The following is a 1,153,433-nucleotide window of genomic DNA, read 5'->3' on the forward strand; positions in this document are numbered from 1 at the left end:
ACCATCTCAGAGGGCTATTCGCTCAACTTCTCCAGGCAGCCTCCGGACATGCCTTCCGGGGCTTGCCCGCCCAATCGGAGCCAGTTGGCCCTTCTCCAGGAGGAAGCCAGGTCCTTGTTGAGCCTCCGAGCAGTCGAACTGGTTCCTTGCGACCAGAGGGGTCGGGGGTTTTACTCCCGTTACTTTTTGGTCCCAAAAAAGACCGGGGACTTGCGCCCCATTTTGGACCTTCGGAAGCTCAACAAGTTCCTGGTCCGGGAGAAGTTCCGTATGTTATCGCTTCCGATTCTGTATCCCCTCCTGGAGGAGGGGGATTGGATGTGCTCCCTGGACTTGAAGGAAGCGTATACCCATGTTCCGGTGCATCCCGACTTTCGCAAATTCTTGAGATTTCAAGTGGGGGAGTGGCACCTTCAGTACCGGGTCCTCCCTTTCGGCCTGGCTTCGTCCCCTCGGGTGTTCACGAAGTGCATGGTGGTGGCCGCGGCTGCCCTGCGCTCCCGGGGGTTGCAGGTCTTTCCCTATCTGGACGATTGGCTCATCAAAGCCCCGACCAGGGAGGGAGTTATTTCAGCGACCCAACAGACTATTTCACTTCTTCAGGGTCTAGGGTTCGAAGTGAACTTTCCCAAGTCTCAATTGTGCCCGACTCAGTCGCTGCAGTTTATAGGAGCCGTGCTGGACACGGTTCTCCTCCGAGCGTTCCTCCCAACTCCTCGGTTGGAGGCTCTGCTGCGCTTGGGTCGGCGGATCTCGCTGAGGCCTGTCGTGTCGGCTCAGCGCATGATGGTGCTTCTGGGTCACATGGCTTCGACGGTCCAGGTGACTCCGTTCGCCCGCTTGCATCTGAGGCTCCCTCAGTGGACGTTGGCCTCGCAGTGGCGCCAGGATCGCGACCCGGTGTCTCGCCTTATAACGGTGACTCCTTCTTTGAGACGCTCGCTCCGTTGGTGGACCAACTCTTCCAATCTTTCCGGGGGTTTGCTCTTTCGCGTTCCTCCGCATCGCACAGTCCTGACCACGGACTCTTCGGAGTATGCGTGGGGGGCACATGTCGACGGTCTTCGCACACAGGGCCTATGGTCGGCCGCGGACCGTCGGTGTCACATCAATGTGTTGGAGCTGCGTGCTATTTACCTGGCTGCTCGAGCTTTCGGGCATCTCCTGCGCAATCAAATAGTGCTCGTCAGGACGGACAACCAAGTGGCCATGTATTATGTAAACAAACAAGGGGGCACGGGCTCTTGGCCTCTGTGCCAGGAAGCCCTGCGCCTGTGGACTTGGGCAGTCTCTCAGAACATTTTCTTGCGTGCGGTTTACATTCAGGGAGAGATGAATTGTCTGGCAGACAAGCTCAGTCGTCTTCTCCAGCCGCACGAGTGGTCGCTGAACTCCCGGGTTCTACGCGAGGTCTTCGACCGTTGGGGGACTCCTCAGGTGGATCTGTTTGCCTCACCCGAGACTCACAAACTACCGCTCTACTGTTCTCGGATGTTTTCCCGGGAACGCCTCGAGGCCGATGCATTTCTTCTCGACTGGGAAGGGAGGTTCCTTTATGCGTTCCCTCCGTTTCCCCTGATCTTGAGAACGCTGGTGCATCTCAAATTAACCGGAGCCACTATGATTCTCATTGCGCCTCGTTGGCCCAGACAGCACTGGTTTTCCCTGCTGCTTCAACTCAGTGTCCGGGAACCTCTGCTTCTGCCTGTCTTTCCCTCTCTGCTGTCTCAGAGTCAGGGTTCGCTGTTGCATCCCAATCTTCAGTCTTTACATCTGACGGCTTGGTTCCTTTCCCCTTGACTTCGGTTCCTGTTTCTCAGTCAGTACGGGAAATTCTGGAGGCCTCGCGGAAGGTCTCGACTAGACTTTGTTATTCCCAGAAGTGGACCAGATTTTCATCCTGGTGCTTCTCGAACCACCTGGACCCGAGTTCGGTGCCCGTGTCTTCGGTGCTGGAATATCTGTTGCATCTGTCGAATTCTGGTCTGAAGACGACTTCCATTCGAGTACATCTTAGCGCTATCGCAGCATTCCATCAACATCTCGAGGGTCGTCCCCTCTCTTTACATCCTCTGGTTTCTCGTTTCATGAGGGGTCTTGTGAATGTCCATCCTCCTCTGAAACCTCCTCCTGTAGTGTGGGATCTTAATGTGGTCTTGGCTCAACTGATGAAGCCGCCTTTTGAGCCCATAGACAAATCTCTCCTTAAGTTTCTCACTTGGAAAGTGGTCTTTTTGATTGCGCTTACCTCCGCTCGTCGGATAAGCGAGCTGCAGGCTTTGGTTGCGGATCCCCCTTTCACGGTGTTCCATCATGACAAGGTGGTTCTCCGCACCCATCCTAAATTTTTGCCTAAGGTTGTGTCTGATTTCCACCTCAATCAGTCCATTGTTCTTCCGGTATTTTTCCCGAAGCCCCACTCTCATCCTGGTGAGGCGGCGCTTCACACGCTTGACTGTAAGAGGGCGTTGGCTTTTTATCTCCAACGTACTAAGTCTCATCGGAAGGTTCCTCAATTGTTTTTGTCCTTTGATCCTAATCGGGTGGGACATCCTGTTTCCAAGCGCACCTTGTCCAACTGGTTAGCTGCTTGTATTTCCTTTTGCTACGCTCAGGCTGGTCTCCCGCTCTCGGGTCGAGTCACGGGGCATAAGGTCCGAGCGATGGCAGCTTCGGTTGCTTTCCTCCGATCCACTCCTATGGAGGACATATGTAAAGCTGCCACTTGGTCTTCGGTTCATACGTTCACCTCCCACTACTGTCTGGACACTTTGTCCAGAAGCGACGGCCGGTTTGGCCAGTCGGTGTTACGTAACCTGTTTTCATGAATTGCCATCCTCCCACCGGCCCTTTTTTGGTTGGCTTGGAGGTCACCCATGTGTGAGAATATCATGCCTGCTTGTCCTGGGATAAAGCACAGTTACTTACCGTAACAGGTGTTATCCAGGGACAGCAGGCATATATTCTCACAACCCGCCCACCTCCCCGGGGATGGCTTCTTTGCTTGCTATGGAACTGAGGACCACGAGGTGGGGATGCGCCCTCTAGTGGGCAAGAAGGCTAGCACATGCGTGGTGCAGTGTGCAAACTTGAAACTTCAATCAAGTTTGCTTGAAAAGCTGTCCGCGCTGGGGCTCCGTAGATGACGTCACCCATGTGTGAGAATATATGCCTGCTGTCCCTGGATAACACCTGTTACGGTAAGTAACTGTGCTTTTTGAACCATCACAACTGACCAACTTCGTGGCTATGTCTCGTCTGAATGTTAACAATCCTTGAGCCCTATAATTTGGATATTGTGACCCCATCTCAATGCTATAGCTCTCAGTTTCTTGTTATTATTACTGTTTTTCAATATAATTTCGCCAAGCTTCTTTAATTCTTGGATCTTAATTTGTGGACTTAAGCATAAATAGTATATTTGTTAACTTAGGAATTATATTACTATTGTATTTGATATCTATTCTATTCTTGCTTTCTGTACAAGTGTAATACTTGAAATTTAAGTTGAAAATAATAATTAAAAAAAAAAAAGCTAAGAAAGAATATAAAGAGAAACTTAGCAGAGAGGCAAAAACTCATATCAATTTTTTTAGGTATATCAGAAGCAGAAAACCTTTGAGGGAATCCATGGAACCTTTGAGGGAATCCTTGGATGATCAAGGAGCAAAAGGGGCACTCAAGGAGGATAAGGCCATAGCGGAGAGACAGAATTAATTTTTTGCTTTGGTCTTTATGGAAGAAGATGTAAAAGATCTACCCGAACCAGAAATGGATTTCAACAGTGATGATGTAGAGAAACTGAAAGAAAACTTGGTGAATCTGGAAGATGTACTAAGCCAAATCAACAAGTTAAAGAGATAAATTACCTGGACTGGATAGTATACATAGAAACATAGAACATGACGGCAGAAAAGGCCACGGCCCATCTAGTCTACCCACACTAATGGCCCACCCCAGGGTATTGAAAGAACTCAAACAAACTAGTTGACCTGCTGTTAGTAATCTGTAGCCTATCGCTAAAATCATCTGTAGTACCTGAAGATTGGAGGGTAGCCAATGTTATGCTGATTTTTTTTTTTAACAGCATTCCATAGGAGATCCAGAAAATTACAGATCAGTAAGCCTGACTTTAGTGCCAGACAAAACGGTGGAAATAATTATAAAAGATAAAATTGTAGAACATGTAAACATGTAGACAAATATGATTTAATGAGACAGAGCCAGCATGGGTTCAGCCTCACCAAAAAGCTTGACTTCTTTGAAGGTATGAATAAACATGTGGATAAAGATGAGCCAGTTGATGTAGTGTATCTAGATTTTCAGAAAGCTTTTGACAAAGTTCCTCATGAGAGGCTCCTGAGAAAATTAAAAATCATGGGATAGGTGGCAAATTCAGTTGTGGATTAGAAATTGGTTATTGGATAGAAAACAGAGGGTAGGTTTAAATGCTCATTTTTCTCAATGGAGGAGAGTACGGTAAACAGTAGAGTGCCGCAGGGATCTGTATTTAACTTATTTATAAACGATCTAGAAGTTGGAATAACGAGTCAGGTGATTAAATTTGCAGATGATACTATAAACTGTTCAAAGTTGTTAAAACACATGCAGATTGTGAAACATTGCAGGCAGATCTTAGGAAATTGGAAGACTGGGCGTCCAAGTGGCAGATGAAATTTAATGTGGACAAATGCAAAGTGATGCACATTGGGAAAAATAACCCAATAAGTTCCACAAAAAAGCAAACCAATGAAGGTCTCAACTAAGTGTGGAGGATTGTGTCTCAGAATACCACCAAAGGGATCATAATGGCTTTCACCCCTTAATTCATGTGGCAATGGTTTTCATTCATTGACACTCCCCACACTTCTTATTACTTTATAAATAAATAACTTTGTTACTCGTATATTATTATTAAATAATTTAATTTCAGAGGGTTGTGTTTGTGAGGAGCTAGCTAAAATGATGGAGACAAAGCGATGGAGCCAGTTGGTGTACATCTAAGGGGGCTGAAGAAAATTAGGGAAGTTCGGGTGGCTCCTCTGACTGACCTTTTCAATGAGTCTCTAGAGTTGGGAGTGGTACCGGAGGACTGGAGAAGGGCAGATGTGGTCCCTTCTCCACATAAATGGAAGTAAGGAAGAAGTAGGGAATTACAGGCCGGTAAGTCTGACTTCGGTGGTAAGCAAAATTAATAGAAATGCTTTTAAAACAGAGAATGGTAAAGTTTCTGGAATTCTGTGGATTACAGGACCCAAGGCAACAGGGGTAGGTTTTGTCAGACAAATCTGATCAATTTTTTTGACTTGGTGACCAGAGAATTGGATAGCGAGTGGGCATGCGCTAGATGTGGTGTACTTAGATTTTAGCAAAGCCTTTGACAGTGTTTCACACAGATGTTTAATAAATAAACCGAGTGCCCTCGGGATGGGTCCCAAAGTGACAGGCTAATGCCAACCCTGCACCCCACTCAGGCAGAGGGAAAGCCTAAAATCAGTGAGTCTGATTTTTTTCCTAAAAAAACTGAATCGATTCAGCCAAACTGAATCTGTGAATTGATTTGAATCATGAACTGGGCAGCACTAGTCAGAAACCCTCAAATTCAGTTTTTATGGACCCCCCTTGATTTTCTCCATAGGCTTCAATAGCTTTACTCACTGTGCCATATGGTGCCTGCCTGATTCAGCACAGAATTTCAACTGGAATCAAAGGGAGAAGAAATTTGCCTCACAGATTCACTGGACAAACCTGGTCTTCTGGCCTCAGTCCGACCAAGGCTGGACTAAACTTCAATCCCCCAAAACCTGCACTGCGAAAGGGAAGACGACCGACCACACAGCCGATCTACTGTTAATCCCAGTCCAACTGGGAAGGAGCACACACAGCCTACACTCAAGCTCCTAACTAAATCAGGAAAGCAAGCAGCTACCTATGGGATGGCCCCTGAGCTAAAAAATTTTAAAAAAAAAATTCCAGCAAACTGGCAAACTAGTTGTCCCCAAAGGGCAGATCCTGCTAGCAGCAAGCTTTTGCTGTGCGAGTCTTCTCTCAGGCAGATGATGACTCACGGAAAGCCTCCAAAGAACACCGAGCAAAAATACCCAACAATAATAAAACTGGAGAGCAGCTCAAAAACATCTCTGCACAACTTGCTTGCAAAAGAAACAAACTGAGGAGGTAGCTCCCTGGGAAGGAAGTGGAGTTAGAAAACTTGACCGTCAGTTTTCTGCACTCACCTTGGAGCGTCTGGTAGCGCTATAAAAATAGTTAATAGTAGTAATAGGTTCAGATACAGGACCCAGCGTTCAGGCCCACTAGACACATTACACTAGAACCTACATTAAAGTTGTGCCCGATATAAGCACACCCTTACGCTGGCAGTGCTTCTTTCTAGTCAGATACTTGCACCGGTTGTACTTACACTAGCACCAGTTGTTCCTTTCTCTCAATACCTCTCCTTCCGCTGCAGCTCGTCTACCTCTAACTACACACACCACAACACATTTAAAAGTTTAACCAACACATCGACAGAGACCTGTGTAGTAAAAACGGAGTCACAACCAGCTCCACTTTACCTTTCACCACATGCATGCTACAACACGCCTGCTTTTCATCAACCAAGCTTACGCGCCGCTAGCATTCAAGTCGACCTACGTCATACGTACGGTACATAGATTAAAACCAGATGTAACGTCACCAACCATCGTGCGCCTCCTCAAAAGCTTTTATTGGCTGCCAGGGTTGTTCGTCGCGCGCGGTTGGCTGCTTCTCTTTTTCCACGCTCCTACTCCTCCTATGCCGAATGCCGGTTTGCGTTGCCAGCATGGCGCCTGCGCACACGCACTTTGGCTACGCCCTTTCGTAACCTAAAGTATCACGTTTAAGCATCCAGTCTCCTCACCGTGCGCGTAGTAACGCCGGTGACACTGTTGTCACGCGGTGTAGAACTTCGCGTGAACGTTATAACGTGTTAAAGTATTTCAGCTGCGTACCGAGTTCTTGGAGAGAGAGCGCGCGCGCTTGTGGCAGGCTGTACCAATCGCGGGCACGCGCCCAGGAGAAGAGAGAAAAAGCAAGGAATATATATATATTTTTTAAAAAAGAAGGTAGCACGCACAGTATTCTCATTTCTTCGGGCAGCGTGAACTATTCTTCCTCCCTCTGTGCCCGGTTCTGTCGTAGTGTGGGGGTTGGCCCAGTGAGAGGCACGTGCCGGTGGGTCTTAGTTCATCGGGCGGAAGACGGAGAGCGCGAAGTGCTTCGGGGGAGTTATGGCCGAGCCCGAGGAGAGGAGCCTGGACGACTTCTTTGCCAAGAGGGACAAGAAGAAAAAAAAGGAGAAAGGGGTCGGTGGTGGAGCCGGCCGCAGCCCAGCTGGGAGTCGGCCGCCCGAAGGCCCAGTCCCTCTCGGAAAGCAGAGCAGCAAAGTGGCCCGGAAGGAGAAGTCGGTCAAGAATGACAACCCGGACACGCAGCAGGAGAAGGTGAGGAGGGGGTGCGCGTGGTGGTCACTGTGGGGAGCTGACCCCAACCCCCTAGTGCCATACCTGCCACTAAAAGTGGACTAGCTCCAGCTCAGTGGCTAGGCCTCAGAACCCGGTGGGGGAGGGGGGAGGGAGGGCGGCGGGCAGTCGGTACCACCCTCAAGTGCCAGAGTTATCTTTCTTGATGGTGGTAGAGCGTGCCGGACATGTCCTATGCTTGCAGTTACACTGAACAACTTGGTAGTTTGCCTATTAGATATTTAATACTTCTTTATTATGTGAGGCACTAGAAGGATGAAGGAGTCATAGTCTGTGGGTGTATCTTATTTTGAGAGAATTTTGAGAGAATTTCCCTGGCGGTATTTTACATATGCACCAACTTACCGCAACTCTGCGAGCTTCTTTTCTGGCCTTGGTTTGAAGGCAAGTTTAGGGACCATGCTCATGTCTAATTGCTTTACGTTTGAGTCCTGTGATCTCAAACCCTTTCCAGGGCCACATTTTGGATTTGTAGGTACTTGGAGGGCCGCAGAAAAAAAATCGTTAATGTCTTATTAAAGAAATGACAATTTTGCTTGAGGTAAAACTCTTTCTTTATAGTTCATAAATCTTTCCTTTTGGCTAAGTCTTAATAATTGTAATTTATAGCTAAAGAGACATATGATCAAGAAACTATTTTATTTTACTTTTGTGATTATGATAAACATATCGAGGGCCTCAAAATAGTACCTGGCGGGGCGCATGTGGCCCCTGGGCCACGAGTTTGAGACCACTGCCTTAGTCGGTTCCCACATATATGTAAATACACGATCTTTGGCACCTTCACATCGCAAACTATAATGCTTTTCATTAGGGAGGAAAAAAAAAAGTTTCAGTAGGTGGTATTGAATACACTGCTACTCTGGTGCAAAAACATTTTTCTACATGCATAGGAAACAATAATAAAAGCTGGATCTAATATACTCTACCTTGAGAGCTGCCAGATAAGATTATTTTGGATCTGGCTTTTAACCTATCTTAGGGAAGTTGTCAATGTAAGCAGCTTCAAAGCTCGATTTTCCAAGTCTTAGCCTACCAGCTTTAGAGCTACCTGACCTGCAGCTTTTAATAAATTTAAAATTTGAGAGATCTGTACTTACCTTTGGTTTGCATTTTTAATAAACAACAATTTCTGGCTAATAGTGAGACAAAAATAATGTTGTATAAATATTGGTCTTTGTTATTAGAACACATGATCCTGGGGCTGATATTCAGACCATGGGAAGCAGTCCAGCTAATTTCTGTGGTTGACAGTGAGTATGGATATTCATGCTGGGCTGTTTCAAGTGACCGACATTGAATATCTTTTGGGTGCTAAACTTAACTGTCTTAAGTTAAAGATAAACATGACAGTAGATAAAGGCCTGCTATTTATGTGGCCTGATTTGACCACTAAACTTAGCTGGCCAACACTTGTGACTACCTGGCCAAGTCAAGTAGCATGAAGATTCAGTAGAGATAACCTGCTGTCTCCTGCTGAATATTAGCAGTTAGCTAGCCAAATGCTATCTAACTCAGTGTTTCTCAACTCAGTCCTGGGGTACCCCCTTGCCAGTCAGGTTTTTAAGACATCCACAATGAATATGCATAAACATGATTTGCACACATTGCCTCCATTATATGCAAATTTCTTTCATGCATATTTATTGTGGATATCCAGAAAACCTGCCTGGCAAGGGGGTACTCCAGGACCAAGTTGAGAAACATTGATCTAACTCAGTGTTCTTCAACCACCGGTCCATGGACCAGTGCCGGTCCACAGAAATTTCCTGCTGGTCCACAGGGCCAGCAAGTGCATCAGGCCGAAAGCAGTGTTCTTCAACCGCCGGTCCACGGTGCGATCAGTGCGGCGTTATCTTCGAGCCAGCTCCCTCTTCCTAACTGATTCAGTGCACAAAGCCACGGGTAGTGGCTCCTACAGGCATCTTGCGCCTGAACCGGAAGCCTTCTCTCTCTTGTAATGTCAGAGGGAAGGCTTCCAGATGAAGCATGGGTAAGGTGACCATACGACCCGTTTTCGGGCCGACTGTCCCGTTGTCCCGACCCACCACTTTGGGACACCAAAATGTCCTGTTTTCAGGGACAGTGTCCCTAAGATGGGCGCGGGGACACCAGGACGGCCGATCACTTTCCCTCCCTGCGGCACTGATTGAAATGCTGGGCCGCCGCCGCTTCTTTTTGGCTTCTTCCCGATGTCAATTTTGACATCAGAGAGGAAGTTCGGGGCCAGCCAATCGCTGCCTGACTGGCCCGAACTTCCTCTCCGATGTCAAAATTGGCGTCGGGAAGAAGCCAAGAAGCAGCGGCGGCGGCCCAGCGTTTCATTCAGCGCGGCAGGGAGGCATACAGGCGGGTAGTGGCGGTACACGGATGGGCGGGTAGGGGTTTGAATCTGCGGGTGGGGGTGTTGAATCAGGCACTGGAGAGAGGGAAGGAAGTAGGCAGGCAGGCTGGCTTCAGGGGAGGGACAAAGGCAAGAGAAGACATAGGAAGGAGGCACTGGGGGCACTAGGGACACAGGACAGGCACTGGGTGCACTATGGACATGGAAAGGAGGCATTGGGGGCACTATGGACATGAGAAGGAGGCACTAGGGACACAGGACAGGCACTGGGGGCACTATGGACATGGAAAGGAGGCATTGGGGGCACTATGGACACAGGACAGGCACTGGGGCACTATGGACATGGGAAGTAGGCATTGGGGCACTATGGACATGGGAAGGAGGCATTGGGGCACTAGGGGCACAGGACAGGCACTGGGGCACTAGGGACATGGGAAGGAGGCACTGGGGGCACTAGGGACACAGGGCAGGCACTGGTTCACTATGGACATGGAAAGGAGGCATTGGGGGCACTAGGGACACAGGACAGGCACTGGGGGCACTATGGACATGGAAAGGAGGCATTGGCACTATGGACATGAGAAGGATTCACTAGGGACACAGGACAGGCACTGGGGCACTATGGACATGGGAAGTAGGCATTGGGGCACTATGGACATGGGAAGGAGGCATTGGGGCAATAGGGGCACAGGACAGGCACTGGGGCACTATGGACATGGGAAGGAGGCACTGGGGGCACTAGGGACACAGGACAGGCACTGGGGGCACTATGGACATGGGAAGGAGGCACTGGGGGCACTAGGGACACAGGGCAGGCACTGGGGGCACTAGGGACACAGGGCAGACACTGGGGGCACTATGGACATGGAAAGGAGGCATTGGGGGCACTATGGACATGAGAAGGAGGCACTGGGTGCACTAGGGACACAGGACAGGCACTGGGGGCACTATGGACATGGAAAGGAGGCATTGGGGGCACTATGGATATGAGAAGGAGGCACTAGGGACACAGGACAGGCACTGGGGCACTATGGACATGGGAAGTAGGCATTGGGGCACTATGGACATGGGAAGGAGGCATTGGGGCAATAGGGGCACAGGACAGGCACTGGGGCACTATGGACATGGGAAGGAGGCACTGGGGGCACTAGGGACACAGGACAGGCACTGGGGGCACTATGGACATGGGAAGGAGGCAATGGGGGCACTAGGGACACAGCAGGCACTGGGGGCACTAGGGACACAGGGCAGGCACTGGGGGCACTATGGACATGGAAAGGAGGCATTGGGGGCACTATGGACATGGAAAGGAGGCATTGGGGGCACTATGGACATGAGAAGGAGGCATTGGGTGCACTAGGGACACAGGACAGGCACTGGGGGCACTATGGACATGGAAAGGAGGCATTGGGGGCACTATGGATATGAGAAGGAGGCACTAGGGACACAGGACAGGCACTGGGGCACTAGGGACACAGGACAGGCACTGGGGCACTATGGACATGGGAAGTAGGCATTGGGGCACTATGGACATGGGAAGGAGGCATTGGGGGCAATAGGGGCACAGGACAGGCACTGGGGGCACTATGGACATGGGAAGGAGGCACTGGGGGCACTAGGGACACAGGGCAGGCACTGGGGCACTATGGACATGGAAAGGAGGCATTGGGGGCACTATGGACATGAGAAGGGGGCACTAGGGACACAGGACAGGCACTGGGGGCACTATGGACATGGAAAGGAGGCATTGGCACTATGGACATGAGAAGGATTCACTAGGGACACAGGACAGGCACTGGGGCACTATGGACATGGGAAGTAGGCATTGGGGCACTATGGACATGGGAAGGAGGCATTGGGGCAATAGGGGCACAGGACAGGCACTGGGGGCACTATGGACATGGGAAGGAGGCACTGGGGGCACTAGGGACACAGGACAGGCACTGGGGGCACTATGGACATGGGAAGGAGGCACTGGGGGCACTAGGGACACAGGGCAGGCACTGGGGGCACTATGGACATGGAAAGGAGGCATTGGGGGCACTATGGACATGGAAAGGAGGCATTGGGGGCACTATGGACATGAGAAGGAGGCACTGGGTGCACTAGGGACACAGGACAGGCACTGGGGGCACTATGGACATGGAAAGGAGGCATTGGGGGCACTATGGATATGAGAAGGAGGCACTAGGGACACAGGACAGGCACTGGGGCACTATGGACATGGGAAGTAGGCATTGGGGTACTATGGACATGGGAAGGAGGCATTGGGGGCAATAGGGGCACAGGACAGGCACTGGGGGCACTATGGACATGGGAAGGAGGCACTGGGGGCACTAGGGACACAGGACAGGTACTGGGGGCACTATGGACATGGAAAAGAGGCATTGGGGGCACTATGGACATGAGAAGGAGGCACTGTGGGCACTAGGGACACAGGACAGGCACTGGGGGCACTATGGACATGGAAAGGAGGCATTGGGGGCACTATGGACATGAGAAGGAGGCATTGGGTGCACTAGGGACACAGGACAGGCACTGGGGGCACTATGGACATGGAAAGGAGGCATTGGGGGCACTATGGATATGAGAAGGAGGCACTAGGGACACAGGACAGGCACTGGGGCACTAGGGACACAGGACAGGCACTGGGGCACTATGGACATGGGAAGTAGGCATTGGGGCACTATGGACATGGGAAGGAGGCATTGGGGGCAATAGGGGCACAGGACAGGCACTGGGGGCACTATGGACATGGGAAGGAGGCACTGGGGGCACTAGGGACACAGGGCAGGCACTGGGGCACTATGGACATGGAAAGGAGGCATTGGGGGCACTATGGACATGAGAAGGGGGCACTAGGGACACAGGACAGGCACTGGGGGCACTATGGACATGGAAAGGAGGCATTGGCACTATGGACATGAGAAGGATTCACTAGGGACACAGGACAGGCACTGGGGCACTATGGACATGGGAAGTAGGCATTGGAGCACTATGGACATGGGAAGGAGGCATTGGGGCAATAGGGGCACAGGACAGGCACTGGGGCACTATGGACATGGGAAGGAGGCACTGGGGGCACTAGGGACACAGGACAGGCACTGGGGGCACTATGGACATGGGAAGGAGGCACTGGGGGCACTAGGGACACAGGGCAGGCACTGGGGGCACTATGGACATGGAAAGGAGGCATTGGGGGCACTATGGACATGGAAAGGAGGCATTGGGGGCACTATGGACATGAGAAGGAGGCACTGGGTGCACTAGGGACACAGGACAGGCACTGGGGGCACTATGGACATGGAAAGGAGGCATTGGGGGCACTATGGATATGAGAAGGAGGCACTAGGGACACAGGACAGGCACTGGGGCACTATGGACATGGGAAGTAGGCATTGGGGTACTATGGACATGGGAAGGAGGCATTGGGGGCAATAGGGGCACAGGACAGGCACTGGGGGCACTATGGACATGGGAAGGAGGCACTGGGGGCACTAGGGACACAGGACAGGTACTGGGGGCACTATGGACATGGAAAAGAGGCATTGGGGGCACTATGGACATGAGAAGGAGGCACTGTGGGCACTAGGGACACAGGACAGGCACTGGGGGCACTATGGACATGGAAAGGAGGCATTGGGGGCACTATGGACATGGGAAGGAGGCACTAGGGACACAGAACAGGCATTGGGGGCACTATGGACATGGAAAGGAGGCATTGGGGGCACTATGGACACAGGACAGGCATTGGGGCACTATGGACATGGGAAGTAGGCATTGGGGCACTATGGACATGGGAAGGAGGCATTGGGGGCACTAGGGGCACAGGACAGGCACTGGGGGCACTATGGACATGGGAAGGAGGCACTAGGGACACAGGACAGGCACTGGGGGCACTATGGACCTGGGAAGGAGGCACTAGGGACACAGGACAGGCACTGGGGGCACTATGGACATGGGAAGGAGGCACTGGGGGCACTAGGGACACAGGACAGGCACTGGGGTCACTATGGACATGGGAATGAGGCACTGGGGGCACTAAGGACACAGGACAGGCATTGGGGGCACTAGGGACATGGGAAGGAGGCACTGGGGCACTAAGGACACAGGACAGAGGCACTGGGGGGCACTAAGGACATAGGAAGGAAGGAGGTAGGGAATAGAAAGGGACAATTGTTGGGCCTTAGTGCAGAAAGAAAGAAATGAAAGAAAGGATACACAGTCAGAAGGAAACAACCAGAGACTCATGAAATCACCAGACAGCAAAGGTAGGAAAAATGATTTTATTTTCTATTTAGTGATCAAAACCTGTCAGTTTTGAGAATTTATATCTGCTGTCTATATTTTGCACTATATTTGTCTATTTTTCTATAGTTACTGAGGTGACATTGCATATTTTAAAGTCATTTGCCTTGACATCTTTGAAAACCCCAAATGATAATTAACATTTTCTCTGTTATAGTGTGCTTTGTAGTTTTTTTTATTTTAAGGTTACCATTATGAATTAATATGAAGATATTATGTGTACATGAAAAATGAATGGAAGGGATTGGGGGCGGGGCTAGGGTAGGGTTGAGACGGGGCTAGGGCGGGATTGGGGCGGTACTAGGGCAGGAGTGGGGGGCGGGACTGAGAATTAATAGTTGTCCCCTTTTGATGAAAAAATAAATGGTCACGTTAGGCATGGGACGTGCAAGATGCAATTAGTACTATTCTGGGGGCGGGGTCTGGGGTGGAGATTGGGTAGAGATGGGCGGGGTCTGGGCCACGACTTAGCCCAGTGTTTTTCAATCACTGGTCCATGGACCGATGCCGGACCACAGAATAATTATTTTATTTCTTCCGGTCCATAGGTGTAAAAAGGTCGAAAAACACTGATCTAACTGATCAGGAGCTGTTCCTGATCAATTAAATAGTGCTGAATACCGGACGGGATGGGGCATGGTTGTCACTAGATATCAGAAAGTGTCCAATGACATCTGATACAACCTCTTTAGGCAGAATGTGGCTGTTAGATATTGTGTATCATGGTCAAGAGTACATATTTAGAGAATAAACTTTTTTGAATTACTTTTGGGGTCTTTTGTATTTTTGTTACTTGCTCTCCATATAGCACCTTCCTCTTCTGAGTACACTTCCCCCTCCATATTCAAAAGGGTTAGGATCACAGCTCCCTTATGAATAAACTAAAACTTAATTTTATTGACCAGGTCTTCAACCACCCCTGCTTCCCAGGCCTCTCCACACCTTGCTTTTTAATCCTGGTGATCTAGCAATGAAGCGGGGCTGGAGCAATCTTCTATTCTCCTGCCCCGTGCTGAACCATGATCTAAAATGGCTGCTACGAGTTCCTGCTGCAGTTTTGAGACTGCAGTGGGTACTAAGGGCAGCCATTTTTGATCATGGTTTTGCATGGGGCAGGAGTGTAGGAACATTGCACCTGCCCTGCTTCACTGCTAGACCACCAGGATTGAAAAATAAGGTGTGGAGAGGTCTAGGAGGAGACTCTCAAATAACCGAAGTTGTGCGTAATGAACCTATGAATATGGAGGTGGGAGTGTACTTTAAAGTATAAGCAAATAGAACACTCAATTCTGTACTTATGGTTTTCCAGGCTTCATCTATATTGAAGTACAGTAACTAATTAAAAGTTGCCCCCATGAAAATTATAGAGCCTACCTTCAGTAATGGTTTCTAAACTGGACTATCTAAATATAAAAAAACCCAACCCTGAAATTTTCAGGTAACTGAATAGATTCATAATTCCTTTTTTTTTTTTTTTTTTTAATAATTAAAAATCAGAATCTTATACACATAAGGAACAGTTAAGAATACCGTGGACGGGCAGAATTGTCAAATACCATAATAGAACTAGACCTATTTAGAGCAGGGTAAATAATGCAAGTAAGCTCAGGCTTTTCTGCTTTGGAAGAAGTGTTTGAGAGATGCAAGGTCCAGAAGCCCTCAAGTTGAATTTTAGGGCTCCTTTTTACAAAGCTGCACTAGGGCCTTAACGCGTGGAATAGCGTGCGCTAAATTGCCGCACGTGCTAGCCGCTACCGCCTCCTTTTGAGCAGGAGGTAGATTTCTAGCTAGCGCGCACTATAGCGTGCGCTAATCCGGTGCATGCGTTAAAACCGCTAGCATGGCTTTGTAAAAGGAACCCTTAGAGTCAACAAGGAGGAGCTAGAGAATTAACAACCTTTTTCTTTATCTTTGCACCTTGTTCTCTGCCTCTCTTGGGCTTCTTCTCTTTGTAAAGGAATACTTGTATTTTTGAGAGAAACTGGGGAGGAAATATATTTTGGCTAAAAAGTAGTATTATGTGGTACTAGAGTTTAAGCCCGTTACATTAACGGGTGCTAGAGTAGATGTCTGTTTTTTTCTCTTTGTCTCTCTCTCTCCTTGGATGCTGTCTGTCTGTCTGTCTGTCTCATTCTTTATGTCTGTATCTCTCCCTAGCCCCCTGTCTGTTTGTCTTTCTGTCTGTCATTCTTTCCTTCTCTTTCTCTTCTTGGCCGCTGTTCGTCTGGATTTTTATTTTCTTTCTCTCTCTCTCCTTGGACGCTGTCTGTCTGTCTGTATTTCTTTCTGTCTTCCATTCTTTCTTTCTTTCTCTCTCTCTCTCCTTGGCTGCTATCTGGTTTTTTGTGTTTTTTTTTTTTCTTTTTCTCTCTCTCCTTGGACGCTGGCTGTCTGTATGTCTTTTTTTTTTCTTTGCCCCTCTCTCCTTGGCTGCTATCTGTCTCTTTCTTTCTGTCTCTCTCCCTGGCCCCCTGTCTGCCTGCCTGCCTGCCTGCTTGTCTCTCCGTGGCCCCCTTCTGTATTCCCCCCTACCAAAGCAAAGCTGTCTGCCCCCCCCAGCACACCCCTCCCCCACATAGCAGCCCCCTTTCCCTCTCTCTGACCGTCTCTCCGTGGTCCCCTTCTGTATGCCTCCCCAACCACCCATCCTCCAAAGCAGCCCTCTTTCCCTCTCCCTGACTGTCTCTCCGTGGCCCTCTTCTGTCTTCATCTCCCCAGAGCAAAGTTATCTGTCCCCCAGCACACCCCTCCCCTCAAAGCAGCCCCCTTTCCCTGACTGTCTCTCTGTGGCCCCCTTCTGTCTTCCCCCCAGAACAAAGCTGTCTGCCCCCAACCACATCCCTCCCCCAAAGCAGCCCCTTTACCTCTCTCTGTCTCTCTGTGGCCCCCTTCTGTCTCCCCCCCCCCCGAGCAAAGCTGTCTATCCCCCAAGCACACCCCTCTGCCCAAACAGCCCCCTTTCACCTGCAGTACCGGCACAACAGCCTCCAGCCATTCCTAAACCGCCATTCAAATTCCTCCAGTGCCAAAAGCCGTCCAAGCCAGTGCAGGCGCCTCAAGCCACTACGTTTCACCACCATTGTAAGCCGCCCCGCAAGCCTCAAGTTGCCCCACGCACCTCATCAAGCTGCGCATTGCACCTCATCAAGCCGCCAAATACGGCCATGGAGGGACACAGCATCTGATGTCAGCTGAGAACGTGCGCACACGCTCCCAACGTGCGCACTCGCCGAATACACCACACTCTCCAACATTTCTCTGCTGGCCACGGAGCTACAGACGCATGGAGCCATGAAGATTGAAGTGCGCATGAGCGCTAAGGGTATTATTATAAAGGATAGTTCCTATTCTCCCTTAGTTTACATTTTTTTTTTTGGTATAGTTTCAAGCTTGAAATGGGAATATATTTAAATTATATCCACATTTTCTGGGGGTTTTCTTTTCTTTAGCACCATCTCCAGATATTCATGCTTTGATGTAGGTAAGAATCTAGTTCACTAGGTTAATTGAAAATAAAAAATAAAAATAAATTATATTTAAGGTTTGAATTTGTTTCCAAAAGCTTTAAATACTTAGAATTTGTCATTCTTAAATCAGTTGGCAACTATTTCTTAAAGGGAATATCTCATTTTCATTTTTATACTCTTTGTAAGATTGATTTTCTAACTTTTTATGTTTTAGGAAGATGATGAATGGAAGGAATTTGAACAAAAAGAGGTTGACTATAGTGGTCTTAGAATTCAGTCTTTGCAGATAAGGTAAGACTTTGGTTATCTACCTCCACCAACAAGTGGGTACTGTGTGTGTGTGTATATATGACATGACATGATTTGACTCCTGAATTGATTTTAAAACTTTTGTATTGAGAGAAACAACTAGATACAGCACCTTGTGTTTTATTGGTAGAAAAGCCTAGTACGGTACTCTTCAACTAAAAGGGCTTTGCTTCCCTGCTAGATGGCTTATTCTTCTGTTAGTGTGTAAATTATGCCTCAAAGTACTATTTATTTTCTAGCCTTGTGGGTCCATTTCTAAAACAGATAAAAGGCAGTTTGATTGGGTGGTATTTTGACTTTCACCACCAGGGCTATAATTGTCCAGTTTTTGCTACCTTATACATATGCAGACCAACACTACCTGAATGTACAAACTGACTTTAGTCAGTTCTTCAGGCTGAATTTATGTGAGAATGCACATAAGTGGAAAGAGGAAGGGGTCTAATGCACCTTTTTTCTGTGGTTACAAAGTGGTTTACATATTTATATACAGACTTATTTTGTACCTGGGGCAGTGGAGGATTTAGTGACTTGCCCAAAATCACGAGAATCCTTAGTGTAAGCAATGTGGCAGGATTTGCATTTTAGTGTGTTTGGTTTCAGGATAATTAGTTTTTTGTTTTTTATATCACAGTACTTTTGAAATATTTACATATAACAGGTGTGGTTATTAGATTTTGGTGCATTATAATAACCTTTTTCAAGAAGAAAGAGGTATAGTAAGATTATGGTATGGCCAAACTTCCACTATCATGTGTGCAAGCAGGGTTTGAATTTTGCAGTTTTTAAATTTTCTTAGTTAAGTCTAAGGGATCCTTTTATCAAGCCGCGCTAGCGGGGTTAGCACGTTGGACATTTCATCACGCGCTAACCTCCGTGGCCGGCAGAAAAACTAACGCCTGCTCAATGCAGGCGTTAGCAGCTAGCATGGCAGGCAGTTTAACGCGCGGTATTATCTAACCGTTCTTCGTACGGGAGATCCTTGAGTCCCGAGACCATCCGGGTGGCCATTCTCTTGACCGACTCCAGTCTCAGCACATCCTTGCAATAATGCGGCCTCCAGAATTGCACACAGTATTCCAGGTGGGGCCTCACCATGGCTCTATACAATGGCATAATGACCTCAGGCTTACGGCTGACGAAACCCCTGCGTATGCAACCTATGATTTGTCTTGCCTTGGATGAAGCTTGCTCCATTGATTGGCAGCCTTCATGTCCTCACTGACGATCACCCCTAAGTCTCGTTCTGCTACCATCCTTGTTAGGATCTCGCCATTAAGGGTATAAGTCCTGCATGGATTTTGGCTACCCAGGTGCATAACTTTGCACCTGGGTAGCCAATCGTTACAATATTTTATATGCCCGCTAATAAAAGATGACTTCTATGAATTCCTCCTTACAAACTCCGTAGCTGGCACCCATAATCTTTTAGCCGGTGATGTTAACCTACACCTCGAACAGGAAGAGAATTCCAATGTAGCTGATGTACTTTCCTTCCTAACTTCACTAGGTTTCTCCAAGCTTCCCTCGACTACAACCCACAGGAAAGGTCACCACCTCGACTTGATTACTTTTCTCTCCAATGTTCCTATCATCCCCAGTATATGTCTCATAGGTGAAACCTGGGCTAATACTCCCTGGTCGGACCACCTTCTTTGTAATTTTGAATTAGCTTGGATCAAAAAACAACCTGAAAGGAAAACTAGGACCAATCATAAAATTTTGGTCTAGAGGACAATTAAACCCAACAGAATTCTGGTTGCACTACAGCCTAATTTCCAACCCCGGCTTAGAACCTAATTTCGTCTTTGATTGGAATAACTTCAGCGATCAGGTTCTAAACAAAATTGCACCACTGAAACTTCACAAGAAGACACTTCGTCCCTAAAATAGCTAGTTTGACGCTGACCTTTTAACATTAAAATGAGAAGTATGTAAACTGGAAAGAACATGGCATAAATCCGAGACAGACAACGATAGACTCAATTGGCGACTAAAAGTTAAAGAATATAAAAAAATAATCAAAGAAAAGTGTTGTAAACATTATTCCCAAATAATCAATTCTCCCCCGCTGAATAGTAAAGAACTTTTCAGGATAGTTAACTCTCTGTTCGATATTGATTTTCTCAAGCGCTCCAACTCAGAACTCCCACCCTCCGCCACTATCCTAGCTGACTATTTTGCCAGCAAAATTCACAATCTGAAATCATCTCTTGTAGTTTCCAGCACAGAACCAATAATCAACCAACCTACCAGACAACGTGCCAGACTTTAAGAATAAATGGGATACCCATGTGGGATCCCTACAAGGGTCAAGATAAGGAAATTGGGTCATTAGGGCATAGACAGGGGGTGAGTAAGCAGAGTGGGCAGACTTGATGGGCTGTAGCCCTTTTCTGCCATCATCTTCTATGTTTCTCTGTTTCTACCATAGGAAAAGAAAGTTCAATAGCAGACATGACCTGGAATCACTTTGAAAGCCCAGACTGGAACCTATTCCTCAAGCTCTTCTTTAAATATGCAAAATCCAACTGCCTACTAGACAACTGTCTCCCCTCTATCATGAAATCTGCCCCCCCCCCCATTTAAAGCTGAACTCTTCAACTGAGTTTCCCTATGCCTGACCACCGGCCACTTTCCGACAGAACTCGGCCACATCCTTGTATCTCCAATTATTAAAAACCCCAAGGAACCTACCTCTTCGGCTACCAACTATAGACCCATTGCCAATATACCTCTCTTCCAAAAAATAATGGAAGGTCTAAACTCATGACCTCATGAATTACCTAGAGAAGTTCAACATTCTTCATGATTCCCAGTCTGGCTTCCGCACAAATCATAGCACAGAAACAGTCTTAGCCTCTCTGACTAATTACCTCCTCCATTTATTTTCACTGGGGAAAAAGCGCCCTGATACTCCAGCTCGACCTGAGCAGTGCCTTTAACCTGGTAGACCATGACATTTTACTCAGATGCCTCGACTCCATTGGCATCTCCGGACAGGTACTAAACTGGTTCACAGGCTTCCTAAAAAACCGCACTTACCAAGTTCACTTTAACGGAACCTTCTCCCAGTCCTGGCATAATTCCTGCAGAGTACCTCAGGGCTCCCCTCTGTCCCCCTTCTCTATTCAATGTCTACATGGCTCCGTTGGGTCATATGTTATCTGACCTAAAACTGAAATCATATATATATGCAAATGACATCACTATTATCATTCCCATATCCTCTCTTACTCAAGAGACTGAACAATTCACCTCCTCCGTCCTTACCAAGATAGAACAATGGACCACACTATTCAAATTGAAACTGAACCCAGAAAAACCCAAAATTTTCCTGGCTAGTCCCACCAACAAGCTAACAAATACCTCCTTGAAATTAAACGGGTTAGACTACCCAATTAACCCCACTATCAAAATCCTTGGAGTCAACCTAGACCACTGCCTGACTTTCGAAGTCCATACCAATGCTCAGGTTAAAAAATGTTTTGGTACCCTCTGGAAACTTCGCACGACTTCCTCTCCTTCCGACTTCTGGTCCAATCACTAATCTTAAGCATCCTGGACTACTGCAATATTATATACCTAGGATCCTTTAAAAAAAATCATCAAACGCCTAAGAATCGTTCAGAATGCTGCTGTGCCTCATCTACAACCTCAAAAAAATCAGATCATGTAAGCCCTTTTTACAGAAAACTACACTGGCTGCCAATGGAGGCAAGGCTCATCTTCAAATTTGCTTGCCTCTGCTTCAAAACCTTAACAGACTCGTCTCCAATCTACCTATTGGACCACTTTGAACGTTCAGGCCTCACCCGCACTTGTAATACACACCTGTTTACCTTCCTGTCCCTAAAGGGCTGTGTCTACAAGAGATTCCTCGATAGATCCCTGGCATTCCAAGCAGGCAAATGGAATAAATGTCTTACCACCTTCATCTCTAGCTCACCCTCCTACCAAACTTTCAGGAAATCAATCAAATCCTATCTCTTTGACAAATTTCTCTGACACCCCCCCCAACCTTGTAACCCTGACTTGTATCTCCAACATACCTCCGGATTTCCTGACCACTCCCGACTTGCTAAACTAAGCTGATTGACTTATTTGTAACAACACTGTTTATGTACAGTCTCTTCTAATAGAGGGATTGTAGCCCTGATGAAACCCTTCCAGGGTGAAACATGTCGGTGATATATCCCTTAGAATGGACCACTTAAAAGCTAAGTATTAGCGTTATATTTATGGAAGATTTGAGAAATTTGTTACATTCTAATTTTAATTATTTCAAGTATAAGTGACCCGGTGAGGATTGAATGTATAAATCCAACCACTATGAAACATATTTGAGAGGCTGGTGGCATTTCTGAGGGTCTGAAGAACAGTATTATCAGAGCGGATAATTAAGAGGTGGCCATTAACAGACCAGCCTCTCAAGATCTAGTTGATATTTATCCTCTCATTTAACAGATATCCTGAAGCATTAGTCATCAATTAAGCTCTGTTCTAGAACATCTTCAGCTCTATGTAGAGGTTCAGGATATTTTGAACTCTTCATGCTGTTAGTGGAAAATAAGTTCTTAACCAATACTACAATTACTGTGTTTCCCTGAAAATAAGACAGTGTCTTATATTAATTTTGGGTCCAAAACAATGCACTATGGCTTATTTTCGGGAGATGTCTTATTTTTTTTTTTTCATATACAGTGATCATCTCTCCCTTCCTCTCCTCCACCCCAATTCTTCCTCTTTCCTTTCTCTCCCCCACATGTGCAGCATCTTTCCTCCCCTCTCACCCATCCCCTTGTGCCCTCCCTCCCTCCCATTCCCCCGTGCAGCAGAACCCTTGAGTAGCATCTTTCTATCCCTCTCTCCCAGCTCCCTGTGCAGCAGCAGAACCCTTGAGCAGCTGTGCAGGGGGATGGGTAGGAGAGTCAGTGGGGGCCGACGAATCCAGGGATGGAGTCAGGGACTCGGGAGGGGTTTCTAGGATGATCTAAGTAGGGCTTATTTTTGGGTAGGGCTTATATTAAGACCTACCCCGAAAATCATCTAGGGCTTATTTTCGGGATAGGTCTTATTTTCGGGGAAACAAGGTAATACTACTATTTATCACTTCTAAAGCTCTGAAAGGCATAAGCAACACTAAACATTCAACATGTAATAGATTGTCCTTGCTCAGAAGAGTTTACATTCTAATTAGGACAGAATGGCAGAACAAATGGTACAGATATAGATTGGGGAGTTTGTTGCAGAGAGAATGATAGGATGGATATAGGTATCATGCGGTGAGTGGGAGTTAGGATTGAAAGCAGCCTCAAATAAGTGGACTTTTAGCTCCGATTTGAATACTGATAGAGACGGAGCTTTACATATTGACGCAGGCATATGATGCTGCAAGATAGAAGGGACGGAGTCTGAAGCTGGCAGTGGAAGAGAAGGATATAGATAAGAGGGATTTGCCTGATGAATGGAATTCATGGGGAGGGAAGTTGAGCATAGGGAATATAAGTGAGGAGAGAGATTGAAGGGCGGAAGAGTGCAAAGTTTTCAGACTTGGTTGTTTGATGTCTTATAAGGTGGACTTGGCATATGTTTGTGTAAGATTTAACTGGCACATTTTGATTACTGTATATACTCGAATAGAAGTCAATCTGAATAGAAGTCAAGATCCCCATTTTCCCCCCTAAAGGAGGAAAAAGGGTTGACCTGACTATGTCGGGCGACTTAATATTCAAGTCCCCTCCCCTGTCGGGCCCTGCATCCTGTCCCCCCTCCCTGTCCTGTCTGTCGTACCTCTGCTGATCCCTGGTGGTTAAGAGGTACAGCGGGCAGGAGTGAGCTTTCCGCACTCCTGCCCCACTGCTAACACGGTCGGTCGGTGGCTGCTGCGAGTTCTGGTTTCTTCCGTCGCTGAGCTGCCCTGAGCAGGAGCAGCTTCCTGACTGGCTCCTGTTTATTTTCTGTCCGATAACCAATTCTTACTCCACAATTGAACATTGTCTCCTATCCCACAACTAATTTTGTTAGGAGCCTCTCAGAAACTATGTTGAATGCTTTCTTGAAATCTAGATACTGTATTCTACATCAGCCGGCTTGCCTTTATCCACCTGGAAGGTGTAAACAAATTGGTGAGGCAAGATCTTCCTTGGCTGAATCCATGCTGGCTGTGTCTCATTAAATCAAGTCTGTCTACATGTTCCACAATTTTATTTTTTAGAATTGTTTCCACTATTTTGCCTGGCACTGGGTCAGAATTACCAGTCTGTAATTCCCTGGATCTCCCCTGGAATCCTTTTAAAAATCAAAATGGCCACCCTCCAATCTTCAGATACTACAGACTATTTTAGGGGCAAGTTACAAATCACTAACAGATCAGCAATTTTATGTTTTGATTCTTTCAATACCCTGAAATGTCTTAGTCACCAATTTCCTGTTTTATTTGAGTAATTTCTTTTTCCTGTTCTTTTATTTTCCCATCCATCTACACAAGTTGATAATTCAGTTTTTACTAAATTAGCAACCAGATCCCACAAAGCGTCCAGTGTAACTTCTTGGGGTTTTATAATAATAGGACATTGCAAGTCTGTTTTTGTAATATTCTGCTCATCCACTCCTGGGCAGGTCCAGTCCCTGATGTTGCTGTATCCTCCTCTATACTTGGGCCTCCTTGCAAAACCTGGGAGCTTGAATCGGCACTCGCCACACCGTTCCCCATAGCCTCCTGGGGAGATTGCAGTTTGACTTCCGGTAGCTCCTCAACCCCTGGGAGCTGTGGCTCAAGGATGTCGGGGAGGTGATCTCACGTCGGGACTCAATGTGGTCTCAAAGTCCTGTAGAGACGCCTCCACCCTGTCTCCCTGGAGCGTCTGGTGGGGGTGTCACTGACGAAACTGAGACGCCCTGCATTCGCCTCAGCAATTCCTCGATGTTGCTGAAGGTTGCTGTTCCAGAGTGCCGCAAGGCTCCAGCGTCACTCTTATCCCTTCTCTTCGGCATTTACAGGTATTTATTCGAAGAGTAGCTCCAAAAAAGGCTAAGTCGAAGAAAAACTTTCACTGGCGACTTGCTCAGTTAAGCGTGTCAGCGGCTATCTTGGATCTCTTCAAAAATGAGGGCTACTGAATGTAATAGATGCCTATATCAGTTAATTTTGCATCAGGATTCCTATGTTAATTTTCTTTAATTGTTACTCCATTTAAATTACATTTTGGATTTTATTGTGGACTTGAGCTGATTTAAGCAAACATTTACTTTTTGAATTATTTCTTTTATTTTTTTATTATTTTCTATGCTTTAAATGGCTTTCTGTACAAGTTTAGTCTTGATTTGTATATTTGAAAATTTATAAATTAAAAAAAAAAAAAAAAAAATGGTCTCCCTCCAATCTTCAGGTACTACAGACTATTTTAGCGACAGACTATTTTAGCGACAGATCAGCAATTTTATGTTTTGATTCTTTCAGTACCCAGAGATGTATACCATCTGGTCCAGGTGATTTATCACTCTTTAACTTGTCGATTTGGCTTAGTATGTCTTCCAGGTTCACAGAGGTTTCTTTCAATTCCTCCACCTCATGACCCTTGAAAACCATTTCCAGTTCAGGAAGATTTTTACATCTTCTTCCAAAAAGAACAAAGCAAATAATTCATTTAGGGCTCCTTTTATCAAGCCGCGCTAGTGGGGTCAGCATGCGCTAACCCCTGCGCTGGCCAAAAAATTACCCCCTGCTCAAGGGAGACGTTAGCGGCTAGTGCGGCTGGCGGTTTAACGCGCGTTAAACCGCTAGCGTGGCTTGATAAAAGGAGCCCTTAGTCTCTCCCCTATGGCCTTATCCTCCCTGAATGCACCTTTTATTCCTTGATCATCTGACGGTCCCACGGATTCCCTCACAGATTTTCTGCTTTTGATGTACCTAAAAAAATGAATTGTTGCCTCTTTTTGGCAAGTTGTTCTTCATATTCCTGTTTAGCTTTCTTTCAGTGCCAGTGCTTATGTGTCTCCTTATTTTCTTCATTGGGATCCTTTTTCCATTCATTAAAGGATGTTTTCTTGGCTGTAATAGCCTCTTTCACTTCGCCTTTTAACCACACTGGCTTTTGTTTTCACCTTTCTACCTTTTTTAATACGTGGAATACATCTGGTTTGGGCTTCTACGATGGTAGTTTTAAGCAAACTCCATGCCTGGTTTTCACTTCTGACCTTGGTCACAGACCCTTTTAGCATCTTTTTAACAATTTTTCTCATTTTATCGTGGTTGCCCTTGCGAAAATTAAATGCCACTATAGTAGATTTCTTTAGCGATGTCACTCCAGTTATCAGCTTTAAATGAAATAAGTTTACAAAACTGTCTATCCAGGTTCCCTATTTCTAATCTTGAACAAAGTGTAATATTAGATATTATTCATTTTCAAAATTCATTGTGACATACATAGAGTAATAGGGAAAATCATGAGAGTGAGAAACTTTTTTTCAAATAGGATTTATTGCTTTTCTGAAGGAATTCATTTAAGGCAGTGTACAGTAGTGCTGCCCGATTCACGATTCGAATCGATTCACCGATTCACTTCGGTTGAATCGATTCGATTTAAAAACAAAAAAAAATTGGCCTCCCGATTTGGTGACTGACCCTCGCCCCCTAAAGCAGGAGCGGCAGCGCTGCCTCTTGCTGGCCAGCTGCTGCCGCTCCTGCTTTAGAGAGGGTCAGTCGGGAAGTGCTGGTGTCTGGCTTCCCGCTGGTGTCAGGCTTCCCCAATGGCCTCCCGCGCATCCATTTACCTAATATCAGCAGCCTGCAGAGAAGATCACTGGTGCTAGTGATCTTTGTAAGCTAACATAGGTCTTCGGAGCTTTTTCCTCTGCCGCGATCCTGCCTCTGACATCAGAGGAGAGGGCGGGACCACAGCAGAGGAAACAGCTCTGAAGACCTATGTTAGCTTGCAAAGATCACTAGCACTGGCGATCTTCTCTGTGCTGCTGCTATTAGGTAAATGGATGCACGGGAGGCCGGGGTGGGGGTGGGGTGCACAGTCCTTCGGGGGGGGGGGGGTGCAGGCCCTCAGGGGGGACAGGTCTTCAGGAATGGTGGTACAGGCCTTCAGGGGTGGGGTGCAGGCTTTCGGGGGGGGGGGAAGATCTTCAGGGGATGGTGGCACTGGTGTAGAAGTACACAAAGGGGGGTTCAAAGAGACATACATATGCCGGAATTTGGGGGGGGAAGAAATAATAGGTCTGAAAACAGAGAAGAGGGAGAGAGATGGTGGACAATGGGATTTAGGGAGGGAAGGAACAGAAAGGGAGAGAAGTTGGACACAAGGGATGGTGTGTGTGTGTGGGGGGGGGGATAGAGATACTGGATAGGAGGGTAGTTGGGAAAAGAAAGAGAGAGATGGTGGACCCTGGGGTGGTGGGGAAGGAGTTAGAGATGCTGGATGAAAGGGTAGTTGAGAAAAGGTGGATCTGTGGATGGAGACGAAAACAAGGAAAGATGCCAGACCTCCGGAGGAGGGAAGGGAAACGGAAGGAGAGGATAGATAGAAGATGTATGGTTAACACGGAGAAAGAAGGAGACCATGGCAAGCAAGTTATCAGAAGACAACCAGAGCTGGGGACCAACAAGATTTGAATAATGACCAGACAACAAAAGGTAGAAAAAATAATTTTATTTTCTGTTTTGTGATCACAGATTTGAAATGTGTATCCTGCTAGATCTGGTGTTAGACCGCAAACGTGAGCTAGGATTTAACAGAGAGAGGAAAAGTCTCTTTTGTTTGTTTATTTTGTTTACACCATAGTACCATTGTGGGTAGGAGAGGGCAAAGGGGGTGAAGAGGCTATAAAAGGAGTGGAGGCTATAAAATAAACCCACCAGGATGGTTGAAAAAAAACTCCCAGTTGAGCAGGAAAATCAAATCTAAAAATCGATTCAGTAGGTTGAATCGAATTGAATCTAAATTTTTTTCCTGAATCGAGCAGCTCTAGTGTACATTAAGAAGTCAAATTATGGCATAGTATGCTACATTACTATGTCAATAAAACGTCACTGTACTTATTTCTGTCCAAAGGTAGTACAGAAAATTCCCCCTTTTTCCAATATTCTATTTGAGGAAAAGTTGGTCTTCACACTTTTTGTAGTTTACAGATCTCAATTATGGTTTAAATTATGAAATCACATTCACATCAGTTATCCAGCTTCTTGATTTTTATCATCAAAATACAAATATCAAATTTGTCACCTCTGGAACAAACATATTTGTCACAGGCACACTTTGTATTTTATGTTAGCTCTGGCATTCATAATATTGGGTGGGTATTCCAGAACCTGTGGCAGTGAACATTGCTTATTTTTAGTGGTGGGGCACTTTGAGTTGGATTTTTTTGCCAAAATGAGCATCATGAATGGGCAAAATTTACAGCTTATTGGACATAGGAAGATTTCCACTTAAAACATAGAGTTGCCATACTTGGACAGACAGACAGACAGACGATACATCAAACCCTTTATCCGGTTTCCAACAGCAACCAACCCAGGTCACAAGTACTTGGCAAAATCACTGTCAATGACACGCTGGCCTGGTCATTTTTTTCCTCTTCATATGGTCAGCTTGGCCACTTACATATGTTTAGCGTGACTTGTGTAACTTAAGTCTTTTTCCCAACACTTTCTTTCCTACTCCATATGTTCTTTGCCAGCTCTTCTTCATTACACTGGACTAGTAGAAATGGGAACAGACAGGTTGGTATGTGTGTCGCAAACTGTGCCGTGAGACACTGGGGAGGAGAAGAAATGCTGGCTGGCTGTCTACAGGATGTGCCTCGTGGCTAGAGGCAGGTCCTATAGGCAGTCAGCCGGTGCCTCTCCTGTCCGCTTCTTTTCCAGACCTCCTCCACTGGCTGCTCAGGGCCCCATCTGGAGAGCCTTTGCACATATGCGGACATTTCTGGATGCCCTCGAGCTGCAGCCCTTAGTTTAGTGTGCCACAGCTTCGGAAAGTTTGTGAGACATCGCACTAGTCAGTTTTCACCTTCCTGTTAAAAAAAAAATCAAATCTGTATTGCAGAGCCTTGTTGTTTCTAGGATAGGCATTCTGTTTTCTTGTATCTCCAGTGACTTTTAAGTGAGTTTGAGCTAGTGCTGCCTGATTCAGGAATAAAAAATTTCGATTCGATTCAACCTATTGAATTGATTTTTCGATTCAATAAGATTTTCCTGGCCAATTGGGTGGTTGGTTTTTTGGGGTTTTTTTTTTTTTCAAACTACCTAGTGGGTTTATTTTATAGCCTCTTCACCTCCTTTGCCTTCTCCTAACCACAATGGTGCTGTGGTGTAAACAAAACAAACAAAAAAGACTTTTCCTCTCTCTTTTAAATCCTAGCTCACGTTTGCAGTCTAACACCAGCTCTGGCAGGATACACATTTCAAATCTGACATATTGTAATTACAAAACAGAAAATAAAATTATTTTTCTACCCTTTGTTGTCTGGTCATTATTCAAATCTTGTTGGTCCCAGGCTCTAGTTGTCTTCCGATAATTTGCTTGCCATGGTCTCCTTCTTTCTCCGTGCTAACTATCCATCTAACTCTGTCCTCCCCTTCTGTTTCCCTTCCCTCCCCCGGAGGTCTGGCATGTTTCCTTTTTTTGGTCTCCATCCACAGATCCACTTTTTCTCAACTACCCTTTCATCCAGCATCTCTCCCTCCTTCCCTACCACCCCAGGGTCTACCATATCTCCCTTTCTCTTCCCAACTACCCTCCAATCCAGTATCTCTATCCCCCCCCACACCATCCCTTGTGTCCAATTTCTCTCCCTTTCTGTCCCTTCCCTCCCTAAATCCCATTGTCCACCATCTCTCTCCCTCTCCTCTGTTTTTAGACCCATTATTTATTCCCAAAGTCCGGCATATGCACAACGCTTTAAACCCCCCTTCCTTCCCTCCCTCCCTCCATGTACTTCTATACCAGGGGCCCCCCCGAAGCACTGCACGCACCCCCCTCCCCCGGAAGGCCTGCATGTTTCCCCCCTGGCCTCCTGCGCACGATTTACCTACTAGCAGCAGCCTGCAGAGAAGGCTGCAATCCTGCCTCCGACGTCGGAGAAGGGGCGGGACCGCAGCAGAGGAAATAGCTCCGAAGACCTATAGCAGCTTGCAGAGATCACTAGCCCCAGCGATCTTCTCTTCAGGCTGCTGCTAGTAGGTAAATCGTGCACGGGAGGCCGGGGGGAAGCTGGACACCAGCACTTCCCGACTTACCCTCACCCTCTAAAGCAGGTGCTGCAGCGGCTGGCCAGCAAGAGGCAGCGCTGCCGCTCCTGCTTTAGGGGGCGAGGGGAGAGGGTCAGTTACCGAATTAGGAGGCCGATTTTTTTGTTTGCTTGCTTGTTTTGTTTTAAATCAATTCGAATTGATTCACCCGAAGTGAATTGGTGAACCGATTCGAATCGGGCAACACTAGTTTGAACTGCATGGTGCCTGATTTTTCTTTCTCTGCTTTTTAATATCTGTGTGGGAGTTTGGCTAGTTCACAGTTCAAACTTAAAGCTGCACAGTGCAGGTAGAAAACAGAACTGCTATAGATGTATTGCCAAAAAGTAAACTGACCTCACTTAAAACCTGTCTATGGAGATTGATCAAAAATTTTTAGAAGTTGCTCAGAGACATGAAACTCTTCACGGGAGGTTTATACCCCCCTAGTATTGGTACAGAGTTTACCTTCCAGTCATTGCAGCTTTTTCAATAGTGATCATGCTCCAAGCCAGGAAAAATAAAGAATATATCACAGACAGTCCTTTAAAACCACTTCAAAACATGATGGCATTCTTTGTATGTTTCATAAAAGCAAACATCACTTGAGATAGGTGAATTGTAATGTTACTTAGCTTTATAAAAGGTTTGGGGTTCCAACGTGGCCCCGTTTCGTTTGTCTTCTTCAGGAGATCCAATTGTGATTAATGAGAGTCCTTTGAAGCTTTAAATGACTATTTTAAATTAGTGATGTAAACGCACCACTGCTGGATACAGCTACCAGAAAAAGAGGTTTCAACTGCCAGCACTTTTGACTTCCTTCTGTTTTCAATCAGAAGTTTCCCTGTAATTTCTAAAAGAAATAGATGTATTGCCTGCAGCAAGATTCAGGGCAGGGATGGAAACATCTACATTGGTTTCAGATATTAGATTATCTTGAGCAGAAGATATTCAGTTCTTATGCAATTAAACTTGTCCTCTGTGTCTGATTTTTAGTGGACCACTTTTCTACTATTATTGAAGTTAAGCAAAACTTAGGGGTCCTTTTACTGGGCTGGATTAGGCAACTAGCATCACCATTGCTCAAAGAGCTGAAGAAGTGACTGGGCTAGCTGGGTTGAGGACATTTTGCTCTTCATACCTTCAACAGTGGGTGCACCCAAAACAGCACTATGCTGTGCAAACTAACAAATTCCCATTGGACAGAGGGAGCAGGATGCAAATTGAAGGGAGCCCATAAATTCCCCTTTTGTTTTGGCATAGGAAACAAAGGTATAGGGGAAATTTGTCTTGCTGGATAATTTTTTTTCTTTAATTGGGGACACTGTTCTGCACAAATGAACTCTCTGTAACAATCCTATATGTGCCTGCCCAAGCAGCAGAAGTTCCCTTTAATGCATCCATACCCAATCAACCACTGCAACTGCAGTGATGTCAAGCAAGCAGAACACCAGAGTAGCACTTGCTACCCTGTATATTTTATTTATTTTTAGGTATTTTGTTTTATTTACCGCCTATCAAAATTAAGCAGTTTTACTATCAGGTACTCAAACATTTCCCCTATCTGTCCTGTTGGGCTCACAATCTATCTAACATACCTGGGGACTGAGTGACTTGCCCAGGGTCACAAGGAGCAGCGCAGGATTTAAACCCACAACCTCAGGGTGCTAAGGCAGATCAAAGTTCATAATTTTTTAAAGCGCTGAATAGGATGCACAGAATACCCAGAACACCGGCCTGAGGTCTTCCAAGGGCAGAATGATGGTGTTGACTAAAAGGAAAATTATCCAGTAAAACATAGTTTCTTCTTGCTTAGCATCAGCTCCGCATTGTGCATAGATAGAGTGTATTGAAGCAGTCTTTTGTGCTTAGCAAAGGGGTGGAGCAAGGTCCAACTTACTGCCTTGCATTTGTCTTCAAGGGGTCTCTGCCTAGTCTTCTTCCCGGACCACAACCTGAGCCCTAGTAGAGTGGGCCTTTAGCTCTTGAGACATCAGACAATTATTTCTGATGTAAGCTTGACTGACTCAATAGCTGCCTTGATCCACCTTGCAATGGAGGCCTAGAGGCTGCCCGCCCCTTCAATGACAATGGAAAGCGCAGAGGTGAATGCAAGTAGATCTCATGCACATTCATTGGGAAATTCTGAAAACACAACCTGGCAAGAGCTGAGGTTGTACACCCTTGGCTTAATATTTTAAAAGGATCTTGTCCAATTATTAATTTTTATGGGGGGAGACAACTATTCTTACATTAACTCTCAAATAAGTAGAAACTACAGTTATTCAGCATCCACCATTTCCCATGGGTAACGGATAACTGAGATTCTACTGTTGTAAGGATGTCCAGTAATCAGATGCATCCTTAAATAAGTTTTTAATCTTGATTGAAATCTTTAAGCAAGATTCAGACCTTAACTGGATTGGAAGAGTATTTCATAGTGTAGCATTCCATTTTTGTTTTATTTGTCTTGAAAGTAGGTATTTCAGTTGAAACAACTTTTGACTGGATCTTAGAATTCTACTCAGGAGTATGGTATTAAATATTGCAATAAACGAAATAGCCAATGTGCTGTACTTTTTGGCCAATAAATTTTATATGTAGTACAATGTGATAGCAGTAAACAGTTCTCTTGCCTAAGGAAGGGTGTCATATGATCAATCTTTTTTTGCTCCAGTGATGAGCTTAGTTTCAGTACTGTATTCTGAATGTTTTGAAGACACTTAGTAGCTGAGAATTCGAATCCTTGCTATAAAGCATTACAGTAAACAAAAGTGCTGATGACCAAAGCATGTACCAAAATTTAGTGTGCCTTATCCAGTCACTTGGTTTATCATCTTGGGTATACACAGATCATATCCATAAGTTAAAGGTGAACCGTGTGTGTGGTCAAGACATTATCTTGAGGACAAGTTTTATATCTTTGCAGACTGACTCAAGGACAGTAGGATGAAACTCAATCCTGATAAATCTAAATCTCTGTTGTTAACCGTGAATGAGTCATCAGCACAGATTCTACCTATTTAAGCTAGTTTACTGTTTCCAAGTGTCATATTAGATGGTAAACTGGATTTTCAGACTCTCATTTCTTCAGCAGTTAAGACGTTTTTCCAAACTACAGATGATCTGCTCAGGTATCTTTCACCAGGATTCATTACAAGTTTTTGTTATTGGTCAGTTGGACTACTGTAATGCATTGCTTCAAGGCCTGAGACTATCGGACATTTCAACATTTTTGTATCAATTGTAATTGTGGGAAAAGAAAATATGATTGTTATACCACTACATAAGAATGCTTATTGGTTACCCATATCTTATTGGATGATATGTCAAACTTTGGTACTACTAGTCCATAAAATTCTTTATCCCAGGACAAGCAGGCAGCATATTCTCACACATTGGTGCCATCACCGACTGAGCCCCGGCATGGACTACTTCAAAAGTGCATCGCAATTTTAAGTCTTTTGGAAAGTTTGCGATAGCCCTCATCGCGCATGCACGAATGCCTTCCCTCCCGACATAGGCACGCAGTGCCTCAGTTTCTTAGTTTCCGCAGAGCTAAGAAGATGCATATCAATGGTCGTTGAAAACTTACCTTCCCGTTCTCACGTCAGTGACTTTTCAGTCATTTTCGTGTTATTTTTCTTTTCATTTAGTTTGCCTTTTGTTAAAAAAAACAAAATTCTTTTTTTGCTCTCTCACGGGTTCAGCCCGGCGGGGCCTATTGTACCACCTTGGCCTCCAACTTCGATTTTGCCAAGGCAGTCTTCCCATCGATGTTGCTCCCGCAGACAGGATTTTAAGAAGTACGGTAGCTGTTCTTGGCCCATCTCTGTGACTGACCCACATCACTGGTGTCTCCAGTGTTTGGGACCGGAGCACTGACTGGAAACCTGTACCCAGTGTTCTTCTCTTCGGAAGAGGACTTTGGAAAACCGCATTCGTGAACAGAAGTTATTGTTTGGTGTCGCTATGGAGGGGGAGTTGACATCCATACCAACACCAGCAGCACCAGCCAAGACGACACCTAGCAGAAACATCTCCAGTGTCGCAACCTCCTGTGGGTAAGCCAGCAAAGAAGCCTTCCCCTACCTCATCTGGGACTTGGGTCAAAGTGGCATTGAGTCGAGTCATGCCGACCTCAAAAAAGTCTCATAAGTGACTGGTCCCGATTTTGGTGCGTGCCTCGACATCTGCTTCCTCCTCACTGGACCGGAGTGCTGCACCAGTGGTACTGGCGAAAAAGCCAGTGGTACCGGTGCTCTCCCTTAAGCAGAGAAGTGATCATTTGCTTAGGGGAGAATTGGGTGAGCATTTTCAAATGCTGGTACCAACCCAATTTATGGCCACGTTGACACCAGCTGTCCAAGCTAGGTCGACACAGGCTCTCCAGGTGACGGTTCAGTCTGAGCAGATAGCGACGCCAATCGCACCTCAAGTTGATGCTCCACCTGTGCTGGGACCTTTAGCATGGGAGTCGATTAATCTCACTCCACGGCACCAGTCATCCTAGACGCAAACATCTAGAGAGGCGACGCCGATACGATCCCGGAAGGCCTCTCATAAGATGAAACTTATTGAGCCTTCGGCACCGAGTCTCCAACACTGTCCTCATTCCATTCAGGACTCAGACTTATTGGGAGACTCGGAGCACTCTTGTCTGATGATGAGATTCACATTAGCAGAATTGTTCAACCTTGCGAATGGGGTCTCAGCTCTACAGCTCTCCATCCCATCTTTGTTCAAAGGGGCACTCCTAAGGTGGACTTGTTTGCGACCCATCTCAATCACAAGTTGCCCCAGTTTTACTCCAGACTTTATTCTCCTCATTGTCTAGAAGCTGATGCATTTCTTCTGGATTGGACGGGCCTGTTTCTATATGTGTTCCCTCCAACTCTTCTCCTGTTAAAGACTCTGTTCAAATAGAATCAGCCACCATGATTCTCATTGCTCCACGGTGGCCCAGACAACATTGGTTCTCCCTTGTACTTCAACTCGGCATCAGGGAGCCAATTCCTCTACCAATCTTTCCTACTCTGCTTACTCAGAATCAAGGATTGCTTCTAGATTCCAATCTGCAGTTGTTGCACCTGACAGCTTGGTTTCTCTTGGGCTGATTCCATCTGAATTACATCTCTCTCAGCATGTATGTAATATTATTGACGCCTCCAGGAAGCCAGCCACTCTACAATGTTATCAACAAAAGTGGACTAGGTTTTCTTCCTGGTGTCTCCTTCATCATCACGATCCAACTTCCTTGTCAGTGGAATTGGTGTTGGATTATCTACTTCATCTGTCTGACTCTGGACTTAAATCTACATCTATCAGAGTCCATCTCAGTGCTATTACAGCTTTTCACATACCAGTTGAGGGAAAACCTCTTATTGCTCATCCTTTGGTCTCCAGATTCATGAAAGGTCTTTTCCCTAGCAACCGCAGCAGATGAATCCAGAGACCAATGGGATAGCCCACATCTACCAGCAAGCGGAGATATAGAAACTGATTAACAGGTGGTCCTATTGGCCGGCACTCCTCCTGTTTATCCAGTATTCTCTATCTCCCAGCAGGAAAAGGTCGCTATTCAACTAGCTCCTGGATTCTGGCTGTGACTGGATAGTTATTTTCTCCTGTTGAGGTTTCTCTTCAGTGAGACTGCCATTTTGTTTCTCCTGTTGAGGTTTCTCTTCAGTGAGACTGCCATTCTGTTTCTCCTGTTGAGATTTTCTCTTCAGTGAGTCAGGGGTGTCCGGCTGAACGGTGCCGGCTTTAGGGGATACACCTGGGCCCCCCCCCAGGTCCCTGCCTCACCCTCCCTCCATTGCTAGAGGGTCTGACTGGGTCTCAATTTTTTCTTCTTTCCCTTCTCTGTTTAAAAAAAAACCCAAAAAAAAGAGACCACAGTTGCTACATTCTGCCCTGTTATTGATGGCTCTAACTGGCTTCAACCGGCCCCAACAACAAGCTTGTGAGTATTTCTGGTTTTACTGTTGTTTGAACTTCAGGTTCTGTTTGGGAGTCTTAGTACTGTGGGTTCGGTCATCGTACATTTAAGGAATGGATATTTTATTGAGGCTAAGTTTTATGACTAGAAATCCGATTGAGGGAGCCAGGACTTTTTCGTCCTTTGCATGCACGCGCTTGGTTTCCTTGTTGGTTACAGTGCGGCAGTAGCGGTGCGATTTCATGCTCGCACTTGTTCTCCTTATTGGGTTTCAGTGCAGCAGTACTGGTCCTGTTTATTCTGAGGCTCTCTTTCATCAGTGTTTGTCACGGCCATGTACAGCTGATTGTGCAGGTGCCGGTTTATAGCAGCGCGCATGAGATGGGACATGTTGTTTTCTGGCACTGTGGGCCGTTCTTCTGGTTATTCCCCGAGTCTGATTTTCTTTCTATGCAAGCCGCGGCAGGGTAAATTTTGCGGGGCTTGAATCCGTCTATGTTTCTAGGAACGTTGATGCAGCAGCCACATGTCAGTGAGAATCAGGCGTGCGCTTGGGTCTCCGGCAATGGCGGGAGAGCTGCAGCATTCCGATAGTTTGTTTCCAGCTGACTTTGGTCAGGGTATGCCGGGGCTTCTCTCCTTTCCGGTTCAGACAAGTTGTATGTTTCACCAGCTTTGGGACAAGCTTGGGCAGATTTATGTGTCTATGTCTGTGTTACTGCTGTACTCCCTTGAAGGAAGCTGCTTGTTTAATCGGACTCTGGGGTTAGCACTCAAGGGGTTTACCAGAAAGACTCTGACCTGTGCTAGGTCACCCAGTCTCGGTTTGTCTTCGGCCTGGAGCGACATATGGCAACTCACGGCACGGTGAGATCAGCAGTAAGATAGTGCCCTGTATTTCACACAAGTATCTCATTGTCTCTCTTGGGGTCCCTGCAGATTGAGCCTTTGTCTGTTGGTAACTGTCCTTATTTGGGCCTCTGTGCTGAGCTGCATGTGTCTAATAATGGCACAGGATATATATGCCTAAAGGTAGTACAAGCAGTTTCCAAGTTCGGGCAGACTCTATGGGCATAATGACACTGCGCATCTTCCTGCGGCCAGGACTCTCTTTCTCTATTTCTGAGGAGGCCTGGACTTCAGATTTCCATGCTTATCACGCTGGTTTCTCCTGTCGCCATTTTCTCATGGCACATGCTAGACGGGCCCCCTGGCCAGGCAGGAAGGGCTATACAGCTCCTTTTAACCTGGAGCCAGTACCTATTCTATCAAACCTGCGGAGGATCACGCGCTTATGTGGCTGTTAGCCTCATCCCTGAAGCTCTCATTAGCGATGTAAGCTTTGTCTGATACCTGTAAGGATGCTGTTGTTTTCCACGGGGCGGTAGATGCAGCATCTTGATTGAGTCTAGTACGTATTCACTTTAAAGGACATACGTATTTCGCTGATGTTGCATGGAGTTATTACTGTTTTCATTGTTCCAGTATATTCCTCTTTACATTGTGAAACTTGATTTTTCCTAGGAGAATCTTCTTGCAGATCCTACAGTTCTCATCCTGCAATTCCCTGACCTTCTGCACTTCATTCTGAGGGGATCTTGACTTCTTCCAATGACTCTTCAGGCTTTCTCATGAGGGAGAAGACGCTATAATGTCAGGTCAGGGGGCTGTGAAGATTTTTCAGGATGCTTGCGACTTTGCATCCTCCTCAGGTTTCCAGTTCGTTCTTGGAGTCTCTATGTTTTGTGTTTCCCTTTTCAGTATTACTGGTCCACAGGGCAGTTCTTGTAGTTCTTCGGGAACTAAGGGACGTTGTTCCACTTACTGCATGGTGCCCAAGACGGGAGCATTCTGCTGAATTTGTTTCTCAGGGTTACACATTTCTGCAGAAAAACTGGGAGAATATTTACATTTTCCCTATGGACTCCAAATCGGCACTAGGTTTGCTTGCCTCTCTTTGAGCAGCACTTTCGATTTTGGCACATGCCATTTCACCTACCCAAGGCTTCAAGAACATTTTAGAAAATGTGGGCAGTGGTACCGTTTTGGCGCTACCAGGTGATTCACCTATTTCTTCTTGACTGACTTCTTGATTCGGACGTCTTCCAGTCGGGCCATTTGACTGACAAGAAAAGGGTGGTTTCTTTTCCTCAGTTCTTTGGACGTGAATCTTCGATTTGCACAGTGCTCTTTTCTCCTGTACTATTTATAGGTATATCGGGGAGATGTTTTTATTCATATAGGAGAGAAATGTGTTTCTTCCCAAGACTAGGGCGATGGGTCACAGTCTCAGGTTTGCATCCTTCTTTGGTCACCATGACCCAGAGTATGGGATTCTGTACAGGTTATAGGATCCATGTTGCTGACTCCACTGGGAACTTCAGCTTACTTTCCCATTATGCCGCTATAGCAGTCGCTTTTGTTCCGGTGGTTCCCGGTATCTCAGGGCTCCAATTATTTGGTAGGCACCTCATGTATCGCTCTGTATGATTTGGTGGCTCAGCGAGATTTCTCTTTTCAAAGGCATGCCTCGGTCTTTGCTGGACTAGCTCATGGCCACCAAACATCCCGGGCTGTTGGGTTGGGGGGCTCGGCGCCTTCCATCCTCAGCTCCAGGAGTCTGGTCTTAAGAGGCGACTCAGTACTTGTTCATTCTTCTACTCTTGAGCGTTGTCAGGCTACCTTTCTGGAGCTTCAGACCATTCTTCTGCACTGCCGCTGAGGGTCCTTTCAGTCAGTATTATGATGAGGGTATTTCTCTACAGCTTGGGCAGTAGGTGATGTACTCAGTTGCCAGGTACAGTTGTTGTTCTACTTCAGTGGGTGGACCCTCATCTTCCTCTTCTGTTGGCAGATCATTTTAAGGGTCAGGAAAAGAGTTTGGATAGACTTTCTCTCCGCGAAATCTGAGCATGGCCCATTTATTGTATGTTACAGTGTACAGCACTCTGTACGCTCTAGAAAGTGTAAACGTTAGTAATAGTGAAATCTTCTACATCCTGGATATTGGGAATTTTGGCTCAGGCGTTCCAGCTCTTTTTATGGACGCGAGATCTCCTGGAACTAGACCTCATGGCCTCGTCTCACAATTCAATGCTTCCTAGCTTCTTCGGCGGGCACAGGGAGTGGGAGTTAGAGGGGGTAACAGCATGGCTTCTTTCTCATCTCTGGTTTCTCTTTTTCAGTGTTTTCCCCTGGCTGATGATGGCTTGGATTTGCCATCTCAAGCTCGCTTTCCGGGCACAGTATTTGTAGAATCTCTGGCTTGGCTGCGCCATCCTTGCTATGTGGATCTGATGAGTCTTTCGACAGCCGGACTAAGAAGTTTCCTGGTATCTCTGGATTTGCTCACCTAGGGTCCGATCAACATGGATATTCGTGCTACTTTGGTATTATGACCTAGCTTTTGAGTAGTCATGACTGACAAGTTATGCGCAGCAGGTTGTTTCTTCTCTTATCCAGGCGCTACAGACATCTTCACCTGTGGCTTCTGCTTCCTTTTGGAGGTTTTTCCTTTCTTGGATACTTCTCAACATTTGCACCCTTCCGGAGTTCCTTTTTGGCACAGGTGTATTGCCGAGGGCTTAGCATTCAATTCCCTTCAGCTTCAAGTGCCATTCTTAGCTTGTTACAAGGGCTAGGTATATTGCTCTTCGATTACTTCTCAGCTTCATGTAGTTCAGTTCCTAAACGGAGTATGGTATATTTGTACACCTCTTAGCCATGTCCGGAGTACAATCTTCAGGTACTTCTTCGCAGTTTACCGAAGGCTTCATTTCTCCTTGTACCGTTGAACACGGGGTGTCTTGTGGCCATGGCTTCGGCTCTGCAGTTTTCCGAATTGCAGGTCTTGTTCAGCGGGGATTCCTATTTCTGATTTCCGAAATCTGGGGTATCAGTTCGGACGGTACCACAATTCTTTCTTTTATGACACGCTCACTTTTCCTTCCTTCTTCCTGGGAGGAGAAATGGGGAGACGTGCTTTTATTTACTGCTTTTTTTTTTTTTTTTTTTTTTAAAGTGCGTAGCGTTCTCCGTGAGCAAGGTGTCTAATGACTTTTAGTTGTTTAGATCACCTTTTTGTATTCTTCAAGGGACGCCTCAAACATATGGCGGCGTCCAAAGCCTCCATTGCTCGATGGGTCCAGGAGGACATTCTTTATGCTTGCTTGCTGGCAGGAAAGCGGTTGGCGAAAGAACTTCATGACCATTCCGCCGGAGGTAGAAACGTATTTGGACATCGATTGGCCCGCCTACTCCATAGGGCTTTAAACTAGGTAAGTTGGGGGAGGGTACATACTTATATCCTAGAGCAGTAAGAAACCACCCTGAGGAGGCAAGTCACACTCACACTACCAAGTCTAAGGTGATATGATATCCACAATATTTCAGGGAGAAATATCACTGATAATTTAGGAGCCACACTAGCTCGTAAAGGAATCTCTTCACAGATATGGAGGGCTATGTATGTTAATGCACACAGCTTGGGCAATAAAATTCTAGCATTAGAGACTGAGATAACAAACACCGATCTTGACGTGATAGCGATATCTGAAACCTGGTTCACGGAATCGCATGGGTGGGATATGGTTATACCAGGGTACAACCTACTTCGTTGCGACCGAGAGGGTAAATTGGGAGGAGGAGTAGCGCTATACACTAAGGAAAGCATCAAAACCACCAGAATCACAGATGTTAGATACACCGGGGAATCCCTCTGGGTGAACCTGGCCAGAGGGAATGAAAAATGCCTATACCTTGGGGTGATATATAGACCTCCCAGGCAACAGGAGGACAAAGACATGAAATTAATCGAGGACATAGAGAACATCACACTGCGCAGGGACACAGTAATGCTAGGAGACTTCAACATGCCAGATGCAGATTGGAACACACTCTCCGCGACTACAGGTAGCGGCAAAAGAATATTAACCTCCATAAAGGGTGCATGTCTCAAGCAATTGGTATTGGAGCCCACCAGGGACCAGGCGTTACTAGACCTAGTTCTCACCAACGGAGATAGCGTCACGGAAGTCTCAGTAGGAGACACACTGGCCTCCAGCGACCATAATATGGTATGGCTCAACCTCAAGAAAGGTTTCCCTAAGACAAACACAGCAACAAGGGTTCTCAATTTTAGAGGCACAGACTTCAACCGCATGGGAGATTTTGTCCATCAGGAGCTACATAAACAAGCAATATCTGACAATGTGGAGGATATGTGGTCGTCTCTGAAGTCCATCCTACACGAAGCAACAGACCGATACATAAAGACGGTAAGTAAACGCAGGAGAAACAAAAGACCCCAATGGTTCAGTAAAGAAATTTCAGACCTAGTTAAACAGAAAAAAGACGCATTTATCCCGCAGAGAGGGGGCGAAAGAGGACTATCTAGACAGATCTAAAGCTGTCAAAACAGCAGTCAGAGAAGCCAAACTCCGAATGGAGGAAGAGCTAGCACGGAAAATTAATAAAGGGGATAAATCTTTCTTCAGGTATATTAGTGACAGGAAAAGAAACAAAGATGGGATAGTACGCCTGAAGCAATCGGACGGTAACTTTGCGGAATCAGATTCTGAAAAGGCAGAACTACTAAACAAATACTTCTGTTCAGTGTTCACCCGCGAAGTGCCGGGAGCTGGTCCACAGCTGCAGACGGGAGATAACCAGAAAGACCCGTTTCAAGATTTCGAATTTACGCCCAGTAGCGTCTATGACGAACTATCAAGACTCAAAGTAAACAAAGCCATGGGACCGGATAACCTACACCCCAGAATGCTCAGGGAGTAAAGGGAAGTCCTGGCAGAACCATTATCTGTTCTTTTCAATCTTTCCCTAAGCACAGGAAGGGTCCCCTTGGACTGGAAAATCGCCAACGTAATCCCACTCCACAAAAAGGGCTGTAGGACAGAGACAGCAAACTACAGACCAGTGAGTCTCACATCTATAGTGTGTAAACTCATGGAAACACTGATCAAACAGAATCTTGACACAATCCTAGACGAAGAAAAACTGCGTGATCCACACCAACACAGGTTCACCCAGGGTAGATCCTGCCAATCTAATCTGATTAGCTTTTTTGACTGGGTTACTAGACAACTGGACGCCGGAGAGTCACTGGACGTGGTATATTTGGACTTCAGTAAAGCATTTGATAGCGTCCCTCATCGAAGATTACTGAACAAGCTGAAATCGATAGGATTAGGAGACACTCTAACTACATGGGTTGGGGATTGGCTGAGCGGTAGACTTCAGAAAGTGGTGGTGAACGGTACCCCATCCGAAGCATCGGACGTGATCAGTGGAGTGCCGCAGGGCTCGGTCCTGGGCCCGATTCTATTTAACTTATTCATAAGAGATATGACGCAAGGACTTAGAGGAAGGGTATCACTGTTCGCTGACGCCGCCAAACTTTGCAACATAGTAGGCAAAAGCTTATTACCTGATAATATGACACACGACCTACTGTTGCTAGAACAATGGTCAACTACTTGGCAGCTAGGCTTCAATGCTAAAAAATGCAAGATAATGCACCTGGGTAAGAGAAACCCGTGTAGAACTTATGTACTAAATGGTGAGACCTTGGTTAGGACCACGGCGGAATGCGACCTAGGGGTGATCATTAGTGAGGACATGAAGGTTGCCAATCAAGTGGAGAAGGCTTCCTCCAGGGCAAGACAAATGATGGGGTGTATCCGCAGAGGTTTCGTCAGCAGGAGACCTGAAGTTATGATGCCGTTGTACAGAGCCATGGTGAGGCCTCACTTGGAGTACTGTGTTCAGTTTTGGAGACCACACTACCGAAAGGACGTGCTGAGGATCGAGTCGGTTCAGCGAACGGCCACCAGGATGGTCTTGGGGCTCAAGGATCTCACATATGAAGAAAGATTAAAAAAAATTGCGGCTGTACTCACTTGAGGAAAGAGAACGGGGAGATATGATTGAAACATATAAGTACATCACGGGACGCATCGAGTCAGAAGATGATATCTTCTGGCTCATGGGACCCTCGACCACCAGAGGGCATCCGCTGAAGATCAGGGGAGGGAAGTTTCATGGCGACTCCAGGAAGTACTTCTTCACCGAAAGAGTAGTGGATCATTGGAACAGACTCCCACTCCAGGTGATAAAGGCCAGCAGCGTGACGGATTTTAAGAGAAAATGGGATACTCACGTGAGATCTTTAAGGGAGTAAATTCAGGGGAGGGTATACTTGGAATGGGCAGACTTGGTGGGCTATAGCCCTTTTCTGCTGCTTTTTTCTATGTTTCTATGTTTCTTGGGCTCAGCCCAGAGGTTTTTCCTTGGAGGAGATTTGTCTTGTGGCTACTTGGTCTTCCGAGAGTGCTTTCTCTCCGCATTTCTGCTTGGATGTGGGGGCGCATGCGGTAGGGGCGTTTTGTGCTTCGGTTGTTGCGGAGGCAGCGTTTGCTTCCCACCCAGATTGAGGATTGCTTTGCTACATCCCATTGGTCTCTGGATTCATCTGCTGCTGTTGCTAGGGAAGGAAAAATTATGTTCTTACCTGTTAATTTTCTTTCCCTTTTTTACCTGGAAAGTTGTTTTTCTTATCTCGCTCACTTCTGCCAGGAAGGTCAGTGAGTTACAAGCGTTGGTGGTAGTGTTTCACCATGATAAAGTGGTTCTACACACGCATCCAAAGTTTCTTCCGAAAGTTGTGATGGAGTTTCATCTCAATCAGTCGATTGCTCTCCCAGTTTTTTTTTCCCTAAGCCTCATTCTCATGCAGGAGAAAAGACATTACACACTCTGGATTGTAAACGTGCTTTGGCCTATTACATCGACAGGACAAAGCCACATAGAAGATCTCTCCAACTTTTCATCTCATTTGATCCTAATAAGTTGGAGCATCCTGTTTTCCAAGAGAACGATTTGCAACTGGGTATCTGCTTGTATATTCATTCTGCTATGCTCAGACTGGACTGCACCTGGAGAGTTGTGTCACAGGTCACAAAGTCTGAGCTATGGAAGCTTCTGTAGCTTTCCTCAGATCTACGCTTATTGAGGAAATCTGTAAATCTGCCACCTGGTCCTCAGTTCATAACTTCATTTCTCATTGTCTGGAGTCTTTCTCCAGACAGGATGGGCACTTCGGCCAGTCAATATTACAAAATTTATTTTCTTAAAGGCCAGCACTCCCACCATCCCATTCTAGTTTGCTTGGAAGTGTGTGAGGAGAATATGCTGCCTGCTTGTCCTGGGATAAAGCACAGTTACTTACCGTAACGGGTGTTATCCAGGGACAGCAGGCAGATATTCTCACAACTCACCTACCTCCCCTGGTTGGCTTCTTAGCTGGCTTATCTTAACTGAGGGACCGCATGCCTACATTATGGTAAGTAACTGCTTTTTCTTCTTAGGCTAGTAATACACTATGTACCTTCTCAAATGTTACATTCTTCATGACACAATTGGTTGGAAGTGCAGACTTTTCATCAGCTTCATTTAGATATAATTTGAAGTAATGTGTTATATACACTGTACTCCGGGTGGAATTCTGCGAGTGCCAGATAAAAGTTCACATAAACAGAGACTAAGCCAGCAATAGGAGGAGGAAATGGCCCCCTGTGCAGCAGGGTCACTTCCTCCTCTGCTGCCTGTGTCTGCATTAAATTCTGCAAAGCATTTGCAGAATTCTATGCATCCTGAGAAGGTGAGGAATTCTGTACAAATTCTATATTTGCAGAATTCCGCCAGGAGTAACATTGGAGGAATGCCTTACCATTTTATATTTAGAACTTCACTTGATAAATTCAAGGTGGAGCTTAAGATCTCTTTTTTCCCCGCTATGCTTTCAATTTAATTTGCCCTATTACTGTATATGGAATTTTTTAGGAAATCGCTAGATATAGCAATTGCTTTTCTTCTCTTACCTATCATGATTCTACTTCATTTTCTAATTTAGTTGATACAATGTGTATTTTATTACCTACTACTGTATATACTCTAATATAAACTGAGATTTTTGGGCCCAAAAATGGAGGTCTTGGTTTATATTTGGGCCAGCGTCCCCCTCCCAGAATTATTACAGGCTGTCACCAGGCTCTCCACTTTGCACCCTGCCCCCCTCCCTGCCCTTACCGTTGTGCCGCCTCTGCTGATCCCTTGTGGTCCAGAGGTGCAGTGGGCAGAAGTGAGCTTTCCCTGCTCCTGCCCCGCTGCTAACCCGGTTGGTGGTTGCTGCAGCCACTGAGCAGTACCGAGCAGGAGTGTGCTTTGGTGCTCCTGCTCGGTGCTGAGTGGCTTCTTGACTGGTTCCTGTGAATTCTCATGAGAATTCGCGGGAGCCAGTTAGGAAAACCCGCTCCTACCTGCTGTACCTCTGGACCACCAGGGATCGGCAGAGGAGATACAAGGGCAGGGAGGGAGGCTGGGTGTAGTGCCTGGCAGGGAGGGTATTGGGTGCAGAGTCTGGCAGGGCACTTGAATATTAAACCGCCCACCTTATTATTTGAGTCAACCATTTTTCCTCCTTTTTTGGGGGGGGAAATGGGGGTCTCGACGTATATACGGTATAAGCCGCCTAGATGGTCTCTAGTGGATGGAATGTCAAGTACTTGAAACCTAAGTTTTGATATTATCACACTTAAAACTGTTCTTATTAAATGGTCATAAAATGTAAACAAGTATTTAAATATGATTTCTTTGACTGATTTAGTAACGAAAAGGAGGAGGATGAAAATGAAAAGAGAGAACAAGAAGGAGGTGAATGGGAAGAGACTGGGAGTGGTAGCACTGAGAAATCATCTGGCCCATGGAACAAGGCAGCTCCTGCTCCTGCACCTGCAGCTGTTGGTAATAATTAAATTTATCACACTTTCAAAGTAGAATTGAGAACTTGCTCCCCTTATGTACTTAGCTTTCAGTTCAAGTCCTGGAGGGATGGTAATGGGTCAGGTTTTTAGGGGATTTTTAATGAATTTCTTGTACAAGCCCACTTTATTCTTGGACAAGTTGGTTATTTTCCTATGGTTGCCAGACAACTCGTAGGGAGCCTCAAGAAAACAATGTTTTCAGCCCCTCCCCTCTTACCTCAGGACTGCCCCTCAGGAATCCACTTTTCCTACAAGCCAGACTGTAAAAGCTTGTCTTTTCTACTCGTGTTTATTCTTATTTAACGCGGCCTTTTTGTCCATGAATTCTACCCTTGCGCTACAGAGGTTCCCCGTGCGGATGGGCCTGGCTGCGGGAGAACACAGACGTTATGTAAAGTCTGTTTCCAGGGAGTTGGCTGCCTGTCGGTGTACCCTCTGGACAGCCTGCACTTCGGTTCAGGGCTCAGGGACCATTCCCTTGGGAGCTGGCTCACCCAGGATTCATCCACTTGTGGGTCTAAGTGCAGGCTGTGTGGCTCTGTGGAGGTGTGCCTAATTTTGGAGCCAACTGTGTTCTTCCACCAAGTCGCATCTGCGGCGGAGATCTCTGGCCATTTGTATCGGGCCGGTGGGTCAGTCTGAAGACCAGCAGTCCAATTTTCATGCTTGCAGAAGATCTCCCTTTTGCTGTTTCTGTTTCCATTGCAGCAATACACAGTATCTCATGGCACAGTTAGTATGAAGCTGACAGCCTGGATAGGTGATTTGGGGGGAGGGTGTGTGTGTCTAAAAGTGGATTTTAGCAAGTTTCAGTGTGTGCCCTATCCCCTCCCCCAATCCCTAAAATCCAAAATTTTCCCAGGCTGTTTTTATTCTTCTTTTGCATGCCCCTCTACCCTGGAAGAGGTGGCTGAGTCATCTTTCTCTGTTCAAGGGTCTCCCCCTTTGGATCACTGAGTGAGTGATCTTGACAATGGATGCCAGTCTCAAGGACTGGGGTGCTGTTTGCATGGACGCTCCAGTTCAGGGCCAGTGGACCCTTTCTGAGTGGAAGTGGTCGATCAATTGCCTGGCGCTTCGGACAATTCGTCTAGCTCTCTTCCACTTCGAGGGTAGTGTCTGGTATCGAGCTGTCCGTATCTTCTCGTACAATACCACGGTGGCCTACATCAATTGCCAATGAGGCACCAAAAGTGCCTCACTGAGCTTGAAGCCTAACTTCTTTTCCTGTGAGCGGAAAGACACCTCGTAATGCTTTTCAATTGCACATGTGGCTGGAGTGGACAACATTCAGACTGATTATCTCAGACTCCGGATCAGGATCTCTGTTACAAAGGGCTTTCAACTGCATTGTGAAACACTGGGGTCGCCCCACATTTGACCTCATGGTGTCAGAAGCCAACAAGAAATGGAGCAATTTTTCAGCTGTCGTGAGGCTGGCAGTGAGGGCCTGGACGCTCTGGTTCAACCCTTGCCACTGGAGGGTCTTCTGTATGTCTTCCCTCTGTGGCCCATGAGAAGAATAACAACCACCGAGGTCGGGTGATTCTCATTGCACCTGAATGGCCAATGTGCCCATGTTACACCAATCTGGTCCAGTTGCAGTTGGACCAAGGACTCGGGACTCCCTTGTCATCCTCTTCTTCTCGTGCAGAATCCGATTTGCGTTTCAAGATCCGGACCGCTTTGGTCTTAATACCTGAATATTGAGCACGTGGCCTTTGTTTGCAGGGGCTATTCCTTGGCCGTGATTCTCACCCTTCTCCATAGCAAGAAGTCCATGGTGGCGGCCTACAAAAAAGCTTGGTGATGTTTATGAAGCATGGTTCATCCAGAAATGTGAGGATCTGTCTGTCCCATTGGTCCCCTGGATACTGGAGTATCTCCAGGACAGCCTGACTAAAGGCCTGACTGTGGCTTCTCTCAAGGTACAGCTTGCTGGTCGTTCCTCTCTTGGCCTTAAGCCTCTGAGAGGTTCTTTGGTCTGTCATCCGGATGTTATCCGTTTTCTGAGGGACACACTGTGGCTTCAGCCCACTCTGCAGCTACCCTGTCCATTTTGGAATCTCAACCTGGTCCTTCGCTCTTTGGCTCACCTGCCTTTTGAGCTTCTGGAGCAAGCATCCTTAATGGTTATCATGGTCATGGCTGTCTTTCTTTTGTCCTTTACTTCTGCCCACATAGTTTGAGCTTCAGGCTCTTTTCTGCTGTGATCCCTTTTTGCATATCACGGATTCTGGTGTGATTCTGCACATGGTTCCTTCCTTTCTTCCCAAAGTGGTGTCTGCCTTCCACATTAGTCAGGAGGTTCAGCTTCTTACCTTCACTTCTTCCAGTTCAAGGGAGCAGAACCGAGTGTTATGGTCCTTGGATGCGCACAGGATACTGTTGCGGTACTTGGTCATGAATGAGTTTCGAGTCTCTGACCATTTGTTTGTACTGGGGCAGGCAGGCTTTTAAAGCCAACATTTTCATATGACTATTTCTTCTGCTTACATAGTGGCTGGTAAGAAACACCCCCCCCCTCCCTGCCATTTTGGTGCGGGCTCAGTCTACCAGAGGCATCTCTTCCTCTTGGGCAGAGTCGTCAGCTGAGAAGGTAAGGAATAAGAGGTTAGCTTTCATAAACTACAAAAAATAGCAGAAAGAGGAAGACAGGCAAACATATCTGGAAAAGTTAAGAGAGGCTGGTCGTGTAGCCAGGAAAGCAAAGATGCAAATGGAAGAAAAAAATAGCTGACGTGGTAAAATGGGGAGATAAGACATTTTTTAGATATATTAGTGAAAAAGTGGCATTGTGAGACTCAAAGGTGAAGGGGAGGAATATGTAGACACTGATAAGGAAAATGCTGAATTGCTTAACAAATATTTCTGTTCATGGCTGAAGTGCCGGGAGCGGGACTGCAGAAGACAAATGTGAATAGGGATGGAGGAGCAATAGACCCTGATCGATTTTCAGAAGGTTGTGTTCATGAGGAGCTAGCTAAAATAAAGGTAGACAAAGTGATGGGGCCGGATGGTGTATATCCAAGGGTGCTGAATGAACTTAAGGTAGCTCTGCTGACTTACCTTTTCAATGAGTCTCTAGAGTCAGGAATGATACTTGAGGACTGGAGAAGGGTGGCTGTGGTCCCTTTTCACAAAAGTGGAATTATTTATCTATTTAGATTGTTATTGCTAGTATTGTTTCTAGTAGAGACGTTTAAATACCTACGTAATATAAATGTGCATGAGTTGAGTCTCTTTCATTTGAAAGGAAACTCTGCAATGAGAGGGCATAGGATAAAGTTAAGAGGTGTTAGGCTCCAGAGTAATCTGAGGAAATACTTTTTTATGGAAAGGGTGGTAGATGCATGGAACAGTCTCCCGGAAGAGGTGGTAGAAATGGAGATTGTGGCTGAATTCAAGAGGGCCTGGGATAGGCAAGTGGGATCTCTCGGAGAGAGAGCGAAAGAGATAATGGTTACTGCGGATAGGAAGGCCATTTGGCCTTTATCTGCCGGTCATGTTTCTGTGTTTCTCTTTGGAGGTCTGCAGGACTGCTACCTGCTCCTCATACTTTCACTAAGTTTTATAGGATCAATGTGGCAGCCAAGCAGGATGCTGTTTTTGGCTCCTCTATTTTGGCAATGGACTAGTCAGTCTCACCCTGACTCTTTAGGACTGTTGTGATTCTCCCACTTGCCCAGGAATAGAGTGGGACTGTACAAGAACAAAAGATTAGGTTCTTACCTTTGCTAATCTTCTTTCTTGTAAATCCACACACTATTCCTAGAACCCGTCCTGTGAGTTGCTGATTCGTCAATTGTCTGCCTTTAAAAATACTGATAAGCTGGGTTTCTGATTTACTGACAAACCTTTCTAAGAGTTACATCCGTATGTGTTTAGCACTTTGCCTTGTTATCCCTAGTCCCAGCGCCCCCTTCCGTCAGTGCAGGGTGTCTCTCCTGAAAGCACTTTTTTTTGTTGTTGTTCAGGTACCTAATGTTTTAATGAGCTGTTTTCAATTGTTTTTGATTGTTCTGAATTGCATGTTATGAGCAGATTAAACTTATAGGTCAGGGAGTATCCCCATACCCCTTTCTTTTGCTTTTGTCCTCTACAGTTATTTCTGGCTTCTTTGTCAAAAACTGGATTCCTGGGGGACAGTCCTGAGGTAAGAAGGGAGGGGCTGAAAACATTTTGAGGCTCCCTAGAAGCTGTCTAGTGACCATAGGAAAATAACCCACTTGTACAGGAATAGAGCGTGCATTTACAAGAAAGAAGATTAGCAAAGGTAAGAACCTAATCTTTCGATACATGACAGATGTACATTCACATTTGGTCAAATTTATCTTTGGGATCTAATCTGTTGGTGCCCCTTGGTGTGAGTGAAGACCAAAGCTTTTCAAAGTCTGCTTTAGTAAATTCTGGAGTGTTTCTGGTATCTATGCCGATGATATCTTTATCTTTCTTGAGGTAGACCCCAGTTTAAACAATTTAGAATCTAATACTCGTAGATTCCTGTATTTCTAGATAACAAACCTGAGCAATTTCCATCCAGATGAAGCTTAATGCTGCTAAGACCAAACTGTTCGGTCCTATTTGAAGTCCAGTGAAACTTTGAAAATTGAATTTTCATCCAAGATATTAGGAATTCTATTAGTCTCTTCCCTCTCATTTAAAGATCAATTAATCACTTAGTGTAGAAATACTACTTTCACCTACGTATGTTGAGGAAAGTCAGACATTTATTCCATCAGTAACATTTTACAGTATTAGTGCAGGCCATCATTTTAGCACAATTGGATTACTGTAACTCAGTTTGTGTAACTTTGAGTAAGGGTAGTTTAAATCGACTTCAACTGATCTAGAATATGGCAAAATTGATATTTGGAAAGAGAAAGTTTGACTGTGTCTCCTCTGTTGAGTCAACTTCGTTGGCTTCCTGTTTACCTGAGAATACAGTATACCGTATTTTTCGCTCCTTAAGACGCACCTGACCATAAGACGCATCCTAGATTTAGAGGAGGAAACAAGAAAAAAAACATTCTGAACCAAATTCTTCCTGCCAGGCTCTGTCCCCTGTCTCCCCCCCCTCTCGTGGTCTAGTGATAGACAGGGACAGGGCACAGAACAGGCAGGCCTAGTGGCCAGCAGGAAGGCAGGCCCCATAACCCCCACGTGCCCCCCAGTACCTTAAATCATCCCCCCATGTACCCCCAGTACCTTTTTTAATCATCCCCCATACCTTTAATCATACCCCCTTGTACCTTTTTAGTCATAGCCCCCTTGTACCTTTAATCATAGCCCCCCTTGTACCTTTTTAAATCATATTCCTCGCCTTGTATCTTTAATCATAGCCCCTCTTGTACCTTTTTAATCATATTCCTCGCCTTGTACCTTTTTAATCATATTCCTCGCCTTGTACCTTTTTATTCATAGCCCCCCTTGTACTTTTTTAATCATAGGAGGCTAGAGGGGCAGGGAGAGAGACAGAAAGAAAGAAAGACAGACAGGCAAGGGGGCAGGAAGAGAGACAGAAAGAAAGAAAGAAAGACAGACAGGCAAGGGGGCAGGAAGAGAGACAGAAACTGCGAACCTGGAAGCCTTTTCACAGGCGAACAGACAACCCGGAAAGGTCTGCTTCAGCTCCCTCCTTCCACCCAACTCGCACTCAGTCCTTCCTCTCCCCAACCTTAACAGCACAAAGGTGCATTTACCCGCCTGAGAAAGAGAGCACAAAAATAAGGCGGTTTCTACCAGTGTTCCCCCTTCCTCCCAAGGTCTTGAGGCCCACTCCAGGGCTACGGTGTCTCGCAATCCCTCTTCCACTCCCCCAGAGGTAGCCTGTGATGAGCTGCACCCGGTTATCTGCTTACCTATCTGCTGTCAGGCCTGGAAGAGTCCGCACAGCAGCAGAAGCCGCCCTGCACCTCTAACACAGCACATCTATCCCTTCCCCGGCTGCCTTCACCACGCGTTCACCAAACATAAGTGTCTCAGCGCATGATAATGACGTCAGTGGCTAGAGGGTCAAGGAGAGAGAAAGAAAGACAAGGGGTCAAGGAGAGAGACAGAAAGAAAGAAAAAAGCAGGGGGAGAGAGACAGACAGAAAGAAAGGCCTCAGCGCCCTATTATGCTAAAAGTCTACACATCTATTCTAGCACCTGTTAATGTAACAGCACCCCATTATGCTAAAAGTCTACACATCTATTCTAGCACCTGTTAATGTAACGGGCTTAAATACTAGTGTGTGTATGTATGTGTGTATACACATATACACACACATACATACATACATATACATACACTAGTGGTTTGCAAGACAAGCAAAACATTTTATTAAATTTTAACTTGATATACAAGCAATGTCTTGCAATACAAGTACATATAGTGTGCACACATCACAACTGAACTGATGGTTCTTCTCTCTCCGACGCTGCAGGAATGTAGTGACTGTTCTAATCAATCAAAGTCTTGCAATACGAGTACATACAGTATACACGCGTGACATCATCACAATTGAGCCGATGGTTCTCTCTGACGCTGCAGGAGTATAGTGACAGTTCTAAATGAGTGAGGTCTTACAATACAAGTACGTATAGTATGTTGTATTAAAGTTTTTGGGTTGTGGAACGAATCGTGTGAGTTTCCATTGTTTCTTATGGGGAAATTCACTTTGATATGAGTGCTTTGGATTACAAGCATGCTTCTGGAATGAATTATGCACATATATACACACACTAGTGTTTAAGCTTGTTACATTAACAGGTGCTAGAATAGATGTGTAGACTTTAAGCATAATGGGGCGCTGAGGCCTTTCTTTCTGTCTCTCTCCCCCTGCTTTTCTTTCTTTCTGTCACTTCCCTGACCCCCTGCCTTTCTTTCTCTTTCCGTGTGTGTGTGTATGTGTGTGTGTATGTATGTATATATATATATATATATATCTTTTTTTTTTTTTTTTTTTTTTTTTCAAGAACCAAGACTCAGAACATTTACAATTCAAACTGAAAATTTGTCAGAGGAGGGGGTGGGACCACGGCAGAGGAACTGTTCTGCGGAGGCCAACTGCAGCTTGCTAGGTTCGCTCTGCAGGCTGTCATAATTAGCTTAGTGGCGGTCTGGGTGCTGCGGAAGTAAAGGCCTGGTGGGATGCTGGATCTGGACGGGGGTGGGGGGGAGATTTACGGCAGCTTGCTAGGTTAGCTCTGCAGGCTGCCCTAATTAGTGGTCTAGGTACAGGAAGCTGCAGAGGTAAGGCCCCAGTGGGCTAGATCTGGACAGCGGGGGGAGGGTACTGATAGCAGCTTGCTAGGTTCGTTCTGTAGGCTGCTATAATTAGCTTTAAAGGGGGGAATCCGGAGGACGCTGAGGAAGACAGCCGATAGGGAGAGCCGTATCAGGCTGAAGTGAGAGCCGTTTTGGGCTGCATGTGGGGGCTGTATGTTGTGCAGGACTGCATTTTATAGTATGTTTGGGTTCCATTGCTACCCTGAAGAGTTTGGAAGCAGAAGAACGAAATTCTTTTGCAATGTGACAACTCTTGGCCTCACATAGCACGAAAGATAAACCTGGGTCTCATAGTTAATGGACCAAGAAATGCTGTCCGAGCCCAAGAAAATGGGAAATGTGTTTGATTTTTCTGCCACATCATTTTGGGTAAGCAAAACAGGGAGAAAAATCTCCACAACTACAAATACGAACAAACCAACAGTAGAGATATTCAAAATTCCTGGTGTGCAACTTTATTTCAAAACTTTGCCTAAGAGTACGATGGCTTGACATGCACGTGTTTCGGCCTCAACGGCCTGCCTCAGGAGCCTACAATTTTATTGACACACAAAAGACAAAACAATATTATACAAAGCACAGTGTTCTCCCCAGAAATTTTTTCCAGCCGGGTGGCATGAAAAAGTAGCCGGGTGGGGCGGGATGAGGAAATTTGGTGGAGGGAAAATTAACCCCCTCTTTTACTAAGGTGCACTAGCATTTTTAGCGCACGCAAACCCCTGCGCTATGTGGGAAAACTAACACCAGCTCAATGCTGGCGTTAGCATCTAGCGTGCGTGGCAATTCCTACGCGCGCTAAGCGCATGCTAAAACCACTATTGTAACTTAGTAAAAGGAGCCCTAAATGTGTACTATTTTTATTAGCTAATTATTATTATTATTTTCCAATGCTCAATATGACTTCCTTTTTTAAGGTTTGACACTTGTCCCAGAATATTTTTACTAAATTTAAGAAGTATTTGCCCTTTTTCAAATGGTATAGAGGTTAAAAAAAGGGACAGGCGTTAAGTCATTAGGTTCAATCTAGCCATTTATTTCTGCATGAATTTAAACAACAACAAAAAAAGATAAATATAGCTCATCCAGTCATACAAGAAATGGCTCTACAGCAGGGATGCTCATATTTTTTGGGCTTGCGAGCTATTTTTAAAATGACCAAGTCAAAATGATCTACCAACAATAAAATTTTTAAAAAAGTACACTGTACGCAGAGAAAATGTTATTTATCATTTATATTACGCGGGTTTTCAAAGAGGTCAAGGCAGACGATTCTATGCAATGTCACCTCAGGAACAACTATACAAAAATAGACAAATATACCCCCTCCCTTTTTACTAAATCGCAATAGCGGTTTTTAGAGCAGGGAGATGCACTGAATGCCCTGCGCTGCTCTCGATGCTCATAGGCTCCCTGCGCTAAAAACCGCTATTGCGGTTTAGTAAAAGGGGGCCATAGTGCAAAATATAGACAGCAGATATAAATTCTCTAAACAGACACATTTTGATCACTAAACTGAAAATAAAATAATTTTTCCTACCTTTTTGTCTGGTGATTTCATGAGTCTCTGTTTGCACTTCCTTCTTCTGACTATAAATCCAATATTTTTTTCTTTCTGCCCCTCCCCTTTTCTTTCTGTCTCTCTTTCTTTCTCTCTCCCCCTGCCCCCCCCAAGCCATCGCGCCAATTTCTCGAGGTTCCCCGATTCTTTCCCTACCCCCTAAGCCACCATGCCGATTTCTCCCTGCTTCCACGAGCCAGGCCAGGAATGTACAAGCGCCGGACTCACAAGACTTCACCTCTGATGTCAATTCTAACGTCGGAGAGGAAGTTCCAGGCCAGCCAGGCAGCGATTGGCTGGCCCAGAACTTCCTCTCTGACGTCAGAATTGACGTCGGAAGTGAAGTGTTATGAGTCCGGCGCGTCTACGTGCCTGGCCTGGCTCAGGGAGGAAGGAAGAAAAAGATTGCCAAGGCAACGCGATCGACTCACATTGCCTTTGCGATCTACTGGTCGATCGCGCTCGACCATTTGGCCACCCCTGCTGTTATAGTATCCTGTCCTGACCTGAGGAAAGGGGTTTAGTCCCCAAAAAACTGCCTTATTTCCATTTCCTATTTATAAACTTTAATCAATAGATACAATACTACTTGATTCTACGTAAAGCAACAAAAAATTTTTTTTCTACCTTTTGTCGTTCCTGCTTTAATCATCTTGTCTTCACTCTTCTTTCTAGCCAGCACCTGTCCGCTCTGTCTTCCATGCAGCATCAGCCCCTTCCATCCACTGTCCGCCCTCTCCCCGTTCCATATGGCATCTTCCCTCTTTTTATGCTCCTTCAATAAACTGTCTATCCTGTGCCCCTTCTCTTCTCCTTTGTACATGATTGATTTCAGCTCTGCCACCTCTCCATTTTTCTCTCTGTCACCACCCTGTCCTCTATGCTCTGGCATCTCTCTCTTCTCCTTTCTTTCCTTCATACCCCACAGTCTGGTATCTTCCCTTCCCTGATTCTCTGGCATCTCACTCCTTTCCTTTTCTTCCATCTTTCCCTCCCCCTCCATGCTCTGACAGCTCCTCCTTCTTTCCCCCTTCCTTTTCCCTTGGTCTGGCATACTTTCCTCCTTCCCTCCATGCCCTGGCATCTCTTCCTCCCTCCCTTCCCTCCAATCCCTGGCATCTCGTTTCATTCCCTCCCTCCAGTTGGGTGCAGCAAGTCTCTCCCCCTCTGCTCTCTTTCCTCCTTCTGTCAACTAAGACCTGGAGTCATGAACTAGCATTCACAATTCGCTGCTGTTGCCAGCTTCGGGCCTTTTTCTCTGTCGGGTCCTGCCTTCATGGAAACAGAAGTAGGCAGGACCTGGCAGAGAGAAAGGCCTGAAGCTGGCAACAGCAGTGAATTGTAAATGCTGTTGCTAGCCGAAGAAGTTCATGACGCCAGACCGAGCACCCGGGGCAGACTGCTACTCTCCCCCCCCACGACCCTCCTATCTCTCCCTCCCTCCCATCACGAGACTCTAAACAGCACTGCTCTACTCTAAGCAGGCTGCTTCAGGGCTTTCTCCTGCCGTGATTCCTTCTAGCACGTCACTGATGAGGGAAGGAGGGAGAGATAGGAGGGTCGGATCGGGTTGGGGGGCGCCCGGGATGATGATGAGACTGCTGCTGCTGCCAGCGAATCCAGCAAGAGTGAGGCCCCGAAGCACAGCACTGGCGGGCCCCCCTGACCATTTCGGGCCCTAGGCCTGTGCCTACTGGGCCTATCCTTTAATCTGGCCCTGCTTCCCCCCCATATGCCCTGACATCTCTCTCTTCCACTCCATGGTATGGTATCTCCTTTCCCTCCCTCCCATGGTCTTTGCATCTCTTTCCTCTTTTTCCTGATCTTCCTTCTCCCTCCTTCCCTCTCTCTCCCCAATTGGGTGCAGCAGTATTTCTCTTCCCCCTCCCCCCATTGGGTACAGCAGTATCATCAGCATTTCTCTTTCTCCCCCCCAATTGGGTACAGCAGAAGAAGCATTTCTCTTCCCTCTCCCCCCTAATTGGGTGCAGCAGCATGACTCTTCCCCCCTCCTCCTATTGGGTACAGCAGCAGCAGCATCATCAGCATTTCTCTTAACCCCCCAATTGGGTACAGCACAAGCACCAGCATTTCTCTTCCCCCTCCCCCTCTAATTGGGTACAGCAGCATTTCTCCTCCCATCCCCCCCCCCTCCGTCTCACACATCCGACAGATTCGCTACAGACAAAGGCAAGTTGCAAGTTTCCCTTGGTCGCTGACCTATCTCCCAAAGGGCAGCGACAGAGGGAAGCTTACAACTTGCTGCTTTTGCTTACTTCGGGCCTTTCTCGTTGCCGGGTCCTGCCTTCGCGGAAACAGAAATTAGGTAGGACCCGGCAGCGAGAAAGGCCTGAAGTGAGTAAGTAAGCTTCCCTCCGTGGCTGGCCTATTTCCCGCATGCTCCGGGGCTCTAATGGTCCATGCCGGCTTCTCTTCTCTACCCCCCCCTCCCCCCCCGACGTAACTTCCGGTTTCGGAGGGAAGCCGGGTTCGAGTCGCTTGCCGGGAATTTTTTGTTTAAAGTCCGGCGGGTCTTTTGGCGGCTCTTCAGGCTGCGCGTTAAGCAGTGGTGGCAGCAGGATTCGGCAGATGACAGCCGGGCGGGCATCTAAATTTGCTGGGCGTTGCACCCGGCTGAAAAGCACTGGGGAGAACACTGAAGCATGAATATAGCATACACAAATGTGAACAACAATATCATGCAAATATCGTGATAATATCTATGAATAAATAAACATATAAAATTAAAACTAGAAATAAAAATGTAAAAGTGTGATTAAAGGGGAGGACTAACAATATATTAAGTATATATTCCTATATTGGCAGTGAAGGTCTCATATTATTGGATATTGGGGTTTAGACATACCTTATTGTAAACTTTCACAACTACGTAGAACAAAACATGTCATGCGAGAAGGCATTACACTGTAAATATTAAAAGGAATATATATCAAAATACATGATGTTTCCAAATGCTTTGTATAATATTATTTTATATTTTGTGTGTCAATAAAATTGTAGGCTCCTGAGGCAGGCTGTTGAGGCCGAAACACGTGCGTGTCAAGCCATCATACTCTTAGGCAGAATTTTGAAATAAAGTTGCTCACCAGGAGTTTTGAATATCTCCACTGTCGGTTTGTTCACAGCATTTTGGGTGCCACAGGCTTGATCAAAAAATTTCCATTAGCACCTGGATAAGTTGCCTATACATGTTACATTTTATGAACTCCAGAAAAGCAGCTGTTTAGCACAGTGCAAGTATGATGAGTGTTGGCAGTAAATTTGAGAGACTAAGATCGTACTCCACATACTCAGGCTTAGGAATGAGGTTCATTACTGTCATGATATTCACAAAAATGCTACTTATTTCTATAGCGCTGCTAAGACATACGCAGCACTTTACATTAAATAACCCATTTGGAAAAATTGCCCACAAAACACCATGGAGGCAGTTGCCAAAATGGGTCTTGGTCTTATCCCATTCACCATATATTCCAAACTTGGTACCTTTGGAGGTATGTTTGACTCGTATGACAAGGTGGAAAGGACTGTGACAATTAGCTGAGGCAAGATGTGCAGTTCTTTTGTAACAGCTTTCAAAAACTTGTCAATTGTTGACAGAAATGTGTGAAAAATGCTTGAATGTGTAGAAAAGTAAATGCATATGTAATAAGAGCAAGTTTCTGGCATGTTTAGTGTTTAAATGAAGATATTATAAGGAATAACCAAATTATGAAGATGGAGGAATTACTTTTTCATTTCATCCTCATACAGTCAGCTGTGGGTGTATCTGTGCTGAATGTGGTACAGAGTGAAATTGCACTGCTGTGTCTCGGATCTGCATTTAATTTTATTAGCTTGAATTGGTGGTCCATTTTTAGACTTGACCCACGACCTTGTTTGACGACCATTAGTGTAGTATGTGTTGAATGATGAAATTGCATTTTTGTTCTTACCATAGTCATAGATACCCCAGAGCCAGTGCAGCCAAGTGGTGTGTATAGGCCTCCTGGAGCCAGAGTAAGCACAACACGGAAACCGCAGGGACCACCTGAAATCTATAGTGATACACAATTTCCATCACTGCAAGCCACTGCCAAGCATATAGAATCCCGGAAGTAAGTATGAGCCTTTTCTGTATATGGTATTTAAATTTCTTGTGTAAGCTTAAGTGACTTTGTTTTATTTTGAGTTAAAAAAAGAAAAAAAAAAATAGTATTAAAACTCAACTTTTGAGCAAATGGATTTTTATGAAGAGAACATTTGGTAAGAATGAACTATAGATAAGGATTATGTATTTCAACTAATAATCAACTGAGTATAAGTTTAAAAAGTTACATTTATACAAAGCCAACTGCCATAAAAACAATTCCAGTGCAATAGGGATGGCATTGTTTATTGAAAACTTCTATACTGCTAGTAATGACTGGGGAGTTTATTCAGAGTGGTTTACATGAGCTGCTGTGAAGGTGGCTTTTAATAGAGACACATTTATACCATAATCATCCTACATATACACACATAATAGCATTGTATACTATATATTCATCTTAGATTTACATACATCCTGATAGTTCTAGTTATCTATACTTTGTTTATCATAACCTCTGTGTTTCTGGATATCTCTTCTGTGTTCACCCTATCTTGTTCCTAGTGGGGACTAGCCAACTATTTTCTCTATGTTGCATTATTAGTTAAAGTAGTATGTGAAGCAAAAAGGATCCAAGATGGCAGCAACATAGTGGAGCGTTTCTGAGCTAGAGACCAGAGCTCCTCCTGTCACCTAAAAAAATGCCTCATTCAAAAAGAAAGGGGAATGTGCAGCCTGAACCCTTGGTGGCAACCACTTCCTTACCTGCTCAGCGATCTATGCGAAGTTTTGTCTTCACTTCATCTCCACAAATGCCCGGAGTGCAGTCTGCTGTATCCTCGGCGGGAGGAGCCGTCAAGGAGCTGGACTTCGACATTTCACTCTCTCTTACGGGCTCTGTTCCTTTGCCGCCTCCGGCTCCCACCGCAGCACAGCTTGTGGTTCCCGGTGAGGAGTGCTTGTCCGGGGAAACCCCAATCCAAGGAGCAACTGTCGCGGGAATTGGAGAGGAGCATGGAGAGCTGGGACGAGTAGTTCAGGCTACTCCCCAGCTAGTGAAACCGGCGGAAATTACTTTGGAGAGCATTTGGCAATCTCTCCATACACTAAACACCTCGATATCAAGGACTTCAAATGATGTTTCAGCTTTAGTAAGTATAGTTGATACTCTGGGAAAGGAATAGATGGGACTAAAGTAGAACTTTCTCAAGAATTAAAAAAGGTCTCTGACAAGACACAGAAACTTAAAGATTTAATGTCCAGATTGGTAAAAGAAAGAGTTGCTCTAAATAGGAAGATTGAATAAATAGAAAATTTTAATCGCAAATTAAACTCTGGTGATGACTCCCATTGATTTATTGAAAAAATACCTTTCTGAAATTCAGAGTTTTTTCGTATTTACTATTTGCCAAAGAAATGGGACCGGATCCAGAAAATTTACAATTAAGCCAGCTAATGCTTCTTTAAATGTTATGAATTTATTGGAATCTACTATCATTGAAAATACTGAAAGAACAACTTTGTTGGTGTCTCTTGTATTTGAACAGGACGTTAATGCTGTCTTTAAAATGTTCTTCAGAAATTCTCAAGTGCCATTTTGTGGTAAAAAAAAGTCTGGATATTTCCAGACGTTACCAGAGAAACTCAAGAACGGAGGAAATTATTCCTTGTCATGAGACCTGAAGTGATTTCTTTGGGTGCTTCATTTCTGCTCTCCTATCCTTGTAAATGCATGATAAAATATTTAGGGATAAAATATGTTTTCTCTTTTCCAGAACAACTAAGGGCATTTATTGATATGAAGAAATTGGTTACTGGGAATGTTTAGTGTTACTGAACAGTTTAATTTGAATTGTGGGATAACTGTTAAGCAATGCCTTAATTGTTTTCTAAGATAGGAATCTCCTCATTAATTGCACTTGAATTTCTTAAATATTGCTCTGATTGTAGTCTAAGAAAGAATTATATAGAATACTAGCTGATGGCCCGGCATTGCACGGGTATTTAATTATAGCAATAACACTGTAAATGGATTCAAATAAAGATACTTTATAGTGGTGAATGAAATTATTTTTTTACAGCTTTATAAAAAGTACAATATTCAAATTATAATGTGAAATATTTGACAAAATGAATACAATACAACTAACACAAAACTTGATTATAAACAACATTTTTAGTTTCACCTCCAGGAGCAAGAACATATAAATTCTTGGGTGAACCCACCCTTGAGCAAGCAACATAGAGTTGTTCATGGGAAAAACAGGGGGATCTTATATCCACTCCACAGTATGTAATAGTCTGTCCCTGTGATTTGTTGATTGTGATAGAGAATGCAAGTCTCACTGGAATTTGCAATCTCTTAAACTGAAAAGGAAGATGTGTTGGAATAAGTGGTATCTGCAGGATAAATACGGTTTCACCTTGTCCCTGTCCCGAACAAAAGTTTCAGTATTGATTTAAACAACTAAATATGTGGAAACTCAGGTTGAAAAGAAACTCCATGCAGGTTTTTCCCGGTTCAGAATGGAACCTGTGTTCCTAGTTCAGCATATGTGAGTACTCATGTAATGTAATAACATTATGAACTGGGGTGCATGAAGGAAACAGTTACAAACACAGTTAGAACATACAAACTCTATATGTATGGTGTCCGTGGTAGAATAGTAACGATGTCCCTAGTGGTTATAGTGTCATAAAAAGTGTTTTATAGTTGGAATTACTGTGAGAATGGCAGCTTTTTACATTTTTTCCATTGACATGAATGGGTGAAATCTGATTTTCTGTTTGTAGCTCCGCCCACGTGTGCAGGTGGGCCGCGAGACCCCCCAGAACATATCACCCCAGGTAGTGAGGGATCTGCATACCAAGTTTCGTTCAAATCGGGCAAGCCGTTTTTGCGTTGGCAGCTTTTTACATTTTTTCCATTGACATGAATGGGTGAAATCTGATTTTCTGTTTGTAGCTCCGCCCACGTGTGCAGGTGGGCCGCGAGACCCCCAGAACATATCACCCCAGGTAGTGAGGGATCTGCATACCAAGTTTCGTTCAAATCGGGCAAGCCGTTTTTGCGTTGGCAGCTTTTTACATTTTTTCCATTGACATGAATGGGTGAAATCTGATTTTCTGTTTGTAGCTCCGCCCACGTGTGCAGGTGGGCCGCGAGACCCCCAGAACATATCACCCCAGGTAGTGAGGGATCTGCATACCAAGTTTCGTTCAAATCGGTCAAGCCGTTTTTACGTTGGCAGCTTTTTACATTTTTTCCATTGACATGAATGGGTGAAATCTGATTTTCTGTTTGTAGCTCCGCCCACGTGTGCAGGTGGGCCGCGAGACCCCCAGAACATATCACCCCAGGTAGTGAGGGATCTGCATACCAAGTTTCGTTCAAATCGGTCAAGCCGTTTTTGCGTGATCGCGGCACATACACACATACCTCCGATTTTATATATATATATATATATATATATATATATATATATATATATATATATATATATATATATATATATATATATATATATATATATATATATATATATATATATATATATAGATGTATTTTTGTTTAAATTTCCTGCTTACACAATTCTTTCTGTATTTCCTAACAAGTATATTCTTGGATATAATTTTCAAAGTCTTTAATAAAAATAAAAAAAAAATAAAAAAAAGTAGTATGTGAAGCAGATAGTCTTTATCCCTTTCTTGAACTTTGTGGTGTCTCTTTCTAGTTTTAATTCCTTTGGAATGGAGTTCCACCACCTTGGAGCCATTACTGAGAACATTCTTGTCTTGACGCTTTTGTATTTGATGTCTCTGAACGACTATTTCCAGCAAGTTTTCTTGGCTCGAGCGCAAGTCGTGTGCTGATGTATGTTAATGTAGTCTGGCAGCTAGATATTGTGGTTCTGAGAGATGAATGATTTTGTGTGTCAATAACAAGATCTTGAATTTTGCCCTGCTTTCAGTCGGGAGTCTGTGTAACGTAGTGGTGGGGTTGCACTCGTCTGCCTGGAGTTTCCTATCTTGCTGCTGTGTTTTGTACCATTTGAATCTGCTTGATCATGTACTTTGGAATGCCCAGCAGGATTGTGTTGCAATAGTAAAAGATTGAGAGTACCAAGGTTGTTGTTACGTTGGACCTTACCTGATTCTTCAGTGGGATGATCAGTTGGGCGTCGTCTGCATAGATGTAGTGTTCCCAACCCAGTTTTCTGATGAATTTCCCCAGTGGTTGGAGGAAGATGTTGAACAGCATGGGTGACATAGCGAAACACTGCTGTACCCCTAGGTCTATTTCTTTCTAGTTATTTGTGTTCCCCTGCCATTCTACTCTCGTTAAGTCTTTTAGACAGAAAGGACACTATCCGTGCCTTAACTTTTCCTTCGAGGCCCAATTCTCTGGATCTTGATTTTAGCAGTTTGTTTTGGACTAGGCAAAAGGCTGCTGAGAGGTCCAGAACTTCAGCAGTATGCCTTCTCCTTTTGCATGGAGTTTGTGAATCGAGCCCTGTACTGCTACTAGCATGCTCCAGGTGTCTTCTGAACCTTGATTGGGCCTGGTCTAGCTTTGAGTTTTCTAGGAAGTCTATTGTTGGCAGGCTAGTTTGTCTATTAGTTTAGATATCCACAGTTGGTTGGCTACCAGTCTGTAGTTGGAGGGATCTTCTAGGTCTTTTTCTTTACTTTTCAGGATGGGCTTGATGACTGAGAGTTTCCATTTAAGTGGAACATTTCCAGACTGTAAGGATTCATTGATAAGGTACATGAGGTAGGAGAGTCCTGGACCTTCAAGCTCTCCCATCTGGTGTATCGGACATGTGTTGAGGGATGGTGGGCCCGGTTTTGCTCTTCTCAGAAGTTTCTTCACCTGGATCTCTGTGGCGGATTCAAACTTTGTATGTCCTTTGTATGTTTGTCTATTAATATGTTGTTTAAGCTGTCTTTCTGTAGCTGCATTATTTTCTCTGTGAAGAAGTTGCTGAATTTTATTGGTTAAGGAGCATTCGTTGGTAATTTCTTTCTGTTTTTTTCCCCTACAAACCATACACTACCTGGTGTAGGGTTTTTGTGGAGATTATGTCTGGCTTCAAGGATCTTTTTTGAGAGGAAATTGTTCTTTTCTTATCTTGATTTCAAGTTTTCATTAAAATTTGATAAATCACCTGTCCAAATTTTAAGCAATGTACAAAGCATAAAAGGGCTTTAACAAGCTACATAAAAAACTCACAAACACATTACAATGTACATGATCCGAGAGGAAAGGGGGAAGAAATACATTTTATGATAGGACAGGAAGACAGTGACTCTAAAACAGGTTTTTCTGGCTTCTTCATCTTCGTCTGATTTCCTCCCATTTCTTTTCGAGTTTTCTTTTCTCTCTTTTTAGCTTCATGATTTCATCTGAGGGTGTGAACTCATCTTTTGTATTTTTTATTTTAATGGGGTTACCTCCTCAATGCCTTATCCCAGGAAAGAAGAGAACGGGGAGATATGATTGAAACGTATAAGTACATCACGGGACGCATCGAGTCAGAAGATGATATCTTCTGGCTCATGGGACCCTCAACCACCAGAGGGCATCCGCTGAAAATCAGGGGAGGAAAGTTTCATGGCGACTCCAGGAAGTACTTCTTCACCGAAAGAGTGGTGGATCATTGGAACAGACTCCCACTCCAGGTGATAACAGCCAGCAGCGTGACGGATTTTAAGAAAAAATGGGATACTCACGTGGGATCTTTAAGGGAGTAAATTCAGGGGGGGATACTTGGAATGGGCAGACTTGGTGGGCTATAGCCCTTTTCTGCCGCTTTTTTTCTATGTTTCTATGAGAACAGAACTGTAAGGTCTCTGATCTCCGGGTTTTACTTCTCTGAGGTGTCTCTCCAGTCTGGTTTTGAATTTGGTGTTATCAGTGAATCCTCTCCCCATTTTCGGTCTCGTTCTGGAGGTATTTGATTGCTTCTTACTTTCAAGTTGTCTTATCCTGAAGCGTACTAAGTGGTGGTCTATCCATAACACTTTCATAGAGGTGGGGTTGCAGTCCCCTGTATCGTCTTCTCTGCCAAACAGTACATCTAATGTGTGTCCTTTAGTATGGGGGTTTTCCACACTACCGTGTTTCCCCCATTATAGGACCTCCTCCTTTAGTAAGACACCCCCCTTTTTTTCCCCACCTGGGAAATATAAGGCCCCCCCCCCGAAAATAAGGCACTATTTGGCAAGCACCCCCACAGCCTCCCGACCACCCCCATCATGTAGAAGCTCCTACCGGTGTCCTGCTGCTTCCTCTTGGCGGTCCCGACACGATCGGGGCAAGAGGGAGCTCAAGCCCTCTTGCCCCAGCCAACCGCGGCACCCCCGACACGATCGGGGCAAGAGGGAGCCCAAGCCCTCTTGCCCCCCCGACTCCCCGACACTATCGGGGCAAAAGGGAGCCCAAGCCCTCTTGCCCCGCCGACTCCCCAACTCCCCGACAATATCGGGCCAGGAGGGAGCCCAAGTCCTCCTGGCCCTGGCGACCCCTCCCCCCCCCCCGCTAGTTGTTCGGGCCAGGAGGGAGACCAAACCCTCCTGGCCACGGCGACCCCCTACCCCCATCCCGCACTACATTACGGGCAGGAGGGATCCCAGGCCCTCCTGCCTTCGACGCAAACCCCCCTCCCTCCAACGACCGCCCTCCCCCCAAGAACCTCCGACCGCCCCCCCAGCCGACCCGCGACCCCCCTGGCCGACCCCCATGACACCCCCACCCCCCTTCCTTGTACCTTTCTGTAGTTGGCCGGACAGATGGGAACCAAACCCGCCTGTCCGGCAGGCAGCCAACGACGGAATGAGGCCGGATTGGCCCATCCATCCCAAAGCTCCGCCTACTGGTGGGGCCTAAGGCGCCTGGGCCAATCAGAATAGGCCCGGGAGCCTTAGGTCCCACCTGGGGGCGGGGCCTGAGGCACATGGGCCCAACCCAACCATGTGCCCAAGGCCCCGCCCCCAGGTGGGACCTAAGGCTCCCGGGCCTATTCTGATTGGCCCAGGCGCCTTAGGCCCCACCAGTAGGCGAGCTTTGGGATGATGGGCCAATCCGGCCTCATTCCGTCGTTGGCTGCCTGCCGGACAGGCGGGTTTGGCTCCCGTCTGTCCGGCCAACTACAGAAAGGTACGGGGAAGGGGGGTGTGGGTGTCGTGGGGGTCGGCCAGGGGGGTTGCGGGTTGGCTGGGGGGGGCGGTCGGAGGTTCTTTGGGGGGGCGGTCGTTGGGGGGAGGGGGGTTTGCGTCGAGGGCAGGAGGGCCTGGGATCCCTCCTGCCCGTAATGTAGTGCGGGGTGGGGGTAGGGGGTCGCCGTGGCCAGGAGGGTTTGGGCTCCCTCCTGGCCCGAACAACTAGCGGGGGGGGGGGGGTCGCAAGGGCCAGGAGGACTTGGGCTCCCTCCTGGCCCGATATTGTCGGGGAGTTGGGGAGTCGGCGGGGCAAGAGGGCTTGGGCTCCCTTTTGCCCCGATCGTGTCGGGGAGTCGGGGGGCAAGAGGGCTTGAGCTGCCTCTTGCCCCGATCGTGTCGGGGGTGCCGCGGTTGGCTGGGGCAAGAGGGCTTGAGCTCCCTCTTGCCCCGATTGTGTCGGGGAGTCGGGGGGTAAGTGGGCTTGAGCTCCCTCTTGCCCCGATCGTGTCGGGGAGTCGGGACCGCCAAGAGGTAGCAGCAGGACACCGGTATAAGCTTGTACATGATGGGGGGGGGGTGTCGGGAAGCTGTGGGGGTGCGAGCGGTCCTTCAGGGTGGGGGTGCGGGTGGGAGTACGTGCGAGCGGTCCTTCGGGGTGGGGGTGCGAGCGGTCCTGCGGGGGGGGGGGTGAATCGGACGTCGGAGGGGGGATCAGGCTTTCAGGGTGGGGACAGGACTTCAAGGGGGAGAGGAGAGTCAGGGCGGGCGAAAGGAGTGTCGGACGGCGACGTGAGAGTCGGGCAGCATGCGCGGTATACGGGTGTGCGCGGTATATAAAAATTTCTGTACATAAATTTGTGTTTTTCGCGCGCTATACCCGTGTGCGCGTTATCTACGTGCAAATACGGTACTTGTAGTGATACCGTACATAGTGATGCTGCCATCTAGTGTTTTAAAAGCAAACTGCAAATCTGTATCTGATCTGTACGGTATGTGGAGGATGCTGTTTTCTAACAGATTTGAAAGCTGATTTCAAGTTCAAACTTTACAAGTGTACATTTACCGTGTTACAGACACATTTCCAAAAACGTTAGCTTGCCATGTAAAAGGTAAATAAAAATTGGCATGCAAATCCTTTAAACCAGATTGTTAACTGTAAAATCAAAAATCTGGTTTAAAGGATTTGCATGCCAATTTTTATTTACCTTTTACATGGCAAGCTAACATTTTTCTCTCCGTACTGTTAAGATGGTAACCGCCCATCCCCCTGATTCTCTTGTGCCATTTTGAGTCCCCCCTCTGATGCCCTCTGTATCATTTTAAAAGATCACCCCCCCCCTCCCACTCAGGATACCCTAGTGCCATTTTTTATTCTTTTACCCTTAGGCATGGCCACAAAAAGAAAAAGCTACTCTGTGGAGTACAAGAGGAGAATCGTGGAAGATTCTTGGGGCCAAAATCTTGCTGCTTTCTGTAAAGAAAAAATGTTGAATATACGATTGCTCCGCAAGTGGCGAGCAGAGTATGGTAAACTAGTTGAACAAGTGGAAAAGGGAAATTCTAACAAACGCAAGTGTGGATCAGGTCGGAAACCAATATTTTCTGAGCTGGAAGATCTGATCTGTGAATGGGTTGTTGACAGGAGAACAAAGGCTTTGGTTGTGAATAGGGCTCATATTCAAGAATTCGCCCTTGCAATGGCGCCACAGTTTAACATAGCCTCTGAAAATTTCAAAGCATCACAACACTGGCTGGATAATTTCCTTCAGAGAAGTGAATTGTCTTTAAGAAGATCCACGACATTGTTTAGGCTGGAAGATGCTCAAGTGATTAAGCGAGCACTTGCATTCAAGTCCTTTATTGATGAGATTGACTTCTCTAAATACAAGCTTTCCAACATGATTGCTATGGATGAAACTGCAGTGTTTATGGGCCAATCATCTCAAACAACAATTGAACAGCGGGGTGCCTCCTCAGTGTACATTCCCTCCACTGCTTATGAAAGTGCACGTGTGACCTGTATTTTGGCAATTCGTCTGGATGGCACTAAAGTCCTACCTCTAATAATTTCTAAGGGCAAGAAGGAAAAGATTGAACGTGTTTCAGGAATTTTTGTCCTTGAAACTGAAAAAGCCTGGGCCACACAAGCTGTTATAAGAAAGTGGGTAGATTTAATGCTGCCACTTGTTATGCGAGGAGGTCAAAGAGGTCTGCTAGTCTGGGATGCAGCTAGCACTCACCGTGCTAAAGATATAAAGTCATTTCTTCATGAAAGAAAAATAGATCAAATAATGATTCCTGCGGGAATGACGGCCTATCTCCAGACCCTTGATATTGCAATCAACAAGCCATTCAAGGACAATCTGCGCATGGAAATTAATGACTACATTGAAAATAGAATGGAGAGAAATCAGCGTGGAAACTTTGTGAAACCTAAACTGCAAGAGATTGACTTGGGTGAAGAATTCATGGGATAAAATCACTGACAGTTGCATTGAACATGCATTACGAGCAGGCTACCTTGATAAGAAGTACTCATTTGAGGACACTGCTATTGCTAAACATGAGAGATTTGGTCCACTGATTGTGAAAGAAATGGAGTCCCAAGTAATTGACCTGGAACCTCAGGGTGTGAGTTATTATGATGATGTTCCAGAAGATGATGACTTGATTGTCATTGATTAAATGTGTAAATGTATCATACTGTAAACTGTTATACAGTAAATGTTTTTCTGGTTTGTGATACAGTTTTTTCTGGTTTGTGATACAGCTTTTCTGGTTTGTGATGACCTGTACCATATACAGGTAATAAATGTCTTTTTTTCAGCAATAAATGTGTACTGTATTCTTCTTCATGGAAAAATAAGACATCCCCCTGAAAATAAGACCTTGTGCATATTTTGGAGTTTTTAAAAATATAAGACAGTGTCATATATTCGGGGAAACAGGGTATTTGGTGTAGTCCTAGACCTTCCAGTTTTTGGACTGTTGGCTGGGCATATCTCATTTGTTGGAATCCCAGGTTGGATTTGTGTATTACTGCTACCTCCCCCTCACCTATTCTATTTTGGAACATGATGTGGTAGTCTGGTGGGCACACTTTGCTTATGATGACCCCACTGTTGTCTGCAAGCCAGGATTCTGTTACCACTAGGAAGCTCGTGTGTTCCTCTGTAAGTCTGCGATCAGAGTTCCTTTCTCATTCATGGATCTTGTATTTAGTAGGCCTCCTTTCCATGGTGTATTTTGTTTTTGTGCTTTCTGATTAGTGTGTGTTGTTTGTCTGTTTAATTTTCTTTTTGTGTAATGCTTTGTCGCCAGCCTTCTCCCTGTCAGTGTTGATCTTATTGTGCCCTTTCCAAAGCACATTATTTGATTGAGGAGTGATCCTATGTACCCTTCTTATGCTTATAAGCAGTAGATGTTGCCCTAGTCACTGAGTTATGCACCTTTGTTGTAGTGTGTGGTGAATATAGGTTAAATTAGCATGCAGTCTTCCAAATAGTTATCATTTAGGTTGAAATACAGTCAGCAAGCAGTTCAATCAGTAATCTCAATATACCAGCAAGCAGCTCATTTAAGTTATTCAAGCATACACTCTGCAAAGGTAACATTAAGTTGGTGGCATACAAGCAGCAAGCGGTTCATTTAGTAATCCTAACATACCAGCAAGCGGTTCAAATAAGTTTTAGCAGTCCATGAAATTATTCTAACATACATGCTGCAAAAGTGATTTTGAACTGATGGTATGCAAGCAGTTCATTTAGTGATCCTAATATATCATTAAACCTTATGTTAATCTGCAGTATTTATTAAGCTGTTAGCAGTTGGCAAGCAGTAGCAGTTTGGAGAACTAGCGTACAGACCAGTTACCTTGTGATATCCTCTCTGCTGCATGGTTTGCTGAGCTGGAGTATGGTGCTGCTCAAATGGAAAGAGGTCTACAGGAAGGGGCCACACAAAGGGCTTTTGGTGGTACAGGCCCGCCTGTCATGCAACCCTTTGAGAAATGAAGATAGACTCTCCGCAAACCCCATCTGCTCAGTGTTCTTTTCAGAGCGGGGTTTGAGCTCAACCCACCTCTTTTCCTTGGCACCCAGACACGAGGATCCTAGTCTCAGAGCGCTGGGAGACCCCTGAAGGTTTTATAATCAAAACCAAAGCCCTATACTAGCTAGAAATTGTATCACTCAAAATATAAGCTGGATCAGTGCATTAGAATCAACAGAAGCTACACAGAAACACTTGTTAAAGGAGGAAAAGCCTCAGACCCTTGTGTGGAAAACCTCTTAACTTAAGAGGATTGGTTAGCATCACTGGCAAAAAACCTCCTGTCCACCTGTGTTACAGCTGCTGAATTTTAAATTTAAAAGTGCTGCATTTGTTACTGCAGTCAAAATTACATTAAAAAATACATTGCTGAATGCTTCTTAAAGTGCTGACATTTTTAAGTGCTTTCAAAATGCTTCTCAAAGTTCTGGTCATATGTTCACATAACCAAATGTAAATGCTGCTTTCAAACAGTTCTTAAATGCTGATATGGAACATTGAATCAACAAAAACTTATCTGTGGCTCTTACGGCTGTGTGTCACAATCTTATCTCTGGCTCTATGCAAGCTTCTTTTCCTGCCCCATCCAATTTTGGCCAAATAGCGTTTCGCCCAAAGGCTGCTTCAGGGATTAGGAGGGATAGTTTGAAAAATGGTACCAGTAGTGCTCAATGCCCATGCCACAAAGTTCAGGTGCCATTTTTCAAACTATCCCTCCTAATCCCTGAAGCAGCCTTTGGACAAAATGCTATTTGGCCAACGTCGGATGGGGTAGGAAAAGAAGCATAGAGCCAGAGATTTTCTGTGTTTCTTCTGTTGATTCTGATGCACTGATCCAGCTTATATTTTAAGAGAGACCCCTGAAGGCAGCTAAAACCATGGCTAAACTATGGGCTAGATCAGGGGTAGGCAATTCCAGTCCTCGAGAGCCGGAGCCAGGTCAGGTTTTCAGGATATCCACAATGAATATGTATGAGATGGATTTGCATGCACTGCCTCCTTGAGATGCAAATCTATCTCATGAATATTTATTGTGGATATCCTGAAAACCTGACCTGGCTGCGGCTCTCGAGGACTGAAATTGCCTACCCCTGGGCTAGATTCACGAACCTGCCCAATCGGGCCCGATCTGGGCAGGTCCGATGAATTCAGGAAACTTCAATATGCAGATGGGGGCGATGAGAGGAACACCCCCATCTGCCTGCCCGGATCACTCTATAACAATCCCAGCGCATGTGCAGACCATCTGTAGATGGTCTGTGCATGCGCTGGACCTCCAGGCCCAGCAGGGGTTCTCCCCCCCCTTTTTTTTTACTTTTGGAGCCTGTGATTTTAACCCGCTTAAGCCCGTGTGTTAAAACCACGATCTTCCACTGCGGGGAAGGGTGGGAGAATCGGGGCAGGCAGGTGTGTTTGGGTTCGGAGTAGCAGGAGATCGGGGCTGAAGGGTCAGAGAGAAGGGCGGCAGAAGGCAGGGCAGCCAGAAAGGGCTTGAGCGACTGGTCCTCAGCAGTCGCTTGGGAGTGATCGGCCAGCCCAGTCAGTGTTGCAGGGTTTTGGTTTGTGAATCGGGTCCCTGCCTACTTTACATGCTATTGCCCTCATTTGCATGCGCAGATCGGAGGATGGTCGGCAGAGAGTTAAGTGAATTGGGCCGGGGTCGCAAACTGATCGGTACACGATCGGTTTGCTTTGTGAATCTAGCCCTATATCCCATGAATCAGGAATTCCAGCAAACGTCTGCTATGCCAAAAGTGGACTCCTTGGTAGCCCAGATGACCAAACACACTTCAATACCAAGCGGAGAAGGAGTGGTTTTAAAGGATCCATAGGACCACAGAGTGAATACAGTTCTCCGGAAGCAGTTTGAGGCTTTAGCCTTAGGGGTTAAGGCTGCAGCCGTGGCACATGCCTGCCATTCTAGTCTCCAGAATTCAGAGCCTGCTGGACTCTAACCCATGCCTCAGCTTGTGCTGGTGGGCATAGACTATGTAGCGGATGCACTCTGACAGTATTAGAATCATGGGGAAAGCCTCAGCCTTTTTGATAGCCGTCCATCATATGTTTTGGATCTGGCAATGGGCAGGTGATTCAATTTCTAAAGCGATGCTGAGCAGGCTTTCTTTCAAGGGACAAATATTGTTTGGCAAGGGCTTGGATGATCTATCTTCAGCCAAGATCTTTGCCAGACAGCAGACCTTGAGCAGCTAGAGGCCAGAGCCAGAGGTCCTTTTGTGACTCCTGGCACTCTTGCCAGTATTCCACAGGAGTCTCTACCAGAAGAACCTTTCAGGGGTCCAAAAAGAAATTCTCTGCGAACTGCAGGAACCAAGGTTCAGGTTCCCGCTCTGCTGTGTTGGCCACAATGATGCCAGCCCTCAAGTTGATCCTGTGAAGATTGAGGTTGGCTCTTGGAATATCCAGAGGCCTGGGAATGGATAATGTCCAACCGCTGGGTGTTATCAAAGAAGGTTACAAGATAAGGGTTTGCCAACTGGTTCATGGATTCACCGGCAGGGCAGTCGGAGAAAGCAAAACAAATCCGAACAATTTTGCGGAAGTTACTAGCTATCCAATCCATAGAACCACTTCCTCCAGATGACTCGGGCTCTGGCAGATACTCCATATACCTTGTACTAAAGAAAGTCTTGGAGGAGGGGAACCTATCTTTGAACTCAAACAAGTTAACCTCGGTTTCAAATTGAGACTGTTTGGTCCTTTATCGCAGCAGTGGACCCAGGAAAGTTTTTGGCCACCTTTAGATTTGACAGAAGCTTACCTTTACATCCCCATCTTCCCAAACGCAGGAAGTTCCTCAGATTCCATGTGATGGAAAATTACTACCAATTCTCACTGCTTCCTTTTTGGGCTAGCAACAGCGCCCCAAACTTTCACCAAGGTTATAGTAGTGGTGGTGGCAACAGCTCATCTCTGCAGAGTGGGTTGGCAGGTGCACCCGTACTTGGATGATCAGCTCATCAGAGCGCTGTCCCGACCAGAAAGAGAAAAGAGGGTAGCTTCAGTTGTGGAAGCGCTGCAGAATCTGGAATGGATTGTGAACTTCTGAAAGAACCACCTGGTTCCGACACAATACCTGGAATATCTGAGAGTCTTATTCAGTATTGCAGAAGGCTGAGTGTTTCTTCTAGAAGAATTCAAATAGAAGTTTTGTGGTTGGAGCCAAGAGCCTAATGCACGGCATTACATTCAAGTCCTTGAGTCAATGGCAGCCACGATTAGAGGTGGTGCCCTGGGCAAAGGCATATATGCGCCCTCTCCAGGATGCCTTGCTGTCTTGCTGTTCGCCTCTGAGAGACTGCCTGCAAACTCTGCTCCCTTGGAAAGTGGCAGCTAAGTGCAGCATGAGCGGGTGGTCTATCCACAGTGTCTGGTAAAGGGGATCCTATTTTGGATTGATTTTTCTGGGTTACCTTTACAACATTGCAATTGTCACCCAGTATAAGGCCATTGGACTCTGTCTTGAACAATCAACAGATTGGAACTCCGAGCAGTTCAGATGGTGCTGCTTCAACTGCAGTCTTTGTGGAGGTCAAAGCAGTCAGAGTCTTCTCTGACAGTGCCACAGCAGTGGCTTATGTTAGCAGGAAGGGGAGCAGCAGGAATGCTCTGCTCTGGCAGGAGGTAAAGGCATTGTTCTGCTGGGATGAAATATACCTTCAGATGATCTCTCTCTGCGGTGCATGTAGCCAGAGTGTACAATGTTCAAGTAGATAATCTCAGTAGACAAGACAGTGGACCCAGGAGAGTGGATGTGGTCTCTGAAAGCTTTCCAGGCCATTGTGAGAAGATAGGTCTTCCAATGTTTGACCAAATGGCAACTGCAAAGAACGAGAAGGCAGATCAGTTCTTCAGTCGCAGATAGGAACCCAGAAGCACAGGGCTAAATGCCCTGATTCAACCGTGGCCAGAGACTAGGCTGCTGTATGTGTTTTCCCCTTGACCCATGATAGGCTGAGTGATCCACGAGCTCATCACCCGGTGCCTGTAGAATGCGGACCTTCTCCGACTACAAAAGGAGTTATGTCTAAAGCTCCAAATGCATCCAGACTTACTCTCGCAGGGGCCAATTGCCCTAGAAGATCCGGGACACTTTGGTCTTCATGACTCTTGACTCATTGCTATTCTAGAGGCAAAAAGCCAACAACTGTTTCAGCGTTTGCTAAGGCATGGGAGACGTTTCAGTGCTGATACAGCAAAGAAAAGTTAGAGCTGGGCAGTGCCCCCATCTTGTCCATACTGGCGTTCCTACAGGAAGGCCTTGACTAGGGAATGGCAGTGGTGTCCCTTAGAGTTCAAGTAGCGGGACTCTTCTGTTTACGGAGATGAGAGAAGAGGGCTTTGCTAGTGGCCCACCCAGATACAGGTTCCTGAAGGGTGCTCCGAGCCTACGGCCTCCAATTCAACAATAGTTTTCATCTTGGAACCTTAATATAGTCTTACAGGAAGGAACTCAGCAGAACACCATATGAGCTCTTAAGGATTCTTCACTCATGAATCTCATGGTTAAAACAGGTGGCAATTCCTTCTGCCAAGAGAATTTCAGAATTGCAGGCCCTGTCAAGCAGAGAGCCATTTATCTGGATCATGGAATTGGAAGTGATCTTGCAGATGGTTCCTTCTTTTCTGGCAAAAGTCGTTTAGGCATTTTCATATCAACCAAGAAGTTAGACTACCAACATTTCACCCCACAGGGTCCAAGAAAAAAGACAAGGTCTTAAAGGTTTTGGATGTCAGAAGAATCCTTGTGTTACTTGGAGGTGACTAATGAGTTTAGTCTCTCGGATCATCTTTTTGTGTTAACCAGTCAGGTGAGATGAGGCAGACCCACTTCCAAAGCTACCATCTTCAGATGGTTTTGTAGAGTGATATCCTCTGCATACATTGGTTGTGGCAAACAGTCACCTATCTCTTTGAAAGCACATTAGATGAGGAGTGGCCGCCTCTTGGGTGGAAGCAAGAGCGATTCCTCCTCAGGAAATTTGTGAGTCAGTTACCTGGTCTTCCCTTCATACTTTCACCAAGTTCTACAGGGTGGACATAGCAGCACAGGAGGATGCTGTTTTTGGGTCCTCAGTACTGCATGCAGGCTCATTTTTCCCACCCTTTGAGACTTCTTAGTGGAAAAATATTAGGTTCTTACCTTGATAATATCTTTTCCAGTAGATACGGATGGTATGCTAACCCCCTGCCCAGTAATTATCTGATGTGCCTGCTTTCCGACTCAAGCTTTAGTGGTCAGCTACACAGCTAAGCTTTTTCCTCTAAGTTGGATTATGGGATTAAGAAGCATGTGAGAATATACTTAAAGGAGGAATGCTTGAACTTCAAAAATGTTCAGACTTGTTATATTCTTGTTTAACTTGTATTTTTCTTACATCCATTGTTCCTCTGAGGCTGGTTAATGTTTTAACTACACTACTGTTCGTTCAGTGATTTTGTTTTTAAAATTCTGAGCAGATCAAACACTGTCAGAGGATTCCATGTACCCCTCCTTCTCATGTCATCTTCTGTAGGGCTGTTGCCGACTTTGGTGTGAACTGAAGGGGGCAGCAGAGACTGGGGAGAAGGAGTAGCTGAAAAGCTGTGATTGACATTGTCTGCAGAATGCTTACAAGTAGGCATGGACAACTCTATGGTTCATCATACCATCCTTATCTACTGGAAAAGATATTATCAAAGTAAGAACCTAATCTCTTTTTAGGAATAGTAACAGAGGAGCCCACAATAGAGAGTTGGTTAAAAAAATAGTAGGTGGATACAAAAATAGTAACATGGTTCCCCAGCACACTTGGGCCCTTATGCAAATGCTAGCCTCAAAATAACTAAGGAAAATAACTATTAGTGATGGATAAAAATTGTCCCTATACTGAACCATAAACAAGGGAACAGAAGATTAAAGGTCCACCAGTGGTAATTGCCTGAGCTGGGTGGTCCAAGATATCTCATATTAAGGCTTAGCATGTTCTTGTAGGACCAGTACCTTGATGGGTTAGTTTTTGGACAAACCGTGACAATTTAAAAAAAACAACAAAAAACCACTCCTTCCTAAGCCATGATATGTAGTATGAGCTGTTTCTCATACTGTGTTGCTCCTAGTAATGGCAGATTCTTTTATAGAATGTCTAGTTTTTAACAGTGTACTTAGATCATTTCTTCAGCTACTTAAATTCCTAATGATCAAACCTGCACAGTTAGCAAAGAGCGAATAGAAGACTCATATTCTATAAGTAGACAATGACAGACATGACATTTCTATTTTATTTTCTGGTGGCCAGCATGCTGGAAAATGTACTACATAAAACACTGAAGAATACACCTGCTTGCCATTATAATATAGTTTGTATTGGACAATGCATGTAAACTTGGAACTTTCTACTTGGAAATAGGGCTCTGATATGCAGATAGCAACAAAAAGAAATCCAACCAAATCTGCAGGAAAACCACCAAAACAGGAAAATCAAACAAAAACTGCAGACAATATACTCTTGGTTGGTAATATTACTGCATTTTAATTTTGGAATAATAAACTCTTGCCTGCATCGTGTAAATTGTCTGCAGTTTTTGTTGGTTTTTCTGATATGCAGATACCAGAATTTAACTTGAGAACAAAATTTGCTGTATAGTTGAAGAAAGTTAATGCATAGTGAAAGTTAATGCCCCCCCCCAAAAAAAAAATTAAAACACTCCAATACAAAACACACACACTATACCTGTATCCAGACATGGTAATGCTGCATCAAGACATGGTAGTCTATAGCTGTTTCTGCACCCAACACATTATATATGGAATGCATTTACACAGATTATTTTTGTTTAGGAACTGCTCTCAATGGAGTGGTTTCATATCGCATTTTATTGAGACACTTGTTTAAAGCTACCAGGTTATCAAACACTTGGCCTAAGGCTCAAGAAATGCATTATTTTATATGAAGTATTGAATTGTTGTAGTGTTGAAAAGATCCCGTAATCATAAAGCAGTTGAAATTTTAGCTTTTTCCCTTAAAATTTTCAACATACGAGGAGAAGGACTGATTCTTTTGAAAGTTTTGCTCTAATTTCATTTTTTTCCCCTGTAGAGACAAAGAAATGGAGAAGACATTTGAAGTAGTAAGGCACAAAAATAGAGGCAGGGATGAAGCTTCCAAAAACCCGTCACTTCAACTTCAGCTAGACAACCAGTATGCCGTGCTAGGGGAACAATAAAGCCACAAACACTATCATTAAGGAATGCTATCTTGATGACCCTTCTAAGGTAACTAAACTACAGCTATTGGCCATGAACATAGCATTTTCTGAACTCCGTGTCTTACAGCAAGTGTACAGATTGACCCAGTAACTGGATCTCCTGTATCATGGAAACATAAGTAACTTTTTTTTCATCTGCATTGGATATGGGGTAGAAGATGTGGCAGAAAATGCTTGAACAAGATTCACCAGTGTTAATTGTACTGTGTTAAAAGCAACAAAACAACACAAACTGCAGCTAGTGGTCATTTGAAGTCTCTTATGTTCAGATTACTGAGCCTTTCTATGGGTTGACTACCTCCTGATTTGCTGCACTCATGGTGGACACTTGCAAATCCACAACTTTTCTGGAAACAGAACATGACGGGTGTATCTACATGGTAATGTATGTGATCAGTGAAACCTTAAAACCAGCACTCCTGGATGTCTGTAAGAAAATCCTGCTGAAACAGTCAGTGGCTTAGGTTCTGATCTGCTTTAAATGACAGATTTTAAGTGACCTTACTAAAAATGCTCTCCTGTGACCTGTCCTTGAGTGAGGTTTCTTTTTTTTTTGTGTGTGTATTTTTTTCCTTAGCAAACCTGACTGTCTGAAGCATACCCTTTTTTCAAAATGTGGTGTTCCATCTTGTGTTCAAGCAAATAGTGCAGAGCTGTAGTTTTGTTTACCTTTTGGACAGCTGTATTCAGAGAAAAATAAATCCATTTCCTATACAAAATAGGTCAAACGTTCACATTGGTTTGCTTAATTTTTTATATTTTAAACATTTCCTGTGTTCTTAATAAATCTGTCCTCTTTTTGATTTTTGGAAGAGTTAAGAGTATTTAGTTGACATAATGTGAAACCTCTGTTCAGCATAATTGTAAGATACAGGTTACCATAATGATGCAATTTTTAATCTGATCTGTCCATTCCCAAGGGGCTGGAAATAACTTCCCTGTATGCTTCAGAGAACAGGTGCCAGTGCCATGGGAGAGAAACAGCTTGCCAATACGGAGTTAATACATAAAGACTGTAAAACTGTTTCATAGACAAGCATTGTTCAAAGAATACTATGAAGTACAAAAATGTCTTTTCTTGTTCCCTTCTATTTTTTCCTAGCTGAGTTTTTCAGGGTGGCTGGTAGCAGCTGCAGACTTAAAGAAAGCCTGCCATATTTTTCCTGTTGGTCTTTGCACTTTGGTTAGAGCAGGAAGGTAATAAGGATTTTTTTATGGGAAAGTGGATATTCATTATGACAATAGAAAATACCAGCTAGTAACCACAAATGTGTATATGTGTGTCCAGCCAAGCCCCACATGGATATTTTATGAAGAACAGTTTATACTCTTATTTCAGTTTATTCTTAACCATTTAAAAACTGTCCACAATAATGCTGTATCAGGACTTTAGACCTTGGCAAGAAGTGAAATAATATTGTGTAGATACTCAAAGAGCCATACTACCAGAGTTAGATATGTTCTAAAATTTGGCATAGTTGGAAGTGTGAGCATGGTTTTGGGGGGCAGAGTTGTCTCACATCTCTGATCATTTGACAATGCAATATACATGAAACAGCACTGGCACTTTTATGATATAGAAGTGATTGCATGGCTTAAAATATCTGATGGAAAAGTAATTATAAAGATATAGACAGAGACTTACACTAGAGGGACAGGAAAATGTTTAATATGTTTAGTTCCCAAAAATGAAACTGGGTTCCAAACTGCTTTCCTGAAAGTGTAAATCTCTGCCAACACAAACTGTTTTGTGAGAACTGAAATTAAAGAATGGTTTCAAATGGCTGTAAAAAATGTGGTTAAGCTATAGAAGCTTAATTTTTAATGACATAGCTGGAACTTTAAAGACCTTGAACACATTTTAAACTCCAGTTCTTGTTAAAACATTTTTAAAAGGTTATCAAATTCAAACACCTGATCAAGAATTTTTAATGCCCTATATAATGGGTTGAGGAGACTATTCATTATATTTTTGTGTGTATGGGGGGGTAGGGGGATTGGGGTAAGGGTGTTACTGGCATGAGTTTGAGCAGAAAAGCCCTCTGTAACCTTAAGTTCAATAAAATGCAAATGTATATCAGTACTGACTCTGCTCATTTTTGAGGTATGAAGTTGCTAGTGCTTAAGTCATGACATTTTTCAGATACTTGGCAATGCAGTGTAATAATAAGATATATACACTGATGTATTAATTTTTATTTAGCTCATGCAGTTTCTAGTGATAGTTTGTGAGTTACATTCAGGTACAATTAGTTCCCTGTAGTCGGTTTGAATCTGAGACAATGGAGAGTTAGTGATTTGCCCAAGATCACATAAGGTGTCTGTGATCTATTGGTTGCTTCATAATTAGAAAAATACACAAAATATATCTGAGCCGTTGAGTTCATCTAATGTATTGTCATCTTGGATAATTCTGGCTTTTCTATTTGATAAACCTGTTGTTAGCCCCTTGGACCATACTTGCTTCTAAAGCAGCAAAGTTCAGACACTAAGCTTTCAACTTTTAAGTCCTTTAATGCCATAGGCTACTGGTTTTCAGCTCAGTCCATATGATATATATTCAGCCATTTGGGTTTTCAAGAGATCTACAGTGAATTATGTATGAGATCAGCATGCTTTGCGTCGTCTCATATGTAATCATTTTGGATTTCCTGAAAACCCAGAGCACAGGTTCCTAGTGTATGTGTGCACTGTGATTTTTCACTCCTTGTTTGATGAGACTGAGGTGGGACACCTTGGGGATTAGCATCCAAGAAAAGGATCTGGGTGTCATCGTAGACAGTACGATGAAACCTTCCGCCCAATGTGCGGCGGTGGTGGCCAAAAAAACAACAGGATGCTAGGAATTATTAAAAAAAGGATGGTTACAAGACTAATAATGTTATAATGCCCTTGTTTCGCTCCATGATGTGACTTCATCTGGAGTATTGTGTTCATTTCTGATCTCTTTATCTCAAGAAAGATATAGTGGCGCTATAGAGAAGAGAAGAGCGACTAAAATGGTAAAGGGAATGGAACTCCTCTCGTATGAGGGAAGAGAGACGGTTGAGGAGAGATATGATTGAAGTCTACAAGTGGATTGATTTTTCACTCTGTCAAAAATTACAAAGACTAGGGGACACTCGATGAAGTTACAGGGAAATACTTTTAAAACCAATTAGAGGAAAAACATTTTCACTCAGAGAATAGTTAAGCTCTGGAATGCGTTGCCAGAGGATGTGGTAAGAGTGGATAGCGTAGCTCAGGTGTGCCCACACTTTTTTGGCTTGCGAGCTACTTTTTAAAATGACCAAGTCAAAATGATCTACCAACAATAAAAATACTAAACATATACCCCCCTCTTTTACTATGGTGTGCTAGCCGATTTAGCGTGCGCTAAATCAGCTAGCACGCCTTAGTAAAAGACCCCTATATCGGCTAGCACACCATAGTAAAAAAAAAAAAAAAAAAATATATATATATATATATATATATACACACACACACCGAATGCACCTCTTCTGTCCTCCAGACCTCGCTCCATTCCCCAACCAACATCTCTCTCTGTCCCTCCAGGAGTCCAGCTTTTCTTCCTCTCTCCACCCCTATTGGCAACATGTCTCCCTCCCTCTCCCTCCTCTGTTATTATCTTGCATCTCTCTTCTTCCTTAGGATCTCTCTCCCTCTATTTCTTCTGTCTGCACCTCCCATAGTCCAACATCTGCCCCCTCTCTTCTGCCTCCCCTTTGTTTTCAGGTTTCTCCCTCTCTCTATCTTCCGTCTGCTAACATTTTGAGTCCTCCCACCTTTGGTCCAGGTCTTTGTCTCTCTCATTCTCTTTGTCTTCCCCCTCCCCAGGGCCTGGCATCTCTTTCTCCTTGGTTCAGGGTGTTTATCCTCTCTAACCGCTCTAATAGTCCAGGATCTGCCCTGTCTTCCCCCTCCCTGTTGGTTCAAGGCTACTGTCCCGTCCCTCCTCAAGGTCCTTTTGTCTCTTCCCCCCCATCCCACCGGGGCCCTACCTCCGCTGCTTCCCGCACAGTGACTGTCAGGACTTCAAACTGGATCATCAAGAAGGATTGCAACTCAGTTTTTGCCACTGTTCTTCCCTCTGGGCCTAACTACCACATTTCAAAGTAATTATGGCAGCCTGCAGAGCAAACGTAGCAGTTTGCCGTCAGCCTCTGTAGCACGTTCCCTCTGCCGTGGTCCCGCACCTCCTATGACGTTGGGGGTGGGACCGCGGCAGAGGGAACATGCTACAGAGGATGACGGCAGCCTGCTACATTTGCTCTGCAGGCTGCCGTAATTACTTTAAAGGTGATACAGTGACCATGGGGGAATGCTAAAGACGCTGGCGAGAACACTGGCTCTGTGATCACCGGCGTTGCCTGTGCGATCGACGTTTTGGATACCCCTGGCGTAGTTGGTTTTAAGAAAGGTTTGGACAATTTCCTGTAGGAAAAGTCCATAGTCTGTTATTGAGAGAGACGTGGGGGAAGACACTGCTTGCCCTGTATCGGTAACATGGAATATTGCTGCTCCTTGGGTTTTGGCCAGGTACTAGCAACCTGGATTGGCCTCTGAGAATGGGCTTCTGGGCTTGATGGACCATTGGTCTGACCCAGTAAGGCTATTCTTATGTTATGTTCCCCCCCCCCCCTTATACTATGGGTCCCCAACCTCCTTCATAGGAAGGACCACATAGGCCATTTCACCCTAGAGGGCTAAATAGGGGTGAGGTACACCCTCCTAAGAAATTTTTGGGTGGGGAAAGAAGAGGTAAAACAGTTAAATCTATTCCTTGTTTCTTCTTCATTCTCATCTGCCCCCTCCCTCTGGGATAATGTGAAATGTTGATAATTGGGTAGAATGGCATTTGTGCACTTCATTCTCCAGTTTCTCCTTCCCTCCTATATTGTCTCTCATGCAGGCAGACACATGCACTGGTGCACCCTTTTGGTCCTCTGGGCCCAGAAGCCCAAGTGCACCTGCAAACATCCTATATCCTTTCCAAGTCCTGTGCCATTTGCAATACAGCACCTTAGTAAGATTGTACACGTGACAGAACTAGCTGAATGAGTTCACCTTTGGAAGGAACGGCATTTACCACCATCTGTGGGTAAGGAGGGAGGTCTGAGGTAGAGGTCTGCACGGGAACGGGGATCGCGGGGATCCCGCGGGTCCCGCGGGGATCCCGCGGGTTCCCCCCCTGGCCCACGGGACTCCCACGGGGACGCCCCCTGGCCCACGGGACTCCCACGGGGATGCCCCCCTGACCCACGGGACTCCCACGGGGACGCCCCCTTGCCCACGGGACTCCCACGGGGATGAAAACAACCTACCTAAATTCTGGCGATGCAAGCATGCAGCTTACAAGTCTGGCCGGCGTCGCGTCGGGAAATAGCCATGTTGAGCAGTGAGCTCAGCACGTACACAGATGAAAGCCTTGCTTGCTGATTGGTCCGGTGGCCCCGCCCCACCGTGCCGCCGGACCAATCAGCAAGCAAGGCTTTCATCTGTGTACGTGCTGAGCTCACTGCTCAGCATGGCTATTTCCCGACGCGGGCATTAGGCTGTTTTTTGTCATTTCGGGTGGGGGATGGCAGCGGCAACAGCAGCCTGAAAAAGAAATCATCCTGGCCGGGTTCGGTGTCATGCTCCGGAGCTTCTACAGCCTTCCTATCTCCCTCTCCCTTCTACCTGCGGCTCTCTTCGGCAACTCAGCAGCAGCTTCTGACGTCGGGGCCTACCCTCTGCGAGTCCCGCTTGTTTCAACTTCCTTTTTCCACAAAGGTGGGACTCGTAGAGGGAAGGCCTCGATGTCGGCAGCTTGTCTTGATCACCGCTGCTGACGAGTTGCTGAAGAGAGCCGCGGAGCAGGGGGGTGTTGCCAGGTGCAGGTAGAAGGGAGAGGGCCAGATGCAGGACTCGTGGGTGAGGGAGGAGAAGAGAGAGGGGAGAGAAACAAAAGGAAATATTTCATACTGGGCTGGGCCGGAGTGGAGAGAGGGTGGAAAGATTCTGGCTACAGGGTGCATTAACAAAGGAAAAGGGGGGAAAGCTGAAAATGGAGATAGTGACACAAAGAAGAGAAAGGGTAAGCAGGACCTTCTGAATAAGGATAGAGATACAGAGGGGACATGAAGAGGAGGTGAAATAGAGACATAGAAGTAATGCTGAAAAAGTGTGTGTGTGGGGGGGGGGGGAGATAAAGACATTGAAAGGGCAAATGGTGAATATGGGGTAAAGACAAGGACAGAGACAAATGAAGATTCTGAAAAAGTGGTGAGATACGGATATAGGTGAGATGGACACAAAGAAGGGTGATGCTGGAAAATAGGTGGAATGGTAATTCTGACAGACACAGAAGGGAAATGCTGGATCAAGGAGAGATGGGGCTCAGGCTGGATGGAATGAGGAGAAATGCCTTGTTGGCCCGGAACTTCCTCTCCTATGTCAGAATTGACGTCAGGGAGCGGAATGCTGGTCAGCGCGACGCTTCTGCAGGGAAAGCTTGGGACGGCGGTGGCTTAGGGGCTATTCTCCGATGGCTGTGGCAGCAAACCGAGTGGCTTGGGGGAGGGCACGGAGAAAGAAAGAAAGGGGGCAGACAGAGAGACAGAAAGAAGGGGGAACAGGGAGACAGAAAGAAAAAGTTGGGGGAGAGAATGAGGTCTGGAGGAGAGGAAACATACAGGAGGCTGAAAGAAAGGAAGAAAGATTGGATGCACAGTCAGAAGAAGAAAGTGCAACCAGAGACTCATGAAATCACCAAACAGCAAAGGTAGGAAAAATGATTTTATTTTCAATTTAGTGATCAAAATGTGTCTGTTTTGAGAATTTATATCTGCTGTCTATATTTTGCACTATGGCTCCCTTTTACTAAACCGCAATATTGTTTTTTAGCGCAGGGAGCCTATGAGCATTGAGAGCAGCGCGAGGCATTCAGCGTAACTCCCTGTGCTAAAACCTACTATTGTGGTTTAGTAAAAAGGGAGGGGGTGTATTTGTCTATTTTTGTATTTTGTTACCGAGGTGACATTGCATAGAGTCATCTGCCTTGGGAAATGTATATGGCAGATATCTTTATTTTGTGTTCAAAAGAAAAGGAAATGCATTTCTGGTTTTATTTCTACAGTGTTGAAGTACTTGTTGGCCCTTGCTGTGACTGGTGGGGATCCCCAAGCACCGCCAGCAGAGGACCTCCTCTAGAGATGGTCAGAACTCCCCTCCACCAAGCGCAGCAGTCGCTGGCAGCATCCATGAGCCACTGAGGTGCCAGCATCTGTGACTCAGGGACGCTACTGCTGCCTGCCAAGCTTGGCAAAAGGGACCCCAGGCCAACTGCAAAGGAAGTCCTCAGCTGACAGTTTGTGGGTTCTCATCAGCTGAGTATTTATATTTTATATTTACATTAGAGGTTCTGGTAGAAACCCATTTACAAAGTATGTATTCTTCCCAATTAATATTTCCAAATTAATAGTCTCTTTGCTTATTTGTAAATGGGTCTCTACCAGAGCCTTTAATTCAGTAGCATAATTAAATAAAATAACTATTTCTGAAGTTTATAGGGAAGGATGGTGACGGAGGGGATTCCTCGCGGGGACGGGTGGGGACGGAGGGGATTCCTCGCGGGGACGGGTGGGGACGGAGGGATTCCTCACGGGGACGGGTGGGGATGGGTGGGATTTTGGCGGGGACGGGTGGGATTTCTGTCCCCGCGCAACTCTCTAGTCTGAGGGCAAAAGACACATCTCTGGATAAGGGCATTTAGTTCTCTGAGGGCAAGCACACTGTATTCTGATGTAACACCATCCATGGAACCTGATATGGGCACTTTGAAGTGCACTGTCACTTAATTTTTTTTAAGACAGTGCCTATACTATGCATGTGCCAGTGCCTTCCCACTTGACGGCTCATAGGACCTACATATCTTAATTTTCCACAGAGCTGAGAAGCTGTGTCTTCAGTTTTCTCTTCAGCGTGACAAACATTTTTGGCATGTTTTTGTGCCTTTTCATCTATTTTTGTCATAATTCTTTGTTTTTTAAATCATGTTCTATATTTCTCCCAACTTTGATTTAATTTTTATAACTTTTGGGGTTTTAGCCTTAGGGTCATTTCAAGCCTTTTTTCCGTGCCTCAGAGCATCAGTTGTGTTTTGGGTTTCTTTTCATTCAAGTGCCCTGGGTTGTTAAGCCCTTGATTCAGCATCGGCCGTTTTCATCTCCATGTCAAAAGCAGTACTGAGTGGCTTTAAAAAAAAAAAAAAAAAGCTTTTGTAATCTGACCATCTCAGGCTCTGACCGCATAATTGGTGCATCCGGTTTCTGGGTCCTAAACATCGGGATGTTGACTTTATCCTCTGTATTCATATGCAAAAGAAGTCACTTAAAGCCTGGAAACTTTCAATTTGATAAAACATTTCATTACTACATCGATATCCAGCATAGTGAGGAATTCTGAACACGACACCCAGCCTCCTATGACTCCAGTATCAACAATACATCCAGAGTATTGGACATCGGGATACTTAGAGAGGCAGGACTCTACATCATCTTCATTGATGCCTTGATTCTCAGAGGACATATCATGTAAGAAAGCTAAGAACCCAAAAACATTCTTCCCTTTGTATGCATGAAACTGCATTCTCCTAGGCATCGATTTGACGCACAAGTAAGCCTTAATGTGAGGATAGTGGTTCTCCTTCCATACAGATGTTTCCCTCTGTAGGCAAGCCTTGACAAGAAGGTCTCCCACACCACACAAAAACCAGTACAGCAGACTATTTCCAGGAGGTGATCGGGGCTACTACAAATGTAGTCTTCACAGGCATTAAAGGCTTCCACACTGAGCTCAGCCTGCAGATACATTGGAGTGTTGATCGAGAACAAGGTCGCACACTCAATATTGAGCATTGGCCTCGATGTGGACCCACATAACACATGCATATACCCCGATTCTCCTAAAAGGGAGTATTTTGATGAATCTGCCAGATGACCTGCCAGAGTACTCTGCAGAAGAATCCTACAGTGTACTTTCTGATCCTTCCCCTCCTCAACAATGCACATCTCCACCAGAAAATATCTTTTACTGACTTTATAAGGCAGATGGGCCAAGCTCTACCCATCAACATGGAGACTAAGGAGGAACTTCGTTCTGAACTTTTTGAACTCCTTGATTTTGAAGTAACACCAAATGAATGCATTAAGGTACCCTTAAATAGTCATGAAAAACACTTTGTTTAAAAACTGGGTTTTCAGAAAGATTTTGACAAAGTTCCTCACAAGAGGCTCCTGAGAAAATTGAGATAGGTGGCAATATTCAGTTGTGGATTAGGAATTGATTATCGAATAGAAAACAGAGGGTAAAATTAAATGGCCATTTTTCTCGTTGGAGGAGGATACCTAGTGGAGTGCCCTAGGGATCTGTTCTCCTTTTCTCCTCTCAGATCTGGTTTCTGTCTCCTTTCTCTCTTCCTCCTCCCAGGTTTGGCATCTGTCTCCTCCCCTTCACCCCTGCTCAGGCATCTCTCTCTCTGCTCCCTTCCTCCTGTTATTCCCTGTTCTTCCTTCTCAATTTATTTTCTGCCTCTGTCTAAATTATTTCTTACTATTCAGTCCTCAATTTCCCTCTTTCATTGTGTCTACATATAGCTTGCCACCTCTTTCCCTCACCCTTTCCAGTATCTAACTCTATCCTCTTCCCTCAATCCAGCATGTGCCCTTTTTTCTTTCTCCTCCCCACTTCCTTCCATCGTCTACTCCCCCTCTCCCTCCACTTCCATTCAGCATCTGTCCCCCTCTCTACCCCTTCCATCTACTGTTCATCCTCTGTCTTGCCCCTTCCATGCTCTGCCTTTTCTAGCCAGTGTCCCTGCCCTCTCTCTTCCATATGGTATCGTCCCTCTTTCTAAGCTCTTTCCATAAATGTCTCCTTTGTACATGATTCATTTCAGCTTCACTCCCTCTCCATTTTCTGTCTCCCTATGCTCTGGAATCTCTCTTCTCCTTTCCGTCCTTCCCTTGTCTATGCCCTGGCATCTCTTTCCCTCCATACTCTGGCACCTCCTCTCCCTCTGGTCTGGCATTTGTTTCCTGTTTCTTCCCCATACCCTGGCATATTTCTCCTCTCCTTCCAACTCCCCCCCTCCCCCTCCACTATCTGACATCTCTTCTCCTTCCTTTCTCTCCCTCCCCCTCCATGGGCTGGTATCTATTTTCCTTTCTGCCCATGGACTTGGCATCTCTTGTTCTTCTCCCTTTTCCTTCTCCCTCCTGTGTCAGCATGCCCCCTATTACTGCAATATCCAGAACCTCCTTTTTCTTCTTATTGCTCCACCCCATGTCCAGCATCTCCCACCTGTCTTTCTACTCACGTCTGTTTTTTTCCCCCTTTACCTTACAATCGCCATGTCCAGCATCTTCCTGTGTTCCTTTTCTGATTTAGCAGCTTTCTTCCCTTTCCTGAGCCAGCCAACCCACCATCTTCCCACATCCCATTCCAGTACCTCTCCTCTTTTCCCCAAGTTAATAGACCTGAATGGTATAGAAGTCCCTCAGAGTGTTCCTGTGCTGCTGCAAGACTGGAGACGATTCTTAGCTGCCATCAGCCCTGCCGGTAATGCTACGGTAAAACCAAAGAGAGACACCGAAGGACTTTTCCACTTGCCTGCATTGCTCTAAGTTCTGCTGCTCTTGATCCCGTCCCTCAAAAACAGGAAGTCACTTCAGAGGAGAGGGGGAGAGGGGGGGGGAGGGATCGAGAGCGGCAGAACTTAGAGCAATGCAGGCAAGTGGAAAAGTCCCGCGGCGTGTCTCTTTGGTTTTACTGTCCAGTTTAGCATTACCGGTGCAGCTGATGGCAGCTAAGAGCTGCCTGGATTGTGTAGCCCCCTTGCCATCCCCGAGAATAGGGAGGGTGATTCTGGACCTGGTGAGCCTTCCTGACCATTTCAGCGCTGTACAGAGGGAGAGAGGCAGGCAGGCTTTAGACGGGAGGGGAAGCGATTGCCAGTCCTTTGTCCCCTCGAACAGCTTTGGGACGCTGTCCCTGAAAACAGGACATTTTGGCGTCCCGAAGTGGTGGGTCGGGACAACGGGTCCCATTGAAAACGGGATGTATGGTCACCTTAACTATGAGTAAAAAATGCATGTGAAGTGTGGCAATTGCTAAGACAATTGAAAGAAGTGAATGGAAACCTCTGGGTTGGGAAATCCTTATAAAATCAAGAACACATTCTACATGTAAATCTCATAATGTGGTTTATACTATCATATGCCTATGTGGATTGGTTCATATGGGAAGAACTGGTTGACCAGTATGTATTAGACTCAATAAACACAAATCCAGACTTTTAAATGGCATTATACAAGCACCTCTAGTCCAACATTGGCAAGATCGTGAACATACAGTGGATGACATCCAATGGAGAGTTACTGACCAGATAAAATAAGGTTGGGAGGGAGGTCAGTATGAACAAAGATTAAATTTCTGTGAACAGAGATGGATCTTTACACTTAATATAGTGGCACCATTTGGCTTAAATCAAGAAATTGAATGGATATCATTGGGTTAAGCTCCTGATTCGCTGCTGTCAGCAATAAAGTAAGCATAAAGGAAGATTTAACTGGTGAACAAAAACGCTGCAGCCATCTTGGTGAGAAGTAATTTGATCAGGATAGTGTAGAAAATAATAAAATATGAAGTCAATAATTACCCCTTCTAAGAGTAGAGTTTGATTTTTTTAAGATAAGAATATAGGAATAACATTTATTTGCTTTATGTTATAGGGGATTTTTCTTGAAAAAGCCGTGAGGCGAAATATGTTGAATTGACAGGTCCTTTCCTGCCACCGAAAATATACTTGTATAAAGAGCAAAGATAACTTTTTAATTATAAGTATTTAATAAGAACACAGAGCACAAAGTAAAAGACAACAATTAAAAATAAAGCAGGTCTGATGACGAGGCCAGTGCCAGCACTGTTGTTTAGCCACTGGAAACACTTGGTTAACAACTGGCACTTCTGAAGACTTTGCAAAATGACACTTAAACATATTGAATATGGTCAGTGTGAGTTTTTTGAGGAAGATCAGCAGGGTATGCAGCATAGGTTCCTACTGTTTCACCTTACAGATTAAATTTGATCTCTTGCTGCCCTCCCCCAACCACCTAGCATCCCAGGTGATTGCCTAAGTTTCCCAGTGGTAGTCTGCCCCTCTTACTACATGGTAAGGAAAAAACACTAATACAATTAAACTGCTATTTTAAAGTTAGCTGCTTGTAAAGATAAAAATTCATTTTCTTTCCCACTCTTCTATAACCTGCAATAAAACACCCTTTTTAAGAGCACTTTAACATTTAGACTTGTTCTGCATTCAACACACCACTGGGGTTCTAAGGTTGGAACTCCATCATATCCTGAATAAGAGACTGGCAGAAAGTTTGCTACAGGTACTAGTTTTGATTACTGAACAAGTTATGCTTTTAACAAGAACTGCTTTTTTTAATGCTATAAATCCAGAAATGAAAATTAACACATGCAATCGTTTGGTCAATAACAAATTAGCAAATTATATTTACTATAATCATCTTAGACATATGAGCAATAAAATGTAAACAAGGGAAATATTACAAATTACTTTTTCTTTAATTTATAAAAAATAATATATAATAGGAACAACTTAGAATCTGCTGCAATTCCTCTGAGGAACAAGTCACAGTTTTGCAGAATCTAGATTATGTTCGTAAAGCAGCATCCATACAGCCTCTTGGGCAGAAGAGGCAAGGAAAAGCAACAGCTGTGAGTATCATATGTACTTGGTCCTAAGGGTCAAGGACAGCACTCTAATAGCTGGGTTATGATGGCTCAGAGGGCGCATTTTCCGAGCAGTAGTTTTAGCATCACAATCCAAGAAGAGAGAACAAAACTGTCAGGTTAAAACCCTTCACAGGATCCTGAATACCACAAAACAATTCCTTTTAGTGACTGTAAGGCAAATTTGGCACACTTAAAAAATATTGTTTAAATGAGATTTTCAGAACTTTCTCACAAATGGCCTGAACCACTTGCAAATTAGGAATGCAAGCTGTCCAGTTGCACCTCCTACCCACCACTGAAACCATACTTCAGTGGGGTATTGTAACATTTTTTGTTCAAGTGTTGGTGGAATTCTAGCCTTTTAGTAAGTGGTTGTCTGTGGCTCTTCCTAAACAAAGTTTGGATATATCTGAAATTCTGATCTTTTTCACTGCATTCTGGGCCGTTTCGGTTCTTGTATATCTCCAGAGGTTTTTCTCTTGCATATTACTATTGGTCCCAAGTTTCTCCTGTTTTGAAGATACGGAACTGCTTCTCGTAGACAGAAACTATCCATGGGTGGTGGCGGCTCCTTATGAGAAAGCAAAATATCACTTTAGAATGTCTTCTTTTGATTGTAACAATAAGTATGACACTTCAGAAGAGAGAAAAAAAAAAGAATGCAGATCATTCTAAAGCTCAGTCTTTCTGAGTTTTAGCATGGTCCTCAGTTTACAGTAGTGCTTAGGTGTTGATGCTGTAGCAATTACATGACATATTTACATTGCTTGGCTTTGTTAGACATATTAAATAATGCAAATGTAAAATAAAGCAGTTTTCTACCCTTGTTTGTGTTTCTTTATTCTTTATAATGCCAATCTTAGATTTGCAAAACTATAGACAGGAGGGAGAGATTGTGATCGGAGTGAAGACAGTACCTTCTGAAAATGGGGAGGGAGGCAGGCTGAGTATGGGAAGAATGTAAAAAGAGGCTCAGAAATAATGGAGGAAGGTGTTGTTCAAATAATGGACAAGCTCTGGGAAAAAGGGAGAGCCTCTTCTGGGTCTGGTACTGCTCTTCCTCATGCCACTATTCCCATCTCAGCACCCCATTTGGTGTAAGCCTTAGTATCAACAGTAACCCACTGTCCTTGTGAAGGGTGGCTGTGCTTTCAAATATTGCAAGACATGACAAAAGCTCTGTTCAAGCAGTCCTTTTAGGTATCTGTCTAGGCTAACAGAGAATGTAGAGAATATATGGTCACAGCCTACCAAGAGAGTTTGACAGAGCAGGTGCTATGAAGGAGACAGCTCTTCTGGTTATAGGCTCTCCCATTTTTGACAGATGCTCTATGCAGTTTGATCAAAGAATAATTTAAAAATATAGCTACAGCAGTGATGATCTGATAACTGTGCCTTTGCAACTGAAGGGCTTATTTCCAATGCAATTACTATGGACTTAGGTTTTGGAAATAAGCCCTTCAACTGATCAGCAGATTTGGGCCTAAGACATACTTAAATAAATTGTGAGGCAAGTTTTTGGAAGACTTGCAAAAAAATGTAAGGTGTGAATTTAAGGTACCAAATAGGCTCCCAGTGGCCTCATTAGTAACTTCTGGGAAGCCTTTAGATCTTCAAAAGGTTGTTTCCTTGACAAAAGTCAGCCATTTCAAGTGGAAAGAGGGCAGAATCCATCTTATAGGGGCTACCCATGGGCCTCAACTATCTGATGCAGTGTAGAGAATGACACAGAGACAAATTTCTCCCCGTCCCCATGAGTTTTGTCGCTGTCCCTGCCCCATTCCTGTAAGCTCTGCTTTAACCATACAAGCCTCGAACACTCATGATTTTAAAGTGTTTGAGGCTTGTGCAGATGAAGATGCAGATTGCAGGAATGGGGCAGGAGCAGGAAAATGAGTTCCCACAGGGATGGGGAAAAATTTGTCCCCGTGCCATTCTGTAGTCTGTGCTCTCCTGCAGCCAGAGATGTCCCAAACATGGGATCCTTTGCAGCACCGAAAAGCCTCACAAACAAACAAATTTAATAGAAAAATAAAAACAATAAGAAAAGACATGCTCCTACCATCTTGCTTATAGAGCGACAACTGAGGAATTGGAGGACAGCCCAGAGAAATAGGAGGCAGAGCAAAAGAATGCTAATGAGGCTCTCTACAAGAATTCTCAAAGGAAAAGGTTCAAGAATAATGTATCTTGCATTAGAATGACTGACTGTTTTAAGCTCTTCCCACACTATACATGGACTTATCTCAGACGTATCATTAGACTAAATATTCCTGAATGTCATTACCTATTTGTTCTATATGTTTGGGTTCTAATAATATAGTATAATTAAACCTCTACCCTTGATCTTCCTATGCAACTTCACAATTAACTCTAATGGTGCATGATCTGCCAGTATTTGTTTATGTATAGTACAACCTTCCATAATATGTCTGACTAGGCCTTCCCTCAGCCACATATCAATGCGGGAGTGGGAATCATGGGCTTGAGAAAAATAGGTATAATCCCCCACTCCTTGGGAAGAACCTGCCTCTAAAAGGGCTGATAGGCCCCAGTAATTTAAAAATGATATCTTTTCCCAATCCCCCTCTGCATAATGTATGCTATGATTTATATCTAAAGAAGGGTCGTATAAGATTAAAATTGCCTCCTAATAAAATCCTTCATGTTTTTACAATAAACCATCTAATTCTCCAAAAAAGGATCCTTGACCCATGTTATATGTACAGACATTCAACAGAGCACATACCAGTTGACCAAAATGTACTTTAAGCATTAAGTATTTCCCTTCTTTAACAGATACCAACAATGACAATATGCCAGCAAACAGAATCCCCATACCCTTTATCTTTCTTTGCAATTTATTTGAGGCCAGATAACTAAAGAAAATTTTTTATGTTGAAGCAAATATTCATGCCTAGGGAAAAGATGAGTTTCTTAAATAAACACAACAGAGGCCTTAAAGAACCACTGCCTCTTAATCTGTTTATTCAAACCAAAAACACTGAAAGAAACAAATCTAATAGCCATAGAGAGAGTAAGACTAAAGTTCCACCAGGTGCCTCCCTGCCATTTGCCTATGAGATCCCTTCTCAATCCAGAGATCATCACATTTACAGCTTAATAGATGAATATTTTCAATTCTTATGCAAATGTAGCAAGAAAAAGAATTATATGAAGTGTCCACAGTTTAATGGAGCCTATGCAGGTGGTCCCATAATTTGGATGAGAAAGCATAAATTAAAAATAAATACAGCCTATTAAGTAGTCTTCCTGGTTTGCAGGTTTGACTGTGAACATTGTCGTTGAAGACATCCCTTGCCAGTAGATGGCTGTTGCCATCGAGGCCTCTGTGAGAGCACCGAGGAACCTTTTTTGAGAGAGAGCAATTTAGCCTCATCTTTAGATCTAATTAGCTAAAATTGCCCTTCCTTATAAAATGTTAGAGCTGTCACTTGTAGCAGATCCCAGTGTCTCGCAACAACATAAATAAGGGGCCTAAGCTCTGAACGCCATTGCAATGTTATAGACTCCAAGTCCTGGTAAACCTACATAGTGTAGGTATCCCATTGAATTTTCTCAAGGCTATAGGCTTTGGTTAAAACTGTCTCCAACTTATCATCACAAAACATACCACAATATCTTTAGGCAAATTAGCTTGGGGTATATCCAGAGCCTAATGAGCTCACTCCAACTGAATAATGCAGGCTACTCCATTCATGTAGGCCCAAAACATGGGATAATTTTCAATTCCTGGTATCTGACTGTCCTTAGATTTGATTGAGGCCAAGATGGTATCAGGCAAGGATGTTCTGTATGCTCCAGTAGTTTTCTTATCTTCATTACTATTGTGCCATCACCCTAATGAGGAAGGGGAAATCCAGGGTGAATCCTGGAGAAAACCAGATGAAGCATCTTAACCTGAATGCTCTCTGCGCATGGACAGATTCAGCAAGTGCAACTGCTACTTCTGGCAGATCTGCAGCATTTTATGTGGCTCACAGTGTTAATACAGTATCACTGAGCCCAGTATACAGAATGGCTATTTGGCAACCTGCTGGCATGAATACTTTTTGATTCTTCCCTTACCTTTAAGGATCAAATAAACTCTTGGGCTAAGAAATGTTTTTTCAGTTTACGAATGCTGAGAAAGGTCAGATCTCTTTTCCATCAACGTCATTTTTCTGTCTTGGTCCAATCAATTATACTATCTTGGCTAGATTATTGTAATGCCATTTATCTCGGCATCACAAAGAACTGCCTTCAAAGACTACAACTGATTCAGAATACCGCTGCAAAGTTGATTTACGGAAAAAGTAAATTCGATCACGTGACTCCTTTGCTTTTGAGTCTCCATTGGCTCCTGGTTTATCTCAGAATCCAGTTTAAATGTATTATTTAAAAAATTTTATATGTTATTTTTGTTCCGCTTTTTCCTCTTCTATGGAATGTTTATAGATTTTCATATGTGAAAGGTACTCATCGATTTAAACTTTCTCTCCCTTCTAGGAAAAGAACTCAAGGAGTTAAGAATTTTAGCATTTCTTTGGTGTTTAAATTTCCCCAATTATGCAATGAACTTCCTGTCATTTTGAAGGGTCCTAGCTCCTTCTAATCTTTTCGTAAATCTTTAAAAACTTTTTTATTCGCTAAACATTTTGAAAACTAATTATTTTGTACTTTTGTACCTTTTAACTTATTGTTAACTGCGTCGAGCTTCCTTTGGTTGAAGACCCATTATATAAAGTTCAGTTTTAGTTTAGTTTAATTACAGAGTCCCAGCACTGCTGGATCAGATGTTGAGTTTCTTATTGGAAGGTGGGTCCATGATAGTATCTTCCCCTACCGACAGTGGACCTTTTGAGGCCCCAGTTTGTACTGAGTCAGTGGGTTGAATACAATAGAGAACTTGCAACCCAGATTAACTGAGATGAAGAAACAAGCCATAATGATTATTACATCATTCTGGGAGACTCTTTATGGAGTTAATTCTAACCTTTCTACAGTGATTTCTAAACTAGTGAGTGAGATTTCTGCTACAATCTAGATGTTGGGTGATCAGGCCCATACTTTGGAACAGAATGCCCTGAGTATGGAATGGCTGAGATTCGAAGGGGAAGGAAAAATTATGTTCTTACCTGTTAATTTTCTTTCCCTTAGACGCAGCAGATGAATCCAGAGACCAATGGGATAGCTCACATCTACCAGCAGGCGGAGATAGAGAAACTGATTAACAGGTGGTCCTATTGACTGGCACTCCTCCTGTCTCATCAGTATAGCTCCTTGCCCAAGCACATTTAACCATCAATAGGCATAGCATGTAAAAAACTTCTTTCCCAGAACAAATCGCAAAAGGCAACGATACAGAATACAACCATCAACAACAACCAATCACGAAAGTCGCACACGAAAAAAACGACAACCAAATACCAGAAAGGGTGGGGCTCTGGATTCATCTGCTGCGTCTAAGGGAAAGAAAATTAACAGGTAAGAACATCATTTTTCCTTCCCTAGCAACAGCAGCAGATGAATCCAGAGACCAATGGGATGTAGCAAAGCAATCCTCAATCTGGGTGGGAAGCAAACGCCGCCTCCGCAACAACCGAAGCACCAAAACGCCCCTATCGCATGTGCCCGCACATCCATGCAGAAACGCGGAGAGAAGGCACTCTCGGAAGACCAATTAGCCGCGAGACAAATCTCCTCCAAGGAAAAAACCTCTGGGCCGAGCCCAAGAAGTAGCCATCACTCCAGCGGAATGGTCATGAAGTTCAATCGCCACCCGCTTCCCTGCCAGCAGGCAAGCATAAAGAATGTCCTCCTGGACCCATTGAGCGAGGTAGGCATCGGACGCCGCCATACACATGAGGCGTCCCTTGAAGAATACAAAAAGGAGATATAAACAACTAAAAGTTGTTAGAAACCGAGCTCGCGGAGAACGCTACATACATATCAAAAAATGCAGTGAATAAAAGCACTGCTCCCAATCTCTCCTCCCAGGAAGAAGGAAGGAAAAGCGAGCATGACGTAAAAGAAAGGATGACACCCCCCTAGAAAGAAATAGTGGTACCATCCGAACTGATACCCCATATGACGGAAATCAGAAATAGGAATCCCCGTTGAATAAGGCCTGCAACATAGCAACTGCAGAGCTGAAGCCATGGCCACAAGGAACCCCATGTTCAACGGCACAGCTCTTTAGAGTCCCAAAAGACAAGGCTAAAATGAAGCCTTCGGTAAACTTAGAAGAAGTACGTGAAGATTGTACTCCAAACCGGGCTTTCTAAGAGGCGCATGAATATACCGCACTCTGGTTAGGAACTGAACTACAGGAAGCTGAGAAGTCAGCGAAGAGCCATATACCTAGCCCTTGTAACAAGCCAAGAATGGCACCAGAAGCTGAAGGGCATTGAACGCTAAGCCCTCGGCAATACACTTGTGCCAAAAAGGAACTCTGGAGTGGTTCAAACGTGAAGAAGCACCCAAGAAAGAAAAACCCTCCAAAAGGAAGCAGAAGCCACAGGAGAAGATGTCTGTAGCACCTGGATAAGAGAAGAAACAACCTTCTTCGTATAACCCGTACACGTCAGCCAAGATTATAAAAAAAAAAAAAAACAACTAACATGCACACTTTCAAGAGCGTACACAGCGCTGTACACAGTCACATCCAAGAAATGGGCCATGCTCAGATTCCGCGGAGAGAAAGTCTATCCACACTCCTGATCCAAAAAAAGGATCTGCCAACAGAAGACGAAGACGAGAGTCCACCCAATGAAGCAGACCAACTTCACCTGCCAACTGAGTACAACACCTACTGCCCAAGCTGTAGAGAAAGACCCCCATCCTAATACTGACCAAAAGGACCCTCAGCGGCAATCCGGAAGAATGATCTGAAGCTCCAGAAAGGTAGCCTGACCCTGCTCAAGAGTAGAAGAATGAACAGGTACTGAGTCGCCTCCGAAGCCCAGACTCCTGGAGCTGAGGATGGAAGCCACCAAGCCCCCCAACCCGACAGCCCTGGATGGTCGTTGGTCATGAGCTAGACCAGCAAAGACCGAGGCATACCGTGAAAAGAGAACCGCGCTGAGCCACCAAATCATACAGAGCGATGCATGAGGAGCATACCAAATAATTGGAGTCCTGAGATACCGGGAACCACCGGAACAAAAGTGACTGCTGAAGCATAAGAAGGGGAAAGCAAGCCGAAGGTCCCAGTGGAGTCAGCAATATGGATCCCAGAAACCGTACAGAATCCTATACTCTTGGTCATGGTAAGCGAAGAAGAATACCAATCTGAGACCGAGACCCCATGCCCAAGTCTCCGGAAAGAAACACATGTCTCTCCTATATGAAGAAAAACATTACCCCAATATACCAATAAACAGTACAGGAGAAAAGAGCGCTGTGCAAATTCGAAGATGCACGTGTAAAGAACCGAGGAAAAGATACCACCCTTTTCTCGTCAGTCAAATGGCCCGACTGGAAGTCGTCCGAATCAAGCATGCAGTCAAGAAGAAATTAGATGAATCGCCCGGTAGCGCCAAAACGGTACCACCGCCCACATCACCTAAAACATTTGTGAAGCCTTGGGTAGGCGAAATGGCATGTGCCAAAACCGGAAGCGCCGCTCCAAGAGAGGCAGGCAAACCAAGTGCCGATGCGGAGTCCCTAGAGAAAATGTAAATATACTCCCAGGTTGTCTGCAGAAATGTGCAACCCCGAGAAACTAATTCAGCAGAATGGGATCCAGCCTGCCCAATGCCCCCGTCTCGGGCACCATGCAGGAAGTGGAACAACGTCCCTTAGTTCCCAAAGAACTACAAGAACTGTCCTGAGGACCAGTAACACTGAAAAGGGAAACACAAAACATAGAGACTCCAAGAACGAACTGGAAACCGGAGGAGGATGCAAAGATGCAAGCATCCGGAAAAATCCTTACTGACCTGACATTAGAGTCTTCCTCCTCATGAGAAAGCCTGAAGAGTCATTGGAAGAAGTCAAGATCCCCTCAGAATGAAGTGCAGAAGGTCAGGGAATGGCAGGAGGAGACGGTAGGATCTGCAAGAAGATTCTCCTAGGAAAAATCAAGTTTCCCAATGTAAAGAGGAATATACTGTAACCATGAAAACAGTACCAACTCCATGCCACGGGGGCGAAATACGTAAGGCTTAGAAAGGGAATACGCACTAGCTGCAAGCAAGAAGCTATACTTACCGCCCTTTGACAACCACAGCAACTTAACAGGTATAAGACAACAGCATCGTGACTTGCCCATATGACTGCTCCCTGTGCATGAGAAAGCCGAAAGAGCTGACAGCGTGTGTGCAGTTCCATGTGGCCCAGGGAAGGCAAATGATGGGACACCCCGGCCTTAGACTCTGGAACGCTATACAGAAAAGATTGTTACGCCCGATGGAACTCGGAAATAGCCAATATGTCCCTAAACAGCTTGAAAGGGTAGGAAGCAGTACAACAGTGCCACCAGACACCGTCCGCGCAGCAACAATGGCACCAATAATAAGGAACTGCCAAACGTACATAGTGTCACCCAGGTGAGACCTCGAGAGGGATGAAGAGATCCCCAAAAGAAAAAAAAAAACAAAAACTGGGAACTCTCCTGCGACTGGCTCAAGTTGTACCATGAGACACGGCTTCTACCAACCCAGGATGGAGGGAAGCCGAAACTGGGTGGTGAAGAACAGAGCCAAACCGCACTCTAATAGGCCTGCAGCGAACCCACAGGAGATAACGCCAGCGTGGCAAATTAATGAACTCGGGAGACCTCCACATACCGGGCCCCAATATCTCATGAAAGCAGGAGAAAACTGCAAGCAACTTCCTTCGCATTTGACCAAGAGGCTTAGAAGCCACGGAAGAGCCCATAGAAGCCAGCTACTAGGGAAACCGCTGAACGCCCCCCCCCCCCCCAGTGCAGGAGCGCTTTTTTTTTTTTTTTAGACCGTTGTTCACTGAAAGACCGCGGCTCTCAGCCGGGGAAGCAAACACAGCCGCGGCAAGCAGGAAACTCAAGCCACACTGTGACGCGCTCAGCCGAGCAAGAGAACAAGTCTGAGCCTGTTTCGCCGGCTCTATGCAACTGGGAGGGCAAAACAGGGAGACCGGAAGGCGCAGAGAGAAGGAAGCCGCTGAAACAGACCACAAGAACGCCGCAGCACGTCTGTCAGCGTCGGAGCACCAGTGCAATCCACCAGCCCGCGGAAAGGCACGGGCTCCATAAACAGCGTACACCCAGTAGCGTCCGACCACAGCCGCGGTACAAGCCGAGCGAAGGGCAGCCTCAGCGAAACCCGCTGTAAATGCAAGTACTCACCCCTGCCCCCACAGTAAAACACCATGCGTCTCCCGCGCGCGGGAAAGCAGCGGCTCCTCATAATCGAGCCCAAACTATAATGCAGGGGCTCTCTTCACGCAAACATATGCAAAAAAGAAAATGAGCCTCCACTAACTGTAAAATATGTACCGCTCACCAAAACTTAGCCGATGAGAAACAAAGTAAACATCAGGCAAACCACTCGACCGCACAGCCACCGTGTCCCCCGAAGAACCGAACACAACACTAACCACCAGAAAATAGAACTTGCAACTGCAAGGCAAAAAAGGCATACTCACAACCCGGCTCACAGGGCTGTTAGACGCCGGCAGGAACAAGTTGAGCACCACTGAGAGTACCCAATCAGGGAAAGCAGATGCAGTCTCTCTCTCTTTTTTTTTTTTTCCAGGGAAAGAAGAAAAAATAGAGACCTAAATAGACCCTCTATCATAGGAGGGAGGGTGAGGCAGGGACCTGGGGGGGCACAGGTGTAACCCCTAAAGCCGGCACCGTTCAGCCGGACACCCCTGTCTCACTGAAGAGAAAAATCTCAACAGGAGAAATAGAATTAATTGTAAGCTCACTGAAGAGAAAATCTCAACAGGAGGGATAGAATCGTAAGCTCACTGAAGAGAAAATCTCAACAGGAGAAATTAAGTTTCCAGCCACAGCCAGAATCCAGAAGCTAGGTGAATAGCGACCTTGTCCTGCTGGGAGATAGAGAATACTGATGAGACAGGAGGAGTACCAGCCAATAGGACCACCTGTTAATCAGTTTCTCTATCTCCGCCTGCTGGTAGATGTGAGCTATCCCATTAGTCTCTGGATTCATCTGCTGCTGTTGCTAGGGAAATTTGGTTATAATGAAGGACTACTTTATTATATTGAAAAGTGGATTATTATTTTTTTTTTCCAATTCTTTATTCATTTTAAAATCAAACAAGTGCGCATAAATATATCATAAATTGATTCCAATATAGCACTTTTAAAATCCAACACATGAAATCTAATAGACCATTAATTATAAAACCCTACCCACCCACCCTTCATCAGTAATTCTATATAAAATATATTATACTATTATTATAAACATAATTATAAAATTTCCTCCCTAAATCCTCCCTCCCTCCTGAGTGTGCATATAATAGATCTAAAAAAAAAAAAAAGGAAGAAAAATGATGCCTATTCATTACAATACTTTTCCAATGGCCCCCAAATCTTTACGAAGTTATTATAATTCCCTTTTTGCAACCCTATTGCTCTTTCCATCTTAAAAATATGACAACGAATTCCACCAGAATATGTAATTGAGATTATTGTAATTTTTCCAGTTATTGGTAATATGTTGAATGGCAGCCCCTGTCATAATTAATAAAAGTTTATTGTTGTGTGATGATAATTGACTCTTTGGATTATCTTGAAAACTCGTTTTGAACCAATTTAAAAGATTTCTGAAGTTTCCTAAGACCTCTTATTTCAGCTGTTAATATGGTATGGAAATGTTTTATGGAGGTATTGTGAATGTCATCTTCACTTTTACTTCCACTTGTTAGAGCTATATATGTACTTGTCTCAGGAAGAACTGTAACTGGTATTTTCCCAGGACAAGCAGGCAGACATATATTTGGCAACACTAGGGAAAAGATTTTGATCGATGGGTGTTGAGTATAGGATTTATGCAGAGAATATTTTATTCTTCTTCCCCATGAAGAGATAATAGAGAATCTGAAAAAGATTTGAATGTATTTATACCTATGATTAACAACTGGATGGGAGAGCATGGTCTGAAGTTGAATGTAGGGAAAACAGGTGGTGAGCAATGAATATGATGGCATGCTACCTGCTTTATTAGGATGTTATACTCTCACCTAGAGGTCAAGAAAGAGCTGACGGTTTGGGGTATCTGCTTAGACTCCGCCCTCTCAATGGGGAAGATTGTCAAGGTGATACATTCAAGGAATTCTCAATTACACATCTTGAATAGATTGAAACCAATATTTTCACAATTTGATTTTCACTCTGCAATGCATGGATTTATATTAACCTGACTTGACTATTGTAATGTGTTGTATCTTGGGCTTTCTAAGATTTTGATGGGCAGCATATCAAAGAAATAATAAACTTGGAAACTTGCATTAAATTAAGGTTGCTTCATATGCTAATAACTGATACTTCCAGGTTTGAACATATTACACCAATTTAAAAAAAAACTTCACTGGCTTCCATTTCCTCAGAGAATATACCACAAAGTGCTTTCATATACGCAACAGATGATATACTCTACTGTTACGGCATGGTTTCAAAATCTTTGGCATATCTACCATCCTAACTGTAGTTTGCGATCTGAGGGATGTATGAGACTTGTCAATGACAAGGAACTTAGGATTCTTCATAAGAGAATTTGAAATATGATGTTTTCAGTAGTAGGTATTCAGCTCTGGAACTTCCTTCCTGGGATCATGAGATTGTGTAAAGATAGAGTATGCTTCAGGAAACAACAGAAAACTCAATTGTTCATTTGTGTATTTATGTAACATGGATTGACTATGTTGTTTTAAGTTAGCATCATATTGCCTCAATGGGTTAATGAAGGGATTTTGAGAGATGAGTAAGTTTCAGTTTCACTGTCCTGCTAAGTAGATGTTATTTTGTTTGATCTACTTAATGTTCATCATTACATTATTTTACTTTGTACATCGCTTCGATTGTAAGCGGTTTATAAATCTTTTAAATAAATTAATAAATATTCTCCCATGTGGATGATGTCATCCATGGAGCCCCGGTACAGAGAGCTTTAAAGGTGCATTGCCACTTTAAGTTTTTAGAAACTTCGCAACTGCCTGCTCTGCGTATGCACAAGTGCCCTCCCACTCGACATAGGCTCGCACTTCCTCAGTTCTTCTTTTTCTGTGGAATGAAGTCGTTTTTGACTGAACTCTGTTCAGTTTGCTTTGCTTTCCCTCTTCATGTCTTTTTTTCCCTAAATTGTTTAGTCTACTTTTCTAGTATATTAATTTTTTACTTTCTTCAGTAAAAAAAAAAAATCAAGAGTTTAACTCTTTTTATTTTCTCGTCAGCTTCAGCCTTCGGGGGGGGAGAGGGGGGGGTCCTTGGGCAAAATTGAGTTTAATTTTGCAGAAACCATATTCCTGTCCATGTCGAAACCATTAATGGGCTTTACATTAATGGTAAGGTCTCTGACACCTACAGCATGTAGGTGTCAGAGGCCTATTTCCCTCACCGACCCTCATAGTTGGTGTCTACAGTGTCTAGATCCTGAATACTGGGTGGAGCTTTGCACCTGGTGTTCCACCCTACAGAAGCGCTCAATTAAAGCCCGACAACTGCAGCAGGAGAAGTTTTTGGTGCTGCCATGGACATCCAAAAGACCTTACAACCATCAAAGACTCCTGCATTGACATTAGTATCAGGTGATCTTGCACCATCAGGGAAGCCAACAGCTTTCCAAACAGCGTCAAGTCTCTTGATGCAGACCAAGCAGTGGCGCCCACATTCTCCACTATTGCGGCTTGTCTCTTCTTCGAGATGTGCATCCTTGTCAAGATCACCCTCTCCAAGGGAAGCCGCTGCACCAATGGTACTGGCAGAGAAGCCAATGGTACCGGTGCTTTCATTTTGGAAGAAGCTCGATGAGTTCTTCCAGAGGGAGCTTGGTGATATTCTCAAACTCCATGCACATCAACTCCCTTGGTACTGGCCCAGTCTGAGCATACTGCAATGAGGCCCCAAGGTACCACAGTCAGCTATCCTTCGGAATGTTGACATGGATCTTTGAGTCATCATCGATCCTCGACTCAACATTCTATTCCCCAACATCGATCATTGCATCGATCCACTACTTTGAGACATCAACCTTCTTCTTCTACTTCAAAGGAAGCATCAATCTTCATCACATACATCAAAGCACAAAAAAGCTTCTCACCGATCCTCATCATCATATTCCTCGGATTGGTACCGAAATCGTCACAAGCATTGATCCCCTTGATGCACAGCTTCTCCAAACTTCTCTATGATTCTGATTTACAGTCTGAACTAGTGGTGCACGATTCGAATCGATTTACCACGCCAAAAAATCAGCCTCCCGATTCGTTGACTGACCCTCGCCCCTAAAGCAGGAGTGGCAGCGCTGCCTCTTGCTGGCCTGCCGCTCCTGCTTTAGAGGGCGAGTGGGGAGGGTCAGTCGGGAAGTGGCTTCCCCGCTAGTGTCTATCCAGCTTCCCCACATCAGTTTACCTAAATTCAGCAGCCTGCCCTGCAGAAGATAGCTGGCTCTAGCGATCTTTGCAAGCTGCCATACGACGTCCGAGTTGTCTTCTCTCTGCCGCAGTCCTGCCCCTTCTCTGACGTCAGACCAGCGATCTTATTCTGCAGGGCAGGCTGCTGAATTTACTTAAATTGAATGCGCAGGCCTTCCGGGGGGAGTGCAGACCTTCGGGGGGACATGCAGGCCTTCGGGGGTGGGGTGTAGGCCTTCGTGGGGGTGCAGATGTTCAGAGGAGGGGGCCCTGGTGTAGAAGTACACGGTGGGAGGGAGGGAAGGGGGGGTTCAAAGAGAAGTGCATATGCCGGACTTTGGGGGGGAAGAAATAATGGGTCTAAAAACAGAAGAGAGGGAGAGAGATGGTGGACAATGGGATTTAGGGATGAAAGGAACAGAAAGGGAGAGATGGTGGACCCTGGGGTGGTGGGGAAGGAGGGAGAAATGCTGGATGAAAGGGTAGTTGAAAAAAAGGTGGATCTGTGGATGGAGATGAAACAAGGAAAGATGCCAGACCTCTGGGAGAGGGAAGGGAAACGGACGGGGAGGACAGAGATGGATGGTTAGCACGGAGAAAGAAGGAGACCCTGGCAAGCAAGTTATCAGAAGACAACCAGAGCCTGGGACCAACAAGATTTGAATAATGACCAGACAACAAAAGATAGAAAAACTAATTTTATTTTCTGTTTTGTGATTACAATATATCAGATTTGAAACATGTATTCTGCCAGAGCTGATATTAGACCGCAAACGTGAGCTAGGATTTAACAGAGAGAAGAAAAGTCTTTTTTGTTTGTTTACACCACGGCGCCAGTGTTGTTAGGAGAGGGCAAAGGGGGTGAAGAGGCTATAAAATAAACCCACCAAGATGTTTTTAAAAAACACCCAATTGGGCAGGAAAATTGTACTGAAAAATCGATTCAATAGGCTGAATCAAATCAAAATTTTTTTCCTGAATCGGGCAGCACTAGTCTGAACCAGAACCTCTCTGGTTCTGCAACTGAGACTTATGATACCCCCTTGGAACCGTCTCCTCAGAAATCTCCTCCAAAGACATGATCTCCTACAGAAAGACTGTTTACTAATTCCAGTCCTCGAGATCTACTGGCAGGCCAGGTTTTCAGGATATCCACAATGCATGAGAGAGATTTGCATACCAAGAAGGCAGTGCAGGCAAATCTCTCTCATGCATATTCATTGTGGATATCCTGAAAACCTGGCCTGCCAGTAGATCTCGAGGACTGGAATTGGGCAGCCCTGTATTAGGCAGCCTGTTAAACTGAAAGCTGACTCTGGCTTCATTGCTGAATACTTGGAAGCCTTGAACTACGATGAGCCTCCCAAACAGCTCCTCAAATTACCACACTGCATGGTATTCTGAAAGAGACTCTTCATAAGAACTGGGAAACATCCTTGACTGTCACAGTAAGTCCAAGAAACCTTGATTCTATTTATAGAATAATTTCTTCTCCAGGGTTTGATAAACCACAACTTCAACATCAGTCATTACTTGTGGAATCAATCTTGCAAAAGTCTTTTGCTTCAAGGATCTATGCATCGGCGCCACCAGAGCAAGAAGGCCAGACTATGGACAAATTTGGACGTCACCTTTACCAAAATTCTATGTTGGCAGAGTCCTTAATTACAATTTCTACATGTCCTGTTATCTTAAAAATCTAGTACGAAAATTACCTTCCTTTGAAAAATATATTCCTGCACAACATCTTCAGGAATTTCACATCTTTCAAACACTCTCCCAAACCAGAAAGTATTTGGCAAGATCTGCTTATGATGCCTTTGAGTTGTCATCTAGAGCATCTTCTATGTCAGTGGCCGAGACGCCTAGCGTGGTTGAGGGTCTCTGATATGGACATCAAGCTCCAAGACAGATTACCCAATATTTCCTGTTTGGGAGAACTTTTTGGTGACTCAACTGAAGTGGCCACACAAAAGTTAACTCAACATGAAAAGAATTGGAATGCTTTAATCAGAACAAAGTCTAAGCCTCCCTCAGCTTCACAGTCATCTAAACCTCCCTCTTCATATCAGAGGCGATTTTCTGCCAAACCTTCTGTCTCCTGTCCACCTCAGTTGAAGAAGCAAAAGCAACAGCAGCCTCATAAATCTCAACCAGCACTCCTCAAAAACCTTCTCAGTCTTTTTGACGTGCTCATAGAGAGCATAGCCACTGTTTCTCTCAGCCTCTTCCTCAGCCAATTGGAAGTTAGCTCCAACTATACCATCCATGCTGGATGCTGACAACATCCAACCTGTTCTCAAAGTCATTCAAGAGGGTTACTCTCTTCATTTAATCACACTATGTCCAAATCATCCTCCAAGAGTCTTCTTTAAACCCTCAGTAGACGTCCCTTCTTCAGGAGATAGAATCTCTACTCCATTCAAATGCCATAAAGCAATGTTACTTACCGTAACAGTTGTTATCCAGGGACAGCAGGCAGCTATTCTCACTAGTGGGTGATGTCATCAGACAGAGCCCCGGTACGGACGTCTCACAAGCACGTGTTGCTTGTAGAAACTTAAAAGTTTCTAGATGCCCGCACCGCGCATGCGCCGGTGCCTTCCCGCCCGGAGAGCCGGGCGTGTCTCCTCAGTTCAGGTAGCTAGCCTGAGAAGCCAACCCAGGGGAGGTGGGTGGGACGTGAGAATAGCTGCCTGCTGTCCCTGGATAACAACTGTTACGGTAAGTAACATTGCTTTATCCCAGGACAAGCAGGCAGGTATTCTCACTAGTGGGTGACCTCCAAGCTAACCTCAGTGGGATGGAGGGGGAGTTGGCGACTTAAGAGAATAAATTTTTCAATACTGTTTGGCCAAACTGTCCATCCCGTCTGGAGAGAGTATCTAGACAATAATGTGAGGTGAATGTGTGAACCGAGGACCAGGTGGCGGCCTTACAAATTTCCTCGATTGGTGTTGATCTGAGGAATGCTACTGAGGCTGCCATTGCTCTGACCTTATGGGCTGTGACCTTACAAGGAAGTGATAATCCAGCCTGGGCATAGCAGAAAGAGATGCAAGCCGCCATCCAATTAGAGATGGTGCGCTTTGATACGGGTCTTCCCAACTTATTAGGATCGAAGGAGACAAAAAGTTGAGGAGTGGTTCTGTGTGGCTTGGTGCGATCCAGGTAGAAAGCCAAAGCACGTTTACAGTCTAGAGTGTGAAGGGCCGATTCTCCGTGGTGAGAATGGGGCTTAGGGAAGAATACTGGAAGTACAATGGATTGGTTGAGATGAAATTCGGAGACCACCTTAGGCAGGAATTTCGGGTGAGTGCGGAGGACCACCTTGTCATGATGGAATACTGTGAATGGTGGATCCGCCATCAATGCCTGGAGTTCGCTGACTCTGCGAGCGGACGTAAGGGCTACAAGAAAAGGCACTTTCCAGGTGAGATACTTAAGAGGGGCCCTGTTGAGTGGTTCAAACGGGGGCTTCATGAGACGAGAAAGGACTACATTGAGGTCCCAAACTACTGGGGGTGGTTTGAGAGGAGGGTTAACATGGAAGAGTCCTTTCATAAATCTGGCGACCACCGGATGGGCCGAGAGGGGTTTCCCTTGTAGGGGCTGGTGGAACGCCGCAATAGCGCTCAGGTGGACTCGTATGGATGTAGACTTGAGCCCAGATTGAGATAGGTGTAGGAGATAGTCCAGCACGGAGGATAAGGAAGCTCGCTGAGGTTCCTTTGATTTAGAAACACACCATGAGGAGAATCTAGTCCATTTCTGGGAGTAGCATTGTCGAGTGGCGGGCTTCCTGGAAGCTTCCAAGACCTCCCTCACTTCTTGTGAGAATTGGTGAGGGGTTACGTTGAGAGGAACCAAGCTGTCAGATGGAGAGACTGCAGGTTGGGATGAAGCAGTGATCCTTGATGTTGAGTAAGTAGTGAACGAAACACTGGAAGTGGTACTGGTTCCCTGCTGCTGAGTTGAAGTAGGAGGGAGAACCAAGGTTGTCTGGGCCACCGAGGAGCTATTAGAATCATGGTGGCCTGTTCGAGTTTCAGCTTGACCAGAGTCTTCTGGATCAGCGGGAATGGTGGGAACGCATATAGAAATCGTTTCCCCCAGTTCAGTAGAAAAGCATCTGCCTCGAGGCGATGAGGAGTGTAGATCCTGGAGCAAAACTGAGGCAGTTTGGAGTTGTGGGGAGCCGCAAAGAGGTCTATCTGAGGCGTCCCCCACTGTGTGAAGATTTGGTGAAGGGGGCTGGAATGGAGAGTCCATTCGTGCGGTTGTAGCAGACGACTTAGTTTGTCTGCTAAGACGTTGTTCTCCCCCTGAATATAGACAGCTCTGAGGAAGGCGTTGTGGCGCACCGCCCAGTCCCAGACTCGTAGAGCTTCCTGGCAAAGGAGGGCCGAGCCCGTGCCTCCTTGCTTGTTGATATAATACATGGCGGCCTGATTGTCTGTGCGAATGAGGATCACCATGTCGTGAAGTAGGTGTTGGAAAGCTTGGAGCGCATTGAAGATGGCTCTGAGCTCCAGTAGATTGATTTGATGTAGTCTTTCCGCACTGGTCCAGAATCCTTGGGTGCGGAGACCATCCAGGTGGGCCCCCCATGCATAGTTCGACGAATCGGTTGTGAGAACTTTCTGATGGGGGGGAGAGTGCAACAGCAAACCTCTGGATAGATTCGAAGAGGTCATCCACCAAAGTAGAGACTGCCGAAGAGCAGGTGTGACTAAGATGTGTTTGGTTAGTGGATCGGACGTCTGATTCCACTGTGATGCCAGGGTCCACTGGGGGATCCTGAGATGGAGTCTGGCAAAGGGTGTCACATGTACTGTGGAGGCCATATGGCCCAGGAGCACCATCAGTTGTCTCGCCGGTAGGGTTTGGCGAGTAGACACCGACTGGCAGAGATGAAGAAGAGACTCCATGCGTTGCAGAGGCAGGAATGCTCGGAGTCGAGTGGTGTCCAGGACCGCTCCGATGAAGGGGAGGGACTGGGTGGGTTGTAGATGAGACTTGGAAAAGTTGATCTCGAAGCCCAAATTCTGGAGGAAGTAGGTTGTAGCCAAGACCGCCGAAGTGACCTCTGGGGCTGACGGGGCCTTGATGAGCCAGTCGTCGAGGTATGGGAACACCTGTAGACCCCTGTCTCGGAGTGCCGCGGCCACTACCACCAGGCACTTTGTGAAGACTCTGGGGGACGAAGAGAGGCCGAATGGTAGCACTCGATACTGTAGGTGCAGATTTCCCACCCGAAATCTGAGGAACTTTCGGGAGGCCGGGTGAATGGGGATGTGAGTGTAGGCCTCCTTGAGATCCAGGGAGCATAACCAGTCGTTCTGCTCGAGGAGGGGGTATAGAGAAGCCAAAGTCAACATGCGAAACTTCTCTTTGACCAGAAACTTGTTGAGGGCCCGAAGGTCTAAAATGGGTCGCAGGTCGCCCGTTTTCTTCGGGACGAGGAAGTACCGGGAGTAAAACCCTCGGTTCAATTGGTCTGACGGGACCGGCTCGACAGCCCGAAGCTGAAGTAAGGTTTGGACTTCCTGAAGAAGAAGGGCGGTCTGTGTCGAGCTTGAAGGATACTCTCTTGGAGGATGGTCCGGGGGGACCCGATGGAAGTGAAGAGAGTATCCTTCTCTTATGATGGTAAGGACCCATAGGTCCGTGGTTATGGCCTCCCATCGATGGTAAAAAAGATGGAGGCGGCCCCCTATGGGAGAGGCTGAGTCGGTTATGCTCCCAGGAGGGGAGTCAAAAGGGCTGGGGAGCCTTAGGTGCAGCCGGTGGCTGAGGTTTTTGCTGAGACTTCTGGGGAGGTTGTCTCTTCGCAGGTTGTCTCGCAGCAGGCGTTTGTCTGGGCATGTAACGCCGCTGGTAAATCAGGGGTGGCCTGGAAGGTCGAGACTGTTGAGGTTTGGGTTTGGGCCGCAGGATGGATTGAAAAGATTTTTCGTGATCCGACAGCTTCTTGGTAACAGTTTCGATAGACTCATCGAACAGGTCAGCTCCCGCACATGGTACGTTGGCGAGTCTGTCTTGGAGGTTGGGATCCATATCGATTGTACGGAGCCATGCCAGGCGACGCATGGCTACCGCGCTTGCGGCAGCACGTGCCGAGAGTTCGAATGCATCGAAGGAGGATTGCATCAGCTGGAGGCGTAATTGGGAGAGGGAGGCTACCACTTCCTCGAACTCGAATCGAGCTTGGGTGTCTATGAACGGAGTGAACTTGCGGAGCACCGGCAAGAAGAACTCCAGATAGGAAGAGAAAAAGAAATTGTAGTTCAGCACCCGTGAAGCCATCATAGAGTTTTGATAGAATTTTCTACCAAATTTGTCCATCGTTCTCCCCTCTCGGCCCGGCGGTACAGAGGCGTAGACCTGAGAGGGATGAGAGCGTTTAAGAGAGGACTCGACCAGTAGGGATTGGTGGGAGAGTTGAGGGCCCTCAAACCCTTTATGGTGCACGATGCGGTATCGAGCATCGAGTTTGCTGGGAATCGCCGGTATGGAGTACGGTGTTTCGAAACACTGCATGAAGGTCTGATCCAGCAATTTATGCAGGGGGAGCCGAAGCGACTCCGTTGGAGGGTTAGGTAAATGCATGGTGTCCAGATACTCTTTGGAGTATCAGGAGCCCGTGTCAAGGGTCACATCCAGATCATCCGCCATTTGTCGGAGGAATGATGAGAAAGACAATTGATCCGCCAGCGTCGGTCTGTGGGACGGGCTGGAGGAGGAAGAGGCCTCCGGATCCATGGACATCGGGGAGTGGCAAGGAGAATCGGGTACGGGTGTCTCCTCGTACTCCGGTCCCTCCGGAGGGGACACCTCTGATGAGGAGTATCCCATACGTTGCAGTTTTTTCTGCGGTGACACCTCCGAATGGCGTGAAGAGTGCCAGGATGAGTGTCTTGATCGGTGCCCGTCTCGGTGGCGGGACGGGGATCGGGATCGTCTGTGCATCGCATGGTCTCCCGAGGCCCCCAAGTGGTGGATAGGGCTGGAAGCGGTGGATCGCAACTGGGGTTGCGATGCGGATTCTTGCGATGCTACCCAAGTCTGGTAAGGAGTACGGAAGAACTCTTCCTGACTATGCCCAGGGCTTTGAGTATCGATCGGAGGTCTGGTCCCATGTTGGCGCGGAGGCGTAATGGGCTCTAATGGCGGCATATCGGTAAGCGAGGCTTGCCGCATGGGCATCGCCGCCCTCCCCCGTTCGTCCTCGTCGGTTTTCGAGGTCGAACGGCGTGGAGGAGGGGGAGGGGGCGGACCGCCCCTTTGGACCGGTACCGGGAGGTCACCCTGTATGGCAGCGATGAGCCCGGGTCCGATGGTCTGCATGAGCTCAACGAATTGAGCTTCCAGCATGGACCGTAGCGAAGCCGATAAGGAGGGATCCGCACCGAAAGGGGGTCCTCCTGCACGGTCATCGCGCTCCTTCGAGGTCGAGTGCTTCTGCTTAGTAGCTTTCGGCACTTTGATGACCACTGGTGGTACTGTGGAAGGAAGAGGTACCTGAACCGAGGAGACCGGGGCAGGCACCGACGTCGAGCTCGTGGATGTTGTCGGGATGAACGATGCCGGTTTCACCACACTCGATGCAGGAGGGGTCGATACCGGTTTCGCCCGAACCGGGGAGGTATCAGATGAAGTGGAGGCTGAAGGATCCTTAGCTGCGTCCATCTTGAACATCGATTCCCACAATAGGCAACGCCGTTTGAATGAGCGTGCCGTAAGGGTAGAGCAAGGCCTGCACGATTTCGGAATGTGGTCAGGACCCAAACACTGCAAACAGCGCCGGTGAGGGTCCGTGAGTGAAATCGCGCGTTGGCACTTGCTGCACTTTTTAAACCCGGTGATTGGCCGGGACATAGGCCGGAAAATCTCCGCCGCGAGGTCGAAGATGTCAGCCTAGAGGCCTATGGGAGATTATATCAATCTGACCCTGGCATGGGAAGGCAGATAGACCCTTAAGGCAGGGAGACTGTGTTACGTTTCCCTGATTGAATCATGACTAGCTAAAAGGTGTTAATGTCTGATTAAGAGGGTGCTTAGGACAATGGCCTGCTTGAATGGGACAAAGAAGCCAGAGACTTAATCCCATCACCATGCTTACAGGTATCTCACCCTCCTTAGCAATTAAATTAACCATTGTCTCAAACAGTTTACAAATTCTAAACAGAAAGATACTGGGGCATACAGGTTTCTATATTGAGTCAAGGTATAAAAGCCTGCTCTCTGCAACACACATGGCTCTCTCTCTCTCTCTCTCTCTTTTCTATGCAGCTATCAATATCGCTCTCTTTTTCTATACTTCCCTTTATTTATCTAACACGAAGCTTCCTAGAACTACAAGCTTCTATGTCCCTCTCTGCCTCTGACCTCTGTAAGGCAGTGAGACTGCTTGCTCTCTGCTTTAGTGTAATGCTCTCTGCTTAATTGTAATGCTTATAAATATTACTTTTCTGTAAGACTATTTCTATAATATATTCTTTATGCAATCACCTCTGGTCGTGTCTATTATTCTACTTCCTGGTGAGTCATCTGTGAGGGAACTGAACCTGGGACCTGGCGTTTGTCAGTACGCCTTTCACTTAACCCCTACCACCTAATATTGTGGGGGCCACTTTCAAACTGACATTTTGGGGGCTCTGTCTCGGTCCTTCCTGATTATTTCATCTGGGTAAGTAGAATTTAAGTTTTTTTTTATGCACTGTGCAATAGGATTACAGAGTGAGATAGAAATCAAAAGTCCTTGGAAAACCCTTAGATTGATTGTACGTTAGACTGGATGACACACTGTTGAAAAGTTCCAGTAATATTGTGGGGTTTTATACTTGGTGAGATTTTATTTCAATTTTTGATTGATAGACAGAGTGAGATAGAAATCAAAAGTCCTTTTGGAACCCTTAAATTGTTTTAAGACTGGATGACACAATTGTGAAAAGTTTCAGTAATATTTTGGGTTTTATATTTGGTGAGATTTTACTATCAAAAGTCTTTGTAGTTTACCTGTGCCAGTTTGCATTGTATGATTTGATATGCTTGCTAGGGTGTTGCATGTATGAATATTTGAGCTGCTCTGAACAAAAGCAGGGTTCAAAGTGAAAACAGTCACTCAATTAAGACACGCCACATCTGTTATAACTTTAACTTTTTTTACCTTGTGCTTTTAATTCTATTTCTTGTCAGTCTCTGCCCTGGTGAAAGGCCCAGTGCACACTGGACTGGAACTGGCAGCTGACACCTCTGCTCTTCTATATTTTATCCTGCTAAACTTCTGCCTGTAAATTTCAGGTAGTAACCAGTGTGGGCAAGTGTGGGCATAAGTGTATTATTTATGCCAATGACTCTTGCCTAACACGCTTTACCTTGCTTTTCTACCTATTAACTAAAGTCTCCCTCCTTCATAAGTGGGAGCATTTCAATCTCAAAGGCTACACACAGACAGGGACATTTAGAAGCCCATTCTCTTTCATGAAATATATGAGCAAGGCCCACGAACCAAGGCAGACTTCTGCAGCCTCAAATATGAACCCTTTTGATTTTCAAGAACTCACAGATATTGTACACAAATATTTTGACAAGAAAGGGGGTCCATATGAGGGTAATTTTCCAGAAAACACATGGCACGATATTCAGAAACAAATGGTTTCTCATTCTCAGGAGTTTAGAAAGAAAACAGATAAACGCAAATGCCTTTTCATTCAAGGCCTCTGTAGAGGACTTATTAGCCTAAGACAAGATAATACTGACTTGAACACTCAGTGCCATCAGCTGTCCAAAGACTTAGATGAGGCACAAATTAATATATCCATGCTAAGAACCCAAATTGTTCAGGCCACAAATACCTTTTTAACTGTAAATGAACAATTAGAAGAGGCCAAGGCAGAATTAAAGTATTTAAAGTCAAAATGTGCCTCACCGGGACAGGTTAATGCTGTCTCCTCACAGATTCTGCCGTCTGCACCAGTGCAACATTCACCCTATCATTCACCCTATAATCCATGTAGTCAGTTTATTGAAAAACAAAACACTGTTTTTGTAGCAGGCCAGCGAAAAGGTAAACTAGCTACAGATGTAGAACAGGAAGAAGAACCGACAAACGAAAGTGAGGAAAATTCATTACCAGGCCAGAGCAATACCAATAGTACCCCTATAAGTGACACAGCTCCAGTAACTGTAGTGCTGCAGGGACATATGAAAGATAGTGACATTGAAAGAATAGTGGAGAAAGTGGGCCCTATGCCTTTTAACATAAATGAATGGTGCAAATGGGCTACTGACATACTGATTCACTGGGGTCTAGGGAAATACAAAAGGAACAATGCAGATTTTGATAAGCTTATGCACCTAGCCCTGGGTCCACATTATTATAAATTTGGATCTCTTGTTCATCCATACCAATTTGTAAAGATGGGCATCGAACAACTATTTCGCTGCACCTCTTTGCAAGTACTTAGAACTCTTTCACCCCTGCCAAAAGATACACCAGAGCAGTTTGCATATAGAGTGTGGGTAATCAACGCGGTACTTAACGAACATGAACATTGGCCCATTTCCTCAGATTACGGTCAGAGAGAACATAAAGAATTCCTATTAGAATTATTATCTCCCGAGATTACTAAACACCTTCTGTTGTTCTCGGAGGACCCTAAAACTACACCTTTTGACACTTTACTGCTCAGGATTGGGTCTGTGTGGAAGACCCAGCCAGCTCAAATTATTTCAGTCTCAGAAGCTAGAAGGTGGCGTGCTGAGGGAGCACCCCAATACAAGAACACACCACACACAGGAAATAGAGGGCATGGCAGAGGTAGTTACAGAAATTCCTCCACTTACATTCCCTTCCATGAACTCAGAGACCAAAAGGAAAAATTAGAGAAAGAGAAAATGAAATGGGAACAGGATCGTCACACAATGCAGATAGAATTGGACAGGGTAAAAAGTGATTTGACAGCTAGGAAAAACAGTGCTAGTGCATAGGGATGTCCTGACTCTCTGTGTCCGAATGCCAAGGTGACTCAGGCCTTCACAGCCCAGCCAGACTCCTTTCACTTACCTGTGGACTCACTTTTGGAGACGCAGGATAAGGGAAAGAAGTCAGACCCAGAATTCAGCTTGAGGTATGTGGCTCCTTTGTTTTTGGACACGTGTGGCCGCCCTAATGTTAATACTACCATAGAGGGTCAGGATAATTTAACTTTAATTGATACAGGGGCTGGAATCAGTTTTACAAGCAGAGCACCTCCTACTGGAGATCAGAAAAATGTAGAAATGTATGAGATTCAGGGTATAAATGACACAGCTTCTAAATGTGTTGCTATCCCTGTGAAATGGGGCATCCCGGTTCAAAATGAACAGAACCAGGACATTTTACAAATTACTGCCCCCACTATAGTGAGTACAGACAAAGAAATACTGGGAATTGACGTCCTCAACCAGTTAGACCTGGTTGTCGATATGGCTAACCTTACATTGTGGCAAGGTACAGGAAGCCCAAATGCATCTAAAACTTTAGTTCATGAGGTCATTCCCATGCAATTAGCTACTCAGTGCACTAAGGCAGCTCAGCTACATGACCTTAGTGGAATTCCCTCAGAGGTGGCAGATATTCCAGTTTGGGCACAAGACAAACTAGATTGTGGGAGAATGCACACTGAAATTCTGTTAGAGGGTGATGACCCCCCACCACAAAAGCAATATCCAGTACCTCATCAAGCCATAGAACAAGTAACTCAGATTGTACAGGTACTAGAGGAGAGGGGTCTGATCAGACCTATCTCTTCCACCTGCAATTCTCCAGCATGGCCAGTGGTTAAACCAGGGGGCTCATTCAGGCTTACTATTGACTTCCGGGCCCTAAATCAGGTCTCCAAATCTGTAGCACCGGTGGTTGCCTCTTACCCTGAAATGATTTCTAAATTGAACCCCAAATGCAAATTTTTCTCTGTCTTGGACATTTCTAATGGCTTTTGGAGTCTGCCCTTAGCCACTGAATGCCAGTACAAAACAGCATTTCAATGGCTGAATAAACAATATGCATGGACAGTTCTACCCCAGGGATATAAAAATTCACCAGCTATTTTTCATAAATATATGTACAATGTCCTGGCACGCATATCATGCCGAGAAAATGTGATACAATATGTTGATGACATTTTGATTCAGTCTGAGAATGAGTCTGCACACTGGGCACATGTAAGGGAGGTTCTAACAGCTCTCTTAGAAGCTGGCCTTAAAGTTAATCCTACCAAGGCTCAGCTATGCAAACCACAAGTCTCCTTTCTGGGAGTATCCATTGGCCAGGATGGTAAGTCTATAGATTCTCAGAGGGTAGAACTGATACAGAACTTGCCACTTCCTACAGATCAGAAATCACTCCAGTCATTTCTAGGGCTCACAGGGTTCTGCCGTGAATTCATGCATAATTATGCTGAGGTAGCAGCCCCACTCTACTCCCTGCTGAAAAGTAAAGACTATGTGTGGGAAGAGGAGCATAGAGATGCTGTCACCAAGCTTAAGCACATTTTAACCTCAGCTCCTGTCCTTGCCAACCCAGATCACACACAAAATTTTTTTCTTTATCCTGTTGTTGGGGAGAATAGTGTAGGTGCAGCATTAACACAGCGCTTAGGTGCAATGGATCGTCCAATTGCTTTCTTTTCCAGAATTCTCACTTCTCCAGAACTCAAAATGGGTCTCTGTGAAAAGCATACACTGGCTGCATATGCTGCCATGCAGAAATTTACCTACATCATTGGGGCTCAAACTACATACATATGTAGCCACCATAACCCACTTAAATTCATTGTGGAAGGGAAGTTAGCATGCAGCAAGATTAGGACAGAGAGAATAGTCCAGTGGACCCTGATGTTGCAGGCACAGAATGTAAAGTTTGAACTTCTGAAACAGCCTAATGTACAGGTTGCAGGAATCCTACTGGAGGGGCAACCACATGAGTGTCAGTCCTCCCCCAGTGCCCCTAATCACATGATCTTTAAAGAACTAGTAGTGGACAAAATATCTCCTTTTCTTCCTACTGTATATATTGATGGCAGTAGCCAGTGTGAGGGAGGCAGGCGATTGGCAGGTTTTGCAATGTTACAACTAGACCCTGCTAACCAAGTGATTCTGCAGAGACAGTATTCATGTGGTTCTGCTTCGGCACAGTACTGTGAACTGGCTGCTTTTGTAGCATGTCTGCAGCAATACCATGAATCCCACTCAGAAATGCAGATCATTTTAGACTCTGATTATGTTTTTAGAAGTGCTGTTGCATTGTTGCCGTGGTGGCTAGCTAATAACTTTAAATCAACTGACGGTTCACCTGTAAAACATTCGTCATTGTGGGCTATGGCACAGGAATTGAGTGAAAAGTTTCAGAGAGTACACTTAATTAAAGTGAAAGCTCACAGAAAGAAAGGTCCTTTGGTAAAGGGCAACACACTAGCTGACTCGCTAGCCAAAGAAGCATGTCATGTAGGCCCTGTATGGCCCTGGTATGAACAGACTCGTATGGTAGCCATTGCTACCCGTTCCACAGATTACGATCAGGTGGTACCTCCGGACTATTTCATAGCCCTGCAGAAAAATGACCCTGAACTCTCCAATCTGAGGAAGTTAATACAAGATACCTCTGATAACATATACCAGCACACACCCTTTATCACACTCACTATACAGAAAGACATACTATGTGTCAAAAGAGAGGCAGGCTTAGTTATAGCTATCCCCAGAGCTCAAGGTAAAGACTGGATGCATTGGGTTCATGGTGCAGGTCCCATGGGACACCCCAAAGAGGATGAAATGCTGTCTATCTTGGATATGTTGGTATGGTGGCCAGAAATGAAACATGACATACAGGATCATGTTTCCTCCTGTCTCATCTGTGCCTCCTTTGGGAGACAGCCCAAAAAGAAAAGGGGACAGTTGATGAGAGCACCGCCACGTGGTCCATTTGAGAGAGTGCAGATAGATCATGTGGGTCCTCTTCCCTTAACTGCTAGGAAAAACAGATTTTTACTGACTGTGGTTGATTCATTTTCACATTGGGTAGAAGCATTCCCAGTACCAGATCAGACAGCCAGGACCACAGCGGAAATTCTAACTATGCAATTTTTTGCAAGATGGGGAATCCCAAAAACCATTGACTCCGACAATGGCCCTGCTTTTGTTTCCCAGCTTATCAAAGAATTGTTTGAGTTCCTAGGCATTGAACAGCAATTACACATCCCATACCACCCCCAGGCAGCAGGGCAGGTAGAAAGAATGAATCAGACCATCAAGGCTCATCTCAGCCCTATGCTGAATCTGACTGGAAAAAACTGGGATCAGGTACTCCCTTTGGTCCTTATGCGTATCAGAGCTAATGTTTGTAAGTCCACAGGTTTTGCACCTTATGAAGCCTTAATGGGAAGGCCAATGCCACGGTGGGAAAATCTGTTGTGTCCTTTCCTTCCGGAGGACCAGACAGTAATTCTGGCTAATGAGTGGATGAAATCCCTGCAAGAACATCTGAAAGAAATACAGACTACTGTGCTGGCTAACACAGAAAAGTCTAGGGATTATTTGCAGGAAATATATGCAAAAGGTTCTGACTTAAGGCCCCTCAAGGTCGGGAGCAAAGTCATGCTCCTGAACCCCAGACCTAATCTTCCCTTTGGGACAGCAAAATGGGATGGACCATATTTAATAACAGATACCCTAGGCCCAAGCCTTTACCAAATTCTCAGGCCTGACAACCAGCAATGCTGGAAACACATCACTCAGTTGAAACCATATGGGTAACGTGTTTTATCAGTCTCTGTTTTCAGATTTCACCTGAAGACAGCACGGACAGCTGCTTTGAAGACAGCACGGACAGCTGTATTGCAGGAAGAAAAATCACAAGAGCTTGGTAACTATATTATTCACTCCTGCTGCATAGTTGATGAGCCCTATCTATAGAACAGGAGTACAATATTTATGTAAATACGTAGTAGAAATTATTTTGCTTCTTGCATTTTACCAATAGTGAGTACTAGTTAATTTGTTTAAGTTTTGAGTTAGTTTTAGGATGGCACGGTTCCCTTTTACTCTTGTATATGCTCTCCTTTACCCAAGTATCATTACAGGAACTATCATTCGAATATGCACAATCGGTTGGGCAAAATCCACAGATGGGGTATATCGCTATCAAGAAATACCCCCACCTTTTCTTGAAGGAACCGAACTTGTCATATTAAGTTTTTGTTCTGTACAGGACAAGCCAGTGTTCTACTCAGTAAACATCACCCAAGTAAAGTGGGCACCTCCTGTCCCCACTTCTTTAGATAGAACACAGGAACTAAAAGCACCCCCAGAGAAGTACTTTCTAGGGCCCCCTGCCTTGATTCTGTATAATATCTCCTGTCAGGATAGCGGTAACTGGAAGATTTCGTATACATGGGTCCAGAGTAACCAACAACACATTACTGAGACGTCTTTCTATTTTGATGTATCTTGCTTTCCTACTATCCCCCCTCCTCCCACCTCAGCCCCTCCTGTACTCTACCTTTCTGATATCAATATGTTTCAGGAAGGAAAGCCCTTTCAGGTTAAATATGATGCACCACATGATGTTTTATATGATGTAGAATACCATTTTCTTACTTGGCATTTATTTCCAAAATTGTTTTTAGTCAATCATAGATACCCAAATTGCTCGCAATTTGTTACTAACCACATACATATGCTGAATACTTGGTTTGACATGCAGTCAGGTACCGCCCAAACCACGCAACGTAGAAATAAACGTGAATTATTGGACACTATTCTAGGTGGCACAGGAACTGCACTAGGTGCTCTTAATACAATTGATATAGAGGTACTACGCAATAAGATGGGATCCACCTCTCAACATGCTTCTGATGGATTCACCTCACAGCACATTATTAATGAAGCTTCCTCTAAATTATCCAATGTAATGGTAGACACATTTGCTCTTATTTCACCCATTATAGAACATAAAATTGTGACTTTAGCACATGAGGAATATAGGTTGGGAAAAAATATTTCCTGGGCTATGGCATGTGATCAAGTACAGATCGAGCTTATTACTATCCTAAAAGAAATTCTAATCACAGCTAAGTTAGGCCACTGGCCACTGTCTCTGGTCCAGATGGCTAGTACCAAAGTACCTGATTTTGCTATAGCACACCTTGATTGGTGGACAGTGAGTGTTCCAATCTGTACACCACAAGGATGCTCTATCTGTACTTTGATCCCATGGTCAGGACACCACACAGTTATTTACCCTGTAGTTAATATTGGTGTGCAGCTTGATAATATGCTTTTATATCCTTTGGATCACATCACATGGGTACTACCGCTAGATGATACCTGGACTTCGTTTAAGCCAATGGATCCCTCCCTCTGTGTGCAGACACCATTTCATTTCAAGTGTCAACCTCATCAGTTTAAAGAGACTGCCGGTTCCTGCTGGACTGATTCAGCTTCCTGCTCCCTATCCGCAAAGATCTCCTACTCCTCTACTTCTTCACACACTTTGTACTACCTTGGAGCTGGACATTTTTGTTTTCACCTATTCTTTCCACAAAACGTTTCCTGTTCCTTGGATCCCCGGAATCATGACAGCCACCTTCCTAAGAACGCTTTGCTGTACAGTTCAACTTATTTACTGAACAATACCTGGTGTAGTCATTCACCTCTGTCCTCCATCACCCTTAATGGGACAACCTACTCCACACCTCTGGTTACTAATGATTCTATGGACATTCCAGACTTTATTTCTTATGCTGTACATCCACTACCTCTTGGAATGGGGAATGAGACATTCCACAAGCTGCTGAACTTTACTGAACTCCATACTTACATTGAACAACTTAAGAAAACCTCCAAAGAAGTGAATCATACTATCACTTTTGAAAATGGACAGATTGCACAAACTGTAGAAAATTTGCTAAGAGACGCTCATGTCTCAGTTTGGGAACTTTTCTTTGGGTATTCGCCCACTGCAAACCACGTATTTAATGTTTTAATTCACCCTATCATTATCTTAATTATTGTACAAATTTTGTTATGTATTATTATGATTTTTCTTTGCTGTAAAGTGAAACACATGTACATTTCTTTACAACGCTTATCATACAAGCTTCCCTCTAACTTTTAAGGCAGTTATACATGTATTTCCAGTATCTTTTCTGACACTTGCTAATTTGGTCCTAATTTGGTTTTAATTTGGCATGGCCTATTGCATTACCATTACCAGGGTCAGATATAATATTATCCCATATCCCATACTTAGATACTCTCTCTTATGACATCTTGGTACCTTTATACCTGAACCTCCTGAAAAAGCTTCCTGCATCCCTTATGTACCGTTCACTCGCTCAACGACAGGTAAGATATAGGCATACTGGGATCCCCGCCCAGTTGATGGCCTATACAACCTAAGACAGAGGTTTGAACTCATAATGGGAACAACCTATCTTCATAGCTTGGAGATTCTGCAGCAAAGGGGACGTGCGACTATAATGTTGGAGGTAAAAGAAGCATCTGCTAATTGCAGATTGACTGTTTAAAGAAGGGTACCACAAGCTTGCCTTCATTTAAAAAAAAAAAAAAAAAAAAAAGTATGGGAGATGTCAGCCTAGAGGCCTATGGGAGATTATATCAATCTGACCCTGGCATGGGAAGGCAGATAGACCCTTAAGGCAGGGAGACTGTGTTACGTTTCCCTGATTGAATCATGACTAGCTAAAAGGTGTTAATGTCTGATTAAGAGGGTGCTTAGGACAATGGCCTGCTTGAATGGGACAAAGAAGCCAGAGACTTAATCCCATCACCATGCTTACAGGTATCTCACCCTCCTTAGCAATTAAATTAACCATTGTCTCAAACAGTTTACAAATTCTAAACAGAAAGATACTGGGGCATACAGGTTTCTATATTGAGTCAAGGTATAAAAGCCTGCTCTCTGCAACACACATGGCTCTCTCTCTCTCTCTCTCTCTTTTCTATGCAGCTATCAATATCGCTCTCTTTTTCTATACTTCCCTTTATTTATCTAACACGAAGCTTCCTAGAACTACAAGCTTCTATGTCCCTCTCTGCCTCTGACCTCTGTAAGGCAGTGAGACTGCTTGCTCTCTGCTTTAGTGTAATGCTCTCTGCTTAATTGTAATGCTTATAAATATTACTTTTCTGTAAGACTATTTCTATAATATATTCTTTATGCAATCACCTCTGGTCGTGTCTATTATTCTACTTCCTGGTGAGTCATCTGTGAGGGAACTGAACCTGGGACCTGGCGTTTGTCAGTACGCCTTTCACTTAACCCCTACCACCTAATATTGTGGGGGCCACTTTCAAACTGACAGAAGCCTGTGGGCCTGAGCCACGTGGCCGGCCCGTTCGACCCGCCGGAGGAAATAATCTTCTTTTTTTTTTTTTTTTTTTTTAACTGAAAAAGAAATGTACTGTTAACTGTAATTAAAAGAAAGCGAAAACGCGGACAAGGAAGGCAAATTTAACTGAATTCAGCTAGCGCATGATGAAGTTGAACTTCTCAGCTCCGCGGAAAGAAAAGAACTGAGGAGACACGCCCGGATCTCCGGGCGGGAAGGCACCGGCGCATTCGCGGTGCGGGCATCTAGAAACTTTTAAGTTTCTACAAGCAACACGTGCTTGTGAGACGTCCGTACCGGGGCTCTGTCTGATGACATCACCCACTAGTGAGAATACCTGCCTGCTTGTCCTGGGATAAAGATAGTACTTCCTGCTCAAAAAAATCATGGCTTCTACTCCTGGTATTTTCCCATCCCAAAGAAGATTGGAGGTCTACATCCAATTTTAGACCTTAGGGACTTGAACAAGAAAAGTATTGAATGTTGTCCTTGGTGACTCTATATCCCCTCTTAGATCAAAACAATAGGCTATGCTCTCTGGATCTAAAAGAAGCTTAAACCCACATACCAATTCATCCTGCCAATAGGAAATTTCTGAGATTTCAATTAGCCCATCAACACTTTCAGTACAAGGTTCTGCCCTTTGGCCTGGCATCCACGCCCAGAGTATTCACCAAGTACCTGGTAGTAGTAGCAGCAGCTTTAAGGGCTCAAGGACTCCAAGTTTTCCCTTATTTCGATGATCGGTTAATAAAAGATGCCTCTCCACAAGGGGTGCTCTCAGCAACACAGTCAACAATTCTGTTTCTTCAGCAGTTGGGGTTCGAAGTCAACTTTCCAAAATTTCAACTTCAACCCCCTCAAACTACAATTCATAGGGGCCCTGCTCAACACCATTCAACTCAGAGCATTCCTACCTCAGCAAAGGGGCATCCACGCCCAGAGTATTCTCCACAAGGGGTGCTCTCGGCAACACAGTCAACAATCCTGTTTCTTCAGCAGTTGGGGCTCGAAGTCAACTTTCCAAAATTTCAACTTCAACCCTCTCAAACTCTACAATTCATAGGGGCCCTGCAAGACACCATTCAACTCAGGGCATTCCTACCTCAGCAAAGACAAGACAATCTGATTCAACTTTGCAACCAGGCTTCTCACCTTCCGTCCACCTTCTGTATATGAACACAAGGAGCCTAAGAAATAAGATGGGGGAATTGGAAGCTATGGCACAAAAAGAAAACCTTGACATCATTGGCATCACAGAAACATGGTGGGAATGAGGAAAACGTCCAGGACACTGTGCTACAAGCTATACTGCAGAGACAGAGTAGGTCAAAAAGGTGGGGGTATTGAACATCAAAGAGCGAATTGGGTCTACTGGAGAGAACATGCCGGAAATGAAAAATAAGGTAGAGTCTATGGGCCAAAATTCTGGGAACAAATGGAACGGAAACAAAGATCGGCATCTACTACCGACCCCCAAGGCAATCCAAAGAAATTGATGGAGAAATGACGGACGAGATTAAATGCAACTGCAAGGGAGGCAACACAGTTATCATGGTTGACTTCAATTATCCAGGGATAGACTGGAACCAAGGCACCTCCGGCTGCAGTAGGGAGACCAAGTTCCTGGATGCTGTAGGCGATTGCTTCCTGGAACAACTTGTCAAGGAAAATACGAGAGGGAATGCAATTCTGGATTTAATTCTAAATGGACTACGAGGACCGGCGCAAGGTGTAAAAGTAGAAGGGATGCTGGGAAGCAGTGATTACAATATGATCTACTTCAACCTCAATCCAGAACAACGGCCACGGCACTGAACTTCCAAAAACGGAATTATGAAGGGATGAGACTCGTGGGGAAGAAGATTAAGAAGAGGATAAGCACTGTAAAAATACTAGAGCAAGCATGGTCCCTTTTTAAGGACATAGTCACTGAGGTGCAAAATCTATATATACCGTGTATCAACAAGGGATCCAAGAGGAAAAAGAACAAGGAACCGGCATGGCTTACTGTCGCGGTGAAGGAAGCGATCAGAGACGAGAAAACTTCATTTTAAGGAATGGAAAAGGTCAAAAACGGATGAAAACTGGAAAAAACACAAACATCAAAGCAGTTGCCATAAGGCGGTAAGTGGGGCCAAAAGAGACTACGAGGAAAAAATAGCCAAGGAGGCGAAAAACTTCAAGCCGTTCTTTCAATATATTAAGGGGAAACGACCCACAAAGGAAGTGGTAGGGCCGTTGGATGACCATGGAATAAAGGGAGTGCTAAAGGAGGACAAAGCTATCGCCGACAAACAACACATTTTTGCATCTATATTTACCGAAGAGGATATAAACAACATACTAGAAGCCAACAGGCTATACGCAGGAAACGAAGATGGGAAACTGACAGGGTTGATGGTCAGTCTAGAAGAGGTATGCAGGCAGATTGATAGGCTTAAAATCCGAGGGTAATCAAGAAACTGAAAGGGGCTACAGCTGAACTGCTTCAACTAATAGCCAATCTATTAATCAAATCAGGAAGGATTCCGTAAGACTGGAAAGTGGCAAATGTTACGCCGATCTTCAAGAAAGGTTTGAGGGGAGATCCGGGAAACTACAGACCAGTGAGTCTGACCTCGGTACCGGGAAAGATGGTAGAGGCGCTGATAAAGGACTGCATCATTGATCACCTTGATGGACACAATCTGATGAAGACCAGCCAGTAAGGCTTCAGTAAAGGAAGATCTTGATTGACGAACTAGCCACTAAACAAGCAAATAGACAAGGGTGACCCGGTAGACATTGTATATCTGGATTTTCAGAAGGCTTTCAATAAGGTTCCGCATGAACTACTTCAAAAAATTGTGAGCCATGGAATCGAGGGTGAAATACTCACGTGGATTAAAAACTGGCTGGCGGATAGGAAGCAGAGAGTGGGGGTAAATGGACAATACTCGGACTGGAAAAGTGTCACGAGTAGAGTGCCGCAGGGTTCGGTGCTTGGACCTGTGCTGTTCAACATATTTATAAATGACCTGGAAATTGGTACGACGAGCGAAGTGATTATATTTTCAGACGATACAAAGTTATTCAGAGTAGTGAAGACACAGAAGGATTGTGAAGACCTGCAACGTGACATAAACAGGCTCTAGAAATGGGCTCGAGGTTTAACGTGGATAAGTGTAAGGTGATGCATGTCAGTAACAAAAATCGTATACACGAATACAGGATGTCCAGTGCAGTACTCGGAGAGACCCCCCAGGAAAGAGACTTGGGAGTACTGATCGACAAGTCAATGAAGCCGTCTGCGCAATGTGCGGCGGTGGAGAAAAGGGCGAACAGAATGCTAGGAATGATTAAGAAGAGGATCACAAACAGATCGGAGAAGGTTGTCATGCCGATGTACCAGACCATGGTACGCCTCCACCTGGAATACTGCATCCAACACTGGTCACCATACATGAAGGACACAGTACTACTTGAAAGGGTCCAGAGAAGAGCGACTAAAATGGTTAAGGGGCTGGAGGAGTTGCCATACATTGAGAGATTAGAGAAACTGAGCCTCTTCTTCCTTGAAAAGAGGAGACTGAGAGGAGACATAATCAAAAATTCAAGATAATGAAGGGAATAGACTTAGTAGATAAAGACAGGTTGTTCACCCTCTCTAAGGTAGAGAGAACAAGAGGGTACTCTCTAAAGTTAAAAGGGGATTGATTCCACACAAACGTAAGGAAGTTCTACCCAGAGAGTGGTAGAAAACTGAAACGCTCTTCCGGAGGCTGTTACAGGGGAAAACACCCTCCAGGGATTCAAGACAAAGTTAAACAAGTCCCTGCTGAACCAGAACGTACGCAGACCTTAGCAAGAACTGCAGCAGAACGAGACTTGGGAGTGATCATTAGTGAATACATGAAGACTGCCAATCAAGTGGAGAAAGCTTCATCAAAGGCTAGACAAATGATGGGTTGTATCCGAAGAAGTTTTGTCAGCCGGAAGCCGGAAGTTATAATGCCGTTGTACAGATCCACGGTGAGACCTCATCTGGAATATTGTGTATAATTCTGGAGGCCGCATTATGAAAAAGATGTACTGAGAGTTGAGTCGGTTCAGCGAATGGCCACTAGGATGGTCTCAGGACTCAAGGATCTCCCGTATGGAGAACGGCTGGGTAAATTGCAGCTATACTCACTTGAGGAACGCAGGGAGAGGGGAGACATGATTGAGACGTTCAAATGTGTCACGGGCCATATTGAGGTAGAAGAAAATATCTTTTTTCTTAAAGGACCTATGACAGCAAGAGGGCATCCGATGAAAATCAGGGGTGGGAGATTTCATAGCGACACCAGGAAGTATTTCTTCACAGAAAGAGTCGTTGATCATTGGAATGATCTTCTACTGCAGGTAATTAAAGCCAGCACCGTGCTAGATTGTAAGAAAAAATGGGATAAGCATGTGGGATCACTTCAAGGAAGAAATTAGAGGGGTGGGTCATTAGAGTGGGCAGACTTGTTGGGCCGTGGCCCTTTTCTGCCGTCATTTTCTATGTTTCTATGTTAGGTAAGGCTAGTCTCAGTTAGGGCACTGGTCTTTGACCTAAGGGCCACCGCGGGAGCGGACTGCTGGACACGATGGACCACTGGTCTGACCCAGCAGCGGCAATTCTTACGTTCTTATCTCAGCCAGGTGGATGATGATACTATTGGGTCACATGATGTCCACAGTTCATGTTACCCCCTTTGCGAGACTTATCTCAGGACACCTCTGGTCACTAGAATGCCAATGGTCTCAAGCTCTCAATCCACTCTCACAAGAGATTACAGTCGCATCTTCACTTCGTCAATCTCTGCAGTGGTAGATGATTCCTCAAATCTTTCCAAGGGCTGTTGTTTCAAATCCCTCCACATCAGAAAGTTCTGACCACAGACTCATCCAAATATGCTTGGGGAGCTCAACTAGATGGTCTTCATACACAGAGTCACTGGTCCACCCAAGAGCAGCAATGCCACATCAATCTTTTGGAACTCAGGGCCATTATATCCAATACATAGTAACATAGTAGATGACGGCAGATAAAGACCCGAATGGTCCATCCAGTCTGCCCAACCTGATTCAATTTAAATTTTTTATTTTATTTTATTTTTTTTCTTCTTAGCTATTTCTGGGCGAGAATCCAAAGCTTTACCCGGTACTATGCTTGGGTTCCAACTGCCGAAATCTCTGTTAAGACTTACTCCAGCCCATCTACACCCTCCCAGCCATTGAAGCCCTCCCCTGCCCATCCTCCACCAAACGGCCATACACAGACACAGACCGTACAAGTCTGCCCAGTAACTGGCCTAGTTCAATATTTAATATTATTTTCTGATTCTAAATCTTCTGTGTTCATCCCACGCTTCTTTGAACTCAGTCACAGTTTTACTCTCCACCACCTCTCTCGGGAGCGCATTCCAGGCATCCACCACCCTCTCCGTAAAGTAGAATTTCCTAACATTGCCCCTGAATCTACCACCCCTCAACCTCAAATTATGTCCTCTGGTTTTACCATTTTCCTTTCTCTGGAAAAGATTGTTCTACATTAATACCCTTTAAGTATTTGAATGTCTGAATCATATCTCCCCTGTCTCTCCTTTCCTCTAGGGTATACATATTCAGGGCTTCCAGTCTCTCCTCATACGTCTTCTGGCGCAAGCCTCCTATCATTTTCGTCGCCCTCCTCTGGACCGCCTCAAGTCTTCTTACGTCTTTCGCCAGATACGGTCTCCAAAACTGAACACAATACTCCAAGTGGGGCCTCACCAATGACCTGTACAGGGGCATCAACACCTTCTTCCTTCTACTGACTATGCCTCTCTTTATACAGCCCAGAATCCTTCTGGCATCAGCCACTGCCTTGTCACACTGTTTTTTCGCCTTTAGATCTTCGGACACTATCACCCCAAGGTCCCTCTCCCCGTCCGTGCATATCAGCTTCTCTCCTCCCAGCATATACGGTTCCTTCCTATTATTAAATCCCCAAATGCATTACTCTGCATTTCTTTGCATTGAATTTTAGTTGCCAGGCATTAGACCATTCCTCTAACTTTTGCAGATCCTTTTTCATATTTTCCACTCCCTCTTCGGTGTCTACTCTGTTACAAATCTTGGTATCATCTGCAAAAAGGCACACTTTTCCTTCTAACCCTTCAGCAATGTCACTCACATACATATTGAACAGGATTGGCCCCAGCACCGAACCCTGAGGGACTCCACTAGTCACCTTTCCTTCCTTCGAGCGACTTCCATTAACCACCACCCTCTGGCGTCTGTCCGACAGCCAGTTTCTGACCCAGTTCACCACTTTGGGTCCTAACTTCAGCCCTTCAAGTTTGTTCAACAGCCTCCTATGAGGAACTGTATCAAAGGCTTTGCTGAAATCCAAGTAAATTACATCTAGCATATGTCCTCGATCCAGCTCTCTGGTCACCCAATCAAAAAATTCAATCAGGTTCGTTTGGCACGATTTACCTTTTGTAAAGCCATGTTGCCTCGGATCCTGTAACCCATTAGATTCAAGGAAATACACTATCCTTTCTTTCAGCAACACTTCCATTATTTTTCCAACAACTGAAGTGAGGCTCTCCGGCCTGTAGTTTCCTGTTTCATCCCTGTGACCACTTTTATGAATAGGGACCACATCCGCTCTCCTCCAATCCCCAGGAATCACTCCCGTCTCCAGAGATTTGTTGAACAAGTCTTTAATAGGACTCGCCAGAACCTCTCTGAGCTCCCTTAGTATCCTGGGATGGATCCCGTCTGGTCCCATCGCTTTGTCCACCTTCAGTTTTTCAAGTTGCTCATAAACACCCTCCTCCGTGAACGGCGCAGAATCTACTCCATTTTCTTGTGTAACTTTGCCAGACAATCTCGGTCCTTCTCCAGGATTTTCTTCTGTGAACACAGAACAGAAGTATTTGTTTAGCACATTTGCTTTCTCCTCATCACTCTCCACATATTTGTTCCCAGCATCTTTTAGCCTAGCAATTCCATTTTTTATCTTCCTCCGTTCACTAATATATCTGAAAAAATTTTTATCTCCCTTTTTTACATTTTTAGCCATTTGTTCTTCCGCCTGTGCCTTCGCCAAACGTATCTCTCTCTTGGCTTCTTTCAGTTTCGCCCTGTAGTCCTTTCTGCTCTCCTCTTCTTGGGTTTTTTTATATTTCATATACGCCAACTCTTTCGCCTTTATTTTCTCAGCCACTAGGTTGGAGAACCATATCGGCTTCCTTTTTCTCTTGTTTTTATTGATTTTCTTCACATATTACCAAGTTTCCAAGTTTATTAGGTATTTTGATTAATCGCCAATTCAAAATTCAAGGCGATAAAGGTCCGTAGCCATTTTTATCGCTCCTTTCAGCTTAGACCACTGTCTTTCCACTTCTCTTATGTCCTCCCATCCTAACAGCTCTTTCTTCAGGTACTTTCCCATTGCATTAAAGTCCGTACGTTTGAAATCTAGGACTTTAAGTATCGTGCGGCCGCTCTCCACTTTAGCCGTTATATCAAACCAAACCGTTTGATGATCGCTGCTACCCAGGTGAGCACCCACTCGAACATTAGAGATACTCTCTCCATTTGTGAGGACCAGATCCAATATCGCTTTTTCCCTTGTGGGTTCCGTCACCATTTGTCTGAGCAGAGCCTCTTGAAAGGCATCCACAATCTCCCTACTTCTTTCCGATTCCGCAGACGGAACATTCCAGTCCGCATCCGGCAGATTGAAATCTCCCAACAGCAGAACCTCCTCTTTCCTTCCAAACTTTTGGATATCCACAATCAGATCCTTATCAATTTGCTGCGATTGAGTCGGAGGTCTGTAGACTACACCCACGTAGATAGAAGTTCCATCTTCTCTTTTCAGAGCAATCCATATCGCTTCTTCCTCTCCCCAGGTCCCTTGCATTTCGGTCGCTTGGATATTGATCTTTACATAGAGAGCTACTCCTCCACCTTTATGACCATCTCTGTCCTTCCTAAAAAGATTATATCCCGGTATGTTTGCATCCCATCCATGTGATTCACTGAACCATGTCTCTGTGATAGCAACAATATCTAGATCTGCCTCTAATATCAGGGCTTGCAGATCATGAACTTTGTTGCTTAGACTGCGAGCATTTGTGGTCATCGCTTTCCAGCTATTTTTCAGCGATAATCTCCTTTTTCGTATGGATTTTTGTGTCGTTTCACTTTCCGTTGCAATACTAAGAAATGAGTTGCTGATATTGCTTATGTTGCAGCCTTTACTACTATCACATCTTTTCTTTTGCCGGGGGTGGTCTCTATAATTGTCCTTCGTACATACACCACCCCCACCTTCTAGTTTAAATGCCTAGAAAAATATTGTCTAAATTTCTCTGCAAGGTTTCTTTTTCCTGCTGTAGTAATATGTAGCCCATCAGTGCAATATAGCTTCTTGTCCTTCCATGTATTTCCCCATCCTCCTATGTACCTGAAGCCTTCTTGATGACACCAGGCTCTGAGCCATCTATTAAAGTCCTCTGTGTTTTTCACTCTTTGCTCTCCTTTTCCATATGCAGGCAGTATTTCAGAAAAAGCTAAAGTCTTTACAAAAGGTTTCACGCCCTCACCAAGCTCCCGAAAAGCTTTCTGTGCTGCAAGTGTGGAGTTGTTGGCCAGGTCATTTGTTCCCAGATGGATAACAACATCAGTGTTAAAATCCTTAGTTTCTTCCTTAATTATAGTCAGTATTTGCCTGGAACTCCTGGTAGCTGAGGATCCTGGAAAACATTTCACTATTTTGGTCTCCTCGCCCTGTGTTCCAAGGTTAATGCCTCTGATGATGGAATCCCCCAACAGTAATAGTTTTCTGTTTTTGGCTTTTTTATTTGTACTTAGGGTGCGCTTGTTCTCTTGGGTTACCTTCATTGGTTCTAGTCCCACCTCCCTTCTGTTTTCCTGAGTATCGCAGTGCACTAGTGGAGCGAAGGAATTCTGTAGAGGGAATATTAGTGAAGGTGGATGTTTCTGTGTTACATGTCGCAGTCTTCCTGAGCCTACTGTGACCCATTTATTCCTGGGCTGTTTTATTCTTTGAGGTAGAGGTGGTAAGTTGGTATGATTTTGTGGAGTGATGGAAGCTACTTTAATTGTATTCAATTCCTGTTTAAGTTTGCAGAGCTCCTCCTTAATACTAGCAAGTTGAAGACAGATGGGGCAAGCCTTAAGCCTCCAAATAGTATGTCTTGGAATTAAAGCACCACAGTGATTGCATAGAATAAAGGCCATCTTGATTGGTTGTGAAGTGACTTGATTTGAGTAGTCCTGATTATATGGGTCTCTATATATGAATAGTGGCCCCTGGGGTTGGTGGGACTATAAGTAAGACTACTAGTAAGGCAGAAATATAGGCTCTATACTACCTAAAACACAGTATTTTAAACAAAACTGCAGGTTCTACCAGTGCTACCCTAAAACACAGGATTTATAACAGGATTTTCCCTACTTTAGTCACCCTGAGCCACAGGCACCAGAAATATAGGCTCTATACCACCTAAAACACAGTATTTTAAACAAAAAGAGGAAATAAGATTTAACAGAGGAAAGAGAAGGATTTATTTTTTTGTGCTTTTTTATATTTTTTTTGGTAAGAAACAGGGAGGAGAAGAGAAATTAAGCAGATATAATGTTGAAAACCAGTCAAAAGAGCAGAATATGAAATGCTGAGTAACTTAGCTTTTAGATGTTCACAGGGCAGCCTTGTTTCAGCAATGTCCCAAAGATAATGCCAATCAATCCCTACTAATACGCACGGAGTCAAGGATCTCTTTTACATCCCAATCTACAATCCTTGCACCTAACAGCTTGGTACCTCTCGGGATGACATCAGCTGACACTGATCTTTCTGATCCTGTCCAGGTCATTTTGGATGCATCCAAAAAATCCTTCTACACAGCAGTGCTACCAACAGAAGTGGACATGGTTTTCTACGTGGTGTACTCTTCATCATCATGATGCTTCATCCAACTCTATATCATCATTATTAGATTACCTTCTACATTTATGCACCTCAGGTCTTAAAACCACTTCACCGAGAGTTCATCTTAGTGCTATCAATGCTTTTCATGGACCAGTCAACGGTAAACCTTTGACTGCTCATCCTCTGGTTTATAGATTCATGAAAGGACTTTTCAATATGAAACCGCCACCAGTGGTTTGGGATCTTAATGTTCTCTCTAGACTGATGAAGCCTCCTTTTGAACCAATGTCTTTGGCTCATCTTAAACATCTCACTTGGAAAATGGCATTTCTAGTCTCCATTACTTCTGCTCATTGAATAAGCGAGCTTGAAGTGCTGGTGGCGGACCCACCTTTTACAGTGTTCCACCATGATAAAGTAGTGCTTCGTACCCATCCAAAATTCCTCCCAAAAGTAGTCATGGAATTTCATTTACCGTATTTGCCGGCGTATAGGACGACTGGGCATATAAGACGACCCCCCAACTTTCAGTTAAAAAATAGAGTTTTGTGTTATACTCGCCGTATAAGACGACCCCTTCTTCCGCACACCTTCTCTACCGCCCCGGGTGCAGCACAGCCGGCCAGGTTCCCTTACTTTTGTGGCACTTCCCCGACCGACCGACAACAGCCCCGGTCCGACAAACCTCCCTGCCCTTAACCGCGAATCTAAATTACCTTCTTACAGCTGCTGTAAGAAGGTATTTAGATTCGCGGCTACAGGGCAGGGAGGATTGTCGGACCCGGGCTGTTATCATTCGGTCTGGGAAGTGCCACAAAAGTAAGGGAACCTGGCCGGCTGTGCTGCAACCGGGGCGGGGCGGCCGCCCCTCGAACCGCGAGGCTACTCTCCTTCTCCTTACCTGCCATGCCTGCAGCACAGAGCCGAACGGAAGTCTTCCCGACGTCAGCGCTGACGTCGGAGGGAGGGAGGGCTTTGTTTAAGCTTTGTTTTAAGCCCTCCCTCCCCTCCGACGTCAGCGCTGACGTCGGGAAGACTTCCGTTCGGCTCTGTGCTGCAAGCAGAGAAGGTAGGGAGAAGAAGAGCCGCGCGACTGAGTACATCCAGCCCCGCAAGTAAGGGCATGTAAACTGTACCCGGCGTATAAGACGACCCCCGACTTTGGGGAGGATTTTAAGGTACTAAAAAGTCGTCTTATACGCCGGCAAATACGGTAAATCAATCCATTGTGCTTCCAGTGTTTTTTTCTCAAGCCTCATTCTCACCCTGGAAAAACGGCTCTTCATACTTTGGACCGCAAATGAGCTTTGGCTTATTACTTACAGTAGACTAAGCCACATAGAACATCTTCTCAACTATTCATCTCCTTTGATCCTAACAGGATGGGTCGGCCTGTATCCAAGAGAACTATCTCCATGGTTGGCAGCCTGTATTGTCTTCTGTTATGCTCAGGCTGGGCTGCAACTCGGGGGCCTTGTGACAGCACACAAAGTCCGAGCTATGGCAGCTTCAGTTACATTCTACTCCTATTGATGAGATCTGTAAAGCTACTTGGTCTACAGTTCATACATTCATGTCTCACTACTGTTTGTAATCTTATTCCAGACGGGATAGCCACTTTGGCCAAGCAGTATTGCAAAATTTATTTTCTTAATGGCCAACACTCCCTCCATCCCGCTGTAGTAAGCTAGGGTGTCCCACATGTGAGAATATGCTGCCTGCTTGTTCTGGGATAAAGCACAGGTGTTATCCGAGGACAGCACACAGATATTTTAACAACCCACCCTCCTCCCCTGGTTGGCTTCTTAGCTTGGCTATGGAACTGAGGAACCGCGAGCCTACACTGGACATGCACAGTGGCGATACACTTTTAAAGCTGTCCGTAACTGGGCTGCGTGGATGACGTCACCCACATATAAGAATATCTGCCTGCTGTCCCCGGATAATGCCTGTTACAGCAACTGTTCTGTATGGAGAGTCAAAGTAGTTCAGACCTTACTGGCTTTTTTAAACCCTCTCTCACCTGGTTTTAAGCCTATACTTCAGGCACATGGATGATCTGTTTTTGAGGACTAAAATATGTATATTTTCTGATCTACCATGAATAACACAGAAGAGGTGACAGGATATTTTGGTGATTAAACTTAGGGTCCTGGTCCTTGGAGCTAGGTTTATGTTAAATTGAACAAACACAAGAAAACTTTATCCATGAGGGTAATTCATGTTTGCTTTTAGACCCCATGCAATCCAAAAAACAAGACAAACCACCCCATAACAAATACACAACAGAGAAAAAGTTGAGAAGGAACCATACACATCAACCTGAGATAAAGCAGAGTTTATTGAGTACAATCAGCTATTAAAATACAAGACATATACAATGACCAATCTATCTTGCATGTCCTTTCAGACCTGACACGGTCCCTGTTTCGATTTTGAAAAGGAAGCCTGTTTCAGGGGTACAGTTGATAATTCGATAGATTGACACTCGAGCACTTAAACATCTGAGGTTAAAAGTGCTATATGTCAAAATGTGAAAAAGCTGGTGAAGACTCTGGTAAAAAAAAAAAATAACATATTGCTCGAAAGCCGAAACATGGACCGTGTCGAGTCTGGAAGGACATATATGTCTTGTATTTTAATAGCTGATTGTACTCAATAAACTCTACGTTATCTCAGATTGATGTGCATGGTTCCTTCCCCACTTTTTCTCTGCTGCTTTTAGACCCCACATCTTTTAACTTTATTGAATACCAACCAGGGAAGTTGTTACTTTGTAGGTTTCAGCCTCCCTGGGGTTACGACATATTAGTAAGCCTGGAAGTAGTTGCCTTGCTATAGTCCTGTCCTTATTTGTTTATTTTTACTTATTTTCCCTTCTTTTCCTGTGGACTAAATATTATGATTCTTGTGTAATAATTTATTAGATTTAATTTTTTGTTTCCTTGATTTTTTTTAAGTCATTTGTCGTGCAATGATAAAATGTGAATGCATAAATAAAAAAATCTTAAAATAATGTTGCCTCCTTGCCTAAAGCACTTATGATGCCACTGCAAAAGGTCTATCCTTCCCCAGTGATTGGCACAATCTAAGGATTTCTCCCCAAAGCTTCCACCCAGGTGAGGGGGGAGCAAGGTTGAATCTAGTCTGGATTGTTGGCTGATACAAACTGAGAGACTATGGATTCTCCTTTGTGAAGCACAGTTGTGACAGATTCAGCCTTAGTGGCTAAGGAACAATGGCTCACAATGGCAATAAGATGGTCAATAAATTGACTAAAGACAAGGGTGATGCTCCGAGTCTTTCTCTCAGTTGTTCCCAATCTGCCGGTCCAGATTCTGTTGGAAAATACAATAACAGTGCTATATGTTAACCAGCAAAGGAGAGAACAAGGGTCCTCAGATTACCAAGGAAGTGAAGCTCCTGCTAGCTTGAGTAGAAAAGCAGTTATCAGTCCTATAGTGGGGGGTAGAGAACATTTAGGCACACTTTCTCAGCAGACATATCCCAAAGATGAGGGAATGGGGATTGAACTCACGACACATTGATTAGAGCAGAGCCTCAGATGAATTTGATGGTGACCCAGAACATCCAGGCATTCAGTTCAAGTTACAGACAATCCTATAATGCAACAGTGGTCTCAGGATAGTCTACTCTAAATATTCCCATCATTGCTACTCATACTTATGGTCCTACAAAGAATAGAGAACCAGTCCAGACTCATGATTCTTGTAGCTCCAAATTCATTCAGGCAGCCATAAAACACAAACCACATAATAAACCCAACAACTGATGAAGCCACTGCAGCCGACAGACACTGGTCCAACTTTAAAAAGGTGCAATGGTGGGACTTTAACCAACTCTACAATAAATATAGTCGAGCCTCATGCGACCTGAATAATTGCCCCTCATATTTACTAACAAATGCCTCCCCCAAATTTAGAGCTTGCCTATTGCAATGGATCCAAACAACGCTCACGGAAGGCCAATTCCCACAAGACCTAGGAGAAATCATAGTCACTCCAATACTGAAAGACCACAAAGGACCAATAGACACCCCTTCCAACTACCGACCCATAGCCTCTATTCCATTTTATGTTAAACTAATAGAAGGTCTGGTTGCCCAATACCTCACCAACTACCTTGAAGACCACAACCTACTCCACCCAACTCAATCAGGGTTCAGATCCAACCACAGCACTGAGACACTGCTAGCCTCCCTTCTAGATACAGCCCGACAACACCTTAGCAAAGGAAGAAGGATGCTGATAATTCAACTAGACCTCTCAGCCGCATTTGACCTGGTTGACCACAGTATACTTCTTCAGATATTAGAAGCAATAGGGATCTCAGGCGGAGTATACAATTGGTTCCAAGGATTCCTCAAAACAAGAACATACAGAGTAAAAACAAAAGATCTAATATCGGAAACCTGGACCAATCCCTGCGGAGTACCTCAAGGTTCACCACTCTCACCCATGCTCTTCAATGTCTTCATCGCCTCCCTTGGTACCCTATTAGACAAACTCGAAGTAACCTCATTCAGCTATGCAGACGATATAACCATACTCCTTCCCTTTGACTCACAAGACCCCACTACAACAGATAACCTGGTAAAAACCCTAGAAATAGTGGAAAACTGGATGACAGAACACAAACTGAAGCTCAATCCAGACAAAACTAAATTTCTACTGCTTGAAAAAGACAAAACCCCTTCGATAACAGAACTAGAAATAAAAACCACCAAATATCCTATACAGACCACTCTCAAACTCCTTGGAGTAACAGTAGATAGATGTTGCACTCTTCAGGTGCAAATCAACAAAATCACACAAAAAGCATTCTTTACCATGCGCAACCTTCGCAAAATTAGAAAATTCTTCGGCAAAGAACAATACAGACTCATAGTTCAATCCCTAGTCCTAAGTCTACTGGACTATTGCAATATCCTCTACCTTCCTTGTCCCACCTACCTAATAAAACAACTACAGACTGTCCAGAACACTGCCCTCAGACTGATCTATTCCCTTCGAAAATTTGACCACATCACCAACGCCTTCCTAGATTCACACTGGCTTCCAATACAAGCCCGCATCCAATTTAAGCTATATTGCATAATATTCAAAACATTAAACGGAACGGCACCCTCCCACTTAAACAACCGCCTAAATAGGAACCTCTATTCCAGACAAAGGAGAACCCAGTCCCCTTTCTCCTACCCCCCTTATAAAGGAACTAAGCGCAAAAAGATGTACGACAACCTACTAGCAACACATGCAGCTAAATTGGACCCCTCCATCACCAACCTACTGACAGCTTCAACTGACCTCAAAGCTTTTCGAAAAGAAATCAAAACCATACTATTCAAGAAATACATTCTAATTTCCTAACCCCACTCCTCTCCCCTCTCTCCCCTTCTTAGGATCCTCCCTTCAACATGTGATTTAGACCTAACGCCTTTAACTGTATTCCTCTTCCTGAAAACGTCCAGCTATCGTTTAGATGTATTAGGCCCAACGTCGTTAATTGTATTCCTATTCCTGGAAATGTCCAGTTATCTTTTTGTTGTAATCCGCTTAGAACTGCAAGGTACAGGCGGAATAGAAGTCATTAATGTAATGTAATGTAATGTCTGGGCATGAGAACTACTGAAGCTGTTAAGTGCTGGAAACCTTGTAACAAGGGTTCAGTTTGGATAGCAGACCTGTGCCCTTGTTGTCTTAAAGCCTGGCTCATGAAAGGTCATAGAAACATAGAAAGATGATGGCAGAAAAGGGCTATAGCCCATCAAGTCTGCCCACTCTACTGACTCACCCCATTAAGTCTGAGTGCAAATGACCCAGTTCCTTTAACCCGACCTTCGTAGGGATCCCATGTAGGTGTCCCATTTATTCTTAAAGTCGAGCACGCTGGTGGCCTCGACCACCTGCACTGGAAGCCCGTTCCAGTGATCCACCACTCTTTCCGAGAAGAAATACTTCCTGGTGTCCTCACCAAATTTCCCTCCTCTGAGTTTGAGTGGATGCCCTCTTGTGGCAGAGGGTCCTTTGAGAAAGAAGATGTCATCCTCCACCTCGATACGTCCCGTGATGTACTTAAATGTCTCAATCATGTCCCCCCTCTCCCTGCGCTCCTCTAGGGTGTAGAGCTGCAATTTGTTCAGTCTCTCTCCGTATGAGAGACCCTTGAGTCCCGAGATCATCCTAGTGGCCATCCGCTGAACCGACTCGACTCTAAGCACGTCTTTACGATAATGTGGCCTCAAGAATTGCACACAGGATTCCAGGTGAGGTCTCACCATGGTTCTGTACAGTGGCATTATGACTTCAGGTTTCCGGCTGACAAAACTTCTATTGATACATCCTATCATTTGCCTTGCCTTGGATGAGGCCTTCTCTACTTGTTTGGCAACCTTCATGTCTGCACTGATAATTACTCCCAAATCTCATTCCACTGAAGTCCTAGCTAATGTTTCTCCATTTAAGGTGTAAGTTCTGCAAGGATTTCTGCTACCGAGGTGCATGACCTTACATTTCTTAGTGTTGAATCCCAGCTGCCATGTCGAGGACCAGCTTTCCAACATAAGTAGGTCCTGCGTCATACTATCCTGCAAATTGCTTTCACTTACTATATTACATAGCTTGGCGTCATCGGCGAATAAAGTTACTTTACCCTGAAGCCCTCGGGTCAAGTCCCTTATGAATATGTTAAAAAGTAGTGGACCCAGGACAGAGCCCTGTGGCACTCCGCTGGTCACCTCCTCAGAGAGGGTGCCGTTGACCACCACCCCTAAACTGTAACCTTCCACCCAGAACAAGAAGAACACTGACACCATTCTCATACCCACCACTCAATGGCACTCATCGTAAAAAGCTTTATGATAACCTCATAGCAACGCATGCAGCAAAACTCGAACCCTCCATCACCAGACTATTAACCTCAACATCTGACTTCAAAGCATTCCGTAAAGAAATCAAAATGCTGCTATTCAAAAAGTATATACAATCTACCTAATCTCCCTCTCCTCTTCCCCTAGAAATCAAAACACTACTGTTCAATACCATTACAATCTTCCTAATCTCCCTCTCCTCCTCCCTTACACCGACCAGGTTCTGCGCACTCCCTGGCACCATACCCTCAATCGACCAATAAAAAAAAAAAATATATATATATATATAAAGACAACAAAGCTACCTGGAACCTAAATCATCCTACCGAAACCGATTACCTACCATCATATGGAAACAGACAATTTACTAAGTAATGTAATGTAACCTGATTTATCTTCCAATGTTATTATGTCTATACACTCATTCTGTTATTAAGTCTATACCCTCAACCTGTATTCTCCAAAGTCATGTACCCTCCTGGAAATGTCCAGTTCTCTTCTTATGTAATCCGCTTTGAACCGCAAGGTACAAGCGGAATAAAAATCACTAATGTAATGTAATGTAATGTAATGAAGTTTCCCACTCAGCCAGTCAGTGACCCATGCAGTTAGTGTCTCACCTAACCCCATCGATTTCATCTTGCTTATTAGCCTGCGGTGTGGTACGCTGTCAAAAGCCTTGCTGAAATCCAAGTACACTATGTCCAGAGACTCTCCCAAGTCCAGCTTTCCTGTTACCCAATCAAAAAAGCTGATGAGATTGGATTGGCATGACCTACCCTTAGTGAATCCATGTTGGCTGGGATCCCTTAGATTCCCCTCATCCAAGATTGTGTCCCTACTGGGCTTTTACCTGAACATCAGATCAATGAGGAATAAATCCACACTGATCAAAGACTGGCTGACCGAAACTAACCCCGACTTTGTCCTTCTCACAGAAACCTGGCTGCTTTCAGACAATGACATCATCATTAAAGATAGTCTACCACCACGATTTAAGATACTCTCCCTAGCCAGAACATGGGGAAGAGGAGGAGGACTAGCAATAATCTTCCGAGACCACCTCAATGCTTCCATTCTCAACACAACCTCTTCGCCCAATTCTGAAATTCTAACCATCGCCCTAGCATCAACATCTCTGCCCTCCTCACTAACCATCACTTTATTTTACATACCCCCCAAAAAATGGCCCACGACCAAAGACGACTTTGCTGAATCACTACTTACCAATTCTCTAACAAGCCCATACAACCTACTGTGCAGGGACATCAACATACACCTCGAGCAAACTGACCAACCTGAAATCTAGGATTTCTGGTCATTGCTCTCCCAACTAGGCTTTGACAAACACCCCCCGATCAAAACCCACCAAAGAGGACATCAGTTAGACCTGGTAACTCTATCCTCCAAGGAACAGGCCAATCCCACTTTTTATTGGAAACAAGGCAGCTGGTCAGACTCCCTTTGGTCCGACCACCGCCTATGTACCTTCACCATTGGATGCCAACTCAAACCTCCTAAAAGCGGCAAAACAAGAATCATCAAAACCCACACTACCAGAGGAAAGATTGACCCAACGGAATTCTGGTCCCATTTCGAAATCAACATCAATCCAATAGAAGATACGGAACAAATCATGACCTCCTGGATACAAGATAGTACCAACATACTAAACGAGATTGCCCCCACAAAAACCCGCAGAATAAGAACCCCTAACCAAGAGGGCTGGTTCGATCCTGAACTGCTGCTATGCAAGAAGGATCTCAGAAAAGCTGAAAGATTATGACAAAAATCCGGAACCTTAGAACACAGATTGGCCTGGAGACAAAAATTAAAACAATACAAAACCCTCACTAGTGAAAAAAGAAACAATTTCTACTCCCACAAAATCGGTAATCCTAAAACCAATAGCAGTAACCTCTTCAGACTGGTCAACGATCTATACAACATAAAAACCTGCACAAACCTACACGAAGAATCCACCTTAACCGCCAACACCCTTGCCGACTTCTTCAATACCAAGATCCAAAAATTAAGAACAACACTACCCGCCAGTCCCAACCCCCTCGAGCTCTTCCCGATCCTCACAGACATGAATCTATCAAACCCAGATCCTGGAGCCAGAGTGGACCTTAGCTGGAAACAATTTGCATTAACCGATTGGCAAACCTTCAATACTTACTACAACAAGTATACACACTCCTACTGCCATCTGGACACATGCCCACCAAATATCATGAAAACTGCCCCCTCCCCCCCACACTTTAAAGCAAAAATGATGACGTGGGTTAATTACCTACTATCCACAGGAAAGTAGGAAAGTAGGTAATTCCCGTCGGAGCAAGGTCATATAATGATTACCCCAATTTTAAAAAACGCGAAAGAACCACCTAACTCCCCATCTAACTACAGGCCGATCGCCAGCATCCCCCTATTTACCAAAATAGCGGAAGGGATGGTAAAGGCGGAACTTTCCGCATACCTTGAAAAATTCAACATTCTATGTGACAACCAATCAGGATTTTGCGCGGACCACAGCACTGAAACCATCATAGCCTCCCTTCTTGACCACCTCCACACGGTCTTCAGTCACATTGGCATCTCAGACCAGGTCCTCAACTGGTTTCAGGGGTTCCTACAAAATAGATTATACAAGGTATTCAAGAATAACTCTTTCTCTTACTGCTGGGACAACACCTGTGGGGTCCCGCAGGGCTCCCCCCTATCCCCCATCCTATTCAACATATACCTAGCCTCCCTAGGTAAACTCTTACACAATCTAAATCTCAAATTCTTCATTTATGCAGACGATATCACAATAGCCATCCCACTAACCAACTTTTCACAAGAACTACTCGACCACATCACAAACATTCTCAACCAGATAGAACTCTGGATGCTTTCATTCAGACTGAAATTAAACCCCGACAAATCAAAATTTTTCCTAGCCTCCCCCAAAGATAAAATCAAGGAAACCACAATTCAACTAAAAGGAATGACCTTCCCCCTCGATCCGACCATAAAAATTCTGGGAGTCACGCTGGACAAAAACCTATCCCTAGAAAACCATACCGACCTCATCGTTAGGAAAAGCTTCTCGGTCCTTTGGAAACTTCGCACCATAAAAAAATACTTCAATGACACTGCATTCCGCCTACTTGTACAATCCTCCATCCTCAGCATTCTCGACTACTGCAATATCATCTTCCTTAACGCCACAAAGAAAACTACCAGGAGACTAAAAATAATCCAAAATACCGCAGTGCGCCTCATCTTTGGCCTAAAGAAATGGGAACATGTCACCCCTTTCTACCACCAACTACACTGGCTACCACTTGAATCTAGAGTTCTTTTTAAATTCGCATGCTTCTGCTACAAATTGGTTAATGGTTCTTCTCCAAGTTACATAAATACCCACTTTAACCTTTATTGCAACAACAGGACATCACGCAGAATTCAACTGTTCGCCTTCCCTTCGCCAAAACACTGTCCTCTCAAAAGATTCCTCGATAGAACTTTCGCCTTCCAAGCAGCCAAGTCGAACCCATGGCTAGCCCAGATGATACTCGAGGCCCCCACTTACCTTGCCTTCAGAAAACTACTAAAAACTTACCTATTCAGCAAACACAACCCTTAATATTCCCTTCACCTCACATAACACTTGCCCCACCCCTGCCCCCTTCCTCCTTCACCAGACCCTCCCTTTTTTCCCACTCTCTACTTCCCTTGTCTAGTTCGATCAAAGCTGCAATTTCTGTTAAATTGTTGTAAATCTTCCCCTCATTGCAGACTGTTGTAAATCGCTGTAATTCCATTGCTGACTGCTGTAAATCGTTGTAATTTATCGTAAATCTGCTTGTAATTTCGTTGTAAATCTGCTTGTCAATGCAGGTCATTTGCTAATTGATGTAAACTGCCTAGAACTCGCTGGGTATGGCGGTATATAAGAATAAAGAATAATAATAATAATATTTTACGTTTAAGTAGTGTTTCCATGAGTTTACACACTATCGATGTGAGGCTCACTGGTCTGTAATTCGCAGCCTCTGCTCTGCAACCCTTTTTGTGCAGAGGAACGACGTTAGCTGTTTTCCATGGCTAACATAAGAACATAAGAAGTTGCCTCCGCTGGGTCAGACCCTAAGTCCATCGTGCCCAGCAGTCCGCACCCGCGGCGGCCCATGACATTTTATCCTTCTATCCATACTCTGTCTAAAACCTATCTCTACCTCTATCTGTATCCTTCAATCCCCCTACCGTTTAGGAATTTATCCAATCCTTCCTTGAACCCCCGTAGTGTACTCTGTCCTATCACAACCTCCGGAAGCGCATTCCAGGTGTCCACTACCCTCTGTGTAAAAAAGAACTTCCTAGCATTGGTTCTAAAATTGTCCCCTTTCAGCTTCTCTGAGTGCCCACTTGTGCTTGTGGTTCCCAATAATCTGAAGAATCTGTCCCTTTCCACCCTCTCTATGCCCTTCATGATCTTGAAAGTCTATCATGTCTCCTCTGAGTCTCCTCTTTTCAAGGGAGAAGAGCACCAGCCTTCCCAACTTGTCTGCGTATGAAAGGTTTTCCATACCTTTTATCATTTTCGTCGCTCTTCTCTGGACCCTTTCAAGTATCGCCATGTCCTTCTTGAGGTACGGTGACCAATACTGGACACAGTACTCCAGATGCGGGCGCACCATCGCACGATACAGCGGCATGATGACTTCCTTCGTCCTGGTTGTAATGCCCTTCTTAATAATACCCAACATTCTGTTTGCTTTCTTGGAGGCTGCTGCACATTGTGCCGTTGGTTTCATTGTAGTATCTACCAGCACACCCAAGTCTTTTTCAAGGTTACTATCCCCTAGCACTGATTCCCCCATTTTGTAGCTGAACATCGGTTTTTTTTTCCCTGTGGTATGTTCATGGGACTTTAAGACTGAATTGGAACGTTATTAACTCATTCTGCAGACTCAATCGTATTTTTGCCCTGTCCTGAAAATGAGGGGCAACAAGGCTTTGGGTGGTTCATGGGATCAAAGTGATCACTAGATTGGCTTATATCTCCAAGAACCTCAATTCCTAAAGGTCTTAAGTCACATTAAACTAGGGTAGTGCTGCTCAATCTTTTTCCATCTGTGACCCCAGGTTTGTAGCTGCAGCATTGCTTGCAACCCTGCCAAAGCACATCATATTGATGTGCCTATGTAATGCATATCCAGGTCACGACTCCAAATGCAGCATGTATGACCTCATTATAATCATAACTTAGGAAACGCTTTACTAGGACATAGCCTGCTTCTTGGACAGAACACAGATTAATTCATCAAAAGCTCTGAAGAATAATCTGATCCTTTCTGCATAATTTCATGAGTTTGGTTGTCCAGCCTGTAATGCTTCAGATAGACATTGCCTTTGGGGCAAAACCACTGTGAGCAGGTTTGTCAACATCCCACTCTCCGTAAGGTATATCCCATACTGCTGGGCTTGTCTCATATGATAAGAAAGGAGAAATTAGATCTTATTGCTAAATTTCTTTTCTCGAGTCTCTCCAGAACCAGTCCAGAATCTTTAGCCTCTGAACTTATCTATATGTTGTGAGGGCATTCTGGCTCAATTCCCTACTTCTGTATTGTTTTCTGTTAAGAGCTCAGCACCCAGATTCTGTTGCTGGTTAAATTACCAAGATGTTCAAAGTTTGTGAGGTGTGAAGTTTTGGGGATTGTTGTTTGGTACAAGAATACCGGCACAGTGCAGACAGCATGAGACCTTTTATAAGATGATGATATCAGGCCATTTGTTTGTCTCCATTTGCTGGTAGGGGAGCATAAGCCCACTGGTCTGATGAACCCAAGATAAGAAAATTAGCAAGTAAGACCTAATTTCTCCTTTCCTGCAGACGTTCCTTGCCAACCAAAAAGGTACCTACGACCCTAAAGACCTTATGATAACAATGTTATGAATACTTTAGGGAATTTGGGGATTACCATTGTTTACACCCTCCACACAGTGCTTTTATCAAGAAACCAATACAAATAAATACATTCATTATGTTGACTTTGATTAGCAATAATGTTTAGATTATATCTAGAAGTACCTGCATAAGGTATTCAGCAATATACTCTGGTTTTAGGCAGTTTACCCCTTGTTCAGCCGCCTCTGCCACATTAACTCTGGCATTATTTGGTTTCAATTTACTGAAGTCAGCAAAAAGGTGGGTGGTTTCTTTAAAGAGTGATGTGTGATGGCCTAGAAGCACCTATAAAAGGAAATAAACAATAACCTTAAAGCTTTCAATATTAGTCTAAAATCCTTAGTACCTTAACAAGTTTTTTTTTATTAAACAACTCAATAATACTAAGTTGCAGGCAGCAGTCCAGCAGCGAGAAGAGTGCTTATCCAGTCTTTTGCATTGTATGATTTATCTCCTAGTTGGCAAGATATATATGATTGATGCAAAGAGGACCTAGCTCTCAGAGAATGTGTCTGTTCTCCTGAGACTAAATTAGCAGACTTAAAGGAGCTGTGAGAGACAGGGAGTTACATAGCGGAGGACCTAGGGATGTTGTTGAGAAGCCGCACCTACAGTCTGATAGCCCCTGTGCTGCTTTGGAGAAGGGAGGTCTCCTGAAAGGAAAGTATCACCCTATTAAAGTAGGAAATAATCCAGTAGCCATGACCTGCCCACCAGGGGATGCAATATCCTCTCAAACTGAGGATATGTCTCCAGGGGCTTCTTTCTAGGAAGAAGGGTTAGGACAACTGTTGTAGTTGGTGATTCAATCATTAGGCATGTAGATAGCTGGTTACATGCCTGTCTTGTGTAAAGCTGACGGACATCATGCATCACCTACAAAAGATTTTAGATAGTTCTGGGGAAGAGCAAGCTGTCGTGGTACATGTGGGTACCAATTACATTAGAAAATGTGGGAGGGAGGTTCTGGAAGCAAATTTAAATTTTAGGTAGAAAGTGAAATTCAGATCCTCCAGGGTAGCATTTGCAGAAACGCTCCCCATTCCATGTACAGGACCCAAGAGGCAGGAAGAGCTCCAAACTTTCAATGTACAGTTGAGACGATGGTACAGGGATGAGGGATTTTCGCTTATGATCATAAGTTTACATATCCTTGGCAGATATGTACCATTTGAGGAAAATATGAGTGATCCTTCAAAAACACCATTCTTTAAATTTAGGAATATTGGTCAGGTGAAGCTATTTATCATCACAGAATTGTGCATGTTCTTAACTGAACTCACACAAATTGCCCTGATCAAAAGTATAAATCCCCTTGAATGTTTGGGCTGATAATATACACTCAAGATGACACACAAAGATTGAGATTAATTTCTGTGTATAGTCAATAAGACCAGGATTCTCTAAATAGTGCCGATATCGGCAGCCACCTAAAAAGTGGCCGCCGATCACGTGTCAGTCACACAACGGTGCCATGTAGAGAAATGCACCTCTGGGAAAGATAGGCGCTGGAAATGCAGGCCAGAGTTTTCAAGGCCTACATTTCTGGCACATATCTTTGCCATTAATCATACCTATGTAGGTGCTTTACTGCACCTAATGCCACTTCCAGCATTAGCCACAATTATAGCGGCATTAGGTGCGATTCTGGTACCTTTTGTTTAGGTGCTAGTAGGCACTTTAAATTTAATGTTGCTTGCTGTTTCAAACGGCATTTCCCAGTTAACTTAGGGTGTCTACTGATGCCTAAGCTTAGGAACCATCTATAGAATTTCCCTTTAAGTTTCTTAGCTCTGAAGAAACTCTTATTCATTTTATCCAAGGCTGCACTGATTTTGCTGGTTATTGAAGCAGGGGAAAAGTGAAAGAACAGTAAAAAGATCTGCGAGCAGTAGTAGTTCAACTTTATAAATCAGGAGAAGGATAATAAAAACATATCCAAAGATTTGAAAATGCCAATCAGTGGACAAGAAGAAATTAAGTTCTTACCTGCTAATTTTCTTTCTTTTAGTCCCTCCAGACCGGCACAGAACGAATGCATTTACGTTTGTTTGCCAGCAGGTGGAGACTGAGACACATTGACTTTTGGCAGTAGTACAAGTGGGCTAAGCAGGTCCATCTACAATCAGTCTGACGAATAGCCAAGTAGAAACTAACTAGGCTGTTCAAGAAAACATACCCACTTCACTTTCAAGGTGCATTCGCGAAGGGGAACCCTGCATGCTGGCACCCAAAGCCAATGTGGATTCCCCCTCAGAGTGGCTGGAGCACTTCGCACATATGCCAGCCGCATCCACTGCTTGGCAAACACACAAAACACACTTCTGCTTTTTAAAAGTGCTGAGACCAACGCACAGAACTGCCAGTTAGAAAAAAGGAAAGCAATTAAACCAATTCAAAGCTTCCTTTAGACCGACTGCTTCAGGCCTTTTTTTTTAATTCCCACAGCAAACAGCTGTAAAGGATAAGCGAGCAGATCCCACAGGTTCTCAAAGCTGTAGTTTGTGCCTGAAGGGTGGCCAAACGTATAGTTGAGGCTCCTCTAAAGAAATACAATTTGGGGAGGTGGGGGAAATAGGGAGGGTCTTGACCCTTCAAATGTGGCATCCCCAAGGTCAGACAGACCTCCGAAAGGATCCCCCAAGCTCTGTCCGGACAGCAAAAAGGGTCAAGAAAAAAGGTCACTAATCAGATCCAACAGGCCCTAACTATCAAAGGGAAAGTCTACACAGGCTTACCACCTCCACCTGCTGGCCTGCTGGAGACTGAGAACAGACCAATTGTAGATGGGACTGCACTGCCAAAAGTCAATGTGTCTCAGTCTCCACCTGCTGGCAGAGGAGCATAAACCCATCCTTTCTGTACAGTCTGGAAGGACACTAAAGAATTACGGGTTCTGTTAATACCAAGCCATGGTCAGGTGAACCAGAAAATATTTCAGACACAACTTCCAGGAAACTTTGTAGGGATGCAAATCTCCTCCCTCCTTCCCAAGCAACTTCTACTGAAATATTGGCTTCTCTGAAACAAGGTGGCGTGGCCGTTTCAGCATGCCCAATAAGGAGATATTTGAATAAAAATGGGCTTCATGGTAGAGTTGCTAGAAAAAAATGCTATGAAACAGCCCGCTTACCATATGCCAAACAATACCTAGAGAAGACTCAAAACTTCTGGAAAAAATAATTTGGAGTGATGAGATCAAAATTGAACTTTATATTCATGCTATGTTTGGAAAGGAGTCAACAAGTCGTATGAAGAGAAGCACACCATCCCTACTATGGAGAATGAAGGTCAATCTCTGCTCTTTTTTTTAGGGGGGGTTACAAGCTTATACAGCGGCACAAGGAATTTAGTTAAAATTGATTGCAGGATGAATGCATCTTATCAGAAAATACTAGAGAAGAATTTGCATTCATCAGCCAGGAAGCAGTACATGGGGCGGACATGGACTTTGCAACATGATAATGATCTGAAACATAAGGCCAAGTTGACCCTTCAGTGACTGCAGCAAGAAAAAAAGTGAAGGTTCTAGAGAGGCCAACACAGTCTCCTGACTTCAACATCATTGAGCCACTTTGGGGAGGACTCAAACATGCAGATCTGGAGGCTTTTTGCTAAGAAAAATGGGCAGCTTTTTCCACATCAGAAAAGACTGTAAGCCTTCACTGATGCAAAAGAGAGCAATAAATTATATTACGAACTAAGTGGTCCTTTTATTAAGCTGCGCTAGCGGGATTAGCGTGTCGGACATTTCATCATGTGCTAACTCCCGCGGCCAGCTAAAAAACTAATGCCTGCTCAATGCAGGTGTTAGCGGCTAGCGCGGCAGGTGGTTTAATGCACGGTATTATGCGTTAAACACCTACCGCAGCTTGATAAAAGGATCCCTAAGGGTATGCAAACTTTTGAACAGCACAATTTTATTATTTCCTTTATTATCATTTAATTTGAAACATTAAAAATAAAATAAATGTGTTTTGTCTGATCACAACTGTAGATTTGTTAGGAACTGAGCAATATTACATTACATTACTGATTTATATTCCGCCTCAACCTTGCAGTTCTTGAAAAGAGAGAGCCTATTTGAAAGGATGGACTCCACCTTAACTGGGATAAAACTAGGCTACTGGCGCTAATGTTTAAAAAGGAGATAGAGGAGCTTTTAAACCAAAATAGAGGGAAAGCTGACAGTCACCTAGGAGCTCATGGTTCAGTGTGGAATATACTTGAATTATACTGTTGAAACAGGACATTTAGTGAATCCCAATAGAGGTTTCAATAATGGTAAAAGACATTAAGGAGTGTTTAAGAGCAGAGCAGATAAAAGGATGCAAATTATCCCTATCAACTTCTAAGCAGCTTGAATATGAAAGGAAAAGGCACAATTTGAAGTAACTGGATGACGTAACCCACATGTGAAAATATTATGCTTGCTTGTCCTTGGAGAACATAAAACTATGTTTGACTTAAGGATTTCTCAATGGATCCCTATCTGCTCTAGTTGTTAAAACACATGTGGACTGTGAAAAATTGTAGGAAGATCTTAGGAAACTGGAATACTGAGCATGTAAATGGAGAATGAAATTTAATATGGACAAATGCAAAGTAATGCATATAGAGAAAAATAATCCAAATCAGTTACCAGATGCTAGGGTCCAACTTAAGAGTCTGTACTCATAAAAAAGATCTAGGTGTTATTGTAGACCATATGCTGAAATCTTCTACTCAAGTGTGCAGCAATAGGAATTATTAGGAAAGGGATGGTAAATAAGACCTCTGTTTCGCTCCATGGTGCAATCTCACTTTTAAGTATTGCGTTCAGTTCTGGTTGCCATATCTCAAAAAAAGATACAGTGGAATTAGAAAACGCTGAAAGAAGAGTGATCAAAATAATAAAGGGGATGAGACGCCTCTCGTTTGAGGAATGGCTGAAGAGTGATCAAAATAATAAAGGGGATGAGACGCCTCTCGTTTGAGGAATGGCTAAAGAGGTTAGATCTCTTCAGCTTGGGAAGATACAATTAAGGCCTACAGAATCCTAAGTGGTGCAGAACAGGTAAAAGTTAATCTTTTTTTTCTCTTTCAAGAAGTACAAAGGCTAGGGAACACTCAATGAGACTCTTGAATAAACTTGACGGGCTGAAGTTACGACCCAAAGTGGTGAACTGGATTAGAAACTGGTTGACAGACAGAAGCCAGAGGGTGGTAGATAATGGAATTTACTCAGAGGAAGGAATGGTGAGCAGTGGAATGCCTCAAGGACTGGTGCTGGGGCTTTGGTGCTGTTCAATATATTTGTAAGCAACACTGCCAAAGGGTTAGAAGGTAAAGATTGCCTTTTTATGGATGATACCAAGATTTGTAACAGAGTAGACACCAAAGAGGGAGTGAAAAGCATGATATAGGATCTGCAAAAGTTAGAGGAATGGTCTAATATCCGGCAACAAAAATTCAGTGCAAAAAAGTACAGAGTAATGCATTTGGGGATTAGAAATCAGAAGGAACCATAGGTGCTGGGAGGTGAGAAGCTGATATGCATGGATGGGAACAGGGATCTTGGGGTGATAGTGTCCAAAGATCTAAAGGCAAAGAAACAGTGTGACAAGGCGATGGCTTTTGCCAGAAGGATGCAAGGCTGTATAGAGAGACATAACCAGCAGACGAAAGGAAGTGTTGATCCTCTGTACAAGTTGTTGGTGAGGCCCCACATAGTATTGTGTTCAGTTTTGGAGCCTGTATCTGGCTAAGCTTTCTTGAGCCGGGGCACAGCTCGAGGCACCCTTCTGCCAGGTCCAGCAGCACCTCTTTTCCCTTTCCTTTCCCTGCCCCCTGTCCAGCAGCACCTCTTCCTCTCCCCATGTCCAGCAGTACCCCATCTCCCTTCATCCTCCCCCTTCCCAGCAGTACCCGTTCTCCCTTCCCTCCTCCCCTACCAAGCAGTACTTCTCCTGTCTAGCGGCAGTTTAGTGTGCTTTTAACTTGGCCACAGAGCTGCCGCAAGGATTAATTTAGACACAGTTTTCATCAACATCCTCGTTGCCTTTGCTAGGCCGGCCCATTAAAGATCTCGATGCCAGAGGATGTGGTAACAGCAGTTAGTGTACCTGGTTTAAAAAAATGTTTGGACTAGTTCTTGGAGAAGTCCACAGTCTGCTATTGAGACAGACATGGAGGAAACCACTGCTTGGCCCTGGGTTCAATAGCATGGAATGTTGTTACTATTTGGGTTCCTGCCAGGTTACTTGGACCTGGATTAGCTACTGTTGAATGCAGGATACTGGGCTAGATGGACCATTGGTCTGGCCCAGTATGGTTATTCTTATATTCTTATATACATTTGCAAATCTACCTTGCTTTCCTCAGATATGATGTACTGAAAAAAAGAGACAATTTTGACACATATCAAAAAGAATGAAATGCAAGACATGTTTTACTGGTTTGTGACATATGCATAAAGATTTATTTTCATATGATGTAAAACTAGAATACCTGTGCTCCACCTGACTGCAGGAGGCGTTTGAATCCTGCTTCTTTGGTTTGGTCAACATTTAAAACCACTTTCCAGCCACTAAATGCTCCCTGCAAAGAAACCAAACACACAAAAACTATTCAGCTGAAAACAAAAATCATAACAGAGAAAGAGAAAAATGAAGGCAGAGAAAAGACCATATGGCATATCTAGTCTGCCTATCTCTTCCTCTCCCTTAGAGATCCAGTGTACTTATCCCAAGCTTTCTTGAATTCAGATACATTTTTTGTTTTCACCGGCTCCACTAGGACTCCCTTCAATTCATTCACTACCTTTTCTGTGAAAAAGTATTTTCTTTTTTATTTAAAAATTTATATACCACCTATACTCTAAGTGGTTTCCAATAATAATGTATCAAACAGCTCATTATGAACTTCAACAGGCACTACAGAAGATACTGGTATCTTAGGGTTGTGATTGCCTCTACATATAGGCATAAGAACATAACATAAGAACATAAGCATTGCCTCTGCCGGGTCAGACCAGGGGTCCATCGTGCCCGGCAGTCCGCTCCCGTGGCGGCCCTCCAGGTCCATGACCTGAAAATGTTCCCTACCTAACCTAAAAAGTCCATACCCTATTTGTTCAGTGTCCTGTGAGGTAAACCTCTATCTGTACCCCTTTATTCCCTTCGCTTCCAGGAAGTCATCCAGTCCCTTTTTGAACCCCAGAATTGTACTCTGGCTTATCACCTCTCCAGGAAGCGCGTTCCAGGTGTCTACCACCCGTTGAGTGAAGAAGAACTTTCTTGCATTCGTTTTGAATCTGTCTCCTCTCAGTCTTTCTGAGTGACCTCTTGTTTTAGTTGCCCCTGCTAGTCTAAAGAATCTTCCCCTCTCCACCTTCTCTATGCCTTTCATGATTTTATAAGTCTGTATCATGTCCCCTCTCAGTCTCCGCTTTTCCAGGGTAAAGAGCCCCAGCCTGTCTAACCGTTTGGCATATGAGAGGTTCTCCATACCCTTTATCATCTAAGGGATCCCTGCCAACATGGATTCACTAGGGGCAGGTCATGCCAATCCAATCTTATCAGCTTCTTTGATTGGGTGACAGGAAAGCTAGACTCGGGAGAGTCTCTGGACATAGTGTACTTGGATTTCAGTAAAGCTTTTGACAGTGTCCCACACCGTAGACTATTAAACAAGATGAAATCGATGGGGTTAGGTGAGAAACTAACTGCATGGGTCAATGATTGGCTGAGTGGAAGACTTCAGAGGGTGATGGTCAACGCCACCCTCTCTGAGACTTCGGAGGTGACCAGCGGAGTGCCACAGGGCTCAGTCCTGGGACCATCCCTTTTCAACATATTCATAAGGGACTTGACCCGAGGGCTTCAGGGTAAAGTAGCACTGTTTGCCGACGATGCCAAACTGTGTAATACAGTAAGCGAAAGCAATCTCAAGGATAGCATGACGCATGATCTGATCACGTTGGAAAACTGGTCCTTGATATGGCAGCTGGGCTTCAATGCTAAGAAGTGTAAGGTCATGCATCTCGGCAGCAGAAATCCATGCAGAACATACACCTTGAATGGAGAAACACTAGCTAGGACTTCAGAAGAACGGGACTTGGGAGTAATCATCAGTGCAGACATGAAGGCTGCCAAACAAGTAGAGAAGGCCTCATCCAAGGCAAGGCAAATGATGGGATGTATCAATAGAAGCTTCGTTAGCCGCAAACCTGAAGTCATAATGCCACTTTACAGAACCATGGTGAGACCTCATCTGGAATACTGTGTGCAATTCTGGAGGCCACATTACCGTAAAGATGTGCTTCGAACTGAGTCGGTCCAGCGGATGGCCACTAGGATGGTCTCCGGACTCAAGGGTCTCTCATACGAAGAAAGACTGGGCAAATTGCAGCTCTATACTCTAGAGGAGCGCAGGGAAAGGGGTGACATGATAGAGACATTTAAGTACGTCACAGGTCGTGTCGAGGTGGAAAATGACATATTCTTTCCCAAGGGACCCTCGGTCACAAGGGGGCACCCGCTCAAACTCAGAGGAGGGAAATTTAGTGGTGACACCAGGAAGTATTTCTTCACAGAAAGGGTGGTGGATCAGTGGAACAAACTTCCGGAGCAGGTGATCAGAGCCACCAGCGTGCTCGACTTTAAGAATAAATGGGACATCCACGTGGGATCCCTGCGAGGGTCGAGTTAAGGAGCTGGGTCATTAGCACTCGGACTTAATGGGGTGGGTCAGTAGAGTGGGCAGACTTGGTGGGCTGTAGCCCTTTTCTGCCGTCATCTTTCTATGTTTCTATGTTGCTCTCCTCTGGACCCTCTCGAGTATTGCCATGTCCTTCTTGAGGTTTGGCGACCAGTATTGGACGCAGTATTCCAGATGTGGGCGCACCATTGCTCGATACAGTGGCAGGATAACTTCCTTCGTTCTGGTAGTGATACCCTTTTTGATAATGCCCAGCATTCTGCTCGCTTTTTTTGAGGTCGCTGCACATTGTGCCTCCGGCTTCATTGTGTTATCTACCAATATCCCCAAATCTTTTTCTTGGTTGCCTTCCCCGAGTACCCTCCCTCCCATCATATAGCTGTACCTGGAGTTCCCCTTCCCTATGTGCAAGACCTTACATTTCTCCACATTGAAGCTCATCTGCCATTTTTTTGCCCACTCACTCAGTTTGTTCAGGTCGCTCTGCAGGTCTTTGCATTCCTCAACAGTTCTGACCGTTCTGGAGAGTTTTGTGTCATCCGCGAACTTGATAACTTCACACTTCGTTCCCGTTTCTAGATCATTAATAAATATATTGAACAGCAGTGGTCCCAGCACTGACCCCTGCGGAACACCACTTGTGACCCCCTATCCAGTCAGAGTAGTGCCCCTTTACTCCTACCCTCTGCTTCCTGTCCGCCAGCCAATTTTTGATCCATCTGTGCACGTCCCCTTCCACCCCGTGACTCCACAGTTTCTTCAGTAGGCGTTCAAGGGGCACCTTGTTGAAGGCTTTTTGGAAATCTAGATATACAATGTCTACGGGGTCACCTTGGTCCAATTGTTTACTTATCCCCTCAAAGAAATGCAGTAGATTCGTCTGGCATGATCGGCCTTTACAGAAACCATGCTGGCTTGATCTCATCAGATTATTTTTTTCTATATGCTCATTGATACCTTCCCTGATCAGTGATTCGGCCATCTTCCCCGGAACAGAGGTTAAGCTCACCGGTCTGTAGTTTCCCGGGTCGCCTCTCGATCCTTTCTTGAAGATCAGTGTAACATTCGCTATCTTCCAGTCCTCCGGGATTACCCCTGTTCTCAAGGACAGGTTGCAAATATGCCGCAGTAACTCTGCTGTTTCATCTCTGAGCTCTATCAGTATTCTCGGGTGGATCCCGTCTGGGCCCGGAGCTTTGTCAGTTTTTAATCTATCTATCTGCCTGAGAACGTCTTCGAGGCTTACCTCCATGCATGATAATTTCCCCTCTTGATCTCCCCTGAAGATTTTTTCCGGTTCTGGCACACTGGATGTGTCTTCTATTGTAAAGACCGACGAGAAGAACTCGTTTAGCCTACCAGCTACCTCTTTTTCCTCTTTCACCTCTCCCTTCCGGTCACCCTCATCCAGGGGTCCCACCTCCTCCCTCGCTGGCTGTTTCCCTTTCACAAATCGGAAAAATGGTTTGAAATTTCTTGCTTCGTTGGCCAGTCTCTCCTCATACTCTTTCTTGGCTTTCCTGACTACTCGGTGACATTGTTTTTGATACTGCCTGTGCTCTCTCCAATTTCCTTCGGTTTTGTCTTTTTTCCACTTCCGAAATGATTTTTTCTTGTCTCCTATCACTTTCTTTACTTCACTGGTTATCCATGCAGGGTCCTTCGTCTGATTCTTTTTGGATCCTTTCCTAAATCTTGGTATATATAGGTTTTGCGTCTTGTTTACTGTGTCCTTGAATAGGGACCAGGCTTGCTCCACAGTCCAAGTTTCCTTGGAGCTGTTTCTGAGCTTCTTTCTCACCATTTGTCTCATGGCATCATAGTTCCCTTTCTTGAAGTTAAACGTTGTTGCCTTGGTTCTCTTTCCCTTAGATAATCCTATTTGCACTTTGAACTGAATCATGTTGTGGTCACTGGTTCCTAGTGGTCCCATGACCTCCACTCCCTTTGCGGGTCCTTTCAGCCCATTGAGGATCAGATCCAGAATCGCTGATCCTCTCGTTGGTGCCTCGACAAGTTGTTCCATGAAGCAGTCCTGAACAGCTTCCAGGAACTCCGTTTCCCTTGCACATTTTGAATTTCCAAGACACCAGTCTATCCCAGGGTAGTTGAAATCTCCCATAACTATGGTGTTTGGGTTTTTGCATTCCCTTCTCAGCTCGGCTACCATTTCTGTATCCTCGGCTTCGGTTTGCCCAGGTGGACGGTAGAACAGTCCCATCTTTATCTCGGATCTGTTGTTTCCTGGTACTTTGACCCACAATGACTCCAGTTGGGCATTTGTCGCTGCTGTGTCCAGAGTGGATGAGTGAATGGTGTCCCTTATGTATAGTGCTATTCCTCCTCCTTTCTGGTAAGTCCTGTCTTTTCGGTAGAGTTTGTATCCTGGCAGTACTATGTCCCATTTGTTTTCCTCGTTCCACCATGTTTCCGTGATCCCTATGATGTCTAGTCTCTCCTTATTGGCCATGACTTCTAGTTCCCCCATTTTGTTCTTCAGGCTCCTTGCATTAGTATACATGCAGTTCAAGTCCTGGCATTTTCCCTTCCTCGCTATTTTCCCTTGCATTCCATTCTTCATTCTGTCCCCTTCCTGACCTGTCAACTCCTGAGTATTGTCTCTTTTGTCTTCTCTTTGTGGTAGATTCCTATTGCCTTCCCCTTGTGTCGTGTTCCTATTGTCCTCCTCTTGTTCCTTCTCATCATCCAGTCCCATTTTGACTTCCCCTTGTAGTATGTTTATCCTGTCCCCCTCTCGCTTCGTCTGACTCCCTTGATTGTTCATAGTCTGTTGCTTGCCACTTGTGTCTTCCCCGCAATCTTCCCCCTCAGTACCCTCACTGGATACTGTTTCCCGAACCGTCGATACCAGGTCGACTGTCGGCTTTCCCCTTCTACTTAGTTTAAAGCTTGCTCTATCGCTCTTCTGACGTTATTTGCTAGTTGTCTAGTTCCCGCCTTGCTCAGGTGTAGACCATCCTTCTTGAAAAGCTTGTTCTTTCCAATGTTGTCCAGTTCCTTATGAAGAGAAAACCATCTTCCTCACACCATCTTCTCATCCATGCATTAATTGATTGTAGCTCCATCTGCCTCTTCGTTTCTGCCCTCGGCACTGGCAGGATCTCTGAGAAGGCTATCCTCTGGGTCCTCATCTTCAGTTTCCTTCCTAAGATCTTGAGTCAGTGCATTCTTGATGTAGTCTTTCCTGGTGACATCATTCGTTCCGACGTGGACTATCACTGCTGTCTCTTCCGTCTCTGCTCCCACCAGGATTCTTTCAATCTTGTCAACTTGGTTTTTAACAGTTTTTTGAAATTAAAACAATCAGAGCATAGTCTCAGGTGTCCTGACAACTTATTTCAAAGGGACATCCTTGCAATGAAAAACATTCTTGATTTTGTGGTCACGTACTTCGATGGCAAATCAAATGTGTGCAAGACAAAAGCGCGCGGACAAATGCGCAAAGACAAGTGAGCGCAACGACACTGCAGGCATAGGAACCCATTTGTCTGCCGCTTATGTCTTGCGCACATCTGACTATGAACCCGTACTTCACTCCCTCTTCCATTCTTGCTATTAGTTTCATTCCACCTTCTGATTTCAAGGCTCTGTTTGATCTATAAACTTCCCACAGAGATTCAAACCAGAAAGGGGCTGATTGATACAATATCTGGTATACCAATGATAACATCTTATAGTGTACTTGTTGTTGCATAGGTAACCAATGGAGTTGTTTCAGAATAGGAGTGATGTGCACCATTCTTGGAAAGCCACTAATCAATCTAGCTGCTGAGTTCATTAGAACCTGTAAGGCCTTAAGCTTTGATTTTGTCAAGCCCAAATAGAGAGAATTGCAATAATCCAATATGGGTAGAATTAATCCTTGCACTGTTCTAAAATCATATGTTGTTAACAACAGTTTTAACCTAAATAAGGTACATAATTGTGCATATTCCCCCTGGATAGTATTCAGAATCTGTTTTCCCATGGTAAGTGCTGAATCTAAATAGATCCCCAAGATGTTCATCTATCCGAGACTCCAACATGTCTAAACTGTTCACAGCATATTTTCCCAAGTAATCTCAGTCTTGTTGACATTCAATTGCAATCCATGTTCCAATAACCATTCACACATTTTTTGCATGCATAGATTCAATCTAACCTCACTATCGTTTTTGTTCATCAATGGGGAAAAAAATAGGATATCATCGGCATATATTCTATATTGAATCCCCAAATTTTGGAAAACCTGTCCCAAGGTCGCCATATAGATATTGAACAACTGCGTGGATAAAGCTGAGCCCCATGGCAATCCTTTCTTATTAATCATCCTTTGTGAAACATTTTGTCCACCTCTCACATAAAATATCTCCCTGTCAGGTATGAGGCAAACCAGTCGAGGACCACTCCCAGAATATCCAAGCTCTCCAATTTCGACATCAACACAGTCAAATTGACTGTATCGAAGGCCCGAGAAACAGCTAGGGAAATCATGCAATATGAATGATGTCCATTCAAACCCTCCATTAGTGTGTTGAGCACCAATATTAACAATAACTCGACACTGTGAGCCTTATGAAAGCCAAATTGAAATGAGTCTAGGCTTGAGTAGCAAACTTGAAGGAGCTGAGGGAGACAGAGAGGTACATAGAGGAGATCTACAGGGATGTTGTAGAGAAGTCCAATCTCCAGTCTGGTAGCCCCTGTGCTGCCTTGGAGGAGAGAGTTCTCCAAGAAGGAGAGCATCACCCTGGTGAAGTAGAAAATAATCCTGTAGCTAGGACCTGCCCACCAGGGGATGCAATATCCTCTTGTACCGAAGATTTATCTCCAGGGGCTTCTGTTCAGGAGGGAAGTTAGTGATTCAATCATTAGGCATGTAGATAGCTGGGTGGCTGTTGGGCATGAGGATCGCCTGGTCACTTGCCTGCTTGGTGCTAAGGTGGCGGACCTCATGTGTCACATAGATAGGATTTTAGATAGTGCTGGGGAGGAGCCAGCTGTCTTGGTACATGTAGGTACCAATGAAATAGGAAAATATGGGAGTCAAATTTACACAAGTAGAAAGCTGAAATCCAGATCCTCCAGGGTAGCATTTTTGCTCCCAGTTCCATGTGCAGGACCCAAGAGGAAGGCAGAGCCCCAAAATCTCAATGCGTCGTTGAGATGATGGTGCAGGTATGAATGATTTAGATTTGTTAGGAACTGGGCAACCTTCTGGGAAAGGGGGAGCTTGTTCCAAAAGGATGTACTCCACCTTAACCGGGATGGAACCACTAACATTTAAAAAGGAGAAAGATTAGCTTTTAAACTAAGATGTGGGGAAAAGCCGACAGTCGCCCAGATGGTATGGTGTGAGGTATCCTTGGAGTCCAAGTAAAGAGGTTCCAATAATGGTGAAAGAAAGCCAGGAGGGTTTAAGAGGAAGGCAGAGTAAAAGACTCAAATTTTCCCCGTTTTCTCAGCAGCCCATAGTTGCAAGGAAAAAATACAATTTGAAGTGTCTGTATACAAATGCTAGAAGCCTAAAAAATAAAATAGTAGAGTTAAGAGTATATAGCACTGAATGATGAGATAGATATAATAGGCATCTTGGAGACCTGGTGGAAGGAGGACAATCAATGGGACATTGTGTTTCCCGAGTACAAATTATATCACAAGGATAGAGTAGATATAATTGGAGGGGGAGGGGTTACACTATACAGTATGTTAAAGAGGGAATTGATTCAAATCAAATAAACATTTTGTATGACATAGATAGCAGTGTGGAATCCTTATGGACAGAAATTCCATGTGGGAAGGGAAGGAATATAAAAGATAGGGTTATACCACTGTCCTCCGGGACAAAATGAAAAGACAGATGAAGAAATGTTTTCAGAGATTAGGAAAGCTGGAGAATTGGGCAACAGTATAATAATGGGTGTTTTCAATTGCAAAAATAAAACAAAGTTAAAGTGTGCTAGCACTAGTATGAGGAAGCTAGCTACTATAGCGTTGTGCCAAATCTACATTCAAACCTGATTACATCTCACAAAGGTGGAAGGACAAAATTAAATGTGGAGAAAAAATGTGCTGGGAGGTAAAATTCCTAGATATCATAAATGACTGCTTCTTGGAGCAACTGGTCCGGGAACCGACAAGAGGGGGATTAGGAATTGGTTATTGGATAGAAAACAGAGGGTAGGATTAAATGGTCATTTTTCTCAATGGAGGAGAGTAAACAGTGGAGTGCCGCAGAGGTCTGTACTGGGACCGGTGCTATTTAATTTATTTATAAATGATCTGGAAATTGGGACGACGAGTGAGGTGATTAAATCTGCAGATGACACTGAACTGTTCAAAGTTGTTAAAACGCATGTGGATTATGAACAATTGCAGGCAGACCTTAGAAAATTGGAAGACTGGGCGTCCAAATGGCAGATGAAATTTAATGTGGACAAATGCAAAGTGATGCACATTGGGAAGAATAACCCGAATCACAGTTACCGGATGCTAGCGTCCACCTTGGGGGTTAGCGCCCAAAAAAAGGATCAGGGTGACGTCGTAGACAATACGATGAAACCTCCTGCCCAATGTGTGGCGGCAGCCAAAAAAGCAAACAGGATGCTAGGAATTATTAAAAAAAGAATGGTTAACAAGACTAAATGTCTCTTTTACAAAGCCACAATAGCGGCTGCCGCGCGGCAACGGCCCCGAAGCACTTTAAATCTCTGTGGGCTTTGGGGCTGCTAGCGCAGTTTTGTAAAAGAATCCGTAAGAATGTTATAATGCCCCTGTATCGCTCTATGGTGCGACCTCATCTGGAGTATTGTGTTCAATTCCAGTACCCTTATCTCAAGAAAGATATAGCGGCACTAGAAAAGGTTTCAAGAAGAACGACCAAGATGGTAAAGGGGGTGGAACTCCTCTCGTATGAGGAAAGACTAAAAAGGTTAGGGCTCTTCAGCTTGGAAAAGAAATGGCTGAGGGGTGATTTCTTCTGGAATATAGTGTCAAAATCACTCCCTCCCCCCACGGATAACACCTCCTCAATGATAACCAACTGGAATAAAATCATAGCTGAAACCCTAGACAAAATATCCCCCTCCACTCACGCATAATAAAATCAAACCAAACTTCGCCCTGGTTTACTGAATCCCTAAGACTAGATAAACAACCATGCAGAGGAAATGGAGGAAAAACAAGACACCAGAACACAATGGAGAGCAGCCATAGATAAATATAAGGACAATATATCCGAAACAAAGAGAAAATACTACACCAGTAAAATAGGAGGCGACAAAACCGACAGCAAAAAACTGTTTTGCCTAGTACGACAACTGACATCCCCCCCAAACCAAGAATCTGCAACCTTCTCTAATAAAATCTCAGCCCAAGAACTAGCAGATTTCTTCCTCAACAAAGTCAAGTTGGTCCAATTGGAAATTGCTAAGACACTTCCCAACATAACTATACGGAATACACCGAACCCATAAAAGCAGACCAGATCTGGTCTTCATTCACTAACCTTTCCATCCCCGATACCAATAAACTAATATCAAAGCTAGCCTTACGAAGTAGCCCCCTAGACAACTGTCCTCCATACCTTATTTCAGCAGCTCTGATTCATATCATTAACTGGCTCACCAATCTACTAAATAGTTCCCTGAACCAAGGGCATCTACCCAAAGAAATGGGTAAAATAGCCTTAACCCCTATACCGAAAACAGCCCAAGCAGACCTCTCCATAGCATCTAACTACAGACCGATTGCGGACATTCCAATCCTCACTAAAATCCTTGAGTCCCATGTCAGCAAGCAGCTAGCCTCATACATAGAACAACACTCCTGTCTTCATACATCCCAATACGTCTTCCGAAAAAAGCACAGCACCGAGCTCCTTCTCATCACTCTTAATCACTAAAATCAAACTGTTGCCAAGCTCGGGTCATCAGGCAATATTACTCCAATTTGATATCTCTGCAGCCTTCGACTCAGTGGACCACCAATTAGTCCTAACCAAACTCTCGAAAATCGGAATAACAGGGACTGTACTGAATTGGTTTGCCGATTTCCTACAAAATCGCGAATACTTGGTCAAAAGGCAAGAATCATACTCTAACCCTTGGAAGGCATTTTCTGGTATCCCAAAAGACTCCCCATTATCCCCAGTCCTATTCAATTTATTCATGAAAAAGAAGCAGTTGCAGCTGACAGAACTTGGTCTCACTTCCCACCTATACAATGGTCAGACTTCAACAAACTGTATAATAAGTACAACCACGCAGCCTGTGACCTTAACCATTGCCCCCCATACCTACTGAAAACCTCCAGTACACTATTCCGCACCCTACAATCCTACAATGGATACAAACTTTACTCACAAATGGCCTTTTTCTACAAGACCTCAGCGAAATCATCATAACTCCGATCCTAAAAGACCCCAAAGGAACAACGGACCAACCTTCTAACTACAGATGCTGATCTCCTGGGTCCTTTGCACATAAGAGTGAAGAACCTGACAGACATCCAATTTGTGGAACCGTTTCTGCTCAGAAGAACCCTCTGAACTACCCAGCACCAGGAGGACCACTGACTGATTGGCATGAAAAGGAGAAACTACCTTTGGCAGCAAGGAAGGAACAGGCCGCAACACAACCTGCTCCCTAGAGAACTCCAGGAAGGGAGACCTACAAGAGAAAGCCTGCAGCTCAGGAACACGCCTAGCAGATGCAATGACCACTAAGAAGACTGCTTTAAGCATGATGTCCTTCAACATGCAGGCCCTCCAAAGGCTTGAAAGGTGGGTGCACCAGCACGGACAAGATCAGATTCAGATCCCAAGATGGAACAGACAGTCGCACGGGAGGCTTGAGCAATTTGGACACCCGAAAGAAGTGAACGACATCAGAAATGGCAGTCAGCCACTGACCTTGTAACAACCCACAAAAGGCTGACAAGGCCGCAAGTTGAACCCAGAGAGAAGACCAAGCCAGGCCCCTATCCAGGCCATCCTGCAAGAACTCTAAGATAGTAACATTCCTCTACTACCCTACCAACATGGCTTCAGACCCAACTTTAGCACCGAATCCCTTTTGGCCTCTAATTTCAAAAGTCCAACATCTTCACTCTTGCAACAAGTTCGCTGTCCTTCTTCAATTTGATCTTTCTGCAGCCTTCGACATCGTCCATCATGACATACTAATCCTCCAACTTTCTGAAATTGGCATAAACTCCACAGTCTTAGATTGGTTCTCAAAATTCTTACGTTCTCGCTCCTACTTCGTTAACATGAACGGTACCTCATCCTCCCCTTGGAAACCGATTTGCGGAGTTCCTCAGGGTTCACCTCTATCCCCGATTCTTTTCAATGTTTATATGTCCTCCCTGAAACTCCTCCAACTATCCCCCTTTGAGACACTTTACACCTACGCCGACGACATCCTTGTCCTCCTCGAGACCGACTCCAACCTCACCAACCTCTCTGATAACATCTCTTCTTGTATAACGAATCTCCAATCCTGGGCTCTCACTGTTCAAATGAAACTTAATGAGACCAAAACAAAACTACTTTGGCTAGGCCCAAAATTAGATCAGCTGCCCACCCTCATCCCACTATCCTCTGGCACCAAACTGCAGCTTGAGCACTCAAGCAAAGTTCTGGGAATCATCATCGACTCTACACTGTCCTTCAACGATCACCTCAACTCCTTAGTAAAAAAATGCTTTTTCAAACTTCACATGCTAAGGAAAGTCAGATCCTGCTTCCACCAACAACACTTCGCTGTCCTCGTTCAATCCATTATTCTATCTAGACTGGATTACTGCAACTCCATCTACTTAAGCCTAACAAAGAAAAGTCTTCTCAGACTTCAGCGGATTCAGAACACCGCGGCTAAATTAATTTTCGCAAAAAGCAAATTCGACCACGTCTCCCCGCTTCTGTCTAAGCTTCACTGGCTCCCAGTTCTCCTCAGGGTTCACTACAAATTTGCCTGCCTAGCCTTCAAGTCTCTACACGGCATCCTTCCTCCCCTGTTTCCACTATCTTGGCTCTCCTCGAATCCTAACTCCACCAGATCCACTCAAAAATTCATACTATCATTCCCCTCTTTAAAAGGCATATCCCATACAGGAAAACTTGGAACATCCCTCCTCTTCAAGATCACCGAGCTGTGGAACAGCTTATCTGCCCCTCTTCAGAGTTCGACCTCCCTCCAACGCTTCAGAAAGCATTTGAAAACTTGGCTTTTCTCTAAAATGTAACCACTCCCTCCCTCTCCACTTTACTTAGTCCCCTCTTTCTTTCCTTTTTACCAAGCCCTTCTTCTTCCCATTGGAGTTCCTTTCTTTAGTAATTCCTGTAAACCGTGTCGAGCTCTACTTCTGTGGAGATGATTCGGTATATAAACTTAACGTTTAGTTTAGTTGGCAGGGAAGCGTGAAAAGAGACCAAACCCGCACATAAATGAGAAGTGGAATGTCTCCGGGACCCCAAAAGGGTTGAGATCACTTTATCTGAATACCCCTTCTTACCTAGGCATTCCCTTTCAAGAGCCAGCTTGGCAAATGGGGTCCAGATCAAACATTGGAATGGGGCCCTGAGACAGAATGTCTGACGAGAGAGGAAGAGGATCCACCACCAGATGCCTCACCCGGTCCGCGTACCACGGACGCCTGGGCTAATCTGGAGCCACCAGCACTAGGCCTGGATGTTGAACAATGCGGAGAAGAGCTCTGCCACTAATAGCCACAGAAGGAAAAAATACAACAGCCCATGTTGAACCAGAGCATCCAGCCCCTCGGCCTGACTATCTCTGCAACGATTGAAGACACGGGATGTTTTGGCATTAACACTCGTGGCCATCAGGTCAATGAGGGGCTGACCCCAAGACTGCACTATTAGCTGAAAGGCTGCTTGGCTTAGACACCACTCACCGGGATCTAGGGCGTGACAACTCAGAAAGTCCGCCTGCACATTCTCCATGCCTGCTATGTGGGAGGCTGAGATGTCCTGAAGATGAGACTCTGTCCAGAACATGAGCAGACCCGCCTCCTGCGCCACCAAAGTGCTCTTGGTGCCCCCCTGACGATTGACATAGGCTACCGCCATGGAATTGTCCAAACGAACCCTGACTGACTTGCCCATCAGAAAAGACCAGAAAGTTAACAGCGCTACACGTATGGCTCTGGTCTCTAAAACACTGAACAACCAGGACGCCACCTCCATGGAACAGGTGCCCTGAACTGAGTGACCTAGACACTGTGCTCCCCAACCGAGGAGACTGGCATCTGTGAACAGCATTGTCCACTGCAGCTGATCCAGACTCACCCCTTGCACTAGATGTGAGGTCCGGAGCCACCAACAAAGACTGCAGCAAGCCAAGCCCCGCAGAGGGACAGGATAATCCAAACTCTGTCTCTGAGGCGACCACCTCTGAAGAACATAATAAAGAGGACGCATATGGGCACAAGCCCACCTCACTACGTCTAGGGAAGCCGCCATCGACCCCAAGACTTGGAGGAAATTCTGCATCCGAGGACACCAGGATGCCATAAGCAAGCAAAATTGAGATTGCAATTTGCTTATCCGAGCCTCTGGAAGGAAGACCTTCTCCAAGGAGGTGTTGAACAGAACTCCTAGATACTCCCAGTGACTGCAAAAACTCCACCACCTGAGCCGTGACCTGCTCTCCTGCAACGACTTTGCTTGAATCAACCAGTTGTCTAGGTAGTGATGAACCAGAATGCCCTCTTAGAGCAACACCACCGTAACGACCACCATAACCAAAGGGAAGCACACAGAACTGAAAGTGCTGCCTCAAGATCGCAAAGCACAGGAAGCAATGATGGGAGGCCTGAATTGGAAAATGCAAGTAAGCCTCCGTCAGATCGAGAGAAGCCAGATACTCCCCTGGCTGAACCACCAGAATCACAGACCACAGAGTTTCCATGTGGAAGGACGGAACTTGGAGAGCCCTGTTGACCCCTTTCAAATCTAAGATGGGCCAAAAAGTCCCTTTTTACCTTGGCACCACAAGTAAACCACGTACCTGCCTGTGCACCACTCCTGAGGAGGTACAGGGACCACAGCTTTGAGATCTAGCAATCTTTGAAAAAGCCTACTTCTTCAACGCTGCCTGACAGGGAGGAGCAAGAAAATGATCTGGCAATGAATGGGCAAACTCCAGACCGTAGCCGTCCCGAAACACTTCCAGTACCCACAGATCGGACATGATCTCTGTCCACTTTGGATAAAAATCGCACAGCCGGGCGCCTACTAGAATTGCAGCAGGCACCGGCAAGGAGTCATTGAGCAGGACGGGCTGCAGGGGAACCAGCAGGGGGGCACTACCAGCACCCTGGCGGGCCCCTCAAAAGGACTGCATGTGCTGGAAATATTGGCCTCTAGAAAGCCCAGGGGTCTGAACAGAAGAGGCCCCTCACCTAGGGCGGAGATGGCGGAAATCACGCCCATGCCCGCGAGCAGTACCATCTTGTGCCAGCGGCCTAGCTCTATCTTCAGGCAAACGAGGCACTTATCCGTTAAGGTGTGACCCAACATGTCCAGATCTTCAGCAAACAAGAAAGACCCCCTAAAGGGAAATTACGTCAGTTTAGCTTGGAACGCCACATCTACTGACCATGCTCGAAGCCACAAGGTACGGCATGCACCCACTCCAAAAGCCATAGTCTTGGCAGAAGCTCGCAAGAGGTCATACATGGCATCTGAGAACTCCTTATCTTTCCCCCTAAATCCTCCTCCTTGTCTCATCTGCTCGCAACCTTGGGGTGATCATTGACTCCTCTCCTTCTCTGCTCAAATCCAACAGACTGCCAAATCCTGTCGCTTCCTCCTCTATAACATTACCAAAATTCGTCCTCTTCTCTCTGAACACACGACCAAAATCCTTGTCCATGCTCTCATCACCTCGCACTTAGACTAAACATAGAAACAGAGTATGAGGGCAGAATAGGGCTGGCGGCCCAACAAGTCTGCCCACTCAAGATCCCTCCCTCCCTGGAGTACCCATCTTTTATGCATAACTCTGTAGCACCCCCACCTGTAAAGTACTTCTCTTAGGCCTCTCGCGCACCCGTCTCTCGCCTCTTCAATCCGTTTAAAATGCTGCTGCGTGACTCATATTCCGTGAGAGCCGCTATTCTAACATTACTCCTCTCTTCAAGTCGTTTCATTGGTTCCCCATCCATTTCCGAATATAGTTTAAACTCCTCTTGCTGATTTACAAGTGCATCGCTCTGAAGCCCCCCCGATATCTCTCCTCACTCATCACCCCCTATGCTCCCTCTGTGATTTTCGCTCATTGGACAAGCCCCTCTTATAAGTTTAAGTTTATTCAAGTTTCTGATTAAACGCTTATCCATAGGTACAAAGTATTGTACAGAAAAAAATTTAAAAATAACAAGGAGGCAAACCTTTAGACCAATTAGACGTACATGACTGATAATAGGACATTCTTGGGTTGAATGACATATTTAAGCCTCAGAAAACAATGGGAATGGGGGAGAACTACAATATTTAATGAAAAGGTACACACCCTGCACCCTTCTCTTCCACTGCCAACGCCAGACTCTGTCCCTTCTTTCTTGCGACGCTGTATGCCTGGAACAGGTTGCCTGAATCAATACGTCGTGCTCCGTCCCTGGCAGTGTTCAAATCCAAGCTAAAGGCCCACTTTTTTGAAACTGCTTTCAACTCTTAACTCCCCCTCACTGATGTCAGATACCTATACTCACTATAACCTCCCCAACCCTGCTGCTGTCAGATACCTATACCCACAATAATCTCCCCAACCCTGAAATGTCCTGTCTAAATTAGATTGTAAGCTCTATTGTATGTTAAAATGTACAGTGCTGCTATATAGATAATACATAGTAGTAGAAGTAGTAATAAGAAGCACCCATCACAATTTGGCAACTTCCCGCTCTATTAAGTCCCAAATAGACTCACGGTCAAGGACACGCTCGGCCCAGAAAACACGCCCGAGTAACCAGCCCGCCACACATCACCGCCTGGATCACAAGAGCTGTCTCATCAAAACTCTGTTTAAGAAGAGACTCCAACTTATGCTCCTCAGGATCCCTCAAGGCAGAATCGCCCTCCACAGGCACGGTATGCCGCTTCAAGATGGCTGAGACCACTGCGTCCCCCACTGGCAACTTCAGAGTGTCCTGATCTCCTTCTGGGATGGGAGATGTGGGCCACTGAATGCATAAAGCGAAAAATGCGCCTCCAGCACCTGCCACTGTGCGAGCATAATATCCTGAATCATAAGGAAAGAGCAGGAACCAGAGCAGATCCCCATGGGCAAGGGATCTACTGTACGCGGGGGCTCTGACACGGTGTCCTCGGACAGGAATGCAAGAGGAGACCGGCAAAAGTATCTCACGGAGCTTGTCCCGTAAGAAAGCACACCCCATGGACACGTCAGCGCTAACAGATGGTGCGCAAGCCGTCACTAGCAGGAAAACCGTATCCCCCAATGGATCCTGGAGAGCTCCCCAAAGAGTCCAGGTCCTGAAAACCAAAAGACTGCTCCTGCCAAATTAGCAGAGCCCCATGAGATCCAAGGGCGGTAGGACGCGAGAGGCGCAGTGGGGAACAGCACTGTCACTGAATGGGGCCAACCCGTAGAGGATGTCGAGAGCAAAAAAACCCTGATACCCCTGGGGCAGAAGCAGGACCTCCGGCTGCAGCAATAAGTCAAACAAGAAATTAGGGGGAAAAAAACCCCTCAGCGGCCCTATGGGACTCCCTGCCAGAGCAGGGGACCCAGCAATCAACCTGCCGCCTGTGTCACTAAACAGGGGCGAGGTCACCTGAGGCTAAACAAAATGGAGGTACTTCCCGCCAAAAATGGAGCTGAACTGCCCCTCCAAAAAAAGAAGCTCCATTGACCTGCAGCGGCAAAGAGGCCTACATTGCCCCAGCCGCTAAGCAGGAAAAACTGGCATCAGCTGTTAAGGGAGACCCAGCCGCTTCGCCGTATAGGAATCCTTTCTGCCCTGACCACCCATGCAGCTGGGGAACCTTCCGTGTGAGCAGCGGGGGAAGACCAGGCTTCCCTGCGAACAGTTGCTGGCTGCGAGGCACTCGCGAAGGGGATCCCTGGCCCCCAGCACCTGGCGCAGATGAGGATTTCCCTTCACCGCAGCCTGCCTCACTCGAACAGACCGGCCGTGAGTGCCTCAAGGCTGGATTACAATGAGCACTTTTCCCCTTGCAAAAGTGCTCATTGCTCCAGATGCAGCCTAGTTAGAATAAAAGTGCCGGTTACTAGAAAAAGACAGTAAAATACAGTAATTTTAAAGGGACTGGCACAGCCTCAGGATTTCTTTTTTTTTTTCAGAACAGACTCCACGGCTCTCAAAGCTGGAAGCCTGACCAACCACAGGGGTCAGGCTGCCTGCTAAGGCTCCTCTACAAAAATGTGGGGAGGTGGAGGAAGGGAGGGGGGGACCCAGCACAAGACCCGCTGGGATTGACTCCCCCCAGGTCAGAAGAATCCCCAAACAGGACCCGTCCAAGCTCCGTCTGGCATTAAAAGGGGAACCAGGAGTCCTAAAACAAATTCCAAAAGGCCTTACAGAGGGAGCCAGATTTTTCCTATGTCTATCTGCTGGAGACTGAGAAAGACTGGGTTGGCAAGAAGGAGCCTCAGCTAATATACTACAACCACGTTTTGGTCTCAATCTCCACCTGCTGGTCACAGTGAGATTTAGCCCATCTGTGAAGAGCTATACCGGTCTACAGATGCTGCAGAACCAGTATTTGGGGGGAAAACTCTGAATGTGGCTATCAGCAGGAACTGATGGCTGTAACCTAACAGCACAAAAAATTGTTTTTATATGAAAGACATGTGATTGCAAATAGATACTTTAGCAGTACTAAGTTCTCAAATTTTACATAAAAGTTCACTAGGAAAAATAAAATCTGAAAGACTGGAATTCCTTTATAATAAACTATCCATCTTGCCTTTCAGTTAAAAGTATGGTGAAATCATCTTTGAATTTAAAAGTATTTAAAAGTGCTACAAGTTAACACTGCATTATTCTTTTTTCTATGTAACATATAATCAGCAATATTTTGCTCATAAAACTATTTAAAATTTATGGTGTCCTTCAAAAATTACATAGAGTTGTTAATGATTTCTTGTTCATATTGTTTCTTTTCAATTTTAAGCAATTATTGAGAGACTCTGGAAAGTTAAAATTGGAAATTTATTTCTATATATTCCTTTCTACTTTTGTACAGCTCTGATACATATATTGCTTTGTCTCATATACTATTAATAACTATTAATAATTATGGGCAGACTAGATGGGCCATTTGGCCTTTATATGCCATCATGTTTCTAATAAGTACTTAATTATGTTTCAAATTCATCTTGTATAAATGCCTTATAAACATATCTCTTATTAATATAATTACATTCAGAGTATCTATACATATGTTGCATGTTTTGATAATTATTAAAATCTATTACAACAAAATTCCTAAACATTAAACTAGCTCAGTAAAGAAAGTATATTATTCAGCTTTTCTATTTATGAAAGATAGACTTCCATCTAGTGCTCGACCTTAATTTATCAACAAGGACATGGTTGGGAATACAGTGCACATCACTTCAGGGGACAGTAGACCTTGTACTGACCAGTACCTCCCATGGAGTTTTATGTTTCAGCTGAACTCCTAATCTAATCTAATCCTTAGGTTTGTATACCGCATCATCTCCACGTTCGTAGAGCTCGACGCGGTTTACAGTAGGAGAAATAGGAAGGAACTACAACAGAGGGTTAGAGGTAGAAGTGTGAAGAAAATTTAGAGGACTTGGGATGCCAAGATATAAGAGTTTCCTTGATTCCTAAGTTGGAGGGAGACTTACATTTTTTGAGAAAAGCCAGGTTTTCAGATGTTTGCGGAAAACTTGGAGAGAGCTCAAGTTCCGAAGAGGGGAGGTAAGGTTGTTCCAGAGCTCAGTGATTTTGAAGTGGAGGGAGGTCCCTATCTTTCCTGTGTGGGAAATGCCTTTTAGCGAGGGGAAGGATAGTTTTAATTTGTGGGAGGATCTGGTGGTATTAGGGTTTGAGGAATTCCAAGAAAGAGGGATAAAGGGAGGGAGGATACCAAATAGGATTTTGAAAGTTAAACAGGCGCATTTATAGTGGACCCTGGCGATTATTGGAAGCCAGTGGAGCTTGGCCAGGAGTGGGGAGACATGGTCAAATTTACTTTTAGCGAAGATGAGCTTGGCTGCGGCATTCTGAATCTGTTGGAGTCTGTGGAGGTTTTTCTTAGTTAGGCTTAAGTAGATAGAGTTGCAATAGTCCAATCTGGAGAGGATGATGGATTGGACAAGGAGGGTAAAATGTTTTTGATGGAAGCAGGATCTAACTTTCCTCAGCATGTGAAGGCTGAAAAAGCATTTTTTTTACCAAGGATTGGAGGTGGTCATTGAAGGACAATGTGGAATCAATGATGATGCCCAAGACCTTGCTCGAGAACTCAAGCTGCAGAGAGGAGCCAGAGGGTAGTGGGATGGAGGTGGGTAGGTGATCTAGTTTTGGACTGAGCCAAAGAAGTCTTGTTTTGGACTCATTCAATTTCATTTGCACAGTGTGGGCCCAGTATTGTCATTAAATCATGGTCAAGGATAGGTTATAAGATAATTAAGCCAAGAAGGATAGGTTCTAACAAGAAGAAAACTTAAGTCTGAGATGATTCTTTTCAATGCCTTTCCAGCATTAGGCATCTTGGGGGATGAAGCAGTTGTCAAAAGGCTGTGAACTGATGTACAGAATAAATAAAATAGATTTTTACACAGTGAGTGCATGAGATGTGCACTAGTACACAGAGTGGGATTTCAGGGGTGGTCAACCTTGATTCTTGAGGACTGCAATCCAGTCAGTTTTTGAGGATTTCCCAAATGAACATTCATGAGATCTATTTGCATGCACTGCCTCCACTGTATGCAAATAGATCTCATACATATTGTGACAGGGAAGCTCCTGTCAAGGCTAAAAGAACTGCTAGCCCAGTCAAAAATACAGCCCTCAAACCTGCAATCCCTAAAAAATAAGCCTGTACAGCCTACCAAAAGCCCAGCTGTTGTACAGCCAGGGAATAAGGAGAGAAGGCAGGTGATGTCACAGCCAGGTATTCAGGTAGGGAGGGCACAGAAAACACAGTCTATCCCCTATTATTCCTTTCCCAGAGCTATAGAGAAACACAAGATCAACCCAGAGGGGGGTGGAGTTAACCCCAAAGCTCGGCAGGCACGTCAGCTACAATCTGGACTGCAGGCAAATAAATTAACTCCAGCTGACTATCAGGAGAAGCAGGACATAGCACACGAGGAGTAGCCCAGAAAACTTCCCTTATCAACAATGCAGGAGTTTGGTTTCAGGTCAGGAAGGAAGGGCAGGAATATTCCCTTCAGAGAGGTATGGTAATACCCCATATAAGCCTTGGGAGGTAGGGCTAGAAGTTAGCTCAAGCCAGGAAGAATCCTGCTTTGAATCTGTCCCAAACACCCAGGTAGGGAAATGGAAGGTGGATAGTGAAACAGGAGACCTAATGGACTATAGCCCCACTGATACATGGTGGGGGAGGGACAGTGAGGATGAACCAGAGTTCTGTGTGCTTGAGGAAGGTATGGAGATGTGATTTGAATGTAACAAGTTACTACCTTCCTCCAAGAAAAGTCAATCCTCTGCCCAGAGATGTCTGAGCCTAATTGAAGCTGCAGGAAATAGCAAGGCAGCAGTGCCTGAAGGAGATAACGTTTGTAGCCTTACTAGCAAGGTCCTCAAAGCATAAAAAGATATTGAACTTTGGAGGCATTTGGGAGGGTCTGAACAGCTGAGAGTGAAGGGAGGCTTGCTTCCACACAGCCTGCAGTGCAGAGCTGTGAAAGTCCATTCAGGGACAGAAGTGCTAGTAAAACAAAAGCAGTGGCAAAGAGGATGTTTTTTTCTCTTCTCTGAAGATTGACTGAAGAAGGGCTGGCACCTGTAGTGTTCAGCCAGAGCTGGCAAGAATTATAGCTAATAGCTGCCAGAAGCCCTAAGGCGGGAAACTTGGGGAATCCGAGAGACTGAAAAGCCTGTTTTAATTTTGGTTTACATTCTTGAGGACAAGGACTGTCCAGTCCATTAACTAAAGCAAAGACATCCTGCACTGGAGCTAAGTGGTAGGAACTGTAGAACTGGTGACTGTGAGAAACCACTTTATATTTTGGAGTAATTTTTCTTTTACCTGATAATAAATCCGGTGAAGTTATTTACATTAAATCCGATGTCCGGGTTTTTCCTTACACCAGCCATACAAAAGGCACACTGAAAATCTTACCTGTGGTCCGAGCCAGGTTTTCTCAACTCACCTGGGGCCAGGTCCGGCCACAATATTCATTGTATAAATACCTCAAAACTCAAAAAGCTAATATAACAATATAGCATAGCACTTATTATTAGTATAAAGACTCAACAATTAATTATATAACTTATCACATTTCATCACATTACAAACAAGCATCAATCAAACAACTGGAGTCCACCAGTTCATTCAAATCAATTAAAATGTATCCTGATACAGTTTTGTGAAATGTTCACCCATATTTCCATATATTAGCAACAAAAATTGCACTTAATGTTTCTTATTTCAGATGTTCCTCAACTGATCCAATTTTCTTCTCACAAATCGTTGTTTATCATTCCATAGTGCCACAAATGTTTTCAACTCATGAACAATGATAACGCTCGACATGCTTCTGTGTTTCGCCACAAAGGCGCCCTTAGGTGCTTCACTGGTTACGGCTCCACTCCTTATTGTTCATTATACCAACATATCTAAAGGCAGCTTATGTGGATGAGATCTCCAAATCATGATCCAAAAGCAGTTGCCCACTGAAGAGTTGATTTCCGTTCAGTATGCAACTGCTGTTGGATCATAATTTGGAACATAAGAACATAAGAGTTGCAGCTGCTGGGTCAGACCAGTGGTCCATCATGCCCAGCAATCCGCTCACATGGCAACTCTTTTGGTCAAAGACCACCAACCTAACTGAGACTAGCCCTACCAGCGTAGGTCCTTGTTCAGTAGGAACTTGTCTAACTTAGTCTTTGAATCCCTGGAGGGTGTTTTCATCTATGACAGACTCTGGAAGAGCGTTCCAGTTTTCTACCACTCTCTGAGTAAAGAACTTTCTTACATTCATACAGAATCTATCCCCTTTCAATTTTAGAGAGTGTCCTCTCGTTCTCCCTACCTTGGAGAGGGTGAACAACCTGTCCTTATCTTCTAAGTCTATTCCCTTTAGTACCTTGAATGTTTCGATCATGTCTCCTCTCAATCTCCTCTGTTTGAGGGAGAATAGGCCCAGTTTCTCTAACCCCCTTTAGTAATTTCGAGTTTACGCCCAGCAGTGTCTACTGCAAGCTGTCAAAGCACAAGGTTAACAAGGCAATGGGGCCTGACAACCTACACCCCAGGGTGCTCAAGCAGTTGAGTGATGTCTTGGGAGAACCACTATCCGCGCTCTTCAATCTCTCCCTTAGTACAGGCAGCGTCCCATTGGACTGGAAGATGGTTAACATCATTCCACTCCACAAGAAAGGCTCAAGGATGGAGGCAGCAAACTACAGACGAGTGAGTCTCACATCAATAGTGAGCAAACTAATGGAAACTCTAATCAAACGCCCATTGGATACGATCCTGAACGAGGAGAATCTAGGGGATCCCCGTCAACATGGATTTACTAAGGGGAGATCCTGCCAATCCAACCTGATCAGCTTCTTTGACTGGGTGACGGGGAAGCTGGATGTTAGGGAGTCTCTGGACATCATATACCTGGACTTTAGCAAAGCATTCGATAGCGTACCACACCGCAGGTTGCTGAGCAAGATGGGTTCTATAGGATTGGGTGACACATTGACGAAATGGGTTGGGAACTGGCTTAGAGGTAGGCTTCAGAGGGTAGTGGGGAACGGCACCCCCTCCAAAATGACGGAGGTGATCAGTGGAGTGCCGCAGGGCTCGATCTTGGGCCTGATCCTATTCAACATCTTTATAAGAGACTTGGCAGAAGGGCTCCGAGGTAAAATAACATTATTCGCCGATGACGCCAAACTAAGCAATGTAGTGGGCAAAAGCACAACGGACAAAAATTCAATGCCCTACAACATGATGCACGTCCTACTGAAGCGCTGGTCTAGGACCTGGCAACTAAGCTTCAATGCCAAAAAATGCAAAGTCATGCACCTGGGCAGCCAAAATCCATGCAAGACTTATACCCTTAATGGCGAGATTCTAACAAGAACTGTAGCAGAACGAGACTTAGGGGTGATCGTCAGTGAGGACATGAAGGCTGCCAATCAAGTGGAGCAAGCTTCATCCAAGGCAAGACAAATCATAGGTTGCATACGCAGGGGTTTTGTCAGCCCTAAGCCTGAAGTCATTATGCCATTGTATAGATCCATGGTGAGGCCCCACCTGGAATATTGTGTGCAATTCTGGAGGCCGCAATATCACAAGGATGTGCTGAGACTGGAGTCGGTCCAGAGAATGGCCACCCGGATGGTCTCGGGACTCAAGGATCTCCCGTACGAGGAACGGCTAGATAAATTACAGCTATACTCACTCGAGGAACGCAGAGAGAGGGGGAGGAGACATGATCGAGACGTTCAAGTATCTCACGGGCCGCATTGAGGCGGAAGAAGATATCTTCTTTTTCAAGGGTCCCATGGCAACAAGAGGGCATCCGTGGAAAATCAGGGGCGGGAAACTGCACGGTGACACCAGGATCACTGGAATAGTCTTCCACTTCAGGTGATTGAGGCCAGCAGCGTGCCTGATTTTAAGGCCAAATGGAATTTGCATGTAGGATGTATTCACAGAGTAAAGGTAGGGGAGGGTCATTAGGGTGGGCAGACTATATGGGCCGTGGCCCTTATCTGCCATCTATTTCTATGTTTCTATGTTACGGCAGCTCCTCCAACCCCTTAACCATCTTAGTCGCTCTTCTCTGTACCCTCTTGAGTAGTACCATGTCTTTCTTCATGTACGGTGACCAGTGCTGTACACAGTACTCCAGGTGAGGACGCACCCGGTACAGCGGCATGATAACCTTCTCCGATCTGTTCGTGATCCCCTTCTTTATCATTCCTAGCATTCTGTCCGCCCTTTTCGCCGCCGCCGCACATTCTGTAGACGGCTTCATCGACTTGTCTATCAGAACTTCCAAGTCCCTTTCCTGGGAGGTCTCTCCAAGTATCACCCCGGACATCCTGTACTTGTGCTTGAGATTTTTGATACCGACATGCATCACTTTACACTTATCCACATTGAACCTCATCTGCCATATCGATGCCCATTCCTCGAGCCTGATTATGTCACGTTGTAGATCTTTGCAATCCCCCTGCATCTTCACTACTCTGAATAACTTCGTGTCGTCCACAAACTTAATCACCTCGCTTGTCGTACCTATGTCCAGATAATTTATAAAGATGTTGAAGAGTACAGGTCCAAGCATCGAGCCCTGCGGCACCCCACTGGTGACGCTCTTCCAGTCCGAGTATTGCCCATTTACTTCCACTCTGTTTCTTATGCTCCAGCCAGTTTTTAATCCACGTGAGTATTTCTCCCTCGATTCCATGGCTTGTAATTTTCCGAAGTAGTCGTTCATGCAGAACCTTGTCGAACGCCTTCTGAAAGTCCAGATATACCATGTCAACGGGTCGCCCTTGTCTATTTGCTTGTTTACTCCCTCGAAGAAGTGCAGCAAGTTTGTCAAACAAGATTTGCCTTTACTGAAACTGTGCTGGCTGGTCCTCATCAGACCGTATCCATCAAGGTGATCAATGATGCGTTCCTTTATCAGCGCCTCTATCATCTTTCCTGGTACCGAAGTCAGACTCACCGGTCTATAGTTTCCCGGGTCTCCCCTCGAACCTTTTTTGAAGATCAATGTAACATTCGCCACCTTCCAGTCCTCCGGAATCTTTCCTGTTTTGATAGACAGATTGGCTATTAATTGAAGTAGTTTAGCTATGGTCCCTTTCAGTTCCTTGATGACCCTCGGATGGATGCCATCCGGTCCCGGGGATTTATTGCTCTTAAGCCTATCGATCAGCCTGTATACCTCTTCTAGACTGACCGTAGACCGTCAGTTTCCCGTTTTCGCTTCCAGCATATAGCTGCCTTTAGATATGTTGGTATAATGAACAATAAGGAGTGGAGCCGTAACCAGTGAAGCACCTGAGGGTGACTTTGTGGTGAAATACAGAAGCATGTCGAGTGTTATCATTGTTCATGAGTTGAAAATATTTGTGGCTTTATGGAATGATAAACAACGATTTGTGAGAAGGAAATTGGATCAATTAAGGAACATCTGAAATAAGAAACATTAAGTGCAATTTTTGTTGCTAATATATGGAAATATGGGTGAACATTTCACAAAACTGTATCAGGATACATTTTGTGATATCAGGTCGATTTTTAACTAAAATGATTACTCCATTTTTAATACCAATTTCAGGAAAGAAAAAAGGCTGATGAGCCCATTTGACTTTTACTTTAGCAGCCTCAAAAGCATTGAGATGAGTTTCTTGTAACAGAATTATGTCTGGATGTTTGGAATTTAAGTATGACAATATTTTTTTCTGTTTTATGACATTATTTAGGCCCTTGACAGTCAGTGAAATTAATTCAAGAGACATGTGAACAATAATATATGAGAGTCGTCATCAGTATTGTAAGTAAAAAACAGACAAAAAAAAAATTGATGCTCATTGGGAAAATGGTTACACATGAGAGGTACAAATAAGAAGTAACCTTGTATGTACTGGAAGTGAAGACACCTGTGGTGCTAAACAAGTGATGCCACATTTTAAGAGAGAAAGAAGAAGGGAGTGAGCAAGCCACAAAATATAGGCTCCCTCACAGCATATTACAGACAGGAGGTTAGAAAGATTGTAGCAAAAGAGAAGACACCAAAGACTGAAGCACAGGGAAAAGAAATGAAGACGACAAAATGCCAGGATCTAAACTGCATATATACTAATGCAAGGAGTTTAAGAAACAAAATGGGGGAGCTAGAAGCCATGGCCAATGCAGAGGACATAGACATCATTGGAATCTCTGAAACGTGGTGGAATGAGGAAAACAAATGGGATACAGCACTGCCGGGGTACAAGCTCTATCGCCGGGATAGGTCAGGTCAGAAAGGAGGAGGAATAGCCCTATACGTAAAAGAAAGCATACAATCGACAAGAATGGACACAGCGGAGATGATCAACAAACTGGAATCGCTATGGGTTAAAATACCGGGTAGGAAAGGGCATGAAATAAAGATGGGCCTATACTATCGTCCACCCGGGCAAACCGGAGATAGCGATAAAGAAATGGATGCCGAGATGAAGCGAGAATGCAAAAGTGGTTACACAGTTGTTATGGGAGACTTCAACTATCCTGGGATAGACTGGAGTCTTGGAAGCTCAAGATGCGCTAGGGAGACAGAATTCCTGGAGGCTATACAAGATTGCTTCATGGAGCAGCTTGTTAGAGAACCGACGAGAGGAAATGCCACTCTGGATTTAATCCTAAATGGACTAAGGGGACCTGCAAAGGAAGTGGAAGTAGTGGGACCGTTGGGAAACAGTGATCATAATATGATCAAGTTCAAGGTTGAAGTAGGCATACCGAACGGAAAGAGAACCATAGTGACATCTTTCAACTTCAGGAAAGGAAACTATGAAGCAATGAGGGAAATGGTAAGGAAGAAACTTAGGAACACTTCCAAAAAATGGCAAACAGTAGAACATGCCTGGTCTTTTTTCAAAGACACAGTGAGCGAGGCACAAAATCTGCACATCCCCAGATTCAGAAAGGGGTGCAAAAAGGGTCGAACAAAAGACCCAGTATGGATGACTAAAATAGTGAAGGAAGCGATAGGCAATAAGAAAAATTCATTCAGGGAATGGAAAAAGGACAAAACTGAAGGGAACCAGAAGGAGCACAGGAAGTATCAAAAAGAATGTCACCGTGTGGTTCGAAAAGCCAAAAGAGAGTATGAAGAGAGGCTAGCCAGGGAGGCACGAAATTTCAAACCGTTCTTCAGATATGTTAAAGGGAAACAGCCAGCTAGGGAGGAGGTAGGACCGCTGGACGAAGGAGACAGGAAGGGAGCGGTGAAGGAGGAGAAAGAAGTCGCAGAAAGACTCAACATGTTCTTCTCGTCTGTATTTACAAACGAAGACACAACCAACATACCGGAACCTGAACAAATATTCAATGGAAATCAAGCAGAAAAATTAACATCCATGGAAGTGAGCCTTGATGATGTACACAGGCAGATAGAAAAACTTAAAACTGACAAATCCCCGGGTCCGGACGGAATCCATCCCAGGGTTCTGAAGGAATTAAAGGAGGAGATAGCGGAACTACTGCAGCAAATTTGCAACCTATCCTTGAAAACAGGCATGATCCCGGAGGATTGGAAGATAGCCAATGTCACGCCCATCTTTAAAAAGGGATCAAGAGGTGACCCGGGAAACTACAGACCAGTGAGTTTGACTTCGGTTCCGGGGAAACTGACGGAAGCACTGATTAAAGAACACATCGATGAACATCTGGAAAGAAACGAACTTTTGAAAACAACCCAACATGGTTTCTGCAGGGGGAGATCGTGCCTAACGAACTTATTGCACTTCTTCGAAGGAATTAACAAACGGATGGACAGAGGAGACCCCATAGACATCATATACCTTGATTTCCAAAAAGCCTTTGACAAGGTGCCTCACGAACGTCTACTCCGGAAACTGAAGAACCATGGAGTGGACGGAGACGTACATAGATGGATCAGAAACTGGTTGGCGGGTAGGAAACAGAGGGTAGGGGTGAAGGGCCACTACTCGGACTGGATGGGGGTCACGAGTGGTGTTCCGCAGGGCTCAGTGCTCGGGCCGCTGCTATTTAATATATTCATAAATGATCTAGAAACAGGCACGAAGTGTGAGATAATAAAATTTGCGGACGATACAAAACTATTTAGTGGAGCTGGGACTAAAGAGGAATGCGAAGAATTGCAAAGGGACTTGAACAAATTGGGGGAATGGGCGGCGAGATGGCAGATGAAGTTCAACGTTGAGAAATGTAAAGTATTGCATGTTGGAAACAGAAACCCGAGGTACAACTATACGATGGGAGGGATATTATTGAATGAGAGCAACCAAGAAAGGGACTTGGGGGTAATGGTGGACATGACAATGAAGCCGACGGCACAGTGCGCAACAGCCGCTAAGAAAGCAAATAGAATGCTAGGCATAATCAAGAAGGGTATTACAACAAGGACAAAAGAAGTTATCCTGCCATTGTATCGGGCGATGGTGCGCCCGCATCTGGAATACTGCGTCCAATATTGGTCTCCGTACCTTAGGAAGGATATGGCGTTACTCGAGAGGGTTCAGAGGAGAGCGACACGCTTGATAAAAGGGATGGAAAACCTCTCATACGCTGAGAGATTGGAGAAACTGGGTCTCTTTTCCCTGGAGAAGAGGAGACTTAGAGGGGATATGATAGAGACTTATAAGATCATGAAGGGCATAGAGAGAGTAGAGAAGGACAGATTCTTCAAACTTTCGAAAAATAAAAGAACAAGAGGACACTTGGAAAAGTTGAAAGGGGACAGATTTAAAACGAATGCTAGGAAGTTCTTCTTTACCCAACGAGTGGTGGACACCTGGAATGCGCTTCCAGAGGGAGTAATAGGGCAGAGTACAGTACAGGGGTTTAAGAAAGGATTGGACAATTTCCTGCTGGAAAAGGGGATAGAGGGGTATAAATAGAGGATTACTGCACAGGTCCTGGACCTGTTGGGCCGCCGCGTGAGCGGACTGCTGGGCATGATGGACCTCAGGTCTGACCCAGCAGAGGCATTGCTTATGTTCTTATGTTTTGTAGTAATAGAGAAATAAGTATATTAAATAAAGATCCTTATAATATTGACATGTAAGAAATTTCGAAGGGATCAAAATTCACAAACTGAGTCAAATATACCTAAACTAATAAATCATGCTATAAAGACTCATTAACATTACATCAGTTCACTTGTCCTAAATACTTTTGAATGTATATCTAATATAATAAAATGCTAGGCCGCGCATGCGCACTTGCCTCGCGTGTTCCCTGATCCCTTTTCTGTCGGGATGTGGCAAGACAAGTGCGCATGCGCGCTTATTACCTCACTGACGGAGAGCAGCAAATGCAGGAAGAAGTGGCCAGGTAAAAAAAAAAAAAAAAACAACCGAGCGAGCCGGGCCGCTGAGAAAGCGCGGGAGGCCTAGCCCGGGCTGCGGACGGGTAAGGAGCTGGGGCAGTGAGCCTTCCCTGCGGCTGAAATGGAGTCGGGCCACCCTCCGCGACAGACCACAGGAGTCCGAGTCCTTTTCCGCTCACCATCCTTCCCGCGGACCCGACTACCTTGGCGATTCAAGCAGCGTGTGCACCAGTCTTCACACGCTGCTTCGGGCCTTCTACTTCCCTGATTTGCTCTGCCGCGTCTCTGATGGTGTCATCAGGGACGTGCCAGAGTAAATCAGGGCAGTAGAAGGACCCGAAGCAGCGTGTGAAGACTGCTGCACAGCTGCTTGAATCGCCGGGTAGGTAGTCAGGTCCGTGGGAAGGGAGGGGGGGGGAAGGGGCGCAAGAACTCTGGGGAGAATGGCAGACACCGGCCCTGTACTAACTCCCGTGGACAGGGGGAGCAGGAAGGGGTGCTGATGGACAGGGGGGGAGAAATGAAGGGAGGCCTATTGCTGGACAGAGGGACCAGGAAGAGGTGATGATGGACAGGGGGGGGGGGAAAGGAAGGGAGGCTTATTGCTTGACAGGGGGAACAGGAAGAGGTGCTGATGGACAGGGGGGAAAAATGAAGGGAGGCCTACTGCTGGACAGGGAGAGCAGGAAGAGGTGCTGATGGACAGGGGGGAAAATGAAGGGAGGCCTACTGCTGGACAGGGGGAGCAGGAAGAGGTGCTGATGGACAGGGGGGAAAATGAAGGGAGGCCTACTGCTGGACAGGGGGAGCAGGAAGAGGTGCTGATGGACAGGGGGGGAAATGAAGGGAGGCCTACTGCTGGACAGAGGGAGCAGGAAGAGGTGATGATGGACATGGGGGAAAAATGAAGGGAGGCCTACTGCTGGACAGGGGGAGCAGGAAGAGGTGCTGATGGACAGGGGGGAGGTAAAACAAAGGGAGAAGGGCTGCTGCTGGATAAGGAGAGCAGTGAAGGGGTGGTGGTGGACACAGGGGAGGTAAAAATAAGGGAGAATGGACAGGAAAAAGCAGCTAAGGAGACAGAGAGAGAAAGAAATAAAGACAGACACACATATATTCTAGCACCCGTTAATGTAACGGGCTATAAAGCTAGTATATATATATATATGTATATATGAAACCTTAAAGTAATTTAGATGGTTAATTATCAAATTCATGTTGTTAATTATGTATTGTTATATAAAGTATACATTATGGGTTCCTCTTACCAAGCCGCGCCAGGGCATTAACTCGCAGAATAGTACGTGCTAAATTGCCACGCATGCTAGACGCCAACACCAGCATTGAGCTGGCGTTGGTTCCAGCCGCTTAGCGCGGGTTCATCGAGCGCTAAAATGCTGCATGCGCCAAAAACGCTAACACAGCTTAGCAAAAGGAGCCCTATGTATTATAAATTATGTATTGTAATAGTTAAATCAATTAAGTATTTATAATAATAACTTTATTTTTCTATACTGCCACAATCTTGCGACTTCTAGGCAGTTCACAAAGAAGAAGAGCTGTACAATCAGCGAATTACAATAGATGAATACAAGGTGGTTGAAAGGAAAATTATACATAGGTTGAATTATAAGAAATTAACTATTTTACATCTTACAATTGAAAATAGTCGGACACCAGCGAATATCAGGATACAATTATGAAGAGGGAATTTTAGCAGACAGGGAATGTGGATACCCAGTGTGAGGAAGAAATTCAGGATAAGGTGTGGAAGTTATGTTCGCGGGAGAGTGTCTGGCTAGGACAAGAATTTCTTAAACAAAGTGGTCTTTAGTTCTTTCCGGAAGATGCTGTAGGTCAACCTAGCAGTATCGATGAGATAGCTTAGCCATGATTGCTGTATACCAGCTTGAAACTTGAAAGTTCTGTCCAGGAAGGTTCGATATCTGCAGCCAGCGATTTTCAGGTATGCAAACAGGTTGTGGTTTCTGGTAGATCTAATGGGGGAATAGAATTCGAAGTGAGGTAGAAGGTAATTGGGGGCCATTCCCCAGATTAATTTATAGCAAAAGCAGGAGAACTTGAATATAATTCTTTCTTCGATTGGTAACCAGTGCAGCCATTTGTAGAAGGGACTAACGTGATCACTTTTCTTTAGTCCGAATATTATATATTATATTATATATTGCAAAATTTGGCTTAGTAATAAAGTTTCTTATTAAGTTTAAGCAAAGAACTTAGAACTGCTTAAATAAAAACAAAAAACAAAACCCCACCCTACAGTAAAATAGGTAGTTGCAGTCTCTAAAAGCACTTAAATCCACAAGACAGAAGAAACAACTTAAGCCAAGATGCATACGTAAGATTTCAGCATAAGTCAAATGAGAAGAACTCTTCAGTGATACTATTCGGGTGTTTGCTTACTTCATATTATAAGAGTTATTTCTCAATGTGCAATGACAGTTACTTGTATTGTAAAGTCCAGTGTTTTGATCCAGCAGTTACTCATTCTGTCGAGGTCTTTTCGGGAGTGGGTAATAGTTCTCAAAGAATTCAATTTCTGCGCAATCAACACTTAACACTTCCCCTCCATGACGCCTCCCCTCCGGTGACTTCAGAAAACTTCCAGGGACAGGCACAATTCCCCTGTGATAAACTGACAGGCTGCAGTGTCATTGTTCAGAGGGGGGTCTTTTACTTTTCTGTGCTTCTGTTTTTGCATACTGTGTCTCGTCAGTGTCTGAGCTGCAGATTTTATCCTGGTTTTGATTCTCAGGTGCTGTCCACTCCAGATTGATCTTCTGGTATCTCCCATCAACAGCTTGCAGTCTCTGTGCAGATCTGACCCTCCATATATAAGCAAAGTGCCCTCCTCTTCAATCGACAGATAATGTTCAGTTGCTAGTAGAGTGCACCCATGGTATCAGGATACATTTTAATTGATTTGAATGAATTGGTAGGTTCCAGTTGTTTGCAATGTGATAAGTTATACAATTCTAATAATAAATGCTATACTATATTGTTATATTAGCTTTTTGAGTTTTGAGGAATTTATACAGTACTCCCCCGATATTCACGGGGGTTCTGTTCCAGGAACCCCCTGCAAATCTTGAAAAACCGCGAATACGGTTTTTCATGGGGGAGACGCGGTGATAGGCAACAACAGTGGCAGCCAGTGCCTGGCCCCTCAGCGAGTCTGAAGAACGCTGAACAGAAAAGCATGCGATTTGGGCACCTCACAGGAGGTACGTGCTCCAGCGATGATTCTCCCAGACCAGCTGTGTGTGCATGAGGCAAGAAATCCCGCGACTGGTCTATGGAAAGCATTGATAACACTGAGATGAACTCTAATAGAAGTGGTCTTAAGGCCTGAGTTGGATAAATGTAGAAGGTAATCCCAATACTGAAGGTATAGAGGTGGAAGCAGCATCATGATGATGAAGAGTACACCAAGAGGAAAACCATGTCCATTTCTGTTGGCAGCACTTCTGTGTAGAGGGTTTTCTTGATCTTTCTAAGATAAGTATGATCGGAAAGTACCAAGCTGTCAGGTGCAAAGACTGAAGATTGGGATGGAGAAGAGATCCTTGACTCTGTGTGAGAAGAGAAGGAAAAATTTACAGGAGTACTGGATCCTTGAAAGTGAGCTGAAGTAGAAGGGAGAACCAGGGTTGTTTGGGCCACAGAGGAGCTATGAGAATCATGGTGGCCGACTCCCGTTTGAGCTTGACTAGCATCTTGAGGATGAGAGGAATTGGTGGAAACACATATAGGAACTTGTGCATCCAATCAGGAGGAAAGCATCTGCTTCCAGATGCCGGGGGGAGTAGTGTCTGGAGCAAAATTGAGGCAGTTTGTGATTGAGAGGAGATGCAAACAGGTCTATCTGAGGCATCCCCCAGAGAGAGAATATCTGATGCAAGACTATTGAGTTGAGTGTCCATTCATGTGGCTGGAGAAACCTGCTGAGCTTGTCTGTGAGATAATTCTTTTCTCCTTGAATGTAAATCACTTTGAGAACTAGGTTGCGAGTAATTGCCCAGTGCCAAATCCGTTGAGCTTCTTAACAAAGAAGGAGAGAACCTGTTCCTCCTTGTTTGTTTATATAATACATTGCCACCTGATTGTCCGTACGAACTAGAAATTCTTCCTGCTGTTTTACTGAAGTCAGGTATCTCATTACAACTAGATTTCTCCTCCAGAGTTTTTGGGCATTATATTGGATTCCTCCCTTACTCTTAACGCTCAGATAAATTCCTTGGCAAAGAAATATTTTTTTCAGTTTACGTATGTTGAGGAAAGTTAGGTCATTATTCTATCAGGAACACTATACATTATTGGTACAGTCTACTGTGCTTGCTCAGCTGGATTACTGTAATTCTGTATACCGTATTTTTACGCATATAACGTGCGCGCTATACAAGATTTTACAAACACGGAATAAGCATGTGCGTTATATCCGTGAGCACGTTATATATATATTTTTTACATTCTGAGAGACCCATACTGCAGAGACGGCATTTGCCGCCCCGAAAATGGCGCCCCTTGCCGTATGGGTAATTTCGGCCCTTCCCAGTCCCCGCCGGTGGAGCTAAGGCACTTCCTGGACCCCTCTACGCCATGTTGGAACAAAGAATATGTATACTAAAGAGCTCTTGAGTTAGTGAGTATGAATTCAGCAACAAGAACACAAATCACACGTTCATTCTCATTAACTATAAAATTTAATCAAGATCAAACGAAGTATCGAGGACAAAATAATCTAAATTGTTAATTAGTTGTACATAAAAAAAGTTTTACTGTTTTATTCAGTCATCATCATCACAGTCATCTGATTCTTTGAATCAATGAAAATCGGAATATTCATCTTCGTCATTAAATAAAGTCAGCACGGCCTGCAGACAATCCTCGTTTATTTAAGAAGTGATATAGTCATCATCGTCATCATCATCGCTGATATCCGTGTCGTTACCTCCTTCCGCTGCATGATTAGTGTCATAAAGAATGCCCGCTTTTCTAAATCCGTTTCGAATAGTATCAGGTGTTATTTGATCCCATGCTGAAGCCACCCACTTGCAGACTTCTGTGAAAGTTGCCCGCTTCAGCTGCCCCGCGGGTGTATACTCGTGCGTGCCGCTCTGCATCCACTCCTCAAGTTTCAAGTTTCAAGTTTATTCAATTTTTGATGAATCGCCTATAACAGATTCTAGGCGATGTACATATTACAATTTAGATAGAAGAAACTTACAAAATAAATACAAATTACAAATTTAAAACTATACATACATGAGTTTGAGGAAAAGGGATAAAAGTTACAATATTTGGGTATAGTTAAAAAGGAAAAAACAATAGGAAAGGTATTTTAAAACCAAAGCACCATGTAAGAAATAAATTTTAAAATATTTGAAAAAAAACTAGTTTTAAAAATCATAGGCATCTTTAAATAAATAAGTCTTTAAAAGTGTTTTAAATTTTACAAGATCTAGTTCCGATCGAATAAACTGAGGCAGAGTGTTCCACCATTGAGGGCCCATAACTGTAAAAATATCTAATCTTCTGGTCCCAATAATCTTTAATGACGGTACCGAAAGGAGGTTTTGTTCAGATGATCGCAGAGAGCGTTTTGGTTTATAAGGAATTAATAATTTGGAAATGAACTGTGGTTCATTAGATGCTAATGTCTTAAAAATAAGAAACATTATTTTAAACATGATCCTATGACCGATAGGTAACCAGTGCGCATCTTTCAAGAGAGGGGAAACATGGTCAAACTTTTTTGCATTATAAATTAATTTTACGGCTGTATTCTGGATTATCTGTAATCTCCTTTTTTCCTTATTAGTAATATTTAAAAATAAAGCGTTACAATAATCGATTTTTGATATAATAAAAGAATGGATTAATATTTTCAAAGATGATGTGGTAAGAAATTTGGAAATTGCCCTAATTTGACGAAGTTTATAAAAACAGTTTTTAACTATAAGGGAAATATGGTCATGGTATGAAAGTTTTTCGTCAATCAATATCCCAAGGATTTTAACCGAGGGAACCAAATTAATTTGAATGTTATTAAGATGAAAAGGATTTATAAGTGTTATTTCTTTCTTCCAAGTAAACAGAATGGATTTAGTTTTGTTAATGTTTAGTGCCAGTTTATTTATATCCAGCCAATTTTGAATTTGTTCCAATTTTTGGTTTATAGCTAGAATTTCTGAGTGATTTTCAGGATCCAAGGGATGTATAAGTTGTATATCGTCTGCATAGGAAAATGGTATAAAACCTAAGGCCTGACTAATTTCTAATAACGGAGATAAAAAGATGTTGAATAATAAAGGGGAAAAGATGGAACCTTGAGGTATACCAAATGATGTGGTAAATGAATTAGAATTTTCATTATTAAATCTCCTACTCCCTTCTAACAAAAGTCTTGAATGGATGATTCACTGCGATGTCTAGTGGCTGCAGCTTACACGTCAGGCCTCCAGGTATCACAGCGATGTGGGCAGCATTAGAATTAATGTAGGCCTGAACATTTTTTTTCTTTTTGGGCAGCCATGGCATCAAAAATTAACTTATTTTTTGAAAAAAATCCAGCCTGTCTTGCCCTAAAGCATTTATCAACCCACAATCTCATTACGTCGCAGTCCATCCATCCCTTCTTGTTGCAGTGCACAATCACACAGGTGGGCAGTTTTTCACGGGGCATAGTGACCCTTTTGAAAATGACCGTGGGCTTTAACTTAACCCCGCTAGCTGAGCAACCAAGAACGACTGTAAAACACATTCTTTCATGCCCAGTTGTGGGCGATGGCAACAGATTTAGTACCTGTGAGGGCTACGGTTCTTGTCTCTGGAATATCGAATGCCATTGGAATTTTATCCATGTTGATGACGTCCTTTGCATTGATGCCAAGTTCAGAAGTTTCTTTGGTGACAAAGCCACGGAAATCGATCAATTTTTGCTGCCAATCATCCGGAAGTCGCTGGCCAACAGTTGTTCTCATTCGAACCAATAGTCCGTTCCTTTTCATAAATTTCGAGATCCATGTGAAGCCTGCTTTGAAGCAGGGTATTCCTCTTCCATTGGCAAGTAGTTTTGCCTTCGTCTGAATTGCAACGGTAGAGACTGATTGATTATGCTCCCTTCTCTCCAGAATCCACTGCTTCAAGTCTTCCTCCAGCTGAGGCCATTTTGGTTTGGCCCCATGACGTGCCCGTTTTAGGGGATTGCATCTCTCCAGTTCCTTCTTATCTTTTCTCCATTCACGCACCGATGTTTCTCCAACATTGAACTCTCTTGCTGCTGCCCGGTGCCTATTTCCTCAGCTTTCGACACGACTTTAAGCTTAAAGTCCGCTGTATATGACTTTCGTCTCATTCCTGGCATTATGGCGGTTTAGAAAGAACATGCAGCACTAATGATCTTTTATAGGCTAACTCTCCTGGGGATGGTCAATTTAAGTTCGACCAGGTGAATCGGGGTCTTACATTCATGGAGTCGGACGACCGAACAAACCAATAGAGGAATTAAAGACCCGGGATGAATAGAAAGACCCGTCAACTATAGCCCACAGAGGTAAAAGGTGTAGGGAATAATTATAATAGGGAGTCTTTTATTCTTTTAGCCCTTAGTTCTGTAGGCCGAAGTCGACCGGTCTTTCCATTCATCATCTCGGGCCTTTGTTAATCCCTCTACTGGTTAGGTCTGTGGGCCGACTTTATGAATGTAAGCGCCCCTATTCACCCGGTCGAACGCAAATTGCCCAGCTACGAAAGAGTTAATCTGCGGTCCAAATGGAGTGGTGGGAAGAGCATGTGTGGTATACGCATGGGCACGCTATACCGAAATTATTTTACATAAATGCTTGGTTTCCGCGCATGTTTTACACGTATGCGCGTTATTTGCGTAAAAATACAGTACTTGGGTATTAAACAGGGCAGCCTAGATTGACTGCAGCTAATACAGAATACAGCTGCCAAACTTATCTTTGGAAAGAGAAAGTATGATCATGTGTCCCCGTTGTTGAGAAAGCTTCATTGGCTCCCAGTTTGTTACAGGATACAATTTAAATGTGCATGTGTCGTTTTTAAATTCCTTTATGGAATATTTGATCCTTTAATTCCTCTATGCTGGAATACTATTAGATCCTGTCATTCAAGGATTACAACAATTTATAAATTATCATTTCCATCTTCTAGAGGACTTAAATGTTCCAGGAAACTTAGCAAAATTTATCAAAAAGATGGGCCACCAGGATGGTCTCAGGACTCAAGGATCTCCTGTATGAGGAAAGGCTGAGTAAATTGCAGCTATACTCACTCGAGGAACGTAGAGAGAAGGGAGACATGATTGAGACGTTCAAATATATCACGGGCCATATTGAGGTGGAAGATGATATCTTTTTTCTTAAAGGATCCACGGCCACAAGAGGGCATCTGCTGAAAATCAGGGGCGGGAAATTTCATGGCGACACCAGGAAGTAGTTCTTCACCAAAAGGGTGGTTGATCATTGGAATGAACTTTCCCTGCAGGTAATTGAGGCCAGCAACATGTCAGATTTTAAGAAAAAATGGGATAGGCATATGGAATCTCTTAGGGGAAGAAGTTAGGGGGGTGGGTCATTAGAGTGGGCAGACTTGATGGGCCTTGGCCCTTTTCTGCCGTCATTTTCTATGTTTCTAACTTTGTCATTTAAATTGGTGGAAAATTGGAATAAACTGCCAGACTCTTTAAGACTGTTAGGTCAGTTAAAGCAATTTCGGAAAGATCTAAAAACTTGGTTGTTTACGCAATAGTTATTCAGACCAGTTCCTCCAACTATTTAAATATCTTTCTAATCCTAACTAATAGTACTCTTTCCATTTGATTTTTTTAATTAATTGAAAACCAAATCAAGTTCCTTCGGGAAAGGATTCGGTATATAAATTGAAGACTAGATTAGATTAGATTAGGAGGACTTGATTGGTTTTAATGTGTTGAAAAGTCTTGAGAGCATTGCGTATAGCCCTGAGCTCCAAAAGATTGATGTGAAGCGTCTGCTCCTGAGCTGACCAGTGACCTTGTGTGCGAAGACCATCTAGATGAGCTCTCTAAGCATAGGAGAAAGAGGTAATAAGGGTCAATGATTGAGACTCTAAAACCACTGTCTTGGTATTGGATATTATACTCTTAACTAAGCGGTTTCTGAGACCTTTTATCCTCCAATTCTCACTTTAATATATCCTGTTGTGGGATCTATTTGTATTTGTGGATTTTCCATTTAATCCCACAAACTATCTTCCCTGGTTTTTCAGTAGTTTACTTTGATTTCTGTCCCCATGCAGCACTCTAATTTAAGATAGAGGGGGTCCAAGTGGTGGGTGCCACTAGATACCACTGAGTTCCCCCCCTCATGTTAAATCAAGCCATGCCAGGTCAGGATGGATGGGTGTCAGCCACTAGGCACCATGGCGAGAAGGCCACTATATATCCACTCCTTTTGACTCTTCTATATAGCCCCAGATGCATACAGTTCAAGGGTAAGATCTTTGTACTGCATTGCTGTGGAATCTACAATGACCACATTACCAAGCATTTTCATGCAGTCTGCAGTAAGGGGTTTCATGAAAATTAACACCCTTCCTGCATTGCTTAGCCAGTAAAACCCACAGTTTAACCATGTGAAACCCACAATAAAGCCTTCTGCATCAGCCTCAGGTAAAATCCTTTGAAAACTGTCTATCCATACAGTTTTTAGAGACAGGAACAAGAGAAACACAAGAAATGTCAGGAAAGAGACCTGTTTTAGGTGTTTTCTGAAACAAAGAAAAGTGATATTGTTCTTTTAAAACACCAATAAGACCTACCTCTACACTGTCAGCTTCTTGTTTTCTCTTCTGGAGCTTTTTTCTCCATCTCATTGCTGCAATTGCTAACTTTTTCTGCTGTACATTGATTCCAGTCAAGACATTGAGTATGGAATTACTTCCCCATTCATAGTCTTCCTCCTGGAGCAAATAGGTTTATACATGTTATTTGCAAGCTGGCTAGAAGTACATCTATAAAGGTAATTATTAACCAAAAATAGACCTTTTTATCTGGTTTGAGATGATTTTGAAGCTGGTATCTTGGATACATTTAGTTTCTATTAGAGAATGACAAGGGGACACATTTTCCCCCCCGTCCTGTTCCCTTGAGTTTTGTCGCTGTTCCTTTAAGCTCTGCCTTAACCACACAAGCCTCCAACAAGTATGATTTTAAAGTATTTGAGGTTTTTGCAGATGAAGACAGAGCTTGCAGGAATGGGACAGGGACAGGAAAAAACTCTCCAGGATGGGAAAATGAGTTTCCATGGGGTCGGGGAGGGGGGGGGGTTGTCCCCGTGTCATTCTCTAGTTTCTATCTTCAAAGATTAGCATGGGTTCTGTATTAGGGCAACATTAAAACCAACTTAATAAAGACAGTGTCTATTTGTGTGGCATTATCATGATCCTATTATTAATAACTACAAATTAAAATAAGAAACCATACCCACAATTAAAGCAGCATACTTGCTAAGATGCTGCAAACATCTGTTGATCTACATAAATACCTTTGAAGTGTAGGGGTAAGGGTAGTGGGATTTGATATACCACTTTTCTGTGGTACAATCAAAGCAGTTTACAATTATGTGCAGGTACTTTCTGTCATGCCATAGAAAAATTTGCTGTGGATAGGACACAATCACAAAAGTTATTATGGATACCCATGCCCAAAGTGATCTCACAATCTATCTTTCCTTTGAAAAGGCAAATGAAATCAACATAAAAGCATCGGATACTGTTTTACAAATCATACATAACAGAAAAAAAACCCACACAAAAAAATAATAAAGGGAAGGAGAAAAGGGGATGGATTTGATATACCACCTTTCTGTGGTTACAGTCAAAACAGTTTATATATTATATACAGGTACTTATTTTGTACCTGGGGCAATGAAGGGTTAAGTGACTTGCTCAAAGTCACACAGAGCTACAATCGGAATTGAACCTGGTTCTCAGACCACTGTACTAACAAATCAGGCTACTTCACTTAATACTCTAGAGTAGGGGTCTCAAAGTCCCTCCTTCAGGGCCGCAATCCAGTCGGGTTTTCCACAATGAATATGCATGAGATCTATGTGCTATTTAATATATTCATAAATGATCTAGAAACAGGAACAAAGAGTGAGATAATAAAATTTGCGGACGACACCAAACTATTTAGTGGAGCTCGGACAAAGGAGGACTGTGAAAAATTGCAAAGGGACTTGGACAAATTGGGAGAATGGGCAGAGAGATGGCAGATGAAGTTCAATGTTGAGAAGTGTAAAGTATTGCATGTGGGAATCAGAAACCCGAGGCACAGCTATACGATGGGAGGGATGTTATTGAATGAGAGTACCCAAGAAAGGGACTTGGGGGTAATGGTGGACATGACAATGAAGCCGACGGCATAGTGCGCAGCGGCCGCTAAGAGAGCGAATAGAATGCTGGGGATAATCAAGAAGGGTATTACAACAAGAACGAAAGAAGTTATCCTGCCGATGTACCGGGCAATGGTGTGTCCGCACCTTGAGTACTGCGTCCAGTATTGGTCACCATACCTTAAGAAGGATATGGTGTTACTCGAGAGAGTTCAGAGGAGAGCGACACGACTGATTAAGGGGATGGAAAGCCTTTCATACGCTGAGAGATTGGAGAAACTGGGTCTCTTTTCCCTGGAGAAGAGAAGACTTAGAGGGGATATGATAGAGACTTACAAGATCATGAAGGGCATAGAGAGAGTAGAGAGGGACAGATTCTTCAAACTTTCAGAAAATAAAAAAACAAGAGGGCATTCAGAAAAGTTGAAAGGGGACAGATTCAAAACAAATGCTAGGAAGTTCTTCTTTACCCAACGTGTGGTGGACACCTGGAATGCGCTTCCAGAGGACGTTATAGGGCAGCGAACGGTACTGGGGTTTAAGAAAGGATTGGACAATTTCCTGCTGGAAAAGGGGATAGAGGGGTATAGATAAAAGATTACTGCACAGGTCCTGGACCTGATGGGCTGCCGCGTGAGCGGACTGCTGGGCGCGATGGACCTCAGGTCTGACCCAGCGGAGGCATTTATTATGTTCTTATGTGCATGCACTGCTTTCAATGCATATTCATTGGAGAAATCCTGAAAACCCGACTGGATTGCGGCCCTGAAGGAGGGACTTTGAGACCCCTACTCTAGAGTATCAAGTGAAGTACCCTGATTTGTGATCCCTGCTCTAGAGAAAGCAAAACATAAACAGTAATAAAGAAAGACCTTCCAGGTATTCCAAATAGACTCTTCATTGGTAAAAAAGAAATGGAATCATGCTCAATGTGGCAACAACATTATACACTGTGCAAATACTCTGCCCTTAACAGGATATAGGCTAGTACAGAAGAACTCGGTACAGTCTATTATCAGATAAGATTCTTGACATAGTACTTTAGATCATACAATGTACCTAAAGTCCTATATTCTATAAAAGATGCCTAAAGATAGGCACCTAGATTGGCACGCTTAGCCGATCTAGACACCTAACTTAATTATTTAGTAGTAGTAGTAGATAACAAGTTTAATTGGCCTCAAACTTTCAGGTAGGTGCCAGTTAAAGGCGCCTACCAGAAAGTGGGCTTGTTATGGGCAGATCGTGGATGAATCTTGGGCATGTTTTGCATGTAAGTGCCTAAAGTGGATTTGGGCGCAGTATTTAGAACTTTATGACTTTATGCCGATGAGGCTACCCCACCACTCCAGCCTGCACAATGCTTGCACATGCCAGCTGCAAGTACCTCGCATCTGGAGCACAATGAGCACTTTTTCCCTCTAAAAGTGCTCATTATACCAAAAAGCGCCCTAGCTGCAAAGAAAAGTGCTGGTTAGTTGAGAAAACATAGAAAAAGGCAGTTTTAAAGGGCAGTTCAGGATTTTTTTTTTTTTAAACTTAAACAGAACAGACTCCACAGCTCTCAAAGGTGGAGGGCTGACCAACCAGGGGGTGACGGCTGAGGCACCACTATATAAATATGGGGAGGTGGAGGGAGGGACCCAGCACGAGACCCGCCAGGTTTAACATCCCCGAGGTTGGACGGATCCCCAAACAGGACCCATCCAAGCTCTATCCAGCACAAAAGGGGAACCCAGGAGTCCAAAAAAAAGTTCCAACAGCTGATCTAGTCTTACCACCTGCTATGGAGACTGAGACAGACTGGATTGCTAGGGGGGAATCTAGCCTGATATACATATTTGTGCTCAGTCTCCACCTGCTGGTAGCAGTGAGGCATATAACCCATTCGTAAAGACTATACCAGTCTACCAGGTGATACAAAAGATATGTTTATTTTCTACAGAACTCGGTTCTGAACTTTTTTCTCTGGGTCCATCCATTACAGGGGACTGGTTTGGCATGGACAATAAGGAAAAAATTGATGATAAAAATAGAAGTGAGAAACTGACTAGTGATCAGGTTCACTCAAATGTGAATGAAATGAGAATAAATATCACAATCCCCTGCATGCGTTTTACTGCCACTTGTAGCTTCATAGAATAGTTCAGTTTGTTTCAAAATTTACAAGAATATTTTTAGGGTATTTTGTTTTGATGAAATGTGAAGATTCTGAGACTTTGAAGATCTAATAATAATAATAGTTCTTCATACCTGTACAAAGTGTCCAACTGCTCTGCAGGACTCTAGATAGGAGCGATGGAGCACCCACTTTCCAGCAGCCATTGAGGCCAAATACTTTTCATTTCGGAGAGGATGCCCTACGATGATGTGTGTACAGCTTGCATCAAAGCATTGCTTTTCCAGCACCACTCCACCTTAAAACGTAGAATGTTAAATATTTAGTTTAAATGTTGTTCTAGGTCTATTCTTCAATGAAATAATTACTTCCGAAATAAATAAAGGGTGTATTTTATTTACTGATTGGCCTAATAGTTTCCTTCTGCTCTTTTGTGGTTGGAGAGCACATCATGATAGGCAAGAATATTTTGCATGGAAATAGTATGTGGTGATTATTGCTTACCTATAGAAGTAAGGAAAGAGAGACTTATGGAAATGATTGTTACAGTTTCTAGTTTTGAATATTTGTGTTTACATTCTAACCTGCTTGGAGCCTGTAATCAACTGAAATAAATAAAACCAACCAACCTTCACTGACAGCTACACTGCCATTCTAATCCCCCCCAAAACTGACCCCTCTTTCATCTACCCAGATGCACAAAGCTCTGACAACATGGTAAAAAAATATCGTGGTGGGAGTAATTTTTCTTTTATTTGTGATGCTTAGCGCAATAGCATGCAAATTATATGCATGCTATTCATGCAGAGAATCACCAAAGGAGAAAGGAACTGTACCTGGTGCTTGTTCAGAAGAGAAATCACTAGCACAGCTCCCCTCTCCTGCCTGCCCTGTTAGAAAAAAGCAGCTCTGGTCTCCCTGATTGCCGGCTCAACTGATCAGGGATTCCCCTGCCCCGATCAGATGAACAGACAAGCAGGAAGACCAGGGTCTGCTTTTTTTTTTTTTTTTTTAATGAGCACAGCTGTTGTGCATGTGTTAAACACACAACTGCGCCCATTAAAAAAAATCACGCCCCCCCTCCCCGACCTCTGTACTTTAAAAAGAAAAACAAAGCAGCAGGAGGGAGGGATGCCCACTCCCTCCTGCCAGGGGGTTAAGTCCCTCACTATGCCGGAAGCACCCCTGACCCCCCCACACCTTAAAATTGAATACCTTGGTATCTATTCCATTCTCTGACACCTCCCCACCCTGGTACTTTAAAATTGAAGACCGGCAAGAAGGATAACCACTTCCACCTGTCAGCAAGCTTTTCTCTTCAAAATGATGAGCCTTCCCCTTCCCAGTGCACCTAAAGCCCCTCCTAGGCAGTGGCATAGTAAGGGAGCGATATCTTTGAGGGAGGCACCGGCACCTCTCTGCCCTCTCATGTACTTCTTTAAATGTTTGCTGGCGCAAACAGCATCTTCCACTTGCTGCTTGTGCCACCCTCGGCTTCCTTCTGATGCCACTTTGCGGTTGCGGAACCAGGATATGACATCAGAAAGGAGCCGGTGCAGGTGCGAGATGCCGCTTGTGCTGGCAAACATTTCAATAGGTATGCAGGAGCTAGGGGGCGCTCAAGTGGTGGGGAAGTGTGGGGGGCACACAGCGCTCTGATGACGAGTGCCATCGCTCCTCACTATGCCACTGCTCCCAGGGGAGGGAACTTAGGATCCTCCCAGTGCATTCAATCAGGGCCTTAGGCTCCTTCCAGAACGCACTGGGAAAGGGAAGGCCCGCCATTTTGAAGAGACTGGCCTGCCAGTAGGAGGGAGTGGGCATCCCTCTTGCTGAACTTAAAAAAAAAAAAAAAAAAGTACGGGTTGAGGATGTGTTGGGGGAATATTCCAGCCTTCTGGCAGAAGGGAGTGGGCATCCCTCCTGCAGATTTCTTTTATTTTTTAAGTGCGGGGCTCAGGGTGGGAGCAAGGGGTGGGAGGGAGGTCAGGGTCTTTTTTTTTTCATTGGAGGGGGGGCTCAGCTTTCAAGCCTTGCTTTCCTGTCCGTGCCTGAGCCAATCAATGCTCAGACACTGACAGGAAAGTAAGGCTACGACAGCTCAGACCCTGCTGGAAAATTTTGCCCATAAAAAGCAGGCAAAAAGTTTAGAGCATTACACAGAGTGCTCATTATAATGCTAATGAGCTCCTTGTAATGCATTTGCATAGGGTTCTTGGTGATTGCCACGGTAATCGGTAGCAACCACAGAGAACCCTTTTGAGCATCAGGAGGAACGTTTCCTTGCAAGTAAGACTGGTTATTAAAATCAGTCTCTCTTGCAAGGAAACCTTTTGTGTATTGGGGCCTGAGTCTGGCCACTGTGTGATAGTGCTGTGGAATGACAAACCCTCCCCATCCTTTAAGGCAGTGTTTCTCAACCTGCGGTACATATGTGGGCCGCCTGTTGGGGGTATGCGGGCTGGCTGCCACCTGGGATCTCTCCCTGCCTGCCCCCACGCTGAAGCCACCGCAGATTCCTCCCTGCCCCACCCCTGAAGCTGACCCTGCCACCTGACATACTCTATTCCAACTCCTCCCCCACCCTCGCCACAGCAGCAACAGGGATGGGCCAGATGCATGCAGCGACTGCACGTGGCCAGCCCACAAGCCTTCCCCATGATGTCAGAGAGAAGGTTCTGGGCCAGGGGGGAAGGCTTGTGGGCTGACCGCGTGCAGTTGCTACATGTGCCTGGCCCGTCCCTGTTGCTGTAGTGGCAGTGGGGGAATGGAGAGTGGCAGGGGGTATGGCAGGGAGAAATCGGCGGCAGTGGCTTCAGTGGGGGAAGGGGAAGGCAGGGAGAGAAGAAGAAAAAGTTGGACTCGTGGAGGGACAGAGAGATCTGGAGAAGAGGAAGCATGCAGGAGGCAAAAAGAAAGAATGAACTATTGGATGCACAGTCAGAATGAAGTGCAACCAGAGACTCATGAAATCACCAAACAACAAAGGTAGGAAAAATTATTTTATTTTCAATTTAGTGATCAAAAAATGTGTCAGTTTTGAGAATTTATATCTGCTGTCTATATTTTACACTATATTTGTCTATTTTTCTATAGTTGTTACTGAAGTGACATTGCATATTTTAAAATCATCTGCCTTGACCTCTTTGAAAAAAACCTGAATATAAATGATAATTAACATTTTCTCTGCATACAGTGTGCTTTGTGTTTTTTTTAAATTTTGTGGCTACTATTATGTATTAATAAGATTATATTGTGTGTATATGAAAAATGAATGGAAGAAATTGCATTACAATTAGTACTATTATTATGGGGGTGGAGTCAGGGGCGGAGTTTTGGCGGGTCTGAGGGAGTTTGGGTGGGTCTGGGGCAGAGTTTGGGGGGAGTACTCGGTTGGTATTTGTTAGGCTTGGGGGTACTTGGCTTCAAAAGGTTGAGAAGCACTGCTTTAAGGCATGAGAAACAAACTCAGGATTCTTGTGTAGCAGTGCAAAATAAGCTGGCTGACACTTAAGAGCACATATTGAAACTGATAGTCTATTTAGGTTACCAAACAGCACTGGATACAGTGAATCATGAGTATAAATTCTAAAATTTGATCTAAGCACATAATCTATGGCTAACACAATGAGGATTGGCAACATGAAATAATAGTCTACTCCTCAATTTATAACTCCCATTCCAATGCATTCTGTTTATTGCATATGTCCATGCCCTGGTTTTCTATTTGACATCTGAGTGCAGTACAGTCTTTTCTTTTAGGATATAGTGGGAATGGGAGTTTTAAATGAATATTAGAAAGCAGAGGTAGAAAACAAAAAAAGCCAAAAACTCATATGAAAACCTATTCTCTCACAGACTCATTCTAGTAAGTACTGGTTTGTTTATGTTTTCTACCAATCTGCTCATATAGACATGAGTAATGGGGAAAAAATACAAAATCTTACGCATGATCATCAAAAGCAAGTAACGCTATCCTTTCCTATCCCCCAAAAGATGAACCCTGCACTGCAAAATATAAGCATTTAGCATAGACATTTTGCAAGTCTAGGCACCTAGTTCTTCAATCAGATGGCAGTAGTCAATTCTCTCCTGTGGGTTCAGAGATGACAGCTGGAACCTGTATTCTTTTTCTAGTTCTTTATCTTCCTCTGTTTCAATAACCTAAAATTAAAAAAATATATTTTTAAGCACTTCTTGTGTTTCACATGCTTATCTGCTTTACATGTATCATTCTGACATCTGGTCTGCAATAGATAGATATGGATCTGAAAGAAGGCACTTCAGCAGATTCGCTTATATTCCTCAACAAAATGCCAACATTTTGATCCTGGCATGAATATTCATAGTGCTGCAGCGGTGAACTTAGGCCCGAGGAGAGAAGGCAACTGCTGCTGCTACTACAGCAACTCTTGCCGGCAAACAGAGAGATCTTCACTGGTAAGATTTTGCTGGAAATTGCTTACAAACTTGGGAAAAGGGGAACCTAAAGCTAAACAGATAAGCTCAGGGACTTATTTTATTTAAAGTACAGTGGTACCTTGGATTACAAGTATAATCCGTTCCAGGAGCATGCTTGTAATCCAAAATGCTCGTTTATCAAAGCGAGTTTCCCCATAGGAAATAATGGAAACTCGCTTTGATACGTTCCCATCCCCATCCCCCCCCCCCCCCCGAGAATCGGCATTGCTCCCCCCGAAGGCCCCCTTTGCGATCGGGCACCCTCCCCCCGCGATTGGGCATCCCCCGCCGCTTCTTATTGTCATCTAGGCACCAGCATGTCCTGTGCGTTGGTGCCGGTGTCCAAAGATCGGCCTCCTCTTCTTGCTGGGCCTTGAGCATCTGCGCATGCTCAAGGCCTGCGAGTTCACGTTCTCTCCGAGATCTCCGCAGGGGGGTGCCCAATCGCGGTTGGGGGGTGTGTGTGTGTGTGCCAAATCACGGCGGGGAGGGTACCGGATTGCGGGGGGGCCGCCGCTCGCAAATCGAGGCACTCTTGGTTTCCGAGGCGCCGATTTTGTGAATGTTTTGCTTGTCTTGCAAAACACTTGCAAACCGGTGCACTCGTAAACCGAGGTACCACTGTACTCTGCTCACTTACATAGTTTTAGGGACAGTTTGTTTTTCTGGTTTTTTTTTTTTTGTTCTTTTCTTAGCATAGGAAGGCTCTGTTAGAGTACCTAGGTTAGCATTCCAAGGGGCTATTTTTAAATTGCTTTAGTATGAGGGGGGCGTGGCCGTGCGGAGAGCAGGAGAGACGCACTTTCACTGAGCTCCGCGGTTTCCCTCCTGTCCAACCTCCTTGCACTAAAATCTGCGTCTACATTTTCACCCGATCACACCCTTTGAGTCGGTACCGGCGTATGGACAGGTTTGTCCAGAAGGGCAGCGTGGAGATGGCCTCTAAATCGGGGAAGAAGGAGCGAGGCACCCTAAAATCGGGGCCTGGTGGTGAGGGAAAGATGGCGGGTGCGGCTGAGGCGGCGGACTCAGTGAGTGAGGAGACGCTCGCGCGGCTGACTGAGGCGGTGGTGGCTGCTTTGGGCACCCGCTTGGACAAGGTGCACAACACCCTGGCAACGCTTACCACGACAGTTGCTGAATTCAATGGCCGAGTGCAGGAGGTGGAACATCGAGTCAGCTCCGCGGAGGATACTCTGGTTTCGGTTCAGGTGGAGCTTCAACGTTTGCAGAGCAAAGTGACTCATTGTGAGGAAAAGCTGGATGACCTGGAGAATCGCTCCAGGCAGAACAACATCCGTCTGGTGGGCATCCCAGAATCGGTGCTGGATGCGGATTTACTGGCTACCTTGGAAAAATGGCTGGCGGCGGAGCTGCTTGTGGCACATGGTCTGGGCCCCTTGCGTATTGAGCATGCATACCGTCTGGGCAAGAAGCAGGATGGCTCGGCCAGGCCACGTGTGGTGATCATCCGGATTCTTAATTTTGCTCTGAAAGATCTGCTGCTGAAAAACTATAGATCTTCAGTTCCAAAATCAGCGTGTCTTGTTGTTCAAGGACTATTCTGCTCCAGTGGCTTCCCTTCGTAGAAGCTTTTCCTCCGTCTGCAAGCTTCTCTCGGAGAAAAAGATGCGATTCACGCTTCAGTTTCCAGCTAAGCTTCGGGTGCTGTATTATGGCCAACCATTCTTGTTCGATAACTGTGAGGTGGCACGGGCGCAAGTATGCCTTTGGTTTCCTGATATGGCGCCCAGCACTTGAAGAGTGAAGACATATCTTGGTGGTTTTCACTTTGCTTGCGTGAGGGTCTCTGCGGCGGGAGGATTACCTGCATGAAGAGACACCTCGGATTGCTCTTTTCTTATTTTCTTTATTGTGCTGGAGCAGGTCCCTGTTTGGGGGCCTCGATAGCCTTGAGTGCATTCAGATTTTTTGCTCTGTGCCATGTGTTGAGTGTGCCCTCCTGTTGGAGGGTGCCGGGTTTGCTGATTGTGGCTCTGTTATATGATAATATCTTTGTTGGGGGTTGTAGTTTTTCTGGCCCCTGTTTCTGTTTATTCATAGTATTCTTAGCACTATTGCTCATATTACTATTAGTATTTCACTTATTGATATTGAGGTCTTCCCTTCTTTTATGTTCTCTCTTATTTTACTAATGGGTGCGGGCTTGCTATGTGGGAGGTTGGGGAGGGGGGGGGGGGCTTGAGTCTTTTGAGTCCCTTCTCTGGAGAGGTGGTATTCGGAGTGTGGGGGGGTCAGGGAGGGGGGAAGTGGGGATGGGGTGGGGAGGGTAGGGGGTGGGGTGGAGGGGTGGGATCCGTGTGGTGGTGGAATGGATGTGGATGTTAGATGGCTGGTTGTTTGGTTGCTGGGGGGAGGGCTGGGACTCCTAGCAACGGTTTACTCCTTTTCTGCTATGTGGGTATACTTGGTCCTTGTGTGGGATGTCACCTAAACGGGGAGTGCGATGTGTGACTTGGAATGTGTCGGGCATTAATTCCCCTATTAAGAGAACTAAGATTCTACAACACTTAACCCGACACCATGCGGTTATTGTGGGATTGCAGAAGACCAAGCTTAATGAAAGGGAACATAGCAAATTGAGACGGTCCTGGGTGGGCCAGTGTTACTCTGCCTCTTCCCCTAAGGCGAAGGCCGGGGTGGCCTTGTTGATTCATAAATCGGTGCCCTTTGTACAGTCGGGAGTCATTTCCGACCCGGAGGGTTATTACGTAATAGTTCAGGGTATGTTGTCTCAGCGTTCAGTTATTTTGATGTCAGTGTATGCTCCTAATAGTGCTCAAAGGGCTTTTTATAAGAAGCTTTTGGGGGTTATAATGTCTTTGTCACAGATGCCTGGGGTCCCCATAATCTTTCTGGGGGACTTTAATTCTATTTTGGATCCTGTCCTGGATTCTACTAGGGGGGCCCTACGTTCATCGGGGAGGTCAGATAATGGGCTACATGCTTGGATGAATGCTTTAGATTTGGTGGATGTCTGGAGAACATTGCATCCTGGTGAAAAGGATTTTACGCATACATCTAGAGCACATGATTCCTCTTCTAGAATTGATTTTATTTTTCTTTCCCGTTCCTATTTTTATGCGGTCCATAAATCTGAGATAGGTGCGCTGGTCATTTCTGATCACACTCCGGTGTGGATGGATGTGAGTCTGGCGGGGGGCACCCAGGGTGGAGGGGGGCGATGGCGGTTTCCGGTGGCCTTGTACTCTGACCCTGATTTTAAATTGTACCTCGAGCAGCAGTGGCAGGAGTACGTAGAGTTTAATGGTGGGCATGTGGATGAGGGGGGTCTTTTTTGGGAGGCCGCAAAGGCGGTGCTTCGTGGTGCTGTGTTGGCCTACTGCGCTCGCAGGAAGAAACTAATGGCAGCCAAGATCTTGGCCCTTGAGCGTAGGGTTCGGGAGAGCAGGCTTTTGGCCCTTCATTCCCCCACGGGGTCTCATAAGCGGGATTTTCAGGTGGCACAGTCAGCGGTCCATGCCCTTTTACATGAACGTGCCCAAAAATCTCTTTTTTATTACAAGTATAGATTGCACCGTTTTGGCAACAGGCCGGGCAGAATGTTGGCTCAGTTGACTAGGGCGCGGAGGGGTTCCTCCTCCATTACCTCTCTTAAGGACTCTGGGGGGCGGTTGGTTACAGCTCAATCTCATCTGGAACAGCTTTTTGTCTCCTTTTATAGTTCCCTTTATTCAGCGGAGGTGGTGGATAGGAATGTTCCGATTCAGGTTTATCTAGACTCTCTCCCTTTGCCTCGACTCTCAGAGACGGACAGCGCGAGCCTGGCCTCCCCTATCACTCGGGAGGAGGTCTTAGGGGTTGTTAAGAATCTCCCTCTTTGTAAATCTCCGGGTCCGGACGGCTTTAGTGGGGAGTTCTATCGTCTTTTGCAGGGTTATGTGGCTGATCCGTTGAGAAGATACTATCAGCATTCTGTGGAAGGGGGACATTTTCCTGCTGGATCCAATCGGGCGCTGATTACGGTCCTGCCTAAACCAGGTAAGGACCCTCTTCTGGTGGAGTCTTATCGCCCTATTTCGCTCATTAATGTTGACTTGAAAATATTGGCCCAGATTTTGGCTAATCGGTTGGTTCACTGGTAGGGGTGGATCAGGTGGGCTTTGTGCAGGGTCGTCAGGCGGGTCACAACGTTCGTAAGCTCTTGATAGCCTTGGCTCATTGTGATTTTAGGCGGCAGCCGGCCCTGGCTATTAGTTTTGATTTCGAAAAGGCCTTTGATCGGGTTGAGTGGGCCTTTCTTTTCCCGTTGTTACACCGCTATGGGGTGGATGGGTTCTTTATGGGGGCTCTCCGTGCCCTGTATTCTAGTCCTGAGGCTGCTGTGCTGGTCAATGGGAAGGCCTCTCCGGTTTTTTCTCTACAACGGGGCACTCGGCAGGGTTGCCCCTTGTCCCCTTTGCTTTACATTTTATTTTTGGAACCTCTATTACTGTGTATCCGTACCCATCCCCTGCTTGCGGGTGTGGAGGTCGGAGGTTCCTCCCTACGTTGCATGGCTTTCGCGGATGATATTATGGTTCTGCTTACGGATCCAGTCTCGCACCTCTCTCTCTTGTTGGACTTGTTTAGTCAATTTGGGGAGCTTTCGGGCCTTAAACTTAATGTGTCCAAATCTGAGGTGCTGCCTCTCCACTTACACATTTCTCACCTCTGGTCTGACTTCCCCTTGAAAGAGGCCTCTCTACAGGTGAAATATCTGGGTGTCTTAATCCCTTCCTCTTTATCGCGCCTTTATGAGATTAATGTCAGGCCCATGCTTAGGCGGTCTATTGAGAGCCTCCGCCTGTGGGGTGCTCTGCCGGTTTCTATGGCAGGCCGCATCTTTTTATATAATATGATGGTGGTACCTCGGTGGCTATATTTGTTGCAGACTTTACCAATCTGGCTGCGCCGTGCGGACCTGGAGGAATTATATCGTGCCCTGAGGCTTTTTCTGTGGCGGGGATGGAGACCTCGTCTGCCCTTGCGTGTCTTGATGTTACCGGAGGCGCAGGGGGGTTTCGGTCTGTTAGACCTTCGAGCATACAATTTGGCGTGTGGTATGAGATTAGTTCGAGATTGGTGTTTGGAGAGTTCCTCCTTTTTGACTTTTTCGGTGGAAAGGGATTTTCTGTCTCCGGTTTCGTGATTGTTTATGTTGCATGCACCCTCGGCCCAGTTAGACCCTTCTCAGCGAGGGCATGTGGTCTGGGCTTATATGAGACTTATCTGGAAATTGCTTTGTAAACATCTGGGGGTTAATTATGGGGTCTCCCCTATGTTGCCCTTTGTGGGGAATCTGCAGTTTAGTCCGGGCAGTGATAATCGAGTTTTTCGGCTTTGGCATGCACGGGGGATCCGTAGGGTGGGGGATGTTCTTGATGATCGCGGGGTTCCTCTCTCTACTACTGGGTTGGCGTCATTATATGGGTTAGATCGAGTGGATGCCTTTAGCTATATGCAACTTCGCCATTATGTGCTTAGTCTTGGAGGGACCTTTCTGCGTGCTTCGGTGGCGAAGAGCCTGGGACAGAGTCTGGCATTGTGGGAGGATCCGGCTCCGCGCCTACGTTATTGTTACTGCGCTGCAGATGCCGTTGTCGACTGAGCGGGCTGATTTGCTGGCTGGGGCATGGAGCGCTGACTTAGGTTGCAATATCACGTCCTCATTACTTTCACATTGTTTTGTTTTCTTGCGTACTCTTTCCTGTAATATGCTCCACAGGGAAGAGGATTATAAATTCCTTTAGAGAATGTTTATCTCTCCTCAGAGGGCTTATCGTGCTGGCTTTGCGGAGCATGCGCGCTGTCCTAAATGCCCTGCGAGTCCAGCTACCCTGGGACATATGTTCTGGACTTGCCCTCTGATACAGGCTTTTTGGAGGCGAGTGTGGGCTTTCCTGTCCTCCCTATCTCTCTCATTGCCTGCGTGTACCCCTGATATTGCTCTTTTTTATGCTGGAGAGGCTCTTTCAAGCTGTTCTGGTGGGCAGAGATTATTGGTGTTCAAGGCTCTCCTCCTGGCTAAGAAGGCCATTCTGGTCTCCTGGCGGGTTCCACATGCACCCTCCTTTTCCCAGTGGCAATTGTCCCTTTATGATTTAGCGCTTGAGGAGCGTGGGATGGTGGGGACCCGTGATGAGGGCAGGTGGACTAAATTTCAAGATGTATGGGAGGGGTATTGGTTGTCCCTTTCGCATAGGGAGAGGAGTCTGCTGCTGAATTGCTAATCTTTTGGGATGTCATGTTCCTGTGTGGGGGATCGTATGCTGCTTCCCCTGGCGCACTGTATGATCTGAATTTTACCACGGTATCTTTTCTTCTTTATCTTTCTTCTTTTCTTTGTCTTTTTCTTCTTTCTCCTTTAGAATGCTTGTCCACCATGCGGGTTTGGGTTGGGGAGGGGGGGGATTGGGGGGGATGGGTTGTTGGGGGTTATTGTAAAACACTGTATTGGGCTTGTGTGGACTTATGCTCACCTGCATTTGTGGGTTTTCCAGATGTGTCTTTATTTTGGTATTGCAGATGTGTATTTGTTTTGCGTTGTAATGTGTTTTGTTGTCTTTGCCCAATAAAGAAATATTATATTAAAAAAAAAAAAAATTGCTTTAGTATCAATATAAAGAACAGCTAATAGGCACAGGCAGATTCAGTTTAGACTTTAATTCCCTCCCTCCTACCTCAAATCTCACCTACCCCTGGCCTGATTTATAGGAACCAATTAGATAGCTCAAAATTTAATTAGCTTATCTTTATTAGACTATTCCAATTGATTCCGTTAGTTCAGTCCAAATCCTGGGTGTAATTATAGACAGTAAATTATGTTATTGTCCCCAAATTAGTACAGTACTCAAAAATTGTTTCTATAAACTCAAAATGATTCTTAACCCTCAGTCTCTAAACATTCTGATTCACTCTCTCATCTTATCTAAAATAGACTACTGCAATTCATTATACAAAGGTATATTACATTACATTAGGGATTTCTATTCAGCCATTACCTTGCAGTTCAAGGCGGATATGTCAAAGGAGGATTAAAATGCTTCCTTTTTAAAGATGCTTATGAAAATTGATCCAGTCCTTTTAATTCTTATGATCCAACAATAAACTGATCTTGTCTTTCCCATTTGTTTTTCCCTTCATTGTTTGCTTTTCTTTTCTTTTAAATATTGTAGTTCTCACCCCTTACCTCCTATTCTATCGTATGCCAATTATGTCCTGTTTTATTAGTTTCTCATTTGTATTTCCATTTAAAAAAAAAAAAATCCCAAAAACAACTGTAAAAAGCTTAGAATTCATGATTGGCGTTTTATCAAAATTTTAATAAACTTGGAACTTGGAAACTTAGCTAGTTACTAGCTAAGAAATCCTTAGAAAGTAACTTACTAATTACAACATTACAAAATATTAAAAACTAAACATTACCATAGCCTAACATATAACTAGCAATCTTAGAGGACCTTAGTGTACATATTCCCTTAGCAACTTAACAAAGAAATCACCAATATTAAAATGGAGGCAGCAGTCCAGTGGGCTATCCATTCTTTTGCACAGATTAACACATGTTGGATTATCTCCTAGTTGGTGAGAGGTCTTATGTGTGTGCTCAGTGCAAATAGCTCCTAGAGCTCAGGGAATGGGTAGAGTAGCAGATTTGGAGGAGCTGAGGGAGACAGAGAGGTATATAGATGAGACCTACAGGGATGTTGTAGAGAAGTCCCACCCAGTCTGGCAACCTCTGTGCTGCCTCAGAGGAGGGAGGTCTTCTTAAAGGACAGCATCACCCTGTTGAAGTAGCCAGTATCCAGGACCTACACACCAGGGGATGCAATATCCTCTCATACCGAGGATGTCATATCGAGGGCTTCTGCTCAGGAAGGTTAGGATGGTCGTTTTTAGTAGGAGATTCAATCATTAGGCATGTAAATGGCTGGTGGATGTGAGGATCACTTGGTTATTTACCTGCTTGGTGTGAGGTTTGTGGACCTCACGTGCCACCTAGATAAGATTTTAGACAGTGGAGCCTACTATTTCGGAACATGTAAGTACCAATGACATAGGGGAATGTGATAAGGAGGTTCTAGAAACCAAATTTAAGCTTTTAGGTAGGAAGTTAAAATCCAGAACCTCCAGGTTAGCATTTTCAGAAGTGCTTTCTTTTCCATGCAATGGACCCAAGAGACAGGCAGAGCTCAATGTGTGGGATGAGGCAATAGTTCAGGGAGGAAAGTTTTCGATTTGTTAGGAACTGAGCAACATTCTAGGAAAAGATGAGCCTATTCCGCAAAGATGGGCTCCACCTTAACCAAGGTGGAACCAAGCTGCTGGCGTCAACATTTAAAAAGGAAATAGAGCAGCTTTTAAACTAGAAACAGGGGGAAGGCTGACAGTCATTCAAAAGAGAATGGTTCAGAACAAGGTATCTTTAAAAGATATCATCATAAAAGGGAAGACAGAGCATCCTGACAGTGAGGTTGCAATACAAGCCAAAATAGACCAGGTTTCCTTAAATACAGAGCAGACTGATTTTAAAGACTGCAAATTATCCATGCCAACTTCTGAGCAAATTGTAAATAGGTATGACAAACATTGTTTGAAATGTCTGTATGCAAATGCCAGAAGCTTAAGAAACAAGATGGGAGAGTTAGAATTTATTACACTAAACCAAAAGACAGATATAATAATAATTATATTCTTATATACCGCCATACCGAAAAAGTTCTAGGCGTTCACAACAAGGTGAGCTAATACATGGGATACAGATAAAATACAAATTAGAATAATGGACTTAAAAACAGATAAAGACAGAAAGCATTTACAATATAATGCAGAAAATACTGGCATGGCAGGGAAAGAAGTAATACATAGAACAGATAAAATACGTCAAATGGAATATAAGGAACTTGATTGAAAAAAATGAAGCAGAATGCGTTAAGATACCAGCCTATCAAAGAGTTGAGTCTTTAACAATTTTCTAAAATCAAGATAGGAAGAGACCTCTAACATAATTTTTCCAAGCCATACATTCAATTTAGCAGCTTGAAATGAGAGGGTTCTCTCAAGGAACTTATTATAATGACAGGATTTTAATGAGGGATATGAAAACAAGTGCACTCTACGTGTGGTCTTTTTGGCATGACTCAAAGAAAAATGAGACACAAGATAACCTAGTAACAAACCTGAAACTGATTTATAACAAATACAGGAAAATTTGAACAGAATTCTTGACTCTATCAGCAACCAATGGAGTTTCAAATAAAAAGGAGTGATATGCTCCCATTTTTAAAAAGCAAATAATAGGCATCTCTGAAACCTGGTGGAAGGAAGATAACCAATGGGACACTGGCATACCAGGGTACAAGGAGAAATTAGGTTCTTACCTGCTAATTTACTTTCTTTTAGCTTCTCCAGACCAGTAGAGGTTAATCTTTACGAATGGGTATATATCCAATCATGACCAGCAGGTGGAGACTGAAAACAAAACTGTGAGATAGTACATAAGATATCCCCTTCTCTATTCTCATCAGTCTGCCGAATAGCTAAGCAGAATCAAGAACTGAAAACAGAAATAAACAATACTCCGAACAGGAGTAACAACTAACATACCTAAAATGCTGTTGGAAAATGCAGAGGAGAAATACCAGAATGAAAAATGTCCCCACAGCTTGCCAGTTAAGCCAGCCGAGCCACAGTCGCTGTTCTTTAATACTCCCCGGCCCTAGAAAAATACTAGAACTGCAGCAAAAAACAAAACTGCCCGCGCAACAGCCCTAACAATACAACAATAGATAGGGTGGGGACCTCTACTGATCTGGAGAAGCTAAAAGAAAGTAAATTAGCAGGTAAGAACCTAATTTCTCCTTCTTTAGCACTCTCCAGACCAGTAGAGGTTAATCTTTATGAATGGGACGTATCAAAGCAGTTCCCATCACGGGCGGGACCCCAAAGGGCTGACACCAGAACATGCTCCCCGAACACCGTGTCCTGACGCGCTTGAACATCTACCTGGTAGTGTCTGACAAAGGAATGCAAGGAAGACCAAAATACAGCCTTACAAATGTCCACTGGAGGCATGAGCGAAGACTCAGCCCAAGAAGCCACCTGACCCCGAGTGGAATGAGCCTTGAGAAACTCCGGAACAGGCTCCTGTCTCAGAAGATAAGCGGAAGCAATAGTCTCCTTGATCCAGCACACAATAGTCGCCTTAGACGCGCCAGCCCCCCTACGAGGACCCGCCAGAAGGACAAAGATCTGATTTCCTGATCTCCTGGGTCCACTGCACATAAGAGCGAAGAACCCAACCGACATCTAACTTGCGCAGCTGTCTTTGCTCAGAAGAGCCCTCCCGACTACCTAACACCGGGAGGACTACAGATTGATTGACATGAAAGGGAGAAAATACTTTTGGTAGAAATGAAGGAACAGGCCGCAAGACAACCCGCTCCCTAGAAAACTCCAAGAAGGGAGCCCTACAAGAGAAAGCCTGCAGCTCAGAAACACGCCTGGCGGAAGAAATGGCCACCAAAAAAAAACCGCCTTCAGAGTAAGGTCCTTCAAGGAGCAGCCACCCAACGGTTCAAAAGGCGGGTGCACCAGAACAGAAAGAACCAGACTGAGATCCCAAGATGGAACAAAGGGCCGCATGGGAGGCCTGAGCAATGTGGCCGCCCGCAAAAAAACCCGAATCACATCAAGAATGGCCGTCAAACGCTGACCTGTCACTAATCCACGAAAGGCTGACAAGGCTGCAAGCTGAACCCGGAGAAAAGACCAAGCCAGATCTCTATCCAGGCCATCTTGCAAGAACTCTATGATGTTAGGCAGGGAAGCGCAAAAAGAGACCCCTCCCCACGCATGGCACCACCCCTCAAAGAGACACCAAACCCGCACATAAGCCCGAGAGATAGAAAGCCTCCGGGACCCCAAGAGAGTAGAGATCACCTTATCCGAATACCCCTTCTTACCTAGGCGACCCCTTTCAAGAGCCAAGCCGTAAGACAGAAGGGAGACGGGTCAAACATCGGAATGGGACCCTGCGCCAGAAGATCATCCAAGAGAGGTAGAGGAAGAGGATCCGCTACCAGATGCCTCACCAGATCCAAATACCACGGAAGTCGAGGCCAATCCGGAGCTACCAGAACCACAAGACCCGGATGGCAAACAATGCGGAGAACTCTGTCCACTAATAGCCACGGAGGGAATACATACAACAGCCTCTCCATTGGCCATGGTTGAACCAGAGCATCCAGACCCTCGGCCAGACCATCCCTGCGATAACTGAAGAAGTGGGGCACTCTGGCGTTGGCACTCGTGGCCATCAGGTCCAACAAGGGATGACCCCAAGCCTGCACTATCAACTTAAAGTTCCACAGGGCTGAGGCACCACTCCCCGGGATCTAAGATGTAATGACTGAGGAAGTCCGCCTGAACATTCTCCACCCCGGCTACATGAGAGGCCGAGAGGTCCTGAAGATGCAACTCTGCCCAAAGCATGAGCAGAGCCGCCTCCTGCGCCACCTGAGTGCCCTTGGTGTCTCCCTGCCGATTGACGTAAGCCACTGCTATGGCAATGTCCGACAGAACTCTGACCGACTTGCCCAACAAAAGAGAGCAGAAGGCTAACAGCGCCAGATGGACAGCTCTGGTCTCCAACACATTGATCGACCAGGACGCCTCCTCTGTGGGCCAAGTGCCCTGAGCTGAGTGACCCAGACACTGAGCCCCCCAACCGAGGAAACTGGCACCCGTGAGAAGCACCGTCCACTGCGAGAGATCCAGACTTACCCCCTGAACCAGATGAGAGGTCTGGATCCACCACCGAAGACTGCAGCGCACCAAGCCTCACAGAAGGACAGGGACATCCAAACTGTGCCTCTGGGGCGACCACCTACGGAGCAGAGCGTACTGAAGAGAATGCATGCAGGCCCGTGCCCACCTCACTACGTCCAAGGATGCCGCCAGGACCCCAAGACTTGGAGGAAATCCTGCGCCCGAGGACACCGGGACGCTAAAAGGAGGCAAATCTGAGATTGCGATTTGCTTACCCGGGCCTCTGGAAGGAAGAACTTTCTCAAGGAGATGTTGAACAGAACCCCAAGGTACTCCAGATGCTGAGCCGGGACCAACCGACTCTTTGCAAGGTTGACCACCCAGCCCAGCGACTGGAGAAACTCCACCACCCGAGCCGTAACCCGGGTGCTCTCCTGTAACGACTTTGCCCAAATCAACCAGTCATCTAGGTAGGGATGTACCAGAATGACCACAAGGCCGCTGTGATGACCAACATCACCTTGGTGAACGTCCAGGGAGCCGTGGCCAGACCAAAGGGAAGCACACAGAACTGATAGTGCAGACCCAAGTTCGCAAAGCAAGGAAGTTCTGGTGAGAGGACTAAAAGGAAACATGCAAGTAGGCCTCCGTTGGAGCAAGAGAAGTCAGGAACTGCGAAAAGAGGGAATTCTGAGAGCTCTGTTGACCCCTGTTTAAATTGCGGAGAGGCCGAAAAGTCCCCTCCTTCTAGGGCACCACAAAGGAAATGGCGTACCAGCCAGTGCCGCACTCCTGAGGGGGACACCTGAACATCCGCTTTGAGATCTAGCAAGCACTGAAGGGTCTGGTGAAAGGCTAGCGCCCCCCATGCTGCCTGACACGGAGAGGCTAGATATGATCTGGCAGAGAGCGGCAAACTCCAGAGCATAACCGTCCCGCACCACCCCCAGGACCCACTGATTGGCCTACTTGGGAAACAAGTTGTGCAGCCGGGCACCCACCGGAACCAAAGGGGCGCCAGCAAAGAGCCATCGTGCAGGACGGGCAGCAGGAGATCCGGCGGGGGGACTCCCAGCCCCCCGACGGGCCCCCTGAAAGGACTGCATGCGCCGAGCCAACTGACCCCGGGGAAAAACTGGAAGCCTTGAAAGAAGCAGCCCAACGCCCATGGCGAAACTTGCAAAATTCCCGCAGACGCTCCCGGGCAGTGCCACCCCGAAACTCCGGGCGGGCACGGTCCTCAGGCAGACGGGGCACTTTAGAGTCCGTCAGAGTCTGTACCAACTTATCTAAGTCCTCTCCAAACAAAAACGACCCCCGAAAGGGAAATTTTTGGAAATTAAGTTTTGGACGCGGCAACCGCCGACCACGCGCGAAGCTACAAAAAGCCCCAGACAGCCGCAAGCCGCACTAAGTCATAAAGAGCATCCGATAGGTACGAGGCAGCCATCTGAATCTTCTGAATCTCCTGATCCACTAAGGACCAGTCATCAGACTCATGATCCCGGACACGCTCAGACCAATGAAACACGGTGCGAGCCATCAGCCCCACACAAATAGCCGCCTGGACCCCCAAGGCAGAGACATCAAAATTCTGCTTAAGAAGTGTCTCTAACATACACTCATAAGAACATAAGAACTGCCATCTCCGGATCAGATCCCCAAATGTCTTCCCAAAAAAAGAAATTAAACCAGGGGAAAAGAAAACCCCGGGTGTCCCCAGAGACTCCCTGCCCTAACAGGGGTCCCTGCTGAAACCTGCCCCTGTGTTTGCAAAACAGGGGGAAGATCACCTGAGGTTGCAGACAAAATGGAGGGAACTGTCTGTCAAAATGGCGAAGATTCCGCCAAAAATAACCCCTCCAGGGCCTTTAGCTGCTGAGAAACCTAAACTGTCCCAGACGCTAAAGCACCGGCATCAGCTGTTGAAAAATCAGCTGAGAGGGAATCCTTTTTCCCCTACTGTCGGCGATTGGGGAATCCCTCCGGAGGTAGTGAGAGCAGACCAGGCTGCCTCACTGCCTTCAGCCAGCTCACGAGGCACTAAGGCCGGGGAGCTCTGGATGCCTGCAGCTGCTGCCGAAAGAGCTCCATGACCACACCGGCCCAAACTACCGAGTTCAGACCGGCCGCGAGTGCCTCACGGCTGGACCAAATTGTGTCACACTCCCCCGGAGAAGGGAACAATTGCTCCATACACAACCTAGCTAGAAGAAAAGTGCCGGTTAGTGCAAAAATACAGTAAACTCCACAGGCTCTCGAAGCAGTAGGCCTTGCTTGATTTAGGGGGCAAGGCTGACTGCTGCTGAGGCTCCTCTAAAAAAATGTGGGAAGGTGGAGGAAGTGGGGGGAGGGATCCCGCTCGAGACCCGCCAGGTTTGACACCCCCGAAGTCGGACGGACCCCCAAACAGGCTCGCCCAAGCTCTGTCCGGCCAAAAACAGGGACTAGAAACCCCCTAAACAAATTCCAACAGCCCTACCAAGGGAGATGGGTACAGATCACTCAACACCTGCTGGAGACTGAAGTAGGCTGATGAGAACAGAGAAGGGGATATCTTATGTACTATCTCAAAGTTTTGTTTTCAGTCTCCAACTGCTGGTCATGATTGGATATATACCCATTCGTGAAGATTAACCTCTACTGGTCTGGAGAGTGCTAAAGAATATATATATAGCAGTGATAGGGTGGATCGAATTGGTGGCGGCGTAGAGTTATATGTTAAGGAGGACTACCTTAAGATCATCACATACTATCACACCCAAGTCAAGCTCTTCTATCATGCACAAAAGTTTTTCATCCCCTAAACTGTACTGTTTCCTCGGGTTTTTGCAGCCCAAAGACATGATATTGCATTTCTTAGCATTAAATCTTTCAAATTTCAGACCATTGTTGAAGCTTTGCTAAATCCTTCCTCGTGTTATTCATACCATCAGGAGTCTCTATTCCATTGACTCACAATTAACTTGTGTTTATATTGACGTTATACAAAGATTATCACAAAAGATTTAGAAGTGAGTAGTTTTTCGAGATTATATTGTAAGTCACTTTCACGAATCAGCCCCCAGATGTAGTTTCCCATCATGTTCTCATTATATTGTCCTTGGTAGCAATGTTCAGTATATCCTGGTGGAAATGCTCAACTTGCTCCTCTGAGTATGCTCCCTTGTTCTCCTTGAATGTCTCAAGAGGAGCATCAAGGACATGGACTTTGACAGACATCCTATAGCCCATTTTATAGTCATTTTTCACCAGATTCTCGACCAACTCCATGTAGTTTTTGGCCTTGTGATTCCAGGAAGCCCAGAACCACTGTAACAAAGCTTTTCTAAGACGCTTTCCACAACAGAAGCTGCCTAGTCAAAACTGAATTGCAATGATTTTGCTGCATATTTTGTCAATAAAATTAAGTCTCCACCAGGATTACAGACAGTCCTTCCCAGTCTCCAATCAGCTAACCAGAAGCGCACAAACCTGCCCCCTCCTAACACAGACATATGGGATTCTTAACCCAATAGCAGAGGAGGACCTTGACAAAATCCTAAGAGACCTTCAACAACGATTACCTGCTCTCTCGACCCCTTCCCATCAAAGCACACAAGTCGGGGCCTCATAGACAACGTGACAAAAAAATGTTAACTTCCCACTTTCTAATGTGTAACTATCAACAGCATTAAAGAGGGCAGTGGCGCATCCTTTGCTAAAAAAGCAACCACCTTGACCAGGACAAACTTGAAAGATACTGGCCAGTATCTAACATCCTATTTCTAGGAAAACTTATAGAACAAATAGCACTACACAACAATTTTTTGGTTAAGTCTTGATTCCTGAAAAGTTTTTGGTGATTATGACAGGTACCAACTTGGTATGCTCAAATATGGTTTTGGTTTTACTGCATCACGTAAGAACTATGAGAAATAGACATTTTTATGTTTACTGACAATAAAATATATAGTCAAGTTTACATTTCGCACAAGCGACTAAATGAAACAGAATTAAAAGTGTTTTGCTCCCGAGTTTCTTTTATATTCAGTGTCTGGTGCATCACGTTGTAGCATCCAACAATAGTCGGCAAGCATTGACGGATTCCAATTGCCCTGGTATCGTTTCTCCATCGTAGCTATGTCTTGATGAAACCTTTCACCGTGCTCGTCACTCACAGCACCGAGATTTGCGGGGAAGAAGTCCAAGTGTGAATGGAGGAAATGAATCTTGAGTGACATATTGCACTTCATTCTCTTGTATGCTTTGAGAAGTTTGTCTACCAGCTGAATGTAGTTTGGGGCTCTGTAATTGCCCAGAAAATTGTCAACAACGTCTTTCAAGGCTTTCCAGCCAATTTTTTCCGGCCCAACTAACAGATCTTCAAATCGCTTGTCACTCATAACATGTCTGATCTGGGGGCCAACAAAAATACCCTCTTTGATCTTGGCATCAGTTATTCTTGGGAACATCTGTCTTAAATAACGAAAACCTTCCCCTTCCTTGTTCATTGCTTTCACAAAATTCTTCATGAGTCCCAGTTTAATGTGAAGAGGAGGCAAAAATATCTTTGTCGGGTCAACAAGCGATTCATGTGCTACATTTTTCTGTCCTGGAACTAACTTTTTACGGAGTGGCCAGTTCTTTCTAGAATAGTGCGACTCTCTGTCTCGGCTGTCCCATTCGCAGATGAAACAGCAGTACTTTGTATAGCCAAGCTGCAGTCCTAGTAACAGAGCAACGACTTTGAGGTCTCCACAGATATTCCAGTTATACCTGGTATACTGGACATACTTTAGTAACATTTCCATATTCTCATATGTTTCTTTCATATGTGCTGCATAGCCAACAGGTACTGAAGGATAAACGTTGCCATTGTGCAACAGAACAGCTTTCAGGCTTAACATTGACGAATCAATGAAAAGACGCCACTCTTCCGGGTTGTGATCACAACCAAAGACCGAGAACAATCCTTCAATGTCACAACAGAAACAGAGACTGTCGACTTGTGCAAAAAATTTGGTTATATCATGATGCCGGTCTCGAAACACAGAAATTTTCGTACCTGGTGATAGCAAACACCATTCCTGAAGTCTCGAACCTAGCAGCTCAGCTTTTGCTTTTGACAGACCCAAATCTCTGACCAAATCGTTCAATTCGGACTGTGTTATCAGATGTGGATCGCCTGATGAGGATGGTTCAAAATCCGGGTCAATGTCACTGTTAGAACCCTGCACTGCAGTTTCTTCATCTGGTTCGTCTAAGGTCCAATCCTCTGGTGGTTTCGGAACTGGAAGACTGTCATCATGTGGCATGGGTCTCATTGCTGAAGGCAGATTAGGATATTCAATTGACTTCTTGTTTTTGGCAGAGAAACCAGACACATTAGTCAAACAGAAATAACAGTCCGTCACATGGTCTTTCTGTTCTCGCCATATCATCGGAACAGCAAATGGCATCGTCTTTCGAGTACCTCTGAGCCAGGCTCTCAGACTAACAGCACATGTCGCACAGCAAATGTGAGGCGCCCATTGCTTGTCTTGATCACCTATTTTGCAGCCAAAATACAGATGATAGGCTTTCTTTACAAGGGCAGTCATCGAACGTCTCTGAGGCGTAAGTGTATATTCCCCACAGATATAGCAGAATGTGTCGCGGCTGTTACGACACCGACGAGACATATTGCCCGACACCAAAACGTCTATAGCATCAAGCTTACTTACTGTTATATTGCTACAGCTACTATACTACTATACTTTACTATACTGATACTATATACACACACGGACTATCTATATTAACCAAATGAGCAGGATCGGTGTATGGAAGCCACCATTATAGCATGGTGAGACAGCGCAAGCTCGTTCAGACCTGCCCAGACATGCCCAGGATGTCATCTTCCATAAAACAGCTTCCAACCTGGCTAGATTTTATGCATGGACATACCCAGGCGGCACAAACCGTTGTTGATAAGACACTTATGGGAGAAAAAATTGTTTGCATCCAAATATAAGAAAAAATCACGACAAAATTGAAGATTTCTCTGAAATGGTACGTGATGGGTAATTTTTGATGTAATATTCATGATCAGCACCCAAAATTCTATAAGAAACACCCAGCAGTGTTCAGGAAGCAAAAACTTTGTTGTGCAGTGTAGTCTGAGTTCAACACAGTAATTGGCTAGAAGAGAGAAATTGGCTATATCCATGTCATTCTAGATGGCCTTAAACTGTGGAACTTCATACCTCCAGATTTGTAGGTGTAAACTAAGAAATTTTAAGAAGGTTTTAAAAACAATTTTTTACCCAATATTTTGGAGCTCTATGAATCTTTCTGATGTTAGTTATCAGTTGTTTATGGATCCGATTTGTAAGGGTATAAGAACATAAGAAATGGCTTCGCCGGATCAGACTCTAGGTCCATCCAGTCCGGCGACCCGAACCCGCGGAGGCCAAGCCAGGTGTTCCCTGATGAGAAACCTTGTTTATTCGTATCCCCCAATGTGATTTGCAAGAAGGTGTGCATCCAACTTGCTCTTGAAACCCAGAATGCTGGTCTCCATCACGACCTCCTCAGGGAGAGCGTTCCAAGCGTCCACCACTCGTTGTGGAGTTTGTGCATTGTATGCATATTAATTATTTTTGCTATGTTGTAATTTGTTTAAAATGTTGAGATAATACAGAATATAAATATTTTAAATAAATAAACAAACAGTCCTTCAGTGTTCTCCCAAGAAATTTTTTCCAGCCGGGTGACATGAAAAAGTAGCCGGGTGGGGCGGGACGGCAACACCACAGAAACAGCGATGCATCTCCCCTAAAGCAAAAAAATAAATAAATAGAATTTTTTTTCTACATTGTCTTCTCTGGTTTCTGCTTTCCTCATAGTCTTGTCACTCTCTTCCTTTCATCCACTGTCTATCCTCTCTCTGCCCCTTCTATATGGCATCTTCTCTCCTTGTATTCCACTTCCATCTCTCCCTTCACCCCTATTATTCTGGCATCCATCTTCTTCCCTTCCCTCCTCCAATGGTCTGGTATCTCTCTCCTCTTCTTACCTTCCCTCTCCCACACCCCCATGGTCTGGCATTTCACTCTCTCCTCTCCCTTCCCCCCACTTCCATCAGTATCTTCCCCCTTTCTTTCCCTCCAACCCAATTCCATCCAGTATCCTTCTCCCTTATGTCTCTCTCTCCTTTCCCTGCACACTAATTCCATCACATCTGCCCCCTTTTTCTCCCTCCACCACCCTTCCATACCACCCTGACCCCCTTTTTCTCCATCCACCACCCTTCTATGCTCCTTTATCCCTCCAAACCAGCAAGGTCCCATGATGACTGCCTCTGGAAGATGTAAGTGTCGTTGGAAGGGGTGGGCCGGCAGACGCAGGGAGATGCGGCAAGGTTCCGCAATGACTGCAGCTGCTGGTCCACCCCTTCTGATGTTACTTACGTCTTCCGGAGGCAGAGGCGGCAAATGCAGTCATCGTGGGACCTTCCTGCACTTCAGTGCGGCTGCCGACTCTGCTTCGGAATAAGTACGGCAGCCGCGCTGAGGTGCAGATGCCATTTAGAGCAGCTCGGAAAGTTCTGGATCCAGCCGGCTGTGTAACCCCCTAGGGCTGGCACCCGGGGTGGTCTGCCACTGCATAAGGGGACAAAAAATAATAAAAAGAATGGATAACTTGACCGATTTAGACATGTCATACAATTATAATCACAAAAATATGTCATAAAATGTAATTCTAAACTCAAAAGACTCCAGACGAAAAGCAGACTATAGAAAGGAAACCAGAAAAGACTAAACCCATAGTACTAAGATCCAAATGCTAAAATCGGACATGTCCATTATGAAGAGACGTGTGGATCACCGCTAATTATAACGAGTAAGTCTTTAAAATATGAGACGGTAATGGATAGCCAGACCTTGTGGACGGAAGTGACAAATACTGGAGCCAAAACCAGAGCACCGTGATGAAACTTGAATGGAAATATGGAGACCTATTTATATTTTTAAGTAAAATTGCGATGTGAACATGTCATAGAAAAGAATAAATAATGTGTAAACTAAAAACCAAGAACAATATATTGTAACACCGAACTCAGAATTAATGAAATAACATGCTAAAAGAACTTAACCCCCCCCCACTAAAATAGGGCATATACATACTTAAAATGATGGCTGGTTACAAACAATATGTCTAGACTATATAGACCTAAACAGGGCAAAAAGTAAACGTATGGGAAATGAACAGCTGATAATACAGTGTATCTTGAAAACATAAGCCGATAGTAGCTCAAAAACAAGCTGACCGGGTAGATGAAAAGTGAAACCTGGGAAAGATCTAAATTATTGTTCAAATGAGCTTCTATTAAAACCAAAGAATAAAACCACAAAGGGAGAGTAAAATGAACTTACCAAAAAGGTCTCTGCACTGATGAGATAAACTCGTACACAGAATAAATGTGAACACGCGACAGTGGGGCTATGATATTTGATCCATTGAAAAAGGCGCCAAAAAAGTGTCGGCAGTGGATTGGATGCACACTGATAGGGGAGGGGCATCGGGCTGTTAAAAAAGGCTGCTTTAATAAATAAATGAAAATACTGGTGAAAAACTAAATAAAAAAACCAAAACCATGATAAAATGCCAAACCTGACTGCAAATGGTAGTGAAAGTAGCATAAGGCACCCTTGGTACTGTTAGTGACAGAGCTGCTTAGAATAAAGAACCGTGCTGTACATGAGGAGATAAGATGTAAAGTGCTGGCCCCTCACTGCACCACTTGATAAAACTGAGGAGCGATGTTCTAGAGCAGGGGTGCCCACACTTTTTGGGCTTGCGAGCTACTTTTAAAATGACCAAGTCAAAATGATCTACCAACAATAAAATTTAAAAAAAAAACCCCCAAAAAAGCACACTGTACGCATAGGAAATATTAATTATCATTCCTATTCCGGGGTATTTTCAAAGAGGTCAAAGCAGATGGCTCTATGCACTGTCACCTCAGTAACAACCATACAAAAAGCACAGTTGCTTACCGTAACAGGTGTTATCCAGGGACAGCAGGCAGATATTCTTGACTGATGGGTGACGGCACCGACGGAGCCCCGGTACGGACAATTTTAGAGTGATTGCACTCTAAGAACTTGGAAAGTTCTAGCAGGCCGCACCGCGCACGCGCGAGTGCCTTCACGCCCGACGGAGGCACGCGGTCCCCAGTTAGGATAAGCCAGCTAAGAAGCCAACCCGGGGAGGTGGGTGGGACGCAAGAATATCTGCCTGCTGTCCCTGGATAACACCTGTTACGGTAAGTAATTGTGCTTTATCCCAGGACAAGCAGGCAGCATATTCTTGACTGATGGGTGACCTCCAAGCTAACAAAAAGAGGGATGGTGGGAAGGTTGGCCATTAGGAAAACAAATTTTGCAAAACAGATTGGCCGAAGTGTCCATCCCGTCTGGAGAAAGCATCCAGACAATAATGAGATGTAAAAGTATGAACTGAGGACCAAGTAGCAGCCTTGCAGATTTTCTCAATAGGCGTGGAGCGGAGGAAAGCCACAGATGCTGCCATAGCTCGAACTCTATGGGCCGTGACAGAACCTTCCAGTGTCAGTCCGGTCTGAGCATAACAGAAAGAAATGCACGCTGCCAGCCAATTAGACAACGTACGTTTAGACACAGGACGTCCCAATTTATTCGGATCAAAGGACAGAAAGAGTTGGGGAGCTGATTTGTGGGGCTTAGTACGCTCTAAATAGTAAGCCAGAGCCCGCTTACAGTTCAAAGTATGCAGAGCTTGTTCTCCAGAATGAGAGTGAGGTTTCGGAAAGAAGACAGGCAGAACAATGGATTGGTTGAGATGGAATTCCGAGACAACCTTAGGGAGAAACTTTGGATGTGTACGCAGAACCACCTTGTCATGATGAAAGACTGTAAAAGGTGGATCAGCAACTAGTGCATGTAGCTCACTGACCCTCCTGGCAGAGGTAAGATCAATAAGGAAAAGTACCTTCCAAGTGAGAAACTTGAAAGGAGCGGTAGCCAAAGGTTCAAAAGGAGGCTTCATTAAGGCGGAAAGAACCACATTGAGATCCCAGATTACCGGAGGGGCTTTGAGAGGTGGTTTCACATTGAAAAGACCCCGCATGAATCTGGACACCAAGGGATGAGCCGAGAGAAGTTTTCCATGAACTGACTCATGAAAAGCAGCAATAGCACTGAGGTGGACTCTGATGGAAATAGACTTGAGGCCAGAGTCACTTGAGTCAGAGTCAAGTCAGACAAAGAAAGAAGATAATCCAATAAGGTCTCCACTGCAAGGGAAGTGGGATCATGATGATGAAGAAGACACCAGGAAGAAAACCGTGTCCACTTCTGATGGTAACATAGCAGAGTGGCCGGTTTCCTGGAGGCATCCAGAATGGAACGAACGGGCTGAGACAAAAGAGTATCATGAGAAGTCAGCCCGAGAGAAACCAAGCTGTCAGGTGCAGAGATGGAAGGTTGGGATGCAAAAGGGTCTCCTGATGTTGCGTAAGCAGAGAAGGAAACAGTGGAAGAAGGAAAGGCTCCCTGGAACTGAGTTGAAGTAGAAGGGAGAACCAATGTTGCCTGGGCCACCGTGGAGTAATCAGAATCATGGTGGCTCGTTCCCTCTTGAGTTTGAACAAGGTTCGTAACATGAGAGGCAGAGGAGGGAAAGCGTACAGGAACAGATTGGACCAATCGAGGAGAAATGCATCCGCTGCCAGACGGTGAGGGGAGTAGAGTCTGGAGCAGAATAGGGGCAGCTGGTGATTGTGAGGAGCTGCAAAGAGGTCTATCTGAGGAGTGCCCCACTGAGCGAAGATGGACTGTAGAGTTAAAGGATCGAGTGTCCACTCGTGAGGCTGGAGAATTCTGCTGAGCTTCTCCGCTAAGGAATTCTGTTCTCCCTGAATGTAGATTGCTTTCAGGAATAGTTGGTGATCTGTGGCCCAAGCCCAAATCTTCTGGGCTTCCTGGCACAAGAGGCGAGAGCCTGTCCCACCCTGCTTGTTGATGTAGTACATCGCAACTTGATTGTCTGTGCACAGCAGGAGGACCTGAGGAAAGAGAAGATGTTGGAAGGCCTTGAGGGCATAAAACATCGCTCTGAGTTCCAGGAAATTGATGTGATGTTTCATTTCCTGGGCTGTCCAAAGTCCTTGAGTTTGGAATTCGTTCAAATGAGCTCCCCAGGCATAAGGGGAGGCGTCGGTGGTGATGACAAGTTGATGAGGAGGTAGATGAAACAGAAGACCTCTGGAGAGATTTGAGGATATCAACCACCATTGTAGAGACTGACGAAGAGATGATGTCACAGATATGTGTCGTGAGCAAGGATCCGTCGCTTGGTACCACTGGGTAGCTAGGGTCCATTGAGGAGTGCGCAGGTGAAGACGTGCGAGGGGTGTGACATGAACTGTGGAGGCCATGTGACCCAAGAGTATCATCATTTGCTTGGCAGAGATGGAACGTTGTGGAAGCACTTGCTGACATAGAGATTGAAGAGTTTGAAGACGGTTGGACGGCAGGAATGCTCTCATGAGGACTGTGTCCAGCACCGCTCCAATGAATTGAAGTCTCTGAGTGGGGATGAGATGAGATTTGGGTAGATTGATCTCGAACCCCAGAAGCTGTAGAAACAGGATGGTTTGGTTGGTGGCCAGGAGCACTGTTTGAGATGAATTGGCCTTGATTAACCAATCGTCCAGATAAGGAAAGACTTGAAGGTGGTGAGAGCGTAGAAAGGCAGCCACCACAATCAGACATTTGGTGAACACTCTTGGAGAGGAGGCAAGACCGAATGGCAGCACCTTGTATTGGAAATGACAATGATTGATCATGAAGCGGAGGTACTGTCTGGAGGCCAGATTGATCGGAATGTGAGTGTATGCCTCTTTGAGATCGAGGGAGCATAGCCAGTCGCTTTGATGGAGAAGAGGATAAAGAGTTGCCAGAGAAAGCATCTTGAATTTCTCTTTGACCAAGCATTTATTGAGATCGCGAAGATCTAGGATGGGTCTGAGATCCCCTGTTTTTTTGGGGACCAGAAAATAACGGGAGTAGAATCCCTGCCCCTTCTGATCTAGAGGAACTTCCTCTATGGCGTTCAGGAGGAGGAGGGATTGAACCTCCTGAAGAAGGAGAGAAGACTGAGAGGTGTTCAAAGCAGACTCTCTTGGCAGACTTTGTGCAGGACATGTCTGAAAGTTGAGAGAGTAGCCGTGGCGGATGATGTTGAGGACCCACTGATCCGATGTGATGTTCTCCCAACGGCTGGTGTAACAAGAAAGACGTCCTCCTATGGATCGAGGGAGATTGGCAGATGGTGGAATACTGGCTATGCTTTGGAGAACCACGTCAAAAGGGTTGGGTAGACTTTTGTGGTGGAGGAGGCTTCACCTGTTGCTGCTGGGCTGGCCTAGGTGGTTGTCGCTGTTGCTGACGCTGACGTCTAGGCTGTTGAATAGCCGGTGGCAAGGGACGGGCAGCATAGCGGCGCTGGTAGGCAGATTGTTGGCGAAAAGGCTGAGCAGGTGGAGTCTTTTACTTAGTCTTCAGGAGAGTATCCCACCGAGTCTCATGGGCAGACAGCTTTTGTGTAGTGGAATCCATAGACTCTCCGAAGAGCTCATCACCCAAGCAGGGAGCATTTGCTAGGCGGTCCTGATGATTTACATCGAGCTCTGAGACTCTGAGCCATGCCAACCGACGCATGGCAACAGACATAGCCGTGGCCCTAGAAGTCAATTCAAATGTGTCATAAATTGACCGAACTAGGAACTTGCGTAACTGGAGAAGAGAGGAAGAGCAGGCATGAAATGCAGATTTCTTGCGGTCAGGGAGGTACTTTTCAAAAGCAGTCATGTTTTGAATGAGGTGCTTTAAATAAAATGAAAAATGAAAAGCGTAGTTCCCTGACCTATTGGCTAACATGGCATTCTGATATAAACGTTTGCCAAATTTGTCCATGGCTTTTCCTTCTCTGCCAGGAGGGACTGAGGCATACACACTAGCTCCCGCTGATTTCTTAAGTGTGGATTCTACCAAAAGAGACTCATGCGGGAGCTGAGGTTTGTCAAAACCAGGAATAGGGATAACCTTGTATAAGGAGTCCAATTTACGAGGAGCTCCCGGTACAGTCAGGGGAGTCTCTAAATTTTTATAAAAAGTCTCTCTTAAGATGTCACGGAGAGGAAGTTTGAGAAATTCCCTTGGAGGCTGGTCAAAGTCCAGAGCATCAAGGAATGCCTTGGATTTCTTCGACTCAGCCTCCAAGGGAATAGAAAGAGATTCACACATCTCTTTTAAGAAAGAGGTAAAAGATGTGGAATCCTGCTTAGAAGAGGGATCAGCAACAAGTTGATCCTCTTCATCAGAGGAACACTCACCCTCAGATAGAAAGGGCTCTTCAGAGTCACCCCACAAATCAGGGTCCCGAATCTGAGAGCCACGGTCTCGAGACTCCGGAGTGGAGGGTTCCAGGTGTCGGGTTATGCGCACCGACTTACCCGACCTCATAGACACGGTACCAGGAGATGTGACATGCTGCGTCGGTACCGAAGTCTGCACCGCCTGGTGTTGAGCTCTCGGTTCCGGTGCTAAGATTGGCATCGAAGTCGAGGAAGCAGTGTGAACCGGTATCGACAAAGTGGATGCCAATAAAAGAGGGCGCTTCACTGTCGGTACCGGTAGTTCAGACCGGACCGGGACTGGAAGGCTCGGTGTCAAAAGTGCGGGAAGGAGTTGTTGCAACTGCTCCTTAAGTTGCACTTGCAGGACAGCAGCAATCCGCTCGTCCAGCGAAGGCACCAGTACCGCCTTTTTCTTCTGCGGTACCTGTGGTGCTGCTCTACGCTCCGAGGATGAGGAACCCGATGTCGAGGGGCTCACCTCAATAGGAGCAGAGCGCTTCCGTGGGCGCCTCGAGGTCGGCAGGATTGGACTCGCTGCTACTGAGACCGGAGGACGCTCCAACGGAGATGGCTTCTTAGCCGGCTTACCTGAGTGTTGCGACGCCGGTGCGGTGTCGACGAAGTGGGTGCCGACTGAGGTGGTGCCGATGACGGTGTCAATGTCGCAGGGTCAGACATATCGGCACCGAAAAGCAAACGTTGTTGGATTTGTCGGTTTTTTAATGTACGTTTTTTCAAAGTGGCACAGCGGGTGCAAGTAGAAGCCTGATGCTCTGGACCCAGGCACTGTAAGCACCAATTGTGCGGGTCCGTAAGAGAGATAGGCCGTGCACACCGCTGGCACTTTTTAAAACCTGGCTGGGGGGGCATGAAAGGAAAAACGGCTTCTGCCAAATCGAAGGCCGAGGCCTCGATGGCGGCAGCAGGCCCCGCCAGGGCAAAACCGACGAAATGAAGAAAAAAGAAAAAAACTGTTTTGTTTTTTTAAAGAAAATAATAAAAGAAAAAAAGGAAATATAATTTCTAAAAAGATTTCGCGAGCGGGAAGGCGACAGAAAAAATCTTTTCAACAGCTGTTGAAAAGTGCGACTTCTTAGCTCCGCGGAAACTAAGAAACTGGGGACCGTGTGCCTCCGTCGGGCGGGAAGGCACTCGCGCGTGCGCGGTGCGGCCTGCTAGAACTTTCCAAGTTCTTAGAGTGCAATCACTCTAAAATTGTCCGTACTGGGGCTCCGTCGGTGCCGTCACCCATCAGTCAAGAATATGCTGCCTGCTTGTCCTGGGATAAGACAAATATACCCCCTCCCTTTTTACTAAACCACGATAGCAGTTTTTAGCGCAGGGAGCTGCGCTAAATGCCAAGCGCTGCTCTCAACGCTCATAGGCTCCCTGCACTAAAAACCTCTATTGCGGTTTAGTAAAAGGGGACCATAGTGTAAAATATAGACAGCAGATATAAATTCAGACACATTTTGATCACTAAATTTAAAATAAAATCATTTTTCCTACCTTGTTGTCTGGTGATTTCATGAGTCTCTGGTTGCACTTTCTTCTTCTGACTGTGCATCCAATCTTTCTTCCAGCCTGTATGCTTCCTCTCCTCCAGATCTCATTCCTTCCCCCAACTTTTTCTTCCTCTCTCCCTACCCTTTCTTTCTCCCTGCCTCCCTTTCTTTCTTTCTCTCTTCATGCCCCCTTTCTTTTTTTCTGTTTCTCTTCTTTCCTTCTGTCTCCTTGCCTGCCCTCTTTCTTTCTTTCTCCCTGCTCTCCTCCAAGCTACTGCCACTGGGGAACAGGCCCCCAAGCTGCTGCCATCGGATAACAGGCCGCAAATCCGCCACCGCCCCAAGCTCTCCCTGCTTCGGGCCGACCAGCATTCCTCTCCCCGACGTCAATTCTGCCGTTGGGGAGAGGAAGGCTGATTGGCCCAAGATCGCGATCGACCTATTGGGGAAATACTGCCGGGTTCTGCTTTTGCGGAAACAGAAAGTAGGTAGGACCCGGCAGCAAGAAGAGCAAATTGTAAGCTTCACTGACCTGTCTCCCGCCTTAGCCCGTAGCGAACGCATGCTTCGGGGCTCTAACATGTGCGTGCTGGCTTCCCTTCTCTTCTCCCCCCCCCCCCCCCCGGGACATAACTTCCGGTTTCGGAGAAAAGATAAGGGAAGCCGGCATGCACACGTTTCTTTCTATGTTTCTACGTTAGGGCCCCGGAGCATAAGTTCGCTATGGGCTAAGGCGTGAAATCTCCAAGCCGTTTTTTTTTTGGTGTTGAGCAGCACCGGCGGCAGCAGCAGAATTCACAGCGGATGATAGCCGGGCAGTCATCTAAATTACCCGGGCGGACCGCCCGGCTAAAAGGCCCTAGGAAGAACACTGGTCCTTGTATCCCTACTAGATCTCACAGAAACATAACATAACATTATACTTATAGACCGCGTTACCAAAAAGTTCTACGCGGTTTACAAAAGATTATAAACATTAAACATAATCATATACAGTGGTACCTTGGATTACGAGCATAATCCGTTCCAGGAGCGTTGTGGGATCGATCTCAGCATTGTTCCTTGTGACCCTGGTCAAATCACTTAATCCTCCATTGTCCCAGGTACAAAATAAATCCCTCTATATATGTAAATAGCTTTGAATGTAAAACCACAAAGATGCAGTATACAAGTCTCATCCACTTTCCCTTTTTATTTTATTAAATAGGATTTTTCTTTTCTCTATCATTATTCATTGGAAAATATGGAGGGGGGGAAGTGAAATTCTCTGAGTCTTCTAAGATGTTCCTTCAGCTCCAACCAAATAAATCTACTACATTTTTTTTAACTGAGTGGATATTAGTCAAAAGAGCACCCTTTGCTCAATTGAGTCCCAGATCTCCAACTGACCCAGAAGTTTCACTTCATAAACAGTCTAAAAGCTGCACAATTTGTCTACCATTATCTGCTGAAACAGAGAAATATTGAAGGCTGCATATTGCTCTTATAGGGCAAAACTCAGAGGTCTTTAGTCTGTCACCAATTGCTGGTTGATGGGCATAGCCTACAGATTCTGGACGGATATGGTAAGAACACTATGGAAATAGTTATTCAAATTTCATACACTCCTTTCCCACTGCTAGCATGACAATACATGGGTGTAGGCACTGCCAAACATGTACAGTAAGAAAATATTAAAGCATGTGTTTAGGGTTAATAGAGTTTAACAAACCTTTTCTTTAGGTGGAGGAGCCACAGGGGGATTGGCTAGAGGAAAGGCGATACTTGGTGCTTGTGGTGTAGGGATCAGTTGCTCATCTTTCACTGGAGTTTTGGGATCTCTATTAACTGGAAACGCTGGACACTTAGTTATATCTGCGCATTCAGTATCACATGCTACTGTGGAGAACAAGTCATTTCCAACAATTATAATGAAATAAACTACAAAGAATGAGCTCAGATCGTCAAGGAATAGTTCAAGAAAATGCACAGCAGTTTAAACCATTCCAATCATGGAACGGCATACCCTTAAGTCTTTACCTTGACAGGCTGCAAAACAGAAAGCTGGGTCTAATTAAACTCAAAATACAAGCTAGAATGACTCAAACTATTTTTGCAATAGCAGTCTTAAAATAGCCTTTCAAAGGTGAGAGGGAAAAGAAAGTTTCTGTGGATGTTTTCCAGTTTTTTAATCTTTCTGGATTATCCTGACTTTTCTCATATACTTTTAATGTGTATGGGTTGGGTTTTTTTTAAAATGAATACATTCTCATATCCTTCCTCATGTTTTGTCACAGATGTCTGAAAATGGTTAAGCTTGGAATTTTTCCTGTTCCACCCTTCTCAGTAACTAAGCATAAAAGGCCTCTAACCCTAGCACTTTACCATTAGAAAGGAAAAAAGAATACCAGAAATGGACTTTTCTGTTACATCATTTACCCAGTTCGGCAATTTCAGAGTCTGTCAAGGACTCCTTCTCCTTCTTGCCTATATCCTTCATGCTAGTAGGCGGCTGTTCAGAGCACTGGGAAGGACTGTTTGGCCACTGTAAGTTACTAGCAAGTCGAGCTCTCTCTTCTCTTGCTGTGGGATCATCCCAAATTATCTGCTCATTCTGCGATGGCTCCGTATTCATGTCCAGAACTGGATGTTGGGCTTGCCTGAGAGAAAGGCACTTATTAGTCTAAATCATAACATGCTAGGCAATTTTATTACTAATGTAAAACAAAGTTAGTTGCCTGCAGAGTGGGTGTTCTCTACACCAGTGTTTTTCAACCCTTTTACACCTATGGACCGGCAGAAATAAAAGAATTATTCTGTGGACCGGCATCGGTCCGTGGACCGGTGGTTGAAGAACATGGGGCTAAGTCGTGGGCCTGACCCCGCCCATCTCTACCCAATCTCCACCCCAGGCCCCGCCCCCATAATAGTACTAATTGTCCCGTGCCTCATCTGGAAGCCTTCCCTCTGACGTTGCAACGTCAGAGAGAAGGCTTCCGGTTCAGGCGCAGGATGCCCGTAAGAGCCACTGCCCGTGGCTTTGTGCACTGAATCAGTTAGGAAGAGGGAGCTGGCTCGAAGATAACGCCGCATCGATCGCACCATGGACCGGCGGTTGAAGAACGCTGTTTTGGGCCTGATGCACGTGCTGGCCCTGTGGACCGGCAGGAAATTCTGTGGACTGGCACTGGTCCATGGACCGGTGGTTGAAGAACACTGCTCTACACTGATGTAGTCCAATGTGGCAAACAGTATCCCAGCAAATTTTTCTAGGTACGTTTGGGTTATCTTACTGTGCATGTGTGCCTATTTCTGCCTGCTTCTGTCACGCAACAGTCTATTACTAGCTAGAGGAATACTGCATCTTAGGAAGTTGAAGGATTGTTCCTGCAGGTAAGTAACTTTGCTTTCTCAAAGACAAGGATCATGAATCATGTATGGGACTCTAGCTACAGACTACCTTCAAAAAAGGGGGGGGGGGGGGAAGACCACCACATTATGTGGCACTGCAACCAGTGTTTTGGGTGGCAACAGGCTGTGATGTCATTGTTTTCTTATTTTTGAAGGCAGCCTGGAATTGAAAAGATATTAAGATAATATTGTTACAAACAATCAAGTTTATATAAGAAAAGTATGAACAAAATTGATCAAATGAATCCATCATGAATATGAGAATTCAAAGGATTGCATATATGAAATATATGCATAAATACACGTGTGTGTGTGATTGATTTTTTTGTCCCTAGGGTGAAACTCTTAACAACAAACTTTGGAATAAACTTTGGATGTGTGTGCAAAACCACTTTTGTATAAGGGCTAAGTCACACTGGAATCTTTAGAGCTCATCAAGGCTTGGAGAAGAGAGTGGAGGATATCTATAACTATGAAAGTAACAGAATCTCCTGGAAGAAGAGGCTAGGTCAGCCTGGGGAGGGTTTTAAGAATGTCACATAAGGAGCATAGCAGTGCCTTATCTCTGAAGAGATTTTCTCCATGGCACAGCATGTCAGCAAGCTTTTCCTGTACATCTTGTCTAAGGTCTGAGGGCCCATAGCCAGCTGAGTTTACAGATGCCAATCCCCATGTCAGAAGTTCTTTAGGCTGTTTTGAAAATATCATAAATCACTCAAACAGTGTATTTTCCATACTCCTTCCCTCCGGCTACTAGCAAGCAGAGCTCCTCAAACTTATCCTTAGAACAATGTCCTAAACTCCACAACACTGTGCACTATGTTCAGCAAGGATGCTGCAGGCCAAAAGCATAGCATTCCGATATAACCTCTTCCCCAAAAAATCCATTGTCTAATACTCCCTCCCAGAGAGCACCGAGGACGAACTCTTGAAATGCTCAGCTCGTTTGACAGCAGATTGGACTACCATGGAATGGCGAGAGAGTTGCTGCTTCTCAAACTGAAGACACATCTGGACCCTATACAAAGAATTGACTTTATTAATAGAAGATACAAAACCATAATTCTCCCACATTGCCATCCCACAGGAGGGGCCTTAGGCATCTGAACCAATCAGTCTTAGGCCCCTCCCAGAGCATCTCAGAATGCACCAGAAAAGTAAGGCCCACCATTTTGAAGAGGCAGGCCTGCAGAAAGGAGTGGGCATCCCTTCTGCTCATTGTCTGAATAAGGTACGGGGAAGAAGGGGGGGGGAGAAGATCAGGGTGTGTGGGTCCAGGTGGCTGAGATAGGAGGGAGTGGGGGTATCCCTTCTGCCGGTCTTCACATGGAAGGTCTAAGTGGCCGAGGCAATGGGCATCCCTCCTGCCCTGCCGATTTCCAGGGATGGGGAAGGGGGGCCATCATTGGGGGTAGGGGGAACCAGCACGACTCTTTTTTTTTTAATGGGGGACATATTGTGAGTGTGTAATACATGCACAACATCTAAGTTTTGCTTTTTTTGTTTGTTTGTTTTAACACTACTGGCACCACCAGACCTGTTGGAGATTTCGGAGTGTTAAAAACCGGCACTGGTTTAGAGTTTGAACATATGGCCAAACTGGGAAGTTTTGAACATATGGGCCAAAGTATGCCTTTGACAAAGGTGCGATCACCACAATAGGTGATGAGGAGACACCTCAGTTTCCACCCAATGATCTGCATTGTGTCCCTTTAAAACCAAAGATAAGGCTGAAGCTTTCCACTTCTTCAGTCAGGAATCAGACCATGACTGCTCCCACTGGGTTCTATAAATGTTTGATAGTGAGGATAATAAGATACTTTTGATGTTAATGCACCCCCAGCAATCAACGCAGCATGTGAACCCATGAAGACCAACATTTTTCTGATACTGATAGACCATTTTTAACACCCAAAAACATTTCTGCCTTTCAGTACTATGAATCCCTCTTTTTGACATTTTTGTACAGAGTATACATTGAGGGGGATTGTGGATGGGTCCAAGGTACTGCAGTTATCTGTAATGGATATGGTCCTGTTGCACCGGAAAACCTCTCGAAGCACTGGAGGTCTTCTTGCAGAATATTTTGTCTGAAAGATAGACACAGTAAAATCAAGTGATTCGATGACCAGGAGCTCAATGCCAAAAAATGGCCAAAACTGAGTTGATAGCAAAAAACCTGACTAAGGAACTATGGGATAGACAAAAAAAAGACTTGCAAAAGTGATAGGACTTGCAGGCTTTGAAGCAAAAATAACATTTTGAGGTGCTAAGGCGACCGTGATAGAAAATAGGTTCTACTGGCTCTCTGGAAATGATTAGACTGAAAAATGTTCTGCATGAGAGCATCAGAATGCGGAACAGATTCCAGATTCTTCAGGAAGGAACTGCCGATGAGGAACAGGAGCAGGAACAGGAGCAGGCCCAACACCCAGCTCCATCTCCAGGGACAACTGACTGGCTCCCCCCAAAGAAGCGCAGAGTAATAGTCATCGGGGATTCCATGCTGAGGGGCACCGAGGGACCAATTTGCAGACCGGATATGCAATCTAGGGAGGTCTGCTGTCTGCCTGGAGCCAGGATACGAGATGTCACCGCCAGTCTGGATAGACTACTCACGCCCCGAGACCACTTTCCTATGCTTCTTGTCCACATAGGAACCAACGACACTGCCAGGAACACACCGGAGGCCATCACCAGAGACTTTGGAGCACTGGGTGAGAGGCTGAAGCAGACAGGAGCGCAGGTGGTTTTCTCATCGATCCTCCCAGTTAGAGGCAAGGGAAGAGCCAGAGATGAACGTATCCTGAGGACGAACGAGTGGCTACAGGGATGGTGCCGGGATATGAACTTCGGATTCCTAAACCATGGGGAAGCGCTACAAGGACTTCAGGGACCAGACGGACTCCATCTGACCAGTAGGGGTAAGAACGTCTTCGGACACCGACTAGCCCGCCTGCTTCACAGGGCTTTAAACTAGGTAAGTCGGGGGAGGGTACCCATTCACATATTAGTGCAGAAAGGAATTATCCTGATGAGGTGAGTCGAAACTCCGCTTCCATGTCCAAGGTAAGTACCCACATTGCAAACAGTTCTTTGGGAGTCACACCGACTCGGGTAGGATACGCCTCACAGGGACTTAGCAAACACAAGATATGGAGGGCCATGTATGTCAATGCACACAGTTTAGGTAACAAAATTCTAGAATTGGAGGCTGAAATAACGAATGCCGACCTAGATGTGGTGGCAATATCTGAAACTTGGTTCACGGACTCACATGGGTGGGATATAGCTATACCGGGCTACAATCTACTTTGTCAGGACAGAGAGGGCAGGTTAGGAGGGGGGGTAGCTCTATACATTAAAGAGGACATCAAAACCACCAGGATCACAGATGTCAAGTACACCGGGGAGTCCCTCTGGGTAAACCTGGCAAGAGGCAGAGAAAAATGCCTGTATCTAGGTGTGGTTTACAGACCCCCAAGACAACTGGAAGACATGGACGCAGAATTAATTGAAGACATAGAGAATATCACTCTACGAGGAGAAGCTGTACTGCTAGGGGACTTCAATATGCCTGATGCAGACTGGAACTCATTTTCAGCGACAACCAGCGGTAGCAGGAGGCTCTTAACCTCCATAAAGGGAGCACGTCTCAAACAAATGGTAACGGAGCCCACTAGGGCATAGGCGATCCTCGACCTGGTACTCACCAACGGGGAAAGCGTTTCAGAGGTCTCAGTAGGAGATACGCTAGCCTCCAGCGACCACAATATAGTATGGTTCAACCTTAGGAAAGGCTTCCCTAGATCAAACACGAAAACAAAGGTACTCAATTTCCGGGGCACAGAAATCGCATGGGAGATTTCGTCCATCAGACGCTGCAGGACCAAGCGGAGACCAATGATGTAGAAGCTAAGTGGTTAACACTGAAATCAATGCTTGAATGCTTCTGCCAGTAGCCCTGAAGCAGCGGATTAAGTGTGTTATCCGCGAAACGTTGGCAGGCAGCGGCAATGAACTGATAGCATGACAACATACAAAATGAACGCTGAGATAAGATAAGTGCTTGGTTGCTAGCTTTTTCAAACTACAATAGTGTTGCTTCCACAACCAGTATTGATATAAAAGAAGTAGCGTTTGCTAAGATTGATTAAGATATTTATGACAGAAACTTTTTAGACAATTTAGCAATACAGAAATATTTTAGACTATTTAGCAATAAAATTGAGTCTCAGGTTTTTTTAGCCAATGACTGGAACCACGGAGCGAAAAAAACCACGCTGAAAGTTAAGTCTATGATTGGACTGAGCGTGGGCTCCTACTCTGAGGCTTTTTCCTGAGTGAAAAGAAAAGTTTGTTGAAAGTGTTGATAAAAAATTAAGATAAAATAGAAAAAGAAAAAGAAAATTGAAAAAAAGAAGTTTATGTGGGTGTAATACTAGTATAAGTGGTATTTTTGTACAATTTTGGGTAACACTGAAATCAACCATACATGAAGCAACTAGCCGCTTCATAAAATCAGTAAATAAACGACAAAGAAACAATAAACCCCAATGGTTCACCGCGGAGATCTCGCACCTCATTAAGGAGAAGAAAAAAGCGTTTCTCTCCTACAAGCGCACGGAGAAAAGAGAGGCAAAAGTAGAATATAGGACCAGGTCTACAGCGGTCAAAATGGCAGTTAGGGAGGCAAAACTTCGAGTGGAAGAAATTCTGGCAAAAAACATTAAAAAGGGAGACAAATCCTTCTTCAGGTATATTAGTGACAGAAAAAGGAACACAGGCGGGATAGTACGCCTTGGAAGACCGGACGGAAGTTACGTGGAAGCAGATTCCGATAAAGCCGAACTACTGAATGAATACTTCTGCTCAGTCTTCACCTGTGAGGCACCGGGACACGGTCCCCAGTTGAAGGCAACACAAAGCACAGAAGACCCGTTCCAGAATTTTGAGTTCACACCAGGTGAAGTTTACAGTGAACTGGCAAGACTCAAGGTGAACAAAGCCATGAGACCAGACAATTTGCACCCAAGAATGCTCAGAGAATTGAGCGATGTCCTGGCGAAACCGTTGGCTGAGCTATTCAATCTCTCCCTAAGTAAGGGGAAAGTTCCCCTGGACTGGAAATTAGCTAATGTCGTTCCTCTGCATAAAAAGGGTTGCAGGGCAGAGGCTGCGAATTATAGACCGGTGAGTCTCACATCAATAGTGTGCAAACTCATGGAAACACTAATTAAAAGCAAATTGGACATGATCTTGAATGAAGGGAATCTTCGGGATCCCAGTCAGCATGGATTCACCAAGGGTAGGTCCTGCCAATCCAATCTCATCAGCTTCTTTGACTGGGTAACAAGAAAGTTGGACTTGGGAGAGTCTTTGGACGTCGTGTACCTGGACTTCAGGAAAGCTTTTGACAGTGTCCCACATCGCAGGCTGCTAAGCAAGATGGAATCGATGGGGTTAGGAGAGACACTAACTGCATGGGTCAATGATTGGCTGAGTGGCAGACTTCAGAGGGTGGTGGTTAATGGTACCCTCTCTAAAACATCGGAGGTGACCAGAGGAGTGCCGCAGGGCTCGGTCCTGGGTCCACTCCTTTTCAACATATTCATAGGGGATCTGACTCAAGGGCTTCAAGGTAAAATAACACTATTCGCCGATGACGCCAAACTATGTAATATAGTAAGTGAATGCAGTTTACAGAATTATATGGCGCAGGACCTGCTTACATTGGAAAGTTGGTCCTCAACCTGATAGCTAGGCTTCAATGCTAAGAAATGTAAGGTCATGCACCTCGGAAGCGGAAATCCATGCAGGACGTACTTCTTGAACGGAGAAACTTTAACTAGGACTTCAGCAGAACGAGATTTAGGAGTAATCATCAGTGCAGACATGAAAACTGCCAATCAAGTGGAGAAGGCTTCATCTAAGGCAAGGCAGATATTGGGTTGTATCAATAGAAGTTTCGTCAGCCGAAAGCCTGAAGTCATAATGCCGTTGTACAGGGCCATGGTGAGACCTCATCTGGAGTACTGTGTGCAATTCTGGAGGCCACATTACAGTAAAGATGTGCGCAGAATTGAATCGGTTCAACGGACGGCCACCAGGATGATCTCGGGGCTCAAGGGTCTCTCGTACGAAGAGAGACTGAACAAATTGCAGCTCTACACTCTTGAGGAATGTAGGAAGAGGGGAGACATGATTGAAACATTTAAGTACCTCACGGGACGTGTCGAAGTGGAAGATGATATTTTCTTTCTCAAGGGACCCTCGGCCACAAGAGGGCACCCGCTCAAACTCAGGGGCGGAAAATTTCATGGCGACACCAGAAAGTATTTCTTCACAGAGAGAGTGGTTGATCATTGGAACAAGCTTCCAGTGCAGGTGATCGAGGCAGACAGCGTGCCAGACTTTAAGAATAAATGGGATACCCATGTGGGATCCCTACGAGGGTCAAGATAAGGAAATTGGGTCATTAGGGCATAGACAGGGGGTAGGTAAGCAGAGTGGGCAGACTTGATGGGCTGTAGCCCTTTTCTGCCGTCATCTTCTATGTTTCTATGAACAAGAAAACATTCACAGTGAGATTGCCAAACACTTCTAGAAAAAGTTTCCGAGGTCCTAGATTCACAGTGCAACTTGTCCTCGAGAACAACCAAAATTTCAATCTATGTGTTACAGCAATGTATTTTTGCTAGATAAATACACAAACAACAGATAGATATAGATCAATGTATCACAAACGGTGTGCTGCAGCACACGTCGGCTAGGAGGAGAGATGCCGGTTGACTGATTACAGAATGTGCCTTTCGCAGCGAGATGTATGTTCTGTAGGCTGTCAGCCAGTGCCGACGACTATTCCCCTCACCTGCGCCTCTCCTCCTCTCCCTTACCAGTAAAGGGACAGGTTCAGGGTCGCGGCCGGAGGGCCTTCACGCATGCACGGATGTCATTGTGTTGACGTCCATGCACTTCCGGATGCCTTCTGGCCGTGGCACTGAGTTTAGTGTGCCCCGATGCTGAAAAGTTTGCGGGACACTGGTATAAATAAATAAAGCAAAGTTAATCATCTCTAGCAATCTAGCATGTGTTTTCTGAGGACAGCAGGACTTATCTCACATGTGGATGATGTCATCATGCAGCCCTGGTGTGGACATTACCTAGTGTCCTGATCTTTCCAGAAGATTCTGAGTGATTCCCTAACCTTGTTGTGCCACATCTGAGGCCAAAATTGGCCGACAGATCTGAGCTGTCATAGCCTTACTTTCTGATTGGTGCCTGAGCACTGACTGGCTCAGGAACTGGCAGGAAAGTAAGGTTTGACTGCTTAGACCCCCCCCCATGCAAATAAGAAACAAAACAAAACCCCTATCAGCAGGATAGACGCCCATTCTCTCCTGCTATGTCGCACAATTCCTTGACACTACTACCCACCCCTCTCTCCCGCCGCATTGCACAATCCCCCGACACTACTATCCACCCCCATCTCCACCCCACAGCAGGAGAAATGCCCACTCCCTCCTGTCACCAACTCCCCCAGCTGCCAGCCCCCTCCCCTTCCTACCTTATTCATAAAGTCCAGCCGGAAGGATGCCTACCCGCTCTGGCTGGCAGGTCCACCTCTTACAAAATGGCGAGCTTTCCTGGTGTATCCTGGGATGTGTCAGGGAGCGGCCTAAGGCTCTGATTGGCCCAGGCGCTAAAGGATCCTCCTAGGAAGGGCCTTATTGCCTGGGCCAGAGACTTAGACCCCTCCCCGGAACATCCCATGATGCACTAGGAAGGTCCACCATTTTGTAAGAGGCAGGCCTGCCAGCCGGAGCGGCAGGGGGATTGTGCCTTAGTGTCAGGGGATGGTGTGGCGGGAGGAAGCAGGTAGTAGTGTCGGGGGATTATGCAACACGGCGGGAGAGAGTGGGCATCTCTCCTGCTGCCAAGGGTGGGTGTCCAGAGGTTGTTTGGTGGGTTTGTTTGGGTTTTTTAAAAATATGTGGGTGTATTCTGCGCACGTGCTGATCACTACCACCAGCGACTCATCTCAAGTAAATTTAGCGAATCTATGTGAACATCCGCAAACCTCATTTGCATGCGGGGTCTTTTCAGAATTACTTGCCTTTTTGAAATCGTTATAATAGCGACCTCGGTAGCAGCCCATCGGATTTTATTGTGAAGTTGTGAGAATCTTCCTCTGAGAGAGGTTGAACCTAGATTCTTAAAAGAAACAAGTTTGACCAGGGCTACTAGCCCATAGTCAGACTTCATCCACCCATAAATACATATGCACTTATTGAAAACATAATTAGATCTGGCAGAGGAGCTCCAATCCATTCTGTTAAAGAGGCATAGTGATGAAAACCATACCATATAGTTTCTTTTATACTGCAAACTTTGCTGTTTTTCTGTTAATCACGTGTTAATCACGGCTCATATAAGCATGTTTTCTTCCTAGATGGTCATTGCAAATAACAGTAGTCTCCTGTCACTAAACTGTAATGAAAGGAAGAATCGTGCAGCCAGCAAGGAGGTTTACGTATACCCAATGAATGCAGGGTTAACAAAAACTAAGATGTAAAATGGGAAAAACTCTGGAAACTATCCTTCTTCTAAATAATATACAATTTAAACTGCAAGAATACTGTATTGTTCAATGAAACCACTCAGAATATAGTAAGTACTTTCCTAAGTATACGTCACATTTGCATAGTTTGCATTAGATATTCTGAGGTTTACTTGCTTGATGGGGATGTCTGGTAGGTTTACCCTTGAAACAAAGAATTCATGTAAAATATTAGAAAACTAATAAAAATAACTTCTGTAAGTCAGAGTTTGACCTTTTCAAGAGCTATGCAATCTGAATGTGAGAATAGAAAGATGGAAGAGCTTCCAAACAATATTCTCTCTAAGCTGTGCAGGAGTCCTTACATTCCTGTCAGGTAGCAGGGTTGCTTCAATATCACATTTTCTTCAACAGCAAGGGACATGAAAGTTTTGCAGAACTCCAAAAGATCTGCCTGTCCCTAGTGATTGAAAACAATAGTAAAGCTTTGCCCCCCCTCCCACTTGGCAGAAATATGGTTGGAGGACTCCTGCTTTGAAGAAACATTGCTTCCAAAACTATTTTTTCTTCCTTATCTATCGCAGACCCAGTAGCTTTGCTTGATTCCTTATATTAGCTCTTCAAATACCACAATATACTCAGGACAGTTGTACTGCCATCTTCAAAATCTGGTTCCCAGGCATCTCATACCTGAGAGCTTCTAAGACTCTACTGCGACCACTACGAGTAGAACGTGTGTTGTCAGGTGTTGAAGGAGAATTTTCAAACCCAGTCCTTGATAGGGATCCTCTTTGTCCATGCGGATTTACAACCGAGGTAGCAGATATGAGTTCCTGCAGCTGCCGTTGGAAGTTCTCTCTCATTTCCAGAGTCTGTGATAATGCTTAGTAAAAGACAGAAATAAAATAAGATGTACCGTAGAACACTAACATATTTTTTTAAACCATTGGCACCTATATTTCTATAAGTAAAAGTAAAGGAGAAATTAAGTTCTTACCTGATAATTTTCTTTCTGTTAGCTTGTAGACTGGTATAGTCCTTACAAATGGGTAATATGCCTCACTGCTACCAGCAGGTGGAGACTGAGCTCAAACTTGTACATCAGTATAGCATGCCCCTCTTGCTACTCCAGTTTGCCGAAGAGCCAAGCAGAACCTAGGAAAGTTCTTAACTGAAAAACAGTAAATGACACTCAAACAGGAGTGTAAGAAAACAACAAACATCTTTAAACAACTGTTGGAACATGTATAGAACTTGATCCTGGAAGTAAAACATCCCCACAGCTCACCAGTTAAGCTATCTGAGCCATCGCCGCTGTTCTTAATTCTCCCCGACCCTAGAAAAATACTAGAACCCGCAGAAAAATTCAAAATCTGCACACGAGTTAAAACCCACAAACACCGCACAAAGAAAGACAGGGTGGGGGACTATACCAGTCTACAAGCTAACAGAAAGAAAATTAGCAGGTAAGAACCTAATTTTTCCTTCTGTATCGCTTGGTAGACTGCTATAGTCCTTACGAATGGGATGTACCAAAGCAGTACCCATCAAGGGTGGGACCCCCGAAGGGCCGATACCAGAACACGTTCACCGAACACCGCATCCCAACGTGCGTGAACATCCACACGGTAGTGTCTGACAAAAGAATGCAGAGAACACCAAATTGCAGCCTTGCAAATATCCACTGCAGGCATTAGAGAAGACTCAGTCCAAGAAGCTGCCTGACCCTGAGTGGAATGAGCCTTGAGAAAGTCGGGAACAGGCTTCTTCTTCAGAAGATAAGCGGAAGAAATAGTCTACTGACCAGCGCGCAATAGTAGCCTTAGAAGCACTATCCCCCTTAGGAGGACCAGTGAGAAGGACAAAGAGATAATCTGATTTCCTGATCTCCTGGGTCCTCTGTACATAAGACTGAAGGACCTGACTGACATCCAACTTGCGCACCTGTCTCTGCTTAGAAGAGCCCTCCCGACAACCCAACACCGGGAGGACTACAGATTGATTGACATGACAAGGAGAAACCACTTTCGGCAGAAAGGAAGGAACAGGCCTCAAGACAACCCGCTCCCTAGAAAACCCCAAGAAGGGAGCCCTACAAGAGAAAGCCTGCAGCTCAGAAACACGTCTAGCTGAAGTAATGGCCACCAAGAAGACCGCCTTAAGAGTAAGGTCCTTCTAAGAGCATTCGCCCAACAGTTCAAAAGGAAGGCGCAGCAGAACAGACAGAACCAGATTCAGATCCCAAGATAGAACAGAGGGTTTTACGGGATGACTGAGCAACTTGGCCGCCCGCAAGAAGCGAATCACATCAGGACTGGCAGTCAAACGCTGACCTTTCAACAACCCACGAAAGGCTGACAAGGCAGCAAGCTAAAGACCAAGCCAGTCCCTTATCCAGGCCATCCTGCAAGAACTCTAAGATGTTAGGCAGGGAAGCACGTAAAGAGACCACTCCACGCGCATCACACCACTCCTCAAATAGATACCAAACCCTCACATAAGCCTGAGAGGTGGAAAGCCTCCGGGACCCCAAGAGTGTTGAGATCACTTTATCTGAATACCCCTTCTTACTTAGGCGACCCATTTCAAAAGCCAAGCTGTAAGACAAAAGGGACCCGGATCGAATGGGACCCTGAGACAGAAGGTCGTCCAAGAGAAACATAGAAACATAGAAAAAAGCAGCAGAAAAGGGCTATAGCCCACCAAGTCTGCCCATTCCAAGTATACCCTCCCCTGAATTTACTCCCTTAAAGATCCCACGTGAGTATCCCATTTTCTCTTAAAATCCGTCACGCTGCTGGCCTTTATCACCTGGAGTGGGAGTCTGTTCCAATGATCCACTACTCTTTCGGTGAAGAAGTACTTCCTGGAGTCGCCATGAAACTTCCCTCCCCTGATCTTCAGCGGATGCCCTCTGGTGGTCGAGGGTCCCATGAGCCAGAAGATATCATCTTCTGACTCGATGCGTCCCGTGATGTACTTATATGTTTCAATCATATCTCCCCGTTCTCTTCTTTCCTCAAGTGAGTACAGCCGCAATTTTTTAAATCTTTCTTCATACGTGAGATCCTTGAGCCCCAAGACCATCCTGGTGGCCGTTCGCTGAACCGACTCGATCCTCAGCACATCCTTTCGGTAGTGTGGTCTCCAAAACTGAACACAGTACTCCAAGTGAGGCCTCACCATGGCTCTGTAAAACGGCATCATAACTTCAGGTCTCCTGCTGACGAAACCTCTGCGGATACACCCCATCATTTGTCTTGCCCTGGAGGAAGCCTTCTCCACTTGATTGGCAACCTTCATGTCCTCACTAATGATCACCCCTAGGTCGCGTTCCGCCGTGGTCCTAACCAAGGTCTCACCATTTAGTACATAAGTTCTACGCGGGTTTCTCTTACACAGGTGCATTATCTTGCATTTTTTAGCATTGAAGCCTAGCTGCCAAGTAGTTGACCATTGTTCCAGCAACAGTAGGTCGTGTGTCATATTATCAGGTAATAAGTTTTTGCCTACTATGTTGCAAAGTTTGGCGTTGTCGGCGAACAGTGATACCCTTCCTCTAAGTCCTTGCGTCAAATCTCTTATGAATAAGTTAAATAGAATTGGGCCCAGGATCGAGCCCTGCGGCACTCCACTGATCACGTCCGATGCTTCGGATGGGGTACCGTTCACCACCACCTTCTGAAGTCTACCGCTCAGCCAATCCCCAACCCATGTAGTTAGAGTGTCTCCTAATCCTATCGATTTCAGCTTGTTCAGTAATCTTCGATGAGGGACGCTATCAGATGCTTTACTGAAGTCCAAATATACCACGTCCAGTGACTCTCCGGCGTCCAGTTGTCTAGTAACCCAGTCAAAAAAGCTAATCAGATTAGATTGGCAGGATCTACCCTGGGTGAACCCGTGTTGGTGTGGATCACGCAGTTTTTCTTCATCTAGGATTGTGTCAAGATTCTGTTTGGTCAGTGTTTCCATGAGTTTACACACTATAGACGTGAGACTCACTGGTCTGTAGTTTGTTGTCTCTGTCCTGCAGCCCTTTTTGTGGAGTGGGATTACGTTGGCGGTTTTCCAGTCCAAGGGGACCCTTCCTGTGCTTAGGGAAAGATTGAAAAGAACAGATAATGGTTCTGCCAGGACTTCCCTTAACTCCCTGAGCATTCTGGGGTGTAGGTTATCCGGTCCCATGGCTTTGTTTACTTTGAGTCTTGATAGTTCGTCATAGACGCTACTGGGCATAAATTCGAAATCTTGAAACGGGTCTTTCTGGTTATCTTCCGTCTGCAGCTGTGGACCTGCTCCCGGCGCTTCGCGGGTGAACACTGAACAGAAGTATTTGTTTAGTAGTTCTGCCTTAGCAGAGGAAGAGGATCTGCCACCAGATGCCTCACCAGATCCGTGTACCACGGTCGTCGAGGCCAATCCAGAGCCACCAGAACCACGAGGCCCAGATGATAAATTATGCAGAGAAGAATTCTGCCCACTAATGGCCACGGAGAAAACACATACAACAGCTCCATTGGCCATGGTTGAACCAGAGCATCCAGGTCCTTGGCCTGACCGTCTCTGCGACGACTGAAGAAGCAGGGCGTTTTGGCGTTGACACTTGTGGCCATCAAATCCATGAGGGGCTGATCCCAAGACTGCACTATCAATTGAAAGGCCACTGGGGCTTAGACAACACTCTCCAGGATTTAGCATGTGACGACTTAGGAAGTCCGCCTAAACATTCTCCACTCCAGCTATGTGGGATGCTGAGATCTCTTAAAGATGTGACTCCGCCCAGACCATGAGCAGAGTCACCTCCTGTGCCATCAAAGTGCTCCTGGTGCCCCCCTGATGATTGACATAGGCCACCGCTGTGGCATTGTCCGACAGAACCCTGACTGACTTGCCCATCAGAAAAGACTGGAAGGCTAGCGTCAGACGGAGGGCTCTGGTCTCCAAAACATTGATCATCCAAGAAGCCTCCTCCGTGGACCAGGTACTGTGAACTGAGAGACCTAGACACTGAACCCCCCCAACCGAGAAGACTGGCACCCGTGAACAGCACTGTCCACTGTGGCTGATCCAGACTCGCCCCTTGTACAAGATGAGGGTGTCTGACTGCCCCGAGCTAAGCCCGGAGGCGGAACAGGGTGATCCAGACTCTGCCTCTGAGGCGACCACCTCCGAACAAGAGCATACTGAAGAGGACGCCCGCTCTCCATGTCTACCCCTGTTTGGCCCCCCTCAGCACTGGTTTCAACCCAGCCACCCCCCCATTTCATCCAAACAGCCAAGGGTCTCGGTGGCGTTTGCGTGATTCTTACCATTACCACTCTGGTCAAGGGGCGGCTTCCTTTCCTTCCACCGGATCTCCCCGGGCCATTTCTTTCAGCACATGCAGTCCTTTCGGGGACCCCATCCGGGGGGGGGGGCTGATTCCTCCTTCGGTCCCTCCGCCACCTGCACCATCCAATAATTCCTTACAGGCTCTTCCCCTGATGCCAGTAGGCGCAAGGTTGCATGACTTTTACCAGGGGTGGGTCGATATCACGACAGATCAGTGGGTCCTGGAGGTGATTCGAAACGGATATGCTCTGGAGTTTTCCCAGCCGTTGCCAGATCGCTTCCTATCTTCTCCTTGTCAGGTGGCATTAAAGAAGTGGGCTTTTCGTCAAATGCTACAAAGGTTGAAAGACCTCAAGGCAGTAGTTCCAGTGCCTCCTCAGGAGTTCGCAAGAAAGAGGGGTCTTTTTGGCCCATCCTGGATCTGAAGGGGGTCAACAGGGTGCTCCGGGTTCCGTCTTTTTGCATGGAGACCCTGAGATCTGTCATTCTGGTGGTTCAGCTGGGGGAATTCCTGACTTCTCTCGATCTGACGGAGGCCTACTTGAATGTTCTGATTTACACCTCCCATTAGAGGTTCCTTAGCTTTGTAATCTTGGGGCGGCAGTATCAGTTTTGTGCGCATTCCTTTGGTCTGGCCCCGGCTCTGCGGACGTTCGCCAAGATTATTATGGTGGTCGTGGTGGCGGCCTTGTGCAAAGAGGGCATTCTGGTTTATCATAATTGGACAACTGGTTGATCCAAGCAAAGTCTTTTCAGGAGAGTTCACGGGTTACGGCCCGGGTTGTGGAGTTTCTGTGGTTGCTGGGATGGGTGGTCAACCTGTCCAAGAGCCAGTTGACTCCATATCAGCGCCTGAAGTACCTTGGGGTTCTCTTTGACACCGACTTGGAGAAAGTCTTCCTTCCAGAGGCCCAAGTGAACAAGTTGCAGTCGCAGATTCACCTTCAGATGGCTTCCCAGTGTCCTTGGGCGCAGGATTTTCTCCAGGTCTTGGGGGTCGATGGCGGCCTTCCTAGACGTGGTTTGGTGGGCTCATGCTCAAGTGCGGCCGCTCCAGCATGCTCTGTTTCAGCGGTGGTTGCCTCAGTTGCACGATCTGAACTTTCCTGTTCCTCTTCAGGGGTTCGTTCATTGCATCCTCCATTGGGGGCTACAGTATTCCAATCTGGTGCAGGGAGTGAGTCTTGATCAGCCCCAGTGGACAGTGCTTATCACAGATGCCAGTCTCCTCAGCTGGGGAGGTCAGTGTCTTGGTCACTCAGCTCAGGTGGTCTCCAGTGGAGGCGTCTTGGTCAATGTTCTGGAGACCAGAGCCATCTGGTTGGCGTTGCTAGCATTCCAGATGTTGCTGACAGACACGTCGGTCCGGGTTCTCTCAGTCAATGCCACAGCGGTGGCTTACGTCAATTGTCAGGGGGGAACCAGGAGTCATCTGGTGGCGCAGGAGGTGGCTCTGCTCATGGCTTGGGCAGAGACTCATCTTATGGATATCTCGGCTTCCCACATAGCGGGAGCGGAGAATATCCAGATGGACTTCCTCAGTCATCACGTGCTAGATCCCGGAGAGTGGTGTCTCGGTCCCGCAGCCTTAGAGTTGATTGTGCAGGTTTGGGGGGGGGGGGGGTCAGACAGTTGTGGACCTGATGGCCACGAGTGTCAACGCCAAAGTGCCACAGTTCTTCAGTCGGTGCAAGGATGTTCAGGCCAAGGGGCTGAATGCTCTGGTGCAGCCTTGGCCACTGGGGAGCCTCCTGTACGTATTTCTTCCGTGGCTGATCATGGGCAGAGTCCTTCGCATTGTTCGGCACCTCGGCCACGTGATCCAGGTGGCACAGGACTGGCCCAGGTGCCCGTGGTACGCAGATCTGGTTCGGCATCTCATGGCAGATCCTCTTCTGCTGCCCTTCTCGTCGACCATCTCAGGACCCCATTCCAATGTTCGATCCAGGTCCCTTTTGTCTTACGGCTTGGCTTTTGAAAGGAAACGCCTAGGTAAGAAAGGTTATTCAGATAAGGTAATCTCCATTCTCTTGGGGTCCCAGAGACTTTCCACTTCTTGGGCTTATGTGCTTGTCTGGCGTATCTTTGAGGAGTGGTGTTCCGCACGTGACGTGGTTTCCGTTTGTGCCTCTTTGCCTCAAATCTTGGAGTACTTGCAGGATGGCCTGGACAGGGCCTAGCCTGGTCTTCTTCCGGGTTCATCTTGCGGCGTTGCTTGCATTTCATGGTTTGCTGAATGGTAGGGGTTTAACAACTTCTCCGGACGTGATTCGTTTTTTGAGGGCAGCCAAATTACTTCGGCCTCCAGTACAGCCTTCCGGCTTGGGATCTCAATTTAGTCCTGTCTGTGCTCGTGCGCCCTCCCTTTGAGCCCCTGGATTCTTGCTCAATGAAGGACCTTATTCTTAAGGCGGTCTTCTTGGTAGCCACTACTTCTGCGAGATGCATTTTTGAGCTGCAGGCTCTCTCTTGTAGGCCTCCCTTCCTGGAGTTTTTTTAAGGGAGCGCGTTGTGCTGCGGCCTGTTCCTTCCTTTCTGCTGAAAGTGGTTTCGCCTTTTTATGTCAACCAGTCCGTGGTCCTCCCAGTCTTGGGTAGTCGTGAGGGCCCTATGAAGCAGAGGCAGTTGTGCAAGTTGGATGTCTGCCGGGTCCTTTGCTCTTATATTCAGCAGACCCAGGAGTTAACATAAGAACATAAGCAGTGCCTCTGCTGGGTCAGACCAGAGGTCCATCATGCCCAGCAGTCCGCTCATGTGGCAGCCCATCAGGTCCAGGACCTGTATAGTAATCCGCTATCTATACACTTCAATCCCCTTTTACTTCAGGAAATTATCTAATCCTTTCTTGAACCCCAATACTGTCCTATCACACCCTCTGGAAGCGCATTCCAGGTGTCCACCACCCTTTAGGTGAAGAAGAACTTCCTAGCATTGGTTCTGAATCTGTCCCCTTTTAATTTTTCCGAATGCCCTCTCGTTCTTGTAGTTTTTGAAAGTGTGAAGAATCTGTCCCTCTCCACTTTCTCTATGCCCTTCATAATCTTATAGGTCTCTATCATGTCCCCTCTAAGTGTCCGCTTTCCCAGGGAAAAGAGCCCCAGTTTCTATAATCTTTCAGCATATGAAAGGTTTTCCATACCTTTTATCAGTCGCGAAGCTCTCCTCTGAACCCTCTCGAGTATCTTCATATCCTTCCTAAGGTATGGAGACCAATATTGGACGCAGTACTCCAGATGTGGGTGCACCATCGCCTGATACAACGGCAGGATAACTTCTTTCATTCTGGTTGTAATACCTTTCTTGATAATACCTAGCATTCTGTTTGCCTTCTTAGAGGCCGCTGCGCACTGTGCCGACAGCTTCATTGTCTTGTTCACTAGTACCCCAAGTCCTTTTCTTGACTACTTTCACCCATTACCAGCCCTCCCATCGTATAGCTGTACATTGGGTTCCTGTTTCCTATATGCAAGACTTTACATTTCTCTACATTAAACTTCATCTGCCTTCTTTTCGCCCACTCTCCTAGTTTGTTCAGGTCCCTTTGTAAATCTTCACAGTCCTCTTTAGTCCTAACTCCAGTAAATAGTTTGGTGTCATCTGCGAATTTTATTACTTCAGACTTCATCCATTTCTAGATAATTTATAAATACATTGAACAACAGCGGTCCGAGTACCAACCCCTGCAGAACACCACTCGTGACCCTCCTCCAGTCAGAGTAGTGGCCCTTCACTCCCACCCTTTGCCTCCTACCCGCCAACCAATTTCCGATCCATCTATGTACATCTCCTTCCACCCCATGGTTCTCCAGTTTCCACAGTAGGCATTCATGGGGTTTGGAAATCTAAGTATACGATGTCTATGGGGTCCCCTTTGTCCATCCGTTTGTTAATTCCTTCGAAGAAGTGCAATAACTTCGTTTGGCACGATCTTCCCTTCCCGGAAATTTGATCATCTTTTTGTCCTCTTAGCGGGTTCTTGTAAGGGGGATGGTGCTTCCAAGGCCCCCATTGCACGCTGGATCAAGGAGACTATCACTTCAGCGTATCTTTTTCAAAAGTAGTCAGTTCCAGACTTCTTCAGGCTCATTCTACTCGGGGTCAGGCTGCTTCTTGGGCTGAGACTTCCCTGGGGCCTCCAGTGGATATCTGTAAAGCAGCAGTCTGGTCTTCTCTCCATTCCTTTGTGTGGCACTATCGTGTGGATGTTCAGGCGCGTCAGGACGCGGTGTTCGGGGAGCACGTGTTTGTGGGCCCTTCGGGGGTCCCACCCATGATGGGTACTTCTTTAGTACGTCCCATCAGTGAGGTGTGCTGGTCTGGAGAGTCGCTTCAGAAGGAGAAATTAGGTTATTACCTGCTAATTTTCTTTTAGTCTCTCCAGACTGGCACAGCCTCCGCCCTCTCTGTCTTGTTAGTTGTTCTTTCGGGATTCGCGTGAAGAGTGAAGTTTTTTTCTAAAGGGTCTTGTGTTTTTGATAGGTATGGGGATATTATAAGCAGCCTATGGCTCAGCTGGCATAACTGGCGAGCTGTGTGGACATTTCTGAAGGTCCTTCTCCTATTCAAGTTCCATGTCCCTCCACTACACTCCTGGATACAAACGAGATATTCCTGGAATCCATCCTACCCCTAATAAACGAGTCCCTTACGACAGGTGTAGTTTTACAGAGCTGGAAATCTACTATAGTAAAACCACTCCTGAAGAAAACAACCAAGGATCCAGACAACCCAAGCAGCTTCAGACCAGTCTCAAACCTCCCATTCATCTTAAAAATATTGGAAAAGATGGTACTCACGCAACTGCAAAACTTCATGGAGACAAACGTCACCCTATTAAACTTCCAATCAGGCTTCAGGAAACACTACAGCACAGAAACAGTGCTTTTAGACATCGTAGATGACTGCTGGAAAATCCAAGATGATGGGAATGATGCATTGCTGGTACTATTAGACCTCAGTGCCGCCTTCGACACCATCGACCACTCTCTTTTCCTGTCCAGGCTAAAGACCATCGGAATTTGTGACAATGCACTTCAATGGTTCTCTTCTTTCCTGAACGACAGATTGCAGAGAGTTCTACTAGGAAAATCCTTATCTCAACCCAAACCACTCCACTATAGAGTGCCTCAGGGAGCCTTACTATCACCACTCATCTTCAACCTCTATGTCAAACCAGTACTGGACAGAGTGGAAAAACACCGAATCAGAATCCACTCTTTCGCAGACGACTTACAATTCTACCTCCCTCTAGGCCAGCACCGAGACACACAAATCAATAATCTCCAGTCCTGCCTAACTGAAATTAAGACCTGGATGACCAGGAACAAGTTACAGTTAAATGAGTCCAAGACAGAACTTCTCTGGATCCACAAAGTTCTTTGCATATACTCCCGTCCATCCCTTTCCTGGGGCACAAACACCCTTACACCCAAGGATAACGTCCACAGCCTAGGAGTAACTCTCAATTCAAACTTATCAATGACAGATCACATATACAAACTAGTATCATCCTCCTTATACTACCTCTGCCAGCTAAAATCCATACGTGCATACTTCTCAGAACCCGAATCCGCTCAACTACTGTACGCTTTCATACTATCCTGCTTAGACTATTGCAACACACTACTAGTCAGCCTGCCTACCAAAACTCTCTCCTATCTCCAAAGGATGCAAAATGCTGCAATCTGCCAACTGAATAACCTAGGCATCCGTGACCACCTTACCCCTGCATTAGCTTCCATGCATTGGCTGCCCATTCAAAAGTGCTGCACCTTCAAGGCCCTGGTCCTCGCTTTCAAAACCTTGCATGAAACGATTCCGCACTACATAAAAACTAAACTACAAATCTACTTCCCAAAGCGACCACTGAGGTCCCAAGAAGAAAAACAACTGACCATACCTTCTGGCTGCTCCCTCAAAACTGAAGCATCCTGCAAACACTCCTACTCACATTTCATACCTAGGCTATGGCACACCATCCCCCATCTGTTAGAACACTAGACGGACTTTGGAGCTTCAGGAAGGCTGTGAAAACCTTCCTCTTCACAAACCCAGCGCCTTAAGGACATGCTCCCGGAAATGCCATCAGAGTCAACGCACCTACGCCACCTACTCTCACCAGATGCTACTTAGTGTATATGTTTTTTTTTTTTTTATAAATCTTTATTGATATTTCAAACTTTATAATGTTTTGCCTTCATGTCTATATTGTAAATTATGTTATCTCTGTCTTGTATCAATTATATTGTGGATGTACTTTGTAACCATTCTGGGCTCCTTTGGGAGGACGGGCTAAATAATTGAATAAATAAATAAACAAACAGTATTTTGTCTATGTTTGTTGTTCCTCCTGTGGGGAGTATTGTTGCTGTTATACTGTAATTCACATTCATTAGTTTATTAATTCTGCTTGGCTTTTTGGTAGACTGAGTGTACTTGGAATTGCACAGCCCACTTGTACTATAGCCAAAAGTTTATGTCTCAGTCTCCACCTGCTGTTCATGATCAGTTATTACCCATCAGTGAGCTGTGCCGGTCTGGAGAGACTAAAAAAGAAAATTAGCAGGTAATAACCTAATTTCTCCTTTGCACTTAAAACCAAACATGAGCGGGAGCTATTTTGGATTTGGTCCTTAGTGGAATGTAAGGCATAGTACAGGAGTTAACTGTGAGGGAATCCGTGGGAACGCTGGATGATCAAGGAGCAAAAAGGGTGCTCAGGGAGGATAAGGCCATAGCAGAGAGACTGAATGAATTCTTTGCTTCAGTCTTTAACAGATCTACCTGAACCGGAAATGGTTTTCAAGGGAGATGATGTGGAGGAACTGAGAAATCTCGGTGAATCTGGATGTACTAAGCCAAATCGACAAAAAATTGATAAATCACCTGGACCAGATGGTATGCATCCCAAGGTACTAAAAAAACTCAAAACATGAAATTGCTGACCTGTTAGTGATCTGTAACCTGTCGCTAAAACTGTCTGTAGTACCTGAAGATTGGAGGGTGGCAAATGTTATACTGATTTTTATAAAGGGTTCCATGGAAGATCCAGAAGTTATAGACTTCAGTGCCGGGCAAAATGGTGGAAACAAATTATAAAAAATAAAATTGTGGAACACATAGACAAACAAGATTTAATGAGACGGTCAACATGGGTTCAGCTGAGGGAGGTTTTGCCTCGCCAATTTGCTTGACTTCTTTGAAGGTATGAATAAACATGTGGATAAAGGTGAGCCGGTTGATGCAGTGTATCTAGATTTTAAGAAAGCTTTTGACAATGTTCCTCATGAGAGACTCCTGAGAAAATTAAAGAGTCATGGGATAGGTGGCAAATTCAGTTATGGATTAGGAATTGGTTATCGGATAGAAAACAGAAGATAGGGATAAATGGTCATTTTTCTCAATGGAGGAGGGTAAATAATGGAGTGCCACAAGGATCTGTACTGGGACTGTTGCTATTTAACTTATTTATAAATGAGCTGGAAATTGGAACAACGAGTGAGGTGATTAAATTTGCAGATGACACTAAACTGTTCAAAGTTGTTAAAATGCATGCAGATTATGAAAAATTGCAGGCAGACCTTAGGAAATTAGAAAATTGGGCATCCAAGTGGCAGATGAAATTTAATGTGGACAAATTCAAAGTGATGCACATTGGGAAGAATAACTCAAATCACAGTTACCAGATGCTAGGGTCCACATTGGGGGTTAGCGCACAAGAAAAAGATCTAGGTGTCATTATAGACATTACGATGAAACCTTCCGCCCGATGTGTGGTGGTGGCCAAAAAAGCAAATAGTGTGCTAGGAATTATTAAAAAAGGGATGGTTAACTAGACTAAGAATGCCATAATAAGAACATAAAAATAGCTTTACTGGATCAGACCAAAGGCCTATCAAGCCCAGCAGCCTGTTCTCATGGTGGCCAATCCAGGTAACTAGTACCTGGCCAAAACCCAAAGAGTAGAGGCATTCCATGCTACCGGATCCAGGGCAAGCAGTGCCTCTGTATCGTTCCATGGTGCGACCTTACATACTACTCAATTTCTATACTGCATAACCAGTAAGTTCTATGCAGTTTACAAAATTAATTAAAAAAAAGAATATTAGAAATGATCATAATCATTAATTAGGGAACAGATACGTCTTCAGTTGCTTCCTGAAGTGATGGTATGATACAGAACTTAGTAACGTGGCTTCATATCTTTATCTCAGAGAGCTGCCCGATAGGAATTTTTTTTTATAGTGGCATCCCTTTTATTGATGGAAAATTAAAAAGGCCATGAGAGCGTATTGACTGGGCAATAGAAAATGAAAATGAGTCTACTAAGTAACTTGGTGACAAACCAAATAAAGCTTTATAGCAAAAACAGCCAAACTTGAATTTAATACGGGCCTCAACGGGAAACCAGTGAAGTTCCTGATAAAAGGGAGCCACATGATCAAACTTCTTCAGTCCAAAGATCAAACGAACCACAGCGTTCTATACTATGCAAAGTTTGGACAAATTCTTGTGTGTGCGTTCAATTCTGGTCTCCTTATCTCAAGACAGATATAGCGGCACTAGAAAAGATTCAAATAAGAGTGACCAAGATGATAAAGGGGATGGAACGCTTCTCGTATGAGGAAAGACTAAAAAAGGTTAGGGCTTTTCAGCTGGAGAAAAGACAGCTGAAAGAAGTCTATAAAATCCTGAGTGGAGTAGAACGGGTACAAATGGAACAATTTTTCACTCTGTCAAAAATTACAAAGACTAGGGGACACTTGAAGTTACAAGGAAATACTTTTAAAACCAATAGGAGGAAATATTTTTTCACTCAGAGAATAGTTAAGCTCTAGAATGCATTGCCAGAGGTCGTGGTAAAAGTGGATAGTGTAGCTGGTTTTAAGAGTAATGCATTTGGGGATTAATAATAGGAAGGAACCGTATATGCTGGGAGGAGAGAAGCTGATATGCACGGACGGGGAGAAGGACCTTGGGGTGATAATGTCCGAAGATCTAAAGGCGAAAAAACAGTGTGACAAGGCAGTGGCTGCTGCCAGAAGGATGCTGGGCTGTATAAAGAGAGGCGTAGTCAGTAGAAGGAAGAAGGTGTTGATGCCCCTGTACAGGTCATTGGTGAGGCCCCACTTGGAGTATTGTGTTCAGTTTTGGAGACCGTATCTGGCGAAAGACGTAAGAAGACTTGAGGCGGTCCAGAGGAGGGCGACGAAAATGATAGGAGGCTTGCGCCAGAAGACGTATGAGGAGAGACTGGAAGCCCTGAATATGTATACCCTAGAGGAAAGGAGAGACAGGGGAGATATGATTCAGACGTTCAAATACTTGAAGGGTATTAACATAGAACAAAATCTTTTCCAGAGAAAGGAAAATGGTAAAACCAGAGGACATAATTTGAGGTTGAGGGGTGGTAGATTCAGGGGCAATGTTAGGAAATTCTACTTTACGGAGAGGGTAGTGGATGCCTGGAATGCGCTCCCGAGAGAGGTGGTGGAGAGTAAAACTGTGACTGAGTTCAAAGAAGCGTGGGATGAACACAGAAGATTTAGAATCAGAAAATAATATTAAATATTGAACTAGGCCAGTTACTGGGCAGACTTGCACGGTCTGTGTCTGTGTATGGCCGTTTGGTGGAGGATGGGCAGGGGAGGGCGTCAATGGCTGGGAGGGTGTAAATGGGCTGGAGTAAGTCTTAACAGAGATTTTGGCAGTTGGAATCCAAGCACAGTACTGGGTAAAGCTTTGGATTCTTGCCCAGAAATAGCTAAGAAGAAAAATTTAAAAAAAAATATATAAATTGAATCAGGTTGGGCAGACTGGATGGACCATTTGGGTCTTTATCTGCCGTCATCTACTATGTTACTATGTAATTTCCTGGGGGAAAAGTCCATAGTCTGTTATTGAGACAGACAGAGGAATCCACTGCTTGCCCTGGATCGGTAGCATGGAATGTTGCTATTCTTTGGGTTTTGGTCAGGTACTAGTGAGCTGGATTGGCCACCATGAGGACAGGCTACTGGGCTTGATGGACCATTGGTCTGACCCAGTAAGGCTATTCTTTCAGATGATACAGGTACTACTGGATTTACCTCCCTTGATGTTTCTTGCTGCACTCGATTCTTCTCCATTTATGGCTGGCTCCTGTAATTGGTCTGTAGCCACATCATTGCTCTCATTGTCTGCTTCCAGTGAACTATCAAGAAGCTATTTGAAATATATAAAGCTTGTGGGAACATCTTTAAAGATAGAGATACTAGACATTTTACAATTCATTTTTTTAGGTACAAAAATTGGATTGAAATGGTGCCACAGATACTGCTATTGGCTATAAATCCTTGTACCTGTGAATGGTTTGCTGCCTTTGTAGTTGATATAAGCCTAGTGTTGGGTCTGGCATCTTGTACTGAACTGATATCCAGGCTCATCTTGGGATTGTAAGTGGGAGGATAAAGGGATTCAGGGAGTCGCCTCTTTTCTTCTGCGCACTGAAAAATCAAGAGGTTTGATATAAATTGGCAAAATAGATTGCACAGGACCTAATGTTATAAGCTGTGCTACAGAGTCGCAAGTTCTAAGCTTATCAGGATAAACTCTATTAAAAATAATGTACATTGTAAATAATCAATGCACGTTGATTCATCATACACAATTTCACATAGCTCTGCACATTAGGGTGGTCCAAAAAAATTAACTAACACATTTTGTTTGTCCACAAGGCTAATTTTATTCTTTTATATAAAAATGAAAAACACATAAAATTTTACTTATACAAAGTTTAGGAGTCACTGTTTGTTAAAACTACTGCTAAGTTTAACAGTATATTGTAATTCTTGTGCACTCGACAAATAATCAATGGTCCGCCTTTGACGCAGAAGGAAAATTCTTTTGTGGTTAGCCACTAGCCAAAGAACAAATTGCTGCTGTGCTTCATATTTTGTCAAGATATCGTTGTATTTTTAACGAGGCTTATCCCGCGTTCTGCTGCATCATTAACAGTCAGTTTGGATTCCTGAATCCAAAGTTCCTTGAAAACTGAATCTTCAGTCCACTCTATGGGATGTTTCTTCAGGAATATTTTCACTTTTGTTGATCCTCCTTCAATCAAGAGATCAAAAAATGACTGTTTTCTGTGTTACAAGACTTTCAAAGATCACAAATTGCGTTTCATTTGTACGCATGAGATGTCATGGAACGTCTGGCAACAGTGGATGCTGTAAGTTTTGCACCATTCATAGCCTTGCACATGGAACTTTCAGCTATGCTGAGCCCTAAAAATAAGTGCTGAGCCCTGAAAATAAGGAAGGCCACCCCAAAGGGCTTGCTGAGCATTTTAACACCTGCTTAGTCAGAGGAGTGGCTAAGCTTTGAACTACCACTTCCCCCGGCCGTGCCACGCGGCATGTGGTGTAATGATGCTCCTGAGGTGCTAAATTTGCACAATCCTGGCAAGTATCCACAGTAGGAGACCCAAATGCAGAAGAGCAGGAAGCTTTTGAAAAAAAAAAGATAGCTAAAAATCCAAGATGGCCACCGCTAAGAAATTCATGCCATATTCGTGATATTTTTCATATCCAGCAAAGTCTAATAACAGCGATTTTAGGATTTTTTTGTGGGGGGAACACAGGAAAACAAGTAGAAACCTTCAAAACTTTGAAATTCAAACCTCCTCCCTCCCCCCCCCCTCCACCTCACAGGCTGTGACAGCCTTTACTCACTGTGCTCCGTGCTGAAAATGTGCTGCAGCTTGCCTCAGCTCTCATACAGTAGCTGGAATCAGAGAATCACTGCCTCATGCTGGGAATGCCTCTTTGATGCTGATCTTAGGGCTGTCAATCAGACATGGCGTCTGACCGCACCTCCACCCCCCGCGGACCGACGGACGCATTCAAGGAAGGGCGGAGGTGTAAAACACAGCCGGCACCCTGCAAGACATTGCTGAGTCTCCTAGGTATGTCAAACAGCCTGCATTCAAACCCTCATTCGGCAGGAGGAGAGAAAAAAGCAGGTATGGTCCCGATCTCCTAAGAAACAAATGCAGGCTGGCCAACAGGTACCACTAGGGATCGGCCTGTCAACTGCAGACCAAAGTCTGTAAGTTCTCTATGCAAGCAGAGCTGAAGAATTGCTCCGAGCACAAAGAAATCCCGAAAAAGGGACAAAAACATTGAAAAAAAGGGAAAGCAGAACAGAAACACTCCTTTAGGCACATGTGCAGAAGGAAAAAACTGCAGGTGGTGCTAGAGCACTCAGTGAAGTACAGGAGAGTCACAGAAAACATCTGGAGTGGATTCCATCTTCATATGGCACACAGCCATTGGGAGATAACCCACATGTCTAGAATGCCTCACCTATTGCACTGGAAATACCTTTAATATGATGCTAGCAGAATAATCAGCTCACACAGCTTCTAGTTATAAATAGATGGCATTTGTGGCAGTCTTTAACCTCTCGTGCATGGGAAGGGAGCAATGAAAGGTCTGGCCTGCAAAGACTTGTGGCTTTATATCCATAGTGAACAGAGATGGACCAACAAAACAAAAAGCCAAAGAAAAGAAAGAAAAAGCTCCAAAGAAGATCCCCTTCAAAAACACCAGTGTATAATGCAGTTATACTCCTGTTTTGTCCAGCCTAGGTGGGGCAACATCTGACCAGGCTGACCAATCAAAAATGTACATGTGAACAGAGCCTGGCTAGGTAACATGCACATCCAACATTTTACAATTCAACTACAGGCCGGTGAGTCTCACATCAATAGTGTGTAAAGTTATGGAAACGTTGATTAAAAACAGATTGGATACGATTCTGGATGACGAGAGGCTGAGGGATCCCCACCAGCATGGATTCACAAAGGGAAGGTCTTGTCAATCCAATCTGATAAGCTTCTTTGACTGGGTAACGAAACAACTGGACAAGTGAGAGTCCCTGGACATCGTGTATTTGGACTTCAGTAAGGCTTTTGATAGTATCCCACACCGTAGGTTATTGAATAAGATGAAAATGATGGGACTAGGAGAAACATTAACGGCATGGGTTAAGGACTGGCTCAGTGGTAGACTTCAGAGGGTGGTGGTAAATGGTACCCCCTCAGAAACGTTGGAAGTGACCAATGGAGTGCCGCAGGGCTCGGTCTTGGGTCCGATTCTGTTTAATATCTTTGTACAAGACCTGCCTCAGGGACTTCGAGGTAAAATTACACTATTTTCCGATGACACTAAGCTATGCAACATGGTTGACAGTGAAACCGTGCCCGACACTATGAGGCAGGACCTACTTTTACTGGAACAATGGTCTAACACTTGGCAACTGAGTTTCAATGCCAAAAAGTGTAAGGTTATGCACCTTAGTAGCAGTAACCCCAACAGAACATACACCCTGAATGGTGAAACTTTAACAAGAACTGTCGCGGAACGGGACCTGGGTGTAATCATTAGCGAAGATATGAAGACTGCCACTCAAGTGGAAAAAGCTTTGGCCAAGGCTAGACAAATGCTGGGTTGCATCCGAAGAAGTTTTGTCAGCCGAAAGCCTGAAGTCATAATGCCGTTGTACAGGTCCATGGTGAGACCTCATATGGAGTACTGTGTTCAGTTTTGGAGGCCACATTATCAAAAAGATGTGAAAAGAATGGAATCGGTTCAGCGAATGGCCACTAAGATGGTCTCAGGAATCAAGGATCTCCCATATGAAGAACGTCTAAGTAAGCTGCAGTTATATTCTCTCGAAGAACGCAGAGAGAGGGGACATGATAGAGACGTACAAATATCTTACATGCTGTACTGAGGTGGAGAAAGATATTCTTTTTCTTACGGGTCCTACGGCAACAAGAGGGCATCCGCTCAAGCTCAAAGGTGGGAGATTTCATGGTGACATCAGGAAATACTTCCACATCAGGTAGTTGAGGCCAGCAACGTGTTCGACTTCAAGAAATGATGGGATAAACATGTGGGCTCACTTAAGGGCATTGCTTAGAGGGAGTGTTCTTTTAAGGGGAGTGTTCTTTTGAGTGGGCAGACGTGTTGGACTGACGGCCCTTTTCTGCCGTCATACTCTATGTTTCTACCCACAGGAAAAGAATTGTTTCTCTCCCTCACTTACCAGCTTATAAGGGAAGATGAAGGTCTCTGGCTGCGGCAGGGGGATTCAAAGACTAAGAAGTGTAAACATGGGCATGTTAGATAATGAGGCCAAAAGGTAAGGCCTTGGATACCTAGAGAAAGGAAGAGACCTTTAAAAAGCCCAATTCACTGCCTATGTGGGCCCAATTTCCACTGACAAAAGCAGGTTTGTACCATTCTGCATCGTACTTGTGACCTGGATTGGCTACTGTTGGAAGCAGGATACTGGGATGGATGGATGGACCATTGGTTTGACCTAGTATGATTATTCTTATGGAAAAGAGAGATAACTGCTAAAGTTGCTTAAGGTATTTGGTAGAAATGGCTATAAGAGTTGTTACATTACATTAAAAGCAAACTATAGGCCGTCTTTACCAAAAATTTTTTTAATATTTTTATTTTTATTCAATTTAACATACATTACAAGTATAAACTACTTGGTACAGAAATACAGAGTTATTTTCCAAAAAGAAAAAGAACATTTGTCATTTTAACATTTAAAGTAAAAATTATTATGAAACTTAGCTCTTCCTTAGACCTTAATTAAAAGAAGAGGGGGGATAAAGAAATTACAGGGAGGAAATTGCTGAAAAGAAAAGGCTTAAACGCTACAACCCGGCATTATTCTTGAGCTACACTCCCTCCACTAGAAAAATCTTTGAGATCTAGAAAGGATCGTAGATGGTCAGGTGTGAAGAACACATATTTTAGACCCATATACTTAACACATTTGCATGGATATGCTAAAAGAAAGGTAGCACCTAGCTTCCTTGTCTCCTTTCTCATTGCCCAAAACATTTTCCGCCTATCTTGAGTTATTCTAGTTACATCATGATATAACCAAAGTCGTTGACCACAAAAAGGTATTTCAGGTTTTTTAAAGAACAACCTCATCACAGAATTAAGGTCTTGTTCGAAGATAAAATTAACAATTAACATTGCTCTTTCTTTAACATCTGTGGATGACGCCTCTAACATTGCGGTAAGATTTTGCAAGTCCCCCCCAGGTGGTTTCTGCGGTGGAAAATACTATGAGAGATTATTTGGCAATGAATGACAATGGGGAGGTATCTGATGCTATTTTGTGGGATGCTCTTAAAGCGGTAGTCCGGGGAGAACTTATTAAGTGGGGGGCTAGATTTAAAAAACAGAGAGCCCGAGCCTTTCTACAATCGAGAACCCGCCTAACTCAGTTGGAATTGAACCACCAGAACATGAAGGACTCCCAGACTTTGGCTCAATTGCAAAGAGTCCGGGATGAATTATACCAGCTTCAGGTAGAGGAAACAGAGCGTATGCGTGAGAGATTTCGACTTAACATCTATGAACATAGCAATAAAGCTAGTGCACAATTTGCTAGATATATTCGTATTAAACAAACTTGGGCTACTATCACTCGTATTAAGGGAGATATAGGGGGGGAATTACATGTCACGGACTCTGCTATCCAGCGTGAGTTCAAGGACTTCTATTCTGGGCTTTATGGTCCCCCGGGGTCCTTAGATGATGGAGCGCAGACTGGATTTCTGGACTCGCTGCAGATACCTGAGCTGTTCGAGTCGGATCAGGAGTATTTAAGGGAACCAATACAATCTCTGAGATCCTAGGGGTGAATGGGGGGTTGAAGAACGGTAAATCCCCAGGGTTAGACGGGTATACTAGCCGCTATTATAAACAGTTCTCGATGCAATTGGGGCCTCTCCTGGTCAGGGTGGCTAATGGAATTTCTACTGGCGGTCAGTTGCCGCCTACGATGGGCGAGGCTGGGGTGGTTATATTGGTCAAACCGGGTCGTGACCCTTTATTATGTGGGTCTTATTGACCCATATCATTGCTAAATTTAGATGCAAAAATCTTGGCTAAGGTTCTGGCTCAACGCTTGGGGAAGATATTGCCGTCTTTGATCCATCAAGACCAAGCGGGTTTATACAGCGGCGGCAGGTGAGCGATAATATTAGGAGAACCCTTAATTTACTTTGGGAAGCGGGCACTAGGCGGGACAAGGTGGTTTTGATATCGGTTGATGCCGAGAAGGCATTCGATCGGGTTATCTGGGGGTTTTTATGGGACGTGATGGATCGGATGGGATTAGGGGGCGCGTTTGGAGCTTGGGTTCGGGCTCTATATGTTGCACCGCGGGCTTGCTTACGGATCAATCAATCTTATACTGATTTTTTTCCCATCTTTCGGGGAACTCGGCAGGGATGTCCACTTTCTCCATTATTGTTTGCGGTGTTTCTTGAACCTCTTGCTTTGGCCATTAGACATCATTTATCGCTGGTTGGGTTTGTCAGTGGAGGGGTGGATCACCGAATAGCGATGTTTGCGGATGATATTCTTTTATATGTGGGACAACCTGAGACTTCTATACCCCACCTATTACAGCTATTTGACACTTATGGGAAGGTTTCTGGGTTTAAAATAAACTTAGTAAAATCAGAAATTTTGAACCTGACCTTGACACAGAGGGAGGTAGATGGATTACGGGACAATTTTCCTTTTAGATGGGCTGGACATGGGATCAAATATCTGGGCATTTTTATTCCCTTGGATCTTGGGAGGATATATGAGAAAAACTATTTACCGCCGTATAAGGGCTGACTTACAGCGCTGGCATGGACTGTGGCTGTCCTGGTGGGGAAGGATAGCGATCATTAAAATGAATGTATTTCCTAGGTTGCTGTTCCTGTTTCAAACTTTGCCTATACCGGTTCCTTTAGGGGAACTGCGGAGACTGAGCAGGGAAATCCGTACTTTTATTTGGCATCGTAAATCCCCACGACTCTCCCAATCCCTTTTGTGGGCTCCTCAGGAAGTGGGGGGGCAGGGGGTTGCCTAATCTGGTGTGGTATTATCAAGCGGCACAGCTGAAGTTGGTGCTTGATTGGGAATTGGGGGACCACAAAAGTGGGGTACAGCTAGAACAGCGATATAGTGGTCTAGACCCCACATGTGAGCCACACAGGCTGTGGACTTCTGGCTCGCAGCGTTCATGGATACAGAGCATATCTAACCCTTTTGTGCAACATTTGGCACGGATATGGAACCAAGTGCGTACTAAGCTGGGTGGTGGGGCTTTGGTATCCTCCCTGGCTGGTATACAGACTGAACCTCTATTTCCTGCAGGCCGAGATAATTGGGTTTTTCACCGATGGTTTCAAAAGGGGATTCGAGTATTTTGAGATCTAGTTGGGACGACTGGGCTCATTCCATTTCCTACACTCCAACAGACATATGACTTACCTGATGGTGATTATTTTGCCTATTTTCAAATTAGACATTTTATGCAAGCTCAGGGTTGGGATTCTGGATTGCAGCTTGATAGGGAACCTCTGGAAAATCTATGGTTGTTACTGCAGAAGGTTCCTAAATCATTATCGGTGCTATATCAATATAGGAGGAGATATTCACCTGCTACTTATTCTTTTCAAAAGCAATGGGAGAGGGACTTAGAATCCCGGTTGACTGCTAAAGATTGGGAGGCAATATGTAGGGAAGTATATAAAGCTTCTTCCTGTGCTTTGGTTCAGGAAAACGCCTATAAGGTTCTCACACGGTGGTACTATACCCCGGAACGCCTGCATAGACTGTTCCCTGGAGTGTCTGACCAATGTTGGAGATGTGGCTCACATGTGGGGTCTTTTTCTACATATCTGGTGGGAATGTGGGGACCTTCAATCCTTCTGGAAAGCGGTGATTGGTACTTTATCTGAGTGTCTGGGTGAATGTGTTGTGCTTTCTCCTCAGAGTTGCCTACTGGGCTTATATAATAATAGGGAGCATACCTGGCAAACTAAGTTTATTCGTTGGGGTTTGGCGGCTGCTAAATGCCTCATTGCCAACCACTGGAAAAATAGGCCCCCTCTCATACTACCTGGGTTAACCGCTTGTTATCTTTGGGGAGGATGGAGATAGCTGTGGCCAAGAGGCGCCACACCTATATCATTTACTTCCACACTTGGAGTAAGTTGGAAGATCTGCTGGACACACTTTAGAGGATCTCCTAGTATAGGTTGCTTTGTTGTCTGCTAAGTGAACGGGGAGGGGGGGGGATTGTGGGGTGCTTTGGGATGGGGAACTTGGGCTGAAGGATGGGAGGGGATGGAAAAGACCAGATGAGGCTGATTGGTTTTGGTTTTATTGTTTCTATTACTGTACTTTCTATATTGTACTTGTATCTGATATTACTTGTTCCTTGTGGTTTTGCTTTTATTGTACAATATCTGGAAAATTTTCAATAAACATTTAGATATGGGAAAAGATTTTGCAAGTCTTTATCAGGAACCAAATTCTTACCCCTGGATATGTCAGAAGTTCTCTTTGAAGCAGGTAAAAAATATGCTTTATTTATGGGCAGAATTTGGTCTTGCGGAAAATTCAAGGATTCTATAAGAAATTTTTTGAAAATCTCTATTGGTGATATTACCAGAATCCTTGGACAATTTAGGACCCTCAGGTTCAATCTTCTATTAAAATTCTCTATCATTTCTATTTTACGAGCTGTAAAGTTTTGTTCTTTAATGATAGTAGTAATTGAACTCTTCAAGGAAGCTGTCTCAGTTTGTATTTTATCCATACATTCAAGCTTAACTTTAGCCAAACTATCTGTAAAAGTATCTATTTTCTTAACCAGTACCTCCATATCTGAGGCTTTCTTCTCCACCTTCACATCTATTTTCTTAATAGCTTCAAAAAGTGTTTCTAGTGTCACTACTGGGATAGTTGATGTTCCTCCTACTCCTTCGGCATTCTTCCGACCCAGAGTTCCAGCTGGGGCTTTAGCTCCTCCCAATAGCTGCTCCGGGGTCTCTTGCTCCTTTCCCTCGGGGCCAGACTCCTCACCCTGCGGTCCTGCTGGACATGGAGGCGCAGAGAGAAGGCGGCGACCACAATGTCATCAATTCCAGGGACTCGAGTGCTCCCTCACTCGAGTCCAACGCAGAAGTCTGCCACCGCGGGATTGTCCGGGTGTCAGCTGGGCTCAGTGGCTGCAGAAAATGCTGAATTGTCGACTGGGCTGGAGACGATGTGAGTAGCGGTAGTTGTCCTGCTCTCACATTCCCCTTCCTCTTGGTATGAGGCATATCTTTAAAATATATAGTAGCTTCTGATTGTTGAAAAATTTAGAAGAAAAACGCTAAGCTTCTGTGCTCAGCAAAGTGACATCCGCCATCTTGAATCCCCAGTCTTTCAATCGTTGTGGTGCGTCTTTACCAAATTAAGTTCATGACAGCTAATAGAAAAAGATAGCTGAACAGTATTTAGGAATTCTATAAAGTTAAAAACAAAATCTTAAACTGTCCACAACACAAATTTCCTACATAGGAATGTTTTCAAACATTTTCAAAACTTAGGATAATTTTAGCTTGGAGGCAGCATTCTGCACAAGACCTCTGGGCCTTGGTACAATTAATGTAAACAATGTTTACATAATCTATATGAGAAAGTACTAGTGATTGCACAACGAACCAAAAATTCTGAAATTTTAACAGCCCTCACTTTTTTTTTAATGTGAGAAAAGTATTCCTCATTATCTTATTGATTTGGTTGTTTATTCCTAAGTAACAGTCTACCTCCTAAGATACGAGAGGATACATCCCACCTATAATTTGAATCAAATTTCAATAATGTAAAGTGAAATGCCTTCCAGGATCCTCGGCTACTAGGAATGAGAGACAAATACTGACTGTAATTAAGGAAGAAACAAAGAATTTGAACCCTGATATTATCTACCTCAGAACAAATGATCTAGCCAACAATAACTGACTTGCAGTATAGAAAGCTTTTAGGGAGCTTGGGGAGGGGATAAAACCTTTTGTAAAGACTGTAGCTTTTTCAGAAGTACTGCCTACTTATAGAAAGGAAGAGGAAAGAGTACAAAATACTGAGAACTTCAATAGATGGCTCAAAGCCTGGTGTCATCAAGAAGGTTTTAGGTACATAGGAGGATGGGGCAATATATGAAAAAACAAAAGACTGTAATGTAATGATGGGCTGCACCTTATCATGGCAGGAAAAAGATTCCTACCTGAGAAATTCAGGTAATATGTTTCTAGGCATTTAAACTAGAAGGTAGGGGTGGTGTTTGTATGGAGGTTATTTCCAGTGGCCACCCTCAGTAAATGCAAAATACAAAATTTGATGATAATAAAGATAGCAATGAAAACAATATTAGCAATTCACTTCCTAGCGATGCAATAGGAAATGAGCTGAAATTAAAAATTCTACAAAAAATGAGATTGTTGTGGAATAGTACCTGGAAAGCAATGACCACAAATGCCCACAGTCTATGCAACAAAAATCAGCATCTGCAAGCCTTGATGTTAGAGGCAGACTTGGATATTGTTGCTATCACAGAGACATGGTTCAGTGATTCCCATGGATGGGACACCAACATACTGGGCTGTAATCTTTTTAGGAAGGACAGAGATGGTCGAAAAGGTGGAGGAGTAGCTCTCCATGTAAAGACAGATATCCAAGCGATTGAAATGCAGGGGGCCTGGGGAAAGGAAGAAGCAAAATGGATTGTTTTGAAAAGAGATGGAAATTCAATCCACTCGGGTGTTGTCTACAGACCTCCAACTCAATCGCTCCAACTCAAACTAAATTGTTAAAGATATGATTACGGATATTGTGACCACCACTATAGCCCAGGGCAGGGCTCGGTAGAAATCTTGGTGGTTACAACAGACAGTACCTTAGCGTGTGACCCGGCATGGAGGACCGGACTTTCAGCAGCAATCAAAATCAACTCCACTCAAGAATAAAGTCCCAACAGTAGGGTAGTTTAAAGGAATAGTTCATTTTACTCAATTCTTTAAAGCAGGTAAGTAATTCTTCAAACTTTATAACATTAGTCAGGGTTCCTCACCACATTCAAGAAGAAAGAAAAAAAAAAAAAACCTGCCAAAATGAGCAAGAAAATAAAGCAATGCACAATCAGGTTCAAACTTTCTTCTTCTGCTTATTAAGTCTCAATTAGCTCCTGAGACCCCAGCTCTATAGAGAGCTAGCATTGCCTGCTTCAAAGCAGGTATTTTATCAAAACCAAAAATAAAGTTCAGCATACAAGTTTCCTCAATTCTCAGTCAGAAAAGAAAATCAAGAAAAGCCTCTGGCAACAGAAGATGTCTGCCAGGAACAGGAGAGAGCAATAGGTTTTGCCAAAACAAAGGCCTTCAGATAGGCTTTCAAATTCCCTCCCAAGGTGGAAGCAAAACCTCTCTCCACTCTCTCCAAGCCTTCTCACAAAACCAACATTCAAGAGAAAGAAAAAAAAAAACAGCACACAAACAGTTCCAAAAGAACCTCACTCACTGTTTGTGGCTTAAAGCCAAGTCCACCTGCATTGGTTCAGGAAAATTGCATTCACAGCCAGCCCAAGCCTCTTGGAAGTCCATAGGCTCTTCATTCATGTGGGGCCCATCTTCAGTCTGTTCAGCCTCAGTCAGCTCCATGGGTTGTGGCCTGTTGCCCCTGTTTGGCTCGGCAGGATCCCTAGGGAGGCAAGGCCTAAACTTCCTCCCTAACCGGCTTCCCGGTTTGAATGCCACTGCTGGCTTATCTACCCTAGGGGCGTGCCCTGTTCTGAGTGCGTCAGCTGAATTCCAGGGGCCTCTTGAGCTCCCCCGGTGGTGGCTTGGACAAAATTCGCTCTCTTCATCCTCAGATATATCTGGCTCCTCCTGGTGGTGACTTACATTATTTCCCACACTATCATCCTGGGAGATCCTGGAATTTTCCTTCCGGGATTTTACTTTTACTTTCTTCCCTGGCTTAACTGGGACCTTGGCAGAGCCCGGGTCTGACTGGTCACAATATACAAAAGTTGGGAAAGAAAGGGGAGGAGCTGTTGCAGGGTGATTTCAATCTGCCAGATGCAAACTGAAAAGTTCTGTCTGCAGAATTGGAAAGAAGTAGGGAGATCGTGGATGTCTTTCCAGGGGTTCTACTCAGACAAATAGTGATGGAACCCATGAGAGAAAAAGTGATACTGGATCTGGTGCTCACAAATGGTGAAAGTGTCTCTGATGTCTGGGGGCCCACCTGGGAAGTAGCCATCATCATACGGTTTGGTTCGATATAACAGCCAAACTGGAGGATGGTCACACAAAACTCCTGGATTTCAAAATGTATGGACTTTAGCAGAATGGGAGAGTACCTGAAGAAAGAACTGGTGAAATGGAAAGACAGTGGTCCAAGTTGAAAGGTGCAATAAAAAGAGCTACTGACCTTTATGTGAAGAAATAGAGAAAAATAAGAGAAAAAGGAAACCAATATGGTTCTCCAAACAAGTGGTGGAAAAAATAAAGGGAAAAGAGTTGGCGTTCGTGAAATATAAAAAAAACTCAAGAAGAAGAATACAGAAAGGAATATTGGATGAAACTGAAAGAAGTCAAGAGGGAGATACGTCTGGCAAAAGCGCAAGCTGCTCTATCCCCTGCCCAGTCCAGCTTCCGAAAAGGCCACAGCACAGAGTCAGTACTCCTTGATATCATTGATGACAGCTGGGCAATACTCGACAAAGGCAGTGATGCCCTACTAGTCCTACTTGACCTCAGCGCTGCCTTTGACCCAGTCGACCACCACCTCCTCACATCCAGACTCTATGACCTCGGAATCAAGGACACAGCCCTCCAATGGATCACCTCCTTCCTCCATCAAAGGACCCAAACTGTCCTACTAGGGACACATAAATCTCACCCCAAGCCTATCAAATATGGTGTTCCTCAAGGCGCCCTTCTATCCCCCCTCCTATTCAACCTCTACATCAGGCCTGTCATTGATATAGCACAGAAATATAGCATTAAAATCCACTCTTATGCAGATGACATCCAGCTGCTCCTCCCACTAGGCGAGAACCGATCGTCCCAAATTGCTAACCTACAACAATGCCTATCTGACATGAAAGCCTGGATGTCAAACAACAAACTTCAACTTAACGCCTCTAAAACCGAACTCTTATGGATCAGGAAAAAAAGCACCAAATACACACGTCCCACACTAGCATGGGACTCCACTCTACTAAAGGCAACAGATCAGGTGCGCAGCCTAGGAGTAACCTTAGACGGACACCTATCCCTATCTGCCCACATATCCCAAGTAATCTCCACCTCCTTCTACTACCTCCGCCAACTGAAAAGGATCAAACCCTACATCTCCACACCTGACCTCGCCCAACTCCTTTACGCATATGTCCTCTCCAGAATGGATTACTGTAACTCCCTATTTAATGGCCTAACCAAAAATAATTTCAAACGCCTACAAAGGGTCCAAAATACAGCCATCCGCCTCCTACACAACCTCAACTACCATGATCCTGTCTCCCCGGCACTCCACGCTGAACACTGGCTCCCAATTAGCCAGCGCTGTGCTTTCAAGGCCCTAACAATAGCCCACAAAAGAATTTATACCACCACCCCCTCCTACATACAATCCAAGCTTCCCATCTACACACCCACCCGCACCCTCCGCTCAAAATCGGAAATACGCCTACGCATTCCCCCTGGAAGGTCCCTCCTCTCATAAACTGCCCGCAAACGATCCTACAGCCACTTCATTCCACATCTCTGGAACCAACTTCCCCCTCAACTCAGACAACAGAACTCATTATTGACATTCCGTAAAATGGTAAAGACCCTCCTCTTCAACTAAAAGTCACCCTCAGTCCACACCCCCCTTAAACCCCCCTCTCTCTTCCCTCCCCTGTCCAACTTCTCCCTAAATTTCAGTACAGCCCTCTCTTAGTCTGTACTCTGATAAATTGTACCGAAACTCAATTAACTTGTACTAAACTAAACTACTCATACCAAACTAAACGACTGATACTAAACTAAACTACATTTACTTAAACTCTACTCTTAATTTACTGTATACTCCCTGTATTTAACTACTTCGCAGTCCTGTATGTCCAAACATTTAACCTATAGAACATCTTATTTGTCTAATTACTCTCCATTGTGTATGTTTATCTGTAGACCGTTCTGAGCTACTGGGAGAACGGGATAAAAATCTAAATAAATAAATAAATAAATAAAATAAATAAAGAGCAAATGGCTATAAATATAAAAAAGGGAGACAACATTTTTTTCAGGTATATTAGTGAAATGGGAAAGACAAAAAACTGAATTACGAGACTGAAAGAAGGTATGAACTGCTATTTGGAAAGTGATGAAAACAAAGCAAATGTATTAACAAATACTTCTGTTCGGTATTCAAAGAAGAAAAACATGGAAAAGGACCATGATTGGTTAGCAAAGTTACACCTGAAATGGAGTGGATAACTGCATCATTCACGGAAGAAAGTGTTTATGAACAACTTGAAAAATTGAAGGTGGATAAATCTTTGTGACCGGATGGCATCTATCCCAGGATATTGAGGGAACTCCAAGAGGTTCTGGCAGATCCTCTTAAAGATTTATTCAATAAATCTTTAGAGTCGAGAGAGGTTCCGCGGGACTGGAGAAGAGCAGATGTGGTACCTCTTCACAAAAGTAGTTGCAGAGATGAAGCGGGAAACTACAGGCTGGTAAGCCTCACTTCAGTTATTGGAAAAATAATGGATAACGTTCCTGAAGGAAAGGACAGTGAAATTCTTGGAATCGAATGGATTACAAGATCCGAGGCAACATGGGTTTACTAAAGGTAAATCATACCAAATGTTCAAGTAGGCTGGAGACTTGAACACTGAGGCCAAAAGAATTGCCAGAATGGATTCTCTTTCCCACATGATAGGGCTAGAGACTCCGTTGTGTGAATTCAAATAACAGACGAGGAAAAGCCATGTAAAAACCAAATATGTTTATTGACAGAGCTTCCAAAGTCTGGAAAGAGCAAGCCCTCAGAATTTCAGTGCTCTTCAAAGAGAGAAAACAAGGCAAACAGATTTATACCCTATGTGACATCATTTGTAATAATTATCATGCTTTAGAATACAATGGCACAGTTGATCACATGACTTCCTTTTCAAAAATGCTTTACGTCAATGTTAACATTAAAAGTCCATTCTGTTAAGTTTTTTTAACCCAGCAGGTGGCAGTGTTTCATTTTTCTTCCTAAATCACTTTTGATCTCTGACCTTTCCATAAATCAATTATGTCAGTAAAAAGCCCTACTTCCTGCAGACACATCTTAACTTCTGTATGACCTTCAAAGTAGTATTGTATTTTCTAATCTATAAGAAACAGATTCTCAGTAAAATACCCAAATTTCCTGTTCCTCTGAGAACCTTATTCACATGGATGTATGTGAAGAATAGTACATAAATCTATGTTTCTTAAGAGTCACAACATCAATCTTCTGAACTTCCTAGCATTAGCTGAAATGTAGAATCAGCAATTTAGACAGGGAATGCCAATCTGTGAGCTTAATCTCTGTATTACAAGGCCTCAAGGCTGAGTTTCCAATGTAGTGTGCAGATACTGTATTTTAATTTATTCATGTAATTTTGATTCATTCACAATCTCAGTTTTCATCTCATCGGTGACAACTGTCATACCTGTAAATTCCAGAAATCGTCAACACAAACAAATCTGATTGAATTCTTTGACTTGGTGACTAGGGAATTGGATCAAGGACGTGCACTAGATGTAATTTACTTAGATTTCAGCAAAGCCTTTGACATGGTTCTTCATAGGAGGCTCTTAAACTCCATGGGCTGAAGTTAGGGCCCAAAGTGGTGAACTGGATTAGAAGCTGGTTGACGGATAGACACTAGAGGGTGATGGTTAATGGACTTCGCTCGGAGGAGGGAAAGGTGAGTAGTGGAGTGTCTCAGGGATCGGTGCTGGAACCGATTCTGTTCAATATGTTTGTGAGCGACATTGCTTAGGCACCTGAGCCAATCAGAGCCTTAGAGTGGGGCCTTAGGCATCTTAGACAATCAGGGCCTTGTGCCCTTCCCCGTGCATCACATATTGCACTGAGAGAAGGCCCACCATTTTGGATCGGTGGGCCATGAAAGTGGAGGAATTGTGCTTCCCTCCTGCGTCCAACAGAAAAGTTACTGGGGTGGGGCGGTTCTGGGAGTATCCGGTGGCAGGAGGAAGTGAGCATCCTTCCTGCCATTTTTTTTGGGGGGAAGGGGGATGGTTTGGGGGGAGGCTTCCGTTTATAGGAGGGAGTGGGCTTCCCTCCTGCCAATTTTCTTTCATGTGGGGGTTGTGGGGAATTGCCATGGCAGGGAGGAGGGAGGGGAGATTTCACATGGCAGGAGGAAGTTTTCAGTTCCAGGAGCCAATTCGACAGGGAGGGCTGTCATCGGCAGAGGAAGGTGCTTTTTCCCCCCCCTAATGGGGCAGATATTGTGCATGTGCAACTTGAACAGCATCTGTACCCATTAAAAAAAAAGGTTAGACAGGTAAGTGATTAATCCTGACCAGTTGATTTTTTTTGGGATCACTAAAAGTGATCACTTTTTTTAGTGCATCGGGAAACCATGTTAGAGCATCAATCGCTCTACTAGTTTACATGGCATTTCAATATTAATGAGCTTATTTGCATGGTCAGATCAGGGAATGAATGATCGTGCAGAAAACCACTCGGTGAGCCGTTTTCTGCATCAGTTTAGCATCGATTACTGGCTTTAGTGCTTCTGGTCCTGTCTCCTTTGTGACTCTGCAAAACACTGCTTACGTCTGGAAGCGCTCTAGAAATAATTAATAGTAGTAATGACACAAAGTTGTTTAAAGCTGTTAAATCACAGCGAGGAGGAGTCAAGATGGTGGCAGCACGAAGTTAGCGATGTTAACAGCAGTTCAGAAGCATTTCGTTTTTCTACAATTTTCTTCAGCTATGCCGCACTCCAAACGTAAGGGTAGCGTCCATCCCGAGCCCACTGCAGTAAGGATTTCTACCCCTACTCAGAGGTCAATTCTGGCCTTCACCGCTGTTCCCTTTAACCCTGTTGGTTTACCTGGAGGTTTGCTCGAGCTCTCCTCGGCTGGAAGAGCAACCGGGGATGTCAAGCTGGAGGTTTCCCTCTCTCCTCCAGTGGCTGTCCCGCCGCCACACCCTGCCCAGCTTGCAGTCCAATCTGGGGAGTCCTATGCGGAAGTGGATGCAGGGGAAACAACAAAACCTGCGGTGACCACGCTCGAGAGAATTAAACTGGTGAAACTCTCCTCTGAGCCCATTCAGCTCTGACACAGTCGACTCTGCATCAAACAAAAAGCATGGTGTCAAGAGCTCCATGTTCGTACAAAGACAGTAGGTGCCAATGGGGAAGCAGTAATAGGCTGCTAGATGCTTGAGTAGTAAGCAGCTAGTCAATGCATATTGCTTTGCAATTTTCATGTGTAAAGTAACTGCCTCTAATTCTCATCCAAATACTGATGAACTAAAGATATAATTGGCCTCAGCGGATGGACTAACTTTCATAATCTCTAACGGTGCTGGGATTGCAAACAAAGCTATAATGATTGCTATGGATGAGAAATAGAGACTACTTCCAAGTGTAGCCACTGAAGGTTGAAATGTACATGTTTTCTGTCTGTCAAACTATGCATCACACTGGGAACTGGGCAAATGCTTCAATGCCTCTGCTCAATCCTCAGCGTTGTGCCCAAGTATTCAGAATCCAATGCTTGATGTGAACTAGGAGAGTTAAATTGTTCCTGTCTCTGGGTCTACTTTTTGGCTTTGGTGCTGAAGGAATTGATATTTCTGTTCTATATTTCCATATCATGTGGAGATAATGCAGATCCATAGGGCTAGATTCACTAAGCAAACCGATCAGTTTGTGACCCTTTTGCAACCTGATTTTCTTCCAACCCGATTCACTAACCTCTGAGGTTGTGGGTTCAAATCCCATGCTGCTCCTTGTGACCCTGCGCAAGTCACTTAATCCTTTTCATTAAAAAAAATACCCTTCTCAAATATCATTTCAATTTTCTTAGTCCAAGTTATCCAGATGTGTAAATCCACTATGAATAGCTCCTGAACTTAAATCCTCTCAGATCCCCGTGTGTTGTATGTGTTTTACAATCACACTAGAAAGGGAATTAACCTCACTGGCTCATGCTCCCCTCCTGCCCTGTTGTTAATCAAAAACACTTATAGTTCTTAAAACAGGGACTTTTAGATCCCGGGCAGGGTTTGTTGAAAATAGGCAATGAAAGTCGTTGTTACTCAATCTTTCCTGATGTCTTTACTAGTCCCTTCGCCAACGTTAAGCTAGCTGTCCATTTCGCCGTCAGGGCTGTGGACCAGTATAATGTTGCGGCTCTATGATTCACAAGCTCACCATGGCTCTCTGCCACAGCTCTCTGGGTATAATGTTGCGGCTCTACGATTCACAAGCTCACCACGGCTTTCTGCCGTGGTGAGCTTGTGAATCATAGAGCCGCAACATTATACTGGTCCACAGCCCTGACGCAGCCTAAGGGTGAAACAGACAGCTAGCTTAATGTTGGCGAAGGGACCAGCAGAGACAGCAGGAAAGATCGACGACCTCATCTGGAGTACTGTGTGCAATTCTGGATGCCACATTACTGTAAAGATGTACTTCGAGCTGAGTCAGTCCAGCGAATGGCCACTAGGATGGTCTCCGGACTCAAGGGTCTCTCATACGAGGAAAGACTGGGCAAGTTGCAGCTCTACTCTCTAGAGGAGCGCAGGGAGAGGGGCGACATGATTGAGACATTTAAGTACGTCACAGGTCGTGTCGAGGTGGAAAACGACATATTCTTTCCTAAGGGACCTTCAGTCACAAGGGGGCACCCGCTCAAACTCAGAGGAGGGAGATTTGGTGGTGACACCAGGAAGTATTTCTTTACAGAAAGGGTGGTGGATCACTGGAACAAACTACCGGTGCAGGTGATCAAGGCCACTAGCGTACTCGACTTTAAGAATAAATGGGACATCTACAGGGATCTCTATGTGGGTCGAGCAGCACTCTGACTTAATGGGGTGGGACAGTAGAGTGGGCAGACTTGATGGGCTGTAGCCCTTTTCTGCCGCCATCTTTCTTTCTATGACTTTCACTGCCTATTTTCAACAAACCCTGCCCGGGATCTAAAAGTCCCTGTTTTAAGAACTATAAGTGTTTTTGATTAACAACAGGGCAGGAGGGGAGCATGAGCCAGTGAGGTTAATTCCCTTTCTAATGTGATTGTAAAACACATACAACACATGGGGATCTGAGGCTCAGCCCCTTTGATAATAACTAAAAAGGATTTAAGTTCAGGAGCTATTCATAGTGGATTTACACCTCTGGATAACTTGGACTAAGAAAATTGAAATGACATTTGAGAAGGGTATTTTTGGAAATGATTATCTATGTTCTTTCTCATCCTGTATATAATTTTGGTGATACAAGTCACTTAATCCCCCATTGCCCCAGGTACATTAGGTAGAGTGTGAGCCCATCAGGACAGATAGGGAAAAATGCTTGAGAATCTGAATATAAGAGTTGTATATAAATACTAAAAATAAATAAATATGGCATAAGGCAATGTACATAAATATTCAACAACAGAAAAAAATCTATAATATCAAAACAAATAAAAAATAATCACAGAAACACAAGGACTAATTATAATCATAAAATATATATGAAAAAAATAAAACCACAGATGACCCAATTCAAAGACACAGGCTTTCTCAGACATGCTTTGAAAAATAGATGAGGCAAATCAAGTGAAGAAAGTTTCATTTAGACAAATGACACCATGAAAAAAAATCTATTACTGGATGCCTGCCAGGGCCAAAGCCTAAAGCTCACAGAAAAAGAAGAAAAAACGTAAATTACCACAAAATGTAATGACTTAGTGTCATGAAAAAAGATTTTTGGGATGTACTGAATACAAAAGCAGACAAAACACAGAAAAGCTGTCAAACAGCTATGACAAGCAGGTAAACTGCTGATCCAGAGGGTAAAAAAGACTAATCAATCATGCATGATAAAACAACTTGGGGCATGTAGTAGGAACCACTCTGCAAAGTGTTCAGTCAGTGCTAGGCAATAACATCACTTGTACTATGAGTGTTATACTGTCTTCAAAGAAATGTCCCTTCTGTTGTCTGGGGAAGGGAAAATAAATAATTTCATACATACCGCCAAAAGCCAGTGCTCAGATACAATGTGTATTCCCCGCTCTTTAACAGATTTATACTCTCGGTTGTTGTCATTCTGCCTCCCCTGGTAGATGAAATGAGTTACGGTTTCATCATAACACCATCTACAGGAACAGAAACATGCATAATATGGGATCATGTTTATTATCCTGGATATTTATGCACAGGAAAGAGACTCCAAGGTTCATGGATAGAACTGTTGGTGAAAGAGACTAAGTGCTATGAAGCATTCTTTGTAATACCTATAATCTGCTCCAAGAGAAGCTGCAATACCGTTCAAATCCCCTTGCTTCTTGCTGAGTTTCTTACTGATACAGACCACAACGTCGGTAAGAGGTTTGTTTTCTTCTTCCTTTTTAGTAAGAAAAAAAACAGGAAGAAAATAAATTCTAGTTGCACTACAGTCTCCTCCCTTCAAAATTAAAATTAAAAAGCTAAGTAAAAATCCACAGTGGACTGTGAAGTATGTGTATTTCAGCATTTTATACTTTAGTTACAGTACTTTACAAATAGCCCTGCATACCTCTTCTTGATGTGGAGCTTTCAACTGAGGGCTGGCGGTGAGAGCAGCTGTCTGACGAGCACTAGTTGCCAATGCCAGTTTCAGGTTCCTGTCTATGACTTCTGATAAAGGGGTACTCAGTTTCCTCATCCGCTGACTTGAATCTCCAGGTGTTTCTAAAGATGCAAGAGCATCCTAGAAAAATAAGAGATACCCGTCATGCCATCGAAGCAGACATATCACCTTATTCTTAAGCACCAAAGAATTTGTCTGCTTTATCAAAGCATGTGCACCTGCTCAAGTGGGCAAAATAATAAAAAGAGCATATCTGTGCCAATTTAAAGCTGTCATCAATGTAAGCATATGCTATTAAAAAGAAATTACTTTTTAAAATTAGAAATGCAAGTTAATCGCAGTTAATGTGTTATTAGTCATGATTAGTCAGATAATGTTTGCCATGCAGTCTTCTATCATACTATGTCGGAGAGTGTGGCACAAAGGTTAGAGCAAAGTAAACCTGGTCTTCAAATCACACTTTAATAGCAACCAATGGTAAAGCACATACAGAGAAACGTCTTGCTTTACCATTGGTTGTTATTAAAGTGTGATTTGAAGACCAGGCTTAATCTGCTCTGTTCCACTGACTTGTTGCTACTTGAGCAGAGCAACCCTCTCCATTATTGGTGCTGGTTTCTCACAGAGGTTAGAGCTATAGCCTCAGCACCCTGAGATCGTGGGTTCAAACCACACTGTTCCTTGTGACCCTGGGCAGGTCACTAGATCCCCCATTGCCCCAGGTATATTAGATAGATTGTGAGCCCACAGGTACAGACAGAAAAAATGCTTTAGTATCTTAATAAAGCTCATGTAAACTGTTCCGAGCTCCCCTGGGAGAATGATATAGAAAACTGAATGAATAAATAAATAATAAAACTAACTGTGCTGAACAATCCACACAGTATTTCATTCCCTTCCCTCTCCTGCCCCACCTCGTTTGATAGCTCTTTCAACTCCCCCTAACTCCTGGGCATACTTTAAATCAGATCTTCTCTTGGCCCAGCAGTGATATTCAAACCCTGCCCGTGGCCTGTTCCAGGGAAAGGAAAAAGGACTTGGTTACAAGCAAATCAGTTTACATATTATATACAGGTACTTATTTTGTATCTGGGGCAATGGAGGGTTAAGTGACTTGCCCAGAGTCACAAGGAGCTGCAGTGGAAATCAAACCCAATTCCCCTGGTTCTCAGGCCACTGCACTAACCATAAGGCTGCTGTTCCAATCCTAGAGTCAGAGGATTTTCATCTGACCCATCCTGCCCCTTTTGAGTGATTTCCTCTTTTCACAGGGGTGAGACAGGTCAGAGGGAAAGCCCCAGAGCAGGCCATGTATAAGTTTTGCTGCAGGGGACCAACAGAAGACCTACCAGTAATTAAATGTGCATCTGGGGGAGTGGAAAGAGAGATGAAATTGAAAGAGCTGTCGAAACATTGGCTGGAAGAGAGATATTTCAGTTAGTGCACGGAGGAAAGGGGGATATGCCAAACCAAAAGCAAGAGGGAATCAAGTGAAGGGGGAGGAGGGAGATAAGTTTGGAGAGATAATGGACCGGAGAGTATGTTTATGTTTATTTAAGATTTGACATACCACTCATGCATTTTACTGACCTAAGTGGTTTACAAAGTATCAAACTAAAATGAAATTAGGTACTTGAGTAGAGGAGAAGGAAAGAGATGCTGCATGGGGAAAGAGGGGGTGCTGAGATGCTTTCTAAAGGAAGAAGGATGGACCTGGGGCTAAAGGAAGGTAGCGAGATGTAATGGATCTTGGGGTGGAGGAGGAGAGAGAGGAAAAAAATGGATTAGACTCCCAAAGGGTGGGTGGAAAGGAGATTGAGAGAGTACAAACCTGGGGAAGGAGAGGAGGGAAGAAAAGATGCTGGACAATGGGAGGGAGGAAGGAAGGGAAGAAAGGAAGAGATGTTGGTCCTAGAGTTGGGAAGGAGAAATTAGGTTCTTACCTGCTAATTTACTTTCTTTTAGCTTCTCCAGACCAGTAGAGGTTAATCTTTACAAATGGGTATATATCCAATCATGACCAGCAGGTGGAGACTGAAAACAAAACTGTGGGACAGTATATAATATACTCCCTTCTCTATTTACCTCAGTCTGCCGAATAGCCAAGCAGAACCAAGAACTGGAAAACAGAAAGAAAACAATACTTCGAACAGGAGTAATAACTAACATACCCAAATGCTGTTGGAAAATGCAGAGGAGAAATACCCGAAGGAAAATATCCCCACAGCTCGCCAGCTAAGCCAGCCGAGCCACAGCCGCTGTTCTTTAATTCTCCCCGGCCCTAGAAAAATACTAGAACCCGCAGCAAAAAACAAAAACTGCCCTCGAAACAGCCTCAACAACACAACAATAACAACAACAGACAGGGTGGGGACCTCTACTGGTCTGGAGAAGCTAAAAGAAAGTAAATTAGCAGGTAAGAACCTAATTTCTCCTTCTTTAGCACTCTCCAGACCAGTAGAGGTTAATCTTTACAAATGGGACGTACCAAAGCAGTCCCTCTCATGGGCGGGACCCCCGCAGGGCCGATACCAGAACACGCTCACCGAACACCGCGCCCCGACGCGCCTGAACATCTACCCGATAATGTCTAACAAAGGAATGCAAGGAGGACCAAACCGCAGCCTTACAAATATCCACTGGAGGCACGAGCGACGACTCAGCCTAAGAAGCTGCCTGACCCTGAGTGGAATGAGCCATGAGAAACTCCGGAACAGGCTTCTGTCTCAGAAGATAAGCGGAAGCAATCGTCTCCTTGATCCAGCGCGCAATAGTAGCCTTAGAAGCGCCAGCCCCCCGACGAGGACCCGCCAGAAGGACAAAGAGATGATCGGATTTCCGGACTTCCTGGGTCCGCTGCACATAAGAGCGAAGGACCCGACCGACATCCAACTTGCGCAGCTGCCATTGCTCAGAAGAGCCCTCCCGACTACCCAAGACTGGGAGGACCACCGATTGATTGACATGAAAAGGAGAAACTACTTTCGGCAGAAAGGAAGGAACAGGCCGCAAGACAACCCGCTCCCTAGAAAACTCCAAGAAGGGAGCCCTACAAGAGAAAGCCTGTAGCTCAGAAACACGCCTAGCGGAAGTAATGGCCACCAAAAAGACCGCCTTCAGAGTAAGGTCCTTCAAAGAACAGCCATCCAACGGCTCGAAAAGGCGGGCGCACCAAAACAGAGAGAACCAGATTGAGATCCCAAGAGGGAACAGAGAGCCGTAGGGGAGGCCTGAGCAACTTGGCCGCCCGCAAAAAGCGAATCACATCAGGAATGGCCGACAAACGCTGACCTGTCACCAACCCTCGAAAAGCCAACAGGGCCGCAAGTTGAACCCGGAGAGAAGACCAAGCCAGGCCTCTATCCAGGCCATCCTGCAAGAACTCTAGAATGGTAGGCAGGGAAGTGCGAAAAGAGACCACTCCCCGCGCCCGGCACCACCCCTCAAAGAGACGCCAAACCCGCACATAAGTCCGAGAGGTAGAAAGCCTCCGGGACCCCAAGAGCATAGAGATCCCCTTATCTGAATATCCCTTCTTACTAAGGCGACCCCTTTCAAGAGCCAAGCCGTAAGACAGAAGAGAGACGGGTCGAACATGGGAATGGGACCCTGCGTCAGAAGATCGTCCAAGAGAGGCAGAGGAAGAGGATCCGCCACCAGATGCCTCACCAGATCCGCATACCACGGACGTCGAGGCCAATCCGGAGCCACCAGAACCGGATGGTGAACAATGCGAAGAAGTACTCTGCCCACTAATGGCCAAGGAGGGAACACATACAACAGCCCCTCCGTTGGCCACGGTTGGACCAGAGCATCCAGACCCTCGGCCAGACTGTCCCTGCAACGACTGAAGAAGCGGGGCACTTTGGCGTTGCCACTCGTGGCCATCAGGTCCATCAGGGGCTGCCCCCAAGCCTGCACTATCAACTGAAACGCCCCAGAGCCGAGAAGTGACGACTGAGGAAGTCCGCCTGAACATTTTCTACCCCGGCTATGTGAGAGGCCGAGAGGTCCAGAAGATGGGACTCCGCCCAAAGCATGAGCCGAGCCGCCTCCTGCGCCACCTGAGTGCTCTTGGTGCCCCCCTGACGATTGACATAAGCCACCGCCGCGGCATTGTCCGACAGGACTCTGACTGACTTGCCCAACCAAAGGGAGCGGAAAGCTAACAGTGCCAGACGGACCGCTCTGGTCTCCAATACGTTGATCGACCAGGAGGTCTCCTCCGTGGACCAGGTGCCCTGAGCTGAGTGACCCAAACACTGAGCCCCCCAACCAAGGAGACTCACATCCGTAAGGAGCACTGTCCACTGCGGGAGATCCAGACCCACCCCCTGAACCAGGTGAGGGGTCCGGAGCCACCAACGCAGAATGCAGCGCGCCACGCCTCGCAGGGGGACAGGAACCTCCAAACCGTGAATCTGGGGTGACCACCTCCTGAGCAGAGCATACTGAAGAGGACGCATGTGGGCCCGCGCCCACCTCACCACGTCCAGGGACGCCGCCATCGACCCCAAGACTCAGAGGAAATCTCACGCTCGAGGACACCGGGACGCCAAAAGCAGGCGAATCTGAGATTGCAATTTGCTCACCCGGGCCCCTGGAAGGAAGACCTTCCCCAAGGAGGTGTCGAACAGAACCCCAAGGTACTCCAGACGCTGAGCCGGGACCAACCGACTCTTGGAAAGGTTGACCACCCAGCCCAGCGACCGGAGAAACTCCACCACCAGAGCCGTAACCCGGGAGCTCTCCAGCAACGACTTTGCCCGAATCAACCAGTCGTCCAGGTAGGGGTGCACCAGAATGCCCTCCGAGCGCAAGGCCACCGCGACGACCACCATCACCTTGGTGAACGTCCGGGGAGCCGTGGCCAGACCAAAGGAAAGCGCACAGAAGTGATAGTGCCGACCCAAGATCGCAAAGCGAAGGAAGCGCTGATGAGAGGCCCGAATGGGAACATGCAAGTAGGCCTCCGTCAGATCGAGAGAAGTGAGAAACTCCCCCGGCTGAACCGCCAGAATGACCGACCGCAGAGTTTCCATGCGAAAAGAGGGAATCTTGAGAGTGCTGTTGACCCCCTTCAAATCCAGGATGGGCCGAAAGGTCTCCTCCTTCTTGGGCACCACAAAGTAAATGGAGTACCTGCCGGTGCCCCACTCCGGAGGGGGCACTGGAACAACTGCCTTGAGATCTAGCAAGCACTGAAGGGTCTGGCGAAAAGCCTGCGTCTTCCAAGGAGTCTGACATGGAGAGGCTAGGAAAAGGTCCGGCAGAGAGCGGGCGAACTCCAGGGCATAACCGTCCCGCACCACCTCCAGGACCCACTGATCGGACGTGATCTCGGCCCATTTGGGGAAAAAGTCGCGCAGCCGGGCCCCCACCAGAACCAAAGGGGGCGCCGGCAAGGAGTCATTGTGCAGGACGGGAAGCGGGGGAACCGGCGGAGGGATTCCCTGCCCCCCGACGGGCCCCCCGAAAGGGCTGCATGCGCTGGAAAAACTGACCCCGGGAAAACCCTGGAGCCGGGAAAGAAGCAACCCCACGCCCAGGGCAATACTTGCGAAACTCCAGCAAACGCCCCCGGGCAGTGCCACCCCGAGACGCAGGGCGGGCACGGTCCTCAGGCAGACGGGGCACCTTTGAGTCCGTCAGAGTCTGAAGCAACTTATCTAATTCCTCCCCAAACAAAAAAGACCCCCGGAAGGGAAATTTAGTAAGCTTAGCTTTGGACGCAGCATCCGTCGACCAAGCGCGCAGCCACAAAATACGCCACGCGGCCACGCCAAAGGCCATAGACTTAGCCGAGATACGCACCAAGTCATAAAGATCATCTGAGAGGAACGAGGCAGCCATCTCAATCTTCGCCACCTCCTGATCCACCAAAGACCAGTCATCAGACTCCCGATCCAGGACACGCTCAGCCCACCGAAACACGGCGCGAGCCACCAGCCCCCCACAAATAGCCGCCTGGACCCCAAAGGCAGAGACCTGAAAATTTTGCTTAAGAATGTTCTCCAACTTGCGCTCCTCAGAGTCCCGCAAGGCAGAACCGCCCTCAACAGGCACGGTATGCCGCTTAGAAATCGCCGAGACCACCGCGTTTACGACTGGCGATGTTAAAGTAGCCCGATCCCCTTCTGGGATGGGATACAAACGAGCTATGACGCGCGACAAACGAAATGGCGCCTCCGGCGTTTTCCACTGTTCCAGTACAATATCCCGAATATCCTGATGCATGGGAAAAGAGTGGGAAACGGTACGGATCCCCCGAAAAAGAGGGTCCCCCACACGCGGAGTCTCCGGCGGTGCATCCTCAAAACGCAACACCGAAGAAACCTGTTGAATCAGGTCCGGTAGCTCATCTCTCTGAAAAAGGCGCACCACGAACGCCTCTTCGCCGGAGGATGGGAAACCCGACAACCCGCCGCCAGCAGCCGTCCCCTCGAGAGGGTCCTGGAAATCCTCAAAAGGGTCCAGGTCCTCATCCAAACCGACACGCTCCTCAGACCATAAATCCTCGTCCCAAGACACCCGCGGACGCTTGGACAAGGGAGGAGGAGGAGGGGACGCCACAACAGACGAGAGAGGCAAAGCCGCAGGGAGCGCGGAGGAAACCCCACTCCCCGAAACCCCCTGGGCGCATCCGGGACCCCCAGCCGCCTGAAAATAGGCTCTGCACAAAGAAAAAAAGAAATCAGGGGAAAAACCCCCTGAGGGTCCCAAGGGACTCCCTGCCACAGCAGGGGACCCAGCAGAAACCTGCCCCTGTTTTTCCAATACAGGGGGAAGGTCACCTGAGGTGGAAGACAAAATGGAGGGGCCAGACTGTGAAAATGGCGACTTTCCCGCCAAAAATGCTCCCTCCATAGCCTGTAGCGGCTGAGAAGCCTGAACAGTCCCAGCCGCTAAAACAGGCAAGTCGGCATCAGCTGTCAAAAAATCAGCTGAGAAGGAATCCTTTGGGGAATCCCTCCGTGGGCGGTTGAGGAAGACCGGGCTTCCCCACTGCTCCCAGCCGACTCGCGAGGCACCATCGGCGGGGAGCTCTGGGCGCCTGCAGCTGCTGCCGACGGAGCTCCACCACATCACCGGGTCAAACTACCGTGTTCAGTCCGGCCGCGAGTGCCTTGCGGCTGGACCTAATTGTGTCCCACTCCCCCGGAGAAGGGCACAATTGCTCCATACACGACCTAGCTAGAAACAAAATGCCAGTTAGATGAAAAAATACTGTAAACAACAGTAAACTGACAGGGAAGCAACCCTTCAGACCGGCACTACCTCAGGATTTTTTTTTTTTTTACAGAACAGACTCCACAGGCTCTCGAAGCAATATGCCTTGCTTGATTTAGGGGGCAAAGCTTACTGCTGAGGCTCCTCTAAAAAAATGTGGGGAGGTGGAGGAAGTGGGGGGAGGAACCCCGCTCGAGACCCGCCGGGTTTGACACCCCCGAGGTCGGACGAACCCCCAAACAGGGCCCGCCCAAGCTCTGTCCGGCCAAAAACAGGGACTATAAACCCCCTAAACAAATTCCAACAGCCCTACCAAGGGAGATGGGTACAGATCACTCAACACCTGCTGGAGACTAAAAGAAGACTGAGGTAAATAGAGAAGGGAGTATATTATATACTGTCCCACAGTTTTGTTTTCAGTCTCCACCTGCTGGTCATGATTGGATATATACCCATTTGTAAAGATTAACCTCTACTGGTCTGGAGAGTGCTAAAGAAAGAGGGAGATATTGGTCCTTTAATCACACAATCACGATTAAAAATTTTGATTGAAACGTAGCTGTAAGTAAAATAAAACCATCTTCACAGGGATAACATCTTTAAACTCACCAGATAATTTTTCATTCTATGGGGAAAACAGATCAACTTATTTTCCCACCAGAATTCAAATTTGTGACCAACGGACTTTCCTGCCTTGAAAAGTGCAGCCACGCTGAGACCAGCCCCAGAACAAAGGAAACAGACAAGAGCACTTAAAGCCCTCCCTCCAACACAGACCTCACTTCTGATCTGAATCAATCAATCAGCACTCAGCTCAGCTCTTCCCAAACACAGCTGATTGAAGATTTTCTTCCAATCCAGGAGAGGCACGATTTTCTTCAATCAGCTGTGTCTGAGCTGAGCTGAGCTGAGCTGAGCGCTGATTGTTTGATTCAGTTCAGAAGTGAGGTCTGTGTTGGAGAGAGGGCTTTAAGTGCTCTTGTCTGTTTCCTTTGTTCTGGGGCTGGTCTCAGCGTGGCTACACTTTTCAAGGCTGTATTGTTTGTTCCCCTGATGAGCCAAACATTAGTGAAACAAGGTCGCTTGTAGGGAAGATTGGAGAAGATGTGACAGTGTTGGAGCTCAAGTTGCCTTTTGTCAGCTAAGTCCTTGAGTGTGCCTCCGGGTGACTTTGCCCTTTTCTAAACCTGAGCTGTTCTGAGGGAGTTTTTTGCCACTGAAAGTATCAAAAGCAGTTTTAATTTGTACCTTTTAGTTCTATACTGCTACATTAGTCTCAGGCTTTTTCTCACTCTTTTTGAGTGCATGCTGGGTTTGAAGAGGCGGGTACCTCGGTGCCATGATCACACAACATTTTGACTCATTATAAGAATGAAAGTTGTAAAAATGATGGTGTTTCCCTGATTGCTTTACCTTTTCTCTACTCTAGGGTCCACTTTGGGAATCAGCGTCCAAGAAAAAGATCTGAGTGTCATTGTAGACAACACACTGAAACCTTACGCCCAATGTGTGGCAGCGGCCAAAAAAGTAATCAAGATTCTAGGAATTATTAAAAAAGTGCGTCCCCAAGTTCAGGAAAGGGTGCAAGAAAAATAGAACAAAAAACCCAGTGTGGATAACAAATGCAGTGAAAAAGGCAATAAGTGATAAGAAGGCATCATTCAAACAATGGAAAAAGGACCAGACAGAAGTCAACCAAAAGGAGCATAAAAGACACCAAAATGAGTGTCACCGAGTGGTTAGGAAAGCAAAAAGAGAATATGAAGAAAGACTGGCAGGGGAAGCAACAAACTTCAAATCATTCTTCAGGTATGTCAAGGGGAAGCAACCAGCTAGGGAGGAAGTAGGACCCTTGGATGATGGAGACAGAAAGGGAGTGGTAAAAGAGGAAAAGGAGATAGCGGACAGGTTAAATGATTTCTTCACGTCAGTTTTCACAATGGAGGACACAACCAACATTCCGGAACTCGAGGAGATCGGAAAAGGAGACTATTTTGATCAACCTGTTTCTTTAAGGTCAGTTATCTGTTCATATCTGCTGATGAAAGACAATTTACCTCTTTAATTTCAGCTACACTTCTTTACCCAGAGCCTCTGCATATTACTGTATAAACTAGCAGGGACCACTCATATTTCCATGCTCCTTTTTCCAATTACTGGTAAAGGAAAATGGAATGGGATCTGTTTTATCACCTTATTGTGATTACAATCAAAGCAGTTTACATATATACAAGCACTTATTCTGTACCTGGGGCAATGGAGGGTTAAGTGATTTGCCCACAGTCACAAGGAGCTGAAGTAGGAATCGAACCTGGGTTCCTAAGTTCTCAACCCACTGCACTAACCATTAGGCGACTCCTCCAAGACTTGGAGCTTGAATACGGGCATGAACGCCTGGAACCATGAAAATTAGAGCATCCCGAACCTCTAGAGGTTCTGGGCCTGCTGTCAGGCAGAGTCTTAGGGCGACGGTTCACTACAGAATTCATGAGATTGTCTAAGCCCTTGCCAAATAACTATTGTCCTTTAAAGGGAAGAATAGCCTTAGAGGTGGAATCACGGGCACACTGTCTAATCCAGAGCATTCTGCAAGTAGGAATTGAATATGCCGACATCTTACCCAGGACCCACATACAGGGCGTCAGCAACATAATCTACTCTAGCCAAAAGAAGCTGAGGAGGAGGCTCTACAGCCTCACTCTCCAGAGTACACGGCCTGGAGAAGCAAGCATGCATGACAAAGGACGCCACTGAGGCAGTGAATTCCAAAGCTGTTGCCTCAAAGACTCTCCTGAGAACCACATCCACACAGTGATCCTGCATGTCCTTGATCACCACACCACCCTCACTAGGAAGGGAGTCACCTGAGCAACCAGAGAGTCCACTTTAGGCTGACCAAGAGGATGCTGGCACTCCTGCTGCATAGGGTACAAACAGGAAATAGCCCTCGCCACCATCAGAGCACCTTCTGGAGAATCCCATTGCTCTAAGATCAGAATGCTTATATCAGGATGCCAGGGAAAAGTGGAAGATTGAGCTCATACTCCACAATCTAGAAGGAGCCGGCTGAGTGACTAAATTCAACTTCTGCAAAGTCTCTGAAATGAGATCACGCAAAGCAGAAGACTTAAATAAATGCAGAACTATGAGATCGTCTCCACGTTCTAAAGCCAGAGAAGGATTCGAAGATCTGGCACACTGTCCCGAGTCCCCCGCCACAGGAAGAGTAGCCCTGGAAAATAAGGGGTCCACAAGCTGACCATCATCATAAGCCCATTTCAGAGTCAGCTAACTCAGGAACAGCGGATGACTGAGAAGAGGATGTGCCTAACGAGGCAAAACTGCTGAGACACAAGACTGAGGCACAGTGGGACTGTGCAGGAGAAGCACAGCTATCCTGAAAAGTATTCCACAAAAATTTCAAATTCTGCAAAGGCCTCCGGACCCTGGGGAGTGGAGTCACCCTTAGATGACTTCCTGTTTAGACAGGGGAGGGGTTAAGCATGATGCTGCCGCCTCTCCTGGGCATGCCATGCAGCACACGGCACAAGATTGCTGTGGAGGTGCTAAATTTGCGCAATCTTGGCAAGGATTTGAAGCAGAAGAGCCCAAGAATGCCATCCGACCAAGATTTGAGGCAAAAATTGCAGTTTTGGAAGTGCAGGGAGCTTTTGAAAAAAAAGACTGCTAAAAATCCAAGATGGCCACTGTTAAGAAATTCACGCCAAACTCACGATATATTTCATCTTTAGCAAAGTACAAAAATGGCGATTTTAAGATTTTTCAAGTGGGAGAACACAGGGGGACATGCAGAAACCTCAAAAACTGTGAAATTCAGACACCCTCCCCCCATCCACTTCACAGGCTGTGGACAACCTTACTCACTGTGACCTGTGCTAGAAATGTGATGCAACCTGCCTCAGCTCTCTTACAGTAGCTGGAATCTGAGAATCACTGCCTCATGCTGGCAAATCCACTTTGACGCTGATCTTCGCTGCTGTCAGTCAGACATGGTGCCTGACTGTACCTCCATGCCTGCAGACTCACGGACGTGCTAAGAGAAAGGGTGGAGGTGAAAACGCAGTTGGCGCCCTGTGAGACACCGCTGAGCCTCCAAAAGAAACCCAACAGCCTGCACTTGAACCCCTGCTAAACAGGTGAGAAAAAAAGCGAAGATGGCCACAAGCTACAAAGAATATGCCTCGGTGTATTCAATGCAGGCTATCAGGTACCACCATGGATCAGCCTGTCAGCTGTAGACCAGAATCTGCATGTTCTCTATGCAGGCAGAGCTGAAGAAAAACTCCAAGTACAAAGAAAACCCCGAAAAGGGACGAAAAAGATACCAAAGAAAGTAAGAAAAAGGGAGAGCAAAACCGAAACACTCCTTCAGGCTCGCATGCAGAATAGAGAGCTGCACGGGAACGGGGATGACGGGAATCCCGCGGGACCCGCGGGGATCCCGCGGGTTCCCCCTTTGGGTCACGGGGATCCCGTGGGGACGCCCCCTAGGGTCGCGGGGATCCCGTGGGGACGCCTCCGAGGGTCGCGGGGATCCTGCGGGGTTGGATCGCAGCGGGGTTGGTCGAGCCACAAGGGTAGTCTCCTTCTCCTTACCTGCCCTGTCGCAGCACACATCCGAACGGAAATCTTCCCGATGTCAGCGCTGACGTCGGAGGGAGGGCTTAAGCAAAGCCCTCCCTTCCTCCGACGTCAGCGCTGACATCAGGAAGACTTCCGGTCGGCTGTGTGCGGCAGGGCAGGTAGGAAGAAGGCAATGGCGTACGAAAGAAGGGGGAGGGGGCGGTCCGCCCCGGAGAATGTGCACAGCCGGTCAGATCCCCTGATCGACCGACAACAGGCCCGGCCGACAAATCTCCCTGCCCTGTAGCCGCGAATCTAAATTACCTTCTTACAGCAGCTGGAGTAGTGAAGCTGCTGTAAGAGGTAATTTAGATTCGCGGCTACAGGACAGGGAGATTTGTCCGACCGGGCCTGTTCTGTTGTCGGTCGGGTGCAAAAGCGCCACAAAGGTGGAGGGAGGAAAGGTGGAGTGGAGAAGAAAAGACGCTTAAGGGGGGAGAAGGCCGCTGAAAGCACTGGGGAAGACAAAGGGGTGGAAAAGAACGCTGAAAGGACATGGGGTAAACGGGAGAAAGGGGGGGAAGGACCCTGAAAGCACTGGGGAAGACAAAGGGGTGGAGAATGCCACTGAAAGGACATGGGGAAGACAGAGGGGGGAGAAGGCCGCTGAAAGGACATGGGGAAGGCAGAGAGGGGAGAAGGAAGCTGCCTGACAGGACATGGGAAAGATGGTGGGGGAGAAGGACACTGAAAGGAAATGGGGAAGAGGGAATGGGAAGAAGACGCTGGCAGGGAAGAAGACAGAGGTGCCAGACTATGGGGGGAGCGGAGGGAAAAAGATGGGTGCCAGACCAATTTGGGAGGGGGGAGAAAGGGAGAGGCACAGTAACAGAGCAAATGGAAGACACAGAGAGAAGAGAGGCAGTGGATGGAAGGAATTGAATGAGAACATGAAGAAAGCAGAAACCAGGCAATAAAGGTAGGAAAAAAATTATTATTATTTTTTTTTTTTGCTTAAGGATAAAGTAGTATATTAGTTGTGTTGATAAAAATTTATAAACATTAGAGGCTCTGGTAGAAACCCGTTTACAAAGTATGTATTCTTCCCAATTAATATTTCCAAATTAATAAAGTCTTTTTGCTTATTTTTAAATGGGTTTCTACCAGAGCCTTTAATTCAGTAGCATAATTAAATGAAATAACTATTTCTGTAGTTTATAGGGACAGGCGGGGACGTAGGGGATTCCTCGCGGGGACGGGTGGGGACGGAGGGATTCCTCGCGGGGACGGGTGGGGACGGAGGGATTCCTCGCGGGGACGGGTGGGGACGGAGGGATTCCTCGCGGGGACGGGTGGGAGTCCTCACGGGGACGGGTGGGGACGGGTGGGACTTTGGCGGGGACGGGTGGGGACGGGTGGGATTTCTGTCCCCGCGCAACTCTCTAATGCAGAAGGGAAAATCTACAGATGGCAGTAGAGCTCTCAGTGAAGTAGAGGAGTCAGAGAAAATATCCAGAGTGGATTCCTTCTGCAGATGGCTTGTGGTCATTGGAAAATAATCCCACATGTCTAGAATGATTCACCTATTGCACTGCAAATCTAGGTGGGGGGGGGGGGGTGTCCCCAAAAAGAAGCAGCTATTCAAACATTCAAAACTGGTTCAATTCTCACTGAAGCTCCTTGTGATCTTGGGTAAGTCATTTAACCCTCCATTGTCCCAAGTACATAAACTAAGATTGTGAGCCCACTAAGGACAGAGAAAGTACCTGTAAACAAAACATAAACCAACTTGGTTATACCACAGAAAGACAAATGCATTCCCCCAAACCAAAGGCACTTAAGGAAATTAATTTTGAATTGTCCAACCAACTAGATAACACAGAATCAAACGGAATCTTCTAAATAAATAAATTTTTAAAAACCCATTAATATAATAGTTTCAACAGAGTACTGAAACACACCAGTATCTCCCTGGAGGAGAGTATGGCATAGCGGTTAGAGCTACAGCCTCAGCAGCCTGAAGTTGTAGGTTCAAACCCTGTGCTGCTCCTTGTGACCCTGGGCAAGTCACTTAATTGTCCACTGCCCCAGGTACAATAGATAGACTGTAAGCATGCTGGAACAGATAGGAAAAATGTTTGCCCAAGCGATATATCAAATGCTTGTCCATTCCCTTTCCTTCTATATGTCAGTCTAGTGTTGGAAAAAGCGAGCTCATGGGAATGCAGAGAGATGTAGTTGAAGTCCTAAACTAACAGGAAGTGAGTTCATAATAGAGACAATCAATTTGGAAGATGTAGTGAGAAAGCAGCAGGGGTTTAACACAGGTGAAGGTATCTGAGCACCTGAAACCAATAAGCAGGTCAAGCTAAGAATGTTTGCATAGAAAACAAAGGAGGGCAGAAGGACAACAGCTGCAAAGCTACATGATGGTTTCAGGAGAGAAAATATAGAGGCATGAATGCTTGAGATTTAGTTGTCAGACTCTGGAATGTATCAGGAACTTGATATGCTGTTACAGATTTTGAACTAAGGAATTATGAGCATTTCGGAAGCTGACAGACAAGCAATGTATTTGCTGTGTGAAAGGTCATGATTAGAAGACACAGAAAAATATTCATGGAATAATTTAAAGTACTGGGCAGTCTAGGCTGAGAAAAAGATAGGTGTGCTGGAAGAGACACCTGTACTGCCATTAGAAATGCACCCTGGTTTCAATTTGTGCTAGAGGGATATATGTGGGCTGGGAATGTCTAACTAGGGGACACACTCCAAAATACAGGCTTGGTGCAAGAAACCAACAAATCAGTAACAAATACTCACTGCACAAAATTTTTTTAAAAAATATTTATGCCATATTGTAGCCTGCCGGTTTGAATTAGCTTGTTCTGTCCGGAGCCCTGACACAGCAGAGCGAAACGTGGCCAGCCTTCATCAGCAACAGACATTTGACTAAAAAGCACCAACTTTATAACAAGGGCAAAAATCCGGCATGAAAGCTAAAGCTAAGTACTAAATTACATAGTACATATATTGAAAAATTTAGAAGTTTAGACGCTAAAAGCTATAAGTTAAATGGTAGGGGGAGGATTTAACCAATGATGTTTGTCCCACTGTGGTTTGCAAGCTAAGTCGAAATAGCTAGTGGCAAACAAGGACCTGAGGTTTTCCTACGTCCAAGCTACAATATGGCATAAATATTTAAAAAAATTTGTGCAGTGAATGTCTAACTAGGGGCCCAGGTGAAATAACCTCCTGGTTAGATTAACATCAAGGTTAAGGTATGTACGAACAGACAAGTCAATACTTGCAGTAAGGAGCTGAAAGAGTAAGCAGTGTAGTTATTAACGTGGGCTACCATTAAGACATGCAATTTTATCACAGGTCTCATTTTAAGCAATGAGACCTAGTTGCTAATAAAAGGGGTTAACAATAAAACAACCCATCTTAACGGTAACCCAAGTTGGTAATTTTCCCCAGTCTTAAATGGCAAAACAGCTGTGCTTGTGGAACTTTATTGCCTGTTTGAGACATGCACTTTGGGTTAATTTGTGCACGAACTCATTTGTTTGCTATTTAAAGCCCATATGCTATGAACAGAAGGAAACTTTATTGTCTATTTGTAATTTCACTCTAAACTGAGTTGTGCAAGGGAGTTACTGTATATACTCAAATATAAACCGACCCACATATAAACTGAGGTAACCATTTTTCCTCCAAAAGAGGAGAAAAGGCTGACTCGAATATAAATTGGGGGTGGGGGGGTGTTGGTTAATATTCAAGTGCAGTGCCTTGCCAGGCTCTGCACCCTCTTCCCCATCTCTCGCTGCTCTGCCAGGCTCTGCATCCAGCCCCACTCCCTCCCTGCCAGTTCTGTACCGTCTCTCCTCCCTCCTAATGACTTGCAGGCCTCCACTGGGCCTTCCATGAGACCTGGTTGTCCAGCAGTGGCCTGGACAGGAGGGATCCCTCCCGCCTCCCATCCAAGTCAATTCTAATAATTTTTACCTCCCTCCCACCTCCCCACTCGTACCTTTAGTATCCCTGGTGGTCCAGGGGCAAGAGCAAAGAAAGGTCCTGCATATGCAGAGCTGCTAGCTGATTGGCTGCCGTGAACTCGCAGCAGATAGCTAGTGGCTCTGCACAGGCAGGAACGAAGGAAGGTCGCTCCTGCCGCAAGTACGTGGGGAGGCAGGAGGGAGGTAAAAATTATTAGAATCAGCTGGGATAGGAGGCAGGAGGGATCTCTCCTGTTCCGGCCACCGTTGGACCGCCATGTCTCACGGCAGGCCTGGAAGAGGCTTACAACAGATTCAGGAGGGAGGGGGCGAGTCAGCGCTGATCCGAATTTAAACTGAGAACCCCATTTTTGGGCCATTTTTTTGTCCCATAAATCTCGGTTTATAGTCAAGTATATATGGTATATGGTAGTTGTAGAAAGCTGTTCATTAGAAACCCCTGGTTAAATATGCTCTTAATGGTGTAAATAAAGCATATAAAACAGGACAAGTGTCCTTTCTCATCTAAGAAAAAGGGAAGTCATTGCTGAGTTCCTTCCCGAGAGAGCTAACCTAGAGGGACCAGTCTGCAATAGTACTCTACCACCATTTACTAGAAGACCAAAAGGACCTTTGCCAATTTACCTTTACATCAAAAGAAGGCTTGAAAAGTTTATCTTTAGCAAGAAATTTTGATGGTGTATCAAGGTGCAGAGAAGGTTCTTTCTGAAGTGGCCTTTCTACTGCTCCTGGCATTGGATTCTTATGCCGAGAGATGACAGACTGGAATGCTTTGCTCTGGAACCGGTTTATATCCAAAGGAGTTACGGCTGGTTTTCTTGGGACTTCAGTAGGTGTATTACAATGGTCTGATACATCTGAAGGTGCTCCCAACGTAACTGTGTCTTCTTTGCATTTCTGATTTATCAAACTTTCTTCTTTGGCTTAAAAAAAAATAATTGCCTTATTTATGACCTTGATAAACTGATCGCTCTCTGCAGGTATACATAATATTTTTTTATTATTTCTCTTCAGTTTTTCTCTATGGATTTTTCTCCAGTTACCAGTTCTTTAATATTCAGTCATATCTTTATGCACTTGAATGGAACAAGGCATCTCTAGTCCACCGAAATAAACTTGATATTTTGCCAAGCACTAATTGAAACCCTTCAGCTTCAAATGCAATGAGTGGATTATCCTCCCACCCACTTGCACCTCATAACCTGAGGTGCAAGATGGAATTTCAGGGGTATGGCAAAGAATGGCTTGTGTCCCTTAGCCGCTGCCAGTGTGCCTTGAGCAGTAGTAGCTGTTGGGGTTGCAAACATTAATCAAACATTTCCTAGGGGTGTGGTGTATAGAAAAGGTTGGGAACCACTGCACTAAAGAATTCCTTCCACAGAAGAACACAGTGAAAAACAGAAGGAAGCAAAGCAAGGCTAACTAGTCTGTAGATAAATAAAATTCTTCAGCTTTCAATGCAATCAATTCAGCTTCTTTCAAAAGCTATACATTTGCTGGAAAAAAAACAACTTTTAAATAAAAAATACACCAGTGTATATGAATTCCTAAACTACGTGTTCCTGTTATAGCTGTGGCAAAAAATAGCTTTAGTTCGTCCACACACAAAGATAATTTCTGCCGCAGCTGTAAAATGGCTGATCCTCCATGTTTGCATTAATGGCCATGTGCTAATGCTTTTTAGGTATATAATAAATAGACAAAAACGTCGCTACCCTGTGAACTGTCACTGCATACAGAAAGTTAATCAAACGAGCCTCAGACACACTGACTGAATATACAATTTCAAGTCAGGTACTTTTTGCCAATAAGGCAACATGTACTTAATCATCAGCTCCTCTTACATGTCTGGTGCCATTAGCATATGACCATTAAGCCATTAATAAAAAATACTGCATGAGCACTTACCACCATCCATTTTGTAGATAAGGGCTCCTGCACTAATCAGTTAGTGTGCGGTAATGTAGCACACCCCCACAAAAAAAAAACAAACAAACCATTTTTAGCATGTGGAAAAGAGAGCACTCAAATAGCACTTCCACAGGATGCCTGAGTACATCCCATGGTACGCAACTTAGTACTTAACATAGCTTAGTAAAATGGCCTTTGTTGAGAGCTCTACCATAGAAAACATCTCTTAAGGCACTGCAAGGAATCCATTTATCATATATAGGAAAATATACCTTTAGCAAATGTTTCTTCAACAAGGAAGTGGCTTTCATCTGCTTTCTTCCCAGTTCTAGCACATTGCAAGAGCCAAGCCATAGTTACTGCAGGCAAATTCCACTTTTTGGCAGCCTCATATTTGGAGCCTTCTGGTTCTTTCAGCACTAGATGAGTGCTGGCAAACATGTCTTTCTTTAGATTAGCTTTGCGAACAAAATATTCTTGTACCCTGAAACCAAACACATGAAAATAGTTAACATCTTACAAAAAATGCTAACCAGCAGAAAGTTTCCTAGAATCTCTTGCTTGTCATATATGTTTGTCTTACCCAGATAGTCTCTGCTCCACAGGGCTTAGTTTCTTATATGTGTACGTAGAGTACTGTGTATACTTGGAAGCATTTTAGAAATGGTACTAGAAACCTAGTTGTTTATAAGGTACATTATGGTTTGTTGTGGAAACACAGGTGCACAATCAAGAAATGCTTAGAGACTGTTTCTCAAAGTTATCATACAATTATTTATACTGGATGGTTACCTGTCCCTCTCCTTCCATGTCTCGCAGGTAGTTTCTACATCTTTTTACTACCTACGCCAACTGGAAGGTGGCAAATGTTACGCCGATCTTCAAGAAAGGTTCGAGGGGAGATTCGGGAAACTACAGACTGGTGAGTCTGATCTCGGTACTGGGAAAGATGGTAGAGTCGCTGATAAAGGATAGCATCATTGATCAACTTAACGTACACGGGCTGATGAGGACCAGTCAGCATGGTTTTAGCAAAGGCAGATCGTGTTTGACGAACTTGCTGCACTTCTTTGAGGGAGTAAACAGAAAGACAGACAAGGGCAAACCGGTCGACATTGTATATCAGGATTTTCAGAAGGCATTTGAACGACTACTTCGGAAAATTGCGAGCCATGGAATCGAGGGTTAAATACTCACGTGGATTAAAAACTGGCTGGATCATAGGAAACAGAGTGGGGGTAAATGGACAATACTCAGACTGGATGAGCATCACCAGTGGGGTGCTGCAGAGCTCGGTGCTTGGACCTGTGCTCTTCAACATCTTTATAAATGATCTAGACATTGGTATGACGAGTGAGGTGATTAAATTTGCGGACGATAGAAAGTTATTCAGAGTAGTGAAGACAAAGGGGGATTGCGAAGATCTGCAACGTGACATAATCAGGCTTGAGGAATGGACATCAACATGGCTGATGAAGTTCAATGTGGATAAGTGTAAAGTGATGCATGTAGGCAACAAAAATCTCATGCACGAATACAGGATTTTCTTCACACTTCTACCTCTAACCCTCTGTTGTAGTTCCTTCTTATTTCTCCTACTGTAAACCGCGTCGAGCTCTTCGAACGTGGAGATGATGCGGTATACAAACCTAAGGATTGGATTAGATTAGATTAGGATGACCGGGGCGGTACTTGGAGAAACCTCCCAGGAAAGGGACTTGGGAGTTCTGATCGACAAGTCGATGAAGCCATCCGTGCAATGTGCGGTAGTGGCGAAAAAGGCGAACAGAATGCTAGGAATGATTAAGAAGGGGATTACGAACAGATCGGAGAGGGTTATCATGCCGCTGTACCGGGCCATGGTACGCCCTCACCTGGAGTACTGCGTACAGCACTAGTCGCCGTACATGAAGAAGGACATGGTACTACTCGAAAGGGTCCAGAGAAGAGCGACTAAGATGGTTAAGGGGCTGGAGGAGTTGCCGTACAGTAAAAGATTAGAGAAACTGTGCCTTTTCTCCCTCGAACAGAGGAGATTGAGAGGGGACATGATCGAAACATTCAAGGTACTGAAGGGAATAGACTTAGTAGATAAGGACAGGTTGTTCATCCTCTCCAAGGCAGGGAGAACGAGAGGGCACTCTCTAAAATTGAAAGGGGATAGATTCCATACGAACGTAAGGAAGTTCTTCATCACTCAGAGAGTGGTAGAAAACTGGAACGCTCTTCCAGAGTCTGTCCAGGGATTCAAGACAAAGTTAGACAAGTTTCTGATGAACCAGAACGTACGCAGGTAGGGCTAGTCTCAGTTAGGGTGCTGGTCTTTGACCAAGGGCCACCGCGTGAGCGAACTGCTGGGCACGATGGACCACTATTTTGACCCAACAGCAGCAATTCTTATGTTTTTAAACCCTACCTCCCAGAAACAGACTTAGCCCAACTGCTATATGCCTATGTACTCTCTAGACTAGACTACTGCCAACTCCCTATTCAATGGCATCGCTGCAAGAGATCTAAAATGCCTCCAAAAAGTCCAGAACTCAGCAATTCGACTCCTATACAGCCTCAGCTACCATGACCCCATTACTCCCATGACCCCATTAATCCAGCGCTCTATGCAGCTCACTGGTTTACCAGTCAAAAAGTGATGCATCTTCAAAGCGCTGGTCATGACACACAAGAGATTCTACCAAAAACCCCCAGCCTATATAGCATCCAAGCTACGCCTATATACCCCTAACCGCCCCCCTCCGCTCCAAAGCAGAACAAAGACTCAGCATTCCTGCAAGGAGATCCCTCCAAATGAGTACGGAGTACAAACAATCCTACAGCCATTTCCTACCTCAGCTATGGAACCGATTACCCACACAAATCAGGTCACTAGACTCAGTAAAGACCTTCCTCTTCCTCCAATCGGGCCATTAAAAACTGCCTCCTCAATATACTTCCCTCTGTGTCTGCTGTGATTGCCCTTTGCTACTACTGTGTGTGCTTATCTACTGCTTGTCTGTCCTGAGCCCTTGTGGTACTTGCCTGCGTAGGTGTCCTTCCTTAGTATTTCTTCTTTGCTCGTCACTTCTTAAGGCCCTTCGCAAAGGTGCTCTTGCTAAGGCGAGCGCCTTTAACGCTTGTCTTTGACACGCGCCAAACGGCTGAGCGCTGTTGGCCCCTCCCCTTTTAAGGAGGAGCTCCGGTGGATGACATTGGGGATGGGCGGAGCTACCTCTCACCGATGCCCCTTGCTCTCTCCTGCCTTCTCTTGCTCCTTTTCCCCTCTCCTGTTTTCTTCTCTGCTTTTCTCTCCTCCTTTCCTGCCTCCTGCTTGCCTGCACAAGTTTATCTCTGATTCTATGCAAGCTTCTTTTCCTGCCCCATCCGACGTTGGCCAAATAACGTTTCGCCAAAAGGTTGCATGGCATGGACATTGTCACATAGCGCATGTGGGCAAATGGCACATGGCGTCGGCATTGAGCACTGCATGTGACATTTTTCAAATTATCCCTCCCAATCCCTGAAGCAGCCTTTTGGCCAACTTCGGATGGGGCAGGAAAAGAAGCTTGTATAGAGCCAGAGATAAGATTGTGATACACAGCCTACATAAGAGCCACAGATAAGTTTTTGTAGTTTTGTTGATACAATGTTCCATATCAGCATTTAAGAACTATTTGAAAGCAGCGATTACACTTGGTTATGTGAACATCTGACCAGCAATCTGAAAGCACTTTAAGAAGCATTCAGCAATACACTTTTGAATGTAATTTGTAACAAATGCAGCTCTTTAAAATTCAACAACTGTAACACAGGAGGACAGGAGGATTTTTGCCAGTGACACTAACCAATCCTCTTAAGTTAAAAGAGGTTTTTCCCTACAGGGGTCTGAGGCTTTTCCTCCTTAAACAATTATTTCTGTGTTGTTTCTATTGATTCTAATGCACTGATCCAGCTTATATGTTGAGTGATACAATTTCTAGCTGGTAAAGGGTTTGGGTTTTGTTTATGAACCCCACTATTTTCCCTTCTCCATTGAGAATATTGACCATTTAAAGTAAACCTACTCTTTGTTTTCTGTCTTTCAACCAGTTCTTAATCCATAAAGCACAGTTACTTACCGTAACAGGTGTTATCCAGGGACAGCAGGCAGATATTCTTGACTGATGGGTGACGGCACCGACGGAGCCCCGGTACGGACAATTTTAGAGTGATTGCACTCTAAGAACTTGGAAAGTTCTAGCAGGCCGCACCGCGCACACGCAAGTGCCTTCCCGCCCGACGGAGGCGCGCGGTCCCCAGTTAGGATAAGCCAGCTAAGAAGCCAACCCGGGGAGGTGGGTGGGACGCAAGAATATCTGCCTGCTGTCCCTGGATAACACCTGTTACGGTAAGTAACTGTGCTTTATCCCAGGACAAGCAGGCAGCATATTCTTGACTGATGGGTGACCTCCAAGCTAACAAAAAGAGGGATGGTGGGAAGGTTGGTCATTAGGAAAACAAATTTTGCAAAACAGATTGGCCGAAGTGTCCATCCCGTCTGGAGAAAGCATCCAGACAATAATGAGATGTAAAAGTATGAACTGAGGACCAAGTAGCAGCCTTGCAGATTTTCTCAATAGGCGTGGAGCGGAGGAAAGCCACAGATGCTGCCATAGCTCGAACTCTATGGGCCGTGACAGAACCTTCCAGTGTCAGTCCGGTCTGAGCATAACAGAAAGAAATGCACGCTGCCAGGCAATTAGACAACGTACGTTTAGACACAGGACGTCCCAATTTATTCGGATCAAAGGACAGAAAGAGTTGGGGAGCTGATCTGTGGGGCTTAGTACGCTCTAAATAGTAAGCCAGAGCCCGCTTACAGTCCAAAGTATGCAGAGCTTGTTCTCCAGAATGAGAGTGAGGTTTCGGAAAGAAGACAGGCAGAACAATGGATTGGTTGAGATGGAATTCCGAGACAATCTTAGGGAGAAACTTTGGATGTGTACGCAGAACCACCTTGTCATGATGAAAGACTGTAAAAGGTGGATCAGCAACTAGTGCATGTAGCTCACTGACCCTCCTGGCAGAGGTAAGAGCAATAAGGAAAAGTACCTTCCAAGTGAGAAACTTGAAAGGAGCAGTAGCCAAAGGTTCAAAAGGAGGCTTCATTAAGGCGGAAAGAACCACATTGAGATCCCAGATTACCGGAGGGGCTTTGAGAGGTGGTTTCACATTGAAAAGACCCCGCATGAATCTGGACACCAAGGGATGAGCCGAGAGAAGTTTTCCATGAACTGGCTCATGAAAAGCAGCAATAGCACTGAGGTGGACTCTGATGGAAGTAGACTTGAGGCCAGAGTCACTTGAGTCAGAGTCAAGTCAGACAAAGAAAGAAGATAATCCAATAAGGTCTCCACTGCAAGGGAAGTGGGATCATGATGATGAAGAAGACACCAGGAAGAAAACCGTGTCCACTTCTGATGGTAACATTACAGAGTGGCCGGTTTCCTGGAGGCATCCAGAATGGAACGAACGGGCTGAGACAAAAGAGTATCACGAGAAGTCAGCCCGAGAGAAACCAAGCTGTCAGGTGCAGAGATGGAAGGTTGGGATGCAAAAGGGTCTCCTGATGTTGCATAAGCAGAGAAGGAAACAGTGGAAGAAGGAAAGGCTCCCTGGAACTGAGCTGAAGTAGAAGGGAGAACCAATGTTGCCTGGGCCATCGTGGAGTAATCAGAATCATGGTGGCTCGTCCCCTCTTGAGCTTGAACAAGGTTCGTAACATGAGAGGCAGAGGAGGGAAAGCGTACAGGAACAGATTGGACCAATCGAGGAGAAATGCATCCGCTGCTAGACGGTGAGGGGAGTAGAGTCTGGAGCAGAATAGGGGCAGCTGGTGATTGTGAGGAGCTGCAAAGAGGTCTATCTGAGGAGTGCCCCACTGAGCGAAGATGGACTGTAGAGTTAAAGGATCGAGTGTCCACTCGTGAGGCTGGAGAATTCTGCTGAGCTTGTCCGCTAAGGAATTCTGTTCTCCCTGAATGTAGATAGCTTTCAGGAATAGCTGGTGATCTGTGGCCCAAGCCCAAATCTTCTGGGCTTCCTGGCACAAGAGGCGAGAGCCTGTCCCACCCTGCTTGTTGATGTAGTACATCGCAACTTGATTGTCTGTGCACAGCAGGAGGACCTGAGGAAAGAAAAGATGTTGGAAGGCCTTGAGGGCATAAAACATCGCTCTGAGTTCCAGGAAATTGATGTGATGTTTCATTTCCTGGGCTGTCCAAAGTCCTTGAGTTTTATAATTCGTTCAAATGAGCTCCCCAGGCATAAGGGGAGGCGTCGGTGGTGATGACAAGTTGATGAGGAGGTAGATGAAACAGAAGACCTCTGGAGAGATTTGAGGATATCAACCACCATTATAGAGACTGACGAAGAGATGATGTCACAGATATGTGTCGTGAGCAAGGATCCGTCGCTTGGGACCACTGGGTAGCTAGGGTCCATTGAGGAGTGCGCAGGTGAAGACGTGCGAGGGGTGTGACATGAACTGTGGAGGCCATGTGACCCAAGAGTATCATCATTTGCTTGGCAGAGATGGAACGTTGTGGAAGCACTTGCTGACATAGAGATTGAAGAGTTTGAAGACGGTTGGACGGCAGGAATGCTCTCATGAGGACTGTGTCCAGCACCGCTCCAATGAATTGAAGTCTCTGAGTGGGGATGAGATGAGATTTGGGTAGATTGATCTCGAACCCCAGAAGCTGTAGAAACAGGATGGTTTGGTTGGTGGCCAGGAGCACTGTTTGAGATGAATTGGCCTTGATTAACCAATCCTCCAGATAAGGAAAGACTTGAAGGTGGTGAGAGCATAGAAAGGCAGCCACCACAATCAGACATTTGGTGAACACTCTTGGAGAGGAAGCAAGACCGAATGGCAGCACCTTGTATTGGAAATGACAATGATTGATCATGAAGCGGAGGTACTGTCTGGAGGCCAGATTGACCGGAATGTGAGTGTATGCCTCTTTGAGATCGAGGGAGCATAGCCAGTCGCTTTGATGGAGAAGAGGATAAAGAGTTGCCAGAGAAAGCATCTTGAATTTCTCCTTGACCAAGCATTTGTTGAGATCGCGAAGATCTAGGATGGGTCTGAGATCCCCTGTTTTTTTGGGGACCAGAAAATAACGGGAGTAGAATCCCTGCCCCTTCTGATCTAGAGGAACTTCCTCTATGGCGTTCAGGAGGAGGAGGGATTGAACCTCCTGAAGAAGGAGAGAAGACTGAGAGGTGTTCAAAGCAGACTCTCTTGGCAGACTTTGTGCAGGACGTGTCTGAAAGTTGAGAGAGTAGCCGTGGCGGATGATGTTGAGGACCCACTGATCCGATGTGATGTTCTCCCAACGGCTGGTGTAGCAAGAAAGACGTCCTCCTATGGGTCGAGGGAGATTGGCAGATGGTGGAATACTGGCTATGCTTTGGAGAACCACATCAAAAGGGTTGGGTAGACTTTTGTGGTGGAGGAGGCTTCACCTGTTGCTGCTGGGCTGGCCTAGGTGGTTGTCGCTGTTGCTGACGCTGACATCTAGGCTGTTGAATAGCCGGTGGCAAGGGACGGGCAGCATAGCGGCGCTGGTAGGCAGATTGTTGGCGAAAAGGCCGAGCAGGTGGAGTCTTTTTCTTAGTCTTCAGGAGAGTATCCCACCGAGTCTCATGGGCAGACAGCTTTTGTGTAGTGGAATCCATGGACTCTCCGAAGAGCTCATCACCCAAGCAGGGAGCATTTGCTAGGCGGTCCAGATGATTTACATCGAGCTCTGAGACTCTGAGCCATGCCAACCGACGCATGGCAACAGACATAGCCGTGGCCCTAGAAGTCAATTCAAATGTGTCATAAATTGACCGAACTAGGAACTTGCGTAACTGGAGAAGAGAGGAAGAGCAGGCATGAAATGCAGATTTCTTGCGGTCAGGGAGGTACTTTTCAAAAGCAGCCATGTTTTGAATGAGGTGCATTAAATAAAATGAAAAATGAAAAGCGTAGTTCCCTGACCTATTGGCTAACATGGCATTCTGATATAAACGTTTGCCAAATTTGTCCATGGCTTTTCCTTCTCTGCCAGGAGGGACTGAGGCATACACACTAGCTCCCGCTGATTTCTTAAGTGTGGATTCTACCAAAAGAGACTCATGCAGGAGCTGAGGTTTGTCAAAACCAGGAATAGGGATAACCTTGTATAAGGAGTCCAATTTACGAGGAGCTCCCGGTACAGTCAGGGGAGTCTCTAAATTTTTATAAAAAGTCTCTCTTAAGATGTCATGGAGAGGAAGTTTGAGAAATTCCCTTGGAGGCTGGTCAAAGTCCAGAGCATCAAGGAATGCCTTGGATTTCTTCGACTCAGCCTCCAAGGGAATAGAAAGAGATTCACACATCTCTTTTAAGAAAGAGGTAAAAGATGTGGAATCCTGCTTAGAAGAGGGATCAGCAACAAGTTGATCCTCTTCATCAGATGAACACTCACCCTCAGATAGAAAGGGCTCTTCAGAGTCACCCCACAAATCAGGGTCCCGAATCTGAGAGCCACGGTCTCGAGACTCCGGAGTGGAGGGTTCCAGGTGTCGGGTTATGCGCACCGACTTACCCGACCTCATAGACACGGTACCAGGAGATGTGACATGCTGCGTCGGTACCGAAGTCTGCACCGCCTGGTGTTGAGCTCTCGGTTCCGGTGCTAAGATTGGCATCGAAGTCGAGGAAGCAGTGTGAACCGGTACCGACAAAGTGGATGCCGATAAAAGAGGGCGCTCCACTGTCGGTACCAGTAGTTCAGACCGGACCGGGACTGGAAGGCTCGGTGTCAAAAGTGCGGGAAGGAGTTGTTGCAACTGCTCCTTAAGTTGCACTTGCAGGACAGCAGCAATCCGCTCGTCCAGCGAAGGCACCGGTACCACCTTTTTCTTCTGCGGTACCTGTGGTGCTGCTCTACGCTCCGAGGATGAGGAACCTGATGTCGAGGGGCTCACCTCAATAGGAGCGGAGCGCTTCCGTGGGCGCCTCAAGGTCGGCAGGATTGGACTCGCTGCTACTGAGACCGGAGGACGCTCCAACGGAGATGGCTTCTTAGCCGGCTTACCTGAGTGTTGCGACGCCGGCGCGGCGTCGACGAAGTGGGTGCCTGGTGCCGACTGAGGTGGTGCCGATGCCGGTGTCGATGTCGCAGGGTCAGACATATCGGCACCGAAAAGCAAACGTCGAAGACCACAACATTCTACATCCAACTCAATCTGGTTTCAGAGCCAATCACAGCACAGAAACATTACTGGTATCTTTACTTGATATAGCCCGACAGCACCTCAGCAAAGGAAACAAGTTACTAATCATCCAACTCGACCTTTCAGCAGCATTTGACTTAGTAGATCATCTAATACTTCTTCAGACACTAGATGCCATAGGAATAACTGGTAAAGTTCACAACTGGTTCCAAGGCTTCCTTCAAACAAGATCATATAGAGTTAAGTCAAAAGATATTTTATCTGAACCCTGGACAAACCCCTGCGGAGTACCACAAGGATCCCCACTATCGCCCATACTATTCAACCTCTTCATAGCTTCCTTAGGCACTGCCCTAGACGCCCTAAATATAACATCTTTCAGTTACGCAGATGACATAACCATCATTCTCCCATTTGACATACAAGACCCCAGCTCCAATGAACACCTGATAACAACACTGGAAACTGTAGAAAAATGGATGAAGAACCATAAATTGAAACTGAATTCAGAGAAAACCAAATTCCTACTACTAGAGAAGGAACAAAAGCAATCTATAACAGAACTGGAAGTAAATACAATCAAATATCCCAAACAGAGCACTCTAAAAATTCTAGGAATACAATTAGATAGACGCTGCACTATGCAGACACAGATACACAAAGTCATACAGAAGGCATTCTTCACCATGTGAAACCTAAGAAAAATAAGAAATTTCTTTACCAAAGAACACAAGATCATTGTGCAATCCCTCACACTCAGTAACTTGGATTACTGCAACAGCCTCTACCTAACATGTCCTAACAATATGATAAAACAACTACAGACAGTTCAGAACATTGCCATCAGACTCATCTACTGTCTCAGCAAATTTGACCACATCACTCCCGCCTATATAGACTCTCACTGGCTTCCGATAAAAGCAAGAACTCAATTCAAGTTCTATTGTCTGCTGTTTAAGATAACCCATGGAACTGCCCCGTTACCTAAACAACCGCCTAAACCGCTACCGCTCATCCAGATCAAGAAGAACTCAAAACCTATTCACCTTCCCACCTAATAATGGAACCCGTCTTAAGAAACTATACGACAGCCTTCTAGCGACACAGGCAGCAAAAATTGACCCCACAATCACCAAACTAATGATCAATACAACAGACATCAAAGTGTTTCGAAAAGAAATCAAAACATTTCTATTCAGAAAACACGTCATTACCAACTAATATCCTCCCTTTATGCACACGCTCTCCCTCGATAGAATAACACATTAATTCAATTCTTAGAACCTTTCCTATCATACTTACTCTGATTCCTATATAAACATTTTCCACACTATCCAATAAATTTCTTACGTCATTATTAGGTAACTTCCAATCTGTAAACTGTATATACTGATAATCTCCATTATATTCTGTTATCACTTGATTCCCTTGATATGTAATTCTCATAATTGAATCCTCTACCACACCATGTAATATACACGAATCACTGTTATGTAATTTATCTAGATAATCTTTATTACACAATTCTTTTGGTAATTCCTATAATTTGTATTCCGCCTTGAACAATATATAATGTATAATGTATTCGAAATTAATTTTCCTATGAACTGTTTTCCTACCTTCTTCTACTCTATGTTTATAACCTAACTAATTTATTTTTCTCAAGTACTTTAGCAAGAATGTGAGCCTTTGGGACAGTCAGGGAACTCTAAGTACTTTCTCTTCATCTTAATTAATCTTACTTATTGCATTTCTTCTGTTTCTACTGTAAACCGCTTAGAACCTCACGGTACAGCGGTATATAAGAAATAAAATTATTATTATTATTTGTCGGTTTTTTAATGTACGTTTTTTCAAAGTGGCACAACGGGTGCAGGTAGAAGCCTGATGCTCTGGACCCAGGCACTGTAAGCACCAATTGTGCGGGTCCGTAAGAGAGATAGGCCGTGCACACCGCTGGCACTTTTTAAAATCTGGCTGGGGGGGCATGAAAGGAAAAACGGCTTCTGCCAAATCGAAGGTCGAGGCCTCGATGGCGGCAGCAGGCCCCGCCGGGGCAAAACCGACGAAATGAAGAAAAAAGAAAAAAACTGTTTTGTTTTTTTTTTAAAGAAAATAATAAAAGAAAAAAAGGAAATATAATTTCCAAAAAGATTTCGCGAGCGGGAAGGCGACAGAAAAAAATCTTTTCAACAGCCGTTGAAAAGTGCGACTTCTTAGCTCCGCGGAAACTAAGAAACTGGGGACCGCGCGCCTCCGTCGGGCGGGAAGGCACTTGCGCGTGCGCGGTGCGGCCTGCTAGAACTTTCCAAGTTCTTAGAGTGCAATCACTCTAAAATTGTCGGTGCCGTCACCCATCAGTCAAGAATATGCTGCCTGCTTGTCCTGGGATAATAGGACATTACCTCCTATCCCATGATTTTCTAATTTCCTCAGAAGTCTTTCATGAGGTACTTTGTCAAATGCCTTTTGAAAATGCAAATACATGATATCAACTGGCTCACTTTTATTCACATGTTCATTCACCCTTTCAAAGAAATGCAGTAGATTGGTGAGGCAAGATTTCCCTTGACTAAATCCATGTTGGCTTTCTCCTATTAACCCATGCTTATGTATATATTCTGTTATTTTCTTCTTTATAATAGTCTCTACCATTTTGCCTGGCACCAACATCAGACTCACTGGTTTATAATTTCTCAGATTTCCCAGATCACCTCTGGAACCTTTTGTAAAAGTCGGCATCACATTGGCTACCCTCCAGTCTTCTGAGACTGTGTTGGATTTTAAAGATAAATTACAAATTACAGTGGTACCTTGGAATCCGAACTTAATCCGTTCTAGAACCCCGTTCGGATTCCAAAACGTTCGAGTTCCAAGACAATTTTTCCCATTGAAAATAATGGAAACAGCATTGATCCATTCCTGGGTCCCAACCCCCTCCCCAGACTCCCCCAATGGTTTCCCTAAGATCGCTGGCAGGAGGGTACCCAACCCCTCCTGCCAGACCCACCAACGGCCCCCCTAAGATCACCGGCAGGAGGGTGCCCAACTCCTCCTGCCGGACCTGCCAACAGCTCCCCTAAGATAGCCGGCAGTAGGGTGCCCAACCCCCCCTTAACGAAACCTTCCACCCAGAACCCCCCCTCGCAATTGGACGGACAGCTCCTCATACTGTCTGGCCAGCAGGCCCACCTCTGTCCAAATGAGGCGGACCCGCCCCTCCACTGCCCAACCCAGAGGATCCTAGGGCCTGATTGGCCCAAGCACCTAAGGCCCCTCCTAAAGCAGAGTTCGGATTCCGAGACAAAATTTACTACAAAAAAAGTTTGGATTCCAAAACGTTTAAGTTCTGGGGCATTCGGATTCCGAGGTACCACTGTACTAACAATAGCTCAGCCCAGAGTCTGTTGGGTTTTCAGAATCCCATAATGAGTATGAATATGATGAACTGGCACATACTGACTTTCTAATGTGCGAGTTAAATTTGAATGCATGTTTATTGTAGATTTCTTGAAAATCCTACTGGAAGCTACCATTAGAAAAATTACAGCAGTTTAGTCATAATAAAAGCAGACATCTGCAAGTGAAATAAGTACAAGTATAGTCTTGAGGCAGGATCTTGTTTGTCATGGTTTATTTTACTATTTCTATAACATTCAACAAAAGCTATTTACAAAAAATAAATAAATAAAAGAAACCAACAAGTGCATGTAACATACCGTGCTCCAAGAAGGTTCGCTAAGTACATCAGTGAATCTCTCTCTGCACCAGCAAACTGACTGACAGAAAGCACACAGTTGTCCAGTGGAGTGCTTCCTTCCACCACAGTCAGGGGTGTAAAAAGGGGATTTGATTGGGGGTCCAAAAGTTGCTCAAGTTCTATGCACATACCCTTTAAAAAACAAACAAACAAACAGTAAGTCACTTGAAGATGAGAAAGGATCAGATAAAGTTACTTTTTTTTGTTTAATTCTTTATTGATTTTCAAATTTTGATAGTGCCAATACAACTATTTTAAACATGAGCATTATACATAACACACTTAAAATACACAAAATTAATACATTACCAATCATTTTCTCCCTCCCATCCTCACTATTACTGCATATTGTGGTCACCACTTCAGCCTAACACAGGCAAGGCCAAGATACAGGTGACTACAAACACAGTACTTTTTGCGTGTGACCCGGACCGGAGTCACCCTGCAGGCTGGATTGGAGTTCAAATACAAAACACACAAAAAAAAAACTTAATCAAATGGTTGAAAATATCTTTCAGCTTTACTCTGGCTCAATATACAGGTAAGTCATTCATCAGCCGTGATATCAATGGCAATGGCCAAACTAACAGTCCCAAAACATGTCCAAAACAAGGAAAAATAAAGTTCAACACAAACTCAGGCTGAAAACTCAGCTTCTCTTTGTCAGTCCAAAACTTTCAAGTCATTTGGGTAGCAGCACAACACACAGTCCAGTGCACTGCTTTGCAAAACAACAGTGCTTCAAACAAAGAAAAAACAAGCCTCTGGCAGGTTTGAGATAACTGCCAGGAAGAAGGAGATAGCTCTAGGTTTGCAATTTAAAGCAAAAAAAACAGCTTTACAAAATTCCCACCCAGCTGGAAGCAAACCTCTCCCCGCTTCTCCAAGCTTTTCCACAATAATTCTCAACTAGTGCTTTATAGGAAAATCAAAACACTACCCAAACATTTCACTGGCAATTTCACTCACAGTTTGTGGCAACAAGCTAAGTCCACCTGCATTCTTTCAGGGTAATCAACTTCCACATCAGCACAGGTTTCTTCAAAATCCATAGGCTCTTCCCTGAGCCTGGACAAGTCCTCTGCTGGGTCAATCTCACTCCATTCCATAGGGACAGGACCATTGACCCTGTTTGGCTTGGGAAGCACCCTAGGGAGGCAAGGCACAAACTTCCTCCCTAACCTGTTGCCTTGTTTGAAAGCCACGGTTGGCTTTTCTACTCTTGGGGAGTGTCCTGACCTAGCAGTGTCAGCTGACGACCAGGGACCTCTAGAGCTCCCCTGGTGGTGATACATATTATGTTCCTCACCTTCATCTTCCCAGATCCTGGACTTTCTCTGCCGGGTTTCTAGTTTAACCCTGGGGTTTTTTATTTCAGTTAAAGCTTGGGTCGGGCTTACATCTGCTTGGTCACAATATGCATATATTATTGCAATATTATAGATAAATACCTTTAGCAATCCCAAATACCTTCCCCTCCCCCCCCCCCCCCCCCCCCCCCCGGATATGTAAGGAATCTATAAAAAGGGAGATACCTGACATTCATTGCAATTCAACATATGCAGTCAATGGGCTCCACAGCTTACTGAATATCATACTAGACCCACAAACACTCCGCATTCATTCTCTCATATTTATATGTGGAATAAATATTTGCCCACCAAAATATGTAATTCAGTCTGTCGCAACTCTTCCAGATAAAGTTACTTGATTAAAATACTCCACCTCAATCACCTTTAAAAATAAGGGTAAAAATTCAGTAGCCAGGTGGTCACCAGCTGCCATTAAATATTAACTGGCCACCACAGTTCATCAGTAGGCGATCACCTGATATTCATGGTTCAGAGATACTTTGCCAAAAACCATAATGACAAATTAGACCATCAGCATTATCAGAAATATATGGCCAAATACAGTTCTTCTCAATCCAGTCCCTGGGGCACTCTCAGATATTTTTCAAGATATTCACAAGGAACATGAATGAGATTTGCATGCACTGCCTTCATTATGCATATTTGTAAGTACTTATCTCTCATTGCTGAAACAGCACATCTTAAAATAAGTAACATTTTTTTATTTGGGTTTTTTGATGGAACTGTTGGGTGTGTTGTGATAGAAAATGTCTGCCTTTCCAGCTGTGAATATGGATACCCACTTTAAGTTTATAAATGTTTAATAATTACAGGTTTTTTAAAAAATTAAATTCACCCGGATTAAAAGATTTGAGTATTTATAGAACAAGGAAAACAAAAAGATAAATGTGTGTCAATATTTGTACTGCTGCTGGATAATTTGTAACTGAAGATAAAATAACCATGGAAGATGTTTAATGGCATTTGCTCAGTAGGTTTTACGTAAATAAAAATAAATTACACAAAAGAATCCACTTAACAGGCAGCAAAGACCAGTACAAATAAAAGAACTTTCACTTTACATTCCTCCTTTTAAACAGCTACAGGAAGACATGCCTGTGGGCAATATATCCTTCAAACAGCTTAGCTGTAAGGAAAGCTTATCAAGAAAAGATTCTTCTTACCAGAAATGCCATACTTAATTTTTCTCTCTTAAAGCTATAACATTTTTATATATACTGTATATATTTGGGTTTTTTTTAGTTCTTTAGCCCATCCTCCCCAAAAGCTTAGAACGGGTTACAAAAAATACATTCACATTACCATATAACATCCTCCTGCTCTTCATCCTTACCAGCCATGTGTTGGTGACTACTTCTACAGTTGGTTCCACGTCACAGCCCAGCAAAGGGACTACAGCATAGTCTGCAATGGTCCGTTTTTGAGGAGACAAGACCTTTCCCCCATTTTTCTTTATGATATCTGCAATGCAAGACTCATCCTCTTCAACAAAGCCCAGAATCAGGAAACTCCGCATATTTAAAGTTCCTTCAACTACAGTGCCTGGCGTGTTAAAAGACAGTAGGGTAGCATTTGTGCTGCTTTGAGTAGTGTTGTCCCTGTAGTTCACCACACTATGGTTTCCAGCATCAACTAAGAGAGAAACAAAGTACTTATTATAAGCAAACTTCAGACAGGATTCAAATCTAACAAGTTACAGTATGTAAGATCGGTGATTGTTTAAAATCAGGCTGAGCAGCAATGAAATGTAAATCTTGAAATATTATAGGAAAAAAGTGAATGCTTCTTGTATTCAGGCACCATCATGAAGCCAAGATGATCAATAAACAGAGCTCCTACAACCACTAAGGCTTACTTCTATTAGAATACTATCCTAACTTCAATATGAAAGGGATAGCAATGTTACTTACCGTAACAGTTGTTATCCAAGGACAGCAGGCAGCTATTCTCACTAGTGGGTGATGTCATCCGACAGAGCCCCGATACGGACATCTCACAAGCATGTCTTGCTTGAAGAAACTCAGAAGTTTCGAGATGCCCGCACCGCGCATGCGCCAGTGCCTTCCCGCCCGTTGGACCGGGCGTGTCTCCTCAGTTCAGGTAGCTAGCCTGAGAAGCCAACCCAGGGGAGGTGGGTGGGACGTGAGAATAGCTGCCTGCTGTCCCTGGATAACAACTGTTACGGTAAGTAACATTGCTTTATCCCAGGACAAGCAGGCAGGTATTCTCACTAGTGGGTGACCTCCAAGCTAACCTCAATGGGATGGTGGGAGTGTTGGCAACTTAAGAGAATAAATTTTGTAACACTGTTTGGCCAAACTGTCCATCCCGTCTGGAGAAAGTATCCAGACAATAATGAGAGGTGAAGGTATGAACCGAGGACCAAGTGGCAGCCTTACAAATCTCCTCAATTGGTGTCGATCTGAGGAAGGCTACAGAGGTTGCCATTGCTCTGACCTTATGGGCTGTGACCCTACAAGGAAGGGATAATCCAGCCTGGGCATAGCAGGAAGAGATACAAGCCGCCATCCAGTTGGAGATGGTACGCTTCGATACAGGTCATCCCAACTTGTTCGGATCAAAGGAGACGAAAAGTTGAGGAGCAGTTCTGTGTGGCTTGGTGCGATCCAGGTAGAAAGCCAAAGCACGTTTACAGTCCAGAGTGTGAAGAGCTGATTCTCCATGATGAGAATGAGGTTTTGGAAAAAATACTGGAAGTACAATGGACTGGTTGAGATGAAATTCAGAGACCACTTTAGGCAGGAATTTCGGATGAGTGCGGAGGACCACCTTGTCATGATGGAATACTGTGAAAGGTGGATCCGCCACCAAGGCCTGAAGCTCACTGACCCTGCGAGCAGACGTGAGGGCCACCAGAAAAACCACTTTCCAGGTGAGATACTTAAGTGGAGCCCTGTTGAGAGGTTCAAACGGAGGCTTCATGAGTTGAGAAAGGACGACATTGAGATCCCAAACCACGGGAGGAGGTTTGATAGGAGGATTGACATGGAAAAGTCCTTTCATAAATTTGGAAACCACAGGATGAGCAGAAAGAGGTTTCCCCTGTAGAGGCTGATGGAAAGCCGCAATAGCACTCAGGTGGACTCTTATAGATGTAGACTTGAGACCAGACTGAGACAGGTGTAGAAGATAGTCCAACACAGAGGATAGGGAAGCTCGCTGAGGCTCCTTGGCATTGGAAATACACCAGGAAGAGAATCTAGTCCACTTTTGGGAGTAGCATTGTCGAGTAGCAGGCTTCCTGGAAGCCTCTAAGACATCCCTCACCGCTTGAGAAAACTGGTGAGGAGTTACGTTGAGAGGAACCAAGCTGTCAGGTGGAGAGACTGCAGGTTGGGATGAAGCAGTGATCCTTGATGTTGAGTAAGCAGAGAAGGAAACACTGGAAGAAGGACTGGTGTCCTGCTGCTGAGTCGAAGCAGAAGGGAGAACCAAGGTTGTCTGGGCCACCGAGGAGCTATGAGAATCATGGTGGCTTGGTCCGATTTCAATTTGACCAGAGTCTTTTGAATGAGAGGAAACGGAGGAAACGCATACAGAAATCGATTCCTCCAATCCAGCAGAAAGGCATCTGCCTCGAGGCGATGAGGAGTGTAGATCCTGGAGCAAAACTGAGGCAGTTTGAAGTTGTGGGGAGCCGCAAAGAGGTCTATCTGTGGCGTCCCCCATTGTGCAAAGATCTGATGAAGGGGGTTGGAATGGAGAGTCCATTCGTGAGGCTGGAGGAGTCGACTCAAGTTGTCTGCCAAGACATTGTCCTTCCCCTGAATGTAGACAGCCTTGAGGAAGGCATTATGGCGAACTGCCCAATCCCAGACTCTGAGAGCTTCCTGGCAGAGGGAGGCCGATCCCGTGCCTCCCTGCTTGTTGACATAGTACATGGCGACCTGGTTGTCCGTGCGGATGAGGATCACCATGTCGTGAAGCAGATGTTGAAAAGTTTGAAGAGCGTAGAAGATTGCTCTGAGCTCCAGAAGATTGATCTGATGGAGGCGGTCCGCACTGGTCCAGAATCCCTGAGTGCGAAGCCCATCCAGATGAGCCCCCCAGGCATAGGCCGAGGAATCAGTTGTGAGAACCTTCTGATGAGGAGGAGTGTGAAACAGCAAACCTCTGGATAGATTCGAAGAGGTCATCCACCAAAGTAGAGACTGCCAAAGAGTAGGAGTGACTATGATGTGTCGAGTCAATGGGTCTGACACTTGAGTCCATTGAGAAGCTAGGGTCCACTGAGGAATTCTGAGATGGAGCCTGGCAAAGGGTGTCACATGAACTGTAGAGGCCATGTGGCCCAGGAGGACCATCATGTGTCTCGCTGAGATGGACTGGCAGAGATGAAGAAGAGCATCCATGCGCTGAGGAGGAAGGAATGCTCGAAGCTGAATGGTGTCCAGTACCGCCCCGATGAAGGGAAGGGACTGGGTAGGCTGCAGATGGGATTTGGGGAAGTTGATCTCGAAGCCCAAGCTCTGCAGGAAGCAGATCGTGGTCAAGGTCACCGAAATGACCTCTGGAGCAGAAGGGGCCTTGATGAGCCAGTCGTCGAGGTAGGGAAATACCTGAAGACCCCTGTTCCGGAGTGCAGCAGCCACCACCACCAGACACTTCGTGAAGACTCTGGGAGACGAGGACAGGCCGAAAGGAAGCACTCGATACTGCAGATGTAGATGTCCCACCCGAAATCTGAGGAATTGGCGGGAGGCCGGATGAATGGGAATGTGAGTGTAGGCCTCCTTGAGATCCAGAGAGCATAACCAGTCGTTCCGCTCGAGGAGGGGGTAGAGAGAAGCAAGGGTCAACATGCGAAACCTCTCCTTTACTAAAAACTTGTTGAGGACTCGAAGGTCCAGGATGGGTCGTAGGTCGCCCGTCTTCTTCGGGACGAGGAAGTACCGGGAGTAAAAACCCCGGTTGTGCTGGTCCACCGGAACCGGCTCGACGGCCCGAAGCCGAAGCAAAGCCTGAGCCTCCTGAAGAAGGGCGGTCTGCGTTAAGTTGGAAGGATACTCTCTTGGAGGGTGGTCCGGGGAGACCCGATGGAAATGAAGAGAGTATCCTTCTCTTACGATAGAAAGGACCCAGAGGTCGGTGGTAATAGCCTCCCATCGATGGTAAAAATGATGGAGGCGACCCCCGATGGGAAAAATAGGGGGATGCAGAACGAGGTCGGTTATGCTCACTGGAAGAGAGTCAAAAAGGCTGAGTAGCCTTCGGTGCAGCCGGCGGCTGAGGTTTCTGCTGAGCCTTCTGGGGAGGCTGTCTCTTCGCCGGTTGTCTCGCAGCAGGAGTCTGACGAGGGGTGTAGCGCCGCTGATAAATCAAAGGCGGTCTAGAAGGTCGAGACTGCTGAGGCTTGGGCTTAGGCCGAAGGATAGATTGAAAAGACTTTTCATGATCCGAAAGTTTCTTGGTAACAGTTTCGATAGACTCGTCGAATAAATCAGTGCCCGCACAAGGCACATTGGCAAGTCTGTCTTGGAGGTTCAGATCCATGTCAATTGTCCAAAGCCATGCTAATCGACGCATGGCCACGGAACAGGCGGCAGCACGTGCCGAGAGCTCGAAGGCATCGTACGAGGACTGCATCAGCTGAAGACGTAGCTGGGAAAGGGAGGCTACCACTTCCTCGAACTCGAATCGAGCCTGAGCATCAATGTAAGGAGTAAACTTGCGGAGCACCGGCAAGAAGAACTCCAAATATGAAGAAAAAATTAAATTATAATTGAGCACTCGAGACGCCATCATAGAATTCTGGTAGATTCTCCTACCGAACTTATCCATCGTTCTCCCCTCTCGTCCCGGTGGTACAGAGGCATAGACCTGGGAGGGATGAGAACGCTTGAGAGAGGACTCGACCAGCAGGGATTGGTGAGAGTTGAGCGCCCTCAAACCCCTTATGATGAACAATGCGGTATCTTGCATCCAATTTACTCGGGACCGCAGGGATGGAGTACGGCGTCTCGAAACATCGCATGAATGTTTGATCCAGTAATTTATGCAGAGGAAGTCGAAGAGACTCCGCAGGAGGATTAGGCAAGTGCATGGTGTCGAGATACTCCTTAGAATACCGAGACCCAGTGTCCAAAGTCACATCCAAGTCATCCGCCATTTGCCGGAGGAAGGAAGAAAAAGACAACTGGTCCGCCAGTACCGGCCTCCGAGACGGGCTGGAGGAAGTAGAAGCCTCAGGATCCAGGGAGACTTGGGAGCGACAAGGAGAATAAGAGGTAGATGGCTCCTCGTACTCCGGCCCCTCCTGGGGAGATAAATCCGATGAGGAGTACCCCAGACGTGGCAGCTACTTCTGTGGCAAAACCTCCGAGTGGCGCGAGGAGTGCCGAGAGGAGTGTCTGGATCGATGCCCCTCCCGGTGCCAGGAGGGAGAGCAAGAACATCTATACTTCGCATGGTCCCCCGAAGCTTCCAGTGAATGTATGGGACTGGAAGCGGTAGAGCGAAGGGGCGGAATGGAGGCCGCCTTCCGTGTTGCAGCCCAGGCCTGGTATGGAGTGCAGAAGAACTCTTCCTGTGATTTACTATGCCCAGGGCTTCGATCATCAGTCGGGGAAACGGCACCGTGATGGCGCGGAGGCGTAATGGGCTCTAAAGGAGGCATATCGCTAAAGGAAGCCCGCCTCGAGAGATCAGCCGTCCTTCGCCGCTCCTCCTCGTCAAGCAACGAGATCGATCGATGAGGAGGAGGGGGAGGGGCGGTCCGCCCCCTGGGACCGGGACCGGGAGGTCACCCTGGATGGAGGCGATTAATCTGGGCCCCATAGTCTGCATGAGCTCGACAAACTGAGCTTCCAGCAGGGACCGCAGCGAAGCCGATATGGAGGGATCCGCACCGAAAGGGGGTCCTCCAGCACGGTCTTCGCGCTCCTTCGTGGTCGAGTGCTTCTGCTTGGCAGCTTTCAGCACTTTAATGACCACAGGTGGAATAGTGGAAGGCGGTACCTGAGCCGAGGAGACGGGGAAAGGCACCGACGTCGAACTCGTGGCCGAAGTCGGGGTAAACGAAGCCGGCTTCAAAAGGCCCGGAGTCGCAGGAGCAGTCGCTGGTTTCACATGGGCAGGCGAAGCGGCCGATGAAGTCGAAGCCGAAGGTTCCTTAGCAGCTTCCATCTTGAACATCGACTCCCACAACAGGCAGTGCCGCTTAAACGCTCGCGCTGTTAGAGTAGAACAAGGCTGGCACGATTACGGGAAATGTTCTGGACCAAGACACTGGAGGCAGCGTCGATGCGGGTCCGTCAGCGAAATCGCGCGCTGGCACTTGCTACACTTTTTAAAACCGGTGATTGGCCGGGACATAGGCCGAAAAAGCTCCGCCGCTAGATCGAAGGAGCTGGGCCTGAGCCACGTGGCCGACCCGGCCGACTCGCCGGAAGAAAATTTTTTTTTTTTTTTTTAAATAAAAGAAAGAAAACACACGAAAAGAGAAAAAGAAATCCAAAATCGCGGAATTAGAAGGCAATAAAACGGGAATTCAGTCAGCGCAGAACTGAAGTAAAACTTCTCAGCTCCGCGAAAAGAAAAGAACTGAGGAGACACGCCCGGTCCATCGGGCGGGAAGGCACTGGCGCATGCGCGGTGCGGGCATCTCGAAACTTCTGAGTTTCTTCAAGCAAGACATGCTTGTGAGACGTCCATATCGGGGCTCTGTCGGATGACATCACCCACTAGTGAGAATACCTGCCTGCTTGTCCTGGGATAATATATGCTACTTATGTTGATTTTTTCACATTTAAGTTCATATTTATGTACTATTTCTGTTTTCAAATCTATAGATCTTCACATCACCATTTTCAATTTTTAGTTTTATTTAATTTATTTCTTTATTCATGTCATAGCACCAGTCATCGTTTTATTAAAATAGAAATACATGATTCATTCACATTTTTTATTCTTACACAGTACAGACTACAGCACACAATCTCCTGTAACTTTACACATTTTCTCCATAGGACCCCTGAAGAAGACAATTATTTCGAAACATGGACCTTGTTCGGTCCAAATGTTTCTAGAGGTTCCAGCACTAGATGTATTTATGTGGATTACTTATTTGTTTTAATAAAGCCATCAACTTGGACATCAATTCTCCACAAGTTTTTGTTTTTCTGACATCGGAATTTTGCCTGGAAATCAGAAGCCCCCCTGTTATGGAATCAAGCGAGACTGCCACTTTCAGTCTGGAAAGACTTGCATACTACAAGCACTAAATACAGCTACCTTTCTACTCTTTGAAGCACTCTACCCAGCAGTAGCAAGAGAAGAAACACATATAGCAGCCTTTCTGAGGCCATGCTAAATGCAAACACCTAGGCCCTCTGAAATTTGTTCCTTCCTTTGGCTGAAAAACCTAGGAGCTTACCATTTCTTGCTGTCACTATGGGATCCTGATTTCAATTCCCCAAAGACACACAGTGAGAGTGAATACTACATTTTCCAGCTGGCATTCTTCAGGATCTAATATTTCTATTCAGAAAATCTGAATGTCTTCTATCTTGGCTAAGTGGGCTACCATAAGGCTGCCAGCACAATAAAGAACCCACTCTTCTCTCTACCTGGAGAGCAGATAAAGGCCAACAAAGACAACCACCCCAGATGCGGCCAAAGCCACCGAAGAAGAGACAGGGCCATCAGTTGTATGCATGCAATATGCCTTGTACAAAGCAAGAATAAAATCTGGGGAAAAACCCACAGACGAGATAGAATCACAGTTACTAGTAGAGGAAGAGGCCTGCAAGACCTGTTCCTGCCTCTTCAATCTAGGTGTGATCTCCTAAGAAGACTCAGTTAAAATGGCAGTTTCCCGCCAAAGAAGGAAAGCCCACAAAAAAAGACATTCCTGAGGCTGAGGGCACTGAAGATGTTAGAAACATTAAAGCCACGGTAAGGGAATCCCCAGCACCTTTGGCGGTAAGGGAATCCTGGATTTCCTTACCACCAACAGCTGCAATGGCTGAGGAATTCTCAGCACTGATGGCGGTTAGGGAATCCTAGGCTCCCCACTGCCTATGGCCAACGCATCCTTTGCAGCTGCCAGGGAAACCCTTGAACAGGCCGGTTCCAAAGCTATCGAGGGTTCCCCTTCTGGCTGTGAACAAAAACAACAAAGGCCGGCTGCATTAAGCCTCTGGAGGGAATACACTGAGCACTTCTTCAGCTTGCGAGAAGTACTCATTATGAACCGCGAGGCAGGCTGAATGAAACTGGCAGCTGAATGAGAGAAAAAATATGAATGAAAACAGCCCCTGCAAACCAGCGCATAAGAAAAAGCACTGCCTCAGGTCTTTTTTTTTTTTTTTTTAGTAACAGAAGCAGACCCCACAGGCATTCAAAACTGTAGTCTTTGCCTCTTGGCAAAGTGTACAGTTGAGGCTCCTCTAGAGAAAAAAGTGTGGAGGTAGGGAAAATGGTGGAGGGATTTGGCCATCCGAGTGTGACACCACAGAGGTAGTAATGCCCCCCCCCCCGCACCTCCCCCCCCGCAGGACCCCAGTTCAGTCAGACAAGAAAAAGGGGGCAGATAAAAAAGGCTACTGCCTAACTTTTCCAATAGACCCTGCCAAGGCCTAATCGAAGACTGCACAGGCTTACCACCTGAGAGCAGACAGATTCTATGAGGGACTGCACAATCCACTTGTACTGTAAGAATTCAGTGTGTTCTCAGTCTCCAGCTGCTGACAGAGAAGCATAAACCCATCCATCTGTGCCAGTCTGAAGGGACGATAAAGAAATGGATGTTACCAGCGGTGTGCTGCAGGGATCAACCTTTGTCTATCCCACTAGAGGGCGCATCCCCACCTCGTGGTCCTCAGTTCCATAGCCAGCAAAGAAGCCATCCCCGGGGAGGAGGGCAGGTTGTGAGAATATCTGCCTGCTGTCCCTGGATAACAACTGTTACGGTAAGTAACTGTGCTTTATCCCAGGACAAGCAGGCAGCATATTCCCACACATGGGTGACCTCCAAGCTAAGTAAAAAGGGACGGAGGGAAGTTGGCAAGTTACGAAAAAAGATTTTGCAAAACAGATTAGCAAAAGCGGCCATCCCTCCTGGATAAAGTATCCAGACAGTAATGAGATGTGAAAGTATGAACTGAGGACCAAGTGGAAGCCTTGCAGATGTCCTCAATAGGAGTTGATCTGAGGAAAGCTACAGATGCCGCCATAGCTCTAACTTTGTGGCCCGTCACTCGACCTTGCAGAGGAAGACCAGCCTGAGCATAGCAGAAAGAAATGCAAGCAGCCATCCAGTTGGAGATGGTGCGCTTCGATATAGGACGTCCCAACCTGTTCGGATCAAAGGAGATGAAAAGTTGAGGAGATGTTCTATGTAGTTGAGTGCGTTGGAGGTAGAAAGCCAAGGCACGTTTACAGTCCAATGTATGAAGGGCCGCTTCTCCAGGATGAGAATGAGGCTTTGGAAAAAATACAGGTAGAACAATAGACTGATTGATGTGAAATTCTGAAACAACTTTAGGTAAGAATTTAGGATGAGTACGGAGGACCACCTTGTCATGATGAAAAACTGTGAAAGGTGGATCTGCAACCAAAGCCTGTAACTCACTGACTCGTCGAGCAGATGTGAGGGCAATCAGGAATACAGCTTTCCAAGTGAGATACTTGAGGTGAGCTTTATCAAGTGGTTCAAAAGGAGGCTTCATCAGTTGAGCCAAAACAATATTGAGATCCCAAACCACTGGAGGTGGTTTAAGCGGTGGATGGAGATTAAGAAGTCCTTTCATGAAACGAGAAACCATAGGATGTGCAGAAAGAGGTTTTCCATCTAAAGGCTGATGAAAAGCAGCTATAGCACTAAGATGGACTCGAATAGATGTAGTTTGAAGTCCAGAATGTGACAAGTGAAGCAAGTAGTCCAGAACGGATGCTAAGGAGGAAGATATCGGTTGTAATTGACGTGTAGAACACCAAGTAGAAAATCTAGTCCATTTTTGGCCATAACATTGTCTAGTTGATGGCTTTCTACAAGCTGAGTGATGTCTTGGCGGAGCCACTGTCCGCGCTCTTCAACCTCTCCCTTAGTACAGGCAGCGTCCCGTTGGACTGGAGGACGGCTAACGTCATTCCACTCCACAAGAAAGGCTCAAAGATGGAGACAGCAAACTACAGACCAGTGAGTCTAACATCGATAGTGAGCAAACTAATGGAAACTCTAATCAAACACCAATTAGATAAGATCCTGGATGAAGAGAATCTACGGGATCCCCGACAACATGGATTTACTAAGGGGAGATCCTGCCAATCCAACCTGATCAGCTTCTTTGACTGGGTAACGGGGAAGCTGGATATTGGGGAGTCCCTGGACATCGTGTACCTGGACTTTAGCAAAGCATTCGATAGCGTACCACACCGCAGGTTACTGAGCAAGATGAGTTCTATAGGATTAGGTAACACATTGACAAAATGGGTTGGGAGCTGGCTTGGAGGTAGGCTCCAAAGGGTGGTGGTGAACGGCACCCCCTCCGAAATGACGGAGGTGATTAGTGGAGTACCACAGGGCTCAGTCTTGGGCCCAAGACTTGGCAGAAGGGCTTCGAGGTAAAATAACATTATTTGCCGATGACGCCAAACTGAGTAATGTAGTGGGCAAATGCACAACAGACGAAGATTCAGTGCCCGACAACATGATGCACGACCTACTCCTACTGGAGCGATGGTCTAGGACATGGCAACTCAACTTCAATGCCAAAAAATGCAAAGTTATGCACCTGGGCAGCCAGAATCCATGCAAGTCTTATACCCTTAATGGCGAGATCCTAGCAAAAACGGTAGCAGAACGAGACTTGGGGGTAATCGTCAGTGAGGACATGAAGTCTGCCAATCAAGTGGAGCAGGCTTCGTCCAAGGCAAGACAAATCATGGGCTGCATACGAAGGGGTTTCGTCAGTCGTAAGGCGGAAGTCATTATGCCATTGTATAGATCCATGGTGAGGCCCCACCTGGAATACTGTGTGCAATTCTGGAGGCCGCATTATCGCAAGGATGTGCTGAGACTGGAGTCGGTGCAAAGAATGGCCACCCGGATGGTCTCGGGACTCAAGGATCTACCATACGAAAAATGGCTTGACAAATTACAGCTATACTCGCTCGAGGAGCGCAGAGAGAGGGGGGACATGATCGAGACGTTCAAGTATCTTACGGGCCGCATCGAGGCGGAGGAAGATATCTTCTTTTTCAAGGGTCCCACGACAACAAGAGGGCATCCGTTGAAAATCAGGGGCGGGAAACTACGAGGTGACACCAGGAAATTCTTTTTCACTGAAAGAGTGGTTGATCGCTAGAATAGTCTTCCACTACAGGTGATTGAGGCCAGCAGCGTGCCTGATTTTAAGGCCAAATGGGATCGGCACATGGGATCTCTTCAAAGGGCAAAGGTAGGGGAGGGACATTAAGGTGGGCAGACTAGATGGGCCGTGGGCCCTTATCTGCCGTCTATTTCTATGTTTCTATGTTTCAAGTAAGATATCTCGAACAGACTGAGAAAATTGAGGAAAGTCTGTTATGCCGAAAGATACCAAGCTGTTAAGTGTAGAGACTGTAGATTGGGATGAAGCAAGGATCCGTGGCTCTGCGTGAGTAGAGAAGGAAATACTGGTAGAAGGAGAGGCTCCCTGATGCTGAGTTGAAGTAGAAGGGAGAACCAAGGTTGTCTGGGCCACCAAGGAGCTATCAGAATCAAGGTGGCATGTTCTGACTTCAGTTTGACTAGAGTCCTGAGAATCAGAGGAAACGGAGGAAAAGCATAAAGGAACTGATTCCTCCAATCCAGTAGAAATGCATCCGCTTCGAGACGTTGAGGAGTGTAAATGCGGGAGCAAAATTGAGGCAGTTTGAAGTTTAGAGGTGATGCAAACAGGTCTATCTGTGGAGTTCCCCAACGGGCAAATATTTGACGAAGAGTAGGAGAATTGAGTGTCCATTCGTGAGGCTGTAGAAGACGACTCAATTTGTCCGCCAAATAATTGTGTTGACCATGAATGTAAACAGCTCTGAGGTAGATGTTGTGAAGAATTGCCCAATGCCACAATTTCAGAGCTTCTTGACAGAGGGAGTGAGATCCTGTCCCTCCCTGTTTGTTGACATAATACATGGCTACTTGGTTGTCGGTACGTACAAGAATCACCATGTCGTGAAGGAGATGTTGAAAGGCTTTGAGAGCATAAAATATTGCTCTGAGTTCCAACAGATTGATATGACATTGACGGTCTGATGAAGTCCATAGCCCCTGAGTACGGAGACCGTCCACATAGGCTCCCCAAGCGTACGTTGAGGAGTCAGTTGTGAGAACTTTCTGATGAGGAAGATTGTGGAAGAGCAAGCCTCTGGAAAGATTTGAAGAGAGCATCCACCAACGGAGAGACTTCTGCAATGAAGGAGTTATGGAAATCAGTTGAGATGGTGGATCCACGGTTTGCTGCCATTGGGATGCCAGTGTCCATTGAGGAATACGAAGATGAAGTCTGGCAAAAGGAGTCACATGAACTGTAGAAGCCATGTGATCGAGCAGCACCATCATTTTCCGTGCTGAAACAGCTGGAAGGTGGAAGAATTGATGAGAAAGCTGAAGAAGTGCAGCCTGACGTGGTTGTGGAAGGTAAGCTCTCATATTGACAGTGTCCAGAGTTGCTCCAATGAACTGTAGAGACTGAGATGGAGTCAACTGAGATTTTGGAAAGTTTATGTGAAATCCTAGACTTTGAAGAAAAAGAATAGTCTGTTGGGTCGCTGCAATAACCCCTGAAAAAGAGGGAGCTTTGATGAGCCAGTCATCGAGGTATGGAAATACTTGGAGACCCTGATTGCGAAGAGCTGCAGCGACCACCACCAGACATTTTGTGAAGACTCTGGGAGAAGAAGCCAACCCGAAAGGGAGAACTCGGTATTGTAGATGAAGGTTTCCTACTTGAAATCTGAGGTATTTGCGAAACGCTGGATGAATAGGAATATGGGTATACGCCTCTTTGAGATCGAGGGAACACATCCAATCTCCTTGATCCATCAAAGAATATAAAATCGGCAGAGTGAGCATTCAAAATTTCTCTTTGACGAGGTACTTGTTGAGAGCTCTGAGATCCAGAATAGGTCGCAAGTCCCCCGTCTTCTTGGGAACTAGGAAATAACGGGAGTAGAATCCCAAGTTCCGTTGAGCGAGAGGGATTTCCTCTACAGCTCGTAGATGAAGAAGAGCTTGAGCTTCTTGAAGAAGAAGGGGAAGATGCGACTGATTGGAAGGACACTCTCTTGGATGGCGATCTGGAGGCACCTGAAGGAACCGAAGAGAGTATCCCTCTCGCAGGATGGTAAGCACCCAGAGATCTGATGTTATGAGCTCCCACTGGGGACAAAAAGTGGAAAGACGACCCCCTATGGGAAGGGGAGAGAAATTTGAATGCTCAGACTGAGATTGTCAAAAAGACTGAGCTGGTTTGGTGGCAGCAGGAGTCTGAGACTTTTGTTGACGCTGTTGCTGCGGAGGACGACGAGGTGGAGGCCTGGAAAAAGCAGGAGTCGTTTTCTGAGGATAACGACGTGGAGTCTGTTTGAATCCTCTAGTTGGTATAGACTTCGGTTTTGGTCGAATGAGAGAAGCAAAAGAGCGTTCATGTTCTGAGAGACGCTTAGTAGCTGCTTCAATGGAGTCATCAAATAATTCGTTTCCCTGACAAGGTAGATTCGCTAATCTGTCCTGAAGATTGGGATCCATGTCTACAATGCGGAGCCATGCTAAACGACGCATGGCTACAGCAAAGGCAGATACTCGAGAAGATAATTCAAATGCATTATAAGAGGCTTGTAACATGAAGAGTCGTAACTGAGCCAGAGTCTTGAGGATAATCTTAAATTCGGAAAGACGAGTGGTAGAAATATCTGGGTAGAAAGATGGCAATAATTTGAGAAAATGGTTGAAATATGATGTAAAAATGTAGTTGTAATTCAGAACTCTATTCGCCATCATGGAGTTCTGGTAAAGACGGCGACCAAATTTATCCATGGTACGACCCTCTCTGCCTGGAGGAACAGAAGCGTAGATTTTGGAAGGATGAGCTTTCTTTAAAGATGATTCTACAACCAATGATTGGTGAGAAAGTTGTGATTTCTCAAACCCCTTACAGGGAACCGTGCGATAACGGGATTCCAATTTAGACGGAATGGCAGTGATGGAATATGGAGTCTCCATGTTGCGTATAAAAGTTTGTTTAAGAACAGGAGTCATAGGTAATCTCAGGGACTCTTAAGGTGGATGAGGAAGCTCCATATCTGCTAAATATTCAGGAGTGTACTTAGAATCTGAATGGAAATCCAGTTTGAGAGCTTGTCCCATATCAAATACAAACTTAGTAAATGAAATGGATTTGGAATCAGATGCTTCCTCAGGAGACAAACTACGAGACTGAGGAAGTGCTGAATAGGAAGGAGAAGCCTCTCTAGAATATGGTGAGAGTGGTTCAGACTCCAGACGCAGGGTAACAGAAGAAGCAGTACTATGTGGTGGAGTGAGAGAATGTTTTCTCTTGAGGCTCCTGGATGGAGAAGTACCTGGGGTACGTGGTACTGAATGAGTCGAAGCCTGAGGAGAAATGTCTCGACGAGTTGGCTTCGAAGGAGGAGTCTTCGACAGAGAAGGGCTTCGGTTCGATGCTCGGTGTCGAGATTCGTGTTTGGACTTCGAAGAACGAGGCAAAGAAGTCTCCGTGTCCAAGTTAGAAGGCTCCCTTCGAAGCTTGGAAGTAAGATGTCTCGGATGTTTCGACCGATGCTTCGGAGGAGGCGATTCCGATGAAGAATCAGTGGAAGGCATTCGCTTCGGCGTCCTGGATCGGCCTCGAAATACTGGAAGCTCAGGCTGGGCGACAGGCTGATCGACCCGAGGCAAGGTCGAGGACGGGACTAATTGAGCCACCAATGAAGAAATTTGAGTGGTCAGGATAGATTTCAGCATATCTTCCAGCATCAGCACCGAGACAGAAGCTTCTGATCTCGTAGGTGCAGCAGTACGCTCCGAAGAGGGCGACCTCGAAGGTGAGTATTCCCTTATCTTGGAGGTACGCTTGGAAGACTGGCGTGAAGGCGGCTCTGGAGGCTTCTTGGGCACGGCACCTGAAAGGGAACCAGGAGACTTACCCCCTGCTGAAGACTTTATCGAAGCCACTGTCTTCGAGGGCACCGAAGTCAATGGCACAGTCGAGGCCTTCGAGACCGAGGCTCCAGCCGGAGTCAAGGTAGAGGCCTTCGAGACCGTGGAGGTCGTCGATGTCGGAGTCGGTACCTTCGAAACCGGGGCAGCCGCCGAGGTGGAGGTGGTATCCGAGGATTGCTCCATGTCTCCAAAAAGTTGGTGGAACTGGGCACACCGACGCCGAAAAGCTCGGGGAGTAAGCATGAAGCACCGATGACAATCTTCGGGTGAGTGGCTCGAACCCAAGCACTGAAGGCAGCGACAGTGAGGATCGGTGACCGAGATCACACGATTACACTGGCGACAACGTTTAAACCCGGTGAGAGGCCGGGACATAGAAAAAATAAAGTCCATGTCGAACGAAAGGAGCAATTGGGCCTAGGCCCAAGGCTCACCGACCGGACTAGTCGAAAAGAAAGAAAATAAATATTCTCTTTTTTTTTTTTAAACAAAAAGGAGAAATAAAATAATAGAGCACAGCGACTGAACTTTTCTAAAAAAAAGAAACAGCCGCGGTGAAGAGAAGGCAAATTGCTGCAGAGCTGAAGAAAAACGTGTCTTCTTGTCTCCGCGGAATTAAACGAACTGAGGATCCTCTCAGGAGATGCGCCCCCTAGTTCGGGCGGGAAGGCACGCGCGCATGCGCGGTGCAGTCCTTGAAAGATCGAGATCTTCAAGCAAGTTTGCTTTCGAGGCTGTCCGCTGCAGAGCTCCGTTGGTGACGTCACCCATGTATGGGAATATGCTGCCTGCTTGTCCTGGGATAATAGAGAAAGTACCTATGTCCTAGAACAGGGAAAAGATCACTGTACCCTAAGCTAAGCTGACAGGAGCAAAACCAATAGCATGTGATAACTAAGTCATTATTGTTGCTTGGGAAAATTATTAATGAAAGGAATCATGTGATCTTAACTAACCAAAAAAACATTGCTGGAATTTGTAATTTATCATGGGACTTTAATGAAGCAACTGTAATTCAATTGGAAGATGTATGAACTACATATGTTTAATTATTTCCTTAAGTGATGTCATAAGCCCAATAAAATGGCCAGTCACTTGTAATTCGGGTAGATAACATAGAACAAAATCTTTTCAAGAGAAAGGAAAATGGTAAAACCAGAGGGCATAATTTGAGGTTGAGGGGTGGGAGACTCAAAAGAGCAATGTAAGGAAATTCTACTTTACAGAGAGGGTGATGGATGCCTGGAATGTGCTCCCAAGAGAGATGGAGAGGAAAATGGTGACGGAGTTCAAAAAAGCGTGGGATGAAAACAGAGGATTTAGAATCAGAAAATAATAATAAATATTGAAGCACTAAGGCCAGTACTGGGCAGACTTGCACGGTCTGTGTCTGTATATGGCCGTTTGGTTGAGGATGGGCTGGGGAGGGCTTCAATGTCTGGGAGGATGTAAATGGGCTGGAGTGAGCTTTGATGGAGACTTCAGTAGTTGCAACCTAAGCACAGTACCGGGCAGAGCTTTGGATTCTTGCCCAGAAATAGCTAAGAAGAAAAAAAAATTAAATAGAATCAGGTTGGGCAGACTGGATGGACCATTTGGGTCTTTATCTGCTGTCATCTACTATTGTTACTATGTATTTTACCAGTTAGTAGAATGTCAAGAATTCCCAAGGCCTTGAATGTTTAAACTACAAATTGTGTCTGGTAGTTTTTTACCTTGGTCTCCTCCAGAGATGGAAGAAACAGCTGAGGGGTAAGAAAGCTGTTCATGTACTTATTCAGAGCAAACAGTACTTTTGTGCATGAAAGAAAAGCGGGACCTGAGTGTTCATACTGATCTTAAAGTGGTCATACAGATAAAAAAGATGATGGCAAAAGCCAGAAGGATACTTAGGTGCACAGGTAGAGGAACAGCCAGAATGAAAAAGGAAATGATAGTGCCTTTATATAAGTCTACTAGCTGATGCCCCGGCGTTGCACGGGTATTTAACACTGTAAATGGATTCAAATAAAGATACTTTATAGTGGTGAATGAAATTATTGTTTTACAGCTTAATAAAAAGTACAATATTCAAATTATAATGTGAAATATTTGACAAAATGAATACAATACAACTAATGCAAAACGTGATTATAAACAACATTTTTAGTTTCACCTCCAGGAGCAAGAACATATAAATTGTTGGGTGAACCCACCCTTGAGCAAGCAACATAGAGTTGTGGGCCGAGAGACCCCCAGAACATATCACCCCAGGTAGTGAGGGATCTGCATACCAAGTTTCGTTCAAATCGGTCAAGTCGTTTTTGAATTACTGTGAGAATGGCAGCTTTTTACATTTTTTCCATTGACATGAATGGGTGATATCTGATTTTCTGTTTGTAGCTCCGCCCACCTGTGCAGGTGGGCCGTGAGACCCCCAGAACATATCAGCCCAGGTAGTGAGGGACCTGCATACAAAGTTTCGTTCAAATCGGTCAAGCCGTTTTTGAATTACAGTGAGAATAGCAGCTGTTTACATTTTTTCCATTGACATGAATGGGTGAAATCTGATGTTCTGTTTGTAGCTCCGCCCACGTGTGCAGGTGGGCCGCGAGACCCCCAGAACATATCACCCCAGGTAGTGAGGGATCTGCATACCAAGTTTCGTTAAAATCGGTCAAGCCGGTTTTGAATTACTGTGAGAATGGCAGCTTTTTACATTTTTTCCATTGACATGAATGGGTGAAATCTGATTTTCTGTTTGTAGCTCCGCCCACGTGTGCAGGTGGGCTGCGAGACCCCCAGAACATATCAGCCCAGGTAGTGAGGGACCTGCATACAAAGTTTCGTTCAAATCGGTCAAGCCGTTTTTGAATTACAGTGAGAATGGCAGCTTTTTACATTTTTTCCATTGACATGAATGGGTGAAATCTGATTTTATGTTTGTAGCTCCGCCCACGTGTGCAGGTGGGCCGCGAGACCCCCAGAACATATCATCCCAGGTAGTGAGGGATCTGCATACCAAGTTTCGTTCAAATCGGTCAAGCCGTTTTTGCGTGATCGCGGCACATACACACACACATACATACCTCCGATTTTATATATATAGATGGTGAAATCCCATTTGGAGTATTGTGCGCAATTCTGGAGACCACCCTTCAAAAAGATATAAACTTTATGGAATCAGTTCAGAGGACTAAAATGGTCAGCTGTCACAATTACAAAGTGTGCCACACTTTTGGTAGAGTTAGAGAAACAAACTATTTTGAAATTATACTTTTCTAAAAAACAGGCTCTGTTTTGTGGTCAACAAATTCTTATATTTCCTGATGTCTCTAAGCAGACTCAAATGAAGAGGAAGCAGTTCCTGACACTTAAGCCTAAGGCTTTAGCAGTGGGTACAACCTTCTTCTTAAAATTTCCATGTAAATGCCTTATATCATATGCAAGTGATAAATATATCTTTTTAGATGCAGTCCAGTTAGAAGGTTTTCTAAAAGATAAACCGGTTCAAACAGTAGCCTAGATTTTCTTTTCTCCTTGGGAGTTTTTTCCAACTAGGGAGGTAAATTGAAGAAATACATAGAAGTATAGATGCCATACTCTACCTGCTTAGAAATTAAAAATGTTTTTCCTATATTAAATTACTTAGCTAAAAGGAAGGTACTGTCGACCAGATGATGTGGACTAGATCACTGAATGATTTCATTTTTCTTTTTGTAATTCTTATGTTGATAGCTGTAATTGGATATTCCTGAGTTTGTTATAAAATTTGTAGCAAATGGATAAAAAAAAATAATAATAATAATGGTCAGTTGTCTTCATCATAAAGCACATAGGGAAAAAGATCTCAAAATATATACTTTGGAAGAGAGGTGGGAGAGGAGACATTTAAATACCTCCATGGCATAAATGCACAGGAGGAAAGTTTATTTCAACTTAAAAGATGCTATGGAATGAAAGGGCATAGGATGAAGGTGAAAAGGAGATGGACTCAGAAGTAATCAAAGGAAATATTTCTTTATAGAAAGAGAGGTGGATACTTGGAATGGCTTCCTGGTGGAGGTGGTAGAAACCATATGAAAGAAAACATGGGACAAGCATTTAAGACATGATATTAATCTGCTGTTGCTTTTTACGTTTCTCTAAGAAACCGTTACCTTTTGGAGAGGTTGCAACTGCAGAGTGACATTCAGCTGCAGAGTGACTTTATCGCTTTGTGGGAGCTCCTGAAAACCATGACCGTAACATTTGTGGCCCTATCCTGAACTAGCCCCAACTAGGCAATATGGAGGATCCGACCAAACAGCTCCTAACATCACTTACTTTGATTTTGTGAGACTCACCAGACATGAATCCATTCAGGAGAAGTTAGGACCCACCAAGGTATATCCTTTATTTATTTATTTGAAAATATTAAAATAAATTAATAAAGGAGGCTTTGAATATCCTTTGGTGGGACCTAACTTCTATACCACTGACAGTGGAGAACTAAGCAGTTTATAGGCTAAGAAAATGAAAAAAACTCAAATATAAAAGGAAAATAATACAATTGCTAAAGTACAACCACTTTTAAAACTACAGTGCTCCCCTGTGAATTCGCAGTCTGCGATTCGCGGTCCTGGTCATTCGCAGTATTTTCTGAACGCGAATGACCGGGCAGGAGAGGACAGCCGGAGAGGCAGGAGAGGGCAGCCAGAGCGCCGGCGAGGGAAAGAAATCACTCGCGGTATGCTCCGACCGCCTCTTCCTCTACTAAAGTCGGGCCTCACCAATCAGGAGCTGCTTTGACATGCAGCTCCTGATTGGTGAGGCCCGACTTTAGTACAAGAAGAGGCGGTCGGAGCATACCACGAGTGATTTCCTTCACTCACCGGCGCTCCGGCTGCCCTCTTCTGCTGCCCTCTCCTGTCTCCCCTGCTAAAAACCAGGGAGCTTTGCTTTTCCACTAGAAAACAGTAGTTCCAGTGAAAATATCTAGCTGCTTTGACTTCAGTGACACATGATATCACATATTTGTATTGTGATTTAATTTTGATGTTCCTTTCTAATATATTTGTGACACTCATCTTCAGAGTAAATCAAGACTTACTTAATGTAGTATCATTCTCCATATACTGTGACAACAGTTCTTCATCTGCTAGTTGACGCCTTATGGGATTAACAGTTTCTCTCTCGGAGAGAATTCCATTTGTTTTCTGTAGGCCAGAATTAGGGATGGCTGGTGCTGGCACTTCCACTGTCTGGTAGCTGGCATGGTAATACTGCTCCTCAGGAAGCAAGCAGCTTTGCGAGAAGCACCCCAACAACCATCTTACTGATACCACGTGAGGCCTCCAAAGGAAAATTACAGAGAGATGGCACATTAAAAATTCACATTAATACTAGGATTCATACTTAATGTAAAATTGTTTTGGTATTCTTTGCTATTATATATAAATATTTTTTTGTTGCTTTTTTTCTTAATCTATTTGCATTTTCAGGGGAGGCGCATTATGTTTCCTCACAATTAAGAGCTGTACTTCTATTTTATTTTTCTTAATTATTTTATTTGAGGGGTTTCCAAGATGACATTAATCCTGCCCTTATGGTATTTCAGCCACAATTTTTCTTATACTTTGCTCAATATGGTGAAAGGAAGGGAACAGAAAGGAAAGTTTGCAGGCTCTATGATATAACCTCTATTCAGGATTCTACTATGCCTTTTCTTACCTTTTTATTATATAAGAATATAAGTAGGGTGGGATTGGGATATATGATATTTGTTTTAATTGGTTTATTCCTAATGGATGGGATGGGTGGGAGAGGGGTTCTTTTTATGCTTTGGTGATTATAAATAAGAATGTCAAGTGATTTATAAAATTTTTGATTGAATATTATACACTTGTTGTAAGATATGAAAATGAATAAAGATTTTTAAATAAATTTAAAAAAAAAAATGGTGCCTGTGCTTCTTCTGTTACTGGGCACTTTTGAGCAATTTCCTAACTGAGTCTCTAGGGTAACACTTATTCTTAAGTACAGGTACTCCCTCGAGTCCAGGTTAGGTATGAAAAATGTCGACCTTACTGATGGGGCACCTATGCTGCAAATTACGCTGGTGCAGAGATTGGCCTAGGTGAGTTCTACTAATCTGAGAGCAGACAATCTTGACAGGATATCAGCAGTAATTTTAAGTTTTGGAGAAGGGACTTCTAAGAGTCTTTGAGTACCTAACACTTCAGATGAATGTAGAACTGTGCTCATTAGGCTGAGAAATTTCACGCCAGAGGCTATATGGAATAATAATAATAAACTTTATTTTTATATATCATCACGCCAATAAGTTCTAGGCAGTTCACATCAAGAAAACCTGATCAGTGAATCATAGACACATATAAATCATATAAATATCATATACATATCAAATACATGTTATAAAAGCAGCACTAACAATCAAGATAAGAATTTGTAAAACAAATAGGTTTTCAATAATTTTATAAAAGAATAATAAGATTGGGCTTGAGGAATTAGAGTGCTTCACCAGGGACTCATTTTACTGGCCTGGAATGCAAATATTTGTTCTAGGAATCCCTTGTAATGACAAGATTTGGGTGATGGAAACGCAAACCAATAGAAACGCAAAATGAGATGCAAGATAAACTGGGGATAAACCAAATAATACTTTAAAACAAATACAACCGAATTTGAAAAGAACTCTTGCCTCAAATGGCAGCCAGTGGTTGTCTATAACAAGGACTAACATGGGCATATTTTTTTAGATCAAAGATCAAGCAAACTGCTGAATTTTGTATTATTCTTAACCTGTTAAGGATTTTTTTAATGAGATCCCAAATAGATTATATTACAGTAGTCAAGGGCGGACAGGATTGAGGACTGAACCAATAACCGAAACGACGCTAAATCAAAGTTTTTTTTAATGGTGCGAAGTTTCCAGAGAACAGAAAAACATTTTTTAATCATTAAATCCGTACGATCATCTAAGGTTAAATTATGATCTAACACGGGACTCGCGAGAACATACGACAGCATTTCGGAAAGCAGCGCGGAGCCGAACAGGGGAGCGTAAAGCTTGCTTCTGACGTCCGCGCTGCTTTTTTGATTCACCGCTGGCCGGGAAATGAGGAGCCCGGAAAATCGAAGGCTATTGTGGCAGGCAGGGAGGGAAAGAAGCCGGCTGGAGCTGCTGGGCTGAATTTTAAAAGGTACAGGGATGGGGGGCTTGCCTGAGGCTGGCTGACTGGTTGGCCTGAAGCTGGCTGGCTGGCTGGCTTAGGGCTGGCTGGCTTGGGGCTGACTGGCTGGCTTAGGGCTGGCTGGTTTGGTGCTGGCTAGCTAGTCTGGGGCTGGCGGGCTGGCTTGGGGCTGGTGGCAGGCTGGCTTGGGGCTGCCTACCATTAGACATGCCCACCACTAGATGTGCCCTGTACCCTGTCCTGGCCTACCACTAGACCTGTATCCTATATGGACTTCTCAAACACAATTGCCTCCAATATGTGTAATATGATTCGCAACTAAGCTCTCAGATCCCTGTGCTGATTAATCATTGGATTCTTAAATCAGCCTTAGCAGATGTTAGATGTCTTTCATTGAGCTCTGTGCGTGCTCCTTATTTTTTAAATTTAAACAATTTGTGCTTTCAAAAACTTAAAGTGCTTAGTGCAATAAATATGAGAATGTGACAAGACCCAGCACTTATCTTGTTTTTTGCCGGTTCTTCTAAAGCTAATTCTCCTAACTTCGTTCTTGGCCCAACGGGACCCGTTTCGCCAAATTATTGGCTTCTTCAGGGGTCTACGTTTTTATGAACAGCTGAGCTTCTGTTCTAAAGCAAAAAAATGGCGCTAGAACTAGAGTTAGTGTTGAGATTGAATTTTGACAAGTGCAAAAGGTATTCAAGCAATTTTTTATAGAACAGGAAAAAGGATCCAGGTCCTCGCCCTCACAGAAAGATGCAAATCTCTTCCATTTACAACTATATGACCTCCTAGTGGAATCTCTAAAAGCCAAGAGGATCTAGAAGACACCCTATCAGGTATAGGGAATCCAACAACAGCCTTTCAACATCCAATATATGAGGGTTAGGGACTGAAGGTCAGAACATAGAAGGGATCCCCTGTCCTAAGTGATGAGGCCTGGAAAACATTCCAGTCTCCACAGATCTCTAGAGCAGTGATTCCCAACCCTGTCCTGGAGGAACACCAGGCCAATCGGGTTTTCAGGCTAGCCCTAATGAATATGCATGAGAGAGATTTGCATATGATGGAAGTGATAGGCATGCAAATTTGCTTCATGCATATTCATTAGGGCTAGCCTGAAAACCCAATTGGCCTGGTGTTCCTCCAGGACAGGGTTGGGAACCACTGCTCTAGAGGACTGCCCAAGAAGAAATGGGAACTAGACCTGTCATTGTCAATAAGGACAAATTATTTCTTCCCAAGACCTCAAACACCCAAAACACTATTAAAATTGTTCTTCGTGTCCTAACTGGGGTGAAGTGTTCATCACTGGCCTTGTATAGGCAAAAATTATTTCTAATAGGATGAAATTTATCAATCTGGTGTGTAAATATATAAAGAAAATCTAATAAAGAAGAGCACTTATCTTAAGCCCAACGGCCATTTCACTGCCAAGTTTCTTCAGGGGCTATGTCTCTTCAATTGATCACTTCTCTGCTTGTTAAGCTTTTGAGGTAAAATGCCGCTCTTCTCAAACCCAAAAACGGCATTGGAGGATACACACACAAAAGGCCCTCCCCTCCAGTGAAGGAGGAAAGTATCATAGGCTACTATGTTCCTAGTCTAGAGCAGAACTGAGAGACCTTGTTGTTGAGATGAGTGTCAAAAAGATCTATTCAGAGAGTGTCCCATTCTCAAAAAAAATCTTCTGGGCTACGTCCATGTTCCAAGATCACTCATGCAGTTGCAGAATCTAATCCAGTCTGTTTGCCAGGTATATAGCCCTGAGTGCATCCCTTCCAATATGGTCCATTTCCCAGGATACGAGTCCTTGAGAGGAGTCAAGACAGATGGCATCCTGAAGATGCCCAATGATCTAGGTCCATTGAGCTTGCATCAAATTGAGGCATACCAAAGGAATTATGTGAACAATGAAGTCCATGTGGCCTAACATTCTCAACATCTACTGAGATAATATCTTCTGACTCTGGTGCATTTCTGTGACTACCAAAACTAGAGCATTGAGCCACCATTGAAGAAGAAATGCAAAGGCTTGAATCATGTCTAATATTGCTCCTATGGCTTAGCTATGATTTGTGGTAGTTTATGATGAGCTGTAGCAGCTCCAGCAACCCATATGGTCACGTGCATTGATTCTTTTGCTCTTTCATCTGATGTATTTTTAACTAACCACTCATCTAGGTAAAGAAGACATCTACCCTCAGCTTGCACAGAGATGCTGCAATAACTGCCATTTTGTGAACACTCTTGGTGCTGATGTGAGGTCAAATGGCAGTACACAATATTGAAAGTGGCATTTCCATGCTTTGAATCCAAGATATTTACAGTGACTTGGATGTATCTGTAGTGGGTATATGCATCCTTTAAGTCCAGAGAGCATGATCAATCTCCTTTTTTAATAATGGAAGCAGTGTGCCTGCAGAAACTATGCTGAACTTTTGTTTGGCTAGATATTTATTCAGGGTCCTCAGGTCTAGGATGGGATGAACTCCACCATTATTTTGTTCCCTGATAGCTCCTCTGGAGGAGACTTTCTCCTGTCATGTGGTGGAGAGGAGATCTGAGGGCAGACCAGGGGACTTCTCCTCTGAGATGACCTCCGATTTCTCCTCAGATGCCCATAAGAATGCATGTTCTTATGTTCAGGAGGGCTCAGATTGAGTTTCATAAAAGTATTCCCTAGAGATATCTGAGCTTCTACCTGCCTTGATCTACTGACCTCCTTGTCAGGCCTGGGCCTTTGAGAAACTAGAGACCTCTAGTGTGCTGTAGAAGCTATGTCTCCTAAAGGAGATAATGTGCACTGACCCTGATTCCACTGGGGGCCCTACTGTTGATGCACACTTTTCAAGCAGTATGTGGGCCTTGAAAATAGGCTGCATCACCTCTAGCCTTGGCACTGATGCTCTCAGTACCAAAGTTTTTGCTGGGCAAAGAAACAAGCGATTCTTCCCATGAGTTGCTCCTCGAGGACTGCCACTGACAAAGACAGAGGCACAGTCTGCACCTTGAAGGCTGGTCAAAGAGAATGAGTCCATATGTTTCTAGAGGTTCCGGCCCTAGATGTATTTATGTGGATTATTTGTTTGTTTCAATAAAGCCGTCAGCTTGGACATTGACTCTCCACAATTTTCTGTTTTCTCGTGTGTTCTCCTTGTGGAGAGAATAGGGTCAATTTCTTTTGCTCCTTGAGGACTGCCATTGACAAAGACAGAGGCACGGTCTGTGTGTTCACATACTCCTAAACACCTGGTGTGTATCAGATGCTGTGTCTCAGCTCTTTGAAGGCTGGTCAAAGAGAATGAGTAGTCCTAATATCAGAGGCTCTTCAAAGGCATCAATGTATATGATGCCACAATTCTCTTGGCACTGTACTTTGTGAAGAATTGATTATGGTGTGTCCTGGCCTTCACTTGATGATGCCAATGAAGAAGAGGAGAAAGCCTTCTTCTTTCCTGGAGATTGGGAGTGGGGAACCAAATGAATACTGATTCCAATGGTTTCTATCAATGCTCAATGTTGAGGGAGGTTGAGACACAATGTCAATGTATCTTCAATCTCTGATACAGCTCCTGAAGCAACAGGGACTTATGCTTCCGATGCAGATGTCATTGATGGACCAGACTCTGAACATCAAAAAGCTTCTTGAGCTACTTTTCATGACCTCTGATATCTCTCCTTGACATCAGTGTACAGAGATTACAAGAGGGATCATGATTGGGTCCCAGGCACCGATTATGTATATCCATGATGGATGTGATCCTGTTACTCCTGGAGTGCTGCTTAAAGCCACTAAGAGCTTTAATATGGCACATATCAGAAAAATAGCCACAACAAATTCAAATGACCCAATTTCAATAAAAATATATCTGGCTCGGTGCCTAGGAACTAAATATAGCCTAATGGGCTGCAGAAAATAAATAAAACTTAGCACACACCAAAATCCCTAACTACCGAAAGAGGAAAGGTCCATACAGCAGCAATGGACCTTAAACAGAATTAGCCAAAAACCACCAACAAAAATTAGTAACTATGGAAAAAAATGACATCACTGACAGAGGTCTCCAGCCATTGTGTTGGGAGCAGCAGCATAGGGCAGGGATAAGTTGGGTTCGTTCCTACCCTTTGAAGGGGGCCACTAGACCACTAGGGCTTCCTAAAGTTGGCCCGGAGAGGGCCTATGGGAGGTCAGACTGTATGGGGGGTGGAGAGTGATTGGGGAGGAGGTGCGGGGAAGGGAGCAAGAAGGCAGTTTTGTTTATGATTTAGATTTCTGCCAAAACCAATCGGCCAGCTGTAGATTTGGTTTCAGCAGAAACTAAAGATCCTGTTGGGCTCTATTCTCTTTTTCAGTCTGTGTGACACCTGATATAAACCACCCTCCACTTCCTTTCTCAATATTTTGTTTCAGTCTTTATGCCACATATTTATCCCAGTATAGTTACTAGAAAGAATACTGAAGGTGGCTAAAGAAAATCAAATAGTGAAATGCATTCAGAGGATCACGTTTCTCCAATATGCATCCTATTCCTTCTGTTATGGAAAGAAAAATTCTACTGGCTGAACAACAAGAAAGAAATCTCTGGATTTTAAAGAGGTTTAAATACAAATGAACAAAGAATAGTAACCTAAGACTTACAAGAGAGTAACCACAAAGAGTCAAAACTATAAATGGGGGAAAAATCTGAGGAAAGAAATATACAACGTTTCGTCTGGGACCAAAAGAATAAAACCTTTGTTGGTCATCTCTAGAAGATACTTTTCTACTTTACGCTGTTATTCTGAGAAAAAAAAGCACATCCCCATGTACTGATGGCCAACTTTCCCTTAGTGATTTGACTCACAGAATTAATTTCTACTAAGAAGGAGAGGAATATAATGCATTAAAGAGTTAGAAATTCTATATTTTCAATTGCAGGTGTGAACTTGTGGAACAAATTTTCAGGTCAGTTGCATTTATGTAAGTCTAGAGATATCTTTAAAAAGTTTTTGAAAACACAGTTTCTTGGTAACTCCTCTGGAAATATGGGTCTAATAAAATTACTTATTTATTTTATTTATTTTAAAAAATGCATATGTTGATGACTAATCTAAGCAGTTTGCAGTCAACTTACAAAATTGTTTAAAACAGTACATCTTATATCTAACAAAATGCTTTACTTTCCTAATGGTGCCCCACTCTTTTCTGACCATAGTTAAATTTTCACTGGAACACTGGAGTAAATCTGTCTATTTTACAAGTTAAGACTTTTAACTTGCAGAAAAGACTCCTGTAGCATGTAAATTAGCTTGTACAGGTCACAACGTTATGTAAATTATATGCTGCCATACAAAACTTTATGCCCACTAGTCACTAACTCATTAGGCTCCTAATGCAAAGGTTACAGTAGGAAAAAAGAACCTGTGTGTTGTCCTGTGCATGAACTGCTTCAGGTCTTCATCATACTCTCCCACAATGACATGGGTCACATCCTCATTGAGCTGATTAAAACGAACACCACCTCCACAGTTAATCAGCCTTCTCAGTTTATCCAGCTTCCTGCCACTGAAACCACAGAGAAAAATCTGCAAAAAAAAAAAAGATCCAGGAAGAGGACTCTTGTCAAAAAAAAAAAAAGGTGCTTAATGATTGAGAACTGCCATCCTATTTCAGAAAGTAGGTGGATAGCAGCCTTTACAGAAGTTGTTAGCATTGGATTGGGAGAAACATATGTTAACCTAGACTTCTTCTATCTAGTCAGATTCCCATTTCCAATACCTAAAAGGCAACTATCTACTGAACTGTACTCCTGTCCTGCTGATCTGAACCCTGAGATTATTTGTTCTTTGGATGGTGAAAAAAGGAGAAATTAAGTCTTACCTGCTAATTTACTTTCTTTTAGCTCCTTTAGACTGACACAGATAGGTATTACACACTCCTATCAGCAGATAGAGAATGAGAACTTCCGAGCTTTAACTTAAGCTATAAGTGTATCTTCTTTGATATTTCTGGGTCATAGATTGTAAAGTCCACCTGGCATTATCCTAGGTTCCAAATGCTGAAGTTGCCGTCCTAGCTCTCTCCAGCTTATCCAACCATCCTGTTTGCAGGATATCTACCATAAAGTCTGGTCAGTAACATCTTCATGTTCCAAGTTAGTGGCGTTCCCATTGATGCCCTCCCCAGTCCAATCCTACACCAAATCATCATATATGGGACACAGACTGTGCAAGTCTGTCCAATACCGCCTTAGCTCTTTAATTTACAATCTTCATTTTCTAATTAAATATCCTTTATGTTTATCCAACACTTTTTTGAATTCCAACACTTTTTTGAATTCCATCACCGTTCTCCTCTCCACCACTTCCCTCGGGAGGGTATTCCAGTGGGCTGTGCAGTCTCCAGGAAGCCAGTTAAATATCCAAGTAGAAAACCTCCCAAGTAAAAGGAAAGAAAACAGACCAAAGCCTCTCACAGGCGAAGTCATGCCTGTGCTGCGACCTAATCCTGGCCAATACCAGGCCAGTCCGGACAACCTTCCAGAAAGGAGACCCAGACAGTGCAAGCAGCCACCAGACTTGCTCAGAATTGATGCCAGCATGTTAATATAACCACAAAACTCCCTGCAGTGAGAGAGTGATCTGAAGTAGAGAGAAGGTGGTCATTGGATCTAAACATGGCGGTAGAGTTCCTGACATGGTGTTTAAAATGACTGTGGTTCCCACCAAAATTGTAGCCATCACAAAAGCATGCTCTCCCTCAGAATGCCAGTCCACCAACTCTCCGCCCGAGGAAGTTGATAGAGGCGCCGGCCGTGACCCCGAAGATGCTGACTGGAGGCTTGGTGAGTTCCAGCCATCACAGAAGGAGCAATGCCCCACAATATCCACAGCCTGATGCTAACACACGGAGCACACTTATCCTACATTCTGTGGAGACTCAATAAGTCCCAGCCAAAAACAGCAAGCACCAACAAATAAGACACCGGGAAACTGCAAATTGAACAGCCTCTCTCTATTTGGAAATGAATTGTGTCTTTTGAAATTCTCCAATCCATTTTTTATTTTTGCTAGTGCTTGAATTAGGCAGACCCCTCTGATTCTTGAGGCTGACTGTCTGCAATCAGGCAGAGTACAGCTGAGGCCTTGAAAAGTTTTTATTTTAGCTCCAAAGACAGGGACTTATGAGGGGGAAGGAGGCAGAGGGATACAGCCACCTGGGTGTGACCATCCCAGGGTGAAAGAGACCCTTGCAGGCCTCAACCCTTGTCCGGCAGCCATGACCAAATCAAATGACCACAGAGGTTTTCTTTTCTATTTCACCACAAGAAATTGCCTAAAGACAAGGCAACAGGGAAAGACTGTACAGGCTTACCACTGCTACCATCTGCTGAGACTGAGAACAGACTGACTTCCAGTGAACTGCATAGCCCATTTATAGCTTAAGTTGAAGAAGATCTCAGTCTCCTTCTGCTGGATACTCTGTAGGCCAGTTCTCGCCATGCTTCCCTGTTTTCCATGGCTTCTTTCAATTGCTTGATGTTCATTCCCTTGTCATACTTGATGGTATCCAGCCAATGGGCCTTTGGTCTCCCCTGCTTCCTTTTACCACTGACCATTCTGAGTTTCACCTCCTTTTCTAGTGAACTCACCCTCATCACATGTCCAAAATAGGTCAGTTTCAGTTTGGTAATCTTCCCTTCCAGGGACAACTCTGGGTTTATAAGATCACTAGTTACGCGACCCCCAGCAGTCGGCGTCCAACTTCTTAGAGGGACAAGTAGCGTTCAGCTACACGAGATCAAGCCCTTAAATGTCCGGGGCTGCACACGCGCTACACTGAGTGGATCAGTGTGTGTCTACCCTTTGCCGACAGGTGCAGGTAACCCGCTGATCCAGTAAGTGCGGATCATAAGCTCGCGTTGATTTAGTCCCTGCCCTTTCTACACCTGCTGTTAGCACTTGAGGTTTCTTGATCCCATGGGTAATTTCAATACGAACTCCTATTGCTATGAGAGTTTCCAGTTAATCTTGTATGCTAGTATAAGTTTCATGATAAATCAATTTGAAAAATTATATGAAAATTGAAGAAACAACTAATGAGTGAATTATTGGTTCAAAAAGTCAATACCATTCCTCGTCTTCATCATTTGTGAGATTATGGTAATTTGTTTATATGATCAAGAACATCTTTCTTTGGTGATCCTAGCAGTTCATGGGATTCGTAGAAGTCTCCAGGACCACAGCTCGAAGGCGTCAATTTTCCTCTATCTGTTTTAGTAAATGTCCATGTCTCACAGCCAGATGTCGCGATTGGAAAACAATGGCAGTGATCAGTCTTTGCTTGATGGCAACTGAGATGACCTTGAACTTCCATATTTGGTCCATGCTTGCCATGGCCGCACGCCCCAATGTTAATCGACGTTTGAGCTCTGCTGTTGAACCACCACTGTGATCAATGAGGGACCCACAGAAAACGAAGATGTCAACCACTTCTATTTCTTCATTGTTGATCTTTATGTGGACTTTCTTGTTGAGGAGCTTGGGCAATATCCATCTGCTAGTAGGAGTGCATAATACCTGTCTGTGCCAGTCTAGAAAGATGCTATGGAAATGTAGTTTAAACCAAATACTGCTCAGACAGTAGAGCAGCAAACAAAATTCTTCAACTCTGTTCCCTCTGTTTTACAAATTTAAACATCTAAAATAATAAAACATTACACTTCATTAATTCCTAGCAGCAAGTGACTGCTCTTTGCTTTACCAGTAAAAATCTGGCATCATACATCTATTCATTCACACTAATTATAAACATAAGAAAAAATCATCATCATTAAGATTGTCTACTCACACGACAGCCATCTAATAAATCCTCTGGTGCTTGAAAAGTGCTCACATCCAGCGTCTCTAGGTTGTCAGGGGGAGGGTCCAGCTTGCTGCTCATTACTGAGTTGAACATAGATTCATTAATGCAGCTCATGCTAATGTTGGATATGTGGCTCACATCTGACAGTGTGTGACCTGCAAAAAAACAAAAATGAGGCACATCAAGTATACTAGTTCATCTGACAATTTATTTGGGTTCTATTCTGGTTTGGTTTTTTTTTTTTTTTTTTTAAACCATTGTTGTATTTATTGAAAGGTGAGGCTGGGGGAGGGATGGCAATACCTTCTTAACTCCCTAGGTGACAAAAATAAAATAAAAAATGGGCATTTATGGGACATACAGGTCATACATATCTTTCTATAGTTTTGCATGTGCAGTGCCATCTTACACTGTGGATGTGTGAATATTGTCACGGTTTGTGAAAACGTGAAGAATATAGGACATATTTAGAAGACCAGGTATATGCCAAGTAAAATTGATGTATGTATCTCTGCCTCCTGGCAAAAATGAAATCTACTACTACTATCATTTCTATAGCGCTAACAGACGTATGCAGCACTGCACAAAGTCACAAAGAAGAAGAAAACAGTCTCTGCTCAAAAAGCCAAGACAGACAAACAGGATATCATGGATACAGTTAAGGGGAACAGTTAATCTGCTGGCTGGGTTGGAGGGCAGAGGAGTAGGGTTAAGGATTGAAGGCTATATCAAAAAGGTGGGTTTTCAGTCTGCTTTTAAACAAGGGAAGGGGCTTGAAAGACAAACTCTGTGCAGAGATGTACCTTTATTTTCAAAGGTGCCTGTGAAATCATTTATACAATATATAAAACAGGCATCTCCATGACTTCCTACCCCCGTATTAGTAATTTAGTGCTCTGTGTTTTAGCTTCCAGCAGAAAACTGTTTTCGAGCTCACGTCTGTGTCATAGGAGCTGTCCAGGCTGTCATGTCTGATGGAGTAAATTATTTTTATTAATTTATTATAACATTTGAATTAAGAAATTGCACATTTTCCAGGGACATTTCTTTCAACATACATTTATTATTTTCATGATTTCTATAGTGTATACCAAATGTATATAGCGTTGGTACACAAATATGGGGGTAATTTTATTAAGAATTGTTTCCATATTGCAATATGTTTTGCATGTGGAAAATGGCCATTATACAATTATGTGATGGTGCACACATATGACAGTATTGATGGTCAAAATATTTCACACACTTTTACAAGGACTATGTGTAGGCAGTCCAGGGGAAGTAATATGTGCAGAGCTGCAAGGCATACACAAGGTATGTGCGGGCTACAAGTGTCTTTTGTAATATAATGCCATGAACCAGAAAATAAAGTTAAGCCATGCAAAGCCAATTAGGTCCCCCCCCCCATTTACTATACCTAGGAGCTCCAGGGGTGCCTGAGGGGATTACACCTAACAGGGTGAGTGAGCAAAGAGGGCTGGAGGAATAGGGACCCGCATCCTTGGGAAGGGACCTGTAGGACCGAGTCACAAGCCTCACCCAGTGGATGCTAAGAAGCAAGACTAGGAGTTGCAAAATCAAGCTCCACACTCAACCAAGTCTAGTCCAGGGACCAGATAATCTGGGAGCAGCTCTCAACCAACTATATGGCCATGACCAGCTTAGCAGGATGCTAGGCCAAGGACCTGGAGCACCATGTAGCATGATTTACCATCAACTGAGGTAGAGAAAATACTGGATTTTTCTAAGGAGCACCATCAGGCAATACCAATGAGATCACTGGTTAAGGTTAGCCTTTTCTCCACCTCCATCTGCTGATTGGAAGGGACACCACCTATTTATGCGGAACACTGTAGATATAGTAGGTACTAAGGGCTTATTTGCAGAAGGAGACCTCCAGAGAGCTGATCTTCATGGTTAAGGCTGGTTGGGGAGGAGGAGGAGGAGGAGGAGGGAAGCGGCTCAGCACCACTAAGTGTTGCCCTCTGGTTTCTAATCATCTCCAGTAAAATATTTCCCATACTCAACTGGTTTCCAGCCAAGAAACTGTACCAGATGAATAATTTGGAGGCAGCTCAAATCATATTCCTCTCAAGGTAGGAGGAGAAACAGAAAAGGAACTTGAAGACCTCCAAATATTTCCTAAGTGCAGATTTCCTGTAAGATCAGAAAATTTTAAGTTTCTGGTAGCTAGAAATAAGAGAACAGAAATAAACTAATTCAGAAGACAGCAAGACTTAGAAGCCAAGAAACTGCATGGAGCACTATCACTATCTACTGGAGACAAGAAATGGTGAGGTTCTATGGTTTTCAAGATGATATGCGAAGCACTCAGAGGAAAGGAGAATAAACATATCCCTAGTGAAATAGCAGCCTAATGGCTTGTGCAGTGGGCTGACAACCCAGGAAGTTTCAAGTTTCAAGTTTATTAGCATTTGATGAATCGCTTATAAAAAATATCTAAGCGATGGTAAAATTAGGTTCTTACCTGATAATTTTCTTTCCTTTAGAAGCAGCAGATGAATCCAGAGACTAGTGGGTATAGCTCACATCGACCATCAGGTGGAGATAGAGACACTGATTAACAGTTGGCCTTAAAGCCTGGTGTTCTTCCTGTTGATTCAGTTATGCACATTGCCCAAGCATCCCAAGACAGGAGAATGAGCACCTTCAAAACTTCATTCCAGTAATCCATGTGTAATTTAGAAATGCAAAAATACAATTACCAACAATACCCCAACTGAAATATGCGAACGAACACACCGACAGAAAAGCCACTGGGGTGGGGCTCTGGATTCATCTGCTGCTTCTAAAGGAAAGAAAATTATCAGGTAAGAACCTAATTTTACCTTCCTTAGCAAAGCAGCATATGAATCCAGAGACTAGTGGGATGTAGCAAAGCAAATTCAAACTGGGTGGGAAGCCAATGCTGCCTCCGCAATCACCGATGCGCCAAAACTAGCCTCCGCACGGGCCGCCACATCCAAACGGTAATGTTTCGAAAAGGTATTTCCAGATGACCACGTAGCCGCCCGGCAAATTTCTTCTAGAGCCAGACCACCGGACTCCGCCCAAGACGTGGCCAGGGCTCTAGTTGAATGAGCCCGAAGTTGCTCCGGTACTTGTTTCCCTGACAACAAATAAGCCGACGCAATAGTCTCTTTGACCCAACGAGCAATGGAAGCTTTGGACGCAGCCATCCCCTTATTTTTACCCGCGAATAACACAAACAGGTGATCCGAGCGACGAAAGTCGTTGGTCACCCCCAAATAATGTAAAACTATCCTGCGAACATCCAGTAAACGCAAAGACGAGAACCGTCTTCCCCAATCCTCCTTCCGAAAGGACGGAAGGAATAAACTCTGGTTCAAATGGAACGAAGAAATCACCTTAGGAAGGAAGGACGGCACTGTCCGCACCGACACTCCCGCATCTGAAATACGCAAAAAAGGTTCCCTGCAAGAAAGCGCCTGCAGTTCCGACACCCTTCTTGCTGACACCAACGCCACCAAAAACACTGTTTTCAACGTGACATCTTTCAAAGTCGCCGCAGCCAGCGGTTCAAAAGGAGCCGCCTGTAATCTCCCAAGGACAAGTTTAAGATTCCATGTCGGACATGTACGTTTCATCAGCGGCCGGATATGGTGAACCCCCTTGAGAAATCGCACCACGTCAGGCTGCGATGCGAGCTTCGAGCGAGACACCCGGCCCCTGTAACAGGCAATGGCCGCTACCTGAACCTTCAGAGAGTTATAGGCTAACCCTTTAGATATGCCCTCCTGAAGAAACGACAGAATCGCCGATAGAGATGCCCGAAAGGGCGCAATCCCCTGCTTTCCGCACCATGACTCAAAAATTTTCCAGACTCTAGCATAGGAGGCAGAAGTAGAAAGCTTCTTAGCTTGAAGCAGAGTGGAAATTACCTGTTCCAAATAGCCCCGCTTTCTCAGCCACGACCGTTCAATAGCCAGGCCGTAAGACCAAATTGGGCCGGATTTTCTATAGAGACTGGACCCTGCGTCAGTAAGTCCGGAGTCACCCGGAACATTAACCTCTCGCCTGCTGAGAGTTGAATTAGATCCGCGTACCATGGCCGACGCGGCCAATCCGGAGCCACCAGGATCACTCTTCCCTGAAAGAGCGAGATGCGATGCAACACTCGACCTATCATCGGCCAGGGAGGAAATACATACAGAAGAGAATTCGGAGGCCACGGGAGAGCTAATGCGTCCACCCCCTCCGAGCCCCTCTCTTTGCGTCTGCTGAAGAATACTGCGTCCAACATTGGTCTCCCTACCTAAAGAAGGATATAAAACTGCTGGAGAGGGTGCAGAGATGAGCAACAAAACTGGTGAAGGGTATGGAGAAACTGGAATACGAGGATAGACTTATAACACTAGGATTGTTCTCCCTTGAGAAAAGGAGACTGCGTGGGGATATGATCGAGACCTTCAAAATACTGAAAGGAATCGACAAAATAGAGCAGAGAAGATTATTTACATTGTCCAATTTGACACGGACTAGAGGACATGTAATGAAGCTAAGGGGGGACAGGTTCAGGACTAATGTCAGGAAGTTCTGCTTCACTCAGAGAGTGGTTGATGCCTGGAATGCCCTCCAAGAGGAGATTATTGCGGAATCGACCGTCCTAGGCTTCAAGAGCAAACTAGATGCATATCTCCTTAAGAGAGGCATATAAAGATATGGTGGACTATAAATTACGCCAGGTGTACACCTGGCAGGGCCTCCGCGTGTGCGGATCGCCGGACTTGATGGACCGAAGGTCTGATCCGGAGATGGCAGTTCTTATGTTCTTATGTAGCTTTGCATTGCGGGGCGAGGCCATGAGGTCTATCGCTGGAAGCCCCCACCGACGGACCAGCAGATCGAACGCCCGAGGAGACAGCTCCCATTCGCCTGGATCGAGTAGATTTCTGCTGAGAAAGTCCGCTTGAACATTTTCGTGACCCGCAATGTGAGCTGCCGACAGAAGCGGAACATGAACTTCCGCCCACTGAAACAGCAGCATTGCTTCTTCGGCTAACCGAGGACTCCGGGTACCCCCCTGACGATTTATATATGCCACCGCCGCGACATTGTCCGAAAAGACCCTGGTCGGACGGTCCTGAATGAGGGACTGAAAAGCCCGAAGCGCTCGCCTGATAGCTCTCAGCTCTAGTAAATTGATTGAACATTGGGCCTCCTCCGAGGACCACACTCCCTGTGCTGAAGCTTGCCGGCACTGAGCCCCCCAGCCTAGCAGACTGGCATCCGTCGTGATCACGACCCATTCCGGCGTCGCTAGCGGCATTCCCCGGAAAAGATGAAACTCGCGTAGCCACCAGAGCATGCTGCGAGCCGCCTGAGGACTCCACTGGCGACGCCGATTGTAGTCCAGAGACGCCAGGGACCATCGAGCAAGAAGCGACTTCTGTAAAGGTCTCATGTGGAACCGAGCCCAGGGAACCACCTCTAGAGTCGCCACCATCGAGCCCAGAACCTGAACATAATCCCAAATTCGAGGGCTGGGTGCCTCTAGAAGACACCGAATCTGAGACTGCAATTTCTCTCCCCGATCTCGTGGTAGAAACACCTTCCCCAGACAAGTGTCAAATCTGACTCCCAGATGCACCAAAGACTGGGACGGGGACAGAGAACTCTTGGGAAAATTTATGATCCACCCCAACGACTGAAGGAGAGAGATTACTCTTTGAGTCACCGACAAACTTTCCTGTATGGAAGAAGCACGGATCAACCAGTCGTCTAAGTAAGGGTGTACTCGAATTCCTTCCTGGCGCAGAAAAGCTGCCACCACCACCATTACTTTTGAAAAGGTACGAGGAGCCGTCGCCAGGCCAAAGGGCATTGCCCGAAATTGAAAATGCTGGCCGAGGATCGCAAACCGCAGAAACCGTTGATGCGGAGGCCAGATCGGAATATGGAGGTACGCCTCTTTGAGATCGAGGGACGTGAGAAACTCTCCTGGCCTTACTGCCGCAATGACCGAGCGAACCGTCTCCATGTGGAAATGACGAACACTAAGAAACTTGTTGACCCCTTTGAGATCCAGCACCGGCCTGAACGACCCCCCCTTTTTGGGCACAATGAAGTAAAGGGAATAAATACTGAGGCCCACCTCTTCCGGTGGCACTGGCACCACCGCCCCCAGATCCAGGAGCACCTGAAGAGTTAAGCGGACCGCGTCTCCCTTGGCCGCCCCATAGCACGGGGATAGCAAGAAGGAATTGGCGACGGGAGAGGCGAACTCTAACTTGTAGCCGTCTTGAATAATTCCCAACACCCATTGATCCGACGTAATCTTGGCCCACTCCGCCAAAAAAGCCGAAAGCCGACCTCCTAAGGGAAAGGCGGAGGGGGCCAAGACCCCGTCATTGGGGAGTGCGACTCGCTGGGGCACGGGCAGGTTGAGCTGAAGGAGGCTTCGTCGTACGAAAGGAACGCTTCTGTTGAAACCTAGGTCTCGAAGAAGAGACAGAACCCGAAGCGGATCTGAAGAAAGGTTTACCAGAACCGTATCTCCTAATATCCCTGAAACGTGGCCTGGACGCCGAGGATTTCAAAGGGAGCCTAGGTCTATCTTCCGGTAACCGCTGAGTTTTGGTATCACCAAAATCCTTCACTAATTTATCCAAATCCTCTCCAAACAAAAAACCCCCTTTAAAAGGGAGTTTCACCAGCCGCAGCTTAGACGCTGCATCCGCTGCCCAATGACGGAGCCATAAAGACCTGCGAGAAACCACCGAAAGCGACATCTGCTTTGCGGAAGCGCGAATGATATCATATAAGGAATCCGCCAAATAAGCCAAACCTGACTCCATATCAGCCAGTTCCGAAGGGACAGAACCCCCGGCCTCTAACAAATTATCCGTCATCACTTGAGACCACTGGAGACACGCTCGTGCTGCGTAAGAGCTACAAATTGCTGCTTGTAAGGTAATCGCAGCCACTTCAAAAGACATTTTCAGAGCAGATTCAATCTTCCTATCCTGGGCATCCTTCAGCGTAACACCCCCATCAACCGGCAAAGTAGTCCACCAAAGCATCAACCCTGGGCAATTTAAACCTTTCCAGTTCGGCTGGGTCAACTGGATACAAGAGACGCATGGCTTTTGCCACTCTCAAACTGGCATCCGGCGTATCCCACTGCGCTGAAATAAGCTCCTACATGGCCTCATGCACCGGAAAGGCCTTAGTCGGCCTACGAGTCCCCGCCATCAGGGGATTTCCCGACGCCCTCGCGTCTTCCTGTGATATGTTTAAACTCTGCAAAGCTTTGGAAATTAAGGACGAGAGCTCTTCTCTATGAAAAAGGCGGAGAGCGGAAGGATCATCCACATCCCTACCTGGAGGATCCTCCGCTTCCCAATCCAAAACTTCCCCTTCCTCTAAAGACTCAGGAAGAGAAGAAGGGGGAACTATACTAGGATCACCTTCATCCGCTGACGCCAGCCTGCGCTTCTTAATTACTGGAGCTCCAACCGGAGAAAAAATTTCACCCCCGGTCGCACCAGCCATCCTCTGAAAACCCGAGGTGGAAGGTACCGGAAGGACCGGCAAATTCACCGGAACCGGCTGAGCCGGCTGACCACTTTGTAACATGAAGGCCTTGTGCATGAGCATAATGAACTCCGGAGTGAACGAGCCCAGACCAACAGCCATGGAACCAACATGGTCAGAGCCTGAGAGCGGAGCCTCTGGTGCTAGTGCTAACGCATCCGAGTCCCCGATCGCTGCCGAACTTCCCTCAGCCGCGGGAGAGCCCTGCAGCCCGACCGAGTCGACCTCGAGGGCAGGGGACAAAGCGCGCTCCTCCCGGACCCGGGAAATGGCGACGTTACATGCTTGCAAAAAAGCATCCTCAGCCGGTGCATCTACACATCCGCCTGAGCACAAACCCGCCGGTGTTGTGCGCTTCCCACAACGTAAACACCGCTGACTAGCCGCCGCCATCCCCCGCTCCGGCAGAAAAACTTTTTTTTTTTTTTCCAATGCAGACAGAGAAGCCGCCGCCGCCGCCGCCCTCAACAAACCGGCATTCGCGCACCAACCCCACACAAACCAAAGTGAAAACAACTCACCACACCGCCGAGCTTCCCACATGCAGCAAGGATAAAGCTGGTAAGTGTACTGCACGCCGACTCAAACGGCACAGCCCAGCAAAAGCAGGAAGCAAAGAAGTGTTGTTGTTTTTTTTTTCAAACTGGAATGAAGAAACCACCACCGGAGAGGCTCACGGAAACCCCTCAATCCATCGGAGGGGAGGGTGGAGAAGGGACCTGGGAGGGCCCAGGTATAACTCCCAAAGCCGGCACCAGCTAGCCAGGCACCCCTATCCTGCTGAAGAGAGCTAGTCTCAACAGAGGAGTAGACAAGAACACCAATGCACCCGAGAATCCAGGCGCTAGAGAGATAGCTCCACCCCTGCTGGGAGATAGAGCAAAACTGAATCAACAGGAAGAACACCAGGCTTTAAGGCCAACTGTTAATCAGTGTCTCTATCTCCACCTGCTGGTCGATGTGAGCTATACCCACTAGTCTCTGGATTCATATGCTGCTTTGCTAAGGAAGTACAGTTTAAAAGCCACCAGGTGGTGGTTTCACGTACAATTTAGACGAATTAGACATAAGACAAACAGTACAAAACAGTATAACAATTGAAAAAAACAAACAAAAAACAAACACAGCCAATATAAATCCATTAACCTTAAAACAATTAAGATAGAGACTAACATGAATGGGCAGGAAAGGAGGGAAAAGTTACAATATCTGTATCTGTTGAAATTTACATAAAAGGGAAAACACAATAAGGAACAAAGGGAATTGGTAAATTTGATGGTCGTAATAAAACGTAAGAAATATAAGAGTGTCATGTCACGTATCAAATGCGTCTTGAAATAGAAAAGTTTTTAAAATTTTCTTAAACGATAATAAATCTTTTTCATTTCTTATATAGTTTGGTAGGTAATTCCATAATGTAGGGGCCATAACAGAAAATATGTCATTTCTTCTAGTGCCGATAATTTTCAAGGAGGGAATAGATAATAAGTTTGAGGAGGAAGATCGTAGGGAATGTGTGGAGTTGTATGGAATAATCATTTTTGAGATAAATTGTGGTTCGTTGAACTGGGTTAAATTCCAACTGTGGCTCTTTGCAATCCCGAGCAAGTCACCTAACCCTCCCAATACCTCACATACACAAACTTGGGGGCAGAGAAAAGTATTTGCATTTAACAATTGTAAACCCCTTTGGTTGTACCACAGAAAGGAAGTATTTCAAATCCTTATGCAACCAATGAGCTTGAACTACTTGGAGCAACTGTATTTGAAAGAGAGAAAAATGGGTTAAAATTTTAAAAACTCGCATTAATGGGATGCAATACTTACTCTCTGGTTTGCTGGCATCACCTGTAGGAGTTGATGTACCTGGCATGCTCTTTGTTTCAGTCAAATTTTCTGGATAGTACATAGATTCATCTTGGCAAAATCCTCTCTCAATGCTGTCAAAAAACCACTGTATAGACACACAATGTATGTTCCATTTTTTGGCACACTCGTATTTCTGGCCTGTTTGGAACATAAAATCTAGTGAGTTTTAAAAATGAATAAAGATTAATTAAAAAGCAAGCATCACTGAGTAGTTATTAACAAAAATAAATCATAAACGCATGCCCCCCATTAAATCTTCCTTTTTGTACTTTTTTTTTGTTTGTTTGTTTGTTTCAACTGATTTTTCCTGGAAACAATTTTTGACAGACTGCTCATAACTGAACAAAGAGCATTCACTCCATAAAACACAAAGTTAATAGCCCCTGCAAAGATCATCATTAATGTTATGCTACTCCTGCTCTCTAGTATTATTTCTAATTATAGCAATGACAATGAAAACATAAGCAATGTGAACAGATGACATTAAAAATTGCTCTTTCCTAAAACCTTTAAATGGTCAAAAGATGGATGGACTGATCAGCAGAAATCACTTGGTACTTTGGTAAATAATAACTGGACTATGTACTTCACTGGTTACAGATTTAAAAAACAAAATTATATGTGGTTGCAATTGAAGCAGGCTATTCAGGTGGGGTTCCCTGAATGGAAATCTTTAAATGATCATTACAGCTTAGAATTCTTATGTTTCCAGGTAGATTTTCTGGGTCACCAGGCCACAAAGTGGTATAAAATTATATCTAATTATTTGAATAAGAAGCCTAAAAATGGATTAAGAGATATTTGGAGCATTGAGATTAAGCATCAGATTAATGCATCTCAATGGCCACGTATTTGGTCTTGGAGAATTAAAGGTACGATGTCAGCATCTATTAGGCAAACATTGTTTTTTTTTTGTTGCATAGAGCATTCTGGACCCCTACTAGATTACAAAAATTAGATTGCTCTAAGTCTAATAGATGCTGGCATTGTAAAATTGAAGTTGGAACTCTAGACCATCTTTTATTTTATTGTCCATGTATTCAGGCATTTTGGATATCAATATGGGATCAAGTTAATATGTTGATGGAGAGTCATGTGGCTTTATCCTATGACACAGTGATTTTTGGAATGTGTATGAGAGCCAAATGCCAAATATCTGCAGCAAACAATAAATTATTGTTGGTTCTTACGGGAGTGGGAATTCAACAGATAACAACTAATTGGAAAGACTGTTCTAGATTGAATTGTAATTTTTGGTGGAACTCAGTTTGTCATATGTATAAGATGGAAAGATTTCTTGCGATACAGAGGGGGTATTTTAAAAGATTTCAAGAGGTGTGGAGGCCATTAATTGAATATTATAACGAGTAAAGTTTATTCTTTTTCCTTAGGGGATAATATATAGAAATGGGATGGGATGGGATGGGAGGGATAGGGAGGGAAAAATATTGGAAATATGTTGTTATGAAAAATAAGGAGATATATGTAATAAGATGGGATACTTATTGTTGTGCATTACTGGGTATAATAAAATGTTTAAAGTGTTTGAGGAAGAAGGATGGGGGAGGGACAGATTTCATGTCAGATTAATTGTATTATCAAAAAGGGATGTATAATTATATATAAATTTGGAAGGAATATTTTATTGATATGGAAAATGGTGGGAGGTGGGGGGGGAATAAAAACATGTATAATAATATTATTTAAGAATGCCAAGTGTGTTATGTAAATTAATTGTAATAATACTGTACACTTGTTGAAAGAAATAAAAAGGAATAAAGATTTAAAAATAAAAAATAAATAAATCAAGCAATGAATAAATCCCCCATTGCTTTACTCAAAATTTCAAAGACAAAGTAAGATATTTGACATGGAGGGGTGTGGGTGGGTAATAAATATTAAATCCTATAATGTATAAGAGTATTTAACTGTTTTTGATATATTGGGAATGGAACTTTTGTAAGGGGAGGGAGGGGTTGGGAGGGTTTTCTAACTTGATATCAATTGTTTAGATACTAGGAATAGTTCATAATATTAAAAATATTATAGAATATAGGTATTGGCTGAAAAGTTATATTTTTAATGATACATGAAAGTTAATCAAGTGTATATTTATAAGTTCAAATAATTTTTCTTATACACTTGTTTTAATATGTAAAAATGAATAAAGAATTTAAAAAAAATTTCAAAAGACAAAATTTCAAAGACAAAAAGTCTTTCAATCTCCTGTGTTGCTCTTGCAATATCCAGAAAACCTGCAATTTCATTCCACAAAACGGAAGGTCCATATTTTGAAAATGAAATTTCAGCACTAAAACCTCATCTTTGTTGGTCACATATGTGTCATAAACCAAGAAAAGAGACCAAGTCTTAGAAATTAAGTTATTCAGCTGGATAAGTAATCAAGAAGATAATGATTCAAATGCAACAAACCACATCTTTCTATCATTTCATTTGCCAGAGATATACAGTTTCAATTAACAAAACTTTTTAGTTAAAAATAGAACCCAATGACATTGTTGCCTCATTTTTCAAGTAAGCGTGCGGTAAGACTTGGTACCTTTTCTTAGATTGCGACACATATTTATCCAAGAAAGTAAACTAGTCAGAAATAAAATCTTACAGACTTCAAGAAACTTAGCTAAATCTATGGAAGATTAGGTTTATACCTTCGATAATCTTTCTCTTAGTCCCTGGAGGATTCCATACATTAGAAGGTTCATAATTGAAATGGAAATATGTCTAAAAACCTGCCCAAATTGGCACTTGGATGACCTAAAAGACAGGTCGTCCAAGTGCCAATAACTGAAAAGGGTTTTTAGATGTACCGTATTTTCACGCAAATAACGCGCACCCGTATAAAACGCGCACACGGGTATAGCGCGCAGAAATCACGATGATATGCACAAAAACTTTGGTATACCGCGCTCACGGGTATACCGCGCATGCTGCCCGACGCTCCTTTCGCCCGCCCTGACTTTCCGTGCGCTGTCCCGACTCTCCGTTCACCCCCCCTGACTTCCGTGCACTGTCCCCCCTTGAAGGTCTGTCCCCATCCTGAAAGCCTGATGCCCCCCCCGACGTCCGATACATCCCTCCCCCCGAAGGACCGCCGACTCCCCAACAATATCGGGCCAGGAGGGAGCCCAAATCCTCCTGGCCACGGCGACCCCCTAACCCCACCCCACACTACATTACGGGCAGGAGGGATCCCAGGCCCTCCTGCCCTCGACGCAAACCCCCCTCCCCCCAACGACCGCCCCCCCCAAGAACCTCCGACCGCCCCACCAGCCGACCCTCGACCCCCCTGGCGACCCCCACGACCCCCCCACCCCCCTTCCCCGTACCTTTGGTAGTTGGGCCAGAAGGGAGCCCAAACCCTCCTGGCCACGGCGACCCCCTAACCCCACCCCGCACTACATTACGGGCAGGAGGGATCCCAGGCCCTCCTGCCCTCGACGCAAACCCCCCTCCCTCCAACGACCGTCCCCCCCCAAGAACCTCCGACCGCCCCCCCAGCCGACCCGCGACCCCCCTGGCGACCCCCACGACCCCCCCACCCCCTTCCCCGTACCTTTGGTAGTTGGGCCAGAAGGGAGCCCAAACCCTCCTGGCCACGGCGACCCCCTAACCCCACCCCGCACTACATTACGGGCAGGAGGGATCCCAGGCCCTCCTGCCCTCGACGCAAACCCCCCTCCCCCCAACGACCGCCCCCCCCAAGAACCTCCGACCGCCCCCCCAGCCGCCCCGCGACCCCCCTGGCGACCCCCACGACCCCCCCACCCCCCACCTTTGGTAGTTGGCCGGACAGACGGGAGCCAAACCCGCCTGTCCGGCAGGCAGCCAACGAAGGAATGAGGCCGGATTGGCCCATCCATCCTAAAGCTCCGCCTACTGGTGGGGCCTAAGGCGCGTGGGCCAATCAGAATAGGCCCTGGAGCCTTAGGTCCCACCTGGGGGCGCGGCCTGAGGCACATGGTCGGGTTGGGCCCATGTGCCTCAGGCCGCGCCCCCAGGTGGGACCTAAGGCTCCAGGGCCTATTCTGATTGGCCCACGCGCCTTAGGCCCCACCAGTAGGCGGAGCTTTAGGATGGATGGGCCAATCCGGCCTCATTCCTTCGTTGGCTGCCTGCCGGACAGGCGGGTTTGGCTCCCGTCTGTCCGGCCAACTACCAAAGGTACGGGGAAGGGGGGTGGGGGGGTCGTGGGGGTCGCCAGGGGGATCGCGGGTCAGCTGGGGGGCGGTCGGAGGTTCTTGGGGGGGGGCGGTCGTTGGGGGGGGGGGGGGTTTGCGTCGAGGGCAGGAGGGCCTGGGATCCCTCCTGCCCGTAATGTAGTGCGGGGTGGGGTTAGGGGGTCGCCGTGGCCAGGAGGGTTTGGGCTCCCTTCTGGCCCAACTACCAAAGGTACGGGGAAGGGGGTGGGGGGGTCGTGGGGGTCGCCAGGGGGGTCGCGGGTCGGCTGGGGGGGCGGTCGGAGGTTCTTGGGGGGGGACGGTCGTTGGAGGGAGGGGGGTTTGCGTCGAGGGCAGGAGGGCCTGGGATCCCTCCTGCCCGTAATGTAGTGCGGGGTGGGGTTAGGGGGTCACCGTGGCCAGGAGGGTTTGGGCTCCCTTCTGGCCCGATATTGTCGGGAAGTCGGCGGTCCTTCGGGGTGGGGGTGCGAGTGGTCCTGCCGGGGGGGGGGGGATGTATCGGACGTCGGGGAGTCGGCCGGGCAAGAGGGCTTGGGCTCCCTCTTGCTCCGATCGTGGATGCGGGTGCGGGTGGGAGCGCGTGCGAGCGGTCGTTCGGGGTGGGGGTGCGAGCGGTCCTGCTGGGGGGGTGAATCGGGCGTCGGGCGGGGTGGGAACTATGTTTTAAAACTTTTGTATACCGAGCTCACGCATATAACACGCGAGGGGTATGCGCGGTAGGTAAAAACGCGTATAACGCGCGCGTTATATGCGTGAAAATACGGTATCTAGAGATATTATAGGCCTCTGACTGCCGCTGTGCGCCCAGAGCTCAATGGGGCATTTTTGGAGAAGTGGTTAGGGCAGGATGTGGGCTGACCTAGACTTAGTCATCCTGCAGGGATAATCGAAAGTTTAACGAGACTGCCTAGACTGAACTTATACGTTGTGAGTTAGGCGATCTAAAAACAGGTATAAGTGCCCAGAAGGTATCCAAAGTGACCAGATAACCACTGCAGGGACAAAGTACAGATCCCCACAAACATGTTCACTGACCCCCACAAACATGTTCACTGACCCCATCGCACTCTCTCAAAGTTCAGAATAAAAATGTACATACCTGCCTCCGGAACATCAGCACCTGGCATAGGAAAGCCTAGTAGAGCTGCACAGAGGTGGATGAAGTAGTCTGGGGTGGTGGGATGGGCTAGTGAACCATAGAGAAGAGAACTCAAGCCCATAAGCCACTCTAACCACTGCATTTATGGTGAAAAATAAAAGCCCACCAAAACCCTCTCAAATCCTACTGTACTGCCATATAGATGATACCTGCAGCCAGAAGGGCTATTGGGGTTGTAGACCAGTGGGTAAAGTGGGTTTTGGGGGTATTTTGGAAGGGCTCATCATGACCTGCAAGGGAGTTGTGGTGAGATATTTATGTGGCACCCTTTTTATAAAGTTCACAGCAGTGCCCTTTAAGGTGCCCCACTACTCTGTTGCCATGTCTGGGTGTCCAGTCCATCACTTTGCTGGCCCCTCCTACATACAAAAGGTCTTGTTCTGGGCATTTGGAACTTCGACGACTTTTTGGATGAGAATGTGGTATAAAGATAGACGACTTGGCAGCAAACAGCTGGACGTATAAGTAGATGATTTTCGGGGGGAAAAATATGGATGTATTTTTTGAGAATGGACTTTAGACACTGCCGACTTTGGGTGACTAGCGCCTAAGGCCCAAAACGGACTTAGATGGTTTTTAAAATTATGCTCCTCCACGTGTTCAATCCCAACCCACAGTCTGGGTATTGCAGAAATCCACAACGTTTATGAGCACGTGCTCTACTCCCTTAGCCTCAGAGTTAGTAAACAATCTCAGTTAAGTCCCAAAGCCAAGCACATATCTGAACAAATCCATGAATAGGGGGTACATGGAAGAATCCCCATCATCAGAAGTAACTCATGAAATGGATTGCACTGCAAAATATTAACAAGTGATAAACAGGCACAAAGGCAACTCAGAAAAACATTGAGGAAGAATGTATCTCTAACCTGCAGTGTGCAGCAAGTACCCCAAGAAAGGCCTTCGGTAATGTGTTAACTCACAGAAACTCCCCACAGGATCTGCCAATTGGCTGGAGAAGCTGTAAACAAAGTGACCAAAGCAGAAAGGAGCAGGATACTCCAAACAACTGAGTAAAGACAGAGAGGGTGTGTCGTATGGAATCCTCCAGGGACTAACAGAAAGAAGATCATCGAAGGTATAAACCTAAATCTTTCATTCTGTTATCAAAGCCACGGTAGCTAGGGAGGGATAGAAGAGCCTGCCCTCAAACCCGAGGTCCCAAAAATGGCATCACAACAACTTGATAAAACTGGATAAAAGTATGAAGAGAGGACCAAGAAGCTGCCCTGCAAATTTCATCAGAATGAATGATGCGAGATTCCCCTTACGACGCAGCCACACTTTTTGTCGAATGTGCTTTAAGAGAGATCAGCAGCTGCTTGCCAAGGGCGACGGAAGTCACGGAAATGGCCATTCTAATCCATCGAGTAATCGAGGTCTTGAACGCCAGCCTACCATGGTGAGGCACAACAGTGAGAACAAAAAAGTGAGCAGACAGGCTGAACTCAATAGCCCTTTCCAAAAATCCTTTTAAAAACAAAGAAAAACAAAAAAACTCACTGCAGCTTAAGTCACAAGTTTGGTTCCAAAACCAGATGCTTTCCAAAACCTAAAATCATGAAAAGGATAGTTCAACACAATAAGGATTCATACAGTGCTGCTGTATTAAGGAGAAATTAGGTTCTTACCTGCTAATTTACTTTCTTTTAGCTTCTCCAGACCAGTAGAGGTTAACTTTACGAATGGGTATATATCTAATCATGACCAGCAGGTGGAGACTGAAAACAAAACTTTGGGACAGTATATCCTAGCCCCTCCTCTCTATTTCCCTCAGTCTGCCGAATAGCCAAGCAGAACCAAGAACTGGAAAACAACAGAGAGAAAAAACAATACTCCAAAAGGAGTAACAAATAACATACCCAAAATGCTGTTGGAAAATGCAGAGGAGAAATTCCCGAAGGAAGAATGTCCCCACAGCTCGCCAGCTAAGCCAGCCGAGCCACAGCCGCTGTTCTTCAATTCTCCCCGGCCCTAGAAAAATACTAGAACCCGCAGCAAAAACCAAAAACTGCCCGCGCAACAGCCCCAACAACAACAACAACAGACAGGGTGGGGACCTCTACTGGTCTGGAGAAGCTAAAAGAAAGTAAATTAGCAGGTAAGAACCTAATTTCTCCTTCTTTAGCACTCTCCAGACCAGTAGAGGTTAACTTTACGAATGGGACGTACCAAAGCAGTCCCTCTCACGGGCGGGACCCCCGAAGGGCCGATACCAGTACACGCTCACCGAACACCGCGTCCCGACGCGCCTGCACATCAACCCGATAATGACGAACAAAGGAATGCAAGGAGGACCAAACCGCAGCCTTACAAATATCCACTGGAGGCACGAGCGACGACTCAGCCCAAGAAGCCGCCTGACCCCGAGTGGAATGAGCCTTGAGAAACTCCGGAACAGGCTGCTGTTTCAGAAGATAAGCGGAAGCAATCGTCTCCTTGATCCAGCGCGCAATAGTAGCCTTAGAAGCGCCCGCTCCCCGACGAGGACCCGCCAGGAGGACAAAGAGATGATCGGACTTCCGGAATTCCTGGGTCCGCTGCACATAAGAGCGAAGGACCCGACCGACATCCAACTTGCGCAGCTGCCGTTGCTCAGAAGAGCCCTCCCGACCACCCAAGACCGGGAGAACCACCGATTGATTGACATGAAAAGGAGAAACAACCTTCGGCAGAAAGGAAGGAACAGGCCGCAAGACGACCCGCTCCCTAGAAAACTCCAAAAAGGGAGCCCTACAAGAGAAAGCCTGCAGCTCAGAAACACGCCTAGCAGAAGTAATGGCCACCAAAAAGACCGCCTTCAAAGTAAGGTCCTTCAAAGAACAGTCGTCCAAGGGCTCGAAAGGCGGACGCACCAAAACAGAGAGAACCAGATTAAGATCCCAAGAGGGAACCGAGGGCCGTAGGGGAGGCCTAAGCAACTTGGCCGCCCGCAAAAACCGAATCACATCAGGAAGAGCCGATAAACGCTGACCTGACACCAACCCTCGAAAGGCCGACAGGGCCGCAATATGAACCCGGAGAGAAGACCAAGCCAGGCCTCTATCCAGGCCATCCTGCAAGAACTCCAGAATGTTAGGCAGATAAGCGCGAAAAGAGGTCATTCCCCGCGCCCGACACCATTCCTCAAAGAGACGCCAAACCCGCACATAAGCCCGAGAGGTAGAAAGCCTCCGGGACCCCAACAGTGTAGAGATCACCTTGTCTGAATATCCCTTCTTGCTAAGGCGACCCCTTTCAAGAGCCACGCCGTAAGACAGAAGGGAGACGGGTCGAACATGGGAATGGGACCCTGCATCAGAAGGTCGTCCGAGAGAGGCAGAGGAAGAGGATCCGCTACCAGGTGCCTCACCAGATCCGCATACCACGGACGGCGAGGCCAATCCGGAGCCACCAGCACCACCAAACCCGGATGGTGAACAATGCGAAGAAGCACTCTGCCCACCAGCGGCCAAGGAGGGAACACATACAACAGCCCCTCCGTTGGCCACTGCTGGACCAGAGCATCCAGACCCTCGGCCAGACCGTCCCTGCGACGACTGAAGAAGCGGGGCACTTTGGCGTTGCCACCCGTGGCCATCAGGTCCATCAGGGGCTGCCCCCAAGCCTGCACTATCAACTGAAACGCCTCGGCGCCGAGACACCACTCTCCTGGATCTAGAAAGTGACGACTGAGGAAGTCTGCCTGAACATTTTCTACTCCGGCTATATGAGAGGCCGAGAGGTCCAGCAGATGGGATTCCGCCCAAACCATGAGCAGAGCCGCCTCCTGCGCCACCTGAGTGCTCTTGGTGCCCCCCTGACGATTGACCTAAGCCACCGCCGTGGCATTGTCCGACAGCACTCTGACCGACTTGCCCAGCAACAGGGAGTGGAAAACCAACAGCGCCAGACGGACCGCTCTGGTCTCCAACACGTTGATCGACCAGGCGGCCTCCTCCGCGGACCAGGTGCCCTGAGCTGAGTGACCCAAACACTGAGCCCCCCAACCCAGGAGACTCGCATCCGTCAGGAGCACCGTCCACTGCGGGAGATCCAGACCCACCCCCTGAACTAGGTGAGGGGTCTGGAGCCACCAACGCAGACTGCAGCGCGCCAAGCCTCGCAGGGGGACCGGAACATCCATCCCGTGCCTCTGGGGAGACCACCTCCGGAGCAGAGCATACTGGAGAGGACGCATGTGGGCCCGCGCCCACCTCACCACGTCCAGGGACGCCGCCATCGACCCCAAGACCTGGAGGAAATCTCGCGCCCGAGGACACCAGGACGCCAAAAGCAGGCGAATCTGAGATTGCAATTTGCTCACCCGGCCCTCTGGGAGGAAGACCCTCCCCAAGGAGGTGTCGAACAGCACCCCTAGGTACTCCAGACGCTGAGCCGGGACCAACCGACTCTTGGAAAGGTTGACCACCCAGCCCAGCGACCGGAGAAACTCCACCACCCGAGCAGTAACCCGGGAGCTTTCCTGCAACGACTTTGCCTGAATTAACCAGTCGTCCAGGTAGGGGTGTACCAGGATGCCCTCCGACCGCAAGGCTGCCGCGACGACCACCATCACCTTGGTGAACGTCCGAGGAGCCGTGGCCAGCCCAAAGGGAAGCGCACAGAACTGAAAGTGCCGACCCAAGATCGCAAAGCGCAGGAAACGCTGATGAGAGGCCCGAATGGGAACATGCAAGTAGGCCTCCGTCAGATCGAGAGAAGTGAGAAACTCCCCCGGCTGAACCGCCAGAATGACCGACCGCAGAGTTTCCATACGGAAAGAGGGAATCTTGAGAGCCCTGTTGACCCCTTTCAAATCGAGGATGGGCCGAAAGGTCCCCTCCTTCTTGGGCACCACAAAGTAAATGGAGTACCTGCCCGTGCCCCACTCCGGAAGGGGCACCGGAACAACTGCCCTGAGATCTAGCAAGCGCTGAAGGGTCTGGCGAAAAGCCTGCGTCTTCCCCGGAGTCTGACATGGAGAAGCGAGGAAAAAATCCGGCAGAGAGCGGGCGAACTCCAGGGCATAACCGTCCCGCACCACCTCCAGGACCCACTGATCGGACGTGATCTCGGCCCATTTGGGGAAAAATTCGCGCAGCCGGGCCCCCACCGGAACCAAAGGGGGCGCCGGCAAGGCGTCATTGTGCAGGACGGGAAGCGGGGGAACCGGCGGAGGGATTCCCTGCCCCCCGACGGGCCCCCCGAAAGGGCTGCATGCGCTGGAAGAACCGACCCCGGGAAAATCCCGGAGACTGGAAAGAAGCAGCCCCACGCCCAGGGCGATACTTGCGAAAATCCCGCAAACGCCCCCGGGCCGCACCCCCCCGAGACGCCGGACGGGCACGGTCCTCCGGCAGACGGGGAACTTTCGAGTCCGACAAAGTCTGAATCAACTTATCCAAGTCCTCTCCAAACAAAAACGACCCCCGAAAGGGAAATTTAGTAAGCTTAGCTTTGGACGCAGCATCCGCCGCCCAAGCGCGCAGCCACAACACACGCCTTGCGGCCACGCCAAAAGCCATAGACTTAGCCGAGATCCGCACCAAGTCATATAGAGCATCTGAGAGGAATGAGGCCGCCATCTCAATCTTCGCTACCTCCTGATCCACCAGAGACCAGTCGTCAGACTCTCGATCCAAGACCCGCTCCGCCCACCGAAACACGGCGCGAGCGACCAATCCCCCACAAATAGCCGCCTGGACCCCAAAGGCAGAGACCTGAAAATTTTGCTTAAGGATGCTCTCCAATTTGCGCTCCTCAGAGTCCCGCAAGGCAGAACCGCCCTCAACAGGCACGGTATGCCGCTTGGAAATTGCCGAGACCACCACATCCACGACTGGCGAAGCTAACGTAGCCCGATCCACTTCCGGAATGGGATACAGGCGAGCCATGCTGCGCGCCAGCCGAAACGGCGTCTCCGGCGTTTTCCACTGCTCCAGAATAATATCCCGAATATCCTGATGCATAGGAAAAGAGCGGGAAACGGAACGGATCCCCCGTAACAGGGGGTCCCCCACACGCGGAGTCTCCGGCGGCGCGTCCTCAAAACGCAAAACCGAAGAAACCTGCTGAATAAGGTCAGGCAGCTCATCTTTCTGAAAAAGGCGCACCACGGACGCCTCGTCACTGGAGAACGGGAAATCCGACAACCCGCCGCCAGCTTCCGTCCCCTCCAGAGAGTCCTGGAACTCCTCAGAAGGGTCCAGGTCCTCCTCCAGACCAACCCGTTCCTCCGACCACAAATTCTCGTCCCACGACACCCGCGGACGCTTGGACAAGGGAGGCGGCGGAGGGGACGTCACGCCAGACGAAAGAGGCAAAGCCGCAGGGAGCGCGGAGGAAAACCCACCCCCCGAAACCCCCTGGGCGCAACCGGGACCCCCAGCCGCCTGAAAATAGGCTCTGCATAAAGAAAAGAAAAATTCAGGAGAAAACCCCCCCGAGGGTCCCAAGGGACTCCCTGCCACAGCAGGGGACCCAGCAGAACCTTGCCCCTGCATAGTCAAAACAGGGGGAAGGTCACCTGAGGTGGAAGACAAAATGGAGGGGCCAGACAGAGAAGATGGCGGTTTTCCCGCCAAAAAAGCTCCCTCCATAGCCTGAAGCGGCTGAGAAACCTGAATAGTCTCAGCCGCTAAAGCAGGCAAGCCGGCATCAGCTGTCAAAAAATCAGCTGAGAGGGAATCCTTCGGGGAATCCCTCCGTGGGCGGTTGTGGAAGACCGGGCTTCCCCACTGCTCCAAGCCGACTCGCGAGGCACCATCGGCGGGGAGCTCTGGGCGCCTGCAGCCGCTGCCGACGGAGCTCCACCACCTCACCGACCCAAACCGCCGAGTTCAGGCCGGCCGCGAGTGCCTTGCGGCTGGACTAAAATTGTGTCCTACTCCCCCGGAGAAGGGCACAATTGCTCCATACGCGACCTAGCTATAAAAAAGTGCTGGTTACATGAAAAAATACAGTAAATACAGTTTTCTTAAAGGGAAACAACCCTTCAGACCAGCACTACCTCAGGATTTTTTTTTTTTTTTTTTTTACAGAACAGACTCCACAGGCTCTCGAAGCAATATGCCTTGCTTGACTTAGGGGGCAAGGCTTACTGCTGAGGCTCCTCTAAAAAAATGTGGGGAGGTGGAGGAAGTGGGGGGAGGGACCCCGCTCGTGACCCGCCGGGTTTAACACCCCCGAGGTCGGACGAACCCCCAAACAGAGTCCGCCCAAGCTCCGTCCGGCTAAAAACAGGGACAATAAACCCCCTAAACAAATTCCAACAGCCCTACCAAGGGAGATGGGTACAGATCACTCAACACCTGCTGGAGACTGAAAGAAGACTGAGGGAAATAGAGAGGAGGGGCTAGGATATACTGTCCCAAAGTTTTGTTTTCAGTCTCCACCTGCTGGTCATGATTAGATATATACCCATTCGTAAAGTTAACCTCTACTGGTCTGGAGAGTGCTAAAGAATATCACTTTGGCTTTCTTAAGGAGAGCGACTTTTACCTTTTGGATCCTGCACAATGAGGTGGGTGCATTCATTCATCTTGAGCTGCCCTGTGTATTGACCTCCATTCTCGGAGGCGAGACGTTGAATTTCCTTCCTGGCCAGACTGCTTATACCCGTCACACAGATGGTGCACCCAAGAAACAAAGGGCAGAGGTACTCTTCCATGTTTAAGACTGTGCTTGTAATCATACTGTAGGAGAAAAAGGAGAACAAATATCATAAGGCTTCCCCAACATGGGCTCATAGATATTACAAGGATCTGCTCACTAGACAATTTTGTCACATGTGGAAGACTATTTTGATCAACCTATTTCTTTAAGGTCAGTTATCTGTTCATATCTGCTGATAAAAGACAATTTACCTCTTTAATTTCAGCTACACTTCTTTACCCAGAGCCTCTGCATATTACTGTATAAACCAGCAGGGACCACTTGTATTTCCATGCTCCTTTTTCCAATTACTGGTAAAGGAAAATGGAATGGGATCTGTTTTATCACCTTATTGTGATTACAATCAAAGCAGTTGACATATATACAAGCACTTATTCTGTACCTGGGGCAATGGAGGGTTAAGTGATTTGCCCACAGTCACAAGGAGCTGAAGTAGGAATCGAACCTGGGTTCCCAAGTTCTCAACCCACTGCACTAACCATTAGGCGACTCCTCCAAGAGGGCCTGGGATAGGCACGTGGTATCTCTCACCTTGATGGACACAATCTGATAAGGAACAGCCAGCATGGCTTCAGCAAAGGAAGATCTTGCTTGACAAACTTGCTGCACTTCTTTGAGGGAGTTAACAGACAGACACAGGTGACCCGGTTGACATTGTATATCTGGATTTTCAGAAGGCGTTTGACAAGGTCCTGCATGAACGACTACTTCGAAAAATTGCGAGCCATGGGACTGAGGGTGAAATACTCATGTGGATCAAAAACTGGTTGGCGGATAGAAAACAGAGAGTGGGGGTAAATGGACAATACTCGGACTAGAGAAGCGTCACCAGTGGAGTGCCGCAGGGTTCGGTGTTTGGGCCTGTGCTCTTCAACATATTTATAAACAACCTGGAAATTGAAACGACGAGTGAGGTAATTAAATTTGCAAACGATACAAAGTTATTCAGAGTAGTGAAGACACAGGAGGATTGTGAAGACCTGCAACAGGACATAAACATGCTTGAGAAATGGGCTGCGACTTGGCAAATGAAGTTTAACGTGGATAAGTGTAAGGTGATGCATGTTGGTAACAAAAATCTTGTACACAAATACAGAATGTCTGGTGCAGTACTCAGAGAGACCCCCAGGAAAGAGACTTGGGAGTACTGGTCGACAAGTCGATGAAGCCGTCTGCGCAATGCACCGCGGCGGCAAAAAGGGCAAACAGAATGCTTGGAATGATTAAGAAGGGGATCACAAACAGATCGGAGAAAGTTATCATGCCGCTATACCGGGCCTTGGTGCGACCCCACCTGGAATACTGCATCCAGCACTGGTCGCCGTACTTGAAGAAGGACATGGTACAACTCGAAAGGGTCGAGAAGAGCGACTAAAATGGTTAATGGGCTGGAGGAGTTGTCATACAACGAGAGATTAGAGAAACTGGGCCTCTTCTCCCTTGAAAAGAGGAATTGAGAGGGAACATGATTGAAACGTTCAAGATAATGAAGGGAATAAACTTAGTAGATAAAGACAGGTTGTTCACCCTCTCCAAGGTAGGGAGAACGAGAGGGCACTCACTAAAGTTAAAAGGGGATAGATTCCATACAAACGTAAGGAAGTTCTTTTTCTCCCAGAGAGTGGTGGAAAACTGGAACGCTCTTTGAGGCTGTCGTAGGGGAAAACACCCTCCAGGGATTCAAGACAAAGTTAGACAAGTTCCTGCTAGACCAGAACGTACGCAGGTAAGGCTAGACTCAGTTAGGGCTCAGGTCCTTGACCTAGGGGCCGCCGCAGAAGCGAACTGCTGGGCACGATGGACCACTGGTCTGACCCAGTAGCAGCAATTCTTATGTTCTTATGAAAGCGATAATTGTTACTGCGGATGGGCAGACTAGATGGGCCATTTGGCCTTTATCTGCCATCATGTTTCTATGTTTCCACTACTATCAGAAATATCAAATATTCCCCTGAGATAATATACCCTACTTTTTCATGTCATAGAATGAAGCCTAGGTATTCTGTAATTTTAATCTGATCCTTAGAAAAATAAGTTCTCAAATTTGCCATATGCTTAATATATTGCTCTATCATTCTGCTAGAGCAGATATACGAGTTCACATAACCAGCCAGCAGATGGAAACGGATAACGAGTTTTTTTCCAGTGACACCACTAGGAGTATAGCAGTCCTGGAACTTGCCAATGATCTATTTCCAACATATAATGGCACAGCTGTCTGGCCCCTGCTGAGAGGTGAGCTGTGATTTTTGCTTTAGGGTTGAACAGAACCTGGCTAGGAAAGGACTCTTAGGGATCAGTCTGTGGACCATTTTCCTGATTAAACATGGTCCCTTCAAGGTGCTTCCAAGGTTACTGGCTAACAAGTAGGGCTGTGGAGTCCGAGTCGGAAGCAATTTTTGGCCTGTGGAGTCAGAGTCAATGAAAATATACCAATTCCTAATATAAGTTAAAATGCATGTCATGCAAATATCATAATGCTTAAATTTCTTATTTCAAAGATAATTTGAATAACCAATTTATTTCAGAATATGTTTTACTTTTAGAATATATTTTGATACCAAGTTCTTTGATGATTACAAAATGTAAATTGAGATTAGGTTCTTACCTTGCTAATACCGTATATACTTGAATATAAGATGATCCAAATATAAGTGAAGGCACCATTTTTCCCCCAAAAAATGTTGACTCAAATATAAGCTGGGGGTAATATTCATGTGCCCTACCAGGATCTGCACCTAGTCCCCCTCACTCCCTGCCAGGCTCTGAACCCTTCCCACCTCCCTGCCCTGTACCTAGTCCCCCCTCTCTCCCGATTTCCTGCAGGCCTCCATCAAGCCTGCCGTATGACCTGGTGGCCATGACAGGAGAGATCCCTTCCATCTCCTGTCCCTGCTGATTCTGACAAATTTTTTACCTCCCTCCCACTTCCCTGTGTACCTTTTTGAATACGTGGTGGTTCAGCGGTGTACCGGGCAGGAGCGAGTCCATCAGGTCATGCAGAGGCCTGCAACAAGTCCGGGAGGGGGGTGGGTGGGCACTGACCCAAATATAAGACAAGATCCCCATTTTTGGGTCATTTTTTGGCCCAAAAATCTCATCTTATATTAAGTATATACGGTATCTCTTCTAGTAGACAGGTGTGTAATTCTATATGGACGGGTAATATCCCCGTGCTCGCGACCATGCAGAAGGAATCCACTTCAGCTTTTGAATCCTTCCTCCTTTACCAAAGGGCTCTGTTGCCCCTTTCAGTTTGTAAAAAAGCAGGCGATAGCTCTATATAGGAACACATGCGAAGGAGGGATATGGGGAAACTCCCCAAACTACAACTCTGTTCTGAAATTATAACAAACATGTTAAACATTGCCATTGAACAATCAAAACATAGAAACGATCATGCCAAACAAACATATATGGAGCTCAAATAATACTCCAATGTGTTATAGCAATAGATTATTCTTTATACTCTTAAGGTCTCACCGATATCCAAATTTCAGTTTGGACTCCAATGTTCTGACTGAGACAGTAGGAAGGCGCAGGAGATAACTGACAGGGCGGGGCTCTAGAATGACACACCTATCTTTTAGAAAAGATATTAGCAAGATAAGAACCTAATCTCTTTTTCTAGTGAAATAGGTGTGCCATTCTGGATGTACAGGATGTACAAAAGCAGTCCCAGAAATCTAGGGCTGGACCACTGTGCCATCTCATAATACTGAGGACCAAAGGGAGAATCCTCCCTTGCTGCTACATCCACTCTGTAAAACTTGGAAAATGTATGTAGAGTGGACCAAGTCACTGCCCTACAAATCACCTCGGAAGAGAACGCCTGAGCTTCCGCCTAAAAAGAAGCTACGCTTCTAGTCAAATGCGCCTTTATGGAGGCCAGAGACTGTTTTCCAACAGGCAATATATTCTGACAAAATGATCCTATGGATCCATCTTGATATTGTGGCCTGACTAGCACAAAAAGATGGTCAGACAGCCTGAACTTGCTGGTGACCTCAAGATATCGAAGAAACACTCTTCTTATATCTTTTTCAGAATCTGGTCCTTCTTCTTAGACCCTATGTAGTGGAATACCGGCAATCTGACTTCTTGAAATAGAAAGCTGAAACTACCTTTGGCAAAAAGGATGGAAAGCTACACAAAGAAACATCAGTCTCTCTGAACTTGAGGAAGAAAGATCCTGTAGCTCCAAGACTCTTTTCATTGAGCCACAAGAAAAACATATTGAAAGTCAAATCCATCAAGCACTCTTCCTTCAGCAGCTCATATGGAGCCTGACTGAGGCCTTGCAACATCACGTTAACGTTCCATGAAGGAAACAGGTGCTTTACTGGGGGCCCCCTTTATGAATCTGACTATGTCCGGATGAGAAGCAAACGTCTTACACTCTTGAGCCCTGAAACAAGAAAGTCCCACCACTTGGACCCTTGAGGGACGCCACTGTAAGCCCCTTGTCAAAGCCAGGCTGGAGGAAGGCTAGCACCACAGAGATCAGAGCATAGAAAGGCTTGACTTTCTCTTTAATGCACCAGTGCTAGAAAATTTCCCATAAGCAGGCTTTTGGCTCTCAGCAATGACCACTTCTGAGTAACCCTTTCACACTAACTCCTTGCCCTCAAGAGCCATGCTGTAAGAGCAAAGTGATCCGGATCTTCTATGACCACTGGTCCCTGAGAAAGAAGGTCTGGCTGTACTTGAGACTTGCACCCTTCTAAAGATGCACTAGATCTGCATATCATATTTTGTGGGGCCAATATGGAGCCATGAGAATGACTGTTCCCCGATGGCTTGCAACCCCCTGTGGAGGATACATGTACAAGAGCTCACTCTTTGTCACAGCTGGACCAGAGTGTCCAGACCTGCGCTTCCAGCTTCTTATTTCTTGCTGTCACCATCAGATCGAACGCTGGTGACCCCAATGCCGAACAATGGATTGGAAGGCTGCTGCAGACATCATCCATTTTCCCATATCCAATGTCTATCTGCTAAGGAAATTGGCTTGGACATTGTCCACTCCTGCTACATGCACTGCTGAAAGCGCTTGAAGAGGAAACTCCACTCACATGAATAGTAAGTGGACCTCCAGACACAGCTGCACACTCTCGGTGCCTTCTTGGCAATTGACATATGCCACTGCAGTAGCACTGCCGAGATGACTCGGACCACTTGCCCCTCCAGACTATCTTCCAGCATCTACAACACCAAACAAATGGCATGAAGTTCCAATCTGTTGATCAACCAATTCCTCTGAGAGGCCGACCAAAGCACCTGGATCCATTGCAATGAGCCCCCCCCCCCCCCTGCCAAACAGGCTAGCTTTCGTTGTCACAATTACTGTATTTTTCGCTCCATAAGACACATTTTTTCCATCCCCAAAAAGGGGGTGGAAAAGTGGAAGCATCTTATGGAGTGAATACACCTCGACCCCCACCACCCAGTACCTTTTTAAACTAGAGGTGGTCCAGCACAGTCTTCTGCTGGACAGCTGCCTTTCGCTGCAGAGTAACGCACAATGCAGGAGCGTGACCTTTGCGCTTCCTGCTTGGTCCCACGCTGCTCCGTGATTGGCTGACCTCAGCTATACTGAGATACAAGTTTGGTCTCAGTCTCCACCTGCTGGTAGCAGTGAGATATAATACCCAACCACTTGTTACTTCCTGTGCTTCGCTGTGTGCTGGGAGCCGCAAGTATGGAAGCTACAAACAACTTACATAGAGAACCTCTGCCTCAACAAACCAGGAATCCGGACTGCTTGGTTCTTTTGCCTCTCGGGCCTAATGAACCAGTCGAAGACCACCACCCCACCAGATCACGTGCATAAAAATGGGAGGAGAGGAAATCAGTTGGCCCTGATTCTGGAAAACTGCCATGCAGCCAACTCAGTCTGCACTCAAACCCAGTGCAGCTGAACCTGGGGGCAAGCCTTGCTCCCATAGGAACGGTTCCTGAGCCCCCAAACTGGTAGTGCAGGCTGTCCAAGTGGGTGCACTGCAAAGCAGTTTGCCCTTTGGAAGCAGACCCTCAACTTCAGAGTCTGCGCTCTCCCACAGCCAAAGCTGTCCCTCTGCAGCACCGAAAAGCCTCACAAACAGTCCAAAAAACTGAATATAATTTGAAAAATAAACACAAGCAGAATAAGACTGGCTCCTATCATTTCACTTGTAGAGAGACAAGTGAGGAAATTGGAGGACAGCCTAGAAAGATGGGAGGCGGAGCAAAAGAATGCTAATGAAGTTTCCTATAAGAATTTTCACAAGCAGGGATTGATTACACACATGTTCAAGAATGGAGTGTCTGTCACACTAGAAGCTATAATCATACCTTCTTTATACAAGAAATAAGGAAGATTTTAATATAAATGATTTCATGCTACCAGGTAGAGTTCTTTACCTCTTCTGTGATTTTTCCCACAGAGTCCTAACCCATGAAGGAAGCAAAATGGGTTTCTTCAGACTAGCAGCTACTAAGTATTTCTTGCTGCCAACTTCTCCGGCTATTAGGTGAGTTACTGACACATTGAGATCTCTGTACACCCGACCACCCATCATCTGTACATATTTATGAACTTCTTCCTTGAGACAAAAAGGATAAATAGGAAAAGATAAGCCAGTATGTGCATGTTCTACCAACAAAAGTATAACATTAATGAGGAGGAATCAGACCGCCAATCATGTTCTTGGAGTTTAGTCATTCAAACAACAATAAAAAGATATAATACAAGTCCTACAGGCCTGATATTCAGCAGCACTTATCCAGGTAAGAGCGGATCCTTGCAAATAAGTACTACTCACTGAGGCCACACCTATATTTCTAACCACCTCACCTGGATGCTGCTGAAAATCTTTAAGTTAAGGCAGTGGAAAATGGACCAGAAGTCTGCAGAATGTCAAGGCCTGTATAGGTGACCCATGGCTGTTAATAAAGAACTATGGTGAGCACCCCTAACAATCACCCTCTTTTAAGAACACGTAGTGCGGGTTTTAGTGCCGGCAGTGGCGGTAACTGCTCCAATGCTCATAGACTTCTTATGAGCGTCGGAGCAGTTACCGCCATAGCTTGTGCTAAAACCCACGCTACATGTGCGTAAAAGAGGGGGAATGTAATTGCACTAAAAAGTAATAAGCGTATGATTAAAAAACAGCATCAAGGATAAACACATAATAAGAGCCAACATTTAAAATTAAAACACATATAAGAAAACTAAAAAAACCTAAAACTCTAAACACATAATAAATTTCATGTATTTTTTTTAATTTTCATGTATGATTAGTCTGTACATGATATCCCACTGATCTTGGCACAAGAGTGTTATTGTCATTTGAATGTTATAACAACATAAATACAATATTTCCCCATATGTAGTCCCGCGAGAATTGACGGCAGCCATTCAGCAAGTGATGCGGGGCCAGGCTGGATGCCGAAAAGATTGCAACTGCCCTGCACCGCTGGAGATTTGAGGAGGCAGCCGTCCAGCAGGTAATGTACCGGAAAGATAAGCCGTGGCTAATACCATGGGGAGGCTTATCTACTGGTTTTAAAACATAGATCGCCGTTTGCTGCAGCCTATAAAGGGAGCGGCCTATATATGGGGAAATACAGTATCCTTTATATATATACTGTATGTTCACTTATTTTATCTTATGTTTTTAAGCTTATTATATGTTTTTTAAACACATCAGCCTATTTCAGATATACCGGTAAATTGCCATGTTTTGTTAATACATTACATGCTTTTATAATTGCCATGTTTATGTTTCTCATTGTTCTTTAAGTTCATTATATTTTTAATACATCAGTCTGTTTATTTTAGATACGCATTACCATGTGTTTTATTAACATGTTATTCATAACGCTATGTTTATGTTTCTCCATGTTCTCTTTGTTTTAAATTTTTTTTATAGTGTTCCCTGAGGAAGGCGTCTCCTAAATGCCAAAACTTGGATCCTTGTTGGGACAAGTTTTCAATAAAGACTTTATCATTGGTTGAACAGACATCCTCCTTGCACCATAAAGAAGGCAAGCTCGCTTAAGCCAAGCTGATCATACATAAGAACATAAACAATGCCTCTGCTGGGTCAGACCTGAGGTCCATCTTGCCCAGCAGTCCGCTCACGCGGCGGCCCAACAGGTCCAGGACCTGAGCAGTAATCCTCTATTTATACCCCTCTATTCCCTTTTCCAGCAGAAAAATGTCCAATCCTCTCTTAAATCCCAGTACTGTATTCTGCCCTATAACGTCCTCTGGAAGTGCATTCCAAGTGTCCACCACACGTTGGGTAAAGAAGAACTTCCTGGCATTTGTATTGAATCTGTCCCCTTTCAACTTTTCCGAATGGCCTCTTGTTCTTTTATTTTTTGAAAGTTTGAAGAATCTGTTTGAAGAATGGCAGTCTTAAGTAGGTATGCCCAAATCAATACACACAACTCATAGTACAGTACTCCCCCCAAATTTGCAGGGGTTCCGTTCCAGGAACCCCTGCGAATTTCACCTTTCAAAAAGCAGGGGAGGAAGGAGAGGGCAGCTGGAGCAGGCAGTTGGAGCACCGGCGGGTGAAGAAAATTACTCGCGATCTGCATGTCAAAGCAGCTCCTGATTGGTGTAGCCCAACTTTACTACAGGAAGAGGTGGTCGGAGAAAACCACGAGTGAGTCCGCAAACCGTGAATTCGTGGGGGAACACTGTATTCTATAAGCTGCAAAAATTGATGGTTGACGTGTCCACATCACATCCATGATCATCCCACATGTTTGACCCCTTCAAAATTGCACGCTATGCCACTTATATGTGAGTTTACATAAGCATGCTTAAGTGGTGCCTATTTGCATAGATGCACATAACTGCTGACATGTGAGAACAACCTTTCACGTTAACAAAATTTTCAGAAGTTTCAGTCTGCATTCTCAGTCAGTGCAATCTTTCATGCCCAGTTTGTGATATTTCAGGTTTCCATAATATGTTCTATCAATTTCAGACATATTTCATCACTACCTGGCAGGTTTCACATCAGAAAGATATGATACAAACTCTTGTTTCTTAAGTCAGTCATCATTTCAATAAGCAACGTTCACTTGGACAGTTTTGAATAGAAGACCATCCAACCAGTCTGTACATCAAAGAAGTTTCAGCGTCTGTGATATTCTATTTCTTTTACAAGTGTACATAGAATGAGCTAAACTTCACACATTTATGTATTTGGCCATTATTGGTTAGTATTCTAAAAAACAAGAATTGGGAACCAAAATATATTTCAACTAATTTAAAAAATAAAAGTGAATCGAGACAGAGTACCAGTACTCTGGACTACTATTTGACTCTGAAGACACAAATGGCAGAAATTCTGGGGTACTGAACTGTGTTCCCCCTGGTCCTAGTATTTTTGGAAACAGTAAACAAGTGATTCATGTCTATTATTTCCACTCCACTCTGTATTTTATAGATTTCTGCCATATCTCTCCTCAGCCATCTATTCTCCAAGATGAAGAGCTGTAGCCTCTTTAACCTTTCCTCATAGGAAAGTTGTCCTATCCCTTTTATCCATGGTATCACTGTGTTAACTCAAAGCCTCTTGGGTTGGGGTTTTTTTTTTGTCTATGTCTTGTTTGTGAGTTTCAAGTAGATTTTATGGTAGTAGAAGTAGGAGCTGTCCATAACTATATACATCTGGTATACAATATACAAAACATAACATTACCCTAGTTTCTTTGTCCAGACTAGTGCAGGATATTGTGATGTCAGCCATAGTCATGTTGTATACAGGATGCTCTGCCCTGGGAACACATCGTTGCTGCTGCATACAAAATATGACAGCCTGGGGGCCAACAATTCTACAGCTAAGCTGCAATGGAAAAAAAAAATCTATCAATGGTGCCAGTAAAGGAAGTATCCATATTAAAGCTCTAAAAAATGATTTTCTCCTAAACACTGACAACAGTCTTTGTATAATTGAAATGGTCAGGAAAATGACAGTCTAGTAGCTTTCTCTGGAACCTATAATCATGTAGTAAACTTGCACTATGAGTAAGGAGGAAAATAAATCAAGCACTTTATTTCTGTGCCATGTGCTAGATAGAGCAGTATTTCCCTGAATATCTCCTTCTTAGTCAGATTTTCAGAATATCCACAATGAACATGCAAGAGAGATTTGCGTAAAAGGGAGACATTTTATGCAAATCTCTTCCATGCATATTCATTGTAGATATCCTGAAACCTGACTGGCAAGGGGATACTCCAGGACCAACTTAGGAAATACGGCGCTAGAGAGAGTGAAAAATGAAGACTGTAAACACCACTAAAACAAATCCTAGAAATGAAACTAAGACATCTAATACCCCAGTTTCAAGCACAACCATCAAGATCTACAGCTATAATCTAACAATCTATCTCCTGGGAAAACATCTGGATTATGAGCAGGGTGTGGAGGGTGGGAGGGGTGGGGCTGGGGGAACAGGTGAAATTTCTCATTATTTCTGTATAAATTGGTAGAGAAGTTAACAGAAATAGTATCTTAGGTAGTATTTTAACATTGGACTTATTTCTGCCCATTCAAATTGACTAAACATGGCAACTTTATCTAATGATATCATTAGAAATCCAAATGGCTGTCAAGCAATAGCAGCTAGTCTGAACCTTAAAATGCAATATGGTATCAAAAATAACTAATTTGATGTCAACAGTTTCAATATTATTGGATTCTATTTCACAGCTGAAGTATTTTTGTATCATAATCTACAGTATAAAAAGATAAAATCCAGCATCTCATCTGTTAATCTTCTAGTGCTAAATGCCACTCGTCTCTGTCCATCCTAAAAAGTTATTTATATTTATTATTGTTGTGATTATTTGTGAGAGGAGGCAAATGAAGGAGAAATTAGGTTCTTACCTGCTAATTTACTTTCTTTTAGCTTCTCCAGACCAGTAGAGGTTAACTTTACGAATGGGTATATATCTAATCATGACCAGCAGGTGGAGACTGAAAACAAAAACTTTGGGACAGTATATCCTAGCCCCTCCTCTCTATTTCCCTCAGTCTGCCGAATAGCCAAGCAGAACCAAGAACTGGAAAACAACAGAGAGAAAAAACAATACTCCGAAAGGAGTAACAAATAACATACCCAAAAATGCTGTTGGAAAATGCAGAGGAGAAATTCCCGAAGGAAGAAGGTCCCCACAGCTCGCCAGCTAAGCCAGCCGAGCCACAGCCGCTGTTCTTCAATTCTCCCCGGTCCTAGAAAAATACTAGAACCCGCAGCAAAAACCAAAAAAAACTGCCCGCGCAACAGCCCCAACAACAACAACAACAGACAGGGTGGGGACCTCTACTGGTCTGGAGAAGCTAAAAGAAAGTAAATTAGCAGGTAAGAACCTAATTTCTCCTTCTTTAGCACTCTCCAGACCAGTAGAGGTTAACTTTACGAATGGGACGTACCAAAGCAGTCCCTCTCACGGGCGGGACCCCCGAAGGGCCGATACCAGAACACGCTCACCGAACACCGCGTCCCGACGCGCCTGAACATCTACCCGATAATGCCGAACAAATGAATGCAAGGAGGACCAAACCGCAGCCTTACAAATATCCACCGGAGGCACGAGCGACGACTCAGCCCAAGAAGCCGCCTGACCCCTAGTGGAATGAGCCTTGAGAAACTCCGGAACCGGCTTCTGACTCAGAAGATAAGCGGAAGCAATCGTCTCCTTGATCCAGCGCGCAATAGTAGCCTTAGAAGCGCCAGCCCCACGACGAGGACCCGCCAGAAGCACAAAGAGATGATCGGAGCTCCGAAAATCCCGGGTCCGCTGCACATAAGCATGGAGGACCCGACCGACATCCAACTTGCGCAGCTGTCGTTGCTCAGAAGAACCCTCCCGACTACCCAAGACCGGGAGGACCACCGATTGATTGACATGAAAAGGAGAAACTACCTTCGGCAGAAAGGAAGGAACAGGCCGCAAAACAACCCGCTCCTTCGAAAACTCCAGGAAGGGAGCCCTACAAGAGAAAGCCTGTAGCTCAGACACCCGTCTAGCGGAAGTAATGGCCACCAAAAAGACCGACTTCAGCGTAAGGTCCTTCAACGAACAGCCATCCAACGGCTCGAAAGGAGGGCGCACTAGAACAGAGAGAACCAGATTGAGATCCCAAGAGGGAATCGAGGGCCTTATGGGAGGCCTGATCAACTTGGCCGCCCTAAGAAAGCGAATCACATCAGGAATGGCTGACAAACGCTGACCTGTCACCAGCCCCCGAAAAGCCGACAGGGCCGCCAGATGAACCCGGAGAGAAGACCAGGCCAGGCCCCTATCCAGGCCATCCTGCAAAAACTCTAGAATGTTAGGCAGAGAAGCGCGAAAAGAGACCACTCCCGCGCTCGGCACCATTCCTCAAAAAGACGCCAAACCCGTACATAAGCCCGAGAGGTAGAAAGCCTCCGGGACCCCAAAAGTGTAGAGATCACCTTGTCGGAATATCCCTTCTTACTCAGGCGGCCCCTTTCAAGAGCCAAGCCGTAAGACAAAAGGGAGACGGGTCGAACATGGGAATGGGACCCTGCGTCAGAAGATCGCACCCGAGAGGCAGAGGAAGAGGATCCGCCACCAGATGCCTCACCAGATCCGCATACCACGGATGACGAGGCCAATCCGGAGCCACCAAAACCACCAGCCCCGGATGGCGAACAATGCGAAGCAGTACTCTGCCCACTAATGGCCAAGGAGGGAACACATACAACAGCCCCTCCGTTGGCCACGGTTGGACCAGAGCATCCAGACCCTCGGCCAGACCGTCCCTGCGACGACTGAAGAAGCGGGGTACTTTGGCGTTGCCACTTGTAGCCATCAGATCCATCAGGGGCTGCCCCCAAGCACGCACTATCAACTGAAACGCCTCGGCGCCGAGACACCACTCTCCCGGATCCAAGAAGTGACGACTGAGGAAGTCCGCCTGAACGTTTTCTACCCCGGCAATGTGAGAGGCCGAGAGGTCCAGAAGATGCGACTCCGCCCAAACCATGAGCCGAGCCGCTTCCTGCGCCACCAGAGTGCTCTTGGTGCACCCCTGACGATTGACATAAGCCACCGCCGTGGCATTGTCCGACAGGACTCTGACCGACTTGCCCAACAAAAGGGAGTGGAAGGCCAACAGCGCCAGCCGGACCGCCCTGGTCTCCAACACGTTGATCGACCAGGAGGCCTCCTCCGTGGACCAGGTTCCCTGAGCTGAGTGACCCAGGCACTGGGCCCCCCAACCCAGGAGACTCGCATCCGTAAGGAGCACCGTCCACCGCGGAAGATCCAGACCCACCCCCTGAACTAGGTGAGGGGTCCGGAGCCACCAACGCAGACTGCAGCGCGCCAAGCCTCGCAGGGGAACCGGAACATCCATCCCGTGCCTCTGGGGAGACCACCTCCGGAGCAGAGCATACTGGAGAGGACGCATGTGGGCCCGCGCCCACCTCACCACGTCCAGGGATGCCGCCATCGACCCCAGGACCTGGAGGAAATCTCGCGCCCGAGGACACCGGGACGCCAAAAGCAGGCGAATCTGAGATTGCAATTTGCTCACCCGGGCCTCTCGGAGGAAGACCTTCCCCAAGGAGGTGTCGAACAGCACCCCGAGGTACTCCAGACGCTGAGCCGGAACCAACCGACTCTTGGAAAGGTTGACCACCCAGCCCAGCGACCGGAGAAACTCCACCACCCGAGCCGTAACCCGGGAGCTTTCCTGCAACGACTTGGCCCGAATTAACCAGTCGTCCAGGTAGGGGTGTACCAGGATGCCCTCCGACCGCAAGGCTGCCGCGACGACCACCATCACCTTGGTGAACGTCCGGGGAGCCGTGGCCAGCCCAAAGGGAAGCGCACAGAACTGATAGTGCCGACCCAAGATCGCAAAGCGCAGGAAACGCTGATGAGAGGCCCGAATGGGAACATGCAAGTAGGCCTCCGTCAGATCGAGAGAAGTGAGAAACTCCCCCGGCTGAACCGCCAGAATGACCGACCGCAGCGTTTCCATACGGAAAGAAGGAACCTTGAGAGCCCTGTTGACCCCTTTCAAATCGAGGATGGGCCGAAAAGTCCCCTCCTTCTTGGGCACCACAAAGTAAATGGAGTACCTGCCCGTGCCCCACTCCGGAGGGGGCACTGGAACAACTGCCCTGAGATCTAGCAAGCGCTGAAGGGTCTGGTGAAACGCCAGCGTCTTCCCAGGAGTCTGACATGGAGAAGCGAGGAAAAAATCCGGCAGAGAGCGGGCGAACTCCAGGGCATAACCGTCCCGCACCACCTCCAGGACCCACTGATCGGACGTGATCTCGGCCCATTTGGGAAAAAAAGTCGCGCAGCCGGGCCCCCACCGGAACCAAGGGGGGCGCCGGCAAGGCGTCATTGTGCAGGACGGGAAGCGGGGGAACCGGCGGAGGGATTCCCTGCCCCCCGACGGGCCCCCCGAAAGGGCTGCATGCGCTGGAAGAACCGACCCCGGGAAAACCCCGGAGACTGGTAAGAAGCAGCCCCACGCCCAGGGCGATACTTGCGAAATTCCCGCAAACGCCCCCGGTCCGCACCACCCCGAGACGCCGGGCGGGCACGGTCCTCCGGCAAACGGGGAACTTTCGAGTCCGACAGAGTCTGAATCAACTTATCCAAGTCCTCTCCAAATAAAAACGACCCCCGAAAGGGAAATTTAGTAAGCTTAGCTTTGGACGCAGCATCCGCCGCCCAAGCGCGCAGCCACAACACACGCCTTGCGGCCACGCCAAAAGCCATAGACTTAGCCGAGATCCGCACCAAGTCATACAGAGCATCAGAGAGGAATGAGGCAGCCATCTCAATCTTCGCCACCTCCTGATCCACCAGAGACCAGTCATCAGACTCTCGATCCAAGACCCGCTCCGCCCACCGAAACACGGCGCGAGCGACCAGTCCCCCACAAATAGCCGCCTGGACCCCAAAGGCAGAGACTTGAAAATTTTGCTTAAGGATGTTCTCCAATTTGCGCTCCTCAGAGTCCCGCAAGGCAGAACCGCCCTCAACAGGCACGGTATGCCGCTTGGAAATAGCCGAGACCACCGCATCCACGACTGGCGAAGCTAACGTAGCCCGATCCCCTTCAGGAATGGGATACAGGCGAGCCATGCTGCGCGCCAGCCGAAACGGCGTCTCCGGCGTTTTCCACTGCTCAAGAATAATATCCCGAATATCCTGATGCATAGGAAAAGAGCGGGAAACGGAACGGATCCCTCGTAACAGAGGGTCCCCCACACGCGGAGTCTCCGGCGGCGCGTTCTCAAAACGCAAAACCGAAGAAACCTGTTGAATAAGGTCAGGCAGCTCATCTCTCTGAAAAAGGCGCACCACGGACGCCTCGTCACTGGAGAACGGGAAACCCGACAACCCGCCGCCAGCTTCCGTCCCCTCCAGAGGGTCCTGGAATTCCTCAGAAGGGTCCAGGTCCTCCTCCAGACCGACACGTTCCTCCGACCACAAATCCTCGTCCCACGACACCCGCGGACGCTTGGACAAGAGAGGCGGCGGAGGGGACGTCACGTCAGACGAGAGAGGCAAAGCCGCAGGGAGCGCGGAGGAAATCCCACCCCCCGAAACCCCCTGGGCGCAACCGGGACCCCCAGCCGCCTGAAAATAGGCTTTGCATAAAGAAAAGAAAAAATCAGGGGAAAAACCCCCCGAGGGTCCCAAGGGACTCCCTGCCACAGCAGGGGACCCAGCAGAAACCTGCCCCTGCTTAGACAAAACAGGGGGAAGGTCACCTGAGGTGGAAGACAAAATGGAGGGGCCAGACAGAGAAGATGGCGTCTTTCCCGCCAAAACAGCTCCCTCCATAGCCTGCAGCGGCTGAGAGACCTGAATAGTCTCAGCCGCTAAAGCAGGCAAGCCGGCATCAGCTGTCAAAATATCAGCTGAGAGGGAATCCTCTAAAACCCGACCGTCGGCGGCTCGGGGAATCCCTCCGTGGGCGGACGGAGAAGACCGGGCTTCTCCACCGTTCCCTGCCGACTCGCGAGGCACCATCGGCGGGGAGCTCTGGGCGCCTGCAGCCGCTGCCGACGGAGCTCCTCCACCGCACCGGCCTGAACACCGCTTGCACAGGCCGGCCGCGAGTGCCTCGCGTCTGGAGCACAATGAGCACTTTTTCCCTTTAGAAGTGCTCATTGCTCCATACGCGACCTAGCTGTAAAAAAAAAGTGCCGGTTAGATGAAAAATACAGTAAAATACAGTGTTCTTAAAGGGATACAACCCTCCAGACCAGCACTACCTCAGGATTTTTTTTTTTTTTTACAGAACAGACTCCACAGGCTCTCTAAGCAATATGCCTTGCTTGATTTAGGGGGCAAGGCTTACTGCTGAGGCTCCTCTAAAAAAATATGGGGAGGTGGAGGAAGTGGGGGGAGGGACCCCGCTCGAGACCCGCCGGGTTTGACACCCCCGAGGTCGGACGAACCCCCAAACAGAGTCCGTCCAAGCTCCGTCCGGCCAAAAACAGGGACAATAAACCCCCTAAACAAATTCCAACAGCCCTACCAAGGGAGATGGGTACAGATCACATCAACACCTGCTGGAGACTGAAAGAAGACTGAGGGAAATAGAGAGGAGGGGCTAGGATATACTGTCCCAAAGTTTTTGTTTTCAGTCTCCACCTGCTGGTCATGATTAGATATATACCCATTCGTAAAGTTAACCTCTACTGGTCTGGAGAGTGCTAAAGAAATAAGGAATATTCCAGAGGTTGAACATGATGCATCTTTGAAGGCAAGGAATAAAGAAAGAGGTCTTAAAACACAGCCATGCCCTTCGGGGCACACCTAGTCCCATTGGGTTTTCAGGATATCCACAATGAATATACATACTCATTGTGAAAATCCTGAAAGCCCAATGGGACTAGGTGTGCCCAAAGGACTGTGTTGGGAATTGCTGCCTTAAAAGAAAGGAGAAAGCAAAGAAGGAAAAATAAGGCACTTTCACTGATACCAAACCTTATTTAGGTGATTGAATGCACTGCCACTAAAAGGATCACAAATATAGAGTGATTTGTCTCTCTCTTTTATTTTCAGTACTGCTTCTTCATCAATAGTCTGAAGAAATTCATCAGATTGAAACTGCTGGATTGCCTGTAAGAAAATTAAAAAATAATAGCAATTAATGCTCTCGTGACTGTTTATAGTAAAAAGGTTCACTGATTTATAAAATGGTGCTAGTTTACACACATGGCTGATTAAAAAAAGCTGCTTAATGGCATTAGACTAGTTATGGCTTCCATGCTCAAACTGACTCACTTTCCCTAGTACTATTCCCCCAAACATGAATCCAAGAAAACCTGAGAGACGGGCAAGCAGGTACTCAAATCTCAGACAAGTCTCTGAAGATATACACGGCCTACAGCCATATAGAACAAGACACCTAGGTACTGCAGGGATTGTGTCAGAGACAAATGGCTCTTTCTGTAATTTACAATTCAACCCAGACCCTCAAAGGACTCCGATCACCTGATCTACTGTGTACAACAAGGGGACCCAGAACAGCCAGTCATCCAGGTAGGGATGTACCTGGAGACCCACTACCACCATCACTTTGGTGAATATGCAGGAAGCTGTGGCTAGGCTAAAGGGCAAGGCAGAGAACCGAAAATGCTGTTCTAGAACATGAAATCTTAGGAACTTTCTGTGTCCTCCATCAGATCCAGAAACTCTCCTGGAGTAACCACTGCTATGACAGATCAAACCGTCTCCATGAAAGTGGATTCCTTCTGCAGAGGCTCACAGCCATGGGGAGATAACCCGCTTGTCCAGAATGACACACCTATTGCACTGGAACAACCTTTGCAATAATTTTTGAAACAGGTGGATCTAAAGATTTTTTTAAAATAAAGGCCTCAACTGTTTTTAAAATTGCAGCCAATTGCCCCAGAAGCAAAATAAATATTTATTAAAGAGGTAAGAGGAGATATTATAGAATCACCTATCTCAAAACTGTCAATTTTCAGTATCTGAGGAAGAAATCTCACCAGACAATTGCAAAGTCACAAATTGTTTTTAAAACAACTCCATTTTAACACTCAAAAAATTAGTGTATTTATCAGGACCTACTTTCACCTCATCCTTTTTCAGAGAGGTTAAAAAACCAGGCTGTGGGAAACAATTCTCATAGGTCTTCTTAATGCACCAGAAGTCTTTATGTATTCAACTAAATGTATTTTATGGGAGTCAGTTTTCAGGATCCGATGTTTCCACTCTGACTGATGCAACTCCTGAAGTATTGCATTTCAATGGGGCAGATCTCCAAGAACACAGGTTAAAACAACTCTTAATATAAACAATTTTCTCTGAGGCAACCAAATCAAGTGATTCTTTTAAAGTTGTGTTCCAAGCAGAAACTGCCTTATCAGTAGAGCATAAGGGAAGAGATTCTAAACTACTGTATGTATTTAAACTGCAGCTAATTAAGAAGACTCATAATATGGCCTTAATAATAATAAAAAAAAATCTGGTATACATTGAACAAAGAGTGATCAGTCCACAGTATCATCAAAACAGTTGGCATGGATGCATATCTTTTAAACTATTAGAAACCAAAAAAAAAAAAATCTAATATATCAGATATTTCTTTACAACAGACCCTAATTTCTATAATATACACTGAAGAGTGAGTAACCCCAAGTTTGAAATCTATGAACAGTAACAGTAACATTTATAACCTTAAAAGTTGCTTATTGAGAGTGCACAAACAGTGGATTACTAAGGTAAGCTGCAGCAAAAAGAGGCCTTAGTGTGCCCTTGTGAAGGTTTTTTCCCCACACCCATAAAAATGAACTTTTTCTATTTTTTGTATTAATGGCCATGTGCTAATGTTGCCATTAGCACATAGCCATTAAATATATTTTCCAACCAAGCACTTATCTGTACCCATTTTGTCAGTGGTTAAGGCTCCTGTGGTATTCCCAGTCAATGCACGGTAAAGCAGCTATATTCAGCTGATTAACGCAGGAACGACCATTCTCCACCCCCTGATATGCCTCCTCAAAAAAGCCCCAAACAACTGCACATGGTTATAGTGTGTGCAGATTTGTCCTGTAGAATTCCATTTTAAGCTGCATTATGCAATAAATTAGTGCCTCATACAACTTAGTAAGAAGGCCCTAAAATCTAGATGTACTAAATTGAATTGCTGCTGTTAATACACATTACTATTAAAAAGGGTCCGTTTTATAAAAAGGGACATGAGGTAAATGTGCTAGTATGCACAAATATGGTAGTGTTAAGTGGAAAACAAGCTGCCTCCAGAATAATGAAAGGTGATCGCATAGTTGCTACCAAGCAGAGATGTGAATCTCCTGGATTTCAATTGCTATCAGATCACTAGACCTTACCTCCAGGTAAGACTCAGAGGTGGAGGAAGTCCAGGAAGTTGGGGAAGGGACTGGTGTATCAAAATTGGGGGAGTTGGAGGATCAGATCCAGAGGATATGGAATGGGGAGGTGGGGAAGCTAGGAGGGAAGAGCTGATCGCGGCTAGGGCTGTGACTGCTGGTAGTGTGGCAGAATATACAGACATGTTATAGACAGTAGTGACAGTACTCAATACCAACAGGTGTGCTAGCTGTCACCATCAGCCACACCTCTAAACATGTTCATATCACCTTCCCCTAGCTAGTTTAAATGTAGGATTGATGTTACCATGGGTCTGCAATGACATCTATTGTACTGCACGGTAAAACCCATACTAGCTGCTTAACACAGATAGTAAAAGAGCCCATATTGATAAATGGTATAGACAATTGACTAATGATTTTTATTTAAAAAAGCAATAAAAGATTAATTATACACAACAGATTTCACCACCTTCATAAGTAGAGTTTATTTTATTCTAAGATAGGTGAAATTATGGAATATTTTCCCAGAAGTAGCAGCTTATGTTGCAAATTTAGGTGCCAGAATGGGGGGGCCCTGGCCTCCCCAAAAATTGCTGGGGGGGGGGGGGCACGGCTGTCCCAAAAATTGCTGGTGGCAACAGGGCTGACGGTGAATCGACACAGGCAGCACTTTAATGGAAGTGGCATCTTCCTGCCGGCCAGCATATCTGCTGGTCAGCTCTCTCTGCTGCGGATCATTCCCCGCCATCTACTCCTCTTCTCAACCCATCCCCCCCCCGGCGTGTCTACTTTGCATTTCTTTCAGATGTTTTCAGGAGGAGGAACCGATTCTAGGTGGCGCCCTGCCACCGGCGTCTTTTGTCCACTGCCCGTCCCCCCTCTGACAACTTCCTGTTTCTGCTGGGGCGGGTAGTGGAGAGAGGTTGCCGGCAGTGGGCATTGAGAGTCTTTTCCTCTGCCCAGTGACAATTGCAGGCAATGTGGAATAGACGCGTGGGGGGGAAGGAAAAGATGGAGAGAGTTCACGGTGGAGAAAGCTGACCAGCAGGAAGATGCCACTTCCAAGAGAGTGCTGCCTGGTGCCGCCAGATTTGGGGGAGGGATAGAAGGTAAATAGGACTTGGGAGAGATGTTGAATTCAAATGAGGGAAGGTGGGAGAGATGTGACACTCAGGAATAGTAAGGGGAGGAGGGAAAGATGTCATATTTGTGAGGGACAGGGAGAGATGGACAGGGACGGCAGAGAAGGTAGAAGGATCACAGGGAGAGGTGGCAGAGGGGGGTAGAAGGAGTACAATGAAAGATGGATTTGGGAGGATGACAGAGGGAGCAACAGAGGGAGAAAAGGACATGGGGAAGGCAGAGGGTGTCAAGGAGAGATGGTAGAAGGGGTGAAAGGGAGGGAGAGATGGATATGGAGGGGCAAAATGGAGAGAGGGAGAGATGGATTTGGTGGAGAGGGCAAATGTGGAAAGGGAAGGAGATTCAGGGGAAGAAGCAGAAGGGGCAGGAAAGATGGACTAATCAGGGAGAGCAGAGGAGGAAGAGAAGAGATGGACAGGGAAAGGCAGAGCGGATATGGAATGGGGGTTGGAAGGAAAAATGTCATACTTTGGAGGAGGGAGTGGAAGGGCAGAAACGAGAGATGTTGGACTTGTGGGAGGGAGAGAGAAAGAAAGAGAGGAAGGAAATGTGGGTTACAAGGGTGGAGTAAGCAACAAGGAGGGGAAATGCTAGAAATGGTGGATCCATGTGGGAGAGTTGTCAAGGAGATGAATGAGCAGAATGAGTATATTTGGATAGAAATGTGGGAATAGGAAGCAGATAAAAGGGAATAGAAGGATAAATGTGAAAGCTAGGGGTGAGAGAAGGAGATAGAAATTTGATTAGATAAAAAGTGAAAAGGAATAAAGCAATGTTCCCTCTAAGATGCATGGCCGCACACCTTTTCGTAGTGGGCCACGCAGCCAGCACACCAGGACCTCTGGCCATACTCTGCTGCTGCTGTGGCTTTGTGAGAAAGAAGTGCGGCTGGAAGGAAGGAGGGGAGGAGGAGGAGGCCTACTTGGATGTCTTAGAGCCAGCCAGAATACAGGTACACACCCTTGGGAGGGGGCATGAACTTGGGACAAGGGAGGGAGGGAGCGAGGTGTGTTGGGTCACAAAAGGAGGGATAGAGGGAGACGGGTGCACTGGGACACAGAAGGGAGGGGAATGGCGCACTGAGACAAGGAAGGGAGTGTGAACTTATGACGAAGGAGGGAAGGGCATGAACCTGGGGCACAGAATGGAGAGAAGGGAACATGTTGGGACACAAGGGAGAGAGGGGGCACAAACTTGGGACACAGGAGGGAGGGAGGGGGCATGACCTTGAGACATAGGATGAAGGGAAGGAGGAAAAAGATGCTGAGGTGGGGGAGGGAATAGAAAGTGAGAATTGTTGAACATGGGTGTGAGAGGAAAAGAGATGGTATATACATGGGGGAAGGAAGAAAGAGGAGAATTGTTGGGAGGGAGAGAATTGTCGAACATGGTGGTGGGAGAGAAGTGAGGTTGAGAGAGAGAAATGTTGGTTAAGATGGGGAGGGAACAGTGGAATAGATGGAAAGGGATGCAAGAGGGAGGAATGTTGGGCATGGATGGTGGTGGAGGGAGTGGAGGAAAATATGTGGCATGGTGCTGGAGAGTGGTGGTAGGAGAAATGTTGGGTATGGTGCTGGTGGGCATTGGCAAAAAAATGTTGTACACAGTTCGGGGGATAAGAGAGGGAGAAATGTTGGATGTGGCAGTAAAGGGACTTGGAGAAAGGTACCCTGGATCCCTCCCCTCTCTCGCTCCCTACTCCTGTTGCAGAAAGGGAGGAAATGAGAGAGAGAGAGAGAGAGAGAGAGAGAGATGGTGGACAGTGAAAGAGAGGAAGACTTTGCATATGGGGGTGGAGGAGAGAGGAAGAAATGCTGTGCAGGAGTAGGGAGGGGAAAATGACTGTGCTTTGTGTAGTTTAATTTTGTGGTTTCCATTATGTATATTGATAATAAGATTATATTGTGTATACAGTATATGAAAAATGAATGGAAAAAATGGCATTTACAAGTACAGTACTCTTATTAAGGGGTAGAGTCTGGGACGGAGCTTTTGCCTCCCCCCCCCCCCCCCAAACCAAAAGAGCAACAATAATTTGGGAAAGCTTGATTTTCACAGTTGTAAATTTGGCTGCTGATTACCACTTACTGTTAGGTTGTCAGGCATGCTAGGCCCAAAAAGCACAGTTACTTACCGTAACAGGTGTTATCCAGGGACAGCAGGCATATATTCTCACATGTGGGGTGACGTCATCTACAGAGCCCCAGCGCGGACAGCTTTTCAAGCAAACTTGATTGAAGTTTCAAGTTTGCTATGCTGCACCACGCATGTGCATGCCTTCTTGCCCACTAGAGGGCGCATCCCCACCTCGTGGTCCTCAGTTCCATAGCCAGCAAAGAAGCCATCCCCAGGGAGGAGGGCGGGTTGTGAGAATATATGCCTGCTGTCCCTGGATAACACCTGTTACGGTAAGTAACTGTGCTTTATCCCAGGACAGGCAGGCATGATATTCTCACATGTGGGTGACCTCCAAGCCAACCAAAAAAGGGCAGGTGGGAGGATGGCAATTTAGGAAAACAGATTTCGCAAAACTGACTGGCCAAACCGGCCGTCACTCCTGGATAACGTATCCAGGCAGTAGTGGGAGGTGAAAGTATGAACCGAAGACCAAGTGGCAGCCTTGCAGATATCCTCCACCGGAGTAGACCGGAGGAACGCCACAGAAGCTGCCATCGCTCGGACCTTATGTCCCGTGACCCGACCATGAAGCTTGAGACCAGCCTGAGCGTAGCAAAAAGAAATACAAGCAGCCAACCAGTTGGACAAGGTGCGCTTGGAAACAGGACGTCCCAACCGATTAGGATCAAAGGACAAAAATAATTGAGGAACCTTCCGATGAGACTTGGTGCGTTGAAGATAAAAGGCCAACGCTCTCTTACAGTCAAGCGTGTGAAGCGCTGCCTCCCCAGGATGAGAGTGGGGCTTCGGAAAAAACACCGGAAGAACAATGGACTGATTGAGGTGGAAATTAGACACAACCTTAGGTAAAAATTTAGGATGGGTGCGAAGAACCACCTTGTCATGATGGAACACATGCGGGTCCGCAACCAAAGCCTGCAGCTCGCTAATCCGACGAGTGGACGTGAGCACAAGCAAAAAGATCACCTTCCAAGTGAGAAACTTAAGATGAGATTTGTCAATAGGCTCGAAGGGAGGCTTCATCAGTTGAGCCAAAACCACATTAAGATCCCAAACTACAGGAGGAGGTTTCAAAGGAGGATTAACATTCACTAGACCCCTCATGAATCACCAGAGGATGAAGAGAGAGAGATCGACCCTCGAGATGCCGATGGAAAGCAGCAATCGCACTGAGATGCACCCTAATGGAAGTCGTCTTCAGCCCAGACTTGGACAAATGCAACAAATATTCCAGAACCGAAGACACCGGAACCGAACTCGGATCCAGATGGTTCGAGGAACACCAGGAAGAAAATCTGGTCCACTTCTGAGAATAACAAAGCCTAGTCGAGACCTTGCGCGAGGCTTCCAGAACCTCCCTCACAGACTGAGAAACCTGTGAAGTCATGGGGAAAGGAACCAAGCCGTCAGATGTAAAGACTGAAGATTGGGATGCAACAGCGAACCCCGACTCTGAGACAGCAGAGAGGGAAAAACAGGCAGAAGCAGAGGCTCCCTGACACTGAGTTGAAGGAGCAGGGAGAACCAGTGCTGACGAGGCCAACGAGGCGCAATGAGAATCATAGTGGCTCTGGACGACTTGAGATGAACCAACGTCCTCAAGATCAGAGGGAAAGGAGGAAACGCATAAAGGAACCTCCCTCCCCAGTCGAGAAGAAAGGCATCGGCCTCGAGACGGTCCGGGGAGTACATCCGAGAACAATAGAGGGGCAGTTTGTGAGTCTCCGGGGAGGCAAACAGATCCACCTGAGGAGTCCCCCAGCGGTCGAAGACCTCGCGCAGAACTCGGGAGTTTAGCAACCACTCGTGCGGCTGGAGAAGACGACTGAGTTTGTCGGCCAGACAATTCTTCTCTCCCTGAATGTAAACCGCCCGCAGGAAGATGTTCTGGGAGACCGCCCATTCCCAAAGGCGCAGGGCTTCCCGGCACAGGGACCAAGAGCCCATTCCCCCTTGTTTGTTCACATAATACATGGCCACCTGGTTGTCCGTCTGCACGAGGACTACCTGATCGTGCAGCAGGTGGCAGAACGCTCGAGCAGCCAGAAAAATGGCACGAAGTTCTAAAACATTGATGTGACAACTCCGGTCCTCTGCCGACCATAGACCTTGAGTCCGCAGACCGTCCAGATGAGCTCCCCACGCGTACTACGAAGAGTCCGTGGTCAGGACCTTGCGATGCGGAGGAACGAGAAAGAGCAAACCCCCGGAAAGATTGGAAGAGTTGGAGCGAGCGTCTCAAGGAAGGAGTCACTGTTATAGGGGAGGAGACTGGGTCCCGATCCTGACGCCACTGGGAGGCCAAGGTCCACTGAGGAAGCCTCAGGTGCGAACGGGCGAACGGAGTGACATGGACCGTCGACGCCATGTGGCCGAGCAGAACCATCAGGCGCTGTGCCGGAACTGAGGGCAGCAACGAAACCTGTCGACTTAATCGAAGCAGGGCCTCCAACCGTGGCGGGGGGAGGAACGAACGGAGGCGAACCGTGTCCAGCACGGCCCCGATAAACTGAAGGGATTGAGCCGGGCACAACTGAGACTTGGGGAAGTTCACTTCGAACCCCAGACGTTGAAGGAAGATGATAGTCTGACGGGTCGCTGAAATAACCCCTTCCTTGGAGGACGCCTTGATCAACCAATCATCCAGGTAGGGGAAGACCTGCAGCCCCCGAGATCTCAGGGCCGCCGTGACCACCACCATACACTTCGTGAAGACTCAAGGGGACGAAGCCAGACCAAAGGGGAGGACCCGATGCTGGAGGTGCAACCCCCCCACCTAAAACCTGAGGAACTTGCGGAAGGCGGGATGCACCGGAACATGAGTATATGCCTCCTTCAAGTCCAGGGAGCACATCTAGTCCCCCGATTCTAACAGAGGGTACAGGACTGGAAGGGACAACATACGGAACTTCTCCCGGACAAGGAACTTGTTGAGCCTCCAGAGGTCCAGAATGGGGCGTAAGTCCCCTGTCTTCTTCGGGACCAAAAAGTAACGGGAGTAAAACCCCCGTCCCCTTTGGTTCGGGGGCACCGGCTCCACCGCCCGAAGGCTCAACAAGGACCTGGCTTCCGACAGGAGAAGAGGAAGCTGGTCTCGACAGCCAAGAGAAGCCCCCGGCGGATGTTCTGGCGGCATGGCTAAGAAGTTTAGCGAGTAACCCTCGGAGATGATCCGGAGCACCCAAGCATCCGACGTGATCTTGGCCCAGGCTGGAAGAAAGGCCTGCAATCGGCCCCCGATAGGAAGGGGGTCCTTTGACAGTGCGGAGGGGGCCCGCCCCCAACCGCACATCACGTCAAAAAGACAGAGCCGGTTTACACGCCCCTTGCGCCTGAGGCTTTGGTTGGGACGCTCTGCCCTGCTGAGGGGGACGCCGGGGCGGAGGCCTCGAGAAAGCCGGCGTCGACTTCTGCGGGCATCGCCGCGGAGGAGGTCTAAATGGCTTCTGCGGCGGGGCCCGGGGTTTAGGACGGACCAATGAGGCGATAGAGCGCTCATGTTCAGACAAGCGTTTGGTCACCGCCTCCAAGGACTCATCGAACAACTCGGAGCCAACACATGGAAGATTGGCCAGACGTTCTTGCAAGTTCGGGTCCATATCCAGGGTACGGAGCCATGCGAAACGGCGCATCGCCACCGCAAAGGCGGATACACGAGAGGCCAACTCAAACGCGTCGTAAACTGCGTGAAAAAGGTAGAGACGCAGCTGAGACAAATTGGCCATAAAGGTACCAAAATCCCCCTTATGGGAATCCGGCATGACCCCATAATACCTGGGCAACGCCTTCACCATCTGCCTTAAATAGGACGAGAAGGTGAATGCGTAATTAAGGACCCTGGCAGCCATCATGGAATTGGAATAGAGGCGACGACCAAACTTGTCCAGGGTCCGTCCCTCCCGTCCGGGGGGGACCGCAGCAGAGACCCTAGAAGGCTAGGACTTCTTCAACGCCGACTCCACCAGCAACGACTGGTGGGACAGCTGTGCTTTATCGAAGCCCTTGCAAGGGACTGTGCGGTACTTAGACTCCATCTTTGATGGAACCGCTGTGACTGTAAGAGGGGAGTCCAAGTTCCTCAGGAAGGTCTGGTGGAGAACCTTGTTGAGAGGCAGCCGAGGAGTCTCTCTGGGGGGAGAGGGCAAATCCTGCTCCTCCAAAAATTCCTTTGTGTATTGAGAACCTGACCCCAGATCAAGGTCCAAAGCCCTCCCCATATCAAGCACAAATCTAGAAAAGGAGGAGGGCTTCGAAGGCGGAGAGGGAGATCGAGAAGCCCTCGTCGCCAAGAAGGAAGGGGAAGCCTCACGGGAGTAACGAGGTTCCTTACCCGTGCCAGACCCCGAACCCCAACAAGCCACACCGAGCGACCTCGACGGGGTCGGGGACCGCCCATGCCCCGAGGAACCCCTGCGGGAAGTCCCCGGGGTATGGGGCACCGAGGCACGCCCCTTCCGTCTCGGCGAAGAGTCCCTCGAACACTCAACCTCGGAGGAACGGAAAAGCCTCGGATTATCGAGGCGGAGCTCGGAGACCCGTAGGGTCTCCGCCCCGGTCGGCGAGGAGCGACCGCGTCGTCGAGGAGAGGCCCGTTGACGTTTGGGCTTCCTCAGCCGACGCTTCGCCCGAGGCCGACCCGAGGGCGAGGAGCCCCGGGAGGACCTCGACGAGGACGAAGAGGAAGAGATCCTCCGAACCCTCCGCACCTTGTCCTGAGGCCGCACGCTCCGCTCAGGCTGGTCAACCGAGGTCGAGGGCAAGGTTGGGGCCGAGGCCGAAGCCCCCCCGGGGGCCGAAGTCGAGGGTACCGAGACCGAGGCAGCCGACGCCGGGGCAGACGAGGCCGAAGTTGGCTGGAGGTGCGTGAGGGCACTGGACAGCTCCGAGGCAATGAGCGCACGGAGTAAGTCCTTAAAGACGGGAACCCCCATCATAGCCGGCAGATCCGGGGCCGGCGGGTGCTCCCTCGAGGGCGACCTCGGTCTCGAGTATTCCCGCGGGGCACCCGACTTCGACGCTCGGGGCGGGGCCAAGGACGACCCACCCGCCCCCGTCGATGAGCCCGAGGATGGCTTCTTCGAGGCTGGAACAGAAGAAGGAAGTGAGGACTTACCCGTCGTCGACTTCGGGGTCGAGGACACCGGCTTCAACGAAGTGGGCTGTCAGGGCGAGGTCGAGGGAGTCGAGGCCGAGGTCAAGGCCGGGGCCGAAGTCGAGGCCTTCCCCGCCGCGGGGACCACAGCAAAGAGCTCTGCCATACGAGCGCGACGGCGGCGGAGAGCCCTCTGCTGAAAAGTAGAGCACCGAGTGCAGGAGTCGGTCGGGTGCTCAGGACCCAGACAAAGTAAGAACCACCGGTGGGGATCGGTGATCGAAAGGAGCCGATCGCACCGGGTGCACTTTTTAAAGCCCGTCAAGGAACGGGACATGGACACAAAAAACGGCCGGGAACGAACAAGGTCCCGCGGCCGCGGCTACCGGGAGCCCCCGGAGCCGAACGAAAAATCTTTTTTTTTTTTTTTTTTTTTACGAAAACTTATACACAAACAAATAAAAAAACAAAGTAAGCACAGCGACCGAGAAAGAAACACTCAGCCGCGGTGTCAGAAGGCAAAATAGAAGAGAGCACAAATTCCACAGGGCTTCTGGCTCCGCGGAAAAGACTGAACTGAGGACCACGAGGTGGGGATGCGCCCTCTAGTGGGCAAGAAGGCATGCACATGCGTGGTGCAGCATAGCAAACTTGAAACTTCAATCAAGTTTGCTTGAAAAGCTGTCCGCGCTGGGGCTCCGTAGATGACGTCACCCCACATGTGAGAATATCATGCCTGCTTGTCCTGGGATAAAAATCTATCCCCTAGTGTAGCTCAAGGCCCTGTTCCACCCCTTTACAGGTCTCCAGCATCTCTCCTTCCCTACCACCTCCTCACAGGGTTCAACATCTCCCCTCCTCCCCCAAGATGTCCAGCACATATCTCTTTCCTTAATGTTCCTCCTCAAGGGGGTCCAGCATCTCCCTCTCTCTTACTTTCCTCCTACCATCACTGCCCTAATCACCCTCCTCCACCTCAACCAAACATGTGTCACCAAAGTGAAGGTAGTGCAGCAGAAGGCTGCCAGATTTTACCCCTTCCGATGCAATTTGCTTTCTGAAGGGAGTGGGATGCAGCAGATCTTCAGCAAAGATCCACAGTTATGAAAAATGCTGTGCTGCCACCCCCCATAAGTGAACAGTTAAGACTGTCTAGTAGTAGGGCACTGACTTGACTTTACATATCCCTCACTAACTTTTCCAACATTTGTCATTTATAATTAGACTGGAGAAACAGCAGTGAGCTCTTACAAAACAATTAACATGTCTTACCTCATGTGCTTTAAAAAAGAATTCAGTATTTTCTGAAGACTTCACAAACTTTACATAAAAGGACTCTGTACTTGTGGACATCTTTAGCTACCAAAAAAAAACAAAAAACACAACAAACTCATGAACAACAAATTGTGAGCTCACCACATATAAGCAGATGTACATCTTTTCTAGACACAAAAGGATCGGGGAAACAAAACTCACAACTCACTTCCAAAAGAAGCGAATACCAAAAAACAAAAAATAAAAGTGACACTACTTATTTTAAGCAAAGGTGATTCAAAATTGCCGCTCATATACATATCTCTTTAAGTGCTCAGAGAATTGGTTGTCAGACTGCGGAACAAGTCCGCATGATGGAGCGCCTGAAGTAATCACCTCTAATCATTGCATGCGAGACATGGTGTCCAAATTCATATTCAAAATAATCAACGTGTAAATTCAAAACGTGAAAACTTATCTGAAAAAAGCTGGTAGGGCTCGGAACGTAGGATGTAGTCTAGAAAAGATGTGACTACCAAAAAACAAAAAAAATGGAAGTGACACTACTTGTTTTAAAGCAAAGGTGATTGAAAACTGTGGCTCATATACATATCTCATGTATATGAGTGGCAGTTTTGAATCACCTTTGCTTTAAAACAAGTAGTGTCACTTCCATTTTTTGTTTTCTGATATTCACATCTTTTCTAGACTACATCCTAATCTTATTGGAACACAGATTATTTCATCCTAAAAAGAAGCATATGGCTTAGAAACTCTATGTCAATCCAGTACACCTGTTGCTGTTTTGTTTCTTTTAGATGCAGTTTTCCTTCTGCTCTTCAGGACCTCCAGTTCCAGTGAGATAAAGATTTAATATCCTGCTGCCATAAATACTGATTTGCTACAACCTAGGTAAGATCGAACTATAGTGTATACAGTTTGAATAACACAGAGAGAGAAGAGCAATAAACTATCACAGCGTTTCATGAGAAAGGCAGCAGTAGAATAGGGGAAAGAGTGTGGGTGAGAGACAACAGTGTATACACGAGAGACGGTGTTGCAATGTGTATTGTACTATCTGTTGTGAGTAGAGCGAAAGGGAAGGAGGTGTTACAGGTTCAAGTTGGACAGAACGTGCAAAAGGGTAACGAAACTCAGCATCGCTGATTAGCCCCGTCTCTTTCCTCTTACCCGCGCTGCTTTCCTTCGCTCATTTACTGGCTCGCGCGGGATCTCTCTCGGAAGTACGGGGGAGGGAGAAGCGTTAGCTCATGCGCAACCGGAGCCGGCTCGTAGGCTGTCGCTCTGTGTATTCCAAGCCTCATTCTGATGTTTCCAATAGCTTCGCGCATTGTATTGAAAGCCTCGTTTTGGCGATCCTATAGTCGCTCTGTGTGCGTTTCAAACCTCATTTTGAGGTCGTTATCTGGTGGCGCTGAATTCTCCCTTTGCGATGTGATGATTGTAGTTGGCCACCTCGGAAATAGTAAGATAGCAAAAAGAAAACCGATGCCTGGGCGCTGTTGGCTCTAACCAGCTCAAGAAAAGACGAAGACAACATGGATTTGTTTGATGCAGGAAAGGGGGTGTGCGCTTCCGTGACTTTGCTTGTTGCCTCCATCTGCTTCTGCAAAATCTCATAACAGGTCTTTCAACTTGAAAAGAGACTCCGCTAGAGAAGAGAAGCGTGAGAATACAGAAAGCACGATCCTTTATTATTAGTAGACGGAGATCGGATTTTCAAGTCTGCCGTGGTCTCAGGGGAGCATAAACAAACAAAAAGTCACTCCCTATGTATTTAATCTGAAAAAAATCTAAAAATCGTGATTCTCTAAAGCTAAGTTTTATTCTTTTTAGAGTTTCATACCCAAAATGATAAAGCTATAACCTGTTTGGTTTTGCGTAATCAACTAGAGAGATATATACCATTCTTCTGCCACTGTATTTAATTATGCAATGATTGGGTGGTGAGGCGGTTTTATAGCCTTCATGTCTCTGAGCACAGTAACTAAAAACAGTAAAGAAGAACATTTTTAGATTTTTTTTTCTGATTCAATACATATGGAGTGACTTTTTGTTTGTTTATGTTCTCTTTTGTCACTTAACAGCTTAGTACTGTGTGAGTTATATTGCCTCTCTTTTTGATTTTTTGACATGGTCTCAGGAGAGGGCAGATAGCCGCCTGCAGTTTTCCTTTGAGAAGCTATAGCCTTAGGACAGCGGTAGGCAAACTTATTAGTCAAAAGAGTCAAGGATCAGCAGTACAACGATAAAGATTTCTTTTGAGTCATACCAAGCACCCACTTGCGCTGCAAGGCTAAATCAACCCGACTGACACCCCGCTTGCCTGCACATAGTCAAAATTGATTTGTGGCAGAGCCTAGAGAATAACACAGGTAAAAAATTTGTCCCCCATTCCCGCAAACCATCTGCTCCCATCCACACAAGCCTCGAATAGTTTTATACTGAACTTATTATATTAAAATATAAAAAGAAACAATATTCTGTACAATTGTCAATTTATAAATCAGCATCTTCTCCCCACTCTCTCTTCCCCATTTCCCTTCAGTGTCCTCAGCCCACTCTCTCTCCTCTCCTTCAGCGCACGCACATAAAAACAAGCAAGCAATTTTATATCATTTTCATTCATTGAAATTAAAGTCTAAATAATGCCAGTCACATAACAAAACATGATTTTACAAAAATAATACCCTGCCCTCATTTCCGCACCCAACTTTTTCTTTCTTTCACCCTGCCCCCTTCTTTCTTTCTCTCTCCATGCCCCCTTTCTGTCTGTCTCCTTGTCCTCCCCCAAGCCACCATCGGGGAACAGGCCAACGCCAAGTTCTCAGCTCTCCCTGCTTCCTTTCCCCATAAAGCGGACACTGAAGCGCCGGGCCGACCAACCTTACTCACTCGACATCAATTCTAACGTCAGAGAGGAAGTTCCGGGCTAGCCAGGCTAGCCTCTCCGATGTTTGAATGGACGTCGGGTGGCGAAGGTTTGTCGGCCCGGCGCATCAGCGTCTTCTTTATGGGGAGAAACAGGTTAGGCATCCCTGCTCTAGCTAGCTGAACCGCGAGCCGCACTCAAGTGGCTAAAGAGCCGCGGTTTGCCGATCACTGCCCTAGGATAACAGAAAACAACATCTACAGTCAAAGCAAAACAATATATCTTAACATCTATAGTCAAACTAACAATTACCTATAGGAAGAGTGGCCAGTTTTCAAACAGCAATCTCTAAAAGCCTTTTTCTCAGATAAAATAGCCTATTTGCCTAAGGAAAAAAGAAATTGCTTTCCTTATTTGTGCAAGCAATGATATAAAATGAAACAAAAAGTGTGGAATAACTTGTAAGTTTCATGGCTCCACATTATTCTCTTCTTGGTTGGGCTGAGAACGTTTCAGCTGCCCCTTGTCTCGCATCTGGGTGACATCAGCAGTGGAGCCTCGGCGTGGAGCGAACTAGCTTATAAAAATGTAGAAGTTTCTAGTTGCACCTGAACCAGCAAATAGCAATTTCTCAGTTCAGTACTGTAGCATATACAGTGGAATACAACTTCAAGGGGAGGTTGGAGGGTATGAGAATATTTTGCCTGGTGTCTTCAGAGAACAGGTGCCACTGCTAAGTAACTTTGCATTCTATGAGGATAAGCAGGCCTCAATTCTCACATCTTGGAACTTCTAAATACCAGGCTCACCAAAAACAATAAGATTAGGTCAATAGGGACCCAACATATTGAGGAGGCCTGTTTAGTAATAAACCTGATATGGTGGAAATGCAGCTGGAAGGGTAACATTGTATTCTAAATTCTGCAGGACTTTCTGACCAAACCAGCTATCAAATCAGGAATTCCATTCAAGACAGTAGTGAGATATGAACATGTTCGCAGAAGCCTACATCACAGCCTTGCAAATCGCCTCTATGGATGCTGATCTCAAGTAGGCTACTGACATCGCCATGGCTCTTATTCTGAGCCTTAACATCACCTCCACGAGTCAGCCCAACCTAGGCATAAACAAAGGCAATAAGCTACTGGCGCAGTGGTTCTTAAACCTGTCCTGGGGAATCCCCAGCTAGTCAGGTTTTCAAGATATCCTTAATGAATATGTATGAGGCAGATTTGCATGATTATCACCTCTATTATATGCAAATCTGCCTCATGCATATTCATTAAGGATATCTTGAAAACCTGACTGGCTGAGGGAGTCTGCCAGGACAGGTTTAAAAATCACCATACTAGCCAATTAGAGATTCTATGTTTGCTGATGGCCATTCCCAACTGATTTGGGTCAAAGAAAAAAAGAAGGTTGAGTGGACTGTCTAGGCTTTAGTTCACTCCAGGTTGAAGGCTATAAGCATGTGGTTTTGGAAAAATTTGGAACTCTGTCATGACCTTAGGCAGGAACTTTGTAGACTGTGGAGCACTACGCTGTTATAATGAAATTTAGTGTAAAGTGAATCGAGTAATAGGGCCTGAAGCTTGCTGACTTTGCAAGCTAAAGTGACTGCCACCAGAAACATTGCTTTCCAGGTTAAGAACTTCAGATGACAAGTCTTAAGCAACTTAAAAGGAGCTTTCATCAGCTGGGTGAGAACCATGTTAAGATCCCATGACAAAGCTGGAGGTTCGATATGGGGCTTAATCAATAACAAACTTCTCACGAATCAAACAATTAGAGGCTGTACAGAGATGGGCTTACCTCACACACAAGAAAGGTAAGTACTAATTGCACTGAGATGAACCCTTATGGAGTTGGTTTTCAAACCCAGAAAGAGGCAGGAGGTTGAGATGCAGAAGATATCCCTCATTCTGTGTTACGAGGGTTACTCTTTGGAAGACAATTCCAGAAGATGAGGGAACCAGATCTGTCTCAGCCCGTAAGGTGCACTTAGGATCATAGGCCCCTAATCTTGCTTGAGTTTCAGTAAAGTCATACTATGAGAGGAATCAGAGGATATGCATACAGAAGATCTGTTCCCAAATGAAGGAGGAAAGCATCTAACACTAGTCTGCCACGTGATCTGAGCCTGAAAAATAACTAGGAGACTTTGTTACTGAGATGAGTGGCAAAAAGATCCACTCTCAACAGATCTTGTGGGCAATGACCATGTTGAGCAACCATTTATGTGATTCCAGAACCGTACTCAAGTCTGTCTGCTAGGCTGTTGTCTTTGCCTGTAAGGTATATGGCTCGAAGAACCATCCCATGAAGGAGAGCCCACTGCCATAGCCTGCTGACACAAGGGGTAGGAGCCTTTACCCCCCATACTAGTTTATATAAAACATTGCAAATGATTTACCTCATTCAAAAGGACAATTTGGTTCTGTAGCCAATCTCTGAAAGTCTTTAGAGCATTCCTTATAGCCCTGAGCTCCAGAAGGTTGATGTGAAATCTGTTTCCTGAGCTGACCATTTCCCCTGGGTGTGAAGCCCATTTAGATGGACTCCCAATCCCAAATTGGATGCCTATCATCAATACCTTTTCAGGAGGTAGAATTTGGAATGTGAGCCCTAGGGTTAGATTGGATCGAATGGTCCACCAGAGTAGAGAATGACTGCTCTAGTGGAATGCAGATGACATACACTAGGTGGCTTGAGACTACTGAAAACTAGGGTCCTTTTGGCTTTTCTCAAATAGAGACGAGCCATGGGCGTTACATGCACTGTGGAGGCCATCTAGTCCATAAACCTCAATATGTGCTGAGCTATGACACTGCAAAGTCAGTCACTAAAGTGTCTGCCCTCACTAGGGGCAGATAGGCCCAAGTTCTTAAGGTGTCCATTAGGGCCCATATGTACTCCAGTTTTGTACCAGAACAAGGTAGGACTTGGGGTAGTTTATGACAAACCCTAGTAGCACTGGCATTTTCAGCTGAAACCTGAACCTGGATTTCTGGCCAGTTTCAGTACCAAAACCAAAATTTGGTCAGTCTGTTTTGGCTCACACTACCATCATGCCTATGTTTGGCTATGTCCAAGGGGGCTGTTTTTCATACCTTGACCCACAGCTCCTGAACTCATTCATTTTAGATATCTAACAAGAACCCACTTTCCCTTATTTCAAGAAATCGGTGAAAACCGGCTGTTCCACCTCACCTTTAAATAAGCTTCTGGAATATATTCTATTCCTCCCCACACTGTTTCAATTCCACTTTTGCTTGTCTGCCCTGTTTATTTTATATTTTCAGTATGAACCAGGTAACAATGTATTGGATGGTATGCCAAGCAAACATAAATAAAATAAGTGCTGAAACAGCATAGAAACTTACTGAAATCTCATAAACCACTGGCCCTAATATTTGGAAAAGATTGGAGGTGCTGAAGGCATTTACTCTGTAATGGTGGGAAGGGGTGCTCAAGCACTACTGTACCCAAGCTGGATCCTGTGCCATACTTGGTCCAACTGCAAACGTAGAAGCCTATGGCTGAGAGCTAACTAAAATAAAAATGTTAGCCATTATGGCTAGAGTGGTTCTCCAGTTCATAAATTTTTTTTGTCTAGGGGCATATCCATAGCACTGGGTTAATCACATCCCAAGTTATTTAAGAACATAAGATTAGCCATATTGAGGCAGACCAATATGGCTATATTGAGGCAGACCAATGGTCCATCTAGTGTTTCCACAGTGGCCACAGGTCACAAGTAATGTTCCCTCTAATTTTTCATAGGCTGTGTGCGCAAAACATTTCATCTGTGCGCATTTTAAAGAAAAACAAAATTTGTGTGCTATAAAAATGATTGCCAGAGGGTCCGGAGTTCAGTTATGGGCAGGTCTTTGAGTTTAGTCTGAATTAACGAAAACACAATGTAATTTTAGTTACACTTTATGTAACATAAAGTCTCATTTCAATAAACATAAATTATGTTTCATTGAAATGTTTCATTGAGCACTACCTATAAATAAGGTATCATTGTACTTTATACTTAAAATTTAGAAAATAACAGCAATTTAGTTTTCAAAGTTTTTCCCTGTGATCTTTCATATTTATCCAGTCCGAATAAATTCTGTCAAGATCTGTTGAGCCTCCATCTTGAAGGTGACTCTTAACACGCACCAGCATTTCCAAATGCTCTAAATGTAAATGATTCCTTTGTTTAGTCTTCAGATTGTTCATTAGACTAAAACCATGCTCATAATCTGAACTAGATGCTAAGAATGTGGCACCAATGTCCATCAATTTTACTAAATCTGCAAATTGATCATTCTGAAATGCAAATTTCGTCATGTCTGGAAAACTGTTTATCAGATTGCTTTTGATTTTTTCTGCAACAAGGAATTTAAAGTCATTGTATTGCTGAATAATAACACTTTCCTCCAGAAGAAATTGTTTATACTTTAAACAAAGAGATCTGATATGTCCATTTCCAAAGTCAAAGTCACATTGTGATATTGCTGTACAGTCAAAAGCAGACCATTCCTCAACTTCATTTTCAGGAAATCTTTCACCCAGATGCAAACATAGGATGTTGAAGGTTAATATGGAATTAGTATCCACTGAAACTTTTTCTCCAGACCTCATCCTGTTGTCAAGAAGACTGTTGACTTTATCACTCCACTTAACCTTGTCGCCTAAGCATTGCAATCGAAGTTTGTTCAATTTACCCTGTGCAAGATGTTAAGCTTCCAATGGTGTCAAACCACGTTTTTGAAATGCCATGGTTAAGGAAGCCAGTTTTGATAAGACATCATTCAAAACTTCAAATGTAATATGAAATTGTTCACTGTTCAGCTTCTTATAGCAGTACTTTGCAATAGGATCATTATCTTTGTCTTCTTCAAAATATTTTAACAGGGGATCATAATTTTGAATAATTGCTTTAAGTGCAAAGTGTCTAGATAACCAGCACACTTCATTCAGAGGTCTGAAAGCAATTGATTCACATTCAGATACATCTGCTATTTCTTGAAATTTGCATCGTTTAGTAGAAGACCGACAGAACACCGTGTACACAGTTCTCATTACAGTTTCTACTTCTTTCATCAATTTTACTTCTTTCAATGAATCAGAAAGTCCCAAATCTTCCTGATGTGCAACACAATGTTGCTGCACTAAATGTGGAATGTCTTTTCTCAGTTGTGCTGCAACACCATCTATTTTGCCCAACATAACAGAGACACCATCAGAGGTGAACATAACCATTTTATTCAGGTCAAATTCATGTTTTGTATAGAATTCCCTAATTGCTGTTACTATTGATGTAGCATCACATGCTTCCAACTGTAGCATCCCACCAAATGATGTCCTATACTCATTTGAATTGACTGGCCGATACTTAAAGTAGACTATTAAGTACTTGTTGACAGAAAAGTCTGTGCTTTCATCAACAATTAACGTATGATACGTTGCTAATTTAATATCTGCCATACGATCATCTTGCACGATGCCATTGATTATTCCAAGAAATTCAAACGCATAGTTTTTGCTTCTCCAGCTATCAGGTATACTAACATACTTTGCAATGTGCTCAATGATATCTTGAACAGAGAGCATCGAGATATTCATCTTAATGGCCAGCACAACACTGTCGACAAGAACCTTAATCTCATCAGGACTTGAACGCTTCCGTTCATTACTAATTTGCCTGTTTTCTTTTTTGGTTGGACTTTCAAGCAACATGTTAACCAGTCCCCCTCTTAAATTCGGATTTTTACTTCTGAGTTTCCTAATACTGTCGGTATGAGATTTACTTGATAGATGGCGTTTCAGAAAGTCCAGTTTCCAAACATCATTCCATATTTTTCCAGTACTCTACTTAAGAGAATTTTCCAGTTGCTTTGGCATCTTGACAATAACAACACACAACTCCATCGTCTTCGTCATAGGTAAATATTTCACACAGTCAAACACGCATTGTATTTCGAGATTCCAGTGTCTCCGTTTCAACAATTTCTTCAAGCCATTCAGACCTAAAAGCTGTTGCAGCTCTCTTGCGTTTTACACTTTTCACCATTCATGGTTTAGACATTTTAAGAGTTATATCTGGTTGCAATTTAATAAACGAATAGTTATACAACCGCAGTACCACGCTGCACACTACGATTCCACAAAATAAACAATATGGCGGAACTTCAGGAAGTCAAAGAATTGGAAGTGTTTCATATCCTATGGGCCATAGACTATGGCCCTATGGGGCATGTGACATGTCAAGTTCAACTGCCAAAGATAACGGAATCCTGTGAATGACTTAAAATTTATATTATAGCGCTTCAATAAATGTGATAAATGGGAAATCGGAATAGCTGGTCTTCTGCAACATTTCATTTTAGCAGTGAAAATCATTTTAGGCAAAAATTTATTTTTTTGTGTGCGCTATTTTAATTTGTGTGCGTGAGTTCGGCAAGTTGTATGCGCACGCACAAGCGCACAGTTTAGAGGGAACAGTGGTCACAAGTACCTGGCAGAAACTCAAATAGTAGCAACATTCCAGTCTACCAATATCAGGGCAAGCAGTGGTTTCCCCAATTTCTATATCAATAGCAAACTATGGACATTTCCTCCAGGAAGTTGTCCAAACCTGTTTTTTAAACACAGATATGTTAATTAATGTTACCATATCCTCTGGCAATGCGTTCCAGAGCTTAACTATTCTCTGAATTAAAAAAATATTTCCTCCTATTGGTTTTAAAAGTATTACTTTGTAACTTCATCTAGTGTCTCCTAGTCTTTGTAAATCTTGATGCAGTTAAAAAAAAAAAATAGATCCACTTGTACACGTTCTACACCATTCAGGATTTTGTAGACTTCAATCAAATCTCCCCTTAGCCATCTCTTTTCCAAGCTGAAGAGCCCTAACCTTTTTAGTCTTTTCTCATACGAGGGGAGTTCCATTCCCTTTATCATCTTGGTTGCTCTTTGAACTTTTTCTAGTGCCACTATGGGCTCCCTTTTACTAAACTGCGTTAGTGTTTTTAGTGCACGCATTTTAGCGCGTGCTAAACCCTCGCTACATGGCTAGAACTAATGCCAGCTCAATGCTGGCGTTAAAATCTAACGCACGCAGTAATTTGGCATGCGCTATTCCGCGTGTTAAAGCCCTAATGTGGCTTAGTAAAAGAAGCCCTATATCTTTTATGAGATAAGGAGACCAGAACTGAATACAATACTCAAGGTGAGATCACCCCATTGAGCGATACAAAGGCATTATAACATTCTTATTCTTGTTATACCATCCCTTTTCTAATCATTCCTTGCATCCTGTTTGCCTTCTTGGCCGCTGCCAATTCCACTATATCTATTATAACGGTGATCAGAACTGAACACAGTACTCAAGTGTGGTCACACAATATGAGGCATTATAATATTGGTCTTATTTACCATTCTTTTCCTAATAATTCCTAGCATCGTGCTTGCTTTTCCTGGCCACTGGCACACACTAGGCAGAAGATTTTAGCATAGTGTGTACTATAACATCCAGATCATTTTCTTGGGTGCTGACTTCTAAGGTGGTAACTATGATTTGGATTATTTTTTCCAATGTCTATCACTTTGTCGATTACTCCTGAGCCTATCACTTCTTAACCTCATTCTATGCCCTCTCACACTGGAGTTTCCTTTCAATTGAAAAAGATTCACTTCACGTGTATTTATGTCACATAGGTATTTAAACATCTATCATCATATCTCCCCTTCTCCCACCTTTCCTCCAAAGTATAGATATTGAAATCTTTAAGTCTGTCTCTGTACACCAAATGAAGTAGACCATCAACCATTTTAGTTGCCTTCCTCTGGACGATTCCATCCTGTTTATATCCTGTTTATATCTTTTAAAAAGTGCAGTCTCCAGAACTGCACACAATATTATAAATGAGGTCTCACCAGAGTATTATAGAGTGGTAGTAATAGCCATTGGGGACTCCATGCTGAAGGGCACCAAGGGACCAATCTGCAGACCAGATATGCAGTCGAGGGAGCTCTGCTGTCTGCCTGGAGCCAGAATACGTGATGTGACCACCTGTCTTGATAGACTTCTCAAGCCCCAGGACCACTTCCCCATGCTACTCATCCACGTCAGAACGAATGACACTGCCAAGAACACCCCGGAGGACATAGCTAGAGACTTCGGAGCTCTGGGGGAGAGGCTGAAGCAGACAGGAGCACAGGTAGTTTTCTCTTCAATTCTTCCTGTTAGGGGCAAGGGAAGGGCCAGAGACGAACGTATCCTGAGGACAAATGAGTTGCTACAATGATGGTGCCGGGAAATGAACTTCGGATTCCTGAACCATGGAGAGGCGCTACAGGGACTTCAGGGACCAGATGGACTCCACCTGACCAGCAGAGGTAAGAACGTCTTCGGACACCTGCTTCGTAGGGCTTTAAACTAGGTAAGTTGGGGAAGGGTACCCACTTATATACCAGAGCAGTAAGTAACAATCCTAATGAGGTGAACCAAAACTCCGCTTCTAGGTCCGAGGTAAGTACCCTCATTGCGAAAGACCTTTCTGTCCAAAATGGCCACTACATTTGTGGTCATTGCCAGTGGTTTGAGTATGCCCTGACAGGTGAAACTTGGTGTCATCCGCAGACTGGGAAAATATATTCGGCTAGATCTAGGACCAACTGCAAATCGGATAATGTTATTTACATGATCATATGCCCCTGTCCAAAAATATATATCGGGTGCACCACTAGACCTATGAATGTTAGACTCAATGAACACAAATCTCGTGTCAATACTGGGGTGGAAACAGCTCCTCTAGTTCACCATTGGTCTCTTTTGAAACATAAAATCACTGACCTTAAATGGCGTATTATTGATAATGTTCATGTTGGGTGGGAGGGAGGAAATCTTGAACACAATCTAAACATTAAAGAACTCCGTTGGATGTATCAGCTTAATACAATGTATCCCCATGGTCTAAATCTGACCAGTGATTGGCTAACAACGGCCTTATGACTCATTCTGCTTTCTTCCTGGTTTTTGTCCCATACATTTAGCTTAATACGTCCTGTCAGCTGTTCATTGGTCACCACGGGGTCACATGATCTCGGGGTTTGGTTTATTAAGGCCACCTTCATGCCGCGGCCATTTTACAAACCCGGCATCTTTAACAAGGATTTAGCATCTTGCTAAGATTTTGAACTGCTCTGGTAAGACACTCAGTAACTGTTTAGTTTTAAAATCTTGTTTCACTGGGGTTTTTATCATCGTTTAACAACATTTTTAATTTCTTGTAGCTCTCCCTTTCCCCGACCCTGATGAAATTATGAAACGCATCGGTGGGGATTGAGGCAGACCCAGTTTCACAAAGCTAAGTATTGCCTTTGCAGTAACTCTTAAAAAATGACCATTATATAACTTATTGAAGCACTTGCACTTTATAAGCGTTATGAAACGTTATAAAATAACATATTCACACATTACTATGTTCCTATGAGGACGACTACCACACGTATATCTGGTGTGGCATTCTGAGGAACTTGTGTGTTGAATTTCTCCAATTCAGGTGGTAACTTGATGTTTACTGGGATTTCAAAACAGGGAGAAGGCACCTGAGGCTAAATACAAGATGGAGGGGCTATCTGAGAAAACCCGGCAAAAAACGCGCCAAAAATAGCCCCTCCAGGGCCTGTAGCGGCTGAGAAGATTGAACTGTTCCAGCCGCTAAAGCAGGCAAAAGCCGGCATCAGCTGAGAGAAAAAACAGCTGACAGGAAATCCATCCGTGGGTGGCAGGAAAAGACCTGGCTTCCCTGCAAAGCTGTGCCGGCCGTGAGGCAGTAGTGGTGGGGAGCCTTGGATACCAGCAACCGATACTGACGAGACTGCCATAACTGCACCGGCCTGAACAGCTGTTTTCAGGCCAGCCGCGAGTGCCTTGTGTCTGGACCAAATTGTGCACCTCTCCCCCTGAGAAGTGCTCAATTGCTCCATACACGACCAAGCTGAAAGAAAAGTGCCGGTTAGTTGAAAAATACAGTAATTTACAGCATATTTAAAGGGAAAGCAACCCTTTAGACCGGCACTGCCTCAGGATTTTTTTTTCACATAATAGACTCCACTGACTCTCTAAACCAGGGGTGCCCAACACGTCGATCGCGATCGACCGGTCGATCGGGAAGGCAACGCCAGTCGATCTCGTGTTACTGTTCCAATCGGCCGGCCGATCAGCCTTCCTCTCCCCAAGGTTCCCCACCGGAATCTCCCCAAGGTTCCCCACGCACACTCATTCTTGCTGCGCCCTTCCTGCCCGACTGCGTCTTCCGACTGGGGGATGAAGTCACTTCCTTTGGGAGAAGGCGGGAGGGAGGTCTAGGGAAGTCACGACCCTTGAGAGCTGAGCGCCGGCTGCCCCTGGTGGAATTGACAAGCCAGACTGGAGAAAGGCGGTCGGGAGCAGGAGGTGCTCTGCCCAAAAATGCCGGAGCTGCTGCTGCTGCTGCTGCTCTGACGTCTTGAGCCTGAAAATGTGAAGTTGAGTGTCCTGCTAAAAAGAGACTGGAACGGCTCTCATGGAAGACTGGCTTTTTTTCTTTTCTTTTCCTCGGCCCTGGGGATCCAGAGATTTGGGCCTGCAGAAGCCTAACGCTGACCAGCATTCCTCTCCCCGACATCAATTCTTACATCGGAGAGGAATTTCTGGGCCAGCCAATCGCTGCCTGGCTGGCCCGGAACTTCCTCTCCGACATCAGAATTGAAGGGGAGCAGAATGCTGGTCAGTGCAAGGCTTCTGCATGCAGAGCTTGGGGGGCGGTGGCTTGGAGGCCTGTTCCCCGGTGGCGACGGCAAACCTAGTGGCTTGGGGGAGGGCAGGGAGAAAGAAACAAAGGGGGCAAGCAGGGAGACAGAAAGAAAGTGGGCATGGAGAGAGAGAAAGAAAGAACAGGAGGCAGGGAGAAAGAAAGAAAAAGTTGGGGGAGAGAATGAGGTATGGAAGAGAGAAAGCATATAGGAGGCTGAAAGAAGGAGTGGGCTGAAATCAGAAGATGTCAGAAGAAGTGCAGCCAGAGTGAAGTGAGAAGAAGTCAGAAGAAGAAAGTGCAACCAGAGACTCATGAAATCATCAAACAAAAGTAGGAAAAATGATTTTATTTTCAATTTAGTGATCAAAATGTGTCTGTTTTGAGAATTTATATCTGCTGTCTATATTTTGCACTATGGCTCCCTTTTACTAAACCACAATAGCGGTTTTTAGCGCAGGGAGCCTATGAGCGTCGAGAGCAGCGTGGGGCATTCAGCGCAACTCCCTGCGCTAAAAACTGCTATGTGGTTTAGTAAAAAGGGAGGGGCTATATTTGTCTATTTTTGTATGGTTGTTATTGAGATGACATTGCATAGAGTCATCTGCCTTGACCTCTTTGAAAAAAACCCGGAATATGAATGATAATTAACATTTTCTCTGCCTTTCAGTGTGCTTTGTGGGGGTTTTAAAAATTTTTTATTGTTGGTAGATCATTTTGACTTGGTCATTTTAAAAGTAGCTCGCAAGCCCAAAAAGTGTGGGCACCCCTGCTCTAAACAATATGCCTTACCATTAGGGGGTAAGTCTTACTGTTGAGGCACTTCTACAAAAATGTGGAGAGGTGGAGGAAGATGGGTGGAGGGACCCTGCTCAAGACCCACCGGGTTTGACACCGAGGTCAGACGGACCCCCAAACAGGGTCCACCCAAGCTCAATCTGGCAACAAAAAAGGACAAAAATTCCTAAACAAATTCCAACAGCCTTACCAAGGGAGATGGGTACAGCTCACCACACCTGCTGGAGACTGAGAGAAGACTGAGTTAATTAGGGAGGGGGACATGGTATGTACTGTCTCCACCTGCTGGTCATGATGAGATATACAGTATACCTGCTTGTAAGATTAATCCTATACCGGTCTGGAGCGTGCTAAAGCAGCTGGTTTTCTGCCAGCCCAGTTCTCTGTAGCATCGGGAAACAAAAAGTGCTGTCTCTGACAGAACTTCTGTTTCACCTACACTACAAAGAGAGGATTTGGGCGGCAGAAACTCAGCTTGCACTGCAATGTGATCGGGTTCAGGGTCACGAGAAGGGGCAGAAGACTACAGAGGGCCTGGAAGGTAAGAGGAGGTGCCAGGAGGAAAAGATGTAGATCAGGGAGACAGCTGCAGCTGAGAGAATGAGAGTAAGGTGGGGCGGGAGAGAATTATGCCAATGGAGGGAAGGGTGCTCATGGAGAGAAGGGAAAGGGGAGAGAAGGGAGGAGATGGTGCTTTCAGAGCAGAAGGGAAGGGAAGAGGATTATAAAAATAAAATCGGCAGACTTTGAAACCTTTTTATAATGCTGCAGTAGTGAGATCTGTTGTGGCAAATGCAACAAAACCCATTCAATTTCTATGGGCCTCGGTGCATTTGCCGCAGGAAAATCACTACCGTGGCATTGTTAAAGGAGCCCTTTATTTTTTTAGCAGGGCTGTACATGCTAAATTTCTTTCAAGTCTTTTACATATGGGTCATTCAATTTAAAATTTAATCTATGTACAGCCCTAGTTTTGACAACATTGAATAGTTGCGTTATCTGCAAATTTAATTACCTCACTTCTTGTCCAGATCATTTATAAAATAAATAAATAGCACCGGTCCCAGTACAGAACCTTGCAGCACTATCCTCCATACCATGAACTTCAAAGGCTTCTCATCTGACTTGATTCTTCCATCAACAGTAAAAACGCCTCTTTCCTATTATTGGACCTATAATTCACAAACTAATCTGTAAGTTTACAAACAGGGATACTACCAAGACACTGGAAGGAAGCAACAATAAAACCAAGTATAAAAGACTATAAAAACTCACCAGATGACATAGCTAACTACCGACCAATCTTACTTACCATTCTTAGCCAAAGTTATTGAAAGATTAGTATTCAATCAAATATCAGACTTTGTAGAAAAAACTCATACACATCTAAATCAAACAGGGTTTAGAACCCATCACTCAACAGAACACTCTTTTAGGCCTTACTCAGTGATTTTAATTTCCTTCGACTTATCAGCAGCTTTTGATACGATTGATCATGACTTACTGTTAGATTATCTTCAATTGGAATCTCGGATCAGATCCTAAACTGGTTCCAATCCCACTTTTCAGAAAGAACATCAATAGTAAATTTCAATAATTCTGCCTCCAATACATTTACCACTAGTTACGGTATACCCCAAGGATCAATATTATCACCACTGCTTTTTAACATCTTTTTATCTCCATTAATTACTTTAAACCAGTCCACAGGTTTCACAACCTATGCATATGCAGACGATATCCAACTATTACATCAAGTAGACTTAGAGGACCCTAATCAAATTCTTGAGTTAAATGAGAAATTAGAAAAAAATTAGTCAATGGAAAATATGTTGGCGTTAAACAGAAAAATCTAAAATCATCTTCTTTCCCTGTAAGGAAGTTATAATCTATCATTTCCAATCTAAATTTATGATAGCTCTCTTCAAAAGGCCTTGAGCTTCCAAGTGAGATACTTCAGATGAGCCGTAGACATTGGTTCAAATGGAGGCTTCATCAATTGAGCAAGAACAACATTGAGATCCCAAACCACTGGAGGCAGTTTGAGAGGAGGTTTGACATTGAAGAGTCCTTTTATGAATCTGGAAACCACTGGATGAGCAGAGAGGGGTTTCCCTTCAATAGGCTGATGGAAAGCAGCAATTGCACTGAGATGGACTCGGATCAATTTAGACTTGAAGCCAGAGGTGGATAAGTGTAAAAGATAATCTAGAACAGAAGATAAGGAGGAATCTTGAGGCTTCTTATCGTGAGAGATGCACCACGTAGAAAATCTAGTCCATTTTTGGTTGTAGCATTGTCTAGTGGCAGGCTTTCTAGAAGCCTCTAAAATGTCTCTGACAGGTTGAGAAAACTGAAGATGAGTTATTTTGAGAGGTACCAAGCTGTCAGGTGCAGAGACTGCAGGATGGGATGAAGTAGAGATCCTAGACTCTGTGTGAGCAGAGACAGAAAAACTGCTGCTGAGTTGAAGTAGAAGGGAGTACCAAGGTTGTCTCAGACACCGAGGAGCTATCAGAATCATGGTGGCATGACCATTCTTCAACTTGACAAGAGTCTTGAGAATGAGAGGGAATGGAGGAAATGCATACAGGAAGAGATTCGTCCATTCCAGTAGAAAAGCATCTGCCTCGAGGCGATGAGGAGAATATATCCTGAAGCAGAACTGAGGCAGTTTGTGGTTGTGGGGAGATGCAAACAGATTGATCTGAGGAGTTCCCCACTGCGAAAAAATGTGATGAAGAGGCGAGGAATTGAGTGTCCATTCGTGAGGTTGAGGAAGACGACTCAATTTGTCTGCCAAACAGTATTTTGCCCCTTAGATGTAGACAGCTTTCAGAAAGGTGTTGTGGAGGATTGCCGAATCCCAAACCTTCAGAGCTTCTTGACAAAGGGAGAGAGATTCCGTCCCTCCCTGTTTGTTGACATAGTACATGGTGACTTGGTTGTCCATCTGAATGAGGACTACCTGGTCATGAAGATGTTGAAAAGCTTTGAGAGCATAGGGGATCGCTCTGAGTTCCAACAGATTGATGCAACACTGACGATCTGTACTGGTCCAGTGGCCTTGAGTAAGGAGACCATCGAGATGAGCTCCCCCAAGCGTAGGTCAAGGAATCTGTCGTGAGGACCTTCTGATGAGGGGGCGTTTGAAACAGCAAGCCTCTGGAGAGATTGGAAGAGAGCATCCACCAGCGGAGAGACTGTCTCAATGAATGAGTGATTGTAATGTGTTGAGAGAGTGGTTTGCAAGCCTGTGTCCACTGAAATGTCAGGACCCACTGGGTCCACTGAGGAATTCTGAGGTGAAGTCTGGCAAAAGAAGTCACGTGCACTGTGGAGGCCTTGTGACCTAGTAGTACCATCATGTGTCTCGCTGAGAGTGAAGAGCGGGAAGACACTTTGTGACAGAGCTGAAGAAGAGCATCCAGACGTTGTTGAGGAAGGAATGCTCTGAGTTGGATAGTGTCCAGAACAGCTCCGATGAACTGTAGATTCTGAGAGGAATGAAATTGGGATTTGGAAAAGTTGATTTAGAATCCCAAGCTTTGTAGGAACCACGTAGTCTGTTGGGTCGCTACAATAACCCCCTGAGATGTTGAATCTTTGAGCCAGTCGTCTAGGTAGGGAAAAACCTGAAGACCATGGTTCCTGAGAGCTGCTGCTGCTACCACCACCAGGCACTTGGTGAACACTCTGGGAGATGAAGCCAGGCCAAAGGTTAGCACTCTGTATTAGTAATGCAGACTCCCCACCCAAAATCTGAGATCTAGAGAACATAACGAATCATTCTGATCTAGAAGGGGGTACAGGGATGCCAGGGACAACATGCAAAATTTTTCTTTGTCTAAAAATTTGTTGAGAGCCCTGAGATCCAAAATGGGTCTCAGATCACCTGTCTTCTTCAGAACTAGGAAGTAACGGGAGTAAAACCCCATGTTCTGCTGTTCCTAAGGAACTGGTTCAATGGCACGGAGACGTAGCAGAGCTTGAGTTTCCTGAAGAAGAAGGGCGGTCTGGGATGGACTGGAAGGATACTCTCTTGGAGAAAGCTCTGGTGGAACCTGAGTGAAAAGAAGAGAGTATCCTTCCCTGATGATTGACAGCACCCAGAGGTCGGATGTAATGGTCTCCCATCGGTGATAAAAATGATGGAGACGACAGGACAGAGACAGAACGATGGAGGTTATGCTGTTTTAGATAGTCAAAAAAGCTGCGCAGCCTTAGGTGCAGCAGAAGGCTGAGGTTTCTGTTGCTTCTGTTGCTATTGTTTCTTGGGAGGCGCTCAATTGTAAGGAGCCGCCCTCGGAGTATAACGCCTCTGGAAAATTGGAGGAGGTGTGAAGGTTTCACAGGAGCTGGCTTAGGCTTTGGTCTGACAATGGAAGTAAAATATTTTTCATGTTCAGACAATTTCTTAGTGGCTGCCTCTAAAGCTTCATCAAAGAGATCATTGCCTGCACAAGGGATGTTAGCCAGGCAGTCCTGAAGATTAGGGTCCATGTCAATGGTGCGAAGCCAGGCCAAGCGGCACATTGCTACAGAGAAAGCAGTGGCCCTGGCTGACAATTCAAAGGCATCATAAGAGGACTGAAGAAGATGCAATCTGAGTTGTGACAGAGTAGCAATAACTTCTTGAAATCTGAAGTGCTTCTGTGTATCCAGGTGATTGAGAAATCTGAGAAGATCAATGAGGAACTTGAGATAAGTAACAAAGACAAAATTATAATTAAGTACTTTGGAGAACATCATAGCATTTTGGTAAAGACGACGTCCAAACTTGTCCATAGTTTTCCCCTCCCTTTCAGGAGGAACGGTAGCATAGACTCTGGAAGGATGGGATCTTTTTAAGGAGGACTCCACAAGAAGGGATTGGTGAGACAACTGCGAATTCTCAAATCCTTTGCAATGAAGGGTTCTATACCTGGAGTCCAATTTGCCTGGAACAGCAGGAATGGTATAAGGAGTCTCCAGGCAGCGTGTGAAAGTCTGAGACAAAAGCTTGTGACAAAGAAGCTTAAGTGACTCTGCAGGAGGTTGAGGGAGATGCATGAACTCAAGATACTCCTTAAGAGTACTTAGAACCAGCATCTAATTGAAGTTCTAGGTCATCAGCCATCTGGCGAAGAAAAGTTTTTTTATTTCAAGTTTTATTAGGATTTTATATACCGCCTATCAAGGTTATCTAAGCGGTTTTACAATCAGGTACTCAAGCAGAGAAAGACAGCTGATCTGCCAAGGCCTTGCCTCGAGAGGGACTCGATGACCTCGAGGCAGCCTGGGTCGAAGGTGAAGCCTCTCTGGAGAAATGACAATCGAAAGAATATGGAGACTTGGATGAGGCAATGGAAGCAGCTGAGTCCTCGAGGGCTGGAAGCGGAGACCTCGATCGAGGAGTTGGGGGTCTGGAAAAGCTGGAAGGTCTGGAATGAGGCTTAGATGGAGAAGGTTGCTCTTTGGAAGAAGACCTATGCCTGGATGGATGCCTCGATGAAAGTCTCAATTGACGATGAGAGTGGTGTCTGGAAGCAGGATTCGAGGATCGAGGAGACTTCGCCCTAGGGATGGAAGTAGGTAATGCTACCAGTGAATGGATAGGGCTAGAAGCAGATCGAAACTCAGGAAGTTTGATGGAGGAATCTCGAAGCACTCCCAAAGACTCTGCTTCTTATATGGAGTGTGAGGATTCCTGTCGAGACACTCGCAAAGAATCTACTCCTTGCATAGTGTGTAGATGCCAGACCAGACACTTGCAAAGACTCTGTTCCTTGCATAGAGTGTAAAGGTTCAGCTCGAGGTATAGGCAGAGACTCGACCTCGCGGGAGACTGCCGATTGCCCAGGCTGGATTAGAGAAGACAGGGTCGGCCCAAATTTGCTCAGTAACTGAACAAACTGCTGCTCTAACATGGTCTGAAGAGAAGCCGGCAAAGATGGATCCGCGTCTGAAACCGGACCACTTGCTGAGGCTATAGGCTCCAAGGTGGCAGTGGAGATGTGCTTCGACTTAGAAGTCTTGGAAAGCTTGAGGACCACCGCCGGAATCTTCTGTATAGGTACCTGACCTGAGGCAGGCTCAGGGGAACAGACAGCAGGTTTACTCGAGGTCAGAGACGCCCCTAACGAGGAAGGTCTGATGAGGCTTGAGGTCGGAGTCGTGGAAGCAGGAGAACCCTCAGTGGAAGGTGGGACCGAGGCAGTGCTCGAGGTCGAGAGTGTGACTGAAGAGTCCATCCCGAAGAGTTTCTCCACTAAAATCCGACGAAGTTTAAGGGCTCGATGGTGAAGAGTAGCACAGCACTCGCACGACTTAGGATTATGGTCAGGCCTGAGGTACCAACGGTGTGGGTCCTTGAGGGAAATCGCACGCTGGCACTGGCTATACTTCTTGAAGCCTGTTGCTGGTCGTGACATAGGAGGGAAAATAGCCAAGGTGAAGTCGAAACCCACAGGCTGCGGCCGAGAGACCTGCCCCGCCAGTCGAACAAAAAAAGTAGTCTGAAATAAAAGAAAATAACACAGCGATTTGCGATGAAAAAGAACATAAACCAAGGTGAAAGAAGGCATGAAGCAATGAAGTTTAGGGCAGAGTGTCAAAGACGGACTTCTTGGCTCTGCGGAAAACTGAGAACTGAGGAGACTCACCCAGCGCCGGTACGGCTGAATCGAAACTTCTACGTTTCTACAAGCCGGGCTACGTGAATGACATCATCCATATGTGAAAATAGGCTGCCTGCTTGTCCTGCGATAACACCCACTTTCTGTCCGACATGCCACTGACAAATTCTTAAAACACTATGTCCCTTTTATTTCTCCTGCTAAGCCCCCTGAAGTCCCTTTAGACTCTCTCTGGGACTTAGTCTCTAATTTAGGAAATTCTCTTAATCCGCAAATAAAAAATTTGGACCAAGAAATAAAGAACCAGAAAGAAGAAATTAACTCTTTAAAGCAAGACATTGTACTGTTGAAGTCCGATATTCAAGAAGAAAATAAGGATTTTAAAATAATTAAAGGTAATCAAGATTTACTTGTCAAAGACAATTTAATTATGAAAAGAAAATTGGAAGTTCTTGAAAATAAGACTCATAGAAACATAGAAAGATGACAGCAGAAAAGGGCTATAGCCCATCAAGTCTGCCCACTCTACTGTCCCACCCCATTAAGTCAGAGTGCTGCTCGACCCACGTAGAGATCCCACGTGGATGTCCCATTTATTCTTAAAGTCGAGCACGCTAGTGGCCTTGATCACCTGCACCGGTAGTTTGTTCCAGTGAACCACCACCCTTTCTGTAAAGAAATACTTCCTGGTGTCACCACCAAATCTCCCTCCTCTGAGTTTGAGCGGGTGCCCCCTTGTGACTGAAGGTCCCTTAGGAAAGAATATGTCGTTTTCCACCTCGACACAACCTTTGACGTACTTAAATGTCTCAATCATGTCACCCCTCTCCCTGTGCTCCTCTAGAGAGTAGAGCTGTAACTTGCCCAGTCTTTCCTCATATGAGAGACCCTTGAGTCCGGAGACCATCCTAGTGGCCATTCGCTGGACCGACTCAGCTCGAAGTACATCTTTACGGTAATGTGGCCTCCAGAATTGCACACAGTACTCCAGATGAGGCCTCACCATGGTTCTGTACAGTGGCATTATGACTTCAGGTTTACGGCTGACGAAGCTTCTATTGATACATCCCATCATCCGCCTTGCTTTGGATGAGGCCTTCTCTACTTGTTTGGCAGCCTTCATTTCTGCACTGATGATTACTCCCAAGTCCCGTTCTTCTGAGGTCGTAGCTAGTGTTTCTCCATTCAAGGTGTATGTTCTGCATGGATTTCTGCTGCCGAGATGCATCACCTTACACTTCTTGCGTTGAAGCCCAGCTGCCATGTTGAGGACCAGTTTTCCAACTTGATCAGATCCTGCGCCATACCATCCGTGATATCGCTTTCACCTACTATATTACACAGTTTGGCGTTGTCGGCAAACAGCGCTACTTTTCCCTGAAGCCCTCGGGTCAAGTCCCTTATGAATATGTTAAAAAGGGATGGTCCCAGGACTGAGCCCTGCGGCACTCCACTAGTCACCTCCAATGTCTTAGAGAGGGTGCCATTGACCACCACCCTCTGTAGTCTACCACTCAGCCAATCATTGACTCATGCCGTTAGTTTCTCACCTAACCCCATCGATTTTATCTTGTTTAATAGTCTACGGTGTGGGACACTGTCAAACGCTTTACTGAAATCCAAGTACACTATGTCCAGAGACTCTCCCGAGTCTAGCTTTCCTGTCACCCAGTCAAAGAAGCTGATAAGATTGGATTGGCATGACCTGCCCCTAGTGAATCCATGTTGACAGGGATCCCTCAGATTCCCCTCATCCAATATCATGTCTAATTTCCCTTTAAGTAGAGTTTCCATGAGTTTACACACTATTGATGTGAGTCTTACTGGTCTGTAATTCGCAGCCTCCGCTCTGCAACCCTTTTTGTGCAGAGGAACAACATTGGCAGTTTTCCAGTCCAGGGGGACTCTCCCCGTACTTAGGGAGAGATTGAAGAGCATGGCTAACGGTTCTGCCAAAACATCGCATAGCTCTCTGAGCACTCTTGGGTGCAGATTGTCCGGTCCCATGGCTTTGTTCACCTTGAGTCTTGACAGTTCTTTGTAAACATCAGCTGGTGTGAACTCAAACTTCAGAAATGGGTCATCCATGCTTTGCTTTGCATCCAGCCGAGGCCCGTGCCCTGGTGCCTCGCAGGTAAAGACTGAACAGAAGTAATCATTCAGTAGTTTGGCTTTATCGGAGTCAGTTTCCACATAATTCCCGTCTGGCGTTCTAAGGCGTACTATCCCGTTTGTGTTCTTTTTCCTGTCGTTAATGTATCTGAAGAAGGATTTGTCCCCTTTCTTGATGTTCTTCGCTAGAGTTTCTTCCATACGAAGTTTGGCCTCCCTGACTGCTGTTTTGACCGCTGCAAACTTTGTCCTGTATTCAATGTTTGCTTCTGTTTCCCCCATGCGTTTGTATGATAGAAATGCTCTTTTCTTCTCCTTGACGAGGTGTGATACCTCATCTGTGAACCATTGGGGTTTCCTTTTTCTTTGTTGTTTGGTTACCGATTTTATGTAGCGGATAGTTGCCTCATGTAGGATCGATTTCAAGGTTGACCACATAGCTTCCACATTATCAGTTACTTCTTGAACCTGCAGCATCTGGTAGACGAAATCTCCCATGCGTGCAAAGTCAGTGCCCCTGAAATTGAGTACCCTTGTTTTTGTTTGTGATCTAGGGAAGCCTTTCTTAAGGTTAAACCATACCATGTTATGGTCACTGGTGGCTAGCATCTCTCACACCAAGACGTCCGAGACGCTTTCCCCATTCGTAAGTACCAGGTCCAGGATGGCCTGGGCCCTAGTGGGCTCTAGTACCATTTGTCTGAGCCGTACTCCCTTCATGGACGTTAATATCCTCCTGCTGTCACAGGTTGTCGCTAATAACTTGCGCTTAATTAATTTTCCAAAAATTTCATCAATTTCTCCACGAGAAATGATACTTTCTGGAGATTCTAACAATACCTGAGAATTCTCTACCACCTCTTACAAGAGTATATTATTTACCTACAAGAAATCAGGATCCTCAAAAGAAAGAAGATGAAGGAAAATCTCTGGAAGTTCCCTTGGATGTTTCTACCTTATTGGAACAATCAGATAAAAAAGTGGCTACTCCAGCCACCTTCTTACTGATTGTAGCTTTCGTTCCAGATAGAGACTGGATCCTTAAACTTTTCTTTAAAAATAGATCTAAGGACTTCCTGGGTTTCCATATTCAGATATTTCCTGATGTCTTGAGGGAGACTCAGAAGAGAAGGGAATGTCTAATGTTGAAACCAGGCGTGACTCAGATAGGAGCTTTTTTCTTTCTTAGATTTCCATGTAAATGTGTCATTAGATACCGTTCCTTTAAATATGTATTTGTAGAACCTGCTCGCTTGATTGCTTTCCTCTCTTTGAGTATGGAATACCATCTGTATCCATGTGATAATTAGCTCTGCTTCAGCAACAGATTAAGTGACTTTCTTGTAAAGTTATTCTTTAAACTTAACTACTCTTTTTGTTAATCTTGGATCCAAATTGAGGACTAGTGTGTGATTAAGATGAGATGTGTTTTTTCTTTATATTTTGAATCACTTTCAGGATTGAAAGTAAATTTAAATATTATGTTTTCTTGATTACACTTTCAGTACAAGATGAGATGCTTGATAATAATGTAAAAATCTCATAAATAAATAAATTAATTAAAAAAAAACAAAACAAAACACTGTGTCCCATGGTATTCCATTTTTTGCTGTGTTAGGATTAGTACCTAACAGCTTAATAAAAGGACCACTATACTTTCTAGGAGAATACATTCTTTTAGTCAAAGATGATGCCTGTTTATCATTACAATCAGTGCCATATTTACAAGTTCAAGAACAATTTGGGAATTTGCTTTCAGTAATACAGACCTTTTTATATTCCAATCTGTGATAGTCAGTTGCTATTTATGATACACATATTACCTCAGACTGAATGTATAATTTGTTAACTTTTATGTAACCCGCCTACAACTCTGAAGATTTGGCAGGACACAAGATTGAACATATTAGAATTTCTGTGAGAGAATGTGTATCTGAATTACCTTCAATTTTGTAATATTGTAATTATTATGTCTGTTTAGAGCATGGGTCTGCCTATTTACTAATGTGTTATATGGAAACTAATAGGTTATATGGTTGTAATAGAATTTTATGTTTGAAGTCTTCGAGAAAAAATAGTAAATTTTGTATTCTTTACTCAAGTTGTACTTTGAAAGCAAAATCATATTTTTTTTAAATGAAAGGATATATGAATTTGATTGAGAGAGATTTTGTTATACTGACATCAGTTCTATAAGTGCACATTAAATGGAAAGGGTTTACGGGAAATGCAATTTACTTTCACTATATTGAAATTTGCTTTGTTTATGCAGTAATTGTAAATTTCTTTGGCAAAGCTTTTGGGAATGAAGTTTATGCATTATCTCTAGAAAAGGAAAGGTGGAGGGAAACAGGTTGCATTGTTTCAAGAGCCAAAAAAAGTCCGGGGGTGGGGGAATAGACTAATTCCAGACATCTGCAGAAAATTGTTCTGAAGTGAGGGAATAAGTGTTTGATCTCTGCCCTGCAATAAGTGAATAGGTTTTATTCCTGGATAATTTGGGGTCACAATCTGTTAACTACTCATATATTTTATACTTAGTTATTGCAAAACCAATTTGATACCTATTTCTCAAGCATAATTAGCTATTAAGATGAAGATAAAAATAAGACATTGCCTACATTCTACTTACAAGTAGGAACAATGTTTATATACAGTTCACTTCAACCAGCAAAAGCAAACAATACTACCTGAATCTTCTTCTTGGACCCATAACCATTCTTTTCACTGTAACTTCTTTTAGGCTATCAGGAAAGATCCCTGATTCATTAAAGCAGCATGACCTCAGTAACCATCTGCTTACTAAACTGTAAGCTCTAGCAGCAGGATCTCTCTTTAATGTATCTGTATAGTGTAGAAAGACATCGTGTTAGGGAAGATTGAAGGAACCAGGTGAAGAGGGTGACCTGCAATCAGATGGCTGGACACGATGATGCTGGAGGACCTTTCTGGACCAGCACAAAAGCGATTTCTTTTTAGATGCACAATTCATCAAGTCGCTAGGGCTCGAGCACGAGTTGATGGCACCTAATAACAATACTGTAGGAGTAATAGTAGCAACTTCTTTAACAAAGGGAAGGATTTTTCTTCTGTTAACAGAGAACAGCTCCCCCCCTTTCTTCTTCAATTGAACACAGATTTATCATCAAAGCTGAGTTTCTGTATTCTATCCAATTAATAAGGCTGTCAACTCCCTTTATTATTATTTTTAATTTTATGTACATATATGAATGATCTTTATAATGTACATCCAATATAGAAAGTATATATTGGGTAGTATAGAACATTTCACAATTACACTAGGTTCTTACATAGCACGTTGAGATGGTGGTTTTTTTTGCAGAAGCTCTTTCTTCTTTTATTTGGTAAAGCCAGTTATACTGTACATACAAATATCCCTACAGCTGTCTGCTTTCAGGAAAGATGACGTTTGTAAATAATAAATGACAGCAATGACCTGAAACTGAGCCAGACTGAGGAAGTTATGGTTAATGATGCCAACCATTTCAGACAAGAAGAAAAAAATGCCCTTCAAATGCAAATCGAATGATTTAGTCCCATACATTTAAAATGTCTTCAACTCCACAATAGTGCCAATTAAGAAAAAAATAAAAAAATTAGAAAAGTGGGGTTTTTGTTTTTCAATTCACAGTCCTGTAAACAAATACAAAAGAAACAAAATGTGCTTATGTACAACAAGAAAAATACTCGTGTACATATTTAGGCTGATCCACAGAGTGTTTTCATCTTATATTACACTGTGAAACGATTAGAATCACTTTGACTTTTCCTAAATAAAAATATATTCATACAAAAGGAATAACACTATTGTGAAAGGCAGAAAAAATGTTCCATTTCAGTCAATGGAGGAGGACCATTCTGCTCCACCCCTTTAACTGTTCTGTCTTTATGAATCTTCACTGGTAGATCCGCAGGATCTGTTAACCAAGATCTCCAACTTCGTGGTCGACTGGTGGTGGTACAATGGGCATTACTGTGGATGTGGTCCCTGCAGTTAGGTAGCCAGCAACTCCAGGACCTAGTTAACATGGAGATAAATACACACTATTAATACAAAAAAACACATCAATCCTGAAAGAATAGGGCTTTGTAAACTACATATTTTTTGCACATCAGAACAATATGAAGTTTGCATTCTTAAAGTGCAACAAATTAGAATGTAAAGATAACATAATCAAAGCTGTCCTAAACACAAGCAATCCTTTTAAATTACAATTATTTTGCCAAGGCCTATTCTGAATAAGAACTGCAAAGGAAGAGGGAACAATGGCAGAATTGCTGAGGATAGATTAAGAAAACTGAATTGAAAGAGCAAAACTGTATTGTGGGTTGTGATGCAATTTATGTTCTATTCAGCTTTCACAGCAGAACTAGATCAGATTAACATGTACAACGTACCTGATTAACAAACAATGAGATCTTATCTTACAATTAAAGCTATATGGAAATGGGTTTCTCTCTTATTTGATAATTGTACCGAGATGAACCCTGAGTCTTGACCAAATTCTAACATCTGTAGAAGATATTCAAGTAATATTTGTGTGGCATGGGAAATGGGTCTAGGTCAAATCTCTTCCTTTTAAAACTATGTGACCTAGTGTAAGATAATATGAAATATACATTTTTTAAAATAAATAAAAATAAACAACAGTCAGATTTAGGCAACTAAGCATTAACATTTAAACATCCACACTTTGCGTGCTACAGATCTGATACTGATAATATTGTTCCCTTATTCTATGTATCATAATAAGGACTGGAAAAGTCTCCAACTGGACTGGTTCCCTGATACCTTCTGTATGAGTAGGAATCAAATCTGTCTTGGCCAATAAAAAGCTATCAGGATCCTAGTTCTCTGATCTTTTACAAAATCTGTGAAGAACAGCTGTCTGACTTGTTGATGATTCTTGATCAGATCTGTTCTCAGATCCACAGTCATATCCCTAGAATGCCCAGACTCTGTGACAGAATAACGTTCTGGCATAGTCCAAGTATGTTCCTGGCTAGCAATCGAGCTGTCATTGAGAATTTTTATTGATTGCTGAGATGTAGGTCACTCCCTTAGCAAGCCGAGAGCCAGCATGATTAAAAGGTGAAGTGAAAGAGCCTATTAGAGCAAAAAATCAACAACATCCTTTAAAGAATGGAAAAAGGATCCAAATGAAGAAAATAAGAAGAGATATAAAAACTGCCAAATTAGATGCAAAGCATTGATAAAGAAAGCTAGAAAGAATATGAACAGAAACTTGCTAAAGAGGCAAAAACTCATAGTAACAATATTTTTAGGTACATCAGAAGCAGAAAACTTGTGAGGGAATCTATGGGAATGTTGGATGATCAAGGAGCAAATGAGGCACTCAGGGAGGATAAGGCCATAGCAGAGAGAATGAATGAATTCCTTTGCTTCGGTCTTTATGGAACAAGATGTAAGAGACCTACCTAAACCATTTAAGGGTGATGACATGAAGGAACTGAAAGAAATCTCGGTGAATCTGGAAGATGTACTGACTGACAAGTCAAAAAGTAATAAATCACCTGGACTGGATGTTATATATCTCAGGGTACTGAAAGAACGCAAACATAAAATTGCTAACCTGTCGCTAAAATCATCTGTAGTACCTGAAGATTGGAGGGTGGCCAATGTTACACCAACTTTTAAAGAGAGTTCCAGGGAAGATCCAGGAAATTATAAGACTGGTAAGCCTGACTTCAGTGCTGGGCAAAATAGTGGGCAGATGGGGGGTGTTCGGGGGGGCGGGAGCTGATTGGAGGTGCAGGGGGCTGGATATGGGGGGGCTGCATCAAGGCAGAAGGGCCAGGGGGGGTGGGCGGTCGCCGGGGCAGGATCGTTGGTTGGGAGGGTCGCGGTTTCACTAGGGCAGGAGGGCTTGGGCTCCCTCCTGTCCTGATCATTGCTTGGGGGGGGGGGGGGGCAGGTGGATTGCGGTGCAGCGATTGTGATCGCCCACCTCCCCGAACCGTAGCACTTCGGAGTGAGGATCATGGCAGGGGAGCTGCCCTGCTGCGATCCTCACCCCGAAGTGCCGCGGTTAAGGGAAGTGGGTGATCGCAATCGTGGCAGGAGAGATGAGCCATCTCTCCTGTCGTAATCGTCACGATGAGGGTAGGCAGGTTGCTGGGGCCACTGAGCTGATTGCAGCAGCTGCGATCAGCTCAGTGGCCCCTTTTTCGGCACTTATACCTGTTTTGACTTGGTTAAACGTATAAGTGCCGACTAGCAACCTGCCTAAACCTTTGGTTATACCTGCTGTATGGCTATGTCTAGGTTGGCCCATCTCCCGCCCTTTCCCCGCCTCTAAAAACTCCTCTTTTCACTCTATGCGTTTAGAGGCAGGGGAAAGCCCTAAGCTGGTTTTAGATACATCTAAAACCAGCTTTGGTTATGGGTAGGTACTTGTATGATCAGGCTTTTTGATCGTCCAAGTACCCATTTAGGCCACTTTTTAGATGTTTATTTGTTTTGATTATGAGCCCCATAGTGTTCATTTTTTTGGTTTGGAACCTAACTTGTCTCTAAGTTATACGGTATTTACCAAACTCTTAACCTTTTCTATTTTGCTTTGTTGCATGTTTGTTTGTTGTTTTGTTTTTTTTTTTTTGTAATAGCAGACAGTCTGAAAAGGAATTTGAAAAGGCCACGGTAAATCAGATTTAATGGGACAGAGTCAGCTTGGGTTCAGTCAAGGGAGATCTGGCCTCGCCAATTTGAAGGTGTGAATAAACATGTGGATAAAGGTGAGCTGGTTGATGTAGTATATCTAAAATTTCAGAAAGCTTTTGACAAAGGGCTAGATTCACTAAGCAAACCGATCATGTACCGATCGGTTTGCGAGCCCTTTACAACCAGATTTCCCTCCTGCACTATTCACTAATGCCTGTAGCATTCCGATCCCGATCGTCCCATGCAAATTAGTAAAACCTCATGCAAAATAGCCAAGTGACTGATTCACTAACAATTGCTTGGCTATTTTGAGTCGGGTTTTACTATTGGCAAACCCGACTGCTGCAGACCTGTCGGTAACTGATTTACCGTCAGGTCTGCAGGTATTTTGACAGGCCTGCCTATCTTTTTATTAATTTTTTTTCCATGGCACAGATATTTTACGTGTGTTATACACGCAAAATATCTGCCCCATAAAAAAAATGAATTAAAAAAGACAGGCAAGAGGAGGAAGTGACGTCCACCACCAAAGATGGCAGCCTGGAGTTGAGGCTCCGTCTTCGGATACCAACTGCCCCGATGTAACTTTCACCAGCGGCGGTTTTCAGCCTCCTCCCTCAATGATAGTGGTGGAAGAACTCCCCGGGCCCCCTGCTATCTAAAAAGAAGAACAGACAGAAGCGAATTGGTGCGCCTTGAGACCCTGGAACATCAGCCAGCAGCCCACGTGATACGTGTGCGGACCCCTGGCAACTATTTTTTCTGCCAGTCTGCTGGGACAAGTCGGCGAGTCCGTGCTGTCACTCGACCAATGTGCGCGAGATGCAGTAGCCATCAGAGCGATTCTGCGGCTTAGGATCGCGGTGGTCGCCAGCCCGATGTCAGGAGAGAGCACTTTTTGCCGGCAGCATCCTTGAGGGACTCCGTGCTCTTCCCTAGGCTGTTTGCTCGGATCGGGTGCAGTAGCAGTTGTTGATTTGCGGTGGTCTGGTGCCTGTTGTTCCTGCCGAGATCTTTTTCAGCGTTCACCTTTCCCAGTTTGGATACACAGGGTACAAGTTCCCTGTACAGCTCTGCCTCCCTGACTTCAGAGGGAGCTCCCCTGACTCTTGCAGCAGCTCCACTTTGTGCAGGCCTTCGCTTCGACCTTCCTTCCTGCCAGTGAGATGCCCTCCTTGGCCTTCCTGGTTAGCAGAATACCTAGAAGGTGGTGGTGGTGTGGAGATTGCCCAGGAGACTGGACATAGCAGGGGAGATACCTCTGCAGCTTTTGCCTTCTCCACCCCCCTGGTAACACCCGTGAACCTTGAAATATTGCGACTGACTGGCAGCCGCATAGGATGTCCACGAAAAGAAAGTTGGACAGCTACGGGTTTGTGGGAAAGAAGCAAGGAACTCCGAAGGCAGCAGGACCAAGCCCGCCACAGGCGACCAAGATGGTGGTGTCGGAGGTTGCAGTGGGGGGGGGGAGGCGTTGAACACCAGGATCGGCCAAGCGGTGGTGTGCAGAGGGGCTTCATGGAGGTGCCGGACTCCCTGAGAGATTTGCTGATGGACATTCATAAAGAAATGCAGTCTCTGCGCCACGATGTCACCAAAGCAGTCACAGATTTAAAGCAAGACCTGGGGGAGTTGGTGAAGAGGCAGGATGTGGTGGAAGCACATGTAACACCATGACTGAGGACTTCATAGCAGACATCATAGCAGTGCAGCAGGAAGTGGCAGGAGTACGCGCGGAGGAGTTGGCGATGTGGGACAGGTTGGAAGATCTGGAGAACATATCCCGGCGGTGTAATCTCCGAATCCGTGGGGAGCCGGAGGAAAGCGCCTATCAGGATGCCCGCCGGATGGCACTGGACATCTGTACGGACATCCTCACTAGTGCTCTGGCAGGTGAGGGACGGGTGCCGGAAACTAAAATAGAGCACGCGCATCAGGCTTTGGGGCACCCTAAATCCAACTTGCCCCGGAACATTGTTTTGTGCCTGGGCAGCTTTTGGTTGAAGGAGGAAATATTCCATGTTGCGCGGAAGCAGAGGGATTACAAATGGAATAATTTGCGGGTGGATATTTATCAGGATGTAGCGGCAGCAACCTTGCAAAAGCGGAAGGACATGCAAGCGGTGACCACCTATCTCCGAAAAGAGGGCCTCAGATATCGGTGGCTTTATCCCTTCGCCTTGGCACTGACGGTGGGGAGCGCAACAAGATGGGTTCGTACAGTGGCCGAGACATGGTCGGTGCTACAAGAACTGGGGGCTCCTAACCTTCCTGAGAGGGGACCTGCTGGAGAGCGCAGGGAGGAGATAGCTGGACCTTCCGGATGGCAGAGACAGACCAAAGGAGTGACGGCGCAGAGAGCTGGGAGCAGTGAGCCACCGGGACAGCCCACATGAGAGGGTTGTTGACATCGCTGGACTTACCTTTTGGAATGGACGGCCTCTGCTGTTGGGAGGTGGTGGGGCCTTTGCTTGGGAGGTGGGTGGAGGGTGTGGGCTGGGTGAGTGTGTTTCTGGGAGGGTTAGAGGAGAGGTAGGAGAGTCTGTGTGTGACGGGGATCAGGGAGGGGGGCTAGGGGTGCTATAGAGGGCAGCTGTAAGCATGGGGCCTGCATGGTGAGCCACGGCAGTCTGTTGTAGTCTGGCCGGGGGGGGGGGGCTGTGATGGGGGGCTGTGCTGTGGTTGTGTGCTGGATGAGTGCTGCAGAGAGGGACGAAGGCTCTATTGGAGTGGGTTCTATGCGGTGGGGATCTGGGTGGAGGGTACTGCATATATTGGTGTTCCTTTTTTTGGGGTGGTAGGGGTGTGCATTGGGGTGGTTGAGTTGCTTCTTCCTCAAGGGATCTCGAGATCTGATTGGATGGTCTTGAGATGTAGTTTTGGGTTGGGAATTGGGGGAGGGGGATGTTGTAGGGGGGAAGTAGGGGAAGGAGGGTGGTAGGGGAGGGATTGGGAGTTGGAGCGGGGGGAAGGGAAGATGGTGCTCTCTGCCCCGCTTTAATACCGGATGGTCGGCTGGTGCACTGGTGGGGCCTGGTCAGGGGCTGGGTTCCAAGGGTACTGATGGTAGAGTATATTCCCCAGGCTGCTGCCGCCGCCCAATAGCAGCCTTAGGCCCTGCCCCGGCGCATCATCTCATGCACGGGGAGAGGCCTAAGGCCCTGATTGACTTAGGCGCCTCAGGCTCCTCCCTTTGGAGGGGCCTGGGGCACCTCAGCCAATCAGGGACTTCCTAAGGGAGGAGTCTAGGGAAGTCTCTGATTGGCCATTGCTGTCATTCACCTGCACTGCGGGGAATGGCGGCAAAGAGCAGGAGAGTCCGAGAGCAAGCAAGAGAGATCTGGGCAGAGCAGGCAGGAGAGATCAGGGCCTGCGGGGGTGGGGGGGGGGGTGTCTGACAGGGCCGGTTTGTCGGGCTGGTGCCCGATCTCTCTTCCCTGCTCTCGGACTCTCCTGCTCTCTGCCGCCATTCCCCGCAGTGCAGGCCCACTTTAAAACCACGGACTTGCACTGCAGGCAATGGCGGCAGAGAGCAGGAGAGTCCAGGAGCAGGCAAGAGAGATCTGGGCTGTGCTGAGCCCTGACAGCAGTGACAGGAGGCTGCTTCTCCTGTCACTACTGTCAGGGTATGCGCATGAGCGGGGATCGCTCTGGCCATGGGTAGGGGGGCATGTTAACGATCGTCCCCATTTGCATGCAGGCCTTTACTGAATTGGTCGGCCGGCATGCAAACAGAAAACGGTTCGCACACGGTTTGGAGGTTTAGTGAATCCTGCCTAAAGTTCCTCATGAGAGGCTCCTGAGAAAATTAAAGATTCATGGGATAGGAGATAATGCTCAGTTGTAGATTAGGAATTGGTTATCAAATAGAAAATAGAGGATAGGGTTAAATAGAGAAGTGCTGCAGGGATCTGTACTGAGACTGGTACTATTTAACTTATTTATAAATGATCTTGAAATTGGAACGAGTAAGGTGATTAAATCTGTAGATGACACTAAACTGTTCAAATTGTTAAAATGCATGCAGACCTTAGGAAATTGGAAGACTGGGCATCTAAAATGGTAGATGAAATTTAATGTGAACAAATACAAAATGATACATATCGGGAAGAATAACCCAAATCATAGTTACCAGATGCTAGGGTCCACCTTGGTGGTCAGCACCCAAGAAAAAGATCTGGGTGTCATTGTAGACAATACACTAAAATCCAGGGCTGTGGAGTCAGTAGATAAATGTTCCGACTCAGACTCCTCAGTTTTTTGTACTTCAGACTCCGACTTCGACTCCAGGTATCCGAAATTTCCTCCGACTCCTCGACTCCGACTCCACAGCACTGGTTAATTTTCAGATCGTTAAAATGGAATGTCAAGTTGAGAGAAATGAGCATTTTCGACACCACCTTCTTTTTGCTTTTAATCAAGGTTCTAAGGCCGCAGAAGCTGCTCGCAACATTTGTGCTGTGTATATAGTGGGTGCTATAGCTGAAAGAATCGCTCGTGATTGGTATGCCAAGTTCAAAAATGGAGTCGGTAGATAAATGTTCAGACTCCGACTCCTCAGTTTTTTGTACTTCTGACTCTGACTCCGACTCCAGGTACCCGAAACTTTCTCCGACTCCGACTCCTCAGCCCTGCTAAAATCTTCTACCCAATGTGCAGCAGCAGCCCAAAAAGCAAATAAGATGCTAGGAAGTATTAAAAAAGGATGGTTAATAAGATTAAGTATGTTATAATGCTTCTGTATCACTTCATGGTGCGACTGCACCTTGAGTATTGCATTCCATTCTGTTCGCCTTATCTAAAAAAAGATATAGCAGAACTAGAAAAGGTTCAAAGAAGAGTGACCAAGATGATAAAGGGGATAGAATTCTTCTTGTATGAGGAAAAACTAAAGATATTAGGGCTCTTCAGCTGGATTAGAGATGGTTGAGGGGAGATATGACTTAAGTCTACAAAATCTTGAGTGGTGTAGAATGGGTACAAGTGGATCAATTTTTTTTACTCCGTCAAAAATTACAAAAACTAAGTAACACTCAAAATTATAGGCATATACTTTTAAAACCAATAGGAGGAAATATTTTTTCAGTCAGAGAATAGTTAAGCTTGGGAACACGTTGCCAGAGGATGTGATAAGAGCGGTTAACATAGCTGGTTTTAAGAAAGGTTTGAACAATTTCCTGGAGGAAAAGTCCATAGTCTGTTATTGAAACAGACATGGAAGAAGCCACTGCTTGCCCTGGATTGGTATAAAATCTTTTCTCATATCAGGCAGCATTATGGGGTAAAAATCTGGAACAATTACTTATGCTTATTAATACTTATGGGGAATTTAGAGACACCTAAAAACATATCTGTTCCTGAAGTACTAAGGTAGTTTATTTGTACAATCTTTCCCGCAATAACTGATCTCTAGAGCTGTTAGTCACTAGTTTTCAACTTTGTTAGTTCCAGCAGCAGGCCAAACGGCTCAGTCCAGAGCCCCGCTCCAGCTGGGCATGTGAGCGCAGCTCCGCCCCCCCCCCCCCCCCCGATCCAGCGGGGTAACATTTAAAAAGCCTGCAGCGGGATCCTTCTACCGCACCGAAACCAGCAGGCCAAACGGCTCAGTCCAGAGCCCCACTCCAGCCAGGCGTGTGAGCGCAGATCTGCCCTCCCCCCGATCCAGTGGGGGAACATTTAAAAAGCCTGCAGCGGGATCCTTCTCCCGCACCAAAACCAGCAGGCCAAACGGCTCAGTCCAGAGCCCCACTCCAGCCAGGCGTGTGAGCGCAGATCTGCCCTCCCCCCGATCCAGTGGGGGAACATTTAAAAAGCCTGCAGTGTGAATGGTGCGCTGCCGTTCGGCGTGCCGGCTAAGGCGCATGGCAAACCTTTGCGAAGAGACTGAGACCACCTGATAAGTATAATTGTTACAACAACAACAACAAAAAAAAATAAATCTAACAATATGAAATACTATTAGCGGGTAGAATGTACTACACTAGAAATTCAAACTCCATAGTGAATTATATGTACATTTACGTTTTAGCCAATATGGCAGCATAATTATTTGAACTTTAAAAGTCTGACTAATGTGAACTACTATTAGCTAACAGACTGTATTGAATAGAAACTCGAACCCTTATGGAATTATATAAGCATCAACGTCTTAGCCAAAAAGGCAGCAAAACTGTTTCAACTTTTAAAAAAAATCCGACTCGTATAAAGTATCATTAGTGGGTAGAACATTAAATATCTGACTAACACGATCTGTACTAGTGGGTAGAATTTAGTAGATTAGTAATTCAAACTTCCAACTATATTACATAGGCATTTACAGTCTCAGCCAAAATGGCAGCTGTTAACAAATTACAGATAATACTGGGCATAGTTTATTTAATCTGTTACAGAAGCTGGTGTAATGATGAAAGGCCCCCTGAACTAATACCAGTTCATCTTTCTTGGTATAGGACAACTAAGACGAACAAACCTATGGGTTCACACCAATTCTTATATGACTGTTCTGAAGTAGGTCCGCTACAAATCCCCATGGCAAACACCATTCACAAATCTTCCAAATCACAAAGTAACAAGACCAAGAATAGAATTTTAAAAAAGTTAGAATATACTGAAACTCCTACCATAACTCACTATGGGAATTTCAAGGGATATTACCTGAATGCCCGTTCTGTAAGAAACAAGGCACAGGTGATACATGACTGGATCGAACAAAAGAACCCAGACTTCCTATTTCTAACTGAAACATGGATGGTCTCTGATACAGATGTTATAATGAAAGAAATGTTACCACAGGGTTATAAAATCATTCCATTAGCTGTGACACTATTTTATATGCCCCCCCAAAAATGGACAAGAGCCAAAGAAGAATTCTTTGAATTTCTCACGGCTAAAACCATAAGGGGACCGTATAATCTGTTGTTGGGTGACATAAACATACATCTAGAGCTAGTGGGAAAACCAGAAGTGATTGAAATTGACATGTTTCTAACTACCCTCGATTTTACAGTACTAGACACAGAGGAAACACATGAAAAGGGACACCAATTAGATATAGTCACTTTCTCACACAAAGACATCCCACAACCAAAGATCCAATATTGTATAGGAGCAGGGGAGAAATGCATATGGTCAGATCATTATATTTGCAATTTTGATTTACGCTGGCAAAATAAACAATCTTTTGCAAAACACATAAGCAAAAACACAAAGAAGAAAACAGTCACCAGCAGAGGCATTATAAACCCAACTGAATTCTGGGCACATTACGAATTATATCCCAAAATTGAGGAAGAACAGGACTTCCCTACTACATTAGGAAAGCTCAGCAAGGAAGTGTTAAATCAAATAACACCAATTCAAACATACGAAAAGAAAGAGAGGGTATCAAAAGAGTGGTTCGATGCCGAACTACTAGCTCTTAAACAGGAACTGAGAAAACTAGAAAGAACATGGCTCAAAACGGACAAAGAGGAAGATAAAAGAAACTGGAAAGAAAAAATGAAAAAATACAAAACTCTGATAAAAGAAAAACGTTCTAAACACTACGCACAGAAAATAGGAACATTTAAAATAAATAGCAGAGAACTGTTTAAACTAGTGAATAGGCTAACAGACACAATACAGGTTCTGAAAAAGAATAATGAACGCATACCATAGGTCGATACCCTTGCCAGCTACTTCAACAAAAAAATCTTAGACTTAAGAGCAACAATACCTACACCCACACCTGATTTTGAGTTCCAATTCAGTCCGCAGGAAAGGGTGCCCAGAGTGGACATGCTCTGGGATCATTTTGAGCCCCCTAATTGGCATCAATTCCTCACATTGTTTAACAAATATTCCAAATCAAACTGCTTGCTAGATGAATGCCCATCTAAGATCAAGAAAGTTGCAGTACCTGAGTTTAAAAGGAATTTATTTAATTGGATAACAACCACTCTCATCTGAGGGACATACCATGAGGAAATGGGACACATCCTGATCACACCCATCCTAAAGACCAGAAGATCTCAATCACACTGAAGTCCAATTACAGGCCCATAGCAAGGATCCCCTTATTCACCAAACTACTGGAAGGATTGGTCAATTTGGAACTAGTGAATCACCTAGACAAATTTAACCTCCTTAGTGAACACCAATCTGGTTTCAGAAAAGGATTCAGCACAGAGACAATTTTAGCTTCAATCCTCAACCACCTTTACGGTCTTTTTAGTAAAGGTACCAGTGCTCTGATCTTACAACTAGATTTTAGCAGTGCATTTGATCTAGTGGATCATGAAATAATGCTACATTGCCTAGACGCAATGGGGCTCTCGGGAAGAGTTTGGAATTAGTTTCAGGGTTTTTTTAAACCAAAAGATCATATCAAGTGGTCAGCGAGGGGAAATACTTCAATTCTTAGAAAAATCCTTCGGGGGTACATGAAGGTTCCCCACTATCACCCACCTTATTTAACATCTACATTTCATCTTTAGGACATCTATTACAAAAGTTAAATGATCTTTGGGTAGGCAAAAAGATTGCAATTTCTGATTGTCCTAGTGGGGATGTATAGCTTGAAATTTGGTAAGAGATAGGTAGGGGCCATTCCCTACACAAGTTTAAAGCAAGAGAATTTGAATATTATTTGTGCCTCCATAGGCAACCAGTGTAGCAGTTTGAAGTAGGGACTAACGTGCTCACTTTTCTTTAGTCCGAATATTAAGCGGACAGCCGTGTTCTGCACTATTCTTCATTTTCTCACTTTTTTTTAGGTATACCCACGTAGATGATGTTACAGTAGTCCAATGTGGATAGAACCAATGACTGAACTAGTAGTCTAAAAGATATAGGGTCAAAATATTTTTTGATGGTCTTTAATTTCTATAATGCAAAGTAGCACTTTTTTGCCACCAAGTTTGTGTGTTCGATCATGGTCAAGTGGGTGTCTAAATGTGACTCCCAATATTTTTATGGTTTTTGATATTGGGTAATCGTGACCATTTAGGTGTAATGATGTTATGGTGATTTTGTCTTTTGGGCTTGCCAGTGTAGCAGTATCTCTATTTTAATTCCTCTGAACAACGTGACCAACAAAATTTTAGAACACATTTCCCATATCATGACTGAAATTGAACAGTGGACTATCAATTTTAAATTGAAATTAAACACAGAAAAGATAAAAATTTTCTTGGCAAGCCCAAAAGACAAAATCACCATAACATCATTATACCTAAATGGTCACGATTACCCAATATCAAAAACCATAAAAATATTGGGAGTCACATTTAGACACCCACTTGACCATGATCGAACACACAAACTTGGTGGCAAAAAAGTGCTACTTTGCATTATAGAAATTAAAGACCATCAAAAAATATTTTGACCCTATATCTTTTAGACTACTAGTTCAGTCATTGGTTCTATCCACATTGGACTACTGTAACATCATCTACGTGGGTATACCTAAAAAAAAGTGAGAAAATGAAGAATAGTGCAGAACACGGCTGTCCGCTTAATATTCGGACTAAAGAAAAGTGAGCACGTTAGTCCCTACTTCAAACTGCTACACTGGTTGCCTATGGAGGCACAAATAATATTCAAATTCTCTTGCTTTAAACTTGTGTAGGGAATGGCCCCTACCTATCTCTTACCAAATTTCAAGCTATACATCCCCACTAGGACAATCAGAAATTGCAATCTTTTTGCCTACCCAAAGATCATTTGGTCCTTTATTGGTACCAAATACAGGTCCTTTATTGACAGAACTTTAAGTTTCAAGCTAGTAAACAGCAGTCCTGGCTAGGCAATTACATTAACAGAACCAGGTTGACCTACGGCGCATTTTGTAAAGAAATTAAGACAGCTCTATTCGATAGATTTGTCTCCTAATCAGATACCATTTAAAACTATTAACAACATGCTGATAACTTTGAGAAATATGTATATTTTTATAAGAACATAAGCATTGCCACTGCCGGGTCAGACCACGAGTCCATCGTGCCCAGCAGTCTGCTTCCGCGGCGGCCCCCCAGGTCCATGACCTGTAAGTGATCCTTTACCTAATCATTTAATATCCTGTATAGTAACCCTCTATCTATACCCTTCAATCCCCTTCTCCTTCAGGAAATCATCAAATCCCTTTTTGAAACCCAATATCATACTCTGTCCTATCACCTCTTCTGGAAGCGCATTCCAGGTGTCAACCACCCTCTGAGTGAAGGAGAACTTCCTAGCATTTGTTCTGAATCTGTCTCCTTTCAATTTTTCTGAATGCCCTCTTGTTTTTGTTGTCCCCGCTAGTCTAAAGAGTCTGTTCCTCTCCACCTTCTCTATGCCTTTCATGATCTTATAAGTCTCTATCACGTCCCCTCTAAGTCTCCACTTTTCCAGGGAAAAGAGCCCCAGCTTCTCTAGCCTTTCAGCATATGAAAGGTTTTCCATGCCTTTTATCATCCTTGTTGCTCTTCTCTGGACTCTCTCGAGTATCGCCATATCCTTCTTAAGGTACGGTGACCAGTATTGGACGCAGTACTCCATCGCCCAATACAGTGGCAGGATAACTTCCTTCGTTCTGGTCGTGATACCTTTTTTGATAATGCCCAACATTCTGTTCGCCTTCTTTGAGACCGCTGCGCATTGTGCCGCCGGCTTCATTGTTATATCCACCAATACCCCCAAGTCCTTTTCTAGGTTGCTTTCCCCCAGTACCATCCCTCCCATCGTATAGCTATACATCAGGTTCCCTTTTCCTAAGTGCAAGACTTTACATTTCTCTATATTGAAGCTCATCTGCCATTTTTTTGCCCACTCACTCAGTTTGTTCAGGTCTCTTTGTAGTTCTTTACATTCCTCAACAGTTCTAACCCTCCTGGAGAATTTTGTGTCGTCCACAAATTTTATAACTTCACACTTCGTCCCTGTTTCCAGGTCATTAATGAATATATTGAACAGCAGCGGTCCCAGTACTGACCCCTGTGGGACACCACTCGTGACCCCTTTCCAGTCAGAGTAGTGTCCCTTTACCCCTACCCTCTGTTTCCTGTCCGCCAGCCAATTTTTGATCCATCTGTGCACGTCCCCTTCCACCCCGTGTGGCTCCACAGTTTCCTTAGTAGGCGCTCTTGGGGTACTTTGTCGAAGGCTTTTTGGAAATCCAGATATATGATGTCTATGGGGTCACCTTTGTCCAATTGTTCACTTATCACCTCAAAGAAGTGCATTAGGTTTGTTTGGCATGATCTTCCTTTACAAAACCATGCTGGCTTGTTCTCATCAGTTTATATTTTTCTATATGCTCATTGATACTGTCCTTGATCAATGATTTGGCCATCTTCCCTGGAACTGAGGTCAAGCTCACCGGTCTGTAGTTCCCCGGGTCGCCTCTCGATCCTTTTTTGAAGATAGGTGTTAACATTTGCTATCCTCCAGTCCTCCAGGATTACCCCTGTTTTCAAGGATAGGTTACAAATCTGCTTCAGTAACTCCGCTGTTTCATCTCTGAGCTCTTTCATTATTCTCGGGTAGATTCCGTCTGGGCCCGGAGATTTGGCAGTTTTTAATCTATCTATCTGTTTGAGTACATCTTCAAGGCTTACCTCCATGCATGATAATTTTTTCTCTTGATTTCCCTTGAAGATTTTTTCCGGTTCCGGCACGTTGGATGTGTCCTCTCTTGTAAAGACTGACGAGAAGAACATGCTTAGTCTGTCTGCCACCTCTTTTTCCTCCTTCACCACTCACCACTCCCTTCCTGTCTCCCTCATCCAGAGGTCCCACCTCCTCCCTCGCCGGCTGCTTTCCTTTCACATATCGGAAGAACGGTTTAAAATTTTGTGCTTCCCTGGCTAGTCTCTCTTCATATACTTTTTTTGCTTTTCTGACCATGCGGTGACATTCTTTTTGATGCTTCCTGTGCTCTTTCCAATTTCCTCGGTTTTATCCTTTTTCCACTTCCGGAATGATTTTTTCTTGTCTCCTATCGCTTTCTTTACTTCATTGGTTATCCACGCTGGGTCTTTTGTTTGATTCCTTTTGCACCCTTTTCTAAATCTGGGTATAAACAGGTTTTGCGCCTCGTTTACCGTGTCCTTGAATAAGGACCAGGCTTGCTCCACAGCCTGTGCTTTCTTGGAGCTGTTTCTGAGTTTCTTTTTCACCATTAGTCTCATGGCATCATAGTTCCCTTTCTTGAAGTTAAACGTTGTTGCAATGGTTCTCTTTCCCTTTGGCATTCCTACTTCCACTTTGAACTGAATCATGTTGTGATCACTGTTTCCTAATGGTCCCACTACTTTCACTTCCTTTGCAGGTCCTTTCAGCCCGTTGAGGATTAGATCCAGAATAGCAGACCCTCTTGTTGGTTCCTTGACAAGCTGCTCCATGAAGCAGTCCCGTACAGCCTCCAGGAACTCCATTTCCTTTGTACATTTTGAAATTCCAAGACTCCAGTCTATCCCAGGATAGTTTAAACCTCCCATAACTATGGCGCTTGCGTTCTTACATTCCTGCCTCAACTCGGCTTCCAGTTCTGTATCATTTGCTTCAGTTTGCCCAGGTGGCGGTAGTACAGTCCCATCTTTATCTCGGATCCATTTCTTCCTGGTATTTTAACCCATAGTGATTCCAGTTGGTCATTTGTCGCTGCTGCGTCCACTCTGGTCGTGTGAATGGTGTCCTTTATGTATAGTGCTATTCCTCCTCCTTTCTGATATGTCCTGTCTCTTCGGTAGTACTATGTCCCATTTGTTTTCCTCATTCCACCATGTTTCCGTGATCTCTATGATGTCTAGGTTCTCATTTTTGGCCATGATTTCTAATTTCACCATTTTGTTCTTTAGGCTACTTGCATTAACGTATATGCAGTTCAAGTCCTGGTATTTTCTATTCCTTGTTATTTTCCCTTGCGTTTCATTCTTCTTTCTGTCATCCGAGGGTCATCAAGCAACTGAAAGGGACTATAGCTGAACTGCTTCAACTAATAGCCAATCTGTCGATCAAATCGGGAAAGATTCCAGAAGACTGGAAGGTGGCGAATGTTACGCCGATCTTCAAAAAAGGTTTGAGGGGAGATCCGGGAAACTACAGACCGGTGAGCCTGACCTCGGTACCAGGAAAGATGGTAGAGGCACTGATAAAGGACCATATTATTGATCACCTTGCCGGACACGGTCTGATGAGGACCAGTCAGCACGGTTTCAGCAAAGGCAGATCTTGTTTGATGAACTTGCTGCAGTTCTTTGAGGGAGTAAACAGGTAGATAGACAAGGGCGACATGGTCGACATTGTATATCTGGATTTTCAGAAGGCGTTTGACAAGGTTGCACATGAACGACTACTTTAGAAAATTGCGAGCCATGGAATCAAGGGTGAAATACTCACATGGATTATAAACTGGCTGGAGCACAGGAAACAGAGAGTAGGGGTAAATGGACAATACTCAGACTGGAAGAGTGTCGCCAGTGGGGTGCCACAGGGCTCGGTGCTTGGACCAGTGCTCTTCAACATCTTTATAAACGATCTGAACATTGGTACGACGAGTGAGGTGATTAAATTTGCAGACGATACGAAGTTATTCAGAATAGTGAAGACACAGGGGGATTGCGAAGATCTGCAATGTGACAATCAAGCTCAAGAAATGGGCATCGACATGGCAAATGAGGTTCAACATGGATAAGTATAAAGTGATGCATGTCAGTAACAAAAATCTCATGCACGAATACAAGATGTCCGGGGCGGTACTTGGAGAGACCTCCCAGGAAAGAGACCTGGGAGTTCTAATCGACAAGTCGATGAAGCTGTCCGCGCAATGTGTGGCAGTGGCGAAAAGGGCGAACAGAATGCTAGGAATGATTAAGAAGGGGATCACTGTCGCTGTACCGGGCCATGGTGCGCCCTCACCTGGAGTACTGCGTCCAGCACTAGTCGCCATACATGAAGGACACGGTACTACTCAAAAAGAGAAGAGCGACTAAAATAGTTAATGGGCTGGAGGAGTTGTTGTACAGTGAGAGACTGGAGAAACTGGGCTTCTTCTCCCTTGAAAAGAGCAGATAGAGGGGACATGATCGAAACATTCAAAATACTGAAGGGAATAGACTTAGCAGATAAAGACAGATTGTTCACCCTTTCCAAGGTAGGGAGAACGAGAGGCCACTCTCTAAAGTTGAAAGGGGATAGATTCCGTTCAAACGTAAGGACGTTCTTCTTCACCCAGAGAGTGGTAGATAACTGGAACGCTCTTCCGGAGTCTGTTATAGGGGAAAACACCTTCCAGGGATTCAAGACAAAGTTGGACAAGTTCCTTCTAAACTGGAACGTACGCAAGTGAGGCTGGACTCATTTAGAGCACTGGTCTTTGACCTGGGGGCTGCCGCATGAGCGGACTGCTGAGCACGATGGATCACTAGTCTGACCCAGCAGGGTAATTCTTATGTCAAGGATGCACTGAGATTGGTGCAAAAAAATTTAAGAATTGTATGGAAAAAACCCTAGAGTTTTCTCAGAAATAAAAAAACTCAGGGCTCCATGGGGAAAAAAAAATGTAACTGATGTAGACTCATGGGATGATAGTGTGTGAATGCCTATATGTGCTCAGCAGAGTATTTTTGAAATTTCTTAAGCTTTGCTTATATCACTTTGACCTGGACTTCCATTAGATGAATTCAAGTATGTGTGTAGACTACTTACCTACATATCCCTGGAGAAACTAAATTATAATTAAAATGATTCAAATCTAATTGTCTGAATATATTATAAGACCATAACAATGACCACATTGGGTCAGACCAATGGCCAAAGGAACTCAGAAATCTCTGTGACCAGTCCAGACTACTTAGAACAAATACCCACCAGATATTGAGGAGATCTATTTCTTTTCATTTATTCTCAGCAATAAGCTGCTGCATTCCTCAGTCCTAACTGACTAAAATTTTGATAGACCATTCATCTAGACCAGGTGTGTCAAACCTTGGCCCTCGCCAGGTCAAGTTTTCAGGATTTCCCAAATTAATATGCATGAGATCTATTTGCATATAATGGAAGCACTGCAAGCAAATAGATCTCATGCAAATTCATTGGGAAAATCCTGAAAACCTGACTGGATTGCGACCCTCGAGGACCAACCCTGATCTAGAGACTTGCTCACACCTTTTTTAAAATTGGATACACTACTGAGCTTGGCCACAGATCTGACAACAACCATGAACTTAATTGTGCTTAAATTAAAAAATAAAAAAAATTGTTTTCTTTACATGTGCTTTCACTATGTCACTAATTGGTTTCATGAAACATCCCTACAATACTACTCATAATTTTATAAACTTCTTATTGGAAGTCTTCTCTAAGCTGGTAATTCCTATCCAGTCAAGGTTTTAATACAAGAGCAATTTGTGTGTGTGTGAGTTTGGAGTTGAGAAAACTTGAGAACTGTTTTCTCTCTCCTCTCCTCCCTCTAGATTCTTATTTGTCAGGTTGACCCTTGGTGGTATATTGCAGTGTACTACCCTTTTCTAACTCAGCAATTGTGGTACAGAAGCACCGTGGGAATCACTCCTGACCCTGACATGGGACTCAACAGAGGTGTGGGAGAGGTTGCCAAGGTCTTTTATTTTAAATGGGGGGGGGGGGGGTGTGTGTGAGAGACAGGGTTCAGGGATCAACATTGACGAGTTCCCCTAGGTCCTCTCAAAAGGGCTCACTGGTTCACCAGAGATTCAAGGGCCCCCTAATCCACTCGTATTTTAAACAGTAGCAAAGGTTTTAACTTTTGTTATGATTTTTCATGCATTACATTAGTGATTTCTATTCTGCCAATGCCTTGCGGTTCAAGGCGGATTACATCAAAGTTACCAAGAATTACATTAAAAGTTTGAAGGAATAGCATAAGCGAAGTCGGATATTTACTTAAGAAGTATCAAATAGGAATAGCATAAGCGATGTCATAATATTTACTTAAGAAGTACCAAGGAGTTGTCAAGATCTTAGGTCATAAATGTTGGGTAATAAGACTTACCAAAGAGAAGTTGTGATCTTAAGGTGTTAAGTGTTGGGTAAATTAGAAGCATTTTAGACTTTGTTGGGTAGTTGGAAGCGCATTGGGGTGTATTAAGGGTATGGAGAGGGTTGGAGAGGATTGGGTAGGGATTGGTCGTGCTAGATGGGTTTTATGTATTTTTTGAAGAGTATGGTTTTAATATCTTTCTTGAAGGTTTTGTAGTCTGTGGTTGATGCACAGCCCAATGCAAAAAATAAAAGTGAAACAAGTCTAGCACACATTTTCACTTGGGTTCAACGTGCTCATTTTTCTGATACCATAGATTTTTTTATTTTTTTTTAAATACCTGAAGCATTAGCATATCATTAAGAACATAAAAATTGCCATACTGCCAATTGATAGCAGATATGGTTTGAAAAGCTTCAAAACCACCAGGTAGATGCATTGTGGACATGTGTTGACATGTTCATTGTCAGATTGATCTACAAAGGCAATACAGATCACTTCCAACACCGGATTAGTGTGCGCTAGCCGAAAATCTACCACCTGCTCAAAAGGAGGCGGTAGCGGCTAGCATGCACTATTCCGCGCGTTAAGGCCCTAGCGTGGCTTTGTAAAAGGAGCCCTTAAGAGAATTTGTAGTTGTACTTGTCTGGTGTTTTCTCCAGTATTAGCCTATCTGTAGCAAAACAATTCTTTTAAATTAAAAAGAAAAAAGTTCCAATTCTGGGGTTGATGATCATGAAACACAAACAAGAAATTGACCCTTGGAGCTCCATAGAAAATGCAAATCCAGCAAAAAAAAAAAAAACTCTGTGGAGATGGTGATGTTCAAGATGCAGGCTTTATTAAAAGTACAATTTAATAATCCACATAAAATATATCTAGGACCCAAAGTGTTGGGAACTATAGACCCAACATGGTCTGTGTTTCGACAATGCTGTCTTCCTCAGGGGTCCCTAAATATCCAGATATAAAAGCTCGTGGATTAATAACTAAAAACAAACTGAGTCGTAACTCTGCACAGGTGAGGGAGACAGCCCATAGAAGCACATTTAAACTGTACTCTAAGATAGACAGGGAGCCAATGAAGATTTCTCAAAAGAGGAGACACAATCAAATTTTCTCTTACCAAATATTAGCTTTGCTGCCATATTTTGGATTAGTTGTAACAGTTTTAGATTCCCCTTACTCAGGCCTATATATACAGTAATCAAATTGTGCTAGAATAATAGCTTGCACCAACCGCAAAATGTTGCTGGTGAAACAGATGTAGCTTTCCTTAACATTTGTAAGCTGAAAAAAACATATCTAAGAAAGGTGATTAACCTGACATTGAAATGATAAAGAAGAGTCTAATATTATTCCCAGAACTCTACACGAAAATTCAATTTTCAAAGATTCTCCAGAATTCAAAGTTACAGAGAGGTAGCTGTTCAATTTTTGGGCCAAACCATAATAGTTTTGTCTTGGCTGCATTAAGTTTCATTTGAACAGAGGTAGTCCACATTTGAAGTCTGGAAATACTAAAATTTATATTTAGATCAAAGTTACTCAGTTTTGGATCTACTTCTAATAGAATAAAAATATCATCCGCATATGTAAAAATTGTTTCAGAAGCGGCTAAATTGAGGTTCTTTAATGTAGTCATATAAATATTAAAAAGTAAAGGAGCTAAATAAACTAATTAATAGGGAAATAACTTTCAGTATCCTGTGATGAAGATCTTCTACTACTATTATCACAGCTCTAATTAATTTCTAAACTTTCTTATAAAATATTACTCAAATTACAGTGAAGTGCTCAGACCTTATAATCAGTGCTTTAGTGAGTTCTCCCAATGCTTTGGATCAGTCCTGTCCTAGTAAGCCTACAACAGTATTAGTGTCCCTCCCTGATGAAGAGATGAAACTCGGGTCGGGGGGACAGGGATCATAGGAAGAATGGCTTACAATAGCTTGTTTTAATTCACCAGCACAGTTTTAAGGCACTTTATCACCATTGAGGATTAACGTTATACAATCAACCACCCGGCCAAGATAAGTACATTTTTATGGTCATTGGATATAACAATGCACGTGGAGTGTTTTGTATAAGAAGGGTGGTTAGGGGACAGTGAAGGCGATGATGGTCCCCTTGTTAACCTCAATTTAGTGACATCACTAAAGCACTGGTTATAAGGTCTGAGCACTTCACTGTAATTTGAGTAATATTTTATAAGAAAGTTTAGAAATTAATTAGAGCTGTGATAATAGTAGTAAAAAGTAAAGGAGACAACGGGGAACCCTGTGGAACTCCACAAGCAGATTTCCATGGGACAGATGTTTCACTATCAATATATACCTCATAGATGCTTAGTGTTAGAAAACCTGTAAACTATCTCAGTACTTTCTGATTCAGGCCTATCTCAGAACATAAAGAGATCAGTATATGAATTGCTTTTCTTCTTCTAAGCTGGTGCCTAATATCTGGCTTTTACCTCTTGTGAAGAAGGTATGTTGCAAAGCCCTTTCATGGAGCTGCCTTTATTGCCAGAAGCTTCTGAAAATGAATCTTTCCCTTCCCCTCAGTAACAACTGGTCTCTGTACAAGGCCAGCGGTTGAGGAGACATCTTTTTTTTACAATTTTCATATACATCAGAGGTTCCCAACATGCGGTATGTGTACCACAGGCAAAGGGTACATAGTGCCGGCATGCCACCACCTCTACCATCATTTTGTCTCCCTTATGCCCCGGACTAGCAGCGACACCTTTCCCTCCCCGTCTAATAGGCTCTCTTTATTGTAATTTGCCTGACAGCTGCCGTTGCATTAGCAAATCAATTCCCTCCAGCAGCCTTGGGACCTTTGCTAGATTGGCCCGCTTCCAATGATGTAACTTCCTTTATTTTCAGTGATAGGCTGGCCTACAAAGGCCCTAAGGTTGCTGGAGAGAATCAATTCGCTAATACTATGGCAGCTGTCAGGCAAGTTACAATAAAGAGAGAGCCTGCTAGCCAGAAGGGGGGAGAGGTGCCACTGCTAGTTGGGTGGGGGGGAGGTATCACTGAGAGATGAGAGGGAGAGGTGTGACTGGGCCTGGGGGGGAGGGAGAATGCCTTGCTAGTAGGAGAGGTGTTGCCGATAGTCCAGGGAGGGGGATGTGATGCTGGAGGAGAGAAGAAGAGGTGCTGCTGGACCTGGGAGGTAGAAGGGAGAGATGCTGCTGCTATCAGGCGATGAAAGTAAAGTGAGGGGAGGAAGAGGTGCTTGCTGGACCTGGATGGAGGAGGGAGGTGAAAGGGAGAGGTGCTGCTGGACCTGTGTGTGGGGGGGAGAGTTCCCTGCAAGTAGGAGAGGAGAGGTGCTGCTGCTAGTCCAGGGAGGAGGAGATGATAGGGAGAGATGCTGCTACTATCAGGCGGTGAAAGAAAGGGAAGGAAGAGGTGCTGCTGGACCTGGGTGGGGGGGGGGGGGAGAAGAGGGAAAGGTGCTGCTGCTAGTCAAAGGCAAGGGAAAGGACATGTGCCCTGCTAGTTGGAGAGAAGAGAAGAGGTACTGCTGCTAGTCAGAGGGGAGATGGAAGTGCTACTGGACCTGTGGGGTGGAAGGAAGAGGTGCTGCTTACTAGTCAGTGGGGGGGAATGGAGAGTTACTGCTGAACCTGGGTGGTGGAGGAAGGTAACAAGAAGAGGTGCTGCTAGACTGGGGGCAGGACAGGGAGGAGGAGAGGGAGAGGGAGAGATGCTGTTGGACTTAGAGTGAATGAGTGAAAGGTGTGACTGGACTGTGGGGAGAGCAGTGGAGGGGAGGGATGGAGAGACTGGATTGAGGGAAGGGGAGATACTGGATTCAGGGAGGTAGAGATGCATATTGTAACGGGAGAGGAAGGAATAGTGAGGGAGACTTGAAAGCCCAGGGTGGGGTGTGTGGGCAGAACAGAATAGAAAGGTGTTGCAAAGAGAAGAGATGCTAGGCATGGAGGAAAGATAGGGACAGAGACACAGAGGGGGAATGCTGGAGAGAGTAAGGGGACACAAAAGGGCATTGCAGACCACAGGAGTACAATGGGACAAAAACACATAGGGTAGATGCTGGACAGGATAGATAGGAATGCAAAGAAAAGATTGAAAGTGGACATGGGAAGAGGAGATATGTCAAATGGACAGGATACCCTGCAAAGACAGAAGAAGAAAAGAAAAGAGAAAAACCAGAGACACTGTGACCAAAGCAACAAAGCAAATGGGAAAAATAAAGGTAGAAAAAGTATTTCATTCTGAATTTATTAATTAGAATGTTCCTGTGTAGAAATCTTGCAGCAGTCCCATTCTTCTGGTATAATATTTACTATGCATTTTTTCACACACAAAGTCATTGCAGTTTGAGTCCTGGGAGCTGGTGTTTTATGATAAGGTAAGGTTCCAACTGTTTTTGCACACATTTGTGCATAGCATTTTGCAGTGGCATGTTTGTGTATTGGTCTTACAGAAATTACATCAACCTTTTTTAATATAGTTATAACATCAGTCAGGGCATTAGACATTTTGCAGTAAATGATATGTGTTGAGGTGCAAGAAGAGCCTTTTGATCTTGTAACTCCCAATCTCATGAGATAGCAAAATCAACAAGCTCTCTGAGAGAAGGGCAGGGATGTGTCTGTATCAGAGAGAGAGGCTGAAGGCAGGTGAGATGTGCGAGAGAGAACTTGCTCACAGTGACCAATCAGATTTTATGTTTCATTTTCCCAGAGAAAAAACTAAATGAAACTGGTCATACTGGAAACTTTTGTGGAGAACTTCCTTTTCTTCAGTTCTTATAAATAGGCCCTGTCTAAGGGCTCCTTTTACAAAGGGGAGGCGCTAGGGCCTTAACGCGCGGAATAGCGCACGCTAAATTGCCGCGTGCGCTAGCTGCTACCGCTCCTTTTGAGCAGGCGGTAGATTTTCAGCTAGCGTGGCGTGCATTAAAAACGCTAGCGCACCTTTGTAAAAGGAGTCCCAAGTGTCATTCATTGTTCATTTTCACTTACTTTGGCCAGTTTATATGAGACTGAAATATAACAGATCATGCCAAGTATGCCTTGGTCTGTAAACCAGTTGCAATGACCTGTATCTGATATGTATGTTGTCTAGTTAATTATTGTTTAACAATAAAATGTCCATTTCAAAATTTCTGCTGCTCAGACCATTGGGGTACTCGTTTGAAAATTTTTCTATCTAGAGGGTACTTGGTTTGAAGAAGTTGGGAAACACTGATCTACACGAATAAGACACATTTCACACCAGCAAGACAAAAATGATATGAAACACATTGTGACAAAAACTACAGCTCATAAATTTTTCAAATGGGCTCCTACCATGCAACTAAAATAACTCTCCAGTAAAAGGATTCATCAAAGATTCCTTTTTGATTTTGAATTATGTTTTCAATGCTTTTCTCTAAAATTAATTTACATACTAGTTCATCAACAGCACCTTTACATATCAAACAGTATTTATAAAGTATTGATTTTTTTCTTGCTTGTGTGGTAAACAGGAAGGAAAAGTAGGCCTTTAGTTTAAGCTAAAGCATGCAAATAGGGAATAGCTCTAGGCATAGACATGCAGCAAATGCAAAACGCAGTTTAGCAAAATGATATCTACCTGCTGTAGAGAGCTACACAGAAGTTAACAAGCTGCTGGCACAGCAGATCTAAAGCCCACTTCTGAGGTGAAGGGGACTGCTGCCAGTTAGAAGGGAAGGAGAGACACCTGAGGGGGGGAAAGAAATAAGAAGCAAGGGAAGTTGTAAGGCAAGTGCAGTCAGCAAAGCAGTTAGATGAAAGGGTAAAGCAACAGTGTTAACAAAGGAGGAAAAAAACTAATTCCTCCCATTTATGCAACTGGCAATCTTCTTTCTGTTAGTTCCCGATAGAATCAATACTAAAGGCATTTCACCTCAACCCACCAACCAGGTTGTGCAGAAATCCACACACTTTTTCTCTTCTGTTTCTCCCACTTGGCTGAATAATACAGAGCCTCCTGCAGTTATATCCAAAAGCAACCGGATATAACTGATTTGAGATCGATTCAAATATTACCAATTTAGTTTCTAAAGTAAATCATTGCATTTCCAAACTTCAAGCCTAGGCTCTTTCTGTCCGGATGAAGCTTAATACAACTAAAACTAAACTTCTGTGGTTAGGTCCAAAATTGGACTGTCTTCCTCCTACTATAGTGTTGGAATCTGGGATCTCTTTGCAGATTGAGGTCTCCTCTAAGATATTGGGAGTCCTTTTTGATTCCTCTCTTACCTTTAAGGACCAAATAAATTCCCTGGTCAAGAAATGCTTTTTTTAGTTTACGAATGTTGAGGAAGGTTAGACATCTTTTTCATCATCAACATTTCTCTGTTTTTGTCCAATTAATCATATTATCTCAACTAGATTATTGCAACGCTATCTATCTTGGCATCACAAAGATCTGTCTCCAGAGATTGCAATTAATCCAGAATACTGCTGTGAAGCTGATTTTTGGAAAAAGTTAATTTGACCATGTGACTGACCCCTTTGCTCCTGAATCTTCATTGGTTCCCGGTTTATCTTAGAATTCAATTAAAATGTGCTTGCATCTCTTTCAAAATTTTATATGGCATTTTTATTCCCCTCATTCCCTTATTATGGAATGCTTACAGATTTTCCTTTGCAAGAGGCAGCCAACAATTCAAACTCTCCCTTCCTTCTAGAAAAGGAATTAAAGAAGTTAAGATCTTCAGTCAATCTCTGGCTTCTAAACTTTCGCAACTATGGAATGAACTCCCTTAATTCTGAGTAGCCCCACTGTAAATTTCTAAAAACTTTTCTTTTTGCCAAACATTTTGAAAACTAATTTCTTTGAAACCTTTGCTATTACTTTTTTTAGATTTTATTTAATCATTGTAAACTTCCTTTAGTTTTTATCCAACGTGTGGTGGACACCTGGAATGCGCTTCCAGAGGACGTGATAGGGCAGAGTACAGTAATGGGGTTTAAGAAAGGATTAGACAATTACCTACTGGAAAAGGGGATAGAGGGGTATAGATAGAGGATTACTGCACAGGTACTGGACCTGTTGGGCCGCCGCGAGAGCGGACTGCTGGGCACGATGGACCTCTGGTCTGACCCAGCAGAGGCACTGCTTATGTTCTTATGTTATGTTCTTATGTAAACCGAGTCGAGCTTCCTTAGGTTGATGACCCGGTATATAAAGTTAAGCATGGGAAGAAGGCATGGGAATTTCCCCATTACACAAAAGCATTCTGTTCTGCTCTGCAATGTAAAAGAACAATGAATAAACAGCCAACATGAATCACAGGCAACCACTTGGAACCAACCTGCCGTGTGCAATGAGCACAAACTGGAAACATGCTTACAGTACAGAAATGGAACCGCATATACAGAACGATTCTCCACAGGGCCTATATGGAAGATACTGAAGCCTGAAAGGAGAAACACTCAAGGCAGAAATATGCAGGCGATACAGAGAAAAATAGAGTAGACAGAGGGCGGGCCGTATTGATTCTGTTGGAGACTAACAGAAAGATTACCAAAGGTAAGAACCTAATCTTCAATACAGTTACGTCCCCTCCAGAATAAATAATAAAGGTGACGTACCAAAGCAATGGCAATGTCTAAGGTGAAACAGAAGAGGCTGCCTGCAACAATGAGGAGGCAGCATCAAGCTGCTACATCCACTCTGTAAAATCTGGTAATGGTATGAAGACCAAGTGGCTGCTCTACAAATTTCAGCTGGATTAATTATTTGAGACACCGCCCACGAAATGGCCATGCAGATCCATCTGGCAATAAAGGCCTTAGACGCCAACCTGCCCCACCTGGATTGACTAATCAGAACAAACAGATGGTCAGAAAGACAGTAGTAAATCAAGACTCTTCAGACATTTAGTTTCAGCAAGATCTTACCCCCCTTTTCTGACCTAGTGGAATGAAAAGCAGGCAGGCAGATAAACTTACTGGTTGACATGGAATTCCAAAACCACTTTCAGAAGAAAGGAAGGAACTGTATGGAGGTATACCCCCCACCTCTGTGATCCTGAGAAAGTTCTCTACAAGAGAGTCTGCAACTCCCAGACACACCTGGCTGAGACAATTGCTACGAGGAATACCGTCTTGACCGTAAGGTCCAGAAGAGATGCATCCTTGAGTGGTTCTAAAGGAGCTTCAACAAGCCCCTTTAGCACCATATTGAGGTTTGACATTGAAAAAGGCTGATGCAGAGGTGGCTGCAAATGAAGTGCCCCTTTGAAAAATCTGGTCACATCTGGATGAGCTGTAAGAGAACTGGAACTGGTGTGCACTATGAAACAGAAAGAGCCTGCCACCTGTACCTTGAGGGAAGCCAACGCTAGGTCTTTATCTAGACCAGCCTGCAGGAAGGCTAAGACCACCGGAATAGGAGCATGCAACGGCTCCACCTGGTCTCTGGTACACCACTTCTGGAAAGCCTTCCAAGTCTTGGCATAAGCTGACATAGTAGAGGGCTTCTTGGACTTCAAAAGAGTGGCAATGTCACATCAGAGTATCCTCTTTGAATCAAGGCCTTGTGCTTAAGAGCCATGCCATAGGAATAAAGAGCTAGGGATTCTCCATAGTAACTGAGATGATCTCGATGAAGGAGCTTGAGCTTTGTGTCTCTCTGAAGATGGACCAGATCCGCATACCATGGACGGCGAGGCCAGTCTGAGGCCACTAGGATCATGAAGCCCAGATGAGATGCTATCCTGCAGATGACAACCTACCATGGGCCAAGGCAGAAAGACTTAAAGGAGCTCCCGATTGGCCAGAGCTGAATCAAAGCATCTAGACCTAAAATTCTTGGTTCTGTTCTTCAAATGAAGAACTTGACTTTTGAGATCTTGGCCACAAGTCTATCATTGGTCTGCCCCAGTAATTCACAATGAGTCAAAACACTCTCTGGGTACAGGATTTGGTAAAAGAGCCTGCTCGCACATTTTTCACACTGGCCACATGCGCTGCAGATAGAGCCGAAAGGTGCACTTCCACCCACCAAACAGCATCTGAGCCTCCTGACTCACAGGAGCACTTTTGGTGCTCCCTGCCAATTCATGTACACTACTGCTGTGGTACTGTCAGAAAACACTCTTACAGCTTTCCCTTCCAGGATGTTTTGGAGAGCTCTCAGCACCAATTGTATGGCCCATAGCTCTAGACCAGGGGTCTCAAAGTCCCTCCTCGAGGGCCGCAATCCAGTCGGGTTTTCAGGATTTCCCCAATGAATATGCATGAGATCTATGTGCATGCACTGCTTCAATGCATATTCATTGGGGAAATCCTGAAAACCCGACTGGATTGCGGCCCTCAAAGAGGGACTTTGAGATCCCTGCTCTAGATGGCCGATCAACCAGCCCTTCTTATGAAGAGTCCACTGGCCTTGGAACAATTCCCACAATGAGCCCCCCAGCTTGAGAAACTCGGAGAGGCACACCCCTCTCAAGAGCTGAGCCTTGAATCCACCATAGCAGACTGGTTTATGCTGTCTGTGACCAGGGAAGGGCCATCTGAAGGGGATGATGCTGTGGGGACCACCGGGACAGGAGGGACTGCTGCAGAGGCCGCATGTGCACTCTGGCCCAGGGCACTACCTCCACAGACCCCCAACACTTAAAGATTTTGCCAAGCAGTGGGATTCAGGAGCATGAAGAGACCCATGATTTTTTTCTGGAGCCTCTGTTTGTGTGGCTCAGGAAGAAAAGCACGTCAATGGAGATGGAGTTAGCTGGCTTTTCCTGAAATTTATAATCCAGTCCAAATGCTGCAGGAAGGACACTACAGTCTTTACCCTCACGCACAACCAGTTGCTCAGATAGGGATGAACTTGGATCCCCATTCTGCGGGGATGTGCTGCCGCCACCACCATCACTTTGTTGAAGGTGTGTGTGTGTGGGGGGGGGGCTGTTGCCAACCTGAAGGGAAGGGCTGTAAATTGGTAATGCCGCTCAAGAACATGAAATCTCAGATACTTCCGGTGGCCCAGGAAAATGGGAATATGAAGATAAGCTTCTGTCAGATCCAGAGAAGCAAGAAATTCTCCTAGAGCCACTGCTGCGATGACAGAATGCACAGTCTCCATGTGAAAGTGTGGAATCCACAGAAAGGCACTGGCTGACTTGGGATCCAAGATGGGCCTCCAGTCCTATGAGACTTTCTTTGGCATGATGAAGTATAAGGAGTACCTACCTGAGCTCAATTTGCTGTCGGGAACTGGCTCTACAGCTTGAATGTCCAAGAGATGCTGTAGCGTCGCCTCGACCTTTAATGCTTTCTCCGGCCTCCCCGCAGGAGGATCTAGAAACAAATCCAGAGGAAACAAAAGAAGTGTATCTTGTGTCTCTCCCGTATGATGTCCAGCACCCATTGGTCTGAGAGATCGGTCCCATCTCTGGAGAAACCCTGACAACTGGCCTCCATTGTGAGAAAGAATGGCTGAAGTCTTGGCATCACTGGGACTTCTTGACTTGCTGATTCAAAAACTCCCAGCCTGCTGGCATCTGGGATTACTATAGCGTTGTGTGTAATCCTGGGAATATCTCTGGGCAGAAGAGCCTGAGGTATTTTGGTGAAACCTGCGTGAAGGACAAAAATTGCTGAGACCTCCCCCAGGGGTATGCGAGGCTCGTTATCCTGGAAGGACTTAGGACAGCAGGGGGACTATATAAAAATCTCCCAAATAGCGATTTAGGGGTTTTGTAGGTGGGAGATCTGGCCCCTACCTCCAGAAAGTGCTAAAATCTGTTTTTAGACACCCCCTTCCCCCCCGATTCTCCCATTAGAAGCAATGGGGCTGTACTTACAGTCTCTGCAGTGCCTGCCTGTCAGCTCTTTTCTCTGCAGCTGAAGTGAAGGGAAAGGAATTTCTGCCTCAGATATTCAAATAATATAGTCCAATCTTCAGGATCTTCAGGCTGCCAGTCAAATGGACACCAACCGAAATCTCCATCCCCTCAGAACCTCCTCACATGATCGGGGTGGGAAAATGCAGCCTATGTCCCGATACCTTGAGGGCTCTTACACAGGGCGCAAACAACCTGCGCTTAAACCTTTGACAGGGGCAGAAGGTAAGCATGCTCCCAGGGGGATGGGCCCCGAGCTCCGAAGGTGGCACCCAGCAGGCTGGCTCCACAGTTTGCCCTGTGATGCAGCAGTCTGACTCTGCAAAACTGCTTCTTTTCCTAGGCAGAGAACCCCTTCCAAAGGGGTCTCAAGGCACAAAAGCCACTGAGAAAATGATGAACCTTAACAGAAAAAATAATAAAAAGAAGCAGAGATCAGAAGCATTTCTGCAAAGTTCGCTTGCAGAAATGAAAAACTGCAGGGGGCTCTGTATTCCTCAGGCAAGTGCAAGGAGTAGATGAGAAAAAAGTATGTGGATTTCTGCAAAACTTGGTTCGCGGGTTGAGGTAAAACACCTTTAGTATTGATTCCAGAGGGGATGTAACAGAATGATTATTTACAGTGCAACAACTGGTCAATATTTTTACAACTTTATTGATAAATGAGGTAATTAGAACCATTTTGAAAATTCTATATAGCATATGTTGCACATACCAACTTCTAGGATTGAAGAACCATATTGAAGGACCATTTTTTGGGACCCTGACACTTCCCTTTCCTGATAATTAGTACTCCGTGGTGTATTGTATCTTGGGATTTCAGACAAATAAGTGAGGAGGACAAGGAGAATTGACTAACAAGACCATAAACATTGAGAGCATACACATTAAAATACTAGTTCTTGCCAGCACAAATTAAGGGACTGATTCTATAAACGGCACCAGCTGTGTGTCAATCACACTTAGGCATCATTTACAGAATCGCAGTTAGCGGAGCCTATGTAAAAACATAGGCACCTGAAATGTAGGTGAGGGTTCTAAAGGCCTACATTTCAGACCCCTAACTTTATGGAGAATGTCGCTTTGGAGAACTGCGCTTAAGTCACGCTCTGCCCATAGAAATGCCCAACTTAGGCGCTGTTAAGTTCAAGGCTCGTGTGGTTAAGGCAGAGCTTACAGGGTCAGCAACAAAACTCACGGGGACGGGAAACCTGAGTTCCTGCAGGGATGGGGAAATGCTATTTTCTGCTGTGCACCACTATGCAGATTCCTAGGTCTGGTCTTCCACTCTCTGAGCTGAATGGGGCTGGGGATGCTGCAGTGGTTGCTTGCACAGCTCCTGGGTGAAATAATTCCTGGTCCTCATGCAATAGCAACACCTGGTAGCTGGATTTAGGGAAGAATTCCTGGTGCATTGTCCTTGGTCAACAAGAAGGCTAAACTGAGATATCAGACAAATTTCCACATAATTTTGAATAAAGGCTCACAGTATCATAACCCCAAGAACACAGTTTTTGTTTACCTGGAAGTATAAAAGAACAGAAAGAAACTGCACCCTCATTTCCTCAAAAATAAAATAAAAATATGTGGGAAAATAATTCCTCTAAGCTCACGGATGACTGTTTAAGACCAGGGGGCTGACAGAAATAATAAGATTTTTGTTTCATTAATGGTATGTGTGATATAGTTAATTTTTGTTTTTAAAACTTTTGAAAACCAGAATTTTGTAGCTAACCTGGTGTCTCACTGGCTATACTGCAAACTGTCAGGTTTGCCTCTCAGCTATGGCTTTTGCTTCCTGAAGTAGGAAATGTAGGGCATGCAGCATAGACTCTTGTTCACAGCCTCTGGGTATATATGAGGAAGGGACTCCTAGCCAATGCTCAATGGTAACATACCAGGATTTTGAGAACTTTGTGATCTGTGGATCTTGGTCAACCATCATCACTGCAATCACTGGGCCAGAAAAAGTTTATTTTTATAAACAGATATATAAAGATAACAAGAACCATATATTTATAAATTAAGACAGGGCCTGGTTCTCATCAAGATAGAAGTCCAGAAGAGCAAATGAATGCCAATGAGTAGTGGATTGTTTTAAATTGATCTAACATATTTGTAATTCACTTTGAACTTATGGCAGAAATGAGTATACAGTACTACCCCGAAATTTGCAAAGGGTTCCGTTCCAGAAACCCCCGCAAATTTTGAAAAACCACAAATACGGTTAAAAGCCAGGAGAGGGCAGCTGGGGCACCAGCGGGTGCAAAATCACTCGAGGCAGAAGAGGGCAAGGTTGCCGTCGGGTATAAAATTGCTCGAGGCAGGAGAGAGCAGCTGGGGCGCCCGCGGGTGCAAAATCACTTGTGGTATGCTCCAATCGCCTCTTCCTGTTACTAAAGTCAGGCTACACCAATCAGCAGCTGTTTTTGTTTTAAGGTTTTATTTGGGTTAGCTCCTAAATTTATAACTGACCTTTTTTCTTTTTCAACCAATAGACACAAGAGAAGCTCACACTTGAATTTTGTTTCCCTACCGGAACATCAACATCTTTTTTCGTATCAGGCAGCATTATGGGGTAAAGATTTGGAAAAACTGCTTTTGCTTACTTATACTTAAGAGAAATTTAGGAGACACCTAAAAACATATTTGTTCTTGAAGCACTTAAGTAGCTTATTTGCAAAATCTTACTCAATAACTGATCTTTAAGGTTTTTAGTTAATAGTTTTTAACTTTGTAAGTTTTATACAATTTGTAGTATTTTTAACTATTGTAAACCACATAGAACTTTACGGTCCTACAGTATATAAACTTTTATTATTATTCAACCAATTTGCTTACTCCTCATTTGTCATCTCATTAGACACATTCTCCTTAATCAATTGGTTCTTCCTCTGCCTACTGCTGATTCTTTGGATACTTATCAGGTGAATAACATTTTCTTACTGTATGGCCTCTAGAGCAAAATTCATTTCCTGGTCATTTGAGAAATAAGCCTAATCATACTTGTTTTGAATCAGCATAAAAGACCCACTAATTTAATTTGGTACAAAGTGAATGCAGGAGTTCTTATGAACAGCAATCTGCTCACGCGGCGGCCCTCTGGTCAAAGACCAGCGCCCTAACTGAGATTAGCCCTACCTGTGTACGTTCTGGTTCAGCAGGAATTGTCTAACTTTATCTTGAATCCCTGGAGGGTGTTTTCCCATATGACAGACTACAGAAGAGCATTCCAGTTTTCTACCACTCTCTGGTTGATGAACTTCCTTATGATCGTACGGAATTTATCCCCTTGCAATTTTAGAGAGTGCCCTCTCATTCTCCCTACCTTGGAGAGGGTGAACAACCTGTCTTTATCTACTGTCTATTCCCTTCAGTACCTTGAATGTTTCGATCATGTCCCCTCTCAATCTCCTCTTTTCGAGGGAGAAGAGGCCCAGTTTCTCTAATCTTTTGCTGTACTGCAACTCCTCCAGCCCCTTAACCATCTTAGTCGCTCTTCTCTAGACCCTTTCGAGTAGTACCGTGTCCTTCTTCATGTACAGTGACCTGTGCTAGACGCAGTACTCCAGGTGAGGGCACACCATGGCCCAGTACAGCGGCATGATAACCTTCTCCGATCTGTTCGTGATCCCCTTCTTTATCATTCCTAGTATTCTGTTCGCCCTTTTCGCCATCACCGCACATTGCGTGGATGGCTTAATCAATTTGTCGATCAGAACTCCCAAGTCTCTTTCCTGGGAGGTCTCTCCAAGTACCGCCCTGGACATCCTGTATTCGTGCATGAGATTTTTGTTACCTACATGCATCACTTTACACTTATCCACGTTGAACCTCATCTGCCATGTTGATGTCCATTTCTCAAGCCTGATTATGTCACGTTTCAGATCTTCGCAATCCCCCTGTGTCCTCACTACTCTGAATAACTTCGTATCGTCCGCAAATTTAATCACCTCACTTGTCGTACTAATGTTCAGATCATTTATAAAGATGTTGAAGAGCAAGGGTCCAAGCACCGAACCCTGTAGCACCCCACTGGTGACGCTCTTCCTAGATGGGTGGATTTCAAAGCTATAAATACTTTCTCTTCTTTTTGATTGTAAATTTCATTTCCTTCTGTATATTATTTGTTACTTGTAAACTGCCGTGGTATATCAAGCTTTACACTAATATATCTGGGCAGATGCAGAAAAGTGGTGTATATATCTATTAGGGTGATCTTCATTGGTTTTCGAATTAGAGTATTCTGGCTTCAAATTACCACCACACAACTCCTTTTGAGAAGCAGACAATTCCCAGGTGTTATGCAAACATGGGTGTTTCTTCATTGTTGCTTCTTGAAGATTCTTTGTCTTTCTTTGGCAGCATCCTAACACTGGATACACTATACTACCTACCAATGACAGTAGTGAAGTATCTGTTTAAAAAAGGCAGTATATAGGACCAAAGCAAAAATAGCTCAATCTCTACTGCAGAAAGTTTAACCCCAAATCCTTCCTTAATTGCTCAGAACCAAGCTGGATACAGCCTTAAGAATAGACCTCAGGTGCTTCTTTTTAGTCATTTCATAGAACAGCCAGCTTCCAACAAGAAGCCAAACAGAAGCAATCATTGCCAGTGTTGATTTCAAATAATTTTTTAGACAAATCTCTCTGGCTTGCTTACTTAACTTCTCCCAGCAAAGGTGGGAAAGGAAGAAAGAGGAGTAGTTACTTTAATTACAACATAATTTGTTCTTCTATGAAGTGATTGAGTTACCGTATTTTTCGCTCCATAAGACGCACCTGACCATAAGACACATCCTAGATTTAGAGGAGGAAAACAAGAAAAAAACCATTCTGAACCAAATTCTCCCTGCCAGGCTCTGTACCCTGTTCCCCCCTCTGGTGGTCTAGTGGTAGGCAGGGAAAGGGCACAGAGCAGGCAGGTCTAGTGACAGGCAGGCCCCATATCCCCAAGTACTCCTCAGTACCTTAAATCATCCCCCCACCTACCCCCATACCTTTTTTAATCATCCCTCCATACCTTTAATCATAGCTCCCACTTGTTCCTTTAATCATAGCCACCGTGTACCTTTTTAATCATATCCGCCCTTTGTACCTTTAATCATATCCGCCCTTTGTACCTTTAATCATATCCGCCCTTTGTACCTTTAATCATAGCCCCCCTTGTATTTTTTAATCATATCCCCCCCTCTGTACCTTTTTAATCATACCCCCCACTTGTACCTTTAATCATAGCCCCCCACTTGTACCTTTAATCATAGCCCCTCTTGTACCTTTAATCATACCCCGCCTTGTACCTTTTTAATCATATCCCCCTCTGTACCTTTAATCATAGCCCCCCCCTTGTACCTTTTTTATCATGTCTCCTCCTCACCTTTGTATTAGTACCTTTTCATTTTTTAAACCCGTACCTTTTTTAATTTTTCTTTCTCTCCCTCAACGGCTTCATATTATTTTTGGGCAGCAGGCGCAGAGGTCAAGTGCGAGCTTTCCGTGCTCCTGCCTGGCCCTGCGAATTTCCGAATGGCTGCCAGCAGTTCTCGCGAGTCCCACAAGAACTGCTGCCAGCCATTCAGAAAGCAGCGTGGGCTCAAGCGGGAGCATGTAAAGCTTGGCCCTGACCACCACGCTCCTGACTCGTGTGCCTGCTTCCGGGAAATAATACAGAGACGTCGAGGGAGCAATATATGCTAGACCACCAGGCTTGGAAAAAGGTATGGCAACAGCAGCAGCGGGGGGGGGGATTTGTTTTGTAATTGTTAGGGGGGGCGGTGAGCGGTGCTGAAAGGTGGTGTGGGGTGGTGGTGTTTTTTCAATTGTAGGGGGGGGCGCGGTTTGCCGGCGGGCAGTGTTTAACAAGGCAGTGTGGCTGATGCGCGTGGGGAGGAGGTGTTGCAGCTATACGGGGGATTCAAATTTTTTTACCTTCGCTTCATAAGACACACTGAGATTTCCACCCACTTATGGGTGGAAAAAAATACGTCTTATGGAGCAAAAAATACGGTACATCATAAGAATATGGCAGATCCTGGCAGACCCCGTGCAAGTCACTTAACACTCCATTGCCCCAGGTACGTTAGACAGATTGTGAGGCCACTGGGACAGATAGTGAGGCCACTGGGACAGATAGGGAGAAATACTTGAGTACTTGAATGTAAACCACAAAGGCTACAAGTGGTCTACAGATACTAACATAAATAAAATCAAAGGAAAAGGAAAATATTTTAATATTCTTAGAGTTTGCTCTCGTGATGGTCATCTTTTAGGTTTATGGAAGTTTCAAATTAGCAGGTTTTGGGAAAAATGGCTAACATTGAACAATATCTACTAATGTCCATTGATAATCACTTTTCAGGTGCACCATGTCCATGTATGATGGCCAGAATAATAATTCCTCTGCCTGCCATTATAAAGAGGCCTGCAAATGGCACAAAATAAATAATTCTCTATCAAAGAGTGTTATCATATTCAGAACGAACATCTCCTGGGTTAGTCCATATATTTAGTTCTGATTAATTTGACTTTACTCCTTGTTCTTTTAGCAGTTGGAACTACTCCAAATTTAAATGTGGAATAATTTCTATTTATGTTCCCACTTAATTCCTGAACTATAAAATTCTATTCACATGCTTAAAACCAACACTAATCACTCCTGGAATAACTAATCTGCAGTAAGACTACTTTCCATATGACAGTTTCTTATTCTTGATCCAAACAATGTGGAACTTATTCTATAAATTTCTTTGTATGAACACAAGTGACAGAGTATATACTGAAAATAAGCATCCACAAGTAGATTAGCATTATATATGACAGCAGTATATATGGCTCAGCCCTCCTCTGGGCACACCAATACTAAAATTACAGGATAAGTAAAATTTTCACATATAATTCAACTCTTGGTTACAACAATGAAACTACAGTGCCATATACTGTATGAAGTAACTAGATTTAAGATATTGCACCAAACATTTCTGGTGACATGAATCCAGGAGAAAGAAAACTGAGTGGCTGGAAAAAGAAACAGTCTTATATATCTTGCAGATAATAAAACAGAGTAATGGAGAAAAAGGACTAACATCTGACACCACCAATTAAGTATTCAAAAGGCATCCTGCAAGTCTAAAAACTAGAAATAATGTCACGGTTCTAGATTGATCTTGAAATAATAAAGAAGCTGCTCACCAGTGAGGTATCCTGCTGTTGTAGAATCAGAAATGAATAAGTCATGTTTCTGATCTTTAAAGGCACTCCAAACAGAAGATCGTGATAAGATTTCATTTACCTAAAACCAGGAAAAGACACTTTAGAATATAAACAATTTCTAGATAACCAAAATGTTCATAGAAAATGTCATTATAAAAGTGTTGACTTTTCTAATATATAGAGACTCAGATGAAAACTGCCTTGAAAAGACAACATGCTAGATCTAATCTATTCAAGTAATAGTACTAGGGAGATGTTGCTGTCTGCTGCTGGAGAGGGCTGTGCACATACACACTGCCCTGGACATTGGCTTTGAAGGAGTTTACCATAGTTAGAAGTATGTGCAGCCAGGAGAGGAGTCAGTCCTCATTCCCGTGTTTCTCAACACGCAGTACACATACTCCTAGGGGTACATGTAGGGAGTATGCGGCACTGGCGCTGTATGTATCCCAACTTCCTTCTTCCGTCGCGTCTATGCAGCGCCGGCATTGGGTGCACAGTCAGAAGGAAGTGCAACCAGAGACTCATGAAATCACCAAACAACAAAGATAGGAAAAATGATTTTATTTTCAATCTAGTGATCAAAATGTGTCTGTTTTGAGAATTTATATTTTGCATTATATGTGTCTATTTTTCTATAGTTATTACTGAGGTGACAATGCATATTTTAAAGTCATCTTTGACGCCCCCCCTCCCCGAATATATAAAACCTATTTAACATGACCAGTTCCTTCCCAAGCTCCAACTACTACACTATATACCGTATTTTCACGCATATAACACGCGCGTTATGGAGAAATTAGGTTCTTACCTGCTAATTTACTTTCTTTTAGCTTCTCCAGACCAGTAGAGGTTAATCTTTACGAATGGGGTATATATCCAATCATGACCAGCAGGTGGAGACTGAAAACAAAACTGTGGGACAGTATATAATATACTCCCTTCTCTATTTACATCAGTCTGCCGAATAGCCAAGCAGAACTAAGAAATGGAAACAGAAATAAACAATACTCCGAACAGGAGTAACAAATAACATACCCAAATGCTGTTGGAAAATGCAGAGGAGAAATACCAGAAGGAAAATGTCCCCACAGCTCGCCAGCTAAGCCAGCCGAGCCACAGCCGCTGTTCTTTAATTCTCCACGGCCCTAGAAAAATACTAGAACCCGCAGCAAAAAACAAAAACTGCCCGCGAAACAGCCCCAACAACAACAGACAGGGTGGGGACCTCTACTGGTCTGGAGAAGCTAAAAGAAAGTAAATTAGCAGGTAAGAACCTAATTTCTCCTTCTTTAGCACTCTCCAGACCAGTAGAGGTTAATCTTTATGAATGGGACGTACCAAAGCAGTCCCTCACACGGGCGGGACCCCCGAAGGGCTGACACACCGAACACCGCGTCCTGACGCGCCAGAACATCTACCTGAAAGAGTCTGACAAAGGAATACAAGGAAGACCAAACCGCAGCCTTACAAATGTCCACTGGAGGCACGAGCGACGACTCAGCCCAAGAAGTCGCCTGACCCCGAGTAGAATGAGCTTTGAGAAACTCCGGAACGGGCTGCTGCCCCAGAAGAGAAGCGGAAGCAATAGTCTCCTTGATCTAGCATGCAATAGTAGCCTTAGAAGCGCCAGCCCCCCTAAGAGGACCAGTCAGAAGGACAAAGAGATGATTTTATTTCCTGATCTCCTGGGTCCGCTGCACATAAGAGCAAAGGATCCGACCAACATCCAACTTGCGCAGCTGTCTTTGCTCAGAAGAGCCCTCCCAACTACCCAAGACCGGGAGGACCACAGATTGATTGACATGAAAAGGAAAAACTACTTTCGGCAGAAAAAGAAGGAACAGGCCTCAAGACAACCTGCTCCCTAGAAAACTCCAAGAAGGGAGCCCTACAAGAGAAAACCTGTAGCTCAGAAACATGCCTAGCGGAATAAATGTCCACCAAAAAGACCGTCTTCAGAGTAAGGTCCTTCAAAGAGCAGCCGCCCAACGGTTCGAAGGGCGGGTGCATCAGAATAGAGAGAACCAGACTGAGATTCCAAGAGGGAACAGAGGGCCGCACGGGAGGCCTGAGCACCTTGGCCGCCCGCAAAAAGCGAATCACATCTGGAATGGCTGTCAAACGCTGACCTGTCACAAACCCCCGAAAGGCTGACAAGGCCACAAGCTGAACCCGGAGAGAAGCCGAAGCCAGGCCTCTATCCAGGCCATCTTGCAAGAACTCTAGGATGTTAGGCACAGAAACGTGAAGAGAGACCACTCCCCGCGCCAGGCACCACCCCTCAAAGAAGTGCCAAATCCACACAGAAGCCTGAGAGGTAGAAAGCCTCCAGGACCCCAAGAGTGTAGAAATCACCCTATCTGAATACCACTTCTTACCAAGGCGACCCCTTTCAAAAGCCAAGCCGTAAGACAGAAGGGAGACGGGTCGAACATGGGAATGGGACCCTGCGTCAGAAGGTCGTCCAAGGGAGGCAGAGGAAGAGGATCCGCCACCAGAGTGTCACCAGATCTGCGTACCACGGATGTCGAGGCCAATCTGGAGCCACCAGAACCACCAGACCCGGATGGCGAACAATGCAGAGAAGAACTCTGCCCACTAATGGCCACGGAGGGAACATGCACAACAGCCCCTCTGTTGGCCATGGTTGAACCAGAGCATCCAGACCCTCGGCCAGTCCATCCCTGCGACGACCGAAGAAGCGGAACACCTCGGCATTGCCACTCGTGGCCATCAGGTCCATCAGGGACTGACCCCAAGCCTGCACTATCAACTGAAAAGCCACGGGGCTGAGACACCACTCTCTGGGATCTAAGATGTGACTGAGGAAGTTCGCCTGAATATTCTCCACCCCAGCCATGTGAGAGGCAGAGAGGTCCAGAAGGCGTGACCCTGCCCCAAAGCATGAGCCGAGCCACCTCCTCCGCCACCTGAGCACTCTTGGTGCCTCAACGATTGACATAAGCCACCGCTGTGGCATTGTCAGACAGGATTCTGACCGACTTGCCCATCAAGAGGGAGCGGAAGGCTAACAGCGCCAGAGGGACGGCTCCGGTCTCCAACACGTTGATCGACCAGGACGCCTCCTCCATGGACCAGGTGCCCTGAGCTGAGTGACCTAGACACTGAGCCCCCCCAACCGAAGAGACTGGCATCCGTGAGAAGCACCGTCCACTGCGATAGATCCAGACTCATCCTCTGGACCAGATGAGAGGTCTGGAGCCACCAATGAAGACTGCAGCGCGCCAAGCCTCACTGAGGGACAGGGACCTCCAAACTGTGCTCTGGGGTGACCATCTACGGAGCAGAGCATACTGAAGAGACACATGTGGGCCCGCGCCCACCTCACAACATCCAGGAACGCTGCCATTGACCCCAAGACTTGTAGGAAATCCTGCGCCCAAGGACACCGGGACGCCAAAACAAGGCGAATCTGAGATTGCAATTTGCTTACCCGGGCCTCTGGAAGGAAGACCTTCCCCAAGGAGGTGTCGAACAGAACTCCGAGGTACTCCAGATGCTGAGCGGGGACCAACCGACTCTTGGAAAGGTTGACCACCCAGCCCAGTGACCGGAGAAACTCAACCACCCGAGCCATAACTCGGGCGCTCTCCTGCAACGACTTCGCCCGAATCAACCAGTCATCCCAGTAGGGGTGCACCAGAATGCCCTCCGACTGCAATGCCGCCGTGACGACCACCATCAACTTGGTGAACGTCCGGGGAGTCGTGGCCAGGCCCAAGGGAAGCACACAGAACTGATAGTGCAGACCCAACATCGCAAAGCAAAGAAAGAGCTGAGGAGAAGTCCGAATGGAAACAGGCAAGTAGGCCTCTGCCAGAGCGAGAGAAGTCAGGAACTCCCCCGGCTGAACCGCCAGAAGGACAGACTGCAGTGTGTCCATGCGAATAAAAGGGAATTCTGAGAGTCCTGTTGACCTTGGTTTAAACCAAGGATGGGCCAAAAGGTCCCCTCCCTTTAGGGCCCCACAAAGGAAAAGGCGTACCAGCCGATACCGCACTCCTGAGGGGACACTGGACAACTGCTTTGAGATCTAGCAAGTGCTGAAGGGTCTGGCGAAAGGCTAGCGTCTCCCATGCCATCTGACATGGAGAGGCTAGATATGATCCAGCAGAGAGCGGGCAAAATTCAAGTACATAACCGTCCCGCACCACCACCAGGACCCACTGATCGTACGTGATCTCGGCCCACTTGGGAAACAAGTTGCGAAGCCGGGCACCCACGGGAACCAAAGGGGGTGCCGGCAAAGAGCCATCGCGCAGGACGGGCACAGGGGAACCGGGGGAGGGGGAACTCCCAGGCCCCCGACGGGCCCCCTGAAAGGAATGCATGCGCTAAGCCAACCGACCCCGGGGAAAAACCGGAAGCCTGGAAAGAAGCAGTCCCATGCCCCAGGTGAAACTTGCGAAATTCCCGCAGACGCCCCCGGGCAATGCCAACCCGAGACGCCGGGCGGGCACGGTCCTCAGGCAGACAGGGCACCTCAGAGTTCGTTAGAGTCTGAACCACCGGATCTAAGTCCTCTCCAAACAAAAACAACCCCCGAAAGGGAAATTTTGGGAAGTTCAGTTCTGGACGCGGCAACCGCCGACCAAGCGCGAAGCCACAAGGTACAGCGTGCGGCCACCAAAAGTCCCAGACTTAGCCGCACCAAGTCACAAAGAACAACCGAGAGGAACGAGGCAGTCATCTCAATCTTCACCACCTCCTGATCCACCAAGGACCAGTCATCAGACTCACGATCTAGGACACGCTCAGACCACTGAAACACGATGCGAGCCACCAGCCCCACACAAATAGCCGCCTGGACCCCCAAGGCAGAGACATCAAAATTATACTTAAGAAGTGCCTCTAACGTACGCTCCTCAGAGACTCTAAGAGCAGAACCATCCATAACAGGCACGGTATGCCGCTTAGTAAGTGCCGAGACCACCGCGTCCCCCATTGGCAAAATTAAGGTAGCCCTATCCCCCTCCAGGATGGGATACCCATGAGCCAAGGCGCACACCAAATGAAACGGCGCCCGTAGGCCACTGCGCCAGCACAAAATCCCGAAAATCCTGACGCACAGGAAAAGAGCGGGAAACAGGACAGACCCCCTGAAGCAGAGGGGCCCCCATACGCGGGGTCTCCGGTGGCACAACTTCAAAAATGCAGCACCAAGGAGACCTGCTACATCAGGTCTAAAAACTCATCCCTCTGAATAAAAAGCGCACCACGGACGCATCTGCTCTGGAAGACGGGAAACCCGCCGCCCCGCTGCCAGCGGGCGTCCCCTCTAGAGGATCCTGGAAGCCCGCCAAAGCGGCCAGGTCCTCAATCATGCCAACACGCTCCTCCGACCACCAATTTGCAATTCAAGCCCCCCGCGGGCGCTTAGATGAGGGAGGAGGAAGAGGGGACGCCAAACGAAAAGAGGGAGGCAAAGCCATAGGGCGCGCGGAGGGAAACCACCCCCGAAACCCCCCAGGTGCACGTGGAACCCCCAATTATCTGCACAAAGAAAGAAATTAAATTGGGGCAAAAAACCCCTGGGGGTCCCCAGGCACTCCCTGCCCCAGCAGGGGTCCTTGCTGAAACCTGCCCCTGTGTTTGCAATACAGGGGGAAGGTCACCTGAGGTTGCAGACAAAATGGAGGGGCCAGACAGAGAAAATGGCGAAGTTCCCGCCAAAAATGCTCCCTCCATGGCCTGTAGCGGCTGAGAAGCCTGAACAGTCCCAGCCGCTAAAACAGGCAAGTCAGCATCAGCTGTAAAAAAATCAGCTGAGAGGGAATCCTTCGGGGAATCCCTCCGTGGGCGGTTGGGGAAGACCGGGCTTCCCCACTGCTCCCAGCTGACTCGCGAGGCACCATCGGCGGGGAGCTCTGGGCGCCTGCAGCCGCTGCCCACGGAGCTCCACCACCTCACCAGCCCAAACTACCGAGTTCAGTCCGGCCGCGAGTGCCTCGCGGCTGGACCGAATTGTGTCCCACTCCCCCGGAGAAGGGCACAATTGCTCCATACGCAACCTAGCTAGAAACAAAGTGCTAGTTAGATGAAAAAATACTGTAAAAAACAGCAAACTGACAGGGAAGCAACCCTGCAGACTGGCACTACCTCAGGATTCTTTTTTTTTTTTTTTACAGAACAGACTCCACAGGCTCTCGAAGCAATATGCCTTGCTTGATTTAGGGGGCAAGGCTTACTGCTGAGGCTCCTCTAAAAAAATGTGGGGAGGTGGAAGAAGTGGGGGGAGGGACCATGCTCGAGACCCGCCGGGTTTGACACCCCCGACGTCGGACGGACCCCCAAACAGGGCCCGCCCAAGCTCTGTCCGGCCAAAAACAGGGACTAGAAACCCCCTAAACAAATTCCAACAGCCCTACCAAGGGAGATGGGTACAGATCACTCAACACCTGCTGGAGACTGAAAGAAGACTGATGTAAATAGAGAAGGGAGTATATTATATACTGTCCCACAGTTTTGTTTTCAGTCTCCACCTGCTGGTCATGATTGGATATATACCCCATTAGTAAAGATTAACCTCTACTGGTCTGAAGAGTGCTAAAGAAACACGATTTTACAAACCTTGCATAACCAAGCGCGTTATACGCGTGAGCGCGTTGTACAACTTTTTTTTTTCATTCTGATCCGGCATTCCCCCTGCGAACTGGCATCCCCCCCCCCCCCCCCGCTCGCGTCACTCCCCCCTCCCCCGCGATCCTACATCCCCCCCAGCACCGCAAAGACAACTCTTACCCGATTGGGCACCGGCACCGGCACCAATGCACAGGATGTGCCAGTGCCAGTGCCCGAAGATCCTCCCTCGTTGGGTTGGGCTGGGCGGTGCGAGAGAGATCCTCCTTCTTCTTGTGCCGGGCTGGACTAGGCTTTGAGCATTTGCGCATGCTCAAAGCCTTCTGGTCTCGTTCTCGGAGAGAGCGAGACCAGAAGGCTTTGAGCATGCGCAAATGCTCAAAGCCTAGTCCAGCCCGGCACAGGAAGAAGGAGGATCTCTCTCGCACCACCCAGCCCAGCCCAGCCCAACGAGGGAGGATCTTCGGGCACTGGCACATCCTGTGCATTGGTGCTAGTGCCGGTGCCCAATCGGGTAAGAGTTGTCTTTGCGGTGCTGGGGGGGATGTAGGATCGCGGGGGAGGGGGGGTGACGCGAGCGGGGGGGAGGATGCCGGTTCGGAGTAGGCGGGAGGAGGTTTTAGCATGCGAGGTATACGCGTGTGCGCGCTATATTAAAATTTTATTACATAAATTTATGTTCCCCGCGCGCTATACCCGTGTGCGCGTTTTACACGGGTGCGCGGTATATGAGTGAAAATACGGTACTCCTTATCAAATCTAAAATATTCAAATTACCCAACATGTATTACCTAAATTCACGACAATTCTTATGTAATCTGCCTATATATCTTGTAACTTCATGACAACTCTTATGTAATCCGCCTTGAACTGCAAGGTAATGGCGGAATAGAAATCACTAATGTAATGCAATGTAATTTTCTCTGCATACAGTGTGCTTTGTGGTATTTTAATTTTGTGGTTTCATAATGTATTAATAAGATTATATTGTGTGTATATGAAAAGTGGATGGAAGAAATTGCATTACAATTAGTAATATTATTATGGGAGTGGGGTCAGGGATAGAGCTTGGGTGGGTCTGAGGCGGAGCTTGGGTGGGGGCACTCGGATGATATTTGTTAGACTTAGGGGGTACGTGGCTTGAAGAAGAGAAATACTGCTCTATTCTGTGGGTTGTGTAGACAGGTCACAGGGGAAGAAAGCCCTCAGAGCAATAAACAGTTGTTAGATTTGCACAAAATAAGAGTGACACTGAAGACCGGGGAAAGGGAGAGAACTGAGTAAGACTTCTGGGGCCAGGAGAAGTGGCGTGTGTGGGACATCTGCACTGAAGGGGGGATGAGGAAGAGACACTTAATTTTACTGATGTATTAGTGTTAGGACTAGAGCTGGGGTAGGAGGGCCAAAAGCATAGTTAATCACCTGTAGCAGGTGTTATCCAAGGACAGGAGGCAGATATTCACCAGAGGATCTATACGGGAGACAAACTGAGTGTAATAAAAGCGTTACTCAGCTTTCGGGCTTAAACATTCATCAGAGGATTCAAATAGGAGACAAACCATATACATGTCTTTGAGTGTAATAAAAGCTTCACTTACCTTTCACATCTAAAAGTTCACCAAAGGATCTACATGAGAGACAAACTATATACATGTACTAACTGTTAAAAGCTTAATTTGGCAAGTGAAGAGTACATCAGACTGTGAAGTAAGTCCACTTGAAGTGATAGCAGCACTGTGTAGAAGTTTTTCTAGAAGTTTCAATGTTGGCTGACAATGGTGCAGAGAGTGAGAAAATATTTACTGGTTGGGAGAGAGATATCTTGCTGTGAGTGCTAACAAAGATTGGGGTGGAGGAGACATCTGTCATTGTGTCAGCAATATTGGGAAGATTTGGAATGTGGTGGGTGCTTTATGCTGGAGTTGCAGGAGAATAGGGAACCATAGTTGACGTGGCCATTGAGGTGCTATGAGAATCACGGTGGCATTTTCCTGGTGAAGTTTGAGAAAAGTTTTCCTGATTAGTGGAATTGAAGGGAAAGCATAAAGAAATCTGCTCCTCCAGTCATGGAAGAAGGCATCCGCCTCCAGACAACCTGGAGAGTATATTCTGGAACAGAAGGTTGGAAGCTTATTGTCGAGGGAGTATGCAAAATTGTCTATTTCGGAGGTCCCCCTACTGTGAGAATATCTGATGCAGGATGGTTGAGTCTGCTCAATTTGTCCGCTAAGATGTTCTGCTTCCCCACTAGGTAGACCGCTGTCAAGAATATGATGTGCGGAATGGCCCAGAACCAGATTTGAATAGCTTCTTGACATAGTGCAGGGGTGTCAAAGTCCTTCCTCGAGGGCCACAATCCAGTCGGGTTTTTAGGATTTCCCCAATGAATATGCATGAGATCTATTAGCCTACAATGAAAGCAGTGCATGCAAATAGATCTTATGCATGTTCATTGGGGAAATCCTATAAACCCAACTGGATTGCGACCCTCGAAGAGGGACTTTGACACCCCTGGCATAGTGGATGAGACCCTGCACCTCCTTGTTTTTTTGGTTGTCTGGTTGAACGAGAACTACCTGATTGAGAAGATGATCTTGGAACATTTGAAGGGAATAGTAAATTGCTCGAAGCTCCAAAAGGTTGATGTGGAAAGTTTTCAGAATATGGAGGCCGTTGAAATGAGCTCCCAAACCAAGCATGAAAGCATCCATTGTTAAAGTTTTCTAATGTGGAGGAATATGAAAAAGGTGGTCTTTGGAAAGATTGGCTGGCATCAGCCACCACTGAAGAGACTGATGAAGGAGTTGTGCCACCTAGATGCACCGAGATAGAGTTCCAGTGGCCTGTGACCACTGGGTGGAGAGTGCCCATTGAGGCTCCCTATGTAGATGAACAAAGGGAGTCATGTGACCCAGGAGATGCATCATTTGACACGCAGTGATGTGTTAGAACAAGAAGAATTTCTAACAGATCTATGTGAGGATACTGAGTCTTTGTTGAGGTAGAACAGCATGAGACTGAGTTGTGTTTAGAACTGACCAATGAACTAAGAGTTTGAGTGGGTTGGAGATGAGACTTTTCGTAATTCATTAATTTATTCATTCATTCAATTTTCTATACTGTTCTCCCAGGGGAGTGCAAAATGATTTACATGAATTTATTCAAGTACTCAAGCATTTGTCCCTGTCTGTCCCTGCTGGCTCACAATGTATCTAATGTACCTGGGGCAATGGGGGATTAAGTGACTTGCCCAGAGTCACAAGGAGCAGTGTGCATTTGAACCCACAACCTCAGGGTGCTGAGGCTGTAGCTGTAACCACTCTCCTACACACACCTAATTCACTGCAAATCTGAGAAGTTCTAATAGACACACAGTTGAATTCATGGCTTGGTGGGTTATTGAGAAGTTGGGGCTTTGATTAACCAGTCATGTAGGTAAGGGAACACATGAAGGCTGGACAAGAGAAGAAGTACAGCTATTACCACTAAGCAACTACTTCCGGTAGTAGCCTAAGCACTGATTTATATACCAAGGCCAGTATCTTAAATTGGACTCTCCATATTATCGGTAACCAATGGAGCTCAGTAAGCAGAGGGAAGACATGAGCATAATGAGGTAATCCACCAATCACTCACTGCAGCATTTTGAGCCACCTGCAGGGCTCTCAATGATTTCTTTGGGAGTCCACATAAGAGTTACAATAATCCAAATGTGGCAAAAGAAAGCATGGCATAACTTGATGAAAATTAGCAGGAGATAGCAAATCTCATAATTTCAGCACCATCCGAATATTTAAAAAACACAGTTTTTACCACTGATGTGACGATGGAATTGTAAAGAGGAGTCTAAGAGAACACCCAGACTCTTAATCTCCTGTATTAAAATCTTAACTCCCTCATATACAAAATTTGCTGGGGCTCCATCACTACCAGCTGAAGAAAGCACAAGATCTTCCTTTTAGAGACATTTAAACTAAGACAATTCAAAGCCATCTATGTCTTAATTTTATCCAAATAGGATGATAACAATCGAAATCCCTGTGTCCAGATGGAAACTCAAAGAAGAATTGAAGGTCGTCTACATAGATTTGATATTGTACACCAAGATCCAAAAAAAGCTTACCAATCAGGCCCTTAAACAAATTAAATAGCATTGCTAAAAGCGAGGAACCTTGTGGTACTTCATTCTTTACAGGTAAAAAATCAGATTGGTCACAACCATTAATCACACAAAAACTCATATTGCTCAAGAATGATCAAAACCACTTTAATATATTTTCAGAGATCCCAAATGCACATAATCTGTTCCATAACACCTGATGATTCACAGTATCAAAGGTAGGTGCAACATCAAGGGACACTAACAAATAGCATTTTCCCTTATCAAATCCTTTACGGATCTCATCACACTGTTAATAAAAGTAATTCTATGCTATGATCTTTTCTAAAACCAAATTGAAAAGTCATCCAGATATCCTTGAGCAAGAACAGTCTTTCAGTTGCTGTAACTCGCTCTAATACCTTTGACACGAACCTCAAATACGAGATAGGACGAAAATGTTTTTCTTTGGTGACATCCAGTGATGCATCTTTAAGAGTGGAGAAATCACTTCTTGTTTCAATTTATCATGTTTCTTGCTCTTTTGTGTTGTTTATACGATCTCCAAATAGACCATCTCCTAAGCAAGGAATATTTGAGAGGTAATCTTGTACATTGGCATCAAGTTCGGAGATTCTGAGCCATGCTTTCCTGTGCATGGCTATGGACACTTCTGATGTGCAAGAAGGCATCAAAGTTGGAACATACCATGTATATCCTTGTTTCAAGCAGGTCATTTGAAAGATGATGGCATGAATTGAGATGCTCAGAAGGCATGTACTGTTCATAGTGTTTTTGAATAAGTGACTTCAGGTAAAATGTCAAATAAAAGTTATAGTTCAGTATTCTGCTGGAACTTTGAAACACTCTGCATCCAAACTTATCAAGAGTTCTGCCTTATCTCCCAGGTGGAGTACTGGCATAAGTTCTGGAACTGTGTTCTTTCTTCAAAGCAGACTACCGCCAAGGTGTTGTAATTATGACCTATTAAAGCCTGGGCAAAGCTAGATTCTGTATAAGGTAACCAGCTTGCATGGAGCTACTGGGACAGAGAGTGGTGCTTCCTAGTTCTTAAATAAAGCCTCTTTTATTATGGCAAAATACCTTTATGCAATCCTTAGACCACTCCTTGTAGTCCAAAATAGAGAATGACACAGGTACAGATGTCCTCGTCGGAACTCAATTTCCTCGTACCGTCCCCGCTAGTTTTGTCGCTGTCCCTGTCCCATTCCAGGAAGCTGTGCCTTAACCACACAAGCTTTGAACACATATGATTTTAAAGTGTTTGAAGCCTGTGCAGATGAGGATGGAGCTTGCAGGAATGGTGCAGGGACAGGAAAAGAACTTGCCGGGGACAAAACGGGAAAATGAGTTCCTGTGGGGACGGGGAAAAATTTGTCCCTGTGTCATTCTTTAGTCCAAAGCCTCCAAGAATTTCACTGGGTATCAGTAAATGTATGAGGGATTTTGTAATTAAAAGATTAATTATACAATTATAGACAGTCTCTGCTTCAGGTCTTGCTCAAAGTGTAACTAAAAGCAATTTATATAAACAAAAAAGTAATGAGCTTCCAAAGTGTTCTTAATATATTGCAAAGCAATCTTATGTTTTTAGGAGGTAGGAGTGCAAGAAAAGTCCATTCCCTATCTATCACTCAGCATCAACACTTACTGGATGGATTAAAAGCACAAGTCCAATTCCCTTTCCAAAAGGATGGCTACTACAGTAGCCTGGCTGGAAGGAAGGAAAGAAGGCTTACAAATAAAAAGGATATGCTGGCTGAAGATGAAGGTTTGTGATAGAGAATGACACGAGGACAAATTTTTCCCTGTCCCCGCAGGAACTCAATTTCCCCATCCCTGCGAGTTGTACCTTAACCACACAAGCCTTGAACACTTACGATTTTAAAGTGTTTTAGGCTTGTGCAGATGAGGACAAAGCTTGCAGAAATGGGGCAGGGGCAGGGACAGGAAAAGAACTCACCAGGATGGGACAGGAAAAGGAGTTCCTGCGGGGACGGGGAAATAATTTGTCCCCACGTCATTCCCTAGCTTGTGATAACTGAGGTTCAGAACTCATAAATAGAAAAGGAGTCTAGTGGTTAGAGCTGTGGGCTGAGAATCAGGGAATCCAGGGTTCAAATCCCACTGACAAGTCTTGTGACCTTGGGTAAATCACATAACTCTCTACTGCCTCAGGCACAAACTCAGAGCATAGCCTTCTGAGGACAGGAAAATACCATACTGTACCTAAATCTAACTTGCCTAGAGCTATTTCTAAAAAGGCATGAGCTAAATCAATCAGTAATAGCAGCAAATGGTTCTTAATGGTTTGGAAGTCAAAACTTTTAAGGAACTTCCTGGCCCCCCAAAATAAGAGTTCTGTTCACTTTTATAAACTGAATCATATAAACTCTGGATTGACCTTCAGATTCTGCTCTGCATCGTCAAATTTTTTATTTTGGCAAGATATGTCAGAATGCTTGCCAAGTCAAGGGGTCTACAAAGTTGAATACATTAGCTAATTATAATGCAAACCAGTGAAGACTTACCTGCTCTCCAAACTGGAGGCTTCGAGTCATAGACTTAAGAGTTTTAACAATTTGAGCCTTTGTGCCGGCAGGACTTTCCAGATTTTCAAGCCCATGGCCTTCCAGTAACTTCAACAAATAAGGAACTAAATCTGCTCTCAAGGCCTAAAAATTAAAATTTAACACATTATATAAATTTCTAAAGTTATTGCAACATTTGATAGATTACATAAGTTACCCTCTATTCTTCAGCAGTAGACTTTAATTATAGGCTCCAGATTAATCATAAAAGATCTGCAATATCAGATCACCTTCAGACCTCTTATGTACATACAATTTAATCAAACAGATTTATTAATACTTAAGGCAAGAATTATTACAATGCTTTAACATTTTAATGCAAAGTATTTAACATGTCCTATTATTGACAATGGGGCTTATTTATTAATAAATACATTTATTAATAAATGGGCATTAAATCACATTCCCACATACTTCAAAATACCTTGCTCAACTTGCTGGCATACATGTGACCACTACACAAAACCAGATACAGTGCAAAAAAACCCACAACAACCCAAAACAAAACCCACCACAAAGAAAAAAGCAGGGAGCATAGCCTCAGAGCTAAACACCTTCTTCAAGACAGTCTAAACAACATAAACTATAGCAACATATAAGAACATAAGCAGTGCCTCTGCTGGGTCAGACCTGAGGTCCATCGTGCCCAGCAGTCCGCTCACGCGGCAGCCCAACAGGTCCAGGACCTGTGCAGTAATCCTCTATCTATACCCCTCTATCCCTTTTTCCAACAGAAAATTATCCAATCCTTTCTTGAACCCCAATACCGTACTCTGTCCTAACACACCCTCTGGAAGCGCATTCCAGGTGTCCACCATATGTTGGGTGAAGAAAAACTTCCTAGCATTTGTTTTGAATCTGTCCCTTTTCAACTTTTCCGAATGCCCTCTTGTTCTTTTATTTGTTGAAAGTTTGAAGAATCTGTCCCTCTCTACTTTCTCTATGCCCTTCATGATCTTGTAAGTTTCTCCAATCTCTCAGTGTATGAAAGGTTTTCCATAGCTTTTATCAGACGTGTCGCTCTCCTCTGAACCCTCTCGAGTATTGCCATATCCTTCTTAAGGTACGGTGACCAATATTGGATTCAGTACTCCAGATGCGGATGCACCATTGCTCAATACAACGGTTATTTCGTTCTGGTTGTAATACCCTTCTTGATTATACCTAGCATTCTATTCGCTCTCTTAGTGGCCGCTGCGCACTGTGCCGTCGGCTTCATTGTCATCAAGTTTCAAGTTTATTATAAAATTTGATTAATCGCCTATTCCAAATTCTAAGCGATGAACAAATCGATAAAATTACAAAGTTAGGGGAAACAAACATAACTAACAAAAAGACTAAATCTACGAAACATAATAAAAACCAACTTTACAAAAATAATAAAACACAAGGAAAGAATAGGAAAGAAATACAATCTGATTAACAAAAAGAAAGACAATTAAGGTCAAGAACCATTACCCTCAAGTCCCTTTCTTGGGTACTCTCATTCAATAACATCCCTCCCATCGAATAGTTGTACCTCAGGTTTCTGCTTCCTACATGTAATACTTTACATTTCTCAACGTTGAACCTCATCTGCCATCTCGTCGCCCATTCCCCTAGTTTGTTCAAGTCCCTTTGTAATTCTTCGCAGTCTTCTTTAGTTCGAGCTTCACTAAATAGTTTGGTGTCGTCTGCGAACTTTATTATCTCACACTTCGTTCCTGTTTCTAGATCATTTATAAATATATTAAATAGCAGCGGTCCGAGCAATACCCCTGAGAAACAGCATTTGTGACCCTCCTCTAGTTCGAGTAGTGACCCTTCACTCCTACCCTCTGTTTCCTACCCGCCATCCCTGGTAAACAATATAACGCATTTGGGAGCCTCACAAGATTGCCACTGGAAACCTCGGTGCCCATTTTTACTGCTGAGAAAGAATGGGTAGGAGGGCGTGGGAATCACTTCTACCACATTGTGCTGCTAGACCGCTAGGAAATCATGGTAGGCCTGGGGAGGGAGGGAGCGCTAACTGATGTTCCAGTGGGGGTTGAGGCATGGGCAGGGGTGCTGGCACGGATGTGGGTGTTACTCTCACTTGGGAGGGAGGGAGCATTAGCTGACATTCTGGTGGGGGTTGGGACACAAGCATGGGTGCGGGCACGTGCTGACCATGGCAGCAAAAGTCTGCTGGTTTGGGGGAGTTTGCAGCAGCGGTGGAGAGGGAAGACTTGAATATAAACAGAGACCCCCCATCTTGGGCAATTTTTTAGCCCCCAAATCTCTGTTTATATCTGAGTATATATAAGTCATATTTGTTTGCTGTATATGATATATTTGCATGCGTTTCAGACCATTCTTTTTTGTCTTTTGCACTCATACTGGCTTGCAGTGGCTGTTGTTGACATACTGTGGAAACAAAAGCCAGAGTAGGGGGTCAAAACTGATGACTTCCAAACAATATTTCAGGTGTGCAATCAAACATTCAAAAAATACTAGGAAGAATGTATAGAATTTGATTGAGCACAGCACAGAATGGCCCTCACACATGGGGAGGAAAAAGCCGCAGAACCCCAACACACTCCTGCAGAGACCAGGTAGTGGGTTACCAACGGGATGAAAGGAACCTCATAGGCATAAAAAAACCTCCTCCAATAGGGCCTATCTTACAGCCTTGTGCAGTGCAGTGATTCAAAAACATTCAAGTCAATTAGTCATCAGTGTATGCATGAAAACTTCACTTATCTTCCTGGGAAAGGTCAATTAACACCAACGGAGCCAGCATTTCGCTATCCAAGTTGCCTCAGGGTGCAAACACATCGATTCATTCCTTAAAATCCCCTTCCCATAACGGCCCCCCCCCCAAGACCCTCTGTGGGCCTGCAGTACTGCTCTGGTGGTCCAGTGGTGCAGACAGACAGTCTGTCCCCCCTTCCCAGACCCACCGTGGATCTCCAGTACTGCCCTGATGGTCCAGTGGAGTGGAGACCCAGAGCTGCCATCAATCCCTCCCTCCCGGTGATTTTGTGCAACTAGCCTGCACCCCCCCCACCACCACCACCTTGCAGGTCTAGCAGTGAGGCGGGGCAGGAGTGATCACTTTGCGCTCCTGCCCGGCAGTCTCCATAGTGAAATGTTTGTCGCAGGATCTTGCAGCAGTCATTTTTTTCAGTATGGAGACTGCTGGGTAAAAGCATAAAGGGATCGCTTCTGCCCCGCCTCACTGCTGGACCACTGGAAACCTAAAGTAGACTTGCAGGGGAGGGGCAGGCTAGTTGCACAAAGTAGCCAGGAGGGAGGGACTGATGGCAGCTCCAGCTCCCTGCACCACTGGAACACCAAGGTGGTACTGGAGACCCGTGGTGGGTAAGGGATGGGGTTAGCTCAAATATAAACCGAGACCATTTTGGACAATTTTTTTGGTCCCAAAATCCTGGTTTATATTTGAGTATATATTATAGAAAAGTGGGACATAAAGAAAAACCAACAGGCAAATTACCAAAAACTGGTTTTGGTAACAGAAAGAAACCGTCTCATTATCCTTTTTATACATTTAGAAAATATGAAGACAACATAACAATGACTCCATGACACAAGGCAAAATATACAGACGCCTAAGCAATTATCTGAAAGAAAAATGTATTCTAAATTGACCATGCTTGTGGGTGTGTAAGTCTATATACGGGTGTATAAGTCATCCAATTAGATATACATTAAATTCCCAAGGTACATTATTATAAATTTGTAGACAGGTCAGCAAGGGGATTCTACAAAAAGATTCTAGACATATCCACGATTGAAATCATAGTTATAAAAACACTCCAGTACAACAGTAACACCAATAAAATGACGTTCATCTTGCAAAAACATCAACATTTTAACTTATTTAGGGTCACCTGTATCATAACCTAATAGATTCCTACTAGTATACTGCAATAGAATACAGAGTAATGATCTTAGTCTTGCTTATTTTTTTTATCAAGCTTTTGAAGGAGTACAAGAATAAAATCAGTTTGCTTACTTGTGCAACTAATTCTGTTTGCTCCTTCTGAAACATTCGATTAAGTGCTTCACAGGCTAAACCAATCATGTCCATTCGTTTCTTCATGCCAATGATAAGTGGGCTAATGGTCTCTAAGGATGCCATTGCTCGAACACAGAACTAAATGTAAAGCAAACACACATTCATACTCAGGTGATCATTGTTTTATAAGACAGTCCAGTATTTTAGTTCAAGCTATACTATGTATGATTACAAAGTTGTAGTTAAAAGCCAAAGCTCCTCCTGCATATTTTCAAGACCAGTCTTAAGAAGGGCGACACGGGCAGCCATATAGGGCTCTGCATTTAAAGGAGTCAACTTTGCAACTGGTGAATGACCAAAAGCTAAATCATCCTTTTCCTTTCCATATCTGTCTCCTCCTCTTCCTCCCTTTCGGTAATCATACACCTCAGGGCTGACACACTATACTCCACCCACCACCTCGCCAGCTTCTCACTCTTTGGTTTAGCACTATTTCATTGCCTTTTTGGCTTCACCTCATTTGAAATTTTAGTTTTTGGGAAGGGGGAGGGTTGATGGACCAAACTTATCCGCACAACGCCTGGCAATTGCTAAGACTGGCTCTGCAGCCATTTGTAAATTTCTAAGTGGCATAGCAAGCTTGGTACTCAGCAGCTTAAAACTAGGCAGATTAATAAATAAGAGGATTAATGCAATTTTGAAATAAAGGGACTTTTTTTTAATGTTGCAAGAGAGATTACTGTATGTACTCAAATATAAACCGAGGTAACCTTTCCCCCCCCCCCAAAAAAAAAAAAAAAACAGGGAAAAAAAAAGGTTGACTTGAATATATACAGAAGTTAGAAATTCAGGTCATCATGTTAAAATGTTATTGGTGCTCTTTAGATAAATTAAAGTTCAATGGGGTGCTTTTCAGATAATTTGACTAAAGTGTACCTCAAATTTTTGTTTTCCAGGCAAATCTGTTTTCTGACATGGCATTTTCCTCTTGCTTCTTTGTACTTCAAGCTTGATTGGAATTATGAGTCGTAATTTGCAGTTGCCTGAGGATTTTTTTCTCTATTTGATTTTTTTTCCACTTGCACCTTCTCCCAGTGCAACTAGTCCAGTCATTGCAGTGATAGACCTCAGCCAGAGACTGCACTAGGCTGCTCTTAGAACCCTATAACAATAGATCCTAAATCCCAATAACTGCCACTGTTCTCTTCACACTTTATTCCTCAGAGTATACAGGCAGTCCCCAGGTTAAAAACAAGTTACATTTTTAAAGCTGTTCTTAAGTCGGATTTGTATGTAACTCAGAACTTGTAGATTTTAAGATTCTTGCTGTTTACCTCTGCTCCCAACTGACAAAAGGGCCAACTGTCCCTACCAGTGTTCTCTCTAAGGTATAGCATGCACAACCACACGCTGTTCTTAATGTGACCATACATCATTCCTGAATCTGCTATAGGAGAAATATAGGATTCTATGCCACTTGAAATACTGCTCAGTGAAATCAAATAAAGCCACAACCATATTCTTAAGTATGAGTCATATTTAAGTCAGGTGTCTGTAACTCAGGGACTGCCTTAAAGAAGTCCAGCTAAACAGTACTTCTTCGCTCCGTGAAAAATGAAGAACTGAGGTGCCACGAGCCTCATCAGGCAAAAAGGCAGTCAACCATGCATGGTGCAGAAAGTCATGAAGTTTCTTAAAACTTAAAGTGACAGTTCACTTTTCATACTGTCCATACCAGGCCCCGTGGATGGCATCACTCAAATATGAGAATATGCTGCCTGCTTGTCCTAGGATAATGCCTCTTATAGGCAGAAGCAGATCTTTGAGAAGGCTTAGATGGTTAAGCCTTAGTCTTAGATTCCGTTAAAGTATTCCAACTCTGCTCTTTGAGTAGGATCCTCCACCGAGACAAGGAATGTTTGCTAACCAGTCTTGAAGATTAATAATATCTATGTCTGAGACTTGCAGCATGCAAGACGTCTCAAAGCTCTGGATGTTATTTTAAATGCATCGAATGATGTTCATGCCATAAATTTTTGTGTTTGAAGTAGACTGACTGTTGAAACTCTGGTAGGCAATCAGATGGAATATACTACTCAAAATCAGCCAACTTCTTTATGAGCTCTTTAAGGTAAAAAGATGTAGAAGTTGTAATTGAGAACTTGGTTAGCTAACATAGAGTTCTGGTAAAGATGGTATCCAAACTTATACATAGTACAATCCTCACATCCTGGTGGTGCAGTGGCAAAGACCCTGGAGCTGGAGGATTTTTTTTTTTAAAGAGTTGATTCAACAAGAAACAATTGATGTGGTAACTGCGGTTTATCAAATCGAGGACAAGATTGTATTCGATAGAGAGTCAATCTTTCTAGGAGCAATAATAACAGAGAGCGAGGGATCTCCCAGATCTTAAAGAGCACCTCTTTGAGAAGGGTGTGCAGAAGCAACTTAAAAAGCTCTTTAGGAGGCTCATTGTAATCTAAGGCATCAAGGAGCTCTGCTCTGGGTTCAGTATCTGCCTCCAACTTGATAGTTAGAGCTTTCTCTATCTGCCTGATATACTTAGTAAATGAAAGTCCCTCTGGAGGAGATTTTCTTCTGAGGAGATGGATCTGAAGGGTTGTCATAAGACTCTGAAGCAGATAATTTAGGTTCATACTCGATATCAGTATTGTGTTGAGACATAAGAATCAACATCTTGTACCCCAGGAGATTCTCTGTAGGATAAAGAATTTCTAGTTTGAGGAATCTGATGAGTGTGAGAATGTCGAGAAGAGCTTCTTCGAGGAAGTCAATACTGATACGATGAGCGTAACACGATGATCTCTTGGATCAAGAAGCATATTGATGTTCAGCGATGCTGTGATGAAAAATGTTGATGCTTCGTTGCAGAGCGGTGCTGTATCGATTCAGACCTCAAACCGGTACCATGTGCCTCGATGACTAAGCTCAGGCTGGGCTGGTACCGAGGGAGCAGATGTAAGCACTAGAGAATGACACAGTGACTGTTACTTGCAGATCACCGTGGGTAATCAGCAGGAACAGGGGTGGGAAGTAAGACCGGTTGCTGCAGGTACAGGGACATTCACTGCCCCGTGGAGCGGTGAAAGCACAGTTACTTACCGTAACAGGTGTTATCCAGGGACAGCAGGCAGATATTCTTAACACATGGGTGACGTCACCGACGGAGCCCTCGGTACGGACCTTTTTAACTAGAAGTTTCTAGTTGGCCGCACCGCGCATGCGCGAGTGCCTTCCCGCCCGACGGAGGAGTGCGTGGTCCCCAGTTAGTATAAGCCAGCTAAGAAGCCAACCCGGGGAGGTGGGTGGGACGTAAGAATATCTGCCTGCTGTCCCTGGATAACACCTGTTACGGTAAGTAACTGTGCTTTATCCCAGGACAAGCAGGCAGCATATTCTTAACACATGGGTGACCTCCAAGCTAACAAAGAGGGAGGTGGGATGGTTGGCCATTAGGAAAATAAATTTTGTAACACAGATTGGCCGAAGTGTCCATCCCGTCTGGAGAACGCATCCAGACAGTAGTGAGTAGTGAATGTGTGAACTGAGGACCAAGTGGCCGCCTTGCAGATTTCCTCGATGGGCGTGGAGCGGAGGAAAGCTACAGAAGCAGCCATAGCTCGGACTCTGTGGGCCATGACAGTTCCTTCCAGTGAGAGACCGGCCCGAGCATAGCAGAAAGCAATACAGGCAGCAAGCCAATTGGAAAGTGTCCGTTTGGAGACAGGACGACCCAAACGGTTGGGATCGAAAGACAAAAATAGCTGAGGGGATGTTCGGTGAGCTCTGGTACGATCAAGATAGTAAGCAAGGGCACGCTTACAATCCAGCGTGTGCAACGCCTGTTCCCCAGGATGCAAGTGAGGCTTAGGGAAGAAGACGGGCAGCACAATGGACTGGTTGAGGTGAAAAGCTGAGACCACCCTGGGAAGGAATTTAGGGTGGGTACGCAGAACAACCTTGTCATGGTGAAAAACAGTGAACGGTGGGTCGGCAACCAGTGCATGTAGTTCGCTAACCCTCCTGGCAGAGGTGATGGCAATCAGGAAAAGCACCTTCCAGGTAAGGAGTCTAAGTGAAGTTGTGGCAAGAGGCTCGAATGGAGGCTTCATGAGAGCTGAGAGTACCACATTCAGGTCCCAGACGACTGGAGGAGGCTTGAGGGGTGGTTTGATATTGAAGAGCCCTCGCATAAATCTGGAAATCAGAGGATGAGCCGTGAGGGGTTTTCCGAGAATGGGCTCATGAAACGCAGTGATGGCACTGAGGTGGACTCTGATGGAGGTAGTTTTGAGGCCAGCATTGGACAGCGAGAGCAAATATTCCAATACGGTTTCCACCGCTAAGGAGGTGGGTTCCTGATGATGCCGGAGACACCACGAGGAGAATCTGGTCCATTTCTGATGGTAACATTGGAGGGTGGCCGGCTTCCTGGAGGCGTCCAAGATGAGGCGGACCGGCTGAGATAGGTTCTCTGGAGAGGTCAGCCCGAGAGAAACCAGGCTGTCAGGTGGAGCGAAGACAGATTGGGATGCAGTAGAGACTGATGCTGCTGCGTAAGTAGAGTAGGAAACACAGGAAGTAGAATGGGTTCCCTGGAGCTGAGTTGGAGCAGGAGTGAGAACCAGTGTTGGCGAGGCCACCGAGGTGCGATAAGAATCATGGTGGCGTGGTCCTTGCGGAGTTTGGACAAGGTCCGCAACATCAGAGGAAGTGGAGGGAAGGCATACAGGAACCGATCCCTCCAATCGAGCAGGAATGCATCCGGAGCCAGACGGTGGGGAGAGAAGAGTCTGGAACAGAATTGGGGCAGCTGATGATTGTGAGGTGCTGCAAAGAGGTCCACCTGCGGAGTGCCCCATCGAGCAAAGATGGAGAGCAGAGTCGGAGGGTCCAACGTCCACTCGTGAGGTTGAAGGATGCGGCTGAGATTGTCGGCCAGAGAGTTCTGTTCGCCCTGGATATAGACCGCCCTGAGAAAAAGATTGCGGTCCGTGGCCCAGGTCCAGATGCGCAGAGCCTCCAAACAAAGGGGGCGAGATCCGGTGCCGCCTTGCTTGTTTATGTAGTACATGGCGACTTGATTGTCTGTGCACAGGAGGAGGACTTGAGGACAGAGAAGATGTTGGAAAGCCTTGAGGGCGTAAAACATGGCTCTGAGTTCCAGGAAATTGATGTGATGACGACGCTCCTGTGGGGTCCAAAGTCCCTGGGTGCGTAGATCTCCTAGGTGAGCTCCCCACGCGTAGGGGGACGCATCTGTGGTGATGATCATAGAGTGGGGGGGCAGATGGAAAAGTAGACCCCTGGAAAGATTTGAGGAGTTCAACCACCATTGGAGAGATTGCTGAAGAGATGATGTCACAGAGATGGGATGAGAAAGAAGATCCGTAGTCTGTGACCATTGGTTGGCGAGAGTCCACTGAGGCGTACGAAGGTGGAGACGTGCCAGAGGAAGGACATGCACCGTCGAGGCCATGTGACCCAGGAGGACCATCATCTGTCGGGCAGGAATGGAGGGATGCATGAGCACCTGATTGCAGAGATGGAGCAGGGTCCGCTGGCGATCGGAGGGGAGAAAGGCCCTCATTAGCGTGGTGTCCAGAACTGCTCCAATGAATTGAAGTCGCTGGGTGGGAAGCAGATGCGACTTGGGGTAGTTGATCTCGAACCCCAGGAGGTGGAGGAGAGAGATGGTGTGATGAGTAGCTTGTAGCACGAGTTGAGATGAAGGTGCTTTCACCAACCAATCGTCCAAGTAGGGGAACACCTGGAGGTTGTGAGACCTGAGGAAGGCCGCTACCACTATAAGGCACTTGGTGAAGACCCTGGGGGAGGAAGCGAGGCCGAACGGTAGCACCTTGTACTGATAGTGGTGGTGCAGTACCTGGAACCGCAGGTAGCGGCGAGAGCTCTGATTGATGGAGATGTGAGTGTAGGCCTCTTTGAGGTCCAGGGAACATAGCCAGTCGTGTTGAGAAAGAAGTGGGTAAAGCGTGGCAAGGGAGAGCATTCTGAACTTCTCCTTGACCAGACACTTGTTGAGGTCCCTGAGATCGAGAATGGGACGGAGGTCTCCCGTCTTTTTGGGAACCAGGAAGTAGCGGGAGTAGAATCCCTGACCCCTTTGATCTGGAGGTACTTCTTCGATGGCATTGAGAAGGAGGAGGGATTGAACCTCCCTCAGGAGGAGGGGGGTTTGAGATGAGTGTGAAGCAGACTCTACGGGAAGGTTGTCCGGTGGAAGAGTCTGGAAGTTGAGAGAGTAGCCGTGGCGGATGATGTTGAGGACCCACTGGTCCGACGTGATGACTTCCCAACGGCTGGAGAAAATGGTGAGACGACCCCCGATGGGCTGTGGAAGAGGTAGCAAGGGTGGATGACTGGCTATGCCCTGGAGAGAAGAGTCAAAAGGGCTGAGATTGTTTAGCAGGCTGAGGAGGCTTAGAGGGTTGAGTGGCCTGAGATCGAGCCTGGGCATGGTGCTGCTGTTGACGGGGTCGCCGAGATTGCTGGGGAGGCGGATTGAGTGGCCTGGCTGAGAACCTCCGCTGATAAGATGATTGAGGCCGATAGGGTCGGGCAGGCGGAGCCTTCTTTTTCGGCTTGATCAGGGTGTCCCACCTGGTCTCATGGGCAGAGAGTTTCTGGGTGGTGGAATCCAGCGACTCTCCAAAAAGTTCATCCCCGAGACAGGGGGCGTTGGCCAGACGATCCTGGTGGTTGATGTCCAGGTCGGAGACTCTGAGCCAGGCTAAGCGACGCATGGCTACGGCCATGGCAGAGGCCCGAGAGGTGAGCTCGAAGGAGTCGTATATCGAGCGGACCATATACTTGCGCATTTGGAGAAGGCCAGAGATGTGTTGTTGGAAAAGCGGGACCTTGCGCTCAGGAAGGTACTTTTGGAGGGCAGACAGTTGTTGGACCAAATGTTTCAGATAGAAAGAAAAATGGAAGGAATAGTTGTTTGCCCTGTTGGCAAGCATGGCATTCTGGTAAAGCCTCTTGCCAAACTTGTCCATGGTCTTACCTTCTCTGCCAGGAGGGGTAGAGGCATAGACACTGGAGCCCTGAGTCTTTTTTAAGGTGGATTCAACCAGAAGAGACTCATGGGGCAATTGAGATTTGTCGAATCCAGGAATAGGGATGACACGGTAAAGGTTGTCCAGTTTACGGGGGGCTCCCGGTACCGTGAGGGGACTTTCCAAGTTTTTGTAAAATGTTTCCCGCAGGATGTCATGCACGGGAAGCTTGAGGAACTCCTTAGGAGGTTGCTCAAAGTCTAAAGCCTCTAGAAAGGCTTGAGACTTCTTTGAGTCAGATTCTAGGGGAAGGGATAGGGCAGCAGACATTTCTCTCAGAAATTTAGAAAATGAGGACTGCTCTGGTTTAGAGGTGGCATCGGGTGCCGATGGTTCCTCATCAGATGAGGAGGGATCCTCCTCGGTACCGAGAGGAGTTTCCTCCCATAAGTCAGGGTCCCTGACCTCTGGTGCATGTCGAGACACCGGGGTGGAGGGCGCGGTATGGCGAGTCTTGGACAAAGACTTTCCAGAGCGCACCGAAACGGTACCAGGAGAGGAAGACCGGCGTCGATCTCGGTCCCGGGAAGAATGCCGTACCGCCTGGTGCCGAGGAGGATCCAATGTGGCATGGGAATGAACCACCGGATCGACATGGAGTTGTTCGGCCGAAAGGATCGGCATGGAGGTGTTTACCGGTACCGAAGGGGTGGACACCGGGGGCTCGGTACGGGGCTCGGGCCGGTCTGGTACCGGAAGGAGCGGTGCCAGGATAGTGGGCAACAGGTGTTCAAGTTGTTGCTTTAACTGTTCCTGGAGTTGAGCTTTTAAGATGGCCGAGATACGGTCATCCAGGGGTGGCATCGGAACCGCTTTCTTTTTCTTCGGTTCCTTGGATGCCGCTCCACGCCCCGGCGATGAGGAGGCCGATGACGAGGCACTCACCGAGATCGGGGCGGAGCGTTTGCGGGACCGGTGCGATGCCGGTAGGGCTGGTGTCGCCACCGTAGCCGGAGGGCGCTCAAGGGAAGAGGAAGGCTTCTTAGCCGGCTTACCTGGCGCCAGCGGCGCCGATGTGGGGTCGGTCGGTGTCGAGGTCGACGGTGCCGATTTTTGAGGTACCGCCGTTGAAGATGAGGAGTCCATCGCCGACTCGGTGCCGAAGAGAAGAGTTTGTTGAATTCTTCGGTTTTTAAGGGTTCTCTTTTGAAGAGTGGCACAGCGGGTGCAGGAGTCCGCCCGATGCTCCGGACCCAGACACTGCAAGCACCAATTGTGTGGGTCAGTGATGGAGATCGGGCGTGCACACCGCTGGCACTTCTTAAAACCGACCTGCGGGGGCATGAAGGGGAAGATAGCCTCCGCAAAATTGAAGCCCGAGGCCTGTATACTGGCGACAGGCCCCGCCGGGGCAAAAACGGAAAAAAAGGGAAAAAAGCAAAGTTTTTTTTTTTTTTTTTTTTTGCAAATCAAAGTAAAATAAACCCGAAGGTAAAGAAAGAAAAATAAGGAAAAAAAGCGCGAGCGGGAAGGCAAAAAAGTGGTTTCAACGGCCGTTGAAAAAACACGCGCGTCTTCTTCGCTCCGCGGAAACGAAGAAACTGGGGACCACGCACTCCTCCGTCGGGCGGGAAGGCACTCGCGCACGCGCGGTGCGGCCAACTAGAAACTTCTAGTTAAAAAGGTCCGTACCGAGGGCTCCGTCGGTGACGTCACCCATGTGTTAAGAATATGCTGCCTGCTTGTCCTGGGATAATGGCTTTGTCCCTGCAGTGAAGTATCTGCTGCGAGTTGCCTCTGTGCCCTCCTCAGTGCGACTGCGTGTCCAGCAGCCCCATCTCGCCCCCTTATGAGTCCAACAGCCCCCAACCCTCGTACCCTCCCTCCCTATGGCGGATGGCAAAAAGAAAAAAACTGCGAGTGTGACTCCTGGTTCGGCCCCTTCATGCCTCCGAAGACAGGCATACCAGCCTGTTGGAACGGAAACTTCTTACACGCATGATGCAGGGTTGCTCGGACTGGAATCTTCTTGTTGCTGAGTCCCTCCTTCCGATGTAAGTTCCGACCGGAAGTTACATCAGAAGGAGGGACTCAACATCAAGAAGGTTCCGGTCTGAGCAGCCTTGTGTGCAGGAAGCTTCCATTCCAACAGGCTGGTATGACCTTCCTGGGAGGCACGAAGTGGCCAACCCAGGAGTTGAACTCATAGGTTTGTTTGTTTGGGGTTTTTGCCCTCCGCCATCGAGAGGGAGGGTACGAGGGTTAGGGACTGTTGGATTGGCGATAGGGAGGGAAGGAGGGGGCTGCTGGACTTGCAAGGGGGGGGCGCTGCTGCACCCGTGAAAGGGGGGATGGAGTTGCTTGGGCTTCTGGACGTGGACTGGCTGAAGCTGAAGGGAAGGGAGACAGTTGCTGGATCTAGTCTGGGGAATTGGGGGGGGAAGGGAAACAGGTGCTGGGCCCATGTGGTGGGTGGAGTGGAGCTGGAGGGAAGGGAGAGGTGCCAGATCCACACCTGGGTGGTGAAGGGAAAGATTAGAGGTGGTGGACCCATGGAAAAGGGGATAGAGGGAAGAGGAGAGGTGCAGGACCTGCAGGGAGAAAGAGAGAAGGGAAGGGAAAGAGAAAAACTGAACCAAGGTGATGAAGGAAGAGTGAGCGAAATATTGAACATAGCGGAGACAGGGAGAAAAGAGAGTGTGAGACACATTGTTCTAAGGGAGTAAGAGAGGAGAGAAGCTGGACACATGGAGATATACAAAAAGAAAGAAGATGGTGAGCATGGATGAGAGCAGAGGAACAGGGACAAAAAGAGGAATGCTGCATTTGCATGGGGGTGGTATATGGACACAAAAAGCTAATGCTAGAAATGGGAGGGTATATGGACACAGAGAGAAGATGGCTAGACATGGGGAGAATAAGAACGCAGAAGGAAGATGCTGGACAGGTAGGGCATAGGGATATAGAAGAGTGATACTGTACACAGGAGGAGGGGGATCATAGAATGGCAATATGATTAAGGCAGGGAGATGGGCACAGGGGGAACACTAGAAAGGGAAGTATAGGAGATAGAGAAGGGAGATGCTTGCTCAACATGGAGGAAAAACATACATAGAAATGGAAGTTGAATGGTGAGTCCAGAGAAAGAAGACATGTCAAACGGTTAGGAGACCCTGGCAAGTGAGTTAAGGGTAGATAAATGGAAACAGAAACCAGAGCCTGTGACCAATGTGATGTGAAGAATAAAACAACCAGACAACAAAAAATTATTTTCTATTTTGTTATTAGAATATATCAGATTTGAAATATGTATCCTGCTAGAGCTGGTGTTAGACATAACTGGGGACTGCAAAGCCCAGGCTGTGCTGCTTTAGCTTCTAGCTGGCTTAGGGCTCTCTCTGACCAGGGGTATTGTGTTTCCACGAAAATAAGACCTATTCCAAAAATAAGCCCTAGCATGATTTTTAGGGTAGGTCTTAATATAAGCCCTACCCCCGAAAATAAGCCCTAGTTGCTGGCAGCAGCAGCGCTTCCCCCTGCCGCCACAGTGCACCCCCACCACCCACTGACCCATCTCTCCCTCCCACCTCCCATCCAAACTGCAAGACAGAAATACCTTATAACAAACTGGCAGCGACAGCATTTGGCAGCATTCTACACAGGCTGCTTCACGGCCTTCTCTCTCCTGGGTGTTCCTCTGCTGCTGATGTCATCAGCATGCCGTGTGCCGACGCTGCCGGTTTGTTATAACATATTCTTGTCTCGCAGATCAGATAGGAGGGAGAGATGGGTCAGCGGGGGGAGGTGCACGACGGCGTTTAGAAAGATGCTACATGGGGGGATGGGAGGAAGGGAGGGATAGAAGCTGCAAGGGTTCTGCTGCACAAGGGATAGGAGGGAGGGCTAGAAAGATACTGCACAAGGGGATGGGTGAGAGGGGAGAAAAGATGCTACACATGTGGGGGAGAGAAAGGAAATAGGAAGAATTGGGGTGGAGGAGAGGAAGGGAGAGATGATCATTATATATATTACAGTTTTATTAACTGTGTAAAAGGGGATAGGACTTGATATACTGCTTTTTCCGTGTGATTACAATCAAAGTAATTTACATAGTTTACACAGGTACTTATTTTGTACCTGGGGCAATAAAGTGTTAAGTGACTTGCCCAGAGTCACAAGGAGCTGAATTGGAAATTTAACTCAACCTCAGGATGCTGAGATAGCTGCTCTAACTATTAGGCCACTTATTTACTGCAAGACCTCAGAGTAATCCATTTAACTCACTTCAGATTTTATTTCTGGAGCCTAGGCATTATTCAGGGATATTCTTTGGGAGAGTGGATATTTCTGTGTAACAGGTCACACCTGGTGTATCAGGCCAGAACCCACAGTAACAGCTATTACATTAAATAATAGTCATTTTAATTATTTGATTGGATATAGAGCAATTTTATAACAATGAAAAAACATGAAAGAAAGACACTTAATTGAAATGGAAAAGCTATGACTTAGGCAGGGTATATAGGAAAAGCAATCCTAAGCTGGATGAGTTTTTAAGGATCCAGACCTGTAGACTGTCTGGACTGAAAGGAATCCATAATCCTTCAATTATTAAAAGCCAGTTGAGCAAGCAGAGAAGCCAGAGAACTTTTACAGCTCAGTAACTAAAACACAATGGTTTATCAATAGATTGGAGTAGCGAAGGGAAAAAAGCAAGGCAGAAGTAGAATTTTATTTTAAAAGAATATGTGCTACAAACGCATAGTAACAGACAGTGGCATAGTAAGAGGGGGAGGGAGGGACTGCCTTTGGTGTCGCGTCAGCACCTCCTCTGCTCCTTCCCCAGCTGTTCGCACCTTCCCTCCTCCCCCCCTGCCTCTAACTCTACACCAGCGCGAGCAGCAACTCCAACCTGTTGCTCGTACCAGCCTCGGCTCACCCTCTCAAGTCACTCCCTGGTCATGGGACCAGGAAGTGACATCAGAGGGAAAGCTGAGGCTGGTGCAAGCAGCTGGTTGGAGATGCTGCTTGTGCCGGTAAAGTTAAAGTTGTACAGTAGAAAGGAAGAGGTGGGTGCACGCGTGGTGGGGGGGACAGAGAAGAGGGCAGGAGGAAGCAGAATATATCAAAGCAAAAACCAAGTTAGAAAAATATAAAAAGCCAGAAAATGCCTGATTATTGAGGTATCTGGTAACAGTAGATAGTTGCACCATGTGTTAACTCCCATATCTACTAAACACCACAATGAAATAAAATAATAATAATGATCTCCTCTAGGATGGTTTATACATCAGAGAAATGGAATACCTCATTATCAGACAGCATGTGTATAACACGAATACCACATTTTGGAATGGCATTGTTCTTGTGGTTCATGCCCTGGATGATCTTGGGAAGGTGACCCAATGGCGGAACTTGATCTGCTAGTTGAGGCTGTGCACTCAAAAGACATACTACTGCTGTTGTTACAGTTTCTAAGGTCTCACCCTGTGAAAACAAAATGTCTGGCTTTAGTTTTCCAAAAATTCTCATATAACTCTCCCCAAATGAAAAAAAACCTTCAGTACCTTGTATCTTATACATCTTTGTATACTGGTGGACATTTTATAGCTAACACTCTCACCACAGATTCCAGCAGATCTTTAGTTCAAACTTCATGTGAGGTTTGGAAAACAAGTAAATGCATTGTAACATTGTGTGTATTAATGATCGTGTGTGTTTCTTTTGTATTCGCATAGATTTTTGGACATGCAGAATACAAATGTTTTAAATAAATAAGTATGAATTTATCCCTGCTGTTCCTAATTAATTTTTCTGTGCCATTGTGCCTATAGCTTATGCAGCTCTTGTCAGTCGTATGAGAGCAGGTTGCCTAGAATTGGTGCCTGCATCTTGCTCCCATTTTTGAGGCAACACTGGATTTACTACAACATTCCCTCTAAGCCAGTGTTTCTCAACCTTTTCAAATTAAGAACCCCCTAAGCCTCACAAATACCAACCGAGTACCCCGCCCAAACTCCGCCTGAGACTCCACCCCCATAATAATACTAATTTCTTCCTTCCATTTTTCATATACACACAATATAATCCTATTAATACATAATGGTAACCACAAAATAAAAAAAAACACAAAGCACACTGCATGCAGAGAAAATGTTAATTATCATTTATATTCGAGGGGTTTCAAAGACATCAAGGCAGATGCCTTTAAAATATGCAATGTCACCTCAGTAACAACTATAGAAAAATAGGCAAATATAGTACAAAATATAGACAGCAGATATAAATTCTCAAAACTGACACATTTTGATCACTAAATTGAAAATAAAATCATTTTTCCTACCTTTGTTGTCTGGTGATTTCATGAGTCTCTGGTTGCACTTCCTTCTGACTGTGCATCCAATATTTCTTTCTTTCTGCACTCAGGCCCAACAATTGTCCTTTTCTATTCCCTCCCTCCTATGTCCCAAGTTAGTGCCCCATTCCTCCCTCCTTCCCTAGTGCCCCCTTCCTCTCTCTCCTGAAGCTGCGCCAAAGCCTGCCTGCTCCCAAGCTGACCCGCCACCAATTCCGCCTACTGCCACTGAGCTCACGTACCGTTGAAAAACCCTGCTCTTAGCTGCACAGTCATACACCTCTTTTAAAAAACTCCCTGCAGCAATTTTGAACTGTTGTGCAGCAGGAGCAGCGCTTCCCCATCTCCCACCCACCACCATCCTGGTTGTTTCTTCTGCTTCTCTAAAATAGCAGCACCAAAACAGGCTGAATTCACAGCCTCAATAAGATCAGTTGCTGGCTCTGACCCGGAACCAGAAAAGATCGACTGAGGGGTGTGACTGGCAGCTGTATAGACTGAAGCTGTGATTGCGGCCCACATGAGTGTGAGGTAGGCTGTTTTGCCAAGGTTGCTGCTTGCTTTGAGAAGCAGCAGCAGTGGCTGGGGTGGCTGTGGGAGGGAGGAAGGGAAGTACAGCTCTTGCTGTGTGGCATAAGAAGCTGCAGCCGGGGTATCAGGTAAGGAAAACAAGAACAAGGGAGATGTGATGAAAGGGGGAGGTGGGGAAAAAAGAGGAAGACACTGGATGGAAAGATAGAAGGGGCTGATTGCTGTAAGAAAGGGGGGAACACTAGGAGATACTGATGGAAAAGGAGAGAGTGAGCAGATGCCTTTATAAAAGGGGGAAACAGAGGGCAAATAATGGATGAAAAGGGGAGAGAAATAAGGCAGATGGTGTATGGAAGAGACAGAGGTGGGAGATGATGGAAGTGAAAGGGGAGATGCTGAATGAAAAGAAGAGAAGGAGCATGGCAGACACTGTAGGAAGTGGGGGGAGGCAAGAGAGGTGGCTGACACTGGATGGAAGGGTAGACAGACAGAAGGGGGGAGCGGGTAGATGCTGTCTAGAAGTGGGGAGGACAGATTCTGAATAAAACGGGAGGGCAGATGTGGGTTGAGGGGGAGACAGAGATGAGAGAGATTATGGGTGGGTGGGGAGGGGGAGTGAAAGGGGAGATGTTGGAGACTAGAGACTGGTACCAACACAATTGAAAAAAGTAAATAGACAACAAACACAGAAAAAAAAACTTTATTTGTAATTTAAGATAAAGTAGTATGCTAGCTGTGTCAATAAATAATAAGTAAAAATACATAAAAATTTGAAATAAGATGTTATCTTTTTATTGGATTAATCTTAATATCTTTTTGATTAACTTTAGAGACCAAAACGTCCTTCCCCAGGTCACGACAGGATACCATAATAGCAGTATACTGTCCTGACCTAAGGAAGTAAGTTTTGGCCTCTGAAAGCTAATTGAAAAATATATTTAGTCCAATAAAATGGTATCATTTTCCATTTTTTGTTTTATTTTCATTTATTAATTTGTAATGTAGTGTCTGGAATATTTCATTCTTTTTCTGGTGTTGCACTGTATGAAGAGTCTAGCTTCTTGAGGATCAGATTAATTTTATTTCTATTTTTATATTGTGGTTACTTATTCTAAACTGAGTGAAGACTTGTATTCTGCAAGTTTGAAAGAGACATGATTTTTTGTTCACACAGATTGTATGATTGATCTGTTTTAATCTGGTTTGTTTAGTTTTCCAATAAGTTTACTGATATTCTAGTGGTCACCACAGTGTTTTTGGTACTGTCTTTTCCTAGGTAGGTGCTTGCCTGACTTGTGGAAGATACTGCTATTATGGTATGTCACAATTACTCTGTAGGTCCCGAGTGACATTTGCAGTGTTTTGTACTACTTAAGTTCATACTATATGTTGTATTGGATTTAGATCATATCTTTCTCAGTAATATCTCAAGGCAAGTTACATTCAAGTACAGTAGGTATTTTTCATGTCCCTGGAGGATTTATAATTTTTAAGTTTTGTATCTAAGGCAATGGAGGGTTAAATGACTTGTCCAAAATCTCAAGCCAGAGAAACAAACTACAAAAGTCAAACAAAAAAATGCAAGGAATGGAAAATCCACAAATAACCATGATGAGAGGAGTCCAAAATAATCACTTTATTAAAAACTCTATATAAAAAGTGAAGCAGCACAATCCAGATGAATGGATATATTAAGGACTGAACACAGACAGGTTTTGGCAGCCTTTGTAGCAAGAGACTAATGCACGATTTTATATGGCGCAGCACAGGACTCCTGATGAAGGTATAGGCTGCCAAAACACGGTCCATGTTGGGTCCTTAGTACATCCATTCATCTGAATTTTGCTGCTTCATTTTTTAAACTAAACTAAACCTTAAGTTTGCATCATCTCCATAAAGATAGAGCTCGGCACGGTTTACAGGTAATTCAATAAACGAGGGAAGGACATAATAAGAACTGGTGTATATAGTTGGTCAATAATACAATTATGAAAAAAACAACTGCCCAGAAACACATCAATAAAAATGTGGAGAAGAATAGACCTCAGAAGAATCACACTTCTTAATTGCAGTCCAACAAGTGTCCTGTATTGGGGTTAAGCACAGTCACTAGTCTCTCAAAAAACTTCACAAAATACAAAAACATTCAGTAGTGTATATGCAGCAATGTACTTATCTTCATAGCTGTATCCAAGGATCATATTGCAACAAAATCCATAGATTCACAATAAAGCCTGGCACTGTGATCTGTGTTTATGTAATGATTAATTTTGTAATGGAAAATTTTTAGCTGTATGTATAAATTATGGTTCATTGAGATTTGAGTGTTTTATTGTTTTACCATTAGAATTGTTATTATTGAGATGTTGTTTGTTATAAAATTTTATGAAAAAAAAAGGTTTAACTTTTGATCTTAATTTTTCCTTTTCTATTTTTAAATGGAGTTCTTTTCTTGATGAATGTGAATTATACATTATAAACCACTTGGATCCTTTTAGGCCGTTAAGCGGTATATAAAGTTTTTAATAAACAAACAAAGAGGAGCAAAAAATCCAAAATTCAAAGTCCCACTTCTTATATGACATGATATGACTTGGTATGTTGTTGGTCTCATATAAAGAACGTTTTTTAGTTGCCTCATCAATTGAAAACAAAGTAAAGCTGTGTTTGGTTCAAGATAAAGCCTGGTGTGTACTAAATTTATTTCTAAGAAGTTACCAGTGTGATGTTCAGCTTGTCTGGCCTCAGGCAGCTAGTAATTAATCGTGCTTATAGCATTTTACTCCCTTCTCACTCCCACCCCCATGCTTGTTCTGATGCTCTTCTTTTCCCAGCCACACTGGCAGTTCCATATAGCTTTCTTAGTTCCCCCCTAACCTCCAATCATGTCTTCATTCTGGCACTACCAGCATCAGTGATACTAATACATTACCTGCAGCCTGCACCGGGGTTTTCCCTCTGACCCATCCCACCCTTTCTAACACAACTTCCTGTTTTCTGAAGAGTGAAATGGATCTGGGTTCTCCCACGTGTTTTCTATTATAAACATTTTCAAATTAAGTTCTACATAGGTATTGGTTTTTTCACCATCTGTAAGTGAATAAGTAAAAATTAAGAGCTAGTAGAGCTGAGCTGACTCCCACATATATATTTACACTTCACTAAAATTCAACCCAGAAGGAAGAAGCAAAAGCTTCTCTTCTTCCTACTAGGCTTCAGGACCATCTTTGAGGATGTAGGACATCGAAGCTAAGAGTATGAGGTTTTGGGAAACACTTATAAAAGATAGGGAATGGGGCAAAAGGGAGATTACTTCACGTTGCATTTCTTTATCATTGGAGGGCAGGGCTGTTTTAATCTTTGGGGGCAAAAAGAATGGGAAATAAATTTGGCAACCACTGAGGTTGAGTCGCACAAACCTAAACAGGCTCTGGGTGACTTGAAAGGGTAGAAAAGGCAAAAGGGGAAGTAAGGAGGAAGGAGGGGAGAAGGAGGATAAAACCTAATCATACTGAGCAAAATAACTGGTATATATGGCAATCTTAAAGAATTAATTGTCAAAGAGTAGAGTTTTCAGCTTTTTTCCGGAATTGGACATGGTTGGCTTCTGTTCTTATTGCCTCTGCAAGACCATTCCAGATTTTGACCCCTAGGAAGGTGAACATGGATTGGAAAATGCTTCTGTACTTGAGATTTTTCGTTGAGGGGAAGGTTCAGTTGAATCCTGTTAAGTAGTTTGCGAGAGACGGACTATGCATCAGATAGGATCTAAATATTAAGAAGCCTGGTGAAAAGCAGTCAGTCAGTTAAAACCTGGGTTGTTTTAATTTAACTAACTTCCTTGCCTGCTGGCTTATTTAATATTGACGTGATAAGTTTTAATACCTTCAGTTTCACTAGGCCAGGGGTCAGGAACCTATGGTTCGCGAGCCAGATGTGGCTCTTTTGATGGCTGCATCTGGCTCGCTGCCAACATGACACTCTGACTTCCGGGGGCGGAGCCAAGGAGAGCGGCCACACACACTACGAGCTCCTCTGCTGCAGCGGAGAAAAATTTTCTTCAAGACGTGCACTGCAGCAGAGGACACCCAAACAGACCTACCCAGACCATCGGGGACATTCTGCCGGTCACCCGGAAGCGGGAGCCGCCAACACAGAGCCGGATCGGATCTGAGCCAGGACGGGGACAGCGGCAGCCATCTTCCGATGCTCTGCACAGTGTGGTACCTCTCCCAGCTACAGATTCTAGCCTGGACCGCAGCAAGCTATACCAGTGAAGGGGACAAGTTGTGAGTGTGCCTACTTCATTTGCTATTGCTCCAGAACCCCCCCTAATCTCCCCAGTGTCCCTCTGTGACTATATGAATGCATGGGAAAGATCCTTGGCTGGGGCTTAATTGATGTATGCTGGGAAAGAAGAACACATCTTCTTTCCGCCGAGTGCAGGCCACGCCCTCCTCTGCATCGCATCCACATCCTTAGGACCCACCCTACCTTGCCCCGCAGCATCCGCGGACGAACGGGCCTGAAGCCGCATCGTCCTTCACATGTAGCCCCAAATCGAGGCCCCGGCTTCCCATCCCACCAGCTACATACGCAATTGGCTACCCTGCCTTCATTACCTCTGCCCTGCCCCACAGACCACTACCTGGGGTGGTATCCTCCTCACCTCAGTCAGCTAGCTAATTGCAGAAACCCTTTTATTGAAGAAGATGGCTAAAAGAAAAAAAGATGAGGAGTATCGTACTTTTCAGCAGGAATGGACAGAGGAATTCGCCTTTGTGGAGAGAGCAAGTTCTGCAGTGTGTCTAATATGCAATGATAAAAGTGCATTGATGAAACGGTCAAATATAAAGCAGCACTTCGATACACGCCATACTACATTTGCATCGAAATATCCTGCGGGGGACAGCAGGAAGAAAGCATGTCAAGAGCTACTGTGCAGAGTGCAAGCTAGTCAGCAGCAACTTCGTGTTTGGACCCAACAAGGTGACTGGAATTTGGCTAGCTTTGCTGGTGCTTTAGCAATTGTGAGAAACGGAAAGCAATTCTCAAATGGGGAGTATGCCAAAACATTCATGCTTGATGTTGCCAATGAACTTTTTGACGATTTTTCAGATAAAGACAAAATAATCAAACGAATAAAAGACATGCCTCTGTTGGCAAGAACTGTTCACGATCGTACCATCATGATGGCAAATCAAATTGAGGCAACACAAGTGAAGGACATAAATGCAGCACCATTCTTTTCTCTCGCTTTGGATGAGTCAACAGACATAAGCCATTTATCCCAGTTCAGCGTGATTGCAAGGTATGCTGTTGTGACACACTATGTGAGGAAAGTCTTGTGTTTTGCCTATGAATGGGACAACAAGAGGGAAGGATTTATTCAAGTCTTTCATTTAGCTCGCTAAAGAACAAAATCTACCGATGGATAAACTTATTTTGGTGTGTACTGATGGTGCTCCGTGCATGGGGGGGAAAAACAGAGGATTTGTAGCGCTTCTTCGTGAACATGAAAAGAGACCCATCCTAAGTTTTCACTGCATCCTACATCAGGAGGCGCTTTGTGCTCAGATGTGTGGCAAGCAGCTTGGTGAGGTGATGTCGCTGGTCATTCAGGTGGTCAACTTTATTGTTGCCTGAGCTTTAAATGATCACCAGTTTAAAACACTGCTGGATGAAGTTGGGAATAGCTATCCTGGTCTGCTTCTGCACAGCAATGTGTGTTGGATGTCACGAGGGAAGGTGCTCAGCCATTTCGCGGCTTGTCTGAGCGAAATCTGGACTTTTCTTGAAATGAAAAACATTGAGCATCCTGAGTTAGCTAACACTGAGTGGCTCCTGAAGTTCTACACTATCTCGTGGACATGAATGAACATCTGAATCAGCTCAATGTGAAAATGCAAGGCACTGGAAATACAGTCTTATCCCTTCAACAAGCAGTGTTTGCATTTGAAAACAAGCTAGAACTCTTCATCGCCGACATTGAAACAGGTCGTTTACTACACTTTGAAAAACTGGGAGAGTTTAAAGATGCATGCACAGCAAGTGACCCTGCTCAACATCTTGATCTTTAGCAGCTAGCGGGCTTCACATCTATTCTCCTGCAGTCATTCAAAGCGCGCTTTGGAGAATTTCATGAGCGCGCTAGTCTTTTTAAGTTCATCACCCATCCACACGAGTGTGCAGTAGACAGCGCCGACCTGAGTTACATCCCAGGTGTGTCTGTCAGAGATTTTAAGCTCCAAGCTGCTGACCTGAAGACCTCAGACATGTGGGTGAATAAGTTCAAGTCACTGAATGAAGATTTGGAAAGACTTGCACGACAGCAAGCAGAGTTGGCGAGCAAACACAAGTGGGGAGAAATGAAAAAACTTCAACCCGCAGACCAGCTGATTGTCAAAACTTGGAACGCGCTTTCCGTCACATACCACACACTGCAGCGTGAGTATTTCTGTACTGACAATGTTTGGCTCTACGTATGCATGTGAGCAGTCTTTGTCACATCTAAAGAACATTAAGACCAATCTACGATCACGTTTAACGGATAGAAGTCTCAACGCCTGCATGAAACTTAACCTCACCACGTATCAACCAGACTACAAAGCCATCAGCAAACCATGCAGCACCAGAAGTCGCATTAATGGTAAGAACTACTTTATTCATCATTGGTTAGCATCAGCATAACAACGTTATTAAAAATAATTCAGAGACTTATTGTACTTTAAAAGTGTTGGTCTTACATAAAATGCACACATTTACTTGTATTTAGTTTTAAACATATTGTATGGCTCTCATGGAATTACATTTTAAAATATGTCGTGTTAATGGCTCTCTTAGCCAAAAAGGTTCCTGTCCCTTGCACTAGGCTTTACTGCTAGTACACAGTCACAGTAGTAAATTTTTTGCTTGTAGAGTAAATTTTATCTGTATTCTGTGATTACCTGAGTGTACAGTTTTTTTTTCCTTTTGGCCTGTATGCATGACAGTAATAACCCCCCTTTTACAAAATCATAGCAAAGAATCGACATACAGACAGTTCACAGGTTAAATTTGCCATAGTTATAGTGCAGGATTTTCATGGTTTTTTGCTTCTCCCCTATCAGAGATGTCTGCACTCATCTCTGGAGGAGAAGTGGGACAGGGGAGATATAATAGACGTTTAAATACTTGAAAGGTATTAATATAGAACCAAATCTTTTCCAGAGAAGGGAAAATGGTAAAACTAGAGGGCATAATTTGAGGTTGCTAGGAAATTATTTTTCACAGAGAGGGTTGTGAATGCCTAGAATGCCCTCCTGAGGAAGTGGTGGAGAGGAAAACAGTGATGGAGTTCAAAAAAGCATGGGATAAACATAGAGGATCTTTAATTAGAAAATGAAGGATGTAAATTAAAGAACTAAGGCTGGTACTGGACAGACTTGCATGGTCTGTGTCCCCATATGTGGTGATTTGGTGTAGAATTTGGCTGGGGAGAGCATCAATGGGAACTCCACTAACTTGTAACATGAGCATGTTACTGGACGGTTTTTATGGTAGGATGGTTGGATAGGCTGGAGTGAGATTGGACGGAAACTTCAGCATTTGGAAACTAGGATAATACCAGGTGGACTTTACAGTCTATGACCCAGAAATATTAAAGAAGAGACAAGTTAATAATGTATTTTTAATGGGTTTAACTAATGGGCAGACTGGATGGACTGTTGTAATGTAATGTAATGTAATTTATTTCTTATATACCGCTACATCCGTTAGGTTCTAAGCGGTTTGAAGAAAATATACATTAAGATTATAAATGAGAAGTAAGAAGGTACTTAAAAAATTCCCTTACTGTCCCGAAGGCTCACAATCTAACTAAAGTACCTGGAAATTAATAAAGAAGAGAAAATAAAGATGGTCTTTATCTGCCGTCATTTACTATGCAGCAACCTATTGATTTCATCCAAATGCTAAGCCCAAGTACATGTGACCAGCAAGAAACAAATGGGAGAAGCCTGTTAATTGGCAATAAGGACTAATGTGCTTAGATGGAAAGAAAACTAACCTTTAAAGAGATAACCCAAACTTTATTTTTAATTTCTCAATTTCAGGGTTGAGTGTACAAACTGCTTTCAATTTTTTTTACCTGTTCATTGCAATATCTACAAAACGAAAAATAACTGACATAAGAAAGCAATGTATGTGTGACCAATAAGTAATGCTATTTATATAGATATCTACACCTATACATATACATACACACTTTTTACATAGCACAAAATACCATTACTGCTATTTAGAAGCACACTATTAATTCAAATTCATAGCCCTACTATGAAGGCAAGGAGGTAGAAAAATATCCAAAAAAGAGATAATCTTACATGAAGGTTATTCTTCTCCAGAAGTTCTGTGAACTTCTCAAAAAGTGCAACAAGAAATTCTCTAGGTTTACGCAGAACCCATGCTGGTTGGGCGATAAAGATCCTCAAGAAGACTCCACCTACAGAAAGTTCTCCTTCTGCTTCACTGAAAACCACTGTAAATTCATCAGGCAACTTAGGGAACAAAGGAAAAGAAGTTTGTGATTTCACAACTAAATAATCAACAGATCTCTCACAGAAAGATACATATCTCATATATATAGTGCAGCATATTAGAAAGGAAGGGTCAAGGGGAATTCAAACGTTCATGTCACAGCATGTAGAATTCCCATACTATCTTAAAAGAAGCCTGCCAAACATAAAGCTTCTTGTAAAATATGAGCATGGCTACATATTCAAGTCATCCACATCCAGAGGGAATAGCAATTTCAGAGCTGTATATAGGAAAAATAAGCATACCCCCTTCAATATAAATGTGGGAGCAGCTTTCTAAAATTGCTGTCCCCCAATCCTAGCATCAGTAATCACTCCCCTCAGATAACATCCTCGTCCTTTTACTAGTTTCTCCAACATGACACTCAGCATCATCTGATTCACCCCATTGACGTGACAGCCCAGACCCCCTACATTACACAGTCCCCTCTCAATATGAAAGCCCAGATATTATCGCTCGAGGTCTCGGCAATCATTATGGAGACCAAGATGGCCATGAGGCATGAGCAAGTGGGCATTGCTCCCACCCACTAGACACCATGGACTTCCAATAAGCCTAAGGTAAGAGTTGAGATGAAGGTGGTGGTGGTGGGTCCTTGCAGTCTAAGGGTCATTTTGGTATGTCTTAAGCCCCACAATGTGTGAATTTGGGTGAAGTTCTCATGTGTTGGTCTTATGACCAGGCATGGTGATCTCTGGGGGATGATGTGAAGGATCTGGGTTTTCTTATCAGGGGCTGGTGCAGGGATATATGTGTGTATGTGTATGTGGAGGGAGGCGCTGGTATCATGGAGATCAGGCATATCAGGATTTACCTATAGGAGACACTTAGACGTGCCTCAGAGCAGGAGAAAATGTAGATTCACTATATGAAATAGGGAATGCATGTCTGTATTGCATTCCCACCAAACCATTTAAAGTGGTTTACATCATTAACAAAATACCAGTCAGAAACTTAATTCTCAACTCAACTTTTAATTAAACCATAAAAGTAATTTCATCATTTTAAAACTTTTCCTAAAAGAAGTTTGTGAGCAGTTAGTTCCAATAACTCAGGCTTATCATGCTAAAAGCCTTATTTCTTCATTTAATCTTTGACAAGAAGCTAAATTTGGTGTTTCTACTAATATTTGAAGATTTATGTGTGTGATGGTTCATAGCAATAAATAATCTTTACTAGATAGGCTGGTGTTAGTTAATATAATAGTTTGAAAATCAAGATCATCAACTTAAATATCATTTCCTATTAGCTATTTTGTAGGACTGAGGGGGCTTGTGCTTCCACATTGGGCAGGAAGGCATGTGTGCAAGTGTGATATGACGCTGATAGAAGCTTCTGCGTAATTTTATGCTACTAAGCTCTGTGCTGGGCTCTGTCAGATGACATCATCCAGCTGTGAGAATATTCGACCTGCTGTCTTCGGACAGCACCTGCTACAGGTAAGTAACTTTGCCTTATGGTAAAACTTCATGTAAGGTGGATCAGCTACTAGGGCCTGCAGCTCACCGACTCTGCAAGCTGAAGTGACTGTCACCAAAAGACCTTTCAGGTCAGAAACTTCAATGATAGGAAGATAAAGTCGGGGACCCAGCCCGCTGGAACGAGCCCCTGGGGGAACCCCCCGGGGTGCGGGGAATCGAGGTCCGTCCCTTCCGCCCCGTCGAGGAGGCACGGGAACCCTCTCTGCACGGGGACCGAAAAAGTTTTGGATTATCCATTCGGAGCTCCTCGACTCGCAAGGACTCGCCCTCGGGAGGCGATGAGCGCCCGCGTCCGCGAGGCGAGACCCGAGACCGCTTGGCTCTCCTCGGTCGGCGCCTCGCCCGAGGTCTACCCGAAGGCGAGGAGCCCCGCGAGGACCTCGAGGACGAGGTAGAGGAGATCCGCCGCACTCGGCGCAGCTTGTCCTTGGGCCTGACGCTACGCTCAGGCTGTCCCATCGAGGCCCGGTCCGAGGCCAAAGCCGAGGTCGAGGCGGCAGGTGCCTCGGCGGCCGAAGCCCCGGTACCTGAGGCCGAGGTCGCCAACTGCGGGGCAGTCGAGGCCGAGGCAGTCGAGGCCGAAGCCTGCTGCAGGTGCTCAATGGCCCCGGACAGCTCCGAGGCGATCAAAGCCCGGAGCAAGTCCTGAAACACAGGGATGGACATACCCTGGGGCAGCACCTGTCGATGCTCCACAGAGGGCGACCTCGGTCTCGAGTATTCCCTCGGGGCTATCGATTTAGACACCCTGGGCTGGGCGGAGGCAGACCCAACCGCCGATGAGGCGCCCGAGGGTGGCTTCTTGGATCCAGGAGCTGAGGAGGGAAGTGGAGACTTACCCGAGGCCTTGCTGGACGAGGCAACCTGCTTCGAGGGCACTGAGGGTCGAGGCGAGGCAGGAGGGCCTGATGTCGAGGTCGAGGCCGAGGTCGAGGCCGGGGCCGAAGCCGAGGCCGAGCTCGAGGCCATCCCCGTCGGGACGTCGGGAGAAAAAAGTTCCGCCATGCGGGCAATGCGACGCGTGAGAGCCCTTTTTTGAAAGGTCCCACACTTCAAACAGGAGTCGGTCGGGTGATGGGGCCCCAAGCACCGCAGACAACGCCTGTGGGGATCTGTGATCGACAACAGCCGGTCACAAGTGCCGCACTTTTTGAATCCCGTAACGGGCCGGGACATAGGCCCAAAAAGGGGCCGGGAACGAACGAGGTTCCTCGGCCGTGGCTACCGGGAGCCCCCGGAGCGCAAAAAATATAACACGTTTTTTTTTTTTTTTTTGAAAATCAAAGAGAAGCAAATTAAAGAAGAGAAAAAACGCAGCGACCGCGTCGAAAAAACCTACACAGCCGCGGCGACAGAAGGCAAAAGAGCACTAAAAAATCCACAGGGCTTCTGGCTCCGCGGATGAATTAGAACTGAGGACCACGAGGTGGGGATGCGCCCTCTAGTGGGCAAGAAGGCTAGCACATGCGTGGTGCAGTGTGCAAACTTGAAACTTCAATCAAGTTTGCTTGAAAAGCTGTCCGCGCTGGGGCTCCGTAGATGACGTCACCCATGTGTGAGAATATCATGCCTGCTTGTCCTGGGATAAAGTACCTTAACAGGAGCTTTTATTGCTTAGGTGAGGATGACATTGAGGTCCCATGATACAGTGGGAGGTTTGATGAGGGGGGTGGAGTAGGGATGGAGAGAGCTTTGTCAACAGCCTATCTCTCATGAATCAAACTACAGGCTGTACAGAGATGGGCTTCTATGTCCAATACTAGCCTGCCATGTGACCTGAACCTGGAGCAGTACTAATGACCACTCATGCGGTTACATCACCCTGCTCACCAGGCTATTGTCTTTCCCTGCCAGGTCTGTGGCTTGCCTTTCTTGAATTTACAATCATGAATCCTTGTGTGAAATTCACCATTACTATTATACTATTGGGGTGTCTTCACCTGCTCCAAAGATTTCTAAATATATTTAAGCTGCATTTCTAAGCCACCTGCTTCTAAGATTCAAATTCCTGGTACCTGTATTCCATTCCAGGTTATTCCTACCTTTGCTTTAGTATCTTCTTCCAAGATTCCAGCTGTTCAGAGGCTATAACTACCTTTGCTTCAGTGCAATGGGGATACAGACATGAAGGGGAACTGTTTTTGACCTGCTATTATGCTGCTGATATCCTTAAGTGCCAGAGGGAATCAGGTGCCATGTGGTGGTGGTGGTGATGAGGGGTTATCATTGGGGATTCAAGTTGTGATCAGAGGGCTTGGGGTTGTTTGTCACAACCTAGTTTTGGGGGGAGGGGCCAGCAGCCATAGCAGCGTCAACAAAATTGTTAAAAAACAAAAATGTACAAACCCCCCTCCCAAAAACAAAATGAAAAAGCTGCAAATGACGTAGACATAGGAGAAGCCACTACTTGCCTTGGGATTGGTAGCATGGAATGTTGCTACTATTTGGGTTTCTGCCAGGTTCTTGTGACCTGAATTGGCCACTGTTGGAAACAATATAATAAGCTAGATGGACCACTGGTCTGACCCAGTAAGTTATCCTCTATATCTGGATAAAGTTAGGTTACACATTCAAAAAAAGTTAATCAAAGTCCTCACAAGTGGGTATCAACATTCAATGGAGCCCAGATAAAAGCATTTATTTATTTTTTATCTAAATATGTTGATCCATTTAACAATCATGTGCTTTATATCCCAAAGCAATGAATCAAGCCACAGACTACTTCAAGGATTGCTAATATTACATATGGAGACCAAAAAGCACATTAATATTTGAGCCCTTCAGAGCTAAAGCAGATCATGTGCACTTTTTGCATTATTTCAGCTATGCAGTAATTCATAGCCTCTATGGCCTAAAGACTTAGGAGAAAAATTGGGTCATGTCTATATCGAACCATTCGATTTAACTTCTATATGATCAGTACATAGTTGAAATAATGCAAAAATGGACACAGCTTATTTTTACTGTGAAGGTTTCATTTATAGCTGTTTTAAATGAAAAATTACAAAGAAAGTCATATGTTGAGGATGTAATTTGAGCAGTCAGATTTTTTTGATAGCACCACAGTAAGGGTTAGCACAGGGGTATCCAATGTCGGTCCTCGAGGGCCACAATCCAGTCGGGTTTTCAGGATTTCCTCAATGAATATGCATTGAAAGCAGTGCATGCAAATAGATCTCATGCATATTCATTGGGAAAATCCAGAAAACCCGACTGGACTGCGGCCCTCGAGGACCGACATTGGACACCCCTGGATTAGCAGTAATGAGTACCCCTGTAATTTTACAGAAAGTACTACTGTATTTTAAACAGGGTGCAAAAAAAAAAACCCCAGCAAAATCTGTCTCCCCCACCCCAAGTTTGGTTTGTTACCTTCCAATTTACATCAGGGTTGTCTGCCTGCTGTTTAAAGTGCCTGTCAAAAAGAAACAAAACACTGTTTATAGCAAAATCATTTTGTAGTCTTCAAGCATAAGATGCAGAGATTGTCTCTGAACAAAGAACAGTAAGCCATCTTTCCCTTCAATTTTGAATTATATACTAGAACCAAAGTCTCTAGTTCCCTACAGCAAATTCTTAGTGTTAGACAATTCTTTGGCAGTGTGCATATTTTATCTTAATAACTTTTTAGTTAAAAGCTTTCAATCTGTAATACCTCACTCCAAAAATCAATCAAACTTGTGAATGTGTACATGTATCGTTATTTTGCTCTTTTTCCTTTTCTCCATTTGTTTTCTTTGACATTGTTTTGTTTTCCCTGTGTCTTCCAACTCAGCCATCACACTATTTCCTATCTGCCCTAGAGGAGGTTGTGTTCACCTGCCCACCTCCATCTTCCCCACTCCTATCCAACCTTTTCTTCCAAGTCTCTCCCCTAACACTTGCTAATCTTTTCCCACCCATGTCTTCTTCTGCTGCCTTCCACTGTGTAGTTCTGCTCGCACCTAAACTTAGGGGGCCTATGTTCGAAAGTAATGCCAAAGCCATTTAAGGTCCCTAAAACATAGCTGATTGTACACTACAGATCTTTGTTCAGTGGATTAATTAGTGCATACATGCTTGCAAAAAAGAGAATGTCAATTATAAATTAGCAAATGCTTCTCTGCCTGCTACTTATTGTGGATCTTCTAAAACCTAAAGGTTAACATATTGATTCAGATTAAGTGATAACTCTAATGTAAATGCTGCCATGAAATCCCCGATGCTCACCCCAAAGAGATAATGTTTATGTTAGATCTAATCCTCCTCCTCCTCCAAAAAAGCAGAACTTCTTATATTACTGGGACCCTCTATCTTCTGCCAAGTCCTTGATGCCCTCTGAAAGTACAGGACCTGTTCCAGACCAGAACTCCTCACTTTAGCTACCCCTCCAGAATCTGCCTCCCCTCCAACTACTTTAACCCTCAAGCTGAAGGGAAGCCTGGTGGAAGGTACACAGGAGAACTCCCACTGGTACTGCTGCAGCCTCCAAAGTGATTCCAATTAGATGGTACTTCACCCTGCAAGGGAATAGGTCTAGGGCAGGGGTAGACAATTCCGGTTCTCGAGAGCCGGAGCTAGATCAGGTTTTCAGGATATCCACAATGAATATGTATGAGATAGATTTGCATGCACTGCCTCCTTGAGATGTAAATCTATCTCATGCATATTTATTGTGGATATCCTGAAGACCTGACTTGGCTCCGGCTCTCGAGGTCCGGAATTGCCTACCCCTGGTCTAGGGGAAGTACGTCTTTGTTACAATATGGGGGTATGTGGAAAGACTGTATGGTATAGAGTGGATGGAGAATATGACTGTTGAAGTGGTGGCTGCAAGGAAGAAGTGCCTGTCAGTTGCAAGGGGTAGGAAAACAAAGGCAGGAATGGAAAGATTAGGTACTTAACTAAGTAATCTTCTTTCTAGTAAATAGGTATCTTATTTCTGAACTCTTGGGTAGTTAATCCCTTCCCACGAGATTTATGTAGAAAGCCTCATTAGCATTTTCTTTGCTTTGCCTCCCATCCTTCTGGGCTGTCCTGTGACTTCTCAATTTGTATCAAAACAGATGGTCAGCCCTAGAGAGTAAAAATAACAACCCACCATCAGTGCAAACCTGGCATGAATCAGAAGTATCCTGGCCTGAGTAGTCCATCCCACCTGATTTTAAGCTAAATTGAGGTGTTTTGAGGCAGACTGAGGCTTTTATTTTCAAATCGTGAAATCCAAGATGGCTGTTGCGGTAGCGATTTTAGTGCCACACTAGGGGGACAAAAAATGTCAATTTTGGGATTTTTCAGGGGGGGACCCTAGTTCTAGCCCCAGGACCCCCCTTCCCCCCCCACAAAAAAAATAAATTTTAAGGCCTCCACCCCCAATTTTCTCTCAGGCTGTCAGCCTTGTGCCATACTTGTGTTGGGAGCTGTGTGAGCTGAAACTACAGAAAGAGAAACTCTCCGACCTGCCGAAGACCTCAACTCTCACTGGAGCTCACGAATGCAGTAGAGAGGAGGAAAAGCAATTAGCTCCAATCCTGGTAGAAAATCGTCACAGAACCCCTCAACCTGTGCTCAAGCCCTCTGCAGACAGAACCTGGTATAAACTTGCTCTCATTGAAACAGTCCCTGAACTCTTGAACTATTAGTGCAGGTGCACTAAAAAGTAGTCTGCCCCTTGGCTACAGCCTTCTAACCTCCATGGTCAGAGATGTCCCAAATCTGGGAGCCTCTGTAGCACCAAATAGTCTTACAATCAGACAAAAAAGCCAAAGTTAAAGGAAAAATAAACATGAGCAAAACAGACTGGCTCCTTCCATCTTGCATGTAGAGAGACAAACTGAATCATGAGAGAGCCCAGAGGGATGGAAGGTGGAGCGAAGAAAATGCTAATGAGGCTCTCTACACAAATCTTTCAGGAAGGGATTGACTACCCAAGAGTTCAGGAATGAGGTGCCTTTTGCACTAGAATGAAAGATTAGGTTCCTACCTGGATAATCTTCTTTCAGTTAATCTACTATGGATTCCTTACATATGATGATTTATCCCTTCCTGTCAACTGGCTTACAGAGAGAGAATACTTAGAGCTCTGAGCACCTCCCCTATAGAGGTGGAGCCCCAGTCCACCTTGGTTTAGTCCCAAAGCAATCACATTAAATTGTAACAAAAGACAAAAGAGGAGGGGAACATGGAAACTCCCCGCAACAAGCAATTCTGGTCTGCTTTGCTCTGCAACTCAGAAAACACAATTGGAAGAAATCAACATAACAACTGAAACACAACCATAGAGAAACAACTGGCACTAACATTAAGGGAGCCAGGGGCTGAGGAATACACTTATACATACCGGGTTTCTTGGCGTTTAGCCATCTGGCTGACAGGAGAACTCCAGGCCTGAAACACAGAAATATCCAGGAAAGAAAATAGGTGATAAAGAAAAGACAGAGGGTGGGCCGTACAGTATCAGGAGTAGAATAACTGAAAGAGTATTATCCAGGTAAGAACCTAATCTTTCATTCAGTTACATCTACTCTGGATTCCATACATGTGGCAACGAACCAAAGCAGTGGCTGATGTCTGGGGAGGGACAGAAGAGCCTGCCCACAAGACTGAGGACTCATAAGCGGCATCCTCCCGAGCCACTACATCTACTCTGGAAAATCTGGAAAAGGTATGAAGAGTAGCACCTGAAGATTGGAGGGTGGCCAATGTTACACCAATTTTTAAAAAGGGTTTCAGGGGAGATCCGGGAAATTACAGACCGGTAAGCCTTACTTCAGTGCCGGGCAAAATGGTAGAAATGATTATAAAAAATAAAATTGTGGAAAACGTAGACAAACATGATTTAATGAGACGGAGTCAGCATGGGTCCAGCTGAGGGAGATCTTGCCTCACAAATTTGCTTGACTTCTTTGAAGGTGTGAATAAATGTGAGCCGGTTGATATAGTATATCTAGATTTTCAGAAAGATTTTGATAAAATTTCTCACGAGAGGCTCCTGAGAAAATTAGTGTCATGGGATAGGTGGCAAAGTTCAGTTGTGGATTAGGAATTGATTATCGGACAGAAAACAGAGGGTAGGGTTAAATGGTAATTTTTCTCAATGGAGGAAAGTAAATAGTGGAGTGCCTCAGGGGTCTATACTGGGACCGGTGTTATTTAACTTATTTATAAATGATCTAGAAATTGGAACGAGTGAGGTGATTAAATTTGCAGATGACACTAAACTGTTCAAAGTTATTAAAATGCATGTGGATTGTGAAAAATTGCAGGCAGACCTTGGGAAATTGGAAGACTGGGAGTTCAAATGGCAGATGAAATTTAATGTGGACAAATGCAAAGTGATGCACATTGGGAAGAATAAACAGAATCACAGTTACCGGATGCTAAGGTCCACCTTGGGGATTAGTGCCCAAGAAAAGGATCTGGGTGTCATCATAGACAACACGATGAAATCTTCCGCAGAATGTGTGGCGGCGGCCAAAAAAGCAAATAGGATGCTAGGAATTATTTAAAAAAAGGGATGGTTAACAAGACTAAGAATGTTATAATGCCCCTGTATCACTTCATGGTGCAACCTCATCTGGAGTATTGCGTTCAATTCTGGTCTCCTTATCTCAAGAAAGATATAGTGGCACTAGAAAAAGTTCAAAGAAGAGCGACCAAGATGGTAAAGGGGATGTAAAGACAAACGGTTAGGGCTCTTCAGCTTGGAAAAGAGACGGCTGAGAGGAGATATGATTGAAGTCTACAAAATCCTGAGTGGAGAAGAATGGATACACTTGGATCGATTTTTCACTCCGTCAAAAATTACAAAGACTAGGGGACACTCGAAGTTACAGGAAAATATTTTTAAAACCAATTGCCAGAGGATATGGTAAGAGCGGATAGTGTAGCTGGTTTTAAGAAAGGTTTGGACAAGTTCCTGGAGGAAAAATCCATAATCTGTTATTGAGAAAGACACGGGGGAAACCACTGCTTGTCCTGTATCGGTAGCATGGAATATTGCTACACCATGGGTTTTGGCCAGATACTGGTGGCCTGGATTGGCCACCGTGGGAACGAGCTACTTGGCTTGATGGACCATTGGTCTGACCCAGTGAGGCTATTCTTATGTTCTTATGAGTAGACCAAGTAGCTGCCCAACAGATCTCTGAGGGAGGAACTGCCTGAGAATCTACCCAGGAAGAGGTGATACTCCTGGTTGAATGCACCTTGAGAGAGACTGGTGGATACTTCCCACAGGCAATGTACGTTGAAGAGATGGTCATGTAAATCCATCTAGCAATAGAGGTCTTAGACGCTGGCCTGCCAAGACTGGAGTGGCTGTTAAATACGAAAAGGTGGTCAGAAAGGTGAAGGTCATTTATCCTTTCCAAGTACTAGAGCAAAGTTCTTTGGATGTCCAGTTTCTTCAAAACTCTATCTTGTTTGTCAGACCCCGAGGACTGAAGAGCAGATAGATGAACCTCTTGGTTGATGTGGAAATCCAACACTACCTTTGAGAGAAAGGAGGACCTAGCATGGAGAGCGACACCCTCATCCATAATTCTGAGAAAAGGGATCTCTACAGGAAAAAGCCTGAAGCTTCGAGATTCGCCATGCCAAAACAATCACCACCAGAAACACAGTTTTAATGGAGAGGTCCAAAAGACATACATCATTGAGGGGCTCATACGGAACCTTAGAGAGACCTTTCAAAACAATGTTAAGGTTCCAGGTTGGAAAGGGACGATGAAGGCGGCCTCTACGGAGGAATTTGGTCACATCAGGAAGAGGAATCAGAAAGGACATGTGATTGTGAGTCAGGAAGCAAGAGAGACCAGCCACCTGCATCTTAAGAGAGGCCAAGGCCAGGCCTTAATCCATTCTGGCCTGAAGGAAAGCCAAAATGACTGAAATGGGAGCCTGACATGGCTCCACCTAGTCGGTAGCATATGATTACTGAAAAGCCTGCCAAGCCTTAGAATAGGCTGCCATAGTAGATGGCTTCTTAGCCTGAAGCAGCGTGGCAATAACCTTGTTAGAATATCCCTTTCGAACTAGCGCCAAGCGCTCAAGAGCCATGACTTAAGACCAAAGCACTGTGAATTCTCCATGAGGACTGGCTCCTGACTGAGAAAACCACAATGAAGAAACAGCCTGAAGCCATCATCCTGCTGAAGACATACCAGGTCTGAATACCAAGGCCAAGTTAGAGCCAATAGGATTACTAAACCTGGATGAGAGGCAATCCAGCAGATGACCCTGCCCATCACTGGCCAATGAGGGAAGATGTAAAGGAGACTGACTGGTGGCCAGGGTTAGACCAATATGTCCAACCATGAGCTTCCCGGTTCTGCTCTTCGACTGAAGAAGCATCTGGTCTTCGTGATCTTGGCTGAAGCCATCAAATCCATCACTGGTCTGCCCCAGCACTGCACAATCAGATCAAAAGCCCTGCCCGACAGTGATCATTCTCCTGGGTCCAGGAACTGTCGACTTAGAAAGTCGGCCTGAACATTTTCTACTCAGGCCACGACCGCAAACAGAGCCTGAAGGTTGTCTTCTGTCCACCGAAAGAGCATCTGAGCTTCCAGACACCAAAGAGTGCTCCTTGTGTCTCCCTGCCTGTTCACGTATGCCACTACCATGGTGTTGTCAGAGAATGCTCTTTCAGTTTTTCCTGCTAAAACATGTACCAGAGCTTGCAGAAATAGACGAATGGCTCTGAGGTCCAGACGATTTATGGACCATTTCTTTTGATGGGGAATCCATTGGTCCTGAACCTAGCGATCCCTACAATGAGTTCCCCAGCTGAAGAGGCTGGCATCTGTTGAGTCATCTATTCTGAGATCTGAAGAGGCATGCCCTTCAAAAAGGATACATCCTGAAGCCACCAGCAGTCTGAGCTTCACAACCCCGATCCAAGGGAGCTGTAAGATGATGTTTCTGTGGAGACCACTAGGACAGGAGAGAGTCCTGTAGAGGTGGCATATGGGCTCTGACTCAGGGGACAACCTCCAGCATGGCTGTCATGAAGCCCAGCACCTGAAGGTAATGCCAAACAGTCGGAGACTGCATTTCCAATAGAGACTGGATCTGGCTTTGGAGCTTCCATTTGTGTTGCTCAGGAAGAAACACTTGGATGCAAGCCATATTAAGAAGATAAGAATTGCCGCTGCTGGGTCAGACCAGTAGTCCATCATGCCCAGCAGCCCGCTCCCGCGGCGGCCCCTAGGTCAAAGACCAGTGCCCCAACCAAGACCAGCCATACCTGCGTACGCTCCAGTTCAGCAGGAACTCGTCTTTGTCTTGAATCTCTGGAGGGTGTTTTTCCCTATGACAGCCTTCCGAAGAGCGTTCCAGTTTTCCACCACTCTCTGGGTGAAAAAGAACTTCCTTACGTTTGTATGGAATCTGTCCCCTTTTAATTTTAGAGAGTGCCCTCTCGTTCTCCCTAACTTGGAGAGGATGAACAACCTATCTTTATCTACCAAGTCTATTCCCTTCATTATCTTGAACATTTCAATCATGTCCCCTCTCAGTCTCCTCTTTTCAAGGGAGAAGAGGCCCAGTTTCTCTAATCTCTCACTGTACGACAACTTCTCCAGCCCCTTAACCATTTTAGTCGCTCTTCTCTGGAGCTTTTCGATTAGTACTGTGTCCTGAATGTCCAGGTACTCCAGCCTATGGGTGGGTTTTGAATGGTTCTTACTGAAGTTGACAATCCAGCCCAAATGCTGGAACTGGTCCACAATTTGAAGCACCGCCAGCTCGCACTCTGGTCTAGACAGGGCTCTGATGAGCCAGTTGTCCGGATAGGGATGAACCTGAATCTCCATGAACCAGAGGTGAGCTACCACCATTATCTTGGTGAACGTGCGAGGATTTGTCGCCAGTCCCAATGGGAGAGCCACAAACTGGAAATACTACTGAAGTATGTGAAACCGTAGATATTTTCTGTGGTCCAGAAAGATGGGAATATCCAGATATGCTTCCGTGAGGTAAAGGGAGGCTAGAAACTCTCCCAGAGCCACAGCCACGATGACCGACTGGGCTGTCTCCATGTAGAAATATGGGATCCTCAGAAATGCATTCACTGCCTTGAAATCCAAAATAGGCCTCCAGTCCTTTGTGTCTTTCTTTATCACGATGAAGTATCTGGGGTATCTGCCTGAGCCCGAGTTGGAGGTGGGAACAGGTTCTATTGCCCGAATGTCTAAAAGTCTCGGGAGAGTGGCTTGTACCTTGATCTCCTCTGGCTGTCTGGCAGGAGAATGGAGGAACAAAGCCATGGAAGGGTGATAAAACTCGATCATGTGAGCTTCTTGGATGATATCCAGCACCCACTGGTCTGAGGAGATTTTTTCTCACTCTCCCAGAAATGTCAACAACCCCCCCCCCCCCCCATTAATATGTGGGAGCGGAACTGGCAGCTTGGCATCATTGGCTCTTTTTAGAAGATGGGTTGAGGTGAGACCCAGCGATCTTCTGGTGCCTGGAGCTACTAAAATGCTGTCAGTAACCTTGGATAGGCCTCTGTAACAATGATCTCTGGTAGTACTGTTGAAAGAGGTGGGAGGGACAAAAAGTTCCCCTACTCCCACCAGGTGGGCAGTGAGGGCTGTTCTCCAGCATGGACTTAGGACTGTGATCAACCACACTGGCCATGAGATCATCATGACCCTTATCAAAAAACATTTGCCCCTTAAAGGACAGTCTGGTCAAGGTAACCTTGGACACCGAGTTGCCCACCCACTGCTGGATCCAGAGCATCCTGCAAGTCAAAACTGCATAAGCAGGTACTTTGTTCATGATTCTGATAAGGTTGTAGAAAGCATGTGCCATATAATCCACACCTTCCCGCACAAGATGAGGTCAGGCGTCCTCCGCCGCTGAAAGTGCTTGGCGCAACTTGGTGTGGCAGGCCCTCACAGCAAAAGAAGCAGCAGCCCTGACCCCCAGAACCAGAGCCTCAAATTGTTTCTTAAGCACTATGCCCCTATGGTCCTGTGCATCCATCAGCATGACACTACCTTTGCTCGGGAGAGCAGCACACTTGGTGAACCGAGTGACCGCTGAATCTACCTTTGGCAGGCATCATGAGATAAAGTTAAGCTATGGCATTGGCAACCAGCAATGACCCCCTTCAGAGTTTCCCACTGTTCTGTGATTAGGGAAGTAATATACGGATGAGCCAGAAAAAGTAGGTCTGGTTGTTAAAGCCACTCATGACCGTGCATTTGGAAGTGGAGGGCTGCGCTTCCGGTTTCAACTCAACATTGCTTCAAAAACAAAGTGGTGCACAAAAGGCTAACCTGAAAAGACGGTTGTTGGACCCAAACAGGAAACCAGAGTCATCCAGGACTGAATCAGAATCCTTGGACAAAAGTAGCATGAAGTCAGACATGCCATCACACCTGTCGAGATCCGAAAGCTCACTGGAGCCAGGGGCCAGCTTGCTTAGAAGCAGACACTGGAGAAGATGCTCCTTGGGTCAAAGGCTGCAAGCCCGCAAGCTGCACACCCTGTTCTGGATGTGTCAGAAAAGCTCCACATTAAAATTTACGAACAACGGGAAGAAGCCAATGCAGGGTAAGTAAATGAAGTCTGCCAAATCCTCCAGCTGTGTTCTTGTGGGGTCTTCAGATGCTATGCGCCTCCGATTCACATCAACACATGAAAAGGGTACCGGGCAAAATTTTCTACCCATCTCCTGGACCCATAGTGGCTCACTAGCCCTGGAGGATGAGGATTAAGCTAAGCCCGAGGTTCCCTCCCCTCCCTCCATGGACGCTCTTCCACTGGTAACAGCACAATTTTGACATAAATTCACGTCTTCACCCCCTGAGGAGTCCATCCCAGCTAATTGGAAGCAAAATCACTTCTTTTAGGCAGATAGAGAATTAGAGAAAAAAAAAGATAGTTTGAAATCCAAGACAGCCACTACCAGTAAAATTGCACCAAAAATGGTCCATGGAGACTTTTTTTAGAAGTCTAAAAACACAGAAATAGGGGGTTTTGGAGGTGGGAGACCTGAACTCTAACCCTCAAATTTGGGATTTTTTGACTCACCCGATTCTTTCATAGGAGTGAACGGAATTTTACTCTCAGTTTTCTGTGGGTGCCTGCCTGTAGCTCTTTCAATTCGGTGTCAGGAACTGGAAAGCCTGAGGATGGAGGTCGGCAGATTGAGGGTCAGGGTCCAGGAACTGGAGGGACTGCACACCACAGAGGAGACGAGCTGGTCAACCCAGAACACAGACGGAGCAGGCCCAATTGTGGACCAGGTTAGGGACCTCAAGAGATTCATCGAGGAGGCCTATAGGAAGGTGGAGGAACGGGACCAGCAGCTGCACAGACGGATGTCGGCAGACGAGACCCAGGATCCACAAGGTGCCACTGGGGAAGGACCTAGCGGAGGAACCATGCAAGAGGAGGAGACCGCGACTCACCGGGACCCCGAGGGAGAGACACCGCGCTACACCAAGGACACGGACCTGAGGCAGAGGAGGTTGCTGAGGAAAGGGAAGTCTGCTATTGTGGTGGGAGACTCGATCTTGAGAGAGGTAGACAGTAACGTAGCTGGAGGAAGGGAGGACCGGCTAGTGACTTGTCTCCCAGGGGCCAAGACACGAGACATCACTGATAGGATCGAGAGGATCCTGGACGGAGCAGAGACAGAGGAGACTGCGGTAATAATCCACGTCGGAACGAATGATGTGAGCCGGAGGAACTTCAGCATGGCCACACTGAATGAGCATGGCCACACTGAATGACCAGTTCAGGGACCTGGGACGAAAGCTGAAGCGGAGCACACGGAGGATAGCATTCTCGGAGATCCTGCCTGTACCGAGAGCAGATGCAAAGAGGCAGGCAGACCTCCAGGCTGTGAATGCATGGTTGAGGAGATGGTGCCAGGAGGAGGGCTTCCACTATGTGAGGAACTGGACGTCCTTCTGGGGAAAGAGCAAGCTCTACCGGCGGGACGGCCTGCACCTGAGCACAGCGGGAACTAGATTACTGGCAGCCAATGTGAGGAAGGAGATCGAGAGGGCTTTAAACTGAGGAGAGGGGGAAAGCCGACAGCTGATCTGATGTTGACGCTTCGGACAACAGTATCCAGAACAGATGCTGAACGGGCTGACTGCAGGGAGGAAGCAGAGGGACCGGAGGATCTTATGATCAGACAGCGAGGGAAACATCAGGTAAAGGGAGCTTGCTGGGAGAAGACTAAGGGGCATGGAGACACAGGGGGATAGGATGGCACGAGGGCGAAAGCTGAGGGCAATATAGAGGTACCACAAGGCGAGGGAGATCAAACAGAGGCTCAAGGGATGATAGCCCAGGAGGGGGCCGGTAGGGCTAGAAAACCCAGAGGAAAAGCGGGGAAGTGGAGTGGCGGGAATGTGGAGAAGCTGAAAGCTAAGAGGGTAAAGGCTGAGGGCAAATCAGGGAAACATCAAGTAAAGGGAGTTTGCTGGGAGAAGACTAAGGGGCATGGAGACACAGGGGGACTGGGTGGCACGAGGGCGAAAGCTGAGGGCAATATAGAGGTACCACAAGGCGAGGGGGATCAAACAGAGGCTCAAGGGATGATAGCCCAGGAGGGGGCCGGTAGGGCTAGAAAACCCAGAGGAAAAGCGGGGAAGTGGGGTGGCGGGAATGTGGGGAAGCTGAAAGCTAAGAGGGTAAAGGCTGAGGGCAAAGCAGAAGCACAGGGAATGGGAGAACTGCCCAAAATCCTAGGGCAGGCGGCCCAGGTAAATGCAGAGGTGGAGGAAAAACGACGGGACCTGCGGTGCTTATACGCAAATGCAAGAAGCCTCATGGCCAAGATGGGTGAACTAGAAGTCGTGGCCAAGGGGGAGGACCTAGATATAATTGGAATTGCAGAAACCTGGTGGACAGAGGAAAATCAATGGGATGTGGCGCTGCCGGGGTACAAGCTCTACAGGAGGGACAGGACCCACAAGAAGGAGGGAGGCATAGCACTATATATAAAGGACTCTATCCACTCGGTCGGGATGGATATGGCAACGAAGGCAGAGGGGCTGGAATCGCTATGGGTCAAATTGCCGGGAAACAAGGGTGCAGGCATAAAACTGGGGCTATACTATCGCCCACCTGGTACGCCAGAAGGAGTCGGACACGACTTGGAAGTGGAACTGAGACAGGAATGCAGGACTGGAAGTGTAACAGTGATGGGGGACTTCAACTACCCGGGAATAGACTGGAGTACGGGTCACTCCAACTGCACTAGGGAAACAGGATTTGTAGAAGCTGTGAGGGACTGCTTCATGGAGCAACTAGTCAAAGAACCGACGCGAGGGGGTGCTACTCTTGACTTCATCCTAAACGGATTAGGGGGGCCTGCAAGAGGGGTAGAAGTGGGAGGACCACTAGGCAACAGTGATCACAACGCGATCAGATTCACATTAGAAAGGGGGACACCCATAGTAATAATAATAATAATAATAATAATAATAATAATAATAATAATAATATTTTATTTTGTATACCGCCATACCCAGGGAGTTCAAGGCGGTTCACAACAGGTAGATGAATTACATACAGTGCGATTCGAAAAAAGAAGAACATAACAAGGCAATCGTGTAAGGAGGACCGCAACAACTGCGCTCAACTTCAAGAAAGGGAACTATGTTGCTATGAGGGAAATGGTGGGGAGGAAGCTCAGAAACATCTTTAGGATGGAGACTGTGGGAAGCGCCTGGACCCTATTCAGGGACACTCTGCAGGAAGCACAAAGAATGTACGTCCCCAGTTTCAGGAAAGGCTGCAAGAACAAGCGATCAAAGGACCCGGTTTGGATGTCAACTGAAGTAAAGAGGGCAATAAATGACAAAAAAGTATCCTTCCGGAGATGGAAAAAGGACCCAACAGAGGAAAATCACCAGGCGCACAGGAAATGCCAAAAGGAATGCCACCGAGAGGTTAGAAAAGCGAAAGGGGAATACGAAGAGGGGCTGGCCAGGGAGGCGAAAAACTTCAAGGCATTCTTCAGTTACGTAAAGGGGAAGCGACCAGCGAGAGAGGAGGTGGGGCCATTGGACGATGGGGATAGGAAGGGAGTGATTAAGGAGGATAAAGAGGTAGCTGAGAGGTTGAACACGTTCTTCTCGTCGGTTTTCATGAGCGAAGACACATCTAATATACCGGAGCTCATGAGTGGGGAACAGGCCGAAAAATTGGAGCACATAGAGGTAAGTAAGGAGGATGTCCTCAAACAGATAGACAGGTTAAAATGCGGCAAATCACCGGGCCCGGACGGGATCCACCCAAGGTTTCTGAAGGAACTAAGACAAGAAATAGCGGGCACATTCTAGCATGTTTGCAACCTATCCTTGAAAACTGGTGAGGTACCAGAGGACTGGAAATTGGCGAATGTCACACCTATCTTCAAGGAGGGATCGAGGGGTGACCCCGGGAACTACAGGCCGGTGAGCCTGACTTCAATTATAGGGAAGATGGTGGAAGCTATGATCAAGGACGGCATTTGCGAGCACATCGAGAGGAATGGCCTACTGAGAACAAGCCAGCACGGATTCTGTAAGGGAAGGCCGTGCCTAACGAACCTTCTGTACTTCTTTGAGGGAATAAGCAGTCGGGTGGACAATGGGGAACCCATAGACATCATTTACCTCGATTTTCAAAAGGCTTTCGACAAGGTGCCACATGAAAGGCTGCTTAGGAAGCTGTGGAACCACGGGGTGGGAGGGGATGTGCACAGATGGATCAAGCACTGGTTGTCGGGTAGACTGCAGAGGGTCGGAGTGAAGGGCCAATATTCTGACTGGCGGGGAGTCACAAGCGGTGTGCCACAGGGATCGGTGCTGGGGCCGTTATTCTTCAACATATTTATCAATGACCTGGAAAAGGAGGCAAAGTGCGAGGTTATAAAATTTGCAGACGATACCAAACTGTGCGGCAGAGTTAGGTCCAGGGAGGAGTGTGAAGACCTGCAAAGGGACCTGGACAAGCTGGAAGACTGGGCAAACAAATGGCAAATGCACTTTAACGTGGAAAAATGCAAGGTCATGCATATAGGGAAAAAGAACCCGATGTTCAACTACAAATTGGGGGGGGCATTGTTGGGAGACAGCAGACTTGAGAGAGACTTGGGTGTGCTGGTGGATGCATCACTGAAGCCATCTGCACAGTGTGCAGCAGCCTCGAAAAAAGCCAACAGGATGCTGGGCATCATAAAGAGGGGCATAACAACCAGGACGCGGGAAGTCATCATGCCATTGTATCGAGCGATGGTGCGTCCACATCTGGAATACTGCGTTCAGTATTGGTCGCCGCACCTCAAGAAGGACATGGCGGTACTTGAGAGAGTCCAAAGGAGAGCAACGAAACTGGTAAAAGGGCTGGAACACTGCCCATACGCCGACAGGTTAGTAAGGCTGGGGCTCTTCTCTCTGGAAAAAAGGAGGCTCAGGGGAGATATGATAGAGACCTTCAAGATCATGAGGGGCATAGAGAGGGTGGATAGGGACAGATTCTTCAGACTGAAGGGGACAACAAGTACGAGGGGGCATTCGGAGAAACTGAAGGGAGATAGGTTCAAAACAAATGCAAGGAAGTTTTTTTTCACCCAAAGGGTCGTGGACACTTGGAATACGCTACCGGAGGAAGTGATCAGGCAGAGTATGGTACAGGGATTCAAACAGGGATTGGACGGATTCCTGAGGGATAAAGGGATCATGGGATACTGAGGGAGGAGCTGGGATGTAACACAAGTATAGAAAGCTAACCAGGTAATAAGTATAGAAACCCAACCAGGTCGTGCATGTGCAAGACCGGAGGGTTATGACTTCGATGGGAAGATAGGACTTCAATGAGAAACCAAGGTGGCAAGGGAGCCCCTTCTGGTGATTCAGACAGGTCGTGACCTGTTTGGGCCGCCGCGAGAGCGGACTGCCGGGCAGGATGGACCTATGGTCTGACCCGGCGGAGGCACTGCTTATGTTCTTAACTGTAAGGGGGAAAGGATTTTCTGTCTCAGATACTTCCTGCAACTCCTCCAGACCATAGAATCTTCGGGCTGTAAACTGGATGGACCAACCTCCACCCCTCCAGGGGCCTCGGAATGCGACGGTGTGGGTAAACACGTAGCGGATGTCCTGATACCCTGAGGGTTCTTACTCATGGCATCCCACAGCCTGCGATCAAGAAACTCAGGTGAGCCACCTCCCAGGGGAATGAACCCCGAGCCCAGAAGAAAACATAGCAGGCTGGTCTTTCAGGTTCACCTGAAGGCTTGCCCTGCAGAGCTGCAGACCTACACAGCAGGTCTGAGTCCTTTCCCAGGCAGAGAATCCTCAAGAATGGGGGTCTCAGGGCACTAAGGGCAGGATTCACTAAACCTCCAAAGCGAGTGCGATCTGTTTCCGTTTGCATGCCGGCCGACTGATTCAGTAAAGGCCTGCATGCAAATGGGGACGATCGTTAGCACGCCCCCTACCCACGGCCAGAGCGATCCCCTCTCATGCGCACACCCTGACAGTAGTGTCAGGAGAAGCAGCCTCCCGTCACTGCTGCCAGGGCTCAACCCAGCACAGATATCTCTTGCCTGCTCCCGGTCTCTCTTGCTTTCTGCCGCCGTTCCCTACAGTGCAAGCCCGTGGTTTTAAAGCGGGCCTGCACTGCGGAGTACGGCGGCAGAGAGCAGGAGAATCCTGGAACAGGCAAGAGAGATCTGCCTGACACCCTCCCCAGACCCTAAACTCCCCTGCCTGCCCTGCTCAGCCATGCCGCCCTCCCCCCCTCCCCCCACCATGGAGAAAAAAGCAGGTGGGATACCAACTCCCTTCTGCCATCGTTGTTTAAAAAAAAATTAAAAAGCTGCTTGCATGCAGCACGGCCCTCGCCAAGCCCCCCTCAATGACCGGCACGGCCCACCCCGACACCAAAGTTGGGAGCAGGAGGGGTGCTCGGTCCCTCCTGCTCCTAGGCCTCCCACCCCCTGCCCTGGTCGGGCCCGGCCCACCCACCCACTCCGGTACCTGTAAAATTGTTGGTAGGGGTGTCCCTCCGGCAAGGCTCCCCCAACATCTTCAGGAGCAGGAGGGGTGCCCAAACCCTCCTCCTGCTCCTATAGCACTGGCTATATCAACGAAAGCAGGAGCAAACTCCTCCTGCTCATACTCTCCTGCCACGCCGCCGCACAATAATGGCCAATCAGGAACTTCCCTAGACTCCTCCCTAAGGAAGTCCCTGATTGGCTGAGGTGCCCCATCCCCTCCAAAGGGAGGAGCCTGAGGCTCCTCAGCCAATCAGTGCCTTAGGCCTCTCCCCGTACATCAGAAGATGTGCTAGGGCCTAAAGCTACTATTGGGCGGCGTTGGGGCAGGAGAGTAGGAGCAGGAGGATATTGGGGGAGCCTTGCTGGAGGGACCGGGCACCCCTCCTGCTCCCAACAATTTTACAGGTACCGAAGTAAGTGGGTGGGCTGGGCCCGACCAGGACCGGGCGGGGAGGTGGGAGGCCTAGGAGGGACCGGCATCCCTCCTGCTCCCAACTATTTTTTAGATACCGGAGTGGGTGGGCCGGGCACGACCGCCTGGCTCGACCAGGACCGGGCGGGGGTGGGAGGCCTGGAAGCAGGAGGGACCAGGCACCCCTCCTGCTCCCAACTTTTGGTCCATCGGACCAGCAATTTTTTTTTTTTTACTTTTTTTTATTTTAGTAGTTTTGAGCCCTGCAAGCCCGTGGTTTTAACCCGCTTTAAACTCACAGGTTAAAACCACGGGCTCACAGGGCGGGGAAGGGCAGTGCAGGGCAGCAGGACTTCAGGGAGATTCGGGGCAGTGCAGGGCAGCAGGACTTCGGTGCAGGGCGACAGGACTTCAGGGCAGGAGATTAGTGCTTGAGTTGGGGCAGAGAGCAGGATATGCAGTTGGAAACCACTGAACGACTGGTCCTCAGCAGTCGCTTCTTCCATTGATCGGCCAGCTCTGTCCGATTTGATATTTTGTGTAGTGAATTGGGTCGCTGTCCAATTTGCATGCATTTCTCCTCATTTGCATGCACGGATTAGAAGCAGATCACAGGAGAGGTAAGTGAATCAGGGCGGAGGGTAATTTGCTCGTTAAGGGGTCGCAAACCAATCAGTACACGATCGGTTTGCTTTGTGAATCTAGCCCTAAATCCTCAGAAAATAAAAACAAACTTTAAACGAAAGAAAGCAAAAAAGATAAGCAGAGCAGATAAGAACACCTCTGTACAGTTCACTTGCACAGAAAAAAAAACTGGTGTGGATTGGAGATCCTCCTCTATAGGGGAGGTGCTCAAAGCTTTAAGAATTCTCTCTCTGCAAGCCAGTTCACAGAAAGGGATAAATCACTACACATATGGAATCCAGTGTAGATGTAACTGAATGCCCATTAGCAGTGACAGCTACAAAAGTAGTACGGAGGGGAGAAGATCAAGTAAATAGTTTAACTGCAAGTTTGAGGTAGCAGTGGGCAGTAGAGTATGGGTGCAGCAGCAGAACTATACTTTGGAATTCCATTACCTAAGGTACATTTTCTCCTACTTTATAGGTACAAAATATCAGCAATCTAACTAACTCTCTTGACTATGAAAAGCATGAGCCAATTTTTCAAAATGATTTGAGGTGCTAAACCCAACATAAGAGTTACTACTAAAAATATGTGAGCTAATTTCAAATGTACATAAATTGGTTTTCCTACAATATTTAACTTATTCTTCCATCTGAATACACGGAACAGAGACATGAAAAAACAGGTGCAGACTATGCCAGTGGTCTTCATTACAAGGCCCACCAGCCAATGGCAGACCTCCGAGATCTCTGAGGTGGCCTGAAGAGCCTGCCCAGAATTTTATCCCCCTTCCTCTTCCCCCCCTCCCCGAAGTAATCTGATACTTTTTTTTACCCTTTTTTCTAGCGCTGCACTCTTCGGTCCACAGGCAGCATGAGTAAGTTTAAATGGTCAATATTTCAATGGAGAAGGATAGGTGTGTGCTGGGACTGCTGCTTTTTAACACTCTTATCAATGATCTAGAGATGGGAATAACCTTGTGTCATCATAAAATTTAATTATCTCACTAGTTAAGTAAATTTGCTGATGACAAAGTTGTTAAATCGCAAGGGACTGTGAAAAATTGCAACAGCACCTTGTGAGACTGAGCGTTAAAATGGCAGATGGTGTTTAATGTGAGCAAGTGCAAAGTGATGCATGTGGGAAAGAAGAACCTGAACTATAGCTATGTGATACAGGGTTCCACATTAGGAAAAGGATCTAGGTGTCATTGTTAAAACCCTCAGCTCAATGTGCGATGGCGACTAAGAAAGCAATTCGAATGTTAGGAATTAACAGCAAAGGAATGGAAAACAAAGATGAAAATGTCATAATGACCTTGTATCACTCTATGGTACAGCCATACCTGTGCAATTCTGGTTGACATATCTCAAAAAAGATGTAGTGGAATTAGGAAAGGTACAGACGAAAATGATAAAAGTGATGGGATGACTTCTCTAGGAAGAAAGACTAAAGAGGCTTGGGCTCTTCGGCTTGGAGAAGAGACAGCTCAGGGGTGATATGACAGAGGTCTATAAAATACTGAGTGGAGTGGAATGGGTAGACGAGAATCGCTTGTTTACTCTTTTCAAAAAATAGCAGGACTAGGGGGCATGCAATTCTTCAAATGTGTAATTAAACTCTGGAATTCGCTGCTGGAGAATGTGGTGAAATTAGCTAGCTTAGCAAGGTCTAAAAAAAGGTTTGGATAATTTCCTAAAAGTCAAGTCCATAGACTATTATTGAAATGGCTTGGGAAAATCCACTGCTTATTCCTAGGATAAGCAGCATAAAATCTGTTTTACTCCTTGGGATCCAGCTAGGTACTTGGGACCTGGGTTGGCCACTGTTGAAAACAAGATGCTGGGCTTGACAGACTTTCAGTCTGTCCCAGTATGGAAATTTTTATGTTCTTATGGTACACAGGGGAGTGGGGAAGGGAAGAGATATGGAAGAAACACTGTTTAGGATTGATAGGAATAGGGGAGAAAGAGGGAAGAGAAGGTACACGTGGATGGAGGGGAGGGGAATGACAGAGAGAGCGAGGAGATGGTGCATATGGATGGAGAAGCAGAAAAATGGAAGAAAGCTGAATGTTAAAAGTTAATGTCAAAGATGGATGTAAGGCAAATGTAAATTCTCAAAACTGACATATTTCAATCACTGGACTAAAATTAAAATCAATTTTCCTACCTTTGTTGTCTGGTGATTTTATTTTTCTAATCATCTTTTCCCAGTCTCTGGCTGTTCTTAACTCTGTTTCCTGAACCTTCTTATCCATTTGCTGTTTTTCTCTCCTTCACATAAGAACATAAGCAATGCCTCCGCTGGGTCAGACCCGAGGTTCATCGTGCCCAGCAGTCCACTCACGCGGCGGCCCAACAGGTCCAGGACCGGGCCGCCACGTGAGCGGACTGCTGGGCACGATGGACCTCGGGTCTGACCCAGCGGAGGCATTGCTTATGTTCTTATATGAAGGAGAGAAAAACAGCAAATGGATAAGAAGGTCCAGGAAACGGAGTTAAGAACAGCCAGAGACTGGGAAAAGATGATTAGAAAAATAAAATCACCAGACAACAAAGGTAGGAAAATTGATTTTAATTTCAGTCCAGTGATTGAAATATGTCAGTTTTGAGAATTTACATTTGCTGTCAATATTTTGCACTGTTCAGGAAGAAATGCATTTATTTCTATTTCTGTTATTTTAGGGCTTTGTGTATAACAGGACTTTTAGTTTGTGGTCCTATATCTGCAGGGTTTATCTGTGTTCTGAATAGTGTGATCAAGGCCAGGTGTTCTGGTTGGGAATGAATGTAGAGAAGCGCTGTTGGCATCATTGCCCCAAGTAGGAAAATACTCGTCAGCTTTCCTTCAGCCCTTTTGGACCCAAATTGACCCTCGCTTAAAAATTAATGAATACAGGACTATGTCCTTCTATGCTACTACACTAACATCGTAAGGAAGGGAGAAAAGTCTGCATGTGCAAACTCTTCAATGGTAGACAGTGATCATTTAACTTGTAACTTGTTGCATAGTACATGTACTTAACAAGAATTATTCTTAAAATATTAAATGAATATAGGGAAAAGTAGAACCACATCTCTACGTACTCCAACGTCATTTCTCGAACTGTTGTAGAGACCTTTTCCCTGGAATTCTCATTCCAGATTAATTCTGGATTTTCATGTGTTCCTTCAAAAATGTGCACAGCAGCTTCAGGACTGTCTCTCATGGCATCCATGAAAACACCAGGTAGAAATTTCATCAATGTAATTCTAACCTACATAAATACACAAAAACAAGCAGCATAAGTTTTTTCCACATACAGCTTCCTCATACTAGCCCACACATGGCGAGTCTGTTCCTTGAAACAAATTTTGCACAATGGTTTTTCAACATGAAATAGTCATTGAGTTCATAGGTACTGATCCTAGCTTATGAAAGGCTATTCCCACAGGTTCATAATTAAGGTGTTATATAGGAAAGACTAGATTATGTTTTGCACATTAGAGATGGAATCAGAAACGTGGCAAGAAAGGAGCACAGACCTCTTATTTTAACAAAATCACAATAAAACACACTGGAACATCAATTTGTAACAGCAGTGAAGATAATTTTACCAACTTCGAATCAAATACTATATAAATCAAAATGATGGTATCACAGGATGGGTGTAGTTAATCTACTAATTTATCATCATACACGGAAACATATAAAGATATTTCTCCCTAAATATGCTGGAATTTTCTCTCTCTCTTTGCTTTTTCTATCTTACCTTTCTTTCTGTAAATACATGTATTGTAAATACATGTATTGCTAAATTTCCAATAAAATAGATCACAGTTACTCTAAGACCATTCTTTTATGATATCTGAGGGAACTGTCTAAGTTGTTAGTCTCTAGTCACGTCATTTGCTTCTCTACAGGATGGACATCAGTGCTGTCCTTCCTGTTCTTTCTAGACCAGCAAGACTAAGATTGCAATTTGTATTCCAGCTAGCAGAGGATCCAAGCAATCATTTTACTTTGCCTTCCTTCAATTCCTCTGATGAATAAGTCTCACTCAATTTCCTTGTATTGGGATCTTCTGATGTGTGGCTTCTCTCTCATAGGGAGTCTCTTCCTTCAGCTCTGGTCTCATATCAAATGTATTTGTGGAACTTTTATTGACAATGATGGGAAATATTCTTTAGCAGTATCATTAGGTAGATTTCCCATGATTACCTTCTCCCTTTAACTTTCATATGCTCAAAAATCAGATATTAAATTTACCAGAATCTAAGTTACATCAGATAAAATCACTAAGAATTAAGACATGCCACATATAATAATAATAATAATAATAATTTTATTTCTTATATACCGCTATACCCTAAGTTCGAAGCGGTTTACAGTGAAGTCGTGTCTAGAGAAAGTACAGTGTTAACAGAAGGATACAGGATAATACAAAGTGAGCAGGTACTGGGTGATACAATAAGGTACGAAATATTAACATGATAAACAGTTACAGTATGTTTACAATGAAGTACAGGGTACTGGGGTGTTTACAAAGGGTACAAGATAGTAACAAGAGGACAGTTACAGGATGTTTACAGTAAGATACAGGAAAGTACAAGGTGAGTGGGTACTGGGGTGATTACAGTAAGGTTCAAGATATTAACAAGAGTACAGTTACAGGATGTTTACAATCAGATACAGGATGTTATACTAAGTTATAGGGTGATACAGTATGAACAGTTACTAGGGATCAGTGCTGTTTACAGCTAGATATATGATGAGCGTAAGAGAGGTACAGCATTAGACGTTGGGGGAGGGGAAAAGGAAGGGGAGGGTTTTCGAGGTGGTTTATAATTGGTAGGGGGAGAGTTTAGGTGGTGTTGAAGAGGCGGGTCTTCAGAGATTTTCTGAAGTCCGCGTATGATGTGGCTTCGAGTATTGGTTTTGCTAGCCATGTGTTCAGTTGGGCTGCCTGGAAAGAAAGCATTCTGTTTAGGTACTTCTTGTAGTGACATGATTTCAGGGATGGGTAAGTAAAGAGGTTTGTTCTGCGGGAGGTCTTTTTTGGGCAGTAGGTGAGGGAATTGGGAAGCTAGGTAGGTTGGTAGCTCATTCATTGGAGCCACATGGAAAGCAGAGTTTAAACAGCAACCATCCCCTTTCAACTTCCAGATGTTCTCATTTCCATAATCGATCCCATGCAGGAAGGGCCTAGAAGTCAGCAGACTCTGGCTAGGTGCAGCCAAATTGAAAACCACTGGGTTTGGCAGCACCTGAAAGCAAGCAACAGAGGGTCCAATGCAGAAATCCACATGGTATAACCTTGAGTTAGTGGCTGAGCACACAATTTTACCATAAGCTTACCAAGAAATTTCCCATGCTGATGCAGTAAGCTAATATTTAACTTCAGAGCATGCAGGAACATGTGTGCACTAATTAGGGAAAGCCTACTTGATGCATGTGCACAAGGTTCCGCATGGAGGTCCGAGTAAAAAGAAACTGTGAGCACACACCTGTTATTCTATGGCTAAATATCAGCCTCACAAAACATTCTTGCACATATAGCACAGTTACTTACCGTAACAGTTGTTATCCAGGGACAGCAGGCAGATATTCCCACACATGGGTGACTTCACCGACGGAGCCCCGCAGCGGACAGCCTCGAAAGCAAACTTGCTTGAAGATCTCGATCTTTCGAGTGCTGTAGCGCGCATGCGCGCGTGCCTTCCCACCCGAACTAGGGGACGCATCTCCTGTGAGGATCCTCAGTTCAGGTACCTAGCTAAGAAGCCAACCAGGGGAGGTGGGAGGGTTGTGGGAATATCTGCCTGCTGTCCCTGGATAACAACTGTTACGGTAAGTAACTGTGCTTTATCCCAGGACAAGCAGGCAGCATATTCCCACACATGGGTGACCTCCAAGCTAAGTAGAAAGGGATGGAGGGAAGTTGGCAAATTACGAAAAAAGATTTTGTAAAACAGATTGGCCAAATTGGCCATCCCTCCAGGATAAAGTATCCAGACAGTAATGAGAAGTGAAAGTATGAACCGAGGACCAAGTGGCAGCCTTACAGATTTCCTCAATAGGTGTTGATCGAAGAAAAGCTACAGATGCCGCCATAGCTCTGACTTTGTGGCCCGTCACTCGACCTTGCAGAGGAAGACCAGCCTGAGCATAGCAGAAAGAAATGCAAGCAGCCATCCAGTTGGAGATGGTGCGTTTTGAGATAGGACGACCCAACCTGTTCGGGTCAAATGAGATGAAAAGTTGAGAAGATGTTCTGTGAAGTTGAGTGCGTTGGAGGTAGAAAGCTAATGCACGTTTACAGTCCAAGGTATGAAGAGCCGCTTCTCCAGGATGAGAGTGAGGCTTTGGAAAAAACACAGGCAGAATAATAGACTGGTTGATGTGAAATTCTGAAACAACTTTAGATAAAAATTTAGGATGAGTACGGAGGACCACCTTGTCATGGTGAAAAACTGTGAAGGGTGGATCTGCAACCAAAGCTTGTAACTCACTGACTCTTCGAGCAGATGTGAGGGCGATGAGGAACACAACCTTTCAAGTGAGATACTTGAGGTGGGCTTTGTCAAGTGGTTCAAAAGGAGGCTTCATCAGTTGAGCTAGAACAACATTGAAATCCCAGACCACTGGAGGTGGTTTAAGTGGTGGATGAAGATGAAGAAGTCCTTTCATGAAGCGAGAAACCATAGGATGTGCAGAAAGAGGTTTCCCATTTAGAGGTTGATGAAAAGCAGTTATAGCGCTAAGATGGACTCGAATAGATGTAGTTTGAAGTCCAGACTGTGACAAATGAAGTAAGTAGTCCAGAACGGATGTCAAGGAGGAAGATCTGGGTGATAAGTGACGTGTAGAACACCAAGCAGAGAATCTAGTCCACTTCTGGCCATAACATTGTCTAGTTGATGGCTTTCTGGAAGCAATTAAGATATCTTGAACAGATGGAGAAATTGAGAAAATTCTGTTATACAGAAAGGTACCAAGCTGTTAAGTGTAGAGACTGCAGATTGGGATGAAGCAAGGAACCGTGACTCTGCGTGAGTAGAGAGGGAAACAGTGGTAGAAGAAGAGGCTCCCTGGTGCTGAGTTGAAGTAGAAGGGAGAACCAAGGTTGTCTGGGCCACCGAGGAGCTATCAGAATCATGGTGGCATGTTCTGACTTCAGTTTGACTAGAGTTTTGAGAATCAGAGGAAACGGAGGAAAAGCATAAAGGAACAGATTCCTCCAGTCCAGTAGAAATGCATCCGCTTCGAGACGTTGAGGAGTATAGATGCGGGAGCAAAATTGAGGCAGTTTGAAGTTGAGAGGTGATGCAAACAGATCTATCTGCGGAGTTCCCCAACGAGCAAAGATTTGGCGAAGAGTTGGAGAATTGAGTGTCCATTCGTGAGGCTGTAGAAGACGACTCAATTTGTCCGCCAAATAATTGTGTTGACCCTGAATATAAACAGCTCTGAGGTAGATGTTGTGAAGAATTGCCCAATTCCACAATTTCAGAGCTTCTTGACAGAGGGAGTGAGATCCCGTCCCTCCCTGTTTGTTGACATAATACATGGCTACTTGGTTGTCTGTACGTACCAGAATTACCATGTCATGAAAGAGATTTTGAAAGGCTTTGAGAGCATAGAAGATCGCTCTGAGTTCCAACAGATTGATATGACACCGACGGTCTGCTTGAGTCCATAGACCCTGAGTGCGAAGCCCGTCCACATGAGCTCCCCGTGCATACGTTGACGAGTCAGTGGTAAGGACTTTCTGATGAGGAAGAGGGTGGAACAGCAAGCCTCTTGAAAGATTCAAAGAGAGCATCCACCAACGGAGAGACTTCAACAATGAAGGAGTTATGGAAATCAGTCGAGATGGTGGATCCACGGTTTGCTGCCATTGGGATGCGAGTGTCCATTGAGGAATACGAAGGTGAAGTCTGGCAAAAGGAATCACATGAACTGTAGAAGCCATGTGACCTAGCAGAACCATCATCTTTCGTGCTGGAACAGATGAAAGGTGGAAGACTTGTTGAGAAATTTGAAGAAGGGCGTCCTGACACGGTTGTGGAAGGTAGGCTCTCATATTGATAGTGTCCAGAGTTGCTCCTATGAACTGGAGAAACTGAGAAGGAGTCAACTGAGATTTGGGAAAGTTGACGTGAAATCCCAAACTTTGTAGAAAAAGAATAGTCTGTTGGGTCGCTGCAATAACCCCTGAAAAAGAGGGAGCTTTGATGAGCCAGTCGTCGAGGTATGGAAATACTTGGAGACCCTAGTTGCGAAGAGCTGCAGCCACCACCACCAGACATTTTGTGAACACTCTGGGAGAAGAAGCCAACCCGAAGGGGAGAACTCGGTACTGCAGATGAAGGCTTCCTACTTGAAATCTGAGGTATTTGCGAAATGCTGGATGAATAGGGATATGAGTATATACCTCTTTGAGATCGAGGGAGCACATCCAATCCCCTTGATCCATTAAGGAATATAAAGTTTGCAGAGTGAGCATTCGAAATTTCTCTTTGACTAGACATTTGTTGAGAGCTCTGAGATCTATGATCGGTCGTAAATCTCCTGTCTTTTTGGGAACTAGAAAATAACAGGAGTAGAATCCCAAGTTCCTTTGTGGAAGAAAGCTCCTCCACAGCTCGCAGGCGAAGAAGGGCCCAAGCTTCCTGAAGAAGAAGGGGAAGGTGCGACAGATCGGAAGGACATTCTCTTGGATGGCGATCTGGAGGTACCTGAAGGAACCGAAGAGAGTATCCCTCTCTTAGGATGGTAAGCACCCAGAGATCTGATGTAATGAGCTCCCACTGGTGATAAAACTGGGAAATGCGATTCCCTATGGGGAGGGGAGAATTTGGAAACAGAGAAATTTGAATGCTCAGGCTGAGACTGTCAAAAAGACTGAGTTGGTTTGGTGGCAGCGGGAGTCTGAGACTTTTGCTGGCACTGTTGTTGCGGAGGACGATGAGGAGGAGGCCTGGAAAAAGCAGGAGTCGTTTTCTGAGGATAACGACGTGGAGTCTTTTTAAAACCTCTAGTTGGTGTAGGTTTAGGTTTTGGTCTGATGAGGGAAGCAAAAGAGCATTCATGTTCTGAAAGACGCTTAGCAGCTGCTTCAATAGAATCATCAAACAATTCGTTCCCCTGACAAGGTAGATTCGCCAATCGATCTTGAAGATTGGGATCCATGTCAACAATGCGTAACCATGCCAAACGGCGCATAGCTACAGCAAAAGCAGAGACACGAGAAGATAGTTCAAAGGCATCATAGGAAGCCTGAAGCATGAAGAGTCTCAATTGAGAAAGAGTCTTAAGAATAAGTTTGAATTCAGACAGACGAATTGTGGAGATATCCGGGTAAAAAGATGGTAAGATCTTCAGAAAGTGGTTGAAGTAAGATGTAAATATGTAGCTATAGTTAAGAACTCTATTTGCCATCATAGAGTTCTGGTATAATCGGCGACCAAACTTATCCATGGTACGACCTTCTCTGCCTGGAGGAACTGAAGCGTAGATTTTTGAGGGATGTGCTTTCTTCAAAGATGATTCCACTACCAGGGATTGATGAGAAAGTTGAGATTTTTCATAACCTTTACATGGAACTGTTCGATAACGAGATTCCAATTTAGATGGAATGGCAGTGATGGAATAAGGAGTCTCCATGTTACGAACAAAGGTTTGTTTGAGAACAGGAGTCATTGGTAACCGTAGTGACTCTTTAGGTGGATGAGGAAGCTCCATATCTGCTAAATATTCAGGAGTGTATTTTGAATCTGAATGGAGATCTAGTTTGAGAGCTTGTCCCATATCGAAAATAAATTTGGCAAATGAAATGGATTTGAAATCAGATGCTTCCTCAGGTGACACACTGCAAGATTTAGGGAGTGCTGAGTATGAAGGAGAAGCTTCTCTAGAGTATGGTGAGAGTGGTTCTGATTCAAGACGTAGAGTCACAGAAGAAGTTGTACTGTGTGGCGGAATAAGAGAATGTTTTCTCTTAAGACTCCTGGATGGAGAAGTACCAGGTGTATGTGGTACTGAGTGGGTCGAAGTTTGAGGAGAAGTGTCTCGACGAGTGGTCTTCGACGGTGGAGTCCTCGGTCGAGAAGGGCTTCGATTCGATGCTCTGTGGTGTTGAGAGCCCTGCTTCGATTTCGAAGAACGAGGCAATGAAGTCTCGGTGTCGAAAGCAGAAGACTCCCCTCGATGCTTGGAAGCAAGATGTTTCGAATGCTTCGAGCGATGCTTCGGAGGAGGTGATTCTGGAGAAGAATCCGAGGAAGGTGTCCTCTTCGGAGTCCGGGATCGGCCTCGAGACACTGGAAGCTGTGGCTGGGTGACAGGCTGATCCACCCAAGGCAAGGTCGAGGACGGAACCAATTGAGCCACCAATGAGGAAATCTGAGTGGTCAAGATAGACTTTAGCATGTCCTCCAGCATCGGCACCGAGACAGAAGATTCTGGTCTCGTAAGTGCAGCAGTACGCTCCGAAGAGGGGGACCTCGAAGGTGAGTATTCCCTTATCTTGGAGGTATGCTTGGAAGACGGGCGTGAAGAGGACTCTGGTGGCTTCTTAGGTACGGCACCTGAAATAGAACCAGGAGACTTACCCCCTATGGAAGATTTCACCGACGTCACTGTCTTCGAGGGAACCGAAGGAGGCAAGATCGAGGCTTTCGAGACCGAGGCTCCAGCCGGAACCAGGGTCGAAGCCTTCGAGACCGTGGACGTCGATGTGGACGGAGTCGAAGCCTTCGAGACTGGGTCACCCGCCGCAGTCGAGGCCGGATCCGAAGATTGCTCCATGTCTCCAAAAAGTTGAAAAAATTGGGCACACCGTCGTCGAAAGGCCCGTGGAGTGACAGTGAAGCAACGGTGACAGTCTTCTGGAGAATGGGAAGGACCCAGGCACTGAAGACAGCGGCAGTGGGGATCGGTGACCGAAATCACACGATTGCACTGACGACAACGTTTAAACCCGGTAAGGGGCCGGGACATAGAAAAAATAAAGTCCGTGTCGAACGGAAGGAGCAATTGGGCCTAGGCCCAAGGCTCACCGGCCGGACAAGAAAGAAAAGAAACAAAAAAAATTTGTTTTTTTTTTTGGTTTTATTTTTTTTGAAAAAGAAAAAAGAAAAGGAGAAATAGAAGAGCACAGCGTCCGAACTAATCCGAAAAAAAGAAACAGCCGCGGTGAAGAGAAGGCAAATTGCTGCAGAGATGAAGAAAAACGTATCTTCTTGTCTCCGCGGAATTAAACGAACTGAGGATCCTCACAGGAGATGCGCCCCCTAGTTCGGGTGGGAAGGCACGCGCGCATGCGCGCTACAGCACTCGAAAGATAGAGATCTTCAAGCAAGTTTGCTTTCGAGGCTGTCCGCTGCGGGGCTCCGTCGGTGACGTCACCCATGTGTGGGAATATGCTGCCTGCTTGTCCTGGGATAATCAATGATATCTTACTTTTAAATGCAGCACATTTTCTTTTTATTTATTTATTTAGATTTTTATCCCGTCCTCCCAGTAGATCAGAACGGTTTACAACTAAACATTCACAATGGAGTGAATTAGACATACAAGATTATACAGTAGATTTAAATACTTGGACATATGAGACTGTGCAGCAGTTTAGATATAGGGACTATACAGCAAATTAAGAACAGTAGTTTAAATATAAGTAGTTTAGTTTAGATACAAGTTATTTGAGTATATGCTGAGAGTGGACTATACAGAAATTTAGGCAGAAGATTAGAATGGAGAAAGAAGGGTAGAGGTGGGGCTTATGGGGGTTGGGTGTAGACTGAGGGTGACCTTTAGTTGAAGAGGAGGGTCTTTATCATTTTACGGAATGTCATTAGTGAGTTCTGTAGTCTGAGTTGAGGGGGGGAGTTGGTTCCAGAGTTGGGAAATGAAGTGGCTGTAGGAGCGTTTGCAGGTGGTTTCTGAGAAGAAGGACCTTCCGGGGGGAATGCATAGGTGTATCTCCGTTTCTGAGCGGAGGATGCGGGTGGGGATGTAGATGGGTAGCTTGGATTTTATGTAGGAGGGGATGGTGGCATAAATTATTTTGTGTGCTATTGCCAGGGCCTTGAATGCACAACGTTGGCTAATTGGGAGCCAGTGTTCAGCGCAGAGTGCTGGGGAGATGGGATCATGGTAGTTGAGGCTGTGTAGGAGGCGGATAGCTGCATTTTGGACCCACTGGAGGAGCTTGAGATCTTTTTTGGTTATTCCATTAAATAGGGAGTTGCAGTAATCCATTCTGGAGAGGACATATGCGTAGAGGAGTTGGGCTAGGTCAGGTGTGGAGATGTAGGGTTTAACCAGATTTCATTCTTTTGCTTACCTTTGGACCTACTAGCTTATCTGCAATCATTTTGGCAAAAAGCTCTGCTGTCTGAGACCGGACCTGTGGATGGCTTGAGTTGCAGAACATATCCAGCAAGTAAATTAAAGCACCTGTAAATTTGGTATTGGAAGACATATAGTGAATCAATATCATTGTATGCTCACTTGAAGTAAAAACATGAAGTAAACATTCCAAAGTATGAGAAAATGAATCATCTCAGTAATACATAAAAGAGCCTTGCAATGGTTATAAAAGCATTTAATTGATTGCCTTCATCATATAATATGGAGTGATATAAAGAGCTAGATATTTGTGATTTATTATTGAAGAGACTGTTTTGAGGTAAACAAATAAATGGACTGAAGATTGACAAATGTTTAAGCAAGCATTATAGTGAAGACAGCTAAACAGACAAGAAATGGCATATGACAAACACATGAATATAAGTTTCAAAGATTATATATGTCAATCATATGGACACAGGTTAAAACATATATACTCATAAGACAAGGCTAAAAAGAGTACTTAATTTATCATCTCATATTTACAGTCCTGCACAGGTTTAGGTACACTTAGTCAAAATGTAGGTTTCAATGAATACCTAAGAAAATATACATTGATTCAAACTCTACATGACATCTAAACAAGACATCTTTCTGCAACTTCTAATGCAAATTGCTATTTGCTGATTTTAATAGATTTAAACTAATATAAAAGGGGAAATGGCATATGCAAATATTTGGATATCCTTGTAGTTGAATTATTATAGGAATGGGGAAGTAGCCTAAGACCCTGGGGAATTGGGTTGATTCCCACTGCAGCTCCTTATGACTGTGCAAGCTACTTAACTCTCTATCACCCCAGGTACAAAATAAGTATCTGTACAGGTAGTCGTCGACTTACGACCTATGCGACATGTGACCGTTCAACTTTATGACGCATTTCCCCAGCCCATACTAATTACAGTACTGTACAGTATTTTTTACCCCTCCCCGCGTACCTTTTCCCTGGTGGTCCAGCGGTGTATCCTGCCTGAGCCCCTCTTGCCGATGTCAGAAGCCAGCAGCGCACCCGGGCCAGCACACGCAGGAGCGAGCTTTTAGAACTCCCGCCCTGCGCCGCTGACTGAAACACTGCCCTAAGTTCTCACTATTTAAATGATCTAGTATTGTAGCTAACACCGTTTCTGTACTATAATGAATTCTGAAACCTGACTGAGAATCATGAAGTAACAAGATCAATTTAGATTGGTGGTTCAAGCGCTAATTCTAAGTAAATTAGATTACTGTAATATCTAGTATCTGGGAATCTCTAAGAATGTTTTAAGATAGACAGTTCAGAACTCAGCAGTTTGGTTGACTTATAAACTGAGAAACTCAGATAGGATTACATTGTTTTAGAGTAACATTTAAACTATGTTGTCAAGGGATTGGAGAATTTGAGCTACAAAGAGCGCCTTAGGAAATTGAGATTGTTTACCCTCGAGCAGAGAAGACTGAGAGGGGATTTAATAGAGACTTTTAAAATAATAAAGGGATTTGATAAAATCGACCAAGAAGAAGCATTGCTGACTTTTTCAGATGTGATACGGACAAGAGGTCACAGACTGAAACTGAGGGGCAGCAGGTTCAGAACGAATGTCAGGAAGTTCTTTTTTACACAGCGCGTGCTGGGATTTTGGGATGCTCTCCCGGAGGATGTTGTGACAGAGATTACTATTCTGGGTTTCAAGCGCAAGTTGGATGCACACCTTCTTGCAAATTGTATCGAGGGCTATGGTATAACTGGGTCTCCAGTTAGGAGTACTTAAATGGGCCGCCGCATGTGCGGACTGGATGGACCTCGGTCTGATCCGGTGAGGGCTGTTCTTATGTTCTATATAGTTTGACTGCTCAGTAAATGAAAAATTTAATATGTAGACCATTGGTTAGTCAATACTACAGTGTATGTGATGCACTATTATTGCAATTTCCCAGTTCTAAGGGGATCATTTCAAAAAGGTTATTTTCTACTCTTTTCTCTTATAAGGCTACTTTTGTTTGGTTAACTTTACCAATTCAATTGCGATCTATAACTAACCGTAACATCTTCAGAAAGGTTTTTTTGAGATGACAGCAGATACTGCAGCCAAAAGGCAGAAAGCATTTATTTCTTTGGTGAAGAAGGGATCCCTTGTTCTGTATCAGTAATGTCGGGATCAGATATAACTTCCAGGATTTTGTGGCCAAGAGCTCTAGGAGGAGCGGAAACCTAACTTGGTGTGGCCAAACTGGTGCTATATGGATCATGGAGCCTCGATCTTGGTGAAGTTTCTGAAGAATTTTCTCAACGAGAGGTATTGGAGGAAATGTGTAAAGGAATTTGTCCCCCCCAATGAATGAGAGTATACAGTCTGGAACAGAGTTGTAGAAGTTTGTTGTTGTGGGAGGAAGTGAAGAGAAAATCTGACTTAAGATGGATGTGCTGAGAGATTTAAGATGGATGTGCTGAGAGTACATTTATGAGGCTGAAGGAGTCTGCTCAATATGTCTGCCAAGGAATTCTGCTTGCCCGCTAAGTAAACTGCAAAAGGGGTGAGATCTTGTGCCCCCTTGTTTGTTCAGGTAGAACATGGCAACTGAACTATTTGTATGGATAAGGACTACCTGTTGGAGTAGACAGCCCTGAAATGATTTGAGTGTTTCCTATTGCTCGCAGTTCTAGAAGATTGATGAAGGGTTTGTTCCGAGTTGATACCATACTTGAGTGTAGAGGCTATCCAGATGAGCACCCCTTTCTAACATCAAGCATTGTGGTTAGAAGTTTGTGATGGTGGTGGTGGGGGAGGGGTGCTGATGGAAGGGACCATCCACTATTGAAGGGAGTGACAGAAATCTAAGGTGAATTGAAGACGCGCATCCCATTAGACGCTCAAGGCCATTAGATTGACAAGGTCCATTGTCCCAATGCAGTGATGTGTAGTGACAGAGAAGGCATAACATCTGACGTGTGGAACTGTGTCGAAGAGAGGAGACTGACACAGGTGAATGAGATTGCCCACTCTCTGCTGTGATAGAAAAGCTCGACCTTGAGTAGTATACAAGATAGCCCCTGACTTTTAGTAGTTGATAGCAAATTCGAGCAGCTCCAGGAGATGAATTGTTGAACTTATAGCATACTCAGCTGTTTGTGATGATGAAGCCTTGATTAACCAGTCGTCTAAGTAGGGAAATTCATAAAACTCCCATGTGCCAAGGACAACACCACTACCACTAGGTATTTTGTGAAGATACGAGGGGCCAAAGACAGTCCAAAGGACAAACTTTGTACTGGAAATGTCAAGATTCACTGTGAAAGTGAAGACACTTTCTGTGAATAGGTAGGATGGTTATGCTAGTGTAAACCTCTTTGAAATCCAGAAAGCAAAGCCAATCGTCACTCCCAATATAAAAGATGAACAGCCTACACAATCACTAGTTTTATTAATGAAAACCTGGGAGATCTCAAACATTCAGTACACTCAACAGACTAAAGAACTGCTGTAGGTGAATCTCTTTAAAAAGGCGGTTAATAATAAATAAACGTCAGAATTTCGTAAGGAAGACAGAGGAAAAATCTCACTATCAAGAGGAGAGATTCTCAAGCTACAGTTGTTATTTCTTTCTAAGGAGGCATCATATATAGTAACTATTAAGTCCAAAATTTTGCACATGCCATATTCCCTTTTATTATTTTTAATTAGTTGAAAATAGAAACATTATTTATCCTAAAGAGTAAATACCAATGGCATAGTTAGACCATCAACTGGGAAAGGAAGGAGCCTCAGCCCAAAGTAGGTAGGCAGGCACAAAATTTTGCTCCATGCTCCCTAAATCCTATAGCCCTCAACTCAAACTATAAATATAATCATGTGAAAAAATTAGACCATCCCATGAAATATTCAGTTCTTTCTAAAGAAATGTTGACATATTGATGTAATTTTTTTTTTTTTTATTTATCTCTGGAAAAGAAAGTGATGTAATTGCAGGTAAACAATAAATGTTTTCCTTGATTTACTCATTAAACAAAAAAATAAACAAAAATGTGTATTCTAACTGAGGAATAAATTAGAACACCCTATATCCTAATAGCTACGGTTGGAGAGCTGGTCATACACCAGGAACACAGACCTGCGGCTAGAGGCAAGAGAAGATAGAGAGGACAGCGATCGTTGTAGGGGACTCCATCATCAGACAAGTCGAAAGCCACATAGTGGGAGGAAGACAGGATTGGCTACTGATCTGCCTACAGGGAGCCAAGGTAGAAGACATAGTGAGCCGCATTGACAGGATCATCGACAGCGTGGAAGAGGAAGATATGGCGGTGATGATCCATGTGGGGACAAACAACGTGAGCAACAGGAACTACAACAGGGAAGGACTGAAGGACGAGTTCCAGATGCTATGAGGGAAGCTGAAAACCAGAACGCTAAGGGTAGCATTTCGGAGATCCTGCCGGTACCCAGGGCCAATGAGAAGAGGCAGACGGAGCTGCAAGCAGTCAACGCATGGATGAGGTGCTGGTTTGAGGAAGAAGGATTGCACTTCATGCACAACTGGATGACATTCTGGGGGAAGAGCAAGCTATTCAGGAAGGATGGATTCCACCTTAGCGGAGACAGAACGAGGCTACTTGCAAGCAACATCAAGAGAGAAATTGAGAAGTTTTTAAACTAGGAAGAAGTTGAAAGCCGACAGTCGACCGAGAGTCAATAGTTCGTGAAACTGGTATACCCAGAGGACACAAGAGGGAAGAAATTGCAAGAAAGTAACAGGCCGGAAACTCAAGTTTATGTACACAAATGCAAGAAGCCTAAGAAATAAGATGGGGGAATTGGAAGCTATGACACAAAAAGATAACCTTGACATCATCGGCGTCACGGAAACATGGTGGAACGAGGAAAATACCTGGGACACTGTGCTACCAAGATACAAGATATAACGCAGAGATAGAGTAGGTCAAAAAGGTAGGGGTATTGCCCTATACATCAAAGGAGGAACTGAGTCTACTGGAGAGAACACGCCGGAAACTTAAAATAAGGTAGAGTCTCTATGGGCCAAAATTCCTGGAACAAAAGGAACAGAAACAAAGATCGGCGTCTACTACCGACTCCCAGGGCAGTCTGAAAAAATTGATGGAGAGATGACGGATGAGATTAAACGCAACTGCAAGGGAGGCAATGCAGTTATCATGAGTGACTTCAATTATCCGGGGATAGACTGGAATCTAGGCACCTCCGGCTGTGGTAGGGAGACCAAGTTCCTGAATAATGTAGGCAATTGTTTCCTGGAACAACTTGTCAAGGAAAATACAAGAGGAAATGCAATTCTGGACTTAATTCTAAATTGACTATGAGGACCAGCGCAAGGTGTAGAAGTGGAAGGGATGCTGGGAAGCAGTGATCACAATATTATCCGCTTCGACCTGGACACAGGGGCAAAACATCGATCCAGAACGTCAGCCACGGCACTGAACTTCCGAAAAGGGAATTACGAAGGGATGAGACTCATGGTGGGGAAGAAGAGGATAAACAATATAAAAACGCTAGAGCAAGCATGGTCCCTTTTTAAGGACATGGTCACCGAGACGCAAAATCTATTTATACCACATATCACCAAGGGATCCAAGAGGAAAAAGAACAAGGAACCGGCGTGGCTCACTGTAGCGGTGAAGGAAGCGATCAGAGACAAGAAGACTTTTAAGGAATGGAAAATGTCAAAAACGGACGAAAACTGGAAAAAGCACAAACATCAAAGCAGGTGCCACAAGGCGGTAAGAAGGGCCAAAATAATAATAATAATAATTTATTTCTTGTATATCGCTATACCGGAAGTTCTAAGCGGTTCACAACAAGGATACATACAGCAGATAATTAAGATACAGAATTCTAACATTTGATATCTAGTGCAGAATAAAAACAATTAAAAAGAATACATCAAGTAAAATCAGTAAAAGTTAAGATAGCTCAAATTGGCAAGTAAAAAGCTATTAAAGATCATGATAGATTTGACAGTAACATAACTAGGAACAAAGCATATCAAATAGGCGTGTTTTTAGTAATTTTCTAAAATCGAGATAGTAAATGGCCTCAAGTATTAATCTTTCAAGCCATATATTCAGTTTGGCGGCCTGGAATGATAAAATCCTGTCAAAAAACTTCTTGTATTTACATGATTTAAAAGAAGGATAATTAAATAAGTTTATTCTATGAGTACTCCTACTGGAACTTTCCATGGAAAACTGGGAGGTAAGATAATCAGGTAACATCCCAAAAACTGCTTTGTAACTAATGCAGGAAAACTTGAACTGAACTCTAGATTCCATTGGCAACCAGTGAAGTTTTTGATAGTAAGGGGTAATGTGCTCCCATTTTTTAAAACCAAAAATGAGGCGAACCGCAGTAGAGACTATGAGGAAAAAATAGCCAAGGAGGCGAAAAAGTTCAAGCCGTTCTTTCGATATATTACGGGGAAACGACTCACAAAGGAAGCGGTGGGGCCGTTGGATGACAATGGAATAAAGGGAGTGCTAAAGGAGGACAAAGCCATCGCCAACAAACTGAACACATTTTTTGTGTCTGTATTTATCAAACAGGATATACACAACATACCAGAAGCTGACAAGCTATACGCAGGAAACGAGGATGAGAAACTGACAGGGTTGACGGTCAGTCTAGAAGAGGTATGCAGGCAGACTGATAGGCTTAAAAACGATAAATCCCCTGGACCGAATGGCATCCTTCAGAGGGTAATCAAGGAATTGAAAGGAGCTATAGCTGTACTGCTTCAACTAATAGCCAATCTGTCGATCAAATCGGGAAGTATTCCAGGAGACTAGAAAGTGGTGAATGTCACGCCGATCTTCAAGAAAGGTTTGAGGGGAGATCCGGGAAACTACAGACCGGTGAGTCTGACCTCGGTACTGGGAAAGATGGTAGAGGCGCTGATAAAGGACCGCATCATTGATCACCTTGACGGACACAATCTGATGAGGACCAGCCAGCACGGCTTCAGCAAGGGAAGGTCTTGCTTGACAAACTTGCTGCACTTCTTCGAGGGCGTAAACAGGCAGATAGACAAGGGCGAGCCGGGCGACACTGTATATCTGGATTTTCAGAAGGCGTTCAACAAGGTCCCGCATGAACGACTACTTCAAAAAATTGCGAGCCATGGAATCGAGGGTGAAATACTCATGTGGATTAAAAACTGGTTGGTGGATAGAAAACAGAGAGTAGGGGTAAATGGACAATACTCAGACTGGAAAAGCATCACGAGTGAAATGCCGCAGGGTTCGGTGCTTGGACCCGTGCTCTTCAACATATTTATAAATGACCTGCAACGTGATATAAACACGCTCGAGAAATGGGCCGCAACATGGCAAATGAGGTTTAACGTGGATAAGTGTAAGGTGATGCATGACGGTAACAAAAATCTTATACATGAATACAGGATGTCTGGTGTGGTACACGGAGAGACCCCCCAGGAAAGAGACTTGGGAGTACTGATCAACAAGTCGATGAAGCCATCCGCGCAATGTGCGGCGGCTGCGAAAAGGGCGAACAGAATGCTAGGAATGATTAAGAAGGGGGATCACGAGCAGATCGGAGAAGGTTATCATGCCGCTGTACTGGGCCATGGTACGCCCCCACCTGTTAAACTGTGTCCAGCACTGGTCGCCGTACATTAAGAAGGATACGGTACTACTCGAAAGGGTCCAGAGAAGAGCAACTAAAATGATTGAGGAGCTACCGTACAGTGAGAGATTAGAGAAACTGGGTCTCTTCTCCCTTGAAAAGAGAAGATTGAGAGGGGATATGATCGAAACATTCAAGATAATAAAGGGAACAGACTTAGTAGATATAGACAGGTTGTTCACCCTCTCCAAGGTAGGGAGAACGAGAGGGCACTCTAAAGTTAAATGGGAATAGATTCCGTACTAACGTAAGAAAGTTTTTCTTCACCCAGAGAATGGTGGAAAACTGGAACGCTCTTCTGGAGGCTGTTATACAGGAAAACACCCTCCAGGGATTCTAGATAAAGTTAGACAAGTTCCTGCTGAACCAGAAGGTACGCAGGTAAGGCTAGTCTCAGTTAGGGTACTGGTCTTTGACCTAAGGGCCACCGCGTGAGCGGACTGCTGGGCACGATAGACCACTGGTCTGACCCAGCAGCGGCAACTCTTATGTTCTCCTTTGGCTGAAATAAATGCAGTGAGATGCTTCTTGTAGCCATTTATCAGTCTCTGGCATCAGTCTGAGGAAAGTTTTGCCCACTCCTCAATGCAGAATTCTTTCAGCTGTGAGATGTTTGAGGCGTTTCTTGCATGTATAGCCCGTTTCAAATCACCCCACAGCATCCAATGGGATTAAGATCAAGGCTTTGACTCCAGGACTCTCCATTTCTTATTTTCAGCCAGTCCTTGGTAGATTTCCTGGTACGTTTTGGGTCCAGTTCCGCTTCCACTTTAATTTTCTTACAGATGGTCTCACATGTTCCTCAAGCACTCTCTGATACAAAGTAAATGGGCTCTTCAACATTGAAATGAGTACTCTGGTGGATTCTTAACAATTGCTGAGCCATTTTCTAAGAGCGATGTCGGCTTTTGGCAACAAATATCAGCGACTGTTCCAAGGGTGCCGGTACAGTGAAAGCACTGTTTAAAACCCCAGCATGACAGTGTTGGAGACTGCTAGAAATCCATCCGACCCCCCTCCCCACCCCTAGCAGCAGGAGAGATGCCCACTCTCTCCCATTACAAATAACACCCCCTGCAGCAACAACCCACCCCAGCAGCAGGAGAGATGCCTACTCTCTCTTGCCGCCAAGCGACCCCCTCCCCCCCGTAGGAGTGGGAGACATGCCCATTCTCTACTGTTACCACACAACACCCCCTACCTCCGACCCCTCTCCCCCTTACCTTGAATTAGTTGGCTGACTGGAGGGATGCCTACTCCCTGCGGCCAGCTGGCCCGCCTCTTCAAAATGGGCTTTCCCTTCCCCGGTGCATCTTGGGATGCATCAGGGAGGGGCTTGAGGCTCTGATTTGCCCAAGTTGTCTAAAGACCCTCCCATAGGATGCACCAGGGCCAATCAGAGCCTCAGGCCCCTCATGGATGCACCAGGAAGGGGCCTAATGCTCTGATTGGCTCGGATGCCTAAGGTGGGTGTCCAGGCCAATCAGAGCCTTAGGCTACTACCACTATTAATTATTTCTATAGCGCTACCAAATGTGCACAGCGCTGCACAGAGTCACAAAGAATAAGAAAACAGTCCCTGCTCGAAAGAGCTTACAATCTAAACAGGCAAGACAGACAAACAGGATGTCATGGATACAGTTAAGGGGAACGGTTAATCAGCGGGAAGGGTTGGAGGGCAGAGGAGTATGGTTAAGGATTGAAAGCTATCAAAATGGTGGGTTTTCAATCTGCTTTTAAACAAGGTATGGGACTTGACGGACAAACTCGGGTAATTTACTCCAGGCATAGGGGACAGCTAGATGAAAAGAACGAAGTCTGGAATTGGCAGTGGAGATGCATCCAGGGAGGGGCCTAAGGCTCTGATTCTCCCAGGTTGTTTAAGGCCTGAGTGTAATAGGGACTGCACAGCCCACTTGTATTGTAGCCAAAAGTCAGTGTCTGTCTCTACCTGCTGGCAGAGGAGCATGAACCTATCCATTTCTATGCCGGTTTAGAGGGACGCTAAAGAATGTACTGTATACTTACCCAAAGATATGTTTTCTACTCTTCTTCTCTCAGAAAAAGAATGTCCTGTTCCCTTTTTCTCTCCTCTTGGAAAGAATAAACTAAAGACTTTGAATATATTTGTGTTTCCCTTGAAAGCAGATCCATTCTACTTTTTTCAACTGAATATAAACCAAGAACTGCTCTAATATAAAAGGTCATCAACAAGGTATCATTGCAAAAAATGCCCCCGTTACGACTTCAGACACACTTACAATGCTCAGCACACCAATGTACAAAAAATACAAGATCATTTACATAGATTAAAAAATGTGATTTTAGTATACTGAATTAAGGCAAATTTTATAGATTGTCGATACCTTTTGCCATTGCTTCTTTAATGATCTTTGTATTGGATGTCAAAGCATGAAGTGTTTCCAGAACAAGTTGCCGGCCTGCCCAGACAAAGATATAATTTATTTTTAAAAGCATTAGAATATGTATTTCAATTGCAAATGTATCAATATGTAGTAACATAGTAAATGTATTCTTAGTTACAGATATGGGCCCCTTTTATCAAGCCACATAAGGGTTTTTTATTGCAGGCCACTATGGTAAAAGCTCTGACGCTCATAGAATTTTTATGAGCATTGAAGCTTTTACCATAGTGACCGTGATAAAAAAAACCTTTACGTGGCTTCATAAAAAAGGTGTGGGGGGAGAGATAATTTTTGCTAAATCTTTTATTACCATTACAAATTATAGGCCCCTTTTACAAAGACTTGGTAGCAAGACCCAGCATGGCAAAATCAAAGCAGTCCATTAAATTCCTACAGGCTGTGTCGCATTTGCCATGCTGGTACTTGTACCTTAACTTTGTATAAGGGGGCCCTATATTATTGCTTTACATTTAAAATCCTCAATATTAGAACACAGAATTTTTTATGCACTTAACAATTAAACAAACAAACAAAAAAGCATCTTTGTCATCAAATTTAGGATAAACATGCAATGATAAAGAGGGAAAAAAAGCCCATATAGGAAAAAAACATACGTTAATATCCAAACTCTAGCTTGAAGCTAGAAATAAAAATGTTTGTTTAGTTAACATGTTCTGTCCATACTGAGTTAATGGATTAGGCAAAAGTATTTATTTAAAACTCTGTCCATATTGGGATAATGGTTTAAGCAACAGTATTTATTTCAAGCTCTATCCTCTATCTGTTTCTATATTTTTTGAGGGGGTTGTTGTTTTTTGTTAGGACCTAGGTGTTAATGATAGTTTTCAAGGTGAAGTAGATACAACCTTGTTTCAAGTACATAAAAATAACCTATTAACCTTCTTTGGATGTGTCTTTTACCCTAGCACAGTAAATATATTCATAGTTCAATATATCTGAAATGATTAGTTATTTAATTAGCATTTTAATACTTACTTGCAGGTAGTGAATGAAGTAGAGCCAAAAGATTAGGTAAAACCATAGACTCCGATATATTGATAACACATTCCTGATTGCTGGTTACTATATTCACTACCTGTCAGAACAAACAAAGGTAGCTTATGTATGTGTTCAAGGCTGGGTATGTTAATTGTGAGCCACTTTGGTTACAAGCTGATTATACATGTTTTAAATAAATAAATACATGATCTGTATCTGTCTAAATATTAAAATATCATTGACAGTGTTCTCCCCAGAAATTTTTTCCAGCTGGGTGGCATGAAAAAGTAGCCGGGTGGGGCGGGGAAATTTGGTAGTGGGGAAAATTAAGGGCTCCTTTTACAAAGGTGCGTTAGGGCCTTAACGCGCGGAATAGCACGCACTAAAATGTCCCGCGCGCTAGCCGCTACCGCCTCCTCTTGAGCAGGTGGTAGTTTTTTTGGGTAGCGCGCACTAATCCGGTGCGTGTGCTAAAAATGCAAGCGCACCTTTGTAAAATGAGCCCTAAATGTATACTATTTTTATTAGTTAATTATTATTGTTTTCCAATGCTCAATATGACTTCCTTTTTTAAGGTTTGACACTTGTGCCTGAATATTTTTACTAAATTTAAGAAGTATCCAATTCTAGAAGTGAATAATTAGATATCTGCCCTCTTTCAAATGGTATAGAGGTTTAAAAAAGGGAAATGCGTTAATGAAGTCATGGGGTTCAATCTAGACATTTATTTCTGCATGAATTTAAACAACTAAAAAAAAAAGATAAATATAGTTCATCCAGTCATACAAGAAATGGCTCTATAGCACCTCTAATAATGTTTTGATCACTAGGTTCCTTCCTGAGGTCTCATTGAGGATATGGAATAGATGTGATCCCCACTTCCACATAATTTATGGAGAGGTGTTACTGAGCCTTGAAGGACACCTGTGTGACTGCACTACAGCAAAATAAAAAAGTAGCAGATAAAGATCAAAGCGAGAGCTAGGGCAAAACAGTTTAGGTAAAGATGCAGGTAATAATTAGCAATGATATTTTATTTTTATTTGCTTATAATGTCATTTGAAAGCTGCTTGATGTTAATACAACTTTAATTTAATTCTTTATAGTGTGTGTGTGTGTGGTGGGGGGGGGAACAACACCTACGTCAACAGTAAAGTTAGAATAGAATCCAGTGGTGTACCTAGTATATATGACAGCCAATGCTGATAATTTTTTTTTTTTTAATCCTCCTCTATATAAAAAAGATATTTTTAGTAATAATCCATGAGTCACACAACAAGGGTGCACCTAGGAAAAGGCATCTTAAACACTGTAGTGAGCACTAGAACACCAACACTAAATAAACCAGATCCTACACAGTCAATTGATCCTGTAGTCGATGCTAACAGAAAGCCATGTCCTTTTCATACACACAGAACAGATACACCCTCGCCCAATATGGAATAATCACAAACTAAAAATAGAAGTATGTAGACAAAAGTTAAACTGAACCAAGAAACCAGACTCTGCATACAATGCAACACCACAGAAACAGTGACACGTCCCCTAATACTGTGCAAAATATAAAGACAGTAGATGTAAATTTGAAAAAACTTCTACATAATAATCACCACTTAACAATTTAACAAATAAAAATGAAACAAATGAGAAATATGAAAATACCATTTTATTGGACTAATCCATTTTTCAATTAGCTTCCAGAGGCCAAATCTTTCTTCAAGACAGTACAGTATACAGCTGTTATGGTATCCTGTCCTGACCTGAGGAAAGGGGTTTAGTCCCCCCAAAACTGCCTTATTTTCATTTCCTATTGATAAATTTTAATCAATACAGTTACAATACTATTGATTCTATGTAAAGCAACAAAAAAATTTTTTCTACCTTTTGTCGTTTCTGCTTTAATCATCTTCTCTTCGCTCTCTTCTTTCTATTCAGCGTTTGTCCTCGCTCCCTTCCATGCAACATCTGTCCTCTCTCTTTGCCCCTTCCACCCAGACTCTGCCCTCTCTCTCTCTACCCCTTCCATCTACTGTCAACCCTCTCTGCCCATTCTATATGGCATCTTCCCTGTTTCTATGTCCCTTCAATAAACTCTATATCCTGTGCCCTTTCTCTCCTTTATACATGATTTATTTCAGCTTCACCCCTCTCTCCATTTTTTGTCTGCACCCCTTCCCTATGCTCTGGCATCTCTCTCTTCTCCTTTCCTTCCTTCCTTCCCACTCCACCCCATGGTCTGGCATCTCTATCTCCTTCCCTTCTTTCCCCCCTCTCCAGCATCTGCATCTTGTCTTTCCCCTTTGGACCAGGCCTCTCTCTTTCTCTCCATCTTTCTTCTGTGAGGAGATCATGTTGATCTTGAACACTGAATAATTCTTCCATATTCTCCATATCACTGTACTGTAGTCTGGTCCAGCAGACTGCTTTGGCACTATTACATGGGTAATAGTAAATTCATTATGCATCAGCTTTCCATAGAGAATGTCACAAGTCTCTATGTCTTGTTCTGTGTTTACATCTTCCAGCAGCAGAAACTTGTGAGACAGATCCCTTGGCAATCCTACACTTCAGAGCCCTTTGACCATCTGGTTCTATATGGCTGCAGGCTTTAAAGCTCTGTTTACTGGAAGAGACTGTCCAGCATACATAGTTGCATCACTCTTAAGGATCTGATCAGAGATTACATTAGACAAGGTGGTATTTTTAGGCATGGAAAAACAGGACATGTTCTCCTCAATCTGCTCAGATGCCTTCAAATGCCCTTTAATGTTCATCTGACCTCGGGCTAAATCTTGCCTCCTGAGCTGATCTTCAAAATAGTTAAACTGTTGCTGCCGCATCTATACAATTCATTTGCAACTGCTCAAATTTCTGTAGGTATTCGGTCTGCAGTTTGTTGCTGGTATTCCATTCCATACTTCTTTAAAAGAGTTTTCTTTAACTCATCTGTTCGGGGAAAGGCCACATCCTTCAATTTCTTCATAATTATCTCTGGTACAGCACACTGCTGATAGTCTCGATGATTAGGGAGTTTTTCTACAAACAAGATTATAAACTTGTTATAAAGAACAAATGCATTTTCTAGGTTTCCTTCCTCTAAATATACAGCTGCCATCCGTTCCATCTCTACCCTGGATCAGAAGTAGCGGCTTGGAGTAATGGCCTCATTGAATTGTGACATTGCAGCCAAGTTTACTTAAAGCTCTTCAGGACTCAAGGATATATCTGTATGGTCAGGCATTGCTGCCAGTTTCTTCAGTGAGCCAACAGAAAAAGGCTGCTCCATATTGTCTTCTTTCTGCAAATTTTCATATTCACATCGTCTTACCAATCCTTCTATCCTTGAAAGTATTATCTTCTGGATTTTCCCATTCTTGTCAAGAGCCTGGTGCGAGGCACAGGATCCCGCATGCGACAGCAGAATGGCTTTGCCTCAAGTCGTTTCTAGGCAAACTGGGACGCTTCTGCTCATGGGCCTTCCTGCCTCAGTGAAGAGAAAAAGGAAACGCGTGTTTTCACAACTCGACTTCCCTTAACACCCCTTTCCCCTTCTCGTATCGAGGTCTATTCTTGAGAAGCATGTGCGAGAGTGATGCTTCCAGCTGGTGGTTCCTGTCAGTGGGAGAAGCTGGCACGGTCTGAACCCCCATGAGCAGGAGAGCGGAGTGAGAGCCATATCAGGCGCGGGCCCAGTGAGATCCGTTTTGGGCCACATGTTGTGCAGGGCTGGACTAAGGCAAGTTGTAAGCTTCCTTCCATCGCTGACCTATCTTCCATAGGTCAGCGACGGAGGGAAGCTTATAACTCGGTGCTCTTACTTGCTTTGGGCCTTCCTCGTTGCCGGGTCCTGCCTTCACGGAAACAGAAAGTAGGAAGGCCTGAAGCAAGCAAGTTGTAAGCTGACCTGTCTCCTGTAGCTAATCCATGCTCCGGGGCTCTAACGTGTGCATGCCGGCTTCCCTTCTCTTCCCGGTTTCGGAGGGAAGAGAAGGGAAGCCGGCACGCACATGTTAGAGCCCCGGAGCATGGGTTCAAGTTGTTTGCTGGCGTGAAAAATTTTTTTAAAAAAAGTCAGGCTCCTGCGATTCAGGCTGTGCTGAGTCAGCCCGGTAAATCTCCAAGCCGGTGAGAGGTTTTTTAAAAAAATATTGAGCAGTGGCGGCAGCAGCAGCAGGATTGCGATCGAGATGACAGCCGGGTGGAGCGCCCGGCTAAAAGGCCCTAGGGAGAACATTGCAATGATGTTATATAAACTAGGTGGAATATACGTAAAAATGGTGAAATAATTTAGTATGACACCTGGAAAAATAGACTTAAGAATTTGATAGGTAATTTTTTAAAGATATGAAACAAGACTGGTTCTTCGTATTAAAACCACACAAGTATTAGTATAATCAGTCATAACAATTAAGCTATGATTGTGTAAGCGACATACATAATGCTGTATAATTAACAGACAAAATTGAGTCCTGCATTTCCTGTGTAGAAACTGTAATTGTTATACATTTTAATTTAATTGTTTTAAACAGATATCAGTCATATATTCCTGTAACATTCACTAGCAAAAAAAAGCTAGCCATGTGATGTTTTTACCTCTAAAGCCAACTGTTGTACTTTACCAGCACCATGGACTCGTAGTAGGGAGAATAACAACTTGAAGTGACCAATGCATTCTGTCTCTGAACCTATAGAACAAAAAAATGTAGACAGTTATTTCAAAGAAAATAATATGCATGTTTTATAATTGATCGCACATACTTACAATATTATATAACATATCCTTTCTAATCCCTTCTATTACTATTTATTCTTATAGTGCTACTAGATGTACACAGGGCTGTACACAAACAAGTTGACACAAATTTAACACAATAAAGAGACTTCAAGTCCAAACTTTTTTTTTTTTTCAGTTTTATTTTTATTAACAAAAAGAGTGTGTATATTAAATTGCTGCACTACTCACATCACCTTAAAGCAGTGGTCACTTTGGAGCCAATGAAGAGAGCTACCAAATAACTTCCCATGCAAGGTCATGACACTGCTGACCAGTGTCTCAATGATATCCACCACATAGCCCATCTTCAGTCTGTTTATTGAGAATACCTTTTAAGAGGCGAGCATTTCACTTCACCCACTGAGAAATGCCTTGTCCTAAAAAAGTAGGTAGCTTTTCCTCCCACCCACTTCCCCCTTTCTGTCATGAACTTAGAGAAAAAGGCAGCCATTTTGAAGAGCTATTTCGCTGTGATCTACAAGCAAAATAATTTTTTGCTGTGCTTGTATAAAGCTAGTAGTGATGGTATTCCCCTGATGTAGCTTACATGAAAAGCGAAACAGGCGATCCCCTATCAGGAGTTTTTTGCAACGTAAAGTTGGTTAAGTCAGCGATGAAGATAAGTATGAATTGTTTTTGCTTATATGCTACTCAGCTAAATACAATGCTGTATTACATTATAGCTATTTGAAATTTTTCATTCTTTTTGATTGAAAAAAAAGTATAACTGTTGCCATTCACATTAAGAAGTTAGTTGCTTGTGGACTTTCATTTTGGAACATGGACTGAAACTATGAATGAATGATTTTTGCTTTTTGATGTTAGTGGAGTTTTTTTTCAGACCTGTGACGATTTATGCCCTATTGCAAGGGTGCCCAATACGTCGATCGCGATCGACCGGTAGAACGGGAAGGCAACGTGAGTCAATCGCGGAGCCCACCCGGGCTCCGTGATAGACTCGGGTTGCCGTCCTGAACTACAGGGCTGATCAGCCTTCCTCTCCCCGACATTCCCCACAACCGCCCAAGTTCTCCCTGCAGAAGCGTCGGACCGACCAGAATTCCTCTCCCCAACATCAATTCTGACGTCGGAGAGGAAGTTCTGGGCCAGCCAATCGCTGCCTGGCTTGCCCGGAACTTCCTCTCTTATGTCAGAATTGACGTCGGGGAGCGGAATGCTGGTCAACGTGATACTTCTGCAGGGAGAGCTTGGGGCAGCAGTGGCTTGGGGGCCTGTTCCCCGATGGCAGCGGCAAACCTAGGGGCTTGGGGCCTGTTCTCCGATGGCGGCGGCAAACCTAGTGGTTTGGAGGAGGGCAGGGAGAAAGAAAGAAAGGGAGGCAGGGAGACAGAAAGAAGGGGGAAGGGAGAAAGAAAGAAAAAGTTGGGGGAGAGAATGAGGTCTGGAGGAGAGGAAGCATACAGGAGGCTGAAAGAAGGGAAGAAATATTGGATGCACAGTCAGAAGAAGAAAGTGCAACCAGAGACTCATGAAATCACCAGACAACAAAGGTAGGAAAAATGATTTTATTTTCAATTTAGTGATCAAAATGTGTCCGTTTTGAGAATTTATATCTGCTGTCTATATTTTGCACTATGGCTCCCTTTTACTAAACCACAATAGCAGTTTTTAGCGCAGAGAGCCTATGAGCGTCGAGAGCAGTGTGGGGCATTCAGCGCAGCTCGCTGCGCTAAAAACTGCTATCACGGTTTAGTAAAAAGGGAGGGGGTATATTTGTCTATTTTTGTATGGTTGTTACTTAGGTGACATTGCATAGTGTCATCTGCCTTGACCTCTTTGGAAAAAAACCCGGAATATGAATGATAATTAACATTTTCTCTGCCTTTCAGTGTGCTTTGTGGTTTGATTTTTTTTAATTAATTAATATTTTAACATAAAAATTGATTATTTGAAATTGCTTATTTCTCAGCTTCATATAGTTGCTAGGAAGACAGTCAAATCAATGTATCAAATGGTAGTTTGTTTTAAGAGGCATGGTTCACTGTCTTTAGCTACTTAAAGAGAGCAATGCAAAGTTCTATTCATCCTCCCTTCCACTGCCATATACAATATTTCTGTTTCTTTCCCACTGTCCACCATCTCTCTCTCCCCTGCCCTCATGCCCTGTGTCAAACATCTCTAAGCCCCCCAAAGCAGCATCTCTCCTTTCGTTCCCTCTATGGAGGAGTGTGTGGCGTATGGAGGAGTGTGTGGCGTAGTGGTTGAAGCTACAACCTCAGCACCCTGGGGTTGTGGGTTCAAACCCCGTGCTGCTCTTTGTGACCCTGGGCAAGTCACTTAATCCTTCATAGCCCCAGGTACGTTAGATAGATTGTGAGCCCACCGGGACAGATAGGGAAAATGCTTGAGTACCTGATTGTAAAACCGCTTAGATAACCTTGATAGGCGGTATATAAAATCCGAATAAAACTTGAAACGATCATATGCAACATTTTCCCCTCTCTCCCCATGAACCATCTCCCTCCCTTCCATGCCATATACAGGATTTCTCCCTTTCTCACCCCTCTCTACCTCTTTGCTGCATCTCTCCTTTCCTCTCCTCCAACCCATGTCTAGCAATTCTTCCTCTCTCCATTTTCTCCCATATACAGCATATTTCTTTCCTTCCTTCTCTCCCCTCCCCCACTCACAACTCTCCTTCCCTAAGGCAAAACTTCAACAGGTCCCGGAAGCAACAACACACTACCTGCCGCAAACCCAAAAGTCTCTCTGCAGCAGAGGAGAGGCTTCTGGGTTAGTGAGCGCTGCCTGCCGCTGAGGAAGAAGGTCTGAGGTGCAGCAGTTAGGATCATGTACAAGGAACCATTGCAATAAGATTCTGTACAGAAAATGTAATTCTGCATGTCACAAGAATTCTACAGAAATTCTTCATTGTGCAGTAGCACAGAATTCCGCCAGGTGTATTACATGTAGATGAGTTAGAGAAAATTCCATGAGCCATGCTTTGCATGCTTTCCCTACTTGTTTGGTTTTATATTTCATTTTCCTTTATAACACCCATTCATACTTGTTTAAAAAAACAGTTTTAAACAAGTAACTGCTGGGTGGAGGGTTAGTTGAAATGTTCACTTTAAAACTGGTTGCATATTTTTTTTTTCAAATTCTTTATTCATTTTTCAATTTACATCAAGTACACAATATTACATCCTTTGAAACTTTTGCACAATCACTTGAAATTTGTTCAATTATCATTTTACATACATAAATTTATTCCCTCTCCACCTACCCCACAAATATTTAATTCAAAATATCATATAAATATTGTATTCTTATCTATTAATAAAACCCTTAAAATAACTTATATACCATCCCCCTCCCCCCTATGTATAAATGTACTTTCAGTGGAAAATGATGTCTGTTCATTACAATAATTTGTTAATGGCCCCCAAATCTTTTTTAAATTATAGTTCCCTTTTTGTATGGCAATTGTTCTTTCCATTTTATAAATATGACATAACGAATTCTACCAAAATGTATAGTTAAGCCTATTGTAATTTTTCCAATTACTGGTGATATGTTGTATGGTGACTCCTGTCATAATCAGTAAAAGTTTATTATTACTTGATGAAATTTGACTTTTTGCTCTCATTGACATCCCGAACAGAATTGTATCATATGATAAAGCTACATGGTTTTCTAATAAACAATTAATTTGAGACCAAATTGATTTCCAAAAGGCCATGATACAGGGACAATAGAATATTAAATGGTCCAGAGTCCCTGCTTCCAGATTACAATGCCAGCATCTATTAGACTTAGAGCTATCTAACTTTTGTAATCGAACAGGGGTCCAAAAAGCTCTATGTAACAAAAAGAACCAAGTTTGTCTCATAGATGCAGACACTGTACATCTCATTCTCCAAGACCAAATTCGTGGCCATTGAGACGCAGAAATTTTTTTGCTTAATCTCAATGCTCCAAATGTCTCTAAGACCAGTCCTTTGTTTTTTATTCATATATTCAGATATCAATTTATACCACTGTGCGGCTTGGTGTCCCAAGAAATCTGCCTGAAAGCATAATTATTCCAGACTATACTGATTATTAAGATTTTTCCATTCAGGGAACCCCTCCTGAATAGCCTGCTTCAGTTGCAACCATTTAAAACTTTGTGATTTATTAAGACCAAATTTATGTTGTAACTGTGAAAAATCAAGCAGTTTACCATTTGAAATAACATCATCTAAAATCCGTATACCTGCAATAATCCAATGCTTCCATACGACTTTAAATTTGCCAATTTGAATCTTGGAATTTATCCATAAAGATTGATTTGTTGATTTATGTATTGGATTAGGTGTTAAATTACTGACATAATGCAATATTTTCCATGTATCCATTAATATTCTGTTCTCTTTATATATTCTAGGCATCTTGATACTGAGAACATGAGATAAATGTAAAGGAAACATGAGTCGCCATTCCAAATACAACCAATCTGGGATATTTTCCATGAGCTCTGGGAGGATTTTCTGCCTAAGATATTGCCTATAAGATCAAAGTTTCCTCTCGAAATTGAAAGGGCACACCGAATCCCTGTAAAGAGAGATGAGAAACAAAAAGGTCCTCGTCCTTTAATTTTTAAGCTGCTGCGATATCAGCAGGTTTTAGAAATAGTCCAGTTTGCTTTATGGGTTTTTTTATTTTTTATTTTTGGTAGATCATTTTGACTTGGTCATTTTAAAAGTAGCTCGCAAGCCCAAAAAGTGTGGTCACCCCTGCCCTATTGAATATTCTGTTAGTTCAAGGGCTATGTATTGAGGTCTGTTTTTCCCCACAGTACACTTTATGATTTGCTTTTGTTTTCAGTCTTTTGTATGAGTGCATGAAAACCCAACAACTACTATAATACAGATAGTAACTTTATTAAGAGAATTTTTGTTTAAACATCTGGGTCCAATTGTTTGGTGTGAACTTAGAGAGGCAAAAAGTATCAGAAAAATACCAGAATGATGAGAACCACCAGAGGCCTCCAAGGGTAGCCACTGGACCCCAGGCCTTGAATTTAAGAACTCTGCTATAAAAGCTCTAGTATACCGTATTTCCCCAACGATAAGCTGCCCCATTCTATAAGCTGCAGAAATGCTCATTTATGTTTAAAAACTCTAAGATAAGCTGCTCCATGTTATTAGTCCTTTGGAGCACAGAGTTAAGTGCTGATACGCAGCCTTATTGCCCTGATGCAGCATAGCGAAACGCTGGCAGGTCATCGTTGGCTTTTGGCTGATGGGCTTAACAGACCTGCTGTTTAGTGTGGAATGCTGATGATACCATGAACTGCAAGGGATATAGATAAGTGTTGTAGCTTAAGGCTTTTGTGCATATTTTATGCTAGCACTCATCCAACATACTAGCACACAGTTCTTCAACCGCCAGTCTGCAGAAAATTCCTGCCGGTCCGCGCAGGGCCGGCGAGATCGACGCCGTTAAATTTCCTGCCCCGGTGGTGTTCGCGGAAATCTTCTGTTCCTCCCAGCCTCAGGCGATCAAGACAGGCTGCCGACGTCGGGCATTCCCTCTGTGAGTCTCGCCTATGCGGAAACAGGAAGTTGAAACAAAATAGGCGGGACTCAGAGAGGAAAGATCCCGACGTCGGCAGCCTGTCTTGATCGCTGCCCCTGCCGAGTCGTCAAAGAAGGCTGCGGGGAAAGTGTAGGTAGAAAGGAGATGGTCAGCGTGCGTGGGGAGGGGGGATGGATTGAGGCCATCAGCAGCGTGTGTGCTGAGTTTGCCCATGTGCAGGATGCGGCGGGTAGGGGCCTCCGGCTCGTCTTGGGCGACAGGGCCTGCGGTGCAAAGCTGTTTTTGCCTGCTTGGAGGGGTCGCGAATGTGCAGGGAGCCTTCAACAGTGGCTGTCTCCTCTCCTAGCAGCTCTGTACTTACCAGGGCAGTGATTTACTTCGGCAACTTGCCCTTTCCTCAGAGGCGGCAATGGACCCAAGGCTGCCTAAGGAAATCACTGCTGCAGGCAAGTACTGACAGCTGCTGGAAGGAGAGGAAGCCACTGTTGGAGGCTGGAAAGCTGCTGGATAAAGAGAGAGCTGCTACTGCACCTGGAGGGAAGTAGAAGGAGAGACTGCACCTGGAGGGAAGTAGAAGGAGAGATGCTGCTGGGAGGGGAAGAGGGAAAGGGATGGGAAGAGAGCTACTGTTGGCTAGGGGGAGAAGGATAAAAGTAAGGAAACAGCTGGCAGGGAGATTACAGGAGGGTAAAGGGGGTCAGGGTAAAATGGAGAGATCAGATGAGAGAAAGGGGAGAGAGAAATGAGAAAGTAGAGAGAGATTGATGCTGGAAAGGGGGTCAGCAGAGAAATGAGAGAGGGATAAAGATGCTAGATCTGGTGTAGGAGAGATAAAAATGAAGAAAGCAGTGAAGCTGGAATGAATGATGTAAAAAGGAGAGAGGAGGCACAGGCTGGATTGAAAGGGGAGAGGGGCATAGAAAGAAGTCAGATACATATGGAAGGGGGAGAGGGCATACAGTGGATGGAACGGGCAGACGCTGGAAGGAAAAGAGTGAAAAGAAGATGAAAGCACAGACCACAAAAGGTAGAAAAAAATCATTTTATTTCTATTTTGTCATTACAATATATCAGATTTGAAATATATATCCTGTTAGAGAAATAGCTGGGGACTGCAAAGCCTAACACTATTCCTGTCATGTGTTGACTGCAGTATTCTGTTAGCATGATATTTCTGTGTAGCATTCTGTAATAATTTGTCTTGTTCAGTTTTCTTGATAGTAGAGGGGATATATGTGAAGGGGAGGGGAGACAGGGGTTTTGTTGGTCCTTGCTCTGAATATTTATATTTATAAAATGACAATTGTACAGAATATTGTTTCTTTTTATACTTTAATAAAATACATTCAATATAAAATCATAACTGAGGCTTATGCAGATGGGATCAGATGGTTTGTGGGGACCGAGCTTGCGGAGACGGGGCAGAAATGTGTTTTTTTATTTCGGTCTTAGTAGTTTGCCGGTCCACAAAATAATTCTTTTATTTCTGCCGGTCCACGGGTGTAAAAAGGTTGAAAAACACTGCACTAGCAGGAAGTGATTTTATGGTCACTCCCGAGTACCTCTGTTAGGCCCCCTCCAGCTTAAGAAAGCTAGTCTGTAATGTAGTGTTTAGCTCTGAGGAAGCTTTTTTAATATAAAAACTTATTTAAAAAATTATTAAATGATTACTAAATTATAAAATTAATTATTTGATTATGAAATTATAAAATTGATAGGGAGTTATACAATTAACAAAGAAACATAGGGAGGAAGAGCTTTTTGAGCCAATGAGGTAGCTTATGAATACAGTCTGCTTGAAAGTTAACGAGCAGCAGCAGGCTGGGAGTCTGAGGCTCTTTCCTCCTTTCCTTATGGCATCCTTTGAGCTGAATATATTATGATAGTATAACATTATATTGAAAGTTAATTCCTTTTAATGAGGGAATGAGTATATCTCCTAGGTGTTTGGAGTATTGAATTGTTGGTTTCCTTGGGGTTGTGTGATTGTGGAGTGTGACATTTATCCTTCCCTACCCATCTCTAAGTCCTCTAAATCAGTGTCTAGATGTTGATGTGATGACATCATGTGCCTATATAATGTCATATTATCAACGTCCACACATGTGTGAAGGTCCCCCAGACCTTTTGGGGGGTGGAAAAAGTGTGTCTTATGGAGTGAAAAATACAGTATATAAAAGTGTTCAAATATATTGTAAAGCAGTAATACTATCCGAAATATAATCTATATTAATAACCAAGTTAACTGCCTCACTCTATGTCAACCAACTGTAACCCATATGTATGTATAAACAACCAAATCTGTCACTCCTCTAGTACGTTCTACTCCATGTATGATAACTTGTGTGTGGCACAGTGGTTGAAGCTACAGTCTCAGCACCCTGAAGTTGTGGGTTCAAACCCTGCGCTACTCCTTGTGACCCTGGGCAAGTCACTTAATCCTCCATAGCCCCAGGTATGTTAGATGGATTATGAGCCCACCGGGACAGATAGGGAAAATGCTTGAGTACCTGATTGTAAAACCGCTTAGATAACCTTGATAGGCAGTATATAAAAAATTCTAATAATAAAAACTTGTAACAAAACAACAAGGCAAGCAGCCCACCAAAGAAGCCAATATGAAACAAAAGATCAGCAATAAATAAGGAGATTCAAATCAGGTTTATTCAAGGTGCTCCCAAGAACCATGCCCTATGCATTTCGCCAAACAAGGCTAGTCAACGCTAACAGAAAACCATGTCTTTCATACACACAGAACACAGATACACCATCAACCAGTATGGTATAAGTAATCACAAACTAAAAATAGAAATATGTAGATAAAGGTTAAACTGAACCGCCAAGAAGCCAAACTGCATAAAGTGAAACACCACAGAAACAATGACACATAGCCCCCTAATACTCTGCAAAATATAAATACCATGTATAGCAGATGTAAATTTGAAGAAACTGACAAACAATCACCACTTTACAAATTAACAAATAGAAATAAAACAAAAATTGAAGATAAGATTATACTATTTTATTGGACTAATCCATTTTTCAATTAACTTTCAGAGGCCATAGCCTCCTTCTTCAGGTCAATATAGTATACTGCTGTTACATTATACTATCCTGACCTGAGAAATGGGGTTTTGGTCTCTAAAAGTTAGTAAAAAATGTATTAAAATTAGTCCAATAAAAAGATTACCTTAAGGCAGGGGTAGGCATTTCCGGTCCTCGAGAGCCGGAGCCAGGTCAGGTATTCAGGATATCCACAATGAATATTTATGAGATGGATTTGCATGCACTGCCTCCTTGAGATATAAATCTATCTCATGCACATTTATTGTGGATATCCTGAAAACCTGGCTTGGCTCCAGCTCTCGAGGACCGGAATTGCCTATTCCTACCTTAAGGTAATCAATACAACTACAATACTATTTTATTCTAAAGCAGGGGTGTCAAAGTCCCTCCTCGAGGGCCGCAATCCAGTTGGGTTTTCAGGATTTCCACAATGAATATGCATGAGATCTATTAGCATACCATGAAAGCAGTGCATGCAAATAGATCTCATGCATATTCATTGGGAAAATCCTGAAAAACCGACTGGATTGCAGCCCTCAAGGAGGGTCTTTGACACCCCTGCTCTAAAGTAACAAAAAAATATTTTTCTACCTTTAGTCGTTTCTGCTTTAATCATCTTATCTTCTCTCTAGCCAGCATCTGTACTCACTCTATCTTCCATGCAGCATAAACCCCTTCCATCCACTGTCTGCCTTCTCTCTCTCTCTGCCCCTTCCATCCACTGTCTGTACCTCTCTCTCTGCCCCTTCCATCCACTGTTCGCTCTCTCCCCGTTACATATGGCATCTTCCCTCTTTCTATGCTCCTTTCATAAACTATCTATCCTGTGCCCCTTCTCTCTTTTGTACATGATTGATTTCAACTCTGTCACCTCTCCATTTTTCTCTCTCTGTCACCACTCCCTCCCCTATGCTCTGGCATCTCTCTCTTCTCCTTTCTTTCCTTCTCTGATTCCCTAGCATCTCTCTTCTTTCCTTTTTTTCTATCTCTCCCTCTCACTCCGTGCTCTGACATCTCCTTCTTCCTTTTCCCTTGGTCTGGCATACCTTCCTTCTTCCCTCCATGCCCTGGCATCTCTTCCTCCCTCCCTCACTCACTCTCTTCCCTTCATGCTCTGGTATCTCTTCCTCCCTCCCTCCAAGCCCTGGTATTTCCTTTCATTCCCTCCCTCATCTTCCTTCTCCCTCTCTTTCTCCCTCCAGTTGGGTGCAGCAACTCTCTCCCCAATTCTCTCCCCCTCTGCTCCCTTTCCTCCTTCTGTCACCCAAGCCCTGGCATCATGAACTTCTTCAGGCAGAAGCAGCATTCACAATTCGCTGCTGTTGCCGGTTTCAGGCCTTCTTCTCTTTCGGGTCCTGCCTTCATGGAAACAGGAAGTAGGCAGGACCCGGCAGAGAGGAAGGCCTGAAGCCAGCAACAGCAGCGAATTGTAAATGCTGTTGCTGCCCGAAGAAGGTAATGGCGCCAGGCCTTGGAGCACTCGGAGCAGACTGCTTCTTACCCCTCCCCCCCCGGGAGAACCCCCGCTGACCCTCCTATCTTTCCCTCCCATGCGAACCCTGCCGACCGTCCTACGCGAGATGACTGACCGACAAACCTTCCTCCAACAGCGTTGGCAGCCGCAGCACTCTAAACAGGCTGCTTCGCGATTTTCTCCTACCAATGATTCCCTCTGCTGTGTCACTGATGATGTTATCAATGAAACGGCAGAGGGAATCACCAGCTGGAGAAATCCACGAAGCAGCCTGTTTAGAGTGCTGTGGCTGCCAATGCAGCTGGAGGGAGGTTTGTCCATTGTCTCATGGTGGGATGGTCGGCGGAGTTTCGCATGGGAGGGAGAGATAGGAGGGTCAGTGGGGCCCAAGGTGATGGCATTGCTGCTGCTGCCTCCGGTGAATCCAGAGAGGGTGAGGCCCTAAAGCACCGCACCAGCGGGCCCCCCTGACCATTTCGGGCCCTAGGCCCGTGCCTACTGGGCTTACCCTTTAATCTGGCCCTGACAATCACCCTTTGGCATCTGTCCATCAACCAGTTTCTAATCCAGTTCACCACTTTGGGTCCTAACTTCAGACCATCAAGTTTGTTCAAGAGCCTCTTATGAGGAATCATGTCAAAGGCTTTGCTGAAATCTAAGTAAATAACATCTAACACATGTCCTCAATCCATTTCTCTGGTTGCCTAGTCAAATAATTCAATCAATCAGACTCCTTTGACATGATTTACCTTTAGTAAAACATCTTGTCTCAATCTTGTAACCCATTAGATGCTAGGAAATTCATTACTCTTTCCTTCAGCAACCCTTCCATTATTTTTCCAATAACCGAAGTGAGGTACCCATCTATCTAAAGAGATCTTCACTCAGGCCTCCCTGCCCTCTGAGATCTTCCTCCTATTCGGGGTATCTTGGGCTCTGGCATAGCATCATTGAGACTTCTTGGAACTAGCTGCCGAGCAAGGGGTCATCTGGAACTCCTGAACATCTGTCTAGATCTCTGAGCACAGGAGCTAGTTGCTTTATGGTGAACCACAAATGGAGCTATGATTCGACTCCCCCTGGGGCACATTGTCTACTGTGGCACGTGGCAACGACTTAGGACAATGATCTGCCTTGCTGGCCACAAGATCATTGTCAAAGACCATTTGTCCTTTAAAAGGGAGTCTGTTCAAAGTAGCTTTATAAGCAGAATCTTCTGCCCATTGTTTGATCCATAGCACTCTCCGAGCAGAGATAAAATCAGCAGACACCTTGCTCATGACCCTAAAAAAAATGTCATATAGAGTGTTTGCTACATAATCCACCCCCAATAGTCACACTTGGGGGTATGTGCTCTCCTCCATGGATGGAGTCTGGTGCAGCATCTTATGGCAGGTGCGCACCACAAAGGAAGCAGCAAATGCCGCTTTCAAACCCAGAGTTAAAGCCTCAAATTGTCTTTTGAGGACCAAGTCCACCCTATGATACTGTGCATCCTTTAATATCACTCCATTCTCAGAAAGGAGCGAAGTATGCTTAGTTACCTGAGCTACTAATGAACACAAGGGCGTAAAGTATGTTAGTTAGCTGAGCTACTTACGAAAACAAGGGAGCAAAGTATGCTTAGTTAGCTGAGCTACTAACGAAGCCACCTTAGGTGGGGGTAAAAAGCTGCTGGAAATCAGGAATTATTGAGTACAATTTTGTCATAGCCTTGGTAATCCTCAGAGGGCCCTCTGGCATCTTCCACTGCTCTATCAGAATCATGGTTAACTTTGGATGCAAATAAAAAAATGTGGGCTGGGTCTTAGAACTACTCAAAGTGAAATTTGACTTGTGGAAGTCTATAGAAGTTTCCAAATTTAATTCCAACAAAGATATTGTAATGGTTTCTATCAAGTCCACTGGTTTGAAAAGTTGGGTCCTCTTGCTGGTCTATGGCTGCCATAGGTTCTTGCTGTAATCACTCACCTGAGACCCAGAATCCTCTAAACCAAAGGATTCACTTTGAGGGAGTAAAGGAAGGCATAGACCCTGACCCCCAGTCATCTCAGGGCTTTTCCAACTGGACTTCAGGTTCCAATGGCAAAGCTTTCCACTGGGGAACTGTGCTCTGCTAGGATCAGACCGTGATACCTGATTAGAGAAAGACTATTGCAACCTGTGTTTGGGGTGTGGCAGCCACTGGGCACAAACAGTATCTGGGGCCCTGTAAGCTACAGGATCATTTGAAGACTTTTGCATTTGAGCTAAGAGACTACTTCCTTTCCCTTAAGCCTGTGAAATAACAGAGCTTAGGTTTCTGAAATAGTTTTGTTGCACCTTTCATGTGGGTCTATCTGTTTCCACGCAGGATTAACCCCCAAATCCACTCAGACTATTACAAAAAGAGATAGACAAGGGGAAAAAATTTGTCCTAGTCTCCGCCCCGTGAACTCTATCCCCGTCTCCGCCCCATCCCCTTGAGCTCAGTCCCCGTCTCCACCCCATCCCCATGAGCTCGGTCCCAGCCCCAGCCCTGCAAACTGTCTGAGCCCATCCGCACAAGCCTCGACTAGACATGATTTTATTTTGAACTTATTTTATTAAAGTATAAAAAGAAACAATATTCTGTACAATTGTCATTTTATAAACACAAATAATACAGAACAAGGATCAACAAAACCCCTGTTTCCCCTCCCCTTCACAAATTTCCCCTCCACTATCAAGAAACTGAATAAGCCAAATTATTACAGAATGCTACACAGAAATATCATGCTAACAGAATACTGCAGTCACACGACAGTAGTGTTAGGGAACACAAAATTGAATAAGCCAAATAAGCCAGAATATAAAACTGAATAAGCCAAATTATTAAAGAATGCTAATCAAAAATATCATGCTAACAGAATACCGCAGTCACACAATAGGAACAGTGTTAGGGAAGTGCAACTAGAGCAACTGCCCTCTAGTCAGAGATAGCCCTAAGTCAGCTGGAAGCCAAAGAAGCATGGCCTGGGCTTTGTAGTTCCCAGTTATGGCTAACACCAGCTCTAGCAGGATACATATTTCAAATCTGATATATTCTAATCACAAACTAGAAAATAAAATTATTTTTTTCTACCTTTTGTCTTGTCATTTTATTCTTCAAATCATGTTGGTCTCAAGCGCTGGTCTCTGTTTTCTTCTGTCTTCTTTTAACTCACTTGGAAAGGTCTCCTGACCATTTGACATTTCTTCTTTCTTCATGCTTACCATCCATCTTCTATCTCTGTGTATCTATTGTTCTCCATGTTCAGCATCTCACTTCTCTGTTTCCTATACGTCCTTTTATACTATTTCCCCTATGCCCATCTCCCTGCCTTCATCATCTAACCCAGTGTTTTTCAACCTTTTTTGGGCAAAGGCACACTTGTTTCATGAAAAAAATCACGAGGCACACCACCATTAGAAAATGTTAAAAAATTTAACTCTGTGCCTATATTGACTATATATAAAATAATTCTCTTGAATAGGAATCAAATAAACACAAAGAAAGTATTTTATAATTACTTTATTATGAAATATTAAGTAAACAGAATAGTGAAAAATTATAAAATACTTTATTCAGTGCGAAACCTGGGCCTGTTTGGCTGAACACAAAGCTGATATTCTGGCTGGAATCGAAGAAAGACACACACGTAGCTCTTCGTCAACAGCTCTCAGTCTCTCTCTGTATTTGGTTTTTATAGCATACAAAAATAGACAAATATACCCTCCATCCTTTTTATTAAACCACAATAGCAGTTTTTAGCGCAGGGAGCTGCGCTGAATGCCCAGCGCTGCTCTTGACGCTCATATGCTCCCTGCGCTAAAAACCACTATTGCGGTTTAGTAAAAGGTGACCATATTGTAAAATATAGACAGCAGATATAAATTCAGAACTGTGCATAGTAAGTGAAGGGAAGTTTTCATCTCTGGGAATTTACCCAGTTAACTATTAAGTTATTTGATCAAATTCCTTTGAAAACTGTGGTAATACTGCCTCCACTTTGCTAAATTTAAAATAAAATCATTTTTCCTACCTTGTCTGGTGATTTCTGGTTGCACTTTCTTCTTCTGACTGTGCATCCAATCTTTCTTCCCTTCTATCAGCCTGTATGCTTTCTCTCCTCCACACCTCATTCCCTCCCCCAACTTTTTCTTCCTCTCTCCCTGACCTTTCTTTCTTTTTTTCTGTTTCTCTTCTTTCCTTCTGTTTCCCTGCCTGCCCCCTTTCTTTCTTTCTCCATGCCGTTCCCCAAGCCACTGCCACTGCCGCTGCCATCGGGGAACAGGACCCACCAATGGATAACAGGCCCCAAAGCCGACGCCGACGCATGCTCTCCCTGACGTCAATTCTGCAATCGGAGAGGAAGTTCCGCCCAGCCAGGCAGCGATTGGCTGGCCCGAACTTCCTCTCCTACTGCAGAATTGACGTCGGGGAGAAGAAGACTTATCGCTCGATAGATTAGATCGCCAAGACAAAGTGAGTCCTGGGTGATCGACTCACTTTGCCTTGGCGAGCTACTGGCGCCCCTGCCTCGGGCCCCCTGTCAGCTCCAGGCCCCTGAATGCAGGACTGGTAGTACTGCCCTGATGGCGGCCCTGCGGCACACCAGGCAACATCTCGCGGCACAGTAGTGTGCCGCGGAACAGCGGTTGAAAAACACTGATCTAACCATTCTATGATCCCCTCCCCCTGTGTACAGGGAGTGGGGAAATAGATATCCAGGGTGAATTTCTCCCACTCCCTCTACTGCCACATCCAACATTTCTTCCTCTCTCATCCCTCGGATCATTTGCAGCATTTTTCACCATTGCCCACCAGCCCTATGTCCAACATTTCTCCTTCTATCACCCCTTTCCAGCACCATGCCACCACTTGCTCCATCACTATGTCCAACATTCCTCCCCCTTGCATTCCCTTTAATCTGTTCCCCTGTTCCCTCTCCACCACCATATCCAACATTTCTCCATCTCATCCTTCTCTTCCCCCTGTATATCTACCTCATTCCTCTCTCTATGCCCAACAATTTTCCTCCTCCTTTTTCCCTCTCACTTACACACTCAAGCCCAACAATTCTACCTTTCTTTTCCCTCCCTTGTGTCCCAAGTTCATGCCCCCTCCTCTTCCTTGTGTCTCGAGTTTGTGTCCCCCCCTCCCTGCCTTCCAGCCTTTGTCCAAAATTTGTGCCCCCCCCATTTCCCAACGTGCTCCTTACCCCCTTACTTTCTCCCTCTCTCCCATGTTATCCCCTCTCTCCCTTACTTGTTCACTTCAGGGCAATCCAGCTGGGCATGCCCCCCTCCGCCAAAGCCAACACGAAGGCTTCCCTCCGATGTCAGAGCTAACATCGGAGGGAAGCCTTTCTGGTCAGCCGGGGATCCCAGTTCTCAACCGTCCTCCTTCCAGCTTGGCTGCTCCTTCTTGTCTTCAGTAGCACTTATTTGCTGGGACAGCTTGCAGCGGCTCTTGCATGCTGCATGTTGCTGACCCGGAAGCCATCAGATAAGGAGGGAGGGTAGCTGCTGGACTGACGAGGGGGGTGGTCTGCTGCTGCTGCACCCATGATCACGAGGGGGGCTGCTGATCCAGAGGGGAAGGAAGGGAGGCAACTTGGCAGATCTTTTACTGTGTGGACAAGGTAACTCACCGCTCCATGGGGTCTTGTCCCCGTACCTGCGGCAACCAATTAATTGTTTCCCCTGTTTCGGCGGATTACCCGTGGGTAACAGTCACCATGTCATTCTCTAATACAATCTCCCTCACACAGTGGAAGTCAAACGTTACTTCCAGTGAAACTCCTATTTTGAACTGACTCATACTTTATTTCTGGTACTCTGCTGCTTCCAGTGTTGTTAAGTTAGAATTGCCTCCTTATGTGTTTAAAATTGAGTCTGACAAATTTAGAGATATCTAATGAAAACTATTCAGATTATACATGATCAGTTTCTGTATTGAAGTTGTAGTTAGTTCTCCTTATATTCTTTCTTTTCAACATCTATATTGATCCACTGATTCAATATTTGATATTGTGTGCTGTTTCTAACACTTTTTTTCCTACTTGTATAACTCCGTTTAAGATTCTTAAAGTAAATGGAATTGTAATGATAGTGAAAATTATTCTCTCTAAAACCTAGATTACGTTTTAGTTGCTAGGCAATTAACAGAATTATGTGTGGTCCATAAAGATATAGTAGGTCATTATAAGGATCCTCTGTATAATAAAGTTTGTATAAAATATAGCAGTCAAATTCTACTATAACATGCCACATTTATAACAACTTTGTTAGTTCCCATGCTTTTCCTTGTAGCAAGATTTTTTTAAATTAGGGATTCTAATAAAGAGGATACTGTATACAAAATCCTACCTGGGTTATATTTGATGACATTTCTTAAAGCCTCCAAGGCCATTTCTACCCTTCGCAGTCGGTCTCCATGTTGTTCAGATTCTACTTTCCCAGTCTGAGTGATGGCCATCAATGTGTGGAGGTACTGTGCTTGAGATCCAATGTAATCCAAAAGACTAGCAGCAAATGCCTTTGGAAACTATGCCAATGAACAGATCATTTTAAGCATGTAACTAGACATTTCATATAAATTTATGTATTTTACAAAGTTCTGATTGAGATATCATTAATTCTAAACCATATAGAACTCCTAAGGTATTGCATTATATAAAAACAATTTTATGTTATGTTATGTAAATGTAAAAAAAAAAAAGAGCCAACATATTTGGAATTGATTCACATCTGGAAATTATAAACAACAAATATACTAAAAAGGGAGTATACTTCCAATCCAAAGAATCACATTAGAAATCAAATCATTGTTACACAGGTTAAAAGATAACATGCATTCTATCAAATTCAATCTTCTTTTGTTTGTCTATCAGCTCTCTCTACATGGCAATCCAAAGGGTATTAATTCTGCAACAATGAAATTGCTTCCCAGCTCTAGATATGACAATTGACATTTACCCTCAACAGAAGTTATATTATTTCCAATTAACTTTCCCTTGTTCAGCTACCTGAAATCCTGTACCATAATACAGATTATGGCGTATTTATATTGAGTATGCAAGCATATCTTCATCTTGTGTTTTTTATTTTCTTTCCTATTTTTAATGGAGTTTCTTTCATCATTTAAGATTATATTGTAAACTGCTTTGATCTCATATGTAGCTTAAGCAGTATATTAAGAGTTTTTAATAAACAAACATCTGCATGAAGGAGGTCTCTCTCAGTAACATATAATTTGGTTTTCCATTATTTTCTTTTATAAAGGTGATGGCTGTCCAATGTTAAAAGCCATTTGACAGATTTTGGGTTTTTGCAGGTACCAATGACCTGGATTAGCCACCATGAGGATGGGCTACTGGAATGGATAGACCATTGGTCTGACCCAGTAAGGCTATTCTTATGTTCTTAAATTGAGCCTAGGTAATATGATTAAAATATTTATTTTCTAAATTTGAATGTATAAACTAAGGTGATGATGGCATAAAAGTTTTATATGTTATTCAATTAAAACATGATGACAGTCCAAAAGAATGCCATACTTTGCATTTCCATTGATTCTTATAGTTACCATGAACAACATGCTATGAAGTCATTTTTGCTTCCTATTACAATTACAGTTACAGGAAATGGTACTTTTTATGTCAGTTATGTCTTCATGTTCTTTCCAAACCCAATCTCAGATAGTACAGTAATCTTATTTCTGCTATATAGAATACGAAGCCCATTAACTATAGAAGTACAAGTTTAAATATAGAGCTACAGCCTCAGCACCTTGAGGTTGTGGGTTCAAACCCTGCGTTACTCCCTGTAACCTTGGGCAAGTCACTCAATCCTCTACAGCCCCAAGAACATTAGATAGATTGTGAGACGACCGAGACAGATAGGGAAAATGCATGAAGTACCTGTATGTAAACCGCTTTGAGTGAGGAAATGACACGGGGGAAAAAATTTGTCACCGCCCCACCCCGTCTCAGTCACCACTGTCCTTGCCCTGTCCCCGTGACTACTGTCCCCGCAGCATCCATACAAGCCTCAGTACTGCAATATTTAGTTTATTCCTTCCTTATAAATCAAAGTTCTGGCTGCTGAAATAGAGAAAGATATTCAGTTGGCAGGGCTTTGTTTATAAATTTTTATCAACAACTAATATACTACTTTATCTTAAAGCAAAAAAATAAAAAATAAAAAAAAATATATATATAAAAAAAAATTTCTACCTTTGTTTTCTGGTTTCTGCTTTCCTCCTCCTCATTCAATTCCTTCCATTCATTGTCTGCCTTCTCTCTGCATTTTCCATTTGCTCTGTTACTGTGCCTCTCCCTTCCATCTCTCCCTCCACCCCCCCCCCATTGGTCTGGCACCCATCCTTCCTTCCGCTCCCCCATAGTCTAGCATCTCTGTCTTCTTCCCACTCTCTCTTCCACATTTCCCTTCAGGGTCTTCACCCCACTCTCTCTTCCCCATTTCCCTTCAGCGTCTTCTCCCCACTCTCTCTTCCCCAGTTCCCTTCAGCGTCTTCTCCCCACCCTCTCTTCCCCAGTTCCCTTCAGCGTCTTCTCCCCAACGTCTCTTCCCAATTTCCCTTCAGCGTCTTCTCCCCAACTCTCTGTTCCCCATTTCCCTTTAGCGTCTTGTCCTCACCATCTCTTCCCCATTTCCTTTCAGCATCTGTTCCTCTCCACTCTCCTTCAGCGTCCGCAAATTTAATCACCTCGCTCGTCGTACCAATTTCCAAGTCGTTTATAAATATGTTGAAGAGCACGAGCACAAGCCCGAGCACTGAACCCTGCGGCACTCCACTTGTGATGCTTTTCCAGTCCAAGTATTGTCCATTTACCCCCACTCTCTGTTTCCTATCCGCTAACCAGTTTTTAATCCATGTGAGTATTTCACCCTTGATTCCATGGTTTGCAATTTTTCGAAGCAGTCTTTCATGCGGGACCTTGTCGAACGCTTTCTGAAAATCCAGATATACAATGTCGACTGGGTTACCCTTGTTTATCTGCCTGTTTACTCCCTCGAAGAAGTGCAGTAAGTTCATCAAGCAAGATCTTCCTTTGCTAAAGTCGTGCTGGCTTGTCCTCATCAGATTGTGTCCATCATGGTGATGAATGATGCGGTCCTTTATCAGCGCCTCTACCATCTTTCCTAGTACCGAGGTCAGACTCACAGGTCTGTAGTTTCCTGAATCTCCCCTCGAACCTTTTTTGAAGATTCGCCACTTTCCAATCTTCTGGAATCCTTCCTGGTGTAAACCACTGAGACACATTTTTTGATCTGTTGCACATCAAAATTTGAACTTCAAACTTGTGTGTAATTGCCAAAATTAACATGCAATAACAGCAAAACCTGCACATTAACTGATGAAGGCATTTTCAACATCTTTGGAGGACTGCTGTGCCATTAAATGCAAAGAAAAATATTTACCATCCATTAACTGTATGGCAGATTACATATGCTGGAGCTAACCATGTCTCATAAAGTAGCGTTAACAGCTTTGCTTTATCTACTCCTCTAACAGTTAATGGTCTCAACAGAAGAGAGGCAGTTATGGCACATAGATCATAGTGAACACAGACAATATAGATTGAAGAAATTATTAAAATAGCTCAATATGGCCACATTTTGCTTATTGCAGGCTGCTTCAGTGGCAGCCACTGTCAATTAGACATAAGCTTAAATTAAAAATCAAACTACAATAAATCATTTCTTTCACTATTTATATCCACTTTAAACCAAAGCGGGTCATAAGAAAACATACGGTTCATATCATTCAAACAAAGGGCTCCTTTTACAAAGCCGCGTTAGCGGTAAAAATCACGCGCTAGCTGGAAGATTACCGCTTGCTCAAGAGGAGGCAGTAGCGGCTAGCATGGCTGGCAAATTAAGGAGCCCAAAGGCATGTAACAGATTGAGTACAATTCATACAGAATTTTATCAGATCAGTAGATCTTCCACAGTTGAATACTTAATTCCCCAGAAAAGCTTTCATGAAACAATGTTTTCAGGTCTTTTCTGAGCTGCTGAATGTTTAAGTAAAATCTCAAATATCGTGACAAATTGTTTCATATTTTATCATCAGACAAAGAAAACACACATGTATAAGTCTCAGCATCTGACGCAGAAGGAACATTCAGCAGCACAGCAGATTCCGATTGTAAAGCACATCTTGGCTGGTAGAAACTCAAAATGCTTTAAAAAAATATGCTGGAACTTTAGCATAGATCCTCTGGTGAATTAGAATCAAAACTTTAAACATGACCCCAAACACCTATTGGTGATCTACACGGTAAGGCCGGGATGCCGGGGGGAAGGCAGGAGGGAGGCGGGGGTGGGTCAAAATTAGCAGTGTTAAATAGACACAATGTTGGTTTCTCTTTGGTGCATGAGTAAAAGATTTGAAAACCAACCGAGTACTGGGGTAGGTAGCGGATTAATACTACACTGGAGTGAACTTTTAGGGAATTCAGTGAGGGTTACATGCCTAGCTAAAATAAAATTAGATTACACAGGCCTGTCAGAAAGCTGTGTTTTTAAAATGAAGCTGCACTTCCCCCTCCCCATTCATGGTTTCAGCAATCGTGATTTCACATATTCGCGATTTTTGGGGGGAGGGGGAAAAAGAAAAAAACAAACCACAGTTTAGCCTTCCCCCCGGCGTCCCGGCCTTACCTGGTGGTCTAACGGACTTTTGGGGCAAGAGCGATCTTCCTACACTTCTGCCCCGTGTAGATCGCCAATAGGAAATGGCTGTGGGGAGTTCCCATCGTAGTCTCAAGAGACTACAGGAACTCACGGCAGCTATTTCCTATTGGTGATCTACACAGTAAGGCCGGGATGCTGGGGGGAAGGCAGGAGGGAGGCGGGGGTGGGTCAGAGCTGGACCAGAAGATATTTGCGGTATTTCACCATTCGCAGCCCAGCTCTGCCCCTATCCCCCGTGAATCCGGAGGGAGAAGTGTATTTGTTTTTTTAAATATTTGACATGTAGTCACCTGTACTCAAAGTATAGTCCTGAAACAATCAAAGAAGAGTTTATCTTTCATAACTCTACTTTGGACAAAATGATAGATAATAGCTTTGCAACAACTTAGAAGACTTACCTCCAGCTGAAATGTAGGTTGCTCATTGTACACACGGACAAAAATTTCTCCCACAATTAATTCCTTGGCATGATCACCGAAAACAAATTCTGATCCATAGCTTTTATCACAATCACCCTTTATTAAAGGAAAAGTCATTGTTTATAAAGCATATTTATACATTAAAAATTTTTGAAATGCAATGAGTAACTGACTTCTTATTGTATGCACAATATACAGTTCTATAACTAAGGGCTCCTTTTACAAATGTGCACTAAGCGTTTTAGTGCATGCACCGGATTAGCGTGTGCTATAGCGTGTGCTAGCCGAAAATCTACCGCCTGTTCAAAAGGAGGTGGTAGCGGCTAGCGTGCGCTATTCCACGCATTAAGGCCCTAATGTGCCTTCGTAAAAGGAGCCCCTAGCATTTTAGATCTAGCATTGAAAGGTAACTATATTACTAGGAAGGAATTAAAATTTTTGAAAGTAGATTATCCTAAAATTTTTGTTAACTACAAAACACATAAGTCATTCACTTCACCACGCAGCAGACCTATAGGCTCTGGAATTGGCTGTCCATTCTAATTAACCAGCTCCTGAGACCCACAGTCCTGTCCATTCCATCCCACATGTGTGTGTCTAATGAATGATCAAGTTTTTGGATCAAGTAAAATTCAGTGAATTTTCTGCTAGTCACCATGTATTTTGATTCCAGAAGCACTTGGAATTGTTAAGCAGATTTTCTTGAGAGAAAGACCTTTTAAAAGGATACCCAATGAATTAATAATTTTGGCACAGTTTGCATTGCATTAACATTTACTAACATACCATGGGCTATATATGGGAAGATTAGGTTCTTACCTTGATAATGACTTTCTAGTAGAAAGGCATATGAGTCTTGAACCACTGGGTTATTCTCCTTTACTCACAAGTTCTTAGAGGGCATCATCTACCTTTTTTCTGCATCTCCAGGCTGTGCCCCATCTCCTCAGTTAGTATCAAAACAGTTAAAAATTCATTTAAGAGGATAGAAAAGGATGCGGAAAATGGGGTACTCCCCAGCCAGCCAATTCTGTTCTGATTTGCAACAAGTCAAAAGGCAATAAATCAATGTCAGTATAATTATAACTGAGAACAAGATGGAATGAACAAACTGCCTACCTGAGTACAACCAGAACTAACACTTATATAGCTTTCAAGCCTCTCACTTTTCTCACTGGAACAAAGAAATCAATCAGTACTCTTCGGATCTGTCTGACAACAGACACCAACATCTAGAAATACATACATGTCTGAGACAGCAAGCAGGCTAATTGAAGCCTGACAGGGTAGGCCTTCAAGACTCATGCCTTACTGAGGGACTGCAAAACCAAGTTAGGATTCCACATTGGGAACAGCAGTTTTAGAGGAGGTTGCAGCCACAGTGCTCCTTTCAAAAATCTGGTGACATCTGGATGAGAGACCAAAGAAAATTCTTTTACTTGAGCCCTAAAATACAAGAGCCTTGTTCCTTGTACTTTGAGGGAGCCAGCAGCCAAACTCTTCTCAACACCATCCTGGAAAAATGCAAGGACCACAGGCATTGGAGCCTTCACCAGCTTCACATTCTCCTTAGCACACCAGCACTGAAACATCTTTCAAGGCTTAGCATAGGCTGCGACAGTCACTGGTTTCTTAGATCTGAGCAGAGTAGCTATAACAACCCTTTTTTTCAAAGTGTTCTGGAACCACCAGGGCATCTAGACCCTGCGAGAGCAGAGTTGGATGCAGTGGCAGTTTGAGATGCTTGTCCTTCTGTAGACAAACCAGATCCACATACCATGGCCAACCCCAGATGGTTCGCTATTCTTTGAATGACCCAGCCACAGGAGAAAAAATGTACAACAGCTGTTTTTCTGGCCACTGTTGTACTACATACACGCTGGCGCTTCCAGGCTCGAATCTTAAGCTGAAGAATTGAGAGACTTTTTTATTGATTGTCGATGCCATCAAATTGAATGTCGGATGCCCCCATTGAAGAACAATGCTGTTGAAGAACCTCTGAGCTAGGGACCACTCCCCCAGATCTAAGGTCTGCTGGCTGAGATAGCCGGCTTGCACATTGTTCCCTCCCAATACATGTGCTGCTGATAGAGTTTGCAGGTGGGCTACTGCCCAGCGAAACAATAACTGGGCCTTCAGTTTCAACTAAGCACTCTTGGTACCTCCCTGCCTGTTGATGGAGGCCACCACTGTGGCATTGTCTGAGACAACCTTGACCACTTTGCCTTCCAAGGTGTTCTCCAAAATCTGTAGGTCTAGACAAATAGAACAATACGCCAAGCAGCTGATAGACCACTTCCTCTGTGAGGGTAACTATTGGCCTTGAACGGGGTGACCCTCGCAATATCCACCCCTCCCCCCCCACAAACTATAAAAGCTGGTATTTATCATCAGGATCACCCAAGAGGATATGTGGAGCAGCAAGCCTTTATCACAAGGAGAGAGAAAGAGATAATGGTTATTGTGGATGGGTAGACTAGATGGGCCATTTGGCCTTTATCTGCCATCATGTTTCTATGACTCCGGCCGGAGTCACTGAAGCAAACTTTGACGCACCTCCGCTGTCCAGGTCAGTGGTTTCTGTAAATAATCTGTGTGTGGAGATCAGTGAAACATAAGTGCATCTTGGAGAGGACATAGATAAGCTTCTATGGTGTGTGTCTCTGTCAGTAAAGCATGGACTTTTATTGTGTTGAAGCAAACTCCCAAATATTCTAGGGACTGCGTGGATTCCAAGCTGACTCTTCCGGAAGCTGATGGTCCAACCTAGGTCCTGCAGCAGTTGGACAATTTGCACCACTGACGTTTCTCTTCATGCTTGGATGGAGCTCTGATCAGCCAGCTGTCCAAGTATGGATGCACCTGGATCTTTGCTTTGCACAGGTATGCTGCAACAACAACCATTACCTTGGTAAAGGTGTGAAGCTCCATTGACTGATTGAAGGGGAGCACTGAGAACTGGAAATGTCTTTCCAGTGCATGGGATCTCAGGACCTCCTGTGAGCTGGAAATATGGGAATCAGTAAGCCTCTCTCAAATCTAGAGAGACCAGAAATTCCCCAGGCGACACTGAAGCTATGACCAAACAGCCAGTCTCTATTTGGAATCGTGGTATGTTCAGCACTGCATTGACCAACTTCAGATTCAAGATTGGTCTCTAGTCATCTGAGTTTTTCCAGAATTTGATGAAATATATGGAGTATCTGCACAAGCCCAATTCTTTGGCTGGCATGGGTTCTACAACCCGTACATCTAGAAGCTGTTTCACCGTTGCTCGGACTCTGACTGCTTTCTCTGGCTGGAGAGCTCATAAATAAGTCCAATAGAGGATGAAAAAATTCAAGCTTGTATTCCTCTCAAATGATGTCCAGTACCTAGTAGTCTAGGCAAATCCACGCCCAAGCCTCCCAATAAGTCGACAACCTTCCTCCAATCAGAGGAAGTTCAGCTACCAACCTGGCCTCATTGGGACTTCTTGGAGGCCGTTGCGGGGCGCACAATAGAGATCTGAGCTCTCCTGGAGACTCCAAACCTCTGCAGAGATCTCTGAAACAATCTATGGTCAGAGGACCCCAATGAGGACTAACGGGATCAATGGGAAGACTGAAAGGAACTATGACCTGACCCCCCCCCCCAGGGGCCCAAGGTCTGCTATCTGGAAAGGACTTTGAGCAAAAATCTGCAACGACAACCATAAGATCATCCAGTCCCTTTTCCAAAGAATATTTAACCCTTGAAAATTGGAGGGCTGCCTATGCCCCTGCTATAGTCTACCATTGGCTTAAATCCCTCCACAAACTGCTTATAGTTCAAACAGAATTGACTTACTCGTCTGGTCATACTTTCTTGCTGAGATTCAAGGAATTCTAGCAACTCAGCTCTGGTTCCATTATTCCAAATCAAATAGGGGCTTTCTGTGTTGCTGTTGAGCATCTTGAGAATCTACAATGAAAAGGAATGAAAGAAGTTTAAAAATTATATCTCCTCAAATTTGTACTTATGATCCCCCCCCCCAACAAAATAAAAATATTGTTCAACAAAAACAATTCCACTGAATTGGTCACAGTTTAGCTATATTAACATTAAGCATATGATATATACTATGGTAAAGTTTAGACCCTATTACTTGTACTGCAGCATGATGGGATCAGGCTAGGTTCCTTCAATCACCAGGATGTGTTAATCTCAGACACACTACAGAGTTAGTGTGCTTAAACCCAAGATCATGTCATTCAAGAAGAGCTGAAGATTTTTCTAATCAGTGATCATATATAGAGGACAGCCAAGCAGATACACCCTTGCTGATACAACAGTTCTCAATAGACCTGCCCTTACGCTTTCTTCAACCCAGTTCCTCTTTACTAGTACAGTTTAGAATTATTCTTCATTGTACTTTGAACCTAACCCCTGCTGTACACATGGTTTCTGCTGCAGATCCAGATCCTGTTCAGTGCCTAGTTCCTACTTTAATACTTTATGCTTGTTTCTGCTCATTGTTTGCATGGCTGTACCCTGCCTAGCTGATCCATCTAAGGATCTAGCCAGAGGAGGTCTTGACACTTAACAGCAGTTTATGCTCTTATTTAGACAAAAATTGTTTTCTGTATTTGTTATAAGGTTTTATCTACAGTAAATTGTAAAGGCAAAGATGATAGGAGGGGATGGGATTTGATTTACCACTGTGTGGCTACAATCAAAGCAGTTTACATATTTTAGACAGGTACTTATTTTGTACTGAAGACGTGGCACTGTGGCTCAAATAGCAGGGAATGGCATACCTTTCTAAGCCTGACGGTTGTGTAGGAAGCAATTTATTGGTATGTGCAAACAAACAAAATATAGACATTTTTATATTTAAAAAGGTATGAAGCAAGCAGATGGCTAAGAAACTCTGAATGAGCAATGAGGGTGAAAAAGAAAAATATGCGAGTCCTTGCTGGGCCATTAATGGAACTCAGATAATAAAAGCTGAATTAAACATAAGATCTTGTAATATAACTGAAATCTACAGAGGCAGAAATATAAAACTTTGCCCTCAACAAAAAGACTTCTTGTCCCACCTTTATTTCCTATTCTTATCTTAGCTCAGAGAACATTAGCTGAGCCTAGGTTTCCTGTCTTTGTTCTCTGTGACCTCCTCTTTTGCTCTCATGTTTTATTTTTATAATAATATAATTAGTTAGATTTTAGAGTTAAAAGCCTTGCTTATCTGATATTTCCTTCTTATATCAATTATATAGGATTGTATTGTGTATGCATGGGGCCCTAGATTGAGTGCTTGTGTGTGGGCTTGGAAATGCTATGTTCAGCATTCAAACAGGGATTGTGTTATAAAGATATAGTGGTACCTTGGTTTATGAGCATAATTTGTTCCAGAAGCATGCTCGTAAGCCAAAGCATTTGTATATCAAAGCAAAGTTCCCCATAGGCCATAATGCAAACTCAGAAGATTCGTTCCATAACCAAAGTTTGCTATGGTGGCCCATGGGTGGGTACCTGCCAGTGGGTGCTGCAGCCACTTCAGCAGAGTGGCTTCTTTCCCTCGGGATTCCCATGCGGCTGCCCTCCCGCTTTGGCCGATACCTCTGCCATCTGCCAGCGCCTCCCGACTCCCAATTCAAGCCGGCCACCATCCTATAGAAGCATGCACAGGACTTCTCAGCTCCCAAACCAAGCCGGCTGCCGCCCCGAGAATGCACGCGCCACATACAAGCATGCACGACATTGTGTGGCAATGCAATGTTAAGGAGCTGTAGAGGGAATTGAACTCACAACCTCAGGGTGCTGAGACAGCTGCTCTAACCACTAGGCCACTCCTTAATTCAAAACATGGAAGTTAGTATTAGAGAATGACATGGTGGCAGTTTACCCGCGGCTACTGTGTTTAGCCGCGGGTAACCCGCCAAAAACGGGGAATGAAAATTAGCAGCCTCTGCGGGGACGGGGACAAGGCCATCACCGCCCCATGGAGCGGTGAATGGTCTTGTCACCACAGTGAGGCATAAAGGATCGTGCGGTCACCACAGCCCCCACCCACCCACCCGCACGCCGGCTCGATCGTTTAACCAGCTTCCTCTCTCCACCTCACCTTAGTTTGCCGTCTTTCTTTTTCGGCGACCGGAACGCTTTCAAAAGAGCCGTACATGCGCGGCTGCTCAGTATTCAATCTTCTGCTCTGACCCAACCGGAAACAGGAAGTTGCAGCAGAGCAGAAGATTGAACTTTGAGCAGCCGCGCATGCGCGGCTCTTTGAAAGCGTGCCGGTCGCCGAAAAAGAAAACCGGCAAACTAAGGAGAGCTGGACAGCAGTAGCGTACCAAGGGGGGGGGGGGGGGGGGGGCGGGAGGGGCGAAAAAGGTAATGATGCCAGGCCTTGGAGCACCGAGGCAGACCGCTTCTCCCCCCTCCCAGCCGAACCCCCGCTGACCCTCCTATCTCTCCCCCCCCCAAGTGAACCTTTCCGACCCTCCCAGCGAAAGCAGCAAACCTCCCTCCAGTAGCGTCGGCTTTCTCCTCCCTCTGCCGCATCACTGATGACGTCATCAGTGACGCGGCAGAGGGAGGAGAAAGCCGCGAAGGAGGTTTGCTGCTCTAGCTGGGAGGGTCGGAAAGGTTCACTTGGGGGGAGAGATAGGAGGGTCAGTGGGGGTTCGGCTGGGAGGGGGGAGAAGCGGTCTGCCTCGGTGCTCCATTACCTTCTTCGGGCAGCAGCAGCGTTTACAATTCGCTGCTGTTGCCGGCCTCAGGCCTTGTTCTCTGCCGGATCCTGCCTACTTCCTGTTTTCATGAAGACAGGACCCGACAGAGAGGAAGGCCTGAAGCGGGCAACAGCAGTGAATTGTGAATGCTGCTGCTGCCCGATGAAGTTCAGGACATCAGGACATCGGGGAAGGAGCAGGGAGAAATCGGCTGCTGGCTTGGGGGTGAGGGTAGGGAAAGAATCGTGGAAGTGGAGAAATTGGCACGATGGCTTTGTGGGGGCTAGGGGGAGAGAGAAAGAAAGGAAAAAATAAAGAGGGGGGCCCAGGGAGAGAGGGAAAGAAAGGCAGAAATAAAGAGGGGTCAGGGGGAGAGAGAAAGAAAGGCAGAAAGAAAGAGGGGGATCAAGGGGAGAGAGAAAGAAAGGCAGAAATAAAGAGGGGGTCAAGAGGGAGAGAAAGAAAGGCAGAAAGAAAGAGGAGGGCCAGGGGGAGAGAGAAATAAAGAGGGAGGCCAGGAGGAGAGAGAAAGAAAGGCAGAAATAAAGAGGGGGCCAGGGGGAGAGAGAAAGAAAGGCAGAAATAAAGAGGGGAGCCAGGGGGAGAGAGAAATTAAAAAAAAGATCATGCTACCCCATTATTGAAACATATGTACTGGCTGCAGGTATATCCAAGGACACAATTTAAAATAATGTTTTTTGATTTTAAGTGTCTTCATGTAGCTGCACTTGAATAATTAAGTTTTAATAAAGTCCTATATACTAAGGGCCTTTTTTACGAAGCCGTTTAGCACAGGCCGCTGCGGTAATGGCCCCTAAGCCCATAGAGATTTAAAGGGCTTCAAGGCTGTTGACGCACGGCTTTGTAAAAGAGGCCCTAAGATGGGTGTGAAGATCATCACCAAAAGTTTCACCATCCTACCATAATATTGTCAGTGGCAAATAGTCATGCATTTCAGTGTTATGCCTTAGCTTTGTGGGATAGAATTCCCTCAAAATTAGCGTAGAAATTTCATAGTGTTAAAAATAAGTATTTTTCCAACAAGTATTTTAATAGATTTCTTACTTGTTGATTATTTTATTTTGTTAGGGGGAGGGGGTTGAATTTGCTACTTTTTTTTTTTACATTTTGTTTTTACATGGTTTTGTTTTAGATTATTGTAATCTACCTAAAATCAATTTAAATCATGATTTCTACCGAAAAAAATCATTCTTGCTGGTATAATCTTAATATTTACAACCTGACAAAGGCTTCATTTTCTTGAAAAATAAATTTTTAGATTAGTTTTACAATTATATCAAAATTACTGATTTAGTTATACCAGTGTAGGCAAATTCATTAGTCAAAAGAGCCAAAGATCAGCAGTACAACAATTAAGATTTCTTTTGAGAGCCAAATTTCTTTTCAAGAACCATGATTTTAGGAATCGGTTTAAACTAGCTACTAACATTAAATCAAACCAGATATCATAATAATAATTTTATTTATTGATAAAAAACTCTTTTTCTACCTTTTGTTGTTTCTGCTTTAATCATCTTGCCTTCACTCATTTCTTTCTAGCCAGCATCTGTCCTCTCTGTGTCTTCCATGCAGCATCAGCCCCTTCCATGTGCGTCCTCTCTCTCTGCCCCTGCCATCCACTGTCCGCCCTCTCCCCGTTCTATATGGCATCTTCCTTCTTTCTATGCTCCTTCCATAAACTTTCTATCTTGTGCCCCTTCTCTCCTTTGTACATGATTCATTTCAGCTCTGTCACCTCTCCATTTTTCTGTCACCACCCCCTCCCCTAAGCTCTGGCATCTCTCTCTTCGCCTTTCCTTCCCATCCCATGGTCTGGCATATGTCTCCTTTCCTTCCCTGGCATTTCTCTCCTTTCCTTTCATCTCTCCCTATCCATCCATGCTCTGACAATCTCCTCCTTTCTTTTCCCTTAGTCTGGCATACCTTCCCTCCTTCCCCCATGCCCTGGCATCTCTTCCTCCCTCCCTTTCTTTCCTCCATGCCCTGCCATCTCTTCCTCTCTTCCCTCCACGCCCTGGCATCTCTTCCTCCCTCTCTTCCCTTCTTGACCTGGCATCTCTTCCTCCCTCTCTTTCCTTCATGACCTGGCATCTCTTCCTCTCTCCCTCTCTTCCCTCCATGACCTGGCATCTCTTCCTCCCTCCCTCCCTTCCCTCCCTCCCTTCCCTCCATGCCCTGGCATCTCTTCCCTCCATGCCCTGGCATCTATTCCTCCCTCCCAGCCCTGGCATCTCCTTTCATTCATTCCTTTCCCTTCAGTTTGGTGCAATTCTCTCCCCCTCTGCTCCCTTTCCTCCTTCTATCACCCCATCCCCGGTCGGCAGTGCAGCCCCCTAAGCGGGTGCTCCAAGCCCTGGCGTCATGAACTTCAGGCAGCAGCAGCAGCATTCACAATTTGCTGCTGTTGCTGGCTTCGGGCCTTCTTCTCTGTTAGGTCCTGCCTTCATGGAAACAGGAAGTAGGCAGTAGTATATAAGCAGAAATGGTATCAGAGAGGAAGACCCAAAGCCAGCAACAGCAGCTAATTGTAAACGGTGTTGCTACCTGAAGAAGTTAAAGATGCCGGGCCTTGGAGCACCCAGGGCAGACCGCTTCTCTCCCTGTAGCCAGGGCCCCTCTGAAAAGGAACATTTAGCTCTCCCTCCCATGCGAACCCCGCCGACCCACCGCGAGACGACCGACAAACTTCACTTCAGCACTCGTTGGCAGCCACAGCACTCTAAACAGGCTGCTTTGCAGTTCGTGGCCTTCTGTGAGTGATTCCCTCTGCCGCGTCACTGATGATGTCATCAGTAATGCTGCAGAGGGAATCACCAACAGAAGGCTGCGAACTGCAAAGCAGCCTGCTTAGAGTGCTGAGGCTGTCGACTAGTGCTGGAGGGAGGTTTGTTGGTCGTCTTGCGATGGGAGGGTCGACAGGGTGGGTCCGGGACGATGACACTGTGGGAGAGGGGGGGAGGGGGCAGGCAATGACTCTGCTGCAAATCCAGTGAGGATGAGGGAGATCCCCAAACAGCCCTAAAGCACCACACCGGCGGGCCTCCCTGACCATTTTTGTGCCCTATCCTTTAATCTGGCTCTGATGGAGCCATTCTCCCAAACTTCCCTAAACAAAAATGTCAATGCTGTTATTTTATTATTGATACCATTTCTGCTTATATACTACTATTATTAATCATTTTTATAGTGCTACTAGACATATTATTTAGTATTTCTAATTGTATTCACTGCCACTCAGTATTGCCCCTCTCAAAAAATATTTGTTTCAACTCCTTATTTCTTCATAACTATATCAAAATGCAAATATATGCAGTAATAATTCCAAATATATTTTTGCTCAAATATGACAGTTCCTCAAGGTAATCTTTAGGAAATATAATGAAATCAAAACATTTACCAACGTGAAGATCCTGCCTGTTTAAACATGTTCCTTTTGTCATCTTCATCAAAGCACTTCTCGTGGTATTGTTTCATTTGACCCACCAGGCCTTGCATTTCTTTGTTGCAATGTTTGCAATTTGCATGCATGCATGCTTTACCCATAGGTAAAGGAACTTCATTAAAATATTCCCAAATTGGATCTTTTATGGCATGCTTGCAATATAGGGTTTTTTTTTTTAATCTCCAAGGAGAGAATAATATGATAATCCTCAGGCTATAAAAACAGAGATCCAAGACTTGAGGAGTATTATGCTTAAAAATGTTTCACTTTCATTTTTACTGCTTGCCCCTCCCTCCTCACACTTAGCTCCTTGTGCAGATAAACTGTATAAAAGTAGTACTTAAGAGGTAAGGGGTACATTGATTTGCAAAAGGGCTGCTAAAGCACAGTTACTTACCGTAACAGGTGTTATCCAGGGACAGCAGGCAGATATTCTTGACTGATGGGTGACGGCACCGACGGAGCCCCGGTACGGACAATTTTAGAGTGATTGCACTCTAAGAACTTTTTAGAAAGTTCTAGCTCGGCCGCACCGCGCACGCGCGAGTGCCTTCCCGCCCGACAGAGGCGCGCGGTCCCTCAGTTAGTATAAGCCAGCTAAGAAGCCAACCCGGGGAGGTGGGTGGGACGCAAGAATATCTGCCTGCTGTCCCTGGATAACACCTGTTACGGTAAGTAACTGTGCTTTATCCCAGGACAAGCAGGCAGCATATTCTTGACTGATGGGTGACCTCTAAGCTAACAAAAAGAGGGATGGAGGGAAGGTTGGCCATTAAGAAAACAAATTTTGTAAAACAGATTGGCCGAAGTGACCATCCCTTCTGGAGAATGCATCCAGACAATAATGAGATGTAAAAGTGTGAACTGAGGACCAAGTAGCAGCTTTGCAGATTTCCTCAATAGGAGTGGAACGGAGGAAAGCTACAGATGCTGCCATTGCTCTGACTCTATGGGCCGTGACAGAACCTTCCAGTGGCAGTCCGGTCTGAGCATAACAGAATGAAATGCACGCTGCTAGCCAATTAGACAACGTACGTTTAGAAACAGGACGTCCCAATTTATTCAGATCAAAGGATAGAAAGAGTTGGGGAACTGATCTGTGGGGTTTCGTACGCTCCAGATAGTAAGCAAGAGCCCTTTTACAATCCAAAGTATGCAGAGCTTGTTCCCCAGAATGAGAATGAGGTTTTGGAAAGAAAACCGGTAGAACAATGGATTGGTTGAGATGAAATTCAGAAACAACCTTGGGGAGAAACTTTGGATGTGTACGCAGAACCACCTTGTCATGATGAAAGACCGTAAAAGGTGGATCTGCAACCAGTGCATGAAGCTCACTGACTCTCCTGGCAGAGGTAAGAGCAATAAGGAAAAGTACCTTCCAAGTGAGAAATTTGAAAGGAGAAGTAGCTAAAGGTTCAAATGGAGGCTTCATTAAAGCTGAAAGAACCACATTGAGATCCCAGATAACCGGAGGGGCTTTAAGAGGTGGTTTCACATTGAAAAGCCCACGCATGAACCTGGACACCAGGGGATGAGCTGAAAGGAGTTTTCCATGGACTGGCTCATGAAAAGCTGCAATGGCACTGAGGTGGACCCTGATGGAAGAGGACTTCAGGCCAGAATCAGACAAAGAAAGAAGATAATCCAACAACGTCTCCACCGCTAGGGAAGTGGGATCAAGATGATGAAGAAGACACCAGGAAGAAAACCTCGTCCACTTTTGATGGTAACATTGTAGAGTGGCTGGTTTCCTGGAGGCATCCAGAATGGAACGAACGGGCTGAGACAAAAGAGTATCAGTCGAGTTCAGCCCGAGAGATACCAAGCCATCAGGTGTAGAGACTGGAGGTTGGGATGCAGAAGGGTTCCCTGCTGTTGCGTAAGCAGAGAAGGAAACAGAGGAAGAAGAAAAGGTTCCCTGGAACTGAGTTGAAGTAGAAGGGAGAACCAATGTTGCCTGGGCCACCTCGGAGCAATCAGAATCATGGTGGCTCGTTCCCTCTTGAGCTTGAACAAGGTTCTCAACATGAGAGGCAGAGGAGGGAAGGCGTACAGGAACAGATTCGACCAGTCGAGGAGAAAAGCATCTGCTGTTAGACGGTGTGGAGAGTAAAGTCTGGAGCAGAATAGGGGCAGCTGATGATTGTGAGGAGCTGCAAAGAGGTCTATCTGAGGAGTGCCCCATTGATTGAAGATAGAGTGCAGAGTTACGGGATCGAGTGTCCACTCGTGAGGTTGGAGAATTCTGCTGAGTTTGTCCGCTAAGGAATTCTGTTTCCCTTGAATGTATATAGCTTTCAGGAAGAGATGATGATCTATGGCCCAAGTCCAGATCTTCTGAGCTTCCTGGCATAAAAGGCGAGAGCCTGTCCCACCCTGTTTGTTGATGTAGTACATCGCAACCTGATTGTCTGTGCACAACAGAAGGACCTGAGGAAAGAGAAGGTGTTGGAAGGCCTTGAGGGCGTAAAACATCGCTCTGAGTTCCAGGAAATTGATTTGATGTTTCCTCTCCTGGGCTGACCAAAGACCTTGAGTCTGGAACTCGTTCAAGTGAGCTCCCCATGCATACAGAGAGGCGTCGGTGGTGATGACTAGTTGATGAGGAGGCTGATGGAACAGAAGACCTCTGGATAGATTTGAGGATACCAACCACCATTGCAGAGACTGACGAAGAGATGATGTCACAGATATGTGTCGTGAGCAAGGGTCCGACGCTTGGGACCACTGGGTCGCAAGGGTCCATTGAGGAGTGCGCAGGTGAAGACGGGCATGAGGTGTGACATGAACTGTGGATGCCATGTGTCCCAAGAGCACCATCATTTGCCTTGCTGAGATGGACGGCAGAGGAAGTACCTGGTGACATAGAGACTGAAGGGTCTGAAGACGATTGGATGGCAGGAAAGCTCTCATGAGGAGTGTATCTAGGATCGCTCCAATGAATTGAAGTCTCTGAGTGGGAATGATATGGGATTTGGGTAGATTGATCTCGAATCCCAGAAGTTGTAGAAACTGGATGGTTTGGTTGGTGGCCAGAAGGACCGCTTGGGCAGAAGTGTCTTTGATCAACCAATCGTCCAGGTAAGGAAATACCTGCAGGTGGTGAGAGCGTAGAAAAGCCGCCACCACAATGAGACATTTGGTGAATACCCTTGGAGATGAGGCAAGACCGAAGGGCAGCACCTTGTACTGGTAATGACAATGATTGATCATGAATCGGAGATATGGTCTTGAGGTTACATTGATCGGTATGTGAGTGTAAGCCTCTTTGAGATCGAGGGAGCATAGCCAGTCGTTTTGATTTAGAAGGGGATAAAGGATGGCTAAAGAAAGCATCTTGAATTTTTCTTTTACTAGATGAATGTTGAGATCGCGAAGATCCAGGATGGGTCTGAGATCTCCTGTCTTTTTGGGAACTAGAAAGTAACGGGAGTAGAATCCCTGCCCCTTTTGATCTAGAGGAACTTCCTCTATAGCGTTCAGAAGGAGGAGGGATTGGACCTCCTGAATAAGGAGGGCTGATTGAGGACTGTTCAAAGCAGACTCTTTTGGCAGGCTTTGAGGTGGGAGAGTCTGAAAGTTGAGAGAGTAGCCGTGGCGGATGATGTTGAGGACCCATTGGTCCGAAGTGATTACTTCCCACCGGCTGAGGAACAGAGAAAGTCGACCTCCTATTGGTTGAGGCAGGAGAGCAGGAATAGGGATACTGGCTATACTGCGGAGAATGAAGTCAAAAGGGCTGTGACTTTTGCTGAGGAGGTTGTTTTACAGCTTGTTGCTGTTGCTGTTGTCTGGGAGGCTGACGTTGCTGTTGCCTCTGACGCCTAGGTTGTTGAGCAGTGGTAGGCAATGGACGGGCTGTGAAACGGCGTTGATAGGCCGATTGCTGCCTGTATGGTCTTGGCGGAGGAGGCTTCTTTTTATTCTTGAGCAGGGTATCCCAGCGCGTCTCATGAGCAGAGAGCTTTTGTGTGGTTGAGTCCATGGAATCCCCAAAGAGCTCATCCCCTAGACATGGGGCATTGGCTAACCGATCTTGATGGTTAACATCAAGCTCGGATACCCGAAGCCAGGCCAAACGACGCATAGCTACTGACATTGCTGTCGCTCTGGATGTAAGTTCAAAAGTGTCATATATGGATCTCACCATAAACTTACGCAATTGGAGAAGAGACGACAAGCATGTGTGAAAAGCGGAATGCTTTCGTGAAGGAAGATATTTCTCGAAAGAAGCCATGGTGGTAAGGAGATGCTTTAAATAAAAAGAAAAATGAAAAGCATAATTACTAGCCCTATTAGCTAACATAGCATTTTGGTAGAGCCTCTTACCAAATTTATCCATGGCCCTTCCTTCTCTGCCAGGAGGGACAGATGCATATACACTGGCTCCTGAAGTCTTTTTAAGGGTGGATTCGACAAATAAGGATTCATGTGGTAGTTGAGGTTTGTCGAACCCAGGAATGGGAATTACCTTATATAGAGAATCCAGTTTACGTGGGGCCCCTGGGACAGTTAAAGGAGTCTCTAAATTCTTATAGAAAGTTTCCCTCAGGATGTCATGAAGGGGAAGTTTCAAAAATTCCTTTGGAGGCTGATCAAAATCAAGGGCATCCAAAAAAGCTTTAGACTTTTTGGATTCAGCCTCCAAAGGAATGGACAAGGACTCACACATCTCTTTCAAAAAACTAGAGAAAGAGGAAGTGGCCTGTTTGGAGGATGGGTCAGGGACAGCCGAATCCTCCTCCTCTGAGGAACATTCTCCTTCAGAAAGAAAGGGTTCCTCTGAGTCTCCCCACAGATCAGGGTCCCTTACATGGGAAGAATGGTCACGAGACTCAGGTGTCGACGTTTGCATGTGTCGGGTTTTGCGCATCGACTTACCCGACCTCATCGATACCGTGTCCGGAGAAGTTATCGGACGCACCGGTGCCGAAGTCTGCACCGATTGATGGTGAGCTCTCGGCTCCGGTGCAAGGACTGGCATCGATACCGATGAGGTTAGGTGAAGCGGTACCGAAACAGTGGAAGCGGTTAATACGGGTTCCACAATCGGTACCGATACAGGTTGTTCAACAACCGGTACCGATGGCTCGGTGCGAACTGGCACCGGAAGGTTCGGTGTTATGATAGCAGGAAGGAGTCGTTCTAATTGCTCCTTAAGCTGCACCTGAAGGATGGCCGTAATGCAGTCATCGAGGGATGGCACCGGTACCGCTTTTTTCTTCTGCGGTACCTGCGGTGCCGCTCGATGCCCCGGAGATGAGGAGCCCGATGTCGAGGGACTCACCTCTATAGGGGCGGAGCGCTTCCGCTGGCGTCGAACCGGCGGCAGGATTGGGCTCACTGCACTCGAGGCCGGAAGACGTTCCAGCGGGGAAGGCTTCTTAGCCGGCTTACCTGACTGTTGGGATGCCGGTGTGGAATCACGCGGCGTCGAAGACGAGGGTGCCGACTGAATCGGTGCCGAAGCCGGAGTCGAAGGAACGGGGTCGGACATCTCGGCACCGAACAACAATCGCTGTTGAATTAAGCGATTTTTTAATGTTCGTTTTTTCAAAGTAGCACAGCGGGTGCAAGAAGAGGCCTGATGCTCAGGACCCAAACACTGTAAACACCAGTTGTGTGGGTCCGTGAGAGATATAGGCCTAGCACACCGCTGGCACTTTTTAAAACCCGGTTGAGGGGGCATGAAAGGAAAAACGGCTTCCGCCAAATCGAAGGCCGAGGCTTCGATGGTGGCAGAAGGCCCCGCCGGGGAAAACCGAAAATTGAAGAAAAAAAGAAAGTTTTTTTTTTTTTTTTTTTTTAACAAAATAAAAGAAAGAAAAAAGGCAAATTAAGCCAAACGTTTACGCGAGCGGGAAGGCAAGTTAGGAAAAAATTTCAACAGCCGTTGAAAACGCGTCTTCTTAGCTCCGCGGAAACTAAGAAACTGAGGGACCGCGCGCCTCTGTCGGGCGGGAAGGCACTCGCGCGTGCGCGGTGCGGCCGAGCTAGAACTTTCTAAAAAGTTCTTAGAGTGCAATCACTCTAAAATTGTCCGTACCGGGGCTCCGTCGGTGCCGTCACCCATCAGTCAAGAATATGCTGCCTGCTTGTCCTGGGATAATGTGTTTTTCTCAACTCTACATTTTATAACATTTTTGCTGTGAGGAAGCATATTATCTCTGCAGAAACAAATTCACAGTTTTAAGAAATGTAAAACCAAGCATCTGTGATATCTTCTAGATAAAGGGCTCCTTTTACAAAGGTGCGTTAGCAGTTTTAGCGCATGTTAAAATGCCACGCGCGCTAGCTGCTACCACCTCCTTTTAAGCAGGCAGCAGTTTTTCGGATAGCATGTGCTAATCGTGTGCGTGCATTAAAAACACTAGGGCACCTTCGTAAAAGGAGCCCAAAATAATTGTCCATGACATTATGAATGGATTAATGGAATTCATTTACCAAAAAAATTAAACATTTCATGAATATACAACCTCAAGCTACATAATTAAAAACAAATCCTTATTTCATAATGAATAACTATTGGACTATAATGTATCTTAAATAGAAAACTATCTTTAGAAATATTTTTCCTCAAAATAGCATTTTATTTTTTTAAATCCAATTTAAATAAAAAATTCAATATTTTGACTTTTTGTTTAGAGAATCGTGATTTTTATCCACCCTGATTTAAAACTGCACACAATGTTTTACCTCAGCAGGACTAGACACTGAAAGCTTTCTGGACACATACGGTGTCAGCATGCAGGCCAAACTTTTTCTTATTGCTGGGTTTTCAGGAGTAGCTTGCTCTTCCAATAGATATCCTCCAAGCCGACTCAGAGCAAGAAGGCTCAGCTTAGCGAGACTATTGGCCACTTCCTGATCATACAAACAAAAAAGCACAAACTATGACCTACATTTTATATTACATATTCAATATACCTAGCACGCTATTCTATTTCAGTGAAGAAAAAAAAACAGATCATCATCAGTTTGGATTTCCCAGTACTATAAACTACATGACTATGAAAAGTAAATTTGTGCAAAATAAACCAATACCTATAATATAAATATGTGCTGCTATTCAAGAATCAAGCTGCCCAACTCAAATATGGATCATCATTAGCACATGAACTGTAAAAACTTTAAAGTTTGGAATGTATGTGCTTTAAAAAGTTACATGCTAAGAATTAAAGCTGCTCAAATTCTTTTAATGGAGAAAGATACACAAAAGTATGGAACACAGTATAATATCCCGTAATAAAAAATAATTTTCAAGTTCTTTTGTAATACAAGATATAGTAGAATCTTTGATTCTGGCCATGATTTGATCTGTTTGCCTCATGAGTCAGTTCTTTACTTTGTCAGCTTTCCCTGGGCACTGCTACACCATTAAATAAATTAAAAAAAATCTAAGACACCACGTTTGAGAACCAGTGTTCTGAACCATAGCACTTTCCAGTTCTGAATTCTTGGCCATATGCTATCTTCCCAGTGAGTTCCAGCTCTCTTTCACATCATTCCTATACAGTAGGATCATCAGAACACTTCTGCTTGTTACTACTAAATACATGTAATACTTGCAAACCAAGCTACAGACTAATTATTTTTCATATCAAGGAGATGTCAACTGTGACTCACCAGATCATTGAGGAAAAAAGATTTAAAAAATTATTAAGATAGGCTGTGTTCTGAGATAAGGAAACAGTTTCTCACAGAGTCCAATAATAAGGATTCCCTGATTATTGGCACTATAATAGATTCATAGCTTCTACTTCACTGCAAGTGGAGATGTGCAGCTGCACAATGCTGACCTCATTGTGAGATCATCAAGGTGCCCCTACAAGGTAGAATGCCACAATTAAAATATGTGCTGGGATTTGAACCCATGACCTCTAGAAGATGAGCACAGAGCTTTTACCCAGTGAGCCACAGCTGCTTCCTTTCAGTCATGGGGGTTCCCAACCATGAGAGCTTAGTGATCCTAGCCATGTGAAGGTGAAAATACCTGAGAAGATCATAGCTTAGCAGATCCCTAAGCTATCATATCAGATGGGAGGAAGAAAGATATTAGTGGAACTTCCAGAGGTCATAGGTTCAAATCCCAGCACATATTTTAATTGTGGCATTCTACCTTGCAGGTACACCTTGATGATCTCACAATGAGGTCAGCATTGTGCAGCTGCACACCTCCATTTGCAATTAAGTAGAAGCCATGCTAAGGTCTGTAGCTGTTTTTTTCTGTTTTTAAGCTTTTGCAAATGAAGTTATGTCTGCAATCTACATATTTCATGTGGTCTCTTGTGCCTTATTAAATATATTTTGAACTTAAAGAAAAAATAAAAACCCAGAGAGCTATTTAGCAGATTGCATTAAGTCTGTCCAAACTGTGTCTTAGTTTCATCCACAGAGCTCAGGTCTATCTGAAGCCCAAACTGTGCTGAAAAGTAGGCCTGGTTTTCATTCGCCTACAATGTAGGCATGAGATGGATGCCCTAGGTTTCTCAGTGTTATACAAATGAATTGAAGAACGCCCATATTGAAGCCTCGCCCAAGCCTATTCCGTTAGGCGTGAGTTTTCCTAATAGGCATCCATGAAATTTTGGAGGTGCCTACAAAGTGACGTTCACATCCTTTGGACATCCATGTGTCATCGCTCATTAAGACCCTTTAATGGCTCATTAACCACTTAGTTTTGATGCCTAAGTCCCCCTCAGTGTTAGGCGCCCTTTAGGGACCCTTTATTGAATCAGGGCCAAAGTGCATATATTTCATCAATTAAACAGATGCACAAAAGTATAAACGGCTTACCTGCTGATTGGTCTCTTCACTCTTCTGAATACCACTTTCTTCTAATGTGAAATCATAATTAAAAGGGTAGCAAAGTAAATACCACAAAATTCCAGCCTGAAATAAGTGTGTCTGTAACCAGTAGTCCACCGCAAATGAACTGACACATTCCACTGACATGGCTGCCACTCGTGGGATATTCTAAGAATTAAATGAAAATAAGACATTGAATATTATGATTACTAGAAGAAAAGGAGACAATGTTTTCAAACTCAAATCTTTTAAATTTATATTATTAAGGCATGTGGTCTGATGGCTCAGTAGTAATGCTAAGCATACCTTTAAAAAAAATAAAATTTGTTTTACAGTTTTTAAATTTGTGTTTTACGGCAGGTTACAATACATAACAATGAAATTCTTCCTGTACACTTATATGAACAATAACAAGAAAACATTAGTCGCACCCATGAAAGGTTATTTAACCACAAAGGTAATGAAATAAACAGAAAACTGCCAGCCAAGAAATTAAACAGAGTACAGTGGTGCCTCGCATAACGGACGCCTCGCACAGCGAACGCTGCGCACAACGAACTTTATGTCTTGATCCGTACAACGAACTTCGTTTCACACAACGAAGTCGCCCGAGCTGCATCCTTCCGCGCAGGCACTGCGCTTAACTGCCCTCTCTCCGCCTGGTTCCCTCTTGCCCCCCCGACTCCCCGACACGATCGGGGCAAAAAGGAGCCCAAGCCCTCTTGCCCCGCCGATTCCCCAACTCCCCACACAATATCGGGCCAGGAGGGAGCCCAAGTCCTCCTGGCCACGGCGACCCCCTAACCCCACCCTGCACTACATTACGGGCAGGAGGGATCCCAGGCCCTCCTGCCCTCGACGCAAACCCCCCCTCCCCCCAACGACCGCCCCCCCCCCAAGAACCTCCGACCGCCCCCCCAGCCGACCCGCGACCCCCCTGGCCGACCCCCACGACACCCCCAACCCCCTTCCCCGTACCTTTCTGTAGTTGGCCGGACAGACGGGAGCCAAACCCGCCTGTCCGGCAGGCAGCCAACGACGGAATGAGGCCGGATTGGCCCATCCGTCCCAAAGCTCCGCCTACTGGTGGGGCCTAAGGCGCCTGGGCCAATCAGAATAGGCCCGGGAGCCTTAGGTCCCTCCTGGGGGCGGGGCCTGAGGCACATGGGCCCAACCCGACCATGTGCCTCAGGCCCTGCCCCCAGGAGGGACCTAAGGCTCCCGGGCCTATTCTGATTGGCCCAGGCACCTTAGGCCCCACCAGTAGGCAGAGCTTTGGGACGGATGGGCCAATCCGGCCTCATTCCGTCGATGGCTGCCTGCCGGACAGGCGGGTTTGGCTCCCGTCTGTCCGGCCAACTACAGAAAGGTACGGGGAAGGGGGTTGGGGGTGTCGTGGGGGTCGGCCAGGGGGGTCGCGGGTCGGCTGGGGGGGCGGTCGGAGGTTCTTGGGGGGGGGCGGTCGTTGGGGGGAGGGGGGGTTTGCGTCGAGGGCAGGAGGGCCTGGGATCCCTCCTGCCCGTAATGTAGTGCAGGGTGGGGTTAGGGGGTCGCCGTGGCCAGGAGGACTTGGGCTCCCTCCTGGCCCGATATTGTCGGGGAGTTGGGGAATCGGCGGGGCAAGAGGGCTTGGGCTCCCTTTTGCCCCGATCGTGTCGGGGAGTCGGGGGGGCAAGAGGGCTTGAGCTCCCTTTTGCCCCGATCGTGTCGGGGAGTCGGGGGGGCAAGAGGGCTTGAGCTCCCTCTTGCCCCGATCGTGTCGGGGAGTCGGGGGGGGCAAGAGGGCTTGAGCTCCCTCTTGCCCCGATCGTGTCGGGGAGTCGGGGGGGGCAAGAGGGCTTGAGCTCCCTCTTGCCCCGATCGTGTCGGGGAGTCGGGGGGGCAAGAGGGCTTGAGCTCCCTCTTGCCCCGATCGTGTCGGGGGTGCCAGGGACCACACGGAGTCACCCACCGTACCACCCGATTCGGGTAAGCGCAGGTATCGGTGGGTGGCTTATTTGCGGGGGGGTGCCTTATTTTACATTTTTTTCTAAAAAGGGGGGGCTGTCTTATTTGATGGCCCTGCCTTATCATCGGGGAAACACGGTAGAAAAAAAAAAAATGAACAGTTAAGTCCCAGTTTTTGCCGCTGAGACTCTGCCCTCTCACTGTAAAATTAGACTCTACTTAGTCTGTCTTTAAATTTAAAAAATGTGTGTTGTTTTAAAAAACAATTATGTTTTTAGATGTATCTAAATAAAAATAATAACCAAAAATTTATCTTTTTTTATGTCATCTTAGCATATTTTATGCTACAGAACGAATTATTTTTTTTAACATGTATTGTTATGGGAAAACGCGTTTCACACAACGAACGTTTCACATAACAAACTTGCTCCTGGAACGGATTAAGTTCGTTGTGTGAGGCACCACTGTATTATGCAACGCATACTCAGTCTGTCATTCACCCACAGCCATACATCCCCACAAGCACCGCTCAGCTTTATTTTTTTAATGAGATCCTTCCCAGGGACAGAGAAGGAAGAACTAAAATGGTCAAACAATTATGATAAGGAATGGGCAATGTTCTTCTTCATGGTTTCCATGCTGGTATCCCTCAGGGCTCATCATTATCCCTCACCCTGTTCAATGTTTTCTTTAGCTCTCTAGGCTCTGAATTTAAATCTTTAGGTCTCTCTTATTTTATATATGCTGATGATTTTTTTCCATTATTTACAACAATTCAGGACCTTTATGACCATGAGTTACTGTTTTACAAGAAATTCAAATTGGATGAGTTCACATTTGTTCAGATTGAATTGACAAAACCATGATGCTCTGGGTAAGTAAAATATCAACTCCCCAAGTTTGATCCTATATTAGATGGTAAATCAATTCAACTCCAAACAGTAGTAAGCAGCTTATGAGTATAGATTGACTCCAAGTTAACTTGGATTTTTAAACAAAACATTTAGAAGGTCATTTTCAAAGCACATATATTTGCAAGTTATACATGTTACTGTGTAACTTTATAAGTCTATATGCTTTGAATATGAGTACCTAAGTTCCTCTGGTTTTCAGTAAACTGCTTTTTTTAATTCAATCTGTTTATTGAAGTATAAAAGAAATAAACAAGATACAACAGGTTAAAACAAATTTAATTGCATCTCTCTCTGGATGACCTACAGAAAGTTGCCCATGATTTGATTTTTTTTTTTTCCAAAATTGGCTATTATAATTGTCTTTACAAAGTCTTGCTAAAAATTATTTGGGAAGAATTCAATTACTATAAAATACCATTGCAAGAATTATCTTACATAAATCTCGTGTCACCCCATTGTTCAATCTTTTATATTGGTTCCCTATAACTTCGAGTGTCCCCTAGTCTTTGTAATTTTTGATGGAGCGAAAAATTGATCCACTTGTACCCATTCTACTCCACTCAGGATTTTGTAGACTTCAATCATATCTCTCCCTCAGCCGTCTCTTTTCCAAGCTGAAGAGCCCTAACCATTTTAGTCTTTCCTCATACAAGATGAGTTCCATCCCCTTTACCATCTTGGTCGCTCTTCTTTGAACCTTTTCTGGCACCACTATATCTTTCTAGAGATAAGGAGACCAGAACTGAACGCAGTACTCCAAATGAAGTCGCACCATGGAGCGATACAGGGACATTATGACATTCTTAGTCTTGTTAATCATCCCTTTTATAATAATTCCCAGCATCCTGTTTGCTGTTTTGGCCACCATGTTTCATCGTATTGTCTACAATGATACCCAGATCCTTTTCTTGGGCACTAACCTCCAAGCTGGACCCTAGCATCCAGTAACTGTGATTCAGGTTATTCTTCCCAATTTGCAACATTTTGCATTTGTCCACATTAAATTTCATCTGCCACTTGGACACCCAGTCTTCCAATATCCTAAGGTCCGCCTGCAATTTTTCACAATTCGCATGTGTTTTAACAACTTTGAACAGTTTAATGTTATCTGCAAATTTAATCACCAAACATAAAAACTGCTGCTGCTGGGTCAGACCAGTGGTCCATCTTGCCCAGAAGTCCGCTTACGCGGCGGCCCTCTGATCAAAGACCAGCGCCCTAACTGAGACTAGCCCTACCTGAGTACGTTCCGGTTCAGCAGGAACTTGTCTAACTTTGTCTTGAATCCCTGGAGAGTGTTTTCCCCTATGACAGACTCCAAAAGAGCATTCCAGTTTTCTACCACTCTCTGGGTGAAGAAGAACTTACTTACGTTTGTAGGGAATCTATCCCCTTTCAATTTTAGAGAGTGTCCTCTTGCTCTCTCTACCTTGGAGAGGGTGAACAACCTTTCCTTATCTACTAAGTCTATTCCCTTCAGTACCTTGAATGTTTCGATCATGTCCCCTCTCAATCTCCTCTGTTAGAGGGAGAAAAGGCCCAGTTTCTCTAATCTTTCACTATACGGAAACTCCTCCAGCCCCTTAACCATCTTACTCGCCCTTCTCTGGACCCTTTCAAGTAGTATCATGTCCTTCTTCATGTACGGCAACCAGTGATGTACACAGTACTCCAGGTGAGGGCACACCATGGCCTAGTACAGCGGCATGATAACCTTCTCCGATCTGTTCGTGATCCTCTTCTTTATCATTCCCAGAATTCTGTTCGCCCTTTTCACCACCACCGCACATTGCGCGGACGGCTTCATCGACTTGTCGATCAGAACTCCCAAGTCTCTTTCCTGGGAGGTCTCTCCAAGTACTGCCCCGGACATCCTGCATTCATGCATGAGATTTTTGTTACCGACATGCATCACTTTACACTTATCTACGTTGAACCTCATTTGCCATGTCGATGCCCATTTCTCGAGCTTGATTATGTCCTGTTGCAGATCTTCGCAATTCCCCTGTGTCTTCACTATTCTGAATAACTTTGTATCGTCTGCAAATTTAATCACCTCACTTGTCGTACCAAAGTCCAGATCGTTTATAAAGATGTTGAAAAGTAGGGGTCCAAGCACCGAGCCCTGCGGCACCCCACTAGTGACGCTCTTCCAGTCTGAGTATTGTCCATTTACCCCCACTCTCTATTTCCTATGCTCCAGCCAGTTTTTAATCCACATGAGTATTTCACCCTCGGTTCCATGGTGCACAATTTTCCGAAGTAGTTCCGAAGTAGTTCCGAAGTAGGTTCATGTGGAACCTTGTCAAACGCCTTCTGAAAATCCAGATATAAAATGTCGTCATTCCAATTTCCAGATCATTTATAAATAAGTTAAATAGCACCGGTCCCCAGTATAGACCACTGTTTACTCTCTTCCATTGAGAAAAATGACCATTTAACCCTATCCTCTGTTTTCTATCTGATAACCAATTCCTAATCCACAACTGAACTTTGCCACCTATCCTATGACTCTTTAATTTTCTCAGGAGCCTCTTGTGAGGAACTTTATCAAAAGTTTTCAGAAAATCTAGATACACTAGATAATCCTTTGTTGTGTAGTACCTCTGTCTGTTCCAGTATCATCTTTCAAGGATCAACAGTACAGGTCCTAACCGCCATGCTCATCCATACCAAGGTGGTGGGCACCTCGTCCTTCGGTCCTCGGACCTGCCAAGAAGGGATTGAGGAAGGGTCCATGGAATCCCATGGAAAGCCGCAACCATTTTGAACTAAAGAGGTGAAAAGACATTTCTACTGTGCTCTTAAGATGAACTTGTGGTCAGGTGCATGGCTGAGTTTCATTGCTCAAAACAGAGAAATCATGTGCAGATCAGCAATTGTTGGGTCAGCACCTTGTGGCCACCAGCAACCTTTGGAACAGCAACCGCCACCAACTGCCAATACATATCTGGACGAAAGACCCGGTCACAGGAAAACCACTGAGAACAGTAAGCAACCTTCCAGGTATGGACATAAGAACAAGGAAGTGATGGGGATAGGGGATAGGGCAGCGTAGTAGTATATTTGCACCAACTGTAATAGTCCTCAGGTGACATAGGATGCATGGGCATGGACCAAATAAAGGTTATATAAAAAGCCTCCCTTCCTGATTTTAGTCAGAGATAACCTCTGTACAGTTAAGATTGCCAGCTTCTGTCTTTATAATCTCTCCATTTTTCAGATTGATAATACAATCTTATTTCTGGTGTGCTTCCGCTGTTACAATTTATATACTCTACTTGCAAATAAATGTACTATTGGTTTTGGAAATACACTGCGTGTCTGAGGGAGTCACAGTGAGGAGGTAAGCAGTGCCTCTTCAAAACCCAGGGTCATCTTATTTTTGCCAAAAAAATAAATAAACATCCCCCAACCTCAAAGGCAGCATAATCTCTTCCCTGCTAGCCCGCAGGTTCAGCATTTCAACTGCTACCCCCCAACACTCCCTCCTCAACTAGGACAACACCTCTCTCCCTCCCTCCTCGGGTTCAAAATGTTTCTCTTCCTGTCAGCACTGGCATTTCAACCCTCTCCCCCCTGGTGTACCTTGTAAAGTATCCTCTTTAGAGCCACGGCAGTACAACAATCCTACTAGGCTGCTTCCTGCCTCAGAACCCTCTCTGATTCAACCAACCAACCAGGAAATTGAGTCAGAGGACCAGGATGGATCTAGGGAAAGAAGCATGCAGCCAAGGAGGATCTCTGCATTGTCGCTGGCTCTAAAGAAGATATTTTACAAGATACATGGGGGTTGAAATGCTAATACTGACATGGGAGAGAGAAATTTTGAACCCCAGAGGTGGGAGGGAAAGAAAGGTACTGGCCCAGATGAGGGAAAGAGGACTAGAGGAGATCCTCAACTTATACTAGGGTCACAGCATTTTTGTTTATTTTTACCTGAAAAATTGCCCTCGACCTATCCATGGACTTGACTTGTAGTCGAGTATATACAGCGATAAGTTTCTTAAATTCCAGACTTCTCTTACCTTGCCATAATACAGCACTCGACAAAGATCCCTGATAATATTTGGCATTTCAGTAATCTTCTCTCTGCATTCTTCAAACTGGGCTGCTACACTGTAACATTTACATATATGCCCACACACCTGCAAAGAAAATATTTCGTAAAGATTTAGTCCTAAGATTCTATGTCCTATAAAAAATACTTCCTTCAATTCATAAGGCAGATACATTTTGTTAGAGGCTGACATACTTAAGAAATGCTTATCTATCCTGGAAAAATAAAAGAAAAAAAGTCATTCATCATCTGTAGCAGGGGTCCCCAACCCCTGGGCCGCGAGAGATCCTCCATCTCTCAGCAGAACCCCACCGACCTCCGTTCTGAAAAGCAGCAGCAGCAGCACTGAACAGGCTGCTTCACTGCCTTCCTCGGGGCCTTCCCTCTGCTGCCGCGTCACTGATGACATTATTAGTGATGCGGCGGTAGAGGGAAGGTAGCAAAGCAGCCTGTTTCGTGTTGCCGCTGCTGCTGCTTTTCAGAATAGAGATCGGTAGGGCCTCGCAGTTGGAGGGTCATTGGGGTTCTGCTGCACATGAGGGATGGGAGGGAGAGCTTGAAAGTTGAGCAGGGTCTGGGTTGGTGGGGTCGTCGGGTTTCTTCTGCACGTAGGGGATGTAAGGGAGAGATGGAAAGGTGCTGCGCAGGGAGATGGGTTGACAGGGTTATCAGGTTCTGCTGCACATGGGGGATGTAAGGGAGAGATGGAAAGGTGCTGCACACGGAGATGGTTGGCAGGGTCATTGGGGTCTGCTGCACGTGGGAGATGGGAGGGAGAGATGGATGGGTTGGCGGGGTCGTCGGGTTCTTCTGCATGCGTGTCACTGTCTTCCATCATCCCCAGATGGAATCGTCTGATTGCAGGAAAACAAGCTCAGGGCTCCCACTGATTCTACATTATGGTAAGTTGTATAATTTCTATTATGATATTATAACTTAATAATAGAAATATAATAATAATAATTTTATTCTTATATACCGCCAAAGCCGTAGTAGTTCGAGGCAGTTTACAACAAAGAAGAGCTGGACAATCAGCGAATATAGGTACAATGTAAAGTCATCAAAATACAGGTGAGCAGGATACAGAGGTAAGGCATAAGAGATCTTGGGAAACAATTCGGTTAGAGTTGAAGAGATAAGGCTTAAGAGGTCTTAGGTTACAAATCGGTTAAACAAGTTTGTTTTTACTAATTTTCTGAAACTTAGGAAGGATGAGGAGTGCGTGATAATATTACCCAGCCAATCGTTCAGTTGACCTGCTTGGAAAGCAAATGTTCTGTTCAGGTATCTTTTGTAACGGCAGGCCTTTAGTGTTGGATGGTAAAACGGATGTACTCTGCGTGTGGGTCTGGATGAACAATCTAAGTTAAAATGGGGAACCAAGTACATGGGGGCCGAACCAAGAATGGATTTGAAACAGAGACAGGCAAATTTGAACAGCAGTCTTGTGTATAAAACTGCCCACAGCATTTAAAGTCTAGGAAGAGATATTGTTCATCAGCTCAGTGGCAGGTCAGAACATCAATCTGTTTCTTATGAACCATATTGCTCTGGTGCTCAGAGTCTTGTTTTAAAGCTCCTTGCTGTATGTCCAATATAACACAAAGCACATGGACAAATCATCTCATACACCACCCCCACTGTATTACATGTTGTGTAGCTTTTCAAAGTCACCACTTTTCTTCCAGGAATTTCTACTGTACAACCCTCCAATATGACATCACATGCTGAGCATCCACCACAGCAAAAATGACCCACCCTCCCTTTCTTCCTTACATGACCACACATCTGCTTTACAAAGTAAATCACTGAGATTGTGATTGTAAGAGAAAGCAATAAGAACATAAGAAGTTGCCTCCGCTGAGGCAGACCAGAGGTCCATCTTGCCCAGCGGTCCGCTCCCGCGGAGGCCCATCAGGCCTAATTGCCTGAACAGTGTCCCTGACTAATTTTGTAACTGCCTCTAATCCTCTAATCCTATCCCTATAACCTACCTCTACTCCTATCTGTACCCCTCAATCCCTTTGTCCTCCAGGTACCTATCCAACCCTTCTTTGAAGCCCTGTATCGTGCTCCTGCTTATCACATCCTCCGGTAGCGCGTTCCAAGTTTCAAGTTTCAAGTTTATTAGGATTTTATATACCGCCTATCAAGGTTATCTAAGCGGTTTTTACAATCAGGTACTCAAGCATATTCCCTCTCTGTCCCAGTGGGCTCACAATCTATCTAACGTACCTGGGGCTATGGAAGATTAAGTGACTTGCCCAGGGTCACAAGGAGCAGCGCGGGGTTTGAACCCACAACCCCAGGGTGCTGAGGCTGTAGATCCAACCACTGCGCCACACACTCCTCACTTCCATGTATCCACCACCCTCTGGGTGAAAAAGAACTTCCTGGCGTTTGTTATAAACCTTCCCCCTTTCAATTTCTCTGAGTGCCCCCTTGTATGTGTGGTTCCCCATAATTGGAAAAATCTGTCCCTGTCTACTCTTTCGATGCCCTTCATGATCTTGAAGGTTTCTATCATGTCTCCTCTAAGTCTCCGCTTTTCCAGGGAGAAAAGCCCCAGCTTTTTCAGTCTGTGAGTATATGAGAGGTCCTCCATACCCTTTATTAGCTTAGTTGCTCTTCTCTGGACTCCCTCAAGTATCGTCATGTCCTTCTTGAGGTACGGCGACCAGTACTGGACACAGTACTCCAGGTGCGGGCGCACCATTGCACGATACAGTGGCAGGATGACTTCCTTCGTCCTGGTCGTGATACCCTTCTTAATGATGCCCAACATTTTGTTTGCCTTCCTTGAGGCTGTGGCGCACTGCGCCGACGCCTTCAATGATGTGTCTACCATCACTCCCAGGTCTCTTTCAAGGTTACTCACCCCTAGCGGTGATCCCCCCCATTTTGTAAGTGAACATCGGGTTCTTTTTTCCTACATGCATGACCTTGCATTTCCCTATGTTGAAGCTCATTTGCCACTTTTTGGCCCACTCTTCCAGCGCTGTCAGATCTTTTTGGAGATCTTTGCAGTCCTCCGTGTTTTCAACCCTGCTGTATAGTTTGGTGTCATCCGCAAATTTAATAACCTCACATTTTGTTCCTGCCTCCAGGTCATTAATAAATATATTGAACAGGAGCGGTCCCAGCACCGACCCCTGCGGAACTCCGCTCGTGACCCATTGCCAGTCTGAGTAATGACCCTTTACTCCAACCCTCTGTTTCCTGTCCGCCAGCCAGTTTTTGATCCATCGGTGGACCTCCCCTTGCACCCCGTGGTTCCATAGCTTCCTTAGCAGTCTTTTGTCGAAGGCTTTTTGGAAGTCAAGGTAAATGATGTCTATAGATTCCCCTTTATCCACCTGGCTTGTTTACCCCTTCAAAGAAGTATAATAAGTTTGTGAGGCATGACCTGCCCTTGCAGAAGCCATGTTGGCTCGGCTTCAGCTGCCCAGTGTTTTCGATGTGTTCCCAGATGCTGTCTTGCATTCTAGTGGCTGAAAACTTGATTTTACCTGCAACATGGGCCATAATTGCTTAATTCTTCTGCCCAACTGTTGAGAAACTTTGGAGAATTTGAGGATACACGGGACAGAGGTGTTCTCAGGCTCCTGGACTTTATACTGTAACAATTGTTCCCGAGAACTGAACCGGGCTCTTTTCCAAGCTTTAGTTATTACAGTTTTAGGATATCCTCTTTCTTGATATTTCAATTTTAATTTCTCCACTTGACATGAAAATTCTTTAGTAGTATGACATATTCGACGATACCTGAAGAACTGAGAAGTAGGCAGATTATTCTTTAAGACCCATGGGTGCATGCTAGTATACTCCAATAGAGTATTTCTATCAGATGGTTTAGAATGTTAGGTCGTCCAAAATTTACTCTCATCTTTTATAACTCTGACATCAAAAATACTCCCAATGGGATGCAAAGTCATCTCAAATTTAATTGAGGGGTGACATCCATTCAAGAATTCCACAAATTCTTCAAATTTTTCTCTTGTGGATTGCCAAAGTATAAAAATGTCATCAATAAATCTCTCACAAAAAATTGCACCCTCCAAAATACAGTACAAAAAAGTCACCTTTCTTTACAAAAAGGGAGAAAAGACCTCAGTGTCTAATAGGGGCTCTTTAAGCTTCCCATATAGACAGGCTAGTTTTAAACAGAATTTAATCCTAGCAGACACATCCTTGGTCAGAAAAACTCCCAATTAGTAAGTGAACCTCTATTCTAATTTTCTAATAGTTTAATATATTTTCTTATAGTTTTATATATTTTTTTAAACTTTTCTTCAAACAACAATTGTCAAAAATAGAAGTCACTTATCTGAGCACTTCGATATTCAGGTGTAGTCCTGGATTAAAGCAAGCAGGAAAAACTGCTCTATGGAAAAAAGCTATCAGTAACAGGGGCCCCTGTTTCGCAACAAAATGCTTCGTCAGGGATTTGAGCGATCACACACCCGCTTCCACTCCTGTTGCGAAACAGGGGCCCCTGTTACTGATAGCTTTTTTCCATAGAGCAGTTTTTCCTGCTTGCTTTACTCCAGGACTACACCTGAATATCGAAGTGCTCAGATAAGTGACTTCTATTTTTGACAATTGTTGTTTGAAGAAAAGTTTAAAAAAATATATAAAACTATAAGAAAATATATTAAACTATTAGAAAATTAGAAAAGAGGTTCACTTACTAATTGGGAGTTTTTCTGACCAAGGATGTGTCTGCTAGGATTAAATTCTGTTTAAAACTAGCCTGTCTATATGGGAAGCTTAAAGAGCCCCTATTAGACACTGAGGTCTTTTCTCCCTTTTTGTAAAGAAAGGTGACTTTTTTGTCCTGTATTTTGGAGGGTGCAATTTTTTGTGATTTATTTTGGGCATCCTTTTCTTGATTTTTTGGATATTTTTATCAATAAATCTCTTACAGCAACATGTGCAAAAAAAAACAACAAAAAAAAACCAGATCCATACCCCATTCCCTCTCAAATTTGGCCATAAACAAATTTGCCATGGATGGCGCAAAAGACACACCCATCGCTACACCACTGGAAAAAACTCATTAAATATAAGGTAGTTTTTTGACATGGCCAAAGCAGAAAGTTGTACCAAAAAATCCATAGGAGCCAGATGTGGTTGTGCATGTTCTTCCAAGGCCTCCTCCAACACTGAAACTGCTTCTGTTTGAGAGATGCATGTGTATAAGGACTTCACATCCAAAGTTGCCATCCATGTGACTCCGGAAACCATAGTTTGTGCTTCCAAACACTTCAAAAAATGTGTAGTGTCCAGAAGGAAGAAATATTGCATATCAGGGGGTTTAGAAAGATGTCAACATATTTACAAATCCTCTCCAAAAGGGAGCCCCGAGCTGACACTATGGGGTGCCCTGGAGGGTTGCAAATATCTTTGTGAACTTTAGGAAGAAAATATATAATCAGAATTTTAAATTGTTGAAAGGTTAAGAACTTATATTCTACACTGGTCAAAATATCTTTAGATTTTCCAATGTTCAAAATATGTAATAATTCAGAAAAGATCTCATCTGATGGGTCTGTCTCCAACTGAGAATACACTGATCTGTCGCTTAATTGAAAGTAGGCTTCTTGAAAATATTTGATTTTATCTAGGACTACTATATCCCCACCCTTCTCTGCCCGACATATGACAATTTAATTATCTTCTTGTAAAGGCTGTAATGTTCGATCTTCCGGGGGAGGGGGGTCAATTCTTGCACAAAGATGAGCTGTCAAGAGTTAATAAGTGGCATCAGTCTTTAAGATTTACTAGAAGCATCCAAGTGAAAGAGTTCAGGAGACTGATCCTCTGCTATAGGGGATTAGGAAGTTGACGGATCTTTACCTATGTACAAAGCCATTACAAATTTGATTGCATCCAAGAATAAGATCCTGGATGTTGGACTAAGGTCAGTTGCTATGTAGGATAGCTATATCCTATTCCTGCAAAAGAGTGGAATGCCCTGAGCATCTCAAAAGTGGATGCAATGGTCTTAACTGTGATAAAGACCACTATTCAGGTGAACAATGTTGCAGCCCTTAGACTCTCAAGCATAGAAGTCCTCTTGAAACAGGCCTTTGATGTTTTGGCTCTAGGCAACAGCCAGCAGGAGTTACTCTTTGTGGTGAAGGTGTGTTTCAGGTGTGGGAGATTAAAGGAAAGAAAATGAGCAGATAAGATCTATTATCTGAGGACAAGCAGGGAGTATATTCTCACATATAGGTGACATCATCCTTAGAACCTGGCACAGATAGTCAAAAAGTGAACTGTCACTTTAAAACTTTAAGAACGCCCATAAAATGCAAACAAGTGTCTTCCTAACTGACATCTGTTTGTGGGACGGTCAGTTTACAGCAGAGGTGTCCAACCTTTTGGCTTCCCTGGGCCGCATTGGCTGAAAAAAATGTTTCTGGGGCCGTACAAACGCGCAAATGCTGCAGCAGTACAGAGGAGGGAGCCTGCAAGACAGTAAACACCCGGCGGCAGCAGATGAAAATACTGCATTGCCCTTGACCGGGGCCGCACAAAATACTTCACGGGGCCTGGTCTTACAGTTTTCCACGGAGCTGAGAAACTGTTCTTAGATTCTCTAAGCGCATTAAACTTGTGCTATTTTTGTGCCTTCCCATTTCTTTTTTCCTTTCAGTCATATTTTTCTGTTTTGATTCTTTTTCTTTCGTTTGCTTCAAAAATGTTTAATTTTTGATCGATTTTTAGTCTTGGGTCTTGGGGCTCTTTTCAGCCCATTTTCAGGCCAGGCGCATCAACTTGTTCTCAGTATACCATCTACTCGACCTCCCTGGACCACTGAGTCCTTTGGTCTCGCATCTGAGGTTTACCCTTCGATGTCCAAGGCTCCTAGCGGCTTCAAATGCTGCACGCGATGCCACAGGATCATTTCAGGCAAGTATCTGCATAACTGGTTTGTCAAGTACCTAGGTTCTAATCATCAGAATATTAAATCTTAATAGGTGGTATATAAAAACCTAATAAACTTGAAACTTCTTGCACGCTCTGCTCTCACTTGCAGAAGAGGTTACTAAAAGCCACAAAGTTGAAATTTGAGAAACTTCAACTTCAACTGCATTGACTATGGCTGGAGACTCCAACGCCAATATCGATACTGATTTCTGTCAGAAATAAGGGGTATTAAGGCAGATGAAGGCTTTTAAAACAAAATCGGGAAATCCAAGATGACTGCTGCGATAGCAATTCTGGCACCTAAAATTGCCCATGGAGAAAAAATCCAACCTAAAAAAATGCAGGGAAAGGGTTTGGGGAGTTGGGGAACCTGATCCCTAACCGCAAACCCTTAAAAATATATTTTAAGGACACTCCTCCCCCACCCCGATTTTCCCCTTAGGATGCAATAGCCTTACTCATTGTACCATGCTTCTGTGCTGGAGCTGCATAGTGAATCAGGGGGGGAGAGAAGATTTCTGCCTTAGACAAGCCTAGAGTCTAACAGATGGCTTGTTTTTTCAGACTGCTGTCCAATCCCTGATGTGTAACTGGATGCTCAGACCCACGCGACGGCACTGGGGGAGGAATAGAGTTGGTCCCGATCCTGCATAAAACTGCCACAGCATCTCTCCTGCCTACTTTTTTCTTGCTTTAACGAATACAACTCTATACCATACTGTGGAGCCAATTTAAACTCACACAAAACTCTCTCCAAAGCACAGCTTTTACTTATGAACATATTTACATGGTATGGGATTAGTAAATATATCACCCTTTTTTCTTTTTCAAATCCTGTTTCAGTACAGCAAAGAGAATGCCCCAACACTGTGTACTGTCAGGCTGATATATGCATTTACCTGTACACACATATCATCAGGTTTACTTGAGTTGGTCAAGACAGCTACACAACGAGAAAAGGCCTCTTGTAAAACCTAGAAGGAAGATAATACCATATGACTGTACAAACCTAAAAGACAGAATTATTGACAAGTGCTCTACTGCATTTTTATGGACTCTCAACTTTTAGATTTAGAATTGCACCTATTACTGTGGAATGCAATAACTTTTAAAATATCACTAGAGTTAAGATGAAACTGACCCATGAGTGCAAAACTAAACTGAAAACCCTCCCACAGGAGGAGATAATATGGAACCATGCATTGCATAACAAGAGAGGCATTTGTAATAAAGAGAGCTGAAGCAATAAAAGATTAGGTTCTTAGCTGGATATTCTTCTTTCAGTTAATCTACTACAGATTCTGTACGTGTGGTGATTTATCCCTTCCTGCGAACTTCCACCCACCCAAAGAGCAGCTGAGCTTCCAGCCACAAGAGGCGCTCATTGTACACCCCCCCCCCCCCACTGCCTGTTCAAGTATACCACTGCTGTGGTGTTGTCTAACACCCTTATGGCTTTTCTTTCCAAGACGCTTTCTAGAGCCTGCAGAGCTAGACAAATGATCCCGAGCTCCAGATGATTTATGGACTTCTTCATTTGATGGGGGTTACACTCACCCTGAATCGAGTGATTCCCATAATGAGCTTTCCGACCATAGAGGCTGGCATCAGTTGAGAGTCATCCATTTTGAGATCCATTCTGAGCATCCTAAAGCCACCAGCAGAGGCTGAGCTTTGCAAGTCCTGGTCCAAGTGAGCTGCAGCTGAAGAGGATGTTTCTGCAGAGACCACCGGTACAGAAGAGTCCTGGAGAGGCTGCATATGGGCTCTGCTAGGGGCCAGGGGACAGCCTTCAGCAAGGCTTCCATGGAGCCCAGAACCTGAAGGTAATGCAAAGCAGTCAGACTGCATTTGCAAGAGAGATCAGATTTGGCTCTGGAGCTTCCATTTGCGCAGCTCGGGAAGAAGCACTCAGCTGCAAGCTGTGTCAAAGAGAACATCCAGCCTCTAGGTGGGCTCCAGATGACTCTTCCTAAAGATGACAATCCAGTCCAAATGCTGGAGTAGTTCCACTACTTGACGTATTGCCAGCTCGCACTCCTGTCTAGAAGGGGCCCTGATGAGTCAGTCGTACAGATAGGGATGAACCTGAATTCCAATGCGCTGGTGAATGTGCAGTTGGCCGTCAATAATCTAAACAGGAGAGCTGTAAACTGGAATTGCTGCTGAAGAATGTGGAACCTCAGATATCTTCTATGGTCTGGAAAGATGGGAATATACAGATACGCTTCCGTGAGGTCCAGGGAGGCTAGAAATTCTATCAGAGCCACAGCCACGATGACCAAACGTGGAAATGTGGGACCCTCAGAAACGCATTAACTGCCCTGAGATCCAAAATGGGCCTCCAGTCTTCTGCGCTTTCTTTGGCACGATGAAATATATGGAGTATTTGCCTGAGCCCAAGTTGAAGTCTGGAACAGGCTCTATGACCGAATGTCTAAAATTCTCTGGAGAGTAGCTTGCACCCTGATCTCCTTCTCCGGCTGTCTGGCAGGAGAGTGGAGAAACAAGCGCCCTCCTGAGCATGTTTCATCATGACACCACCTTTGCTAGGGAGAGCAGTATACTTGGTGACCTGAGCAACAGCTGAATCCACCTTTAACTGGGCAGAGAGTTGCTGGAACTCAGGTGCCATGGGATAAAGTTTGGTTATGGACTTAGCAATTCGCAAGGACTCCTCCAGAGTCTCCCACTGTTCTGTGACCAGAGCAGTAATATCCGGATGAGCCAGAAAGGAGGAGGTCTGGTCGTTAATGGCACTTATGGCCATGCATTTGGAAATGGTTCCAGCTTCAGCTCCGATATCACATCTGAAATAAAGTGGTGGGCAGAGACCAACCTGAAAAGACAGCGAATACGAGGATCAGCTCCTTGGTCAGGAGCCAAGGAGGCCTCATGGCTTTTGGCCCCGAAACGGAAACCTGAATCATCCAAGACAGAATCAGAATCCTGAGACAAAAGCGGCATGAAATTTGACACACCATCCATTCACGTTGAGATCCGAAAGGTCACTGGAACCAAGGACAGGTTTGCTTACACAAGAAGAAAACACTGGAGAAGACGCTCCCTGGGTTGAAGGCTGTACCTGCTGACCTGGAAGGGTCAGAAAGGCTCTCCACTTAATGTTTAAAAATTCCGGGGAGAAGCCTGGTACAGGGGAAGTAAATGAAGTCTGCAAGTCCGCCAGTTGGGCACTTGCAGAGTCTTCAGACATCATGCATCACTGCTTCACATCAATGCAAGAGAAAGGTCCTGGACAATATTTTTGCCCATCTCCCAGACCCATAGTGGTTCACCAGCCCTGGAGGATGAGGATGAGGCTAGGCCTGAGGCTCCTGCCCCTCCCTTGCATTACGGCATACAGTACACAGGTGCTCTGCTTTGGGTAAATAGTCACATATTTGACAAGAATTTACATCCTTACCCCCTGAGGAGCCCATCCCAGTTGATTGGGAGCAACATTGGGGGATATTTAGGCAGATAGAGGATTTTGGGGAAAAAAAATATCATTTGAAATCCATGATGGATGCCAGCAGTAAAATTGCATCAAAAACGGCACATGGAGACTTTGAAAAGTGCAAAAACACTGAAATAAGAGGTTTTGGAGGGGGGAGACCTGAACCTTAACCCCAGAAACCCTCAAAAATTGAGATTTTCTGACCTACCCCAATTTTCCCATAGGAATGAATGAAGATTTACTCACATTTTTCCTTTGGTGACTGCCTGCAGCTTTCTCAATGCAGCTAAATGGTGGAAAGGACTTTTCTGCCTCAGATACTTCCTACAATTTTTCCAAGATCATGGAATCTTCAGGTTGCAAGCTGGACAGACCAACCCTCCACCACCCCCATCCCCAGGACCTCAGAGCGCAACAGGGGTGGGAAACATGCAGTTGGCATCCTACTCAGGGGATCTTACTCAGGGCGCTGAGAAACTCAGGAGGTGAACTAGTTCCCAAGGGAACATACCCCAATCCTAGAAGAAAACACAGCAGGCTGGCTCTCCAGGTCTACCTGAAGGCTTGCCCTGCAGAGCTGCATACCAGCACAGTGGGTCTACCCAGACAAAGAATCACCAAGAATGGAGTCTCAGGGCACTGAAACCTCAGAAAAAACCTTCAAGCGGAACAAAGCAATAAAAACTAACAGGGCAGAACAGACCCCTCTGCACAGTTCATTTGCAGAGAAAAAACTGAGTTGTGAACTGGGGCTCCACCTATAGGGGAGGTGCTCAAAGTTGTAAGTGTTCCTCTCTGCAAGCAAATTTGCAGGAAGGGATAAAACACCACATGTACAGAATCCGGAGTAGATGTAACTGAATTTACAGTAATTGACAAAGGCTGGCAACACCTTAGACTGACCAAATTGAGGTGTAAGTTTTCAAGTGCCAGAGTCCATTTTGTCAGATGGTCCTTAGAAGCTTAAGCTTCAATAAACTGGTTAGTCTATAAATTACTACCTGCCTTTAACAACTTTGTTATACCAGACTAACGTGGCTATACCTTTTAAAGTTTTTACAGTAATCAATAGATATAAAGGATCAGAAAGTCAAAACCTATGCAAACATAAAAGCTTTTCATTTAACTTTACCTCTATTCCGTTCTCCCTCCTTAACTCCTCTGCATTAAGTGCTGAACAACTGACTGTATGGAAAGCCAGCTCAGTAGAAGCAGGAAGCAGAGATATTTTTGAAAAGAGTTGGTCATCAGTAGTTTCCATGGTGATGGTCCTAATAAGCATTGGATAGCCTGCATATTTGAAAGGCTGTAGATCTAAAAGATAATAGAAAAACTCTAAATAAAAGTAGAATACTTCCTTTCAGAAGCAGCAGCAATAGCAGGGGAGATATAATTAGTTGGCTCAATTATAGAGAGATTGGTAAGACAGATGAGGAGAAAAATATGAAAAGATCATCTCAGGTTACCGAGCTTCAAATGGGTACACCTAGAGCAGCGGTCCTCAAACTTTCCAGATAGTCAAAGATATCCAAAATGAATCTTCATACAATATCATGTACAGTATACTCAATGAATTACAATCAGGATACGTTTGGGAACCATTGCCCTTGAGTATACTACAAGCAATTTTAAAACTAGACAGGAAAATAAGATTAGCAATTTACTAAAGTACATACAAGAACTGAATGCTTACTGAAAATGTGACACTTGCAACAACCATAGATAGCAGCTTCAATTAAAAAATTAAAGGAGAAAGCAGCATTATCATTGGTGGTGAATCCTTTCACAATCCCTATGTTAAAGTACTTAAATGTTCTCTGCATATAAATATTTCACTAATCTGAATATAAACAAGATATCATCCTGTCTCTATTCCTACCTTCTTTGTGTCTGTTGAAGAGGATACTTTGAGTTTTCAAAATTAAAATTATATTTTCTGGATCAGGGCCATCCATTATTTTGACTGACTTAGTGCACAAGAACTCATAAGCTTTATTCACTTTTTCAAACATGTCCTATGGATAACAGAAAAAGAACAGTATAAACCTTTCTGCAACAGAACCGAGCAAAGGCTTTATTACTGCTGCCAAAATTACAGAAATAAAACAGTTATATTTGTGAGTCCTCCTGAACGAGGAGCACAGTTACTATGGTATCATCATAAACATCACATACCCTTCCTTCAGGATTCTTGTCAGGGTGGTACTTTTGTGCAAGTCGGAAGTAGGCTTTCCTAATCTTGCTCTCATCGTGCCTGCCAAGTGAAAAGTAAACATTTCACTCCACATCTATAATTTTTACTCATGAAATCTAATAAGCAATCATTTGACATATTAGAAAAAGTTCAAAGTGAAAAACTGCAATTAAAAAAAAAATCTGGCTTAATCTATCTTTTGCAAACTTTCAGGATATAATAGAGGCCCTTTTACTAAGCTACATTAAGCAGCTAGCATGGGTTTTACTATGCAGTAGAAGATAGTACATACCTGCATGACATAGGTGGGTTGGAAGAGTGGCCGAATGACAGCTAGCACATGGAGCACTACCGTAAGCTAGTTGTCACAACAGCTAATAATGCAGCTGCACTTAACCCTGCTTCAAGAGGGACATCCAATATCCCCAAATCTGAACCCCAAAGCCCCTCCCCATACAAAGTCCCTTTCACAATTTGCCAGACAACCCTTTTCTCACCCAGACCCTCAAGATTTATCTGGGGCCATCTCTAGTTGGCTAGTGGGACAGGGCAGGAGCACTCCTCCTTCACTCTTGTTCCATCTGTCTCTAGGTTCCAAAATGGCACTGATAAGCAATATCCAGCCTCTAACAATAGTAATGCAAGACTACTGCTAGGGGTCATCAGCACCATTTTGAAACCCAGAACCAGAAAGGGAATCATTCCACCCCAAGGTAAGTTGGAGGACCAGGGGGAAAGGGGAAGGGAGGTAGGGGAGGACAAGCTTGGGATCCAAATTCAGCAATCAGGGGAGAGAGATGTTGAGAATGGATGTCACCATATCAGCTCTGTGGTTTTGGGGGGCTTTTTTCACTGGGCATCTCGCATGCACTGCATGGCAGCATCTGTGCAATCTGCTACCACATATATCATGATGCCTATTCAGTAAGTAATCCTTTGTGTTAAATGCTAGACATAATCCCGTACTTAATGTACAATCTTTGTGCTTACTGTGTCCTGGTTTTTGCACTGAACGCATGGTAAGTACACATGCGTGACACACTTTAGTTAAAAGTACACTTATGATTTTGTTTTAGAGTTGGGGTGAAAATACAACTTTTTGCACATCTAAACTCTTCAGCACACTATATAAGTTTGCTGATGTGAAAAAGAAAGGAGTCTAGGTCAATATTTGCTACCTTAATAACTAAGCTTGAGCTTTATTTTGTTTCTCAGGGCAGAGTCTCAGTTTGAAGTCCATAACTCAGGCCAGGATTCTCAAAAACCTGGGTTAAAAAGCAACGGTCTGCTAATGCAGTCATTTTGATAGCAAATCTAAAAAACCAAGATTCTCAAAAAATCGTGAATGCAAATGAGATTGGCAGACAGCATATGATTTGACGGTGTAGGTATCTGAGAGCTCTACTGACATAGACATTTGATATACCAGTCTATTTTTCTTGTCTGTTTTCAGATTTGTGAGACTGAGTGCCATCACATTTTTGTTGAGTGTTTTCACTATTGTTCTGATATGGCAATGGAAGGGTGGAAAACTGTTTTTAGCTTCCCTCAAGATAGGGCAGCAGTGGCGTACCTAGGGTATGTGGCACCCGGGGCCCATCATTTTTTGACACCCCCCCCCCCCCTCATGTAAAATTTTTTTTTTTTTTTTTTTGCAATAACCATGAAATGGAATAAATGGTCAGAATAGAAACAGGCAGTGAAAATTTTCTTTTTTTTATTTTTTTTTTTTCCAAAGTATTTTTATTGAGAATGGCAAAAGGTCCAGACAAGCAACCATGGTCTGTACAGAAACTTATACATTATCAAAAAGAACACAGAATGAGAGTAACAGCAACAACAAGCATGAACAAGCCTCTCCCAAGAGAAAATTGCCAATGAGAGGCATAGCAATACACAACAAAAGGCCAAAACTTGGGGCAAGCAAACAAATCCCACCCCAGAACCCACAAGAATAATAAGCCGGACTAGACCCTCAGCCATATTTTATAATGAAAAAAACCCCCACAAGCAACAACACCCAGACCGCTCACCAGACACACCAATCCGCACAACAAGCACCCAAGAAACACCCAGCCACCACCCAGACAAAACTACCAGACACACCTACCCCACCAAGCCCAGACCCAACCCCCCCTCCCCAGAGAGTGCAAGCGCAAAGTGGACCGTGAAAAGGGCAGCTGCAGAAGTGGAAAGCCCCAGATAAGTAGGTTAGCTAAAGAAAGCCCACAGATAGAAGAAATCAGGATAACAGAAGTTCCAACAAATGCTCCCACAGAAAATTTTCTTTTATTGAACCTCATTTATGTAACCATTATTCCAAACATAACATAACATAAATTATGTCTGAATTGTCATGACATCAGAAGTACATATGGAGTAGTTGCAGGTGATGCTTGGGACAGTTCTGATTATGTTAGTTTGGTTTTATGTGTTTTTTTAATAGAAGGGTTTTTATTTCTTTTTTTAAGGTTTTGTAGTTTGTGGTCGAGGTCAATAGGTTGTAGAGTTGGGGGTCAAGTGTTGCAGCTCGAATGGCTAGGAGGTTGTCGAACAGTTTTTTTCTTTTGACGTTTTTGGTTGGAGGGTGTGTGAATGGTGCGTGAGTTCTCCTATGTCTGTTTGAAGTGGATTGAATTATTTAGCTGAAGAAATTAGTTACCCCCCCCCATTCCACACACATTAATTCTCTTCCATTTTTGTTCCCATTATAAAAAAACACTGATAAGTTCCCAGGAAAAAAATACATTAAAATAAGAAGTGAAAACAAAGGCCCCTACAGATGAGAACATAACATAAGAATAGCCTAACTGGGTCACACCAATGGTCCATCATGCCCAGTAGCCCATTCTCATGGTAGCCAATAGTGCTGCCCGATTCAGAGAAAAATATTTCATTCGATCCGATTCACCCTGTTGAATCGATTTTTCGATTAGATTCACTGTTAATGACACCGCTTTTTAAGTTTAAACAAAGTATAACAATAAATTTCACAACAACAATAAATTTCACAAAGTACTTAAAAAAAAAAAAAAATCACATTTTTCCATTAAAGCAGTTCTGGAGACATTTGCTTGAACAGTCTTTTTTCCCAGTCCATAAGCAAGCAATATGAAAAAGATTTCCTTAATTATCTACTCAAACATTTTTGCTATTTACTTTCATTGTACCTATACTATTATTCAGTAGAAAAAATGGACTTAACTGTGCAGGAAATGAATCTCCTCATACACCCACCATATAGTGCAAAAATGTGCAAAGGTCTGTTTTTTTCTTTCGATCACTACATAGCCTAATGCCACACAAGCAGCGCTGTTACAAACATATTCTGAAGGTCAATGCTAAGGTTGACAAAGTTTCCTTCCTTGGACCAGAAGGAGATACTGACAAACCACTGGAAGAGATTCTAAAACAACTACCCAGAAATAACACCCAAAGACCCACTCAGTGTGTGAACCAGTTGAGTGGAGTGGACTAACTGGGGGTGGAAATGGGCCCAGAGTTTGCTCAGCAGAATTTCCCAGACTACCTCTTCCTCTCAACACACTGACATGCTACCACCACCACCAACACTAGGAACACCTCACCGAGTATGCCAGCAATGCTTATAAACTTTATAAAACACATTATTATATTTTCTTATAAAGCATATATTTTAACTGAACTCAGCCTTGCCATTCACAAAAATAGAAAAGTTCCCATTTCAAGCTGTCTCATGTACACTTTTCAAATCTAACATATTGTAATCACAAAACAGAAAATAAAATTATTTTTTCTACCTTTTGTTCTCTGATCAATATTCAAATCTTGTTGGTCCCAGGCTCTTGTTGTCTTGCTTGCCAGGGTCTCCTTTCTCCGTGCTAACCATCCGTCTGCCATCTCTGTTCTCCCCTTCCGTTTCCCTTCCCTCTCCCGGAGATCTGGCATCTTTCCTTTTTTTTGTCTCCATCCACAGATTCACCTTTTCTCAACTCCCCACCACCCCAGGATCCACCATCTCTCCCTTTCTGTTCCCAACTATCCTCCTATCCAGTATCTCTATCCCCCCTCCACACCATCCCCTGTTTCCAAGTTCTCTCCCTTTCTGTTCCTTCCCTCCCTAAATCCCATTATGCACCATCTCTCTCCCACTCCTCTGTTTTTAGACCCATTATTTCTAACCCCCAAAGTCTGGCATATGCATGTATCTTTGAACCCCCCCCTTCCCTCTCTCCCTCTGTGTACTTTTACACCAGGACCCCCCTCCCCCGAAGGTCTGTCCCCCCTCCGAAGGGCTACACCCCCCCCCTGAAGACCTGCACCCCCCGAAGGACTTTACCTCCCACCCGAAGGTCTGTCCCCCTCTGAAGGCCTAAACCCCCCCCCTGAAGGACTGCACCCCCCCCCCGAAGGCCTGCACTCCCTTGAAGGTCTGCACCCCCCCGAAGGCCTGTCCCCCCCTTGAAGGCCTGTCCCACCCCCTTGTAGGCCTGTCCCCCCTTTAAGGCCTGCCTGCCTGCCTTTCCCCCCCTTGAAGGCCTGCACCCCCCTTGAAGGCCTGCACCCCCCCTTGAAGGCCTGTCCCCCCCCCTTGTAGGCCTGTCCCCCCCCCTTGTAGGCCTGTCCCCCCCTTGAAGGCCTGCCTGCCTTTCCCCCCTTGAAGGCCTGCACCCCCCTTGAAGGCCTGCACCCCCCCTTGAAGGCCTGCACCCCCCCTTGAAGGCCTGCACCCCCCCTTGTAGGCCTGTCCCCCCCCCTTGTAGGCCTGTCCCCCCCCTTGTAGGCCTGTCCCCCCCTTGAAGGCCTGCCTGCCTTTCCCCCCTTGAAGGCCTGCACCCCCTTGAAGGTCTGCACCCCCCCAAAGGCCTACACCCCCCCCCCGAAGGTCTGCACCCCCCTGAAGGCCTGCCTGCCCCCCTTGAAGGCCTGCACCCCTTGAATGTCTGCACCCCCCCCCCCGAAGGCCTGTCCCCCCTTGAAGGCCTGCCTGCCTGCCTGTCACCCCCCTCCCCCTTGAAAGCCTGCTTGCCTGCCCGCCCGCCCCACCCTGAAGGCCTGATGCCCCGACCCACCCCGAAGGACCGCTCGCCCCCCTGGCCTCCCCGCACCACCTATGAACAGCCGCAGCAGGATCGCGAAGTCAGCGTCGGGTACCAGCCCTAAGGGGGTGTTCCCGGCCTTGCCGTTCAGTCCCCCGCCCCCCCCGAAGGACCGCTCGCCCCCCTGGCCTCCCCGCACCACCTATGAACAGCCGCAGCAGGATCGCGAAGTCAGCGTCAGCATCCCTGCGCTGCTTCCTACGACGCGATCCCGCCCCTCCTCTGACGTCAGAGGAGGGGCGGGGACCGTGGCGCAGGAAGCAGCAAGGATCGCTGACGTCGCGATCCTGCTGCTTCCTGCGCCACGGTCCCGCCCCTCCTCTGACGTCAGAGGAGGGGCGGGATCGCGTCGTAGGAAGCAGCGCAGGGATGCTGACGCTGACTTCGCGATCCTGCTGCGGCTGTTCATAGGTGGTGCGGGGAGGCCAGGGGGGCGAGCGGTCCTTCGGGGGTGGCGGGGGACTGAACGGCAAGGCCGGGAACACCCCCTTAGGGCTGGTACCCGGGGCGGCCCGCCCCCCCCGCCCCCCCCTAGGTACGCCACTGTAGGGCAGTTAAATTATTAGAGACTACCACTCAATTTGATATGACCTCGACCACAGAAACTTTTTCAACAGCTTGGTCGGATTTAAATAAATCATTTAAATCCATAGTGAGCATGGAAGTGAATAGTGATATGCTAATAGAATATTGCAAGAAAGAGCGTATCCCTAGAGGTTTGAGAATTGCAAAAGCCCCACAAATTTTTAAAGATGACATGCAATTTCTTGAGATGTGGAATAAAATTCTCAATAAATGCGCATTAGATTTAATGTTATTAATCATAGAAAACAGCCAAAATGTGATTAATCAACAAAAGATTAAATTAGACTCTGACTTAAACAATCTGAAATCTAAGACGCCAGAAGTAGAATTTACTGACAAATTTAAAACATTGTCCAACAATATGGAGGAATCCAGAGAGAACTTGAAGAAAAATAAATTAAGGAAATTCAAAAGGGATGAGTATGATTATCTGAACCACAAAGTATATCCTTGGATGAATTCTAATGATAAGAACCCTATCCAAGCAGACACAACAGGTTCAGATGTTTCTTCTATCTCAACATCTACCAATGGAGACAGCCAGCAACATTTTTTACGGAGAGGCCAATCTTCGAGGAGAGGCAGATCGAGAGGCAGAAGAGGAAATCAACGTCAAAGGCCAACTACTCGCTCACAAACACAGAGAAACCAGTGGTGATTAACCTTTCAAAACATACACTCAGCACTGAAGAAACCAGAGTTTTATCATTTGGGTTTTCTTTTGTCCCGTCCACTGATTTTGATTTTTTTCAATTTAATGTGGATTTAGAGAAATTAATCAGGAAACTACAATTAAGAATTTATTTTGAAAATCAACCTAGCAGCATAGACCGAACAGTGGTATCTCCAAAAAGTGTTTGGTCTCCTCCTATCCCTTTAGATCCCATAGTAAATGCCTTTAAATTGTGTGTTCTTAAAGACATTGAATCCTGGAGAGAAAACAAAAAATATCATTACAATAATTTGAATAAAAATGAAAGGGAAGTGATCAAAAATTTGAGTAAAAACGAGACGATCATAATAAAAAAAGCCGACAAAGGAGGAGCTATTGTACTTTTAGATAAAGATAAATATCACTCGGAGATCCTAAGACAGTTAAATAACAAAGATGTCTATGAGAAACTTCCGTTAGATCCAACGAAAAAATTACAAAAACAGATAGCAAGGATCACGGATGAAGGTTTAAAACAAGGTTCGAGTGGCACGTCAAGCCCATGTACCAATTATTTTCAATTTTTGGAGGTCCGATCAATGCGATAGGACCAAAAAAAAAACCAAAAAAACAAGGTTTCCTTACTTTAAAAGATCATAAATTCCTGAATAAAAGATTTCCTATAATACCAGTGTTCTATGTATTACCAAAAATCCATAAAGATTTAATAAATCCACCAGGGAGACCAATAATGTCCTCACGGGGTTCTCTGTTAGAGCCCATTTCAAGATTTGTAGACATGTTTTTGAAAGATGAAGTTCCTAAAATTAAATCTTTCATTCAAGATGCGAGTACGTTGATGTCGAAGTTAGAGGAGATTTCTTCAGAATTATTTTCTTTTATAATTGTATCCTTCGACATAACCTCTCTATATACATCGATACCTCAGGAAGACACCCTGAACGTAATAAAGAAAACTTTTGATAAGAGGACTAGTCCACATACGATTCCTTCAGAATTTCTCCTACATTTATCAAGAATAGCGATGAAAGAGAATTTTTTCATGTTCAATAAAGAAATCTTTAAACAGAAAGTGGGGGTTGCTATGGGTGCGATTTTTGCACTGTCTGTGGCCAACCTCTCTATATGGCAGACTTTGAAACAACATGGATTGACCATTCATCTTTTTCATCAAAAATTTTTAGTTGGTTTAGATACATAGATGATGTTTTGATGCTGTGGACAGGTGATGAAAGAGAGCTTTTGTTATTTCTTTCCTGGTTGAACAGTTGTGATTCTAACATCCATTTCACGATGCAATATTCTTCACAAAGTTTGAATTATCTAGATGTGATGATTATCCAGAAAGATGGACATTTTGAATTTGATGTTTTTGTAAAAGAAACTGACAGAAACACATTTTTGGCTTACCATAGTTGTCATCCAATAAATTTGAAAAAGAACTTGCCATTCTCACAATTTTTACGCTTAAAACGAAACTGCTCTTCTACAAAAAGATTTAACCAGCGATCAAAAACATTAATGCAAAAATTAGAGCATCGAGGGTATCCTAATAACATCTTTAAAAAAGCATATAAAAGAGCAAAATATTAGCAAAGAGACTGGCTTTTGAACAAACGAGTAAGGGACGAACAAATCATGGAGGAAGACAAAATGACCTGTGTATTAAAATACTCAGTGTATGGTAATAGTATTGCCAATATCCTTAAGAATAACTGGAAAATCATGAAAACCAACTCTACTTTTGAAAATATGGACTTACGCATTGCCTTTGCCCGAGACAAAAACCTAAGAGAAATACTTTCACCAGCGAATTTTCAAAAAGTAAATTTGAGAGATGCAAATTTGTTACCAAAAGGATTTTATAAATGTGGTAAATGCAGTGTCTGTGAAAATATGATTCAACTGAAGGAATTTATCAGTCCAAAAGATGGGAAAGTTTACTCTATAAATCATTTTCTCACCTGTGCCTCAGACTATATAGTCTATGTTATTATTTGTCCTTGTACAAAATGGTATGTTGGAAAATCCATCAGATCATTGAAGACGAGAATCATTGAACACAAATCCAACATCAAATGTATGAGGAGTACAGCACCCATTGTAGAACATTGCAACCAGTCACAACACAGCTTTAGGGAGCTTAAATGTTTTGCAATAGATCGTGTAATCCCTAATACACGCGGCGGAGACAGACAGAGAAACCTACTACAGAAAGAGTCCCGCTGGATTTTTCTTTTATGGATTGGATTTCTTTTATGGATATGGATTCTTTTATGGATTGGAGCTCTTTCTTTTAGTTTTCATGTAATTACAACATCATTGTGTCATTTTGGTACATATCTCTTTAAGATTCACAGATGTTAACTAACTGAAGTATCTTTAAAGCGCATGCGTGGCGTCTCACATTTGCTAACGCCATTTTTTCAAAGACGCTCTAGGAACAGCACAGTGAGTAAACCCATTTAAAAATGTTTTATAAATGTTTAAGCGAGCACATTAAAATTAAATTATAATTTTCTGTGTTTGTAGAAGCCTTAGACCCATGAAGAAGCCATTATCTTGGCGAAACGGGTCCCGTTGGGCATGGAACAGCCGGAATTTGGCATGACACAAGAGTCACAGTTTAAGATAAGTGCTTTATTTAAAAATTTTGATGATAAGAGCACTTTATTAAAATTTCACATTTTCTAGTAACACTAAAATTAGTAGAGCTCAATGATTGATATCTATACCTACAAGAGCCGTCTGAATAATCGCATATGATTTGACGGTGTAGGTATCTGAGAGCTCTACTGACATAGACATTTGATATACCAGTCTATTTTTCTTGTCTGTTTTCAGATTTGTGAGACTGAGTGCCATCACATTTTTGTTGAGTGTAAGTACACATGCATGACACACTTTAGTTAAAAGTACACTTATGATTTTGTTTTAGAGTTGGGGTGAAAATACAACTTTTTGCACATCTAAACTCTTCAGCACACTATATAAGTTTGCTGATGTGAAAAAGAAAGGAGTCTAGGTCAATATTTGCTACCTTAACAACTATGCTTGAGCTTTATTTTGTTTCTCAGGGCAGAGTCTCAGTTTGAAGTCCATAACTCAGGCCAGGATTCTCAAAAACCTGGGTTAAAAAGCAACGGTCTGCTAATGCAGTCATTTTGATAGCAAATCTAAAAAACCAAGATTCTCAAAAAATCGTGAATGCAAATGAGATTGGCAGACAGCAACGAATATTTGCATGTGCCATCGCTAGTGATAGCGATGGGCACATGCACAGAAAAATACACTGTAAAAAACCCCAACACAACAGTGGGAGAGATGCCCACACTCTCTTGCTGCCCTAAAATCCCTGCTGCGACCAGGGGTTGCAGCAGAAGAGATGTCCACTCTCTCCTGCTGCCCTAAAATGCTCCCAGCAACCTGATGACCCCCCCCCTCTCCCGCAATGGGTGAGATGCCCATGCACCCCACTTTCCAGTGACCCCCGTCTCCGCCGTCCCCCCTCCTCCCAGCTGCTGCATCATCTAAAATGCACCTTCTCCTCCCTGATGCATCTTGGGATGCACCAGGGAGGGGCCTGAGGCTCCGATTGGCCCAGGTTGTTTAAGGTCCCTCCTATGGCAGGGCCCTTAAACAACTTGAGCCAATCAGAGCCTCAGGCCTCTCCCTAGATGTAGTGGGAAGGGTCCTAAGGCTCTGATTGGCCCGGATGCCTAAGGCCCCTCCTAAGGTCTGAACCAACTTGTCCAAATCCTCGCCAAACATAAAAGACCCCCAAAAGGAAAATTTTGTCAGATTAGCCTTCGATGCTGCATCCATTGACCAAGCCCGAAGCCACAGGGTTCAATATAGAGAAATGCAAGATCATGCATTTAGGGAAAAAGAACTCGATGTTCAGCTACAAAATGGGGGGATCAGTGCTAGGAGAAAGTAACCTTGAAAAAGACTTGGGTGTACTGGTGGATACAACAATGAAATCAACAGCACAATGTGCAGCAGCCTCAAAGAAAACAAACCGAATGTTGGGTATTAAGAAGGGTATTACAACAAGGATGAAGGAAGTCGTCATGCCGCTGTATCGCACGATGGTGCGTCCGCATCTGGAGTACTGTGTCCAATATTTGTCACCGTACCTCAAGAAGGACATGGCAATACTTGAGAGGGTTCAGAGAAGAGCGACGAAAATGATAAAAGGTATGGAAAACCTTTCATAAGCAGACAGGTTAGAAAGGATGGGGCTCTTCTCCCTGGAAAAGCGGAGACTCAGAGGAGACATGATAGAGACTTTCAAGATCATGAAAGGCATAGAGAAGGTAGAAAGGGACAGATTCTTCAGCCTATTGTGAACCACAAGAACAAGGGGGCACTCAGAGAAATTGAAAGGGGACAGGTTTAGAACCAATGCTAGAAAATTATTTTTCACTCAGAGGGTGGTGGACACCTGGAATGCACTTCTGGAGGTTGTGATAGGACAGAGTACACTACTGGGTTTCAAAGAAGGATTGGATGAATTCCTGGAGGATACGGGGATCGAGGGATATAGATAGAGGTAGAGATAGGTTATGAAAGGATATAGATAGAAGGACAAGGGGGATTAAAGGATTTAGACAAGGATCACCATACAGGTTATGGACCTGATGGGCCGCCGCAGGAGCGGACTGCTGGGCGCGATGGACCTCTGGTCTGACCCAGCGGAGGCAACTTCTTATGTTCATGTTCAGTTCCCTTGGGGCCAATAATAACCCCAATCAACTAACTGAATCTACCCATTGCAGTCCTCGGATCCAATCTTAGGGAGGACTGGAAGTGGTCTCTCTCTGCCTTCATTTACTATGTTATTATATTAACTTAATACTGTAATAAAATGCCTTAGAACACAGCCTTTATAAATTTATGGAGTTAAATAAAAGTGCTTAGATTCCCTTTAACTACCCTCCTTTCATCACATGGTTGCTCAAGTAAAAACAAACTATCATCTTATATCTTCATGCTGCTCTTAACAGAAAGTATCTTTTTCTTTAATTATATACTTATGGTCACTTACTGTCCTTGTCCTTTAGGAAGATTAAGAACTTCATAAGCATCATCTGTTGACATGGTAGGAGGTTTCTTCTCTACTTCTTTCTTCCATGCATCAAGCGCATCTTTAAGCAGTTTTACCTCAAAGAACATTCAAACATTCTTAGTACACACTACACAGACATTGCCTATTAACATACATATTTCTTCTATAAAGATTCATTTCTTTCTTGCACTTTTGCATAGGAAAATGACATTAGCACAATTACAGGTAAAAGGACTAGATTTAAGTGGTTTTATTTATATTTCTTAGAATGACACTGAAAAGCACAGCATGGCTAACTTGATCACACTAAATATTTTTACACTGTAATTAAGCACATAAGCAATGCCTCTGCTGGGTCAGACCAGAGGTCCATCACGCCCAGCAGTCCGCTCACGCGGCAGCCCATCAGGTCTAGGACCTGTATAGTAATCCTCTATCTATACCCCTCTATCCCCTTTTCCTTCAGGAAATCATCTAAACCTTTCTTGAACCCCAATACCGTACTCTGACCTATCACACCCGGAAGCGCATTCTAGGTGTCCACCACCCTTTGGGTGAAGGAGAACTTCCTAGCATTGGTTCTGAATCTGGCCCCTCTTAATTTTACCGAATGCCCTCTTGTTCTTGTAGTTGTCGAAAGTATGAAGAATCTATCCTTCTCCACATTTTCTATGCCCTTCATGATCTTGTAACTCTCTATCATGTCCCCTCTAAGCCTCCACTTCTCCAGGGAAAAGAGCACCAATCTCTCCAATCTTTCAGCATATGGAAGGTTTTCCATACCTTTTATCAATCTCGTCACTCTTTTCTGTACCCTCTCGAGTATCGCCATATCCTTCTTAAGGTACGGCAAGAAGTACTCAAGATGCGGGCGCACCAAAGGCAGGATAACTTCCTTCGTTCTGATTGTAATACGTTTCTTGATAATGTCTAGCATTCTGTTTGCCTTCTTAGAGGCCACTGCGCACTATGCCGATGGCTTCATTGTTTTGTCCACCAGTACCCCTAAGTCCTTCTCTAGGCTACTTTCACCCATTACCAGCCCTCCCATCGTATAGCTGTGCATCAGTTTTCTCTTTCCCACATGCAAGACTTTACATTTCTCTACATTAAACTTCATCTGCCATTTATTTGCCCACTCTCCTAGTTTGTTCAGGTCCCTTTGTAAATCTTCGAAGTCCTCTTTAGTCCTAACTCCACTAAATAGTTTGGTGTCGTCTGCAAATTTTATAACTTCACACTTCGTCCCTGTTTCTAGATCATTTATAAATACATTGAACAGCAGCAGCCTGAGTACCGACCCCTGCGGGACACCACTCGTGACCCTCCTCCAGTCCGAGTAGTGGCCCTTCACTCCTACCCTTTGCTTTCTATCCGCCAACCAATTTTTAATCCAACTATGTACGTCTCCTTCCACCCCATGGTTCTTCAGTTTCCGTAGTAGGCATTCACGGGGTACCTTGTTAAAGGCTTTTGGAAATCCAAGTATACGATGTCTATGGGGTCCCCTTTGTCCATTTGTTAATTCCTTCGAAGAAGTGCAATAAGTTCGTTAGGCACAATGTTCTCTTGCAGAAGCCATGTTGACTTGTTTTCATCAGTTTATTCCTTTCTAGATGCTCATCGATGTCTTTTACCAGCGCTTCCACCATCTTCCCTGGGACCGAAGTCAGACTTACCGGCCTGTAGTTCCCTGGGTCACCTCTCGACCCTTTTTTAAAGATGGGCGTAACATTTGCTTTCTTCCAATATTCCTGGATCTCCCCTTTTTTTCAGGGACTGGTTACAGATCTGCTGTAGTAATTCCACTATTTCCTCTTTTAGTTCTTTCAATACCCTAGGGTGGATTCTGTCCGGGCCCAGAGATTTGTCAGTTTTTAATCTATCTATCTGCTTGAGTACATCTTCGAGGCTTGCCTCCATGGATGTTAATTTTTCTGCTTGATCTCCTTTGAAGATCTTTTCAGGTTCCGGCACGTTGGATGTATCCTCTCTTGTAAATACTGACGAAAAGAACATGTTTAGTCTATAAGCCACTTGTTTTTCCTCCTTCACCACTCCCTTCCTTTCTCATTCATCCAGTGGTCCCAATTCTTCCCTTGCCGGATGCTTCCCTTTAACATATCTGAAGAACGGTTTGAAATTTCGTGCTTCCCTGGCTAGCCTCTCCTCGTATTCTCTTTTTGCTCTTCTAACCAAGCGGTGACATTCTTTTTGATGCTTCCTGTGCTCTTTCCAGTTCTCCCCATTTTTGTCCTTTTTCCACATCCGGAATGATTTTTTCTTATCTCCTATCGCTTTCTTCACTTCTTTAGTTATCCACGTCGGGTCTTTTGTTCGGTTCTTTTTGCATCCTTTTTAAAATCTGGGGATATACAGATTTTTCGCTTCGTTTACCGTGTCCTTGAATAAAGACCAAGCTTGCTCCACAGTCTGCGATTTCTTTGATCTGTTACTAAGTTTCTTTCTTACCATTTTTCTCATCGCTTTGTAGTTGCCTTTCTTGAAGTTGAAAGTTGTTGCTGTTGTTCTCTTCCCCTTCGATGTTCCTACTTCAACTTTGAACTGGATCATATTGTGATCGCTGTTTCCTAACGGTCCCACTACTTCCACTTCTTTTGCAGGTCCTCTTAGCCCATTGAGGATCAGGTCCAGAGTGGCATTCCCTCTTTGTCGGTTTTCTGACAAGCTGCTCCATGAAGCAGTCCTGTATAGTCTCCAGGAATCCGGTTTCCCTAGTACATTTTGAGTATACAAGACTCCAGTCTATCCCAGGATAGTTGAAGTCTCCCATAACAATGGTGTTACAGTTTTTGCATTCCCGCCTCATCTCGGCTTCCATTTCTTCATCGTTTACTTCGGTTTGCCCAGGTGAACGATAGTACAGGCCCATCTTTATCTCTGGCCCATTTATTCCTGGTATTTTAACCCATAGTGATTCCAATTTGTCGGTCGTCATCGCTGTGTCCACTCTGGTCGAGTGTATGTTATCCTTTATGTATAGGGCTATTCCGCCTCCTTTCTGATCTGACCTGTCTTTGCAATAGAGCTTGTACCCCGGCAGTACTATGTCCCATTGTTTTCTTCATTCCACCATGTTTCAGAGACCCCAATGATGTCTAGGTTCTCTTTTTTGGCCATGACTTCTAATTCTCCCATTTTGTTCCTTAGACTCCTCGCATTAGTATACATGCAATTTAAGTTCTGGTATTTCCTTGTCTTCATTTTCTTTTCCTGTGCTACGTTCTTCCTATCATCCTCTTCTTGACCTGTCAACTCTTGTTTTTTGCCCATTTTTTCTTCCCCCTGCGCTATGTTTTTTTTTATCATCCTCTTGTTCCACCAACTCTTGTTGTTTGCCTGTTGTGTCTTCCCAGCATTTTTTCCACTCAGTATCTTCTCAGGATACCTTCTTCCGAATCATCGACTCCTGGTCGACTGTAGGCTTTCCCCTTCTTCTTAGTTTAAAGCCTCCTCTATTCCTCTCCTGATGTTGTTTGCTAGAAGTCTAGTTCCCGCCGTGCTCAGGTGTAGTCCATCTCTCCTAAAGAGCTTGTTCTTGCCCCAAAACGTTGTCCAGTTTCTCACAAAGTGGAACCCCTCTTCCTCGCACCATCTCCTCATCCACGCATTTATTGATTGTAGTTCCATCTGCCTCTTTACATCTGCCCTCGGTACTGGTAGGATCTCTGAAAACGCTATCTTCTGAGTCCTCATCTTCAACTTCCTCCCCAGTATCTTGAACTGTTCGATCAGTGCATTCCTGCTGTAGTCTCTCCTGCTGACATCATTTGTCCCAGTGTGGATCATCACTGCAGTCTCTTCCGTCTCTGCTCCTTCTAGGATCTTTTCAATTTTGTCGACGATGTTTTTTGTTCTTGCTCCTGGGAGGCATGTCACTAGCCGATCCTCTTTCCCTCCTGCTATGTGGCTATCTACTTGCCTCAGGATTGAGTCTCCCACTAGGATTGCAGACTTTCCCTTTTTCAGTGTTCGCTCTGGTCGCAGGTCTATGACTTCAGTGTGCTTTACTGCTTCCTCTTCCAGGCGCCTTGCCTCCCCTTCCTCCGGGAATCCTCTATGGACTTCTTCTTCTTTGTAGTCAGTATCGTCGTCCTTCCTACAATGTTTGTGCTCTTGTTCTTCCACCCTCCTGTAGGCCTCCTCGATGAACTCCTCGAGCTCCTTGACTTGTTCTTCGATGTGCCTCTCTCTCATAGGGTCTTCAGCTGTCATGAACGGGTCTTCTGCAATGTAAAGTCCCTTCAGTTCCTAAATCCTGTACTTCAGTCGACTGCCCTCCTTCTTCAAGCTTTTCGGCTCCCGACACTGGCCACATACATACGACTGCCTCCCCGAGGGGAGGTAATCGTACATATGGCAGTCCGTGCAGTACACTGGGAAGCTCAATCTCTGGATTCCCTCTGCTTCTATTGCTGTCTGCCTTATTGGAGTACTCTCTTATTGCACTGGTACCTTGTATGTGTGTGTTCTCTTCTGTGCCTCCCTCATCCTTACTTTGCTGTCTTTTGCTCGTGTGTGCTGTCCTTGCCTTACCCTTGCTTGTGCATGTGTGTTTCTTTTCTTTGCTGTCTTTTGCTTTTGTGTGCTGTACTTGCCTTACCCTTGCTTGTGTGTGCTGTCCTTGCCTTACCTTTGCTTGTGTGTATGTGCTCTCTTCTGTGCCTGCCGTGTCCTTACCTTGGTGTCCTTAGGTGTAGTGACTCGGCCCTTCGCAAAGGCGCTCTCGCTAAGGCGAGCGCCTTTGCAGCTCACCTTTGCCGCACACCATTGGCTCCTCCCCTTTTAAGGGGGAGTTTGGACGATGCCTCTGCTGATGCGGTGGAGGTGGGCGGAGCTTACCCCCACCGCTGCCCCTAGCTGCCTGATCTTTTCTTCCTTCTCCTTGCTATCAGCTTTTGCTTTCTGGTCTTTTGCTTCCCTCCTTCCTTTTCCTCTCGTAGCCTATTCTAATATCACAAAAGTCATTAAATTCCATGCAGTGAATTATCCACTGTACTTTTATCAGCAGCAAATGACACACATCAGGAAAGTAATAATACACACCCATCCCTTGTTAAAATAGTACAAAACCCTCACTAGTGAAAAAAGAAAAAATTTCTACTCCCACAAAATCGGTAATCCTAAAACCAATAGCAGTAACCTCTTCAAACTGGTCAACGATCTATACAACATAGAAACCTGCACAAACCTACACGAAGAATCCACCTTAACCGCCAACACCCTTGCCGACTTCTTCAATACCAAGATCCAAAAATTAAGAACAACACTACCCCCCAGCATCAACCCCCTCGAGCTCTTCCCCATCCTCACAGACATGAATCTATCAAACCCAGATCCTGGAGCCAGAGTCGACCTTAGTTGGAAACAATTCGCATTAACCGATTGGCAAACCTTCAATACTTACTACAACAAGTATACTCACTCCCACTGCCATCTGGACACATGCCCACCAAATATCATGAAAACTGCCCCCCCCCCCCATTTTAAAGCAAAAATGTTGACATGGGTTAATCACCTATTATCCAAAGGAAACTTCCCGTCGGAGCAAGGTCATATAATGATTACCCCAATTTTAAAAAACAAGAAAGAACCACCTAACTCCCCATCTAATTATAGGCCGATCGCCAGCATCCCCCTATTTACCAAAATAGCGGAAGGGTTGGTAAAGGCGGAACTTTCTGCATACCTTGAAAAATTCAACATTCTATGTGACAACCAATCAGGATTTCGCGTGGACCATAGCACTGAAACCATCATAGCCTCCCTTCTCGACTACCTCCACATGCTCTTCAGTCAGGGCTCAAGTGCCCTGATCATACAATTCGACCTGAGCAGTGCTTTTGACCTGGTCGACCACACCATTCTCCTTGAATGCCTAGCTCACATTGGCATCTCAGACCAGGTCCTCAATTGGTTTCAGGGGTTCCTACAAAATAGATCATACAAGGTACTCAAGAATAACTCTTTCTCTTACTGCTGGGACAACACCTGTGGGGTCCCGCAGGGCTCCCCCTTATCCCCCATCCTCTTCAACATATACCTAGCCTCCCTAGGTAAACTCTTACACAACCTAAATCTCAAATTCTTCATTTATGCAGACGATATCACAATAGCCATCCCACTAACCAACTTCTCACAAGAACTACTCGACCACATCACAAACATTCTCAACCAGATAGAACTCTGGATGCTATCATTCAGACTGAAATTAAACCCCGACAAATCAAAATTTTTCCTAGCCTCCCCCAAAGATAAAATCAAGGAAACCACAATTCAACTAAAAGGAGTGACCTTCCCCCTCGATCCGATCATAAAAATTCTGGGAGTCACGCTGGACAAAAACCTATCCCTAAATAACCATACTGACCTCATCGTTAGGAAAAGCTTCTCGGTACTTTGGAAACTTCGCACCATAAAAAAATACTTCAATGACACTGCATTCCGTCTACTTGTACAATCCTCCATCCTCAGCATTCTCGACTACTGCAATATCATCTTCCTCAACGCCACAAAGAAAACTACCAGGAGACTAAAAATAATCCAAAATACCGCAGTGCGCCTCATCTTTGGCCTAAAGAAATGGGAACATGTCACCCCTTTCTATCACCAACTACACTGGCTACCATTTGAATCTAGAGTTCTTTTTAAATTCGCATGCTTCTGCTACAAATCGATTAACGGCTCTTCTCCAAGTTACATAAATACCCACTTTAACCTTTACTGCAATAACAGGACATCACGCAGAATTCAACTGTTCACCTTCCCTTCGCCAAAACACTGTCCTCTCAAAAGATTCCTCGATAGAACTTTCGCCTTCCAAGCAGCCAAGTCGAACCCATGGCTAGCCCAGATGATACTCGAGGCCCCCACTTACCTATCATTCAGAAAACTACTAAAAACTTACCTATTCAGCAAACACAACCCTTAATATTCCGGCCACCCCACATAACACTTACCCAACCCCTGCCCCCTTCCTCCTTCACCAGACCCTCCCTTCCACACTCTCTACTTCCCTTATCTAGTTCGACCAAACCTGCAATTTCTGTTATACTGATGTAAATCTTCCCCTCATTGCAGACAGTTGTAAATCGCTGTAATTTCACTGCTGACTATTGTAAATCGTTGTAATTTATCGTAAATCTGCTTGTAATTTGTTGTAAATCTGCTTCAAATTTTGTTGTAAATCTGCTTGTCAATGCAGATCATTTGCTAATTGATGTAAACCGCCTAGAACTCACTGGGTATGGCGGTATATAAGAATAAAGAATAATAATAATAATAATAACTTGTCTCCCTTTCTGTTCCTTCCCTCTTTCCATCCCATTGTCCATCTTTATCCCTCTACTTTGTTTTTAGACCCATTATTTATTCCCCTCTCTCCCCACCCTCAGTCCGGCATATGCACATCTCTTTGGACCCCTCCTTTTCTCCCTCTGTGTACTTCTATACCAAGGCCCGCCACTGCTGCTCCCCCCCCCCCCCCAAAGGCCTGCATGTTTTCTCCCTTCTCTTTAGCATCCTCTGGCTTCCCAGTCTCACCTTCAATGCAGCCAGCAGAGGATCACCGGTTGGTTGTAGCAAATCTAGCAGGCTGCCACTGACCTCCGCAGTACGACATTAGCCTGCTAGGTTCACTACAGCCAACTGGCGATCCTCTGCAGGCTGCTTTGAAGGTGAGACTGGGAAGCCAGAGGATGCTAAAAAGAAGGGGGAAAACATGCAGGCCTTTGGGGGGGGGGGGAGCAGCGGTGGCGGGCCCTGGTATAGAAGTACACGAAGGGAGAGAAGGAGGAGTCCAAAGAGATGTGCATATGCCGGACTGAGAGTGAAGGAAGGAGGGACATGTTAGGCAATTATATACAAGGGTATTTATATGATCTCATGCAACCGCACATGCCTCCAAATTAAACACAAGGCATATTTGAACAGTGCTATTTCTCAGGCCATCAAAGAACTCAATTAACACATGCTCAACTGTCCAAATTTATCATGTCATTATAAAGCTGGTAAAAATTAAAATATTTTGTAAAGAACATTTGAACATTTAAATGAGACACAGGAACAACACAGGGCTCCACTGCTGTTATGCAATGCACACTCCAGACTTACTTTCACTTGGTTGTGCTATTTGAGATACTGTATTATCCTAGGTTATTCTTACAATGGTACTAAACATAAAAATAATAGGACTTACAGGATCTTTAATTGGCCAATCGGGAAACCGGAAGGAATCACAAAAGTGTTTCAGGTAATAAATATTACAGAACAGCTCATTTTCCAGTTGGGGATAATCGATAACTGGAATGGGACAGTACTGATAAAGTGCTCTGGTGTTGCTTTGAAGGCGAGGGGTGAAATCAGCCAGGTGAGCTGCAATCTTCTCTATCATAAGCCGCCTGTAAATGGTAAATGAAGTTACATAAGAACTGAAGTACTGCACTATAAAATTATAAGTCAATGGAGTCATTTTGCCAATCAAACCACTTAAGCAAATAACACCATCATCTCAAAAAATGCATAAAATGTTTCTTGCATCTTGCAGAACTACAAACATATGCTTCTAGTTCCAAACAAAAAGGAAACTCTTCTTTGTGCCAAAACACCCCCCTAAATACCACAAATCACCTATGAATGAAAATGTGTTTCTCAATAAGTTAATACATCTTGTTTGACGTCTTAGCTGGAAGAAAGGTTTGCCCATCTTGTACGGTGGCACAGTGATATATGTTCCAATATGGCATGTTATTTACATGTGAAAGCTTGAAAAGCGGGCTCAGACTTCTTTCCAACCTCTCTGTATGCACATGCACTTTTGTATACTGTACAGGTATATGTTTAGGGAGGGAGATCGATGAGTATAAGCGTAATCGTTTGTGAGTGTCTGCGCATGTGTGTTTGAACTTTCTGTGTGTCTATATTTAGAAAAAGAGATGAGGGGAGACAGTTTGAAAGGTGCAGTTCCTTAATTACTATGTTACATTGAATCGGCATACACATACTGCAGCTGTTAGAACTGTTTCTCCTATAGAAATCTATTTTAGTTTTTTTGGAGAATAAAACTTCATCCAAATCACTTTCTCCTTTCCTAGGACTACTGCTGTCTTCTAGTTCTCTATCACTAAACTTCCCATTGCCTAGATCCTATCTACAGTCTAAATCATGGCCACCATTTTGAAGCTGGAGCAGGCACACAAGAATATGTGGGCATCTCGCCAGCCTTCCCTGCCCTAGACCAGTGTTTCATGGCCTGGCAGCCGCCGGTGATCCCTCCTGCTACTCGCTGCTGAAGCCGCTGCTGGAGATCCCTCCCTTCTTGCCCAGCTGCCGCACCACCCCCACCCCCGAAGCCGAACCTGTTACTTCATTGGAACCAGACTGGCTCCCTTCTCCCCCAGCAGCACTCCATGAAGGAAAACAAGAAGAGACTCATACGCTGCGAAGCAGACCTAGAACCTTCTTCTCCGTCAGAATAGATGTCAGAGGGAAGGTTTGTGAGCCAGCCACATGCAGCTTGTGAATCGCTGCACGCACTATCCCTGCATGGAGTTGCTGCTGGAGGGGATGGAGCGAGTCCAGCTTCAACAAAGTAACAGGGTCAGCTTCAGGGGGTGGGCAGGCGAAGCAGACAGGGATTGGTTTCTATGAACGTATCGGGTCAGCTTCGGGAGAGGAGGGGTGCGGGCAGAGTAGGCAGGGATCAGCTTCTGTGGATGGGTTGGGTCGGCTTCGGGAGAGAGGGGTGCGGGCAGAACAGGCAGGGATTCCTGGCGTGCAACTTAATTTTGGAAGGCAGGGAGGGGGCACAAATGCGACAGAAGTAAGGGAAGGGGCACGAACATGGGACACAGAAGGGAAGGAAGAAGGGGGCACTAACTTGGGATAGGAGGGAGAGAATTGAAAAGAAGAACTGTTGGGCATACAGAGAAAGAGGAGAGAGGCAGAGATGAATGGGGAGAGAAGGATGAGAGGAAAAATGTAGCATTGTGCTGGAAAGGGGTGATAGAAGGAGAAATGGGCATGGGGTTGGTGGGCAGTGATGAAAAATGCTGCACATGATCTAGGGGATGAAAGAGGGAGGAATGTTGGATGTGGCAGTAGAGGGGGTGGGATAGATGCCTGGATTTCTCAAGACAGATGGACAGAGAGAGCGAGAGAGGGAGACATATTGCCAACAGGGGTGGAGGAGAGAAGAAGAAAAAAAATTGAAATCATGGAGGGGGAGAGAGAGAGAGAGGTTGGTTGGTGAAGGGGAAGAGAATGGGGACAGAGGAGAGTAAGTGTGCAGGAGGCAGAAAGAAAGAAATATTGGATGTACAATCAGAAGGAAATGCAACCAGAGACTCATGAAATCACTAGACAACAAAAATAATTTTATTTTCAATTTATTGATCAAAATGTGTCAGTTTTGTGAATTTATATCTGCTGTCTATATTCTGTTCTATATTTGTTTATTTTTCTATAGTTGTTACTGATTGCATTAGTCATCTGCCTTGACCTTGTTGAATAATAAAAAAAATTGAATATAAATGATAATTAATATTTTCTCTGCGTACAGTGTACTTTGTATTTTTTTAAAAATCTTGTGGTTACCATTATGTATTAATAAGATTATATTGCGTGTATATGAAAAAAAGATGGAAGAAATTGCTTTACAATTAGTTCTATTATTATGGGGGTGGGATCAGGGGTGGAGCTTGGGCGGGGGTACTCTGTTGGTATTTGTTAGGCTTAGGGAGTACTTGGCTTGAAGAAGTTGAGAAACACTGGTCTAGCCAACCTGACCACAGAAGCCGATTCCTACCTGCCTGCCTGCACCCCTCTCTCCCAACCTGACCTGTCCACAGAAGCCGAACCCTGCCCCACCCACCTGCACCCCCCTCCCAAAGTTGACCCGACCCATCCACAGAAGCTGGTCCCTGCCCCGTCTGCCTGCATGCCCCTCCCGAAGTCGGCCCAACCTACCCACAGAAGCCAATCCGCCTGCCCTGCCCACCCGCACCTCCCTGCTCCCGAAGCCGACCCTTCCACAGAAGCAGAACCCTGTCTGCCTCGCCTGTCCCCCCTTCCCTGAAGTTAACCCTGTTACTTTGTTGGAGCCAGACTCGCTCCATCCTCCCCCAGCAGCAACTCCATGCAGGGACAGCGCGTGCAACGATTCACAAGCTGCACATGGCTAGCCCACAAGCCTTCCCATCTGACGACAATTCTGACATTGGAGAGAAGTTTCCAGGTCACCTAAGCAGCATATGTCGCTTCCTGCATCCCTTCACAGAGTGCTGCTGGAGGAGGAGGGAGCCAGTCCAGCTCCAACGAAAGTAACAGGGTCGGCTTCAGGGGTGGTGCGGAGGCCAGGCGGGTAGACAGTCAGGCAGGAAGGGAGGGATCTCTGGCAGCAGCTTCAGCAGGGGGGGGCAGGCATGGAGGGATCCCTTGTGGCTGCCAGGCCACATACCCCCAACAAGCTGCCTGCATACACCCAAGGGTACGCGTACCTTGTGTTGAGAAATACTGTTCTAGACCACCAGGACATTGTTATGTTACGCCTGAGGGAGCCTACAAGGTTGGGGGAGGGATTTCAAAAGGGCTGACTCTTCCAGAGTAGTTTCATTGGGAGAGGGATATACTCTTGTAGTGGTCTACCTGAGGGGGGAAGAGGGGAACATGCTGCTATCCACTATTCCTGATAACTGTTGCTCTAGTATATAAAATACATTCTCTACATAGAATTTATTTTACAGATTATTCATACAACTATAAACTATAATTCATCCAAACCCATTTAATAAGACACTCTGGGTATATCTAATCTAATAATGGGACAAATATAAGACTAGAAAATAACTGTAAAAAAATATTACCCAATGCAAATAAAAGTATCAAAATACCTTCCTAGTAAGCCAGAATTTGCTATAAATATCAGAACACAGATTAAATGCTCAATTTCCATGATTTTCAAATATAGAATTACCTCATTTCATTGCTCCAAATTGCTTCTGGTGTGTCAAATTCACCAAGAAAAATCTCAGAAAATTTATCAGGGTCATAATTTTCTAAATAGCACACCATAGCTTCAGGAAGGATGTGTCCAAGAACACTTCTTTGAACTAAGTCTTGTCCTTTTGTCTATAGAAAAGAAAAAAACGCATTTTGCATTTCCTGTTCAAATACGTTTGGAGTGATTACTTTACTTAATAGTTGAATGTCACTTCTGTTGCTCTTGTCATGAGTATCCTGCTGCTCAATGTCAAGATAAACATAGGATAAGGTAGTAGGAATAGTTATAATTGTTCAGTTTTCATAATGAAGTATCATGAAATATGCTTGTTAAAATTTAAAAAAAAATGTAATTAGAATTCCTACTCATGAGCTTATAGTTTACCTCAGTAATTGTATTTTATGTTTATATTTGGTCATTTTACTATTTTTATGCTGTTAACAAAACTAAGTTTTATGTTAAACTGTATCTGCTATACACTGCTTTGGGTGAATCTTTACACATAAAGGTGGTTAATAAATCAATAAAGCAAAGTTACTTACCTGTAACAGGTATTCTCCAAGGACTGCAGGCAGATATTCTCACATATGGGTGATGCCATCCAAGGAACTCGGTATGTACATGTACCAAAGTGTACTGTCACTTTAAAATACTTTAGCACTGCCCAAACTACACGCATGCATGTGCCTTCCCACTCAATGCATCTCACAGGTCCCTCAGTTCCATAAAAGAGCTTTGAAGTCAACTAAGGAAGGTGGGAAGGTTGTGAGAATATCTGTTTGCTGTCCTCGGAGAACACTTGCTATAGGTAACTTCACTTTCTCCAAGGACAAGCAGGAAGTATATTCTCACATATGGGACTTCTAAGCTACCAAGCTCATGCCTCCAGGAAGAAGGTTAAAGGTAACTATCATGAGTCTGATGAAATCCCAAACACATGGAGAGAAGATGGCTTCCAAAGAGAATAAATTTCCGAGTACTGCCTGACCAAATTCACCGTCTCTTCTATAGTGTTGATCTAAGCAGTAGCGAATAGTGAAAAGTATGAATTGAGGACTAAGTGGCTCAAGAAATGGGCCACGACATAGCAAATGAGGTTTAACGTGGATAAGTATTAAGGTGATGCATGTCGATAACAAAAATCTTATACACGAATACAGGATGTTTGGTGCGGTACTCAGAGAGACCCCCCCAGGAAAGAGACTTGGGAGTACTGGTCAACAAGTCAATGAAGCTGTCCGCGCAATGTACGGCGGCTGCGAAAAGGGCAAACAGAATGCTAGGAATGATTAAGAAGGGGATCACGAGCAGATCGGAGAAGGTTATCATGCTGCTGTACCGGGCCATGGTACGCCCCCACCTGGAATACTGCGACTAGCACTGGTCGACGTACATGAAGAAGGATACGGTACTGCTCGAAAGGGTCCAGAGAAGAGCAACTAAAATGGTTAAGGGGCTGGAGGAGTTGCCGTACAGTGAGAGATTAGAGAAATTGGGCCTCTTCTCGCTTGAAAAGAGGAGAATGAGAGGGGACATAATCGAAACATTCAAGATAATGAAGGGAATAGACTTAGTAGATAGAGACAGGTTGTTCACCCTCTCCAAGGTAGAGAGAACGAGAGGGCACTCTCTAAAGCTAAAAGGGATAGATTCCGTACAAGCGTAAGGAAGTTCTTCTTTACCCAGAGAGTAGTGGAATACTGGAACGCTCTTCCAGAGGCTGTTATAGGGGAAAATACCCTCCAGGGATTCAAGATAAAGTTAGACAAGTTCCTGCTGAACCAGAACATATGCAGATAAGGCTAGTCTCAGTTAGGGCACTGGTCTTTGACCTAAGGGCCGCCACGTGAGCAGACTGCTGGGCACGATGGACCACTGGTCTAACCCAGCAGCGGCAATTCTTATGTTCTTAAATGTCCTCAATAGGTGTGAAGATGGGCAATTGAAGTCGCCATAGCTCACACTTTATGAGTAGTGATACAGCCTTCTAGCAAAGGAGATACAATCCATTAGCCAAGTGGAGTTTGTTCTCTTGGTAACAGGAACTTCCAGTCTGTTAGGGTCAAATGAGATGAAAAAGTTGAGCTGTAGTTCTAAAAAACAAAGGCTTACTTACAATCCAAGGTGTGGAGAACTGCTTCACCAGGGTGAGAATGCTGTCTTAGATTAAAGGCTAGCAGCACAATGGATTGAGGCGAAATTCCAAGAAAACGTTTGGAAGGAATTTTGGATGAGTTTGAACTACCACCCTATCATGGTAGAATCTGGTAGATGGTAAATACAAAACCAGTGCTTGAAGCTCGCTGACTCAGTATGAAGACATAAGAGCTATTAGGAAGACTACTTTCCAGGTAAGATATCTTAAGAGTTGAAGTCCAGATGGGTTCCAAATGAGACTTTATTAGAATGGAGAGAGCCACATTGAGATTTCAGACAATGGTAGGTGGTTTTAGAGGAGGATAACCAAGGGATGTATAGAGAGAGGTTTGCTGTCCAACAGAAAATGAAATGTACTGATTGCACTGAGATGAACACAGACTGAAGACTTTTTAACTCCGGAATTAGAGAGGTGAAGGAGATAGTCCAAGGCTGACGGCAAAGGACAGGTGAATGGATCAAGAGAGTTGAAATCATGCCAGACAGTGAAATGAGTCCATTTAAACTTATAGTAACATCTTGTAGAAGGTTTTCTGGAAGCTTCAATGATGTCAGACACTGGTGCAGAAAGTGAATAAGCATTTATTCTTTGGGAGTGAGAGATACCATGCTGTGAGTGCCAATGAACAAAGATTGGGATGAAAAAGAGTGCCTTTGTTCTGGATGTGTAGGGTCAGAAATACTTGTAGAGTGATAGGTTTCCAGGTAGACAGCTATAACAGGAGAGGGAACCATGCTTGACAAGGCCAGCAGGGTGCAATCAGAATCATGGACGACTGCTCCTGACAAAGTTTGAGTAGAGCTTTCCCTACAAGAGGCAGTGGGAAATGTATAGAGGAACCAAAGTCTCTAGGACAGGGGTGTCAAAGTTCCTCCTCGAGGGCCGCAATCCAGTTGGGTTTTCAGAATTTCCCCAATGAATATGCATGATATCTATTTGAATGCACTGCTTTCATTGTATGCTAATAGATCTAATGCATATTCATTGGAGAAATCCTGAAAACCCGACTGGATTGCGGCCCTCAACGAGGGACTTTGACACTCCTGCTCTAGGAGAAATGCATCCGCCTCCAGGTGAGCACACTCTGGCCCTCTTCAAACTCTCAGCCCTCCTGTTCGCATCGATAACAAATTCCCGATAGGTCTAGTGAACATTTGCTCTATTAAATACAAATGCCATCTAGTTAAAGACTTGTCATTCTACACCAGCTCAAAATATATATTTTTTAAAATTATTATGTATTTATTTAAAAAAAATTATCAAGAATAACTTCTTGTACAGAATATGATCAAGACAATCAGGAATATACACAAAAGAAGAAAAAAAAACCTCAATTGAAAAATAAGTCATTTGCTTAATCAATTTTTAAAGTCCCAAATTAAGGATCCAAGATGGTAATTGAGTGAAAAATAAAAACTAAATAAGTATGACAAATTTTTACCAATTAGGCGGTTTGTTGTGAGTGATTCATAGGAGCATTCTAATAGACTAACTAAGTTGTTACTATCTCCCCTTCAAGACATTTCATGGAGAGAAAACCCGTCAGCTGTAAAGGTTCAAAAAATACAAAATTAAAGGATTAGTATTTAACTATACACTTGCATGAATATCTTAACAAGAATGAAGCCCCCATCGCAGTAACCCCTGGTTTTAGGAGCAAGAACTGTTTTCTGCGTATCTGGGTTTCTTTTGTCACATCCGGAAATATTTGAACTCTCTATCCCATAAACTCTTTATGTCTATTTTTAAAGTATAACTTTAAAATCCAGTTCTTATCAGGTAGAAGAACAACTGTTACTAATAAAGTAGCTGGCTTAGCTACCTCCTTCGTTGAAGTTTCCAAGACTGTAGTTAAATCCATCTGTTCGCCCTCTATCGGAAATCGTTCCTCTGAGTTTTTGTAGGAAGATAATATATTTTTGAAAAAGGAGAAAAATTATCTTCTGGAACATTAAGGACTTCCATAAACTATTTCTTTAGGACTTCTTTAGCAGACATTAGAGGTAACTTTGGAAAATTCAATAATCTAAGATTATTTATTCGATTTCTATTTTCCAAGATTTCCATTTTTCTTCTTAAATTTAGACTATCTTTGATTAAAGTTGTTTGTACCTCCTTTACTTCCAATATCTGTTTCTCAGCTTTCTCTACCTTAATTTTTACAACCACTATGTCCTGTTTAATTCCATTTAATTCTTCCTTTTGTTCAGCAAATTTGTTTTCCAAGTCCTTTATTTTTGGTGACAAAGTCTGCCCCAGCGCAGTTACTAGGTCCCATAAAGAATCTAGGGTTACATTGATAGGTTTAGGCATTAAGGATATACTTGCAGACAGTAATCCAGCCTTTGATGCTTCCGGTGTCTTTTCCTCAAGTAGGTCTTGTCTTTCTTCTTGTCCCCTCGTTCTAGCCGCTGAGGTATTATCTAGTGCTTTGCTCAATTCAGCCTCCTAGGAAATGAAGTCTGCCACTTTGGACTGGCTGCTTTCCCGCAGCGAGCTTGTGGCTGAGGGGGCGGGGTTCTTGCGTTGGGGCTCAGCGCCAATTCCAGCCCATGGTGGCTCGAAGCAGCCTCACTCCCAACCTGCGGCTCCAGCAGGCAATTCCACAACTATGTCGGCTCCTGGGTCAGACCCCTCAAAAAAATCATCCAAATTCGAATGTGGAGGGGTCTCCAAGCGTCTCGAGGCTCCAGAGGCGCTTTTCCCTCTCCTCTTCGGCATCAGGTATGCTATAATAAGTAAATATTTGACGAGTTCTTTAAGTGTCTAGCTCACACTCAACAGCTCGCAGCCATCTTGGATCAGGTTCTCTACCGAAAGAGTATCACCAGCTCAAATTATGCATTACAGAATCATGGCTAAGTGACAGTGAGGAAACCTATCTTTCCCAGGCATGGCCCCCAGGTTTTACCTATTCCAAGCAAAATAGGCACGGCAGGAAGGGAGGGGGTGTCGCAATTATATATGAATCTTCTTTACGAATTAAACTCGAGTGCAACTCCAACAGTCAACATCTTGATTCCTTGTATTTCTCGTTGCTAGCTTCTACTCTAATCAATTTCCTCCTCATATATTTTCTTCCACCTATTACCAAGGACTCTCTCTTACTTCCGCAATCTCTCCTGCTTGACTTTTGTACCTCAGTCGCCAATTTCATCCTCCTAGGTGTCTTCAATATCTACTTTGATGATCTTGGAAGCTCTCACACATAGGACTTTCTAACTCTTACATCCGACCTTCTCCCTCACTCCTCTAATTTCTAACCCCACACATTCTGTGGGTCGTACTCTCGACATGGTTCTTCTTCCTAACTCTCTGGTTCAATATGTTCAACTCTCTGGAATCTCTCCGTTCCCCTGCACTGACCATGCCCTTATCTCATTTAATGTGTCTAGTCCCATTATCATTTTCAAGTCCCCCTGCCAAGACTGCTAGCTTTAGAGACTTTAGTAAATTAAATTCCTCCAACCTGAGTCCTTTGATCTCCACCTTGAAGAATTGACTTCCCTATCAACAGATGAAATGGCAGAGCAATGGGTAGATGCAACGCAGAAACTCATGGATAAAGTAGCCCCATTACAGCGTCAGAGAATCTCTACGGAGATAACGAAAAAAAAACACCATAGCTTACGCCGGAGCTAACTCTGCTCCGATGCCAAGTTTGTTTCCTTGAAAGAAGCTTGCTTCGCCGCCACTCACTTTCAACACTTAACCTTTATAAAATCAAAGCATTATCTTATAAAAAAGCTATTCAAGAAAGTAAAAAAACAACATATTAACATCTGCTCCAACAATTAACGTCTGCTCCAACCCCTCCAGCTCAAAATCTGGCAGATCACTTTATTCAACAAATTAATTAATAGGAAACAGTCCTATCATCCTATTCAATGTTCACCATTATTTATATATCCAAAGCTAAATTTAAAATCTTTAAAAAAAAAATCAAATTCCATTAAATAATATAGAATAGTGTTGTTGTTAAGTGCTCAGACATTAACCAAAACACCAAGTGATATTACACTGCAACAGTTGTCAATGAGACCATCATAGCCTTCACAGTGTCTTACTACCAATCAAATTGAAAAAACTCTCAATGAGCAATTACATAGTATATCAAATCCACTTATCTGGCACTCCTTGGTGGTGATGTTAATTTCTGACAGCCGCGCCGGGCTATTGTTGATCCAACTCAGATACAATTATATAATCTAACCAAACTTACCTGTTATAGGGCACTAATTTCTGAATGTGAGTTCATTCAAATACATCCACAACACCCACCCAATCTATTTTGTACAGAAAACTAACACAAAATGAGTTGCTCTCTCACAACAATTCTCTGCCTACTTATTAGCATCAGATGAACCAAAGCCTACTCCACCCATCCCAACAGTAGATCAGAACACATAGTCCCAACATGGAGTCAACCTACAATAAATTGTGCCAACCACATGTGATAGATAATCCCAAGGCTGTTTGGACCACACAGACACAAAAAACCACGCCACAATCGCATCATTAAACCAAACCCAGACAATCTAATAAGAATCCCAACCACTTACAGTAACGAAGTCAAACTTGCCTCAATCCCATGTGGATACATTAACGCGAGATCAGTTATCAACAAGACTGAAATTATAAAAGATGTGCTCAATGAATACAACCCAGCTTTCTATTCATAACTGAAACATGGATACCAATGCAAGATGACCCCAGATTATAACTACTCTGCCCAATAGACTAAAAAATCACCCCCCTATTGAGAACTGGTTGCAGGGACAGCGGCCTGGCGATACTGCACAAATCGTCTTTTTACATCAAAATCATGGAATCTAAAACTCTCACCTCACTACTAATGGCAGAAATAAACTGACTTTTCCCAATGCTCCATCTGCTGCATACTATTCTACATCACTCTTCGCCTAGATCTGTGGAAAGGCAGGTTATAAATACTTTTAAATAAAATTGGTTCTCAGACATCTCAAGAGCCATGGTACAATATGATTCCACTTTTATCACAGGAGACCTCAACCTTCACCTCAAGTCTCAAACTCCCAAACCCTAAAATTCCTCAATAACCCATACACGAAAAGGGCCATCAGTTAGATTAGCGGTTTCAAACTTGCGGCCCACCAGGTCCTATTTGCGACCCACAGTCTGTACGCGATCTCGCACACTTGGCAGGAAGAGAAACTCCGGCATCAGCTGACTTGAAACTTCCTGTGCCGTCACATATGCCGGGTCTCCTGCCTTCACGTATCTGCCGGGACTCATTACCTCCTTTCTCTAGCCTGCTGCTGCTGGTCAAGGGGTGCAGAGACAAGATGAAGACAGGAGTCCTGGCAGATACGCAAAGGCAGGAGTCCCGGCATATACAACAGCAGCAGAAAGTTTCAAGTCAGCTCACGCCGGAGCCTCTCTTTCTGCCCAGTGTGCGAGATCACAAACAGACCACGGGCCACAAAATAGAGGTATTGCTGGACAAGGAGAGCAGGTAAGGGAGAACGGGTACTGCTGGACAAGGAGAGCAGGTAAGGGAGAAGGGGTACTGCTGGAGAGGGGGGTGGAAGGGAGAAGGGGTATTGCTGGACAGGGAGGTGGAAGGGAGAAGGGGTACTGCTGGACAAGGGGATGGAAGGGAGAAGGGGTACTGCTGGACAAGGGGTGGAAGGGAGCAGGGAAGGGAAAAGGGGTACTGCTGGAGGGAAGGGAGAAGGGGTACTGCTGGACAGGGGGAGTTAAAAGGAAGGGAATAGACTTAGTAGATAAAGATAAATTGTTCATCCTCTCCAAGATAGGAAAAACAAGAGAGCACTCTCTAAAGCTGAAAGGGGATAGATTCCATACAAACGTAAGGAAGTTATTCACCCAGAGAGTGGTAGACAACTGGAATGCTCTTCCGGAGTCTGTTATAGGGGAAAACACCCTCCAGGGTTTCATGACAACGTTGGACAAGTTCCTGCTAAACTGGAACATACAAGGGGTAAGGCTGGACTCATTTAGAGTACTGGACTTTGACCTGAGGGCTGCTAGGTGAGCAGACTGCTGGACAGGATGGACCACTGGTCTAACCCAGCAGCGGCAATTCTTATGTTCCACAAAGGCATCTAATAAATAAAATGAGTGCCCTCAAAGTGATGGACTGAGTCAGGAACTGATTTAGTGGAAGGCAACAGGGTAGTGATCAATGGAGATCATTCTGAGAAAAGGGATGTTACCATTAGTGTGCCTAAATGTTTGATTCTTGGGCCTGTTCTTTTTAACATTTTTTAAGTGATATTGCTCGCAACATAAAAATAGCCTTACTGGGTCATACCAATGGTCCATCAAGCCCAGTAGCCCATTCTCATGGTAGCCAATCCAGGTTCCTAGTCCCTGGCCAAAATCCAAGAGTAGCAACATTCCATACTACTGATCCAGGGTAAGCAGTGGCTTCCCCCATGTCTTTCTCAATAACACACCATAGAGGACTTTTCCTGCAGGATATTGTTCAAACCTTTTTTAAAACCAGCTACACTATCCGCTATTACCACAACCTCTGGCAATGTAACTTCATCGAGTGATCCCAAGTCTTTGTAATTTTTGACGGAGTGAAAAATTGATCCACTTGTACCCGTTCTACTCCACTCAGGATTTTGTAGACTTCAATCATATCTCCCCTCAACTGTCTATTTTCCAAGCTGAAAAGTCCTAACCTTTTAAGTCTTTCCTCAAATGAGAGGAGTTCCATCCTCTTTATCATCTTGGTCGCTCTTCTTTGAACCTTTTCTAGTGCCGCTATATCTTTCTTAAGATAAGGAGACCAGAATTGAACACAATACTCTAGGTGAGGTCGCACCATGGAGCAATATAGGGGCATTATAACATTCTTACTCTCGTTGACCATCCCTTTTTAATAATTCCTAGCATCCTGTTAGCTTTCTTGGCCACTGCCACACATTGGGCAGAAGGTTTCATCATATTGTCTATGACGACACCCAGATCCTTTTCTTGGGCGCTAATCCCCAAGGTGAACCCTAGCATCTGGTAACACTGATTCAGGTTATTCTTTCCAATATGCATCACTTTGCATTTGTCCACATTAAATTTTATCTATCACTTGGATGCCCAGTCTTCCAATTTCCTAAGGTCAGCCTGTAAATTTTCACAATCTGCATGTGTTTTAACAACTTTGAACAGTTTAATGTCATCTGCAAATTTAATCACCTCAATCGTTCCAATTACCAGATCATTTATAAATAAGTTAAATAGCACCGGTCCCAGTACAGATCCTTGCGGCATTCCACTGTTTACTCTCCTCCATTGAGAACAATGACCATTTAATCCCACCCTCTGTTTTCTATCTGATAACCAATTCTTAATCCACAACTGAACTTTGCCATGACTCTTTAATTTTCTCAGGAGCCTCTGATGAGGAACTTTATCAAAAGGTTTCTGAAAATCCCAATACATTGCATCAACCAGCTCACCTTTATCCACAGATTTATTCACACCTTTCAAGAAGTCAAGCAAATTGGTGAGGCAAGATCTCCCTCGGCTGAACCCATGCTGACTGTCACATTAAATCAAGTTTAGTCTACGTGTTCCACAATTTTATTTTTTATAATTGTATCCACTATTTTGCCCAGCACCGAGGTCAGGCTTACTAGTCTGTAATTTCCCCTGGATCTCTTTGTAAAAATCAGTGTAACATTAGCCACCCTCAATCTTCAGGTACTACAGACGATTTTAGCGGCAGGTTACAGATCAATAACTGAAGACCAGCAATTTCATGTTTGAGTTCCTTTAGTACCCTGGGATGTATACCACCCGGTCCAGGCGATTTATCACTTTTTAAATTGGAGTAGTTTTCGAGTCCGACCTTTTATTTTCTATGCACATCCAACAAACTGCTAAGGCCTGTCGCCTCTATTTCTCCATCACCAAAAAAAGTTGCCCCTTCCTCTGAGCACACTACTCAGGCCCTTGTCCATACTCTCGTAACCTCACACTTAGATTACTGTAATCTACTTCTAACTGGTCTCCCACAGTGTCGCCTCTACCCCTTTCGATTGGTGCAAAACTCTGCTACACAACTCATCTTCTATCAACCTCACTACACTCATGTTACCCCTCTCCTTAAATCACCTCATTGGCTCCCTATCTACCTTCGCATACAGTTCAAACTCCTATTGGTGACCTACAAGTGTGTTCATTCTGCTATCCCTCAATATCTCTCCACTCTTCTCTCTCCTTATACACCTCCCAGAGAACTTCATTCCTCAGATAACCTGCTCTTAGCTATACCCTCCTCCTTTACTGCCATTTCCAGACTTTGTTTCTTTCATCAAGTTGCCCCCTATGCCTGGAATAAATTACCCGAGTTTGTCCACCAAGCCCTTTCCCTTGTTTAAAAGCAGACTGAAAACCCATCTTTTTGATATAGCCTTCAAACCATAACCCTACTCCCAACTGCCCACCAACGTAGCCAGTGGATTAACTGTTTCCATGACATCCTGTTTGTCTGTCTTGTCTGTTTAGATTGTAAGCTCTTTTGAGCAGGGACTCTCTTCTTTGTGATTCTGAACAGCGCTGCATATGTCTGGTAGCGCTATAGAAATAATAGTAGTAGTAGTAGTAGTAGATATTGCTGAAGGGCTTCTTGAGGATGATATCAAAATCTGCAATAGAGCAGACACCCCTGATGGTTTGAATAACATGAGGAAAAACCTAGCAAAGCTTGTAGAATAGTCTGAAATTTGTCAGCTAAGATTCAGTGCTAAGAAATGAAAGGTCATGCATTTGGGCTGCAAACACCCAATGGTACAGTTTAGGGGGTGAAGAACTTTTGTGCATGAAAAAGGAGTGCAATAGTATGTGATGATTTTAAGGTGGCCAAACAGGTTGAAAAGGTGAGGGTGCATAGGGAGAGGAACGGCCAATAGGAAAAAGGAGGTTTTGATGCTCCTCTATAAGACTCTGGTGAGACCTCATTTAGAATATTATGTAAACCACACCATCAAAAAGATATCAACAGGATGGAGTCGGTTCAGAGGAAGGCTACTAAAATGGTCGGTGGACTTCATCATAAGGTGTAGTGGACAGACTTAAAGATCTCAATATGTATACTTTGAAGGAAAGGTGGGAGAGAGGGAAGATATGAAGAGATGTTTAAATGCGGATGAGGAACTCTGGAATGAGAGGGCACAGGATGAGGTTAAGAGGTGACAGGCTCAGGAGTAATCTAAGGAAATACTTTTTTACAGAAAGTGTGGTAGAAGCGTGGTAGAGATGGTGGAAATTGTCTGAATTCAAGAAAGTGCGGGACAGGCATGTGTGATCTCTTACGGAGAGGAGGGTTGATGCTGCGGATGGATAGTCTGGGTGGAATATTTTGCCTTTATCTGCCTTCATGTTTCTATGAGCACTAATACTGCTTATTATTCACATGGTTGGGTATTTTACGGTTTTAGCTTTTCTTTATTTTTCACATGTTAAAACTCATGGTTTCTGTATATTTCCATATGTCTAATCTATCACTTTTGATACAATGAGGTTTATAATGTGAAAAATCTTTGTTTAATTACAAGACTTCTGGCTGTGTTGAATCAGTTTAAGAATAAAGTTTTTAAGTGGAAGCGTCCTGAGTGGAAGCATCTCTTTATCCCCACTTTCTCTGACTGACTCAGCTTGTTAATCCAGCCACATCTCTTTTGATGTCCTCTTTAAAATCTAGCCACAACTCAATTTCTAATTTAATGTCAAACATCCTTTCTTAAGCTCTGATCTTTGTCTGGCATAGCTACCTCACTCAGTGTCCAAGCTTAGATAGTTCACCGAGTCAGAACTGTATGTTGCCATCCTTAACTCTCTGTTTTTACTACACAGCTAATGATATTCCATATGGCTCTTCTATTCCTCGCCACTTCACCTTTTTTATTTAATAGGATGTAATTCACCCCTTAGATGTCCAAATGTATTCTTACATATTTATTTTATTTATTTATTCATTCAATTTTCTATATCGTTAAGAACATAAGAACATCAGCTCTCCCAGGAGAGCTGAGAACAGTTTACATGGATTTATTCAGGTACTCAAGCATTTTTCCCTGTCTGTCACAGTGGGCTCACGATCTATCTAATGTACCTGGGGCAATGGGGGGGATTAAGTGACTTGCCCAGGGTCACAAGGAGCAGAGTGGGAGCTGAGGCTGTAGCTTTAACCACTGCGCCACACTCTCCCTTAGTAGTCTGGAGCAAACTGGAGGGTATTACCATAATGAAATCACCAAGTGTGCATGAAGCTTTAGCTCAGAGCTGCCATTTCCAGCACTGAAGTTACTTCATTAGCCTTCAAATACTGTATATACATTTAACAGAGCTATACCAGCCATCATCCTTAGATAGGGTTATCTTATTTGTGTAGACAAAAAAAAGGACACATGACCCCCACCCCTGCCCCGCTCCACCCCATCCCCATAACACCCACCTTTCATCCATTTCCTTCCCCCTTCCCATCCTTTTAGTGCTTCTCTCTCTTTCTCCCTCCTTCTAACCCCTTCCTCCATGGGTGCTTCTCTCTCTTTCCTTCTAATTTCACTTTCCTGTGGGTGCTTTCTTTCTTTCTCTCTCTCTTTCCAACATCTCCCTCCTGGTGGGTGTCCCTCTCTTTTTCTCTCTGCTGCCTTCGGTCTGCCCAAGAAGTCTTCTCTCTATAGCAACTTCCTGTACCCAAATTGGCAGGATGCAGAGAGACTTCTAGGCTCACGTCACTGAGGCTGCCAACTGTCTGAAGACTGAAATTCCAGCACCAGAACCTGGAGTAGGTGGGGGACAAGGGAGAGCCATATCTGACTCTGGGGTGGGGGGGCTGAAGAGACTGAATCCAAAACCCAGGAAAACTCCCTCAGGCCAGGAAACCATATGGACATCCCTCTAAAATGAGGACATGTCTGGGTAAATCTGGACTTATGGTAACCCTACCTCCCACCCATCCATTATTTATTTGTCCCCTTCGCTCTTCTTTTAACTTCCATCCAGCACTGTCCTCATCTCCCCCATGCAGCTTTACCAATATCCTCTCCGTATAGTATTGCCCATCTCTTTTCCCCCAAACCACCATTGCCTGTCTCTTTCTTTCTCCCTGCCCCATTCAACATTTCCCCTCTCCCCATACAGTATTGTCCCTGTGCCCTGTTTCTATCTCTCCTCTCTTCCATTCAGCATTGCCACCTCCCCATCCAATACTGCCTCATACTCTGTCTCTTCCCTCACATCCAGCACTACCCTAACTCCATGCTCTTCTCAAACCCTCTCCTTTCCATAATGCTTCTCCAACCCTCCATCCATGCTATTTCTACAGCTCCCTCCCCTCCCCATGTTGATTCTTCAGCCCTCCCTCCTCCGATCTTGAAACTGCTTTTTCAGTCCTCCCTGCTTCTATTTCCAAAGCTGCTTTTTTAGTCACTTTTACAGTTCTCTCTCTCCTCTCATCTCAAATGCTGCTGATAACTTCCCCCTGCCTGATGCAGCTTTTTCAATCTTCTGCTCCTCTCCCTGCTTCTCCAGCCCCTACCCCAGTGCTGCTCTCTTACCTTCTCCTTCACTCGATGTCAATTCTCAACCTTCCCTGACGCTGATTTTCTAGATTTTCATGCCTCTCTCTCCTCAGACCAGACCCTGCAGCAGAGGCAGAGTTTTGGAAACTTCTGCAGCATCAGACAGAAGCAGAACTGGTAGAAAAAAAATCTTCGCCACAGTCAGGCACTGCATAGCACAAGTTGGGGAAAAAGTGGCATCGCACTGAGACACAATTTTCTGGGCAGTCCTACTCTGAGGAGACCTTTCCTGGATGGTTCCACACTAAGGCACAAGCTGCATTGATTTTTCCCAGGTAGTTCTACGCTGCTGCACAAGTTAGAAAGGTACTGCAGCAAATATTGAGGAATTAGAAATGTGCAAAGGCCTGCCCCAGAAGCCTTTTCTTTGCAGCGGGAATAATGCAGACTGCAAAGAGAAGGCTTTCAGGTTGGAGAGAGAGTCCAAAACCCAAACTCCCTCAGTCAAGGAAACCATCCGGACACCTGGACAGTCCTCTAAAAAGAGGACATGTCCGGGAAAATCCAGACATATGGTAAGTCTATCCTTAGAGTCACTGGCAGCTGATTCTATTTGTTTGGGCCTGCAGTTGAGAAAGTCATCTTCCTTGTTTCCTCAAAAGAGAGAATGGGGCAAAAAAATTTGAAAAGTGAAATACCCTAAGTGCTAAGTTTCTCATTATATAACTTTCTATACTACGGAAGCCGAGACTTCTTTTCCCATAAAAATGCACTATTGGGGAGCTTATTTCTCTGGAATCCCCAGTCTAATTTGGCCATTTTCAAATCAAATTTGTCAACATAAGAATAGTCATACTGTGTTAGGCCAATGATCCATTTAGCTCAGTATCCCTGTTTTCATAGTGGCCAACCCAGGTCACAAGTATATGGCAGAAACTCAAATAGCAGCAATGTTCCTTGCTATCGATCCCAGAGCAAGCACTGGCTTCCCCCGTGTCTGTCTCAATATCAGTTTTCCTTACATGCCAAATTTTATCCCTTGCTGTTAAATTTCTGTGCTAGAGAAGCTGGAACTCCTTCACCCACAGAAATAAACTGGGTCTTTTTTTTTTTTTTGGGGGGGGGGGTGAGAGAGAAAAGACTTATTCTGGAACCATAGCCCATTTTCAAACCTGTGTCTATATGTATGTATGTTTTTTAAGTGGCTTTTCCCATGTTAAGTTTAATCTCATTCTGTTAAATTTTTGGAGAGTTATTTTGCCCTCAGATGGACAGACATTTGATCTCTTTTGTGTAATTATTTCCTTTTCCATTGGGTTTTTAAAAGAATGAAGTAATTTTAAATTCTTGTTTTGTCTATAAATCTCTTATTTGTTCCTTAGGGAGTTTTAAGGATAGAAAATTTCAGGTGCTGATGTGGTAAAAAGAGAAAGAGGTCATTTCATAGGAAGAGGGAGGAAGGATCAAATTTGGTAAGGCAGAAGGGAAAGCAGGAACAAAAGATTAGGGATGATAGAAAAGTGGAGAAACAAATCAGGATCAGAAGAATAACAGAAAAGAAGGAATGTTCTGGGATCCTAGGTGGAGGGGGATCCACAGAGGTATAAGGTGGTATCCCTATCATGGCTCCAGTCCTGCTGCCCCTTACATCTCTACTCCTCTACTCTCTTCTTTTCTTTCTTCTCTTCACCCTCAATATTTTTCCTTTCCCTTTCTGTCCCCATCCTAGGTGCATCCATACACAAAATCTTCCATTCTCCTAGTCCCCTATCACACATCCCCAAGCCCCACTTTTATACACATCAGCAATGCATTTGTGTAACTTCCACTACCCCTCTTCTATTGAAACCATCCTCCAAACATGCCTTCCATTAAACCACCCCCATCCCCTGTTCCAGGCAACTCTCTCATTCCATTCCCTGTTCTGATAAGACAGGCAGGAAATAATGGAGAAGAGTGGCAGCATACTACTTCCCAGGGTTAACTGCTTCGAACCATTCAGGACACAATAAGGATTCATGCTAAAATCAGCAATTAGAAGGCTGCAGTTTAAGGTTCTGCCACTCTCTTCCCTTTCCTCCTGCTACCAATTCAGCATGAAGGTGGGAATAGCCTCCACCTCCCCAACCCTTCTCAGCCATCAGTCTACTTGGGGGAGGGGTATTTGTGTGTGTGTGTATATGTATATGTATATATATATATATATATATATATATATATATATATATATATATATATATACACACACACACACACACACACACTATTGCTTCTGATTTGTTTAAATGCTTTTGTTGATTTCTCAAAAGGTTGACTGTTCAAAACATGAATGCTTACATCTCTAAGCATCTTAAAAATTTTAACTTAAACAGTATATGTAATCTATAGGTGTATAATTCATTTGTTTGTTTTTTTTAAAAATTATAGCCAGCAAAACTGCAGAATCTAAAGTTTGACAATGGCAAAAGAAAAATATTTTGGACGATAGAACTGGATATCTGTACGCACCTCTTCAGACTTAAAAGCTTGCTTTAAATGGGTATACTTCAGAAACCTAAAAGAAAAGTAACAGTTTTCAAATCAAAAGTATGTCTCTTGTGCTACTGCAGAAAGAGCTACACATAATAAAGCAGAACAGGTTTAAAGATATGTTTCAAATATCTGGCATAGCAAGGGACTAAAGTCTAAGTCAAAAAGTCAGCTACTACTTAAGAGCACCAAACAGCAAAAAAGTCTAAGCATAATTCTTCAACTGCTAATGTGCAAATACTGTAAAATGGCTGTTCATTGCAATATTTACAAAACCACTTTTAAATGTTGATTAATCTAGCTACATGTGACTTTTAGATTACCTTAAGATAGTTTATGCCTTTTTATAGCTATCTAGATACACAGTATGCTCAAGATTGATATCAGTTCATTTGTTCTTGCCTCTCTTTTCTTCCAATTTTTATTATACAAGTTTGCATACTTTGACAAAATGGGAAAGTATATCAAAAGGAGGATCTGGCAGGGTGTGAGGAGATCGAAATCATAAGAAAATCTAGTCACGTACCTTAAACAGGTGTTCTCTGAACAGGAGGACAAATACCTCACCATGAAGCATTTTGCAATGAAGCCCATAGAGGAAGGGGGGAACTTATGACAAATGCATGACAAACCACAGAATCAGCTGAAGACCTCCAGGAACAGGAGGAAAGGTTCTGGGTCTTTCCTTCAATTTACCAGCTAGACCAGAAATTAAAGAAAAATACTAGAAATCTGGTGCTTCAAGAGTAATTGCTTCCTCTAGAATGTCATCTTGAATTTGGAACTTTCGACACAACGGTTCTACTCTTGACAGCTAATTTGACTACGATAAAGTGGTGTAAAAATTTCTGCTTTCCAAATTACGGGTCTATGTCCTGTCTATAACAGCATTACAGAGCTTGATAGCATCCTTCTGGATACTGCTTTAAATGCAGCGTGACTTTTCACCTAGTTTGGCACAGCAACACAGAATTACTTGTGAAATACATGGTGAAATGACCATCTGGCTATTGCATCTCTGCACTGCTTGTGTCCACTGGACTGGAACAATTGGGCATCACGTACTTATTACAGGAACACCTGGTTCTGTCACCTTTTCAACCTGTTTGGTTACCCTACGATCATCACATACTATCACATCCAAGTCCCAATCCTCTTTCATGCATAAAAGTTCTTCACCTCCTAAACTGTACCATTCCTTGCATTTCTTAGCATTAAATCTTAGCTGCCAAATTTCAGACCATCCTTCAAGTTTCGCTAGGTCCTTCCTCATGTTATTTGCACCATCAGGGGTGTCTATTCTATTGCAGATTTCGGTATCCTCAGAAACAAATCTTACCCGACAGCCCTTCAGCAATACTTCTTAGAAAAATGAAAAAAGAATAGGCCAAAGAACTGAACCTTGAGGCACACCACCAGTAACATTCCTTTCCTTAGAGCAATCTCCATTGACCACTACCCTGTCACCTTGCACTCAACTAGTTCCTCACCCAGTCTGTCACTTTGGGGCCCATACTGAGGGCATTCAGTTTATTAGATAACTCTGTGGAACATTGTCAAAGACTTTGCCAAAATCTAAATACACCACATCCCGCGCACTCCCTCTATCCAAATTCTCTGGTCACCCAGTTAAAGAAATTGATCAGATTTGTCTGACAAGATTTGCCTCTAGTGAATCCATGCTGCCTCGGGTCCTGTAATCCATTGGATTCCAGAAACTTCACTATTGTCTGTTTTAAAAAGCATTTCCATTAATTTACTTACCATAGAAGTCAGGAGTTTTGTTTTGTTGTTGTGATTGCTGTATATTTCTGGCTTTCTATATTGGCTTTTGTTTTTCTCAATAAAAATATTTAAAAAAAAAGAAGTCAGGAGTTACCGGCCCTAGTTCCCTACTTCTTCCTTACTTCCATTTTTGTGAAAAGGGACCACCTCCACCCTTTTCCATTCCTCCTGTACCACTCCCAATTCTAGAGAAGCATTGAAAAGGTCAGCCAGAGAAACCCAAATAGCCAAGGCTGACAGAGTCCACCTTAAGGCTTTTGCCTGTTCATCCCAATTCTTTTCGACTCCTTGGTTTCATATTTGAGGGACAATACTATTTTGATAAATGCATCTCTATGGGCTGCTCAATATCTTGTGCTGATTTGGAACAATTTAGCACCTTTGTACAGTGGGTCCAGGAACAGATTAATGGGCCTAATAAAATCATCCACTATCTGGATTTCCTATTTTTTGGAGAATTGGAATCTCAGTGTTAGAAAGCATTGGATACTTTCCTGTCAATAGCCACTGAATTCAGTACCCCCTTGGTGCATGAGAAAACTTTGGGACCAACATGGATATTCACCTTTTTAAGCACTGAGCTGGACATAAAAGCCCAAGTTTCCAGGTTACCACAAAACAAACTAGATATTTTGAGAGAGGCCATTAACAAGTTACTTTGCAGCAAAAATGCGACCCATAAACAATTTCAAACCATGTTAGGTTTATTGTGTTTCGTTGCAAGAGTTAGTCCCATAGGCTGCATATTCTCTAGATGTCTAGTCTTGGCCATTTTGGGAGTAATGAAAGGACACAATCACATTAGGATCGCTAGATCAGTAAAGGATGATTTACAAATCTGGGCATCTTTCTTACATTTATTCAATAGACTAGCCTTTTGGTAGATTGCCCTGACATTCTCAGAAGAGTAGAACTCTATACAGATGCTTCAGGGTAGAAGGGTTTTGGTATATACTTTCAGGGTGCATGTTGCTCAGAACCATGGCCGGACAATTGGAATACTTTGGGAATACTGAGGATTCCCACATTGCTAGAGCTATTCCATTTTAGAGGAACTCCACATATAAGGAAATATGCTCATCAACAAACTAACAGTTTTCAGAACAGATAACATGACAATGGAAGAAGCAATCAACAGAATGAGGGCAAAATCTTAGCCAATCAGGGCATAATACAGAAATTCTTGAAATGCAACATTACCTGTTGAGCAGCCCACATACTGAGTGCAAACAACAACACAGAAGGCACACTTTCTAACTTTTGTAAATGGAGGCTTTCGTTGAGAGTCCCATTTTGAAGCCACCAATCTGTACTGATACACCCTGAGGCAGCAGTAATGTGAAACGCTGGCCAACATTGATGTACCGGTCGGTTTTGCAAGATAAGTTGAAGTTTTTTCATCCATTTTGTTGCACTCTAGTTCTTCCATCATACAGAGCCTAAGTTAAATAAACAATATCAAGGATGGTTTTTTCTGCCTATGAAGTTTTAGCCTGAACATCTTATATCCATTCGTGGATGGTGGGAGGGGCTTGTATCTGAGGCTTTTTCCATCCTTGACACATTGTGTTTTTGGCCTGTGTACATGCAATTAATACCTTGCTGCACGGTCCATTTGAATGTGTGATTTATTACTATAATATTACACTTTCTATAACATATCCCTATTCAGATCACTCGTTCCAGCAGCTGACAGCTCCAGGATTCCCATCCCTTCAATTGTATGGCCATTCGGTTCACCAAAGTATGGAACCTAGTCTTCAACTCCATATCTACCCATACCAGACAGAAATACGAGATGGCTATGATGGAGTTTTTCTAGTTCTGTAAACTCCATCATATTGAAATGCATCTAATAGTTGTCAAATTCATAATGAATGCCAGGCAGAAAGGAGCATCTCACTCCAAACTTGATTCAATTTTGGCAGGTGTCAGCTTCTTTGCAAGAGTACGATCTTTTCTCATTCAAAGAATTATGAAAGGATGGGGCCGAAGCAGTGTAAAAATGCCAGATTGCATTTGTCCCATTAACCATGTGCTTTTATCACTCATGCTTGAGGTTCTTAAGCAAGTCTGCTGCAACAGTTATGAAACCTGTTTATTCCAATGTGCCTTCTACCTACTTTTTTATGGTGCCATGCGTATTAGTGAACTAGTAGCTAATGCTACATGATATACATACGATGAACAATTACAAATATTAATACGCAAGTCCAAAACTAACCAGATATGAAAAGGTTCTGTAATAAAACAGAAATAGGGGTCAGACAGATAGTTTTTCCAACCAATAAACTTTTATTCAAATGTTTTGAGTAAAAGAGTTTGAATAAAAGTTTATTGGTTGGAAAAGCTATCTGTCTGTCCCCCACTTCTATTTGATTTGGTCCAGTCCTGCATGGGGATGTTCCCTTTGCCTTTTTGGCTTTCTTTACCAAGCTTCCATAATAACCATACAACAGCTGAAAGATGACTCCCACCTGCCCCATTCTAAATTTATCCAACTACCTAAATAGATGACCAGGTAGGCAAACTCAACTACTCATGTATGAATATGATACATCTGTCATGTTTTCAGTTATGCGTTTGATAAAGATGGCACTAAATCAGAAAGCATAGTTACTTTCTGTAACAGGTGTTATCCAGAAACATCAGGCAGATATTCTCATATGTAGATGACATCATCCATGTAGCCCCGGTACAGACAACTTTAAAAGTGTATCATCAGTATAAGTTTTTAGAAACTTCATCACTGCCTGCACCATGCATGCGCAACTGCCTTCCCGCCCAACATAGGCTTGCGGTTCCTCAGTTCCTTAAGTAAGTTAAGAAGCCAACCAGGGGAAGAAGATGAGTTGTGATAATATCTGCCTGCTATCCCTGGATAACACCTGTTACGGTAAGTAACTGTGCTTTATCCTACGACAAGCAGGCAGCATATTCTCACATGTGGGACTCCCTAGCTTACTAGAAAGGGATGGAGGGAGTGTTGGCCAAAACGAAAATAAATTTTGCAATACTGCTTGCCTGAAGTGACCATCCCATCTGGAATAAGATTACAGACAGTACTGAGACGTGAACTGAGGACCAGATCTCATCAATACAGATCTCATCAATACAAGAAGAACTGAAGCTGCCATAGCTTGGACTTTGTGTGCTGTTACACAATCCCCGCGTTGCAGCCCAGGCAATATAGGCTGCCAACCATATGAAGATAGTTCTCTTGGATAAAGGCTGGTCCAACCTGCTAGGATGAAAGGAGATGAACAGTTGAGGAGATGTTCTATGTGGCGTCGTCCGCTGTAAGTAATAAGCCAAAGCTCTTTTCCAGTACAAAGTATGACCAGCAGTTTCTCCAGGGTGAGAATGAGGCTTGGGAAAAAACATTGGAAGCACCATGGATTGATTCAAATGAAATTACGTGACTACTTTTGGGAGGAATTTTAGATGGGTGCGAAGCACTACTTTATCATAGGAACATAACAATAGCCTTACTGGGTCAGACCAATGGTCCATCAAGCCCAGTAGCCCGTTCTCAAGGTAGCCAATCCAGGTCACTAGTACCTGGCTAAAACCCAAGGAGTATCAATATTCCATACTACTGATCCAAGGCAAGCAGTGGCTTCCCCCATGTCTTTCTCAATATCAGACTATGGACTTTTCCTCCAGAAATTTGTCCAAACCTTTCTTAAAACCAGCTATGCTAGCCGCTCTTACCACAACCTCTGGCAGTGCATTCCAGAGCTTAACTATTCTCTGAGTGAAAAAAAATTTCCTCCTATTGGTTTTAAAAGTATTTCCCTGTAACTTCATCGAGAGTCCCCCTAGTATTTGCAATTTTTAACAGAGGGAAAAATCGATCCACTTGTACCCATTCTACTCCACTCAGGATTTTGTAGATTTCAATCATATCTCCCTTCAGCCATCTCTTTTCCAAGCTGAAGAGCCCTAACTGTTTTAGTCTTTCCTCATATGAGAGACGTTCCATCCCCTTTACATTACATTACATTACTGGCTTATATTCTGCCTGTACCTTTCAGTTCTAAGCGGATTACATCAGAACGATAACTGGACATTTCCAGGAAGAGAAATACAAATTACAATTAAGGCGTAAGGTCTAAAGCAATTTTGATGAGTAGGTTCTAAGAGGGGGAGAGAGGGGAAAAGGAAGGGATTAGGACGTTTGGGTGAATTTCTTGAATAGTAGGGTCTTGATTTCTTTGCGGAAAGCCTTGAGGTCAAGTTGATGCTGTCAGTAGGTTCTTTAAATAGCACCACTATATCTTTCTTGAGGTAAGGAGACCAGAATTGAACACAATACTCCAGATGAGGTCGCATTATAACATTCTTAGTCTTGTTAACCATCCCTTTTTTAATAATTCGTAGCAACTTGGGCGCTGCCACACATTGGGCAGAAGGTTTCATCGTAATGTCTACGATGATACCCAGATCCTTTTCTTGGGCGCTAATCCCCAAGGTGGACCCTAGCATCCAGTAACTGTGATTCAGGTTATTCTTTCCAATGTGCATCAGGTTTTTGAGGATCTGCTGGTTGAGATTATTAGGCCGCTGTTGCTTTCACTTCTTCTGCTGAAGTGAACGGGAGACAAGTTTATCAGAACATCACCTCCGATATGAAGAGGGAGGTTTAGATGACTGTGAAGCCGAGGGAGGCTTAGACTTTGTTCTGACTAAAGAATTCCAATTCTTTTTATGTTGAGTTAACTTTTGTGTGGCCACCTAAATAGAATCACCAAAATGTTCTCTCAAACAAAGAATATTAGCTAGCCTGTCTTAGAGGTTGATGTCCATATTCGAGACCCTCAACCACACTAGCTGTCTCATAGCCACTGACATAGCAGATGCTATAGATGACAACTCAAAGGCATCATAAGCAGATCTCGTCAAATACTTTCTAGTTTGGGATAGAGATTGAAAGATGTTGTGAAATTCCTGAAGATGTTGTGCAGGAATATATTTGTCAAAGAAAGTTAATTTTTTGTGCTAGATGTTTAAGATAACAGGACATGTAGAAATTGTAATTAATAATAATAACAGTTTATATACCACAGGACCGTGAAGTTCTATTCGGTTTACAATGATTAAAATATGCTACAGATTGAGTAGATTTAACAAAGTTAAGGGTTAGTAATTAGCAGCTCTAGAGATCAGTTGTTGTGGACTAGGATTGTATAGGTTAGTTACCCAAATACTTCAGGAACAGCTATGTTTTTAGGTGATTCCTAAATTCCTCATAAGTAGTAGGCATAAGCAGTTGTTCCAGATCTTTACCCCATAATGCTGCTTGATGTGAGAAAAGATGTTGATGATGTCTTTTAAATTTACATCCTCTAACCGGTAGAGAAATAAAATTCAGATGTGAGCTTCTCTATGTCTGTTAGTTGTGAAAGAGAAAAGGTCTTATATATTTAGGGGCTAAACCGAATAGTACCTTAAAGCAAAAACATCCAAACTTGAACTTCACACGTGCCTCCATCGACAGCCAGTGTAGAAGTCGGTAGGAAGGTGTTACATAATCGAACTTCTTCAACCCACAAAGTAGCCTGACCGCTGCATTTTGTACCAGTTGCAATCGCCGCATATTCTTCTGGGAAATTGCCAAATAGGCGATGTTACAGTAATCAAGTTGGCTCAGTATAAGGGACTGTACCAGAATTCTCAACGATGAAACATCAAAATATGCTCTAATGGACCGAAGCTTCCAGAGGGTGAGAAAATACTTTCTAACCAAGGAGTCCACCTGGTCTTTCATGGTCAGGCTCTGGTCCAATGTTACACCCAATACCTTCATAGTAGATTGAATAGGATAGCTAAGATTACTGATGCACATTGATGTTTTAGTGTCAAGCGGGTGTGGCGAAGCTACAAAAAATATTGTTTTTTCTGAATTAAGCTTTAGTCTGAATTCAATCATCCATTGCTCCATCAAATTTAGTACTTCTGTTGCTTTAGGGGTAGATTCCAAGAGAGAGGTAGTGAATGGGATAATGATCGTAAAGTTGTCTGCGTAGCTAAATAATTTTATTCCCAGCTGGGACAATTGCGCACCTAATGAAGACATGTAAACATTGAAAAGCAATGGTAATAATGGTGACCCCTTGTGGCACGCCAAATGGATTGCTCCATGTATCAGACAGATCGTGATTAAAACGTACTTGATAGGTACGGGATATAAGGAAACCTCAAAACCAGTTTAACACTTCTTCTCTGATTCAAATTGCATCTAAGCATTGTAACAGTTTCCCATGGTCCACCAGGTCAAAGGCAGAGCTCATGTCAAATTGCATGATCAGGGTGTTAAGGCCTTTACTAAACAAGAAACACAAAATATCCAAGATAGCCACAATTACTGTCTCAGTGCTAAACAAAGGCCTAAAACCAGATTGAGTTTCATGCAAAATAGAGAACTGGATATGTACCAATCCTTCCATGATTTTTACAATAAATGGAATGGATGCTACTGGTCTATAGTTGGTTACTGATGCTGATGATTCATTACGATTTTTTTGAATTGGGGTTATTATAATATGACCATTGTTAGTGAGGAATTTTCCATTTTTTAAGTTATCGGTTAAATAATTCAGCAAAGATAGATTAAAGTTTAATGGTGCTACTTTCATAATTTCTGGAGGACATGAGTCCAGAACACAGTATGATTTTGAGTACTTGTTATATAATTTGATATAATTATTCCATTCTAAGTCTTGAAAGGAACTCCAACTCATGTCCGCTGGTATTTCATTTCCTTGTATGTTAGTTAATTAATGTTCGCATATGTCAATTGTCGAACAGTTATTTCTTAGATTTTTGATTTGAAATGCTGTGCTAAATCATTTGCTGAAGGTAGCTTAATATTATGCATGAGCTGAGTAACATGTGGTGTCTAAGATCTCCTTTGTGGACATAGCTACCACATCTAAATGATGGCCTTTTTCATGTGTTTGTGTGGGTAAAGGGAGATTATAATTAAGCAAAAATAGAAAGTTTTTAGTCTTTCACATCTGGATTGTCCTCTTCATCTAAGTGTAAGTTTATGTCTCCTGCAATAATATTGTGTGATGAAGTAACTGAATTATGTAGAATAATTTCACAGAAGTCCTCTCTAGCTTTTGGCCAACTTTTCGGCAGGACATAAAATAATATGCAAGAAAGGGAGTCTTCTAGTTCTTTATTGCTAATTTTACAGGCTAATATTTCTAGTTGATTGGTCATTTTGGAATCTAATAGTTCAACTTCAAATCCTTCCTTAAAAACAATTGCTAATTAAGGACTCTGTTTGCCAACATAGAATTTTGGTAAAGGGAACGTCCAAATTTGTCCATAGTCCGGCTTTCTCGCTCTGGTGGAAACATTGCTGAAGGAAAGGATAGGGAAATTCTTAGAATCTAATGGATTATAAGATCCAAGGCAATATGGGTTTACTAAAGGTAAATCGTGCCATTCTTTCTGTTCTGAGTTCACGGCTGAAGCACTGAGAGCAGGACCACAGAAGACAAATGTGAATAGGGATGGAAGAGTGGTAGACCCTGATCGATTTTCAGAGTGCTGTGATCGTGAGGTGCATAAGGAGAGGTATAGGCAGTAAGAAAATGGTCCAGAGAATAGCCGTCCTGGAACACTTCCAGAACCCACTGATTGGATGTGATGTCTGCCCACTGTGGATAAAAGTCTCTCAACCGGGCACCCACCAGAACTAAGACGGGCACCTGCAAGGAGTCATTGTGCTGGACGGGTGGCAGGGGATCTGGCAGGGGCACTACCCACACTCCGACGGGCCCCATGAAAGGACTGCATGCGCTGTAAGTACCTGCCTCTTGAGAGCCCAGGAGACTGAAAAAAAGCATCCCCTCAACTGGAGCGGAAATGGCAGAAATCACACCCATGCCCATGAGCAGCGCCGCTTCGAGCCAGTGGCATAGGCCTATCCTCAGGCAAACGAGGCACTTTAGAATCAGTGAGAGTCTGAAACAACTTGCCAGGTCCTCACCAAACAAGAAAGATCCTTTAAAAAGAAACTTTGACAACTTAGCTTTGGACGCCAAATCCGCCGACCAAGCATAAAGCTACAAGGTATGGCGTGCTGCCACTCCTAAGGGCAGAGACTTGGTACAAGCTTGCAAGAGGTCATACATGGCATCTGAGAGATAAGAAGCACCCAATTCAATTTTCACAACTTCTTGCATTAGCAAGTCCCAATTCTCATGCTGGGCCCAACAAAAACACACCCGAGCCACCAGCCCGCCACACATAGCCACCTGGCCCGACAGAGCTGTCACATCAAAACTCCGTTTAAGGAGGGACTCCAACTTACACTCCTCCGGGTCCTTCAAGGCTGCACCGCTCTCAACCGGCACGGTATGCTGCTTAGAGATGGCCGAGACCACCGCATCCACTACAGACGACTTCAGAGTATCCCTATCCCCTTCCAGAATGGGATACAGGCGGGCCATGGAGCGTGCAAAGCAAAAAGGGGCTTCCGGCACCTGCCACTGAGAGAGCATGATGTCCCGAATATCCTGATGTATAGGAAAAGAGTAGGAAGCAGAGCAAATCACCCTAAAGCTAGGGGTCCACCGTACACGGGGGCTCAAGCACGGGATCCTCAAAATGCAAAACTGAGGAGAGCTGAAGGATTAACTCATGGAGCTCTTCCCGCTGAAATATACGCACCACAGACACATCTTTGCCAGCTGGGGGGTGCTCGAACCCCTCGCCGGCGGAATCCGGTTTCCCAAGAGGTTCCTGGATATTCTCCTCAAGGGTCCAGGTCCTCATCAATCACCTCGTACTTCTCTGGGAAAAAATCCTCATTCCCAAGAGACCCTCGGGCGTTTGGATGAGAGTGGAAAAGGGGGGGGGGGGGCAAAAGCTGCCGCTGTGTGGGGCCGCACCAGGGAAGATGTCAAGGGTACCCCCCCACTCCCTGCCACCAGCATATAAGCTTTACAAGGTGCTAACATAAATTCAGGGGGAAAGACCCCCGAACAGCCCCAAGGGACTCCCTGCCCCAGCAGGCGATCCTGACATACCTTGCCCCTGTATTTCCAGAACAGGGGGAAGGTCACCTGAGGTAACTGAAATGAATTAGGAGGTTCCCGCCGAAATTGGACCTGAAACCGCCAAAATCGTAGCTCCTGCGGCGTTTTGTGTGTGAAAAGCCTGGGACTTTCCTGATGCTGAGGCTGAGGAACCGACTGACGTGAAAAGGGAATCCCCAGCCGAACCGGCAGCAAGGGAATCCTGTGCTCCCTGACCATCGGTAGCTGGGGAACCCCCCGTGTGGACATCAGGGGAATGACGGGCTTCTCCACAATCCAAAACCGAACCACGAGGCACATGCAGCGGGGTCCCCTGGCCGCTGGCATCCGCTGCCGACGAGGCTTCCCCACCGCTCCGGCCTGCACAACGCTTGCACAGGCCGGCCTTGAGTACCTCACGCCTGGAGTAAAAGGAGCACTTTTTCCCTTTAAAAGAGCTCATTGTGCTGAAAACTGCCCTAGCTGTAAAGAAAGTGCCGGTTAGTTAAGAAAAAACACAGAAAAAAAAGGCAGTTAATAAAGGGAAATGATCCCTTTAGACCAGAACACCTCAGGATTTTTTTTTTTTGTTATTTCTTTTTACTTAGTCAGAACAGAATTCACGGCTCTCAAAGCTGGAGGGCTGACCAACCAGGGAGCCAGGCTGCCTGCTGAGGCCCACTACAAAAATATGGAGAGGTGGAGGAAGGTGGGGGAGGAACCCAGCACGAGACCCACCAGGTTTAACACCCCTGAGGTTGAACGGATCCCCAAACAGAACCCATCCAAGCTCTATCCGGCACAAAAAGGGGAACCAGGAATCCACAAACAAAGTTCCAACAGTGCTAAGAGGGGAGCTGAAAAGCCTTACCACCTGCTACTGGAGACTGAGGAAAACTGGAATAGCAAGAGGGGCATGCTATACTGATATACAAGTTTGATCTCAGTCTCCACCTGCTGGCAGCAGTGAGGCATATTACCCATTTGTAAGGACTATTCCAGTCTACCAAGCAATACAGAATACTTTTTTTACAGAAAGGGTGGTAAATGCATGGAACAGCCTACCAGTAAAGGTGGTGGAGACAGACTGTGTCTGAATTCAAGAAAGCGTGGGATATCTTAGAGAGAGGAAGAGATAAAGGTTACTGAAGATGAGCCAACACTGGATGGGCCATTTGGCCTTTATCTGCCATCATGTTTCTATGTTTCTATATTAGCTGGCTTCCCTGATGGTGCAAGATCTCCCGATACCGATGTTGATGCTGGAGTATTCGATGTCAATGGTTGCGAGGTCTTTTCGATGTCCACGGCCAAGCCGAACAACTTCTCCTCCTGAAACAGACGGGCTTTGATAGAGCATTTCTGTAGGGTGGAACACTCAGCACAAGTCTCCACCTGGTGTTCAGGGCCTATACACTGTAGACACCAACTATGAGGGTCAGTGAGAGAAATAGGCCTCCGACACCTACAGCACTTTTTAAAGCCCATTAACGGTTTTGAAATTGATGGGAATATGGCTTCAGCAAAATTAAACTCAATTTTGACCAAGGAAAAAATCCCCAAAGGCCGAAGCCAACAAGAAAAGAAAGAGTTAAACTCTTTCGATTTTTTTTTTTTTACCGATGAAAGAAAAAAATTGATATACTAGAAAAGTAGAGAAAAAAAAATGCAAAGCAGGAAGGCAAAGCCAACTTAACAGAATTCAGTCAAAACACGACTTCTTCACTCTGTGGAATATGAAGAACTGAGGAACTGTGAGCCTACGTCGGGCGGGAAGGCACTTGCACACATGCAGTGCGGGTAGTCGCAAAGTTTCTTAAAACTTAAAGTGGTGATACACTTTTAAAGCTGTCCGTACTGGGGATTCGTGGATGACGTCACCCACATGTGAGAATATGCTGCCTGCTTGTCCTGGGATAAAGTCCTGCTTGTCTAGTCTCTAGTTCTGAGCTCACTGGACTACTACAACATAATCTACCTAGGATCTCACAAAAAAACCATCAAGAAACTGAGACTCATCCTGAAAACAGCCATCCGACTAATCTTTGGCTTGAAAAAATCCGACCACATGACCCCATACTACAAGTAACTTCACTGGTTACCTATCGAGGCCAGAATAACCTTAAAATTTGGTTATCTTTGCTTCAAGACCCTTCTCGGCACTGCACCCACCTACCTCCTGAAACACCTCACCCTACAGGACAAACTCCGCCTCTCTCGCAGAACATTACTATTCACATTTCCTTCTCCCAAAGGAAGCAAATTCAAAAGATTCCTCAACAGGACACTCTCCTTTCAAGCAGGGATCTAGAACAACACCTTAAGCGACCTAATCCTGAACGCACCAACATACCATTCATTCAGAAAATCACTAAAAACTCTCTTATTTGACAAATTTATTTGATTCTTCTTTTCTGTTCATCTCTTACCCCTTCTAATATGCTCCTTCTTCCTATCCTACCACCCCGTTCACTCAACTGTCTTCCACACCTTCCCAAATCTAACTGATGTAACCTCGCTGTCCTTACAGCATCTCTTGTTGTTCTTGTTGTATACCGTCTTGAACTGAAAAGGTATAAGGGGATATAAATAAAGCTATTATTATTATTATTATAAAGGCTTAGACGAAAGGCTCTACAATACAAACTCATTTAGAACTGGCACAGCCACAGCAGCAATTCCAGCAATTTGGAGTTTTTAAGAAACTTTTTTACTTTGTACACCACCTATAAATTTGATTACGCTACATATGGCCTTAAGATTCCAGACAGGAAAACAGTAGGCACAAGCTAACTAACAATCACTCCATCTGTTTGTTTGTCTTCTTTCAGATGTCTCACCACTGTGCAGAACTGTTTGGATCTGCAGTCACTGGGTTCAGAGAAGGGCGCTTGCAAGAACTCAAGGTACAAATCCAGGCCCTTCAATGATCTGGCATTGTAATACAGTGGTTTGGGCAACAGAGGATGAGGTGGGACCAACTCAAGTTAACTATTTTGACAGCATGGGATTCACTGCCTCCACCATGGGCACCGATTATATAGCTTGGAGATAATTACATCCACGTAATCTGTAGTACAAAAGATGCAAAGTGATTTCTTGACTTTACAGAGTACATATCTGGCTTGGTTTGACATCATCTCAAAGAGAATGGGAGTAAGGTCACATAAAGCAGTAGAAAAGACCAGAAAGAAGATTAACAAATGGATGTTTTGTATTATGGGGTCTATCAGGGGTTTCTCTATTTCCCACAAATTACTGACTGAATCCTGTGAGGGCCTTTACCAATCTGATGGGGCACATTTATCTTAAGTAGAATTAGACATATTTAATTGCACTTTCCAAGAAGTTATAAAGACTCTACTACTTACTGATGACTGCAGCTTAGGTCCTTATGGGGGAGCAGTGGCAAGCAAGGGTTCACTGCCATGGTCCCTAAACGCAGTCCTGGAGCATACAGTCTAGACAGTATAAGGGTATTTAGTCTCCTCAAAAGTCACAAAAGGTGCAATGACACTTATTGGCATCAGTTTCATAGGAGTGACAGCCTGGTTAATGATGAGTACAACCTATTATCGTGAGCCTGGACTGCTATAGGATGGGAAAAGCTATGTTCATAAGTTACTGCCGAGTGGCCCTGAAGAGTGGATCCATTTTACATTTTGAAAGATATATTTTTTTGACTACAATAGCATTTTCACCTCACCTTTTAATCATGTGGATGGTTGTTTGGGTTTCCTTCTTTCTTGTTCGATGAATGAAATATATCTTAATGTTAGCATTTTCAATTAAAATGAGAAATTTGATTATTAAGGGGAAGTGGGCCATCTTCTTGCAATTTCACTTGGCAGTGACCACTGACATGGTAGATCATGGCACACTCACAGAATTATTGACAGATATAGGAATTGATGGGAATGTTTTAGGGTGATTTAAGGAATTTTTGCAAGTTCAATCCTATACAGTGCGAGTGTGAAGAGATTTATCTCAGTTCTGGATACAGGAATGTAGAGTTCTCTGGGGCTCACCCTGGTTACCTACTGTTTTCAACATATATATGAGAGTTATTTAACAGTTTTACTAGACAAGAATGAGTTATTTTATTCTAATGCCAACAATATTTTTATCCTCCAAGAAGAACATCCTGATGTACAGATATCCTTCAAGACTTCACTCTTGTATTTATAAAATTGAACTTGGGGCTTCCTGTTATCCATTGAAATTGGATTCTTCTAAAAGACATTACTACTTTGGTTTGGAACCCAATTTTGTCTTTCCTTAGCAGTTTAACTTTGAATGCAACTGAAAGTGCTAGGGAGTCAATTTAGACTCCTTGTGGACTTCCAACTTCAGGTTTCCGAAGGCTGAAGCCAACGAGAAAAGAAAGAATTAAACTCTTTCAATTTTTTATTTTTTTACCTTCGAAAGAAAAAAATTGATATACCATATTTTTCGCTCCACAAGACGCACCTGACCATAAGACGCACCCTAGATTTAGAGGAGGAAAACAAGAAAAAAACCCATTCTGAACCAAATTCTCCCTGCCAGGCTCTGTGCCCAACCCCATATTCCTTGTCAGGCTCTGCACCCTGTCCTACCTCTCTGCCAGGCTCTGTACCCTGCCCCCCTCTGGTGGTCTAGTGGTAGGCCGGGACAGGGCATGCAGGCCTAGTAACAGGCAGGCTGGCCTAGTGGCAGACCTAAGGGCCTAGTGGCAGGCAGGCCAGCCCCATACCCCTCATGTACCCCCCACAGCATCTTAAATCATCCTCCCATACCCTCTCCAGTACCTTCTTTTAATCATACCCCCTCCCCTGTACTTTTAAAAATCCCTCCCTCCCAAGATGGCTGTCTTGGTATTTTAAACATCCCCCACCTCCGGTACCTTTTAAAATCCATCCCTAGATGTCTGTCTTGGTATTTAAAACATACCCCCACCCCCGGTACCTTTTAAAATCCCTTCCTCTCTCGCTATCTCCTCTTATTTCCCAGGCAGCAGCACACAGGTCAGAAGAGCGCGGAGGTCAGGAGCAAAGCTTTCCTTGCTCCCGTTTAGGCCTGTGCTGCTTTCTGAATGGCTGCGGTCAGTTCTCACAAGTCCCATGATCGCAGCCATTCAGAAAGAAGTGCGGGCCCATGCAGGAGCACGGAAAGCTTTGCTCCTGACCTCCGCACCACTGGCTGGGAAATAGGAGCTAGCGAGGGAGGGATCACGCTGGACCACTATTTATAACAAGGCACCACGGCACATGGTGGGGGCAGGGCGGGGGGGTTGGGGTTTTAAAAAGGTGCAGTGGTGGTGGGCATGCATGGGGTGGGGTGTTTTACAAGGTGCAGCAGCAACGCAGCAGGCGAGGTGGGAAGGGTGTTTTTAAACGGTACGGGGGGAGAAATTTTTTATACCTTCGCTACATAAGGCGCGCCAAGATTTCCACCCACTTTTGGGTGGGGAAAAAAAGTGCGTCTTATAGAGCAAAAAATATGGTACTAGAAATTTAGAGAAAAAATGCAAAGCGGGAAGGCAAAGCAAACTGAACAGAGTTCAGTCAAAAAACAACTTCTTCACTCCATGGAAAATGGAGAACTGAGGAACTGCGAGCCTACGTCAGGTGGGAAGGCACTTGCGCATACATGGTGCGATCAGTCACAAACTTTCTAAAGTTCTTAAAGTGGTGATACACTTTTAAAGCTGTCCATACCGGGGCTCCGTGGATGACGTCACACACATGTGAGAATATGCTGCCTGCTTGTCCTGGGATAAACAATGTTTTGCACATTCTAACCACTGCTTGCTTGAAAACTGAACAAAAATGAAACTTTTGACCAACAAAACCAATATTAACCTACTATTACTATTATTATTATTTCTATAGCACTTTCAGATGTACCCAGCACTGTAAAGAGTCACAAAGAAGACAGTCCCTGCTCAAAAAGCTTACAATCTAAACAGACAAGATAGACAAATAGGATGTCATGGATACAGTTAAGGGGAATGGTTAATGTGCTGGGTTGGAGGGCAGTGGCAAGTAGGGTTATGGATTGAAGGCTATATCAAAAAGGTGGGTTTTCAGTCTGCTTTTAAACAATGTAAAGGAAGGGGCTTGGCAGACAAACTTAACATAAGAACAAAAGCAGTGCCTCTGCTGTGTCAGACCAGAGGTCCATCACGCCCAGCAGTCCGCTCACGCGGTGGCCCATCGGGTCCAGGACCTGTATAGTAATCCTCTATCTATAACCTTCTATACCCTTTTCCTTCAGGAAATCATCCAATCCCTTCTTGAACCCCAATACCGTACTCTGTCCTATCACACCCTCTGGAAGCGCGTTCCAGGTGTCCACCACCCTTTGGGTGAAGAAGAACTTCCTAGCATTGGTTCTGAATCTGTCCCCTCTTAATTTTTCCGAATGCCCTCTCGTTCTTTTAGTTTTTGAAAGTTTGAAGAATCTTTCCCTTTCCACTTTCTCTAAGCCCTTCATGATCTTGTAAGGCTCTATCATGTCCCCTCTAAGCCTCCGCTTTTCCAGGGTAATTTATTCCAGGCATAGGCGGCAGCTAGATGAAAATTTTATTTATACCTTATATGATTAAATTAGATTTATCTTACCTTTTATGCTATCCTAGGTATAAGAGGACACTTTATAAATTATCACTACAACCAGCCTAATTAAAGTTTTGCACTATTTCCTCTACATTGCTATCAGTTAGTATGAAGTTATCTTTCAGTATACCCAGGATTTCATTTACCTTAGGTTGATCCTAGGCAAAGAAGTGATAGAAGGATGATCCCCCTGAGATGCAGGCATGATGATATGCTGAAAGAGGCTCCCCTTATGTACCAATGGCACTTTCTCACAAGCACCACTCACTCTGAGCAGCAGCACCATATCGCACCCAACTTTTTAAAGGCAGAACAGCAAAGAATCATATTTTTAATACTTTGTAGGCTGCTAGACTGCAAATTCCTGCACTTTTAAGGAGCAAGTTTCATGGTGCACTGCAGCTTAGGTCAAGTGATACTTGTGAGAAGGTGCTGTTGGGACAAAAGAGATGACATCCCTTTTAGCCTGGCACTCCTGGGTAGCTTGCTAATTGGCCTCATAAGAAAAGTTGAGCCTGGGTTCTTGATGCTCAGCAAGAAAATATATTTCTATACCCTCTACAATACACCCTATAATTAACAGGGTAGTACATGCTGAATAAATCACGTCTTTACCTTGCAATAGGAAGCACATTGGAGCCAGTGTACATCATGATAAAGAAGAATACTCCAGTCAAATAAAATCGAGGTAACTGTGGGTTATCCTGCATGATATGGTATAGCAATATGGCAACCTTCTCAACAAGGATTGGATCAAAGGTCAGTAACAACTAAGAAAGAAATAAGCATAGAAACAGCATTAGAAACCCAATCATTTCATAAAAATAAAAGCTACACAGAAGGAAGAAACATTCTACTATTTAAATTGTGATTCAATTTCAATCATGATAAAATTACAAACAAAACGGTTAACTAAAAATAAAGACTGAACTGTATAGTCCTGACTAAAAAAATATTCTGAGAACAATTGTCGACAAACTGATGAATTACTTGATACTGAATCTTTTCTACTAAGTTTTTGGACTTTCTTTTTCAATGTGAAAGGCTTTACCTGAATAATGTGGGGAAGACATGTATTGTCTGACAGAAGCCTTTTCACCCTGGGTAACGGTCTTATAATAGAATTATCTTGATCCCTAAAAAATATAAAGGATTTTGCTCATAAGAAACATGACATAAACATCATATTATACATCTTTTTCTTCAAACCTTCTAAAAGAGATTCTTAAAACTGTCCTTTTAAGCTCTTGCAAAGAACTGTACAATACTGTCATTTCCATTAATCTCTGCATAAAAGGATCAATACCACTATAGTTTAAATAAATTAGACCACTTCTTCAAAGGAAACACATCTCTGAATATTTAACACAAGGGACTTGCAATTTGTTTGTTTTTTTCATTTAAGAAATGCTCAGTGTGGCGCAGTGCTTGGAGCTACTGCCTCAGCACTCTGGGGTTGTGGGTTCAAACCCCACACTGCTCCTTGTGACCCTGGGCAAGTCATTCAAGCCTGCATAGCCCCAGGTACATTAGATAGATTGTGAGCCCACTGGGACAGATAGGGAAAATACTTGAATACCTGACTGTAAAACTGCTTAGATAATCTGGATAAGTGGTATATAAAAACCTAATGACTACATTTAAAACTACTCCCCCAAGGACTTCAGTTATACATGGACTTTGGCAAATATAAAATTGTGGCATCTAAATCAGAGTTCAAAGGTTCCACATATCTTCGAAAAATGTAATAAACCCTTTCATGCCTGTTTTAAAACTGGTCCATGCTCAGAATTATTTCAAGCAATTATCAGTTTTGATACAACATGCACATTTCTCATTATCTCCTTTTGAATATTAGGCATGCCAAATGTTTTTCACAAGAAAAAGAAAGAGGAAGAAGAAAGAAGGAGAAGAAAAGGAAGAAAGAAGAAGGTGAAAGAAGGAAAAGAGGAAGAAAGAAGAAGAGGAGGAAGAAAGAAGAAAAGAAAGAAGAAGGAAGGAAGACGGTAGAAGAAGGAAGAAGGTAGAAGAAAGAAGAAGGTGGAAGAAGGAGGAGGAAGAGGAAGAAAGAAGGAAGGAGGAGGAGGAAAAAGAAAAAGAAGGAGGAAGAGGAAGAAAAGAAGAAGGAAGGTGGAAGAAGATGCGGAAGGTAGGAGAAGATGGAGGAAGGTAGGAGAAGATGGAAGAAGGAGAACATAAGTAATGCCTCTGCTGGGTCAGACCTGAGGTCCATCGCGCCCAGCAGCCCGCTCACGCGGCGGCCCAACAGGTCCAGGACCTGTGCAGTAATCCTCTATCTATACCCTTCTATCCCCTTTTCCAGAAGAAAATTGTATAATCCTTTCTTAAACCCCAGTACCGTACTCTGCCCTATTACGTCCTCTGGAAGGAAGAAAGTGGAAGAAGGAGAAAGAAAGAAGAAGAGGAAGAAGGTGGAAGGAGAAAGAAGAAGAGGAAGAAAGAAAGAGGATAGATGCCATTTTCAAAAGAAAATCATGTACTGTACAATTGGCCAATTCACATACTTTTCACAGTTGATGTGTGACCTTTTTAGTAAGTATACAAAGTTTATTTTAAACAGATAAAATTCACTAGATTCTACCTCATAGATCAGGGGTGTCAAACAAATCACATAAGAGGCCGAAATCTAAAACACAGGCTAAGTTGCAGGCCAAAATTTTTTTTATTAAGATACTTACCCCCTCCTTTACTAACACACAGATCAGCGCCGGCAACTGCTCCGACGCTCACAGGACTTCTATGAGCGTCGGATCAATCACCGCCGCCACCAAAACATACACCACGCACCAGCAGAGGAGGGGGTTAGTCTTAGTAGAAGTATAGGGAAACAACCAAATTACTGGAAGGTTTAGTTAATTTAGAATTAGTAAGTTATTTGGATAAATTTAATATCGTTAATGAAGGGATTTAGAAGAGTATATAGTACGGAGACCGTCCTAACTTCAATGCTTGATTATCTTCATGGTCTATTTAGAAAAGGCACTAGTGCCTTAATTCTTCAGCTAGATTTTAGTAGTGCCTTTGATCTAGTAGATCATGTAATATTGTTGGGTTGTTTATACACAATAGGACTTTCAGGAAGGGTCTGGAACTGGCTTCAAGATTTTTTGAAGAAAAGATCTTATCGAGTGATTTGTGATGGTAACTATTCTCATTCATGGAGCAACCCATCTGGTGTGCCCCAAGGTTCTCCGCTATCACCTACCTTATTCAGCATCTACATTTCCCCTTTAGGACATTTATTACAGAGTTTAAATGTAAAAATTTATATATACGCAGATGACATTTCTATTTTAATCCCTCTAAATAATTTTACCTCTGAAATTTTAAACCAGATATCTTCTATTATGACTTAGATAGAACAGTGGGCAGATATCTTCTATTATGACTTAGAACAGTGGGCAATTAATTTCAAACTGAAACTCAATACGGAAAAGACCAAACTTTTCTTGGCTAGTCCAAACGACAAAATAACAAACTCATTGCTTCATCTTAATGGTCATAACTATCCAATTATTAAATCTATCAAAATTCTGGGAGTTACACTAGACTGATATTTAACACTAGCAGAACACACAAACTTAGTGGTACAAAAATACTTTTTTACATTATGGAAATTAAGAACCATAAAAAAATATTTTGATCCTTTATCGTTCAGACTATTGGTGCAGGCATTATTTTTATCTATTTTGGACTATTGTAAAATCATCTATTTAGGAGCACCCAAAAAAATTCTAAGGAAATTAAGGATAATTCAGAATACAGCTGTTCGATTGATTTTTGGTTAAAAAAAGAATGATCATATTAGTCCATATTATTGTTTGCATCATTGGCTGCCTTTTGAGGTAAGAGTATTATTCAAATTTTCCTGTATCTACTTTAAGCTGATATCAGGATTGTCTCCAGCTTACCTTTTTCCTCATTTTGTGTTGCATAGACCGTCAAGAGAAACTAGAAACTTCTACTTATTTGCTTATCCAAAAATTAACCCTTAAGTCCAACATTTCTCCCTCCCTTCCATCTCCAGATCTAACTTATCTCCCTTTCTCTTCCCAACTGCCCCCCATCCCATCTCTCCCCTTGTCTGCCTGCCTTCCTCCACCTCCCAGGTCCATCTTTCTCTTCCCAACAGTTCTCCCTTCAAGTATCTTTTTCCCTCTTTCACCACACCACTCCAGGTCCAACCTCTCTCTCTTCACAGCCCAGCATGTCTTTCCCTCCAGCACGGGTCCCTCTCTCCTCACAACCCAGCAAGTCTTTCCCTCTAGCACTGGTCCCTCTTGTCTCACAGCCCAGCATGTCTTTCCCTCCAGTGCTGGTCACTCTCTCCTCACAGCCCAGCATGTGTTCCCTCCCGCACAGGTCCAATGTCACCGCCAAACCGAAAAATATGCCGGCCTCAGCAATTCAGTATTTTTGTACGTGGCTCCCCCTCCTGCTTTTCGCCTGCCACGGTCTTTCTCCAATGACGCACAACTTCCTGTTTCCGCCCGGTGGACCACGGCAGATGGAAAGCAGGAAAGGGAGCCACGGACAACACCACCGAATCGCTGCAGACTTTCCAGCATGACGATGACATCAGAACGGTGTGGAAGGGAAGACACGTTGGGCTGTGAGAAGGGGAAGTTCGAGAGCACTGCTGCTGGCCACATAAAAAGGCCCGTGGGCCTTGTGTTTGACACATGTGCCAAAGATAATACTGAGCCTGTATTGAAGGGGTGGGGGTTAATGTTGGGCAATTTGTAGCACAAAACAAACAATCATGTGTTTTCAACAGAACACCATAAGAGTGCCTTAGTTGAAGATGAAGAACAGTGTTCTTTCTAAGGCAGGCATTACTTCGTATCTGCATTATATATTAGATCGATAACTTAGGTTTACTAGTTCTGAATATTCTCTCCTACCCTCAAAAATATCCCCAGAGAAAGCTTTAGTATTCAGTGTTATTTGTACTTAATGAAAGTACCCACAGATGAGTACGTGTCTGTACATCAAGGATACAGCCCAGTGAAGAGAAATATGAAGCCCTTTTGCTTTCTTTCAACATCCTGAATGTCAATCTGTGTTCCTATGTGAGACTGTTGAGAATTTGTTTAAATAAATACTTTAGAGCACTACTATCCCTGTTAAATAGATTACCCAATCTTTGTAAAATTTTGATAATTCAGAAACTGTACAAATTGGTTCTAGTGATAACTAAGCTATATAGCTATTACAGTTAGAACTCAATATGAAGTGGAAATTGTTCTTACATAATTAAGGAAACATGTATTTTCTTTACCTGCTGGGAAAATATCCACATACTGTAATCAGCATGTTAAGAATAAGTGTAGCAAGGTCAGTCTCATTCTGCACAGCCTGGCCACTTGCTATCAAGCACCATTTTAGCTGAGGAATGACTTGCAATGGCCGCCAGCCATCCATGCCCTGTGCCCAACAGCGAGTTTTAGGAGTCAGCACTCCCTGAGCCCAAAATTCTTGCATCTAAAAAAAAAAAATCAGTTGTTAACAGCTGGGAAGATAAGTGAAACCTTCCTTAAGGTTCTTTTTCCTGTTCCCTGTGCATAGTGGTGAAATATGTCCCCATTTTGAAAGATTACATTTTGAGAAGTAGTGGAGTTTTTTGCCCATGATACAGATTAAGAACGGCTGAAAAACTCATTGGGTTGCCGTCTGCATATGAAATTAAGTTGAGGCTTTTTCTCCACTTTACTTAAATGGTTTTTCAATGGGTAGTTCCACCACTTGGCTAATAACATTTTTTTGGAGTAATTAATTTAAACATCTCTATCATATCTCCCCTCTCCCACCTTTCCTCCAAAGTATATAGATTGAGATCTTTAAGTCTGTCCCCATATGCCTTATGATAAAGACCACATACCATTTTAGTAGCCTTCCTCTGGACCACAACTCCATCTTTTCTATATCTTTTTGAAGGTACGGCCTCCAGAATTGTATACAATATTCTAAATGAGATCTCACCAAAGTCTTATAGAGGGGCATCAATACCTCCTTTTTTCCTACCGGCCATACCTCTCCCTATGCAACCTAGCAAGCTTCTAGTTTTCGCCGTCACCTTTTCAACCTGTTTTGGCCACCTAAAGCTCTTAATCTTAACATACAATCACACCCAAGTCCCGGTCTTCTATAATGCACATAAGTTCTTCACCCCCTAAACGGTACCGTTCCCTCGGGTTTTTGCAGCCAACACATTACTTTGCATTTTTTAGCATTAAATTTTAGCTGCCAAATTTCAGACCATTCCTCAAGCTTTGCCAGGTCTTTCTTCATGTTATTAAAACTATCCAGCGTGTCTACTCTATTGCAGATTTTGATATCATCCACAAAGAGGTAAATCTTACCTAACACTTCAGCAATATCATTTATAAAAATGTTAAAAAGAACAGGCCCAAGAACAGAACCTTGAGGCACACCACTGGTAACATCCCTTTCCTCAGAGTTTTCTCTATTGATCACTACCCTCTTTCGCCTTCTACTCTAGCAGTTCTTGACCCAGCCTATCACTTTGGGACCCATCCAGAGGGCACTCAGTTTATTTATTAGATGTCTGTATAGAACACTGTCAAAAGCTTTGCTAAAATCTAAATACCACATCTAGCGCACATCCTCTATCCAATTCTCTGGTCATCCAGTCAAAGAAATTGATCAGATTTGTCTGACAAGACCTACCTCTAGTGAATCCATGTTGCCTCCAAGTTCCTGTAATCCACAGGATTCCAGAAATTTGACCATTCTCTGTTTGAAAAGAGTTTCCATTAATTTGCTTACCACAGAAGTCAGATTTACCGGCCTGTAATTCCCTACTTCTTCCTTACTTCCACTTTTGTTGAGAGGGACCACATCCACCCTTCTCCAGTCTCCGGTACCACTCCCGACTCTAGAGACTCATTGAAAAGGTCAGTCAGCAGAGCTATCAGAATTTCCCTAAGTTCCTTCAGCATCCTCGGATGTACACCATCCGGCCCCATCGCTTTGTCTACCTTTATTTTAGCTAGCTCCTCATGAACACAGCCCTCTGAAAATCGATCAGGATTTACCACTCCTCCTTCCCTACTCACATTTGTCTTCTGCGGTCCCACTCCCGGTGCTTCAGCCGTGAACACAGAACAGAAATATTTGTTAAACTATTTGGCCTTCTCTTTATCAGCTTCTACATATTTCTCCCCTTCACCTTTGAGTCTCACAATGCCACTTTTGCACTTCTTCCTATCACTAATATATCTAAAAAATGTCTTTCCTCCTCATTTTATTTTGTCAGCTATTTTTTCTTCCACTTGCATCTTGTCTGTAACAGAAAAGTTGAAGCACTAAAGATAAAGGTTCTGCCTTTATTTTCTAAGACTGTTTCCTTCCTACATGTTTTTATAATTTTTTTCTTTTTATTGTAAGAAGTTTTGAGCTAGTATTTCTTGATAGCTGATATTCAAATCTAGCCATAAAAACATGTTGATTAAAATGTATCCAAATATTACAGGGCATAATTTAAGAATCCTATCACAAATCAACAAAGGAAAGATGAGTCAAAACAGGACAGGGGGGGGAAGATACCTAACATATCTTAAATGATAAAAACCACAAACAGAAAGCATTCCTGCCATAGAATCAATATTTGCTCAAACAAAATAAAACCAACCACAGATAATCCAACACATGAGCCTCACTGGAATAACCAATCTACAGTCTGGATCCACAGTAGCTATTACCTCTAGTGAACTGCTAATTGTATGGGCTATTTTATAAGAAGAAAGGTGGTGAGTAGCAGGCTGAGAACAAGGGAAGCTTGAACCCTAATTCTCCCACTGATGTTTCTTGTGTCCTACAGAATTATCAGTTAACTCTCAATTTCCTCAAATACAGATTATAAACCTTCTGAGGCAGGCATCTGGCAACTGTGCTAGAATTCATAACCAACCTTAAGTTCACATCTGAAAAGGTGATAATGAAAACTAAAACTGAAGCCTTATCTGATCAACTGACAAGTTTTCATGAATAACAGGACACAAAAGTGACTCTTATTCATATTATACATTCTTTACATAGGCGATGGAAGTCAATAGCATCCATGAGACTAAAATACAGCATACTGCCTTTAAATAACAAATTCAAAGGAACCTATAAAAATATAAGGCCACAGTTTTAAATTTCTAGTTTGGTGCAGTACTGTATATCAGTGTTTTTCAACCTTTTTACACCTATGGACCGGCAGAAATAAAAGAATTATTCTGTGGACCGGCACTGGTCCGTGGACTAGCGGTTGAAGAACACTGGGCTAAGTCGTGGGCCAGACCCCACCCATCTCTACCCAATCTCCACCCCAGACTCCGCCCCCATAAAGCAATGTTACTTACTGTAACAGTTGTTATCCAGGGACAGCAGGCAGCTTTTCTCACTAGTGGGTGACGTCATCCAACAAAGCCCCGACGCGGACGTCTGACTTGCTTGTAGAAACTTTAGAAGTTTCCAGTCGCCCGCACCGCACATGCGCGAGTGTCTTCCCGCCCGATGCACCAGGCGCGTCTCCTCAGTTCAGATAGCTAGCAGAGAAGCCAACCCAGGGGAGGTGGGTGGGACGCGAGAATAGCTGCCTGCTGTCCATGGATAACAACTGTTACGGTAAGTAACATTGCTTTATCCCATGACAAGCAGGCAGGTATTCTCACTAGTGGGTGACCTCCAAGCTAACCACAATGAGATGGTGGGAGAGTTGGCAACTTAGGAGAATAAATTTTGCAATACTGTTTGGCCAAACTGTCCATCCCATCTGGAGAAAGTATCCAGACAATAATGAGAAGTGAAGGTATGAACCGAGGACCAAGTGGCAGCTTTACAAATCTCCTCAATCGGTGTCGATCTGAGGAAGGCTACAGAGGCTGCCATTGCTCTGACCTTATGGGCTGTGACTTTACTGTGAAGGGGTAATCCAGCCTGGGCATAGCAGAAAGAGATACAAGCCGCCATCCAGTTGGAGATGGTATGCTTAGAGACAGGACGTCCCAACTTGTTCGGATCGAAGGAGATGAAAAGTTGAGGAGCAGTTCTGTGAGGCTTGGTGCGTTCCAGGTAGAAAGCCAAAGTACGTTTACAGTCCAGAGTGTGAAGAGCTGATTCTCCAGGATGAGAATGAGGCTTCGGAAAAAACACAGGAAGAACAATGAGATGAGATGAGATTGAGATGAAATTACGAGACCACTTTAGGAAGGAATTTAGGATGAGTGCGAAGCACCACCTTGTCATGATGGAACACTGTGAAAGGTGGATCCGCAACCAATGCTTTAAGCTCACTTACTCGACGAGCAGAAGTGAGGCCAATGAGAAACACCACTTTCCAAGTGAGATACTTGAGATGAGTCTTGTTAAGAGGCTCAAATTGAGGTTTTATAAGCTGAGAAAGAATAACATTGACGTCCCAAACCACTGGAGGTAGTTTGAGGGGAGGATTGACATGGAATCTGGAAACCACAGGATGAGCAGAAAGAGGTTTCCCTTGAAGAGGCTGATGAAAAGCAGCAATCGCACTCAGATGGACTCGGATCGATGTAGACTTGAGGCCAGAATGAGATAGGTGCAAAAGATAGTCCAAAACAGAGGATAAGGAGGCATGTTGAGGCTCCTTATGATGAGAAAAACACCAAGTAGAAAATCTAGTCCATTTTTGGGAATAGCATTGTCTAGTAGCAGGCTTCCGTGAAGCTTCCAAAACATCCCGCACAGCTTGTGAAAACTGAAGGGGAGTTACGTTGAGAGGAACCAAGCTGTCAGGTGCAGAGACTGCAGGTTGGGATGAAGTAGAGATCCCTGATGCTGTGTAAGCAGAGAGGGAAACACTGGCCGAAGAAAGGGCTCCCTGCTCCCTGCTGTTGAGTTGAAGTAGAAGGGAGAACCAAGGATGTCTGGGCCATCGAGGAGCAATCAGAATCATGGTGGCATGGTCTGACTTGAGCTTGACTAGAGTCTTTTGAATGAGAGGAAACGGAGGAAACGCATACAGAAAGAGATTCCTCCAGTCCAGAAGAAAAGCATCTGCTTCGAGGCGATGAGGAGTGTAGATCCTGGAGCAGAACTGAGGCAGTTTGAAGTTGTGGGGGGCTGCAAAGAGGTCTATCTGAGGCATTCCCCACAGAGAGAAGATGTGATGCAGGGGCGTGGAATGGAGAGTCCATTCGTGAGGCTGTAGAAGATGACTCAAGTTGTCCGCTAAGGCATTGTCCGCCCCCTAAATGTAGACAGCTTTGAGGAAGGTGTTGTGGCGAATTGCCCAATCCCAAATTTTCAGAGCTTCCTGACAGAGGGAGGCCGATCCCGTGCCTCCCTGCTTGTTGACATAATAAATAGCGACTTGGTTGTCTGTGCGAATGAGAACCACTATGTCGTGAAGGAGATGCTGGAAAGCTTTAAGAGCATTGAAAATCGCCCTGAGTTCCAGGAGATTAATGTGACACAGGCGGTCCGCACTGGTCCAATAGCCTTGAGTGTGCAGACCATCCAGATGAGCTCCCCAGGCATAAGTCGAGGAGTCGGTCATAAGAACCTTCTGATGGGGAGGCGTGAAACAGAAAACCTCTGGAGAGATTGGAAGAGAGCATCCACCAGCACAGAGTCTGTTGCAGAGCAGGAGTGACCTGGATGTGTCGAGTGAGAGGGTCGGACACCTGCGTCCATTGAGAAGCCAGGGTCCACTGAGGAATTCTGAGGTGAAGTCTGGCAAAAGGAGTCACGTGAACTGTCGAGGACATGTGGCCCAGAAGAATCATCATGTATCTCGCCGAGATGGATGGGCGAGAGGACACGGAGTGACAAAGACGAAGCAGAGCATCCAGGCGTTGCGGAGGCAGGAACGCCCTGAGTTGAATCATATTCAGAACAGCTCCGATGAAGGGAAGAGTCTGGGAAGGTTGCAGATGGCATTTTGGAAAGTTTATCTCGAATTCCAGACTGTAGGAACCAGATCGTCCTCTGTGTCGCCTGGACGACACCCCGAGATGTGGAATCTTTGATGAGCCAGTCGTCGAGGTAGGGAAATACCTGAGTGCTGCGGCCACTACAACCAGGCACTTGGTGAAGACTCTGGGAGACGAAGCCAGGCCGAAAGGAAGCACTTGGTACTGAAGATGAAGATGTCCCACCCGAAATCTGAGGTATTGTCAGGAGGCCCTATGGATGGGAATATGATGAGATCCAGAGAGCATAACCAGTCGTTCTGCTTGAGGAGGGGATAGCGAGAAGCTAGAGTTAACATACAAAACTTCTCCTTGACCAGAAACTTGTTGAGCACCCTGAGGTCCAAAATAGGACACAGATTGCCCGTCTTCTTCGGAACAAAGAAGTACCGGGAGTAAAAACCCTTGTTCTGTTGGTCCAAAGGGACCGGCTCGACGGCCCGGAGCCAGAACAAAGCCTGAGCTTCTTGAAGAAGAAGGTGGTCTGGGTCAAGTTGGAAGGATACTCTCTTGGAGGATGTTCCGGAGGAACTTGATGGAACTGAAGAGAGTATCTCTCCCTGACGATGGAAAGGACCCAGAAGAAAAGGACCCCAGATGGAAAGGACGGTAGTAATAGTCGTCCATCGATGGTAAAAATGATGGAGACGACCCCCCGATGGGAAAAAGAGGGGAGAGCAGAATGGTGGAAGTTATGCTCTCTAAGAGAAAGTTAAAAAGGCTAAAGAGCCTTGGAGACAGTAGAAGGCTGAGGCTTCTGCTGGTGCTGTCTCTTCACAGGCTGACGAATGGCAGGTGCCTGTTTTGGAGGGTAATGCCGCTGATAGATCAAAGGTGGGCGTGAGGGACGAGCAGGAGCAGACTTGGGCTTCGGACGAAGAATGGACTGAAATGATTTCTCATGGTCCGACAGCTTCTTGGTCGCCGCCTCGATGGACTCGTCAAAGAGGTCGGCTCCCGCATACGGGACGTTAGCAAGCCTGTCCTGGAGATTCGGGTCCATATCAATGGTCCGCAGCCATGCCAGACGCCGCATAGCCACCGAACAAGTAGCCGCCCTCGCAGCGAGTTCAAAGGCGTCGTAGGACGACTGCATCATCTGCAGGCGATGTTGGAATAATGAGGCCAGGACCTCCTGGTACGCGAAGCGAGCTTGAGCGTCCAAGTAGGGTAGAACTTCTGCAGAACTGAGAGGAAAAACTCGAAGTAGGTTTCAAAATGAAAACTATAATTCAGGACATGAGAGGCCATCATCGAGTTCTGGTAGATACGCCTACCAAACCTGTCAATGGTCTTGCCCTCCCGGCCAGGTGGAACGGTGGCATAGACCTGGGAGGGATGAGACCGCTTCAAGGAGGACTCAACCAAGAGGGACTGATGAGATAGCAGGGCACCATCGAAGCCCTTATGGTGCACCGTGCGGTACCTGGCATCCAACTTCCTGGGCACAGCAGGAATGGAGTAAGGTGTCTCAAAACATCTCATGAAGGTCTGGTCCAGCAGCTTATGCAGAGGAAGCTTGAGAGACTCAGTGGGAGGTTGAGGGAGATGCATCGTCTCCAGATACTCCTTTGAAAATTTGGAAGCTCGAGTCGAGGTTAATGTCAAGATCTACAGCCATCTGCCGAAGAAAAGAGGAGAAAGACAGCTGGTCAACCAGCGCAGGGCCTCGAGAAGGACTCGAAGTCAAGGCCTCTGGTTCCACCGAAACCGGGGATCGGCAGGGGGAGAAAGATCTCATGGTGTCTTCGAGCTCCAGCAAAGGAGGCGGTGAAGAATCTAGTGGAGCATACTCGAGGAAAGGCTGCTTGCGACGAGGTGAGGCATGCCTCGATGAATGCCTCGAACGATGACCAGAACTGTGCCTGGAAGCAGGCCTCGGCCTTCGAGGCGAGCAAGGTGTTGAGGCTTCCAGCGAGTGGATGGGGCTGGAAGCAGTGGATCGAAGCAGAGGAGGTTGGGCAGAAGCACCTCGAGGCACCCGCCAAGCCTCAAGGCTCGGCATCGAGAGCAACGGTTCCGGAGGAGGCCCTCGCAAAGACTCTGCTCCTTGCATCGAGGGAATCGGTTCCAATGGAGGCACTCGCAAAGACTCTGCTCCTTGCATCGAGTGAATCGGTTCCAAGGGAGGCATGGGCAAACACTCTGCTCCTTGCGATGCATGCCTCGATGCCAGACCAGACACTCGCAGAGACTCTGCACCCTGCAGCGAGTGTACGTCAAGGCGGCATCGGAGGCAGCTCGACCTCGCGGGAGGCCTCCGCGTGCCCAGGCTGGATTTAGGAGAGAAGCTTCGGCTCCATAGTAGTGAAGAGCTTGATGAATTGCTTCTCTAGCAAAGTCTGGAACGAAGCCAGCAAGGAGGGACCTGCATCCGAAATGGGATCTCCTGCACGGACTTTGCAGTCCCTGGCACCGAGGTGCTTGGACTTAGAAGCCTTGGGCACCTTGAGCACCATAGGGGGAACGGGCTGCTGTGCTACCTGAACTGAAGAGACAGAAGAAGGCGCCACAGCATGTGTCTGAGTCGGCACGAACGAAGTAAGCTTGAGGAGACTCGAGGCCGCAGAGGTGGAAGCCGGAAGAGTCGAAGCGGAAGTCGAAGGCGAGGCGCTCTTCGATGAGGACAGCTCCGTCGACGCCTCCATGCTGAACAGCGACTCCCACAAGATGCAGCGACGCTTGAAAGCACGTGCTGTAAGTGTGGAGCAAGGCCGGCATGATTTCGGAAGGTGTTGAGGCCCGAGACACTGAAGACAGCGTCGATGAGGGTCCGTCAGCGAAATCGAGCGCTGGCACTTGACACACTTCTTAAAACCGGTGATAGGCCAGGACATAGGCCGAAAAAGCTCCGCCGCTAGATCGAAACCACGGGGCCGCGGCCACGAGGCCTTCCCGGTGGAATTGATGGAAGAAATTTTTTTTTTAATTTTTTGAAAAAACAAGAAAACACGATGAAAAACCAACGATGATGACTAAAAGAATCCAAAACCGCGGATCTAGAAGGCATAAGTGAAGATACTTCGTGCAGAGAGTCGAAGACGGACTTCTCGGCTCCGCGGAAAAGTAAGAACTGAGGAGACGCGCCCAGTGCATCGGGCGGGAATGCATTCGCGCATGCGCGGTGCGGGCAACTGGAAACTTCTAAAGTTTCTACAAGCAAGTATGCTTGTCAGACGTCCGCGTCGGGGCTCCGTTGGATGACGTCACCCACTAGTGAATTTGTTCAATATCTGCCTGCTTGTCCTGGGATAATAGTACTAATTGCACCTTGCACGTCCCATGCCTCATCTGGAAGCCTTCCCTCTGAAGTCGCAACATCAGAGAGAAGGCTTCCGGTTTAGGCGCAGGATGCTCATAGGAGCCACTGCCTGTGGCTTTGAGCACTGAATCAGTTAGGAAGAGGGAGCTGGCTCGAAGATAACCCCGCATCGATCGCACTGTGAACCGGCGGTTGAAGAGCACTGTTTTGGGCCTGATGCACTTGCTGGCACTGTGGACCGGCAGGAACTTTCTGTGGACCGGCACTGGTCCATGGACCAGTGGTTGAAGAACACTGCTGTATATGCTGTATTGTGTGCTCTTATTCTGTTTGAGAATGAACATAATGTGATTGAAGTTTTACACATGGTGATGTTTGTAATTAGTTATGCCTTCTTTGATAATAGTGATTAATGATAATTTGTTCAATGATCTTGTTCCCAGAATTCATCTTTGATGAACTGAGCCTGTAGTATGACTGCCCTGTACATTTTCTTAAAATTTAGCACATGCTCTAGTGTATGGAGGAGGGCTTGAGAATAGTAATAGGTAAGTAAAAACTGCATAATAATTAATGCTATGTTTATGTTTGAGGCTTATACGAGGGCTGTTCCAAAAGTATCAGACCTTAATTTTTCTTGCGTAAACAAATAAAGCTAGGGAGATGTGGTTTGGTGCACATTTGTAGACGACCCTAATGTGCATGCTTGAATTGTTTCCTGTCTACAGAAGCTCTTAGTCGCCGGAAGACCGCCGATGAGTGAGGAAGTGTAAGTGAGTGCCGTCCGATTTTCATTTTTGACAAAATGACAGAAAAAGTTGAACGACACTACTGCATTAAATTTTGTGTAAAGCTTGGCGATTCCCAAGTGGAAACGATATGCAAGATTCAACAGGCCTTCGGGGACAAAGCAATGGGCACCACACAGATAAAGGAGTGGTACAACTGCTTCAGAGATGGCCCCATATCAGTGGAGAGTGAAGCATGTTCTGGTAGGCCCTCAACATCCAGAAATGAGATCATCATTGATCAAGTGAGGACCCTGGTGATGCAAGATTGTCAAATCACCAAGGGGTACTATCAAGAGGTCCTGTGTTGCCTTCATAATGCTGTGAGACGCAAACGGCCAGACCTTTGGGCAATTGGCAGCTCCATCACGATAACGCACCTGCCCATTCTTCACATTTGATATGGAGTTTCCTGGCCAAACACAACACACCTGTGATTCCTCAGGCTCCCTACTCTCCTGACATGGCTCCTTGTGACTTCTGGCTTTTCCCCAAGCTGAAAATACCCCTGAAAGGGACCAGATTTCAGACAAGAGAAGACATCATGCAGAATACAATGGACCAGTTGCGAGCAATCTCAAAAGAGGCATTCTAGCGCTGCTTCCGACAGTGGCAGAACCATTGGAAGAAGTGCGTGGCAGCCCAAGGGGACTACTTTGAAAGAGATTAGTATAAGATTGTGGAATCTGAATCTGAGTATTTTTTATGAATAAAGGTCTGATACTTTTTGAACAGCCCTTGCATAACCATCAAAATGATGTACAAAATCAAGCAGAAAGAAAGGAACTACAATTTATAAATAGGAAAACAGAGAAAGCAAAAAAAACAACAACACACACATCCAAAACAAATCAGAGTTATCCAGGGTGTTGCAATATCCAAAAGTATCCCAGTCAAGCTAGGCCCCCCTCTGAGAATGCCTTAGAGAAAAGGTAAGCCTTTAGAAGTGCCTTGAAACTTTAAGTAACTAAGCTCAGAGCAGATCTGCATTAATAGACCTTACGCATTATAACTCAGTCAAATTACAATTTTCAATGCATTTACATGTTAATACAATGCATTTACATGTTAATGTTTTTATTTGTAATCTATTGTATGTTATTTAATATACTCTACGATATATGAAAACTTACTAGAGCTCATAAGGAACCACACCTAATCTCTATGGGAATAAGCAACTAAATTTAAAAAAAAGAAAAAAAGAAATTTGAAGTACTAACATGATTTTTTTTTTCTTCCCAATTCTTTATTATTTTTCAAATCTTACAATAAGTTTAACAATAAATGCAACATTTTTTACTTTAATATCACACTTAATATTCTATTAGTTTTATCTATTTCAAAATTATTTCCCCCTCCCTCCTAAACAATCATAGTGACTGACATATATAATTTTTATAATGACTCTCAATTCAATATATCTAAATTTATTATCCTATCAAACCTCCCCCCTCCCGGATATGCATGTTTATAGGGGAAAACAATGATTAGATGTTACAATATTTTACTAATGGCTCCCAAATCTCCTGAAATTTCTTAAATTTATGAATGGCTAATGTTCTTTCCATTTTATACATATGACACAATGAGTTCCACCAAAAACTATAGTTAAGCCTCTTCCAATTCTTCCAATTGCTAGTAATTTGTTGTATTGCGACTCCTGTCATTATAAGTAAAAGCCTGTTCTTAGATGATATTTGGCTTTTAGCCCTCATTGACATGCCAAATAACACAGTATCTTAGGACAATGCCACTGGATTTTCCAACAAACAATTGATTTGGCCCCATATTGATTTCCAAAAAGCCAAAATAAATGGACAATAGAACAATAAATGATCAAAAAGTCCCTGCTTCGAGATGACAATGCCAACATCTATTTGACTTAGAGCTATCCAACTTTTGTAAACGAACTGGGGTCCAGAATGCTCTATGTAATAGAAAAAACCACGTTTGTCTCATAGATGCCGACATAGTCCATCTCATCCTCCAAGTCCAAATTTGTGGCCATTGAGACACAGAAATTTGGGGCTTAATCTCAATACTCCAAATGTCCCTAAGACCAGTTTTTGGTTTCTTATTTATAAATCCAGCTATCAATTTATACCACTGTGCAGCCTGGTGTCCCAGGAAGTCCACCTGAAAGCATAAGAATTCCAAACTATATTGATTATTTAAATTTTTCCATTCAGGGAACCCCACCTGAATAGCCTGCTTTAGTTGTAACCATCTAAAACTTTGTGATTTATTAAGTCCAAATTTATGTTGCAACTGTGAAAATTCAAGCATCTTACCATTAGATATAACATCATCTAAAATATGTATTCCTGCTATCATCCAATGCTTCCAGATGACCTTAAATCCACCTATTTGAATCTTGGAGTTTAGCCAAATAGTTTGATTTGTTGATTTGTCAATTAGAATAGGTGTTAAATTATTGACATATCGTAATGTTTTCCACATATCTACTAGTATTCTGTTTTCTTTATATAATCTAGGCATTTTGATACTGAGAACATGGCATAATCGCAGAGGAAAAATGAGTCGCCATTCCAACCATAACCAATCTGGGATATTTTCAATGGGCTCTGGGAGGACCCAATACATAACTTGGTGCAAAATATAGGCTTGATGATACTTATAAAAATTGGGAAAATTTACCCCTCCCTCTGTAATTGGTTTTTGTAAAGATACTAAGTAAGGCAACTCTAGGAGTTTTACCCAGCCAAATACATTTTGTTAGAATACTATTTAGCTTTTTATAGAAGGACCCCTGAAAAAAACTGGTAACATTCCCATTTGATAACAAACCACAGGCAATATCATCATTTTAATAGTTTGGACTCTCCCCCACCAAGAAAGATGTAAAGGATTCCATTGCTCACACATTTCTGTTACCTTCTGCAATAAAAAAAATTTTCATTCACTTTTATTGTTTCATCCAATGTGTTTTTTATCCAAATGCCTAAATATTTTATTATATCCTCTTTCCATAGAAAGGAGAATGTTTCAAATAATCCTTTTGTGCAATGAACATTAATAGGAAGAACTCCTGATTTGCTCCAATTTATTTTATAACCTGAAAATTTTCCAAATTTCTCTATTACCTCAAGTAAGCATGGAATGGTTGTTTCAGGATTCCTCAAATGAAACAGTATATCATTTGCATAAGCAGAGACCTTATATTCTCGATCTGAATAAGGAATACCCTGTATCTCCTTTGCCTGCTGAATAGCTAATAACAAGGGTTCTAATACAATATCAAAAAGCAAAGGAGACAAGGGACATCCCTGTGCAACTCCCCTCCACAAACTAAAACTTTCAGAGAGATTATTATTAATATACAGTCTAGCCAAAGGGGAACTATACAAGGATTGAATCATTTGTATAAATCCTGAACCTATTCCAAACCAATCCATTGCTTGATACATAAAGGTCCATTCCACCCTCTCATAAGCTTTTTCTGCATCTAGGGATACTGAGAAGGCTGGATCTTTCATAGTACTAACACGATTTAAATAACAACAAATAAGCAATCTGTGTGTTATTTAAACTACATGGTGTGCTGAAAATATACGAGCTTCAAAATAGACAATTTCTCTTAAATAGAAAGTATGTCAGTAACAAAAAAGTCATACCTCTATGAAACTGTAAGGACCACTCCTTTCTTTGTCAGCATTGCCAAAGTACCACTCTTTTTCACTTTCTCGTTTCATATCAGGGGCAGCTTCTATCACATTGCTCTTAAAAACACCAAGACAGATAGGATTCAAAAAATATATTTTCAAATCATGTTTAGTATGGAGAAATTAGGTTCTTACCTGCTAATTTACTTTCTTTTAGCTTCTCCAGACCAGTAGAGGTTAACTTTACGATTGGGTATATATCTAATCATGACCAGCAGGTGGAGACTGAAAACAAAACTTTGGGACAGTATATCCTAGCCCCTCCTCTCTATTTCCCTCAGTCTGCCGAATAGCCAAGCAGAACCAAGAACTGGAAACAACAGAGAGAAAAAACAATACTCCGAAAGGAGTAACAAATAACATACCCAAAAAATGCTGTTGGAAAATGCAGAGGAGAAATTCCCGAAGGAAGAAGGTCCCCACAGCTCGCCAGCTAAGCCAGCCGAGCCACAGCCGCTGTTCTTCAATTCTCCCCGGCCCTAGAAAAATACTAGAACCCGCAGCAAAAACCAAAAACTGCCCGCGCAACAGCCCCAACAACAACAACAACAGACAGGGTGGGGACCTCTACTGGTCTGGAGAAGCTAAAAGAAAGTAAATTAGCAGGTAAGAACCTAATTTCTCCTTCTTTAGCACTCTCCAGACCAGTAGAGGTTAACTTTACGATTGGGACGTACCAAAGCAGTCCCTCTCACGGGCGGGACCCCCGAAGGGCCGATACCAGAACACGCTCACCGAACACCGCGTCCCGACGCGCCTGAACATCTACCCGATAATGCCGAACAAATGAATGCAAGGAGGACCAAACCGCAGCCTTACAAATATCCACCGGAGGCACGAGCGACGACTCAGCCCAAGAAGCCGCCTGACCCCTAGTGGAATGAGCCTTGAGAAACTCCGGAACCGGCTTCTGACTCAGAAGATAAGCGGAAGCGATCGTCTCCTTGATCCAGCGCGCAATAGTAGCCTTAGAAGCGCCAGCCCCCCGACGAGGACCCGCCAGAAGCACAAAGAGATGATCGGAGCTCCGAAAATCCCGGGTCCGCTGCACATAAGCATGGAGGACCCGACCGACATCCAACTTGCGCAGCTGTCGTTGCTCAGAAGAACCCTCCCGACTACCCAAGACCGGGAGGACCACCGATTGATTGACATGAAAAGGAGAAACTACCTTCGGCAGAAAGGAAGGAACAGGCCGCAAAACAACCCGCTCCTTTGAAAACTCCAGGAAGGGAGCCCTACAAGAGAAAGCCTGTAGCTCCGACACCCGTCTAGCGGAAGTAATGGCCACCAAAAAGACCGACTTCAGCGTAAGGTCCTTCAACGAACAGCCATCCAACGGCTCGAAAGGAGGGCGCACTAGAACAGAGAGAACCAGATTGAGATCCCAAGAGGGAATCGAGGGCCTTATGGGAGGCCTGAGCAACTTGGCCGCCCTAAGAAAGCGAATCACATCAGGAATGGCTGACAAACGCTGACCTGTCACCAGCCCCCGAAAAGCCGACAGGGCCGCCAGATGAACCCGAAGAGAAGACCAGGCCAGGCCCCTATCCAGGCCATCCTGCAAAAACTCCAGAATGTTAGGCAGAGAAGCGCGAAAGGAGACCACTCCCCGCGCTCGGCACCATTCCTCAAACAGACGCCAAACCCGTACATAAGCCCGAGAGGTAGAAAGCCTCCGGGACCCCAAAAGTGTAGAGATCACCTTGTCGGAATATCCCTTCTTACTCAGGCGGCCCCTTTCAAGAGCCAAGCCGTAAGACAAAAGGGAGACGGGTCGAACATGGGAATGGGACCCTGCGTCAGAAGATCGCACTCGAGAGGCAGAGGAAGAGGATCCGCCACCAGATGCCTCACCAGATCCGCATACCACGGACGACGAGGCCAATCCGGAGCCACCAAGACCACCAGCCCCGGATGGCGAACAATGCGAAGCAGTACTCTGCCTACTAATGGCCAAGGAGGGAACACATACAACAGCCCCTCCGTTGGCCACGGTTGGACCAGAGCATCCAGACCCTCGGCCAGACCGTCCCTGCGACGACTGAAGAAGCGGGGTACTTTGGCGTTGCCACTTGTAGCCATCAGATCCATCAGGGGCTGCCCCCAAGCACGCACTAGCAACTGAAACGCCTCGGCGCCGAGACACCACTCTCCCGGATCCAAGAAGTGACGACTGAGGAAGTCCGCCTGAACGTTTTCTACCCCGGCAATGTGAGAGGCCGAGAGGTCCAGAAGATGCGACTCCGCCCAAACCATGAGCCGAGCCGCCTCCTGCGCCACCAGAGTGCTCTTGGTGCCCCCCTGACGATTGACATAAGCCACTGCCGTGGCATTGTCCGACAGGACTCTGACCGACTTGCCCAACAAAAGGGAGTGGAAAGCCAACAGCGCCAGCCGGACCGCCCTGGTCTCCAACACGTTGATCGACCAGGAGGCCTCCTCCGTGGACCAGGTTCCCTGAGCAGAGTGACCCAGACACTGGGCCCCCCAACCCAGGAGACTCGCATCCGAAAGGAGCACCGTCCACTGCGGAAGATCCAGACCCACCCCCTGAACTAGGTGAGGGGTCCGGAGCCACCAACGCAGACTGCAGCGCGCCAAGCCTCGCAGGGGAACCGGAACATCCATCCCGTGCCTCTGGGGAGACCACCTCCGGAGCAGAGCATACTGAAGAGGACGCATGTGGGCCCGCGCCCACCTCACCACGTCCAGGGACGCCGCCATCGACCCCAGGACCTGGAGGAAATCTCGCGCCCGAGGACACCGGGACGCCAAAAGCAGGCGAATCTGAGACTGCAATTTGCTCACCCGGGCCTCTGGGAGGAAGACCTTCCCCAAGGAGGTGTCGAACAGCACCCCGAGGTACTCCAGACGCTGAGCCGGAACCAACCGACTCTTGGAAAGGTTGACCACCCAGCCCAGCGACCGGAGAAACTCCACCACCCGAGCCGTAACCCGGTAGCTTTCCTGCAACGACTTGGCCCGAATTAACCAGTCGTCCAGGTAGGGGTGTACCAGAATGCCCTCCGACCGCAAGGCTGCCGCGACGACCACCATCACCTTGGTGAACGTCCGGGGAGCCGTGGCCAGCCCAAAGGGAAGCGCACAGAACTGATAGTGCCGACCCAAGATCGCAAAGCGCAGGAAACGCTGATGAGAGGTCCGAATAGGAACATGCAAGTAGGCCTCCGTCAGATCGAGAGAAGTGAGAAACTCCCCCGGCTGAACCGCCAGAATGACCGACCGCAGCGTTTCCATACGGAAAGAGGGAACCTTGAGAGCCCTGTTGACCCCTTTCAAATCGAGGATGGGCCGAAAAGTCCCCTCCTTCTTGGGCACCACAAAGTAAATGGAGAACCTGCCCGTGCCCCACTCCGGGGGGGGCACCGGAACTACTGCCCTGAGATCTAGCAAGCGCTGAAGGGTCTGGCGAAAAGCCTGCTTCTTCCCCGGAGTCTGACACGGAGAAGCGAGGAAAAAATCCGGCAGAGAGCGGGCGAACTCCAGGGCATAACCGTCCCGCACCACCTCCAGGACCCACTGATCGGACGTGATCTCGGCCCATTTGGGAAAAAAGTCGCGCAGCCGGGCCCCCACCGGAACCAAGGGGGGCGCCGGCAAGGCGTCATTGTGCAGGACGGGAAGCGGGGGAACCGGCGGAGGGGTTCCCTGCCCCCCGACGGGCCCCCCGAAAGGGCTGCATGCGCTGGAAGAACCGACCCCGGGAAAACCCCGGAGACTGGAAAGAAGCAGCCCCACGCCCAGGGCGATACTTGCGAAATTCCCGCAAACGCCCCCGGGCCGCACCCCCCCGAGACGCCGGGCGGGCACGGTCCTCCGGCAAACGGGGAACTTTCGAGTCCGACAGAGTCTGAATTAACTTATCCAAGTCCTCTCCAAATAAAAACGACCCCCGAAAGGGAAATTTAGTAAGCTTAGCTTTGGACGCAGCATCCGCCGCCCAAGCGCGCAGCCACAACACACGCCTTGCGGCCACGCCAAAAGCCATGGACTTAGCCGAGATCCGCACCAAGTCATACAGAGCATCCGAGAGGAATGAGGCAGCCATCTCAATCTTTGCTACCTCCTGATCCACCAGAGACCAGTCGTCAGACTCTCGATCCAAGACCCGCTCCGCCCACCGAAACACGGCGCGAGCGACCAGTCCCCCACAAATAGCCGCCTGGACCCCAAAAGCAGAGACTTGAAAATTTTGCTTAAGGATGTTCTCCAATTTGCGCTCCTCAGAGTCCCGCAAGGCAGAACCGCCCTCAACAGGCACGGTATGCCGCTTGGAAATAGCCGAGACCACCGCATCCACGACTGGCGAAGCTAACGTAGCCCGATCCCCTTCAGGAATGGGATACAGGCGAGCCATGCTGCGCGCCAGCCGAAACGGCGTCTCCGGCGTTTTCCACTGCTCAAGAATAATATCCCGAATATCCTGATGCATAGGAAAAGAGCGGGAAACGGAACGGATCCCTCGTAACAGAGGGTCCCCCACACGCGGAGTCTCCGGCGGCGCGTCCTCAAAACGCAAAGCCGAAGAAACCTGTTGAATAAGGTCAGGCAGCTCATCTCTCTGAAAAAGGCGCACCACGGACGCCTCGTCACTGGAGAACGGGAAACCCGACAACCCGCCGCCAGCTTCCGTCCCCTCCAGAGGGTCCTGGAATTCCTCAGAAGGGTCCAGGTCCTCCTCCATACCGACACGTTCCTCCGACCACAAATCCTCGTCCCACGACACCCGCGGACGCTTGGACAAGAGAGGCGGCGGAGGGGACGTCACGTCAGACGAGAGAGGCAAAGCCGCAGGGAGCGCGGAGGAAACCCCACCCCCCGAGACCCCCTGGGCGCAACCGGGACCCCCAGCCGCCTGAAAATAGGCTTTGCATAATGAAAAGAAAAAATCAGGGGAAAAACCCCCCGAGGGTCCCAAGGGACTCCCTGCCACAGCAGGGGACCCAGCAGAAACCTGCCCCTGCTTAGACAAAACAGGGGGAAGGTCACCTGAGGTGGAAGACAAAATGGAGGGGCCAGACAGAGAAGATGGCGTCTTTCCCGCCAAAACAGCTCCCTCCACAGCCTGAAGCGGCTGAGAGACCTGAATAGTCTCAGCCGCTAAAACAGGCAAGCCGGCATCAGCTGTCAAAATATCAGCTGAGAGGGAATCCTCTAAAACCCGACCGTCGGCGGCTCGGGGAATCCCTCCGTGGGCGGACGGAGAAGACCGGGCTTCTCCACCGTTCCCTGCCGACTCGCGAGGCACCATCGGCGGGGAGCTCTGGGCGCCTGCAGCCGCTGCCGACGGAGCTCCTCCACCGCACCGGCCTGAACACCGCTTGCACAGGCCGGCCGCGAGTGCCTCGCGTCTGGAGCACAATGAGCACTTTTTCCCTTTAGAAGTGCTCATTGCTCCATACGCGACCTAGCTGTAAAAAAGTGCCGGTTAGTTGAAAAAATACAGTAAAATACAGTTTTCTTAAAGGGATACAACCCTCCAGACCAGCACTACCTCAGGATTTTTTTTTTTTTTTTTTTTTTTACAGAACAGACTCCACAGGCTCTCGAAGCAATATGCCTTGCTTGATTTAGGGGGCAAGGCTTACTGCTGAGGCTCCTCTAAAAAAATATGGGGAGGTGGAGGAAGTGGGGGGAGGGACCCCGCTCGTGACCCGCCGGGTTTGACACCCCCGAGGTCGGACGAACCCCCAAACAGAGTCCGTCCAAGCTCCGTCCGGCTAAAAACAGGGACAATAAACCTCTAAACAAATTCCAACAGCCCTACCAAGGGAGATGGGTACAGATCACTCAACACCTGCTGGAGACTGAAAGAAGACTGAGGGAAATAGAGAGGAGGGGCTAGGATATACTGTCCCAAAGTTTTGTTTTCAGTCTCCACCTGCTGGTCATGATTAGATATATACCCAATCGTAAAGTTAACCTCTACTGGTCTGGAGAGTGCTAAAGAAAATGGAATTTAGATACTATTGTACTCAAGAATCATATTTTGCTATGTGCTATTACCCAAATCTCTTATTACAACTCAATTCTGTAAAAAAAATATTACAAATGCTTCAACTATAAAGAGTGATATTTATTAATTTTTTCTGAGCTTAAGGGTCCTTCTACTAAAGCTCAGCACACGCTAAATGTTGTGTTTCCTATTTAACAACTTCAGGCCAAGTGGCACTTAGCACATATTAATAATAATAATAATAACTTTATTCTTCTATACCGCCACAATCTTGCAACTTCTAGGCAGTTTACAATCAAGAGTGCTGGACATTCAGCGAAATACAATAAGTAGATATTCAGAAAGGCAATAATATAGAAATACAATTTGCTGAGCGAAAATGTAATATGTACATTTTAGTAGGTAATGTCCGACAGGACCTGTTGGGGATAAATAGCAACGTAAAGTTACGATAAGATGAAGATAACAGATTATATTTATAACAGTGCTGTAAGTTCAGGTGGAATAGGGAGGGGGGAGGGAGAGGGAGAACGGGTCAATTGTTTAGGTATTTCTGGAACAGATATGTTTTTAGGTGTTCCCTGAATTCCCCATATGTAGTGGGCGAAAGCAGTTGGTCTAGGTCTTTGCCCCATAGGACTGCTTGGTGAGAGAGAAGGTGTTCGTGGTGTTTTTTCATTTTGCAGCCTCTAACTGGAGGGGAAATGAGTTTTGGGTGTGTGTTTCTCTTGACTCTGTTATTAGAAAATGCGAAAAGGTCCGTTATGTACTTGGGGGTCAGGCCGTATAGTACTTTGAAGCAGAGGCAGGCAAATTTAAACCTTACTTGGGCTTCCGTTGGTAGCCAGTGCAGCTGCCGATAGTAGGGTGTCACGTGATCGAATTTCTTCAGCCCGAAGATAAGTCTGACCGCAGCATTTTGCATTATTTGGAGACGTCTCATATTCTTTTGTGAAATTGCTAGATAGGCGATGTTGCAGTAGTCAAGCTGACTCAGTATGAGGGATTGCACTAGGATTCTGAATGTTGACGTATCGAAGTATGATTTAATGGTTCTGAGTTTCCAGAGAGTAAGGAAACCTTTTCTGAATAGGGAATCCACTTGTTCCTTCATTGTTAGGCATTGGTCTAGAATAACACCTAGTATTTTCATGGTGGGCTGAATAGGGTAGTTGAGTTTATTGATGCATAGTGGGGCTTTATGGTCAAGCGGGTGAGGGGAGGCAACGAAGAATTTTGTTTTTTCTGTGTTGAGCTTGAGCTTGAAATCTGTCATCCATTGTTCCATCTCATTTATGGCATCGGATGCCTTGGGAATGGTTTCTGAGATGGAGTTGGCGAATGGGATGATGATTGTAAAATCATCTGCGTAGCTGAATAGTTTTATTCCTAGTTGGGTTAGTTTCACACCTAATGAGGACATGTAGATATTGAAAAGCAGTGGGGAAAGTGGTGACCCTTGTGGCACTCCGGATGAGTTGCTCCAGGTGTCGGAGTGTTCGTTGTTAAAGCGTACCTGGTCAGAACGGGATGTGAGGAAGCCACGAAACCAGTTTAGTACCTCAGCTCTAATACCAATGGCGTCTAAGCAATGCATCATTTTCTCATGGTCTACCAAGTCAAATGCAGAGCTCATGTCGAATTGCATGATCAGGGTGTTGAGCCCCTTACTAAATAATAGGCGCAGATAGTCTAGGATGGCAGCGATTACTGTCTCCGTACTGAATAGGATTCTAAAGCCGGATTGAGTTTCATGCAGGAGAGAGAATTGATTAAGGTAGTCCATTAGTTGGGTGTGTAATTAATGTCCATTAGTACATGCTAAGCTTTAGTAAAAAGGTCTCTAATTTTGCTAATTGATTTCTAGGCAAGACGTTTTGAGCTATAAAAGCATGTATGATTGATTGTGACATAAAACAAAAAGTGGAGATGTCCAATGTAGATTGGTGAATTCAATCTTCTTTCTTAAAAAGTCCTTTATTCATCCCAAAAAATCTCAGTGACTCAGCATGTACATGTTTCGGCCAAGTCGGCCTGCTCCTTTTACTAAGGTGCACTAGCGTTTTTAGCGCGCGCAAAAAATTAGCAAGCGCAAACCACGCGCTAAACGAAAAATACTAACGCAAGCTCTATGGAGATGTTAGTGTTTAGCGCATGCTAAAACTACTAGCACACCTTAGTAACAGGAGCCCATAGACATATACAAATACATAAGACCAAAATCATATAATAAAAGACATCATACAAAAAAATCATGAAAATGACACACAAAGGCAGTATATAATAATGATCATATGTAGCAATAGGGAAATATAATTCATCATATTGTGAGTCATGTAATGATTTCAAAGACATACATGCCACTGCTGTTCACTTTGTTGTTATTATCAGTTACCAGGGAAATGTAATATAGAAAATGTTTATTTTAAATGTAAGGTGAATTTATTATAAAAGATGTTTTTCAGTAAATCTGTATTTTACCTTTATGACAAAAAAGTAACAGTATATACTTGACATGTGTTGTGTTTGCATTTCCCTACTATCGGGTGAAGTGCTGTGATAGACCAAGGGGGTGGTCTGCATTTTGGGGCGTGTCTCCATTTGCAGGTCCTCTATCCTCCATCTAAGGGTTCTGAGCACGTCCAAGGTAGTTTAAAATTAAAATACTGATATAAATACTATAAAGGAGGATTGGTAATGCATAGATAATCATTCACCATTGGATCCACTAAACATTAATATTATTTACCCAAGTTGGGGATCCTGCATTTATTTTTCTTCATCATTTGAAAAGGGACAGACATGATATCTTCCCTAGCAGCCAATACTCTTTGGAACAAGAATCATGTCAGGAGTAAATTGTTAAGAAATTACATCAGGGGCGATCTGAGAGCAGGACGCGCTGAGCTACGTGTCCCAGGATCGCATTTGTTGGAACTTTTCTAGCGGTTTTCACTTACCGCGATGCCGAAGAGACGGGGCCGGAGTGCCGCTTCTGCCTCGCGGCGTCCTGGAGCCCCGGGTCTCGGGAACATACACGAACTCCTGCGGCGCATGCAGGAGATCACAGCGACATCGGATGACGGACCGCAGAGGACACAGGGAGGCGAACCCGTTGTGGATGCTCCTGGGCCCGATACTACGCTGAGCCCCGACATTAGGGCACCGCCCCCGCAGCCCCAGACGACCAGCTCTCCAAGGGGCGGGGAAACCCCGGATTCACTGGCTTTCTCCTCTCCAGAGGCAAGGAAGGATTTACTGGAGAGCTCGGAGGTTGGGGCCCACCTTTCCAGGGCCCCCATGGAGATGTCTGGGAGAACACCATCTCAATATGAGGGGGAAGGACAGAAGACACCCCTCGAAGGACTTCAGGACAGTGAGCAATTTACACTTACACAAACTCCAATTGTACTGATTAAACCTGCAGAAGTGACTTTAGACTCTATTTGGGACTTAATGGCTGGTTTTGTTAAAAATATTACTCCTACATTTCAACAAATTGAAGGGAAAATTAAGGAACACGATAAGGAACTGAAGAACTTAAGAGAAGAAACAAATACTTCTAACTCATCTATTCAAAAAATAGAAAAAGAAATTGAATCATCGAAACAAATTCAAGAGACCTTAGTTAAAGACAATATTAACCTAAGGAAGAAGATTGAAATGCTTGAGAACAACTCACGTAGCAATAATTTAAGGTTAATTAACTTTCCAAGACTCAAGTTAGTAACACCTAGAGATATGCTTAAGAGATATCTAATGGAAAATTTAGAGATACCCGAGGATTCATTACCACCATTTTCAAGGGTTTATTATTTGCCTGATAAAGAACAAAATCAACAACCAAAAGTAAAATCTTCAGATCAAGAACCCTTAAACATTTCACAGATTTTAGAAACATCTGAGAAGGATTTAGCATCACCAGCCACTATGATTATTACTTTAGCTTTGCCAATTGATAAAACATGGTTGTTAAAACTTTACTTTAAAAATAGACAAAAAAGCTTTCTTGGTTATAAAATACAAATGTTCCCAGATTTGGCACGGGAGACGCAAAGGCGCCGCCGTGAATTTCTTCTTTTGAAACCTGGGGTTTTATCTTTGGGGGCAACTTTTTATTTGAGACACCCGTGTAAGTGTATTGTATATTACCGTACTTTTAAATATGTGTTTTTTGAACCATCACAACTGACCAACTTCGTGGCTATGTCTCGTCTGAATGTTAACAATCTTTGAGCCCTATAATTTGGATATTGTGACCCCATCTCAATGCTATAGCTCTCAGTTTCTTGTTATTATTACTGTTTTTCTATATAATTTCGCCAAGTTTCTTTAATTCTTGGATCTTAATTTGTGAACTTGAGCATAAATAGTATATTTGTTAACTTAGGAATTATATTACTATTGTATTTGATATCCATTCTATTCTTGCTTTCTGTACAAGTGTAATACTTGAAATTTAAGTTGAAAATAATTAAAAAAAAAAAAAGAAAGAAATTATATCAGGTCTTTATCTGCCGTTATCTACTATGTTACTATACATTATAAATATAAATAGTAGTCTGATTACAACGGGAACTCACGACAGCCATTCTGATGACGGCTCTGCACGGGGCAGGAGCATAGGAAGATCGCTCCTGCCCCGCTTCACCACCAGGTAAGGTTCAGGTAAGGCTTGGATGGCTTAAAAATAGCCAAAAAATGAAAGCTGTTTTTTTGTAAAAAAAAACAAAAATTGCGAATAACCGAATCTGCAGATACTGAAACCGCAGATTCGGAGGGAGAAGTGTACTCGCATGTCCTGCTATCCCAGCAGAGACTTGAAGCAAACTATACCCTCTTGAGAGTGTTCCTCTTTGTTTTTTTTTATTTTCTTCTCAGCTCACCTGAAACACAGAGAGCTCTCCAGCTCCAGACTGATTTATTTTATTTATTTAAAAACTTAATATACCGCCTGGAGTCACAGCGGTTTACAAATAAACATACATAAAGCAAAAAAAAATACAAATCATTCTTCAAAATAATAACACAACATATGAAAATAAGACCTACAAATTTTTTAGTAATGTATTTGATAAAATGTTACAAAAATGTCTCGAGGCAGAAGGCAAGCAAAGCCAACATACAAGGTGGGGCTTCAGAATCACTAGCTACAACTACAAGAAAGAAGATTATTGAGGTAAGAATCTAATCTCTCTTTCTAGTGCAAGATGTCTACAGGCCTCAAACTGTATGGACGTACCAAAGCAGTCCCAAGGCTCTGTGGGCCTGCCTTCAGAACAGAGGACCTGAAAGTGGTAATTTTTTTAGCTGCCACATCCACCCTATAGAATCTGGTAAAGATATGGAGGGTAAACCATGTAGCCACTCTACAAATCTACTCGGGCAAGACAGCCCTAGTCTCCACCCATGAAGTAGCAACTCCTCTGGTAGAGTGAGATTTCAATGTGAACAGTGGCTGCTTACTGCAGCCCTCATACATAGAGGAATTGACAATCTTAATCTATCTGGAAAATCAAGGCTTTAGACACTGGTCTCCCTTTCTTGGCACGACTGGTCAGAACAAAAAGGTGATATGAGACACGAGACTCATTGGTAACTTCAAGGTACTGGAGGAGAGTCTGCTTGACATCTAACAAATGCAATGCCCTGTTCTTTTTCTTCGACCTAATTGGGTGGAAGGTGGGCAAGCCGATTTCCTGATTTACGTGAAAGGCGAGACAACTTTTGGCAAAGAGGACAGTACCATGCGTAAGGAGAGCCCTGCTTCAGTAATTTTGAGAACGGCTCCCTGCAAGAAAGAGCTTGCAACTTGGAGACTCAGCTTGCCAACGTAATTGTCACCAAGAACAGTCTTGACTATAAGATCCAGAAGGGATGTCTACGGTAAAGGCTAATAAGGTGGTAAGGGAAAGGGGGACACACTGGAGGGTGAAACCAAAGAGCCCCTTTAACCTTTTCCTATCGTAATACATTTTACGTTATGCTGGTTCCAATCGTAATTATTTTAGCAAAGTTTTGTATTATTCACCGTTATCATTTATGACTATTGTAAACATAATGTAAATAAGTCATAAGTCTGTAAATTCAAATATTTTGTGTTCTTGGCTCTTTATTAGTATGAGTAAAGTGGTGATGATCATATCCGAATTACCCTTGCTCGTCAGGGCTGCCCACTCAAGAGCCATGCTGTAAGCCCAAAATGTTACATAAGAACATAAGAACATAAGAACTGCCATCTCCGGATCAGACCTTCGGTCCATCAAGTCCGGCGATCCGCACACGCGGAGGCCCCGCCAGGTGTACACCTGGCGTAATTTATAGTCCACCATATCTTTATATGCCTCTCTTAAGGAGATATGCATCTAGTTTGCTCTTGAAGCCTAGGACGGTTGATTCCGCAATAATCTCCTCTGGGAGGGCATTCCAGGTGTCAACCACTCTCTGAGATGTTCCAGATTCTTAATGGGGATAGGTCCTTGAGTGAGAAGGTCGACTTGGACCGGAAGTCTGAGGCCTTCGTCCCTCTGGGGCCAATCAGGTGCCACCAAGACTACCAACTCCTGATGACTTTAAATCCTGTGAATGACGGTCAAGCATGGGCCACAGGGGAAATACATATAAGAGCTCTTTCTCCAGCGCGTCCAATTCCTCACTTCCAGGCTTGCTTCTTCAGCTGTAAAAGCAAGCTGTCAGTACTGCTGAGGCCAACAGATCCATCTGTGAAGGCACCTAATGCTGAACTATGGCATTGAATGCCCAGTGGACAGAGACCATTCCCCCAGGTCGAGCATCTGCCAACTGAGAAAGCTGGCCTACACATTTTTCACTCCCACTATGTCCATGGCCAAGAGAGCCCGCAAATGAGCTTCTGCCCACCAAAAGAGGAATAGAGCTTCTGAGCGCAATGGGGCACTTCTGGTGCCTTCTTGCCTCTTGACATAGGCCACCACTGTTGCATTGTCTGAGAAGACTCACACTATCTTGCCTTCCAGAGACTTCTATAGTGCCTGAAGCGCTAGTTGAATGGCTCTGAATTCCAGGCGATTTATGGACCACTTCTGCTGAGCCAGTGTCCGATGATCCTGAACTGGGTATTCGTTGCAATGACCCCCAAAACCGTAAAGGCTGGGATTGGTCTCAAGTATTTCCCAGGAGGAAATCTGAAGAGGCTTGACCCTGAAGAGGGTAGCCGTGTGTAGCCACCACCGTAGGCTGCTCTTTGCCATCAGTAACCATGGAAGCGGTTGCTGAAGCAAGTCTGTCTGAGGAGACCAGCGAGAAAGGAGGGCAACTTGGAGAGGTCTCATGTGCATTCTCACCCAAGGAACAACCTCTATGGCTATCGCCATAGACTCCAGAACCTCCAAGTAGTGCCACACCATGGGAGTCAGCCGCTGGAGCACATCTGAAATCTGCTTTTGGCGCGTCAGTCTGAATGGCTCTGGAAGAAAAACCTGGCCTAAGGCCATGTCAAACATAACTCCCAGGTACTCCAGGTGCTGGGTCAGCTCCAGCTGACTTCTTGAAGTTGACAATCCATCCCAAGTCCTGGAGGAATTGCACCACTCTCAAAACCACCAGTTCGCCTTCCTCCTTGGACCGAGCTCTGATGTGCCAGTCATCCAAATATGGGTGCACTAACATCCTAACCTTGCGTAAGTGTACTGCCACTATCACCTTGATATAGGTTTGAGGTGCCATTGCTAGGCTGAAGGGAAGCGCAAAGAACTGGAAATGTTGCTTCAGCACATAAAAATGCAAGTACCTCCTGTGGGCAAGGAAAATGGGTATATGGAGGATAGCACAGTTATTTACCTATAACAGGAGTTATCCAGCGACAGTAGGCAAATATTCTCACATGTAGGTGATGTCATCCATGTAGCCTAGTATAGTGTATACAGTGTTAAAGTGTACTGTCACTTAAATTTTTTTTTTTTAAGTCTCGAGCCTGCATGTACTGCGCAATAGTGCTGCCCGATTAATGGAAAAAAATTTTTTATTTGATTTAGTCTATTGAATCAATTTTTTCGATTCGATTTTCCTGCCCAATTGAGCAATTGCTTTTTTTTTTTTTTAAGGTCCTGGCGGGTTTATTTTGTAACCTTTCCATCCACCCCACCTCCTTTTCCGTCTCCAACTACAAGCCAGCGCTATGGTGTAAACTTTTCCTCTTTGTTAGGTACTGGCTCACGCTCACTGTCTAACACCAGCTCTGGCAAGATACACATTTCAAATCCAACATATTGTAATCACAAAACAGAAAATAATTTTTTTTTCTTCCTTTTGTTGTCTGGTCATTATTCAAATCATGTTGGTTCCAGGCTCTGGTTGTCTTCTGATAACTCGCTTGCCAGGGTCTCCAGCCCATTTGTCGTTTTCTTCTTTCTCTATGTTAACCATCCATCTTCCATCTCTGTCCTCCCCTGGCATCTTTCCTTTTTTTCATCTCCATCCCTGCAGCTGCAGAAATGGACCCCACCATCCCCAGATCCACCATCTCTCCTTTTCTCAACTACCCTTTCATCCAGCATCTCTCCCTCCTTTCCTATCACTCCAGGGTCCACCATCTCTTCCTTTCTCTTCCCAACTACCCTCCTATCCAGTATCTCTACAGTGACAACTGCTCCCATGCTTTTGTCTATTTTCAAGCTGGCAAATTATTGAGTAGCTCCCAAATATATTTTTATAACAGCTCTTTTTCCTCTTACTTGCACACCACAGGTCAGAAATAATCTGGATGTATAAATCCCAAACTTTTTTTTTAACTTTATATTTATTGAGTTTTTAAATTGTTCATACCTCACCCAATTAGGATATAAGAAAATATAGCAAACATTTGTCTTTACAATTTTAAATTGAACAAATAAGAAAAAAGTGTGTCTTCTCAAGCCAGATTTACTTAACACTGAATTTAAGGGCTTTAATAAAATCCTCCAACTGTTTGGGATCAAAAAATTGAAATTGTTTACCTTCAAATACAAGCATAAACATGGAAATTTTAACACAAAGTTAGCATTCAAGGCCTGCACTTTAGCTCTAAGAGCCAGACAGGTCTTCTGTCTCAATTGTGTCTCTCTAGCTAAGGGGGTCTTTTACTAAGGTGTGCTAAATGCTAACGCGTCCATAGAATATAATGGGCGTGTTTGCATTTAACGCGCACTAAATCGGCTAGCACACCTTAATAAAAGACCCCCTAAATCAGGGAAAATCCCAAACTTTTAAAAATAAATACAGACGTTTAATTTATCAAGGAATTTTCCTAAAGACATGCAATGGCAGAAAACCTTTGACAAACAAGACTTTTTATCTATGTTTTCACCTATAACACAGAAAATTATTATTAAACTCTGCTATTTCTGTCTTTCCATTCAAATGCATTGTACACAACAAATATAAAGTTCAAAAAGCAGCACATACTTGTAGCGGAACAGTGGCCCTACTTGTATGAAGATGAGCCAATGTTAGCAGATCCACAAGAATTTTAATTCCATTTGAATCCATGAGATCCTTCACGTTTTTCTACATATATATAAAAAAAAACAGACATACATCATTTGACAGAATTTAAAAAAAAAAAAAATTCTGATTAAAGAACGGTTATTTTTCTAGCCCTAGATATGGCAAGCTATCCAATTACACCTCAAGGCCTCATTTAGCTTTTAAAATTGTAAAGGGAAACAGCGCAGTGGGCTAGTGGATCAAAGGCAAAGATAGCTAACCCATGTTCAAATGTTCAGGGTAAAGCAGCCAGCGAGAACATAGAGAATTTGTATGGCCAAAGCAGCTAGATACGTGTTAAACGTGCCCAACTCTCACTTTCCAGGTCCATGTCATCACTCTTCTTCCACTATGCCCCTGCTGAGGCTGAAGCTGTCACCGTTTTCTAGATATGGCAAGCTATCAATGATTTGAGTACTTCAAAGGTTACAGCAACTCAGTTTCTGCAAAACACATCTTCATGCTATATATAAATACCAAAGAGCATGCCATATATGTAAGTAAGGAGAAACATTTGATACTTTTGATCCAATTGATAATTTCTTCCCTGTTTCACCCAATTTTTCTGTCAAATGTTTAGGTAGAACGTATCCCACTACTTTACAGGTTGTTTTTAAATTTTAAAACCAAGTACCTGGTAGCATTATGTAAAAAAAAAAAAAAATCAATACTTTTAACCATGGAGAAAAGACAACTATCCTAACTTTGAATCATCATTTATAGTGTCAAAATAAAACTAAGGCCCAGATTCTATAAACAGCACCGTTGTCAGTAGCCATCTTAAAAAACGGCCGCCGATCACGTGTCAATCAGGCGATGGCACCGTTTATAGAGTCATAGTTTCGGAAAAGGTAGGTGCCAGAAATGTAGGCCAGGATTTTCAAAGCCTAAATTTACAGCGCCTACCTTTTACATGAAACTTGTCTAAAGAGGTGCTTTACAATGCCTAATGCCACCTCTGGCATTAGCCATGCCTACAGTGGCATTAGGCATAAAGCGCCTCTGTAGGTGCAATGCAGGCACTGGTAGGTGCCTACATTTTTCCTTTTAACCTTTTCCTATCGTAATAAATTTTACGCTACGCTGGTTCCAATCGTAATTATCGCTACTGCCCGCTACATTTTCTGCATCAAAGTCCAAATCATTATCCAACTCAGACTCTGAACTACTTGGTAATAAATAGATGGGACACGATAGGTAAAAGGTGTACTGTCCCATGGTATGGGACATACGATGGCAACAACATTTTTGGAATGTCTCGTCATCCGGGACACACGATAGGAAAAGGTTAAGCTGCCTTTTTTCTTTTTTTCTACAGCATTTTCAACTTGTTAGTCATTTAGGCCCATATTCTATAAATGGCGTCAGTAAGCGCCCTACCGATGCCTATCGGACATTAGTACATATCTTCCCAGTGAACCACTAATGAAGGGACGGTAACTTAGCTTAATCAGAATTCTATGAAACAAATTAATTTTGTGATTGAATGACAGCTTATGAAGTACATTTTAAAGAAAATATAGTGTTATCTTACCTTGTTGAGAATCAGTTTGTTTAGGAATAAAATCAACCGATCCCTCTCAAGTCTATCTGTACACTATTAAAAACAAAGATAAGAGCAATGTTTCAGGAAATAGCACATGAGAACTCTGAGAAATAAAATTCATCTATGTTACTTAATTGATTTATCTATAATTTTCATTCTTCACAGACTGCACCCAAACAGATTCACGAGTCACAAACCCTTGCATGCAAGATGAGCTTCTGCTAAGTACTAGAACTTTCTCAAATTTTATGCATCACTAATACTCGGAGAAAGGAAGAATAATCTATTGATTTCTTGGATGCTCTCTTCAGATACCATCAAATTTTTAGTCAATGGACCTCTTTCTCAAAAGAGTATTAACATTTCTAAAAGTCATACCTTGGGTAGTTCTGGGTTATCTACCAAAACAAAAAGCATCAATGGAATGCTGAATACAAAAGCTGAATAGTAGAAGTATACACTTTTCTGCAAGTTTTCTTATTTTTGTTAAAATGAGACAGAAAAAAAAAAAGAATCATGAGGATGCATCACTAAACAAGTGGTGTTCTCACTGGCCGTTATCCTACTACTATTAATTATAGCATGATCGTCCGTTTGTCCGTTTGTCTGGTGGAACACTTTATCAAGACTAAAACAGATGCTTAAAAAGTTTGTGGCTGAAGATGGGAAGAACTGAGATAGTACTCTACTTCCATATGTACTATTTGCTGTCCAAGAGGTTCCTCAAAATTCAACAGGATTCTCTCTGTTTGAGTTGTTATGTGGTTGGAGGCCTAGAACAGTGGTTCCCAACCCTGTCCTGGAGGAACACCAGGCCAATTGGGTTTTCAGGCTAGCCCTAATGAATATGCATGAAGCAAATTTGCATGCCTATCACTTCCATCATATGCAAATCTCTCTCATGCATATTCATTAGGGCTAGCCTGAAAACCCGATTGGCCTGGTGTTCCTCCAGGACAGGGTTGGGAATCACTGGCCTAGAAGAATCTTGGATGTGGTTCGAGAAGCCGAGGAGGAGGAACCCATTCCAGGGAAGAATTTGGCAGAATAAGTACTCACATGCAGGAAAGGCTAAACAAAGCCAAGGAGGCAATCAAGCTTTGTTGGAGAAGGCTCAGATAGGGCAAGTTTAAGCCTTCAATCATAAGGCAATGCAGAAACCTTCCAGCTGGGGGACAGAGCCTTAGTCCTCCTGCCATCCTCTGAAAGCAAGTTATTATGTAAATTGAAAGGACCTTATGAAATAGTGGAAAAGACATGGTAATTGTAATGTGACATCCTAAACCAATAAGAGAAATGGCAAAGATTTTTTTACATCAATCTGTTAAAAGTGGGTCCCAGTGACTGCAGCACTAATCCAAAAAGAGATGACTTTGGTTCAGAGGTCCCAATAACATACATTTTTCTTCTATACTGCAAATTTCAGCTAGAATTCAATGTGGTTTACAACAAGATTAAGAACTGAGGACAAGAACACTGAAAGAAGGATAGGAAGTAGGCTCCTTAGATTTGCTTTAGGACTAAGGAGAAAAGGTGGGTCTTAAGTTTCTTTCTGAAAATCTAATACTGTCATGGTTGTTCATTTTGCCATTGAGGAGAATGTGAGGTATTTTTTTCCTTCTTCTGGATTGATTTCCTTGGTCAGCAGAATTCAGTGGCATTATTGTATTTTTTTTTCTGTCTTTTTGTTTGCCTATTTAGATGACTGCCATATATAGTAAGGATTGGAGGGCCCATCTCATCCAGGCAGCAGTAGTTCTGGACAGTTGTGGGCTGCTGGATTTAAGGTCAATCCTAAGAAGTGCTTCCTGGGAGGACAAGAGGTCTAATACTTGAGGTTTTCTGTCGAGAAAGAAAAAGTGAAATCCCAGATCCAGAAGGTGAAAGCAATCACCTGGGTACTGGAAGCCTAGATCAAGAATCAGGTGTGAGCCTTCCTGGGCTCCTTGGATACTACTAGTGATTTATCTCAGGGTTTGTTGAAAATGCGGAACCAATAATCCACCTTCAGCATACGAAAGCCCCAGAAAAAGTTCAGTGGACAGTGGAACTGGGTATTGCATTTCAAACCCTGAAGGAAAACAGTTGCTCAGAACCAATGTTAGTCAGCCCAGACTTCGACCTATCCTAGTGGTGCAGACGGATGCATCAGAAGTTAGACTCAGGGCTGTCCAAACCCAAGAAATGGATGGAGACCACCACTTGGTGGCCCACATTAGCTGCAAACAGTTTCCTTGGGAAGGGAATTGTGCAGCAATTGAAAAGGAAGTCCTAGCTATTAAATGGGTCTGGAAGACACTCCAATATTATCTGCTGAGTCAACATTGTCTGTTGGTCTAGGACGGGGGTCGGCAACCTGCGGCTCCAGAGCCGCATGCGGCTCTTTTCCACCTTTGCTGCGGCTCCGGTAGTGTGTCACGCAGGCATGCAGCTTAAGTCCGGCGTCGTGGCGGGAAATAGCCATGCTGAGCAGTGAGCTCAGCACATACACAGATGAAAGCCTTGCTTGCCGATTGGTCCGGCGGCCCCGCCCCGCCGGACCAATCAGCAAGCAAGGCTTTCATCTGTGTAGTGCTGAGCTCACTGCTCAGCATGGCTATTTCCCCCGCGACGCTGGACTTGTAAGGTGCACGCCTGAAAAAGAAATCATCCTGGCCGGGGTCGGTGTCATGCTCCGGAGATCTACAGCCTTCCTATCTCCCTCACCCTTCTACCTGCTTCCGGCCACATCCCCTGCTCCGCGGCTCTCTTCGGCAACTCAGCAGCAGCGATCGACACAAGCTTCTGACGTCGGGGCCTACCCTCTGCGAGTCCCGCTTGTTTCAACTTCCTTTTTCCACAAAGGCGGGACTCGTAGAGGGAAGGCCTCGATGTCGGCAGCTTGTCTTGATCACTGCTGCTGACGAGTTGCTGAAGAGAGCCGCGGAGCAGGGGGGTGTTGCCAGGTGCAGGTAGAAGGGAGAGGGCCAGATGCAGGACTCGTGGGTGAGGGAGCAGAAGAGAGAGAGAAAGAGAGAGGGGAGGGAAACAAAAGGAAATATTTCATACTGGGCTGGGCCGGAGTGGAGGGAGGGTGGAAAGATTCTAGCTACAGGGTGCAGTAACAAAGGAAAAGGGGGGAAAGCTGAAAATGGAGATAGTGACACAAAGAAGAGAAAGGGTAAGCAGGACCTACTGAATAAGGATAGAGATACAGAGGGGACATGAAGAGGAGGTGAAATAGAGACATAGAAGTAATGCTGAAAAAGTGTGTGGGGGGAGATAAAGACATTGAAAGGGCAAATGGTGAACATGGCGTAAAGATAAGGACAGAGACAAATGAAGATTCTGAAAAAGTGGTGAGATAGGGATATAGGTGAGATGGACACAAAGAAGGGTGATGCTGGAAAATAGGTGGAATGGTAATTCTGACAGACACAGAAGGGAAATGCTGGATCAAGGAGAGATGGGGCTCAGGCTGGATGGAATGAGGAGAAATGCCTTGTTGGCCCGGAACTTCCTCTCCTACGTCAGAATTGACGTCAGGGAGCGGAATGCTGGTCAGCGCAACACTTCTGCAGGGAAAGCATGGGACGGCGGTGGCTTGGGGGCTGTTCCCCGATTGCGGTGGCAGCAAACCGAGTGGCTTGGGGGACGGCACGGAGACAGAAAGAAGGGGGAACAGGGAAACAGAAAGAAAAAGTTGGGGGGAGAGAATGAGGTCTGGAGGAGAGGAAACATACAGGAGGCTGAAAGAAAGGAAGAAAGATTGGATGCACAGTCAGAAGAAGAAAGTGCAACCAGAGACTCATGAAATCACCAAATAGCAAAGGTAGGAAAAATGATTTTATTTTCAATTTAGTGATCCTGTATATAGCATTAAGATAAGAAACAATATATGCAGTTTAGATTTGTTTTATAATGGTTTTGCGGCTCCAAGTTTTTTTTTCTTTTCGAAAACGGGTCCAAGTGGCTCTTTATGTCTTAAAGGTTGCAGACCCCTGGTCTAGGATCATGAACCCCTTAAGCAGACAGCTTACTATAAGAAATCAAATGACTGCATCATGACAGCCTTCAAAATACTTCAGGTTTGAGGTGCAACATCAGGTAGGCTGAAAGCACACAAATGCTGACTTTTTGTCTCGGAAGGTGGATCCTGATTTAGCAAGCGTTCAACTGGGCATGGTTTAGCTGAAGGGGAGGGTATTTGATAAAGTCTATCAGACACTACTACTCTCTGGTGAAGGGGTGTCAAAGTCTCTCCTGGAGTGCCGCAATCCAGTAGGGTTTTCAGGATTTCCCCAATAAATATGCATAAGATCTATCTGCATGCTTTCATTGTATGCTAATAGATCTCATGCATATTCATTGGGGAAATCCTGAAAACATGACTGGATTGCGGCCCTCGAGGAGAGACTTTGACACCCCTGCTCTGTTGGATACTCCCTCACAGTGTCGGCCACCTTAAGTTTCAGAGCCCCCATCCCCCAAAAGGAAAAGTGACATGAGAGGGATGGAGCCAGGGAAGCAGCTGCCAGGAGGTATAAAAGGCAGGGCCATAATTAGGTTAAGGAGACCCATGAAAGGAAGAAATGGATCCCTAGTGGGTGCCTCCATCAACTATAGGTACCAACACCACTTGGCTGAGGTAAGCCAATCCTTGTTTTAATGCTATAGCCAGACCAATGATGGACTATTTGAGAGAGACTAATGTGTGAGGAACATGTCAGCCAGAGGCCCAACCTCAGACTTCTTTGAATCTATACATGGAGGGGCATAATAAAAAAAAAGTCTAAGTCCCCTTTTGGCCTAAGCCCTAAATGTTGAATATAGAAGCAGGGAAAATGTCCATTCTCAAAACAAATGCTCAAAATGAGGTTTGTTTTGAGAATGGCCTACTTCTATGTTCAGCAGTTTAAATGGCCATACCACCACTACGTCTACACTTAAAACACATAATCAACCCAAAAATAGCCTAAGTCCCAAAACAAGAGCTTTTAGGCGAAGGAGGGGCCAGTCCTTCGCCTAAAAACTGGATTTTGTCAAAAAGAACACCAGTTACAGAATCCACCCCCCCCCCTCCTCTCCCCGCAGCAATGATCGCTACAGGAGAGATGCCTCATTTCCCCTGCCGCAAGAACGATATCCTGAAATGCCACCAATCACAGCACTTCGGGGTGAGGATCGCGACGGGAGAAATGAGGCATCTCACCTGCCGCAATGCTCACCCCGAAGTGCTGTGGTTCCCGGCACTTCATATCGCTATTGCGGCAGGAGAGATATCAAATTTTTCCTGCCACGATCCCCCCCCACCATAGTGATCTGGGCAGGAGGGAGCCCAACCCCTCCTACCCAAAGACCGGACGACCTCCCCCAACGAAGATCGCGGCAGGAGGGAGCCAACCCCTCCTGCCCAAAGTCTGGACGACCCCCCAATCCCTCCTGCCCTGGCGACCGCCCTACCTCCCACCCCCACTAAGATACAGGCAGGAGGGATCCAAGGCTCTCCTGCCCACAACGAACCCCCCCAACGACCGCCCCCCGAACCCCCGATTGGCCCCCCGAACCCCTCTAATTGCTGACGCCACGACAGCCCCCGCCGACCCCACGATACTCTCCCCACCCCACACCTTTACCCTAAAGAAGTTGGCCAAATGGACGTGTCCCAAGCCCATCTGTCCAGTAGGCCCACCATTCGCAGCCTTGCTACCTCTTCTGCCGCCGGACGCCTCCCATACCAGGTCAGCTGATGCCCTTCATAACCGGGCCTTCTGCGGCGCACGCCGAAGTAGCGCGCAAAAGGAGCAGGTCCTGCTCCTTAGTGCGCTCCTTCGTGCGCAAACAGAGGGCGCCACCAATTTCAGATCTTTTTCTTATATTAACCAGGTCGTTATAAGAAGTAAAATCTGGCCCATAAGTTTTATTCTGCTTTGTCTATACCTCATAGGAACCCAAATTTTCGGTCTGAACCACTTATCACAAATCAATATGTCAATCAATATGCCTACCAACACTATCCCAACTTTTTGGGACCATCGCCCCTTAAATCACAAAACAACTGTCCCTCGTTCTTCCTCCTTATTAAAAATCCCAACGTCTACTTCCCTTCCTATGGAAAAAACTTCCTTTCCTATGGAAAAACTTCCCTACTATGGAAAAAACTACTAATAGCTTGAGACTTGGACTCGTCAATGCCAGATCAATCAAAAACAAATATCACCTTCTAAAAGATGATATTGTCCATAATAACCTGCACATTCTCTTTATCACAGAAACCTGGCTCGCTGAAGGCGATGAAGCATATCTATCTTACTGTTGTCCCCCCAACTATGATTACCTTTTTAACCATCGTCATAACCGCAAAGGCGGAGGTTTAACAGTCATTTATCAAAATAATCTTTTAAACCTTTCTGATCACTCCTCAAAAGATGCTACAATTGAATATCTTCACCTTAAATGTAACTTAAACAATAAACTCAACTTTTTACTACTCTACGTTCCCCCCCCCCCCCAGGACAAAACAAACTCTCGCTCCTTCAGGATATCCTATTTGATTTTTGTTCTTCAACAACCATTCCCCTTTATCTTGGGCGATTTCAATATTCATTTTGATGACCTTTCCAACTCATATACCAAAGACTTACTAAACACTCTAAAACCTCTTAACTTACATCCAAAAATAGCTGAACCAACCCATACTGCAAACCACACTTTAGATATGATTTTTGCTCCACTATCTCACCACCTTACTCTTTCTGATCTGTCTGTTGTACCCGTCTCCTGGTCAGATCACTATTTCATATCTTTCTCTCTTGATCTATTCAAACTAAGATTACCGCAATCAGTATCCAAAACTAAAACTATTTCTGTCCGAGAATATTCCAAATTAGATAATACAGACATAACTTCCTTTCTTGATCTATCTATTTTAACACCCTCCTCCAATTCCGTTGAAGACCAATTATCTGCCTGGAATTCATCCTTGTTATCTCTTTTAGATAATAAAACACCAATAATAACTAAAACCATACCTGTCCGCAAATTATCAAATCCCTGGTTCACGGCAGAACTTCGCCTGATTAAACAACAATTGCGCTCTCTAGAACGAAAATGGCAACATAATAAAACCCAATCTAATCTTCAAACATATAGGGATAATGTCTCATTATACAAATTAAAAATCAATCAGGCAAAAAAAAAACATACTATTCCAATAAAATTGATAAAGCTAAAAATTCCTCTACATTGTACAATATTTTAAAATCAATAGACTCAAAAAACAAAATAAATAATACTGTTCAAAAATCCACATTAAAAGCACAAGACTTAGCTGATGCATTTACTCAAAAGATCAACAATATTTGTAATTATTTTACCTCAAACATAACAAATAACCCAACAAGTATTAATCAAACAAAATTCATACCAATAGCAAGATGTTCCAATTTTAAAATTCCTTCAATTAAAGATATAGAATCTCTTTTCCAACAAGTTAACCTAAAAAGTTCTTGCTCTGAAATCATTCCACCTTTTTACCTAAAAAAACATTATTCTCACTTTGGACCTTTTATTCATTCATTATTCAGAAGAGTCTACTCACCACTACCGTCCCATCCCTATGGAAGACTGCAATCATTACTCCTATTCTTAAAAACCATAAAATTAGTATAAACGAACTCTCAAATTACCGCCCGATAGCTAACTTACCATTTTTAGCAAAATTAACAGAAAAATTGATATTTAACCAACTCTCCGACTTTATAGAAAATACTAACGCATTACACCCTAACCAAACAGGCTTTTGAAAATTTCACAATACAGAATACTCTTTAATGGGTCTAACATCGAATATACAATATTTTCTAGACCATCACAAATCTGTTATCCTTTTTTCATTAGACATTTCTGCCGCTTTCGATACTATAGTCCACGATCTACTTCTACATAGGTTAGAATCAATAGGCATAAACGAGAAAGTTCTTTCTTGGTTCACCTCTTATCTCGCTAATCGCACCTCTTTTGTTAGGTTTAATAACGAACTGTCCACAACTTACTCCTCTTCTTTCGGAATCCCTCAAGGATCTATTTTGTCCCCTCTCCTGTTCAATATTTTTCTCTCTCCATTATTAAGCATCTGCCAGTCCATAGGCTTCACTCCTTTCTCTTATGCCGATGACATTCAACTCATTCACCCCTTGGACCCAGGAAATAATAATGATATTACATCCATCAATCATAAACTGGAAACAATACAAAACTGGCTCAATACAAACAAATTGGCACTAAACATAAATAAGACTAAATCAATGTTATTTACCTGGAAAAAAGATATAACCCTGACAAACTCATTCATTCTCAACAATACTCCACTTAACCTAGTCTCCTCTGTGAAAATCCTTGGAGTAATAATTGATGATAAACTGCTTTATCACGAACACATTTCCCTTACTGTCAAAAATTGCTTCTTTAAATTACGTCTGATCCGATCAATCGCCAAATTTCTGAGTTCAAATTCGATCAAGATATTAATTCACTCTTTAATTATAGCAAAACTTGACTACTGCAATGCACTTCTTCTTAACATTACTCAGAAAGAAAAAAGGAGACTTCAGTTAATACAAAACACGGCAATCAAATTAATATACAATGCTAGGAAATATGACCATGTTTCACCATTGCTGACAGACGCCCATTGGCTTCCAATCGGTCATAGGATCACTTTTAAAATAATGTTGCTTATCTTTAAAACTCTAGCATTTAATGAACCTCAATTTATATCTAGATTATTAATACCACACAGTACTCAAGCCCACTTCGTTCATCTGGCCAAAATCTCCTCTCAGTTCCTTCTCTGAAAATTATAGGAACAAGAAGATCTGACATGTTCTCTGTGATGGGACCTCAATGGTGGAACGCTCTGCCACAATATATTAGAAATGAAAAAGATGTCACAATATTCAAAAAATCTTTAAAATCCTATTTGTTTAAAGATGCTTTTAATATTTAAATTTTTTTAAATTTTTTTTTAGTGAGGTTTCAAATCGTGCTATGGTTTAACTACCCCTCACCCTCTTGTTTTTTCCTTTTTTCTACCAAAAATTGAAAATTGTAACTTTTACTCTTTCCCTCCTGACTCATGTTTGTATTTTATGAAAGTATACTGGTAAAATGTTAGTTTCTCTATATTATTCTCTATTTTGATTTTGTACATCGCTTAGTAATTTTAATAAGCGATTCATCAAACATATTAATAAACTTGAAACTTGAACTTGAAACTTAATAGGGGATACACCAATTTTTTTCCCCATCGCAAGAGGTACCAGACAAGGGTGTCCTCTTTCTCTTGTTTGCACTTTATATTGAGCTATTGGTGGTATTGGTTAGGAATCATTTACATCTTCGGGGGATTGCGATTGGAGGGAGGGATCATCGTATTGCGCTATTTGCAGATGATATATTGTTGTATATTACAGACCCAGACTCTTCCATTCCAGTCTACATGTCTATTTTTGAGGAATGTAGGCGATTTTCTGGATTTCATATCAATCTGGACAAATCTGAGTTATTAAATTTTACCTTGGATGAGGGGGAGGGTCGTGCCCTTCGGGAGCAATGACTGGACGCTGGGCGGCCATGAGATTATGCTACTTAGGTATTCATATTCCCAGAGATATCATTAGGTTGTATGCTGTTAATTATCTTCCTATAATCCCAAAAATTAGAGCGGATCTACAGAGATGGAATAGCCTTTCGTTATCATGGTGGTGGAGAATAGCAGTTTTAAAAATGAACATTCTACCGAGATTGTTGTTTCTCTTCCAGACGTTGCCTATACCAATCCCAGTTGCAACCCTTCGGAGTTGCAGGGTGATTTCAATAAGTTTGTTTGGTAGAACAGGCCGGCCCGTATTTCACAACAAGTTCTGTGGGCGGCAAGAGAAACAGGTGGTAGGGAAGATGCCTAACTTATTATGGTATTTTCAATCTGCGCAGATTCGTATGCTCTTGGAGTGGGACATCGGGGAAGCCAAATGGGGGGGTCCGATTAGAGAAAGTATATTTGGTCCAGTTCCGTTGAGGTATAGATTGTGGTCTTCCTTTTCGGAGAGACAGTGGTTGGCAGAGGTAACTTTTTATTTCATTAAATTAAAGTTTGGGGGGCAGGCGAAGTGTCAGTTTAATCCTGTTGGGGGGGGTCTCCTCATTGACATCTTTGCGAGGGGAACCTCAGTTTCCTGGAGGTGGGATGTATCGGGTATTTGAGAGGTGGACCACCTTGGGGTTGATGACATTTCGAGATTTTCTTTACATGTGGGGGCATAGTGTCCTTTTTGGTTCTGAGGGGGATTATTTGGCTTACCTCCAGATGTCTCCAGGTACCTTCAGATGCTGGGGGAGCCTTCTCTCTTGCCAAGTCACTACAGGCTCTGTCGGTCTCGATTCCACCTCTTGAAATCAGGAAGTAACCAGAGGGAGGCAGGATCGAGACAGGCAGAGCCTATAGTGACTTGGCAAGAGGGAAGGCTCCTGCAGCATCTGTCTTCTTCATTGCCAGCCAGTTTAGTGGGACTAGGTCTGAAGGCAGGGATCATCGCAATCCAGATATGCTGCCGACTCCTCACTCCTCCATCCTTCCGGCAACCGGCAAACAGCATGGATGACCACCTTGGCCATGAGGAATCAGCTGCCTGCCTCACATTTTGGGCCTGCCATATACCTACAACTCTGCTCCCCACAGCCAGAATCTTTGAAGGTTTAAATTTTGATTTTAGTTAGAGAAATACTCAGGTGTAGACTCAAATATAAACTGAGACCCCCATTTTTGGGTCATTTTTTCACTCCCAAATCTCTATTTATATCCGAGTATATACGATAGGTAAGGAGAAATTAGGTTCTTACCTGCTAATTTACTTTCTTTTAGCTTCTCCAGACCAGTAGAGGTTAATCCTTACGAATGGGTATATATCTAATCATGACCAGCAGGTGGAGACTGAAAACAAAATTTTGGGACAGTATATACTATCCTCCCTTCTCTATTTCCCTCAGTCTGCCGAATAGCCAAGCAGAACCAAGAACTGGAAAACAGGAAGAAAACAATACTCCGAACAGGAGTAATAAATAACATACCCAAATGCTGTTGGAAAATGCAGAGGAGAAATACCCGAAGGAAAATGTCCCCACAGCTCGCCAGCTAAGCCAGCCGAGCCACAACCGCTGTTCTTTAATTCTCCCCGGCCCTAGAAAAATACTAGAACCCGCAGCAAAAAACAAAAACTGCCCGCGAAACAGCCCCAACAACAACAATAACAGACAGGGTGGGGACCTCTACTGGTCTGGAGAAGCTAAAAGAAAGTAAATTAGCAGGTAAGAACCTAATTTCTCCTTCTTTAGCACTCTCCAGACCAGTAGAGGTTAATCCTTACGAATGGGACGTACCAAAACAGTCCCCTCACGGGCGGGACCCCCGAAGGGCCGATACCAGAACACGCTCACCGAACACCGCGTCCCGACGCGCCTGAACATCTACCCGATAATGCCTAACAAATAAATGCAAGGAGGACCAAACCGCAGCCTTACAAATATCCACCGGAGGCACGAGCGACGACTCAGCCCAAGAAGCCGCCTGACCCCGAGTGGAATGAGCCTTGAGAAACTCCGGAACCGGCTTCTGACTCAGAAGATAAGCGGAAGCAATCGTCTCCTTGATCCAGCGCGCAATAGTAGCCCTAGAAGCGCCAGCCCCCCGACGAGGACCCGCCAGAAGGACAAAGAGATGATCGGAGCTCCGAAATTCCCGGGTCCTCTGCACATAAGCGCGGAGGACCCAACCGACATCCAACTTGCGCAGCTGCCGTTGCTCAGAAGAACCCTCCCGACTACCCAAGACCGGGAGGACCACCGATTGATTGACATGAAAAGGAGAAACTACTTTCGGCAGAAAGGAAGGAACAGGCCGCAAAACAACCCGCTCCCTCGAAAATTCCAGGAAGGGAGCCTTACAAGAGAAAGCCTGTAGCTCAGACACCCGCCTAGCGGAAGTAATGGCCACCAAAAAGACCGACTTCAGCGTAAGGTCCTTCAAAGAACAGCCATCCAACGGCTCGAAAGGCGGGCGCACCATAACCGAAAGAACCAGATTGAGATCCCAAGAGGGAATCGAGGGCCTTATGGGAGGCCTGAGCAACTTGGCCGCCCGAAGAAAGCGAATCACATCAGGAATGGCCGACAAACGCTGACCTGTCACCAGCCCCCGAAAAGCCGCCAGGGCCGCCAGGTGAACTCGGAGAGAAGACCAAGCCAGGCCTCTATCCAGGCCAGCCTGCAAGAACTCTAGAATGGTAGGCAGGGAAGCGCGAAAAGAGACCACTCCCCGCGCCCGGCACCATTCCTCAAAAAGACGCCAAACCCGCACATAAGCCCGAGAGGTAGAAAGCCTCCGGGACCCCAAAAGTGTAGAGATCACCTTATCTGAATATCCCTTCTTACTCAGGCGGCCCCTATAAAGAGCCAAGCCATAAGACAAAAGGGAGACGGGTCGAACATGGGAATGGGACCCTGCACCAGAAGATCGCACACGAGAGGCAGAGGAAGAGGATCCGCCACCAGATGCCTCACCAGATCCGCATTCCACGGACGACGAGGCCAATCCGGAGCCACCAAAACCACCAGCCCCGGGTGGCGAACAATGCGAAGCAGTACTCTGCCCACTAATGGCCAAGGAGGGAACACATACAACAGCCCCTCCGTTGGCCACGGTTGGACCAGAGCATCCAGACCCTCGGCCAGACCGTCCCTGCGACGACTGAAGAAGCGGGGTACTTTGGCGTTGCCACTTGTGGCCATCAGATCCATCAGGGGCTGCCCCCAAGTCCGCACTATCAACTGAAACGCCACGGCGCCGAGACACCACTCTCCCGGATCCAAGAAGTGACGACTGAGGAAGTCCGCCTGAACGTTTTCTACCCCGGCAATGTGAGAGGCCGAGAGGTCCAGAAGATGCGACTCCGCCCAAACCATGAGCCGAGCCGCCTCCTGCGCCACCTGAGTGCTCTTGGTGCCCCCCTGACGATTGACATAAACCACCGCCGTGGCATTGTCCGACAGGACTCTGACCGACTTGCCCAACAAAAGGGAGTGGAAAGCCAACAGCGCCAGCCGGACCGCTCTGGTCTCCAACACGTTGATCGACCAGGAGGCCTCCTCCGCGGACCAGGTACCCTGAGCTGAGTGACCCAGACACTGAGCCCCCCAACCCAGGAGACTCGCATCCGTAAGGAGCACCGTCCACTGCGGAAGATCCAGACCCACCCCCTGAACTAGGTGAGGGGTCTGGAGCCACCAACGCAGACTGCAGCGCGCCAATCCTCGCAGGGGAACCGGAACATCCATCCCGTGCCTCTGGGGAGACCACCTCCGGAGCAGAGCATACTGGAGAGGACGCATGTGGGCCCGCGCCCACCTCACCACGTCCAGGGACGCCGCCATCGACCCCAAGACCTGGAGGAAATCTCGCGCCCGAGGACACCGGGTCGCCAAAAGCAGGCGAATCTGAGATTGCAATTTTCTCACCCGGGCCTCTGGGAGGAAGACCCTCCCCAAGGAGGTGTCGAACAGCACCCCTAGGTACTCCAGACGCTGAGCCGGGACCAACCGACTCTTGGAAAGGTTGACCACCCAGCCCAGCGACCGGAGAAACTCCACCACCCGAGCCGTAACCCGGGAGCTTTCCTGCAACGACTTTGCCCGAATTAACCAGTCGTCCAGGTAGGGGTGTACCAGGATGCCCTCCAACCGCAAGGCTGCCGCGACGACCACCATCACCTTGGTGAACGTCCGGGGAGCCGTGGCCAGCCCAAAGGGAAGCGCACAGAACTGATAGTGCTGACCCAAGATCGCAAAGCGCAGGAAACGCTGATGAGAGGCCCGAATGGGAACATGCAAGTAGGCCTCCGTCAGATCGAGAGAAGTGAGAAACTCCCCCGGCTGAACCGCCAGAATGACCGACCGCAGAGTTTCCATAAGGAAAGAGGGAATCTTGAGAGCCCTGTTGACCCCTTTCAAATCGAGGATGGGCCGAAAGGTCCCCTCCTTCTTGGGCACCACAAAGTAAATGGAGTATATATCCAATCATGACCAGCAGGTGGAGACTGAAAACAAAACTTTGGGACAGTATATACTATCCTCCCTTCTCTATTTCCCTCAGTCTGCCGAATAGCCAAGCAGAACCAAGAACTGGAAAACAGAAAGAAAACAATACTCCGAACAGGAGTAACAAATAACATACCCAAATGCTGTTGGAAAATGCAGAGGAGAAATACCCGAAGGAAAATGTCCCCACAGCTCGCCAGCTAAGCCAGCCGAGCCACAGCCGCTGTTCTTTAATTCTCCCCGGCCCTAGAAAAATACTAGAACCCGCAGCAAAAAACAAAAACTGCCCGCGAAACAGCCCCAACAACAACAACAACAGACAGGGTGGGGACCTCTACTGATCTGTATCCAGAAGTACTACTCCCCCACCATTGTCCGCAGGTCTGATAACTATGCTTTGATCACTGATGAGGGATTGCAGAGCCTCATGTTGTACCCTAGATAAATTATGTTGTATTTGAAGAAAATTTTGTTCTAGGGTCTCTCAATACCAAATTTTCAAATGTACCATCTAGTTCTAAAAAAACTCAGTCGGTCCATTTTCAGGGGGCTTCGGCTCCAAACGCACGCAGACCGGTCAGGACAAAACAAAGCAAGACTCAACCCTAACATCCAATGTATTCAACCTGTCTCACAGAACATTAACCATGGCAGAATTGTCTGTGTTAAACAAAGGGTTGTCCTTTGTACCAACCACTTCATATCACTCATTTGACACCAGGGTTTCCATGTTTAAATTTATAAGGAAATACAAACTTAAACATTTCTTTTATAAGGAAGATTCTTTAGAGATGGCATCACCTGCTAGTGATAACATTGTAAAGATTAAAACCACATGGTGCCCCCCGGGAGTAGTGGATTCTCATATCCAAACATTTGAAAATTTGGTATTGAGAGACCTTAATACCCTAGAACAAAATTTTCTTCAAATACAACATAATTTATCTAGGGTACAACATGAGGCTCTGCAATCCCTCATCAATGATCAAAGCATAGTTATCAGATCTGCGGACAAAGGTGGGGGAGTAGTACTTCTGGATACAGATCTTTATGTGACGGAAGCAGAACGTCAACTATCAGACCAGAGTTACTACACCCCCCTACAGGAAGATCCTACCCCTCATGTACGAGATGTAATTTCCCAACTCTTAATCAGTGCGGTTGAAACAGGGATTATCACAGATAAAGAATTTAAATTTCTCAACTGCAAACATCCACGCATTCCAGTGATATATTTTGTCCCAAAAATTCACAAGTCTCTTCAAAATCCTCCAGGTAGACCCATTGTTTCAGGCATAGGCTCCATTTTGGAACCTTTATCCACCATACTTGATATGTACCTCAAGGATAGGGTCCCTTTAGCTCCATCGTATGTGCAGGATTCAGCCAATATGATTAATATCCTAGCAGAGTACCAAGATATACCTCCCCATGCCACACTTCTCACTTTAGACATATCAGCTCTTTACAGCAATGTTCCGCAGGATGCAGCAGTAACCATCATCAAAGATGAATTATCAACCATGGATTTAACACAAAATAGAATTGAATTTCTCACTCAATTGGCACACATAGCATTGAGTATGAACTATTTTCAGTTTGAAACAAGATACTATAAACAAATTAAAGGAACAGCCATGGGGGCCAAAATGGCCCCGTCAGTGGCATGTTTGTATGTATCCAAATTTGAAGATATGTTCTTATATACATCAATCTATTGGAAAGATTTTCTATTTTGGAAACGTTACATAGATGACATCCTGGCAGTTTGGATAGGACCACCTACTGATCTCCCGAAGTTTTTGGAGTGGTTAAATTCTTGTGACAGTGATCTACAATTCATCATGTGTACAAATTTGAGACAGGTGTCATTTTTAGATATCCAGATATGTTTGCATCAAGGAAGGTTTTCCACCACCATTTTCCGAAAATCCACAGATAGGAATAATCTATTGGATTATAGCAGTTTCCATCCAAGACATCTAAGAAACAACATCCCAGTGGGACAATTTTTACACCTCCGGAGACTCTGTACCACAGTTCAGGACTATGTCCTCAAAGCTCAAGATATGAGAACACGTTTTATACAAAGAGGATACCCTCCCTCAGTGGTTAAAAAAGCATACAAGAGGGGTCTTTATGCAAATAGATCCCTGCTACTGAATCCGTCTCCTAAACAAGAGGAGGACACTTTAGTATGTGTCCTCCATTATTCCGTTCGGGCTTTTGACATTAAGCGAATCATAAAAAAGCACTGGGGTATCATGCAATACCATCAGGCATTCCAACATATACCCAGATTCGCATTTTCTACACAACGCAATCTCAAGCAGCAGCTGGTACACTCTCAATTTGTCAAACATCCATCGGAATGACAGGGCAGCATACTCCATGTGGGCACTGTAAGGTGTGCAAGCACAGTGTCACTTTACAGCAAATGGCCACACACTGCACTGGTTTGAGCAAAATTCAGTGCCCACCAACAACTTGTGACTCCAAACAAATAGTGTATGTCATCCACTGCCCATGCCATTTATTATATGTAGGATGTACCATGTGCAGCATTAAGACCCGAGTAGGAGAACATTATGAGTAGGATTCGTACCCAGGTTAAAGAGGCCCCTCTAGTTCAGCACTGGATAGAACATCAACATGCAATTACAGATCTCACGTTTTCCATACTTAATGTTTATTGATTTAACCAGAGGGGGAGATGTGTCACATATACTTTGGAAACAGGAGCAGAAATGGATTTTCACTCTGAACACACTGCACCCTAATGGACTGAATAGTGAAATGGAATGGATTGCCTTTCTGTAAACACAGCGCTTTTATTGCCAATATTTTTTCATTTGTTCTTTTTTAAATAAAACCCCTTCTGGATTCAGTTTTTTTTCATGTTATATTACATTAAAACAGTTTTCCGTTTGACATTTTGAAATAAGATCAATTGGTTACGTGTTACATCGTCAGTCATATCTCTGACGTCCAGGAAGCTCCTCCCACTTTTTACATTTAAAAAGGCCGGTGCCGCTGTGTCTCTTTCTGGCAGTTGCAAAGAATTTTGTACACACTGACAGCGTCTCTCCGGCGGTATGTATTTTGAAAAGCCTTCTTTCTCACGGTAGCCTACATAAGTATGTTTGAATATTGCCGTGGTGGATAGTGTAATCTCTTCTCACCACTGGCCTTTTGTTATATTTTGTTTTTTAGATATAGTTTCATCACGGAGTTTAAAAACATATAAGTTTTGAATCACTGATTTTCACCACAAGTCATGTTTCGGGTCTCCTGAAGAAGGAATCGAAACGGGGCCACGTAGAGACCCCTCACCTGTTATAAAGCCAAGTTGAAGCTAAGTTTTAAAATCTCTACAGCTCATAGAGTGATGTTTATATAAAAAGAAACAAGACAAAAGAAAGCAAGCACTCAGATAGAAGATTGCAAGACTGTAACCTTTATTTATTTATTTATTTGGAATCTAACATGGAGCGTGACCAGCATTGAAACAGTTGCAATGACTGGAAGGCAAACTCTGGTTCTTCTCTAGGGGGGAGCGTTCCCTCCTTGTAGAGTTTCACATCTCTGAGTGACTAACAAATTGTTGACCACAATCCATGTTTAGGTTACCTGTTTGAATGAGAGGTCAGTTTATATATATTTTTGGATCCAAGCATTTTTCTGACTAGGTTCTAATTAGCAATACCCCTGCAATTTCTGAAGGCATAGGAACATGAGCAATGAGCATGTTTTAAAGCTGTTTCCACTACTAAGGACTGGTGCTGTAATTGTGGTTTGTCAAAGGCAGGGATAGACTGGAGACTGTATAGTGTTTCTAAATTGCGAGAAGCTACAAGAACTGTGAGTAGAGTCTACCAGTTTTTAAACAGAGCTTCTTTAATTAAATTGTGTAGAGGAAGCTTCACACAGTCCTTGGGACATATATCACAACCTAAAGCCTCCCATGAGCTCTGCTTGAGACTCCTGCTCAGATTCAATATGGATTGAAAAAGCTAAGCCCATCTGTCCAATGAAGGCTGTAAATGAAAGACATTCAGAGGGCTTGTCTCCTAGGGAGAGGAGGTGAAGGATTCAATGGAATTCCATAAGACACCTCAGCAGAAATATCAACCTGAGATGAGTGAATGGAAAGATTTGAGTTGAAGCCTTCGAAGCAATGTCTTCTAGTAAAATGGGATGTAGAACATCGAGAATATTGTGAAGACAGTCGAGAATGTGGAGGAGTGGCGCATTGAGAGTGGGAGGCCTTGGAAAATATGCCTGGATGAGGCATATCATGAGTGATATCAGAAAGATTTGACACTGAGTGTCATAGCCTGATGTCATGATAAAGATAGACATTGAGGCAGAGGAGGTTCCAAAGCAGACTCTTGTTGCATTATATCAGACTGGGCTGAGGCTTGCTGCATCGAAAGAAACAGTATCTGAGACTACAGTAAGGAAGCCAACTCCTGCTGCAACAGTGCTTTTAGCTGTTCCTGCAGCGAAGGTGCTGGTACCGGTACCAAAGTGGACAAAGATACAGTTGGCTCTGAAACTGACATTGAGGTGTCAGAGACTTGGGTGCAAGAGGGCATCGGGATGGAGAGCACCTGCAGTGATGGGGAGCGCTCTGAATGTCAATGGTGAGGAGGTGGTCTGTCTAGTGGGTGAGTGTCTGTGGTTGTCTTTTTCCAGGGATCTTTCAATGTCCAAGGCATAGAGGAAGAGGAGCCTAAACCTCCCCGAGGAGGCACTGGAGCTTGTGGAGTCAACAGGTAACACTGGTACTAAATCCCCGGACATAAGACATAAAATCAAACTGAAGTTGTCAAGCTTTTAGAGCCCTTGTTGGCATGTGACCACAGAGAGTACAAGAAATCTCCCAATGCTCAGGACCAAGACACCACATATAAAAGTTGTGAGGGTCTGAACCCGAGATGGTCCTATTACATCAAGTACACTTCTTGAACCCATTAGGTGTTGGGGACATCGATAGAAATACCGTTAATGCAAAATCAAAGGATTCAATTTTGAGGGAGGTTGAGAAGAACGGTAGCCAAAAAAAAGTTGATGCTCCCAGCAGAGCCAGAAGGTGGAAAAACACCTGAAAGCCCTAAAAAATTAAACAATTAAAGAAAAAGGGCACAGGAAGACAGAAAACTAGAGAAAATATCAAGAATGCTGATGTTTCAAGTTTATTATTTATTTGATATACCGCCTATCATTATGTCTAAGCAGTTTACAATAAATTTAATAAAAACATAACTGATAAAACAGGGGATTAAAAGATAACATTATTACTGGGACACACAGACAATTTTCCAACTTTTGCTCTCATTCTGATTAATTCCACCCAACACCACCTACATTGGAAACTGCTGAAGCATTTGAAAATGAAGAACTGAGGGTCCTGCAAGCCAAAGTCGGGCAGGAAGGTGCACGCACAGTATGGGCAGTGCTAAAGTTTTTTAAAGTGAGAATACACTTTGGTATATGTCCATGCCGGGCTCCGTGGATGATGTCACCAGTTTGAGAATATACTGCCTGCTTGTCCTCTGAGAAAGTACTTTAATATAATTCAGTATTAAGGCTTTGCACCCTCCATTTGCCTATCATCTTCCAGATGCTTTCCTTCCTTGTATCTCAGGGCCTGTTTTACAAAGCCGTGTTAGTGGCTGCCTTGTGGCAACAGCCCCAAAGCCCTTTAAATTTCTATGGGCTTCAGGGTCATTATCGCGCCACAAAGTCGCTAGCACGGCTTTGTAAAACAGGCCCTCCGTTTCTATAATATGATTGTTAATACAAATGACTAACAATGACCTTTATAAATACAGACATGCATCAGTTCAATAAATAATGCTTCCTTTTTATTTTTTAAATATTTCATTGCCTAGCTAGTTCTAGCAATTGAGAGTACACTAGTTTAAGATATCTAAGCTAGCTAGAGTACTCACACAGGGAAACAGAGTCAGTCCAATCAGATTTACAAGGCATCTCTAATTTCAGTGATTACCAAAATATATTTTTTTCCTTATTTAAAGAATTCTTACCCTTTCTAACATCCCAACGATATATCTAGTGTCCCCAAATGGCCCTATTTCTTCATGACATCTCCCATAAACAATGGCCAAAGCTTGTAAACATAAGCTTTTCATATTCACTTTAGGGGTAAGCAGGAAGCGATGATAGAGTTCATTGAAAAATTCATACCTAAAAAATAAGTGTTTAAGTAAAATAAGCTTCAAAGTATTGAAAAATAAAAAAAAATAAAAATATATATATATATATATATATATATATATAGTAAAGATAGTGGCTCACGATCTTTTGATTGCTCCACTCTCTTCATTTTCATCTTCTTCCAATAATAAACGAAGATAATACTCTCCTATCTTAATTTCATCTGCTAAACATTCATATTTAACCTAAAAAAACAAGATAAAATGTATTTAACAATTTTTTACTATGAACAAAATTAATGACTTCTATTACAGAACACATAGGAATTTGATCAACAGAAAAAAAAATACTGGTCTCCAGCAAAGAAATAACCACTAGAGTTGACATGCCAACTCAGTGCTACTACCTTCATTAAACCATACAGATAAAATGTTATCAGCATATGGGCTGGTAGGATAGAGCAATTCTACTCACTTTATACATTTATTTAAATAAACCTAATATAAATTGTAGTTGGCATGGTAGCTCAACTGTACTTTATTTTCAAGTTCTCTGTGTACTGGGAATACCAGAAATTGACGAATATGGCGAGGGGAGAGTGTGGCGCAGTGGTTAAAGCTACAGCCTCAGCACCCTGAGGTTGTGGGTTCAAACCCATGCTGCTCCTTAATCCCCCCATTGCTCCAGGTACATTAGATAGATTGTGAGCCCACCGGGACAGACAGGGAAACATGCTTGAGTACCAGAATAAATTCATGTAAACCGTTCTGAGCTCCCCTGGGAGAACGGTATAGAAAATTGAATAAATAAATATAAATAAATAAATAAATATACAGCACAGATATACTTAGGCCCCAGGAAGGAGAATAGATCCCCAAACCCTACACTCAGGGTGAAAAGTAGAAAAGATTATTTACTAAATGATGGAAGTCAAAAGAAGGAATAGAACAGTGACAGTGTGGAGGCAACAAATTAGGGAAGTACTTGAGGTAGGGAGTGAGCCGGGTATAAAGGTAGAAGAAAAATATTTTTCTACAGACCAGGGGTGGAGGAGGGATTTAAGCGCATAATCAATAAAATGCGTAGTATATAAATTTAATTATTACATATATAATACTAATAAAATTATTACATTTTATATTTTGCATTTTATTTCTATTATTACATTGTAATATATACAATATATTAATATAACTCATCATAATGCAGAATCAGTGGGAGCTCTGAGCTTGTTTCCCTGCAACGGTCCCATCTAGGGGTGATGGAAGACAGTGACATCCAAAATGTGTTCCTCTCCTACTGTTTCTGTCTCTCCCCTCCCATCCAGCACTACCCTATTTTATGCTGTTCAGCACTCTTTCCTTTCCATAATGCTTCTCCAGTCCTCTCTCCATGCTATTTTTTCAGCCCTCTTCCCTTCATCAAGTTTCTCCAGCCCTCTCCCTTTTTTCATGCTGTTTCTCCACTCACGACCTCTCTAGTCTGTCTAGGTTTAACCAGCTCTCACAACTCCCCCACCTACCTCCTCCCCTATAACTGAATCTTCGGGCAGCCAGCAACAGCAATGAGGTAAGCCTGCTACTGCCAGCCCCAGAAGCTGACTCTCTTCAGCGGCTTCCTGTTCCCGTGTAGGCAGGACTTGCAGAGATGTGGCTTATGGAGCAGGCCGGCGGTAGCAGGCTTACCTCTCCACTGCTGCTGGCTGCTCCAAGATTCAATTACATATATATAAACACATATATACACACACACACACACAAATAACACATATAGAAAAATATATACAGTAAGATACATTCCCCTTTATTATCTTCATTAAATTATTTCCATCTCACAAACTATCACTTTCCCTCCCCTCAAATTCCCTCTTTTATGCTCTATGTTAAGCAGTCATTCAAATTAGTAAAATTAGCAGTCATGAATTAAAAGCTACATAGTAGCCACAAACAGCCTCAAGGTCTGACTGTTGCAAGATGACTTATTGCTATTCTACTGTATATGGCTTACCATGTATAAACTGATCCGAATATAAACCGAGGAAAAAAGGTTACTCGAATATAAACTGGGGGTGGGGAGTATTAATATTCAAGTGCCCTGCCATGCTTTCAGACCCCCCCCCCTGCAATCCCTCCCCTGTCCAGCTCTGCTTCCAGCCCCTCTGCTGCCCGGCTTCACATCCTGTTTGCCCTCCCTCCCTGCTCTGCCAGGCTCTGTACCCAGCTTCCCTCCTTCCTGCCAGGTTCTGTACCCTGTCCTCCCTCCCTTCCAACACCTCACAGGCCACTGGGCCTACCATGAGTACTGGTGGGCCAGGACAGGAGGGTTCCCTCCCGTTCCTGTCCTAGCTAACTTTAACAATTTTTATCTCCACCCCCTTTTTTAAAAATCCTTGGTGGTCCAGCAGTGGGCCGGAACAGGAGGTATTCCTTCTGTCTCCTGCTCTGGCCAACTTTAACCAGCTTTATCTCCCTCCCGCCCCCTCCGCATACCTGTTAAGTCTCTGGTGTTCCAGTGGTGAACGACAGCAGGAGCAACCTTCCTTCGCTGCTGCCCATGCAGAGCCGCTAGCTAATTAGCTGCTGCGAGTTCTCAAGGGACTGCGAGAATTCCTGGCAGCCAATTAGCTAGCGGCTCTGCATGGGCAGAAGCGAAAGAAGGTTTCTCCTGCCCGTGCAGAACCACTAGCTGATTGGCTGCCACGAGTTCATGGCAGTGCACGGGCAAGAGTGAAGGAAGGTCACTCTTGCTGCGGGGGTGGGAGGGAAATAAAAGTTGGTTAAAGTCAGCCAGGACAGGAAACGGAAGGAATCCTTCCTGTCCTGGCCCACTGTTAGAACACCAGGGATTTAAAAGGTACCAAGGGGGAGGGGGGAGCCTGGAGGTTGATAAAAATTGTTGAAGTTGGCTGGGGCAGGAAACGGGAGGGATCGCTCCTGTCCTAGTCCACTGCTGGCCCACCAGATCTTACAGCAGGCCTGGCAAAGGCCTGCAACAGGTTCAGGAAGGGGGCGGGTCAGCACTGACCTGAATATAAACAGAGACTCCCCATTTTTGGGCCAATTTTTAGCCATAAAATCTCGATTTATATTCAAGTATATAGGTAATTCATATCTGCTAATTTTACTGGATTTAAATAACTGCTTAAAAGAAGAGGAGACAACTAAGCCCCCACAACTCTGCAACTTTTCTCTTAGATGAACTTTGCAAAAAGATTTACTTCAAATTCTTGATGATTCCATGAGATCACACTAGCACTTCCAAGTTCTCTATCAATGTTAAATGCCCTCATTTCTGCTTCCAGATTATCTCTCAGTTCTTCTCGGGTTTTAAAGTTCCAAATCAAGTTTGATTGAGCATGATCTTGATGAAATCTGGAAAGAAAATCAAGGAAGTCATTAGACATAGCTGGGAGTTTTCACCATTCAATCAGAAGTGTTCAGATCACAGACTCTGACAGGGTCCACACTATCTGCAGAAAGCTCTCTCTCCCCTACCCCCTCCTCCAAACATCTGTAAAAGTGACCCATTCAAGTGTCATTTTAAATATCCCAAGCAAGGGTAAGTTCTCTTTCTTAGCCATGCTAAAGCACCTTCCTCACGGTGCTCTTTTTGCAAGGTGAATTGAAAACATCACATTTATGCAGTGCCACTTTAGCTCCTCCTTTAAAGAACACAAGTGCCTTGCAATTTTGGCTGGTTTCCTATTTGCCCAGAGGTACCATCTTCAATTTTTGTAAGAAAGATTTTGTTCAATCCCCAGATTTGGTAAATGGAATGCTAAAATTGCATGCTAACCTGAGATACATGTGCAACTAAATTGGCTAACAAGTCAATTAGCACCAATTGTGCACTAAAAATTACTAGAGTTAAGCAGCAACAATTTGGATTTGCATGCACATCTAGCTATTCTATAAATATCTGCAAGCAAGTCTAATAGAATTCAACTCTATAAAGATCATGGCCAAGGTAGGGGGCAGGTCAGGAGTGCTCACTAAAGATGCATGCAGTATTACTAAACACTAGGGATCCACTGCCTAAATTATATGCCAGGATTTACACCAGGTTTCAGCTGGTATAAATTCTTATGACCAAAGTCTGGCATGGAAACCGGCTGTAAGCATTATTCTATAAATGGTGCCTATCTTGGCGCGTCATTTCTAGAATAGCATTGTGTGGTTTTTTGGTGCAGTTCTTTTAGCACCATTTACTGAATCTAGTTCAGGGGTGCCCACACTTTTTTGGCTTGCGAGCTACTTTTAAATTGACCAAGTCAAAATGATCTACCAACAATAAAATTTAAAAAAACACAAAGCACACTGTACGCAGAGAAAATGTTAATTATCATTTGTAATCAGGGTTTTTTTCAGAGGTCAAGGCAGATGACTTTAAAATGTGCAATGCCACCTCAGTCACAACTATACAAAAATAGACAAGGGTGAGTATGAGGCTTTGGAAAGAAAACTGGAAGCACAATCAATTGATTCAAATGAAATTCCATAACCACTTTTGCAAAAATTTTGGATGAGTGCGGAGAACGACTTTATCATGGTAGAACACTGTAAAAGGTGGGTCCGTTACTAATGTTTGAAGCTGACTCGACAAGCAGAAGTGATAGAGATTTAAAAAAACCACTTTCCAAGTGAGATATTTAAAATGAGCAGAAGACACTGGTTCAAATGGAGGTTTCATTAATTTGGAGAGAACCACATTAAGATCCAAAATCACTGCAAGTGTATTTTGTGCTCCTTGAATATAGATAGCTTTGAGATATATGTTTTGAGCAATTGCCTAGGTCCAAATTCAAAACTTTTCTCGGACTACGAATTTGTTTAGGTTTCGGAGGTCGAAAATTGGACGTAAACCTCCCGTCTTCTTTGGGATGAGAAAACAACTGGAGTATAACCCCTGATTTCTCTGAGAGAGGAGGAACTACCTCTTTGACATTTAGTTGAAACAGATCCTCTATTTCCTGAAGAAGGGACGTCTGTTGCGGGTTGAAAGAAGACTCTCTTGGAGGATGATCTGGAGGAATGGTGAGAAAATTAAGTAACTTTCTTTGATGACTTTGAGAACCCACAGGTCGGTTGTTATCAGAGTCCAACGTTTATGGTTTAATTGTAGACGACCTCAGATTGGAAGGGGAAGAAGTTGAGATAGGGGAACAGCAGCTACACTCTTGAGAAGCACGTCAAAAAGACTGAGTAGACTTTTGAGGAGCAGATGCCTGAGCTTTCTGAGACCGCTGTTGCTTCTGCTTCCTTTGTGGTGGCAGTCTAGAAAAGAAGATTTAGTATTATATCGCCTTTGGTAGGAATAAGGCAGCTTGTCTACCTGCCTTGAAATCGAAGGCTTAGCCTTTATTTCCAACTCATTTTAATGCAGAGTTATTTTTGTGTTGCTGCCTCAATGGACTCACCAAAAAGTTCATCCCCTAAGCATGGAATATTGGCTGATCTGTCCTGATGATTGATGTCCATATCAGAAACTCTTAACCAAGCTAGACGCCTCATAGCCACTGACATAGACAATGCTCTAGAACAGTGTTCTTCAACCACTGGTCCGTGGACCAGTGCCAGTCTGCAAAAGTTTTCTGCCAGTCCATAGGGCCAGCACCTCCATCGGGCAAAAGACAGTGTTCTTCAGCCGCCGGTCCATGGTGTGATCAATGCAGCGTCTTCGAGCCGGCTCTCTGAGTACTGCAGTGCACAAAGCCATGGGAAAATGCTCCTACGCACTTCCTGCACCTGAACCCTTCTCTCTGACGTTGCAATGTCAGAGGGAAGGCTTCCAAATGAAACGCGGGATGCGCACGAGGTGCTGCCCACAGCTTTGTGCAATGCCGCACTCAGGAAGCTGGCCCAGAGTCGCTGCGTTGATCGCACTGTGGACTGGTCTGAAGAAAACACCGGGGTCAGGCTAGAAGGCAAGGCACAGCATGGATGGAGAGAGACAACATTGGTAGGGGAAATGCTTTTATTTTTTTATTTAGTGATTGATTTACATCTGCTGTCTGTTTAGGAAGAAATGCAGTAGATTGGTGAGGCAAGATTTACCTCGACTAAATCCATGTTGGCTTTATCTCATTAATCCATGCTTACATATATGTTCTGTCATTTTCTACTTTATAACAGTCTCTACCATTTTGCCCAGCATCGACATCAGACTCCCTGGTCTATAATTTCCCAGATCACCTCTGGAACCCTTTTTAAAATTGGCTCTGTAAATTCTTGTAAACAAGTGCCAATGGGAAATAATAATCCAAAGCTAGAGATCTCACGTAGTGATTTATTTATTTATTTATTTATTTATTTATTTATTTATTTATTTATTTATTTATTTTATTTTTATTTATTTATTTATTTTTTATTTTATTTATTTATTTATTTATTTATTTTTAGAATATACACACCGCTACAGCTGTTAATAAGCCAAAAAAATTCCCTATCTCCAATTGACATTGTTGGCAAATATCTTACCAAGACTTAAATTTCCCATTGGCCTGTAAAACATGGGATAACAAGGTAAATCCCTTGGACTACATCTTTTTAAAACTAAAATTATCCATACTTGGTGGAAACTGTATATTGCCAACAATCAGTAAGTAACTAGTGATTCTAGGACAGGGGTGGGCAACTCCGGTCCTCGAAGGCTGGAATCCAGTTGGGTTTTCAGGATTTCCCCAATGAATATGCATTGAAAGCAGTGCATGCAAATAGATCTCATGCATATTCATTGGGAAAATTCTGAAAACCCAACTGGATTCTGGCTCTCGAGGACCGGAGTTGCCCACCCCTGTTCTAGGGCTTCCTTTCCAAAGCCCAATCAGGTCCACCCAAGTGGTCTGCAATGAGCAAAAAAGAACACTGTTCTTTATAGAAGGTGGAACTAAAGCCATGGGAGCCTGCAAAAGTGAAAAAACATGCCAGGGTGCAAATAAAGTGCTTCCATTGCCTTTAGGGTAAATTTTTGACAGTCAGTAAAGCACAGTTACTTACCGTAACAGGTGTTATCCAGGGACAGCAGGCATATATTCTCACAAGTGGGTGAGGTCATCTACGGAGCCCCGATGCAGAAGCGTTTTCAAGCTAACTTGATTGAAGATTTAAGTTTGCTCTGCTGCTCCACGCATGCGTGCCTTCCTGCTCCACTAGGGGGCGCATCCCCTCGTGGTCTCCAGTTCACTTAACTAGCAAAGAAGCCAACCTCGGGGAGGTGGGCGGGTTGTGAGAATATATGCCTGCTGTCCCTGGATAACACCTGTTACGGTAAGTAACTGTGCTTTATCCCAGGACAAGCAGGCATGATATTCTCACATGTGGGTGACCTCCAAGCTAACTGAAAAGGGATGGAGGGAAGTTGGCAATTTAAGCAAATAGATTTTGCAATACCGATTGGCCGAACCAGCCATCGCTTCTGGACAGTGAGTCCAGACAGTAGTGGGAGGTGAAAGTATGAACCGAAGACCACGTGGCAGCCTTGCAGATTTCCTCAATAGGTGTGGACTTGAGGAACGCTACGGAGGCTGCCATCGCTCGGACCTTGTGTCCGTTATTCGACCATGCAGCACGAGACCAGCCTGAGCGTAGCAAAAGGTGATGCAATCGGCCAACCAGTTGGACAAGGTGCGCTTGGAAACTGAGTGGCCTAACCGGTTTGGGTCGAAGGACAAAAACAATTGTGGGACTTTCCGGTGTGGTTGAGTGCATTGGAGGTAAAAGGCCAACGCTCTCTTGCAGTCAAGAGTGTGAAGCGCCACCTCTCCGGGGTGAGAGTGGGGTTTAGGGAAAAACACGGGCAAGACGATGGACTGATTGAGGTGAAAATCAGACACTACTTTAGGCAAGAACTTTGGATGTGTGCGGAGTACCACCTTGTCATGGTGGAAAACAGTGAAGGGTGGGTCCGCTACCAGAGCCTGTAGCTCACTAACTCGCCGGGCGGAAGTGAGTGCGAGCAGGAAAATCACCTTCCACGTGAGGAATTTAGGATGGCATTTGTCTAGGGGCTCAAATGGAGGTTTCATTAGTTGAGCCAGAACCACGTTAAGGTCCCAAACCCCCGGAGGGGGTTTGAGAGAAGGGTGGACATTCAGAAGACCCTTCATGAAGCGAGAGACTAAGGGGTGGAGCGAGAGGGCTTTTCCTTCCAGGGGCTGATGAAAGGCCGCAATCGCACTGAGATGTACTCGAATGGAGTTGGTCTTTAGGCCGGAGTGAGATAATTGAAGTAGATAGTCAAGGACCAGAGGGACGGGGACCGACACCGGGTCCTGGCTGTGAGAGGAGCACCAGGCTGAGAATCTGGTCCACTTTTGAGAATAGCAGGTTCTCGTCGAGGTCTTTCTAGAGGCCTCCAATATCTCCTTGACTGATTGAGACACGGGGAGAGAAGTCAGGGGGAAAGAAACCAAGCATTCAGATGAAGAGATTGAAGATTGGGATGTAACAGCGAACCCTGACTCTGTGATAGTAGAGAGGGAAACCAAGGCAGAGGCAGTGGATCTCTGACACTGAGTTGAAGTAGAAGGGAAAACCAAGGCTGGCGTGGCCAGCGAGGAGCAATCAGGATCAGGGTGGCTTTCACCGTTTTCAGGTGGACCAGCGTCCGCAGGATCAGAGGAAACGGCGGAAACGCGTACAGAAACCTTCCCTCCCAGTCGAGGAGGAAGGCGTCGGCCTTGAGTCGGTCCAGGGAGTGTATCCGGGAGCAGAAGAGGGGCAGTTTGTGATTGTGGGGGGATGCGAACAGATCTATTTGAGGCGTCCCCCACTGTTCGAACACCCGTCGTAGGGTCTGAGAGTGAAGCGACCACTCGTGTGGCTGGAGAAGGCGGCTGAGTCTGTCCGCCAGACAGTTTTGTTCTCCTTGTATGTACACCGCTCGAAGGAAGGTGTTGTTGGAGATTGCCCATTTCCAGAGGCAACCCGACAGAGGGACCAAGACCCTGTCCCCCCTTGTTTGTTTACGTAGTACATTGCTACCTGGTTGTCAGTTCGGATGAGGACCACCCGGTCGTGAAGCAGATGTTGAAAAGCTACAGCTGCGAGATAGATGGCCCGGAGTTCTAGCACGTTGATGTAATAGCGGCGGTCTTCTGCCCACCACATCCCCTGAGTGCGGAGGCCGTCCAGGTGGGCTCCCCAAGCGTACTCCGACGAGTCCGTGGTGAGTACCTTGCTGTGAGGAGGGGCGAGGAAGAGCAAACCTTTGGAAAGATTTGAAGAGTCGGCCCACCAGCGGAGCGATCGTTGCAAGGAAGGAGTCACTGTCACGGGACGATCGATCGGGTCCCGGTCTTGACGCCATTGAGAGGCCAGGGTCCATTGAGGGATTCTCAAATGGAGACGGGCGAAGGGTTACATGGACGGTGGAGGCCATGTGGCCCAGGAGAGTCATCATCTGTCGAGCTGATACCGAGGTCAGCAGTGAGATCCTTCAGCTCAGACTTACTAACGCCTCTAGACGAGGAGGGGGAGGAAGGAACGGAGGCGAACCGTGTCCAGCGTTGCCCCGATGAATTGTAGGGACTGTGAGGGGCGTAGTTGGGATTTTGGGAAGTTTATCTCGAACCCCAGACTCTGTAGGTAGATAATAGTCTGTTGGGTCGCTGAGATAACCCCTTCCCTGGACGGGGCTTTGATCAGCCAGTCGTCCAGGTAGGGGAATACCTGAAGACCTTGGGAGCGTAAGGTAGCTGCGACCACCACGAGGCACTTGGTGAAGACCCGAGGTGACGATGCTAGGCCGAAGGGGAGGACTCGGTATTGCAGGTGCAGGTCTCGCACCTGAAAACGCAAGAACTTGCGGTGAGCGGGGTGCACTGGAACATGTGTGTACGCCTCCTTCAGATCGAGGGAGCAGAGCCAGTCGCCCTCGTCGATCAGGGGGTAGAGGGTCGGTAGGGAAAGCATCCGAAATTTTTCCCGTACCAGAAATTTGTTGAGGCGTCTCAAGTCTAGTATTGGGCGAAGGTCTCCCGTTTTTTTCGGTACCAGGAAGTAACGGGAGTAGAAGCCCTTCCCCCGTTGGCCGGGGGGAACCTCCTCCACTGCTCTCAGGTGAAGCAGATCTCGAGCTTCGGAGAGGAGTAGGGGTAGCTGTGTCCGGTTGGGAGGGCAATTCCTTGGGGGGTTGTCTGGAGGAATGGCCCGAAAGTTGAGAGAGTATCCTGATGAGATCACGCCAAGGACCCAAGCGTCCGACGTGACTTGTTCCCAGCGAGGGTAAAAGGCTTTGAGGCGACCTCCGATGGGAAGGAGGTCTGGGACTATGGCGGAGGGGGCCCGCCCCCTTCCGCGTATCCCGTCAAAAGGACGGAGATGGTTTGGTAATCGCAGGCGGTTGGGACTTGGGCAGAGCCCGATGGTGGGCTTGCGGACGCCTGGGCGGAGGCCGCGAGAAGGCAGGAGTGGATTTTTGTGGGTAGCGGTGCGGAGGGGCCCTGAACGGCCTGGACGCGGGCGGTTTAGGCTTTTGCCGCACGAGGGAGGCAAACGAGCGTTCGTGTTCGGAGAGGCGTTTTGTAGCCGCCTCGATAGTGTCATCGAACAGTTCTTTACCCACGCAGGGGAGGTTAGCCAACCGGTCCTGTAAGTTGGGGTCCATGTCGACCATGCGCAGCCAAGCTAGTCAGCGCATGGCGATAGCAAAGGCTGCCTCTCTGGAGGAGAGTTCGAAGCCATCGTAGGCCGCGTGGAATAGATGGAAGCGTAGGTTGGAGAGGGACTCTGAAAGCAGGCTAAACGCTCCTTGGCGGGAGGCCGGTAAGTCAGTCTCAAAGGCTCTCAGTAGTCCAATGAGGTGTTTGAGATAGGATGTGAAGGTGAAAGTGTAGCTTTGCACCCTAGATGCCATCATCACATTTTGATATAGTCTCCTGCCGAACTTGTCTAGGGTTCGGCCTTCTCGGCCTGGGGGGACCGCCGCTGAGACCCTGGAGGGGTGAGCCTTTTTCAAGGAGGATTCTACTAACAGCGACTGGTGGGAGAGCTGCGGTTGTTCAAATCCCGGGAAGGGTACTGTACGGTACTTGGCCTCCATTTTGGAGGGTACTGCTGTGACCATATAGGGGGTCTCCAGGTTCCTGAAGAAAGCCTGTTGGAATACCGGGTTAGGCGGTAAGCGAAGGGACTCTCTGGGCAGTGATGGCATATCCAGCTCCGCTAGGTACTCTTTAGAGTATCTGGAGTCGGACAGAAGGTCCAAGTCCAAAGCGTGGCCCATGTCCTGGACAAAGCAAGAGAAGGATGGGCGGGATGTTCCCGAGGCCCCATGCGGGGTGAACGAGACCTCCGTTGGGTGGAGAAGGATGGGGAGGCTTCCCTCGAGTATCGAGGCTCCTGCTCCGATCCACGCTCCGAGACCGGGGAAGCACTGTGAAAGTGTTCCGGGGTCGTGGATGTCCGACGTCTCGAGGAGCCCCTCGGAGACGATGCCGGGGTTCGGGGTACCGATCGATGTCGAATCGGTGACCTCAAACCGGACTCCCTCGGTGAAAGCCTGAAACCTCGGATCAGAGCCCCGGTCCGAGGGGGAGTTCGGAGGATGCGCGGGTTGGAGAGTGATAGCTCCGTCACCCTCAGCGGTCCTGTACGAGGTGTAGGTGAACGGCCTCGTAGAGTGGGAGAACCCCGGGCCTTCTTGGAGGTACGGCGGTTCGAGGTTTCCGTCGGTTTAGCACGACATTTTGCCCCGCGGCGGTCTGTGGAGGGAGAGCGCCTCAAGTGTCTCGGGGAGGAGTCCCAGGAGGTTGGGATGCGGCGAACCTTGCGCGTTTTTCCCCGAGGTGGCTCGACGTGAGGCTCAGGCTGGTCTGGCACATGCGGGGTCGAGGTCGAGGCCGGTTGTAGATGGGCCATTGCAGCGGACAGCTCCGATGAGATCATCGCTCGGAGTAGGTCCTGGAAAACGGGCACGGACAGTATCGAGGGCATGTCCACTGTCTCGGTGCGCTCCACCAGGGCGACCTCGTATCAGAGTATTCCCGTGTGGTGGAGGCACGGCCCGAAGGCTTGGAGGGCTTCGCTGGGGCTGTAAGCATGGGACTTCCGCCATGCGTCGCAGGTGTCCCCGAGGCTGGCTTCTTCGCTATTACGGGACCTGAAGAGGGAAGAGGAGACTTACCCGGAGCCGAGGCTTTCTGTTGTCCCGAGGACTTCGGATTCGAGTCTCGAGGCGATGCCGAGGTATTCGGGGCCGAGGTCAAGGCCGGGGCCGAGGCCGAGGTAGAGGGTTGGTCGGCGGCGAAGAGATCCGCCATGCAGGCTTTTCTTCGGCGGAGGGCCCGGTTCTGGAAAGTAGCACACTGGGGGCAGGAGTCGGTTGGATGAGCGGCCCCCAGGCAGAGGATGCACCGGCGATGTGGGTCTGTGATGGAAAGAAGCCGCTCGCACCGGGTGCACTTTTTAAAGCCGGTCAAAGGCCGGGACATAGAATCGAAACTGGCCGCGGCTCGAGTAGCCATGCGGCCATGGGGACCCGGAAGCCTCTGGGTCGGTCAAAAACAAAGCAGGAACAAGTTGAAACAAGAAAAATTCGCGCACAGCGACTTAATCGAGAAAAATAAGAAAAAATTGCGGTGCTAGAAGGCAGTTGGGGCAGAGCCTGATAAAACACGACTTCTAGGCTCAGCGGAAAATTTTGAACTGGAGACCATGAGGGGATGCGCCCCCTAGTGGAGCAGGAAGGCACGCATGCGTGGAGCAGCAGAGCAAACTTAAATCTTCAATCAAGTTTGCTTGAAAACGCTTCCGCATCGGGGCTCCGTAGATGACGTCACCCACATGTGAGAATATCATGCCTGCTTGTCCTGAAAAAGAAAACAAGTTGTAATTTGTGATCTGCATGCAACAAAATTATCACCTCAATTTCTAGTTAGGAATAATCATTAATTAAGAACACTATAATTGTACCCAAAGCTTGAGTAATAATAAACAGGGAAAAACAGTGTGAAAAGTGACATAATTGTAAGTTGAAACGTAGGCCGTTGCCATGGTGACATCTCCCAACTTTGTCCCCCTTTTTCAGCCATTGTTAACCTGCGTTGAAAAATGAAGTCCACTTTTCTAGGGGGTTTGAAATATGCTCTTTCTAATGAGACTGATTTGAAAGAGTTTCTAAAAGGTATTTTTCTGTAAAAGCAGGCTGAAAATACCCTATTTTGGGCCTTTTTACACAAATTAGCAACTTTACACTTAATTTGTAAACTAATGGAAAGAGCTTGGAGGTTGAAATTGTACTTTTGAAAACAACGTTGTACTGAGACATTATGCGCCAAATTTCGCATTTATTACTCAATTATTGTGGGAGCTAAGTAATGTCAAACTTTGACTTTTTTTGGAGCACTAATTTTTTCGGCCAAGTTTACTGTAATTCAGGCATTCAATCAGTGCTCGGCAAAAATTGTTATTGGTAGCAATGAACAGAGCTCAAAAAGTTGTGCAGGGTAGCTAAGTTTCAGTTTTTTTGGAAACACAGCTCGGGAGATATTGTGTCTCAAAGTTGTCAGAATGTCATTGTCGTACTGTATTTCATTGTGGTATGGGGGTCAAACAAATGGCTATATCTCCACAAATATTCCACAGGCGAAACTAAAACTTTACCAAAGTTCGTTTGAGACTTGGTGGACTCTGCATATGAAGTTTCATCAAAATCCGTGATGGTCATGCAGGGCACTTTCCAAGAATCTAATCACTTGACATGGAATGACCCAAATGTCATTCACTCTGGGGAGAATGATATAATACCCGAACCACCTCTTGAAAAAAAGTCCATATTGTAACAATACTGCAACATAAAATCCTAGGAAACTTGATCAGATAGGGAAGCTCCATATATTCTAATGAGGCTAGAATTTCTTAGTTGCTCTCCGACCCCATACAAATCCTACTTGAGGTGTTACAAGTAATGACAGCAAACAATGGACCAAATGATTGGCAAAATCTTGGCAAATGTCTCTACACACCCTAGAGAAATCTGGCGATAAGAGGAAGACTATTCTGGATCTTTATTAGGTTTTGATAATAATAAATTGGGCCATATTGAATGCATCCGGGATACACCCTAGGTCAGTGGTCAGCAAACTCATTAATCAAAAGAGCCAAAGATTAGCAGTACAACGATTAAGATTTCTTTTGAGAGCCAAACTTCTTTCAAGAACCATGTTTTTAGGAGTCAGTTTAAACTAGCTACTAACATTAAATAAAACCAGATATTTATTTATTTATTTAGATTTCTATCCTGTCCTCCCAGTATCTCAGAACGGGTTACAAGTCAATATTCACAATGGAAAACATTTTGGACAGTAGACTATACAGCAACTTAAGTACAGGAGAGTGCAGAAAGGAGGGAGAATATAAGGGGGGTCAAGGGGCAGTTTGCAGTTCAAATTTCAGTTGAAGAGAATATGGCAAATGCCATTTAAAAGCAGCCGATCAGTATGATGGGCGGGAAATATTGTCCAATATGAAAGGAGGGGTTCACAATTTTCTCTGCATGTTTGGCAGTGGGACCGATGTTGCTCCTCCTTTCCTCTTTCCACTCCCTCACCCCACAAGCATACCAGGGCCGCCGGGTTTCCTGAACACTAAGTAGAAATACAATAAATGTATGGGACTAGGAGGGACAGTCGGGTGCTATAGAAAAGTGGTGAAATCTGAACAATCAAGCCTGCAAGGATTACTTAGATGTCTTTCAGCAACTTCCCTCCCTCCCTCCCCCTTACCTTTGTGGCGATTTTCTTCTTTTCTTTTGTCTTCCAGCTGCCCGAGCCAGCTTTCATCAAGTCACGTGTGGCTGCCAAAACTTCTCCTCTGATGCAACTTCCTGTTTCCAGTTGCGTCAGAGGAGAAGTTTCGGCAGCCACACGCGACTTGATGAAAGCCGGTTCAGGCAGCTGGAAGACAAAAAAAATATTAAAATCGCCATGTAAGGTGAGGGAGATGACCACGCGCATTCCCTCCCTTAACAGCAGGAGACAAGGTCAGTCACCATGTCATTCTCTAGCAGAGCCGCACTCAAGTGGCTAAAGAGCTGCATGCAGCTCGCGAGCCGCGGTTTGCCAACCACTGCCCTAGGCGAACAAACTTGTTGAAAATATTTGCCAAAAGAGGGGACACCTCCTCTTTCAGTAATTTATAAAGCTCTAGATATCATTGAACAGAACCAGGTGCTTTAAGTAGCACTCCACCTTGGATGGCCCAAAATACCTCATCCACTGTTAACAGGCGCATTAAGCATACTCTGGAGCTATTCTAACACTCTTGGAAGCGACAAGCTAGCTAAATAAATGTTACTGTGTGGAGGTCACGTGACGCTATGAGCCGGTGAGGACGTGCCTCGCACCGGCTCCGGGCCCCAATCCGACCTTACAAGCCTCACCGCCTTCCTTTTCATCCTGGCCGGGTCCCCTGGAGATGCCCAGCATCGGGCATCGATGGAGCATTATTTAACTCGATCGCAGGAACCGCAGCGATCTAAAACAACAAAAACCGGAAAACAAAAAATACCTCCAGGCGCGCTCAAAATGGCGGCCGCATCGGGGACGGCCGTATCGGAGTTCACGGACACGGCGCTGTCTGAACTCAAAGCGGCGGTGGCCCAAGCGCTGGGACCGCAACTGGAGGCGCTGACGGCCAAAATGACCCGAATGGAGCAACTTTTAACAGACACCACAGCCCGCACAGCTGAACTGGAGCACCGGGTGTCTGCATCGGAGGATACCTTGAACTCTCATGAAATGGATATAGCCACTCTGCAAGAAACGGTGCATAAACAGGCTGAAAAACTTGATGACCTGGAAAATAGGTCCAGAAGAAGCAATTTGAGGTTTTTGGGGATCCCTGAACTGATTTCTGATGCAGACTTGCCGGCGGAACTGGAGGGCTGGCTTGAGCTGGAATTCCCGGAGGCTGCTGAATCCGGCACTTTGTGCCTGGAAAGGGCCCACCGTTTGGGGAGGAGGCCTGCTCAGGATGACAGACCGAGAGTGGTGATAGCAAAATTCCTGAACTACAGACACAAGACAGCAATCTTACACCAATACCGGGTGAAAAAGGATGCCTTAAAGATGCGAGGATCAACTATTCGCATAAGCCAAGATTACTCGGCGACCCTTACTGAAAAGAGAAAAGGATTTTATCCACTTTGTAAACGCCTGGAGGAACTTAAACAGCGTTTTCTATTTCTCTATCCAGCTACCCTGAAAATACTGCACGCAAGTACTTGGCATTCCTTTACAGAGGCTCCAGACGCGGCTGACTTCATCAACACCCGGCTGGGTACTTCGGGCGACCCACCTTGACGATCCTGACACGTAACTGTATTGGGTTAAAGCTAGAACGAACTTTAAGGATTCTAGGTTGAAAAATGTTATGTTGAGGCTTTCATTTCTGTGACATTATTCTAGTTTGTTTGATGGATTGGGGTCCCGTAGGTGTCTCCTCGGACCTCTTGCATATACCTTCGGGATATGCTACTTGGGAAAATTGGGGATGTGGGGGGAGGGGTTGGATTAGTGGGGAGGGGATGGGAACAGCCTAGGTGGGGAGAACATGTTTCAGTTCTGTGTTTTTCAGGGGTCAGTTTCAATATTTCTATGATATGTTTACTATTGCTTTTGATGCAAGCTGCTTGGTTCTTTGTGATGTACGCTTGGGGGAGGCTGGGCTCCCGGGCGTGGATTTGGAATCTTACTGTCACCATACAATTTGTAGGGGGTATACATAGGAGATAATACACTCCGAATTATCTCTTGGAATGTGGCCGGTATAACATCTCCTGTAAAGAGGTCCAAAATCTTACAACATTTAAAACGCCTCAAGGTGGACTTGGCCTGTTTGCAGGAGACTAAATTGACTGCTGGAGAACATGAAAAGCTGAAGCGGGGATGGGTAGGATCTGTTTTTCATGCTTCCTCAACAGGCAAAAGGGCAGGAGTTTGCTTGCTGATTCGAAAAGGTTTAAAATGTGTAGTCACCTCCTGTCACAAGGACGCTGAGGGTAGGTCGCTACTATTACACATTTCCTTGCAAGGTACTGACTTCCGACTCCTGATCACATATGGGCCGAACGATTACTCTACTACGTATATTAATTCGTTGATTACACTAGGACTTAGAGATACTTCAGTTCCCCTTTTGCTGGTTGGGGACTTCAATCAAGTCCTGGATGCCTCCCTTGATCGCACTAGAGTGTCTGGATCTCCAGCTGCAACCGACACCAGGGGACTGCCCTTCCTGTGTAAATCACTGGGTGTGGTAGACCCTTGGCGTCTGCTTCACCCGTTTGAACGAGACTACACACATCAATCCCGTGCTCATGGAACCTTTTCGCGTTTAGACTATATATTGATAACTGAGTCCTTGTTCTCTCGAGTAATAGAGGCGACGATTGGACCATTGGCTATATCCGATCATTGTCCTATTTGGTTAGATTTATCCTGGACTGCTCCCCCCTTGGGGAGCTTCCGGTGGAGATTTCCCTCTTACCTGGCAGAAGATCCTTCTTTCCAAACATATTTACACTCTTGCTGGGAAGATTTTTTGAAAACCAATGGGCAACACATACACACCCCAGATCTATTTTGGGACACGGCTAAGGCAGTACTTAGAGGGGGGATAATCTCTTTTGTATCAGCCCGCCGCAAAAGAATCGCTCAAGGTATTCTTCGGCTAGAGAAGCGATATACTAAATTGAAAGCCCAATATATTCAAAATCCGTCTCGTCTGTTACGTGAGGACCTGCACTCAGCACAGGTAGCTTTGAATGCATTGCTACATGAAAGGGTCAAACGCTCGTTGTTTTACAGAAAATATAGGTTTTACCGTTATGGAAATAAAACCGGCAGGTTGTTAGCCACGTTGACAAAGAATTGGCAGGAAGATCGCTATATTTCCCGAGTAAAAACAGGGACACACACTTACCATACTAAACCAACTGACATAGCTGAGACGTTTTATCAACATTTCTCTAACTTCTATGCTAGCCCTCCTGCATCTCTGGGTCCTGATGCCCTAGATTATTTGGAAGATGCGGGTATGCCTAGATTCACGGACCTGCAGAGATCAATATTGAATAGACCGTTTCAAGGCATAGAGATACAAAAAGCAATTAAACAGTTAAGATCTCACACTGCCCCGGGGCCAGATGGGTTTTCCACGGAATTCTACAAATTGATGTCAGTGCAGGTGTGTGAGTCCCTACTGGGATATTATGTAGTGGCATTGGAGAAAGGATACTTTCCATCCCATTCTAACACGGCAACCATAACTTTAATCCCTAAACCGGGCAAACCCAATGACGAAGTTGACTCCTACCGACCGATATCCCTCCTGAATGTCGATATAAAAATATTGGCTCGTCTGCTGGCTAATCGACTGACCCCTCTCTTACCGCAAGTGATATCCCAGGCCCAGGCTGGATTTGTCCAGGGCCGTCATTCGGTAGTGAATGTCAGAAGGGTGTTGTTGGCAATGTCCAGAGCTCAACATGCGGCAAACCCGGGCATACTGGTCAGTTTAGATGCTGCAAAGGCTTTCGACCAGGTGAATTGGACATACTTATTTGAAGTATTAGACTACATGGGAGTGGGGGGTTGGTTTGGGTCTTCCTTAAGGGCGTTATACTCTTCCCCCCAAGCTTCCCTTCTGATTAATGGTGTTCTGACACAACCCTTTAACATTGGCAGGGGCACCCGTCAGGGTTGTCCGTTATCCCCACTACTGTTCCTTCTTTATCTGGACCCACTAATAAGAACCATATTGAAAGACGATGTTTTGGTAGGGCTGCCGGAGGGCTCCTCTCAAATACGAGTGCTGGCATTTGCAGATGACATATTACTTACACTAGCTCAACCGCATAGTTCCCTGAAAAGGGCATTGGAGATTTTGGATGAATTCCATTTATATTCTGGGCTAACATTAAACAAACAAAAATCACTAGTACTTTCTTTACAATCCTCGCTTTGCGACACGTGGCCCGGACCCTTTCCTCTAGTTTGGGCCCCGTCGTCTATTAGATACTTAGGTATCCACATACCGAGAGACTTAAACATGCTGTATTCACTTAATGTTACACCCCTGCTTATCCAAACTAAAAAACGGTTGCAGGCCTGGAGATCCTATCCCTTGACACTAATGGGCAGGATTGCTCTATACAACATGATGATGATTCCGCAATGGCTATATGTCCTACAAACATTGCCACTTTTTTTGTTGAGCAAACACATCCGGCTTCATCATCGTGCGCTATCTCGATTTTTATGGGGGGGCAGGAAATCCCGGATCACCCTACGCAATTTATCTCTACCAATCTCTCAGGGTGGTCTAGGTCTTTTACACTTAGGACGGTTTAATGAGGCTTGTTTGTTACGGCACTTAAATGATTGGTTCTGTGAAACATCCCATTTTACGGCTACAGAAGTGGAGTGTTTGGCACATGTACCATATCATTTCAGTTATATGTTGCATGTTAAGTGCCTTCCTAAACGAGTCAATACCTATGGTGATGTGTTCCTACTTCCCCTACGTAGGCTATGGAGGACTCTTTGCAAGCGTTTAACTGTTAGACCTGATATGACACCTTATCTCCCGGTAGCGGGTAATGGGGACTTTCCCCCGGGTATGGATCTGGGAGCCCAGGCCTGGTGGAATGGGAGGGGTCTATTTTATTTGTTTCATGTATTGCAATCCAACGGACAATTACAATCTTTCCAAATGTTATGTGATTCTTCTGTAATGAAGCCTGTAGACTGGTTCCAATATAAACAGCTACATCATTATGTCAGTACCTTGTCAGACATGGCCTTGACTGGACCTATTCGAGATAGATTGTCGGAAGCCTTTTGCCTCTCGGCTCAGGAACCCATACCACTACGTTTCCACCACAGATTTCTGCAAGAATTGGCTGGGGACTTGGACTATGCTTTTTTGGCCTCTCAATGGACACAAGACTTACAGATTACTATTTCGGAGGACATGCTAAAAAGGAGCTTTTCTATGGGAATGAAACTACAACTATCAGTAGCAGAAAAGGAACGTTACTACAAGTTCCTGGTCCGGGCCTATTTTGCTCCTGTCCGGGCGTTTCGGGCTCATGTCAGTCCTACCGATTGTTGCTTGAAATGTACAGCCCCGAGAGCTTCCTTGGGTCATGTGTTTTGGCATTGTCCGGGCATACAAGCGTACTGGAAACGTATCTGCTTGCATGTACAATCTATCTGGAAATGTGTTTGGATACCTACTAATACATACCTCTTCACGCTAAAACTTACCATGCAGCCCATTCGCCCAGGTGCCGCGGCGTTTGCTAGAAAGACCATCTTCATCGGACTTAAAACTATTCTCCAATGCTGGTTGTCTCCCCACACGCCAACGGTTTCCCAGTGGCGCACACAAATGATCCAGTTGGCAGGTTATGAAAGATTAGCCATTGCTGATATGAACTCTAAGGCTGGTTTAATGTACCTACGCTGCTGGGTGCCTTTCTGTTCTACGCTAACACCGGTTGTACGTAGTAGATTGTTAAATTGACCTAACTTTCCTAGAGGCTGTTCCCATGGGTGGGCGGGAGGGTGGGAGGTATGGGAGGGGATGGGGGTTGGAGGGGGGACATTGAGTACTGTAGTGATGTTTAGGTAACTTGCTTGATGACCTGGCTGATATTGTTCTGTTTATGTACAAAACCTAATAAAATCGTTTTAAACATAAATGTTACTGTGTAATAGCTCAAATTGTTTAGCATATACCTACAGGAATGTTTTATTAATATTATATAATTTAGCATCTCTGCACTTTCGCTTGTCCCTTTTTAACATGGACTTGTTTGTGACAATGTGGATTTGATTATTTTTGAAAAATATTTTCTGGCAATTTTCATCGTAAATATTGAAAACGCTTAATTTTAAAAAAAGGAAATTGTTCAAGGCAATATTGTTTGAAGAGTATTTTAAATGAGGGTAGATGGTTATTGTTTTTGGATTTTAATGTTCTGCAATTTGTTGTGGTCATTTATGACTAAGCTGTTCATTATGCTTTTTACCTCTAATACTCCATGAGGTATTGCAAATAGTGGAATATTAAGTTTAAAAAATTAAATTGAATTAAATTGAATCAGAATATAATACAGAGAAGGCAAAAAGGAATAGGGGATAGAAAAGTGGGGATGGAGATGATGATAGGTGAAGAAAATTAATGGGAGCAAAATAGAAAATGAGGAGAAACTCAGGAAGGAATAAGGAAAAGTATAACCATCTGATAAAACTAGAAATGACTAGGTAGGTGCTGGGGTTCCTTAGCTGCATGATAGTCAGCAGAGAAGCTGTGAAGCAAAAAAGTATGTGTGTTAATAGAACTAACTCTGTTTAGAATATTCTAGTTTCTACTTGTTCTTTAGTAACCACTCAAGCATGTGAAAATACTGATAAGGAAGTCGTAACTTGTTTATTTGTATTATTTATTTATACCCCACCCTTATCCAGGGCGAGTTACACACTCACATACAAAAATGTAAAATTACATATAACAGACAAGTCGAATCAACGACAAACATACCTACAAAATAATCTAGACAATAAAATACATCAGTGACCAGCACCTTACTATCATCAATCTCTACTCTTCCTCATTCATTCAATCTCAGACCCTGTATTTCATTTGACAAAACAGATGGGATGCCTAAGTGTATTATTCTACTCCTTCAAATCATAGAAACTGCTTCCTTTTGTCTCTATTATTCCTTTTTCTCTCTAGTTTGAAAATCAGTACTCCCCTCTCAAAATGGAGATTAATGACAGACCAAACATTTCAGAGGTGTCTTATGAGCAGAATTAGTATTTATTTTTTTCATATAAAGCTTATAAATCTATGCAAAGGTATTTTTAATAGTCAAATGCCAGAATAATTAAACACATTATTAATCCATAGAATGCACATCAATAAAAATGTATGCCAAACCCTTACTTGTAATAGAAGAGATCCCAGTTTGACTCTATTTTTATTCTTTGCCGTCGCTTTCTCAGTATGACAGGCTTTTGGTTAATATTCTGTAAAGAAAAAAAGATAACTTGACAAATTTAAGGGTAAGACACACTGTCCTATGCAATCATATAAAATCATCAGTCACAAAATTATAACCATATCCTAACTAGGTATCCAAAATGCAAATTTATTTTAAAACCAATAGTGAAGCACAGTTACTCACCTGTAGCATGTGTTATCTGAGGAGGGTGATGTCATCCACAGAACCCATCATGGACAGTCAAAAAGTGCACTGTCGCTTAATGACCGCCTGTACCGCACACATGCTGATGCCTTCTCACTAAGAAGCCAACTAGGGGAGGAAGGAGTGTTGTGAGAACATCTGTCTGTTGTCCTCAGATAAAGTACAGTTACTTACCGTAACAGGTGTTATCCAGGGACAGCAGGCAGATATTCTTAACGTATGGGTGACGTCACCGACGGAGCCCCGGTACGGACACTTTTAACTAGAAAGTTCTAGTTGGCCGCACCGCGCATGCGTGGGTGCCTTCCCGCTCGACGGAGGAGAGCGTGGTCCCCAGTTAAGATAAGCCAGCTAAAAAGCCAACCTGGGGAGGTGGGTGGGTCGTAAGAATATCTGCCTGCTGTCCCTGGATAACACCTGTTACGGTAAATAACTGTGCTTTATCCCAGGACAAGCAGGCAGCATATTCTTAACGTATGGGTGACCTCCAAGCTAACAGAGAGGGAGGAGGGATGGTTGGCCATTAGGAAAATAGATTTTGTAACACAGATTGGCCGAAGTGCCCATCCCGTCTGGAGAAGGCATCCAGACAGTAGTGAGTAGTGAATGTGTGAACTGAGGACCAAGTGGCAGCTTTGCAGATCTCCTCGATGGGCGTGGAGCGGAGGAAAGCCACAGAAGCAGCCATAGCTCTGACCCTGTGGGCCGTGACAGCACCTTCCAGTGAGAGACCGGCCCGAGCATAAGAGAACGCAATGCAGGCAGCAAGCCAGTTGGAAAGCGTTCGTTTAGAGACAAGACGACCTAAACGGTTAGGGTCGAAGGACAGAAAGAGCTGAGGTGACGTGCGGTGAGTTCTGGTACGGTCAAGGTAGTATGCCAGGGCACGTTTACAGTCCAGCGTGTGTAACGCCTGTTCCCCAGGATGAGAGTGGGGTTTAGGGAAAAAGACAGGCAATATAATGGACTGGTTGAGGTGGAAATCCGAGACTACCTTGGGAAGGAATTTAGGATGGGTACGCAGAACCACCTTGTCATGGTGAAAAACCGTGAAAGGTGGGTCAGCAACCAGTGCATGCAGCTCACTAACCCTCCTGGCAGAGGTGATGGCAATGAGGAAAAGCACCTTCCATGTCAGAAATTTGAGTGAAGTTGTGGCAAGAGGCTCAAATGGAGGTTTCATGAGGGCTGAGAGGACCACATTCAGGTCCCAGACGAATGGAGGAGGCTTCAGCGGTGGTTTGACATTGAAGAGGCCTCTCATGAACCGGGAAACCAGGGGATGAGCCGTGAGAGGTTTTCCGAGGACAGGCTCATGAAACGCAGTGATGGCACTGAGGTGGACTCTGGTTGAGGTAGACTTGAGGCCAGTGTCGGAGAGAGAAAGCAAATAGTCCAGTACAGTTGCCACCGCCAATGAGGTGGGATTGTGATGATGAAGTAGACACCAAGAGGAGAACCGGGTCCACTTCTGATGGTAACATTGGAGGGTGGCCGGTTTCCTGGAGGCATCCAAAATATGATGGACAGGCTGAGACAGATTCTCTGGAGAGGTCAGCCCGAGAGAAACCAAGCTGTCAGGTGGAGCGAGGACAGATTGGGATGTAGTAGAGACTGATGCTGCTGTGTAAGTAGAGTAGGAAGAGGAATGGGCTCCCTGGAGCTGAGCTGGAGCAGGAGGGAGAACAAGTGTTGGCAAGGCCACCGAGGAGCGATGAGAATCATGGTGGCTCTGTCCCTGCGGAGTTTGAATAGCGTCCGCAACATTAGAGGCAGTGGAGGAAAGGCATAGAGGAACCAATCCGTCCAGTCGAGCAGGAATGCATCCGGGGTCAGACGATGAGGAGAGTAGAGTCTGGAGCAGAACTGGGGCAGCTGATGGTTGTGAGGAGCTGCAAAGAGGTCCACCTGAGGAGTGTCCCAGAGAGCAAAGATGGAGTGGAGTGTGGGAGGATCCAAGGTCCACTCGTGAGGTTGAAGGATGCGGCTGAGGTTGTCGGCCAGGGAGTTCTGTTCGCCCTGGATATAGACGGCCTTGAGGAAGAGACTGCGGGCCGTGGCCCAGGTCCAGATGCGGATGGCCTCCTGACAAAGGAGGGGAGATCCGGTGCCGCCTTGCTTGTTTATGTAGTACATGGCGACTTGGTTGTCTGTGCACAGGAGAAGAACCTGAGGATAGAGAAGGTGCTGGAAGGCCTTGAGAGCATAGAACATGGCCCTGAGTTCCAGGAAATTGATGTGATGTTGACGCTCCTGAGGGGTCCAGAGTCCCTGGGTGCGAAGATCTCCCATGTGAGCTCCCCATGCATAGGGGGAGGCATCTGTGGTTATGATCATGGAGTGAGGGGGTAGATGAAAGAGTAGACCCCTGGAAAGATTTGAGGAGTTCAACCACCATTGAAGAGATTGCTGAAGAGACGATGTCACAGAGATGGGATGAGAAAGAGGATCCGTGGGCTGTGACCATTGGTTGGCTAGAGTCCATTAAGGTGTCCTGAGGTGGAGTCGTGCCAGAGGAAGCACATGGACTGTCGAGGCCATGTGGCCCAGGAGGACCATCATTTGCCGAGCCGGAATAGAGCGACAAAGGAGCACCTGACGGCAGAGATGGAGCAGGGTTCGTTGGCGGTCTGAGGGAAGAAACGCCCTCATCAGAGTGGTGTCGAGGACGGCACCAATGAACTGAAGTCGCTGTGTGGGGAGGAGATGTGACTTGGGGTAGTTGATCTCGAACCCCAGGAGATGGAGGAAAGAGATGGTGTGTTGAGTGGCTTGTAGCACAAGCGGAGACGTAGGAGCTTTCACCAACCAATCGTCCAAGTATGGGAACACCTGGAGGTTGTGAGACCTGAGGAAGGCCGCCACCACAATAAGGCACTTGGTGAACACCCTGGGCGATGATGCGAGGCCAAAGGGTAGCACTTTGTACTGATAGTGGTGGTGCTGTACCTGAAATCGGAGGTAGTGACGTGAAGTCAGATGGATTGGAATGTGAGTGTAGGCCTCTTTGAGGTCTAGGGAACATAGCCAGTCGTGATGAGAGAGAAGAGGGTAAAGCGTGGCAAGGGAGAGCATCCTGAATTTTTCCTTGACCAGACACTTGTTGAGGTTCCGAAGATCGAGGATGGGACGGAGGTCTCCTGTCTTCTTGGGAACCAGGAAGTAGCGGGAGAAGAATCCCTGACCCCTTTGGTCTGGGGGTACCTCTTCGATGGCATTGAGAAGAAGAAGGGATTGGACCTCCCTCAGGAGGAGGGGGGATTGAGAGGAGTGAGAAACAGACTCTATGGGAGGATTGTCTGGTGGAAGAGTCTGGAAGTTGAGAGAGTAGCCGTGGCGAATGATGTTGAGGACCCACAGGTCTGATGTAATGACCTCCCAACGGTTGAGGAAGAGTTGAAGGCGGCCTCCTATCGGCTGAGGAAGAGGCAATAATGGCGGGAGACTGGCTATGCCCTGGAGAAAAGAGTCAAAAGGGCTGAGATGGTTTCGACTGTGGGAGAGGCTTGGCAGGTTGGTGAGACTGTAAACGTGCCTGAGTTTGGTGCTGCTGACGAGGCCAGCGAGGCTGTTGTTGCTGAGGCGGGTTGAGAGGTCTGCTCGAGAACCTGCGTTGGTAGGAAGTCTGCTGTTTGTAGGGGCGAGCAGGTGGAGTCTTCTTTTTAGGTTTGATTAGGGTATCCCACCTGGTCTCGTGTGCTGATAGTTTCTGGGTAGTTGAGTCCAGGGACTCCCCGAATAGTTCATCACCAAGATTAGGTGCGTTAGCCAGGCGGTCTTGGTGATTAATGTCAAGGTCAGAAACTCTCAGCCAGGCCAAGCGCCTCATGGCAACAGCCATGGCAGATGCTCGAGAGGTCAGCTCAAAAGAGTCATAAATGGATCGCACCATAAATTTCCGGAGTTGGAGCAAACTGGAGATTTGTTGTTGGAAAACCGGGATCTTACGCTCAGGGATGTACTTTTGTAAGGAGGAGAGTTGTTGCACCAAATGCTTCATATAGAAGGAGAAGTGGAAGGTGTAATTATTAGCCCTGTTGGCAAGCATGGAATTCTGATAAAGGCGCTTGCCAAATTTATCCATTGTTCTGCCCTCTCTGCCAGGAGGGGTGGAGGCATAAACACTGGAGCCCTGGGTTTTCTTCAAGGTGGACTCCACTAGAAGGGATTCATGGGGTAGTTGAGGTTTGTCAAACCCCGGGATAGGAATGACCCTGTATAAACTATCCAGTTTTCGAGGGGCACCCGGTACCGTGAGAGGATTTTCCCAGTTTTTGTAAAAAGTTTCCCGTAAGATGTCATGGACGGGTAACTTTAAAAATTCTTTGGGAGATTGTTCGAAGTCCAGGGCTTCCAGGAAAGCCTGGGACTTCTTAGTCGGATTCCAAAGGGATCGACAGAGCCGCCGACATTTCCCTGAGAAATTTTGTGAATGAGGACTGTTCAGGTTTGGAACTGGTATCGACCATCGATGGTTCCTCGTCCGTTGAGGAAGCCTCATCATCGGTACCGGGTGGGGATTCTTCCCATAAGTCCGGGTCCCTGACGTCGGTGTGCGCAGGACTGGACGGTGGTGCGGACGGCTCAGTGTGGCGAGTCTTAGAGAGAGATTTGCCAGAGCGCATCGAGACGGTACCGGGGGAGGAAGATCGATGCCGGTCCTGGTCTCGGGGGGACTGGTGTCGGTCTCGATGTCGGGGAGGGTCGGCATCAGAGCGTGTTTGTACTGGAGGATTAAGTGGTTCAGCCGCGAGTACCGGCATGGAGGTGTTCAACGGTACCGATGGTGTCGACACCGGCGGTATGGTGCGAGGCTCGGGCTGGTCTGGTACAGGAAGGAGTGGGGCCAAAATTGCGGGCAACAAGTGCTGGAGTTGCTGTTGCAGTTGCTCTTGCAATTGGCTTTGGAGTATGGCCGCAATGCGGTCGTCCAGAGGGGGTACCGGTACCGCTTTTTTCTTTGTCGGTACCATAGGTGCCGCTCCATGCCCCGGCGATGAGGATGCCGATGACGAGGCACTCACCGAAATCGGGGCGGAGCGTTTGCGGGGTCGGCGTGATGCTGGGAGAACCGGCGTCGCCGGTGTGGCAGGAGGGCGCTCAAGGGAAGTGGAAGGCTTCTTAGCCGGCTTACCTGGTGCCAGCGACCCCGAGGAAGGATCAGGCGTCGAAGTAGTCGGTGCCGACTTTTGCGGCGCCGTTGACGGCACGGCCAATTCCATGGCAGATCCGGTACCGAAAAGGATATTCTGTTGGATCTGTCTATTTTTCAAAGTACGTTTTTTAAGAGTAGCACAGCGGGTGCAGGTGTCAGCCCGATGCTCTGGACCCAGGCACTGTAGGCACCAATTGTGCGGGTCAGTGAGAGATATCGGCGTGCACACCGCTGGCACTTCTTAAAGCCCGGCTGAGGGGGCATGAAGGGGAACACGGCCCCCGCAAAATCAAAACCGGAGGCCTGTATGGTGGCAACAGGCCCCGCCGGGGCCGGCCCGAAAAATAAAGAAAAAACAAAGTTTTGGTTTTTTTTTTGCAAGATAGAACGAAAAACGAATCCGAAGGAAAAAGAACAAAAAAAGGAAGAAAATAGCGCGAGCGGGAAGGCAAAAACAGAGATTTCAACAGCCGTTGAAAGCACATGCATCTTCGCTCCACGGAAACGAAGAAACTGGGGACCACGCTCTCCTCCGTCGAGCGGGAAGGCACCCGCGCATGCGTGGTGCGGCCAACTAGAACTTTCTAGTTAAAAGTGTCCGTACCGGGGCTCCGTCGGTGACGTCACCCATACGTTAAGAATATGCTGCCTGCTTGTCCTGGGATAACACCTGCTACAGATGAGTAACTATGCTTTATCCAAGGACAAGCAGGCAACATATTCTCACATATTGGACTTCCTACCTACCATATCATGCTTCTGAGAAGAGGATTATTGAAAGCTACCATGAGCCTGGCAAAACCAAAAGGGTTGGAGGGAAGTTGTCATCTAAGTAGAGAATAAATTTTGTAGAACTGCTTGGCCGAACCGACTATCCTGTCTGGAATGATTCTCCAAACAATAGTGGGATGTGAAGGTATGAATAGAGGACCAGGTGGCTGCTTTATAGATGTCTTCAAGTGGAACAAAGATGAGCTACTGAAGTCGCCAATGCTTGAACTTTATGTGCAGTGACATAACCTTCAGGCATTAGCCTGGCCCAAGCACAGCAAAAGGAGGTACAATTCGCCAGCCATGTGGAGATGGTTCTTTTGGTCATAGGTGCTCCAAGCCTGTTTGGATCGAATGACAGGAACAGTTGAGAGGAAGTTTTGTGAGGTTTGGTCCAATCCAAGTAATAAGCCAGAGCATGTTTACAGTCTAATGTCTGGAATGTAGATTCACCAGGGAGAGAATGTGGTCTTGAAAAGAAGACAGGAAAACTATAGACTGGGTCAGATAAAATTCAAAGATGATTTTTAGGAGGAACTTTGGATGTATGTGGAGAACCAATCTATTGTGGTAGAATATTGCATAAGGTGGATCTGACATAAGACATATAACAACACAAAAATCGATTTCTATATCGCATTACCGTTAAGTTCTATGCGGTTTACAAAAATTAAATAGACAAGCAGTTGAATAAAATATTTCAGTTCCCTAAAAATTTAGAAAACAAATATGTTTTCAATTGTTTCCAAAAATATTAAAAAGCAGAGGTCAATATCATTAACTTAAGGTCCTTATCCCAAGAAGTTGCTTGATAGGAAAAAAAGACGTTGAAGGTACTTTTTAAAATTGGCAACCTTTAACTGACAGAAAAACGAAAAAAGCGTGTGAACTTCAGGAACACATTGAATTAGCAAAAATTAATGAATCTATAAGATAGTTGGGTACTAGACCAGTTGAGACTTTATAACAAATATATCCGAACTTAAATTTCACATGAGCCTCAACAGGCAGCCAGTGCAGCTCATGGAAAAATGGAGTAACAGTCTAACTTTTTCAAACAAAAAAAAGGTCGCACAGCTACATTCTGAATGATACACAATCTAGAAAGATTTTTTTTGAGTACCTGCAAAATAAATATTGCAATAGTCCAACTGACTTGAAGTTCATTGACTCGACATGCAGATGTGAGAGATATGAGGAAGACTACTTTCCAAGTGAGATGCTTGAGGGATGAAGTCAAGAGTGGTTCAAATGGAAGCTTCATTAGAGTAGAAAGTATAACATTAATCCTTTAATTGGAAGATGGTGAAACAGCTGCTTTAAGTAACTTGATGTTGAACAAGAGCAACAGTGCCAAAATGACAAGTATTTGGCGATGCAGATCTGTCATAAGAGCCATTGAAACACATTTTGTTTCTGAGGGTTAAGGTCTCAAGTCAAAGGCGGCGGCTTGAGAAGGGGCTTGGTATGGTAAAGGCCTTTCATGAATCTAGAAACCAAAGGATATACAGACAATGGCATTTTGTCCAATGGTGTTTGAAAAGCACTAAAAACACCGAGATGAACTCTGACCAAAGTAGTTTTGAAATTGGAATTGGAAAAGTGTAGAAGGTAGTCTAGAACTGATTGGAGAGAACAAGTGATTGAATCTGGTGAGATTACACCAGAATATGAAGTGAGTCCACTTGAAATGATAGCAGTGCTGAGTGGAAGGTTATCTAGAAGCTTCAATGATGGCTGACACTGGTGCAGATAGTGTGAAAACATCTAAACGTATTGAATTAGCAAAAAGGCTTGTGCCAGAGTCATGTCTTGAAATGCTCCAATGAACTCTAAAAGTTTGAGTAGGTTGAAGATGGGTTTTCTGGTAGTTGACTGCAAATCCCAGAAGTTCTAAACGGCAAATTGTCAAATTGATGGCCTGGTGAGCTTGTTGAGGTGATGAGGCCTTGATTAATCAGTCGTCCAGGTAAGGGAACATATGAAAGCTGATGAGCGGATGGTTGAAGCTACAACACCCAAGCATTTTGTGAATACTCTCAGTGCTGCCACCAGTCCAAATGGTAGTACTTTGTATTGGAAGTGGTATGTTCCCATTCAAAAATTTTAAAATGTAAGCTTAATAGTTGCAGCGGGATCATTTTCCATCCCAGAGTTACAAACTTAAAAGATGTGAATAGAAAAAAAAAAATCTACAATAAGATTCTAAGTGTAAAAATTGAAAGCCACGAATGCTGAATGACTATCAAAGGCAAAGAGTGGACTTCCATATGCAAGCCATACTCAAGAGTCCACCACAACAGGGATGTGGAGGACCGAAAATGTAAATGGAGGCAGCTAAAGCATGACATCTGCCACAAGGCAGGGAACAGATGTCCAGGGAAAGACAGTTCTGACCTGACACCTGTAGAATGCATGGTCCACACCTTCCTTCCCCAGGTGGCCATCCATGAACTTGGGACTCTCCAAAGACACAAACGTATACAAGTGAATACACTCTGCAGCTCTCTTTTCTAGTGCTGTCCTTCAGTTCATGCGTTCATTCAGGCAGTGTCCACACCCCTTACCAGGTCTGCCCACCATCATGTAAAATTCAGGCATTGGCTGCCTGTTATTTTCCTCAGCTGATAGCAGACCCTTCACATTTTGCACCATTCTTTAGTTCTATCCCTTTTCAATACTCTTGCCTACCCACTCTTGCTCAGACCCACCCAAAAATGGGTGTCTGCCTACACCACTGTAAGAAAGGAATCTGCAGCGATTGTTTTCAAGTACTGGTTAGCAGAGGAATGATATTACAATAAAGTGAAGTTTATATTTTAGAAAATAATTTGAGAAATGTATTTTTCTTGATTGTAATTTTTCAGAGCATCAATGTGACATCAATGTGCTTTTTTATTCTGTATTGTACATTAGGCTGGTATAACGTCCACAGTGTAGACCAGCTTCTGGACTCCTTTTCCCTATTTTAGTAAGCATCTACAGTTTATTATGCTTGTCCTTAATCAGTTTTATAAGTTAATAAAAAACAGGAAACATCTCGATGCTACTTCCTCTTATTACTTATGCATAGTTTGGATAAGCACATCTATCCCTACTGATACAATATTGCAATAGCTATTCATGTGGGAAATGATCATTATGACAATCAGGGCTATTAATATCACTTATTTAGATTAATAATTAGCTGCTCACAACACTGGTGCAGTAAGAGGGAGCAGGCAATCCTGGGAGCCACCTTGGTGGGGATGCTGGCACCTCTCCTCTCCCCCTGTATCTCTTCAAATCTTCGCTGGCCACAAACAGCATCTCTTACCTGCTGCATATGAAGGCTTCATCCCTCCCTCCGTCACTTCCTGTTTGCATGGACTTGGAAATGACAGGAAGAAGGATCATGCAGGCAAAAGCAGCAGGTAAGAGATGCTGTTTGTGGTCAGTGAAAATTTGAAGAGTTCTGGAATGGCCACAGAGAAAGGTGCATCAGGGAGGCACACGGCATGGTGATGCTGGGCGAAGCTGCCCCAGATGCACACTTACCTTGCTATGCCACTGGCTCACAAAACATCACAGAAGTACAGGTCAAAATCCACTTTGGCTATGTTATTTTTATGTGCATTACAAAACAAGCAATATGGAGTCAGCACAGCTAGAAAATAGTAAAAGTAATCAAACTTTTCCCCTAGAAAATAAACAGGAATGTTTAGAAAACTCTGCAGTAGTTACTGTTAAAACACACAAAAAAACCACATACTCTTAAGTCAAGAAATTTAGGGTTAAAAAAAAAGCCCTAAAACTCCAAGGTTGATTTATATACACAACCTACTGTCAATCCTGTGTCCCTCCCCTCTCTCCAACACCCCACAGCAGCAGAGCAATCCGCTCTCTCCCTCCCCTTCCTCCAACACCTGTGGCAGAGATCTTCTCTCCCTCCCTCTATGCCAGTGGTCTCAAACACGCGGCTCGCCAGGTACTATTTTGTGGCCCATGGTCTGGACGCAATGATCGAGTGTTTAGTTTCTGGCCAGCTCCCTTGCTGCAGTCGTTTTTCCGTTCAAAGTCGTGGGCGGCGGCTCCTGTATTGGAAGCCTCTCTAGACAGAAAGCTTCTGATGCAGGCGCAGATCACATGAGGAGCCACTACCCGCAGCTTTGAACGGAAAAACGACTTCAGCAAAGGAGCCGGCCAGAAACCAAACACTCACCAGAGGGAGGCACAGAAGAGAGAGAGACTTACAACTCGTTGCTCTTGCTTGCTTGCTTTGGGCCTTCATCCATGGACACAGAAAGTAGGTGGTACCTGGCAGCGAGGAAGGCCCGAAGCAAGCAAAAGCAGCAAGTTGTGAATGCTGCGCTGCCGACAGGTGTGTAAGACAGGGATAGGAGAAGAGAAATAATGCTGCTGCACCCAATTGGGGAGAGAGAGGGAAGGAGGGAGAAGGAAGACAAAGGAGAGGAGAGGAACGAAAGATGCCAAGTCCATGCGAGGGAGGGAAAGGAGATACTAGACCATGGAGGGGGAGGGAGAGATGCCAGGGCATGAGGGGGAGGGAAGGAGACAGATGTCACACTAAGGGAAAGGAAGGAAAGAGGGAGAGAGAGAAAGGAAGGAGAGAGATGTCAAACCATGGAAATAGGGAGGGAAGGAAAGAGAGATAGGAAGGGAAGACATGGAAAAAGTAGATTTTGAGAAGAAAGCAGAAAAATTGAATGTTAAATTAATGCCAAAGATGGATGCAAGTTTGATCCAAACAGACCAGGAATTTTGAATTACAGTCCACTCGAGGGGGAAAACTTTCAAAATAGAACAAAACACAGAAAACTCCCTTCTCATCAATACTTGGCAAGTTTCTCAAATAATATCATCATGTAACATTTAAAGGTTTTTAAATATTTAAATGTGCTCATAAGCTCTTCAGCAAGGCGCCACAGCAGTGGTACAATGTCATTGGAAAGGTGCTTGAATTTTAATCATAACACATTGCATGGAGCAAGGAATCTTGCTTCTACTGGAGTAGCAAATGTTATGGCTCTACAAAAGCTGTTTAACAGTAGACCACTTATTTGAAAAGGTCAGTTCACGGCTCCAACACAGTCTGTGTTTTGCTATGCTACATCAGGAATCCGGAAAGATAAGCTTTTTGTATTGATTTTATTTGCAGTGTGCAGTGCCTGAGTCCTTTGATCTACACACTTTATGTTGAAAAAAGACATCTTGTTGGGGTTATTCAATTTCCCCTTACTTTATAGTTACTTTGGTGCTAGATATCCTTTCAATTTTCCCCTTGTTCTCTGGGGTCAGGTATAAAAAAATATTAACACACTCTTCCCAGTATCAAGCAGTTTATTTTTAGCTCTCTCATCTGAGTTACGAGCTTCGTCTTCATATCTTTCCTTCTCTAAAAATTTAAAAACTTATTTAATAGATTCTTATTATCTGATGTCTGTGCTGACATACAGTATTTGATGGATATTCTGTTGTATTCTTTTGTTATCCATTTTGAACTACTGTTGGTGAGAGCTGGCAGAATACAAGAGCTAGATAACAAAATGAGCAGCAAAGATGGTACTGCACACCAAGCAATGCAATGCAACACAATATGAACAAACAGAGACAAAGACTCACCACATTGTTTCTGTCCTGATTGTGAATGGCAAGTGGAAAAAGAAAAAAAAGAAAGGAATATTTCTTTTAAGATAACAATAACACACACAGTAGCCAATATATTTTCAGGGCAATAGTGGTTCCAATTTTGCTTACACTAATTGTCTGAGATGTAAAATATTGTGAATGATGTACTATTTACCAATAATATTCTTCCTTTATCCTTGATCACTTTCTTCCAATGATTTAGCTTGTTCAGATTTTCTCTGCACTTTTACATTGCCCTTTTCATTGCAAAAGAGCCTCTCTGCTGCATTTTGGCTAATCGAGCTCTTCTTGCATCTACCCTCTCTTAGCACTCTCTTAGCTCTTCTCTGCTGGCTTCAAGCTTGATTTCCTTATTCTTAATTGCTCTGTGAATATTGCTATAATTGTTCTTATAATGCATTTTTAATTGTATTATATTTGGACAGCAGAATATGAAAAATGTAAGAGACCACGTGAGAAAGCCAAGGTTCAGTAGAGCAGTGATTTCCAACCCAGTCTGGTTTCAAGACATCCACAACGAATATGCACAAGAAAAATCTGCATGCACTGCCTCCTTGGTATACAAATTTCTCTTGCATATTCATTGTGGATATCCTAAAAACCTGACTGGCTGAGTGTCCCAAGGACTGGGTTGAGAAGCACTGCAGTAGAAAAATAGATCAAATACAAAATAACAGTGATGGCTTAAATCAGGGGTGCTCAATGTTGCTTAAGGCTGCAACTCAGTCTGGTTTTCAGGATTTCCACAATAAAAATGTAAGAGATCCATTTGCATAAAATAAAGACAGTGCATGCAAACAGATCTCATGCATATTCATTGAGGAAAACCTGACTGGGTGGTGGCCCTTGAGGACAATGATTTAAATCAGGGATGCTTCATAACTAAGGGTCAGATTCTTAAAAACAAAAATCTGTCTTTAAAGTGCTCGCTAAATAGGTTCCAGCTGATTTTAGCAGCAGTTTATCAAAACACTGCTGAGGGAGTGTTGGGGGTGTTGCTTGACTGCGGGAGAGATTGGGCATCTCTCCTGTTGCCAGGAGGCTGTTGCTTGGTGGCAGGAGAGCGTGGGAATCTCTTCTGCTGCCGGAGGGGTTGTTGCTTGGCGGCAGAAGAGCGTGGTCATCTCTCCCACTGCTGGGGGGAGGGGGGGTTGTTGCTTGGCAGTGGGAGAGTGGGAATTTCTCCCGCTGTCAGGTGGAGGGTTGCTTGACTTTGGTGGCTCAATTTGTTGTTAGTTGGGGGGGGGGGGGGGTTCTTGCGTGTTTATTCTGTGCATGTGCCCATCGTTATTACCAGCGATGGACACGTGCAAATTTAGGAAATATTCACTACTCTCTGACAATCTCATTTGCATGACCGTTTTTTGGAGAATGACTTACTTATTTTAAATCGCTACTGTAATAGCTGTGACAGCAGCCTGTCGGTTATTTACGCAGATTTTTGAGAATCTAGGCCTGTGAGTTCCCAAAGTATTATGCCATTGTATAGATCCATGGTGAGGCCCCACCTGGAATACTGTGTGCAATTCTGGAGGCCGCATTATCGCAAGGATGTGCTGAGACTGGAGTCGGTGCAAAGAATGGCCACCCGGATGTTCTCGGGACTCAAGGATCTACCATATGAAAAACGGCTTGACAAATTACAGCTATACTCGCTCGAGGAGCGCAGAGAGAGGGGAGACATGATCGAGACGTTCAAGTATCTTACGGGCCGCATCGAGGCGGAGGAAGATATCTTCTTTTTCAAGGGTCCCACGACAACAAGAGGGCATCCGTTGAAAATCAGGGGCGGGAAACTACGAGGTGACACCAGGAAATTCTTTTTCACTGAAAAAGAATTTCGCTGGAATAGTCTTCCACTACAGGTGATTGAGGCCAGCAGCGTGCCTGATTTTAAGGCAAAATGGGATCGGCACATGGGATCTATTCACAGGGCAAAGGTAGGGGAGGGACATTAAGGTGGGCAGACTGGATGGGCCGTGGGCCCTTATCTGCCGTCTATTTCTATGTTTATGTTTCTATGTATTTGAAAGATGCAGTGGCTTATGGTTTATTGGATTTAATATACTGCCTTTCCTAAGGCAGCAACATGGTTGTATACATCAAATAAGAAAAGAATGCCACTGTAATAAAGGAAAGCTAAAGTAGTAGAAACTTAAGACAGTAGAAAAAGGTATAGTCTGATGGGTAGCCACATGGATAAGAGAAGCCACACAGATCGAGAGCACCCATTAAAAAGAGTTTGATTTTCAGTGGTTGTTTATCAACTAACATATGTATTTTATGATGTCTTGTTTTTAAGTTTTATTTTTGTCTATTATCTTTAACTAATTTTTACAATGTAATGCACTTAGCCTAAAAAAGTTGATAGAATATAAATGTTTAAATGAACATTTGAAAGGCCCTGTAATGTTTACATGAAGAACATTTATTTAAAAGATTAACTTCTTTCTTGACTATACTTTTAACTCTATTATAACTTGCCTCATTTTGTATCCCTGCTATATTATTTAAATTAACCTTAAGTTCTTATTTGAAGCATGTTTCCTGTTTATAAAAATGTACTTCCTGAGCTCCCTTTAATTCAGCTATAATCATTCTTCACATTACAGTGAGATGAGTACATAGGGTTCCAGTAAGAATCAAAGTATCCTACCCTTTTAATTAGATTTATATTGGTGAACTGGCTAAGCAGGAGGAGCTGTCAGTTATTCATACTTCAAATGTATTAATGTGATATGTAAACAGATTAAAGAATTAATACTGCAGAGTCACAGTTTACTCTGATTTATAATGGAAAGATTGACTAAGGAAGATGAACTTAAAGACATACCACCTCTTCTGGAATAAACAATCTGTTAAAAACACACATTCATTTTTGCTCATCTGTTTTTCTACCAGTACTACCACAATTAACAATGTAGATTCTGCTATACAAAACATGAAATAGAAACATAACAAAAGCCAGATTAATTTCAGATACTTTAGCTATTCTTTGGCATTTTCTTTTAAAGTGCAGAAGTATAAAATGCAAGTCTCCTTAAAGCAGGAACTCAGATATCTTGGAGAATGTATAAACAATCTTTAAGTGCCAACTGGGTCAGGCTACCATGCCATTAACAGGACCTATTTGATGTGTTTAATTGTATTGTTTTATTGTTTGTGCACTTGATGTAAGATTGAAAATGAATAAAGAATTTGAAAAAAAAAAACCCAGGACCTATTTGTATTCTTTCAGCATTTGACCTGCATGGATTCAACATCTCTTTGCTAACCTAATCAATGTCACAATTGAGGGCTAGGTTTGCAAAGGTTAAAAATGCATTTAAAGCTTCATTTACCTCTTTCTGTGTGATGCCCATTCGGTCACGCCAGTGCATCAACACCAGATCAATTTTTTCCTTGGTAAATTTTTCTACTTCTTTAGCAGCTTTCCCAGCAAGTCTCTGCCACTCTGGTACCTTATTAGATTTGCCATACTGATCCTGTACAATAAGAAAATAATACAATAAGAAACAGTTTTGTTTAAGAAGATTACCATCATGTAATTTTAGATTAAATAATTATTCAAGATAATGATTAGCTTGCCATGTGAAAAATTTCTGAAATAAAGCATAGTTACTTACCATAACAGGTGTTATCCAGAAACCGCAGGCAGATATTCTCACACTTGGGTGATGTCATCTATGGAGCCTGGTAAGGACAGTGGTAAAGCGCAAGTGTGGTGCGGGCGGTTGTGAAGTTTTAAAAATTTAAGGTGGCCATACACTTTTACCACTGTCCGTACCAGGCTCCATGGATGACGTTGCCCTCATGTGAGAATATGCTGCCTCCTTGTCCTAGGATAAGCAACTATATAAAACTGGAAAAATATATCATAATCAGTCTATTTATCTTTTATTGTAGGAAAATCTCATTTCAGTGACAAACTTGATTCAACTTCTGACCCAATCCTTGGAGCAAGACATTGGTAAAGACAGAACTAGCCAGATGAAGAAATGTTTACAGAAATTAGTAATGCAGGCAAATTGGACAACAGTATAATAATCAGGGAGTGCTAGGGATGTAAAATTCCTAGATGTAATACATAACTGCTTCTTGCAGCAACTGGTCCAGGAACAACCAAGAGAAGCTATTTTAGGTTTAGTGCTTAGTGGAATACAGGAGGTAATGATGTTGGATCTGCTAGGAAACTGTGATCATAACATGATCAAATCTGAGCTAATATATGGAGTGAAATCACAAAGAAAATTTACTGTATGGGGAACTCATTCTTAAATTGGAATTATCTTAAAACAATTTTTGAAATATTATACAGCTTTGTATTCTTCGGAGCTTTATTCAAATAAATAACTTGAGGGTTTAAAGTTTTTGGAGTTAATTAAGGAGCCTAAAATTCCTGAGCATATAAAAGAAACTACTGATGCACCTATATCAATGAAAGAGTTACAAGCAGCATTGAAGTCCCTTAGAGTTGGATCCGCTCCAGGTGGTGATGGTTTCACTGTAGAGTTTTACAAATTATTTCAAAGTATCCTATTACCTCATTTACTAAATTTATATCAGGTTCAACCGACTAAAGGTTGTGTTACAGGTACTATGGCAGAATCGTTAACTATTGTTTTGCCAAAGCCAAATAAAGATCCTATGTTGGTTTCAAATTACAGACCTATTTCTCTGATTAACGTAGATGGTAAGCTGTTGGCTAAGTTATTGGCTTTGTGCCTGGCCAAGGCTCTCCCTTATATTATTGGTATGAACCAAACAGGATTCGTTGCTCAGAGACATTCTTCGAATAACACCAGGCTGGCTTTTTACATGTTAAATTTTACAAAAGTCATGGATGATCCAGCCTTCTCTGTATCCCTGGATGCAGAGAAGGCTTTTGATCAGATGGAATGGCCCTTTATGTATCAAGCAATGGACTGGTTTGGTTTTGGTTCAGGATTCATATAAATGATTCAAGCCTTGTATAGTTCCCCTTCTGCCAGATTATATATAAATAATACTTTTTTGAAAGGGAGAGGGGAGTTAGACAGAGATGTCCATTATCTCCTTTGCTGTTTGATATTGTTTTGGAACCCTTGTTATTAGCTATACAACAGGCAAAGGAGATCCAGGGTATTCCTTACGCAGGCCGGGAATACAAGGTCTCTGCTTATGACATATTGCTTCATTTGAGGAATCCTGAAACCACCATTCCATATTTACTATATTTGATTGAAAGATTTGGAAAATTTTCAGGATATAAAATAAATTGGAGTAAATCAGAGATTCTTCCGCTTAATGTACATTGTCAAAAAGGATTATTTGATTCATTCCCTTTTCTTTGGAAGAAAAGAGCGTATAAAATACTTAGGAATTTGGATTTATAAAACGCTGGAAGAAACGATAAAAGTAAATGAAGTCTTTATTGCTAAAGGTCACGGAAATGTGTGAACAATGGAACCCCTTACATTTGTCTTGGTGGGAGAGAGTCCAAACAGTTAAGATGATGATTTTGCCTGTGGTTTGCTACCAAATGGGTATGTTACCAATGTTTTTTCAGGGGTCCTTTCACAAAAAATTAAATAGTATTCTTACAAAATTTATTTGGCTGAAGAAAGCAGTAAGAATTGCTTTAGTATCCTTACAAAAGCCAATTGTGGAGGGTGGGGTAAATTTTCCAAATTTTTATAGGTACCATCAAGCCTATATAATGTGTCAGGGTATGTATTGGATCCTCCCCGAGCTCATGGAAAATCTTCCAGACTGGTTATGGTTGGAATGGCAACTCCTGTCTCCATTGAGATTGTGTCATATTTTGAGTATTAAGATGCCTAGGCTATATAAGGACAACAGAATTTTAATGGACACTTGGAAGACTTTAAAATTTATTACTAGTTTAACAGATATTCCAATTCATAAATCCACTTGTCAGTCCCTTTGGCTGGACCCCAAGATTCAAACTGGCAGGTTTAAGGTCATCTGGAAGCACTGGATGAAGGTGGGCATACATACTTTAGACCAGTGGTTCCCAACACTGTCCTGGAGGACCACCAGGCCAATTGGGCTTTCAGGCTAGCCCTAATGAATATGCATGAGAGATTTGCATATAATGGAAGTGACAGACATGCAAATCTGCTCCGTGCATATTCATTAGGGCTATCCTGAAAACCCGATTGGCCTAGTGGTCCTCCAGGACAGGGTTGGGAACCACTTCTTTAGACGATGTAGTATCAGACAGAAAGCTGCTTGAGTTTTCACGACTGCAACAAAAATTTGGTATTGCTAAAACTCCAAGTTATAGGTGGTTGCAGTTGAGGCAGGCCATTCAGGAGGGATTCCCTGACTGGAAAAATCTTAAAAATCAGTATAGTTTGCCGTTCCTGTGCTTTCAGGCGGATTTCCTGGGTCACCAGGCTGCTCAGTGGTATAAATTAATATCTGGATTTTTGAATAAGAAACTGGTCTTCGTGACATTTGGAGCACTGAAATAAAGCATCAAATTACTGTGTCTCAAAGGCCACAAATCTGGACTTGAAGGATGAGATGTACGGTGTCTGCATCTATGAGACAAACTTGTTTTTTTTTTTTGTTACATAGAGCAGTTTGGATTCTAGTTCGTTTACAGAAATTAGATAGTTCCAAGTCTAATAGGTGCTGGCACTGTCATCTCGAACCTGGGACATTAGATCATTTATTATTTTATTGTCCCTTGATACTTCAATTTTAGAGATCCATTTGGGATCAGGTAAATAAAGTAATGGAAAATCCAGTGGCACTAACATGACACTCTGCTATTTGGCACTATGATGAGAGCTAAAAGCCAAATATCATCTCATAATAATAAGCTCCTCTTTATTATGATAGGGGTTGCCATACAACTTATTCTTAGGAATTGGAAAAACTGGGATAGACTTTACTATACCTTTTGGTGGGAGTCTCTCTGTCATGTTTTTAAAATGGAACGTAATATGGCTTTACATCAGGGACATTATAAGAAATTTCTGAAGATTTGGGAGCTATTGACAAAATTTTGCAGAGTGAGTGGTAATTTTGCCCTTTTGTTCATATATGTCCAGGGTGGGTGGGAGGATGGGTTGGAATGGGGTTTTTACAAGTTGACTGTACTTTTTGAATATAGTTATAGGAGGGGTGATATATTTATTTGTCATAAATTACAACTGTAATGAAATTTAAGTGCTTTTATAGAGTTATATGACTGTATTATATTTTGTACTTATTGATGGTTTTAAAATGAATAAAAAAGAAAATTTACTGTAGCAGCATTTAATTTTCAAACGAGCAATCATGATAAATGACGAAAATTATAAAAAAAGAAGCTAAAAGGATCAGCCACAAAGGTTAGGACTTTTAAACAACATCCATGCCCGATTTAAAATACCATCTTGTAAGCCCAGACCAGATGTATTCCATGTACCAATAAAGGTGGAAAGAAGAGCAAATGACAGCCAGCATGGTTAAAAGGCGAACTGAAAGAGGCTCTTAGAGCCAAAATAACATCTTTCAAAGAATGGAAAAAGGATCCAAATGAAGAAAATAAAAATCAACATAAGCACTGGCAAGTTAGATGCAAAACATTGATCAAGGAGACTAAGAATATGAAGAGAAACTTATCAGAGGGAAAAACTCACAACAACTTTTTCGGGTACATCAGAAGCAGAAAATCTGTGAAAGAATCTGTGGGACCATTAGGTCATCAAGAAGCAAAAAGGCCAATGAGTCAGGAGAAGGCCAGAGTGGAGAGACTAAATGAATTCTTTCCTTTGGTCTTTATGGAAGAAGATGTAAGAGAATGCTTTTCAAGGGCAACAATGTGGAGGAACTTAAAGGAATCTCAGTGAACCTGTGAAACATACTGAGTCAAACTGACAAACTAAAGAGTGATAAATCACCTGGACTAGATGGTATACATTACAGGGTATTGAAAGTAATAATAATAATAACTTTATTCTTGTATACCGCATTACCATGGAATTTCTTTGCAGTTAACAGATGAAGAGACTGTACATTTACAGCGAAGTTACATTTTCGGCGATGCTACATTTACGGTGAAGTTATTTTACAGCTAGGTTACATTTGCAGAGAAATTACATTTGCATGAAATTGTTTTATCTACTGTTAGTAATATGTAATTTGTCATTAAAATAATCTGCAGTATCTAAAAACTGGAGTGTGGCACAGATAACACTAATTTTTAAAAAAGATTTTCAGAGATGATCCAGAAATTACATACCGGAACGCCTGACTTCAGTGCTGGGAAAGACAGTGGAAACTAATATAAAGAATAAAATTATGGAACACGTAGGCAAAATAGGTTTACTAGAACAGAGTCAACATGGGTTCAGCCAGAAGTCTTGTCTCAATTTACTCCAATGCTTTGAAGGTGTGAATAAAGTGTAGATAAAGGTGAGTCAGTTGATGTAGTATTATCTAGATTTTCAGAAAGCTTTTGACATAGTTCCTCATGAGATACTGAGAAAATTAAAGTCAAGGGATAAAAGGCAATGTTTTTTTTATGGATTAGGAATTGCTTATTGGACAGAAAGGGTTCCAGAGGTGATCCATGAAATTATAGACCGGTGAGTTTGATGTTGGTGCCAAGAAAATGATATAGATTATTGTAAAGAACAAAATGACAGAGCATATCATAAGAATGGATTAATGAGACAAAGCAATCATGGATTTAATCAAGGGAAATCTTGCCTCACCAATCTCCTACATTTCTATGAATGAACATGTGGATAAAGGTGAGCCGGTCGATATTGTGTATCTGTATTTTCAAAAGGCATTTGGCAAAGTACCTCATGAAAGACTTCCAAAGAAATTAAAATTAGAGAATGGCACGAGGACAAATTTTTCCCCGTCCCTGCAGGAACTCAATTTCCCTGTCCCCGCAAGTTTTGTCACTGTCCCTGTCCCTGCTTTCTTCTAGCCACACTTGGATGAGAATCTGAAACTGTAAGTCTGCTTGAAGTGGTGAGTAAAACAGACATGACAAAATTAAAAGAAATAAGATTCTTCACAAAAGAGACATCGGCATGAGAAAACCAAAACTACTGGAAGTGTAAGCAATATCTTGTTTCCAGCTGAAAATTGATAAAGCTGGACACCAAATACAAATAGTAAAGGCCAAATCATGACTGAACTTAAACAAAAAAAATCATAATATTTTTGACCAAACCCAGAACATAAAAGCATAAATGCTGGAAAGACAACTAAAGAACCTGCTATACACACTCAGTGCAGCTGGCAAAAAAGAAAGGAAAGAAAATACTAAGCTGCCACTGAGGAAATCCTAAATCTTTTCCACAAAGATATGGAATGTTCTCTTGCTTGGCACCACTTATATACCAGCACTGCTAGGCAATATACATGCCTGCATTCTGAAAAGGAAAACAGTGACCTACCCCTGAAAAGGTATATAGCTATATATCACAATAAAACTTCAAAGGGAGAATTTCAACATTTAAAAAAAATTTTACTTACGGGATCCAAGATAGCCGCGGATGCCTGACTGCTACTGAATGCTTCTGACTACCTCACAGTTTTTTCCTTACCTAACAATTTGGAACTTAAGCGGATGCCGAAGACATGGGGCTAAAGCGCAGGTGGAGCCTCCCGACGCTCAGAAGCTCCCCTTCTGACGATTAACGAGATGCTCAGAAGATTGCAGCCGGAACCCTTACCGTCAGGTAGTTGCCCATTGAACATGGTGCCGGAGAGTAACGCGGCAGCGTTTGTTCCTGGGCTCGATGTCACCCTTAGCCCTGACGCAAGAGTGCCTCCCACGCAGCCTACACCACAGAGAGCCAGCTCACCGTGAGAAGAGAACACACCCGGAGAGGAAGTGCTCTCAACTCCCGAGGCTGAATGTTCGGTGAGCATGGCATTGAAGACCTCCCGGTTTGAATTTTCTCCCGGAGATGAAGCTGTGGCTGGAACATCACAAGCATGAGAGAAGAGAGTCGTTTCTGAAAATACCGGCTATTCCTCCAATAACTATGCTAAGCTCTTCTTTTGAACCTATTAAACCTCAGGAAATAACACTTGAAACAATTTGGGACTTAGTTGTGAATTTGGGGAAATCTTTTACTCCCCAAATAAAAGCTTTGGAAAAAGAAATGAATATTAACAAAGAAGAGAATAATACATTAAAAAATGAACTTATTGTGCATAAATTGGATATTCAAAAAATAGAAAAAGAAGTTACAACATTAAAACAAAATCAAGATTTAGTGGTTAAAGATAATATTTTATTGAGAAGGAAACTAGAAAATCTTGAAAATCATGATAGAAGTAATAATTTACGTTTAATAAACTTTCCAAAGATTTCCTCAATATCTCCCAGAGAAATGATAAAACAATATTTTCTGAATCCCTGCCCCCGCTTACACGTATTATTTGCCAATTTTGCAGCACAATCAAGAGGCAGAAGTAAACCTACAAAGACAATCTTCATTAGATATATCTACACTGTTGGAAACTTTGGACCAAGAGTTAGTTACTCCTGCTACTTTGTTAATTACAATGGCTCTATCCCCGGATAGAGATTGGCTGTTGAATATGTTCTTCAAGAATAGGAGGAAAGTATTCCTGGGATTGAATATTCAAATATTTCCCGATGTCTCAAAGAAAACCCAAAAATGACGTCGTCAGTTTCTTTTGTTAAAATCTGGGGTGATTCAGATCGGAGGAAATTTTTTCCTTCGATATCCTTGTAAATGCATAGTTAGATATAAGTAATTTAAATATGTTTTTCTTGATCCGAGCCATTTGACATCATTTATATCTCAAAAACGAGCAGAAAAAGAAGAAACTACAACAATAACCACTCATGAATAAATTTTGGGCTCCTGGTTTAGCAGCAGACATTTAAGTTTCATTATAACTTTATTTTTCCTGAAATGTTGTTACTCAGAAATTCTTGGATCTGTTGGTGGACTTGGGTGTGATTAATTAATTATAACTATACTTTTTTTTTTTCCACTTAGTATGGTATCCTTATTGTCTGTTCAATGAACTATGCTTTTTTTTATTGGTTAACCACACTATCTGTACAAGATTAATATGCTTGGATGTTTATGGAAAATTGAATAAATATATAATTTTAAAAAAAAAAAATTTTACTTACAGTTGCAATTTTCAGATTATCCCTAACATGCATTCGGTCAACATCTTTCTCAGGAACTGAATCAGTGCTATCCAGGTATGCCAGCAAACCTGTAGGCTAAACCAAAACAAAATAAATTTAGTAAGATCAAGCATGGTACATTTTCTAAATTCATAAGAAAATTCCCCCCATGCCTGCTCACCACACTACTGAACTGAATTGTTGATCTTGTTAGCAGTCTTCATTTAGTGGTTTGTCAGGGCATCATTGTACTTTTTAGACTTGCACAATATATTCTCCAGATAAAGAGGCCTATGACTCTCTAGTAATTTGCTTCTCAACTTTTCCCATTTTGAATTTAATACATCAGTCTATGCTCCTAAAAACTGTTAACATCCTTATTTCATTAGGATTTATTTAACTTAAAAGGAAAACTTCTCTATTAATAAATGAAATAAACTGAACAGGAAAGTAAGATCCTACTTTCGCCAAAAACATTTCGCTGTCCTTGTCCAATCCATCATCCTCTCCAAACTTGACTACTGCAATGCCATTTACTTATGCCTAACAAAAAAAAGTCTTCAAAGACTCCAGCTTATCCAGAATACTGCAGCCAAGTTGATCTTTGCAAAATGCAAATCTGACCATGTCTCCCCACTCTTGTCCAATCTTCACTGGCTCCCAGTGATTTCCAGAATCCATTTCAAATGCTCCTGCCTGGCTTTTAAGATCATTCACAGCATCCTTCCTCCCCTAATCCCACTATCCTTTAACTCCTCGAGTCCTGACTCCACCAGACCCGCCCAAAGATATAAACTATCCTTCCCCTCTCTACTCGGTATTCTCTATGCAGGTAAACTGGGAAAATCTCTTCTCTTCAAAATCACAGGTCTCTGGAACGACCTTACTATCCCGTTGCAGAACCTGGGCTCTCTCCAAGTATTCTGCAAGCAACTGAAAACTTGGCTCTTCTCTAACATGTATTTCTATTTTCCCCCTTATTCTTCCATTCTATATATAAGTTCATGTAAACCTTTTCCTTTCTCTTCTTATATTTTAAGTTCTTGTAAACCGTGCCGAGCTCCACTTCTGTGGAGAGGATGCGGTATATAAACTTAAGGTTTAGTTTAGTTTAGTTTAGGATACTGGGCTTGGAAATAGGATATAGGGCTTGATGGAACTTTGGTCTTTCCCAGTATGGCAATTCTTATGTTTTTATGAATGGAGGAAAGATTAGGTTCTTACCTTGTTAATCTTCTTTCTTGTAAACCCACACTCTATTCCTGATCCATCGGGTAGTCAATCCCTTCTCATTCTCTGCTTTCTTTAGATAATTTGCAGAAGTTAGTTTTAGTGTTTATCCATTCTAAATTAGATTGGAGGAAACACGGATTCACTACAGGTAGGTCTTGTCAGACAAAGGTGATCAATTTCTTTGACTGGGTGACAAGAGAATTGGATAGAAGGAGTGCACTAGATGTGGTGTATTTAGATTTTAGCAAAGCCTTTGACAGTGTTCCACATAGATGTCTACTAAATAAACGGAGTGCCCTTGGGATGGGTCCCAAAGTGACAGGCTGAGTCAAGAACTGGTTGAGAGGAAGGCAACAGAGGGTAGTGATCAACGGAGATCGCTCTGAGGAAAAGGATGTTACCAATGGTGTGCCTCAAGGTTCTGTTCTTGGGCCTATTCTTTTAAACATTTCTATAAATGATATTGCTGAAGGGCTGTCAGGTAAGATTTGCCTCTTTACGGATAATACCAAAATCTGCAACAAAGTAGACACTCAGGATGGTGTGAATAATATGAAGAATGACTTTGTGAAACTTGAAGAATGGTCTGAAATTTGGCAGCTAAAATTTAATGCTAAGAAAGTCAAGGTCATGCATTTGGGATGCAAAAACCCGATGGAATGGTACAGTTTAGGGAGTGAAGAACTTATGTGCACAATAGAAGAAGGGGATTTGGGTGTGATTGTATGTGATGATCTTAAGGTGGCCAAACAGGTTGAAAAGGTTGCATAGGGAGAAGTACGGCCAGTAGGAAAAAGGAGGTATTGATGCACCTGTATAAGACTTTAGTGAGATCTCATTTAGAATATTGTGAACAATTCTGGAGGCCGCACTTTCAAAAAGATATTAAAAGGATGGAGTTGGTGCAGAGGAAGGCTACTAAATTGGTGCATGGTCTTTGTCATAAGGCGTATGGGGACAGACTTAAATATCTCAATCTGTACACTTTGGAGGAAAGGCGGGAGAGAGGAGATATATACGTTTAAATATCTACATGATGTAAATGCGCATGAGTCGAGTCTCTTTCATTTGAAAGGACGCTCTGGAATGAGAGGACATAGGATGAAGTTAAGAGGCAATAGGCTCAGGAGTAATCTAAGGAAATACTTTTTTACAGAAAGGGTGGTAGATGCGTGGAACAGTCTCCCAGAAGAGGTGGTAGAGACAGAGACTGTGTCTGAATTCAAGAAAGCCTGGTATAGGCATGTAGGATCTCAGAGAGAGGAAGAGATAATCGTTACTGCAGATGGGCAGATTGGATGGGCCTTTTGGCCTTTATCTGCCATCATGTTTCTAATGCTCTGAAACAGCAAACAAGATGCTAGGAATTATTAGAAAAAGGAGTGGTAAATAATGGCTCTGTATCACTCCATGGTGCAACACCTTGAGTATTGCGTTCAATTCTGGTCACCGTATCTCAAAAAAGGTATAGCTGAATTAGAATGATGAAGGGGATGGAACTCCTCTCGTATGAGGAAAGACTAAAGAGGTTAGGGCTCTTCAGCTTAGAAAAGAGATGGCTGAGGGGAGATGATTGAAGTCTACAAAATCCTGAGTTATACAGAATGGGTAAAAAATGAATCGATTTTATTCGCCGTCAAAAATTACAAAGACTAGGGGACATTTGAATTTACAGGGAAATACTTTTAAATCCAATAGGAGGAAATATTTTTTCACTCAGCAAACAGTTAAGCTCTGGAATATGTTGCCAAGAATGTGGTTTACTATGTTTCACAGTTATTGTATCTATATATTCTATTCATTAATAATTTTGTATCTAAAATTATTGCGGTGATGTACTCAGACCTGTGACCCAATATATAGTGAAGTCACTACATTGAGTTTAACAAGGGGACCATCATTGCAACCACCTGTCCCCGACCCTCCCTAAATGAACTTAAACTTATTCATATACTGTGTTTGTACTTATCTGAATTGAGAGGTTTTTGTTGTTGAACTTGGTCTAGTTAAATCTCAATGGTGACTGTGTTCTAACGAATAAAGTGACAATTTAAAATCCACAAAGATGAAAAAGTTTTTTGTAGTCTTCAATTCCTGTCCCCCCAACTCGAGTTTCGTATTCTTCGTCGGGGAGGGACACTGTTACTGGCTAACTGAGGTCAGACTCGTTCAAAATCTTCTGGCCAACTGCAGTTGGCAGAAGGGAGTGGACATCCTTCCTGCCGATCTTCTCGGTGGAATCGGAGTATCTGGGTAGCTGAGGCAAGAGGAGTGGGCCACCTCCTGCCAATTTTATTTTTTTAAGTTTGGCGGCCATCATTGGGTGTGTGTGGGGCGGCACAACTTTTTTTTTTTAATGGGGCAGATACTGTGCATGTGTAATACAAGCACAACATTTGTACCCATTTAAAAAAAAAAGAAAGTCTTCCTGTCCCAAACAGCTGAGTGGCAGGAGGCTGCTTCACAGCTTGCCTTGCCGCCTCTATGCATGTCAGTCGCTTTTCCAACAACTGATCAGATGGGATTACAGTAGACCTCCGCAAAAGTAATTTGCATGCAAAATTGTTTGAACATCAATCACCGTCTTCAAATTGGACATTTAGCGGCACCATAGCAACTCAAAGGATTTTAATGGCAATTTTAGAGCATCTGGGCCCAGATAAACTGGAAAGAAAGGTTTATAATCAAATAGAATTCCACTAGCCTGTAGCCTTACATAGCCCCCAGCAGCCATTCTTTTAAAATTAAGATCACCCCCAGTCAGACAGCTGTCCCCACTGTTTGAGAGATTGGCAAACAGAAACCTGTGCAGAAGGAACTCACTCTGAAGTACCTTTTGCTTCCGGCTTTGTTATTAGCTGGTCCGTGTATTTTGAGCGAAAGCAGGAAATGTCCAGTCCCGAAGAAGTCCAATTTAATTGCTTATTGAGCCAGTAACATGACAATGTCCAGTCTCTGACTTAGGAAACTCTGGTCCAGGTTCCAGTCTCAGTCTCTATGCTACCGGGTTGGTTTACAGTTAATTGCATGGAACTTTAGGAATCTTCTGCTAAAAATCTTTACAGCTGGGTGTCCTGTGGACTTATTCCAGTGATTTCTGATAATGTCCAGCCTTTGCACTATCCTGTTTTGCTTAGTTGAACTCACCAGTTGAACTATGGGCAAATGAACTTCTTTGTTGAAATGAAAGGCTAAGAACTTTTGACAGAAAGGAAAGGACCTTGCGGAGGGAAATCCCAGCGTCTGTGAGATATGGCTCTCTGCATATGAGAGCCTGTAATTCCGAGACTTATGCTATGAGAAATTCTGTCTTGACCATGAGATCCAAGAGGGATGCCTCTTGCAGTGGTTGTGCGGAGGCTTACCAAGGCCATTAAGGGAGATATTAAGATTCTACGACGGGACAGGCTGGAGTAACGGAGGCTGCAACCTAAGTGCCCCCCATCCCCATCAAAAATCTGGTTACATCTAGATGAGATGCAAGTGATAACTTCCCCTCTAGACCTTGAAAGCATGAGAGGCTTGCTACCTGAGCTTTGAGACACACTACTGACAGGCCTTTTTCTAATTCGGCCTGTAGGAAGGTAAAGATCGCAGGAATTGGCGCCCTGAAAGCTCTACATGATCTTTGGCACACCAGAGCTGGAAAGCCTTCCAGGTCTCAGCATAGGCCACAACCGTAGAAGGCTTTTAACTTGGAGGAGAGTAGCAATGACTACTTCTGAATAACCTTTGCAAGCTCATTGTGCTGAAGACCACCCTAGCTGTAACGAAAATGCCGGTTAGTTGAGAAAAAACACAGAAAAAAAGGCAGTTATAAAGGGAAATGAGCCCTTTAGACCAGCACACCTCAGGATTTTTTTGTTATTTCTTTTTACTTAGTCAGAACAGCCTCCACGGCTCTCAAAGCTGGAGGGTTGCCCAACCAGGGGGGTCAGGCCGCCTGCTGATGCCCAGTACAAAAATATGGGTAGGTAGCGGAAGGTGGGAAGAGGGACTCAGCATGAGACCCGCTGGGTTTAACATCCCTGAGGTCGGACGGATCCCCAAAAAGAACCCGCCCAAGCTCCATCCAGCACAAAAAGGGGAACCAGGAGTCCACAAACAAAGTTCCAACAGTGCTAAGAGGGGAGCTGAAAAGCCTTACCACCTGCTACCGGAGATTAAGGAAAAATGGGGTAGCAAGAGGGGCATGCTGTACTGATATACAAGTTTGATCTCAGTCTCCACCTGCTGGTAGCAGTGAAGCATATTACCCATTCGTGAGGACTATACCAGTCTACCAAGCAATACAGAAAAGATAATTTAAGATCCAAGATGGCCACCGCCAGTGAATATGCACCAAAAAATGGCTTGAGGGGTTTCCCCTGAAATTCAAAAAATTCAGGGAAAGGGGTTTTAGAGGAGGATCCTATCTCTGGCCCCAGAAGCCCTAAAAATTTAAATTTTCAGACTCCCCCCTCACCCTGCAATTGGGAATAATCGGCTGCATTCACTATGTTGTGCTGGTGCATGCCTGTATCAGCTTTCTTGCAGCCTGACTGAAAGGAGAAGATTTTCTGCCTCAAACAGTGCTAGAAATGAGCCAAAACTGGAATCTTCGGGGCTACCGACTGTGAACTCAATCCCCACAAATCCTTGCGGTGTAATGGGAGGGCAATAAAAATGCTGCTGGCTCCCTGAAACTGAAAGGGATTAATACAGGGGCCCCACAGCCTGCATGCAAGCCTCTAATAATTCAGAAGGCAAGCTAGCTCTAGGGGGAACAAACCCCGAGCACTGAACATGCACAAAGCAGGCCAGCTAAGTGCCCCGTGACCTGCAGACTGCCCTAATGGAGTCTGAATCCTCTCCCAGGCAGTTATTCCATGGGGATCTCTGGGCACCAAAGCCTCACAAATTGGGTGAAAAAATACCTGAAAATAACAAAAAGTGAACTGAGTAGATCAGAATACAATTTTTCAAGTTACTTGCAGAAGGAAAAACTGAAGAGTTGACTATACTCCAGTAGTGAATGAGGAGAAGCTAAAAGATGCGATTGACATCCTTCTGTATGCAACTTACGACCAGGAGATATTCTCCAAACATACAGACTCCTGTATCTTTGCATCAGAAAAAGTAAAATACATCCACACTATTCTGTGGGAGAAAAATGGACTGAGCAGATCCCAAATGACAACAGTGTGTAGCAAGACATGTCCATGCACAGAAGGCCACTCCCAAAAGATTCTAGAATACCACTGGGGGGCATCTGCCACACTGGGCTTGATTGGATAATGACATTCATCCAAGATAATACACCTTGCTTGTTCTTAGAGATATATCTCTTCCCTACTACATACACATGAGATTTCTATCCATAAAGATAAGTGTAATTTTCTTCTGCAGAACTTTTATCCTGATATGATGCCATCCTTAACATTGCTTTTGAGGTATTTCCCCCCCCCCCTTAAATATGCCATCAGTTTCTCATTGGTTGTCTTTCCATTAGGCCCTAGACTCCTCTTCTATGTTTCCATTTAGTGCCATACACACTACCCTCACTAATTTTATTTTCTAGACTTCTCCATTAGCATAAAGACAACTAAATATATTCAGTATTTTTACAACTCATTTTGTAGATGATTCAGGTAATTTGAAATAATTCATGTTTGTTCTTCATTTAAGTTCATATGAACTAAGCTATTCCCACATTCTCTCTAAAAGAACACTAATTTCCCTATTTTAGAAGTACTCTTAAGATACCACACTCTAATATGTACTCCACAGGATGTTTTTTTTTGTTGGTAGTGCAGGTAGCTGCTCTCTGTTCTAATTAAGGTGGTCTATTCCACCAAAATAGGCTTACTCCTCTCCATAAAAGTCCCCCAGTTCCTAATATAAAACCTTCCTCCCTGCAGCATTCTTCCATGCATTGTGACTCCAGAACTCAGCCTGCCTCAATTTCTTTGTGAACTGCAGGCTTTTCCAAGACAGTTTAGTAATTCTGGAGTATAATCGCCTATCTAGAAACAGAGCCTCACTTTTAAACTTCAGCATTTCAGACAAGCTTCAAGGAGTTATATAATGGCTTACAATGAAAATTGCCCTATTCAGAAAAAGGGTTAGAAATGAGTCCAAATCATTCTAAATTATCTGTACTACAGATGGTCCAAACACCAGCTGGAACAAAGATATGGAACTTCCATCAGATAGACAAGCCAGAAAACTCAAGCCAAACATATGGCTATTGACATATCATGTAGAAAAACATGCAGTTTAGAATAATCTCACTTGTTCCTTCATCCTTCACTTACCAAAATACGTTTCAGTAAATTTTTTGCAGTTATATTTTCTGCTGTCCAAAGGCCAACTAAATGTCTACTTAGCTGCCTGAAAGACAAGAAATTTTACTAAGAAATATATACTGTAAACTGATCAGCAAACATGAACATAAGTTAAAAACTTTACATTTTTCAGCTGAAAATCAAAAAGATAAGAATCTGCAAAAAAAGTTATGTTCAGAAAGGAATTTTAATATATAAATAGTGAAATGCTATGGTGGCCATGTTAGTCCAATTTCCAAGGTAATACCGATATACAGAAAACAAAAAAACCAAAGGAAATAAGGTAATACCTTTTTTACTGGACTAACTCAATGCATTCCCCCCCTTACAAAACAGTGATAGCGTTTTTTTAGCGAAGGTCAGCACGCTGAACGTTCTACATGCCAGCCTGCGCTAAAAAACGCTCCTTCGGGTTAGAAATAAATATTTAAATAGTAAAAGTCCTTAATATTTATCCATTTCAAAGGAAAGGACAACAGTTCCAAAGAATAGCTGCTACAGTTTATTTGGTCACAATCATGCCTGAATTACAGTCCTAATTTACTATGACAGCTTAGGGGTTGATTCTGCCCCAGGATTTAGAAAACTCTGCAACAAGTTTTTGACATTTTGGTAAATCTATAGCACATTTCATTAATTATGCATATTAAATAAATTATATTTTACTTTATAAAATTGTTTTCAAACCTCATGCATCTGTGTAATATATTCTATCCTTTAATAAATTTTATTTTTGTGGATGAACATAAAATGAAAAGGAGGATGGGAAAAGACAGAAGAAAAGGTTTGAGAAGGAAAAAAAGTTAAGAGGGAGCAGTTGAAAGGAATAAATAATGGGAATACTAGGAGATGGGGCAGGAAAAAAGGATAAAATTGAAGAATCTAAGATTTAGAGGGGAGAAGAATCAGAAATGAATCAACCATTGGCAGCATACCATTCCTAAAAGAGATGGCAATATTATGAAGTGTGAGGTCCTGCATAAATGTACTGGGCTCAGTTATCATCTAAGTTTGAGAAGGTAGGAATTGAAGAGAAGACTCTGGTAAGCGGATCTGATTCGTATTTTTTTTCACTGCTAGCCATAACCTCCTTAAGCAAGCCAGGCATATCATTAGATCTATATTTCCCTCTCTCAGACACCCAATTCTCCCTTTTATTCCTTCTCTCACCTCAGCATCTTTTTCCCTTACTCTCTCCACTCTTCCATCCTATGGCTCATGCTCCCCCCTCCATCCTTCCCTTTATCTAGTTCTCAAGTTCATGCCCCCTCCCTCCTTCCTTCCATCATTTGTCCGAAGTTTGTGCTCCCTCCTTCTCAAGTCCCAATAGTCCCTCTCTCTCCCTCCATTCTGTGCCTCAAGTACTTGCCTCCCTCCAGCGGGTGTTTACCTTCTGGCCGGCTCCTTTCTCCTCACTGCCGCAGTCGTTTCTGTGCACAAATCCGCGGGCGGCAGATCCTAGACGCTTCTCGCGCCTGAGTTGGAAGCCATCACACAACATCACAGGGAAGGCTTCCAGGTGAGCTGGTGGACGCGCAAGGAACCACCGCCCGTGGCTTTGTGCACAGAAACGACTACGGCAGTGAGGAGGAGGGAGCCAGCCAAAAGGTGAGCACCTGTGGGTGGCAATTAGCAAGATACCGAATTACCCTCAAGCCAGCCACCTGCGGCCCACAGGTTGGACACCCCTGGTCTAATGTAAAGCGCAGTCACCGCAGGCTACATAAAATGGCTAGGCGGGCCAGATTCAGCCCCCAGGCCTTGTGCTCTACAAATCTCTGCAAAACTACCCAAGACTCTGCCCATTAAGAGAAGCTCTTGGTGGAATGCACCTTGAGAGAAATCGGTGGCTGTTTACCACAGGCAATGTATGCCAAAGAGATGCCCATGCAAATCCATCTATCTATAGAGGTCTTGGATACTGGCCTGCCATGCCTGGACTGGCTGGTTAGAACAAACACATGATCTGAAAGGCGAAAGTCATTGGTCCTTTCCAAGTACTGGAGCAAAACTCTCCTCATATACAGCTTTCTCAAAATGCTATCCTGCTTGTCTGAGCCTGTAGATTGAAAGACAGGCAGACAAACTACCTGGTTAGCATGGAAATCTGATACAACCTTCGGAAGAAAGGAGGGAACAGCCCGGAGAGCATCCGTAATTCTAAGAAAGGGTTCCCCCTACAGGAGAGAGATTGCAGCTCCGAGATACATCTTGCTAAAACAATCTCCACCAGAAACAGTCTTAACCATGAGATCCAAAAGGGAAGCATCTTTGAACAGCTCATATGGGGCCTTAGTGAGGCCAAAACTTCAAATTGTCTCTTAAGGACCATGTCCACTTTAAGGTCCTGAGTATCCTTTAACATCACACCTCCTTCACTAGGCAAGGAGGTTCATTTGGTGACCTGTGCCACCAGTGAATCTACCTTTGGCTGAACAAACAGCTGCTGGAAATCTGGAGCCATAAGGTAAAGCTTGGACACAGTCTTAGCCACTCATAGGTCAGAGCAACTAAGCACAGCAACGAGGGGGCTGGAGGAACTTTCACTTCAATTTTCACAGTGAGGTAGAAATAATGTCAAACGCGCAGAGGCTTTAAACAGTTGGCGCACTGTGGGGTCTTCCTCCTGGTCCCGGACCACTACTGCTTCTGGACAGCTGTTCTTGTGCAGAGAACCATACTCTGCCATAGAAACTGCATCCTGGGACAATAATGGCATGGAATTGGACTGTCCATCCTCCCAGCCTATGTCAGACTGAACATCCTGGTCCAGCTCTGTGTCCTCATCTGGTCAGGGTAAATGCGGAGGGGAGATCCCCTGCATCACTGCCTTTGTTGCACTTAAGGCAGACACTGAGGATCCTCGGCAGTTCAAATAGGCATTCCACATAAGGCTTATCAAAGCTGGGGTGAAGCCTTGTGTACCAGGGGTCTCGAGGAACCAGGCATGGACCTCTGCAAGTCCTCCTGGGCTCCGCGGCAACCAATGCATGTGCTTAGTCAATGCACATTCAAAGAGCACTGTGTTGTGCTGGTGCCTGCCTGTGTCAGCTTTCTTGCAGCCTGACTGGAGAAGATTTTCTGCCTCAAATGATGTTAGAAATAAGCCCAAACTGGAGATCTTTGGGGGGCTGCCAGTTAGTCTGACACCAACTGTGAATTCAACCCCCATGAATTCTCGTGGTGCAATGGGAGATAAAAATGCAGCTGGGTCCCTGAAACCAAAAGGGAATAAAACAGGGGCCCCACAGCCTGCGCTCAAGCCTCAAATAAATAAGAAGCTAGCTATCGGGGGAACATGCACAAAGCAGGCTGGCTCAGCAGGTACACCCAGGAGCTGCCATACAATCTGCAGACCACCCTTATGGAGTCTGCATCCTCTCTCAGGCAGTTGCCCCATGTGTGGGGATATCTGGGCACCAAAGCCTCACAAACTGGATGAAAAAATAACAGAAAATAACAAAAACTGAACAGAGCAGATCAGAACGAATAACGGGGACAAATTTTTCTCTGTTCCCGCAGGAACTCATTTTCCCATCCTGTCCCAAGTTCTTTTCCTGTCCCTGCCTCATTCTGCAACCTCTGTTCTCATCTGCACAAGACTCAAACACTTTAAAATCATAAGTGTTTGGGGCTTGTGCAGTTAAGGCAGAGCTTACAGGAATGGGGCTGGGGCAGGAACAGTGACAAAACTCATGGGGATAGGACGAGAAACTTTAGTTCCTGCGGGGACGGGGAAAAGTTTGTACCCGTGTCATTCTCTATTTCTCAACTCATTTGCGGAAGGAAAAATGAAGAGGCCATTACACTCTACTGGTGAAAGAAGAGGAAATGAAAGATGCGATTTCCAGGGGATATTCACCTAACATATACACTCCTATGTCTTTACAACAGAAAAGGAAAATATGTCCACACTATTCTGTGGGAGAAAAATGGACTGAGCTAGTCCCAAATGACAGCAGTGGGCAGCAAGACATGTTCATGCATAGTAGGCCACTCCCCAAAGCTTATAGATTACCACTGGGGGGCATCTGCCACACTGGGATTAATTGGTCTCTTCCCTTGGGATTACACCTCCTGCAGATCCCCAGCCCAGGAGAACTCACAAGGAGTTTGAACCCAAGGCTCCCCCTGCCCTCCTCCGCACAACAGATATGGATGCTTCTCGGCCGGCCAGCCAGCAGAAACCTGGCATGATACAGTGGTAGGAAGGCCTAAGAGGGCCATCCCTATCGATTTTAAGTAAAATCGAGGTGTTTTGAGGCAGATGGAGACATCAGAAAAAAAAAAATTTAAATCTAAGATGGTTGCTGCCAGCAAAATTGCATTAAAAATGGCCCGTGAGGACTTCCCTAAAGTACAAAAAATGCAGGAAAAGGGGTTTTTAGAGGTGGAGAACCTTGGCTCTGGTTGCAGAAACTTTCAAAATTCACTTCTGAAGACCCCATCCACCCTTTGATTTTCCCCATAGGCTATAATAGTCTTATTCACTGTAATGTGCTTCTCTGCTTCAGCATAGAAGTGCAGCTGGGACAAATAGAGAACTGTGCCTCACAGGTTCATAGGATAAACTTGGGCTTCAGGCTGCCAGTTGGACCGATGTCAGACTGAGCCTCAACCCCTGGAAAACTTCACACTGCACAGGGTGAGAGGACCATGCAGCTGGCCCACTAGTAATCCTGGCCAAGCTGGGAAGGCGCTGAACAGCCTGCACTTAAGTTCCTGATAAATCAGCAATGCAAGCAGCTACACAAGAGATGGCCCAGAAGCTCCCAAAAAAATACAAAAGCAGCTTAGCTAGCTAGGTGTCCCCAAGGGTTGATCCTGCTAGCAGACTTGTGCAGCAAAAGTCTGCATCTTCTTCCAGTCAGAGGTCCCAATAAGTGAGAACTCTGGGCACTAATGCTGCCTGATTTCCGATTCAAATCGATTCACCAATTCAATTCGGGTGAAATCGATTTATGGGTTGTTGTTTGTTTTTTTAAATCGTCCTGGCCGATTTGATCGGAGAGGGTCAGTGCTGCAGCGCTTATAGCTGAAGGTGCGCTTCCCCGTTAACTGTCTGATATCCATTGAGGTAAGGAACCCCCCACCGCAGGTTACCGAGCACTTAGGGTGGCCCGAAGTGACAGGTGGCAGAAAATACCTGCCGCGAGAAAATGGCGGTTTGGGCTTTGTGCAGCTCGTGGCATAAAGATGTGTGGTGTCTGTTCACAGACACTGGGGCAGGGAGGAATGATCTCCAATTCACTTCCGGCCCTTCATGGTGCTGTAAGCTGACTGCATGGAGTGAGCAGGCAAGCACATCTACTTCATGGTGGTGATGGCCGAGGGTCGCGAGATCAACTTTCGGTGTGTGCAGGAGCAAGGTTGGAACGCCGAGATCATGCTGCAGGTGGTGCAGTACAAGAACAGCCAGGCGATCCTGGCCGTGAAGTCGACACGCCAGAAGCAGCAGCACCTGGTGGCCGAAGTGGCTAAACGTAAGAATTTTTCTGCATTGGCCTACTAATGGCTTTTATTTCGGATATGAGCCCAACTTTATCCTTGAAGCCTCCTGTGGGATTCGCACTAATGTTGTTAGGTTGCTGTAGGCTCGATGGGGATTGTGCACGGCCCAGACATACTAAAGCAACTTATAGAAAGATATTTAAACAAAAAAGTACTAATTTTATAATATAACTTTAAGTTGGGTAAAATAAGTGCCGTGATGTCTGAATACTATTCTTGACAAAGTCACACGTATATGCCAAGATTCCCCTACCCAGAGGGAATATATTTTGATTCGTGTTAGTTTTTATGGTATATCCCAATATTTCAGTACATAGCAATATTTTATAATTTTTAATTCTAGCTGGACTGAGGGGGGATGGGAAGAACTAATGGGTCTAAAAACAGAGAAGAGGGAGAGAGATGGTGGACAATGGGATGGAGGGAGGAAAGAAACAGAAAGGGAGAGAAGTTGGACACAAGAGATGGTGTGGAGGGGGATAGAGATACTGGATAGGAGGGTAGCTGGGAAGAGAAAGGGAGAGATGGTGGAGCCTGGGGTGGTGGGGAAGGAGGGAGAGATGCTAGATGAAAGGGTAGTTGAGAAAAGGAGAGATGGCTGCAGCTGCAGGGATGGAGACAAAAAAAAAAAAAAGGAAAGATGCCAGACCTCTGGAGGAGGGAAGGGAAATGGAAGAGGAGGACAGAGATAGAAGATGGATGGTTAGCACCGAGAAAGAAGAAAACGACAAATGGGCAGCAAGCAAGTTATCAGAAGACAACCAGAGCCTGGGACCAACATGATTTGAATAATGACCAGACAATAAAAGGTAGAAAAAATCATTTTATTTTCTACTTTGTGATTACAATATGTCAGATTTAAAGTGTGTATCCTGCCAGAGTTGGTGTTAGACCGCAAACGTGAGCTAGAATTTAACAGAGAAGAAAAGTCTTTTTTGTTTGTTTTGTTTACATCACAGCGCCAGTGTGGGTAGGATAGGGTAAAGGGGGTGAAAAGGCTATAAAATAAAACCACCAGGATGTTTGAAAAAAATACCCAATTGGGCAGGGCAATCTAATCGAAAAATCGATTCAATAGGCTGAATTGAGAAAAAAAAAAAAAAAAAAAAATTTCCCTGAATTGGGCAGCACTACTAGGAACCAATGAGAAAAAATACCACAAAATAATAAAACCACAGAGCAGAGCAAAAACACTTCTGAACAACTTGCTTGCAGAAAAAAAAATGAGGGTGCAGAAGCAGCTGCTTGGGAATGAGGCAGAGTTCAAAGATGATTGACAGCATTCCAGAAGCAACTTACAGATTCAGAACTACTAGACACACTGCACTAGAATTACAGCTAGATCGAAATTGAATCCAATAAAAATCAGAGGTACAGGGGTAAGTTGGAAGGACAGAGCCCTAGGGTTCCTGTTGGTTGAAAGGGGGGGGATTAAAAAAGAGGTAGTATAGTGGTTCCCAGATCTGTCCTGGAGGCTCCCTAGCCAGTCAGGTTTTCAGGATATCCACAGTAAATGTTGATGAAAGAAATCTGTATGCATTGTCTCCATTGCATACAAATGTTTCTTGAATATTCATTATGGATACCCTGAAAACCTGACTGGCTAGGGAGACAGGTCTGGAAACTGCTGAAGTAGTACATGACCTGGGGGTATTCCTAAATTAACTTCTTGGAGAGTGCAATATTTCTTATGTAATTCACTTTTTTTTGGGGGGGGGATGCCTGTGCTTAATCCAGTTTATCTACCTTTTTTTGTATAAAAAGATTTGGTCACAGACCACTAGCTAAGATGGATTGTTGTAACAGAGCTAGTCTACAGTGGTAGGAGAGGAGGGCACAACTTGTATACTCTCCTCTTCCTGCTAGAACAGATATATGTATATAACATAGTAAGATAGTAGATGACGGCAGATAAAGACCTGAATGGTCCATCCACACCAGAAAGCTATTGACCCCTGAATTTTGTGGTCCTTACTGCAGCCTCATGAAAAATCTGAAAGTTCCCACTTGTAATAGTGATCCCTCAGGGGCTTAATTTATAGGGATAATTGTTTTTTGTTTCAGAAGTTAGCTGTGTATATAAGAAAGAAAGATGGGAAATAAGATAATATTAGCCATACTATATCAGATCAATGAATCATCACATTTTACAATGGCCAGTTTGGTTTGCTTAAATGTTCTCCTGCATTTAATATTTTCTTGTCTCCATTATGAAGGCTGCTTACAAATATGGATCTTGCAGAACATTTTCTATGTGTAATGCATGTTTTATGCACAGAAAATTGATGAAAACTGTAACCAAATATGAATAAATGTACATGACAAGATTTCATACAAGTATATGTGCATCACACGTAGGTATTTCTGGGGAAATGATTTGTGTGGAACTTCAGCAAATCTGCAATGTCCCCATATTAAAAAAAAATAATAATAAAATACATATGTACACAAGCATACATGCACAACAACAAAAAAAAAAGACAAGGTGGATGTCTAAATCAACCAATATAAGTCTTTATTAAAATGAACAAATGGGACTTCTTAAATATTTGTTCATTTTAATAAAGACTTATATTGGTTGATTTAGACATCCACCGGTTCATAGACAACAACGCGGAAGGCAAAGGCGCACGCCGACAACTGAGCGCAAGACGGAGGCGCGCGCCAAATAAAATTACTGTTTTTAGGAGCTCCGACGGGGGATTTTGTTGGGGAGCACCCCCAGTTTACTTAATACAAATCACGCCGGCGTTGTGGGGGGTTTGGGGGATTGTAACCCCCCACATTTTACTGTAAACTTAACTTTTTCCCTAAAAACAGGGAAAAAGTGAAGTTTTCAGTAAAATGTAGGGGGTTAGAACCCCCCAAACCCCCCACAACGCGGCGCGATCTGTATTAAGTAAAGTGGGGGGGTTCCCCCCACGCCCCCCCCCGTCAGAGCCCTAAAAACAGTAATTTTCTTCAGCGCGTGCCTCCGCGCTGCGCTCAATTGTCTGCTCGCGCCTTTGTCCCGGCACGCTTTTGACCTGACACCTTGCCTTTTTTTTTATATATAAATTAAACACCATCAGTCCTAGCGCAAATCACTACAACACTCCACCATTTACCTCTCTCTACTTGGAAAACTGATCATTTAATCCTAGTCTATATTTCCTATCCTTTAGCCAGTTATTAAATGGGCACTGCTCCTATTCAATGACTTGTTAACCAACTGAGGTCTACACTTGGAACCAGCTGTGAAAATCCACATACATATATTACCTGTCTTACCCTTATATACATGCTTGCCAACTTTAAATAATTTTTTTTCTGGCCCAGTCATTCATCCATTCTTTCTCCTCTTTTTCCAGCTCAATCAAAAATAATGCTATAAGTTTTCATTTGCAGCATCTTCTAGGTATCAAAGACCTGACTTTAACTAGAGACTTTGCTCATTGAAGTGCACTGCTACAGAGTAAACCCACTTTTAAAGAATTATAATAGCGTAGCAAGTTCTAACTTCTTTGCTACAATTATACTTAGTCTTCTTCATATGCACAGTAATTTTTTGTTGCAAGGTTTAAATTGAGCTTCCCCTATTTTATGCCTGACGAGGACAATTTTCAAAAGCCATTTCCTTAGCGTCAGCAGCAGATGAATCCAGAGACCAGTGGGTTGTGCCCATCTACCCGCAGGTGGAGAAAGGGTTCTTACTTTGCACTCTGGCTTATTGGATGTCAAGCCTCCTGGTCAATTAGTATACTCTGGAGCTCATTTTCAAAGCAGATATACAAAGTACCATGTGGATCTTTGTGTGTCTAAGTGCTTTGAAAATATGCCTATCTCCAGCAAACGGAATGATGTCCTGCTATGAGCTCCTGGTTTCTGCTGCTTTGCTCCTGGGCTGGCCTAGTTCAGCTGAGGTGAGGGGTGGTCTGGCTGAGCGGTGCCAGCTTTACAGGTTACACCTGGTGACAGTGGCAAGATGGATTAGAGAGGCGATTCTTTCGGCACATGTTTTGACACATCAGGCACCTCTGGTAGTGCCTAAAGTGCATTTTATGAGATCAGTAGCAACCTCTTTGATGGAGTTGTGGTGTTTTTCTTTGGAGGAGATTTGTCAGGCAGCAACCTGGTCTTCTTGATGCACATACTCAAAACATTAACAGTTGGATATGGCGCAAGCAGATGCCATTTTTTGAAGAGTCAGCCCTGTCCAGGGGTGCCTTCCGGGTCCCTCCCAATGTTAGGAATGCTTTGCTACAACCCACTAGTCTCTGGATTCATCTGCAGCCGATGCTAAGGAAGGAAAAATTTTGTCTTATCTGATAATTTTCTTTCCTTTAAGCGCAGCAGATGAATCCAGGATCCCATCCTACTGTTTTGAGTTATCAGTTCAGTTTTCAGGGTTCATATGTTTGAGTTTTACTCTGTTTTTGTATAAGGCTTTTCTTTGTTCATTATGGGAAAGAAGTTATAGCAGCAGCAGTTTTGCATGCTTTGTTACGAGTAATACTAATTGGCTTATTGGATGTTAAGCCTCCTGGTCAGAGTGCAAAGTTTGAACTCTATCTCTACCTGCTGGTAAATGGGCACAACCCACTGATTTCTAGATTCATCTGCTGCGCCTAATGGAAAGAAAATTATCAGGTAAGCATTGTTCCTTACCAGGGAAAATACTCAACTAACTCCGCCTCCCCCTTTTTACAAAAGCACGGAAAAGTTTTTTTATCGCCGGCCAGCGCACTGAATGCTCTGCGCTGCTCTGATGGTCATAAGAGTTCCTATGAGCATCGGAGCAGCACAGAGCATTCAGCGTGTCGGCTGGCACTAAAAAATTATTCCTCGCTTTTATAAAAAGGGGGGGAGGGGGTAAAATATGTACAGCATTCCAAAACATACAGCTTTAAGCCACATTAGGTGTTTCTGTGAGCACAGTCAAGTTGGAAGAAAATAATGCATGAAAGCTTATCAATCTATATACATTTTCCAAGTAAAAATGCTCAAAGAAAAAAATTTATGTGTAAATGCCTGCAAATACTAAGTCAACATGCAATTTTAAGGATGAAATTATATGTACTTTCTTTTGAGAGGTACTGCAAAGTCAAAAGTTAAAAAAGAAATTAAAAACAAACAAAAAACCACCCCCACAAAAGTTTGTCCCAATATGAAAATTGCCCCCAAATGCATTAAAACAGTATAGACACCTGATAACCAGCATGTGCTTTCCCCGATTCAAAGTTTTTTATATTTAGCTTTTTGTTCCAAATGTTCATGATTTTGCACCCAGAAATGAAATAGACAATAAAAACAAAGTAAAAGCAAGCATCGCAAACATTTCTTATCACAAAACCACCTTCATGAAATACTTTCCCTGCATCAAAAAGTACAATTATATCCATTGCCTCAGGCACAGCAATCCCAAAATTTTAAACCTGAATTCAGTTTCCGATCTCAAAAGTTTCTCTAACAGAAAACAAAATAGCAGTACCACAACTTTAACAATCAAGCAAATACATGTTAGTAAGTAAAGCCTATTACTTATCGGACGTACCTATTTGTGAGCATTCTTTGATCTGTGCTTATTGTAAACATAGCAGTATGCATGTGACGAGGTAAGGTACCTTCACTGAGGGCAAGATCTTGCATTTTTGTAGCTATTTCTTTATCTGCTTCCTTGAGAAAATAAATTAGTCTATAATTATTTCCATAGTTTTACCTAACATGTACAAGTCATGCAACTTATATTCAACAATTACTTACCCATAATCATTATCCTACTAAATATTTTATCTAGGATTTAGCTCACACATTTTCACAAGTAATGCAAAAATAAAAAAATAAAACAAATTCAGGTACAGTATGCATTTCTTTCCCTGAAAGCTTACATGTTAAGGGGGATATTTACTAAATTGTGTTATGGCAATAATATTACTGCCCAATATACATGTGTTAACTGGAAAAAAACATATATTTGCTGATAATTAATGCTGTGTTTAAAAAAAATAGCTGTCATGTACAAAGCAGCTCATTATTATGCAAATACGGTTTAAAAAAAGCTCATAGTAAATTTTACTAGTTTTATTTCATGAAAGGTAAAAATCTCCAGACATTAAGAGGAGAAAGCTGGTAAGACTTTCAGCTTTAATTCTTGCAGCGATGTAGAAATAGCATTTGGAAGTGCAGAGGCCCTGAACAGCTGGCGTACTGTGGGGTCTTCCCCCTGATCCAGGGTCACCACCACCTCTTGACATCTGTCCTCTTGCACAGAAGCAAACTCTGCCCGAGAGACTTCATCCTGGGATAATAGTGGCTAGGAATCGGACTTTTCATACTCCCAGTCCATGACAGACTGAATCTCCTGGTCCAAATCTGCATCTTTGTCTGGTTAGGGTGCCTGTTGAGGGGAGAACCCCTGCACTGCCACCATTGGTGCGCTGTGCTAATAGACGCTGAGGACCCTCGGCAGTTCAAATAAGCATTCCACATAAGGCTCACAAAATCCGGGGTGAAGCCTTGTACTAGGGGTCTCACCGACCCCTGCAGGGACTCCTGCCAGTCCTGAGATCCACAGCCCCCACACAACTGTGCTAGGCCAATACAGTTTTGGAGGATCCTAGGAATGGTCTCATCCCCTGGGAACATGCCTCCTACAGATCCCCAACCTTGGAGGACTCAGAGGAGGCTGAGCCTCCTGCCCCTCCCCCATGCGCTATTGCTTCTTGGTCCAGCACAAACCTGGTATGATATAAGTGTAAAAAGGCCTAAGAAGTCCATCCCGATTGATAGAGTGGTTTTGAGGCAGATGGAGGCAAAAGAAAAAAAAAAGTATTTAAAATCTAAGATGGCCGCCATCAGAAAAATTGTGACAAAAACGGTCCGTGGAGAACTCTCTGAATGAAAAAAATCTCAGGGAAAGGGATTTTAAAGGAGGGAGACCTGGGCTCTGGGGTCAGAAACCCTTAAATTCAACTTTTAGGGACACCCTCTCCTGGATTTTCCCTATATGGTTCAATAGCCTTACTCACTGTGCCATGTGGTGTCTTGACTGCTTCAGGACAAGATTTCAGCTGGAATCAAGGGAAAAGAAATCTGCCTCATAAAACTTGGTTTTCTCGTTCTCAGTTGGACAGAGGTTAGACTGAACCTCAATCCTCAGAAAATTGCACTGTGAAAGGGGAGAGAAGCCAAACAGCCTGTGCTCAAGCTCCTGACTAAATCAGGGATGCGAGCAGCTATGCAAGGGATGGCCTCTGAGCTCAAAAAATATAAAAGCAAGCTGGTTAGCTAGGTGTCCCCAAAGGCTGATCCTGCTAGCAGCAGACTTCCACCATGCAAGTCTGCGTCTTCTCTCAGGCATAGGTTCCATCAAGTGGGACCTCCGGGCACTGAGCCTCCAAACACAGAGACCCCCCCCCCCCCCCCCCCAAAAAAAAAAAAAAAACCAAAACCCCACAGAGCAGATCAAAAACACTTTTGAGCTCCCTGGGAAGGAGGTAGAGTAAAAACATGATTGAGTTTTCTAAAAGCACTTCTGCTGTGCCATTGACGACGCGGAAGAGGGAAGGCCCCGGCAGGGCAGGCTAGGAGAAGCCTTTTCATTGCACTGCCTCTGCCAAGCCGCTCACCACCTGCTACTTTAGGAGGCCAGGAGGTATGGCAGGGCTCACTGAATTGGTGAGTCCAATTTTTTTAGAAAGTGAATCGATTTGAATCAATTCACTGAAGTGAATCGGGTAGCACTGATTCAGACTAGTGCTGCCCGATTCAGGAAAAAAATTACAATTCAATTTGATTCAGCCTATTGAATCTATTTTTCGATTTCATTAGATTTTCCTGCACAATTGGGTGGTTTTTTTTCAAACATCCTGATGGGTTTATTTTATAGCTTCTTCACCCCATTTGCCCTCTCCTTCCCACACTGATTCTGTGGTATAAACAAAAAATACTTTTCCTCTCTCTGTTTAATCCTAGCTCACATTCGCAGTCTAACACCAGCTCTGGAAGGATACACATTTCAAATCTGACATATTGTAATCACAAAACAGAAAATAAAATTATTTTTCCTACCTTTTGTTATCTGGTCATTTTTCAAATCATGTTGGTCCCAGGCTCTGCTTGTCTTCAGGCTCTCCTTTCTTCTTTCTCCATGCTAACCATCCATCTTCCCCTTCTGTTTCCCTTTCCTTTTTTTCATCTCCATCCCCCCGCAGCTGCAGCAATGGACCCCACCATCTCCAGATCCACCATCTCTCCTTTTCTCAACTATCCTTTCATCCAGCATCTCTCTTCTGTGTCCCTGTGCCGGCGATTAAAGAAAGGTGTGGGGGGAGGATATTCGCTCCATAAGGAGTGCTGGACTGCCGGCAATTAAAGAAAGGCGCAGGGAGGGGTTAAAAAAAGGTGCGAGGGGGGCATTTGCTCCATAAGACGCAACCTTATTTCCACCCACTTTTGAGGGGGGAAAAAAGTGTGTCTTATAGAGCAAAAAATATGGTATCTTAGTTGGTATCGGCTCAAGTGGGTATTCCCAAATGTGGTTCCACAGGAGTCCACCACCTTGTGTACCGTATTTTCACGCAAATAACACGCACCCGTATAAAACGCGCACACGTGTATAGCGCGCAGAAATCACGATGATAAGCACAAAAACTTTGGTATAACGCGCTCACGATTATACCGCGCATGCTGCCCGACTCTCCGTTCACCCCCCTGACTTCCGTGCACTGCCCCGCCTCTCCGTGCGCTGTCCCGACTCTCCGTTCACCCCCCCTGACTTCCGTGCACTGCCCCGACTTTCCGTGCGCTGTCCCGACTCTCCGTTCACCCCCCCCTGACTTCCGTGCACTGCCCTGAATTTCCGTGCGCTGTCCCGACTCTCCGTTCACCCCCCCTGCCTTCCGTGCACTGCCCCGCCTCTCCGTGCGCTGTCCCGACTCTCCGTTCACCCCCCCCTGACTTCCGTGCACTGCCCCGCCTCTCCGTGCGCTGTCCCGACTCTCCGTTCCCCCCCCCCTGACTGCCGTGCACTGTCCCCCCTTGAAGGTCTGTCCCCATCCTGAAAGCCGGATGCCCCCCCCCCGACGTCCGATACATCCCTCCCCCCGAAGGACCGCCGACTCCCCAACAATATCGGGCCAGGAGGGAGCCCAAATCCTCCTGGCCACGGCGACCTCCTAACCCCACCCCGCACTACATTACGGGCAGGAGGGATCCCAGGCCCTCCTGCCCTCGACGCAAACCCCCCTCCCCCCAACGACCGCCCCCCCCCCCAAGAACCTCCGACCGCCCCCCCAGCCGACCCGCGACCCCCCCTGGCGACCCCCACGACCCCCCCACCCCCCTTCCCCGTACCTTTGGTAGTTGGGCCAGAAGGGAGCCCAAACCCTCCTGGCCACGGCGACCCCCTAACCCCACCCCGCACTACATTACGGGCAGGAGGGATCCCAGGCCCTCCTGCCCTCGACGCAAACCCCCCTCCCCCCCAACGACCGCCCCCCCCAAGAACCTCCGACCGCTCCCCCAGCCGACCCGCGACCCCCCTGGCGACCCCCACGACCCCCCCACCCCCCTTCCCCGTACCTTTGGTAGTTGGCCGGACAGACGGGAGCCAAACCCGCCTGTCCGGCAGGCAGCCAACGAAGGAATGAGGCCGGATTGGCCCATCCGTCCTAAAGCTCCGCCTACTGGTGGGGCCTAAGGCGCGTGGGCCAATCAGAATAGGCCCTGGAGCCTTAGGTCCCACCTGGGGGCGCGGCCTGAGGCACATGGTCGGGTTGGGCCCATGTGCCTCAGGCCGCGCCCCCAGGTGGGACCTAAGGCTCCAGGGCCTATTCTGATTGGCCCACGCGCCTTAGGCCCCACCAGTAGGCGGAGCTTTAGGACGGATGGGCCAATCCGGCCTCATTCCTTCGTTGGCTGCCTGCCGGACAGGCGGGTTTGGCTCCCGTCTGTCCGGCCAACTTCCAAAGGTACGGGGAAGGGGGGTGGGGGGGTCGTGGGGGTCGGCCAGGGGGGTCGCGGGTCGGCTGGGGGGGCGGTCGGAGGTTCTTGGGGGGGGGGACGGTCGTTGGGGGGGGAGGGGGGTTTGCGTCGAGGGCAGGAGGGCCTGGGATCCCTCCTGCCCGTAATGTAGTGCGGGGTGGGGTTAGGGGGTCGCCGTGGCCAGGAGGGTTTGGGCTCCCTTCTGGCCCGATATTGTCGGGAAGTCGGCGGTCCTTCGGGGTGGGGGTGCGAGTGGTCCTGCCGGGGGGGGGGATGTATCGGACGTCGGGGAGTCGGCCGGGCAAGAGGGCTTGGGCTCCCTCTTGCTCCGATCGTGGATGCGGGTGCGGGTGGGAGCGCGTGCGAGTGGTCGTTCGGGGTGGGGGTGCGAGTGGTCCTGCTGGGGGGGTGAATCGGGCGTCGGGCGGGGTGGGAACTATGTTTGAAAACTTTCGTATACCGCGCTCACGCATATAACGCGCGAGGGGTATGCGCGGTAGGTAAAAACGCGTATAACGTGCGCGTTATATGCGTGAAAATACGGTAGTATAGTGTATAATATGATCACTCTTATGTCTTCCCATGCAGGAGATTGGGCATTTAATATAAAATATAAACGTGAATTGAATCTAGTAGATTATTTAATTTAAAAACCAGTGTTTTTGGTACAGTAATGTTTTTCTTGGACCACAGCACCAGTAGAGAGCTGTTTTATCAGCACTGTAAATCTGTTCAGGACCGAGGTTTCTATCAGACATCTGGGCAAATTTATCAATGTAACTTTCAGCTGCCTAAACCAGCAGTAGATTTTGTCACAGATTTTGAGATATTTAACACCATGACGCTTCTTAAATTTATTGTAGACACCCTTCTGAATATTCACACATTAACCTTCAATATTCAGTTCGTCATGGCATTTTTTGACCACTGAACCAGTCAATAGCATGTGTTCCCTTCTTCACTATCAAACCCACTCTATTAGTGCATAGTCCAAATCTTCAATTTTTTTGCCCTATGCATTATATATTCCTGTTTTTCATTCATTTCTGTCATCATTGTCACTGTAAAACTATAAAATGTCAACAATCTTTCTATTCTTTGTGTCACATATGGTTGTAGTTCCTACACTATAATGCTATAGTTACTCCATGACCAAGTTTCTACAATAATTCTGTGCTTACAACAGAGATAGATGCTTTTTTTCTGCTTCTCACTACCACCCTAAAGAGGATCTGCAGCTGATATTTTCAGTCCTTGATAAGCAGCATAGGCACATCTTCTAGGAGAAAAGGAGTCACAATGCACCTGCATAGTTTCAGTGTGTCACTTTGGGGGACTTCTGGTGCTGAAACTTTTGGTTTTTGGAATTTTGGATAAAGGATTGTATATCTGTACTTATATATGTAAGTGGCACCTAAAGACAGATTTGGGAAATTTTAACATCCTCTAGAAATGATTAACTAACAGACCTTTAAAAGTCAAACTTACAATTGGAGGTGGTTTTGAATACCAGAAAAGCAAGTACAATTCCCTTCCACACTAAGACCCGGATTCTGTATAGGACACCCGGTCTCAGAATCTGACGGGCGTCCTATACAGAATCAGGCCTAAAGCCGCCTAAAATAAACCCGATTCTGTAACCGACATCCATGTTACAGACGCCAGTTACAGAACTGGGTTTATTTTAGATGCAGCCACTACACTTATCGTGGCAAAGGATCTCCCTGCTGCAATAAGTATAGCGACTGCCAGTCCCCCCCACTCCCCCCGATGATCGCCGGCAGAAGAGTACCCAACCCCTCCTGCCAGAAGGCCCCCCACTCCGACGATTGCTGGAATGAGGCTGCCCAACTCCTGCCTGAAGATCCCCTGCCAAAGTTCGCTGGCAGGAGGGTGTCCAACCCCTCCTGCCGGAAGATCCCCCACCCCACCCCCAAAGTACAGAATGCACCGGGAAGGGGCCTAAGGCCTGATTGGCCCAGGTGCCAAAGGCCTCCTATGGGCATCTCTCTTGCCTCGTTCATTCCAGGGGAGGGGGGAAGACTGTCAGCCGCTGTACTTATCGTGGCAGTATAGTACTTGCTGCAGTAAGTATAGTGGCCATGTCTAGTCACAATGTAGGCCAGCATTTTGCTGGCCTACATTATAAGCGTCTCCCGCTCTACTAAGGAGACATGGCTAGCCTTAGGCAAACCTGTGCAGCCTTGCGGGCCTCCCTGGGCTCCCGGAGGCACCTCCACTGTAGGCAGCCTGCCTGGGGTTGATTTTTTTTTTTTAAACATGTATCCCGATTGGCTGGTTTGACAGCTGTAAGACGCCTACAGCTGCCTACAATCAGGATGCCGTTTTCAGGAGGCGGCTCTGCTCATGGTATGGGCAGATTCACATCTTCAGGACATCTTGGCCTCCTACATAGCCGGAGTGGACAATGTTCAAGTGGACTTTCTCAGTCGTCACGTGTTAGATCTCAGAGAGTGATGTCTAAGCCAAGTGGCCTTTCAGTTGATCGTGCAGACTTGATAGGCACAGGGGTCAACGCCAAAATACCCTGTTTCTTCAGTCGTCGCAGAGACGGTCAGGCCAAGGGTCTGGATGCTCTGGTTCGACCATGTCCAAAGGAGGGGATGTTGTATGTGTTCCCTCCGTGGCCATTAGTGGGCAGAGTTCTTCTCCAAATTGTTCATCAACCGGGCCTGGTGGTTCTGGTGGCTCCAGATTGGCCCAGACACCCATGGTATGCGGATCTGGTGTTGGATCCTCTTCCTCTTTCGCTCAATCTTCTGACTCAGGGCCCCATTCCCATGTTCGATCCAGGTCCCTTTTGTCTTATAGCTTGGCTCTTGAAAGGGGTATTCAGATAAAGTGATCTCCACTTATATGACCTCAGTTATGGCACAAGGGTTAAGGAAAAACATTAAGTTAAAAAAAATAGAGAGATGAAGATTTATGATTCTCTATCAAGCAGCTGGTTTTACATGAAAGAGGGTGAGCAAAAATGTAGAGTATGACAATGGAATTTCAACTCATGTTCAATATCTCCTTTGAGATTAAGTTTTCCTTTCAGATTTAATGGTAAATGTGCATGAAAAGTTGAAAGTTTATTATCTAATTTAATGATTCAATTTGGCAAAAATACTTTTTTCAATAATACTTTGCTAGTAGCATTCCCAGTACAAGCTGCACCTGATCATATTTTAAAGTCATCAAACATTTATCCAAGTAATCTCATTGACTAACATTATTTTTAAAAGAATGTAAAATACACAGATTTTTCATCTTTCAAGGCAGAACCACTTTAAATTCAACCTCTATAAGCTACAGAAAGAAGAAATGTTTCCAACAATCTTCTTACAGAGCAAAACTCTAAAATGAAACAATTCCCTCTAATAAAAATTAAAATAAAGACTCACCTCAATTATGGCCTTCATAACCAAACCAGCTCCTTTTACTATTGCCATGGAAGGGTGCTGGAAGGTAAGCATATTCATAAACTAAGTAAAAAAGATCCAAAATACAGTAAAGTTGCTTCTCTGTAAAAAGTTCACCAAAGACAACAGTATATCAGTTACAATCGTGGATCATATTATGTTTTGCATCTTATGTAGTCACAAAATGTAAGAGCTTTCCATTACAGACATCAAGCCTCGACTCTACAGTAAAGTTTATCAGTTTATCCTGCAGGATTTCAGAGATAGACATCAACTCCATAGTCACCTAAGGCTCATGGTTGTCTACAATAAGTGAGATTTGATTCAATAGCTCTGTTAAATAATGAAGATTACATAGATTTAGACACATAGAAGAAAGAGGTGAATGACTTTACTGAAAACCACTGCTCAGTTTTTTTGGATTTGTGTTTGTGGGCTGTAGTTAGTCCCTTTATTTGGGCTTCTGTCCACAAGGGGAAACTTTTAACGGGTCTTTTGTGTGAACATATACCCTCAGTGCTCTCTTTTTAGACACTGAAAATCTCATGCTTGACCCAAAAAGCTTTTTAAGGTTTTTGGAAAAATATTCTGCATTCATGCCAATGAATGATGTCAGCCACGAGTGGCTGAATAATTCTACTTGTCTATAGAGAAAGGCATGATAATGCATGAAAACCCCAATCATTAATTTGAGACACCATATAAAAATAGTAAAGTAAATGAACAACTACTAACTAGTTCTATTTAAAAAATTCTTACTGTAAAATTTGAGATAGTAAAATCTTCTATATTCTTTCCATAATCCAAATTAATTCTTTCCATTCATTTTTAAAAAGTTTCTAAGAAATTTGGATCAAAGGCAAGTGATGGTCTAGTGCAGTGGTTCCCAAACCTGTCCTGGGGGACCCCCAGCCAGTCAGGTTTTCAAGATATCTCTAATGAATATGCATGAGAGAGATTTGCATACCTGTCACTTCCATTATATGCAAATCTCTCTCATGCATATTCATTAGGGATATCTTGAAAACCTGACTGGCTGGGGGTCCCCCAGGACAGGTACTGGAACCACTGGTCTAGTGGTTGGGAGAGCAGAACATGCAAAAATATGCACTCAAATATAAGAAATTATAATAAGCTGAATATCTTATTTGTAACAAGTGTTTTCTATAGATGGCAAGAAAAGCAGAGTTACTCACCTATAGCAGTTGTTCTCTGAGAACAGCAGGATACATTCTCACATGTGGGTGACATCATCCAACAGAGCCCAGTGCTTCTTTCTGGAAGCTTTTGAAATATGCATGCACGACTGCCTTCAGTCATTGCACGAGACCAGTCCATATATTACAATAGCTAATAAGATACACTTCTTAGGGGAGGGGAGGTGGGTGGGTATGTGTATGTGCCCTGTTGTCCTCGAGAACACCTGCTACAGGTGAGTAACTTTGCATTCTCCAGGATCAAGCAGGATATCATTATCATATAGGGGAATCCCTAGCTACCAGGCAAACTCAAAAGGGTAAGAACACGACTGGAAAGAGGCTAAGGCCTAAAACAAATTTTTTTTTTTTTTTTAAACCCACATACAATTTTGGAGATTTTGTTATGCGTGTGGTTTTTTGTTTGTTTTATTTTTGGAACAGAAACAAAAAGGTTTGGGGGGATAGGTAAGGTTGGATTCTAGACCCCAAACAGATTCTGAGGGACTGACTGACCAAACTTACTGTAGTGTAAGGAATTCTGCTCTAGCTTTAGTGGGATGTGAATCTGTGTGCTGAAGACACCACAGCCATTCAAATCATCTTTACTCTTTATTGAGGCTGATCTCAAGTGGGCTACCAATGCAGCCATTTCTCTGAGATTGTATGCCATGACATGGCCCTCGAGTAAGACCTGCATGGGCATAAGTAAAAGAGATGCAGTCCGCTAGCCAACTGGATAGAGTATGTTTACCAACAGTAGGGTATTAACGTAGAACAAAATCTTTCCCAGAGAAAGGAAAATGGTAAAACCAGAGGACATAATTTGAGGTTGAGGGGTGGTAGATTCAAGAGCAATGTTAGGAAATTCTACTTTACAGAGAGGGTGGTGGATGCCTGGAATGCACTCCCAAGAGAGGTGGTGGAGAGGAAAATGGTGACTGAGTTCAAAGAAGCGTGGGATGAACACAGAGGATCTAGAATCAGAAAATAATATTAAAAATTGAACTAAGGCCAGTAATGGGCAGACTTGCATGGTCTGTATCTTTATAATAATAAGTTTATTCTTATATTCCGCCAAAGCCGTGGTAGTTCGAGGTGGTTTACAACAAAGAAGAGCTGGACAAACAGCGAATACAGGTACAATGTAAAATCATCAAAAAATATAGGAGAGTATGATACAGAGGTGAGGCATAAGAGAATTTGGCCGTTTGGGGGAGGATGGGCTGGAGTAGGTTTTGACGGAGATTTCGGCAGTTGGAACCCAAGCACAGTACCTGGTAGAGCTTTGGATTCTTGCCCAGAAATAGCTAAGAAGAAAAAAATTAAAAAATTTAAATTGAATCAGGTTGGGCAAACTGGATGGACCATTCGGGTTTTTATCTGCCATCATCTATTATGTTACTATGTAGCAGTCCCCATCCTATTGGGTTCAAAAGAAACAGAAAGCTGGGTGGGCTGCCTATGGGCTTTAGTCTGCTCCAGATAGAAGGCCAAGGCTCTCTTGCAATGCAAGGTGTACAGTGCACTTTTGTCGGGATGAGACTGGGATTTTGGGAAGAAAGTTAGCAGAACAATTGACTGGTTAAGATGGAATTCTGACACAGCCTTATGAAGGAATTTACAGTAGGATGCATGCAAAGAACTACTTTGCAATGAAATCTTATGGAAGGTGAATCAACCACTATAGCCTGGAACTAACTGACTCTGTAAGGCTGTACTGACCACCACCAGGTGCCTCAGGTCAAAAATTTCAGGTGGTAGTTATCAAATGGCTCGAATGGAGCTCTCATCAGCTACGTGAGGATGACACCGAGGTCCCATGATACAACAGGAGGTCTGACTGGGGGTTTGAGCAACAGCAAACCTCTCATAAATTGAGAGAGAGAAAAAAAAAATATTGTTTAAAATTCAAGATGGCCATTTCCAGAAAAATCACACCAAAAACGACCAGTGAAAGCTAATTTAAAAAAATGCTGAAATATGAGTTTTGGAGGAAGGCGATCAGAACCCTACCCCAGAAACCCTCAAAAATGAGTTGTATTCCACCCCCAACTCACGATTTTCCCATAAGAAATAATAAGGCTGTACTCAATCTCTGCAGTGCTTTCCTGTCAGCTCTCTGTCTGCAGCTGAAGTAAAGGGAAAGTAATCTCTGTCTCAGAATTTCACCGAACAATCCAATCTTCAAAATCTTCAGGCTGCCAGTCAGACAGACCCCGACCAAAACCTCCACCCCCTCGGAAACTCGACACGCAAATGGGGGCAGGAAAATGCAGCATGCGCCCTGTATATACCCTGAGGGCTCTTACTCAAGAGGACATCCAGCTTGCGCTTAAACCTCTGTAAAGTTCAGAAGGTAAGCTTGCTCTCAGGGGGATGGACCCAAGCTCTAAGGTGGCACATAGTAGGCTGGCTCTACAGGTCCACCCGAAGCTTGCCCTGTGAAGCTCCAGTCTGGCTCCATGGAACCTGCTTTACTTCCCTAGGTAGAGAACCCCTGAATAAGGGGTCTCAATTACAGTTACTTTATTTGATATACTGCCAATTGTTAAACCAAAGCTGTTTATGCTGAACAGGATTAAAAAGTTATAAAATAAATTAGGACAAACAGGGTAAATCAACCAAGACAAAACAGACAATTTGGATATAAAGGGAAGGAAAGATTTGCTTCATATGATAGGGAAGAACAGAAAGGAAGACAAAAAAAAGGTAGTGGGGAACAGAAAAAATCATATTAGCACTGAAGCCACCAAAAAGGGTCGAATGGATGACAAAAAAAAAAAAAATAAGCTGAGCAGATCAGAAAGCACAGTTACTTACCGTAACAGGTGTTATCCAGGGACAGCAGGCAGATATTCTTGACTGATGGGTGACGGCACCGACGGAGCCCCGGTACGGACAATTTTAGAGTGATTGCACTCTAAGAACTTTTTAGAAAGTTCTAGCTCGGCCGCACCGCGCACGCGCGAGTGCCTTCCCGCCCGACAGAGGCGCGCGGTCCCTCAGTTAGTATAAGCCAGCTAAGAAGCCAACCCGGGGAGGTGGGTGGGACGCAAGAATATCTGCCTGCTGTCCCTGGATAACACCTGTTACGGTAAGTAACTGTGCTTTATCCCAGGACAAGCAGGCAGCATATTCTTGACTGATGGGTGACCTCCAAGCTAACAAAAAGAGGGATGGAGGGAAGGTTGGCCATTAAGAAAACAAATTTTGTAAAACAGATTGGCCGAAGTGACCATCCCTTCTGGAGAATGCATCCAGACAATAATGAGATGTAAAAGTGTGAACTGAGGACCAAGTAGCAGCTTTGCAGATTTCCTCAATAGGAGTGGAGCGGAGGAAAGCTACAGATGCTGCCATTGCTCTGACTCTATGGGCCGTGACAGAACCTTCCAGTGTCAGTCCGGTCTGAGCATAACAGAATGAAATGCACGCTGCTAGCCAAGTAGACAATGTACGTTTCGAAACAGGACGTCCCAATTTATTCGGATCAAAGGACAGAAAAAGCTGGGGAACTGATCTGTGGGGTTTCGTACGCTCCAGATAGTAAGCAAGAGCCCTTTTACAATCCAAAGTATGCAGAGCTTGTTCCCCAGAATGAGAATGAGGTTTTGGAAAGAAAACAGGTAGAACAATGGATTGGTTGAGATGAAATTCAGAAACAACCTTGGGGAGAAACTTTGGATGTGTACGCAGAACCACCTTGTCATGGTGAAAAACCGTAAAAGGTGGATCTGCAACCAGTGCATGAAGCTCACTGACTCTCCTGGCAGAGGTAAGAGCAATAAGGAAAAGAACCTTCCAAGTGAGAAATTTGAAAGGAGACGTAGCTAAAGGCTCAAATGGAGGTTTCATTAAAGCTGAAAGAACCACATTGAGATCCCAGATAACCGGAGGGGCTTTAAGAGGTGGTTTCACATTGAAAAGCCCACGCATGAACCTGGACACCAGGGGATGAGCTGAAAGAAGTTTTCCATGGACTGGCTCATGAAAAGCTGAAATGGCACTGAGGTGGACCCTGATGGAAGAGGACTTCAGGCCAGAGTCAGACAAAGAAAGAAGATAATCCAACAACGTCTCCACTGCTAGGGAAGTGGGATCAAGATGATGAAGAAGACACCAGGAAGAAAATCTCGTCCACTTTTGATGGTAACATTGTAGAGTGGCTGGTTTCCTGGAGGCATCCAGAATGGAACGAACGGGCTGAGACAAAAGAGTATCAGTCGAGTTCAGCCCGAGAGATACCAAGCCATCAGGTGTAGAGACTGGAGGTTGGGATGCAGAAGGGTTCCCTGCTGTTGCGTAAGCAGAGAAGGAAACAGAGGAAGAAGAAAAGGTTCCCTGGAACTGAGTTGAAGTAGAAGGGAGAACCAATGTTGCCTGGGCCACCTCGGAGCAATCAGAATCATGGTGGCTCGTTCCCTCTTGAGCTTGAACAAGGTTCTCAACATGAGAGGCAGAGGAGGGAAGGCGTACAGGAACAGATTCGACCAGTCGAGGAGAAAAGCATCTGCTGTTAGACGGTGTGGAGAGTAAAGTCTGGAGCAGAAAAGGGGCAGCTGATGATTGTGAGGAGCTGCAAAGAGGTCTATCTGAGGAGTGCCCCATTGATTGAAGATAGACTGCAGAGTTACTGGATCGAGTGTCCACTCGTGAGGTTGGAGAATTCTGCTGAGTTTGTCCGCTAAGGAATTCTGTTTTCCCTGAATGTATATAGCTTTCAGGAAGAGATGGTGATCTATGGCCCAAGTCCAGATCTTCTGGGCTTCCTGGCATAAAAGGCGAGAGCCTGTCCCACCCTGTTTGTTGATGTAGTACATCGCAACCTGATTGTCTGTGCACAACAGAAGGACCTGAGGAAAGAGAAGGTGTTGGAAGGCCTTGAGGGCGTAAAACATCGCTCTGAGTTCCAGGAAATTTATTTGATGCTTCCTTTCCTGGGCTGACCAAAGACCTTGAGTCTGGAACTCGTTCAAGTGAGCTCCCCATGCGTACAGAGAGGCGTCGGTGGTGATGACTAGTTGATGAGGAGGCTGATGAAACAGAAGACCTCTGGATAGATTTGAGGATACCAACCACCATTGAAGAGACTGACGAAGAGATGATGTCACAGATATGTGTCGTGAGCAAGGATCCGACGCTTGGGACCACTGGGTAGCAAGGGTCCATTGAGGAGTGCGCAGGTGAAGACGGGCATGAGGTGTGACATGAACTGTGGATGCCATGTGCCCCAAGAGTACCATCATTTGTCTTGCTGAGATGGACGGCAGAGGAAGCACCTGGTGACATAGAGACTGAAGAGTCTGGAGACGATTGGATGGTAGGAAAGCTCTCATGAGGAGTGTATCCAGGATCGCTCCAATGAATTGAAGCCTCTGAGTGGGAATGATATGAGATTTGGGTAGATTGATCTCGAATCCCAGAAGTTGTAGAAACTGGATGGTTTGGTTGGTGGCCAGAAGGACTGCTTGAGCGGAAGTGTCTTTGATCAACCAATCGTCCAGGTAAGGGAATACATGCAGGTGGTGAGAGCGTAGAAATGCCGCTACCACAATGAGACATTTGGTGAATACCCTTGGAGAAGAGGCAAGACCGAAGGGCAGTACCTTGTACTGGTAATGACAATGATTGATCATGAATCGGAGATATGGTCTTGAGGTTACATTGATCGGTATGTGAGTGTAAGCCTCTTTGAGATCGAGGGAGCATAGCCAGTCGTTTTGATTTAGGAGGGGATAAAGGATGGCTAAAGAAAGCATCTTGAATTTTTCTTTTACTAGATAAATGTTGAGATCGCGAAGATCCAGGATGGGTCTGAGATCTCCTGTCTTTTTGGGAACTAGAAAGTAACGGGAGTAGAATCCCTGCCCCTTTTGATCTAGAGGAACTTCCTCTATAGCGTTCAGAAGGAGGAGGGATTGGACCTCCTGAATAAGGAGGGCCGATTGAGGACTGTTCAAAGCAGACTCTTTTGGCAGGCTTTGAGGTGGAAGAGTCTGAAAGTTGAGAGAGTAGCCGTGGCGGATGATGTTGAGGACCCATTGGTCCGATGTGATTACTTCCCACCGGCTGAGGAACAGAGAAAGTCGACCTCCTATAGGCTGAGGCAGGAGAGCAGGAATAGGGATACTGGCTATACTGTGGAGAATGAAGTCAAAAGGGCTGTGACTTCTGCTGAGGAGGTTGTTTTACAGCTTGTTGCTGCTGCTGTTGTCTGGGAGGCTGACGTTGTTGCTGCCTCTGACGCCTAGGTTGCTGAGCAGTGGTAGTCAATGGACGAGCTGTGAAGCGGCGTTGATAGGCCGATTGCTGCCTGTATGGTCTTGGCGGAGGAGGCTTCTTTTTATTCTTGAGCAGGGTATCCCAGCGCGTCTCATGAGCAGAGAGCTTTTGTGTGGTTGAGTCCATGGAATCCCCAAAGAGCTCATCCCCTAGGCATGGGGCATTGGCTAACCGATCTTGATGGTTAACATCAAGCTCGGATACCCGAAGCCAGGCCAAACGACGCATAGCTACTGACATTGCTGTCGCTCTGGATGTTAGTTCAAAGGTGTCATATATGGATCTCACCATAAACTTACGTAATTGTAGAAGAGACGACAAGCATGCGTGAAAAGCGGGATGCTTTCGTGAAGGAAGATATTTTTCGAAAGAAGCCATGGTGGTAAGGAGATGCTTTAAATAAAAAGAAAAATGAAAAGCATAATTACTAGCCCTATTTGCTAACATAGCATTTTGGTAGAGCCTCTTACCAAATTTATCCATGGCCCTTCCTTCTCTGCCAGGAGGGACAGATGCATATACACTGGCTCCTGAAGTCTTTTTAAGGGTGGATTCGACAAATAAGGATTCATGTGGAAGTTGAGGTTTGTCGAACCCAGGAATGGGAATTACTTTATATAGAGAATCCAGTTTACGTGGGGCCCCTGGGACAGTTAAAGGAGTCTCTAAATTCTTATAGAAAGTTTCCCTCAAGATGTCATGAAGGGGAAGTTTCAAAAATTCCTTTGGAGGCTGATCAAAATCAAGGGCATCCAAAAAAGCTTTAGACTTTTTGGATTCAGCCTCCAAAGGAATGGACAAGGACTCACACATCTCTTTCAAAAAACTAGAGAAAGAGGAAGTGGCCTGTTTGGAGGATGGGTCAGGGACAGCCGAATCCTCCTCCTCTGAGGAACATTCGCCTTCAGAAAGAAAGGGTTCCTCTGAGTCTCCCCACAGATCAGGGTCCCTGACATGGGAAGAATGGTCCCGAGACTCAGGTGTCGACGTTTGCATGTGTCGGGTTTTGCGCACCGACTTACCCGACCTCATCGATACCGAGTCAGGAGAAGTTATCGGTCGCACCGGTGCCGAAGTCTGCACCGATTGATGGTGAGCTCTCGGCTCCGGTGCCAGGACTGGCATCGATACCGATGAGGTTAGGTGAAGCGGTACCGAGACAGTGGAAGCGGGTAACACGGGTTCCACAATCGGTATCGATACGGGTTGATCCATAACCGGTACCGGTGGCTCGGTGCGGACTGGCACCGGAAGGTTCGGTGTCATGATAGCAGGAAGGAGTCGTTCTAATTGCTCCTTAAGCTGCACCTGAAGGATGGCCGTAATGCGGTCATCGAGGGATGGCACCGGTACCGCTTTTTTCTTCTGCGGTACCTGCGGTGCCGCTCGACGCCCCGGAGATGAGGAGCCCGATGTCGAGGGACTCACCTCTATAGGGGCGGAGCGCTTCCGCTGGCGTCTTACAGGCGGCAGGATTGGACTCACTGCACTCGAGGCCGGAAGACGTTCCAGCGGGGAAGGCTTCTTAGCCGGCTTACCTGACTGTTGAGACGCCGGTGTGGAATCACGCGGCGTCGAAGATGAGGGTGCCGACTGAATCGGTGCCGAAGCCGGAGTCGAAGGAACGGGGTCGGACATCTCGGCACCGAATAACAATCGCTGCTGAATTTGGCGATTTTTCAATGTCCGTTTTTTTAAAGTAGCACAGCGGGTGCAAGAAGAGGCCTGATGCTCAGGACCCAAACACTGTAAACACCAGTTGTGTGGGTCCGTGAGAGATATAGGCCTAGCACACCGCTGGCACTTTTTAAAACCCGGTTGAGGGGGCATGAAAGTAAAAACGGCTTCCGCCAAATCGAAGGCCGAGGCTTCGATGGTGGCAGAAGGCCCCGCCGGGGAAAACCGAAAAATAAAGAATAAAAATGAAAGTTTTTTTTTTTTTTTTTTACAAATGGGATAGAAAGAAAAAAGGCAATTTAAGCCAAAACGTTTACGCGAGCGGGAAGGCAAGTTAGGAGAAAATTTCAACAGCCGTTGAAAACGCGTCTTCTTAGCTCCGCGGAAACTAAGAAACTGAGGGACCGCGCGCCTCTGTCGGGCGGGAAGGCACTCGCGCGTGCGCGGTGCGGCCGAGCTAGAACTTTCTAAAAAGTTCTTAGAGTGCAATCACTCTAAAATTGTCCGTACCGGGGCTCCGTCGGTGCCGTCACCCATCAGTCAAGAATATGCTGCCTGCTTGTCCTGGGATAAACACTTCTACACGATTCACTTGCAGAAAGAAAAACCTGAAGGGGTCTCTGTGTTCCTCTGCTACATGAGAAGAGCCAAAAGCAATGATTGTGGCTTTCTGCAATACCCAGTCCGCGGGTACAGATTGAACACCTATCTTACAGACTCCAAAGTGGATGTAACAGAACTGTGTTTTACTGTATTGTTTTAAATTTATTATGCTTTTAAATCGCAATCTACTTCATAAAATCATTTAAATAGATCTACCATTTCATCACAACTATTATAAAAAAATGGGAGAATTGTTTTTACATCCATTTGACAGAACTGAACAAAAAAGGGACCCGAGATAGCACACACTGAGGACTTTTCCCTAGTTATGACTCTGAGACAGTTGTTCCATCCCACGACATACAATGTTACCACCCATTTGTGGGCCTGATTGCATCTTGCTTGATGACAAAGAACTATTTACAAGGAGTTGGGGGATTTTTATAACAGGTCGATTATGTCACTTTATAAAGCAGGCACCCACAAGACCCCTAATAGTGCTCTGAAGGTGAAACCCTATTCATTTACATGTGTTTTATAAAATATGCATGTACATCATAACTGCCTCAACTCTACCTATTCTCTGCTCCCAAAATATCTATACGTAGTATATACGAGTACCTGCCATCTTGTTGGCATGATTACATATACAAGTGCACTTGCTATATTTATAAAGGCTTTTTCTGTTTTGCCTCTGTAGAAAAGCCTTTTAATAAATCAGACTCAACATTCTACCAAACTAATATTTAACATCCACATATTTCAATAAAAACTTTAGTCAAGAAATTAAGGCAAAATATTTAGATATACTTGAAAGTTGAGATTTTACAAAATCATTGAACTTAATAAAAATAAACATAGCAGAAATACGTATACAACTCACCTGGAACAGTTTGAAGAGAGTTCTTCCATTGGTAGCTACCATTTCTAGCAACATATCAAACTGTTGTCCTTCCGATGTCTCACTGTACGGAGCACAGAGAGCAAATGTGAGGAAGTCCAAGAGAGAACTAATAACTAGAGCACCTGTCCCATGATCCTAAAAGGGAAAGAAGGCAACATATTGCTAAGTATTTTTTTTGGTCTTTTCTTCTCTTCTCCAATTCCTCTCCAGAAAAAGTCCCACTGCCTCGCCAGGAGCAAGGAAAAATATCTTCTGTGTTTGAACCTTTCACCCTGAAGAGAAAATGATTTTATTAAACTGATCTTTGGGAGATAGAAGTCCATGATTTGCCACATGCTTTTATGATTGACAAGACTGCTCTGTACATGGATTTTATTATTGGTTGCTAATAAAGAGGGTTTTGAAAACCAGGCACGCTCTGCTCTTTTCCTTTGGATTTTGATGCTATTTGTGCAGAGCTGGTTGTCTCCATTGTGGTTGCTGGACAGAAGTAAAGAACATTTTTAGATTATTAATGTTCATTTTCAGAGTAATAAGTTTCTCATCCCATCCTTTTACTAACTCCTATTTTAACTTTATATTATAGTTTAAGCCAGTGGTTCTTAAACCTGTCCTGGGGGGGCCCCCAACAGCTGGGGTTTCAAGATATCCCTAATGAATATGCATGGGAGATATTTGCATGCTTACTACCTACTTTATAGGCAAATCTCACTCATGCATATTCATAAGGGATATCTTGAAAATCCAACTAGTTGGGGATCCCCAGAACAGGTTTAAGAACTACTGGTTTAAACTATTACATCTGCACCTACAAGTTGCACACAACCACATGTTTGAAAATTTAAAGAAAGCATTTATGTAGATTAAAAATGAGGGTTAAAAAGAAAAGTAATGCCCTCCACCACCAAAATTCATCAACAGATGTCAACAATGAAACTACAAGTGTTCACTTGTTGTTTGAAATCTCTTCCTTCACCTTACTTGGCAAGAAATATTTGTGTGAAAAGACTTACTGCTTATGAAATAAAAGCATGCAGTGAGCACCTGTTGGAGTGCTTTAAATAACTTCCTGTGATAGAATTTCCGACTGTTGAAGGAGTCTCTCCAACTGAAATTCACTGCTGCATGCAAGTTGTTAACGGTGATGATGCGAGTACTGTGCATAACTGGGCCAAAAATTGTAAAAGACTATGGACTGGGAAGGGCTGGTGTGTGATTAAAAAAAAAAAAAGTGGACAATCCATGACGGACAATTCTCACATGAGAAAGTTTGACAAACTCATAAAGGACAATTGGAGGATCGCTCTTAAGTGTTACACTGCAATCCTGAAAACTTTGAAAGAATGAGAAGTGTTTGGAAGCACAAGAAAATTTTGTTCCATCATGATGCTAGGACCCTCACAGCATGAAACACCTGAGGCAAACAAAGGTGGGTCTCAGGCTTGCACAAAGTAAAAATATTGATGGTTACACTTGGGTAATTTATTTTATCATTACATATTATGTCCTGTTATGATATGTTACTAATAAAAGTAGGAAAAATGGGAAAATTATGAATATTTATGTTGCCTGTACAGTTAATAGTGCAATGTATGTAGTAATTATTGTTCGTTTATTTGTATTGCACTGTTTTAGTTTGAAAATCAATAAAGAATTTTTTTTAAAAAGACTATATTAAGGTTCATAAATCAGAGGCCATAATCTCATGGCACCCTTCAAGAACCCGATTATGTCCGGGTGGGCCGCTAGTGAAGCTCTCCTCTTTCAGCCCCAGAAAACAGAAGAGTCCTGCTATATGAATTCCACTGCCATTCCTTTGTCAAGGCCCTCTTGCAGGAAGCCAACACAGATGAAATGGTGGCATTGCCCAGTCCAACTGTTCTTTGCTGCACCAGCACTAAAATGTCTCCCATGCCTTAGTATATGCTGCAACAGTCATCAGCTTTTTGGCTCTAAGTATTCTTTATGGACCAGCACCGTGCACTCAAGAGCCATGCCATAAGACCAAAGCACCCTGGATCTTCTAGGGCAATTGGCCTCTGCAAGAGTAAGTCTGGAAGTACTTGCAGTCTGAGACTTTGCTCCTTTTGTAGACGAGATCACAGGTGTCTGGCCAAGTAAACAGCCTCTATCAGGAGACAGCCCGAAAGCAATCATATTCCTATAGCATACCTAAACCAGTGTTCTCCCTAGCGTGTTTTAGCCGGGCGCTGCGCCCAGCTAATTTAGGTGAGTGCCCGGCTGTCATCTTGCATCTGCACCACCAGCATCAAAGCCGCGCTCCAATCCTCTTCCCTGTCCTTACTCCAGGGGTGTCTAACCCGCGGCCCGACAAGAAGTTTTGTACGGCCCAGCTTCTCTCTCTCTCCGGCGGTAGTTTTCTGGCCGGCTCCCTTCTGCAGTCGACTGTGGGTGGCGTCGGCTCCTCGCGCGTGATCTGTGGCTGTGTCAGAAGCGTTCCCTCTGACGTCAGAGAGAAGGCTACCGAATCAGCCATGAATCGCGCACGAGGAGCCGACGCCGCCCGCAGCCAACTGCAGAAGGGAGCTGGCCAGAAAACTACCGCCGGAGGGAGAGAGAAGCTGGGCCGCACAAAACTCCTTGTCGGGCCACGGGTTGGACACCCCTGGGGTAGAGACAGGGAAGAGGATTGGTGCGCGGCTTGCAAAAAAAATGTGTCCCAAGAACCAAAGTGGCTGTAGGAGTCCTGAGACTCTGACTGGAGTTTCTGAATTATAAATTGGTGAGTATTTTGGGGTATTTCATATATGTGGTCTTGAATAAACTCAGAACTTTGTATAAGGGATTGAAACCTTCATATACAGTACAAAATGGGAACAGACCAAAATAAATTGATCCATTTCTTTAAATTTATTTCTAATTTTTGCATTGGCAGCTATGACTGTTTAAATGACAATCACTCTATCCAAAAGGAAGAAGACTAAAAATTATTCCCAGAGGATAGTTTCTCATGTAGAGGGATAAAAGTTCATTGCACACAGCTGGTGGAAATGCCCAAAACCAGGTGCTCTAGAGCAGTGTTCTTCAACCGCCAGTCCGTGGACAGGTGCCAGTCTGCAGACATTTTCTGCCGGTTCACAGGGCTGGCACGTCCATCGGGCCCAAGACAGCGTTCTTCAGCCGCCAGTCCATGGTGCGATCAAAGCGGCGTCTTCGGGCCAGTTTCCTGAGTGCTGCAGTGCACAAAGCCATGGGAAAAGGCTCCTCCACGCGGCCTGCGCTTGAACCGGAAGCCTTCTCTCTGACACCGCAACGTCAGAGGGAAGGCTTCCAGATGAGGCGCGGGATGCATGCGAGGAGCTGCTGCCCACAGCTTTGTGCAATGCAGCACTCAGGGACCCGGCCCGAAAATGCTGCATTGATCGCAAAGTGGACCGGCCCAAAGATAACACCAGGGGGCAGGTCAGAAGGCAAGGCACATGGAGGGAGAGAGACAACAACGGTAGGGGAAATGCTTTTATTTTTTTTTTATTTAGTGATTGATTTGTCTGTTCAGGAAGAAATGCATTTGTTTCTTTTCCTCTGAGGTTGTACTGCTTGCAGAGCCTTGCATCTTAGGGTTTGTAAATATTAGTACTTTTAATTTTTGGTCCTGCATTTGCATGGGGTTATCTGTTTTATGGTAGGAATGAATGTTAAAAGCATACGGTGTGCTTTGTGTATTTTAATTTTGAGGTTAAGCATTATGTGCTGTTAATACAATTATATTGTGTGTTTATATGAAAAATGAATCGAACAAATGGTGTTACAATTAGTACTATTATGGGGGCAGGGTTTGGGGCAGAGATTGAGTGGAGATGGGCATGACTTATCCAAGTGTTCTTCAACTGCCGGTCCGTGGACTGGTGCCGGTGCCCAAATAATTATTTTATTTCCGCCGGTCCATAGGTGTCTAAAGGTTGAGGAACACTGCTCTAGAGATCCAGATCAATTGTAGATACATTTGATAACTCTTCAAAAGCATTCTAGAAATGGTCTAGTTCATTGTACCTGCATAATCCTGATACCCTGCACAGAATTTATAGCATTGGTGTGGAGGAAGAGGGAAAGAGATATTTGAAGGGAGAACTGTTGGGAAGAGAAAGGAAGAAATGGTGGACCTGGGGAAGGGAGGCAGGCAGGCAGGGGGAGAGATGGGATAGGGTCAGTTGGGAAGAGAAAGGGAGAGAAGTTGGATCTTGGGATGGGAAGGAGGGAGAAATGTTAGGTATGTGGATGGAAGGCAGAGATGCAGCATCTCTCTTTTTTCCCCCCTCCATTTCATTGTTCAGCATCAAAGGGGGAGGGAAGAAGAAAACAGAAAAGAGAGGGAGCAAAATGTTGGACCATGGAGATAGAGGAAGAGAGATGGGACCCATGGGAGGGAAGGAGGGAAGATAGCTGGGATAAGAAGATGCTAGGTAGGAGATGGAAAGAAAGGGATAGGGAGTTACAACCTGACCAGTGGAGAGAGGGAGGAGGATTCTGAAAGTGGTGAGCCATATGGATGAGGTCAAAAGGGAGATGACAAGAGGAGTGAGTACAGTGGTAGAAATGTGGTAATGGGAAGGAAATAGGCTGGGAAAGGAGTGAGATGGGAAATGGGAGAGCTAGGGACTGAGAGAAGATGGAGAATTGAGAGGTAGCTGAACATTTATAAAGAAGAAGGGTAAGAAAGAAGGCAAGATTTGAGTGGCAGAGGCAAAAAAGAGAAAAAGTTAAGAAGGCTGAAAGGGAAAAATCAATACATTGGAGACAGGCATAAGGAAAGAATGGAACAGTATTGAGAGGAGAAAAACTGGACAGCAAACATTGGAAAGAGAATTAGTAGAAGATCGACAAAAAGCAGAAAGAGAAACTAGGACCAAGATGATGGAAAAACAAAACATCCAGACAATAAGGTAGAAAAAATTGTTTTATTATGAATTTATTAACTGGAATATGTTAGCTATGGGATATGTGCATCACAATTATTTTTGTATTCAGTGGCGTAGTCATATACAGCTGATTTGGAAGAGGGACTGGAGCCCAAAATTAGTGGAGGGGCACCAAAGTTTCTCCCTGCCTGAGTGCAATTTATAAATACTTGAGCTAGTAGAGATTCCCAAGCCCTGCCAACTGAAGACATCTTCCTCCAGTCTGGCAACTCAAAATCTCCAAGCTTTGCAGCCAAAGGCAATATCCTCAAGCTGCCCCTGCTTTCATGCATACATGAAAACCAAGGGGGGGGGGGGCAGGGAGGAGGCCCAAAAAAGCAGTAATATTTACCCTGATTAAACGATCCTCCACGTGCGCTGTTGACAGCTGATTCAGCATCCCCGCTCTGATGAGGCTCACCTCTGAAGAGGCTCACCATAGCTGTAATAGAAGTGAATGGGAGAACCAGGAACGCGCATCCCTGCTCATCAGAGTGGGGATGCGGAAGCCTGTGGCTGCTCCCACTGTCAGCAGTGTACGTGGAGGATCACTCAGCCAGAGTAAGAATTACTGCTTTTTTGGGTTCTTCTCCACAGTGTCCCTTTAATGAAGGTTTATTATTAGATACGTACATCTTCTATATTAGTGATTGCAAATTTGGGACCTGCTCAGCCTTTTTTTTTTGCTCATCAGCTAGTGTTAGTGTTGGTGTTTGTGCGGCCCCAGAAAATTTTTTTGTCCAATGTGGCCCAGGGAAGCCAAAAGGTTGGACACCCCTACCCTACTTCTTCACCGTGAGCAGGGAGGGGTAACTTTCATAGCGTTCCAGGTAGTGGGCCAACCCTCTTCCCCACTCCTACTCCTTCACTGTAAGCAGGGAGGGTTAATTTGCATAGCATCAAATTTGCACCAACATATTTCCCCGTCCCGCCCCACCCGGCTATTTTTTCGTGCCACCCGGCTAGAAAAAATTTCTGGGGAGAACACTGCCTAAACTATGGAATCAACACCCTCCTGACCTTCCAGAATGCAATAAAGACGCTTCTTTTCATGGACTGGATCAATTCTAGTCTCAAACTTTGACAGACCTTGCTTCAATGTACCTTTACCTCAGAACATCTGTGCCTGCTAACCAGTTCTTCTACTGTTCACTGCAGATATGTTAATACCCATTCTTGACTATGATTTATTTTCTTAGTCACATTCTCTATAAGTTGTAAGTTATTGATTCTATAGCTTTGTGTTTTGATCCTTATCATGTTATTGACTCTGTAACGTACGGATCTCTGTTCCTGAAAACTTTGTGTATGTATCCTTGTAACCCATTCTAGGCTCCTGGGTTGCACGAGCTATAAAAATAAATAAATATTCCAAGGACTGCATCAGAACCAAGTTGCTCTTTTGAAAGTTCACAATTCATCCCAGACTCTGCAGTGTCTCCACAACAGCCACTACCGCTTTTTCTCCTCTGATGAACCAATCAACCAATTACGGGTGCACCTACCAATCCGCTCTGCAGAGATGAGCGGCTACCACCACCATAACCTTGGTGAAAGTTTGGGGCGCTGCTGCTAGTCCACAAGGAAGCACTGAGATTGATTCTCCAGCACATAAAATCTAAGGAACTTCCTGTGTTCTGAGAAGAAGGTAAGCTTTAATCAAATTTAAGGTAGCCAAAAAGCTTCTTGGTGCCACCACTACGACGACAGACCAAACGGTCTCCATTTGAAACTGATGTACTTTCAGGGTCACAATGACATGTCTGAGATCCAGGATAGGCCTCCACTCCTCTGAGCCTTTCTAATCTAATCTTCAGTTTATATACTGGGTCATCTCCCGAAGGAGCTCGACTCGGTTTACAATTGATTAAATTAGAGTTACATAAGAATAAGCCTATGAGAGAAAATATTATTAGTGTATCATTTTAGAGACAGCACTGGAATTAAAATTAAATTGTAAAATTAAAAGACTAAAAAGATTAGGATATACTGTTATTACAGCACTTCAGCAGGTAAACTTTTCAGATATAGTGTAAACAACCAAGTTTTTAGATCTTTCCGGAATTGTTGAAGCTGTCCATCAGTCTGATGGAATCAGGAAGCCTATTCCAAATTTCAACCAGTTTAAATGCTATAGATTTACTAAGCTTCCCAGCACATTTAAGTCCTCTAAAAGAAGGAAATGATATTTATATATTGTTGTAATCCTCGAATAACAGGATCTAGTAGCATTCCTACATAAAGGGATTGAAGGAAACTTATAGATAACACATGCACATTTAAACTGTATCCTATAACAAACTGGAAGCCAGTGAAGCTCTCTCAGTAATGGGGATACATGATCATATTTCCTCTTTCCAAAGATAAGTTTAGCAGCTGTGTTTTGTATCAACTGCAGTCGATCTAGACTACCCTGTTTAATACCCAAGTAGACAGAATTACAATAGTCCAATTGAGCGAGCACAGTGGACTGTACCAGTAATAAATAATGTTCATGATGAAATAGTGATCTAACTTTCCTCAGCATACACAAGCTAAAGAAACATTTCTTTGGCACGACAAAGTATATGGAGTATCTGCTGAAGCCCAAGTCATCTGGAGGAACTTGTTCTTTAGCTTGGAAATATAGCAACCTCTGTAGCACTGCTCAGATTCTTTTTTCTTTCTCTGGCCAGCCTGCCAGCAAATCTACAAACCTGTTGGAGATGGCACACCAACTCTATCTTGTAATCCTACCTGATAACCAGTAGTTTGACGTTACCTGCTCCCAAGCCTCCAGATAGTCCGAGCACTGACCTCTAATTTTCAAAGGGATGGCGGGAGGGCTAGAGTCATTGTGGCTTTTTGGCTGGCACAGAGGAGTAGGAACCTGAACTTTGGTTTCTCCGGGATCCCGGAGAATCTCTGTCTGGAGCTTGGAAAGGCTCTTGGTATACTGTTGAGAGCACCTGGAGCTATGAAAGTACCTGCTCTGGCATCTACCTGCTTGAGGTCTGCTGTCTGGTAAAGATCTTGGCTGACTGGCCATAAGATCATTCAGGCCCTTGCCAAACAGCATCTGTCCCCTGAAAGGGAGCCTGCTCATCATCACTTTAGAAGTTGAATCCCTACCTATTGTCTGAGCCAGAGCATACTCCGAGCGATAATCGAAAATGTTGAGACTTTCCCCATGACCCTGATAACTGAGGCAGGGGCTCAGAGTCCAGCAGGCTCTGACTTCTGACCCTAGAATGACAGGTGCTTGCCACAAAGGAAGCCACAGCTGCAGCCTTAACTCTTAAGGCTAAAGCCTCAAATTGCCTCCGGAGGACCATATCCACTCTGTGGGCTTGCGGATCTTTTAGAACTCCTCCTCCTTCACTTGGAAGAGAAGTGTGTTTGGTCACCTGGGCTATCAGGAAGTCCACCTTTGGCATAGCAAACATTTTCTGGAATTCCTGATCCATGGATACAATTTAGCCATGGTCTTAGCTACCCACAAGGAGCCTTCAGGGGTCTCCCAGGGCTCTGTGACTAGGATCCTGTCTGGGTGCCATGGAAAAGATGTGGGTTGAGCTTGGACCCCGCTCGGAAGAGAACACTGGGAAGATGGGGTTTGTGTAGGGTCTATTTTTAATTCTCTAAGGGATTCGGTAATGATCTCTAGTACAGTAGTGGACTTAAAAAGTCGGTGAATGGAGGGATCCTCTCCCTGATCTACAGCTGATACCTTCTGGTCCTCTGAATGGGAAGCCATTTCGCCCAGCTAGGAAGCTTCACTTTGGGACAGTACAGGGATCAAATACCAATCCCTTGTCCTCCCTGTCCAATGAACCACCACAGTCCAACATAGCCTCTGCGTTTTCAGAGAGGAATCACTCGGCCTCTAGTAAGGATTGCACACTAGTACGCTCACCCACAGACCTGACCAGCGAATCTCTGTCTTGTGCATAAGCCTGTAAGAGAAGCTTAATGAACTCTGGAGTAAAGGCCTGAGAGGGCAAGTATCCTTGTCCCTCAGGGTATGGCAAATACCTTTTCCTGGGCTGTGAAGCATCTACGCTCTCACAATGCGCAGAACTGATGTCCTGGGGTTATGAAAGGAGTTTAATTTCACCTGTTGGGACCATCTGCCCTTCTCCAGCCCTAGAGGACTATGGAGGGGCTAAGTCCAAAGCTCCCCACCCCTTTCATCTCATGCCACTCGGCACATTCTTCTGCCGTCCATCCAGTGCAAATAAGACATGACATAGGGGAATTACAGTCTGGGGATTCCATTCCTACCAATTTTGAGGAAAAACAAGTTGTTTTTAAAATGTTGGAAAATTTTGGGGGGAAAATGGGAAATTAAAGATGGCCACCACGGCAGAGTTTTTGTGTCAAAAAATGCTCCAAGGATGAAAAAAACAACAAAATAGGATTTTAGAGAAAAGAGATCAACTGCAGAAATAGTCAAAACATAGTTTTCAGACTTCAACCCCTCCCCCAAATTTTCCCATAGGCTGTTTGTACTTTCAGACCATGTGCTGGGAAAGTGGTGCTACAGCCTGCTTAAGCAACCTGAAAGAGTAGCTGGATCTGGAGGGATTTTCTGCCTCAAGCCGACAGTCAGCTGTCATGTCAAGATCTTCGAGCTGCTAGTCGGATCATAGTCAGACCAAGTCTTTAACCCAGGTTGCGACAAATGCCAAAAGGGGAGGGGGGGGAACCACAGTTGGCACTGTAAGAGTCCTGAAGAACACTATTGATGCCTAACAGCCTGCACTCAAACTTTTGACCAAGTCAAGAAAATGAGCAAATGCTGAGGACTTGGAACCCTGAGCTCCACAAACTTTCAGCAGGCCAGCTGCACAGGTCTACAAAGGATACACCTGCCAGCTGAAGACTAAAGTCTTCTTCTCTCCAAGCAGGTGCAGCAGTTGCTTGAGTAGCACAGAAACCATGAACGATTGAAAAAAAAAAAAAAATGACCACCACCACAAAATAAGAAAGAAATAAAAGGAGAAGATCAGCACTACACTTTCATGCTCGCTTGCAGAAAAAGAACTGAAGGGAGCAGCAGAGACCAGGGAGGAGGAGGAGCTGAAAAGTTGTGATTGACATCTTCTAATGAATGCTCACAAGCAGGCATGGCCATCCCTATCATTCAGCATATCATCGCTATTGCACTGGAAATACAATTAGAGTCATTAGTTTAATATCTTCTGCATAACACTGGAATAAATGATTGCAATGGACAACTTTTTTTTCTTTTTTTAACTGTGTGTGTTTAAATTATCACCTCTATTTTTGTAATGACTTCCCGTAGTCTTACCCACTCTGCCATAAAGCCTAGACTTAGCACCATGTGATTTACATCTTTTTCCTAAACTGAAGAAATAACTTCAGGGCATCTATACAACTTCAATGAAGATGTGGAAAGGACTCTGAGCAACTGGTTGGAGAGACAAAATGTGCAGTTCTTTCATGATGACTCAAAATCTATACCTGAACTCTGAGCATTTCCAGTTTGACACCACCATTTCAGCTCCACTGTCCTTGTCTCTTAGCATAGTAAATCTTTTAAAAACTTACCACATGAGAGTTAAACTTTTCTAGCAGGTTTTCCAGAAACTTTTTTGAAGAAAGAAGGGATGCTTTGTTCAGTTGTTCCTGCCTCAAATCATAGTCATCATGCATGGGCTATTAAAAAAAAACAAAAAAAAAACAGACAAAAATCAGATGCAGTAACTTAAAATTTCAGCATTAAATATAAATTTCCATGATTCATTAACAGTAGCAATAAGAAACCTAGCTAGCACTAGCTCAAAATCTGGATGCTGAATAAAACATTTTAAACCTCTCCACCAGTCTGTTTTTCAGAATATCTGCAATGAATTTACTGGAGATCAATATATACAAATTTATTTTATTTAAATTCATTGTGAATATCCTAAAAACACAGCTAAGTCATGAGGACAAGTTTGAGAAGTTATGGACTACAAGAGTTTTATAATTTCCTCACAGCATTGCAATTAAAGTAAAAATTATAAACATAGGAGAAAACAGCAGTAACACTAATGTTCTTCTGTTATATCAAGCAATTCCTGTAGCCAACTGTATATACTTCTAGAAGAACAAACTTCTTTCTTTCATGTACTTGTACAGCAATTCTCTGCTCAATTTTTTTTTTTTTACTGGAAACTGGCAGGCTTAAGTAGCATCAACTGAAATCTCAGTGTTCAATTAACAATACTAGTAAATTATTCAGTGTGTGAAACATTCAGACCTGCAACTGTGATGGTTAAAATATGAACCAAACCGGTATTGCCATTGGGACTATAATGATGTTTCACTGTCCCAACCGCCTATAATTAAAATGTACGAATGACCACTGTGTATACAATGTGACTTTCTAAATATAAAGTAAAATAAACAATAAAGCTTATCTTTGTGTGAAGTGACTTTTCATTCAGTGTAAGATGGTCAGCAGATCCCCAATGACCTTGGCAATGCTGGATTTATGCTCATTACTCAAGCAACTCCTCAAGAAAAAGGGTATGCTATAACCCCTCGACCCTCAACCCTCGTACCCTTCTTCAAGAGAGGTATGCGTTATAGCAGACATTGATTGAAATACTCAACGAGAGGTTTGGGAGGCGCGCCAATACAGAGAATGGAATGGTGCCCAATCATTGGGCTGCCTGGGCAGATGAAGTGGATCAGAAAATGGAGGTCAAGGCATGTCTGTCCTCATAAAAGGATTGCTGCTTCTTTTAGAAGCATGGCCTCTGAAAAGAGCCAGATTTACCAGGTAAATGAAAATGGACCTGAGCCTGAGAGGAATGGAGCCTGAGTCTGAAAATGAGCCCGAGCCTGAGAGGAATAGAGCCTTAGACTTGACCTCTGGTAAATCCTGAGCTTTAGACCCACCAAGATCTTTAACAACCTTCTCAATTAGTACAAAAAAAGAAGCCTACCCTGAAAGAGCAGCCGTACAAGTCTCGACTTTGAGGCAGTATCCAGAGCACAGTGCCGGAGCCAAAGTCAGCACCTAGTAGTAATTGCCAAGGACATTTGTTTGGCTGAGGCCATCAGGAAATCATACAGCAAGTATGCCAAATATGTCAACCCCATCTCTAAGGATGGCAGAGACTGGCAAAGCTGCCTTCTGCACCCAACTCAATCAAGCGCAATCTGCGTTGAGAGCCACAAACCATGGCCGCAAACTCAGAGCTGCCAATTCAAAGGAAAATTTAAGGGAAGATTCCAATTTGCTAGCTTGATCATCATTTAGATCTGTGTTTCCTTCTTGGTGACAGCTGTAACCAGCGAGTCCACCTTTGGAAGCTTCAGAGACTCCAACTCCTCAAATAGAAGAGACGGCTCAGGGGTAATATGATAGAGGTCTATAAAATAATGAGTGGAGTGGAAAAGGTGGATCTGAATCGCTTGTTCACTCTTTCCAAAAATACTAGGACTAGGGGACATGCGATGAAGCTACTAAATAGTAGATTTAAAACAAACCGGAGAAAATATTTCTTCGTATAATTAATCTGCTACTAAGCTTAGTAAAAGGAGCCCACAGTGTGCTTTGTGTAGTTTAATTTTGTGGTTAACCATTATGCATTGTTAATAAGATTATATTGTGTGTATATATGAAAATGAATGGAAAAAATGGCATTACAATTAGCACTATTATGGGGGCGGGGTCTGGAGCTGAGGTCCCCCCCCCCCAACAAAAAAAGCATCCCGCTGCCTATGCCTAGAATGACTATTTGTATAAAGCTGAGATTAAGTATGGTAACATCTATGAGGTGAAAATAACCAGCTGGATCGCTGGAATGGTGTCTCAGGGTAAGGAAGGATCTATATTTCTACTAAGACTAAGTATCTTAATAAAAAAAATTTGGCCTGCGACAGACTGTTTTAGATTTTGGCCCCTTATGTGATTGAGTTTGACACCCCTGAGGTGTTTCTGAGCAGAAATTCGTCAAAAGGTGCTAGATGTGAAAGTTTTACATTAAACAGTAATGTTTGCAATTCTTTTTTAAGTGATTGTAGTGCAATTTTAGTAGAGAAAGTAAGCACTGACCTTACAGTTGTACTCGGAGCTAAATAATTTTCAGAGAAAATCAACCACCACCATTATAAAACATTTTGTCAAAAATATTTGAATTTATTTACTGACATTTTGAAGAAATTCACTCAAGGTGCTGCACAGCAATATTTAAAGAAAGAAACTCGTATATCTGACCAAAATGTTACAAAAGCAAAACATCTATTTTGAACACTAATATTAAAGTGAAACAGACTTACACACATGAGAGCACACAGCATATCAATAGCAGCATGGGTGACTCCATCGTTGTTCCTCTTTAGAGCCTTCACTACCTTTACTCCTAGACGCTCCCGAAACCTTACAAAGGCAGATACATGATATGCATTTATGAAATAAGTCAAAGCAATCTTTTTTTACTTTAACAAGTATTCTTTGGTGACTGCAGCTGACCAGTTGCATTTAATTACATTTTATTCCCTGTCCTTTGCAGTACAGTCCAGGGCAGCTTACAAATCAGAATTACTGCATCCATCTATAATAATAAAAAGCTAAGCGTGCATGCTTACTCTTAACTAAACTAAACTAAACCTTAGGTTTGTATACCGCGCCATCTCCGCAAGCGCAGAGCTCGGCACGGTTTACAGAGTTAAGAGGAAAGGAACTACAATAAGGGATAAAGGAGAGGGACTAAGAGGAAAGAGAGGGACAGAATACTGGAGAATGGGAGGTGATTAGATTTTTGCAAAGAGCCAAGTTTTCAAGTGTTTGCGGAAGGATTGGAAGGAGCTTGAGTTTCTGAGTGGGGATGAGAGGTTGTTCCAGAGTTCTGTGGTTCTAAAGGGGAGAGATGTTCCAAGTTTTCCTGCGCGGGATATACCTTTTATAGAGGGGAATGATAGTTTCAGTTTTTGGGAGGGTCTGGTGGAGTGTGGTTTTGAGGAATTCCAAAAGAGTGGGATAACGGGATGAAGGACGCCATGTAGGATCTTGAAGGCTAAGCAGGCACATTTAAAGAGGACTCTGGAGTATACTGGGAGCCAGTGAAGCTTGGAGAGGAGTGGGGAGACATGATCGAACTTGCCTTTTGCGAAAATAAGCTTAGCCGCGGCGTTCTGAATTAGCTGAAGTCTATGGAGGGTTTTCTTAGTTAGGCTTATATAGATGGAATTGCAGTAATCCAGTCTAGAGAGGATAGTAGATTGAACGAGGACGGTAAAGTGAGAATGATGAAAGCAGGATCTCACCTTCCTCAACATATGAAGGCAAAAGAAGCATTTTTTTATCAAAGAGTTGAGGTGATCATTGAAGGAGAGAGAGGAGTCTATGACGATGCCTAGGACTTTGCTTGAAAACTCAAGCTGAAGAGTGGGTAAATGATCTAATGTTGGGCCGAACCAAAGTAGTTTTGTTTTGGACTCATTCAGTTTCATTTGTACAGATTGGGCCCAGGATTGGAGATTCGTAATACAAGTGGATATGTTCTCAGCGAGGTTAGAGAGGTTTGAGTCGGTCTCGAGGAGGATGAGGATGTCATCGGCGTAGGTGTAGAGAGTTTCTAGGGGGGATAGATGAAGGAGTTTCAGAGAGGACATGTAGATGTTGAAAAGGATAGGAGAGAGGGGGAAGCCTTGCGGGACTCCACATTTCGGTTTCCAGGGGGGGGATGAAGTACCGTTTAGGTTAACGGTGTAGGAGCGGAAGCGTAGGAATTTCGAGAACCAATCTAGGACTGTGGCGCTTATGCCTATTTCAGAGAGTTGGAAGATAAGGATATCGTGATGGACGATGTCGAAAGCTGCAGAGAGGTCGAATTGTAGGAGAACAGCGAATTTGTTGCGAGAATGGAGTTGTTGCACCTTAGAGATTAGTGAGGCCAGAAGGGATTCGGTGCTGAAGTTGGGTCTGAAGCCGAATTGGTGGGGTAGGAGGATAGAGAATCTTTCTAGGTAGGATGAAAGTTGAGTAGATATGATGGATTCTAATAACTTGGTTAGGAGGGGGATATTTGCTATTGGGCGGTAGTTTGATGGTATGGCCTTTTTCAATAGAGGGGCCAATGAAATATGTCCCATGTCGGAGGAGAAGAGGCCCGATTTTAGGGCTGAGTTTATAAGTTCGGTGAGGGAAGTGATGGCCTGTGTAGAGGTAGGAGGGGAAAGGGTCCAAGGTGCACTTGCAAGTTTTTAGTTTGAGGCAAAGTTTGGAGATTTGCGATTCGGAAACAAGTTCGAAGACGGTCCAGGATCTGTCGGCTGGAATGGGGGTGGAGACAGGTAAGGTAGGGTTGGGGTCAGTAGAGACCAGGGAGTTGTAGGAGACTGTGGGTGAGAAGGAGCATCTTAGGGTGGTAACCTTTTCATTAAAGAAGATTGCTAGGGCATCGGCTGATATGGACGGTGGGAGCAAGGGTGGGTCTTTTTTTGTAGTTAGGGAGCGCCAGTTGTTAAACAGTGCACTGATCTGGTTGTTGGATTTAGAGATCTTGTCTCCGAAGAAGTTCTTCCTGGCTTTTTTTAGTGTTGAATTGTAAAGCTTAATATTGTCCCTCCAGGTAAAGCTTAATATTGTCCCTCCAGGTCTGTCTATCAGAGGGGGATTTAGATTTTTTCCATTTGCGCTCCAGAGCGTGACATTTCTGTTTCAAATCTCTGTGAAGAGGTAAGTACCAGGGGGTAGGAGATGGTTTTAGTGGATCTTGGAGCAAGGGAGTGGTAGGTGGACTCTGAGAGGGCGGTCCAGTTGTGCCAATGGGATTCGGAGTCTGTAGGTCTAGGGTTGGAGGAGAGTTGGTTGAGGAATTTGGACCAGAATAGTTTGCTCGAGATTTTTTTGCGGTAGGTTATGGAATGAGAGGTGTGTTGCCTGATCTGTAGTTCCGTAGCCGGCAGAGTGCGCATGCGCGCTTACCACGCATCTCTCTGTCTCGCAGCAGGCTTGCCGGCTCCGGCCAGACAAAGTTCATTTTTTTGTCCAAAGTCCCCACCGCGGCTCCTCTATCAAACCTCACCAGAGTTGGAGAAGACTTTCGACTCTGGCGGGGATCGAGAGAGTAGACGCAGCGTCGGCTTTGAACTAAAAAAATGAACTTTGGCTGGCCGGAGCCGGCAAGCCCGCTGCGAAACAGAGAGATGGCTCCCTAACTGCCCCCACCTTCCCTTCCCGCAGTCCCGACTACAAACCTGCCGATTCCAGCAGCGTGTGCAGCACTCTACACACACTGCTTCGGGGCCTTCTATTGCCATGATTTGCTCTGCCGCGTCTCTGATGATGTCAGATGATGCCCGTCTCTGCGAGCTTGGTCCCTGTACCTGCCCCATCCCATCAAACTCGAACCCCATCTCCGCCCAGTCCCCATGAGCTCGGTCCCCGCAAACCGTCTGATCCTATCTGCATAAGCCTTGAATAGTTATGATTGAACTTATTTTATTACAGTATAAAAAGAAACAATATTCTGTACAATTGTCATTTTATAAACAAATACAGAGCAAAGATCAACAAAACCCATCTCCCCTCCGCTTCACATATATCCCCCCTCCATTATCGAGAAAACTGAATAAGCCAAATTATTACAGAATGCTACACAGAAATATCATGCTAACAGAATAACGCAATCACACAACACAGGAATAGTGTTAGGGGAGTGCAGCTAGGGCAACTGCCCCATGGTCAGAGAGAGCCCTAAGCCAGCTGAAAGCTAAAGAAGCACAGCCTGGGCTTTGCGGTCCTCCATTATGTCTACCACCAGCTCTAGCAGGATATATATTTCAAATCTGATATATTCTAATACAAAATAGAAAATAAAATAATTTTTTCTACCTTTTATTGTCTCATCATTTTCTTCTTCAAATCATGTTGGTCTCAGGCGCTGGTCTCTTAATCTTTTGTCTTCTCTTAACTCACTTGCCAAGGTCTCCTGACATTTCTTCTTTCTCCATGCTCACCATCCATCTTTTATCTCTGTATATGTATTGTTCCCCAAGTACACTTTTTTAGTGCACATCATTCTGATCTGGACAATTCCATTTTGTTTTTTTGTTCCCCAAGTTCATCTCCCTTCTCTATGTCTCCTATACGTCCCTTTCTAGTATTTCCCCTGTTCCCATCACCCTGCCTTCATCATCTCACCATTCTATGATCCTCCTCCCCCTGTGTACAGTATCAATCATCTATATTCCTATGCCCTCCTGACCAGCATCTTCCTTCAATGTGCTTATTCTTCTCCATGTTTAGCCATCTTCTATGTCCATATACCCTCCCCATGTCTAGCATTAACCCTCTGTGTCCATTTATCACTCCCACGGAGCATTCCCCTTTTTGTCCCTGTTCCTATGCTCCTAAACATGCCCATCTCCCCTCTTTTTGTATAGATCCCTGCGTCCAGGTTCTCTCCTCTCTTACTCCCTTACACCAATGTGTGTCTCACAATCTCTCTTTCCTCCCTCCCTCCACTATGTTCAATATTTCACTCACTCTTCCTTCATCCCTTTGGTTCATCTTTTTTCTTTCCCTTTCCTTCTCTCTCTTCCTTCCTGCAGATCCTGCACTTCTCTCCCTTCCCTCCAACTCCCCTCCACCCACCACATGAGCCCAGCACCTGTTTCCCTTCTCCCCCCAATCCCCAGACCAGATCCAGCACCTGTCTCCCAATAGTACCAACATAAATTCAGGGGTAAAAAACCTCCAGCGGCCCCAAGAGACTACCTGCCCCAGAAAAGGACCCTGCCATACCTTGCCCCTGTATTTTCAGAACAGCGGGAAGGTCACCTGAGGTATCAGAAATGAAGGAGGAGGTTCCCACCAAAATTGGACCTGAAACCACCAAAATCGGAGCTCCTGCAGCCTGTCGTGTCTGAAAAGCCTGGGACTTTCCTGACGCTGAGGCCAAGGAACTGACAGACGTGAAAAGGGAATCCCCAGCTGCTCCAGCAGTAAGGGAATCCTTCGCAAAGTACATGCGGCGGAGTGCCCTGGCCGCTGGCAACCGCTGCTGACAAGACTCCCCCACCGCTCCGGCCTGCACAATGCTTGCACAGGCCGGCTGAGAGTATCTCACATTTGGAACACAATGAGCATTTTTTCCCCTTAAAAGTGCTCATTATGCTGAAAAACACCCTAACTGTAATAAAAGTGCCGGTTAGATATGCAAAACAATACAAAAGGCAGTTTTAAAGGGAATTGAGCCCTTTAGACTGGCACACCTCAGGATTTTTTTTTCACTCAGTCAGGATAGACTCCACGGCTCTCAAAGCTGGAAGCCTGACCAACCAGGGAGCCAGGCTGCCGGCTGAGGCACCTCTACAAAAATGTGGGGAAGTGGAGGAAGGGACCCAGCATGAGACCCGCCGAGTTTAACACCCCCGAGGTCGGACGTATCCCCAAACAGGACCCATCCAACCTCTATCCGGCACAAAAGGGGAGCCCAGGAGTCTAAAACAAAATTCCAACAGAACTAAGAGGGGAGCCGAATTAGTCTTACCACCTGCTAATGGAGACTGAGGAAGACTGGATTGCAAGAGGGAAGCTAACTTGATATACAAGTTTGTTCTAAGTCTCCACCTGCTAGCAGCAGTGAGGTATATAACCATTTGTAAGGACTATACCAGTGTACCAGGCGCTACAGAAACAGAATTTATTCCTAAATGAACCAGATGCCTCAAATGTAGAGTTCCTTTAAGTGAGCTTCACAGTTCAATCTGGATGTACCTCAGATAAGAGCAATCTGAAGACTGTTCATCTGGAAGGCAAACCCTTTATCAAACTGAATGAGAAAGCCGACAAAACAATCTGAGCTCCTTTGTAATAAGCAATCTTGAAGACTCTGCATAGCTTGATTACACCAAGACCATACTTCACTCAGTGCTCACATATAAGATGATCTACTTATTACTTCATGGTGCAACTATATCTTGAGTATTGTGTGCATAAACTGAAGATATAATGGAACTAAAATAGCCACATAGAAGAGCAATCAAAATGATAAAAGGGAATAGAACAGTTCCCCTAAAAGGAAGACTAAACAGATTAGGTCTCTTCTGCTTACTGAGGGGACAACTGTGGGGAGACATGAGAGGTCTATAAAATGAGTGGAGTGAATGGGCCAATGTAAACCAGTAGCTTATTCTTTCAAAAAATACAAATATTAGAAGACACTCCAAGATATTATCATGTAATACATTTAAAACAAATCAGGGAAAATATTTTTTCAGTCAACACAATTAAGTTCTGGAATTCAGAAGAAGATGTCCTAATGCTAACTGTTTTTACTACAATTCCTGCAAGATTTGGGGAAAGCTGCTACCTATGTATGGGCATAAACAGCATGGAATTTATCTATACTTTGGGATCCTGCTAGATACTTGTGTTATATTCTTAAGCTTATAACTCTTAGACAAAGCATGCTGCACTATAAGATTCTGATGAAGTAGTCCATCACATCTATTCAGATAGCATTTATAAATCTGAGTTTTAAATAAATGAGCGAATTAAACTTACTTTATAGTTTAAAATTCTGAGACAATACCTTTTGTAAAGGGATACCATTACTAAACTGACCACTGTGTTCCTTTATAAAAAGCTCTGTCACTGTTTATGGACTCAGTCACTTAGCCAAAAAAAAAAAAAACCCCAACAAATTGCAGAATGATAGATCTGAAGCATGTAAAACTAAATAAGCTACTTACTTTGGCAGCTGTGTGAAGGCCAGAAAACCAGCTTTGGAAGCTACTAATCGTCTTACAGCTTGGAATTGGCTCTCTAGCTCTAGATTTGATGCTGTGAGGTCTCCTTCTTGAGACAGTAAGGATGTAATAGCATTATTGATCAATTTCTCTTTGTTTTCTGAGAACAGACCCTGGTTTATAAATAAAGAATTACATTTTTTACACCTTTAAAATCTCAAAACAAAACCAAAGTAGTGAAAAATGAATTGGTTCTTACATCTTGCGTTACTGCATGCAAAACTCCACTGTAGGAAATGTTGGCATTGAATCTGAACACTGCATCTGCAAAGTTGCCATCTGGAAAGAAATACAAGAAAATGATAAAACTGCCCTATCAGATGGTAGTATGAAACAGCTCCTTTTTCCACAATCCTTGTTATCTCTGCACCCTATTTTGATTGCTTTCTTTCCCTCTGCCTTCTCCTCATCTTTTGCTCTTCTTAGAAACTAAAAGATGTGGTAGCATGGGAAATCTACAAGTATGTTTCTGAAGAACGCCTCTCTGTTCTATGTACAGTCCCTTCTACTCTCCTTTGCTTGCAACCTCTCTCTATGCTTTCTTCCAACTGTCTTTTGCTTCTTTTCCTTCTTCTCTGCATATTGTACCAGAGCAGACTGCAGATACAAATTGTATTTCTATACTATTGCCTCCTGAGGTCTCTGATCTCTGTATTTCCTCTGAATATCTACTTATTGTATTTCGCTGAATGTCCAGCACTCTTGATTGTAAACCGCCTAGAAGTCGCAAGATTGTGGCGGTATAGAAGAATAAAGTTATTATTATTATTATACAAGTGCATCTCTTAAGTGCTACTGCTACCATCTCCTACCTGGCAAGTTGCTTTTGCTACAGACCACTCCCCTCCCCTTGACTCAGAAGGCAGTGATCTATCCTTCTGTATATTTTAATGCAGAATGACTATTTGCATTTTCTTTTTACAGATTCAAAACTAGGAAAAAAAAAAAAAGAAGACTGAATGTAGCAAGTGCATAAATTTAGGGCTCCTTTTACAAAGGTGCACTAGCATTTTTAATGCACGCACCGGATTAGCGCGTGCTAACCAAAAAATTACCGCCTGCTCAAGAGGAGGCGGTAGCAGCTAGCGCATGCGGCATTTTAGCACGCACTATTCCGCACATTAAGGCCCTAACGCGCCTTCGTAAAAGGAACCCTTAAACTTCCTTTCGGTGACTTTGTAACACTTTCTTTAGCAAAATTACAGCTTCCAAATATTTCTTGTGGTCAGCCAACTGTCATTCTAATGATGATCCTGTCATCAATGATTTACTTCCTCCTCATTATAAAATTATTCCCCTTTGCCACAAGGAAAAAAGAGGTTGTGGAATTACTATCATACTACACGAGAATTTTAATTTCAAAGTGCAAGATTCATTGATAAAAAAATAATTTGGAAATTGTTATCTTGCGCCCTTAATAGAATAGATTTACTAGATTCTTTAAATTGTATTCTTTTTTATATGGCACCTAACTCTTGGGCTCGGGCCAAAGAGTATTTTTATGAATTCATTCTTAATTCACTTGTGACCTCACAGTGTTTATTGTTGGATGACATTAATCTTCATTTGGAAGTGAAATCTGACCAGGATATAGTTGATTTGACCACTTTCTTATCTTCTCTGGAATATTCTCTCCCACAACCATCACAAACTCATATTGGGGGGTCACCATTTCGACCTGGTTTCATTAATTACTAAATCAGAACTTACTCCAAAAATTTTGCTAAAGGATGAAAGATGGTCACCAACACCTTGGTCAGATCATTTCATTTATTATTTTTCACTGGGATGGACCAAGCAATATAATTCAAAAGAAAAATCACAAAAACAAGAAATCCTTATTAGGAAATCACCCAACCCACTTGAATTTTGGAAACAAGTTGAATTATTACCAGAAGGTAATACTCATGAATTTCCATCTAATTGTAAAACTTTATGTGACACCATCTTAGATGAAATCGCACCCAAGCATGTCGTAAAGAGACGAGCACATGATTCCAAAAAAATGGTATGATGCGGAGTTATTAGAGATGAAACGAACAATACGCCGCTTTAAGAAAAAAATGGCTAAAATCAGCCATGGATAAAGGAAGTTAGAAATTATAAATCACTATTAAGGGAGAAACGAAAAGCTTACTATTCAGATAAAGTAGGGAATACCAGCACCAATGTAGAAAAATTATTCCACTTAGTCAACAATGTGTTTTAATGAGACTAAAAACACACAATCTTTATGGTTGCCTCTCCCATCTTCAAATGACTTAGCGAATTTCTTTAGCTCCAAGGTTTTCGTTTAAGATCTTCCTGTCCGCCTTGTCCAGAAATCATCGATTATCATTTTAGTACGATGGAAGAAGTTCACGCAGATCTACATTGGTCTATTTTTGAAAATCCAGAATGGGATGACTTTTCCAAACTATTTAGTAGATATGCTAAATCATACTGTCTGTTGGATCCCTGCTCTCCTAATCTTATGGCAGCTGCCCCTTTAAGTTTCAAATTGAAATTATTTGAATGACTATCTGACTCTCTAGAAGCAGGAATATTTCCACATGAGGAAGGTAATATAATTATCACTCCAATAACTAAAAATATCAAAGAATCTATTTCATTACCATCTGACTACAGACCCATTGCATCTATTCCCTTTTTTGTAAAAATAATGGAAGATCTAGTTCAAATCCAGCTAACAAAATATCTCGAGCAACACTCCTTACTGCATGATTCCCAATCAGGTTTCAGAACCCATTTCAGCACTGAAATAGTGTTGGCTATACTGTTAGACCATCTAAATAGCTTATTGAGCTAGGGTAGTAGTGCATTGGTACTTCAGTTTGATTTAAGTAGTGCCTTTGATTTGGTAGACCATACCAAATTATTAGCTTGTTTAGATGCTTTAGGTCTACAGGGCAATGTTCTCCTGTGGTTCAAAGGGTTTTTGGAATCCGGACTCTATCAGGTCAAGTTTAATAATCAGCTTTCCTTTAATTGGAAAAACCCGAGCGGTGTACCTCAGAGCTCCCAACTTTCTCCCACATTGTTTAATGTAAATCTTTCGTCTTTGGGTTTCTGCTCGAGTAATCTGGGTATAGAACTGATCAGCTACGCCAATGACATTACAATTGTTATACCTTGTGGAACAGTTCTGTCCCATATTTCTCATAAAATTGAGTCCATAACCTGAAATTGATGAACTCTTGGATTCAGGAATTTAAACTCAAGCTTAACCCTGATAAGACAAAGTTTTTTGTTGTGTCACAACATAAGATCTCTCATGAGCCTTCGATCAGTATAAATTCAACATTGTATACAATTCAACCAACAATTAAAATATTGTGAGTCGTTCTGGATCAGCATCTGACCATGAAAAAACAGATAGATGCTGTAGTACATAAAGCACAGTTACTTACCGTAACAGGTGTTATCCAGGGACAGCAGGCAGATATTCTTAACGCATGGGTGACGTCACCGACGGAGCCCCGGTATGGACACTTTTAACTAGAAAGTTCTAGATGGCCGCACTGCGCATGCGCGAGTGCCTTCCCGCCCGACGGAGGAGAGCGTGGTCCCCAGTTAAGATAAGCCAGCTAAGAAGCCAACCCGGGGAGGTGGGTGGGTCGTAAGAATATCTGCCTGCTGTCCCTGGATAACACCTGTTATGGTAAGTAACTGTGCTTTATCCCAGGACAAGCAGGCAGCATATTCTTAACGCATGGGTGACTTCCAAGCTAACAGAGAGGGAGGAGGGATGGTTGGCCATTAGGAAAATAAATTTTGTAACACAGATTGGCCGAAGTGTCCATCCCATCTGGAGAAGGCATCCAGACAATAGTGAGTAGTGAACGTGTGAACTGAGGACCAAGTGGCGGAGTTTGAATAGCGTCCGCAACATTAGAGGCAGTGGAGGAAAGGCATAGAGGAACCGATCCGTCCAGTCGAGCAGGAATGCATCCGGGGTCAGACGATGAGGAGAGTAGAGTCTGGAGCAGAACTGGGGCAGCTGATGGTTGTGAGGAGCTGCAAAGAGGTCCACCTGAGGAGTGCCCCAGAGAGCAAAGATGGAGTGGAGTGTGGGAGGATCCAAGGTCCACTCGTGAGATTGAAGGATGCGGCTGAGATTGTCGGCCAGGGAGTTCTGTTCGCCCTGGATATAGACAGCCTTGAGGAAGAGACTGTGGGCCGTGGCCCAGGTCCAGATGCGGATGGCCTCCTGACAGAGGAGGGGAGATCCGGTGCCGCCTTGCTTGGTTATGTAGTACATGGCGACTTGGTTGTCTGTGCACAGGAGAAGAACCTGAGGATAGAGAAGGTGCTGGAAGGCCCTGAGAGCATAGAACATGGCTCTGAGTTCCAGGAAATTGATGTGATGTTGACGCTCCTGAGGGGTCCAGAGTCCCTGGGTGCGAAGATCTCCCATGTGAGCTCCCCATGCATAGGGGGAGGCATCTGTGGTTATGATCATGGAGTGAGGGGGTAGATGAAAGAGTAGACCCCTGGAAAGATTTGAGGAGTTCAACCACCATTGAAGAGATTGCTGAAGAGACGATGTCACAGAGATGGGATGAGAAAGAGAATCCGTGGTCTGTGACCATTGGTTGGCTAGTCCATTGAGGTGTCCTGAGGTGGAGTTGTGCCAGAGGAAGCACATGGACTGTTGAGGCCATGTGGCCCAGGAGGACCATCATTCGCCGAGCAGGAATAGAGCGGCAAAGGAGCACCTGACGGCAGAGATGGAGAAGGGTTCGTTGGCGGTCTGAGGGAAGAAACGCCCTCATCAGAGTGGTGTCGAGGACGGCACCAATGAACTGATGTCGCTGTGTGGGAAGGAGATGTGACTTGGGGTAGTTGATCTCGAACCCCAGGAGATGGAGGAAAGAGATGGTGTGTTGAGTGGCTTGTAGCACAAGCGGAGACGTAGGAGCTTTCACCAACCAATCGTCCAAGTAAGGGAACACCTGGAGGTTGTGAGACCTGAGGAAAGCCGCCACCACAATAAGGCACTTGGTGAACACCCTGGGCAATGATGCGAGGCCAAAGGGTAGCACTTTGTACTGATAGTGGTGGTGCTGTACCTGAAATCGGAGGTAGCGACGTGAAGTCAGATGGATTGGAATGTGAGTGTAGGCCTCTTTGAGGTCTAGGGAACATAGCCAGTCGTGATGAGAGAGAAGAGGGTAAAGCGTGGCAAGGGAGAGCATCCTGAATTTTTCCTTGACCAGACACTTGTTGAGGTTCCGAAGATCGAGGATGGGACGGAGATCTCCTGTCTTCTTGGGAACTAGGAAGTAGCGGGAGTAAAATCCCTGACCCCTTTGGTCTGGGGGTACCTCTTCGATGGCATTGAGAAGAAGAAGGGATTGGACCTCCCTCAGGAGGAGGGGGGATTGAGAGGAGTGAGAAACAGACTCTATGGGAGGATTGTCTGGTGGAAGAGTCTGGAAGTTGAGAGAGTAGCCGTGGCGAATGATGTTGAGGACCCACAGGTCTGATGTAATGACCTCCCAACGGTTGAGGAAGAGTTGAAGGCGGCCTCCTATCGGCTGAGGAAGAGGCAATAATGGCGGGGTGACTGGCTATGCCCTGGAGAAAAGAGTCAAAAGGGCTGAGATGGTTTCGACTGTGGGAGAGGCTTGGCAGGTTGGTGAGACTGTAAACGTGCCCGAGTTTGGTGCTGCTGACGAGGCCGGCGAGGCTGTTGTTGCTGAGGCGGGATGAGAGGTCTGGCCGAGAACCTGCGTTGGTAGGAAGACTGCTGTTTATAGGGGCGAGCAGGTGGAGTCTTCTTTTTAGGTTTGATTAGGGTATCACACCTGGTCTCGTGTGCTGATAGCTTCTAGGTAGTTGAGTCCAGGGACTCCCCGAAGAGTTCATCACCAAGACAAGATGCGTTAGCCAGGCGGTCTTGGTGATTAATGTCGAGGTCAGAAACTCTCAGCCAGGCCAAGCGCCTCATGGCAACAGCCATGGCAGATGCTCGAGAGGTCAGCTCAAAAGAGTCATAAATGGATCGCACCATAAATTTCCGGAGTTGGAGCAAACTGGAGATTTGTTGTTGGAAAACCGGGATCTTACGCTCAGGGATGTACTTTTGTAAGGAGAAGAGTTGTTGCACCAAATGCTTCATATAGAAGGAGAAGTGGAAGGTGTAATTATTAGCCCTGTTGGCAAGCATGGAATTTTGATAAAGGCGCTTGCCAAATTTATCCATTGTTCTGCCCTCTCTGCCAGGAGGGGTGGAGGCATAAACACTGGAGCCCTGGGTTTTCTTTAAGGTGGACTCCACTAGAAGGGATTCATGGGATAGTTGAGGTTTGTCGAACCCCGGGATAGGAATGACCCTGTATAAACTATCCAGTTTTCAAGGGGCACCCGGTACCGTGAGAGGGTTTTCCCAGTTTTTGTAAAAAGTTTCCCGTAAGATGTCATGGACGGGTAACTTTAAAAATTCTTTGGGAGGTTGTTCGAAGTCCAGGGCGTCCAGGAAAGCCTGGGACTTCTTAGAGTTGGATTCCAAAGGGATCGACAGAGCCGCCGACATTTCCCTGAGAAATTTTGTGAATGAGGACTGTTCAGGTTTGGAACTGGCATCGACCATCAATGGTTCCTCGTCCGTTGAGGAAGCCTCATCATCGGTACCGGGTGGGGATTCTTCCCATAAGTCCGGGTCCCTGACGTCGATGTGCGCAGGACGGGACGGTGGTGCGGACGGCTCAGTGTGGCGAATCTTAGAGAGAGATGTGCCAGAGCGCATCGAGACGGTACCTGGGGAGGAAGACCGATGCCGGTCCTGGTCTCGGGGGGACTGGTGTCGGTCTCGATGTCGGGGAGGGTCGGCATCAGAGCGTGTTTGTACTGGAGGATTAAGTGGTTCAGCCGCAAGTACCGGCATGGAGGTGTTCAACGGTACCGATGGTGTCAACACCGGTGGTATGGTGTGAGGCTCGGGCCGGTCTGGTACCGGAAGGAGTGGGGCCAAAATTGCGGGCAACAAGTGCTGGAGTTGCTGTTGTAGTTGCTCCTGCAATTGGCTTTGGAGTATGGCCGCAATGCGGTCGTCCAGAGGGGGCACCGGTACCGCTTTTTTCTTTGTCGGTACCATAGGTGCCGCTCCATGCCCCGGCGATGAGGATGCCGATGACGAGGCACTCACCGAAATCGGGGCGGAGCGTTTGCGGGGTCGGCGTGATGCCGGGAGGACCGGCGTCGCCGGTGTGTCAGGAGGGCACTCAAGGGAAGTGGAAGGCTTCTTAGCCGGTTTACCTGGTGCCAGCGACCCCGAGGAAGTAGTCGGTGCCGACTTTTGCGGCGCCGTTGACAGCGCGGCAGATTCCATGGCAGATCCGGTACCAAAAAGGATATTCTGTTGGATCTGTCTATTTTTCAAAGTACGTTTTTTAAGAGTACCACAGCGGGTACAGGTGTCAGCCCGATGCTCTGGACCCAGGCACTGTAGGCACCAATTGTGCGGGTCAGTGAGAGATATCGGGCGTGCACACCGCTGGCACTTCTTAAAGCCCGGCTGAGGGGGCATGAAGGGGAACACGGCCTCCGCAAAATCAAAACCGGAGGCCTGTATGGTGGCAACAGGCCCGAAAAATAAAGAAAAATCAAAGTTGTTTTTTTTTTTTTGCAAGTTAGAACGGAAAAGAAATCCGAAGAAAAAAGAAAGACAATTTCGCGAGCGGGAAGGCAAAATCCGATATTTCAACAGCCGTTGAAAACACATGCGTCTTCTTCGCTCCGCGGAAACGAAGAAACTGGGGACCACGCTCTCCTCCGTCGGGCGGGAAGGCACTCGCGCATGTGCGGTGCGGCCATCTAGAACTTTCTAGTTAAAAGTGTCCGTACCGGGGCTCCGTCGGTGACGTCACCCATGCGTTAAGAATATGCTGCCTGCTTGTCCTGGGATAAAGGTTATTACATGTTATGGAAATTACGTACCATTAAATCGTATTTTGAGTTTTCTACTTTAAAACTTCTGGTTCAATCCTTGTTGCTGAGTCTTTTAGACTATTGCAACATTGTCTATCTGACAATCTCCAAGAAAGACATGGCCAGACTTATATTGATTCAGAACACAGCAGTCAGACTGATCTATGGTCTTAAGAAATATAACCATTTAACTCCATTTGATTTGCATTGGCTTCCAATTGATGCTTGTGTCCTGTTTAAGTTGGGTTGTTTTTGCTATAAGGTTATGTATGGCACTGCTCCGTTTTATATGGCCAACAGATTTTCTTTTAAAGCTCACTAGAACTATGGCACTAGTTTCAGTAGTCCTTATTCCAGTATAAGTCCAGAACTATTATAAAAAGTGTAAACTGGATAAGAATCTTAACCTTGCAGACTCATGAGTGGATAAATGAAAAAGCCTCAGCCCCACCACTCCACCGCTGTAATATCTTGTTACTTCAAGAAGAAATTACGTGGTGCAATCGTCACTGGCTATTTCATTCATTTATAAGTGCTTTTTATTTAAATAGTATGTTTAAATAAATAATTTATTAGGTAATAGTAAGAAATACTGAGGTTCAGTGTACTTATCTTATGCCAGCTAAACCTTGGGAACATGACCCCAACATGTTTCACACCGTCTGTGCTGTATCAAGGGTCCCCCAGGTTGCCTATGTCATGGGGAGATATGGTATGGATGACATAGGCAACCTTTTCCCTCTTGTTTTACTTTGTTTGTCTGGTGTATGTATTTTTGTTTTTACTGACCAATCCCCTGTAATGATGTTTGGTTTTTAATCTTCCATTTTCGTGCTATTGTATGCTGATAATAGATTTTATTGTCCACTGCTTTGAATTTTAGATTAAGCAGTATAAGAAATTTTTAATAAACCTTGAAACCTTGAGAGGAAACATGTAGAAAGAAAGAAATATTGGATGCACAGTCAGAAGGAAGTGTAACCAGAGAGACTCATGAAATCACCAGACAACAAAGGTAGGATAAATGATTTTATTTTCAATTTAGTGACTGAAATATGTCAGTTTTGAGAATTTATATCTACTGTCTATATTTTGCACTATATTTGTCTATTTTTCTATAGTTGTTACTGAGGTGACATTGCATATTTTAAAATTATTTGCTTTGACCTCTTTAAATAAAAAAAAGAAAGAAAGAATATAAATGATAATTAACATTTTCTGTGCGCATAGTGTTCTTTGTGTTTATTTAATTTTGTGGTTACCATTGTATATTATTAAGATTATGTTGTATGTATATGAAAAATGAATGGAAGAAATTACATTACAATTAGTCAGGGGCAGAGTTTTGGTGAAAGTACTCGGTTGATATTTGATAGGCTTAGGGGGTACTTGTCTTGAAAATGTTGAGAAACACTGCTTTAGATGTCTTTTGTAATGAATCAACTGGAAGTCCAAACTTGCCATAGTCATCATTTTCTTATTTTGAATATGCAAAGAACTACAAATACGTAGTAACTATGCATTAAAGATTGCAGAAGGATATTGTGTTTAATGTTGTATCAAAATATTATACAATATCAATGATCATTCAACATAGCCAGGAGTTTATAAATGTTGTGCACAGCTTAAAATATCATGCAATTAACTATCAAAAATGGACTTACTTGGAGGAATGTTTAAGAATTTGAGATGAAGGCTCTCAACTTCTTCATCAACAGGCATGCTCATCAGTCCCCATCGCTGTCCTCTCTGTGTTGGAATCATTTTTACACAGACATCTCTATTACCAGATGCTCTAACTCCATCCAGCAAGCTAGCCAACAAGGAATCTCTAAGAAAAATTAGGAAACGTGCTTGTGTTTCTCAGTATGCTGACACACAGGAAGCTGCAATCAGAATTAAACTTATACAAATGAATTCTAAGCCATCAATAATTAAAATCAGTCTTAAAAACCACAAATACAATTTTAAGACAAGTTACAGACAAATCTAATTGGCTCTAGGTCGTGACTTTTCTATTAATAATGCACAACAGTAAACCTAATAGTCTCACAAAAAACAAAGTTGCTAACCTATAACAGATATTCACTGAAGCCATAAGTTTTAGCAGTCAAAACACATCTTAAAGCACCAGCCATGCAAAATATTTCCAGTTTTCTACTTAGAAAAACATAACACACACACACAGACAGAAGGTCTTTCAGAACATATGCAGTTTCTGTAACCTTGGATCTTTAAGCAAGTATAAAACTCCAGAAAGAGAAAGAGGATGTTTGTATGACCGGTGAACTGCTCTTCAGAAAGAACGTCCATTAGAGGTAAGCAACTTTACTTTCTCTGAAAACAGTTGTCCGTAGCCAAACACATAGGAATCACTGGCTAAGGTGGTGTCCAATAGAGAATGACACGGGGAAAAACCTGTCCCCGTCACTGCCCTGTCACCGGACCACCGTCCCCTCCACCGCCATCTCCTTCACTGCCCCGTCTCTGCCCCACCGTCCCCTTCATCGCCCTGTCTCCGCAGCATCCATACAAGCCTCAGTACTGCAATATTTAGCTTATTCCTTCCTTATAAATCAAAGTTCTGGCTACTGAACTGGAGAAAGATGTTCAGCTGGCAGGCTTTGTTTATACATTTTTATCAACACAACTAATATACTACTTTATCCTAAAGCAAAAATAAATAAACAAACATAATTTTTTTTTCTACCTTTGATGTCTGGTTTCTGCTTTCCTCATCTTCTCATTCAATTCCTTCCATCCACTGCGCCTTCCATTTGCTCTGTTACTGTGCCTCTCCCTTCACCCCCCCTCCAATTGGTTTGGCACCCATCTTCTTCCCTCCGCTCCCCGATAGTCTGGCATCTGTCTTCTTCCCTTCCAGCATCTTCTCCCCACTTTCTCTTCCCCATTCCCTTCAGTGTCTTCTCCTCACTGTCATCCCCATTTCCCTTCAGCGTCTTCTCCCCACTCTGTCATCCCCATTTCCCTTCAGCGTTTTCTCCCCACTCTCTCTGCCCCATTTCCCAGCGTCTTCTCCCTACTCTCTCTTCCCCATTTCCCAGCATCTTCTCCCTACTCTCTCTTCACCATTTCCCAGCGTCTTCTCCCCACTTCCTCCACCCCACCTTCTCCAAGTCCCTTCAGTGTCTGGTTTTCTCCACCCCACTTTTCTTCCCTCCCTGCCCCTTACATTCGCTGCACGCAATTTCTAAATATGTTTCCTACCAGCAGCCGGAGCGTTTAAATCGCGTTTGGCTGCAGGAAAGGTCATCTCTGATGCAACTTCTGGTTGCGTCAAAGATGACCTTTACGGCAGCCGCACGCGATTTCAATGCTCTGGCTGCTGGTAAAGAAGCACATTTAGAAAAATTCCCTGCCGCGAAGGTAAGGCTGGGAGGGAGATGCGATTGGGCTCAGGCGATGGCAGCGGCGATCAGGATGGAGGGAGGGAGGGAGAGAGATGCTTGGGCGGCGGCGATCAGGCGGCAGCTATCAGTATGGAGGGAGGGAACGCGTTTGGTGACCGTGTGCGTTCCCTCCTTTAACTGCGGAGACAAGGCCATTCACCACTCCATGGGGCGGTGAATGATCTTCTCCCTGTACCTGCGGCGATCACGTCCTTTCTCTCCCCCGTTTCGGCGGGTTACCTGCGGCTACCCGCAGCTAGTCATGGGTAAGAGCCACTGTGTCATTCTTTAGTGTCCAACAAAGAGGAAAAGCAAACATGTCAGTAGGGTGGAATAACTGACAAGATTGGAAAAAATATTGAAATTCTAATAGAAAGACAAACCTCCATCCTATAAAATAGGCCATAGAAGGGCTAGAATTAGAGTCTCAAGTGTCAAAAAATCTGAAGAATTGTTTTTCAGACCTGATATGTCAAAAGTTCATATCTAAACAAAGAGATGTGGAGACAAGTTGTAATGTCATGTTTTTTCCATAACATGCCTTTCTAAGATCACTTATACTCAAGCAAGTTTGAAACATGTACAATCTGCTATATGTTGGTTGCTCTAAGCCAACAAACCAAGGTTTGTTACAACTAAAGATACAAAACTGGGTGAACTTTTCTAACATCTTTCTTAAACCTGTTTCAGATACAACAGCTCTCCTACAACCTAAAGTGCTGCTCCTTGTGACCCTGGGCAAGTCACTCAATCCTCCATTGCCCCAGGTATGTTAGATTGTGAGCCCACCAAGATAGATAGGGAAAATGCTTGAGTACCTGATTGTAAACCGCTCAGATAAATACCTAAAATAGATAAATAAATAAAACAAGGGTTCACTTACCTTTGCTGGCATATGGTCTTTGGAAAAATGACAGGATTACTAAGGTAGATGTGTATTAGTTTTAGGCAGAAACAAGGGATCTGTACACACCACCAACTGGCTGTGGATAAGTTACTTCTATCAAATACTCTACAACTCAGCAGGCTAAAGTTACTACTATTAGCAAATAAGCAACATTTTAAGTAAGATACTTTAGCATGAAAGACTTTAAAGGCTCAAAAAATTGGGTTAAAACCACACTGAGGTTCCCATTAGAGAATGACATGGGGACAAATTTTCCCCCCCATCCCCATGGGAACATTTCAACAAGTTCTATTCCTACCCCTGCCCCATTCCTGCAAGCTCTGTCCTCATCTGTGCAAGCCTCAAACAAAACAATGGCCAATCAGGGACTTCCTTAGGCCAGCCCTAAGAAAGTCCCTGATTGGATCAGGTGCCTCAGGCTCCTCGCGCCTGAGCCGATCAGGGCCTTAGGTTCCTCCCCGTGCATCACATGATGCACCGGAGCAGGGCCTAAGGCCCGCATTGTGTCGCAGGAGGCCGGAGGAGCAGGAGGGACTGAGCACCCCTCTTGCTTCCAACTTTTAAAGGTACGGGGAGGGGTTGTCCGCTGTCTGGTGGCAGGAGGGAATGGGCATCTCTCCTCCCGTTTGTTTGGGGTGGGGGGGAGGAAAGGGGCTGATGGCAGGAGGGAGTGGGCATCCCTCCTGTCTTATTTTTAAGCATGGGTGTTCAGCTGGCCGCGGGCAGGGGAGGGACCGGGCATCACTCCTGCCATATTTTTCAGTGCGGTAGGGGGAGTGTTGGGTAGCAGGAGGGAGTGGGCATCCCTCCTGCCATTTGTGGGTCGTGGGGGGAGGGGGGGTGTTTGTCAGGGGGGGCAGTTTTTTGACAGGTATGCCTGTTTTTTATTCCGTTTTTTTTAATGGGACAGATATTTTGCGTCTGTAATACATGCAAAATATATGTGCCATGGAAAAAAAAATGAATTAAAAAACAGGCAGACCTGTCAAAAACCCAGCAGACCTGTTGGTAACACAGTTACCAACAGGTCTACAGCAGTCATGTTTTAAGATAGTAAAACCCCATGCAATATAGCCAAGCAAATGTTAGTGAATCAATCGCTGAGTTATTTCGCATGGGTTGGGTCGGATCGGAAAATACACGGTGGGCCGTTTAGTGAATCAGGTGGGTAGCAGCGATCGTCGCTAATCTGTGAAAACAGGTTTAGCGACGATCGCTGACTTTAGTGAATCGGGGCCTATGCTCTCTGCAGCCAGAGATGTTCCAAAAAGGGAGCCTCTGCAGCACCGAAAAACCTCACTATCAGACCAAAAAAACACAAAATGAAAATTAAACAGGAGCAGAACAGACTGACTCTTACCATCTTACGTGTGGAGTAAACCTGAGGATTTAAAGGGCAGCCTAGAGCAGTGGTAGGCAATTCCAGTCCTCGAGAGCCGGAGCCAGGTCAGGTTTCCAGGATATCCACAATAAATATGCATGAGCTAGATTTGCATCTCAAGGAGGCAGTGCCTGCAAATCCATCTCATACATATTCATTGTGGATATCCCGAAAACCTGACCTGGCTCCAGCTCTCGAGGACCGGAATTGACTACCCCTGGCCTAGAGTAAAGGGAGGAGACTCTCCTACACCCGATCTCATGATTAGAGGGTCACTAACCATCAGTTCCAAAATGATGTGTCTATCGTACTAAAAATTATTATTATAGTTTAGATACTATTTGGATGGCTCTAAATTTCCATACTCTGTTGGATATGATGAAAATGCAGCATTTTAATCAAATTTGTGGTATGCAGAAGCTAGATTCTATGAGAAAGGAACCTGCAGTGAGTGTTTCAAATACAAGTATTAGTCAGCTTATAGTATTAGTAAGGAAATATTACAATTAAATGAAGTTTATAAATTAGAAAATAAATTTAAGAAATGTATTGCTCGATTGTAATTTTTCAGAGCATATAGTTCTCACATTCAGTGACAATGTGCTTTTTTTACTTTATTTTTTTAATGGATTGCACATCAGGTTGGTACAATGACCATAGTGTAGGCCAGCGTCTCGTCTCCTTTACCCTAATTTTATTAAGAATCTACTGTATATCTCTTGCTACTTGTGCAGTTTGGGTAAGAATAAAAAGTTGGTAATAATGAATTTTTTGTTTTTCACACATTCTTCCAAAGTTCCAATCAAAGAGGATACATTGACTTGGGGACCTAATTGTGCCAGACTTGTTGACAGGCCCTTATTAAAATGGCTCTCCCAGTTGTCTGCCTGTGCTTGTAGTTCCTGAGATTGGAGGATAAGAGAATTGTGTTGTTTGTTTGTTTGTTTGTTTGGTTGGTTGTTTTTTGGGGGGGGGGTTTGGGGGGGTCTTAGAATGTATTGCCTCTATAAAAAGATTCCTGTGAACATTCAAGAGTCACCTTCAGTGTATATAGTATATCTGAGACTGTGCTGATCCAACGATCAACTGAATTTCAGTGCTTTAAGGACAACTCCTGGGAACTTAGAGTATTGACGACAGTCTAAAGAAGCTTCTCTCAGATAGTGAATGACCATGTGTTCTATGATAAATGACCTTTGATATCTGAAGCTCAATAAAAGCTAACACTTGGCAATATAGTGGACACAGAGTAGAACTGAACCAGTTGATGCCCTTTGCCCAACACTTCATGTAATCAAATGCTACTTCTACCCCTAGAGTTCCTCTTCAAAAAGTTTCAGAATTGAAGACACAATGGATCACAAAAAGAAGGCTGACATTCTTCAACACATCTTGAAGGGAATCAAAATCTTGACATTGGGCCTTCAAAAGCCAATGCCACAAAAAGCAGATTTGGCAATAGGTAGAGCTTTCCTCCATGATAAGGGGTCTGAAAAACACACTTAAGAATCCCTTTGAGCTTAGAGCCACAGGAAGACAATCATCAATGGACTTTTCCTTTCAATGAAGCTTCTCCACTGTTCTGTACGCAAGTATTTTAAACCTGATGTTTGATACATGCTAACAGATCAAAATTGTCTCAATTTTTGTCCCTATTCTAAGGCTTTGGTGCAGAAAGGGTTCATGTCCTATTCAGCAACTTCCTGCCTTCAGCAACCACCAAGTCAGTGAATTTGGACTTTTACTTCAATTTTTCACAGTGAGTCTTGTATTGTGAACATTGGTGGCCCTTGGTAACATCCTGGAGCACATATAGCAATAAGCAACACGATGAGTCCTTATCTGGGTTACTTGTGGTAATCTCAGATCAACGATGGACATTACACTACCCTCAGTTAGGTGAAAAGTGGAAGCTACTGGCCTTAGCAATCACCAGAGAATGGACAACAAAATCAAAAGGAGAACAAATTTTTTGAAGGCAGGCAATCAGAAATGAAAAGAGATATCCATGACTAAGGCTTGTTAAAAGTTGAAAAGATAACAAGGACTTACTGACAAATGTCAAAAACAAAAGAAAGATACAAAACTTAAGTCAGGCTAATTAAAAAAGGGGGGGGGAGGCCAAAAAAGTAGCTCTGCTGAGTCAGAGCTGTGAAAATCTGACAGCTAAAAAAGTGTCTCTTGGTCTCCACAGAAAACAAGATGAGGTATACCATGTGGTTGCAGTAATATGGGAATTGGCATACATCCTCAACAAGCTTTTTGGTGTTTATTCTTAGAAAGCTAGCAGCGTGCTTCTTGGCTAAAGTTGAAAGCATTAGTGTATGTGTGACTAGAGAAACCTATTTTCAGAGACCACCACCAAGTCACTTAGTACCAATCAAGTTACTTAACATTGTCAAGAGTACTAAGTATATGCTTGTCAAAGTAATCATGTTTCTATTCACACACAGAAAGCAAACATATGCATGCACACAGACAGTTGCCTTAGAAGAGTTGTAAACAACTTAGAAGTTTCTTCCTGTAATACAGATCCCCTTAGCTTTCAAACAAAATATAAAAAGGAGCTTATGAAAAAAACAAAAGGGGCAATTTAAGAAAAGAAAACTCGGAGTGGTAGCAGAGGACTCTTTTTCCTGTGAAGTTTTAAGGCCCACCAATTTATAAAACATTGAGTTAGAAAATAAAATCAGACAAATAATCAAGCAGACAAAATCAACTATCTCACTGTCTGCAAAGAAAAAAAAAAGATTTACAATGTAAAGAAGCAAGACAAAGAAACATTAGAATGAAAATAACTATTAAAATATGTGGCAGTTCAGTCACACAGAAAATTCCATGCTTACAAAATCAGGCATTTGCTTTTAAAGTACCTTTCAGTTGAAGAATACTTTCGAATCTGCCCTTTAATAAACTCAATGGTAAAAAGCTGGGGATTTTCAAAGTCACTTACAAGTGCAAATATCTATAGAAGAAAAAAAATGCCACATTATTATATATTTTTTTAAACATGGCTATGAAAATCTAACACTCTTTTCTATGCTGTTCTTTTAATTAGTGGAGTAAATTTCCTGCTAATCAAGTGCAAACCTGCAGTCATGTACTTTAGTAACTTTCATTCATTGATAAGCAACTTTGCTCAGCATATACAATTAACTATAGAGAGAGATTATGGGCTAGATTCACTAACCTTTTTTCCGGGGGGCGATCCGTGGCTGATTCCACCAGGCCCGATCAATTCAGAACACGAACAAATTCAAATTAGGGCAATCGGAGGAACACCCCCTCCGATCTGCTTTCCCTGCAGATGGTCTGGTGATGAGTTTTGGGTCCGGGTTTTTAATTTTTTTTATTGCTGGTTTGTTTTTTTGCAGTACTGACTCTCCTGATGATTGTTTTTTTGTAGCGCCGACTCTCCTGCTCTCCTCTTCCAGCAGTGATTGAATGGTCGGGAACCTTCTCTCTAACGTCAGAATTGGCGTCAGGGGAAGGCTTGTGGGCCGGCTGAGTACAGTCATTGCATGCATCTGGCCCGTCCATGCCCGGAGTTGCGGAAGATGGATGGATGGAGCGTGGCGGGTGGCAGTAGTGGCGGGCAGCAGCGGCGGTGGGCAGGTGGAGGGATGGAGTGTGGCAGGAAGGAAACGGCGGCGGTGGCTTCCGCGGGGGGCAAGCAGGCAGTGATCCCAGGCAGTGGTCAGCCCGCGTAACTCCAACAGGCAGCCCCTAGAGTACGTGTACCGTGGGTTGAGAAACACTGCTCTATATTATATCCCCTTCCCATTTTAGTTTAGACCAGTCATTCCTATGAGAAGCTTTCTGCAGGGAAACACAGTTCCTTCTAGAACTCTGGACTACATATTAATAACTGAATTCTCTGCTATCAGAGACTACACATGCTGCCCTCTACAGCATCCCCAGTCAACCCATAAAGTGCAAGATTTGAACTAGTAATCAAAACCACCCTAGATCCCCCTTGAACTGCAAGGTATAGGCGGAATAAAAGTCCCTAATGTAATGTAATCTCCTCCAGAATGCAGTGTATACCCAACTACGAGTAAGTACTACCACCGAGTTAACAGGCTAGACCACATCACTTTTGATTTAATTTACAAACAAGAATAAAAAGCTTGTCACTTGCCTCTCCTAAAGGTTTCAGTGTTACAATATTATAAGTGGCTGGATCACGTTCTACTAAACAGGTTTCCGTAAGTGCAAGTAATCTTTTCACAGGCTCCTAAGACAATGAAGAGAAAGAGAAGAGATAATGTAAAGCTTTTAGGCTTAATTCACAATCCAAACAGAATAGTATTTTAGAGCTGAAAATCTTACCAAATGTCTAGGAGTTATCTTCTGAACAATAAACTCTGCCAACGATGTAATGGATTCATCACTGCTGTATTTCCCTAAACGGGTACACAGATATTGTTCAAACTCTATAGGTTCTTTTCTGATCCGCAGGGAGATGCCAATGAAATTGCCTGCATGTTCTATTGCACTTTTGATTATCTCCTCTCTTTGTTCAGAAGCAAACAAGTGCTTTGAAAATAAAAAATAAAAAAAAGGTAGATCAATATTTCTGGTGTTGCATTAAGGAAACAGGCATGTACATGTGGTAAGTTAATTACCCTGGAGATTTAAGGGAGCCATTACTAGTCACACTTGCTCATGCCAGCTCTAGGTTTAAAATAAACACTGCCATCTGCAGCAGTAGTCTCATGACACTCCCGCTAGATGTTGTGGCCAACATTTTGTACCCAAATCCAGTATGGGCAGGAGAAACTGTGGATCGCTTCTGCTCATCCCACCCTAGACCACCAGAGTATCCTTAAAGAAGGCCTAGGGAGCCCTCTAAAGCAGTGTTTTTCAACCTTTTTTGGGCAAAGGCACACTTGTTTCATGAAAAAAATCACGAGGCACACCACCATTAGAAAATGTTAAAAAATTTAACTCTCTGCCTATATTGACTATATATAAAGTAATTCTCTTGAATAGGAATCAAATAAACACAAAGAAAGTATTTTATAATTACTTTATTACGAAATAAAAATTATAAAAATTATAAAATACTTTATTCAGTGCGAAACCTGGGCCTGTTTGGCTGAACACAAAGCTGATATTCTGGCTGGAATCGAAGAAAGACACACACGTAGCTGTTCGTCAACAGCTCTCAGTCTCTCTCTGTATTTGGTTTTTATAGCATACAAAAATAGACAAATATACCCTCCATCCTTTTTATTAAACCACAATTGCAGTATTTAGCGCAGGGAGCTGCGCTGAATGCCCAGCGCTGCTCTTGACGCTCATAGGCTCCCTGCGCTAAAAACCACTATTGCGGTTTAGTAAAAGGGGACCATATTGTAAAATATAGACAGCAGATATAAATTCAGAACTGTGCATAGTAAGTGAAGGGAAGTTTTCATCTCTGGGAATTTACCCAGTTAACTATTAAGTTATTTGGGCAAATTCCTTTGAAAACTGTGGTAATACTGCCTCCACTTTGCTAAATTTAAAATAAAATCATTTTTCCTACCTTGTCTGGTGATTTCTGGTTGCACTTTCTTCTTCTGACTGTGCATCCAATCTTTCTTCCCTTCTATCAGCCTGTATGCTTTCTCTCCTCCACACCTCATTCCCTCCCCCAACTTTTTCTTCCTCTCTCCCTGACCTTTCTTTCTTTCTTTTTTTCTGTTTCTCTTCTTTCCTTCTGTTTCCCTGCCTGCCCCCTTTCTTTCTTTCTCCCTGCCGTTCCCCAAGCCACTGCCACTACCGCTGCCATCGGGGAACAGGACCCACCAATGGATAACAGGCCCCAAAGCCGACGCCGACGCATGCTCTCCCTGACGTCAATTCTGCAATCGGAGAGGAAGTTCCGCCCAGCCAGGCAGCGATTGGCTGGCCCGAACTTCCTCTCCCACTGCAGAAATGACGTCGGGGAGAAGAAGACTTATCGGCTCGATAGATTAGATCGCCAAGACAAAGTGAGTCCTGGGTGATCGACTCACTTTGCCTTGGCGAGCTACTGGCGCCCCTGCCTCGGGCCCCCTATCAGCTCCGGGCCCGGCGGCCCTGCGGCACACCAGGCAACATCTCGCGGCACACTAGTGTGCCGCGGAACAGCGGTTGAAAAACACTGCTCTAAAGGAAAGTGTGGGGTCTTTGAGAGTGATATTGACGCTCAATTCAGCTCCAGGCATCAGTATTAGTGATGCCATTAATTTTCATCAATATTAAGATTTGTACATTAACTACAACAGTTAATGTGACTAAATCCACAGCAATGTTTAAAATGTGTATGAAAAGTTATAAAGAACATACAGTATTATTGCACAACGTGTATAATAATTAATTTACTCAATTTATCATTTCTATCCCACTTGCACACCTAGATAAGCTCTAGTCAGTAGCAAAGAAACCATTTTAACAAAGGCTAATATAAAAAATATTTTTAACATACATGAACAATTGGGATTGATTTCAGGCTAGAAATTTTCTGCTCTTACCCATTATAGGGTTTTAAATCTTTCTTAATTGCTCAGTTTCAATAATTACAGCCTAAAGAGTCTGACTTAAGATATATGTACTAAGGATATCTAGGTCAGATAATTGCAAGAAAATTTGAGAATTTTTTTAAACGAAATCAAAGGCTAGCAAAGCAGTCAGAACGACAGAGAAGCTAATTCTATAGTCATACCAAAGCTAATGAACCTTAACTATCGATAACAAAATTTAACCTCAAAATTCATATTTCTTTTTCCTTCTCAAGTTCAGGTGGCTTAACTGTTATTTCAATATGAGATGGTATGTGCTTTAACTAACATGAGGAACTGTGTGTTTGATATTTTAATTCAAATGAACATTAAAATCATTTTTACTTATACGTGTCACTGCTGAAACAGGGATTTTTAAATTTTTTTATAAAGTTCCTTTTATTTAGTCACTTCTGTCATCCTAAATCTTAATCTGGACTTGTGTTGATTTTTGTTTCTCAATATTAACCTGGATCATTAACTTGACATCAGAAATTAAATGCAACAGCAAACGAGGCTGCTCAGAAAAATCATACTGTGTGATATTTTAAGCCAAATCCTGGGGGATGATATCTAGGGATGACATCTATTTGTTACAATCTACCAGAATTCAGTTAGTAACCCATACCCATGACAGAGATAAATTGTCCAAAAAACAAAAGTTCCTTACCAATCTACTAAATCCGCCATAGAGTATACAGAATCCTCCCTGATAATCAGAAAGCTCAGCAAACCCTTCAATGTTTCTATAGTCATAGGAGCAGAGGAGTTGATTATTTCCAGGATCAATTTGATCAATACCTCCAGGAGTCACTTCAAGTATCACAGACTTTCTCAAATCACTCCAGTGATGTTTATAACAGTTATTTCTCTAATGAATAAGAAAACATATCTTAAGTATTGCTGTAAGATTATGACATTTCATGCTGAAAAATTAGTAACATTTTAGCAATCACTATTAAAATACTGTACTATTACAACTCACTTTTACCTCACAGCCTTATATGAAATTAAATGATACCACAGTGATCTTCAAAGAAACATTTTGTGAAACATGGGGATAGGCTTTTCTTTAGTAAAGAATATATAGCAAAAAAAGATTAATTAAAAGAACTTTTTAAAAACTTTATAATGCAAGTGTCTTCTCAATCTCAATTGCAAGAAACAGTTGTTTACATCCTGCCTGGGCTGCAGAGTATTTGCAAAGAAACACCAAGAGGACATTAAAAGAGATTAGGTTCTTACCTTGCTAATATCTTTTCTAGTAGATTGGTGTGTCATTCTAGATCAGCAGGTCATATCCCAGTGCTCGCGAGCTTTGCAGAAGGAAACCATTCCGGATTTTGAATCCCTCCTACTTCTCAGATGGCTCTGCTGCCCCCTACAATTAGTTCCAAAGCAGGCAATAATAGTCCTTTTAAGAAACAGATGTGAAGGAGGAGGTACAGGGAAATTCCCTAAAGAACAAGTCTATTTTGCTCTGAAATTTAACTCTCCAAACTCTTGTGAAACACACTGAAATCTTTAAGACTTGGCTAAAACACAAGCCTATAACCGCCCGAAATAGGTAGTATAGAGAGGTACTAGGGGTCTCAAGCACTCACAGCTATAAGCCCGATATTCTCTTCAAGGCTAATAACTACAAAGTGAGCTATCATCGGTCCCATACACTCTCTGTGATATTTTTTATAAATTTTTTATAACTTTTTATAAACTTTTTAAAGTGATTTAGTGATCTTTAATCCACTTGAATCCAGAGTCCTATTTAAATTCACCCGTTTCTGCTACAAAACAGTCTTCGGCCTAGCCCCACACTACATTAACCCACACTTCATCCTGAATCACAGAAACAAGAACTCCCGCAGAATCCAGTTATTTGCTTTCCCCTCCCTAAAACTCTGCCACTCCAATAAATTCTTTGACAAAACCCTCGCCTTCCAGGCCGCCAAGCTAAACCCATGGATAACCCAATTAATCCTCGAGGCTCCAAACTGCCTCAGCTTTAGAAAACTACTCAAAACACACCTCTTCCAATGCCACGATACTTAAAGGTCCCCCCCAAAGATCCCTCAATACCCCCCCTCCCACTCTCCCCTTGCCCTACCCCCTCCCCCCCCCCGACCCACCCTACCCTTTTCCCCAATGTCTTCCTCTCCGCTGTCTGCATCCCTGCTTACACCAACACCCAACTCTATGCAATTCTGTTCAATCATTACTTAACTGTTCACAACTATGCTTAATTAATGTAACGATGCATGTTCAATTATTACTTACTATACATAACAATGTTTAACTAATGTAACGATGCATGTAATTATACTCAATCAATGTAAATCCGCTCAACCAATTCATAACCGCATGTAATCCTTGTTTAACTAATGTGAACCGCCTAGAACTCACTGGGTATGGCGGTATACAAGAATAAAGTTATTATTATTATTATTATCTTAATTTCTTATGCAATACTCTTCCATTATAGTTAAAAGTACTTAGCTTCAATATTCTTAACTAGAAGTACTTAGCTAAGTTAAAAGTTAAAAGTACTTAGCTTCAATATCCTTAACTAGAAGTACTTAGCTAAGTACTTCTAGTTAAGAATATTGAAGCTAAGTACTTTTAACTATAATGGGAGAGTATTGCATAAGAAATTAAGATCACTAAATCACTTTAAAAAGTTTATAAAAAGTTATAAAAAATTTATAAAAAATATCACAGAGAGTGTATGGGACCGATGATAGCTCACTTTGTAGTTATTAGCCTTGAAGAGAATATCGGGCTTATAGCTGTGAGCGCTTGAGACCCCTAGTACCTCTCCATACTACCTATTTCGGGTGGTTGTAGACTTGTGCTTTAGCCAAGTCTTAAAGATTGCTCTGAAATATATAACATGTTAAACATTGAATAAAAACAGCAAAACAATCATGCCAAACAAACAGTAATGGAACTCTAATACTACCCCAAAGTGCCCTTGTAATAGCCCTCTTCATATCCTTAAGGTCTGACTGGCATCCAACTTGGAGGTTTGGATAAGAACATTCTGAGTGAGACAGTAGGTAGGCGCAGGAAATAAACAGAGCATATTCTCCATCCAGGGCATTAAGATCAACACAACAACAGCTATTGACTATTCCTTCATTAAAAATAATAGAAACCAGAAGATCTACCATTTTCTCAGTTATAGCACCTCAGCTTTGGAACAATTTACCAATTTATATTCATAATGAATCTTCTTTAGAAAAATTTATGCGTTCCTTAAAAAGATTTTGTTCAAGGTTGCTTTTGAAAACAGACAACATAATTTTATAAATCACCAAACTTCTTAAATCTAAATTAGACTTCTGTATAGATTATAGATTCATCTTTTTCTTTTTTTTTCTCTCTCTTTTTTTCTTTCTTTTTTTCCTTTTTGTGTTACCTACCAAATGTGCTCCCCCCTAAATGTTTATTTTCTCTCTTTAAAGATTGTAGTTCATCCCCTTCACCTTCCATACCAGTTATGTATTATAATGGATAGAATTTGAATGTAATCGTGTAAAAGAGTTTTGTTCTCCCCCCCCCCCATTTTTAAAATGTTATACGCTTTGAAGCTTTTGATATTGCGTACATAACAAAAAATTAATAAACTTGAAACTTGGATCCAGAAGGACACACCTATCTACTAGAAAAGATATTAGCAAGATAAGAACCGCAAAGCAATAATTCTGTCCTGCACTCTCTGGGCAGCTTCTTGCAACAATTTAACCTTCCTCTACAATGTAATGGAACCTTCCCCATGTCCCTGCATGGGCCTCTTACCTTGTAAATCGCCTTGAACCTATACTGGATAAGTGTGATTCAGAAATTCTGATTAGATTAGATCTCTTTTTCTAGTGCAATAGGTGTGTCATTCTGGATGAGCAGGATGTACAAAAGCAGTCGGCTTATAACACTGAGGTCCCAAAGACAAAATCCTCCCTTGCTGCCACATCCACTCTGTAAAATTTGGCAAATGTATGAAGAGTGGACCAAGTCATTGTCCTACAAATCTACTCGGGGGAGACCGCCCGAGCTTCTATCCATGCAGTAATGAGAGTTGCCTGAAATGCTGGAAGTGCAGCCCGACATTAAATTCCTGAGGAAGTCAATTAATTTTGGCGAAACAGGTTCTCGTCAGAGGATGTTTGGAATTAGTAACAGTGAAGGCTTTTGCCGTTCTTGATTAGATGGTGCATGCAGTTCTGGCTTCACATACTGCAATCTTAAACATAAGCTAAGTCAAGTTTTATACGATAACTGTGGATGAATGCATACATTATTTATGGTGTTGAAAAAAGTTTTTAAAAATGATAAAAAAGTACGAATCAGAAAATTTTTCTATAAATTATCAAGTAGAAAATTTGAATAAGACTGCTAAAATACACAGTAATTTGAGAGCAAAGGTTTTGATCAATGAAAGATAAACGTTTACCACAAAATATCCAAAGGAGAATAGAAATATGATCCTTGGAGTGATCATCTGAGATCTTTCCTTCACATTAGGCACTAATTGATTATGTTAACCTTGGAAGCCAGTGCACCACTGGATTTGTCAGCACAAAAAGATGGTCAAATAGCCTGAACTCATTGGTGACTTCAAAATATCGGAGAAGCATCCTTTTAACATCCAACTTCTTCAGAATCCAGTACTTTTTCTTGGAACCTGTGGGGACTGGAACACTGGCAATCTGACTTCCCGATTGACATGGAATGCCAAAACCACTTTCGGCAGAAAGGAAGGAACAGTGTGTAAAGAGACTCCAGTTTTAGTAAATTTAAGGAAAAGCTCTCTGCAAGATAGCCTGCAACTCTGAGAACCTTCTCACTGAGGTAATGGCCCCCAGAAAAACCGTTTTGAGAGTCAGATTTATCAAGGACTCCTCCTTCAGCAATTCATATAGAACTTAACCAAGCCCCTACAAAACTATGTTAAGATCCCAAGAATGGAATGAAGATTGTACTGGGGGCCTGATACACAGTGCTCCCTTTTAGGAATCTGGCTATGTACAAATGAGACGCCACCATAGATCTGCGGTCTCATGCTCTAAAGCAAAACAGTCCTGCTACTTGGACGCCGATCTTTATGGCACCACTCTTAATCCTAGGCCAATCCATTGGCTTTACAATGTTTGCAATTAATTCATCCAATCAACTTTAATGACCCAGACGAAGTACCGTATTTTCACGCATATAACGCGCGCGTTATACACGATTTTACAAACAGATTATAACCACGCGTGTTATATGCGTGAGCGCGTTGTACAAATTTTTTTTTTACATAGTTTCCCCCCCTGACGTCCGATTCATCACTCCGAAAGACCGCTCGCACCCCCCCAGCCTCCCCCCCCGCATGGAGAAGCTGCCTACCGTTGTTTCCCGATGCCAGTGAGCCCTGCTGCTTCCTCTGCTGGTGGTCTCGCCCCTTCTCTGAGCCCTGCGCTGTTTCCTCTGCCGGCGGTCCCGCCCTTTCTCTGACATCAGACTAGGGGCAGGACTGCGGCAGAGGAAGCAGCGCAGCGCAGGCTCAGAGAAGGGGCGGGACCGCCAGCAGAGGAAGCAGCAGGGCTCACTGGTATCGGGAAACAACGGTAGGCAGCTTCTCCGTGCGGGGGGGGGAGGCTTGGGGGGTGCGAGCGGTCCTTCGGGGTGGGGGTGCGAGCGGTCCTTTGGGGTGATGAATCGGACGTGGGGGGGGCATCAGGCTTTCAGGGTGGGGACAGGACTTCAAGGGGGGGACAGGACTTCAAGGGGGGACAAGACTTCAAGGGGCAGGGCTGGAAAGTGAGAGTCGGGCCCAGAGGAGACTCGGGGCAGGGCTGGAAAGGAGCGTCGGGGCGGCAAGCAGCATGCGCGGTATACGCGTGTGCGCGCTATATAAAAAATTTTTTACATATATTTCAGTTTCCCGCGCACTATACCCGTGTGCGCGTTTTACACAGGTGCGCGTTATATGCGTGAAAATACGGTAATACTCATTAATCAGAAACTGGAGAAAGTTAAACTGTGGCTAGATTCAAATATGTGAGCTCTTAACGTGGAAAAGTCCAAATTAATGATCTTTCCCATCAAAGAAGGTCTGTCGATTCAGGCTCCTCTCAAACTCAACTCCTTGACCATTAAAATTATAAATTCTTTAAAATTACTAGGGATCACCATCGATAGTAAATTTACCTATCATCTTTATATTAGTACCATAGTTCAGCGTTGTTTTCATAGATTGTGAATGATCAAATCTCTTGCTAAACTGTGGGAACCTTCCTCTTTAAACATACTAATTCATTCCCTAGTGATATCATGTATTGATTATTGCAACAACCTTTATAAAGGCATAAAAAAAAAAGAACTAAGACACCTCCAAATTGTGTAAAACACCCCAATAAAAATTATATTTAATGTTAACAAAATACGACCATGTTTCTCCCCTCTTGCGCAAAGCACATTGGTTGCCTGTTGAACACAGAATCTAATATAATAAAATGCTAGGCCGCGCATGCGCACTCCCATCTGCGTGCGTCCGTTTTCCGTGAGATGTAGGGCACCTTAGGTAGGAGTGCGCATGCGCGCTTACGTCACCAGCCGCCGATGCCTCCACAAGCCGGGACCGCAGCCAGCCGCCGATCTCTGTTCCTCCAGCGGGCGGGTGGGGGGGGGATGTCACGGAGGAGAGGGATCGCCGCCGCTCAGCGCCCCCACCGAGGAGCCCAGCAACTTTCCGCCCCGGCTCTTAAACTGACCCGAGTCCTTTGCCGCCCCCCCCCTTCCCTTAGGCCCGACTACCTACCCAGCGATTCAAGCAGCGTGTGCAGCAGTCTTCACACACTGCTTCGGGGCCTTCTACTGCCCTGATTTGCTCTGCCGCATCTCTGATGATGTCATCAGAGACGTGCCAGAGTAAATCAGGGCAGTAGAAGGACCCGAAGCAGCGTGTGAAGACTGCTGCACACGCTGCTTGAATCGCCATGTGTAGTCGGGCCCGCGGGAAGGGAAAGGGGGGTAGAGGAAACGCTAATGCTGCTGTACAGGGAACTGGTGTGGGGGGTGGGAAATGGAGGGGGAGGGAATGCTGCTTTGGACAGACAGACAAAGGAGGAAGGGAGATAGAAAGAAAAGAAGAAAGACACAGGGGCAGGGAGACACATAGAAAGACAAAAGGGACCAGGGACAGAGACAGACAGAAAGAAAGACAGCGGGAGTCGCGTCAGGAGGGGTGCGGGATGCGGCAGAGGGAACTTTTCCAATGGGTGCAACTGGGCGGCTGTCGGGAACCATTGATCAGGGGCAGAGCAAGATAAGTGTATCATAGAGATAAGAAGGAGGGGGGGGGATAAAAAGGAAGGGTCGCCTACTGCTGGACAGGGGAGAAGGAAAGAGGTGCTGATGGACAGGGGGGCTGAAGAAAAAGGAACGGAGGTCTAATGTTGGACAGGGGGAGAAGGAAAGAGGTGCTGCTGGACAGGGGGGAGGTAAAACAAAGGGAGAAGGGCTGCTGCTGCATAAGGAGAGCTGTGAAGGGGTGGTGGTGGACACAGGGGAGGTAAAAGGAAGGGAGAATGGACAAGGGGAGCAGGCAAGGGGTGGTGATGGACAGCCAAGGAAAAAGAAAGACAGAAAAAAAGAAAGCGGCTAAGGAGAGAGAGAGAAAGAAATAAAGACAGACACACACACATATATTCTAGCACCCGTTAATGTAACGGGCTATAAGACTAGTTAGTTATAAAATTCTAATACTTACATTCAAGACACGTCAAAGAAACCAATCTGAATTTATCAATAACTTACTAATTCCCTATTGTCCATCTAAAGCACTTTGGTCTACGACACAAACCCTTCTTGCAGTCCCATCTCTAAAGTATATTAACACGATAAGATCAAATAACTTTGCAGTAACCACGCCATCTCTTTGGAATTCTATTCCTAATTACCTTTGTGAAGAATTATCTCTGCTTCATTTTAAAACAAAGCTGAAAACATTTCTGTTCCAAGATGCATTCAATACCTAATTGCCCTTGCAAGGCCTAAACACTTGCTGACAGCAGTAGGCAACATCTTTCCTCTCCCTGTTGTTTTCTCCTTAATTGTTCTCTTTTCTCAAAATATTGTAGTTCCTCCTCTTTTTCCTTCTGTGACTGTCCATTTTGTCTGAGTTTGTCATGTAGATCTTAATTGTCAAATGCCAACCTTATTTTATATGTTGAAAGCTGTATTTTTATTGTACACCGTTTAGAAGTCTAATTGAGTGGTATAAGAATTTTTAAATAAACTGGAAACTTGAAACTAAGACCAGAGCAGAGAACGGCTCCTCATTAAGGGACATTAAGGTGGGCAGACTAGATGGGCCGTGGGCCCTTATCTGCCGTCTATTTCTATGTTTCTATGTATTTTCCTGGATGCATCAGTGCTGGAAAGTTTCCCAAGCCTTAGCATAGCCAGAGACTATTGTTGGCATTTTAGACCTGAGTAGAGTAGAAATGACTATCTCTGAGTACCTCTTTTGTTCTAATGCCTTGCGCTCAAGAGCCATGCTATAAAAGCAAAGCGATCCGGATCTTCTATAACAGTGGTCTCAAACTCAAACCCTTTGCAGGGCCACATTTTGGGTTTCTAGGTACTTGGAGGGCCTCAGAAAAAATAGGTAATATCTTATTAAAGAAATGACAATTTTGCATGACATAAAACTCTTTATAGTTTACAAATCTTTCCTTTTGGCTAAGTCTTAATAATAATATTGTAATTTATAGCTAAAGAGACATATGATCAAGAACTTGCTTTATTTTACTTTTGTGATTATGATAAACATACCGAGGGCCTCAAAATAGTACCTGGCAGGCCGCATGTGGCCCCCGGCCCACGTGTTTGAGACCACTGTTCTATAACCACTTGACCCTGAAAAAAAATCTGGTTAAACTTGTAGCCTGAGGCCAGGACCTTTCTGAAGACACACTAAATCTGCATACCACAGTCTGTGCAGCCAGTCTGGAGCCAAAAGAATGGCCTTTCCCCAATGGCCTGTGATCCTGTAAAGGATCCGTCCTATCATACACCATGAAGCGAACACATACAACAGCTTGCTCTGCAGCCATGGCTGGACCAGAGCGACCAGACCCAGACCTTCAAACTGACCTTCTAGAACATGAAACCTCAGGAACTTTCTGTGGTTCAGGAATATGGGTATATCCAAATAGGCCACTGTCAAATCCAGAGAGGTTAGGAATTTCCCCAGAATCACTGCCACTATGATAGAACAAACTGTCTCCGTGTGAAAAAGTGCGGAACCTTGAGCGTTTCATTGACATAAGATCCAGAATGGGTCCCCAATCATCTGAACCTTTCTTTGGCATGATGAGAGTATCTGCTCAAGTCTTCAGGTGGCACAGGTTCTATGGTCTGAATTAGAGAATGACACGGGGAGAGATCCCCGCAGTGAGCCGCGGGGAGCCTGCGGTTTGGCTGCGGGCTTCAGAGACTCTATACTCAAATCGCCGCAGACACGGGGAAAAAAGTTTTCACCGCCCGCAGGCGCAGGTGAAAAGATTTGTCCCTGCAGGCCAATGTACCCCCTTCAAAGAACCGCTATTTACCGTGTCTTCACCGTGAGTCTTTGGTCGTGACCGGGTGTCATTTTTTTCCCGGCGGCCATGTTTGTCTTCGCGTGGTCTGTCTCCTCAACCCGACTTGCACGTTGCCGCATTGACTCCGCCCCCTAAGAAGAGGACCAATCGCTACTGCCACACCTGTAATTAAACCTCCTTCGCGGCTTTCTCCTCCCTCTGACGCGTCACTGATGACGCTACTGTTGGGAGGTTTGCTGCTTTCGCTGGGAAAGTCGGAAAGGTTCAGCGGGGGTTCGGCTGGGAGGAGGTTCGGGGGTTCGGTCTGCCTCGGTGCTCCAAGGCCTGGCGCCATTACCTTTTTCGCCCCTCCCGCCCCCCCCCCCCCCCCCCCCCTTGGTACGCTACTGCTCTCCAGCTTTCCTTAGTTTGCCGGTTTTCTTTTTCGGCCTTGTTCTCTGCCGGGTCCTGCCTACTTCCTGTTTTCATGAAGACAGGACCCGACAGAGAGGAAGGCCTGAAGCGGGCAACAGAAGTGAATTGTGAATGCTGCTGCTGCCCGATGAAGTTCAGGACATCGAGGAAGGAGCAGGGTGAAATCGGCTGCTGGCTTGGGGGTGAGGGTAGGGAAAGAATCGTGGAAGTGGAGAAATTGGCACGATGAATTTTGCTTCACCTATATTCACGTTCAATGCTATTTCAATGTTCAATAATGTGTGTTTCTCCATATGTACTGTTTCCTGTGATTTCATGATTGTTATCTAATAGTTTTTAAAATATATATTAATCAGATTCATTTGCATATCCTCTATATATCTACTGCTCTACACCTTTCTTTCTGAATTTCAATTTGTCTGCTAGGTTGTTATGATTTCTTTTGCCTCCCTATGCATTTTGTTCCTTCTATTTCAGCATGAGAATGTGTATGCTATTGGAAAGAGTAGCTCAGCCAGTCTCTTTTACTAAGCCACATTAGAGGTTTCTAGTAGGACTGTTTGTGTGAAAAAAAAAAAAACCAGCTCCGTGCTGAAGTCTGGCTGGATGATTTGTTGTTCATCCACGGGTTAAAAAATAAGGACAATTAAAAGTACATGTCGTGTTTTGTTTTTGTATAGTTATTAACTAATATTTAACTAAGTTTTAAAGTTTTAAAGTTTTACAGAATGTTTCCTTTATACGTAAATAAAGAAAAGTATATAAAATCGTACCCGTTTGAGGCTTTTATGTATGCAGCGGTGACGGTGACGGGGCGGTGAATGGGGTTGCAGTGGCGGTGACGGGGCGGTGAATGGGATGGCAGTGGCGGTGACGGGGCGGTGAAGGGAATGGCGGTGACGGGGCGGTGCAGAGGATGGTGAGACGGGGACGGGGACGGGGCGGTGACGGGGACCAATTTTTTCACCGTGTCATTCTCTAGTCTGAATCTCCAACAACCTATGCACTGTAGCCTCCATCCTATCTTTTTCTGAGCACCCCGCTAGGGAGTCTACAAACCAGTCTGTTAAAGTTCTAGCTTGTAACCAGTCTGTTAAAGTCTGTTAAAATTCTAGCTTGTAACCACTCTGGATGATTTCCAGAACTCAACGGTCCAAGGATATCTGAGCCCAGTCTTGCACAAAGGCTGAGAGCTGTCCCTCCCCTGAAGGAGGAACTGATCCAGACCTGGTGTCATTGTGACATTTTGGAGGCTGAAGCAGGATGGGAACCAGAGATCTGGTTTCGTCTGGGTCTGGCAAACCTCTGTCTGTATCCCTGAAAGGATCTCTGGGAAGTGGCTCCTGAATACTGCTGAGACCACATGAAGCCATGAAATTAGTGCCCTCAGCCTCTAGAGGTTCTGGATCTGATGTCAGGCAAAGATGAGGTTCTGGGTCTGCTGTCAGGCAAAGATTTTGGATGACAATCTGATACACTGGTCACAAGATCATCCAATCCTTTATCGAACAACATTTTTCCTTTGAAAGGAAGTTTGTCGAGAGTAGCCTTGGTGGTGGAGTCACCAGCCCACTGCCTGATCCAAAACATCTGGCAGGCTGAGATCGAATAAGCTGAAGCTTTGCTCATGACTCTGATAATGTCATACAGAGCATTTGCTATGTAATCCACTCCTACTAATAGGAGCTGGGGTAAAGGCTCGTTGCTCTCTTGCTCAAGATTCAGTAACAGGTAGGACAGGCACTTGGCCGCTTTGATTAATACGGCTAAAGCCTCAAATAGCCCCTTGAGAACCACATCCACTCTGCGATCGTGAATATCCTTTAATATCACGCCTCTCTCGCTCAGTAAGGAGATGTGTTTTGTAATCTGCGTTATCAAGGAATCCACCTTGAGCTGAGCGAATAGCTACTGACACTCATGCCATTAGATAAATCCGAGCCATAGTTCTGGCAACTTTATGGGACCCCTCCATAGCATCCAGAGCATCCTAATGCTCCGTGACCAACACATTAATATTAGGATGCCAGGGAAACAAAGATTAGGATCTCACTCTACTCATCATAGAGGACAAAGTAGAGGGGACCTGCTGGGAATCTAAGTTTAACTCCTGAAGTGAATCAGTAATCAGATCCAACAGAGCCGAGGGTCTGAATAACCAGAGAACCGTGGGATCATCCTCCAGAATGAGCCACCACGGGGTTCGACTGTAACCCTGCATCCCCCGACAGGGAGGGTGAATCCTGAGTCAGCAACGGTATAGTAAGAAACGTCTGAATTTCCCTTGGAAAGGTCCCCTAGAGCCTGGCCAGCTGCAGCCAGTGAGGAAGACGCATCCTGGGAGCCCCTGCAATGTCTAATGTGCTTCCAGACTTCCCCTTTGAAGGTTGGCTGTCTTGAAAGGCTCTCCACATCAAATTAACAAATTCCAGAGAAAATGCCAAACCAGGCAGCACCGAGTCTCCTGTAAAGGACTCCAGCTTGCGTCTCTTGGGCTCCAAGGTCTCCGTGCCCCGGGGCTTAGGATGACCTCCATTCCGGGTCCCAAAAAGGAAAATTGCTCCAACAAACAGGCTTCCCACCCATTCTTCAGCCCTAGAGAGCAAAAGGGAGGCTAAGCTGGTTGCTCCCGTCTTCCCTTCACATCCTGCATGGCACATGGTACAAGGACGCTCTTTGGGCAACCATCCAACACACACCTGGCATGAATTAGGGTCAAAAGAGCCCGAGGACTCTATCCCTGCCCGTTTTGAGGCAAAACAAGGTGATTTGAAGTTTCTGGAGAACTTTGAAAAAATAAATTGAGAAATCTAAGATGGTCATCGCAGCAGCATTTTGGCGCCAAGAAAAGACCCAAAACACTGAAAAAAAAATGAAAAAACTAGCAATTTTAGAGGTGGGGGAACATCAAGGAGCAGGCAAGAACCTTCAGAAACAACATTTGCAGACACCCCTCACCCCACCCCCGATTTTACTCATAGACTAACAGCTTTACTCACTGTGACCTTTGCTGGCAATGTGCTGCAGGCTGCCTCAGCTCCAAAAAAATAACTGGATCAGGGAGAAGAAATCATTGCTTCAAACAGAATATCCTTCCAGCACTGAATCTTCAGGCTACCAGTCTGACCGGTATCTGACAGTCTCCAACCCCCGCTGATGCACAAAAAAGGGGGGAGGAGGTAAAACACAGCCAGCACCCTGTGAGACCCTGTTGAGCCCCCTACGGATGCCTAACAGCCGTCACTCAAACCCCTACACATAGTAAGTGAGCAATGCTACCAGGGGATGGCCCCAAGATCCAGAAAGGCTTCTGCAAGTTGGCTAACAGGTATCACAAGGGATTAGCCTGTCAGCTGCAGACCTCAGTCTGCTTCTCTTCCCTGCAGGTAGAACTGAATCCTTAACTAGAGGAGCTCTTAGCACCAAAAGATGAAGCAAATACACAAAAAAACTGCCCAAAAATAAATAAGCAGAGCAGATCAGAAACACTCCTTCCAGCTCTTGTGCAGAAGGAAAAAACTGTAGGGGGCATATTTCTTTTATGAATTCCTCCCCCCCCTTTTTAACTTTTATCCTTACTCTCTTTTTAAAATTTAGTATTATAAAACTGTTGATAGACTGTATATCAAGTACAAAATAAACTTGGAACCCTCTGTGAAGTAGGAGGGATTCAAAAACTAGAGTGGATTCCTTCTGCAAGGCTCGCAAGCACTGGGACTTACTCATTCAGGACACATCTATTGCACTAGAAAAAGAGATTATGTCATACTTTGATAATATATTTTCCAGTAGATAGGTGTGTTCTTCTGGATAAGCAGGTTATCTCCCCATGGCCACAAGCCTTCTGCAGAAGGAATCCACTCCAGACAAAGACAGGGGGGGGGGAAGTCACTGCTTGCCCTGGATTGGTAGTATGGTACTAGTGACCTGGATTGGCCACCATGAGAACAGGCTACAGGGCTTGATGGACCATTGGTCTGACCCAGTAAGGCTATTCTTATATTCTTATGATGTGTCTTCGAATAGGTCATAATCTCTGGTTGCAGGTGCTCCCAGACCTCCTTTCGCAAGGTCCCCAGTATCCAGATTGCTTTGCTCTTATGGCATGGCTCTTGAATGTGAAGTGTTAGAGTGCAAAGGTTATTCAGAAGTGATCATTGCCACCCTTCTCAAATCTAAGAAGTTGACTATAGTCTCCGCCTATACTAAAGTATGGAAGACTTTTCAGCATTAGTGTGTCCAAGAGCATGTGGAACTATTTTCAGCTCCAGTTTTAGTGGTGTTAGCTTTTCTCCAAGTCGGCCTTGACAAGGGGCTCACCGTGACTTCCCTTCGGGTTCAAGTTGCAGGCCTCGGGACCGTAGACCTACGCTGGCATCTCATTCAGACATCGCCAGATTTCTGAAGGGTGCTCTCCGAATCAGACCTCCAATCAAACCACTTTTTCCCTTCATGGGACCTTAACATGGTTCTGCGAGGTCTCTCGAAAGCTCCGTTCAAACCACTGAAAGAGGCATCCCTCTTGAACTTGATGCTAAGGCGGTTTTTCTGGTAGCTGTGACCTCAGTGAGACGAGTCTCAGAGCTCCAGGCTCTATCTTGTAGAGAACCTTTCCTTAGAATCTTGGGAGACTGGAGTTTCCCTATGCACTGATCCTTCAGGAGCTTGTCCAAACCTTTCTTAAAACCAGCTGCACCACGGTCTGCGAGGCCAATCTAGAGCCACCAAAATGACCTTTCCAGGATGACCAGCAATCCGTTGAAGGACTTGATCTATCATGAGTCAGGGAGGAAAGTCGTGTAAACAGCAGACCCTGAGGCCACGGCTAGACTAGAGCATCTAGACTCTTGCTTCCGGGCTTGTATCTTCGACTGAAGAACCTGTCCACTTTTTTGTTCTTCGCCATTGCCAGGAGGTCAAATCATAGGTGACCCCAGCACTGAACAATAGCCTGATAAGCTGTCAACAACAGTGGCCACTTGCCTGGATCCAGAGTCTGTCTGAGGAAGTCGGCTTGAACATTGTCCACTCCTGTGACATGTGCTGCAGATAGCGCTTGCAGATGATGTTCCAACCAACTGAATAGCATGCGGGCCTCCAGACACAGAGGTACACTCTTTGTTCCACCCTGGTGACTGATATATGCCACCACTGTAGCATTATCGGAGAAGACCCTGACCACTTGACCTTCCAGAGTCTTACAATTTCATCAAGGCTAGCCGAATGGCACGCAGCTCCAGCCTGCTGATTGAACACTTCCTCTGAGAGGGCAACCAATGCTCTTGAATCGGATGGTTGCAATGAGCTCCCCAGCCAAGGAGACTGACATCTGTCAAGACGATCACCCAAAAATCTATCCAAAGAGGCATGCCCTTGGATAGGGACTGAGAGCAGAGCCACCAATCCATGCTGGACCGAGTCTCCAGAGTCCTAGGTAGAGACTTCTGTAAAGAGTCCATTAGTGGAGACCAGCACGATAGTAACGCAGCATGGAAAGGATTCAGCCCAAGGTAACACATCCGTGTGCCACCATGGAACTCAGGACTTGAAGACAGTCTCATGCTTGACAGAGCTGACTTGTCAAGGACACGCAAAATCTGAGAGCAAAGCTTCTGTCTGCATGCCTCTGGAAGATAGATGCAGCCGACAGCTGTGTCAAACAGAGCTCCCATGTACTCGAGGGATTGAGTCAGAGTCAAATTGCTCTTTTGGTAATTCACAATTCAACCCAGGTTCTCCAGGACTCGTATCATCTAATCTACTGTGCGCTGACCCTCAAACAACGAGGGAGCCCTGACCATCCAGGTACGGATGTACTTGCAGCCCCATCTTTGGTAGGTAAGCTGCTACCACAACCATCACTTTGGTGACAGTGCGAGGAGCTGTCAACCAGGCCGAAAGGCAGAGCTGAGAATCGATGATGATTCTCCAGGACGTGAAACCTGAGAAACCTTCTATGGTCTGGGAAAATAGGAATATAGGAAAAGTAGGAATAGGAAAAGTAGGCCTCCATCAGATCCAACGAGGTTAGGAACTCTCTCAAATCACTGCCGCTATGACAGATCGAACTGTCTCCATGAGACAGTATGGAATTCTGAGCACTGCATTTTCGTAAGGTCCAGAATGGGCCTCCAATCATCGGAGCCTTTCCTTGGCACAATGAAGTATATAGCCTGTTACTGTTGATTTATCTCGCAGATAACAAGAGAGGAGTAGTAGTGGTAGTATTTTAATTTGCACAAGAAGATTGTATTTCATAATTATGAGTGGCCATTACTTTTTGCATTAAAACAGGAGTGTTTGTTTTAGATTGTATAAGTCATATATGTATGAGAATAAAATCTCAATAAATAATGTACATTATATTCATTGCATACAAAGTTGTGTTTATGTGAATATTTCTAGAGAAGGGGGTCCATAGCTTTCATCAGATTCTTAAAGGGGTCCGTGACTCAAAAAAGGTTAAGAATCACTGCGTTAGAGGCTCTAGGTCTTCTGTCAGGCAGAGTCTTGGGACAATTGTCCTCTAGAGTTCATGAGGTTGTCCAGACCCTTACTGAATAACAATTGTCCCTTGAAAAAGAGTCTACTGAGTGTAGCTTTAGATGTGGAAGCTCCAGCCCACTGTCTAATCCAGAGTATTCTACGAGCAGAGACTGAACAAACTGATCATTTACCCATGACACGAATAATGTCATAGAGCGTCCACTACATATTCCACACCAGATAAAAGGAGCTGAGAGGGTGGTTCACTACCTTCATGCTTCAAAGTACACAGCCTGGAAAGACAGACATGTGTAACAAAGGACACTGCTGAGGCAGCTTTGACTCCTAAAGCCACCGCCTCAAAAAGCTTCTTGAGAACCACATCTACTTGGCAGTCCTGCATATCCTTGAGCACCACACTGCCTTCACTCGGAAGGGAGGTGCACTTAGTAACCTGTGCAACCAAGGAATCCACTTTAAGCACTCCTGTGCCATAGGATACAGCTAAGACATTGCTCTCGCTATCTGCAGAGACCCTTATGGAGAATCCCATTGCTCCAAGATATTAATGTCCAGATGCTAGGGAAATATAGAGGACCGAACTCTCACTCCACATATGAGGGAGGAGAAGGCAGAAGGAGCTGGCTGGGAGTCTAAATTTAACTCGTGCAAAGACTTTGAAATGAGATCCGGCATGACAGTGGGCTTAAATAAGCACTGAACCATGGGGTCATTTTCAGGATCCAAAGCCATAACAGAATCTAAGATGCCAGCCTGCGATCCAGGCTCCTCCGCTACGGGAGGCGCATTCGTGGACAATAAGGGAATAAGGAGAGTATCATCATCATCCATAGCCCCTGCAAAAAGGTCTCTCAAGTCCTGGACATTGGCAGACTGCGAAGTAGATGTCCCTTGGGGAGCTATGCCCTGACATATCAAGTCTGAGATGCAGTTGGGTCCTCAAAGAAGGAGCACAGCTCTCCTAAAAGGCTTTCCACATTAAATTGATGAATTCTGAAGAGAAAACCATACCAGGAAGCAAAGAGTCACCCTGAGATGAGTAGTTTGCATTTCTTGGGCTGCAGAGCACCCATGTCCTTTTGTGCAGAACAGTCATAGTTTCCAGGCCCTGAAAAAAGAAAAGTGCATCCCAGCGGGCTAGCCACCCTTTCAACTAGTTGAGAACGCATACGGGAGGTTAAGCTGGCTGCTCCCACCTCCCCGTTCCATGCTGCATGGCATGTGGTGCAAGGTCACTCCTGAGATGCAGAATTTGCACAACCCTAGCATTGAATTGGGATAAGAAAGCCCAAGAACTCCATCCCAACAAGTTTTAAGGCAAAAAAGCAGATTTGGGGTTGCAGGAAACTTGCTAAAAATCCAAGATAGCCACTGTCAGAATTTTGGCACTTAAGAATCACTAACACCCCCCACCCCACAATTACGTAATACCGCACGTTAAACCGCTGGCTGCGCTAGCCGCTAACGCCTGCCTTGAGCAAGCGGTAGTTTTTTGGCCAGCGCAGGAGTTAGCGCGTGATTAAAAGTCATGCGCACTAACCCCGCTAGCGCGGCTTGATAAAAGGAGCCCTTAGTTTGTTTCTAATCTATCAATAGTAGGGTGTTACACAAACCCTCTATTTTCACTTCATTTCTTTAGAAAGGTCCTAGGAATTATTATGAAAATTACGGCTACTCATAGCCAAATCAATGTGTTGTGTAAGGATCTGTATTTTTTATCAGTTGATGAGGCAAAGACAAAAGGAACATTAAATAAGTTTACAAAGATTAAACAATGAGCCAGAGTTATTTGTAGTGCACTACAGTGTATACGAAGGGCTATTAGGAGACTTCAACACCAGTACTATCACCAGGGCAAAAATGCTCCAACACTGAAATTGCAGATTACACGATATGTTTAAAAATATGAACACACTTCACTGAGAGATCCTACAGTTCCTAGGCTTCTAAGGTTAAAGTACCCAAAAACCTGAAAATGAAGTGTCAATCAGAGGGTTTGCTTTTTGTGACATTTACCAAACAGGTAAATCAAACATGGAACTGACAAAGATAAGCAAAATACTTACCCTTCCTGTGATTTTTCCTTCAGCAAAGTCTGTTCTGAATCGCTGGGGGAAAAAAAATGAAATTAAAAACTTGCAGAATGAAGTTTAAATGCGATACTGACCTATGCAGAAGTTCTCATAAAAATTATTAGCAAAAATTTTTTTACAGCAGATCAAGACCTGAACAGTCACACTCATTATCAATTCATAATTAAACCAACAACAAAAGTGATATAAAATACTTGATCCTGATCTTTCTTTAGTATTTCTGGGACACAGACCATATAAGTCCATCTAGCATTATCCTTACATTCAAGCCACTGGAACTGCTGTCAAATTCCACTTCAGCCCACCCCAAATTATCTTGCCACTGACTGTTTTCAAGTGTGCCTGGCACTGGCCTTAGTTCTTTACAGCCAGAGTTGCCATCCAAGCATCAGCAACACATCAACAAATGTGTTCATTTAAGTTTTGGTTTTTTATACATTGTTTGAAATGTTTGTATGCAAATGCCAGAAGCCTAAAAAGCGTAGACTTAGAGGAGACATGATAGAAACCTTCAAAATCCTGAAGGGCATAGAAAAGGTAGACAGGGACAGATTCTTCACACTGTGGGGAACCATAAGTACAAGGGGGCACTCGGAGAAATTAAAAGGGGGCAGGTTTAGAACAAACGCTAGGAAGTTCTGTTTTACCCAGAGGGTGGTGGACACGTGGAACGCGCTTCCGGAGGCCGTGATAGGACAGAGCACATTACAGGGCTTCAAAGAAGGTTTGGATAGATTCCTAGACGATAAGGGGATTGAGGGGTACAGATAGGAGTTGAGGTAGGTTATAGGAATAGTCAGGGACCACAGCACAGGTGATAGACCTGAAGGGCCGCTGCGGGAGCGGACCGCTGAGCAGGATGGACCTCTGGTCTGACCTGGTGGAGGCAAATTCTTATGTTCTTATGTTCTAAGAAACAAGATAGGAGAGTTGGAATATATTGCACTAAATCAGGGGTCTCAAAGTCCCTCCTTGAGGGCTGCAATTCAGTTGGGTTTTCAGGATTTCCTCAATGAATATGCATGAGATCTATGTGCATGCACTGCTTTCAATGCATATTCATTGGGGAAATCCTGAAAACCCAACTGGATTGCACCCCTCATGGAAGGACTTTGAGATCCCTGCACTAAATGAAAAGATATAATAGGCATTCTCTGAGACCTGGTGGAAAGAAGATAACCAAAGGGACACTGTCATACCAGGGTACAAGCTACATCTTACCGATAAGGTGGATTGAATCGTGGAGGCCTAGCGTTATATGTTAAGGGGAGCCTTAATTGACTGAAAATTCTACATGAGCAGAAACACACTTTGGAATCCCTATGGGTAGGGTAGAAGGGGGGAAAGAATAGTGATAGGAGAGTACTAGTGCTCACCTGACCAAGATGAGCAGACAGATGCTGAAATGTCATCAGAAATTAGGGAAGCTAATCAACTGGATAACACAATAATAATAGGTGATTTCAACTACCCCGATACTGACTGGGTGAATGTAACATCAGGGCATCCTAGGGAGATAAACTTCCTTGCTTTATGGAGCAGCTAATTCAGGAACTAACAAGAGGTGAAGCAATTCTAGATCTAGTTCTTAGTGCAGCACAGGAAATGGTGCAGGAGGTAAAGGTGCTGAGGCTGCCTGATAACAGTGATCACATGACCAGATTTGATATAGTCCTTGGAATAAGTTTCACAGGAAATCCAATACAGCACTTAACTTCAAAAAAAAGTTTTTACCGTATTTGCTTGCAGCGCAAACTTCTTTTCAAGGTCTCTCTTTGCCTTCCTTATTAGCACCTTGCATTTGACTTGATATTCCTTGTGCTGTTTACAATTATTTTCAGTCTGATTCTTCTTCCACTTTCTTTTGGCTCCAATAGCTTCCTTCATCTCACTCGTTAACCACACCGGTTGCCATTTGGTCTTCCTTCCTTCTTTTTTAAAACATGGAATATATCTAGACTGGGTTCCAGGATGGTATTTTTGAACAACATCCATGCCTGATGTATATTTTTGACCTTTGCAGCTGCATGTCTAAGTTTTTTTTACCATTTTCCAAGTTTTTCTATACCATTCTCCATTGTCACTTTTTTTTTTTTTTTTTTTTTTTTTAATAAAGTGCTGTTCTGTTGGATTTCCTATGCATGTAGTGAAACTCTAGAATTCATTGCCAGAGAATATGGTGAAATCCGTTGGCTTAGCAGGGTTTAAAAAAAGGTTTGGATACTACTGCGGTCCCTAATCGTCGGGCTCAGGATGGTAGGGAGCTCCCCTCCTTCTGTCAGTTCTTGGAGTTGGAGGACGTTTGGAGGATTTTACACCCGACTGAGAAAGACTTTACTCATATGTCACGGGCGCATTCCACGCAGTCCCGTATTGACTACTTGCTTCTTTCACGGGCTGTTTTTTCTCAGGTGGAGTGAGCGGAGATTGGTCCCTACGCGATTTTGGATCACGCTTGGGTGTGGTTGGAGTGGACGCCCCCGGGGCAGTCCTCACAGTCCTGTCAATGGAGATACCCTCTTTGGCTTGGCCAGGACCCCAAGTTCTATGATTCGTTGGTGGCGCGCTGGAAAGATTATTGCTTTCATAATGATCAGCACAGGGAGGACCCTGTTCTTTTTTGGGAAACCGCTAAGGCGGTTCTCCGTGGGCATATTATTAGTTATGTTTCGCAAGCGAAGAGGAATCGGGATCGGGAAATTCTTCGTTTGTCCCGGCTGCTGGGGACTCTTCGTCGAGCGTATGGCCGTCAGCCCACTGATGTCAACCGGCAGGCCTTGTTGGACGTGCAGGTCGCTTTGAATGAGAAACTTCACCAGCGGGCAGCTAAGAGTCTGGCCTATTACAAATATCGTCTTTATGCTTATGGTAACAAATGCGGTCGCCTCTTAGCTCGTTTGATTTCTCACAGAGAGAGCAGACAGAAAATAGTAGCCCTTACATCTTCGGACTCCAGGCCTATTACGGCTGATGCGGACATTTGTCAGGCTTTTCGGGACTATTATGCTGAGCTATATGCAGAGCCTTCGGCGCACGGTCTCCCGGGGGAGCTGTATTTGGACTCTTTGGATTTACCTGGTTTGGACCCGGCCCAGTTGGAGACGCTGAATGCTCCATTGTCAGAAGCGGAGGTGGATTCGGTTATTCGTCAAAGCCCGACTTTGAAGACGCCGGGCCCTGACGGCTTTCGGGCGGAATTTTATAAGTTGTTGCGGGTAGATATTGTCGCGCAGTTTACGGCTATGTTCAATGTCATGGTGGATGCGGAGGCTATGCCGGCTTATCTTAACTTGGCTCAAATCATAGTTCTGCCTAAGCCGGGGCGTGACCCCGCCAGGGTGGAATCCTATCGCCCTATTTCCCTGCTCAATTGTGAGCAGGGAAGATCTTGGCTAAGGTTCTGGCCAATCGATTGGCTGGTGTTCTTCCTGAGCTTCTTCATGAGGCTCAGGTTGGGTTTATGCGGGGCCGTTCGGTCGAGAAGAATTTGAGACGCATTCTGGCCTCTTTGGAATTTTGTGCACGCCGCCAACTGCCTTCGCTTATGGTCAGCTTTGACGCAGAAAAAGCCTTTGTCCGGGTGCGTTGGGATTTTTTATTTGCCACCTTGGCCAAGTATGGGTTTGCGGGCCGTTTTGTTTCGGCGTTGAGGGCCTTGTATGCTTCTCCAACAGCGGCCCTTATGGTGAACGGTTGCAGCTCTTCGTTGTTTGATATCTCCTGCGGAACGAGACAGGGTTGTCCTTTGTCCCCGCTTTTGTTTATTCTCACTTTAGATCCCCTGTTGCGTGCGATCCATTTGACTCCTGAGGTGCAGGGGGTTTCTTTTGGTTCCCTTTGTTTTAAGGTGGCGGCTTTCGCGGATGATCTCTTTGTTCATCTTACGGACCCGCAGCGCTCGTTGCCGGCGTTATTGGAAACGATTCAGGAGTATGGGGACTTCGCGGGTCTTCGTCTGAACTTGGGGAAGTCGGAGGCTTTGTCCACTTCGCCTGCCTTGCGGAATAACTGGGGGGCTTCATTTCCGCTGCGTTGGGCGACGGATTCCTTTTGTTATCTAGGGATTCGGCTCACGGCTTCTCTTGGTCGTCTTTATTCTTTGAATGTCGGGGCGCTTTTGGATAGCACGTCGCAGCAGTTAGATCGTTGGAAGGATTTCCCCCTTTCTTTGTTGGGGCGCGTGGCGGTGATTCGAATGGTCATTTTTCCCCAGTGGCTCTACGTACTCAGGATCCTCCCACTGCGTCTTCTCAAGAAAGACTTGCGGAGCCTGCGACGGGTTTTGGCTAGGTTTTGTTGGCGTGGGAGGAAACCTCGGTTGCGTTATGATCTACTGGTGGGGGGGTGGCAGCAGGGAGGTTTTGGTATTCCGAATTTTGGTTTATATAATATAGCATGTCTTTTGCGACATCTTAAGGATTGGTTGTTTGGGGATTCTCAATATACCCCCACCTCGCTTGAGACTCTTCTGTACGCCCCGTATTCTCTCCTTGCCTTGCTTCACATGCCTGGGGGGGGCCTTGCCACGGGAGGTTCGGGGCTCAATTCTTTTGGCTTCCATGCGTGGGAGGGTCTGGTTAGGCGCCTGGGGGGGGACCCGCGGGTGTCTTCTCTGTTGCCCCTGATGGGCAATCCGGATTTTGTACCTGGCTCGGACAATTCGAGTTTCCGTCGTTGGAAAACGTTGGGATTTTTTTTGGTAGAACATCTGCTGACCGTCGATGGGGACCTGAGAACTTTAGCGGATTTGAGGGAGCGGTTGGGGTGATGCTGGGGGGACACTTTCGCTTACTGTCAAGTTAAACATTATATTCTCACGCTTCCCCGGATTGCCCTTCAGCACCCGTTGGGGGCTCGTATTAGGGATCTGTATGCCCAGGTTGAGCCTTTTCAGACTTCGGTGTCCGCTTTATATCGGGCTTTGCTTCCTTTTAAGGCTCCTAGGAACTGTCTGGGGGTTCAGGATAGCTGGGCCTCGGAACTCCATCTGGACCTTGCTTCTTGGGAGGTTTCCCAGAATCTGGCGGGCTTGCCGCGTTTAATCCGATGAGCCGTGTTGCAGGAATGTTATGCTCGTATTTTGTATAGAGGGTATATCACCCAAGCTCAACTATTTAAATTTGGTGGTGTTGCTTCTCCCCTGTGTCTCAAATGTGGTCGGGATCCGAACACGTTTGCACATGCTTTGTGGAATTGGTGTACTCAGGCTTTTTGGGCTGAGGTTATCTCTTATTTGAGCTCGCTTTTGGAGACGTCGGTAGAGTGCACGGTTGAGCAGGTGGTACTGGATTTACCGGGAGCTTTTCGTTCCTTGCTTCCGGGAGCTCGCTGGCTGTGTCGTAAGGTGTGTCTCCTGGCCCGTCGTCGTATCATGCAGCAGTGGACCTCCTCGAATCCTCCGACTTTTTGGCATTTGAGAGCTCTTCTTCATGAGTTAGTTCTTCAGGAGGCCCGGGAGGTGGGGGGTTTCCTTAAGCGTCGGTGGAGCTTTTTGTTGATTTGGGATCCTTATGTCGATTCTTTGTCTCCTAGGGGACGTGGCCTTCTTCTGAACACCTTGACTTGAAGCGGCTTTCTCCTGGCTAGTTCTGGATCTCGACATCTCTCTGCTCTGGGGTTTGGGGGGGTTTGTGGAAGGGTTGGAGGGGTTCTGTTTAGAGGGAGGGGAATGCCTAGGTGGTTTTGTTGTCCTAGGGTCATCAGAGTCCAGACCCTGGGGGGGGGGAATTTGGTTTGTGCTTTTCTATGTCGGGCGTTCCACTTCCTTAGGGGGGCGGGGGGGTGCTGATGGGGGTGGGTTGGGGGAGGCGGGATTTTGAGGAGGTTGGGTATTTTTCAGGGCTGGTATTTTTGACATGCTTCTGTATGATTGTCTTTGTTTATGCAACCACTGTATCTTTTTCTCTGTGCTGGCATTTGCTGTTGCTGTATTCACTAATGCGTGCCTTTCTTTTTTCATGTCAATAAAAATTGTTACAACCTAAAAAAAGGTTTGGATAATTTCCTAAAAGAGAAGTCCATAGGCCATTATTGAGATGGCTTGGGGAAATCCACAGCTTATTCTTAGGATAAGCAGCATAAAATCTGTTTTGCTACTTGGGGATCTGGGTTGGCCTCTGTTGTTGGAAACAGGATGCTGGGCTTGATGGACCTTTGGTCTGTCTCAGTATGGTAATTCTTATATTCTTACGATACTTAAGAACATAACATAGAAACATAGAATATGATGGCAGAAGAGGGCCGGCGGCCCAAAAAGTCTGCCCATTCAAGAACCCTCCCTCCCTGGTGTACCCATCTTTTATGCATAACTCTGTAGCACCCCCACCTGTTTGTCCCATCGACTTTTGAAGTTGAGTACGCTACTAGCCTCGATCACCTGGGGTGGAAGTTTATTCCATCGATCAATCACCCGTTCGGTGAATAAGTATTTCCTGGTGTCACCATGAAATCTTCCCCCCTTAAGTTTTAGCGGATGCCCTCTTGTTGCCGTGGGACTGTAAGAAAAAATAATTCTTCCTCCACTTCAATGCGACCCGTGATATATTTGAATGTTTCTATCATGTACCCTCTTTCTCTGCGCTCCTCGAGAGAATATAAGCGCAGTCTGGTCAGACGTTCTTCATATGGGATGTCTTTAAGTCCTGAGATCATCCTAGTGGCCATTCTCTGGATCGACTCCATTCTCTTCACATCTTTTTCATAATATGGCCTCCAAAACTGGACACAGTACTCCAGGTGAGGTCTCACCATGGATCTGTATAACGATAGTATGACTTCAGGCTTTCGGCTGATAAAGCTCCTTCTGATGCAGCCCAAGATTTGTCTAGCCTTCAAGCTTTCTCCACCTGATTGGCAGCTTTCATATCTTCTCGGATAAGAACTCCCAAGTCCCTTTCTACAGTGGTTCTCACTAAGTTTACACCGTTCAAGGTGTATGTTCTGCATGGGTTTCCGCTCCCAAGGTGCATTACTTTACATTTTTTGGCATTAAAGTTTAGTTGCCAAGTACTGGACCATTGTTCCAACAAAAGCAGGTCCTTCTCCATAGTGCTGGGCCTGATTGCTCTGCCCACAATGTTGCATAGTTTTGCATCATCAGCAAATAATGTAATTTTGCCTCGAAGTCCCTGAGTGAGATCCCTAATAAAGATATTAAATAGCATTGGGCCCAAGACCGAGCCCTGTGGCACTCCGCTGGTCATCTTTGACATTTTTGAGGCGATACCGTTCACCATTACTCTTTGAAGTCTGCCGCTAAGCCGGTCTTGTACCCATGCTGTCAGTGTTTTTCCTAGTCCTAACGAGTACATGTTGTTCAATAACCTACGGTGTGGAACACTATCAAAAGCCTTGCTAAAGTCTAAATACATGATATCTAGGGACTCATCCTCATCCAGTTTTTTCGTTACCTAGTCAAAGAAGCTTATCACCATGCTGGTGGGGATCCCTTAATCTTTCATCATCTAGAAATGTCTCTAATCTGTTCATGATCAACTTCTCCATGAGTTCACCAGTCTATAATTTTCAGCTTCTGACCTGCATCCCTTTTTGTGGAGTGGGATAACATTGGCAGTTTTCCAGTCCAGGGGAACTTTTCCCTCACTCAGGGAAAGATTGAAGAGCACAGCTAACGGCTCTGCCAGGACATCCCTCAGTTCTCGAAGTACTCTAGGGTGTAGATCGTCCGGGCCCATAGCTTTGTTTACTTTTAATTTCGATAATTCATGGTAGACTTCGCTCTCAGTAAACTCCATGTCCCGGAATGGGTCCTCCAAATTCCCCTTTGTCTGTAGCTGAGGACCGGATCCTGGTGCTTCGCAGGTGAAGACTGAACAGAAGGAGTTGTTGAGTATTTCTGCCTTGTCTGCGTCCGAGTCTGTAAAGTTGCCGTCAGATTTCTTTAGGCGCCCAATACCGCTTGTGTTCTTCTTCCTATCGCTAACATATTTAAAAAAGGATTTCTCCCCTTCCTTTACTTGCCTAGCTATGTTTTCTTCCATACGTAGTTTAGCCTCTCTGTCGTTTTAACTTTTCTGGCTTTAGCCAGATAAGTTTCTTTAGCTTCGGGTCGTTGTGATTGTTTGTAGTTTACAAAAGCTTTTTTCTTTTGCCTTACTAATTCTGAGATCTCCGCGGAGAACCACTGTGGTCTATTTTTTCTGCGTCGTTTGCTCTTGGTTTTGATGTATATGTTGGTTGCTCCTTGCAGGGTAGATTTTAGAGTCGACCATAGTTCCTCTACCTTGTCTGTTGTGCTTTGGTTTTGCAGCACTTTGTAAACGTAGTCCCCCATGTCCTGAAAGTTAGTTCCCTTAAAATTTAGGACCTTAGTCGATGTGTTTGGCCTAGTGGTTCCTTTCTTGAGGTGGAACCAAACCATGTTGTGGTCGCTGGATGCCAAGGTGTCTCCCACCGATACCTCTGTGACACTGTCACCATTAGTAAGCAGCAGGTCCAAGATTGCCTGGTCCCTGGTGGATTCCAATACCATCTGCTTGAGGTATGCTCCTTCCATGGAGGCAAGTAGCCTCTTACTGCCGCCGGTTGTAGCGCAAGGTTTGTTCCAGTCCACATCAGGCATATTAAAGTCTCCCACCAGCACTGTATCTCCACGCAGTGTGATGGTCTCTGTGTCATCCATTAGTTCGTCGTCGGCATCCTCCTTTTGTCTTGGTGGTCTGTATACAACACCAAGATATAGGCATTTGTTATTGCCCTTGGCAAGGTTCACCCAGAGGGATTCTCCCGTATACTTGATGTCTGTGATATTAGTTACTTTGATGTCATCTCTAATGTACAGAGCTACTCCTCCGCCTGATTTGCCCTCTATGTCTCGATGGAGTAAGTTATATCCTGTTATGACCGTATCCCATCCGTGGGACTCCAAGAACCATGTTTCTGATATCGCCACTACATCGAGGTCGGCGTTTCTCATTTCCGTTTCAAGTTCCAGCATTTTGTTGCCCAAGCTACAGGCATTAACATACATGGCTGTCCATTCTATCTTTTTGCACGGAATGTTTTCTGACTGAGATAGTTTGTCCCCTTCATTCTTGCCTTTATCCCCCTTAATCTTGCCTCCAATTCTGCCTTTGTCCCCTTCATTCTTGCCATTGTCCCCCTCAATCTTGCCTTCAATTTTGCCTTTGTCATCCTTGCTATTGCCTCTGTCTTCATCGGTGTCCCCTTCATTCTTGCCCTGTCCCCTTTCCATCTTGCCTTCAATTTTGCTTTTGTCATCCGTCATAATAGCCATATTGGGTCAGAACAATAGTTCATCTAGTCCAGTATCCTGCTTCCACACTGGTCAATCTAGGCCACAAGTACCTGGCAAAAACCCAAATTGCTGCAACATTTCATGCTACTGATCCCAGGGCATGCATTAGCTTCCCCTCAGCTGTCTCTTTTCCCAGCAGAAGAGCCCTAATCTTTTTAGTCTTTCCTCATTTGAGAAGAATTCCACCCTCTTTATCATCTTGGTTGCTATTCTTTGAATCTTTTCTAGTTCCGCTATATCTTTCTTGAGATAAAGTAACCAGAATTAAAAGCAATACAGTACTCCCCCGAAATTCGCAGGGGTTCCTGTCAAAAGGCAGGGGAGGCAGGAGAGAGCAGCTGGAGCACCGGCGGGTGAAGAAAATCACTCGTGGTCTGCTCTGACCACCTCTTCCTGTAGTAAAGTCGGGCTACACCAATCAGGAGCTGCTTTGCCACACAGCTCCTGATTGGTGTAGCCTGACTTTACTACAGGAAGAGGCGGTCGGAGCAGACCGCGAATGAGCAGGGGAACACTGTACTCCAGATGAGGTTGCACCATGGAGCAATACAGAGGCATTATAATATTCTTAGTCTTGTTAACCATTCCTTTTTTAGTAATTCCTAGCTTCTTGGTTGCATTTTTGGCCGCCACCACACATTGGGTGGAAGGCTTCGTCGTACTGTCTACAATGACACCCAGATCTTTCTTGGGCGCTAATCCCCAAGGTGCACCCTAGCATCTTGTTACTATGATTTGGGTTATTCTTCTCAATGTGCATCAGTGCATTTGTCCACATTAAATTTCATCTACCATTTGGACATCCATTCTTCCAGTGTCCTTTATACAGATTATAGCCTTATTCACCTTGTACACCTTACATGTTTCATTCAATATGGGTAATCTTTCCCTCTCCTGGAGTCTAGAATATTCACCTCTTTTCAAATAGGCTAGAGCTCAACTGTTAATTCCTCCACTTCCGAGTCTCTTACCTGCCTTTCTTCTTACTCTTTAGCTATCCTTCATTTATTTTGCTTTCTTGCATTTCCAGCTCTCTCTCTAGCTCTACCTCAGCCTTTCTTCTAGTACCCTGTTGTAAGTATTCTCTCTCAAATTTTTCTTCTTAAGTTCCTTTCTGGATTGCTTCACTTTGCTTCTGCCCTTCTTGCATTCCTTTCCAAATACCTTCCTCCTTGTGCATCAGTCTTCCTTCAGGTACTCCTTTTCAGATTCCCCTCTCTCTGCACCATTTGGCATTATTCCTAAGGCTCCTCTATTTCCCTCTCGATATACTTTTCTTCTGAAGCCTCCTCTAAGATATCCTCTCTCTCTCTTTACTCAGAAACTCTCAATTGTTTTAAGATGTCAGCCACATAGTTCTTTACTTTGATCTTTAAAATCAGAGATCTTAAATTTGCTTTGGTTGCTTTTTGTGACTTTCCTGTGGCAATGGTTCCTCTCTCCTCCATCTTTTGTGGGCCTTCTTGGTAAAACTAAATTTAAATGAAGGGTTTGCAGCATAAAAGTAACAGTACATTGCTTCATTATTATCTGAAGAGTCCACTTTAATTGTCGTTAATCCTCAACTTTTTCATCAACTTCGGTGGCTTATTTCCCTCTGCAGTGGGTCTATGAATAAGTTCACTATGGCCCTTATCTGTTTGCACTGGATCTAAAATAGTTAATCCCACGACACTTAGTATTACGACAGTTAATCACAGACACTTCAACCCTTGTCACTTGGGGCTAGATTCACTGAAGATAGCGACTCAATCACTGTTGGTCGATTCTCTGGCTGATTTTCCAACAGCAATTGATTCACTATCAAGTTTATATGCAAATGATTTGCACGCAAACCTGCCAACTCAATCGCTCAGTGAGCGACTGACACATGTGCAGAGTCCTAACAGTAGTGGCAGGGGAAGCAGTCTCCTGTCTCTGCTGTCAGGGCTTCTGCTTTTGTTTTTAATGGAACAGACGTTCTGTGTAACTTAAACACACATCATCTGTCCTATTAAAAAAAGCCCCCACCCCCACCCCGAGCTAGCATCCCCAAACCACCGTCTGTCCACTTCCCCTCTATACATTTTGAATAAAAGTGATAAAATTATTTTTAAAACTTATAGCCTGCTTTTATGGCACTCATTTTGCTGTGTTCCCCTTTTCTGAACACAAGTGTCTTTCTTTTATGCATTGACTCTGGGGATACCCTCATCACCTTCAGTGAGAGCCTATCCCCACTCTACACCTCTATTCCATCATCTGTGAAGATTTACAACTCATTGTCCATAATACACAAATAAATGGTACATTTGCAACACACATATATATATATATATATATATATATATATATATATATATATATATATATATATAAAAAATATACTTGGTGGGCACTGTGCACGTTAGTGTATATAAAAATACTATTAATGTAAAATTTACAATGCTTTCAAACACTCAAACAATATCTGAGTATTAAGGAGCTTTATAAAATAATCCTCTTATAGTTTCAAGCAAAGTACAACCTAACATGGAATAAACAAAATATGTAGTGACACTTTCAAGTAACTGAGCCTCCAGCTACCTTAATTCTAGAAATATCTCACCAGTGCTTCTGTAAGTAGTTCTGTTCTGTGTTCTGTGGAAAACTTTAAAGTTTCAGATTTTTTTTCCACTTCCCTTCCGAAACGTCAGGTTGAATTCCATGCCCTGTCCCTTTCCAACAGGAGTGATACTGCAAATGTCTCCATAAGGCCACTACAATTAAACAAAAAAAATTAAATTTTATGCTAAAAAATAAAACATATTTGCATGCTAGTCAATATAGTATCTTCCAAGAACAGACCTCATGAAAAATAATCTAATCTAATCTTTGGTTTATATACCAGGTCATCTCTCAGTGGAGTTCGACTCGGTTCACATATAATTAAGACTAGAGTACATAGCAGAAAACATAAGAGAAGGAAGAACTAACTAAAAACTAAAGTACATAAGAAAAGCATAAGAAAAATAACTATATTATCATTTCGTTGAGGCTGTAGTTAAACCATTTAAAAATTGCGAGAACAACAAAGTTTTCAGGAATTTACGAAATAATTGCAGCAGGCCTAAAAGCCTAATGGAGTCAGGAAGTTAATTTCAGATCTCTACAAACTTGAAAACAAAAGATCCGACTGAGCTTCCCAGCAGATTGGTTAACCTATTTTAAAATACTTCTTTTATAAAACATACTTTTATACTAGCACCAGTGCCATATGATGGTCTATCATTTGACTAGCAATATTATGGCTCCAGTTTTATCAATATGATGGAGACTCCCAACACTCTGAGGCAAGCACTACATGTTCTGTTACAGTAAGTCATTAATAAAACAAAAACATTTACATGGGTTATGAAAGAGCTGCAGCCAGAGAACCAAGAAGCCAGGGTTCAAATCCCCCTAACACTCACTTTGATCTAAGGCAAGTCACTCCACCCGCCACAAAATGCAAACATTCTAGAAATGGAGAAATACCATTTGAACCTGAATTTTACTTGTCTTTAGCTACCAAAGCAAAACCATAAGCTAAACCCAAAATAAATAAGAATATGAGTAAGACAACTATGGTGAAATTTATTCATACAACTAAATTTCCTCTCCTTATGTCTTGCCATACCAGTCTAAACCAATAGGCTATGTCCCCTTACCAGCAGATGGAGGTAGAAATTCTGAAAAGTTCCAGTGATATCACTGGTATAAGGGCAAGAAGCAGGCTGCAACCATTGAGGCTATTGCTAAAGAAAGCAATGTTACTTACCGTAACAGTTGTTATCCAGGGACAGCAGGCAACTATTCTGACTAGCGGGTGATATCATCCGACAGAGCCCCGATGTGGACGTCTCACAAGCATACTTGCTTGAAGAAACTTCAGAAGTTTCGAGATGCCCGCACCGCGCATGCATGAGTGCCTTCCCGCCCGATGGTCCGGGCGTGTCTCCTCAGTTCAGGTAGCTAGCAGAGAAGCCAACCCAGGGGAGGTGGGTGGGATGTGAGAATAGCTGCCTGCTGTCCCTGGATAACAACTGTTACGGTAAGTAACATTGCTTTATCCCAGGACAAGCAGGCAAGTATTCTCACTAGTGGGTGACCTCCAAGCTAACCTCAATGGGATGGTGGGAGAATTGGCAACTTAGGAGAATAAATTTTGTAATACTGTTTGGCCAAACTGTCCATCCCGTCTGGAGAAAGTATCCAGACAATAATGAGAGGTGAATGTATGAACCGAGGACCAAGTGGCAGCCTTACAAATCTCCTCAATCGGTGTCGATCTGAAGAAGGCTACAGAGGCCGCCATTGCTCTGACCTTATGGGCTGTGACTTTACAGGGAAGGGGTAATCCAGCCTGGGCATAGCAGAAAGAGATGCAAGCCGCCATCCAGTTGGAGATGGTACGCTTCGATACAGGTCGTCCCAACTTGTTCGGATCAAAGGAGACGAAAAGTTGAGGAGCAGTTCTGTGTGGTTTGGTGCGATCCAGGTAGAAAGCCAAAGCACGTTTACAGTCCAGAGTGAAGAGCTGATTCTCCAGGATGAGAATGAGGCTTTGGAAAAAAACACAGGAAGAACTATGGATTGGTTGAGATGAAATTCAGAGACCACTTTAGGCAGGAATTTCGGATGAGTGCGAAGGACACCTTGTCATGATGGAATACTGTGAAAGGAGGATCCGCCACCAAGGCCTGAAGCTCACTGACCCTGCGAGCAGAAGTGAGGGCAACCAGAAAAACCACTTTCCAAGTGAGAAACTTCAGCGGAGCCTTGTTGAGAGGCTCAAAAGGAGGTTTCATAAGTTGAGAAAGGACAACGTTGAGATCCCAAACCACTGGAGGAGGATTGAGAGGAGGATTGACATGGAAAAGACCTTTCATAAATCTGGAAACCACAGGATGAGCAGAGAGAGGTTTCCCTTGCAGAGGCTGATGGAAAGCCGCAATTGCACTCAGATGGACTCGTATCGATGTAGACTTGAGGCCAGAATGAGATAGGTGCAAAAGATAGTCCAAAACAGAAGACAGGGAGGCTCGTTGAGGCTCCTTACGATTAGAAACACACCAGGTAGAAAATCTAGTCTATTTTTGGGAGTAGCATTTTCTAGTAGCAGCACATCCCTCACCGCCTTGGAAAACTGATGGGGAGTCACGTTGAGAGGAACCAAGCTGTCAGGTGGAGAGACTGCAGGTTGGGATGGAGTAGAGATCCTTGCTGCTGAGTAAGCAGTGAAGGAAACACTGGAAGAAGGAACGGCTCCCTGCTGCTGAGTTGAAGTAGAAGGGAGTACCAAGGCTGTCTGGGCCACCGAGGAGCTATCAGAATCATGGTGGCATGGTCGGATTTCAATTTGACCAGAGTCTTTTGAATGAGAGGAAATGGAGGAAACGCATATAGAAAGCAATTCCCCCAATCCAGCAGAAAGGCATTTGCCTCAAGGCGATGAGGAGTGTAGATCCTGGAGCAGAATTGAGGCAGTTTGAAGTTGTGGGGGGCAGCAAAGAGGTCTACCTGAGGCGTCCCCCACTGAGAGAAGATCTGATGAAGGGGCCTGGAATGAAGGGTCCATCCGTGAGGCTGGAGGAGACGACTTAAGTTGTCCGCCAAGGCATTGTCCTTCCCCTGAATGTAGACAGCTTTGAGGAAGATGTTGTGGCGAATCACCCAATCCCAGACTCTGAGAGCTTCCTGGCAGAGGGAGGCCGAGCCTGTGCCCCCCTGCTTGTTGACATAATACATGGCGACCTGATTGTCCGTGCGAATGAGGACCACCATGTCGTGAAGCAGATGTTGAAATGCTTGAAGAGCATAGAAGATCGCCCTGAGTTCCAGAAGATTGATATGGCACAGCCGGTCCGCACTGGTCCAGAAGCCTTGAGTGCGAAGACCGTCCAGATGAGCTCCCCATGCATAGGTCGAGGAATCGGTCGTGAGAACTTTTTGGTGGGTAGGAGTGTGAAACAGCAAACCTCTGGATAGATTTGAAGAGGTCATCCACCAATGTAGAGACTGCTGAAGAGCAGGAGTGACTATGATGTGACGAGTCAAAGGATCTGACACCTGTGTCCATTGAGAAGCCAGGGTCCACTGAGGAATTCTGAGGTGAAGTCTGGCAAAAGGAGTCACATGAACTGTTGAGGCCATGTGGCCCAGGAGAACCATCATGTGTCTCGCTGAGATGGACTGGCGAGAAGACACTGACTGGCAGAGATGAAGAAGAGCATCCAGGCGCTGTGGAGGAAGGAATGCTCGTAGTTGAATAGTATCCAGAACCGCCCCGATGAAGGGAAGAGCCTGGGTAGGCTGCAGATGAGATTTTGGGAAGTTGATCTCGAAGCCCAAACTCTGCAGGAACCAAATCGTTGTTAGTGTCGCCGAGATGACCCCAGTGGCCGAGGCGGCCTTGATGAGCCAGTCGTTGAGGTAGGGAAATACTTGAAGACCCTGGTTCCGGAGTGCAGCGGCCACTACCACCAGACACTTCGTGAAGACTCTGGGAGATGAGGACAGGCCGAATGGAAGCACTCGATACTGCAGATGTAGATGTCCCACCCGAAATCTGAGGAATCTGCGAGAGGCCGGATGAATGGGAATGTGAGTGTAGGCCTCCTTTAGATCCAGAGAGCATAACCAGTCGTTCTGCTCGAGGAGGGGGTAGAGAGAAGCAAGGGTCAGCATGCAAAATCTCTCCTTGACCAGGAACTTGTTGAGGATCCTGAGGTCCAGAATTGGACGCAGATCGCCCGTCTTCTTCGGAACAAGGAAGTACTGGGAGTAAAACCCCCGGTTGTGTTGGTCCACAGGGACCGGCTCGACGGCCTGAAGCCGGAGCAAAGCCTGAGCTTCCTGAAGAAGAAGGGCGGTCTGGGTCAAGTTGGAAGGATACTCTCCTGGAGGATGGTCCGGGGGGACCCGATGGAACTGAAGAGAATATCCTTCCCTGATGATAGTAAGGACCCAAAGGTCGGTGGTGATAGCCGTCCATCGATGATAAAAATGATGGAGGCGACCCCCGATGGGAAAAACAGGGGATGGCAGAACGGTGTTGGTTATGCTCCCTAACAGAGAGTCAACAAGGCTGAGGAGCCTTAGGGACAGCAGAAGGTTGAGGTTTTTGCTGAGCCTTCTGTGGAGGCCGTCTCTTCGCTGGTTGTCTTGCAGCAGGAGCCTGCCTGGGTGCATAGCGCCGCTGATAGATCAAGGGTGGTCGAGAAGGACGAGACTGCGCAGGCTTAGGCTTGGGACGAAGAATGGATTGAAAGGATTTTTCATGGTCTGACAGCTTCTTCGTCACGGTCTCAATAGATTCGTCAAATAAATCTGCACCCGCACAGGGGACGTTGGCAAGCCTGTCCTGGAGGTTTGGGTCCATGTCAATGGTCCGAAGCCAGGCCAAACGACGCATGGCCACGGAGCAGGCAGCAGCTCATGCCGAGAGCTCGAAGGCATCATAGGAGGATTGCATCAGTTGAAGGCGCAGCTGGGACAGCGAGGCGACCACCTCTTCAAATTCAAAGCGAGCTTGAGACTCGATGTAAGATGTAAACTTCCGAAGCACAGGCAGGAAGAACTCCAAATAAGTTGCAAAATGAAAAGTGTAATTGAGAACTCTGGATGCCATCATCGAGTTCTGGTATATGCGCCTCCCAAACTTATCCATTGTCCGGCCCTCTCTGCCCAGAGGCACCGAGGCATACACCTGGGACGGATGAGACCTTTTGAGGGAGGACTCGACCAACAGGGTTTGATGAGAGAGTTGAGAGCCCTCGAACCCCTTGTGATGCACCGTTCGGTACCTGGCATCCAGTTTGCCAGGAACAACAGGAATAGAGTACGGTGTCTCAAAGCACCTCATGAAAGTTTGGTCGAGGAGTTTGTGCAGAGGAAGACAAAGAGACTCGGCAAGAGGATGAGGCAAATGCATGGTATCCAGGTATTCCTTGGAATATCGGGAACCGGAGTCCAAGGTGATGTCGAGATCATCCGCCATCTGCCTGAGGAAAGACGAAAAGGACAATTGGTCTGCCAACACAGGCCGGCGGGACGGGCTGGACGAAGTCGAAGCCTCGGGATCCAGGGAGACCTGTGATCGACAGGGCGAGAACGAGCCATAGGGATCCTCGTACTCCGAGCCCAGAGGGGGAGAGACATCCGAAGAGGAATATCCCACCCCAGGAAGCTTCTTCTGAGGCGATACTGTAGAATGCCTGGAGGAATGCCTCAAAGAATGCCTGGACCGATGCCCCTCCCGGTGTCTCGGAGATCTGGACTGGCGATGCTTAGACTGATCCCCAGAAGCCTCCAAGGAGTAGATGGGGCTGGAGGCAGTAGAGCGAAGAGGCGGGTGATTCGATGCCTCTCGAGCCACATTCCATGCTTGATAGGGAGTGCGGAAGAACTCTTCCTGGCGATGCCCAGGGCTTCGACTACCCGAAGGGAGATTCCAAACATCCTTGCCCGGAGGAGTAATGGGTTCCAGAGGTGGCATGTCACTAAACGAAGCACGCCTCGAGGGACCGGCTGCTGAGCGTCGCTCCTCCTCCCCGAGCAGCGAGAGCGAGCGGCGAGGGGGAGGAGGAGGAGGGGGCGGCTCCCCCCCCCCCCCGAGGGAGAACCGGTTGATCACCCTGGATCGTAGCCAGCCACTTTGGCCCCATTGTGGTCATAATCTCAATGAATTGAGCCTCCATAATCGACCGCAACGAAGCCGACAAGGAGGGAGCCGCACCCGAAGTGGGACCTCCTGAACGGTCTTCGCGGTCCTGAGTGGTCAAGTGCTTTGGCTTAGAAGCTTTCGGCACTTTGATAACCACCGGGGGAATGGTCTGAGGAGGTACCTGATCTGAGGAGACCGAAGAAGGCACTGGAGGCGGGGTCGAAGCTGGAACGAAGGAGGCCGGCTTCAGAAGACCCAATGTAGCAGGAGCAGTGGAAGGCTTCGCAGGTGTAGGCGAAGCGCTGGTCAAAGCTGAAGTCGAAGGTTCCTTAGCAGCTTCCATCTTGAACATCGATTCCCACAAAAAACAGCAACGTTTAAAAGCACGTGCTGTGAGAGTGGAACAAGGCCGGCACGATTTCGGAATATGTTCTGGACCAAGACACTGCAGGCAGCGTCAATGCGGGTCCATCAACGAAATTGCGCGCTGGCACTTGCTGCACTTTTTAAAACCGGTAATTGGCCGGGACATAGGCCGAAAAAGCTCCGCCGCTAGATCGAAGGAGCAGGGCCTGAGCCACGCGGCCTACCCAGTCGAATTTCCGGAAGAAATTTTTTTTTTTAAAATAAGAAATCGAATGAATAAAACACACGATAAAGAGTAAAATAACCCAAAACCGCAGTGATTAGAAGGCAAGAACACGGGTTCACTTAGCGCAGAATTGAAGCAAAACTTCTCAGCTCCGCGGAAAGAAAAGACACGCCCGGACTATCAGGCAGGAAGGCACTCGCGCATGCGCGGTGCGGGCATCTCGAAACTTCTGAAGTTTCTTCAAGCAAGTATGCTTGTGAGACGTCCGCATCGGGGCTCTGTCGGATGACATCACCCACTAGTGAGAATACCTGCCTGCTTGTCCTGGGATAATCAAAGGTTTAATGCCCAGGAATAGCTAAGAAGAAAAATTAAAAAAAAAAAAATTTTTAATTGAATCAGGTTGGGCAGACTGGATGGACCATTCGGGTCTTTATCTGCCGTCATCTACTATGTTACTATGTATGTATGTTACCAGAACTGATATCCCTACTATGGCAAATCTACCAATGTTATAACAACTTACAAGAAGAGTCCAAAGAAGGCCAACTCTGCTGTTTTCCAGGGAAGGATTCAAGGAAGGGAAATTAGCAGGTATGAATAAATTTTACCTTCCTTTTCATTCTGTTAGGCCATTTCAAACCAATGGGATATAGAAAAGCAATACCGTATTGGGTGGCGGAAGACAAGACTCCCTGCTGAAGTTTGTGTCACACCTAGAGAGCACAGTAATTTTGTAGTGCTTTTTGAAGAAGAAATGCAGAAACAATCAGGTTCCCACCCTACAAATATTTTATGGGATCACTGCTTAGGCCAAGGTCTGAGAAGCTGCCTGGGCTTGAGTGGAATGTATCTGTATTATTCAGATATTTAAGAGATATCAATTGTGATCTCATTGTGCGTCACTGAACACACTCAACTTGGAGAAGTTATAACAATATGTATTTATAAATAATATAAAACTCAATGAGAATAAACATCATATCTTAAGGGTGATGTGGAAAAAAAAATCTATATCTACTTTACCAGTAGAACTTCATCCCCATACATCAGCATGCTCAATGCTTGATTGAGGAAATAACTAATTTATGAATTCCCCGTTTTCCATTGTTTTACTTGAATGCATGTGATTATGCGAACAATACTAGAACCTATATATTTTAAGGCCTTTTCCTCTACATTTTGGGTTTGGTGTATTACCCCAAATTTGCTCCTTTCTCCTTCATGTATAGTCCCTTTTACAGTATATTATATTTGCAATGCCAACTACACAGGAACACAACATTAAGATCTTCTATCAAAGCAAGAATGCTCAGGGCAGTGTTTACTTGATATGTAAATGTGGAAACTTATAAATAAATAAAAAGAATGCTCAAGGCACCAACATGTGATCCTCTGCTAAAAAAAAAAAAAACAACAACAAAAAAAAAAAAACCCAAAACCTCCACAATCTTACCGGGATACAAAAAACATAATTGGAGCAAATTGCATCTTAGTTGCTCTCACAGAGCTGAACACACTAACGGCCTCTTTTACAAAGCCGCACGGCAACAGCCCCGAAACCCTTAAAATCTCTATGGGCTTTGGGGCCGCTAGCGTGGCTTTGTAAAAGAGGCCGTAAGCTAAAATCTCTCAAAATGGTTAAATTATTATGGAGATAAAGTGGCCATTGCAATGCATATTACTGGGCAGTATAATGGATGTTTAAATCTTCAAGGAAATTACTGTATATCAGCAGATCAAACCAATGATAAACATGCAAATAAAGGAGAGGGGAAGGAGATTTTACTTTATAATTTCACTCAGTGGAATAAACCTGAAAAATATAAACCAGAAGATTCAATGCCTAGTATAAATTATCCAAATAAATAATTCCCCCATCTGTTTGGGGTTCTTTTTTAATGAGAATGCTAGCTTATCTATTTCACTTCTATAGGATATTGATTAAAACAAGCAAGTACTTCTGACATCACCTGATTTGTAATTTCCAGTGTGTTAGGGTTATATGTAGTTACAGCATGGGTTCCTATAGAAAAAATCCGTTTGTACCTGAATAATAAAAAGCAAGAGACAGCATATTTATATAAGAAAACAAAAAAAAGAAACTTTTTTTTTTTCAAAATTCAAGAAAATGACTGGCTAAGAAATTAGATGGCTAAGTTCCTAATGGGAGAAAATACAATCTAATTATAGTTATTACAAACATTTTCACTCTTAGAAATACTTATGTGTGCAACACTAATATAGTGGCCGAGAAAAATGCATAGAACAAATACTGATTTCTTTTTACTGCTTTGTGTTCAGTTCCAATAGAACATGCACTCAGGGCCCGATTCTATATATAACACCAAAAAAATCAGTGGCAACTAGAAAGGTGCTTAACATGATTCTATACAAGACACACAAGCTGTACATGTCACTAACATTTAAGCACACCCATATAAGCCAAGGAAAATCAGGCCTAAATAGCTGTGCCCAAATTGTACAGAGATCAGACACAGGGCTAGATTCACTAACGTTCACAAATCGATCCTATTCGTGTCCTATCCGTTTCCGAGTCATTCTGGCCAATCGATTCAGTAAAGCTTGTCCATGCAAATGATCAAATCGTAAACACGTCCCCACGTCTTGCTGTAACATCGATCGACGCACGTGCACATTGTCTCCTTGTTGTTTTTGAAGCACATAACGCATGCGCTAGCTCTTTAGGACTTCACTATGTTTAATCACTTCACTATGTTTAATCACAGGCATCTTTGGCGGGCTTCAAATGTACCTACCGCAAAGCAATGTTGTCATAAAAAATGCAATATAAGAACTGTAGTTTTTACCAACCTCTCTTTTTTTCTTAAGTGCTGTTGCAAGCTGTTTAAGCTGTGACCATAGCTTTTTGAAAAATTTGTTGGAGAAGTTTAAGGAGAAATAGCATCGGAGGTTTGTGAGCGAGCTGTGGAATTCTTCGAGTTCATCCTTTTTTTACGGATCGATCTCGAAGTTTATTGCACGCTTCCAAACAGCTTAACATTTCTCTCAGGAAAAGAACTGTTAAGTTGCTAGAAGGCACAACAGTTAACAACAGTTGAATGCGCTGGGATCACACGCTGTTATATACAGCCTACGAATCCCAGGAGGCTGTGCGGCTCTTTCAGCCGTGAAGCACGAAGCAACCAAAGGCGACCCCGTGACGTCAGATGCACGCGACAATCTAGCTGGAAGGAAGTAGGGGTTGGGACAGCTGGCCCTTAAAAGTTATTTTTGATTTTTTTTAAATTTGGCATTGATATGAAATATACAATGTGCAAGGAGAGCATGGGGTTAATCTGTGATTTTCTCGCCATGTGCATTACAATTCCGAGATTCACTCCCACGCTCGCTATGCGCATTCCAAAAAAAAAAAATCAAAAATATTTCTAACGCTTATGTACATGAAAGTTTACACATATTTAAAGTTTAGATATATTTTGGATATTTTGCGGGGTAGTTATATATTTTTAATGGGGTTCTTAATATGCACGCGGCAATTGCTAGGCAGGAATAGTCGGCGAGGATGTAAACGACTGGTCCTCAGCAGTCGAAACTTTTTGGATCGGAAAAGCCAGTTGGTTTGGACGAAACGGTTTTATGAATCGATGCCTTAAGAAATTTACATGCCTTTTTACTCATTTGCATGTGCAGATCGGATCGGGTGCGGATGGGGTCTGGAGGAAGGTTAGTGAATCGAGCAGTAGTAGAAAAGTGAGCGCAAACCGATTGGTACACGATCGGTTTGCTTAGTGAATCTAGCCCATAGTCTGTAACAGTGCACTTAACTTTTAGGCATGCCCATGATCCTTCCCTGGCCATACCCTCTTTTTAGATTTGCACACTAGAACTGACATGCACCTACCAAGCTGTGCAAGCAGCTTCTAATTAGTGCCAACTAGCACCAATGGGGGTGTTAATTTCCAATTATCAGCACTGATTGGTCTTGTAAAACAATTAAGCTGTATGCGCAAATCGGCTGTGCGCACCATTTTGCACACACAACTTATGGCGTTATATACAGAATTTGGGAGTAAGGGCATAATTCTGCTGGCTTACTTAGCCGAGAGACACGCAGTAGAAGCTCGCTCTAAACTGAACATTTTCCACGATTTGTTTGTTTCACATTAGCTGATATGCCTAGGCTGAGAGGAAAGAGCACTTCTGGGGCCTCGCAGCGCTCCGGAACAGCCGCCTATGGAAATATAGAGGAGCTGATGCGGCAAATGCAGGACATTGATGTCGTTGGGGATTTCCCCGCTTGGGACGCACCGGGCAGGCGAGACGTAAGCGGTCTCTATGGGGTTTGAAACCAAGCCTAGACCCAACACAAGGGCACTGCCCCAACATCCTCAGGTTACCAGCTCCCCACGGGTGGAGGAGCTTCCGGATGTTGGAGCGTACTCAACCCTGGAGGCCAAGAAAAATGCTGAGGGGAGCGTGGTGCTGGACTTTCCACAACTTCAAGAGAGTTTAGTAATAGGAACTGAGGATTTGACAACTTTTGGGGTCAGAGATATCCAGGAGAGTGACTATCGAGAGAAAATGCCAGTTGATGAGCTAAGTGATATTAAATTGCAATTACCTCGTATATAGAAACCCCTAGAGGTTACATTAGATTTCCATCTGGGATCTAGTAGCTAATCTACCAAATACTATAAATCCTCAATTTCAACAAATGGAAGAAAAAACAAAAATTCAGTCAAATGATATAAAGGATTTAAAATGTGAAATGACTAATTCTAAAGCTTCTATTGAAAATATTAAGCAAAATTTAAAAGTCTCAAGTTCAAGAAATGTTAATCAATGATAACACCAACCTTAATAGGAAATTAGAGGCATTGGAGAACTTTTAATGTGCTAAGATTTTGGAAGTTCCAGAGTAGGTAGTACCTCTATAAACACAGGTCTATTATCTTCCTAATGACCCAAAAAACAAGCAACAAGTATCGTTTAAGAACCATTAAATGTTTCCTTGATGTTAGAACTTTCTGATAAAGAACAAGTGATACCATCAGCTTTAATTCCGACCGTTGCTTTAGCACCAGATAAAAATTGGTTACTGAAACTTTTCTTTAAAAATAAACAGAAAGATGGGGGTCACGTGATGAGTCTGGAGTGAGAGGACGTGTTTTTTTGAGCTCTCTGACCTCGGGTCTCCTAACACCAGCTTAACTCCCTTTAAACTACTGGCTGGCTATCTTAGCCCCCACCGGATCTTTTGCTACGGTTGGGAGTGTGCGGGGGGTGTCTCGCAGGGTCGCTGGGACCCGGAATGCCGGTACGGTTAGCAAAGACACCAAAGCAGAAGTCGGCCCTGTCGGGGTCTAAGATGGCGGCGTCCCCAACTCCAGTTTCGGCACCAGCACAGTGGGGTGAATGGGCCCAGGAGATCTCCCGCATGGTTACAGCGGCCCTGGAAGATCGTTTGCACAAACTGCAATCTGCAATGGAGGGCATAAATGAGCGCTTTGAGTCCCACGCTACCCGCATCGCAGAGGTGGAGCAACGCATATCTGATGGGGAGGACGCGGCTTCACAGGATCGGGAAAGTGTGATCGCCCTGAAGGCTCAGGTGGCCACCCTAACCGGCCGGCTAGATGATCAAGAGAATCGCCAGCGGCGGAATAATCTACGGGTGGTGGGTCTGCCGGAGCTTCGGGCAGATCTTGAGTTGTATAACTTTTTCCAAGTTTGGCTCCCGACGCGGCTGGGCCTAGAGCCGCCGGTGGCGGGCTTTCTGTGCGAGAGGGCTCATCGCCTGGGGCAGCGCTCGGGAGATTCTAATCGTCCCCGAGCAGCGATAGCGAGGTACCTGAACTGGAGGGAGAAAGAACTTATCCTTCATGCTTACAGGAAAGCCGGTCTGCTGGAATATGAGGGGCGGAAGTTGCTGTTATTTAATGACTACTCCCTCCACGTGGCGTCCCTCCGCAGAGAAATGGCGCCCCTGTGCACAGCATTCCATCGGAGAGGAGTGCGCTTCGCGCTAGTCTACCCAGCGTCTCTGCGTGTCTGGAGGGAGGGAAAGCCTTACAACTTCCCTGATCGTGCGGAGGCCCAGCGCTATTTGGATTCCCTACCTGTGGCTGACAACGGAGGAGTCCCTGCAGCAGATCGGGTGGCTTGAGCAGCATGGTCGGGGAGTTATGCATCCGGTCTTTGCCTCTTAACTTTCTGCTTGCTGACCAGGAGTAGAGACTGTGACACTGTGCTTCCCGGTGCTCTGATGGCTGGTTTCGGCTGGTGTGAGCGGGGGAGGATGGTGGAACTGGGGACTGGCAAGGTTTGGTGTTTTTGCCGTGCTCCCTTGCTGTTGGGATGAGGGCTGGACTGGTTTCAAAGTTCCCAGCCTTCTTCTTTTTTCTATATCTGGCTGTTGTTTGCTCTTCTAGCTGGGGTTACATGGGCAGTGTTGTTCTTCCTGTGGTGGGTGGGCTTTCTTGTTGTATATCTGCCAGTATTCTTTCTTTCTTTGTTTAGGGGGATCCGGGGGTTTTGAGAGCTCTGTAGGGGATTTTGGGTTGTTTCTGTTTTTGGGTGTGCTGTACATTGTTTTTTCCCTCACCTTGTTCTGTTTTGTCAGGGGTAGGGTTTTTGGGGATGCCTCCGGGGATGGTTTCCTATGGGGGACGGGGTGGGGCTGTTCCCTTCTTTTTCATTCTGTGCTGGGAGGCACTGGGGATGGCTCTGGGATAGTGCTTTTTCAGGGGGTGGGCTGTGGTTGGAGGGTAGGGAGGGTTGGGAGTGGGGGGGTAGGGGGGGGGCTGTTGTGTTTGCTTGTGGGGTTGGATGGCTGTGGTTTGGAAGGGCTGGGGAGTAGACTGTGTGTGTGGGGGTGCAGCGACCCCGGGGGTGGATGCACTGGATTTTTTGTTCTGAGTTCCTGCTTGGGGAGATTTTGGTTCTCTGGGTTCCAGATGGGAGGCCTAGCTGGGGGGCAGCCCGTCTCTACTACTTTCAAGTATACTGTTCTTCTGATTGGGACATTTTCTTCATCATGACTAAGTTGACCATATCTACTTTAAATGTAGACGGGATTCATTCCCCTATTAAGAGGAAAAAATTGTTATCTTGGTTCCGGAGGAGGGGGACGGACATCGCTTTTGTGCAAGAAACCCATCTTTCGGCTGCGGAGCATCTTAAGTTGCGGCGAGAATGGGTGGGCGAGGTCTGTTCGTCCTCCTTTGGCGCCCGGAAGCGAGGGGTTGCCATTCTTATTCATAAACAGTTGCCCTTCCATGTTCATAAAGTTCTCCAAGATCGGGATGGCCGCTGTGTTATTGTTTTGGGGGAACTCTGGGGTCAGAAGTGGCTATTGTGTAATGTGTATGCTCCTAATGTGTATAATCATAAATTTTTTTCAGATTTGCTTGCCAAGATAGCCATGTATCCTGAGTACCAACCGGTGGTAGGAGGGGATTTCAATATTACCGCTGATCCCGCACTGGATTGTAGACCGGCCAAGGGTGGGACCAGGGACCACGGAGCCAAGGGGGTAAACTTTTTGCTTAGCCAGTTGCAGCTGTTGGACACTTGGAGGATTTTGCATCCCGCGGAGCGCACTTACACTTTCTACTCGCATCCCCACAATGTATATGCCAGATTGGATTACTTGTTGGTGTCGCCCTCTCTGCTCTCAAGAGTGTCTGGGATTGATATTGAGGAGGTTCCCCTGTCGGACCATTCACCAGTCGTCATGGAGCTTCAGTTCACGCCGGATCCTGGGGAACGCCATTGGAAATTTCCGTGCTCTCTATATCGAGATCTTGACTTTCATAAATATCTTCGGGAACAGTGGTTGGAGTATAGTTCACACAACAATACCGAAGATGTTGGTCCAGTGACTTATTGGGAGGCCTCCAAGGCGGTCCTGCGAGGGTTTATTATTGCTTATCTGTCTCGTAAACGGCGGTCCCTGGATGCGGAATTGTTGACTCTATCGGGGGAACTTCGACAGCTGCGGGCGCGCCACTGTAATTCTCTCTCACTGGATGACAAACTTCGTCTCTTGAACGTTCGGCGACAGATCGACGCCATCCTGACGCAGAGGGCTTCCCGCGATATTTATTTTCAACGGTATAAATTGTATGCTTGGGGAGGTAAGACAGGGAGGTTGTTGGCTAATTTGGTCCGGCCTCCGCGTACCAGGCAGGTTATCCTCTCCATCAGAGACCCCAAGGGTACCTGTTACACGCAGGAGCGCCAGATTCAGCAGCAATTTGTTCAATTTTATGAATCTCTGTATGCGAATAGACCGTTCTCGGACGCTGACCGGGATGCTTTTTTTCAGGGGCTTCGGCTCCCTCGGTTGACGGACGCCCAGTTGGGACAATTGAACGCCCCTATTAGTCCAGAGGAAGTGCAGATTGGTATCAAGCAGCTTAAGTTAACTAAGGCACCGGGCCCGGATGGGTTTGGATCTGAGTATTATAAGATTTTGTCGGATCAAATCTCTCCGGCTTTGGCGGGAGCGTTTAATGCACTCTCTGAGTCTCGCGGTTTGGGGTCTCCTAATTTGGCCCATGTGGTGCTGCTGCCTAAGCCTGGCAAGGATGCGGCACAGGTGGGTTCCTATCGGCCTATCTCCCTTCTTAATCAGGATGCCAAACTCTTTGCCGCTCTTTTGGCGCGTCGTTTGAATGTTTTTTTGCCGCTCTTGATCCACGAAGACCAGGCTGGATTCGTGCCAGGCCGTTACGCGTCCATGAACTTAGTTAGAGCTTTGATGGCCCTCCATTCCAGGCGTGGCCTGGCTGGAGAATCGGCTATTGTAGGCCTGGACATGGAAAAGGCCTTTGATAGTATCTCCTGGCAATATCTCTTTTGGATTCTGCGGCAGTTTGGCATCGACGGTACCATTCATCAATGGATCAGTAGCTTATACATCCAGCCACAGGCCAGGCTGTTGGTTAATGGTCAGTTTACTGCACCGTTTGCTTTGGGGAGGGGGACGCGACAGGGCTGTCCGCTGTCCCCATTGCTTTTCGTGTTAGCTATTGAGCCATTGGCGGCTAGGATTCGAGCTGATCCGGATATTCGGGGCATTCATATTGGAGACCAGGAGAGTCGCATTAATCTTTTTGCCGATGATATTCTTCTTTATCTGGACCATCCCCGGAGGGATTTGGGGCGGGTTCTCGCTTTGGTCCGCTCCTTTGGTGATATTTCTGGGCTGCGAGTTAATTGTGATAAATCTGAACTTCTTCCATTGCGGTCTACTCGGGTGGAGGGTTGGCATGCGAGCCTTGAGATTCCCCCGGTGAAGGGGCCGATGCGATATCTGGGAGTATATTTAAGTCCTGATCTCAAGCTTCTGTATCGCTATAATGTGCTCCGTCATTTGGAGGAGATTCGGCGTTTGTGTGAGAAATGGAGAGAACTTCCCCTGGGGGTTTGGGGTCGTGTGGCTTTGACTAAGATGGTCCTCCTTCCCAAGATTTTGTATCCGTTGCAGGCTATACCGCTCTGGGTTAATGCTAAGGAGGTGCGTCTGTTTCGTTCGCTTATCTCCTCCTTTGTTTGGCGTCATAAGCGAGCCCGGATTAGCTCTGCTACCCTGGCATTGGATAAATATAGGGGTGGTTTAAACCTTCCTGATCTTCGCTATTATAATGTGGCCGCTTTGTTCCGCTTTATTCATGAAGGATGGTCGGGGTGTTATAAATTCTCGTCCCGGAGCTGGGTGGAGTCGTGGTGTGCCCCACACTCGGTCTTGTCTCTTTTGCATATCCCATTGTCGGTTATCCCGGGAGGGGGGGGCTAAGTTTGCTTATCTCTTGCCTATGAGGCGGGCGTGGCGGTGGTGGAGACGGCGGCAGGGGAAATCTCCGGCTGCATCCCTTTTGTTGCAGTTATATGGGAACTCCGACTTCCCGCCGGGAGTGGGACACGCCTGGTTCCGGCAGTGGGAGCAGAGAGGGGGAAGAACACTTCATGATATTGTCTCCGTGGGGGGGGGTCGGTTTCCTTCTTTTGAACAGCTGCAGACTCAATGGCAATTGCCTCGGACTCACTTCTGGGCTTATCTCCAGGCCCGGCATTATTACTTCTCTCTTGACCGTCGCTGGGGGGAGGCTTGGCTATGTGGTCCCTTGGATGTTCAGTTTTTTCAGGTTTCTCCAGCTTCCAATAAGTTGGCTACCTGGTATCGGATTCTGAAGGCCGCTTCGGATTTGGGATCTATTGACCATTTGGCCTCTCGGTGGCAATCGGAGCTTGGTATTGCCTTGGACCGTAAGGCCTTTCTTGATCTCTTTGCCACCGTGCACGCCATGGGGGGTTCCACAGATTTTAGGGAAATGCAATTTAAAATTTTGCATCGGGCTTATTTATCTCGGGCTAAGGGAGCTCGTATGGGCCTCTGGGAAGACGCCGTGTGTGTTAAATGTAAGCGTTACGTGGGTACCCTAACTCATCACTTTTTGGAGTGCCCTTCTTCTGCAATCTGGCTGCAGGTTCTCCCCTTTTTGGAGCGCCTTCTTCACCGAGCTATACCATGGTCTTATGGTTTTCTGCTCCTGGGGGATCAGCGGGATTTGATTGAGGGGGGGCTCACGCTCCCTCAACGCAGGGTTCTTTACATGGCTGTCTTGGTAGTAAAAAAGCTCTTGTTGCAGCATTGGGTGGACGAGTCTGTTGCATCCTTTCCGCATTGGCTGGCTCGTTTGGCTATGGTGGGGCGCTATGAGCTTCAGCGTCTTCCTAAGGCTGGGAGTTTGATTCACCGCTGCTATCGAGATCTGTGGCAGAGGGTGTTGCAGCTCTGCTCCGGTTTGGAGTCGGAGGGCATGTCTTCGTCTTCCTCTTTTTGATTTGGTTCCTAGTGGGGGTGGTTGCGTTATCTCCCTCTGTTTTCTTGATTTTGCTTTTGCTTCTGTTTTGTTTTGGTTCTTTCTCGGGTGGCTGCACCGGTGTGGATGTGGGGGGGGAGGATTGGGCGGCTTGGATGTTTGACTGTCTAGTGGTCTGTGTGGGGGATGATTGTTGTGGTCTGGGTTGCGTGAGTGGGATTGGCGTGTGTTTGTGTGGTGGGGTTTGGTATTTTAAAATGTCAACTGTGAGGGGAACCCGCACCTGGGGTTTTTTGTACTGCGATTATTTGCTGTTCTGCTATCTTGTACTGTTTCTGGATGCTCTGTTTTCTGATTGTTTCACTCGTGGTTGTGTGTTCCTTTGCAGTTGTCAATAAAGATAATTTACAAAAAATAAAAATAAAAAAAAAATAAACAGAAAGATTTCCTGGGTCTAAAAATACAAATGTATCCAAATTTAGCTCGTGATACTCTGAGACATCGTCGAGAACTTTTACTTTTAAAACCATGGGTGTTAGCTCTAGGAGCAACTTCCTATTTGCGTCATCTGTGTAAATGTATTGTGCATTATTCTTTACAAAAATTTATTTTCTTTGAACCTTTCCAACTGTCCTCGTTCTTATCATTGTCACGACTGGAAAAAGACGAGAGCTAATGTCATGGAATACAACGGAAAAGAGATAGTCCTGTCCTAAGTTAATTAAACCTTATTTTTCTTCTGGTTAAAATTACCTTTAGTCTCGCTTTTGGTAACATTTTGGAACCTAATTTGGAGGACTTGAGTGGAATTTAAGCACGTATTTGATTGCTTTTGGAAGTATATTTTCGTTATATGTATAATTCTTGATAGCTTAACTTTTACTTTCTGTACAAGTTTGAACTTGATATGTAATATTGCTATTATAAATAAAGAATTTTTTAAAAACAGACTTTTGTAAATAATTTGTATTTGATTTGATAATTATGTACACATAGTTTCTTTAAAAGCATTTTGGATTGGAATGATAATCATGGGCAAGGTATCCGCAGCAGAAAAAAAAATAAGAATCCAGACACTGCATGAATAAGGTTTCAGAGCAAAGTTAATAGTGGCTGCAGCAGTGGGAGAGATGCCCAAAATGGACCATCCTCTCCCCAGTGCATCTCTCCTGCTGCAGAGGGGGAGGGGGTGTTTTCGCTCTCTCTCAAAAAAATTGGATACAGGGAATGCGCTAGATGTGGTATATTTAGATTTTAGCAAAGCCTTTGACAGTGTTGAGCTGCACTGAAGAAGAGCAGCATTTCATTCACAACAGAGCGGGAAGTGCCCCTGAGTTTGCCCCTGAAGTAGGACACGAAACAGGGCTCTGTAGAGCGATCAGCTGAGGCACTCCCTTTAACGGACTTCCTTGATTTGGTGGACGTTTGCAGTTTTCACTAAGATAAGTTCCCGTTTCAAGTGGTTTGTATTTAAATAATCGATTGCTATTTATTTCTATTTTAATAATGAGGATCTTTTTTGATGTGACTTTACATTGTTAAATGTTTTTGAAGTCTCATTAATTTTTTGCACTCAGCACTTTGGGTAACTATTACATTCCATTACATTAGTGACTTTTATTCCACCATTATCTTGCGGTTCAAGATGGATTACATTTTCAGAAGAGTTACAGAGTTGAACGGGTTACTTCAGGGGATTGAATTTAGCACGCTTTAAAATTTATCTAAAAAGAGACAAAAAGAATTTATTAAACTCATGATATTGGCTTCAGGGTTGGACAGTATGTTTTTTGTGGGCTATTCCTGCGATGCACTCTAGGGTGCTAATATACTTGGATATACCCTGGTGAACTCGTTATTGATTTTTGTGAAATTCCCATGAACTGATTGAACACCCTGGGCTTTAAAGATTGGAGTACTGTTTCTTTTTGAAAAACAGTGTATTTAGTACCCTCAGTCCTGAGTGCTCATTGAGAATTGAGAGCAGGTCTTTTTTACCAGCACTAGAAAGAAATACCACATCTGTCAGTGATAGCTCTTGATGCCTAGCAAAGCATCAGTGTTGACAAACAGCCAACTTGCAGAGCATGAGTCTCTAGGATGTCACCATAGTTGGTGGTTTTGATGCCTCGGCATCACACTTGGCTAGGATGCACTCCCTAAAACATGTCCTGGAAACACTCCTTAAGGGCAGGCATCAGTAAAGTTGGGATAGTCTGAAGATGTAGGCTCTGAATTGGAAGTGGGATCCAAACTTCAGGGAGACTAGTGCATTGCACTACTTTGACAGAGGGGAAGCAGTCCTCAAAGTGCCAATGCTTCTTAGGTGCCAGTGTCCTGGAGCTCCTGGCAACAAGATACATCATCATCATTACCTTAACTTGACACACTGCCCTGGAATCCTTTAGTGCCAATAAGAACCATGTGGAATCCACACGAATCTCAGTGTCAGGTCTGATGATGTTCAGCCTAAGCAGGCACACCGATGGTGTCCATCATCAAGGAAGGGGGGAAACCACCACAATACTGATATACCTCCAGTGTCTGGTGCTGCTCCAGAAGCCATAGGGACCAATGCCTTCCATGCTGATTTTGGGCTGAATTTCAGCATGCCAAAAAGTCTCTTACACAAAGTCTGTCAACTTTTGAGTTTTCTTCTGTATTTGAACACCAAGACAGCAATAATAGGACTTATGGAGGGCCCAGACAAATTAGGTACATGTCATGTGGGTCAGTCACAAACATGGTCTTAGAACAATTTATACACTGCTTGAACCCAGTAGGTTTCTGGACATGAAAGAGAAAATAGCTATGGCAAAATCAAATGGCTCAATTGTCAAAAATTGTTGGGTTATTAAAAAATAAAAATAAAAAACCTGGATGGGAGCTCAGGCCTAAGGTGGCTACAAGTCAAGGAAAAAGTTTAAGAAAGCCAAAGAGCCCCCCAAAAAAATGCTACAGAAATACATGGAAGGAAAAATAAGAGAAAAAGAAAATACTCCCATGCTACTTATGAGAAAGTGAGCAGGAAGGCAAACAGCAAAAAATCTCCAAGGAGAGAAGCATGGCATGTCCGTACCACTTCATGGATGAAGAGAAACATGTGAGTTAGTCAGGTAAGAAACATGTGCGTGGTGGGACCTGCCATAGGCTTCTGGAATGAGTATGCTGGGCCATGATGGCATCAGAGCTCCACAGATAATGGCTTCCACATGCGAGAAAATTATGCCCTGTTTGACATTGGAGAATTTTTTTTTAATATACACTGAAATCTTTGCTTCTGCATATGGAACAACTGAATCCAAAAAAAGCATGTGACAAGTAGGATCTCTGAGGAAGAGGAAGGTACTATAGAGCTTGGTGTGGCTGGGCAGACAGGCCATATGGTCTTTACCTGTCATCATTTTCTGTGTTTTTGTTCTTTCCAACCCAACATATGAAGAAAGTAATTATTAAAGAACTGAGAGCTTCTAGAAAGAGTATTACTCAAAAATTTAAACAGAAAGGTAGCAAACTGGTCATGAGGGAAAAACCAGCAAAAAAAAAAAAAAAAAACCCACAGGTTTTAAAAATGAGCAAAATCACATCTGGGGGTCCAGAAAAATACAGCTCCCCCCACCTCAAAAAAAAAAAAAGATAGTCTGATGCATTTCTATGCAACAAGCATTTCCAGCTTTGAACCTGATTGAAAAGTAATGAGACTGCCTCTGTTTTTCTTTCCAAGAAGTAGACGTGGCAATGCTGTGCTGGTTCTTGTGAAGCTTGTACTTCGATGTTTCTGAATCTGCAGCTGGACTGCTGTAGTCTTCACTGTTGGGTCACAGCAAGAGGAAAAACTTCATACATTTCATCATGGTAGATAAAGAAGACATGTCTGTAAGAGTATGAAAGAAGTGTGCGATTGAATTTTGTGTTAAACTTGGAAAGAGCAGTAATGAAATTCTTGAAATGTTACAGCAAATTTAACACAAAATTCAAATCACACACCTAAAGGATATGGCAGAAACCCACATAAGCAGGTTTATCAACAAAAAACTAACAAACAAATTGAAGGTGCTGTAGCCTGCCTCAACTCTAAGTAGCTGCTGGATGTGGGAGAAGAAAATTTGCCTCTTATCAGCCAGTCCTCCAAATGCTAAGATCTTCGGGCTACCAGTTGGACCGAAATTGGGCTGATCCTCAATCTCCGCAGAACTGTGCATGCAAAAGAGGGGGGGGGGGGAGAGGAGAAATCACAACTGGCAACCTGAAGAGCCCCGCTGAGCCCCCTACAGACACCAAACAGCCTGCACTCAAGCCCCTGTGATTCAGTAAGCAAGCTAAGCTACTAGAAATACAAGCCCCGAGTTCCACAAGGTTTTTTGCAGGCTGACCAAACAGGTCCCCTTCTTTGGGACAACTTGCACAGGAAGAGACGTCTCCCAATTCTTCATCTGTACATTCTTAAAGATGCTGTGAACAGGCACCATAGGAAGGGAGTCGATAAAGGATATCAAACATCTTGGCCCTGAGCTTGTCCTCAACTTACAACTTAAATGAAATGGCTTCCACCATCTCTCAAAAAAAAAAAAAAAGCTCACACAGGACAGCTCCACAGAGACATATTTTCTTTCCTGTGATGAAGAGGAGTCTGAAGGTAGATCAAGGAACCTCTCCTTCAAGAAGTTCTCTGGCTCTTCCTCAGAGCCCTGGGTACTCTCCAGCTTAGCAAAATATTCCTTATGGGATGCTCGAGTCTACTAGATGTACTGAAAGGCTCTGAGTGAGAGCACCAAAGTATAGGTCCTCTTCTCAACTCCAAAGTTGTTTCTTCCCCCAACAGACTGGAACGTAGTACCGGTCAGTGTCAGTTCCAAAATCCAGCAAGGTACCAGGACCAATGAATGTCTGAAGATCTCATACTCGGTTTAGTTTTGTTTTTTGTTTTTTTTTTATTGTTGCTGTTCTTACAAAAAAGAACTTAGTGACACTATTCATTCAACTTCACATAAATTCCAAAATAAGCAATACTGACCAGAGGAGTCAGTGTTAAATCTTTATCTAATATGAGACCTGGTTTTGTGTTCTGAGCAGTTTAGATGTGAAAATCCACTGCAGGAGAAACATGGGGACAATACTCATTGTAACAGCTACTTATGTCAATTACACTCTGCTTATAGAAATGATCAAGGGTCACTGATACAAAAAAAAGTCTTACACAGAATTCAATCCTCACGAATTAAAGTGTGACTTGGAACATCTGACATGTTTTTTCCATTGCACTGATCTGTACCTCACAAGAGGTTATCAGATTAAAGCTGGCAGTTAAGAGTTGCACTGACCACAAAACTAAGCCTAGCAGCATCCCACATTCTCATTCTATAGGTTTCCTATTTGAAAAGATAACCCATAGAAGAAGCAGGGACCAGCTCATACTCCCATATTCAGTGCAACTTTGCATCTAGCGTTATACTAAACAAATACCCCACACAAGTCTGCCAAGACACCAAAATCTGAAGGTAAACAGCAACACCGGGTGTTTAGGTTGGAACTTTCACTTGGCCACTTCAAGATGTGACCATCTCTGTGAAAACAGGACTAAAACATGCTGCTTCTACAGCATCCTCAAACTGCAAATCTGGAGGGCTGCAAACGTAGCAAATATTTAGGATATTCCTAATGATTGTGCAAGAGATATTTGTGTACAATGAAGGCAAAGCCTGCAAATATCTCATGAATATTCATGGGGATATCCTGAAATATCATGGGGTTTGCAGCTCTCCAGAATGTTTTGACACCCTTTCTTTCTCTGAAGTGTTCTCAGTCCCTCTGAAAAGGGAGCTCTAACCACAGCAAAATGGTGGCACCTAGTGACCAGACTCTGTACATCAAACTCTGTCTCTGGAAGTATTCAAATCTAAACTCAAAGCCCCCGTCTTTGAAGCTGCTTTCAATTCCAAACTCCAACCCACCTGCTAAGGACCAATATCTGTACTGATGCACCTTCTTGTCCAGTTTGTCAGTCTTCACTAGATTGTAAGCTCTTTTGAGCAGGGATTGTCTCTTCTATATTTTGATATACTGCATTGTGTAAGTCTAGTAGTGCTACAGAAATAATTATTAGTAATAGGGGAGTACATCTGCTAAGCTATGGAGAAAATCTGCGGCTCTGGCTTAGGGCTGTCACTGCAGTGACTAGAATAAATAAAGGAGGATACCTTAAAGGGGAGGGAACATCCCAAGCAGATGCATATAAGGCCTCAAGGTATAGTGCACAGGAAGAAAACCGCCAGATAACATTCTGAAAACTTTTTTTTTTTTTTCAAACTCTTTATTCATTTTTCATCTTACATCAAGTACACAATATATTACATCATTTTAAACTTTTACATATTACTTGAAATTCATTCAATTATGATTTTACATACATAAATTTATTCCCTCCACACCCACTCTTCCCACAAGTAATTTAATTCAAAATATCATATAAATATTGTATTCTTATCTATTAATAAACCCCCCTCCCCCTACGTATAAATGTACTTTCAGTGGAAAATGATGTCTATTCATTACAATAATTTTCAAATTCTGAAAACTTATTAAAACTGGAAAGACTTCAGGCCTGGAAACAAAACAACTTTGTTTCCTGGTTTGTGCTATATAAAGGTTCTATTAAAGATTAGATGGATAGCTGCTGAATCAAACATCCGCTGAAAATCTCACATGCTGCATGAAATCCTGCTGAACTCAATATTTACTAATTCAAAAGGCAGGGCAAAAAAGTATCAACACAAACTGGTAAGAAAAGAGCAGATGGTGTATACTGGAGAGGGTGATTGTCTGCTCAAAAAAATAGGCTTCAGATCTCAAAACACTGAATGTAGGGTTAAAATCCAATTTACTACTTAATAAATGAGAAAGATGAAGTAACAGTGAAACACATTAAGGTTTCCTTCATGATTTGACATACTGGTAACTTACAAAACCCTCTATTGCCCCCGGTACACAAGAAATACCTGCAAATATGTGAAATAGAGAGTTGCACAGGGGACAGAAATCCCGCCCGTCCCCACCAGAATTCTCGAGAGACTACGGGAACTCACGGCAGTCATTTCCTATTGGCAATCTGCACAGGGCAAGAGTGTAGGAAGATTGCTCCTGCCCCGAAAGCCTGCTAGACTACTAAGTAAGGCCAGGATGCCGGGGGGGAAGGCAGGAGGGAGGCGGGGGTGGGTCAGAGCCAGACGAGAAGATATTCACGGTTTTACTCCATTCGCGGTCTGGCTCTGCCCCTATCCCCCGCGAATACCAAGGGAGAAGTGTACTACATTCCGAGGGCTTCCAAGGAAAAGGCAGATGAAGGGGAAACTGATAAAATAGTTTTACCTGATAGCTTGGACTTATCTCAATTTTTAGAGTCATCTAAAGACACAATTACAAAACGGGCTACACTCTTGGTGGTTTTCAAAACAGAGTAAACTATCTTGAAGTTAGATTTTACAAAAAAGAAGCTCAGTTTTGTGGCCGGCGAGTGATGATTTTTCCTGATGTCTCTAAACAGACTCAATTCAAAAGGAAACAATTCCTAGTGCTCATGCCTAGAGCTTTAGCGGTGGGTGCGACCTTTTTTCTTAAATTTCCCTGTAAATGCCTTATCTCATATTTAAATGATAAATATGTCTTCACAGACCCAGTCCGGTTAGATAGTTTTCTAAACCAGTGCAGACAGTATCTTTGTTTTTTTATTTTTTCTTATCAGGGAGGATTGTCGACAAGTAAAATTTATGCCACATTCTGCCTACCGAGAAGTTTAATAGTTTTTTTACTTACTGAATGTGATCTTCTATAATTAGTACAAACAGGCAGATAATGTGGGCTAGATCATTGAATTCTTAGTTTCTTTAGACTGTATTATTGAGCATTTTTATGCTAATGGCTGTAATTGATATTCTTTCATGTTTGTTATATAATTTGTAACAAATTAATAAATAAATAAAAAGCATCAATTAATTCTGGCAGTTTTGATTTTAGCTTTAATTGAGTTTTACAGAAAATTCAAAACAAAGTCAGACATCTGACAGATCTCCCTTCCTCTCCCCAGTCAGGTGGGGTTGGCATATCAGCAAAATGCTATCCCAAAGAAGTAGATTTAAGGCAGAATTTGATTAACAGAAAAATGACCGGTACAGCAATTCTCTCCCCCCTCCCTCTCTTCTTCACCCTTCCCGTCCGGTGGTCAGCGCAGCATTTACAACTGGCTGCTCTTGTTCCACCTATCTGCCGAGTCCTGCCTTCGCAGAAATTGAATTTAGGCAGAAACCGGCAGAGAAGAAGGACTAAAGCTGATAAGTCCAGCAAAGTGTGAAATGCTGTTGCTGCTGCTGGCCCTCAAGGAGTTAAACATAGAAACATGACGGCAGATAAAGGCCAAATGGCCCATCTAGTCTGCCCATCCGCAGTAACCATTATCTTTTTCTCTCTCCGAGAGATCCCACGTGCTTATCCCAGACCCTTTTGAATTCAAACAGTCTCTGATTCCACCACCTCTTCCGGGAGACATTTCCACGCATATACCACCCTTTCCATAAAGAAGCATCTTCTCAGATTACTCCGGAGCCTATCACCTCTTAACTTCATCCTATGCCCTCTCATTGCAGAGTTTCCTTTCAAATTAAAGAAACTTGACTCATGCATATTACATAGGTATTTAAACGTCTCTATCATATTTCCCCTCTCCCATCTTTCCTCCAAAGTATACAGATTGAGATCTTTAAGTCTGTCCCCATACGCCTTATCACGAAGACCACACACCATTTTTGTAGCCTTCCTCTGGACCGAATCCATCTTTTTTATATCTTTTTGAAGATGCGGCCTCCAGAATTGTCCACAATATTCTAAATGAGGTCTCACCAAAGTCATACAGGGGCATCAATACCTCCTTTTTCCTACAGGCCATACCTCTCCCTATGCAAACAAGCATCCTTCTAGCTTTTGCCGTCACCTTTTCAACCCGTTTGGCCACCTTAAGATCATCACATACAATCACACCCAAGTCCCACACTTCTGTCATGCACATAAGTTCTTCACCTCCTAAACTGTACCGTTCCTTCAGGTTTTTGCAGCCCATATGCATGACCTTGCATTTCTTAGCATTAAATTTTAGCTGCCAAATTTCAGACTATTATTCAAGCTTCACCAGGACTTTCTTCATGTTATTCACACCATCCTTAGCGTCTACTCTATTGCAGATTTTGGTATCACTTGCAAAGAGGCAATCTTACCTGACAGCCTTTCAGTAATATCACTTTTAAAAATGTTAAAAAGAACAAGCTCAAGAACAGAACTTTGAGGCACACCACTGGTAACAACCCTTTCCTCAGAGCAATCTCCACTGACCATTGTCACGGGAGCCAGTAAGGAAGCCGCTCATCACCGAGAAGCAACACCAAATCGCGCTACTTCTCATGCCGCCGAGATGGACTAAGTGGATCTGCGCAGCCGGTTAGCAGCGGGGCAGGGGTTCACAAAGCTTGCTCCTGCCCGCTGAACCTCCACCAACATAGTAACATACATATAGGAACATAGTAGATGATGGCAGATAAAGAGAGGACCCGCTGCACCTCCACCAGATCGGCAGAGGTAGGAAGATAGGGCAGGGAGGAGGAGGGGACAGAGCCTGGCCGTGGAGGTCTTAAAAAATCCTGGAAGGGGGAATTGACCCAAAAATAAACCGGGCCCCCCATTTTTGGGTCAAATTTTTGGCCCGAAATTTCTGGTTTATATTCGGGTATATACGTTATGTTGCACAGTCTCTCCCGAACTCCTCTGCACAGCCGCAGTGAGTGACGGCGGACTTCAGCCAATGAGATACTTGAGGGGAGGTCTCACGCCAATGCTCACTACTGGGAGAACTCTGCACATCCAGCAATCCGGGAAAAAGAGCTGGAGCTTTATGGCCAATCAGGAGCACTTCTACAAGGAAGTCCTTCTGACTGGCCATTAAGCTCCAGCTCTGTCTCCCTGATTGGTGGATGTACAGAACGCTCCCATGTGAGCAGCAATCAGCAACTAGTGTGTTGAGGGACTAAGCAGCTTAGACGGAACATTGGAACAAAGGTAGGCCAGCATTTCTGTGAACACCCCAAAGAACCAGTATCCTTCCCTGTGGGAGTCCCGTGGACCTGGAGGGGATCCCCTTGGGAGTCCCATGGACCTGGGGGGGGGTCCCGCAGGATTTCCGCGATCCCCGTTCCCGTGCAGACCTCTTAAAGTGAAACCATTTTGATTATAAATAGTAAGACGGTATATCAAATCTCATCCTCCCTCTTTTTAAAGTATGGAGCATAAAAGACAGGCTATTCAGCTGCGAACACAGCAAAAATAATTAAGAAATATGGACAGTAGATCATAAAGACACCTTCTGGCTTACACGCAGAAGTAAAATTTGAAGGAGGCAGCAGAGCCCTCTGGAGAAGGAGGAATTTTAAGCCTGGAATGGATTCCTTCTGCATAGCTCGCGGGCATGGGGAGAATTCCCTGTTGTCCATAATGACCCACCTATTGCACTAGAATAATGTTTATATTTTCTCATATCATATATTTTTTTGTGCTGGCATGTGAAGATACCTGAAAAATAAGTATGCAAGCTGTCTCTCTGTTTGCAAACTATGCTGAGTTTGTTTGTAGACTGAACTGAAAATTCAATAAAAGTTCATGTTACAAAAAAAAAAAAAAAAAAAAAAAAAGAAAGAAAAATCAAGTATGGCAAGAGAATACTAGTGATAAAGCATGGAAACATCTTTAGCAACCTGATAAGAACAGGAAGAATCTCCCAAAACATAACTAAAGTCATCAGAAACAAAAAATAAATATTTTAATTAATTTATTTAGAGCAAGCAATTTATAACACAACAATCCAACCCCATGCTTTTATGTGAAAAAAAGAAATTTACAGAAGTTCAAACATGTGATTGCTTAAAGTAATTTTTGAGGAACTGAGCATTAAATTTCAGAATAGATCTGAAACTCTATTTATGTTTTACCAGAGCATCACAAATAACTAAATCCATCATCATCTCAGGGTTGTCTGGTGCTTTCCATCCTGTGAGGTAAAATCCAGACCTGGATCACACTATATTCCTGATTAGGAGTTTTGGTTGATAATTCAAAACTCAAACACTATGCACTCAAACTGAGTCTATTACTCAACTGTCATGAAAAACATTGTTAATTCTTTCAGCTGAGCAAAGAATAGTTGCAGGAAATGGTGAAAAATGTTTTAAAAAGGTACTAAACAGAGGACATGGTGTTCCATTTTAAAATGTGAATACATGGGATATCAATCCTCTTGTAGTACTAACCATATAAATTTTTATTCTCTCTTCCATTTGTTCATTCCTGTCCTAAAATAGGAAGGTAGTAGTAAAAAGTCTTCTTAATGCAAAGTCTGGCTTTATGACAGACATCTTTCAGTAAATCTTACAAGGTGTGCAAAGACAAATGTTTAAAACCCTGCCACATGTATAAACTCATGCTATTCCTCATTCCATTTTATTCTCTAAATTTACACAATACTCATCAAAAGTATGCAAACAGCAGCAGTTATGTGAACTTCTTGCAAAACATGATTAGCAGCTTCCTTCCTGCTCATTCTTACAGAAAGCAAAATACATCAACTGGCAAAGTAACTTCTACAACTGTTACTGGGCATAAAACAACCTCATTCTTACCAACAAAAATATTAAAGGACTGGAAGAGGGAAATTAGAACATATTTGAGACTAAGCTTGTGTTTTTACCTGAACTAATCATACCGTAAATGGACTGCACACTAGTAGTGACAAAAAAATATGTTGCTACTGTTCCAATACAAAGCCAAAGATTTTCAACAGAGCTCTGATATGGGACTTAAATGAAAAAAAAAATTATTATTTGGCTCAACTAATATACAATTGGACTTTGAATTTATTCACTTTTCTGAACCCTCACAAAATGAGTTCCATTCAAATAAAATATAGCATTCATTTAGTCGTGTGTAAAGTGCTACTGTGTTTCCCCCAAAATAAGACACATATTAATTTTGGGCCCAAAAAATGCACTAAGTCTAATTTTTGGGGAAACACGGTAACTGTGTGACAAGTTTAGGTTTTCTCAAATATACAATACAATAACTTAAGTCAGTGAGCCTAAATCATGAGAGAATGAGTACAGTACTCCCCTGATATTCGTGGGGGTTCCATTCCAGGAACCCCCCGCGAATGTCAAAAAACTGCGAATACGGTTTTTAGGCAGGGGAGACAGGAGAGGGCGGTCAGAGCACCAGCGAGTGAAGGAAATCACTCACTGTATGCTTGGACTGCCTCTTCCTGTACTAAAGTCGGGCCTCACTAATCAGGAGCTGCTTTGAAATGCAGTTTCTGATTGGTGAGGCCCGACTTTAGTACAGGAAGAGGCGGTCGGAGCATATTGCAAGTGATTTCCTTCACTCACCGGCGCTCCAGCTGCCCTCTCCTGCCTCTCCAGCTGCCCTTTTCTGCCTTCCCCTTCACGGTCAGAAAATACCACAAATGACCGGAACAGCGGACTGTGGATTCACAGAGGAGCACTGTACTCAGTTTCAACGAGACTAAACAAACCAAAGCCATGACATCTCAAGAAAGGAATAGAGTTTGAATCCATCCAAATGCAGCACGAGCTGCCTTGCTCCTGGTCCATTCTTACTCCCACCCACAGGGAGAGCTCGGCCCCAGCTTGTCATTGGCCATTCGGTCCAGTATCCACAGAGAAAAGAAGTTCCAGGCTCCGTTACTTACCCGGGTGCCATTTCAGTGCTAGTCTCCGGTAACCTCTCTTCAACTCGTCGTCAGCGGTGTCTCGGCGAACCCCCAACACCTCATAGTGACATTGCATGGTTTCGGGACGCATGCTGCCATAACCCACACAACCACACAGAAGGCCAGGGTACTTGCTCTATTATTTTAATGTGAGGGAGAAAACAAGGCTCCTTTTTACGGTTGCATGCTGCGGGTCCAGAGGTGCGTGAGCATAGACCTCCCCACCCCCTGCCAACTGCGTGGACGGGCACGCACGTGCCAGAGCGAGACACTGCTACCATACTACTAAGGCTTATTTTTGGGGTAGGGCTTATATTAAGACCTACCCCAAAAATCATGCTAGGGCTTATTTTCGAGGTAGGTCTTATTTTGGAGGAAACACAGTATTAATTATATCTGTAGCATGTGTTCTCCATAAACATCAGGATTATTAAGACACACAAGTACAAGACAACCAATGACACTAGGATGGACAGTTCTCCATACTACTTCCATTTTTTAAAATAGCTGATTCAACTACTTACTACTGCTTGTTTCTAACACTCAAAATCTATATAAAGTTTGTGCAGTACTAAAAGAGACTATGAACTGAAACTTCAACAGCACTCCCACCACCCCACCCCCTTTGGAACTTGTATGAATCAAACCAATAAAACCCCCATAAAACTTCTAAAATTCTCAAACATGGCATTTTAGGACCAGAAGCAGGAGGGAAATGCTAGGAGCTGCTCAGGGGTTGGGACCATGCACAGAGCTTGTGAGCTGCAGGGAAGATGAAAAATGGAGAGTCTGCAGTAGGAAGCTTAGGAAAAGCTACACATAATAGTAGCTCTCTTATTAAGAGCCCGAGGACCATTACTATGAACTACAGGAAAGAGTTTAAGGCTGCTGAGCGAAAGTTTCTATGTCGGCTCTGGAGTTAGTGTGTGGAAGGAGTGGATATTTTTGAAATATTTTCTGTAAATGTTTGATTTCATGAAAAATGCTAAAAACACTGCACAACAAAGTTTTTGCTTCCTGAACACTGCTGGGTGTTTCTTATAGAATTTTGGGTGCTGATCATGAATATTACATCAAAAATTACCCATCACGTACCATTTCAGAGAAATCTTCAATTTTGTCGTGATTTTTTCTTAAATTTGGATGCAAACAATTTTTTCTCCCATAAGTGTCTTATCAACAACGGTTTGTGCCGCCTGGGTATGTCCATGCATAAAATCTAGCCAGGTTGGAAGCTGTTTTATGGAAGATGACATCCTGGGCATGTCTGGGCAGGTCTGAACGAGCTTGCGCTGTCTCACCATGCTATAATGGTGGCTTCCATACACCGATCCTGCTCATTTGGTTAATATAGATAGTCCGTGTGTGTATATAGTATCAGTATAGTAAAGTATAGTAGTATAGTAGCTGTAGCAATATAACAGTAAGTAAGCTTGATGCTATAGACGTTTTGGTGTCGGGCAATATGTCTCGTCGGTGTCGTAACCGCCGCGACACATTCTGCTATATCTGTGGGGAATATACACTTACGCCTCAGAGACGTTCGATGACTGCCCTTGTAAAGAAAGCCTATCATCTGTATTTTGGCTGCAAAATAGGTGATCAAGACAAGCAATGGGCGCCTCACATTTGCTGTGCGACATGTGCTGTTAGTCTGAGAGCCTGGCTCAGAGGTACTCGAAAGACGATGCCATTTGCTGTTCCGATGATATGGCGAGAACAGAAAGACCATGTGACGGACTGTTATTTCTGTTTGACTAATGTGTCTGGTTTCTCTGCCAAAAACAAGAAGTCAATTGAATATCCTAATCTGCCTTCAGCAATGAGACCCATGCCACATGATGACAGTCTTCCAGTTCCGAAACCACCAGAGGATTGGACCTTAGACGAACCAGATGAAGAAACTGCAGTGCAGGGTTCTAACAGTGACATTGACCCGGATTTTGAACCATCCTCATCAGGCGATCCACATCTGATAACACAGTCCGAATTGAACGATTTGGTCAGAGATTTGGGTCTGTCAAAAGCAAAAGCTGAGCTGCTAGGTTCGAGACTGCAGGAATGGTGTTTGCTATCACCAGGTACGAAAATTTCTGTGTTTCGAGACCGGCATCATGATATAACCAAATTTTTTGCACAAGTCGACAGTCTCTGTTTCTGTTGTGACATTGAAGGATTGTTCTCGGTCTTTGGTTGTGATCACAACCCGGAAGAGTGGCGTCTTTTCATTGATTCGTCAATGTTAAGCCTGAAAGCTGTTCTGTTGCACAATGGCAACGTTTATCCTTCAGTACCTGTTGGCTATGCAGCACATATGAAAGAAACATATGAGAATATGGAAATGTTACTAAAGTATGTCCAGTATACCAGGTATAACTGGAATATCTGTGGAGACCTCAAAGTCGTTGCTCTGTTACTAGGACTGCAGCTTGGCTATACAAAGTACTGCTGTTTCATCTGCGAATGGGACAGCCGAGACAGAGAGTCGCACTATTCTAGAAAGAACTGTCCACTCCGTAAAAAGTTAGTTCCAGGACAGAAAAATGTAGCACATGAATCGCTTGTTGACCCGACAAAGATATTTTTGCCTCCTCTTCACATTAAACTGGGACTCATGAAGAATTTTGTGAAAGCAATGAACAAGGAAGGGGAAGGTTTTCGTTATTTAAGACAGATGTTCCCAAGAATAACTGATGCCAAGATCAAAGAGGGTATTTTTGTTGGCCCCCAGATCAGACATGTTATGAGTGACAAGCGATTTGAAGATCTGTTAGTTGGGCCGGAAAAAATTGGCTGGAAAGCCTTGAAAGACGTTGTTGACAATTTTCTGGGCAATTACAGAGCCCCAAACTACATTCAGCTGGTAGACAAACTTCTCAAAGCATACAAGAGAAAGAAGTGCAATATGTCACTCAAGATTCATTTCCTCCATTCACACTTGGACTTCTTCCCCGCAAATCTCGGTGCTGTGAGTGACGAGCACGGTGAAAGGTTTCATCAAGACATAGCTACGATGGAGAAACGATACCAGGGCAATTGGAATCCGTCAATGCTTGCCGACTATTGTTGGATGCTACAACGTGATGCACCAGACACTGAATATAAAAGAAACTCGGGAGCAAAACACTTTTAATTCTGTTTCATTTAGTCGCTTGTGCGAAACGTAAACTTGACTATATATTTTATTGTCAGTAAACATAAAAATGTCTATTTCTCATAGTTCTTACGTGATGCAGTAAAACCAAAACCATATTTGAGCATACCAAGTTGGTACCTGTCATAATCACCAAAAACTTTTCAGGAATCAAGACTTAACCAAAAAATTGTTGTGCAGTGAAATTAAACTTGCTTAAGGACTGTTGAGCTGAGGTGTGTAATAAGAAGGCTGTGAAGGAGATTTCCAAATTAAGTTTGTAGTTATATTTCAGAGGAAAATTGTTAAGAATAAGAACTTTTAAAGTGTGTTTCAGAATTTAAGCTGGATTTTTGTGACTCTTGTTGCTAAAAAGTAGTATTAAGCACTGGAAAATAGAGTTTTAATCCCTTCACTGTGTAATAATAATAATAATAATAGCAGCTTATATACCGCAATACCGTGAAGTTCTATGCGGTTTACAAAAGATTAAGCAAAGGTACAAATTGACTGACTTCAAGAGGGGAAGAAGAAAGAGAAGTAATTAGACAGGAAATTCATTGTTGAGGAGAAAAGTGATCAAAAGGACAGTAGGTCGCTATTGAGAGGAAAGAGATAAGTGGATCAGTTGTCAAGATGTTTTAGGAACAGGTGTGTTTTTAGACGTTTCCTAAATTCCTCATAAGTAGAGGGCGAAAGTAATTGTTCTAGGTCTTTACCCCATGATGCTGCTTGGTGTGAGAGAAGGAATTCATGGTGTTTTTTCAGTTTGCAACCTCTCACTGGGGGGGAAACGAAGTTGGAATGTGAACTTCTCTTGTGTCTGTTGGTTGACCACCAATTCAACACAAATTGCCTAATATTTAAGGCAAATGTTTTGTATTTAGTTTATTGTTCAGCTGTTTTTCTGCTGGAGTGCATCCCTGCAGTCTTTTCCGATTGCTGGTCTGCTGAGCCCTTAACCAGTATACATTGTGTGAAGTTTGGAGAATCTGAAACTTTTTTGAAAGCTAAATGTTCTTCTGAGAACTCAAGGTCTAAAATTTTAAGAGTGGTCTCGTCTTGGAATCCTGAGAGGTTCTGTGATGTAGAGCTGTTTTCAATTAGTATTCCTGGTAGGCTCTTTGGGACTGTGAGATAATTACTGAGGAGTTTCATTATTTCTGAATCAAAAATACTTAGATATGCAGATAAAGCCGAGGTTGCTCAGACATTGTGTGAATGTGTGTGTTGAAACTTGGTGAGCTGATTTGATATTAGAAGCATTTTTATGGATTTTCCTGGGAGGGTCAGCTTAGGGACAAAAGAATTATCTATTCTTTTGCACATGTAGTTAGAAATACATGACCTTAGCCCAAGAAGACTGACTTTTACCCTGCATTCATCCAGGGAGGTTAGGGTTTGCTTCCTTTCATTTGTTTACAGATATGATAGTAGCAAACATAGGGTTCTTCAGAAGAGCTGCTGGTTCCAGACAGGTAACAGGATAACAACTCAGCAGTTCCCAGCACAAGAAAGTGGTGATAACAATGAAAACAGGTTATTTTTTAATACTTTATTTTTGTGTGCATACACACAGGCCTTGATTCTGCAAAGCGTGTCTAATACTAGCGTCCTTTGTAAAGAATCACGCTCAGCACTGTTTAGACATCCAAATTTTGAGACTTCCTTTAGAGAATTGGATTTTAGGCAAGAGTTGGATGTCCAAACAATGTGTTTTTAATGTTTTAATATTTTATTATTATGACATTATTAGAATGGCAATTTTATGGTGTTTTTCATTATAATTGTGATACTGGGAGTTGGATCTGTTTAATGCTTTAATTTATTTCTCTTCCATCAGATAGAGTGACTGGGATTCGAACCAGCAACATTAGGGTAGAAGATTGTAGGTTTAACCAGTGTACTACATAATGAACTAGCAAGATGCATAGCAATTGTAAAACTAGGTCCTTTAGGCATTGTAAAGGAGGTCTACTTTTGAGCGTAGTTTGGTCTTCAGATAGACGTGAGTTCTATGGACGGAACTTAAGCACAGTTTGGATATCCTTAATGCGATCTGCTAAATAGCTTTCTGGGATTTTATTTTTGCTTTATTATACTCAAAATACATTTAATAAGACACCATGTAAACAGGGCACATCTAAATAGATATATTGCATGCAAAACCTTCTATTTCTGTGGACAAACAGCAATGTTATTTGCTAATTAGAGGAAAATATCTATTAACTGAAGCAGAGCAGATGAAAAAAAACACAGCTTTAGGTTTCTTGCTAAAAAGCTACCCTTTTATTCTGACTAAACAGTGCTCCAATCAGCTAACTACTGAAAGCACATGAAAAAATATATAGTTTGCATACATAACTTCATTTGTAAAAGCTTAAAAAGAGAAAAACCAGATACAGATCTTAGCATGGCTCTTACTTCATTGCAAAAGGAGGTGTGCAGCTGCACAATGATGACCTCGTTGTGAGATCATCAAGGTGCACCTGCAAGGTAAAATGCCACAATTAAAATATGTGCTGGGATTTGAACCTATGACCTCTGGAAGATGGGAACAGGGCTTTTACCCTTTGAGCCACAGCAGTTTCCACTAATATCTTTCTTCCTCATATCTGATATGATAGCTTAGGGATCTGCTAAGCTATGATCTTCTCAGGTATTTTCACCTTCACATGGCTAGGATCACTAAGCTCTCATAGTAGGAACCTCCTACTGAAAGGAAGCAGCTGTGGTTGAATGAGTAAAAGCCCTGTGCTCATCTTCCAGAGGTCATGATAGAACGAGAACGACTGCAGATGGTGGATGATAAATTGCATGTTTGCTTGTTGACCATCAAGCTGTGTTTTGAGTTAATTTGCACAGAAAAACAAGCACATCCATCGCATGGATCAGCCATTCTATTCTATCTACTTTAGTTTCATCGTTGTTACATACATAGCTTAAAGAGCTTTAAATAAAATGTTATTTTTTGTTGGTTTTGCAATTTTACAATTTAAATTATAATGTGCTGTGAAAAACATTAGCTCCATTTTGTGTGCCGGAGCTAAAAAAAAAAGTTTGAGACACAATGCTAAGCAAACTGTTTAGAATCTAATATACAGGACAACCAGGGGACTCTTCAGAGCCCTCAAAATGGCTTTTATAAAGTTTGTGAAATGGGAACAAACAAGAAGATAATGTGATTGTGGTGACAAATATGGTCAATTGAGTACATGGCAGTGAATCATAGCACAGTTTTCATTTGAAACCAGATTCTATAAAAGTTGTGTACCCAAATCTCCGACTAGCATGCAGATTTGGGCACGCAAGTTATAGAACAGTACCAGCTGCATGCCTAACTTCACTGTTAAATTAGGCACCAACTGGTATTAAGTGGCTTTAATTGGCACTAATTTTTAGCTACGTACTTAGGCATATTTCTATAAACTTAGCGCCTAGATGCTATAGCATGCAACTACGAAGGGGCCACGCAATTGCCAAGATAGGCTCTGGGACTCAATGCCCATGCTTTTCAACACACTTTCTTGAATCTATCCTTAACTGTACAAGTATTTAAAAAACACTGTTACACGTTAACCAGGATGTGTTAAAGCACTGAAAAATACTCAAACTGGGATTCCTAAACTATACAAAGATGTTTATCTTATGAGAGGGAACATGTAAAACAGGTAAAAAGATAAAAACAGATTTTAATATTTGAAATAAGTTACGCTTTAATTTTAGCCTTCAGTGTGAACAAAAAAGAGAGAGCAACTTACCTTCCTCTCCATGAATGCTTTGTTGTATAGAAACAGGCAAGGTCTTTATTTTCCCTAATTACATTCATTTTGTGCAGAGACCTGTTAACATAAAATAGAATTAGCATTCACTCTCATTAGAAGTTTTAACATGATACCTGTTCATAAAATCTATTGACCAATCTAGATATTTATTTAGAACTAAATTTTCAGAAGAATGCAAGGAAAAAGATACGTAAAGTGCTGCACTTTTGAAAGCCATTGATTAAACACCAAATGATTCAGGTTCCAACTGGTTTGTATTTATTTTATTATTACTATTACTACTTTTGAATTCATTACAATGCACACTTAAGAACAAGAAAACAGAACCTATGAAGTACCATACATCTGGAAGCATTAAGTAAAAAGGAAATTAATATCTAAATAGGTTATTTAGCCCACATTAATGGAGAAGTAACATTAAGAAAAACACACAGAAACTGAGCTAAATCCTACTTCTTAAGGTACCCTATATAAATAATCTACAATTCCCACAATCCTTTCTTATGACCAAATCCTAACATTACTGAACATTATGTAACATACTCAAACAGAAATATTTCTAATTGCTAGGGTCAAAGACATAGCTCTTCCTCTGGAAAGTCTTAACACAGAATATGACAGCAGCTGAAGGCCCAATGGCCCACCCAGTCTGCCCATCCGCAGCAACCATCCTCTCTCCAAGAGATCCCAAGTGCCCAATCCATGCTTTCCTGAATTCAAACACAGTCTGTCTATCACCTCTTCCGAAAGACTGTTCCATGCATCTATCACCCTTTCTGTAAAAAAGTATTTCCTTAGATTACTCCCGAGTCTATCACCTCTTAACTTCATCCTATGCCCTCTCATTCCAGAGCTTCCTTTCAAATTAAAGAGACTCACCTCATGCGCATTTATGACATGTAGGTATTTGGAGATGTCTGTTTTGTTGCATAAATAAAGATATATATATATATAAAAATAAAAAAAAATACAAGGAAACTTTAAAAGATTTCTGCAAACCGCACATGAGGTTTTGACAGCAGAAGGCCCTTCTTTGATATTATGTAGCACAAGAAAAAGCTGGACTTTTATTTCAAGAATAAAGATGCTTTATTTTCTGTCAGACTTCAATACCTGTAATTTACCTTGTTGTGCCACAAAGACAACAAAATGGATAATTCAATTAGTAACTGTATCCTGCATATTTTCCAAGAACCCAGCGAGGATAAAATTTGAAGAAATTAATTGATCAAGCCAACCTTCTGCCCACTAAATCTGAATCTTTTCCCCAGAGAGATAACAAATTTAATAAAGGTAAAAGAGCATTAGAAATTCCCAAAATCTTAAGTGTTGACCCAATAAAATTTCAGCTAAATGGATCTGAAGAGAGTTTAAAAGCCTCAAATTCTTGATCTCATTTGATTTTGCATAGCTTCTAGCTTGAAATGTATAGACAAGTGTCTTCCATTCCAGAGACCAAGTATTTTGATTACTGAAGCTTGAGGTTTCCAAGATAAATACTTATATATATCTTCTACTTTACAAATTTCTCAACAGACTCCCTGGTGAAGTAACATAACTGCATCACAGAAGATCTACATATACCCCCTGTCTTGATAACTACATGCCAGATATGAGGTAAGAAAAGTTCCTTGGAGCAATCTGGCAGTGGCAGAATATCCAGAAAAAAGATGGAAGAGTCACAAACATTGGAACACGAAAGGCATTAAGACACACTGAAATGTCAAGAAAACCAGATAAGTAATCATATCTCCAATAATGGAGAGCTGGCTTGCAGTAGTTGGGTGAGGAAGTTTAGAGTGACGTGGGGTTATCACCAGAGCTTAAATGAAACCCAAAACTCAGGAGAGGAAAAGTCAGAGCCAGTCTCCACATATGGCCTTCTGGCTCTCGTTCTCTCCGAGAGAACGAAAGCCAGAAGGTCTTGAGCATGCGCAGATGCTCAAGGCCCAGCCCAGGCAAGAGGCGGGAGCTTTCTTTCACTCACACAAGCAGCAGATGGGGTAAGGAGCATGTTTGGGAGGGAGGGCGGGCAGATGCCGCTTCCAGCACGGGGGTGCTATGCGGTTCTCGCGGGGGGAGGGGGGTGCGATGCCGGTTAGAGCGGGGGCAGGGGGTGATGGAGCAGCACCGGTAGCCTCGGGTGGGGGGGGAGGAAGAGGTAGAACAAATCAAAGCGAGTTTCCATTCATTCCTATGGGGAAACTCGCTTTAATATACGAGTAACTCGGTTTACGAGCATGCTTCTGGAACGAATTATGCTCGTAAACCAAGGTTCCACTGTAGTTATAAATAATAATAATAACTTTATTCTTCTATACCACCACAATCTTGTGACTTCTAGGTGGTTTACAGTCAAGAGATGAGCTGTAAATTGGAACAAGTGAGGTAATTAAATTTGCAGATGACACAAAACTACTCTAAGTTGTCAAAACATACGAGGACTGTGAAAAATTGCAGGAAGACCTTAGGAAATTGGAAGACTGGACATCTAAATGGCAGATGAAATTTAATGTGGACAAAAGCAAAAATGATGCACATCAGGAAGAATAATCCAAATCATAGTTATCTGATGCTAGAGTCCACCTTAGGAGTCAGCACCCAAGAAAAATATTTGGGTGTCAATTTAGACACTACACTAAAATATTCTGCACAGTATGTGGCTTCAGCAAAAAAAAAAAAAAAAAATGGAAATAGGATGCAAAGAATTATTAGGAAAAGGATGGTAAATAAGACAGAAAATATTATAATGCCTCTGTGTTGCTTCATGTTGCTACTTCAGCTTTCTGTATTACACACAGTTCTGGTTGCCATATCTCAAAAAAAAAGATATAGCAGAATTAGAAAAGTCTCAAAAGAAGAGGAACCAAAATGATAAAGGAGATGAAACTCCTCTTGTATGAGAAAAGACTAATGAGATTAGGGCTCTTCAGCTTGGAAATAGAGAGCTGCACGGGAACGGGGACGACGGGAATCCCGTGGAGATTCCATCCCCCTAGGGTCACGGGGATCCTGCGGGGTTCGAAGCAGCTCAAGCCGCGAGGCTCGTCTTCTTTCTCTTACCTGCTCTGCCGCAGCACACAGCCGACTGGAAGTCTTCCCCAATGTCAGCGCTGACGTCGGAGGGAGGGCTTAAGCAAAAAGGGGGAGGAGCCAGAGTAACACCAAGCCTTTCTTTCATTCTCACGCCAACCATGATGCCAGAAGACAGGAAACAGCTGATACACCGATTTAAGCAAAACAAAAACAGCGGATGAAAAGGACCATAAAAAGCAGCGGTTACAAAGTTCACCCGAAAGCAGATAAAAGGTAAGAAAAGCTCAGATAAGAGAGTTCCTCTTGATCATGTCACTCAACCCCAATGGTTTAACTGCCTGCAGTTCGAAGATCCAAAACTGCTCACGCAATTGTATGCGAGCCATTTTATCTCCTTGGAAGTTACTGGGGATCTGTTCGATCACCAACCATCTAAGGTCAGCGAATCCATGTTGGTATTCAGTACAGTGACTCATCATTGAGGATGTCAAGGCATAAGTATTAATCCTGCTTTTGTGCTTAGCAAGGCGGATCTTAAGCTGTCTGCTAGTACGGCCCACGTATATCTTGTGGCATGGACAGACGATGACATAGATCACCCAAGATGAGGCACAAGTAGTCACATATCTAAGGCATGAACTTGGGAAAGAGGATGGAGGAAGGGAGGGAAAGAGATGCTGAGGTGGGGGAGGGAGTACGTTTTTGGACACAAGGCATGAACTTGGGAAAGAGGATGGAGGAAAGGAGGGAAAGAGATGGTTGTGTACACGGGAATGAAAGAAAGGAGAATTTTTGGTCATAGGGAGAGAGTGAGGTACAGATGAGAGGGAGAAATATTGTGATGGAAAGGAACAGTGGGACAGATTGAAATGGATGCAAGAGGGAGGAATGTTGGATATAGTGGTGAAGGGAATGAAGGGAGAGATGTGGCATGGTGCTGGAGAGGAGTGATAGAAGGAGAAATGTTGGGCATGGGGCTGGTGGCCAGGCACGAAAGATGAGAAAGGGATAAATGCAGGACCATGGTAGGAGGAACCAATGGACAGCAATAGAAGAATTTACAGAAGATGGGAAAGCGGAAAAAAGAAACTGGGACCAACTTTATGGAAAAATAAGTCTCCAGACAACAAAGGTAAAAAACGGAATTTATTGACTAAAATGTTAGCTTTGGGAAATGTATATAGCAGATGTCTTTGTATTGTGTTCAAAAGAAAAGGAAATGCATTTCTGGTTTTATTTCTACAGTGTTGAAGTACTTGCTGACCCTTGCTGTGACTGGTGGGGATCCCCAAGCACCGCCAGCAGAGGACCTTCTCTAGAGACGGCCAGAACTCCCCTCCACCAAGCACAGCAGTCACTGGCAGCATCCATGAGCCACTGAGGTGCCAGCATCTGTGACTCAGGGACGCTACTGCTGCCTGTCAAGCTTGGCAAAAGGGACCCCCAGCCAACTGCAAAGGAAGTCCTCAGCTGACAGTTTGGGGGTTCTCATCAGCTGAGTATTTATATTTACATTAGAGGCTCTGGTAGAAACCCGTTTACAAAGTATGTATTCTTCCCAATTAATATTTCCAAATTAATAAAGTCTCTTTGCTTATTTGTAAATGGGTCTCTACCAGAGCCTTTAATTCAGTAGCATAATTAAATAAAATAACTATTTCTGAAGTTTATAGGGACGGGCGGGGATGGAGGGGATTCCTCCATCCCCGCCAACTTTCTACTTGGAAAAGAGATGGAAGAGGGGGGATATGATTGAGGTCTACAAAATCCTGTGTGGTGTAGCACAGAAATAGTGAATTGATTTTTTACCCTTTCAAAAAGTACAAAAAACAGGGGGCACTCAAGTTACATGGGAGGAAATATTTTTTTCACTCAAAGAATCATTAAGCTCTGGAATTCATTGCCAGAGGATGTTGAGCCAGGATATGTTCCAGCTCCTTTTGTAACATGACCAGGTATTGGTACAGGCACAGGCAGTACCAGCACAGACAGAAACAACCTGAAAAGATGATAGAGCAGAGTCAGAGATGGAATGCCAGCTTTGAGGGGACACTCATATTGGCACTGCTTCCACACAGGGGGAGCAGCCCTCTCAGCGTTGATGCTTCTCAGGTAACAGGGAGGCCAGTGTCCTGGAGCTTCTGGAACCATGCTTTGAGGAGGTCCTTTGTTGGTGGGTTTTCATCTCTGCTTGATGCATGACATTGGGATCCAGTGCCAGTGAGGACAATGTGGAATTCTCAATGTCAAGTCCAATGATATTCATTTCAAGCAGGTGCTACCAAAACCCAACATCGAGGCAGGGAAGACTGCCTCTATGCCTATGTGTTCCTAGTGCAGCTCCAGATGCCACTGGGACCGATGACTCCAATGTTGATGGACTGTACTTTGGTACGCCAAGAAGATTCTTGCACAATGCCTCTCTACTATGTGTTCTTTTCTGCATTTGAGAATAGAGCTTACTTATGATCAGGTCTAAAACACAAGAGGCACCATTTGGGCCTCAAGTGTTTCTTAAACCTACTGGAAGGTTACTAAGACAAATTGGGGAAAAATAGCCAAAGGAAATCAAACCGTTCAAATCAATAAAGTATACCAAAAACGACTACCCAAAAAAGGGTAACAAGAAGAAAACAGAAAAATCTTCTACACAGGAAAGCTAAGCAAAAAAATTTTACCAGACAAATTTGAAAAACAGTGACAAAACATCTTACCTGCAGATGAGAGAAAACTGCAGGTCCTGTATAAGTCGAGCAGGCAGGAAGGCATATATGCACATGCATGAGTAGTTGGGCCCGACAAAAAATTAATGGATCTTCTAATCACTAGGCAACATCCATGCCAGGGCTCCAGCAACTTCACTAGAGAATCAATTGTCCTGCTTGTCTTTGGAGAACAACTTTTCTTCCATCCATCAAAAAAGGATACCCATTCTACTTACCCCAGTCACTATCTAGATAGAAGAGGCTCAATTGGGCGGAGGAGTGGGTGCTGTGCAAGAGTACAAAAGCTGTGAACACGACACTAATAACCTACAATAAATCTAAATTCAAACATGTATTAATCCATTGGCAGAGAAAATTAAAACTAAAAACAGTAAGGCTAAAACTGAAACAAAAAGCTATTTTTCCTTAAGGAAACTTGGGGACATAAACCATGTTAAGGATAAGAGAAATGAGTAAGACAAGCCTTCAAAATTTGCTCTGACACCACTATGTTACTATAAGTTTGGTAGTCTTGGAAAAAATAGAAAAGGTTATGATGTCTCACAGAAAGAGTCACATCTAGCCTGTCAATGTTGACACAAAATTTACTTGCTTGCCCTTTTTACTGTCACTTCCCCACCATTAAGGATCTTGTTAATCACCTTATGCAATTTTCATCTGGCACACAATAGCTTTATGAAAGAAAAAGTTGTCATTTACAGAGCATTGTTTTCCTCCATGGTGAATTCCAATACAATTTACAAAGCTATACTTGACAAAAACTTGCATGTCAGACACCCCCCTCCTAGGTACAAAAACAGATTGCGAGCCCACTAGGGACAGAGAAAGAACTTGTAGTAAATGTAAACTGATTTGGTTGTACCACAGAAAGACAGTGTATCAAAGCCATGACTTGGAAATCTTGCCTCCAGGATTAGTATTGGTATCAGCACAACTGCACAGTTTCCTGCAAGGGTGATGGAAAAATGGACTACTATATATGGAAAGTCTTGAATCACTTAAACACGCTCAAGTTAGCAGAATGAAAACTTGACTTGGCAAAATGTGAAAACTTCACAACAGGCTTGTGATTGTTTTGTGACAGAGACTAGGCCCTGTTTTTGCTGGAGGCTGACTTCTGTTTGCATTCAGATTTAATGTAGGTTATTAGTGTCGAGTTACTACTTCTGCTATGAATTATTTCTATAGTGCTACCAGTCGTAGGCAGTGCTGCACAGAGTCACGAAGAAGAAAACAGTCCCTGCTCAAAAGAGCTCACAGCCTTGTACTCATGCACAGTCCCCCCTCACCCCCAATTGAGCTTCTCTTTCCCTATTGTATTTTACTTCATAAGAACATGAGAATGGCCAAACTGGGTTAGACTAATGGTCCATCTAGCCCTGTATCGTTTTCCAAAATAACCAATCCAGGTCACAAGTACTTGGCAGAAACCCAAATAGTAGCAACATTTCATGCTACCAATCCCAGGGCAAGTAGTGGCTTCCCTTATATCTGTCTCAAAAGCAGACTATGGACTTTTGCTTCAGGAACTTGTCCAAACCTTTTTTAAACCTAGTTACGCTAACAACTCTTACTACATCCTCTGGCAACAAGTTCCAAAGCTTATCTGTTAAGTGAAAACAAATATATTTCCTCCTATCTATTGAGCACCTTTTAGTACTCTCAATTGATCTCAACAGTGGGCAGAAATGATTTATGAAAGAAAACAGAACTCTTCTCTAACATGAAAATCCCTGCTACCTCTACTGGGTCCTAATCTACTCAGCATATGCACAAATAGAAAAGTAAAAAAGCAATATTAATGAATTACAGTTAGATTATGATACATAATGACAAACTGATGTGCCCAAAGAATCAGCAAAGAGAGTAATTAACTCATGAGTCTTGGAAACTCTCCAGGTTCAAAGTTCAATGGTCAAACTTCCATAACCACATTTCTGTTATATACTTCCCCCAGTGGTAAAACACAATGAAAATGGATTTTAACTGTCATACTAACAAATGATTAACAAGAACACTTGTACTAAGGAGTACAGCTTTCCAAGTGGAAAAAGCTGTCAATGATAAAGAAAACAAGAATTGCAGACTAGTGCTGCCCGAGTCAGGAAAAAAAAAAAATTTTGATTCGATTCAGCCTATTGAATTGGTTTTACAATTCGATTCGATTTTCCTTCCCAATTGGGTGTTTTTTTAAACATCCTGGTGGGTTTATGTTATAGCCTCTTCACCCCCTTTGCCTTCTCCTAACACTGGCGCTGTGGTGTAAACAAAATCAACAAACAAAAAAAAGCTTTTCCTCTCTCTGTTAAATCCTAGCTCACATTTGCAGTCTAACACCAGCTCTGGCAGGATACACCTTTCAAATCTGACAAATTGTAATCACAAAACAGAAAATAAAATTATGTTTCCTATCTTTTGTTGTCTGGTCATTATTCAAATCTTGTTGGTCTCAGGCTCTGGTTGTCTTCTGATAACTTGCTTGCCAGGGTCTCCTTCTTTCTTCGTGCTAACCATCCACCTGCTATCTCTGTCCTCTGGCATCTTTCCTTTTTTTCGTCTCCCTCCACAGATCCACCTTTTCTTAACTACCTTTTCATCCAGCATCTCTCCTTCCTTCCCCACCACCCCAGGGTCCACCATCTCTCCCTTTCTTTTCTCAACTACCCTCCTATCCAGTATCTCTATCCCTCATCCACACCATCCCTTGTGTCCAACTTCTCTCCCTTTCTGTTCCTTCCCTCCCTAAATCCCACTGTCCATCATCTCTCTTCTTCTCCTGAAGGCCTGCACCCCACCTCCGAAGGCCTGCCTGTCCCCCCTGAATGCCTGTCTCCCCCCCCCCCCGAAGGCCTGTCCCACCTCCCACACCGAAGGACTGCTTCCCCACCCCCACCGGAAGGCCTGCGAGTTCCCCCTGGCCTCCCCCTGGTGTCCGGCTTCTCCCCTGGCCTTCCCGCACCATTTACCTTTGAAGAGCAGCCTGCATAGAAGATCGAAGTGTTAGCGATGTTTGCAAACAGCTTCTGAGCTGTTTCCTCTTCCGCGGTCCCGCCTCTCCTCTGACATCAGAGGCAGGATCACGGCGGAGGAAACAGCTCTGAAGCTGTTTGCAAACATCGCTAACACCGCGATCTTCTGTGCAGGCTGCTCTTCAAAGGTAAACAGGTGCGGGGAAGCAGACGCCAGGGAGGGGGGGAACCGGATAGCAGCACTTCGCGACTGACCCTCCCCCCTTGCCCTCTAAAGCAGGTGCGGCAGCGGCCAGCCAACAAGAGCACTAACCCTAGGTCAGAAAAAAACTCCACACATCATCACTATTGTTAACAGTCCATCCTCACAAACTCCTGGAAACTATGATGGAAACTAAAGCGTCTACGGAGGTGCGATTCCAGTGTCAATATCTTTTTGGCGCCGGTAAATGCCTTGAAATTCAGTTAAAAATGTTGTTTCAATGGTCTTTTATACTCAAGTTTTCAAGTTTATTAAAAGTTTGTTGTACACACAATATCAAATACTTCAATACGTATGACAATTTAACAATATCAAATACTTCAATACGTATGACAATTTAAAATTAGAAGACAAAATAAAACAATTTATACAAATAAGCATACAATGTATGTACACAAGTAATTAGCAATACAAAAGGGAAGAGGGGTGAACTACAATCTTTGAAGAAAATAAGAGTACATTTAGGGGAAAAAAACATCAGGAGGGTGATGAAGAATGTTTTAAAAATATGGCTAAGCCTAAAAAAAAGAGGATAGGGGAGATTGTGACCTATACATAAAGTCTGGTTAAAATTATGTATTTGAGCCTGGGATTAATGATAGATGAATTATCCTATCTATGTCTCAAATGCGTCCTTGTACAGGTGGCATTTTAATGTGCTTTTAAATTTTTCTAATGAGGATTCTCCACTTAGATAAATTGTTCCAAAGCTGGGGTGCTATGACTGAAAAAATTGTAGAAAAAAATGGATTTATGTATAAAACTATTGAGTATTGCTTTACATATTTAGGATTTTCTCCTCAGTTTTGTTTTTTTTTAAAGAGAAAGGTTTAATGTCAGGGAAGGTGAAATGAACTATGTATTAGGGGTTTTATAGGGCAGTGGCTTGTCATAGCAATACTGATAAGTTTCAATTTTGGCAAATTAAGTCATCGGATGTAGAAAGAGGAAGGAAACTTGTTTCTTAATTGAACTTGAGAAGGATGAAAATCTATATATGCGGTACAAAAATGCCTTCTATAGAAATGTGAAAAATGTGAGGCAACATTTCTCTGCTTTCCCACTATCTCTTTTTTGATTGTCAAAGAGCATGAAAATATTTCTATAACCAAACAGTTGAGGGGAGTTGTGGGATGAGAACAATACACTAGGACTGACCTCTGCCTCCTGGCTACAGGGAGAGAATAAAAACCTGTTGTAACCTGGGCAGATCTCTGAAACTAGACGCAGGCATATAGGGAACTCTTATAGCCTGGGGTAACGATGCCACATAGAGCTTTATAACCCAAATCAGAGACAAGATAATTGGAGGGGAGAAAAAAAGGAAGTTGTAGAGAAGCATGAAATTTTAATTTGCTTTTAAGCATAAAGGAATGTCTTAAGTAAGAATGGAAAGAAAAGTAAATATTGGCTAATGCCTATAAAATTGTCTTCTGTATGTGATTTAAGTGCCCTGTTTAAGTAAAGCACATTTATCACATGAATCAACGTGCAGTAAGTTACTGCATGGTCAACATTTACCATGTATTCATTTTGTGAGAGAACCACAGCAGCAGTGCTGGGAAAGGAATAGAGAATGGACTGTGCTTGCACTTGGTACACAGTAAGTTACCATGTGCTACTGTTACTGCTGCAGACAGCATTTGTGAATTTACTGCCATCTTCATAAGGAGATGATATTTATTTATTCAATTTTCTAGACCGTTCTCCCAGGGAAGTACAGAATGGTTTACGTGAATTTGTTCAGGTACTCAAGCATTTTTCCCTGTCTGTCCAGGTGGGCTCACAATCTATCTATTGTACCTGGGGCAATTAAGTGACTTGCCCGGGGTCACAAGGAGCGTAGGTTTGAACCCACAACCTCAGGGTGCTGAGGCTGTAGCTTTAACCATTGCGCCACACTCTCCCCTTTTGGTGCTAACTGAATTTCAAGGCACTTATCGGCGCCTAAAAAATATTGACACCTCCGTAGGCGCTTTAGGCCACCTAACACCACTGTGGGCGTGGCTAACACCAAAAGTAGCATTCGGCGGTCTAAAGCGCCTATAGAGGTGTGATTCACATCATAGATAGGTGCTAGAAATGTAGGCCAGGAAAACCCTGGCCTACATTTCTGGTGCCTACCTTTGCCAGAGGCGCAATTCTGTACCCAGCGCCATTGCGTGATTGACACACGATCGGCAGTCACTTTTAAGGTAGTTGCCGAAAACAGCAAAGGTTACAAAATTCGGGTCTTTGTATATTCATAAAAAATGCAGTTTGTGGACATATTAGTGTTGAACACAGGGTCACAAGTGAATAGCACTAGCCTAAAGCAAGCAATAGTCTTCAAAGTACCGTAGTCACTTATGACTAAAGTTCACAAAAAATGGATTTATGTATAAATATACATTTCTTAACTAGCTTCCAGAAACCAACACTCCCTTCATCAGATCAAAAGAAAAATAACAACAACAAAAAGATTAGCTGGATAGATTTTGAATGTCAAAAGTATGATTTAGATACACGAGTAACTGTACTGAGAAAAAACCCCAAACAGTTTGATGTCTATATTAACTGGGTCATGCAAATAAATTGCATCTGTAGAACACATTTTCCATTTCCAAACGTGTATATTTTCCAGGCACAAGACAGAATAGCTCATAAGTCTTTAAATCAGACCTGCACAACTCAAAAATGATCCAGGGCCAAAACGAAGTCGGAAAATGTAGCAAGGGCCGTACCTGGTGGCCATGGCTCGAGGCACCCAGAAGTGCGTGGACATTGCAATAATGACATCATGTGCATGCGTGACATCATGTTGATATCCTCGCATGTGCAGGGGCCTTCCAGACAGACCCTGAGATGCCAGTAGAGGGTGCCCACAGCAGCAGTGTTTCTCAACTACTTCAAGCTAAGTACCCCTAACCACAGACCACCCAAGCTCTGCCCCAGATCCTGTCCCCTTTACTAATTGTAATGATAACTTAACAGTGATAAAGATATGGATAAGACTGAAGTTTCACCATAGGCATATATCCATTTTCTTGAAATACTTCCCACCATTAGCTTTATATTCTGATAAGTCAAACAGATATAAAACAAACTTGAAAGGCTGGTGTATTAGATAAACAAATATTCAGATTAAAAAAAAAAAACCCCACAAAAATCCCACCACCTTTGGCTTAACATTTAATGTGCCAAGATTTGTACTGCCTGTTCCTGCCCTTGAAAGCAGAATGGCAAGTCTCATAATACACTGGGCTAGGGTGGTCTAAAATCCAGGACTGTCCCAAAATCTCAGTTCTAGAACTTGGTAACAGTATTTCAACTTTTGGTCAGTCACCAGTTGCAAAGCTAACTCTATTTAGCATGGGTTCCCTAGCAGAGTGAAGCTCTGTACAGCTCCTCCTGTCATACCTGCTTAAGACTAGCACTGCCTTCTCTAGTACTCATTATATTCTCTCAGGCTTAAAGTTTCCTACTAAAATTAAAACATGCTTCCTTTTTCAACTCCTGCAGTAAAAATTTCCATGAAGTTGGACCATCTAAATGCCACATGACAGTCAATCTTCCATGCTGTCAACCATACTACAAATCTGATCAGGACTATGTTAGTTACAAGTCATGTGAAAAAATGAGGACACCCCATGAAATATTCAATTCTTTCTTAAGAAATGTTCACATATCAATGTCAAATCTTTATTTATTTATCTCTGGAAAAGAAACAACAAAAATTTTCCTTTATTTACTCATGAAACAAAAGATATCCACAAAAACATGTATTCTAACTGAGGAATAAATTAGGACACCCCCATATATCCTCCCATTTAAAGTGGCTCAAATCTCACACAAGTGTATCACATCAGGTGGACATAATTAGAACATCGTTACTCAGCATTTTGAAGGATGTTTGCCCTACTTAAACCTCAGACATTTAGTTTGGTGTGCTCATGACTGCTGCGGTGAGAGTGAACACCATGGTGAGATCAAAAGAGCTGTCTGAGGCCTTCAGAAAGAAGATTGTAGCAGCTTATAAGTCTGGTAAGGGATTTATGAAGATCTCGAAAGAATTTGACTTTAGCCATTCCACGGTCTGGAAAATAATGTACAAGTGGAGGACTTTCCAAACAACTGCGAATATGCCCAGGTCTGGCCATCCAAGCAAGTTGACTCCCAGAGCAGACCTCAAGATGCTAAAAGAAGTCTCCAAAATCCCTAAAATGTGTAAGGAGCTGTGAATATCATTTTATTAGTTTGTTTCGGGACAGAAAGACAGGAGATATAGAATCAAAATGGAGAATAGGAAGATTTTTGCTCTCTCTCTGTAACATGATAGATCCTGCTTAGGTAATCAGGCATGTCAGTCTAGCGAGGCTTTTGCTACCTGGCTGATAATGACTGGCAATTGATCATGTGTTTGGGTTGGACAGAAGATGGTATCAAGCAGAGAACCTGTGGGCTGAAGAAAGGATAAACAAGATGAGTTGAGTCACATACCACCCCCCCAGAAGCCTGGGTCGAGGTGAACCAGACCTGTGCATGATTGTGCAGTTATTCTGGGGATAGGGATAATGTGAGTTGACACGATGCACCCAATCACAGTTTGAGGTGAGAAAGGGTGACCAATGCTGGCTGATGATGATTGGCTAGGATTGTGTACTCAAATAATCTACCCTCTGTGAACTTGAATGCAGAACATGAGCCCAGAAGACACATCTACAGGAAAAGTTTGGGATTTTCCACCTATCACATGGCCTGAATTAGTACATAAAAGCTGTTGAGAAAGGAAGGGGAGAAGTTGGAGTGGCTTGATCCTGATTTGGGACTCCAGCTATTACAGAGATAGACTAGGGTAAAGTATGAGTTTCCTTTGATATATAGATATATATATATGTATACACATCCATCCATACATACATACATACATACATACACATACATACATACACATACACACTTAGTTGTTGTCATAGGAAGAAACTGATTCACTTAGGAATTAGATAGACACAGAATTAAGAGGTAGGGTTTAAAGAAGAGGTTTACTGCAATAAAGTTGTGATTTGTTTATAAAGCCTCCAGTAATGCAGATTCTAGGTATGTAAATAATTTTCCTTTGTAATTATCAAATTTATCCATCAATAAACCAACTTATTTAATCTTATTTCTAGTTTCTAGTCTTAGTTGTTATGTTTGGATGAGTTTCTGGTATTTTACTTTATAATAATTGACCTCTGGGAAAAATATAGCAAAAGAGATATAAAGCACACACATTTATTCTGAGTTGTAGAGTTGCCTGGACAGGTAATTCTAATATCCCAACATTTGGGTACTAACAAATGTAATCACGGGATCTACAGCAGGCTCTTGCTACTGTTGATGCGACAGTGCATGCCTCTACAATCAGAAAGAGACTGCACAAATTTAACTTGCATGGGAGGTGTGCAAGGAGGAAACCTTTGCTCTCTAAGAGAAACATCAAGGCCAGACTGAAGTTTGCCAGAGAGAATGTAGACAAACACCAGGACTTCTGGAAGTGTTCTATGGACAGATGAGTCTAAAATTGAATTATTTGGACACCAGAAAAGAGGACATGTTTGGCGTACACCAAATACAACATTTCAGGAATGAACCTCATACCAACTGTGAAGCATGGAGGTGGCAGTGTCATGATTTAGGGATGCTTTGCTGCACCAGGACCTGGCCAGCTCACCATCGTAGAATCCACCCTGAATTCTACCATGTATCAGAGGGTGTTTGAGGAACATATGTAAGAAAATTAAATCTGAAGCAGAACTGGACCCTACAACATGACAATGACCTAAAACATACCAGTAAATCCACCAAGGACTGGCTGAAAACTAAGAAATAGAGAGTCCTGAAGTGGCTGAGTCAAAGCCCTGATCTTAATCTCACTGAGATGCTGTGGGGTGATTTGAAACGGGCTGTACATGCAAGAAACCCCTCAAACATCTCACAGCTGAAAGAATTCTGCATTGAGGAGTGGGCCAATTGATGTCAGAGACTGACAGATGGCTACAAGAAGCGTCTCACTGCAGTTATTTCAGCCTAATGGGGTAACACTAGCTATTAGGGTGTCCTAATTTATTCCTCAATTAGAATACACAATTTTGTGGATATCTTTTGTTTCATGAGTAAATCAAGGAAAAGTTTTGTTGTTTATCTGCAGTTACATCACTTTCTTTTCCAGAGATAAATAAAAAAAAAGATTTGACATCGATATGTGAACAATTCTTAAGAAAGAACAGAATATCTCATGGGGGTGTCAATTTTTTCACATGACTATATTCAGCAAGCTCTCCAACATTTGCCGTACACTCTGGAGTAAGTCTGCCCACGTCTGCTAGAAAGTATACCAAAATATTATAAACCACTTCTGTATTTGTACATAAATTTAGAATCCTTAATTGTTTAAAAATAATGTTTACTTAATTTAAAAACGGAGTGCTTTAGATGGTTTTAAAACTCCCTTTCACAAATCCTGCCCCAACTCATATCAATTTGGCTAGAGCAAATCATAGCAGAACTGGACAGCCAACTCTTGATTCCACACATTTAGCCATAATTCATACTGTTCTAATGACAGACAAGAAGCATGGGAGTACCAACACTGCCTGGCACAGAGATATAGCAAGACAAAAGTCTGCAGGATGCACAGGAAGCAGAACAGCAGACCATCAGAACGGAAACAGTCTCATACAACAGTTCAAACACATTTACAATCTTTGTTACAATAGAATCTCAGTTATCCAGCACCCATGAGGATTAGTGGATGCTGGATAACTGTAGTTTCTGGTTATTTGAGAGTTAATGTACAAATAGTTATCTCTCCCTTCCCATCTCACTCTATCACCCTCCACCCTCACTTGTAGGTCCAGCAATATTCTACTCTTCTTTTTTGGTCACTTTCTCTCCCTCCCTCCCTCCCCCTTACCTGAAGCAGTAGAGCCAGTCCTAACAACCCCTCTCCCTTCCCCCTCACTCACCTGACGATGTAGTGGCAGCCAGCAAAAAAGAGCCAGGCCCGGCAGGATCTTTCCTCTGCTGTGTCGGAAGTGACATGGCAAAGGAAAGGCCCTGCCAGGACTGGCCAGAAGCTGCCTGTTTACCAGCACTTTCCCTGCTCACTAGCTGCTGCTACATCTTTGGGAACGGAGAAAGAGGTTGTCAGGACCAGCTTTGCTGCTTCAGCAACAGAGGGAGGGAGATTGGTGACTGCTGCAATGCTCTAGGAGCTGGAGGGAGATTTGTGGCTGATGCCTCTGGGGCTAGAGGGAGAAGAGTTTATTGGGTCAGGAGCACTACTTTGGGTGCTGTCTTGGGAGCACGAGAGATAATTTTTTTTGCCAACAATTTTTTGCAGGTTGGTTGAGAGTGCCAGTTAATTGAACGTCGGTTACCTGAGATTCTACTGTATATGAGACTAGAGTCTCCTGATGGTCTGCTTAGTTGCTCCCTTTTAAAGTGACTGAAAGCAATAATGCTGGATAAAAGGAGCAACAGAAGCTGGCAGGGCCAATACTAGGCTGCTGAGCACTTTTAAGTGAACCTTCAGCTAACACTCAGGTCACTAGTTTGCCATTTCCCACATGATTTTGATAACTAAACTCAAACAGCACAAATCCTACAAAAATGCATAACTAGATATTGTGCCTATAAGCTTTGAATTGTGTGCATATATTTTATATATGAGGGCAACTAGCAAAAATCATTTACTTGGGTACAGAGCTGTTCCAAAATCGCACGCCTTTCCTGTACGTAAAAAAATACATACTGACGGTTCTTTGAGTTAATGTGACTACTGGGACCTTTTGTTTTGACTGCAGCTACTTTCTGCTGTCCCAAGTGACCATCTAGTTTTGCTTACTGGTTAAGCCAGCTCTGGGGCTGGTGAAAAGGGGGATGATCAAGGTCAACTTTTTTTTTTTTTTTAAACCAACTTGGGCTTCTACTACCAAGATTAAAAAATATTTTGCTAGCTAATTAAATTTCTACATACAATGCTACAGTCACAGGAGACAAAAATTAAGATACCAACATATATTCCAAAATTATTTTTTTAATGTTCAAGTTGGTAATTAGTCAAAATAAAATATTCATCATAACCTATACTTTTACAAAGATTAGTATCTTGTCTTTCAAATCAATTTTTCTGGCCACATAATCTTTATATTCAAACTAATTACAGTCAATCCCATCCATCCTTGATTAGGCAAGATGTAAGTGCAAATATGACAGCTATTCTGTTACAGTCCAGGCACTGTAATTATTGACAAGGAATGAAAGATTACAATCTTACCTTGCTAATCTTCTGTTATAAGACATAGGATTGCATAGCTGTTGCTTCCCATTAGTCACAAATCTGCAGAAGGGTGTCATTCACAAACTCTGAACTTCTCCCCTTCTGCAGTGGAGAACAACTCCCTCTTCAGTTAGTACCAAAGCAATCGAACTCTACTGAAACAGAAGAAAAATGAAGGAACGGCATGGGGAACTTCCCCAGTAACATAGTAAATGACGGCAGATAAAGACCTGAATGCTCCATCCAGTCTGCCCATTAGTTATACCCATAAAAATGCATGATTAATTTAACTTGTCTCTTCTTTGATATTTCTAGGTCATACACTGTAAGGTCTATCTGGTATTGTCCTAGGTTCCAAATGCTGAAGTTGCTGTCTAAGCTCACTCCAGCCTTTCTACCATAAAGTCTGGCCAGTTAACATCCTCATGTTCCACGTTAGTGGAGTTCCCATTGATGCCCTCCTCAGCCCAACCATATTCTGTTCTGCTCTTTACCTTATGAGAAAAGAACAATGATTAACAACTAACAATCAACACTGAAGAACAAAATTAAGCATGAGTAGCTATGAACCTGTTAAGTACAATTAGTAGGAGCCATAAAACCCCCAAAGGAGAAAAGGTTAGTTCTCTACAGGAGAGGGCCTATAGCTCTGAGATCTGCCTGGTCGAGACTATGGCAACCAAAAACACAGTCTTAATCGTAAGATCCAAGAGAGATGCATCTGGCAGGGGCTCATATGGAGCCTAAGATAGGGCCTTCAGAACAATATTAAGATCCCAAGACAGGAACGGCCTATGCAGTGGGGGACACAATCTGAGCGACATATTGGTGAGACGCCAGACCTATCTACAGACATATTAGAATGGGGCAAAGAACATCAGGTGGCTGACTTGGAAATATATGTATATTCGTATTCTATCTAAAATATTCTTATTACTTTTAATTTTTCAAAACTTCCCTCCACACTAATATTTAGTTGTTGCGTCAATTTTTTAAACAGTGACTGCAGAAGGCAAAAAAAATTTAGAAAATGATCATAGCTAAAATGCAGATAAGATAGCATGAGAATTTATCTGAATGGTGGCAATACTGTATCTGCTATCTGGATAACTGCAATCTCTAATGTTATCCTGATAGCAGACTCAATATTGTCACTATCCATAGAAGTTCCAAGACTACCCTGGCATTATTCACATAGAGCAAAGGCCATATGTGAGACTTCTCTGAAGCACTATCCACATACCCCCTTAATTCTAACACTTTAATGCCTAAATGTAAATACCATTTGCACACTAAGATTATAGAATACTAGCACTTATGTAAATGTTATATTCACAAGTATAAGTCCTAGGCCTGCCTGTGCGACATCGCTTCCTGGATGTCCGACTGCCACCTAAAACCGAATATGGCCAAGACTAAGTTAACTGTCCTATGTCTAAATCCACCTCTCCTCTCCTCTCCCCCCCTTCTCTTTTTCAGTGGATGGTGCTCTCATCCTCCCTGTCTCATCAGCTCAGAATTTTGAGGTCATCTTTGACTCCTCTCTCTCCTTCTCTGCACAAATTTAACAGACCGCCAAAACTTGTTGCTTCTTTCTCTATCACCGAAATCTGACTCTTTCTCTCAGAGTACACCACCAAACCCCTTATCCACACATTTATCACCTCTCGCCTCAACTACTGCAACTTGCTTCTCACAAGTCTTCCTCGTAACCTTTCTCCCCTTCAATCCATCCAAAATTCTGCTGCATCACTTATATTCCACCAGTCACTATACCTCTCCTCAATCACTGGCTTCCTATCCGTTGCCACATACAATTCAAAACTCCTCTTACTGACCTACAAATGCATTCACTCTACAGCTCCTCAATCTCTCTCTCCCTATACTCCTCCCCAGGAACTCCATTCCTCAGGTAAGTCTCTCTTATCAATACCCTTCTGCACTAATGCTAACTCCAGACTCTGTTCCTTCTCTCTTGCTACACCTTATTCCTGGAACAGACTCCCTGAATCACTACATCAAGCTCAGTCCCTAGCTGAATTCAAACCCAGGCTCGGCCTACTACTTCAAGGTTGCTTTTAACTTCTAACCCCTAATGAACTTCCCAACACCCTACTTGTCATGTTTGTCTGTTGAATAGATTATTAAGTTCTTCTGAGCAGAGACCGTATCTTGAATGTTCTAATGTACAGCGCTGCGTACATCTAGCAGCGCTGAGAAATGAAAAGTAGTAATAGTCACACACACTTATTCTATGTTGTAAGCATACACAAGTCGCATTGCATATAAATGCACAGGGGGCAGTGTATGGCCATGTGGAAATGGCTGATGTAGAATACTCAAAATATAAACTAAGGAAGGACTGGAGGTGCATACACAACTGTTAAGACAATAAACTACACTCCAGTAAATTAGTATACTATATATATACAGTACTAATAAATCACAGAGAAAATCTCTGATTATTAGTATTTATACCAATTTACTGGAGTGTGGTTTATTGTTGATGTAGAATATTTGTATTTACACTCTAAAAGTGTTACATTTAGATAAGTGTATTTACATCTGCTATTGACAAAAGTGGACAAGCATAAATTTGCACATAAATGCCAACTTACACTAGAATTCTACAGGGAACTGGGTGTTCAGATGCTGCTCTAGAATTTGCACTTAGCGTGCTGCATTTAGACACCTAAAACTTAGCACCTATGGTCAATTCTATGAAGTCTGACATTTCAAAATGACAGGGGAGGATGGAAGTTTCCCCTCCCTGCTCAGTACTTCCAGAGCTGGCTAAAACTATCCCCATAGTGCAGGGGTGTCAAAATCCCTCCTCACGGGTCGCAATCCAGTCGGGTTTTCAGGATTTCCCCAATGAATATGCATGATATCTATTTGCATGCACTGTTTTCATTGTATGCTAATAGATCTCATGCATATTCATTGGGAAAATCCTGAAAACCCGATTGGATTGCAGCCCTTGAGGAGGGACTTTGACACCCCTGCCATAGTGCCTCTGAACATCCCAGTTTGCAACACTTATCCAGAGGTGCTGCTACCCATTTAAGTGCTTCTGAGTGACCTATAATGCGTTAAAATCCATACAGAACGGTTCAAATCCCAAATTTTATAAAATGTCTGAATGCTCTTCAATTTGTGGTTTCAAATTACTCACTATATCCAAATCATTGTTGGGATTTTTTTGTTCACATTATTAGGTTTAGGCTAAGATTTGTTAAAAATGTTAAAATAACTTTGCAACTGCTTTATCCCAAAAATGCCTTTGAACTTTCAGGTCATGACCACATGGAGTAACTTAATGGCTGGCACCATGAGAGCTAGGCAAAAGCCAGAATTCAAAATACCACTGAGGCTCCCTGTGATTTTTGGGCAAATCACTAATTGCCTATTATTCTACTTATACATTTAGATTACAAGCCCTTCCAGAACAGGAAGATACCTACTGTACTTGTAAAACTTGCCTTGAACTTACTATGGGATTAAAACAAGATATGGCCTTCTCATACAGCATCTTTACATTAATCTCAGATTGGTTTGATAAAGATATCAGTGTCACTATTTCAAAGATATTGTGTACGCCAACAAAGACAAAATAAAGTTGGTGAGCAACAACTTTTCTCGTTTACTTCAAAGTTGCACTCCCTTGAGCTCAGTTCTGAGATACAGCACAGCTCCTCCCCTGTCACATTACGACTTTTCTGTATTCATGGGCCTAACACAGCAACCACACTAGTTTTTGCCATCTTTAGTTATTCAGAACCCGATTTTGAGATCATAAGCACGATTCTAAAACAAACCAAAGCCCGATTGCTTTTTCCATAAACTTCACTTTTCGCCATATGAGATGCCATTGGTTTGACGAGTCTAGCAAAACCGCTAGCTTGGCTCTCAGCTTTCCACGCCCCACTTTTGCAGAGAAACTGACTTAATGAGGTACAGTACTGTATAAGCTTTCCCGACAGGGTCGCACTCGGCACTCCCTAGCACCCAACACCAAGATTCAATGTCAACAGGAAACGTCCAAAAGCTCCGGCGCCCCTGGAAGATAGAACTCAGCGCAGTGCAGACGGCAGGAAAGTTAGGGCGACAGCAACTTTCTACAACTGACAGCGATTTAGAAGGAATAGCGGGAAGAGAAGGGGGGGGGGGGAAGTGTTCAATCTTCGCAAGTGGTGCAACAGGCAGTGCCTGAAAATAAGGCAAAAGAGAGGAAACATTGCACTGAATAAGGCTGGGTAGGGTGCGGATAAGAAACTATGATAACGTTCCCCTCCTTACTTCGCATGAACTGAGGAACCTCTGGCAGCACTACCAAGGGTGGGGGGAGCATCACACCAATCGGCAGAAAACGGGCCCCACCCGGAGTCTCTCTGAAGCCCCAAGAGAGAAAAATGATTGAGCGTGTAGATCCGTTTACCTGCAACGGGCAGCCGCATCTGCCTCTTTCGGTTTCCCCGTTCCTTCCCGGGGGAGGGGGGGGGGGAAAGAAGAGCGACAAGAGGGTTGGGGGGGGGAAGTACTGCCAGTAATGACGAAGGCTGAATTACCGCAAACGGTGGTGGCCAGGACCGAGGAGACGAGTGACGGCGCTAGCCCACCACCTCCCCGGAACTGGAGCTCACACGCTCTCTCGCACACGTTCTCCCTCCTTCAGTTCCTCAAAGGCTGGCGCTGGAGGCCGCCATCTTTCCTCAGCCGGAGCGACGACAACGCGCCTGCGCACGGTACCCTCGCCGCAGCCGCGAGTCAGGAGTTAGGCAGCTGACTGACCTGGGCGAAAGGGGGTGGGGCTTAAGGTGGCCCTGCCCACCTACCGAGGGAGAACGGGGAAAGGAAGTCCGCGCCCCCGCCCAGCGACATGCACTGACAGACTGAAGACTCTCTGGGTGAACCCCGTCCAGCTACCAGAATCCAGAGCCGCTGCGCCTTGGCTGAGAAGGAATCGGGGGAGGAGCTGGCAGTGAGCGCGCGCTGCCTGTGACGTGTAAGGGCGCGGGAGCATAGAATCCTGTAGCTCTCTCTAATAGAGAGTGCTTCGATGTGTTTTGCAGCTTTTGTTGGTTTACTTTTGTGTTCATATTATTGGACTTAAGCTGAGATTTGTTTAAAATGTTGAAATAACTATTGGACAGGAGTGGGGGAGTAGCTTAATAGTTAGTTAGCACCGTAAGAGCCAGAATTCAAAATACATACCACAGATTCCTTGTGATTTGGGGCAAATCATCAATTGTCTATTATTCTACTTAATAAGCCCTTCAAGAACACGAAGATACCTACTGTGCCTGCAAGTAACTTGCCTTGAATTTACAGGATTAAATCAAGATACAGCATCTTTGCATTAATCTTAGATTGGTTGATAAAGATATCATACCATATAAATAAAAACTACTGTACATGAGATTGGCAAGCGTGCATAGTAAATGAGAGCAGTAGCTGGTTTTGCTGCCAGTAACCCTCATGTACAGGAGGTACTATGACTGAGTGAGGCACCATAAAATTTTCTGCTACTAGGTAGCTGAAAAACATCAATTCAGAGATGTTCCTCTGCAAGTTGATAATGCATATGCACCAGTGTGCACTATCGACAGAACATATGTATGTAGTAACTTAGTAAATGAGGGCAGATAAAGACCTGAACGGTTCATCCAGTCTGCCCTGTAACTACATGCATTACAATTTCATGGCTGAAATCTTTTTTTGATTGTTTCTTCTGAGCCACAAACCTTAGCAGTAAGGGGGAGGGCTCCACCTGGGCACTGTCTTGATGGGTGTACCAGCACTCCTCCTCCTCTCTGCCCCCTGCCCCTTCCCACTCCTCCCCATGCCACGCATGTGACTTCCCTTCTAGTGTACCTCTAGCTCTTTGCCGGCAAGAGCAACAACTCCAACTTGTTGCTCGCACCAGCATCGGCTCTTCATCTGACATCACTTCCAGGTCCCGCGCTTAGGAAGTGATGTCAGAGGGAGAGCTGTCACCAGTGCAGACAGCACGTTGGTGACACTGCTCACACTGGGAAAGTTAAAGAGGGGAAGGGGTGCATATGAATGGTGGGGGGGTTGGGAAGGGGCGCCTCCCTCGCTATGCCACTGCTTAGAAGTCCACCCAATATTGTCTGTAGGTTCCAACTACTGGAGTTGCCATAGAAGCTTACTCCAGCCTATCCAAACCATCTCCTTGGTGGGATTCAGACAATGAAAGTTTGCCCATTCAGATTCTGGTTAGAGATCCTCTGTGTTCATCCCATGCTTTTTTTTAATTCTGTCACTCTTTTCCTCCATCACTTCCCTCGGAAGGGCATTCTAGCCCAGTGTTTCTCAACTTCTTCAAGCCAAGTACCCCTTTAGCCTAACAAATACCAGCGGAATATCCCCGCCCAAGCTCCGTCCCTGACTCCACCCCCATAATAATAGTACTAATTGTAATGCAATTTCTTCCATCCATTTTTCATATACACACAATGTAATCTTATTAATACATAATGGTAACCACAAAATTAAACAAAGCACACTATGCAGAGAAAATGTTAATTATCAATTATATTTGGAAGGGTTTCAAAGAGGTCAAGGCAGATGACTTTAAAATATGCAATCAGTAACAACTAATAGAAAAAATAGACAACTATAAAGCAAAATATAAACAGCAGATATAAATTCTCAAAACTGGCACATTTTGATCACTAAATTGAAAATAAAATAATTTTTCCTACCTTTGTTGTCTGGTGATTTCATGAGTCTCTGGTTGCACTTCCTTCTGACTGTGCATCCAATATTTCTTTCTTTCTTTCTTCCTCTCCTTCAAACCTCATTCCATTCCCAAACCAACATCTTTCTCTGTCCCTGCTTGAGTCCAACTTTTCTTCCTCTCCCCTCTGCCCCTAATGGCAACATGTCTCTGTCCCTCTCTCTCTCTCTCTCACTGTCCATCTGTCTTGAGAGACCCAGGCATCTCTCCACCCCCTCTACTACCACATCCAACATTTCTCTCTCTCTCATCCCCCAGATCATGTGCAGAATTTTTCACCACTGCCCACCAGCCCCATGCCCATTTCTCTTATCACTCCTCTCCAGCACAATGCCACGTTTCTCCCTCCATCACTATGTCCAACATTCCTCCCCCTTGCATCCCCTACAATCTGCCCTCTCCACCACCATATCCAACATCTCTCTCTCTCATCCTTCTATGCCCCATGCATCTCTACCTCACACCTCTCTCTCTCCATGCCATTTTCCTTTCTTCCTTTCCCCATGTGCACCATCTCTCACTCACATTCATGCTCAACAATTCTCCCTTTTTATTCCTTCCTCCATGTCCCAAGTTATTCCCCCCTTCCTCTCTCCATTCTGTGTCCCATATTCATGCCCCCCCTTTCTTTCTCTGTTGAGTTCATGCCCCCTACCCCTCACTGCCTTCCAGCCTGTCACAAAATTAAGTTGCACTGCCCACACAAATCCTCACTCCCCCGAAGCTGCCCCTCACTGAAGCCTACTTGGCCCCCACTGAAGCTGGCACCGATTCCTCCCTGCCTCCCCGCCCGCTGCACCCCCAAAGCCGACCCTGCTACCAGACACGCTCCATCCCACCCACCACCGCTGATTCCTCCTTCATCCCATCGCCGCAACTCCAGGCAGGGATGGGACGGGCCAGGCGCATGCAGCAACTGTACACAGGCGGCCCACAAGCTTTCCCCTGTCAATTCTGATGTCGGAGAGTAGGTTCCGGGCCAGCCAGGCAGTGATTGGCAGGTCCGGAACTTTCTCTCCGACGTCAGAATTGATGTCAGTGGGAAGGATTGTGGGTCAGCCGTGTGCAATCCCTGCATGTGCCTGCTTGGAATTGCAGCAGTAGCGGGGGAGATGGAGCGTGTTGGATGGTAGGGTCTGCTTTGGGGGTGTGGTGGTGCAGAGGGCGGAGAGACAGGGAAGAATTGGTGATGGTGGCATCAGCAGGGGGTGGGAGGCAGGCAGGGAGAGATCCCAGGCGGCAGCCAGCCAGCATACCCCTAGGGTGCATGTACCATGTATTGAGAACCACCCTCTCGGTGAAAAATAATTTCCTAATATTACTCCTACGTCTACCACCCCTCAACCTCAAATTATGTCCTCTAGCTTTAACAATTTCCTTTCTCTGGAGAAGATTTGGTCCTATATTAATACCTTTCAAATATTTAAAAGCCTGTATCATATCTCCCTGTCCCTCCTCTCCTCTTGAGTATACATATTAAGCTCTTTCAGTCTCTCCTTGTTTGCCATTTGGCTCAAACCCCGTATCATTTTTGTCACCTATCTCTGGACCACTTCAAGTCTTATGTCCTTCAAGCATACAGGTGTGCAGATTTATTTCCACATTTTGAGTAATTGTGCGATGGTTCGAGTCGACACACACGTGTTTTGGCCTAAACGGCCTGCTTCAGGAGCCTACAGTTTATTGACACACAGAACACATACCCCCCTTTTACTAAACTGTGATAGCGGTTATTAGCACAGGGAGCCACGCAGAATCTCCGCACTACTCCCGACACTCATAGGAACTCAGAGCATTCAGTGCAGCTCCATGCACTAATAACCGCTATCACAGTTTAATAAGAGGGAAATAATGAGATAAACATGCATATATAAACAAGTAATAACAATAAACATATAAATTAATAATAAATAAAATAAGCAGCCACATTTAAGGTAATTTCCACATTTTAAAATATAAATAATGATTGTGATGATTATTGGACCTTTTTATTTTCCACAGAAAAAGTTCTTTAAAATTATTTATTTGGATTTAGCTCACATCATTTTCAGTAGCTGTTTAAGGTGACTTACATTAAGGTACAAAAGGTATTTCCCTCTCCCCAGAGGACTCACAATTTAAGTTTGTACTAGAGGTGCCCGATTCGAATCAATTCACCGATTCACTTTGGGTGAATCCATTCGAATTGATTCATTTCCAGAAAAAACGAACTCACCGATTCATGAGCCCCCTTGCTGCCAATCTATTTTGCAGAGACCCATTTGGGCATTCCCTCTGCGGAAGTCTTTCCATCTAATGTTTTGTAAAACAGGAAGTTACATCAGAAGAAAGGACTTCTGCAAAGGGAACGCCTGAGTGGGCATGTATGCGCAGATCAGCAGCAAGGTGAGCCCACGTCTCCCTGGCTTCTCTTATTCTAAATCGAGTTTTGACTTTTATATTTTACTATCTGGCTCTCTCTTTCCCAGAGTCGATCCTGTCACCAACAGCATTTATCTAATTCCTCCCCCTGCCCCCACATCTAGCTTTAAGTTGGTGCAAAAGTTGTGGCCGAGTGGCGGTAGCGAATGTGATTCACAGAGCTACCCCGCTGCTAGTGCAGGCGTCTTCTCTCCATTGCAGCCACCCCAGTGGAAACAGGAAGTTTTCACTGAGGATGGGCCACAGTGGAGAGAAGACGCCAAGAGCGGCGGCAGGAGAACTCTGTAGATCGCTAGATTTGCTACCACCATCGGCAACATATTTTACAACAAAATAAAAGTAGGTGAGGGGGAGATGTGCTTGGGGGAGTTGGTGGAAAGGGAGATATAGACTTGGGGGAGATGAGGGACGGGAGAGATGTACTGGGGGGGAGAGGAGATGGACTTGGTGGAGAGGGGAGATGGACTTGGGGGAGAGGGAGAGATGGACTTGGGGGAGATGGACTTGGTGGAGGAGGGCAAAATGGGGAGAGAGAGAGAGATGAACAACGTAGAGATTACAGAGGGACCCAACAGCTGAAGGCAGTCTGCTGAAACCTGAATTCATATCAAGCCACAACATTTAGCAATTCATAGGATTAAGGCAGTGTATCGCAACTGTGTGTTGTCTCCTGAGATTTCAGGTGTGCCGTGGCACACTGTGAGGAGGAGGTGAATCAAACTGAAAAATCGATTCAACAGGGTGAACCGAATCAAAATATTTTCCCTGAATTGGGCAGCACTAGTTTGTACCTGATACAATGGAGGGTTATGTAACTTGCCCAAGATAAGTAGTAGGGGTTTTAAACTAGGTTTCCCTGGCTGTTAGCCCAGTGCTTTAACCACTAGGTACTCCTCTACTTTGAAGATGTCATTTTAGTACGCTTACGGGGGATTTACACTTTACCTCTTCCTCCATGAGTTGGTTTTTATGCTCTGATTTTCTCTTGTTTATTGTGTTTTAGCCAGGGAGTTTTTCTTCTGCTCCTTTGGGATTTCAGTTAATTTAGTATCAGCCTCTACTGAGCAACAATGCCTTAATTCTCCACTAATGGTCTATTTTTATAAATTGACCTACCCAGCCATTGGTCAGCCTTTGGTATGCTTGCACCATTGTCCTAGGTAGCTAGTGGCACCATTGTGCGATGGTTGGGATTCTGTTCTGCTATGGACACTGTAGCCACAGCACTACTAGCCCCAGGAAAATGTGCAAAACTAACTCATTTGGAGACATTGCCCCCAAAGAACTAAAAGGCAGGCTCAGGAATCAAACATGTCTTTAAAAGGTAGTTTCTAACTCTTTGTCTATTCTTATATACCAGATATTAGCATCAAAGGCATCATAACTGTCAACTAAATGCTATAGCTCATAACTACAAGGGGGTATATATGTGGTGGAGTAAGAGTAGAATATGGGGCTCATAATAATAATTAAAAAAGTTCAAAAAGTGGCCTAAATTGGTACTTGGATGATCAAAAAGACAGATCGTCCAAGTACCAATAATCAAAGCTGGTTTTAGACGTATCTAAAACCAGCTTAGGCCTTTACCCTGCCTCTGAACGTCTAGAGCGAAAAGAGGCATTTTTAGAGGAGGGGAAAGGGCGGGAGGTGGGCCAACCTAGACTTAGTCGTACTGCAAGTATAACCAAAACTCTAAGGAGATCACCCAGTCAGAACTTATACGTTTTAACTTAGACCAAGACCAAGTCAAAACAGGTACAAATTCCAAACAGAGGCCGCTGAGCTGATTGCGGCTGCCGCAATCAGCGCAGCAGCCCCGGCAACCTGCCTACCGCCCCTCCCCCGCAACGATCGCGGCAGGAGAAATGCTTAATCTCTCCTACCACGATCTTGATCCCTCCCTGAACAGCTGTGAATTGGCAGGAGGGATCCCAAACCCTCCTGCCAGCACCCCCACCCAAACCCGCAATCATGGCAGGAGGGATCCCAAACCCTCCTGCCAGCACCCCCACCCAAACCCGCAATCGTGGCAGGAGGGATCCCAAGTCCTCCAGACGACACCCCCGAACCCCTGACAATATTGGCAGGAGGGAGCCCAGGCCCTCCTGCCAAAGACGTAGCCTCTGAACCCCCCCATCCCAACAATACCAGCAGGAGGGATCCCAAGCCCTCCAACCGTAGACGCCCTCACCCGCGAACCCCTGAACAACCCCCCTACTACCATGGCACTCCACCACCACCCCACTAACCTTAATGTTGGCCTGCCGGGTCTCCGGTTCAGCCTGCCCCTTCCCAGAGCATTGTGGGATGCACTGAGGAGGGTCCTAGGGCCTGATTGGCTCAGGGGCCTTAGGCAACTGGGCCAATCAGGACCTAGGACCCTCCCTATAGAATCCCACAATGCACTGGGAAAGGGCAGGCCTACCATTCCAAGGATGGTGGGCCTGCCCGCCGGCCAGACCGGGGACCTGGCCGGCAGGCCAACGTTAAGGCTAGTGGGGGAGGTCTGGGATGGGGGTGGGGGTAGTGGGGAGGTTGTTCAGGGGTCATTCGGGGATTCGCGGGGGGGGTTTCTCTTCGACAGGAGAGCTTGGGATCCCTCCTGCCCGTATTGTCAGAGGGTAGGAGTTTCGGGGGCTGTGTCTTCGGCAGGAGGGCCTGGGATCCCTCCTGCCGGTATTGTCAGAGGGTGGGGGGTTTGGGGGCTGTATCTTCAGCAGAAGGGCCTGAGATCCCTCCTGCCAGTAGTGTCGGGGGTTTGGGGGTGTCGGCAGGAGAGCTTGGGATCCCTCCTACCGGTTTACGGCCATTCAGGGGGGATTGCAATTGCAGCAGGAGAGATTATGCATCTCTCCTGCCGCGATCATTGCAAGGGGGGGGTGGATTCTGTAACTGGTGTTGTTTTTGACAGACGCCAGTTACAGAATCCAGCTTTTAGGCAAAGGACTGGCCCCTCCTTTGCCAAAAAGGTATTGTTTTGGGCGTTTGGGACGGGTGATTTTTGGGTTGGGAATGTGTTTTAAGGTTAGACGTAGTGGTGGTCTGGGCGATTAAACTGCTGAATATAGAGGTAGGCCATTCTAAAAAAAAACCTCATTTTGGATGTTTTTTTTTTGGTTTTTTTTGAGAATGGATATTTCCCTGCTGCTACTTTCAGCGTTTAGGACTTAGGCCAAAAGGGGACTTAGACTTTTTTTTTTATTATGCCCCTCTATGTGCATGTATCTAATTTATGTATGTAACCTATAGAATACTATCAGTTACATGCTTGCTCTACTCCTAGCAGAATTCTCCATGACTGACGAATGCAGAATTTGCACAGAATTGCACAGTCTGCAAGATTCTCTCTTTCCTGTGCAGAATCTTGGATGGTCTCAGCTATTGAGTCATGGTATCGGCAGCAATTTCCACATGCTGCCTGTCACTAACCCGATAGTTTCTCCGTTGCAGAAGGGTAAGCAGCAGGCAATGTGTGAGGGGCTTGTACAGGGGGAGGGGAGGGGGAGAGGAAGGAAAGATGCTAGCACAAGGGGAGGGAAGGGAGACATGCATGATGAGGAGAGAGGGTGAAATGTTGCACATGATAATGGAGAGGAGGAAGGGAGAGATGGTGCATGGAGGGAGATAGAGAAGTTTGACCCAGGGCACAAGGCAAGGGGAGAGAGAGATCATGAACAGTAGGAAAGAAACAGAAATGTTGGATATGGCAGTAGAAGGAAGAGAGAGAATGCTGCATGGTGGAGGGACACAAGGGAGGGAGAGAGGTGTTGGACAGGGTGGTGAATAGGAGGAAGGGAGAGATTACAGAAGGTAGAGGGGAAAAGCAGGGAGATGTTGAATCCAGGAGTAGAATGGAGTGATGTAGGGATGCCTGGTAATGGGAGTGAAGGAAGAGAGTGAGAGAAATGCTGGACCATGGGGGAGAGTGCAGGAGGGAAGAGAGGGACATATAAGGCTATGAGGGTGGGGAGGGAAGGAAGAGGGAGCAGATGCTCTACTATAAGGGTGGAGGAAGGAAAACACTGAGAATGGTAGAACCCTGAGGAGGAAAAGGTGACTAGGAAATGGATAAGAGGATACTACTATTATTTCTAGAGCACTACCAGACATAAGCAGCATTGTACAGAGTCACAAAGGAGACAGTCCCTGCTCGAGTGAGCTTACAGTCTAAACAAGACAGACAAACAGGATGCCAGTGTAGGGGGTTACAGTTAGAGGAGATGGTTAAAGTGGTGGCTAGGGTGGTGAGCAGAGTGCACAAGGGAGTAGGGTTATGAGTTGAAGGCTCTCAAAAAGGTGGATTTTCAGCCTATTTTTGAATAAGAGAAGGGATGTGGCGGATAGACTCAGGTAGTTTATTCCAGGCATATGGGGCAGCGAGCTGAAAGAAACAAAGTCTGGAATTGGAACTGAAGGAGAATGATACAGATAAAAGCAATTTGTCTGAGGAACAGAGTTCTTGGGGAGGTGTATAAGGAGAAGAGAGGAGAGATACTGAGGGGCTGCGACACAAACATACATGCAGGTTAGTAACAGGAGCTTGAACAGTAAGCAAAGGCAGATAGGAAGCCAGTAAAGCAATTTGAGGAGAGGGGTGAGGCAAGTGTAGCAAGGTTGGCAGAATAGATATTACAGAGAGTAGAAATATGGTAATGTGGGGTAAGCTGAAGATGAAAGGGAATGGAAGGATGAGTAAGGGATGAAATGGGGAATGGGAGAAAAGATGAAAATTTGATAGGTAACAGAAAAGTTGAAAGGAGAAAAAGGGTAAGAAAGAGGCTGAAAAGGAATGATCAATATATCAGTGACAGGTTTAGTGAGGGAATAGACAGGAGAGAGGAGAAAAGCCAAATGCATAGCAGTCACTTGAAGGAGAATTATGAGCAGATGATAGGAAAGCAGAAAAAAGAAACTGGAACCAACATGATGGAAAAATAAAACAAAGAAAAATGGGGAGACCCAATAATCCACAGTGAAAACAAAAAACTGTGCATACAGATGTTCTGGAGATAATTTATTCAACACTGACATATAAAAACATGAAAATTCAATTAAAAAAGTAGAATAATAAAAAATACAATGATAAAAATCCAACCGGACCCTACACGGTCCGTGTTTCGGTGAACACGCCTTCCTCAGGGGTCCAATGGTTTGCAAACTCACATATAAAGAATTGAACTGAAAACAGTCTATTGTCTTTAAACATGTGAGCAAAGAACACCGCAGACAAGCTGAAGTGCTACACATGTTTAAAGACAATAGACTGTTTTCAGTCCAATTCTTTATATGTGAGTTTGCAAACCATTGGACCCCTGAGGAAGGCATGTTCACCGAAACACAGACCGTGTAGGGTCCAGTTGGATTATGTCAGTGTTTAATAAATTATCCCAGGACAAGCAGGCAGCATATTCTTGACTGATGGGTGACAGCACCGACGGAGCCCCGGTACGGACAATTTTAGAGTGATTGCACTCTAAGAACTTGGAAAGTTCTAGTAGGCCGCACCGCGCACACGTGAGTGCCTTCCCGCCCGACAGAGGCGCGCGGTCCCCAGTTTCTTAGTTTCCGCGGAGCTAAGAAGACGCACTTTCAACGGCTGTTGAAATTTTTTCTCAAACGCCTTCCCGCTCGCGTAAACCTTTTCGGTATTTTATTCCCTTCTTTCTTATTTTCTTAAAAAAAAAAAAAAAAAAGAATTTTCTTTTCTTTTTTTCTCATTTTTTCGGGTTCGCCCCGGCGGGGCCTGCTGCCACCATCGAGGCCTCGGCCTTCGATTTGGCAGAAGCCGTTTTTACGTTCATGCCCCCCTAACCCGGTTTTAAGAAGTGCCAGCGGTGTGCGAGGCCCATTTCTCTCACCGACCCGCACAACTGGTGCTTACAGTGCCTCGGTCCTGACCATCAGGCGTCCACCTGCTCCCGCTGTGCCACTCTGAAAAAGAGAACTCTTAAAAACCGCCAAATTCAACAGCGGTTATTGTTTGGTACCGAGATGTCGGATTCGGCGGCACCGACCCCGACTTCGGCCCCGATGCAGTCGGCACCTACTTCATCGACACCGCGCGATACCGCGCCAGCGTCGCAATCCTCAGGTAAGCTGGCTAAGAAGCCTTCCCCGCTGGAGCGCCCTCCGGTCTCAGTGGCAGCGAGCCCAATCCTGCCGACCTCGAGGCGCCCGCGGAAGCGCTCCGCTCCGATTGAGGTTAGCCCTTCGACCTTGGGTTCCTCTTCGGAGTGTAGAGCGGCACCAAAGGTACCGCAGAAGAAAAAAGCGGTACCGGTGCCTTCGCTGGACGAGCGAATTGCCGCCGTCCTGCAAGTTCAGCTTAAAGAGCAATTACAGCAGCTCCTGCCTGCTCTTCTGACACCGAGCCTTCCAGTCCCGGTCCAGTCTGAGCTACCGGTACCGGCAGTGGAGCAGCCTCTTTTATCGGCATCCACTTTGTCGGTACCGGTACAAACAGCTTCCTCGGTATCCATGCCAGTTTTAGCGCCGGAACCGAGGTCTTTACACCAGGCGGTGCAAACTTCGGCACCGGCACGCCCGATAACATCTCCCGGTACCGTTTCACAGAGGTCTGGTAAGTCGACTCACAAAACTCGACACCTAGAACCCTCCACACCGAAGTCTCGGGACCGTAGTTTTCAGGTGAGGGACCCTGATCTGTGGGGTGATTCAGAGGAGCCGCTTCTCTGTGAGGGAGAGTGTTCGTCAGGGGACGAGGACCCTTCTGTATTAGATCCGTCCTCTAAGCCTGATGCATCTTCTTTTACCTCTTTTCTCAAAGAAATGTGCGACTCTCTCTCTATTCCCTTGGAGGCTGAATCCAAAAAATCCAAGGCATTTCTCGATGCACTGGACTTTGACCAGCCTCCAAGGGAATTCTTAAAATTGCCTCTCCATGATATTTTGCGAGAGACTTTCTATAAAAATCTAGAGACACCTTTGACCATTCCAGGAGCTCCTCGCAAACTGGACTCCTTATATAAGGTCATACCTATTCCTGGCTTTGACAAACCACAACTCCCCCATGAGTCTTTACTAGTGGAATCTACTTTAAAGAAATCCACGGGGGCTAGTGTGTACGCCTCTGTCCCTCCTGGCAGAGAAGGTAAGGCCATGGATAAGTTTGGCAAGCGGTTGTATCAGAATGCGATGCTAGCTAATAGATCTGGGAACTATGCTTTCCATTTTTCGTTCTACCTTAAGCATCTCATTCAGAATTTGTCATCTTTTGAAAAATACCTCCCTGACAGTAAAAGATCTGCTTTTCGCCAAACTTCTTCATCGCTCTTACAACTCCGTAAGTTCATGGTCAGATCGATCTATGACACCTTTGAGCTGACCTCTCGGGCCACGGCTATGTCGGTGGCCATGCGTCGCCTGGCCTGGCTCAGAGTTTCAGAACTTGATGTCAATCATCAGGATCGACTGGCTAATGCACCTTGCCTGGGGGATGAGCTGTTTGGAGAATCCATGGACTCCACTACACAAAAGCTCTCAGCTCATGAGACCAGGTGGGATACTCTTCTCAAAACAAAAAAGAAGACCCCACCTACCAGGCCTTTTCGCCAGCAGTCGGCCTACCAGCGTAGATTTGTGGCTCGTCCTTTACCACAGGCCCCGCAACAACCCAGGCGTCAGAGGCAACAACAGAGGCAAGCTGCTAGACCAGCACAGCAGCAACAACAAATGAAGCCTCCCCCTTCACAAAAATCCACTCAACCCTTTTGACTTGGTTCTCCAGGACATAGCCAGTCTCCAACCTGCTGCCCACCTTCCGCAGCCCATAGGAGGACGCCTTACTCTTTTCATAAGCCATTGGGAAACCATCACCTCGGATCAGTGGGTCCTCAACATCATCCGCCACGGCTACTCTCTCAACTTTCAGACACTTCCTGCCCAAAGTCTGCCAAGAGAGTCTGTTTGAACACTCCTCAGGTTTCACTCCTTCTTCAGGAGGTTCAATCCCTCCTCCTAGGAGGTTCAATCCCTCCTCCTTCTGAACGCCATAGAGGAAGTTCCTCTAGATCAAAAGGGGCAGGGATTCTACTCCCGTTATTTCCTAGTTCCCAAAAAAACAGGAGATCTCAGACCCATCCTAGATCTTCGCGATCTCAACAAATGCTTGGTCAAAGAGAAATTCAGAATGCTCTCTTTAGCCACTCTTTACCCTCTTCTCAATCAAGGCGACTGGCTATGTTCCCTCGATCTCAAAGAAGCATACACTCACATACCGATCAATCTGGCCTCCAGACAGTACCTACGCTTCATGATCAATCGTTGTCATTACCAGTACAAGGTACTACCCTTCGGTCTTGCCTCCTCTCCAAGAGTATTTACCAAATGTCTGATTGTGGTGGCTGCTTTTCTGCGTTCCCACCACCTTCAGGTGTTTCCTTACCTGGACGATTGGTTGATAAAGGCCAATTCATCTCAAACAGTACTTCAGGCCACCAACCAGACCATCCTATTTCTACGTTTGCTGGGGTTCGAGATCAATCTACCCAAATCTCATCTCATCCCCACTCAGAGACTTCAATTCATTGGAGCAGTCTTGGACACAGTCCTCATGAGAGCGTTCCTGCCGTCCAACCGTCTTCAAACGCTTCAATCTCTATGTCAGCAGGTGCTTCCACAACCTTCCATCTCTGCCAAGCAAATGATGATACTCTTGGGTCACATGGCCTCCACAGTTCATGTCACACCACTTGCACGTCTTCACCTGCGCACTCCTCAATGGACCCTAGCTACCCAGTGGTCCCAAGCGATGGATCCTTGCTCACATCACATATCTGTAACATCATCTCTTCGTCAGTCTCTACAATGGTGGTTGATATCCTCAAATCTCTCCAGAGGTCTTCTGTTCCATCTACCTCCTCATCAACTTGTCATCACCACCGACGCCTCCCCTTATGCCTGGGGAGCTCATTTGAATGAGTTCCAAACTCAAGGACTTTGGACAGCTCAGGAAATGAAGCATCACATCAATTTCCTGGAACTCAGAGCAATGTTTTATGCCCTCAAGGCCTTCCAACATCTTCTCTTTCCTCAAGTCCTCCTGCTGTGCACAGACAATCAAGTTGCGATGTACTACATCAACAAGCAGGGTGGGACAGGCTCTCGCCTCTTGTGCCAAGAAGCCCAGAAGATTTGGACTTGGGCCACAGATCACCATCTATTCCTGAAAGCTATCTACATTCAGGGAGAACAGAATTCCTTGGCGGACAAGCTCAGCAGAATTCTCCAGCCTCACGAGTGGACACTCGATCCTTTAACTCTGCAGTCCATCTTCGCTCAGTGGGGCACTCCTCAGATTGACCTCTTTGCAGCTCCTCACAATCACCAGCTGCCCCTATTCTGCTCCAGACTCTACTCTCCTCACCGTCTGGCAGCGGATGCATTTCTCCTCGATTGGTCCAATCTATTCCTGTATGCTTTCCCTCCTCTACCTCTCATGTTAAGAACCTTGTTCAAGCTCAAGAAGGAACGAGCCACCATGATTCTGATTGCTCCACGGTGGCCCAGGCAACATTGGTTCTCCCTTTTACTTCAACTCAGTTCCAGGGAACCTTTTCTTCTTCCTCTGTTTCCTTCGCTGCTTACGCAACATCAGGAGACCCTTCTGCATCCCAACCTTCAGTCTCTGCACCTGATAGATTGGTTTCTCTCGGGCTGACTTCTCATGATACTCTTTTGTCTCAGCCCGTTCGTTCCATTTTGGATGCCTCCAGGAAACCTGCCACTCTGCAATGTTACCATCAGAAGTGGACACGGTTTTCTTCCTGGTGTCTTCTTCATCATCATGATCCCACTTCCCTTGCAGTGGAGACCTTGTTGGATTATCTTCTTTCTTTGTCTGACTCTGGCCTCAAGTCTACTTCAATCAGAGTCCATCTCAGTGCTATTGCTGCTTTTCATGAGCCAGTCCATGGAAAACTCCTCTCAGTTCATCCCTTGGTGTCCAGGTTCATGCGGGGTCTTTTCAATGTGAAACCACCTGTTAAAGCCCCTCCTGTTATCTGGGATCTCAATGTAGTTCTTTCCGCCTTAATGAAGCCTCCATTTGAACCTTTGGCTACCGCTTCTTTCAAGTTTCTCACTTGGAAGGTACTTTTCCTTATTGCTCTTACCTCTGCCAGGAGGGTCAGTGAACTACATGCACTAGTTGCGGATCCACCTTTTACAGTCTTCCATCATGACAAGCTGGTTCTGCGTACACATCCAAAGTTTCTCCCTAAGGTTGTCTTTGAATTCCATCTCAACCAATCTATTGTTCTGCCTGTCTTCTTTCCGAAACCTCACTCGCATTCTGGAGAACAGGCCCTGCATACTTTGGACTGTAAGCGGGCTCTAGCTTACTATTTAGAGCGTACTAAGCCCCACAGATCATCTCCCCAACTCTTTCTGTCCTTTGATCCGAATAAATTAGGACGTCCTGTTACTAAACGTACATTGTCAAATTGGCTTGCAGCGTGCATTTCATTTTGTTATGCTCAGTCCGGACTGACACTGGAAGGTTCTGTCACGGCCCATAGAGTTAGAGCTATGGCAGAATCTGTGGCTTTCCTCCGTTCCACTCCTATTGAGGAAATCTGCAAGGCTGCTACTTGGTCCTCAGTTCATACTTTTACATCTCATTATTGTCTGGATGCATTCTCCAGATGGGATGGACACTTCGGCCAATCTGTTTTGCAAAATTTGTTTTCCTAATGGCCAACCTTCCCTCCATCCCTCTTTTTGTTAGCTTGGAGGTCACCCATCAGTCAAGAATATGCTGCCTGCTTGTCCTGGGATAAAGCACAGTTACTTACCGTAACAGGTGTTATCCAGGGACAGCAGGCAGATATCTTTGCGTCCCACCCACCTCCCCGGGTTGGCTTCTTAGCTGGCTTATCCTAACTGGGGACCGCGCGCCTCTGTCGGCCGGGAAGGCACTCGCGTGTGCGCGGTGCGGCCTACTAGAACTTTCCAAGTTCTTAGAGTGCAATCACTCTAAAATTGTCCGTACCGGGGCTCCGTCGGTGCCGTCACCCATCAGTCAAGAATATCTGCCTGCTGTCCCTGGATAACACCTGTTACGGTAAGTAACTGTGCTTTATCTCCAGAACATCTGTATCCACAGTTTTTTGTTTTTGTTTTCATCGGGAAAAAAAAACATCCAGACAACAAAGAAAAAGAAAACATTTTATTTTAAATTATTTAAATGGAATATGCCCTTCAGTTCAAGGGCAGGTGGAGTTACAGTATCAATTCTGCAGGGTCCCATAATCTGGGAAGGGGTAAAACGCGGACCTCACGGACCTCGTGGATCTAAACCCGCACGGCCTTAAAAATCTGAGGTCCGTGTCGGTCCGTGACCGTGGCGCTTGTAGTTTCTGTCGCTGACAGACCTTGATGAGATTTTAGCGCTGACGGATCCGTCTCAGCAAAGGGAGGGAAAAGTGGTAGGATCCGTCAGCGCTAAAATCTCTTCCAGGTCTGTTAGAGCCAGAGACTAGTGCTGAAGCGGCAGAGCAGAAGCCAAGAGAGCTGGGAAAATAAGTCTCCAAACTCCAGCACTAGTCTCTGGCTCTGACAGACCTGGAAGAGATTTTAGCGCTGACGGATCCTACCACTTTTCCCTCCCTTTGCTGAGACAGATCCGTCAGCGCTAAAATCTCATCAAGGTCTGTCAGCGACAGAAACTACAAGCGCCACGGACACGGACCTCAGATTTTTAAGGCCGTACGGGTTTAGATCCGCGAGGTCCGTCAGGTCCGTGAGGTCCACGTTTTACCCCTTCCCCCATAATCTAAGTCTAGCTATCCTCCCTCAGCACGACTTCTTCTTCCCCACTTCTGGAAATCTTTGATGCGTCATGAAGCATTTTATCCATGTACCTCTCATTCTCACAGATGCTTCTCAGTCATGCCATGTCTTCTCTCGCTTCTTTTACTTCCTTCATGAGGAATTCAAGTTCAAGTCAGCTTGCACATTAAACCACTCCCTCTGCTTGGGTAACATTTTCTGTCTGCGCAGAGACCAAAGCTACAATGGTCCTGTTTTACGAAGCTGCGCTAGCGGCTGCACTGCGGTAAAGGCCCCGAAGCCCATAGAGATTTAAAGGCTTCGGGGCCATTACTGCAGTGCAGCCGCTAGCGCGGCTTCGTAAAACAGGGGGAATGATTCCCAGCCATACTGTGGTTGCAGAAGTACTTGCACCTGATTGAAAAAAAAGAGAAGAAAAAGCAGAAAAATCCTACCAAAGCAATTTCCTCTTCCTAACTGACTGAAGAGCCTATAAATCAAAAGATCAGTCATGGGCTGGGTGGGAAGGAATTAAACACTAAACCAAGACTTTCCTCAATTGCTGTCTGTGCCCTAATCTGATCTTATGCTCTGAAATGCAACCTAAAATACTAATTGTGAGGGATTAAGAGTTTCTCCCTCATTAATTTTTCATTTTTATTTATTAAAAAATGTATATACCGCATATTAACTATCCGGTTTACAAATTACATTCACATTATCTTGAGCTCCCTATGATCACTAAAAAACAAACAACAGGTGTAACACAGGAAGACAAACTAGTCGGACACATTTTTTACATCCTTCCCTCATTAGATCACACAGTAACAGGAAAGCATAAGCAGACGTTAACAAGTCAAATTTCAACAATAGTAAAACAGGAAGACATCGATAATCAAATTCATATCAAAATATTCTTGAAAATTGTATCATAAAATTCTAACGAAGCAGTACCAACCACATGGAGGGAATACCATAAAAAGGCATTAACATAGGAAGGCATTGGGCAGCAGAAAGTGTCACACAAATTGAGGAAAACTACCTATCCCAGAATGCCCTGAGCTTTGTAACTCCGTGCTGAGTCAGAGGGACAGGACTCAGGCAGGGAGGAGTACTTCTGCCCCAGACTGGAATCATTAGGAGAGGTCCCTAAGAGAAGAGGTCCCGAGGAAGAAACTTCTACTAGAGAACCCTTCCATAGTTCTGGGTTGATGAAAACTCTGGGAATCAGAGGGATTCTTATGAGACTGAGAGAGAACCCTTCCCTAGGTTGAGGAAAGGCTCTGGGAAGTCAAGAAATCTGGCAAGGACTGTTAGAAGAGCTGTCAGTGCTAGAGTTTTAGAACATGACTGAATAAGGTAAGCCAACCTTGTTATAACAGAGGATTGTGGACTTTGTATGGGTCTGGCCTTTGAACCTTGTTTATCCTTTATCTGAGAGAGAATTTTACCTTACCAGAGCCTGTGAGGTAACAGGCTCAGGTCTGTACTTAATGAAAAAACCCAATTATACCTGTAAGAGTGTCCAGGCTGTTTGTGTGAATGAGCATAGGGTCTAGGACAGGGGTAGGCAATTCCAGTCCTCGAGAGCCGGAGCCAGGTCAGGTTTTCAAGATATCCACAATAAATATGCATGATTTAGATTTGCATCGCAAGGAGGCAGTGCATGCAAATCCATCTCATACGTATTCATTGTGGATATTCTGAAAACCTGACCTGGCTCTGGCTCTCAAGGACTGGAATTGCCTACCCCTGGTCTAGGACTCTGCCACCCTAATCTAGATCAGGGGTCCCCAAAGTCCCTCCTTGAGGGCCGAATCCAGTTGTGTTTTCAGGATTTCCCCAATGAATATGCATGAGATCTATGTGCATTCACTGCTTTCAATGCATATTCGTTGGAGAAATCCTGAAAACCCGACTGGATTCGGCCCTCAAGGAGGGACTTTGGGGACCCCTGATCTAGACCAACACTTTTAATATAAAACCCTAAAAGAGACTCTAAATGCTACAATATTGCCTAAATTGACTTTGCTGAAAAAGCAGAGTACTGAACTAAACTAAAAGAGAAGGACAATGAAATGACCTACTGAAGCCGATGTTTACCTTTTCCCAAGTCTGAATGCCAGGAGGTAAGATATTCCAATGGAGTTTTTCTTCCCCTTAGCACCTTCGCTTTGCGACTGTACGTAATATAATATTTAGGAGCACCCATTTAGGCCAAGGAAAACCAGGCCTAAACACCTGCACCTAAGTTGTGTGTGGATCAGGTCCATTCTATAACAGTGCATCAATGTTTAGGAATACCCACGGTCTGTCTATGCTCCACCCCTACCACCACCCCTTATGAGATTTGCGCACTATTCATTTATGCAAAACATTTTTACCCCACTTAAACCTAAACAGTTTACAAATAAAACATACACACTAGTACCGATAATAACAATCACAGTACACTCTAATGTCACAGCCAACAAAATAAAACTAACTAAGTACAATAACATAAAATAAAGAACTGATAGTCGTACTCTGCAGCTTATCTTCTCCAACTCTTTACAAAAATGTGTCTACAAAGAGCTGAGTTTTTAGTAACTGCTTGAACTGAGCTGTATTAGTACACAAGCATATTTGCCCTGATAAAGAATGTGCCTGTAATATTGTGTGTGTAACTTCTAATTAGTGACAATTTAGCATCATTAGTTGTTCAATTCTAATTATCAGTGCAAATTGGCTTGTTAAACAATTAAATTGTGTGCACAAATCAGCTTTGCACAACGATTTGTGCGCACAACTTAGACATGTACAGAATTTGAGCCTGTGTGCCAGTGCACAGCCCTGCTGGTGGACCACAAGCGTTATCGTTTTACTGATGTTTAATAAATATATACTGTACTGTACATTCAATAGACTCTTAGATGCTCAGGTTTCCATTTTTTTTTTATTTGTCTGTCAGTGTTTTAATTGTATGTGGTGCTGGAATTTGATTCATTCTTGATTTGTGACTGTTTTCTGTGGAAAATGGTTCTGCCACTGTCTTTTACGTGTGGTTGCATAACGCATAAACATGTCTTCAAAAGATGTTAAACGCAACAGCGAATATACGGTTGCTCCGAGAAACGTGTGATGCTTGCTTTCTGCAGATGTGTCTTTAGATATTTTGGTAATTTCTCCTTTTTTGGATCACAAAGTAGCACAAGAACGACCCCATGATGATAACAGCTAGGCCCAGAAAGCCAACCATGAGAGCCAGTCCTGTGAACACGCCTGGAAAAATAAACATGTGAATTAGAATTCTGTTTGTATATACTTGAAAGAAAGAAGTTTGTGCTTCAGTCAAAAGATCCCCCTAAGGCACAACAGAAAGAGAGAGGGGGGGGAGGGGCAACTTCAAACCAATGTTTAACCCAATGTAACGAATCTAAATAATTTTATAATGGAATGCCTAGGCTGCCAAGGCACGTACACATGTGATTCATCTGTTTTATAAAGGCAACATATGAGCCTTTGGTGGTTATTTTAGAAGCTCTATTCTTGTAATGAATGTCTGGAAACTGTCATTTAGTTGTCCAAATCCTGATTTCATAAAGTCAGGATATTGATAGCCAACTCTGATCTAAGATGGGGATGGGTTGACTATATCTAAAAACTACTACTACTACTAGTACCATGTTTCCCTGAAAATAAGACCTACCCCAAAAATAATGTTGTACATGTGGGGGAAAGCAAAGAGGAAGAATTGGGGTGAAGGAAAGGAAGGGAGAGATGACCATGTACATGAAAAAAATAAGACCTACCCAAAAATAAGACCTAGTGCCTTTTTTGGGCCCCAAATGAATATAAGGCACTGTCTTATTTTCAGGAAAAGACGGTAGGACTTATTTCTGTAGCGTTACTAGATGCATACAGGGCTGTAGACTAAATGCGTATGAGATGGTTCCTGCTTGACAGAGTTTACAATCTAATCAGGACAAATAAGGGAATTATGGTGGAAATGATTAAAACAGACATGGATATTAAATAATTTAATAAAATAAGTTAAACGCAGCCTGAAAAAGATGTATAAGAATCCTGCAAGCCTGCATGATATTGAAGTGGTATACTTTCAGGTACGTACAGTAGGTGTCTCACTATTAAAAAAAAAAAAAAAAAAAAAATCAGACAACTGAAGGAGGATTCAAACCTGATTCTTCTAATTCTCAATCCCCTGCTTTAATCAATCTATCCCTCTGTTTTGGATAGGGGTTTATGTGGCCATTTTATAACATAGATATTCCTGTGTTGCCACAGAGATGTCTATGTACCTTATTTATCTCCATTCAGAATTTGAATGTTTCAGCATGTTAACCCTTTATTTGACATTGTTGCTCAGAAGCAACATATGTTTCTGCATCTCCAAATGCCTATTACTTGGCACTGTTGCTCTTGTTCAACATCAGATTACGTAAAGCGCTATTTCACCATCTTTCAATTAAAGGGTTAAATGGATGTTCATGCTGGATGTCTCTAGAATATGTACATTATTTTTCATATATATTATAAGAGGTTATATGTTGGCAGATCCTGGTCGAAAATACATGAGAAATGGCCGTCCATATGGGATGTACACATATTCTGAGTTGCATGTCCTTTTAAAATGTTGCTCCATGTAGCCTTAAATAAGAGCCTACTACCTGAAAGCTTTAGCACAAAGTTACACTTTCCATAGGCTTCAGAATGGGGAAGGTCACAGGGGTCATGGCCTCCCCAAAAATTGGCAGTCAGAAGAGTCAGTTATGGCTCTACTCCCCCACCCACCTCTTCTTGACCGCTGTAATTTTAAATCTTCAGGCAGCCGCTGTGCAGCGTTGCTGTAGAATAAAGACTTCCAGGGCAGGCCTACACATTGACGCTGTGCGGCCGCTGCCTGAATATTTATAATTACAGCGACTGGGGAGTCATCGTACCGCAGGATCCTGCTGGGACTAGGGCAGAGCTTTTGGGGTCCCCCCCAACAAAAAAGTGTTCCACTGCCTATGCCACTTGTTGTAAAGCAGGCATAAGTTTGTGTGTGTATGTGCCGGTAGGAATAGGTACATTTATTTATTTAAAAATTTATATACCGCATATAACTATGCGGTTTCCATATCACTTACAGAAAATCTTGTTTCCCTGCGATTAAAACTGAACTGCGTGCATTTCATAAACTGTACACATAAGTGCCAATCCCCTCCCCCCACACCCACACTTTCTACCCAATCTCTGTCCCCAGGAATACCTATAAATATAGGCCAGATTCTCTAAAGGGCACCTAAAGTTAGATGCCTAACTTAATTGTCAAAATACCCTTAATAGTCTCAATAATTGCTAAAAAAATAAATAAACTAAACTAAACTAAACCTTGGGTTTATATACCGCACCATCTCCACGAATGCGGAGCTCGGCACGGTTTACAGGAAGAAGGATGAGAGAGGAACTACAGTGGAGAGATTAAAGAGTTAGATGTAAAGGGGGAAGGTGAGAGGCCTAAGAGGGGGGAAGTGTTACAGTTTTGAGAATAGCCAGGTTTTTAGGTGTTTGCGGAAGAGTTGGAGGGAGCTTGAGGTTCGGAGTGGGGAGGTGAGGTTATTCCAGATCTCAGTGATTCTAAAGGGGAGGGATGACCCAAGTTTGCCTGCATGGGAAATACCTTTTATGGAAGGGAAGGATAGTTTAAAAATTTGGGAGGATCTGGAGGAAGTAGGAGTTGGGGAGTTCCAGGATAGAGGGATAACGGCAGGAAGGATGCCATGTAGGATCTTGTAGGCCAGACACGCACATTTGAAGTGGATCCTGGGGATTACTGGGAGCCAATGGAGCTTAGACAGGAGTGGTGAGACGTGATCAAATTTGCTTTTCGCGAAAACAAGCTTAGCTGCGGCGTTCTGAATCCGCTGAAGTCTGTGGAGGCTTTTCTTGGTTAGGCTGAGGTAGATAGAATTGCAATAATCCAATCTGGAGAGGATGATGGATTGTACTAGGACTGCGAAGTGTTTTTGGTGAAAATAGGGTCTGACTTTCCTTAGCATGTGAAGGCTGAAGAAGCATTTCTTCACCAGGGATTGGAGATGTTCGTTGAAGGATAGAGAAGAGTCTAAGGTGACACCCAGAACTTTGCTTGAGAACTCGAGCTGTAATGGGGGGCCGGAGGACAATGGGATGGAGGAAGTAGATGGTCTAATAAATAAATAAATAATTGGATGATAAGCATCTATCCAATTCTATAAAAGATAAGCACCGCTAACTGCCATGCAATAGGTGCCTAATGCCTCAGTGGACGTTTCTATGGGCGGAGCTTGACTTGGGCACATGAAATGTAGGCTTTTAAAATCCTCGCCTATATTTCAAGTGCCTAAGGGGTCCTTTTATCAAGCCACGCTAGCGGGGTTAGCGCATCGGACATTTTATCACGCGCTAACCCCTGCGGCCGGCTAAAAAATTTGGTGCTTGCTTAGTGCAGGCGTTAGCGGCTAGCGTGGCAGGCGGTTTAACGTGCGGTATTACGCGCGTTAAACCCCCTACCGCAGCTTGATAAAAGGACCCCTAAGTTTTTACATAAGACACCGCTAACAGTAATTCTGTAAACGGTCCCTAAGTGTGATTGACGCAGCTGGCGCCATTTTTTAGGTGCCGTGTAAAGAATCAGCCCCATAGTGCCTAAAAGTAGGCACTATAGGATGTTTCATGGCCACAGCAGCAGTGTACAGATGCTGCTGCAAAAATTCTCTTCTAAACAATTTGTCACTATCTCAATGGAGGGGCGGAGCAACGGTGTTCTGCCTCACTGTAAGTGCAGTAACAATATTCAGCTGCCATACATATAACAAAATGATTTATTATAAAAAGGCTATCTTATTTTCCATTACTTTGCTAGATGGATAGCAGCTATGCAATATTCAGTGCCATTGCCTATCTAGATAGAATATTACATTAAATTACATAAATATTTATGAATCACTAATATACCCCAATAGGAGTTCAATGCGATTTCCAAATTAATAAGAGGCTGGACGTCTCCAGGAATTACAATCTTGCATTAGAATCAAAATATTAAAATCTTACGTTAGAATCAAAACACATTGGAGGAGAATCATATAAATTAAGAATTATTGAGGATTTTTACTAATACAAGTTGCGCTGTTTATTCACTTTGTACTAGTGTTTTATTGCATTGCATGCCAATTTAACTACTGGTAAAATGTACTGGGAAAGGACATCCATACTGGTAAAACTCTGCACACAAAAATAAAACAATTGGTAGAGAACAGATATACACAATAACACAGTAAATGACAGCAAACTCTGTCTCTACTACTTGGACAAGTCACTGCCTCAAATAAAAACAATGTGGTTGTCCCGTATGATAAATATTTACTGCGAGACAAGTTTTATTGAACAAACCAGAAAGACAGATAATGAATACGGTCCAGAAAAGAACAGTCGTTCAGGATCTATACAGCATGTATCCCCGATCCCAATATTCCAGCCCCACCCCCTCCCACCACTCCACCTCGCTACACTCCACCCTTCATAACAAGATAAACCAGAATATAACAATGAATATCGAACTGTCAGAAGTAAATATTTAATGTAAATCTTTTTTTTTATTAAGGACAGTGTGCCTAAACAATACGAAAGACAAACGGCTTCTTTTACAAAGCCGCGCTAGCGGCTGCGCTGTGCTAATGGCCCCGAAGCCCATTGAGATTTAAAGGGCTGCGGGGCTGCCTTTTAATTTACTCCCGAAAATACACAAGAACTTGCACACTCCATCGGGTAGACCGATAGTGTCAGGGAGGGATTCCCTATTAGAATGAGTGTGTCAGAATGTGGATGTTCATCTTCAAACTTGTTTTTCGTTTGTGAAATCTTTATTGAAAGACACCACACATTTTTTGAATTTGTTGGGCAGCTGGGAGCCTATATTATCTGAGGTCACGTTTTTAGTGACATTTGATGTGGCTTCCTTATACACCTCTATCCCTCAGGATGAGGTTTTGGAGGTCTTACTATATTTTTTGGATCAATTGCCTCGCCAGAAGTTGGTTCCCCCAGATTTTTTACTTGGATTGACATCTTTAGCGATGAAGAAGAACTATTTTTTGTTCGAGGGCCAATTCTATATGCAACTTTCTGGGGTGGCTATGGGTGCCACTTTTGCTCCCACAATAGCCAATTTGTTTATGGGCTATTTTGAAGAAAGGTTTATTTATTCTTCTGTATTCTTCCAATCGATGTCTATGGCATGGGTCCCTGGATGAACTTTTGACATTTAAAGATTACATCAATACATGTCATCCTGCATTAAGGTTTGAGATGAATTTTCATCAGACTAAGATTGCCTTTTTAGATGTCATGGTGGAGTTGATGGATGGTTCAATGCATACTACGGTATATGTCAAAGAAACTGGTCGGAATTCTTTATTACAGTTTAGTAGTATGCACCCTTACCCGATGAAGACCAGCATCCCTTTTGCCCAATTTTTACGTTATAGATGCATTTGCAGCACCAATTCAGAATTCCGACATCAATTGGCTATACTACAGGAGAAATTGATATGTAGGGGATACCCTGTTCCTGTAGTAGCGAGGGCCAGGAAAAGAGCCCTGTATAATCACAGGGAGGCCTTACTTGAATATCGCACTATACAAGCTTCACAGGATATGATTACATTTGTTTCTACATTTAATCAAGATGTCTAGGAGGTCGCAGCGGGTGATCCGCCGGCATCTGAATATTCTACAAATACATCCGAGTCTACAACATCTTAAGATTTTATTTTCATATGGATGTAATCGGAACCTCAGTGACATCCTTAGCCCCAGTGTTCTGAGATTAGTGTCATCCGAGTTTGATTCAATGTCAGTACCTGGCCATCATAGTTGTGGTCATTGTTTGTTGTGTTCCTTAATGATTGAATCGGATGAGTTCATACATCCTAAGACGGGTCGTATGTACAAGCTACGGTGTTCCACTTCATGTTTAAAACTTTATGTGGGACATACATACAGTCAGTTTAAGACCAGACTGATTGAGCACAGATCCTGTTTGAACACCCGGTGTCTTGAGGAACCTTTGGTGGTACATTGTCTTGAGGCTCGCCATGAATTTGGGGCTTTGCGATGCACGGTGATTGAACATGTGGCCTATCCTATCCGTTGGGGGGATTGGAGACGTTTACTCTGGCAGAAGGAGCAAAGGTGGATCTATCTATTGAAATCGGTTCAAGCTGAGGGATTAAATGCCCGGATTGAATAGGTGGCCTTCTTGGGTTCTTGATAGTTTCTGATTGGTGCAAGGCAACAGGGGGTGGAGTTTGTGAAAGTATTTCAGTGTGTTACTGTGGCGTTTCTTTGTGCCATGAGTGATTTGTGAAGTGGAATGAGAGCCTGAGAAGCATGGTGGGTCCGGATAGTATGCATATGAAGCATACCCCTGACACAGCAAGACAAAGCGAAACGGAAGGTTCCCCATTGGGTTCATTGGCTGTAGTGACCAGGAGGTGAAATTGTGGACTGAGAAGTGCCTGGATGATAGTAGCAGCTAAGTGTTTGTTTGTTTGTTTTTCATTTGCCTCTTTTGCATGATCCTGGACCGTATTGCTGCAGTGCTCCCTTGCCCACAATATCACGATTTGGGGCTGTTTGCCTCGGCGTGCTGGTTGATATCACTCTGCAGGCTATTATAGTGCTTTTTTTCTACAGTTTTTGCCTGCATGCAGGAGTGTTCATTTTGAAGAAGTGGAGTTTTTTGCCAGATGAAGCGGAACTGAGGCTTTTTCTCCACTTCTTTTTTTCTTTTGTTTTCTTCCTGCTGTCTTATGTTTGTGTTGTGTGGATGACTAGTATGTATGAAAAGCCTTTTAGTGTCGCGGAGTGTGTATCTTTTTCCATATAGGGTTTTGAGTTGAGTGGAATATTGGAGTTATCTGACCCTTATCCCTAGGTGAAGAGTTTAGTTTTCAATAACTGACCCATATATTTTCTGAGCGTGATGTTCCATGTATGTGTCTGCTGGAGCAATTTAATAAGTGCCTGCTTGAGTACATAAAATGCAAAAAGTTAATGGAGCAGTTCTAGTTTTGTAAGTTATTTGAAGAATATATATATTTCAGAACTGATTTTATACCAGGGTACTTACTGTATATGAAGAGTAAAAGGCACCTATTTCATAAAGCAGCAAGAGTCACTTATATACCTTTATAAAACAGTCTTCCAAAATGAGCTCCAGTAGGCTACAAATTCCGACAAACATGAACACCTGCTTTCTTCAGGGTCGAGGGGAACTAAAAAACATCTCTCAAAAAGCTTTAGCCATCAAGGAACAAAAATGGATATTTAGGCTCAAAGCATTGGTACCTGATGGACTTAATGAAGAAATTGAGTGGTTTTCTGTAATCTGAGCCGAGTGTTAAAATGCCTCTGCTTTTCGGCGATTTCCACTGTCTGGGTTGCTAGGACGCCGTAGTAATGTTTACCAGCAACGTCTATTGACGCGATCAACGGTTTGCCTGGCTTTAGTTCTATACATGTAACTGATTTTATAAACTACATGCATATGTCACATCCCCATCTCTGTTATGTACAAACTACACCTCCTGAATGCAAAGATCATGTAAAAAGTAGGAACCTGTACTTTTTCTGTGTATACACAGTATTGTCATTTTATAAAAAGATGTTTTCCACAAGGGCAATTTTCGGAGTCCACAGGTATTTTTCACTCACTGACTATGCATCATTTTAAGAATAACGATTCTCAAACAATTGCATATCCAATACCTTTCAAATTCCTTATTCTTACTAATCAAACTTTCTATTCCAGTCCACCTCCATTTCTTTTTTTTTTTTTTTTTAACAATTGTCTAATTCCTTGATACCCTGACTCATACCTTTCATTCCTCCCACCAGCATCTCTTAGTAGACCCAACTGATATGCAAATCACTTATGTTTCCAAATTGTAGCCCCTGTACTTTGGAATAAGCTCTTTCTTGAGCAGGGGTACCCATAAGGTCGATCATGATCGACCAGTAGATTGTGAAGGCAACGCGAGTCGATCGTGTTGCCTTCGCGTTCTACCTGCTTCCCGATGCAGAAGCACCGAGCCCACCAGCATTCCCCACCTGACGTCAATTCTGATGTCGGAGAGGACGTTCTGGGCCAGCCAATCACTGCATGGCTGGCCCAGAATGTTCTCTCCGACGTCAGAATTCTCAAAACTGCTGCTTACATGTATTTGCTTATTATCAAGCATAAATACTTTTTCTAGAATGCAGAAGAGTTCTAAAATTCACTCTTTAATGTATATTTAGGGCTTTTGATTTTAGGTTTTGATGCTAATAAAACACCCCTAATGCCAAAAAAAGGTGTTTATGGGATAAACACTGGAAAATACCATTTATTTATTTAAAAAAATTTCTACACTGTGTAAAACTAAACGGTTTACATGAATTATTACATAAATTATAAAAGAACATGGTAAAACAAACAATCCTAAAAACATATCTGCAAAATAGCAGCAAAAAGCTTAAACAAAAAGATCATGAATAATTCTTCAGTTAAACCAGAGAAGATTACTGACTAGAAAAAGGTGTCTACAAAAAATTGTGTCTTTAGCAATTTTCTAAACAGGGCCCTTTCACGACAATTTCGTATTTGGCCCACAAGGGCCACTCCTGCACAACAGAAAGTCATTTTACCAGTCTCCACCAACCTCGGGTTAGCATTCGTTTTCAGTAAAGCTAAATTCTCAGAACGTAATGATCTGCTTGGTAAATAACTAAGCATATTATTTTTAAACAATTCTGGTATGACTCCATACAAGAATTGGTGACAGATCATTACTGCTTTATATTGTATTCTGCAAACAACTGGTAACCATGTCCCTTCTTCCCTGTCTTATCTTGAGTCCTCCACTCAGATTTTGTGCACATGGAGGATAGTTTTTATCATAGACAGCGGAACATTTTTTTCATTTGGGTGAGCCTAAAGGCTCTGCCCTAACCCTAGCAGGATCCTATGGCACGACCTCTCTCTCCAGCTCCCGACTCTCTCCACCTACCTTCCTCAGTCGCTGTGATTTTTAAATCTTCTGGCAGCCACCACTCAGCATCAACAAGTGAGCCTGCCCCAGAAGTCTTCATTCTGCAGTGACGCTGCACAGTGGCTGCTGGAAGATTTAAAATTAGATCTGCTGGGAGGAGATGTGTGAGGGTCTGGGGAGTAGAGCAATAACTGACAGCCAGGTTTGGGGAGGCCATGATCCCTGTGGCCTCCCCCATTCTGACGCCTATGGTTTTTGTAATAAGGCATGTGGTTTAAGAGGGCAAGCAGGTGCCTACTTAGGTGTAATATTTTTAAAGACACATTGAGAGGCATTTTAGATATGATGTCTAAATTTGAGTTGAGACGTTTTCTGCGGAACACACACAAAAATCCAGTACCAAACATGCCCATTTTCAAGACTACCAAACATGGTTTTTAAAAAATGGATGTTTATGCTCAGTGTGTCTATCTTTTTGAACCTTTAAAAAAAAAAAAAAAAAAGGTCCAAAACACAAACGCACAGAACAAGCTATTGGGATGTAGGAGGGGGCCAGCATTCTTACTTAGACTGGCCACATAGACATCCCAGCAGCGCAGTGGGGCACCCTAGGGGGCACTGCAGTGAACCTCACATAAAATGTCCCAGGTACACATCTCACCATAATCCTCTTATACTGTATGGTGAGCCCTCCAAAACCCACTGTTCCCAACTGTATACCAAACCAATATCCATTACGCCTGCAGGTGTCACCTATATGTGGGTAAAATGAGATTAGGATGTAGTTTGGAAGGCTCACAAATTCCACTGTAAGTGTAAGTGTTAGATTGGAGTATGGACTTGAATCGCCATCTCTGTGATTCACTACATCGCCACCAGGCGACTCCAGGAACCTGCTTGCTGCTCTAATAGGACTGTCCATAATATCTGAAGCCGTCAGACAGGAAGGTATGTATTGTTTCATTCACATCTTTGGGGAGTGGGAGGGGGTCATGCCTTCATTCCTCCTGTTATCATCTTGTCAGTTTGGGCACCTTTTTGGTACTTATTCAGTGTTAAAACAGGTCTAACCCCAAACAGGTCTAAATTGGGCACCCCTGATCTAGAAAATAGGTTTCATAAATACTGAATTGGAAGGGTTTGGCAAGAAAAACGTCTATCTGCCACATTATACCATATTTTGGATGTTTTTCTTTTTTGAAAATGAGCCCCATAGGCACCTTTATGTCTTTATAAAATACTAGTCTTTAAGCCCGTTACATTAACGGGTTGTAGAATATGTCTATCTATCTTTCTTTCTTTCTTTCTGTCTCTCTCCCTCCCGCTGTTTGTCTTTCTATCTGTGTCTCTCCCTACCCCCTATGCAGCAGCATTTCTATCCCCCCCCCACTTCCCTGTGCAGTAGCCAAGCAAAATTTGATAGAATATGGTTGCCAGTTATGATCCGGCCTGATCAGTCCGGTCACTCCGGTCCACTGTCGCCCATTATCTCTCTTCCCGTTCATGGGTCCTATATTTATCTAGCCCCTTCCCTTCAGACCCGTTATCCTCCTTCCAAATGGCAAAGTTTCCCTTCCCTTCCATAGCTGCTGTATCACCTCTCTAGCCCCTCCCCCACAGGCCCGTTATCTCACCAGCTTCCTCTTCCCTCCCACTCCCGCATCGCTTACATTGTGTCCGTCCAACCAGGCCGGGTGCGAGTCGGTGGTGCCCAGCCCACGCGAAAATAGGAAGTTGTGTCGGTGAAGGCGGCCCTGATGGGACTGAAGGAAGGCCCGGGGCCGGCCGGAGGTGTTCAAGTCTGGAGGGCGGGAAAGAGCTGTTGCTGTGGCGGCACCGAGTGCGCGCGTGAGAGTGGAACGGGGGGAGGGGGAGGGAGTTGCGGCGCGTGATCTTCTTAGCAGCTCTGACGGACGGGCGGACCCTCGCTTTCTCGTACTTCGCTCGTGGAGGCGATTGGTGGCTAGCTGCGGTCCCGGCTGGAGTCCTGGTGACGTAGTAAGCGCGCATGCGCACTCTTGCTGGCACAGCGCAACAGATCACGGATCAGGGAAGCACGGGCTAAGAGTGCGCATGCGCGCTTAGCGTTTTATTATATTACATGAATGTAAACAGCAGAAATCACAGGTACAGTACCTTGCAGGCGTGGATACTAACACCTAGATTATTCAAATGTATGCATATACTAGTGTTTAAGCCCGTTACATTAACGGGTGCTAGAATAGATTAGTCTTATCCAGTATGGCTATTCTTTTTTTTTTTTTGTATAAACTGTTTATTCACAAGAGCAGAAAATACACGCATAACATAGGGATCTCAATTATTTTTGCCCATTACAAAATAAAAGGCAACCACCCAACAAGAGACCCTAGACAACAGTGAGAGTCCAGGCCTGTGTTCTGATAGCCTGGAGCCCTCCAGATCCAATCCTAAATGCAACCCACCCACCCATCCCAACCCAAGACCCCCCAACCCCCAAAACCCCTCCCTCAACCCACTGGCAATACGGAGACTACTGGCTTCCACAAACGATTGACCACCTGGCTTTTTATCATAGGGGGCAAAGTATCCAAATAGGAGGCCCAAATGGACAGAAAAAGCTTGCTCCGAGATCTAGAAAACCGAGCGGACATGGACTCCCAGACCATTAAAAGATGAAATTTATTGCACCAATACCAGATGGTGGGTGGGGGAGTCCTGAAGCCAATGATTAAGAATACATTTCTTCCCCACAATATAACCCTTACGAATAAGCAAACTGTCGCCTGCAGAAAGTCCTCCCAAATAGCCATCCGCCAAAAAAATAGTCCCTTCCACCAACGAGGGGAGCTGATAACCCACCAAAGATTCCAAATAACACCGGACCTCCAACCAAAAGGCAGAGATAGAGGCACACAACCACACCCCATGTGCCAGAGAGTTAGCAACCCGGCGACATTTCAGACAAATAGCTGTAGGGGCACACCCAAAATAAAAGGCCTGTTGCTGAGAGACATAACCCCGATGGAGAACCCAAAATTGACATTCCTGAAGCTCAGCGCTCTGCACCACCCGAGGAATCTGTCGCACCAAAGGAGCCAAGGACGCCACCCTCGGGCGACATCCCAGGTCCCGGGCCCATAAAGTCAAAAGCCGCTGGTAATCCCGCCTAGGCTGCAAAGCCACCAATCTACGATGATATTGAGAGATAGAAAGCCAATCCCACTGAGCATCAAAGAAAAATTCTTGCAAAGTGACAGCAAAAGACTGAGTCAAAGAGTCTCTGGGCAAAGAAGCTACATTATGAGAAAGCTGCATATAAGCAAAATGATCCGTCGTACCCAAGGACCAGGACGCCTGGAGAGTCAAAAAGGGAACAGCGCTGCCATCCGTCTGTAGAAACTGCTCCAAAGATCGGAGCCCCTTCCGCGCCCAACGTTTGAAAACAACATTTTCCTGTCCAGGACTAAAAGCCGCATTGCCCACTAAGGGCAGCAATACAGAACTGAAAGGCGAATGACCCCAAAACTGAGAAACACATCTCCAAGCCCGACGGAGCGGCTCCACCAAGCAACTATGGGCCCCAGGGCCCAATCGCAACTTCCCATCCCAATGTAAAAGATAAGGCAGAGCCCACGGAAAGAAATAATCAACCTCCAACTCCCGATCAGTATACTGAGAGCTGAGAAAAAGCCAATCCCGGACATGCCGAAGCAAGCAGGCCAAATTATACAGATGAACCGAGGGAAGACCCAAACCACCCAATGCCCCGGACCCTTGAAGAAAAGAATGATGCATTTTACCTTTCTTGCCTTCCCAGCAAAATGAGATCACCAATCTCTGGAGACTCAGGAGATCCTTTTTCAAAAAAAACAAAGGAAGCGTTTGCAAGACATATAACCATTTAGGGAAGATAATCATGCGAAAGAGATGAACACGGCCCAATAATGAAAGAGGAAGATTCAGCCAGCGACGCAAGAGCCCCTTGGTCTCCTGCAACAAACGATCAACATTCAAACGGTACAACGCGGAGACATCCATGGACAACAAAATACCAAGGTACCTAAAAGAGTGACCCGCCCAACGCAAAGGAAAATCCGGTCCCCAATCCACCTGCAAAGAGTCCGGGAACACCAAAGCTTCCGACTTCTGCTGATTCAAACGGAACCCAGAAAAATCCCCATACTCACGAAAACACTCCAAGAGGGCAGGGAGGGAGGCCCGAGGATCCGTCAAATAGACCAAAAGGTCATCGGCAAAAGCCGCCAGTTTAAAATGATGAGCCCCCACTACCATTCCCATGATGTCCGGGTTACCCTGAACATCCCGAATAAGAGAATCCAAGGTCAAGATAAATAACAAAGGCGAAAGGGGGCAACCCTGGCGAGTACCCCTACAAATTGGAAAAGGATCGGAAAGAGTATCATTGGCCCACACACGGGCCACCGGGTCTGCATAAAGAGTCCGCACCACCTGAATAAACCAAGGGCCTAGACCATACACTCGCAAGACCTCAAACAGAAAGCCCCAATCCACCTGGTCAAAGGCCTTCTCGGCGTCAAAGCTGATTATCAAAGAAGGCACCTGATCCTGTGCAGTCCGTTCCAGAGCCGCCAACATACGACGTACATTTTTAGCAATCGCGCGGCCCTTCACAAAGCCAACCTGCTGATCGGAAATAAGACTCGGGAGTACCAAGGCAAGTCGAGTAGCCAAAATTTTTGTGAAAAGCTTAGCCTCAAAGTTCAACAAAGATATCGGTCTGTACGACTCGGGTCTATTCGGATCCTTCCCAGGTTTCAACAGAACGATGAGCTGAGCTACATTCAAGTGGCGAGGAAGCACCCCCAACCCAACCGCCTCATTAAACACCAAAGCCAACAAAGGCGCCACCTCAGCTCGCAAAATCTTATAAAACTCACTGCGTAGACCATCTGGGCCAGGAGACTTGCCCAATGCGCTAGCCTGGATTGCCCGCTCAATCTCCTCAGCTGTAAACTCAGCCTCCAACTGCGCCTGAGAGGAAGCCGAAAGAGTCGGGAGATCCTGACCAGCTAAATATACCGCCCCATCTAGTGGAGGATCAGAGGGAGCAGAATATAGGTGCTCAAAAAAATCTCGCAAAACCTGATTAGTGTCCCTATCGGTATGCACTATCTCCGAGTTCCACGTCTGAAGAGAAGCAATACGCGTGCTACCCTGCTGCTGTCGAACTTTGCAAGAAGTTTGCTACTCTTATTCACAAAACGATAAAGATGAAACCTATAATGCTCCATAGACCGACGAGCGTGTTGGTGTAACAGAGAATTAAGCGAACACTGGGCCTCCAACAATCGAGCACGATCCGGGAGTGCCAGGGTACTGCCATAACGTCGACGGAGAGAAGAAACCAGTCTCTCCAGCCGAAGCAGCTCTCGCTGGCGCGCTTTACGCTGAAAACTAGCATAAGAAATAATCTCATCCCGAAGGACAGCCTTTGCCATTTCCCAAGCTAACGAAGGAGTGGCAAAATGAGCCGCATTAGTATCCTGAAAAGAGCGCCACCGGGCTACCAGATGTTCATGAAATTTGCTGTCACGATAAAGATGGCTAGGAAAGCGCCAACCACGAGGGGTCCCTGGCGTCCAAGATAATTGCCAGACCAGCGCCACCCACGCATGATCAGAGACCTCTATAGGTCCCAGCATAGAATCTACGATCTCCGAAAACAAAGAGCGGGAACAAAGAATATAGTCTATACGGGATAAAGAAGCATGGGCCCGAGAAACGTGAGTAAAATCCTTCTCCAGGGGGTGCAAGACTCTCCAGGCGTCCACCAAGTCGAGGGAGGCACAAAGAATTGCAATTCCAGTGGCAGATTTCCGAGATTCCCTCCCCACCCCAGACGAGCGATCCCAAAGAGAATCCGCCACCTCATTGAAATCACCCCCCACCACCAGGGGAACATCTCCATAAACTGACAGAAGATCCGCTAAATGATGAAAAAATCCCACGCCCAGGCTATTGGGGGCATAAAGATTGCAAAGAATATAAGGTTTAGAGTTCAAACTAACCGAGGCAATCACATACCTACCCTCCGGGTCCTTAAGGACATCCCGCACCACCAAACGAAGATGTTTACCCACCAGAATAGCCACCCCAGCCTTCTTACCCAAAGCAGGGGAGTCCAGGACGTCTCCCACCCACCAGGTTCGCAACTTGGCATTCTCCGCAGCTGTCAAATGCGTTTCCTGAAGAAAGGCCACGTCCGCCCGGTTCCTCTGAAGCTGTCGAAGCACCTTCTGTCGCTTTATTGGGGAATGAATGCCCCCCACATTCCAAGATAATAGCTTAAGGGACATAAAAATGAAACAAAAATAACCAACAAAGAATCAAAAAATTCAAAAGCCTAGGAAGAGGCGTCCCAGCAAGCCCCCCTCCTAAGGCCATACCCATGCGGAAGCCAGTGCCAGCAGTCACCCTGGATCGAGAAGAACAACTCTCCCCACCCAACCCTCCCCTCCCCCCCAAACCCAACCCTACCCCCCCCCAAAACCAATCCAAACCCCAGAACCCAACCAACCTACTCCTACCCCACCAAGCCCCTCTCGCCCCACCCTCCCCATCCCTTCCGGTCCCCGAAGGAAACCAATCACTACAGACGCCCCCTCCCCAGAATCCCCCGAAAACAACAAAAGGGACTAGGCTAGACTCCAAAGAGCAAAACAGACAGAATTAGAACCCATATCACCAACCCAAGACATCATATAATGCCATAATGTCCCAGGATGGGCACCTCTACCTCAACGAACCCAATCCCAGATCCCACCCACCCCAATACAGCCCTCAATAAATGCAAACCAAGAACCCCAAAACATGAGCTCAACAAGATCCACAGCACCCCCACCCCAACACCACTCCCCCCCTCCTAGTCCAGCGCAACATACAAACAGCCCACCATACATCCCCAAACACGCACCGCACCCCAGTCATCAAGCTCAACAACGCCCGCTCCAGAAAGTGAACCAGGACCGCTGGCCACCAGAAACAACCCTGGCTGTTCAGGAGTGGAAAGAGACCCTGGGCCCCCTCAATAAACAGGAAAGCCCCACAAAACTGCCCCGGGGCACAGTCACAGCTCAAAGCAAAAGAGCAGATCAACACCACAGTCAAAGACAGAGCCGGACAAGTCCATCCAAGGTCCTAACAGAAATCCAATGAGGAGCCCAGGGTTGCAGCCGAGCCCAAAGAAAGAGTATCTCCGAAGACAGGCATCCATCAGGCCGGACCAGCAGTAGAGGAGATCACACCAGCAGCACTAGTAGAAGGCAGGTCCGCATTCCACGCATCCAACAGGTTCTGCGCCTCCGCTACGGTAGAGCAAAACTGAGTAGCGCCATTGTGATGAACCCGCAACCGCGCGGGGTAGAGGAGGGCGAAGCGAACATGGCGGGCTGCCAAGGTAGAACACACCGGAGCAAATGCTCGCCGTTGCTGAGCCACTTTGGTAGAATAGTCCTGAAAACAGAGCACCCTGCCGTTTTGATAGGTGAGAGAGCGCTCGCCCCGAGCCGCCTGAAGAATAGACTGTTTGTGAGCATAGTTCAAGATCTTTGCTATTACCACCCGTGGCTGGGCCTGATGAGCAGAACAGAGGCCCAGGCGATGCGCCCTCTCAATAAGGAGCGGGCCCAAATCAGCAAGGAAGATGACGGAGGCAGCCAGCCAGGTTTCCAGCTCACCCCTCAAGTCCTGCTCTGACACAGCTTCTGGAAAACCAATAAAACGCAAATTGGACCGGCGAGATCTATTTTCCAGGTCCTCAATGCGGTCCTCGAGGGCAGAGACAAGGCGCTGATGTCGAGTCTGGGCATCCTCCACGTGCTGCAGCCGATCCTCCACAGCACTCACCCGCTGCCGAAACGCTACCACCTCCTGGCCCATAGCATCCAACGAGGCTTGGACCATAGCCAGCTTGTGATCCAGAGGCAGGAGTTTCTGCTCCAAGACGAGCTCCATCGCTGCCGTGACTCCTGAAGTGATTTCGGCGATCCAAGCCGGCCCCCCCCGTAGCGGCTCCAGGACTCGGCGGCGCCGCCATTTTAAGGTCTCCCTGCTTGCCGCGGTCCTTTTCCTTGCGGGCCGATTTCAGCGACATGCCCCTTTAAAATCGACCCGGAACTCACCCACAGGATCCGGAGGGGTGGAGGTGACGAAAGGCTCAGTCCAAAGGCTCAAAAGCCAAAAAAAACCCCGAGAATAGAGGGGAAACTGCGAAGGGCAGCGGGAGAGACACAGGCTAGCGTCTGTCCCGCTGCATGGCGTCACGTGATCTCCATGGCTATTCTTATGTCTTACCCCCTCTATTCAGGCTCCCATTTCCCCTTTTACCTTCCCTATTTCCACCTTTTTTCACCAACTTAAAAATCTGTCCCCTTTCTCTGTCCTTCACCTCCATAGAACTCCCTCTTCATTCCCCCTTCACTTATTCTTCCAGCTCCTATCTTCAGCCCCTTTCTCTCATATGCCCCCCTTTGTAGCCCCCTTCTCCCATCTCCTCTTCATCCCCAGCTCCCTTCTCTCACACATTCCTTTATAGCCCCCAAACCCAGCCCTCAGTTCTAGGCCCAGTCTCAGAGGAGCCTCCGCCGCATCTTTGAACTTGCAATACATTAAGGGAGCAGTGGTGCGCGAGTGTGTTCTTACAGGGAATGATGGCGGCGGCGGCGGCTATTAGAAGAGGAAAAAGTTGCTGAGTAGGTAATATCTGTACCTCTTAACAGCAGCAGGGCTCGCGCTCAGTTTCTCGCCCCAGCAGGATCTGTTTGAGCTTCAGCACGGACCTAACAGGCCGAGCCCCCAGCAGTGTAACTTCCCGGCGGCTCCTCTCACGATCGCCGCCTTCTCCCACGCAGGAGCGGCTCGTGAAAGGAGCCGCTGCAGCATCCTTGAAGTTTTAAAAAAAAACTTTGGCTCGGCTCCGTGCTCAGCTGCCGCGGCCTGCAGCCACCGACAGCCGCCACGGCTGACATCGCCTCTCTCGCCTTAACCGCAGCCGGCAATGCTGGTGGGGATGGAGGGTTTTGTAAGGTTCAGCGACGGCGGTGGTGCTGTGGGGGTTTGAAAAGCCGTTGGTTGTGAAGTATGCCGCCTGCATACTTCATGGCCGACGGCTTTTCAAGACTTTAAAAACTTAGCTGCTCCTACTGTTTGCCATGGCGGGAGAGAGAGATTGACGCGCATGCACACTCCTACCTGAGCTGCCCTACAGCTCACAGAAAACGGACGCACGCGATAGGAGTGCGCATGCGCGGCCTAGCATTTTATTATATTAGATTATCATATTTTATAACCACACCCATACTCATGAACTCCGCTCATGCTTCATTCCTGTACGCACCTACTGGCAAGATACATGTCATCATGTCATGGCATATACTTTTATGCCGGTCAGTTTTTTTCTAACAGGCTATTGAAATGGCTTGATAAATTACCTCTTTGATGTGCTATTGACTCCTGAGTGACACAAATGTACATATTTGATTCCACTGGGAAAGACACCAATCAATAGTACTTGTAACATGAGAACTCTGATAAATGCCAATTGTTTTCTATCACCAACCCCATAACCAGCTGTAAAATAAACATCTAAATTTACAATTCATAGATATCTAAGAATAGAAGCCCCATGTATATTTATAATACTGTGGAAAGATAAGTTGTCATTCATTGTGTCACCTGCAAATTATGTAGCTATTCTAATTTAGCATCTTAAACATATAAGATATGCATACATTTTATAAACATTGCATCTTAAATTACCTTCATTGTTTTTGTTTGTAATCCCACATTCTGCAGCCCAGTCTTGAACTATAATTGGGGAAACTAGTTCTGTAAACTTCTGTAGAGGACAGGGAGAAGCACAACCTGGCAAAGTGAGTACATAGGGCTCCTTCAATGAGTCATTCCGGTAGAACATTTCTATGCTATATTGCCTGATAGATAACACAAAAAAACAAGGAACAGATTAAATTGAACCAATGTTTCATAGGCTAAAAACAGATTTTCGTTTGGGGATGGAAATACAGAAAATGGGCTACTACTGTAGTTTTATTTATTTAAAATTATTTATTATCTGCCTAAAAACTTAGATGGCTTACAATCTTTATCAAGCACAAAATTTTTTTCTTTGAAGTATACAATCGATCATATATATCAAATCACTCCATAGAACATCAACTTCTCTCACCAAGGCATATTCGAGACCTCAGTAGTGCCACTGTTTGAGAAATGGCTTTTTCAACAGACTCATATACCAGCCTCTTCATCGGTCTTCCAAATATTCAAACAATTTTTCAATAAGTTATTAACCCCCTCCTTTATTAACGCGCAGCGCGGGTTTTCACGCCGGCAGCTGCGACCACTGTTCCGACCCTCATAGAATTCCTATGAGCGTCGGAGCAGTTACCGCCGCTGCTGGCGCTAAAACCCGCACTGTGCGTTAATAAAGGAGGGGTAAATTATTAAATTTCTTCTATATATAACTTTATCAAAGATTATACTCATAAATATTAAAGCATAATACTCATCTTTAAAAGACTAACAGCAGGGGCAGATTCTTCAGCATAGAATCTACGTTTCGCTATTGCTGTCTCAAGGAAATCCCCTTCTCAGCCGTCATACCACCCATGCCTCTAGTTTTCAGCAATAAAAACATTCACAACATAGGCCAACACCAACAAAAATTTCTTTGTACCTTGGGTTTTTGACCTGTTCCTTGGGTTATTTGGGGCACTGATTCAGAAAATTGCATTCGATAGACTGCATCAGCTCTAGTTTCTTTGATATGGTTGAATTTATGGCTTTGGGATAGTAGAGCCAAACATGAACATTGGGCAAAAAAAGATTGGCCTCCGAGGGAATATTTGATGGTTGGAGGACAAGATAGTTGGTGGTTGGTAGCACGAGATAGAATCATACTGCCATCACTACATATAAAGCTAGGCTTGATGAAACAATTTGTAAAGGCTCTGAATAAAGACGGTTCGTGCATTGAATAAATAGCACATATGTTACCTGGACTTACCATGTAAAAACTGAAAGCAGGAAATTTCGATGTTCCACAGATCAGAGAACTTATAAATGATCCACATTTCATAGCATAAGTGAATGAAACTGAATCATGTGACTGGTCTTCGTTTGTTTTTGTTGTAAGAAACTTTCTTGGCAACAAGAAGGCAGACAACTACACACAATTAGTAGAGGATATGCTCTTTCACTTCAGCAGGCTTGGCTGTAACATGAGTGTTAAAGTCCATTATCGGCACAGTCACTTAGATCACTTTCCAGAGAACCTTGGTGAAAGATTTCACCATGACATGGAAGCCAGATACCAAGGAAGATGGGATGCACACATGATGGCAGACTCTTGTTGGAATCTTATGCAGGATTGTCCTGTAGATCCCACTCTTGAAAGTCTTACAAAAGGAGCTTCTTGTGAGTCGAATGACTGGAAAGTTTGTATCATAAACTTGTGCTTTTGGTATGAAATAAGCAGATTTTCATGTTGTGCATTTTTCCTTTAATTTGTAATGCTTTCTTCATGCTTAAAATATATTAATTTAAACAGTACATTAAAATATCCTGATTTTTTTTAAAGGGTGAGCAGAGTGAAGTGTGGTATATGGTGCCATTTTTGGAATCAGCAGGTCAAATATAACCAGGAACAGGTCTAACATTTGAGACATCAAAATGAGGTTTGGCCAGTGAAATCACAAACAAACAAACAAAAACAATCACACAAAACTAACATCACCCATAGCCTGTAATAATAAAACATAAACAGCATCAAGTTGATAGATTTTATTCTCAGTATGTATGTATGTTTATGTAACTCCCTGACACAGCTGGAGATTCCCAGAGGTCACTATTGCCTAATGGTAGGAGGAGAACTTTGAGATGAGGGTTAAAAATCCCACCCAAGGGGGGTAGGACATGGGAGATAAATGAGTGGGAAGGATCCAGGTCTTTTGTTGTCTATCCCTCGCCAAGACCCAAGCAACCAAGGGAGAGCCCTGGGACCCAGAAGCGATCAATTAGGTTGGAGGGAGTTGGGGAGAAGTGGGTGGCGGACACAAAAAGATTGTGCCACAAAAGAGGGAGTTTCAGTGACTGGAAGAAGGGACACCTCCCCCCTCCAAAGGGTGGGAGCAATGCAAAGGGAGCCTTATTCCTTGAAGCCTATGTGTTAGAGAAAGAATGGGCTCTGAGAGACAAGAGTTGGTGTTGGATCACCCAGTCCTGGATTGGGAAAGGCTGTTTTGAAAAAAAATCCAGTTGATGTTCATGAGATACAAATGAAATATCAGGTTTTAGGTTTATTAAAATTTGATATAATGACCTAGAGAAAAAAGCTTTTTATCAGGGCGGTTTACTGTTTACTATAATACATAAAAACAGAGTAAAATATGAAAAAAAAGGTAGAAAAAAAAGAAGGGGGTGGGAAGGAATGCCATAGAGGAATGAGAAGAGACCATTATAAGGGAGGGAAAGTAAGCTATGTTTCAACAGGCAACCAAACCTCTAGTAATAACTAAAAAACAACATTTGAAAATATGTCATATGTGTCATGGAATGAAAAAGGTTTTGAGATGAGAACAAAAAGTTTGCCGCAAATGTTCAAAGCTGAAGAACCTTGTGGAGCATATTGCTTAAACTTTTATTTAGTTATTTCAAAAATTTCTGTACCACCTAAACCACACTTCCCTGAAAAGCATTTTAATATGTGCACCGTGCATAACCTTGCGCGTTGTATAATTTTTTTTTTACATCACTCCCCCCCGACATCCAATTCACCCCGCAGGACCGCTCGCACCCGCACCCCGAAGGACCGCTCGCACGCACTCGCATCCGATGTCAGAGAAAGGGCGGGACCGCCGGAAGAGGAAGCAGCGCAGACGCAGGGCTCACAGAAGGGCCGGGACCACCGGAAGAGGAAGCAGCAGGACAACATTAGGAGCTTCTACATGATGGGGGGGTCGGGAGGCTGTGGGAGTGCGAGCGGTCCTTCGGGGTGGAGGTGCAAGCGGTCCTGCGGGGGGGTGTGAGTCGGACATTGGGGGGGGCATCAGGCTTTCAGGGTGGGGACAGGACTTCAAGGAGGAGAGGAGAGTCGGGGCGGCCGAAAGGAGAGTCGGGGTGGCCAAAGGAGAGTCGGGCGGCGACGGGAGAGTCAGGGCGGCATGCGCGGTATACGGGTGTACGCGGTATATAAAAATTTATTTACATAAATTACAGTTTCCCGCGCGTTATACGGTAATCTGCTAATGTTTTACAGGTGTTTTATTGGGGCTAAACTTTCTCTTTAATAGCAAACTAAGCAAACTGAATTATAGAGCAGAATTCCCCATGTAGCTAGTCCCACAAGTAGCTGTTATGGCATATGTAAGTGAAAGGCAATTCTATAACTATGTGTGCCTAGCACTCATAAGTACAGTCAACTTCGCTTAAGTGCAAGACCTCCGGACCGGACCACCATGTGCGCTTAAGCGGAGTGTGCGCTTAATACGAGTACCACTTTTTAGTCAGGCAGTCATTTAGCCAGTATCTGCAGCAAGCTGTGGTAATGGCGGCAACAGCAAGCGGTGCTGGTGGCTACCTGTGACATTCCGGGGAGGAGGGTGGGAGGATAGTAAATGTGGTGCAATAAATACAGAGGGCCCGTGATTGCATTTAACCGGAGTGAATGTAACGTGAAAGAATAGAGGTGGGACTTATGATATCAGTGCACATAAGCAGATTGTGTGCTTATCAGAAGTGCAAATATCCGGAGTTTACGTCCATTGACTTTAATGTAAAAAAAAGCCCGGGACCGTGGAGGTAGGGTGTGGATAACCGGAGCTATCCGACGTGCACTATGTTGACTGTACATAAGAAAGAGGTTGTACACCATAGGTGGAACATGGGTGAGACTGACCTTAATACATGCAACTTACAGACTATCACGCGCGTTGCATGCGACTCTTAGGTTTGCTCATTTCCCCCTGCCATTAAACTAGCATAAATGGGGGCACCTACACTTAGGTGCATCAATGCGGGTTTATTCTAGCATTGTGCAATGGAATTGAGGCACCTAGATGCCACTTGAGAACAGGTGTTCCTCGTGCAGCACTGAGATGCCTACAAGGGGGCTCCTAGTTATAGAACTATTCCCTCGGTGCCCCCTGAGTCCTGCAGTCTGGAAAGATGGCCTCCCCTTTTCTTCTAGCCTTTCCCATCCAGTTGGCAAACGTTAATATGAGAAGGAAAGAGAAATTTAATTCCAAAAAGGAAATGAAGAAGGAGACAGTAGAAATTATAAGATAAATTGCAACAAAAACACTACACACATCTGAGCATAGATTGTTACATACCCATTTTCTTCTTGATGGAGCTCAAAAAAGTGGCAGGCAGCATAAGGAGGTAAATTTCCATCAGAGACACCGAGTGCCATCTGGAGAGCACCAATGGTTGAGTCATGCTGAAAAAAGCGTTTCATCTGATGAAACAGGTGGTTACTTTGCATATGTGCTTAGTTGATGTAGGATTTAGAGTTCACCCATCAGAAATTCATTTAGCAGTTCTGAATGAAAAAGAACCTAGTCTTCATTAGGCTACGAGAGGGTGCTGAAACGTTCTCAGCCCAACCAACCAACTTCCTAAATTTTGAGCGTTATTTTGCCACTTTAGCTGAAAAGAGCATTATCTTATTTCATTAAGTGCCATTTTGCAGAAATGAAATTCTATGTTTTGACATTGTTTCAGATCATTGACTGAACCATATCAACCTCATTCTCTTCTTGGTTGGTCTGAGAACTTTTCAGCACCCCCTCGTACGTTAGACTACATTAGAAATTGTGCAATAGAAATTGCTGAAGTACTATGATCTTTATCCTCAACTCCACTGGTGTGTGCCAGATTACTGAGTGCTACTTGATACTGGGTAAATGGGCACTGAAACTGATGATTCAATTACCATTATTTTCTGTTATGCAATAATATTTTCTTTATTCTTTGAATATGCAGCTATTGTACTAGTATGATGATGATTATGTATTAATGGTTGTATTTGTATATTTATTAGCATATAGATATGGATTTTATATCATACTTTGTATCAATAATAATAAAACCCTTAGCGCGCATGCACATTTCAAACTCCGTGCTTCCGTGCCTTCATGCCTCCACATGCGCAGTACACCGCTGAGCAGGGAAGCATCTCAGCGCACAACAGAAGCCAGCTATCAGTGTCCTGTTTCCATTGCTGACACCACGAAGAAGGAACCGGTAAGTTAGATGGTCACCTGGGGGCAGGAGCAAGGGAATCAATCATGAGACGAGGGTGGAGGACAAGGAAGAGAATGATATTTGGGTGAGGGAGGAAAGAGATGCCTGATTGGGAGTTGGGGCCTGGGTTGGTGAGGAGAAGAGAGACGTGGGATAGCTACTAGAGAGAGAAGCTTTGGGTGGGTGAGAGAAACAAGCATTTGGAGGGCAGGTAGGAGAGAGAGTGAGGGCTAAATGAGCACCCCCCCTGCCATGGAGGAAGTGAAAGCATGGAGGATTGCAGAAGTGCATGCTGGGGCTCGGTTCAGCTCGCCATGGCCCAGCAGTTCGCAATCTTCCTGCAGAGCAGCATCAGGCGGTGATCCAGCACCAAGTGTGAGTGAATGGGGTCTGGATGGGAGACAGGACACATTTGCCTGTTGTTTTGCTGGGCAGGTGTGTGCGGGCAGCTGGCCATAGCTAAATTGAGGAAAGGGCAAGGGATCCCTTAGCTGGCATAGCTGGAAGAAGGCTTCAGTGAGGGTCTGGGCAGGGAGAGAGACAGAAAGAAAGAAATGTAGAAAGAAATAAAGAAAGATAGCGGGAGGGAGAGAGACAGAAAGAAAGTGTGGTATTCAGCCTATGCCTGCTAGGTCTGTCCCCAGGGCAGTGCACAGCTCAGGAATAGACACACTACAAACAGCTCAATTTAAACCCAAAACAGCATTTTGATGACTTTCCTTCTTTGGCCCCTAGAAGGAGCGGGAGAGCAGATTTGCTGGTTTCCCAACCCCCACACAGCTCTAGTTTATCTCCCAGCAGTCACCTTCAGGCTGGAAGTAGAAACAGCAGGAAAACCTTTTTACCTGAGGGTTTGGGGTGTGGCTGCAGGCTATTACACCAAAGAGCAGAACAGCTAGAGAGGCAGCAGCAACTGAGAAGGCAGGATGACTCAGGGTTGAGAGCTCTGGATGGCAGTGAGCAGCTGGAAGGTAGTGAGCTGACTGAGGCTGGTCTGGAACCAGCCAACCTAATGCCTCAAGATTTCCAGGACATGGAACTGGAGTCTTATGCTGAGCCACGGAATAGAGTCCTGCCAATGGAGGTTTGCTAGACTGGAAGCAAGTAATTTAGATAGCCTAAATGCTTAACTTGGATACTGCTTAACTAAGCTGACTGAATGTTTTTTTATGGTAACCCTGAAGAAGGTGTGGTGCTTGGAGGCACCTCTAAGAACTATAAAAGACTCGTTTGGAGATTATGTGGGTTTTATTTTTCACTTCCCTCTGGGTGGGGGAAGGACTGTTACCAGTTCCAGGCAGTGGGGAATGCTCTGCGTTTTCTGTGGTGGAATTGAGGGCCTATGATTGGTGAATTACAGAGCACATTCCCTGACCAGCACGTCAGCTGCTAGGTCCTAGTGCTGTAGCACTAGCACAGGCTGAGGATATCAGCCCAAAAGACTGCTTTGTTTTGGGGTTTTTTTTAAATGTTTGAAAGTTTGGACTATTAATCGGCTGGAGAGCCAGCAGCAGCTTTGGGAAAGCTTGAATTATGTGTGTTTGAACTTTATTTAACTGACATTAACCCAGAGATTGTTTAGCAATGTATTTTGTTTGTTTTGGGACTATATTTTATATCTGGAACATCGTGATAAGATTGTAGTTTTTTTTCAATGTGGAACTGATTGAACCTGATGCAAGCAAGCTGGTTTGAATGTTTTGTTTGAAGAATAAACCCAGTAATTGCTTGATACAATACCTTTTTTGTTTCTTCCTTGTGCTGCCCGCAGCGGCACACATGAGTTTTCTCTTGCTACCGGACCCTTTGCCCTGAGGCTGACAGTGACAAAAGATAGAAAGAAAGAAAGATGAACAGTGGAAGGGAGTAAAAGAAAGAAAGACAGGAGGGAGAGAGACAGAAAGAAAGATAGAAAGATAGACAGTGGGAGGGAGAGAGACAAAGAAAGAAAGAAAGATAGACGGGGCAGGGAGAGAGAGACAAAGAAAGAAAGAAAAACATCTATTCTAGCACCCGTTAATGTAACAGGCTTAAATACTAGTTTTATATATCTTTATAATTTTCCAGATATAGCAACATAAGCTGTATAAAATATAATACAGACCAACCCCCCTCCCCCAATAAACACCCCATCCCCCTCAGAAAACCCCCAAAATGGAACCCCAGCTAACCTCAGGCTAAGCAATATATTAAAAAAACCATCATCATGCTTTATATTTTACTAGTCTTTAAGCCCGTTACATTAACGGGTGCTAGAATAGATGTGTCTGTCTTTCTTTCCTTCTGTTTCTCTCTTTCCTCGGCTGTCCACCACCACCCCTTCCCTGCTCCCCCTGTCCAACAGCAGCCCTTCTCCCTTCCTTTTACCTCCCCCCTGTCCAGCAGCACCCCTTCCCTGCTCCCCCTGTCCAACAACAGCCCTTCCCTGCTCCCCCTGTCCAACAGCAGCCCTTCTCCCTTCCTTTTACCTCCCCACTGTCCAGCAGCACCCCTTCCCTACTCCCCCTGTCCAGCAGTAGCCCTTCTCCCTTCATTTTACCTTTTACCCAGTTTTCGTGGTGGTCTGTAGTGGTTTCGGGGTTGCAGCATCGTGGACGAAAGGCAATGTTTAAACTGCCGCAGGCTCCTACTGATGGGGAAACTGCCGCACGCTCTACTGCGCATGCGGAAACCACCGAACAAAACGGTCGCACTCTTCTTTCTATGCCTCCTTCTGCCCCATACGCCATAAGCCGCCCCATGAGCCTCAAATCGAATTCAGCATGGAAGCAGAAATCACAGCATCAGGGATCGCACCGTTTCAACAGCACATGCGCGGGTAAGGGCTTTATTATAGAGGATAAGGCTTATTTGTACACCAATGTGAACCTATTTTTGGATGAGTGGTCAATAAATGTAAGGAATATTAGTGCACTATTGAAAAGACCTAGGGCCTGCTTCATATCTTATTGGGTGGTAGATATCTGCAACACCCCCCCATCCCCCCTCATGCAAGTAAGTTGTGGTTCATTCTACAGTGAGTAAAATGACAACCATGGACAAGATCATTTAAACTACCTACAAATAATAAAGGTTTTTCCTATTTTGTGGGTAATATTATAAAGACACATGGGTACCAACGTGACTGTTAAGGGCCTGCTTTTCTTCCTGAATGTCTCCTATTATATAAAAGAATGATAGCTTATGTTGTCTTCTACATTCCTTATTAGTTTTACTGTTTACTTTTGTGATCTATATATTTGCTACAGTACTGTCAAAGGAAATATTTATTTTGGAACTGAAAAGGATTGCAGGACAACTGAATTCAGAGGCAGGAAAAGGGATTGTTCCCTCAGAGATGATTTATGGTGGATAACAGAGGTGTTTCTCAACCTTTTCAAGCCAAGTACCCCTTAAGCCTAACAAATACCAACTGAGTACCCCCCACCCAAACTCTGCCCCAGACCCACCCAAACTCTGCACCTGACTCCTCCCCATAATAATAATACTAATTGCAATGCAATTTTTTCCATCCATTTTTCATATACACACCATATAATCTTATTAATACATAACGATAACCACAATATTAAAAAACCACAAAGCACACTGTATGCAGAGAAAATGTTAATTATAATTTATATTCTGGGGGTTTTCAAAGATGTCAAGGCAGATGACTTTAAAATATGCAATATCACCTCAGTAACAACTATAGAAAAATAGACAAATATAGTGCAAAATATAAATATAAGAACATGCCTTACTGGGTCAGACTAATGGTCCATCAAGCCCAGTAGCCTGTCCTCATGGTGGCCAATCCAGGTCACTAGTACCTGGCCAAAACCCAAGGTATAGCAATATTATCCCAGGACAAGCAGGCAGCATATTCTTTACGCATGGGTGACGTCACCGACGGAGCCCACGGTACGGACCTTTTTACTAGAAAGTTCTAGTTGGCCGCACCGCGCGTGTGCGAGTGCCTTCCCGCCCGACGGAGGAGTGCGTGGTCCCCAGTTTCTTCGTTTCCGCGGAGCGAAGAAGACGTGTGTTTTTCAACGTCGTTGAAATACTCCTTTTGCCTTCCCGCTCGCATTCTTTTTTCGATTTTTTCACCTTCGGGTGCTTTTTTCTTTCTATTTAAAAAAAAAAAAAAAATAATTCCTTTCTTTTTGCTTTATTTTTCGTTCCTGCCCCGGCGGGGCCTGTTAGCACGATCCAGGCCTCGGGGTTTGATTTTGCGGAGGCCGTGTTCCCATTCATGCCCCCGCAGCCCGGTTTTAAGAAGTGCCAGCGGTGTGCACGCCCGATCTCCCTCACTGACCCACACAACTGGTGCTTACAGTGCTTGGGACCGGATCATCGGGCGGATTCCTGCACCCGCTGTGCCACTCTTAAAAAACGCACTTTGAAGAATCGTCAAATCCAACAAAATCTACTTTTCGGCACCGGCCCGACTATGGATTCGATCTCTTCATCTGCGGCACCGTCGAAATCGACACCGACCACTTCGACACCGCCTGAGTCGACATCGGCGCCCCCGGCGCCAGGTAAGCCGGCTAAGAAGCCTTCCACCCTTGAGCGCCCTCCCACTTCGGGGACGGCACCAGTCCTTTCGGCTCCACGCCGAGCCAAAAAACGCTCCACTCCGATTTCGGTGAGTGCCTCGTCATCGGCCCCCTCATCGCCGGAGTGTAGAGCGGCACCCATGGAACCAAAGAAGAAAAAAGTGGTTCCGGTGCCTCCCCTGGATGACCGCATTGCGGCCATCCTCCAGGACAAGTTGCAGGAACAACTCCACAAGCAACTTAAGCAGCTCTTACCCTCTATCTTGGCACCGCTGCTCTCGGTACCAGACCGGCCCGAGCCCCATACCGTCCAACCGGTATCCACTCCCTCGGTACCTATGGACTCCTCCATGCCCATTCTCTCGGCACCGCATCTCCATTCCCATGCCGAGGCTATGGCCTTGACGACGACCGATCCTCCTCGGGACCGGACAGGGCACCGGTCTCCCCACGACTCTGACCGGCACCGTACTTCTCGGGACCGAGACAGACACAGGTCTACATCACCCGGTAATGTCTCGGTACGCTCAGGCAAGTCTTTGTCTAAAACTCACCATGCCGAGCCTTCCACTCCAGTCTCTCGACACGCACATACCGATGTCAGAGACCCGGACCTATGGGAACAATCCCCTACCGGTACCGAGGAGGATGCATCGTCGTCGGATGAAGAGCCTTCGGCACCCGATACCGCATCTAAACCTGAACAATCTTCCTTCTCAAAATTCCTCAGGGAGTTGTCGGGTGCTTTGTCTTTGCCTCTGGAATCTGACTCTAAGAAGTCACAAGCTTTCCTGGAGGCATTAGATTTCGATCAACCTCCCAAAGAGTTCCTAAAGTTGCCCGTGCATGATATCTTACGGGAAACTTTTTATAAAAATTGGGAGAACCCGCTGACTGTTCCTGGGGCCCCCCGTAAATTGGACAGCCTCTATAGGGTTATACCAATCCCAGGATTTGATAAACCCCAACTCCCTCATGAGTCTCTCCTGGTGGAGTCCACTTTAAAAAAGACTCAGGGCTCCAGTGTCTATGCCTCCACCCCTCCTGGCAGAGAGGGCAAAACTATGGACAAGTTTGGCAAGCGGCTCTATCAGAATGCCATGCTTGCCAACAGGGCAAACAACTACTCGTTCCATTTTTCATTCTACCTCAAACATCTGGTAATGCAACTCTCCGCCATGCAAAAGTACATGCCAGAGCATAAGGTTCCACTTTTCCAACAGCACGTCTCTAGCCTGCTTCAACTAAGAAAATTTATGGTGCGCTCTATCTATGACTCTTTTGAGCTCACCTCCCGTGCATCTGCCATCGCCGTGGCCATGCGCCGCCTGGCCTGGCTCAGGGTCTCTGATCTGGACGTCAACCATCAAGACCGATTAGCCAACGCCCCATGTCTTGGTGATGAATTATTCGGAGAGTCCCTGGATACCACCACGCAAAAACTCTCTGCCCATGAGACCAGATGGGACACTCTCATAAAACCTAAGAAAAAGGCTCCACCTGCTCGTCCTTACAGGCCACAAACCTCATATCAACGCAGGTTCTCCGCTAGGCCGCTCAATCCACCTCCACAGCAACCTAGGCGGGCCCGCCAACACCAGCACACCCAGGCTCGTGCCCAGTCTAATCAACCGGCCAAGGCTCTTCCTCCTGCCAAACCATCTCAGCCCTTTTGACTCCTCTCTCCAGGGCTTAGCCAGTCTTCCACCTTCATTGCCTCTTCCTCAGCCGATCGGAGGCAGGCTCCACATCTTCATCAGCCGTTGGGAGGTCATCACATCGGACCAGTGGGTCCTAAACATCATCCGCCACGGCTACTCTCTCAACTTCCAGACTCTTCCACCAGACAATCCTCCCGTAGAGTCTGCTTCTCTTTCAACTCAAACCCCCCTCCTCCTGAGGGAGGTCCAATCCCTCCTTCTACTCAATGCCATCGAAGAAGTACCTCTGGAACAAAGGGGCCGGGGATTCTACTCCCGTTACTTTCTAGTTCCAAAAAAGACAGGAGACCTACGTCCCATTCTCGACCTCCGGGACCTCAACAAGTGTCTCGTCAAGGAGAAGTTCAGAATGCTTTCCCTTGCCACGCTGTACCCTCATCTCTCTCGGAACGACTGGCTATGTTCCCTGGACCTCAAGGAGGCCTACACTCACATCCCAATCAATCCATCCTCACGTCGCTACCTACGATTCCAGGTGCACCATCGCCATTATCAGTACAAGGTGCTACCTTTTGGCCTGGCATCATCTCCCAGAGTGTTCACCAAATGCCTCATTGTGGCGGCGGCCTTCCTCAGGTCTCACAACCTCCAGGTGTTTCCCTACTTGGACGATTGGTTAGTGAAAGCACCTACGTCTCCACTTGTGCTACAAGCCACTCATCATACCATCTCTCTCCTCCATCTTCTGGGGTTCGAGATCAACTACCCCAAGTCGCATCTGTTTCCCACACAGCGACTTCAGTTCATCGGAGCGGTTCTCGACACCACACTAATGAGGGCGTTTCTCCCCTCCGATCGTCAGCGAACTCTGCTCCGCCTGTGTCGTCAGGTGCTCCTTCATCACTCCATTTCTGCCAGACAAATGATGGTCCTCCTGGGCCACATGGCCTCGACGGTACATGTGCTTCCCCTGGCACGACTCCACCTCAGAACACCTCAATGGACTCTGGCCAACCAGTGGTCACAGACCTCGAATCTTCTTTCTCATCCCATCTCTGTGACATCGTCTCTTCAGCGATCTCTACAATGGTGGTTGGACTCCTCAAATCTTTCCAGGGGCCTTCTTTTTCATCTGCCCCCGCATTCCATGATCATCACCACGGATGCCTCCCCTTATGCATGGGGAGCTCACCTGGGAGACCTACGCACCCAAGGTCTTTGGACCCCGCAGGAGCGTCTCCATCACATCAATTTCCTGGAACTACGAGCCATGTTCTATGCTCTCAAGGCCTTCCAGCACCTTCTTTGCCCTCAGGTTCTGCTTCTGTGCACGGACAACCAAGTTGCCATGTACTACATCAACAAACAGGGCGGCACCGGATCTCGCCTCCTTTGTCAGGAGGCTCTTCGCATTTGGACCTGGGCCACGGCCCGCAGTCTCTTCCTCAAGGCTGTCTACATCCAGGGCGAACAGAACTCCCTGGCCGACAATCTCAGCCGCATCCTTCAACCTCACGAGTGGACTTTGGATCCTCCCACGCTCCACTCCATCTTTGCTCGCTGGGGCACTCCGCAGATGGACCTATTCGCAGCTCCTCACAACCATCAGCTGCCCCAGTTCTGCTCCAGACTCTTCTCTCCTCATCGTCTGGCCCCGGATGCATTCCTTCTCGACTGGACGGATCGGTTCCTCTATGCCTTTCCTCCTCTACCTCTGATGTTGCGGACTTTATCCAAACTCCGCAGGGACGGAGCCACCATGATCCTCATAGCTCCCCGGTGGCCTCGTCAACACTGGTTCTCCCTTCTACTTCAACTCAGCTCCAGGGAGCCCATTCCTCTACCTGTGTTTCCTACTCTACTTACACAGCAACATCAGTCTCTACTACATCCCAATCTGTCTTCCCTCCACCTGACAGCTTGGTTTCTCTCGGGCTGACCTCTTCAGGAAATCTGTCTCAGCCTGTCCGTCTCATTTTGGACGCCTCCAGGAAACCGGCCACCCTCCAATGTTACCATCAGAAGTGGACCAGGTTCTCCTCTTGGTGCCTCCGTCATCATCACAATCCCACCTCCTTAGCGGTGGAAACTGTTCTGGACTACTTACTCTCCCTGTCCAACGCAGGCCTCAAGTCTACCTCAATCAGAGTCCATCTCAGTGCCATCACTGCATTTCATGAGCCTGTCCTAGGAAAACCTCTCACGGCTCACCCTCTGGTTTCCCGATTCATGAGGGGCCTCTTCAACATCAAACCACCTCTGAAGCCTCCTCCGGTCGTCTGGGACCTGAATGTGGTTTTGTCTGCCCTCATGAAACCTCCCTTTGAGCCACTTGCCACAACTTCGCTCAAATTTCTGACATGGAAGGTTCTTTTCCTCATTGCCATCACCTCTGCCAGGAGGGTTAGTGAGCTTCATGCACTGGTTGCCGATCCACCGTTCACTATTTTTCACCATGACAAGGTGGTTCTGCGCACCCATCCAAAGTTCCTTCCAAAGGTGGTCTCAGCCTTTCACCTCAACCAGTCCATTGTTTTGCCTGTGTTCTTCCCGAAACCTCATTCACATCCCGGAGAACAGGCATTGCACAGTCTTGACTGCAAGCGTGCCCTGGCTTACTATCTCGATCGTACAAGGGCTCACCGCTTGTCCCCTCAGCTCTTCCTGACCTTCGACCCGAATCGTTTGGGTCGACCGGTCTCTAAACGGACGCTATCCAACTGGCTTGCAGCTTGCATCGCGTTCTGTTACGCTCGGGCCGGTCTGTCACTAGACGGTGCTGTCACGGCCCACAGGGTAAGAGCTATGGCCGCTTCTGTTGCTTTCCTCCGTTCCACACCCATTGAGGAAATCTGCAAGGCGGCCACCTGGTCCTCAGTTCACACATTCACTACTCACTACTGTCTGGATGCTTTCTCCAGACAGGATGGGCACTTCGGCCAATCTGTACTTCAGAATTTATTTTCATAATGGCCAACCATCCCTCCTCCCTCTGTGTTAGCTTGGAGGTCACCCATGCGTAAAGAATATGCTGCCTGCTTGTCCTGGGATAAAGCACAGTTACTTACCGTAACAGGTGTTATCCAGGGACAGCAGGCAGATATTCTTACGTCCCACCCTCCTCCCCGGGTTGGCTTCTTAGCTGGCTTATACTAGCTGGGGACCACGCACTCCTCCGTCGGGCGGGAAGGCACTCGCGCACGCGCGGTGCGGCCAACTAGAACTTTCTAGTAAAAAGGTCCGTACCGTGGGCTCCGTCGGTGACGTCACCCATGCGTAAAGAATATCTGCCTGCTGTCCCTGGATAACACCTGTTACGGTAAGTAACTGTGCTTTCCATGCTACCAATACAGGGCAAGCAGTGGCTTCTCCATGTCTTTCTCAATAACAGACTATGGACTTTTACTTCAGGAACTTGTACAAACCTCTCTTAAAACCAGCTATGCTATCCACTCTTACTATATCCTCTGGCAACGCGTTCCAGAGCTTAACTATTCTCTGAGTGAAAATTTTTTTCCTCCTATTGGTTTTAAGAGTATTTCCCTGTAACTTCATTGAGTGTCCCCAATCGATCCACTTGTGCCCATTCTACTCTACTCAGGAATTTGTAGACTTCAATCATATCTCCCCTCAGCCGTCTCATTTCCAAGCTGAAGAGCTCTAACCGTTTTAGTCTTTCCTCATATGAGAGGTGTTCCATCCCCTTTATCATCTTGGTCGCTCTTTGAACCTTTTCTCGCGCCACTATATCTTTCTTGAGATAAGGAGACTAGAATTGAACGCAATACTCCAAATGAGGTCGCACCATGGAGCGATACAGGGTATTATGACATTCTTATTCTTGTTAACCATCCCTTTTTTAATAATTCCTAGCATCCTGTTTGCTTTTTTTGGCCGCCACCACACATTGGGCAGAAGGTTTCATCGTATTGTCTACAATGATACCCAGATCCTTTTCTTGGGTGCTAACCCCCAAGGTGGACTCTAGTATCCGGTAACTGTGATTCAGGTTATTCTTCCCAATGTGCATCATTTTGCATTTGTCCACATTAAATTTCATCTGCCATTTGAATGCCGTCTTCAATTTCCTAAGGTCCACCTGCAATTTTTCACAATCCGCATGCATTTTAAGCAGATATAAATTCTCAAAACTGACACATTTTGATCACTCAATTGAAAATAAAATAATTTTTCCTACCTTTGTTGTCTGGAGATTTCATGAGTTTCTTGTTAAACTTCCTTCTGACTGTGCTTCCAATATTTCTTTCTTTCTGCCTTCTGCACGGATCCTTTCCTCCAGACCTCATTCCATTCCCCAACAACATCTCTCTCTGTCCCTCCAGGAGTTCAACTGTTCTTTCTCTCTCATCTTCCCAGATCTTGTGTAGCATTTTTCACCACTGCCCACCAGACACATGCCCATTTCTCCTTCTATCACCCCTCTCCAGTACCATGCCATATCTCTCCCTCCATCACTATGCCCAACATTCCTCCCCCTTGCATCCCCTTCAATCTATCCCTCTGTTTCCTCTCCACCACCTTATCCAACATTTCTCCCTCTCATCTTTCTAGTCCCTATGCATCTCTACCTCACTCCTCTCTATGCCCAATTTTCCTCTTCCTTTCCCCATGTGCACCATCTCTTTCCTTCTCACTCACACACTCAGGCCAAACAATTGTCACTTTCTATTCCCTCCCTTCCTATGTCCCAAGTTAGTGCCCCCTTCCTCCCTCCCTTGTGTAAAATGGTCATATTTACTGTTTTTCCTATTAATGCGCCCTCCCTTCCTTCTGTGTCCTGAGTTAATGTCTCCTCCCCCTCACTACCTACCTATTAATGCCCCTCCCTTCCTTCTGTCCTATTAATGTCCCTTCCCTTCCTTCTGTGTCCCGAGTTCATGCCCCTCCCCAGCTTCCAGCCTTTGTCCCAGCTCCTTCCTCCCCCGAAGCTGTCCTGCGCCAAAACCTGCCTGCCCCCAAGCCAACCTGCTGCTGATTCCTCCTCCCCCCAGTCCGCCACCGCCCCCTGCCACCCGCCAGCTCCATTTAATTATTTTCTGCCACCACAACTCCAGGAAGGGCCAGGCGCATGCAGCGATTGCACACTGGCTGCCCACAAGCCGGAGACAAGGGAGGCTAAAATAGAATACATGGCCAAATCTACAGCTGTCAAAGCGGCAGAGAGGCCAAGCACCGAGTTGAAGTAAACCTAGCAAAAAACATCAAGAAGGGGGACAAATCCTTCTTCAGGTACATTAGTGACAGAAAAAGAAACACTGATGGGATAGTACGTCTTAGGAAACCAGACGGGAATTATGCAGAATCAGATTCAGATAAAGCCGAACTACTAAATAAATACTTCTGCTCGGTCTTCACCCGTGAAGCACCGGGGTCCAGCCCACAGTTACAGGCAAAGGAATGTTCGGAAGATCCGTTTAGAAATTTCGAGTTTGCACCTGGTGACGTCTATGAGGAACTATCAAGACTCGAGGTGAACAAAGCCATGGGACCGGACAATCTACACCTCAGAGTACTCAGAGAGCTGTGTGATGTCCTAGCAGAACCGTTAGCCGCACTCTTCAATCTGTCCCTGAGTGCAGGTAGAGTCCCCTTGGACTGGAAATCAGCTAATGTTGTCCCTCTGCACAAAAAGGGTTGCAGAGCAGAAGCTGCAAATTACAGACCGGTGAGTCTCACATCGATAGAAACATAGAAACATAGAAAGATGACGGCAGATAAGGGCTACAGCCCATCAAGTCTGCCCACACCATCGACCCTCCCATGGTAAACTCATGGAAAAACTAATCAAACGAAAATTGGACACGATTCTGGACGAGGAGAATCTACGCGATCCCCACCAACATGGATTCACCAAGGGTAGGTCCTGCCAATCCAATCTTATCAGCTTCTTTGACTGGGTAACAAGAAAACTGGATTTGGGAGAGTCCCTGGACGACGTGTACTCGGACTTCAGTAAAGCTTTTGATAGTGTCACCCACCACAGGTTATTGAATAAGATGAAATCATTGGGATTAGGTGAAACACTAACAGCATGGTCAGCGATTGGCTGAGTGGTAGACTTCAGAGGGTGGTGGTTAATGGTACCCTCTCTAAAACGTCGGAGATGACCAGCGGTGTGCCGCAGGGCTCGATCTTGGGCCCAATCCTTTTCAACATATTCATAGGAGACCTGACTCAAGGGCTTCAAGGAAAAATAACGTTATTCGCCGATGATGCCAAACTCTGTAACATTGTAAGCAACAGCAACAGCAAATTGTCCAATTGTATGACGTAGGACCTGCTTTTATTGGAACATTGGTCCTCGATCTGGCAGCTAAGCTTCAACGCTAAAAAATGCAAGGTTATGCACCTTGGCAACAATAATCCATGCAGAACATACACATTAAATGGAGAAACCCTGGCTAGGACTGGAGCGGAATGCGATTTAGGGGTGATCATTAGTGAAGACATGAAAACTGCCAATCAAGTGGAGAAGGCTTCATCCAAGGCTAGGCAAATGCTAGGTTGTATCCGCAGGAGCTTTCTAAGTCGGAAGCCCGACGTCCTAATGCCACTGTACAGAACCATGGTGAGGCCTCACCTGGAGTACTGGGTGCAATTCTGGAGACCACATTACCGTAAAGATGTACTGAGAGTTGAGTCGGTTCAGCGAATGGCCACCAGGATGGTCTCCGGGCTCAAGGATCTCCCGTACAGAGAAAGGCTAAACAAATTGCGACTATGCTCTCTCGAAGAACATAGGGAGAGGGGAGACATGATTGAGACATTTAAGTATATCACTGGTCACCGGTCACATTTAAGTATATTACCGGTCACCTCTCTTTGGGGACCCTCGACCACAAGAGGGCAACCGTTAAAAATCAGGGGCGGGAAGTTTCATGGCGACACCAAGAAGTGTTTCTTCACCAAAAGAGTGATTGACAATTGGAATGAGCTTCCAGGGCAGGTGATCGAGGCCAGCAGCGAGTCAGATTTTAAAAACAGATGGGATGCCCAGGTCAGATCTTTGGGAGGGTAGAGTTAAGGGGATGGGTCATCATAGGGTAGCAACGAGGGAGGGTCAATAGAGTGGGCAAACTTGATGAGCCTTGGCCCTTTTCTGCCGTCACTTTTTTATGTTTCTACCCAGTACTGTGCTTAGGTTCCTACTGCCGAAATCTCCGTTAAAACCTACTCCAGCCCATCTGCACCCTCCCAGCCATTGAAGTCCTCCTCAGCCCATCCTCCATCAAATGGCCATATACAGACACAGACCGTGCAAGTCTGCCCAGTACTGGCCTTAGTTCAATTTTTAATATTATTTTCTGATTCTAGATCCTCTGTGTTCATCCCACGCTTCTTTGAACTCAGTCACAGTTTTACTCTCACCACCCTCTCCGTAAAGTAGAATTTCCTAACATTGCCCCTGAATCTACCACCCCTCAACCTCAAATTATGTCCTCTGGTTTTACCATTTTCCTTTCTCTGGAAAAGATTATGTTCTATGTTAATACCCTTCAAATATTTGAATGTCTGAATCATATCTCCCATGTCTCTCCTTTCCTCTAGGGTATACATATTCAGGGCTTCCAGTCTCTACTCATTCATCTTCTGGCACAAGCCTCCTATCATTTTCGTCGCCCTCCTCTGGACCGTTTCAAGTCTTCTTACGTCCTTCGCCAGATAAGGTCTCCAAAACTGAACACAATACTCCAAGTGGGGCCTTACCAATGACCTGTACATGGGCATCAACATCTTCTTCCTTCTACTGGCTACACCTCTCTTTATACAGCCCATCATCCTTCTGGCAGCAGCCACTGCCTTGTCACACTGTTTTTTCGCCTTTAGATCTTCGGATACTATGACTCCAAGGTCCCTCTCCCCGTCCATGCATCTCGGCTTCTCTCCTCCCAGCATATACGGTTCCTTCCGATTATTAAACTGATTTGTGGTATTGCGGTATACAAAAAATAAAGTTATTATTATTATTATTATTATTAAATGCATTACTCTGCATTTCTTTGCATTGAATTTTAGTTGCCAGGCATTAGACCATTCCTCTAACTTTTGCAGATCCTTTTTCATATTTTCAACTACCTCTTTGGTGTCTACTCTGTTACAAATCTTGGTATCATCTGCAAAAAGGCACACTTTTCCTTCTAACCCTTCAGCAATGTCACTCACAAACAAATTGAAAAGGATTGGCCCCAGCACCGAACCCTGAGGGACTCCACTACTCACCTTTCCTTCCTCCGAGCGACTTCCATTAACCACCACCCTCTGACGTCTGTCCGACAGCCAGTTTCTAACCCAGTTCACCACTTTGGGTTCTAACTTCAGCCCTTCAAATTTGTTCAACAGCCTCCTATGAGGAACTGAATCAAGGCTTTGCTGAAATCTAAGAAAATTACATCTAGCATTATGTCCTCGATCCAGCTTTCTGGTCACCCAATCAAAAAATTCAATCAGGTTCATTTGGCACGATTTACCTTTTGTAAAGCCATGTTGCCTCGGATCCTGTAACCCATTAGATTCAAGGAAGTACACTATCCTTTTTCAGCAACACTTCTATTATTTTTCCAACAACTGAAGTGAGGCTCACCGGCCTGTAGTTTCCTGCTTCATCCCTGTGACCACTTTTATGAATAGGGACCACATCCGCTCTCCCCCAATCCCCAGGAATCACTCCCATCTCCAGAGATTTTTTGAACAAGTCTTTAATAGGACTCGCCAGAACCTCTCTGAGCTCTCTTAGTATCCTGGGATGGATCCCTTCTGGTCCCATCGCTTTGTCCACCTTCAGTTTTTCAAGTTGCTCATAAACACTCTCCTCCGTGAACGGCGCAGAATCTACTCCATTTTCTCGTGTAATTTTGCCAGATAATCTCGGTCCTTCTCCAGGATTTTCTTCTGTGAACACAGAACAGAAGTATTTGTTTAGCACATTTGCTTTTTCCTCATCACTCTCCACATATTGGTTCCCAGCATCTTTTAGTTTAGCAATTCCATTTTTCATCTTCCTCCTTTCACTTATATATCTGAAAAAATTTTTGTCTCCCTTTTTTTACATTTTTAGTCATTTGTTCTTCCACCTATGCTTTCGCCAGATGTATCTCTCTCTTGGCTTCTTTCAGTTTCACCCTGTAGTCCTTTCTGCACTCCTCTTCTTTTTTTTCTTTTTTTTTAATATTTCACGAACGCCAACTCTTTTGCCTTTATGTTCTCCGCCACTAGTTTGGAGAACCATATCGGCTTCCTTTTTCTCTTGTTTTTATTGATTTTCTTCACATAAAGGTCCGTAGCCATTTTTATCGCTCCTTTCAGCTTAGACCACTGTCTTTCCACTTCTCTTATGTCCTCCCATCCTAACAGCTTTTTCTTCAGGTACTCTCCCATTGCATTAAAGTCCATACGTTTGAAATCTAGGACTTTAAGTAGCGTGCGGCCGCTCTCCACTTTAGTCATTATATCAAACCAAACCGTTTGATCGCTACTTCCCAGGTGAGCACCCACTCGAACATTAGAGATACTCTCTCCATTTGTGAGGACCAGATCCAATATTGCTTTTTCCCTTGTGGATTCCGTTGCCATTTGTCTGAGCAGAGCCTCTTGAAAGGCATCCACAATCTCCCTACTTCTTTCTGATTCGCAGACGGAACATTCCAGTCCGCAGCCGGCAAGTTGAAATCTCCCAACAGCAGAACCTCATCTTTCCTTCCAAACTTTTGGATATCCACAATCAGATCCTTATCAATTTGCTGCGATTGAATCGGAGGTCTGTAGACTACACCCACGTAGATAGAAGTTCCATCTTCTCTTTTCAGAGCGATCCATATCACTTCTTCCTCTCCCCAGGTCCCTTGCATTTCGGTCGCTTGGATATTGATCTTTACATAGAGAGCTACTCCTCCACCTTTTTGACCATCTCTGTCCTTCCTAAAAAGATTATATCCCGGTATCTTTGCATCCCATCCATGTGATTCACTGAACCAAGTCTCTGTGATAGCGACAATATCTAGATCTGCCTCTAACATCAGGGCTTGCAGATCATGAACTTTGTTGCTTAGACTGTGAGCATTTGTGGTCATCGCTTTCCAACAATTTTTCAGTGGTAATCTCCTTTTTCGTATGGATTTTTGTTTCGTTTCACTTTCTGTTGCAATACTAAGTATCAGCCCTGGAAGCAGAAATCTGCTCCTTACCCCCTCCCCCCCCAAGCTCTTTCTAAAATTCATATATGAAACATCTTCTGTCAGCAAGTGGCTTTTATAATGCATGCAATCAATACATAATGACCTGCCCAAACTGAGTAATACATCTTGGTTCACAAAATGCAATCGCTATTTAATGTATGATTTAGGGCTCCTTTTACTAAGGTGTACTAGCGTTTTTAGCACACGCACAAAATTACTGCACGCTAAACCACGTGGTGCACATCTAGAATAACGTTCAATGCTGGTGTTAAGGTCTAGCGCATGCGGCAATTTAGCACGCGCTATTCCGCGTGTTAAGGCCCTAACACATCTTAGTAAAAGGAGCCCTTGGTGAATAGAGTAATAATTTTTAGGTACAAATTATGTCTTCATTTTTATCTCTTTATGCTGTCATGTAGTATAATACAGTGAAGCCTCGGTTTGCGAGTGTTTTGCAAGACGAGCAAAACATTTTTGCAAATCATGACTCGCAAACCGAGCATTGACTCGATTTGCGAGTTCCCTTGCCCGCAAATGCCACCCCCCACGTGAACTGGCATCGCTCTCCTCTCCCGAATGCTTGCCCTCCCCTCACGAACCATCATCCCCCGCCCAAACTGAAGACTTACCCCCAATGTGGCACCGGCACACAGCACCAACCCACAGGAAGTGCTGGTGCCCAAAGATCCTGCCTCTTCCCTGACTGGGCCTTGAGCATCTGCGCATGCTCAAGGCCTTCTGGCTCCCGCCTCTCTCCGAGATTCTCATAGAGAATGAGAACCAGAAGGCCTTGAGCATGCGCAGATGCTCAAGGCCCAGTCCGGTAAGCAGCACGATCTTCGGGCACTGGCACTTCCTGTGGGTTGGTTCTGCGTGCCGGTGCCACATTGGGGGTAAGCCTTCAGTTTGGGTGGGTGGGCGGGGGATGCTGGTTTGCATGGAGGGGAGTGTTCACGAGGGGGGGGCGATGCCGGTTCGCGGGGGGGGGTGGCGTTTGCGGGCGGGGTGATGTCGGTTCGCGAGGGGATTTGGAAGCACACCAATGGCATCGGGGGTGGGGGGCACTTTTGGGGATGTGGTGGGGTGGAGTAGCGCCAGTGGCCAGAGGAGGAGGGAGGTGGAACCAATCAAGCGAGTTTCCCTTACTTCCTATGGGGAAACTCGCTTTGATATAAGAGTAATTTGGTTTACGAGTGTTCTTCTGGAATGAATTATGCTCGTAAACCAAGGTTCCACTGTACTATGCTTTACCATCTGTTGCTAATGCATCAATAAATGCAGTTTAGTTAACCTACCCCATAACCTTTAACTATTTCTGATATGCATGGCAATTCAATATTTAAAGAAATCTAAAATACTCACTGCTGAATAGATAATCAATTTTTGCAGATTTGAAGGTGTTGTAGCATCTGTGATATTTTTCAGAATAGTTTTCACAAGGACACCTTCAAGAAAGTTAAGAGAACACACAGAGATGATGATCCAGACAGGAAATTAGCCTTTGGAACCTGAAGGTGGATTTGTAGGACTTGCATGCATGCACTACTAGAGTACAAATTGTTTATAATCTCCAAAATGAAATCCTAAATAAGTATGTCATTACTAGATTGGAAGGTGTTAAAGCAGAATTTTAACATTATTGATAAAATGTCAGGATGGTATCTGAAACTGTAATTTAGCCACACCCATCTTTTCATATAGCAAATGAAAAGAAAAAAAATAGTGATATAATTCTCAGGCCTTCTGATCTCCATCTGGCCTCTTATAGCATTCTTTGTTGTCCCCAGGCGGAAGCTTTTCAACATGTCTAACTCTTTGATTCATTATGTTGACACGCTGCATTAAAGTTATGGTTTAAAATAGAAACTCCATACAAAATAAATCATTCAACTAGAAGTAGTGAACATAGTAAACAAAAAAACTTCAGATTATTAAGGGAGAAAAACCTCAGTGTTGCTCAGAACAAGTGAAAGGCTATGTTGGCCAACTACCACTGGCTACCAACCACTGATTTACAATCAGAAGGGGCAAACACATCATAAGAATATAAGAAGTTGCCTCCGCTGGGGCAGACCAGAGGTCCATCCTGCCCAGCGGTCCGCTCCCGCGGCGGCCCATCAAGACCACTGCCTAAACAGTGGTCTCTGACTAATTTTATAGTTTACCTCTAATCCTGTCCCTATAACTTTACCTCTACTCCTATCTGTACCCTTCAATCCCTTTGTCCTCTACGTACCTCATAGGTTTAAAAATACTCCCAATGCACATAGTCCAGAGAATAAACTCCAAAAAGAGAAACAAAAGCACTTATCTTAACAAACAAAGTCTTCAGATGCTGAAGTGCCTGAATGGCTTTAGGAATTCAAACGAAATTCCCAACAGCTACTCACTAGTCCCAGCATTGGCATTCTACTTGGAGTAATGACTAGCTGTTGGGATTTTCATTTGAATTCCTAAAGCCATTCAGGCACTTCAGCATCTGAAGACTTCGTTTGTTAAGATAAGTGCTTTTGTTTCTCTTTTTGGAGTTTATTCTCTGGACTATGTGCATTGGGAGTTTTTTTAAACCCGTGATGTGTTTGCCCCTTCTGATTGTATATCAGTTTCACTTGTTCTGAGCAACACTAAGGCCTCCTTTTACGAAATTGCAATAGCAGTTTCTAGTATCGGGAGCAGTGCGGGTCATTCAGCACAACTCCCCGCGCTAGAAACTGCTATCGCAGTTTTATAAAAGAGGGGGTGAGGTTTTTCTCCCTTAATAATCTGAAGTTTTCTTGTTTGCTATGCTCACTAATTCTATATGAATGGTTTATTTTGTATGAAGTTATATGTCATTCAACCATTTTTTTAAATTTATTGTTTTAAAATACAAACTAACTTATAATTCGAGACAGTGAAGTGATTCTCTACAATAATGAAAAAAATTATTTATAGATAAAATGAACATTATCATGTTAGAAGAAAACTCTTCAAGGCAATCCCAAAACTTTTCCTGTTCATAAACAAAACACTAGTTAGAACACTGAATGAACACTTTAGAAGTGATTTGCGAAATTTGTCAGAATTTTAGAAGCAACTTCAGGAATAGAGTTTTACATTTATTTATTGAAGCATTTATATCCTACCTGAGTCCAAGTCAGTCATAAAATTCACATATGTAATAAAAACACTTAGAACGGTAACAAAAACAAAACATACTAAAGCTGCAACCAACTTTTTTTGTTTCAGAATGCCTAAGTAGGTAACTTTAAATTGCTGACCTCATGAAGCCATTCTTATCATCACTGGAACCAAACACTACAACAAATAGATGACATTTGAGCTTTTTTTAACTTTGTCAGTTTCGGCAAATAATCTAATTTTACCTGGCAACTAATTCCACTCCCTGGGGCTCATTATTGAAAAGGCACACCCACATGTCTCCTCATAGTGTACCTTTCTTACTGAAGGGCTAGTCAAATAAAGCACCTTCTGATCTGATCTTAATGACCTGATTTCAAGGGTAAAGCCAGCCCTCCAAATAAGGAGTGGACTGGAGGGGCAATGCATTCCTCCGTCCTTCTCTCTTCCCCCACCCCCCATGCATGCTAAAGATACCTTTGCTGGTGGAGCTGCCGAGGCCCTGCCATCCAAATAAATACAGTGCCTGAGCCACTCCCTTTCTCCTCATGCTGCTTCCTTAATGCAGAAGTTGGTGTGCCTTCAGCAGCTAATGCTGGGACTTCTCTCACATACTCATGCATCTATACCATACAGTACAAGCTATACCTACTACACCATCTTTATTGAATTTTTATTTTTGTTTTATTCTTATTATCATATAAATGCTTTATAAATATATCACACAACCTCATAAACAACACATCAATTTAACATTCACTCTATAAAACATCCATCATACCAAACATCTTGAGAGCCCTCCCATTTGACCCAGTCCATCTAAAATTAATGAAATGTCCACAAATCTCCCCAATAAATATAGTCCTTCTCCTGTTAGCCAATTAGTTAAGATCTTCAGTACAATGTTGCCAATCAAACTTTTTCCAGCGCTTCAAGATATCATTTCCGTCATGAGTTGCCACCCTGGCTGACACATCCAAGCCTGACACAGTTCTGTGTTTCGCCTCTTGGCTTAGATAACCTTGATAGGTGGTATATAAAAAAAAAACTAATAAACTTGAAACTTAAACTTGTCTTCAGGAGCTTCAACTGGATACGGCCCCCTCTCCTCTCAAAATTTCTCTTTTCTCATTATACTTCAAATGTTGACAGCACATAGGAGCAGGAAAACCAAATCACAACCTCACAACAGCCCATCGCTAGCGGGATAACATGCATGAGAAGTCCCAATGCTGGTGGCTGAAGGCATGCCACCAACTTCAGCATGAAGGAAGCAGTGCAAGGAGGAGGGGAGCAGCTGGGGTGCCATTTATTTGGCTAGCGGGGCTTCGGCATCCCTGCCAGCAAAGATAAATGAATACTGCAGTTCTAGAAGAGATCTGAGCTCAAAGTGTGGGATGGCTATACCACTGCCTGTTTGGCTTGTATATATTCAGAACATTTGAAATATGATGAAGAGCATCTTGTTGCAATGCCTTGTGTGTCATAAGGAGAATTTTGAATTTTACCAGCAGATCAATGGATAGTCAACGCACATAAGTTGTGGTGTTACATGAAGGAATCACAATATACCTATAATCAACTGCGCAACTGCATTTACGGTGTCCTGAAGTGGCCTAAGGCTTTAATCAGAGAGACTAAAGTAATGAGAGTTACAGTAATCTAATTTATTAAGAACTACATTCTGTAGTTATGGTTCTAAAGTCTGACAAAAGTGTAGGCTACAACTTATTCAAAAGAAGCATTAAAAAAAAAATCTTGCACTAATTCCCTAATTTGTACCTTCAGAAACACAGATCCATAAGATCCCAGTCCCTGAACTTACCGAACAATTGCAGTATCCTGGCCACAAACAAAAATGTAAGCTAGAATATGTGTGGAAAGAACTGATGACTATCACTTCAGTTCTTGTCAGGTTAGTACAAGTTTGTTCTTAGCAGGGTTTAAAAAAGGTTTGGATAAATTCTTAAAAGGGAAGTCCATAGGCCATTATTGAGATGGTTTGAGGAAATCCACTGCTTATTCCTATGATAAGCAGCATAAAATCTGTTTTACTACTTGGGATCTTGCTAGGTACTTGGGACTGTTGGAAACAGGACACTGGGCTTGATGGAGAGGCACAGAGAGAATCATTCCATAATAAGACAGCTATTAACACATCTAAGGATTGCATGTGTATTAAACAGGGGGCCCAACTGTCAACTAATAATTTAGCATTAAACTGAGGATGAACTATTCTCTTAATTTTGCTGCACAGGCCACAAGTTATTCTACCTAACATTCAAGCAGGTAAAGTGCCAGCAGCCAAATTTACTGCAAGAAAGTCACAACTAAATATAGCTGATAAAAGAATAAATGTAAGTCACTTTTATTTATCTATTTTATAGAAAGTTTACATTTTGCAAGTTTGGCTGGAGTTCAAACAATTTCATATGCCCAACAGGGTTAAGTGATAGTATGTTAAACCACCATATAATACAGGTACTCGGTCTCAGCCAAAGACGAAAAAGGTACTGTCTGCCATTCATGACTCAGAGCTTTCGTTTCATCTTAACCAAAAAGATTAGATACAAAGGGCCTGATTCTCGAAAATGCACATCCCATTGGCAGTCAACGGTAGACGTTCTACTACCATCGGGCAGCCAATTGAGATGCATGTAAAAAAAAACCCCAAAACTCCCTGAAGCAGGACGCCCACATTGTAGGCCTCCGGAGCACATCTATAGATACGCATAGCGATGCTTAAGCATGCCCAAGGCAGTGAGTGGCTTTGCCTGCAAGTGGTCTTGGGCGGGCTTAAGTGTCAGTGTTTGGCCTGCATTTCAGGCATCTGTCTGGGAGTGTAGGCACAGAGAGGGTGGTGGATGCCTGGAATGCGCTCCCGAGAGAGGTGGTAGAGAGAAAAACGGTGACGGAGTTCAAAAAAGCATGGGATGAACACAGAGGATCTAGAATCGGAAAATAATCGTAAATATTGAAGAACTAAGGCCAGTACTGGGCAGACTTGCACGGTCTGTGTCTGTATATGGCTGTTTGGGGAAGGATGGGCTGGGGAGGTCTTCAATGGCTGGGAGGGTGTAGATGGGCTGGAGTGAGCTTTGACGAAGACTTCAGTAGTTGGAACCTAAGAACAGTATGGGCAGAGCTTTGAATTCTTGCCAAGAAATAGCTAAGAAAAAAACAAAACCCCCAAATTTTTAGATTGAATCAGGTTGGGCAGATATGGACCATTCGGGTCTTTATCTGCTGTCATCTACTATGTTACTATGTATTTATGGAGTCTATCTATACATTAAGGTGCCGAGTGCGGCAAATGTGACACAGCCCATAGGAATTGAATGGGCTGTGCTGCATTTGCTGTGTGGGAATCACTACTGCGGCTTTGTAAAAGGGACCCTAAATTTGGTAAGTGGACAAAAAAATGCAAATACCACTAACTTAGGAGAGAAGGTGATGAGTCCTCCTAAAATAGGATAGAGATTGGAGAAATGAGAGATACATTGTTTGGTGATCAGTTTAAGAATCAATTTAAAATCTATTATAGATAATTCAGCTGTAATGGAAAAAAAACTATCCCATTTTTCAAGAAAACATGTCTGTTATAAATTCCAGTATAAAATGTTTCTTTCTAATGTTACCTGCACACAAAAAATAATCTAGAAACCAAAGGTGAAACATGCACCTGAAATTAGAGGCTAGCTTCTTAGTGGATGGACATGATGAAGTTTTAAGAACACCGCCTAGAAGCCTGATTAGGCTGGTATAATACATTTTTTTTAATAAACTTGAAACTCTTTACACTGCTTTTTTAAATAAAGTCATTTCCATTGTTGGAAAATATCTTTTTTTCATTAAGAATTGTGATTGCTTTTCATAGCTCAACTGGGTTTGTAAATTGATGTTTGAGAGGTTGGGAGTTGGTAGGATGTGGTTTTTTTTTTTTTTTGGGGGGGGGAAGGGTGATGAAAAGTCTTGCTAGTTATTGGTGTGAGGGCGTGGATGCATCAAAGAATCACAGTGCATCCACTGTATGTTTGTCTTTTCTTTTGCAAACTTAATAAAAAAATTGAATTAAATGTGACTAATTACAGAAGGGGATGGGGGTTCACATCTTTTGATAGCTAATGGAAGGAGGTCATAAGAGTCTAGCCTTTCATTGTTTAATTGTTAGGTCTATTAAATTCTCATAGATTCATTTTAGGATATGGGTGATATTTGTAATATGTCTGTAAACAACTGATGATGTTTCCTGTTGTTGGATGTAGGTTCTACTTTATGCATCAATAAAAAGATTTAATATAAATGTTTCTTGCAAGATTACACAACCCCCCCCCCAAAAAAAAAAAAAAAAAAAAAGCACTTGCTTATTTCTTTGCCACTTTGCTTCCCTTAGTTCAGGACATACTGATACACATGAAGCCTGATTCTGCAGATGTCATCCAGGTAGAAAAATAAGGGATGTCATTTAAAAAACCAGTGGCCTCATTTGGGGGTTTGAACACGTGTCAATATTTGTGTACGTGGTGATTTGAAGCTTATCCCCTGGATTCTATAAATAGTACCCAAAGTTGCATGCAATCCTGAGATCCATGCACATATAAATTAGATAATGAAACATTAACAATCAATAATTAGCTGTTAACAATCAATGAATGATGATTGGCACTAATTTGGATTTGCATATGGGCCTGACTGCATGCGATTCTGTAAAGATCTGTGCCCAAATCCTCTCGCGCACCACCCAAAAAGAGAGTGTGACCATGGGAGTGCATGGGCGTGTCAGGGGTGTTTGTTTATTTTAGATATTTATATACCAGACAAGAAAGTTGACCCTGATTGCTCCACAAAAGAAAACCAACGAAAACAAAAGACTTGCGGAGAGCTGATGTCCAAGATGAAGTCTTTATTAAAACGAGTCAACAATCCACATAAAAATGTCTAGAGCCTGAACCACTGGAAACATATGGACCCAACACGGTCCTTGTTTTGACACTATTGTCTTCTTCAGGGGTCCCTGTAGCAGGCTTGTGGATTAAATATAAAAACAGACTAAAAGATCTCTTTGCTGATGAAATAAACTCGGAAGCAGGATAAATGTGCTTCCGAGTTTATCTCATCAGCGCAGAGATCTTTTATATTTAATTCACAAGCCTGCTTTTAGGACCTACAGGGACCCCTGAAGAAGACAATAGTGTCAAAACAAGGACCGTGTTGGGTCCATATGTTTCCAGTGGTTCAGGCTCAAGACATTTTTATGTGACTTATTTACTCATTTTAATAAAGCCTTCATCTTGGACATAAGCTCTCTGCAAGTCTTTTATTTAGGTATTTATATACCATCTATCAAAGAAGTCTAAGCGGCTTACAATCAGGTACTCAAGCGTTTTCCCCTGTCTGTCTTGGTGGGTTCACAATCTATTTAATGTACCTGGGGCAATGGAGGATGTCAGCATAGCTATTGCTAGCATTCAGCATTTTCAGTTGGCATAACTAATGTCAGAGAAGGCCTATGGGAAATTATATCAATCTGACTGGCATGTGAATGCAGATAGACCCTGAGTGAAGGCAGACGGTTTCACATAACCCTAAAAGATGGTTTCAAATAGCCCTGATTAAATCAGGATTATCTAAAAGGTAATAATGTGTTAATGTCTGATTAAGAGGGTGCTTAGGACAATGGGTCGAGGTGCACAGATAACTAAAGTTAATCAGAAACTATTGTCAGAGACAGACTGGAAATACATATATGACTACAGCCTATTTTTCTCCTGTCTACGAAGGAGGGGGGGAGATTTAACTTCTATTGAAGCTCAATAGATTCTAGTTTTTAGAATAAGTTTCCAAACTATAAAAGCCCCCTCGCAGCATCACCCCCCTCTCTTGGCTCTTGGTACTCTGGTCCTCTCTTGTTTTTCTTGAGCTCTCTCTTTCTCTGTCTATCCTTCTCTTTATCTATGGAACACGAAGCTTGGACCATCACCCCATCCCCCTTTTCTCTCTCTCTGCCTTTCCCTGGAACTTCAGGCTTCTATGTCTCTCTTTTCCTCTGAACTCTGTAAGGAAGGGAAACTGCGTTGCTCTCTCATTAATTGTAATGCTTATAAATATTGCTTTTCTGTAAGCCTATTTCTATAATATATTCTTTATGCAATCACCTCTGGCTATGCCTTTTTGATTCTACTTCCTGGTGAATCTTCAGTGAGGGAACTGAACCTGGGACCTGGCTTTTGTAAGGCGCCTCTCAAGTGACCCCACCAACCATACATTGTGGGGGCCACTAACAAACCTTACAGAAGATTGAGTGACTTGCCCAGAGTTACAAGGAGCAGCATGGGATTTGAACCCATAACCTTAGGATGCTGAGGCTGTAGCTCTACCCAGGGATCCAGGCCCAACTTGGGTGCCAGGATTTACATCATGTTTCAATAGGTGTAAAGTTCTCATGCCCAAAATTGGATGGGAGAATACCTGTTGGGTACTATTCTATAAAGAATATTCAGCCTGGAGCACCTTTTATAGAATGGCGCTGATAATGGGTTTTTCCCGGCACCGTTTACTGAATCTGGCCCTATGTATGCAAATACTGCCATTTACATGCACTGCTGGATTTGAGAAAACTGGACGTCCAAGGAGAGTCAATTTAGGAGCAAAGCTATATAACTCTATGCTTTGCTTTTTGGAGGTGTTTTAAAATACCAGAGAAGTAAACACTCCTTTGAATCCAAGGTATCTCAGAGCAGATGTAAACACTGCTGTTTAGGTTTTATGACATTTGCTTGGATTTTCTATGCAAGATAGGAAATGCATGTATACTTTTCAAGCACACCTAAACTATTCCCATCTGAAAATAGTGCATGCCATGGACATATATGTATAAATAGCAGCTTTCCGAAATCATTACTTAGATACATTCCACAATTAATTTGAATGATAGAGATTCTGGGTTTGGATGTATGCAAATTTATCATAAACATGATCATTATTGATAACCTAACAACCCAAATGTTGTACATTCATCGGGGCATATTTGGGAAGCTCTGAATTGGGAGAAGCTTTTCAATTTGTAGATGTATGGGATATAAGACTTTCTTTATGAATAAATCAATACATTTTATTTTATTTTTTTGCTTACCTCCCTGAAGTTTTGATTTCTCCACTTGATTGGAAAGGCCAAACATTGATAGAAATATGAATTCTGACAGCTTTTGTAGCTTGGTTCTAACGTCTGGAGTCACCCAGTTAGGCAAGGTAAAATTGTGTTTATCCTGCATCAGGGAAACAGATAATCATATTTTTGTTGCTTGTTTCATTATTTTTGCTCTGCTTACTCTTGCTGGTACCGGCAATATTTACAGCTGTTTTCTTTTATGAGGTACAGTTCCCCATTTTTAAAAATATATTACAAAATGTAACACAAAAAATTCCTGTAGTCCACTGGTAGACAATTAAGATATTCCCTCATTCATTTAATAAGGCCCTTAATCAGGTTTAAGGTTTATTCAGATTTGATATACTGCCCAGAGCATTTCAAGGTAGTTTACAATGAATAAAACAGGAAACAGTGATGGAAAGGAACTATAATGATGAATGGGACAGAAAAGAAAGAAAACAAAAAGAAGTACAGGAAAAAGAAATAAGGAATTGGAAAGAAAAACTATGCTGGCAATCCAACAGCATTACTGTATGTTCCTGTCCAATGCTGGTTGACTAAAGGCATCCAAAAATAGGAAAGTCTTAAGTCCAGTTTTTATCTAACGCTTGTTTGAGGTTGAGGTGAAGGTGGAGGGTGAGAGTGTTCCACAGTAAAAGGCCAATGACACTGAAGATTTCAGTTCTAAAGAAATCAAAGCAGACATGCTGGAATTACAGTTTTACAAGGCAGTAGTGCTGGGAGGAACAAAGATATCTGGAAGGATGGTAAGGTATTAATAGTCATGATAAGTAGAGGAGAGGATCAGAGTGGTGCCCCTTATGAGTCAAGTGTAGAGGTGTGTAAGAAATCCTGTGGAACACAGGGAGCCTGTGTTTATTCCACAGAAGTGGAGTGACATGAACATATCTCTTAGAATCAGTCACTAACCTTATGGCTGAATTTTGATAAATTTGAAGGTGACTGATATCGTGAATTTGAGCTTTGTGGAGGACATTGCAGTAGTTTGTGATGGATATTATAAGAGAGTGAGTGAATGTTTGGAGAACAGATTTAGAGTAAAGGCTATAAAAGGAATATATAATTTTTAGCTTGAAGAAGAAGCCCTTGACCACTTTTGATATAGGTTTTTTTTAAATCTTTATTCATTTTTCAAAACTAATAAAAGTGCTAGGAATTATACTGACAATAATAAACAAAATAAGCACTTAAATTCAATCAATAACAATACAGAAGAAAAATATCCCTCCCCTCCCACCCTCCTACCCAACATATTTAATCAAAGAATAAACCAAAAATATATCTCCCCCCCCCCACCCACCCTGTCCTGGACGTGTATAAAAAGAAGCAAAAAATTAAAACTAAAGACAACTATGTTGAAGTAACAAAGGATGTCAATGGGCCCCAAACAAATTTAAATAATTTACTATGCCCCAATATATCAGCATTCATCTTTTCATATCTGTATCCTAAACATAAAACTGGCCCACCAAAAAGGAAAATTGAGGTGGTCGCATTAGATATGTTTTGCTGAAGGACATATTGGTATCCAACGATTGTGCAAAAAAAAAACAAACCCAAAAAACACCACACAAAAGTAGAGTCCCTGTCATAATGACCAGGAGGCTTGTGCAGCTAAAGAGCCCTATAGATTTCTCTCAATTAAGTTTCATTTTGTAAGATTGGAGACATCTGAGATCTAATCTATTTTGTCATTAAAGGTATAAATCATACAGGCACTATCAGTCTATTCTGGTCAATATTTGTATATCATTGGCATAGACGAAGGAGGTCAGGTCAAGAGATTGTATTAGGGTCAACAGAGAAGACAGAAAAATATTGAAATGCATAGGGGCAACTATGAAGCACTGAGAGAAACCACTGGGCAAGGTATATGGGCCAATCATTTATTATTCCTTTTTTTTAAAAATTCTTTATTCATTTTCAACATTTTCAATAAGTGCAATACAAATTAAATACATTTTATATTTAAGACATCACTTAATACTCTTTCAAGAAACAAATCAATCTATATCCCTCCCCCCCACCCTATCCCATAACTATTATAAATTTTTAATTTAATAATCAAATCTTCAAAAAGCTCATTATGATATACATTTCATATCCATAAGAGATAATAAGCACTAATAAAGAAACCCATACATTAATTTTACAAGAATTCAGAGAATCATTTAAAAATAAATCCACCCTCCCTCCCTCTGGATGTGCACATTATATATCAATAAAAATCAAATCTACAATAAATCAACAAAAGACGTCAATGGACCCCATATTAACTTGAAAATTTTTATATTTCCTAACGATTCTGCAATCATTTTTTCATATTTGTATATCAAGCATAAATTTGCCCATCAGAATGTAAAGTTAAGACGATCCCAATTTTTCCAATTACGCATGATCAACTGTACAGCAGTACCTATCATAATTAGGAACAATCGACCTTTATATTTATCTAACGGATCCTTAATATGCAACACAGTTCCACAAATAACTACGTCATAAGATAAAGGGATTTTAGATTCTAAAATATTATTATGTCCCCAAATCGACTTCCAAAAAATCAGAATCCTAGGACAATAAAATAGTCATGTATTATTCCAATGGACAGTATATGATCTGTTGGCAAAGTAGGATGCAAAACAATCATGGGCTATGCTTTTGATGCGTATAGCCCATGACCATGGAGGAAGAGGAAGACCATGATTATCCAGATCAAAAGCTGTGGAAAGATCCAAAGAGAGAATGATGACAGACTTGTCCTAGTCCAGATTTTGGAGAATGTAGGTGCTGATGCTGAGGAGAGCAGTTTGTGCTATTTAGGGGTCCTTTTATCAAGCTGCGGTGCCTGCCGTGCTAGCTGCTAACGCCTGCATTGAGCAGGGGTTAGTTGTTTAGCCAGCCACGGGGGTTAGCGCATGATGAAATGTCCGACGCGCTAACCCCGCTAGTGCGGCTTGATAAAAGGACCCCTTAGTTTTCTAAAACCCATTTGATATTTTTCTTGTTGAGATAAACCTTGAGTTGATCAAGAACAATTTTTTCTGTAATTCTGAAGATGTATAGAGTAGCTTGATAATTAAATGATAGTAGATAGTTCTTAGTTATGACCAGAGTTTGGGGGTCCTTAATTGTAGGAGAAATGCAGGCTAACTTTTATGTGGAGGGGAAAAATGCCCTGTTTGAAACAATTGGTGATCATCATATGTAAGAAGGAGATCAAGGTGGCATCAAATCTTTTGATAAGGCAGGAGGGAAGAGGATCGTGTGGAGTCACGGTGATTTTCATGGTTTGTAGGGCTTGGGAAATAATGGAAAATAAGTGGAGATTGAAGAAGGAAAAGGAGCTGCTAAAGGTGGATCTGCTTTCAATCTGGGAATCAATAGAATCACATAAGGTGTCAGCTGCCAGTGTCACTCAACCTGACTAAGCTACTGTTTGAGAAGGAGATTAGAGTCAAACCATGGTGCTTCCCTCAATTTGGTTATGGAGTTAGAACATATTCTTAGGAGAGCCAATGTATTGTAGATGTTGGAAAGTTCCTGATTCTAAAGAGTTGACTGTTCTTCTAAAGTAAGGATAGGGAAAGAGTCAGTCATAAGGAGACAATGTGTTGAAAGGATTCAGTTGTAAGCTTTTAGAGGTCCTGAATTTTAGTTGGTGAGGTTGGTGCTGGCAGTTTTGATAATCAGATTGATTCTTGAGTTGATTTTAATGAACGAATGATCTGTAAATGGGAAAGGGATTGGTGTTGCTACTGCGAGATCAAAGGAACATTTAATTAATGCTGTTTATTTGTCTTTTAATTTGTTTTAAATTTATGTATGTAATATTTTGTAAACCATCTAGGTTTAGACGGTATAGAAATTTTTAAAATAAAATAAATATACAATAAGTGATGTGTTGGGTGAGAGGTACAGTTCTTAAAGAGATTGAAGGTTGTTCAAATGGAGATTAAGGTCTCCTAGGAAGATTGGCTGGTATAATCCTATTTAATTTATACATGTCAATCACTGTACGGTCTGGGGGGGGTGGGGGAATTCTTGGGGTTGCAAAGAATTGGCCTTGTACTGAAGAACTATTGTACAACTAGTTTGCACTAATGGAGTTGTAGGGGGGGGGGGAGACAGGGATATGCATATTTCTATGCTGATATGTACCGCTGCTTATATTGTTATTGAAAAATTCTAAATAAACATATACATAAATAAGAAAGCAGGAGTTACTCTTTTAGTGCGTAGGGATTTACAATGTGCCATCAAAATTGTGCAGGTATCTTCTGGCAGGTATCTTCTGGCCCACATCAGTCTACAAAGTGAGGACTTTTGATTATTAATTGTTTATGGCCCTAATGTTCACATAAATTTTTGCAACAGCTGGCGCAACTAGGTATGCAGGAGGCTGGTTCAGGACTGGATCATTACTTCTGCAACAGCATTCCTGTTTTGTTCTGGTTTACAGTCCCTGTTCCAAGGTTTTCTCATAAGAACATAAGCAGTGCTTCTGCTGGGTCAGACCAGAGGTCCATCATGCCCAGCAGTCTGCTCACGCGGCGGCCCATCAGGTCCAGAACCTATATAGTAATCCTCTATCTATACCCTTCTATCCCCTTTTCCTTCAGGAAATTATCTAATCCCTTCTTGAACCCCAATATCGTACTCTGTCCTATCTTACCCTCTGGAAGCGCATTCCAGGTGTCCACCACCCTTTGGGTGAAGAAGAACTTCCTAGTATTGGTTCTGAATCTGAACCCTTTTAATTTTTCCGAATGCCCTCTCGTTCTTGTAGTTTTCGAAAGTTTGAAGAATCTGTCCCTCTCCACTTTCTCTATGCCCTTCATAATCTTGCAAGTCTCTAACATGTCCCCTCTAAGTCTCCGCTTTTCCAGGGAAAAGAGCCCCAGTTTCTCTAATCTTTCAGCATATGAAAGGTTTTCCATACCTTTTACCAGTTGCGTCGCTCTCCTCTGAACCTTCTCGAGTATCGCCATATCCTTCTTAAGGTACGGCGACCAATATTGGACGCAGTACTACAGATGCGGGCGCAGCATCGCCCAATACAACAGCAGGATAACTTCTTTCGTTCTGGTTATAATACCTTTCTTGATAATACCTAGCATCCTGTTTGCCTTCTTAGAGGCCGCTGCGCACTGTGCCGATGGCTTCATTGTCCTGTCCACCAGTACAATGTGGTGGACATTTTCTAGGCTACTTTCACCCATTACCAGCCCTCCCATCGTATAGCTGTACATCGGGTTTCTGTTTCCTACATGCAAGACTTTATATTTCTCTACATTAAAGTTCATCTGCCATCTTTTCGCCCACTATCCTATCAGGTCCCTTTGTAAATCTTCACAGTCCTCTTTAATCCTAACCACACTAAATAGTTTGGTGTCGTCTGCAAATTTTATTACTTCGCACTTCGTCCCTGTTTCTAGATTATTTATAAATACATTGAACAGCAGTGATCCGAGTACCGACCCCTGCGGAACACCACTCATGACCCTCCTCCAGTCCGAGTAGTGGCCCTTCACTCCTACCCTTTGCCTTCTACCTGCCAACCAATTTCTGATCCATCTATGTACGTCTCCTTCCAACCCATGGTTCTTCAGTTTCCGCAGTAGACGTTCATGGGGTACCTTGTCAAAGGCTTTTTGTAAATCCAAGTATATGATGTCTATGGGGTCCCCTTTGTCCATCCATTTGTTAATTCCTTTGAAGAAGTGCAATAAGTTCATTTGGCACGATCTTCCCTTGCAGAAGCCATGTTGGCTTGTTTTCATCAGTTTTTTCCTTTCTAGATGCTCATCGATGCTGTTTTTTTATCAAAGCTTCCGCCATCTTCCCCGGAACCGAAGTCAAACTTTCCGGTCTGTAGTTCCCCGGGTCGCCTCTCGATCCTTTTTTGAAGATGGGCTTAACATTAGCCATCTTCTAATTCTCCAGGATCGCGCCTGTTTTCAGGGATAGATTGCAAACCTGCTGTAGTAATTCTGCTATTTCCTCCTTTAGTTCTTTCAATACCCTAGAGTGGATTCTATCTGGGCCCAGAGACTTGTCAGTTTTTAATCTATCTATTTGCTTGTGTATGTTTTCAAGGCTTACCTCCATGGATGTTAATTTTTCTGCTTGATCTCCTATGAAGATTTTTTTTCAGGTTCCGGCATGTTGAATGTGTCCTCTCTCTTGTAAATACTGACGAAAAGAACATATTTAGTCTATCCGCCACTTCTTTTTCCTCCTTCACCACTCCTTTCCTATCTCCGTCATCCAGCGGTCCCACCTCCTCCCTTGCCGGCTGCTTCCCTTTAACATATCTGAAGAACGGTTTGAAATTTCCCTGGCTAGCCTCTCTTCATATTCTCTTTTTGCTCTTCTAACCACGCGGTGACATTCTTTTTGATGCTTCCTGTGCTCATTCCCCGGTTTTGTCTTTTTTCCATTTCCGGAATAAATTTTTTTAAATCTACTTTCGCTTTCTTCACTTCTTTAGTTATCCACGCCGGGTCTTTTTGTTCGGCTCTTTTTGCATTCTTTTCTAAATCTGGGGATATACAGATTTTGCGCCTCGCTTACTGTGTCCTTGAATAAAGACCAGGTTTGCTCTACAGTCTGCGATTTCTTTGAGCTGTTCCTGAGTTTCTTCCTTACCATTACTCTCATTGATTCGTAGTTTCCTTTCTTGAAGTTAAAAGTTGTCACTGTGGTTCTCTTTCCCTTCGTTATTCCTACTTCAACTTTGAACTTGACCATATTGTGATTGCTGTTTCCCAGCGGTCCCACTACTTCCACTTCCTTTGCAGGTCCTCTTAGCCCATTAAGGATTAGATCCAGAGTGGCATTCCCTCTCGTCGGTTCTCTGACAAGCTGCTCCATGAAGCAGTCTTGTATAGCCTCCAGGAATCCGGTCTCCCTAGCGCTTTGTGAGATTCGAAGACTCCAGTCTATCTCGGGATAGTTGTAGTCTCCCATAACAATCGTGTTATCGCTTTTGCATTCTCGCATCATCTTGGCTTTCATTTCTTCATCAATTTCTTCGGTTTGCTCAGGTGGATGATAGTACAGGCCCATCTTTATCTCAGGCCCTTTCCTTCCTGGTATTTTAACCCATAGTGATTCCAATTTGTTTGTCGTCGCTGCTGTGTCCACTCTGGTCGAGTGTATGTTTCCTTTTATGTATAGGGCTATTCCTTCTACTTTCTGGCCTGACCTGTCTTCGCGACAGAGTTTATACCCTGGCAGTGCTATGTCCCATTTGTTTTCTTCATTCCACCATGATTCAGAGACCCCAGTGATGTCTAGGCCTGTCTTGCAATGTCTTTAAATGTTCTGGCATGCTTTGTTTCACTGGGATTCTGTTTTGGATGCTTGCTAGTGTAAGTGCTGTTTTGTACATTCTCTTAACACTAGGGTTACCATATTTTGAGCGGTAAAATCCCACACATGGTCCAGCCCCATTCCGCCTCTGGTCCAGCCCCGTTCTGCCTCCAGTCCAGTCCCATCCTGTTCTGCCCCAGCCCCGTCCTAACATAACCTCCTCTTATCTTCCCCAATGAGCTCCAGCTGCGTCTGGAGGGCCTGGAAGATGTGCAGATGGGTGTAACGTCATCTGCGCATGCTCAGAGGCCCTCCAGCTGCGGCCGGAGCTCGTTAGGGCTTTCCAAAACCCAGACAAACTGTAAGGTTTTGGAAAGTCCATCTAGTCACCTGGACAGTCCTATAAAAATAGGACATGTATGGGTTTTCCCGGATGTCTGGTAACCTTACTTACCACTAAGGTTAGTGTTGGATTCAACTGGCCTTTAAGTAGCTCTGTGAGTCTGCATGCTATTGTTTTCTTTCAAAGGAGCCCTTTCTCAGTGGCTGACCATATTCCAACCAGTGTCCCTAACAAAATGGCACCTCTGGAATAGAAATCTCACACAGATTTGGGGAGCAATTTTCATTAGAGAAATGAGTGTGGAAAACTAGGACTAATCACAATGTTTCTCTTCAGAACCCCTAATGGTTGCTCTACTCTCCACTCCCTCTTTTAAATCCCCAGACAATACCATTTTGACAATACCATTCTCTTTCAAGAATCTGAAGAGGAGAGTGCAAAAATTTCTGGGCTCCCTCCAGCACTCTGAAATTATGATTGTGTATCTGTAAAGATGCATACTCCAGTGGTAAAGGACAGGAACTCTTGGGACCTCCTTTCACAAGTGAATTATGTTATAATTATACTACAGCATGCCACTCTTCGGCTCTTAGGAAAATAATATCACCTTAATGCTTCTACTGGCCAAATGCCAAGAAATCAAGTGTGAGGAGCAGACACATTACAGCCTTTTTGCTTCCTAAGTTTATCCAAATCACTATCTCATTAGTGGTCTCAGTATTGCTGCTGACCCGATAACCTGTCTCCACCCAAGCTCCATCCATGGAGCACACTGGCACTATCTGTTGTGTTCAGAGGAAATATTCAGTGACATTATCCAGTTAGTTCCACTAAATAACCCTCTCTCTAGCACTTATCCAGGTATGAAATAATCTCCTTTTATGGTACAGATCATGGTGGCCATTTTGATCTCTAAAATTGGACAGAATGGGAGTAGAGGAGGATTGTTCCTGCCCCAGTTCACTACATCATAGGAAGTACCTCTCAGGGTGTTGGGGTGGGGGGCAGGGGTTGGGATTTCCTTTAATACACGTCAGTGCAACTTGGAGCTTATAGTATTATGGCATATGGAGGAGGTTTTAGGGATTTTGATCAGGTGTATACAGTATAGGGAGGCTTAGGGGTTGTGATTAGGGCTATCAGGGGTTTGAGGACTGTGGTGTGTCGGGAAGGATTAGGATGTCTAGGGGACGTGGTTAAGGGGAACGAAGGATCTAAGACAAAGCATCGTTTTAACATCATTGTGAGTGATACTATGAAAAGACTGTCTGGCAAAGTTTGTCTTTTTACGGATGATACCAAACTCTGTAATAGGGTAGACACCCCAGAGGGTGTGGATAATATTAGATGGGATCTAGTGAAGCTTGAAGAATGGTCCGCTTATTGGCAACTAAGATTTAATGGTAAGAAATACAAGGTCATGCACAGGACAGGATTTTCCTTTAGGCTAACTAGGCTTCAGCCTAGGGCCTCAAGATCAAGAGGGGCCTACATTCAAATTGTTAGCAAAATTAAAATTACACTATTCTAAAAACAGTGAACACTAAAACACTGAACCGAAAATAAGGAGAAATTCTACGCATATGACTAATAAATAAACATAAAAATGTATTGGTTAAGATCAACGTGTTCGGCTCATTGGATCTGTTCGTTTGTATATACTAGATTGCACCAAAGTATAGTTCATACGTTCACTGATTGCTATGGCAAATATTGACGTGCCTTATGCTACTAAGCTCTGGTTTGTTCTTGCATAAATAAAGTGCAGATTGGAACAAACAAACGAACAGACCTATTGATATCCCGACGTTCAGTTATAAGAACATAAGAACATAAGCAGTGCCTCCGCCGGGTCAGACCATGGGTCCATCCCGCCCGGCAGTCCGCCCCCGCGGCGGCCCAATAGGTCACGACCTGTCTGAATCACCAGAAGGGGCCCCCTTGCCACCTTGGTTTCTCATTGAAGTCCTATTTTCCCATCGAAGTCCTAACCCTCCGGTCTTGCACATGCATGACCTGGTTGGCTTTCTATACTATACTTATTACCTGTTTAGCTTTCTATACTTGTGTTACATCCCAGCACTTCTCTCAGTATCCCACGATCCCTTTATCCCTCAGGAATCTGTCCAAACCCTGTTTGAATCCCTGTACCGTACTCTGCCTGATCACTTCCTCCGGTAGCGCATTCCAAGTGTCCACGACCCTTTGGGTGAAGAAAAACTTCCTTGAATCTATTTTGAACCTATCTCCCTTCAGTTTCTCCGAATGCCCCCTCGTACCTGTTGTCCCCCTCAGTCTGAAGAATCTGTCCCTATCCACCCTCTCTATGCCCCTCATGATCTTGAAGGTCTCTATCATATCTCCCCTGAGCCTCCTTTTTTCCAGAGAGAAGAGCCCCAGCCTATCCAACCTCTCGGCGTATGGGCAGTGTTCCAGCCCTCTTACCAGTTTTGTTGCTCTCCTTTGGACTCTCTCAAGTACCGCCATGTCCTTCTTGAGGTGCGGCGACCAATACTGAACGCAGTATTCCAGATGTGGACGCACCATCGCTCGATACAATGGCATGATGATTTCCCGCGTCCTGGTTGTTATGTCCCTCTTTATGATGCCCAGCATCCTGTTGGCTTTTTTTGAGGCTGCTGCGCACTGTGCAGATGGCTTCAGTGATGCATCCACCAGTACACCCAAGTCTCTCTCAAGTCTGCTGTCTCCCAACAATGCCCCCCCCAATTTGTAGTTGAACAACGGGTTCTTTTTCCCTATATGCATGACATTGCATTTTTTCACGTTAAAGCGCATTTGCCATTTGTTTGCCCAGTCTTCCAGCTTGTCCAGGTCCCTTTGCAGGTCCTCACACTCCTCCCTGGACCTAACTCTGCCGCACAGTTTGGTATCGTCTGCAAATTTTATAACCTTGCACTTTGCCTCCTTTTCCAGGTCATTGATAAATATGTTGAAGAGTAACAGCCCCAGCACCGATCCCTGTGGCACACCGCTCGTGACTCCCCGCCAGTCAGAATATTGGCCCTTTACTCCGACCCTCTGCAGTCTACCCGACAACCAGTGCTTGATCCATCTGTGCACATCTCCTCCCACCCCGTGGTTCCACAGCTTCCTAAGCAGCCTTTCATGTGGTACCTTGTCGAAAGCCTTTTGAAAATCGAGGTAAATGATGTCTATGGGTTCCCCATTGTCCACCCGACTGCTTATTCCCTCAAAGAAGTACAGAAGGTTCGTTAGGCACGACCTTCCCTTACAGAATCCGTGCTGGCTTGTTCTCAGTAGGCCATTCCTCTCGATGTGCTCGCAAATGCCGTCTTTGATCATAGCTTCCACCATCTTCCCTATAATTGAAGTCAGGCTCACCGGCCTGTAGTTCCCGGGGTCACCCCTCGATCCCTTCTTGAAGATAGGTGTGACATTCGCCAATTTCCACCTCTCCAGTTTTCAAGGATAGGTTGCAAACATGCTGGATTGTGCCCGCTATTTCTTGTCTTAGTTCCTTCAGAACCCTTGGGTGGATCCCGTCCGGGCCCGGTGATTTGCCGCATTTTAACCTGTCTATCTGTTTGAGGACATCCTCCTTACTTACCTCTATGTGCTCCAATTTTTCTGCCTGTTCCCCACTCATGAGCTCCTCTGAGTCCGGTATATTAGATGTGTCTTCGCTCGTGAAAACCGACGAGAAGAACGTGTTCAACCTCTCAGCTACCTCTTTATCCTCCTTAATCACTCCCTTCCTATCCCCATCGTCCATCGGCCCCACCTCCTCTCTCGCTGGTCGCTTCCCCTTTACGTAACTGAAGAATGCCTTGAAGTTTTGCGCCTCCCTGGCCATATTCGTGTTATGTTATATTCGTGTTACTTCGATAATATGAAACACGTGTTAATGTTATTAGAAAAGATTCTTATTTTAGGATTGTGTACACGATCATTTGATTCTCGCCTTTTGAGTTCAGTAGGTTCAATACTTTAGTGAAGAGTTTATAGACTATTGAAAATTTTTTTTGTGACAATATCTTTATTTCGCGAAATTCTAAGTAAGTTCTTAACATATGTTTTAATTTGCATATTTTAAAATGTATATTACGTGCTTTATTATATATTTTCATGATTATATCATAAATAATAAAATCCTAGAGCGCGCATGCGCTGTTGAAATATCGTGAGTCCTGGAGGCGTGAGGTGTGCTTCTGTGTCACTCCTCACGGCGCCTGTGCCAGCGACTCATCAAAATTCAGCCGGGGATGGGAATCCGAATTGCACACGTGCTCCAGCTCCGGATCGGATCCCACTGCTCCTCTCTTCCCCCCCTTTCCCGGCTCCGGAGGGGAATCGGTCTCAGCCCCGGGTGGGGGCGCGCGCCAGTCCCTGGTCCGATCCTGCCTCTGGTTCAGGTTTTAGCCGCTCCCCGGTTACCTCGGTTCCGCTTCGGGATCGGAACCGGCTCCGGCTGCAACGGGGCGCCGACTCTGCTTCTCTTTTTCTTTTTCTCGCCCTGGGAGGAGGATCGGGGAGGGAAAGACGTCAGGCCGGAAACAGCTGGACAAAGCCCAGCCCCGCGGGGAGAGAGGCAAAACGTGGATCGTGTCACATTTTTTATAAAGGTTAGTACCAATAACAACATGTTTCATTTAACATATTGATATATATCACAGTAATGATGTATTTTATTATCTCTCATGTAATTTACAAACTTAAAAATGGGAGGTGAAAGGGCCTCATAAGTGGAATAGCCTAGGGCCTCTTTTCATCTAAATCCGGCCCTGTTGGTATGATTGGAGGGAGGGGAGTGCTGGATTGTATGTATGGGGTGTGAATGTGTTGATTTTGTTTGCTGCCTGGCTCACACTCATTGCTGTGTTCCAATGTTATTTGCTGCTATTACTGTGCAGAGGGGGGATTTGGATGGGTCGCCCTCACTCCATTCTGCTGTTTGTATATTCTCTGCTGCATTACTTTTTGGCATTCTTGTACTAACATGACCTCTTTGAATGTAAAATCCCTTAATGTGGATGGAATTCACTCTCCCATCAAATGTGCTAAACTCCTTACCTACCTGAAGCAGGAACGCACTGATATTGCATTTTTACAGGAAACACACTTTAACAATGAGGCAAACATCTCTACCGCTCTAAGTAACATTAAAACTCCCTGGAACGATGGCGTTCCTTACCGTTGTCCCTTCTGGGACAGGTAGCACTGGTCAAAATGGTGCTTTTTCCCAAATAGTTGTTGTACCCCCTACAGACTATACCCATCTGGATATCTAAATCTGATGAGCAAACTTATCTATCCACAGTATGGACTTTTTATCTGGAACAATAAGGGAGCTCGAATTAGGTGTTCAAAGCTGACCAGGGTCAAATCACAGGATGGTCTGAATGTCCCTGACCTGTGTGCTTATAATGTTGCAGCTTTGTTACGCTGGATCCACGAACAGTTGGCGTCTACTCCTCGTTACTCTCCTGCGACTCTTCTAGCAGATTGTTGTCTTTCCCTTTTCTTTTTCGTCCTTTTTCCATGGTCGCTCTGAGGGGGGGCCCTCATCCAACTTCCCCTACTTTTTCCTTTTTTCTTCCTTTCCGGAAGGCCTGGATGTGGTGGAGGGCTAAACAGAGCTGATTGCCTAGTGTCTCCCCCTTTCTATCTCTTCTCCGTAATCCTGATTTTCCTCCTTTTATGCACTGTATATGGGGTCTTGTCACAAACCCCCTTGCAGTCCAGGGCTGGCGTGTGACAAACACACTGCTTCGGGCGCGTCCCCTTTAACTAGGGGTACCTCCAGGATTTTTAGGCGGCCCCAGACAATGGTCTAGGCCCCTCGAGATATAGGGGAAGTACAAGGTTTCACTATATCACCAAGCAAACGAGTTCTTTAGGAAAACATAAGTGGTTTATTCTGACCTCCAGGTCAAAAGATATGCAACAGCAAAACAATATCACTTTGCAGGTCATTGAACAAAAATAGTAAATTGGCAAAAATCAAACTTACAGTACATTTTCAAGCAGACAAGAACTCAGTAGGCAAAAATCGTCACAGCACACTCTGTTAGCAGTTCAGCTTTTCTCACAGCTCCTACGTGCAGGCACAAATCACACAGCTGAGACGGTTAATCTAATTAGCTCCCTGCAACGGGAGTCACAGTAACTTTCCTACAGTTCCAACAGCACTTTAAACAGTTCAGCCTGCATCTGGTTCACAAACTTGTCTTTGAATGCATAACTTGATTCAGACTTCAGGCAAGTATTATTCTCCAACTTCCTATGCTTATACAGCTCAATATATATATATCCCCTTCTTCAGGTTTAACTTGGGCAGCAGAGAGAGAAAAAAAACGATATGCAAAAAGAAAACACAAAGCACAAACAGTTTCCCTGTTGCTGCATTCTTTCATTCAGAATTCCATACCTTCTAACTGGCCTTCTACCCTAGGGCCAGCTATTTCTATCTCCATGCCTTCTACCTGGTCTGGCACTGGATAGTTTGAAGGGGTTAAGCCTTCCTCCAAATCCTGCATGGGATAATCCAGCACGTTCTCCTCTGCTGCCCTGTTCCACAGCTCCTCTCCTGCCTTGGGCTGTGGGAGTGACTCGCCCTCGTCACTCGCTCCTCCTCCTCCTGTTTGTCTCTGCCTGCTTTTAAACAGACCAGAGCCAATCCCCTTCAGCCTGTAGCGGGGGATGGGTTTTGGCTCTACAGCAGTTTTCCTCTGCCTGGGTTTTTCAACTGCAGCTACTTTCCTTGTGGCTTCTTTAGCTGTTCTAAAGCCCGGAAGCTGCTGTTGCCAACCTGCCTGCCTCTGTTCCAGCTCACTATCACTTTGATTATAGGGGCAAGGGAGGTCAGCCTCAAGTTGAGCGCCAGAATCAATCTGGTCCATTCTTCTGCACTTAATCCTATCAGGGACTGGGCTAGTGCTGGTGCTGGGTTTGTCACAGTCTGTTGGGATGGGGGGAGCAGGACACCACTTTAGGGGCTATGATGGACCTGGGGGGTGGCCAGTTCCCATCATTTCTACAAATGCAAACTCAATGGGACCTCTCCCTGCACCACTTTCATACCTATTTATAGATTAAACACTATTACTCCTCTGCTTGCTAAACATGGGGGTTGCTGGGAGTGTGGGACACTGGACAATGCCTTTCTAGACACCCCTACATCACTGAATAATATCTCCCAATGGTACATTGAGAGCCGGGACTATCAGGGGTGAATTGTGCTTGGTACCCCTTGCCCGTGAGTGGTCCACTGACCTGGGTAGGCCTGTCACGACACATGACTGGCACATGTTTTTTCAGAATATTTACTCTTGACAAGCCAGTGTCGCTTCAGGAAACACAGTTTAAACTTTTGCACAGAGCTTACATCACAAGGATACGTAGTTTGCGCATGAAATTGTGGCCTGACAGCAGCTGTCTTCGCTGTAAACAACATCCTGGGACGTTTTTACACACATTTTTTGATTGCTCAGCTCTGTCTCTGTGAACTCCTGTACAGTGTTGAGGCGGTGCTCCACTGCTCTTTAGAATGGAATTGTTCGGCTCTTCTGCTGGGGGACATACAAGACCTCGTTCAACAGGGTTTGGACTTCTCTGGTCAAAAGCTTGTTCTTCGTGCCATCCTGTTGGGCAAAAAGCTTATTTTGCAACACTGGTCAGATGAGGAAGCCCCTATCGTCAGTCTTTGGATTGCCAGGATGAAACTTCAAGCTCTATTTGAACTGGACTCCTATTCTACCAGGCCTCAGGTTCTTTGGAAGACTTATTGTACTCTTTGGGAGCGATTTCTAGCTACTCCTCATGCTCCCACTCCTCCCCACACCTAACTTTCAGTTCACTTGTTTATTGGTTGCCATAGTTACAGCTCCTGATTCTAGGGGCGGTTCGTGGAGGCACTTTCTGCACCTTGTTGGGCCATTCTCCATGGGGCCCTTCGGTGGGCTGGGGGTATCTCACTGCTGCTTTTGCTGACTGCCACTGTTTGGATACTGGTGAGCCAGGGTGTGTGACTGTTTTGTTTTAAGTGTTTGTAGACATGTTTGGGATGCTTGTGTGGCTTGTGTGTGTGTGTATGCTTGAATGGTTGAATCGTTTGGGGATTCTTCAGTTTCTCCTATTCCTTGTTATATATATATATAAAAATGGGCAGCTGTAGACCATCCTTTGTATTCTCTTAGGATATGACCTGTTTTTCTCTGGATATCATGTACAGAGCGAATTGCATATATGTTCTCCTGTTTTGATTCTTGTTTTGATTCTTGTATATGGTTACACTTTCCTTAATAAATATGATATTACCTAAAAACAAACAAACAACAAAAATCAACAGCTTTGGTGGCAGTAGTAACCATCAGTAGTGGTGGCACCTGGACATTTTTGTTTGACTTTTGGGGTTTGTTTGGGTTTTTTTTGCAATTGTTTATCTATTTTTTTTAATACAAATGAAATGAAACAAAATAAAAATAAAATAATTCTGAAATCAAACTAAAAACCAAATGACCCCCCCAAAAATTTCCAGTACATAACCTTGAAGCATAGAAATGTTACCCTTCTCTCCCTTATACCAAGCCGTGGTAGAGGGTTCTACTGCGTCCCGGAACACCAAATGCTCTGACGCTGCTCCGACGCTCACACTTATGAGTGGTTATGTTTATAGCTATTTTCTATTTTCCCATTAGCGCCTTAGCCTCTAATAGAAATATGACAGCAGATAAGGGCCAAATGGCCCATCCAGTCTGCCCATCTGTAGAAAATTGTAAAAATATTTTAGTGTGTAGTTTCTGTACACACATTCAAAAATTGCTATGAGACACCTCAGCTTCCCTGCGGTACTCCATTTTAAGCTGAAGTAAGCACGCATTAGTATTTACTGTAGCCCTGTACCAGGGCTCCTCAGTTTGTACCTGAGGCAATGGAGTGTTCAGCCACTTGCCCAAGGCCACAAGGAGAGTCAGTGCGAGTCAAATCCTGGTGTATCTGATTCTCAGCTTGCTGCTCTAAATATTCTGTTATATATAGTATCAAATAAACTTCTTTCCTAATAAGATGAATGGATTTGTTGTTTTCAGGAGCCAGTGTCCAGTTGGCTGGTATCTTTTGTCTAACATTGTTCTGTACACTGTTTGAAATCAAATAAAACTTATTGAACGAAAAAAAAAAAAAAAAAAAAAGTTCTCTGAATGAACTTAAACTATGCTTATTATAATTATAACAACTTTATAAAGATCTGGGGGCCATTAGAGAATTATTGTAATGAATGAACATCGTTTTCCTTTCTGATGAATACATGTATTTTATTGGGGGGAGGGGGGGGAAATTGGATGATTAATATTTTTATTTAATGATTGGATTTCTGTTGAAGAATTGTTGGGTGGGGGGAAAGGGTTATAATTTCTACTTTAATGGATTATATGTATAAGAATGTCAAGTGCTGTATATTTTTATTAATAATGTAATGTTTTAATATTAATCACTTGTTTGTCAGTTTTAAAATGAATAAAGAATTAAAAAAACAACAACAACAAAACTATGCTTGAAATGCTCAAAACCATCTCTTAACCAGATAAATCTAGTCCGGACATCAAGTTCAAACAAAATTCATCTAGTCAGCAGTATGCAAAGGAGTGAATTTTGAAAGGTCAAGATTTACCTCAGTAACTCCCAGGTAATTGGTCTCTTGATGTTTATATATTCAAATTATAGTGTTTCTTAAATCTGAATGTTGTTATACTTGCTTTCTTTTATACTATACCTCGCAAAGTAAAGTATCGTATACAGCCCAAAGCTTGCCGCCTGTCAGTGCCGCAACAGAGTATCCTGTTTCTTGGGAGAGGTTTTTTATAAAATCCTGAAACAGAACCACACAAAAGAAGTAGGATTAGAACCATGACAAAACTGCTTCTGTTGGCTCATTGAATAAATGTCATTTCTAGGCATTCTCTTGATTAATATTAATCCATATTAAATGCATTAATTTCCTGCCAAACAAGTAGGTAGCTCTTCTATAAACTGGCACCTTATTTTAGGCAGCGCAAAGGGGCACAGTTGGCACCAATGCTGTAACGGCTTAAGGGCTCATCTAAGCCATTATAGGATACAGTGGTGCCTCGCATAACGGACGCCTCGCACAGCGAACGCTGCGCACAACGAACTTCAGGTCTTGCTTCCCACAACGAACTTCGTTTCACACAACGAAGTCGCCCGAGCTGCATCGCTTAACTGCCCTCTCTCCGCCTGGCTCCCTGTGCAGTGGCGCTACATATTTTAAACCCCCCTGCCGCCGCTGCTGCATATTTTTAAGCCTCTGCCGCCACCGCATATTTTTAAACCTCCCCCCGCCGCCACATATTTTTTTAAAAAAGCCACCACTGCTGCAACTTTAATCTCACCCGCTCACTCGAACTGGTGGTCTAGCAAATTTCCCAGCCAGAAGCGCAGACAGAGATCAAGAGCAAGCCTTCTGTGCTACTGCCTGGGCCTGCGCTGATCTCTGAATGGCTGCAGTCAGCTCTCGCGGGACTCACAAGAACTAACTGCAGCCAGCTCTTGCGGGACTCACAAGAACTAACTGCAGCCATTCGGAGATCGGCATGGGCCCACACAGGCGTGCAGAGGAATTGCTCCTGATCTCTGCGCTTCTGGCCTGTACGCCACTGGCTGGGAAAGATGGGAGGAATTAAAAAAGGTACTGGGGAGTATGTGGGGGGTGATTATAATACACAGCAAGGATCAACAAAACCCCTGTCTCCCCTCCCCTTCACATATATCCCCTCTATATCATGCTAACAGAATACCACAGTCACACATAGCAGGAATAGGGTTAGGGTAGTGCAACTAGGGCAACTGTCCCCCCTGGTCAAAGAGAGCCGTAAGCCTCTGCCTGGACTTTGCAGTCCCCAGTTGTGTCTAACACCAGCTCTAACAAGATAAATTTATCTTTTTTTATGTCATCTTAGCATATTTTATGCTACAGAACGAATTATTTTTTTTAACATGTATTGTTATGGGAAAACGCGTTTCACATAACGAACTTTTCGCATAACAAACTTGCTCCTGGAACGAATTAAGTTCGTTGTGTGAGGCACCACTATTAGCACAAAACTGCAGTGGTATGCCAAAAGAAAGGTGCACCCACTTATGGCTGGTATAAATAGGCATGTCTAAATTAGGTGTGTCACTTGGGATCCCTTTTACTAGAATTGTACTGAATAGCATATTTTATTATTCAGCTGAATGAGTGATGAAAAATAGTATTCAGCTGAAAATGAATTACGGGCATAACCAATAATATAAGAAGGAATCTGAAATTGGAGATCACGTGTTTATTTCAGTAGGATTTAGCACAGTAGAGCACTAGTGTAGTGAAGAAAATTTGTGCCAGAGGCTGAAGTGCCTGCCATCACTGTCCTGTGTACCCCTGCATCAATGTGCCATGCACCTCCCAATACACACTTCTCTGTACTATGAGTTCCCCCCCTCCCTGTGCACCCTTCTCTGTAGGCTCTACCTCTTCATATCTGGACAGAGGTATGACGAGCGAGGTGATTAAATTTGTGGACGATACGAAGTTATTCAGAGTAGTGAAGATGCAGGGGGATTCCGAAGATCTGCAACGTGACATAATCAGGCTCGAGGAATGGGCATCGACATGGCAGATGAGATTCAACGTGGATAAGTGCAAAGTGATGCATGTAGGTAACAAAAATCTCATGCACGAATACAGGATGTCCAGGGCGGTACTTGGAGCGACCTCCCAGGAAAGGGACTTGGGAGTTCTGATCGACAAGTCAATGAAGCCGTTCGCGCAATGTGCGGTGGCAGAAAAAGGGCAAACAGAATGCTAGGAATGATAAAGAAGGGGATCACGAACGGATTGGAGAAGGTTATCATGCTGCTGTACCGGGCCATGGTGCACTGGTCGCTGTACATGAAGAAGGACACGGTACTACTGGAAAGAGCGACCAAGATGGTTAAGGGGTTGGAGGAGCTGCCGTACAGTGAAAGATTAAAGAAACTGGGCATCTTCTCCTTCGAACAGAGGAGATTGAAAAAGGACATGATCGAAACATTCAAGGTACTGAAGGGGATAGACTTAGTAGATAAAGGACAGGTTGTTCACCCTCTCCAAGGTAGGGAGAACGAGAGGACACTCTCTAAAGTTGAAAGGAGATAGATTCCGTACAAATGTAAGGAAGTTCTTCTTCATCCAGAGAGTGGTGGAAAACAGGAACGCTCTTCTGGAGTCTGTCATAGGAGAAAACACCCTCCAGGGATTCAAGACAAAGTTAGACAAGTTCCTGCTGAATAAGAACGTGCGCTGGTAGGGCTAGTCTCAGTTAGGGCACTGGTCTTTGACCAGAGGGTCGCCGCGTGAGCAGACTGCTGGGCATGATGGACCACTGGTCTGACCCAGCAGCAGCAATTCTTATGTTCTTATGCCGGCTGCAAGCAGCATCTCTTACTAACTGCTTCTGCCAGCCTCATCATCCCTCTGACTTCAGTTCCTTGTTTCTGCGAATAGGAAGTGTCATCAGAGGGAGTGATGAGACTGGCGTAAGCAGTGAGTATGAGATGCTGCTCATGGCCAGCAAAAATATGAAGAGTTACTGGTGGGGTGGGAAGAGGAGAGGTGCTAGCACCCCACCATGGCAGCGCCTGGGGCGGTCCACCCCCCTGCTCTTCCTTACTACACTAGAGCAGTAGAGACCCTGATTATTCACATTCAGATTTAAATGATTATTCTGAATATGAATAATGTATTTAGGACCAAATCAAATTGAATATTTGATATAGCCTTACCTTTTACTAAAGCTTAGCATGTGCAAACTGACATTAGCATGCAATATGTGCTATAAAGCCCATTATATACCTATCGGCTTCTTAGAATTTAGTGCTTGCTAATGTCTGTTATCATGTACTAAGCTTTAGTAAAAGGGCCTTGGCAAACCCATGACAAGCATATGCTCTCCCCACATGTATGCCTCCCCTGACAGTTCCACGCTAAATGATTTAGGCATATAATTTATAGCATAGGCAGCAGAATGCTTTTTTGTTTGGGGGAGCCACAAGCTCCGCCTCAGACCTTGCCCAGTCTTCGCCCCAGACCCGCCCCATAATAATACTAACTATAATACCATTTTTCCATTCATTTTTCATATATACATACAGTATAATCTTATTAACAACACATAATGGTTAACCACAAAATTAAACTACACAAAGCACACTGTATGTTTCTCAACATTCATTCCTACCAGAACACCTGTCCTTGGTCACACATGCAGAACACAGATAACCCCTATGCAAATACAGGACCACAAAATAAAAGTACTAATTTATACAAACAAAACCCTAAGATACAAGACTCTGCATGCAGTACAATCCCCAGAGAAATAGAAACAAATGCATTTCTTCCTGAACAGTACAAAATATAGACAGCAGATGTAATTTCTCAAAACTGACACAATTCAATCACTAAGTTGAATTGTGTGGTGGATGCTTGGAATGCTCTCCCGGAGGAGGTTGTGACAGAGACCACCATTCTGGGATTCAAGGGCAAGTTGAATGCACACCTTCTTGCAAATCACATTTAGGGATACGGGTTCCATTAGGGAACATCTAGCTTGGCCTCCGCGTGTGTGGGTCGCCGGACAAGATGGACCTAAGGTCTGATCCGGTGAAGGCATTTCTTATGTTCTTATGTCCCCTACCTTTGTTGCCTGGTGATTTTGGTTTTCAAACCATCTTTCCCAATCTCTGGCTGCACTTCCTTCTGTCTGTGCTCTTAACTGTGTATCCAGGGCCAACTTATCCATTTGTTGTTTTTCTCTCCTTCACTTTCTGCCATACATCTATCTTTAGAATTCACTTTAAATATTCAACTTTCTTCCATTTTTCTGCTTTCTTCTCAAAATCTACTTTTCCATGCCTTCCCTTCCCATCTATCCATGTGTACCATTTCCTCCCTCTTTCTTCTGCCCTACTCCCATCTATCCATAAGAAGCATTTCTTATCATCTCTGTGCACCCTTTGCCTACCCTTCCCCTCCATCCCTATGCACCATCACATCCCTCTCCTATGGTCAGACATCTCTGTCTTCCTCCTTCCTCCCCCCCTCATATGGTCTGGCATCTTTCTCTTCTTTCCATAGCTTGGAATCTTTCTCCTCTCCCATGCTCTGGCATCTCTCTCTTCTTCCCTCCCTCTTTCCGAGGTCTAATACCTCTCTCCTCTCCTTTCAGCAGCTTGGCATCTCTCTCTCCCCTCCTTCCCTTCCATTCTGGCATCTCTCTCTCATTCCCATTTCAGTGGTCTGACATCGCTCCCTTCTTTGGGTCTTCTCTCCTCCCTCCCAGTGTAATGTATCTCCCTCCCTCCTCTCGACCACTATTATGTCCAACAATTCTCCCTCTTTCTTCCTTTTCCCCATATATATCATCTCTCTTTCCCTCTCACGCCACACACCGATGCCCAACAATTCTCTGTTCCTTTTCCCTCCCCCCATTGGCAGCATTTATTTCTCTCCCTTTCCACTACTCTACCTGTGCAGCATCTCTCTTTTCCTCCTTTCCTAACCCCCCACCCCGGCCCGTGCTTTTTTCTGGTTACACATTTAAAGCAGTTTGACCCATATACAGGTATTTGTTTTGTACCTGTGGCAATGGAGGATTAAGTGACTTGCCCAGGGCCACAAGGAGCAGTGCTAAGATTTTATCCCACAACCTCAGGGTGCTGAGGCCGCAGTTCTACCACTTGGTTCTTGTTTAAATTGTAAGCTCTGTTGAGCAGAGACTCTTTGTAACTCTGTACAGCGCTACGTGCATCTGGTAGTGCTATAAAAATAATTAATAATAGTAGTAGTAGGTCTCTCCTCACCTCCTTATGCAGCTAACAGCTAATTACTAGTGCCAATCAGACACATAAGCCCTACTATTCTATAAACTATGCACGCTTTTGATGGCTAACTTTAGAACTGCCTCTATGTTCTTTTTTTTTGACAGTTATTCAATATACAAATATAGGCCCCCTTTTTATGGAGCCACATTAGGCTTTTTTACCTCCGGCTGCAGTGGTAAAAGCGCTAACGCTCATAGAATTTCATGCATTAATGAATTTCTCAGTATTTCACAGAGGGAGTGGCAATGGCGGGGAATGAGCATGAACACTCTCTAGAATAGCACCGAGGTCCAAATTCCAAGCTCAACTTTGGGCGCAAGGGCTTACATTAGCTGAAAACTGGTGTACAGTAAATCTTGGCACACAAATTGGGGGTGGATCCCTGCTATTCTGTAACTGCGCATATCTTCTCTGAACGCCCCTGACCTGTCCATGCCCCTCCCAATGCCACACCTCCTTTCGAGTTGTGCACAATCCAATTTAAATGCCCATTGTTACAGCATCTATGGAAATGAATTTCAGCATTTCTTCCATCATGTCTGTTACACTCACTCTGCTGATTTATGCTTCAGTCCTCCATCCTGTTACAGAATAGCATGTAGCCAAATCAGTGTTCAAATAATAATTAAGTGTCAATTAAGTGCTTGTTAGCTCCAATAATTCAATCATTGGGAGCTCAATGATTATTTTGGGTGCCGATCTGAAAACCGTGCCTAATTTGGGGCACTCAAAGTTTGGCAACCTTTATAGATTCCAGGGTAAGTGTATGTCCACGTAGTTTATAAAATATGCATGTATATGGCAACTATGGCTCTGATCTACACCCCTGGAAACACCTATGTGCAGAATGCATGGAAATATATTCCACTGACAATTGACAGAAAGCTCAATATCTTCAGTGAACATTATAACTCCACTCAATGTTATCTGTACCTCTATTGTTACCCCAAATCTCCCTTTACATCCTTTAATCATTCTATTTCTTTCCCTCTTAATTAATGTCCACTTAACTTTTGTGTCCATTAATACATGATGTATTCTCATTGATTTGTATGTCGCCTTGAACCTAGTTAGTTTTAGAGCAACTCAAAATATTAGATTAGATTAAAAATGGGCACACTCTTTCCATGTGCCTATTTTTTTTTTTTAGTGTTCATAAAGATCACACTATTTTATAAAATCCCTTTTCTGCACATAAAACAGGTTTTACATGTTGAAAATCACTCTTGTTATATCTTGGAGGGCTGGTAGCGTATATCAATAAGAACAGAGAGATACCCTGGTTTTTGCCAGTCAATTGTGTGATCAATATGTACGATTAAGCTAATGTCAGTGTAATGAATACGCAGGATAACTCCTCCTAAATTAGTTTTTTTCTAGACATTGTAGTGATCTGTTGTTTAAATGAAAAGCAGTTGGGTTTTTTGTTTTGTTTTGTTTTTTCATGAATACAGTTTCATAAAAGGCTGGTTCTTTAGCATTGTATTTTCTATTTCTGCTTTGGGCTTATATACCACGTTCATCCCAAATAAACTGTAAACAGCTTTAGGTCACCTTTAATAACAACAAGGTACATCAGAGTACCTGAATAAATTCATGTAAACCGTTCTTAGCTCCCTTGGAAGAATAATATAGAAAATCGAATAAATAAATAAATAAAATCAGTAACACAATCCGTTATAATAAAACCTTTCCCAATATTTACAACAGCGCACTTCAAACCCGTGATCCGTGGCGCTATGCTCGTGCATGCGCAGTGCCTGCCTCAGCTGATTTCCTGCTCTGATCTCCGACGCCAATTTACTTCCTGCCTTCTGACTAGCTGCCGCTGCTAGGATGCTGCTTCTTCTCACCCCTGGATCAGCAGCGGCAGCAGCCATAGTTTCAATAAGCAGCCGTGGGCCATTTGCTAGGTTGGCCCACTTCGATAATCTGAGCCGGCCTAGCAAAAGCCCCGAGGTTGCCCGGCCTAGCGGATGCTGGACAGGGGGAGCAGGTAAGGGAGAAAGGGTGCTGCTGGATAGGGGGAGCAGGGAAGGGATGCTGCTGGACAGGGGGGAGATAAAAGGAAGGGAAAGATACATAAATAAAGGTAAAAGGAAGGGAGCAAGACAAAAATAGAGACACATATAAATAAAGAAAGGGGCAGGGAGATAGAAAGAAAGACATATAGAAAGAAAGAAACAAATGCCTAAGTCTACACATCTATTCTAGCACCCATTAATGTAACGGGCTAAGAAACTAGTATATAATAAAACACTAAAATACATCAACAATACTTATATACAGAAATCCATTTAACTATACCCAATCCTCCTAATGTCTTCATTAGTTTATGTGGTTTATCTTGACTGGTTTTGCAAAATCTGATATTTATATGTACAAAATCCTGAGTGATGCCAGTCTTTTTTTGGATGTTTTCTTTTATAAAATGGTTTCTTCTTATGTGCATACACACACACACTTTCACTAAGCTGCTTCTACCTTGACCCAGAAAGCTAAATGCTCTGATGCTCACAGAATTCCTAACGCACTGGGCTGCAGTAGAAATCTCTACCGCGGCTTAGTAAAAGAGGGCCATAGCTTTTCCACGATCCCTAATGGATTTTGCAAATGGTTCTGCATACAAGTTAGGACAATTTTAATGTCCTAACTTGTATGTCCATTTTCTGATCTATATCCTATGCAAAACTTAATGAAATTCTATACAGCAGCCAGGAAAAGTGCCGGGGTTTCTTATTAGGGGTTGTTTGTATCTTTCATTTATATACCGAGGATTAAAAATTACAATGTGCACTGGGTTCTACCCATTGAACCACTGGTTATTTAATTTATTGATAAATGATCTGGAAACTGGAACGACAAGAGAGATGATTAAATTTACAGATGACACTAAACTGTTCAAAGTTGTTAAAACACATGCAGAATGTTAAAAATTGAAGGCAGTTCTTAGGAGATTGAAAGACTGGATGTCCAAGAGGCAGATGAAATTTAATGTGGCCAAATGCAAAGTGCAGATGCACAGTTACCAGATACTAGGGTCCACCTTGGGGGTTAGCACCCAAGAAAAAGATCTGTGTGTGGCAATGGCTAGAAAAGCAAACAAGGTTCTAGGAATTATTAAAAAAGGGATGGTTAACAAGACTAAGAATGTTATAATGCCTCTGTATCACTCCATGGTGCGACCTCACCTGGAATACTACATTCAATTCTGGTCTCCTTATCTCAAAAAAGATATAGTGGCACTAGAAAAGGTTCAAAGAAGAGCGACCAAGATGATAAAGGGGATGGAACTCCTCTCGTCTGAGAAAAGACTAAAAAAGTTAGGACTCTTAAGCTTGGAAAAGTGACAGCTGAGGGGAGATATGACTGAAGTCTACAAAATCCTGAGTGGAGTAGAATGGGTACAAGTGGATTGATTTTTCACTCTGACAAAAATTACAAAGACAGGGGACACTCAATGAAGTTACAGAGAAATACTTTAAAAACCAATAGGAGGAAATATTTTTTCATTCAGAAAATAGTTAAGCTCTGGAACACATTGCCAGAGGTTGTGGTAAAAATGGATAGTGTAGCTGGTTTTTAGAAAGATTTGGACAATTTCTGGAGGAAATAGTGTGTTATTGAGACAGACATGGGGGAAGCCACTTCCTGCCCTGGATCGGTAGTATGGAATGTTGCTACTCTATGGGGTTTTGCCAGGTACTGGTGACCTGGATTGGCTACCATGAGGACTGGGCTAGATGGACCATTGGTCTGATCCAGTAAGGCTATTCTTATGTTCTTAGTTGATTATGGAGTAAGACTCCTGAGATTTCTGGGAAACGAAACAAAAATCCATACAAAAAAGGAGATTATTGCTGGAAAGCGATGACCACAAATGCTCGCAGTCTAGGCAACAAAGTTCATGATCTGCAAGCCCTGATGTTAGAGGCAGATCTAGATATTGTCGCTATCACACAGACATGGTTCAGTGAATCACATGGATGGGATGCAAACATACCGGGATATAATCTTTTTAGGAAGGACAGAGATGGTCATAAAGGTGGAGGAGTAGCTCTCTATGTAAAGATCGATATCCAAGCGACCGAAATGCAAGGGACCTGGGGAGAGGAAGAAGCGATATGGATTGCTCTGAAAAGAGAAGATGGAACTTCTATCTACGTGGGTGTAGTCTACAGACCTCCGACTCAATCGCAGCAAATTGATAAGGATCTGATTGTGGATATCCAAAAGTTTGGAAGGAAAGAGGAGGTTCTGCTGTTGGGAGATTTCAACCTGCCAGATGCGGACTGGAATGTTCCGTCTGCAGAATCGGAAAGAAGTAGGGAGATTGTGGATGCCTTTCAAGAGGCTCTGCTCAGACAAATGGTGACGGAACCCACAAGGGAAAAAGCAATATTGGATCTGGTCCTCACAAATGGAGAGAGTATCTCTAATGTTCGAGTGGCAAGTAGCAATCATCAAACGGTTTGGTTTGATATAACGGCTAAAGTGGAGAGTGGCCGCACGATACTTAAAGTCCTAGATTTCAAACGTACGGACTTTAATGCTATGGGAGAGTACTTGAAGAAAGAGCTGTTAGGATGGGAGGACATAAGAGAAGTGGAAAGACAGTGGTCTAAGCTGAAAGGAGCGATAAAAATGGCTACGGACCTTTATGTGAAGAAAATCAATAAAAACAAGAGAAAAAGGAAGCCGATATGGTTCTCCAACCTAGTGGGTGAGAAAATAAAGGTGAAAGAGTTGGCGTTCGTGAAATATAAAAAAAAACAAGAAGAGGAGAGCAGAACAGGGTGAAACTGAAAGAAGCCAAGAGAGAGATACGTCTGGCGAAAGCACAGGCGGAAGAACAAATGGCTAAAAATGTAAAAAAGAGAGACAAAAATTTTTTTAAGATATATTAGTGAAAGGAGGAAGATGAAAAATGGAATTGCTAGGCTAAAAGATGCTGGGAACCAATATGTGGAAAGTGATGAGGAGAAAGCGAATGTGCTAAACAAATACTTCTGTTCTGTGTTCACAGAAGAAAATCCTGGAGATGGACCGAGATTGTCTAGCAAAGTTACACGAGAAAATGGAGTAGATTCTGCGCTGTTCAAGGAGGAGAGTGTTTATGAGCAGCTTGAAAAACTGAAGGTGGACAAAGCGATGGGACCAAACGGGATCCATCCCAAGATACTAAGGGAGCTCAGAGAGGTTCTGGCGAGTTCTATTAAAGACTTGTTCAACAAATCCCTGGAGACGGGAGTGATTCCTGGGGATTGGAGGAGAGTGGATGTGGTCCCTATTCATAAAAGTGGTCACAGGGATGAAGCAGGAAACTACAGGCCGGTGAGCCTCACTTCAGTAGTTGGAAAAATAATGGAAGTTTTGCTGAAAGAAAGGATAGTGTACTTCCTTGAATCTAATGGGTTACAGGATATGAGGCAACATGGCTTTACAAAAGGTAAATCGTGCCAAACGAACCTGATTGAATTTTTTGATTGGGTGACCAGAGAGCTGGATCGAGGACATATGCTAGATGTAATTTACTTGGATTTCAGCAAAGCCTTTGATACAGTTCCTCATAGGAGGCTGTTGAACAAACTTGAAGGGCTGAAGTTAGGACCCAAAGTGGTGAATTGGGTCAGAAACTGGCTGTCGGACAGACGCCAGAGGGTGGTGGTTAATGGAAGTCGCTCGAAGGAAGGAAAAGTGAGTAGTGGAGTCCCTCAGGGATCAGTGCTAGGGACAATCCTGTTCAATATGTTTGTGAGTGACATTGCTGAAGGGTTAGAAGGAAAAGTGTGCCTTTTTGCAGATGATACCAAGATTTGTAACAGAGTAGACACCGAAGAGGGAGTGGAAAATATGAAAAAGAATCTGCAAAAGTTAGAGGAATGGTCTAATGCCTGGTAACTAAAATTCAATGCAAAGAAATGCAGAGTAATGCATTTGGGGATTAATAATAGGAAGGAACCGTATATGCTGGGAGGAGAGAAGCTGATATGCACGGACGGGGAGAGGGACCTTGGGGTTATAGTGTCCGAAGATCTAAAGGCGAAAAAACAGTGTGACAAGGCAGTGGCTGCTGCCAGAAGGATGCTGGGCTGGACAAAGAGAGGCGTAGTCAGTAGAAGGAAGAAGGTGTTGATGCCCCTGTACAGGTCATTGGTAAGGCCCCACTTGGAGTATTGTGTTCAATTTTGGAGACCGTATCTGGCGAAGGACGTAAGAAGATTTGAGGCGGTCCAGAGGAGGGCGATGAAAATAATAGGAGGCTTGCGCCAGAAGACGTATGAGGAGAGACTGGAAGCCCTGAATATGTATACCCTAGAGGAAAGGAAAGACAGGGGAGATATGATTCAGACATTCAAATACTTGAAGGGTATTAACGTAGAACAAAATCTTTTTCAGAGAAAGGAAAATGGTAAAACCAGAGGACATAATTTGAGGTTGAGGGGTGGTAGATTCAAAGGCAATGTTAGGAAATTCTACTTTACGGAGAGGATGGTGGATGCCTGGAATGCGCTCCCGAGAGAGGTGGTGGAGAGTAAAACTGTGACTGAGTTCAAAGAAGCATGGGATGAACACAAAGGATCTAGAATCAGAAAATAAGATTAAATATTGAACTAAGGCCGGTACTGGGCAGACTTGCACGGTCTGTATCTGTATATTGCTGTTTGGTGGAGAATGGGCTGGGGAGGGCTTCAATGGCTGGGAGGGTGTAGATGGGCTGGAGTAAGTCTTAACAGAGATTTCGACAGTTGGAACCCAAGTACAGTACAGGGTAAAGCTTTGGATTCTTGCCCAAAAATAGCTAAGAAGAAAAAATTAAAAAATTTAAATTGAATCAGGTTGGGCAGACTGGAAGGATCATTCGGGTCTTTATCTGCCGTCATCTACTATGTTACTATGTTACTCAATAACTAGTATTTCTCTGGGAATCTAACATTTAAAAAATCTGCTTTAAAAGTGCAGAACAACATAGAATTGTTTAAGTATTCAATTGCCATTTACCTGGTAGGGTTCAAGTAAGCTTTTAAATTCCTTTGAAGCCATCGTGTCTTGTTGAAGTTCATTAAAACGTGGACAGTTTACATAGGGAAGAACCAACAACTGAAACAGAGTAAGAAGTATATATTAGGTGGGTAGAAGGAAAGAACAATTAATTTCTAATTTGTATAAGCTCACAATATCCAAATCTTTTTGTGTATCAGTATGGAAAATTGCAGTGGCTTCCTTAATGGCTCCTGAAAATTCTCACGAGAATTCGCAGGAACCAATAAGGAAGCTGCTCAGCACTGAGCAGCAGCGCCAGATCACATGCCTGCTTGTGCTTCTCAGTGCTGAAGACACTCACGGCAACCAGGTAACAGCAGGCAGGAACTTGGAAAGTTTGCTTCTGCCCGCTGCACCTCCACCGATTATCGGCAGTAGAAGTATAAGGCTAGGACAGGGAGGGCGGCAGGGTGCAGAGCCTGGCGGTAGCCTGCTATAATTTTGGAAGGGGGTGTATTGGCTTGAATATAAACCAGGACCTCCATTTGTAGGCCAATTTTTTGGCCCCCAAATCCCGGTTTATATTAGAGTATATACATTCCCTTCGATTATTCCAGAGCCTATCACCTCTTAGCTTCATCCTATGCCCTCTCATTCCAGAGCTTCCTGTCAATTGAAAGAGACTTGACTCATGCGCATTTACGTCACATAGGTATTTAAACATCTCTATCATATCTCCCCTTTCCCACCTTTCCTCTAAAATATACATATTGAGATCTTTAAGTCTGTTCCTATACGCCTTATGATGAAGACCACACACCATTTTAGTAACCTTCCTCTGGACCGACTCCATCCTTTTTATATCTTTTTGAAGATGCGGTCTCCAGAATTGTCAGATTGTATATACTCCAGTTGGAACTCATTATTTAGTGTCAGCAAAGGTCACTTTCACGACACCCTTACATACATATCTGTATCTGTAGATAGATAAGCCCCCCCCCCCCCCGATTATTTTTGCTGGAGTAAACCTTTTAGAGAAATAAAGGAGGGGTTGTTCCTGAAGACTGGAATAAACTGCCAGTACTGAAAAGCAGAAGCTACAAGCCATGAGGGCGGGGACCTACTTGTATGGGGGGCAGGAACGTGCAAATTAGTAGCTCACTGCTAGGAGGAGTAGCATTCCATTATTATTTACACACAGAAATAATGTCATTTAAAGCTGATGGGTTAAAATTGATGTATCAGAATATACATACTGTAAGGAGATGGCAGGAGTGTGTTTTATGGGTGAGACAAACTCTTCACCATACCAGAAATGCTAGGATAGTACCTGACATCAGAGCTCCTTGGTTTAAGATCAAGGAGAGGCATTGCATCTGGTTGGCTTTCAAGTTAGCGAGAGGAAAAGGTTCCTTTATCCACAGTGTATCCTCCCTGCCCATATTTAATCCCTCATCAAAATCTGGCTGTTTTCTCAAGTTTTCAATACTCTCCTTTGATGTGGCCCGAGTATGATATGGTTCCCTTTGGGGTTTTTTTCTCTTTTTTCTTCGTTCCTACCTTCTCCCTAAACAGTTTAATTCACAAAGAAGATATGGTAGTGTGATAGCATTGGTAAAATGGTGCTGGGATGGGTATCTAGAATTATCTGAATGGTTACCTGATACTTTGCGAACACATTGATCCTCATTTTACAAGCCCTGTTCACATTTGATAAGTGCATAAACCGGCAAGTACACATTTATCTTGCAGAAACGTCTAAGTCCCCATTTTACAAAGGCAGGCTATGCATATCTCACAGGTTAATGGAAAAGAGGCAGAGTCTGGATATGTTTTGAGAGGAACAAGAGTATGACAAGTTCACAGATGTTTATTCCCAATTTCCAAAGGAGAATACATGTCTATTTCCAAAAAGATGGATGTTGGGAGATATACTTTTTTATTTTTTTTTATTTATTCAATTTTCTATACCATTCTCCCAGGGGAGCTCAGAACGGTTTACATGAATTTATTCAGGTACTCAAGCATTTTTCCCTGCTACCAAGAACATTTAGGATTTGGTGAACAGCTGCTACTGAGCAGCACTCCGCTGGAGGAATTAGGGGAGGTGCCCTTTTAATCTCCCAGTGATTTTTGTACTTTTCCAAACACCAAACTGGCAAAGGAAACTGGTCACTGTGACAGTGTCAGGATAATAACCAGTTACGCAGCCTGGGAATATTCTCAAAGCAAACCTTTCACACTCATGCTAGGAAGTTCTTCTCTCAGAGAGTGGTAGACATCTGGAATGCACTTCCAGAAGAGGTGATAGGACAGAGTACAATATTGGGTTCCAAAAAGGGATTAGATGACTTCCTGATAAAAAAGGGGATTGAAAGGTATAGATAGAGGGTTACTACATAGGATAATATGATTAGGGAATGAATGATTTAAGTAAAGGATCACTTACAGGTCGTGGACCTGAGGGGCCGCCGCGGGAGCGGACTGCTGGGCACGATGGACCCCTGGTCTGACCCGGCAGAGGCAATGCTTATGTTCTTATGTTCTCTCAGGTAGTCTCCTCTTCATTCTACTATCTCTGACAGCTTCAGAAAATAAGAAGCTATTTCTCCGAAACTGACTTCACTCAACTCCTCTACGCCTTATTCCTGCCTTGCATGGACTACTGCAGTGATTCCCAACCCTGTCCTGGAGGAACACCAGGCCAATCGGGTTTTCAGGCTAGCCCTAATGAATAGGCATGAGAGAGATTTGCATATGATGGAAGTGATAGGCATGCAAATTTGCTTCATGCATATTCATTAGGGCTAGCCTGAAAACCCAATTGGCCTGGTGTTCCTCCAGGACAGGGTTGGGAACCACTGGACTACTGTAATGCACTATTCAATGGATTGACAGTAAAAAAATCTCCTTCACCTACAAGGCATACAAAATGCGGCAATTAGACTCCTGACAAACCTCTATGCCCATGACTCCATCTCAGAAGCGCTATTCAACCCACTAGCTACCCATTACCAAACGTTGTATCTTCAAGGGCCTAGTAATAACATACAAGTCCCTACACAACATGGCACCCATATCATCCAAACTTCCTCCATACATCCCAAACCAACCATTACGCTCCCAGGAGGAAACACATCTGCAAATACCTCCTGGTCACGCCCTCCATTTCCAGAGTGCCAGATGCCGTTCCTACTCCCACTTCCCACCAAGTTATTGGAGTCAACTGCCTCCTCACATCCAATCCCTCAAAGGGCTTCTAAGCTTCAGGAAAGCAATAAAAACTTACCTCTTCCCATAAATCCAGTTACTCCCTTCAAACCATATGTATTCTAATGTATACAGAACTAGATCCACTCTGGTTGTTGAATGAAGATGGAAATAACCGTATGTTAACTTTAAAGACCAAACTGTATGCTAATCTTGACTGTATATCTAACATGTACAAATCTTGACTGTATATCTAACATGTACAAATGTAAATTCATAATTTGTCTATGCTTTATGTATGTCAACCTTGTTACCCATTCTGAGCTCGTTGGGGAGGATGGAATATATAAAATGAACCAAATAAATAACATCTCTAAGGTTGCACAGATAACCAGTTATGTGCCAGTACATAACTGCTCATATGCTAGCTTTGAACCCATTGATAAGGTATACATTTATTTTTCTAAAATGAATATTTATGTTGTTCACACCTTGCACATAAACATCCATTTCTTCTGTATTTTAGAACAGGCTATATGTTGGCATATTTTGTTCTCAAATACTGAGATGCATTAACCTGCACATTCCAAAGACTGCTTTTACCACCTGTCTTAAATGAGGCTGCCCACATTGGATGTTTCATAGAGTTAATATTTTCACTATGTAATTGCACTATTGACACTTACCATCCTGTAGGTCAGGGGTAAAGAACTCCGGTCCTCGAGAGCTGTATGCCAGTCGGGTTTTCAGGATTTCCCCAACGAATATGCATGAGATCTATTTGCATGCACTGCTTTCAATGCATATTCATTGGGGAAAACCTGACTGGAATATGGCTCTCGAGGACCGGAGTTCCCTACCCCTGCTGTAGGCAATCAGCTGGCGCCAGACTGCTCCTTCTCTCTGCTTGTCTTCCCTTCCGGCACCCCCTACTGGCGACTCGGGGCCCGTCTGAAGAGCCTTTGCGCATGTATGAACGTTAATGTGATGACTTCATGCATGTGCATGATGTCATTGTGTCAATGTCCGCGCACTTCCAGATGCCACTGCATTTAGTGTGCCGCAGCTCAACAACGTTTGCGAGACACTGGTATAAATTGATCTATCTGTATAGCTAAAACAGTGCTGAGGCTCAAGAAAACTGTGCTCAGCCACACAAGAGTGTGAGCCTCTGAAGGTTAAAAATGGATCTACAGACAAGGGAAGGACCAGAGGCCAAGATTTGTGAGAGAAGAATTAGTTCTATATATATCCAAGCAAATGATTACTTGCAATTGGAAGAATTGGGATCAATTTAGTTTTCCTTTTTGGTGGGCGAGCTTATGTTTAACTTATAAATATGAGAAATGAATGCTGACATGCTGGGGCATAATAAGATATTCAAATTAGTTTGGGGTCCATTGACGTCTTTTGTAGATTTGCTATAGTTGTCCTTTATCTTTATTTTCCATTGTTTTTTCACCCACACATCCGAGGGGGGGAATGGGAGGGGGGTATATTTTTTGTTTTGGTATTATTCCTGATGGTAATGATGGATGGGGGAGGGAATTTTTATCTTTTGTATCGATACTGATTGATTATAAGTGCTTGGTTGATTATCATTATTTGTATATAAATTGTATTGCACTTTTTGTTGGCATTAAAAACTAAAAGTTAATAAAAAAGATGTATTATCTCTCAAAGTGTCTACATTTTGTATATCAGTAAGCCCTTTTATATTTTGGACAGCATAGCTTGGTGTGGATAGGTTGTTTGTTTGTTTTTTGTTTGTTTTGTGGTGTGGTTGTTTTTTTTTTTTTTTTTAATTAAGTGGTATCAATGTCTTATTTTGGTGGGCCTCAAAACTATTGCTTCATTTCACTGAGAACCATTGGAGCTAGCTGTTACTCTAAAGCTTCCAAATGGGCATCCTTAAATACAAAGCAGAGAGATGTTAAAAATTGCAAATTATCTGTATCAACTGCTAAACAAGTTGTAAATAGGAATGACAAACATTGTTTGAAATGTCTGTATTCATGTTAAGAAACAAGATGGGAGACTTAGAATATATTGCACTAAATGAAAAGATAAATATAATAGGCATCTCTGAGACCTGGTGGAAGGATGATAACCAATGGGACACTGTATAAATAGCAGTCCTATCTTTAACTTAACTGGCAATTAACCTGGTAAGTGCTGCCTGTCCACACATTCTCAGCTTTTTAATACTGGTGCCTGAACATGGCCCAGCATTGACTATATAGGCATAAAACCAGTGGCAGCGAAAAGAAACTTGCCCAAATCCCACCCTGAGAGAGACAGACACTGAAGAGAAGAAAGAAACCAGAGTAGGCGATGGTTGAAGCGTCAAGGTATTGGGAACTCATCCTGCAAACAGACCTGTTCCTGTGACAGTGGTGTGGTGTGTACTGGAATGGGCTGCCATTTGAGGCTGGGTTTCCAAATCTCCTTATCAGCTGGTGGAAACAGTGCAGCCAAATTGGCCTGGGCACTCATAAGAGTTCGGTCAAAATCTGTGCTTCGAACATAGACCTAGCATCAGAATTTGAAAAGAAAACAAGCAACATCATTAAACTTAGGTAGGAGCCATGCTAAATGATCACCTGGAGCAAGGATGGGGCACGGTTGTGCCAAGTATTTGCACATTAACCTTTTACAATACTCTCAGTTATGCATAATTGACAGCATGTAGGTGTAAGCATTTATACTAGCTTCTGACATGGCATAACTGTTCACTCCTAAAGTTAAGCGTGCAAATGCCAACTTGCGCTAGCATTCTATAAAGGCAATTACATACATAATTATTAATATAGAATTTGCATTTAGCATGCATCATGCTAGCACTTATCTTTAGCCAACCTTTATAGAATTACTTCCATAAAGCAAGTATAAACATAGAAACATAGAAATAGACGGCTGATAAGGGCCACGGCCCATCTAGTCTGCCCACCCTCATGACCCTCCCCTACCTTTGCCTAGTGAATAGAACCCACGTGTCGATCCCATTTGGCCTTAAAATCAGGCACGCTGCTGGCCTCAATCGCCTACAGTGGAAGACTATTCCAATGATCAACCACCCTTTCAGTGAAAAAGAATTTCCTGGTGTCACCTCTAGTGTATAGAATTGCCCTGATAGCATCAAGGTCTTCTGAAAAAACTTCAGCAGTACTAGCCATAAAGGGGGTAATTCAGTACAGGCCACCTACAGTTAGACACTTGGATGCTACATGCTATGACAAATTCTATATCGGCAATTATGAACATTGCCGTTATAGAATATTAAATTACAATACTGCCTGACATGGCCGTGTTTCGCCCTGCATGGGCCACTGTAAGAGTTTTAACTTTTACTGTAAATACAACAAAATACATCGCATTAACAAGTCACAAACTTTAACACACAAGCTATGCACATGCAAAGCATAAAAACAAAGAGAATAAATAATAAATCCAGCGAATAAATAACTCATAAATAGATAAGCCCAATAAATTAATTCACTAATGAATAAATAAATATATAAATAGGATAAATAATATGAATATTTGAAATCATCATGTACAAGGGATACACAAAGAGGAGCATAATCAAAAGTGTGCCTAAGTCTGAGGTTGGATGTTTTGTGCAAGACATCCACAAACCCAGTAGGAAAAATGTCCATTTTCAAAGCTGCCAAAACATCTTCTCTTTTATTTTTGAAAATGAGCTAGGTATAAGTTTGGTCCTTAGGACGTCTACCTTTTTTTGCCCACTTTCAAAAATAAAAACATCCATGTGAAAAACGTACAAAAGCAAGGTGTGTTGGTTTTTTTTTTTTTTTAGATGTACCCACCAACTACCTTGTCTAATCGTGGCAAAGGAAACCCCATCAGCTGAGTCAGTTTTGGGAATTCCTGGCAGCTCAGCTGATGGGGATTCCCCCTGTAAGGATCATCTGAGCTGTGGAGCCCTAAACCCCTCCCCTTGACATCCCCAGACCTTTCCTGACATCCCCCTGACATCCCGAGCCCCCCTTCCACATCCCTGGACACACCGTACCTTCAGATAAGAAAACAGCAGGAGGGAAGCCCATTCCCTCCTGCCTACAGGGCTGCATGCTGCAAATGATGGGGCTTCCCCTTCCCAATACATCTTGGGATGTGGTGGAAGGGGCCCAAAGGCAGAGATGTCATGGGTTGTTGGAGAAGGTCCAGGATGTCAGAGATGTCAGGGGGATGTCGGAGATGTCAGGAGGATGTCAGGGAGAGGGGTATAGGGCTCAGCTGATCCTGGCGGGGGAATCCCCCAAACTGGCTCAGCTGTTGGAGATTCCTCTTAGAGAATGACACGGGGAAAAAATCTGTCTCTGTCACCGCCCTGTCCCCGGCCCACCATCCTCTGCACCGCTCCGTCACCGCCATTCCCTTCACCGCCCAGTCACCGCCATCCCTTTCACCACCCCGTCACCGCCACTGTCATCCCATTCACCGCCCCGTCACCGTCCCCGCAGCATCTATATAAGCCTTAGTACTGTAATATTTAGCTTATTCCTTTCTTATAAATCAAAGTTCCTGCTGCTGAACTAGAGAAAGAGATGTTCAGCTGGCAGGGCTTTGTTTATAAATTTTTATCAACACAACTAATATACTAGTTTATCCTAAAGCAAAAAATAAATAAATAAATATAATTTTTTTTCTGCCTTTGTTGTCTGGTTTCTGCTTTCCACATCTTCTCATTCAATTCCTTCCATCCACTGTGTGTCTTCTCTCTGCGTCTTCCATTTGCTGTTACTGTGCCTCTCCCTTCACCCTCCCCCAATTGGTCTAGCACCCATCTTCTTCCCTCCGCTCCCCCATAGTCTGGCATCTGTCTTCTTCCCTTCCAGCATCTTCTCCCCACTCAGTCTTCCACATTTCCCTTCAGGGTCTGTTCTTCTCTACCCTCTTTCAATGTCTGTTCTATTCCTTTCCACTACCACCCTTCCCTCCCTCCCTCCTTTACAATCTGTTCCTTTCTACCACCCTTCAGCTCTTCTCGCGTGGCCTATCTATCTATCTCCCTCCCTCTTATTTTCGTGGCACGTTACAATGTAATTTGTGCAAGCCGCTGGAGCCTGCGAGCTCTGTCTCTGTCCCATTCCCACAAACTATCTCACTTCTGTGTTCCTAATTTCCCCATTTCTAATATCTCTCCTATGTATCTGCCATTGCCCCCCCCCTGTGTCCATATACCATCCCCATGGCATGTCCCCTTTATGTCTCTGTCCCTATGCCCCATGCACATAATTTCCCCTCTTTCTGTTACCTTCCTCTGTCCAGATTTCCCCTATCTTCCTCTTCCATACCAGCGTCTCTCTTCTTTTCAACCCCATCTAGCTTCTTTCCCTCTTTCTCCCCCCCCTGCTTCCAGCATCAGGCTCACCTGCCTGTCTTCCCCTTTCTTTTCTGCTGTGGGTTTCTTTCTTTCCCTCTTCATCCCCTTGGCCCAGAATTTTTTTTCCTTTCACTCCCTCCTTCCTAGTATGAGCCGGGAACAAACGCGATCTCACGGTCTAGCAGCCCCCACCTACCCGATCGCAGCGTTTAGCCAGCTCCCTCCCTCCACCTCACCTTACATTCTGAGTTTGCCGGATTCCTTTTTCCCCAAGCCGCACGCGTTTAAAAAGACTTCTCATCTCCTGCAACTTCCTGTTTCCGGTTGCGTCAGAGGAGAAGCTTGATGGACTCGCGCAGCCGCGCGTGCGGCTCAGGAAAATAGAAGCCGGCAAACTCAGATTTTAAGGTGAGGTAGAGGGAGGGAGCTGGCTAAACGCTACGGACGGGCGGGTGGGCGGTGGCTGCGGGGACCGCGCGATCCTAAATGCCTCACTGTGGAGAAAAGACCATTCACTGCTCCATGGGCGGTGAATGGCCTTGTCCCAGTCCCCGCGGCGACTGTTATTTTTCATTCCACGTTCTGGCGGGTTACCCGCGGCTAGCCGCGGGTAACCGCCACCGTGTCATTCTCTAATTCCTCTGCCACGATCAGCTGACAGGAAGCCTATGGGTTTTTGTTTTTTATTCACTTTTTGGGTGGTGGGAGGGGGGTTGTGACCACTGAGGGAGTAAGGGGGAGTCATGCCTTAAATCCTCCAGTGGTCTTCTTGTCAGTTTGGGCAACTTTGTGGAACTTAGACACAACTCAAACAGGTCTAACTGCTTGCGTCTAAGTTCCTGCTAGGAAAGCAGTATGTCAGGTTGAAACCCGCCCGATTCCCACCCATAACACACCTCCCAACATGCCTCTTTGATATCTGGATGCACAGCAGCTTAGAGGTGCTGCTGCATGTCCAGAAAGTTGGTTTTGATTTATCGGCACTTGGACGTCCCTACTGTTAGGATGTCCAAGTACAAACTTAGGCTGGTTTTTGGATGTTTTAAAGTTTTATGAGCCCCAAACTGTGCAGAGGCGTATTCTTTACATACTGTAACCTCTTTGTTTACCCGGATGCTGGCAAGGGGTACACAAAGTTATTTTATTTGTTAGAACCTGAGCTGGGACCAACTTAGCAGCTGAAGTCCTATAGCAGGCAAGCACCAGACACACTCCTCACTCCCAAATAATACAGACCACATCAAACTCCAACTTTACTTCTTCCAGTTGATAAGAAGAGGCACTCTTGAACAGTGAACACATTGCAGGACCAACTCTAAAGAGATTCTCCCCTCAGGCTTAAATGTACAGTCCAAATCTGTCACTTTGGTATGAAAATCCTCCATGTTGGTTGGAATCTCTGATCAGACAGTTGGGGATTTCCATAAAACAAATTTGCCACCTTCTCACAGCTCTTAAATCTCTTCTGGAGATGGAGCTACTTTCAACTAACCCTCTCCTTTCAGAGATTCAAGCACTGAGGCTGGCTTCTTACTTTCCTGACCTCCAGAAACTGTCCAATGGAGCCATAAAGTTTGCATCCTCTCTCCTGTTTCCTTGACAACTCCCTATCTTCTCAGGTGCATCTAGCTTCTACAAAGCATAGGTTAAAAGTTCAGGGAAAGGGAATGGGGATTTATATACCTTATTTTTGTGGCTTTTGGCATTCAAAACTGACATTCAAAGCAACATTAAAGCCTATGGCTGCATAGAGCTGTAAAAATCCCCAGCACTATGGCTGCATAGAGCTGTAAAAATCCCCAGCACTACTGATATATTTTGTTTTATGATGATTTATTTAGGTTTTTAAGTCACGGTGGTCATTTTGTTTTAGTGATTTTTTTTTTTTTACTTCCTCAAAGTTTAAAAGATTTTCTGGGATGTGAAAGAGGAGGTTCTGCCCTTCATATAGATATAGTTTGTGTTAAAAAAAAATGAAACTTTATTTTAGAAGCAATTTTTGTTGTGAGTGACCTCCATTTTGGATTGCCGGTTTTGAAAATTCATTTGGGTTGTCTTAAATTTCATTTTTTAATTTTTAGATGATTTTGCGTAGTCTAAAAGTTATTTTCATTTTAGTTTTTTATTATTATTTTTCAAGTTACTTGGAGCTTCTCTGTTTTACGTTATGTCAGTAAAGGCCATGTGACCTAAATATTTAAAGGCAGTAGTCTCATTATCACAGTGGTGGGTGGAGAGGGTCTTCAGGGAATTCAGTGAGTGCTGCTCACTCCGGCTCCTTTCTATTTCTATGCAGGCTGCTCTTCTGGCTCCTCTTCTATGTTGGCCGACATAGTCCTGAGTATTGTGCTGGCATCATGCCATTCTGTAAACAGCGCTGTGATTGGCAGCCATCCACAAAGGCGGCACTGATTGCATGTCAATCATGCGATGGCGCCGTTTATAGAATTACGGCTACATCACAAATTGGTGCCAGAAATTTAGGTCAGGTTTTTCAAGACCTATATTTCTAGTGTCTAGCTGTGATGAGAATCGTGACTACGGTGACACCTACTGATGCCTAAGGCTACTTCCAGAATTAACCAAGCCTATTTTACCCTCTGGTGCTAGTAGGTGCCTCTGTAGCTGCGGTTCTGGCGCTGTTTGTAAAGATTCCATCTTTTTTTTTTTAATGACATTTAATTGCTTTTAAAATGATGCAATCAATTTTCATGTTGATTAAATGTAATTAAATCAGTTAAAACTAGTGGCACCTTTGATAAAATTTGGGCCTATCTACATATCTGCTTTTGAATTTCTGGTCCTGGCTGTTCAGTAAACCCACCTTAATGGCTGTGAAGGCCTGTTCAAAGCCGATATTTTTTTCATTTATAATACCAAGAGCTCCTTTTACTAATCGGCGCTAGCGGGGTTTAATGTGCGTGACTTTTCATCACGCACTAACCCCCGTGCTGGCCAAAAGCTACTGCCTGCTCAAGAGGAGGTGGTAGCGGTTAGTGCAGCCGGCGGTTTAGCGTGCGCTATTACACATGTTAAACCGCTAGCGTGGCTTCGTAAAAGGAGCCCCAAGTGTTCCAATAGAACAAATATAATAAGTTTTTCAAATTGAATACAAAGGACATTTTAATTGCTTTTCTGCTTTGAACTGATCGTTTACTTGCCTCATGTCGATTGTATGAGTCATTCAGAAATCCTGAGTACCGTTGCCGTAAATATGTTCCAAGATCATAATGCTGTTGCATTCCAATCTATGGAAGAAAAAAAATTACAGACCAGCATTGTTAATCTGAAGTGCACATTCAACAGTCATATGCTTTTATCGATTTGATAATTTCATAATGCAACCCTCAGCACTAAATTCTCTTCTCTGGCTTTGCTTTGTATATAGTCAAAATCCTTTTCACCTTCGTTCGATGTCCCCTCATTTCAGAGCTTCCTTTCAGTTGAAAGAGGCTTGCCTCATGTACATTTATGCCATGTAAATATTTACACAAACTAAACACCAGCGTATGGAAATCCTGATGGATATGGTACAACCTGCAATTTTTCAACAATTAGCATAACGGGGACAAACAGACCAAATGTCCACCGGTGCCAGATATAGGCTAGGACCAATGATAGCTCACATTAATTGGTGACCGAACTGGACTTCTTCTATATCTGGCACTGGTGGGCACTTGAGGTCTGTTTGTCTCCGTTCTGCTAATTGTTGAAAAATTGCAGGTTGCACCATATCCATCAGGATTTCCATACGCTGGTGTTTAGTTTGTGTCGGTATTGACTTTTGTGAAGGATTATATACTGTATATGTAAATATTTAAACATCTCTATCACTCTAGCATATTGCCCCTATTCCACCTTTCTTCCAAAGTAAACATATTGAAATCTTTAAGTCTGTTCTCACGCAATGATCATTTTAGTAGTCTTCCTCTGGACCAACTCCATCCTTTTTATATCTTTTTGAAGGTGTGGTCCCCGTCGGAGCCCCTAAAAACAGTAATTTTCTTTGGCGCGTGCCTCCGTCTTGCGCTCAGTTGTCGGTGCGTGCCTTTGTCTTCCGTGTTGTTGTCTATGAACCGGATCTTGGTGCTAAGGTAGGTGAGTAGTGAGTTAAATGTGCGCTTGTATTTTACACCTTTGGGAGAGGGAAGGATCTACTGAAATGTTTTTAAGTTTTCTTGCTGATATTGACCAGGAGTTGACAAAAAGGTTTATATGTGGCTCTATGGAGTTTGCATTAGAGAGTTGTGTGGGGACAGAAATCCCACCCATCCCCGCCCATATCCTTTCCGTCCCAACCCATCCCCGCAAGTAATTACCTCCATCCCCGCCCGTCCCCATAAAAAGCAGCAACTACTTCTGACAAGATCATCAATTCCACAGTTTCTTTTGTGTTTGCGCTGCTGTTTTCCTTGTGGAATCTCTTTGGTGGAACCCTTTTTTTGTTTTCTGTTCAGGTAATTAGCTTATAAACCCCCTCTTTTACTAAGGCTGACGTGTCCATTATATTATATGGACGAACCCTGCTTCCAAAGCCTTCCATCCCCGTGGGAGTCCCGTGGGCCAGAGGGGGGTCCCCGTGGGAGTCCCATGGGTTAGGGGGGGATTTCTGCGAGACCCCTGCGAGACCCGCGATCTCCGTTCCCGTGCAGACCTCTAGTTTGCATATAGGATGTGGAACATTACATTACACATGATAGTTTGAAGGTGATGTGATTGTTAATAGGTGGCCTGCACAGTCTACTGTAGTAAGGTGAGATGGAATCGTATTTTTTTTCAGTTTGAATATTAGTCTTATTGCTGTATTTTGTATCAATTGTAGACTGTGTGAGTATGTGTGAGGTTTAAAGGAAAGGAGTCAACCTGGTAAGAAAACTGAATGGTGAAAGACAGAGAGGAGTGGCTGAAAGAGCGAAAACGAGACGTTAGGCCTGCTCTTGGATGACTGTTTATAGAGGAAATAAAGATTTCTAAAAATAGAATAAAGTTCCTGAGAAGCGTACATTTGTGCAGAGAAGCTTTGATGGCTGGCAGCCTGGTAAAGCTGTTCTAAGTAATACATAGCTGCTAGTTAAGGCATACCAGGGAAGGATACAAGAGACAACACTTAACACCCAGGATATATATATTCACTTGTTCCCTACTCAAAAGGAAAATAATTTTTTTACTAAGGTTTCCATTCAGCTCAAAGGATACAAGAATCACCAGTTCTCAACTTTTATAGGCAATGTGTGAAAGGACTTTTTTTTAAAAAAAACAACCTGGGATTTTAAAAGAAAACATAAGAACATAAGAACATAAGAAGTTGCCTCCGCTGAGGCAGACCATAGGTCCATCCTGCCCAGCGGTCCGCTCCCGCGGCGGCCCATCAGGCCCATCGCCTGAGTAGTGGTCTATACCTATCTATACCCTTCAATCCCTTTTTCTTCTAGGAATCTATCCAAACTTTCTTTGAAACCATTTAATGTTTTCTGGTCTACAACAGCCTCTGGAAGCGCGTTCCATGTATCCACCACCCTCTGAGTGAAAAAGAACTTCCTAGCGTTTGTTCTAAACCTGTCCCCTTTCAATTTCTCCGAGTGCCCCCTTGTACTTGTGGTGGTCCTTAATTTGAAAAATCTGTCCCTGTCTACTTTTTCTATGCCCTTCAGGATCTTGAAGGTTTCTATCATGTCTCCTCTAAGTCTCCGCTTTTCCAGTGAGAAAAGTCCCAACTGCTTCAACCTGTCGGTGTATGGGAGATTTTCCATTCCCTTTATCAGTTTAGTTGCTCTTCTCTGTACTCCCTCAAGTACTGCCATGTCCTTCTTGAGGTACGGCGACCAGTACTGGACACAGTACTCCAGATGCGGCCGCACCATTGCACGATACAGCGGCATGATGACTTCCTTCGTCCTGGTCGTAATACCCTTCTTAATGATACCCAACATTCTGTTAGCTTTCTTTGAGGCTGTAGCGCACTGCGCCGATGCCTTCAGTGTTGCGTCTACCATCACTCCCAGGTCTCTCTCCAGATTACTGACCTGAGAAAGGCTGTGAAATCTTTGTTTCTATAGAGTTGGTTCAGTCTCTGATGCACAGAGCAGGGCATGAAGTGCCTGTGAATTGTTTTGGGCTGACTGCAAAATACTGATGTTTATATTCCCTGATTGTATGAGAGAATGATTTGGAGTTCTGGGTGGGAAAGTCAGGGACTGTTTTTGTTAAGTTTTATGTTTTGGGGGCTAGCTAGTTATTCAGTTATGTTGACGCAACACTCACATAGACATTCTAGAAAACACCAGGATACTCCGAATTACTCCCCTTCGACCATCCAAAGCCCACAATGACGGGCACAATGCACAGAACACTCGAAACAGTAGCAACATGGATGACAGAACACAAACTAAAACTTAACTCTGATAAAACAAACTTCATCCTCCTAGAAAACAGCAAAACTCCAACCTTAACAAACCTAGTAATAAACTCGATCTCATACCCCATTCAACCCACGCTAAAACTTCTTAAGAGTACTGATTGACAGAGGCTGTACCATGCAACCACAAATCAACAAAATAATAAAAGCATCATTCTATGAGAACCCTAAGACAAATTCGAATAATTCTTCGACAGGAAACAATTCCAACTTTTGGTACAATCTCTTATCCTTGGACTAATAGACTGCTGCAACATATTATACCTTCTCTGCCCAGCGGCCATGATAAAGCAACTACAAACTATACAAAATACAACCCTAAGACTCATCTACTCATTGAAAAAATATGACCCCCATCACAGAGGCATACCACGACTCACACTGGCTCCCAATATAAGCAAGAATACACTTCAAATTCTATTGCTTACTATTCAAAGCTATTAATGGAGACAGCCCAACTTACTGGAACAACCGACTAATTCAGGCCACCTCAACCAGACACAGAAGAACCCACTCACTATTCACACACCCGCAAACCAAAAATGTCAAACGAAGAAAACTATATGACAACCTAATGGCCACCAGAGCAGCAAAACTAGACAAACAAATCGCCAATCTGCTGTCTTCAACCACTGACTACAAAACCTTCAAAAATGAAACAAAAACTCTACTCTTCAAAAAATACATAAAACCTATAACACAACCAGTTCCTTCCCAAGCTCCACTTACCACACTGTCTACTCCTATCAAATCTAAAATGTTCAAAATACCCAACATGTATTACCTTAATTTCTCGACAATTCTTATGTAATCCACCTTGAACCGCAAGGTAATGGTGGAATAGAAATCACTAATGTAATGTAATGTAATATTGTTAGGGAAGTAGATTTTTAAAAATTTATTTGGTATAGATAGGCTAGTAGGAGTGCTGCTGAGATTGACGCTGGAGGTTCCTGACCAGAAAGGAAAAACAAAGGCACCCAACATTCAAGAAAGCTCTGGGAAGAGGAGAAAGCTAAGTGACTGAGATCAATACTTTTAAAAGTGTATACACTGATCCAGGTCACAGATTTTTTTTTTAAAAATCTGGGTTTGAAGAAACTTGAGAGAATAATTTCTGACTTGCTTCTTTGAAATCTGTTAGTATTCTCAGCTAATATGTAAAATGAGTTTCTGTTAGAGAAATTCAAGCTTATTTTAATTGAAATTGTTTTGTATGTTTTTTGTGTGTTATTTTGAAATAAATATATTTTTCTTGTGCAACGTACAGGCTGGTGAAATTTTAACTAGGAAACCCTAAAATGTGACAAAATTAATTTTAAGTGCATCAACTGTAGTTCCATCTTTCACCACCAAGGAGTTGATACCTCACTTAGTCAAATGAAGCAGCACAAACAGATGGTTAGAGAGTCTAAACTCATTGGTGACCTCTAGATAACATAGAAGCACTCTTCTCGCATCTAACTTCTTCAAAAAGCGGTCTTGTTTCTTAGAACATGTAGGCTGAAAAACAGGTAAACACACCTCTTGATTAACATGAAACACTGAAACCACCTGTGGCAGAAAAGAAGGAATAGTGCATAGGGAGATTCCATTCTCCGAGATCTTAAGGAAAGGCTCTCTACAAGAAAAAGCCTGGAGTTCTGACACTCATTGTGCTGCGGTCGCTGCTACCAGAAAACACCAAATAAAAACTGAAAATATTGAATAAAATAAGAAAAAGGAGAGAGCAGAACAGAAACACTCCTTCTGGCTTGCGGGCAGAAGGGAAAAACTGCAGGTAGCAGTAGTGCTCCCAATGAAGTAGGAGGATCACAGAAAAAAAATCCAGAGTGGATTCCTTCTGCATATGGCTCGCAGCCAAGGGGAGATAACTTGCTTGTCCAGAATGAAACACCTATTGCCCTGGAAATTCTGTTGTAATATACAGTAGCAATGCTAGGTCTCACATAGCATGAAACAACAGAGAAATTGCGAAGGCAGGTCTCGCAGTCATACAGCCCAGACTTAGCACCATGTGATTTCCATCTTTTTCCAAAATTGAAGGAATATCTTCAGGGGCATCTGTTTGACTTGGATGAGGAGGTGGGAAGGACTGTGAACAACTGTTTAAGGAGATAAAATGTGCAGCTCATTGATGGCTTTCAGAAACTGGCCCATTGTTGGCAAAAAAGGTGTGACAAATGGTAACAACTAGGTAGAAAAGTAAATACATATAATAAAAAAGAAAGTTTCAAGCATTTTTTTTCAGTGTTAATTTAAACAAAATTATGGAGGTAGAGGTATACTTTTCATTTAACCCTCATATTAGGATTTAGAGCCTATAATTTTCTTTTTAAACTTTATTTAGTTTTTAATGCCAACAAAAAGTACAATACAATTTACATACAAATAATAATCAAATAAGCACTTATGAACAATCAGAATCTATACAAAAGATAAAAATTCCCTCCCCCATCCATCATTACCATCAGGAATAATACCAAAATAAGATATACCTCCCCTTCCCCCCTGGATGTGTGTGTGCAATACAATGGAAATAAACATAAAGGGCAACTATAACAAATCTACAAAAGACGTCAATGGACCCCAAACCAATTTGAATATCTTAGTATGCCCCAGCAAGTCAGCATTCATTTTCTCATACTTATAAGTTAAGCATAAGCTCGCCCACCAGAAAGGAAAACCAAGGCGATCCCAATTCTTCCAATTGTGAGCAATCATTTGCATGGCTATCCCAGTCATAATTAAGAAAAGCCGGCATTTATAGCGGCCAATGGTGGGGGGGGGCTTAATATGCAATATAACTACCTCATACGTCAATGGAGTTGATGCCTCCAGTATCTGTCCCCATATTGACTTCCAAAAGTTAAGTATTAAAGGACAATAGAACAGCAGATGATCCAGTGTTCCTACATCAAGATGACAGTGCCAGCATCTGTTAGATTTAGAACTGTCTAATTTTTGTAAACGAACAGGGGGTCTAAGTACCTTCAAGACAGATCATGGAAGTATGCTCTCCAATGGGAACTACATTTTCAATATGTTGAATGTTTAGCAGTGAAAGAATTTAGCTCAATGTGTTTTGAGAACTTTTTCAGTGGCTGCAGTAGATCTGTGGAATATGCTTCCTGTAGAATTATGGCTAGAAAACTAATTTTATCATTTTTAGGAAGTGGTTGAAAGCTTATATTTTTCAAAAAGCATTTTGATAGGTTATGTTGCAGCTTGGTATTTTCATATGCGAGAGGCATTCATTGATTTAAACTTTCTCTTCCTTCTAGGAAAGGAATTCAAGGAGTTAAGAATTTTAGCAGCTCTCTGGTGTTTAAATTTCCCCAACTATGGAATGAACTTCCCCTAAATTTTGAGGTGTCCCAGTTCCTTCCAACTCTTCCGTAAACGTCTGAAAACTTTTTTTATTCGCTAAACATTTTGAAAACTAACTCTTGTATTTCAGTTTACTTTATTTAATTTATTGTTAACCGCATCAAGCTTCCTTTGGTTGAAGACTCAGTATATAAGGTTAAGTATTAGTTTTGGTAGTAAAATGAACTTGTTGCAGTTTATGTTACTAATATAAACTGTAATGTGTAACTTATTATAATTATCGGTATATAAAAATGTAAGTAAATAAATAAAAGTGCACGAATGACATAATAGAACCTCCAACATACACATACTAATCAATTATCCTTAGTTGCATGGTTACAGTAGTCTGTTTTTCAGGTTTATATCAATGACTTTTCAGAGTTGATCTATTTATGTGTCCAGTACAGAGCTGCACATGCAAGCATTGTTCACTGGAAAAATATCAAGGGGCTGAAGTGATTAGCTGATGCATCTTTCTTTTCTGAATGACATGTTACACAAATAGTTTGAATCATTCATCAAGGGTTTGGCCCATAGGTGCAAACTGATGGGAAAGCAAGTGATAGGTTAGGCCACGGGTGTTACATTTTCTTGCCTTCATTTTATTTATTTTTTAAATTATGGATGTTTATAACATCTTAGCAAGTTTACATGAATAAAAAAAAACTTTAAAATGCCCATTGGCACCATATTTGCAAGGAGAGGCAAACCTGCGAAAGTTGTTCAAATCCCTGTGGCCAAGCATCTTCTTTGTATGGATCATTTGGATAGGCTTCAATAGGGCTTCGGTCACCATGGCGAAACAACTGACCAAAATAAAGTTAATATAAATTAAAATACACATACAGGTTTCCTGTATACATTGTTTTACATTTGTAATGGAAAGCAGATTAATCCATATCAATTAGCACTAATCTCCTAGCTTAAAGGGTTAATTTTGAACAGATTATGTCATTTGCTCTTTATCTTACTTGTTTGTATATTGCAGTCATTTCTCAAAAGGAAACCATTCGTGTTGCTTCTTTGAAAGTTAGCATTCATAATATACATGTGAAAAAAAGGTACCTACAGTATGTATTTTACACCTTCTACCTCTTCAAATAGTTAAGTAGGACATAATAGCTTACTCTAGAGCAGTGGTTCCCAACCCTGTCCTGGAGGAACACCAGGCCAATTGGGTTTTCAGGCTAGCCCTAATGAATATGCATGAAGCAAATTTGCATGCCTATCACTTCCATCATATGCAAATCTCTCTCATGCATATTCATTAGGGCTAGCCTGAAAACCCGATTGGCCTGGTGTTCCTCCAGGACAGGGTTGGGAATCACTGCTCTAGAGGACAGGGAGATATGATTCAGACATTCAAATACTTGAAAGGTAGTAACGTAGAACAAAGGCCTTCTTTTACTAACGCGTACATGTTAGTCTATGGATGTGTTAGTGTTTAGCGCGCGCTAATCGGTTAGCGCACCTTAGTAAAAGAGGGGAAAAATATTTTCTAGAGAAAGGAAAATAGTAAAACCAGAGGGCATAATTTGAGGTTGAGGGGTGGTACATTTAAGAGTAATATTAGGAAACTAGTCTTTAAGCCCGTTACATTAACGGGTGCTAGTGCAGATGTCTGTCTGTCTATTTTGTTTTCTTTGTCTCTCTCTCTTTGGACCCTGTCTGTCATTCGTTCTGTCTGTGGCTCTCCCTGGCCCCCTTTATCTGTCTGTCTCACTCCGTGGCCCCCTTCTGTCTCCACCCCATAGCAAACCAAGATTGCTCCCTGCCCCCCAGCACACCCCTCCCCCCCTAAAGCAAAGCAAGTTTGTTCCCTGGCCCCCTTTCCCTCTCCCCCACCCCAACTTCCCTGTGCAGCAGCAGCATTTCCCTCCCCTCCCCCCACCCCACTACCCTGTGTAGCCGCAGCATTTCCCTCCCCACCTCCATTTCCTTGTGCAGCAGCATTTCCCTCCCCTCCCCCCATCCCACTTCTCTGTGCAGCAGCATGTTTGTTTCTGGCCGGCTCCCTTACCCTTTCAGCGCACAACAAACCTTCCTCTTCCCCGGACCCAATTTCCACGCTCCCGCCCCTGTACCGCGGAACATGTGAAGCGTCCAGCAGGTCAACTAGTGCCCCGCGCTGCCACCTCAGCCAGTTACGCACCTCTAGCCACCGCATGCGCCTCCAGCTAGCGTAGGCGCCGTGAGGACTGGCACAGAAGCACACCTCACGGTGCCAGGAATCACGAACTTTCAAGAGCGCATGAGCACTCTAGGGTTTTATTATTATAGATTCTTCATTACAGAGATAGTGGTTGATGCCTGGAATGCGCTTCCAAGGGAGGTGGTGGAGAGGAAAACAGTGATAGAGTTCCAAAAAAGTTTGGGATGAACACAAAGGATCTCTAATAAGAAAATAATGGGTAATTATTGAAGAACTAAGGCCGATATTGGGTGGGTCTGTGTCCCGTATGTGGCCATTCAGTTGAGGATGAGCTGAGGAGGGCTTCGATGGCTGGGATGGTTTAGATAGGCCAGAGTGGGCTTTGATGGAGACTCCAGTGGTTTTAGCCTAAGCACAGAACTAGGCAGACTTCTAGGTCTCTGGCCAAGAGATATCTAAGAAAACAGACAATTTAATTTATATCATGAATTTGAATGCGTGTACGGTTGGGCAGACTAGACGGATCATTTACTAGGTTATGTTGCTATGACTTATATTGTGGTGGAGCCTGAGGCTAACACAGAGGAGCATTAGGAAGAATAGTTTTGCTCCCCCCTAGCCCAGGCTACCTACCACTGATTGGTTCCACAGTGGTGGGGCTATGGCCGCCCAGGCATATTCATGGCCACACCTCTGCTATGTATATTTGAAAACTAAAACTACTAGGAAGATTTTTCATCTATCCATCTCCCTTTCTATGATGAAATATTTTCTGTTGCTGTCCCTGAGTCTGATTTTTTTTTTAGTTTTTTCATTGACAAATTCATTTGTGATACAGCATATTTTAACACAGCATCAAGCCTTATCAATATCTATAGAACACTTCTTTAGACAGTGATAAAAAAGAAAAATTATAAAGAGAAATAAAATGAACAGCAGCTGTGGTATGGAACATTATAGTTTATTTTATTTAATTTCTAGAGGATTATTTCTTGCCAAGCTCAGAATCTATAATCAGCCCTTATACATTACTGTTGCCTCTAAGCTTTGATCCCTAGGTCAGTTGAACATCAGACAATTTTCTCTTGCTTAAGTGCCTCTGTCTCGTGGAGCTTATATTCTAATTTATCACTATTCCAGAAAGCATCGCATTAGTTATTCATTTTGTTTTCTCTTAGTGTACATGACTACTTTCTACTGCCCGTATCTCTCACACGCTGTCTAGCCACTCTAACAGAAATGGGAGTGATAACACACTTATATTTTGCTGCAGTACAGCACTTGGCAGCTACTAAAAAGGAGCCAATACCTTTGGCTTTTCTAGTTTACAGTGCTGGGACTGTCCCCCCCCCCCTTCCCCAAGACAAAATAAACAAAGAGGACCACAGCAAGTCCACTTGTAAGGAAGCTCTAATTAAGAACATAAGCTGTGCCTCTGCTGGGTCAGGCCTGAGGTCCATCATGCCCAGCAGTCCGCTCACGCGGCGGCCCATCAGGTCCAGGACCTGTATAGTAGCCCTCTATCTATATCCTTCTATCCTCTTTTCCTTCAGAAAATTGTCCAATTCCTTCTTGAACTCCAATACCGTACTCTGCCCTATCGCGCCCTCTGGAAGTGCGTTCCAGGTGTCCACCACCCATTGGGCAAAGAAGAACTTCTTAGAATTGGTTCTGAATCTGTCCCCTTTCAATTTTTCCGAATGCCTTCTCGTTCTTCTAGTTGTCGAAAGTTTGAAGAATCTGTCCCTCTCCACTTTTTCTATGCCCTTCGTGATCTTGTAAGTCTATCACATCCCCTCTAAGTCTCCGCTTCTCCAGCGAAAAGAGCCCCAGTCTCTCTAATCTTTCAGCATATGAAAGGTTTTCAATACCTTTTATCAAATGCGTCACTCTCTTCTGAACCCTCTTAAGTATCGCCATATCCTTCTTTAGGTACGGCGACCAATATTGGACGCATTACTCCAGATGCGGGCGTCCCCTTAGTTTGCCTCAAGAACTCTTCTGTATCTATCCATGCCCACCATATGTACCCCCTGGTATTCTTCTTTCCATCATCTCTCTCTTTCTCAACGATGGGGTATATTTATTTCAATTTATATCTACCACTACTACTATTTATTATTTCTGTAGTGCTACCAGTTGTATGCATTAAACATGCAAACGACGGTCCCTGCTCAAAAGAGCTTATAATCTAACTTATGACGGACACAGAGGACAGAAGGTGAATCAATATATGGTGCCCATGAAGGGACAAACAAGGGAAGAAGAGGAGGTGAGGGTAGGAGCTACAAAGGGAATGAGAACAGATATAGGGGATCTTTTATTAAGGCGCGCTAGCCAATTTAGCACACTCTAAATGCTAACGCGCCTATTATATTTTATGGACGCGTTAGAATTTAGCGCACACTAAATCAGCTAGCGTGCCTTAGTAAAAGTCCCCCCTTAGTGTATTACAAGCTGCAAGAGTTAGGCCCTAAACACAGCTTTTACTTATGAGCCTATTTGCACGGTCTGGGATTCATAAAGACATCACCCTTTCTACTTTTTCAAATCCTGTTTCAGTACAGTAAAGAGTACGATCTTTGCAGTTACAGCGCCCAGAATATGGAATTCCCTACCATCATTTATTAAAGAAGAAAAATCATTGAGTAAATTTAAAGGACTGCTAAAGTGCTGGTTGTACAAGGATGCTTTTGAGACCTAATTATCGGAGTCCCTATTGATCCCATTTGTAAATCGCTTTGAATTAATGATATTGCGATACATCAAAATTTTAATAAAACTTGAAACTTAAAAAGTATGATCCAACATTGTGTAGAGATACAGCACTTTTAATCTATTTTCTAAAATACATCCTACACATATTCTAAAATCTATTTTCTATTTTAATCTATTTTCTAAAATACATCCTACACATATTCACTTGTATCCCTTTCCACTGGTCTCCAAGATCTGACCGCCATGTGTCTAGAAAGTTCTGATGTTTCTACCTTTGAATTTTTTGCTTTCAGGCAGAGTGGTTCAAATAGGGAGCAATTCTCAAATTCCTTTAGTATTGAGAAAAGGCTACATTCTGCATGGATGTCAATCAACCGCTAGGTGCCATTTACAGAATCAAATTTAGCGGTCCCTATGCAGGCTTAGGCATTGCCAGGCATCCTAGTGATGGGCGCCGCTATATTAGGCCAGGGTTTTCCTGGCCTAATTTACTGGTGCCTACCACAGATGCCTAATGAGGCCTAACTCATTCCATGCCTATTGTCCTCCCCTAACCATGCCTATATAATGTACAGTGCTGCATACATCTGACAGTGCTATAGAAATGATAAGTACGGTAGTAGCAGTAGTACAAAGACCAGGGGACACTCAAAGTTACAGGGAAATACTTTTAAAACCAATAGGAGGAAATATTTTTTCACTCAGAGAATAGTTAAGCTCTGGAATGTATTGCCAGAGGATAGGGTAAGAGTGGTTAACATAGCTGATTTTAAGAAAGGTTTGGACAAGTTCCTGGAGGAAAAGTCCATAGTCTGCTATTGAGACAGACATAGGGGAAGCCACTGCTGGCCCTGGATCGGTAGCATGGAATGTTACTACAATTTGGGTTTTTGCCAGGTATTTGTGACCTGGATTGGCCACCTTGAAAACAGGATACTGGGCTAGATGGACCAAGTAAGGCTATTCTATGTTCTTATGTCAGGCACTAGTAGGTACCTCGATTTTAGGTGTTGCTAGGTGCTGTGTGGAATTCTGCTCAAAACTTTAACCTTTAAAAAAAAAAAAAATTACATTGGTTTTTAATGACATGATCAATTACCATGTCAATTAAGCCAATTCAAAATATTTAGGTTGTGTGCGGATTTTGGTTAGGCATCTTCAATAAAGGCACCTAACCTAGTCACCATTTAGGCATCCTTTACAGAATCTAGGCCTTAGGGGGGGGGAATTCATCAAGGGGTGCTAACTGATTTAGCATGCCCTAATGACTAATGCAAGCTAAATTCTAACACACCAATTATGTTCCCTAGCATTTAGCGCATACTAATTGTTAATGCTTCTTGATGAATTCCCCTCTTAGGACTCCTTTTATTAAACCATGGTGGAACTTTTTACCACAGGCCTGTGAGCATTTACCTTGCCGGCCCCTTTAAAAAGCTCTACCGCAGTTTGATAAAAGAAGCCCTTAGTTTATCAGTGGGTATTCAGATGCTATAGTCCATAAAAGCTTCTTTATGTTGTGGAAACTATGAACAGTTAGATCTTATTTTGACCCTAATTCCTTTAGGCTTTTAGTACAATCTTTAATTTTGAGTATTTTAGATTATTGTAATTAGCAGGTTATAAAAAAAACTTTAAAAGATAGCATATCATTCAAAATACAGCTGTTTGTTTAATTTTACTTTGGTATTCATTTTTATCATAATTTGAGCTTTGTAACAACTAGGAATGCAGCTACTTGTTATTACTGTTGTTGTTTATGTCTTATTAGTTAAGTTTGCTTTTTGTGTATCTATTGAAAATTTAATGAAAAAAAATAAAAGACAGACATGGGGAAAACCCTTATCTCTGGGATTGGTAGCCTGGAATCTTGCTAGTACTTTGGGATTTTGCCAGGTATTTGTGGCCTGGATTGCCCACGGTTGGAAAAGGATGCTGGGCTAGATGGACCATCAGTGTGATCCAGTGTGGCTATTCTTATATTCTTAAGTCTGAAACATAAGTAAAATCTTTGTCACTGTATTACTGAAAATGTCATTGGTTTCCATTTGAAGCAAAAAGTTATATTCAAAATTGGATGTATCTGTTATAAGGTAACACATGGTCTAGCTCCAGATTATCTTGTTAACCATTTCATGCTTGTAGAATAGACGTTTATTACAAAATTTTACTTTCTTCTCTTTTCCATCTATAAATGCTTGTGCACATAAAATATATTTTCATAGATTATTGTCTTTTCAGGCTGTGAAATGGGATAAGGAATTCTATAAGAATGCCTAAATCCCACCTAGCGTTGCATTACATTGGAAAATTGCTGGTACAGGTTACAAATTGAGGATTCAGATTACATTACATTGGAAAAATTTCAGGTTACGTTACATAGATATTTCAGAATTACATTCCATTGGAAAAAATTTCAGGTTACGTTACATAGACAAATATCCGGCTTCCTTACATTGGTAGATAGCTGGTTTCAGGTAGGATATATTAGGATTCTTGTTGATTACTTGGGTTTCCGGTACTTTTTGGGACGTTGAAGATGTGGGCTATACATGGGAAAAAGATATAGAGGGGATAGGAAGAGGGGGAGATTAAGTTGATTGAATATACTTTTTGAATAGATGTGTTTTGATTTCTTTTCAGAATGCTTTGAGGTCAGATGTTGTGGTTAACAGTTTGGAGATGGATGGATCAAGTTTTGCTGCTTGCGTTGCTAGGAGGTTATCATATGCTTTTTGCGATGAGTGCCTTTGAGTGGTGGGTAGGAGAATGGGGTCAGAGTTCTTCTTGTTCTGGGTGGAAGGTTACAATTTAGGCGATTATTAAGATAGGAAGGTGCAGTACCGTGAATTACTTTGAAGAGTAGAATGTATAGTTTGAATTGAATTCTAGCTCGAATCGGTAGCCAATGTGAGTCTAGGTAGGCATTGGTGATGTGGTCAGATTTTCTGAGAGAATAGATTAGTCTGAGAGCTGTATTCTGAACGGTCTGTAGTTGTTTGGTCATGTTTGTGGGGCATGGTAGGTAGAGGATATTGCAGTAGTCTACAAGTCCTAGTACAAGGGATTGAACTATGATCCTATATTGTTCTTTGTCAAAGAATTTTCTTATTTTTCTTAGGTTGCGCATTATGAAAAATGCTTTTTGGGTGGTTATGTATGCAATCTCTTTGCTTTCAAGAATGAGCTGATTGGAGCACTGTTTAGTCAGAAAAAAAGGGTAGCTTTTTAGCAAGAAACCTAAAGCTGTGTTTTTTTTCATATGTTCTGCTTCAGTTAATGGATGTTTTCCTCTAATTAGCAAATAACATTGCTGTTTGTCCACAAAAATAGAAGGTTTGCATGAACTATATCTGTTTTGATGTGCCCTGTTTATGTGGTGCCTTATTAAATGAATTTTGAGCTTAATAAAGCAAAAATAAAAACCCAGAAAGCTATTTAGCAGATTGCATTAAGGATGCCCAAACTGTGCCTAAGTTCCGTCCATAGAACTCACGTCTTACAATGCCTAAAGGACCTAGTTTTACAATTGCTATGCAACATGCTAGCTCACTGTGTAGCACATTGGTTAAACCTACAGCCTTCTACTCTAATGTTGCTGGTTTGAATCTCAGTCACTCTCTCTGATGGAAGAGAAATAAATAAAAGCATTAAACAGATCACAATTATGAGGAAAAACACCATAAAATCATCGTTCTAATAAAGTCATGATAATAAAATATTATAACTTTAAGGATATTGTTTGGATGTCGAACTCTCGCCTAAGACCCAATTCTCTAAAGGATGTCTCAAAATTTGGATGCCTAACTTTAGACGCACTTTGCATAATCAGGGCCATAGTATTTTGATTATCAACTCTACTTCATACCAACATTTTAGGAAATTGCTTAAGACTTTTCTGTTTAAAAATTTTTGTCAGCTTAAGCTTGTATATTGCTGTGTTTGTACAGTTTGTCTTTTATTGTAAAACGCATCAAACTACAAAATTTTGTGGTGTATAAACTTTTATAGAAACATGATGGCAGATAAAGGCTAAATGGCCAATCTAGTTTGCCCATCCGCAGTAACCATTATCTCTTTCTCTCCTAGAGATTTCATTTTCTTGATCTCCCTTCCCGTTTGTGTGGGCTAACACAGTGTAAAATTGTTTATTATTACTTTGAAGATTCTTGGCTATGTATTTTGCAAATTCTTTATTTTCCTTTGAAAGTTTAAGTTTTGTGTAAAATTGAAAATGCAATAAAAAAAATCTATGCTCATTTGACTAAAAGTATCTTTCATTTCACAATGTTCCTTAATGTAAAGCATAACCCCCTTTTAAAATAACTACAGTAGAGGTTTCTATCGTGGCCCAAAGTGCTAAATGCTCCAATGCTGCTCCAACATTCAGAGAATTTCTATGAGCATCAGAGCAGCATGGAAACATTTAGCACCCCGGGCCATGGTAGAGACTTCTACTGTGGCTTAGTAAAAGAGGGCCCTTAGTTTGAACACAGTACTTTTCTTGATGACTGCTAGAAACTAAACTAAACTAAGCCTAAGTTTGTATACCGCATCATCTCCATAAAGAGAGAGCTCGACACGGTTTATAGGTAATTCAATAAATGAGGGAAGGACATAATAAGAAATCAGAGGTTATGAAGAGGATAGCTAGTTTTAAATTTTAAATAGATAGCTTTATGTTTTGGAGAAAAGCCAGGTTTTCAGATGCTTTCGGAATAATTGGAATGAGCCTAGGTTCCGCAGCAGGGCAGGGAGGTTATTCCAAAGCTCAGTGAATTTGAAGAAAAGGGATTTCCCTAATTTACCTGTATACATGACGCCTTTTAACTAGGGGAAAGATAGTTTGAGTTTGTGGGTGGATCTGGTAGTGTCAGGTCTCGAAGAATTCCAGGATAGTGGGATTAAGGGAGGAAGAATGCCATGTAGGATCTTGAAAATTAGGCAGTTACATTTAAAGTGAATCCTAGAAATCACCGGAAGCCAGTGAAACTCATGGACAAAGGAAATTATGTCCTACTGGTGCTACTAGACCTCAGCACATCATTCAACACCATTGACCATGAGTCATGACCTCTTCCTCACCCGACTCGCTGAGCTTGGCGTCCGAGATACAGCGCTACTCTGGTTCACATCTTTCCTAAACAGATCCTAATGCATATTACTCAATACTACCCTCTCAAAGTGAAAGCCAATCAAGCACAGGGTACCACAAGGAGCACTATTATCCCCTCTGTTGTTTTAATCTCTACATTACGCCTGTCCTGGATATAGCCTGCAAACACCAAATCAATATTCACTCCTTTGCCGACGACATTCAACTATATCTACCACTAGGAGAGAACTGTGACTCCCAGATTGCAAAACTTCAAAACTGTCTCTCAGAAATCAAAATTTGGATGTCTGCAAACAAGCTCCAACTAAACGCCTCGAAAACTGAACTCCTTTGGATCCACAAAGAACATTGCACCTTCAACCGCCCCTCTCTCCTCTGGAATCAACTACCATAACCACCAAAGATCAAGTCCGCTACCTAAGGGTACTTCTCGACTCTCTAACTTATCACTCACTGACCGTATCTCACAAGTGGTCTCATCTTCACTCTATCTACGACAACTATAGAAAATAAGAAACTATTTCTCTGAATCAGACTTTACACAACTTCTCTATGCCTTTGTCCTCTCCCGCATGAACTACTGCAACACATTATTCAATAGATTGACGGCAAAAAACAAAGCGCCTCCAATGTGTACAAAATGCAACAATAGGATTACTGAAGAACCTTCGCACCCGCGATTCAGTATCCCAAGCACTAGCATTAGCCCACTGGCTACCATAGCCAAACGCTACATTTTCAAAGGCTTAGTACTTGCTTTTCAAGTCCTTACACAACATGGCGCCCAGCTACATATTAACCAAACTCACCTTATGTCCCAAACAGATCCCTCTGCTCCCAGGAGGAAACGTGTCTTCAAATACCCCCTTGGTCAAAGCCTCCAACTAGAAAGTGCCAAACAAAGGTCATGCTCTCACTTCTTACCAAAGTACTAGAATTAGCTGCCTCTTAACATCAGATCCCTTGATGGATTTTTGAGCTTTAGAAAAGCAATAGAAACATTACATTACATTACTGATTTCTATTCCTCCTCAACCTTGCAGTTCTGGGCGGATTACAAAAGAGACATCTGGACATTTCCAGGATGATTACAAAGAGACTTCTGGACTTTTCCAGAAGAGTTACATTACATTACATTACATTAGTGATTTATATTCCGCTTGTGCCTTGCGGTTCTAAGCGGATTACAATTTATAAGACTGGACATTTCCAGTAGCGGTGCAGTACATAAATTCAAGAATGTGTCAAGATACAATTGTTAATCTGGGTTTTTCGGAAGAACTTGAAAGCTAATAGTAGATTATGATAAGTAGTTGTGATGAGTAGATATAGTAAAGTCAGGATTCTGGTAGGTTGTTGTGATGAATAGAAATAATAAGAGTCAGGGTTCAAGAAGAACATTTCCAGAGGAGTTACAAGAAGAATGGTGTAGAATAGTTTAGGGAATGGGATACGGCAAGGAGGATTGGGCTATTCCAGTGGATATACAATTCGGGATGCTGTACAGATAGGATATGGTGCAGTTTCAGTATATATGCAGTTAGGGAAGCAGTTGACAAGCTTGGGCTTTGAGGGGAAGGGTAACTGGTGAAGAAGGGAGGATGGGGGAGTCACACTGAGGGGAATCCAGGTTGGAGTTATGACATCTGAATAGATGGGCTTTGATTTCTTTGCGAAACCTACCTCTTCACCTGACTCCTCAGGACAAGCTAGCATTCAGACTGTTAATTCCAAACCACTGTATTCTTAATAGATGTTCAACTGACTCTCTCCCTTTGCACACACTGACTCTCTTCCTGTGAATGCTTCAGGCTCCAAACAAGTGTTTGCTAATCCAGAACAACTGAACTAGACACATCTCACTGTACCCTATTATCTTAGGACTAGATCCACTAAGCAAACCGATCGTGTACCGATCAGTTTGCGACCCCTTTGCAACCCGATTTTCCTCTGACCCAATTCACTAACCTCTGTGCCGATCCGATTCCGATCGGTGCATGCAAATGGGGGGAAATGGCATGTAAAGTAGGCAGGGACATGATTCACTAAACAAATCTGGGACACTGACTGGGCTGGCCGATCAACAGAAGAAGCGACTGCTGGGGACCAGTTACACACATCCCTGCCGACTCTCCTGCTCCATTGCCGCCCTGCACTCTGCCCTGATCTTCCAGCCCTGCTCGGTTCCAAATTGCCATTGCTAAACTCAGCTCATTCCACTTCCCCCTGCTCTCTGCCACCCAGACTGATCTCTGCTGCCCCGACTCTGGATTTCTGCCGCCTTCCCTGCAGTGCGAGCCCGCGGGTTTAAAGTGGGGCTGCACTACGGCGTGTTCCAGAACACGCCGCAGTGCAGCCCCGCTTTAAACCCGCGTGCTCGCATTGCAGGAAAGGCGGCAGAGAGCAGGAGAGTAGGGGTGGGTTAAGGCCTTGTAGGATTCACGTGTTCTGGCTGATTGATCCCCCCCTCCCTGTAAAAGTGTCTTCCTTGCATGGAGAGAGTATGCTCAGACCATCGACAGGCAAAGAGATGGTCTGCGCATGCGTCGGGATCTCTCAGTGGTGATCCCTGCAGTCGGGGGGGGGGGGGAGGGGGTGTTCCTCCGATCGCCCCCATTTAAATATTCTCCCTTCGTGAATTAGTCGGCCTGCCGCGGATCGGGCACGGATTGGGCACAGAGAGGCAGGTTAGTGAATCTAGCCCTAAAGTCTTCCGTTCCTTGTTAATTGTTATGTGTCTTGTTTGCTAACTTAACTATAACCTGCTCTGGGATCCTCGGGGAGGACAGGATATAAATTCAATTAAATAAATAAATAAATAAATAAATAAACTATTAGAAATATGTCCAAACTGCCTTTCCAAAAAACATAAGCATGGAGCACAGTGTTCAAAAAGACAATGAGTCACATGCTGCAACTTTTAAAATACTGAAAACCAATATGACTTGCGTTAAAATAAAACTTTAAAAAGAAAGAAAATTAAGAAAGAAACTGAGCCAAAATTAAAAGAAATGCACCTTTTTATAGACAACGAGAAAACGGAAAAGTAGCACATGAAGAAACGAGGAAAAATGTGTCAGAAAATATTCTTGTAACAATGTGTGTGATTAACCTACCAGCCAACACATTCCTTCATAGATGTAAAAGTTTCAGTATCAAATAAGGACAACAATAATATTCAAACCCATCCTTACAAAATTAAATGGAAACCAAAAATATGACAAAAATTTTATTAAACTCCAAATGAAGGGGGATGGGCTTATGGGAAAATTATATGCAATATACCATGCAAGTGTGAAAAAGATGATTTAATTCCTGGCAATATGCAACCACGAGAGTGTTAATATTAGTCTGACTTTATGTTCAGAGAAGTGCACATTCATAGGTTGCTTGGTTTATCCTTATAAATGTTAAGAAAAGGAGAAGCTGCTATATGACTCCAAAGCTTGATCATGCTCTAATAATTAATTATTAAATTTATCTAAGCCACAGAAAGATCGCTTTCCACATTTTTCGTGGAAAATTGCTGAACTAAGGGCATGTTTTACAAAGCCGCGGTAACGGCCCCGAAGCCCATAGAGATTTATAGGGCTTTGGGGCTGTTGCCGCGTGGCAGTCTCCAGCGCAACTTTGTAAAATAGGCTGTAAGTGTGTAGCACCTCGATGGAGACTGCCCCTAACTCTGTTGGTTGGGCTGAGAACTTTTCAGTGGCCCCCCTCATATATTTACATCAAGCACTAGATTTTATAAATGGCACCCAAAATATCATTGCTAACAAGCGCTTAGCGCCATTCTATAAACAGCGCTCAAAGTTAGGCATCGTTTCTAGAAAGTACTTAGTGCCGGGAATCATGCCTAACTTTAGGGGTGGCCATTTACACTAACAAGTCACGTGCTGTAAATCCATGCACCTAAATTAGGCACAGATTCCCCCTTATTCTGACCACACATGTAAATTGCAAGGACACCCCTGATCCATCCATGACCCTCCCATAGCTGCACTCCCTTTTTGGAACTGTGCATAATCTCACACCTAAATTTACATGTGTAAATTTTAACTAATTCAAATTAGCACCAATAATTGCTTGTTAAGATCCCATTTACCAGTGTTAATTGGCTGGTTATTCAATTAAATTGTGTGCACAACTTTTAATGCTTTGTATAGAATCTGGGGATAAATGACATTTCAATATTCAGATCTGTTGCTAGATTTTTAATTCAATAATGCACAGCAAAGACCTCTAGTTTTAGCATGTTAGTTTAGCAGTTCATATGCACCAATTCACACAGTAACCCCTGAATTCTGTACAGGGCAGGATTAATTCGTCACACAAGTACACTGGGCCCCCCTGCCCTGCCCCACCCCCACCATGCGCCCAGGCGGAAACAGGAAGCTGCGTCAGAGGGAAGCTTTGGGCAAGCAGCACCGCTTGCAAAATTACAGTTCCCGTTGCCTTTCTTACCCACGTTGCTTGCTTGTCTTACTTTCCGTCGATGGGGGGGGGGCCCCGCATTGCTGATCGGGGTGGGGCCCGCGTTGTCGATCAATGCTGGAGGGGCCCATCACCGTTTGGAAAAAACAATGTTGATGCCCTCCTTCATCGGGCCCCCCTGACCATTTCGGGCCCTAGGCACGTGCCTACTTGGCCTATTGGTTAATCCTGTCCTGATTCTGTATATGGTGCTTTGAGTTGCGCACACAACACAAAGGTTTTCACATTTTATGAAAACTGCACACTCTCAGAGCATATTTTGATTTCTCGACATTTAAGCTATTAGTTCAACCACTGTTATGCAAATTATACAGAACACCGCAGCTAGACTTATTTTCGGACTGAACAAGTTCGATCATGTCACCCCCTTGTTTCGGGAATTGTACTGGCTACATGTTGAGGCACACAATGTTTTCAAGCTAGGTTGCATTTATTATACAGGGCTGGATTCACGAACTTGCTGATCCGGGCAGGTCTGATGAATTCTTCAAACTAAAATATGCAGATGGGGTGATCAGAGGAACACCCCCATCTGCCTGCCAGGATTGCTGGTGTGCGATCCCCACATATGCGCAGACCATATGCTTTCCCTGCAGATGGACTGCGCATGTGTTTTGTGTCCGTGTTTTTTTCTTTTTTTACTGTTGTTTTCAGGCCCCGACTCTCCTGCTCCTGTTATCCCCAGCAGCGGCAGCCTCTTCCCGGAGGCGGTAGCACTCAGCTGGTCAAGCACTGCTCTCTGTGCCTTACCTGCAGTGCCAGCCCATGGGGCTGCACTGTGGCGTACAGCCCCGCTTTAGGCAGCAGAGATCAGTCTGGGAGGTGAGAGAATGAAAGTTTGCGACTGGTCCCCAGCAGTTGCTCCTTCAGTTGATCGGCCAGCCCAGTCGGATCGAGAATTTTGTGTTGTGAATCGTGTCCCTGCCTACTTTGCATGGTTTCTCCTCATTTGCATGCACGGATCGCAGGAGAGGTTAGTGAATGGGGCCTGAGGGAAATTTGGTTGCAAAGGGGTCGCAAACTGATTGGTACACAATCGGTTTGCTTTGTGAATCAAGCCCATAGTCCTGATGGATCAAGCACCACTGTACTTGATTGATTTCTTTTCTGCTTCCACTCAGAAATTTTCTTGTAAAACCCATGCTTTACTTGTTTATCCATTGGTGAAGAGTTGCAAGTTTAAAAGGTATCATGAACGTATGCTTTCGTATCAGGTTGCTATTTGGGATAAGGATTTTAAGCAGTAGTTTACTGTTTCATTTTTTTTCATTTAGAATTTAGGAGACACTTGAAAACTTGCTTGTTTTCTAGGTTCTTAAGAAATTAATTTTCATCTTACTTTCCTAATTGTATTTTATGCACTCTTTTGTAAATCGCCTAAGGTCATGCGGTCTAGAAATTGATTTTTTATGTTTGTTTTTTTTATGTTAACGAGCCAATGAGTGCAAATAATTGGCCTCTAACAAGTAATTATTGACACACATTGACACTAATTAGAATTTACATATGCATCTTTTTAGGCATACTGTATAAAGCGGTGCGTGTAAATTCTAGTGTACAGAACTAAAAAGGGGGCATGGCCATGGGAGGGTCATGTGCAGGTCATGGGAGTTCCAAAAATTTAAGCACACTGATATAGACTATACCTGATCTGCACCTAACTTAGACATGGAGATTTGTACCAGGTTTTAGCTGGTACAAATAGATGGGCCTAAATTAAGTAACAGGTTCTAGTGCAGAGCGCTATTCTATAAACTGCATTTAACTTTAGGTTTATAGAACAGTGCTAAGTAGGGGTTTTTCCACATTAATTTTTTGGGGTGCCTTATATAAAATTTCCCCCTAAGTGTTTTTTTTGTGTTGGGGTGTGGGAACTAGGCAGGGCATGGGCAGTGAATGGGCATTGTGTGGCAGCAGATTGGGGGTTGCTGCTTGCGCCGGGAATATTGAAGAGGTACGGGGGAAGGAAAGAGTGGGGGTGGGGGTGGGGGGAAAGAGAGGGAGGGTGGAAAGGAGGACAGATGCCTACACCCTCACCAAGACAGTTCCTGGGGTGGACCGTCCCCCCATACTACGCCACTGATAACCCCCATACTCCCCCAGTGGTTACTGACCCCCCTCCCACCCTCCCAATTGAATGAAACATACCTGTCTTTATGATAACTTCAGAGGTTATGGCCAGTCCTAGTAGCTCAGCAAGCAGGTCTCAGGAGTAGCCTAGTGGGCAGTGCAGTGGACTACAGAAATTGAGACCCAGGCCCATTTCACACTCTAACTACTATATTTATGGTGGATTATGTGATGCTTCCAAAACCCACAGAAATTCCTACATATAGGTGATACCTGCAGGCATAACAGCTATTAGTGTGGTGTACAGTTGGGTCCAATAGGTTTTGGTCTATAAAGGGAGTTATGGTGAGAAGTGTACCTGGGCCTCTGTAAGAAGTTAAGCTCAGTGCCCCCTAGGGTTCCCCACTGTTTTGCTGGAATGTCTAAATAGCCAGTCTACTAAAAATGCTAGCTCTTTCTATATCCAAATGACTTGTTTCTTGTGTTGTTTTGGACGTATTTTTTAAAAAAATATTTAGGGGACAAGCACATCTAAGAAATGGCCATTTTCAAAACAAAATAAGATAGACGTCTTTCTGTATCAAACATGGTCATGCTTGCTGTAAATTTGGAATAATAAGCTCTTTAGCAATTGGCCTCTCTGTGGAGTTATGATGTCAACTGTCGCTCCAAATTATAACACAGAGGAGGAGAGTGTGGCATAGTGGTTAGAGCTACAGCCTCAGCACCCTGCTTTCAGTTTCAGCCCCCCAAAAAGTCCACCGATGTTGTGATGCAACAGCAGATTGGGGGTTGCTGCATGAATATGCATGCAAGAAATTTGCATGTATAGGAGGCAATATATGCAAATCAGGTTTATGCACTCTGAGGCTGTGGGTTCAAACCCCACACTACTCCCTGTGACCCTGAGCAAGTTACCTAATCCTCCACTGCCCCACATACATTAACTGTGAGCCCACTGGGACAGATTGGGAAAATGCTTGAGTTCCTGATTTGTAACCTGTTCTGAGCTGGGCGTCTGAGAGATGCAATTTGAAGATAAGTCTGCCTTGTTTGGTCATATCACGTGTAACTAGACCTGTTTATAAGAACTGAAATCTCTTTTTTCTCCAGGCTGTAGCCATTGTTGTCATATTTTGGCAGAATTAACCTTATGTTCCTCTATATACAATTATGATAATAGAAAATGAACTTTGAAGCTGATATGAAAGAATGAAATGAAGAATGAAAAATTGAGGATATATATGTACTAAATGGTGAAACCTTAGTTAGGACCACAGCGGAACGCGATCTAGGAGTGATCATTAGCGAGGACATGAAGGTTGCCAATCAAGTGGAGAAGGCTTCCTCCAGAGCAAGACAAATGATGGGGTGTATCCGCAGAGGTTTCGTCAGCAGGAGACCTGAAGTTATGATGCCGTTGTACAGAGCCATGGTGAGGCCTCACTTAGAGTACTGCGTTCAGTTTTGGAGACCTCACTACCGAAAGGACGTGCTGAGAATCGAGTCGGTACAGCGAACAGCCACCAGGATGGTCTTGGGGCTCAAGGATCTCACGTATGAAGAAAGACTAGAGAAATTGCGGATGTACTCACTTGAGGAAAGAAGGGAACGGGGAGATATGATTGAAACGTATAAGTATATCATGGGGCACATCGAGTCAGAAGATGATATCTTCCGGCTCATGGGACCCTCGACCACCAGAGGGCATCCGCTAAAAATCAGGGGAGGGAAGTTTCATGGCGACTTCAGGAAGTATTTCTTCACCGAGAGAGTTGTGGATCATTGGAACAGACTCCCACTCCAGGTGATAAAGGCCAGCAACGTGACGGATTTTAAGAGAAAATGGGATACTCACGTGGGATCTTTAAGGGAGTAAACTCAGGGGGGGAGGATACTTGGAATGGGCAGACTTGGTGGGCTATAGCCCTTTTCTGCCGCTTTTTTCTATGTTTCTATGTTTCTATATGTATGGAGTTTTTTCAGACCAGTGATGATACGGATGGCTTAGGGTACTGTGTAGTCCCGGCTGTCTGTGTATGAGGTCTGTTTTCTCCGTTTTTTGTATACACTTACTTTCTGTCTGATCTGATTTATTTTTGATGAGATAGTGTGAATGAGGTTTCTCTGCTGAATCTATCATACAGTACGTTTCTTTTGAACTTGTGGTTGCTAAATACTACTGTACCCAGATATTATTGGTACTTTTCAAAAATTAAAAAAAACCTTTTAGCTTAAAACAAAACTGGGGAGAAAAAGGATTTTCTGCTGGTTTCAATGCTGTACCAAAAACTGAAATTCAGTTATCTTCTACAGAGAACACCCCTCTGCTTTCTACTTTAGTCTCTCCCTTCTTAGGCAGCTATAAGAATGAGAAGAAACTGGAGATTTACAGACACACCCTCCATGTTCAAGAACCATCACAGGTCTACAGGGGAGGGCGGAGAGAAATTGCTACTGTGACTGAGGATCAGCAGAATGGAGGGGTAGCCTAATGGTTAGTGCAGCAGCCTGAAAACATGGGGAATTGAGTACATTTCATGACTACTGCATTGTTTTGCTAGTGTTGACTTGTGGCTCCTAGCAAGATCGGACCCCGGAAGAAGATCGATGTTACGACTGAAACACGGCCCATGTTGGGTTTATGCCACATCTACATCAAGTCCTTTGTATTATGTCGTCAGCCTGTGTTGCAATAGAAGTTAAATGGACTCCATATTTAGTATAAGAACTCATGGCCTTGTGTTTTTCCGCTATAATGCTTTCATATTTTACTGTAAGGCATAGCATATTCCATTATGTGTTTCTAAGATATTGAGAGTCCTTTTTGATTCCTCTCTTTCCTTTAAGGACCAAATAAATTCCTTGGTCATGAAAAGCTTCTTTAGTTTGCAAATGCTGAAGAAGGTTAGACATCTTTATCATCACCGTCATTTTTCTATCTTAGTTCAATCAATTATATTATCTCATCTTGATTACTGTAACGCTATCTACCTCGGCATTACAAAAATTTGTCTTCATAGATTACAATTAATTCAGAATACTGCTGCGAAGCTGATCTTTGGAAAAAGTAAATTTGACCATGTGACCCTTTGCTTCAGAGTCTTCATTGGTTCCCAGTTTATTTTAGAATTCAATTTAAATGCGCTTGTATTTCTTTTAAAATTCTACATGGTACCTTAAATCCTCTTATTCCTTTATTTTAGAATGTTTACCGATTCTCCTTTGCAAGAGGTATCCAACAATTTAAACTCTCCCTTCCTTCTAAAAAAAGGGATTAAAGGAGTCAAGATCTTCAGTCAATCTTTGGTCTTTAAACTCTCTCAACTCTGGAATGATCTCTCCCTTTTTTTTTTTTTAAGGAGTTCCAGTTCATTTCAATTTTTCTGTAAATCTTTAAAAACTACTCTATTTGCCAAACATTTTGAAAATTAATTCTTATGAAATTTTGCTATTATCTTCTGTTTATCATTTGTAAATCATTCCCTGTTTATTTAATTGCTGTAAACCGAGTCGAGCCTTCTCAGAATGATGACTTGGTATGCAAAGTTAAGCTTTAGTTTAGTTTAGTTTATAGGTGTAGGTCTCTCTGTGTTTTGGATATTACATGTACTTTTGGCTGCGTGTTGTGCTGCTACTTTCCTCCTTATAGATAGGCATGGGTCTGCCTGCTGTATTACATTATATAAATAATATTTTTTGACTCTTTGCATTGGTACTGCATGCATGTTTCTTGTCTTGTTAACATTTATTGGACTTTATATAATAAACTCAATAAAAAATTTTGAACTAAAAAAGTCCTTTGTATTATTGTGCATATACTGTACATTTTATTGCACACATTTCTGCACCATTATTTAAATAAATTGTATATCAAGATCATCTGTTCCACGTTTTTTTTGTTTTGCTTTGCAGTTGTTTTTGTGGAACGACATCGGTGAACCTTTCTTTTTGTTTGTTTTTTCTTGAACTGAGTACATTCCCACTGCACATAAGGCAAATCTCTTTCAATTGAAAGAAATTCTGGAATGAGGGAGCATAAAATGAAAGTGAAAGGGGAGAGACTAAGAAGTAAGCTCAGAAAATGTTTTTTCACAGAAAGGGTGGTGAATGTGTGAAATAGCCTCCCAGTACAGGTAGCGAAGATGAAAAGTGTATCTGAATTCAAGAACGCTTGAAACAAGTACGTACATTGGATCTCTTAGGAAGAGGAAGAGATAGTAGGCAGACTAGATCTGTCGTCTTGTTTCTATTCCTCTCCTTGTGACTCTGGACAAATCACTTAACCCTCCATTGTTCTAGGTACAAAATAAGTTCCTGTATATAATATGTAATCTGTATTGATTATAACCACAGAAAGGCAGTACATTTCCCCCTCCATATTCACGGTGGTTAGAGGCAGAGCCGGCCCACGAATATTAAAAAGCCACGAATAAAATTTGGGCCAGTTGTGCTCCTAACCCCCGCTTCCCCCGGCTATTTTAAGCCCTGAAAGCCCCCCCTTAAGCTTTACCTGGTGGTCTAGCGGGTTTTCAGGCAGGAGCAATCTTCCCACGCTCCTGCCCCGTGCAGGTCACTCATAGGAAATGGCTGCCTTGAGCTCCCGTAGCCTCTCGAGCCATTTCCTGTGAGCGATCTGCATGGGGCAGGAGTGTGGGAAGATCGTTCCTGCCCCAAAAACCCGCTAGACCACCAGATAAGGCTTAAATAGCCTTAAAATAGCCTGAAAAAAGAAAAAGGACTTTTAGGTTTAAAATCGCGAATAAGTGTATCCGTAGATACGGAAACCGCGAAGTGTATGTCAAATCCCATCCGCTTTTCCTTTCATAGACCTGCCTCTTCCCTGTTCAACTATTTTTCAACTGGCATAATTTTCTCTTACGCTAAACTCTCTGGACTGTGATGGTGCATGGCACACACTATTTTAAAGTTGATGGTGACTGTGAAATACTGAGACCTCTTACTACTCCTTCCACAAAACACTCTCTTCTCGGTGCCCCTTTCTGTTGTTACTGCAGGGACTAACCAAAGGCAAGAGGTGGGATCTAACTAGGTACTTGGGACCTGGGTTGGCCACAGGATACTGGGCTTGAGGGACCTTTGGTCTGTCCCAGTATGGCAATTCTTATGTACATTTTTTTTTCTACTACTAGGGGACAATAATATTCTATAATTGTGATAATATACTAAATAACTACAAATGTCACAATATTATAAATTTAATATCTTTCATTAAAATATTCTTTTAAATAGTGCTCAGACCCACAACCTTCAGTGTTTAAGTGTATAAAACAAAACACCAGCTGCCATCAGACCATCATAGCACCATTTTATGTCTTATACCACCATACATATAACAAAATAATCTATTGTGACTAATATCTTTAACCCTTTCAGGACCATAAGGATCGTAGGCCAATTTTTGTGGTTTTGACGACATTTTTATGGTAAAAAGGGCTTGCAGATGCCAAAAAATTGATTTTTTTTTGTGAATTATCATTATTTTTATTTAAAAAATCACACTTCTGGCTTATGGACAGTGTGGCAAGTGAATCTTCTCGTCAATCTGGCAACGACGCTAATGAATGAATGTCGGAACCAGTTTGTTTACATAAAGGCAGTATCATATGGAATCCGTACATATCAAATTTAGAACTGTAGACTATCCCAATCAAAATTTATAGGATTTTAAAGTTATGGGACAAATAGGTCCCTTGGTCCTGAAAGGGTTAAAGACTTATCTTTTCTGGTGGTAAGTCACACAGGATGGTCATGTGACAGGCAGCACAGCTTTATAAACATAGAAACATAGAAAGATGACGGCAGAAAAGGGCTATAGCCCATCAAGTCTGCCCACTCTACTGTCCCACCCCATTAAGTCAGAGTGCTGCTCGACCCACGTAGAGATCCCACGTGGATGTCCCATTTATTTTTAAAGTCGAGCACGCTAGTGGCCTTGATCACCTGCACCAGTAGTTTGTTCCAGTGATCCACCACCCTTTCTGTAAAGAAATACTTCCTGGTGTCACCACCAAATCTCCCCCCTCTGAGTTTGAGCGGGTGCCCCCTTGTGACTGAAGGTCCCTTAGGAAAGAATATGTCGTTTTCCACCTCGACATGACCTGTGACGTACTTAAATGTCTCAATCATGTCACCCCTCTCCCTGCTCAGGCTTTCTTTAAAATAGCTCTTGGAAGCCAAGAAACACAAGTCCTCCCTTCGACTCGAGTTTTGCTATATACGTGCTTCCTCAGGAAGGGATTATCTCTTCGGGGAAAAGCTAAGGTGCCCGAGCCTTTTTCCTTCTGCAAAAGGCACACAACATCATGCATCCAAAATAAATGCAAGCACCTCCCTTATGTACAACCACACTCAAAGCAGTTTCCCTATCTATGCTGGTGGGCTCACAATCTGTCTATTGTACCAGGGGTGGTGGAGGATTAAGTAACTTGCCCAAGGTTTGAACCTGCAACCTCAGGGTGCTGAGGCTATAACTCCAACCACTGCACCACACTCTCCATGGTTTGTGTCTTAATTACTCCTTAGAGTGGAGGTAGTGCATACACATTAATCTTGTGCATACTTGTGGGAATCCTGAAAACCTGTCTGGCTAGGTGTGTCCCAGCAATTGGGTTGGAACCCCTGATTTAAAGTGGAACCAGTAAGCCCAGAGAAGCATACTACTTGCATCATCAATCATAGAGGCCCCAGGATACATTACCTTGTTTTCCCTCAGAAACTAAGGGCTCCTTTTATGAAGGCGCGTTTAACGCGCGTAATACCACACACTAAACCGCCGACTGCGCTAGCCACTACCGCCTCCTCTTGAGCAGGTGGTAGTTTTTAGGCCAGCATGGGGGTTAGCACGTGATGAAAAGTCGCTTGCGTTAAACCCGCTAGCGTAAAAGGAACCATAAGCCGGGCTACTATGTAGCTGAGGGAAGATCAAGCACTGTGCAGTGTTCTGGCATGCCAAGAGCCCGGCTGGTCAAGTTTTAAGGATATCAGCAATGAATATTCATGAGATTGATTTGCATGCACTGCTTCCACTGCATGCATATTTCTCTCATGCATATTCAATGTTTGTATCTAGAAGACCTGACTGGTCAGGATAAGTTTGGGAACCACTAAGCTATGGTGTGGAATGCAGTTATTTACATTATTGTGGCCAAGTATGTGCCCTTATTATAATGCAAATTGGACAAGAAACAGAAAACTGCCTCTAGTTTGTTACAGAATCTCTTCTCCCCCCCCCCCCCCCCCCTCAAATACTCGTCTGGTACCACCACTTATCTTGTTTATTAGAGTGTTTTTGCACCAGAATCTTGACTTATACAGCACGGAAAGTTTCACTTAGCACTATTTGCTTATGCTGTTGAGTTCATTCTCTGCTCTGAGCACAAAAATCTTAAAAATCTCAGCTTCACAATCATCCTTAGTCACAAGATATTGAAGTCTTGTCCCTTAACCTGTAATAACAGACTGCCCAGTAACAGACTCATTCATAACTGACCTTCAACTCATTTGTGCATCTGGAACAGCTACATATCATACCAGAATGTCAAAATATCATTGTGAATCACATTTACTGAAGCACTTAAAAAGAAGCTAAATCGACAGCAGATTCCTCATTCTGAGATCTGTTGCATTACAAGGTAAAGAAACCGCAATACTTTTCTTCTCTGCTTCCATAATCACAGCAATTCAAACAGGAAGTTAAACATTAAAGAAAATGCCACTGTACATTGGTGGCATCATCAAGAGGCACTAAAAGAGAGCTCCTGTGTACTCACTAACAACACAAACTTCAGTCTTCTCGCTGCAGTACTTAGATGAAACAAATGAAAAAGAAGGAGCAGGGAGCACACACTCTGGCTTGTCACTTTCATTCCGGCAGGATTGCGAGCTGTAACTATACGGACAAACTAGAAAGCCCAGGCACATCGAGTGTTATGCATTATTGTGAAAGAAGCATGATCATGTGATACACCAATATGAAAACGGAGAAGCAACAATCCCTCGGGGCTTGGACTCGACTGCTCTTAATTGTAACACAGCAAACAAAACTAGTAATGACATTTAATTTAACTATTCAGTGTAACTAGGCATCACTCTGGAGTTTAGTATAATAAGTATAGAGGTTGAAGACTTGATTGTATGAGCATTTTTTTGGCTCTATCTTTAAGAATGTTTAGATTCTTCTGTTTTATATTTTGTACTAGTTTTTTAGCCCAGTACATTAAGGGGTACTAGAATAGATGTGTAGACTTAGGCATTTCTTTCTTTCTTTCTGTCTGTCTGTCTTTCTTTCTGTCTCTCTCCATGGCCTCCTGTGTGTCTGTCTGTCTGTCTTTCTGTCTCTCACCCCTTTCCAGCAGCACCCCTTCCTTGCTTCCCCTGTCCAGAAGTAGCCCTTCTCCCTTATTTTTACCTGCTCCCTGTCCAGCATTCACTAGGCTGGGCAGCCTCTGGGCTTTCTGTCTCTCTCAGGCAAGATGTCCGATTGCAGCTCTACTCCCTTTTACCTCTGGCCTCTGGCGTACCGCGCCAGAGGGGGGGCGGTCCACCCCGCCCCACCCCGGGTGCAGCCTTAGGGGGTGCACAGCCGGCCAGGTCCGGAAAATTCAGCAGTGAATGGTCTTGAAACAGCTCCCTTTCTCCCTCCCTGTCCCTTACCTTTGTGGCCGCGAGTCTAAATTACCTTCTTACAGCAACTGGAGCATTGAAGCTGCGTGTGGCTGCCATAAAGGTAAGGGGCAGGGATGGAGGAAAGGTGGATTGGAGAGGAAAAGATGCTTAAGGGAAATGGGTAAAACAGAGGGGGGGAGAAGAATGCTGAAAGGACATGGGGAAGACAGAGGGGAGAGAAGGACACTGAAAGGACATGGGGAAGACAGAGGGGAGAGAAGGACGCTGAAAGCACATGGGGAAGACAGAGGGGGGAGAAGGACGCTAAAAGGAAATGGGGAAGAGAGAGTGGGGAGAAGATGCTGGCAGGAAAGAAGATAGAGATGCCAGCTATGGGGGGAGTGGAGGGAAGAAAATGGTTGCCAGACCAATTTGGAAGGTGGGGGGAGAAAGGGAGAGGCACAGTAACAGCAAATGGAAGACGCAGAGAGAAGAGAGACAGTGGATGGAAGGAATTGAATGAGAAGATGAGGAAAGCAGAAACCAGACAACAAAGGTAGAAAAAAAAATTCTATTTCTTTTTTTTTTTTGCTTCAGGATAAAGTAGTATATTAGTTGTGTTGATAAAAATCTATAAACAAAGCCCTACCAGCTGAACATCTTTTTCTCCAGTTCAGCAGCCAGAACTTTGATTTATAAGGAAGGAATAAGCTAAATATTGCAGTACTGAGGCTTGTATGGATGCTGCGAGGATGGTGACGGGGCGGTGAAGGGGACGGTGCAGTGACGGAGACAGATTTTTGCCCCGTGCCATTCTCTAGTGCTCATGTCAAAAGCTTCCCTCTGACTCAGCTTCCTATTTCTGCTTTTGACAGAGCACCGCATTGCCGATCTGAAGTTCTATTGGTGCCAGGAGTAGAAGAAGGCCCGTTGCCGGTCTTAAGTGTCATCGTGGGGGGGGGGGAGGGTGTTGCAGATCTTGTCAAAATCGGAAAGATGAGGAAGGGAGAAAGATGGGCCTGTGGTGGATGGAGAGATTGAGAGAAGGGGGCAGATGATGGAAGTGGGGAGAGAGAAGAGGGCAGATGATGGAAGTGGGGAAAGAGAAGAGGGCAGATGATGGGGGAAAAGGATTGAGTTAGGGAAATACTGGAGGGGGTGAGGGAAAGAGCTGGCGATCTGTAGGTAGACAGTAAAAAAGGAAATTGATGAGAGGGTAGTAAGAACATAATCTAGATGGATGCAGAAAATAAATTGAAAAGGAAAATGAGGGAAGAAAGGGATTGCAGAAGAGAGGTGTGGGAGAGGGAACGAAAGGAGACAGATGCCAGATCAATGGGGGTGAAAGGAGAGATGGAAGGGGGAGGCATACAGTTTTTGGAAGGGGCATAGAAGGAGAGATGGCAGACAGTGGATGGAAGGAAGAGAGTAACAAGAAGATGAGGAAAGCAGAACCAGAGAAGACAAAGGTAGAACAAAAATTTTCTATTTATTTATTGCTTTAGGAGACATGTGTCACTGTTTCTGTGGTGTTGCATTGTATGCAAAGTCCAGCTTCTTGCTGGTTCAATTTAACCTTTGTCTATGTATTTCTATTTTATCCCCCCTTTTATAAAACTGTGGAGCGTTTTTTAGCACCAGCTGTGGTGGTAGCAGCTCTGATGCTCAGAATTCTATGAGCGTCAGAGCTGTTGCTATTGTGGCTAAAATCCACACTACAGTTTTGTAAAAGGGGGAGGGGTTAGTTTGTGATGGCATATTCCATACTAGGCGAAGGTGTTTTCTGTGTTCTGTGTGTTCAAAAGACATGGTTTTCTGTTAGGATTGACGGTGTAGGATTGATCTGTACTAGTCTGGCTTGTTTAGTTTTACACTGGGTGTATTGATGTTGTACTGCTCACTGCAGTATGTAAGATGCTGCCTTTTCCTAGGTACTCATGTGTGACGTGTGCCTTGTTACAAAAAATCGTGTTTTTCGTACAGATGGGGGGGTGCCAAAAAATGATGGTCCCCGGGTGTCACATATGCTAGATACGCTACTGCCTCTGGCTCCTTCCTGTGTGTGCACCTGGTAGCGGTGCCTTGACCCCTAGAGGCCTGGACATTTGCCGTTCGTCGAGGTGCAGGCTGGCTGGGGTGTGTGAGGGGGGAAGCCATTGCTATGTATGTGCATGAGGACGGAGGCCAATGGAGAAACTGTCGCAGGCTCCTACTGCGCATGCGGCGACATGGAGACACGGATCACAAAGCACGGGTGCACGAAGTTTCAACTGCACATGCGTGCTAAGGGTTTTATTTTAGTGGATGGAATGTTGTTGTTAGCATATTTTGTATGTTGCTCTATCCCTCGCCTAGATTTGTAGGCAGGCGGGTTATAAATAATTTTAAATTTTAAATAAATAAATAATTTATGAAAATAAACAAAACAAAAAAAGTTTCTCTGAGGACAAACAGATAGCAAGTGCATACAGGATGGGTAGAACCGGGCACTAGAAGACTACTCCAGCGGGGAGGGGAGGAATTTGGGACAAAGGCTGGAAGGTAAAGAGGGGGCATGAACTCGGGACACAGTAGAAAGGGAGGGGACATGAACATGGGACACAGAAGGGAGGGAAGAAGGAAACACTAATGGGAGAATTGCTAGGCATGAGAGGGAAAGAGATGGTACACATGGGGAAAGGAAAAAAGAGGAAAATTGGGCAGAGAGGTAGAGATGCATGGGGAAGAGAAGGATGAGAGGGAGAAATGTTGGATATGGTGCTGGAGAGAGAACAGAGGGACAGATTGAAGGGGATGCAAGAGGAGGGTTGAATGTTGAACATACAGTAGAGATGGAGGGAGAGATGTGGCATGATGCTGGAGTGGAGTGATAGAAAGAGAAATGGGCATGGGGCTGTGTGGGGAGTGGTGAAAAATGCTGCACATGATCTGGGGGATAAGAGAGGGAGAAATGTTGAATGTGGCAGTAAAGGGGGGATAGGAGATATGCGCCCTGGATCTCTCTCTCTCCTTCCCCATACCCTTTGCAGCAAGGGAGGGAATGAGAGAAAGACAGATGGACAGAGAGAAAGACAGATGGACAGTGAGAAAGAGAGGGAGACATATTGCCAACAGGGATGGAGGAGAGAGGAAGGAAAGTTGTACAGGGACAGAGAGAAATGTTGGTTGGGAAGGGAATAAGGTCCGGAGGAGAGGAAGTGTGCAGGAGGCAAAAAGAAAGAAATATTGGATGCACAAAAGGAAGTGCAACCAGAGACTCATGAAATCATTAGACAGCAAAGGTAGTAAAAATTATTTTATTTTTAATTTAGTGATGTAAATATGTCAGTTTTGAGAATTTATATCTGCTGTCTATATTTTGCACTATATTTGTCTATTTTTCTATAGTTGTTACTGAGGTGTCATTGCATACTCATATTTTAAAGTCATCTGCCTTGACCTCTTTGAACCCCTCCCCCAAAATATAAATGATAATTAACATTTTCTCTGCGTACAGTGTGCTTATTGGTTTTTGTTAATTTTGTGGTTACCATTATGTATTAATAAGATTATATTGTGTGCATATGGTGGTGGGGTCAGGGAAGGAACTTAGGTGGGTCAAGGGTGGATCTTGGGCAGGGTACTTGGTTGATATTTGTTAGACTTAGGGGGTACTTGGCTTGAAGAAGTTGAGAAACACTGATCTATCTGCTGCTTTCGATACTGCTGATTACCACCTACTCCTCAATAAGCTGTCCTCACTGGGATTCCAAGGTTCTGTTCTCTCCTGGTTTTCATCCTCTCTCTCCCATCACACTTTCAGTGTTTGCATAGGTGGATCCTCCTCCACTGCTATCCCACTCTCAATCAATGTACCTCAAGGCTCTGTCTTGGGCCCTTTCCTTTTCTCCACATATACCCACTCCCTCGGTTTATTGATCTCCTCTCATGGCTTTCAATATCATTTCTATGCTGATGACTTCCAGATCTACCTCTCCACACCACACATCTCTATAGGAATCCAGGTCCAAATCTCAACCTGTCTGTCTGACATTGTCACCTGGATGTCTCACCATCACCTAAAACTGAATGAGGCATAGATCGAGCTCCTTATCTTTCCACCTAAACCCACTTCCCCCCTCCCCTCCCCATTTCCCTGTCCTGTCAACTTGCAACCTCAGGGTCATCTTTAACTCCTCTCTTTCCTTCTCCACTCAGATCCAACAAACCACTAAAGCCTATCGCTTCTTCCTCTATAATATTACCACAGTCTGACCTCTCCTTTCTGAGCACACAATCAAAACCCTTATCCACACTCTTATGTCCTCTCGCATACTACTCTCAGGCCTTCTGTTCAACCATCTCACCCCCCTTTCAATCTGTTCAAAATTCTGCTGCACGACTTATATTCCACCAGAACCGCTATGCTCACATTACCCCTCTCCTCAAGTCACTTCATTGGTTCCCCTCTCCTCAAGTCACTTCACTGGTACCCCTCTCCTCAAGTCACTTCATTGGTTCCCCGTCCATTTCCGTATACAGTTCAAACTCCTCTTACTATCTTACAAGTGCATCTATTTTGCAGCCCCCAAATATCTCTCCTCACTCATCTTCCCTTATGTCCACCCCCGTGAACTCCGTTCATCAGGTAAATCTCTCTTATCCATACCCTTATCCTCCACTACCATCTCCAAACTCTGTCCCTTCTTTCTTGCTGCACCTTATGCCTGGAACAGACTTTCTGAGTCAATACGTCAAGCTCCATCTCTAGCAATATTCAAATCCAAGCTAAAAACCTATTTTTTTCAAGGCTGCTTTCAACACCTAACACCCACTCAACGTAAGATACCTATGTCCATCCTATCATTCTCTCTGCAAGAAACTCCCCAATCTTATATTTCCTGTCTTGTCCTTCCAAATTAGATTGTAAGCTTCTTGAGCAGGGACCGTCTAGTGCTTGTTAAATAAACAGTGCTGTCATATTCCTTTCAGCGCCATAGAAATGATAAATAGTAGTAGTAGTACATAGTAGTGGTATAGAAAGGCAAGGGGTGCCTTTGCCCCTCCCCCAATTCCCACCAGCATCACTCTTCCTGTTATTATTTGTTCCACTGCCAGCTCTGTTGTGTAATACAAAAAATTACTTTGCCCCCCCTGCACTATTGGCATGAATCTCTAGCTGCACCAGAGACTGCCTGAATGGAAGCTTTTTTTTTTTTTTTTAATTATTATTCTTTATTGATTTTCAAATATTAACAGTGCAATACACAGGAGTATCAATGCATAACAAATCAAGGAAAGTACATTCAACTTACAGATATATATGAACAATCATTTTTAACCCCCATCCCCCAAAAAAAATTAATCAATGAAATCACTAATGCATATATTCTTTCAGTAACCTTCTCTTATATAGAATAATCTCGCAAACCTACCCACCCTGGATGTGTAAGGAACTAAACCAGAAAAATAAAAGCAAAAGACCACTAAAGAGAAGTAATAAAAGATGTCAACAGGCCCCAAACCAGTTTGAATAAATTACTATGCCCCAACATTTCGGCATTCATTCTTTCATACCTATAGCTGGAGCATTAGATTTGCCCACCAGAAAGGAAAATTCAGGCGATCGTAATTTTTCCAGTTACTGGTTACCATCTGTATGGCTATCCCAGTCATAATCAGGAAAAGACAGCGTTTGTATTGGTCCATGGGGGGCCCTAACATGTAATAATGTTCCACATATCGACTTCCAAAAGTTGAGTATCAAAGGACAATAGAATAACAGATCACCCAACGTCCCAATGTCTATTTGACAGTGCCTGCATCTATTAGATTTAGAACTGTTTAACTGTTGAATGGAGGTTCCCCCCCTCCCCCAGGCAGCTACCCTGAAAACATCAATACTCATGTGCCAGTGAGTTTTCCCATCTCATGTGTCTTGAGGTCCTCTAAGCTAAAGCCGCTGTCTGCACATCATATGCTTCAAACACATCCGACCTCCCACACCCACTCTGTCCCTCTAGGAGTCTGGACACTCACACAGTGCCAAAAGTGTCCTCTGGACTACCTCTTACCAGGGTACGTTTTGGGGCTGCAGGCAGAGCTCCAGCCTGTGGTGTACTCTGTTAGGTAAGCCCATTTCTCCTTCCTGCTAGGGTCTCGCACTTTATTTCGCCCACCCTGTTCACTTTCCTTCAGGGTCTAGAGCTCACACCAGGACGCTCGTCTCACAAGAAGGGCTGAGATGGTTTCCTGCCCTCTCATTGAGGTCCTCATTCTACTGCTGCTAAGGTAACCAACGGATGGTTCCCCTCATGTGTTGTTGGGTAAGGGTGAGCAGACAGGTGGGCAAGGCAGCCTAACCCATGGACCAGAGCGCCCTGGACCAGAGCCTCATCTGGTCTGTAGATGAAGTCGGCACTTTGCTGTTTTTCTTTTTTCTTGAAATTCAGAACCTTGAAGAATATCTTCTCTTGTGTGGCTCAGTCTTAGCTATTTAACATTTTCTTAAGCCCTCTTACTGTACTTGTTCAGGACTGGAATCAGTTCATTTTATTAATGCAGATGACATTCTCATACTTGAAAACATGGATCCTTCTAACATGGATCTAGCCAAAATTCAATTATGGTTAGATTCCATTGCAAAATGGCTCTTTCAGAATCGTTTAATATTAAATACATCCAAAATGATATCTACTTGATTCACTGACTAACCTACTTTATATCTCTCCTTGAACAACACTCTTGTTTCACAATTTAAATACCTAGGCATACTGATAGCATTTATCATTTTAAAATCAAATTGATCCTATTTCATTGCATTCATTCCTATCTGGAGGAAACTTCCCAGAAAACTTTACTTTATGCTCTTTTAATGTCTCTGCTTGACTACTGCAATATCATCTGTGCTGGGCTTCCACGTTACTTAGTTAAATGTCTACACACATTACAAAATACAGTATGGCAATTTGAATCCTTTCTCCCACTATAAGACATGATCACATCACTCCGCTTCTGCTTTGCAATCATTGTTTACTGTATCCAATTCAAAGTTCTTACGTTAGCACACAAGGTTCTTTACACTGGAACGCCAGCCTATTTACAGTAGCTTATATCGCTTTCTGCACTCACTCTAGAGCACTATGCTCCCTTCACAATGGATGTTTATGCTCAGATGGTTTCAGCCTATCAGTGAGCATTCTTTGCTGCCACCCCTTTACTATCGAATTATATGTCTCAGGCTCTGAGAATAAATCCATTGTTTTTAAAATGTAGATTATCCTTGGAAAAAGTATCTTTTTTCAGCAAGCCTTTAAAGTTTGATCCAGAAATGATCTAATTCTGTACTGTTTGCTGACCATTTTGTTCACTTTTTCCTCTTTCCTATCTGAAATGGCATTCCATTCCGCTGGTTTAATTGTTTTATTATGATTTCTTAAACATGCACACTGCTCTGTTAAGAGACATTTTGAAGAATGGTATATTAAGTAAAATATACCATGTGCGCATTTCATTTCCTACCTGTCATATGGGTCCACTTCAGTGGATCTGATTAAAACTTACATTTTTCATGCTTTCATGGATTTTCAGCTTTTTTTTTTTTTCTTATGATTTATCATAAGTCCTGTCAGTGCAGCTCTTGATAATTTGGTAGCACCTTAGGTAGGCTTTCATCCAGTTCTAAGTTTATTTCTTTCTCTGCGTTCACTTGATATTGACCTCCAGTGAAAGCCTTGGGCACTACATTTTTCAAAACTATGGGGAAGATTCTCAAAGCTTTGCGGTAAAAAACTGTTGAAGCCGTTCTTGCAATGATTTTTAAAAAGTGAGTCATTCTTCAAAAACAGCGCATAGAAATGAGGTTCACAGAGCGTAGGCTCAGCAGCAGCAGCAGAGTATGGCCAGAGGTCATGGTGTGCTCCCAAGTATGACATCTCTCACCTCTCCCGGTCCCCAGTCCATGTTCCCTCTGCCTTTCCCTAGCCATGTCTTCTCTTCCTTCTCTGCTTTCCCCGAGTTGTCCATCTCTCCCTCCCCTTGTGTCCCCTCCCCTGAATCTCTTTCCCTTTCCCCATCTTGCCTCCTCCACCAAATCTCTCTCTCCCTCTCCCCATTTTGTCCCCCTCCACATCCATATCTTCTCCCCCTGCCTTTCCTCATGTTCATCTCTCCCTCTGTCCTTCTCCAAATCTATCTCTTATTGTTCCTCTTCTGCCCCCCTCTACCCCCTCTCCATGTCCTCCTTCAACCCCCTCTGCTATCCCCAAATCTATCCCTGTCCTCACACATCTGACATCATTCCCTCCCTTACTCCATTCCTCACATCTCTCCCTCCTTCCCTTATCTGAGTCCAACATCTCTCCCTTCCCTCAATTCCATATGCTCCTCTCTACCGGTTTTCCACACCTAGCTACTGGCCAGCATGCCTGCTGGTCAGCACTCTGTCACGCCCCTACCAGCATCTACTTTTCTCCCCTCCTCCTTCCCGCCACATCTAAGTTTAACTTCTTAGAAAAGCGGCACTTTGCCACGCCCTTGCCAGCATCTACTTCTCTCCCCTCCTCCTGTTTGCAGCATGTCTACCTTTAACTTCTTAGAAAAGTACTGCGCCGCCCTGGCGCTAACCCCGGCATCTTCTCTCCAAGTTTCAAGTTTCAAGTTTCAAGTTTACCTTTATTTGATGAATCGCTTATCACAATACCTAAGCGATGTACAATTAAAAACCATCAGAGTGTGGCAATACATTTAGTTAATAAAAATCAATTAAGAGACAGACATACATTTAGTTGACAAAAAATCACTTAAGAAACTGACAAAGATTGACGAACATGAAGGGGTGGGAAGCAAGGGAAGAAGTTACAATTTTGTTATCTATTAAAGTTTAACATCCAAGGGTAAAAGCACATTGGGTGAAGATGGGTTAAGATGAAAAAGAAGGGTATGGAAACCTAAAAAAGACTATGTTTTATAGGTCAAATGCGTCCTGGAATAAATAAGTTTTTAAAATTTTCTTAAACGCAACAAGGTCTTTTTCGTTTTTGATAAAATTTGGAAGGGAGTTCCACAGTGTGGGCGCTTTTACAGAGAATATATCATTGCGTCTTGTGCCTATGATTCTTAATGAAGGGACTGATAGCAAATTTAATGAAGAGGATCTTAATGAACGAGCAGATTTGTGTGGGACAATCATTTTTGCAATAAATTGGGGTTCATTGAAGCTTAATGTTTTGAAAACCAAAAATAGTATTTTAAAGGTAATTCGGTGGGTTATAGGAAGCCAGTGTGATTTAATTAGTAAGGGGGTAACATGATCAAATTTCTTTGCATTGAATATTAATTTTACTGCTGTGTTTTGGATGATTTGGAGACGTCTATTTTCTTTTTGAGTTATGTTAATAAAGAGAGCATTGCAATAGTCCAGTTTGGAAATGATAAGAGAGTGAATTAAAATATTGAGTGATTTTGCTTCCAAAAAAGTAGAAATTGAACGTAAGAGACGTAATCTATAAAAACATGATTTAACTATTGCGCTGATATGGTCATGAAAAGATAGATCAACATCGATTATTACGCCGAGGATTTTCAACTTAGATACTGATTCTAATGGGATGTTATCAAGTATGAATGGTGTTTTTTGAAATATGTCTCCTTTCCAATTGAAAAGCATGGTTTTTGTTTTTTGGGTATTTAAAGCCAATTTGTTATTATTTAACCAGGTTTTTATTTTTTCTAGTTTGTCAGTGATAGTTATTATTTCTTCTGTGTTTTCTGGATTGAGAGGGTGCAGTAGTTGAATATCATCAGCGTATGAAAATGTTGTGAATCCTAGTGACTGTGACATGGTAATGAGTGGGGATAAGAAAATGTTAAATAGCAGAGGGGATAATATTGATCCTTGTGGAACTCCGGAAGATAAAGAAAAATTTTCAGAATAGGACTCATTGAATTTAACTCTCGAAATTCGGTTTGATAGAAAGGATGTTAACCACTGTAGGACTTGGCCATCAATCCCTAGTGATTTCAGACGATTAAGAAGAATTTCATGATCTATGGTGTCGAAAGCTGCGGATAGGTCTAAAGAAAAAAGTGCTGACGACTTCCTGTTTCCGCTAGGGCTGGCCGTAGTGGTGAGAAGACACCAGGGTCCTTGGCAGGGTGGCGCAGCATTTTTCTAAGAAGTTAAACGCAGACATGCAGTGGGTGGGTGGGCGAGCAGGCAGGAGGGAGGAGCGGGGAGGAGTAGATGCAGGCGAAGGGGTGTGTTAGAGAGTGCTGACCAGCAGGCATGCTGGCTGGTAGCAAGGTGCCACTCCCAACATCACAAGAAGTGGGTTTTTCTCTCCCACTGGATCACCCACACGATGGGCAATTTTGGGGGAGGCCATGGCCCCCTGTGGCCTCCATCCCCCATTCCGACGCCTATGGTTTCCATATCAGGCTAAAGTCTAAATGTAATTGACTATTATTGTTACTTTGGATTGGTCGGATACACTGAGGTGTCACTAGGCATCCTAGACATTGTGCCACTCCATTAGGCCAGCTTTTCACTCGCCTAATTTGGCAGAAGCTATTTTGGACCCCTAAGTCAATCACGACTATTCTCTGTCCATAACCATGCCTACTTTTCAACATAGGCGTTGTTAGGTGTCCTTAGGTGTGGGAGGGCACATCCACTTAGGTGTCACTAGGCATCCTAAGAGTTTGACACTGAACTCTTAAATTATTTATTTATTTATATACCACTTATATCCTAAGTGGTTTACATTCAGGTACTTTATCATTCCCTATCTGTCCCAGCGGGCTCAAACTCTATCTAGTGTACCTGGGGCAATGAGGTGATTAAATGACTTGCCCAGGGTCACAAGGAGCAGCAAGGGATTTGAACCCACAGCCTCAGGGTGCTGAGGCTGTAACTCTAACCCCTGTGCCACACACTCCCTCCCTAATTAATGTTTCTTTTTGATTGACTGAAAATCAACATGGTCAATTACCCTGACAATTAAAAAATAAAAGGTAGGCACGGATCCTGAACTTAGGCATCACTATGTGGCTGCAATTAGGGTGCCCATCAGTGCCTAATATAGGCGCCATTTAAAGAATCTGACCCTAAGTGCTGATTGGCTGATTTTGATTGTTATATTTGACACAATCCTGTATTTGTTACAAGTCTACCCAATCGGTGCAAGAAGGTGACTTAAATGAATGCAAACTGAATTTGTACGTATAAATGCAGGATGATATTTGCAATAGAGAATGACACGGTGACAAAATTCATCACCGTTCCCGTCCCCACGGATAACCGCGGGAAATAATCCCATGTCATTTTCTAGTGTCTATTTCAACCTCAGTCCTTCTACACCAGCTTCATTCTTCAAAAGCAAAGCTTGTGAGTCAGTGGTTGTGGCCATTCATACTCTGATTCTTCCCTCTCTCCTTAAAGAATGACATGAAAATGGTTTCCCGTGGTTATCCGTGGGGACGGGAACGGTGATGAATTTTGTCACCATGTCATTCTCTAATTTGCAACAAAGTGATATATAACTAGTACGTATTTCCTCAAGCTATAAGCATAAATGATAAATTATATTAAAAAGGAAATTTACATAGGCAATGCCGGTCTTGTACACCACTGTAGGTTTGGCCAACCCATTCTCCAAAATCTCTTTGGGAATTAGAATCTAATTTCTTATACTCTAATAATAATAATAATAATAACTTTATTCTTCTATACCGCCACAATCTTGCGACTTCTAGGCGGTTTACAATCAAGAGTGCTGGACATTCAGCAAAATACAATAAGTAGATATTCAGAGGAAATACAGAGATCAGAGACCTCAGGAGGCAATAGTATTGAAATACAGGCCCATTTTTCTTCATTTCCAGGCTGCCTTCTTAAAAACCAACCCCCCCCCCAAAAAAAAAGATCCAAAATAAAACAAAAATATGAAAAAGCTAATATAATTGCCTCCAAAAATATTAGTATTTTTGCATCCTAGCATTCTTCCTTTTGGTTATTTCCTCTATTTTTTTTTGTTGAACATAGGGAGTTTCATGCTGAGAAATTCCTATCCTTGTCTTCCAAGAAAACCAAGTTAGTTACCTGTAGCATGTGTTCTCTGTGGACTGCAGGACATAAGTCCTCACAGCAAGAGTGACGTCACCAATGGAGCCTGGCCCAGGAAAGTTAATGCAGCTTCAATAACTCCAGCTTTTGAAAAGCTTTGCCCTGCATGTGTGCCACTTCCTGCCTGCTGCCTATCTACAGGACCACCTCGATTACCTAAATGCTTGCATCTACATGCTGGGAATACATGTTAAGTGCAACCTTATATCCCGCAAAATCCTCATTAATTAGAGTTCAACATTAGTTTTTCTCAACCTTTTCAAGCCAAGTACCCCCTAAGCCTAACAAATACCATCCGAGTACCCTGCCCAAGCTCCATCCCAGACCCGCCCAAACTCCGCCCCAGATTCCACCCCTAAATAATAGTACTAATTGTAATGCCATTTCTTCTATTTATTTTTATAAACAACCAATCTCAGCTAAGGTCTTGGTTTCTTATAAACTTCTTCCATTTATTTTTAATATAGAAACAATACTGTATAACCTTATTAACAATACAGAATGGCAACCACAAAATTAAACTACATATCAAAAACAGTTATGTTTCACTCCCATAAAGTCAACTGTTTGGCCTCTTGTCAGCTGCTGTGTTCTTACTGATCACAGTGACTAGTCAGATTCCTTTTTTCATTTTCCCAGAGAAACAAAAGATAACTTGGGCAAGTTCTCTCACACACATCCCTTTCCTCTTCCAGTGGTCTGACATCTCCCCTCCCTTCCTCCTTTCTGGCCCCCCTCCCAGTCCAATATTTCTCCCTCTCTCATCCCCCGGATCATGTGAACCATTTTTCACCACTGGCCCCCATGCCCATTCCTATCACCCCTCTCCAGCACTATTCCACATCTCTCCATCCTTCACTATGTCCAATATTCCCCTCCACCTTGCATCCCCTTCAATCTGTCTCTCTGTTCCCTCTCCACTACTATATCCAACTCAATAAACAATTAATCTATGGAATTTCTTGTCAAATTATCCACCCATGCCATGTCCCCTAACATAAAAGGCACTTAACCCTTTCAGGACCAAGGGACCTATTTGTCCCATAACTTTAAAATCCTATAAATTTTGATTGGGATAGTCTACAGTTCTAAATTTGATATGTACGGATTCTATATGATACTGCCTTTATGTAAACAAACTGGTTCCGACATTCATTCATTAGCGTCGTTGCCAGATTGACGAGAAGATTCACTTGCCACACTGTCCATAAGCCAGAAGTGTGATTTTTTAAAATAAAAATAATGATATTTCACAAAAAAAATCAATTTTTTGGCATCTGCAAGCCCTTTTTACCATAAAAATGTCGTCAAAACCACAAAAATTGGCCTACGATCCTTATGGTCCTGAAAGGGTTAAACCACAGTAGAACAAGGTTTGATTTCCACTGTGGCTCCTTGTGACTTTGGGCAAGACACGTAACCCTCCATTGCCCCAGATATAAAACTTGGATTGAAAGTCCACTAATGACAGAGGAAGTACCTGTATGTAATATAAATATGCAAAATGACAAAAAATAGTATAATACAAGCAGAATATCAAAAAATATATATAACCACCTAAAGATATTCACTATATAAATATCGTTATCAGAGACTAACTAGAGCAGGTTCCTAACACGGAGAAACAACCTCAGTGTTTCCCGAGAGTCAACCCAGGAAACTACTATGACAAATACTAAGTTGTCATAGAAAACATATCCTTGGTCAACCTTATTGTGCAGGTATATAGATGTATTTTCTTACTATGGGAAGATTCAGAGACAAATTTATGTTCTTTTGTCACTTTTTTGAACAACTGTCTCCCTACGATACATTTTGAAATGTCTTTTGATGCCCAGCAGATTTCTTTTCTAGATGTAATGATTACGATTCAAGGGGAAGACTTTACTACTTCTGTCTTCCGGAAGGACACTGATAGGAATACTTTTTTAGAATTCTTGAGTTCCCATCCATTACATCTGAAAGAAAGCCTACCTAACTCTCAATTTTTGCATTATCGTCGACTCTGCTCTACAAAAAAATAATTTAATGTGCAAGCAAAAATTTTGAGTAAGAAGCTGTTAAACCGAGGATATCCGGAGCCCTGTATTAAGAAATCATATACACGGGCATTACATAATCAAAGGGATCTGTTACTACAATATGTTGAATCTGAACCCAAAACTGATAAAATAGTTTGTGTACTAAGACACTCTCAACAAGCACGTTTTGTTTTGTTTTTTGGAAGATTCTGAGGAAATATTGGAATTGTTTATCTATTCACCAATGTTTTAGGGATATCCAGATGACCACAGCGTATTCTAGAAATAAAAATTTACAGAAACTTATTTGTCCAACCAGCAGAGGAGTGCTGACACCAGTAGATACACAGAGTGAACAGGGTGGGAGGGCGGGACATTTCAAATGTGGGAATTGCTCAATCTGCTCAATAACATTGGACTGTACTTCATTTATAAATCCGACTGAAGGAAAGAGTATACTTTGAAATCTTTCACCACATGCAAGACCAGTGGAGTAATTTATGCAGTGCAATGCCCTTGTAATTTATTATACATAGGACAGACTTCAAGATCTTTCAAAATGAGAATCATTGAACATAGATCTTGCCTAACCTGTAATAAATTAGAAGCACCTATGGTACAACACTGTTTGGACTTACACCATGCATTCCATGAGATGCGTTGTTGGATAATTGAGAAATTCTTTTCAACACAGAAAGGTGGGGATTTCAAATTGCTTGTAAGGCAAAGCGAACAGAAATGGATTTTTAGACTACAAACATGTACCCCAAAGGGCTTGAATGCCCGAGTAGAATGGCATGCCTTTTTTTAATGGTTTTTGGTTTGGGGAGTATGTTTTTGTTTGTTTTGTTTTTTTTACTTTTTTTGGACTGGTTCGCTTGCAATTTACCCCCTCTGATTGATGTATGCTGACGTCAACACGCATCACTTTAAAGCCAGGGCAGACGTCGAGTCGCCATTTTCTCGAAGAAGACTTTGAAGCAGTAGCTCTTTTTCAAATGTAACTATTATAGATGTTTTATTTTACGCAGTATTGATTTAATGTATAACTAACTGTGAAAATTTTTTCCCTCAGAAATTCCCCTGATGCAGCGTAATTTCGAAACAGGGCCTGTCGGGATTAACAAGATGAGTTTCTAGACTATGTTAAACTGAAAACTGCGCCGGGAGAGTGTATTCAACTGACAACTGAGCTGTGGTGATCTTTCCCGTATCAGAGGACATTTTTAAGATAACTGCGGATTCCTTACATGCTTGCCTTAAAGAGTTTTTGAATAATTTATCTTGAATGATTTATCTAATGTAATAATATTGATTGAAGTTTCACGGAGTTTTTCTTTGACCAAGGATGTGTTTTCTATGACAACTTAGTACTTGTCATAGTAGTTTCCTGGCAGCAGCAGGAAGCTATTAAACTCTTTGAATGAAGCAAGACTCAGGCAACTGGTGTTGGAACCAACAAGGGATCAGGCAATACTGGACCTGATACTTACCAATGCAGAAAGTGTCACAGAGGTCTCGGTGGGTGACACATTGGCCTCCAGTGACCACAATATGATATGGTTCAATCTCAGGAAAGGTTTCACTAAATCTACCACGCTGACCAAGGTCCTCAAATTCAAGGACACAAACTTCCAAGACATGGGAGACTTCGTTCACCAGGCGCTACAAAGCCAAGCAGAAACCGACAACGTGGAAGAAATGTGGTCGACTTTGAAAGCCACCATACAGGAAGCAACAAACCGCTATGTTAAATCAGTAAGCAAACGCAGTAGGAACAATAAGCCACAGTGGTTCTCTACGGAGATCTCAGACTCATCAAGGAGAAGAAAAAAGCATTCATCTCTTACAAACAATCAGGGAAACAGGACTCTAGAGCAGAATATCTGGCCAAGGCAAAAGCCGTCAACACAGCAGTTAGGGAGGCCAAATTCCGCATGGAGGAGTCTCTAGCAAAGAACATCCAGAAAGGAGATAAATCTTTCTTCAGGTATATCAGTGACAGAAATAAGAACTCAGGCGGGATAGTACGTCTCAGAAAACCAGACGGTGACTATGTAGAGAAGGACTCGGAAAAAGCCCAACTGTTAAATGAATACTTCTGCCCAGTCTTCACCCGCGAGACGTCGGGAATCGGCCCTTAGCTACAGACAAGGGTTGAATCAGTTGACCCGTTTAGTAATTTCAAGTTTACACTCAGCAGCGTCTACTGCGAGCTGTTAAAAATCAAGGTTAACAAGGCAATGGGACCTGACAACCTACACCCCAGGGTGCTCAGGGAGTTGTGTGATCTAATCTAATCTAATCCTTAGGTTTGTATACCGCATCATCTCCACGTTCGTAGAGCTCGACGCGGTTTACAGTAGGAGAAATAGGAAGGAACTACAACAGAGGGTTAGAGGTATAAGTGTGAATAGACTTGGGATGCCAATGATATAAGAGTTTCCTTGATTCCTAAGTTGGAGGGAGACTTACATTTTTTGAGAAAAGCCAGGTTTTCAGATGTTTGCGGAAAACTTGGAGAGAGCTCAAGTTCCGAAGAGGGGAGGTAAGGTTGTTCCAGAGCTCAGTGATTTTGAAGTGGAGGGAGGTCCCTTAGCTTTCCTGTGTGGGAAATGCCTTTTAGTGAGGGGAAGGATAGTTTTAATTTGTGGGAGGATCTGGTGGTATTAGGGTTTGAGGAATTCCAAGAAAGAGGGATAAAGGGAGGGAGGATACTATATAGGATTTTGAAAGTTAAACAGGTGCATTTATAGTGGACCCTGGCGATTATCGGAAGCCAGTGGAGCTTGGCCAGGAGCGGGGAGACATGGTCAAATTTACTTTTAGCGAAGATGAGCTTGGCCGCGGCATTCTGAATCCGTTGGAGTCTGTGGAGGTTTTTCTTAGTTAGGCTTAAGTAGATAGAGTTGCAATAGTCCAATCAGGAGAGGGTGGTGGATTAGACAAGGAGGGTAAAATGTTTTTGATGGAAGGAGGATCTAACTTTCCTCAGCATGTGAAGGCTGAAAAAGCATTTATTTACCAACGATTGGAGGTGGTCATTGAAGGACAATGTGGAATCAATGATTATGCCCAAGACCTTGCTCAAAAACTCAAGTTGCAGAGAGGAACCAGACGGTAGTGGGATGGAGGTGGGTAGGTGATGTCTTGGCGGAACCGCTATCCGCACTCTTCAATCTCTCCCTTAGTACAGGTAACGTCCCGATGGACTGGAAGACGGCTAACGTCATTCCACTCCACAAGAAAGGCTCCAAGATGGAGACAGCCAACTACAGACCAGCGAGTCTCACATTAATAGTGAGCAAACTAATGGAAACTCTAATCAAACGCCAATTGGATATGATCATGAACGAGGAGAATCTATGGGATCCCCGTCAACATGGATTTACTAAGGGGAGATCCTGCCAATCCAACCTGATCAGCTTCTTTGACTGGGTGACGAGGAAGCTGGATGTTGGGGAATCCCTGGACATCATTTACCTGGACTTCAGCAAAGCATTTGATAGCGTACCACACTGCAAGATGAGTTCTATAAGATTGGGCGACACATTGACCAAATGGATTGGGAACTGGCTTGAAGGTAGGCTTCAGAGGGTAGTGGTGAACGGCACCCCCTCCGAAATATTGGAGGTGATAAGTGGAGTGCCGCAGGACTCCGTCTTGGGCCCGATCCTGTTCAACATATATATAAAAGACTTGGCAGAAGGGCTCCGAAGTAAAATAACATTATTTGCCGATGACGCAATGTAGTGAGCAAAAGCACAACAGACAATAATTCAATGCCAGACGACATGATGCACGACCTACTTCTACTGGAGCGCTGGTCTAGGTCCTGGCAACTCAGTTTTTGTTTTTTTTCAAATGAAAGCTTTTTATTTGTTTAAACAGTTAGAAATGTCATTTACAACAAAAAATAATAAAACACATAACAACAAAAAGGAAGCACCAGAGGCACTACCAGTAGAACAGACAAGAACAAGGCTCCCCAACTGCACAGGTTCAAGCAACAAAATCTCTCACACACGAAACAGCCAAGAGGAAGCATCCTGGGTATTACCAGCAGAATAAACAATGGCAAAAGCTCCCACTATACAAACCCCAACTAACGAACCACCCACCTCTCAGCAAAACCCTCCCCCCCCAGGGACGAAACACAAAGCACAACCCACTAGAAAGTATAAAAGGTCTCCAAACACCACCCCCAAGAAAGGAATAGGTATAGGATCACCCAAATGCAAAGCCCCCCCAGGGCCCATACTCAACTCCTAGCTCCCGTCCCACTAATTGACCCTCACAGAGTAGACTCCTGAAAACGGCGCCAAATACGAGCATAACCATGCTGTTTACCATGCCGCATAGCTGTCAGCTGATAAAGAAGCTGCCATGTGAGCAAGCGGTGCTCCACCATGCGCCATGTGGGGGGTTGTACCTGATTCCAACAGGAGGCCAAGGTCAACCGGGCCGCCGTGAAATGTAACTTACAAACAGGGAATCACCCCAAGCCAGATCCAATTGGTGCCAATACAAAAGGGCATGTCGCCAATCCATCGGAACCGGGGTCCCAAGGATCCGCGAAACACGAGTAAAAACCTCAACCCAAAAATCTCTCACGTTCCAATATGACCACCACATGTGAAGATAGGTACCCGCTTCCCCACAGCCCCTCCAACAGAAGCCCCTCGCCTCCCCCCGCCAGCGTGCCAGAACCTGAGGGGTATAGTACCAGCAGAAAAGAACCTTATATCCATTTTCAACCAAAAATGCCGTGATGCCTGCCGAAGATACCTCTCTCCAGATGCCCCCCCCAAGTGTCCAAAGGAATAGCAGACTCCCAGTCTCCCTCCCAGGCAGTCATATAGGATAAGGGAGCAACCCCCAGAACATTAAGGCACTGATATAAAGCAGACAAAGCACCCTTCTGGAGTACCGGACCCAGCAACAACTCAAAGGGAGTTTTGCCACCCCGCAGATCTCTTACTATACCCGAGGTCTGGAGATAATGAACTGCTTGCAGATAAGGGAAAAAATCACGAGCAGGTATGTCATAACGAGCTTGTAGGTCCGCGAATGGCCGGAGCCGGCCCAAAACCGAATCCCACAATTGTCCCACACATACCAGTCCTCGAGTCTCCCAACCAGCAAACACCCCCTGCCCCCCTCCAGGCACAAAGTCCGAATTATGGCGCAACGGGGTATACCAAGAGTGGCGCCTACCCAACAGTAGACCTCTCCGGACCATATTCCAAACCCGTAAAGAGGTGTCCACCGAGGTCAGTACTCCCTCGAACCTCACTCTCCCAGGCTCCCAGGGCCGGTGTAGCAACGGCACCCCAGCAGAAAGGCTCTGTTCAAGCACCGCCCACGGTTTCGGATCCTGCCTGCCATTCCAAAAGGGCACGCAACTGAGCAGCCTGATAATACTTCACCACATTGGGCACCGCTAGCCCACCGTCTCCCCTACCCAAATAGAGGACCGTCCTACTCACCCTTGGTCTGCGCCCCGCCCATATAAAAGCAAAAATATGTCGTTGCACCTCCTCCAACGCCGTCTACTCACCCAAAGTGGCAAAACCTGAAATAAAAAGAGAAGACGAGGTAGGATCATCATTTTAACAATCTCCACCCTACCCAGCCATGAAAAATATTGATCTCGCCAACCGGATAAGTCCTGCCGAATACGACGAAATAACGGGGGAAAATTAAGATCATAGAGATCCACCCCCGGTGCGCCAAAATAAACCCCAAGATACCGCAAAAAATTCTGAACCCAATGAAACGAAAACCTTCCCCTGAGAAAAGCCACCCTGTCCGGAGGCAAGTTAACATTAAGGAGCTTGGATTTCCCAATATTAATACGAAACCCCGATACCGCCCCAAAAGCTTCCAACTCCCGCAAAATAGCTGGTAAAGAACCCTCGGGATCCTCCACCGTAAAAAGGAGGTCATCTGCAAAGAGTGACAACTTGCAATCCCCACCCGGCACAGAAACCCCCCTAATGTCCCGATTCGCCTGCACCCGCTGCGCCAAAGGTTCCACCATCAGGGCAAAGAGGAGCGGGGAAAGAGGGCACCCCTGACGCGTACCTCTCGCCAATGTAAAAATATCAGAATAGCCCCCATTCACCTTAATACAGCCAATAGGACAAGTATACAGGATCCGAATCCATTCCCGCATTCTCGGCCCCAGACCGATAGAGTCCAAAACCCGAAACAGAAAAGGCCAGGAGACCCTATCAAATGCTTTTTCAGCATCGATGGACAAAAAAACCAACTCCCGAGCTCGGCTCCTGGCCATTCAAACAGATCATAAACCCTACGGGTATTGTCACCCACTTGCCAGCCCACCACGAAGCCCGATTGGTCCGGATGTATCAACCTGGGGACCCAACTCATCAACCTATCCGCCAATATCCTCGTAAATATTTTAGTGTCTACCCCCAACAGAGAAATCGATCAATAAGACGCACACTGTATAGGGTCCTTCCCATCTTTTGCCAATACCGTAATTCCCACTAAACGCATAAAATAAGGAAGCATGGTAGAAACATTGATGTGATCCAAGATGGCCGCGGATGCAAGCTGCTGATGCAGGTCGCCGAACAGACGCTAAAGCTGACAATTTCTGAGCTCTTTCTTTTGAGCTATACTTTGTTTCCTAGCTATGCCGAAAAGAAGGGGAAGGAGCACCGGTGGAGCCTCCCTGTGCTCCGGAACACCTACCTCCGGCAACATTGAAGCGCTGTTTCGGCGATTCCAGGGCACCATGATGTCGTCGGGAGGATTGCAGTTAGAGACACCCCAGGCAAACGGAATGGAGGTGCCTCACCAAAGTCTTGAGACCACGTTAAGCCCCGACGTTAGACCTCCTCCCTTGCACCCTCGAGCAACCAGCTTCCCAGAGGTTGAGAGCCTACCGGAAGTCGGGATGGGCTCTCCCCTGGAGGCTGCGCAGAGCTGTGTTGGGGAAGCCGATTCAGGCTCACAGGCTTTGCAGGAGAGCCTGAATATGGACGGGGTTGTTGTAACAGCTGAAACTGGACCCACTCAGGCGGAGGGAAGTGGAGGAGAGCGGTCGACTGGTGAGCATAAACTTTTGAATACTCATTTGCAATTTCCTACCATAGTTAAGCCCCAAGAAGTTGCTTTAGAAGCCTTGTGGGACCTGGTGGCTAATATGGTGAAAACAATAAATGTTCAACAAGTGCAAGTGGAAGGGAAAATGAAAGATCAAGAAAAGGAAATTACCTAAATAAAACAAGATATATTGCTGACTCTAATATATCTTTAGATAGTATCAAAAATGAATTAAAATCTTCCAAACAGCTTTAAGAAACTTTAATTAAGGACAATGTGAATTTAAGAAGGAAGATTGAAACATTTAAAAATTTTTCAAGAGGCAATAATATCAGATTGATTAACTTTCCAGGAATTACAACAATTACTCCACGTGAGATGTTAAAACGATACCTGATGGAAATATTGGAAGTTCCTGAGGGTTCATTACCTCCATTTACACAGGTGTATTACCTTCCCAAGAAAAATCAAATTCAACAACAGGAAGATAGCCAAGGACCAATAGATGTATCGGCATTATTGGAATTATCAGCTAAAGAAATGGCTACTCCTGCAACATTAGTGGCAACTTTAGCTCTAACAATGGATAAGAATTGGATTTTGAGACTTTTCTTTAAAAATAGAGTGAAAGAATTTATGGGACTCAAAATACAAATGTTCCCAGATTTAGCTAGGGACACACAAAGGCGAAGAAAAGAGTTTCTTATGTTAAAACCGGGAATCATAGCTCTTGGAGCAACATTTTTTCTTCGATATCCTTGCAAATGTGTTATACAATATAATTCTCAAAAATATGTTTTCTTTGAGCCCTACCAGCTGACAACTTTCCTATCTCTTTCTTGGCTTGAGAAGGAAAAGAAAGGAGGAGTATAGTATAATTAAGATGTCCTTACCAGCTGACTTGCATTATTTTCCTTAATAAATATTTCTTTGTTTTCCGTTTTTATAATTACATTTTGGATCTTTTGTGGACTTGAGCTGATTTAAGTTAATTTAGTATCTTGAATTTATAATATTATTGTGATCTTTTTTTCCTGACTTAAAGCTTTCTGTACAAGTAAATCTTGAATCGTATTATTGAAAATTGAATAAATAACTAATAAAAATAAATAAATAAATAAAATAAAATAAAATAAAATAAGGAAGCATACTATTCCCCGCCAGAGAATTAAGGAAGCGTAACAGTGGAGGTAACAAAAGATCTTGAAAACGCTTATAATAACATACAGTAAAGCCATCCAGCCCAGGCGACTTTCCCATTTTCATAGAGCGCAGTGCCCCACGAGCTTCAATTAGCGTTAGGGGGCGATCCAACCGGACAGCGTCCCCCTCTGCAATCAGAGGCAACTCCGCCGAGGCTAAATAGCCATCTATGTCCAATGGGGTCCCATCCGCTTCCGGGGTATAGAGATGGGAGTAAAACTCCACGAAGTGTGCCCGGATATCATCGTCCTTCCGTAGTAACTCTCCAGAAGCCGCCCGGACCGAGAGGATCTGATTGCGCGTTTGACGTACTTTCAAACGATGTGCAACCAATCTGCTAGCCTTATTAGAAAATTCAAAATATTTCTGTTGCAAAAGTTGCAGATTAAAGCGCAGTCGCTCCAGATCCAAAGCCTGCAAATCATGTCTAGCCTGATGTAGCCGTCTTCTCAACTCCACATCCCAAGGCTGGCGCTTATGCAAACACTCCAAACGGCCTATATGAAGTAACAATGCAGCAGCAGCCTCCCGACGTTTATGCTGCCGAGCGGAGGCCAAAGCAATAAGTCTTCCCCTCATGGCGGCCTTCAACCCCTCCCAGACAGCCTCCGTCGAGGCCCCACATCCCACATTATCCTCCAGATATTCCTGTAACCACCCCTCAATCTGCACGGCCACCTCTGGGTCATCCAAGAGGCTGTCATTGAACCGCCAAAATTTCCGACCCGAACCACCCCCCTCCCCCATAAACCGTATCCAGACAGGAGCGTGGTCCGACCACGTAATCGATTAAATCTCCGCCAACTCCACCCGGCGGAGCAGCCTGCGCTCAACAAATACATAATCAATTCTAGAGTAGGAGGAATGTGTTCTAGAAAAATAGGTATAATCTCTATCCAACGGATGTAACCAACGCCAGCTATCAACAACATTTAAGGCTGTAAGCGCCTCCCGAAGTAGCTTACGATCCCACCTCCCATACTGATCCGCCCTCCCCGAGTTGTCAAGATGAGGAGTCACAGTAAGGTTAAGATCCCCACCCAAAATCAAGGCACCCCCCTTAAACTTGAGAATCCGGGGTACCAACTCACGATAAAACGCCCCCTGACCCTCATTAGGGGCATATAGATTAACCAGGAAGTACAGGCATCCCTCAATCAGTGCCTCAAGCATAATATACCTACCCTGAGGGTCCCTGACCACCCTATGTACCTCACAACGTACCCCTTTACCAATGAGAATCCCTACCCCCCCCTCTTAGAGGTACCCACCCGAGAGGCCCAGAAAGCCTGGGGGAATCGGGAATCTTTGACAAGGTGCTCATGGGATTGCAACAAATGCGTTTCTTGAACAAAACAGATATCAGCTTTCAACCGAAGAAGCTCCCGGTAGAATGCTCTACGCTTATTAGGGGAATTAAGACCCTGGATATTATAGGAGACTAACCGAAACCCCCCCATAACTCAAAGAAAACAAAGTAGGATATAACCCCATCCATGCAAACACGTCCCCATGACCCCCCTCACCTCCCCCTTCCCCCAAAGTGAGAGCCTGCAGACCTCCCACCAGCATACAAGGAAGTGAAAAATCCCCTATGCCCGTGACTCAAACTCCCTCAACCAAACTCCAACCATCCCTGCAACATACAAGACCACCCCAGAACCAAATCCCTCCCTCCCAAAACCCACCAAAGACCAGCCTCTGCCCCAACCCGCATCCACACAGCCACACAAACCCCTGTCTCATCCCCAAACCACCCCTCACCCCACTTGCAACATCCAATCCAAGGAGTGCCCCCCCAGTCCTCCAAACAGAAGCAATAAGCACTGTCACAAGTGGGGGGAGTCCGAAACACCCCATCAATAGGCAACAACCGCCCAAACGAGTGGGGTGAGTAGTCAGTACAGGAACAGGCAAAATCCATCAGCCATCAGGGAAGGCCATTCGAGGAGGACGCTGTCGCCTGGAGGGGGTGTCCTCCCCCCCGGCCCCCTCGCCCACCTCAGGAACCACACTCCGCTCGCTGCCATCGATAGGAAGCTGGATTCCCTGCACCAGTGGAAGCATCCCCCGTCGGCGGGTCAGGCTAATCTTGAATCTCGATGCCCGCTTTGTGTAAAAGACGGGCCTCACGAACTGTAGAAACTTTGGTATGGACGCCATTGATGGAAATGACCACCCCAAATGGGTAGGTCCAGCGGTAGCGTAAATTGCTGCGTTGCAGGGCCTTAGTCACCTCCCGGAAGGCGCAACGTTTCTGGAGAGTGCCGGCAGCCAGGTCTTGATAGAACTCCAGGCGATGGCCCTCCCAGGTCACTGTTCCCAGTTCCCGAGCTCTGCGCAAGATCTGTTCCTTAAGCACGAAACTCTGAAGACACAGCACTATATCCTTAGGCTGGTCAGTGGTTCGGGGCCCCAAAGCACTGTGTGACCTCTCAAGTCCCGGTTCTAGAGTGTCGTTCTGGAGCAGCCAGTGGATCAGGGTAATGGTGGTGGCGCGGATATCCTTGTATTCCGGCAGATCAGGAAGGCCCCGCACCCGCAAGTTATTACGCTGGGCGCGGTTCTCCAAATCCTCCATTTTGTCCAAAAGCAGTTGATAATCAGCAGACACGCTTTCCAATGATCGCTGCACTCCGGTGACATTCTCTTTGCAACTTTCCAGTTGCATTTCAACCACCTCCACGTGCGTGCCCACCTCTACCAAGTCAGTGCGAAGCTCCTGCACAGCCTCCCTGACCTGCACCGCCAACGCAGAGATTTCGGACTTCACCTCCGAAATCCACTGCTGCATGTCAGCTTTTGTCAGGGGGTCCGTGGAAGAACACTCCGGGACTGGCTCGCAGAGCATATCGGCAAGCGCCGCAATAGCGCCTCCCAAGATTGCCGCCTCACTGCCGCTAGTCTCCGGCACAGCACTGCCACGTGCGCTCCGGCCCAGCGCTTGTTACAGCGTGCGTTGCCCTGCTTTATCTCCCGAGAGCTTCTTGCGCGTTGCCCTGCTATCCCTGCACCCTTTGCACACCGCGCTACTGCAGGGAGAGTAAATTCTAGCCCGATAGCTCAACAAAGGACTTAGATTGCTCTGGGCCCAAACGGAGCTTCTTGATCAAGCTCCCATTTGCGTCGGTGACGTCACTTCCTCCCGCAACTCAGTTTTAATGCCAAAAAATGCAAAGTCATGCACCTGGGCAGCCAAAATCCATGCAAGATCCTTAATGGCGAGATCCTAACAAGAACTGAAGCAGAACGAGACTTAGGGGTGATCGTCAGTGAAGACATGAAGACTGCAAATAATGTGGAGCAAGCTTCCTCCAAAGCAAGGCAAATCATAGGTTGCATACGCAGGAGTTTCGTCAGCCGTAAACCTGAAGTCATTATGCCGTTGTATAGATCCATGGTGAGACCGCACCTGGAGTACTGTGTGCAATTCTGGAGGCCGCATTACCGTAAGGATGTGCTGAGACTGGAATCGGTCCAGAGAATGGCCACCCGGATGGTCTCGGGACTCAAGGATCTCCCATACGAGGAGCAGCTATGGATGTTACAGCTCTACTCACTCGAGGAACGTAGAGAGAGGGGAGATATGATTGAGACATTCAAGTATCTCACGGGCTGCATCGAGGTGGAAGAAGATATCTTCTTTTTCAAGGGTCCCACAGCAACAAGGGGGCATCCGTGGAAAATCAGGGGCGGGAAACTGCACGGTGACACTAGGAAGTTCTTCTTCACTGAAAGGGTGGTTAATCGCTGGAACATTCTTCCACTTCAGGTCATTGAGGCCAGCAGCGTGCCAGATTTTAAGGCCAAATGGGATAGACATGTGGGATCTATTCGCAGAGTCAGGTAGGGAGGGTCATTGGGGTGGGCAGACTAGATGGGCCTTGGCCCTTATCTGCCGTCTATTTCTATTTTCTATATTTCTATGACTCCCGGGAAACACTGAGGTCTTTTCTCCTTGTTAGGAACCTGCTCTACTTAGTCTCTGATAATGGTATTTATATAATGAATATCTTTAGGTGGTTATATATATATGAATATGCAAACCACTTCAGCTGCAATGCAACACAAAGCTCTGTTTCTAGTAGTACTGTCAATTATTATCGAACCCCAAATGGTCACAAAACATCATGTCCCTCTTACTTGTCTGAACTGCACTCGCTCCTCCTTTGGTCCTCAGCCCCCAGCAGCATTCCTGCAATGGATGGCGCAAGCAGCAACTCACACGCTGCACAGGGCTGACCCAGAAGCCTTATCTCCGACATCAACTCTGTTGTCGGAGAGAAGGCTTCTGGGTCAGCCACTTACGAGCAGTGCCTGAATCGCCTACTGCAAGGAGTGCTGCTGAAGACTGAAGGAGCGAGTGCAACTCCAAGAAGGTTGTTGCGGGAGTGGTGGGGGGATGGGGGGGGTGGGTGGTCAGGAATGTGAAATCCTGGGCAGCGGCGGCGGTGGCAGCAGCAGCAACGGATGGATGGGTGGGAATTGGAGGCCAGGCCGTGCACCCCCAACAGGGGGCTTGTGTACCCTCGGGTTGAGAAACACTGTTCTACATGGATTACAAACAGCATATTGCTACATAGAGTTCTGTATACAGTAGAGTTAAACATGTTACAAAGAATTATATATGCTGTAAAGAATTATATATGCTATATAGATTTCTCAAATTGTGCTTATAGTATGAGATAATATATCAGAGATAGCAGCTCACCATTAACATTGAGGGGCATAATCAAAACAAATGTCTAAGTCCGATTCGGTCGTATGGTGATAGACGCCCAAAGTCGCCAGCGGGAAAATGCTCATTTTTGAAAAATACATCTAGAATATTTTTAAAATTGATCTATCTGGATGTCCAGGCTATTGTTCATCTAGACTGCCAGAATGTCCATCTTTATACTACAGTTTTTGATCAGAATTTACTTGTAAAGAAGTACAGGATAACATTTGTTACTTTTACCTTTACTGAAGTAATAATTTCACCAATTATCGCTACTTTTACCTAGTTACATCTGATAATTGCAGTTAAAAGTAAAAACAGAAGCACATATTTGAACACTGGCAATATTCAGTGTAGGTGTACAGATAGCTAACCAAGCAGATAGGACCAGAAATAAAAAAAGCAGTCCTTTCTTTACTAGTTATCTGGGCACTGGCACTGAACATTAGTTGGTGCTGAATTATCTTCCAGGTATGGCCCAAGGGTTCTCTGGTCTTCTTCCTCTCCCAACCCCTCCTCTTGATTCTAATTCCCTCTACTCCTACCCAAAGAGATCTAGATCCCTAGCAAGACCCATCCATCCCCTCCTGCCCTGATGGCTTGCGAGGGAGGGGGACAGGATTGGGGGCATGATGGGGCAGAACCAGGGCATGATGGGGTAGGGATGGGTGGGACTGGATGGACCTGGGGGCAGGACTAGGGGGTCTGGATTTTTCCAGACAGAAAATATGGTAACCCTACTTATGAAGGTCCCAGGTAAATATCAGCAAGGAGGACCCACATAAGATCTACTGACCAGCACATGTCCTTATGGCCCTGGATGTTATATGCCAGTGCCCGAACATGGCCCAGCATTGAAAATCAATTACTAAGTCAGCATTTAAAAAAACATGTGATTCTGAAAATAATTAACACTGAAGTCTTAGGCCAAACTCAGCAAACACAAGCCTAAATGTATTCTTATTATAAAACAGAAGGCACTGCAAATATATGAGGCTGAGAAAGGCACACATTAGGAGAAATTAGAAAAAAGCATGGGATAAAACTCAGCATATGCTTCACCTCGTGAACCTTACAAATACAGAGAGAATAATCCAGCATGCCATTGATCAACTTGACTCTAGCATATGCTACCAATTCCTTTCAGAAAATATACCCATTACTAACAAAAATTAATACAGAAGAAAGGGTGAAAGAATTGATATTCAGAAGGCTGTCAACAAAGAACCATAGGCATAGCAGATTTTGCCTCTGGTTCCTGTGGTGCCTGGCCTGGTCCCTGTGCTTTTGCCTCTGGTCCCTGTGGTGCCTGGCCTGGTCCCTGTGCTTTTGCCTCTGGTCCCTGTGGTGCCTGGCCTAGCCAATTTTCACAGAAGGAGGCCAGGGACTGGCAGAAGAGAAAACCAACCAGTACAAGTGCTGACTTTCTGCTGACTGCCACACTCGAGAAGTGCTCCCTCCCAATCTTCTCCCTCCTGTGCTGCCACTGTGGATTATACCAGGGCACCTCAAGACCTACAAAAGTGATATGAAAATCAGAAGCCAGCAGGAGCCATCCCAGCCTTGTGTGCACTGATAATCTGCAGAATGCTGACCCTAGGACACAGACTTCTTGTTTCTGCAGGAGTGAGATATAGCAGAGCTGCTAGTGTGTATGTGGTTGGCAGGTTCTGTGTTGCCTTCTGATTTTCATATTGCATTTACAGATCTTTGGACTGCTCATGCCTACCACGGGTGAGGGGCTGGTAGAGCCAGTAGGGGTGCAGGGAAGGTAGGGTTACCAGATGTCCACATTTCCCTAGATGTGTCCTCCTTTTGAGGACCTGTCCGAGGCTCTGGACGGCTTTTCAAAACCTGGCACTTTCTCTGGGTTTTGAAAAGCGTGCTCAAATCACGTTGGGCAAGGAAGAAGTCCGCCTGTGGTGAGTGGCGGACAAGAGCAGGGGGGGGAGGGGACAGGAGGGGAGGGGTCGGGATTAGGGCAGAGATGGGCAGAATGGGGCGGGTCTAGGGGGGGTCTGGATTTTCCAATTGGAAAATCTGGCAACCCTAAGGGAAGGAAGATGTTATAGGTCTTCAGGTAGCAACAATGGGTGAAGGACTGGTGGGGCCAAAGGGAAGGGAGTTGCTGTGGGTGACAGGCAGATTTGGAGAGACATTAAAGGGGGGGTTGGGAAATAAGAATCCAGAGAAAAGGTACTAGAGCACAAGAGAAGGGGAATAAGGACACAGAGGAGAAGAAGGAAATAAAGATGGAGAAGCTGGATTGGGTGGGGAGAAAGAGAATGTAGAGGGGGGATGCTGGACATGAGGGAAGTGATGGGGGATTTTGGACACAGGGAGGGATAGCACACAGAGAGGGGATTTCTGGACAAGGGTAAGAACAGAGTGAGATTCTGGATTTAGGGTGGGACTAGATACAGAGAGGAATGCTGGATATGACAGAAGGAATAGGGGATATTCTGGTCACAGGGACAGGCAGCACACAGGGCAATCTCAACATAAGGGAAGGAATGTGAGAGATACTGGAAAGGGGAGGATAAGGATGGCGACATAGGGAGATGCTGAACATAGGGGAGGATTAGGATAGATTAGAAAAATAATATAACCAGACAAAAAAGTAGATAGAATAATTGTATTTTCTATTTAGTGATTGGAATATGCCAGGTTTTAGAATGTTAGGCATGTCTGAAGGCTAGGGCAGAAATTTGGGAGGGGACCTCAAATAGGTTGTGATTTTTTCACCTTCATGCAGGGTGCAACTGTCCTGGTTTCAAACCACCGCCCCCCTCCAAATACTAGCCCTGATTTCTCTATATATATATTGGGTTTTTTTACAGTGCAAGAGGAAATATTTCTGTTTTCTTGGTTTATGGTCACATACGCTGGCTTTTACAAAGTCATGGTAGAGGTTTCCTATGAACACTGGAGTATTTACCTTGCCCACCTGTGGTAGAAACCTCTACTGTGGTAACCCTAACTCTCCAACTTCTGTCATAAAACTGAAACTTTTCTCCCTTCAAGTGGCCAGTTTCTATTCTAGTCCTCTAAATTTTCTCTTCATTTTTCCTCTTCCCTCCACTGGAGTTCCTTTCTACCCTAACTCTTGTTAACTGTGTCGAGCTTTACGAATGTAGAGATGATGCGGTATACAAACCTAAGGTTTAGATTAGATTAGATTCTTTCTCTTCAAAATGTTCCATCTTTACCTACTACTATGAAGTGTAAATTAACTACATTTATTCAATAAAGTAAATATCAGAAAAGAAGTCTCTGTTCTTTCTGATATTTACTTTATTGAATAAATGTAGTTAATTTATTCACAGTTCTTAGATTCTCAGATGCGTGTTGCCCTAAGGCAAAAGACTTCATAGTAGTAGGTAAAGATGGAACATTTTGAAGAGAAAGAAGTTTTATGACAGAAGTTGGAGAGTTGTGGTTACCACAGTAGAGGTTTCTACCACAGGTGGGCAAGGTAAATACTCCAGTGCTCATAGGAAACCTCTACCATGACTTTGTAAACCAAGAAAACAGAAACACTTGGAGATTCATGGAATATTTTTGTTGTTGTTTTACTTATATTTTATCTTTTGCTCATATTGTCCTGACCTAAGGAAGAAGGTTCTGCCTTTGGAAGTCAGTCAAAAAAATGTTTTTGGTAAGTCTGAAAGACCTTGGCTTTCTTTCCCACTACCATGAAATTCAAACTGTTTTGTCACCTTTTTGTCTCCAACTACTGTACCACAGAAATGCTTTCATGTTTCCCTTTTGTCGTATATACTGATGTTGCCAACATTTGCTTATTTCTGATCTGAGGAAGAAGGAGGTTACCTTTGAAAGTTAATCATAAACTACATTAAGTTGGTCCAATAAAAAAAGATATTATTTTTTTCCTGTATGTTTTTGTTTTATTTCTACATATTACCTTGAAGAGTGGACTAACACCACAGTCATCACACCTTTTCACTCAGTAAGTCTGAAAGAAAATATATCATCTTTTCTTTTCCTTATATTTCTATTTATTACTTTTAACTAGACTAACATGGCAACCACCCTATTTTATCCAAACAGCAATATATAGTGATAAATATAAGTGCTACAGTTTCACAATTACCTTAGGATGTTGTTTTTTTGCTTATTTTTAAACAAGTTTTTTATTCCTCTGGCTGTTAATGAGACCTGATTTTCCAAACATGTCTCTGGCTTACCCTAGTAATAATTCCATAGGAAACAGTCTTTCCAGAATGCTAAAATTGATAAAGACTGATGGCTTCTTATAAGACTAACCTGATTATTGAGCCATAAGTGTTCATTCTTGACACACTAGTGGCCTCCTGTGGTCAGTTTGATGTAACTTTGGTAAACAGCTTCAAAGATATTCTCTACTTCATTACCACATTATATTAAAAATGAAAAAGACCTCTCCTCCTTTAAAAAATCGTTAAAATCATATCTTTTTAAAGATGCTTATAATACTTGAACTTTAGATTTGCTTAATATTTTTAAATTTTAACTATCCCATTTCCTTTTTTGTTTTTCTTCTAAATAGAATTGTAACTTTTCCCCCCTTTCCTCCCAACTCAAGTTTGTCTTGTCTCTAAGAATTTTGTCATTTGGTTTGTCCTTTTTGTAATTCACACTTTTCTTTTAATAATTTTGTACATCGCTTAGCAAACCGATTAAGCGATCCATCAAATTCTAATAAACTTGTAACTTGTACTTTTGAGTTGATTTCTTTTTATAGAAACTATCAGACCTAAATCTTTTCTGTTCATAAGAAGTTGCATCACTGTGCCCTCAACGCCAGAAACTCTCTCTCTCTTTCGGCCATCTGTTGTTCAAAAGTGATTACACAATTAGTGGTGTGTTGTTTTTTTTTGGAAATTAAATAAAATTTCTTAATTGACAATCATGCACAGTATCTAACAATTTAGAAAGATATTAGAAACAGCACTAGCTTGTAAGGTGCTTACTACTTGGTTCAATTTTTCAAACTTTACAGCTGTTTCACCAATTTTACCTTCTTGCTCTTTGATTTTCACTGTTATATCAGATGAAAATTGACACAAATCCAAAACAGTTTTTTGCAGTGATGTCTCTATTCTATTAATGCTGAGCCAAACATCATTTAGAGTGATCACTTTATCCTTAGGGAGAACATCTGAGCCTTGCCCAGTAATCATCTGTACTGGGATTAGTTCTTTTAAGAATAGTATGGTGATGCATTCTAAACTAGAAAAAATGGAAAATTCTATTAGGGTCAAAAAACTTCATATTTTAAATTTTCCAATTACACATTATCTGTCCCCGATGGAACTCTTGAGAATATATTTGAAAGAGATATTACAATATACTAATGTGGAAGCTTTTGAAGTTGATAATTTGTATTACATCTCAAGAGATTCCAAGGTAATGGCAGATGAAGGTGAAATGGACAAAATGGTGTCACCTGATAGTTTGAATGTTTCGCAGTTTTTAGAATCGTCTAAAGATGTAATAGATAAGCGTGCAACTCTTCTTGTGACTTTTAAGACAGAGTTGGAAAAACAAGCTATTTTAAAATTGTACTTTGTGAAAAAACAAGAGATGTTTTGTGGCCAATGGGTGATAATTTTCCCTGATGTCTCTAGACAAACCCAGTTTAAAAGGAAGCAGTTCCTTCCGCTAAAGCCTAAGGTTTTGGCAATTGGAGCTACTTTCATTTTGAAATTTCCATGCAAATGCCTTATATCATATGGAAGTGATAAATATGTGTTTTATGATCCAGTCCAGTTAGAACAGTGGTCTCAAACAAGCGGCCCGGGGGCCACATGCGGCCCGCCAGGTACTATTTTGAGGCCCTCGGTATGTTTATCATAATCACAAAAGTAAAATAAAACAGTTTCTTGATCATATATCTCTTTAGCTATAAATGACAATATCATTATTAAAACAAAGCCAAAAGGAAAGATTTATAAACTATAAAGAGTTTTACCTCAAGCAAAATTGTCATTTCTTTAATAAGACATTAACTATTTATTTCTGAGGCCCTCCAAGTACCTACAAATCCAAAATGTGGCCCTGCAAAGGGTTTGAGTTTGAGACCACTGAGTTAGAAGACTTTATTAAAGAGAAAACCTTTGTTGAAAGTTTAGTTTCTATTACTGATTTTATTTTTGGAGGATGATGTGTATAAATATAAATGCCATTTTGCCTGTCCTTAGATGGTAGATTGATGGATTTGATTCTTTTTTCCTTTTTAAAAGGTACTGGCGACCATGATAATGTGGACTAAAACACGGTTGATAATTGCCTATATTTTCATGTTCTCTTTATTGAGTTTGCTGTGATCATTCATGAATATTTGTTATTAATGTATTGTAACAAATAATTAAATAAAGAATTAAAAAAAAAAACCAATTTAGAAAGATAACCAATTTGAAAATATAACAAATATAGAAATGATGAAACTTAATAAGGAACAGGAGTAGCCTAATGGTGAAAGCAACAGGTTGGTAACTGGAAGGCACGGAGGTCAAATCCAATGGCAGCTCCTTGTGGCCTTGGGCAAGTCATTTAACTGCTGTTACATCCCCCCTCCCCTCCGATAGGAAGTATGCTTAGAGGGGACGGATGGAACAGGCCTGGTCATCACCCATACTCCGTCCCTAGAGGCCGATCTACCTAGTTCACCTACTAGCAGGGATGGCCTTGAATAACACTATCAGAATATCTACACCTGGTCTGAGGCAGTTGTTATATTTTATGATAGCTATGGAGGAGCTCTACAGCATAGAGAGGCCCTTTAATCCTTTCAACCATTAGAAGGGGTCCTAGGCACACAAAGAGGTTCCCATTTTTGGTCCTTGTGGCACATAACCAGGCTGTTTTTCAGGCCATGCATTATATACCTGGAATGTTAATTCAGTTCAGCATAACCACAGTACAGAGACACAACGCCTTCAGCAAAAGGCCTCCAGGAATAATTGCACTACAATGTGCTAAACAAGAAACCTGCATTTTGCCTTTGGGTGACATAATAAAGCCTTTTGTGTTAAACCAAATCTAAAGTTGGGCACCTAGAAACACAACATTCATATATTAAAGATAATGCATTAATCTTCTTTTCTAGCTGTCTGATGGAGACAATATGTGGCTTTCACATTACAGTATAATGGGATACTTACTACCTTTTAAAATGCACTTTGAAGATTAGACATGACATTTCCAAGAATATTCTTTTGTGATGGTTAAGTTTCGGCTCCTGAAAATTTTATTAGATGCATTCTATTTCTCAAACTGTTGTAGGGAATATCATTAGCATCTGCAAACACTCTGTTAGAGAGAACAACCCCACAGGCAACTAGTAGAGCTAAGTGTACTTTATAACTGTGCGAACAGAAAGAAAGTGCATAATTCGTATCTCAGACTTCTGTTTTAAGTGGAAATATTCAAAGGGATTTCCGTGATTATGAAGAATTTTAACCTGTGGAAATCTGTGTGGGTATGTGTTTTATTACTGCATTTATGTGGATTGGCTGGATATCACTTTGAATGGGCTAATCCCCTACAAAAAGCATAAGAACATAAGAATTGCTGCTGCTGGGTCACACCAGTGGTCCATCGTGCCCAGCAGTCCGCTCACGCGGCGGTCCTTAAGTCAAAGACCAGTGCCCTAACTGAGAATAGCCTTACCTGCGTACGTTCTGGTTCAGGAGGAACTTGTCTAACTTTGTCTTGAATCCCTGGAGGGTGTTTCCCCCTATAACAGCCTCCAGAAGAGTGTTCCAGATTTCTAACACTCTCTGGGTGAAGAAGAACTTCCTTACATTTGTACGGAATCTATTCCCTTTTAACTTTAGAGAGTGCTCTCTTGTTCTCCCTACCTTGGAGAGAGTGAACAGCCTGTCTTTATCTACTAAGTCTATTCCCTTCATTATCTTGAATGTTTTGATCTCAGTCTCCTCCTTTCAAGGGAGAAGAGGCCCAGGTTCTCTAATCTCTCACTGCATTTACAATTACCTGTATCTTACATATCACTGTTACTTTCTCCTTTGATTTACTATTTCATGGCTCTTCGATTCTTTCTTCCCCTCTTTCCATCCCTCATGAACGATTGTTAATTATACTTTTATTCACCGCTCTCTCCATTATCCTCCACAATTGGAAGGATACCACTAAACTACACGTTACTCAATGGTGGAACTCTATATGTCTCCTGGTGAAATATGAATGTCATTTTGCTGAATGTAATAATTCCATGTCCACTTATACAAAAATTTGGTCTCCAGTACTTGAGTATTGTAAAGCAGATCCTTGACTTCTACTTTTTCATAATAATGCTTGCTGTAATTTACCTTACCCCTTATCAACTGTTCTCAGGCTTTTCTCTGGTAGTCATATTTCTCTTGTTGTATATACCATTTTCTTTTATTTTTACATTTTATGATGGATCAATGACTCATTATTAGAACACATCTCCTGTTGGGTGTACACCCTTTTCTTGAACTAATGTATTCTCATCTTTGTCCTTTTTATGCATTTATTCCTTTGTGGTTATTCTTTCATTGTGGATGCACTTCACATTTGTTAATGCTATTGTTATCCTGCGTTCTTTTGAACACCCATATTGTTGGCTTTATATTCTTCTCATATATAAAATCAATAAAACTTTTTGAACATTAAAACTAAATACTTGATAGAACAACGAACATGCTTCTACTTGTTTTGCAGCAAAGGCATTGTTGGGGTGATGTTGGACTGTGTGTGGGGGGGGGGAGGGGGAGAAAACTACATGCAATGTTTTGAATTTTCAAAACAGCATAATTTTGTTTGGGAAGAGTATCCACTTCAAAATGCTTTTTTCTTTAGGCAGATTTAAAAGTGAAAGTGTGTGAAGACTGATGCAAAATATTTTCTCTTATTTAATTTAAAAGTATGACCCTGGAATGTCCCCTAGTCTTTTGTACTTTTTAAAGAGAAAACACACAATTCACAATTACCTGTTCTGCTCCACTCAGGACTTTATAGACCTCTGTCAGAGAGATGCCAAAGATTTACCATGCCAAGGAGTAAGATTGAAAGCCAAAGAGTGATATTTTTTTGGATCATAAGAACATAAGAATAGCCTTACTTGTTTAGACCAATGGCCCTTCTAGCTCAGTAGCCCACCTAGGGCATAAATCTAGAATGATTAAATGCAGTACAGGTACTTCTTTGCAAATGAATCAAGGCAGCATTAAAAGATATTGACTTTTCTTTGGAGAGCAATTTGGGTACATTTTTTGAGCTGAAAATTGTATTCTACCTAGTAATTAAAAATATGTACAACGGTTTCAGAGCATGTGTACTTGAAAAGAAACAGGGCAAAGGAAAGCAGTAGCCAGTTAGATCACTTCGTTTCCTTCTCTGAGACTTGCTTCTCATGAAAGCAGTGGCAAAGATCAGTGCACAAGTACCGAAGCACTGATGAGTGAGAAATAGGTCTCAAAGCATAGGCAGCGGAACACTTTTTTGTTTGGGGGGGGGCCTCCAAAAGCTCAGTCCCAGACGCCACCCCCATAATAATAGTACTAATTGTAATGCAATTTCTTCCATTCATTCTTTATATACACCCAATATAACCTTATTAACAATACATAATAGTAACCACATAATTAAACTACACAAAGCACAGAAAAAATGTAGAGTTCAGTCATATCTCCCCTCAGCCATCTCTTTTCCAAGCTGAAGAGTCCTAACCTCTTTACTCTTTTCTCATACGAAAGGAATTCCATCCCCTTTTGCAATTTGGTTGGGACAGCACAGTCTAGCGGCGGGCAGCAGGTGGCAGCAAGCGTAGCAGTGCTGAATATGATCCTGGACCTAGGGGCAGTAGCAGTGAGGTAGATGCAGGAGGTGAGCAGTAGAGAATGACATGGAGAGAAAAGGCCTGCGCTGCTCCCGATGCTCATAGGGACTCTATGAGCGTGAGGAGCAGCACGGGCCATTCAGCGTGGCTCTCCGCCCAAAGTTTGTCTCCATCCTCGCCCCTGCAAGATCTGTCTCTATCTCCAGCCTGTCCCCATGAGCTCTGTCCCTGTCCCATCCCCGCATACGCTGTTCTCGTTCCCACCCCACCCCGTAAACTCAGTCTGATCCTATCTGCACAAATCTCAAACAGTTATGATTTTATATTTAAATAATTATATTAAAGTCTAAAAAGAAACAATATTCTGTACAACTGTCATTTTATCAATCACAAATAGAGAACAAGGATCAACAAAACCTACCTCCCCTCACAAATATCCTCCCCACTATTGGGAAAACTGAACAAGCCAAATTACTACAGAATGCTATATAGAAATTCATTCTAACAGAATATCTCGGTCACACACAGAACACAAATACCAAATATACATAATAGCTGACCAAAAATGATAAACATAAATTAAACCAATATGTAGTACAACACCAAAGAAAGATCAATTTCTTCCTAAACTGTGCAACATATAAAGATCACATATGACGGGGAAGGTGTTAGGGGAGTGCAATTAGTGTAACTGTTCCCTGGCTAGAGAGAGCCCTAAGCCTGCTGGAAGCTGAAGGTGGCATGGCCTGATAGTGAGCTTTGTGGTCCCCTCCCAAATTTCTGCCCCATTAGCTCCAGCAGGATAAACATTTAAATTCTGACATATTGTAGTAAAAAAATAGAAAATAAAATTATTTTTCTACCTTTTGTTGTCTGGTCATTTTATTTTGAACTGGAAGGAAAAGACCTGCCCTCAATTCTGGGAACTATCTTAAACCTGCAGGCTTTCAAAGTTTGCACTACTTGATTAATATTGGTTAAATATACCAGGAATCTCTAGAGATTCTCCAGAGGGCCGCTGCGTGAGTGGACTGCTGGGCACGATGCACTACATAATTAATATTGTTTAGATACACCAGGAATCTCTAGAGATTTAATAAATAGCTGGGGATGGGACTTGTTGGCAGAAAGTCAAAAGTTCACCAGGGCATATCAGGCATAAAGCACCCAAGAGTGCATGCAAGGTTACCAATAAACATCATTTAAAGCCACCCACTAGCTTAAAAAACCAATTGATGTGTTAAAAAAATTCTAATAAATATAAATTCAAATGTGCAGAGATTGAAGATAATAATAATAAAGTGCTCAAAGAGCACAGTTACTTACCGTAACAGGTGTTATCCAGGGACAGCAGGCAGATATTCTTGACTGATGGGTGACGGCACCGACGGAGCCCCGGTACGGACAATTTTAGAGTGATTGCACTCTAAGAACTTGGAAAGTTCTAGCAGGCCGCACCGCGCACGCGCGAGTGCCTTCCCGCCCGACGGAGGCACGCGGTCCCCAGTTAGGATAAGCCAGCTAAGAAGCCAACCCGGGAAGGTGGGTGGGACGCAAGAATATCTGCCTGCTGTCCCTGGATAACACCTGTTACGGTAAGTAACTGTGCTTTATCCCAGGACAAGCAGGCAGCATATTCTTGACTGATGGGTGACCTCCAAGCTAACAAAAAGAGGGATGGTGGGAAGGTTGGCCATTAGGAAAACAAATTTTGTAAAACAGATTGGCCGAAGTGTCCATCCCATCTGGAGAAAGCATCCAGACAATAATGAGATGTAAAAGTATGAACTGAGGACCAAGTAGCAGCCTTGCAGATTTCCTCAATAGGCGTGGAGCGGAGGAAAGCTACAGATGCTGCCATAGCTCAAACTCTATGGGCCGTGACAGAACCTTCCAGTGTCAGTCCGGTCTGAGCATAACAGAAAGAAATGCACGCTGCCAGCCAATTAGACAACATACGTTTAGAAACAGGACGTCCCAATTTATTCGGATCAAAGGACAGAAAGAGTTGGGGAGCTGATCTGTGGGGCTTAGTACGCTCTAAATAGTAAGCTAGAGCCCTCTTACAGTCCAAAGTATGTAGAGCCTGTTCTCCAGAATGAGAGTGAGGTTTCAGAAAGAAGACAGGCAGAACAATGGATTGGTTGAGATGGAATTCAGAGACAACCTTAGGGAGAAACTTTGGATGTGTACGCAGAACCACCTTGTCATGATGAAAGACCGTAAAAGGTGGATCTGCAACTAGTGCATGTAGCTCACTGACCCTCCTGGCAGAGGTAAGAGCAATAAGGAAAAGTACCTTCCAAGTGAGAAACTTGAAAGGAGCGGTAGCCAAAGGTTCAAATGGAGGCTTCATTAAGGCGGAAAGAACCACATTGAGATCCCAGATTACAGGAGGGGCTTTGAGAGATGGTTTCACATTAAAAAGACCCCACATGAATCTGGACACCAAGGGATGAGCCGAGAGAAGTTTTCCATGAACTGGCTCATGAAAAGCAGCAATAGCACTGAGGTGGACTCTGATGGAAGTAGACTTGAGGCCAGAGTCAGACAAAGAAAGAAGATAATCCAACAAAGTCTCCACTGCAAGGGAAGTGGGATCATGATGATGAAGAAGACACCAGGAAGAAAACAGTGTCCACTTCTGATGGTAACATTGCAGAGTGGCCGGTTTCCTGGAGGCATCCAGAATGGAACGAACGGGCTGAGACAAAAGAGTATCATGAGAAGTCAGCCCGAGAGAAACCAAGCTGTCAGGTGCAGAGACTGAAGGTTGGGATGCAGAAGGGTCTCCTGATGTTGCGTAAGCAGAGAAGGAAACAGTGGAAGAAGAAAAGGCTCCCTGGAACTGAGTTGAAGTAGAAGGGAGAACCAATGTTGCCTGGGCCACCGTGGAGCAATCAGAATCATGGTGGCTCGTTTCCTCTTGAGCTTGAACAAGGTTCTTAACATGAGAGGCAGAGGAGGGAAAGCGTACAGGAACAGATTGGACCAATCGAGGAGAAATGCATCCGCTGCCAGATGGTGAGGAGAGTAGAGTCTGGAGCAGAATAGGGGCAGCTGGTGATTGTGAGGAGCTGCAAAGAAGTCTATCTGAGGAGTGCCGCACTGAGCGAAGATGGACTGTAGAGTTAAAGGATCGAGTGTCCACTCGTGAGGCTGGAGAATTCTGCTGAGCTTGTCCGCTAAAGAATTCTGTGCTCCCTGAATGTAGATAGCTTTCAGGAATAGTTGGTGATCTGTGGCCCAAGCCCAAATCTTCTGGGCTTCCTGACACAAGAGGCAAGAACCTGTCCCACCCTGCTTGTTGATGTAGTACATCGCAACCTGATTGTCTGTGCACAGCAGAAGGACCTTAGGAAAGAGAAGATGTTGAAAGGCCTTGAGGGCATAAAACATCGCTCTGAGTTCCAGGAAATTGATGTGATGTTTCATTTCCTGGGCCGTCCAAAGTCCTTGAGTTTGGAATTTGTTCAGATGAGCTCCCCAGGCATAAGGGGAGGCATCGGTGGTGATGACAAGTTGATGAGGAGGTAGATGGAACAGAAGACCTCTGGAGAGATTGGAGGATATCAACCACCATTGTAGAGACTGACGAAGAGATGATGTCACAGATATGTGTCGTGAGCAAGGATCCGTTGCTTGGGACCACTGGGTAGCTAGGGTCCATTGAGGAGTGCGCAGGTGAAGACGTGCAAAGGGTGTGACATGAACTGTGGAGGCCATGTGACCCAAGAGTATCATCATTTGCTTGGCAGAGATGGAACGTTGTGGAAGTACCTGCTGACATAGAGATTGAAGAGTTTGAAGACAGTTGGACGGCAGGAATGCTCTCATGAGGACTGTGTCCAGCACCGCTCCAATGAATTGAAGTCTCTGTGCGGATGAGATGAGATTTGGGTAGGTTGATCTCGAACCCCAGAAGTTGTAGAAACAGGATGGTTTGGTTGGTGGCCAGGAGTACTGTCTGAAATGAATTGGCCTTGATTAACCAATCGTCCAGATAAGGAAAGACTTGAAGGTGGTGAGAGCATAGAAAGGCAGCCACCACAATCAGACATTTGGTGAACACTCTTGGAGAGGAGGCAAGACCGAAGGGCAGCACCTTGTATTTGTAATGACAATGATTGATCATGAAGCGGAGGTACTGTCTGGAGGCCAGATTGACCGGTATGTGAGTGTATGCCTCTTTGAGATCGAGGGAGCATAGCCAGTCGCCCTGATTGAGAAGAGGGTAAAGAGTGGCCAGAGAAAGCATCCTGAATTTTTCTTTGACCAAGCATTTGTTGAGATCGCGAAGATCTAGAATGGGTCTGAGATCTCCTGTTTTTTTGGGGACTAGAAAGTAACAGGAGTAGAATCCCTGTCCCTTCTGATCTAGAGGAACTTCCTCTATGGCGTTCAGAAGGAGGAGGGATTGAACCTCCTGAAGAAGGAGGGAAGACTGAGGTGTGTTCAAAGCAGACTCTCTTGGCAGACTTTGGGCAGGAAGTGTCTGAAAATTGAGAGAGTAGCCGTGGCGGATGATGTTGAGGACCCATTTATCCGAGGTGATGATTTCCCAACGGCTGAGGAAAAAAGAAAGTCGGCCACCTATAGGTTGAGGTAGGTGGGCAGATGGTAGGAAGCTGGCTATGCCCTGGAGAACTAAGTTAAAAGGGCTGTGTGGATTTTTGCTGTGGAGGAGGTTTCACAGGTTGCTGCTGCGGTGGCCTAGGAGTCTGCCGTTGTTGCTGACGTTGACGCCTAGGTTGTTGGGCAGCTGATGGCAAGGGACGAGCCACATAACGGCGTTGATAGGCCAACTGTTGTCTGAAAGGCCGCGCCGGTGGAGCCTTCTTTTTGGTTTTCAGCAGAGTATCCCATCTCGTTTCATGGGCGGACAGCTTTTGGGTGGTAGAGTCCATGGATTCCCCAAAAAGTTCATTCCCCAGGCATGGAGCATTAGCCAACCGATCTTGATGGTTGACATCAAGCTCCGACACCCTGAGCCAAGCAAGGCGACGCATAGCCACAGACATGGCCGTTGCTCTGGTGGTAAGTTCGAATGTGTCATAAATTGATCGAACCAGAAACTTACGGAGCTGGAAGAGAGAAGACGAGCAGTGGTGAAAAGCTGGTCGTTTTCGTTCAGGAAGGTACTTTTCAAAAGAAGCCATGGTGGTAAGAAGATGCTTGAGATAAAAAGAAAAATGGAAAGCATAATTACCAGATCTGTTAGCTAGCATGGCATTCTGGTATAATCTTTTACCAAACTTGTCCATGGCTTTACCTTCCCTGCCAGGAGGGACAGAAGCATATACACTAGCTCCTGTAGACTTCTTAAGCGTAGATTCCACAAGAAGAGATTCATGCGGAAGCTGCGGCTTATCAAATCCAGGGATAGGAATCACTTTGTATAAAGAATCTAATTTACGAGGGGCTCCAGGGATGGTTAAAGGAGTCTCCAGATTCTTATAAAAAGTTTCCCTCAAGATGTCATGGAGGGGAAGTTTGAGAAATTCCTTTGGAGGCTGATCAAAAATCCAGTGCATCAAGGAAGGCTTTGGATTTTTTAGACTCAGCCTCCAAAGGAATAGACAGAGATTCACACATATCTTTCAGGAAGGAAGTGAAAGATGTAGAATCCTGTTTGGAGGATGGATCAGGAGCAGCAGGATCATCCTCATCCGAGGAACACTCACCCTCAGAAAGAAAAGGCTCTTTGGAGTCCCCCCACAGATCAGGGTCCCTAATATGGGAGCTACGGTCTTGAGACTCCGGAGTGAAGGGTTCCAGGTGTCGGGTTTTGCGTGCCGACTTACCCGACCTCATAGACACGGTACCGGGAGATGTTACAGGCTGTACCGGTGCCGCAGTCTGAACAGCCTGGTGATGAGCTCTCGGTTCCGGTGCGAGGATTGGCATCGAGGCCGAAGAAGCGGAGTGGACCGGTACCGACAAAGTGGACGCGGACAAAAGAGGTTGCTCCACTGTCGGTACCGGGGGCTCAGACCAGACCGGGACTGGAAGGCTCGGTGCCAGGAGAGCAGGAAGGAGCTGTTGCAACTGCTCCTTGAGCTGCACCTGCAGGACGGCTGCAATGCGCTCGTCCAGAGAGGGCACCGGTACCGCCTTTTTCTTCTGCGGTACCTGCGGTGCCGCTCGACGCCCCAAGGATGAGGAGCCCGAGGTCGAGGGAATCACCTCAATAGGGGCGGAGCGCTTTCGCGGGCGCCTCGTGGTCAGCAGGACTGGGCTCGCTGCCATCGAGACCGGAGGACGCTCCAGCAGAGATGGCTTCTTAGCCGGCTTACCTGAGTGTTGCGATGCCAGCGCGGTGTTGTGCGGTGTCGACGAAATGGGTGCCGACTGAAGTGGTGCCGATGCCGGTGTCGATGCCGCAGGGTCAGACATATCGGCACCGAAAAGCAAACGTTGGATTTGTCGGTTTTTTAATGTACGTTTTTTCAAAGTGGCACAGCGGGTGCAGGTAGAAGCCTGATGCTCTGGACCCAGGCACTGTAAGCACCAATTGTGCGGGTCCGTAAGAGAGATAGGCCGTGCACACCGCTGGCACTTTTTAAAACCTGGCTGGGGGGGCATGAAAGGAAAAACGGCTTCTGCCAAATCGAAGGCCGAGGCCTCGATGGTGGCAGCAGGCCCCGCCGGGGCAAAACCGACGAAATGAAGAAAAAAGAAAACTGTGTGTTTTTTTTTTTGAAAGAAAATAATAAAAGAAAAAAAGGAAATATAATTTCCAAAAAGATTACGCGAGCGGGAAGGCGACAGAAAAAAATCTTTTCAACAGCCGTTGAAAAGTGCGACTTCTTAGCTCCGCGGAAACTAAGAAACTGGGGACCGCGCGCCTTCGTCGGGCGGGAAGGCACTCGCGCGTGCGCGGTGCGGCCTGCTAGAACTTTCCAAGTTCTTAGAGTGCAATCACTCTAAAATTGTCCGTACCGGGGCTCCGTCGGTGCCGTCACCCATCAGTCAAGAATATGCTGCCTGCTTGTCCTGGGATAATGTCAGGTACAAAGTCACATTGTTCCTGAATTTCAAAAAGCACACTGAGTGCAAAATCACTAATTGATGAGCCTTGAGAAAGCAAGAAATCATTTGTCCAATATATTTAAACTGCCATCTCCAAGGACTTATCTGAGAAGCCACCAGCATCCATCTAGTAAGAGGGTCTGTTGTCCTGGAGTGCCAACTGATCGCCCTACAGAGCTCCGTTTCATTTCCTTCTTCAGGGGCAAACTCAGGGATGTCTCCCACTGAAAACTAAATCAAGCACTGCTCCTTGCATGCACTCTTGTGTGTTTTATGCCTGATATGCCCTGGTGAACATTTACTTCCTGCCAACAAGTTCCCATGAACTGATAGCCATCCCCAGCTATTTATTAAATCTCTAGAGATTCCTGGTGTATCTAACCAATATTAATCATGTATTGCATCGTGCCCAGCAGTCCACTCACGCGGCGGCCCTCTGGTCAAAGACCAGCGCCCTGAGAGTAGCTCTATCAGCGTACGTTCTGGTTCAGCAGGAACTTGTCTAACTTTGTCTTGAATCCATGGAGGGTGTTTTCCCCTATGACAAATTTCGGAAGAGCGTTCCAATTCTCTACCACTCTCTGGGTGAAGAAGAACTTCCTTATGTTCGTACAGAATCTATCCCCTTTCAATTTTAGAGAGTGCCCTCTCGTTCTCCCTACCTTGGAGAGGGTGAACAACCTATCCTTATCTACTAAGTCTATTCCCTTCTGTACCTTGAATGTTTCGATCATGTCCCCTCTCAGTCTCCTCTGTTTGAGGGAGAAGAGGCCCAGTTTCTCTAATCTTTCGCTGTACGGCAACTCCTCCAGCCCCTTAACCATCTTAGTTGCTCTTCTCTGGACCCTTTTGAGTAGCATCATATCCGTCTGACCCAGCAGCGGCAATTCTTATGTTCTTATGTTTGAAAGCCCGCAGGTTTAAGATAGTTCCCAGAATTGAGAGCAGGTCTTTTCCTTCCAGTTTACATGTTGTGATCCCTCTCGTGTAGAGTAGGCTTTTTCTTATTTTTGATTTTTGATTTTATTTTGAAGTCATATTGGTCCCAGACTATGGTTTCTGTTTCTCTCTGTCTTCTCTTAATTCACTCGCCTGCTCATTTGATATTTATTCTTTCTCCATGCTTACCGTTCATCTTTCATCTCTGTGTACCTATCTTTCCCTTCTCTGAGTCCCCTATACTTCCCTGTACAGCATCTCCCCTGTGTCTATCTCCCCACATTTATCATCACTCTATATCTCTAACCCCTCCCCTTGCATCCCTATGCCCCCAAGTTCAGCATCTTCTTTCTGTGTTCCTGTTATCCCCCATATCTAGCCCTTTGTGTCCCTATATCCCTTCCCAAATCTAGCATTGTCCTTCCATGTCCATGTTTGTGTCCCTGTCCCAGTACTCCTCTCCATGCCCATTATTTATCCTCTGTTTCTTATATCTCCCTTTCTCTTCCTTCCCTCCTTTCCTCTGCTGTATGTTCAGTATTTCACCCCTGCTTCTTTCATCTGCTTAATAAAAGCATCTCTCTTTCCCTTCCTTTCAGCACCTCCCCCCCCAGTCCAGCACCTTGGTACTTTTGTTTCCAGCAGCCCCCCAACACACACAGAGGTGTATCTCCAGGCTCCATACACGCACAGCTCCAGCAGCTTTTCCCTTTCCTTTAGCTCTAGCATCCTCTCCCTTTCCTCCATCTCTAGTACCTCTCTCCCTATGCTTCAGTTCCATCTCCCCCTTGTGTAGGTCCAACATATATCTCCCTTCCATCCAATTCCAGCCCCCCTCCTTAAGGTCCTGCAGGTCTCTCCTTTCCCTTCAGATCCAGCCCCTGCCCATCTGTGGGTCCAGCACCATTTTTCCTTCCCTCTAGCACCAGCCCTCCTCCAGTTCCAGCCCTACCTTCTGTGCCCTTTCCTCTAGCCCCATCCTCAGCCCATCTCTGCCTTGCCTTTTCTTCTCTTCCCTCCCCAATTTCTGCAGATCCAGCATGTCTGACCTCCAGCCTCCTCCCTCGCAGGTCCAATAACTGCAACCACCCCTGATATTCTGCACCTGCTTCCTATCTGCAGCACCAGATTACACTGCCCTTTCTCCCTGCCCCAAGCCTTCTTTCCTCCCTCCTTTCTCGAGCCAGCTGATCCTACACAGGCCTACTTGTGGCCTTTCATCTGCTGGGTCCCTTCATGTGATGCAACTTCATGTTTTCACAAAAACAGGAGGTTGCATCATAAGGAGGGAACCTGGCAGAGGGGATTGTCTGGGGGGATTTTTTTCCCTGCGGGAGCAAGGATTTTTACTGTTCCCATGGGGCGATAAAAAGCTTTGCTCCTACATCCAAAATTTTGGGGAGGCCATGCCCCCCCTGTTCTGATGCCTATGACTCAGAGCATGAGAGTGAGTGAACTTTCATAAGAGTGTGACACACTTCTAATGAGTAAGACTTGGCATTTCTGCTATGATATCCCCTCTCAGCTGCCTCTTTTCCAAGTGTTCAAGCCAGGCTGGAAGACTTGAACAGCGGGGCCAAAAGAATTACCAGAATGGACTCTCTATCCCACCATGACTGGGCTAGAGACTCCGTTCTGTGAATTCAAATAACAGATATGAGAATAAGCCATTTAATAATAAAATTCATGTTTAGTAATGCCTTTCATGTCTGGGGAGAGCCAATACATGTCATCAAATTTTCTGTGCTCTCCAAAGGAGGGTTAAAACCAAAGATATTTTATACCTAATCTGACATCATTGTAAGAATTACCATATTTTAGAATACAATGGCACAGTTGATCACATGACTTCCTTCCCAGGAATACCTTACGTCATTACATTTAAATCCCAGATTTACTAATGTCAAGGCCAATTCTTAAACCCAGCAGGTGGCAGTATTTTACTTTTTCTATCCCCATAACTTCTGTATGAACTTTCCTAATTAGCTTTGTGTTTTAATTTATAAGGAACAGACTTAACTTCTAAGGCCTCTCTGCAAAGGCTGCATCCTGTCCCTCTGGGAAACCCATCACCCCTTGTTTCATTTCCTGAAAGTTCTTAACATAAACTTCCTCTATCCATGTCAGCGTGTTCTTTTTTTCCTTTCTAACTCTAGGCTACTTTTTTCTCTCTGAGAATTCCAGCTTATAAAAACTTTATTATTGCTATTCAGTTGATTCTATCATAGCCAATTTAAAATAACCTTTTTACAGACAGTTCCACAATTCACCTGTCTCATTTACCCCATGGTTAATCTCCTTGTATCACCTTGCATTCTTTTATTTTCCATCAATAGCAGCTGGGCACGCCCATGATATCAATACAAGCAAGAGACCTAACCTCTTATGCTTTTCCTCATATGAGAGGAGTACCATCCCCTTAATCATTTTGGGTGCCCTTCTTTGAACTTTATCTATATCTGCTATATATTTTTTGAGATACAGCAACCAGAATTGCATACAATATGCAAGGTAAGGTTGTATCACAGAGACATTATAATATCTGTCATTGTTTATCCCTTTCCTAATAATTCCTAGTATTCTGTTCACTTTTTGGGCTGCTGCTGTACACAGAGCAAAATGGATGCATTTGTGCGGTGACTTGTATCCCTACAGTGTTGCAGATGCAATGCCATATGGATCCGTACCAGAGATAGATAAGACTAGCCGGTTTTTCCAGTTTGGAGATCTCACATAGCCTGAATCCTTGAGCTCCTTCCATGCACCCATATGTAATTGACCCAAGTTTAATCACTGCTGGCCAAACACAGGCCTGAATTGGCTGTGTTCAGATCTAACCAAGGACACATAGAGGCAACATACGAAGTTTCTTTTCTTAACGTTTGGAATGTTACAACTTAGTACTCTGCTTGTTCTTAAATTTTCATGTAGATGTGTGATCAAATATAAATCAGTTAAATATGTCTTCACACCTTTTGACACCTATGGACCGGCGTAAATAAAATAATTATTTTGTGGACCGGCACCGGTCCGCGGACCAGCAGTTGAAGAACACTGGGCTAAGTCGTGCCCATCTCCACTCAATCTCTGTCCCAGACCCCACCCCCATAATAGTACTAATTATAACACCATTTTTTCCATTCATTTTTCATATATACACACAATATAATTGTATTAACAACACATAATGGTTAACCACAAAATTAAAATACACAAAGTACAAAGCATTTCCCCTACCGTTGTCTCTCTCCCTCCATGTGCCTTTCCTTCTGGCCTGCCCCCCGGTGTTATCTTTGGGCCGGTCCACTGTGCGAGCAATGCAGCATCTTTGGACCGGCTCCCTGAGTGCTGCATTGCACAAAGCTGTGGGCAGCGTCCCGCGCTTCATCTGGAAGCCTTCCTTCTGACGCTGCGATGTCAGAGAGAAGGCTTCCGGTTCAGGTGCAGGCCGTGCGTAGGAGCCTTTTCCCACAGCTTTGTGCACTGCAGCACTCAGGGAGCCGGCCTGAAGACACTGAGTTGATCACACTGTGGACCGGCGGCTGAAGAACACTGTCTTGGGCCTGATGGGCATGCCGGCCCTGTGGACTGGCTTAGGGTACTTGTGTAGTCCCAGCTGCCTGTGTATGAGGCTTGTTTTTCTCCGTTTGTTATATTATTTTTTGTCTGTTGTATCTTTTGATATGAATGAATGAAGTCCTGCTGTTTAACTTAATCTACAGTACGTTTTTGGATAATATTTTTGTGCACAAATTGTTGCCATCTGTGTGCCAAGTAGTTGTGCTGTGCTAAAGGTACACTCACTGCTAGGTTAGATCTGTGCATCCCTCAGTTTAGGACAGGGGTGTCAAACTCAATCACAGAAGGGGCCGAAATCTCTAACACAGGCTAAGTCATGGGCCAAATTTTTTATTAAGATACTTAGTCTTAGTAGAAGTATAGGGTTACAATCTCTCCAACCCCATGCCGGCTCTGTGGTGTAAACAAAATAAATATAAAAGACTTTTCCTCTCTTAGGTCCTAGTTCACACTTGCTATCTAACACCAGCTCTGACAGGGTACACATTTCAAATCTGACATATTGCAATCACAAAATAGAAAATAAAATTATTTTTTCTACCTTTTTGTTGTCTGTTCATTATTCAAATCATGTTGGTCCCAGGCTCTGGTTTCTCTTTGTCTTCTGATAACTCATTTGCCAGGGTCTCCTGCCCATTTGTCGTTTTCTTCTTTCTCGGTGCTAACCATCCATCTTCCATCTCTGTCCTCCCCTTCCGTTTCCCTTCCCTCCTCCGGAGGTCTGGCAACTTTTTTTTCGTCTCTATCCCCGCAGCTACAGCGATGGACCCCACCATCCCCAGATCCATCATCTCCTTTTCGCAACTACCTTTTCATCTAGCATCTCTCCCTCCTTCCCCACCACCCCAAGGTCCATCATCTCTCCCTTTCTCTTCCTAACTACCCTCCTATCCAGTATCTCTATTCCCTCCTCCACACCATCCCTTTGTCCACCATCTCTCTCCCTCTCCTCTGTTTTTAGACCCATTATTTCTTCTCCCTCCCCCTCCCCCTCAGTCTGGCATATGCATGTCTCTTTGGAATTCCCCTACCCTCTCTCCTTGTACTTCTACATCAGGGCCTGCCCTCCCCCCCCCCAAAAAAAAACCTGCATGTTTTTCCCCTTCTTTATAGCTTCCTCTGGCTTCCCGGTCTCACCTTCAAAGCAGCCTGCAGAGTATGAAAAGATGATGGCAGTACATTTTGGAATAATAAGTCTTTTAAAGATGTATGGAGTCCATTGACTAATTTTATTGTAATATAATTAAGGTCATGTTTCTTTCTTTTTTCATTACATTCATTGCACATCCAGGGAGGGTGGGTGGGTTGGGGGTGGGAAATATATTTTGAAAAGTTTATTTATTTCATTGTAATATTGAAATTATTTTATATGTTTTATTGTTCAAATAATAAGTTCAGGAGTGGAGAAATGATTGTTAATGTAATAATTATATAGTTAATAGTGTGTTTTTTTGTGCAGTCTTTCTGATATATCAATTGTATTACATATTGAAGTTTGAAAACCAATAAAGATTTACAAAAAAAAAAAAATCAGCCTGCAGAAGGTCGCAAGTCAGCTGTAGCAATTCTAGCAGGCTGCTGTCGGCATCCGCAACACGTTCCCTCTGCTGCAGTCCCATGAAGCTGAAACATGTTGGGGCATTAAACAAGGGAAACAAATCCACAAACTCAAATACATAAAATAAAGAGTGGAATTGTCCTAATCATACTGATGACCACAACCTATTGTAAAAATTTCCTTTTACTCATCCAATGTTCAAATCACTTTATTCACTCAATGACTCGACATGTACATGTTTTGGCCGAACAGGCCTTCTTCAGGAGCCTACAAATATATACATACATAAATAAATAGATTAACAACATGAAAATGCATCAGATCACAAGTAAAAACACATGAATATGAATAAGCATAAATCTATACTGACATAACCATAGCACCTTATAAATTAGAAATACTTAATAACACATAAAGACAAAATATTAATAATATATAAGACCAAAGCCAACATTATAATTAAATATATATCTCATATACATAAATTAATACTTTAAAACTTACAGCAATTATAAGATGAAATTTTAAAACCATGTCATAAAAAATTATATATTTATGTAGAACAAGCTATGTTTACTGTGTATATGATAAATAAAGAACCTTGGATAATTAATAGTATGGTGAAAAAGATTTTTATATAATGTGGAACCAATTATGTTTACGGTTCTCTTGGCCATGTACCCTGCGGTCATTGTTCTATCTGAAACATAGCATAACTATTTTAAGTTATGAACATCCAGTTAAAAGGTTCAACGTCAAATTAAAAGTTTTTGTGATTCCAATACTAGCGGTGATTTTTTGTGATTGCAACGCTAGCGGTTTCTAGCGCAGGGAGCCGCGCTGAATGTCCCGCACTGCTCCCGACACTAATTGAGTTCCTATAAGCATCGGGAGCAGCACGGGCCATTCAGCGTGGCTCCCCGTGCTAGAAACCACTAGCGTGGTTTCGTAGAAGATGGGGTATATGTCCATGCGAGAACTAAACGGATGATTAAAACCAGAATGACAGAACACTGGATGAGTAAAAGGACATTTTTACAATAGGTTGTGGTCATCAGGCTGATTAGGACAATTCCACTCTTTATTTTATGCTGGAACATGTTGGGCATTTGATACCTGGTGATTTTTATCTTGACAGACTAACAGTAAACAGTGATTTTATCTTTGACAGCATTATTTATATTTGTTGGCAATCCATCATATTGTATGATTTTTTATTTTTTATATATTTTTATATATGATGTATCAATTGATGTGACTAAATATTTATTACCTTTTTGCTCTTTGTGTTGTATATTTGGTCTTTTGCAATTAGGTATTCCCTTGTTTTTGGTTGATATATGAAGAGACTGAATAAAAGGTACAGAGTCATAAAGAAGGCTTTTGCTTAGGTTGAATAGGGATCACTTTGTATCCAATTCATATCTGCTTCATTTGAATATAATTTAGCCATAATTTCTATGTTGACAGGGGGGTCAAACATATCTGTTGGGACTATGGGCTTCTTTTACTAAGCTACGATAGCGTTTTTAGTGCACGCAGAATTTTAGCGCACGCTAAACCCGCGCTAGGCAGCTAGAACTAACGCCAGCTCAATGCTGGCGTTAGCGTTTAGCGCGCGCTAAAACCGCTGTCGCAGCTTAGTAAAAGGAGCCCTATAACTTTGTTAAATTATGATCCACTGTCTTTGAAGTTATTATTGAGACCTCTGAGTCTAGTTTATATGTGCCCTATCCAAGACAGTTGCTGGACAAAATGTATGCATGTGCAAATTTGTAAGCTTTCTAGAATTAGGGGTAGAAGTGCAACTGGGCTACAGAAGTCCACAGGACCCTTAGCCCCCGAGCCCCAGGGTTCCAGCAAACAGAGTTAAACTGTTACCAAGTTTATAAGATAAAGCAGGGATCTCAAAGTCCCTCCTGGAGGGCCGCAATCCAGTCGGGTTTTCAGGATTTCCCCAATGAATATGCATTGAAAGCAGTGCATGCACATAGATCTCATGCATATTCATTGGGAAAATCTGGTCTCTGAGGCCCGTTCCAAATGTCAAGCAAGATTCTTTTGGATGCATGTCACTTTAGGGTGTTTTTTGGTTTTTGACTATTGATTTGAACACCCTACAGTATATTTGCATTTCTGGAAATCCTGAAAACCCGACTGGATTGCGGCCCTCAAGGAGGGACTTTGAGACCCCTGAGATAAAGGTACTTAACTGTTTTGCACCAAAGAAACTCTGAATTAGAGGTTGCTCATGTCTGAAAATGCAAGTATTATATATGGAATTCATGTGTCATTAGCAATATAAAACATAATAAACGCATAGTTTGAAAGAACTGCACCTCAAGTCGCTACATTTCAGCTGTCCCTGTTTTAAGTAAAAGGCATGCAAATCTAACCTACTTAAAACACGGTACCATAGTTGGTAGGATACATTGCCAGCCTACAGATATACGAGAGGCCGCTAAAAAGTTCTCAGCCCAACCAAGAAGAGATGGATGTGGAGCCATTTTTTTCTTGACACTTTTCATTTCAATGATATGAAATAACATGAAAAGTGTCAAGAAAAGCGTGGAATACATTTTCTTTAATCGTATTTTGAAATTATGGTGGCTCCCCCAAATTAATGTGGGCTAGAAAGATTTGTATTAGATATTGTTTATATCCTTTTCTTTTTACCCGATGTGTATCTTTATCCTTTACAGTTCTTTAAGAATTGTATGATAAAAATTTGATTAAAGAAAAGAAAAGCGTGGAATAACTTGTAAGTTTCATGGCTCCACCTCCTTCTCTTCTTGGTTGGGCTGAGAACTTTTCAGCGGCCTGCTGTACCAAGAGCCAAAACACTCCTTAATTAACCTTCTTAACATGTTCCATTCATTCAACATTCTGAACATTTGATTGGCAAGATAATTGCATTTTTTGAGAAATGTAACAGAATTGATTCACTTTCAAATATAGTCACAGCTTCAGTATCTGCAATTTTAGCAATTAGACAGCATTTTGATGTAGGATTGATGAATTTCATAACTTTTATTTGATGAGACTATGAGTCATACTTCCTTAGTCTTATCAAAGTATTTTGTCTGTTTATATGTTCAAATTGTTTTCTTTTTTGTTTTTTTTTTTTGTGGTTTATGGTTCTACTTTAGCATATTTTTGCATTTAAAGTTACTTATCTTATGAAGCACGTGTTTAATCAATCTTTAGAAATTCACCGTTTTACCTTTTTGATTTTTCATAAATTATTCAACTTTGATCTTGGAGCACATGCTTGCTCTGGGGTGCTGGAATGCTGTGAACTTTAGTCGAATAGTCCATTGAGCACCCTTTTACACTAGGTTTATGGCATACTGTTAAAGAAAAAATTATTCCAGCCATGTGGAATTAAGGAAGTATCCTGCGTACTTCAGGCTTCTCTTCCACAGCAGCAAACAATGCTCCCTGTGGATTTTATTACATTATTAATAAGCAGCTTAAGACCTTATTTTTGCTCACTGGTGGGTTCCTACTGCTAACAGAGGGGAATGAAAAGCCATATTTCCCTGGTATTATACTGAGACTTAAACACAATGAGAAGGCAGTATTACTGTGCTCTCAGTTGTTCAGGTTAAAAAGAAACCAGTGCAGCAATATCTGCAGGAATAAGGGCTGATTTTTCATAGTCCTGCTCCAGTCCAAACGCTCTCCATATTTATCAGTAACTAGTTTTTTTAGCCCGTTACATTAACGGGTGCTAGAATAGATGTGTAGACTTAGGCATTTCTTTCTGTCTGTCTCCCTGCCCCCTGTCTGTCTTGCTCCGTGGCTCCCTGTCTGTCTTTTTTTCTGTCTCTCTCCCCCCTGCCTATCTTTCTTTCTTTCTGTCTCTCTCCCTGTCCCCTGCCTGTCTGTCTTTCTGTCTTGCTCCCTGGCTCCCAGTCTGTCTTTCTTTCTGTCTTGCTCCCTGGCTCCCTGTCTGTCTGTCTATCTCCCTGCCCCCTGCCCCTGTCCTTTCTTTCTGTGTCTTCCCCCTATCCAGCAGCACCCCTTCCTTGCTCCCCCTGTCCAGCAGTAGCCCTTCTCCCTTCCTTTTACCTCCCCCTGTCCAGCAGCACCCCTTCCCTGCTCCCCTTACCCAGCAGTAGCCCTTCTCCCTTCCTTTTACCTCCCCCTGTCCAGCAGCACCCCTTCCCTGCTCCCCTTGCCCAGCAGTAGCCCTTCTCCCTTCCTTTTACCTCCCCCCTGTCCAGTAGTACCCCTTCTCCCTTCCCTGCTCCCTGTCCAGCATCTGCTAGGCTGGGCAGCCTCAGGGCTTTTGCTAGGCTGGCCCACCTCGCATTATCGAAGTGGGCTGTCCTAGCAAATGCCCCATGGCTGCTTGATGAAACCGCAGCTGCTGCCGCTGCTGATCTGGGGGTGAGAAGAAGAGGCGTACCAGCAGTGGCAGCATAGTCAGAAGCCAGAAAGTCAGCCGGCGTGAGAGATCGGGGCAGGAAATCAGCTGAGGCAGGCACTGCGCAGGCGCGGCACGTAAGTATGGATCACAGACTGTGACCATCCGGGTGGTATTTCTGCTAAGGCCCCAGTTAAGGCTCAAGGTCAGGTACAAAGGAAAGCCAGGAAAGGAGTGATTAAAGTTCAGTCTGACTCTGTTTCCGACAATTTCCCCAAAGGCCACCAGAGGGAGTCCGATGCCTCTGACAATGAGGTAGATGACCAGTATCCAGGACGCCACTGGGGGAGCCCAAGAGACACAGTGAGGGCTGCTGACACAGCTAGATTAGGGCAGATCCCTAGGGTAGATAAACTTGCAGTAGAGCACAGACAGGCAGGCCGGCTAGGGAGGAGGTTTAAACTAGAGAGTTGCGCGGGGACAGAAATCACACCCGTCCCCGCCAAAATCCCACCCATCCCCACCCATCCCCGCGAGGAATCCTTGCGTCCCCACCCGTCCCCGCGAGGAATCCCCTCTGTCCCCACCCGTGTTCGCCTATCGCCCCATAAAAGTTACCTGTCCCCATAAAAAGCAGCAATTACTTCAGAAAGTTTTGATTTTTTTAAAGCCTTAGTTTATTTAGACCAACAATAAAATACAATCTTTTTTTTTTTAACACCCCCCTCCTTTTTTAATACCCCTTCCTCTCTATAAAAATATATTTTTAATAATAATCCATGAGTCACAAAGCAAGGGTGCATATAGGAAAAGGGAGCATCATAAACACTGCAGTGAGCATTAGAACATTAATATAACCATTGTTAAACTGAAGCCAGATTAATACAGATCGATCCTGCACAGTCAACGCTAAAAGAAAACAGTCCTTCTCATACATACAGAACACAACTTCCCTACCCCTCATACTGGCCCACTTGCTTCCTTGTCACCATCACCACACTCTCCCTACCCCTGATCCCGTCACCATCATTTCTGTACCCCCTTTTGCTTGTTTCTGTCACCAGATTCTCTCCCTTCCCCTTCACCCCATCCAGCCTGCCACTTTACTCTCCCTACATCTCTCTCTGCCCAAGGTGGAAGGCTATCACCTTGGCTGGCCTGTTTGCCATCTTATTATCTAGCCACCTGTCATCCCATGCTCCATGTCACCATTGCCTCATTCGCTCTACCTCTCATGATGGACGTCATCTATCCCTTTTGCTAGTTCTCATATTAGCTATACTGTCTGCTTACTTGTTTCTGCTATCTTGTGCCCCCCCCATCCTCCCTATCACCTCACTCTCTCCCTTCATGCTAGCTCTCACTCTTTCTTCTCCTAACCCTGGCCTGCCTGTCACTTCCCTCTCCCTTCCCCCTAGCTGTCCCCCCACAATCCCAAGCCCACCCCTGCCTAACCTGTGGACCAAATTGACTCTCCTCTCTTTCCTCCCCCATCTGTCACATGCAGGCCAAGTCCCAGCACTCACCATGCCTTTCCCCCTCCCCCACCCCCACTAACCTGACCTCAGCAGCACAAGCCAGCTCCTGCCAAGTGGTTTGGCAAGGGGAATAGGCCCTTTCCAAGCCAGCCCACCCCATTGCCCAAGAGCTGCAGCCATCTTCACTACGGCAGCGGGGAGCCATGGAGGGTGAGGTGCAGGATTCTGGCCTGACCCGCCCCGCCCCCAGAGGTCCTTCCCTACTCCAGACCCAGTGCCCACACTTACCCCGTGCAACTTTGGCCAGCTCAGGTGGGGGCAGGGCAGAACGCAGCTGGGAGCCAGAGAGCCATCCTGCTCATCGTTTGGGCGGCTGCACAAAGGCAACAAAAAGTGAAACACCGCAGCTCCCCAGAAACAGCAACTCGGCCGTCGGCTCTCCCTCTTCTGGAGCTCATCACGTAGGCAGTAAGCTCAACACAGGCACACATTGGTTCAGCTGCAGCACAATGGGCCAATCATAAATGACCTTAGAACTCTGAGGTTGTTTGTGATTGGCCCATTGTGCTACAGCTGAACCAATGTTTGCCTGTGTTGAGCTTACTGCCTACATGATGATCTCCATGCCTATGTGACATGCTGCTGATTTGTCGGGAAAAAGACCAGCGCCGGACCAGAAATAAGGTAGGCCTCGAGTCGGGATAGGAAGGAATCCCAGTTCCATCCCTGTGGGAGTCTCATCAGCCTTGGAGGGGTCCCCGTGGGAGTCCCGTGGACCTGGGAGGGGTCCTCGTGGGATTCCCGCTGACCTAGGGGGGATCCCCATGGGATTCCCACGGGACCCGCGGGATTCCCATGATCCCCGTTCCCGTGCAGATCTCTAGTTTAAACCTGCCTTCCCTGAGATCCTCCCGGGATGCACCAAGCCTACACCTATGCAAGTGGAAGAGTCTGGTCTCGCTCAAGACCCGTCCTTGCTGGATACTGATTGCCACATGGAGATTCCAGAAGAGGTTGGTGAAACGGAGACTAGTTTACCGGAAGCCATGGAAGTGGGTATAACCACCTGCAACCAACAGTGAGTTTGGCGGGTTTTTTTTAAACTGTTGGGTTTTGCTTTGTTTGGACTTTCTTTGTTGAGCGCTGCAGTATTTTTGTGTTTAAATACCTGAAGCTGGGAGTTCTCTTTTTGGGGTGAGGTTTGTTAACATCCTGGGAATGGATTTTTGGATAGCTTCTTTAAAAGCTGTTTTTTGCAAGACAAACCTGGAGACACTCCTAATTTACCCAGCAGTGCTTCCTAAACCTGCTGGAGGCTTCAAGGGAAGGACTATAAACAGAGTGCTGAGCCAAGCACTTTTGTTAATAGTTTACCCTGCTTGGGAGCAGGCTTAGAGCATTGTGTATTTATCAGCTCTGAGGAGAGCCAGTGCTCATGAACAGTACTTTCTTGCTGTGCTGGAAAAGAAGAACACTGATCTTTACTTTTCTTTGAGCTATGTGGTTTGGCTTTATGTTTTGTTTTTGAACAAGAATCAATGCCTATTGTTTGATGATGCCATTCCTGACTTTATTTATTGGCAATTAAAAGTGATATATTTTGGATTGAACCGCAGTAGCAGTGGGTTTGATTTTGGTGCCTGTTTTTCTTTGGTTAGTCCGATCCTGCAGGGTGACTCCAATTCAGGTCACACGCTATCTGGATTTTTCTTTGCAACCACTGGGGGGCTCTAGAGTCCTGTTCTGTACCCCAGAGTCGCTACAAGACGCATGGAGTTTGAAGTGCGCATGCGCGCTTAGGGTTTTCTTATAGTGGATAATATCCAGCCAAGATGATATGAATATACACAGAGAGTGCTTAGCACTGGCAACCAGGGGGTCGATATTCAAGCAATTTAACTGGCTCGAAACGGTTTTACCAGGAAATAAAAGTGGAACATATCTCCAAGATGTAAATCTGATGGGACTTTTTGGAATCCTCCTCATTAGACCTTATAACTCAAAGGACTACACTTCTAGTGACATTTGCTTTAGAGCTAGACAAGGATACAATCTTAAAATTATATTCTCATTATATAAATCACGAGTACATGGGTTCCAAGATTAAGATTTTTACTGATTTATTAAGGAATACCCAGAGGTGTTGGTAAGAGATTTTGGCTCTGCACCCTCATGCACAGGCCCTAGGAATGAGATTATTTACTTTCCTTTCCATGTACTAGCTATATTTCCTTTTAGAATAATTCTTATGCCTTTAGTGATCCTAGTGGACTAAAAACAGCAGCAAGGGCTGGAATGGGATACTCTTGCACCGTTTTATTTGGAATGTAGCACCTTTTGTTCATATTTTTTGTGACCTTATCCAGTTTGTGTGGATTGTTTTTTGAAGGCTCATTCAGTTTGGCAAATTGACCATCCAATTATATTTGTATGGACCCCTGATGCAAGCACTTTTTGCCGAAACACAGCCAGTGTCATGTCATGTAATAAAGTCAATTTTGTTATTCTATTCCACGAAGGCCCTTGTTGCTGTTTTTAGTTGACTGTTTGATGTGTATTTTTGTTCCCTCTTCTTGTTGCTCTTTTAGTGATCCTAGGCAACTATTAGAATTTTTGGCTTCTAAGGAAGAGTTAAATGTAGACTTGACTTTCCTACAGTGGGATTAGGAGTATTGTATAGCTGGCTACAGCTTTTCTTTTGATTCTGGTTGTTGTTAGGTGCCATCGACTCGTGCTCGAGTCCTAGCGACTTGATGAATTGTGGATCTAAAGAGAAATTGGTTTTGTGCTAGTCCGGAAAAGTCCGCCAGCATCTTCCCCATTGTTGTTTTCAACGTGTCCAGCCATCTGATTGCAGGTCTCCCTCTTCACCTAGTTCCTTTGATCTTCCCAAACATGATGTCCTTCTCCAGTGATCTCCCTCTTCTGACAGTCGTAACTTAATCATTTGGGCTTTGAGTGACATAGCCGGTTTGATCTCTTCCAGAATCGATTTGTTAGTTCTTCTGGCGGTCCATGGCACGCCTAAAATCCTTCTCCAGCAGCAAAGCTCAAATGAGTCAATCTTTTTTCTGTCTTGTTTCCGTAGTGTCCAGTTTTTGCATCCGTAACTGACCACTGATTTTGGTGTCTTTATATTAATGTTAATTTCCTGTTTGTAATTTTTTCCCCATATCTTGCTTTCTATTATCTTCAATTTTGGAGGTATGGTATTATAAGGGTCCTTTATACTCTTTTTTTTTTTTTGTCTTTATATGAGAAATTTCTTTACTTTATATGAGAAATTTCTTTACTTGCATTCATGTTATACAGTAATTGTAAAATTTGAAATATGCAAAAATAAGAACATAAGAATTACCGCTGCTGGGTCAGACCAGTGGTCCATCATACCCAGCAGTCTGTTCACGCGGCGGCCCTCTGGTTAAAGACCAGCAGCCTAGCTGAGACTAGCCCTATCAGCGTACGTCCTTGTTCAGCAGGAACTTGTCTAACTTTGTCTTGAATCCATGGAGGGTGTTTTCCCCTATGAAAGACTCCGGAAGAGCGTTCCAGTTTTCTACTACTCTCTGGGTGAAGAACATCCTTACGTTTGTACGGAATCTATCCCCTTTCAACTTTAGAGAGTGCCCTCTCGTTCTCCCTACCTTGGAGAGGGTGAACAACCTGTCCTTATCTACTGAGTCTATCCCCTTCAGTAGCTTGAATGTTTTGATCATGTCCCTCTCAATCTCCTCTGTTTGAGGGAGAAGAGGCCCAGTTTCTCTAATCTTTCACTGTATGGCAGCTCCTCCAACCCCTTAACCATCTTAGTCGCTCTTCTCTGGACCCTTTCGCGTAGTACCGTATTCTTCTTCATGTACGATGACCAGTGCTGTACACAGTACTCCAGGTGAGGGCGCACCATGGCCCGGTCAAGCAGCATGATAAACTTCTCTGGTCTATTCGTGATCCCCCTTCTTTATCATTCCTAGCATTCTGTTCGCCCTTTTCGCCCTTTTAAAAAGAGGTGGAGTTGGCACTTGGCTGGTTAAGTGCTCGTATTCAGAACCGATCAAGGTATCCATATAAATAGAATTGCATAAAAGTCAGTCCTATCTTTATGTGGTGCCCCAGAGCCAGTTAAATGCTGAAAATTGCATTTAACCAGCTATGGTTTAGCCCAGTACATAAGCACATAAGCATTGCCTCTGCTGAGTCAGACCATAGGTCCATCACGCCCAGCAGTCCACTCCCGCGGTGGCCCCCCCAGGTCAATGACCTGTAGTGATCTATTACTCTATTACTTTACAGCCTTCTGTACTGTATAGTAACCCTCTAATTGTATCCATGGATCCCCTTTTCCTTCTCAAACCTGTCCTAAAAGACTCCCAGCCAGTTGGGTTTTCAGGAGATCCTTAATGAATATTCATGAGAGAGATTTGCATGCACTGGAGGCAATGCATGCAAATCTCTATTATGAATATCCAATGTGGATATCCTGAAAACCTGACTGGCTGAGGGTCCCCCAGGACAGGTTTGAAAACCACTGTGTTTTTTTATCCAGCTCCAGAAACCCAGAAATTCAATGCTGAAGCCCAGTTATACCCTGGCATTGAATTTCTGGCCATCATGCTGCTGGTGGTTAGCAAAATGCTGAACACAGCTTGCTGAATATTAACCCCTATATATATATATATATGTATATATATATATATATACTATATATATAAAAATGGTTATCTTAGGATAACTTATTTTCAGTTCCAAATTATTTTCTAATATATAAACTTTGTTTCATTGTAATATCATTTCCCTACTAACATTTTAGGTTGACCAATATTTGTGCTTGAAAACAATTACTCAAGGTTCCTTTCTCAAAGGATCTAGCTTCTGCATGCCACAAGTTGAGTAAAATACAATCCATGGCAGCTTGCCCATGTCAGCACTACTCTCAAAATGGTTGCCATGATCTCTTGCATGTTGTGAGGAACACGTTGAAGTTCTTGTTGCTTGCGGTGGTGAACAACTAGAAGTATAAGGGAATGTAAGGGGGCCACATGTGCAGCAGGGGGGATCGGGAAAGGAGTGGGGGGAGGCAGAGATGAGGGCAAGGGAGGGGCACTAACGGCCCGGGCACCTCTCACCCTCGCTACGCCACTGCCCAAACCACATGGTCCATTTTGGCCAAAACCAAAAACATGGCTGTAGCCTTTTGGCCAAAACTGAAACCAGGCAGCCTCTAATCATGGGCCTCCAAAATAACTCAAATAAACTGCTACCCATGTGTATGCAGCGGGGCATGATTATACCAAGCTAGAATTGTGCCCTGTGTGACATACTTCCTGGCACCCTTATCCTGCCTACTGGGTGCCCATGTGTCTTTATAGAATATGTGCCTATCACATATTATTGAGGCACTCTCTTATAGAATTGCCCCCATATGGGAAGTCATTGTAGATCTTGGTAAAGCTTAGGTCCCACATTAATCTTTTGGTTATCATTCTGGGTATGTATGTTCACATCATAACCTTCCTTTTTATATCTTTTTTTCATACCATTTTTTATATTATTTATGTATTATCTAATATTCATTTTATGTTTATCTTTGTCATGTGGCATTTTATACCATTGTATGTTCCAGGACTCCTAATGCAGGCACCTTAGCTGAAACACGATCCGTGTCGAGTCCATGACTTACTACACGCTTTTATCATTGATAAAGACTACTTTGCATATGGATTTTAATATTTGTTATCAATAAAGTGGGTTTTGAAGACCAGGCACGTTCTGTTCTTTTCCTTTAGAACCCCCATGAAGAAACTTGAATCTGGAGTGGAAGTTTGCCACTAATTTCTTCTATGAGCTTTGTGTTCTTTTTCCTGTGATAAAATGTTAAGAGTTCTTAAAATGGTACACTGTAGTAGACCCAGAGTTCATTTGTATGTTCTAGGTTTTGAATATTTTGTGCAAGTTTTGTCTTACTTTTCTGTACAAGTAATTTGCTTGGTTGTTATCTATGAGCTCTTTTACAAAGCTGCAGTAACCACAAACGCATGCTTATCGCAAATTAAAAAAGCACTACTTTGGGGCATGCTGAAATAATTTTCAGATTAGCATGCGCTTCACACATGCTACAAATTACTTATGTTTGAGTGCCGAGAGCATGCTTGGGGACAGAGAGTAGGCAGGCCCAGCAATAATAGGTTAGCACAGCTGCATTGCAACCCACTAACAGATTAGCACATGGTTAGCGGGGAAACCCTTACGGCCTAGAAAACAGATGTCGTAAGGGCTGCCATGCTAATGGCCATATGCTAATTGGGATTTTAGTGCGTGGCCATTAACGGGGGAAACAGGAAATGCGGCCTCAGCATGAGGAAATAGCCTCAGCACGAGGGAAACCCACATGCTAGTCATAATGCAGGCCACATTTTAGCGCAGTTTGGTAAAAGGACCCCTATATGTAAAAAATTACTATAAATTAAACAATTAAAAAAAATATTCTATGACTTTAAAATACCTCACTATTTACTAAACATTCATTATACTAATTAGTCTTCCTATAGGGGACCTGATCCTTTGCTCAGATTAAGGTCTGCCTTCCTAGTCCGAACACATGTCCTCTCTAGCTTTGTCAATCAGTTGCACAAAAATATTTTGAAAAGAGTCTGAAAGAGAATTTTTTTTTTTTTTTAGCAATATTAAAGGGTAAGGATGTATTAAGTATTTATGGATGACATTTATGCTCTTTTAATTGAGAGCTTGGCTTGACTTTATCCGCACACATTGTAAACCCTTTCTGATGAAGTGCACTGACATGTCAGCATAGAAAACGGGAGCTTAGATTCATGAACTGATTTGCTCTGGTGAGCACCTTTTGCTGCTGATCCACTGTGTAAAACATTAGATGAGATCACTAAATCAATAACACAGTTCCTGTTGCTACGAAAGTTGTCTACTGTCTTACTCTCACATATGTACCTGTTTCTTTATCATACGCCACAATTTACAAAAGGCTATCAACTGACAGGAGAACTGTCCTAGGGGAACCACAGCCGGTCATGTTTTCAGAATATCTGCAATGACTATTCTTGGGTTTGATTTGCATGTACTGCTTCGCTGTGTGCATATTTCTCTCATGCATATCCAGTGTGAATATCCAGAAATCCTGGCTGGGTTGGGATTTCTCCAGGACAGATTTGAGAACCACTGCTCTGTGTGCTCATGACATGTATCTTGTCAAACTGCTCTGAAAATCGTCCCCAAATATGTATTTGATAAAATTAGTATGTATAATGAAAGGACAACATATAGAAACATGGATTCTATGGGAGTATATTCTATATGCTGTCTGAAATTAGCCCCTCTCTGATGCAACTTCCTGTTTCCATCTAGGTAGATCATGGCAGAGGGAAAGTTTTGATGTAACCACCTCTAAATGCTATGGCATCCATTATATTCTATGGGCACCTTAGCAGTTAGTGTGCCTTAATAAAAGGACCCCTTATGTTACTAGTTATTTTTATATAGGTTTTCTGCAAGAGGGCTGAGCCATGAGGAAAAGAGGACTGCATATGTTTAGTTTTGTATGTATATGCTAGCTAATTCATAGATTACATAAGCTCAGAGAAGGAACAGCCTTATTGCTAACAGGCACTCTAATATTATGCTCATACCCTTGAGGTCATTTGTGACACACACATGCTAAAATATAGTGCATAGCCCGTATGAATGGTAGTTTAATTTGTAGTGACAAGCACGCTACAATTTTTGGTATAGGAGCCAACTTTTCAAAATGATTGCGGGTGCCCAAGCTCCGCCCCAGGCCCCACCTCATAATGATAGTACTAATTATAATACCATTTTTTTCTATTCATTTTTCATATATACACACAATATAATCTTATTAACAATACATAATGGTTAATCACAAAATTAAACTACACAGTGCACTTCTCAACATTCATTCCTACCAGAATACCTGACCTTGGTCACACATGCAGAACACAGATAAATGCTATGCAAATACAGGACCACAAACTAAAAGTTGTAATACACACAAACGAAACCATAAGATGCCAGACTCTGCCTGCAGTACACAACCAGAGAAAAAGAAACAAATGCATTTCTTCCTGAACAGTGTAAAATATACAGTAGACAGCTGATGTAAATTCTCAAAACTGCCATATTTCAATCACTAAATTGAAAATAAAATAATTTTTCCTACCTTTGTTGTCTGCTGATTTTATTTTTCTAATCATGTTTTCCCAGTTTCTGATTGAACTTCATTCTGTCTGTGCTTCCAGGGCCTTCTTATCCATTTGCTGTTTTTCTCTACTTCTTCACTTTCTGCCCTACATCCATCTTTGGCATCAACTTTCTTCAATTTTTCTGCTTCCTTCTCAAATCTATCTACTGTTCCATGTCTTCCCTTCCCATCTATCCATGTGTACCATCTCCTCCCTCTCTCTGCCCTTCATTAACATTAATTGGCACTAATTTGTCTCATTTAGAATATTGTATACACTTCTTGATACCGCACCTTTAAAAAGATATAAACAGGATGGAGTCGGTCTGGGGGAAGGCTACTAAAATGTCATTGGGGTCTTCAGTATAAAGCATGTGAGGACAGACTTAAAGATCTCAATATGTATATCTCAAAGCTATCTCAAAATATCTCAAAACTCCCCATCTGTCACCCGACCAGACCACTCGGATCGCAGCAGGAACGCCAATTAAGTAGCTCACCAGCTCACTAATAAACCCATATTATATACAGCAATTGGGTTGTCGTAGTGAGGTCAGATTCTGAGAAGGTTAGCAGCGCCTTTTCACCTCTGACACCACTTCTCAGGAAATGATGTCAAAGGGAGGGCTGAGGCTGGCGCAAGCAGCAGGTTAAAAATGCTGCTCACTGCTGGCGATCATTTGAAGAGGTAAGTGGATGGGCAGAGAGCAGGAGAGGTGGCAGTGCTTCTGCCAAGATGGTGTCTGGTGCGGTCTGTCCCCCCTCTCCCTGTCCCTCACTATGTCATTGGGCAGGATAAGGGTAATATGGTAGAGACATGGTATTTTTTTGACATCTGTATTTACAAAGCCATCTGATAGGAATACGCTGTTGCGATATACAAGTGTGCATCCAAGTACCTTAAAGAATAACCTACCTGTATTGCAATTTTTTAGGTATTGAAGAATCTGCCACTCTACTGAGGAATTTATGAGTAAAGCAAGTGTGTTGAAAAATAAATATGAAGAACGAGGATACCCAAAATCGGTGATCTCAAAGGCATATAAACGAGCTAGATTTAGTTCTCGAGAACAGTTTCTGCAGTATAAACAGAGCCCTGAGACTACAGATTTTGTAACATGCGTATTGTGATTTTCTGGTATTTCCCAGCGGTTGGGAAGGAAAATTAAAAGTCTATGGCCGATGATGCAAACAAAACAGAACTGCCAAATGTTGGACTGTAAAATGGCATTTTCACGGAATAAGAACTTGAAAGATTTGTATGGTCCAATAAAGGGGTGGAATGGGTGGGTCTATTTCGCTGCAACCACTGCACAGCCTGTTCTTTGATTTGTGAAGGAGATCAAGTACATATTCCAGGTAGAAAACCTTGGGAGAATGACATGTAAAGCTACATGTGAGACAATTGGAGTAGTTTATGCAATAGTATGCCCGTGTGATCTTTGTTATAAAGGGCACAATGAAAGGAATTAAAAAAACTTGACTATTTGAACACCGGTCTAATATCACTCATAAAAGACAGGTGCTCGTCATTGTGCTGAGAAAGGAAACTCTTTTGAAGAATTTTGTTGTTTTGTACTAGACCATATTCCAATAACAGTATGAAGGGGGGATGTGAAGACCGGATTATACCACAGTGAACAAAGATCCATTTATTTTATGAATACCATCTGGCCCAATGGTCTTAACCAAATAATTGAATGGTGCGCATTCTATTAATTTATTGATTTTTTTTTTTGTTTATAAGTATTGTTCTTTTCAAGCAGGGTTTCCGGCGGAATCACATCATGAGACACGGAGTTATAAATCAGGCGCTACAGTGAAGTCAAATTGTGGACGGAATAGGAAGGAACTCCCTGAAGCAGCCATTTGTTGGCGAAACAAGAGCCTTGTTGGATTTTGACATCGGTTCCTTATCTTCACTTTGGTGCTGAATATGCTATTGCAGGAAGATCACTGCGTCGGATCGCGATCCTGGATCTGATAACAGCTGTGAAGATAAGTGTAACTTTTTCATAGGTTTTTTTACCTTTTTCCAGTGCACAGTAGTGGGATATGTTCCCGTTTTGAAAGATTACATTTGTGAGTAATAGTGGAGTTTTTTTGCCCATGATACATAATAAGAACGTCTAAAAAACTAATTGGGTTGCCGTTTCCATATGAAATAAAAGTTGAGGCTTTTTTCTCCACTTTAATGAAATGGTTTTTCAGTGGGCATTTCCACCATTTGGCTAATAACATTTTTTTTTTTTTATTTGATTTATATATTGTTATTATTATTCTAGAGAGACATTTAATTACCTACATGGCATAAATGTGCATGAGCTGAGTCTCTTTCAATTGAAAGGAAGCTCTGGAATGAGGAGACATAGAATGAAGGCAAAAGGAGATAGACTAAGAAATGACCTCAAAAAATACTTTTTTTTATGGGAATGTGTGGAATGGGCTCCCAGTGGAGGTAGTGGAGACAAAAAAATATATCTGAAAACTTGGGATAAGTACATTGGATCTCTAAGGGAGAGGAATGGATAGTAATGTCATACAGAGATAGACTAGATAGGCAAAATGGTCTTTACCTGACTTAATTTTTCTCTGTTTCTATTGCATCAGACTTATGCCCCTATTCTATAAGCAGTGTGCCTAATGTGTCTTGTGTGCAAAAGCAAAGGGGTTATTAATTGGAGAGGGTGTGAGCATATCAGGGGCAATTTGACTAATCTTGTGTCCACTTTATAGACTAATTGCATTTACATTCCCATTTACAGCAGCCATGGTGATAAGTGGTCTCAGCTAGTTTGCCATATAACTTTATTAACATTTAGTCCATTCTTTATTTCTTTGTATATTTTACATTACTCACTTACAGTGTATTGAATCATGCTTTGATATTGGTTTATAGTATGTAATAAATTAATATGGCAATTCTCTGTTTTATATTTCCATCAACCTCTTTTACCATAAATAGAGAATGAGGAAAAATGTCTTAGTGAATCAGGATGTAGTGATTCATTTTTACCATTTGTTATATGATCACTTGAAAATCTGTATAATTACAGTTATGAAAGTTGCTGTAAATGAAAAAGAGTAGGATTGTCATACACAAAATTTATTTTCCATAGTGCCTAAGCTCTGCTTCCAACCTCAACCCCAGCTCCATCCTAGCCCTGCCCCTCTAAAACCCTAACTCTGTCCTACTCCTGCCCTGCCCCGCCCACACTCCATCCTTCCCGTAGGATCGTCCCTTCCCTGTATCCTATAGTCTCTCTCCCATGGCATATAGCATCTCTCTCCTTCCCTCCCACTCAACCCCCTTCATAGAGGCATAGCCAGCTCTCCAGTTTGTGGTGGTCAGCAACAAATTCTTTCTCTGTACATCCCCTTGAGGAATCGTGCATTTTCTCCTATCTCACCTCCTATGGTCTGGTACGTCTCTCTCTTCCTTCATGCATATGGTCCGGCATCTATTTAAGTTTTCCCCACTCCACACACTGTTGCTGCAGTTCTCCTGCATCAGCTCTCAAGACAGCTTTGCCTCTTGCTGGCCTCGGAAGCTTTCTCTTTACAGTATCTGACTGGAAGTTGTGCAGAGAAAACTTCCGGGGCCAGCAAGAGGCAAAGCTGCCTTGACAACAGATGCAGCATGTGGGGTTGGGGAAAGTGAAAGAGACACTGGACCATGGGAAGGAGGGAAAGGAGATGCACACTGGACTACACAAGTTGTGTCATGGAGGGAATGCTGGACAGCATATGCACTGCCACTGAGAAAGCCTGAGCAAGAATGGGGGCCCCTGGGCCCCCGAGGCCCTCAGTAGCTACACTACATCCCCATGGTATCCAGCATTTCTTTCTTCCCCTTTTAGCATCTCTCTTCTCCCCCCCATCCCTCATGGTGTTCAGCATTTTATCTCCTTTTCCCAAGCTTCATTCTCTTCCAACCCTCCCTCGAGTCCCATGGGATATACCATCTTTCTCCTTCCCTCTGTCACTCCAAGGTGTCCACCATCTCTCTCCTTCCTTTCCCCTTTCCCACAACGTATTTATTTCCTTACCTCCTTTCTTCCGTGGTGACAACTCTACATTTGGCATAAGAAAAGGAATCACTCAGCCAGCTGCCACCCCCTCTGCACTTCCTGATTTCAAGGGGATCAAAAGCCAGCACATCTTGAGCATGTGCAGATGCTCAAGGCCCCATTCTGGCCAGCTATGTAGAAACATAGAAACATGATGGCAGATAAAGGCCAAATGGCCCATCTAGTTCGCCCATCCGTAGTAACCATTATCTCTTTCTGTCTCTGAGATCCCACATGCCTATCCCAGGCCCTCTTGAATTCACACACAGTCTCTGTCTCCACCACCTCTTCTGGGAGACTGTTCCATGCATCTACCACCCTTTCTGTAAAAAAAAGTATTTCCTTAGATTACTCCGGAGCCTATCACCTCTTAACTTTATTCTATGCCCTCTCATTGCAGAATTTCCTTTCAAATTAAAGAGGCTCAACTCATGCGCATTTACATTACGTAGGTATTTAAATGTCTCTATCATATCTCCCCTCTCCTGCCTTTCCTCCAAAGTATACAGATTGAGATCTTTAAGTCTGTCCCCATACACCTTATGATGAAGACCACATACCATTTTACTAGCCTTCCTCTGTACCGACTCCATCCTTTTTATATCTTTTTGAAGGTGCGGCTTCCACAATTGTACACAATATTCTAAATGAGGTCTCACCAGAGTCTTATACAGGGGCATCAATACTTCCTTTTTCCTACTAGCCATACCTCTCCCTATGCAACCTAGTATTCTTCTAGCTTTCGCTGCCATCTTTTCAACCTGTTTGGCCACCTTAAGATCATCACATACAATCACACCCAAGTCCCACTCTTCTGTCGTGCACATAAGCTCTTCACTCCCTAATCTGTACCGTTCCCTTGTGTTTTTGCAGCCCAAATGCATGACCTTGCATTTCTTAGCATTAAATTTTAGCTGCCAAATTTCAGACCATTCTTCAAGCTTCACCGGGTCTTTCTTCTTGTTATTCACACTATCCGTTGTGTCTGCTCTATTGCAGATTTTCGTATCATCCTCAAAGAGGCAAATCTTACCCGACAACCCTTCAGCAATATCATTTATAAAAATGTTAAAAAGAACAGGCCTAAGCAACAGAACCTTGAGGCACACCACTGGTAACATCACTTTTCTCAGAGTGATACCCTCTGTCGCCTTCCACTCAATCAGTTCTTTACTCAGCCCGTGACTTTGGGATCCATCCCGAGGGCACTCAATTTATTTATTAGACGTCTGTGTGGAACACTGTCAAAGGCTTTGCTAAAATCTAAATACACCACATCTAGCGCACATCCTCTATCCAATTCTCTGGTCACCCAGTCAAAGAAATTGATCAGATTTGTCTGACAAGACCTACCTCTAGTGAATCCATGTTGCTTCCGGTCCTATAATCCACAGAATTCCAGAAATTTGACCATTCTCTGTTTTAAAAGTGTTTCCATTAATTTGTGATTTTTTTTTTTAATGCTGTCAATTGTAGAGTCACCGTGCTAAGGGAGAGAGTAAGAAAATAAGCACTTTGGGGGGAAAGACACAGGGGAGATAAATTTGGAGGGTGCCATGACACCTGTGACTTCCATTGTTCCAACACTTATGCTGGGGACAATGTGCAGAAAGGTGGTCACTGCAAAAAGACGAGTGGGTGATTTATCTGCTTATCATTATGCCTGATATTTCAGCAGCCTGCGCTGTTAAAAGAGGACCAAAGTGGGCAGGGCGGTTTATCTGCTTACCTTTTAGTCCAATGTTTCAGCAGTCCAATCTATCCATTAAAATAGGACCACTGAATATGCAATCTTAAAAACATACGGTACAGCCAACACATCCATCTTAAGTTAGGACTGCTATTTGTGTGGTTTTCTAAACAAATAATTCTATTTGAATTGTGGCTGAATGTTGTCACTATCTGCATACATTTTGGCCTTGCTTGCAGAATGCCCCTGGCCCCTTCTAAATGTAAGCAGATAAATTTTGACTGTTAGCCAGCACTGATTTTTTTTATTTGAAAGCACTTCTGTGGATAGTGACTGCAGAAATGCTTTTGAAAATTGACTTGATAGAAGACAATATTCATAGGCATTACATCTAGTTAAAAATTATCTTTAGCTGGACATTCAGAGAGATAACCAGTTAAGTGAGCACAGCTGAACGTAGCTGATTAAAATTAAATGGATATCTTTTTCTTATTACCCTATTAACAGTATGACTTGGGATATATACAGGGCAAAACAATTTTCAGTTGTCCTTTCTTCTCAATTCTTATATTTTTCAATTTGTTTTACAGATTCATTTTAATAAAATCTTTTTACCATGTATAAGAACTTTTTAACACATACAAATTGAATTAACATGCTAATTTGTGGGTTAATGTACATGATTTTGCATATATTAATTTTTTAAATCTACAGTAACAAATTGATGCACATCTCTAGTGGATAGCGCAAATTGGATATCAGCGCTATCTTGGCAGCATGCCCTTTTCTCTACCTACTTTTAACCAGTTAAATTTTAACTGGGTATCCAGTTGTTTGGTAAAGACTTGCCAGTCAGAAGGCCCCAATATAGACAATGAGCCACATACCCAGGTAATTTGCAAAGTTAGCCAGATACGTTCATTTAAAAATTGGCCCCAAAGATGATTTTGGTCCACTCCATTTGTTCATTAACATCCTCCCAATATGTTGCCATCTTACTCCATATCTGGTCTCCTCCTTTCCTTGTCCTACCCTCTGAATCTGTCTCTAGCATGTTGAAATTCTACCACACTCTTGGTTCCCACCAGTTCTGTTGGAACGGTTTTAAAGCCAGCCATAAGCAGTAAACTGATATCTATTTCTTAGCACTTTTTCTCTGGCCCTAGTCCTCCCTGTTCTCTCAAGACAGTCATATTTCTTTACAGATTTCCATTTCCCATACACTATAACACACTGTGAGTGGGTTATCAGAAGAATGTGTGACTCCCATAACTGAAATGACATTATATTACATTACGTTGATATTTCATGACATCCCCTCTCTGCTGGCGCACACTCGGCCTTTTTTTACACTCAGCTTTTTTTTTTAAATCCAAGCCCAAAGATTTGTGATGGATTGTTTATATATTTGTTAGGATGATAATTGGATTATGAATGTTTTTTTGAAGGATATGGAAATGGACAATAATGAGGATTGGCACTTTAACTACTAGTTGTAATGTCCATAGGATAAAGACTTATACTAATATGACTCATTGATGCATTTATTTTCCTAGAAACTGATTAATTAGAAGAGTGTTACATTGTGTAAACAGAAATTGATGTATAGCTTCTCGGTGTGTTTTGTTTTAATTTTGCTTGTGCAATCATTAACTTGGATGGAAGTTTAGAGAGAAATACATTCATCAGCGTATGCTTATTAATCTGCAATTTGCAGTAATGCATGTTAGGAGTGAATAGGTCCCACTATTAATAATGGGAACCATGATAAATAGCACACTTTATTGTGCATTAACACACATCACTGAGCATTGCAGGTTAGTCAATAAACCTTATTGTTTGAGGTGAGCCTCAGGGATTATAGAACAGAAGCTAAAACCGACAGAGCGCATGTATATCAGACAGGCCGAACAAGAGCACAAAATCATCGCACTGTACCTATTTTTATAGGACTTATGGGTAATAACCATGACATATAGTTGTAATATTAGCTTTGGTAAACATCCTTATTTCTAACGGGCAAGTAGATGGGGCTGTAAGTGGTGCTGTCGTATTTTGCTGAGCTTCCCAGCTTGTTATGCCATTCAGCTGTTGCCTGGTCCACGTTCAGTTCAGTTAAATTCACACAAACTCTTTTATAAATGTGCTAGGCTTTATGGTTCTGTCCTGGCTGAGGAAGAGAGTCTTAGTTCACAAAATCTAGTCAAAAATCTATCAAGGAACTTAAAGGAGTTATAGCTGAACTGCTTCAACTAATAGCCAATCTGTCGATCAAATCAGGAAGGGTTCCGGAAGACTGGAAAGTGGCGAATGTTACGCCAATCTTCAAGAAAGGTTTGAGGGGAGATCCGGGAAACTACAGACCAGTGAGTATGACTTCAGTACAGGGAAAGATGGTAGAGGATCTGATAAAGGACCGCATCATTGATCACCTTGATGGACATATTCTGATGAGGACCAACCAACACAGATTCAGCAAAGGAAGATCTTGCTTGACAACACTGCACTTCTTCGATGGAGTAAATAGGCAGATAGACAAGGGTGACCCAGTTGACATCGTATATCTAGATTTTCAGAAGGTGTTCAACAAGGTCCCGCATGAACTTCTACTTTGAAAAATTGCGAACCATGGAATCGAGGGTAATATACTCACATGGATTAAAAACTGGTTGGCGGATAGGAAACAGAGAGTGGGGGTAAATGGACAGGACTCTGACTGTAAAAGCATCATGAGTGGAGTGCCGCAGGGTTCGCTGTTCGGGCCCGTGCTCTTCAACATATTTATAAATGACCTGGAAATTGGTACGACGAGCGAGGTGATTAAATATGCGGACGATACAAAGTTATTCAGAGTAGTGAGGACACAGAAGGATTGCGAAGACCTACAACAAGACATAAATGCATTCGAGGAATGGGCCGCAAAATGGCAAATGAAGTTCAATGTGGATAAGTGCAAGGTGATGCATGTCGGTAACAAAAATCTTATACATGAATACAGGCTGTCTGGTGCAGTACTCGGAGAGACCCCCCAGGAAAGAGACTTGGGAGTACTTGTAGACAAGTCAATAAAGCCATCCGCGCCGTTTGTCTGACTTTATTCTGATATTTGCATTTGAGTATTAGGGGAGTGGGGAGAGTGTGATGCAGTGATTAGAGGTACTCTAGGGTTGTGGGTTCAAATCCTGCACTGCTCCTTGTGACCCTGGGCAAATCACTTAATCCCCCAGTGCCCCAGGTACATTAGATAGAGTGTGAGCCTGCCGGAACAGATAGGGAAAAATACTTGAGTACCTGAATAATTTGTAATCCGCATAGAATTGTAGGATATGTGGAATATAAATGATTAAATTTTAAAAAATATATATGGTTGAGGCTGGCCTGGTGGCTCAGGTGGCAAATGCTATATGCTGCAATATGAAATGTCTCTAGCTCCAATCTTGATTGGGTTTCCAGCCACTAAGTTATCTGGTGCCAAAGATGCAACAAGGCAACATTCAAATCCCCTAGGCCTGGCAATTGATTTGATTTGATTTCTTATATACCGCTATACCGTGAGGTTCAAAGCGGTTTACAATGAAGATAGATTAAAGATACATTAAAATAAAATAAATTGCTCCAGGGTGACACCTGGTGGCTGGATTCAGAGTTTATGATTACAACCCTCTGCTGTAGAAGGTGTCCTGATGCTTAGTCCTCCCAGTCTAGCTTAGGTACGGGTATTTGCACATGAAGACTTTTGGTGCCAGTTCCAAGTCCTGGTTCTGACTGAGCTGGGAGTGGAAAATAAAAGAAGGAAGAAACTGGCAGGTAACAAAACAAAAAAAAAAACAACAAAAGGAATTGACCCCAAAATATCCACAAAGAAGAAAATCCAGAGAAAACAAAAAAAATCCAGAGAAAACCCAAAAAAACTCTGTGGAGTGACGATGTTCCTAAATGGACTTTATTTGAAAGTGTCAAAGTTCCAAAGGTACACTGAAATCATCCACATAAAATAATTCCATCCACATAAAAATAAATCATCCACATAAGAGTCCTAAAGGACCTAGTCCGCTAGGGATACAGGACCCGACACGGTCTGCGTTTTGACAAAAAGTCTTCTTCAGGGGTCCCTGGGGGTCCTATAAAGGTGAGTACGTGGAAAACAATTGTGTGGTGAGCCGGATGTGAGACACTGCTTGCATTTGCAATGGAAAGGGGTAACAAAACAAAACATGATTACTACAGAATCTAAATGCCACACAATTTCAGTCTATTATTAGTATGCCGGTGCTGTCAGAAGAAGGCCAAAGTGGATAGACCATTGTCCAATTACCATATAAATGTTTATGGAATAATGAAGACCCTTGGCACGAGATACCAGGTTCAAATAGTACATCTATGTTCACTTCAATAGCCTTTTGTGAGAGCCAGGAAGAACATCTAATTATTACAATATAAAAGTCTTTTCCTCAAGCTAAAGCTCATCTTTTACCTGTGGCAGTTTCTAATCAAGCTACTGAAATAGTTATCTTTAATTATGCTAAATCTTTTCCTTAGTGCTTCTGTGTCACACCAGAAACGGAGCCAAGTTTACATCCATCTCGTACAGTATGTTTGTTAAAACAGGGCTTCTTCTGACAAAGAAATAGCAGGTTGAAGGGTTTTTCTCTTTGTTCTGCTCCTCGAACTATTCTTCATTTTGACATTAGAACACTGAGGCTCGATGTAATTTGAATATCTATGGCTTAAATTACCACTTTTCTGCTTTACTATTAGCTTGACAAATTAATTACCATAGAATTATCTTGCAATAAAATCTTCTGTTTTGCTTGGCAAAGCGATGTGTCAGGCGGTACTAATTAATTTTTTTTTCTTTTGGTGCCCGTGTGTGCAAGTTCTTGGTGCACATAAGAGCTACTGATATTGCCATTGTTATAAAGAATCACCAGCTGTGCCCTACTGTTTAACTGGTATAAAAGTCACAAAAGGCCAAATTGAATACTTGGGGAAAAGACGATCAAAACACCTGCAAGTCTTTGCTTACACAATTTTTTATTTTTTTTTTTTAAACCTGTGTTGTTTAAATTTCCTATAATATTAAGAAGAAAAAATCCAGAAGTAAAAGAACAAAAAAGTGTGCAAAAAGAACAATGGAATTTTAGCCTGGACTCTTAACTGTAGCTGTCTTAATTTTTGGATGAAGTCCTGCAGAATTTTTGCACTTTCCAAGAAGCTGTTACACAATTTTTAGAGAAGATTTAACTTGCGTAGTTTATATCAAGTATGATTTTATTTTCCTTTTTAAAAGGCGCAGGAATGTAAATCCTTGGGAAAGAGGTGCACTGTTTCTAAACTTTCTTGCCCCTCCTTTTCCCCAGTCTTTACATGGGGACACGGAAAACGATATGAAATGAAATGAAAAGTGTGGAATAACTTGTAAGTTTCGTGGCTCCACATCATTCTCTTCTTGGTTGGGCTGAGAACATTTCAGCTGTCCCTCATTTTGTGATGTCATAAGGCAGGGGTAGGGAACTCCAGTCCTCAAGAGCCGTATTCCAGTCAGGTTTTCAGGATTTCCCCAATGAATATGCATTGAAAGCAGTGCATGCAAATAGATCTCATGCATATTCATTGGGGAAATCCTGAAAACCCAACTGGAATACGGCTCTCGAGGACCGGAGTTCCCTACCCAAGTTCAAGTTCAAGTTTATTAGTATTTGATGTATCGCTTAATCAGTTTGCTAAGCGATGTACATAATTATAAAAAGAGTAGAGATGCAAAAAAGACAAACAAAATGACAATTACGTGACAACAAGACAAACATGAATTGGGAGGAGAGAGGGGGAAAGTTACAAGTTTTTTTCGTTTTGAAGAAAAACAAAAAAGGAGAAGAACAAAAGGGGGACGGGAGGATTAAAAATCTGAGTATATAAAACAAGTCTTAAATTTAAATGTTAAAAGCATCTTTAAAAAGATGAGTTTTTAGTGATTTTTTAAAAGAGGGAAGATCTTTTTCATTTTTAATATATTGTGGTAATGAGTTCCACCATTGGGGGCCCATTACAGAAAACATGTCTAATCTTCTCGTGCCTATTTTTTTCAAGGAGGGTATAGTTAGGAGATTCTGGGAGGATGATCTAAGTGGTCACAGAGTTTTATGGGGTATTAACATTCTGGCTATAAATTAGGGTTCATTGTAGATGAGGGTTTTAAATGTTAAAAGCATGACCTTGAAGAAGATGCGGTGACTGATAGGAAGCCAGTGGGAGTCGATCAAGAGTGGCGTAACATGGTCATATTTCTTGGCGTTATAGATTAATTTAATAGCTGTATTTTGGATAATTTGAAGTCTTCTCTTTTCTTTATGGAGATGTTAAGAAGTAGAGAGTTACAATAGTCCATTTTAGCTATAATTAGCGAGTGAACCAAAATGTTGATAGATTTGGACTCGAGAAATTTGACGATTGATCGAATTAAACGTAGTTTGTAGAAGCAAGTTTTGATTATATAATTGATGTGTTCGTGGAACAATAGTTTGTCATCGATTGTTACCCCAAGGATTTTTAAAATGGAGACGGACTCTAGTGAGATGTTGTTAAGAATGAATGAAGTCTTCAAGCCAATGTCTTTTTTCCAAGAGAAGATCATGGATTTTGTTTTTTTTATGTTTAAAGATAGTTTGTTTGAGTTAAGCCAGTCTTGTATTGTTTCTAGTTTTTTATTTATAGATTGGATATCATTGTTATTTTCTGGATCAAGAGGGTGAATAAGTTGGATATCGTCTGCGTAGGAGAAGGCAGTAAAATCAATTGACTGGCAGAGACTCAGAAGAGGAGAAAGGAAAATATTAAACAGAAGGGGCGACAGAATAGATCCTTGAGGAATCCCGTAAGATGAAGAATAGGCGTTCGAAAATTCGTTATTGAACTTAACGAAGCAAGTGCGATTTGAGAGATAGGATGTAAACCAGCTAAGCACTTGGTCACTAATGCCTATCGATTCTAGACGATTAATAAGTAAATCATGATCTATTGTATCGAATGCTGCGGAAATGTCCAGAGAGAACAGAACAACAGACTTATGGTGATCTAAGAAATAATGAATGTTAGTTATTAAGCCAATCAATGAATATTCGGTATTGTGGAATTTACGGAAGCCTGTTTGGTTGGGATGCAAAACATTGGTTGTTTCAATGAAGTCGGAAACTTGATTAAATATCAGTTTTTCTGTTAATTTGGCCAAAAAGGGTATATTGGCAATTGGGCGGTAGTTTGTAGAGTCATCAATACTGGTTTTGAAATCTTTAAGTATAGGAGAGATAATAGCGGTTTTCTAGGGAGGAGGGACTGTTGCAGTAAGTAAGCTTTTTAGGATGATAGAATGAATAAAAGATCCAAAGCAATGGAAGAATTTTTTTAGATAGAATGGGGGGATAATTTCCGATCGGGAATTTTTAAAATTGATTTGTTGAATGAGGGTTTCTATGTCTTTTAAAGAAGGAATTTTGAAATTAGAGCATTTAGCTGTGGGAATTAATTCGGTTTGGTGATTACTTGCTGGGATGCTGGCTGGGTTAAGATTGAATGTACTTCTGATGTTTTTGATTTTTTGGTTGAATGTGTCGGCAAGATCCTGTGCTTTTAGGTTGGATTTCTGGAATGTATTACTTCCTGTATTCTTCGAGGTAATGGATTTTAATAAGCTATATAGGATAGATGGTTTTTTTGCATTTTTGATTTTGTCTGAGTAATATTTATTTTTGGCCTGGTTTATTTTGGTTTTATAGGCGGCTGCCTTTTCTCTAAATTTTTGAAGGTTTATTTGGGATTTGGTATGGCGCTATTTTCTTTCTAAGGCGCGGAGCTGTTTTTTCATAAAGTGAAGCTCTGCCATGTACCAGGGGTTAGATAGTTTTCTTGGCGTTAGAGGTTTAGAGATTAATGGTACTTTACTATCTAGAAGGGATTGTATGGAAGAGTTCCATGCTGATAATTGATCATCAATTGAGTTAAATGTAGCAATTGTGGTGGTTGGATTGAAAAAGAGCAAAATGTCTGTGGTATCTAATTTGGTAAAATCTCTGTATGAAATAAGCTTAGCTTCTGAAGAAATTTGATTTGTAATTGGTTTGGGAAAATGAAGATTAAGGGAAATAAAGTAATGATCGGACCATGGTACTGGTGTAGATGATGGAACAGAGTACGAGAAGTATTGGGATTTAGGAGAAAAGATCATATCTAGAGTGTGGTTGGCCAAGTGGGTTGGGCCAACAATAATTGGTTGTAAGTTTAGAGGGGTTAAGATATCTAATATGTCCATAGTATTGGTATTGGAAGGGTCATCAAAATGAACATTAAAGTCACCCAGGACCAGAGGAAGGGATGTAGAGGAGCAGAAATCAAATAGTAGATCTTGGAGTAAAGCAATTTTATTTTGTCTTACTGGAGGAGGGACGTAGAGTAATAGAAAATTGAGATTAGTGCTTGAATTGAGCTTGAGGTGAAGATATTCTATAGTAGCATTACCAGTGGAATGGTTGCTGAGATTAAGGAGATTATTTTGAAATATGACGGCTAGGCCGCCGCCTTTTCAGTTATGGCGGTGATTCGAAAAATAGTCGTAATTAGGAGGACAGCAGTAGGAGAGGTATGCTTCATCACCATCAGTAAGCCAAGTTTCGGTGATAAAGAGGATATGTAATCCAAGATGAAAGATAGCGTCTTTTAAAAGGTGATGTTTATTTTTAATGGATCTTGCGTTGATGAGTCCAAGGTTCAGGGTTTTATTTTTAAGAGGAGCATTTGTGACATGGGTAGTTCCAGTAGCTACGGAGTTGGAATTGAAGGGTGGAGAGGGAGTTGGGACATTCAGTAAAAATGAATGTCGAGGTGTTAGAGATCTATGGTTTGGGGGCGATGGCCCCAGAGGACTGAGATATTATTAGTAATTGTAGACATGTTAAAGTTTGGAGAGGTATTAAGAGGGTAATTTAGGAATCCAATAAGAAAAATGTGGAGAAGAAAGAAAACTAAATGCCACTGATTGTGGTTAGTTGGAGCCCATGTAAAGGTATTTGGTTGGAGAAAATATTTAGTTTTGGCGGCGCCATCAGCTTGCACATGAAGGAACGCCGCAGGGAGCCCGGTTAAATATGGCATCAGCTGACCTGGAGGGGAGGAGTCTGCCGCGCTGCCGCTTTGCGGAGGCAGGAAAAGAGAACAACAGTAGGCTATAATAAAATAAAACAACAACTAAGTAAAAACACAGACTTAAAGTAAAATGGCAGTTTAAAAACAGTTTGTAGGTGAAATCAAACAAGTGCAGCAGTGCAGTGTCATAAGACCTTATTCCACCAATGACTGAGAGCCAACCTCATCAGTGATGTCACAATGGCTTGGTTTCCCTCTTTCCCTATACTTGTGCCCATTTACTAGATGCATTTGCCTCATTGAAATGAAGTGTCAAGAAAAGTGTGGACTAACTTGTAAGTTTCATGGCTCCACATCATTGGTTGGGCAGAGAACTTTTCAGCGGTCCCTCGTAAATTTCACTTGAAGGGGCCCTGGGGCTCTTTTACCAACAATGCATTAAGCACTTACCCCTGCATTCCTTATAGGTTGTGCAAACTTGGGAACATAAATCTGGGCATGGATCCCAGATACTTGCACAAACCAATTAGTTAATTAGGCGCTAACAATAAGTTATTTATTTATCCCCCCCTTTACAAAACCGTAGCATGGTTTTTAGCGCTGGCCATGGCGGTATTAGTTCCAGCGCTCATAGAATTCCTATGAATGAATGAAGTGACTCCTTGTAAACTGATTTCTTCAAAAGTTGCATTCTTTAACCTCTCGTCCCTATATAGTTAGGAAACTATCCCCTTGTATGCTTCTATTGGTATCCTCTCATCCTTTTAGTTCTTTTGTCCTCTGTAGTCCCTGTCTTTAGTTTCATGTCCTCTCCCTATGCTGTGAATGTCCTTTTGTAACCCGTTCTGAGCTGTTGGGAGGACTGGATAGAAATCTAAATAAATAAATACCTGGGGCAGTTGAGGATTAAGTGAATTGCCCAGGGTCACAGGGAGCAGCATGGGGTTTGAACCCACAACCTCAGGGGACTGATGTTGTAGCTCTAACCACTATACCACATTCTCCTCTCTGGGGTTAATGGGAGTTAGTGGGCATCAATTTGGATTTGCGTGCACATCTGCTCTAGTCTACTTGTGGTTAAATTTCATAGTGTGCAGTTCAAAGGGGAGGCATGTCCGTGGGATGGCATGAGTGGGTCAGGGTCATTCCTGGAATTTAAGTGTGATACTATAGACCAGGGGTGCCCACACTTTTTGGGCTTGCGAGCTACTTTTTAAATGACCAAGTCAAAATGATCTACCAACAATAAAATTAAAAAAAAACACAAAGCACACTGTATGCATAGAAAATGTTAATCATCATTCCTATTCCAGGGTTTTTCAAAGAGGTCAAAGCAGATGACTCTAAGCACTATCACCTCAGTAACAACCATACAAAAATAGACAAATATACCCCCTCCCTTTTTACTAAACCACGATAGCAGTTTTTAGCGTAGGGAGCTGCGCTGAATGCCCAGCGCTGCTCTCGACACTCATAGGCTCCCTGCGCTAAAAACCTCTATTGCGGTTTAGTAAAAGGGGACCTTAGTGTAAAATATAGACAGCAGATATAAATTCAGACACATTTTGATCACTAAATTTAAAATAAAATCATTTTCCCTACCTTGTCTGGTGATTTCATGAGTCTCTGGTTGCACTTTCTTCTTCTGACTGTGCATACAATCTTTCTTCCCTTCTTTTAGCCTGTATGCTTCTTCTCCTCCAGACCTCATTCCTTCCCCCCAACTTTTCCTTCCTCTTCCCTGCCCTTTCTTTCTCTCTGCCTCCTTTTCATTTTTTTCTGTTTCTCTTCTTTCCTTCTGTCTCCCTGCCTGCCCTTTTTCTTTCTTTCTCCCTGCCCTCCCCCAAGTCACTGCCACTGCCATTACCATCGGGGACCAGGACCCAAACGCCACCAATAACAGGCCCCAAGCTCTCCCTGCTTCGGCCAACCAGCATTCCTCTCCCCGACGTCAATTCTGCCGTCGGGAAGAGGAAGGCTGATCAGCCCAAGATCGTGATCAACCTATTGGGGGAAATGCTGCCGGGTCCTGCCTCTGCGGAAACAGAAAGTAGGCAGGACCCGGCAGGAACAAGAACAAATGCTTCACTAACCTGTCTCCCGCATTAGCCCGTAGCGAACGCTTGCTTCAGGGCTCTCAACATGTGCGTGCAGGCTTCGCTTCTCCCCCCCCCCTCCCCGGACATAACTTCCGGTTTCGGAGGGAAGAGAAGAGAAGCCTGCACGCACACGTTAGAGCCCGGAGCATAAGTTCGCTAGGGACTGAAATCTCCAAGCCAGTTTTTTAGGTTTTTTTTTTAATGTTCAGCAGCAGCAGATGACAGCTGGGCGGACCGCCCAGCTAAAAGGCCCTAGGGAGAACACTGGAGAGGAAGGCTGATCGGCCCGTAGATCAGGACGGCAACACGAGTGCGATCGACTCGAGTTGCCTTCCTGAGCTACTGGTCGATCGCGATCGACGCGTTGGGCACCCCTGCTATAGACTGTTTGGATTTGCATACCCAACTGCTATCAGCGGAGCGTGAGGTTTTATATCAGGTTTCAGCAGGCATTGTTCCTTATGCCCAAAATTGGGCACGGGAATTTCCTCTAAGTAATATTCAATAAATAATAATAATAATAACAGCTTATATACCGCAGGACCGTGAAGTTCTATGCGGTTTACAAAGATTAAAAGAAAGGTACAAATAGATTGAACTTAACAGGGTGGAAGTTAGAGATTAACAGCTTAAGGGATCAGTTATTGAGGAGAAAGAGTTGTACGGGTCAACTGCCTAGATATTTCAGGAACAGATATGTTTTTAGGCGTTTCCTGAATTCCCCATAAGTAGTAGGCTTAAGCAATTGTTCTAGATCTTTACCCCATAATGCTGCCTGATGTGAGAAAAGGTGTTGATGGTGTCTTTTGAGTTTACATCCTCTAACTGGATGGGGAACGAAGATCGAATGTGAACTTCTCTTATGTCTGTTGGCTGAGAAGGAGAAAAGGTCAGTTATGTATCTAGTCCATATAGTACTTTAAAGCAGAAACAGGCAAACTTAAACTTTACGCGTGCCTCCATCGGAAGCCAGTGCAGTTGGCGGTAGTAAGGTGTCACATGATCAAACTTCTTCAGCCTGAAAATCAGTTTGACCGCTGCATTTTGCATTAGTTGTAAATGTCGCCTATTCTTTTAGGAAATTGCTAAATAGGCTATGTTACAGTAATCAAGTTGACTCAGAATGAGGGATTGTACCAGGATTCTAAATGCTGGCATATCAAAATATGCTCTAATGAATCGAAGTTTCCAGAGAGTGAAAAAACCCTTTCTGATTAAGGAGTCTACCTGGTCATTCATGGTTAAGCACTGGTCTAGTGTTACACCCAATATCTTCATAGTAGACTGAATAGGATAACTAAGGTTATTGATGCAAGTGGGTGTGGCGAAACTACAAAAAAATTTTGTTTTTTCTGAATTTAGTTTCAGTTTGAATTCAGTCATACATTGCTCCATTAAATTTAGTGCTTCTGATGCCTTGGGAGTAATTTCCGAGAGAGTTAGTAAATGGAATGATAATCGTAAAGTCATCTGCG

The 1,153,433-nt window shown here is 44.4% G+C and overlaps 4 protein-coding genes and 1 pseudogene across 12 annotated transcripts; 1 reads left to right on the plus strand and 4 right to left on the minus strand.

The window, feature by feature from the left end:
* The first annotated feature begins 6,770 nt into the window (after window positions 1-6,770).
* CDV3 (CDV3 homolog) lies at window positions 6,771-79,119 on the plus strand. 2 transcript variants are annotated; one of them, XM_033929981.1, is made up of 5 exons: window positions 6,771-7,484; window positions 17,857-17,933; window positions 45,813-45,949; window positions 58,762-58,918; window positions 59,495-60,824. In XM_033929981.1, exons 1-5 carry the CDS (start codon window positions 7,272-7,274, stop codon window positions 59,496-59,498), a joined length of 588 nt encoding a protein of 195 aa, XP_033785872.1. In that variant the 5' UTR covers window positions 6,771-7,271; the 3' UTR covers window positions 59,499-60,824. The 2 variants fall into 2 exon arrangements, with proteins under 2 accessions (XP_033785872.1, XP_033785871.1); XM_033929980.1 differs by lacking the exon at window positions 59,495-60,824 and adding an exon at window positions 77,199-79,119 and having other exon boundaries at window positions 6,787-7,484.
* A 9,720-nt stretch (window positions 79,120-88,839) lies between these two features.
* On the minus strand, window positions 88,840-390,844 carry TOPBP1 (DNA topoisomerase II binding protein 1). Of its 4 annotated transcripts, XM_033929985.1 has the most exons (29): window positions 390,718-390,736; window positions 390,321-390,434; window positions 389,545-389,631; window positions 377,506-377,640; window positions 370,211-370,354; window positions 366,909-367,090; window positions 360,333-360,526; window positions 347,451-347,630; window positions 338,031-338,200; window positions 334,602-334,765; window positions 327,094-327,335; window positions 307,170-307,468; window positions 304,423-304,595; window positions 291,736-291,947; window positions 290,177-290,475; window positions 273,666-273,839; window positions 273,385-273,494; window positions 273,123-273,246; window positions 253,295-253,438; window positions 253,043-253,157; window positions 238,311-238,503; window positions 228,089-228,309; window positions 227,382-227,548; window positions 198,541-198,649; window positions 194,620-194,783; window positions 190,790-190,930; window positions 151,461-151,550; window positions 145,095-145,256; window positions 88,840-90,742 (listed from the first exon to the last, which is right to left on the minus strand). In XM_033929985.1, exons 3-29 carry the CDS (start codon window positions 389,623-389,625, stop codon window positions 90,599-90,601), a joined length of 4,533 nt encoding a protein of 1,510 aa, XP_033785876.1. In that variant the 5' UTR covers window positions 389,626-389,631; window positions 390,321-390,434; window positions 390,718-390,736; the 3' UTR covers window positions 88,840-90,598. The 4 variants fall into 4 exon arrangements, with proteins under 4 accessions (XP_033785876.1, XP_033785877.1, XP_033785874.1 ...); XM_033929986.1 differs by lacking the exon at window positions 390,321-390,434 and having other exon boundaries at window positions 227,382-227,545; window positions 390,718-390,844; XM_033929983.1 differs by lacking the exon at window positions 390,321-390,434 and having other exon boundaries at window positions 390,718-390,844.
* Window positions 390,845-416,086: 25,242 nt separating this feature from the next.
* Window positions 416,087-911,241, minus strand: DNAJC13 (DnaJ heat shock protein family (Hsp40) member C13). Its single transcript, XM_033929988.1, is given in 58 exon segments — window positions 416,087-416,778; window positions 453,472-453,571; window positions 466,747-466,890; window positions 470,807-470,947; window positions 483,160-483,339; window positions 493,102-493,275; window positions 498,169-498,211; window positions 517,928-518,097; window positions 527,170-527,282; window positions 537,250-537,324; window positions 538,306-538,405; window positions 542,902-542,993; window positions 559,539-559,716; window positions 564,293-564,409; window positions 568,142-568,255; window positions 581,171-581,338; window positions 583,271-583,450; window positions 590,172-590,291; window positions 598,039-598,113; window positions 601,729-601,910; window positions 602,476-602,611; window positions 602,772-602,850; window positions 614,177-614,292; window positions 622,416-622,617; window positions 626,190-626,344; window positions 642,420-642,465; window positions 660,475-660,629; window positions 660,911-660,995; window positions 665,162-665,364; window positions 678,524-678,628; window positions 693,972-694,073; window positions 695,587-695,649; window positions 715,779-715,938; window positions 716,050-716,153; window positions 719,126-719,279; window positions 737,865-737,947; window positions 749,675-749,689; window positions 753,043-753,186; window positions 760,839-760,934; window positions 768,368-768,443; window positions 779,442-779,563; window positions 787,282-787,338; window positions 797,944-798,099; window positions 808,434-808,541; window positions 811,158-811,257; window positions 817,581-817,750; window positions 817,837-817,916; window positions 827,234-827,400; window positions 834,141-834,232; window positions 835,409-835,504; window positions 835,600-835,806; window positions 838,468-838,668; window positions 856,369-856,410; window positions 868,260-868,322; window positions 868,324-868,410; window positions 876,903-876,978; window positions 905,449-905,529; window positions 911,223-911,241. Coding segments are annotated over 57 exon segments (6,735 nt in total). The 5' UTR covers window positions 905,517-905,529; window positions 911,223-911,241; the 3' UTR covers window positions 416,087-416,680.
* On the minus strand, window positions 540,652-541,594 carry LOC117353734 (annotated as a pseudogene).
* A 34,367-nt stretch (window positions 911,242-945,608) lies between the features above and the next one.
* ACP3 (acid phosphatase 3) lies at window positions 945,609-1,070,151 on the minus strand. Of its 5 annotated transcripts, none has more exons than XM_033929994.1 (11): window positions 1,069,995-1,070,151; window positions 1,046,362-1,046,457; window positions 1,039,026-1,039,112; window positions 1,032,894-1,033,046; window positions 1,027,323-1,027,421; window positions 1,015,177-1,015,272; window positions 997,727-997,859; window positions 988,837-988,919; window positions 970,164-970,270; window positions 965,575-965,679; window positions 945,609-947,002 (listed from the first exon to the last, which is right to left on the minus strand). In XM_033929994.1, exons 1-10 carry the CDS (start codon window positions 1,070,088-1,070,090, stop codon window positions 965,577-965,579), a joined length of 1,053 nt encoding a protein of 350 aa, XP_033785885.1. In that variant the 5' UTR covers window positions 1,070,091-1,070,151; the 3' UTR covers window positions 945,609-947,002; window positions 965,575-965,576. The 5 variants fall into 5 exon arrangements, with proteins under 5 accessions (XP_033785885.1, XP_033785882.1, XP_033785881.1 ...); XM_033929991.1 differs by having other exon boundaries at window positions 970,164-970,288; XM_033929990.1 differs by having other exon boundaries at window positions 946,661-947,002; window positions 965,575-965,747.
* Window positions 1,070,152-1,153,433: the final 83,282 nt, after the last annotated feature.

Source organism: Geotrypetes seraphini, chromosome 2 (genome assembly GCF_902459505.1).
Source record: "Geotrypetes seraphini chromosome 2, aGeoSer1.1, whole genome shotgun sequence".
NCBI classification, from domain to species: domain Eukaryota; kingdom Metazoa; phylum Chordata; class Amphibia; order Gymnophiona; family Dermophiidae; genus Geotrypetes; species Geotrypetes seraphini.

Coding starts and splice junctions, on each gene's coding strand:
- ACP3 (XM_033929989.1), bottom strand. CDS start 1,070,090: ATGAAAGTGACAAGCCAGAGTGTGTGCTCCCTGCTCCTTCTTTTTCAT. Junction 1,033,047..1,039,025: donor ACTCATACAATCGACATGAG/GCAAGTAAACGA, acceptor TTCTGATGCTAG/GTCTATGTTCGAAGCACAGA. Junction 947,003..965,574: donor TACAAACAAAAACAATGAAG/GTAATTTAAGAT, acceptor TTATTTTTCCAG/GCGTGTTCACAGGACTGGCT.
- CDV3 (XM_033929980.1), top strand. CDS start 7,272: ATGGCCGAGCCCGAGGAGAGGAGCCTGGACGACTTCTTTGCCAAGAGG. Junction 45,950..58,761: donor TCCTGCACCTGCAGCTGTTG/GTAATAATTAAA, acceptor TTCTTACCATAG/TCATAGATACCCCAGAGCCA. Junction 58,919..77,198: donor AAGCATATAGAATCCCGGAA/GTAAGTATGAGC, acceptor TTTCCCCTGTAG/AGACAAAGAAATGGAGAAGA.
- TOPBP1 (XM_033929983.1), bottom strand. CDS start 389,625: ATGTCCACAAGTACAGAGTCCTTTTATGTAAAGTTTGTGAAGTCTTCA. Junction 253,439..273,122: donor CTGAGCACTGGCTTTTGGCG/GTATGTATGAAA, acceptor TTGATTTTTCAG/TGCGCAGAAGAAAAGAGGCG. Junction 198,650..227,381: donor CTCCTCCACCTAAAGAAAAG/GTTTGTTAAACT, acceptor TTTTAATTTTAG/GTTATTGAAACAGAGGAAGA.